The sequence below is a fragment of the Rhinatrema bivittatum genome, chromosome 2 (assembly GCF_901001135.1).
Source record: "Rhinatrema bivittatum chromosome 2, aRhiBiv1.1, whole genome shotgun sequence".
Lineage (NCBI taxonomy): Eukaryota > Metazoa > Chordata > Amphibia > Gymnophiona > Rhinatrematidae > Rhinatrema > Rhinatrema bivittatum.
This window is the reverse complement of record NC_042616.1, coordinates 648,448,053-649,601,485: the sequence shown is the minus strand read 5'-3', so window position 1 is coordinate 649,601,485 and position 1,153,433 is coordinate 648,448,053. Positions and strand designations below refer to the sequence as shown.

The 1,153,433-nt window shown below is 43.4% G+C and overlaps 3 protein-coding genes and 3 long non-coding RNA genes across 18 annotated transcripts in view; 3 read left to right on the top strand and 3 right to left on the bottom strand.

Moving 5' to 3' along the window:
* The window catches only part of LOC115085395, a 35,829-nt gene extending 34,601 nt beyond the window's left edge, over nt 1–1,228 (bottom strand). Inside the window, exon 1 of the long non-coding RNA XR_003854824.1 lies at nt 1,121–1,228. This is a non-coding gene — a long non-coding RNA (uncharacterized LOC115085395). The remainder of the gene's footprint in view (nt 1–1,120) is intronic.
* The window catches only part of NKAIN3 (sodium/potassium transporting ATPase interacting 3), a 1,185,646-nt gene extending 958,880 nt beyond the window's left edge, over nt 1–226,766 (bottom strand). For both annotated transcript variants that reach the window (XM_029591376.1, XM_029591377.1), the window contains exon 1: nt 226,645–226,766. In XM_029591376.1, the coding sequence (XP_029447236.1) occupies nt 226,645–226,698 (54 nt within the window). In that variant the 5' untranslated portion in view covers nt 226,699–226,766. The remainder of the gene's footprint in view (nt 1–226,644) is intronic.
* On the top strand, nt 226,449–251,041 carry LOC115085396. Of its 3 annotated transcripts, none has more exons than XR_003854826.1 (3): nt 226,449–226,699; nt 227,815–227,946; nt 250,520–251,041. It is a non-coding gene; the product is annotated as an uncharacterized LOC115085396 (long non-coding RNA). The 3 variants fall into 3 exon arrangements; XR_003854828.1 differs by lacking the exon at nt 226,449–226,699 and adding an exon at nt 226,903–226,998; XR_003854827.1 differs by lacking the exon at nt 226,449–226,699 and adding an exon at nt 227,186–227,246.
* Nucleotides 251,042–449,200: 198,159 nt separating this feature from the next.
* Nucleotides 449,201–957,716, top strand: ASPH (aspartate beta-hydroxylase). 8 transcript variants are annotated; one of them, XM_029591367.1, is made up of 31 exons: nt 449,201–449,362; nt 563,542–563,691; nt 579,737–579,781; nt 581,779–581,847; nt 634,008–634,100; nt 650,669–650,743; nt 654,864–655,097; nt 667,000–667,068; nt 668,971–669,015; nt 670,759–670,812; nt 682,006–682,059; nt 690,766–690,804; nt 703,291–703,332; nt 706,173–706,226; nt 719,751–719,783; nt 720,014–720,055; nt 721,535–721,579; nt 721,687–721,725; nt 725,643–725,687; nt 759,945–759,983; nt 817,804–817,889; nt 823,519–823,605; nt 841,596–841,746; nt 872,417–872,553; nt 886,241–886,339; nt 897,990–898,079; nt 922,304–922,441; nt 933,758–933,893; nt 942,782–942,873; nt 943,248–943,381; nt 955,613–957,714. In XM_029591367.1, the coding sequence occupies exons 1-31, from the start codon at nt 449,314–449,316 to the stop codon at nt 955,761–955,763; spliced, it is 2,616 nt and encodes an 871-aa protein (XP_029447227.1). In that variant the 5' UTR covers nt 449,201–449,313; the 3' UTR covers nt 955,764–957,714. The 8 variants fall into 8 exon arrangements, with proteins under 8 accessions (XP_029447227.1, XP_029447233.1, XP_029447232.1 ...); XM_029591368.1 differs by lacking the exon at nt 449,201–449,362 and adding an exon at nt 555,856–556,046 and having other exon boundaries at nt 955,613–957,701; XM_029591373.1 differs by lacking the exon at nt 670,759–670,812 and having other exon boundaries at nt 955,613–957,716.
* On the top strand, nt 740,199–755,216 carry LOC115085393. Its single transcript, XR_003854823.1, has 3 exons — nt 740,199–740,209; nt 743,668–743,671; nt 752,242–755,216. It is a non-coding gene; the product is annotated as an uncharacterized LOC115085393 (long non-coding RNA).
* A 26,831-nt stretch (nt 957,717–984,547) lies between the features above and the next one.
* CLVS1 (clavesin 1) lies at nt 984,548–1,149,213 on the bottom strand. 3 transcript variants are annotated; one of them, XM_029591365.1, is made up of 5 exons: nt 1,148,825–1,149,213; nt 1,122,139–1,122,313; nt 1,023,583–1,023,693; nt 1,018,624–1,018,859; nt 984,548–985,596 (listed from the first exon to the last, which is right to left on the bottom strand). In XM_029591365.1, the coding sequence occupies exons 1-5, from the start codon at nt 1,149,211–1,149,213 to the stop codon at nt 985,509–985,511; spliced, it is 999 nt and encodes a 332-aa protein (XP_029447225.1). In that variant the 3' UTR covers nt 984,548–985,508. The 3 variants fall into 3 exon arrangements, 1 of the variants encoding a protein (XP_029447225.1); XR_003854822.1 differs by lacking the exons at nt 1,018,624–1,018,859; nt 1,023,583–1,023,693; nt 1,122,139–1,122,313; nt 1,148,825–1,149,213 and adding an exon at nt 990,491–990,979; XR_003854821.1 differs by lacking the exons at nt 1,018,624–1,018,859; nt 1,023,583–1,023,693; nt 1,122,139–1,122,313; nt 1,148,825–1,149,213 and adding an exon at nt 990,640–990,945.
* Nucleotides 1,149,214–1,153,433: the final 4,220 nt, after the last annotated feature.

The window sequence follows — 1,153,433 nt, the reverse complement described above, 5'->3', positions numbered from 1 at the left end:
TGCCCTGGAGTCAAATTTTCTCATTTCCATTTATGTCTAGTTTCATTCAGAATAGCCAACATTTTCTGTACACGCTAGTCATACTTCTCTCATGCAGATAGCAAGGGGAATTAATTTGGCAGTTGACTTCCACAGTTCCCCCAGAACGTTGCTGAAGTTTTCTCATTCTCTTGTGCAGGGCAGGCAAGGCCACGTCTCTGGATGCCCATGATAATATGGGCAACAGGCCTGGCCCCACCTGACAGATGGATTGGGTGCTCCAGGGTAGTTAGGCCACTGGGCTGGGGCCTTGCTGCACTGGGGTTTCAAACCATGCAGTGACTGTTTTGGGCCCTGTTTGGTTGAGCCCCAGGGCATCAAGGAAAATGGGGTGGTCCTAAGGGGGGCCTGGTTTAAGGGCAGGGTACAAATGTGTAGCCCATCTTTTTGCCTTCCAGCGTGGCTCTTCGCATCCCTTCCTCCCGCCCTTTATTGTATTTTTGTGTTGGTTGTCGCAGTGTTGGGGGGGGGGGGGGGGCGCAATTACCCAAGCCATTGTTGGGATAGTGGTATTGTTGAAGGATCCATTAGGTGATCAGATTCAACAACCTGAGTATTCTGAGTGATTTGGAAGTGAGTGAGTTTCAGTCACATGGTGGGGACTCCTTCCCTGGCTGTATTGGGGGGTCTCAGGGGAGCGGCAGTGTGCTGCTGGTTCATGCAGACCGGGTGCCGTGGGGGTAGTGCATCTTGCTGGGGCGAGGCGGATATCCACGGGGACTGATGTATATGTCAATTTTGAGGCTCAGGTGTAATTATTGTTGTGTTAATAAAGCTGCAGCCTTTAATAATTCCAATGTTTTATCTGGTGTTTATTTCATTTGACGCGGGCAATTTGTGAATCGGGTGGATGTGAGGGAGGCTTTGAGTCCTGGTTGCCCATATTATCTTTTGGCTGAGTATAGAAATGAAACTGTTGCAGCTTACTACAGTTTATTCCTCTCCCTCTCTCTCTCTCTGTCTTAGGGAATGAAACAGTCCAGCATTCCATAGTTCAACAACAACAAAAAAAGCTATTGCACTTTCTCCCACTTTTCCTCTGCTTATTGAACCAAGAAAACTAACTTAGTATTTAACTCACATTTTCAGCATCCAAAGCTCTTCATTCTCTCCTTTGTGCCTTCCTCTTCTCTCCCTGAGACAACACAGCTGTGAGCTTTTCAAGTGTGCTGAGAGTCTCCACCCTCCCTTCACTTTACAGACTCCTCCCTCAGAGCCCTTGCATTGGTACTTAGCTTCCTGTCTTACCAGCAAATGTTGCTGGGACTTGTAGTCCCAACTTATTTAGCTTTGCTCTGACAGTTCTCTGTGCCTTAACTGTGCTATCTGTCTTTGTTCCCGGGCTATGTGGACCATGTACACCCCATCAGCGTCCTTTTTGCTTTTGTTCCTCAATATTCATGTCAAATCTTTTGCTCTCTTGGGTACTTCTAAAATTTCTTTTAGGTCCCCTGATTGTGAGGTCATTAAGGGAGTGATCTTCCCTTGAGAAATAGATAAAAAGATAGAAAAAAAATATTTTTTAAGTTGTGCCTATATATATTCACTCTTAGAGTTAAGCAGAAAAGCTCATTAAATAGCCCATAAGATATGGGGTTTTTAATGAGTTATTAACAATTCATGTTGGTAAGTGTAGTTGAAAAGGGAAGAAAGAAAGAAAAATGTAGATTCACAAAACAGTAAAAAATAAAAGTAAAATGATAATGAGATGCATAGGTGTGAGCCTGTTTAACACAGAAAGATAAATGCCTCATTAAAGGCATAATCAGTTGACCTAGCAAGTAAAACCAAAGGCAAATGCTTTGTCTAAGCTGATCAGGAATGCTTTGCCTTGAAACACGTTTGAGAAAAATCATATTTCCACAGAACCCTCCCAACCACAGATCTCACAAGCAAGAAAGCATGCCCCCTGGCTATCTTTCCATACATAGGACTACATTAATTATGAGTGGTTACATTAACCTTCCCCCCTAGAAATGTATAAAACTGGCTCATGTCCTCCCTTAATATTTTCCTTTCCAGTGAAAAGAGCCTAGATTTATGTAATCGCTCCTCTAGCTCGTGCTTTCCAATTCTCTCATTATCCTCACATCTCTTCACTGAACTTTTTTTTTTTCCCAGACGCATTATATCGTTTCCATACCATGGAGACGAATCCTGGATGCAGAATTTGAGATGAGACTGAAGACTGCATGATATCCCTTAATCTGCTCAAAAACTGTTGGAAGCAGCCAAGAATTCTGTTAGTTTTGCCGGATATGGCTAAAGTAATGGACTGAAGCCACATTCAGACAGACATACCAGAGTGCTGAAACTGCAGGTAAATGGCAAGTAAAGCACAAACGCCAATTTACAAATGCTCTGCAACCTTTCCTACATTTCCAAAGGTATTCTCAAATAAAGGATGAAAAGGTAAAAAAAATAGTCATAAGCATAAAAAAGCCCTACCTCAAAAAAAAGCAATGAAGATATGCAAAAGTGTACGGTCAGGGGCGGTTCTATAATGAGGCAGGGTGAGGCGGCCGCTTCAGGCGGCAGAATTTTGAGGCAGCAAAAAAAAAATGCCCCTCTCAGAACGCCATTGTGGCGTCTGCTTCATCCTGCAGGCCGGCGGCAGCAGAAAAGAGAAGGGTTGCTGCTAGTGGCTGCCGCCAGCGGAGGCCAGGCCGGTGGTGTGGAGGAGGGAGGAGGGACAACAACACCAGGCCGCTGGCATGGAGGAGGGATGGGGGTGGGGCGAGCGGGAGGTGGAGCGAGAAGGGGCTGTGTGAGCAGGGGGTGGAGTGAGAGGGGGCAGGGCGAGGGGGGGGCGCCATCTCATCCCTCGCCTCAGGAGGCAGATTGCCTTGAGCCGCACCTGTGTACGGTAACATCTTTGGGTATTTCAGATGCTGATCCTATAAAATGTATCTGGCTAAGAATCTCCTGAACCACAGCAGCTACTAGGACACTGCACCAACAAAACAAAGTAGCTGTGATAAATAATACTTTCGGTAACACCTCCCACGTGCAACAGTCAACACAAACGTCATGCAACATTTGTGATATTGTAGTACGCTTAGAGGAGAACTTTCAAACGAATGTGCTCGGAAGCATATACATGCATATATGGCCGCAAACAGATATTTTATAATTCAGATGTATAATGTACGCGTGTTTTATAAAATAAGCAGAGCTCTACTCCGCAATATATATGCGCGAATATATATAATGCACGGAAGCCATGTATATCAATGTATTGAATATGCATACTTTTCCTATTTTAAAAATATATGTGAGTAAATTTTATGTGTGAAAATAAAGTAGGACTTTCTCGCATAAATCCTAATTTACACATGGAAGTCAGCCAATTTTAAAACCTGTATATATATGAAATTAACCAGTTTACCAATTAGTCCATCAGTTCACTGTATTGTGGGTAATAGGTTTTAGGTTGGATTTTATTATGTATGTTAAATCTGTAAACCACTTCAATTGTACATTTTACTGGTTATGCGGTTCATACATTTTAGAATATATAAATAAACTCCTTCTCCAGGTTCCCCAATTTAACCCACACTTCCCACCCAGTCAGTATTACACAATAAATACTTAATATCACTTCCGCCAGGTAATTAGCAGATGTAAAAATATGCAAGTGAGTTATCAAATGTACGCACAGAAGTGTCTTCTAAAACAGCAACCTATGCACATTAATGGGTACATTTTAAAAAAGAGCGCGCGCATACTTTTTGTTCACGCACCAGGCGACCTTAGCGCCTTGGCGACCTTAGCGCCTCCTCGCTAACGCGACCCCGCGATTACCGCAGGTCTGCCGGTTATAAACACTGACGCCGAGCATATCGGCGTCGGTCTTCAAAGCGGCCGGCAGAGGCGTTTTTTTTTCTTTTTTTTTAACTTTTAAAAAAGTACAGAAAAGCATTTTTTTCTGCTTTTCTGTACTTTTTTCAATGCACTCAGCTATTAACGCCTGCTCCAGGCAGGCGTTAATAGCTGAGCGAAAAATGTGCGAATGAGTACCAGCCTTATTCACATGCTTTTGCATATGATGAGCGCTATCGCTTTCACTCCGCGTCGGACGCGCGTTAAATAGGCGCTAATCCCCTATTGCATTAGGCGGTGGATTAGTGCCTATTTAACCCGCGTCCGACTGCGGGTTATACAGTGCGCTCGGCTGAGCGCGGCTGAGCGCACTGTATTGCTTCGGCCCCAAACAAAATAAACAGATTCCCAGTTCCACTCTCTAACCTCCTTTTCCATTGCCTCCACGTGTCTGCAATCAATCCCTCTCTAAACCCAGCTGGTTTCCAAAGCAATAAAGGCTACCTGCATTTAGCGAGCTTGCAAGTGGGATTTAGTAGCGTTATCTAGGACTACATTTACAATAGAAATTCTTGATGTGAAAGAAGAACTAGTCTGAGGAGATAAGGGTAATTATTGGAGTGCCTCAGGGATCAGTCCAAGGGCCAGTTCTGTTCAATATCTTTGTGAGCAATATTGCAGAAGAATTAAAGGAAAAAGGCTGCCTTTTTTCTGGATGACACAAAGATCTGCAACAGAGTGGACACCCCTGAGGGAGTAGACAGAATGAGGATGGTAAAATACTTGGCAGTTAAGATTCAAAAGGCAAAATGCAAATGGTTACCACAAAAACTTGCATCAAATTTACAGTCCACAGGAAATACGAGAAAAACACTTTTAAATCATATACACAACAAAAAACTTTAATGCAGTTTTTATCACTTAAATATCACACATCATTAGTATAAATAGGAAATTCATTTAAACTTACACATCTATATTCTTCCCAAATTTCACAAGAATTTGAGGAGTCTTCCAGGGAGACCCATTGTCTCTGCTTTAAATTCAGTGCTTGAACAGTTCTCGAAATTTGTGGGTAGATTTTTGTAACCTTATTTTAGTAAGGGCACCATTGTATATTCGAGATTCATCTCACTTTATTGAATGATTACAGAATTCCCCAGTTTTGGTAGGGGAATTATAATTAGTGACCTTAGATATAGAAGCCCTCTATTATTCCAATATTGCCGAGGGAGAGGCAGTGTGAGTGGTACATGATTTCATGGATATGCATCCCACTCCATATAGAGTTCCTACCTCCTTTTTAACTTGGATTTGATTGAGAACTATTTTGAATTCAATAGAGACATATACAGACTAATACGGTAACTTTCAAACCGGCATGCGGGCACATATTTGCATGCTTGCATCAGCCCATGTCCAGGGATGTAGCTGTTTTATAACTTGAACGTGTATATCCATGCATAGGGGGTAGATTTTTAAAGAAGCGTGCGCACGTCCATGTGCTGGCGCTACCCGATGTGCCCACATGGACGCGCCATGTGCACATGCATGCACCGTGCACAAGGCGGGGAGGACTTAGGCGATTCCCACGTGGCGACGCATCCCGGCCTTCCCCAGGTCCCTAACCCCCCTACCTCATCTTCCCTACCATTCCCCTCTCCTCCACATCCCCTAAATCCAATGGGGTTTTTTTACCTTCATTGTGCAATTTACTTCAGCTCCCGAGCTTAAGTAAGTTGCACGCGTCGGCAGCTGGCCATCACATGAGGCTCCAGGACAACAAACAATGGCGCTGTCCCAGCCCGCCCCCGGCCTGCCCCTTCCAAGAGGCCCGGCAGTTGAGTGCATACTGGCCTTTATGCGCGTGGCCGGGCCTCTTGGATAATTTGCCCAGTGCGCGTAAGGCCCAGCCACGCGTGTAAAGGCCAGAATTTACGTGCACCGGACATTTAAAATCTGCTTGATATTATAAAATAGCCTGGCTGTGTGCACATGTGCTCCCAATTTTAGGTGGGTGCCAAATCCCACTTCTTCCACATAAGTCAGGGGATTTTAAAAGGGGCGCATTCAGATACCATTACTAGTTTACCAGTTTGTCCACCAGTTTGCCCAGTTAACAGCTAGGTCCTCCAGTTCTACCCACTCCCACCCCCACCCTTGTTTGATAGCCTGTACTCCTCCCAGTTACCCCAGACCCTTTAAACCCCTCTGAAATAGCTCGGTCTTTTTTTTTTTTTTTTAACTTACCCACCATCCACAGCAGAAGTAAATTTATGTGGCAGGGTACAGCTGTGGGGGCCACTATGGTCCTATGCCTGTTTGTACATATCTGCTTTTAAAGCTCAAAGGAGAGAGGTTTATAACCAAACCGTCCAAAATTTCATAGTCCAAAGAGAAATGATAAAAAATTCACTTGTCCAGCAGAAAGCAAAAGCAAAGCTTTTTTCTATTAATGAATAGCCAAAAGGAGTTTCAAAACTAAAGCTTGTAATCCAGGTTGACAGTCTCCTGACATGGACCTCGTTTCAAGTCAACTGCATTGGGAGAGATCTGGAATAATAGTTTAGTGAGATTTCAATGCATGTCAGATGGTATGCGTTCAAATCTCACTAAACTATGATTCCAGATCCCACCCAATGCAGTTTATTCGAAAGACAGTCCGTGACGGGGGACTGTCAACCTGGATTACAAGCTTTACTTTTGAAACATCATGTGGCTATTTATTAATTAAAAAGCTTTGCTTTCATCTTTTGCTGGACAACTGAATTTGTTACCTTGCTTTTAAAGCTCAACATGTATATGTATTGCAATATTGGAAATGCGTCCCTTTGTGGTTTGCATTTTATTGACAAGATTTTTTATAATGACAGAGATTACAAGATTATTTTCTTGAGTTTTTTTTTATTTTTTTGAATAAGGATTTGAATTTGAAGCTTACATTCATTATGGGGCAGATTTTCAAAGGGGTACGCGCGTATCTATTAAAATCCGGCGTACTTTTGTTTGCACCTGTCGCGCGAACAAAAGTACGCGCGGGCGCAGTTTTTTAAAATCTACCCCTCTGGATGGGTGCTGTAATTCATTTTTAGATATGTGGGTGAAATATGAAGAGGGTTACTTTTCTACTACCTTATATACTAAACCTACCGACAGAAATAGTTTATTACATTTCAGTAGTTTCCATCTTAGGCATCTGGTGGAGAACATTCCAGTTGGCCAATATTTTCACTTTAGATGTATTTGTACTAGTGTGGGAGAATATACGTCTCAAGGCATTATGATGCAGGCTAAATTCATGGAGACGAGTTATCTGAAGCTTTAGTCTGTTGGGCTTTTAACATTCTCTGTATGTGATTTGCTATTTGTTAAACCTCCTTGGATCTCCACTGATCGACCTGTTTGTGTTCTGACATATACAATTTGTATTCCTCAGGTCATTTGGATCATAAGGAGATATTGGCATTTAGTTCAGACACATGAGATCTTTTCAAAGCATATACCCTTGTTTGCATATAAAGGGGCTCACTATTTGAGTGATCACCTGGTGAGTTTATGTTTATGAGATTTAACACTGGGGTTTCCCATTGTCTTTATCCTTTTATTCTTTTGTATATCCTGTTACTGGTAAATCTTACAGGTTGCAGTCCAACACTTCCTGTGATTCAAATAGTATATGTTATTTCATGCCCATACAATTTCCTCTATACCGGCAAGACAACGAGAGCAATAAAAATGTGCATAATGGAACATTGCATTGCCATCCTTGTAATCAGATGGAGACACCATTAACAGCACATTACTTGGATCGCCAGATTTCTAATTTGTTATTAAGATGTGAATAAAGATGGATCTTAGAGATTCATTCTTTGAGTCCTGCTGGTCTGAACAATAGAGTTGAATGGCCTGTGTTTTTGTAAGGTGCTTCATGTGGTTTTGTTTTGTTGGATGTTTGGCAAATTAAGGGGGTTATTTTCCAAGCTGCGTTATGGGCTTTTCGCATGAAAAAACACCTTAAAGCATGGTGCAATGTTAATTTGGAAATGGGAGAGGAGTTTGGGGTGGGATTTCTGTCCAAGTGGGCTGGCTTCGCAATGCTGGCTTTACAATGTTCTCTCAACCAAGCTTGATGTTACCCAGGTAGAAAGTCCATCAAGCTAAGTTGAGAGAACATTGTACAAATCTCATCTTTGTGTGAGTTTCCTCACTCTGAAGGACATCAAATCTTCATGAATGTACTGTTCTGTTCATACATCTCACTCTGCATGTCAAAGTGGCCCCTAACCCCTACACTACCTCCTAATAGGGATGTGCATTTGTTTTTCCCAAATTAGGCAATTTCAATGCAGGCAAGACATGAGAAGGAGGTAAAAACTGTGAATGCTGCTCTTATTCAAGATAAAAATAATTTTATATCAGAAAATGGAGTTTTTGGAAAATCACGTTAGAATCTCCATTGTAAAATTTTCCAAAGTTCCAGGATTAGTATCTTGAGACAAGTCTAAAAAATATCTGGTAGAAGGTCTCCATATTTCTGCTGAGGTTATTCCACCTGTAAATGTGATTTATTTTCTTCCAACTGGAAAACACAGAAGGAATGTAGAAGAGCAAGAGGTGGCTTAATTCACAACGGTCAACCTTGACATAACAGCCTTTTTAGAACTGTCAAGTTTAAAGGAATAGAATAGGGTTACTCTGGTGGTCTCTTGTGTTCTAACAAGTCTTAAATATGATTATGCGCCTGTATTTTTGAAATTCTAGTGCAGGGATAGGCAACATCAGTTCTGGAGTGTCCCGACCAGATCTGGTTTTCAGGATATCCACAATGAATATGAATGAGAAATATTTGCCTGCATTGTCTCCATTTTATGCAAATATATCTCATGCATATTCATTATAGATGTCCTAAAACTCAGACCTGTTAGTACTAGTACTATTTTTTGGAAAAGAATTCTGGATTTATCCTGATTTGGTGAAGGTTACACAGGAGAGAAGGAAGTTATTTCTGACAACGCAGCAAGGGACTTGTGCTCTTGGAGCACCTTTTATTTTACATTATCTCTGTAAATGTTTGGTGAAATATGGTTAAAAAGAAGTGGAGACGATGAGCGGTATACAGTAGTAGGTACAGACCACAATATTAGATAGCATAGCGCTGGTTACGTTCATGGAACCTTGTCTTACAGAACTCAATCGAAGAGACTTAACAAAGAAATAATTTTGACATATTCATCGTTTATTCACAGTTGCTTGAAGAGAACAGATTTTTGGTCCCTCGACACGGACCGAGTTTTGCCACATGGGCTGCGTTGGGAGGCACAGGACAATTTATATGTAAGTCACATTTATATGTACTATGAATGTTCTTTGTTGTTGAATATTTTTTCCTAATGATAATCGTTTCACTGTTTGGTGTCCTTGTTGTTTTTGGTTCCTGCTTATAGCTCTTTTTTGATTTCTTTAATTTGTCATTAGTTCATCCTTTGGGTTCCTGTCCCTCCCGACGCAGCCCATGTGACAAAATATGGTCCATGTCAAGGGACCAAAAATCTGTTCTCTTCAAGCAACTGTGAATAAACAAAGAATATGTCAAAATTAATTCTTTGTTAAGTCTCTTCGACTGAGTTCTGTAAGACAAGGTTCCATGAACGTAAACAGCTCTAGACTATCTACTATTGTGGTTAAATATGGTGGCATATCCAGGGATTCACATCCCAGTCCTTGGGACACACCTAACCAGTCAGGTTTTCAGGATATCCATAATGAATATGCATGAGATAGATTTGCATACAATTGAAGCACTGAATGCAAATCTATCTCATGCATATTCATTAAGGATACCCTGGAAACTTGACTGACTAGGTCTGTCCTGAGGAATGGGTTGAGAACCACTAATATAAACTATGTTTGATTTTTCCCAGCTCACATAAGATTATTTTTGGATGCTAAAGAGCTCATTAGTTCCTCTCTGGAGACAAATAAGGCTGTCTGAGCTGATTTTCTATATTCAGGATGTAAAGCGTCTAGAATCCAGTTCTTTAGAATTCTGTTTCTCTTACTTCTCCTATTACTTCCTGTTCCCTCACCCCCCCTCTCCACCCACCCCCACCCCCATTATGGATTGTGGATTAAGGGTGAATAGAGTTCAAGATTATTTCTATTAAATGTTGTTTCATGTTATTATTAATTTTTTTAACTTTTTACTGTTCATTCTGACAAAGTTTATTTGCACTTTATGAAATTTAAATGCTATAAATACAAAAAAAATATGAAAAGATGGCAGGGGGTAACCTGTGCAGAGCAGCAGTTACAACCTTAAAAGACTCGTGGAGAAGGGGAAGTGGGTGTTGGGCTCCATGTGGGAATTTGTATACACATCCACCCAAAGTGGACAAATCATTATTGGGCTGACTAGATCCATTTTGGCCTTTGTATGCCATCATTTACTATGTGACTATGATATTTACATAGGAAAGCCCCACTGAGGAGCACACATACTCAAAACTGCTGCTTCAAAGTGGGAGTCAATAAACACCATTTTAAAAACGCTGCCACATGGCAGCGGAAAGACCTGCAGGGCTTGCATATCTGTAAATCCCAGCTGCAACTGGCCTGGGCTTCTGCTATGGTTTTCATCACTAAGAAATATGTTTAAGTTTTACCAGCCATCTCATGGCCTACGTTCTGCCACTCAAAGCTTTTAGTGGTTCCACCCATGGGGTAAGGAAGGCCGGCATGATTGTTTCACCATAGGCGGACAAAAAATGCTTTTAAATAAATAAAATATCACGTGACCACGTCCTGCTTCCCATGGGTGCTCTCCTATCATGTTGAAAATGCACTTTTTAAAGCTGAAGTGCAGTAAATGTTAGATAACGTAAACAGCCTCCTTTTCCATGATGATTTCAATAATTTGTGAGGGTGGGCCCATAACAAAGGTTGTCTTTCTTTTTTTTATTTTGATTAAATATAGTGATAGGGAATACATTGTACGCCAGGGCAGTAAGGAAACGAGACCGAGAATAAGATCAAGAAAGGAAGCACAGTGTCATGAAAAGAGCTAGCTGGCATTTTGAAGGCTGTATCGTTTGTAATGGTCCTACATTATGGATAAAAATTGGTAGCTTCTTTCTTTCTTTCCTTCCATAGCAGTGTTCAACTGGGGAAAAAAAACTTGTCACCATTCACTTCAGCTCCTTCTTTAAAATTCAAGCACAGTCCTAATTGCTTCTACTGTCACATTATTAATATTAATAATTGGCCATCTGCATGCTTCTTTGTGGCTACTGGATACTAGGAATTTATCAGCATGTACAGAAATTGTGTCAGCATTCCAATTCATTGAACATAAAACTTTCAAAGTGATATTTTTGCAAAAACTGTTTTGTTAAATGATATACTGTAGTGCAAGTAATTAGTAAAATATCCTTTTGTTCTCTGCTCTGCTGAAGACAACATCGGTGGCATGTAACCTTCTTTTGCCAGAATTGACATGTGAGTGATGAGATGGATCTTTCTAATGTATTGTAGAATTTGGGCACCAAAATTGATGGACTGGCATCCTTTTCCATAGGTAGGGGTTCTGATTGTGATATGCATTTGAATTATGTTTGGATGAATGCCACCATACCTGTATCTAAGCATCTGCTGTGGGCTTGAAAGGGAGCCGTAGGTTGAAGAGAGGCACACATATCAACAGGCTAGAGAGGAGAGTGGGAAGTAGGCTGGGAGCTGAGATTTCAGAGGGATTAGAGACAAGCACATTTGTGCTAAATAATGGAACAAGATGGAGAATGGCTCGGTGAGAAGCAAAGAGAAAATGGGTCAGTGAGACAAGCTTGTGCAAGATTACCCAGGAGTTAAAGAAAATCATGTAAAACTAGAAAATAAGGTAAATGCTAGTAGATAAAAGATGTGAAAAGAGAGAGCGTGTGAAGAGAAAAGGATAGAATTGAAGAAGAAATTGAAGCCAGAGACAATAGAGAACTTATTTACCAAAGAGTGTGGTATCTGTTTTCAATCAAATATTTATTTTGTAGAATTTTGGGCTATAAAATCTTAGAAAATGTGCTCTCTAGATTGCAGGAAGTGTCATTTGAAAAAATATTGTGGCAAAACCCCCTTTAACTGGCAGTAAACTATTTGCTTCTATAAATATCAGGCAAGCCTTCTCTGGATGACAATTATGGAGTCGATTTTAAGACCCGCACATGCGGCCATCTGTGCGCGGTTCCCGGCACGCACACATTGCGTGCTGATTTTATAACATGTGCGTGCTGGTGCATGCATGCTATAAAATGCGGGTCCCGTGCGCACAGGTGCGCCGGACTTTCATGTCCGCACGTGCATTTGTGGGCATATGGCCTGCTCCGCACACAAGGGGAGGTAATTTTAGAAAAATACGCACGGCGATGCAATCGGGCCTCTCCCAGTTCCTTCCCAGTCCACGCCAATAAAGAAGCTGACTGGGAGGAAACTTTTCTACCCCTAACTCTATCCTTTCTCCCCTTCTCCTTCCCGCCCCCTAAACCTACTCTAGCTATCCCCAAATTTTTTATCTTGGTACTAACTGCTCCGGAGGTGCAGAAGTAATCTCCGTGTGCCAGCTGGCTGCTGGCACGCACTTCTCCGGGACAGCAGTTAATGGCGCTGTCCCGCCCCGCCCAGACCACGCCCCCCGGCCCACCCCTTTTGCAGGGCCTGGCATTTCTGCACATAACGGGGGTTACCCGCAAGGCCCGGCCACGCGCATAAACGCCATAATTTACATACGTGACCCTTGTAAAATCAGGCTGTATATGATTAAAAGTCAAAGCTGAATCTTTAACTTGTGAAAATTATTTTTCAAATTTTGATTAGTTACTTGTTTATATTTTTCTTTATACTGTTAATGAAATATTGATGTTATGGCAAGATTGTGGACATTTCTAGATGTGACACATCAGAAGTTTGCTCATGCTGCCTCTCAAGGATAATCTAAACTGTGGTACTTCTAGGCAGTCCCAGGTTCCCAACCTGCATGTTCTTGATCCTCATATATGTCTGCAAATGATTCTACTGTTGGTCTAATAAAAAGTATCATCATCACCGACAAATAATCCAGTTTCCTCCTAGCCCACAATGGCTTCTTGTAAATTGCACTAGATTTCATTTCATTTCCCTCGGGCATCTGCACCACCCCTGAACCTGTGACTTCATTTTTTTTCTCTAACCAACAGTAGCTCACATTTTGCAATGTTGAAGGAGCACCATATGAGCGACTATCTTTTGCTGTGCTCCCGGAAGGAAACATTTTCAGCTTCGGGGCCAAGTTGCCTTTTATTTTTTGGCATATTCAAACAGTTTCTAACATAAAGAGCTCTGGCTTTTTGTCACAGGAGCATAAAACAAACAATTCCCACTTCCTGCCCTGGGGGAAAGGCCTTTTAGCTACAACTCAGATCACCCTGAGGCTGTTTTACCTTCCACTCATCCTTCCTTCTTCTGAATCCCAGGCTTTTTCTAACCAACAGCAAGATGTGGCTGGGCACATTTCTCTGCTCTCTTTTTTATTTCATGTTTCATGTTTTCAAATTCTTCCTGAGTTACCAGTAGGGCACAGGCATTCTCTCACACACTGCTACAAAACAGAAGCTACACTTAGAAGACCCACTCAGACTTGACCAAAACTAAGAAAATCTGTACTTTGCTGTGACATTATTAAATCTACTTGTCAGTCATTGAAAGTCCACAAGACTACCTTTTTCATCATCAATTTCTGTCTTATTTAAAACTGTATCACATGTTATTCTGTATATTTTGTCATTCTTTTTATTAAGGACTATAGGGCCTCATTCAATAAAGATGAGATGAAAACATATATTTGCATACAATGGAGGCCGTGCATATGCATCTCATGCATATTCATTGTTGATATCCTGAAAACCAGAATGGCTGGGTGTGTCCCAAGGCCTGGGTTGAAAATCACTGTTCTGTAGAATTGTATATCAAGAATGTTAATCTTTTATAAATATCGTGAGTTCCCTAAATTGGGATCTACCATTTCCAAGCACTGGGAAAAGTAGTTTAACGCACAACCCCTACACATGCAAATGTAAAGAATTATCTGTTATATCAATTTTCAAAAATTTCAAAATGGTTTACAATACTAATAGTACACGAAAAATAAGTGCAGAAAAGTTTATTGGTCCACATATAGGGACGGATTTTCAAAGGGTTACACGCGTATATTACGATCGTAAACCCAAAAACCTGCTCCTGCGCGCGCCAAGCCTATTTTGCATAGGCTCGGTGATGTGCGCAAGCTCTGGGACGCACGTTTGTCCCGGAGCTTCAAAAAAGGGGTGGGAAGGTGCGGGGGCGGGGCCAGAGCCTCCAGGCACAGCGGCCATTTGCTGCTGTGCTTGGGATCGCAGGCCGGCAGTAGGCCGGTGCAATCAATCTACGCCTGCCCAGAGGCAGGCACAACTTATAGGACAAAGGTAAGGGGGGGTGGGTTAGGTAGGGGAAGGTGGGGGGGGGGGCGGAAGGAAAGTTCCCTCCGAGGCCGCTCCAATTTTGGAGGGGCCTCGGAGGGAACGGAGGAATGCTGCGCGGCTCGGTGCACACAAGTTGCACAACTGTGCACCACCTTGCACGCGCCGAACCTGGATTTTATAACATGCGCACAGCTGCGCGCGCATCGGACGTAGATTTGTGCGCGCCTGGTCGCGTGCACAAATCTATGCCCGCACGTAGGTTACAAAATCTGGCCCATAAAATTTCAGAAATAGAAATTTAATATTTCAGAGACGGCAACTCCACTGTACAAATATAAATCTTTGGAAGGGTCCCCTGACACAGACCCCGTGTTTCGAAGCAAGGCTGCGTCGGGAGGGACAACGAATTTTAACAACAATCTGTAAAGAGATGCACAAAAGCAAGTTTTACTAAAATGAGACCAACAAATCGGTAAAGCCGATATAATACAAAAGAAACGACATATCTATGTCCATAGTTATGAAGGTTCACAAGGAGTGCACAGGTGCAAGGAACAGAAGGGACTTTAAACGCTGTCAAATTGGCGCAAAAAGCATCAACCAGAGGGGAAAAAGGTTAGCCAATCAAATCAGAGCAAAGGGACTTAGGTTAAAAAGCTCCACTCCATCTCATTATTTAAGCCATATGGAGACAGACTGTTCAAAATGTAAATCCATTTTTGCTCCTTCCGAATTACAATTTCTGAAAAGTTGCCCCCCACCCCGGGGAGGAGGTGAAATAACATTGATGACAAAAAAATTTAGATCCAAAGCGAATGAGATAGTGAAACCCAGTGATTAACTAAGGGAGCATTCTCTTGAAGGTTTTTAATATTAGAGCGATGTTCTACAATGCGTGTCTTGATCATACGTATTGTTTTACCCACATATAATTTCTGGCACGGGCAAATGGTGACATAAACCACCCCTGAGGAAGTACAGTCAGAGGTGCCACGTAAAGGAAAACTTTTTTTGGAGTTAGGGTGTGTGAAAGAAGACATTGTTAATGCAAGTGGACACACTGAACAGTGACCACACGGTTTATGAACTCCTGAGACATGAGACCGTGTAATACTAGAGCAATGGTCAGAATGAATCAACAAATCACGAAGATTCTTGCCATGTCGAAAAGTAAACCAGCGAGGGCTATTAAAGGTGTTGTTTAATAAGAGTGAGAACCGTGCAACAGAGTGAGAATTGTGCCACCGAGGTTAGAAAAAGGTAGAATGCAATTAATAGAACCATCAGTAGAGCATTCTTGTGGCAAAAACAAAAGATCTCAGTTCACATATAATACACATTTAAATGATTTTTTCAAAACTTTAAAAGGGTACCCCCTCTCTCTAAACCGAGAAAACATCTGCTCAGCTTGTGACACAAACTGCGGTAGATTTTTAAAGTTATGCGCGGGCGTAGATTTGTTCACGCAACCCGGCGCGAACAACTCTACGCCCGATTTTATAACATGCGCACGCTGCCGCGCGCATGTTATAAAATCCAGGGTTGGCGCGCGCAGGGGGATGCACAATTGTTCAACCTGCGCATGCCAAGCTGAGCAGCCTGCCTCCGTTCCCTCCGAGGCCGCTCTGAAATCGGAGCGGCCTCGGAGGGAACTTTTTTCCGCCCCCCCCCCCCACCTTCCCCTCCCTTCCCCTACCTAACCCACCCCCAGCCCAAACTAAATTCCCCCCCACCTTTGTTCAGAAAGTTACACCTGCCCAAGGCAGGCGTAACTTGTGCACGCTGGCAGGCTGCTGGCGCACCATTCCCCAGCCCAGCGGCTGGTTCGGAGGCCTCGGCCATGCCCCCGGAATGCCCCCGGGCCGGCACCACGCCCACGCCCCCGCCCCCGGAATGCCCCTGATTGCCGCGATGCCCCGACACGCCCCTGGCATGCCCCCCAAGCAAAGCCCTGGGACTTACATGCGTCCCAGGGCTTTGCACATGCCACGGCCTATGCAACATATTCTTCTTCAAGACTCATGGATGAAAGCTCTCAAAAGTTACGATCAGTCTCTTTTTGATAGACAGAGGTAGAAAAACCATCAGAATTAAGAGAAATTGAAATGTCAAGAAATGAAATCTGATTTAGATGAATATTGAAGTTAAATTGGAGGTTACATTTACAACTATTTAGCCAATCCAAGAAAAGGAAAAATTGTACATCAGTGCCAAGCCAAACCAAAAAAACATCATCTATATATATATTGTAGCCATAGATGTATGTGTGTGTGAACCAACATGACGAGTAGACAAATTTCTCCTCGAAATCAGATACGTATAGGCAAGCCAAACTGGGAGCCATGGTGGTGCCCATGGCTGTGCCCTTGATCTGTTGAAAGAAATCAGATTCAAAGAGAAAGTAATTCTTAGTTAAAGCCAACCGGGCTAACTCAATCAAAAAATCTGTAGGAACCCGGAGAGTATCAGTGCGGAGATTCAGAGTGCGTTTGATAATAGTCAATGCCTCATCCTGGGGAATATTAGAATACAGAGAAACAATATCTAATGTGCCCAAGAAGCAAGGACCAGATGGAAAAGTCAAATCACGTAATATAGAAATCAAATGTGAGGAATCCCTCACACAGGAATGACTTAGGGGTACAAATGGTCGCAACAAATTTAGACAGGGGTTCAAGAAGGGACCCAATCCCGGACACGATGTGGCAGCCTGGTGGGTTTTTTTTTTAGAGATTTATGAATTTTAGGTAGGATACAGAAAACCGAAGTGACAGGAAAATCAACTAACAAAAACTGAGCCTCCCGAATGGTAATGTATTTACAGTCCACTGCATCTTGTACTAATTCTTTGATCGTATTTTTAAATATTGCAGTAGGATCCGAGGAGAGATGGTAATAAAAAGATAAATCAAAAATCACAAAGATTGGGAGCAAAGTGCTGCACTCCAAATATATCAATGTTAAACACCAAAGGAATGCAAAGAATTAGTTCTCTTTAGGGTCCCCCGACACGGACCCCTTGTTTTGCACGAAGGCTGCGTCAGGAGGGACGTTAAATTCTTAGAAACTTTAAATGCAGAATGTTATTTGTATAGCTGCTGTACGAATAACATTCTGCACAGCCTTCAGGCGAAACACGGGGTCCGTCTCGGGGGACCCTAAAGAGAACTAATTCAGTTTGGCATTTGAGCAATGGAGTTGCCGTGTTAAATAAAACAAAATTGTTTTCTTGCATTAATCCCAAGTTTGGACCTTAAAATTCTTTGCATTCCTTTGGTGTTTGACAATAAAAAGATGAATCACATAACTGACATGTAACCTCCTCCACCTATGAAGATTTATCCAAGATTACTATCCCACCCCCCTTATCTGCGGGTTTTATCACAATGTTTGAGTCACTTGCCAGGGATCTAGTGGCCAACCTTTCCTCTCTAGATAAATTAAAAACCACATAGCATCTGTTAAATTTTAATTTCTCAATTTCAAATCAAACTAACTTTTCAAATGTAACAAGAACCGGGTCAAAGGGGCCCGGGGGAATCCATCTAGATTTTTTATGTACGATTGACCCATCTTGAGAGGAAGGTGAATCAGAAAAAAATTATTTCAACTTTAACATTCAGAAAAAACGATATAAATGAATCTGTATATCAAAGTCATTGTAAGGAACAGATGGAACAAAAGATAACCCCTTCTCCAAAACCTTCAGTTCTACATTTGAAAATGAGCGGGATGACAAATTAAAGACCAACTCTGGTTTCACTGAATTTATTGCCAAGGGTCTTGATGTTGGCAGGTTGTGCGGTCTTTAATTTGTCATCTCGCTCACTTTCAAATGTAGAACTGAAGGTTTTGGAGAAGGGGTTCTTTTTACATTACATCGGCTTTACCCGTTTGTTGGTCTCATTTTAGTAAAACTTGCTTTGATGCATCTCTTTACAGATTGTTGTTAAAATTTGTTGTCCCTCCCAATGCAGTCTTGCAGCGAAATACGGGAACCGTCCAAAGATTTATATTTATACATTGGAGTTGCTGTCTCTGAAATATTAAATCTTTATTTATGAAACTTACATGTGGACCAATAAAATTTTCTGCACTTATTTTCATGTATTATTGATGCTGAGTGCAGTAACAGTTCTCCCTTGCTTGTTGTGGTTACAATACTAATAAAAATATAAAAATACAATATAAAACCATAAACCATAATAGATAATGACAAAAGCAGATTACAATACTAATAAAACTTAAAAATACAATATAAAATCATGTAAGCCATATGACAAAACACCAAACAAGTATAACATTATAAAATTTCAGCAAACTAAATAAATGCCTATTAATATAAGCAGAAAAGAAATTGTAATAGTTACTCAAACACTTGCTTATATAACCAGTCTTCTTGAATTTCATAAAATTGTTCTCCAAGCGAAAATCAAGTGGCAAAGAGTATAGCAACTAAAACCTTAAAGGTGAATTTTAAAAGCTGGGCATGTGCCAACATTAGGTGCGCATGTAGGTGCGCACAAGTCATGATACCTGAATATCACGCATGGAGACAAAAAGGGGTGGAATGTAGGCAGGGCATGGGTGCGGGATATGCGTGCAAGTACTTATGCGCCTGGGTATTCTCCCAGGTATATTTAAGCACAAATTTACTTCTGCTATGGAGAAGGTGTAAATGAAAATACAATACAAAATCCATCTATATTTCATAGACTCACCAACATAAATCATATAATGAAAAATGTATGAATGATCATCATATATAAGAGGGTGATCTCTAGTCATTTGTAGAAAATCAGTTGGGTGGTTTTATGAAGACCTCGTTTTGGAAATATAATCATTGGTCACTAGAGTATATTTTTTGAGAAATTTTCATTATGCCATTATTTAGAAATTATACAAAAAATATTAAATATTATGAGTAAAAGAACTTAACTTGAAAGAACCATCAAGTGGTTCTAAAATTCAAATTGTTGAAAGCAGCTGCCCTTGCCCGACACTGACTGCACTGTTTCTGTGTTTCGGTTTTTCTGCATCAGGGGCAAAAAGTGAAAAAGTTAATCCTTCTAGAATGCAAAACTTCACATGTGGTCCATGCTGAGACAACAGACATTCATGAAAACACTAACCAAATACTTACAGCTGTCACTATGTTTTATGTTGCTCACTGAAATGACAGCAGAAATGCCGACACAGTCTCTATTCCTGCCGGTTTAAACAGGAGAGTTTCAAACAAATGTTTCAAAGCCAGTCACTTAAAGAACACACTGTATAAAGGCAATACTTGCTAGCTTTTAAGAATGCTTTATAAAGTTAACCACAAGATCATTCACTGTTTGAAGTGACAGTGTTCCTGACTGAAAAAACCTGGTGGTGCGCTCCCTAATGCCGGTTTTAAAACGGAAGTGGTGGGAACTAAAGTCAGAGCTGTCAGTCATTACCATCAAATCAGATGATGCATGTATATTTCTGAACCAAACTATACCAGTCAATTTGCTCATTCAAAATTTAAGATGTTGTAGAATCTGGATAAAAAATACATTTCTGTTCCCAGTGATTTAAAAAGGAATGAGCGTCTCCTCCTTGAGGTGGGACCGACCATATGAAGAATTCACACTAATAAGTATGCTGAATACAGCATTGTGCCATAGGGGCTGTGAGAGTATACACTTGCTAACTTTTAAGAACACCTAATAAAGTTAACCACAAGGTGTTATTTGAAGTGACAGCAATCCTGACAGAAAAAAGCTGGCAGTAGATTCACAACTGCCATTTGAAAATGGAAGTTGCAAGATCTAAAGTTTGAGGTGTCAGTCATTTCCATAAAATCCTATGAATCAGAAAGTGAATGCATATTTTTAAACCAAACTTTACCAGTCAATTTACTCAATCAAACCATTGGGTATTGTAGAATCCAAATCAAAAATAAATTTTTGTTCCCCATGATTTAAAGAAGAATGAATACCTCCTCCTTGAGGTGGGATTCAAACCACCTGCAAGGCTGCCTATAAGGTGTTCAAACTGATGCTTATGTTGAATATAATGTTGCAGTAACCCAACACGAATGCTGGAATAAAGTGATACAGTCCCGATACTTCAAATCAGTATATAATGACAACGTTTATTTCATTCAAGTTCGGCAACTCCATTGTTATAAGGGCGGTCTTATAAATACTCGGGGTCCCCCGACACGGTCCCGTGTTTCGCCAGCGGCTGCGTCGGGAGGGATACCCGCAGTGTTTTACAGGAAATCTAAAAACAATTATATAGGACTGTATTAACAATGGTTATGGTACAGAATATATAACAACAAATGAATACATGCACGCTCAGGTTATTACCTTTAGACGGGATTCATACGTTCCTGGCATGGAGTGCAATGAAAGAGAGAACGCTAACTACTTAAAAGCTGTCAAAACTCGCGCCAACCAGATTCTACAGACCAATCAGAATCGAGGAACAACCAACCAATCATATGTGGATAGGGAACGACTGTAGCCTATCAGGATCATGTGAAATGAAACCATTCTATTTCTTTGTTAAGGCCCTTCGGTGAAACACTATCTAAGCGATGTATCCATCTCTGTTCACAGCGCAGTAGTAGAGTGTCGAAATCCCCACCACGCAGGGAGGGGGATACTACTTCTAAAACAAAGAAAAATAAATCAGATACTGTATGAGAGTGTAACGTCCAATGATCAACAAGTGGGGCCAGAATACGAGAGTGTCTAATGTTAGATCTGTGTTCGATCATCCGAGTGCGGATCTGTCTCCTAGTTTTTCCCACATAAACCTTATCACAGGGACAGCGTATGATATATATAACGCCAGAAGAGGCACAGTCCAAGTCATGACGTAAGGTATAGCTCTTTGCGGTAAAAGGTTCAGTAAACTGAGATAAAGTAGTAGTGTGTGTACATACAGAACAGCTCCCACATGGTCTGTGGGTTCCTGTCTGTATGCTACTGGAGCAATTTTGCAAAAAATCAGAAGAGGTCAGGATGTCCCGGAAGTTTTTCCCTCTGCGGTACGTAAATCTCAAAGTGCTGTGAAACAGACTAGAGAGGGCTAAAGAAGACCAATGTTTTCTAAGTATGATGGAAATTGCGTGACTGGATGGTGAAAACGGTAAAATACAATTCAACGAAGAGTTATCATCTCTTCGTGTGGGAAGGAATAACCAATCACGGTTCACATAAAGGGCTCTCTTATAAGCAGATTTTAAAACTTTATAGGGGTACCCTCTCTGCCTGAACCAGGCAAACATCTCCTTAGCTTTTTCTACATAGTCAGCCGTCGTAGTGCATAGCCTACATAGTCTCAAGAATTGTCCGGTGGGGACAATTACTGGGTGCTAAACTGGGTGCCACTATGGCACCCAGTTTAGCATGTCTGTTTGTAGCTCAATTCGAAGAAACATATATATATCCTTCAGGCTGGTGGAAAATTTATACATTCATGGTATCGTTATATTGATAGAAAACTGATCTCTTATAGCACTAAAAATAAGACAGGGATAGCGGGTCAACAAAGCAGCAAACATAAACGCTAGTGTCCCAAAAGTTTAGAATATTATATAAACGTGAAATCACAGCATCATATAGAATGTATCTCAAGGAAGACCTCATACAAGGCATACATTGATCAGTGCTGATTAGCATCAAAAGTACACCGCCAATATAATCATGGGTCTGTGATGTGCTGATCAACTTTTTTTCTTTTTTTTTAGCTCAAGTGAGTGTGTGGTCCATTTTAGACCCATATTTCATTATGCATAATAGCACTTAACTTAATGAAGTCGAGGAACGCCAAGAACATGGTCGCGAGGTCGTATCCAAAGCCAAGCCCGACACGGACCGCGTTTCGGCTTTACAAGCCTTCTTCAAGGGCTGGAAAACTCTGTGGATGTAAAAATTATTTGTAACATCATTTATAAAAAATCACCAACATTAAATCCTTACAAAGCGTAGGTACTAACGTGACAGTGCGGTAGTGGCATACTACAGCTAGTAATGTTTCTCCTCTACCGGAGGGGCCGCATTCGCGCGCTTTTTCAAGATATGCAGACCAATGGGACAGGAGGTCCACCCAGGAAATGACGTCAGCCGTTGTTAAGAGACACAGAAATGGGTAGGTCATAGCAACGAATACCATTCAATGGCTGCGTTAAGACCATCTGGGTGCATGCAATTCAGATTGAAATCCAGCGTTGTTCACAGAAGTTGAGGAGCTTTTGAAAATCACCCCCTCTCTTCGTCAATAGTATCCGATCAATGACACGCCACCTAAGGTCGCCAAAAAGATGATGCATATCAAGACAATGTTGAACGATAGGGGCATTTACTTTGCCTGTATTCAGACAACTACGATGCTCAATCAGTCTCGTGCGGATAGGGCGCTTTGTTCTCCCCACATAGAATTTAGAGCAGGGGCACACAATGAGGTATATGACGTAAGATGTAGTACAGTCTGAATGAACACGAGATGTGTGAACCAGCCCAGCATTATCAGTCCACGTAATGCCATCCAAAGATTGAGCACATATAGTACATTTCCCACACGACCAGTGTCCTACCGGTTCTTCGGATTGTGTAAAAAAATCTGTCTGAGTCGAAGCATGAGTGAGAAGGTCACGGAGATTTTTGCCCCTACTATAAGCAATCAAAGGACGGTCTTTAAACACTTCATGAGTATGAAGTATATACCAATGGTTACGTACAATTGATGCAATCTCCTGCGACCTGGTAGAAAATCTGATGGTACATACCAATGGAAAATCCAACGAGGTATCTGTAGATTCCAACAGGAGCCATTCCCGCTCAACATTAGTGGCCCGTTTGAGAGCCCTTTTAATAACGGAGGTAGGGTAGCCACGGTGAAGTAGTCTAGACGCTAAAAGTTGAGCTTGCTGAGCAAATTCATTTTTATCTATGCATAGTCGCCGGAGGCGCAAAAACTGTCCGATGGGTAAACTCTTCTTCAAACTATACGCATGGAAACTGGAAAAATGTAACAAGGTGTTGCGATCGGACGGTTTTTTATATATGGTAGTGACAAAATGGTCATCAACAAGCCGAATATAAATGTCCAAAAAGGGAATCTGAAATAAATGATACTGCATAGTGAAAGTGATGTTAGGATCTAGCGTATTTAGCCATTGTAAAAAATCATTTAGCGAGGAGATGTCGTTGTGCCACAGAAAAAAAATATCATCAATGTAGCGGGTCCAATTGGAAACATAAACAAAAAGAGGGGCCGGATAAAGAAAGTGGTCCTCAAAATTAGCCATGTAAAGATTGGCAATACTGGGGGCCATGGTGGCCCCCATAGCTGTTCCATGAATTTGGTTGTAAAAGTGGTCGCCGAACAGAAAATAATTATCACATAAGGCAATCCTAGCTAGCGTAACAAGGAAGGAGGTGGGTACTCTATGAGGACGAGGGCGAGTGTCCAAGGCTTGCTCGAGGATAGTAAGAGCCGCGTCTTGGGGTATGCTGGTGTAAAGAGCTTTAATGTCCAACGTTACCAGAAGGCATGGGCTCGAGATCCGAATGGAATCCAACTTAGTAAGCATGGTTTTCGTATCTTTCACATACGACAGCATCTCAGGGATAAGAGGCTGAAGGAATTTATCCACGAAAATCGACAGGGGTTCCAGGAGGGACCCAATCGTATTGACGATGGGTCTGCATGGAGGTTGAGTCATGTGCTTATGAATTTTAGGTAACATGTAGATGACGGGAGATCTGTAGCATTTATTAACCAAAAAGGAAAATTCCTTCTTAGAAAGAAAACCCGAAGCAAAACCATCCTCAGCCTTCTCCTCAATACGCCGGAGTAATTCAGGGCCAGGATCATCAGGAAGCACTGTGTAATTATCGGTGTCAGATATGTGTTCTAATACCGATGTAGTATAGAAAGTTTTATCCATAATGACAGTGGCTCCGCCCTTGTCAGCTTGTTTTATAGTTAATAGAGTAGTCTTTCTAAGTTCAGTAAGAGCCTTATATTGATCCAATGAAAGATTAAATTTAGGCTGTTCTGCATGCTGTTCAATATGTATTAGATCACTTAAAACTAAATCAATAAAGGTCTTGACATGGGGATCCATAGGACCCGGAGGAAGCCACTGAGATTTTGGAAATACAAGGGAATCATCAATAGTAGGAGGTTGGGTAGAAAAAAATAGCCTCAACTGTAATTTCCGGAAAAACTGATAAAGATCACGTCTGGTCAAGAAAGCATCATATCGGTAAAACGGCACGAAAGACAAACCTTTCTCAAGTAGAGACAATTGAGATGTTGACAAAAGCTGCGTAGAGATATTGACTACGGTGGGTTGCTCTGCGAGCGGGTCTGAGGGCGGCCGCCCGTGTCTGACCAATTGGTCCCGCGTTGGCGAAAAAAACGTCTGCCAGAGCGTCTGTTAGAGGAACGATAGCTGTTAAATCTCATCTCTGGTGGTATAGATTGCTGCATCTCTGTAAAGTCCTCATCTGAACCAGAAGAAGAATCGGCAAAAGCCACTTTACGCGGTCTAGAAGTTTTGCGGCGCTGCCATGTAAAGATGGTCCCTGCTGCATAATCCTTTTCATCTCTCTGAAACTTCGTTATTTTAGCCTGCCGAATTTCACCTCGAAATTTCTCCATGGCTTGGTTAAATTCGTACTACATGGCTTGGTTAAATTCGTACTACATCTTACGTCATATACCTCATCATATACCTACATCTTCGTACTACATCTTACGTCATATACCTCATTGTGTGCCCCTGCTCTAAATTCTATGTGGGGAGAACAAAGCGCCCTATCCGCACGAGACTGATTGAGCATCGTAGTTGTCTGAATACAGGCAAAGTAAATGCCCCTATCGTTCAACATTGTCTTGATATGCATCATCTTTTTGGCGACCTTAGGTGGCGTGTCATTGATCGGATACTATTGACGAAGAGAGGGGGTGATTTTCAAAAGCTCCTCAACTTCTGTGAACAACGCTGGATTTTCAATCTGAATTGCATGCACCCAGATGGTCTTAACGCAGCCATTGAATGGTATTCGTTGCTATGACCTACCCATTTCTGTGTCTCTTAACAACGGCTGACGTCATTTCCTGGGTGGACCTCCTGTCCCATTGGTCTGCATATCTTGAAAAAGCGCGCGAATGCGGCCCCTCCGGTAGAGGAGAAACATTACTAGCTGTAGTATGCCACTACCGCACTGTCACGTTAGTACCTACGCTTTGTAAGGATTTAATGTTGGTGATTTTTTATAAATGATGTTACAAATAATTTTTACATCCACAGAGTTTTCCAGCCCTTGAAGAAGGCTTGTAAAGCCGAAACGCGGTCCGTGTCGGGCTTGGCTTTGGATACGACCTCGCGACCATGTTCTTGGCGTTCCTCGACTTCATTAAGTTAAGTGCTATTATGCATAATGAAATACGGGTCTAAAATGGACCACACACTCACTTGAGCTAAAAAAAAGAAGAAAAAAAGTTGATCAGCACATCACAGACCCATGATTATATTGGCGGTGTACTTTTGATGCTAATCAGCACTGATCAATGTATGCCTTGTATGAGGTCTTCCTTGAGATACATTCTATATGATGCTGTGATTTCACGTTTATATAATATTCTAAACTTTTGGGACACTAGCGTTTATGTTTGCTGCATCGTTATATTGATGACATCCTGTTAATCTGGCTAGGGACAGAGATACAATTTTATTTATTTTTTGATTGGTTGAATCAGTGCAACCCACATTTACAATTTAGCTTTTGTTTACATAATTCAGAGATACCGTTCCTGGATTTACTTATTTCCAACACTGGATCAGGTTTTTCTACCACTATTTATCGTAAAGACACCGACCGTAACACAGTGTTAAAGTTTGATAGTTGTCACCCCAAAAACCTTAAAAAGAATATCCCCACCGGACAATTCTTGAGACTACGTAGGCTATGCACTACGACGGCTGACTATGTAGAAAAAGCTAACGAGATGTTTGCCCGGTTCAGGCAGAGAGGGTACCCCTATAAAGTTTTAAAATCTGCTTATAAGAGAGCCCTTTATGTGAACCGTGATTGGTTATTCCTTCCCACACGAAGAGATGATAACTCTTCGTTGAATTGTATTTTACCGTTTTCACCATCCAGTCACGCAATTTCCATCATACTTAGAAAACATTGGTCTTCTTTAGCCCTCTCTAGTCTGTTTCACAGCACTTTGAGATTTACGTACCGCAGAGGGAAAAACTTCCGGGACATCCTGACCTCTTCTGATTTTTTGCAAAATCGCTCCAGTAGCACACAGACAGGAACCCACAGACCATGTGGGAGCTGTTCTGTATGTACACACACTACTACTTTATCTCAGTTTACTGAACCTTTTACCGCAAAGAGCTATACCTTACGTCATGACTCGGACTGTGCCTCTTCTGGCGTTATATATATCATACGCTGTCCCTGTGATAAGGTTTATGTGGGAAAAACTAGGAGACAGATCCGCACTCGGATGATCGAACACAGATCTAACATTAGACACTCTCGTATTCTGGCCCCACTTGTTGATCATTGGACGTTACACTCTCATACAGTATCTGATTTATTTTTCTTTGTTTTAGAAGTAGTATCCCCCTCCCTGCGTGGTGGGGATTTCGACACTCTACTACTGCGCTGTGAACAGAGATGGATACATCGCTTAGATAGTGTTTCACCGAAGGGCCTTAACAAAGAAATAGAATGGTTTCATTTCACATGATCCTGATAGGCTACAGTCGTTCCCTATCCACATATGATTGGTTGGTTGTTCCTCGATTCTGATTGGTCTGTAGAATCTGGTTGGCGCGAGTTTTGACAGCTTTTAAGTAGTTAGCGTTCTCTCTTTCATTGCACTCCATGCCAGGAACGTATGAATCCCGTCTAAAGGTAATAACCTGAGCGTGCATGTATTCATTTGTTGTTATATATTCTGTACCATAACCATTGTTAATACAGTCCTATATAATTGTTTTTAGATTTCCTGTAAAACACTGCGGGTATCCCTCCCGACGCAGCCGCTGGCGAAACACGGGACCGTGTCGGGGGACCCCGAGTATTTATAAGACCGCCCTTATAACAATGGAGTTGCCGAACTTGAATGAAATAAACGTTGTCATTATATACTGATTTGAAGTATCGGGACTGTATCACTTTATTCCAGCATTCGTGTTGGGTTACTACATTCATTGTTTGAATGCTGGCCGCAGCTCGGTGGCTTGTGGTTTGAATATAATGTTGCACCATGAGAGAAGTAAGTGCTTGGTACTGAATTTTACTATGATGTTCTCTTAACCTCGCATATACACATCTGCTTGTTCTCGCAATATGAATGAGAGGCCAAGGACATTGTATGACATAAGTTACATTTTTGGTTGTACAATCTGAATAAGAATGGTGAATAATTTCAACCTGAGTTGTGGGATGAGTCCAAACCTCACCCGTAATGATAAACACACACATATCTCAGTGGCCACATTGAAAGTTCCAAGGTTGATACTGCTCTAACAATGTGTTCCTTCAAAACTGCGTCCTCAACTGAAGGTAAACCTTCATGGTTGTTGAAGAACTGAGTGTAAAGTTAAAACATGCCAGTGTCTCTGAATAATAGATTCCAATTCCTGTGCACAACTGGCACACAAGCCAGAAGGTCGGTGGACACGGGCTTAGCCTTATAACCCAGTAAACTGAGCCTGTCTGAATATCTTGCTCGTTTATACGCATTTGATAGAACGAGGTGGGTAGCCCGGTTCAAGGAATCTATTCCTCAGATCTTGAGCTTGTGATTTGAAAATAGGCAGACTGGTCCAGATCCATCTTGCTCTAAAGCACTGACTGACTGGTAAATTCTACTTGAAAGACCTGGGGTGGTGACTCTTTTATGGAAATGACTGACACCTCAAACTTTAGTACCTGCAACTTCCATTTTCAAACCACAACTTCCATTTTCAAAGTTGTGAATCCACTGCTGGCTTTTTTCAGTTGGGATTGCTGTCACTTCAAATAACACCTTGTGGTTAACTTTATTAGATGTTCTTAAACTTTAGCAAGGATAAAGCCTCACAGCCCCAATGGCCGTATTCAGTATAATTATTACTTTGAACTCTTCATAGGATCAGTCCTGCAGGTGGCTCAAGTCCCATCTCAAGGAGGAGATGCTCATTCCTTTTTAAATCACTGGGAACAGAAATGTATTTTTTATCCAGATTCTACAACATCTTAAATTTTGAATGAGCAAATTGACTGGTATAGTTTGGTTCAGAAATATACATGCATCATCTGATTCGAGTTGTGGTTCGTTGGATTTTATGGTAATGATTGACAGCTCTGACTTTAGTTCCCACCACTCCCATTTTAAAACCGGCATTAGGGAGCGCACCACCAGGTTTTTTCAGTCAGGAATACTGTCACTTCAAACAGTGAATGATCTTGTGGTTAACTTTATAAAGCATTCTTAAAAGCTAGTAAGTATTGCCTTTATACAATGTTCTTTAAGTGACTGGCTTTGAAACATTTGTTTGAAAATCTCCTGTTTAAACCGGCAGGAATAGAGACTGTGCCGGTGTTTATGCTGTCATTTCAGCGAGCAACATAAGACATAGTGACAGCTGTAGGTATTTGGTTAGTGTTTTCATGGATGTCTGTTGTCTCAGCATAGACCACATGTGAAGTTTTGCATTCTATAAAGATTTTTTCACTTTTTGCTCCTGATGCAGAAAAACTGAAACAGTGCAGTGTCGGACAGCTGCTTTCAACAATTTTAGAACCACTTGATGGTCCTTTCAAGTTAAGATTTTTTGTATAATTTCTAAATGATAGCATGATGAAAATTTCTGGAAAAATATACTCTAGTGACCAATGATTATATTTCCAAGACGAGGTCTCCATAAGACCACCCAACTGATTTTCTACAAATTAGTAGAGATCACCATCTTATAAATTCATACATTTTTCATTATATGATTTATGTTGGTGTGTCTATGAAATATATATGGATTTTGTATTGTATTCTCATTTGATGGAATATTCACCTTACGGCTTAATTGTATAAGTATAAATCTTAATAAAACTATTTCCAGGCATCTATGAAGTGTTTGAGGGGTTTGCGTTAACGTGTGGGAGTGCTGATTAAATAACTAGGGGGGTTTGGAGGACCTAGCTGTAGACTGGACAAACTGGTGGATGAACTGATGAAACTGGTCATGGCGTGGATGTGCGCCTGTTATAAAATTCCCTCACTTGCGCGGCTCAGACCCGACATTACTTGGCTGTGTGCAACCATTTGTAAAATTAGGCGCACACATACATGTGCCAGAGCTATTTTACAATAAGCACATGCATGTGAGCGCAGGATATAAAATTGCCATGTATCTGGCCACATGCCCACCACACACACTAAATGTTGTGCCCACGCATCTATTTGAAAGTCATCATCTCTACCTTGAATCAGCTCTGGTAATGGTGCTAAAAATAAATTTAAAAGCAATGGTGGCAAAATAGAGCCTTGAGAACTCTTGTAGTCACATCTTTCAAAGATGAAATATCAGTCCCTCAAGTCACAAAAAAGCACCTACTCTCTAAAAATGATCTAAACCATTTTAGGACCAGATCTGCAACTCCCAGGCCATGAAGTTGAGACAAAAGTAATCTATGATCAACCCTGTCAAAAGCTGCATTCATATCAATTGAGACGAAAAGAACATCTTTACCTTCATCAATATTTATCCTAATTTCATTAACCATAGATAATAGTGTAGTCTCCATACTGTAATCTACGGAAATCTGATTGTCTCAGATGAAGAGCATTAGTCTTTTCGGCAAAATCATTAAGTTGTGCAAAAACTACTTTCTTGAATAATTTCATTACAATTGGTAAGTTTATCATTAGATGATTATTTTTAGGATCTGTAGGATCCAAAGATTTCCTGTTAAGAACAGACTATACCAGTGATAACTTTAGTGTTGCTGGAACACACTCTATGATTAATGAAGTATTAACAATATTTATAAGATGCCTAGAAAGGCCAAGCTCCTTGTCTTTCATTAAAACTGAAGGCACTGGGTCCAAATTAGAGGTGGAATTATTCCTAGAAGTAAGGCCTTTTCCATGCCTATAATGACAATGGAATTGAAAGATGTCCACTAGGTTAAACCCACTAAACCTTCATCAATAATGGGTAATTCTTTATTAACAGATGAAATTTCATCAACTTGTCCAATTTGGTAGATATCATACTACAACCTAATAACTTAAAAAGTTGCTTAGGCCCATTTTCTGTCAGCCTCAGTTGTTTATTAATATGATCTTACTTGGCCTTCATAATCTCCAATTTATAAAATCTAACTAATTTACAGGTCATTAAATTATCCTTAGACTTGTTTTTGCACCATCTTCTTTCAAGATGATGAAGTTGACACTTAAGCATACACATATGCATGAAACCAGACATTATCCTGTTTCTTACTTTTAACATTTTTCAAAGGAGTCAGGTTGTCTAGGGTGTTTCCTAAAATAGTATTCCATTCTGTAATTTGTACATCTAGAGATAAATCAGATGATGATGAATACCACTGATGGTAGTGTCAGGAAGACACTTCTAATTTTGGAGGGAATCTTGAGTCAGTGGCTGTTGTTGCTGAAGGTGGATAAGAAAACATTCTAGTCTATTTAGAGGTCTGTTTGAAGGTAAAATGTTGTTTTTTATCCAGGTTTTAACTGGAATCAGTTAAAGAACAGAGATAGTCTCACTTTGCCAGTTTAACAGGTACTAAAAACTGGAACCCACTTTTCTAGAAGAGTCAAACTTAAGGATCCTAGAAGAGGCACATTTCTATTGCTATCAACCAGTCAACCAGCCACCTGATAAGCTCAATAAATATAATCCATGTATGGATGGAACTTGAATCCGTTGTAACCATCTTTTCCTGGGATTAAGGAGAACATCATAAACTCCTATGGGGATGTCCCAGCTGTTGTCAGTTACTAGAATTAGCTGATTTTATGGGAAAGCTGGAGTGCTTTAATTCTACCATGAGTCAGATAAAGTTATGACACAGAGACAGATACCAATGCCATCCTTGAAATTTATTGCTGTTATATCTGCACGGAGCAGCAGTTACTACCCTTAACACCATTTGCTCTTTTTCTGCCATCATTACTATATTACTGTGTTTGTTGCTCTATTGAATCTGCAAGTGAAACTTTGCTGCACTGAAACCATAATGATACAAAAACTGAGCTGTATTTCATTTTACTATTTGTATACTACCTTAAAATAAAGCTAGCACCTCAGGAAACAGCCAGCCATTGTGTTGATATCAAGTTGATCGAATTGTTCCCGAATGAAGGTCCTAATTATATTCTCTGGATGGTGCAAAAATATCATGTGAGCATGTCAAATCTCAAACTAGCCAGGGAGAAAAGTGGCTTCTTATATATTTCTGCTGCATCTTTGAGCCAACTTGTAGTGGAAATTATTTTTCAAGCCTTTTTTTTCCATTCTGTGACTAGCTAAATGCATTTTATGAATCAGGCTCAAAATATTCTTCAAAATTCTCTGAGGACATATACACCAATTTGACTTTTTTTGTACTGTCCTCCATTTAAGCCCTGAACTGGTTCAGCACAGGCAGAGGTACTACAAGCTTCCTCACATTGTGCCTTAACCTGTTCACAAAAATTAAAAAAACAAAACGGAAAACCTGGCTGTTCAAACAGGCATTTACATGATCCACTTCCATTTACTCGCCCGCCCCCCACTAATTCCACTATACCACTACATGCCACCCAACCTCCTTATGTTGTCCCCCTTATCTGCCTTCCCCCAGTTCATTACCTCTTCCCCTTTATAATACATAATCCTCTCCTTCTATTTGCCATGTAAATATTTTGTTATTACATATTCTTTTCACACTTCAATTCATATTATTTATTCAATCAGTTCAATGTTATTATTATTATTAGTATTGTTATTTATAAAAACAGTTCATTGTAAAGCTTACACATTGTTTTACTTGTTCCATGTAAGCCGATGTGATGTGCCAACGGTATAGAAATGCTTTAAATAAATAAATAAATAGACCTGAACCTCTAAGGGTAAGTGGTCAATTGATTCTTCTTTCTAACCCAAGTTTGGATGTATTTGCCGGGACTGTCTAAAAAGAGGAAAATCAGTGCTAAATTGTGAAGTGGCCACTGGGAACTGAAATGAAACCATAAACTCAGCTTTTGGACAGTGATGATATCTGATTGCTACCAAGCTGAATTGGTGTGAAAGGTACTGTAATCCTGTGCCAGGTCCCTTCAACTACAGAGTCCTTGTCTCAATTTCTTTTTTAATTATCAACTGAATCCAGATAAAATGAATATCATGACCTTGCTAATCCCCAAGGAACAGGAAGGTAACTTCCACATGTATTAGTCAAAAAGATGCAATTCCTCTTAGTAGCATTTCATCTTGTTGAATTTGAAGGGCAAGATATATTCCCCAACATACAAAAGCATCCGCAGACTGAAGAGGCGGCCATACTAATTACAGTCCATCATTTAGAAAATTATGTAAATGATATACAGTCTGAAACATTCTGCAGCATATTTAAATAATAAATATTGCTCCATAGTACTTGCACTCTTACATTGATCATGTATTATGAGAGTCATAATTTTAAAAGTCAAGCTATAGCAGGAACCTAGATTTGGACCATAAATGCAAAATACCATTTCAAGACGTAAAAGAATTTGGAGGAATTTCAACTAATTCTAGCCTTATTATTGTTCAACATCTGTGTCCATAACCCTAACTTCCAAAACAACTGACAACCACATTATCTTCCATATGTCACGTTAAAGTGTCCTTTAAAGGATAATTGTAAGTTTGGGGGGGGGTTCCCAAAATATATTTCTGACTACTTAGCTTCTCACACAATTGTAATAATTTTAGCTATGAAAATAATAACAATAACATTCTTCCCCTGGTTCCCTTTATCCCAAAATGAGCAATCTCTTAATCTCCTGGCTCATGTGAGCATATGCATAGCAGGCAAAGAATGAAGTATATCATCACCCATTTATGTAACAGATTGATCCAGTCAGCATATCAATTTAAAAATTCACCTTTAATTTGTAAATCATTCCCCCGCTAAGAGTGTACAGCGCTATATACTGGCGACAATAAAGCTTAGTACAGTCGCATCAAGGTCCCGGTATGATGATCTGCTGCTTTAGAAATGGCACTGAAACAGGTCTTTTTATCTTTTTTATTTTAACCAAGATACATGGACAATTACAAGCAGGTATTATAATCTCAAAGCCTACCGCAATGTGATTCAGATACTCTTTAGAAACTAAAAATAATGAGCTATCCCTACATCGGATCCAAGCAAACAGCACGTGAGTTACTACGCGGTCACTATATTATCAATAGCCGAACCAGCTGAACAAGAAGTGCCCAGCTGGTATACAATTGTCCCTGCTATCACTCCCTTATTATCTCTCTCTTTCCCTCTGTCACAATAGCTTTATTTTTTTAATATTCCATTTTATGGCACTTAAAGCAGGTTACATTCGGGAACAGTAGGTATTTCCTTATCCCCTGAGGGCTTACAATCTAAGGACCCGATTCACTAAGGAGCAGATTTGCGTGCATAACCGCTCCTGAGCGCGCCGGCGCACCTGTGCGCTCCTATGCGTGCCGGCGCTCCTGTGCACGCCGGCGCTCCTGTGCACAGGCCCGGTGATGCGCGCAAAGCCCCGGGACGCGCGTATGTCCCAGGGCATTGTGAAACGGGAGGGGAGGGGAGGGGGGTGGAGCGTGGGCAGGACCGAGGCCTCCTGCACAGTGGCCGTGCCGGGGCATCGCGTGCTGGCACTCAGCCGGCGAGCGCAACCTACACCTGCCCAGAGGCAGGAGCAACTTATGAAATAAAGGTTGGGGGGGTTTAGGTAGGGCTGGGGGGTGGGTTAGGGAAGAGAAGGGAGGGGAAGGTGGGGGGGGGTCGCAGGGAACGGGGAAATCCATCGGGGCTCGGCGTGCGCAAGGTGCACTAATGTGCACCCCTTGCGTGCGCCAACCCCGGATTTTATAACATGTGCGCGGCTGCGTGCGCATGTTATAAAATCGGGTGTACATTTGTGCGCGCCGGGTAGCTCGTGCAAATGTACCCCGCGAGCATAGGTTTAAAAATCCAGCCCTAAGGGTTTTTCCCATAGACACAAAATGAGAAAAAATCTTAATGAATCTGGCCCTTTTAAGTTTGTAACTGAGGTAACAGAAGGTAAAGCGACTTTCCCAAGATCACAGGGATTAGTGTGGGGTTTAAACCATGGTTTCCCTGGTTTGTAGCCCACCATGCTAACCACTGGGCTACTCGAAGTCTGGGCATGCTGTAAATAGGACACTACTCAGTAAAAGTTTCTTGCCATATTAGTCATAAATTAGGTATACAGGGAAGATGGAGACCATAGTTAGGTACAACAATTGACAAGTCTTGGACAACAAATTGAAATTTTTATCAGTCTGTGCTTTCCCTAACCTTGTGTTTCATATAAACAGTTTTTTTGGTTGAATCTGGTCCAAGGTCTTGAGCATGAAGAACTGTCTAATCAATCCATTTGAGATCTGTCTCTTTTCTCTCCTGTTTCTTTATATAGCCTTTTCTGTATTACTCAGGTCTTGCTGTTGGCGATTAGATTTTGTAGATCTCTGCCTCTCTAGTTTAGAAGATGTCAAGTTGGAAGGAAATTCAAGCCTCAGCATTTACTGAATACAATTCAATCTGATTTATCAGACAGGACTGTTGAATTGACTCTAGGAATACGGCAGCTCTGGGCTCAGCACCCATGCATTTCACAGGAATATCAGTACAACAAACTACTTAATAACTTTCCTGATATGGCAACTTATTCAATCAAACCCTTCAAAGATGTCCACAAAGTGAAGTGCTACTACAAAGATTAATCTATCAGACCAGCACCAATGTATACTCTACGGCGATTACACAATATTAGGAGATAATTTTAAAAGGAGTTATTCTATCGTAGCAATTTTAGAAAATCATTTATGCATGTAAAGTACACTTACATGTGAATATCCTATGGACAATTAAATGGTGTATAGTGTAGCAATTTTCAAAAACCCACTTACATGGGTGACGTGCATTTACATGTGGAAAACCCAATTGTAAGTGTGTAAATGTTTTTTTTTAAATCAGGCCCTAAGACTGCAATAATAAAAGCATTGACAGTAACCTTCAAACGGTGCGTGTGTGCACATATACATTTGTGTGTTGGTGCGCGCCCAGAGACGCAGCCATTTTATAACATGTACATGCATGCATGTTATAAAATAGCCTAGGCGCACATTTGTGCACCTATATTTTAACACAGATGCATGTCCAGCCAAGGACCAGTTTCACAACTTCAGCTACCAGCTTGCCCAGGGTTCTTCTAGGTCCTCCCAAACCCCCTGGGTATACAGTCTGCACTCCCCCAGTTTCCCCTCACGGATGCTTATATTTTCTTTTTTTACTTGCACTTCCTCCATAGCAGAAGTAAAGTTACACGGCACTGGACTTGACTGCCTGCCCAGATGCCTAGGTACTTGCGTGCAAATCTCTTGACCATGCCCTGAAAAGTCCACACCCGCCCATGCGCGGCCCATGTCCCCTTTTCTTCCGATGTGAGATGTGTGCGCACATCTGCCTGCCTTATAAAATAGGGTGGACATGCGCTAGTGCTAGATGCGTACCCATCTCCCAATTTCGGCATGCAGCCAGCTTTTACAATTCCCCTCATTATGAAGTCAGTATTGGGGATCTAGACATATTTCTGTGTAGCTGGTGCTTACTAGTCCAGTACGTGCACAGGGTCAGGGTTCCTTCTACTGAAGCAGGTGGAAGAGATACATCTCCAAGACCTTCTGGTAGAGGAAAGCATTTTGCATCACAAAACAAATTTCACTCCATATTTTAGTTTCCCAAAGGCTTGTGCTTTTATTAGTTGAAATAGAAAAAAAAAAAAGTCCAGTAGATTGCACAGTCAATTATTTATATTTTTTTCCTAACAGTCAATTGTTTATGCTCCTCTCTTCCCTTCTCTGTCCCTCTTATCAGGGTACAGACTTCTTCCCAACTGCCGCTTTCACATGCCTTTCCATTTTCCAAGGTTACTGCCCTGGTATTAGAGCAGATAATGCTCATACAGGGACTCACCCAATGAGAAGGTTCCAGATGTGTGCTGCTGTCTGGCAAATTATTCGGCTCTCTTGAGCTGCTATTACTTTTCTAAATTTAAATACTGAATTGGTAGTTTCCTTAAATCAAAGTACAAACCTTTCTCTACTCCCACAGAACATGTCTTACCACTGCTTCCAGCAGCTTCTCCTATACTGGATGGTCAATCCAAAAAGTGGGGATTCCTGATTTTGCAGTAGAAGAGAAAAATTTCAAAGCTCTTTCCACTTTCAACCATCATCTCTCTCCTTCCCCTTGAAAACTGCTTCTCTCTTCTAACAGGGGCAGCGTGAGACTGAAACTTTACTTACAGAGGTTCTGCACGCTCTCTGCTGGTGGAAATGTCCTAATGCACACCTAATGGAAATTTGAAATATTAAATAACACAAAAAAGTATGAAAGCAACTTTCAAAGAGGAGTGTGGGTGCACATTGACACATGTGCATCGATGCACACCCAGGGTTGTGGCAATTTTATAACATAAGCGCACATAAGCATGTATATTATAAATTAATCTGAGAACACATATGTGTGCGTCCAATTTTGCAACTGGGTGCACACAGCCGTGCACATCTGGGAATGAGCCATGCAAGTGGGGGAATTTTATAACTGGCGCGTGACCATGCCTTGACCAGTTTTACTAGTTTGCCCATCAGTTTGCCCAGAATAGAGCTAGGTCCTCCAAACTCCCCCCCTGGTTTGATAGCCTGCACTCTCCCCAATTATCCCAGACCCTTTAACTCCTCAGGGATGGCTGTTTGTTTTGTTTTTTCAAACTTACATCTCCTCCATAGCAGAAGTAAAATTATGCAGCTCTAGACCCTGGCGCACACCCAGGCATGTAAGGATTTGCATGCACATCTCTTGGCCCCGCCCTGGCCAAACCACTCCCACACCATAATCCTTTCTGAATCGGTGTGATAGATTCATACATGAGCAGATGCGCGGGATTGTAGTCGGATTTTAAAATCCACTGGGCACGTGCATCTCCTACATGTGCACACATCTCTCGAATGTGGTGCGCCAAGCTTTTAAAATTGAACTCTATTTTTGCATGTATTGGACACATGGCAATAAGACACACAAAGGGTTTGAATTAGCATAAGCTGAAAACTTGTAAGCGGAGGTGCCAATCATCAAGGCTTCAACCTTAGCTGCTGTCCACTCTCGCATCTTTCATATACATTAATAATTCAATCGTCTTTTAAAAATCTATATAAAGTGGAGAGTATAACCAAAGACTCACATTCACTTACCTCATGCCTGGACAAGAAAAGCATTAAGGAGTTGCTGTGGGCTATTTAAATATCAATAGGTGAACAGTTGTAGGTGAATGTGACTAGCCAGGGACAGATGATTGGTGGGAGAGAAGCACTTTTTAAAAAATAGTGGGGAACAGAGCTAAAATCTCAAAATATATAGCGAGAATCATACACTTGATCCTACCAAGATCCTCATTCTCTTACTATATAAAAAGTACTAGGAGTACTTTTAATTACATTGGACAGTCTAATAAACTAAAAGTAATTAAACAAGTTTTGAAATTTATAGAGGATGTGAATCTTAGCAGGATACATGATTCTTGCTATATTTTTTTGTGATTTTAGCTCTGTTCTTCAGGACTGCATCCCAGCTAATTTTTTTAATTTAATTTTTATTAAAGTCAAAATATAAATAAAGCAATATTGTGTACAGTCTCATTTTTAACAAATCAATTACACAACACAGAAGTATAAGATCAAACAACCTTTCCTCCCCCATCCAAATTGTCTCTTCACCCTTCAATCCCTTAAAACAAATCCTTCATACAATAAAATGTGCTTCTCTCCCACCAAGAACGTGTGCTAATTCAACCACTTTTTATTTTCAGTAATAAACTATTCCCTCCCTGTACTAGAGATTACACTTACTCTACCACGACAAATGTATTCTTTATTATGGGAAAGGCCCTTACATATGCATAAAAATTAAAAGATAAGAAATAGTAGGATTAAAGGTCAGCTTTCCCCAAGCAGAAAGGTGAAACCGTGGACCAGTGTTGTTTAACATATTCATAATGCCCTAGACAAAGGAGCAATGAGCGATGTGATCAAATGTGCAGATGACACAAAATTATCCAATGTTGTTGCAGTAGGATATTGTAAGTCTGGGGAACTGGGCATCAAAATAGCAGACAAAATTTAATCTAGACAAGTGAAAATGGATGCACTTAGGGAAAAAATAAGCCTATGTATACACAATGCCGGGATGCATATTAGAAGTTGCTACTCGGGAAAGGGACCATGAGGTCATTGCGGGCACCACATTAAAACTTTCATCTCAGGGTGCAGCAGCAGGCAAAAGAAGCAAACAAAATATTAGGAATTATCTGGAAAGGAATAGAAAACAAAACAGAGAACATATAATAATGCCTCTGTGTTGATCCATGGTGCCACCACATCTTGAATATCGTGTACAAGTGATGTTCGCATTATAGTAGAACTAGAAAATGTACAGAGGAAGGCAACAAAAATGATTACGGGGAGGGATACGATAGAGGTTTAAGAAATCACGAGTGGTATGGCACAGGTTAATAGGGAACAGTTTTTACATTATCAAATAGTACTAGGACTAGGAGGAAACTCCCTGAAGCTAACCGATAGCAGATATAAAACAAATTTAATAAGGAACTGTTTTCATTCAACACATAATTAAGCTATGGAACTTGTTGCCATAAAAGTCAGTTAAGGATGGTAGTATAACTGAGTTTAAAAAAGGTTTGGATACGTTTCTGGAGGAAAGGTGAATAAATAATTACAGCCAGGTGGACTTTCATATGGGGATTTGCCTGGTACTTCCAGATGACCAGGACTGGGCACTGTCAGATAAAATATGCCATACTCGATGGACCATTGACCATAAGGACATAAGAAATGATCCAGCATGGCATTTCTTATTTTCTTATGTTCTTAAATCAGCAACTTAACAAAGGCTCATTTATGCATTAACACAAGACTAAGACTCAAAAAGGAATGACTCTTTATAAAGAAGTATAACTACAACAGCAGAGAAAATCATACATAGCATTACAACTGACAGTACCAAGTAATGCATCATAAATCTTATTTGTCATGCAATATTGAGATACCATTGTATTAATTGCTTTATGACTTTTTTTTTCTCTCACCAGAGCCATCTGCTGGCAGGAAGGGAGCATAGCTCTTACAATCTCATATTTCAGGGCAGTATAGGCTTCCAACCATTAAGCGATGCTGAAGGGAGAGAAGAAAGTGCATTGGTGGCAGAGATATCGCCCACAAGAAAAGGCCAAAGCCTGGATCCACATTGTCTTAAGCATTCTGGGAACTTGAGCACTTAACATTACCAATATCACAGAATAAGTATCTATTTATTTATTTATTTTAGAAATTTATAGGCCACATTGCCTAATGTAATGTGGCCTATGAATTACATAATTACATAATTACACCCAAACTGACATACAAAAAACATTTAAATGACGATAAAACAAATCTAACCATCACCAATGCATCATGATTTCAACTGCAATAGCCAGAAGAACACTTCAAGATTTTAATTAAATGCCATCTCGCTTTATAAAGCTATTGTAATGTCTTACAAGCCTTTCTATTATTGATTGTGCAATTCACACAAAGGTGGAAATTATTACACGCACAGAAAATCTCATCATATTGTTTGAAAATAGCTGTTGAATTTAAAACCAATTATTTTTTTCATCCTGCGAAATCAATGCGCAGATCAAGAAAATTGTCCAGGACCTTCAAGGACAACAACCAACAGGAAAACCAGATACATCCCTTCCCAAGTACAACAAATGAACTCATATTCCAAATTATGGTGAAGAACTAGTCAGTATGTTAATGAGCCGGAGCACAAAAGTACAAACATAATGCAAACATCAGGGACCATAATCACAAAAAACCATAAGCAGCCTACTAAAACGCATGGTTCTAACTTGTAGCAAGAATATTTTCCATATATTCTTATACCGACACAGGCAAGGTTGGAATTAAGTGATGTGGCACAAAACACACTTGAAGCTAATTGAGAACAGAATCAAGAAATATGATTATTAAAAAAAAAGGAAAGCACAATGTGCAAAGCATTTATAATACCAAATGGTCATCATTGAAGAGGCTGTGTGGGAATTAACAAGACACTTGAAGAATTAATAAGACATACTTAAAAACCTATGCAGTGAAACAATACAAATATTTTCTATCTAAAGAGGGTATAAATTGTTGCTAGGAAATAGGACGAAAGCTATAGAAACATTTCCAGCAAAGCATCTTTCTACATAGACACTTTCAGACTCAGAGCAGGATTAGACATATCAAAGGCAATACATTTAGAGGTTCAATATTTTGATAATTTTATCTGTTGAAGCTACCCCAGATTTATTGACTTTTAAGTTCTCAACTGGTAACTGATGGGCTTGCTAAGGGTTTTATTGCTGAGAAAGACTTCAACTTTTTGACTGAGAAATTTCCTCATATTCCATGCTTTGACATTTTTCCTAAAATTTACACGTTTTAACAATCACCACCTGGAAGACCAATAGGGGTTGGCTTGGTTTTAGACCCCTTGTTTCAATTCGTTGAGAAATGTTTACACTCATATGTGCCGTTGGCATGACCATTTGTGCAGGGTTCTTCCCATGTTATTGAGCTGTTAGACACTGTCCCTGTGATATCAGGGCTTGTCCTTTTGATTAGTTCAGATATTGAGCTCTTGTACTCTAATGTTCCACAAAAAGAAGTTATCAACATAGTTCATTCTGTACCTGATACATGGTTTGATAAAGAGAGGGTCCTGACCAGGGCCGGTGCAAGGGTATTAGGCGCCCTAGGCAAACCTTACAGCTTGACGCCACCTCCTCCCACTTCCCCATACACAATTTTAAATTATGCATTTTTAACAACAGATTTTACATGAAAAATGACATTCTGAGGTAAAAATAATATATACACGTTGTTGTGATAGTTACTTGCACTGTTGGGATGCCAATAAGAAAACTCTGCAGCTTGGAATTCATATGGCATTAGACCTATTATAACATGTTTCGTGTGGGCATGGTCCTCCCGTATCAACACAGTACTATCTGCCAACACTCAAAACAGTAACAACCTTACCTATGAAAAGGAATACCATAAATATTACACCAGAATCTAAAATATCAATGTTTACCTGTTATCAGGAAAACAGATCAGGGCAAGCTACTATAGATCCCTACAAAGAAACCACATGCTAACAGACCGGGTCATTCATCAAAATGCGTTATGGCATTAATGCATGTGATAACGCATTAACATGTGTTAACGCCATAATGCATGCGATAAAGATGCTAGCACATGGCGCAAATGCAAATTTTTGGAAGGGGTGGGATCAGAGAGGAGTTTGGGCAGAATTTATGAAAATGAGGGGCAATATCGCACCATGTGATAGCATAATGCATATGCTATCGCATGGCTTTAACTACACTTTTAATGGCATTAAGCTTAATAAGCTATGGCCATAATGCAATTCACGATAAGTTTTGGGAAGGAAAGGAGAGAGGGAGAGACTCTGGAGGCCCTCACAGTGTGCAACTATTTATATCTCTATAGGAGAGCCATCTAATAGATCGAGGTGAGGTGGTGGTGGTTTAGGGTTTAGGGGCCAGTTTCTCATGTCCATGCATTAACACATTTTGATAAATCTAGGGGAGAATGCTTCATCTCAGTCTCACATGCAGAAAACAGACCATCACCAAATACAGAATAAAGCTACCATAAGGTATAAAAAGAAACGAGCAGACAAAAAATGAACTGTAAAACTCAACATGCCAGACAATGGAAAAACAAAAATATCGCCATTCCTCATGAAACATCAAACAATAAAATCAAGATATATAAATCATTAATCATATTAGTAAAACATACTAATAAAATAATTTCAAAACAGCTGATGAATAGAATATCCAATAATTGAAGACTCATGGAAATTTTGAAAGCTTTCCCGTACACCTGGGAACTTTTAATTTTCAGTCTTAGTTTGTTATAGATTAGTGGGAGGAAACAGTCGCTGCGATACACAGATTTTCTCCTCTCTCTCATATACACATGATCCAACATATGCATGCTTGTTTACTCACACATATTCATACATACACTCACTCTCTCCTCCACATGCTCTCTCTCTCTCACACACACAAACACACACACACACACACACATGATCTCTCCTCTATATGCTTTCACATACACATTCTCTCTCAAACACATACATTTGATCTCTCTTCCCTACATGCTCTCTCAAACACAAATATACATGTTCTCTCTCCCCCTCATGCTCTCCAAAACACAGATGCTTTCTCTCCCCCCCATAGCCTCTCACCCCACATGCTCTCTCTTCCTCACATGCTCTCACATAAACATATACTCTTTTCCCCCCACATGCTCTCTCACACACACAGACACATACACATATACACATTCATGCTCTTTCCCCATATGCTCTCACACATATGCTCCTCTCCCCATATGCTCACATACACATGCTCTCTCATACACATACATTTGATCTCTCTTCCCTACATGCTCTCTCAAACACAAACACACATGTTCTCTCTCCCCCTCATGCTCTCTCACACACAGATGCTCTCTCTCCCCCTATAGGCTCTCACCCTGCACGCTCTCTCTTCCTCACATGCTCTCACAAACACATACTCTTTTTTCCCCACATGCTCTCTCACACACACATACACATTCATGCTCTCTCTCCCCATATGCTCTCACACATATGCTCCTCTCCCCATATGCTCTCACATACACATGCACTCACACACTTACACTCTTTTTTTACTCTCTCTCCTCGGTGTAGGCAGTCCTTGGACTTCCACGTCATCAGGAGGCCTCCACTGTCTTCCTGGTTGAGCAGAGATGCTGCCTCTCTTCAGCCACATGGCCCGTCCAACACTGCCTCTCTTCTGCCATGCAGCGCGGCTGATCCTGCCTTGCAGTGCGGCCGATCCTGCCTTGCTTCTGCCGTGTGGCCCGGCTGACACTGCCTCTCTTCTGCCGCATGGCACGGCCAATCCTGCCTTGCTTCTGCAACACGGCCTGGCCGATCCTGTTTTCCTTCTGCCATGTGGTCCAGCTGATCCTGCCTCGCTTCAGCTGCATGATCCAGCTGATGCTGAAAAGTTATTTCACAATTCTGAGCAAGTCCGATGGAAGCAGTAGGTGGCTGCTGGGCTGCCCCCAAACCTGTGGTGCCCTAGGTCGTTGCCTAGTTTGCCTAGTGCTTCCATCGGCCCTGGTCCTGACCTAGCTTTGATCAATTTGGCCTCATGGCTTTAAGGTGAAGTTACTTCTTTTTTGGAGAAGATTTTTTTTCAAATGTTTAAAGGCACAGCTATGTGAACCACTATGGCCCCTGATATTGCTTGCCTATATGTTACCCCTTTTGAAGAAACATGCATATATATTAGGAATGTGCATCATTTCTTTATGACTGGTCGGGCTACAGGTCGGGAGACCCGTGGAAAACTTTGTTTTCCAACGAGTCGGGGTTTTTTTCTCGTCTTAAAAATGTACCTGTGTTTTCTTTCAAACAAGCACTGAACCTCCATGATCAACTGTTTTCATCCTTTTTTACCTCCATATTGTGTAACAGCTTCAGACATGCATGGAGGACACCAGGGGCCTGATGCAATACAGTGCGCTCAGCAGAGCACACCTTTTAACCAGTGGGTAGATGCAGGTTTTGGATGCACATCCGCAACCCCTTATTCTATAATGGGATTAGCGTGTCCAAAACGTGCATCCAACCCACCGCCAAATAGCGCTCATCACATGCAAATGCATATTGATGAGGCTATTAGTTATTGTCCCCAGATCCAAAAAAATAAATGTGTGCTCAACCTGCACATTTTTACACTCAGAAATTAACGCCTGCCCAGGGTTCAAAGTGTTTTGAAATTGAAACGTGGGCTACTCTACTTATGGCATTCTTTCCTCTCCTCACCCATGTACCCCCATCTTCTGTTTTTCTTTTGAGGAAAAAAATTCTACCTGATTTGCCAATTAGGTAAACTGTTGATTCTTTACTACTTTACTTAATTAAAATGTCTTACTATTTAAGCCCACTTATAAGCCACTTGATTTATTTCCTACCTACTTTAAACCTCCTGAGTCATGGCCTTGCTCACTTAGCTCAAAACCTCTTATTTGTTTTTGCTGTATGTCTTGTCTGTCTGTCTGTCTGTCTTGAATAGATTGTGAGGGGGACTGTCCATTATGTGACTCTCTGTACAGTGCTGTGAGCATCTGATTGTACTGTACAAATGACATTATAATAATAATGCATGGTAAGTCACTTGCATATGATTGAACATAATGGGGTAAAAGCAGAATGTTTATTTTAATAACACATAATGACAGAAATACTATCAGGGGAAGGATCAACTCTATGATAAGCACCTGGTTTTAGGCTGAGCCTGTTCTGGTTTTTCAATGCTGTTTCAAAACAGTCTGTACAAAGGTTGGAAAGTGAAGTCAATAAGTCAGGACTCATTGGGCTATTGAGAATCTGGAGCCACAAGTGAAAATGAAATGCAGAGACGCGAGTTCCTGCAGGGAATTTACACCACTCCAGGTTTTCCAACTTGCATCTCAGTGCATCTCTGCATCTACAATTTGAAATCTGGGCTGTAGATACCAGAATGCATCAGGAAGGTGTTTGTCAAAATCCAATACTGCCCTAAAATCTCCCTCAAGGAATTGGGTGACTTGGCTGCTATGAATATTCTCTTTTGGTGCATACATTATCCAATTATAAATAGATCTGATAATAATAACCCTAAGCGATCCAAATTAAGAACACAAGAAATTGCCATACTGGGTCAGACCAAGGGTCCATCAAGTCCAGCATTCTGTTTCCAACAGTGGCCAATCCAGGCTACAAGTACCTGGCAAGTACCCAAACACTAAGAAGAACCCGTGCTACTCATGCCTGTAATAGCAGAGGCCATTTCTTAAGTCAACTTGATTAATAGAAGCTAATGGACTTCTCCTCCAAGAACTTATCCACCCTTTTTTAAACCCAGCTACACTAACTGCATTAACCACATACTTTGGCAACAAATTCCAGTGTTTAATTGTACATTGAATGAAAAAGAATTTTCTCCGATTAGTTTTAAATGTGCTACTTGCTAACTTCATGGAGTGCCCCCTAATTCTTCTATTATCCGAAAGAATAAATAACCGATTCACATTTACCCATTCTAGACCTCTTATGATTTTAAAGGCCTCTATCACATCCCCCCTCAGCCATCTCTTCTCCAAGCTGAACAGAACTAACCTCTTTAACCTTTCCTCATAAGGGAGCTGTTCTTTTCCCTTTATCATTCTGTTCGCCCTTCTCTGTACCTTCAACAGTGCAACTATATATTTTTTGATATGTGGTGACCAGAATTGTACACAGTATTCAAGGTGCAGTCTCACCATGGAGCGATACAGAGGCATTATGAAATGTTCTGTTTCATTTACCATTCCCTTACTAATAATTCCTAATAATTCCTAACATTCTGTTTGCTTTTTTGACTGCTGCAGCACACTGAGCCGACAATTTCAATGTATTATCCACTAAGATGCTTAGATCTTTTTCCTGGGTGGTAGCTCCTAATATGGAACATAGCATTGTGTAACTACAGCATGGGTTATCTTTCCATATATATATATATCACCTTGTACTTGTCCACATTAAATTTCACCTGCCATCTGGATTCCCAATCTTCCAGTCTCGCAAGGTCCTCCTGCAATTTATCACAATCCGCTTGTGATTTAATTACTCTGACTAATTTTGTATCATCTGCAAATTTGATTACCTCACTCGTCGTATTCCTTTCCTGATCATTTATAAATATATTGAAAAGCAGAGGTCCAAGTACAGATCCCTGAGGCACTCCACTGTTTACCCTTTTCCACTGAGAAAATTTACTATTTAATCCTATTCTCTGTTCCTGTCTTTTAAGCAGTTTGTAATCCACGAAAGGACATCGCCTCCTAGCCGCCTAGACTTTTTTTTCTTAGAAGCCTCTCATGAGGAACTTTGTCAAATGCCTTCTGAAAATCCAAATACACTACATCAACCAGTTCAACTTTATCCACATTTATTAACCCCCTTCAAACACATGAAGCAGGTTTATGAGGCAAGACTTCCCTTGGCTAAATCCATGCTGACTGTGTTCCATTAAACCATGTCTTTCTATATGCTCTGTTTGATCTTTAGAATAGTTTCCACTATTTTTCCCAGCACTGAAGTCAGGCTTACTGGTCCATAGTTTCCCAGATAACCCCTGGAGCCTTTTTAAATATTCAGATACAATGGATGATTTTAATGATAGATTTCAAATTTTAACTAATAGAGCTGTAATTTCATTTTTTAGTTCCTTCAGAACCTTGGGGTGCATACCACCCAGTCCAGGTGATTTGCTACTCTTTAGTTTGTTAATCTGGTCTACTACATCTGCCACATTCACAGGAAACTGATTCAGCTCATCTGACTCAACATGCTTGAAAACCATCTCTGGAACTGGTATCTCCCCAACATCCTCATTAGTAATCACAGAAGCAAAGAATTTATTTAGTCTTTCTGCAATGGCCTTACCTTCTCTAACCTCCTTACCTCTAGATCATCTAACTGTCCAGCTGACTCTCTCACAGTTTTCTTGCTTTGGATATATTTTTTAAAAAATGTTATTAATTTTTGCCTCTACAGCCAACTTCATTGCAAATTCTCTTAGTCTGCCTTATCTATCTTTTACACTTAACTTGACAATGCTTATGATTTTTCCTATTTTCTTCAGATGTTTCCTAATTCCAGTCTTTGAAAGATTTTTTTTGGCTACAATAGCTTCTTTCAACTCAGCTTTTAACCATGCTGGTAATTGTTTTGCCTTCCTTCCACCTTTCTTAATGCTTGGAAGACATCTGGACTGCACTTCTAAGATTGTATTTTTAAACAATGTCCACACCTGTTGTACACTTTAAAACTTTGCAACTGCATCTTTCAGTTTTTTTCTATTTTTCTCATTTTATCAAAGCTTTCCTTTGAAAATTTAATATTAGAGCTGTAGATTTACATATTGTCCCTCTTCCAATCTGTTACATAGGGGGTGTTTTAGTGTGCCCTTGGGCCTCAACCTGACTGCAGACAGATCCAGGATCGAACTGAGGGTTGACAGCGTGTTCCAGCATGGCAGACGGTCTTACCCTCTTCCAGACCTGCAAGCGCCCAAGGCCAACAACATGATGTTGGAAGATGAATGGTCCTCTGACCATTCCGATCCCTTTCGGACCTGCTGCTTGGATCGGCATGGAGCAGCAGGCTTGGCCTGAGGATGAGGGCAGACGGGCCTTGACATGAAGACATGACACCAAGGTTGATGCAACGGCATCAGAGATGAGGGTTGAAGTGAAGACATGACACCAAGGTTACGAAGACATGACACCAGGGCTGTTGAAAACGTGACACCAGGACTGTTGAAGATACCAGGGCTGATGTGAAGACATCACAGACCAAGGTCGATGCGATGGCATCCAGGACCAGGGTCGATGCCATGACATCAGAGACATGATGAGGAACTTGATGAAGTCCAGACGAGACAAGAAGCTAGGCAGGAGGACATTGGCACTGTCTCTCAGGGCGCCCTACTCAGCTCTCCTTCACGGGCGGACCCAATGGGCTGGTCGCGGACCACCCTGTCCCACTGCGCACTCTACACAGCCCAAGGAGGCTGGTCACGGCCCACGCCGAGAGTGGGACAAACACAGGGAAGAATCCAGTCGAGGTGGGACTCCGACAACGGAGCCAGATGTCGTTTGAAGCACCACAAAGGCTGGCAGGATATGACGGCTCAGGAGCACAGGAATGAATTCCACCTGCAGGCCACTTCATGCCCGGGAAAGACGTCATCCAAGGGAGCAAGACCTGACAGGACCAGAAGGCTCAGGAGCGCTGAAGCGAACAACAAGAAGGGCAGGACACCAGGAGGTGAAACACCAGGAGATGAAACACCAGGACACCTGGACGAGGACCTCAGGCATGAAGACATGGCATGACATGAAGACAAAACGAAGAGGAGCTCCACGAAGAAGATCTGATGGAGCTCTGGCAGGCAGGAGCCTCCAGAGTGAAGTAACTCCGATGCAAGGCCCGTCTGCCCTCATCCTCAGGCCAGGCCTGCTGCTCCATGCCGATCCAAGCAGCAGGTCCGAAAGGGCTCGGAATGTTCGGAGGACCATTCAACTTCCAACATCATGTTGTTGGCCTTGGGAGCTTGCAGGCCTGGCAAAGGGTAAGACCGTCTGCCATGCTGGAACATGCTGTCAACCCTCGGTTCGGTCCTGGATCCGTCTGGGGTCGGGCTGAGGCCCAAGGGCACACTAAAACCGCCGTAATGTAACAGAATGCAAGGCTAAGACGTAGTATGAAGACAGCCCTTTTATAGGGCTAGCACAGGAAATAGTCCATAGGTGGGGCCAGCAACACTTCCTGTGGCTGGCCCTTTAAATTCAGTAGAGAGGCGCGGCCGCACACCTAGAGACAGGAAGGAAGCTGTGCAGGACCGTGGACAGCGGTCCTGCACCGACGTTGTGCATAGAAGCAGCAGGGGCCTGGACGCAGGCCCTGAAGATGGCAGTGGCCCCAGCCACTGCAGGAAGCCCCGAGGGCGGCTCTAGCCGCCAATCGAGCCCGGGGATGCGGCCTCCTGCCGCAAAGATTACCAAGACATCGGCGACGGCTCCTGTGCCACAAAGATGGTAGAAAGTCCGCGGCTCCAGCCGCGGTGAAGAGGAGACCTGATGGGCGGCCTCCGGGCCGCAGAGGAAGGCAAGTCCGCGGCTCCAGCCGCGCGGGAGGCCCGACTTCGGTGGCGTCTGTGCCTCGTAGGGTGAAGAAGGCAGCACGGTAGAAAAAGGCAGGAGAGGTGAGCAGAGCCTGCTCGCGGGGATTAGCTCCGCGGGCAGGGTTCATAACACAATCATTAGTTCAAATTTGATCATGTTATGATCACTATTGAATGACAGGCATAATGTAAATGAAAATTTTTTATACAGGGTGGCCCATGGAAAAGTTAGCCTGCCTCCAATGTAGTGCAGTCAATGATATAAAGTAGTGTGGTTGCCATGTTAGCCTACTTGAATATATAGAAATAAAGGAAAATGAATATAAAAAAAAATGTATAAGGTGATACCTTTATATTAGACTAATAGGGGCGGATTTTCAGAGCCCTGCTCGCGTAAATCCGCCCAAAACCGGGCGGATTTACGCGAGCAGGGCCCTGCGCGCCGGGAAGCCTATTTTACATAGGCCTCCCGGCGCGCGCAGAGCCCCGGGACTCGCGTAAGTCCCGGGGTTCTCGGAGGGGGGGCGTGTCGGGGGCGTGTCGGGGGGCGGGCCCAGTCGTCGCGGCGTTCCGGGGGCGTGTCGGCAGCGTTTTGGGGGCGGGTACGGGGGCGTGGCTACGGCCCGGGGGCGTGGCCGCGCCCTCCGTACCCGCCCCCAGGTCGCGGCCCGGCGCGCAGCAGGCCCGCTGGCGCGCGGGGATTTACGTCTCCCTCCGGGAGGCGTAAATCCCCCGACAAAGGTAAGGGGGGGGTGTAGACAGGGCCGGGTGGGTGGGTTAGGTAGGGGAAGGGAGGGTAAGGTGAGGGGAGGGCAAAGGAAAGTTCCCTCCAAGGCCGCTCCGATTTCGGAGCGGCCTTGGAGGGAACGGGGGGAGGCAGCGCGGCTCGGCGCGCGCAGGCTATACAAAATCGATAGCCTTGCGCGCGCCGATCCAGGATTTTAGTGGATACGCGCGGCTCCGCGCGTATCTACTAAAATCCAGCGTACTTTTGCTTGAGTCTGATGCGCAAGCAAAAGTAGGCTGATCGCGCTTCTTTTAAAATCTACCCCATAGTGCATTTCATGACTAGCTTCAGAAGCTACTACCTTCCTCAGATCTGAAAAAAAAGCTATAGAAAAGTATCACCATATATATTTTTTGTTTTTATTTCTTAATCTTTATTCTTATATAGTTCATAATGAAAGGTAAAGGTCGGGCAAAGTTAAGAGTGGGGTCAGTATAGTACCAATCAGATTTAAAAATTACTTGTACCCTGGGTGGTCATTGCACTATGAATCCTTTTCTTTAATTTTATATGTTCTTGCCCATCCTTTATCAGGAAGAATTATAGTATTAAAATCAGTTACTACCTGCACATCATGGCAGGTTGTTTACATTATTCATTGTCTGATAATTATTATACATGGGTAAAACTATGCATATGACAAACATTTGCAAAATTGAACACCGAAACAATATCCGCAGTTGTAGTGTAGAAGCTTCTTTGACAATGCATTGAATGGAAAAGAGGCATTCTATGGATGATTCATATTTTTTTGTCCTACAGTTAGTGGGTAATTGTCAGGGTGGTAACACAAATAAATATTTGATATATCAAGGACAGCAATAGATTTACAGAAAGGGTAACTTTCAGACAATTACACATGGCCCATATATGCGTGTATATGGCCACGCTGTGATCTATAAAGTATTTTATAACTTGTGTGCATCAGATATATGCAGATTATAAAATATACATATCTACCCCCTAACATATGTTTCCTTATACGCCAATATCTGCAATGCATTGAACGCACGTACTTTTCCTACCTATTTTAAAATCATATGTGTGTATATTTTATTGATGAACAAAACTGTGACTTGCTCTTGTAAAACCCTAGTTATGTGCAGAAGTCAGTATATTTTAAAACATGTTTGCATAATTGAAGTCACCCATTTGCCGCAACCTCTACCAGTTCACCCAGTCCTTCTCCAGGTCATCAAGACCCTTCTAATTCTTCACTCTGAACTTCCCCCAATTTATCCAGAGCTCCCACCTAACCTATAAAACAACTGACGAGTCATATCAATTGCACAAGATAATTAACAGATGTAAAATTACACAAATAAGTTGACAAATATTCACATATATGTCTGTAATAAAATAGCAATTTCTATGCATACCTCTTGGCACTGGCCCAGAATGCTCCTAGCTGTCCCCTTTCTTGGTGCGTAAATGTGCATGTGAAACCAAAAATATGTGCATACTTTTGATGTTTATAATATAGCATATATAAGAATACTTAAATGTGAATTTGCTAATTTTACACATATAAATGTTTTGAAAAGTCACTCCTTTCTGATCAAATGGATTGAATATTAAAATTGATTGGACATTTTTTCTTTATGTGTTTTTAAATGTTTTGGGGTTTGCTTGATTTTCTTTATTGTCTGACGTGTTATTAGAGGTAAATCATATATAGACTAGGTGACATTATTTAATTAATTTCAAATCTGTGTTTTGGCCTTATTTAAGCGATAAATCAAGGAGTGGATAGATTGGTTGGGGACAATAGTATTTACAGGTTTTGGTTCATCCTTGACATGGTGTCGTATTTTTAAAAGCATAGACATTAGCTGGGAAGCTGCGCATTCTATGGAATCCCTTACCTTGTTTACTATTACATATTCATTTGCGCTTCATTGATGGTGAGGTTTTGATCCTTTTATATTTTATTGTGGTATTTTTACATGTAAGTTGAATTGTACATTCATTATATGTAATTTGTTTTCAGTGCAACACTTGCGCAGCAGTAACAAATGAGAGAAAAAACTGAAGAAGCCTGGATTTGGCAAAACATGTCAGGTACGAGGACATACTGTTGAAATGCATCTTACTTAAACAGCATCAGAGAGGTTTATTGAACATGTGCATTTTACTCTGCTTTTGTGGCCTGGGAGAAGAGTTCTTTTGGAACAGCAGGCCATTACAATGCAATATATCTTTATAGAACGAGCAGTGCTTTTATTTTTGAAACACCAAGACGTTTCATTCCTCTCTTTAATATCATATGAATGATTCATACTTTTTTACGGGGCATTTGTGTTTTTATGTTACGTTTTAAATGTAGTTTGTTTATATTTTTTAAATTTGCTATATTATAAAAATTCTTCATTACTTGGTTTGATAATTGACGATATTAAAGTTTTGAAACTGAATTGTGAATATTTAGATATTTTGTTGAATTTATCTATCATATCACTTCTGCCATATTGCAAATTATTGAAGTGATAGTATATATAACCAGATATTTTAGGCTGATAACTGTGTCTGAACATCTAAAGTTAACTGTGCCTTCAAACCACCCACTTAGATGCAATCTAAAATTAAGCATATAAGATATGCAGACCCCAATAGCCATATAAGTACAGATTTTAGATTACTATCCACCATACAACGTTTGAAAATTTAGCTTTTAGTGTATGGATACAGAAAGATAGTACATCCCATTGCTAATAACAGGAAGTACATTAGAAATGACAGCAACTTTCAGGCACATGCATTTACAATTTCAATAGTAAAGTTCTGAAAACACAGGAATTTTGTTTTGGTAAAAATTGAAAATGATTATTGTAAGATGGCTTCTGATTTTTGGTTAAATCAAAACACTCAGTTTTAACCAAAAAATAAAAATAAAAGTAGGCTTACCCTGAGGTGCTTTGCTGAAAGCAATGGCCAGAAGACATCATCAGAGCAGGCCAGTGGGATGCCCAAGCCCAGCTGGCACAAGTAGAAAAACAGAGGCACTATGAGAGCATTGGGCCAGCAGGGAGCCCGGGCCCTGCCACCTCAAGAAGAGTAGCATAGGTGCAGCAGGCCCGTAGGGAGCTCAAGCCCTGCCAGCCAAAGGAAGAGCACCAGAGGATGAGCCAGAAAGAGAAGGGGGAAGGGGCTGGGAAAGATCAATGGGGAAGGGAGAAAGGAGTGAAAAGGGGGCATGAAAGGGGTGGTCGAGTGTAATGGGGAGGGACTCTGCCACCTCCTCCAGCTATAGATATACACACACACACACACACACAGACCCTGTCGCCCTTCCAGCCCCCCACACATACACACTCTAGCCATCCTCACCCTAGCCATATATATACACACTGTAAAATGTAAAGATACACTGATTTACATTTACACTGAATCCGCCTAAAAATGTGCAAAAATTTTAATTTGCACCTCGATAACACTGATCAACACCTGATTTTGGTACCTACCAAAATCACCTAATTGCCTGAAAAAAACAAACCCTAAATTTTATTTTATAAACCCCTAGAATCAGAAATCCTAATTTTAAGCAAATAACAAAAATCTGAATAGAATCAGGTACCTAAGTTTTGCATTGCTTTTGTTAAAACTAGTTCTCTACAGAAAGATTGAACTGGCAGTTAAAGAGAGACCTAGCTTACATTATTTCATTAGTACAAGTCTTAATCTTGTTAATTGACTTTTCACATGCTAATCAATTTCTGTCACTTTGAATAATGCTCCAGTTTATTAGGGGGTATGTTCTTTCCTAACTTACTCTGCATAAATGCACATAACTGGCACAGTACTTGAACTTGATGGATTAGAAAATAGATACCAGAAAAAGAAGCAATAGAAAAAGATAGGTGAGAAATGCACACATAAAGCAAAAAGAAAAGGAGAAGAGAGGTCCCTGTTAGACAAGTTTTCTCCACTGTCTTGTATGCTGCTTTGTTTCTTCATATTAAAGCACCATCATATAAGAAAAATATTAAACCATTGCCATTGTAGTCTTACAGTTATTGAGACCTCATATACTGTGGCGGGCTTTCAAAGCAATAGCCCCGTACGGCCACTATTAGAAATATGCGGTGATTTAATGACTGTTACACCGTCTCTGTATTATAATCATCGGTCTCTCAGAGAGATATTATTGTAACAGCAACTTGTGTCAATTTACAGGCAGTAAATATTTGCACTTATCGTAGCGAGTTTTGCAGCTGGGATATCACGCTGGCGTTGGCCCGACACGGCTCGTGTTTCTGTGAACCTTCTTCAGGGGCCGCACTATGCCAATTGATTCCCGGTACTGCCAACAGGTTCTGCTACTAGGCTGCAGTATTCTCGAACAGCAGGCCTGTGAGAGCTGCAGTCAGTCTCTTCTCCTTAAGCACCTTTGTTACCTGAGATATATAGCCCATGAGGACCCAGTATCTTGTTAACTGATTTGTAGAAGCTACTCACAGACTATAGCTATTTTGTCTAAATAACGAACATCTGTTGACACTTAAAAGAAATATCTGAATTCAGTGACAGAAAGCTATTCATATTTTCTTCAAGAAACGAAAGCTGTGAAAAACAGTATGCCAAAAAAAGAATGCCTGACACAGTAAACAAATCTGGCATATCTCTTAGGTTGTGGTTCTCCGAACTTCTTATCTAAATATTTTCAACACATACTTTAACGATAGAGCCTTCCTGAAAACATTTTGATTCCTGGTTTCTCTATTAATGCACAACGAGGACAGTGAATCCCGAAGTACAAAAACACTTAGAGTTGCTATCAACACCTGACATCTCAAACAATTACACATCCTATCATCATGTAAGAAAGAGTTTCTGTTCTGAACTCAGAGCATTAAAAATGCAAATGTGAGTCTATTTATGCCTCAAAATGGAATAAAATATCTACTTTTGGCTTATTTATCACTTTGCACTTTGTTTGCTGCTATTAAAATGCATTAAGTCGTTAAAATAATGAGGCACAATTGATCTTTATAGTGATTCAGTGTACCTAATCAACTCTCATATCTGCCTAAAGATCAAAAAGTGTCTACTTAGAAAACTGCTCACTTTATGCCCTTAAAATACATAAAGTACATAAAAAGCAAACACCTCAGTTAGTTTCAGTCGCACCCTTTGTACACCTGGGATCTAGAAGACAAGATAAACATCTCATGTGCCTAAACTTCTCAATGGTTTCCACAGTTGTGCACAAAGATTGATTTTTTGAAAAAATGCATGTGCGCCCATACACGTACTTATTTTATTTATTTGGGTTTTCTATATCACAAATCAATAATTTCTAAATGGCATCCATAACAACATATAACAATAGGTAAATGTACATAAAGTTAAAAACAAAATAAAAACCCAAAATAAATAGCAAACAGGCATCTTAACACAACACCTTAAGATCATAATATTAAAATAATTATAAAACTATAACTATATGGGTAGTGAGAGTTTTTTGGTTGTTATTGGAGATTGGGTGTTGAGGTTAGTTTATAGACCGCCTGTGAAGGATGGAACTACTGTTTAGAGATGTTAGATTTTATCTCTATGTTGCATTGTTGTACCCCTGGTTAATGCTGGTGGGACATTTTAATATATGAGTAGAAGGGTCAAATGAGGGAGTTTCTTGGTGTTTTAAACTGGTTGGGACTTACACAGTAGATTAATCAACCACCTCACCGGGCAGGTCATATCCTCAATTTGTTAGTGGCGCCAATGGAATGAGATCCAGAGAGTTTAATTAAGGAACTCTATGTAGAGGAAGTGGTGTGATCTGATCACTTCCTTATTTCCTTTAGATTTTATAATGGTTTTAGACCTGTCATGGGAAGGGAGAAGAGCATTAAGCGCTTGCTGAGAGGGATGGAGGACTTAGAATTAATCAAAGAAGAGTGGGAAAAGGTAAAAATAAACTTGAATAGTGCCTCAGCGGATAGCTGTATAGAGGAGAATATAGCTGTGATGCTGGATAAAGTTGCACCTCTAAAGGAGTTAACCTTACCCCTCACAAGAAAATGAGTCCATTGTATTTGTCTTCTTTAGTAGATAAGAAAAATGCCATGTGGTGGGTAGAAAGATGGAGGAAGGAGAAGTCTGATCTTTTCAAGCAAGAGCTTATGAGTACTAGGAAGATGTATAGATAGGAATTAGAAAAAAACCATTGATGCTATTTTATGAGACAACTATGCGCATCCTTAAATCATCCTCAGACATTGTTTCAGGTTATTTTTCAATTAACTGGGTCGGTGGAGGATTGAGATGAGGTAGTAGTAGTGTGGAATGTTTTTGCTAAATATTGTCAGGATAAGCTACCAAATGGTAAGCTAGCAAATGGCAAGCTAGCAAATGGCAGATGGTAGGGGTGGTGAATGGGTAATCTTTGAGGGGGTGGCTTCTATGGAGGTGGTGGAAATGCTTTCAGTGTTGGATTCCTCATTTAGTTCTTTGGATGTGTCACCCTGTTTAGGTTTTAAAGAACTTGGGTGATGAAATGCTATCTTTCTTAACTATGTTGATAAATCAGTCATTAGAGGAAAGATTCTGCCTTCCCAGTTTAAGATAGGGATAGTACATCCCATTTTGAAGGGACCTAAGTTATTGCCCAATGATCCAGCGAGCTACTGGCCTATTACTATTTTTCCTTCAATGGCTAAGGTAATTCAGAGGGTGGTGTTGACCCAGTTAGTGGATCATATTGAAAATAGTCAAATTCTTCATGAATGTCAATGTGGGTTCAGGAAAAGTCAGGGAACTGAGACATTGTTATTATCTGTCTCTGATTTTATGTGTTACGAGCACGATCTCCGTCGGCCATCACGCTCCGAGGCACGGAGGCGCAGTCGTCTCTAAAACAGGATTGTGAGCCCTTGGGCCATGGCATGACCCAGGGAGGAACCCCAAGCCAGACCGTGGGAGGTAAGCTGGTGCGAGCATGGGTACATGGCAAGACATGGCAGACGCAAGGACTCGGTACAAGAGCTGAGCCTCAACCGGACCTGCACCACCTGGACAACCAACAACGCAATGTTGATTGATGAACAGTCCTCCGACCATTCCAAGCCCTTTCGGACCTGCTGCTGGGTACGGCAATGGGCAACAGGCTGGAACGAGGATGAGGGCAGACGGAGTCCTTGAAACACAAAAGACTTGACTATGACTGATGCAAAGACATCACAGATGAAGAGCTGATGCGTAGACATCACAGACGAAGGGCTGATGTGAAGACATCACAGATGAGGGTCGATGCGACGGCATCACAGACAAGGGTCGATGCGACAACATCACGGATGAAGACATCACAGACGAGGGCTTGATGCAACAGCATCCCAAACAAGACGAGAAGCTGGGAAGGTAGACATTGGCACTGTCTCTCAGGGCGCCCTACACAACCCATCTTCATGGGTGGACCCAATGGGCTGGTCGCGGACCACCCTGTCCCACTGCATGCCCTACACGGCCCAAGGAGGCTGGTCACATACCATGCTGGGAGCAGGACAAGCGCAGGAAGGAATCCAGCCAAGGCGGGACTTCGATGACGGAGCCGATGTTATCCGGAGAACCACAAAGGCTGGCAGGTCAGGAAGCTCAGGAGTGCAGGGACAAGAGTCCACTGCCGGCATCTCCACAGACAGAGACGTGTCACCCGGAGATCCACGGCCGGCAGAACGGAAGGCTCAAAAACACAGGAGCAAAACATCAGGAAAGGCTGGAACATCAGGTAGGCTGAGACATGAGGAAACCTGGACAAGAGACCTCTGGAACATGGAGACATGGAACACAGGAAGCATGGAGACAACAGAAGAGCAGAACATCAGGCACCGGGAACTTGAAGACATCCAAAGACAGGAACAAAGGATGTCAGGAACCTGAAGACGCTGAAGACCAGGATGATGAACATCTGGAACATGGAGACAGCTAAAGACAAGGACATCTGGACTCGGCTGACACCAGGACTGGAACCAAGGAACATGAAGACACTGAACATGAAGCCATCAAGGCAGAGGAAGACCATGGAGGACCTGGACCAGTCTGAGGACACAGATGACTGTGGAACCCGATCCGAAGGCGACGAGAGACTGACAAAGAATCCCTTTTATAGGGCTGAAGCAGGAAGTCATCATTAGGTGGAACCAGCAACACTTCCTCTGTCTGGCCCTTTAAATGCTGTGAAGAGGCGTGTGACGGCGCCTAAAGACGGCTGAAGCAAGAAGCAGGACCCTGGACAGCGGCGCTCTCCTGCACTTCGCGGCGAGAGAGCAGAGAAGGCAGATTGATAGCAGGCAGGCCCCGGGGCAGCCTCGAACAAGGACTCCATTGGTGGCTTCGCGGCTCCTGGCCACGGGGACAGGCCGGCGGTGGCTCCCTGCCATGGAGGCAGGCTTCAGAGCGGCCTCCAGGCCAGGAAGAGGAGCGTCGGGAGCCCGGCTTCCAGGCCATGGGTCTCAGCGGTGGCTCAGCCGTGAAGAAGACAGAGAAGTCCGCAGTTCTGGCCCGCGGTGAAGAAAGCATGATGGGCAGCCTCCGGGCCACGAGGGGCAAACGGAGTCCACGGCTTCGGCCATGCAGAAGGCCCGACGTTGGCGGCATCCGGCCATGTCGGGAATGGCAACTAGGTGAGGAGCCTGCTCACAGGGGGAACTGCGGGCAGGATTCATAACATTGTGTTAAGTGCTATAGATCAGAGGTAGAATGTGACAATTGTCCTGTTAGTCATCTCCGCTGCAATTGATTCCTTGTTGCATGAAAAGAAGATTAGCAGAGGTAGGAGATGGGGTATAGTTCTCTGCTGCTTCCTGTCTTTTTTAGAAAATCATTATTAACAGATTTGGGTTGGTGATGTCAGGTCCAAATGGACCCTGGTGATGGCTGGCATTCCCCAAGGCTCTGTCTCCTGCTCTTTTTAATCTATATTTGTTCCCTCTTTGAGGTATGCTACAGGATTTGGGTGATTTGGGTGTGTACATGGATGACCTTCAATTGGTTTTTAAGGTGGATCGGAAGATAGGGGAGGTTTCTCAGGAAATAGAAAGTGTCCTAAAAAAGCCAAAAGACTGGATGCAACAAACCTTTTTACTTTTAAACATTTCAAAAATTGAGGTTCTTCATATTTCATGTAATGTCAATAATAAGCAACCACCCCCCCCCCCCCCCTCCTAATCTGGTTTTGGATTATTTGATTTTGCCTATTCAAATCAGGGTGAACATTTTGAGAGTAGTGTTATATAATGGGTTTTCTTTTCAGGAACGACTCCAAACAGTGGTATGGGTTGGTTTTTATAAATTGCAGAAATTGCGATAGCTAAAATATATTCCGGATAAGAAGGATTTCAGGGTGCTAATACAAGCATTTATTTTTTCAACATTGCATTATTGCAATTCCCTTTATGTGGGTCTTCCATGTTGTCATCTATGGGCATTGAAATTAGTAATGAATGCTGTGGCTCGTTTGCTGACTAGGGTGCCTTTGGGGGTTCATATTTCCCCCATGCTGGAGAATCAAATTTAAAATACTGCCCTTGACCTTTAGTACCCTGTAGGGATAGGGCTAGGATTATTATAAGGAGGCGGTAGCTAGTAACACTCCTAATAGACCCTTATGGTCTCAGAATTCTGCTTTGTTAGTGGTTCCTATTGTTGCTAAGGAGAGAATGAAGGAAATGAGAAATAGGAAATGAGAAATAGGGCTTTCTTTAGTACAGCCCCATGTCTGTGGAATGTTCTCTCTGAGACAACTGTAGGATTTCTGTGCATTTCGCAAACAGATAAAGGCTTATTTGTACCACAAGACTTATGAGTAATGTTTAAGTTGTGTGTATATATATATGGTATGTGTGTGGGTGTGGTGTATTTTTAAAATTCTGTTTAAAGGTTGCATTATTATGTGATGTTGTAAACCACCCAGAACAGTGGCGGTAATTGGGTGGGTTATAAATTGCTGTAACTAAATAAATAGATAAATAAATAAAAACCTTTTCTACCCTCCAAACCCCCCCCCCCAAATCCTTAGTCTTGCTCCCTCAAAACCATCTCCCTTCCCACCATCAAGTTACCATCAGTCTCGCTCCTTCAACTCCCTATCCCCGCACACACCTCCCCACTGAGACCCCATGTCTTGCTCTATCAGCTCCCTCTCTCCTCCCAGCCCCCCAAGTCCGCTGCAGTCTCACTCCCTTAACCCCTCTCCCAATCCCCCAGCAATATTGCACCCCTCAACCCCTCTCCCATTCCAGCTTCCAAGTTCCCAACAATCTCCCCCTCAGCCCCTTCTCCCCTCCCACACACTTCCTCTAAGCCTCCTCTCCCTTCCCCCATACCTGCCCATCCTATGTTTTCAGCAATCTTGCTCCATCAAATCACTCACCTCCCCGCCCCCCCCACACTTTTCCTCAAGTCCCCAGCAATCTTGCTCCCGCAACCCCTTCAACCCCCTTTCCCATATACCCTATAGTATTCTCCCAGTCGTTAGCAGTCTTACTCCTTCCACCCCCTCCCATACACCCCATGCCCCCAATCCCCATCAGTCTTGCTCCCTCAATCTCCTCTCCTTATTCCCCACCGCCTGCAATCTCACTCTCAGATTCACAACCATGAAATACTGCAATTTGCAAATTCTGAAGGCCCTGACAGCTCGCGACTACACTTCACCCAGCATTGCCTCGGGCTCCAACTTGTACCTGGACTGTAATTCACCTTGAGCAGGGGTTCGAAAAGGTGAGTAATTACATCCTAAATCTAATGATGAAGAGACTGTACAAAGAATAAGAGGTGCTCAGGTACCTCTGTCACAGGATACTGTAAATATGAGTTCTGCTTATATTCCAGTAACAAAAATCTCACCCCACCTACACAAAAGATAACTGTTCATTAAAGTGTTTGCAAATTACAGGTACTTCATGGCTGTGAATCATTTGATATTTATCTGTGGAAAACATACTGAGACAGAACAAAGAGGTTTATAAGGATGGACATTGCAACATAAAGCAGTGGTGAGTTTAACATATTCATTGATATTTAACATACTCATTTATGATCTAGAAAAAGGAGCTATGAGGGAAGTGATCACATTTGCAAAAAAAGATAAAATTATTCAATGTTGTTAAAATATAAGCAGATTGTGTTACGAGCACGCGCGGGCGCGGTCGTCGTAAGCGGGTGGTGAGCCCTTGGGCCACGGCGAAAGCTAGGGAGGAGCCCCAGCCACACCGTGGGAGGTGAGCTGAGCAGGCATGGTGAGCCAGGCAGGCAGGAACAGAAGCAGGGAGTCCGACCCTCAGCCGGACCTGCATGCCCATGGTAGCCAACATGGGGAAGTTGACTAATGAATGGTCCTCCGACTGTTCCCGGCCCTTTCGGACCTGCCGCAGGGAACGGCAATGGGCAGCAGGCCGGACGGAGGCGAGGGCAGACAGAGTCCTTACACTGAGGACGTGAGACGAGGGCTGAAGCAGACATCCAAGACAGGCTGAAGCAAGACACTGAAGACATCAGGGCAAGGGCTGAAGCAAGAAGGAAAGGTCCAGGCGAGCAGGAACTCCGATGCTGGGATACTGACATCCGAAGCCCCTTCGGCTGGCAGAAGCTCAAGAGCCCGTGGGACGAATCCCTCCTGTTGCCCACTCCAGGGCCCAACAGGACAGAAGGCTCAGGAACCAGACGAGGACGTAGGTCAAGGCAGAGACACGAAGACATCCGGGCAAGGGCTGAAGCAAGACACTGTAGACAAGGCTGGACGGAAACATGGCTGAGTAGGGCGTCCATCAGGGCGCCCTACTCAGCCAGCACAGCAAGACTGGTCACGGACCACCCCGTCCCAGACGCGCCCTACACAGCCCAGGAAGGCTGGTCACGGACCACGCTGAGGAAAGGAGGGTGCGGGGAAGACCCAGGCGAACAGGAACTCCGATGTTGGGATACTGACATCCGAAGCCCTTACGGCTGGCAGGAACAGGAACAGACATCTAGGCAAGGTCAGAAAGAGACATCGAGACAAGGTACCATCTAAGCAAGACAGACCACGGTAGACCTGGATCAGGCAAGGTTACAGACAACTGTAGAGCATGATACGCAGGCCAGTTGCAAGTGAACAGAAAGTCCTTAAATACTGGAGGTAGAAGGCAACTCCCTGGGAGGAGCTTGCCAGGACCGCCCACCGCTGGTCCTATAACTGGGGTAGAGAGCTGCGGGCCAGCCCCTAGGGAAACGGGCGTGGCTGGAAACCAGGAAGTCCAAACGCAGAGGCATGCAAGCCACAGGCACCGCTAGGCCTCTCAGGCCCTGGAGCAAGTCCCGGATGGAACGTAGGCGAGGCCCTGGCTTCAGAGCGGCCTCTGGAGGAAGGTAAGAGACCTCCTGTAGCGCAGCAGCAGGGGGGATCGCAACAGATTGTGAGTAATTGCTGGAGAACATCAAAGATACGAGGGGGGGATCCGGGAATCTAAACGGCAGATGAAATTTCATGTAGACAAATGCAAAGTAAAACATATCGGAAAAAATAATCCTAACAATAGGAACACAAAGCTGAGCTCTGTTTTAACAGTTAGCCTCCAGGAAAGGGACTTTGGGGGTCATTGTGGACAACACATTGAAATCTTCAGCTCAATGTGCAGCAGCAACAGCCAAAAGAGTAAATAAAATGTTGGGAATTATTTGGAAAGGAATGGAAAACAAAAACTGGAGATAATGCATCTGTATCAATCTATGGTAGGCCACACATTGAGTAAGAACATAAGAACATAAGAAAATGCCATACTGGGTCAGACCAAGGGTCCATCAAGCCCAGCATCCTGTTTCCAACAGTGGCCAATCCAGGCCATAAGAACCTGGCAAGTACCCAAAAACTAAGTCTATTCCATGTTACCATTGCTAATGGCAGTGGCTATTCTCCAAGTGAACTTAATAGCAGGTAATGGACTTCTCCTCCAAGAACTTATCCAATCCTTTTTTAAACACAGCTATACTAACTGCACTAACCACATCCACTGGTAACAAATTCCAGAGTTTAATTGTGCGTTGAGTAAAAAAGAACTTTCTCCGATTAGTTTTAAATGTGCCCCATGCTAACTTCATGGAGTGCCCCCTAGTCTTTCTACTATCCGAAAGAGTAAATAACCGATTCACATCTACCCATTCTAGACCTCTCATGATTTTAAACACCTCTATCATATCCCCCCTCAGTCGTCTCTTCTCCAAGCTGAAAAGTCCTAACCTCTTTAGTCTTTCATCGTAGGGAAGTTGTTCCATTCCCCTTATCATTTTGGTAGCCCTTCTCTGAACCTTCTCCATCGCAATTAATCTTTTTTGAGATGCGGCGACCAGAACTGTACACAGTATTCAAGGTGCGGACTCACCATGGAGCGATACAGAGGCATTATGACATTTTCCGTTTTATTCACCATTCTCTTTCTAATAATTCCCAACATTCTGTTTGCTTTTTTGACTGCCGCAGCACACTGCACCGACAATTTCAATGTGTTATCCATTATGACACCTAGATCTCTTTCTTGGGTTGTAGCACCTAATATGGAACCCAACATTGTGTAATTATAGCATGGGTTATTTTTCCCTATATGCATCACCTTGCACTTATCCACATTAAATTTCATCTGCCATTTGGATGCCCAATTTTCCAGTCTCACAAGGTCTTCCTGCAATTTATCACAATCTGCTTGTGATTTAACTACTTTAAACAATTTTGTGTCATCTGCAAATTTGATTATCTCACTCATCATATTTCTTTCCAGATCATTTATAAATATATTGAAAATTAAGGGTCCCAATACAGATCCCTGAGGCACTCCACTGTCCACTCCCTTCCACTGAGAAAATTGCCCATTTAATCCTACTCTCTGTTTCCTGTCTTTTAGCCAGTTTGCAATCCACGAAAGGACATCGCCACCTATCCCATGACTTTTTACTTTTCCTAGAAGCCTCTCATGAGGAACTTTGTCAAACGCCTTCTGAAAATCCAAGTATACTATATCTACCGGTTCACCTTTATCCACATGTTTATTAACTCCTTCAAAAATTGGGAAACAGATTTGTGAGGCAAGACTTGCCCTGGGTAAAGCCAAGCTGACTTTGTTCCATTAAACCATGTCTTTCTATATGTTCTGTGATTTTGATGTTTAGAACACTTTCCACTATTTTTCCTGGCACTGAAGTCAGGCTAACCGGTCTGTAGTTTCCCGGATCGCCCCTGGAGCCCTTTTAAATATTGGGGTTACATTTGCTATCCTCCAGTCTTCAGGTACAATGGATGATTTTAATAAGTTACAAATTTTTACTAATAGGTCTGAAGTACTGTGTGCAATTATGGCTGCTGATCATCAAAAATGAGATAGAAGAACTAGAAAAAGTGCAGAGAAGGGCAACAAAAAAATGGCCCAATTCCATCTAAACTTACTAAGGGAATGGAACTTGGCTTGGTTGCATTTCACTTGAGACAATCAGGGTTTAGACCTGACTTTAGTACGGAGACAGCCTTAGTAGCATTGACTAATTGAATTAGGGTAAAAATTGACTCTGGTAAATATATCTTCTTGATCCTAATTGATGTGAGCGCAACTTCCACTTCAATCAACCGTACATTAATGCTGCAGCATTTGCAAGACCTAGGTTTGGAGGGCTGTGTCCTGAAATGCTTCTGTTCTTCCCTTACTAATCGTATTTTTAAAGGTACCTGGGAACAAACTGAATCTGCCCATTAGTCCACAGGCACCAGCAGGGCTTTATTTTAGCATCAATTTGATTTAACCTTTATTTGGCCAAACTAACCACTTTAGTCCAGTTGCAGCCATGGCTGGGTCATTGCCTTGGACAGGGGCACATGCCAGAGCTGCCTTCCAAATCTCTCTCCCCCACTCTCACACACTTCAGCAGGCTCCCAGAACAGGGCTCGTTTCCAGCAGGGGGAAGAATAAATCCTTCAAGACCCTAAGGCAAGGATGACTCAATTCCATACCCTAGGAAGGTATCAGTTCACTTTCACCTTCAAGGGATGTGAATGCCAACAAAATACTCTGGACATTCAGGTAGAATGTCCAAAATAAGCCTTTACATACAGGTTCTTGAATAGCAAAGTTGGCATCTCACACATCAGATCTTGGCATAAATGGCTTTAAATCACAGTTCTCTATTCTTTTCTTTATCTACGCAAGTGTCTCTTAGTAATGGACCAGGACAACATCTCATCCTCCAGAACTTGGCAAGGAGGACAGGGGTATCCTAGATGGGTGGAAAAAAATCCCCTTCCAATTACTGGTACTTCTCCCCAATTACTGGCACTTCACCCCCTGGCTGAAGACTCCTAGTGAGTGTGCTCAGAATGTCACAATAGGTCTTACTCACATATCTCCTTTTCAGATGACAAAACAGACTCTTTCTTAGGAAAGGTCCAGACAGCAGAGAACACAACAGCTCTCTCAGATGTCCCCTCTTCAGGGTAGGAAGGGTCGCAACAAACTTCCTCCCCAATAACTCAGGCAAAAATCACAAAAATGGGTGTGAGTCATCCCTGATCCAACCCACGGTTTGCGGGATGGAGAGCAGCAGAATGGTCTCTATCTCCTAATCTAACCTAGCTATCGAACTCCCCCAAAATCCTCCAGCCAGGAGTATCAGGACTCTCACAGGAAGGAAACCTCAAAAGGATAAGTTCAACAATCATCAACAAAATGTATGAAACTCGGACCCAGAAGGAACAGGCCTCCCTCCCAATCTAGGTGTTATGGTGAGCTGTGAGCAGGGGAACAAACTCTAAGGTAAACACTCCAGCTCTCTAACTCAAATGCCACACTTTGCGATGTTGCAGACTGATTTTATAATCAGCAAGGGGTTGGCCATGCCAGCAACCTCAGCGGAAGAGCTGTTCCAATGTGAAGCCCTCCCTCTACTACCTCTTCCTATCCTAGCTCAAAAAGAGATTAGATCATCCTCATAATCCATCACAGAGGGTCATTACACAAGATTATGGCTTTAGTGGCTATTTTCAGGCTGACAATATTCAGCTTGTTGCTTTCACAAACTCATCAAGAATACATGGTTGGCTCGCATTAAATTCCTGTCTAACTGCAGTTGCATTCAAACAAGGCTGGGTCAGTGAGGTGTATTTCCCTTCATACAATTACAAGAGCAGGGGGTTTGTGTTCTGAGTCACAAAACTTTACCTCTGAAGGTAAAGAAATTATGTTCTGACTCAGAAGGGAGATATATTATTCTCATTTGTGAAATATTTTTTACCTCATTTCCTCTGGTTATTATATATGGCTCAAATGTTGGTCAGAAAACCTTTTCTAAGCTGTCTCCAATAGGTTGGTTTCATTTGGGGTGGATTAACTACTCCTTGGAGGTGAGTGATATGTCAGTCTGCAGTCTGAGTTGGACAGATCTTCTCTGCCTGCTAATTCTGTCACTCTGCCATCCAGTGTGAAAGACCTGATTAAGCAGTTTGGGGTTTTGGCTATCTGGAGACAGTAATACCCAACTTGCAGGGGCTATACCTTCTTTTCTGTGGAGCACAATGTTAATAGTAGAATTGATTATTTTTTGGGTTCTTCCTTTATTTTATCTCAAGTTTCTTCCTTTATATTTTACCCTCTTTTATCTGACCATAATCTAGTTTCTGTTAAAATTCAATTTGACATTCCTGGTTTGATAATAGGCCAGGATTTTATTAGGGAATCCTCACTTTGAACACCCTCGGATTATCATCCAGCACTCATATGGGAAACTCGTAATGCAATTCTTCATGGTAAGAACTTCATGGTAAGAACTTTTGCCTCCCATGCAACGAGGGTGGGGACTTAAAAGCAGGAAGTCTGAGAGAGAACTAAGATGGCTGCCTGAAAGGATGCATCTCATGCTGCTCTGATTCCTGAATTTCTTTTTTGAAATAAAATATTACCTTTATTGAGCGTATGCCTCAGAAAAGGAAGAGGAAAATACGAATCTTTCCTCCAGTCTTGGATATCCCCTCAGGACAGTGTTTTATATCTGAGTTTGCAGTCCTTACCCCAGAAAATAGGGCGTCGAGCCCCACTGGCAATTCGGGAAGAGGAGTGCCGTTTTCGCCTGGGGAATTGTCTCTGAGCCCACCGGTTCCTTAGGCACTGCCACGAGCTTCTCCCCTGCTTGTCGTCGACAAAGCTGAGTCACAGGTGGATGACATCACCAGGCTGACTCAGGCGGGAGGATTTGCCGGCATTAGTTCAGCTGGGGAAATGGTTCCGTCCCAGGCAGTGCCCTGAAGCCCAGGAGAGGAGAGGACTGGGCGAGGGAGTCAGGGTGGAGGGTGGAAGCACAGCAGAGTTAGGAGCCCACCATCTACGCCTTCTGGAGATTAGAAAAACTGGTGGTAGTCACCTTGGAGTCCCTATGGGACCTAATAGCAGGTATTGCTCTTAAATTTAATGAACAGTCCTGATCCTTAGAAACTGTAACTCAAAGGCTTGATTCAATTGAAAGTGATCACCGGCTGTTATTTCAGGAGAATGCTGACTCCATTCAGGCACTAAGGATATTCAGGATTTACATGATTTAAATGCTGTGTCTGTACGGGACCCGATTGCTTCATGAAGAAGACTGGAATCGATGGAGAACTACCTGCGGCACCTAAATGTGAGACTTTTGAATTTCCCTAAGCTTTTGGGCGAGTTGCCTCTACTGACCTTTAAGAGCTATATGCAAGAGGTTCTCAAGATTCCTGTGGAAACGGCTCCGGCAGTTAAAAAAAAATAATGTTTTCTACCACAGAGACAGGGTTCTACACAGCAGTTTCAGACGAATGAGCGGACAGAAATTGATAATGTAACTGACGACCTTGAAAATTCTAATATGGAGATAATTGAACGAGCTGCTCTTTTTGTTACCTTTTTTTCTGAACAGGATTTAAGCCAGATTATGAAAAATTATTTCAAGAATTTAAACGTACCCTACCTAGGTGGTTTAGTGCGTATTTACCCAGACCTCTTGAGAACTACTCGGCTGCGTAGAAAGGCTTTTCTTTCAATGCGGTCTGAAATATTAGCTCTGGGGCTAGTTTCTTATTACGTTTCCCCCGTAAGAGGCCGATGCAATACAATCTGCTCAGCCAAGCGCAGCCGCGGCGGGGTCGCGTTAGCAAGGAGGCGCTAAGGTCACGCCAGTGACCCTAGCACCTCCTTGCTAGCACAACACCCTAATTTGGGTATAGCATGAGCCCCCCTTGCGGGAGCCATGCGTACGTTAAGAAAGCGGGCCCCGCTTTCCGCTCTTTTTACTGCATCGGTCCCAAAATGTGTAATTAAGTTATCTGGAAACACATATATTTTCTTCAGTCTAGATCAGTTACGGGAGTTCATAAATGGTAGGATACAATGACCTGCTATATACAGAGAAGGGAGGATCCATTAAGGGAATTAGGGTATCATGCAGCCTTGCAAGTATTTTCTTTTGGTTTCAGACATTGTCTCCTCTAATTTTCCCTCTCTCTCTCTCCCGCTTATTTCCTATGAAAAGAATAAGAGAAAATTGGTTTCTATATGCTTATTTCCCTGAGTTTCTATTGGATTTGATTTCCATTTGAAAGTCTCTTTCGTTTGCAAAGGTGTTCTTTGTAAATTCTGAAAAACATTTGATAAATTAAAAAAAAAAACACAAAAAAGCAGGAGGTCTTACAGGGGGAAAATAGCTGCTTTAGAGCGTGAACATAAATTAACTTCTTCAATGAAAATGTATAGACTTTTGCAGGCAGCCAGAGAACACAAAGATTAGTTGGGTGCTTTTAGATCATTTTGAATCTCTCTTTTTTTCTGTAACTCTGAGTCTGCCGTAGAAGCCCCTGCTGTTTTTGATCTTCAGCTTCTGTCTCTTGCTGTAACTGTCAGCACTCCTTTACGCACTGAATCACCGAATCACTGCTCCCTGTGCCAGTATGTGTTCTCTTTTTATGGGCCCTGGAGGGCTGTCGTCATTTTGCTCATAACTGATATTGGGATAGTTTCTAAAGGATATCTTTATTTTATTTTATATTGCATTCTCAGTCCCTCCCGATGCCGCTTTAATGCGACACACGGTTGTGTCGGGGGACTTACCGTTGTTGAATCAATGTTTCATCTTTTGACTGCTCTGCTTCAAATAAAGACCATATGAGTACTTCTAGTCCCAATGCGGGGCTTAGAACTTTTTCATCACTTTTTTGAATTTTGGATACCTCACGTCGACTGATATGTACGTGTGAGGTTGATTCTTTCCACTTATGTTGGAATTTGGCGAAATGGCAAATAAGAAAAAAAAATGTTGAATTTTGATTTTTTGATAATTAAAACTTAACAAAAAAGTTAAAAGTTGTAATAAAACGTTTTTCAAATAAAGCATTAATTGTAGGTGGAGAAAAGATAAATGAGGTGATCCAGAGAGCTTTTCTAAGGATAGAGGTTGCAGTCCATTGCAGGCAAGAGCCTATGCATTGAGGGGCGGATTTTCAGAGCCCTGCTCGCGTAAATCCGCCCAAAACCGGGCGGATTTACGCGAGCAGGGCCCTGCGCGCCGGGAAGCCTATTTTACATAGGCCTCCCGGCGCGCGCAGCGCCCCGGGACTCGCGTAAGTCCCGGGGTTCTCGGAGGGGGGCGTGTCGGGGGGCGGGCCCGGTCGTCGCGGCGTTCCGGGGGCGTGTCGGCAGCGTTTTGGGGGCGGGTACGGGGGCGTGGCTACGGTCCGGGGGCGTGGCCGCGCCCTCCGTACCCGCCCCCAGGTCGCGGCCCGGCGCACAGCAGGCCCGCTGGCGCGCGGGGATTTACGTCTCCCTCCGGGAGGCGTAAATCCCCCGACAAAGGTAAGGGGGGGGTGTAGACAGGGCCGGGTGGGTGGGTTAGGTAGGGGAAGGGAGGGTAAGGTGAGGGGAGGGCAAAGGAAAGTTCCCTCCAAGGCCGCTCCGATTTCGGAGCGGCCTTGGAGGGAACGGGGGGAGGCAGCGCGGCTCGGCGCGCGCAGGCTATACAAAATCGATAGCCTTGCGCGCGCCGATCCAGGATTTTAGTGGATACGCGCGGCTCCGCGCGTATCTACTAAAATCCAGCGTACTTTTGCTTGAGTCTGATGCGCAAGCAAAAGTAGGCTGATCGCGCTTCTTTTAAAATCTACCCCTAAGAACTTTAAGCACATTCTAAACTCTGATACCATTCCCTGGAGATTTTTAATTCATAGTTTTTAATTCTTGAATTGGGAAGCACCTTTTTTTGAATATTTTTGGAATAGTACATAAGGTGCATAGCTGTTTATTGTTTTAATTCTCTGATACTTTTTCATTTAAAATGCTTCTTAATTACAGTGAAACAAAGGTCAACAATTAAGTTGTAAGCAGTACCTTTTTTATTGGGCATCTGTTTCTAGCTTTCCAGAATTATTCTTTCTCCATCAGATCAAAGAAAAAGAGCCAGGCGTGACGCTGCTGAAACAAACAAGCCAATCACTGTTTCCCTTACAGAGGTGGTGTTCACTTCCAAAGTGGTATGAGTAGCAAATTAAAAGGATAGATGGGGAGTGAATGGGTTCACAGAGGGGTGGGAAAACAGACAGCAGGCTTTTCAGCTTTAGGAAAACTCTATCTGGTAATGAGTGAGAAAGTCAATGCCCCATGACCAACTTATTCACTGACCTTTATGTCTACAAATCCAAGTTGGCTAGCAGGGCAAACACACTACTTAATGCAAGGGAGTCGGTGCATATCTAAATTTAATGGAGGACTTGCCTCTTTTTTTAAGTCATAGAGAAAATACATTAAGAGGATGGATGCACCTCATATTTAAACTAGGCATCAAAGAACACTTTAAAGCACAGCTGTAGATATAATTATCCATTCTCCTTCTCCAGAGAATGGTGACTAGCGACAAGCATCAATAATTCTGAAAGCAAATCTGTTCCTGCATGCTTTATCAGTTCTTTTCTTCCTTTTGTTGAAGCAGCCCTTTCATTTTCTGAAAAAACAAGGGCTGTGGGTATTTTTCAAAGGAACGTAATAACAATGACTCCCAGTTTGTGAAAAATATGCTTGCACGTGGCGTGTATGTGTCTTAAGTCAGCACTGCATTCTCACGATATGCCAAGATTTGAAAACTGGATAATATGATATGTTAAACACACAAACGTGCATGTTTCATTTCAGAAGGAACGGGATCCGAGGCAGAGTTCTGGGAGCCAAGTCTCAAGGGGATTGGCTTCCATCACCCCTCAGTCTGGAATCCTGCACGTGTACACGAGATTGAAAGGTTAGATGGGGGAAAAAAGGTGGAGTTTATTTACCTCACAGACATTTTGAGCAGCACTTGCCAAAGAGCCACCCACTCTCCCACCCTAATGAGTAGTTTCTTGCGTGTGATAACTAAATGCAATAAGGTTTCTTGAATTGTTCTATGTTGTTAACAATTGTTCATATCGTTATATATATTGTACATCCTGGGCCGGATTTTAAGAGCTGCGTGCGGGCGTACATTTGTGCGTGCAACCCGGCGCGCACAAATGTGCGCCCGATTTTATAACATGCGTGCGCAGCCACGCGCATGTTATAAAATCCAGGGTCAGCGCACGCAAGGGGGTGCACAACTGTGAAACTTGCGTGCATTGGGCCGCGCAGCCTTCCTCCATTCCCTCCGCCCCCCCCCACCCCCACCCCCACCTTCCCCTCCCTTCCCCGCCCCCGTCCTACCTAAATCCCCCCCACCTTTGTTTTGTTATTTACGCCTGCCTCTGGGCAGGTTTAGATTGCGCGCGCCGGCAGCAGTGGAGAGGCCTCTGGCCATGCCCACGCCCCCGGACTGCCCCGTCCCGCCCATGCCTGACCCATTTTTTCAAGTCCTGGGACTTACACGCATCCCGGGGCTTGCGCGCATCGCCGAGTTTATGCAAAATAGGCTCGACGCGCATAACCCCCCCCCCACGCGCGTAAATCCACCTAGATTTACGCGCGTAGGTTTTGAAAATCTGCCCCCCCCTGTATTTATTACAAGTGGCGGGATACCCAAGGCAGAAGGCATCAACAGGCTGCAGCTTGGGGTTGATTCTGCTCACACGTGTCACTAAGCAGTTCATGCAGCACAGGGTGACCCCTGGGGAAGCCAAGCAATGGGAACTGGGTGCCACTGTGATGTTGGAAACATGGTGAGAGGCCCAGAAGTTGGAAAAGCTAGACAGGGCCGATAACTTTCAATGCAGCATGCGGGCACACATGTACGATCGTTTGTCAGCCTGTGCCTAGGGATGTGGCCATTTTATAACATACACACCTATACGCACGCTTGTTATAAAATAGCCTGACGCACGCACATGCACGTGCAATTTTAAGCAAGCACATGCCTGTGAGCGTAAATGCTGCTCCTACCACATAAATGGTGGAATTTTAAGAGCCACACACACACACATGCGCCGATGCCATTGGCCGATTTGCCAGTTCAATCCCAGCTCTCCCAGATAAGGGATAGGACTTCCAGACCCCATTAGTTTAATATCCTCCCTTCCCTTCAGTTAGCCCTTTAAAATCCCGCTCATCTGCCTATATGTTTTTGTTTTACTACTTACACATCTCCATAGTGGCAGGGGACCCCAGCACACGCCAGTGCGCATAAATATTTACAAACAAATTTCATGGTTAGTACCTGGAATGCCCATGACCCGCCCAGATCATGTCCATGTCATGCAACTTTTTAAAAAACTTTTCATTTGGGCACACAGTGACAAGTTCGTGCATATCTGATTGGCTTTTAAATTTCACTCGGCACGCACCGGCCCAACATATTCATGCTTCCCCTAATTTTGGCGCATGTCAGGTACAACGTATGTGATGGCACTGACTCCCTAGAACAGTTCTAGCACCATGAGGCCCATTCAGTAAAGTCCGCGGGACAGCCGGCACTCCAAGGCGAGCGCCCGCTGTCCTGATCTGCACCCAGGCACCTCTCCTAGCGCATCCCTAGTGCCTCCTTATTGGCGGAAGCGGCGACTGTCAGCGGGTCTGACAGCCGACGCTTCATTTTACTGGCATCGGTTGTCGAACCCGCTGACAGCCATGGGTTCAGAAAACGGATGCCGGCAAAGTTGAGGCGCTCTCTCTCTCTCTTTCACACCCAGAGCCTGGCTCTCACTCCCACACCCAGGTACTCATCCACACAAGCAGTCACCCACACACACACACAGGCAGTCGCCATGCCACCACCCAACTCACACCCAGCCACACACACACACACACACACAGATTCTGGGCCTCGTCTTCAGCCGCCAGCGTGACGGGGTCCGCTGGTGACCATTGCAGCCTCATCCTCTTTTCAGTGGCCTGGGTATCACAAAGAATCGTGCTTATCCAAACACCATCTCCTGCTGCTGCGGGGCTAAGGGAGGTAAGAGCTGTGAGATTGGCCCTGCAGCAGCAGGAGGTAATGTTTGGATAAACACGACTCCTGCTGCCCGGGATAGGGTATAGGGAGGTGTAATGCCACTGACTGGATTAGGTAGTGGTTTGGTTTGTGTAGCAATTCCGTGTTTTAGTTGCTACAATTTTTTTATTATTTTACCTGTACCTGATATTGTAACAAAGTGTATTTTCTTGTATATCACTTTGATTTTATATACTAGAAAAGCAATCAAGAAAGTAACTGAACTAAATTAAAATCTTCATCTAACAGAGAAACTAGCCTGGCATGGTCCAAGATGAAGTTAGTCAGAAGCTTTTCTTCATATTCCATCAAGCAAATCTATTTATTTATTTATTTAAAAAATTTTCTATACCGTCATTAAGTTAAATACCAAATTTGTAGACTTGTCAGAATTAAATCCAGGGCCTTCACCACCATTGTCCCAGCACAGTGGAACCTGTTCCCTCCTCCCCTGAGACAGGAGCTGAATTATCAGGCATTTAGAGTGAGTCTAAAGACTTAGTTCTTCAGTCCCCTCATACAGTCCTTGTTGCGCTGCGTTGGAAGGGAGCACTAGGGGCGCTCCCCAGCGTGGGACAAGTGGTGAATGCCCCTGTGGTGAGACAAGTCCAATTCTGGGGAGGACACAGGAGATGAGGACTTGAATTGAAGATCCGAAGAGACGAGGACTTGGAAGGACTCTGAGCGCTAGGAAGACTCAGACGTAAAGGATGAGCAAGTACAAGGAGCTCCGAACCAGGAGAGATCAGAGTTCTGATTCAGATTCAGGTTCAGGTTAAAACAAGTTTTCGGAGACTTGTACTGCTGAGGAGATCAGAGACATGGAGGTTCCTCAGTGACAACCACAGGTATCCCACCGAGCGCCCTACACACCCCGGTAGGGGTGGTCGCAGACCACTTGGCCACTGCGCGCCCTACACAACCCCACCGGGCTGGTCGTGGACCACGCAGGGACAGGATGGTGGAGCCACATGAGACATCAGGAATTTGAAACATCACTGAGCTTGGAACAGGAACTTGGAACATCAAGGAACTTGGAACAGGAACTTGGAACATCAAGGAACTTGGAAAATTATGGAATTTGAACTTGGAACATCATGGAACTTGGAACAGGAACTTGGAACATCAAGGAACATCACAGAATTTGGAGCAGAAAAATCAAGGAGATACCAGGCTGGAGCAGAAGACAGGAAGTTCTGGAGAGAACTTGCTCCTGGAGGACTAGCTTCTTGTGAAGGCACACTTGAAGTAGCGAAGAGGCCCTTTTGTAGGGCTTGAAGAGACTACACCCAGGGAGGAGTCCAAGAGGGCCATAAGAACATAATAAGTTGCCATGCTGGGTCAGACCAGCATCCTGTTTCCAACAGAGGTCAAACCAAGCCACAAGAACCTGGCAATTACCTGCACTGTAACTTTAAAAGAGGAAGAGAGTTGTGGGCCTGCCCTTTAGGAGGAGCAGGAAGAGGAAGTCCTGGACCTTGGACAGTGGCAATGCAGGGCATCATGAGGAGGAGCCGGAGCAGGCCTCAGAACAGGCCCGACGAGGGAGCGGCAATGTCCAAACCGTGAAGGCAGGTCGAGGAGCGGCTTCCCTGCCATAGGAAGGACCGGGAAAAAGGGCCCCTCCCCCCACAGGGAGCAAGGAGTGTCGGCGGCCTCCTGCCGCATTGAGGGATCCCGGCATGGCTTCTGCTGCGCCAGCAAGATAGCGGCCGGGCCGCGGGAACACATGGCATCAGGGAAGTCAGCAGGCAAGGCCCCGGCGTCTGCGGCCTCCGTGCTGCGCAGATAAGCACCTCCTGTGGCTCCAGCCGCGGGAGAAGCGCAACAGTCCTTTGTGTATTCCTGCCATTGGTCTACTACGGAATCTTTTTTATAATGTCATTATTATGTTTTATGTGCATTTTCATGCATGGTTTAGGTTTATGTTTTATTCTGCTCAGCACCTTAAAGCAATAGACAGGAAAGGTGGTCTATAATTGCTATTACTTTAATTATTATTACAGAAATGCGGGTAAAGAAATTAAAAAATAAATAAACTAAAATATCATAAGTTCAAGTTGTACACGTGAGATTTTATTTGGAAACTCAGAAGAACTGAAAATTCAGTGCATGCTGGTCAGTTCGACAAATGAATAATCACACTTTTATCTTCATATTATCAAGGGTATGAAACTCATAAGAAAGTGGTAATCACTGGAAGATTGGATGCTATCGATAGAAGCTAATGCTATTGCTGCTGCCTGAATGGTTTTTCTATGGCTATAGAAGGTGAGCTGGAAAGAAAAGCAAACAATTTTTAAATATTCAGACTAGGAGTGGGAAGGGGGGGAAATTTCGTTTCATTTTTCATTTTATTCTTGGGGGACTTGTTTCTCATGAATTTCATTTTGTGTAATGTTTGTTTTATTATTTTAGTTTAAATAAATAAATACATAAATAAACAAATAGATAAATACACAAATAAATACATAAATAAATAAATAAATAAGTGCATGCATAGATAAATAAATAAATAAATAAATAGACATTGAACCACCCTCCTAAAAATGGGAAAGAAATAAACAGGGACCGCTCAGGGATTCCCACGACCTCCACCCATGTCTCCCACCTGGAAAAATACCAGGGTCAAGATCCTACCTGGCCGCCAATTACCTAGTCCGGGGGGGGGAATCCACAGACATGGCCTAGGCTCCAGCCCAAGCTGGGCCTTGCGTGGGGCCTAAGTCAAGGTTGCAGCAACCTGCCGCGGCCTAAGCCCATGCAAGGCCGAAGCTTTGGGGCCAGCTTGTACTGAAGACTTGGCCTTGCATAAGCCTAGGCCGAGGTAGGTTGCTGCAACCTCAGCCTAGCCCTAAGCAAGGCCCAGGCTTAGAGGCCTGGACCCAGGTCCAATGCCATGGCCCGGTCAGAAGGCATTTCCTTTTTCATTTCTGTGGAATGCCTATCCCTAATGAAGATCCATTAAGCAAACAAATCAGAACCAAATACATTTCAAAAAGATTCTAAACTATCTTTACCTGTCACTGGGCTTGCAAAGAAATTCTGTGGAAGCTAATGCAGTGCTTGGAGAAATGTAATTCAAAAACTCCATTAATATAATAGGTTTGTCTACCAGTACTGCTTCTCAGCTACAATACATTAAATGTCGTTTAACTGCTCCAATAAATTTGGACTCATGGGTGCAATTGATAAGTGTTTTTCTCTACATAAGAATGGAATAAACAGACATAATGATGGATCAATACGCAATGCCAGGTTTTAATGAGTAGTTAATGTGTTGAGGATAGATCCGATATGAAAAATCATTATTAAGTTAATTATTTTGGTATTATAGCATTTAGAAAGATGATGCTTTGAATTAATAGTTCATTTACAGTATGCTGATCATGTGTTTCCTGTTCAAAATCTGAAAAAATACTGCTTCTGTTTGCTTTGCAAATGAGCACAAAAAATTTACAAAATACAAATATGGCCATAACAGAAGCCAATAATAGTGTTTTATTTTAAAGATAAACTCATCATTCCTTCTACATTCCTACCTTACCAGAAAGGATAGTGAGTTCTATTTGGCTATTGTGTGCAGGATTTTTTTCATTTAATATTTTTGGGGGAATAATACACTTACAATTCAGACTCCTCAACTACCAAATACAATTACTTCCCTTAATCAAAATGTTACTTTTGCTATTATAAACATGAACTGTGGAAAGAAATGTTACAATAAAGGAAAAGTCTTTAAGGATGGCCTCAAGCCAGTTAACGACCTGCATTTACATTTCTCAGAACTGCCAAGAATTACAAGCAGTATTATTTTCCTCTGTCCCTGTACCAAAACAATAATAGCAGCATTCTTTATTTTGAATGCACTCTTACTTTCAAAGTTTCTGATGCAAAGTGAATACGGTTTTAAAATGGGTTTACACCCTCTGGTTCTATGCCATTGATTGTGTGACCCAACCCGGAGGGGACACAGATAATGTTAGAGGGTCTTGCATCTGAATCAGCCAAATACCAGTCTCTTGGTAGGGTTAAAAAAAAAATTGGGTCAAGCAGCCCAGAGGTTAGAAGCGTTTGCAGAATGCCCGAGCTGGATAGGGATCTCATCCTATGAGAAACCCCTCTGTGGCCCCCCCTCTGACTATTATCTCCTCACTACCTCAGGATCCACAATAACCATAAAATAAGGAATGTTTTAGCGTGTACGCCACCTAGAGCTGTGGATTTAGGCAGCTTCTAACTATTTAAAGTAAATAAATAAATGGACAGATAAATAAATAAATAAATAAATAAATACAAGGACAAAACTTTTCTTTTGCTGTATTACCACCAGCAGTCAGAGTATGCAATACAAGGTGAAAGTCACTGATTAACAGAGTGCATAGGCTTACACAGGAGACAGGGCAACTGAATGGCAGATGACATTTGATGTGGAAAAGTGCAAAGCGATGCGCATAGAGAAAAATAATCCCAACTACAGGTACACAATGATGGGTTCTGGAAAGGACCATGGAGTCCTTGCAGACAATCTGTTAAAATGTTCTGTTCAGTACGGGGCGACAGTCAAAAAGCAAATAGATTGCTAGGAATGACCTTAAAAGGAATGGAGAATAAAATGGAAAATGTCACATTGCCTCTGTATCAAGCCATGGTACAACCACACTTTGAGTTCTCTGTACAGTTCTGGTTGTTTCATCCCAAGAAAGACATAGCAGAATGAGAAAAAGTGCAAAGGAGGATGACAAAAATGATAAAGAGGACAGAACATTTTTCCTATAATGAGAGACTATGCAGGCTAGTAACATAGAAACATAGAAGTGATGGCAGAAGACCATACTGCCCATCTAGTCTGCCCAGCAAGCTTTCACAGTTATTTTTCTCATACTTATCTATTACTCTGACCGCTGAGGTCAGGGCCCTTATTGGTAACTTTTTGGTTCTAATTTTCCTTCCAGCCCTGCCATTGATGTAGAGAACAGTGCTGGAGCCGCATAAAAATGAAGTTTCAAGCCTAATTGGTTAGGATGTTGGGGAGGTACCCGTAATGGAGAAGGTTTTCATGGGTAATGATTCAGATGGACTGAATCAAATCACGGTGAACCTAGAAGATGTGGTAGGCCTGATTGACAAACTGAAGAGTAGTAAATCACCTGGACCGGATGGTATACACCCCAGAGTTCTGAAGGAACTAAAAAATGAAATTTCAGACCTATTAGTAAAAATTTGTAACTTATCATTAAAATCATCCATTGTACCTGAAGACTGGAGGATAGCAAATGTAACCCCAATATTTAAAAAGGGCTCCAGGGGCGATCCGGGAAACTACAGACCGGTTAGCCTGACTTCAGTGCCAGGAAAAATAGTGGAAAGTGTTCTAAACATCAAAATCACAGAACATATAGAAAGACATGGTTTAATGGAACAAAGTCAGCATGGCTTTACCCAGGGCAAGTCTTGCCTCACAAATCTGCTTCACTTTTTTGAAGGAGTTAATAAACATGTGGATAAAGGTGAACCGGTAGATATAGTATACTTGGATTTTCAGAAGGCGTTTGACAAAGTTCCTCATAAGAGGCTTCTAGGAAAAGTAAAAAGTCATGGGATAGGTGGCGATGTCCTTTCGTAGATTGCAAACTGGCTAAAAGACAGGAAACAGAGAGTAGGATTAAATGGGCAATTTTCTCAGTGGAAGGGAGTGGATGGACAGTGGAGTGCCTCAGGGATCTGTATTGGGACCCTTACTGTTCAATATATTTATAAATGATCTGGAAAGAAATACGACGAGTGAGATAATCAAATTTGCAGATGACACAAAATTGTTCAGAGTAGTTAAATCACAAGCAGATTGTGATAAATTGCAGGAAGACCTTGTGAGACTGGAAAATTGGGCATCCAAATGGCAGATGAAATTTAATGTGGATAAGTGCAAGTGATGCATATAGGGAAAAATAACCCATGCTATAATTACACAATGTTGAGTTCCATATTAGGTGCTACAACCCAAGAAAGAGATCTAGGTGTCATAGTGGATAACACATTGAAATCGTCGGTGCAGTGTGCTGCGGCAGTCAAAAAAGCAAACAGAATGTTGGGAATTATTAGAAAAGGAATGATGAATAAAACGGAAAATGTCATAATGCCTCTGTATCGCTCCATGGTGAGACCGCACCTTGAATACTGTGTACAATTCTGGTCGCCGCATCTCAAAAAGGATATAATTGCGATGGAGAAGGTACAGAGAAGGGCTACCAAAATGATAAAGGGAATGGAACATCTCCCCTATGAGGAAAGACTAAAAAGGTTAGGACTTTTCAGCTTGGAGAAGAGACGACTGAGGGGGGATATGATAGAGGTGTTTAAAATCATGAGAGGTCTAGGACGGGTAGATGTGAATCGGTTATTTACTCTTTCGGATAGTAGAAAGACTAGGGGGCACTCCATGAAGTTAGCATGGGGCACATTTAAAACTAATCAGAGAAAGTTCTTTTTTACTCAACGCACAATTAAACTCTGGAATTTGTTGCCAGAGAATGTGGTTCGTGCAGTTAATATAGCTGTGTTTAAAAAAGGATTGGATAAGTTCTTGGAGGAGAAGTCCATTACCTGCTATTAAGTTCACTTAGAGAATAGCCACTGCCATTAGCAATGGTTACATGGAATAGACTTAGTTTTTGGGTACTTGCCAGGTTCTTGTGGCCTGGATTGGCCACTGTTGGAAACAGGATGCTGGGCTTGATGGACCCTTGGTCTGACCCAGTATGGCATTTTCTTATGTTCTTATGTTCTTAACCACCGCAATATGCAAGCTACTCCCATGCTTATTTGTTTACCCAGCCTGTGCAATTTAGTCCTTGTTGGTTGACTTAATATAAATACTCTTTTCTTCATTCCCTCTGCCGTTGAAGCAGTGAGCTGCGCTGTATATGTATTCAAAGTGAAGTATCAGGCTTAATTGGTTCAGGGTAGTAACTTCCACAACAAGCAAGCAACTCCCAAGCTTATTTGTTTACCCAGACTGTGCAATTCAATCCTAGTTGGTAGTTGACTGTAAATCCTCTTATCTTCATTCCCCCCTGCCGTTGAAGCAGTGAGCTGCGCTGTATGGGGCGGATTTTAAGAGCCCTGCTCGCGTAAATCCGCCCGGATTTACGTGAGCAGGGCCCTGCGCGCCGGTGCGCCTATTTTACATAGGCCTACCGGCGCGCGCAGAGCCCCGGGACTCGCGTAAGTCCCGGGGTTCTCCGAGGTGGGCGTGTCGGGGGCGTGTCGGGGGCGGTCCCGGTCGTTGCGGCGTTTTCGGGGCATGTCGGCAGCGTTGTGGGGGCGGGTACGGGGGTGTGGCTACGGCCTGGGGCGGTCCGGGGGCGTGGCCGCACCCTCCGTACCCGCCCCCAGGTCGCGGCCTGGCGCGCAGGAGGCCCGCTGACACGCGTATCTACTAAAATCCAGCGTACTTTTGTTTGTGCCTGGAGCGCAAACAAAAGTAGGCCTATTCGCGGATTCTGAAAATCCACCCCTATATGTATTCAAAGTGAAGTATCAGGTTTAATTGGTTAGGGGTAGTAACTGCCGTAACAAGCAAGCTACTCCCACTCTTATTTGTGAATGCAAATCCTTTGCCCCACATTTCCTCTTGCCGTTGAAGCATAGAGCAATGTTGGTCACATTCACCATGTGTATACTTATTGAATAAGGGCATTAATCACCAGGAAGTAGCCATCATTCCCGCAAGCCACCCCCATGCCTCTTCTCTTCATTCACATCCTCGAGACTTTGTGGATCCACAGTGTTTATCCCATGCCCCTTTGAAATCTTCACAGTTTTAGTCTTCATCACTTCCTCTGGAAGGGCATTCCAGGCATCCACCACCCTCTCCGTGAAGAAATACTTCCTGACATTGGTTCTGAGTCTTCCTCCCTGGAGTTTTAAATCGTGACCTCTGGTTCTGCTGATTTTTTTGTTATGGAAAAGGTTTTTCGTTGACTTTGGATCATTAAAACCTTTCAAGTATCTGAAGGTCTGTATCATATCACCCCTGCTCCTTTCCTCCAGGGTATACATATTTAGATTCTTCAATCTCTCCTCATAAGGCATTCAATGAAGACCATACACCTTTTTGGTCGCCCTTCACTGGACGGCCTCCATACTGTCTCTGTCCCTTCGGAGATACAGTCTCCAGAACTGAGCACAGTATTCCAGGTGAGACCTCACCAAGGACCTATACAAGGGGATAATCACTTCCCTTTTCTTACTCGATATTCCTCTCTCTATGCAGCCCAGCATTCTTCTGACTTTAGCTATTGCCTTGTCACATTGTTTCACCGACTTCAGATCGTTAGACACTATCACCCCAAGGTCTCTCTCCTGCTCTGTGCACATCAGCCCTTCACCCCCCATCAAATACATTTCTTTCGGATTTCCACACCCCATGGGCCGGATTTTAAAAGGGTTACGCGCATAAGTTATGCGCGTAAACCTTAAAAAAGACCCTTGCGTGCGCAGAGCCTATTTTGCCTAGACTCGGCGGCGCACACAAGCCCCGGGACGTGCGTACGTCCCGGGGCTTCGCAAAGGGGGTGTGTCGGGTGGGCGGCGCGAATTTCGGGGTAGGGCGGGAGGCATGTCAGGGGTGTGACGCCGGCCCGGGGGCTTGGTCGAGGCCTCCGGACCAGCCCCCGGGTCGGGTGATGGCGCGCCAGCAGCCTGCTGGCGCGCGCAGAGTTACACCTGCTTCGGGTAGGCGTAACTCTGCCGACAACGGTATGGGGGGTTTAGATATGGCCAGGGGGGTGGGTTAGGTAGGGGAAGGGAGGGGAAGGTGCGGGGGTGGAGAGAAAGTTCCCTCCGAGGCCACTGCGATTTCGGAGCGGCCTCGGAGGGAATGGGCAGCGCGCGTAGGGCTCAGCGCGCACAAGGTGCACAAATGTGCACCCCCTTGTGCGCGCTGACCCCAGATTTTATAAAATACGCGCGGCTACGCGTAGTAGGAACTGCCACTTTGTGCATGCTACCCCCATGGTATAATAGAAAAGTTACCCTATTTCTTCATTTCCATTCTCTAGCCACCAAGGATTCTCTGTGTTTGTCCATTTTGAATTCTATTACTATTCTCATTTTCACCACAGTAATGGAATTAAAAAAGGCATGGGACAAACACAGAGGATCCCTGCTGGATACAGAAAGGAAGTGAGGAAATGTGGTAACATTTCTATTACCCCTGGGGGGGGGGTAGCCTGGAATGGCAATTGTTCTACCCTTACCAGAAGACTTGGGGATAGCCTTCATGGAGCAGTAGTTGCTAATACCCAAAAAAAAAAAATTGTTGGGAAGACTGGATGGTCTGTATTGGTCTTTATCTGCTCTCTCTCACTTTCAGGCCAATACATAACGGTGCGCTCGGCCAAGCGCACCACTAGCCACCATTTGGCCGCAAGTTTTTGATGTGCTATTATTACCCCTTATACAGTAAGGGGTAATAGCTCGTGGAAAACACGCAGCCAAACCCACCGAAACTAATAGCGCTCATCACATGCAAATGCAGGTTGATGAGCTTATTAGGTAGTCACCCGCAATACAGAAAGCAAAATGTGCGGCCAAGCCGCACATTTTACTCTCAGAAATTAACTCCTGCCAAAGGCAGGAGTTAATTTCAGACAGCACCGGGCAAGTGTACAGAAAAGCAGAAAAAACTGCTTTTCTGTACACCCTCTGACTTAATATCATAGCAAGCCTCACGCGACCCTCCTACAGCCCTCAAGGTACCTCCACTCACCGTCTCCCTTCTCAGCCAAGAACCGCCCATCAGATCACGTCATCAGCGGTGCCAAAGGCAGTTTAAAATCAAGTGCGGGCTGCAGGCGCCACGCGCCGGGCGTCGCGCACCAAAGGAGTGCAACCAAAGGGGCCTGCCCCTTGGTGCACCCCTTTGTGCTGCCCCCTTTGAGCTGCACCCACCAAACTTTAATCCGAATGACCTAATCAGGAAGCCGAACTTAAACTAAACTCCTGACCTCAGCTCCATCCAGCAACCACAGGACTAAAAACTGTAAGCAACAACTTTTTAACAATAATTACAAGCAACAACTTTTTCTCTACCTCCTCAAAGCCTCTCACCAACTGCCAATCAAACTACACCTCCTCCCCCCATGCAAACAACTCGTCCCATCTCAGCTGCCTCCCAACCCGTGAAACCGCACCAAAGCAAATAAAAAAACCCAAAATAACCCAAATCCCATCTCAGCTGTGCACCCTAGTGCTCCCACCCTCCAAGCAGGCCCTTGTATAATCCACCTCCCCGTTTCTTTACGTCCTTTCCTACTACCCCCCCTCAATCCTCCTGTACAAATCCCTCTGTTCTCTCCTTCCATACCATGTTTAATTTATTAACTTTACGCACCTTGATTAAATATTAACTGTTTATTCTTGTAAACCACCCTTTTCTCTTGAGATGTTCCTTTTCTCATGCATAATCAAGTTCATTTTCTTCTCACTCCTTGTTTCTTGTTAATGTTTAAAAAGTTTAAATTGATTAAATTGTATTTTTCTACTTGTTACATGTAAACCGATGTGATGTTCTTCAAACGTCGGTATATAAAAGCTTTCCAATAAATAAATAAATAAATAAGCTTTCCAGCCCCAAGTAACCACACCCCCGCATAACCCCACACACAACATCATAATCCCTTCAAACATGGAAGTTCACCTCATATCAATGATCAAAAGACGATCTCACTACTTCAGAAAACCCCTTATCAGTAATCCCACCACTCACCCAAGATCACTCATCCCTATCATGACGTCACCTCTGACCCAGCTACTAGGCCTCACAGCCTTCTCCCTAATGCTATTTAACGCCAATCCCTAGTAAAAAAAAAGCCTCTATCCTAAATGACATCCTACTAGACCACAAACCAGACATATGCACCATCACCGAAACATGGTTCAAAGAAACGGATATAGTACTCATAAACCAACTACCCACCCACCTCTACGACATCATATCCATTCCGAGGAATAACAAAAGAGGAGGTGGTCTACTGCTAGCAACAAAGAAAGAACTCAAAATTGTCCAGCAATCCATTCACGCCCCACCACGATTTGAAATATGTTTTTTCAAATCCACCCACCTCCAAATCTGTCTAGTATACTCCCCCCAGGACTCCTAGACAGCAATACTTCCCCCCTCATTGAATTTATCACTGAAACCATTGACATAGACATCCCCACTATCATCCTAGGCGACTTCAACTTACACGTTGACTCTATCCCCTTAACCCCCTACTGAACACCCTCAACCCTTAAACAAATCATAAACTCCCCCACACACAAAGCCAGACACTCCCTAGATCTAATTTTCATAAATTCATTTTTACAACACTCAGAATCACCTTCCTGTACACCTGTCACATGGTCCGACCACTCAACAATCAAAGCAAACCTCGCCACAAACAACACACCCATCTCTCCCCCCAATCACAATTACACAATACAATTCAGAAAAGCCTGTCACAAAGATGACCTGATTGAATACCTTCCAGACACCCTAATGAGCTAGACCTCACTGACACAGACTCAGCCCTGTCAACATGGAACAACGTAGCTAACAAATACTGTCCACTAATTACCAAAGAAGTTAACCCCTCACATAAAACAAACAATCCTGGTACATCACCGTATTAAAAAAACTAAAACGCTACCTAAGAAACCTAGAAAAGAAATGGCATAACAACCCCATCCCCAGTCTACTAACCACATACAAATTCACTTTACACAATTATAGAACCACCATTCTTAAAACTAAACGTGACTTCTACAGTAAGAAAATTCATGATTTCCAATTCAACGCCAAAACCCTCTTCTCATATGTAGCTGACCTAACCAGGACTTCCCCCCCCCCCCCCCCAGCTATATCTGACAATGAATCTAAAACCAAATGTGACGACCTCACCCACTTCTTTAATGATAAAATCACAAACCTAATGGCTAAGTTTCCATCAACCAACACAAACAAAATCATCCTTCCAAAAAACCCTGATGCTATCCTTGATGCCTTCGAAACAACTTCCTCCTCAGAAATTGAAAAAATAATAAAAAAAAATAAACCCAGCAACAAACCCATCCAATGCAATCCCGATTAAATATCTAAAATCAATACAAAACATAATAGCCAAACCCTATCTGATATTATCAACACATCCCTAACACAAGGAAATGTCCCTGGCGCAATAAAACAAGCCATGGTCAAACCCATCCTAAAAAAACTCCATCTAAACCCCACCGAACCAGCCAATTTCAGACCAATTTCCATTCTCCCATTCATAGCTAAACTACTTGAAAAAGTTGTTAACACCCAACTAACTGAACACCTTTAAAAACACAAATACTATACCAATCACAATTTGGTTTTTGCATATTCTTCAGCAGAGAAACACTATTAATCTCCCTCACCAACACTGTCCTCAAAGGAATAGACAAGGGCCAATCCTATATCCTAGCAATGCTAGACATCTCAGCAGCATTTGACACCATCAGTCATAAAATCCTTATCGACAGACTCATCGAAATTGGCATAACAGGCACTGCCCTACTCTGGTTCCAATCTTATCCAGAAAATAGACAATACAAGGTCAAAATAGGCAACCATGAATCAGAACTGATAAACATTACTCACGGCGTACCCCAAGGGTCCTCATTATCATCTTCATTCTTTAATATCTATATGCTCCCAATATGCAAACTTCTATAAGACCTTGGACTCACAAACTTCATCTATGCTGATGACATCCAAATCTTAATACCCATCACAGAATCCATTCCCAAATCCCTCCAACAATGGGAAACCCATCTCGCAGCTATCAACCAACTACTTACCCAATTCAACTTGCCCTTAATACCTCCAAAACCGAACTCCTAATAATAAGGCACAAACTAAATGAAAAGACCCTAACCGACATCAACTCCCTCCATCCCAAACACCCTATCTCACAAGACGTAAGAGACCTAGGTGTCATCCTAGACAGCCAACTAAACCTAAAAAAAATTAATAAACACTACCATGAAAGACTGTTACTATAAACTACACATTCTAAAAAAACTAAGACCCCTCCTTCACCAAAACGACTTCTGAACCGTCCTTCAGGCAATAATTTTCTCTAAGATAGACTACTGCAACACCATTCTTCTAGGTCTCCCTGCCTCAACTCTCAAACCCCTCCAAATGCTACAAAAGCCACTGCCAGAGTCCTCATAAACACACGTAGAAATGATCATTTTACTCCTATTCTAAAAGACCTCCACTGGCTCCCAATCCACTTCAGAATTATTTTCAAGAGTTTAACCATAATACACAAGACCCTACACAATCAAAACATTCACTGGCTAAACACCTCACTCCATTTCCAAACCCCAAAAAGAGCCACCAGATCCGCCAACAACGGAACCATACCCACACCATCTCCCAAACTAACATATTACAACTCTACCAGAGAACAAACCTTTTCTTTTTCCGGCCCCACCATCTGGAACTCCATTCTGCCAGATTTAAAACTAGAACCCAACACACAAAGCTTCAAGAAAAAAATGAAAACCTGGCTATTCACAATGGCCTTTCCTTAACCCCCTCCATATCAAACAATTCAAGCACCCAAACCCAGGCTTCATAATTTAAAAATCCCTGTACAAAGTTCTCTCTCATGTTGGTTTCCCTATGTTAAGGCAACAAAGTTTCGTAACTTTTCTCATACCCTGAACCTGTAACTTATCTACCCTGAAATGTTTGTAAGTCTTTTCCTTAAAACTGTTAAAATGTAATTTCCCGATTTTTTTCTACTCTGTTACCAAAACCTAGTTAAACTGTCTATTTCATTGTAAACCAATGTGATGTGCAAACAAATGTTGGTATAAAAAAAAGATTTAAATAAATAAATAAATACATATTAAGTCGGAGGCCCCCCCAAAAAACAAATATCTGCCTGCGGCCCGCGGGTTGGAAAACGGACACTAAATTTTGGCTGTCAGTGGGTTTGACAACCAACGCCGGTAAAATTAAGTGTTGGCTGTCAGACCCGCTGACAGCTGCCGCTTCCACCAATATGGAGGTGCTAGGGACGCAAATTTTATCTGGCCTGCAGTAGCATCAGCGAGAGGAACAACAGCCAGACCATGGCAGAGAGAGGAGGAGAAACAGGAGCACGTTTTGCTGCTGCCACCCACTCCAACACTCACTATCAATGCCACCAGCATATTCAAAAATTGCGGGCTGGCGCTTTCTCCTTGCTGATCTCACAATGTCCAAGTTCAGCCGCAAAAAGAGAAACTGCCATCCCATGAGTTCTGAACGTGTTCACAGTGCCTGATCTGTCAGAGGTTAATTTTCAAAGGCATTTCTGAAGGTAAAACAGTACTTAACTTGTGAAAAAGGCCTGATATAAATTGCCTGTCTGATATGCAGGTATACTTGCAAGCATATGGCTTGTACATGTAGTAAGTGTGTGGTAAGTTCAAAGGGCACAAGGCAATGCAACAGGAATTAAATTGGGCAGACTAGCTGAACGTTATGGCCTTTCTGCTGCGATATTATAGGTATCTCCATCATGTCCACACTGTTGCAAATCTTAGTATCATCTGCAAACAAACAAACCTTCTCTATTAGACTGTCTGCAATATCGCTTATGAAAATATTAAATACAACTAAACACAGGGCAGATCCCAGCACTCTACTGACCTCCCCCTCCCTTCATCACCCTCAACATACCAAACAAGCTCTGCCCCATTACTACAAAAACCATTAAACCTGCCCATCCAAACAGGAAACCATGGTATTCCGCAGAGCTCAAGAACCTCAAAACTCGTCTCAGAACCTTAGAAAGGCAATGGCGCAAACACCCCTCTGCAGCATCCAAAACTGCCTATTACCAGCTTATGCACCAATACAGGAATACTACTCTCTCAACTAAACGTGAATACTATGCCAAAAAGATTCACAGTTTCCAATACAATCCCAAAGCACTCTTCACCATGATCTCCAATCTGACCAGCTCAAACCCCACTCAACCTCCTACTCCCACCACAAAAAAACATTGCAATGAACTTGCTCACTTCTTCCAAACCAAAGTGTCCTCTCTCACTGCACGCTTTGCAGCCAACCCTAACACCGTGAAACTGCCTTCTTTCAACCTTACCTCTACCCTCTCATCTTTCGACCTATCCTCTTCCCTTGAAATTGAAAACATCTTAAAAAAAATGAGACCCTCCTCTCACCCCTCTGAAACCATTCCTACTAAACTTCTCCTATCTATTCCCAAAGCTATTGCCAAACCTCTCTCATCCATCTGCAACTGTTCCCTGGAGCAAGGTATAGTCCCTACACTCCTAAAACAGGCAGTGGTGAAACCAATCCTTAAAAAACCCAGCCTTGACCCTTCTACTCTAGCTAACTTCAGACCTATCTCTAATCTCCCTTTCCTATCTAAAATCTTGGAAAAATTAGTCAACTCTCGCCTATCTGATCACCTAGAACAACACAACATCCTTCCTCCCACACAATACAGCTTCCGGAAAAACCTGAGCACTGAAAAACTGCTGCTATCCCTGACGGATACCATCACTAAAGGATTCGACACTGGGAACTCATTTCTCCTTGCTATGTTAGACATATCTGCAGCTTTTGATACTGTTAACCACATCATATTAATCAACATTCTCAGTAACATAGGAATCTCCGGCACTGCCCTCTCTTGGATCAAATCATACTTACAAGGTCGTCATTATACAGTATCCACTGGCAACAATGAATCCGACCCAGTTAGCCTTAACCAAGGCGTCCCCCAGGGTTCCTCTCTCTCCTCTACTCTATTTAACATTTATATACTCCCCCTCACCACCCTCCTTACTAATCTTGGCATCAAACACTTTATCTACGCAGATGATGTCCAAATCCTTTTCCCCTTCACTGACTCCCTCCAAACTGCTCTTCAAAAATGGGAATCCTGCCTGACGGTTATCAACCAGCTACTCACTGACATGCACCTTGCCATTAACCCGCAAAAAACTGAACTCCTCATCATCTCCAACAAACATTCCTCTCTCTCCATTCCCACTGCGTACTCCTCCACGCTCTTCCCCTCCCACACCCGTAGCCTGGGCGTCCTCATTGACAACCAGCTCTCTTTCAAACCCTTCATTAAATCTTTCCTAACTGACTGCTACTTCAAACTTCAAACTATCAAAAAACTCCGGCCCCTCTTATTCTTCACTGACTTTCGCACAGTACTACAGTCTATTATCTTTTCCAAAATAGACTACTGTAATGCACTCTTCCTTGGTCTCCCTGCAACACATACTAAGCCATTACAACTCCTACAGAACGCCACAGCACGCATCCTCACCAATTCCAGGAAACGTGACCACATTACTCCTACCCTTATCGATCTCCACTGGCTCCCAATACAGTCTCGCATCCTGTTCAAAGTTCTCTCCCTCATTCATAAAAGCATCACCAATGAAAATACTGACTGGATCAACCCCCCACTGCTTTCTCGCACATCCACTAGACCGACTCGCACTGCCCTCCAAGTGACACTCCGTACCCCCTCTATCAAATCCACCAATCTTATTTCCACAATGAACAGAGCCTTTTCCCTTGCCGGCCCCACCCTGTGGAACTCTATGCCCCCAGACTTGCGCACTGAAACATCCACACCCAAATTCAAAAAAAACCTAAAGACCTGGCTATTCTTACAGGCCTACCCCTCCCTCAGCAATCATCCTCCTGATAACCCCCTAAGCTGTGTATAATGCATTCCCTGTATCACCTTTTACAATGTGCTTCTGCTGTCTTTATCTCTCAATTACCTTCTCCCCTATGACCTCTTGATTTGATTACAATGCTTTCCACGTACTACCGTCACTATGTGCTCTTGTTAATTTTCCCTCATCTGCTTCCAATTGAGGAACCTTCATTCCCTGTAAATAGTTACCCAGTTACTGTTTGTTGATGTTTATTTCTTGTATGCAAAGTTTACTGTTCTATGTAATGGCAGTGCCAAAAGTTCTGTATAATGACACTGTCAAAAAGTTTTAGTTATCTGTAAACCGATACGATGTGCAAACGGCTATCGGTATATAAAAACCTATAAATAAATAAAATAAATAAATGTCCACACTGTTGCAAATCTTAGTATCATCTGCAAACAAACAAACCTTCTCTATTAGACTGTCTGCAGTATCGCTTATGAAAATATTAAATACAACTAAACACAGGGCAGATCCCAGCACTCTACTGACCTCCCCCTCCCTTCTTACTGTTATGCTCTTTGACTATTATTTAGCCCGATTTTAACCAAGTTTATCATGTTAGGACCATTTCTAGGATTCTTGGCTTGTTTCTGATCCTTTGCTGTGAAACAATGTCAAAGGCCATAGTAAAAACTATGTATAGGACTTCTGACGAACTACCCTGATCTAATTCTTATTTCTTATGAATGTGCATTTGTTTGAAATGAATGAGTAAAGCACAACAAGCATTGCTGGTTGGACTGTTTCTAAAATAAACTCTTGGATCCTTCAAAAATGCCAGAAATTTTCATTTATTTTCCAACATACTATAGTCTGTGGGGCAAGGAAAATTGCAGTTATTTTGCAAGTGGATATGGAGTGTGAAGAGGCAAGAAAGGAGGATGACCAATCAATGGGGCCAATGCAATAAGACGCATTGAAAATGGATTCTTGCATTGGGCGACCGTTTTCCAAACAAGCACCCAGTCACATCCCTGTGCACCCCGATGCAACATGTAAAAGAAAGGCAGTGTAAAAAAGGGCGCTCTACGGGAGAATATGCGTCTCTGTCCCACAATCGCAACGGCACTCAATAAGAGATTCCGTTTTGATCACACTTACTTTGGATATTTTGCTGAGGTGCCAATTTCACATGCTGCAATTTACTATATCAGGTGCTCATTGCTACGGGTGTCTAAATTGTGTGGTCATGAGAAACAGGCGTTTCTTTTTGAGCCAATCAATATATATTTGTTTTTCACCACAGCAAGCAGTAAATTCAAGAGCTGGGATAATACTAAGGAGGACACATTTATTGTAACACAGAGGACCATATTTTGTAATGTTTCTATTCGGCTCTTGACTGTGCGTTGTCTTTATGCCATCTCTGAGGCTGTAGTTAAATTCCCCATGTTAAAAAGTATGTGTTGAGCACCCAGCACTTTTCTGCATCGAGCAGTAATAGCTAATGTCTTTATCTACATGGAATTTGCATGCATTTAGCGCTATCAGGTTCGCATTTGTTAGGGCGTGCATTTTGGATGCACCAATCTCCTCACTGCTAGGGATGTGCATTCGTTTAGAATGAATTAGGCAATTTCGTTGAAATTGCCTAATTCGTCCTGGTTCGGGAGACCTGAATCCCGAAACGGATTTTTCCCGAAATTCAGGAAACAATTTGTTTTCGGGTTAGCGTGAAAGGGGCACATTTATTTTGAAAAACCCAACCCTTCAAATTTACTTAATTACAACTGCCCCCCCAACCATCCCGACCCCCCCCCCCAAGTCTCACTGAAAGCCCTGGTAGTCCAGTGGGGGTCCCGCGAGCGATCTTCCACTCTCGGGCTGTGGGTCTTGCCAGGAATCAAAATAGCACCGGAGGCCCTTTGCCCTTACTATGTGATAGGGGCTACCAGTGCCATTAGTCGGCCCCTGTCACATGGTAGGTGCAATGGATGGCTGGCGCCATCTTAGAAAATGGCACGGGCCATCCATTGCTCCTTCCATGTGACAGGGGCCAACCAATGGCACCGGTAGCCCCTGTCACATGGTAAGGGCAATGCACCACCGGCGCCATTTTGATTAGTGGCAGCTGATGGCCTGAGAGAGAGAGATCGCTCTCGGGATCCTGCTGGACCACCAGGGCTTTTAGTAAGTCTTGGGGAGGGGGATCAGGATGTGGAGGGGGTGTAATTAAGTAAATTTGAAGGGTTGGGGTGGGTTGGGTTTTTTTTCGGTCTGTTTCCGAAAACAAAACGAAAAACGTTTCCGGGTTCGGGGAGTAGACCGAAATGGTCCACACCGAATCTGAAAACGAAAACGAACCGAAAAAAAACCCATTTGTACACATCCCTACTTACTGCATCGTGTGCTTGTCTTTCGCTCTCAAAACATGCATCCAACCACAAGTAAACCATGCGCTAGGCTAGATGCACTTTATTATATCGCCTGAATCTCAAGTATTTTTTTCAACCAGTATATCCTAATGTGAATTTCTCATATTTTTAGCCTGAAAGAGAAAAAAAAATTATTTTGAGCATTCATTTTATTCAGTCATTTCTCTGTTGGAGTCAGAGAGGTTCTGATTCTGAAGTTCTTTCTCAAGTTGAAAGAAAATGTTTAGAAAAATATTTACAAAGAAAGGAGAAAGCAAATTGGGCTGATGCCTGTTGTCACAATGCCACTGTGTCAGAGGAGACACTGCAGTCTTTCAATTGACTGTTCTAGGGTTACTGTATCATTTAATAGGGATAAGAGCGTGTCTGTACTCTGCAAACACAACAGAGAGATGTTTCTCATAGAAGTAGAATAGCGACTGACTGGCAGTCAGGTAAAGCAGCATTTGCATTCTAACTTTCTCACTATAATGTGTGTGTGACTTCCAAAATCTGTCAGTTAATAGTATAAGTGTACATATATTCAGCAAGCAGTCAGTGTGTGGCACACTTTGTTTCTAACAAAAGTGGCTGTGGCCTGTCTACTGTGCTGTCTATAGTATTTACTCGGACCAACAAAGCAGGAGGGTAGGCTATCTAAAAAAGCCGTTTAGGCAAATATGTAGATTAGACGCCAAGAATAGTCCAAATTTGAGTTTTTATTTAAATGGAGACAAATATATGTGTATGCCCGACGCATGATAAATTTGAGTGGAGACCATATCAGAACAAGGCAAAACAGAGACCACTTGACTACTAGATTTTTTATGATGCACTCAATTTGAGAAAAAATCTGGTACATACATTGTTCATTAAGAAACAGCCCCTGAGGCAGCCCCAGGTGGGGCGAAATGGCCTGAGTCGGGCATACACATATATTTGTCTCCATTTAAATAAAAGCTCAAATTTGGACTATTCTTGGCGTCTAATATAGTATTTACTCTACACCCAGTTTACTAGTACTGGGTGTAGAATACCACACTGTAACATTAAAACCCCCTAACAACAACTAGTGAACTGAGTGCTAAAATTCCATAATGTCATTGGCAGACATAACAACAATGGGAGAGGCTGAGGCTTTTTCTCCACAGGGATCTAGTAGATGAAAGATGCACCACTGATGACAGTAATGATAGGATGAGAAGTCTTCTGACCAAGATAAGGAGATTTTCTTTTCTTTTCTTTTCTTTTTTTTTGGAAAGGGAAACCAATTACGGAGGCATGGTTAGGTAAGACATTGGAACAGCAGCTACCAGTTCCCATTTCCACTGTTTCTATAGAGTAGGAGCAGAAGCCGTCAGTGAAGGGTAGCATCAGCATCAGCAGATCACTAGGAGTGGAGTACCCAAAAGTAGCATGCTGATATTTAGGGAAACGACTGATTTAGATGAAGCAGGGATTTTCAGCCACAGAAGATACTGAACTTCAGTAGCTCAGAAAGGTTTGGGGAGTCTATTTATTAGCTTTCTATCCAATCAGCGGCCACAAGAGGTAGCAACGGGATATTGCCGGGGCCAAAAGCACCCTCTAGTAAGAGCAGGAAGGGGACAATATGAAAGATGCCCCTAGCCTTTCCCTCCTGGTCTTCCCTCAACCTCAGCCCCAGTGGCACCCTCCTACCTCCCCGCCCCTCCCCCAATGATCCAGAGAGGGAGAGGGTATCCTGCAAGACAGAAGTGTAGATGCATTTTATAGTTATGAAGTACCAGTGTTTTGCAGAATGCATCACTATTTGAAGTCTATCAGAAAAGGGAAGGCATTAGGCCATCTTTCAAACAGCGGTATGCAGCATCATTTGTAATAATGACACCCATTAGCATTGGTTTCAGGAGCATGAAAGCCACAGAAAAAGGGAAGTGTATTCCTCAAGGTGATTCCCCAGCCTCTTTCCCCAGTGAGGTGGCAGGTAAGCAGCCCCGTGCTCACATCATTGCAAGCCACCGCAGAGCAGGTGGGGTGGTGTTCTATACCAGCGGTTCTCAACCGGTGTGTCGCAATACATCAGTGTGTCGCCAAGAACACGCAGGTGTGTCGCCACTCTTCCTGGTTCCCCGCTGACCCAGCTGCTCCCCCTACCCAAGTGAAATAGCTCCTCCGCCCGGGCTTAAAATGCTGATAGCCCGGGCGGAATGCGGTAGCGGCACCAGCATGCTCTCTTCTTCCCACCACCCCCCCCCCCCCCCACGTGCCCCGGAAGAGAAAGTGGTGAGCAGCGGGTGCATACGCAGGAAGAAGAGACCATGCTAGTGTGCGCAGCATCAGCCTGAAGAAAAGGAGGTGCAGCCTGAAGGATGAGCAACGCAGCTCGGAGTAAAATGAGGAACAACATCAACCCCCGCAGCCGATGGGACTCCTTTCTCCACGAGAGCTGAAAATGAAGGAGGTTGCTGCTGCCTTTAGGTTTGGGAGGAGGCTGCTGCTGCCGCTATTTCAGGGGTGGGGGGAGAGTGAGTGAATGAGCAAGCATGTGTGTTTGAGAACCTGTGTGTGTGTGTGTGTGTGTGTGTGTGAGTGAGATAGCATGTCTGTGAATGATTGAGAGCTTGTATATGTGAAAGAGAGCATGTGTGTCTGTGTGTGATTGAGAGCTGGTTTAGGTGAGGAAGCATGTGAGTATGTGATTGAGAGCATGTGTGAAAGTGAGAGAAAGAGACAGCATGTGTGTCTGTGAGTGATTGAGAGCTGGTTTAGATGAGAGAGCATGTGAGTATGTGATTGCCAGCATGTGTGAAAGTGAGAGAAAGAGACAGCATGTGTGTCGGTGTGTGATTGAGAGCTGGTTTAGGTGAGGGAGCATGTGAGTATGTGATTGAGAGCCTGTGTGTAAATGAAAGAGAGAGAGCATGTTTGTAAGCATGTGAATGAGAGTCTGTGTGTGAGTGAAAAAGACAGCATATATGTGTGTGATTGAAAGCCTGTGTGTGTAAGCATGAAAAGATAGCATGTGTGTAAATGTGTAATTAAGAGCCTATATAAGTGAGAGAAAAAGCATGTGTATATGTTTATATTGAGAGCCAGTGTGAGAGAGAGAGAGGATAAAGTTGCAAGCAAACCATCCCTCCTCCTGCTAATTTAAAACAGTCTCAGAACACCTGGATATCAAATGTTTCCAGGTATGCAGAGCAAAAACATTTTTGTATCCTTATTATTCTTCATTACTGGGTCTTTGTGTCTGCTGTTTTAAAATATTTTATTGGTATCTAGAAATTTTTGATATGAGTTTTTAATTATTGGATATTCCATGCATCAGCTGTTTCAAAATAATCTGTTCTTTTTGTTAGTATGGTTTTACTGCTACTGATTTTATATTTCTTGATTTGTTTTATAAGGATGGGTGATGTTTCTTTTTTCCTTTGTTACACTGCATACAGAGACTCTGGCTTGTTGCAGTTTCCAATTCATTTTTTTCTGCATGCTTCTAGTTATGCGTTTTGGTCTCTTTATTCTTTGTTAGGTGAGGGTCAGCACATGTGATTCAGGTGAAGTTTTCTGTTGGCGTGTAGTTTCTGTGTAGGGCTCCATAGCAGCCTGACTTGGTCCGTTTTCCTAATAGGAAATGTATTGGTGTCTTAAGACCTGGTGTAATATTTTCAGTGTTGCCTTTTCTTAGGTAAGGTGGTTACTGTTAAGTGCTGGAAATTGCTGCTGTTTTGGTGTGGGATGTTTACTATTTATGCAATTTCTATTCAGACAGTATATCCTTGTGCCATTCTTAACAATAAAAATAATACTGGACCTTTATTTTTTATTTCCGCCGTGAATTGTAATGAGCAGTGTGCCACACATGTGAGCGTGGCCTGTCAGGTGTCACGATGGGGAAAAGGTTGAGAACCACTGCTCTAATACCGCTATACTAGGGTAAGAGAGCAAGCAGCCCCTGAAGGTGTTCGTGAGATTTTAAGTGACCATTGCCTCTCATAAAATCCAATTACAAAATGCCCTGCAAGACAGCATTTAGGAGACAAGCAGTCACCACCCTATACACTCAGCGGCCACCACAGAACAGGATCTCTTGACACAGGTCGTAGCTGCAGCACTTGACAGCATAGACCAGTATCCCCCCCCCCCCCCCCCCCCCCCAGCACAGGTGCCTCCTGCACAAATTTCAGTAACATGCTACCTTGCAATCGGGCCATATTGTACCAAATATATGACTTAAAGCAGGTATAAAAGGTAAACAGAGGAAAACAATCCTTGCAGCCACTTGGGCAGTGGGGCACAGTGCTGAAGTCAGCTGTCAGGGCTGGAGTGAAAGCAAAGAAAGAAAGAAAGAGCCCAGTTCTCCCTATTTTATCCATTCAATAGACAGATATAGTCCATTTCCAGAACAGAAAGCTTCTACATACCCGTTGGGCAGCTACAGTGAAAAACTGGCAGCAAAGCCCCAGCAGCATTTTGCTCCTTAGGAGTTTTCTCTAGACGGTACTTTCTTAGGGAAAAAGCATCTTACTGAGCATCATACAAGGTAATATTTCTACTTTATTGCTTCTCCGAACCATATTTTCCGCTCACTTTCTAACCTGTCTATACTGTTTCTGGTCACTGGAAAGGAAAAGTAAGACATTTATTCAAAGAGTGGATGAGACAGTGACTCATGAACTTTGATTTGTGTCTGGTGCTGTTCACTTTTGGTAAGCATAGTCTATGGGAAATTGCTGTAAACAGAACACAGCTTTTTTCTTAGAAGTAGAGACATTAACATTTCCAGCTCCCACCAGTAATATCTACTATTTTATCCCTGACTTCTTTTTAATTACTGTTAGCCCACAACTGCTGACATGTTCGGTGAGTCCCCGAGTGCAGTACACCTGAAGCACTTTGAAAGCTGAACTTCATATTATTCTGCATTTTATTCAGTCAAAAGACATCCTTACCTCTATAGCAGATGTACATTAGACTTGATTTTAGGTTTCGAAAGCTAAATATTTTTCTATAAAATTATTGAAAGCAATTGACATTTCAGTGTTTAAACCAGTCTGCATCTCTGAAGGTGAAAAATCACTAAAGTTAAAATAGACTTTCTTAGGAGAAAGTTGCAGATGTGCTCTACTGATATTTGTTTATGCCCCTATTCAAGATGTGACCTCAAAGATACACAGCAAACTAATCCATCTGGAAGGGGTTATAGTACTTTGTCCCACGCCACCTATTAGGATTCTCAATTTTTACTGCATCAACAATAGTGAAAATGCCTACAAAGCTACAAGAACTGTGAGAACATGCGCCGTGTCATGCTGGTTCAGGCCAATGATCCCTCGAGCCCAGCATCCTATCTCTGATGGTTGTCACTTGGAAGTAATCGGAAGATCACTTCCCTGTTGCTCATTCCCAGCTATAGGAAGTGGCAAGCTCCGTGCCTCCCTAAGTGTTAATGAATCTGGCCTCCATAAACTTGGCCAAATCTTTTTTTCTTAACCCCAGCTATGCCTCTCTGGGAGCATTTCCTAGTCTCTGCATCCTTAAACCCCCATCAATAGTCTCTACTTGCTGAAGGCATACGTACTCTATTAGAGAACATTGTTTAAATGGCACCTAGATTAGTAACTGGTATCTTCTTGAACATCAAGTTGATCGCAGTTAGTTTCATGGAGTGCCTCCTAATCTTAGTATTATTTGAAAGGATAAAAAAAATATTGACTATGGCAAATGCTGCAGTACGGCGTTTAATGATGAGAGGCAGACATGGAGCATTCACGAGATAATGCTCTTTTGTGACTAACCTTTAATATGAAGACTTATCTTTAGGAGAGCTCTGTGTTAAACTTCTGAGGCAACAAAATTAGATTGTGGTGTGAAGCAAATCAATAGTCGATATTTTTTTTACCCTTTCAAATAATACTAAGACTAGGAGGCACTCCATGAAACTAACTGGTAACCAGTTTAAAACAAATTTAACAAAGTGTTTTTTTAGTCAACCTAAACTTAGCCTGTGGAACTTTTTTGTCAGAGGATGTTGTCAATGTTAATAGCAAAGCTGGGTTTAGAAAAGTTTCTGGAGGACACATTCACCTCTAATAGTGGGGAATGAGCAACAGAGAAGGGATCTTCTGTTATGTATATACTGGAGGAGAGAAGAGATGGGAGGTATGATACAGACTTTTGTAAAGGTTGGAGTGAGCCCTTGGTGCTGCGGCATAGTTGATGCAGCCTACGAGGCCTACACTGGCAGCTGCAAATGTGTCCTGTAGCAGGACAGACTAGCTTCACCTAGACTAGCTGCTATTCCTGCAGGTTGAGCCTTTGGGTTCTGGCGGCCAGCAGATTTAGGCAGGTCTCTAGGGAAGAGACAAGAGCAAATGTCCAATAACACCATGGGGTTAGGACAGGCAGCAGGCAGATAGAGTCAGAGACAGACCAAGGTCAAAGCAGGATGCTTTGACCTTGGTCAAAACATGGTCAGGTCCAGGCAGAAGGTCAGGTCGAGGCAGCAGGCCAAATATGGTGTGATCAAGGCAGAAGGTCAGGTCCAGGTGGCAGACAAAAGGTGGTCAGGTCCAGGCAGAAGGTCAAGATGCAGGCAGAAGGTCAAGATCCAGAAAGTCAAGATCCAGAAAGTCAAGCCGAGGAAGGCTAAAGTCACACTAAAGATGCTGGATAAGAAGAACGAGACAAAGCTGGATGAGGTGGGCTGGATAAAGGAGCAGGAGAAGACAAGGAGAGCAGAACAAAACAAGGATGAGGCAGGAAGAGGCAAGGCAAAGCTGTACAAGGCAAGGCAAGGTTGGAGAACACAAGGCAAGGCAGGAAAAAGTAAGCCGAAGATGCAGGAACTCAGGAACTCGGAATGCTGGCAACACGCACTGCAAAGCAGGAGACCTGTTGCTGAGGTGAGGAACTGCTGTGGGGCCTTGGCTTAAATAGTCCCAATAGCAGATGTTATCTGCAGGCACCTCGGGAGTTCCCACCACTATGTGCATTTGATGCGCACATATGCCTAAAGGAAGGCTGGGTTGCGGCAATAATGGTGGTGCATGATGCTGGATCCAGCAGCATTCCTTCCCCGCTGAGAGTAAGCGGCATTGGGGGTGAGTGCAGTAGCTTATGGGGCCTATCCATGGGCTACGAATCTTAACACTGTCAAATAACTTTTTTTTTACCTGTTTTAGTACTTTGCATAAGAAAATGGAGTTTGCTAGCATGAGATAGCAACATATAAAATGTATCTATTGCTTGTATTTTTCACCATACAGAGCATTTAAAGCAACAGGCTGCTGGCACTAACCTTTAAAAAGAAGATAGAAAAGTTTTTAAACTAAATCAAAGGGGAAAGCCGACAGTCGCCCAGCAGCGCAGGCTCAGAGGGAGGTGTCTTCGAAGGATACTAATGAAGCATTAGAGTTAGGGCATCCCAACAGAGAGGTTCCAATAATAAGAAAAGTAGTCCAAGTGCCTATAATTAAAAACTCACCTGAGCTAAAAGATTCCAATTTATCCCTGTCAACTGAAAAGCAGAATGTTAATACAAACAAAAAACACACTTTGAAATGTTTGTATGCTAATGCAAGAAGACTAAGAAGTAAGATGGGAGAATTAGAGTGTATAGCAGTGAATGATTGAGAAAGCAACAAGGAAGGCTGTCTAACAAAGCCGTGGAGGCAACCAGTTGAGAATTAGAAGCCAAGGTGTCCCAAAACTAGACTCCTTTATTATGAAACTGAATATCTTTTTGATAAAAAACGCCCGACTCAGGCCGAGTTTCACCCTCTTACAATAGGGCTGCGTCAGGGGCTTTACTTCATCGATTAAGAATTCTTGATTATTCAGTGACAGTATAAAGGAGATGCATCGAATGGTCTCTCAGTAATAGTGTCAGTCAATGTGGTGCTACGGCTAGTGAAAAAAGCAGTCAATCCAATAGCAACATCATGTATTTAAAGTGCTAGTGCCGCAGACAGCTCAGTCTAAAATGCTCTCAGAAAGAGAGGAGCATCTTGGTGGCGAGGTGGCACTTTATGTCCGAGATGGCATAGAGTCCAGCAGGATAAAGATCCTGCATGAGACTAAATGCACAATTGAATCTTTATGGGTAGAAATCCTTTGTGTGTTGGGGAGGAATATAGTGATAGGAGTATACTGCCGTCCACCTGGCCAAGATGGTGAGACAGACAATGAAATGCTAAGAGAAATTAGGGAAGCTAACCAAATTCGTAGTGCAGTAATAATGGGAGATTTCAATTACCCAAATATATTGACTGGGTAAATGAAACATCCGGACATGCTAGAGAGATAAAGTTCCTGGATGGAATAAATGACCATTTTATGGAGCAATTGGTTCAGGAACCAATGAGAGAGGAAGCAATTTTAGATCAAGTTCTCAGTGGAGTGCAGGATTTGGTGAGAGAGGTAATGGTGGTGGGGTTGCCTGCAATAGTGAATATAATGTGATCAAATTAGACTTTATGTCTGGAAGGGGGACAGTAAGTAAATTCACAGCTCTACCACTAAACTATCAAAAGGTAAAAAGTGTGCAACAGGCGTGGGAATTGTTAAAAAATACCATCCTAGAAGCACAGTTCAGATGTATTCCACGCATTAAGAAAGGTTGAAGGAAGGTCAAACGATTGCCAGCATGTTGTATAAAAAGTGAGGTGAAACAGCCTATTTTAGGCAAAAGATCTTCATTAAAAAATTGGAAGAAGGATCCATCAGAAGAAAACAGGATAAAACATAAGCATTGGCAAGTTCAATATAAGATATTGATAAGAAAGGCTAAGAGAGAATTTGGAAAGATGCTGGCCATAGAGGCAAAAACTCACAATAAAAACTTTTAAAATATGTCCAAAGCAGAAAGCCTGCGAGGGAATCGGTTGGACCGTTAGATGATTGAGGGGTTAAAGGGGCACTTAAGGAAAATAAGGCCATCATGGAAAGATTGAACAATTTCTTTGCTTCACTATTTACAGAAGAGGATGTTGGGGAGATACCCGTTCCAGAGATGGTTTTCAAGGATAATGTTTCAGATGAACTGGAACAAATCACAGTGAACCTGGAAGATGTGGTAGGCCAGATTGAAAAACTGAAGAGTAGTAAATCACCCGGACCAGATGGTATACACCCCAGGTTTGAAAGAACTATTTCAATTAATTTGCAACCTATCATTAAAATCATCTGTTGTACCTGAAGATTAGAAGATGGACAATGTAACCCTGATATTTAAAAGGGCTCCAGGGGTGATCTGGGAAACTATAGACTGGTGAGCTTGACTTCAGTGCTGGGAAAAATCATGGAAAATGTTATAAAGAATAAAAATCACAATACATTTGGATATACATGTTTTAATGGGACACAGCCAGCATGGATTTACCCAAGGGAAGTCTTGCCTCACAAATCTCCTACATTGTTTTGAAGGGGTGAATAAACATTTGACAAAGGTGAATCAGTAGATGTAATGTATTTGGATTTTCAGAAAGCATTTGACAAAGTCCCACATGAGAGGCTTCTAAGAAACCTAAAAAGTCATGGGATAGGAGGCAATGTCCTTTTGTGAATTGCAAACTAGTTAAAAGACAGGAAGAGAGTAAGATTGAATGGTCAGTTTTCACAGTGGAAAAAGGTAGCGTGGAGTGCCTCAGGGATCAGTGCTTGAATCAGTGCTTTTTAATATATTTATAAATGATCTGGAAGGGGTTCGACAAGTGAGGTAATCAAATTTGCAAATGAAACAAAATTATGCAGAATATTTAAATCTCAAGTGGATTGTGATAAATTGCAGGAGGATGTTGCGAGACTGAAAGACTGGGCTTCCAAATGGGAGATGAATTTTTTGTGGACAAGTGCAAAGTGATGCATATAGGAAAAATAACCTTTGCTGTAGTTACACAATGTTAGGTTCTATCTTAGGAGTTAGCACCCAGGAAAGAGATCTAGGCATCATAGTGAATAATACATTGAAATTGTCAGCTCAGTGTGCTGTGACGATCAAAAAAGCAAACAGAATGTTAGGAATTATAAGGAAGGAAATGGCAAATAAAATGATGCCTGTATAATACTCCATGGTGAGACTGCATCTTGAATATCTTGTGCAATTCTGGTCGCCACATCACAAAAAAGATATAGTTGCACTGGAGAAGTGCAGAAAAGGGCGACCAAAATGATAAGGGCCATGGAATGGCTGCCCTATGAGGAAAGGCTAAGGAAGTTAGGGCTGTTCAGTTTAGAGAAGAGACTACTGAAGAGGGATATGATAAAGGTCTACAAAATCATGAAGGGACTTGAACAAGTTAATGTAAATTGATTATTTACTCTCTCAGATAATAGAAGGACTAGGGAGCACTCCATGAAGTCAGAAAATAGGTCATTTAAAGCAAATCGAAGAACATTCTTTTTCATTCAGCATGTAGTTAAGCTCTGGAATTCATTGCCAGATGATGTGGTTAAAGCAGTTAATGTAACTGGGTTTAAAAAAGGTTTGGATAAGAGCCTAGAGGAAAAATCCATAAACTGCTATTAATTAATAAGCAATAGCAGTTTGAGATTTATTAAATGTTTGGGTAATTGCCAGATACTTGTGACTTGGATTGGCCACTGCTGGAAACAGGATACTAGGCTTGATGGTCTGACCCAGTATGGCATGTCTTATGTTCTTATGTTATCTTGCTACATCGGCATCTTGGTTTAAATGTAAGCAAAACAATGTATCCTTATTTCATGGTATATGGGAGTATCCAGGGGTACAATAGTTTTGGTGGGAGGTGTTGGTGTTTGCTCTGTGAAATGGAGTATACAATTGGAGGTGTTGGTGTTTGCTCTGTGAATTGGAGTATACAATTGATATTTCTGACTATGTTAAATCTGACTATGTTATTCTTCTTGATAAGCGTGATGGTGGCCAGAAGAAGTGTATTAAACTCTTGGTTAGAATCTGAAGGTCCAAGGATTACCTGTTGGAAAACAGGACTTAATGACTTGATGTGCCTGTATCATAGAAACTTAGTACGGATGGAAAGTTTGGTAAAGTGTGGACTCCCTATATACAATCACTTCCAAGAGAATTGCAACTCCAAGTGGTTGATGATTAAGCTGAGTGAGAGGATTAAGATGGATAGACTGCATGGCATGAGGAAGATTAATTACCGAGATCTATGAACTGAGAGGGGATGGAAAGGTCAGAGGATGTTGAACTAAGAACGCTATGGTCTCCCTAAAAGCACAATTCAACCTCTTCAGATGTTGCAGAATGCCGCTGCTCGTTTAATTACTAATACTCGACGGCATGAACATATTACTCCAGCACTCATGTTCCTACATTGGCTACCCGTATCCTTCAGAATTACTTTTAAAGTTCTCTCACTCATCCACAAATCAATTCACAACCAAGAAATGCAATGGTTCTCTGATCAGCTCATTTTTCGCACCTCCAACAGACCAATTAGAAATATTCACCAAGCGAAATTAGCTGTCCATCCACTAAAACACAAACACGTTTCCACCATAGACCAATCATTCTCCATAGCGGGTATCAAAATCTGGAACAACATGCCGTTGGACCTGCGTCTTGAATCCTGTCACAAAACCTTCAAACAAAACCTTAAAACATGGTTGTTTGAACAAGCATTCACTCTATGAATCTCATCTAACCTAAAAATTCAGCTATCCCTTATTATTCCTCACTGGCTCCAAGTTCTTTTCCTCGCATTTTGTATTTACATTCTGCTATTCCATACCCCCCACTGTTACTCAATTTAGGCTATTGTATTCAATGTGACATTGGTCTCGCTGCTGACAGTTAATTTGCTCCCGCGAATACATGGTTATTTATATTTTATTGTTTGATATTTAATGATGTATGCATATTATCTTTAAAACCCTTGTTTCTGCAAAGCCTGTTGCTGTTAAATGTTTTACTGTTTTTTAAACTGTTACATGTAAAGCCTGTTGCTAATTTATTGTTTCACTGTAAACCAAGGTGATGTATGTCTATACGTACCGCGGTATAAAAGAATCTATAAATAAATAAATAAATAAATAAATAAATACTGTAATATCTAATCTATAGATGGTTGCATAAAGATATTATTTTTTTAAAAATCAAAGCTTTTCCAATAGAAAGGAAGTTGTAAAATTAGGGATCATGATATGAAACTTCAAGGAGATAGACTCAGAAACAAATCAGGAAATCTTTCTTCACGGAAAGGGTGGTGAATGCATGGACTGCCCTCTCAGAAGAGGTGCTGAAGGCAAGAATGTGTGGGATAAACAGAGGATCCCATGGGGGGGAGAGAGAGAGAGAGACATAATGCCTGCATACTAGGTAGGTATTTATACTTCTATATGAGGCCTACCTAGTCACTCGAGGTGAGGTTTAGGCATTAGTGTAGGGGTTAGGGGCCACTTTGACATTCAAAGTGAGACATACAAACAGAACAGTGCTCTGTTGTGAAGATTTGATGACCTTCGGAGTGAAGAAACTCACACAAAGATGAGATTTGTGCAATGTTCTCTCAACCTAGCCTGATGTTACCCAGGTAGAAACTGGACGAAGACCTGCAGTCTAAAAGGGAATTTTCAAAGGGGTTCTGCATGCAAAAACAGCACATCTGCCGAAAGTAACATGTGTATGCGTATGTGAAATTTATAAACGTCAGGAGCACATACATATTCATGTGTACAATTTACTGGGGGAAAAAGGAGCAGGCTAGGGATGTTCTGGGGTAGAGTTCTGAGGTACAAGTGGTAGTTACTATTTTATAAGAATTAATTGTGTACAAATTAACAAACTTATTCAGACACATTTACATCTACTAATTGACATGCAGGTGAAATCGGACTTGTCTGTGACCTGCAGACTTTGAGTGGGAGGTCTGGATGAACTGTCAGAAACAAGTGCTAGTGGGTCTGGGTGAAATAGAGACGATTAGACAAACTGGCGGAGGTATCGGCGACCTGGCAGTTCCACACGTGTACAAGTATTTTCAAAATGGTATACATGCAGACTTTATAAAATACCTGCCTCCGCATTTAATTCTGGGTGTTTATTCACACAGTGTCACAGTATTCCTCCCTGAAACATATGTTTCAGTATGTGTCTATGGCTCCAGTGCAAGAAAATGGGTAAAGAAAGTATGCGTTTTCTTGCACTGGAGCCATAGACACGTACTGAAACATATGTTTCAGGGCAGGAATACACAGTATTTTGTAAACTGTGCAGTTCCTGCCACTCAGTTTATAAAATACTAGAATTAATCTCCATGCGTTCACTGCCACATGCAAATGATGAACCATGGATAGGTTTCAAAGTATTCTAATTATATCTTTTAATTTCTCTTGCTGGCTTTTACCTGCCTAGATTTATTTCCATATTGTACTGGTTTTATTTTCCTGCCTAGCTTTTTTTTTATTTATATAATTTTTCTTTTTTTTATTCAATTTACATTATTTTGTTATGGCTTAATAGAATCTGCTATAGAGAAATGAAACATAGTTTTCATTCCCTGCCAGCCCCCAACATATGCATTCACTCACACACACACACACACGAAAAATGTGTAAACATTTATTAGCCAAGCAGATTTGGGAAAGCCACTGCCTTCTTTCTAGGTATAAATGAGTCTACTCTTTGGGATCTGTTGCATAGTTCTGACCTACATTGACCACTGTTGGAAACAAGATGCTGGACTCAATGGACCTTGGTCTGAGCCATCTTGTGTTCTAATATTCACATCATAGAGCAAAGAGTTCAAAAGTGGATGATACATTCTTAGTAGATTAGCACTGATTTTATTACTTAATTATGTGAAAATCAAGAAACTAGACCATGTACTTTGCCATGTCAATCTTTCCTTCTATCCCCAGGTGAACTAGTGTACTCAGTTCAATATAAGAAGCAATGTTGGGTATTGTATGATGAATGTGTTTGGTCAAGAAGCAGAGAGTAACATGTCATAGCTCTGCTTCAGCCAACAAGCATTTCAGTGAACACACACGTGTAGTAACAGACGTGAAAAGAACCAAAAACCCAACAAGTATCAACAACATACACTAAAGCAAAGCAAGAGCATTACCAAGAAGAAACACATTGCTTCAGTTGTTACAGCACCCCGTTCAGGTGCTCAACAGGCAAAACTGAAAAGTTTAGACATTGAAAATACATTCACAACAGAGGCATCAGAATGATCAATCTATGCTAAGTTAGTTCTATTTACACTGCATGCCTCCAATGTGCTCAATGTGCAAGCACTGCATACATTTTCAGGGTAATTTTTCAATAGTGTGCACAATTCAGCACATACATAAATGAGCTTAAAATTATGCCTGTCTTTCATAAACTATGCAGCAGGAGTTGCACAGTTTGTAAAATATTGCATCTCTCTGCCCTGAAAGTACAAACATGTTTTGGTACACTCACCTTTTTTTAATGCAGGAATCTGCAAAATTTATACACCTATTTTATTAAAGTACTTGCATATCTTTTATCTGTTAAATAATTGTAGTTTGTGCATGTAATAATCCTCAATTTAAGCACAGAGACAGATACTGTATAAAGTTGATTGATGGATGTGCGCATCATACTTATGAAAATACTTGTAAATGTACTTCCAAGCACCAGTTCATCAAAACCTAGGCCAACAGACCTGGATCTTCACTAGTACACCTCCACCCAAAAACTGTGACAAAAGAGAAATCAGATTTGATTTCCGAGACTTTAATAGCAGCGCAGGTGAAAAAGCATGTATGTTTGATGACATATACAGGTATTCTGTTTATAAAATACAGAAATGTGAGCATACTTCCAAACCCTGCTCCAGTATGCACTCAAAACGTCCTCTTTCTTCATGCATACTTCTCCACAATGCAGCAGCAGTACGCACATGTCCTGATTTCTGAAAATTCACTTACTGTGCACAGAGGCTATACGTGTGCACAGAGAAGTCTTTGAAAATTCACCCCTTTATGCAGTATGTACTATGTATGTACACTGCAAGCATACAGTCTATATTTCTGTAGCAGATAAAACCAATGGGCCGGATTTTCAAAGCCCTCCGCATGTAAATCCAGAGAATTTACATGCGTAGGGGGGGGGGGTTACGTGCGCCGGGCCTATTTTAAGACCCGGGGCTTCGAAAAAGGGGTGGGGATTTGCCGCTGTGTCGGAGGATCGCGTGCTGGCAGGCTGCCGGCGCGCACAACTTGCCCGGAGGCAGGTGGAAAAGGTAGGATAGCAGTCGGGGGGGGGGGGGGTTAGAATAGGGCTAGGGGGTGGGAAGGTTAGGGGAAGGGGTGAGAAGGATAGAGTAGGGGGAAGGGAAGTTCCCTCACAGGCCGCTCCGAAGTGTAGTGGAGAAAGTAGGTGTACATTTATTTATTTATTTATTTTTATATACCGGTGTTCGATTTTACATATCACATCGGTTTATACATTTATACATATACATGAAGACAGAGTAGAAGGTGGCAGGGAGGGAGCAAGCGTACTAAATATAGAAAGGACATTAAAGAGTGCAGAGCAGAGTATGGAAATGAGGTTATAATTTCAGCTCAGTTAAGCTAATTAACATCTGTATCTTTAGGGTTATTTCATACCACTTCCAAGTGTATTGATGCCGTCAAAAACATGAAAGGATGATGTGCATCTGCACCGTTTTATGGTTCGGTTGTCTTCAAAGAGTACAAGCCCTTTTGTCTTTTTGACCTCTCAGTCTCCCCTGATAGCTTAAATGATTGTATAATTTCAGCAGTCAACAGGAAAGACTTTTCCAAAGTAGATATGTCTAGCTAGATATGCCAATGTCTATTCTATCAGGAAAATGAATTGGGCTTCTGATTTTAGGTGTTTATAAATTGTAAATTGAGATGTTTTATTTGCAGTTAATTAAGGTTCTTTGTGGATACAAAAAATCAGTGGTGCAGGGACTATTATTGGATACCCTTTCTGCTTGAATCAAAATCATTTGTGCAGCTGAGGAGTCGTTATCACGGAAAAGGCTCAAAACAACATGAAGGATGCAGAAGGAGAGGTGAGAGAAAACCAGGGTAAGTGATATTTTTCTGATGTTTATCTAATAAACTATTTTATTTTGTATATATCGGGGTGTATTATTGGGGTTTATTGGTTAAAACCTAAAATCAGAAGCCCTACTTATAGTTAACAGTGTATGTTTAGCCCACAAAGATAAAATACTTATTCATCACTCAATATGATGAAAAGTTTTAAAAAAGAAGCCCTATCATCAGTTAATGCGATAGCAAATGTGACAGTCATACCCCCAAGCTAAAACACACCCTGCAATTCCCATTAAAACACAGCCCCGTTACAAACCCTTCCCGCCCACACAAGTCATTATCCATCCAAACTCAGACACACACACACACTAAACACAGCCCTATACCCCCATATACACATCTCCACATTCCCCAAACACACACCTCCACCAGTCAGATCCACCCAGTCAGGCGAACAGAGACATCCCACCCACACAGTCCCAAAAACGCCACAAACATCTCACCTATACTCCCCCATGCACCCACACCCCCTAAATGTAGCCCCACCACAAACCTTGCAGCCACACCCCAAAACCACCTACCTACAAATATAAGTTGAACAGCATTCCCAATGCCAGGCCTCTGCATGCTTTTCCTATGTGTTTAATCTTAGGCCCAGATTGTGAGATTTGGGTGGGTTCGTATTTTCTTTTGTTCTTCCCTCTTTTGCTATATTCTTCTTCTGACTTTCTGATCTTCTAATATGATTTATCTCACTTTCTTCCACTTTCTTTCTGTTTCTTCTCCTGACAAGTCTCTTTCATAATTGGCACCCCCCAGAGGGTTCCTTCTGGTACTGACAATCTGTCATTGTGCAACTTTCCATCAAATGAGTTTAAAGTGCATTTCCATTTCAACCTCAATTTCAAATGCTTTATAAGGCAGAATGTCATTCTGCCTCCTCAGTATACCTCAAGTACATTTGAAACTCAAATGGAAAGCATTTCAAATTCAATTGAAGAAAAGTTGCATGGTATTATGAAACCAATGGTGATTCCAAACATCCTGTAATTGATTTTCTTCTCCTTTTACAATTCATTATAAATTCACTAAGCAGAAACATTAAAATATTTGATAAATGAATAAATCTGAATATTTGAAGTTTGTTGTTTCACAATATTTACAACATAATACGTGGAGAGTAATAGCTATAAATTGTCAGGAGGAGTGATTAAATTGTTGTGACAAGACATCTGACAAAACACATGATGGGGGTTGGAGTGGGGGTCCCATAATTTTCCTAAACAGGAAAAGCTGAGGAGCCACTGGTTTAGATTTTCTGCTCTTTTGACCATCAGGAACATTTTTCTATCCATTGAGAACACTGCAACAAAATGAACTTCAAACCCAGGGAATAAGTGGTTAGCTGGAACATGCCAAATATTGTACTAATTCCCTCCATTTTCTTTACAATTCGAGAGGTGTTTGGTCTAGAGCAGTGGATTTGCATGCAGGGTTTCTACTGCATGCAGATTTATCTCATGCATATTCATTGTAGATATCCTTACAACCCGACAAGCTGGGGTTCCCTGGGGACCACTGCCTTAGACCAAAAACCCTCTCAGCTCTCACTGGCCCTAGGACAATTCCCAAATGTAGAAAATGCTGTACATTTTATGCAAAGTAATACCATGTAGGACTGTGATGACTTCAAGAAATCTCCAAAATCAAAAATGCTGGAATTTGCAGAAGAGCAAAATTTAAATGTTCTGTTACTTTTTGGTGTTTGTTGTATGTCATGAATTCCCTCTTAATTGAGCTAAGGCAGAGCAACATAATTATTATTCTGTTATGATTATTGTCATATAATATACCTTTTTATCACACTGATCTAATCGAGGCAGAATAATTCTCGAAAGCTAATCACAACTATATTAAGTTAGGCCAATAAAAAAAGCATCAACAGTCTCTTGTTTGCTGACCTTTGTATTAACAGGGATGTAATAAACTGAAGGCCTGAGTGAATTATAAAGAAAATGGAGGGAAATGAATCATAATCATAATCTACTGTCAGCCCTTATGACATTTTCTTAAATCAACTACAAATATTAGTCCAGTACTACTGTGGAATCACACATCCAACTCAAAAATATAAATAGATCCCCCCCAATTTCTTTCTTTCTAATTTTATTTTGGACACCAAAATTTTATAAAGATGTAAGGGGGAGCTTTGATCCCTTACTTAACAATCCCCTTTTATCACATGCAGGGAGATTTTTTATTCGGTATATCATTCTCTATCTTTTGACTATCCCCTCTTTTAGAATGATCCAGTCTCATTTCACATCGGGTTGAGCAAGCTTAGAGAGAACCATCTTGACGGAGGTTTGGAATGGTTGTTTATTGATCTTATTTAACTTTATTTCTTCATATACCACCACTCCCAAAGCCCAGGACAATGGAACTGAGGAAGGTGTCCCAGTAGGCCTCACGGCTCACCAATTTGGGAATTCATAATTGCCTTAAGAGCCCTCTCAGATCTCCAAAGGTGCGCTCCTGATGTTGAAGGATAGAAGTATAGCTCTATTTTTCCAGCGGAGAGCTTGGGGAATATATTTTTTGTTTTTGTGAGCATGACCAGTTCCGAACAGGAGGGCCATTTCACCCTTACTGGAAGGGCTGGATTTCAAATTACGTTATCCCTGCAACCAGTTAACAGAAGGGACAGAGACAACTGAATTGGAAGAAGTTTCAATACCCAGTTTGAAGTAGGGAGGTGTTTTCTTTTCTCATGATTGTGGAAGAGAAGCATTTTCCCATCTTTCAAGGGGAGGGCATATTGGACACTGATTCAGATCAGATGGAAAAAGAAACTGCAGCCCTTGGAATTGTTATTCTCCTTTTTATGCTAATGATTTTTCCATTTTGGCCTGGATCCTGTTTTTTAAGTTGAAGTAAACATGTTTTGTTGGACACCACTACCAGACTACTGGCTGTGTTTCTCCATGTGTCTTCAACTTAATGTCACCTTCTTAAGTGAGTAGCTGCTGAGTTCTGATTGAGAGGGTGTTTGAGAATGACCGACCGTATTCTGAATTCCCATCAATGCACTGAGGGTCTGGAGGTCAGACTTCCTCCCTACCAGTGGAACCCCGGGATCCCAGTGACTTAACATTTATTGAGAGATGGCAAGAAGAATCAGTCCAGGACAGTAATAAGAAGCCCTGGGAACTGTGTGGCCCTTTTATTAGGTCTATCAATTGAAGAGGGGGTTACATAGATAGATAGATGTATAAATAGGGCCATCATACTGCACTTGCTGGGTTAATATTTGTTTAAGCCTATATTTCAACCATTCTTCTAATCATAGGTCACATACTGACATCCACAATATTCTCATATTTTTTGTCTATTAGTATATGCAAGCATTGACATGTTCTAGCTTTACATGAAGTTTTTCACTAAACAGCCTAGTATAGCATATACTTGTGGACAAAATATCAAAAATTGTTAATAAGTCTGACAGTATTGACTTTCAAGGTCATCATTCATTTGGAGAGTGTTCAATGTGTGATCAAATTGTTGACTAGGTGATATCAGCAACATCCGATCACACAACAGGCATATAGATTAAGTGACAGCACAGATTGTTGTTCAACTTTCGTAGTGTATGTAATAGAGTCCACATGCCCTAAGACAGTGCTTCTCAACCCAGTCCTCAGGACATAACTAGCCAGTCAGGTTTTCAGGATATCCACAATGAATATGGATGAGATATATTTGATTGCACTGCTTCCACTGTATGCTAATCATGAATATTCATTATGGATATCCTGACTGCTTAAGAGTACCTCGAGGACTAGGCTGAGAAGCACTGCTCTAAGATTTATGTGGGCAGAAAGATGAGGCTAGAAAAACATGCCTTGCAAAACATAAGAGCTGCATTACAACAGGGAATGCAGACACCAATGGTACAACATTGTTTAGAATATGGACATTCTTTCCACCAACTGAATTGGTGTACATTTGCACAAGTATGCACTCTCTAATGCACTGAAAACTTGGGAAGCAGCCCTGGCTGAAATAAAAAAGCTTCTCACAGAAAATTTCCTAGCAATAAACACGTCCAAAACTGAACTCATTGTCATCACGCCACACAATAACATTTCCTCTAACTCTTCCCATCTCACAACTTCAGACCTTCCCCAACTACAGCATGTCCGCAGTCTTGGCGTCATAATTGACAACCATTTTTCCTTAAAGAAATTCATCTCGACCACTATCAAAAATGGTTTTCTCAAACTTCACACTCTAAAAAGAATTAAACCCCTCCTACATCCACAAGACTTCTGGACTGTGTTGCAAGCGACCATACTGCCAAAACTTGACTATTGTAACGCTTTACTTTTAGGTCTCCCTAAAAACTCTATTCAACCATTACAGATGCTACAGAACGCTGCAGCATGATTAATCACTAATACCCGCCACCATGATCACATTACACCTGCTCTCATGTTCCTGCATTGGCTGCCTGTAGCTTCTAGGATTATCTTTAAAGTTCTCTCCCTTATTCATAAGTCGGTCCATAACCAAGAGATGCAATGGTTCTCGGAGCATTTCGTTTTTCGTACCTCCAAGAGACCAATAAGAAATATCCATCAAGCTAAACTGGCATCTGCACCAATGAAACATATCAAACACGTTACCACAAGAGACCGCGCTTTCTCCATAGCTGGAATTAACTTATGGAACAAGATGCCCACTGACCTGCGTCTGGAACACTGCCATAAAAAATTCAAGCAAGGACTGAAAACGTGGTTGTTTGAACAAGCCTTCACACTATGATATCTGATTAATCCGAATTGACAATTAATATTCTACCCACATTAACTCCCTGCTCCTTGTCCCTACAACCCTATATTTTTCCCCAAAAATTTAATCCTCTCTCTGTTCTCCCGCACTATCCCTGATTAGGATCCTTCAATTAGTTTCAAAATAATAGAATATTCCTTTGTTCAATTTACGTCCTGTGGCTTCTACCAGCTCTATTATTGAATATTATGCTCTAAAGTTGTTGTGTTAGTTCGTAAATGATTTTTAGTTTCTTCAGAAATCATTTTTTTTGTATGTAAAACATTATATTAATTTATGGTTTACTAACTGTACTGCCTGTTATCGTATATACCTGTTATCTGTAAAGCCTGTTGCTAATTATTGTTAATTGTAAACCGTGGTGATGTATCTTTTTACGTACTGCGGTATATAAAAACCCCTAAATAAATAAATAAAGTATGCCTGTGTTGGAGGGGAGTATTTTGGGAAGCTAAATTAAATTTAAGAGAACAGTTCTGAATTTTTACTCTCAAAGTTGTGCAATCATATGGCTTAAATGCGGAGCTAGAATGGAATACAGTTATTTCAAAGGGACCATTTTTACAGAATCCACTATTACTTTTAATTCCATTAGCAATAAAGTTGGTTGGTTGACATCTTGTGACAACTGCAGAGTGATGTTATATAACAAAAGATGCAGATCATTGGTGGCTTTACGTGTGCTAAAAAGATGCTAAATATTTGGATGTAGAATGAATAAGACAGATTGAAGTTCTGTTTACAAAAGTGGGAACTGACTCCAGTGTCTCTCTTTGATTTTAGAAAAAATTTCATCTGAAAGTGACACTGGATGTTTGAAATTAAGAATAAGATTGGAAATTCCCCCTGAGGAAGAGGTATTCAACAGTCCTGTGTTAGGAAAAAGAAGAGGAATGTTTTACAATGCAAGATAAGTGTTATAATCAGCTTTACGTGCATTAAAATAGATTAAAAAATTATAAACATATAAGAATATTGAACACAGAAATCTTTCGATCAAAGGTTTCCATGCACTCAAGGCGAGCCTCTTTCCACGGAAAGGAGGCTCTATAACTAGGGGTAATGTAATGAGGGTGAAAGTGGGTAGACTCATGACTATCTTAGGAAATATTCTTTACAGAATGTTTGTGCACATCACCACCTCTGACTAATGGACAACAATCTTTGCATGACTGGAATCAAAAGTTCCTAGGTATGAAGAGCAAGAGAATTTTTAAAATCCTTTATTGTCTGCTGTTTTAAAATATTTTATAGCTATTAGGGAAATTTGTAAAACTTTTTGAATTTTTGATTATTGGATACTCTATTTATCAGCTGTTTTGTAATATTCTTTTTATTAATATGATTTTAGTATTATAATATATATTTTGTGTTTTTATTATTTGATGTTTTATAAGGAATGGTGATGTTTCTGTTTTTCCATTGTTGTATTGTTTGTCTGGCTTTGTTGTGATTTCCAGTTCAGTTTTGTCTGCATGTTTCTATTGGTCTTTATGACCTCCCTATTCTGTATGTTTCTGTTGGTCTTTATGACCTCTCTATTCTGTATTTGTTGAGGTTCTGTCTGTGTTCTGCACATGTGACTGAGGTGAAGTATTATGTCTGCATGTTTATGTATATGTATCTATATATTTATCAATGATATGGAAAGGGGAATGATGAGTGAGGTGATCAGATTTGCAGATGACACAAAATTATTCAGAGTAGTTAAATCACAAGTGGATACTGATAAATTGCAGGAGGACCTTGCAAGACTAGAAGATTAAGCATTCAAATGATAAATGAAATTTAATGTGGACAATTGCAAGGTAATGCATATAGGAAAAAATAACCCATGCTGTGGAGACATGATGTTGGGTTTAATGTTAGGAGTTACCGCTCAATAAAAAGATCTAGGAGTCATAGTGGACAATACATTGGAATTGTTGGCTCCATGTACTGTAGTGGTCATAAAAGCAAACAGAATATTAGGAGTTATTAGGAATAAAGCAGAGAATATCAGAATCTCTCTGTATCGTTCCATGGTGAGTCCGTATCTTGAGTAATGTGTTCAATTCTGGTCATGGCATCTCAAAAAAGATATAGTTGTACAGGAGAAGGTACAAAGAAGGGGCACCCAAAATGATAAAGAGGATGGAACGGCTCCCCTAAGAGGAAGGCTAAAGAGGTTAGAGCTGTTCAGTGTGGAGAAGAGTCGGCTGAGGGGGGATATGATGGAGGTCTACAAAATCCTGAGCAGACTAGAATGGGTAAATGTAAATTGGTGGTTTACTCTTTTAGATAATACAAGGACTAGGGGGCATTCCATGAAGTTAACAAGTAGCACAATTAAAACAAATCAGATAAAATTCTTTTTCACAACGCACAATTAAGCTCTGGAATTCATTGCCAGAAGACATGGTTAAAGCATTACTGTAGCTGGAATAGAAGTCCATAAATTTCTATTAGTGTTGTGAACCTGCCCGCGAGGACAGCGGGCAGGTCCCCTACCTCCTGCAGCCAGTCGGGCCGCCGACGTCTTTTCTTCATGGCAGGACACCGCCGCCTCCGTCCTCTGTGGTCGGGAGGCCGCGGCTGTTTCCTGCCCTGCGCGGCAGGGCTGATGCCATCGGGAGCTCCTCCTGGGATCCTCAGATGGCAGAGAGCCATCCTCGCCGCTGCCTGGGTCTTCGACCGGCAGGGAGGCTGTCCCTGCTGGTGCTGCAGCCAGCCTGTGCCTCCGTGTCAAGTGCAGGAGAGAGCTGCTGTTTCCTCGTCCTGCTTCCTGCTTTAGGCGCCGGTACGCGCCTTTTCACTTCATTTAAAGGGCCCGCGGCTGGATATGCCCCGGGCTCCACCTGATGACAACTTCCTGCTTCAGCCCTATAAAAGGGGTTCTTCTTCTTCAGTCACTCCTGGCCTTTGGATCGGGTTCAAAGTTGTCTGTGTCTTCTCTCCGGTCCAGGTCCTCCGTGCTCTTCTCCTGCTTTGACGGCTTCGTCTTCATGTTCCTGATGTCCTTCGTCTGTGCCGCCAGATGTCTTCAGGTTCCTGATGTCCTTCGTCTGTGTCTTCAGATGTCTTCCTGTTCCTGGCGCCCTTCGCTTGTACATCCTGATGTCTGATGTCCTTCCTGATGCCTTTGTCTTCGCCTCTGCCTCCATGCCTTGGTTCCTTGATGTCCACTTTCCTGGCGTGCCGTTGTCGTGGTCCCCGAGCAGTCCCACGGATGGGCTGTGTAGGGCAACTCACGGTACAGAGGCCATCCTCATCTCCGCAATGCAACCCTCCGGAAGACTTCTGCTTCAGTCCTAAGTCTAGGGACGACCCCGAGGAGCAGGGCAGCCAGCAGACAGGGCTTCTGAAAGCACAGGGACCATCCCAAGGAGCGGGTTAGCCAGGAAGCATGAACAGGCCCCCAAGGAGCAAGTACCCAAGTCAGAGTCCAAGCACAGCACACGTGAACCATGGATCCAAGGAGACAGCAGCAGGAACCAGTGGCGATGGAACTCATTGCCAAGTCGATAGTGCAGGGCCCGGGCGGTGCTTAACAGTCCAGGCTTAGTGATGTCATCAAAAGGAGACACCCCTGAGGTTCCCGCCTTAGCGTCCTTAAAGGTAGGCTCAATGGCGCATGCCTAAGAAGACCCAGAGAAGACATGGAGGTCGGCGGTGTCCCAGCCGCCATGAAGAATCCCGGGAGCTAGATGGCATGCGTCGGAAGCGGCTAGCCATAGCCACAAGTTCGCCCGGAGAGGAGAGCATGACAGCACAAGAGCTGAGTTGGTGCGGTCATAGCCATCTGCAACTGACGGTCATAACACTGGACCAGCAATACGAAGCAATGTGGAACCAAAACAGAGGGCTGTATATAAGGAGCTCTAGACTGACACACCTTCCTGGTCCAACAGTCCATACAGAGTTTGTTCCTTGATATCCTGTTGCCTGGCTATTTCCCCATGTTTTCTGGTCCCTACTCTAATTCTGGTATTCAGCAACACTTCATGTTCCTGTCGCGTTTCTGGTCCTCCACTACAATCCTGGCCCCTGCTCCAGCCTCCTGAATGCTTGAAAGCCCTTATGGAGGCAAGTCCAGCTTCATGCCCTTCAGTTGAAGGTGGAGTCCTTCAACGGACCTTCCTGCCAATCAAGGTGAACAACCTTGACAAGAACCCCAAATATCACTTCCAGAAAAGTTTGGTGGTAATAGGGACATGTTGCAGGTGTTCCTGCATCAATGCAAGTTATGGTTTCACCTACACCCACTCTGAAACCTGTCAGCATTGCTTAAAAGAGTGTTTATGATTAGCCTGCTTACAAAAAAGGCCCTGGCATGGGTAACACCATCTCTGGAGTGAGACAATCCAATCCTGAACTGAACAGACTCATTCGTGTCTGCCCTCTCCCAGGCCTTCGGTGATCCAGATTACATTCAGTTGGCAGAAAATGACATTTGGGGCTCCATCATGACTGGTTTAGCATAACAAGTATGCCATAGCATTTAACTAGTTAGATAATGATCTGGAGTGGAATAAGCGAGCCCTGAGTGTTTACTTCTGATGGGGTTTAGCAGCCCATATCAAGGATGAATTGGCCTGGCTAGAACCCCCAGCCAACCTAGAAGCCTTAATCACTTTATGCCCAAGAATCATGAAACACTTGGGAGAGCAAAAGCAAAAGAAAGAAAGAGTTACAAATCATGAGAGGGGAGTTATAGACTACTAACCTCTGAGGAGCCCATGCTGGTTGATGGCAGGAAACACCACCTCCTGGAGGAAGAAAAGGAGTGCTGCAGTCGAGAGGGTGTGTGCCTTTATTGTGGTCTCTTAGGGCATTTTTTAAATTTCTGTCATAGTAGACCTCAGTATAAGGGTCATCCCCAGCAAGGAAACACAGACCCCAGTACAGGGAATGGGTCAGGAGGTAGCTATCCCTCTAAATATCAATACTGTCCTGGGGACACATCTCTCTTAAGTTACAATTCCAGTCAAACTTTCCTGGGAAAACAGTAGAGTCCCTGCTCTGGCATGATTGACTCTGGAGCATCTATTTGTCTTTTGGTCCTCATGTCCAGTCAGCAAAACCAGGTCTCCAAACAGCAGAATGGATTAAGCATCATGATGATGGCTCACCTTTATCATCAGGACTTATATCCACCGAGACTGAACTTCTTGATTTAACCACAATATATAACCATCAGATTCTTGGTTATGACCTTATCAAAGGACCACATTTCCCCATTTTCCTAGACCTCCTGTGGCTGGAACGACATGAACCGCATATCAACTGGAAGATATGGCAGATGATGTTCCGATCAACATATTGCCAGCAGATTTGTATGCCTAATGAAGAGGTCCAGGACATAGTGTCTGAAAATGAGAATAGCAGCAATCTATGCAGTCTGACACTCAAAGATGGGATTATACAACTGCCAGAAAAGTATGTGGCATACTGGGATATCTTTGACAAAAAAAGGAGCTGATACCCTTCCTCCACATAGACCATATGACCTACCATGATTTGAAGCCAGGGACAGAAATCCCCTTTGAGAGAATCAATTCTTTGTCAGAGCCAGAACTGAAGGTCCTCAGTGAATATTTAGAGGAAAAAATGCAGAGAGGATTTATTTGACTTCACCAGCAGGGATGCCCATCTTATTTGTACTTTGTCCTTGTATTGACTTTCGGGCCTTGAATGTCATAAATATTAGTAACCGCCACACCCTGACTCTTAGAAATAAAATTTTGGAATGTCTCCAGGATGTCCAAACATTCACTAAGCTAGATTTAAGAGCAGCATATAATTTTGACCAGATCAGGGAAAGAGATGCGTATTTTGAACATGTTCTGACTATTTTCAATACCTAGTGATGCCGTCTGTATTAAGAAAACTCCTGATAATTTTCAAAACCTTGTGAAAAAAATATTTAATGACATGCTGGATTACAGCATAGTTATCTACTATGCCTGGATGACATCTTAATATTTTCCGAAGATCCAGCAAAACATGATCCATGATCTATCAGGCCCTAGACTGTGTCTGTGATGGCACAAACTGCCAGTGGTTATAATCCCTGGAATCGGAGTGTGGCTGGCTTGGCATCCGGATCTTCTGCCTGAACAGGCCACCTCCTCCTCCGGTTGAGCGCTCAGCTTCTGTTGGCTGGTAGGGCTTAGCAGAAATGCACTTAGTGGACAAAAGACACCCAAAAGAGCAGGGCAGGACTACAAGAACAGGGAGAGTAAAGAATGTCCACAAAAGAATCACAGTATAGAGAGTGCACCACAAGACACAGGTCAGGCAGGCAAATAGACAAAACAAGGCAAATAAATAAGAACAGGACCAGAAGAAAACAAAGAGGACACAGACTTGGGCCAAAACACACAAGGCTAGAACAAGTACTTAAACAACAACTAGGAATGCCACAGACTAGGGCCAGTGTACACAGGGCTAGAACAAGACTCAAACAAAAACTGGGAATAACAGAGGGCATGACAAGGATCAGAGCTGACTCCAAGCTGAGGCACAATACTCATAGACAGGTTGTTAAGCTGTGACAATGCAGGAACATGGCCACCAGCAAGACCTCCAAGCCATAGGACATGGAGGACTGAGCAGCAGGGCAACATGGCCCACTGAGGGCTCCTGCTGGTGGGAGGAAAGCACTGCTCACAGATCCTCACTGATTGAAAACAAATTCTATGCCAAGCTTGAGAAAAGTGAATTTGACAAGCAATCAGTGGAATTCCTGGGACACATAATTTTTCCTGAAGGAATATAAATGTCCTGTCCCTAAAAATGTTAAGGAAATCCAATGCTTCCTGGGGTTTTCAAACTTTTACTGACATTTTATGGTGGGTTTCTGCAAACTTACAGCCCCACTAACGAGGGGTCTTAAGAAGGGCACTTTTTTTTAAGTGAACCCAGGAGCACCAACTGACATTTAATTATCTGAAGAAGGCATGTACGACGGCCCCGATCCTAGTACACCCAGACCTAGAGCAACCATTTATAGTGATGCATTTAGGGTGGCTATTGAAGCTACTATCTCAAAGGAGGGGACCCAAAGATCTCCTCATCTACATGTCTTCTATTCCCATAAGATTACAGCAGAGAAGAACTACCATGTCTATGACAAAGAATTCATGGCTATAAAAGCTGCCTTTGGAGAATGGTGTCACCTTCTGAAAGGGGTCCATCATCAAATCTTAAATATCTCACACATCATGAATATCAGGCAACCCCATCTTGATTTCACTTTAACATACTGACCAGGCTCCATGAACAATAAGGCAAATGTTTCATCCTGGAGGGAAGGGGAAGAATCTGCCACCCAGGAAAAAGATCTAGGCATCATAGTGGATAATACATTGAAATCCTTGGCTCAGTGTGCTGTGGTGGCCAAAAAACAAAGAAAATGTTAGGAATTATAAGGAATGGAATGGCAAATAAAATGGTGGATGTCATAATGCCTCTGTATCGCTCCATGGTGAGACCGCACCTTGAATACTGTGTGCAATTTTGGTGGCCACATCTCCAAAAAGATATAGTTGCACTGGAGAAAGTGCAGAGAAGGACAGCCAAAATGATAGGGTGCATGGAACAGCTCCCCTATGAGGAAAATCTAAAGAGGTTAGGGCTGTTCAGATTGGAGAGACGGCTGAGGGGGGGGGGGGGGGGATATGATAGAGGTCTTTAAAATCCTGAGAGGTCTAGAAAGGGTAAATGTGAATCAGTTATTTACTCTTTCAGATAATAGAAGGAATAGGGGGCACTCCATGAAGTTAGCAAGTAGCATATTTGTTCCCCAAAGTCAGGAAAATATAATTTAGGAACTATCCACTATATCCAAACTGCAAGTAACCAGTGATAGAACAGAATGAAGTCTGGCAATTCAGATGATGATTTGTTGGACTGCTCATAAAGAATTTATAGTACCACTCTTTCAAATTTTAACCATCCTTTGTATTGAATGGTGAGCTGCAATCTGCCTTTGCTTTCTCCAAAGATTCACCTCTTTAATATATGTAAGTTCCTTCCACTTAACAATTCACAGGAGATCTTGGATAACGGATTCAGCCATATTACCGCATATTGTCTCTATTACTGCAAGTTCATTCTTCAATATGATACATTTTCGTAAGAGTTTAAAGAAGATTTAACAAACTTTTTCTGCCTTTACACAGGATTTCAAAACTTTTGCCCAATTGCCTGAAGCCAGTGTATTTTTTGCTGGTAAGACAGCTCTGGGAGCAGCAGGAGACAGTGGCAATAGGTGTCTTTAGCTCCAACTGGGGTCTGGAAGAAGCCTGTAGTGGAGATGTCTTCAGCCCAATCAGGGCTTGGGAGGCAGCGGCAGTGGCACAGGAAAGGATCTATTTAATGTTTGGGTACTGCCAGGTACTTGTGTCTTGGATTGACCACTGTTGGAAACCGGATGCTGGGTTTGATGGACCCTTAGTCCTACCCATGGCATGTTCTTAGGTTCTTAGTGAGAGGGCTATAATGAGGGTTGGCAGAAAAGAGGAGCGTGAGAGAGTGGGGTAGGGTTCAGAGAGGAGGGGGAAGACGAGGAGAATAGGACAGTGAAGAAAGGAGACTGGGGTTTTGAGGAGGGGACTGAAGAAGGAGGGAGGACTGAATCTGAGTAGGGTGGGAAGGGATGGGGCTATATATATGTGAAATGTGGATGTGCACTTGCCAGAAAAAGAAGTACATTTACTATGTATTCCCACCATCTCCAGCCACTACCTGCCACCATTTCCCTCTCCCCCTAAATGTGGGGGACACGATACAGAAGTACATGGAAAGTGCATTTTGTCCCTGATGACTAAGTCCAGAAGGAATTTTTCAAGCCTCTGGCTTTAAAATAAGAACATAAGACTGCCATGCTGGGTCAGAACCATCGCTTACCAAGCCCTTCATTTGATGGTGGCCAATCCAGGTCACTTGAAAGTACCCAGCAGATCCTAATAAGGAGATCCATTCCATGTTGTTCAGGAGCCCATGCAAACCTTTATTCCACTAGCCTTGATCATATTCTCTGGGAACACATTCCACAATTAGTTATGCAGTGACAAAAAAAAAATACTTCATTAGATTTGTATTAAATCAACCATCACTCAGTATCATGGAATATCCCCTTGTTCTAATGCTAATTGAAAAGTGAATAACTGTCCTATTAACCTGCTCCATACCACTCATAATTTTATAGACCTTTATCATATCCCCTTTTAGTTGTCTCTTCTCCAACCTGAAGATTCTTAACCTCTTTAGCCTTTTTTTCATAAAGGAGTGAATCTATCCCTGTAATCATTTTTTTATCCTTCTCTGTACATTATCCATTTATGCTGTTTTTTTAGCTAGGACAACCAAAACTGCAATCAGTACTCAAAATCTGTTTGCACATAATGTACAGTCATTATGATAGTCACAGTTTTTGTTTTCTATGCATTTCTGGATAATTCCTAACATTTTATTTGCTTTTTTAATCACTGACAAATATTGAGCTGAGGACTTCAATGTCTGGTCCACAAGGACTCCAAGGTCTTGTAAAAATTTATTTTTACTGATTATGCAGTACATGAATGTTTTTAATAAATAAACATCTCCGCAATGAGTGGATATAATTAGGATTACTTTTCCGATGAGATCACTTTGCACTAGACAACATTACATTTAATTTGCCATTTAGATGCCCAGTTCCCAAGTCTCTTAAGGTTTTCCTGCAGTCCATAAGAGCATAAGAAGTTGCCATACTGGGTCAGCAGAGAACCCATCAAGCCCAGTATCCTGTTTCCAACAGTGGCCAAGCTAAGTCACAAGTACCTGGCAGGATCCTAAGAGTAGATACATTCCAAGTTGCTTACCCCAAGAATAAGCAGTAGATTTCTGCAACTCTACCTTAATAATGGTTAATGGAGTTTTCCTCCAGAAACTTGTCCAAATCTTATTTACCATATTTTCCGGCGTATAAGACGACTGGGCGTATAAGACGACCCCCCCTTTTTATACACATTTTTAAGAAAAAAAATAATTTTACACTCAAACAGGAGCAACCCTATCTATGAAAGGGCAACACTACAAATACCGTATATCAGGCCCTAAAAACCAATACACCTCTTATTAGGAAAACAGAACTAGCAAGCAGCTAGAGATCCCCACACAGAAATAATTGTAAAACTATACTAATAAGCAGAATAAATGTTTCAAAACAGCTATGAACAGAATAACATCCAACAATTAAAAACTCATAAAAACTATTAAACATTCTCTAAACACCAATAAAGTATTTCAAAAAAGCAGACACATCACATAATATTAAATAATTAAAATGGCAGTCAATCAAGACAAATAAACTTAAAAAGCCACCTTTACTTACTCCCTCCAGCAGCTCTCCTATTCCTCTTCCTCTTCCCATGTCTCTCACACACATACCATACCAGTCATGTCCCCATGACCAGTTTCTGTCTCTCACACACCAATCATTTCCCAAACAGTCTTTGACACACACACCAGACACCTTCCTGAATAGTTTCTCTCATGCCATACACACACACAGGCTTCCCACTCCCGTATTCTGCTTACCGTACATATACGGGCTTCTCACTCACATAATCACTTTCTCTGTCACACACACACACACACCAGTCTCTCTCTCATTTCCATGCTCGCTCTCCACGTGCACAGGCTTCTCATTCCCTGAATCACATTCTTTCTCTCACATTCATACACACCAGTCTTTCTCTCACACACACCATCACCTTATCAACCAGTCTCTCTCTCATGCACGCGCACACACACACACACACACACACACACACAGCCAGCCCTCCCGCTCCCATGCTCTCTCTCACATAATCAGGCTTCTTACTCCCATGCTTTCTCACATACCCAGATTTCTCACTTCCATGCTTTTTCTCTCTCTCACACTCACATACACATCAGTCATCTCTCTGAGCAGTCCCTTTCATTGTCTCTCACATATACACACACATGAGCTCTCTGACCAGTTTCTCTCAATCACACACATGCTCTCAATCAAATACATTCTCTCACTTACACACTGGCTGGTAGAGATGTGAATCGTGTCCTCGATCGTCTTAACGATCGATTTCGGCTGGGAGGGGGAGGGAATCGTATTGTTGCCGTTTCGGTGTTTGAAGTATCGTGAAAATCGTGAGCCGGCACACTAAAACCCCCTAAAACCCACCCCCGACCCTTTAAATTAAATCCCCCACCCTCCCGAACCCCCCCCCCAAATGCCTTAAATTACCTGGGGGTCCTGCGGCGGTCCGGAACGGCAGCGGTCCGGAACGGCCTCCTGCAATTGAATTGTGTTGTCTTCAGCCGGCGCCATTTTTCAAAATGGCGGCGCAAAATGGCGGCGGCCATAGACCAACACGATTCGACTGCAGGAGGTCGTTCCGGACCCCCGCTGGACTTTTGACAAGTCTTGTGGGGGTCAGGAGGCCCCCCCAAGCTGGCCAAAAGTCCCTGGGGGTCCAGCGGGAGTCCGGAAAACGATCTCCTGCCGCGAATCGTTTTCCGTACGGAAAATGGCGCCGGCAGGAGATCGACTGCAGGAGGTCGTTCAGCGGCGGTCCGGAACCCCCGCTGAACGACCTCCTGCAGTCGATCTCCTGCCGGCGCCATTTTCCGTACGGAAAACGATTCGCGGCAGGAGATCGTTTTCCGGACCCCCGCTGGACCCCCAGGGACTTTTGGCCAGCTTGGGGGGGCCTCCTGACCCCCACAAGACTTGCCAAAAGTCCAGGTCTAGAACAGATAGATGTGAATCTGTTATTTACTCTTTCAGATAATAGAAAGACTAGGGGGCACTCCATGAAGTTAGCATGTGGCACATTTAAAACTAATCGGAGAAAGTTCTTTTTCACTCAACGCACAATTAAACTCTGGAATTTGTTGCCAGATGATGTGGTGAGTGCAGTTAGAGTAGCTGTGTTTAAAAAATGATTGGATAAGTTCTTGGAGGAGAAGTCCATTACCTGCTATTAAGTTGACTTAGATAATAACCACCGCTATTACTAGCAAAGATAACTTGGAATAGACTTAGTTTTTGGGCACTTGCCAGGTTCTTATGGCCTGGATTGGCCACTGTTGGAAACAGGATGCTGGGCTTGATGGATCCTTGGTCTGACCCAGTATGGCATGTCCTTATGTTCTTATGTTCTTATGGGTTCAAAAAAGGTTTGGATAAGTTCTTGGTCCATTAACTGCTATTAATCAAGTTTACTTAGGGAATAGCCACTGCTATTAATTGCATCAGTAGCATGGGATCTTCTTGGTGTTTGGGTAATTGCCAGGTTCTTGTGGCCTGGTTTGGCCTCTGTTGGAAACAGGATGCTGGGTTTGATGGACCCTTGGTCTGACCCAGCATGGCAATTTCTTATGTTCTTATGTTTACCTATTCTATTCCAGTCATGATTTTACAGACCTCTATCATATCCCCCCTCAAACATCTCTTCTTCAAGCTGAACAGCCCCAACCTCTTTACCTTTTCTTCATATGAGAGCAGATCCATCCCCTTTTCCTCACAGTCTGTCTTTTCCTCACTGTTCATGTTTTAAATTACTTTGAATAATTTTGTGTCATCTGCAAGTCTGATCATCTCACTCATTCCATTTTCCAGATAATTAGTGAACTGCTATATATTTATATATATATATATATATATATATATATATATATATTGTATTACTAGAAACATCAGTCCTTTCTGGAAAGGACTCCATATATTTTTGTTTTTGGAAAAAAAGATATGTGCTTTACTGTGACAGTCATGCATCACAGGAATCCGCAGTTGTGGCTTCTAACCAAACACAAGAATTTTTGATAATAAATATTCTATCTGTTAATAAATCCTTGAACGTATGGTACTTGCAAGGTATCTATACTTCTATAGCAAATATGTGTCCCAAAATGTTTTCATATCTAACCTCTTGCATTTAATGCAATCACCACTTTGTTTTCACGGACACGTAAGTGCATCTTTTATGTATTTTGCAATCCATAATAGCACTAATGGTATTATTTGAATCACGCATTTCCTGGCTCAAGCTTTCATCCCTATTAGAGAATTAATAATACCAGGAAGTACTTTTCTTATTGGTCATTATTAGTCATTAGAAAATTGAGTGTTTCTGCTGATCAATTAGTGTTCTGATAGCAGAGGTCACCAAATCTAATGGCTAATGCAGCGGTAAGGAAATGTTAACAATATCTGCATAACAAAGAAACTCATCATTCTAGTGTTGAGGTAATGTTTAGGCACTCATTATTCTCCTAGAAACCTGATTTATGAGTCTTCTGAAAGAATAAATGTCATTGTTTTGTCAAAAAAGGGTTTGTTTGTTTTTTTTGCAAAGAAAAAAAACCAGTCAAAAGTTTGAGGCAGCCATTTTTACAGCCATGACTGTAAAATAGCCAGCACATCCAGCAGCATGTGTGACATCATATACAAGAAGCAGGGAAATTCCTCTCTTGGGATAGGGAGGAGAGGCAAGCTAGTCTGGAACTGGGAATTTCTGAGAATGACATAGAAGTCAGCAACAGCACAAGGATCCCTGCACCAGGTCATAAAGTGAGAGGATCAGTATGAGTAGGGGAGCATATCCCCAGCCCTGGGATGTACCTTCCATGGTTTTTCATGGGTTTCCACTTCTTCAAGCTGATATTTTTCTTTTATTTCCTTCTCCAAAAGTGATAGATCCACACAAGCTGGCTTGATCAGGTAACTTTCCTAGTTTATTCATTAGGTTTTCACACCTGTACCTTGGGCTATTGAACTTTCAACACAGGCAGGCACTGTCACTTAATAAAACAGAGAATATCATAATGCCTTTGTATCACTCCACAGTGTGACCTCATCTTCAGTATTGTGTTCAGTTCTGGTCACATTGCAAGAAAGATATAGCAGAATTAGAAAAGGTACAGAGAAGGGTGACAAGATGATAAAGGGATGGAACAATTTTCCTATGAAGAAAGGCTAAAAAGTTTAGGACTCTTCAGCTTGGAGAAGAGATAGCTCAGGGGAGAAATGATAAAAATTCTGGTCGCCGCATCTCAAAAAAGATATAGTTGCGATGGAAAAGGTACAGAGAAGGGCAACCAAAATGATAAAGGGGATGGAACAGCTTCCCTATGAGGAAAGGCTGAAGAGGTTAGGGCTGTTCAGCTTGGAGAAGAGACGGCTGAGGGGGGATATGATAGAGGTCTTTAAGATTATGAGAGGTCTTGAACGAGTAGATGTGACTCGGTTATTTTCCCTTTCGAATAATAGAAGGACTAGGGGACATTCCATGAAGTTAGCAAGTAGCACATTTAAGACTAATCGGAGAAAATTCTTTTTCACTCAACGCATAATAAAGCTCTGGAATTTGTTGCCAGAGGATGTGGTTAGTGCAGTTAGTGTAGCTGGGTTCAAAAAAGGTTTGGATAAGTTCTTGGAGGAGAAGTCCATTAATGGCTATTAATTTTACTTAGGGAATAGCCACTGCTATTAATTGCATCAGTAGCATGGGGTCTTCTTAGTGTTTGGGTAATTGCCAGGTTCTTGTGGCCTGGTTTTGGCCTCTGTTGGAAACAGGATGCTGGGCTTGATGGACCCTTGGTCTGACCCAGCATGGCAATTTCTTATGTTCTTATGTTCTTATGAGTGGACTAGAACAAGTAAAGATTAATCCGTTGTTTACTCTTTTGAAAAGTACAAATACCAGGTGACAAACAATAAGGTTACATGATAATACATTTAAAAATAATAAGACACCATATTTTTTTACTCAATGCATAAATAAGCTCTAGAATTCATTGCCAAAGGATGTGGTGATAGCTATTAGTATAGTTGTATTTAAAAAAGGTTTTGACAAGTTCCTGGAGGAAAAGTCAATTTATTATAATTAAGGGAGAGTTGCAGAAATCCACTGATTATTCTTGGGATAAGCAGCATGAAATCCATCTACCCCTTTGGATCCTGCCAGGTACTTGTGACCTGGCTTAGCCACTGTTAGAAACAGGATACTGGGCTTGATGGACCCTTGGCCTGACCCAGTATGTCAATCCTTAAGTTCTTATGTACTTACACATCTTATGTGTATAACGCCCCCTTGACCTCTTACCTTGCGGTCCGCTTACCTTGCAGGACCGACCTGGAGAGAACCCCCCTAAGGCAGACGCCATCGATCCTCACATTCTTGGCATCTGGGGCCTTCACCTGAGGAAGAAGGTGTTAATGTGTGGGATTTCCCTCCCTTCACACCAGGAAAACAAATGGGACTGTGAACAGGGCTGCAGTATGTACAAATAAATACAGGTTTATTAGACTATACAAGTATATATATTTCTACATGACTATGTACATTGCTAATAGGATGTCAAGCAGCACACATCTACTCATGGTTAGTAGTCTCAAACTATATACATTTCAATAAGGCAGCAAGAACATTTAGGGGTAGATTTTAAAAGGGTGCGCGCAGACGTACATGTGCGCACGCTACCCAACACGCACACATGTACGCACGCAATGGGGTGCACAATTGTGCATGCCGAGCCCACTCTGAGCCGCACTGCCTTCCCCTGTTCCCTCTCAGGCCGCTCTAAAATTGGAGCGGCCTCGGAGGGAACTTTCCTACCCCCTCACCCCACTTTCCCTTCCCCTCCCCTTTTTGACTTCTTTTTTTTTGTTGCAAAACTTACTTGAGCCCTGGGGCTGAAGTAAGTTGCATGCGCTGGCCAACTACCAGTGTGCGATCCCTGGCACAGCTCTGCTAAGCTCATAGCAAGTCATGTGCTGTTACCCAGCCTGAACAAGTCATCTTCTCTGCCTGGCTTTAGCTTTATCTGTTGTATGACCCTGTATAGGTCACCTCTCAGCTAAAAGACCAAGACCCAAGCAGGATAACAGAAAGATACCATGTATACATTCCTCCATCTTGCCTGGCCAATCCCCCTGTTGTCTGGGATCTCGGTACCCACATGTCTGAATACCCTTGTTAGTCAGGGTGAAAATCTGTTTGCTTCCTAGGACTGTTTTCCATAAACCCCTTTCCCAGTCATAATTCTGTAATTTAGGAGTTTGAATCCTGTGATTTTTTAGTGATATTTCCTACAAAATTACCAGCAGAAGTCTAAGGGGCTAGGACATGCAAATCTCCTATCTGAACATCTGACTAATCTATAAAAGATGTAGTTATTCGGCGTGAAACTGACAGCGATAAACAAGTGTACCTTTCGCTGTTGGCGAAGTCTTCATGGCATCAGCCCCGGTGCTGCCCTGACTCCTCCTCTTCTGGGGCTGACACCGCCCCGACTCCGCCCCCATCTTGGTATCGCACGCAATAAGGGACTTTTCACGTGCAAAACATCCCTTATCGCATGCGATCCGCTTGGTAAATGACCCCCTAAGTGACTAGTTCTTAATTTTGTGGACTTCTGTAAAGATCAAAGGATGTCAGGATATACCAAAATTCAGAGGCATAAGCTTACTGCCTTTTGTTAAACGAGATTTGTGTATGCAGTTTATTTTGCATTAATGGCTTGCTACTTATCCTAGAAGCAATTCCCACACAGGGTGCTGAGGAGTCTCTATACCCATTTATTAAAAGAAGTACTGTGCTGTATTAAGTGTTGCCAGTAGTCACAACATTGAAAGGATTCCTCTCACTCACAGATGGAAAGAATCGCCCACATCTTGACAAACAAGCTTATAAGCATTTTTTCCCACAGACAGAAAACAGGAAAATCCATACATCGAGCCCTAAAAGTCAGCTTATATACTTTTTATTTTTAAGATGCATTCCAATTTATTTTATTCTGAGTTTATCAGCTGGAATGTAAAATAGTCAAAGCTGAATAAACAGTTGCTGTTTTATTTACAAAATGCCTTCCTAGACTGTGGAGTTTTTCTATTGCTTCTGTCTTCACAGAGAACAAAATAACTGGGAGCCCAGATGCCCCTGGGGCAACACTTCTCCATTTGCTTGTCCCTCATCCCTTTTTGTTTTACCTGGATAAAGGGTTCATCAAGGACATTAGCCCAGCTGGTTTTAGAAATAATCCAGCATAGATTTTTTTTTTTTTTTTTTGCGTAGTTGCTGCAGAAGAAAGGAAATTGCAGCACTTAATTTACAAGTAAGGAAAATCTTAATCTAGGAAAAAAGAGGAAGCAAAACAAAGCAGCAAACACAAAGTGGACTGTCATGTTGCCTGAGGAGACAGAGAGATAAAGAGCAGACCATGGCACAGGATGTTCTGCTAAACAGTATTTGTGTGCGCTTAACTCAAAAATCATTGAAACAGTATTCATGTTCGACATAGGTGGATGTGTTTTGTAAAATCTCCCTATCAGATGCTTCCCGCAATAGTTTATATTGACTCCAGTATGAATGACCTTCCTAACAGAATGTTAGGAGATATTAGGAAAGGAATGAAGAATAAAACAGAAAATGTCTTATGCCCTGTATTGCTCCATATTAGGCCGCACTTGGAGTACTGTGTGGAATTCTGGTAACCACATTTTAAAAAAGATATAGTTGCATTGGTAAAAATACAGAGAAGTGTGTCCAAAATGATAAATGGGATAGAACAGCTCCCCTATAAGGAGAAGCTAAAGTGGTTGGGTCTTAGAGGAGAGACGTCTAATGGGGAATATGATAGAGGTCTAGAGAATCATGAGTGAAATAGAATGGGTAAATGTAAATCGATTGTTATCTCTTTCAGAAAATACAGGGCACTCCATGAAGTTTGTATATAGTACATTCAAAACCAATCAGAGAAAGTTCTGTTTCACTCAATGCATAATTAAGCTCTGGAATTCATTACTGAAGGATGTGGTTAAGGCAGTTAGCATAGCTGAGTTTAAAGAAGGTTTGGACAAATTCCTAAACTGTTATTAACGAAGTAGATTTAAGAAATAGATACTACTTATCACTGTGCAATAGCAACATGGGATCTATTTACTGTTTGAGATCTTGCCAGATTGGTCACTGCGAGAAACAGGATACTGGCCTTAATGCACCTCCAGTCTCACCCAGTACGGCAAGTTCTTATGTTCTTATGATTGTTTCCTTCCTTTAACCATCCTCATGATAGCCTGAAATAACTTTGGGTATGTAATCCAGTTTCGTGACTCAGATTTTTCCTTATTCCCATGTGTAAAGCTCTGTACTTAGCATTGTTTCTCATCTGCTCCCTTTCCTCTACTGAAAGGATTAAAAATCTGAGGACTGGAAAGTTAAACTAATATTGCAATATGCATGGTGGACCTAGACCTATATACCCAACAGAGAAAACAAGTTTTTAGCAAGTTATTTTCTCATCATATTTTGCTTTCTGCATTTTCAGCCTTCTTGTGTAAAATGAGGTTGGTATTCAAAAGCTACTTAGTTGAATAAATAGGACTTATCCAGCTAAGTCGTGGCCCCTGAATATATGTCTATTTTCAGTGGCTGCTACTTAGATAGGTAAGGAAAATAAGAATAAGGATAGGAAAATATGAATTTGGAACAGAATATGTGTATTTTAAATAGATATTTTTTGTCATACTGCAGGACTATATACCTATCAGATTTGGAAAGTATTGGAGCACCTGATGATATTGGATACTTTCCGGTTTCATGGGAAGAAAAAAGATCAATAAGGATCGAAGAGTCCAAATTTTAAGATGGAATTCAGGTGCTATCTCTTGACTAAATCCAAGCTATAGATGAAATCCTGTAAAATCATGAACAGTAACTGATGAAAACAAGATGGCCTGAAGGAAGAAACCAAAATATGGTAATAATACGCTGAATGATTACATGAACATAATAGGATAATTCTGCACCAAATTCAGTAATTTTCCACTGTGGTCTTCTTGGCCCTCAAATAAATTGGGTGTCCAGGGTAAAAAAAAGTACGCAAGTTAATCTGATGCTTAGGTTAAATGTATGCACACAGTTCCTTGCAAAAATCTTCACACCTCTGTATATTTTCATTCTGCTATCTAAAAAATAGAAGTCAAAATGCATTGAAGTAGGAGATTGTTTCATCAATCTACACAACACACTCTTTACTTTCATCATGAGAGAATAATTACAGAAATATTCAAAAGTAATTAAGAATTTTCTTTTATTTATTGGAGGCTGTGGTCCATTACTCAAAGTAATATTGTAACTGTTGTATCTTTAAATAAAGAGATATAAAAACAAGTAATTAAGAATAAAAAAACAAAATGTCTTGATTGTATAAGTTTTCACAGCTCTTGACTCAATACTTAGGGGAAGCCCCTTTTTCAGCAATAACAGCTATGAGTAATTTAGGATAAGTATCTACCAATTTTGCACATCGGGATGGTACAGTTATTGCTCATTTTTCTTGGCAAAAGAGCTCAAGGTCTCCATTTGGCTGGGATCATCTGTGGACTGCAGTCTTCAAATATACATAGATTTTCTATTGGGCCACTCAAGGACATTCACTTTCCTTCTTGGTCAGCCACTGTTGCCTTTGCTTTTGCTTAAAATCATTGTCCTGCTGAAATGTGAATATTCCCCCAAGTCCTTCTATGGCAGACTGGTACAGGTTTTCCTCCAGGATCTGTCTGTACTTTGCAACATCCATCTTTCTCTTGATCTTCACAATCCTCTCTGTCCATGCTGCTACAAAGCAACCCCACAACATAATGCTTTTATGTCAGGGTTGGCGTTAGCAGGGTGAAATCATGTGTTTGTTTTACATCACATATATCACTTAGCATTAAGACCAAAAAGTTTGACTTTGGCCTCATCAGAACACAAAACCAGTATTCCTTAATCATATGCCTTTTATTCAGTTGTGGCTTTCTTCTTGCCACCCTCCCATACAGGCAAGGCCATGCTTATGGAGAAATACTGAAATTGTTAAATGGTCAACATCTTCCCTGGTCTTAGCCAGAGATCTCTGTAGATTTTCTGAAGTAATCTTAGACCTAACAGCAGTTTCCTTACTCAACAACTACTATGGAGGGAGTCTGATCACAGCAAATGTTTTAGTGTTGCCAAATTGTTTCCAAATTGTGGAAACAAGATCGAGGCCCAAAGCAGGGGCTTTGGCCTATTTCTGAGCGTGATGCTGGTGCCTCAGCTTAGCTTAGTGCCAAAGCCAAAGCCTCACCTAGGGCATAGGCCAAGGCCCAAAGCAGAGGCTACAGCCTAGGCCCAAGCATGATGCCAGGGTCTCAGCCTAAATATGGGTTGATGCCAGGGCCTCAACCAGACCTGAGACCCCCGAAAAATTTCACTTACCTGATCTGTCAGGTAATCAAAGAAGCCACAAGCCATGTTCTGATGCTGGGGCCTCGATCCCAGTGGACAATGTCAGTTTATGAAGAATGAACAAATAAGAGCATGCCATCGGAGCTGTGAGGCCTGCGCATCGGGATCCAACCTCCAAACCAGACCCAGGTATCAGGACCCAGCCTCTGGGATGGGCTGCAACATCCAGCCTGGGCCTGGGTCACTGGCCTAGGACGAGGCCCAGGTACCGGGACCAAGCCTCTGGGCTCATCTTCATGCCTGAGTCCAAGACGAGGTACCAGCATCGGCCTGGCAGCGTCTTCAGATATCTAACAGATAAGGTAAGTGACATTTTTTGGGGGGGCTCAGGTCTTGGCCAAGGCCACGGTGTTGGCCCAGGCGTAGGCCGAGACCGTGACGTCATGCTAAGGTCTAGGCTACAGCCCTTGCTTTGGGTCTCAACCTATGCCCTAGGCGAGGCCTCAGTTTCAGGCCTAGGCATAGGCTGAAGTGCCAGTGTCACGCTCAAGCATAGGCCATGGCCCCTGCTTTGCACCTCGGCCTCTGCCCTAGATGAGACCCCAGCCTCTGGCCTAGATCTAGCCTTGATGCATTCTTGATGGACCTTTGGTCTGACCCAGTATGGCATTTTCTTATGTTCTTATGTTCTTTTTAAATGAATGCAAACAATAAGGTTAATTTTATTTGGAGGGCCCTAAATTCATTTTGGAGCCCCCAAATGAAATGAATTGCCCTTATTCAGTGCATTTTGCACATTTGTTTAAAAAGAATGCACATCCTTCATATTTGAATCAGCTCAACTACTTTGACTGGCCACAGGTGAGCTCAATTTAACTTATTATGGGCCTTGTTAAGGCAATTTTTTGAGCCAGAGCTAATTTTGGTTTGGTAAGACAAAGTGTATGAAGACTTTTGCAATCAAAACTTTTTTTTTTTAATTATTTTTGGAATATTTCTTTAATTGTGTTGTGCAGATCAGTGAAACAAATTCCTACTTCTCTGAATTTTGTATTTTTTAGACAGCAGAATATGAAAATGTATATGGGTGTGAAGATTTTTGTAAGGCACTATACATTTCATGTATTGCAGATAGTCCATAAAAAGAACAGACATCTTTGTGGTCTGCGAGAACTGAAAACCTCTTGTCTACTCTGAAAGTCCTTATGACCAAGCTCCAGTGGGTTGCCCAGCCTCTTGGTTCAGTCACATCTCCATCCATGAAGCTTGGGGAGCAATAAATGTTAGGCTCCAATCCTGGCCCAGGCCTTAGGTTGATCAGGAGCTAGGCCTTTAAACTCCCCTTTCTAGTATATTTACCCACTTTTCCACTAGGTAGGTAAAACAAAAAGACCAAGATCTTTCAGAGGAGAGAGTTCCTGGGTCTAAATCAACTACTCTAGTACGCAGACATTCATATTGAAAATTTATTCCATAAGAAATAATGGATAACAGCCAGACTCCAACAGCACTAGACTGCTGAATAGGAAGTTCATCCACAGCATTAAATTGACCAAGTCCATACTCATTCACAGGAGAGCAGACATAATCAAGAGCTTAATTTTATAAAGAAAACTAAAATCTAGAGTAGCAGAAGATCAAACTGCAATGTGTACTCTCAAGCCAGTCTCCTTCCCGATTCTTTACCAGATCAGTGGTGAAACAGGATTGCCCTACCCTTGTGAAGACAAGTCTCTCACACCTATACTGTAGTTCAATATAGGTTGTGACCTGGACTGGACATTGTTGGAAACAGGACATTGGACTTGATGGACTTTGGCCTGGCCCAGCATGGCATTTCTTATGTAGAAATGCGGATTTAAGAGACACGGTTACAGTCAATGCTGTGGATGGGATTCCAAACTTGGCCTCTACAAAGTAATCTTGCCAGCCTTTATACACGGTCTTATCAGCACTTAGTCTATGACTCTACTATTCGCCTTTGCATTTCACTTTTCTAAAAATAATTTTGTTTCTACTGATCTGGATTTCACCTATTGTTTGGCATTGATGCTCCTTTGTACACTGGAAATGATGCAGCTTCTGTGGGCCTCAGTAAGATGTTGCTCCTGGTTTATTTATGATTTGTAAGACAGATAGTGTCAATCAAGGAGATGAGTTCATTTTCCTTGTTCATCTTTTGTTGATACCTTTCTCTGCAAGACAGCATGCCTTTTAATAGCTCAGAAATAATATGCTTAATCCTGAACTTTGGTGAATTTGCTGTGTTTTTGTTCTAAGCATCTAAAGAGCCATTGGTGGCAATCAACAAAGGAGCAGAATTCTGCAGCTTACAGCTCCTGCCCATTTCTCTCTTTGATCTTGCTTATCTTTCACAAAAAAAAAAATCAAAAACCAGTGTTAAAGCAGACTGTGCTCTTTGTTTTAGAAGTTATCTCTTTGATTCTTATCAAAATAAAGACATTGAAAGCCCACAAATTGGTTACAATTATAAAACTAGGCTTTTTTAAAACACTCTCTCTCTCTCTCTCTCTGTTTAACCTACACGGGAGCACAGCGGAAAGAAAGAAAGCTTGAGAGCACGCAAATTCACACAGCAGCGGCAGCACTAATCCATTTTGCTCTGGTTAAATTGTGACCCCCAAGCTCTTTCACCATATCAACCTGCAACTCGTCAAAAAAGGCAGCAATGTTTAGACAAACCTTGCTACAACTGAACAGTGCCGCCATGATGGTGAACTACTCACTTGGGTAGTTTGCCTGATAGGTTCTTGCAAGCGTTCTTACTAACATTATTTTTTTTGAATGGTTAAAAATACATGAAGCAGAGACTAAGCAGCTTTGAAATGAAGTCTGCAGCTCGTGCCTATATTTCAGGCGTCTTGCGATAACCTATGCAAATTAGCAATAGAAAAACTCTTCTCTCCGAGGCAAGCCTGTCCAGCTCTATTATACTGATACAGAGAAGTCAGCACTTTCTTATATTTCATTTTAATTGTCCTAAAATTAGTCACCAATGACTACAGCTGCTTTCAAAAGAAACAGTAAATCAAATGTTGGATTGCATACATTTCAATGTATTTTCCCACCAGTTACAATAATAAAAAAAAAAGGTATGTGCCTTGGGAGTGGGGGAAGGGGTGGAGTTGGATTGTTTTTAAATCCTAGAATACCTACACGAGGTTTTAAGAAAACCATCCTAATAATACCTTGCATTCATAAAGATTGCACTAGTTTCCATCGTGCAGTACTCTCAGACAACTGGCTATAATGGCATGCATGGCCTTCAAGAAAGAGGCTGAGTCTCATTCAACTACTCACTATAGAGAGACACGGTGTAACAACAGCCAGCATCCTTAGATCTCCGTTATTAAAGGATAGTAAGAAAGAACAGAGTCTTTAACAGGAAGAACATAATAAGGACAAGAAGCCATTTGGAATCTGAGCCCAGTTGCATTATATGTACATCATACTAAGGCTCTACTGCCTTTGTTACCAAGCTGTTAAAACTTTAGAAATTATCTGAAATCACCAAGTCATAAAGGCAAGTGTTCGGTTCCTCCTTCTCTCTGTAAATACCTATGGCTTAAAGACAAGAGAGATCTTAGTGATTCTGGGCCTGGGGCAAAAGTCAAAAGATGGGCCTCCCACACCCCCTTTATTCCCACCCAATTCACTCTGAACAAGAATAAAAATTGATCAATTTCAGCAATGCATATCCTTTCCATAATGTGTTGCTCTTTGCATTATGAGGCCACAACACAGCACCACCGCCCCCCCTCCTCCCCCCATACTCCAAAACACCACCATCAGTAGTGATGATGACTTCAGGGGGGTGAGAGGCTAGGACACGAAAACACAACACCTTCCATTACACAAAAAAATGTTTCCTAACCGTGGCTTTCTCCCTCAGGAGGTGGACAACCCCAAACATGCAGTGGGGGGAGTGGATTCAGCAGTGGTGGAGGGGCTCAAATGCAGACATGATGGTGGTGGGTGTCTCCCAAATTGGCTGGACCCATCTTCAGAGGCCATGGGGTATGGCCACTGAAGATGGCTCCCATACCCCATGGCCACTGAAGAGCTTTTGAGACTCAAACAGGCAGAGAGTGGGGGTGGGGGGGTTGGGGAGAGGAACTCGAAACTAGGAGGCTGCAGCAGGGGCTCTGATGCAAAGCAGCAATGGTGGCTGGCAGCAGGACGTGGCAGGGGCTGTGTGGAATAGGTACTGATAATGGCAGCTTGCAAGCACCTGAAACCCCACCTCCTCTCTAGCCTCTAGGGATGTGAATCGGGCTTCAGACGATTGAAAATATCGTACGATATTTTCAAAATCTTCAGCCATCCAATGCTCCCTCCGGTGGAGGGTGCACTGGATGGCCGGCACCATCTTTAAAAATGGCGCGGGCCATCCAATGCTCCTACCATGTGACAGGGGCCAGCCAATGGCACGGATACCCTGTCACATGATAAGGGCAAAGGGCCATCGGCGCCATTTTGATTAGTGGCAGCCGACGGCCCGGGAGCGGGAGATCACTCCCGGGACCCCCACTGGACCACCAGGTACCTGTAAAAAGGTTTTGGGGGGGTCGGGAGGGTGGGGGAAGTAAAGAGATTAGTTTTAAAGGGTCGGGGTGGGTTTTTGTTTATCGGCTCGGGCGCAGCTGATAAAACCGCGATCGGGCCGGACGAAAAAAAAAACCACGATGTGAATCGGAACCGGAATCAGAACCGATTCCAGTTCCAATTCACATCTCTACTAGCCTCCCATGTCTTGCAGCAGGTACATCTTTTCCACTTGCACCTATCTTCCTGCCATCAAATATTGGCTGCTCATTGGACTGAGTGCGCCGGTGGAGGGAGGGGAACGCTGCTGCCACTGTCATTGCTCGCTGCAGCCGGGGAGAGTATAACAGGTGAGATCATATAGTATATTATGCATTACACCCTTTTGCCATTGGAACTCTCCCCTTCCCCCACTCCCTCACTCCCATGGAAAAGGTGCTGGACAATTGTCCAGGATAACCCACAGGCAAGACTACCACTGCTTCAAAGGTAAAAAAAAAAAAAGTGCAAGAATCCCAATGTAAACAAAAACAGGAACATGGGTAGCCAGTGGTGGGGTGGGGAGTAGAGAGAAAGAAAAGGAGAGAGGGAAAATGAGAGTAGAGCAGGCAGAAATTGCAAAGGGAAGGTGAGAAGGAGGAGGTCTACAGTTCAGCAGTAGCTGAGCCTAGCTCCCTGGTAGGATTCAAAAGTAAGCCTCAGCAGTGCTCTTCTTTTTCTTCTCTAAACAATAAAAAAGCAGATGTGAAGAGAGAGGCTGTGAATATTTTAGGTCATATATTTGCCATCTTTCTCCGTGCACCGGAGAGCTCTCTCTTCAGCTGCAGAAAGGCTGTGAATATAATATCGCAATGCCAGAAAGTGATTTCCTTCCTTGCAGATCCAAAAGCAGGTCCTGGCACAAAACTGTTTCCCCTAGTTGTTATGACTTCATTTTTTTGCTTGCAACCTACGAGCAATTGTTTGTAAGGCACTCTTTCTGCCTCTTTCATATTTCTATTTCTTCTTGATTCACCCAAGTCACATGGCTTGACCTTATTGCCTTTTTCCTTTCTCGTAATTAATTTACAAGTCTACATGTGCTGTGTCCTTCAGTCAGTACAAGACATTTGTAGTGCATATTTATCCCTTTGAAATTAAAAAGATGCTATCCCTTTTCTTTCCCCAATTCCTTTTCTTTCCCTAAATCATTTTCTTAAGATGAAGGTTACAACCCTAATAGAGATAGGACGGCTGCATCAGGCTTCCAAAAAGGCTGCTTGGAGAAACCATGGTTAGAACATTACTGAGCATGGGAAAGTCAGATATTACAAATGTGAGGATGCTACAAAGCTTGATGGTCAAATTTATTTATTTATTTATTTATTTTTTATTATTTTTATATACCGGAGTTCCTGTATCAGATACAAATCACTTCGGTTTACATTTAACAGAAAAACTGCCTTAGGGCTTACATAGAACATGAAACAATGAGCTAATACATTAAGCATATAATAAAATAAAATAAGTAAAACTCATATAATCAATAAATGCATATCATAAGAACATAACAAGAAACCAGACTAAAGTTATTTACAGAATCACTCTATAGACCAAATTGGCCAGGGCATCTTAGGGTTTCACTATTCGCCAGAAGGGTATTAGGTAGAGCATTTGAGTTCGTTGTAGTTAATGATGATTGTATGGGCAGAGGAGTAATGTGGGAGGGAGGAGGCCTCCTCCAGGTAAGAATGAAGTATTGTGAGGGTGCATTTACGGGAGGGTTGCATCAGGGTGTTGGTAACTGAGGACAAAAGGAGGGAGAGATGTAAGTGTTGCTTGGAAAGGATTGCATTTCTAAAAAGTGGGTCTTATAAGAATCAAAGAGGAAAGCAACTAGGCCTGAAACAGCCTACCACTGAAGGTGGCTAAGGCAATTATTTGAAGCAAAATGAGGACATGCTTAACTCTCACTGCCTGTCATGATGTTACGATTCCTGCCCGTGGAGCTATTCTCCACGAGCAGGTCTCTCACCTTACCGCTGCTGGGACATCCCATGCGGCCAGTCAGGCCGCCAACATCTTCAAACGCAGCAGGACGCCGCCGACTTTGTTCTCCGGCCAGGAGGCCGCGCCCATCTTCTGCCCGGCGTGGCAGGGCTATCCCTGCCAGGAGCCGCCATTGCCGCACTCTTCATCGTGGCCTAAGTGCCGCTGCCGAAGCCCCCCAGTTCCTTGTTCAGCCTGGAGCCGCCGCCGGCCTGCCTCCGTGGCAGGGAGCCGTGACGTCATCCCCGGGGTCATCGTTGGACGGCAGGAGGCCGTCTTGAAGCCTGCCTGCTCCTCCCTGCGATGTTTCCTCTGTGCGGCTGGGCGCCACTGTCCATGGTCCTGTGTTCTCTTCCTGCTTCTTAGGCGCCGGCACGTGCATCTTCACTGTTTAAAGGGCCCGTGGCCGGATATGCCCCGGGCTCCTTCCGATGACAACTTCCTGCTTCTGCCTTATAAGAGGGCCTCCTCTTCAGTCACTCCTGGCCTTTGGATCGAGTCACAGTCGCCTGTGCTCTGTTGATCCAGGTCCTCCATGGTCTCCTTGATATGACGACTTTGTGTTCATCTTGTTCCTGATCCTGATGTCCATGTCTTCAGATGTATCCAGGTTCCTGCTGTCTGATGTCCTCCCTGATGCTTTTGTCTCACCTCTGCCTCCATGCTTTGGTTCTCTGATGTTCACTTTCCTGGCGTGCTGTTGTCGTGGTCCGCGACCAGTCCCACGGGCTGTGTAGGGTGCGTCATGGTACAAGGCCATCTTCATCTCCGCAGTGCAACCATCCGGAAGACATCTGCTTCAGTCCGTTGTTTTAATCCTTGAGAATTGAATCCTGCTTCAGTCTTGGCCCGGAGCCTATTGCAACTTGCGTCCATCCATGTCAGAACTCTGTTCGAACCTGCTCCGAGCCCGGCGTGGTCCGCGACTAGTCCCAAGGGGGATTGTGTAAGGTGCGCCCCGGTGTAGGCCTCTTCAGTATCTTCGTCATGTTCTGGTATCAGCTTCCACTATCCCTCCTGGAGTCTGCTCCGAGCCCAGCGTTGTCCGCGACCAGTCCCGTGGGTGGACTGTGTAGGGTGCGCTGCATCGCAGTCTCGACCCAGTGCTTTGATCCTTGCTTCAGTCCTCGTCTACAGTGTCCTCGCTTCAGTCCTCATCTACAGTGTCCTCGTTTCAGTCCTCGTCTGTGTTCGAAGGACCCATCTGCCCTCATCCTCGGTCCGGCTTGCCGCCTCTTGTCATTCCCAGCAGCAGGTCTGAAAGGGCTTGGAATGGTCAGAGGACTGTTCATCAATCAACATTGCATTGCTGGTCATCATGGGGCATGCAGGTCCGGTAGAGGGTCAGACCTTGTGTCCTTGTCTTCGCTTCAGCCTTGGACTGCTCTTAGTTTCCGGTGCTCGCACTAGCTCATCTCCCGCGGTGTGTCTTGGGGCTCCTCCCTGAGCCATGCCGTGGCCCAAGGGCTCACATCACCTGCTTTAGAAACGATCGTGCCTCCATGCTCATAACAATAGCCGAAGGCCCCTAGCCCTCGGTTCATAACAGCCACCAGAGGCCGTGCTCGTAACACATGAAAAGTAAACCATTCAGACCCCATACAATTGACATTGGTGCAATTCTGGGTTCTTTTTAGACCTTGACCCAAATACCTGATTAATAGTGCAAAGTAACCCCTAGATTCATCAAAAAAAAGTTAATAATGCATTGATAACAAAAAGGGATGTGTTTATGGAAATGTTTCAGTTACTGCACTATACAGTAACTTACCACTTTGCCTAGGTATTATCGCATGGTGCGGTAAACTTAGCGCACCCTGCGATAATCCCTATTTTTCACATCCTGTGGGGGGAGAGAGAGAGAGAGGCAGGCATGCATTATGGCGTTAACACGTTATCGTGTGCGATAAATCCATAACACATTTTGATGAATGATGGGGTAAATCTGGAAAACTATTATTTATTTTGTTAACATTCATAAAACATTTTATTTAATGTTCTGTCCTGTAACAGCTTTCTGGGAAACTTTCAGACTCAACCATGCAGTCTCAAAGCCAGGAGCACTTGTAAAGCTCTGTGATACGATTTCTAAAGATTAAATCAGCTTCAGAACCCTTTTGTCTTCTCACCTTGAAACCCAAGAAACTCCGTTCTCCCATCTCCTACCTATTTCCAGCTACAAAGACCTTTGCCTGAGGCTATATATTTGGAAGCAACAATTGTAAGTAATTAAAAACTACTTGTACAATAAATAATTTCAAACTTAAAGGATCGTTGAGGACTGATTGGGAAGGAATTAGCTGTCTGGATGAGGGAAACTCAGACGTTTCTTATTGAGCCAGTACATTTATTAAAATAAAAATGATTTCCCATGAAAATGCATTTGTATTATTTATAAAGATAGGAAAAAAGCATTTTTTTCAATGACTCAGGTAGAAGTATTAAGTAATAAGATGCACACAACGACATGAATTTTTTCACTGAACACAATCAGAACACAGATTTATGGTAGTTACCGTATTTTTCGCTCCATAAGACGCACTTTTTTTCCCCCAAAGGTGGGGGGAAAATGTATGTGCGTCTTATGGAGCGAATATAAAAAAAAAACCAAACAAAAATCTAACAAACACACCCCCCCCCCCCCCGACTCCCCCAAGACCTGCCGAATTAATTTCCTGCAACCCCCACCCTCCTGACCCCCCAAGACCTGCCAAACGTCCCTGGTGGTCCAGCGGGGGTCCAGGAGCGGTCCGGGAACGATCTCCTGGGCGTGAGCCGTCGGCTGCCAGTAAACAAAATGGCGCCGACGGCCCTATGCCCTCACTATGTCACTGAGACCGACCGCTGCTATTGGTCGGTCTCAGTGACATAGTGAGGGCATAGGGCCGTCGGCGCCATTTTGTTTACTGGCAGCCGACGGCCCTATGCCCTCACTATGTCACTGAGACCGACCAATAGCAGCGGTCGGTCTCAGTGACATAGTGAGGGCATAGGGCCGTCGGCGCCATTTTGTTTACTGGCAGCCGACGGCTCACGCCCAGGAGATCGTTCCCGGACCGCTCCTGGACCCCCGCTGGACCACCAGGGACGTTTGGCAGGTCTTGGGGGGTCAGGAGGGTGGGGGGTTGCAGGAAATTAATTCGGCAGGTCTTGGGGGGGTCAGGAGGGTGGGGGGTTGCAGGAAATTAATTCGGCAGGTCTTGGGGGGGTCAGGGGGGTGGAGGTTGTTAATTTAAAGGGATGGGGGGGGGGTTTTGGGGGTTCCCACAGAAAGAAAAATTTTCTGATCTGGGGAGTGGACCGAAATGGCCCTCCCCAGACCCGAAAGCAAAATGGGGAGAAAAAAAAAAAACTATGCACTCCCCTAATTTGCTCCATAAGACGCCCAGACGCAGAGCCGGTTTAGCACAATTTTTTTTTTTTTTTAATTTTCCCCCTCTGAATCCTAGGTGCGTCTTATGGTCAGGTGCGTCTTATGGAGCGAAAAATACGGTATATGCTTTCCTCATACAAACTCTTTGTTACCCTCACAGCATCTTTGTATATTTGTGGTAGACAGCACAATGTACCTTTTTCCCTTAGCAAGTGCAGTAGTAGATACTGGAATTTTATAATCCAGTACAATAAATGCAGTTCTGATTTGCCAGGTTATATCCCCACTATTTTGAGGTCTACATTTGATCAGTCCCTCAATCAACTGCTTTTCTAAGGGATAGGGCTATCTTTTTCAAGGTAATCTGCTGTTCCAAGCAGGATGATTTCTCATCCAATGATCAAAGCTGTCAATTGCACCAATATCAATCAAATTGAAAAACATGGTCTTTGGCCACCCGTTTGTTCTGCATTTGCAAGTACTCACACTCATAGTGATCCAGGTTGTCCACCCCATCTTTGGTTTTGTTATAGTCCATCATAAGTGAAAATCAAATAATGCAAGGCCAGGGAGATTCCAAATAGCAATGAGCCAGACAAGGAGGTGAAGAATATCAACTAATACTGAAGCAATCAAGCAGTTCACGTAAAAATAGGTGGACTCAAAATATGTAGGAGAGCTCAAAAGGTACAATAATTGGGATGAGGACAGGGACATAAAGAGGAGAGGTAATATTAAAGAAACTGAAGGGGTAAGGAAATTGAGAATATACGACACAATCAATTTCTAGCAAGAAATTACAACATTGGGAGGCAGACATGGAGGGAAGACAAGAAATGGAGAGATGGGATAATCAGGGTGAGGGCAAGGAGAAAAAAAACATGTCAAAGAGAATGGAGATGGAGGAAGGGGAAGGGGAAGGGAAGAGCAAGAAACTGAGTATACAGGTAAACTATGGGAAAAGTCCTGATTTACAAACAATGTGACTTAATAGGGAAGACATGAGAGGAGCAATCAATATTTGGTGATATTGTGTACTAAAAGGACAAAATTTAAATACAAAACCAGATACTTTATATAACGTAGGCCTCTGTAGGAGTCTAATCTGAAGTTAGGGTGACTGAAGGCAGTGGTAGGACAGGATCAAGAAATCTAGCAAAAGACACAGGGGGAGCTGGTGTTGGTTTAAGTGTGAGTATATAAATGCTCGTCTACATACTGTCATAGAGCATGTTAAATACCGTAGTAGAGAATCAGAAAGGAGGCATCCAGATGGGGCAAACTGGATGGGCCAATTGGTCTTTCCCACCTGAAACCAACCAGTCTATTATATAGGTTGGTAGTTTGTTGGTGGTCAGCTATTGCCGAGTAAGATGAAAAGAAAAATATGAGACAGATAAAGGAAACATGTACTTGTCCCTTGGTTCACTGATATACTTCATCAGCTGATATGTTAAAAATGCAGTGTGAAGCAACCATGTACATATTTTAGCTCAGACTTACACATGGCATTCTGTAGAACTTTTGTTCTAACATATAATAAGGTAATTGTTGATGCAAAGGAGGATTATTTTTGGTTAAAATCTCTTTAGCGAAACACTCTACTAAAGAACTATTTGAGGTAGCAATGAGCCTTCTAAAGGTACCCACTGGTACTAATATTTCTTAACCATCAACTCAAGAATGGGAGCAACTCACAATTCATTTTGAGGATAAAATTTTTTGTAGTAAAAACACCATTGACAAAAGGAGCTTAATGTTATCTTGTTCATGCTAACCCGTCCCTTTAACAGCTAAATTGAATGTGTTTCATTTGATTTCATTTGAAGAGATAGTGATTATTCTTTCAGGTTCAATGCGCTCTTTTGGTTAAACCTTCTCTGAGAGTAGTTAAATTGACTTCCACTAGGAAGTGTGCATTCAGTTGATTTGGACATGTGCTCTCAAATACTATTACATTAGAGATGTGCGAAGAAATGTTTCTTACCATTTAGGGAGAAAGTCAAGATCTTGCTTTTTCTACAGTCCTACAAAGAGTTAGTAATATTTTGTTTTTGTTTAGGGTTTTTGTGGGAGGGGGGGGGGTTTGCTATATTGGTTATATTTTGTGTTGTTGCTTACAATTGTATTGATTTTAATTTTGTGTTGCTGTTTATGTTTACTGGGCTACATGTTTTTCTCTAATTCACTTTGGGGCTGATGCAAAAATGTTGTGCTGAAAACGGCTGCTGAGAGTTCAGCACCCGCTTTCCTAATGCGCCCACAGGCACCTCTCCTGGGGGTGCGATACAATATTTAAATTAGGGCTCTTGCTGTCAAGGAGGCACTAGGGGCAATTGTGTACCCCTAGCGCCTCCTTGATAGCATGTGCCCGAGAGAAGACCACTGTCTGCCAGTTAAGAAAATGGGCGCTGAATTTGGTTAATGGAATTAGGATCAAGAGGTACGGTATCATCCTTGATTCAGTCATTTTTAAATGATTCAGCAGAAGGTTCTAGATGATTCTCACTCTTCCTCAGTTCTAAATATTTCTCACTCTTCCTAGAGGCCCCTGGATTGTGGGATGCCTCAAGGATCAATTTTATCCTCAATGCTCTTTAGCATTTCAATAAAACCACTCACAGATCTGATCAGAGGTCTGGATCTTCATTTTCACATATATGCAGATATGCAAACACATAAGAACATAAGAACATGCCATACTGGGTCAGACCAAGGGTCCATCAAGCCCAGCATCCTGTTTCCAACAGTGCTAATCCAGGCCATAAGAACCTGGCAAGTACCCAAAAACGAAGTTATTCCATGTTACCATTGCTAGTAATAGCAGTGGCTAATTTCTAAGTCAACTTAATTAATAGGAGGTAATGGACTTCTCCTCCAAGAACTTATCCAATCCTTTTTTAAACACAACTATACTAACTGCACTAACCACATCCTCTGGCAACAAATTCCAGAGTTTAATTGTGCGTTGAGTGAAAAAGAACTTTCTCCGATTAGTTTTAAATGTGCCACATGCTAATTTCATGGAGTGCCCCCTAGTCTTTCTATTATCCGAAAGCGTAAATAACCAATTCACATCTACCTGTTCTAGACCTCTCATGATTTTAAACACCTCTATCATATCCCCCCACATCCATTGGATTCTGATAGCACTGAAACTGTTAACCTATTGAATAAATGTCTTGAGGAAATTAAGGAATGGATGCTTACTAATAGACTACTGATAAATCCATATAGAACAGATGAGCTTTATTATTATTTTATTATTATTATTATTTATTTTTCTTGATATACCACTATTCCCTGGCATCATCACGGCACTTTACAAATTAACTAAAAATGTGTTCAAAGCAAACCATCAAATTATAACATTACAATATAGGATTCAAAAAAGGACAATACTTAAGTTTCTAACAGCACAGTAAGAAAAATCATCTAATACCTTATGGTAACAACTATGGAGGCTCTGAATCTGATGCTTTTGAATCTGAGATTCTTTGTCATAACACAGTGTACAGAAAATTATCGAGGTGATATCATTCGATGGCTCTGGCGCACAGAACAAAAATTTATTTATAAATGGAATACTATATATCCATGGGGTCTCAATGTGGCGATCGACTGGGTGGCGTATTATGTGTGATGAATACGGAGGGCCGCATAATGAATGGGAGGTATGTGTGCCAAACTTCGGGGCTGATTGGTTGACAATACTTACTCATGACGCTGGAGGTGTGTGCTAAGGAGATAGAATGGATTGGCTAGGGTTAAAAGGAGTGGTCTGTAGTGAGTATAAAAGGTGTTTTCAACTAGGAGGAAGTTTATTCCCCTTCCAGTGTGGTAAAGCGTTGGAAATTGGTGGTAGTAAGTAATCGGGAACTTTTAGAATTATGAGATGTTGCAAGGGAAGGAGATTTTATGTAGTATTGATTTCTTTGTAGTTGAAATAATGGTGGATATCAGATGAACAGCGAGATATCATTTACAGCGGAACAAATTTGAGATGTGCTAACCGTCAAGATATAAATGGGTAGTAGTAGGGTACGTATATGGCTACAGGATTTAAATATATTAAAAGTTGATATATGGTATGTTATATATTTTTGTAGCATTTAGGAGCGATCAAAATTTGTGATATTTGGAAGAATTTTGAAGCCGGTTTCATGAGAAGATAAGCATTAAAGGATCATTGTAGATTGGCGTAAGTCACTATATAGTTGATCATACACTGGTGTGAAGTATTTAATATAATATAATATTGGGTTAAGGTGTTTTGATATTTTAATATTATAGGTTACTTTTTGGACACTTGATTATATTGATGGGGAAATTGTGATCAGTGAGACAACATACATTACCAAGGGAATGAAGAGCGATTTATGAAGATCATTGACAAAATAACCCCGAGGAAGCCATTCCAGGCAAATTAAGAGTCCTTATAGAGAATTTCTGAAGATATGTAATTGATAATATACAAGGAATGTGATGATGGGAATTTTTGAAGATATGTAAATGATAATATACAAGGAATGTGATGATATGTATTGGATACATTAATACATGAAATTGTGAATGTTAACATATGTATTAATGGTATTATATGTTGTATCAATAATATAGAACAGATTGTAACTGGGGGAGGGAGTGTATTTTAAGGTATCCCATACAGGGATGTGTTGTGTGAATGAGATAGTTTTAGGGGGATAATTTAATAGGTAATGTAATTGTGTGCCTATGTATATATAACAAGTGTCCAGATTGTTATATGATTAAATGTTGGAGAGGGGTATATTTAGTGATGTTTTATGAAATGATATGATATTAAACAATTTATAAGTAGTAAAAAATTTACAAGTAGTGAAAGTCATATTATTTATGAATTAAAACAAAAAGGACCCCTTATTGTTTTGTGATTACTAATACCTTATGGGCCAGATTTTGTTACCTACGCGCAGGTGTAGATTTGTGTGCACAACCCGGCGCACACAAATCTACGCCCAATTTTATAACATCTACGCCCAATTTTATAACATAACTTGTGCACCTTGTGCGCGCCGTGCCTTAGGGGAGCCCCAATGGCTTTCCCCGTTCCCTCCGAGATCACTCCGAAATCGGAGCGGCCTCAGAGGAAACTATCCTTCCACCCCCCCAACTTCCCCTCCCTTCCCCTATCTAACCTGCCCCCCAGCCCTATTTAAATCCCCCCTACGTTTGTTTTAGTATTTACGCCTGCCTCTGGGCAGGCGTGGGTTGCGCATGCCGGCCGAGTGCCGGCATGCGATCCCCGGGCCCAGTGCCATGCCCCCATCCCTTCCCACCCATGCCCTGCCCATTTTTTCAAACTCCCCGGGACATACGCGCGTCCTGGGACTTGCACGTGTTGCCGAGCCTATGCAAAATAGGCTTGGTGCACACAGGAGGGGCTTTTAAAATCCGCCCCTATGTAACCAGAGGTCATCTCTCAAATCACAGTTTCAGGTGATAAACTTCTCATAATTTAAAAGGTAGTGATTCAGGGTTCCCTGAATGAGAGGAAAGATTACTTTCAAGGCCCTTAGCATTGTTGCTCTTAATTTCCAGTTCTGTTCTTGTACACAGCAGTGATAATAGCAGCACAGATAAGTGTTAGTGATTAAACTAGGAAACACATTGGAAGCTTTCGAGGTTTCAAACAATACTTTTAATGAAGGGTTGTAAAATGATGAAACAGAGCCTTTATAAATGTTCAATTCACTTTTCAATAGTACAAGTACTTTTAAATAAATTTGTGACTTCTTAATTAAGTTTTAAGATGATAAGACCATTTGATTTAGTCTTTAAGTTGATGTTTCTCCCTTCCCATGAACATAGAGCAAGATGATTGCTTCCCTCCAAAGCCTGATGAAGTGTCCAGGGTGAAATCCATTTTAACACACTAATTTATCTCCTACCTCTCCATGATGTTCTCTCCTCTGAATTCATTAGTCTCCTAATACGGTAGTACCTGAATGGCACCAATTCACTTTTATACATACACTACCTTCCTCACCCTAAGCAAACCCAAGGTGATTTACAAGAAGAGTAGAAGTACTATAATAAGCATTAAATATCTAAAAATACATCAGCATAAAAATGTAACAACATCACACCCTTAATCCAAAAACCAATCCACCCTCTACTCTCACTAAGGATAGACAGGACCAAAATCCACCCAAATTCCATACTCGGTAATAATGCAGGTCCTATCTAATCTCAATGTTCCTCCTCTTCTCCCTTTCAATATCATGATGATAGTTCTGCAACTCCTCTTCTTCAAATCTCCAGTAGATGTTACTGGGCCCTTTTTGGGGATCCATACCTACTTCATTCTCCCCTCTCTCTTTCTCTTTGCCAGAATAACTATAAATCATCTTTCTCCACAGATTCTGATGATCTTAGATTCCTCTTACATGAAAGGAAACTTTGATGGTAGGGAAAAAATAAATCAACTTAAATGAGTCGCTAGTTAATGGGTACTCAAACATAAATAAATCAAGTTGAAACATGGATTGGGATGGTGGAAAGAAACTCCCCTCCAACTAAAATGTTCCATGGAAGCAACAACTCAATATAGAAAATCTGAAGACAGCCAAGACATACTACCTCCCCAAAAGAAACTAAGGAATCCACACCCTAAGATGGAGGTCTGGCTTTATATACCAGAGCTTTCCACCATTTACCAGTTTCCCCTTGGGGAAACTATACACCCACAAGACTACTATTATGCCTCCTCCCCACAGTAATGGTACCGTCAGATTGAATCCTAGCAGGGAGCTGACAGGATCCCTACAATAGCATCAGTCTCCCATTTATATTAGATGGAGATTCTCTACCAGTTAAAGAACAAATTCGGAGTTCATGGGTGGTAGTAGATCCTAAGCTGCACATGGAGAAACATATTACTAATGTTGCAAACAATGCTTTTTTTTCAACTGTGCATCAACTGTACAATTATTTTACTAATTCAGACTCTCCAGATTAGTCTATGCCTTGGATGTCTCACAATTAAATCACTGAAGTATTTTTTTATCTGGAACATCCACAGAAAATGGTCCAGAGAGTACAGCTTGTCCAAAGTGCTGCAGTTAGGGTTCTCTCGGAATCTAGATACAGATATACTATAACCCCAGATTTGAGGAGCATTCCCATTCCTTTCTATGCTCAAATCAAGCCTTTAATCAAAGCCTTAAAACTGTGAATGGCTAAGACCCATGTTACCTATGAGATCACCTGACTGTTTATGTATCCTCTCACTCATTAAAGTCCTCCAACAAGATCTGTTAATTCCCTCAGCGAAAGAGGTAAAACCATTGAGAACTGAAAGACAGGCTTTTTCTTGTTTTATCCTATTTCATTAGAACTCTAATCCTAGGGAGGCCACTTGACTAAAGATGATGTCATTTTGTCAATTAGTAAAATCCCTACCTTCTTTATAAACATTTTAGAGGTTGAATTTTATTTGTTTTATCTTTATGGTTTGGTTTCATTTAAAGTATACTTTAAGGATGTTTTACTCATATTTTACTATGGATTGTGTTAGTTGTGATTGAGTAATTTATTACTATTTAAAACTGTTTTATTATATTATTATGATTAATATTATCATTTTATTATTTGCTGCAGCTCATCCTTACTTTAATGGAAAGGCATATAACAAATTAGAATATTATGTTAAATGCTATAAGTCCTTGAGTGCACCATTAGGAATTTGTTACTGCCTATTTGGCCAAAATAAACAGTGGGTCATTTGCTACATGTTATCTGGTCTCACAGGCCTAATTAAAATCAGCCATCCTTGCTTCTGACCACCTGAGCACAGAATGAAACCCCTTGCTTATCTTTTGCATATAATCCTGGTTCATTGATTTTTCCTCTCGTGTCTCTCACATGATTGAATAATGATGCACACTCCAAGGGCTCTTGCATCTAAGTCGAGAGCTTCCTACATCATTTTACTTATGGCGCTAACAAATGTATAAGGTGCAAAATGAGAATCAAAAGTATTAGGGAAATAGATTCTGACTCTCTCTGTCTCTTTATTACTTGATTGAAGGAGTCCCTCCACCCTCCTAACCCTAGTAAATGTTATATATGCACTGCCTTGTTTTGAATGATGTTGTAATTTTGGGGAAAAAGCATAATAAAATTTACTAGAAAAGATATTATGGAATCCAGTGATGTGTGTGCTACTCCTCTCTGAGAGAGTTGGCAAGGAAAAAGATTACACTATGTATTGCAACTGTAAAGCTTTGTTTTATGATGGCAAACTATCACCTGCAGAAATGAAGGATCACTTTTCAAAGGGTTTAGATGTCAAACTTGGCCCTTTGGAAAGCTGAGTGAGGCCAAGCCCCTAAAAAGTGTGCAGCTACAGGAGCAGAGTTAGGGCAGGGGGGAAAAGTTAGAGTTGATTTTCATGACCCATGCACCTAATTTAGACACCTAAATCTAGGTGAATTTCCAGACAAAAGCTTAGGCACCAAAACTAAGCATTTTATGGAATTGACCTTGTCATGCAGATCAAAGATTTCTCTCCACAGGGTGAAGTTTTGACGTTAATTATCTCTGGTCAGCTGCACTGAAAACTAAAATTCTAAGTTGCATTTCTATAGATCAAAAAATTAGGGAACAGACCTCCAAAGAAAAGGACTTCCATCCAGAATAATTGTTTTTCTATCAATTAAGAACATAAGAACATAAGATGCTCTTCATGATATTATTGGTTATAGAATCCTATTTTATATGATTCCCTAGAAATAATGATGTGAAAAGAAGTAGCAGTGGACCTAGTTTTAAGAAAGTGTCTCTGACATGACTAAATATAAAGCAAAACATTTAAAAAAAACCTACACTATTTTTGTTATAATTGACTGCTTTGCTTTTCCGTAAATTTATTGAGATTTCAATGTAAAATAAAATGCAAACCAGAAAAAGTCCAGATGCATAGAACATTCCCCTGGATGCACTAAGTCACAATGATTTTTTCACAGGAGGGGTCTCCTATTGCAGGGGGTGCCACCACGATAGTGGGGCCCCTCCGCAGAGAAGCATTGTGGTTGTATGGTGAGTTCTTTTGTCTCGCGGCCAAACACCTCGAGACAGATGAACGCTGCAAGCGGCCCTTTAATGCGATGGTGTCCACAACCTCACGGACCCCCCCCCCCCCCCCCCATTGCCTGTTCTGGGTGCGATGGAAATCCAAAAGAGCGGGAAGAAGTTGTCAGATCGCATTAAAAAAAAAAAAGTAAGACCATATCTTTGGGAAAAAGTTACTCTTAAATTGAAAGGGTCATGAGCATGGTATCTGATTTGTGACTCCAATTCCACCAGGACAGGAAGAGGTAGTTTAATCCTTGAGATGGAGTCATGTGAGGGAAGAAACTGTATAATAAGCTAAGCTATAATGTTAATATGTATCACTCATATCTCGCCATCAGTATATATAATGCTGAAAAAGATCATATAAATGTTATATCTTTTCTCCAAAGAATTTACAATCTACACTTGAGCACAGGGTAATTAAGGAGCTTGCTACAAGTTCACAGGGAGGGGTGGCTAGCAGAATCAAGCTAGGGTCTCTTATTCATATTTCTGGGCTTTATGCACTATGCAAAGCTGCCAGCCAGCTGCCAGTCAGAGGATTGTACAAGTAGCAAGAACTCTGTGATATGTCATATTTAAAAATAATGTGCCAGCAATCACAGAGGGGGCCCAATTCTCAGGGAATACTTAAGTCATAGAACACTCACATGACGAACAGAAGGTACCAATCAAGAAAAAAAAAAAGAGGAAGAATGGAAAACCAATAGCAAAAGGTCATCTTTCAGACCAGAGAGCAAGGGGTTAACATTTCCTGACTATGTCAACTGACCCTGCATGGGAAGAGATGGAACTGTAAGGATTAGCTACATAGCATGCAACCTGTACTAGTGAGTCTTGACTCCAGTGGCTTAGCCACGGTGGACCTGGGTGGGCAGTGGCTCACTCACTTTGGGCCCAGGCCCACCCAACCAGAAGAGGCCTGTTGAGTGGGCCTGGGCGAAGAGGAGGGCCTCAGAAGAACAAAGGCTGCCACGGGATCCCATCCCCGCAATGGCAAAGAGGAGGGGCTTCAGAAAAAGCAAGGCTGCAGCGGGATCCCATCCCCACAACAGTGAAGAGGAAGGTCGGAGCTGCAAGGCTGCTGTGGGATCCCATCCCCACAGCGGCAGAAGTAAGACTTTGGCTGTGCCTGATGAAAAGGCTCTGCGTGTATGTGGGTGACAAAGGCAGCTTGAATGTTTGGGTGAGAATGGAGGCTTAAATGTGTGTATGTGTGGGTGAGAATGGGAGCCTGGGTGTGTATGTGGGTGAGAATGGGAGCCTGGGTCCGCATCTGTGTGTAAGAATAGCCTAGGGGGAGGAGGGAGTGAGAACTTGTGCATGTGGGTAGAGATTATGAGCTTTTGTGTGTGGGGGGAGAGCATATGAGAGTGAGAGAAATGTGTGTGTATATGTGTGTATCTATGTGGGAGGGAGGAAGGGAAGAAAATAGTAGGAGAAGAGAGACACTGAAAAGGAATTAGGAAATGAGTGACAAGGGGAAAATGGGAAAAAGAGACCGGGACCAACTGATTAGAAAAATACAAAGATCAGACAACAAAGGTAAAAAAAATCTATGGGGTAGATTTTATAAATTTATGCGCGCGCGTACTTTTGTTTGTGCACCAGGCGCGAACAAAAGTACGCTGGATTTTATAAGATACGTGTGTAGTTGCGCGTATCTTATAAAATCCGGGGTCGGCGCGCGCAAGGGGGTGCACATTTGTGCAACATGCGCGCGCCGAGCCCGGCGCGCGCTGCCTGTTCCCTCCGCAGCCTCTCCGAAATCGGAGCAGCCTCGGAAGGAACTTTCCTTCCACCTCCTCTCACCTTCCCCTCCCTTCCCCTACCTAACCGACCCCCACGGCCCTATCTAAACCCCCTACCTTTGTTGGCAGATTTACGCCTGCCGAAAGCAGGCGTAAATCTGCGCGCGTCAGCGGGCTGCTGGCGCGCCATCACCCGACCCAGGGGCTGGTCCAGAGGCCTCGACCACGCCCCCGGGCTGGCATCATGCCCCCGACACGCCTCCCGCCCTGCCCCAAAATTCGAGCCGCCCACCCAACACGCCCCCTTTGCAAAGCCCCGGGACTTACGCGTGTCCCGGGGCTTGCGTGCGCCGCCGAGCCTATTTTGCGCAGGGAGGGTTTGGGGTAGGTTTTCGGGGTACGCGCGTAGCCCTTTGAAAATCTACCCCTATATATTTTGAGATTTTAGAATTTGAATATGCACCCCATTTCTTATATTTTTGTATTGTGCTCTTTCTTCAGTATTTCTCTGTTCAGAGTCTAGTTTCTCAGGCTTTTTATTTTGGTTTTATCTGCATGTTTCTAATTTGTAGTCTGTTATTTCTATATTAGGTAAAGGTCGGCCTCTGTTTTGCCTGAGTGTATGTGACTGAAGTGCAGTATTTCTACTCGCAGATAGTTTCTCTGTATAGTCCAGCTTGTTCTATTACTACAGTAGGTGATATATTAATGTTCTAGAGCTTGGTGTAGTATTTGCATTGCTGCTTTTTCAGAAGGTTGCTGTTATTTGAGTCCAGAGAGTCAGGGAGGTGACTGTCCAGTATGGCAAGGCTCAAGATGTCTCTTTCTTTGCAGGACTTTGTGTTACTTAACAAAATAGCAGTGGAGGGATATTTATTTGCTGAGGTGACACCAGAATTAGATTTTTTTTTTCATGTTGGTTGTAATGTGAATTGTTCTAGCTCTGCTCCACACCTGTTCTGATGATTAATGATATTTTATTGTAGTTATGATGATTTCTGCCTTTCTGCAAAGAGAATTCATGAAAGAATACATTCATTTTTATTACATAATTGATTGGATCTGTTGTTTGTTTTCTTTGTTTTTTATATGATATACTTGTGCATTTATAAACTGCAATAAATATAAAATAATACAGATTAATAAGGAATTTTTAATTCTGGTAAGTGCTTGATATAATTGAGGCAAAATATTTTAAAGTTTCACGCATGAAGCATAATAGCTGTTACAAACGACTCAGAAAGCGCAAAATTAGTAAAACAGAATGGATCTGCTGATAATAATAAAGCAATAGCTATATTTTTCAGATAAATCATCCTTGTGCCTGTCTTTGAATCGTGTCCAGCCTTTCTGAGTAAAAAGCTGTAAGAATCAGGCGGCCAAAAATGGTCACAGAAACGCCAGCAGCTGTGCAAGAAGTCCTAGGCCGCATCCTCCTTGCATGAGACACGGTGACGGTAAAAAGAAGCTTCATTCGTGATGAACTGTTATGGGACTGTTCTAGCCTCAAAGGAGCTGGGCTTTCAATTCAGAATTCTTGATTAGCTCTGAGCCTGGATGATGTTACACTACCAGTCTCAGTGGGACTCCACAGCAGCTCAGCCAATACACTGGAAGGGAACGCTAAGTAAATCCATCATGAACCCATTTACAGTAAAACAGGATATCTGACATCTTCTTGGTGAGCACACCATCACAAACTAAAACCTTTATGTGAGAGTCGATTAAGGCATATACTTAGCAAGGAAGAAAAAAGAAAATCCCCCTCCCCCGCCAAAGAATTTTCAGGCCTCATCTAAGGAAAGCTTTAAAGTGCTGCACAAAAGGTGAAGGAAGGTAGCACTGACTAAGGATTCCCCAACAGCAATTTTATACAAACGTGATCCAGCTCATAAAGTGCATCTCGACAGTGCTGCTAAATTATTTCTAACCATACTTCTGGAGGGCTATTATTCTATATAATTCTAATGAGATCAATATAAAATGGACATGCCGGAAAACATTCTACATAGTGTGTTTCTCCCTATGGGTAAAGCCCACGTGTGAGCCCTGCCACAATCCACACCAAATACACACGTCCAGTCAGAAGCTTCTGTATAAATAAATAACAGCTACTAATATGTTTTTATATGATTATCAAACCACATAAAATAACAAGTTAATCATATATATATGATGGCTGAACCGAATGACGGTATATAAAAATGAATAAATAAAATAAATAAATAAATATATCAGTGATCAATCATCAATGGACCATCATACTAAGCACCATCATACTAAGGGTTTTATACCTTCTTTGCTTTATGTTTAATCATCGGTTCACAACCATCGCCTTATCTTTTTTTATTTTTATTTATGCAAATAAAATTGTCACAAAAATAATTTTGTTAATTATCTTAGTATCAGTCCAATGTCCTAAAATTAATCCCTACACATGTTTCAAAAACTCAATTCTGTATCAGGGGTATGGATCACGGTCTTCTTTTAAATATATAGACATTAAAGAGAAAATATAAGTAAAATATGTTGCAGAATCAGCTTGTAGCTCAGTGAATAGCTATATGCACCATTACAGCATTTTTAGAGTATTTGGTGCCAAGTTTGATTCTTACTACGAGAAATCTCCAAATGAACCATTTAAAATACTCTCTCACATGACAGGGGCAACAGGCACCAAACAAATTGGTACAAAACCCTAGGCATGGAGAAGGTAGAGGAAATCCCTGGAGGAGGCTGTGGGATACTGAGCAATTTTTACAGGCTGGAGACGTACTCACTGACTCCAGCCTTTTTCTTCATATACTTTCAGCTTTATTTAACATTTCCAGCTTATAAACAGTAGTAGACTGCCTTACCTCAGGACAATGTACTCACAAACCTTCACCAGACAGAAACAAGAGCTCCTATTCCTAGAGACACAGGGGCCTCCTGATCCTAGCTGAGCTCACAGATTTGTCCCTTCCCAGCAGAATCCCATCCACATGACTCTCCTACTGTGGCTAGATACCTGGTCCTGCATAGATTAAGGAGGGAAATAGGGTCATTTCTTTACAGAGGCCTAATGTTGTTTCCATATGGTATCATTAGGTGAAGGAGTTGGGTGTTCAAGCTTGGGTTTGGTCTTCTCCTTTCCTGTGTATAATCTGATTCTTAATATTCTCTGCCTCCTCCACCTTCTCACTGGAGGCTAAGATGCTACTGACTAGAGGCACCAAATGCTCTTTAGCCACTAGCTGTTTAATATCCTGTAATTCAGGGAATCCAGGACAAGATTCTTCTTCTGAATTAGTTTTTGAAAATACTGCCTCCATTACCTAAGTAACAGTAATAATGGAGGAGTACAGTCCTGGTTTTTGGTACTGCACTTCTGTTGTATAATCCAGCAAAGGCTAAATAGTGGATAAAACCAATAGTCAAGAACCAGAAAGGAAGAAAGTTTGAAGACAAAATCTAAGAGGGCATGAAACCATTAAAGATAACTGGGTAAGGCCTATGTAAAGCATCGGACTGCTAGAACAAGACCAAGAGTCAGCATGTACCAAACGAAAAGGAATTTAGAAAGAACCTCAGAGGCAGTCGGAACAGAGGAGGAAGCACCCTATGCTACCAAAAGTGGCTTGGAATAGCAGCATCATCACAGTGATGGTGATTAAAATAAAAAATGATAGGAGCAGAGCAATGCCAGAAGAAGAGTGGCAGCAAGGCCCCAAGATGTACTCCAAGGGCTGAGACAGGAGGAAGAATGGCATCAAAAGACCAAGGCACCAAGAAATAAAAAAAAAAGAAGACAAGTGCAATGAAGGCCCCAAGGTTCTATGAGTGGTGCGCAAGTGAGCAAACCATCGAATTGCCAGGGCAAGTCAAGAGTCAGCAAGTATCACAGAGGAAGGGAATTTGTAAAGAACTTTGAATAAGGCCAGAGCAGAGGAGGAAGCATCCTAAATTACCAGAAGCAGCAGTGCAGCAGAAGCAGCAGCGGCACTGGCGGTTAAAATAACAAATGGTAGGAGCAGAGTAATGTATCAAGAAAAGTAGCAGCAAGGACCCAAGATGTACTGTGAGGGTTATGGCAGAAGTAAGAATGGCATTAAAAGCTGAAAGTTATACTTTGTAGTGTACTAGAGTTGTATATTATAATATTATAATCTCTAACACTTACAATATGGACAAAATGACTCTTGCTCATTGCGTGGGGAATCACAAACAGTATAAACACATCAAAACCCCCAAGGCAAACAGTGCTTATCAATATAAACAGCAAAAAGACATCAAAACCTCCAAGGCTTAAGAGTGTGAAGAATCGAAAATGGTAGAAAGGTAGCAAAACTGCCAAGGCACCATTTGGGGGATTTCACACAGCACAAAGGCTTCAAAATTCCCAACTCATACACTGCAGAGAATTGCAGATACCACAAAGGCATCCAACCTCCCAAGGTAAGAAGTATGGGGAATCACAACAAAAACAAAGACTTCAAAAGTCCCAAGGTATAGAGTGAAGGAATCACAAAAGATACAAATTCATCAAAACTCCCAAGGCGTATAGTGTGGGGACTCACAAACAGCACTAAAGCATCAAAACCCTCAAGGTGCATAGTATGGAGAATCACAAATAGCATAAAGGCATCAAAACTCCAAGACATAGAATGCAAGGAATCACAAATGGCACAAAGACATGAAAATCCCAAGACATACATTGGGGAAATCATAAACAGCATAAACGTATGAAAAACCCAAATGTGTACAGTGCAGGGAATTGCAAATAGTACAAAGGCATCAAAATCCCCAAAGTATAAAGTGTTTGGAATCAGAAACAGCACAAAAGCATCAAACTCCCCAAGGGAAACAGTGGAGGGAATCGCAAACAGTAAAAAGGAATCAAAATCCTCAAGGCGTACAGTGTAGGAAATTGCAAACACCATAAAGGCATACAGGGTGAGGAATCATAAGCAGAAAAAAGGCATCAAACCTTCCAAGGTATACAGTGCAGGTAATCGCAACAGGACAAAGGCATCAAAATCCCCAAGGTATAGGCTGCTTCAATCACAAACACAAAGGCATAAAAAATCTCAAGTTATAGAGTATGGGGAATTGCAAACAGCACAAAGGTATCAACAATATGCATGATGGTCTCCCCAAAAAATATACCTTACAAGTGATATAAAACACAACAGCATGCTTGCTCATGGCAGTTTGTCATGAAGATCGTATAACTCCAGAATTGGTGAAATTGCATGGGCTTTCCATGTCTTATCACTTTCAATTTAAGATAGTGACATTAGTTCATAAATTACTACATGAAGAAAAGTGATGTAATTTTTCTAGATTTATAATATAATATGTAAAAGGCAGATTATTAAGGTCACAAAAAGGGAAGCTCTTAAGAGTACCTATGTTGTTATGTGATGTTATATTCCACATCGATCAATTTGTTGTAGATTGTAGATTACAAGACATTTCAAATAAATAAATAAATAAATAAATAAATAAAACTCCCGAGGCATACAGTACAGGGAATTGCAAACAGTACAAAGTCATCAAAACTCCACAAAACTTCAAAAGGGTTCCTGCAATGGCAGGTCTTCATTAAGACACCAAGTCAGAGCCAGGCACAGGCAGGCCAGTAATAGTGGCAGATTTATACAGCAAGGCATAAAAGCAAAACAGAGGTGCAGTAAGAAAAGAAACGTATATTTTTTGTCTTTTTTCATATTTTTGTTTTGGGGAAAAAAACAATCCAGTGGAACCAAGAAAGAAGCACGGCAAAATCATTAGGGTGGATAACCAGAAAAGAGTTGGAATGGGAGGAGAATCTTGTATTTATTCTTTTTTTCACAATTTAATTTTGAGGGACAAAACACTCCAGTATATATATAAAAAAAAATGTAGGTTAGGAGAACTAGGCTAGGATCCAAGTACACTACACAGAGGTATCAAAAACCCCAAGATGATATATATATAAAGCATGGAGTTAGGCAGGGTGGCAGCAAGATCCTCAAAGTGGTACATTTGGGGCATGGTAGTTGGCAGAATGGCAGCAAGACCTCCAAGGTAATCTTGCCACTCAGAAATTCTGAAATTCTAGCAAAGGCAGGTTAATTTTCAAAAAGACCAGCTTTTTGATCAACTCTGGTGCTAGCCTTGAGTGATGAGGGCTCATGATGTCCCCTGTCATCATGAGAAGAATAATTCGCTGGGCACAATGGATGGTGGTTAGGAAAGATAATGCTGAGCCACCTTGGCCAGGTCTGGCCAGACCATGGACTTGTGTACCCAATATGCCAGTGCATCTGGGTCCATGTCCTTGATGGGCTCCATTAGTTAGCGTGTCCAGAAATTTCTGCTGGGCTAAGGTGAAGATCCCTCTTGCCAGCTGCTTTAACTAGGGCCTGTGTCAGGAAAGATGGTTCTGTGATGGCAACATCGCTCAGGTAGGGGAGGAAATTTGGTTGACAGGGTGCCACTCATGCTTGCATTACTCTCTGGAATGGCCACTCTTTCTGGTGATACATCCCCATTATGCCTCTACCTCTGCTGCTCCTGTTTACGCACCCTAGCTGCCAGTATCTCCTTTATGTATGTGAGACACCAGGACTAAAGGGTGAGACTCCCTTTCACCCATGGATCACAAATTATGGCAAGCATGTAAGTATTGTTTTCTTTCAGAGGTTTAAATCTCACTTGCATCTGCTGCTTCAAGGAGTCCACAAACTACAACACCTCTGCTTCCATTCCCTCCTCCTCATGGAAACCATCTAACTTTTCCTCCAGATTATTTACTATAGGAATGACCCACCCAGGTTAGTGATTCTGGAACTCAGAGCCTCAGTGGTATCCTTCAAGGCATTATTTATTTATTTGTTTGTTTATTTTGTTTCTTTGCTAGATTTTTATTCCGATATCTCACAGAGATTTTGTACGATGTGGAGTATAACAAAATAAAACCAATTTAAAAATACATAATTTACATAATAAAAATAACATAATACTTAAAACTGTATAAAACCATCTACACATACATTTCTACAAACCGTTGTTCAGAGCTCTTAAAGACCATTCAACATAAGCCTCTTGAAATAACCAATTGTTTACACCCTTCCGGAACTTCATTATATCAGATTCTTTCTTTAACACCTCAGGAAGAGTTGCCTCATCACTACCCATTCATGATACCTCAGGGGGCGATTCACACCTATCTCTATTTCCAGAAACAGATCATGAAGGGGTGTCTGCTGCTCCACTAGTTTCTGTGGCATCAGATAGGTGGAATTCCAGAGAGTGCCAACATCTTGAATCCGATGCTTATGAGGCATCCCAAATTCTTCCTGTTTCTTACGGAGAAGCTCTCCACTCTTCATGCTTCAATGAAAATGCCCCACTATTTTTTCTGCACTACTACTACATCAATTCCTTCAAGACTGGAATCCTTTGATCCTTGGGCCCCAACCCTAGGGCATCCCCTCACTGCTAGATGCAGCAAGTGACCAAAGAAATGGATCCTCCGACAGTGCTCATCCTCCATTGTCCTTATATTTACGTGACTTTCTTTCGCAAAAAAATCTCCCTGAAGACTCCTACCTCTCCAGTCTAGCTGCCAACCCTTCAACATCCTTCTTATGGCTGATAAGATATTGCATGAGGAAAGAGGGCTATCCATGACCTGGGTGTACAACACAGCCCACCTGCATCCTGAGGCTGCCTGACTCCTGCTTTGGCAGCTCCCACCATTGTGTCATCAGGGAGAGAGAAGTGTGTGCGGCAATCACACTGGTCCAGATGTTGCTGGTGAAATACATGCTACTCTCCTCTGCTTTAGCCAGCTACGTCTTCATTCAGCTACGGCACTGGTTGAAAAGGTGGAGATAAACCTGCCGACTAAATGTAGTCCTGGATGGCACTTGGTAATTGGGGGGGGGGCCCTAACAGGTGCAGCAGATGTTTAAAGCCCAAGTTTGCCACGATCTGCAGGGGTTGGTCATCCAGGCCGGTCATTTCCCCAATGCACCTCATTACTACTTTCGTTGCTGCCTGCCTGTGGGACATTTCTGGTCATGTTGACACTTCAATTTTTTTCAGAAAAATAACATTTCCAATTCTCTCCTGCTTGCTCCCAGCACTTGCTCTTGGTCATTTAAATAGAACACACCCGCTGGTCAGTTTTTACAGAACAGAAGAATGTGCTCTCATCACCAAGACTATGAAAAATGAGTCACACTTACTAGACAGAGGTTGTTATTTAAGGACCTGAAAAGACAAAGGCTTGAGGCTGTACAATAAAATCAAAGAGACTAGATAAAGTGGAAGAGGCAAAGCCTATTTCAGATTTAAAAAAAAAAGAAAAAAACATTAGATTTATTATTATTTATTTATTTAAAATTCGTATTATCCGCACAATTGCATCTTTGTTGTTCAGTGCAGATTACAGTTTTAACATTCACAATTATTATATGTTATAGATGACAGCAAATTAGAGTCCGATTCTTGGGATAAGAAGTGTTACAGAAAATATGAAAATGAAGTGGCGTGGAGATGGAGGTGTGGCTAGATGCTTTCGACTTCTTTCTTTTAGTTTGTGCTACCATCATGGTCTGAGCATACTCAATGCAGTTTCCCCACGATTTTCCATAGGGGACCAATGTCACCCAACTGAGCCTGCATGTCAGAAAAGTCATAATGAGGATCATGCACCATGTAGTGAGACTAAAAATGCATTCTACAGCTCTTCCTCATCACTCAATACCCTGCTATTCAACTTCTCCTAAAACCATTGCTCATAGTTTCAATACCATTATTTTTATTTGCTCAGTCTTACTGAAGAGCTATCACCTTAGCCTCCTCTCTGGTCTCAAACTAGGTGAATTGACCCTTTAGAACTAAGTTCTTTGGGGAAGGAACTTGTTATAGCATGTGATTTAATTCCTAGACTGTCCCGGGCCTTCCCACTCGCAGGACGCTGCCAGCACTGTCTGCTCCTGGCCTCCCTCTTAGGCGTGCACGCCTCCTGGGAACTTTTAAAGGGCCTGCAGCGGGAAACTGCTGCCGGCCCTTCCGAGTGTCGTCAGGCCCCAGGCAGTAAATATTCCTGCAACCAACATTCTTCAGGCGACTTGGCTACAGGTCTCTTCTTTCCAGCGTTCCTGCTTCAGGTTTCCTAATCCAGCATGCCTTGTTCCTGATCTGGCGTGCCTTGTCCCTCTTCCAGCCTTCCAGCTCCAGACCCTGCCTGCCTGTTCCTCTTCCTGTTCTTTCTCCCTTCAGACGAATTTCCTGGCTTCCTGACCTCGGACCGGCTCTCGTCTTGTCTCCCTCCGGCAGCCCTGACCTCGGACCAGATTCTCCAGCCTTCTCTCTGTTGCCTCTGTTTGGAACTGGACGGTGGTATTCTCTGTTCTTCTCCTTCTGCTCCAGTCCGGGTTCCGCTTCACCTCCTGACGCTCGCTTTCTCGCCTCCCATCATCCCAGGGGCCCACCTAAGTCCAGCCAGCCCCAGCATCCAAGGGCTCAACCCACGGGGAATGTGGGTTGGTAGTGGCGAAGCTCCAGCTGGCTCCTACATCTCTCCAGCCTCACCTCCTGACGGTGGAGACCTGCGGGGGTTCTCCCTCTCAGGTTGTGCTAACTCCGCCTCAGTCCAAGAGTCCACAATCCTATCCAGATTCATAACACTAGTTTCTGTGCATCATCAAAATTTAAGCCTAAATTTACATTTTTGAGAAACGACATGGTGCTCACCTATATTGATTTTGCAGTGTATGTCATCCCATAATGGAATAGAGCTGAAGCACTGAATAACAAAAAAGAACATTGCATTGACTAGAATATCAAAATTGTGATGCAAGGTAAGAAATATGCTATATGTACTCCAAGACAACTTAAAGCATGCTCTTAGGAATATGTGGCACACACATACACCGTTATGCACAAACATCACTAGAGAGAGAGAGCACTGGTTTGTAAGCTGTCTTTTGTAATAAAATAAAAGATTATAAGACCAAAGACTAGTGCTGTTCAATGCTATATACTTTGACATTGTTTCACCTACAGAAATACTGCAAATTGCAAATGACTGGCTCATAACCCCGAAACAGGTGTCCTCTTTACCCCATAAATTGTATGCAGCCAAGAGAGAGCTTTGCCAAATAAAAAAAAAAAAAAAAGGCGAGAAACAGCAATATTCATGTCTACAATTTTCACTCTGGTAATGCTTAGTCCATGAAGTTCCCCCAACCTTGCACAATTATCTATAGCATATCTTTTACCTTCAGGCTTTGATTTACACCTTCAAATACATTTCAAAGCTTAAAAAATAGACACTATCTCTTAGATAATTGGTTTTATTTCAAAAAGATCACATCTTCGTTTGATTTAGAGAAATTGCTCTGACACCAGTTCATTCTCTGCCCATATTTTGAGTTCTGACATGCATCAGTTAATATGGGTTTAATCCCAGGCTCCTATTAGGAGCCAGTACTATTTCTCAGGACATGAAATTTTTGTTCAACTTTAGAGTTATAATGTCTGATAATGCACTGACAGGCAGGATGTCTGGAAAAGCTAAATCTTCTATGCCTCAGAGAGTGGTCACATGTTGTGCTAGAAACAAGCCACCCAGATTTGTAGCAGTAAAAGTAAACGAGGAAAATCGATCTGACCTTTTTCAAGATAATTGCTGTGCAAAAGGCTTATGTATATTTTGTGAGCGAAGTGGCTCCTATATAATTACGTAAATTTTAAATGAATTTGTTCTTATTAGCCTTAGAATGCTTGATGAATACACTATATCCATCTTCTGTTTTATTTGCCCCTTACTGACTGGGAACATTAAAATCATGCCTCATGTATCACTGTCACACTGAAGTGGGACATATAGGCTCCCCCCTCATTAAATGCACACAGGGCAGCTTAGTATCTATTCAAACTCTGTTGTAATTCAGAATCATCCTCTCCATTTCTCAGCTTCAATGTGCAATCTAAGGAGTAGATTTTCAAAAGCCTATGCACGTAAATCCGGTAGATTTACGCACGTAGGCGGCCTTATGAGCGCTGGGCCTATTTTAAAAAGGCCCGGCCACGCACATAAAGCCCTGGGACGCGCGTAAGTCCCGGGCCGAAGAAAAGGGGCGGGAGGGGCAGGGCGGAGCTCGAGGCCCCCGGCACAGCGGCCATTTGCCGCTCTGCCTGAGGACCGCGTGCCGGCAGGCTGCCAGCACGCGCAACCTACGCCGCCTTCGAGCAGGCGCAAACGGTAAGTTAAACCTTTTGGGGGGGAGGCTAGATTAGGCCTAGGGGGTGGGAAGGTTAGGGGAAGGGGTAGGAAGGATAGATTAGGGGGTAGGGAAGTTCCCTCCCAGGCTGTTCCTAAATTGGGAGGGAACTGGGAGGGAACGGGGGAAGGCCGCAGGCATTGGCGCGCGCAAGTTGCACAATTGTACACCCCCTTGCGCGCGCCGACCCCTAATTTTATAACATGCGCGCACATGTTATAAAATCGGGCGTCCATGTGTGCGCGCCGGGTAGCACACACACAACCTTTTAAAATCTACCCCTAAGGCCCTCTTGTGCATGCTAAAACTAGTGTACTATTCGGAGAAGCCTTAATGTGCATGTTAAAGTGGACCTAGAAGATGCTAGCCAAGCATGGAGGACAAAACTGCCAGGTCAAAAGAAAAGTTTCTGTAGCAATTCTGTGGCACATTTGCATAAATTAGCAAGATAGCATCCAACCTTTTCTTCTAATGAGTATCCTGGCACTATATTCGCTTCATCATGACACACCATCACCTCCCCATTTCCCTGGCATAATCCTTTCCCCCTCTCCCCATCACCCCCTAGTATAATCACCTTCCCTTTCTTCTCTCCCCACCCTCCTAAGGCATTTATCTAATCTTATCTTCCCTCCACCACCCTGGGGTAATCATCAGTCCCTCCACTGCCCCACTTCTGCAACAATCACCTTCCCTTCCTTTTCTCTCTATCTCCTGGCAAAATTCACTTTCCCCTTCCTTCTCTCTCCCCACCCTTTGGGGAGTGATCACCTGTCCCTTCTCTCCCCTCAGTGATGTCCTTCAACAGGCAGAGAAAGTCTGTGGAGCAATGCTTGCTTACTGCCGCTGCTTCCTCCTCTTTTGTCTTCCTCTGCTATCAGAGCCACCCAGGGCGCCAGCAGAGAAAAAATTAGTGGCAGCAGCAGCAGGTATGCACTGCTCACTGATTCCCCCTGCTGGCTGGAGAGGATCCTACAGGCCAGGGAGTGTAGGGGAAGAAACAAGAACTTTGCAGCTGCCAGAAGAAGCGGTGACTCTGGCCCAATGCAATCCTTCTTCCTACTGACGGCTCTGGCTGGTTGGTAGAAAAATTTCATGGCACACCTGCACTTGTGTGCACACCTTTTAGAAAGCACAGAATTAGTGTATAGTTATATTACTTAAAATGCTTGACAAGCTAATTTTTAATATATGAAGATTTTGTCAGATGTTCTATTGTTTATTAATATGGTTTCATGCTTTTATATTTACATTTTATAGTGGTCCATAGGCTGAATTAGGGACCTGTTATTGTAGTATTCATTACTGACTGATGATGTAGATGAATCAGGAATCTATAAATGTAATACACCAAATCAGTCGTTGTGAACCCAGGATGAAGTTTTATTAGATTTGCCATCATCAGCTACAATTCATTACGTTGAAACTCATAAAAGGACTTTCCCCTTAATAGGACTAAAATTGTGGAATAAATTGCCTGCCCAACTTAAAGCATTCACAGATATAACAATTTCCGGAAGCAACTAAAAGCTGTTTTATTTAACCAAGCTTATTTTGATTTATTGATCTAGGTACAGAGATTAAAGGAAAGAATAATGGGAACATGAGAAATGTCTGCTGATGTTTGTTTGTAGGTTTCAGAATGCATTTTATGTCTTGATACATTTTTATTTATTGCTTATTTTATGCTGTATGTTTGTATGTACACCACTTAGTCCAATTTTAGCTGTAATATGTGGTTTCTAAGTTTGTTAATTAAATAAATAAATAAATAAATAAATAAATAATAGTATTGATCCCTCAGATTTTTAGGAATTCTGCCACTTTTATTTATGAAACCATATTATTCTGGATGTTTGTTTAGTAATTTATGTATGTTACTGGTTGGGTTTTTGCCAATATTATTAGGAGGGTTGCTTTCTATTTGTAATTTGGATGTTTTTTTTAAATAATGTTTTACAATATTTTGTTTGATTTGTAACACTGTCTACCCATATTGGGGGCAGTTCTGTTTGCTGTAATCTGGACTGATCAGGCCATGAACCTGGAAAAGCAGAATATAAGCTTATAAGCTAAATTTAAAAATTAAATAGTTTCCAAATTTTGAATTATTTCTTTTTCCTTTACAGCACAATTTGTGGAGAAGAAAACAGAGCTGCCAGAAGGTCAGAGCAACAGTAGCAGCAGGGTTCCATCAGCCAAATATACCGCAGATTCACCATCATGTCCAGCAGTTCCCTTGTCCTGCCAGCCGAAGAGAAAGTGGAGTCAGCTGCCAAGGTAGAGGCTGTGGGGGTATCTGGAGGGAAGGAAGGAGGGAAGGAGAAAGGAAAAGGGATAAGGTGGAGAGAGGAGAAGTATAAGAGATTGGTTGAGAAGAGAGGGAAAAGAGGGGAAAAAGAGTAAGAGAAGACAGGAGGGTGAACATGGGAAAGTAGAGAAGATGCGAGATAGAGTAGGGGGAAAGAGTGCACCACCCACAACCCCATTAACCTATCCATAAGAACATAAGAAATTGCCATGCTGGGTCAGACCAAGGGTCCATCAAGCCCAGCATCCTGTTTCCAACAGAGGCCAAAACCAGGCCACAAGAACCCGGCAATTACCCAAACACTAAGAAGATCCCATGCTACTGATGCAATTAATAGCAGTGGCTATTCCCTAAGTAAAATTGATTAATAGCCATTAATGGACTTCTCCTCCAAGAACTTATCCAAACCTTTTTTGAACCCAGCTACACTTGCACTAACCACATCCTCTGGCAACAAATTCCAGAGCTTTATTGTGCGTTGAGTGAAAAAGAATTTTCTCCGATTAGTCTTAAATGTGCTACTTGCTAACTCATTCCTCCTCCCCCTCATTCCTCCTCCCCCAGCTGGAGACAAATCGATTTGTATAATGCGCTTAGGCCCCAGCAACAGCAAGTGATGTCTGTCGGGGGCCAGCACTCAGTGGGCTGAAAGGAGGCTCACACCCTTGAATGGCATGACCTGAATGATGGGCAAAGCAGGGCAGCGAGCCAAATCTCCTCTGAGGACATTTCTCCAGGTGATAGCTTGTTCTACAGGAATTGCTGCAATCGGAGATTTGGGGCAAACTGGGGGCCATGCCCATAGACAGGGAGGATAATTTACAAAGCTGTGGTGGAGCTACTTGGGGGAGAGGGGGAGAGGGGCAGCAGATGCAACTACACCAGGCCCTAAACGGTAAAGGGGGCCCTGGCAGGATCAGACTGTGCCTGCGCAGTCAGTATGGGAACCGTGCGGGCTCAGTTTGGGGCCCAAACAATCATAGCTCCATCACTACTGGAAAGCCATTCACCTGGGTAAATAAATAGCCTTCCTCCCCTGCCCAGTCACAAGTACATGCTGTCTGCCCCATTACTTGTATTTTTAGCCAGAGGTGGTGGCATTCACTGAGGTAGTGAGAGGATGGGTTAGGAAAACAGAACGCACAGATTGGATTTTCACGTTTCTACATTAATTTCCAGCTAATCTTCACCCACACCACTTACTGATGTCAAGTCCACAGGTTTGTAGCCCATTGCCCTTGTAGGCAATTTTCAAAGGGAAACTACCCACATAGTATCCCTTTTGAAAATTACCTACCAGAGCCAAAGATACAAAGCACAAGCAGACATGTGACCACACAGACTACTTAAAATTGTCCTCAAGAGCCACAAACAGAACTGGTTTTCTGTTTATCCATAATGTATATGCATGAGATAGATTTACATACAATGGAGGCAGTGCATGCAAATCTATTGCAATCATATTCATTATGGATATCCTGAAAACTAAGTCTGTTTGAGGCCCTTGATGACTGGAGTTGACCACCCCTGCTCTAGGTGATGGGTTACTATATTGCTCTTTTAATCTGAGAAACATTCATTCAACTTCAGGATGCACTGTAGAGCTGGGAAAAGAATTTGTTTTCTTGAAATGGGCTTTTTCTGAAACGAAAAAATACATGAACTTTATGGCTTTTTCTAGTTCCAATATCACAAGAGTGGCCAATTCCAGTCTGTGAGAGTCACAAACAGGGATGACAGTGCTGTATGATCATTTTTTTATTTGAATTTTGAATTTTTCTGAATTTTATTTTACAGAAAGATGGAGCAAGTTATTTAATAGATGGAATAAACCCCCGATCCAGAAACTCTGTTTCGAATTGCGGACCATGTCAAAAATGGGGATGTGGACTTATTAATTCTAGACCTAAGATAAGTTTTTACATGCACTAATAAAAATGTATTAAAAAAAAAAAAGTTACCTACGTCAGATGATTATACATATGACAATGAAGATCAGTTTTGACCGGTAGTGTATAGTATAATGGCTTTGTCAAAATTTGTGAGTCAGGCTGACCTTTTGAGAGAAGTATTATTTACAATTTATAAGTATTTCTCAGCAGCCTCCTGAGTAAAGACTAAAGCAAAGAACTCATTTAGTTTTTCTGCTATGGCCTTATCGTCCCTGTTCATGCCTTTTGCTCCTCAGTCATCTAGTGGTCCAACCGACTACCTAACAGGCTTCTTACTTTGAAGATACTTGAAAATATTTATAGTTTGAGTTTTTGCCTCTCTAGCAAACTTTGCTTTAAGCCTGCTTTATTAATCCTTTACAGCTCATTTGCCAGTTTTTATGCTTTTACTTATTTTCTTCATTTGGATCCACCTTCCAGTTTTTGGGAGTTGTCCTTTTGGACTTAATAGCCTCTTTCATCTCACCATTAAATCATGCTAGCAGTCATTTGGTCATCTTTCTAACTTTCTTAATGCATGGATTATATATAGTCTGATCTTCCAAGACGGTGTTTCTAAACAGCACCCATGCTGAGACTTTTAACCTTTGCAACCACGCCTTTTAGGGTTTTTTTCTAACTAATTTCCTCCTTTTATCATACGCTTCCTTTTTAAAGTTAAATGCTATTGCATAGGGCTCCTTAAAGTTTTCCCTTCAGTGATAATGTTAAATTTGGTTATGTTATGATTACTATTGCTAAGTGGCCCTACCACTGTTACCTCTTGCATCAGTCCTGCATTGTAGTGAGGATCAGATCTAGAGTATTCCCTGCTCTCATCGGTTCTAGGACAAGCTGTTCCATGAAACAGTTATTTATGGCATCTAGAAACTTTATCTCCTTAGCATATTCCTATGAGACATTTACCAATCAATACTGGGATAACTGAAATTACCTATTATTATTATGTCGCCTAATTTGTTAGCATTTCACTGTCTGTATCTTCATTCTTGCCAGACAGTAGTGTATCCTCACCATCATACTCTTCCCCATCACATACAAATTTCTGTCCATAAAGATACCACAGTGCATTGTATCTCTAGCAGGACTTTTAAACTATCATATAGCACTTCCCCTCCACAGATTTGACTTGGCCTTTCAATATAATTTGTACCCTAGTGTCACAGTGTCCCATAGGTTATTCGCCATCTACCAGATCTGAGATGCCTAATATGTGTACATCTTCATACAGTACCAAACATTCCAACACTCCAATGCTATTTTTTAGACTTCTGGTATACACATGTAGACAATTAATATCTTTATAAATGATCTGAAAAAATGGAGAGATGAGAAAGGTTATCAAATCTGTAGATGACACAAAATTAGTAGTCAAATCACAAGCCATTTGGAGGGATTGAAAGAGGACCTCATGAGACTGAGGGACTGAGTATTTAAATGGCAGATGAAATTTAATGTAGACAAGTGCAAAGCAATGCATATAGGGAAGAATACTCAAACAATAAGTAAACAATGCTGGGTTCCATATGTAGCCTCTGTTCTGACTGAGCCTGAGTGAGGGAAGGATCATACGGGGAAGGCCACGGACCACACAAAGCCCTTGACCTTCCCTGAGATTCCCTCATGGGGGAGGGGGGAACACAAGTTTTCAAGGCCCTTAGGGTTTGTCTTCATTTTGGGAGGTTTCTCTGCACACCAGCCATGCTCTTCACCACTGCAGTAAAAAGAAAATCTTTCTTCAGCCCAACACTGTGTTCAAAATAAAGACATTACTCAACACTAATGATAAACACGAAATCCAAAACCAGCATACTTGAGCAGTGCACAATACTGCAAGAGAGTCCAAAAAGATACACAAAACACAAATTCATAATCTCTTCCCTCTTTTCTTACAACTGGTTAGCTCTTTGGGGAGGGTTCCACTTTGCCTACCTAGGCCCTTTTGAGGTATCTGTTTCTCAATTCTTCTACAATATATTTCCTTTTTCTCACTCCTTGCAGACATGGACTGATACTATTTTGATTTGTCTTTGACTCTGTTGAAATTCCCAGACTGGATGCTCTTCCACTGAGCAACCCCCAGTATACCTGTACTCCAACTTTGGCAACTTATTTTCTCCTCTCAACTCGAATTGGACCTCTTCTCCTAATACTTCACCTCTCAGGATCCTCTCTGAGGCAAGCAGGTCCTATGGAGCCCCTCAGTGGGGGAGGGCTCTAGGCACATATAGGACTCCAGAACTGGAATCCTACTCCAAAATCTTCACAACTCCAAACTCTTCTCCTCAACTAATGTGGGAGCAGGGGTTTTTATATCACGACTTTATCCCTCCCAATGAGGAGTGGTGCTCTTCTTTACACTGACACTTCCCTGACATCACAAACTACACATGACTGTCGTACTGAGGGCATTCAAACCAGTTGAAGCTACATTTTTCATGCTTCTGAAGCGCCATCACCTAGAAAACAAATTTTGGAATCATTGTGGACAATATTTAGAAATCTTTGATCCAGTATTCAGCGGCAGTCAAAAAAAGCAAATAGAATGTTAGGTATTATTAGGAAAAGAATGGAAAATAAATACAGGATCTCATAATACCTCCATAGTGATCCATGGTGTGACCACACCTTTAGTATTGTGTACAGTTCTTTTTTTTTTATTTTTATTTTGCAATTTTTAAAGATACAGTTCAAGAAAACATACTTGAAGTTGCAATCATGTGAAAACAAAATAATATTCATAGGAAAATAATATAACAATTATATGAAATTTTTGAAGTTCTCACATATCCCAGTCCTGTATATACTGAGGTTCCAATACACCTCTTTAGGTATCTCCCCTTTTCAAGAGATACTAAGGTAAACTAGCAAAGAAGGCTACTACTATTTGTACAACCAACTCAGACTAATGCGTCCTAACTAGGCCTAGGAGATGAGGAGGAAACAGAAGTAACTCTATTACTTATAAAAGAGGTCAGCTGCGAAGGTTGAAAGAAAATACAGGACACGTTCAGGTATTTAATTAAACATTTCCATGGGAACTTTAAAATAAATAAAGCCCCCATTTCTAACACTTTAGTCCTTAGTAGTAAAAATTGCTGTCTCCTCTTCTATGTCTGGCGTGCTAAATCAGGATAAGCATATACTTTCAAATTAAGGAAAAGTTCTGTTCTATGACAGAAAAATAACCTCACAATCCAATCTCTGTCAGAGTCCAGAAGAAATAAGACAATCAAAGGAGATGGTTTTACCAAATCCTTCTGGGAAGTTTCCAATCCTGCTGATAAATCTAACGACGACTTCTCAACAGGAGAGAGAGTTTGCAGCCCCATCTTTATCTACTTTACCCTTCCTGAAGGATGGTATGAGATGTACTTTAGATATTAATGGTAACGTTTGTTCCGGAAGTTTCAGGATCTCAGACAGATATTTTTTCCACATTTCTTTTGGTGCCACAAGTGGATCTTTAGGAAAGTTAATAAAACGTAGATTTCTCCCTCTCACTTGATTTTCCATATATTCTAGCCTTGCTGCAAGCCATTTATTCTCTTTGATAACATTATGTTCAAATTAGCATTTGTATCAAAATCTTTCCTCAAGGACTCAAGATTCTTTTTATTTGATGAAATCTCAGTTCCCAGTACTCTCATTCGACTATCTAGGTCAGCCATATAGCTGAAAACTAGTCTTATCTGATTGGAAATGTTAATATTAAAAGCTTGTATTGCGTCCCATATGGCTTCCAAAGTAAATTCAGCTGGTCTTACTAGCTGCAATGTCAGGCCTCAGGTAGCCGATCCTTCTCCACTCCCCCATGTTCTCTCATCAAGCTAGGATGAGAGAACATGGTACAAAATTTCATCTTTTTGAGACTTTCCTCAATCCAAATGATGTCAACTATTCACCAAGGTGTACTGTGCTGTTACTACATCGAACTCTACATGTGAGACTGGACTCAACCCTAAACTACCACCTCACCTCGACCTATCAGGTGGTCTTCCTACAGAGATATAAATACTTAACTACTATGAGAACCCTATAGATTCTCATTCTCTCTCTCTCTCTCTCTCTCTCTCATATATTATTGTAGGGTGCACTAAGTTTACAGCACCATGCAATAATACCTATACAAAGTGGTAACTTACCAATTTCTGTAAACATGCCCCTTTTTTTATAACACATGTGTGATTGATGAATCTAGGCCTAAGTTAGAAACATCTTAACAAGTCATTTGCTCTGCCTTGCTGTATTTATCCCCTGCAAAACACAGACCAGAAGCGTCAGAGGAGAAAAAATCCATTCAAATTTTCTAAAGCAAGGCACAGGTTGTCTCCGAGAAGACAATGTCATTTGCCAGCCACAACTATACAGGTTTAGAGATATGCAGGTGTCCTCTTTGAAGAGCTGAATTGGCATAGAAGCAGTGTGTCTTTTGCTTTCTTTATTTATAGGTGTAGGAAGGAAACTTTATATATGAGCAGGTAATATAGGGACTTTTGTCTAGAATGGCCCCTGAATTAGAGCTAAGTGCTGGCTTTAATTTCTGTGACCTATTGGGTGCCTGGCTGACTAAAGAGTTCATCTCAGAGTTTTGGAGACTCCAGGATATGGTTTTTAAATGTTTCACGGAAATTTTGAATTCCTGGAAGCTTGTGTGATGTCATTTGCATTGTATTCAAAAGGATCCTCTTTGAAGAGCTGAAATGAGGCTGCCTCATTTGCCACCCACCCTCCTCTGCCTGCTTTTCTTTTACAGATTGTTTCTAGGGTAGAGTCCTGATTTCTTGCCGCTTTTAACCAATATGATCTCTATTCGTCTTGAGAATAATTATTTATTTTATTTCCTCATGTTTGATTTTATATGAGTTTGTTTTATGGTTATATTTATGACTTTTTATTATAAATTGCTCTAATTTACTTTTTGTAATGATGCAATTAATGAAGCACTGAATAATCATTATCATTATCCTTCTAGAGTTTCACCCATCCCACTAACTGTTTCTTACATTGACTTGTAAAAGTACTCATTCCTTGGAACCTCATTCAAGTAGTTGCCAGTCTCTCATTCTCAACTGGTCTAGTTCTGTCTAATCAAGGATTTTCACCATTTTAATTCTAAGCCTCCAATTTGTTTTTTTGTCTTGATGTCTTGTTTGTCTTGAATAGATTGTAAACTCCAAGGATTAGGGACTATCCATTATGTATCTCTGTATGCATTCCATACATCTGGTATGCGCTACACCAATCATGATGAAAATAATTTCATAACTTGATATTTAGGGAAAGCTATCATCCATATCTTTGCAAAAAAAAAGATGTTTTAAAACATAGCTAATGTTTGCTTTTTTAAGAACAAGTATAAGCTGTATCACCTAATTTTGCAAGAAAAACTGCTGTGTACAACTGTATCTAAGACTTTACTGAACTGACTTAGAATTTTAAAGAAGTTGAGCTTAGCAATGCTGTATCCTACTGACTTGAAGAGTTATGTGTTGTACGAGTGGACCCTTGGACCAAGTCGAGGTTGATGCTACCAGCAGGGGGAGTCCTGTGGGTCCTTGTCATAGGCAGGCGGAGTAGTTGGTGCGGAGACCCAACAGGACCTTCACCACTATCAGCCCATGTTCCCCGCAAGTTGAGCCCTTGGGTGCCAGGGCTGGCTGGACTTAGGCGCAAGTCTCCAGTGACGAGGGTCCCCCCGATGGTCAGCTGATGGAAGAAGAATCGAGATGTTCCTAGGGTCAGGGCAGGCAGCTGGCAACGGAATGCTCAAGTGGGCCAGGGGTTGAGGCAGGCGGTGATCAGGCAAGTCCAGGCAACATACAAAGATTAGGGCAGGCAGTGATCAGGCAAGTCCAGGAAGAAGTCTGAGGTCAGAGCCAAGAGTCAATCCGAGGAAGACGAGCCAACGGGTCAGGAACATGGGGTCAGGAACACGGAGGCAGGAACACGGAGTTCGACCTGTTTCAGTGGCCAGGAACAAGGTAGGACCTGGCCTTAAATAGTCTGGGAGTGCTGGCATCATGAGGGAGGTCCGCGGAGGTTTTTCCACAGCAGCCCCTTTAAGAAGAGGGGAGAGGCATGTGTGCGCATACCTAAGGGACTGCCGGTGGATGCAGGAAGCCGGAAGTGACGGCAGTGGCTCTAAGACATGAGAAGATGGTGGAGCAGTGGCAGAGGGATCACCTGTCCGCAATGCAGGTTGGCGGTGGGTTCCAGGAGGAGTGCTGCGAAAGGAGGTGAGTGTGACTGAGTGCGGCCAGCCGTGGGGGGTCCCACATTATGGAGGATAACAGTTAGAGATGTGAAAAGCCCGAATCTTTTGGTTTGGACTTTAATTTCGGCCCTCCCAGTTAGTGAGCACTAACTCCCATTAGTGTGTGCTAACCCGAAAACACATTTTTCCCGAAATTTCGGGAAAAATCCGTTTGGGTTTCGGGGTCCCTGAACCAGGACTAATTAGGCAATTTTGTTGAAATTGCTACATCATCCTAAACGAATGCACATCCCTACTAACAGTAGAGAAAGGGGTGATGGAATGGAAAGATGGAGAAAATGGCTGGCCAAGTACTTGTAGCCTGGATTGGCCACTGTTGGAAACAGGATGCTAGGCTTGATGGACCTTTGGCCTGACCCAGTATGACAATTTCTTATGTTCTTATGTTCAGACATGAGTCCCAAAGGCCACATAAGTATTGCATTTTACATCCCAAGATAACTCTACTGAGGATCCCTGAGATGGAGGAAGTCTGCAGGTACCACCTGATCCCAAGGGCCATTCTGGCCCTCTATGAAGGACCCTAAAGATGATACTGATTCTCAGATAGCCAGGAATCATATTAGACCTGAACTCTGCAAATGATTGAGTTCCTTGCATTTTGTTGTCTCTAGATTTTTTCAAATCGCTCTAGCTGGTGGAATATATCAGACTTCATTCTAGACACATTTCAGACAGGTATTACAGGCCAGGAAAAGATGATGGAGAAGGAATATCCAAAATCCTCAGCAGAGAACAAAGTAGAAAGGCCTCAAGTATATGTTCTGTGACATCACTGCTTACCAAATGCAATGGGTGCTACTGATTGCATGTATATCACCCTAATACCACCTCATGAAAGGGAAGCGACTTATTCTTTTTCCCAAATCTCACAACTGACAAAAATGACAATTCACAGAAACTACCAATAACCAAATGTAATGAAATAGCTACCTTCTTTAATGACAATGGGAAGCATTCGACAAAATATCCGAAATTGAAGTTGAATCAAAGCTAAAAAACTAAACCCAGCCCCACATGCACAAGACACAATTCCAACCACAGATTTGAAAAAAGTAGCCAACGTAGTCTCTCCAACTCTAACAAAAATCATTAACTTATCACTAAAAGAAGGAAACATGCCAGACTCACTAAAAGGAGCAATAGTAAAACCAATTCTAAAGAAAAAAAACAGCGATCACCTAGACATGAGCAATTATAGACCAGTATCAAACCTGCCCTTAATTGCAAAGTTAATAGAAAAAGCCATACAAAAACAATTAACAGAACACTTAGAGAACAACAATATACTGTACCCATCACAACATGGCTTCCGCAAAAACTTCAGCACTGAAACACTACTACTTGCACTAACAGACAACATCATGAGAGGGTTTGACAGCCGTAAACAGTACATTTTAGTAATGCTTGACCTTTCAGCGGCATTCAACACAGTTAACCATGACATATTGATAAATAGATTAGAAGAAATAGGACTAAGCAACTTGACAATCAAATGGTTTAAATCATACCTAAATAACAGATACTTCCAAGTACAAATCAAAGAAGTAATGTCAGAGAAAATAAACCTTCATACAGGAGTTCCACAGGGATCTGCCTTATCCGCCACATTGTTTAACATATACATGCTGCCTTTCACCCTCTAGCAGGTTTAGGAATTTCGCACTACATCTACGCCGATGATATTCAGTTAATACTCCCAATTGACGACACAATTGAAAAAACACTAAACATAGCAAACATGTACCTAGATATAATAAAACAACTTCTAAACCAAATGGAACTAGTGATCAATATAGATAAAACCGATTTCTTACACCTAGAACGAAAAAACATAATGCTCATCCAGAACCCAATTACACTTCAACAACAACCAAAAAATACATCTAGTTGAGAAAGTAAGAAACCTGGGAGTGATAATCGACCCAGAACTAAGTATGAAACAACATATATCTCAAAAAGTAAAAGAAGGATACACCAAACTTATGACTCTCAGAAGATTAAAACCACTTCTAATGCCCACCAACTTCCGATCAGTCTTACAAGCCTTAATCTTTTCCAGTACAGATTCTACAAAACTCGGCGGCAAGAATTTTAACTGGGAAAAGTAAAAGAGAACATATCACTGAAACCTTAATAGAATTACACTGGTTACCCATTGAACAAAGAATACAATACAAAACTTTATGCACCATTCATAAATTAATACACGACGAAAAAGCAGAGTGGCTGAACACAGCCCTCCGCTTACATACCCCTCACAGAAACCTAAGGTCAGCAAACAAAGCACTGCTAACTATTCCGTCAGTCAAAACAGCCAGATTAACACAAGTAAGGGACAGGGCCCTATCCCTAGCAGGACTGATAATATGGAACACCATGCCGGTAGAAATCAGATTGGAAAGAGACATCAAAACATTCAGAAAAAATGTAAAAACATGGCTATTTAAGCAAGCATACCACAAAGAGAATCAAGAGTAGAACCCAGGGAACTGTTAGTTGCGGTCAAGCAAACGCCCACACAAACACACTCCTTCCTTCTTAAAGTGTGTCTTCTCTCCTATATTCTAATTTCTTCCTATATCTTCAACAAAGAACTAAAGTTAAGTAACACCAAACTTTTAGCAGAGTTAGAAAAACTAGACATGACTTATAACACTCACCAAATAGTACTTATTCTGATATAATGTTACAGTATTTTTGGTGGCACCTGTTTAAGAGTTAGAATTCTAGACACTTTATTCAACATAGTTTTTGTGCACCGTTGTGATGGCACCCGCTTAACGACGGTATAGAAAAGATTTCAAATAAATAAATAAATAAATATATAAGTGATAAGTAATGTGCATGGGTGCATTCTGAATGGTGTGGCAAAATACAGAGAAACATGCCATGACTCCTTTATTCTATTTCACTCAACCGTTTTGCAGAATGTTGAGGTTGCAGAGTACAGGGTTGGAAACTGCTGGGTGAGTATCTTCCCTGATATTTAAATCCCACCTCATCGCACTCCGCACTTATCAGCTACATAACTGGACTATCTCAGCTCTGGCCAGAAAGGTGATGTTAAGTGGCAACTGGGGAATAATCTAGTGTCCTGCTTTTCACAGACTTTGGACACATAGGTTAAGCCAAGTACTAAGAGTGCACTAAGCTTAGTATACATTTGTAAAGGTTAGTATAAGTGCAGATACTATTCATCTCATTAGGTTAGTTCATCAGTAGTTAAAACATGCTCTTATTCTGGGTTCAGTACACATTTCTAATCACACTTTTAGTACATAGGACGCAAAAGGAGATTTCCCATGGGCTATAATTATTTGTATTCGCTAGTGAAGATGAGTAACATTTTGGCAGAATTTTTTCGGAGGTCCCAGGAGGGGTGAATTCACCCCAGCTTCAATAAACTTTGAATCCGCCAACATGAGGTAAGAATATCAATACTTTCTGTTGCCCCCCAAGGCCTAGATTCATCATTCCTCTATAAATATAGCAGAATGATGATCCATGGAGAAAAAAGAGGTGGGGGGCAAAAGTGTTTTCACCCGCCATGGTGATGGCCACACTGCACTCTATTACCCCCATAGCAGCAATAGAAAAGGTGGTGTTAAATCTGGTGCTACTGCCAGCGATAATGTCCGAAACATTGTCGCCTGCAACAGTACTGCCACCTCATTACCCTTAACCCTACCCAAACTCCACCCCTTTCTCTCATTTTAATTTTACCGTCGCGATGCGGTAGTTATGATAAGGCCACCTCGCGATTTGATGAATGACCCCCCCCCCCCCCCCAAGTTCTTTCAAGACCCTTACTCCACTAGCATTTAGCGTTTTGGCTTACGGCCACTGAAAAGTTTGAGGCTGCAATTTTCTGAAAAAGTATTACGGTTCAGTTGCTTCAAAGCTTACATGGCTAGCCAGATAAAAAGAAAGACAGCTGGAAAAACAGCATGATCAAATGAAACAAAACTGAAAGCAAGGAAATCAGCTTGTGTCCTTGAGACAATCAGTTGCGCTGTGCTCTGTGGCATCTAAAAAATACATAATCAATAGTTATCAATTAACACATTAATGTATTCTAAATTAAAAGATGAAGTTTCAAACACCTTGCTGGGAAAGGCATGAGTAAAAACAGGGTTTATGTGGGCAGAATAGCTGGAGCTGCCTAAGTGGATTTTCTGCCAGGTGAAAGTATGCTTGCTCTTTCACAACGCACATACCTATTAGTCACAGTAAAGGGAGAATGTATAACTGTCCTTTATTTACCTGTTCCACCCCACTCATGATCTGCCATACCCCCTTAGCCTTAGCCATCTCTCTTCCAAGCTGAAAAGGCCTAGCCTGCTTAACATCTCATCATCATAGGTGAACCATTCTATCCCCTATATTATTTTTGTTGCCATCCTCTGCACATTTTCTAGGTCACTGCATCTATTTTGAGAGGGGGTGACCAGAACTGCACACAACACTCAAAGAGCAGTCACATTTGAGGGTAAATATGCCCTAGAGTTGAAACAGTAAGCTACCCACAGTTTACGCTTTCAGGAAATGCAAACTGTGGGTAGCTTACACTTCCAGCACTGCATCTGACAGAAGCTTACCTCGCACTTGGTATGGGTTTTTAATGTCAAAATGGATAGGGGGTCCAGGGGAGTGAGGGGCAGCCCAGATCACTGGAAATATGGACAGATGGACAGGTCGGGGGGGCCCAACCTGCGGGCCCTGAAACATTATTTTCTAATTTAGAAGGGGTTTGGGGGTACATGGTCCAGAAGGGCCATATATGAAATTTGGGAGGATGGAAGGGAAGAAATTGTGACATAGGCCTCTGTTATATGTAAACCGATGAGATGTTCCCAACGTTCGTCGGTAATTAAAAGCTGTTAAATAAATACATAAATAAATAAATAAATAAATAAATAATTACATCTTCTTTTCCTCTACAGTGCCATTTAACCAGATAATTTTGAGTTCTGCAGACCAGATTGTTGAAGATATCCAGTTAAATAGCAAGTGCCAATGTTTGAAAATAACCAGTTAGATTTTTAAGTTGCCTGACTATATAGCCAAATAACTTTAGGCAAGTACAAAATCACAGAACATATTGATAGACATGATTTAATGGGACACAGCCAGCCTGGATTTATCCAAGGGAAGTCTTAGCTCACAAATCTATAACATTTTTTGAAGGGGTTAATAAACATGTGGATAAAGGTGATCCGGTAGATATAGTGTATTTGGATTTTCAGAAGGCGTTTGACAAAGTTCCTCATGAGAGGCTTCTAAGAAAACTAAAAAGTCATGGGATAGGAGGAGATGTCCTATTGTTGATTGCAAACTGGTTAAAAGACAGGAAATAGAGAGTAGGATTAAATGGTCAATTTTCTCAGAGGAAGAGGTAAACAGTGGAGTGCCTCAGGAATCTGCACTTGGACTGGTGCTTTTCAATATATTTATAAATGATCTGGAAATGAATACAATGAGTGAGGTTATCAAATTTGCAGATGATATAAAATTAGTCAGAGTAGGTAAATCACAAGCGGATTATGATAAATTTCAGGAGGACCTTGCGAGACTGGAAGATTGGGCATCCAAATGGCAGATGAAATTTAATGTGGATAAGTACAAGGTGATGCATATAGGGAAAAATAACCCATGCTGTAGTTACACGGTTAGGTTCCATGTTACCACCCAGGAAAAAGCTCTGGGTGACATAATTGATATTACATTGAAATTGTCGGCTCAGTAAGGGGAATAGAACAACTTCCCTACGAGGAAAGACTAAAGAGGTTAGGACTTTTCAGCTTGGAGAAGAGACAACTGAGAAGGGACATGATAAAGATCTACAAAATCATGAAAGGACTTGAATGGGTAAATGTGAATCAGTTATTTACTCTTTCAGATAACAGAGGAACTCGGGGGCACTCCATGAAGTTAACTTGTAGCACATTTAAAACAAATGAAAGAAAATCCCTTTTCATTCAACACACAATTAAGTTCTGGAATTCGTTCCCATAGGAAGTGATTAAGGCAGTTAGTGTAGCTGGGTTTAAAAAAGGTTTGGATAAGTTCCTGGAGAAGTAGTCCATAAACTGCTATTAACCAAGTTAACTTAGGGAATAGCCACTGTTTGTTGCTGGCATTAGTAGCATGGGATCTATTTAATGTTTGTGTACTTGCCAGGTATTGTAACTTGGTGGGCCATTGTTGGTAAAAGGATCCTGGACTTGTTGGACCCTTAGTCAGATCCAGTATGGCATATCTTATGTTATTTTCTTAAGTATATTCAGTGGGACATTTATCTCGCTGAATAAGAACATAAGAACATGCCATACTGGGTCAGACCAAGGGTCCATCAAGCCCAGCATCCTGTTTCCAACAGTGGCCAATCCAGGCCATAAGAACCTGGCAAGTACCCAAAACCTAAGTCTAATCCATGTTACCATTGCTAATGTCAGTGGCTATTCTCTAAGTGAACTTAATAGCAGGTAATGGACTTCTCCTCCAAGAACTTATCCAATCCTTTTTTAAACACAGCTATACTAACTGCACTGACCACATCCTCTGGTAACAAATTCCAGAGTTTAATTGTGCGTTGAGTAAAAAAGAACTTTCTCCAATTGGTTTTAAATGTGCCCCATGCTAACTTCATGGAGTGCCCCCTAGTCTTTCTACTATCCGAAAGAGTAAATAACCGATTCACATCTACCCGTTCTAGACCTCTCATAATTTTAAACACCTCTACCATATCCCCCCTCAATCGTCTCTTCTCCAAGCTGAAAAGTCCTAACCTCTTTAGTCTTTCCTCGTAGGGAAGTTATTCTATTCCCCTTATCATTTTGGTAGCCCTTCTCTGTACCTTCTCCATCGCAATTATATCTTTTTTGAGATGCGGCGACCAGAATTGTACACAGTATTCAAGGTGCAGTCTCACCATGGAGCGATACAGAGGCATTATGACATTTTCCGTTTTATTCACCATTCCCTTCCTAATAATTCCCAACATTCTGTTTGCTTTTTTGACTGCCGCAGCACACTGAACCAACGATTTCAATGTGTTATCCACTGTGATACCTTGGGGACAAGTTATCCAGCTAACTTAACAGAATAAGGACCTTATAATATATAATGTATATAATGTAAACAGGAGTGAAGGCGATTTCTGCTATACCTTGGTATATAAAAAACTGCTAAATAAATATATATGCAATGCAAGATTTATGGGTCCTGCAATCATAAATTCCTTATTCCAGGGAAGCTCAGAATGGATGAATGCTATTTATCAACCTTTCTTAGATTCATTATGGGGAAGAATTAAAAGAGGCTCTCTGATGATAACAGTCACCATAATTGAATAGAAAATTGAGGAAAACTCTTTCAGGAGCTGACATCAGACAAAGGATGGCATTGTCTAATGTCAGCTCCCAAATTGTCATGATTATCTGAATGCATTTGATGAGGCAGCAACTGAATGCATAAAAGTGATTTTTAATCAGTGAACTAAGTGGACATAACCTGAGCTTCACAGAGCAACCACACACAGCTAAACCAAAATGTCTCATTTTTTTTGCAAAGAAACTAAACTCTGTTAAATGACTGCCCTGAACAGCAATGGATTCTACCTTGAGAAAATATCTTACAGCTCAACTCTAATGTCTTAAGCTACAGGAAAAAGCATATAACAAAAAATTAAAAGTGATCATTCTTTAAGTAGAACAAACTGCTTAAAGGACTATTGTGTTAACAAAAAGATTTAATTTAAAAAATGTAAACATTTTATGCTTGATTCACCCCTGCAGGATGGGTCCCCAACTTGATGAATAGTAGCCAAACATCAGATTTTCCCAATATCTATTCTTGTAAATGGGGAGAGATGAACATTACATTTTTGTGTGTTTTGAAGCAGTCCAAGTTACTGACTTGCCCACTTTCAGTTTTGCTAGCTCCATGAGAATTATCTCTTCTGTAAATGGAACAACAATGGACTCCATACCAGACAAAATCTGTCTTCTCTCTAGGGTATCTGAAGTCCACTAAATTCACATCAGCTAATAGTGTTACATTTCAAATCATACAGTTACCAACAAGGGCCCTGAATTTGGTGGTCGGTGAAACAGATAAGTATGGGAAAATAAGTGTGGGAGCTTGCTGGGCAGATTGGATGGGCCGTTTGGTCTTTTTCTGCTGTCATTTCTATGTTTCTATGTTTCTAAGTTACATTGACTGCTGCCACCTGAGTTGCCTTCTCCCGACATTGCAGCCAGGGTTTCAGAGGCATTAGATGGCTGGTTCTGGCCTTTAACCTAAACTTGGACCCATTGTTTCTTCACGGGTACTCCTGTCCCTGCTCATAACTCCTCCCAACCTATAAGGCTCATACCTACAGCAAAAGAGTTTGCCAGGAGGTGATGCATTAGATCCTACGTTTTTGCTTATTAGGGATGAGGTAACTGGGTGGTCTGATTTTAAATTTATGGAAGAAGATGATGTGTCTAATGTTCTTGCTCAGCTGAGAGCAGTAGGCTCTTCTTCAGACCCTATTTTGTTTTGGATTCTTACTAATATGGCCAGCGAAGTGTATGAAATTATTAGGAGGATGGTGACGAGAATCCTTATTGCTCGTTTCACCTGTGACTTCATTGAAGCTCTACAGCTTATTCAGAATACAGCTGCTAGATTACTTACTGGCACCAGATGATTTGATCACATTATGCCAGTGTTAAAAAAAATTACACATTCTCCCAGTTGAATGGTGCGTTAAATATAAGGTCACTTCCTTGATACACAAATTGAGTTCAAACAATTTTGCATCATGAATTGGAGCAATTTTACGCTTTTATGTCCCTAGTCTCACCCTACGGTCCGCAGATAAAAACATTTTAGAAGTACCATCATATAGACAGTATACTTACTTGTAGCTCATGAATGAGCACTCACTATCGCACTCTGGAATGCATTACCTGGGACTCTATGTGTAATATCAGAATCTGCATTATTTTAAATAACACTTAAGACATTCTTATTTAAAAGTGCTTTTGACAAAGAGTCTACATGAATAAGGCTAAGGATTATTGGTGCTGTAACATTAACAACTGACATTTGGAAATTTTTATTTATTTATTATTATGTGGTAGAAGTTGTGTGTCAAAATGTTATTTTATGGATTAACCCATTTATTTATTTTATTGTATTTCTATTTTTATGTCTTCTGTTTATGGTATTTTATTGACTTATTTTATTGATCTTTTTTTTGTATAACTATGTATATTTTTAATGTAATCTGCCACAATCTTGTGGAATGTGCGGAATATAAATGTTTCCAAATAAATAAATATCTAATACCCGAGCGTAGGGTTCCAGGAGTGTTAAAGCAGTGGTGAGACCATTACAGAAGGATGCCAACATACCAGGGTCCAATTTGTCTAATTTTCACCCAATTTCAAATTTTATCTACATTGGCTAAGATTTGGGAAAAATGGGTGGCCGTACAACCGAAGCAGTACTTACCTGAAAATTGTATTTTAGATAAGATAACGATTGGGTTTTAAGACAAATTGCAAGACTGAGACACTGTTAGTATCGTTCATGGCTCATTTGCAACAGGAAATTGATAAGAGTTATTCAGTACTATTAGTTCAACTAGATGTTGCTGCAGCTTTTGATTCAGTTAACCATGTTATGCCTCTAACCCAGTTGTGAGGTCTTTCTTCTGTGGTATTATTATGGTTTCCTTCTTTCTTGTCATGTAGGAGCCAACAAATTGTGGATGGGGAAAAATCCTCCACTTAGAGATAGCTTTGATCAGGTATTCCACACGAGGATTCATTATCCACGTCCCTTTTAAATATTTATCTGCAGCCGATAGGAAATCTTTTTCAGTCTTTAAATGTGGTATACTGAATCGATGCTGATGATTTGCAGTTTTGTTTGAGACGTTATCTGGATGGTACTTTACCAGTATGTCAATTTAATGAGTTCTTGGAAACAGTGCAGAATTGGCTAGGGAAGTATAAGATGGTGCTGAATTTGAAAAAAACGGTGGTGCTGCGGATATATAGGCAATGTTCTGATAGTGATGTTCAGAAGATTCACTTCAAAGGCTTTGTTATCCCAATAGTTTCAGAAGCATGGAATTTGGAGGATCTTTTATATATGAGACTAACAATGAAGCCTGATCTTCACACAGCAAACTTGATTATTGCAATGCATTGTATTGAGGATTACTGAAGAAGCTGCTCCAGGTTTTGCAACTTGTGCAAAATGGAGCTGCACGTTTCACTTGCCGACCGCGGCACTCCGTGGTCGGCTTTGGTAATTTATATGCCTTACTAAATGCAGGAGGAATCTGCAGATATCAGGAAGACGTCACTGTGTCTAGAATGCTCTCAGGATTCTTTCTACGGCCTGTCTCTGGGTCAACTGAAGGGGCAGTAGTTTGCTGGACTAGGCAACAGCAAGTGCAGTGCTATGCACCAAAGGTTCTTTGCTTGATTATTACTATGAACAACTGTATTCCAAAATAATCAAGTCCACAGAGGAAAAAGAAAATCACTGATTTCTAAGTTTCTGTGCTCAGTGCATTTTATTTCTATTTCTAGCAGGTGACCTTACTTCCTAAACACACTATGCAGCCTGTATGACTTATTTTAATCTAAATGTACTTTTTTTGTTGCATTATGTGATCAGGTAAGACACAACACAAAATACAGAGTGTAGCTCAAAGGCTGTTGCTAAGCTGTCATACCAGACTAGCGTGTTTATTACACTGCAAAACTATTTGTAATATCCTCATAATCCAAGGATGGGTAAGAGGAATTGGAAAGTTCTCTTCATCAGTAACTTTTTTAGAGATGATAAACTATTTGCCAATTTGTATTAGTGAAACATTTTTTCTTTTTGCATTTTTGTTCAACAACTTGGCAGTTTTTAATCATGTGAACTAAACTAAACTAAACTAATCTCCAACTCGGTTAACTAATCTCCAAATACACCATGGTCATCCTTATCTTCTATCGTTTACCTGTGTGAATTTAATAACCTTTCCTTTCTCTTCCTTCTCAGCCAAGTTCTTATTACCCTGTTATATGTAACTGCCTTTTCAACACCATTGTTATAGTTATGTTTACTATGCACCCCTGTTTTATGTGAACCAGCACGATGTGACTTCTGTCTCGAATGCCGGTATATAAAAATCTGAAATAAATAAATAAATAAATAAATAAATAAATAAATGTGATCCATTGTTATCCATGACATGAAAGGATTCCATGACAGCATTTTTTGCCTTCCTGTTCCTGTGTATCAAGAGACTGCTGCTCTTATAGATGAGAAATATGTGACATTTTTCATCTTAGGAAGAAGAAAGATACTGCAGAAAGTTAGGTTTGGCCTGGACATATAGTAGAAGTTAACTGTCAATATTGGTGCAAGTAGGATGTTTTACAGATTGTTTCAATTTTATGCAAAACACCAGGTAATCTATTCACTCAGTTTGAAGCCAGCAAAGAGCCTATGCTGAATTCATATAATGGGTTTCAAAAGTTGAGCACAGTGTGGGAGGATGAATAATGGAGATTTGGGCCACATGAGTACAATGAGGCATTCATTTATTTATTTAGGCATGTGGAGCTGAACCAGCTCTGAACCACAGAATCCATTATCAGCCTCATGCATGATTTCATTATGCCTTTCTGGACATGCAAAATTGCTCCAGGGCATTTGTAGGCCATGATGTTGTCCCAAAGTAACAGCAGAAAGCCAAAAATGGCTGCCCATGTTGTAATCACAATTCTGCCTTGTTTGCATACTCTCTTATTCAGCGCTATTCCATAGGAACCAATGGGGAAACCTCCAGTACTTGCACACACACACCCAAACCACTTATTACAGTGAGAAAAAAAATGGGAGCGGCTTAGCAAACTGCAATGCAGAAGACACTACTAGCAGGTAAGGCCAGCATGTGTCTAAACATTTTTAAACACCTTTTACTGTCCACAAGGTCTTTAATGTCCATAAAGGGACAGCATTCACAGGACCCTGGCCAAATATACCTTTCTCATGCACATACATACCATGCATTGTTACCACCACCTTGGAACCCCCTTCCATACATCAGAACAGGCCAGCACGGCTAAGGCTAGAACCCTCAGTTTCCTATGGCAGATCTTTCAAGATTCTGCAGCACTTATGTGCATGTCATGTTGCATAACAGTCAATTTTTTACCAAAGACCTTTCACATTGTTTTTAAACAATAAACCAGGTACAAATACAAAATTTACCAAGTACAAAAATCAATTATTTATCAAGACATATAAGTTACAGACTTTTAACTGTGAAATGCCAATTTTGTTTTGAACTGAAATAAAGTACAATCATCCTTTTTATATTTTCTTGAGAGGCTTTGTCATCTTTCCAAATATATGAGTTTATGTGTGCTGAAAATGTCCTCAGCATCAGCAGTTTGTCATGCTGTTAATTAACAGATTTGAAAAATGGCTGAATTAGTGACACGTTTGAAATTTGTGAGCATTAGTGACAGTCGCCAAAGCCTCTATGAATTGAAACTTATTCCTTCTCTGTGGGTCACCTGCAGTTGCAAGAATTCTAAAACACATCCAAGGATTTTTTAGCTGGTGAATTTTTGGCCACATATGCAAATACAAGAACCTTTGTACATAGATGAAATCCTTTAAAAGGGACATCACTCCATCCAGGAATTAAATCAAAATCATTATTGGTCTGATTTAAGAGATATTTAATTAACTTAATTTTTCATAATTTATATTTCACTTTTTTGTGACTTGCCAGCTTCTTCAAAGTGGATTGCATTCAGGTACTGTACATATTTCCTGTTCCGAGAGGGCTCACAATCTAAGGGCCTGATTTACTAAGGCTTTTCTGTGTCTATGGGAAAAATGCTTAGTAAATTGAGGACCTAAGATTTTACCTGAGGCAATGGAGGGTGAAGTGTCTTGCCCAAGGACCCAAGGAGAGTCAGTGGGATCAAACATTATGATTGCTGTCTCTGTCCACCCTAACTTCACCCCTCCTTCTGTTCCCTTCAGGACAGGAGGGGCTTGATTAGGGAGCAGAGTGCCTCTTCTCTCCTGCTCCAGCCTCAGCCTCACCCCTCTCTTCCTGTTTCCTACCAGCTGTTTATGAGGGAAGGGGCTAAAGCATGAAACAGATAGAGAAACAGAGAGAGAGACAGAAAGCTGAGAGTGAAAGCAGGCACCAGGGTAGCTTTCTTTAGATGACTGAATTAGGAGGTGGGAGGGCTTCAGTTTGTTGATTATGTGGCAGGTTGTAAATTATGTGGCAAAAGGATAATTATGTGGTTTCTCTCATGGCCGCAGAATTGCAGGAGCCTAGGAGCATGGCTAAAGCCATCTTGGCCATCTACTGAGTCAGTAGCATCGTTGCCTCATCTGTCTCATACATTGGCTCCATTACTGTTGCCTCATCTACTCTGCATCATGCATAAGAAGAGTTTCTGCCTTCATATATCCCTTCCTGTAAGCACCCTGGCACCTTCTACAGCAGATCCTTCACACACATTGACATACTAGCCAATATATCAAGAAACCTTGATTCTTTGTTATAGATCTGAACTGGGATACTACATTCATTAAAGCATGTTGACAAGACTTGGCATGTGCAATGAAATGGACACATCTAGAAATAGAAGAACAACCACTGTCACTAACCACCCTATTTATAAAAGCAGCTCTGTATTGACCAGCTACAAGCATCCTGAAAAGTGTACTTTTAGTGGCAGGAGATACTAGATGAGGCTCAGCAACATAGTTGGCTACACATAAACAACTGTTTGCAGTGTGCTTCAATAAATGACATCTTATCCTGGATTATTCCTGTGAAACTTTGGATGGAGAGTGTGGATAACAATGTGCTCTGGGTCTTAGTTCAAGGAATATTCAATTTGCTACTACCAATTCTAGTGGCTATGAAGAAACTTGAAGCAGATAACGCCAAGCCTTTCAAATATTCCAGAGATATTCCAGTAACTGAATGAAACTAATTGAGCTTTTGCCTTCTTCACTTCATCTAGTTCATCTGACAGCAAATCTTTTGGTTCCTCAATACAGAGGAGATTTGTCAGAAGATGATTTGTCTATTCCTCTTAATATAATTATGGAAGTAGCCAAAAATGTGCCCAGTGTTGCCGAAAGCAGTGAAGCTTTCATTACCAAGAACAGTGAAAAAGAAAAACTTTGAGGCAAAGGCATCATTTGGAGAGCAGCACAGAACAGGTTTCCCCTCACATGGTGGAAGAGTTAATGTAACAACGGTTTCCTCTAAGGATCCTAAGTGTGCCTCGGGCAGAGCAGCTCCTTATGAATGGAAATGAAAGAATTTTGGTTCAATCAAAACAAAGGGAAAAAAAAGGAATAAATTAAGAAATAAATGTGCTTCTATTTCTCAGAATCTCCTACTCCTAGGGAAATAATCAGAAGCACAATTAATGAAGAAGATTTAGGGTGATAAGCTGCCCGTGCCCATAGATTCACTGACAAAATCATTGCGTAGTGAAGGAGAATGAGATTCAAGTAGTTCAGATTTGCCTCAATCGAGTTCTGAAATGGAACCAGTGATTCTGCAGATAGTGACAGTGAAAATGGAGGGGCTGCAATGACCTTGGTGGAAAAAAAGTAAAAGTGAATGAGTGGACAATTCTGGCACATAAGTTCTTACGTACTGCTCTTTCAATGTCAGTACTTTTAAGTGCCTTTGCATTTTTTTCCTTAAATTTAAACAGTATAAGAGGAACACATGCTAATACAGGTCTAGTTTTTAAGACATCCACTATGAAGATGCATGAAATATATTTGCATACAATGGAGGCAGTGCATGCAAATGTACCCCATGCATATTAATTATATATATCCTCAACACCAGACCTGTTTATGGCACTCCATGACCAGAGGGGCCTACCCCTGTGCTATTGTGCATTGTATTTACATTTTACAATTATTCCAATAAAAATAATTTCTTTCTTTATATAGCTCTAAATTCTTTCAGTACAACATTTAGACCACATTGACTGTTTTAAATTGTTTCCCCCTCCCCCAGTCAAATATTTTAGTTCAACACTTTATTTTAGTTCAACTACTTTAAAAATCTTTGAGATACATTGTGGAAAATTATTGTGGGATATGTTGGGAGGTTTTAAACTAAATACAAAGGTCAAATAACATGATAAATCAGATCACAAATCTATTTAGGACATCATGAAAATCTGAATAATAATATTTTCTGAGAAAGGTTTTATGCAGGCAGGTGGTACTTTGAAAGGACACCTTATTAGTTTTATTAAACTGAAAATGTTCTTGGATTGACTTCTGGTTAATCAGTGTTAACATTTTGTGTGGGATTTTGACCACTTCTGAGATTCTATTTTTTGTGTAGGAACAAAAGGCACTTTTCTAATAAGAAAATACCTATGTCATAGGTGGCCAACTCTGATCTCAAAGAGCCACAAACAGGCCTGGTTTAAAAACAAAACAAAACACAATGAGTATGCACAAGATGGATTTGCATGCACTGCCTCCAGTGTATGCAATCTATAAGAACATAAAAACATAAGGTTTGCCATACTGAATCTGACCAAAGGTGCATCAAGCCAGTATCCTGTTTCCAACAGTGACCATTGTAGATAACAAGTAACTGGCAGGATCCTAAAGGGTAGATAGATTGCTTATCCAGGAATAAGCAGTGCATTTCTGCAACTCCACCTTAATAATATACATCATTCCAAACCATGCGCTTCTGAGTGGCTGTCGGCTTTCCCCACCATTTATTTTAAAAGCTGCTCTATCTCCTTTTTAAAGGTTAGTGCCAGCAGCCTAGTTCCACTCTGATTCAAGTGGAGCCCATCCTTTCAGAAAAGACCCTCCCTTCCCCAAAATAATAAGGGAGCATTAGGTGCAAAGAGCTCCTAGCCTTCAGAGAATGAATCTGAAGGCTGCTACAAGAAATTATTTTTACAGTGGATAAGGGCTTACCTTTAAACAGTCATCAGGAGCGCAAGCGCCCTCTGTAATGGGGAGATATTTAAAGAGTAATTTGGCGCGAAAAGTACATTCTCGCGAGACGCTGTGAGTGACAGCGAGACGCCGGGAATGACAGGCAAAACACCTGTAGCCTGATCGAACAATAACTCCAAAAATTTTACAATACTAAAAAGGAGAGGGCGCCCACCACTTATATTAAACCTCTAAACAACAGAGAACAGAGAAGCGCGATCTCCGAATTTAGATCACGATAACCTTCATCCGTGGCTTCCCAACCCCATATTGACAAGCTCTGGCATGGGAGTGGTGAGATGGCCAGTAAATCACAAAGAGAGAAGAAACTGCCAGGTAAGGTGGCGGATTCCATGATGGCCGATGGCCCGCCGAACCCAAGTCAGCGGGGAGGCTCCAGCAACAGTGACTTAGTAGAGGAGGTCACATGGGCTGTGGTTATGGCTCTGGACACACGGTTTCAAGCCATATCCCAGCAAATAACCGCTGGCAATGAAACTTTACATGAAATAAAAACGCAAGTCAAAGAGACTCAGACCAGAATCACAGGCCTGGAAACAGATACACTGGCCCTACAGCGGAAAAAGGGGGCCCTAGAACATCAGGTACGGGTTCTGGAAGCTAAAGTGGAAGAAATAGAAAATAGGTCACAGAGGAACAATCTCCGTTTCGTGGGCTTTTCGAAGATATACCAGACCGTGACGTTCACTCTTTACTGGAGGGCTGGCTGTTGGAGGAGCTGGGCCTCCCAACCCTGCCAGTGCTTTGTGGAACGTGCCCATCGGTTGGGGGCTTGGATACCGGGGAGCTCCAGCCAGAATTGTGATAGCCCTTTTTCTGAACTACTCACACAAAATGGCTATACTTCAAGCATATAGAAAAAGATCTGCACTATAATATGAGAACTGTAAGATTTTAATCTTTCAGGACTTCTCAGCCACGGTCTTGATGAAGCGGAAAGAATTTTCTGGGATCTGTGCTATTTTGTTTAAGAGGCACATAAAGTTTTCACTACAATATCCTGCGAGACTCAGAATGGACTACAATGGATTGGGGCACACATTTGAGTCAGCCGCAAGTGCAAGTGCCCAGCAATTCTTGGATACACAAACGGACAAAGGATCTTAAACTTCTGAGGAGGGATAACCAGCATATAGCATTGTTCATGATGCACGGGTACTTAAACACTTCTCTAAGTGGGGATTAGTAATACCTGGGTCGATAAGCATATTACCTGCTGTATGAAGGGAAAAGTAATTTTGAAATATTATCATGTATTTTCAATATCGGAGGAAGAGCCAAAATGAATAGGAATGTGGCCTCCAAGCCTCTTCTTTTAAGAGGTATGTTGTTTTGCGGGTTGGGGTTTTCTAATGGATGGGGTTCTGGGAGAAGGGTGGGGGGACGGGAATGGGAAACAGTTTGCCAAATTTTCTAAGAGACACTGGGCGAGAGGTCCATCAAGGCCAAAGGTCACAGAAGGGGAGGGTGTTTGGCTCCTAGGCCAATATTATACAAAGAATGATTTTCTTATGATTAACAGCTCTATAGTTGGATCAAATATGGCTGAAGGGATTCACCTAATCTCCTGGAATGTTGCAGGTATTGGCTCCCCAGTGAAACATACAAATCTTTTGACCTCCATACATAAACGTAAGGCACAAATAGCGTGTATTCAGGAGATGTACTTAAATGATCTGGAGCATAATAAGCTGAAAAAAGACTGGGTCAGGAAGGAGTACTATTCCTCTACAGTACAAAGAAAAGGTAGGGTAGCCATTCTTATTGGGAAACAGCTTGGGAATGGATCTCTACAATGAAAGATCCAATGGTCCGATACATAAAACTTGTGGGGAAAATTCTAGGCTGCCCTCTTACTATATGCAGTGTGTAAGCCCCTAATATATGTTCTCACCAATTGTTTGTGAAACTAATGAATGAGCTTCTCACAAAAGCAGAAGGACACATGAAAGTAATGGGTGATTTCAACTGTGTAGTAGACCCTATTTTGGATAGGTCCTCCCAGGTAGCAATCCCAGTGATGGGTAAAATTAAAGGCATCCCTTTTCTTTGTAAACATCTGCAACTGCTTGACATATGGAGGATGCTGCACCCAGAAGAATTAGATGTTATCCATATTTCTCGGGCCCACTTGACTATGTTGAGGATAGATTACATTTTAATGTCAAGCAACAGTTTAGCAAAGGTGAAAAGGGCAAAGATTAGGCAACCTGAGTTTTCTAACCACTCATATATATGCCTAGACCCTTTTCCTAAATGATGACTCCTAATGTGGAACCCTGCATTGTGTAGCTATAATTCAGGTTACTCTTCCCTAAGTGCATCACTTTGCACTTGTCCACATTAAAAGGGGGAGGGGGAGGGTCTGAGGACCAGTTTGAGCACCTCTGATATAAAGAATGTTCTAGTCCAGGGATGGCCAACTCCGATCTTGAGACCCCCAAACACTGACCAAGTTTCCAGGATAGCCACAGTGAATATACATAAAATAGATTTGTATGCACTGCTTCCATAGTATACAAATCTATTTCATACATATTCATTGTGAATATCCTGAAAACCTGGCCCGTACGTGCTCTCAAGGACCGGAGTTGGCCACCCCTGTTCTAGTCTAACTTCTTCATGCACATAGAGATATTATCAACAGTATTGAGGAAATATGGTATAATTTATAATGAAATTTTAATAAACTAACATTTAAACAAACCTATATTTCAGCAAGATGCGTTTTCACCTCTATGCGTCAATTAAAATATACATGTTCCTGAAGAACCATAATTTTGACATATCTGAAAAGGATGGTTTGAAGAAAAAGCCAAAACACTTAAGTGATTATGTCTCAGTGGTTGAGAATGAAATAAAACTAATTTCTGATATTACATCTGGGATTTGATTTCTGCAGAGGCTGAGCTTCCATTACATTTCAGAAATTCATTGGTGGGAATAAACAGGACAGCATGCGTCTGTTACACTGGATATCTTAATCCACAGTAAATGAAGGGGAACGTCATATATATGGCTAGTCTGCCTTAAATGAGAACTCAAGGGATCTCATTAAAAACTCCCAAGCAAGGACTTTTCATTTTCTTCAACACAGCCTGGAAAAGCAGATTGTTTTTTTTTGTTTTCTGCTGTTAATGTCTCAACTGCCGTAAATTTCATTTTGCAGTGTTTTTCTTAATACCGGGTAACCAACAGATCAGTAGTTTCCTTCTACTGGAGTGATAATAGAATAGTTGAAAGCTTTTTTGCCATGCATCAAGCCATGTAGAGCAACACTGGTCAGTCACTCTCTTTAGGGAAAGCATCTCCTCTTTTCTAATATACTTGAGGCCAATGTTCCCTCGAATTTTTGAAAGGCTGCACGTGCAAAAAGTTTCTTTTGTGCAAATCTTTATAAGCTGAGTTCAAATCTGTGTACTTCGAGCCAATATAATACAAATAATATCGGGTTTTCTTGTGCGCACTGTGTTCTGCCATGTGTGCAAGGTTCACGACTTGTATGAGCGTGCACATGCGCACAGCTTAGAAGGAACAGTGCTTGAGGTTCTCTTTACTAAATTATGTTAAAACCAACATGATAACATTCCTCATGATTCAAATTTAAATTTCTCATCATTCTTAAAACCATGGTTCTTTATTCTCATGATTTTAAGTAAGATTATAAGCATTTTTAAGCAGTCATGTTTTTAGTTCCCATTTGAAACTTTTTTCTATCTTGTATCAGACGTAGCGTGTCAGTTAGTAAATTCCAGAGTTTAGGACCAGCTATGGAAAACACAAGATCTCTTATGTGAGTCAGGTATGCATTCCTTATTCTAGGAACAGTCAGAAGCCCTTTATTTTCTGATCTTAATGTACGCTGAGGTACATGTATACGTAAAGACGCACCCATCAGTCCAGTGTCACTTGAGTGAATAATTTTGAATATTAACATTAATACTTTGTAATAAATTCGGGCTTGTACTGGTAACCAGTGCAGTGAAATCAATGCGTATGTAATATCAAATTTCTTAGTTCCTAATAGAAGCTTGGCAGAAGCGTTTTGTAGTAATTGTAATGGTTTTAAGCTACATGCGGGAAGACCCAGTAATAGAGAGTTACAGTAGTCTAAGTTTGAGAAAATAAGTGTTTGCAATACAGTACGAAAATCTTCAAAGGATAATAATGGTTTCAAATGACGTAGTATCCGCAACTTTGCGTAGCCCATATCAACTAATCTATTGATTGTTCTTCATTGTGAGGTTTTCATCTAACTGGATACCTAAATCACGAACTTGGTTTGAGGGAGCAATTTGAAAGGTACCCAAGTCCAGCACCAATGGTTTATCTATAGTGGAGTTTCTGCTCAAATGATTTCAGTCTTGTTAGGAATTAATGAAAGTTTAAGATGGGTCGGGATTTGTTGAATATCATTCATGTAGGTTGATAGTATCGAACCTGTATGTTCCAAAGATTTTAGAGAGTGAAATGTAAACTGTGTACCATCAGCATACAGAAAGAACGATATGAAGAATGGGACGATGGCCATGTAAAATTCAGTGCAGCATAGTGTTTTGCCTTGTTCCCTGAGGTCTGCATTAACTGGCTCTGAAAAACATGGCTGGTTAAGGCAGACTGAAGGGGTTCTGGCAAAAGGTCAAAAAGGGGGGGGGGGGACTTCTGTCCCTCTCACAAGAAAAACATACCAGATCTAAAAGAGGGTATCCCCCTCACCAGACCCAACTCACCCCTAGAAAAAAGGTTTCCAAATCTTTGCCTTCAGTGGGAAGTTGGATTGACTGTGGTTAGCAGCAGCAGCAGTATAAAAATCAAAATGATGCTGGCAGAGGTCAAAGTGTCAATGCTGGCACCATTGTAATTTCTGCATCACTGCCAGCAAGAAAGAAAAGATTTGGAAACCCTTTCAAGGTGCAAGTTGGTTTCAAGGGGAAAGGGAATCTCTTTTGCGAAGAGGGGCCCATAAGACATAATTTAACATGGCCTACTAAGGTGTATTTAACTATATTTCATTAGGTAGGCTGCATTAGGTATTAAAAACTGGATAATGCATTCAGCATTTATACCTAATGAGGCCATGCACATTGTTATTCATTTTAAATTCATTCACAGGCAAATGTGTATTACCATCAGATGGGAACGGTTAACACTAATGCTCTTTAGTACATAGGCCCCTTGATGTTACAAAATCTGCACCTACTGCATTTCAGAAAAGAGAATGTGAATTGGAGGATGCTGCTGGCTTTGGTACAGACGTAGCCTCTGGAAAGAAGAAAGGTGCATGATGCATTACAATACTCCATTCTGATGGCCAAATCATCACAAGATTACACAAGCACATAGTACCCTCTCTCTCTGGTAACTTTTCATAATACTTAAATTAAAAAGCAGTAATGTATCTCCATTCATACTTGTCCGTGATAACAGCAGAAAACCAACAAGATCAACCAGAATATTATGATTCATATTTGGAAGGTGTGGCTAATCAGTTTCATTATCAGAATAGTCATTAAGCACATGCTCTTTGCTAGCCCCTACTTTCTGACTGGTTATAGATCCCTCCACAGAAATGCAGCTGGACAATGATTAGGGATAGCTGTTATCTCCCCTTTTCAAAACAAAATACCATCCAGGACTGTCAACAGGATGCCTTTATTCAGGCTCATCCAACTTACAAGAAGGAACTGGACAAGAGAATGGTAGAGCCAAGGGTGCAACATTCAGAAGCATGCTGTCATCTACAGCGTTTCTCAACGTGTGTGCTGTGACACACTGGTGTGTCGCGAAGAGCACAGAAGTGTGTTGCCATCCTCTGCCGGGTCCAGCAGGATATTGCAATCTTCTCATGCTCCACCGGGGCCTAGCAGGAGGACAATATGTAAATCCATGGCTCTAGTGCTAAACTTTCAAAAGGGAAATTTTGAGAAAATGAGAAAAATAAGAAAAAAACTGAAAGGTGCAGCTACGAAGATAAAAAGTGTGCAGCGGGTGCAGACATTGTTAAAAAATACCATTCTGAGAGAATATATCTACTTATCTCTTTTAGGCTAACATTGATGGTAAGTCCTCCTCCAATCTTGCCTGATTTTTATCTCTCAGAAAATTTTCCAGATGAGACGGTTGTGAAAAAATAAACTTTTTCCCCTGATAATTAATAAAGCATTTACTGATGTATGTAGTCACAAGATTAGAAGAAGGGCCTCCGCCCATATTATTTGTTTATTGTAGCATTAGTTTTGAGGAATTATCTTGAGTTATAAGATAATTTTGTGTTTTGAATTAGAGATGCTACAATAATTTTCCTGTATTATGTAGTGTTAACACTATTTGTTGTAATGACAATGAAAAACCAATAAAGAATAAATTATAAAAAAAAATACCATTCTAGAAGCATAGACCAGATGTATTCCATGCATTAAGAAAGGTAGAAGGAAGGCAAAATGATTACTGGCATGGTTAAAAGGTGAGGTGAAAGAGGCTATTTTAGCCAAAAGATCTTCATTCAAAAATCGGAAGAAGGATCCATCAGAAGAAAATAGGATAAAGCATAAGTACTGGCAAGATAAATGTAAAACATTGATAAGACAGGCTTAGAGAGAAGAAGTTGGCCACAGAGGCAAAAACCCACAATAAAAAAAATATATCCAAAGTAGAAAGCCTGCAACGGAGTCAGTTGGACGTTTGGATGATCAAGGGGCCAAAGGGGAACTTAAAGAAGATAAGGTCATCGTGAAAAGATTAAACTATTTCTTTCCTTCAATGTTTACTGAAGAGGATGTTGGAGAGAGAACCTCTCTGGAGAATGTTTTCATGGGTGATGATTCTGATCAACTGAACCAAATCTCGGTGAACCTGGAAGATGTGGTAGGCCTGATTGACAAACTGAAGAGTAGTAAATCACCTGGACTGGATGGTATACACCCCAGGGTTCTGAAAGAACTAAAAAATGAAATTTCAGAACTATTAGTAAAAATGTGTAACCTTTCATTAAAATCATCCAATGTACCTGAAGATTGGAAGATGGCCAGTGTAACCCCTGTATTCAAAAAGAGATCCAGGGATGATCCAGAAAACTATAGACCGATGAGCCTAACTTCAGTGCCGAGAAAAATCATGGAAACTGTTATAAAGAATAAAATCACAAAACATTTAGATAGGACATGGCTTGATGGGACACAGCCAACATGGATTTACCCAAGGGAAGTCTTGCCTCACAAAGCTCCTACATTTTTTTGAAGGGGTGAATAAACATGTGGACAAAGGTGAACTGATAGATGTGGTATATTTGGATTTCCAGAAGGCATTTGACAAAGTCCCACATGAGAGGCTTCTAAGAAAACTAAAAAGTCATGGGATAAGAGGCAATGGTCTTTTGTGGATTGCAAGTTGGTTAAAGGACAGGAAACAGAGAGTAGGATTAAATAGTCAGTTTTCACAGTAGAAAAAGATAAACAGTGGAGTGCCTTAGGGATCTGTAATTGGACCGGCGCTTTTTAATATATTTATAAATTATCTTGAAAGAGAAACAATGAGTGAGGTAATCAAATTTGCGGATGACACAAAATTATGCAGAGTAGATAAATTTCAAGCAGATTGTGATGAATTGCAGGAGGACCTTGTGAGACTGGAAGATTGGGCTTCCAAATGGCAGATGAAATTTAACGTGGACAAGTGCAAAGTGATACATATAGGGAACAATTAGTCTTGCTGTAGTTACACAATGTTAGGTTCTATCTTAGGAGTTACCACCTAGGAAAAAGATCTAGGCATCATGGTGGATAATACATTGAAATCATCGGCCAAGTGTGCTGTGGCGATCAAAAAAGCAAACAGAATGTTAGGAATTATTAGAAAGGAAATGGAAAATAAAATGGAGGATATCATAATACCTCTGTATTGCTCCATGGTGAGACCACACCTTGAATATTGTGTGCAATTCTGGTTACCACATCTCAAACAGGATATAGCTGCACTGGAAAAAGTGCAGAGAAGGGCAACCAAAATGATATGGAGCATGAAATGGCTGCCCTATGAGGAAGGGCTAAAGAAGTTAGGGCTGTTCAGTTTAGAGAAGAGACGACTGAGGGGGGATATGATAGAAGTCTACAAAATCATGAAAGGACTTGAACAAGTTAATGTAAATCAGTTATTTACTCTCTTAAGATACTAGAAGGACCAGGGGGCACACCATGAAGTTAGCAAGTAGCTGATTTAAAACAAATTGAAGAAAATTATTTTTTCACTCAGCACTTTGTTAAACTCTGAAATTTATTGCCAGGGGATTTGGTTTCTGCAGTTAGTGTTACTGGGTTTAAAAAAGGTTTGGATAGGTTCCTAGAGTTTAATTCCATAAACTGCTGTTACAGTAATTAATAAGCATTAGTAGCTTGTGATCTATCTGATGTTTGGCTACTTGCAGGTACTAGTGACTTTGATTGGCCACTGTTGGAAACAGGATGCTGGGCTTGATGGACCCTTGGTCTGACCCAGTATGGCATTTTCTTATGTTCTTATGTTATAACATTGCCACCCCATTTCCATCTCCCCCTTTCCCTATGCCCCGCATCAGTGTTGGAACTACGGGAGGAAGGGGTGGAAGTCAAACTGTTCTTACAAGTCAAACTGTTCTTACAGGTGCAGCCCAAAAAACAAAAAAAAAAAAAACAGAAAGAAAGCGCAGAGCCAATCTGCAACCAACAACGCCTAGGGTCTGAAATAACCCCACCTCTCGTATGGGTTTCCTAAGTAACAGGAAGCCTGTGTGGCAGGAGGGGCGGGGTTTGCTTCAGGGCCTGAGTGCTTACTTTCTCTTTTTAATTTGTATTTATTCGTCCACACCTCGGTGTTTCTGCAAGCGCAGTTTGACTCCCATCGCTTCTCCTCATTGTCTCTGGGTTCTCAGGGATCAACAGAGGCAGGCCAGTTGAGGGAGGAGAACCCAGGATGGGGCCTTGATGAGATGCTGGGCAGGGGGAAATGCTAGTCTAGGATATGGGGGGGGAGAGAGTAAGGGGAGATGCTGGGATGGGGGAGAGAAAGCGAGCAGAGATTCTGGAGTAGGGGAAGAGAGTGAAGGGCGATATGTACTTGGATGGCGGGAGAGAGAGAGAGGGGGGAGATGCTGGGTTGGGGTGGAGGCAGAGAGAGAGTGAGGGGAGATGCTGGGATGGGGGAGAGAAAGCAAGCAGAGATTCTGGAGTAGGGGAGGAGAGTGAAGGGAGATACATACTTGGATGGCGGGAGAGTGAGAGAGGAAGGGGAGACGCTGGGTTGGGGTGGAGGCAGAGAGAGAGTGAGGGGAGATGCTGGGCTGAAGTAGAGGAGAGTGAAAGGAGATTGGGCTAGGGTGGGGGAAAAGGGTGAATGGAGATGCTAGGCGAGGGTGGGAGAGAGAGTGAAGGGAGATACTGGACTGGAGTGGAAGGGAGGGATGAGGGAAGATGCTGGGCCAGGTGGGAGAGTGTGAGGGGAGAAGCTATGCTATGGTGGGTAAAGAATGAGGGAATAAGCTGGGCTATGTTGGGGGTGAGAGAGTGAAGGGAGATGCTTGGGTAGAGAGAGAGATTAAGAGGAGATGCTGGGCTGGGCTGGGGAGAGTGAATGAAGGGAGGTTTTGGGCTAGAGGAAAAATCAATGTCGGGGCAGATGAAGAAGATAGGAGGAAAAGAAGAAATAGAAAATGGACAAGAGACTTTAGAAAAGTAGTTAAAAGAAAAACAAGAGGAAAATGAAGAACAAGAGACTGGGACCAATATTACTGAGAAATAAAATGTCTAGACAAAGCAGGAAGAAAAAAAGCATTTTATTTTCTGTTTAGTGATGAAATATGTCAGCTTTGGCAATGAGCATCTTTTCTATCTTTGTACTTTGCTCAGTACAGGGTACAAAGCATTTTTTTGTGTTTATCCAGCATTGCACTGCATGTACAGTCTAGCTTCTTGGGGGTCCTATTTTATTTTTTGCCTGTATATTTTGTGGAGAGGGATCTTGCAAGCTTATAGTTTCTGTGTAGGGGTCGATAGCAGTCTGGTTTGTTCTGTTTTTCTCAAAGGAGGTGTATTCTAGGCCTTGTATAATATTTGCACTGCTTCCTTTTCATAGGTAAGGCTACTGATGTGTGAAACCTGGCAGTTAGTGTTATTTTGGTATGACACGATTGCTATGTCTGTGCTGAATGATTTTTCCATTTTTCCATAATGTGTCCAGCAGTGGATGGAGCTTGTCTTGCTGTTACTGAGGTGAATTGTAAGGAAAAATGTCCTAGCTCTGATCTGTACAGACTCCAGACTTCACTCCCATATAGAAGAACTGATTGAATGATGCTATCAAATAATTTTAATGGTAGTTCTACTAAGTGGTTGAAACTGACCAGATTTGCACAGGGAACCCTCAGGACTTTTTTGTAATGTCCTTTATAGTCAATTAAATAAGTGAAGATTAAAACTTTGTGAAAATAATAAAATACCGTATAATAACTAATGTTAATAGCAGCTTATAAAAAATGCTGTTAAAAGTACTTTATCTTTTCCTTGCATTGTTTTTAACAATAATAAAAATAATATTTTGGATTTTTTTTTAGTAAAGCGGCAGATTATAGTGTGCAGTGTGTCATGCATGTGAGCATTGCTCGTCAGGTGTTTCACAGTGGAAAAAAGGTTGAGAACCACTGCTCTACCACACCAAGAGTGGAGACCCTAATGTCTACCAGATAGCTCCAGGATGCAATGTGACCCCCTGCCTTCTAGGTTCACTACTGGAAAAGGGGCTACAATATATTAAGCAGAGTTGCTTACCTGTAACAGGTGTTCTCCAAGGACAGCAGGTAGTCCTCACACATGGGTGATATCAGAAGGAGCCTCGATACGGAAAACTTATGTCAAAGTTTCTAGAACTATGACTAGGCATACTCAGCATGCCCAGCATGCCTTATACCATGTGACCACACGGGGTCCCTCTTCAGCCTCATAACATAGAATTATGATTAAAAATTAAAAATAGGAGAAACCCAACTCCACAGGGTTGCAGTCTGGTTTCATGAGGACTACCATCCTGCTGTCTACAGAGAACACCTGTTACAGGTATCCTACTCTGCTTTCTCTGAGGACAAGCAGGATGGTAGTCCTCACACATGGGTGAATACCTAGCTACAGACTGCTGCCCATCACAAAAGGGGACCAACAGACACCTAACCAAGTGCCAACGGGCACAACAACACCTGTGCTATTGGTAACAGAGAAGGAGACAGCCTAAATCCAAACAACGGGCTCTAAGTTGGGCAGCTGGGTTCTACACCTCAAACAAGTTCCAAAGGACAGAATGGCCGAACCTACTGTTGCGTCAGTCATCCCTATCCAGACAGTAATTTGATGTGAATGGGTGGAGAGAACTCCACGTCGCAACCTTGCAGATCTCCTCCATGGGAATTTCTTGCAAGTGGGCCACTGACGCTGCCATGGCTTTGACAGAACGAGCCTTGACATGACCCCCAAGATGCAGTCCCACCTGGGCATAACAGAAGGAGATGCAATCTGCTAGCCAACTGGATGGCGTCTGTTTGGCAACAGCAATGCCCAACCTATTCTTATCAAAAGAAACAAAAAGTTGGATGGACTGTCTATGGGCTTCTGTCCACTCCAGATAGAAGGCTAAGGCTCACTTGACATCCAAACTGTGCGGCGCTCATTCGCCTTGGTGCGAAAGGGACCTGGGAAAGAATATTGGCAGGACAATTGACTGTTAAGATGGAAATCCATCACCACCTTAAGCAGGAACTTAGGGTGCTTACACAAGACCACCTTGTCATGAAAAAATTTAGTATAAGGTGGATAAGTCACTAAGACCTGGAGCTTGCTGACCCTGCACGCTGAAGTGACTGCCACCAAAAATATGACCTTCCAGGTCAGGTACTTTCGGTCACAGATGCACAGCAGCTCAAAAGGAGCATTCATCAGCTGAGCTAACACCACTTTGAGGTCCCAAAGCACAGCAGGAGGCCTTAGGGGAGGCTTCAACTGAAGAAGCCACACATGAAACATACAACTATAGCCTGTACAGAGATGGGCATTCCATCTACACTATGATGGTATGCACCAATTGCACTCAGATGAACTCTAATGGAATTGGTTTTCAAGCCAGACTCCAATAGGTGTAGAAAGTAATCAAGCAGTTTTTGAGTGGGATAGGAGAACGGATCTAGGGCCTTCTGCTCACACCATATAGAAAACCTCCTCCACTTTAATCCATAGGTCCTTCTAGTGGAAAGCTTTCTAGAAGCCACCAGGACCCAAGATAGATCTGAAAGACCAAGCAGCTGCAGAATCAACCTCTCAACATCCAGACTGTGAGCGAAAGGGACTGGAGGTTGGGATGTTGCAGCCTGCCCTGATCTTGCATGATGAGATCTAGGCAAGTGCCGAGACTGATCGATTTCCGGATGGACATCTTCCGCAGGAGTGGAAACCAGACCTGTCTCATCCAATGAGGGGCTATGAGGATCATAGTCCCCCTGTCCTTGCAAAGCTTCAAGAGAGTCTTCGCCACTAAGGGAATCGAAGGATATGCATACAGAAGACCCTTGCCCCATTGACAGGCTGGTTTCATTGTACAGGGAGCAAAACTGAGGCACCTTCCTGTTGCAGAAGCAAGCAAACAGATCTATGTCTGGGCTCCCCCAGAGGTGGAATATCCGATTCACCTCACCCTGGTCCAGAACCACTTATGGGTCCTGAAGGCTTGACTCAGCCTGTCCGCTTCCACATTCTCCGTCCCAGCCAGGCACATGGCCCTGAGCACCACTCCATGGGACAGGGCCCACGACCACATCTGGACTGCTTCCTGACACAGGAGGTACGAACCCGTGCCTCCATGCTTGTTGACATACCACGTGGTTACCTGGTTGTCGGTCTGGATCAGGACAACTTTGTTGGACAGCCGATCTCTGAAAGCCCATAGCATGTACCCAATTGCCCGAAGCTCCAGGAAGTTGATTTGACCAGAACGTTCCTGAGTGGACCAAAGACCATGGGTACCGAGCCCATCTACGTGAGCTCCTCATCCCAGGGTAGATGCATCCGTGGTTAAAACAATTTGAGTGGGGAGATTCCAAAACAAGATCCCCATTCCAGACTGGAAAGTACCCACCATCAGAACAATGAGTCCCAGAGAGACAGGGTGTCTCGGATGCAATCCTGGAGGCTCTGAGTGGCCTGGAGCCACTGTAATCTCAGGGTCCATTGGGATCAATGCATGCTTAAACATGCCATGGGAGTAATATGGTCAGCTGCAACATGAGCCAGGCAGACATCTGCTCGCTCTGTTGAATCTCTGTCACATTGGTTACCTCAGTAACGGCTCTCTGGTGGGGCAGAAAGGCCTCGGTTCGAGCCGTGTCTAGCAGGGTTCCTATGAAGTCCAATTGAGGGACGATGGACAGATCCCATTGGTCTGAGGTTACAATGGGCCACTGTTCATAAAGAACCACAGCCTGCCCCCGACCGGAGGGTCCATCATCTTGAGTATAGGCAACTGGCTTATGCTCCCTACAGCCCAGTGAAAACCCTGTCTCCAGACTTGACTGAGGAGCTGGCTGGGTTTGGGGGCTCTCTGCTGCCTAGGACAGCTGTGGGAGCTCTGATGGTGTTATTTATTTATTTGTTTGTTTGTTTGTTTATTTAAAGGCTTTTCTTTGCCGACATTCGTAAGGCACATCATACCGGCTTACACTGAACTGAAAGGAAGACAGTACAATAAACAAAATCATATCATAAACAATGTGAGGAGCAACGATGAACATAATATAAGGCAATATGTAACAGGTCTTGAAAGCAAAACAAAAGGTAGAAAGGAAGAAAAGAACTTTATACATTCTATACATCATTGTCATTATCCATGGAGATTGTATAATGATGGAGTTCAAAAGAGCAAAAATTCTGGGGAGGAAACGAGGGGAGGGGAGGGGAGGGGGAGGTAGGAGGGAAGTTATTGTGGGGATCTGACTAGGCAGTAGGACTACGTTGTATTTGTGTCAGGGTAGGCCTGTTTGAAGAGCCATGTTTTGACTCCTTTTTTAAATTTGGTGAGAGAAGGCTCTATATGGAGGGGGGCAGGGAGAGAGTTCCAGAGAGAGATACCAGCTATGGAGAAAGCCCTTTCTCTAGTGAGAGTCAGGTGCGCTGACTTGAGGGAAGGTGTATGTAGGGTACCTGCATGGGCACTTCTTATGGGGCGGTTAGTGGTGCGGAAGTGTTGACAGAATGGAAGAGGTGGAGGATAGTACTTCCTCTGGTGAAAGAATGTCTTCCTTGGCCCAGGTCTCGATGGCCTCCTAGATGAGGAGGACGGGTTTGGAGTACTAGTGGAGAGTTGTTGGAAGTTTTCATAGTGATCCCGAAGTTGGGCCACAGCATCCCTCACCCTATCACTGAAGAGATTCTCTCCATTGCATGGCACGTCAGTGACTCTTTCCTGTACCTCAGGTCAGAGATCCGAGGACCACAGCCATGCCATTCTGCAGGCGCCAATCCCCACTGCAAAGACTCTCAATGCTGTCTCAAAAATATCATAGGTCGCACAGAGCTCATGTTTTCCGCAATCCAGACCCTTGTGCACCAGCGACAAGAGAATGTCTTGCTGCTGTTGAGGCAGCTGCTTAGCCACCTCCTGCACCTGCTTCCAGATGTCCTGCAAGTACTGGCTTTGGTAGAGCTGGTAGGCAGCGATGCGGACAATAAGCAGGGCACCCTGGAATACCTTCCTCCCAAGAGTGTCCATCACTTTGTGTTCCTTCCCCAGGGGCACTGAGGAATGGGTCTGAGAGTGTTTGGCCCTCTTGAGAGCAGATTCGACCACCACAACTGGTGAGGTAGCTGACACTTACTGAATTTGGCAGCCTTCTGGACAAGGTAGACCCCATCCACCTTCTTGTTAAAGGGAGGCACTGTGAGGGGGTGTTCCCATATCCTCAGCCGCAACTCCATAAGGATCTTGTGTAACAGGATCACCACGATCTCCTTAGGAGACTCCACAAACTGGCATCCTCCTCTGTCAAAAGTTAAAAAGGGATAGCCTTCACCATCACCCTCACGAACCCTGCAAAGGTTAAGTCCTCAGGTGAAGACTTCCTTTGTTCACCTGGAGGAGAAGGTTCTAACGGGAGACCATCAGAGTCCTCTGAGGAGGATTCCGTCGGATCATCTCTCCAGGGGTCATAGGGACACTCATCCTCACTGTATGCCACAGAGGATGTGGCCCTAGGTGCTTGACCTACTTCCAGAGGTGCAAGCACCAGTAGGACTGGAAAGGGGACTACAGGCCTCAGCATCTCTGCCAGCCTCGGTGAAGCTTCCTCAGAGTAACCAGCAATGACCACCATATTGGTAGGGAGAGGTCAGTAATGCACCGATGGGCATCTTGAGCTTCTCAAGAAGCAGTAGGGACCGAAATCCTGCAGTGCCCAGTCCACTGCCAGCTGGACTTGACGCTCCAGCTCTTCCTCAAACGTTGCCGATGTCAAGATTGACTGGGAGGAAGGAGGGGTGGCCAGATCTTCTTTGGCCTGGGAGGGGGATCGGCGACTGGGACCAGCGTTTGGGGGTGTCGCAGCAAAAGCCGGTGCATCCCCACACCTGCCACCATGCATCAACGGGGACTGGAGCAGATCCTTCTTAAGCTTCTCTCAATGCTTGGTCCAGTCTTTCCCTGGTGCCAAGTTAAAAAAATGATGATCCCCGGCCTGGAGGATGCCCCTAACCACCAGCGGCATTGACCGAACTGATAGTCCCGCTTATGTCGATGGCGTAGTGTACATCGGTGTGTCTCCAAGGTCCTTCAATGCCGATGCTGCTGATACCAATGCTGCTGGCTCAGACTTCCTCGACCCAAAGAGCTGATCCATCTTGTCGAGTCAAAGCCATCATCCCTTCGGGGTTATCTGGGTGCACAAGCAGCAACCCCGGACATCATGAAATGCCCCTAGGCAGAGGATACACACCTCATAAGAACAGTGTTAGACATGGTCCTCAGGCACTGGGAGCAGCAGCGAAAACCATATGCGGCCATGACAGAGCAAAACAAAAGGGCCACAAATTCAAAAGCGAAGGCAGATGGTTGGCAGGCACTGAGGCACTGCCACCACGGGGGGAATTGACCATGAAAGGAAATGTATTCAAAACACCAAAAACCCTGACTAGGGACACTATGGGAAGGCACTGAGAGGGACCTGGCGATGGATCAAAGAGAAAAAATGTCAAGAACAAAAGTTTTCAACAAAGCAAAAACAGCCAAAGTGAGCTCAATCACACCGTGAGGCTTACAGCTCCATGGAAAATGAAGGGGGTTCCCCATGTGGGCGCGTGGTATAGGGCATGCTGGGCATGCTAAGTGTGCCTAGTCAGTTCTAGAAACTTTGGTATAAGTTTTCTGCATTGGGGCTCCATCTGATGATGTCACCCATGTGTGTGGACTACCATCCTGTTTGTGCTCAAAGAAATAAAAAGCCAAGTTGAAGAGAGCAAATAATATTCAAAAATAAATATTCCACTCCTTTAACTGGGTGTATGTCGCTGTGTTCAACCATAAAATACTCACTATGAATTAAAACAATACCTCCAGCCTCTTTTTTTTTTTTTTTTACTCTGCCTGTAGACCATTCACAAAAGTGAATTATTTAGGCCATAGATGATTCAAAATCACTGTAACCTTATCATATAATCATGATGCTATTAAACATAAAAAATCAAGTCCCTAGTCCACATGTAACTCATGAAAACATCTGCTTTGTTTTTAGCTGATCTGGTATTAACAAACTACCTAGATCCATATTAGCAACATTAAAAATATTGGACCTACAGGGACTTGAACATAAAAAAACCCACTCCCTTCTTGCCTATTTACACAGGGTACCTACCCAGCAAGTATTCTTTCCCAAACCAGTAATTACAGTATATTAATATCTTTCTGCAGAGGGACCTCCACCAACCAAAAAATACTATGTTGAGTTTGAAAGAGGCTCCCCTGCAAAAAATCTAAAGATCTCTAATTACTTCCAACCTCATAAACATAATTAAAGGCATATCAACCCCATTCTCCAATTACAAAAATCTCATAAGACCTCTCCCCCTCCAAACATTTCTTTCTTTGACCAGCACATTTTTATAAAAATGAGCTGTTCTGCTCAAAATATTCTCATGAAACTCTTGACCAAAATCAAAATAATAGCCGCCCAAAGTAAAGCATCCCAAGAGGTGCACAAAGGGGCATGCCCATTGTTATGGGCCCACCTAAAAGCAGGCCCATGCAAGGGAATGGCATCGGCAAGAGGGCAGGTGTAGAGGAGATGGGGCTTTAGATCCATATCACTCCTAGCCTCCACCAATGCAGGCAGAGACTCCAAGGAGGCAAAACTGTCCAGTTCAAGAAAGTTAAAGTGCCATGTGCTTTCAAATTATATCGCCTATGATAAGGTGGACCAACTTGGTGGGGGATGGCACTTTATGTTAAGGATGGCATAGAGTCCAATAGGATAAAAATCTTTATTGGGTCAAAATGTTATGTGTGATTGGGAATGAATATAGCAGTGAGGTTTACTGCCATCCACCTGGCCAAAATGAGCAGACAGACAATGAAATGCTAACAGAGACTAACAGAGATTAGGGAAGCGAACTGTGGCAGTACAGTAGTAATGGGAGATTTTAATTACCAAATTGAAATACGTGGTGTTTTAAAGAATTGAAAAAACTTTTACGCTGTGCATATCAAAATTTACTTTAGGAATTTAAGGACCATCATACCACCCAGTGCTCACAAGTCAAACTTGCATTTCATGCACTTCATTTGGGTCACTTTTAATCAACTGGTCCATGTAACTCAGTTCAATTTTTATGAATTTTTTAAGTAATAAATTTAAAAAAAGAAGAACTTCCCTTATTCATCCGCTGTCGGGGTCATTCATCCCGTTGCTGTCGGAGGTACTCGTCCGACGCGCGCGTTTCGCCAAAGTAGCTGCTTCAGAAACATGTATTCAGACTCTCCTGATCCAGCACTCCCCTTGATTTGGCGGGGGATACAAACAGATCTTTAGGCATTAGTAAATTCTTACAAAAAGTGCTTCAGTGGTGTTAAAGGTCCATCAAATTTTTTCGAACCCAACACCGTCTCCCCGCTCGAAGTTCTTAGCGGTAGAGACGGCATTGGGTTCGAAGCCAACGCCGTCTCTACCGCCAACGCCGTCTCTACCGCCAACGCGGTAGAGACGGCGTTGGGTTCGAAGCGGTAGAGACGGCGTTGGGTTCGAAGTTCTTCGAGCGGGGAGACGGCGTTGGGTTCGAAAAAATTTGATGGACCTTTAACACCACTGAAGCACTTTTTGTAAGAATTTACTAATGCCTAAAGATCTGTTTGTATCCCCCGCCAAATCAAGGGGAGTGCTGGATCAGGAGAGTCTGAATACATGTCTCTGAAGCAGCTACTTTGGCGAAACGCGCGCGTCGGACGAGTACCTCCGACAGCAACGGGATGAATGACCCCGACAGCGGATGAATAAGGGAAGTTCTTCTTTTTTTAAATTTATTACATAAAAATTCATAAAAATTGAACTGAGTTACATGGACCAGTTGATTAAAAGTGACCCAAATGAAGTGCATGAAATGCAAGTTTGACTTGTGAGCACTGGGTGGTATGATGGTCCTTAAATTCCTAAAGTAAATTTTGATATGCACAGCGTAAAAGTTTTTTCAATTCTTTAAAACACCACGTATTTCAATTTAGTTCACTGTCCTCGTGGGGTTACCCATTAAGAGATTTTTTGAATTAGATTTTAATTACCCCAATATTGATTGTATAAATGCTAGGGAGTACTGGTTTCTAGATGAAATAAATGACTAGTTGTCCAGGAACTGACGAGTGGGGAAGTCATTTTATACCTAATTCTTAGTGGCTTGCAGGATTTGGTGTTAGTGGTAACAGTGGTGGGGCCACTTGGCAACAGAGATCATAGTGAAATCAAATTTGATGTAATGAGGGAGGACATTTTTTGTAAATGTACAGTTCTAGCTTTAAACTTTCAAAAACGAGACTGATAAAATGAAGAAAATAGCTAGACAAAACTGAAAGGTGCCACTACAAATGTTAAGATTTTATGTCAAGTGTGGTCAATGTTTAAAAATACCATCTTGGAAGCTCAGTCCAGATGTATTTCTTACATTAAAAAAAAAGTGGAAGAAAGATCAAATGACTGTTGACATGGTTAAAAGTTGAGGTGAAAGAAGCTATTTTAGCCAAAAGAAGTTCTTTCAAAAATTGGAAAAAGGATCCATCTGAAGAAAATAGGAAAAAGCATAAGCATTGGCAAGTTAGATGTAAAACACTGGTAAGGCAGGTTAAAAGAGAATTTCAAAAAAAGCTGGCCATTATGGCAAAAACTCATATTAAAAACTTTTAAAAATATATCCAAAGCAGAAAGTCTATGAGGGAGTTGGTGGGATCATTAGATGATCGAGGGGGTTAAAGGAGCAATTAGGGAAGATAAGTCCATCATGGAAAGACTAAATGGATTCTTTGCTTCAGTATTTACTGAAGAGAATGTTGAGGAGATACCCATGCTGGAAACTGTATCCAATGGTGATGATTCCGAAGAACTGAAACAATTCATGGTAAAACTGTAAGATGTAATAAGGCAGACTGACAAATTAAGCATATACTCCAGAGTTCTGAAAGAACTAAAAAATGAAAATGCAAATCTATTACTAGTCATTCGTAGCCTATCATTAAAATCATCCATTGTACCCAAAGATTGGACCAGTAGGGATGTGCAATCGTTTTTTGACGATTAGGAAATTCGTACAATATTTCCTAAATCATCATGGATCAGGAAACCGATAAAACAATTGCATTTTCCCCATATTTTCGTTAAAAAATTGTTTTTCAGCTTAGTGCACACTAACTCCCATTAGTGCACACTAACAAAACTAACAAAACGTAACAAAAAGTAATAGTTTTTTGTTAGTGCGCACAACAAAAAACCGTTAGTTTTTGTTCGTTTTTGTTAGTTTTGTTAGTGCGCGCTAACGGGAGGTAGCGTGCACTAATGGGAGTTAGTGTGCGCTAACTCCCTTTAGCGCGCACTAAGCTAATAAAAGATTTTTCATGAAAAAAATGCCGATCCGCGGGAATACAAGATTTTCCCACGGCCACACAAACCCGAAAATGGAAACGATCAGGCACCCAATGCACATCTCTAGTAACCAGTGTAACCCCAATCTTCAAAAAGGGCTCCAGGGGTGATCCAGGCTCCTAGAGTGAGTCTGATTTCAGTGCCAAGTTCCAGGGTTGAGTCTGACTTCAGAGATGGAAAAAACTGTGGAAACTATGCTAAAGAACACAATCACAGAACATGTAGAAAGACATGGTTTAATGGAACACAGCCAGCATGGATTTGCCTCACCAAACTGCAACATTTTGTGAATGAGTTAATAAACGTGAATAATGGTGAGCTGGTGGATGCAGCATATTTTCAAAAGACATTTGACAAAATACCCCATGAGAGACTCCTGAGAAAATTAAAAAGCCATGGAAAATGAGGCACTATCCTATTACAGATTGTAAACTGGATAAAGGATAGGACACAGAGAGTAGGACTAAATGGTCAATGGTTTCAGTAGAGAAAGGTAAACAGCGGAGTGCCTCTGGCATCTATACTGGGGACAGATGCTTTTAATATAAATGATCTAGAAATGGAACAAGTGAAACGATCAAATTTGTAGATGACACAAAATTATTCTGAGTTGTTAAATCGCAAGCGGATTGTGAAAACTTGCAGGAGGCTCTTGCAAGACTAGAAGACTGGGTATCCAAATGGCAGATGAAATTTAATTTGGACAAGTGCAAAGTAATGCACATGATGAAAAGTAAACCACAGAAGGGTAGATATTCAAAGCAGGCCATATAAGTAATTTAGCCAGTTAGAACTAATCCAGCTAAGTTACGATGAATATTCAGCAGAACGGAAAAGCCTCTCAACATATGCATATATATAGAGAGAGAGAGAGAAAGAGAGAGAGAGAGATATGCACCTAGCCAGTTAAGTCTACCTGGCTAAGTTTATATCTGCTCTGTGCGGGTAGATAGCCATATAAGTTATACGGCTAACTCTCTCTGCCCCCGATCTTTCCAGTAGATGCCTACTTTTTGTGTGTGTAACTTTTATATGGCTAAGTGATGGCTGCTGAACATAGGCGCATATTCAGTGGCTGCTACTTAGCTGCATAAGTCCCGCTTATCTGGCTAAATAGCACTGTACACACTTCAAATATCGGGCCCAGTGTAGTTATACGATGTTAAGTTCCATAGTATGACTTACTACCAAGGAAAAGGATCTGGGCATCATAGTGGACAATACTTTGAAATCCTCTGCTCAGTGAGCGACGGTGGTCAAAAAAATAAACAGAATGTTAAAAATTATTAGGGAAAGAATGGAGAATGTCCTAATGCATCCGTATCACTTCATGGTGATACGGGTGCACTTGAACTACTGAGCACAGTTCTGATTGTCGCATTTCAAAAAAGATATAGTTGCATTGGAAAAGATAAAGAGAAGGGCAACCAAAATGATAAAGGGGATGGAATGACTCCCCAGTAAGAAAAGGTTAAAGAGGTCATAACTGTTCAGCTTGGATAAAACACAGTTGAGGGGGGGATATGATAGAGGTCTATAAAATCATAAATAGAATAGAATGGGTAAATGTAAATTGGTTATTTACTCTTTCAAAAAATACAGAGACAGGAGACACTCCATGAAGATAATAAGTAGCATATTCAAAACAAATTGGAGAAAATTATTTTTCACTGAATGAACAGTTGAGCTCTGGAATTCATTGCCGGAGAATGTGGTTAAGGCAATTAGCGTACCTGGGTTTAAAAAATATATGGACAAGTTCCTGGAGGAAACATCCATAAACTGTTATTTATATACCGACATTTGATCTGAGATATCACATCAGTTTACATTCAGGTACTGCAGGTATTTCCCTATCCCCAGAGGGATTACAATCTAAAATGTTGTACCTGAGACAATGGAGGGTAAAGTGACTTGCCCAAGGTCACAAGGAGCAACAGCTGAATTCAAACCCTGGTCTCCTGGTTCATAGCCCACTGCTCTAACCACTAGGATATTGGTTAAAAACAGTTAACCACTATTTATCACTTCACAGTAGTAGTATGAGAGCTATTTACTGTTTGAGTGGACCCCTTCTAGGGCTCACATACATACATCTGTTGAAGATCTTGGGATAAGAGGAGTACAAGAAGTATCTATCTGATACTAAGAGGATAAAGGATGATGTGAAAGAAAGCTAGTGGAGAGGTAGGAGATGCCTGTGACTGTGTTCACTTAACTTACCAACTCTATGGGAGGGAATCATACAACTGCCCCTTACTATGGCAAAGGAGAGAAAAGATAAATTTCAAGAATTTTGATAATTGGTTTTTATATCTAGAAATAAATTCAAGGAACAACAGAGGTCATAAAATTATTAAGAAGCTCAATTGTAACATCTAGTCATGAAACTACAGCTGAAAAGCCCATTTCATCACTGTACATCAATTCATACTCCTGGGGGAATTCTGCGCAAAAAAAATTAAAATTCTGCACACAAAAACTTAAAATTCTGCAAACTTTATATTGGTCAAAAGAATACAATATAATGAGTCTTTAAGTAATTATATTTTTAAAACACAAAAAAGTTATTACTTAATAGAGATGTGAATCGGAACCGGAATTGGTTCCGATTCTGGGTTCTGGGACTATCGGGAAATTTTTTTCGTGCAGTCCGATCGTTTTTTTTTTTATCGGCTGCGCCCAAGCCAATAAACAAAAAACTCACCCCGACCCTTTAAAACACATCCTTTAGCTTCCGCCACCCTCCCTACTCCCCCCCCCAAAAAACTTTTTTAAAGTACCTGGTGGTCCAGTGGGGGTCCCGGGAGCGATCTCCCGCTCTCGGGCCGTCGGCTGCCACTAATCAAAATGGCGCCGATGGCCTTTTGTCCTTACCACGTGACAGGGTATCCGTGCCATTGGCCGGCCCCTTTCACATGGTAGGAGCACTGGATGGCCCGTGCCATTTTTAAAGATGGCGCCGGCCGTCCATTACTCATACCATGTGACAGGGGCCGGCCAATGGCACGGATACCCTGTCACGTGGTAAGGCAAAGGGCCATCGGCGCCATTTTGATTAGTGGCAGCCAACGGCCCGAGAGCGGGAGATCGCTCCCGGGACCCCCACTGGACCACCAGGTACTTTAAAAAAGTTTTGGGGGGGGTCGAGAGGGTGGCGGAAGCTAAAGGATGTGTTTTAAAGGGTCGGGGTGGGTTTAGGGGTTGTTTTTGTGTGCCATTTTTCCCGCCCTCCCCCAAAATGATAAGAGAACCCCACGAACAATTTCGTGGGGTTTTCCTATCGGTTTCGGGGAGCCCCCGATTTCTGACGAGTTTGAAAATATCGTACGATATTTTCAATCGTCAGAAAAACGATTCACATCCCTATTACTTAATGATGCAGAATTTTAAATATTTTCAGCAGAATTTCCCTAGCAATTCGCTGTAAGAGTGTCCCTTCCACTCGCTCTCCCTACTCCCCTGACCACTTTGCCCTCTCAGGCCCCAATTCCTCCATCTGCCAGTATCTCTCCCCTCCGTCTCTAAGCTCAATCCCTTCCACTCAATCGCCACTCCCAGAGTTTGACCCCATTCTCATTACTGCCCCTCACACAGGCTCCCTCTGTCCCTCCCTCTCTCACACACATGCTCCCTCTCTCTAGTGCACATACACACACCCTCATACAGGCTCCCTCACTCTCACACACACACATATCCCCTCATTCAGGGTCCCTCTCTCTTGCATACACACCCACACAAGGATTCCTTTTTCATACTCACAATCCCTTTTTCATACACACCAGCTCCCAGCCTTTCACACACATACACACTCCTTCACAATCTCCTCATATAGGCTCCCTCTCTCTGGCATCCACATTCAAGCAACCCCCACTCTCTCTCAGCCCCCCCCCCCCCCCAGCTTACCCTCCCTGGTCTCTCACACCCTCCTGCTCTCTCACATCCTCCTGCTCACCCCCCTGCTCTCTCACCCCTTCCCCCCTGCTCTCTCTCTCTCACACCCCTTCCCCCTCATCTCTCTCCCCATCCCCTCCCCTCTCCCTCCTCTCTCAACCCCCTCTCTTGCCCCCTCTCCCTCCCCTCCCCTCTCTCACACCCCCTTCCCCTCCTCACACACACACACTTCTCCTCACCTATTCACTCTCATCGGGGCCTTCATCATCACCGCAAGCGGAGCACATCCCGAGGCACGCAGGGGACTTCATCTTCACCGTGAACGGTGTGTGCTCTGTTCGTGACATGTTGGGGTCTCCTCTGCCATTTTCTGCGCAGAATTTTGCAACTCGGCACGGGGAGGGAATTCTGTGCAAATTCTGTGCTCCGCAGTAGCACAGAATTCCCCCAGGACTAAATTCAGTAGCAGTATTGTTGTAAACTAAATCTGCTTTCCGTGTGTTTCTATAATACATACAGAGGTCAGCAGTCATCTCATCACTGCTATATACAAGAACTTTACTCTGGGAAGTAAGTACATGCAAAGCTCAGGACCTGGAAGATTTGTCTTCCTCCTGCTCAGGGAATTCTGACCACTCAGATCCTTCATCATGGGAAGCTGCAGCATAAAACCTGTGTGTGCACTATGCTCTCTGGGACTACCAGCCCAGGGGTTACATGAATAAAGAAGGTAAAATAAAGAATTTAGATGGGTAATTTGAGTGGGATTTATAGTTGGACATGGCCTTGCATGTCAGTAGTTTCTCATGCCCTGCAGCTTGCTAAGGCACTGACTGTTCACAATGTAATAAGCATTTTTCCACGTGTGTATATGTGCTGGGATTTTCCCTATGAAATCCTATAAAGCTGTGGTAAAAAAAAACGTGTTTTAGACAGTATGCAAATGAGGTAGTGTAGAAGCTGAAATGTGCGCAGACCATTTGGGCTTCTGGCCTACAGTTTGCACTGACGTCATAGCTCTGTCTTTTTTTTCTCTAGAATATTAATATCTCTCAAATGACTTTCTGTGTCAGAAAAGGAACAATCAAGTTCATGCTTGGAGCCGGGCGAACCACAAAAGTCTCATTATGATCCAATCTGCCTCTTTGTCTGCCCATGGCAGCCTCTGCTCCAGCTCTGAACAGCACACTTCTTATATTCACCAGTCTTCCCAAAGAACTATTCATCATGGCCTCCTCTCCAGCCTATAACTGGGTGAATCATCCCCCAAAGTCTATTTCACCTCCAGAAGGGTGCATGGTACAGTCTGGCTACACATCCAAGGGTGCACGTATCATGCTGCAGCTGCATTAGGCTGGTTATGTTGGGATGCTGCTCATATAGCACAAAAACATTACATTTTCTAATAATAACAAACCCAATGAAGAACAGCTGAAACAGGAATACTCAAGAACAACTGCCTCTTTGCCTCACTGTACATGTATTCTGCAGATATTCAGTCTCTGGTACGGCTGAACTCAATAAAGGTGTTAGCACTGAATTATATACTTTCCAAAACAGTCATTCTGAATAAGACTTTACAATTTCCAAGACCCACAGAGAGAGAGAGAGAGAGAGAGAGAGGCGAGGATCATAGCAACTATGGCAGTGCAGCTGGAGCTGCTATACCAGGGAATTGCAGTTCCCACCAAAGAGTCATATACCATCCTGAACCTGAAGGCACTCTCTCCACCTGCATGCCTTCCACTCAGCGGTGATACGTGGGCAAAATGCAGGCAAGCATTTCCTCCTCCGATTCCAAGAAATGTCCATGATAGCCAATCTGCTATGCATCCTCTCCGACATTTTATTTTTAACCAAATTAGAATCTCGTTTGGGGAAAGTCTTATAAAATAAAGATATGACTCATTCATTGTGACATGCTTCAGTGCATTTCAGATTTCAAATTGGCAGAGAATTTTATAATGACAAGACAAATTTCTCTTATGTTCTGCCTTATGAGATCAACAAAGCTGGCATTCAGATTCATTTTACCCAATCAAAGTCCAATAAGAGAATAGTATGACATGGCACTACTGTATTATTAGGCAAGCTGGTATTGGCCGATGCCTGGCTCTTTAGAAGGCTATAAATCTGAATCAGTGCAACAATAACAGAAATATTTCAGATAGTGTGTTTTACTTGCCAACTGAACTAATTCTTTAAAATGTGATATATGGTGAATCAGTGACAAGGCTTTGCGCTGCTATGCTGGAGACTGGGGTTCAGTTCTCAGGCCCAGCTTCTGCTCAATATGGCTAGGAATGCTACAGAAGCAGTGCTCATAACTCCTAGGGAGAAGGGAGTCTCGGTCATCGATCAATAGTGACATTTATTGGTCAGACTTAAAGTGCATGCCTATAGGGTTCCAGAGTGAGCCAGAGCTATAGTCCCTTCACCAAGAACCAATGCCATCGCTACAAATGGCTAAGCTAGGTGGACCACTGGTACAGGAGACTACACAGGGGCAAAACTCCAGGGAGCTGTGAATAAATATTCATGATGCCATAGCCCAACAGAAACTGGTTCTGCCTAAGCTGGAAACTCAAAAGAGCAGCAGGAAATGCCAAGCCAAAAAAGTTAATTGAAAAAAAATTATACATAGTTCACAACTTGATTGTGTGTAGTAACCACTGCTCATGTATTGCTGATTCTTGATGCTGAAAGAGTCCACTTGAGGGAGTTCAGGTACAGAAATCAACCCAGTCAGCAACAACAATGCAAAACTAGGACTTGCCATGTGTTTTGAATAATCTGTTCCCAGGTAGCAAGCAGACATTATCAGGGTTATGTTGCACTCAGTTTATTTCATAGCAATGACTGAACTTGCAAGTTCCCTAATGAGTCAGTGTGTCCCGGTCGTTAACCTGGTCTGGCCACCTCAGCCCCCTGTACCAGTGGCCAGATGCTTCATCTCCAAACCAGGAGACCTATGATCATATTACCAGCTAATTTATCAGTTCCATAGATTTACTTTCTGCCACTCATTGGACCACCCTATATATCATGGACAACCAAATAACTGCCATAATCTATAATGGTCATCCTAAGACATAGTCCTACCATTCCAATGGATCTTCTTCAGTGGAGTTCATAAAGCTCATCACAGAAGGATTAATAAACGTTGCATATGGCACTACTAAAACTCATATATGAAAATGAAATGAAAAATGTTAAAGAATGGATTGTATATGGTGCATATCATTTGCCTGCAATGTTAATGCATGGACAGAAATCCTAATCAACTTTATATTCAAGAAGTTAGATGCTATTAAAAATCACAAGCAGTCCCCACGGACTGGCTTAAAACAAAATATTCAGATTTAAAAAATTCTTGCCATCACTGGAAATACTTCATATTTTGCTGTTTGCTAACTAGATGAAATCGGCTATGTTTAGATGTAAATTGCAACAGAAAGGCTATCATATGAAACTGTAAGCAACCTAAAATGTCTCCACTCAATAGAGGTGTGCAGGCCAAAAATTGTTTGATTTCCTTCCATTGGAGGGAGGCTGTCATCCGAATTCCATTTCATCGGGGGCTTTATTCAGGGGGGGGTTGATTGTTTTGTTTCAACTAATAGCATGCGCTATTCAGAAATAATGCACACTGAAAAAAAAAGGAAAATGACATAAAATAATGTAGACTATATCACTGACATTGGGTTTGTCATTTCAAACTCAAATGTATTTACCATTTTCTAAATTACTGAAGGATAGATGCAACGCCAACTTAAACATGTTTCAGCTAGATTGCGAAAGGTGCTGAGTATATGGCAAAAGAAACACCAGTACACCTCCGCTTGAAGGGCATACTCAGTTTGCAAAGATGTTCCATATTTGCATGCAGCCTCAATTACTGGCAAAACAGATAAGAGATGGTGCTCAGCTTGAGGCTGGCTCATAGATCTCACTGCTCTCCAATGACATCTGTTCTACCCTTCTCACTACCAGCCGGATGAGAACTCCCAGCAAGTGCTTAGCCACTAGCAGACTACGGAAAAAAAAAGGGTTATATGGTGAAGTGGTGGCCTCCAGGGTACGTGAAGGAGAGAGTGCTGGAGAAACAGTGCCGTGAATCAGTATATGCCGCGAGCACAGGCAGCAAGGACACTATAATTTCATTGCTATTACTATGGCCAAATCTATGTTCTTTTCCAAGCAAATAGCAACGCTGTAGAAAAATGTCCCCCTGAAAATCAGAGACGAAATGAGATTTAAAAATTCAGAATGCCATATTTCATCTCAGAAAGCAATACATCAGACTAGCCCTGTGGCTCAGATTACAGTGCTCTGCACTGCATTGTGGGGGATCCGGGCCTGGTCAGGGCTGGGCGTGGCACAGACGTGGAGGGATGAAAGGCAGCTGTCAGTACACAGGCACCCCTTCCAGGGCTGAGGCTGGCGAGAGATACCGCCGCAAATCGCTTGCAGTGCACGGGGGCAGCAGAGACTGCTAAAGGGGTAAAGAGTGGGGGATAAAAAGAATAAGCAAAGAAAGAAATATGTCTCATACCATTACAAATACAGGACAATCTCTCGACGTAGAGCAGCCAGAATGCAGCTTGTAATGTGTATGCCAGGGAAATGCATCCTCACAAGCCTTGCCGCTATTTAAAGTTGTTTCGCACATCTATTGTGAAGGAAGAGGCCACAAACATGTCAGCTGTGTGAGCCTTCCTGCACACAGGGATGTTACATTTTCTGACGATTCTGGCTGCCTAACTTTAGGAATCAGGCAGATAGACTCAACCTACTGAAAATGCATCCCTGCTGACCGGCCACCTTTTTCCACTAGATGACTATATTTAGATGGCATTTCTCAATACAGTGCGAAACACCTGCAGCTCCTGTACAGAGCTGCTGTGAGAATTTTGTAGGTGCAAAAGCAACTGATTATATCAAACCTATTCTACATCAACTTCACTGGAATAAATGGTCAGTTTGTCCAACAGACAGAGATGAATAGCGAGACCTGTACTGGGACCAGTGCTCTTTAACATTCACATAAATGATCTGGAAAGGGGAGCCATGATGGAAGTGATGAGATTTATAGATGACAAAAAAATTATTAAAAGTTCTTAAAATACGAGCAGACTTTGAGGAACTGCAGAGGGACCTTGAAAGATTAGGGAACAGGGCATCTAGGTGGCAGATGAAATTTAATGTGGATAAGAACAAAGTAATGCACATAGGAGAAACTTAATCCTAACTATAGGTACCCAGGAAAAAGATCTTGGAGTCATTGTGGATACTACCTTGACATCCTCAGCTCAGTGTGCGGCAGTGGTCAAAAGAGCAAATAGACTATTGGGAATTATTTGAAAAAGGAATGGGGAATAAAATGTGATTATTATCATCCCTCTATATTGATCTATAGTGCACTCACACCTTGAATACTGTTTGCAATTTTGATTGTTCCATCTCAGGAAAAAGATATTCCAGAACTAGAAAAGGTACAGAGAAGAGCCACAAAAATGATTAGAGGGGTTGGGACGAGTAAACAGCTCTTCAGCTCAGAGAATACATGACTGAGAGGGGATATGGTAGAGGTTTACAAAATCTTGAGTGGGGTAGAACAAGCGAATAATAGTACTAAGACTAGGGGATGCTGCATGAAATTAACAACAAGCAGAAGATTTGAAACAAATTGGAGAAAAGTTTACTTTTACTCAATGCACAATCAAGCTGTGGAATTTGCTGCAGGTCAAGGTATTTAGCATAGCTGGATTTAAAGAAAACATCCATAAACAATTATTGGCCAGGTAGATTTGGGAAAGGCACAACTTTTCCCTGTGAGTGAGAAAGTAACATGGAATGGATTTACTTTTTGGGATCTGCTGGGAACTTCCCAGTAGCCCAGACTGACTTCAGTTGGAGACAGGATGCTGAGCTTGATCAACCTTCCTTGCTCTGATCCAACGTGGCACATCTCAGGTTCTAAGCATTCCGTTCCCCGTGGAAGGTGCCAGCCCGCCTCCTGGGACAGGCCTTCCATTACAACCACGAGGAGGATTATGCAGACACCAGACACCGCACTGATGAAGCTGGTCTATGAGGGAATACTATAGGGGGGGAAAAAGCTCATGGGGACATGCAGTACCACACTGTGGTTATAAATTCCCTGAGGCCAGAATGTGCGACTGGTTTGCTCCAGAGGCTGAGAAGGGAGTTTACTGCTGCTGTGATCTTGTACTGGCTTTTATTATCGTCATTATGGATGAGGGCCCTGTAAATTTTTTGCTTCTTGTAAATAAACAGACATACTTAAAAACCACCAATACTGTTCTTATTCGGGGCTAGTAGGAGAAGTTATCCTGTAGCTGTGTTATGTACCCCATCTCTTCCTAGTGAGAGCAGGGGATGGGTATGACCGCATCAGGGATTACTTTAATTATGTTCTATGCATTATACTACGTTGTACTGATGCATTTTATCTGACATAATGTAAAGTGCGTTGGATCTCCTTGTGATGGGGAAAAGCCAATGCCTAAGTCTAAACAGCTTAAACAGATTTTTGCCCCGAAATTCCTGGATTTTTCCAAAAGCGACCGTTGGTTTAAACCAATATTCACCTTAATTTTAGGCTGATTAAAAAGCTCCTCCAGAGCTGTAGATGCATCATTTCAAGGCCTCTAGCCACTGCTGGAAGCCAGTATGGGCCAAAGCTCATGCTGTGTTTCAAGTCCCACACCCCCCCGGTCACCAGTGAATGTGCTCACCCTCCAGTGCCACCCACGCCGTGTTTCAAATCCCACCTCCTCTCCCCTCCCCCCCCCCCCCCCCCCCCCCAAGCGGCCAAAATGCCTGCTGTCTGGTGCTACAAACGCATTTGAAGCAGGCCCTGCACACCAGCAGCACTTCCAAGCAGGCTCCCTGGGCCTGCACAAAAGCAGAAATGCACTGCTGCTGCATGTAAGGGCCTCAAGTATACTGCCGAAGGAAAGAGGAGAAGCCAGGAGCCACCACTGGCAAGGATGAATGGTGCTGCTATGCAGGGGGTGATGGGGAAAGAGAGAGGTTCTTGGCTGGAGGTGGGGGGAGAGAGGAACATGCTAGGCAGGAGATGGGGATGCTACTAAGTGGATGGGTGGGAGAATCCACTTTGTTTTACTGTCCTTGCTTCTGTCACCAAAATAAGCTCTGATATTTACCCAGAAAAATAATGGCATTTTTTTCAACTTTTTCTCCTGTTTTTGTATTTATTATTTTTTTATTTTGATTACAGCAATTTACTCTGATTAAATTCTCGGGGAAAAATAAAGAACAATAAAAAAAGTGAAAATGAAGGTCCCTAAGCATAGAACAGCTTTCAGGAGCTATGGCTCCCTTTCTGGTTGTCAGTGTGTTGAGTTAGTCCAATAAAAATGCATTCTCTACCACTTGTTTGTTGAGCCTTATTTTCTTATCTGTTTATTGATGACGGCAGTAAATACAGAGCATGTCTAAGAAAGCAAACATGGCATCCACGCAGCTTTCCTTACGATTGTTACATAATGCCTGCTGAAAACTTATTTTACAGTCTGTGTGACTTTTGTGGCCTTGGTGATAGTAAGTTTGCTTGCCACTACCCAAAAATATTTCTAAGACTCGGATTGCTTAATTTAGAGCGCTACAGCTCACCCTGAATCTGAATTGGTATGACTCTGCCTATCAGGATACAGCCAGTCATAATAAATATGCATTGTCAGCGGGCATCACAACTGCTGCTAAAAAAAATGAGAAGATTAGTATGAGAGGGCTCCCTACAGCGCAAGCAATCGTACTATTGCTTGCTTCCCTACCCCCCAAGAAAAATCTAAGCTTGTTCAAATGGAGAACTCCAGCCAGCAAACATGCACTCTGAAAGCTGGCTGGCTTAAAAATATTTGAATTCAGTTGAGTAATGGGTATGCCAATATCTGTTCCACATGGTCACTCTGCCAGAACTCCTTCCCGCCAGCAAAAGCCTGGAATATGGTCTGGCACGTCCATGCCAGTTAAAAAAAGAGAAATCTGGAATCCAGTTTGAATCTGAGTGCAGGTACCCGACTTTTCCTTCAAACATATACAGCCAAATGGCAGGAGTAGGATATATACAAACTGTATACAAGCTGTCATTTCCGCCTCACCTGTGCTTCACTGTTTTTCAGCCGTACACTAGATTTCAAAATAGAAATTGAAAGTCTGGCAGTTCCAGATCCGATTCACAGTTCCTAGCTATAATCACACCAGGGGTTTCATCAGCTTCCCCCCCCCCCCCCCCCCCCATGTCCTTCATATGTGGCAAGAACAGATTCTTACTGAAAGAAGCCTGTTTCACGGGAGGATATTCACAGCAGATTGCTTTCGACAACGGTGCCAGGCGTTACTCATGGAAAGTTGCTTCTCATTTCATAAAATCACGCGCAATTTTAAATTACCACCAATTACAAAGACAAGCGCCTCTACTTTTGTACTTTTTCATTTAGACCATGCCCCCCCCCCCCCCCTGCCATACGCTTTTCAACTCTGCTTAAAGAATTCAAGACACAGCACATCTCTCTCAATGGCAGTACTATCAGAGGGTATGAATTTTCCTGGGAATGCTTCACACTCATGACCCATGTGATGTGAGAAAGGGATCCAGGTGCCTCACCTTTGGTTGACAAGACCACCAAAATCAAGGCAATAGCATGATCGCTAAACTCTACGAATAGCCTGGCAGTGAGTTTCAACAATTCTATACTAGGGTTTAGATCTTGTTGAAACATATCCACTGCCCTTCCACATGTAAAATCAAATTACATCAAATGGTGATTACCACTGGAGTCGGGGAACAGGGGCAGCAGCATCAGGCTACCAAGAGCGCTTTCTCATTTAAGAGCCACCTTGATATATATATATTTTTTTAAAGAAACATTTATGACCATTTCATGCTGGTTCTTGATAAATTAGGGATATAGTTTAAAACAACGTCATTTTACAGAGCTTTGCGGGGTTTTTTTTTCATCACTCTCAGAAAAGGCACGGATTACAGTAAATGTCAATCTGCCATCACCTGCTGTCAGTCGTGTGTTAGCAAATATCCACTCTCCATGCACAATGCAGGCGCACTGACTATGCATACATCAGGCTGCATCCAGTCATTGTCAAAAGGGAACCGCTACCAGGAACAAAAGGCCATTCTTTCTGTGGCGGCAGAGTGAAGAAACACTTAAAAACCAATGAAGTAAGGTTTAACAGTCCCTGCTAATGTCTCAGTAAGCAGAACAATGAGCAGCGTTGTTAGGAAGTGAATTGTCAGGCACCAGGCAGCCCTGGTCTCTGAAAAACGTACAAACTCAAAACTCGGTGCCAGAGAGAAGAGCAGCACAAAAGCACAGGCGGCAGCTCGTTAGGGGGCCTGCTCATTGCAATCGAACACTTTCTAGGAAAGCGGCAGCTTCTCTTTTTCTAAAGTGTAATTTTACCAACAAAAAAAGAAAGAAAACCACGCAGTCTTTGCAAGGTTCATCCTACAATGGCATTAGCTCCACTTCCGGCCCCGACACCGAAAAAAAGTGACTAGGCAAGCACAAAGCACCGGCGACCTGCCCCGCCGAGCCTCGCAATCTGCTGATTTGTGCGCGCCCAGTGGAGACAACACAACTTCGCCGCTCTTTCCGGCGCTCCGACACCGCTAGCCCTGCCCCAGAAAAAACGATTCCGCCGCTCGTGCAACTGATGCACTAGTAGTAGCCGCAGGCACAGCAGATCAGCCTATGCCAGGCATGCACACACACACACCCCCGAGCCCCTGCCCTTTCAGGGGCATGCACCGAGCGAGGTAAAAACCCCCCGAGGCACTCCAGCAATAAACGGCCCCGTGCAGCCCGGGCCCGCACAGATCAATCCCATTGCAGCAGGCGAAGGGCGCAAAAGTGCCCACGGGGAGCCACTTACTCACCAACTGCAAAGTGCAGAGGAAGATCAGCGTGCAGCGTCCCGTGCAACAACCCATGGTAAGGAGAGCCCCGGCCCGGGCACAGTCCTGCTCCGGTTCCCCGTCTCACCGGCGCGCAAAGAGCTCCTCCCAGGCACCGGCGGCCCCTCCGCGCCCCCCTTTCTTTGGCGTCTCGCCCTCTCCCTTTCTGCTGCTGCTGCTTGCTTTCGGCAGCTCGCGTGCACTTATTCGATGCTGGGCTCAGTGCGATCCGGAGGCACACGGCAGCGGCAGCATCTGGCATCTAATGAGGGCGATGCGAGGAGGGGGTGGGGGGGGGGGAGAGATCTTCCCCTCCCCCGTTCCTAAAGAGTGGGGGTAAGGGGCAGGTGTTGGGTTCCTGGGCTGGAGGAGGGAGGATTCCAGGTTTCCCCGTGGGCTGAGCCCTGCGGGGGAGGGCAGAGCTGCTTCCCCCCCTCCCCACCCAGCACAAAGTTCCAGCCACGGGAGGGCTGGGAAGGAGAGAAAAGGAACAGCGGAGAGACGCAAGGGGTCAGGGAGAGTGCGGCGCTGGGAGGGGTCTGAGTGGCTGGACAACAATTGAAGGGTGGAGGAGGGAGGAAGAAGTAAGACCTGAACCGGGATGCAGGGGACGGCTTTGGGTTTCCTCTTCTGCACCAGAAAGAGGGAGACTTGGCGGAGAGGAGGGTATAAAACGCGATGGTGGTGCTGCTGCTGGACGCAGACAGTGCGATCGGATTTGACTCTTGGTCGGCTGCGCCGTTCTCGGACGAGGCAGGACAGGCGCCGGGCTGTGCATGCAGCAGATCTGGGAGTGCCGCCTGCAGCAAGCCTGGGACCAGGGTTTAGATCAGAGCGCTGCCTTTTAAGATCACACGAACGCCGCGAAATTGCTTTTTCATTGTCACAAATCCCTCTCCCAGTGACCCGCATTGATTTTCGAATATTTTTTGTCTAATTACCATATTTGATTGAATTTGATTACATGCTCTTTTCTATTTTTTTTTCCTGGATTATAGCATCTCTCACTGCTTGGCATGCTGGTGAACTCGTGTGTCGTAGGAAGAAGTGTATTCATTTTTCCGAGGCTTTCTGAAAGCCTCAAGGTTTCAATAACTTCTGTAAGAGAAACGTAGACTAATCCTTTTTTCTTTTTTCTATTTTTTTGTATAGTGCTGTATTATTGATGATGGCAGTAAATAATACAGAGCATGACTCAGTTCTGGATCCCTCCTGGTTGGCCTGATTAGAGCTGTACCAATTATTGTCACCACATGTTGGGATCTCCATGGCCTATCCATAGAGGTGAGTGAGCCATAAAAATGTGTTAGATGGCCCAGACTCCACAGGGGACATGGGCCACATAGCATGGGCTGCCATCTGAGAGCATAGATGACAGGAGGGGGTGGGTAGGTTTTAGCAATAGGCAGGTAAAAGTCCAGGGAAGCAAGAGAGGACCAGTCCCCTGAGGGAGAAGCAGGAGGTCCAGGGTGGGCATAGAAGTAAGACAGAAAAATGGGAAGGGTGACCATTTTGGCTCTGAGCAGGCTAGCAATAAAAAGAGCTGTGTGTGGGAAGAGAGCAGGAGTTTGCCTGCACAGCATCTTCTATGGGGATCACAGTATGAACAGAAGCTTTTGCTGTAGAGTCAGAACACCTGGCTGAATGTGGAACTGACACGGATGAAGTTTTGTCTCTCGCCAGAGAAAAAAGGAAATGAAATTCTTGAATTAAAATGTAGTCTGGAGAACAAAAAAACAAGAGAGGTCTTGCTGAGAACCAGTGGGAAGAAAGGTGATTCGGCCACCTAGGCATTGCTCAAAAGGAACAAGGAATGCGGGAATATTAGTTAAGTACTACCAAGGAGATCCAAAGGCAGTATGCCAAGCCTGTTCAGAACAGCAGGAGAGGAGGAGATTGGATCTGTAGTACAGCAGATGCAAGGCAGGTACAAGAAATAATCCTGCTCATTAGGAAACTAGCTAGTAGGACCTGGAGGAATGGCATTTTTTTCACGTAGCACGTGACGTAATGGAGTCAGAGCAGGGCAATGTAGACCGGATTGTGTGTGCTTTATTTATCTACTACCCAAAAGTTATGGTTTCAGTCTATGCAATGGTAAAGACTGGTACGGGAAAAAGGAGTGGGAACACAGAAAGAGATGGTCACAGGACAGTGAGAAATTGGAAGGGTAGGTAATGCAGGACGGCAAGGGACATGGAACCGCGAAGGACCTAAGATAGATGCAGGGCACAGCCCACTGATCCACAGCAGCAAATAGCAAGGGAGGCACAGCCCAGCAAAAGCCACTCAGTGTGGCTGTGCAGAGGGACCGGCACTGGTCCAGTGATCATGTGGAGTCCAGGAACAGAGATTGTGAGTATGGTGTACACACACATACACATATATATATATATATATACACAAGCATGCACACTGGAAGAGGAAGGAAGACAAGGAATAAGGAGAGAATGGAGTACAATCTATTCCTAGGAAGAAAGGCTTTTAAAAAAAAAAAAGCTCATGTTGCAGAGCCATGCGTAGGACAAAGTTTTATAAACAAGAGAATTAGATCAGTATATAAATGCATGAACAAAGATGCACAGAAATAATAGTAAACTGTAGTAGCATGTGGGGCAGGAACAGTAGAGACATTGGCAAAGAGCCAGAAGCAGCGCATGCTAAGAATTTTGCTATCATATGATTAAGCACTTAATCTTAATTTGCTAGTACTAACAATGCATTTTATAAGAAACTGTCGTAGATGTACAAGGGCACATCTGATACTGAAAAGAATTCTGATACTAATAAGAATCCTGATTAAGATCCAATTTACCAATGGTGTGCAGCTGACAGGATCTAAGAAGAGCAAGCACTATATGGACTGTTATTTAGAGGGGATGGAGAGGGAGTATGTAGGCATATGTATGTGTGTGTGTGTAGACAGATATATAACTAGCTAACTTTATTTACATGTATATACTGTATGTTATATAGCAAGAATGAGATCTATATTTTAATTAACTTGTTGCTAAGATTGTCCACAAACTGCATCCTTCATTGAGTTAATAATGTAAGTGGCAGGATCATACAGTACAAGGCAAAGGATAATTCAATTTACTGGCTAAACTCATTGAGCAGTTGTATTTCGATGTTAAGGTCTGATTTAAAACTGAATGCAAGAAAATATTTTCAATTCTCAAGCTCATAGAAAAGGTTGATTTTATTTATAATACCAATAGTCCTCCAGTGGCAACCTCATTGATAAGTAATTTCCTGAAAGAAAATATTGGCACTTCTAAGGATTATGGATTAGGCCTTTTCTTTGACAGAACTAACTACTGCCTTGTGATTCAAGAATATAAAGGTGAGGGAGGCCTTGTTTCAGAAACATTGGGCAGGCAGAAAGTCAGCGCTACTAGGAACAAAAGGTTGAAATTAAACAATTGTCAGATATTGGTGATGCAGGAAAGGGGGGGGACTCACACTTTGCAGCCAAGCAGGCAAACAAAGGATGCCAAGGGTTAATTGGGGATACATTAGGAGCTCAAAGACCATCAGGCCGATACAGTAAAGTTCACGGGAGAGCGGGCGAGCGATACAGTAAAACAAAACAAAATATTTAAATTAGGGCCCATCTTTACGATGGCGGCGGCCATCTTTAAAGATGGCGCGGGCCAGCCAATGCTCCTACCATGTGACAGGGGCCAGCCAATGACATGGATACCTTGTCACATGGTATGGGCAAAGGGCCATCGGCGCCATCTTTATGATTGGCAGCCGACGGCTCGAGAACGGGAGATCGCTCCCGGGACCACCACTAGACCATCAGGTAATTTAAAAATGTTTTGGGGGGTTCAGGAGGGTGGGAGAAGCTAAGGGGTCATCTTTAAAGGGTCGGGTGGGTTTTCTTTTAATCGGGCCATCGGCGCCATTTTTGAGTGGCAGCCAAAATGGCGCCGATGGCCCGAGAGTGGGAGATCGGTCCCCGCAACCCCACTGGACCACCAGGTACTCGTAAAAAGTTTTGGGGGGGTTCGGGGGGGTGGGGGAAGGTAAGGGATTAGTTTTATAGGGTCGGGGTGGGTTTAGGGGTTGTTTTGGTGTGCCGGTTTTCCCGCCTTCCCCCCAAATAACTCCCGTTAGTGGACACTAACGGGAGTAACGATTTTTCACGATAAATCGTGAAAATTTCTATTGTATCACGCACTGTACCGATTTTTGATGATTTAAAAAATATCGGATGATTTTTTTTAAATCGTCAAAAAACGATTCACATCCCTAGTAAAGAGGCAAAAGGTTTCAAGCAATGGCAGGCAGTGGAGCAAAGCAGCAGCAAGAGTATCAAGAGCACCCCAAGGCTTCAAAAGGGAGCACTAATAACAGTGACATGAATTCCCAAAAGCAGCACAAGAGAGGAAAAGTGGAACCAAGAGTGACATGAACATTCTAAAGCACCATGAAGGGAGAATAAAGCAGAAAAAGTGACAGAAGCAAAACCTAAGCACTGATATAGGGACAAAGCAGGAGTACAAGTGGCATGAATACTCCAAAACACCATGAGAGTTGCAAGGCAGCCACCCAACATTGCAAAATAAACTCCAAAGCAAGAGAGTCTGTGGTATGGCAACAAGATTCCCAAGATGTAAAGACTGGGTATGGCAGAAGGACCACAGAGGTTTAGCATGAGGATATAACATCAAGGCAGAGAAGTAGCAAGAACCACAAGTTATAGAGTCTGGGGTATGGCAGCAAGTCAGAGTGTCAGCAAGACCTCCCAAGGTGTAAAGTCTGGGGTATGACAGCAACGCTGAATAGCAGACAGATCCCCAAGATCTAGATTATTGGGTGTGCCAGCAAGGCTAAAGGCAGCAAGACCCCCAAGGTGGAACATCAGAAGAATGGCAGCAAGACAGAGTGGCATCAACACCTCCAAGATGTTGAGTGTGTGGAATCAGAAGCAGCACAAAACCATCAAAACCCCAAAGGTGAACAGTTCTGAGTTTCACAAACAGTACAGAAATGCCAAAACCCCACAGCGCACTGTGTGCGGAATCACAAACAGCATTAAGGCATCAAAACTCCCATGGCGTACAGTGCAAAAATCACAAGCAGCACAGATGTGTCTGTACTCCCACGGTGTACAGTGTGGGAATTCACCAAGGCGTGGAATGTGGTGAATCACAAACAGCACAAAGGTGTTTAAACCATCAAGGTATGTAGTGTGGTCTATTGCAAACAGTATTAAGTTATCTAAACAACCAAGGCAAGGAGCATGGTGAATTGCAAACAGCAGAAAGGTGTCTAAACCACCAATGCATACAGTGTGGGAAATCACAAATAGCACAAGTCCTAGACAGACCTTGACAGCAAACAAAAAAACATGCAATAGGTGGGGTGGGAGTAGAAACTAGAATTGTTTTTTCTTTTATCACATGTTTTTTCTGGGGACAAAACACCTCAGTGTAACCAAAAAATAGATAGGGTGGGAGAACTAGGCTAAGATCCAAACAGCGAACAACATGGAAGCACCAAAACTGCCATGCTGGTGCATAATAGGCATGGCAGTTAGGTATATTGCCTGCAAGACCCCTAAGGTGAGACCATGGCAGGTATATATAATAGCAGGAGGACCCCTAAGGTGATTTATCAGGGGCATTGAAGATAGGCATATTAGCAGCAAGACCCCTAAGATAGTATATTAGAGGAATGGCAGGTAGGCAGAGTGGTAGCAAGACACCAAAGGTGGTAAATCATGGGCATGGCAGGTAGGCATGTGATAGCAAGATCCCTAAGGTAGCATGCCAGTGGTATGGCAGGTACACAGACTGGTAGCAGAAAGATACCTAGCTGGTATATCAGGGATATAGCAGGTACACAGAGCAATAGTAGCAAGACACCTAAGGTGATATATCATAAGTATGGTAGGTAGAGCAGTAGCAGCAATAACCCTAAGGTGGAACATTTGGGGCATGGTAAGTAGACGTGATAGCAAGACCCCTAAAGTGGTACATATGGGGCATGACAGGTAAGACTGGCAGCAAGACCTTTAAGATGCTTTCTGTCATCTTGCCACTTGCATGGAAATTCTGGAAACTCAAGCAAAGGCAGATTGATTTTCAAAAAGATCAATTTTTCCATCAACTATGGTGCCAGCTTTGAGTGTTGAGGGCTTACAATGTCCCCTGCCATTGAGAAGACACATTCACTGGGCATGCTGGTTGGTGGGCAGGAAAGATATCACTGAACCAGCTTGATAAGGTGGGCCAGACTGCAAACTTGTGTGCCCAAAATGTCAGGTTATCTCTATCCATGACCTCAATGGGCTCTGTGAGATATTGATCAAATACATTTCTGCTGCAGTCTCTTTTGCTGGGGCGTGCCAAGGATCTCTCTTACTAGCTGCATCAGTTATGGTCTATGTCAGGAGAGATGGTTCTTTGTGGACAATGTGACTTATTGAGGTGGGGGAGGAAGTGGAAGCAGACAGTGTGCTGTTCCAGCTTGCACTACTTTCTGAGTTGGCCACTCTTTCCTGCGCTATATCCCACTGTGCCTTTGCCTCTAGTGCTCCTGTTTACACATCTCCTTCCTGAAAGTGAGATGCTGGAAATAGAGGACGAGACTCCCTTTCACCCATGGATCACAAAATTAGCAAGCATGTACATATTGTTTGCTGTGAGAAGTTTCAGTCTCTCTTTCACTTGCTACTACAAGGAGTCCACAAACTAACACTTCTAATTCCATGCCCTCTTGCTCACAGAAGCCCTTTAACTTTTCCTACAAATATTTAATATAGGGATGACCCCACCTAGGATAGCACCTCTGGAATTCAGATCCTCCATGGCATCCTTAAAGGGCTTCATGATTTGTACCAGCTGCCTCCACACTACCCAATCATGATACCCTGGGGGCAATCCACACCTATCTCTGTTTCCAGAGATAGATGACGAAAGTGTGTCTGCTGCTTCACTAACCTCTACAGCATCATATAAATGGAATTCCAGCAGGAACCAACATCTTGAATCAGATGCTTCCGAGGCATTCCAAAATCTTCCTGCTTCTCACAAAGAAGCTTCCTCATCTTCAAGCTTCAGTGGAAATGCCCTTCTATTTTCCTGCACTTCTCTATCAAGTCCATCAGGAATTGATTCCCATAGGCCCCGCCCTATCAAAAACTTTTTATTTGCTTCTACAATATTTTAAATCTACTTAGGCCTAGATTTATCAAATTGCAGTAAAAATTGCATGCGAGAGGAAAAGGGGTGTGTTTTATGTTAATAGCTTACTTATCACAAGTGTGTTATCTTAGTGCTTTGCATAGGTATTACTGAAAAGTGTGTTAACTTTTTGCACTTTGTGGTAATACCTACATAATTGCATTTCCCTACCTGCAAAGTGCTCATTTTGAGAGAGAGAGAGAGAGAGAGAAAGAGAGAGAGAGAGACTATTTACAAGGCCCTTGTAGTAGTTAGCTATTTATGCTACTATAGAAAGCCCACCTAGTAAACCGAGGTGAGGTTTAGGTAGTAGTGTAGAGGTTAGGAGCCACTTTTACATGCAGAGCGAGATGTAAGAACAGAACAGTGCACTCTTGTGAAGGTTTGATGTCCTTCGGAGTGAGGAAACATAAACAACGATGGCATTTGTACAGTGTTCTATCAACCTAGCTTGATTGTCTCTCTACCTGGGTAACATCACTTTAGGTTGAAAGAAGATTGTACAAATCTCATCACTACTTCCCCTACACTACTACCTAAACCTCACCTCGAGTTACTAGGTGGGCCACCTATAATAGCATAAATAGCTAACTATTACAAGGGCCTTGTAGATAGTCTCTCTCTCTCTCTCTCTCTCTCTCTCTCTCCCAGCCTAAAAATGACCAAAACAAAAATTGTGTTATGACCATATCACACAGCTTAATGCAATATCATGTGTTATGGCTTTGCAAAGCCAGCCCACTTTTATGGAATTCCCACCCTGACTCCTCCCCAATCCCTCCCCTTTTAAAAATTTGCATCGCACCATGCATTATGGTGCATATCGCATGCATTAAGGCAATTTTCGCCTGCAAAAACACTTTAATGCATGCGAAAACGTCATAACACAATTTGATAAATGACCCTGTTAGTGTCCCGCTGTGACACTTAATTGTAGAAGCAAATAAGTTTTAGATTTTAAGGAATCATTTTGGGAAGGTACATGACGTGAACAACTGCTGATTGAAACCCAGTGTGGGCAAGAGCCTATAGATTAGAATTTACAAGTATTGTTGTATCTGCTACCATTTTTCCCATTTAAATATTTAGTTTATTGTATATGAAAATAATTGGATTCTTTTCTACTCACATATTTTGTTGGTATTTAGATTTTGTTGTTTGAGTTCTTTGCTCCAGTATTTTGTTTAGAGATATACCCATGCCAGAAATGATGTTCAAAGTTGATGATTCTGAAGAACTGAAACAAATCTCAGTGATCGGGAAGATGAACTAGGGCAAATTGACAAACTAAAGAGTAGCAAATCACCTGGACCAGATGGTGTACATCCTAGAGTACTGAAAGAGCTGAGAAATGAAATTGCGGACCTGTTATTAGAAATTTGTAAACTATCAGTAACATCATCTATGGAATCTGAAGATTGGAGGGTTGCCAATATAACGCCAATTTTAAAAAAGGGATCAAGTAGTGAGCCAGGAAATTTCAGACTAGTGATCCTGATGGCTGTACCAGGCAAAATGGTAGAACAAAATTGCTGAACATATAGATAAGCATAGTTTAATGGGACAAAGCCAATATGGATTTAGCCAAGGGAAATTTTGCCTCACAAATTTGCTACATTTGGGGGGGGGGGGGGTGAAAATAAATATATGGATAAAGGTGAGCCAGTTGATATAGTGTATCTGGATTTCCAGAAAGCATTTGACAAAGTTCCTAATGAGAGACTTCTTAAAAAATTAAAAAAGTTATGGGTTGGGGGCAGTGTCCTATTGTGAATTTCCAACTAGTTAAAAGATAAAAAACAGAGTAAGTCTAAATGGTACATTTTCCCGATGGAAAAAGGTGAATAGTGGAGAGTCCCAGGGATCTGTTCTGGGACCACTGCTTTTTAATATATTTATAAACAACCTGGAAATGTAAACAAGTGAGGTAATCAAATTTGGCGAAAAGACAAAGCTATTGTTCAAAGTTGCTAAATTGCAAGAAGCTTGTGAGAAATTTCAGGAGGGCATTGCAAAACTGGGAGACTGGGCATCCAAATGGAAAGTGAAATTTAATGTGGACAAATGCAAAGTTGTTAGGATTTGTTGGTATTTGGGCCCTGGGCCGAGGTGAGAGATGGTAACGCCCACGGGAAGGAGCCCCGTGAGCCTCACCGTCGGGAGGCAAGGTCTCAGCTGCTGGGTGCGTCGAACAGTGGGTACTGAAGAGAGAGCGAACAGGAAGGTCAGAAGGAGCTAGAGAGGGTGGCCCCAGGGGGTGGAGCCATGGAGCGTCAACACCGGGTGCTGACGTCAGATGCAGCTCGGCAGTCCTTGAGTCTTTATTAGAGAAGTAGAGCGACACTGCCCATAGAGCGGGGAGTGTATCAGGAAAGTCACACAGACACAGAGGTACCATGGGGTCTGTGAAGTGGGATATACCCAAAAAGGATTCTTCTGTAGAGATGATACACCGATGAGGGTTCCTCAGTAGAGATGATGCGGCAATGATCCACAGAGCAGGGTACACCATTGAGGATTTCTCAGTAGAGACGATATGTCAGTGGTCCGCAGAGCAGGGTATACCAGTGAGGTTCCTCAGTAGAGATGATACAGTAGTGGTCCGCAGAGTTGGGTACACCGATGAGGATTCCACAGTAGAGGTGATATGGTAATGGTCCGCAAGTGGAGTACTCCCTGTAGAAGTAGCATTGATTCCAGGGGAAGGCAGTGGTCCTAGGCGCAAGGCCCTCCGAGGAGCGGATAGCCAGAGATGAGGAAAGGGCCCCCGAAAAGTGGGTACCCGAGGCGTCTCACGCCGAGGAAGCAGGAGCTGGAACGGGAAGTCCGTAGTGAGTGAAGCGGATTCAGCAATGAGGGAACTCATTGCCAAGTCGTAGGCAGACAGGGCCAGCCAACTTAAGAGTCCACGATGAATGATGTCATCCGGGGGAGACGCCCCCGAGGTTCCCGCCATGACGTGCATAAGACTTGCTCGAGAGCGCGCGCACGCGCTTAAGGAACTCTGAGAGCAAGATGGCGGTTGGCAGCATCCACACCATCCAGGGAGGCCCAGGAATAGGGGCAGACAGGCCGGCGGTAGCTGGCGGAGGCCGCAAGTCTACCCAATGGAGTCAGTGCAGTGAGGCAAGAGTTGAGCAATAGCGGTCACAACCGTCTGCGACTGACAGGTGTAACAAAATTGATGCACTTAGGGAAGAGTAACCCAAATTATTGCTACGTAATGCAAGGCTCCATATTAGGAGTCACCACTCAGAACAGGATCTAGGTATCATTGTTGAAAATACGTGGAAATCTTCTGCTCTGTGTGCAGCAGCAGCCAAGAAAGCAAATAGAATGCTAGGGATTATTAGGAAAGGAAGAGAATAAAACAGAGAATAATATAATACCTCTGTATTCCTCCAATTTGCAACCTCATCTTTATTGTATGCAGTTCTGGTCACCACATCTCAAGAAAGATATAGCAGAATTAGAAAAGATACAGAGAAAGGCAACCAAAATGATAAAGGGGATAGAAAAATTCACCTATGAAGAAAGGCTAAAAAGGTTAGCACTCTTCTGCTTTGAGAAGAGACGGATGAGGAGAGCTATGATAGAAGTATATAAAAAAATGTGTGGAATGGAATGAGTAAATGTTAGTCAGTTGTTTACTCTTTTGAAAAGTACACACAATGAAGTTATTAGGTAATACAATTAAAATAATAAGAGAAAGTATTTTTTTTACTCAGTGCATAATTAAGCTCTGGAATTCATTGCCAGAAAATGTGGTGAAAGCTATTAGAGTAGCTGTATTTAAAAAAGGTTTGGAGAAGTTCCTAGAGGAAAAGTCCATTAACCATTATTAAGGTCGAATTGCAAAATCCATTGCTTATTATTGGGATAAGGAGCTTGGGGTCTATTTATCGCTTGGGATCCTGCCAGGTACTTGGAAACAGGATACTAGGTGTGATGAACCTTTGATCTGACACAGTAAGAACAGTCTTATGTTCTTATGAGAGCGAGATCTTGTATATGTGACAACATATATGTGAGTGTGAGTGAGAGCCTGTGTGTGTGACAACATTTGTATGTGCAAGTGGGAGAGAGAAAGAGAGGATAAAGTTTGTGTGGTCCCTCTTCCGCCAATTCACAACAATCTCTGGATGAATGTAAATCAATGGATTCCAGGTATGGAAAGCTGGAGATTTTTTAATCTCATTATTTTACTTTTTAGGTATTATTTCCTGTTTGTTGTTTTGAAATATTTGGTGTTTGTGAAATCTTAGAAAAATGTATGTGAAAACTTTCTCATTATTGGATGTTGGTCAGCTGTTTTGACATATTATTGCTTGATATTTTATGAGAAATGATGGTTCTCTTTTTCCCTTGTTGCACTACATAACTCAGTTGGACATGTTGTGGTTTCCAAAGCATGTGTGTGAGTGAGTGGGCCAGTGAGCATATGTCTGAGCAAAAGAGAACAAGCAAGCCAGTGAGCATATATGTGAGCAAGAGAACTATATTTAAACCAGTGGGCATATATGTATGAGTGTAAGAGAGAGTGAGTGAGCATGTGTATGTGAGCAAGAGCGAAACATTGAACATTTGTGTGAGCCAGATTATGAGCATGTGTGTGAGTGAGAGCATGAGAGTGTGTCACAGTGAGTGTATGTGAGAGAGAGCATGTGAGCCAGTGAGCATGTGTGTGAGAGAATATAAGGTAGTTTGTGTGAGAATGAATATGTGTATATATGAGAAAGAGAGAGTCTGGCTTGTTAATGAGTTTTGCCTGCATGTTTCTATTTTTACTTTATTATCTCTTTATTCTGTATTTGATGAGGGTCTGTCTGTGTTCTGCAGGTGTGACTGAGGTGAGGTATTCTGCTAGCATGTAATTTCTGTGTAGGGATCTATAACTTAATTTGTTCTGTTTTCCTAATAGCTGGTGTATTGGTGTGTTAGGACCTGTGTAATATTTGCAGTGGCGCCAACAAGTCTGAGTGAGACACACAGATGTGCACACTCTCGCTCTCAGTGTGTAGGTATGTCTGAGAGAGAGTGTGAGTGTCTGTAAGAGAAGTTCTGAGAAAGAGAGTGTCTGTATGTATATGCCAATAAAATTTCTGCAATCTAAAAATCTGTTTGTGTGACTGAGTATGTGTGTGTGTGTGTGTGTGTGAAACACTGGCTGGCAGCATGGTTATCTCATTACTTGCAAATGGTTCAAGAACTTATTGGTTGACCAAACTAGTGTTGTCGTTAAATTTGCCACATTACAAAGGGCGCATTGGCCGCACGAGAATTTTTTTAATCGCGCAGTAATAGCCCCATCTGCATGGAATTTACATGTGATGAGCGCTATTAGCTACACGCTGGTTTGGTAGCGCTGATCCCAGTATTGCTTCAGGTGTAAGTCTAGCGAGTCTAAAATGCACGTCCAACCACACGTTTAGCGGCGTGTTGACCCGAGTGCCCGATTTTGTTTCGGCCTGCAAGTGCAGTAAGACCCAAAAGAGGAGCAAGGAAGTAAAACTCAAAAACAGGGTGAAATAAAGGTCAATCCATTGTCCATCCATTCACTGGGGCACTGACAAAAATAACCACTCAGAGTCCTTTGCGATTTTTATATCCCACAAGCCTTCCCATTGCTGGAAAAATAGTAATAGTTAGTGCGGGCAAAGCCCTGTCACACATGTTAAATAAATATGTTTATGTAACCCACCTTCTTAGTTTCAGAACACATAATACAGGGGTCACAGAAATTCCCAGGGCCACACTCATTGTCCCAGACCATCTCTTGCTCTCTCTCTCTTCCCAGTCTCACCACAATAGTAGGCCATTGGGAGGCTGAGGTCCAATCCGGCTAGGAGGAGAACAAAGCCTCCACCATTGTCACTAAATCTAATTACTTTCAATATGCTACACTGCACTCACTGGTGTGTATATCTCTTCAATCAGACTCTCCACCGGTGGAATTAAAAAACCTCAGGCACAGGCAGGGGAATGGTGTTCAAAATATAAAGAGTTTACCGGGGTTTAAAGAAAAGTATCCATGTGAGGATTGCAAAAATCATCATGAAAAGCAAAATAATCACTCCCCAAAGACATTGTCTCTTTGTCGATTCTTACCCTGAACCAGTGTACTTGTCCCAATATTGGAAAAAGGGAAAACAGCTCCTGAAAATGGTTCAAACACCCCACAACAAACTCTCTTTAACCCCAAACTCTTTTCCAAGGCCTTGCAAGCCCCTTGACTGTTAGATGAGCAGGCAGACTCCAAGACTGGTCCTACCCTGAGGGGGGCTTCCCTTCAAGGCTGGATTACCCTCACAAAAACAGGCTTACTCTCTTGAAGTCTAAAAATCTCTCCTCTCCTCACTCTGCACACAAGGAAACCCCTTCTGAACCTGGAGGGCCTAATAGGATTTCCTCCTGCTATTCCTTTGTAGTAGGTTGAGGGCCCACCTGAGATCTCCTCACTCCAAAAAGGCAGGAAACCAACTCTCGAAAATAGCAACAACAACACCAACTCCAACCCAATTTCAGAACTCAAGATGAAACTCCAAGAAACTCCTTCCAATACTTCTCTTTCCCTCTGACCTGAGCAGGTTCAACCCCAGAATTTAAAGGAGAGCCCTGACCAATCCCAAAAGCAGGGGGAATGACCATCACCTGGGGAAGATCCAAAAATGCCAAATTTCTCCCAGCAGATGAAAAAAGGAAAAAGGTTGGCAGGGGGATGAATCCACCACTACATTTATTCACGCCATAGTATGGGAGGTCTCGCAAAAAGAGACCATGCTATCAAACATATATGCTTATACAGAACATAGTAGGGCTTGTTTTGGGAAGGCCATAAAAAAACAGGCATCAAGAAGAGGAGGGGGTGTTTCCAGTACAGCTGTGGAGCCCTACTTAGCTGGCGATGGCTTTTTATGAAAGTTTACTGGTGAGAATGACATTAGGGAGTCCTTTATGTTTAAAAAAAAAAAAAAGATGCTAGAAAGTTGGGGGAAATAGGAGGGGCCTAGGCTGGATACCATGAGACCAATCACAGTGAACGTCCTATGGGCGCTGGCCGTGGTACTGCCATCCATACTCTAGGAAGTGTTTGAGGTAAAATTATGGATAGAAGCATTTTTCCTAATGCTCTTTTGTCATTCAGTTAGTAAACTGTAGCCAAGTCTAAAGGAATGACCATCAGGTTTGGGTGTAGTGAAAGGTGATTTTCAGGTAAGTCAGTAGCGTGAGTATGCTTATCAGAACACCTAAAACTGACCAACAGCAAAGGGGTTGGTGGGTGACTTTGTCAGAAGTGAATTCTCCCCTATTATGCCCTTTTAAAGCAGTTAATGAATACGTACAGGTTAGGCCTTTGGTTGGTGATAAGATTTTTTCCTAAAACACTGGGATGGTAGTGCCCTCTCTCATTTTCAAGTCAATAAGTAGATAATCGAGTCTTGAATTAATTGGGTAGAAGGAAGCCCAAGAATATTGGCTCCCATTCTTTGTGTATAGAGGGTAAATTGCTTGTACACAAACTGGGCTTGGCAGACAGTCAAATTAAAGACATAGGGAGGTGGAAATCCAGTGAATTCAAAACATATGTTCTTAATACCCAGAGCCACTAAGTTTATTTCACATCATTCTTTGCTATAGGGCCTGTTTATGCGACAGGAAAGAAAGTCCACTGATAAAAATTTGCAGGCAGTCCATAGACCATGCTGATTGTCTCATTTAGCATTGTTTTTATTTCTAGGTTTTTAAATTTCTGTACTCCACCATGAATTTTTTTTGTGATGTCTGCAGATAATAAATGTTTTAAAATAAATAAAATGCAATACAATGGGCACATAAAAGAGTGAAGCATTTCCTGTGCTGGCTGGGAAGAAGCAGCATGAGGTTGCACTAGATGATACCTGCACAGGTACAGCAAGCCAGAGAGCAACTTAGGCTGGATGTAATGATCATACGTCCGTGGGGAAGGAAGGCGAGCCATTGATATAGTTTCAATGAGAACCACTGACTGGATAACAAAGGTAAAGAAAGACTTGGATATTGTGAACTCACTTTAGCTGAGTATAATAATGATCTTAGTCCTACATGATTCCCAGGTTAGTATGAAGAGACACTAAATCAAAACTAGGAATCAGTAGAAGCAAGAGAAAATGAAACAAGGAAGTGGGAAATTTTGTTAGAATTACTGAAGTGTAAGGAGACCGACTGTCTGGACAGGGTTCAATTGTCAGATATAGACCTGGATATGTTCCTCCTAATGTCGCAAATGGCCATTGAAGCATTCATAGGAGCATGACAGCAAATGGACACCGAAACGCTCATGGAAGCATGACATACGGTCAGGGCCGGATTTAAGATTAATGAGCCCATAGGCATGGATGGAGGAAGGGGTGGAAATCAGAGAGCAGTATAAGTAGTTTTTGGGTGCCTTCAGAATTTGGCATCCTAGGCATTTGCCAATTTTGCCCATGCCTGAATCTGGCCCTGCATACAGCCATTGGGGGTAGGTCATGACCAAGAAATGCCTTACAGGTTCCCCTTCATGGCAGCACCTCACAGCATAAGAAGAGGTGCAGCTTGAACAGGTTTGCTCAGGCACCACTGGGTAGGGGGCACCCAGGCTGGTTACAGTCATGGACACTTTAGAGGGGGGGGGGGGTGCCTGGGAAAGAAACAATGATATGATTTTAGCGTTTACTCAGACCATGGTTGGGGTGCTCTGGGGAAGGTCATATAAAAGTAAGGTGGCGGCAAACAGCATGGGGCGGCTGCTGGTCGTATGCCCTTCATGGCAGCACTCACAGAATGGGATGCTACTGGGCAACCACCTTACTAGCTGAGGATTGGGTAGAAAGCTTCAAGTTACAGAGCTGTGTCTCAACCCTTTGCCCTTGGAGGCGAAATGATTCTAGCAGGTTGTATGCAAAGTTGGGTTGTATATTTCATGCATGACTAAATGGAGCTGCTATATCTGTTTTCATCCACTGAATAAAGAACTTCGTGTGCAGGTGGAACAGTGTGATTATTGGCGTCAGGAGCAAAAGGGGGGAGTGGGGTGGGTTGGGCTTACTGGGCAGAGGGTATGGCATGCCTAGGTTAAGCCTTGGATGTAAGAGGCTAAACATCTAGGGAGTGCCCACATCAGTCCAGACAAATAAAAACACCTGAAGGTTTAGCAAAACATAAAATGGCCTACGTGAGTCCCATGTATATGCCTGCTATGATTTCTCCTGCTCTGTTTCGTTTTGCTTTTCCTGACCTCTGTCTGTTTCATCATGCTTTTTTATTTATTTTTTTTCAAGAAATAAATGTTAACAAATAAGCTGTAGGTCAAACCTTTTTGTTGGACTAATTGAAGACCAGATGTACTAAGCAATATTCCCATATCTGGCCCTTAATACATTTGTGACTAGTATTTGAGACCTCTGCCTCCCTTCTTCTCCTACAACCAAAACTGTGAAGGATTTCAAAGGGGTGTGGGATAAACACTGTGGATCCATAAAGTCTAGAGGACGTGAATGAAGAGAAGAGACACGGGGGTGGCTTGCTTGCGGGAATGACGGCTACTACCTGGAGATTAATATCCTTATTCAATAAATATACACACAGTTAATGCGACTCCAACATTGCTCTATGCTTCAACGGTAAGAGGAAATGTGGGAAAAAGGATTTGCATCCACAAAAAAGCAGGGGAGTAGCTTGCTTGCTTGTGGCAGTTACTACCCCAAACCAAATAAGCCTGATACTTCACTTGGAATACATATTGGGGCGGATTTTAAAAGGAGCGCGAATAGCCTACTTTTGTTTGCGCTCCAGGCGCAAACAAAAGTACGCTGGATTTTAGTAGATACGCGCGGAGCCGCGCGTATCTGCTAAAAACCTGGATTGGCGCGCGCAAGGCTATGGATTTTGTATAGCCGGCGCGCGCCGAGCCGCGCAGCCTACCCCCATTCCCTCCGAGGCCGCTCCGAAATCGGAGCGGCCTCGGAGGGAACTTTCCTTTGCCCTCCCCTCACCTTCCCCTCCCTTCCCCTACCTAACCCACCCGCCCGGCCCTGTCTAAACCCCCCCCTTACCTTTGTCGGGGGATTTACGCCTCCCAGAGGGAGGCATAGGCGTAAATCCCCGCGTGCCAGCGGGCCTCTTGCGCGCCGGGCCGCAACCTGGGGGCAGGTACGGAGGGCGCGGCCACGGCCCCGGGCCGTAGCCACGCCCCCGTACCCGCCCCCAAAACGCTGCCAACACGCCCCCAAAACGCCACGGGGACCGGGCCCCGCCCCCCTCGGAGAACCCAGGGACTTACGCGAGTCCCGGGGCTCTGCGCGCGCCGGTAGGCCTATGTAAAATAGGCTTCCCGGCGCGCAGGGCCCTGCTCGCCTAAATCCGCCCGGTTTTGGGCAGATTTAGGCGAGCAGGGCTCTGAAAATCCGCCCCATTCAGCATAGCTCTCTACTTCAACGGTGGGGAGAATGAAGAAAAGATGATTTATATTTAGACAACAACCAACGAGGAATGAATTACATAGTCTGGGTAAACAAATAAGCATGGGTGTAGCTTGCTTGTTATGGCTGTTACTACCCCAAATCAATTAAGCCTGATACTTCACTTGGAGAGGATTTATATTCAGACAACCAACAAGGACTGAATTGCACAGGCAGAGTAAACAAGTGTGGGAGTAGCTTGCTTATTACGGCAGTTACTACCCCAAACCAATTAGCTAGATACTTCACTTAGATGCAGCTCCAGCACTGCTATCTGCATCGTTGGTGGGGGTGGAAGGGAATTGGAACTAAAAAGTTACAAATAAGGGCCCTGACCTCAGCGGTCAGAGTAACAGATAAGTAAGAAAAAAATAGGTGTGAAAGCTTGCTGGGCAGACTGGATGGGCTGTTTGGTCTTCTTCTGCCGTCACTTCTATGTTTCTATGTCTGCTGCTCACCTTTATTTCTCTGTATTCAAGGGGACTAACAGGGAACCCACACTAACTTTTTTTTTTTTAATTTATTCACTTTTTCTGCCATCACCTAATCTTGCTTATTTTTAAATCTCCTTTCACTTTATTCATCTGTGGATACACTTCTAGTGATGCATTTCCCTTTCTTTCTGCCTCCCTTCAGTCCCCCTGTCCTGGTCTAACTGTTCTTTCCTCTGCTATCTTACCTATTTCCTCTGTCTCTCATCTTATATCCTCCCGCTTTCTACCTGTCTCATCATCTTTCTCCCCCAGCCTCACCTGTCTCTGTGCCTCCTCCTCCCTTCTAACCACACATACACATATAATCTGTCTCCCTTCCCTCTCTCTTCTGCTCATATGGGAACTGCAGTACCTTATCATTCTCCAGGACAGGACTGAGGTACATTGGCAGAGCAGTGTTGGGATGCATCGCCACTATTAGAGATGTGCATTCATGTGAAACAAAAGAGGAAATGTCAACGACGTTTCCTGTGTCATTTAATGACATTTTCAAAGCAGATCGAAAGAAAACCCAATGAAATTTCTTTGGTTTTATGTTTTGTTTCTTTTTTAAAAAAATAAAAAAAAGTGAAAAAAAAACCCCTCCGACTGCAATCTGACCTGAGGCATTCCCAGGGCATCCCTGGACCCAAACCAAGACTTCCCTGGGACCTACTCGGGTTCAACCTGAGGCTGACACAGGACCTCCAGAAGGCTGCCCCCAAACTGGCCTGTGTCCCTCCTCCTCCCACCCAAAAGGTAACTGGGTGCCTGGCCCCCACTTATCCCATCCATGGGGGTCCTGAGGGGCAGGAGGAATGCCCAGGCCTAAGTTGTCTGATTTCAAACGGTGCCGGTTGCTGAGACCAGCGCCATAAGAACTTCAAAATGGCTCCAGTCTTAGGGCTGTCTGGCACCATTTTCTTGTGTGGCCTTATGTTTGCATGCATGCACCATGTTGACGCCACGATGGTGCTGATCTCAGCGCTGTCCAGCATCCGGGGCAGGAAGTGAGTGGGCATTCCTCCTGCCCCTCAGGACCTCCACACACAAGATAAGCAGGGGTGGGAGTGCCTGGGGAGGTCCCATTTCATTTTTTGGTTGTTCTTGATTTTGAGAGAGGGGTTAATGTGTATTTGTTTCTGCAAGGGACATAAACAACATAAACATTAAACCTTATGATATCGGAGGGGGGGAGAGGGATGGAAACAAACAAAAAAAAAAAAAAGAAACAAAATTTTGGAGACTGCACACTTTGCTGTATTTGCTCTGTACACAAATGGAGTGCTTTGCTTGTGACTGCTGTCAGTCGCATCTTTCACAAACACTGTGGGCCTGATGCACTGAAGCAGTGCTTCCCAACCTGTGGTTCATGATCCCTAAGAGTCGATGAGGCAATCACAGGGAGAATGCAAGAAAGGGGGGAAAAATGTCTTTTCATGAAGTTGTAATCCATGCGGCCCAGAGCAGTGGTGAGGGCAGGATCAGAGACAGCCTGCAGTGGCTGGAAACAGGAATGGTAATGGTTGCAGGACCAGTGGCAGCTGAGAACAGTAGTGCGGCAGTAATTAGGTAGTTATTAGGTGGCACTACTGCACGTATTGTCATGTTATTACACCACTCCCTTGTTATAATCCTCTTATATCCCTCATACCTTGTGAAAATGTGTAAAACCAAAAAGCTATTAGATGGCATCATTGTTCATGTGTATTTGTAGAATATCAGGATCCCCCAAAAATACCCCTTCATGAGCCTTGTGGACCTGACATGTCATAAAATTTTGCTGCATCTCAGATGCCAAAAAAAAAAGTTATTAATGAATGACACTGGCACACACATATTCATGGAATATGTGGATTAAAAAATACACTTGTTAGTATCCTCATGTAACTTCCTTGGCGACACAGAGGGGGGTCATCAGGAAGTTAAGGGGCCATCATGTGCTCCCTAGGGTCCTTCTGGTGGGGGGGAAGGCAAGCTTCCAAGGTCCTTAGGCTTTGCATTACTTTTGTACCTTTCACAAACCGCACAGGGTTTGAATTGCTTCAAAATAGTTTACGGAGGTACTTGGGAAATGTGCACCCTTTGGCACATGGTACACGTTCACCTAGTGCTATTCATCAGAAAATAAAATCCAGTGTACAGTCAATAGTTCACTATCACCGCATCTTCAGAAGTAGGCAGTTTTCTCCTGCCACTAGCAGGGTGCTCTTTACAGATGCTCCCATCACTGGAACCTTCATGTATTCATATTCATACCTGAATAAATTATCCTGGGCAAAATGGGAACTCCTCTCAGATTTCTTTGAAGTACATAAGTTGTAAGCCTCTGCTGCCACTTCTGGATGCAGAAACTCCACATAACAGGAGCTTTACTCTGCTCCAGAAGGTAAATTCATCACTTGGAACTGGAAATTTCCCTTAACAGGCACTATTCCCCTCTAATAAGAGATCACCCATGGGCTCTTCTCTCGCAGGATCTTCATGCACTGCAAATTTACTCTTCCTCCTTGAAAGTCTGAGGACCCTGACCTTGAACATCAGCCACCTTCCCTAGTGCAGAGCTAGAAGAGAGGACCCCCAAGGTATCTCTGTTTTATAGACTCTACTCTCCTGGCCCAACACATCTCCCATTTGGGAGTGTCTGAAACACTAACACACACACACACACACCTACTCTCTGACCTCATCCATAAGCACTTGTGGAGACAATTAGATAAATAGCAAGGGAAATGTTTAGGACACCCTTACATTCACGGCACTCCTAATATGCTTTGAATATTTGGTGTGGATGGTACACTGAATGGGAAAGTTATTAGTTGGGTTAGACAGACACACAGACATCACAAAAGCCTACCTCCCTTCAGAAAGTAGGCTAAAGATGCTATCCAGGAGAGACTGAATGAAAGTCCGAACAGCTGAGAATTGGTAATAATGAGCATATAATGAAGCTTTTGGGATCTGCCCAGCTTTGAGCCATGGAATGCATTATCAGCCTTATTATAATATGCATGATCCTCATTGGTTAAAAGGGGTTAAAAGGGGAGGTGAAAGAAGCTATTTTAGCCAAAAGATCTTCATTCAAAAATTGGAAGAAGGATCCAACAGAAGAAAATAGGATAAAGCATAAACATTGGCAAGTTAAATGTAAGACATTGATAAGACAGGCTAAGAGAGAATTTGAAAAGAAGTTGGCTGTAGAGGCAAAAACTCACAGTAAAAACTTTTTTAAATATATCCGAAGCAGAAAGCCTGTGAGGGAGTCAGTTGGACCGTTAGATGATCGAGGGGTTAAAGGGGCACTTAGAGACGATAAGGCCATCGCGGAAAGATTAAATGATTTCTTTGCTTCGGTGTTTACTGAAGAGGATGTTGGGGAGGTACCCGTAATGGAAAAGGTTTTCATGGGTAATGATTCAGATGGACTGAATCAAATCACGGTGAACCTAGAAGATATGGTAGGCCTGATTGACAAACTGAAGAGTAGTAAATCACCTGGACCGGATGGTATACACCCCAGAGTTCTGAAGGAACTAAAAAATGAAATTTCAGACCTATTAGTAAAAATTTGTAACTTATCATTAAAATCATCCATTGTACCTGAAGACTGGAGGATAGCAAATGTAACCCCAATATTTAAAAAGGGCTCCAGGGGCGATCCGGGAAACTACAGACCGGTTAGCCTGACTTCAGTGCCAGGAAAAATAGTGGAAAGTGTTCTAAACATCAAAATCACAGAACATATAGAAAGACATGGTTTAATGGAACAAAGTCAGCATGGCTTTACCCAGGGCAAGTCTTGCCTCACAAATCTGCTTCACTTTTTTGAAGGAGTTAATAAACATGTGGATAAAGGTGAACCGGTAGATATAGTATACTTGGATTTTCAGAAGGCGTTTGACAAAGTTCCTCATGAGAGGCTTCTAGGAAAAGTAAAAAGTCATGAGATAGGTGGCGATGTCCTTTCGTGGATTGCAAACTGGCTAAAAGACAGGAAACAGAGAGTAGGATTAAATGGGCAATTTTCTAAGTGGAAGGCAGTGGACAGTGGAGTGCCTCAGGGATCGGTATTGGGACCCTTACTGTTCAATATATTTATAAATGACCTGGAAAGAAATACGACGAGTGAGATAATCAAATTTGCAGATGACACAAAATTGTTCAGAGTAGTTAAATCACAAGCAGATTGTGATAAATTGCAGGAAGACCTTGTGAGACTGGAAAATTGGGCATCCAAATGGCAGATGAAATTTAATGTGGATAAGTGCAAGGTGATGCATATAGGGAAAAATAACCCATGCTATAATTACACGATGTTGGGTTCCATTTTAGGTGCTACAACCCAAGAAAGAGATCTAGGTGTCATAGTGAATAACACATTGAAATTGTCGGTTCAGTGTGCTGCGGCAGTCAAAAAAGCAAACAGAATGTTGGGAATTATTAGAAAAGGAATGATGAATAAAACGGAAAATGTCATAATGCCTCTGTATCGCTCCATGGTGAGACCGCACCTTGAATACTGTGTACAATTCTGGTCGCCGCTTCTCAAAAAAGATATAATTGCGATGGAGAAGGTACAGAGAAGGGCTACCAAAATGATAAGGGGAATGGAACAACTCCCCTATGAGGAAAGACTAAAGAGGTTAGGACTTTTCAGCTTGGAGAAGAGACGACTGAGGGGGGATATGATAGAGGTGTTTAAAATCATGAGAGGTCTAGAACGGGTAGATGTGAATCGGTTATTTACTCTTTCGGATAGTAGAAAGACTAGGGGACACTCCATGAAGTTAGCATGGGGCACATTTAAAACTAATCGGAGAAAGTTCTTTTTTACTCAACGCACAATTAAACTCTGGAATTTGTTGCCAGAGAATGTGGTTCGTGCAGTTAGTATAGCTGTGTTTAAAAAAGGATTGGATAAGTTCTTGGAGGAGAAGTTCATTACCTGCTATTAAGTTCACTTAGAGAATAGCCACTGCCATTAGCAATGGTTACATGGAATAGACTTAGTTTTTGGGTACTTGCCAGGTTCTTATGGCCTGGATTGGACACTGTTGGAAACAGGATGCTGGGCTTGATGGACCCTTGGTCTGACCCAGTATGGCATTTTCTTATGTTCTTATGTTCTTATTATCCTTTTTCCAGCTGAAAAGATGCACACATGACATCGGTCCCCTACAGGAAAATGCAAGGAAACCATGACATCAGAAAAACTAAAAGCAAGAAGCCAAAAATGTTCGCCCACATTTCAATCTCTGTACCACCTCATTTGCATATTGTCTGAAACATTTATTTGCCCCTGCTCCATAGAAAATAACCTCGGTATTCATACGCACTAACAAATCAAGCATTAAAGAGAAAGCATTACTATCCATGACTTTGAAAGGTGCAAAGCATGATGTGCTGCAGGCTGTACAAATAAAACTTGTTTGCATGAAATGGATGAAGAGCTGTCTTGGCCATAAATGTGGAGGCTGTTGATTTGGGGGGGGGGGGGGGGAGGGGTGGACTTTTATGATTGTGTTTAATTTTTTATATTGCTGTATATAGAGAGTTATACATGTTTCGCCATTTGGACAGATAGGCCGATTGTACCATGCTCAGAGCCGGGTAGGGAGGGTGTGCAATAAGTAAATACATATACAAATAAATAAATGGATAATATGCCCTACTCAGATGGTTAAACTCACCTTTCTATTATTTTTAGGTCGATTCACACCACTTTTCCAATGCTAGGGCGGTCTGACAGCTGAGATAGCAGAGCAGAGTAGCATTGGAGAGGGAGAACTTTGAAAAAGTGCCTTATCTACTTCTGCATGCCATCCCATGGGGGCTTTCCACTGAGAAACTCCTGGAAAAGAGAGCAGCAAAGCACGATCACAGCAGGAAAAGCAAACAATGTATGAAGAAGGAGGAGATCTTCAAGTACTTAGAAATGCACTCAGAGACCAAGAAAATGAATTTCCTGCACATATGGATTCTGCTACTCTAGGAGTAGGCACTGCCCAGATGTAGTGATCATTTTTCACCTGTATCCCAAAATGAAATCATCCAATTGATCAGATCAATGAATTCATCTTTCCATCCATTAAACTAGGAAGATACAGTTGTATTAAAAGCACTGCAAAAATGAAATTGGTTATTCAATAGCTAATATTGTCAGTGCCTCACTAGCTGAAGGTTATGTCCCTGTTCGATTAAAATTTGTGTCGGTCTGTCCAATTTTTATTAAAACCAACTTGGACTGAATTTTAGGCCTATTTTTTCACTGCTATTTCTCTTGAAAGTTATTGAAACAACTGTTCTGAAGGAGCTACATGAATTCATAGACACTCATGCTATAATTTCTGGATGATTATCAGTTTGTTATTTTGTCCATCTTATAGTACAGAAACTGCTGACTTTTAGTCATTATAGCTTTCATCAGGCATTTGACATAGGTACCAAGTTTATTCTTGTCCTTCTGGATATTTCCATGGCATTCGACACAATAAGCTAGATATTCTGTTATCCCTTCTACTTAACTTTGCAATTTCTGGGATGGTGTTAAATTGGTTCTCCTCATCATTAACCAGAGGAAACAACAAGTGAAGTTAGGTCCATTGGTATCCTCTTGATACCCATTAACAGTTGGGATTCTACAAGCTCCTCCTTATCAGCTGCCTTATTCAGTTTCTGCTTAAACCCAATCTGTAAGCTATTAGCAGGACTAGATGTAAACCACTGTATGTAGGATCAGTGTAGATTAGGGATGTGAATCGTTTTTTGACGATTTAAAATATCGTCCGATATATTTTAAATCGTCAAAAATCATTAGAGGTGATATTTAATAGGAATTCCCCCGATTTATCGTCAAAAATCGTAAATCGGGGGAAGGGGGAGGGGAAGGGGGAGGGCGGGAAAACCGGCACACTAAAACAACCCTAAAACCCACCCGACCCTTTAAAATAAATCCCCCACCATCCCGAACCCCCCCCAAAATGCCTTAAATTACCTGGGGTCCAGTGGGGGGGTCCCGGTGTGATCTTTTACTCTCGGGCCTCCGGTGCATTGTAGAAATGGCGCCGGCGCTGCCTTTGCCCTGTCAGGAGCTGTACAAAATGGCGCTGGCCATACGCCGGCCATACGCCGTATGGCCGGCGCCATTTTGTACGGCAAAACGATTCGAGTGCAGGAGGTCGTTCCCGGACCCCCGCTGGACTTTTGGCAAGTCTTGTGGGGGTCAGGAGGCCCCCCAAGCTGGCCAAAAGTCCCTGGGGGTCAAGCGGGGGTCCGGAAGCGATCTCCTATGCTCCTGACGTCGTTTTGCCGTACAAAATGGCGCCGGCCATACACCGTATGGCCGGCACCATTTTGTACAGCAAAACGATTCGAGTGCAGGAGGTCGCTCCCGGACCCCCGCTGGACTTTTGGCAAGTCTTGTGGGGGTCAGGAGGCCCCCCCAAGCTGGCCAAAAGTCCCTGGGGGTCCAGCGGGGGTCTGGGAGCGATCTCCTACGCTCCTGACGTCGGGGGACAAAAAACAAAATGGCGCCGGCGCTACCTTTGCCTTGTCATATGACAGTATTCAATAATACATAGTGACATATAAATATCTTTCTTAATCTTTATTAGTGAAAAAATTATTTAAAAATCCCAACCAATGTTTTTGTAAACATACCCCGGATCACCACAAACTTTTAAAACAACTCATCATCATCATACTCATTCACATCCCACACACTCTACACCACACTCACACATAAATTTATACAAAAAATCTTTTGAATCAATTCACATTAGATACACAACAAATATCTTTTCACGTTATAAATCCTTAGTCGTATTTCTTTTATAAGCAGAAAGAGTCCAATTCAACCAAAGTTCTTCTTCGTTCCCAATGTGGGCTTTTCTATGTGGGGAAGACATCGAGAGTCATTAAACTCCGAATACTTGAACATTGTAGTAGGATTAGAAATGAAGTAGAGACAGCGCTGCTTGTGAAACATTGGCGTGATTACCAACATTCGGTAGAAGAACTTCGCTTTTTCGTACTGCAGGAGATACATAGCAGGCGTGGAGGAAATGTAAATAAAATGCTATTGCGAACGGAGCAGCGATGGATTTACACATTAGGAACTATGTGGCCGAAGGGATTAAACGATAAAATTGATTGGGTCTTTGAATTTTCAGGAGGTTAAGAGCTGTGGTATTAAGAAGAACAGTGCTGATAGGTTTGAATTTGGTGGGTGAATAGGGGGGTGGAGCTTTGAGTAGTTCATTTTGATTGGTGTAAAGGAATTTAAAGGGTTGGAGGAAATCGATGGTTATACTTCCGCTGACTCACTCGATGCTGGCGTTTTTTGGAGGTTTGGAGATGGCGTTTCTCTGTTGAAATGTGAAAAGGTAAGGTCTTTTTCTACATAAGCTATGCTTGTGTGGAATTTAATGATTGGAATTTTGAAGGTTTATGTTTCCTGATTTACTTTACTTTAGGTGAAGAGATGTGAGATATATTCAAGTTTTTGTAAGATGATGTGAAATAAGAGTCGGGGATACTTTTGTACGTCTGAGAGAAGTTGGTTGGGACGTTCAGGTAAAATAGCTTATGGTGAAATGTTTAAAAGTATATTTAGAAAAAAATGTGGAAAGTAAAAATTTTTTTAACAGATATTAATTAAATTTGTAAAATGTTTGTAGATAAACAATTCCTTTGGATAACTGTTGGGGATATAAGCAGTAGGAGACTTCTCAGAAGCTCTCCTGAAGAAGCCTTGGGAAAGGCGAAACATGTTGAGAGGATGAAGATATATTGAAGTATTGGCGTTCTGGGAACAAAGAAGAACTTTGGTTGAATTGGACTCTTTCTGCTTATAAAAGAAATACGACTAAGGATTTATAACGTGAAAAGATATTTGTTGTGTATCTAATGTGAATTGATTCAAAAGATTTTTTGTATAAATTTATGTGTGAGTGTGGTGTAGAGTGTGTGGGATGTGAATGAGTATGATGATGATGAATTGTTTTTAAAAGTTTGTGGTGATCCGGGCTTTGTTTACAAAAATATTGGTTGGGATTTTTAAATAATTTTTTCACTAATAAAGATTAAGAAAGATATTTATATGTCACTATGTATTATTGAAAACTGATGGTTGTGTGATATATTAGACAATTGCCAGGAGTATTGCATCCTGTCATATGACAGGGCAAAGGTAGCGCCGGCGCCATTTCTACAACGCACCGGAGGCCTGAGAGTAAAAGATCACACCGGGACCCCCCCTCTGGACCCCAGGTAATTTAAGGCATTTTGGGGGGGGTTCGGGAGGGTGGGGGATTTATTTTAAAGGGTCGGGGTGGGTTTTAGGGATGTTTTAGTGTGCTGGTTTTCCCGCCCTCCCCCGATTTACGATTTACACGATATTTAAAAAAACAAAACCGCGACGATCCAATTCCCTCCCCCCCCAGCCGAAATCGATCGTTAAGACGATCGATCACACGATTCACATCTCTAGTGTAGATGACATCCAGTTTTATATTTCTGTTGTCTCGATTATATATAGTGCCCTGTTACCTAGTGCATGCTGTTTAAAACAATAGAAAGTTGGATGGGGGACAACGAACTTGCACGGACTCTTGGAAAGATCAAAATGACAGTGCTCAGTATGTTTGAATCCTCAGAGATTGCGCTAGTTTTCAGTTCTGAGAAATTCTCTGTTCCCATCTCCTCTCAGGTGAAAAACCTCAGCGTTCTCTGGGATCAGAATCTCTCCGTGCTCAACTGAATGCCATAGTTAAGGGATCATTCTTTAAATTACCCTTGCTGCATGGCCTCAAACCTTACTTAGATGTTACTGACTTCTGGAGTGTTTTGCAGGGCCTTCTCTTGATAGGAGTCAATTACTGCAGTTCAAGCTATATCAGGCTGCTGAATACCATCTTAAGAGCACTACAGATTGTTAAAACATCTGCAGTCTGAGTCTTAAGAGGCACGTGGCGAAGCAAGCATATTATGCCAGTTTTATAATACTCTTCATTAGCTACTTATGTAACAAAGAATCAAATTCATGATATCGACACCTATTCACAAGGGTATGTATGTTTTTATTGCACCTCGTCCAGTACTTTTGGAAGGCGTGAGTAATAAATCTGTTAAATAAATAATTGTATCCCATGATCTCCAGAAGGAAGCTGTTCGGCACAGTGTAAGCTTTAAGAAGAGCACTAGCAGTGCATTCTAGAGATTGAGATTTTATGCAGGATACCCTGGTTTATAAGTGAGGTTCATTCCTGTCACGGTATGCCCAAAACAAAGCCATGAGGAGACACTACCCCAGAAAAACGTCTACAAATCCGGTCCATTATATCCTCACAATACTTGCACGTCCCACACCTTACAGAGAGCTCATGGTTGAAGAACTGAGATACTATACAAGCTCTCGGGGATGCTTTTCCTACAGCAGACGCTGCCCAGCCTTAGCTTCCTCTTGTGTGTCCATTTCCTCTCCCGCCATAGCTAAATCTTTTGACCAAGGAAGACCTTGAATGGCACAGACATGAAACATGCAGCACACGATGAACACCTCGCTTACGTCCACTGGTGAAATGGCAAAGAAGCCTCTGACTGCATAAGCAAGCAGGCTTACATGTATTTAGACTTTGACTTAGCCATTCGTGTTAATGACTTGAAGACTGAAGCACGGCCTGCAGATAGTTTTGCTGAACAGGATCCCGAGTGTACAGACTAGAATCTAGGGTAAGAGACTGTAACCCCACCCCGGTGTGTGTGTCCTGCACAGGTGGGGGACATAAAAGGACTTGGAGGTTTTTTGGGGGCAGAAACCCTGACTAGCTCTTCTCTGTTGCCCCTTCCCAGAGTGTGGCTTGGGGGCGGAGGGGTAGTCCCAGTGCAGGGATGCCTAATTTCCTCTTGGTTACTCTTGGCAGAGAGGTCACTTCTCTTTCGGTGTGCTATGTGCCCAAATGAATACACTGGATGCACTCAGCTAATGTCCAAACTTACAATTACTGAATACGATAGATGCAGATGTTTCCATCACCACGGTCTCTCTTGTCTCAGTTACAGTATTCACCTCTATCTGTGCAAGGAACCTTTCAATAGGCTTCCTACCACCCTCCTGAGTTAGGTGAGATGGAGGTGCCAGTGGGCAGGGCAACCTGGGAAGGAAAACCCCTTCTACTGATGGCGAAAAATTCTGTCCTGGCACAGAGAGTAAACGTTTCTTTCTCCTAAGGAGCTGAATTATCCAGATTGGTGTACTCACAGCAGTTTCTTCCTCTTTTTGGGTTTATCTCAGTCTCTGACTCTCCTCTGGATCCCTTATGCAGGCAGGAAGGGGCAGCTAAAAATCTTCCTCCTGGATGGTTAAACTTAATGTCCCTTTTTCTTAACTGAATATAACACCAAAGTTATTCCTCTCAATGGGTCATCACTTCAGGGGCAGGTCTTCCCTATCCCTGGGCGTCCCAGACACAGGGTTCCCCATTACCTGAATCCGAGAAAGGCCCAGCTGTCCAGCAAGGATCCGACCACAAAAAGCTCAAAATCCCAAAACCAACCCGGAGCAGTATCTAAACCAGCTAGGGAGTAGACTGTTAGGACCACCCAGAGCTGTAGCGAGGGTCTCCGGCACCTGGGGCCAAAGCATTTGAGTTGTCTCCTATGCACCTCCCCCCCTTTCTCCCCCACCATCACCTGCCAGCGCATCACCACAGGGCGCCACTGTGCAGGGCCAGTGCTAACTGTTTTGCAGCCCTGTGCAAACAATTATTGTGCTGACCCTTTCTCATTTTTTTTTTTTAATATTTTATTTGTATTCTTTTTCTAATCAGAGTCAGTGCAAGGGTATTAGGCGCCCTAAGTGCAATCTTACAGCTTTGTGCCCAGCCTTCCCCCACCACAGCCCTCTCCACACACAATTTCAAATTATGCATTTATAATAAAAGATTTTACATGAAAAATGACACTCAAAGTACAGTCTTTTGCATTAAAAATATCAGAAAAGGATTTACATTATATTAATATGCAATGCTGTGGTGTCAACCAGAAAACCCGATACAAAAGCCAAAAAGACTCTTGAAACACATATGGTATTAGGACTATTGTAACACATATTGGGTGTGGGCTTGGTCCTCAGAAAGCCATGAGCAAACTAAATTACAATTACAATATAATAAACCTTGCAGTCCAAAACGGCATTAACTTCCAGCACTCAAACAGTTATAAGCCTATGAAAAAGTGATCCTGCAAACGTTACACCAGGCCCTAAAATACCAATATACCTCCTATAAGGAAAACAGTACAAACCAAACTTCTACAGATCCCTACATTGAAACGATACATTAGCAGAATACTTAAGCTCAATCATAACTGCAGAATACAGACAAATCTTCACCAAGTACAGAATAAAGTGACCATAAAATATAAATGGAAAAGTGCAGACATAAACTGAACTGGAAACTGCAACAAGTCAGACTCCGTATATAGTGCACCAATGGAAAAACAATAGTATCACCATTCCTCAGAAATCATCAAACAATAAAATCAAGAAATATAAAGCATTACTCTTACTAATAAAAATAAATAATATTTTAATATTTCAAAACAGTGGATGAAGAGAATAACAGCTAATAATTAAAAACATATATATTTTTTTTATTTCACAAACACCAATACAATATTTCAAAACAGAATACACATCAAGTAATACCCAATTAATTCAAATCAATAAGAAATTTTTTTAAAAATCACTCACTCCATCCCTGGGAACTTTTGATTTCCGGTCAACCTGAGATTATCGTAAATCAGTAGGAGGGGAAGTGAGGTGTATAAACTTTCTCCTCCCTCATAAACACACACATTTATCCTCAATGTCACATAAATATTCTTTCAAAACTCACACATGGTCACAGACACACACAAGCTTGCTAGCTCCCTCTCTCTCAAGCTCGTACACATACTGGCTCATTCTGGCTCCATTCCCTCTCCTCCATAAATACCCTCACTTGCTCCACTCCCTCTCCTACACACACAGTCACACAGAGACACACACACACACACACACACACACACACATACACACTGGTTCTACTCCCTTTCCTTCACATGCATACACACACACACTCTGGCCCCTCACCTTAACCCTCCACACACATATAATGGCTTTACTCCACACACTACAACATGCTGGCTCCACTCCCTCTCTTCCATACACACATGTTGTTTCCACCCCTTTGCCTCCACAGACACACACACACACACACACACACACACATGTGTGCACAGAAGCTACTCCAGGTCCCTCTTCTTCAGTTGGACTGCGGGTCTCCTCCACCTCTTTTGTGGGTGGAATGGGCTCTTCCGGCAGCTGTGAGCTCCTCCTCTTCGTCCGCTGGATGGAACAGGCTCCCCTAGTGGTCATGGGCCTCCTCCTCTTCTGCTGCCAGGCAGGATGGGCTCCCACGGTGGCTGTGGGCCTCCTCCTCTTCTGTCACCGGAAGCGATAGGTGACCCTGGCAGCTGCAGAGCCTTTTCTTCTTTTTTGCAGGTTTGGAATCCCCTGACCCTTGGCACCCCCTTCAGCCTGGAGCCTGGGGCCTTGACCCCCTGTTTCCCCCTTGCTACGCCACCGGGAACACCTTCCCGATCCTGGTCAGGAATCTCAGGCTGGGTTAGCCTGTTCCCTATGACTGGGCCTGAAAAGTTCAATAATACTACCTGCTAAATCTCCAAAACTTATAAAGGACTGCCTCCAGACTCTCAGGAGAGAGCTGTAATAAAGCCTCCCAGGGGGACGGCCATTCCCAAGCCCCTTAAAGGAAGGGGCTGGAATTTGAATGGGTCCTCCCCATGTCCACTGATCTATTCAAGCTAATTCTTCTCCGGGCATACTGGTAACCGAAGAATGGCTCTTGATTACACGACATTCTATTTTGCACAGAGGAATGAAGCCAAAAAATTACTCCCCTTCACTCTAAAAATGTATAAAAACAAGTATCCACTTTTAGACTCCTCCGTTTTCACGTATTTTCAGACCTGTTTCTTGCATTTTTACCATTCTACAATGATAGTAAAATACTTGATGACTATAAAATTGTGGATCATATGTTAGCTGATGGTTGAAGGATCTCAACTTTGTGCCTCATGGCTACACATGATAAGTGCACTGAGCCATGTACTGAAGACATGTCCTTTAGGCAGTGATGAATTCAGGCACATAGTGAGCACTCCACCCCCAGAAAGATTTAGATGCACCCTCCCCTGAAGAGGATGCAGTACTTAATGCAAATGTATTAGTAGGTATTCTAAGATGGCTGCAGCAGCCTATTACATGGATCTCATTTTCCATCTTGTCACTTTGCAATCCTTCACCGGATATGGTTAAAAGGAAAGAAAAACTGAAGGCCCCCCTCCCCCATCCCTCTGAGACTTTTCCTCCCTTGTCTGGTCCAGTGGACCAAGACATTGCACAGGCTGCACCAACCCCAGATATATCGTTGGTGAGGGTTTGTCAGAGCTAGAGCCCTGGGCTGCGACTGCCTCCCCGTAACCCCCCACTTTCCCTCCTCAGGGCTGAAATCACCTATTCCCCTGCCTCTGCCCTATTTGGTGAGATGCGGATGTTAGAAGCAACAAGAGGGGAGGGTCAACCGGCACTAATACAGGACCCCCAATGGAAGGGTGCTCTGCAGTTGCCGCTCTGAGGTGGACAATATTCAACCAGGGCAAGCTACCTGGGCAAATAACCTTTGAAAATTGTCCTCATAATTTTTTGCAGTGCAGAAACACAGATTAGAATTCTCCCAAGTCTATTTTTTTTACAAAAAAAGGATAGACATTTCAGAAGCACAGTAACAAATGTGCTGTTGTATTTATTCACATAATACTTTGGCAACTACATCTCCAGGGTGTCTAAAGACATTGAACTGTTCTGTATGCTCCCTCTCAGCCTTCCCTGCACACTCTAATGCTGTTCTTATTGCTTGCGCACAGGATATAAATACAGGTTTTAAGATCGATGCAGTGGAATAAAATGATGCTCTATGGCAAATGGACAAAAACCTAACTTTAAAGCTGCAAATACAGTACTCCCTGAGGAATGAAATGCAACAAAATAGAAAAAAAAAGTGCTTTTATAATAATAAGAAAATCTACAGACACATATCAGTAGATATGAGTTTCTCTTGCTCTACCTGCTTCCTGTCTTGCCACAAATCTCCCGTTATCCCCAAATGATTTCAGGGCAGCACACAGAACACAGGACAAGCTTGCAGGAGGATCCAATAGCTGATGAGGGCACTTGATATACAGCGACATATTGTAACAGCACAGCCTTAGTAGTCCTCCTCAGTGCAATGCAAAAGCTATACTTATCTTCAAGGTTTTATACAGATACCCAGCAGCTCTGTGATTTAATTGGAACAATGTATTTTTATTCATGTGCTCCCTCTTTTGTTAATGTCTAAAAAGGCAGGGGGCCCATTGGGGGTCCATGTCCCTTCATTCCAGACAAACAGCATTGGCAGCGCCAGGGCATGGATTCTCTGAATTGGGGGCGAGGATAAACCTTCAGGCCCCCAAGGCACAGGGGGAACCTTTTCTCTGATTGCACTCACAGATCCAGTGGGAATTCCCTGTTCTGGTGCCAATAACCAGACTGAACACTCGAGTGGAATGTTCCAAAAGAAAAGGTTTACTGGACCAGATCTTCAGTGGGTATCATCTGACACCAAACACATTTCCTTATAGTGACATCCACGCTGTGACTTTAAGATCATTTCCTGTCTCTTTGTGTAGATGTCCCTCAGGGTGGCAGGCACTAGGATACCTTTCCTTCCCAGGTTGGGTCGCGAGGACTCCTAGTAGGGAATGGGTCCCTATCCAGCACTGGGGCTCCCATTCCAATGTAGAAGAAACATTGAGGTCACAGATACTCATACAGCTTTCACTCTCCACACCCTCTCAGATGCTAGTGGGGGGTCTCCTGATGAACTTTTTTCTACTTTCTCCTCCAATGTCAATGAGACTTCTCCAGAAGAAATCCCCAAAACTCAGCAAGGCGAGGGGGGAAAAAGCATCTCCTTCCACAATGCTGGGCAAGAAGGGTGGCAAACGACCTCCCACAATCAAAAGGACATGAAACAAACTCTTTTCCAATACCAAGAATTCAAGATTCTTCTGTGGCGAGTCACTGCTGTCCTTCCACGAATTGTGAGAGGGGAGCACTCTGTCCTTTCTACCTGGACCTTCCCAGGGACAGGCTCTCCCTCCCCTGAGCCAGGATCAGGGATTCCTACCAAAACAAACTCCAAAAGAATGGAACTTTACACATAATTTGATAGAAAACCCTTCCAGACAGATCGGGGACAAGAAAAGGGATATGCCTCCCTCTTTCTCCTATGTCTTAGGCCATAAGGTCTAGCCATATAAAAGAAAGGACAAAAAGAAATGTAAGCAGATCCTGCTCCTCAAGAAGAGAACTCAAAACTATCCCACCAATCTTTGTCCCTGGTTGCAATTATGCAGGCAGGAGCACCACCACAGCATCTTCACAAGAGGAGCTGTTAAAAATGGTGTGCTCCGACCCTATCTCCTAACCTATGTCATAAACTAGGACCATGTCTACATCCAGGAGGTTTATATTGCTTCTTATATTCCTTTAATCCTTCCAGAATTCTTCCGCAAACCTACATATTATCATATTCAATCAGTTCTCCACATACTTAGAGGCAGGGACTTGTACAGTACTACCTACATGCTGCTTCAGCTGAGCCATTCTAAGCCCCTGCCACCCTTCAGCAACCAGTTAACATGGAGCAGAAAGGGAGTTCATGTCACATGACCATAATATATGGTTAATAAAACCTTAGTACATTATATAGAAAATAGAAGTAGAAGTTACATAGAAAACAATGACAGATGAAGATATCAAAGTCCATTCTGTTGTGGTTCCTGGCCGTGGTAGGCTTCGGCCGATCCCCCCTACCTCTTTCACCGCCCGTCACCGTCACCGCCGCAGCCTGGTGCCGGGCACCCTGCTCCGCAGCAGGCCAACTGCAGCCCTCCACGCGTCCGCCATCACCGTCTTCCTCCGGCCAGCAGGGCTCCTCCTAGGCGCATGCGCACTGGAGGCTCCGCCCTTTAAAGGGGCCACGGCGGGAAACCTCAGCCCAGCCCCAGGAGATGACATCAAGCTACCAGGATATTTAAACCCCACAGCAGTCTCCAGCTCCTTGCCTTTGCAACAGGTCGTCTCCTCAGAGTGCTAGTTGCTTTTCCTGATGTCTCTTCTCCTTGATCCTGCTTGATCCTGTTCCTGGTATCGTTACTGCTCCTGTTCCAGCCCTTGTGATCCTGTGTCCAGTCCTATGTCCTGTGTCCAGTCCAGATCCTGTGTCGTCCTGTGTCCAGTCCTTCCTGACCATGCCTTAGTCCCTGCCTCCAGCCTCTTCCTTGATCCTCAGTTCCTGAGACCCAGTCCTTGGCTTGATCTCCTGGTTTGACCTCGGCTCGTCCTCTCGTCTTTGCCTGTCTGCTGTCCATCTTGACTCTTGGCCTGGTACTTCATTCTTGCTCGTCTGCTGCCTGCCCCGGATCTTCGGATAGGACTCTGTTCCGCATCTTCCCTGCCAGCCCTGACCCGGACCTCCAATCCTACATTTGTCTTCATCGAGGCACCTGCATCTACGTCCTGCTGGCCCCAGCACCCAAGGGCTCAACCTGCAGGGAACAAGGGCTGGTATAAGTGAAGGTCCTGCCGGGTAGTCCTTGCCAGCTCCACCTACCGGAGCCGAGAACTATTGGGGGCATTCCCTCAGTGGTCACACCATCTCTCGTCCTGGCCCAAGGGTCCACAACCACAACAAATTCAGTCTACCAAAATTACCTTTCCTGTTTTAATAATGCAGAATCTACCCAAATTCCAAGTTTACCTTCGCTTCCTTGCAACTACAGAACCCATGTGCATATCACCATGTGATCTTAAATTATGATACTGTTTTTGACCCACCACATCGACTGAGAGGTTATTCCATGCATTTGTTACCCTTCCTCTGAAGAAATATTTCCTTATTAGGCCTGTGTCTACACTTTTTCAACCTTGTATCATGACCTCTTGTTCTTAGAACATCCTGTCTGCTGAAAAATGCTTGAATTTTGTCATTATTTCAGCTCAGATCGGCAAGAGGGAAAAGGGGCAGGGATTTCTCTTAGAGTCTGGCCCTTTTGGGGAAATATTTGGGCATGATGAAGGCAGGGGTCAGAGTTCCCAGATAGAGTGTCAGTGAAAATGAGGTCCATATTCAAAGGCATTTAGCAGGATAATTCACAAGTTATCCAGCTAAATGCTGATTTTTCAATATTACCCCACTTATCCAGCTAAATTTTAACTGATAATGAGTTATCCATCTAAAATTTAGCCAGATAATGTAAGAGTGTTCTGTGGTGTTTTGGGGAACAATTAAGTAATCCGGCTAACGTAGCTAATTTTTTTACTATAACCCTCTAAGGCCTGGATTTTCCTACGGCGCAGAGCTCTTTGAATTGCGCAGCAACAGGGAGTGGGGGGCAGGCCTACGAAAGCCGGCAGCGATCGCACCACTGCGGTGTTATTGCTGCCGGCTTTCACACCCAATAGCGCCATCGTAAAAGGTGCTATTGTGTGTGCTACTGGCAGCGATAAGGGTTCTTACCTTTCTGCTGCCAGTGATGTTTCCGCTGCGTCTGCCCCGGTGCCGCCCCGACTCCTCCTCTTCCAGTGCCGATGCCGCCCTGACTCCGCTCCGATCTAGGTATCGTACGCAAAAAGGGACCTCACATGCGAAAAGTCCCTTTTCGCATGCGATAGGATTAGAAAATAACCCCCTAAGCTAAGCAGATAACTTTAGACCTTCCTAACTGCAGGTCTAAAGTTATCAGGCCTTGTATGGCAAGATAACCTGCCATTTGACTGAATTTCTTTAAATTAGTAAGGTTAAGTGGCACCTCCTAGCCTAATCCCCACCACAAATGTCTAAAACCCTTGCTGGTCAAGACTCCTCCAAACCCCTCTGAAGGAAACCAATAAAGAAAGTTTTCAGTGCTGGCCCCCCCAGCCCTTTCATCTCCCTCCCCAGTAAATAGTGAAAAATAATATTGCTTCCTCATTGTCCCCCCCCATCCCCCTGAAGCCCTCCCACCCACCCAGTACCACATCGCGCCCCCTTTTTGTTGCCCAGGATCATTTGTCCAGCAAATGACCTTAAGCCAGGGCATAATGCCAAATAATAGCAATAATTAACTATCCAACCAATCAAAGCTTTAAATAGATAAATTATAGGGTTTGTGACCCTGAGTTAGCAGTTCATGACTAAATCACAGGAATAATTATTAGTATGGTATAGCTCCCCCAACAGAAATCTTATAAAATACTCCTACGGACCCCTTCGAACTAACCCTTAGATTCTTATCAAAAATGGAACTGCCACAAAATCAGTGACCATGCACAAGTAAAGAGGGAAGCACAGAGAACACAGAGCTGGAAAAGTTGTATTTAAAACAAATGAGTATCCAAGTCAAGATCATCAGCTTCAGAATAGGCTGCTGCAATGGTAGTAGGTAGGGATGTGAATTGTTTTTCTAACGAATTGAAATATTGTACGATATTTCTAAATTCGTTAATATATCGGGTAAAAAAAGAAACGATCACTTTTCCCCCCGAATTTTCATAAAAATCATTTTTTGGGTTAGCGTGCGCTAACTCATGTTAGCGCGCACTAACAAAGAACCGTTTATTTTTGTTATTTTTTGTTACTTTTTGCTATTTTTGCTAGTATGCTAACATGAGTTAGCGCGCGCTAACCCGAAAAACGATTTTTCACTAAAAAAAAATGGGGATCCACGGGAAAACAAGATTTTCCCACGGCCAGATGAACCCGAAAGTGGGAAAGATTGGGCACCCGATTCACATCCCTAGTATTAGGTCTAGGTGAACCTTCAGTCTTGCATCCCACCCCCAATCCCAGACTTATGTACCGGTGGCAGCTCCAGCACAAAGCTCCGTTCTTTGATGGCATTGGCTGCGACACAACATCCCCTTCTCTTTGCTCCCACCCAAGAACAAGTATTACACTTATATAACAATTATATTACAACTCATTATCAAGTAATGTAATACTAGAAATAATAAATACTATTATGTTTCTTCTAACTGACCCTAGTGCTTGTAGACATTGGAGATATAAGGTCATGCCATTAAGGCAGTATCTTATCTTGGTTAGAAAGTGCAACATAGGCACATCCTAAGTGGAGAAAGTGAACAGAGAAGTGCACGTCCTTCGCTTGTTATAAAGCACCAGAATGGCCATCACAAATGGTCAGTGAAATGATAGTGTGTGGGGGGAACAATGTTCCCTCAAATTTTTGACAAGCTATATGTGAAAACATTTTTTTCTGCAATATGAATCAATTATGCCTGAGCATGTATAATGCAAATAATATTCAGATTTTGAAAATGTTATTTGAGTAATTGCTTTAATGAAAATAATTCTCTATCTTGTTTTAAATAAACAGAAAACATCAAATAAAATAAATTTGATTTCATATATTTTTATAGTTATGTTGGGGCACTAGTAAACATTGAATACCAACACTCAGTAAGAGAAAAATATTTAATCTTTTATTATGTTTTCTCATAATAGGAGCAATACAGCTTACCAAATAATGCAGAGTAAACACCAGCTCAGCTCTTCTGAGCTGTTCCACCCAGTTAAATGTATCACCGCCTGCAAACTTTCACACCAATGGCTTAACTTGTTTGCATAACATTTTCCAGCTAGTTGGCATTATAATTTTATCTCGTATATGCTAATGAGACTGGATTCATATAAGTTTTATTTCTTGTAAATTGAGCCCAGAAGGCAGAAACAAAACTTAATGCTAACCTTTAACATACTAGTCAATCTTTAACATACTTTTAGTATTTCAACAGCCTTGGCTATTCCTATAAGTCTGATCAGTGAAATCTCATCTTTATTTCTTCATTGCCACCAATTTAGTCTAGCTTCATAGAAAAACTTCTCAAAGCACCCATACAGTTACATATATATATATATGCTATAATGCAATTTTATGTGTGTTATGGTTTGCCATGAGATAAGGGTTCACAACCTGAATGCACATGCACATAGTTGTTGCGTTCGTGCCTATTTTCGCCCTCACTCCACCCTCTCTACCTTTGTGGCAACTCTCTTCGGGTCTGACGGACAGATGCTGTCACGGCTTCTCCCTGCCTCTTCACCCTGGAATCCCCAGGCTGGCTTGACGCTACGGAGCCGCCATGTTCCTGATGACGTAAGGGCAAGCGTAAGCGTAAGCAAGTGCGAACCTCGGGGTCGTCCCCCCGTAGAGACGTCATCCGCTTCCAACTTAAAATGTCTTTGCTTGCAACTACGAATTGAGTTAGCAAAGGGAAATCTTTCTCCGCTGTTCTGCCTCTACAAACTTACCTAGGAGTACTTGCTCCTCGAGGGCCTACGTCCCTGAATACTTAGAAGACTCCTCACTGCCTGGAAACGATCGCAGACGTGAACACTGTGAGTTCTATTGCAGATAGGAATCAGTACTCGCTCCACGAGGGCTATGTTCCTAATCTCTGAAGACTCCCTTCTGTCTAAGACATTATTACAGGTACAGAGATCGTGAGTTATTATTGCAGATTGCAGATAGGAACCTGTGCTCGCTCCACGAGGGCCCATGTTCCTAAAACCCTTTACAGACTCTCTTCTATCTCAGAAGCTATCGCATATCTCTGTCTTATGAATTACTATTACAAATTACAGATAGGAACCGGTACTCGCTCCACGAGGGCCTATGTTCCTAAATCTCTCCAAGACTCTCTTCTATTCCAGAAGCCATCCCATACACAGCTATTATGAGTTCTTATTACAGACTGCCTATAGGAACCAGTGCTCATATATGGCTCCTGTTCCTGAATGTACTGAACACTCTCTGTTGCATAAGAGGCCATTACAGATATCTACAATTGTGAGTGTACCATCTTCTACTTGTCATGTATCCAGCATACCCTGTCTACTCACTACCTATAGTCTCTCTCTACAGCTCAGTAACCCAGAGATCATAATTCCAGTATCTGAGGGAATTCAGCCCTGCCGGGCACATCAGCTCACTACTGCCACCTCTGGTGGTTCAACTTCCAGTCTAATAAAGAACTATCTGTGTTTGTCTCATACTCCAGCCTAGCTGGTGGTCCCTCTCAGGATCTCCTCCTGGGGGCGCTGTCATCTGCCATCAGCCCAGGGATTCACCATTTCTACTAAGTGTTTATTCTTACACTACTAGAGCAGGTATCGTACCGACTGCCTCTCTGTGGGAGCCAACTCCACATTAGATCACTAACTACGCCTACGGAGTATTACATATCGCTAGCTCCTCTCCTTGGGGAAACATCATTCTACAGAAGACTAACTCCACCTCCCTGGCAGTCACATCACTAACAGATTGCTATCCTTCTCTTCTCAAGGAGTGATTTACAATAGATTGCTATCATCTTCCCTCTGAAGGAGCAAAGCCATACGTATTGCTAACTTCTCCCTCCTGGCGGGGTGAACACTAACAGATTACTATTCTTCCTGGTGGGGTTATCCATAACAAATGATAGCTCCTCTCTCTACAGGAGTATTCAGCAGTCAGATCGATACCAGATTGTTAACTCCTCCCCTTTGGGGAGTAGATCCATAACAGCTCGCTAACTCCACCCTCCTGGCAGGGAAATCTATAACAGATTGCTAACTCCTTAGCAAATTCCATAACAGATTGCTAATTCCTTAGCAGATTGATAACAATAGTTTAGAGGGAACAGTGGGGGAAGGGGAGTCACATTGGGTATTGGATACATTAATGGGAAAACAGAGCCAATACCTGAGATACAGTGTTCAGCAGAAGCTTCCTTCTCACCCTCCCTCCTTCTTTCCTACTGATGCCCCCTTCTTTGATGCTTTTTCTCCTACTATAATGGTGTAGTTATCTGAAGGTATGACCCCAAAGTCAAGAGTGGGCAGTGTACAGATAGGAAGAGACTGGTGAGTTCTAACTGGAGAGGGGCAGGGTGTCTTCTGCCTGCAATGACCATCTTCCTCTTGAGTTGAGCCCTCAGGTGCTTGTGGCCAGCAGTATGGACAGGAACAACAGGGAAAACAAGGCACACAATAAGACAATAGAGAACTCAAACCTGGAGATATGAAGGCACCCACAGAAGCAGGGCAGGACCACTGCAGGAGGCCTGGATACACAAAACATACAAGGACCCAACAAGAACAGAGGATACATGAAGCAATCTAGGACCAATCAGGAACATTGGATGCACAAAGCAATCTAGGAGTAAACAGGAATTCAAAATGTAAGACAGAGTCCAGTTCTACAAAGACCAAACACAGGACCAAACTCTGGTGAACTGCAGACTGTGTTGCTGGAATATAACTGTCCAAACAAGAATCAGATGGCCACCAGCAGGAAGTGTGAGCCATAGAACTGGGAGGACTATCCAGAGTGCCCAAGAGGCTCACTGAGACACTCTCCTGCCCAACAGGGGCTCACACCTGCTCATTCCTGCATGCTATTTTTTTATTCCTCCTCCTCCCTTCCCTATACAATGGCTCCTTCCCTACTCTTCTCCCTCTTGTCTTTACCCCTGATTGCTCCTTCTTGTATGCTCTCTTTCCTTCCTCCCACTCATGATCCTTTCTTGGATACTGCTGCCCCCCGCCAATAGTGCATTCTTGGATACTTTTATCCATCCCACTGTCATGGCCATTTCTAGGATGTTCTTCTTCTATGGCCTCTTTCCAGGAGCTCTCCCTTCTGCCCCCCTATGGCTGCTTTTTGGATGCTCTCCCTGCTGTCCTCCTCCCCCTATAACCCCGACTTAGGTGTATGGCTCCCAGACTCAGGAACAATGCTGTAATAACTAAACGAAAGAGTGGGCAGGGTGGGTCTATTAAAATAGGGGAAATGCCCCTGGATAATTACAAAGAAGGTCCATAGTGCTAGAATCCCAGCCCTAGCTCCAACTGACCTGGAAAAAGAAGAAAGAAGGAACTACTAGGCCAAAAAAATAATTGTCTCCTGCCAATACCCAAGGACTGGGTATTGCTGACTTTCACTCTCCTCCAGGGGTCCAGGGGACCAGTACTAATTCCTGTGGTTGAGGAAGGGCATCCCAGCCCCTCTATCTCTCTCTCCTTCTGGGGCACAGGAAAGGAATCCCTAGGCCCGCACTGACCCATGTGACAGAGTACACTGTATGTACCATCTGGCAGTCATTTTTTACAAAAACTACTTTAATAGCCACCACACATAGGGCTGGATTTTAAAAAGGTTACACATGCCGGGCCTATTTTAAAAAGGCGACGCACAGAAAGCCTCGGGATGCGTGTAAGTCTCGAGGCTTTAGAAAAGGGGTGGGATGGGGTGGGGCGGGGCAGGGCCAGAGGCCTCCGACACAGCGGCCATTGCCGCTGTGTCGGAGGATCACGTGCCAGCAGCCTGCTGGCGCACGCAAGCAACGCCTGCCCAGAGGTAGGCGCAAAAGGTAAAATAAAAATTTTGAGGGGGTTAGAGTAGGGCTAGGGGAGGGAAAGGTTAGGGGAAGGGGTGGAAAGATCAGGTTAGGGGGAAGGGAACGGAGGAAGGCAGCGCGGCTCAGCATGCGCAAGATGCATAATTGTGCACCCCCTTGCGCACGCATGTTATAAAATCGGGCGTACTTGTGCACGCGCCAGGTAGCGTGCGCACATGTAGGCCGCGCACGCTTCTTTTAAAATCTATCCCAAAGGGCCGGATTTTAAAAAGGTTATGCGTGCCGGGCCTATTTTTAAAAGGCCAGACGACGCGCGTAAAGCCCTGGGACGCGTGTAAGTCCCGGGGCTTTACAAAAGGGGCGGGGTGGGGGCGGGGCCAGGGGCCTCCAACACAGTGGTCATCGCTGCTGTGTGGGAGGATCGCGTGTCGGCAGCCTGCCGGTGCATGCAAAAGGTAAGACAAAGGACAGGGTGGGGTTAGAGTAGGGCTGGGGGGGGGAAGGTTAGAGGAAGGGGTGGGAAGGTCAGGTTAGGGGGGAGGGAACGGGGTTAGGCAGCAAGGCTCGGCGCATGCAAGGTGCATAATTGTGCACCCCCTTGTGCACGCCGACCCCGCCTGCGCGCACATGTTATAAAATCGGGCGTACATGTGCACGCGCCGGGTAGCGCATACACATGTAGGCCGCACACGCTTCTTTTAACATCTACCCCAAAGCTTATTAGGTCTTCTTTTCTCAAGTCATTTATCACTTTTGAAATACGCAGCACACATTTTTAAGAAAGCTATGGCTGGAACTCTTTCAAAAGACATCTAGACTATGAGCATAGGGCAACAAGAAGTGCCCTTAACTTAACCTCCTTACAATCAGGGCAAGTTTGCTGTATGAATATAGAAACTAAGCAGCATTCACATTAAGATTAGTTACGCTAAATCTGTAAATCTGAAGAGAAACCCACTGCACCTAACTGTTGGATGCATGGTTACATTTTGGTTTTCTATAAAACAAAAAATATATATTGTTCAAAAGAGAATGGTATCCCCAGAGCCCGGCATTTTCTGCATTTATTCTCCCTCCCCAATCTGACATTATTTTTACTGCAATGTTAGTCCACATCTGAGATTGTCATTTGTAAATGACTGTGCACAAATGTAAACCCATTTGCCTTCCTTTAACTTGCTTGCTTATTGGGAAGAGGTGGTTTTGCATGTGAAGGTCACATAACTAAATCAAAGCGTATCTTGTCCAGCACATCGCTGTAATCAGGTAACAGCGATACGCTTCAGCAGCTTACAATTTGGAAAGTAAATATTAATTCATACCCATTTTGTTTCTGCCATATGTTTCATGTCGGCAGTGAACACTCTGTGCTGTAACATTCTCTCTATGCTGTAACATTGTTTCCATTATGTCCGTTTGCACTGAAGGTTATTCCACTAGCAATTTGGGGTGCTTTAGAATAGGAAATGAAACAGATGCTCAGCAGTGCCACTGATCACAGAACACAGTCTGGATTATCTGCCATAAAATCTTACACAATGTATTTAGTGAATGTCATCAAAGTCAGTTTACCAAATTTCTCCAGTACCTTCCAGGACAATTTAATGATCTAAAGTCGTATGAAGCTGATTCTCTCACATTTTCCTAAAAAATGTTTTATTATTCCATAAGAAATCAGCCTCATCTGTTTTCTGTTGGAGCTTGCGTCGGCCTCGAGCTCGGAAAGCTCAAGGCTTGGCAATCCTGTTGCGCTGATGATGGGACGGAGCGCAACCGAGGGCTCTCCAGCATGGAACAAGGAGACTGTGTGCCCTTGTGGTGAAGACAGTCCAAGTCTGGGAGTCAGGAGCCTCGAATCCTCTGCTGACCTGCACGCCCATGAGCCCACCAACGCAATAGTGGTCTCTGAGTGGTTCTCCGACTACTCCTAGCCCTTTCGGACATTCCACAGGGTGCAGCAGAGGCGGCAGGCCAGACAGAGATCACAGTGGAAGGAGGCCGAAGGTACTGGATCTTGGAATGAAGACTCTGATGTGGTGCTTAAGACGAAGACAGGAAACAAGAGGGATGAGCAAGACCCTCAGACACCTTACACAGCACGTGGGGCTGGTCGCGGACCACACTGTCCCCTTCGCGCCCTACAAAGCCGGATGGCTGGTCGCGGATCACGAGGAGATCAGGACAGGCTCAGGAAGTCTCATAGCGTAGGTTAATAGAAACCCCTCGGATCCTCCAGAGTCGAGGCTTGGGAAGACAAGATAAAACCTTGGAGCTTGGAAACTCGGATTAAAAGCAGGGAATCTCCAGAGGCACGGGTCCCACCGGAACTGGAGCATTAGGACTGGGAACATGACGGAATGTGGAACATCAGGACATCAAGGAATATAAGGACATCAAGGAACATCAGGACATCAGAGATCAGGAAGATAAACGAAGATCCATGGAAGAAAGTCAAGATGCCAGGAAGGAGCTGGAAACAAGAAGTCCTTGGAAGGACTAGCTCAGGAAGACTAGCTCCTTGCCGAAGCAAGGACTGACTGAGAACAGAGCCCTTTTATAGGGCAGAAGACAGGGAACTCCCTGGGAGTAGTTCATATGGGCCACACCTGGCTGGCCCTTTAAATGAAGAGAAGAGCTGAGGGCCCGCCCCTTAGGAGGAAAGGGGCAGGACCCTGGACAGTGGCCATGCTGCCACTGTGCAAAGAGGAGACGGAGTGGAGGAGCTGGGCCTCAGGGCAGGCCCTGACATCAGCGGCAGCATCAGCTGCGTAGGAGAGGTCCAGGATGGCAGAGCCTCGGCAGGTCCCAGCTTCAGCGGCCTTCAGGCCATGTAGGAGTGGCCAGGTACAGCTCCTGCCGAGCCGGCAAGATGGCAGCCGGGCCGTGAAGAACCAAGGCGTCGGTGGCTCCATCCGCAAAGGTCCGGGGCTTCTGCAGCCTCCAGGCCGCAGAACAGCGACAGCTCCTGCCACCAGGAAAGTCCGGGGATGTGGCCTACCGCACCGCAAAGGTAAGAGACCTCCTGTGGCTCCGGCCATGGGAGGGATCGCAACATTTTGTGGTCAAAGGATATTAGTATAGAAGTATTTATTAATTCCTAAAGGGTTCTGTGTAATTTTCAAGTAATTTAAAATGACATCAAATGCAAAAGAAATTTTTTTAAACATTGAGAAAAAAAAAAGTTATGTTAGGTTAGTAATGGACAAATGAATAAGATGTGCAGGCAAATTGATAGCTGATACCATCCAACAGTGATCAGTGGTGCTGGCAGCAGGGATCTCATGTTCCTCCTGCTGGTGAAGACAGGGACTCTCTGGAATTATAAACTCAGATTCTGGAGAGGTGATGGGTGGGAATGGAGGCTCCAGAGTCACTGGAATTTGAATCAGAGGGTGGGGGGACGGAGGAAGAATCAGTCACAGATGAGGATTCTCTGATCAATCACATGGCTCAGGAAAAGAGTTCTTGAAGTTAAATTCCAACAAGTACCCTTTTTTTTTATTTATTTTTTTTAAATTCTTTATTTATACCATTTTCAAATTTACAAGCAACCACTTGTTAATGCAATATACCACAAATGCAATACAACTTTTATATCATGAGAATAAACAATATCAATACTCAATTACCATCATTAGTATTGTGGTAAAATAAAAGAAATATCTGGGAGAGCTGAAAGAAAAATGAGCGAACAAAAACAATTAGAAAGTTTTTAAATGTTCTATGGCTACCTGAACTTGTCCCTCCAACATCATTATATACTCCCTAGCATCACGATTTATGGGGGCTCAGATCTTGCCTCTATAAAGGCACGCAGTTGTAAGGGGTCAAAAAATACATATCGCTGCCCCTGATAAATCAAACAGCATTTGCAAGGGAATTGCAGTTTGAAAGTTGCTCCCTTCTGCATCTGCAATGCTTCCCCTCTTAAAGCAAGAAAAGCCTTTCTTCTTAATTGGGTTTGCTTTACTATGTCTTGAAAACAATACACTTTAAATCCAAAAAACAAAGTTTGATTACTTCTAAAGTAATATTTGAAGACATTATTTTTGTCCATAAGAAAAGTGAAAGTGACCAATAAAGGTCTACGAAATGAAACAGTCATATCCTGCGAGGAATTCAATAATGTTGTCATATCTGGAATACTTTGGTCTTCAGCAGTTCCTGGATTTTGGTCAGATGAATATAAATAATATGCTTTTGAAATCATAGGCTTAAGTTCTTCTGGTATCTTCAATACCTGTGTCACATACAGCTTAAATAAATCAACCGGAGCAATGTTCTTAAAGACTAGAAAATTTGTAAATCTTAAGTTGTGTGACCTTAAGGCGTTCTCTACTTTTTCAAGCTTATTATTTATCTCTGAATGTGTCAAAATCATTTCCGTATTAACTTTCTCAATACCCGAAACTCTTTTTTCCAAAGTCTCGATTTTTTCCTTTTGCGCTTGAATTTCAATTGCATTGTTCTTTCCTTGTTGTTTAACCTCCATTATTTCTTTAGTTAAGCCCAATATAGCTTTCTCTATGGATTGGAGAGCTTTCCAGATAGAGTTCAGCGATATCTCAGTTTCAGGGAGTAGCGTTTTCGCCTGCATACCTTCTGGGCACGTTCCTGCTCCCCCTCCCGATGCTGAGCCAGCTCCGTTGTCAGGAACAGCGGTTTTTGCCCTTACTACAAGGATTTGCCCCTGCTCACCCTCCTTCCCTTCAGGGCTCACCTTGTCTTTCAGTTCCTGTATGGTAAGTCCTTCTCTCTTTTGCGACGGTGTTTCGGCCTCGCTGCAGCTTCCACTCGCTAGGCCCTCCGCGCTCTCGCTACTATGCTCCACGCTGTATCCCGGTGGCTCAGGTCTTGTTGGAGACCGGGGACTTAAAGTTGTTTCAGTCGGGGAGATATTTTCCCGCTCAAGAAAGCTCTCCCCAGCGACCTCCTCACCCGGTAATAAAGGAGGGGCAGCGGCGAAAAAGCTTCCAATTCTGGGTTGCGATGGATCCGTAGGGGTGGAGGTATTCTCTCCTCCCCTCACCCGTGCTTTCCGCTTTGTATGCGGCATCATGCAGGAAAAGATTTTAGCGGAAAATTTGTGAAAAGCAGGAGCTCTTGACGCCACAACTGTTCAGGTGGCCATCTTGGAAAGCTCTCCCAACAAGTACCCTTAAATGGTAATCTCATATACAGATCTCCCTCTCTTTGGGGCAGCTGTGATAAGGTGCGCTGAAGCCGCCGCGGGTTTGTACGCAGATGTACGCATGTTTATATGTGTGTTTTCCCACGTAAAGCCCTATATGGGGATGCAATATGGGGCCGATTTTACATTTTGTGCACGTGGGGGGTACATTTGTGCACGCTACCTGGCGCGCACAAATGTACACACGATTTTATAACATGCGCATGCTGCCGCGTGCATGTTATAAAATCCGGGGTCGGCACGCACAAGGGAGTGCACACTTGTGCACCTAGCGCGCACCGAGACCTAGGGGAGGCCCGATGGCTTTCCCCATTCCCTCCACGGCCACTCCAAAATCGGAGCGGCCTTGGAGGGAACTTTTTTTTTGGTCCCCCCACCTTTCCCTCCCTTCCCCTATCTAACCCACCCCCCAGCCCTACCTAAATCCCTCCCTACCTTGTTTTGTAGAGTTCTTGCACGGGCCAACTCGCTGCCGGTGTGCCAGGCCCTGACACAGGCCGCTGTGTCGGGGCACTCGGCCATGCCCCCGAGCCACCCCGGACTGCCGCCATGCCCCCAGACACGCCCCTGGACCACAGCCCCGCCCACGGCCCCACCCCAGACCGCCCATTTTTTGAAGCCCCGGGACATACAGGCGTCCCAGGGCTTGTGTGCGCCACCGAGCCGATGCAAAATAGGCTCGGCGCATGCAGGGGTAGGTTTTAGGGGGTTACGCGCATATCTTATGCATGTAATCCTTTGAAAATCTACCCCTAAGGGTTTTGTGCATGGGAAAAAGGAACATATGAATGTGCTTAAAGATCCGCGGTTTTTCCTGTGCGAATGCATGCTAACAGTATGCAAAGGAGGCTATTAGCTAATTAGAGGCAATGCAGAGAGCCGTGCTAATGCTAGTGTGGGTCTTTTAATGCAGATTTTTTACCACCATCGTCAGGGCATGAGTTAAGTGTCAGCGCCAACTTGGGGGCCTATGGGGTCCGAGTGGCCAGCTTAGCTAGGTGCTTTTCTGGGTATCGAAATGGTCAGGTTAGGTAGGTGCTTCCCTAGGTGCTTTTTTTGACATCTGAGCAGCCAGATTTGCGACCAGCTAAGCGCCTAACTCAGTGCCCAAGCAGCTAGATACATGGCCAGAAGAGCGCCTGAGCAGAAAGAATAGCCAGGTGCCTTTCTGGGCGCCTGATCATGCAAATTTGCGAGGAACTAAGTGCCTAGCTCAGCACCCCAAACATCAAAATTAGAAAGGCACCTTTCTGGGTGCCTGATCGTGCAGATTTGTGAGCAATTAAGTACCTAGCTCATCGCCCAAACGTCAAGGTAAGCTAGGCGCCATTCTGGGTGCCCGATCGTGCAGATTTTTCTGCCACAAACAGAAGAGCACGAGTGGCCTGATAAGCGCCTGGCTGAACTCCTATCTCAGCTTCAGAGTGGGAAGCTTAGCAAAGCGCTTGTTGTGCCTCGCGGTTGCGGCAGCCCGCGACTGCAACCCCCTACCTGATTCACGGCGTCGGTGCCACAGCAGTGGCGTCAGGGAGTCCGGCTCCATTCACCCCCACACCTCGGCGCAGGTCCCTGCGGTAATTGCCGGCAGGGGAGGTGCCCCAGGCCTCCCCTTGTGGCATCAGGCCTCTCTGCATCGCTCCCGGGACCAAGATGGCTGCCCTGCCCTTAGGCGCGAGGCCACGCCTCCTCTGAGTAAAGTGGCCTCGCCCTCCAAATTCTCTTCACCTGTTTCTGATGGGCTAGGCACAGAGAAGTATATAAGCAGACTCCCTCCACTTACTCCTCGACTTGGCAATGAGTCTGCTCGCTCCGGTTAGTCTCCGGGTGCCTCTGGGTCCTGGTTCCTGCTTCTTCTCGGACTTCTCTTCAGTGTGTGACTTCGGACTGGCAAGCGGTGATCCTCTGGTACTCGACCCCGGACTCCCTTAACAGACCATCCATCTTCAAGGGCCCACCTAAGTCCCAGCGGCCCGGGTCCCTACGGGCTCCTCCCAGGGGGGCAGGGGGCTTCCAGTGGCGAAGATCCAGTTGGCCCTTGCACCAACTCCACGCCTCTTCGACCTCTCAAAAGTCCATCTAAAGTCTCCTGCGGCGAAGATCCAGCCAGTCCCAACTTCTGTTCCGCCTCGCCACCCGACGGGAGAACCTGAGGAGCCATCTCCTAAGGTTGTACCAACCTCCCCGTCGGTCCAAGGGTTCACGTCCCTCCTGGTCATAACAGCGCTTTTTACGGCATAAGAGGTAGATGCTTTCGTGGGCAGACAGAAACATGGCTGGAAGAGTGGCAAGATTGTTGTGAATTTTCACCCATGAAAATATTTGCCATGTTTTCTGCAGCACAGTTATTGGAAATATTAAAAATATTTCCAGGGTCATACTTTCACTTAATAGGGAGCCCCATTCGCTCAGATTATCGGTGCGGATTTTGAGCACAGATGTGGCTGCTTATTACATAGGCCTTGTACCACACTTAGGTACACACATTTTTCCGTGCTTGCGAGGATTTCTGCAAGCAAAACATTTGCATAATTTATTTTTTTTACATCCCGCGGAAGTGGCAGCTTCAGCCGTGTGCGGTGATCAAAACCCGCACACATAACGAGCACCTGTTTTGACGAGGGTCTTATTACATCGGCCCCTTTGTGATTAAAACAAAAAAAAACAACCTTTCCAGATATGAGATGCTCTGGATTTATACTCATTTAGAGATACAACTTTCTATGGATGCTCTTTCTAGTGGTGATTTTTCATATGTCAGATGAGTGCAGAAATTTGTGCCTACAGAATCAAGATCGCTGATGGGAGCAACCACCTGTTCAAACCTATTGGATGAAAAATATGCAGAAATCAAGAATTCTGAAAGTCTTTTAAACCTGATTTATGAATACTTGTCCTACTACAGAATATCCTTAAAAGTGAATGGCATTCTTTTCCCATTAAGAATAGCATTTTTAACTAAATTGAACTCCTATTAATTCCCAGGAAATTCAATGAATAATAAAAATGAGTTAGATGATCATTCTGTACATTATAGCAAGCCACTCCTTTAGAGATGCACCTGCTCTGCTCATGAATAACAACTGAAGAGCTAGTTAGATTTTGATTTAAGCATCCAGTGAAGCAGTGGTATATTTTTAGCCCATACGTTCAGTCATACTAGGATCTATCCCTTCATATATCATTCTGATGGTGAGCAAGCTGAAAATTCAAATGTAGAGCTAAAATGAGAAATCTTCTTTTATTTTGGAGCAAAAATTATGTAAGGTGAATGAATACTGAATGATCACTGCTCCATTCAGTCCAGTATCTAAGATATATAAAGGATATCACTCAGCTGCAGGATGTCAAGATTTTCTATAAGAACAGTGATCCCTGAATATAGATGCTGGCTCCTGGGTGTGAGCAGTGATCCCTGGGTGGAGATGTTAGTTCTTGGATTCAAGCAGTAATCCCTGGGTGCACATACTGTTTCCTGGGTGTGATAAGAGATTCTTCAGTGCAAATGCTCACTCTTGGGTGTGATTCTTCTTGGATAGAGATGCTAACTCTTGGGTGCAGACACTGGTTCCTAGGGGTTAACAATGATCTCTATGTACTGATGCTGGTTTCCAAATGTGAGCAGTGATCTTTGAATGCACATGCTAGCTCTTCAGAACAACTATTTGGTAGATTCTTATCTTAAACCTCCTTAGCTATCAACTAATACAATCACTAACCATTAAAGTTACTTTGCTTGGCTCTCTTTGTACTAAATTTGGTCCTATTATTACAGATTCGTTTATTTTGTCTAACCTTCTCCAGTCAGCTAACTCAGCTTCTCATGTATTCCCTAATTCTAACTTGAATTTATTTCTGACTGACACCCACTGGAGGCCTTTTTTCCATTGGAGGTACAGAGTGTCCTAGCATGTTCTTCGGGGGAATCATTGCAGGGTCTTTCTTGCATTGGGCAGGTGGAAAGGAAGGCAGTGCCAGCTCCAGGGCCTACTTTAGGATCAGGATTCTGAGGAATAGGAAGAGGCACAATGTCCTTACAGACACCATTCAGTGCCTGATTTAGCTAACTAGATTTTGTCTAGCTATATAGAAACATAGAACATGATGGCAAGTAAAGACTGTATGGCCCATCCAATCTGCCTATCTATGTCTGTTCAGCTTTACAATCTCTTCTTTTATTTCAGAGGTCCTCTATGCTTGCCTCATACTTTCTTGATCTCTAATCCTGTTTCTACCATTTCCACTGGAAGGCCATTTCATGTGTCCATCACCCTCTATGTAAAGCAATATTTCCATAGATTGTGCCTGATTTTAAGCCCTTTTAATCTCATCCCATGACCACTCATTCTAGTGCGTCCTTCTCATTGAATGAGATCTCCCTTCTGTGCAGTTAATGTTGTGGTTCTGGCTGCGAGCGCTGCGAGCGCTGCGACCAGACCCTTACCTCTGTGCTCCAGGACCTATTCCTGCTTCTGAAGGCCTGGTTTGTGCCCTGTTCGGTGGCGTCCCCGCAGGGGCCGCACTGCCGGGAAGCTTCCCATGGATGCCCTGCTTCTAGGCGTGCGTGCGCGCCACTTGGACGCATTTCTAGGCCGTTTCCCGCCAGCGGTGACTCCATCCAGTTCCTGATGTCAGACACCACGGCCTTGATAAGCCGGCCACGGACATTCAGTCTTTGCTTTGCAACGGGTTTACCTCCCGGTTCCCTGTTGCGTTGTGCCCCAGAGTGAGCTGCCTTGCTATTCGCTCCATTCCTGCTTGCCTGCTACAGTACCTGCTTGGTTCCTGCTTGCCTGCTACAGTACCTGAGTCCTGCTACAGCTCCTGCCTGGTTCCAGTACTCGAGTCCTGCTACAACTCCTGCCTGGTTCCAGTACCCGAGTCCTGCTACAGTTCCTGCCTGGTTCCAGAACCCGAGCCCTGTTACAGTACTGATCTACTGTCCTAGTCTGGTTCCAGTTCCCAGTCCTGATCAACAACCTGCCTAAGTCCCAGCAGCCAGGCCCCTACGGGCTCCTCCCTGGGGGGCTTCAGCTTCCAAGGGTGAAGCTGCCTAAGTCCCAGTGGTTGGGCTCCTACGGGCTCCTCCCGGGGGAGTACCAGCTTCCAGGGTGAAGAGCACCTCTACGTCCTGCCTGAACATCTGCCTCCCAGCCTGCCACATATTAGAGACATTGACCACCTTTCCCAGTCTCCTGCAGGTTGGCTCAAGGGTCCACTAAACTGAGATTCTATAACAGATTGCAAGGCAATAGACTCGGCGGATGTGTCCGCTCCCTCGGATCTGCATGGGATGGCCCGGCAGATGCTACAGCACCAGAGCTGCATTGATACTCTGGCAGCCACGGTGGAATGGCTATTCTCTCGCCTGGAGTCCTTGCCTCCTGCTGGCAGGGTCCCTGAGGGACACAGTTCTTCTGTGACTCAGCTACCGGCACCCTCCCGCTACGCTGGAGATTTAAGGACCTGCCGCGGCTTCCTGAACCAATGTTTCATACGGTTCTCTCTGTTGCCTCAGCAGTTCCCCTAGGATGCAGTAAAAGTGGCGTATATCCTGTCCCTGCTTGATGGGAAAGCCTTAATATGGGCTTCTCCCCTTTGGGAAAACAATGATCCTTCGCTAACGAACCTACAACAGTTCATCTCGTACTTCCGACAAGCCTTTGATGAGCCCGCCCAAGTAGCCACAGCTACGTCTGATCTGCTACAGCTCTGTCAGGGGGCTCGCTCCTTGGCAGATTATGCTATGGAGTTTCGGACTTTAGCCCAAGAAGTAGGTCGGCAGGATGGTAGTCTTAAGGCCATCTTCTTGGAGGGCCTCTCCGGACACATAAAGGATGAGATTGCTGCTCGAGATCTGCCGGAGGACCTCAACGCCTTGATAGAGATGGCTGCCCACATTGACCGCCGCCTACAACAACGGGCCAAGGAGCAGCGCTCCTCTCGCCACAGTCCTGCTGTTGGGCCGGCGAGACCTATGTCCTCTCCTAAGACTTCTCGTCCAGATGCTCCCACCTGCGAACCTATGCAGCTGGGACGGGCCCCACTCTCTGCTGAAGAGAGGCAACATCGCTGTTCATTGAGTTTGTGTTTATATTGTGGTCAGAAGGGCCACTTCTTGGCATGCTGCCAGGAGCGTGCGGAAAACGCCAAAGCCTAGGAGGTCGGGAGGAGCTCCTCCTAGGCTGTGCTACAACTCCTCAATGTACCATACCTGTTACCCTGGAATACCCTGGAGGGTCCATTGAGATGATGGCGTTCCTGGATTCTGGAGCCGGAGGTAATTTCATCCTGCAGGACTTAGTCTCCCAGTTGCGAATCCCTACACATAGACGGGAGGACCCGATACGAATTACCTCTATCCAGGGGACGCTCCTTCCAGGACCTGTCCTGATATCCACGGCACCCATTACTGTCCGCACTGGGGCGATCCATTCAGAGGAGATAGCCTTCCTAGTGTTGGATAAGGCTGACCACCCTGTGGTGCTAGGGTTGCCGTGGTTACAGAAGCACTCGCCCACGATTCAGTGGGATACTTTACAGATTGTCAAGTGGAGCCCTTTCTGTCTAGCTAATTGTATGAAAGTGCCTAAGACTCCCGCACTTCCGTTGATGCACTCTGCCTTAGGTCCTCCTGCACCTTATGAGGACTTTATGGACGTATTTTCCAAGACCAAGGTGGAGATCCTTCCGCAGCATCGTCCATATGACTGCACTATAGACCTGTTACCTGGTACTATGCCCCCCCGAGGAAGGGTGTATCCCTTATCATTACCTGAAACCCGGGCCATGTCTGAGTATATTTCAGAGAATTTGGCCAAGTGGTTCCTCCCAGGGGGGGGGGGGGGGGGGCGCTTCAGCTTCCAAGGGTGAAGCCGCCTAAGTCCCAGCGGTTGGGCTCCTACGGGCTCCTCCCGGGGGAGTACCAGTTTCCAGGGTGAAGAGCACCTCTACATCCTGCCTGAACATCTGCCTCCCGGCCTGCCACATACTAGAGACATTGACCACCTTTCCCAGTCTCCTGCAGGTCGGCCCAAGGGTCCACTAAACTGAGATTCTATAACAGTTAATCCTTGGAAGTATTTAAAAGTCCCTATATTATCTCCTCCTTCCCTCATTTCCTCCAAGATATACATGTCTAGATATTTAAGACTGTTTCCATAATCTTTATGATAAAGATCATTGACCATTAAAGTAACTGGATATAATCTGGACTGACTCCATCCAGATTATATCCATTTAAAAGTGGGGTCTCCAGAATTGTAATTTAAAGGAGGTCTCACCAGAGACTTAAACAGGAGCAATATCACCTCCTTTTTCCTACTGACTACATGCACCCTAGAGATATACATTTGTTTTTAACGAATGTGTAAAATTCAATGAATGAGGCCATTTTTGGTTTGTTCCAGATGAAGCAAACCAACTATAACTTCCCTTCAATGCACCCCAAAATTTTAAGGTATTTTAGCATTTGTTGCATTTTTTGAAAAACAAAATGAGCCGCTGGCTTTCCCCTATGATTTTGTTTAAAAGCTGTTCTAGCTCCTTTTTAATGTTATAATCAAGAATCATACTTAAGCTGAAGCCCATGTACAGACTTTTGTTTGCCTGGTAACAGTATGAATCAAATCTCACTATATAGTCTCGAAGGATTACAATACATAAAAGTCATTCTCTCACTTTAGCATTTTTATGCATGTGCATCACCAAGTTTCAATTTTGTTTTCTGAAAGAGAATCAATATAACCTTGATCCTACTATTCTCAATGACTTTCATCCTCACTGTGTAGAACAAACCCTGTCTTCCTTTCTTGTTTTTTAGTTGCTCTCTCATCATCCTTTATTTAGATCCCATGACTATCAAACTTTTCTATCCTTTCCATGGTACAGGCTCTCGTACTTTAATGTTTTTTCAGGTTTTCAAGTAGTGTAGCATATCTCAGGATACAAGTCACCCTTGGTCTTGGGTATTTTTTGTTGCAGGTATTATGGGAAAACCCTCTCTACATTTTTTAAATCTCAAAGTCTTTATAAATTGAATTCTCAGCTGTTTTGGTATTCCCTGTAAAATCCCCAAAATTCTCAACTTGTTTCTCTGACTCCTGTTCTTTGCATCTTCAAAGCCCCTTTTCAGTTTGGCAGTGATTTTTATTTAGTTCTGCAATAGTATCTTCAAACAAGAAACTGTTAAGAGCTGAAGGCTTGGAGGCCTTCGGATCATGTTACGAGTGCGACCTCCGGCCGATGTAGGGACCGAGGGCTAGGGGTCTTCAGATCCCGTTATGAAGGCTCAGTGGCCTTCGGGTCCTGTTACGAGTACAAGCTCCGGCAGCTGTTACACTCCGAAGTGCGTGATGTGAGCCCTTGAGTCACGGCATGGCCCAGGGAGGGTCCTCAAGCCACACCACGGGAGATGAGCTGTTGTGAGCATAGGTAACGAAAGCAGGACAAGACTGAAGCAAAAACTAGGGAACAAGGTCTGACCCTCAACCGGACCTGCACGACCCAGGATAACCAACAATGCAATGTTGATTGATGAACAGTCCTCCGACCATTCTAAGCCCTTTCAGACCTGCCGTTGGGTACTGCAATGGGCGGCAGACCGGACAGAAGACGAGGGCAGGCGGAGTCCTTAGGACAAAGACTGAAGTGAGAACGTTGAAGATGAGGATGCTGAAGATGAAGGCTGGAGTAAGACATCAAAGATGAGGACTGAAGCAAGACACCAGTGATGAGGACTGGAGCGAAGACATCATGGACGAGGACTAAAGCAAGACATCATAGATGAGGGCTGAAGCGAGACATTGTAGGTGAGGGCTGAAGCTAGACACTGTAGATGAGGGCTGAAGCAGGAACAAGAGCTGGGGCGAGTCTGCGATGCAGTGCGCCCTACACAGTCCACCCGCAGGACTGGTCACGGACCACGCTGGGCTCGAGGCAGTACTCCAGGAGGAATAGTGGAAGCTGATACCGGAACATGACAAAGCAACTGCAGAGACCTGCACTGGGGTGCACCCTACACAGCCCCCCGCGGGACTGGTCACGGACCACGCCAGACTCAGGGCAAGTTCAAACAGAGATTTGACATGGACTTTAACGCAGGATGCAATAGGCTCTGAAGACCGGGACAACTCTGAAGCAGGATTCGATTCTCAAGGATTAAAAACAACGGACTGAAGCAGGAGGTCTTCCAGAGGGTTGCGCTGTGGAGATAAGGATGGCCTTGTACCATGAGGCGCCCTACACAGTCCACCCACAGGACTGGTCATGGTCCACAACAGAATGCCAGGAAGGTGGACATCTAGGAGCCAAGGCATGGAGGCAGAGATGAAGGTAAGGACATCAGGAACATCGAGACAACAGAAGAGCAGGACATCAGGCACCAGGGACACGAAGACATCTGGACAACAGGGACAGAGGATGTCAGGAACCTGAAGACATCTGGTCGATGGACATCTGGAACATGGAGACAACGGAAAACCTGGATGATGGACATCTGGAACATGAAGACAACTGAAGACCTGGACGACGGACATCTGGAACATGGAGACAACTGAAGACCTGGACAAAAGACATCAGAGACATTGAGACAAAGCCGTCAAAGCAGAAGGAGACCACGGAGGACCTGGACCAGTCAGAAGACACAGACAACTATGGAACCCGATCCAAAGGCAACGAGAGACTGAAGAGGAATCCCTTTTATAGGGTTGAAGCAGGAAGTCATCATCAGAAGGAGCCAGCAGCACTTCCTGTGGCTGGCCCTTTAAATAACATGAAGAGGTGTGCGCCGGCGCCTAAGGAAAGGCTGAAGCTGAAGAGAAGAGCTGCAGCACTGTGGACAGCGGCACCCAGCCATGCAGAAGCAAGGAGGAGCAGACAGGCCACAGGATGGCCTCCTGCCATCCAAGGAGGACCCCAGGGATGACGTTGCAGCTCCCTGCCACAAAGGCCGGCAGGCGGCAGCTCCAGGCCATGAAGAGGAGCATCGGGGAGCCGGAGTAGCATCAGCCGTGAGGAGAGGCTCCCAGCAATTCAGCCCTGCCGCGCAGGGCTGAAGATGGGCGCGGCCCCCAGGCCGGGGGGGACGGAGTCGGCGGCATCCTGCCGCGTGTCGAGGCTCTACTGGCGGCATTCCCTGCCGCTCGAGGAACGAGGTGAGAGGCCTGCTCACGGAGAGTAGCTCCGCGGGCAGGGATCGTAACAAACTCCTTTCTTCCTATTCATTTATTCTCTGTTGGGAACCAATGAATGTTTTGAGAACTGGTCGAATTTGCTTGCATTCTGCATTAGATGTACTGAGGCATTTCGCAGGCAGTAGTTCAGTTTGGTTGAGAGTCCAATGTAGAGTGAGTTGCAACAGCCAAGGCAGACTGGGATGACTGTAGTAAAGGCTGGACATCAGAGAAAGGGTGGAGGTGGCGGAGTTGGACAGAAGACCAGATGTAGTAAGCATATTTCCATAGATAGAAAATGGTGCAGGATGCTGGGGTTGGTGTACCTTTGACCTGATCAAGCTGAGCAATTCTTAGGTTCTTACCTTCTTATTTGTGGTTGTGGAGAATTGAAATGTTCTGATTGTGACAAAGGGAGGATGGTTTTCAAAGCCCTTTTCCCAGGCAAATAGCAATTTATCTGGGAAAATGAGTTTGCTGAAAATTGAAATAAATTGCCAATCACTTTCACTTTTAGCCTTGCATGAAAATTCAGATACACATATAATTTTATAATTGAAAGGACCATTCATACTCTTGGGCTTATTCAGCTACAGAGACAATGTCTCTGTCCTCTCACATAGTCCAATATATAATCATTGGTCCTTTCACTTAATTTCAAAGGAGCGATGGGTACGCAATCACTTATCTTAGCTGTATCACTGGAACTAACCCAACATGGCTCATGTTTTGGAATATTAATACTTCCTGCTTCAGAAAACAATATCTTCTTCCATGCTCAGTGATATAAGCACCTACATTTCTGCAAGGCTGAAAATTTCCCAGTTCTGCCTGGGTACAAGTACACACAGGCTTCCTTAACATATTTACTTTTAGCTGAGTTAAAAAGAGGCAGCCCTGTGGCCAGGTTTAGGTCAGGGGAGTAAAACAACACATACATTTTGATTTTCAAATGTGCACATGCTGTTTTGTCCCTGCTTGGCCTCCTGCACAATTAGTAGGTGGAAAACAAGTGAACGCTTTTAATGTGCATGCACTGTATAGATATTAATTTTCACAGGGAAACAACAAGTGTGGTGTCCCTTTGGAAACTAGCTTCAATGCATGCATCAGTTTGCATTGCAAACAATGCCAGCTATTCTACATCATCCCCTAATTGTTTTGTTATGAGTTAGTGAGGGATTTTGGTGTTGCTGTTGCGGTCCCGGGCCGTGCCCCAGTCCCTCCACCTACCTCGGGGGCGGCCCAGGCCGTTTCCACCCTTCCCCGGCCTGTTTCGGACTTTCTTCGGGCTCACAGGCCCTCCAGCACGTCTCTCCCTCCTCGGGAGAGATGCCGACGCTCCGGCGCGGCAGGCCCCGCCCCCTGACGCTCGCGCGTGGGGAGGAGCCCCATTTAAAGGGGCCAGCACGGGAAAACCTCAATCTGGCCCAAGATGACATCAGACGCCTTCAGGGATAAGTACCCTGCAACTAGATGACTCCAGTTCCTTGCAACAAGGTTCCTGGTCTTCGGCCTGCTGTTGCTGTGTTCCTGATTTGTTCTTCGTCCCGCTTCTGCTTTGCCCTCCTCACTGGATTGATTCTTCTGGACTCCGACCTCTGGACTGGCTTTTGGACTGCTCTTCGGACTTCGACCCTTGGATTGGTTATGGACCGCTCTCTGGACTTCGACCCCTGGACTGGCTGTAGACCGCTCTCTGGACACCGACCCCTGGCCTGGCTGCAGACCATCCTTTGGACTTAGACTCCTGATCCGACCCTTGGATACCCTACGACCTGCTGGAGGCGCCAGCCGTCCGGAACCCACGACCTGCAGGAGGCGCCTGCATCCGGACCATCTTCCATCTTCAGGGAGTCGCCTAAGTCTCAGCGGCCGTGTCCCTACGGGCTCCTCCTGGGGGGATTTTGGCTTCCAGGGTGAATCTCCAAAAGTCCCAGCGGCTGGACTCCTAAGGGCTCCTCCGGGGGGGAGTGCCGGTCTCCAGGGCGAAGATTCTTCCTTCATCAGGGTCCGATGGCAGCCATCCTTCCAGTGGGTATAGAGTCCTTGGTCGCATAGGACTCCTCCGAAGTCCAGTATCCCCGCTTGCTTTGGGTCTCTGAACCACCTCCTGGTTGGGACGTGTGCTGTACGCCATCTCAGCCTTTTCATTCTCTGTCCCAACCAGCCCAAGGGTCCACGAACATAACAGTTGCACAGGTTGATGCTTAAGTTAATTTTTGTAGGATAATGTTGATGCTTTACAGTTGTCCTTCTTTGATAAAAATTACTTATAAAAATAATGTAGATCTTCTTGTTGCCAATGTGAAACTGTTCTGTGATATATATAGATCATGTTCCTTCATATTAACATAAATCTATTGGCACATTCAGTTGCTGTATAGTAGTAGAAATGCTTGAGGGCTTTGATTCTTTCAGAAGTTGACATCATTAGACAGTGTCTTCCTACTGTCCGATGCTATCAGCAACAGTTGGAATCATCCAGAACTTTCCACTCATTTGCTGTTACTCTTTCTACTGTAGAGTCATTTTAGTTTGTCAACTGTAAAAATCACAAGAATGGAATACAAGTTTCACGTTGATTATTTCAAAAGATGACATCCCTAGACAGTGTATGATGATGTCAGTTCAAGAAAAATACAACCTGAATTTTCTGTCATTATTGCAGTGACTGAGTGTAAAATGTTGCTTTAACTGGATCCTGGAGTAGATGTCATAGATAAGCAACATCTACTGCAAAAACTGAAAGATATGATTTGTTCAAGGTGTTTTATAACTCAAAGAATCTACCTTTATTGATGAGTTATTTGTATTAATGCTAACAGTATACATTGTGCACTTTAGCCAAATTCTAAGCTCACTATTATAATCATAACATTATATATATATATATATATAAAGAAAAATACACTCTAAAACGAGTGAGACAAAAGCACATAAATTATATAAAAATTTATTAAAGTGAAAAATAAACAAATTTTTATTACAAAAAATCTTTTAATCATAAATATATATCAAACACCATATTCACATGTCAAATGGAAAGATCTGCATAACCCTAATACATCACAATTCTAAAGGCTGAATTAACACAATATAAATGACAATAATCAACACATTTGTATGTTACGATGTAACATTCATTCGATATTTGTATCTTACAATGTAACATTCATTCAATGTGTTACCCAAACATTTACAAAAAGGGGAATACCTTGTAACAAGATGTTGCCAAGGCTCTAAATACTTCAACAAATTAAAGTTACATTCAGACACCATATATTAGCATAAAAAGCTAGAAAAATGAAAACAGATGTTCCTCCTAAACTTGTAACTATAATGTCTCAAGTACAATGATACAATACAAAATGCCCTACATTCTCAATTTGTTGACATCTGGGTTCTTCCAACAGGGAGGAAGATTTGCTTCTGGGCCCTTAGACTTTGGACTTCCAAAATTCCACCAGCAACACAAAAAATTGGTGTTTTGGTTGGTTCGAAAGGTAAACGTTTGCTGAGGTACTTGTGAAATGGTAATGATTTCACAAAATATACACCTTCAGTAAACATCTTTAAGCAAAAATAAAAATCAAAACAATGGAAAAATCACAGTTCATTAACAAGCAGCAGGAACCCTCTCTGACTCCATGACATCTGGCTATGTGCCTCCTTCTTTAGGCACCTGATTCAAGCTGATGATTCCTCCTTCTCTACTGAATACACGGGGGTATTTTCTCTGCATATGATGAGATCCGTTTCAGTCCTGTGGTTTCTCTTCTGAGAATCCTTTTGAAATAGACTTTAGAGGAATTCCTAACACCTCTTTCCTGTGTGCAGGAATTCTTCTACACCCTCCCTGGAGCTTGGACTACTCCTGCAGAAATTCCACTTCACTTAACAGCTTGGTGATAATCTCAATTGGAATAAGAAATATGGAAAATACTCCTTACTAGTAATCAACAACAGATTCCTGCTCAGAGGGACTCATAGCTGCTCCAAGTACTTTCCTGGAGCTCAAGAGACTCTGATCTTGAGACCTAGACTGCCTGTGAAGAATACACAGAAGCTTCTGAGTTTCTTCTCTGACTCATTCAACCTTAGACATTTCCCAGTGAGGAGTGTTTGAAAAGACCACTACACCTCCTCTCTGACATCAGTGCTCTCAATCCTTACAGTTATCCAAGGTTACCTAAAGAATTTGTGGAACAGCTATGGAAACCCACTTCCAAATACTGTGTTCTAACTGCTGGAACAGTTTTCCTACTTTTGGCCTGATTCCTTAAGGTCATTTCCCATAGATACAGAATGGGAGAAAAGTCTTACTGCATTAAGTCCTTAGTAGACCTGTTACCATTAGAGCAGGAAGATGGAATAGGGAAGGAAGAAAGCATAGCACAAAGTGGGCTAGTACTGCACTAAGGGCCAGATTTTAAAAAGGTGCGCACGGGCGTACATGTGTGTGCACTACCCGGCGCGCACACATGTACACCCGATTTTATAACATGCGCGTGCAGGCACGCACATGTTATAAAATCCAGGATCGGCACGTGCAAGAGGGTGCACAATTGTGTACCTTGCGCACGCCAAGCCGCACTGCCTTCCTCCGTTCCCTCCCCCTAACCTAACCTTCTCACCCCTTCCCCACCCTAGCCCTACTCTAACCCCCCACTGACTCTTGTCTTACCTTTTGCGCCTGCCTGATCCTCCGACAGAGCGGCAATGGCCGCTCTGTCGGAGGCCTCTGGCTCCGCCCTGCCCTATCCCCGGACTGCCCCTTTTGTAAAGCCCCAGAACCTACACGCGTCCTGGGGCTTTAAGCACGTCGCAGGACCTTTTTAAAATCTGGCCCTATGAGTGCAATGGCAAGTTATTTAACATCTCAGTCTGAATTTACAATATCAGAAAAGAGGTTTTTTTTATCTAGTAGGGCATCAGATCAAAATATGACTTGCAACGATCCTATATTTCTAAAGATATATCAAAATACTAAATTTAACTAACTGATCTGTATTTTGATTGCCATTAACGAAATGAGGGGGTCCTGCAGTGGTTCACTGTGAGCTCATATCCAATCTTATTGAAAATCTTATTGAGTAAAATAATGAAACTGACAAAAGACTTGATAGTTCTGGCACAAAATGAAGGAAAACGAGAAAATGTTTGCATCAGATTGGTGGCAAAAGGTCATCCAAGGTCCAGGATGCTTAAGACCTGCAACCCTTTATAAACCATGAATCGAATATTCCTGAAATAAATGAAGGGTGGGAAACCCAATGAGACCTCATATATTGCGTGCCCAATGTCTAGGCTTTATGAGAGCTTATAGTGGCGCAAGCTTCTCCTATGGTATAATCATAGGTCTCAATGAGCTGAATTTAACGGGACGCTTGTGAACCACAGCTGTCCCAACTAATGCACTAATGATCTCAAAAGTGCTGGAAAAGTTGTACTTAACTTGCAACTTCAAAAACAACGTCAAGTTGACAGGAGCTGGTGATAGAGATGGTGAAGTCAGACTTCTTTCCTTTTACTCAAGTCAGCATATCACATACAGTGAGTGCTCTTCCCATTGATACTGCTATCGTAATTTTGTGGTGGGACTCTATATGCACTATCTCCTTTGTGCTTTAGTAAAAGGAAAGAAGTCGGACTTCACCATCTCTATCACCAGCTCCTGTCAACTTGACGTTGTTTTTGAAGTTGCAAGTTAAGTACAACTTTTCCAGCACTTTTGAGATCATTAGTGCATTAATTGGGACAGCTGTGGTTCACAAGAATCCCGTTAAATTCAGCTCATTGAGACCTATGATTATACCATAGGAGAAGCTTGCGCCACTATAAGCTCTCATAAAGCCTAGACATTGGGCACGCAATATATGAGGTCTCATTGGGTTTCCCACCCTTCATTTATTTCAGGAATATTCGATTCATAGTCTATATTGGTTGTTTCCTGATATTGTGGATTCTTCTATTATTGTATTTACCCTTTATAAACCAGCAGAAAATGTCATATGTCTTTGATAGACATTTGTGTTTACCACTGCAGTTTTTAAAGGTCTGCAAAGAAAGAGAAATTATAACAAAAAGATCAAAAAAACAACCTAACCTGCCAGTATACTGTGGATGTGTCATCATCTGTCCTATGCTTGCTTCCTGAAGGGCTATATTATAAACCATGTCACACTTAAAAATAAAAAAAGAATCTGTGGTTGTTGCTGGGCCCTTTTAAAATGGGCCCGGCTTGTGTAACCTTTTGAAAATCCGGCCCTAACTCTCCCATCTTACTTCTTCTGGCATTAGCATACAAACATTTCAAAGTATGCTTTTTGTTTGTATTAACATTCTGCTTTTCAGTTGACAGGAATAAATTAGAATCTTTTAGCTCAGGTGACTCTTTAATTATAGGCACTTGGACTACTTTTCTTATTATTGCTGTCTTTTGGGATGCCCTAACTGTAATGCTTCATTAGTATCCTTCAAAGATACCTCCCTCCAAACCATGTACTGCTAAATGACTGTCAGCTTTCGCCTTTGATTTCGATTAAAAGCTGCTCTATCTCCTTTATAAAGATTAGCGCCAGCAGCCTGGTTCCACCCTGGTTAAGGTGGAGCCCATCCCTTTGGAAAAGACTCCCCCTTCCCTAAAAGGTTTTCCAGTTCCTTACAAGACTGAATCCCTCTTCCCTGCACCATCATCTCATCCACGCATTGAGAATCCTGATCTCTGCCTGCCTCTGGGGACCTGCACATGCAACAGGAGCATTTCAGAGAATGCCACCCTGGAGGTTCTGAATTTCAGTTTTTTACTTAAGTGCTTAAATTTGGTTTTCAGAACCTCCCTCCCACATTTTCCTATGCCATTGGTGCCCACATTTAACCATGACAGCTGATTCCTCCCCATCACTGTCTAAAATCCTATCTAGGTGATGCATGAAGTCTGCCACCTTCGCACCAGGTAAGCTTGATACCAGGCAATCCTTATGCCCACCAGCCACCCAGCTATCTACATTCCCAATAATCGAATAACCGACTATGACGGCTGACCTAATCCTTCCTTCCTGGGCAGTAGCCCTGGGAGACTCATTCTCGATGCGAGAGGACAGTGCATCACTTGGAGAGCAGGTCCTTGCTACAGAATCATTTCCTTCTGTACCAGGTTGATGCTCTCCAACCAGGAGACCTTCCTCCTCCAAGGTAGCACCAGGGATGCCAGACAGGAGTTGGGACTTGGCTACTATGTCCATGAAAGTCTTGTCTATATACCTCTTTGTCTGCTTCAGCTCATCTAGGTCTGCCACTCTAGCCTCCAGAGATTGCACTCATTCTCTGAGAGACAGGAGCTCTTTGCACTGGGGCACACCTACAACCTCTCACTGGTGGGTAAGAAATCATACATGTGATGCTTGATGCAAAAGACTGGAAGGCCCCTCCTCTTGCTGCTGGACTGCTACCTTCAGCTTAATTTTCTTCGGTGCCTAGTTAATTATAGATTGCTATGGGAGTAGGAATGCACACAATTAAGGTCCATTAAATGTATTAATGTATTTACTATTTATCTGGTAGTGACCTACAAGGGGATGATTAAGCTCTTGCTAAGGCGTGGGGATTTCTGAATTTAAGTTAAGGGCATTCTGGGATGGAGTTTAGTAGTGTGTGTATAGGTTAATATTCTGTAAGTGGATAATTTTACACCTGCCAATTGAAACCTAAAATCACACTTGTCTTTTCAGATTTTGAGTGAAAGGTCTGGATGGAGGTTCTAGGTGAAATGGTGAAGGCACTGACAAACTTATTTAGGGTCCACAAACTGATGGTTAAAAATATGTGCACAATATTTTCATAGACAAAGTGTTGCCATGCGACCCGTGGCTGGAGCCACGAGCCACCTCTTATCTTTGCGGCCCGGAGGCTGCAGAAGCCAGGACCTTTCCCATGGCCTGGAGCCGCCCCCGGACCACCCATGTTGCTCCTCAGCATGATGTTGCTGCCGTGCACTCCTTCACGGCAGGAGGCCACTGGTGACATCATCCGCTTCGCGGCCCGGAGGCCACAGTCCCCGGTCTCCTGTGGCAGGGAAGCTGCTCCTCAGCCTATCTTCAGCAGCAGGATGCCGCCACTTCTTCGTCGGGGCCTGCCTGCGGCCCTTCTCCAGCTCTTCCTGCTCCTCAGCTACAGCATGGCCACTGCCCATGGCCCTGCCCCTTCCTCTTAGGGGCGGGCCCGCAACTTCTCCTTGGATTTAAAGGGCCCACGGCTGTTCCGTCCCGAGGCCCCACCTGTAGCTCCTCCCAGGGAGCTGCCTCTTCTAGCCCTATAAAAGGGCTCAGTTGCCACTTCAACCTCACCTTGGCAAGGAGCTAGCCTCCTTGGAGCAGTCCTCCCTTGGACTCCGTGTTCTGCTCCATTGGACGCCGTCTTCAGTTCTGTTCCTGTGTCCTCTGTCTGCCTGGTCTTCACGTCCTTCGTCTCCTGATGTCTCCATGGCTGTGCAAGTCTCCTGAGGTTCCTGGCTTTGAACCTTCCTTCACTGAGTCCTGCCTCAGTGTTCTGGCTCAGAGTTCCATCTCTGGGTACCTGGCTCTGAGTCCCATCTCCGAGCTCTTCCCTGAACTGTGTCCAGGTCCTCGGAGCTCCTTGCTCTTGCCTTCATCTCTCCAGTGTCCAAGTCCTCATCTTCAGTTCCGTGCCTTCGTCTCTCCAGTGTCCAAGTTTTCGTCTTCAGTTCCAAGTGCCTTGATCTCTTCAGTGTCCAAGTCCTTATCTTCAGTTCCAAGTGCCTTCGTCTCTTCAGTGTCCAAGTCCTCGTCTTCAGTTCCAAGTGCCAAGTCGTCTCTTCCGAACTCCTTTCCCAGACGAGGTTCGTCTCACCGCAGGGGCACACACTCTCTGACCCGCGCCCCCTAGCGCTCCCTTCCATCACAGCGCAACACAAAGTATGTGCATACCTTATACCTGCCTCCACAGTTAAATTGCAGTCACAATTATTTTGTAAATAAAATATATGCACCTACTTTAGTAAAACATTTGGTATGCAGCTCCCTGCGTTCAAAAATGGTGCACATACTGAAACATACCCACATATCTTTGGGGCATGGACAGGTTGTATTTTATAAACTGTGCTTCTCCTGCCAGACAGTTTATAAAATACAGGCATAACATTGGACATCCTGTGCTATGCGCTGACGTACACACTATGAAAATTACCCTCCCTGTGCATTTCACAACTGGGATTGGTAGAGAGGAATATCAAGTAAGAAAAGGGAAGTAATTATCCCCTTGTACAGGTCCTTGGTGAGGCCTCACCTGGAGTACTGTGTTCAGTTCTGGAGACCGTATGTCCAAAGAGACAGAGACAAGATGGAGGCGGTCCAGAGAATGACGACCAAAAAGGTGGATGGTCTTCATCAAATGACTTATGAGGAGAGATTGAAGAATCTAAATATGTACACCCTGGAGGAAAGGAGGAGCAGAGGTGATATGATACAGACTTTCAGATACTTGAAAGGTTTTAATGATCCAAAGACAATGACAAACCTTTTCCGTTGGAAAAAAATCAGCAGAATCAGAGGTCACGATTTGAAGCTCCAGGGAGGAAGACTCAGAACTAATGTCAGGAAGTATTTCTTCACGGAGAGGGTGGTGGATGCCTGGAATGCCCTTCCGGAGAAAGTGGTGAAGACCACAACTGTGAAGGACTTCAAAGGGGCGTGGGATAAACACTGTGGGGTAGATTTTATAAAAGTACGCCGGATTTTAATAGAAACGCACGTAGCCGCGCATATCCTTTAAAATTTGGGGTCAGCGTGCGCAAGGCTGCCCAAAATCGGCAGCCTGCACGTGCCAAGCCGCACAGCCTGCCTCCGTTCCCTCTGAGGCCTCGGAGGGAACTTTCCTTCCACCTCTCGCACCTTCCCCTCCCTTCCCCTACCTAATCCATCCCCCAGCCCTATCTAACCCCCCCCCCCACCTTTGTTTTAAAAGTTACGCCTGCCAGAGGCAATTCCCTGGGCCGGGAGCTGTTTCAGAGGCCTTGGCCATGCCCCTGAAATGCCCCCGGGCCCAGAACCACGCCCGCGGCCCTGTCCCCGAATGACGCACCGCCGCGAAACGCCCCCGACACGCCCCCCAGGAAAGCCCTGGAGCTTGCGCGCGCCGCCGAGCCTATTCAACATAGGTTCCGCACGCACAGGGGAAACTTGGGGCAGGTTTTCGGGGGGTACACGCGACCCCTTTGAAAATCTGCCCCTGTGGATCCATAAAGTCTAGAGGACGTGAAAGAAGAGTGGGTGGCTCGCGGGAATGACTGCTACTACCTGGAGATAATACCCTTATTCAACAAACAACACATGGTTAATGCAACTCCAACATTGCTCTAAGCTTCAACGGCAAGAGGAAATGTGGAAAAAAGGATTTGCATTCACAAAAAAGCGGGGAGTAGCTTGCTTGTACGGCGGTTACTACCCCAAACCAAATAAGCCTGATACTTCACTTTCAAAGTATATCCATCATAGCTCTCTGCTTCAACGGCAGGGGAGAAAGTCTGATACTTCATTTTCATTGCATATCCAGCATTGCTCTCTGCTTCAACGTCAGGGGAGAAAGACTGATACTTCACTTTTAATGCATATTCAGCATAGCTCTCTGCTTCAACGGCAGGGGAGAAAGTCTGATACTTCACTTTCCATGCATATCCAGTATAACTCTCTGCTTCAACAGCAGGGGGAATGAAGAAAAGTGGATCTATATACAGACAACAACCAACAAGGACTGAATTACATAGTCTGGGAAAATAAATAAGCATGGGTGTAGCTTGCTTATTGCGGCGGTTACTACCCCTAACTAATTAAGCTAGATATTTCACTTAGATGCAGTTCCAACACTGCTCTCTAAATTAATGGTGGGGGTGGAAGGGAAATAGAACCAAAAGATTACTAAGAGCCAAGAGTAACAGATAAGTATAAGAAAAAAAAAAGTGCAAAACCTGCTGGGCAGACTGGATGGGCCGTTTGGTCTTCTTCTGCTGTCATTTCTATGTTTCTATGTTTCTATATTTCTTTATAGTTAACTATATAAATGTAATATAATAAAGGCTATAGTAAAAATTAGGTTATTCTATTTCATAAATTACAAGAATGGATTTTTAAGTAAAGAAAATTGATAGTTTGAAGTAATTATTACTGAGACTTGAGCAAACTGTTTATGATAATGTGTTGGAAAATGACATTTTTTAAAATGAAAACAATAATTTGGTTTAAGAAAAGAAGGGGTGCATGACATATTAATCAATGCTCAAGATAGTCTAAAAAAAGTATCATAGCAATACATATTATTTATGCTACTGCTATCAGCATGCTTTTAAGAACAAGAGCTACAGAAAGAGTTTTTAATATATTGTGTCAACCATTTAGTCACTTCTAGTTTACCTAACAAGCATTAGTAACATGGACAGCTATGACCATCTCCAGCAGCTCTCACCATCCCTTCATATAACATCATGATCTCAGGTCCCTACCCCCTTACAAAATAAACATCATGAGACAAACTTATGGAATTAAATACAGTCCATGGCTTTATTCAACAGTAACAATTCCAATACCTTAGTCAAGCCATACAAATATCTAGACCGTCCAAGGATATCCCCCTCATCCGATATCTCTACACCATTTAACTGGTTGTGAAATTAGTAGAATCATCTGTGCTCTTCGTGTCACCCGCCATAGGACTAGCTAGATTGATGTCATCCTCTGTACTACATAGCCCCTCCTCTCTCCCCCCTCCTCCACCCAGTGCCATAAAACTAGGCTGTTCCAGATCAGCACTGCTACACCCAATAAGCACAGCCTGAAATCTTCCATGATCAAGTGGCATCATGCCTAGCCCCCAACCAGACATCAATTGATGCTGCACTTCATCACTTCCCAGCTGCACTGGGTACCTGCACCACCTGAGGTTTGGAGGAAAAAAAACTGTCTCCCTAACATCTACCATTTTGGTTTAGGTACCATGACCCCCAAAGCTGCAACAATTATATATATACAAGGTTCAAGTACATGAAATCCCAGACACTGTTACAGCACGACTCCATAATCTAAGCACTGTCTGGTAAAACATAATTATGTCATGTGGGTGGGATGTACCACAGGGATTAAAGGAGAGTGATGATGGCTCCCTTCACCTAAACCCTACAATTTAGTTCTTCCCACTCTACTGCTATGAGACATGCTCAAGTTTTCCTGATGCTGCTCACAAAAGCTGCAGGGATAGAGTGGGGAGATTATGGCTCGAGGCATTGTGCCATGTTATGGACAGCACTGTGCACTCCAGCCTAGTGCCTGGGTATTAACATGGGCAGCGGAAGCATCTCGGATACTCTTCCTCAACTCCTTCATATGACATGATCTCAAATTCCCCCCCCCCCCACACACACACACACGCACACATACAAAACATATAAATTTCAAGAGAACAACTTGTGGAATTAAACAAGGGTTGCAGTCTTACTCAATATACTTCTAACAGAATTCTGTGCTAAAAAACATTTAAATTCTGTACACAGTATTTTAAAGTTTTGCAAAATTCAGAACAGAACATGAATTCATTATTCCAACAATGCCAAATTAATTAAACTTAAAAATAGGTTGTCCTACACCAATTCAGTTTCCCACAGACTTCTACAGTAAAATAGACAGTCAGTAGCAAAATCTAAATTTTTAGCAACACAACAAACTCCTTAGGAAAGGGAATTCCTTCCATGCCAAAGCTCAGTAATGTTCATAAGAAAGAAAGCAATCACTTACTCCAGTTCAGAAGTCCTCCTCTCTCTCAGTGTCTTCATGCTGCTTGTTGCTGAGATAATGCCAGCCACATCTGATTCCAACCATTTCATAGGTCTGATGTTGATATCAGGATGCAGGCAGTCTCTGCTTCCTCCTCTTCGTCTCGCTTTCTAATCCTTCTATGCCTGCCTTCTATGAAGAGAACACTAGATGTAGTGTAGTTATATTTCAGCAAGGCTTTGACAAAGCTCCACGTAGGCAATTTATAAACATACTGAGCATGCTGGGTATGGACCGAAAAGCAAATGAATGGGTTAGAAACTGGTTGAGTGGGAGATGAAAAAAGGAATTCAGTCTGAGGAAAGGGGATCACCAGTGCTGGGGCACAAGAAGTAGTCCTCAGTCTGGGTCTGTTCAGCATTTTTGTAAGCAATATTGCAGAAGGGTATCATTTTGCCTTTTTGCAAATGATACCAAAATCTGCAACAGGATAGTCACCCTGGAAGGTACGAGGTGGGGCTGGGGCGTGACCAGAGGCCTCTGCTAGGCCACTGAGCACTTGTCCGGCACGAGCAAGTTATGCTTGCCTCTGGCAGGTGTAACTTCTGCAACAAAGGTAAGGATTATTTTTATTTTCAGGTTGGGGGGATGGTTAGGTAGAGGAAGGGAGGGGAAGGTGGGGGGGGGGGGGGCGAAGGAAAGTTCCCTCCGAGGCTGCTCTGATTTTGGAGCGGCCTCGGAGGGAATGGGGAAAGCCATAGGAGCTCCCCTAGGGCTCGGCGCGACCCCGGATTTTATAACATGTGCGCGGTTCCGCGTGCATGTTATAAAATCAGGCGTACATTTGTGCACGCCGAGTAGCGTGCACAAATGTACGCGGTGACATTTCTTTGATGTTCTTTGAATTCCCCCCCCCCCCCCCCCCCCCGAGGAGGATGTTGTCCTTAAGATGGGTGCAGTGAGTGCAAAAGGACTACTCTGGAGTCAGTTTGGTAGTGTCTGCTGTTAACACTGGTGATAAATGGAACAAACTACAGCACCACTTCTCAATAAATTACATTTTCATTACTCTGTGCAGGACTCACATGTATCTGGGCAAGGGAAAACATGCACTTTCTTGAATATTTTCAAGCATATCTGAGCTCTGGTTAAGGTCAATCCAGGTATCCGTTCGAAGGGAAGAATGGATGGACAAGTAGGATGGGCCAGGCTAGGAGATGCATAGAAGGCAAGGAACATTGAAGACTGGGCTGGAACAGAAGACATCGCAGGACTAAAAGACAAGACACTAAAAACAAATGACAGGAAATCTATTTATTTATTTATTTGAAACTTTTTTAAACCGACATTCATTTGCACATCACATCGGTTTACAAGGAACGGGTATAAAATAACTTTAGAAGATTTACATGGAACAGGCAGTAAAAAAAAAAAAATGTAATAGAGACGATTTTATATGTGTTGCCATAGTAATATACAGAATGATTAAAATAAAAGGGTAGAAAAAAAAGGAAAAAAATTACAAAATGAATGTTAGCATATGGAAAAAGTACAGCATTAAGGGGCCATGTCTCAAGGCTTGGTGCTGATCCATATTGTCCCTGCTCACGTTTCATGTCTGGCCTGGTGGCAGATGCCACATATTTTGCTGCTATAGTTGCTGTTTCTCCTTTTTCCCCCCAGGATAATACAAAATTTTTTTTGCTCGTTCTTTTGTGGGAAGTCTTGGATTTTCTCTGTCAGCTTTGGGAAATGTGCATCTCTTAACATATTTATATTTTGCACAGCATCGGAGGAAATGCATTTCTATTTCTATTTCTCCAGGGTGGCATTGCATACAAAGTCGGTCTTCTTGGGGTTTCCACTTTAGTTTTGTTTGCATCTTTCTAGTTCTATTATGGGATCACTTATCCTGTATTTGGTGAGGTTTTGTCTGTTTTTTTTGCGTTTGAGGTGAGGTATAATATGGGTAGCCAGGACATACATTTCTCCCTGTATTCACCCCTTCACAAAAGAGATCAAACACAATAAAACACACTGACGCCTGAGTGGAATCAAATAGGCTGCAGTTTTATTCCAATACATAACTAAAAGCCCGAGCCAGCAGCACACCGAAAATAACTAACCCACATTAATCATCCTCCACCAACCAGCAAGATGAACACCACCAGGCTACCCGGCCTGCAGGATACCAGCATTTCAATACCTCCGCTCCCACGACCACTGCCTCACAGCCCAGCAAGGAGCCGTGCATGGGACAAACTGCACCCAATTGTTCCATCCCAGAATTCCAGACATGACCACCATTCAACATACCACTGAACACCAAACTGGCTGGGGCAACCCACACCCCCCCCCCCTCCCCAGCGCTGCGATGACGAAAAAACTCCCCCTAACAACAAGAAGCAAGGAATATAAGGGCGGGTTAGTGGGATGCAGAACTGGCGACAATGGCAGGCAAGTAAAGCACAGCTCTGCCGACATACCCTTTGTCCTGAACTTTTCCCCCTTTCCCTGGAACCCTAGCGCCCAGGAACCAATCCGCTCCCTGCCCAACCACGGTTTACATTCAAACCAACTAAACAACCCCTGCCCTAACTGACTGGAACTGCCACTCATTAAACAACCCTCCCACCCCTTGCTCCAGCTGCCGAAGTGAGCCTGGCAGCCATATTACCCCGGGCAGCCATATTACCCCGGTACAAGACCCATCTGCCCTTCTAATCTGCCAATATGTAATTTCTGTGTTGGGATATCTAGCAGTCTAGCTTTTTTTTTTTCTTTCAATTTGCTCCTCCCAATAGGAGATGTATTGTGTTTTAAGGCCCATTGAAATATTTCCATTGCCATCTTTTCACATGCCGAGTTGTAGTTGCTTGAGTTCTGAGTGTTAGTGCTGTATTGGTATAACAGGTTTGCTACATAGGTGCTGAGTGTATTTTTTTCCAGGGTTTTGTATTGCTTCACAGAGAACCTAGTAGTGGATTAGTTGAATAATGCTGTTAAATAATTTTGATAGTAGTTTTTGTCCAGAGGTTTCTTTGTTGTATATAGGGCTCTTAGAGCTTTTTCTTGTTGTGTCTTTATAGCCAATTTAAATCTCCCAGAAACACTGAGTCCCAAGAGAAGGTATGTCTAGGGTATGCTCAACTTCTTATTTATGTAAGAAAAATTTGAATTTGTGTTGGAGATTTTTTGGCCTTTTCTGGAAAATCATGATTTTTGTTTTTTTCCAAGTTTACTTGTGTTTGTTTATTTTCCTGAAGGTCCATAAAATAATTTATTTCTTAGGGCTAATTTCTCTGCCACTCCCCAAATCCTCTGGTCCCAAGGAGTGGATTATTTTCTACTGGGGGGAGGGGTGTTGCACTCAGTGGCCCACACAGTAAGGCCATAGACCGCCACAATTACCTGCTCTCCAGACACTGGGCCAGGCTCCCTGCTCTGCAACATGGCCATCTGCCATGCTCCTGCAGGCCCAACACGAAGAAAAGAAGACCAGGCCGGCGGAGGCCGAAACAAAGAAGACCAGGCCGGCGGGGGCCAAAAAAATGAAGACCAGCGCTGCCAGCTGCCACCGGAGACGAGGCCGGCGGGGGCCGAACAAATGAAGACCAGCGCTGCCAGCCGCCGCTGGAGATGAAGATGAGCTGTTCAGTTGGGGGCTTTTGTGTGTGTGTATTTGAGACCGGAAGGGTGATTCTGTGTCTGTGTGGCGTGTATGTAAGGCAGGGAGGGTGCTTCTGTGTTTGTGTGGTATGTATGTGAGGCAGAGAGGGTGCTTCTCTGTGTGTGTGGCGTGTATGTGAGGCAGGGAGGGTGCTTTGTGTGTGTGTGGCGTGTATGTGAGGCAGAGAAAGTGCATCTGTGTGTGTCAATGTGTATGTGCAAGAGAGAGATGGAGCATGTTTTTGGCTGGCTGTGGCTGTGAGAGAGAGGGGGCATGTGTGTGATTGAGCCTATTTGTAAGTGAGATAGAACATGTGTGTGATTGAAAGCCTGTGTGTAAGAGAGAGCGAGAACATTGTGTGATTGAGAGAGACTGGCCAGAGAGGTGATATGTGTATGTGTGAGAGAGACTGATCAGGCAGATGACTGGTATGTGTGTGCTTGTGTGTGTATGTGAGAGTGGTTGGTGAGATGATTGGTGTGTTAGAGATAGAAACTGGTCCTGAGGGTGTGACTGGTGTGTGTGTGTGAGAGAGAGAGAGAGAGAAGAGTCTGGTTGTGGTCCCTAAGGAAGAGGACCATGAGGACAGCTTCAGCAGTTACTGCTAAGGTCTTACACTCAGGCCTGGTGTTAAATGCATGTGTCCCCTACTTTGAACCCCAGTGAATAGGGCTAGTGCTTCCATTAGGCAAACTAGGCAGTCACCCAGAGTGCCAAACATTTGTGGATGGCCAAATTCCCCCAGCATGAGGCTCAGAGGGAGAGATCCAATACTGAGAAAGAATGTTGTGGAGCGCTAGGAGAGCGATCCCACTCCTGGGAGATGTGTGTGCCCTTGGGCCGCGGCTCGACGCCAGAGGGATCTGAAGAGGTGCCGCGGGAGGCGTGGCATGCCCGAGCATGGGCTGGACGGAAGCAAGCTGGAGTGAAGACTGGCTGACAGGCCCTCCTCCGGACCTGCACGCTTCAGAAGACCCAACAACGCAATGTTGGTCTTGTGAACAGTCCTCCGACCATTCCTAGCCCTTTCGGACCTGCCGCAGGGTACGGCACGAAGCGGCAGGCCAGATGGAGGCCAGGACAGCGAAGACTGGAACATGGATTCAGACGAGACTCAGGAACGACGTAGACTCAGGCATAGACGTGGACTCAGGAACGAGGTGCAGGATGCATAGACGTGGACTTAAGCACAGACGTGGACTCAGGACGACGTACTGGATGCACAGACGTGGACTCAGGAACAGACGTGGACTCAGGAACAAGGTGCAGGATGCAGAGGTAGACTCAGGAATAAGGGCTGAAGGAAGACATGGGCATTGTCCCTCAGGGCGCCCTACTCAGACCACCCGCGGGACTGAGTCACGGACCACCCTGTCTCATGAGCGCCCTACTCAGCCCAGGAAGGCCGGTCGCGGATATGCTGAGAACGGGAGAATGCAGGAGAGATCCAGGCGAAGCGAACTCTGATGCTGGGATACTGACATCCGAAGCGCCGTCGGCTGGCAGGAACGGAAGCTCCAGAGCACAGGGACGAATCCCACCTGTTGGCCACTCCAGGGCCCAACAGGCCAGAAGGCTCAGGAGCCAGACAAGACGAAGGGCAGAACATATGGACTGGATCAGGAACTGGATCTGGCACTGACATCTAGGTAACAGGGAAGAAGCTGGTTGCTGCACACCGGCAGCCAAAGCAGGATTGCTGCACACCGGCAGCCAAAGCAAGGATACGCTGCACACCTGGCAGCTCAAGGCAAGGATACGCTGCACACCTGGCAGCTCAAGGCAGATTAAAGCATCAGGATCAGGAACAAGGAAAAGACAGACCTCGGGGCTGGAACAAGGACATCTGGAACAGCAGGAACATCAGGACTGGAACACAGATACTGGAACAGGAGACACACCTCAGGGCAGGAACATGGACATCAGGAACAACTGATAACATCAGGACTGGAACACAGGTACTGGATCAAGAGACAGACCTTGGGACTGGAACGGCAGACAGACATCAGGACTGGAATAGCAGGCAGACATCAGGACTGGACGAGGAGCTCTGACAGAGAACAAGAAAACATAGGACCTTGCAGAAGGCTGGCACACGGCCGACTTCCTGGAGCGAGGGTTCTCAGGAGTGACCAACTCCTTGCGAAGGCCAAGACAGACTGAACGGTGAGCCCTTTAGTAGAGCTGAGGTGGACAACGCCCAGGGAGGGGTCAGCAGGGGGCCACATCTGGCTGGCCCTTGAAGAGGAGCAGAGAGGCGCGCACCCGCGCCCTAGGGAGCTGGAGAAAAGAGCTGGAAGCTGGTGGCGTCCTCAGCCACGTGGCAGGCCCAGGGAAGCAGTGGAGCAGCCCTGGGCTGGAGCTGGGTGAAGGCAGTTCAGTGGAGCAGCTCCCAGCTGCAAGGACGGAAGCAGGAAGAAGCAGAGAGAGGTAAGGCTACAGGCAGAGTAGAGAGCTGTAGCAGGCTGCAGGCACCGGCAGGGACGGCTTCCCTGCCAGGCAAGGACCCGGGCTGTAGCAGGCACCAGCAGAGACGGCCTGCTGACTGAAGGGCCCGGGATCACAGCAGCACGTCGGGGGAAGGCAGGAACAGAGGATTCCACCGCATGGCAACAGCTGCGGGGACAGCCCCAGCTGATTCAGGGAGAAAGCAAGCAGCAGCATCAGCAGCCCGACTGGCTGTGAGAAGGTAAGAGCCTGCCCACGCTCCTTGCGGGCAGGATCACAACAAAGAACGGAGTGCTGTGCTGGAGCTGCTCCCAATAGATAAATTTGAGAATGGGGGTTGCATGACTGAGGGTTCCTAAAGGGGTCCAAATACTCTTGCCAGTGCCTGATTCACTCTTTCTCAAACTCCCCTCTTCCCCAACAATCTGTCCTCTCTCTACCAACCCCCACCCCACCTCCTAGTTCACAAAGAGAGCAATGCTACACACTACATCTTATTTATTTATTAGTTAGTTAGTTATATCTTCAACATAGATATCATGCACTCATAAACATTCCAGGCTGATTTACAAAAAACAGTAAACATAAAATATATAGGGAACATCTATCCCCTCTGCCAGCCAGCTTCAGTCTTGTGGTTTAAACAGCATGGTGCACTACACTCTTGTGGGATCTGCCAGCACTATGTGCTTGAAAGCAGGAGAGTGAAGCCAAGCAGCAAAGGAGGCAGATGAAAGTATGAAATGCTGCTCTCCTCCTGCTGGCTGGGGGAGGGGGAGGATCAATGAGCAGAGCTGAGACCTGGGAACCTGGAGGTTGGGAGAGATTGTGAGATCTTGGGGAATGGGGTGGCAGATGGCACAGTGAACGAAAAGAGAACAGAATAGTTTGGGGGCCTGGAGGAGAGAGAGAGAAGGGAGAGTTGAGGGCCAGATTGGAGGAAACATGAGGGCATGTGGAGTGAAGAGGACCAGCGAGAGAGATAAAAAAAAACAAGGTTGGGAGCACCCTCCCCCCTGTAATAAGTGGAGCCTTCATATTGCAACTGGCTCTGCTGACTTCCTCTGCTCTGCTCTGCATCTCAGCCTTTTCTAAATCAGCCTCTCTTCTCTCAGCTCCCTTTGTCCCCCTCAGCTTACTCTGTATTCCTAACCTCACTGTTGCCATCCCTTACCTATAGACACAAAGGGCACTCTCCTCTTTCCTTTCCTACTCTGCCAAGACACTTAAGTTTTATCCCTATAGTATTTTATGCTCCTTTTATTTAATGCAATTAACAAAGAAGGCATTTCAGAGAAGAAGCTTGCAATTAATGCAGAAGTGAGAAACTAATGTACATCACAGCAGGGCTTGCAGTGGAGAGAGATTAGCATATTAAGCTGCATGTTCAGTTCAGAAACAGACCTGGGACCCCTGGACTCACAGTTAGTGGACAATGGGTAGTAAGGCGATATAAGAAGATGGTATAAGCAGAGAAAAGCATTGGGTGATTTATATCGCACCACTCGCAGTGGAATAGCCTTTGGACCAGTAATAGTAATGACAATAGAAGGAAGCTATTTGTCTTAACCCTCAGCTGGAGAAGGGGCACACAGAAGAAAAAGGTCCGAACTCAGTGCACTGATTATGAGGAGGAAAGGTTCATTATCTTTTATTGTCGGAGAACAGGAAAATCCCCCACCCCTCTTCAAAAAAAATCTTCTACATGTTTAGCACTAAAGTTTCAATCAATTGTCTAAATGGAAACCTATGCACGTACTTTTAAGCCTGCATAACACAAATCAATTTTCAAAAACAAGGTATCTGCCCGTACATTGTGTAATGTTGTTAAAAGTACGTGCATGCCCTGATTTATCTATCTATTTATTTATTTATTAGATTTTTATATTCCGCATTTCGGCACTTCAATGCAGATTACATTCAAGTACTGCAGCTATTTCTCTGTTCCCAGAGAACTCACAATCTAAGTTTGTACCTGAGGCAATGGAAGGTAAAGGGGCTTGACCAAGGTCCGAAACAATGGTGTAAACTGGGAGCGGTGAATGCCCAGAACATGTGTACTTTTTTGGAAATTCACATGGGTTGTCTCCAAACCAGGGCCGGTGCGTCCATTAGGCGAACTTCGGCAGTCGCCTATGGCGCCGAGCCATAGGGGGCGCCGAAGAGCAGTCATGTGGTGCCGCAAGAGGGGCCTATCCCGCTCCCGGCAAAGAGAAATAGAGACTGTGTGCTTCTCAGGGCCGCGGCCCTGAGAAGCACACAGTCGGCGCCAAAACAGGTAGGGAGGGGGGAGGCACGTGACACTGTGTGCTTCTCAGGGTCACAAGCAGCCACAAAATAGGTGGTGGGGGGGGGGGGATGGCGCGACATGGGGCGGCAGCGCAAGGGTCGCCTAGGGTGCCCAATACCCTTGCACCGGCCCTGCTCCAAACATATCTCCAAAATGTTCCCGCCAGCCCCACCACCACCCACCTTCACCACCAATGGAATTCCTCTTTTCTGTGCAGCAAAAGGCATGCGTGTACTTCCAGGCAGCTAAAAATCCACTTCCACGGAACTGGCTGACTTAGTCAAGTTAACTGTATTTTTACCTGCATAAAAGGAGCCTATGCCTTTGGAAATTTACTCCTTAATTTCATAGGCATCGCATAATAGTTTTAGGACACTCGATTGTCCGTGTCATTAGCCCCCATGAACCTTTCAAATTCCCTGCATGAGAAATATAAAAATGAATGACCTGATCAAATGGGGCTGAGTGGCGGCCTAGGAAAAAAAAAAATCCTTTACTTGGTTCCAATCATCCACAGTTCAAAATCTTCAAGATTAACTTGAATACATCATGCAGCCGTGCCACAATGAGCTGTAGGAGGGCTTCTTAAGAGAATTCATTCTCTGCTGCTCCAGCAATTCAAGTCTTTGCTGAGAGATACTGGCATTATTTTTCTCCTGCTCCTTTATGCTGTAGTCGCCTCCCTCTGATAGGAAATGCTAAATAAATTCTGCAATCTGTATTTCTTATTTTTTATTTTAAACCGAAGGTGAAAACCACAGAAAACTGAAAGCAGTCAAATGAATGTTTCCTCTGGCTCACTTGTCCAAAGGGGGAGATTATTTCTTGTTAGAAGCTTCTATGCTTTTGCATCCAAAGAACCTGCTATCAAATGTGGAACAAGAAATATCTTTCAGTTCCTCTCACTCATCCCTGTTATCTTCATCATCATTATCTTCAGAGAGCTCTTGCTTCCACTTCAAAAAAAAAAAATGATTGGAAGTCATTCAAAACTTCCCAGGAGCAAAAATAATGTGAAAATAATGCAGAAGGCCTATTTCAACAGCAGGAAAGCTAGTAGAGAGATAGTGAGTAGTTTTGCTTTAGTAAGGGATTGTGCAGGGCAAATTAGATGTGGATTTCAAGAAGACACAGGAGGTAATTTACCACTGTGGTAAAAATAATACATTGGATACAGTTATCTGGTACTTATACAAATATGATGCACTATGTCATCATATGTCATTGCATTGATACACCAGAGGATAAACTTAGATTCTTCTGAGTCTATTTGGTTAGGGCAGTGTGTGTATTATGATGTACTACAGTGGAGGATTCCATTTCATGGCTATGTAAGCATTCAATGAAAGAATATGCTCCCCTCTAAAAAGTTTGTTTTTTAACCATTACATAAGCAAAGTATTGTGGCCGCCATGTGTTAAGAACAGAGTGGGTCGCTGCTTACCCACAGTGATCCTGTGGCGCGGCAATGAAGGTCGTCGTCGGCTTGCCCTGAGAGGAGCGTAACGGGAGGCTTGCTCTTTCATGGCTCCTTTACCCCCCTCATGCTGGGTGTCCCTGCTGGTAGTTCCCGCAGTAGAGTGGGAACATCAAGGATTTAAACGCTGTCCCTGCTGTACTTCTCTGCCTCAGCGATGGGGCTGCTTTGGTGTTTGCTTCTGTCGGTGTTCTTCTTTGACCTTCGCTGGATTTTGATTGTCTTGTCTGCTGCCTGCCTCGATCCCGGACTGAACTTTGGATTGCCTTGCTTGCTGCCTGCCTTGACCTCAGACTGGATTTGTCTTGACCGCTGCCTGCCTCGACCTCAGAATAGATTTTGCATTTGCCTTGCCTGGTGCCTGTCTCGATCCTGGATTGCTCTTTGGATTTGCCTTGTCTGCTTGGATTTGGGTTATTGTCCACCTCAGATCCCTGCTGGATCGTGGATTGGACTGGGTGTCGAGCCCGACACTACTCTAGCCTCCGTTCAGTCTCCAGCTCAAGGTAAGGCTGTTACTCTATTCCATTGGATCCACACAATTGTAACACCATGTTAGACCATTTAAATATATAGAAATAAGGATCAATAAACATGGACATTGTTTACAAATACCATCTTGGAGGAGAGCAAGATGGATGCTTGAATCGGACATGGAGTGAATGCTGTCTCAGCTTTCTTTCTGCTATTGATTTTCCTACCTGATGATGATTCCAAAACATAAAGGCAAAGTATGAGTTTTTTCTCATCAAAACTTCGCATATTGAGGCCCAGTGGTTTAGCACCTCCTTCATATCCATATCTTCATCTTTGCCGGGTGGTGGTCCCACATTGCAAGTTCAGACGGAGGAGCATCCGTCTCACTTGGAGATGAGGCTTCCCTCAACCTTTGGCCTCAAGATTGCTCACTGGCATTTAGGCAGGATGCTTCCCATGAGGCTGTAGCAGTGCATACTGATGATATTGTTTCTGTGTCTGCACTGGTGGGGGCCAGAGAGGGATCGGAGCAGTTTGGATGTGAGTCCATGGATGTCTGACCTTCTTCATTGGGGTTTTTTTTATACTTTCTTGCTTTCTGGATCTTCTGTGGTTGTGGCTGTTTTAGTTTCATGTTCTGCAGTGGGTCACCCACATGAAGATATTACCCAGCTTCTGGATAAGCCAGCTGAGATAACTTTAGATCTTTATGGGATCTGCTGGCTAAATTTGGCCAAGTTTTGATCTTTTCTGCAGTTAAGTTGGATTCTTTGAATGATAAACTGGAACTTCAGGTTCCGCATCACAGGGAAAAACTGCAGCAAGATGAGAACAACGTTCCTATTCTTAAGAAAGATGTAGAAAAGATTCTAAATTTAAAACTATTATGATACAAGATGGAGGTGCCTTATCACGAAGGACTGGAAAATTTATCACAATGCTTTCATTTGCGTATTTTGAATTTTCCTAAAGTTTTGGGGAACTGCTTATTAAAACTCTCAAGAAGTATTTTGTTGATGTTCTTCATATGCCCCCTGATTCAATTCCCTCTATTAATAAGGTGACTTTTTTTTACCATCTTCTTCATCATCGAATGCGCAAGTTGACCCTAATCCATCTACATTATTTAACCTGCCTGAAGTTTTGCAAACATCTGATGCTGAAATTATTGAATGGACAACTTTATTTGTATCTTTTGTAATGGCCTCTGACTTGCATAAAATTATTTCCTTATATTTCAGAAATATGAATGCTGAATTTCATGGCCAAACAGAAAGAATATAGCCAGATTTGTCTAGGTTGACTGAGGAAAGGAGAAAAGCTTTTCTTGCTCATAGACAGAACATCTTTCAAAAAATGGAAGAGGGATCCAAAGAAGGAAACAGGAAACAGCATGAATACTGGCAAGTTAGATGCAAAGTATTGACAGGGAAGACAAAGACAGAATTTGAAAATAATCTTGCTGTGGAAGCAAAAAATCATAATAAGAACTATTTCATGTATATTTGAAGTAAAACATCTGTGAGGGAGTCAGATGGCATAATAGATGGTTGAGGGGTAAAAGGGGAGCTAAAGGCCGACAGGGCTATAGCAGAAAGACTAAATTAATTCTATGCTTCGATCTTTACTGAGGAAAATGTAAGGCAGATGTCCATGCCAGAAGTGATATTTAAAGGTGATGAAGACAAGAACAGTAAATGAATTCAGAAGGGCATCGGTCAAATACTGCAGATTTCTAAAGGCTTCAGGTTGAAAAAGAAGAAAAGGGTGGAGTAACAGTTCAGCATGAGGGTAACTTGCATCGAATGACAGTTACTACCCTTAACACTGCACACAGGAGTGACCTACACGGAGTGGCATGGAGCACGCATTGGGCAGACAAAAGCAACTGTGTTGCAGGATTGGACTTTTGGGCCGAGGGAGAGTTGGCACACCCTTCAGGGAGGAGCCCTGCAGGTCCCCACCATCAGCAGGTGGAACTGGCTGAAGCAAAGGCCCAACTGGAGCTTCACCAATACCAGCCCTCGTTCCCCTTATGTTGAGCCCTTGGGTGCCAGGGCTGGTTGGACGTAGGTGCGGGCTTTTGTGGTGGTGAAGAACTGTCACATGGAAGTAGTTGCGGGCCAGCACAGTTGGGGAAGCCAAGTCAGGTCAAGCAGCAATCAAGGCAGGTGGCAGGTAATCAGAGAAAGGTTCAGGCTGTGGTCAAGATGGCAGAATTCACTCAGAGTCGAGGTTCAGGCAGCAGCTGAGGCAGGTGGAGTTTGGTCAGAAATGGTATACAGGCAGTGGTCAGTGGCAGGCAGAGGTCAAACTGCATCAGGGTCCAATCTAAGGTCAAAGCCAGAAGTCCAATCCAAAGAGACAAGGAACAAAGAGGAGGATGAGGGACTACAGGAGCAGGAAGGGACCCTGAAGACAGACAAGGAAGACTGACCAGGAAGATATGACTCCTCTCCTCTCAGTGGGAACACTGAGAGGAGAGGATCACCTTGCTGGTGGCTGAAAGGAATCAGTAAGTTTTTGCTTGGGACATTGTCTTTTTTAAAAGTATTGGGGCAAAGTTAACTATTTGGGAATATTATTTAGTGTGTTTGTGTGTTTGTGCCTTTAATAGTCAGAAAGGCAGTGAATAAATAAGTTAGACTGTTTGTATTTTTAAATAGTCAGTCAATAAGGTAGCAGTAGGTAGGCAGTGAATAAACAAGTTAGTTTGTATTTTTAGTCAGTCAATAAGGTAGCAGTAGGTAGTGTGTTTATTTTTAAAAGTCTGCAGAACTGAGTGTTCTGACTTCTAAAGAACTGAGTGTTTGTATTTAATACTAACTGAGTGCTTGTATTGAAAAAAAACCAAAACCCCAAAAAGTAGCCAGAAGCTAGAAATAAGCTAGGAGCAGTGTATACCTAAGTAAAAATGTTGAATAGTTCAGCTCAGTTACTCACCTTGGAAAGGTGTTGAGGTAGTGTGATTGGGTTTGAATAGGGACCAACATTTGTTAATCAAGAGAGCAGTGAGTCACTCAGGCTGACTAACTGAAGTTAGACTGTTTGTATGTGTTAGGAACTGGGGAACCTTTTGGGGAAGGGGGAGTCTCTTCCGAAGGGATGGGCTCCACCTTAACCAGGGTGGAACCAGACTGCTGGCGCTAACCTTTAAAAAGGAGATAGAGCAGCTTTTAAACTAGAACAAAGGGGAAAGCCAACAGTCGCTCAGCAGTGCATGGTTCGGAGAGAGGTATCTTTAAAGGATACTAATGATGCATTAGAATTAGGGCATCCCGACAGTGAGGTTCCAATAATTAGAAAAGTAGTCCAAGAGCCTGTAACTAAAAACTCACCTGAGCTAAAAAATTCTAACTTATCCCTATCAATTAAAAAGCAGAATGAAAATACAAACAAAAAACACACTTTGAAATGTTTGTATGCTAATGCCAGAAGTCTAAGAAGTAAGATGGGAGAATTAGAATGTATAGCAGTGAATGATGACATAGACTTAATTGGCAACTCAGAGACATGGTGGAAAGAGGATAACCAATGGGACAGTGCTATACTGGGGTACAAATTATATCGCAATGACAGAGAGGAGCAGTCGGGAGGAGGTGTGGCGCTTTATGTCCGGGATGGCATAGAGTCCAACAGGATAAACATCCTGCATGAGACTAAATACAAAATTGAATCTTTATGGGTAGAAATCCCTTGTGTGTCGGGGAAGACTATAGTGATAGGAGTATACTACCGTCCACCTGGTGAAGATGGTGAGACGGTCAGTGAAATGCTAAGAGAAATTAGGGAAGCTAACCAAATTGGTAGTGCAGTAATAATGGGAGACTTCAATTACCCCAATATTGACTGGGTAAATGTATCATCGGGTCAGGCTAGAGAGATAACGTTCCTGGATGGAATAAATGATAGCTTTATGGAGCAATTGGTTCAGGAACCGACGAGAGAGGGAGCAATTTTAGATCTAATTCTCAGTGGAGCACAGGACTTGGAGAGAGAGGTAACGGTGGTGGGGCCGCTTGGCAATAGTGATCATAATATGATCAAATTTGATTTAATGATTGGAAGAGGAACAGTGTGCAAACCCAAGGCTCTCATGCTAAACTTTCAAAAGGGAAACTTTGAGAAAATGAGAAAAATTGTTAGAAAAAAACTGAAAGGAGCAGCTACAAAAGTAAAAAATGTCCAAGAGGCGTGGTCATTGTTAAAAATTACCATTCTAGAAGCACAGTCCAGATGTATTCCACACATTAAGAAAGGTGGAAAGAAGGCTAAACGATTACCGGCATGGTTAAAAGGGGAGGTGAAAGAAGCTATTTTAGCCAAAAGATCTTCATTCAAAAATTGGAAGAAGGATCCAAAAGAAGAAAATAGGATAAAACATAAACATTGGCAAGTTAAATGTAAGACGTTGATAAGACAGGCTAAGAGAGAATTTGAAAAGAAGTTGGCCGTAGAGGCAAAAACTCACAGTAAAAACTTTTTTAAATATATCTGAAGCAGAAAGCCTGTGAGGGAGTCAGTTGGACCGTTAGATGATCGAGGGGTTAAAGGGGCACTTAGAGAAGATAAGGCCATCACAGAAAGATTAAATTATTTCTTTGCTTCGGTGTTTACTGAAAAGGATGTTGGGGAGGTACCTGTAATGGAGAAGGTTTTCATGGGTAATGATTCAGATGGACTGAATCAAATCACGGTGAACCTAGAAGATGTGGTAGGCCTGATTGACAAACTGAAGAGTAGTAAATCACCCGGACCGGATGGTATACCCCCCAGAGTTCTGAAGGAACTAAAAAATGAAATTTCAGATCTGTTAGTAAAAATTTGTAACTTATCATTAAAATCATCCATTGTACGTGAAGACTGGAGGATAGCAAATGTAACCCCAATATTTAAAAAGGGCTCCAGGGGCGATCCGGGAAACTACAGACCGGTTAGCCTGACTTTAGTGCCAGGAAAAATAGTGGAAAGTGTTCTAAACATCAAAATCACAGAACATATAGAAAGACATGGTTTAATGGAACAAAGTCAGCATGGCTTTACCCAGGGCAAGTCTTGCCTCACAAATCTGCTTCACTTTTTTGAAGGAGTTAATAAACATGTATTCCTTTAAATTTCTCTGGGTCCATGGAAAACCCTCATTGAGAGATGATATATCCAAGGAAGGGTAGGCTGGATTGCTCAAAGGGGCATTTGTCCAACTTGATGTTGGAGGACCATGCGAACATCAGCATGGTAGGTGGCTAAGTCCTTGGAAAAGACAAGAATGTTGCCAAGGTACGCAACGACTTTGACATACAGGAGGTCCCGGAAAATCTCGTTCAGAGTGGACCTTCCCAAAGATTTGCACCAAGATACATTGGACCTTTTCTGGTCACCTGTCGTATTGGACCTATCACGTATCAGCTCCGGTTGCCACCGACCCTTGGCATCCTTAATTCATTCCATGTGTCCTTGTTGAAACTGGTGATTCTGTCTTGGCATTCCCATAAGGCACCCAGACCATCTCATCTGGTCACTGAGTCTGATAATACATATGAGGTCCGAGAAGTCCTTGACGTCCGCCGTAGGGGCTGTCGGTGGGAGTACCTCCTCTCATGGGAGGGTTACGGTCCAGAAGAAAACTCTTGGGAGCCAGCGCACAACATCTTGGACAAAAGCCTCCTTCTGCAGTTTCATCATGCCCATCTGGGCAAACCCAGACCTCCAAGAGGGGGGCATAAGGGGGGGGGTACTGTTACGTGTGCCGCCATGGCAGGCCACAGCCAGGCCTCTAACCCCTGTTTGCCTGCTCCTGCACCTGGTTCTGCTGCTCTTGCGGCCGGTGAGCGCCGCCTCCACCCTGGGCTGCTCCTCTTGCTCCCAGCTCCGCAGTGGATATCTCTGCTCCGCGGCAGGCCTCCCCGCATTGTCCGCGGGGTGATGTTGCCATCTCACGCCGTGCCCCTCCCTAGGCATGTGCGCATCAACTGTTTTTTTAAAGGGGCCACGGTGGGAAGCTTACTTGCGGCCCCAGATCATGATGTCACTGGGTCCTGGTATATAAGGCCAGGCCCAGCCAGTGCTTCCTTGCCTTGGCAACAGGTCTCCACGCTGGTCATGTCCTTAGTTGCTAGTTCCTGTGATTCCTCCATGTTCTTGATTCCTGACGCGACTGTGTTCCTGTTCCTGCTCCTGGTACCCGTTCTTCTCCTGTGTTCCATGTCTACCTTGCTTGTTCCTACTGACTGTTTTCCTGGTACTGATCACTGCTTCGCCTGACCACACTACTGCTTGTCTCCTGGTATTGACCACTGCTTCGCCTGACTATGCTACTGCTTGTCTCCTGGTATTGACATCTGCTTCACCTGAATGCGATTCTGCCCATCTCCTGGTTTGACCTTTGCCTTGCCTGACCATTCTCCAGCTGACTTCTGGTATTGTCCCACGCTTGCCTTGCCACTCTTCTATGCCTGCCACCTGCCCTGATTTCAGCGTGTTCTATGACGCTTCACTTGTCTTCATTCTGAACTTGGCCTTTCAGGCTTCGGCCTATTCTTACTCAGGCGCCCTCTGTCTGCCTCCTGTTCTCATTGGCGCCCAGGTCTCTGGGTCTCCGCCTCGTCCAGATCGGACCGCCTATTTCAACTACCGCTGCTGGCCCCTGGCTGACCTCCTTGTTGTCCCTGAGAAGACCTCAGACAGAGGCCCCCTAAGCCCAGCCTGCCCCAATACCCCAGGGGTGAAGCTGCGGGGAATGAGGGCTGCTATTGGCAAAGCTCCAGCCGGCCTCCGTCAGTCAGCCAGCTCCGCCTACCAATGGTGGGGACTTGTAGGACTTGTCCTGCGGGTAGCGTCAACTACACCTCGGCCCAAGGGTCCACCTCCTGCACAACATAAAGCACTTCATAATTCACAATGTATGTAAATAAATGCATCTTCACTAGCAAAAATATCTTTGTATCAGAGTGTTCCTTTCCTGTGTAGCTTGCCTTTGACTGTGGTGACGCTTCACTTGCAATTCCTCCTGATTGAGTTTTTATTCCTCCTCATCTGTATTTTCATCCAATCCCTCTGGAGGCAGGCACAACTTCTAAATTAAAGGTAAGGGGGATTTTTAGGTAGGGCTGGGGGGTGGGTTAGGTAGGGGAAGGGAGGGGAAGGTGGGGGGGTGGAAGGAAAGTTCCTTCCAAGGCCGCTCCGATTTTGGAGCAGCCTCGGAGGGAACGGAGGAAGGCTGCACGGCTTGGCGCACACAAGGTGCACAAGTGTGCACCACCTTGTGTGCGCCGACCCCGGATTTTATAACAGGTGTAGCTTTTAATATCTGCCCCAAAGAGCACAGTTCTGAATTTTTAGCATAACATAATCTCTCAATTAAGGGGAAATTTTTGAATTGTGTGCGGAGATTTAAAGTCTGCAGGTAGGAAAGGGGTGTGGGGGGTAGGAACGGAGGAAGGCAGTGCGGCTTGGCACGTGCAAGGTGCACAATTGTGCACCCCCTTGTGAGCGCCGACCCTGTATTTTATAACATGCATGTTATAAAGTCGGGCGTACATTTGAGCACGCCGGGTAGCGCACACAAATGCAGGCCGCTATATGCCTTTGAATTGTCCATAGGTTTTACAAGTGTAAATACACTTAAGCCCAGATTTTAAAAGCTTTACATGTGTAAACCCGGGGGTTTATGCATGTGACCGGGCCTTATGCACGCTGGGCCAGTTTTCAAAGGCCCGGTCACGCGCATAAATCCCCGGGACGCGTGTAAGTCCCGGGGCCAAATAAAAGGGGTGGGGCATGGCAGGGGCAAGGCGGGGCTAGAGGCCCCCGTCACAGCGCTCATTTGCCGCTGTGACGGGGGATCGCGTGCCGGCACACACTACTTGCGCCTGCCCAGAGGCAGGTGCAAAAGGTAGAACAAGGGTTTGGGGGGGTAGGATAGGGTTAGGGGGCGGGAAGGTTAGGAGAAGGGGTAGGAAAGTCAGGCTAGGGGGTAGGGAAGTTCCCTCCCAAGCCGCTCCTAAATTGGAGCGGACTGGGAGGGAACTGGGGAAGGCCGCAGGCATCAATGCGTGCAAGTTGCACTACAATGTACCCCCTTGCGCGCGCCAACCTCTGATTTTATAACATGCGCACACCGGAGTGTGCATGTTATATATTCACGCATCCATGTGTGCAGACCGGGTAGCTTGCGCACATGGATGTGCTTGTGTACTTTTTTAAAATTTACCCCTTAATGTGAGTAAATGGTTTTTGAAAATTGCTATGATAGTATGTTACATTTGCATGCCTAACTCCTTTGAAAATACACCTTCTTAGAGGATAACTTTCAAACAACTGAATGTGGTGGCATATACATGCATATATGGCCATGTGCAGATTTTATGGTAGCAATTTATAATCCAAGTGTATCAGATTCATTCGTGTAACCCCCATGTACCAGGGGTCACCTTCCAGCCTCGGGGAATGTTGGTATTTCTGAGGTGGGGAAATAAATCTCCGGGGCCGTGAGCTGGGGGCAGGATAAGCTGCAGGGCCAGTACCAGGCTGAGAACACTACTCATAAACAAATCTCTCCCCAAACTCAAGTTGTGCTCCAAATAATAAATAGTTTACTGCAGAATCTTCAGGATCAATCATAATGATGGTGACAGTTTAGGTAGATGCAGAAATCAAACAAAATCACAGTTTCAGACAGCATAACTCCTCTCCTTAAGTAACAGTTTCTTCTTAAAGCTGCACAGTGGCTCTGGTTACTTTGTTCTCCTCTTTCCTCAACTTTGGCCATCCCTAGTCTGGTCCTCTCTTTAGTTTCCTCAGATAGCAAAATAGTTTCTCACAAAAATGTTCTGCTCAGTTCAAGGAAAAATCCCTCTGGTGCAGCCTTAGGATCCTCCAAACCCCAAAACAAGATCCCACTGGCCCAGTTTGGCTTCCTGGTCTGCCTCAGTTAAGCGCATATTTTATCTTTTCTAAATTCCAAATTCCGGGTTGTATTGGACTCTCTGCTTCTTCTCCTCTGCTCTCAAGCCTCTGGGCATTTCTAAAGGAAAATCCCCGCCCTCCTGCTGCTCCCTTCTGAGATCCTGGGTGAGGATCTCAGCTCCATCTAACTCTCTTTCCTTGCAATTTGAAACAGCCCCAGACTCAGGTGAGGCAGGGTTTTTGTTTTTGTTTTTTTTTTTTAAATCACTTTTGCTCCATGACCGAACCCCTCAGGGGATGAACCCCCCTTGTCTATCAAAAAGACAGATTACAGCTCCTGATCATAGCTGCCCCAGAGCTGGAATATTCCTTTGCTGGTTCCAGCTTAACCTTTTGCCCCATGCACAACTTGTGCACTACTAGCAGATGTTGGCACACAGTTTACAACGATTCAAGGCTCCCATAAAGAGGAAACATGCATTTTTACCATTAAACCTTTCATCACTTTATGCACTCTGGGGCGGATTTTCAGACTCCGCGAATAGGCCTACTTTTGTTTGCGCTCCAGGCGCAAACAAAAGTACGCTGGATTTTAGTAGATACGCGCGGAGCCGCGCGTATCTGCTAAAAACCTGGATCGGCGCGCGCAAGGCTATCGATTTTGTATAGCCGGCGCGCGCCGAGCCGTGCAGCCTACCCCCGTTCCCTCCAAGGCCGCTCCGAAATCGGAGCGGCCTTGGAGGGAATCCTCTAACGCCCTCCCCTCACCTTCCCCGCCCGGCCCTGTCTACACCCCCCCCTTACCTTTCTCCGGGGATTTATGCCTCCCGGAGGGAGAAGTAAATCCCCGCGCGCGAGCGGGCCTCCTGCGCGCCGGGCCGCGACCTGGGGGCGGGTACGGAGGGTGCGGCCACGCCCCCGGACCGCCCCGGGCCCTAGCCACGCCCCCGTATCCGCCCCCAAAACGCTGCCGACACGCCCCCGAAACGCCGCGACGACCGGGCCCGCCCCCGACACGCCCCCGACACGCCCCCTCAGAGAACCCCGGGACTTACGCGAGTCCCGGGGCTCTGCGCGCGCCGGTAGGCCTATGTAAAATAGGCTCACCGGCGCACAGGGCCCTGCTCGCCTAAATCCGCCCGGTTTTGGGCGGATTTAGGCGAGCAGGGCTCTGAAAATCCGCCCCTCTCTGTAGATTGGGTGCCACATCTGGATTATAAAATAACTAAATAAGCATACTTTACCATTCAACATTTGTGCTTATGTATGCTTATGCTCGAATATATTCAATGCATTGAAAGCATGCACTTTTCCTACCTATTTTTAAAATAGACGTGTGTATATTTTACACACAAAAAATAAAGTCGGACTTAAGTAAATCAGTATATTTTAAAACATGCACACGTGATTGAAATGACCACTTTTACCAATCACTCCAACAATTTGCCCAGTCCTTCTTCAGTTCATCGAAACCTTCCTGACTCTTCAGCCTGAACTCCCCACGGTTCACCCAGACTTCCCATCTAACAAGAGACACATTTACTATCACTTACGCAAAACAATTAGCAGGTGTAAAAGTACATGAATAAGCTGGCAAATCTAGGCACCTAAGTGTCTTTTTAAAATAGCAGCTTACACGCATAAATGTAGGCCCTGCCCCAGAATACCCCTAGACCGCCCTCTTGAGCGTAGATATGCACGCGAAAGCAAAAATACACGTGTATGTTTGATGTATAGAAAATAACCTGTAGATGCTACTTATGCACATGTATGCTAATTTTTACCCACATAAACTCTTTGAAAATTCACTCCATACTTTTTTAAACTTATGAATGCCAACGCTCAAATACATTCAATGCTTTGAAAGCTTAAAAGATAGCATGTGGATCCCGGCTCCATCCCCAGAACCCCATACATTTATGCAAAAAATCAATGTACTGAGCAAATTACCAAAAGTATCAGTGTTGCGGACAAAGCACCGGGTTACCCACATAAATGCTTTTGAAAACTGCCCTCCCCCTGCTAGGGCAGTAGCGAGTATAGTGTACAGCACAGTGGGAAAGAAAACCCCTAGCAGGTACAAATTTTTCCAGAAGTAGGAAAACAAAATTCAGTAGAATGAGTGTAAGCAGTTGTGTGTCTGCAGCCCCAAAAGAGTTAAGGTTAAGAATGTAGCAAAATATTTTTGAACAAGTTTTGTTTGAATGATATTTTTCTGGGGATTTTTTTTCCCCTTTCAGATGTTAAAATCTATTCCTTTTCTAAACTGTTGAAGAATATTGACTTGCAGAGATTTTGCCCATCTTGTGCTTTACAACTGCTCCTGAAGGAGCAATGAGATTAGTGAGGCATAAAGATGTTCCAGGACTATTAACTAAGAGGCAGCAAGTAAAAAAAAAAAGAAAGCCTGGAACATGTTACACACAAATGAAGTTAATTGATTCAGAGCTCTGCTGTGCAAGAAAAGAAAAATATTGGAAAAATTGGTATCTCAGACACAAAATTATATTTTTCCCTTAGCCTGAGCTGTAGCCAATTTCACCAACAGAAGCTGATCAGAGTCCAATCACCCCCTTAAGAGGTAAAAAGGCGGGCTAAAAATTAGAAAAAAATGTGTGTTGGATACCCACATTTATGTCATCATGGGATATTTACCTCATCTTTAATTCTAACTCCCCTCGCTGAGGTAGATCTTAAATAAGTACGCGCGTGGGTACTTTTGTTCGCGCAACTGGCGCGAACAAAAGTACGCCGGATTTTATAAGATACGTGCGTAGCCGCGCGTATCTTATTAAATCCGGGGTCGGCGCGTGCAAGGCTGCGCAAAATCGGCAGCCTGCGCGTGCCGAGCCGCACGGCCTCGGAGGGAACCCACCTTCCCCTCCCTTCCCCTCCCTTCCCCTCCCTTCCCCTTCCCTCCCCCTCCCTTCCCCTATCTAACCCACCCCCCAGCCCTACCTAAATTCCCCCCTACCTTTTTTGTGCAAGTTACGCCTGCTTGAAGCAGGCGTAACTTGCGCACGCCGCCTCGGCATCCCCCGGCATGCCCCCTGTCCCCAGACACACCCCCTGGACACGCCCCCTCCCACCCCTTTTTACGAAGTCCCGGGACTTACACACTTCCCGGGGCTTTGTGCGCACTGGCGGCCCTGCGCGCCTAAATCCGGCAGGATTTAGGCGCGCAGGGCTTTTAAAATCTAGCCCTCAGTGCACATTGAAGGACAATAGATTTCATGCTGCATGGAGCTGGAAAATAGGAACTAACTGTCAAAGAGTCAAAGAAATATTTGATTTGGCACAGTTTTCCCTATTCTTTGATCTGATTAAGAGATTTGCAGGGTAGCGGCTGTAGCAGGAGGTTTCAAGCAGGCATACACAGTAAAGCAAAAGGCCCAGCAGAGGTTCGGAAACAATGTATTCCCCAAGACTTGGAGAAACTTGTGTACTCATCTAAATTTTATAAGCATGTTCTTTAGCATGCTAAATAAATCTGATGCTGTTGCTACTTCTTTCTTTATTGATCCTTATTTGTCCCTATTCATTACTCACATGTAAATAAAGAAGAATATCTTTACAGCATGTGTCTGTGTGTAAGACACCTGACAGGATTCACAATATGGTGCTATACTTTATTATTGATAGCTTTCCAATAATGGGACATCCAGGAGAGTGTAGAGGGGAATGGACCTCATGTGGTAATATATAGGAGGCTTCCACAAAGCACTGGGAGAAGCTTTAAGGAGTTTAGGCTAGAGTAAGATGTCCTGTTTGCGAGTCTGGAGAGGGAGGATAGCCCCAGTATGTTGCCCCGCCTTGGGGGGTTTTTTGAGCTGCTAGAGGGAACACTGCTTTCTGGTAAGGATAGCAAGGCCATCTGGAAGAAGTGGTATTCTTTGAAAAACTCTTCTATTTTGAGACCCAGGCTGCATGAGAAAAGAATGAATAACTACTTAGTTCACAAACCTAAGACGTTGTTTCTCCTGCTTTTGTGTATCTTGCACTGTGGCAGATTGTCTTTTTTCCTTTTCTAGACGTTACAATTCGGACTTTACATAAAATTTTCTTTCTTGTTTTCGAACACAAGTTTGGTGTGGAACAGTGTTTCCCAACCAGTGTTCCAAGGCACCCTGGTGTGCCTTCAGACCTGATAAGGTGTGCCACTGCCTGATATTTAGATCCAGACCAGCATCCTTCTGTTCCCAGCAACTCACAGCAACAAGAATCAGCAGTGGTGACTATTAAACATGTAGGAGCTCCTTTTTGAGACACTCGGTTCTGTTACCAGTAAGCCCTGGATTTTCAGTGTCAGCTGGCTGGTACAGGATGGTTAGTGGGGAGGATCCATTCAAATACATCCCCCTCCTTCCCCAGGGTTTGGAATGGCTGACCCCTGGGTAGGGTATATAACCGCTCTCTTGGTACAGTTTAGGAGGCAGTCCTTTTGGTTAATACAAAGCACAGAGGTAGAGAGAAAGGTTAGATTTTGTTGTTTTGCAGGCCCAGTCATAGAAGCCAAGCAAGCCCTGCCTTAGTGGTTCTGACCAGGGTAGGGAGGGTCTATCTTTTCTAGGCAACAACCTGGCTGCTTTGGATTGTTCTCTTTGGGTACATTTTTTAGAATTTAACCTTTTAAGTGATAGGAGCCTTACTGGAGCCTGTACACCTCCTGGGCCCAGGGAATGGGGAACCCTGGATCTGGGGCTGTGCAAGGTTAGGGAAGACCTGCCCATCTGAGGTGGTGATCCTCTGCAAGGGAGATCCGGTCTTATTTTCTTTTTGGGGAACCAAAGAAGTTTATTTACAGGATCTAAAAGTGTTTTCTGCCCCTCTTCCTACCCATCAGTGGAGCTGTGAGTCCTGCAGTTCCATCAAGGATGCTTTCCACCAGAGATCTCATCAAGTTCAGGATATCTAACAGTGAGTAAGAAATCATCTTTAAAAAAAGAGGGCACCCATTCAGATTCTTCACAAACCCTTGGGAGAGAGAGATAAATTTACTTTCTGTGCAGTGATAGATTCTTGCCATCTGTGAAGGGTTTCCCACCAACTCAAGGGGACCTAACCAAAGGAGAGCACTGCTCAGCCTAATCCAGGAGGGTGCTTGTATTCCCAGCTGTTATGCTTAAAGGGTGTTTGGGTGGATTCATGGGTACTGTGGGAGATGACCACACCCACGGGGAGGATCCCCGTGAGGCGCCACAGTACTGGGCTAAACGTAGGATGCACAAACAGAGAGTTAGTTCTTTATTTATACAGCTTGAAGTGTACCATCAGAGGTGGCAGTAGTGAGGTAGTCTGGATGTAGCAGTCTCAGGACCCTCGGCAGAGGGGACCCTTCTCACCCCGTTGGTAAAGGGGAATTCCGGTGTAGGTTTCCCAGCAAGGCAGTACTATCAATGGGATAGATTGAGAGTTAGATTACTCACTAGATGGTTACTGTAGGTATGCGATTCCACCAGGTTGAAGAAGATGGCACAGGCACTGAGGCAGGGAGAGCAGGCCCTCGAGGAGCGAGTACCTGATCCCTTTAAGGCACCTGAAAGAAAGCAGAGGGCCCCCGAGAAGCGGGTACCCAGGTTAGCAATACCCCGAAGGGCAGAGAGAGAGCTTCCAGTGGCAGCACGGAAGCGGCAGAGTAGCTTAGACCAGCCGAGACCAATCCTTTGCTAACTCAATGAGCTAGCAACTTAGTACAGGCCATATACCCGGATGGCATGATGTCAGTAGAGGGGAACACCCCCAAGGTTCACACCAATGCTGGAATAAAGATGTGGGTGGCGTGCGCGCGCACCCTAGTAGGCCCTTGGTAGGAGCATGGCGGAAGGCAGCACCATAGCCATTCCAGGGACGCTGGAGAAGTTGGCTTGTAGACACAGCGGTAGCCATTTTCCCAAGGGAAGCGGGAGGAGCAGTGAACAAGGTGAGGCAAACGGGTCGAAGCCGTCTAGCACCAACGGACAGAACAGTACCCCCCTTCAAAGGGTTTCCTACCTGGTCTTGGTTTCTGAGGATGCATTCTGTGGAATTCTTGTAGCATCTCTATATCCAAAATATTAGCCAAAGGAGTCCACGAGTTATCTTCAGGTCCATAACCCTCCCATGACAGGAGGAATTCCCATACTCTGCCTCTTTTTCTTACGTCAAGGACAGCATCTACCTTGTACTCGATGTCTTCTTCTGCATCTATTGGTGTAGGTTCAGGTGTCCTGTTAGAGAACTCACTAAGGATCAATGGCTTCAATAGTGAGACATGGAACGCATTATGATTCTTCAATGTAGGTGGTAGCTTCAGACTATAGGTGAGATTGCCCAATCGTTGGAGAATGGGAATAGGTCCAACGAAGCGTGGAGCGAAACGAGCTGAAGGTATTTTAAGTGTTAAGTGCTTAGGGGCGGATTTTAAAATCCCTGCTCGCGTAAATCCGCCCGGATTTACGTGAGCAGGGCCTTGCGCGCCGGCGAGCCTATTTTGCATAGGCCACCGGCGCGCGCAGAGCCCCGGGACGCGCGTAGGTCCGGGGTTTTCTGAAGGGGCCGTGTCAGGGCGGGGCCGAACGACGCGGCGTTTTGGGGGCGGGCCCGGGGCGTGGTTTCGGCCCGGGGCGGGCCCGGGGGCGTGGCCGCGCCCTCCGGAACCGCCCCCGGGTCGGGTCTCGGCACGCCAGCAGCCCGCTGGCGCGCGTGGATTTTCGTCTCCCTCCGGGAGGCGTAAATCCATGGATAAAGGTAGGGGGGGTTTAGATAGGGCCGGGGGGGTGGGTTAGGTAGGGGAAGGGAGGGGAAGGTGAGGGGAGGGCGAAAGAAAGCCTTGCTGGCGCCGATCCAGGATTTTATAAGATACGCGCGGCTACGCGCAGCCGTCTGCGAATGACAGGCACAACAATTATGAGTATTCAGTACAAAGCAAGCAGTATTCTAAAGCTAAAAAAGTCCAAAGAAATTCTGTTATAAATGAACCAGGATAAACAGTCATTTTATTAACTTCAATACAGGACATCTGATAGAATTCAATTCCATCTCTAATACTATTTAACAAACAACTTCCATTCAGCATCTGAATATATTATAAGAAACAGGGAGTCCATTACAGAAAAGAGCAGTTATAAAGGAAACAAAGCAATAATATTCTTAACCTAGTAATACCCCCTATAAGATGATTCCTGCAGGTTTGTTATCTATGCCCGTACTTGGAAGCTATAATCAGGAATGTGAGTCCAGATAACTTCGTGGCTGTGCTGGATCCTGAAAAACATAGTATTTATTTATTTTATTTTATGCTTTTTTATATACCGGCATTCGTAGGACACATCATGTCGGTTTACATATAACTGAGAAAGGAAAATACAATGAACGCTTATAGTAGGTTAACTAGATAACATAAGAAAGTACATATTTAAGAGATGAGTAACGAGCAGGTAAAATTATGTAGTACATATTGGATATTTAACTTATCCAAAATTAATTAAATAAATTTAAGTGAAAAAAACTTGAGAAGCTTAAATACAATCTTAGGTAGATATTGGAAAAGATGATAATATGTACATATGACGGCCAGGGTAGAGGAGGGGGGGGGGGAAATAGAGAGGGGGGGTGAGGGTAAGGGCGGGGATGAGAGAGGGGCAAGGGGAAAAGGGTGATAAGAGGATATCTAGCGTGTTGAAATATTAAAACACATTTCGAAGGATAACAGAAAATAAATTTTGCTCCTCTACTTATGGCTTCTGGGCGCATTTGAAGGAAACTCCTCCTTCTCTCCTGCGTAACTTTAGTTATATCAGGAAATATCCACAATCTATAACCATGAAACATCAAATCTTGATTTCTAAGGTAATTTCTTAAAATAGAATCTCTTTCAGAGGTAAAAACAAATGAGACGAAAAGAGTTTCCCTAGTTGTTATTTTAGTTTCCAGAGTCATTTCAAGGAGCGTGGATACATTCAAAGACTCTTCTTTTCCTTTTTGAGATACTTCCTCAATTATTTTCTTCTCTTTAAGACTAGGCAAATAATATATTTTAGTCAGAGCCGGTATGGCCTCTTCCGGAAATTTCAAAATGTCTTTGACATAACTTCGAAATAGGTCTCTTGCTGAGAGACCTTTAACTTTAGGAAAATTTAATATGCGAATATTGGCTCGTCTAAGTTCGTTCTCTAGCCTCTCCACTCTAGTATAATTTATTGTTTCCGATTTTACGAAATTATTTTGAATATCTTTAATGGTTTGAATCTTTTTTTCATTCTCCAGCATTCTTTTCTCCAAATTATTTACTTTCACATCAATATTTTTTACTTGTTGTAAATTTTCTCTAAGTAGTGAGGACATATTTTTTATAGAAGAATCCATGACTACAAACATACTCCAGATTGTGTCCACAGTTATTTCTTTAGGTTTAGATAAAGAATGAATACCAGCTACTTGTATCTCCAGCTCACTCCTCCCTGTAGCCCCAAGTTCTCCACTCTCTCCATATTTCAGGAGATTCGAAGCCGCCTGATCCCTGGAGCCCCGATCTTCCTGGCTCACCGAAAGTAGCGCCTCACTTGCGTCCTTCCTCGGGATTGCTGTTTTTTCTGGCGCCATTCTTTCTTCTAGCCACTCAACAGCAGCTTCTGCTGATAATCCAAATATCTCCGATGGCGGGTTGGGAGCTTCCGGAGCGCTGGGACTGAGGGATGTTTCCTCAACAAGAGAACCCGTTGTCTGCTCACCCACGGGAATCTCAGCATTTCCTCCTGCCAGCTGAATCCTGCCAGGTCCCACAAACAGACACTCGATCCTCGGTTGTCTCAGATCCACCGGAGTAGAGGTAATATTGGCCTTTTGTTTCGCCTTTCGTTTGGTGTGCGGCATGAAGATAAGAAATTCTTAAATTGTAAATAAGAACAGGCAAATTTCAATTGCAGCTGGAGAGCGAGGTCTGTGCGTCTCATCTATAGGGTGGCCATCTTGGACTCCCCCAGTCATAAAGATTCTGAATACTCTCCTCATTTTTCCCAATGTTCAGTGTAACCATGCTTATGGCTTTCATTTTGTACAAAAAAGCCTTCTATTCTGATGGCAGCAAAAGAACCTGAAGCTTTATTCTCAATACAAAACATATACAAAATTACACCCAAAATAATATTGTTAGGTCAACACTCATGTTTTTAATAAATTAAAAATGCTGAGTGAAATAGGGTTTCAAGCATGAACTGACAGCCCTAATTCTAACTGCATCATTTTATACGTTACAGCGTTAATGCACATGAAAAATACCGTAGCGCACGGCACGAATGCAAAATTTTGAGGGGGGGGGGGCAGGATCAGGGAGGAGTTTTGGTTGGGAATTAGTTAAATTACATGGTTTTAATGCTAGAAATGACTACACCTTTTTCCCTGGTGTTAAGCTGTGCAATATTCCTGAAATGGCCATAACACAATTTGTGATAAATTTTGAGAATTGTATTTTGGCCATTCCTGGGCTTGTAGAGAGAGGGGGAGGGGGGAGAGGCAGATGGAGATCCTTTGGGGAAGGTCTCACTCTGTGCATCTATTTATATCTCTATAGGAGGGCCACCTAATAGGTCCAGGTAAGGTGTTAGTTGTGGTTTAGGGTTCAGGGGCCAGTTTCGCATGTAGAGTGAGATGTACGAACAGCACCTTGGTGAAGATTTGGCGGGTCCTCCCTCTAGGTGCGTGCGCGCGGCTGTGCCCACATCTTAAAGACCCAGCAGCTCGAGTTCCCGCAGGGCCCACCAGATGACGTCATCAAACCTGGCTTATTTAGGCCTGCTTCTCCAGCATCTCATCGACTTGGCAACAAGTTCCTTCGTGCTGCGTTTTCCTTGCTGTTCCTGCCTTCCAAGTGCCTGTTCCTGCCTTCCAGTCCTGTTCCTGCTCCTTCTCCCTCGGACGGACCTCCCTGGCTTTGACTTTGGACCGGACTTCACACTTCTTGCTCACCGCCAGCCCTGGACTTCGGATCGGACTTCATACTTCTCCTTCGCCGCCTCCCCTGGACTTTCGGATCGGACCTCACGCCTCTTGTTCGCTGCCTGCCCAGGACCTCAAATCATCACTCGTCAGAGCTTCATCACAGGGTTCCACCTAAGTCCAGCTGGCCCCGGCACCCAAGGGCTCAACCTGTGGGGAACGGGATTGGTAGTGGTGAGGACTACTCCCATCAGAAAACCTGATAAAGAGTTGTCTAGGGGATTGTAAAGCCAGATGGAACAAGAAGTACAGGACTACTGGGAAGTGTAGTTCTCAGATCTTTGACAGAGATTTAAGAAGGATCAACTTCAGCAATCAGGGAAATGTCTGGTGTTAATTGGGTGACACAGATGAGATTGATAAGATATTGCATGAAAACCAACCTGGCTCTTAAACATTACCTTTCAGGAAGACAGAATAAGGCAGGGAGCCCAGAAGGGAAAGGGGTTACCTGGACCCAGTAGTATAAGGACCTACAGCCTTCTCTTAAGGTGTAAAGCTGAAAAAGGTATAGTTGGGAAATGTGCTATATGATCCTAGGAAACTGGGCTGGTATTAACCTGAGTTGTAACGTCATCATTCTGGGGTGATCCCAGTGTCTGAAGAGAGAGAAGTTGGAAAGTTAAGGCGTGAAGTAAAGGCTGCTATCTGAAATGAAGCTGTTTTGATTGCAAGTACCTAATTTTGAGTGGAGTGTTCCAGAAAACTGTTAGCAGATTGTACATAGCCCAGCCAGTAGTCTATTACACCCACACATTGTAAAATGTGATTCCTTTTGTTGGCCAAAGAAGGAAAATAATTTCCTGTTATGAATTTTTCTGTCTAAATTGGGTGAATTGAGCCCAACAAGAATAAAAATGTATTTCAGTGATTAGAATAAAGATGAAAAGTCTATTTACAAAAGTTCACTAGGGGTAACAAGAAAATAATTTTTGTACTTCATTTTTTCCTTCAGGACTTCACATTATTTTAATGAAGTTAAATATAACCACAGTTATTTATGATTTTATAGTGTGAATTTGGGTGTTTTGGAAAGCATTCTCTCTCTATGAAAAAAGAGTAGCACAGTAGTAAATGATAAAAGGAGCAATGGGCTCATCCAGTCAGCAAAGTGGCTGTGCATGCAGCTCTAAATATGCAGAAAAACTACAATATAAACATCAAATGTGCCCTCCTTAACCACACTCAATGAAAGTGAAATGAACTGCTAAATATTTAAAACACAAATTTGTTAAAGGCAAGTGGTGGTAGTTTCATATAATCACTGTTATCAGTACCATCCCGATTATAAAGTGTTGTTCAACTTATAATCATTAACTAGCCCACAGACTCTCAACAAACCAATGAAATAGCAGCAAGAAAAATAAATTCCTAAACACTGAAAAATAGGAAATCATAAAGATCTTGCAGAAACTACATATCAGTCTTGTAGAACAGGCCAAAGAGCTACAAGGACTCCAAGAGAGTAACAATATAGAGCTCAATATTCAGCGACGGCGCAAATGTACAACTTATTCAGCTAAAGTTGACTGGATCAATTGTCACAGATATTAAGTGGAGTGCTGCTGATTAAGCACGCTGCTGAATGTAGCAGAATAAAATCCTTATTAGACAAATAAACTTATCTGACTAACTGGAAGTTTGCTGTCTGGCACAACCAGACATAGCTAGATAAGTTAACCAGCTAACTCTTAATAACGGACTTGGATACATTATCCAGCTAACTTAACTCCACCCTAGAATACCCCTGGAAGGTCTCCAACTTATCTGACTAACTTTTATCTGGCTAAACAGCTGGATAGTAGAGATGTGCATTCGCTTTTGCTGAATTGGACAATTTCAATGAAATTGTCCAATTCGGCATGTTTCGGGGAGCCCGAAAAACAATCGGGATTTTCCTGTTTTTTCATGAAAATTCGTTTTTCAGATTAGTGCGCACTAACGGGAGTTAGTGCGCACTAACAAACACTAGCAAAAGGTAATAAAATCTAACGGTTTTTGTTAGTGCGCCCTAAGGGGGAGTTAGGGCACACTAACTCAAAAAATGATTTTTCGTGAAAAAAAGACCCGAATCGCAAAAAAACGACATTTCCTGCAGCGGCCAAAAAACGAAGAATGACACAAACACAAAAAACGATTCACATCTCTACTGGATAGGTCAGATGTGTTTAGAGCAATGGGAAAATTAAAGCCTGCAGTTTGTCCGGCTAAGTCCCAAACTTTGCTGGACAAAGCATCTGAATATTGAAAGTAACAACCAAATCTGTTTTTTCTCATCCATAGCCAGATATAGACCAACATCTCCTCCTAGATCACCAGCAGATGTAGATCATCTGTCCACAGCTGAATAAGTATAGAAAAGCAGTCTATCATAATCACCAAATTGTGGTATGTTTTAAAAAGAGAAGCTGTATTTTAATAAGGAATAACCAAGCTCTAGTAGGACAGTACTAGTTAACACAAAACCATAAACTCACTATGAATACAAGCTAATGAAATATGTAGCCCAGATGTAATATCTGGCTCTCTGTCAAAAATGATTACAATATTGTTGTATACACATATTGTAGTAACACAGGCAACTGGATCTCATCAGGCAGCTCTTGTTTTCTTTTATGGAGAAGGTGTTAGTGACAAACATAGATGAAGGTTGGCAGTGTAGAACAACTGTTGCTTTCAAATAAAATCACATTGTCTTCCTTGTCTTCTAGCACAGATTTTTCTTCCTTGTCTTTGATTTTCTCTCTCTCTCTCTCTGTTGCTCCTGCTATATTTGCTTCTTCACAGGCATGGTCTTCCTGTTGAATTTTAGCAAACAGGAAGGTTGTTGCAATTATCTAAAATGCATTTCAGGATCTTATTCTCATCTCAGCTGCTCTTGGGAATGCACAAACTTGGTTTTGGCTGAACACTACTGACAGTTTTCCCTCCTCCTCCTCCTCCACTTCCATTGCTGGATATTAGTTTTGTTTTCATTTATTTATATTTAGCTCACACATTTTCACTGGTAGCTCAAGGCAAGTTATATTCAGATGCCATAGGTATTTTCCCTGTTCCCAGAGGGCTTACAATCTAAGGGGCTTATTCATTAAATGCCCATATTGTGCATTAATGCCTGTTTTTGTGCAAAACAATTTTGCATAATGTGGTAAAATATCACACTGCTCATATGCAAATAGGGAAATTATGCAAATTATGCAGATGAGGGAGGTCTTCAGCTTCTTATAGTAACATGATTCTCTTCAAGCTACTTTGAAACTTTGGGAACTCTACTCTTCATCTATAACTCAACTATTATCGCATATGTCTCTTTCGCTAAATAGATCCAAAACGGAAATCCTATATTTGAGTAATAAAGTTACTGAGAAAATGGATATTGAGATAAAATCCCTCTCACCGGCATATAAAATTAACTATGAAGTAAGAGATTTAGGTCCTATTCTTGATGCTGAGTTAAATATGAAAGCTTATATTAAAGCTATCAATAAAGATGGTCTTTTTAAACTTCACATTTTAAAAAAACTTAGACCGTTTCTTCATTCTGGGGATTTTCGCACAGTGCTTCAGGCTCTGATTTCTCCAAAGTTGGACTATTGTAATGCGTTATTGTTAGGAGTACCAAATGTCACTCTTCGCCCTTTACAGCTACTTCAAAATGCAGCAGCCCGCCTTTTGTCTAATAGGAAGAAATTTGATCATATTACACCAGTTCTGATAGAACTCCATTGGTTGCCGATTCATGCAAGAATTCAATACAAATGTCTAACTCTTATTCATAAGACAATATATGGGGATCATTCCGAATGGCTTAATGCCTCTCTCAGGATCCATACTCCGGTTAGAAATTTAAGATCTCTGGGAAAAGCATTGCTTACAGTTCCTTCTCCAAAAGCGGCACATTTGAATTCAGTTAGAGATAGGACTTTGTCTTTGGCTGGTCCTAAAATTTGGAATTCCCTTCCTGTTGATATTAGAACGGAAACTTGTATCCAGAAATTTAAGAAATTGATAAAGACTTGGCTATTTGAACAGGCTCTTTTAGAGTCAAGTTGAGTTATTTAACATCTTAGATTCTCTTATTGATTATATAGAATTTTAGTGTTATTGTTTTTTAAGTTAAATTAATCTATTTTTAGATTTTTTAGTAATATTTTATGTTTTAAGATGTACTATATGTGTATTAAATAGACTTAGAAATGTCTTTTATAGAGATTATAAATGTATGATGTATTTTATTATTGATGTTAATTGACAAAAATGTGCGTCTCTATGATCGTATAGATCTGTATTGACGTTTTACTCTGTTAACCGTCTTGATTTCTTTTTGAGGAAAGTCGGTATATAAAGATTTGTAAATAAATAAATAAATAAATAAATAAATAAATATCACGTGATAACACTGGAAATATTACAGATTTGATGGAGCAATAACAATAGTTAGGGGATACAAAATGAAGTTAATAGATGATACATTTACAACTAATAAGAGAAAATATTTCTTTACTCAACACATAATTAAGCTTTGGATTTCATTTCCAGAGGATGTGGTGAAAGCTATCAGTGTATGTTTGGACAAGTTCCTGGAGGAAAAATCCATAAACCATTATTAAGGTGGAGTTGCAGAAATCCACTGCTCATCTCTGGAATAAATAGCATGGAATCTATCTACCTTTTGGGAACCTGCCAAATACTTGTGACCTGGATTGGTTACTGTTGGAAACTAGATACTAGGCTTGATGGAATTTTGATCTGACCCATTATGGAAGTCATATTCTTATGTAAGCTCTTCCACTCTGTGCAAGTTGTGTGTGATGCACACATGTACATCCTTAATATGGTGGCGAGGTTCCCAGGGGCCACCCATGATGCATATATTGGCTATTTGTCAGCACTCTGAGAATGAGAAGTATTGTGATGGATGGCTACTGAGTAAAACTGTTTAACACTTATTTCCTTGCTTGTTCTGTTCTCTTAAGGCTTTCTGGCATATGGCTGGAAGAAGAGTTTAGGTTTGGATCTGAGCAGCTATAATGTATAGTGTCAACAAAGGCCATCTATCTGTATCTCCTTCATTGCCTATCCCTGCTACCTCTAAGTGGGGCCATTAGAGGCAGCACTCAGAGTTTGTCCTAATGTATTAGGGTGGCAGCAGTTCTAGCATGACAGCTGAGCATCCCTCTTACTATGTGTTAAACATGACACAAGTGCCTCCACAATCTCAATCAATATAATCTCTAATGCACTGTAGCTGGATAATCAGTACATGGTAAACCCATCTGGGATAGAACAATGAAGCTAATTTGGTTAAGTAGAAATTAGGACTCTTTGACTCCCCCAAAGAACAATATTAAAAAACTAGCCTTATGCCCATCACCTGTTCTCAACTCCAGACTACATTAGGCCCCATAACTTTTACATTATGTTGTTAACCCCAGTTTTTGTTATCCAGGTTCAATCTACCTGTTTACTGTAAGACATCGCCTTGTCATATTTATTGTTTTAATGTAAACCGACTTGATTAGTAATTCTGTTACTGGAAATTCGGTATATAAAAGTGCTAAATAAATAAATAAATAAATAGGAACAGAAAAGTTATTAGAAGGTATAGAACCAGAGCACATGCACAGTGTTGCACAGTGTGACACATGCATCATCTGGTTCCTGTCCACAGTACTCACTATAAACCTTTTTGTTGAAGCTAGGATTCCACAAGTAGGGGATATATTTGGCTTGCCCTATCAATCTTCATCACCATTCTAGGTGTTTCAACTCCAGATTTAGGCCCATTGCATGTTAGCAATACCTGTTATCTTAGTGCCCTGGCTGTTTTTTTGGCAGTCAGGGCTCAATCTGTTGGCATGAAACAGTCCAAAACCTGGTGTACACTTACCTGCAAAACCCAAGATGGGTGACCAAAAAAAGATAGCCTTATAAAGAGGTCATCTGCATTAGGAATTTATCACGGCAAACTCTTACAGGAAAGAACAGAAAGACTTATTTACTTGGGATGCTTATATGGCCTAAGCCCAGAGATACAAATGTCTATTTGGGTATAGAAAATCATGTGGTCTTAGGCTAATGAGGATACCAAGCCTTTGGCTGCTATGTAGTTAAGGTTACAGGTACTGTAGATCTCAGAGCAGGAAGCATTTAGTATCCTTTCTGTTTTTAAATATCTCATGTCTATATTAGAGAGAAACCTTATAAACTGTGGTTGGATGTTTCATCACAAGATAGGATCTGACTTGGGGAGGAATCAAAGTAAGAACTTCAGTTATATGATTAGGTTGGCAAGTTTTTGTTCACTCAAGTCTGGACTCTCAATGTGTCCAATGCCACAGCTTTAAAAGGGAGGTTATATACAGTAGCAAAGCCTCTAGGGTCAGCCATGTTATACACTGTGATTATTGAGCCAGGTTATTTAATTCTGAAGGACAAGCTCTCTCTATGAGCTTGTGAAAGAGTGGAATTACTACTCCTCCATAACCTGCACAGGGAAAACCCATAGAGAGAGAGAGCGAGCTCTATGTGAGGGATCCTGCTGTGTAGGATAAGAGGCAGAGCCCAGCTGGGATCAAGAGGCCCCCACATCTCCAGGAGAAGGAGCTGCTGAACCCTCTCTATAACAAGGTATGATGTCAGTGCACTGCTAGAAGTTAAGTAGTCTATTAGTATTGTAGTAGGTGGCTGAAAGTGTTTAATAAAACTATAATCTATAATGAAGAAAGGCTGAAGTCTGAGTGTCTGTGTCTCCAGCCTAAGAAAGGTGCTTGACTATCCCACACATGGTGGGGTACTGTGTACAATTCTGGTCGCCGCATCTCAAAAAAGATATAGTTGCGATGGAGAAGGTACAGAGAAGGGCAACCAAAATGATAAAGGGGATGGAACAGCTTCCCTATGAGGAAAGGCTGAAGAGATTAGGGCTGTTCAGCTTGGAGAAGAGACGGCTGAGGGGGGATATGATAGAGATCTTTAAGATGATGAGAGGTCTTGAATGAGTAGATGTGACTCGGTTATTTTCACTTTCGAATAATAGAAGGACTAGGGGGTATTCCAAAAACCAAGCCAAAAACCAGGCCACAAGAACCTGGCAATTACCCAAACACTAAGAAGAACCCATGCTACTGATGCAATTAATAGCAGTGGCTATTCCCTAAGTATAATTGATTAATAGCCATTAATGGACTTCTCCTCCAAGAACTTATCCAAACCTTTTTTGAACCCAGCTACACTAACTGCACTAACTACCTTCTCTGGCAACAAATTCCAGAGCTTTATTGTGCGTTGAGTGAAAAAGAATTTTCTCCGATTAGTCTTAAATGTGTTACTTGCTAACTTCATGGAAGAAGATACAGTGTGCACACTGGGGGCACACTGCATCCGTCGGTCTTCGACGACTTCGCCCCGCCTACCTCCCTCTACTTGCGGATCCTCCCACTCACCTTGGACTGATGGCCGCCGTGGCGTCTGCTTGCCATTCTCTCTGGCGTCCCCGGACCAGCTTTGGTGCTGCCTCCCACCATTCTCCTTCAAGGTACGTCTAGGGTGCGCACCCACACACCGCCCTCATCTTTATCTTCACGTCAGCGCGAACCTCAGGGGCGTCCCCCTGTTCTGACATCACGACTCCAGGGTATATCTGCCTACAGTATTTGCTAGCTCGTTGAGTTAGCAACAGGATTCATACGGATGGGATTTGCTCTCTGTTCCTAAGCTACTCTGCCACTACAGCTCTACCTGGAACTCTTACTACCCTTCGAGGTTGCTAACAGGGTACCCGCTCTTCGGGGGCCTCTCTGCTTCTTTCAGGTGCTATCAGGAAACCGGTACTCGCTCCTCGAGGGCCCATGTTCCCTGTGTCGCTGCCTGCTACTTCTACCCTTCTACTTGGAAGAACTAACTTACAGTCACCATCAGTGAGTACAGATAACATCTCTCTCTAAGGTACTGCTTCGCTGGAATCAGGTACTCGCTCCTCGAGGGCCTGCTCTCCGCTTCGGTGCCGGACCTCTCATCTAGTGGAATCTCTGCTACTGCTAGTGAGTACAACACCACTGAGTCTCTCTGCTCTATGGGATCAGGTACTCGCTCCTCGAGGGCCTGCTCTCCCTGTCGTGGAGCTCTCCTATTTCTATTTGGGACTCTGAAATGCTAATCTTATTGTGTACTCATTTCTCTCAGTCTCTTTCCACTACAACACTGCTCTACAGAGGATCCACTGTTCCAGCGTTCTTTGAGAGATGCACCCAGCCGGGCTCTACAACCACTACTCACTACTGCCACCTCTGGTGGTTCCATAAACTGTTTAATAAAAAGATTCAAATCTGTGTTTGTCTGGCCGGAGTTTAGCCTGACACTGTGGTCCCTCACGGGACTGCCCCCCGGGGGCGTGGTCAGCTGCCACAGTGTCCAAGGATCCACCCAAACACCATTAACTGTAACAAATACACTGAGTAGAAGTCAGGTTCATTGCAGCGAACTTTGGAACACTCACACAGCAGTCATCATCTACACTGTCCTAGCTGGGCAAGACTGAGCTCTTCTTTGCCTTAAAGTCTCAAACTTGTCTAGTTAGGACAGTGTAGATGGTAATCGCTATGTTGGTGTTCCGAAGTTTACTGCTCTATTGTAATTAAGTATACTTTTATTTCCCAGGACTTCATGCCATTAGGCTTCCTCATGGAAGGATAGGCTCTGTGTGCCTGAAACATCTGAGAGAAAGGTAAAGAAGGGTGCGAGGAGTCAAGGAGGATGCAGCTGACCATGTTACCTTTGCATTCCTTACAGGCAAAGAACTCCTCTTTATCTAAAGGTCTCCTATAGTTTTTCTCCTTGTGCATATTGCAAAGGCTGCTGCCTATTTTCCATGTGGGGCCAGTAGCACAGACAGCATACTTTGGTAAAAGAGCTGGCCCACTAGCAAACACATTTCCATGCACCCGTTAGTTTATCCTCACTAGGTGCCAGGCAAGCATCTATTATCTAACATGTGTCTGTTACAGGCAGGGGTATCGGGGTCATAGGTGCCACATTGCAGGTGTTAAGCCTCTAGTGTGTTCTTAAAGCATATAATGGTTAGGGATGTGAATCGTTTTTTGACGATTTAAAATATCGTCCGATATAGTTTAAATCGTCAAAAAATCGTTAGGGCCACGATACAATACCAATTCCCCCGATTTATCGTTAAAAAATCGTAAATCGGGGGAAGGGGGAGGGCAGGAAAACCGGCACACTAAAACCCCCTAAAACCCATCCCCGACCCTTTAAATTAAATCCCCCACCCTCCTGAACCCCCCCCAATGCTTTAAATTACCTGGGGATCCGGCGGTGGTCCAGAACGGCGGCGGTCCGGAACGGCCCCCTCAATAGAATCGTGTTGTCTTCAGCCGGCGCCATTTTTCAAAATGGCCGCCGCAAAATGGCGGCGGCCATAGACAAAAACGATTCGACGGAGGAGGTCGTTCCGGACCCCCGCTGGACTTTTGGCAAGTCTTGTGGGGGTCAGGAGGCCCCCCCAAGCTGGCCAAAAGTTTCCTGGGAGTCCAGCGGGGTTCCGGGAGCAATTTCTTGCCGCGAATCGTTTTCGTACGGAAAATGGCGCCGGCAGGAGATCGACTGCAGGAGGTCGTTCAGCGGGGGTTCCGGACCGCCGCTGAACAACCTCCTGCACTCGATCTCCTGCCGGCGCCATTTTCCGTACAAAAACGATTCGCGGCAAGAAATCGCTCCCGGAACCCCGCTGGACTCCCAGGAAACTTTTGGCCAGCTTGGGGGGGCCTCCTGACCCCCACAAGACTTGCCAAAAGTCCAGCGGGGGTCTGGAACGACCTCCTCCGTCGAATCGTTTTTGTCTATGGCCGCCGCCATTTTGCGGCGGCCATTTTGAAAAATGGCGCCGGCTGAAGACAACACGATTCTATTGAGGGGGCCGTTCCGGACCGCCGCCGTTCTGGACCACCGCCAGATCCCCAGGTAATTTAAAGCATTTGGGGGGGGTTCGGGAGGGTGGGGGATTTAATTTAAAGGGTCGGGGTGGGTTTTAGGGGGGTTTAGTGTGCCGGCTCACGATTTTAACGATTTTTCACGATAGTTTACACACCCAAATGGCAACAATACGATTCCCTCCCCCTCCCAGCCGAAATCGATCGTTAAGACGATCGAGGACACGATTCACATCTCTAATAATGGTAGCAATGTATAATAATTGCTGGGCAAACATACAAGACCCCTCTGATAGGAAGCTTTATAGTACAGAGCCTACAGCAAGGAGGTAGGGATTAGTTCTCATGCAGGCACCTTTGTTTTGGGTGTGATGTTGAGTAGTTGTTTATATGTAACAGTGATCCTCTTGCTGCCAGATATATGGCATCAGTTGAATTTCCTGGCGTAGACTTCTAAGATCACGGTGGAGCGAACTGCCTTGCAGATGTATGTCTTCTTGGATCCTGGCCATTGTGAAATCTGGCATCGGTGGGGGTTCTTGTGGTTCCAGCTGAACTGTTTGGATTGTGGGGCAATGTATGCACTGCTGTTGAAGCTTGTGCTGCAGCCCCATCTGCTCCTCCTGCACTTGCCATGGAATGCTGGTGGTAGCCAAGGTTTGCAGGGCTGCCTTCCAAGGAAGATCAGGAATCCAGCTTGGTAAAAGAAAAACCTAAACAGACACAAAAAGGAATCACCAAATAGCTAATAGCTCGCAATGCCACTCCCAAACATTGTTAATCTTATATTATTTTTATTTTTTTCGTAAAATGTAGTATTTTATTATAGAATTTAAAACCGCATCAGCAAGCCTGATGATGTGCCTTATATCTTTCAAAGGCCGTCCGGACTACTCAATCATTTGCAAAATTTCATTCATGTGGTAGAAATTAAGAAATGTTGTAATCACCGGTCATGGCCTGTTTAATCCGGAGGGCCTCCTGCCTAGGCAATGCACCCTTTCAATTGACACAGGGCCCAGCATATCTGGCAGTTCCCAGGCCCTGGGCAGCCAGGATTCCAACACGCCGTGGAGGTCAGAGATAGACTCCGGCAAACCTATGAAGCGCAGGTTACTGCGCCTCGAGCGGTTCTCCAAATCATCGATTTTTTTTTCGCTGGCTTTCGCCACCACAGCTTTCGCTGCTGTGAATTTGTGTTCAAGTGTCAGCATCTGCTCATCAATGCCAGACAGATGAGTTTCAGCCTCCACTATTCACGTGGCCTTATCTTCCCTAAGAGCCCCTTTAACCCCTCATTCATCTAATGGTCCAACCAACTCCCTCACAGGTTTCTTGCTCCGGATATAGTTTAAAAAGATTTTATTATGAGTTTTTGCCTCTTAGGGCCAACAGCCACTGAAGCGTGTCAAAACGTTCATGGATTTTCCCCAGGTTTTCATCAATCGCATTTAAAATTGTGCTGGCCATATCATTCATGTCACCTGACAGTGGCCTATTTCCCGCTCATCTGCTAAAGGAGAAGCAGTAGGTAAAATAAAGACTATTTTGAAATAAAATACACTAAGCCAAGCTAGGAAGTAAAAGGGGGGATGATAAGGGGAATGGAACAACTCCCCTATGAGGAAAGACTAAAGAGGTTAGGACTTTTCAGCTTGGAGAAGAGACGACTGAGGGGGATATGATAGAGGTGTTTAAAATCATGAGAGGTCTAGAACGGGTAGATGTGAATCAGTTATTTACTCTTTCGGATAGTAGAAAGACTAGGGGGCACTCCATGAAGTTAGCATGGGGCACATTTAAACTAATCGGAGAAAGTTCTTTTTTACTCAACGCACACTTAAACTCTGGAATTTGTTGCCAGAGGATGTGGTTAGTGCAGTTAGTGTAGCTGTGTTTAAAAAAGGATTGGATAAGTTCTTGGAGGAGAAGTCCATTACCTGCTATTAAGTTCACTTAGAGAATAGCCACTGCCATTAGCAATGGTAACATGGAATTGACTTAGTTTTTGGGTACTTGCCAGGTTCTTATGGCCTGGATTGGCCACTTTTGGAAACAGGATGCTGGGCTTGATGGACCCTTGGTCTGACCCAGTATGGCATTTTCTTATGTTCTTATGTTCTTATGGGGAAATGCTGGAGGAAGAGATAAGAGATGGTGAGACGGGAAATACTGGGGGAGAAGGGAAGGAGAGACAGGAGACACTGGTGGAAGAAGGGAGGAAGAGAGGAAAGTGGGGAGAAGCTAGAAAGAGAGCAAAGCCACTGGATGTGGAGGGGAAGGAAGACAGAAAGGTGGAAAGAAGAGGGGAGATGCTAGAAGAGGGGAAGATTGGTACTGGCCTGGCAGAAGAAAAGGGGAGACACTGGGAAGCGAGGAAAGATTATTGGGGATAGAGAAGGGAGATGCTAAGGGAAGAGGTCAGTAAAATGTTTATCTAGCTCTGTCAATGATTTGGAAATGTTGCAGGTCTTTCTTACAAAAAGTTTGAAACCCCCTGTATTTAACCACCCCCTGCTGGAACTCCATTCTCTTTTGCCAAAGTGCTTAATATTTTTTTTTTCTTGTTCTGGCTTCTGCCCACCAAAATAAACTCTGATATTTACCTGGAAATATGAAAAGCCATTTTTTCCTGCTGATCTTCTCCCATTTTTTGTTACAATAAATGCTGATAAATTCCTGGGGAAATAAATATAAAATCTGAAAACAAAGGCCACTACACATGGCATACAATATGACAGAATAAAAAAGAGATTTTATTTTAGCTAATTTACCTATTTTTCCAAATGATATTATAAAGTTGAAGTAGACAGGCCAGATATTTTGTTAATTTCAGAGGCTGAATAGTCTGTCTTGATTGTAAAAGTTAAGCATCATCCAAACAGAGCAAAAAAAAATCCACAGGGTCTCGTCTTGGCTGTAGTACTGTGAGCAAGCAATTTCACTTCCTCCTGAATCTGTAGCAGTTGGCACTGCCAGGAAGATTAATGCACCTCAGCTCCAAGGAAGCCACAGTTGTAACCGCAGTGACTCCTGCTGTCATGTTAGATGTGCTGTAGGTTGTTCTTCAATGAGCCAGTGAGAGAAAATGGATTGCCAGGCCTGCCATTCACGGCCTGTGTCTTTCCCCACTGCTTCCTTCCCTTTCATCTGTCTCCCCCCTCTTCCACAGACATGTTTCTTTCCCAGCCTTTGTCCCAAATCATGATAGCCACACCTGAACAAAATGACCTTAAAAGATGCCAGGGGACTGTTTTATTTATTTTTATTTGAGACCCAGAATGTCACCAAGTGCATTTCTATACACATAAATGTTTTGCCATAATCAGGTTCTTATTCTAATCAAATACATAGTTAAAATTAATAAACGCATACATCCTAGATCCAGGAAGACCTTGTGAGGCTGGAAAATTGGGCATCAAAATGGCAGATGAAATGTAATGTGGATAAGTGCAAGGTGATGCATATAGGGAAAAATAACCCATGCTATAGTTACACAATGTTAGGTTCCATATTAGGTGCTACAACCCAAGAAAGAGATCTAGGCGTCATAGTGGATAACACATTGAAATTGTCGGTTCAGTGTGCTGCGGCAGTCAAAAAGCAAATAGAATGTTGGGAATTATTAGAAAGGGAATGGTTAATAAAACAGAAAATGTCATAATGCCTCTGTTTCGCTCCTTGGTGAGACCGCACCTTGAATACTGTGTACAATTCTGGTCGCCGCATCTCAAAAAAGATATAATTGCGATGGAGAAGGTACAGAGAAGGGCTACCAAAATGATAAGAGGAATGGAACAGCTCCCCTATGAGGAAAGACTAAAGAGGTTAGGACTGTTCAGCTTGGAGAAGAAACGGCTGAGGGGGGATATGCTAGAGGTGTTTAAAATCATGAGAGGTCTAGAATGGGTAGATGTGAATCGGATTTTTACTCTTTTGGATAATAGAAAGACTAGGGGGCACTCCATGAAGTTAGCATGTGGCACATTTAAAACTAATCGGAGAAAGTTCTTTTTCACTCAACGCACAATAAAGCTCTGGAATTTGTTGCCAGAAGATGTGGTTAGTGCAGTTAGTATAGCTGTGTTTAAAAAAGGATTGGATAAGTTCTTGGAAGAGAAGTCCATTACCTGCTATTAATTAAGTTGACTTAGATAATAACCACCGCTATTACTAGCAACAGTAACATGGAATAGACTTAGGTTTTGGGTACTTGCCAGGTTCTTATAGCCTGGATTGGCCACTGTTGGAAACAGGATGCTGGGCTTGATGGACCCTTGGTCTGACCCAGTATGGCATATTCTTATGTTCTATTGTCTTTAATCAGAAATCTCTCTAAATCTTATTGCTTAAGAAAACAACTGATCACTGAGCACTAGCTGTTAGGGCCACTGGCACGACCGGGCCGCGGGTGCCCTCCCTTACTCACAGTCCGCATTTCCTGCTTCTTGTCGGGCTCTGTGCTGCAGCTGCCAGCCAATGTCGCCACTCCCAGGGGCTTGCGACTTAACAACGAGTCTGCTTCACACTGGTGGAGTCTTCTGAGCTGTGTTGGTGTTCTGCTTCTTGTTCCTGCCTTCCGAGTCCTGTAACTGCCTTCCGAGTCCTGTTCCTGCTCCAACCCCCATCCTTTTGGTTCCAATGGACGGATCTTCTGGCTTCTGACCTCTGGCTTTCAGTGATTCTTCTGGCTTCAACCTCAGACTGGCTATCAGCGACTCTCTGGCTTCTGATCTCGGACTGGCTATCCGCAATCCTCTGGCTTCTGATCTTGGACTGACTTCAGACGACTCTCCTGGCCGTGAATCCACCCTCTTCACAGGGACCCACCTGACCAGCCGGCCCTACACACCCAAAGGCTCAACCCGCGGGGAATGGGGCTGGTATTGGTGAAGCTCTAGCCAGTCCCTGCGTCAGCTCGGCCTCACCTTCCAACGGTGGGGACCTGCGGGGGTTCGCCCTCTCAGGTTGTGCCAACCTCACCTCGGGCAAGAGGTCCACGCTCTCGTCTGCAACCACAACACTAGCTTCCATTGGTCTTTCTTAGAGGTGGATGTCGCTGTCCCCAATATGATGTCATCCTATGACCTCAATATGGGCATGTCTAGTCTGCCACTGCCCCTTCACCTTGTTAACTGACCAGCTAGCCATTCAATCTGCTTCACGCATCTCCTTTGGTGTGACCTTTTTATTTTTTGTCGGTTTTATGTTCTTGATCTGCCAACCAACTTTAGAAAAGGGAAGTGTCAGCCAAGATAGTTTTATAGACAGTTTCCTTACAGAGAGACTACAGGAGAACAGATGTTAAGATACTAAAGCTCCATCTCCTGAATTGCCTTTTGTACAGCAAAGAGCAAGTGGCTGTTTCCTGACAGGCTTGCTGGCTAGTTGTGCTTCAAACTGCAGAGATGGACTCAAGCAGGCGTAACTTGCCCAACAAAGGTAGGGGGGGAGGAATTTAGGTAGGGCTGGGGGGTGGGGTAGATAGGGGAAGGAAGGGGAAGGTGGGGGGACGCGGAGGGAACGGAGGCAGGCTGCGCGGCTCGGCGCGCGCAGGCTGCCGATTTTGCGCAGCCTTGCACACGCCGACCCCGGATTTTATAAGATACGCGAGGCTACGCGCGTATCTTATAAAATCTGGTGTACTTTTGTTCGCACTGGTGGCGCACGCATATGTTTTGAAGATCTACCTCATTGAATAGATGTGTCGCTGTGGTTTACAGAACACCACTCTTCTTAAAATAGCTGGGGTGGAATTGACCCCAGATGAGGAAATGAGGTAGAGAAAGCATGAATCTCTCCTCAGAAGGAAAAGGAGAAAGCTGTGATGGTGCCTGGTCTGGAGGCAGAGGGGAAGGGGGCTCAAGCTGGTCAGCTGTGACTGCAACAAGAGGCTCTTAATTTAATATCTCTTGCAAAGCTAATTCAGATTCATGTGCTTGGCTCAAGCCAAGCTCACTCCTTTTTATAGCTTGACCAGGTCTATTAAAATGCTTTTTGTGTTAAAATCTCTGCTATTAATATTGGGGTTTGGACACCTTTCAATGAGCTCAGGCTTAACTTGTTCTTGCATCACACAAGAGTAAGTATGTTTGGGTGAATAATTGTTAGTATGCAGGTGTATAGGTTTTCAAAGATAAGAAAATTGCATTTTCATCATGAAGTGATCTTTTAAGGGTGAGGATGACACACAATTGGTTAGATGAAAGCTTTCAATCACTAAAGCTGACTTACATTTCGGGATTAGAATGTAGGTAAGCTTGTCCCAGACAATAGTGAATAAGAAATATTTAAAATACATAACCTCACCTGAGTTAAAGTGCGGATCAAACATTTGGATTCCTGTAAAAAATAGACAGACTTAGTATGACATCTAGTGTTTGAAATGGAAAGGAACTTTGAAGAGCACAATAGACTACTGAATGAAGAACATAATACAAAAGCTAGATACATCACACTGAAGTTATGAATTCACTTTCCTAGCAGAAGGCTCATGAGATAAATCACAAAATTTGTCAAAATATTCTACAAAAAATGTCTTCTCTATATTGTTCCCAATATAAACCTGAATAAACTATTTAATAATTTGTTAACTGGCTTAGAAAAATAACACATGGAATAAATGTACTTTCATGAGTCACCCAGGAAAAATGAAAAAAGAAAAAGAAAAAATATGTAACCCAGAAAGAGATTAAGATGCAGACAAGAGTCCAGCAGTGAGACGGGGGCTATCTAGACCTTTGTACCAGGGAAAAACAGAATGTTAGGAATGATCCAAAAAAGAATAAAATATTGTTTATTTATTTTAAAGTATTTATTTCTCTTACCCTTCGAATAGTTCAGAGCAGGTATTGGACCTTGGTGTGACTGCATTTTGAGTATTATGTGCAGTTCTGGTCATGGAACACCTCTCCTATGATGAGAGCTATGCAGGCTCGGGCTCTTCAGCTTGGAAAAGAGATGAATGAGTGGGAACATGATACACGTTTATAAAACCATGAGTGGTTTGGAACAGGTAAATAAAAGATGGTTATTTATGCTTTCAAACAATAGTAAAACAAGGTGACATACCATGAAACTAACAACTTCAAAATACATGATAGAAAGTAATATTTTACTCAGTGCACTATCAAACTGTGGAATCTGTTGTCAGGGGACATGATCAAGGTGACTAGCATAGCGGACGTTAAAAGCGGCCTGGATAAGATCCTGGAGGAAAATTCTATAACTATGATTAGACAAATAGGCTAAAGGAAGCAATTGCTATCCCTGGGAATGAGTAGCAGGAATTAGATCTACTTTAAGGGATCTAACAGGTACTTATGACCTGGATTGGCCACTGTTGGAGAAAGGATGCTGATGCTGATCTACAAACTGGTAATTTTTCTGTTTTGAATTCAACTTTTGAGACCTTATTTTAAAGGGGGATATTTTTTTAATCGTTGCTGTTCTTTTTATTTTTCAGAAAGGGATATTTGGGATTGCATTTTTTATTTCTTGGGTATTATTACTGTTTAGGGTTAGAAAGAATGAGTAAGAGAGAAGGGGCTCCCTCTACACACCCCTACCTTCAATTCTAGCTTTATAGACTAACCCCTTAATTATTGGTGTTGGATAACACAGAATAACTTGATATTGGTTGTCAGAGTGATACAAGGAAGTAATTTAAATAAACTTTAGTATATATTTCAGGTAATTTATTTTTAGTTGGCCTTATCTTTAGTAGCTAAGGCAACAGGAATGCACATTTAATAAATAAAAACACATTGTATAAACCAGAAATGGTTTTGAAAAGTTGTGTATAACTACTAGTGACCTTACACAAATAAGTACAAAATTAACCCTAAGCAAAATTATAAGAAACACAAGGTCTAATAAGATCATTGGAAAACAGATTAATATCATAGTTTAGGATAAATTACCAGTCTTCAGCTGGAGTATTGCTTGGTACCAGGAAAGGGAGGGATAGCATGTGGTTTAGATCATTTGTCTCTTCTGCCAATAGAACAAATTAAATACATTTCTTTTGGGCTTGATTAGTAGCATCTTATTTGATTTTTGTGGTAATAATTTCTAGTTGCTCTGGTTTTCTTTTATATCCTCAGCAACAAAAGTTTACAAAGGGAACAACACAAAATTACATACCTCATAGATTTATAAATATATTTTTAGTCTGAAAGATTATGATAAGACACTTCATACTTCCAAGCATCAAGTAAACAAGCAAACTGGTCCACAAGCAGGACTTCTGAGTGCAGGGGTAGAAGCTTAAAACTACAGATTAGCTAATTTTACTAGCAGAGCAGTCCAAGAAAATGCAGGACTTTGGCAGGTCTTTCTCATTTCTTTCCGCAGCTACCAGAAGCTCCCAACAACTGAAGGATTGCCAGGTAACATCAAATCGCCAAAGCTGTCACCACTGTTACTACTTCTACTGCAGATCAACTCTCTCAGGAAACAGGTGGCAGAACTCAGAGACGACAGTGTGAGACTCAGAAGCATCTGGGAGAATGAGGACTACATCAATGAAATGCTTATTGAGGTGTCTAAGATGGAAAACTCAAGCAGAGGGGAAGGTAAAAAAATGGACCACAAGATGATAGTTAGACCCAGATTGTTACAGTGACTAGACCCTACATCTCAACTCCAATTTCCCTTAAGCTGAAGTAGAAGTGTTCAGCCCTGGAAGTGGAGGAGGATGAGGAGGAACTGAAACATGCAAACTCCAAAGAAGTGAGCTCAACCACTGATGGATGATAGTGGTGGTTAGTGACTCACTTCTGAGGGGCACAGAGGCATCCATCTGCCAGCCAGACATGTTGACCCAGGAAGTGTGTTGTCTGCCAGGTTCCAAAATCCAAGATAGAGAGATTTAAAAAAAACCCAAAAAATAACCAACTCCTCAAGCCTTCTGACCACTATCTGATGCTGCTCATCCATGTTGGCACAAATGATACTACTAGGTACTAGGGTTGGAAAAAAGAAAATTTTTGTTTCATTTTTAGTTTTGTTTTTTTGAGGGTTACTACAAACTTCATTTCATTTCATGTTTATTTCATTTTATTTAAAAAAAAACAAAACCCAAAATAAACATAAAAATTAAATGGAAACTAAAAAAAACGGGGCCTCACGAGACCTCCCGTCCCCACCAGCCGTACCTCCCATCCAAAAAAAAGCTGGGGCCAAAATCCTCACCCGTCCCCACTTACCCGGTCTAGGGGGACCCGACGCCCAGGCCTAGGCCCAGGTCAAAGCCTCGGCCTAGGCTGCAGCAGGTCACCACAACCTTAGCCTAGGCCCTACGAAAGGCCCAAGCTCCGAAGCCTAGGCTTGCTGCCGGGACCCAGTCTGGAGATGAGGTCCCGATGCTTGAGCCTTGGGCTGTACTGAGGAATAATAATAAGTTGTGTATTGTTTCTCTGTTCCTAATGAGGAAATGCTGATGGGTTGTGTATTGAACCTCAGACTCTGAACATCAGAAGACTTCCTTCGTTAAGATATGCATATGCCAAGTAACACATAAATATCAAGCACTGTGATGGATGTGTACTCAGGATACAGGAAAGTAATACACAAAGAAAAGCAGAGGAAATATTATATGGTCAAAGAAATGCTGGTGTGTTCAAAATAGGAAAAGGTATAAAACAGATGATCAGGGGGCTGGTATCTTTTGTTTGCTACTTTGCAGGCAGCTAGCAGAGATCTGATCCCAGTCCCTTCAGACTATTGTGTGTATGTTTAGTAAGATTCTGTAGTTGTTCCTTTATAAAAACATAGAAACATAGAAACATAGAAATGACGGCAGAAGAAGACCAAACGGCCCATCCAGTCTGCCCAGCAAGCTTCACACATTTTTTCTCATACTTATCTGTTTCTCTTAGCTCTTTGGTTCTATTTCCCTTCCACCCCCACCATTAATGTAGAGAGCAGTGATGGAGCTGCATCCAAGTGAAATATCAAGCTTGATTAGTTAGGGGTAGTAGGGGAAGTAACCGCCGCAATAAGCAAGCTACACCCATGCTTATTTGTTTTACCCAGACTATGTTATTCAGCCCTTATTGGTTGTTTTTCTTCTCCCCTGCCGTTGAAGCAGGGAGCTATGCTGGATATGCGTGTAGTATCAGTTTTTCTTCTCCCCTGCCGTTGAAGCAGAGAGCTATGCTGGATATGCGTGAAGTATCAGTTTTTCTTCTCCCCTGCCGTTAAAGCAGAGAACTATGCTGGAAATGCATTGAAAGTGAAGTATCAGGCTTATTTGGTTTGGGGTAGTAACCGCCGTAACAATCCAGCTACTCCCCGCTTTGTGAGTGCAAATCCTTTTTTGTTCTCCCCTGCCGTTGAAGCAGAGAGCTATGCTGGATATGCGTGAAGTATCAGTTTTTCTTCTCCCCTGCCGTTGAAGCAGGGAGCTATGCTGGATATGTGTGAAGTATCAGTTTTTCTTCTCCCCTGTCGTTGAAGCAGGGAGCTATGCTGGATATGCGTGAAGTATCAGTTTTTCTTCTCCCCTGCCGTTGAAGCAGAGCGCTATGCTGGATATGCGTGAAGTATCAGTTTTTCTTCTCCCCTGCTGTTGAAGCAGAGAGCTATGCTGGATATGGGTTGAAAGTGAATTATCAGGCTTATTTGGTTTGGGGTAGTAACTGCCGTAACAAGCCAGCTACTCCCCGCTTTGTGAGTGCGAATCCTTTTTTCCACATTTCCTCTTGCTGTTGTAGCTTAGAGCGATGTTGGAGTCACAGTAACCATGTGTATGTTTATTGAATAAGGGTATTATCTCCAGGCAGTAGCCGTCATTCTGGCGAGCCACCCACTCTTTATTGACGGCCTCTTGATTTTATGGATCCACAGTGTTTATCCCACGCCCCTTTGAAGTCCTTCACAGTTCTGGTCTTCACCATTTCCTCCGGAAGGGCATTCCAGGCATCCATCACCCTCTCCGTGAAGAAATACTTCCTGACATTGGTTCTGAATCTTCCTCCCTGGAGCTTCAAATCGTGACCCCTGGTTCTGCTGATTTTTTTCCTACGGAAAAGGTTTGTCATTGTCTTTGGATCATTAAAACCTTTCAAGTATCTGAAAGTCTGTATCATATCACCTCTGCTCCTCCTTTCCTCCAGGGTGTACATATTTAGATTCTTCAATCTCTCCTCATAAGTCATTTGATGAAGACCTTCCACCTTTTTGGTCGCCCTTCTCTGGACCACCTCCATCTTGTCTCTGTTTCTTCGGAGATACGGTCTCCAGAACTGAACACAATACTCCAGGTGAGGTCTCACCAAGGACCTGAAAAGGGAAGTGATAATCACTTCCCTTTTCTTACTCGATATTCCTCTCTCTATGCAGCCCAGCATTCTTCTGGCTTTAGCTATCGCCTTGTCACATTGTTTCGCCGACTTCAGATCATTAGACACCATCACCCCAAGGTCTCTCTCCTGCTCCGTGCACATCAGCCTTTCTCCCCCCATCGAATACAGTTTATTTGGATTTCCACTCCCCATATGCATGACTCTGCACTTCTTGGCATTGAATGTCAGCTGCCATATCTTCGACCACTCTTCCATCTTCCTTAAATCCCGTCTCATTCTCTCCACTCCTTCCGGCGTGTCCACTCTGTTGCAGATCTTAGTGTCATCCGCAAAAAGACATACCTTACCTTCTATCCCTTCCGCAATGTCGCTCACAAAGATATTGAAAAGGACCAGTCCCAACACCGATCCCTGCGGTACACCGCTTAAAACCGCTCTCTCTTCAGAGAGAGTTCCATTTACCATCACACATTGTCTTCTGTCCGTCAACCAGTTTGCAATCCAGGCCACCACCTCGGCACTCACTCCTAAGCTTCTCATTTTATTCACCAGTCTCCTGTGCGGGACAGTGTCAAAAGCTTTGCTGAAGTCCAAGTAGATGACATCGAGTGCTCTTCCTTGATCCAATTCCTTGGTTACCCAGTCAAAAAAGTCAATCAGATTTGTCTGACAGGATCTTCCAATGGTGAATCCATGCTGCCTCTGGTCCAGCAATTCTCCCGACTGTAGATAGTTCACTATTCTCTCTTTCAACAGTGACTCCATTACTTTTCCCACCACCGAAGTGAGGCTAACCGGTCTGTAGTTACCAGCCTCTTCTCTGTTCTCACTCTTGTGAAGCGGGACCACCACCGCTCTCCTCCAATCATTCGGCACCACTCCCGTTTCTAGGGATCTATTGAACAGGTCACACAGTGGACCCGCCAGCACATCTCTGAGCTCCCTCAGTATTCTGGGATGAACTTCATCAGGCCCCATGGCTTTGTCCACTTTCAGTTTCACCAGCTCTTCCTATACATTTTCTACTGTAAATGGAGTTACATCTACTCCATTCCCCTCCAGTTTCTTGTTAACTAGTGACGGTTAACTAGACTCCTCTTGCTAATAAAAACTTTTTGTTTAATTCTAAAAAGGACTGCCTAGAATGCTTATTTAAGAAACCAGTTTAACATTTCTGGTAGCAGAGGATGGTTAAGAGGAGAAGGAGCAGTTTTTAGAAGATGTGGGGTGACGACCTCGACTTTCTTCTGTAATTATTTTTACAGCAGTCTCTGTAGAAATAATTGAGAGTTAAGTGAAGTTAGTGGTATCGAGTTAAGATACTTGAGCTACGGAGGGGCCTATGCGGTGTCGAGTGGGTTACTTGAGTCACATAGAAGATTGATTGAAGAAGGTGAATAACTTTCTTCTATAATCATGAGTATATTTGCTTTGCTATTTGTTTTTACTTGATATTTGCTTGATACCTTTGTTCTATCTTGCTTCTAGTTCTTTTTTTTTGCTGCTATATTGCTTATTTGCTGTTCTAAGACCACTTTCTTATAAGAGTGGCATATAGTTTTTTAATATTATTATCTGAAAGGTCTGATGCTGGACAATTCTTATGTCCTAACACCAGATTTTGATATCATAATTTCTAGGAATCTGAAGGTTTTTTGTAGTCATGGACTCTGTTACTGCACTAAGTAAAATATTAGATGAATATCCTTTGTTACATAAGGAAATAACAACATTTCATAATAAATGGATGAAGTGGGCATTGAGAGATCCAACCCTTTACTGGCCAGAAGGTGTTATGTGCGCCGGCTGCAGCAGACCCGCAGCTCAGCCCCCTCACCCCTTTCAAAATGATCCCTCATCTCTGGCAACTGTGGGCCACCGCTCCATCCTCGGGCCGCCCCTGGGACCTCCGGCTCTGCTACAACTCCTGATCTGAGTCGGGTCTCTCCACATGGCCCATGGAGAGATGCCATCCCAACCAGCGCCACACCCCTCCCTAGGCATGCGCATGCACAGCTAGTCCTTAAATAGGGCCCACGGCGGGAACCTGGCTACGGCCCCGGATGATGACATCGGCAGAGCTCCAGTATATAAGCCTGGGCTCCGCTCTCTCAAATTGCCTTTGCAACAGATTCCCTCACTAGTCGAGTACTCATTGACTCTTCAGTTCCTGGTTCCCGATCCTGATTCCCTTCATTCCTGTTTCTTTGTTCCTGTGTTCCTGTTCCTTCATCTCTCCTTCGGATTGCTAACTTTGTTTGACCTCTGCATTGCCTGACTACTCTGTTGCCTCTCTCCAGCCCTAGACATCTTCATTGCCTGACTACTTTCGACACATCTTCCAACTACACGACTTACCCAAGGACATTGCTTCTGACAGAGGCCCACAATTCATTGCCAGATATTGGCGCACCTTTTGTAAAACGTTTGGCATTATAAAACTAACTCTCATCTAGAACAGGCCATATACTAATGCTCACAAAGTTACTATATATTGGAAACTCTATATTCAAGATGAAATCTTTATTATTTGTTAAACATCATTTATTATTGCTTTTATAAATACTCTAATAAATTTCAAAATCTATTATCTGTCATCTATCATCCCTCACATACACACTCAAACATACCCCATTCACTCTACATTCCCATACAACTCTTTAAAATGTACACTGATGCGGAATCAACATGCCTCCTAAACAAAGACAAATTTTTGATATTATATCACCGCAATTTTCATTGTATGTGTTCTTTGGTTGGAAAATGGCAAATGGCTCCACTTCCATTACAATCACTTGCTGAACCAAAACATTTCACAAAATGAAAGTGAGCCGCACTCCAGATTGCACTTCAGTGCAAATGTATGTGTCCTTCAGTTGGCAAATGACAAATAGCTCCACTTCTATAGCAAGCACTTGCTGAGGCAGAATGTTTCACAAAATAAGAATAAGCCGCACTTAAGATCACACTTCAATGCACTTCATTTATGAGTATCATCACAATATGCCCACATCTGGAGTGCGACTCACCCAGTCTGTGGATCAGGCCCCAGCCTAGACCAACTCCATGCATCACGACCCAGCCTCCAGGCGAGGCTGGGCCCTGCTGTCTGGCCTGGGTCTTGGCTGAGGCCCCGGCATTGGGATCAGGTCTCCAGACTGGGCCAGGACATCAGATCAGGTAAGTCCAATTTTTGGGTGTTGGCCATGGTCCATGCATTGGGCCATGACCTATAGACAAGACTGAGGCACTGGAGTCGTGCTCAGATATAGGCTGGGGCCCATGTTTTGGGTCTCAGAACATCTGTTGGTATAATATACATGCCTCCATCACAGACAGAAGGAATTAATAGAGATTTAATGGAGGATATTCATAAAGTTGCTATGAAAGGCGAGGTGCTATTGCTAGGTAATTTCAATCTGCTGAATGTTGATTGGGACATCATGGCTGTGCTGTCTTCTAGAAGCAGGGAGATCCTGGATTCTCTGCAAAGAGAACAGTTCTGACAACTGATAATGGAACCCCCATGGGAGGTGGAGTGATACTGGACCTGGTGCTTACCAATGGGGACAGTGTTTCTGATGTTGTAGTGGATGCTTATCTCAGATCCAGTGATCACTGGATGGTGTGGTTCAGTATAAGAGCACAGGAGACTTCAGAAAAACTGACGTTCTTAAAATGGAGTACCTCAAGGAATTGATAGGTGGATGGAAAAATCTAGGGGAAGTAGAAGAGCAGTGGGTAAAACTAAAAGATGATATTTGTTGTGCTCCGCGGCCATGGCGCCCCACGACCGCGTTCCCCTACCTGAGTCTCAGGCCATGAAAGCCCCGGGGGAGGGCTCTGACTCGGGCCCGTGCTGCCCGCTGCAGGGGAAGCCATCCTGCTTCCCTCAGCGGCGTCTCTCCTTCTCCACCGGGGAAATCTAAGATGGCCGCCGTCAACTCATTTGCATTTAAAGGGACCTGGTCCCTTTAACTAGACTCACCTGCTTCCAATGATCCAGAGCAGAGGAAGTATATAAGGAGGCTTCCTCTGCTCATTCCTTGACTTGGCAATGTCTCTTGCGAGTGTTGTTTGAGTCTGCTTGCTTCGGTGAGTTCCTGCCTCTTGCTCCTGTTACGTCCTGGTGATTCTCTGGTTCCTGACTTCGGATTGGCTTACGGTGATTCTCTGGTTCCTGACTTTGGATTGGCTTACGGTGTTTCTCTGGTTCCTGACTTCGGATTGGCAAGCGGCGATTCTCTGGTGCACGACTTCGGACTGGTGAGCGACGACCCTCTGGCACTCGACCTAGGACTCCTCCAAGACTCCGTCACCAAAGGCCCACCTAAGTCCCAGCGGCCCGGGTTCCTACGGGCTCCTCCTGGGGGGACCGCGGGCTTCCAGGGCGAAGCTCCAGTTGGCCTTTGCATCGTTGCTCTGACCTCCCTAGGTCCACCTAAGTCCCAGCGGTCGGGTCCCTACGGGCTCCTCCCGGGGGGACCGCAGACCACCAGTGGTGAAGACACAGCGCCTCTTCTCGTCTCTTCATCGCCTCCATATTCGCCTCAGCCTCCAGTGCCAAGGGCCAGCTGGTCCCGCCTCTTGTTCTACCTCGCCACCCGGCGTGAGAGCCTACGGGACTTCCGCAAGGTATTCCATCCTCACGTCGGCCCAAGGGTCCACAAGCCTGAGCACAACAATATTATACGGGAAACTAACCATTTTGTTAGTAAAGTAAATAAAGAAAAGAAGAAAATTGGCCACTATTGTTTTCTAAAGAAGTAGCTAAAAAGCTAAGGGAGAAAAGGTTAGCATTCATAAACTACAAGAGATTGCAAAAAAATTGGTCATGGGCAAAATGCTAATTGAACCATCAGGTAGCTGAAAGGTGGTAAACTTACTATCCCTGGGCAGGGAGAAGCCAGAAAAATCTCTGGAGGAGGTTTATAACCATTCAGATGTTCAGTTTGGTCCTTGGACCTGTGTATGGGGGTGAAAGACTAATTGAAATAGCTAGACTGCTACCAAAAAGATGTTGAATTATGCCTGTTTAGGTTAAAACCAGAGGAAACACTAGATAAAGTCCACAACTGCCTGACACAGATTCCCTGTGGCATCAATGGGGAAAGGGCTTGGGAGGGTCCAAATTTGACATTGACAACCCCTTTGCTGTGATTTTCCCAAGGATGATTCTTGCACATCCTAGCATACCAGTCTCCCCTAAAAGCATCAAGAGAGTAACAGAATAGCAGGCACTGAGTGAGGGCATAGGACAGAGCAGCGATGAAATAAACAGATCAAAGCATAAAGTATAGATAGGGACCTTCATTTTCATTTTTTATTGTTCTTTTCCCCAGGAATTTATCAGGGTTTATTATGGTAAGAACAAAAACAGGACCAAATCAGCTGAAAAAATGACTTATTATTTTTCCAGGTAAATATTGGAGTTTATTTTGGTGGACAGAAGCCAGGATAACAAAACAATATTATCAGATTCTCCCACCCAGCCATTCAGCATCATCCCAATCTGTATCCCGATCCCCTGCTTAACATGCTCCCCTCTCTCTCTCTCCTCCCACTCCACTGAAAATCTCCCTCCACTCCCTCATTTCCCCCCCACCCCCGACACACTGTAACAACATTAATTCTCACTGGTGGTGGCTCCAAGCTTCTTCACTCTCCCTCAACAGCAAGTTTACTGAGGCTCTCTCGCTCTGCAACACTGCACTTCTGCTTTTATGTAGGGCCAGGAAGCCTGCTGGGAAGTGCTTCTGGTGAGCAGGGCCTGCTTGAAATGCATTCACGACACCAGACAGCAGGCACTTTGGCTGCTTTGGGGGTAAGGAGGCAGGACTTAAAACATGGCATGGGTGACACTGGAAGATGAGTGCTTTCACTGGTGGAGGGTAGGACTTGAAACGCAGCAATGGCTTTGGCCCACTGTGGCTTCCAGCAATGGCTGGAGACCTTGAAATGCTGCATCTGCAGCTCTGGAGCAGCTTTTTAATCAGTCTAAAATTAGAGTAAATATAGAGTAAACCAAATGTCACCTTTGGAAAAATCTGGGAATTTATGGGTGAAAATCGGTTTAAGCTGAAAATGAAGAACCCTAAGTATAGAGGATGCCAGGAAGCACAGCAGCATCAACAATGCCAGACAGTAGATATCACAAAAAAAAACTATTATTCAATATTCACAGAAAATTCAATCAGCTGGTAACAACTCCCTTTACTGAATCCTTTATTCAGCGTCTATGAGATGAACTTTTACACAACTATATGACTGATATGTTGGTACCACACCCACAGCAAAGCTTATTATCATCCTTCCCTGAACCGCAAAGACCATCACATCTTGTTTATCAGGATGATAACTACAATTCTCCAATTGTAATATCTGACCCTGAAGACCCTCTAGACTCAGAGGACAATGCTACAAATCTCCTCCAGAAGAAAATCAGGATCTAGATGACCTCAATGATAACATATTACCATCTCCTCCAGAAGACCTTTCCTACCCAGCTTTTATACAAGATTGTCTCAAAAGATACCTTTCTCTCTAGAGGAACATGATTTTGACCCTGAGAACTTTGCAGGAGCTTTAATATATACAGCCTCAAAAATGTATTAAAGCTGTACCAGTTCACAAGACTCTACAAGATTTATAGATACAAATTTGGTGAATACCATATTTTGGTTCCCCAAGATTAAAACCCATTGATTTTAAATATAGAGTGCAACAGTGTCCCGGCCACCTGGTAGTTGAATCTGCTTTAAAGAAAGCAAACTAAGAATTACTCCTTGTATCCACCATCAAAATAACCGAGATTTATTGAAGCCTTGAATGTTCCAGAAAAAAAAAAAAGAAATTCTGTTACAAATTTCAGAGGCAGAAAAGTGTGCAAAACATCTTATGCAATCAGTATATGATGCTTATGACATAGCCCCCGAAGCAGCTGCAACATCAATAGCCACAAAAAGGCTGGCCTGGCTCAAAGTTTAGCTATTGCATATGTGAAGATTTATTCAAAAGAATAGCTGATGCACCATGTCTAGGAGATAATCTCTTTGGACAAAAGGTTACAGAGGCAGTAGACAAAATAAAGAGCCACTGTTCTGCTATGCAAACTGTGCAAACTGTAACAACAGATCAAATGAATCACAGAAGGTATCAAAAATTCTATCAGAGAAGTCCCTACAAACCTCTGTCAAAGGTGCAGATATAATGTTGGGAAAACCCGGCCACGGGCAGCTGCAGCTTCCGTTACCCACAGATGCCGGCTCCCTCCGCTGCCTTCATCACCCCAGGCTAGACCGCTCCGGGGCCTTGCCGCGGTAATCTCCCCACAAGGGAGACACTGCAGAACTCTTCTGGGGCTCCGCCCCCTTAGGCGTGCCCACGCACACCGGCCCGGGATTTAAAGGACCACGGCGGGAAACCTTGGCCTGGCCCTAAATTTGACATCATCGGCAGAGGCCTCTGCTTTACCTTGGCAACAGGTCAGCTCTTCTGAGTAGCTAGTTGCTTGTTCCTGCATTCCTGCTTGTTCCTGACTCCGTTCCTGTGTTCCTGCCTGTTCCAGCTCTATTCCTGTTCCTGTGGTTCCACTCCTGTTCCTGCTCCTGCCTCCGATTGTCTCTTCGGTTCTGACTTCGGCCTGGTATCTGGATTCTCCTGTCTTCTGCCCGTCCTGACCTTTGGCACGTTCTCCGGCTTCTGCTTGTCTTCTGCCTGCCCCGACCTCTGGCCTGGTTCTTCATATTGCACCTCTGCTGCCCACCACGACTCCTGGATCATCACAGCCTCTTCAGACTTCTGCCAGCCTCAACTCTGATCGCCCACTGGACTTCCTCCACCAGGAGACCTTCGCCTGCCGGCCCTGGCACCCAAGGGCTCAACCTGCGGGAAATGAGGGCTGGTATATGTGAAGTTCCTGTCAGGTCTCCTGGCCCAGTTCCTCCTCCCGGCTACGTGCTACTGTAGACCTTCCTACATTGGATCTTCCAACTCTCGAGCCGGCTCAAGGGTCCACGTCCCCAACATATAATGCCTATCAATTTTAAAAATCAAAACTGGAATATCAGCCTAAAATCCAATCTCAGCAACAACCTCAACAAATAATATCAAGAGGAAGAGGCAGAGGACAGCTGCAACAATCAACACAATTTCACTTGAAGCAATCCCACAATTTTTGGCAAATTAAAACTAGACCTTCCGATAAGAGGCAGGATTCATTATTTTCACAGGAAATGGATGATAAATATAGTAAGCAAAAGATACCGATTAAATTTTTTCTCCCTTCCTTCCTATAGAATGTCTGTGAGTCCTCGGCCATCCATTCTTCATTCATCCGTTCTCCTAAGGGAAGTTCAAAATCTCCAAGAACTGAAAGCAATAGAAACAGTGCCAAAACATTTAAGAGGCATAGGTTTTTACTCCAGATATTTTCTGGTGCCAAAAAAGACAGGGTGGTAGGTGCCTTAATTTAGACCTGCGCAATCTCAACAAAACTCTCAAGGAAAAGTTCAGAATATATTAGTTAGGGACCATTCTTTCTTTATTAGAGAAAAACAATTGACTAACTACTCTAGACTTAAAACATGCATATCTGCTTATTCCTATACACAATACCCACAGATGTTATATTTTTTTCACTTTTCTGAAAGAACACTAACAATACAAAGTACTTCCCTTAGACTCTCTGCTGCACCATGAGTTTTCACAAACTGTCTAGCAGTGGCAGCAACCCATCTCAGGCAAAGAAACATCATGTTATTCCCATATCTGGAAGATTGGTTACTAGCCAGCTCAACTTACCAAGACGTGATAGCTAATACCCAATCATTATGATTCATAATCAATTGGGAAAAATCCCAGACAGAACCTACTCAAATAATTCTTTTCAATGGTGTCCAATTAAATACACATATCCAGAAAACATTTCTACCAGAAGAAAAATTACAAAAGCTGATAACAATAGTTTATTCAAAGCATCATACTACAGTAAAGTCGTTCATGCAAATGTTGGGCCATATTAGCAGCAACCATATTTGTAGTTCCCTTAAGATTTTGAATGTGAGAGTGCAATGGCATCTCAAATACATTGAAACCAATTAACAGAACCTCTTTTCTACAAGCTGGACCCTTGGGCCGAGGTGGGGTTGACGCAACCCATAGGTAGAGACCTACAAGTCCCCACTGTCGGCAGGTGGAGTGGGCTGATGAGCAGAGGCCAGCTGGAGCTTCACCAATACCAGCCCTCGTTCCCCGTGGGTTGAGCCTTTGGGTGCTGGGGCCGGCTGGACTTAGGTGGGCCTCTGTATATGGTCGATGGGGAGATTGAGATCAGCCCAAAGACAGCAGGTGAGAGATGGTACAGTCTTACACTGGATAAGGTAGTGTTTTGGAGCCTCGGAGGCAAAGGAATGAAGGCAGACAGGGGGCGCCCGAGCAAGAGCAGGCCGAAGCCTGAGTAGACCAAGTCCAGGAAGTAGGCTGAAGAGGCGTCAAGGAACAGGCTTGAGTCAGGGCTGGCAGCAATCTGGAAGAAGGCAAGCAAGGCTGAGGTCTGATCACGGAGATGGTCAAGCGTAGTCAAATGATGCTGAGGTCTGGGTCTGGAGAGAGGCAATGATGAAGTCAGGAAATGCAGAGGTCTGCATCTGGAGAGAGGCAACGGTGTAGTCAGGCAATGCAGAGGTCCGGGTCTGGAGAGAGTCAATGGCGTGGTCAGGCAAAGCAGAGTCAAAGTCCGTGAAAGCAATCCGAGGAAAAGTGAAGAGCAGGAACGTAGGAACAAGAAGTCAGGAACTAGGGTCAGTGAGGAACAGGAATGAGTACTCGACCAGCGAGAAGACCTGTTGCAAAGGCAAAGCTAGGGAGCGGAGCCCAGGCTTAAGTACCAGTGCTCCACTGACATCATCATCTGGGGCAGGCCCTACTTAAGCATTAGTGATGCGTGTGCACGCGCCTAGGGAGGGGCGCAGTGCCGAGTAGCAGTGACTCTCCTTGGGCCTCACAGAGAGGCCTGACATGGAGCAATGGACATGGTTGCTGGACTGGGAATGCCAGGGACTGCAGCCGAAGGCACCAGGGAAGGTCCAAGGACGGAGCTGGCCACCGCCACCAGAGATGAGGAACCAGATGCTGGAGTTACTGCAGAGAGGTGAGGGGGCCGTGCCATGGGTCTGCCGCAGATGGCACTCATAACACTACCAGTCACATCAACTCTTCTGAGATCAATATCATGCTGGAAAGTTCTTTCCCATCTTAGCATGAGGTACCCTTGATTTGCATCAGCTGCAACTTCATAGATAACAATGGACACCTTTTTACATGATTGGGGTGCTCATTATCAAGGAATATACATTAAGACTGAAGGACTGTTGTGGCTTCCAGCCACGGGCAGCCGCGGCCGAACCACCCTACCTCGAGTCGTGGTGTCAGGGCTGCCGCCGCCGCCACAGCAGCAGCGAGGAAGTGTGCTGGTGCCAGCCTCCTGCTCTCCTCACTCGTCCCCGCTCCCTGGCACGGGCCCCCACGGGATTTGCCGGCGGGGGAGGCTTCCCTGGGCCTCCTCTCACGGCGTTGGGCAACTCTGCAGGCACTTCCGGGAACAGCCTGGCTGCCCTGCTCTTAGGCGTGAGGCCTCGCCTCCTGAGGGGATTTAAAAGGGCCTCGTCCGCTAAATTGCCTACACCTGCTCCAGATGGGCTAGGCGCAAGGAAGTTTTTAAAGAGACTTCCTCCATTCACTCTTTGACTTGGCAACGAGTCTACTCGCTTCGGTGAGTCTCCTGGGGCCTTGGATTCCTGGTTCCTGCTTCTATTTCTGGACGTATCTCATTTGTGTGACTTCGGACTGGCAAGCAACGACTCTTCGGTGTGTGACTTCGGCCTGGCAAGCGGCGATTCTCTGGTACTCGACCTCGGACTGACTTCAACAGACCTTCCACCTTCAAGGGCCCACCTAAGTCCCTGCGATCCGTGTCCCTACGGGCTCCTCCCGGGGGGGCCCGCGGGCTTCCAGTGGCGAAGATCCGGTCAGTTCCTGCTTCAATTCAGCCTCGCCACCTGATGGGGGAACCCGAGGAGCCATCTCCTCAGGTAGTACCAACTCCCCCTCGGTCCAAGGGTTCACATCTCTTCATTTCATAACAAATTCATAACAAGGACAAGGTACAAAACTACACTTCATATCAACCTACTGGAGTTATGAGCAATTTACAAAACACTAAATGATTTCAAAACCTGATTGACAAATACAGTAGCTCAGGTAAACAAAGACAATCAAGTGGCCATGTTTTACATCTACAAGCAAGGAGGGATGGGTTCTTATCCATTATCCAAATGGATAAGAAAATTTGGCGATTGTCAATCAAAAGAAATATTTTCTTAAAAGCAGATATGTTCCCGGCAAGGATGATCTGTTAGACTAAGCAAGAAGAAACTCCAACTCCAGAAATGGGACTTCATGACCAAGTTTTAGATCAAGTATGATGTAATTATACTTGATACTCCTTGCCACTCTGTACAATCACAAACTTCACCAATTATATTCAATAATTCCATTTCAAGAAGCTATAGCAACCAATGCATTTCAGATTCTCTGGAGAGAAAGCTAGCTTTATACTTATCCTCCCATTCCACTGATAACAAAAACAATATCCAAAATAAGAATAGACAAAAGTGCAGAAGTATAAATGTATTATCTTATTCAGAGCAAATAAAAAAGGTTTTATTAGCTGCACGAAAACTAAGCACTCATCATGCATATGGTCTTAAATGGAGATATTTTGATAAATGGTGTACATCATGAAGTAAAGATCCTTTCAATTGTAATTAGGAAACAATTATAGAATACCTGCTTTCACTATCCAATGCCGGCTTGAAAACAACATCAGTTCATTTTCATCTCAGCGCAATTGCAGTATATCATAGCCAAATCAATAATATACCAGTATCTCAAGAACCTACCATAATGAAGTTCAAAGATCTTTTTCATTTAAAACCCCTATTCAAAAATGATTCTTCAGTGGAATATAAACTTGGTCCTTAATGGACTCTTACAGCCTCCATTGGAGCCTATCAACAAAGCAGACTTAAAATGGATAACATGGAAGCTCATTTTTCATTTAGCAATAACCTCAGCCACTCCATATCAATCAGACAATACCACTCAAATCCATACAAGCATATTCTATCCTCAGACTAAAGTGTACAAGCAGTTTGTGGAGTTTTTACCAACCACGCTCCCTGAATTGAAATTTTTATTGTTATAATCAGGATGGCATCTTATGATTTCTTATGTGTGAGTGTGATGCAGTGCAGCACTGCCGGGGGCAGGGACAGACAAGACACTATAAGGCGGCAGGTAATACTAGAGCCGGACAGCAGGGGGCCTATTTCAGACCGTACGAAAGTTGCCCGGGAGAGGGGCACCAGCCCACTCTCCCAATCAAATATAGAGACAAACAACTGTGCCCTGCATCTCGCAGGACACACTATGTAACAAATTCAGCTGTGCCCTGCATCCCGCAGGGGACACAGAAAAGAAGGCCTGAACAAGAGTCACAGAGTTGTGACGCAGCTGTCCAAAGATGTACATTCATGCACAGAGGCTTGGGAGAAAGGTGAGGGGGAAGGGAGGAGGGGGGGGGGGGCACTGCCAGGCACGCACTGTTAAGCCTCAGAAGGACAGTGGTAGGAGGGAGGGAAAGGGAAACCGTAACCCAGGCGGGGAGGCTGTGGGGTTGCTCCCGTTTGCGGACAGCAGGGGGCCTATTTCAGACCGTACAAAAGTTGCCCGGGAGAGGGGCACCAGCCCACTCTCCCAATGAAAGAGAGAAACAAACAACTGTGCCCTGCATCTTGCAGGACACACTATGCAACAAATTCAGCTGTGCCCTGCATCCCGCAGGGGACACAGAAAAGAAGGCTTGAACAAGAGTCACAGAGTTGTGACGCAGCTGTCCAAAGATGTACATTCATGCACAGAGGCTTGGGAGAAAGGTCAGGGGGAAGGGAGGAGGGAGGAGGGGGGGGGGGGGGGGCGGACAGCAAGGGGAGCAGGTGAAGGGGAGAAAAACTACAAGTCCCAGGTTCCTAGAATCACCACCTAACCTGGGGGGAGAGCCTGGAGGTGAGCAGCTGGCAGACTTTGAGACTAATGAGTCAGACACAGCTGAACCTATGGAGCTAGAGGAGGAGGGCGTGCCTGCGTGGTGGCAATGGCCAGAAAAAGCCAGTGCCAGGAAGCAGGAGGAGGAGGAGATGAATCCTCGGGCTATCACATGGAAACAGAGTAGCCAGAAACGGAAGAGGTATAACTGATACCTTAAGCGAAGTTGTAGCTAGGGGGCTCCAAAGAGCACGGTGGGTTTGCTGTTTAAGTAGGGCCGTTTGTGGAGACTTGGAAAGTACCTGTACCTCTGACCCAGTACCGATTGTAAGGGAACTGGAGTGCTGGGGTGAGGGCAGGGTCATTTGCTCAGGCCTTGAGCTACCAAGGACGGGCAGAGGCGAATGGGGGAGGTGACGGAGCAAATGTAATACACCCCTCTATTATTTTATAAACTGCTTTGAAGAAACTATCTCTCTCTATGTTGTCTTTGGGGGATTGGGGGCTGTCTCACCCCCAGCTCCATATGAGGGGAACCCAGAAGCCCAGCAAAGCCAGGGCCAGCCGAGATCTGGACCCAGGGAGTTACTTGCAGCTGACGGACTCCAAGGGTATCTAGGATTCACGGAAGGCCTGAGCCAGAGGAAGAAGAGCGGCACCCAGGGCAGCACGGGCGGTGAGCCTTCACAGTGAGATATGCTTTGATCCCTCACTAAAAAGGACAACTCCTTGTATTAGTCAAGTGCTAACAACCAGTATTTTTCAGGCCATCCCTTAGGCTCCTCACCTCAGGTGGATAGGATTGGTCAAGCTCGCCCTAAAAAACATGGTTTGAGCATGTGCAGACTGTGGTTTGTTTTTTGGTTTTTGAAGAAGGAAATTTTGCTAGTGGATCTTTTTAGGCCTCATGGCCTATGCAATAGAGACAAGGGTTTTTTCTCTTGCTAGTGCTGTCATGGACCTAGAAGGGACTGTCCCTTGGAGAGAGGAATGAAGTAGAGGAGTTACTTCTGCCCTTTTTTGATTTTTTTTATTTTTTCTGGATCTGTTTCTACCTGAGGGGAATAGGATAGGGTGCTGTTTGTCCAGCTCTAGCAGTTGAGTGGGGTTTTGCAGTCACCCAGAAGAGAGAATTGAAAGTAAAGAAATATTTTGTTATTTCTATTTTTGTTGGGAGGATATCTTTTTGCCACCAATTATCTGCCCACTACAAGGAGGGAGGAGTTTTTGTATTTAGGAAGTGTTTTTGGATGTTGCCACCTGAGGTCCAGTATTAGGGAATACTATCTGAGAGACTGAGGTTTAAGTAGCTTCCAGGAGCCCACTTTTTGGTCAACTTGGAATATGGGTTTTCCAGATGTCCCTACCCTATAGAGACACTGACTCAAAAAGAACTGGCAGAGAAGCTTGCACTTTGGACTTATTATTTTGTACAGAGATTCTAGAACTATACTTTTTGTAAATTGAACTTTGGACAATTTTTCCTTTGGTTACAGTAAAGTTTTTTTTAACACCCACCATAGTGTCAAACCTGTTCTTTCTACAAGTGCCTTCATGCAGGGACAACAGAGCTGTGCGTAACAATTTGTGAGAGATTTGAGAGACTGTGGAAAGGTCCCCACCCCCATAATTCTAAGGCCTGGGAGGCTTGCAATTCTGTCCACCGGAAGAACCCTGGCAACTTGGTGGCCAACATTGTCTATGGAAGGAGGGCTGAGAGGTCTGGGAAGATAAGATTGGCTCCAGGGATTGTTGTGTGTCCCTGCATTCTGGGACTCACCCAAAGAGGGGACTCACCCAAAGAGGGGTGAGTCCCATAAAATGTTTATATGTAGTTTTATTTTTACATTATTCAATATTTGTTTTTAAATTGTATATACAGTATGTTTTTATGTTCTCTGCTTTGACCATTGGATACATGCAGGCTATAGGTCTTTTAAATAAATAAAAACACTGAGTGAGGAGTGAGAAGTAAGGCAGGAAGTACAGTGGTCAAATCCCAAGGCATACAGTGAGGGGTAGGCAGGAAGAAGAGTGGCATCAACACCCCAAGGCATAGATTGCAGAGCAAGGCAACAAGCACCATGGTACAACAACTCAGCAAGGTGCTGAATCAACAGAGGCAGGATGAGAAGAGCAGGCCACTCAACAACAGTGGTAGGACAACACAGCAAGGTTCTGAACCAAGAGAAAGACAGGGCAGGAGATGCAGGCCAGGCAGTAGCAGCAATAGTAGAGCTAAGACCTCAAGCCATCCAAAGAAGAATAGAGAAGAAAGATTTTCTTTCTTTATATTTTTGTTTTTGGGGATAAAATACTCCAGTGCAACCAAGAGAGGCAGGAAGCAGGAGCACACCAGGCAGCAACAGCAAGAGTGGCAACTGGCAACAACACAGCAAGGCACTGAGTGCAAAAAATGTGGGGACTAGTCACTGTAGCTGTGCACTCAGATCGCCCTGCCACTTGCCTGGAAATTCAGGGAAACCCAATGGAGGGAGGTTTATCTTAATGAAGGCCAACTTTTCCATCAACTCTGGTGCCATCTGTGAACAATGTGGACTTATGATGTTGTTTGCCATTGACAATACCCATTTACTAGGCACACTGGTTGGTGGGCAGGAAAGGAAATGGGCAACTTTGATGAGGGCTGGCCAGACTGTGGCCTTGTGTGCCCAGTATGCCAAATGATCTATGTCCATGGCCTTGCCAAGGTACCATGTGATTGCAGTTTGTGCATGGGTCTCCTTTTCAGGAAGGGTGGGTGGAATACTGGTCTCTGTTGCTAAGTGCTGAAGCTATGGCCTGTGATAGGAGAACCCATTGTGTGGTGGTCATGGAGGAGGGGTGTGGCAGATAAACATGGGGGAGGATGTGGTTTAGTTTAAGTTAGTTTACTGACTTGCAATACCACTTTTTCCACAAACGTCAACATGGTTTACAACAGAACAAATCATACAATACAAAATTTAAAAAATACATGCTAATACATACACTAATCCCATACAACATTTCAAGTATAAAATAAAATTCTTAAAATGAAAATTAAAAGCAATAAAACTATATTAAGATGAATAGTATAAACAATCAGGCATTGGTTCAGCTTTCAGATTCTGTTGATGCTGACACAGTACTGTTTGGGGAGTGCACACTTTTCTCCACTCTTTGGTGCTCCCATTCTTGCATTCAGCCCACCAGTTGTTCTTTCCCGTATACCAGAGTGCCAGACTGGAGGATGATTCTGCCTTTTCACTCATGGGCAGGGCCAGTGCTTCCACGAGGCAGATGCCAAGAATGCCAAAATTTTGGATGCAGCAAAATCCCACCAACTTGAGGCCTAGGGCCATTGGTGGAGCTCATCCCACCAGTGGCCAAAGAACAGGAAGAGATGCAGGGCAGAGTCCATCCCATCAGTGGCTGAAGTCCAGAAAGAAGTCTGGAGGAAGGGCCGATGGCAAAGCCCATCCATGCAGTGGCCAAAAGAACAGAAAGAGGTTCAGGGCAGCTTTCAGAGAAAAGGCTTAGAGCTGCTGCATTTGGAGGGGAGAGAAAGAGAGAGTGTGAAATGAATGCCAGGGAAGTGTGGAGGGGAGAAGAGAGAGAAAGGGTACTTGTGGAAAGGATGTAGAGAGAAAGAGAAAGGTGCTGGGTGGGTGATGGGATGACAAGAGTGTGTGTGTGTATTGAGCAAATAGGGGTGGAGAGAAAGTGTGCGCTGAGCAATTGAAAGGCAGAGGAGGTGAGAGGAGCAATTGAAAGGCAGAGGAGGTGAGAGGAGCAATTGAAAGGCAGAGGAGGTGAGAGGAGCAATTGAAAGGCAGAGGAGGTGGAGAGGGTGCTGAGTAGGTGGGGAGTGGGGATAGAAAGAAGGTGCTGAGAAGTTGGCAGGGTGGACAAAAAGAGTGCTGAATTCATGAGGGTGGGGTGGAGAGAGAGAGAGGAGGATGGCACTGTAGAAATAGGGCAAAGAAATTGGGTGATGCTGGTAAGCTTGGCAAGAAATGGAGGGAGAGGGGAATGGTGTGGGGAGGAGAAAAAAGACAGAAGAGATGCTGGACAGGGAGAGAGAGAGAGAGGGGATGTTGAACACTACGGGCAAGGGCCAAAGAAAAGGGGATGCTGGGCACAAGGTGAGGAAGGGCTTGTTGCAAAGCCAATGCCACCAAAGGGAGCCCTGTGCTGGAGCTGCCTGCCGTAGGTGAGTTTCTGGGGAGGGGCGGGAGGGTCACAAGACTGAAGGTTTGCTTAGAGGACCCAACACCCTTGCACTGGTCCTGCCGTGGGGGTCACCCAGGTTGGCCAGCATATTAGGATCTATAGCTGGGTGAGAGGTTAAAGCTGATTTTGCAGCAGCAGCAGCAAGAAATAGACAAGAAGCAGCAGCAGCAGCAGCAGCATTCCCGCAGGAATCCCTGTAACTTCTCTTACAGGATATTGACTATAGGGATGATCTCGCCCTGGATGGCTGTCGTTGAACCCAAAGCCTTGGAAGGGCTTTAGGACTTGTACCATCTGCAACTTTTATAACTGATCCTGATGCCTTAGCAGCCGCAGACAACTCATTAGGAGTGAGTGCCTGGTGCTCCACTAGCCTCTGCATCATCAGATAGGAGGGATTTCACCCGGTGCCTAAATCCCGAATAAGCTGGGGAACAAGTGCTTCCTGCTTCACATGGAGCTGCTGCTCATCCTTCACGCTCTAGTTAAAAGCCCCTCTATTTTCCTGCGTCTCTCTATCAGTTCCTCAATGACTAAGCTGCCATATTCCTTGGCCCCCAGGCCATCCCTTTTTTTGCTAGATGCTGCATATGTGCAAAGCATCTGATCCCCTGATAGCCCACACTGTTCACTGTCTCTGTGCTTGTTTCCCAGTCCTGCACATCACCAAGCCTGTAAAAGAAGGAGCTTATTTCAAGTTGGATGTAATGTTTCAAAGTGTACACAAAAACGATTGTTATTCTGCTGATGTCTGGAAGGCACACACCACGATAAATACAGCAAACAACAGCAGACTGTTCTGTAAAGTGCAAAAGGTTAAGGACATTTTAACAAACTATGGACCTTGAGAAGATATTAACTTTGTATAAACTAAGAGGTGAAGGAGATGCTGAACCAACGAAACTGAAAAAAAAATCAGAGGGGAAAAATTACAAGTGTTAAAACTGCTTTCCTAGAAATAAATGCAGCTGTGCCATGACAGCAGAGTCTGATTTATTCCTGCCAGAGGCTGTGAAGCACCATGGACTCACGTGAAGGCATGCCCAAACGTGGGTGAATCATTCTTAGGGAGCAGCTCCATGGACAGAGTTTAGTGTAATATGGTGGGGCCCCTACTCCTTGCCAAAACTCTATTTGAAGTGCTCATCAAATTTGTTTTTGGTCTCGAATACCAATTTTTACAACGGTGGTTATTCAGCAATTTCCAACTCAAACTAAGGCCAGGCTTCCTCATTCCGTGCGGAACAACGTTAAAGGGGGGCAAGGGGTGCGCTAAAGGGGGCAAGGGGTGAAGGAGGGGGCGGGCGGGCGATAGCCCGCAGCCGATCACACCACGGCAGTGCAATTTCGCCTGCCCTGGTGCGGCTGGCTGCAGGCTATCGCGGGCATAGGGCCACCGTAAAAGGTGGTGCTATTGCTCGTGCTACTGCCGGCGATAATGTTTTGAACATTATCGCTAGCAGCGGTGCCGCCGCTGACTCCTCCCTAACTCCACCCCAACTCCCCCCTCCCCCTAATTTTAATGTTACCGCTGTGAAAAGACCCTTTTCGCATGCAATAAGGGCCTTTTCGCATGCAATAAGGGCCTTATCGCGTGCGTTAGGCCCTAACGCACACGATGAGTGCTTAGAAAATAACCCCCTAAATTGGGGTGAATTAGGTTTTTAAGTCTTAGGAGTGAATTTTCACTTAGAAACAATTTACTCTGTTCAAATTACCATGAAGAAAAAGTATTATTTTGACAAATTTGCTCCTGTGACTTGTTCCCAGAACTGCTCTGGAACGTTGTTCATTTCTATATGTTACAATAAGTATTGGGGTTACTGTGCTAGTTCACTTGAATATATAGAAATAAGAGTCAAACAAATTGTAAGTGATAAATAAAAAGGTATCACCTATAACTTGCTTGGTGACACATATTTGGGTTTAATTACCTTTCCAAATCAATATTTGGATTTAATTACCTTTCCAAATCTCAAGAGGAATGATGTAATAAAACCCACACTAAAACCGAAGTTAAGTTTTAACGTGTTTTATATCTGTGTGTGTTAAAAACAGGGCTCCCCGTGGGATACAGGAAGCTAATGACAGGTAAATAGACCATGAATTTTAAAAGCGTGCTAAACTGCTATTTTAACTCACCAGCCATTAAACATGCAATTAACCCAAAATTTGCACTAAAAAAAAGTTTAAAAAAAAGCTGCCCAACCCCTGACCTCCCAACCATCCACTTAAAAAAACAAAAAAAAACGGCCATGTTTAACTCTCACCGAGGGTACTATTTGGCCAGGCCGAGCTGAGTGAGTTTTCCCTACCCAAGCAAGCCCAAGCCCCCTCTCTCCCCTACTGAAGCCATCAAATGGCAAAATCCCCTCTCACCCACCAGAAAAAAAAATTAACCGGGCCAGAACCACCATTCCAAACCCCCTGCCACCCATCTACCAGCCTTTAAAATAAAATAGACTAGAACCCTCCAAAACCGCCTCCAACTCTCAGGGAACCCCAGCCAGAGAAGACCTTACCTCCTCCAGCAGGGCTGCTCCCTCACTGTCAGCTCTCAGTGAAAGGATGAATCCTCTTCCAGAATTCGGAAAGCATATCTGTTGTGTTTCCCGCCCGCCCTAGGCCCGCACCCGGGCCTGCTCACCTTGCTCCTGCACTGTCGGGCCCTGAGCCGTCCTCTCCCGCTGCTGCTGCAAGTGCCTCCCGTCCACGGCTCTATGTGGCCGCGTCTCCCAGGCCCTCCACGTCAGGCCTGGCTCCACGCGGGGGCGCGGCATCCTCTCTGGCCCCGCCCCTAGGTGCACACAGACCGCCCGGCCCTATAAAGGGCCAAGGGCGGGAACCAGCTCCGCAGTCCGATGACGTCACATAACCCTCATATAAAAGCGAGGTCCTCTCCCCCAGGACCTCGTCTTAGCAATCGGATCTACACCGTGGTGTTATTTGTTTGCCTACTCCGTGTTCCAGCATTCATTGTTCCAGTGTCTCCTTGTTCCAGTGTCTCCTCGTTCTAGCGTCTTCTTGTTCCTGAGTCTTCATGTGTTGCTGTGTCCTTCCCAGGGAGTACCCCTTCAGACTGACCTCTGCCTGCCTGACCATTCTCTTGCCTGCCGCCTGGAACTGACCTCTGCCTGTCTGACCATTCTCCTGACTGCCGCCTGGAACTGACCTCTGCCTGCCTGACCATTCTCCTGTCTGCTGCCTGGAACTGACCCTCACTTGCCTTGACTATGCTCGGACTGACCTTGGTATTGACCCTTGCTTTGACTGACTACTTCTGGACTGATACTCTGGTTCTGACCCTTGCGCTTCTCTTGAACACTCTCTTATTTATTTTATTTATTTATTTGTACAGTTTTATATATCATCATTCGGTTTAGCCATCATAACGGTTTACAAGATTCAAACAGAATACCGATAAATTATACATAGTTGATCATCTCAAAAATAACGGTGGGAGGGATGGAGGGAATGGGGAGAGGTCAGGGGGGAAAGGAAGAGATGAAGAGACAGGGAAAGGAGGATGGTAACGGTATTGGGATTTATTCATCTTAGAGGTATGTGACTACCAGACCAGCCTGCTGGGAATCCACTCGCGGCTTCCACCCGAATAGACCCGCAGGCGCTGCCTGTCTCGCCTGGAGAACCTTCCTGAACTGTGACCTCCCTGAGGTCTCCGGAGCTTCCAGTTCAGGTCTAGTCCATCCTATCTGTGTCAGCCGCGCACCCTTGCTCGTGGTGGGCACACCTCTCTGCTATCTCTCCAGGAGACCATCTGAGGCCCACCTAAGTCCAGGTGGTCTGGGTACCCAAGGGCTCAACCTACGGAAACCCCGGACTGTTATTGGTGAAGCTCCAGTTAGCCTCTGTCTCCTCGTGTGCTCTGCCTCCTGGTGGCAGGCGCTCTCTGGGTTCAACCAGAGGGCCGTACCAATCCTGCACCAGGCCAAGGGTCCACCTCCAGCGCAACAGGTTGCCAAGGCCATGGCAGAGTCTCCTGCCTTGCAGTCCATCCCTGGTCTGGTCAATCATGTCTGAGAACAACAACAGATTTGGCTTCTTCCATGGAAAAATGCGTTCTCAATTGGAGGAATCAGCCTTGTCCAACTCAGGGGCTCTTGCCCATACCTTGCCCTCTCGGGGATCTGCACCTCTGTCGAGGCTTCATAAATCAATGTTATATGCAGTTCTCACTGCAACCCTCGCTATTTCCTGATGTGGCAACAAAAATTACATTCATCCTCTCATGTCTTGAGGAGAAGGCCCTGGCATGGGCTTCCCCACTCTCGGAGCATTCTGATGCAATCCTTCACCAGCTCTCTCAGTTCATCTCTGTCTTCCAATGCACCTTTGAGGTCCCAGGCTGACAGGCGGTCACTGGTCACCATCTACTCCACCTCCGTCAAGGCTCGCACTTGCTCACTGAATACATAATGGAGTTTAGAACTCTAGCTACTGAGTTAGGTTGGCAAGAAGACTGCATGCGGGCACTCTACCTCAAAGGACTGTCTCCTGCCCTTAAGGATTAACTGGCCACCCGTGAGATCCCCGCATATCTGGAGGACCTAATCTCTCTGGTCAGTAGGATCAACTACCGCCTTCGACAACGGCATCAGGAGGTAAGGCTCCTTCGACCTCCTGCCCTACAATCACCCCGTTCGGAGAGCCCTCAGTTAAAGGCTCTACCAGCAGCCCCTCAACCTCCCAAGGAGCCTATGCAAATCAACTGTGGTCGACTTACCCCAGAGGAATGTCTCCGACACAGACAATCGGGCCTCTGCCTATATTGTGGCTGTTCCAGACACCTTCTTCAAACTTGCCCTGGGCACCCGGGAAACTCCAAAGCCTGAGCCCGGTGGGGGTCCCGAGCTTGGGCACTACAGTTTCTGGCCCTCAACTGCTACTGCCTATATCCCTCCTTAGGGAGTCACGTTCATTCGCCACCACCGCCCTCGTGGACACTGGGGCAAGTGGAAATTTCATTATGGAAGAGATCGTCAAGCTCCTTCAGAAAGCAGTCCAACCTCTGGAGATTCCACCGTATCATCTCAATTCAAGGAGAACATCTTCCCCATCGTATCACTCACCGTATCATGACCATTCGCCTCACCGTTGGAGCCCTCCATGATGAAGAGATATCCCTCCTGATTTTGAAAAGATCAACACATCCTGTGGTCCTTGGACTTCCTTGGCTCCAGTTACATGTATCCCACTTCGACTGGCAATCTCTGCAACTCACCCAGTGGGGCCCGCAGTGTCAAACCCACTGTTTACGGCAAGTATCTCCATCTGTGACAGTCCTAAGCTCTACAACCCTTTCTGGGTTACTTGTCCCGTACTCGGAATTCAAGGACGTGTTCTCCAAACAAAACGCTGATATCCTGCCTCCACTCTGAGAGTTTAACTGCCCCATAGAACTCCTACCTGGAACCCTGCCTCCCAAGGGCAGAACCTATCCCCTTTCACTTCCAGAAACCCAAGCGATGTCAGCATACATCAAAGAGAATTTGGCCAAAGGCTTCATAAGACCCTCTAATTCCCCCAGCAGGTGCCAGGTTCTTCTTTGTAAAGAAGAAGGATGGCAGTCTAAGACCATGTATAGACTACAGAGGTTTAAATGCAGTAACCCATAAGGACCGGTGCCTACTACCACTTATTAGTGAACTGTTTGACCATCTACAGGGCGCACAAATCTTTACTAAATTGGATTTCTGAGGAGCATATAACCTCATACGGATTCAACTGGAAAATATCTGGAAGACTGCCTTCAACACAAGAGACGGTCACTACAAGTACGTAGTAATGCCCTTCGGACTTTGTAATGCCCCTGCAGTCTTCCAGCAGCTAATGAATGAGATTTTCCAGGACCTTTTGTACTCATTTGTCGTAGTATATCTAGACGATATATTAATCTTCTCTAAAGACCTGAAGTCTCATCGCACCCACGTTCAAACAGTCCTCCAATGTCTCAGAGACCATCATCTCTATGCTAAATTAGAGAAGTGCATTTTTGAACAACCCAGTCTTCCATTCTTAGGCTACATCATTTCCAACCATGGGTTCACCATGGACCCCAACAAACACCAGGGTATTCGAGATTGGCCTCAACCAGTGGGCCTCCGAGCCCTACAAAGATTCCTCGGATTTACAAATTACTACCGAAACTTCATCACCAATTACTCCACACTGGCTGCTCCACTCACCACCATGACTAGGAAAGGGTGTGACCTTCGAGTGTGGAGTTCCAAGGCCCAATCAGCCTTCACCTTAAAAGAGGCCTTATACACTGGCCCATGTCTACATCACCCGAATCCTAACCGTCCCTTCATCGTCGAAGTCAACGCATCTGCCATAGGAGCAGGAGCAGTTTTGAGTCAATACTTCACCAAGGGAACATTAGTACCATGTTCTTTCTATTCACATAAATTCTCCTCCACAGAGCAAAATTATACCATAGGGGACCATGAACTCCTAGCAGTAAAACTTGTCCTCCAGGAATGGCGTCCCTGGCTTGAAGAGGCACAACACAAATTCACAATCTTTACTGACCATAAGAATCTGGAACACCTAAAGGAGCCATCTGCAACCGACAGACGCGGTTGCAGACAGCTGTGACCGCTCAGCCTCACTTCTTTTTTGCTCTTCTCCTCCTCCATGGGTAAGATGGCTGCCTCCGGTGCAGAGTGCCAAAACCCTCGGCATCTCCAACTCAGCATGGGAGTCCCTGTCCGCCATGATCCTTCCCGTGGCCCCCTAGGGCACGTGTGCGCACACTGCCTACGCTTATCTACACGTCATGGCGGGAACCTCGGGGGCATCCCCACCACATGATGTCAATTCCTCCAGGTATTTAAGCCTCCGCTCCACTCTTAACGAACGAGTTAGCAAGGACTTCAATTTAGCTACTCTGACCGCTTCTAAGCTGCCCGCTTAGACTCCTCGCTACCCTCCGGGGTATCTTGCTCCTGAAGAAGCTCTGGGCACCCGGGGCCTCTCGCTTCCAACTACCCTTCGGGGTTTCTACTAACTCAGACAACTGCTCCTCGGGGGTCTCTCTTCTCTTTCACGATTATCTGCACTCCCAGGTACTCACTCCTTGAGGGCCTACCAGTTCAGAGCATCCTGCACCTTGGACCTCGGGTCCCACCTTCATCATCTACCAGGAGGATTCCTGCACTACTTTTCAGTGAGTACCTCACCCACCAGGTTCTGCTTATCCCGCTCTGCGGAACACTACCAACCTAGTACATCTGGGTGAGACTTATACATCTGAGGCTGTTGAGCGTATTGGCACCTTGCTGGACTTCAGTGCCATTCCTTTCTGCACACCTACCATCTATCTACAGCAGTACAATAAAGCTTTTCATCTCCGGTGTCTGCTCTCTCTGAGTCTAGTCTATCGCTCCCCATGGGGAGACTCTCTGAGTCTCCCCATGGGGAGCGATAGACTAGACTCTCTGAGTCTAGTCTATAGACTCTCTGAGTCTAGTCTATAGACTAGACTCTCTGAGTCTAGTCTATAGACTAGACTCTCTGAGTCTAGTCTATAGACTCTCTGAGTCTAGTCATCCTCCCCATGGGGCTCCTCCCATGGGGAGGAGCCCCATGGGAGGATGACTCCTCCCATGGGGCTCCTCCCCATGGGAGGAGTCATCACCACTGCAACTAAAGGTCCACACTATGCCACAAACCCAACAGAGGCCCAATTACTTAACCCAAGACAAACCTGCTGGGCTCTGTTCTTTGAGCACTTCAACTTTGAGCTCCACTATCACCCAGCGGTGAAAAATCTCTGTGCGGATGCACTCTCTCGCTCCGTTGAGCCAGAAGACACATCTGAGACTCCCAGGCACATTATTGATCCAGCTTGCATATCTATTGCAGTTACCACCACAGTACCAGCTGGAAAAACAGTGGTCCCCCGCCGCCTCCATGAGCATGTGCTCCGCTGGGCTCATGACTCCAAACTAGCCGATCACCCTGGCCGAGCTCGGACTCTCGAGATGCTCCGAAGGCACTATTGGTGGCCTGGTATGTTAAAGGACTCCCATGAATATGTGGATTCCTGTCTGGTGTTCGCACAGCAAAAACCACCGACTGGCCATCCATGGGGGCTTCTCCAGCCACTTCCTGCGCCTATCGAACCTTGGTCAAGTCTCTCCACAGATTTCATCGTGGATCTGCCTCCTTCAAAAGGAAATACAGTAATCTGAGTCATCATTGACCGCTTCTCAAAAATGGGCCACTTTGTCCCCTTACCTGGACTTCCTTCGGCTCCAGAGTTAGCTCAACTCTTCTTCACCCATGTATTTCGCTTACAGGGACTAACTCAAGAAATCGTCTCTGATCGTGGTCCCCAATTTGCTGAACTACCCCATTCTTTTTTTTCAAGATGAAAGATATTCGTACGTCGGAACTTACGTGCATATGTGTGTTTATAAAATCACCCTAGCGTAAATAAGTATTTTATGCATGCGGATCCCTAACTTTTTCCACACGGCACTTTTAAAATTCACCCTATAGGGAAGAGGAACCCAAATTATAGCTACATGATGCAAGGTTCCACATTGGCTGGCATCATCCAGGAAATAGATCTAGGTGTCATCGTGGATAACATGTTGAAATCCTCTGCTCAGTGTGCAGCAGCAGTAATGAGAGCAAATAGAATGCTAGGAATTATTAGGAAAGCAAAAACTAGAGAATATCATAATGCTTCTGTATTGCTCCATGGTGTGACTACACTTTGAATATTGGTGTGACTACACTTTGAATATTGTGTGCAGTTCTGGTCACTGCATGTCAAAAAAGCTATAGTGATATTAGAAAAGGTACAGAGAAGGTGACCAAAATGATAAAGGAGATAGAATGATTCCCCTATAAGGAAAGGCTAAAGAGATTTGGGCTCTTCAGCTTGGAGAAGAGACAGTTAAGGGGATGATAGAAGTCTATAAAGTAATGGAACCTGAAAACTTGAATTGGTTGTGTATGCTTTTGAAAAGCACAAAGACTAGGGGACAATGAATTTACTAGGTGATATATTTAAGACAAATAGGAAAAAATAATTTTTTACTCAACATATAATTAGACTCTGGAATTCATTGCAGGAGGAAGTTAGTGTAGCTGGGTTTAAAAAAGGTTTGGACAAGTTCCTGGAAGAAAAGTCTGCAAACCATTATTAAGGGGGACTTGGGGAAATCCACTACTTGTACCTGGGATAAGCAGCATGGAATCTACTGAACTTAGGAATCCTGCCAGGTACTTATGACCTGGATTGGCCACTGTTGGAAACAGGATGCTGAGCTTAATGGACCTTTGATCTGACCCAGAATCGCAAAACTTATGTGGTGAATTTTAAAAGAGTTGCTTGTGTTAAAAGTCTCATATACACGAGTATATGAGCTGAGTGCGAGTAACTCATATTTTAAAGCTGGTGAATTGCACAAGAGAATGTGCGATTAAAAAGGGGCAGATTAGGGGCAGGTCAGGGAGGTTCCAGGGCAGGACCAATAGTGATGTGTGGTGGACAATGAACCGCTAAAGCTTTCAGCATTCAAGCTTGGTGAAGACATTCCAGCGGGATTGTCTGAGGGCTTTGTGTCTTGCCAAGAACAGTGGTGTCCTTTATATAGGCCTTAGAAGACAGAATTACAGATCATAGGAGAAAGGTCAATCAGACATAATAGAACTTAGGAACTTTTTTTATAGCAGTGTGGTCAATGCTCATGAGACATGTATGTGATTTAGAAAAGTTTCTGGCACTAGATCTTGATGCATTTTGAGAGATTGTTCTCTAAAAATGCTTTTGTAGATTTGTTTAGTGACACAGAATATTGGCTTTCGAAGTTTCAGTATGTTTATATAAGTAATAAATGGGGTAATATGTTTGGGATGGTGTGTTTTAGATTTTGAATGAGTGTTGTACGGAAGTTTGGATGGTCAGGTTGAATGTTATTTTGTAAAATAGTGTGGGCGGCGATCTGTTTAAATTTAATTGTTGGAAGGATTTGTTCCTCAAAGCATTAAAGTGTGACATATTTTGCATAATAAAGTATTGTGTATAATCTCGATATTGTTCTAGTTTTGCTTGTAAAGAGGACCAATATTTACACATGTAAATCCTGATTTTAAAACCAGTGAACGCAGCGCATGTCGGGCTGTTACCTGCGCATATTACTTTTGCTCTTGTTCAGGTGTGAGTCTGAAAAAAAATCATTATAGCCAAACACTGACTGGGTGAGGGATCTGGATAAACAGGGGGGAGTGTATACTGAAGAACCGGAGGGGTCTGGTTTACCTAGAGAGAAACTGGGCAAACTGGTGGACTAAGTGGGCAAACTGATTATTTCCTTCACGTGCGCATGTTTTAAAATTGTCTCTCTTGCAGGTGTTATCGCCAACAAGGAATGCTACGTGAAGAATGTTTTCTTGCGTAACCACTCAAGTGGTCGTAATGCCTTCTGAGATTATTACACCTCATGCTAGTTTGTTGAAGATGAACTAGGAAACTGTAGAATGTTTGCCTGGAGGAATGTTAATTATACATATATGCAAAGATATCTTTTCTTTATATCAGACTCATTTCTAGAAGTATTTTTCTGTGTACTACTTTAACACAAAGCTTTTGTCTTTACACAGAAGAGCCTTTTTATCCGCCTGATGTGCTCCAGCTAACATGATACACATGGGCTTTTTATTTCTTTGTCTTTTACAGTTTTATGGGTGTGTATCTATGAAGAAAGGAATAAAGGGAATTGTGTTACAGAAATGCACGATGCCTGAAACTGCAGAGATAAGCAGGCAAGTATGTATCTCACAAACTATTTTGTAAAAACAAGAAATTGTTTTTCAGAACTCCAAACAATAATGTCTCTAGACAAAAGTATTTCAGATGAAAACAGAAAGCTAAGCTAAATATGGAGAGGGCAAGCCAAAGTGACATTTACACATATCATGACCCTAACCACTAAATTGCCTATAAAAGATACAATAAGTTAAAATCTCAAGATCCTTCTGAGCAATTTTTTTTCAACCTGATCAGTTTCAACCTCCCAGTAAAACAACCATTAAAATTATTTGATAGCCTCATTCAACCAATTTTTCTATATGGATATGAGAGTGAAGTCTATACAATATAATCTCAATATAAATTCTGCACTTCCAGTTCTTTAACACAATCTTCATCTGCAAAAAGGACTTAGGACCAATGGACCTAGGATGCCGACACTTACAATTCACAATACAAAAATAAAACACTTTAAAATTCTGTTGTCACCTCAGTAACAGCAGCACAAGCACCTTCCACCACAAGTCACTTTGTGAAATAACACAAAACAAAAACAAACTTAGGGCCTCATTTACCAATATCGCATTGGTAACGCATTAAGGGGCATTTCCCATGCAAATGAGGCTTTTTTCGTGCAGCGGGGAAACTTCGCGTGCCGCGATGTTTTCGCGATTTGCGCAAATATATTCACAAATCGTGAAAACATCTTCGCGGTGCACGATAAAACAACCAACGAATCATTGCAGTGCACGAAAGTATCCAGACAGCCTGTTTCAGTGTTGAGAGAGAGAGAGAGAGAGAGAGAGAGAGAGAGAGAGAGAGAGAGAGAGAGAGAGAGAGAGAGAGACTTGCTATAGTGTCTCTTCCCTAGACAGGTATTTGTATCCCTATGAGAGGCTCACCTAGTAACTCGAGGTGGGGATTAGGGATGAGTGTAGGGGGTTGGGGGCCACTTTCACATTCAACGTGAGACGTACGAACAGAACAGTGGTCTCTTGCTTGTTGTTGCCAAGGTAGAGTTTCCATCAAGCTAGTTTGAGAGAACATTGCCCAAATCTCATCTTGGAGTGAGTTTCCTCACTCCGTAGGCCAGCAAATCTTCACAAGAGACCACTGTTCTGTTCATAGCATATAGCAAGTCTCTCTCTCTCTCTCTCTCAGGCTGTACGGAAACATCGTGAACCGCGATAAACCTTTACCGGCCTCTAGCACACAACGTACCGCAAATGAAAGAGGTGTAGCTATTGGCCGCGCTAACACTGCGGCTGTTTCGGGGCACACGATAACTCTTTCCTACTTAACATATACTCCGCCCCCTGAATAAAAAATTAAAAATTCGCAAATCGCGTTAACGGCTGTTAGCGCAATTTGCGGAATTATCTCCTGCGGTAATTCCTTGGAAAATGACCCCCTTAGAGCCTATATATTTATTTATTTATTTTTGGTTTTTATATACCGATCTTCCTAGGCCCTAAAACACCACTACATCTATTAGAATTAGTCAGGTGGCTATAGATCCCTACACAGAAACTACACACTAGCAGAATACTTCATATTGGTCACACATGAAGAACATAGACCATTGTCAAATAGAATAAAAAGATCATAAATTATAAAAAGAAATATTCAGACAAAACTGAAGTGGAAACCGCAACAAGCCAGATACTGTATTCAGTGCAACAATGGAAAAACAGAAACATTACCATTCCTCATAAGACATCAAACAACAAAATCAAGAAATAGAAAACATCATTGCTCACCTCACAAACACCAGAGCGAGAGCCTTCTCCATCGCCGGCCCCACCCTTTGGAACTCCCTCCCCACCGAGCTCCGACTAGAACCTTCACTTAATCAATTCAAAAAAGGAATCAAGACCTGGTTATTTAAACAGGCCTATCCCAACGCCTCTCAACCCTAGCATTTGACTTCTCCTCAACACTCATTATTTCCCTCTCCCTAGTACAGTGTCCCCCCGCCCCCCTACACACCCTCCCTCCCTCACCACCCCATCCATTTTATGGCTTCCTGATATTCAGTCACCACCTTCCTGATATTCAGTCACTCCTTCCCATCGCCACCACCTGCCCCCTTGTACAGTTCCTACCCCACCCCGCCTCCCCTATGCGCTTCATCCCCCGCCCCGCGCTACCCCCCACTCTGTCGCCTCTTGTATATAATTAATTTATGTCCAACCTGGTTAACCACATGTAATCTCATTTAATAACTGTGGCGCCCGTTGGCTCTACAGTAAAGTTGTCACCTTTTAACTTCCTATCCTTCCTCCATCTATCATTGTAATTTCCTTTCTCAGTTGTCTGTAAACCGACATGATGTTTTTTTTACGAATGCCGGTATATAAAAGTTATAAATAAATAAATAAATAAAAATCATTCAAGCTAATAAAAGAATATGCCAAAGCATCTAAATATTAGAATAACATCCATTTGGATGCTCAATTTTCCAGTCTCACAAGGTCTTCCTGCAATTTATCAAAATCTGCTTGTGATTTAACTACTCTGAACAATTTTGTGTCATCTGCAAATTACCGGTACCTCCCCAACATCCTCTTCAGTAAACACCAATGCAAAGAAATCATTTAATCTTTCCGCGATGGCCTTATCTTCTCTAAGTGCCCCTTTAACCCCTCAATCATCTAAGCAATTGTATGGTGGCAAACTTATGGACGCAGTGGTTGTGGACTCACTGTTTTGCACGATCAAGTGGCCACAGCTGAACAGTGCCCATCTGGATGCCTTAAACAGCCCTTTAACAACCCAGGAAATTTTTGCTGTGATTCAACAATTAAAGTTGGGTAAAGCGGCGGGGTACAATGGGTTGGGATCAGAATTTTATAAGATACTGAAATTTATGGTTCTGTCCCCGCTACAAAAACACTATACCGCATTATTGACTTCTAATAAGATATCGGAGCTCTCCAACCATTCTATCACTGTGGTTCTCCCTAAACCGGGGAAAGACCCCCCTGGAGGTGGGATCATACCGTCCCATCTCCCTACTAGTTGATGTCAAAATTTTAGCAGCCATTCTGGCATCCCGGCTGAATAATATATTGCCATGGCTTATTCATGCAGACCAAACAGGGTTTGTCAAGGGCCAGCAGGGTGTTCGTAATATGTAGCGCCTTTTGGCAGCACTTAGCTATCAGCCTGAGGCAGAGGCCCTAATTCTTAGCCTGGACGCTGAAAAGGCTTTTGACTCATTATCCTGGGAGTACATGTTTTGGGCGTTGCAGCGGTTTGGTTTTAATGGTATATTTTTGCAATGGTTAAGGGTCCCGTATAGCAATCCTTGTGCTGCAATCTTAATAAATGGGGCCCCTACAGATTCTTTTATCTTACACTGTGGGGTGCGGCAAGGTTGCCCGCTGTCCCCTTTACTGTTCGTATTGGTGTTGGAGCCCTTTGTTACTCACCTTCGAGAGGAAAGACAGTTGAGTGGGTTCAGCATAGTGGGCCACCCCTTGAAAACTGCTCTCTTTGCTGACGATATCCTGTTATTTGTTGGCAGACCTTGCACCAGTGTGCCTGTCATTGTTAATCTGTTCAAAACGTTTCAGTAGGTGGCGGGCCTTAAAATAAATTATTCTAAATCAGAAGCTTTGGCCTTAAATGCCCGGCTACCTGATACCTGAGTGGGCCCTTTTCCATTTCATTGGGCCCCAAATAAATTGAAATATTTGGGTGTCTGGATTCCGCGGCATTTGGATAGTCTATATGCTTTGAATATTACTGTTTGTGTAGACAAACTGCAGGCACAGCTGCGCTTGTGGACTCCCCTCCCACTGTCCCTTTTTGGTAGATGTGCCCTGATAAAAATGGTGCTTGTGCCTAAATTCATATATCTTCTCCATATGGTCCCCTGTTGGCTGACAGTAGGAGACATCCGTCGCTTGCACTCTAGTTTCCAACGTTTTTTATGGAAGGGGAAGTGAGCTCGATTGGCTTATAGTGTATTGGAGCGCCCCCGAGTGCAAGGCGGCCTTAATATGCCAGATTTTCGGCTGTATAATGCCGCATGTCAGCTGAGGTTTGTAGGGGAATGGTTAACTGGGACCTATAAGTACTGCGAAAAAGGATTACTAGACAGAATGGTGGCCCCGGGGTCTCCACTGAGCATCATACAGCAACGGCCAGGAGCGAGAGGTGGGGTGACCTACCCAAGGGCACTGCTGTATCCCTGCATACGGGCTTGGCGGTGGCTCTGCCAACTCGGTAAAAGGCCGGGCGTTGCCTCTCTTTTGATGCCCTTTCTAGGTAATATGGATTTTCTGCCGGGAAGGGACAGTGGTGCTATTTTTCATTCTTGGGCAGATAATGGGGTGGTCTTTGTATTTCATCTGTATGATCGTGACTCTCATGTTATACTAGACTTTGCCAAACTCACACGCACCTTTCAGATACCCATGCGTCAGTTTTATGCCTACTTGCAAGCCCATCACTATGTTCATTCTCTTTCGTGGTCACTGGCGGAGCTGGAGATGGAGACTGACTTCGCCACCAAAATATTTGATGTGGCTTGCTTTGCTAATTCCATCACTGGTTGAAAAAAAATGGGACTTAAGCTGCAGCAGGGTGATCGACTGGAATATCTTGCCGCTAGATGGTCCGCTACTCTGGACTCACCGATTTCTGCAAAACAGATGACCGCGTACTTTGCGGCCTTATCTAAACAATTGCTGGACATGAGCTTAGGGGAAATCCAATTTAAAATATTGCATGGTATTTATTGTGATGATGCTCGCCGGTTTCAGATGAAGCTTGCTCCATCTCCGTTATGTCTTAAATGCAGCAAAAGGAGAGCACCCTTTTCCATCGCTTATTCGATTGTGAGCTGCTGAAGGCCTTTTGGATGTCTGTCCTGGTTACTATTAATAAATATATGGACACTCATATACTGTGTACAGGACGGGTGCTACTGGCGAGCTCACAGCCTCACTCCCTTCCAGAGAGTTACTCGAAGGCAAAATTTGAGCAAATGGCTGTGTTGCTAGCATGCCGCACTATATTGGCAGACTGGATGATCCAGACCGCGATGCCTACACCTGCAGCCTGGTTTGTGCAGTTGGAAAAAATGGACTTCCTAGCTGGTAAACGAAAACAAGATAAACTATATATTACCTGCTGGAAGAATTGCTTTGCTCTGTTCCCACAGGAGCTACAAAAAGGACTCATAAGTGCTGGCCACACGTCTGAGTGGACTTCGGGGAAAGCTCTGGTGGGGGGGGGGGGGGGGGGAGTAGGGGATGCATGGGAGATGTATGAGGTATGCTTGTGGTATGAGTTAGTGCGCATGGGTTGCTGGGGTGTTGGATACTGGAGTGAGTAGCTAAGGGGGAGAGGCAGTTGGAAGGCTAGAGGAACATTTTTCTAATCACATAAAATAAATAGGGGTGCACGCTTCCCTAGATGTTTGCAATCATTTGTTTCCTGGCTGTTATGGACTGTTCTCTGCTGCTCTACTGTTTGATGTATACATGGAATGTGTTGTTTCTGGAGGCTGTTTCCTCTGTTACCAATAAAAATTATTTTGAAAAAAAAAAAAAAAGGCATGGATAGCCATACCTCGTTTTGTGAGGTACATGCAGTACACAAAGCACCTTCTCATCTTTCTCCTCCTGAGTTCCTCCTTTGAGTCCTTCCAGCCTCTGCCTTATCCCTAGGCTGAGTGAAACATGGAGAGCATGCGCTGTACACTAGATGCAACTTGTACTGAATGTTGGGAGCAGCAGCAGTGAGGAAGCTCTGGGAGGCACACGCGGCAGCCAAGGTAACTAATTGAGCTGGCTGCCTGTACCATATCAACTTGTCCCTTCTCTTGCATGTATATGTAGAGAGCAGGGCTGGTGCAAGGGTGTTAGGCACCCTAGGCAAACCTTCTGCCTTGTGCCCAACCCCCCTCCCCCCCCCCCCCCCTTCGTGCTGTCCCCTACTGGCTTGAGTCAAACTCGAGCCAGTACTCAGGTCGGGCGAGGACGGATGGGTCGCTCATATATCCTGCCGGCAGCTGCTGAGCTTCCATTACTGCCGCCGTGGCAGCGGCTGTCTTTTCTCTCTCTTGCTGCCGCGGCTGCTGCCCCTGGGATCCTGGTGCCCAAGGCCCCTGCCTAGTTCGCCTAATGCTTCCGCCGGCCCTGGTAGAGAGAACTGGTCTCTGGTGAAGGGTTCATATGTTTCATTTCCCCATCCCTCACTGGTGTAAAATTTTAAAAAAGACTGTCAGGTCTTTCAGTGCTTTCCTAGCTCTTCTTCTAGCCATTCGAATATTCTCCATGAATGCATTGCCTGCTCTGTAGAGGTTGGAGTGCTACACATAATGTTTGTTAATGTAGGTGTGCCTGGTGCGTGAAAAGCTTGGGAAACACGCTCATATAACAACCTAATACTGGAGGGATAAGAATTCACATATCTGTCAGCCTACATGTTTTCTTCTGTGGCAGGAAGACTGACTGGAATATCAACAGTTCTATTACCTCATACTGAACACCAGAGGCACAGATTCAGATAAGAGGAATTCATAGCAGACCTCTCCCCATAAATAAAAACAGTTCAGCTTTCATTTATTCTGTTCCATCGGTCAGCATCAGCACTGAGTAAAATCAAGTATCAGCATCTATTCCTAATTATATCACAAGGCTAAAGAGGCGAGAAAATAGTGAAATGGACCATGCACAAGTCTCTGCCATTTTCTTATCCCTACTTTTTTTTTTGTTTCAACAGTTTGCAATATATTTAGCTTTTGCTATTTACTATATGTTATGCTATAAGATGAATTTCCACCAGGAGTGCTACGGGAACTGAATGTATCACTTTGCATAAAGATCTTTTATTTGTGTGTGTGTGTGTGTGTGTGTGTGTGTGTGTGTACAGAATCGGGAATGATTTCAAACATCTCTACTGAGCTTATATCTAGCCTTCAACTGCTCCCTTCCAAGAGCTATACCTGGCAAAAGTCTGAACTTTAGTGCAGGTATGTGCCTGTCTGAGGAGGAGGATCAGAGAGTGCAGAATGTGGGGAAACCTGATTCACTCCAAACCGTAATTGTTTTATGCCTGAGGATATGGTTTTGAGCTTCTATAAAGATAATGAGTCTAATAAATGAATGTGTACAGGATCATCAACAGGCTAAAAGCCACTCCAGGAGGTGAGGGGGCATCCACAGCTTTGTGGGAGCAACCGTGCAAGAGCTTATTTCCATCCTTATAGTCCTATAATGACAGTGGCTGCATGGCATTTTGACACCCTGGGTTGACATAAGTTATGTCTACCCTTTCTGAAGGCCCTGAGTATTTCAAAGACTGAGGCCTGAGCTGGTGGTCGCACAGGTTCCTCAAATTAAAGGACTGATGAACTTCAACTGTGTTAACATGTAATGTGTTAGATCAGGACCTATGACTGTGGATATATATGTGGGTGGGTGTATTTTATATATATATATATATATAGATATATAGATATATAGATATATAGATATATATACAGTATATATCTTGTATGTGTGTTTGTCAGAATCTGGAACCTTGAAGATCTTGACACTTCCAACTCATAGAAGAAGGAGGGAATCAGTGTTTGATTTTGGGTTCACCTCCAAGAGGCAGTGAGACAAGCAGAATAATGACAAGAAATAAGTACTTATTTTTTGGGGTGTATCATGCATAGCCTGGCATCAAGATTATCTTTCAACTAGAAGGGCTGAGTCCTCATTACATATAGTAAAGCCCTTGTACTTATAGTCAAACTACAAATCATGTTCTTACTAGTCAATAATGCTCATGGTCATTTTTAGCATCTGGATCTGCTCATCAGCACAGCCCAATATGTCTTCTCCATAAGAAATGTCTTTATTTTCACAAAAAAACCCCCAAAACAAAACAAAGTCTGTACTTCTTATCTATGAAGGAAGCAACATTATTTTACTAATGCTGCCCAAGGCCACTTCTTCGTACTTGTGCTGCCAGGATAAACACATTTCAGAAATGACCTCTGAACCATTGCTCAGGCCTTGTCCTCTTTAAGCTAATAAACCTTGCTGCACTACTTTGTGGGATTCTATCATGTACGGTATATACACATGAGCAACCCGTGTGAGATCCTTATGTTTCAAATCAAAACTTGTACTTTTGTATGGTTGAAGTATATCATAATTTGGCCTTGTGTTAATATTGCAAACAAAAAGAAAAGCTAAAGAATGTTGCATTTATTACTCGATCCTCACTGGGACAATGTATTCTATCAATTTGTCCTTTTTCATGAAAAATGTATTTTTATACTAAACCGGAAACCAAATATTGAAAGCCCAATAAAATACAAGGTTTATTCAGTTGACATCAAACTCTTGACCAAGTTATAAGACTTTTACATTTAAGCTGTGACTTCAGCTTGCCAGTATTCTCCGTTTCCAGCAGATGATGGACGTGCATCAGATTTTAGAAGGAGAATTTTATACTACTCAAATATTCTTCTTTGTATTTCCTGTTGTATTTTCTACTGATCTCTAATAGGGATGTGCATTCATTCTAAATGAATGTGAAAAATGGAATGAATGAGTCCATAGGCACCAGCTCTGTGGATGCTTGACTACTCCCAATATTGTCTCCCGCACTCCTGTGAATTGAGAGCTGAGAGCTCCATACTACAGTTAAAGAAGGAAGTAAATGCTCCATACTACAGTTAAAGAAGGAAGTAAGTGCTCCTGCTTCTGCTCCTGCCCCCCCTGCAGCATGTTGGCTGGCTATGGAATGTTTGACCGACAAACACTAGTATAGGACAAACTGGCTTCCGGAGGTGCAACGGAGTTAGAGAGAGCTCCTGCTAGAAGTGTCTGAGAAAGGGAAAGAGGGACAGAGGAGCTCTGATGGGGTGAGGGGAGATAGGGGAGATGGGGTAGATGGGGAGGGAATGATGGCTAGGAGAGGAACTGTGAGGGGGCACTATGAGAGACACAGAAGAGTAATGCTGTGAGAATAAGAAGGGTTGGGAGAGGAGCTGAAAGAGCTGAAAAAGGAGCTGAGAGAGGGGACATGAGCTGAGAGAAGGGAGAAGGGGATACAAGTTGGGAGAGAGGACATAGGTTGTGATTAGAAGAGTTGGAATGAGAGGTTAAGAAAAGGGAACAAGAGGGTGAGAGAGGTGAAGAAAACTGGGAAAGGATCCTTGTGGGATGGAGAGAAGGGAAGGTAAACCAAGAGAAGGGTTGTGCGATAAGAGGGCATCATGGTGGAGGGAAGAGGCACGGAAGGGTGAGGAGAGGAATGGAAGTGGAAGGTGGTAGACCTGGTAGCTCCGGGGTGACTGTTCGGGCGAGATGCACCACAGGCAAGACCTTGGAGAGATGCTGCTCATGACAGTGGGAGCACCAACGGGCAGTCTGTAGAGTACTCCAATCAATTTGGTGAGGCTGGTGCAACATGAACCAGGGTAGGCCTAAGATGACAGCATTGACTGCTTTGGGAAGCACATACAAGCTGATCTGTTCTCCGGTCTGCATAGTGATTGGAATGTAGCCATTGTGACCGATTCTGGTAAGGGTTCTTCATGGGTGGAAGAGATGGTGTCTAATAGAATGGTCGGAATACCATACTGCTGTACTAAGCTACTTCCAGCGCTGGTATCAGGGAAGACTTGTGTATCAACATGAATGTTCCTGAATGAGAGATGTACTGGTACTTTGTGGAGAGGAACATCGTCGACCTAGGGTGGCCTCTCCCACCAGACCTAGGTCTTGGAGTTTCCAGACTTGGCAATAATTTGCAAAGAGCCCAGAAGTGACACAATTTAGGCACAAGCTGAGGCGTCAGCACCGCTGCTTCTCCTCAGTGGATAACTTGAGGTGGTTTATCTGCATAGACTCCTCTTGTACTAGCCCAGGCTCAGGAGGTGACCTGGAGATCACTGGGCATTGGAAACTAGGAGTGGGCAAATAGGCCAATGAGCCAAGCCCCTCTCTCGAGCCCATTCTTGAAATCTGAGGTCCAGACATATGGCCAGACTGATTAAGTATTCCAACTTATCAGGCAGGTCTTTTTATAAATTGATTAATACCTGTAATTAGAACATCTAATTTACTATTGATTACAATTGGGATAATATTTCATTTTTAGATTTAAAAATATATAAGGAGGACTAGATACTACTCTATTTAGAAAGAAAATAGATTAGAATTCCCTACTTCATTATAGTACTGCCCATCTGTGAGTTAAAAGACAATCTTCTGATAACAGTTTCTTAGAATTAGGAGGAACTGCACAAAATTATGCAAATTTAAAGAATAATCCATTGTCCTATTGTTTCACTGTAAGTTTACTTTCAACCTGTTCCAATGTATCCGCCCCAGAGGCGACAGTTCAGTTCTCTGTAAACCGGTGCAATATGTATTCTATCCAGGAACATCGGTATATAAAAACTTAAAAATAAATAAATGTAGAAAATTGAGTGAGAGGGGCTATTCATGAAACTGTATCTGTATCAAGGTTTATAAGAGAGCACTGTATAGCAATTACAAGCTTTAACTAATTACTTCATATAGATCAACTACAGAACTTCGAAGATAAGAAGATGTTTTACACCACTCTGGTTTATCTAACCAAATGTCTGAGGAAGAATTGGCATATGATATCACCTACACCTTGGCTGAAAGGGAAAGGACTACGATTTCCATATTCCAGGGCTAGAAACATGAGTCTAATCAACAGACAATTACAGGTATCAAAGTGGTTGGGAATTACAAATGTGATCACTGTAGTAGTTGTGAGAACATGTTCGCTACTAACAGGTAAATTTTAAAAGGAGTGTGCGTGCACCCACTGGGCACGCGAACAAAGATACGCTTAATTTTATCTTGCAAGTACACGTGTATCATTTAAAATAGCCCTTCCGCATGTATGTGTGCAGCCTTTGTGTGCATATATTAATAACATGTTCACACAAGTGACCATGGGGGGGGGGGGGGGTGGAGAGAGAGAAAGACTGTTAGAAAGACAATATGATACTCTATGGGGTACATTTTAAAACATAGCGCGTGCGTACTTTTGTTTGCGCACCAGGCGTGAACAAAAGTACGCCGGATTTTATAAGATACGCACGTAGCCGCGCGTATCTTATAAAATCCAGGTCGACGCGCACAAGGGGGTGCACATTTGTGCAACTTGCGCACGCCGAGCCCTGCACGTGCTGCCCTTTCCCTCCGAGGCCGCTCCGAAATCGGAGCGGCCTCGGAGGGAACTTTCCTTCCCCCTCCCTTCCTCTACCTAACCCACTCCCCTGGCCCTATCTAAACCCCCCCTCCTCTGTTGCACAAGTTACGCCTGCTCGAGGCAGGCGTAACTTTGCGCGTGCCGGGCCGGCTGCCGCGTGCCATGTTCCGGTCCGGGGGCTGGTCCGTAGGCCACGGCCACGCCCCCAGAACACCCCCGGGCCGAAATCACGCCCGCGGCACTGCCCCTAGATGACGCATCGACCGCGTCACGCCCCCCGACATGCCCCCGATGACGCGCCGACCGCGTCACGCCCCCTGACACGCCCACCCCAAGAAAGCCCCGGGACTTACTCGCGTCCCAGGGCTTTATGCGCGCTGGAAGTCTATGCAATATAGGCTCGGCGCACGCAGGGGCGTTTTAAAAGGGTTACGCGTGTACCTTTTGCTCGTAACCCTTTTAAAATCCGGCCCTATTTCTCTCCCACTGTAAGAGAGGCACTTTCAACTCAGGGTGGGTTTTGGGGGGGTGTTGTGCCCTAGGCAGACCAATGTAAACCCGCCTCCCCCCCAAAAAAAAAAACACAACTCACCCTGAGTTGAAAGTGCCCTCTTACAGTGAGAAATATCTAGAATGTCATATTCTCACTTTTTCTCTCTCTTTCTCTTCAGGACCCCTCTGTCTCAAAATCTCCAGACTTGCGCCTCATCAGGACCAGTAGTAACATTTCGCAGAGGGGTTACACACGTAAGTTTTGACCATGCCTCACCCCTTTTCTGCCTCCTTATTCTTGACCCATGCTTCTTAACATTTGCTTTGCTCGCGCATGGCCCACATACACGTAGATAGGGCCATTTTTGTGCGAGCAATGCTTTTAAAATCTACCTGTTAGGTTTTGTGAACCTGGGGGATGACAAAGAGTACCTTTTTAAAAGATTTCTTTAACTGTGCAAGCAATAATGTGGTTTATTCTCTGATGTGTCCGTGCCCAAAGCTTTATGTTGGTAAAACCATGAGAACTCTACGTACAAGACTGACTGAGTATCAGAGCTGTTTGCGTTTGAAGAAGATTACAGTGCCACTGGTTTCATATTGTTTAAAGCTTAAGCATGTGCTTAAAGATATGAAATGTATTTCTTTGGAATATGTTGCGCAATATCAACGAGGAGGAAACAGAGATGAAGTGTTAAACAAAAAAGAGCAGAGATGAATTTTAGATTAAATGGTGTTGAACCGATGGGTCTAAACGTCAACATAGACTGGAATCTAGTTTTGTGAGAAAATTAAGATTGGATAGTAAGAATACACAGCAAATAGGAAGAAAAGTACATCTGACATCATATGTAAGTTGTATTCTAAAAACAAAACACCCCTCCTACCTTCTTCAATGTCATTATTTGAAATACAGATGAGGTAAATTTTGAGTCATCACTGAGCTATGATAAATGCAGTTTAATAATGTCAGTTCTTCAAAATATCTTCGAAGTTGGTGGTAAGAAAAAATAAATAATAAAATAAGTAAATAGTAGTAAATGCAAGTGAATCAAGTTTAAATAACTATAGCATGTTATTTTTACTTTTTAGCTTTAATGGCGATTTTAATTATATAGAAGCATGTCCTGTTGCAGCAATATTGTGAAACATGTAAATGTCTTTATGGAAAAAAAAAGAACAATAGAAAAAGAACAAGATTTTTGACTCATGATTGAAACCTTCACAGGTGGCCATTTTTGACAATTTGTGTTTTTTGAAGGTTTTTTTTCCTATATATAATTTTTTTTTCAACATTAAAAATGTTTTACTTATACAAAGAAGATACCTTTAAAATAATGTATTGTGATGTTGACAGTGTGTTTTTCAAATTAAATTGATATACATTATTGATAAAATGTAATACATTTTGACTTTACTCTTCCAGTAAAAGTCTTAATTAGATTAAGCCAATAATTTCCTTTTCAATTACTCAAATTGAAGAAAGCATAGTAATCTTCCCAACTCCCAAATGTACTGTATATATCAGATTTTTTTTCTATTGTGAAATGGTCAAATTAATAGTCCCAATTACTTAACAGAATGAAAAGTCCCAATTTCCATACCTCTCTTAAATGTCTTTTTTATTCTCCTACATCTCCATCTGGCAATACCAAAGGGGCAATCAGTAGTGAAAGTATTTTTGATCCTTAACTCCTTCCCTCTTGCAATGGAGATGAATCCATTCCTCTGCATGTCACAGCTAATCCTCAGGTCCTTTCCAGTTGAAAGACACCTCTTCTTTGTGATGATTCCAGACTGAGGCCCTGGTACCACCGGCCCTCAACACAAGGAATGCAAAATATAAAAATCTTACTCAAAGGGTCAAAACCAACAAGAGACAAAAAAAACCCCAAACTCCATATATTCATAAAGAAACAAGTCAAAAGTGGAACGCCTCTGCATTGGGTCACCGACTGATCCATCCACTGGAGGTGAGATAGAAAGCAGTGGATCATCCCTAACACCAAGCCTAACTGTACACAGAGACTCCCCAAAGTCCTCTAGCAAGGGTATGTGGTCTCTCACTGAAAAAGGGTTTCAAAAAGTGAGGCTCAGAGTAATATAAGCCAAAAACAGGTCAGACAAAAAGGCTGACCCATAAGAGGGCAACCAGGATAATGATTTGAGTTGGGGGGGGAAATTTCATCTTAAAAAGGGTAATTTGTTAGGTGTTACTGCATAAGAAAATGGTTATAAGCCCCTGTATCACTGGTTTTATAGACCTAATACATGAAAAAGAAGGGGCTTTATGAGTCATGATAACTGTTGGCACACAAATGTGGGGAAAGGGGACCCTTCTTTCAAAATTGGTAGACATGCCCTAAAATTAAAGTTTACTGGTCTGATATTCTTTCTTGGATATATCCCTTTATTAAAATCAATTTGACCTTAGATCCTTTAGTAGCTCTTTTTGGTGAACCATGGGAGTCTTTCACACTGGTAAAGAGCCGAAGTTTAAGGCTGAAAATCATTTGTTAATCACTGCCAGGTGGAATGTTGCTTACCATTGGAGATCGGGTTCTATCCCTTCCTTGGTTGTTTGGTTGTGACTGCTTTGGCAAGTGTATACCATGAAATTCATTACTTTTCAATTGTGGGATTATCGTCCTAATGTTCTTTTCATATGGGAGCCTTTTCACTCTAAAATAATGCCTCTCTTATGATCAATGTTTTAATAAGGATTTGCAGGGATCGGGATAGTAGAAGACTCTTTTTGCATAAAGTTGGACTCATGGTGAAAGCTGGAGCTCTTTTTTGCATTGTCATTTGGATTGCACATGGATTTAGGTTAACTAGTGCAATTTGATTATAAGGATATTGTTCACTTACGTCTGATGTGTTGTTTTTTGTTTGAATATTTCATACTGTGTAAAACTGTTCTGCATCTTGTATTGTATTATTTTTAATTCAATACAAATATTTAAAACAAAAAAAAATTCCAAAAGAAATCCAATTAAGATCCATAACTAAAATATACTAACTAAGGGCCAGATTTTAAAAGCCCTATGCATAAAATGCATATAAATCCTCTGGATTTACGCACATCAAGCCTATTTTAAAAAGGCTCAGCGACGTGTGTAAAGCCCCGGGACGCATGTAAGTCCCGGGCTTTCAAAAAGGGGTGGGGTGGGGGCAAGGCCAGAGGCCTCCAACACAGCAGCCATTGATTTCTTTGATTTCTTTGCTTCGGTGTTTACTGAAGAGGATGTTGGGGAGGTACCCGTAATGGAGAAGGTTTTCATGGGTAATGATTCAGATGGACTGAATCAAATCACAGTGAATCTAGAAGATGTGGTAGGCTTGATTGACAAACTGAAGAGTAGTAAATCACCTGGACCAGATGGTATACACCCCAGAGTTCTGAAGGAACTAAAAAATGAAATTTCAGACCTATTAGTAAAAATTTGTAACCTATCATTAAAATCATCCATTGTACCTGAAGACTGGAGGATAGCAAATGTAACCCCAATATTTAAAAAGGGCTCCAGGGGCAATCCGGGAAACTACAGACCGGTTAGCCTGACTTAAGTGCCAGGAAAAATAGTGGAAAGTGTTCTAAACATCAAAATCACAGAACATATAGAAAGACATGGTTTAATGGAACAAAGTCAGCATGGCTTTACCCAGGGCAAGTCTTGCTTCACAAATCTGCTTCACTTTTTTGAAGGAGTTAATAAACACGTGGATAAAGGTGAACCGGTAGATGTGGTATACTTGGATTTTCAGAAGGCGTTTGACAAAGTTCCTCATGAGAGGCTTCTAGGAAAAGTAAAAAGTCATGGGATAGGTGACGATGTCCTTTCGTGGATTACAAACTGGCTAAAAGACAGGAAACAGAGAGTAGGATTAAATGGACAATTTTCTCAGTGGAAGAGAGTGGACAGTGGAGTGCCTCAGGGATCTGTATTGGGACCCTTACTTTTCAATATATTTATAAATGATCTGGAAAGAAATACGACGAGTGAGATAATCAGATTTGCAGATGACACAAAATTGTTCAGAGTAGTTAAATCACAAGCAGATTGTGATAAATTGCAGGAAGACCTTGTGAGACTGGAAAATTGAGCATCCAAATGGCAGATGAAATTTAATGTGGATAAGTGCAAGGTGATGTATATAGGGAAAAATAACCCATGCTATAATTACACAATGTTGGGTTCCACAATAGGTGCTATAACCCAAGAAAGAGATCTAGGCGTCATAGTGGATAACACATTGAAATCGTCGGTTCAGTGTGCTGCGGCAGTCAAAAAAGCAAACAGAATGTTGGGAATTATTAGAAAGGGAATGGTGAATAAAACGGAAAATGTCATAATGCCTCTGTATCTCTTCATGGCGAGACCGCACCCTGAATACTGTGTACAATTCTGGTTGCCGCATCTCAAAAAAGATATAATTGTGATGGAAAAGGTACAGAGAAGGGCTACCAAAATGATAAGGGGAATGGAACAGCTCCCCTATGAGGAAAGACTAAAGAGGTTAGGACGTTTCAGCTTGGAGAAGAGACGGCTGAGGGGGGATATAATAGAGATGTTTAAAATCATGAGAGGTCTAGAATGGGTAGATGTGAATCGGTTATTTACTCTTTCGGATAGTAGAAAGTCTAGGGGCACTCCATGAAGTTAGCATGCGGCACATTTAAAACTAATCCGAGAAAGTTCTTTTTTACTCGACGCACAATTAAACTCTGGAATTTGTTGCCAGAGGATGTGGTTAGTGCAGTTAGTATAGCTGTGTTTAAAAAAGGATTGGATAAGTTCTTGGAGGAGAAGTCCATCACCTGCTATTAAGTTCACTAAGGGGTAGATTTTAAGAGGCGCGCGAACAGCCTACTTTTGCTTGCGCATCAGACTCAAGCAAAAGTACGCTGGATTTTAGTAGATACGCGCGGAGCCGCGCGTATCCACTAAAATCCTGGATCGGCGCGCGCAAGGCTATCGATTTTGTATAGCCTGCGCGCGCCGAGCCGCGCTGCCTCCCCCCGTTCCCTCCAAGGCCGCTCCAAAATCGGAGCGGCCTCGGAGGGAACTTTCCTTTGCCCTCCCCTCACCTTACCCTCCCTTCCCCTACCTAACCCACCCACCCGGCCCTGTCTACACCCCCCCCTTACCGTTGTCGGGGGATTTACGCCTCCCGGAGGGAGACGTAAATCCCCGCGCGCCAGCGGGCCTGCTGCGCGCCGGGCCGCGACCTGGGGGCGGGTACGGAGGGCGCGGCCACGCCCCCGGGCCATAGCCACGCCCCGTACCCGCCCCCAAAACACGGCCGACACGCCCCCGAAACGCCGCGTCGACCGGGCCCGCCCCCCGACACGCCCCCGACACGCCCCCCTCCGAAAACCCCGGGACGTACGCGAGTCCCCGGGTCTGCGCGCGCCGGTAGGCCTATGTAAAATAGGCTTACCGGTGCGCAGGGCCCTGCTCGCCTAAATCCGCCCGGTTTTGGGCGGATTTAGGCGAGCAGGGCGCTGAAAATCCGCCCCTTAGAGAATAGCCACTGCCATTAGCAATGGTAACATGGAATAGACTTAGTTTTTGGGTACTTGCCAGGTTCTTATGGCCTGGATTGGCCACTGTTGGAAACAGATTACTGGGCTTGATGGACCCTTGGTCTGACCCAGTATGGCATTTTCTTATGTTCTTCATATGTTATTATTGCTGCTGTGTCAGAGAGTCTCGTGCTGGCAGGCTGCCAGCATGCGCAACTTGCACCTGCCCGGAGGCAGGCGCAAAAGGTAAGACAAGAGTCGGTGGGGGGAGTTACAGTAGGGCTAGGGGGGGAAAGGTTAGGGGAAGGGGTGGGAAGGTCAGGCTAGGGGGAAGGGAACCGGGGAAGGCAGCGCGGCTCGGCGCACGCAAGGTACACAATTTCTCCTCAGAGAAAATTCCTTTTACCACTACCCTTTGTCGCCTCCCACTCAGCCAGTTCCTAACCCAGTCAGTCATTCTAGGATCCATACCAAGGCACACAATTTATTTATGTCTTCTGTGCGAAACCATGTCAAAGCCCTTGCTGAAATCCAAGTACACTACATCTAGTGCTCTCTCTTGATCCAAATCTCTGGTCACTCAATCAAAGAAATTGACCATATTTACTTGTTTTAAAATTATGCAGCCTCATATCTTGCAGTCCATTGGATTCCAAAAATTCCACTAGCCTCTGTTTTAGCAGTGATTTCATTAGTTTACTCACCACAGAGGTCAGACTAACTGGCCTGTAGCTTCCATCTTTCTCCTTACTTCCACTTTTATGAATAGGAACCACATCCACCCTTTTGCAGTCCTCTGGAACTACTCCAGACTCTAAGGAAGCATTGAAAAAGTCAGCCAGTGGATCTGCCAGGACATCTCTAAGTTCCCATACTACCCTCGGATGTATCCCATCCGGCCCCATCGCCTTATCCACTTTAAGTTTATTTAGCACCTCACAAACACACTTTTCAGAAAATTGATTGAGATTTATCTCATTTCCAATATTATTTGTGTTTGTTTTATGTGATCCTGCTCTAGGCCCTTCCATAATGAACATGGAAAAGAAATTTTTTGTTAAGCAATTTTGCTTTTTCCTCATCAGCATCTACATATTCCTCCCCTTCACTTTCAGTCTCTCAATGCCACTTTTGCACTTCCTTCTGTCTCTAACATATCTAAAAAAGTCAGTACAATCCATATAACTGGGTATTTAATGTTTACTTGGGTAACTGGGATGAAAAATAGTAAAGCATCCTTGCTAGCTGCCACAGAAGTGTTCTGAGTCATTTCTGCTTCACAGTAAGTGTTTCTCCTGGAGGCATGGTGGTTCCCTCTGTACACAACCAGTTCTGACCTTGAACAAATAGATTGGGTCAGATTGGTGCCAGAGAAGGGAGAAAAAAATCTATCAAAAAGATGGCCACCAGCAGGAAGTGGGCCTTAAAGCTGGGAGGAGTGAGTTGATAGTGCAAGGTGCCCACCAAGGCTAACTGCTGGCAGGAGGCAATAACTGTTTGTCTGATCTTCAAAACATTTATTCATTTGCTACTCTGGTTACCACAAAGAACAGAATCAAATTTGAAAAAATCTCCCCTCAGTAAAATCATGGAAACAGGAGTGGTGCCATGTAATTGGATAAAAGTGGTGGTGGTCCTGCTTCACAAAAATGATAGCAGAGAGGAGGCTGGAAACTACTAGGGATGTGAATCGGGCTTCGGATGATTGAAAATATCGTACGATATTTTCAAAATCGTCAGAAATCGGGGGCTCCCCCAAAACGATAGGAAAACTCCACGATATTGTTCGTGGGGGTTCTCTTATCGTTTTGGGGGAGGGTGGGAAAAACGGCACACAAAAATAACCCCTAAACCCACCCAGACCCTTTAAAACTAATCCCTTAGCTTCCCCCACCCTTACAACCCCCCAAAAAGCTTTTTACAGGTACCTGGTGGTCCAGTGGGGGTCCCGGGAGTGATCTCCCACTCTCGGGCTGTCGGCTGCCACTAATCAAAATGGTGCCGATTGCCCTTATCATGTGACAGGGTATCCGTGCCATTGGCCGGCCCCTGGATGGCCCGCGCCATTTAGATGGCCCCAGCCATTTAGATGGCTGGGGCCATCCAGTGCTCCTACCATGTGACAGGGGCCGGCCAATGGCACGGATACCCTGTCACATGGTAAGGGCAAAGGGCCATCGGTGCCATTTTGATTAGTGGCAGCCGACAGCCCAAGAGCGGGAGATCGCTCCTGGGACCCCCACTGGACCACCAGGTACCTGTAAAATGTTTTTTGGGGGGGGGTCGGGAGGGTGGGGGAAGCTAAGGAATTAGTTTTAAAGGGTTGGGGTGGGTTTTTTGTTTATCAGCTCGGGCGCAGCCGATAAACAAAACTGTGATCGGGCCGGACGAAAAAAAAACACGATGTGAATCTGAACCAGAATCTGAACCGATTCCGGTTCCGATTCACATCTCTAGAAACTACAGGCCAGTTAGCCTCACCTCAGTGGTGGGAAAATTAATGGAGTCTCTGCTGAAGGAAAAGATTTATTTTTTTATTTTATTTATAAAAATGTATTAATCGCCTTCCAATTTTTACGAAATAAAATTTCCAAAGTGATGTACATACATTAAAACCAATAAAACAAAATAAGTATAAAACACAGCAAAATATTACAAGCTTCTTGCTACCTCCATGTAACCACTCATGTTCTCTACAGTTCATACAGCATGTTCATCATTGCCTTCCTGTTACCTATTACTTATTGTTCGACCCCAAATAGCATGGATTCATCAGGGGAAGTTCCTGCCAGACAAATCTGATTAACTTTTTTGATTGGGTGATGAGAAAACTGGATCAAGGAAGAGTGCTCGATGTGATTTACTTGGATTTCAGCAAAGCTTTTGATACAGTCCTACATAGGAGGCTCGTGAATAAAATAAGAAGCTTGGGTGTGGGCGCCAAGTTGGTGGAATGGATTGCTAACTGATTGGCTAACAGGAAACAATGTGTAATGGTAAATGGAACTCACTCTGATGAGAGAATGGTGTTAAGTGGAGTGCCTCAAGGATTGGTTTGGGGACAGGTTCTGTTCAATATTTTCGTAAGCAACATTGCGGAGGGGTTAGAAGGAAAAGTTTGCCTTTTTGTGGATGATACTAAGGTCTGCAAAAGAGTGGACATGTCTGAAGGAGTAGAGAGAATGAAGAGTGATTTAAGAAAAATGTAAGAATGGTCAAAGATTTGGCAGCTGCGATTCAATGCCAAGAAGTGCAGAGTCGTGCACCTGGGGTGTAAAATCCAAAAGAGCTGTCTGTGATGGAGGTGAAAGACTATCATGCACGGAGCAGGAGAGGAACCTTGGGGTGATTGTGTCTGGTGATCTGAAGGTTGCAAAGCAATATGACAAGGTGGTATCTAAATCCAGAAAGATGCTAGGCTTCATAGAGAAAGGTACAACTAGCAGGAAAAGGGAATTGATAATGCCCTTGTTCAGATCCTTGGTGAGACCTCACTTGGAGTATTGTGTTCAGTTCTGGAAACTGTATCTCAGGATAGAGACAGGATGGAAACTGTCCAGAGGAAGGCGACCAAAATGGTGTGAGGTCTGTTTCAGAAAACCTATGAGGAGAGGCTGAATCTCCCCGTACCTCCTAGAAGAGAGGAGGCACGGGGAGATTTGATACAGACCTTCAGATACCTAACAGGTATCAATGGTGCACAAACTTCAAACCTTTTCTGTTGGAAATGAAAGAGTAGAACTAGGGGTCATGATATGAGACTCCAGAGGGGATGACCAAAATCAAGAAATATTTATTCACCGAGAGAGTGGTGGATAGGAATGCCCTCCCACAAGAGGTGGTGAAGACGAGAACAGTTAATGAATTCAAAAGAACTTGGGATAAACACTGCAGATCCTTAAAGACTTAAAGAAAGGGATGGTATATCATTTTTGCATGGAGGTAACCTGCATGGACCGGCAGTTACTACCCTTATCAGAAAGCATGGGGGTAACCTGCATGTAGCAGCAGTTATTACCCTTAACAGAACACATTGGGATAATCTGCACAGAGTGACAGTTGCTATCATAAGAAACTCGCTGGGTAGACTGGATGGACCATTTGGTCTTTTTCTTTTTTTTTTTCTATATTTTTTATTTGTTCAAATTTTTCAAATACATAACAAGGAACAACCTTGCAAGGAAATACAGAAACATAATTATTTTGAAAATTATACATACATTCATTCATGTATATACTGTTTAGTTAATGAAATTTTAACTTCTTTATGTTTTTCATTGGAAATCAGGGTGGGGGGAGGAGGAAGGAAGAAAAACAAAGGAGAATTAAAGGCAATACATAATCCATCATTTGCGACTATTTAACACTCTGCCTTATTATTGACCCCTATTACTCACGGTCTATGCCCTCCCATCTAAGAAATGTCTCAATTGTTCGGGCATGAAAAAAATATATGTATTTCCAGCTGATTTTACAAAGCATTTGCAAGGAAACCGTAAGAGGAAACTCGCCCCCTTGGCCAAGACCTCGGGGCGCATATCAAGAAACATCTTTCTCCATTGTTGGGTGGCCCTTGAAAAGTCTGGATAGACCCTGACCACTCCACCCATAAAGGGAATATTGATATTTTGGAAATAAGCTTTCATCAGCTGCCCCATCTCTAATTCGGCGAAAAAAGAAATAAAGAGAACTGCTCTTTCTATAATTTCCATGTTTGAGTTTTCCAGATACTCTGTTAAATTTGCAAACTCATCCCTAGCTTCCCCAGATGATATTTGGGGGATATCCTTTCTAGGTGGCAAAAACAATATTTTCTTTATGGACGGCGCCGCTTCTGCTGGTAACTTTAATATCTCAGTCATATATCTTTTAAAAGTCACTAGAGCAGATTCTCCCAGTACTATAGGAAAATTCACCACCCTCACGTTCAGATGATGCAGATAATTTTCAATTGACTCGAGTCTCCTTTGAGATATTATTCGATCCTTCATGAAAGTAGTATTTAACTCTTGAACCAGCTTTAAATTAAGAGACATGTCCTGTATAGCAGTAGCATGTTCTTGCAATTTTTTAGACTATTCTTTATCCACCGAATCCAATCTTTTATCAAAATTTCCCAACTGTTGAGACTGCACTTTGAGGGTTCGGGCCATTACCGCCATTAGGTCCCAAAGGGATTCTAATGTTATCTCCGCTGGTTTCTCAAACTCCAAGCGATCCAAGATGTTAACTCCTACCTCTTTCTGTCGAGGTCTCTTTCCCAATGTTCCTGGAGAATCAACTCCTGTACCGGGGACTCCCCTCCCAGGAGTTTCTCGTCCATCATTCAGGGGTAATAGGCCTGTCCCGACTCCTGCTAGGTCGACGGATCCACCCTGCTGCACTTGCCCAGTCACACGTCGGTAAACCCAGCTCCATCGATAGCACGGAGGGGAGAGCTGCACAGCAGTCCTCGGGGATCTGGTGGGCTCAAGGTGATCTCGCCAGGCAAAAGCACTGCTCCTCTCGGGACGTCCGCAGCGGCGTTTGGAGCCCCCACTACAGAGCCAGGAGTCGCAAAGTTGGTGATAAAACACTGCCCCGTAGGGTCAGGTGAGTCTGATGGATAAACTCTCACCTTTCCCTTCCTCTTGTGAGGCATTTTTAGGAAAATTCAATAGGAAATAAAGCTATCTGGAAACTGGAAGCAGAGCAGCGAAACTTAGCGTCCTCCAGCTGTGACCATCTTGGCTCCTCCATTTGGTCTTTTTCTGCTGTTATTACTATGTTATGTTGCTGTTAGAAAAGGTAAACACTTTGAAGAAGCCAGATGGAATCTTGAGCTGAGAGTTGTATTAGTTATTATTTATTTATTTCAATTTATAGTTCACTTCCTCACAATTATGCTCAAAGTGGATAATAGTCTTAGTTGTAATTAAAACTTTACTACTCCTGGTCTCTGCATCTCAAAAAAAGGAACTTGAAAAGGTACAGAGATGGGTGACCAAAATAATAAAGGTGATGGAAAAGCTCCCAGGTGAGGAAAGACGAAAGAGGTTAAGGCTGTTCAGCTTGGAGAAGAGATGGCTGAGGAGGGATATGATAGAAGTCTATAAAATCAGGAGTGGAGTGGCACAAATAAATGTAAATTGGTTGTTTACTCTTTAATAAAAGCAAAAAGACTAGGAGACACTTCAGGAAGTTACTAAGTAGCACATTTAAAACAAATCAGAGAAACTATTTGTTCACTCAATATACAATTAAACTCTGGAATACATTGCCAAAGGATGTGGTTAAAGGCAGTTATATTAACTGGGTTTCAAATAACCGCAGGCGCCGTGCGCCTGCGTCGCGCGCCGAAGGAGCACAACAAAGGGGCTTGCCCCTTTGTCTCGCCCCTTCGGCTCAGCCCCGAGGGTGCCCCGAGTCTACCCCAGGATCTTCGGTTCCACCTCAGCCGACTATCTATTTCAATCACAATCAGCACAACAGTCTCTTCAGCAACTTTACGAAGCCTCAGACCTCATACATCAAAATACAGCCACCATCATACATCAATCTCTATCCACCCAATTCTTACTCTACACCTGCGCTAACCACACCAGTTTCTCCTGAGCTCCAGCTCAGCTCTTGCCAATTAGCCCTGCAGTGATATACTCTATTCGCTCTATATCGACCATTCCCTAGGGGAACTAAAATCCTCTATTACATCCATTTGCGTCTATAGACCTGCACTCATCTATTGATAGTCTACCCCATAGGAAATCAACATTCCCTTTCTCTCACACATACAAAGATTAAAGAATAAACTTATTTGCCAACATTTGACGACGTTAATCTCATTCTACCTATAATGCAAAGATACACAATACCCATCCTATACCACAGTCCCTCATCTAAGATGAAATTTCCATTGCAACACCAATTCAAACCATATAGAAACCTCATTCCAGTCATGATCTCCCCTCTTACCCAATTCCTTGGGCTAGCCTTATTCTCTCTAACTCTATTCAATGCGCAATCAATTACCAAAAAAACCCATATCTTACATGACTACCTGCTTGATTCCAAACCAGACATCTGTGCGATCACAGAGACGTGGCTGAAGCCGACAGACACAGTCTTAATAAATCAACTTCCCACCCAGATATATGACGTCTTTTCAATACCTCGACAAAAGAAAAAAGGAGGAGGACTTCTCTTAGCAGCCAAAAAAGATCTTAATCTCACCCAACAACCCATCAATTCATCATCTAAGCTGGAGGCAGGCCTGTTCAAATCAAAAACTCTCCAGATCCTCCTCATTTACGCCCCTCCTGGGTTGCTAAACCTTGATGTATCGCCTTTAGTGGAAATTATAGCTAAATACTTGACCTTGGATACTCCTTCCATCATCCTTGGGGACTTTAATCTACACATTGATGTCAGCCCTCAATCATCTAATTGTGAAGCTCTCCTTTCCTCACTCTCAGCTATGGGCTTTACCCAAATTATCACCCAACCCACTCATAAAGGGGGTCACACACTTGATCTTATCTTCACAAATAATAGCCTCATACAATTCTCATCCCCTTCCTACCTTCCAGTACCATGGTCAGACCACTTTATGATCACCTCCACTTTTAAAATGACGACAGGATCTCTTGCACCCCTGCCACCAACAACACTGCACTATAGGAAATCTTGTCCTTCAGAAGCCCTTGACAATTCTCTATGCAAAGAACTACCCAACTTGGATCTTTCGAACCCTAATGCAGCTATACTTTCTTGGCAAAATATCACTGAAACCATAGCAAATAATCTATGCCCTCTATCATCAAAGAATTTCAATCCATCTCAGAAACATAAACAACCATGGTTCTCTTTGGAGCTTCGCACATTAAAACAAAGCCTAAGACAGAAGGAAAAGAAATGGCGGAACTCCCCCAATCCTCAATCTCTAGCCATCTACAAAGCAGCTCTCCATCATTACAGAACCATGACACTGCGAACCAAAAGAGACTTTTACGCCCACCGTATCCATGATATGTTCTTCGATGCAAAGGCCCTTTTCGCTTATGTTTCAGACCTCACCAAGATTACTTCAGCACCAATTTCTGATGATATAGCCCAATCAAAAGCCAATGAACTGGCCATCTTCTTCCAGAGTAAAATCGCTAATACCTTGGCTAAATTACCCTCCAATCCTATCACACCTTCTTTAGATCCCCTCTACCGCCCTAACTCATTCACAACATTGGAAACATTCGAACCCACCTATTCTACAGAGGTGGAAACTATCCTCAAAAGAATGAAACCCTCCTCTCATCCACAAGATTATATCCCATCTAAATTACTGCTTCTAATACCAGACTCCATCTCCAAATACCTAGCAGACATTATTAACTGCTCATTTTCACAAGGTATCTTCCCAGACACTCTCAAACTAGCAACTCTCAAACCTATCCTCAAAAAACCAAACTTGGACCCAGATGATCTAAAAAATTATCGACCAATATCTAATTTGCCTTTTATAGCCAAAATCATGGAGAAAGTAGTAAATAATCAACTATCAAATTACTTGGAGGAAAATAATATCCTTCATCCTTCACAATATGGATTTCGGAAAGAACATAGTACGGAATCACTCCTCATATCACTCCTTGATCAAGTATACCTGGGATTTGACAAAGGATGCTCCTTCCTGCTTGCACTCCTTGATATCTCCGCAGCTTTCGATACAGTCAACCATGCTATATTATTAAACCGGCTATCTGACATAGGAATCTCAGGATCTGTCTTCAGATGGTTCGACTCATTCCTCAGTAATCGAGGTTATAAGGTTAAAATCAATAATATGGAATCTCCTTATACTAATTCCCCACATGGAGTCCCCCAGGGCTCCTCTCTATCTCCCACTCTATTTAATATTTATCTCCTCCCTCTCTGCCATTTCCTCTCGTCGCTAAATTTGAAATTCTACGTATACGCAGACGATGTCCAAGTTTTGATTCCTATAACAGGCTCTTTGGACTCAGCAATCAAATTATGGGAATCTCACCTTCAAACTATTAACCATCTCCTTACTAGCCTCAACCTGGTGTTAAATACTGCTAAGACTGAAATCCTGCTTATCACCCCTGAAAATAGTCTACACTTACAACAATTGCACACTATCTCCCACATCACTCATGCTAGAGATCTTGGAGTTATTATTGACAACCATCTGAGCTTAAATAAATTTATAAATTATACTATAAAAGAATGCTTCTACAAGTTACAGGTGCTTAAAAAACTCAAGCCTCTCCTATATCACCATGACTTCAGGACTGTACTCCAAGCAATCCTGTTCTCTAAGGTCGATTATTGTAACTCGATCCTACAAGGTCTACCAGCTGTTACATTAAAACCTCTGCAACTACTCCAAAACGCAGCTGCAAGGATTTTGACCAACACTAAGCGCAGAGATCACATCACGCCCATTTTAAAAGACCTACATTGGCTTCCAGTTAATTTTAGAATTGTTCACAAATTCCTCACCATTATTCATAAAAACATCCACCACCAGACTCCACTAGACCTACTACACCCTCTCAAATTACACTCTTCAGCTAGACCTTTGAGAGATGCCTATAAGGGATCCCTTCATGTTCCCCCAATCAAATTGGTACAAAGATTATCAATCAGGGACCGGGCCTTTTCAACAGCAGGCCCCACCATTTGGAATACACTACCCCCAGACCTCCGACAGGAAACCTGCCTCATAAATTTTAAAAAGAAACTGAAGACTTGGCTTTTCAGTAGAGCCTTTCCTGTCTCCTAGACTATATCCTACTAAGATATTTTTCAATCAGCTGTACTTCAATAACTAGCAGAATGTCATATAATCATGTTATAATGCTAGAGTTATTCTCCTGAGGTTGGCTTCAAGCCCCTTCTCTCTGTTATATCTCTCTACTTTGATTATCTGTCTCTTCATTTCCAATTCCTAGTTACTCACCCTTGTTATAATGTAACTTTTTACCTTCTGCTCACAATCTGTCTCCTCTTTTGAGGTTTGACTAGTTACTGTTAATGTACTATCGTTCTATGTAAACCGAGTTGATTTGATCTGTATCAAGAAAATCGGTATATAAAACCCCTAAATAAATAAATAAATGTTCCTGGATGAAAAGTCCATAAACTGTTCTTAACTAGAAAGGCTTGAGGGGACTGCTTATTCCTGGGTGTAAGCATCATGGAATCTATTTACTATTTGGGATCCTGCCAGGTACTTATGATCTAGACTGGCCACTGCTGGAAACAGGATACTGGACTTGAGGGATCCTTGATCTTACCTAGTATGGAGGTTCTTATGTTCTTATGAACTTAAGGCAAAACATGAAAACAAAGAAACATTACATTAGAGAGGGTTAAATTCAAGCATAGGGAACAGAATAAATAATAACTTGATAGAAGAGAAAATAAACTTGTTATTAAGCAACCCAAGCCGCAAGTCAGTTATACAAGAATTGATTAGCATGTCTCAGGTTACTAGGCAACCCTCCCCTGTAGGGTTGATAATAGTTAGCCCTTTGCTAAGTGGAAATAATCTTCTGCTGTCATTTTTTCAGCAGTTGTCTGGGGTTCTGTTACCTACTTGTTTCAGAGGGCTGCACCATCCTTCTCTTCAATAGTATTTCTATAACTTTGCCTATTATCAAAGGTCAAGATCTCTGTTGGAATGTCTGGCATGAGTTCTAGCAGTGATAAAAAACAGGGTGCTGGCATGGTGATGAAATTGTAAACACTGGCAGCCTTTAATACTGGCAAGTTAGTCTATATTGCAAAACATAGGGTACTACATTCAAATAAATGCAGAAGGAATTTCTTCTGGCATGTGTCTTTGGCAGTTAAACATTTAAGTCACACTAGATACAGTAAATCTGGTCCGACTCACATACTTTGGCTGAAAAAGTTTTAATATTAAAGAGTAGCTGCCATATTATACACATTGTTATGAACTCTGCCCGCAGGTCTCCCCGCGAGCAGGCTCACTTACCCACGCTGTGTCTTCAGCCGACGCAGCAGGACGCCGCCGTCAGCCTTCCCACGTGGCCGGAGCCGCGGACTGAAGTTTCTTCTGCGGCCCGGAGGCCGCCCTGCATCATCCTCTTCACCGCAGCTGGAGCCGAGGACTTTCTGCTTCTCCCATGGGGCCCGGGAATGCCGCCGACGTCATCTTCCTCTTCGCGGCGCTAGGCCGCAAGCCCCGGTGCCATCCGGCGGCTGGAGCTGCCCCCAGGGCTCCCCGCAGCGGCTGGAGCCGCTGCCGACGTCAGGGCCTGCTCCTCAGGCCCTGCCCTGCTTCCTGCGCAGCTACATTGGTGCAGGCCGCTGTCTGCGGTCCTGCACAGCTTCCTGCTTCTCTTAGGTGCGCGGCCGCGTCTTCCTTCAAGATTTAAAGGGCCAGACACAGGAAGTGTCTTGGCCACACCTTTGTGACTGTTTCCTGTACCAGCCCTATAAAGGGCTGCTCTGTCAGTTGTTCCTGGCCTTGCATCATTGTGGTGTCTTCACTCTGGAGGCTCCTGCCTGCCAGAGCCTTTGTAAGGTCTTCCAGTCTTGTGGAGCTCCTCACCGTGATGTCTTCTCGTCATGCCATGTCATCGTGCCTGAGGTCCTCGTCCAGGTGTCCTGGTGTCTTGATCTTCTATGTCCTCGTGTTCCTGCCTTCCTCGATGTTCATTCCTACGCCTCACCTTTTCTCTCGAGCCTTCTGGTCCGGTAGGCCGGGGGTCCCTCAGATGATGTATTCCTGAGTGGATGAGCCTGCTGGTGAACGGTTGTCCTGTACTCCTGAGCCGTCATGTCCTGGTTGTTTGTTCCTGCGCTGTCCCGTTCTCCTCGTGGTCCGTGACCAGTCTGCAAGGGCTGCGTAGGGCGTGCAGTGGGACAGGGTGGTCCACGACTCAATCCCGCGGGTGGCCTGACTAGGGCGCCCTGAGAGACAGTGCCAATGTCCGCCTTCCTTGCTTCTCGTCTCGTCTGGTTTCCAAGTGCCTCGTCATGTTTGCCCTTCAGCGTCATGTCCCTGATGCCGTTGCATCAACCCTGGTCCGGGATGCCGTCGCATCGACCACTGGTCCGTGATGTCTTCGCATCAGCCCTGGTGTCTAGCCTTCGTCTGCAATGCCGTTGCATCGATCCTGGTGTTACGTCCTCATAGTCCTGGTGTCATGTCTTCAACCCAAGTCTTCGTGCCATGTGATGCCGTCCGCATCAACCCAAATCTTCGTGCCATGTGATGCCGTTGCATCAATTTTCTGGTCTTCGTGTCAAGGTCCGTCTGCCCTCAACCTCAGGCCAGGCCTGCTGCTCCATGCTGCTCGCAGCAGGTCCGAAAGGGCTTGGAATGGTCGGAGGACCATTCACCTTCCTACATCCTTGGATGTTGGCCATGGGAGCTTGCCGGCCTGGCCGAGGGCACGATCGTTCAGCCATGCGGAGCCACCATCACCCTTGGCTCGGCCCTGAAGGTCTGGGTCAGGCTGAGGCCCAGGGGTACACGAAAAAAACACCGTTCTCAACACACATACTGTAAGTATCCATTTTACCTGAATCCTATTTGTCAAAATTTTTTGCATTGCTTTTTCTATCATTGATGAATTATTGACAGTAGTATAATAGTTTGTCATTCCTGGCACATGAAAACTAGGCCATATTGTGCTAAATGTGGAGGTGCCAGTTACGGGAGAATTGTAAGTGTATAAAACAGAGAACCAAAGCTACTGCAGGATTTATCTCAAATTGAATCTAGGAGCATAGGCTTAAATACATCTAAGCCATGATTTTACTGCTGTACCTGTTTCTCTTGCTGCCTAGCTTCTTGACTGATGCCATTTTAGGCACATTATTTACAATTAGGTGCAGGTACTTTTATCAGTGCAATCAAAGAGAAACCGGGCACTTTGATTCCCTTTGAAAATTTAGCAGCCGCGTTCTTTACATCTGCCATTTATGTGGGATGCTGAGGGGGGGGGGGGTACAAGAGCATATCGATGTGCAATTTTCCTCCTCTAAGCTAAAGAAGCCCTCAAGAATGCTTCTTTTGTGAAGGGTAGCAGGGGTGTCAGCCCTTTGTGCTGTGGCCTCAAGGGCGAACCCAGGAAGCCTACGCCTTTGCTGGCAAATGTGCCCTGTAGCGGGACAGTCTGGAACTTCATCTTTACCAGCCACCTCTCCCGCAGGTTGAGCCCTTGGGTTCTGGTGGCTGGCAGGACTTAGGCAATTCCACAGGGCAGCAAAGGAACTAAGTCCAAAAGCACTACCAGGGTCAAGGCAGGCAGTAGACTAATGGAGTCAGGAAAAGGCCGAGGTTGGGGCAGGTAGCTAATAAGAGTGGTCAGGTCCAGGCAAGGGGTCGTCCAGGTGGTAGGCAATTGTGGTCAGGTCCAGGCAGCAGACAATCGTGGTCAAGTCCAAGCAATAGGACATGATCTTGAGAGTCAGGCCAAGGGAGATGTAGACACACAGAGGACACTGGACAAGACGGACAGGACAGGGCAAAACTGGACAAAGATGGCAAGAGAAAACAAGGCTGGACAAAGCAAGGCTGGAAGGCAAGGTTGAATGAGGCAAGGCTGGAAGACAAGACAGTTCGAGGAGAGGCCAGATGACAAGGCTGGAAGACAAGGCACAGGAACGCAGGAATCAGAAATGCTGGAAACACACACTGAAAGGCAGAAGACCTGTTGCTGAGGCACTGAAGAGAAATCTGAGGTTCCCTTATATGCAAGGGCTGGATGACATCATCAAAGGGTGCCGTGAGGACTTCCCCGCTATGGGCCCTTTAAGAGGGGAAGCTTTGTGCATGTGCTCGCTTTAGGACATCTGGAGCAGGAGCACACAGTGGCATCCCAACCACTGTATTAGCTCCAACGGCATCCAGGACCAGTCTTAGCGTCATTAGGGTGAGTACAGCAGCTCCTGGGGCTATCCTGCGAGCTGTGTTCTTAACATCTTTTTAGCCTGTCTAAAAGTACACATGCTGTGGAGGCCCATGCATACTTTTAACTGCTCTGAGGAGGTGCAAATTTCAGACATGCCAATTTGACTGGTCAAATAACTGTTTACCCACATAAACAGCTGTGAAAATGATCTTCTACGTGACTATAGCCTCAATTCTGCTAGTCATTTTGGAGGGAGATTTTTTTAAATGTATAAATAGGGACCTTTATTTTAGTTTTTACCTTATTTTGCCTGGGAATTTCAATGTTAGAATACAAAAGAAATTAGTAGGAAAATGACTGTTCAACTGATTTTTCTCCTGTGTTATATCAAAATCATTTTCCCACTAAAGTTTTTTGTTATAAAATTAAAAACTGAAAACGTAGGTCCTTATGTATATGGTGTCAATGAATTGGATTGAAATGCAGTTGACATCCGTCTTATTTTCTTACCTCAAAAGTTTACTGCATAATAATTAAACATTGTTTTCTTTGCATAAGGACATCATAATGCGGTTATGCACATGGCATCTTAAATGTTTTTGGAAATGCATTGCCACTTTTTTTCTGCCTCTTATAGAACAGACTATATTATAAACACAAGCACTGTGAGCTTTAAATCTTCCGCATCCATCTCCAGTGAAGAACGGACACTCATATGAGAACAGCTATCAAGAACTGGCACACTGCACAGTGTGGGTCAGCACTCTGCAAAATATACAAATGCAGAGAGTAATGGGTCACTCTCTCCTCTGTGAGATTACAGTGCTTCCAAGATATATCAAAGGATAACAACAAGGGTCCCATATAGCAATAGCATATTATTCCACCTTCTCAGAGTACCTGTGCCATCTCTCTCCCTTTACTGCTTTCAGGTCATTTCTTAAAAAAAAATATATAAACATAATCTAAATGCATCCAATTATATCCAGTGATGGTCAAGAGATATGTAGTTGCAGCTGACACCATTTTTATTTTTGCCTGGTTCGCCTTCCTCTGAACCTGATGTTCGAACACTACTGGAACTTGACCTTCCTGAACTCACTTCTATTTATGAGGCTCCTTGGGTCTTCATTCGTGAAGCATTTCCCATTCTTGGGCTCCACATTCTTCCTTCTATGATCCAGGCACTGCAGCAAGCAGTCTTTGGCAGGAGACATAGACCATGGTTCCCTTTAGATCCCAATGCATGTGCACCTTGAAACCCTTCCACAGATGTCACTGACTGTCCCTCCCCATCAAGGTCTATGAATGCTGACTCTGTAGCATCTCTAGTACCTGCTGGCCTCGTAAGTAAAAGCTGTTTTTGGGAACCAAACCCAAGTTTCCTACTATATCACAGTGTGCAGCACTGCAAGTGGGCCGCGTCAGGTCAGATGACAGCTATCCCATTTGATCCACAGCAATGGCATAAATTCCACCCATGCTGCCCCTTAGCAAGTAGCACATTAGCAAGTTAGCAAGTAGCACATTTAAGACTAATCGGAGAAAATTCTTTTCACTCAACGCACAATAAAGCTCTGGAATTTGTTGCCAGAGGATGTGGTTAGTGCAGTTAGTGTAGCTGGGTTCAAAAAAGGTTTGGATAAGTTCTTGGAAGAGAAGTCCATTAACTGCTATTAATCAAGTTTACTTAGGGAATAGCCACTGCTATTAATTGCATCAGTAGCATGGGATGTTCTAGGTGTTTGGGTAATTGCCAGGTTCTTGTGGCCTGGTTTGGCCTCTGTTGTAAACAGGATGCTGGGCTTGATGGACCCTTGGTCTGACCCACCATGGAAATTTCTTATGTTCTTATGTTCTTCAGTGCAGGTACCCCTAAAGAAAAAAAGAGTCCCACTTGCAGCCACTCCTGAGGTGGATGCCCCTGCTCTTTGGACACTTTCCGAAATTGCCGTTTGAAAGGCTTCAATTTGAATTTATGTCACTGATCCATTCAGTCTGTGTTCTAAAGAAATTTGTCATAACATTTTTCCCAGCTGGCAACAAAACTGGTAGCTGCCAGCCCTAAAATGTATTGCTATACTAAGGAACTGATTTACAAACGCTTTTTTCCCATTTTATATCTATGGGAAAAAAGCTTCAGTAAATTAGGCCTTAAATGTGTTAAGAATAAGACTCTCTATTCAATTACTAGAAACCCACTACCATCATCCCCAGCTTCTCAGGTTTCACTGCTAGGCAGAGCTCATTATACAATGCTTCCACTTCAACAAGTGTTTCATCCTAAACCATCAAGTGCAAGTCATTTTCAATGCATTTTTTACCAGCTTCACACATTAAGATTGATTTTCAACATATCATTAAACAGAATAACTCAACAGAAGAATATCTTATGCAAAGCATTCATGCTCATAATTGGAGGAACCACTATGGGAAAATCTCAGTTAGGGCTAGAGGTGATTACCTTCATCTGTAAGAGCAGGAATTCTATCACAGCAGATAAATGAGCACGAAACATCCCCTTATTTTCCCAAACCACAAACACTAGTGAGCACTCATGTCACGGATGTGAGCCCTTGGGCTATGGCATGGTTAACGCAGCCTAGCAGGTGAACCTACTAGGCCCACACCAATAGCAAGCAGACTCGCTCTTACTAGGACTTGTTCTAGGTCTTCACCTATACCAGCCTTGTTTCCTGCTGGTCGAGCCCTTAGGTTCCAAGGGCTGGCAGGTCTGAGGCAAAAGTCCTGTCTGGAGCGATCAGACGAAGCCAAGTAGCAGGCAGAAATCAGAGTAGGCAGAAAACAAACGGTGTCAAGTTCCAGGCCAAGATTGGAGCAGGCTAAAGTCGAGGTAGGCAGAGATCAGGCAGGGTCATGGTCCAAGCTGAGGTCAGAGCTGGAGGCAGTCCAAAAGAGTCATCAGAGTCCAAGGCCAGGGTCAATTCCAGAAGTCAGGCAGAGACGGACAGACAAAAGACAAGGCACAGGGGACCAAGATACAGCGGGAACAGACAAGGCAAGGCAGGGCAACAACAAAGAGACAAGGCAGAAAACGCACCCAGGTGCAGGAGGACCTGTTGCTGAGGCAATGAACTAGAACGCGGCTGGGGATTAAATACCCAGCTGCACTGACATCATTAGGGAGTGTCGTCAGATCTTTTCTGATGCAAGGCCTTGAAGAGCAGGGTGAGTGTATGCACATGTGCCTAGGGGAAGACATGGCATTAAGGAACAAGTGTGCAATGGTGCTGTCCTTGCCATGAAGAGATCCCAGCGATGTCCTACGGCCTGGGTGGTGTTGGGGGTGAGTGTGGCCAGTCGCAAGGCCTTTCCACTGCTAGTCAAAATGTAACAACACATTAAATAACTGGTTAGTCATAGGGAAGTAGAAACTATCCAACCATTTCTTTTTCTTTAAATGACAGCTGAAACCCATATACTTCTAATGTTAGACTCTCTAGCATGTGCATGCATAGGAACAGTACTGCTCTGATAAACTACCCTACTTACCCCATCCCAGAATTTTCAAGTGCTACCTCAGCAACCTTTATTTATTTATTTTAAACCTTTCTCATTCTATTCCCTTGATCAAGAATCATTCAGAACAGTGTACAACATGTGTAAAAACAATATCAAGTAAACTTTAATAAAGTTAGGGGTTTACATGCGTGGCCAGGCCTTGCGTGCGCCAAACGCATTAACCCTGGTACGTGCCAAAGAGCCTGGCCTCTCCAAAGGGGCGGGGTCTGAGCGGGGAGGGCTGGGCCGGGACAGTGCCATTCGATGCTGTCCCGGGGAAGCAAGCATTGGCAGCCGGCCACGAACGGAGATTATGTGCGTTCACATAACACCAATATTAATATCTCTACATTGGCTCCCAATCAAATACTGGATGAATTACAAAATGCTATGCATGTTACATAAAATTATTTATGGGGAACAAACTGATTGGCTAAATGCCGCCATCTGTCTCCATGTTCCAAAAAGAAACCTAAGATTTGCAAATAAAGGTCTGCTAACCACTCCCTCAGGTCAAGCACCTTAGTCAGGTTAGGGCTAGAGCCATTTCACTTGCTAGTCCTAAAATATGGAATTCCCTGCCAATTGAACTATGTTTACAATCAGATCTAAAGTCTTTCAGAAAAGACCTAAAAACATGATTATACATCAAGGCTTATCAGGACTCAGAATAATATCTATGCAAGAACTCTGATGCAGTAGCCTATTCTTTATCAAGGCCCACTTCCTTTTTATTTATTCTTTTATCTTCTTTTTCAATGAAGTTTTACTTGTTGCGCGTGTCGGTCGCAGGAGGCTGCGACCTCTACTGCGCACCTCTTTTCTCTCCTCTGCTTCCTCTGGGGAAGAAAGCCGTCTCCGCTTCTCCACGCCGACCCTCATGGCATTCCCGGGATGGCGTGGGCGCTCCTGGCAGTCATCTTACTTCCAGGGTAACCTAGGGCACACGCGCAAAATGCCAGCCCCTTCTTGAGCGCGTCATGACGGGAACCTCGGGGGCATCCTCACCGTATTACGTCACCCACTTCTACTACTTAAGCTCAGCTGACCTTCAGAACGACGAGTTAGCAAGGATTCATGTCCTGCTTATTCTGCCATTCTGCGACTCTGGTTGCTGTTCCTGTCTGAGTGTTTTCGATACCCGCTCCTTGGGGGCCTCGCTCACACTCAGGGCTATCCACTCCTCGGAGGGCCTCTTGCACTGCCTCTGCTTTCTTTCAGTGAGTCCTGCATCGTTCCTTGGACTACCTGGCCCTGCTCCATTCCAGGTCTTTTTGGTGCTTACACTTCAATCTACTTCTTCAGTGCCGAGTGAGTAGAGTGCCTGCTCTCCACCTGCCTCTACCTTCACTGCGTGGAATCTCAGATTACCCCGCTCTGCGGACCACTACCAGATCCATACCATCTTGTGCAACTTGCCACCGGCGTCCGGCCTACCCCGCATTGCGGACCACTACCAGATATCGCCTGCACAGACACCAGCAAGAGAAGGTATTCTTCAGGGTTACCACCGGCTCTCTACTGCCATCTACTATCTCCGGCCTATCATGCTCTATGGGCCTCTACCAGAGATCTCCTACACAAGCATCACTGAGAGGAAGTATTTCCAGGACCATCCCGCGCTGCGGGCTATCATCGGAAAAGACCTGCTTGCAGGTCCTACATCTTGGACTAAATTCATTACCCGTTCCTTGGGTTATCATTGCAGTATAATAAAGTTATTCTCTGTTGTCCATCACCACTGAGACTCCGCCTGTCATGGTGAGTCACCACAGGGCTCCTCCCTGTGGGTGGAGTCTACCTTTACCACGATCCAGGGGCCCACTGTCTAATTCTAGACACAGAGAACATAACATTACTATATGCTTTGATTTTATTTTAATTTAAAAGTATCAATAACTTATTTAACTTTGTGTTTTTACTCTAGTTTTATGGTATGCTTTGATTTTATTTTCTTTTACATGTATTAATAACTCAATTAACTTCTGTCTTTACTCTATTTTTATATCATTGTAACTATGTGAACCATTGTGATAGCACTCCCAAATGACGGTATACAAAATCAATCAAACAATCAATCAATCAATAAATAACCTTCTGCTCCAGAGGAGCAGCAAGTACTAAAATAAAAAATGTGTGGATAGTTAGGTTTAGGGGGCAGGGAGGAGAGGGGAAGAGGGAGGAAGGTTAGTGGGGGAGGGGGGGTAAGGAAGTTCCCTCCCAGTCCGCTCCTTAATTGGAGCGAACTGGGAGTGAACTGGGAAAAAGGCTGATCGCATTGCCGTGTAATTGGAGAATCCCCCCCCCCCCTGTGTGCGCAAGTCGCTGTGCGCCCACACATGCACGCGACCATCGTATTTTATAACATGCGTGTGCCAGCGCACACATGTTATAAAATCATTGCATCTTTGTGCTCGGGCGCTGCTTTTAAAATTGACCCCTATATGCTCACATCAACAGCAGCTAAACATAAAAATAATAATAAAATTTCTTTAGAATTTGACCTTTACCCAGCCTTTTATACTGTTCAGAAAACTGAGTACCTCCCTGCCTACTGACCATCCCTGGGAACAACCTTCTTTCTAAACATTAAATAATTCTTCTCCTATCTTATAACTGCTGGTGTATTAGAAGAGTGCCTGAGATCAGATTCACCAGAGCCTCTTAGCTACTCCAACTGCATACACCAATAGCACCCCCTATTCACCAAACCCTAGTCACGGTGACAGGATGAAGTCCCGCACATTTGAACACCAACATGTCATACTGAACTCTTTCATCAGAGAAAAACAGAAAAGTGTACACTGACACCATAGTCACAAAGAGTCTAGGTAGACCAGCAACCATTTATCTCTACAGCAGTTACTCTAACAGAATTTACACAAAGAATCAAATTCGTTAACTCCCTTCTGATTCAAATCACTATAAATAGTGGTACTTTATTAAAATGAAGAACTCCTAGGGGTACTTATCTGATAGTTGACTTTATCTTTAATCAGAACTGGTTCAACTACGTTCTTGAGTTAGAAAAGATAAGTAAAATTCTTGTTGGTTAACACTTGTTTGCGAATTTGCTATATTGTGCGATAACAATACTCATTGTAAAATATAAAAGTGACAACTCTTGTCTGAAAGTAAAATTTACCAGTATTGAAGTATTTACATTACTTTCAGTGATTTTATCTGTTTGCTTTTACATTTTGTTTTCTCTTTGGGTTCTGCCTTTCCTCCCTTCCTCTTGAAGGCTTACTGGGTGGGTTCCGGACCCCTATTCCAATTTCCTAGGAGACACATTAGGAAGGATAATTCCTTTCTATCTTTCCCCCTTTTTGTATTTCTATCTGGTGACTCCTCTGGTTCCACCTGAAACCCCTCTAAGCCACTAAACACCTCAGTCACTTCAGCGGGAAGGTCACTAGCACTTGCCAGAGATGTGAGAGCTTAGATATCACCAGATGGTGTGATTCAGTATTAGAGCATAAGAGATGAAGGTTCATTCAAAATCAAGGGTCCTAGACTTCATGAAAATGAATTTTGTTAAAATGGGGAAGTACCTCAAGAATCATTAGCCGGTTGGGAAAATCTGGGGGAAGTAGAAGAGCAGTGGGCAAAAATAAAAAGAAGTATTATAAGAACAACTAACCTTTTGTCAGTAAAGTAAATAAAGGAGTGGAAAAAGAGGTCACTATGCTTTTCTAAAGAAGTAGCTGAAGAGGTAATGGAGAAAAAGTTAGCATTCATAAACTACAAGAGATCACAGAAAGTGGAAGACAGGCAACAATATCTGGAAAAGCTAAGAGAAGCTGGGAAAGTAGTCAGGAATGCAAGAATTCAAATAGAAGAAAAATAACAAATATGGTAAAACAGGGGAGCAAGGCTTTTTAAAAAAATATGTCAGTGATAGAAGGAAATGAAAAAGTGGCACTGTGAGAATCAGAAGTGAAGGGGAAGAATATATAGAGGCTGATGAAGAAAAAGAAAAATTGCTTAACAAATATTTCTGTTCAGTGTTCACTGTGGAAAGACCAGAAACAGGACCACATAAAACAAACACAAATACGATTGCAAGCGACTTAAATTGCAATCGATTTTCAGAATATTGTGTTCATGAGGATATAAATAAACTTAATAAGGTGATGAGAATAGATGGGATAAATCTGAGGATATTGAAAATTAGAGAAGTCCTGGCAGCTCTGTTGTCTGACTTTTTCAATGCTTCTTTAGAGTGATGAATAGTTCCAAGGAATGGAGAGGGGCAGATGTAGTTCTTAATCATAAAAGTAGAAGTAAGATGGAGGCTGGGAACTACAGGTCAGTTAGTCTGACCTCTGTGGTGAACAAATTAATGGAATTGCTGCTAAAATGGAGGATAGTACAGTTTCTGGAATACAATGGTTTGCAAGTTCTGAGGCAGCATCGTTTTACTAGAGGTAAATCTTGTCAGGTGAATCTGATCAATTTGTTTGGGTAACCAGAGACTTGGATCAAGGCACAGCACTATTGGATTTCATTAGGCCTCTGACACAGTTTGGCACAAAAGTCTTATAAATAAATTGAGCACCCTTGGTATGTGTCAGTCTGGTTCAAATACCACACAACAGTTACACTTTTCGGTAAGGTTTAATGAAACAACAGTTCAGAATATAGGCAAAGGGGAAGATCCAGCACAGCCCTGTGTATTCAGCATGACCCAGCTCAGACTTTGTCCTCTACAAACAAATGACGTTGTGCCAGCAAGGAACTCCCTGCTGGCTATCACTTTGTAGCAGCTGCGCAGGCAGGGTAGGTCTATCTGCTAACCAATCACAACCCGCTTTGTCATAACTCTACCCATGAATACCTAAAGACCGACAGGACTAGCTGCTTTCTTCATTCATACTAATCAGGTAGCTCTTGTGTAGAGCTTTGAACCCCTGCCTCCAAGGCCAAGGGTTCAAAACTCACTGTGGACCTTATAGCATAGAAACTAGAGTAGCTGGCCTGGTTAGAGTGGGAGGTGACAAAGGGTTGCAGTAAAGGGTGTGCTTGAGGGATCACAGTCCTGGGGCTGGTTCTTTTTAACATTTTTGAGAACAATTTACCTTTTTGCCAATGATACTGAAATCTGCAACAAGCTAGACAGTGAGGAAGGGATGGAAAACATGAGGAGGGATCTAGCAAAACTCAAGGAATGGTCTAGAGACTGGCAGCTAAGATTTAATGCTAAAAAATGCAGAATGATGCATTTAGGATACAAAAATCCAAGGGAGAGGTACAGTATTGGAGGTGAAATTTATCTAAGCACATAAGAAGAGTGGGATCTGTGGATGATTGTATCATCTAATCTTAAGGTGGCCAAACAGGTGGATAAAGCAATGGCAAAAGCTAGAAAGATGCTTCAATGCATAGGGAGAAGAATGATCAGGAGAAAAAGGGAAGTGATGCTGCCCCTGTATAGGTCCATGGTGAGACCTCATTTGGAATATTACATACAATTCTGGAGACCTCACCTTCAAAAGGATATAAACTGGTTGGAGTCGGTCCAGAACGTGGCTATTAAAATGGTCAGTGGTCTTCATTCTAAAGCATAAGGGAATAGACTTAAAGATCTAAACATGTATACCATAGAAGAAAGGCGAGATAGGTGAAATATGATAGAGACATTTAAATAAAAGGGTTCCATGCATAGGAGGTTCCTGGAGTGGCAGAGGAAGTTACAGAAGAGCCTCATAAAGCACCAGCTTGCCCTAGCTAAGGGAAAAAAGAACCTGGAAGCTGGTGAGGCTCTTATTGATTCCTATTTAGAGAAGAATCTTTGGCTTGAGAGCTGAGAATGCCACCACAAATAACTCAGTGGAGGCCCAGCAGTCAGGTGGTGCTACAGGAGGTCTGGATGTAGACTGCCCAAACACTACTGGGAGTCCTGAAACACCTCCTGTGAGAAGCCCAGAGAAAGAGGTGGTGAAGAACCCTGAGAGAGGGGTCATAAAAATCCTAGGGAGGGCAACACTGACTGCCCAGAAGGAAGCAGTATTGAGTGGCCAGTGGGCTGCAGCACTGATCGGTCAGAAGGTGGTGCTACAGGAGGTCCTGAGGAAGACCCTGTAGGGTGCCCAAACACTACCAGGAGCCAGGAGCTAACTCCCATGAAAAGCCCAGAGAGAAAGGACATGAAGAACCCAGCAAGAGAGGAGATGAAGTGCCAAGAGGGTGGCACTGCAGATACCCCAGCAAGTGAGGCTGTGGAGGAGAACCCAGAGGAAGAAACCATAGAAAGCTCAGAGAGTGGCACTGGAGACCACAGTGATTGATAATTCAAAGGAACCAGCGACTGACATGGTTGAGTGGCCAGAGACTGCTGAGGGGATACCAGAGCAAACACCACTGAAACCCCATAGCCACTTCAGAAAGTTCTGCCAGGGTGGAATTTGAACCCAGAACCAGCAAGGGACTTGATTAAAGAATGGGGGTGCACACTGCATGGAGTGGTGGTGACCATAATGCTGTTTAGGTTAACCCTTGTATGTATGGAGAAGCATAATCCTAGAACCCAGACCCCAAGCATAGCTGGCAGGAGGCCAGATAAGTGGGGGTAGGATGTAAGGCACTCCTCTAGATGGGGATGGGATCCAGGGGGAGTGAAGATGCTCAGACCGTTGGATCCAAGCTGAGGGAGATATGTGAGGCAGTGCTCCTATTTTCCCCCTTAAACCAGTGAGGGATTAGGCAGGATGATTGGTCCACCTTAATTCCCCTTGTGAGAGAGAACTCTGTGGGGGGGGGGGGGGGGCCAGCAGGAAAGGAATAAGAGCTGGGATTCAGGTGGGATAGACAGACCTCCAGGAGGAAGGCAGCTCCTGTTGAGTAACTCTGTTCAAACACTAAGGTGTGCCAAAGCTTAGCTGTGAGTACTGAGAGAGCACTATTGAACTGTGAATAATTGAAGTACACTTGTCTGAAGGGAAAGACAGTCTACTGTTTGTTTGTTTGTGAAGCTAAATAAAGATATAGTGTTTTAAGAAAGACTGGAGTCAGGCTACATTTATGTCTCCAGGTCTGGGGGATCACCAGTGGGTCTTACACCATTCCTTTGTTCCAGTTCACTCTTATTTCCATACAGATCCAGTTCATTCCTGTGTTCCAGTTCGCTTTTACCTCCACACAGCTCTAGTCCATAACTGAACTCCAGCTCAGCCTGAGATCCATTCCTTAGCTTCAGCCCTGCCTGCCCAAATCTAGCCCTAGCTCATTATGTTGTCCTGTGCTACTCTAGAGGCAATGTCCACCACCCTTCTCTAGCATTGAATGCGCAACACCTGCTCATGCTCCCCTGCTCCCCAAAATTAGTGACCTTCCTTCCTCTTCATTTTTCATTCTTCTCTTCAATACTGCCCCACCTCATCTCAAACATGTAAGCAACCCCCATCCCGCATTCACACACCCTCATTGATGATGCTTCTCCATATTCCCTACTTTCAGGACACTAAAATATGGTGAGAAGATAGAGTTTCAGAACTGTAGAGGGGGAAAGGGGGGAGAAGAAAGAACATTGCCACTGAGAGAGAACAAGGGTAACAAATTGTTTATTCTCAATGGGTGTTCTCATTCTAATAGACTAATTTGAGAGACTACACATTACTTGTTGAATCTCATGAGCATAACTTTGGTGTAATCCTTGACTCTTCTCTATCTATGCATGTACAATTAAATCTGTTCTGAAAAATGACTTTTTTAAAAACGTGGGTCCTATGTAGATTGAAGCCACTACTCGTGCTTGATGCCTTCTGCATCACTCTGCAGACTTTGGTGTTTCCTCTACTAGACCTTTGCAATGTGTTTCTTTTTGGTCTGCTTGATAGCACAATTTGGGTATTACAAGTTCTGCAGAATGCTGCCACTCAATTGTTAGTGGGTATAAATTCAAAATAACATATCACCCCTGTGTTATTTTCTTCACATTGACTGCCTATCCAATTTTGAGTCAAATTTAAAATTCCTAAAATTCTGAATAATTCAGCATAAGAACATAAGAAAATGCCATACTGGGTCAGACCAAGGGTCCATCAAGCCCAGCATCCTGTTTCCAACAGTGGCCAATCCAGGCCATCAGAACCTGGTAAGTACCCAAAAACTAAGTCTATTCCATGTTACCATTGCTAATGGCAGTGGCTATTCTCTAAGCGAACTTAATAGCAGGTAATGGACTTCTCCTCCAAGAACTTATCCAATCCTTTTTTAAACACAGCTATACTAACTGCACTAACCACATCCTCTGGCAACAAATTCCAGACTTTAATTGTGCGTTGAGTAAAAAAGAACTTTCTCCGATTAGTTTTAAATGTGCCCCATGCTAACTTCATGGAGTGCCCCCTAGTCTTTCTACTATCCAAAAGAGTAAATAACCGATTCACATCTATCCATTCTAGACCTCTCATGATTTTAAACATCTCTATCATATCCCCCCTCAGTTGTCTCTTCTCCAAGCTGAAAAGTCCTAACTTCTTTAGTCTTTCCTCATAGGGGAGTTGTTCCATTCCCCTTATCATTTTGGTAGCCCTTCTCTGTACCTTCTCCATTGCAATTATATATTTTTTGAGATGCGGCGACCAGAATTGTACACAGTATTCAAGGTGCGGTCTCACCATGGAGTGATACAGAGGCATTATGACATTTTCCATTTTATTCACCATTCCCTTTCTAATAATTTCCAACATTCTGTTTGCTTTTTTGACTGCCGCAGCACACTGAACCGACGATTTCAATGTGTTATCCACTATGACGCCTAGATCTCTTTCTTGGGTTGTAGCACTTAATATGGAACCCAACATTGTGTAATTATAGCATGGGTTATTTTTCCCTATATGCATCACCTTGCACTTATCCACATTAAATTAAATCTGCCATTTGGATGCCCAATTTTCCAGTCTCACAAGGTCTTCCTGCAATTTATCACAATCTGCTGGTGTTTTAACTACTCTGAACAATTTTGTGTCATCTGCAAATTTGATTATCTCACTCGTCGTATTTCTTTCCAGATCATTTATAAATATATTGAAAAGCATTATTTCATGTAGTAGGCTTTATGCTTTGCCAATGGTCATTACATCAGCATGTCCTCAAAGGGTTCAGGTGGTGGTTGGGCATTAACCCTGATATTCATCAGCATTAAATCTCACTCAAATTGCTTAGAAGGGCCCATCCTGAACTCAGAAAGAACCCTGTGTTTGACACTAGCCAAAAGCAGACAAGGAATAGGAGATATTCTATAACTTTTTTCATTCTACTTTTTTCCTCACTGTTTTCTATAGAGTAGGGTTGCATATGGGCAAATAGTGATTTGACTGAGATTAAAAAGCAAGGTATTGCAGAAGTGGTTGTTAAGAATTGCTTCTAAATATTTTAATCCAACTTTAATGTGTAATGGAAACATTAGTGTTGCTAGGCATAAGTCTTATGTTATTTTATACAGAAGAAATGCTGTTCAATCAAATTCTTTAAATGATTGACATCTCATGCCTTCCTGAAGTAACGAGACCTGACAGAATACATGATTAGATCATTATAACCAGGATCTATAAAAGGGTGCAGCAACTCAAGACTAATTTGGATGCAAACTCCACTAAGTTCTGCAGATTAGTATTTCTATGCAACAGTGTGAAATCATGGAAATATTTTAGGTAAAGTTTTAAAACATTTGTTACAAATAACTGCAGCACAGTTATTATATATGAATATAAAGATACAATAAAACAATTTGGCCCCATAACAGACAGCAAATCTCAGACTGTGCACATTGAATTTTATATAATCAGGATTTTGTGTATATAATCACAGAGTTTTGTGTATATAATCGCAAGTTTCTACTCCTTATTAAAGCACAAGACAATTCTAACCAAACAACATAACTTAGGCACAAATGTGTGCTGTCAATTATTTAAATCGGGGACATTGTTTCTCTGTCCCAGATTTAAATGGTTTAATGAATGAGTGTGAATTATATATAGATCAAGTCTCAGGAATGTTTTGGAGGCTTCCATTCTGTCTGCCCTCCCTTCCAGGTCCCCTGCCAGTCCTTCGAGCAATGGAAAACAGGGATTTTGGTCTTGGAACAGTAAGCTTGGGAAGGGTCAGAGCTCTATTTCTCCTCAGCTGCTCCCTTCTCCTTTTCTCCCTGCTTAGTACTCCATGGCTCTCCAAGAGGCAGGGGGGTATGGTTGTGCTTCACTTGTATATATTAGTAGGCAGCACATTTAGTATATTTATAGGCCTGGTATATTCCTGACAACAGCAAGGCTTGGGCTGCCATGGAGAGCGAGCAGGCCAGAGAAGTAAAATTCACGTTTTTGCAAGTCTTACCCTTCTCTTCCTTTCATGTTTGATCTCTGGGCAGCCTGAGTCCAGTATTAGTTCACACTTTACACATGTGGTGAGAGGTTGCAGGTTTTTGGATCTGTTGAGGGAGGTGATTTCCTCTATATATCCTATTTACAAGAATTTGTATATATCTGGGAAGACTTTTTTGTCTGTTTTTCAGGATTCAAAATATTAAATCTTGGTTTATTCTGCACAATCATGGCATGAAAATGGTCTTAAACCATTTCAGTTTCTTTAACAATAATTCAACTTAGAATGGACTTTCTTGAATACTCCATAAAGTGCTGTGACTTCTTAAAATTCATGGGCCTATATGCGAGATTATTGTCATGGAAGACTTTCTGACAGAGGCCTGTGGGTATAAGAAGGACATCTCTACTACTTATAAGAGTATATTGTCAACTAAATTTGGTAAGAACACATCTAGTCACTTGATTTTTGAGTGGAATTAAGATTTGGGGGCTACATTTGCTGAAAAGGATTGGAGATGTGTATGGTTGTTCATGCCTAAAGTGACTATCTATGATACAAGGTCTGAACTAATGATTAAGCTGTTATATAGAACCTACCTGTCTCCCTGTTAATTTGCTAAACTTTTTCCAGGTGGGACACCAGTGATTGGAGGGGGTGTGGAGAGCTAATCCCTCATATGTGGTGGTATTATCAGGGTGTCAGTCAATTCTGGACTCAAGGGACCCAAAAGGTGTCTGATATTATATAAATCCCATACATCTTCTTTATTTATTTAAACTAATTTTTAGCCCGCGCAATCCAATGTACATGGCAGGTTACATTAAAAACACACAGTCTTGGCAAATGGGAGAGATCTCTTATTCCTTGACACAGTAAGCCTTTAGTCACTCAACTGCTACTTGTTGTTAGAAAGACCATTGCAAAATTATTGAAATTTAAGCCATGTCTTGATTAGCGTACAGACTCAAGATATAGCTGATATTGAAAAGCTCTGATATCAACTGAAGAATTAGAATTGCGTGAGCTTCCTTGTTTGTTATGTACTAGCTACTGGAGAAGTATGTTGCATATAATGTGTATGCTGTGTGTGATAGTTACTATGTACCTCAAGAGAGGATGGGTGAGGAAACCAGTAGGAGAATCTGGGCAAGAAAAAAACCCAGGATGACTGTCAGAGCCAAGGAATCAGGTTAGGAGAAAAACTCACTCACTTAGAATATCTGGGGAAAGGGGAGGTTCTGAGAACAAAGAGGGAGTGACTTCACAGTTTTCACATCATCAAGGAGGATGGGAAACCCAGGTGTACTGGGAGGAAAGAGGGAGTGGCCAGAGGAAGGGGCTGGACAGGAAGGAACCCTAATAAAGGCAGAGGGAGACATAGAGGAGATGGAGGTGGAGGTGTTGGAGAATCCTGAGCCAGATGAATGATGGAAATCCCCTCAAGTAGACCTGGATTGTTAAAGCCTTACAAGTTAGAGACCGGTAGAAGAAAATGCAGTGGATAGTAGCAACTGTAGTTGGGCAAGGCAAAACTTAGTGCATAAGTTTTCTTCTACAAGTTATGGTGGGGGTGGTAGTGGTGCTTGGTTTCCCAACCAAGCCCACAAGCTTGAAAAGACATTTCTGGTCTTGGCTATAAAATGTGCTAAGAAACAGAGAATGTGTTTGAGACAGACAGGGTTAAGCCCCATGGCAGAAGCAACAGACTGTATTGGTGCTGGACAGGTGACAGTTATATTGAAAAAGGCTACAAAAAGTGTGGCACAAAAAGGCAGACTTCACTAGGACACTGAGAACTATGCAATTCTCTCAGGGAACTGTGAATGGATCTGTACAGAGAAGGCCTGACCTATTTTCATAAGGCTTGCCAGGAACTGGAATATTAAAGTAGATGGAAATGCTAAAGCACAGGCAGTGTTTTGAGTTTACCTCATGTAGGGAATATCCCAATTCTTGCTAAGAGGACAAGCAGCTAAGATGGACTCTCTGATGTCAGTAAAAATGGACATTGGTCCTTTTGGCTATCTGCAGCCAAATGCAGAGATGAGAGAGACTTGCAGTTTCTGTGTAAGAACATAAGAACATAAGAAATTGCCATACTGGGTCAGACCAAGGGTCCATCAAGCCCAGCATCCTGTTTCCAACAGTGGCCAATCCAGGCCATAAGAACCTGGCAAGTACCCAAAAACTAAGTCTATTCCATGTTACCATTGCTAATGGCAGTGGCTATTCTCTAAGGGGCGGATTTTCAGACTCCGCGAATAGGCCTACTTTTGTTTGCGCTCCAGGCGCAAACAAAAGTACGCTGGATTTTAGTAGATACGCGCGGAGCCGCGCGTATCTGCTAAAAACCTGGATCGGCGCGCGCAAGGCTATCGATTTTGTATAGCCGGCGCGCGCCGAGCCGCGCAGCCTACCCCCGTTCCCTCCAAGGCCGCTCCGAAATCGGAGCGGCCTTGGAGGGAATCCTCTAACGCCCTCCCCTCACCTTCCCCTCCCTTCCTCTACCTAACCCACCCGCCCGGCCCTGTCTACACCCCCCTCTTACCTTTCTCCGGGGATTTACGCCTCCCGGAGGGAGAAGTAAATCCCCGCGCGCGAGCGGGCCTCCTGCGCGCCGGGCCGCGACCTGGGGGCGGGTACGGAGGGTGCGGCCACGCCCCCGGACCGCCCCGGGCCGTAGCCACGCCCCAAAATGCCGCGACGACCGGGCCCGCCCCCGACACGCCCCCCTCGGAGAACCCCGGGACTTACGCGAGTCCCGGGGCTCTGCGCGCGCCGGTAGGCCTATGTAAAATAGGCTCACCGGCGCGCAGGGCCCTGCTCACCTAAATCCGCCCGGTTTTGGGTGGATTTCGGCGAGCAGGGCTCTGAAAATCCGCCCCTAAGTGAACTTAATAGCAAGTAATGGACTTCTCCTCCAAGAACTTATCCAAACCTTTTTTAAACACAGCTATACTAACTGCACTAACCACATCCTCTGGCAACAAATTCCAGACTTTAATTGTGCGTTGAGTAAAAAAGAACTTTCTCCGATTAGTTTTAAATGTGCCCCATGCTAACTTCATGGAGTGCCCCCTAGTCTTTCTATTATCTGAAAGAGTAAAAAACCAATTCACATCTACCCATTCTAGACCTCTCATGATTTTAAACACCTCTATCATATCCCCCCTCAGCTATCTCTTCTCCAAGCTGAAAAGTCCTAACCTCTTCAGTCTTTCTTCATAGGGGAGCTGTTTCATTCCCTTTATCATTTTGGTCGCCCTTCTCTGTACCTTCTCCATCACAATTATATATTTTTTGAGATGCGGCAAGCAGAATTGTACACAGTATTCAAGGTGCGGTCTCACCATGGAGCGATACAGAGGCATTATGACATTTTCCGTTTTATTCACCATTCCCTTTCTAATAATTCCCAACATTCTGTTTGCTTTTTTGACTGCCGCAGCACACTGAACCGACAATTTCAATGTGTTATCCACTTTGACGCCTAGATCTCTTTCTTGGGTTGTAGCACCTAATATGGAACCCAACATTGTATAATTATAGCATGGGTTATTTTTCCCTATATGCATCACCTTGCACTTATCCACATTAAATTTCATCTGCCATTTGGATGCCTAATTTTCCAGTCTCACAAGGTCTTCCTGCAATTTATCACAATCTGCTTGTGATTTATCTACTCTGAACAATTTTGTGTCATCTGCAAATTTGATTATCTCACACGTCGTATTTCTTTCCAGATCATTTATAAATATATTGAAAAGTAAGGGTCCCAATACAGATCCCTGAGGCACTCCACTGTCCACTCCTTTCCACTGAGAAAATTGTCCATTTAATCCTACTCTCTGTTTCCTGTCTTTTAGCCAGTTTGCAATCCACGAAAGGACATCACCACCTATCCCATGACTTTTTACTTTTCCTAGAAGCCTCTCATGAGGAACTTTGTCAAACGCCTTTTGAAAATCCAAGTATACTATATCTACCGGTTCACCTTTATCCACATGTTTATTAACTCCTTCAAAAAAGTGAAGCAGATTTGTGAGGCAAGACTTGCCCTGGGTAAAGCCATGCTGACTTTGTTCCATTAAACCATGTCTTTCTATATGTTCTGTGATTTTGATGTTTAGAACACATTCCACTATTTTTCCTGGCACTGAAGTCAGGCTAACCGGTCTGTAGTTTCCTGGATCGCCCCTGGAGCCCTTTTTAAATATTGGGGTTACATTTGCTATCCTCCAGTCTTCAGGTACAATGGATGATTTTAATGATAAGTTACAAATGTTTACTAATAGGTCTGTAATTTCATTTTTTAGTTCCTTCAGAACTCTGGGGTGTATACCATCCGGTCCAGGTGATTTATTACTCTTCAGTTTGTCAGTCAGGCCTATCACATCTTCTAGGTTCATTGTGATTTGATTCCGTCCATCTGAATCATTACCCATGAAAACTTTCTCCATTACGGGTACCTCCCCAACATCCTCTTCAGTAAACACCGAAGCAAAGAAATCATTTAATCTTTGCACGATGGCCTTATCTTCTCTAAGTGCCCCTTTAACCCCTCAATCTTCTAACAGTCCAACTGACTCCCTCATAGGCTTTCTGCTTCGGATATATTTTTAAAAGTTTTTACTGTGAGTTTTTGCCTCTACAGCCAACTTCTTTTCAAATTCTCTCTTAGCCTGTCTGATCAATGTCTTACATTTAACTTGCCAATGTTTATGCTTTATCCTATTTTCTTCTGTTGGATCCTTCTTCCAATTTTTGAATGAAGATCTTTTGGCTAAAATAGCTTCTTTCACCTCCCCTTTTAACCATGCCGGTAATCGTTTTGCCTTCTTTCCACGTTTCTTAATGTGTGGAATACATCTGGATTGTGCTTCTAGAATGGTATTTTTTAACAATGACCACGCCTCTTGGACATTTTTTACTTTTGTAGCTGCTCTTTTCAGTTTTTTTCTAACAATTTTTCTCATTTTATCAAAATTTCCCTTTTGAAAGTTTAGCACGAGAGCCTTGGATTTGCACACTGTTCCTCTTCCAGTCATTAAATCAAATTTGATGAGTCCCCTGTCATAATTTTATTCTCTGTAAAACTTAAACTGTTAATAACCTAATTATTCATGACTGCCTTATACCAACTCTTAAGTTGTAACTAGTTCTCGTTATTGCCTATTGTTTTACTTGCTCATGTTTATCATGGTTACCTTTATTAACGTTCACCTTGTTACTCGTTCTATGTAAAGCTTGTTGCTATGTTCAGTTATCTGTGAACCGGGAAGATGTTCCCAACGTATCCCGGTATATAAAAACACTTAAATAAATAAATAAATAAATTATGATCACTAATGCCAAGCAGCCCCACCACCGTTACCTCTCTCACCAAGTCCTGTGCTCCACTGAAAATTAGATCTAAAATTGCTCCCTCTCTCATTGGTTCCTGAAACAATTGCTCCATAAAGCTATCATTTATTCCATCCAGGAACGTTATCTCTCTAGCGTGACCCGATGATACATTTACCCAGTCAATATTGGGGTAATTGAAGTCTCCCATTATTACTGCACTACCAATTTGGTTAGCTTCCCTAATTTCTCTTAGCATTTCACTGTCCATCTCACCGTCTTGACCAGGTGGACGGTAGTATACACCTATCACTATAGTTTTCCCCCAACACACAAGGGATTTCTACCCATAAAAATTCAATTTTGTATTTAGTCTCATGCAGGATGTTTAGCCTGTTGGACTCTATGCCATCCCAGACATAAAGCGCCACACCTCCTCCCGACTGCTCCTCTCTGTCACTGCAATATAATTTGTACCCCGGTATAGCACTGTCCCATTGGTTATCCTCTTTCCACCATGTCTCTGAGATGCCAATTAAGTCTATGTCATCATTCACTGCTACACATTCTAATTCTCCCATCTTACTTCTTAGACTTCTGGCATTAGCATACAAACATTTCAAAGTTTGTTTTTTGTTTGTATTTTCATTTGCTTTTTAATTGATAGGGATAAGTTCGAATTTTTTAGCTCAGGTGAGTTTTTAGTTACAGGCACTTGGACTACTTTTCTAATTATTGGAACCTCACTATCGGGATGCCCTAATTCTAATGCATCATTAGTATCCTTTAAAGATACCTCTCTCCGAACCATGCACTGCTGAGTGACTGTCGGCTTTCCCCTTTGTTCTAGTTTAAAAGCTGCTCTATCTCCTTTTTAAAGGTTAGCACTAGCAGTCTGGTTCCACCCTGGTTAAGGTGGAGCCCATCCCTTCGGAAGAGACTCCCCCTTCCCCAAAAGGTTCCCCAGTTCCTAACAAAACTGAATCCCTCTTCCTTGCACCATCGTCTCATCCACGCTTTGAGACTCCGGAGCTCTGCCTGCCTCTGATGACCTGCGCATGGAACAGGGAGCATTTCAGAGAATGCTACCCTGGAGGCCAATTAGGCTTTCAGGTTATCCACAATGAATATGTATGAGATAGATCTACATGCATTGCTCCCCATTGTATGCAAATCTATTTCATTTCATGCCTTTTTTTATATTACACTACCTGATCAGAAAGCATTTTATGTACCTGCATCATATTTTCTACACATAAAATCCTGATTATACTGTAAGTCCCAGCACCAAAACTTCAGCTTCTGCCCATACATTAACATGCTAAACTTTATTCCACCTTAGACTAGGGGTTAAGTTTCCAGTGCTAAAAAAATACAAGGGAAGCTAATGCATCTCTCTGCATTGGAGGTCAGTTTATGAGGGGGCTAACCTGAACGCAGTGTTCAGTGCATATTTTTTGTGTGCAGAACTCCTTGCTGCATTGCCAGTGAAGTTTGCACACAACTACAGGTTACAAATGTGCAAGCTGCTGAGTGCACCTTATTACATCAGCTTCTGAGACTTCTTCTGTGTCTTGCCTGCTGTACCTTATGTATCAGTTCATTGGCTCCAATTATTCTTTTTTGCACAATGCCTCTGCAATTTCTTCTTAGGCCATTGCCTTGACTAGAATTGCATGAAAACATTTCTGGAGAAAATAGTTATGTCATTTCCTACAAGCTATAAAACTCTCCTAATTAAAGTACATAGCTATGAATATGCCTAACCCACTATCCTTTTGTTTACTCTTGTATCACATGTCCTTTTAAACACAATTCTGTTTCTAAATCCTTTTAGGTACACTCCTCTATTTTCACCAAGTAGAACTATTAATGAAATCACCAAACCCTCCCTTTATTGTTTTTTTTCTCACAGGAATAGGTTTTCAGGTTCCCCCATCTCTCTTGTGAACATCTCTCTCTCTCTCTCTCTCTACATATCATGTCTGATTCCTTGCCTCTATTTACATTTTGCCTGTCTTTTTTCCTCATGCCCCCATTCCTCCCACTTCAACTTCCCACATACCATCTGAAAACAGCATAGATGTGTTAGAAAAGGAAGTCCCAAAGCTAAAATCCTGTGATAATGGGGATTCTTTTGTATTTTTTGCATAGTTCTGAACCAATATCCTGAAAAACATATAATTCTCCCATAAGTTTTGGAAAATTTAAGCGAAACCTGAAACTCAGTAATTTGGAAGCTCTGGGTAAAACATGGGTGGGTTTGGATATTTAGGGTTTTGTCTTATCTTTAGTATGTGGGTTAGGTTTATAACAATAATCTACTTTCATATGGCATGGATTGAGACAATTGACACTTCATGTTGTATTCAAATCATACAGGTAGTAATCTTCTCAAAAGAATGCACAACTACCTATGAAAAAAGCAAACATCTGTGTAATTCCAAACAGCTATATTTCACACTATCTTGTACTTTATTAAATCATACTCACTGCATGACTGCTTATATTCACATCACCTACTTCTTTCCAAACAGTCTCCAAAATGATAGCATAACCTATATTCAGCTCATTGTAAACTTTTCACATCACAACTGCAGAAAATATATATTTTTTAGATGTAATTACTCATATTTCCTAATATGTGCTCAAAGTGTATTATTTATTTATTTAGATTTTTATATTCTGCTTTTCGTTTAGGCACTTCAAAGCGGGTTACAAATAGGTACTATAGGTATTTCCCTATCCCCATAGGGATATCCCCATTGCCTTGACTAGAATTGCATGAAAACATTTCTGGAGAAAATAGTTATGTCATTTCCTACAAGCTATTCTGCTTTTCGTTTAGGCACTTCAAATCTAACTTTTGTACCTGAGGCAACAGAAGGTAAAATGACTTGCCCAACGTCACAAGCAGTGACAGTGGGATTTGAAAGCTGGTTTGTAGCCCACTGCTCTAACCACTAGGCTACTCAGGTATACAATGGAGGGTGAAGTGACTTGTCCAAGTTAGAAGGACCATCAGTGGAAGAAGTGGAATCTGAACACTCATTTTCCTGGTGCTCAGCCTGTTCCAACCACAATTTTAGCAGCAGTCAGCTAGAAAATGTAGACACCACCAGTAATTATTTTTAGAAATGTGAATCAGAACCGGTTCCGATTCAAATCTTATAATTTTTATCGTCCGGCCCAATTGGTTTTTTATCGGCTGCGCCCGATCCGATAAACAAAAAACCCACCCTGACCCTTTAAAACTGACCCCTTAGCCTCCCCCACTGTCTCGACCCCCCCCCCCCCCCCAAAATTTTAAAATTACCAGGTGGTCCAGTGGGGGCGCGGGGAGCAATCTCCCGCTCTCGGACCGTCGGCTGTGCTAATAAAAATGGCGCCGATGGCCCTTTGCCCTTACCATGTGACAGGGTATCCATGCCATTGGCCGGCCCCTGTCACATGGTAGGAGCACTGGATGGCCGGCGCCATCTTTAAAAATGGCACGGGCTTTAACGAAAGCTCTTTTGGACACTAATACTCAAACACAAGTAAATGCTGTCTCTATAAATAAGATTATCAGAATTGGAAGTTTTTGGAACTTAGATTGCAGATGTGCAAAAAGTAAGTTTCTCTTCTACAAGCAGAGCAAGTTCATGAGAAAAAGCTGGAAAAGTTTTAAAATTTATCTGGAAACCTGAACTTAAGAATTCTAAATTTTCCTATTATAAGGATGATTTCACCCTTAGAACTCTTCAAGTATTGAAAATACCCAAAGAGGCTTTACCACTAATAGTAAGAGCTTATTATTTGCCTTCCTTTATGGAAGAAAGAGAAGAAAAAATTCAAGATCAAGATCCAACACTGGCTATCTCCACCATTTTGGAATTAGCTCAATCCTTTGAAGTTAAAAACAGAGGCTCCCTTTTGGTGAACTTTGCATTTCAAGCTGATAGAAATAATGTATTGAAGTGTTATTTCCTCAACAGTCTGGGGCGGATTTTAAGAGCCCTGCTCGCCTAAATCCGCCCAAATCCGGGCGGATTTAGGCGAGCAGGGCCCTGCGCGCCGGTGAGCCTATTTTACATAGGCCTACCGGCGCGCGCAGAGCCCCGGGACTCGCGTAAGTCCCGGGGTTTTCTGAGGGGGGCGTGTCAGGGGCGTGTTGGGGGCGGGCCCGAACCGCGCTGCATTTTCGGGGCGTGTCGGGAGCGTTCTGGGGGCGGGCCCGGGGGCGTGGCCGCGCCCTCCGGACCCGCCCGCAGGTCGCGTCCCAGCGCGCTAGCGGCCCGCTGGCGCGCGGGGATTTACGTCTCCCTCCGAGAGGCGTAAATCCCCCGACAAAGGTAAGGGGGGGGTTTAGACAGGGCCGGGCGGGTGAGTTAGGTAGGGGAAGGGAGGGGAAGGCAAAAGAAAGTTCCCTCTGAGGCCGCTCCGATTTCGGAGCGGCCTCGGAGGGAACGGGGGTAGGCTGCGCGGCTCGGCGCGTGCCGGCTATACGTAATCGATAGCCTTGCGCGCGCCGATCCAGGATTTTAGCGGATACGCGCGACTACGCGCGTATCTACTAAAATCCCGCGTACTTTTGCTTGCGCCTGATGCGCCAGCAAAAGTACACGAACGCGCCGTGTTTGAAAATCTACCCCCCTATGTTTTACAGTCAAAAGATATGGATATATCCAGATTTAACTAGAAGCACACAATTACGGTGTAAGAAATGTTTAGCTATGCGTAACGAAGTGGTTGAAAAAGGGGGGCATTTCATATTACAATATCCCTGTAAATGTTACTTGAAAATTCAAAATGCCAGATATGTATTTTTCGAACAGTCTCAGCTCCGTACCTTTCTAGATTCTCATGCTCAAGGTTGTAATGGTTAATGGTGCAAGAAATATTATAGCTATGTCTCTCAGTTGTTTCTTCTGATTGCCTTGAAAAAATTTGCTTTATTTTCTCTTGTGCCTCCCCTCGATTTCCTAGATTAAGGGGTATACTATACTTGTAGTGAATGTGAGTAATTCCTGAATTGTGTTTTCTTTATATTGCCTCAATTACTGTACCAGAGTATTCTTGGATGTAAGTTAAATATCTGAAAAAAAAATACATATTTTTTTCCGAAAGAGATTGTCTTTAGGAAAAAGAAAAATATTTATGAACACAAGATATTAATGTACTTTTACCCTACCCTTAAAAACCTTTTCCTAGAAGGGTATATATTACCTTTTCCCATTTCTAATAACAAACTATTCAGGGTTGGCCAACTATGGTGCTCAGAAGCCACAATTTTCAGATTATCCATAATGAATATACGAGATATATTTCCATACAAAGCAGGCAGTTCATGCAAATATATAACATATTCATAGTGGATATTCTGAAAAACTGACTTGTTTGTGTCTGTAGAGGGCTGGAGTTGGCCATCCCTGAACCATGACACGTTTTATTTTTTTTAGACAGAAAAGCATTTGCTCCTTGAAATGTTTATAAAAGGTATCATCTTTACCCAACTATTTTGTAGGCATTAAGAATGTATTTTTCGGGGGAGTCACATGGGGCGATGTGCTGAGGCAGACGTGTTCTCCTTCAGCTCTGGGTGCTCTGCCCCCACATCTACCGGCATCATGAGTTACCGGCTCTAAAATTTTGATTCTAATCCTAGTGCCGACTCAGTCCATGTCGATTGTTCATTATATGAATAGATCGTCACCCCCGATGGCTGCCCGAGGAGGAAAAAAAGACAAGGAGAAGAGAAAAGCTGCGGACCTCAAAATGGCGGTGGGAAGCAGTGAACACAGGATAACAGCCAGAGCGCCGCTCACAGTAGAGATCTTGAAGGAGACCTTGGATGCAACTCTGGACACAAAATTAGCTGGCATCGCTCAAGATTTAACAGAGGTAAAATCTGCACTGGTGGACCTTGGCCCACGGATCGATCATCTAGAGGAGCAGGTCGGGGACCTGGAAGACAGCACAAGAGGCGCGGTTTGGCGCCCAGGCAGAGGCTCTAGAGGCCTGTCAAGATAAGTTAGATGACATTGAAAACAGGCTGAGGCGAGATAACCTAAAGTTTCTGGGACTCCCAGAGGGACTTGATGAAAAAGGCCTGGGGACCTTTTTGGAAGTCTGGTTACCGGAGGCAGTCAGGCTGCTGGACCTGCGAGGCAAAATGAGGGTTGAACGGGCGCACCGAACGGGGACCAGATGCCCCTCGGACACGAGGCCGCGGATCGCTATTGCAAAAATCCTGAATTCTGCTGATAAGCAGCGGATTTGGCTAGCTTACAGGAAATGCTTGGAGGTGTTATATCAAGGGCAAAAATCCGCATTACCCAGGACTATTCCGTTTTGGTCTCCCAGCAACGTCACAAGTTTTCTTCTATCTGCTCCAAGCTGTTTGAGAAAAAAATAAAATTTGCTCTTCAATATCCTGCGACTTTAAAGATATGGCATGATGGCAAGCAGCATAGTTTTTCTGACCCATAAGCAGCCTTGAAGTTTCTGCAGTCCCCCGGGCCTTAGCCTACACACTTCAGAGTGCGATCCAGACCCGGATGGCTAAAGACTGGGTGAAGTTTTACAATTATGAGTTGTGCATGTTTGATAATTGTGTTATTCACTCCAGGAAACTGCTGGCCTAATCGGACTGGGTTTCAGCGAAAGGGGTCTGTAAACAGAGAACACCCTCACACCGTGGTCATGGGAACTAGATACAAGCCCTAAGTAATATATAAGAGCTGAATGACCGGGTGAATACTCAAAAAAAAAAAAAAAAAGAGGACAAAAGACGATTTCACTGACTTCACCCGGGCGTGAATTGGGCTAGCTGGGCTCACGAGTCAGTGGCCCTAACAGAGGTGTTAGACGCTAGACAAGGGTGCCTGATGATTATCTTACCTGTTGGGGGGGCAGGGTACCCATGCGCTCTATGACCGTGACTCCTTAGACCTAATCCCCTCTGATAGTGAGGGGACAGGCCGTATATAAATTTGTGTTCTAGTTGACTATGGGGAAACATAGAAACATAGAAATGACGGCAAAAGAAGACCAAACGGCCCATCCAGTCTGCCCAGCAAGCTTTGCACTTTTTTTTTCTCATACTTATCTGTTACTCTTGGCTCTTAGTAACCTTTTGGTTCTATTTCCCAACCACCCCCACCATTAATGTAGAGAGCAGTGGAGCTGCATCTAAGATAAAAATCTAGCTTAATTAGTTAGGGGTAGTAACTGCCGCAAAAGCAAGCTATACCCATGCTTATTTGTTTACCCAGACTATGTAATTCAATCTTTGTTGGTTGTTGTCTGTATATAGATCCACTTTTCTTCATTCCCCCTGCCGTTGAAGCAGAGAGTTATGCTGGATATGCATTAAAAGTGAAGTATCAGACTTTCTCCCTGCCGTTGAAGCAGACAGCTATGCTGAATATGCATTGAAAGTGAAGTATTGGACTTTCTCCCCTGCCGTTGAAGCAGAGAGCTATGCTGGATATGCACGAAGTATCAGACTTTCTCCCCTGCCGTTGAAGGAGAGAGCTATGCTGGTTATTTTTATTTTATTTATTTATTTACATTTCTTATATACCGGCATTCGCGATGGGAGTCGCATCATGCCGGTTTACAAATAACAAGGTTATTTACAAATAACATGGTTATGCATTGAAAGTGAAGTATCAGGATTATTTGGTTTGGGAAGGGGAAGAGGGGGAGGAGGGAGGGAGGGGTGGGAGAATGAAGAACAACTTGCAGAGGGAGGGGGGAGGAAGGGAGGGTGAAAAAGGGGAGGGGTAGGGGTGCAAAGTGATCAAGTACTGATATAGTATGATCTCAAATGCCAAATTTTACTGCCTGTTTTGGTATGGTTCTAAGTTCTCTCAGTTATTGCACTGTTTCTTGCTGGGTTATGTGCTGATGCAGGGGTCCTAATTGAGAGGGTGCCAGGCTGGGGGCATTCCTCTTTCATATGGTTTATTGCTGTTACCTTACATGCTTTACAAATTAGACCTGTCAAAACTAATCTCATGGAATGTTAATGGCCTGGGAACTCCAATAAAAGGGAAAAAATGCTGTCACACCTCAAACACTTAAAAGCCGAAGTAGCCTGCTTGCAGGAAATTCACCTCACGGATATAGAGTGTCAAAAATTACACAGAGAATGGGTTTATGCTGCAGCGGTACACCAGAAAGCAGGGGTGGCAATCTTAATTAATAAATCCTCTAACTTTTAAATTATGCGAAGCATATTAGATCCTGCTGGGCATTATATTTTATTAGTGGGAATATGGAATAATACACTAACCACTATATGTAACATTTATGCTCCAAACGACTACTCACATGACTTTTTTGTCAATATGACCAATTTATTACATACGCATGGACAGGGTTTGGTATACGTAGTAGACGACTTTAATTGTGTTCAGGATCACTCTCTTGATAAATCTCCCCCTCAAGCATCGAACACAGGAAAGAAGAAGAAAGGCGTGGATTATCTATGTCACCATCTCGGCTTACTGGACGTGTGGCGCATACTTCACCCAAGTGAAAAAGATTACATTCATGTTTCGAGGTCTCATGGTACGTTATCTCGTATCGATTACATTTTAATTTCTCAAGCCCAATTTTCTAACATAGCCAAAGCTAATATTGAGCCACAAGCTATATCGGATCACACCCTGATCTCCGTTACCGTCACTTCTCACATGCACACCCATAAGACAAGGCTCTTGCGATTTCCCAGTTTTCTTAAAAATGATACAAAATTTCAAGTTGTACTAAGAGAAAAATGGAGGGACTATGCAAAGAATAACCACCAACACATGGACAACCCCCAACTTTTTTGGGAAGCGGGGAAGACTGTGTTCCGTGGTGAGATTATAGCATATGTTCATTTCCGTAACAAACAACTCAATACGAATATCCTCCAATTGGAGACTTTACTACAACAAGCCAAAAGGAAGCTAATTCGGCAGAATACAGATTGTCACTGGAGAGAGTATTATAGTTTACTAGGTCGATTGAACACACTATTAAATACGCGAGCGTATCATTACTTACAAAAAGGGGAGCAAACCTTTTTTAGGTTTGGCAATAAACCTGGGTGACTAATGACAAATTTACTAAAGACTAGATGACAAAGATTCTTCATTACTACTCTGAAAACTCAATCTGGAGAGATCCTAACCAAAGAAAGGGAAATCTGTGAAACTTTCCGACAGTATTACAGTACAGGCTCGCTCAGAGAACAAATTGAAGAGTCCTTTTTTCACGACATCCCCATGCCGACACTGACAGCCTCCCAGCTTGCTTTTCTGAACAGACCCATACAGAATTATGAAGTGCTACAAACCATTACAGCCACAAAGACAGGGAAATCCCCAGGGCCAGATGGCCTTTCCTATGATTTCTATAAAATACTTCAAGTCCATATTAGCATGCCTTTGACTAACTACTACACAGTCGGACTGAAACAAGAGAAATTTCCCGCTTCATTCAATGAAGCTCACATCACAGTCCTTCCCAAACCTGGCAAGGATCTACAGCAACCTTCCTCCAATAGGCCAATTTCCTACTTAATTGCGATTTTAAAATTTTAACAAAAATCCTGGCCGAATGCCTGAATGTTCTCCTTCCTGCATTGACATCTCAACATCAAACTGGGTTTGTTAGAGGGAGGAAACCGACCGCGAATATAATTAAACTCCTCACGGCACAGCATATATGTCAACATCAAGATATTCCATCCTTGGCCATAGGATTTGATTCAGAAAAGGCGTTTGACCAAGTGGCCTGGCCTTATTTGTCTTACAACGTTTTGGCATTCAGGGTGACTTTCTCCATATTTCCTTGCTTTACCATCATCCGACGGCACGTATTCTAGCAAATGGTTGCCTCTTAGATGTGTTTCTGATACAGAGGGGGGTCCGCCAAGGTTGCCCGCTGTCACCTCTTTTATATATCCTCTATATTTATTTATTTTTTATTTATTTATTTATTTAAGGTTTTTTTATACCGGCATTCATGAACTCGTTCACATCATGTCGGTTTACAGAAAACAGGGGTGCGAAGAATACAACCAAAAAACATAATAAAACGTGATGAAAAGAAGCAGTTACAATTAACAAGGGCTAATGAACTGGGATTGTAAGAAATAAAGAGAGATAGAGGGGGTTAATTATATACAAATGTACAATGTAAATATGGAGTCCAATATATACACTTCTGAGCAGAGAAATTATTGGTGGTGCATGTTAGGTGACCCACTTTTGCGAAATATTGATGCCTGTCGGGAGGTAAAAGGATTTGGTGGGCCCAAAAATTTTTTAAAATAGCCGCTTTTGGGGACAATCTTTTAGTTTTTGTTACACAACCGTTACGTTCACTTCCGGTGGTACTGGAATTGCTAGATGATTTTGGCCAATTCGCAGGCCTCAAAATTAATAACGATAAGTCCGAGGCCATAGATGTCACCGGGTATGTACATACAGCATGGCCAGGCACATTTCCCCTCCACTGGGTAACGGGAAGTCTCAAATATTTGGGTGTACAAATCCCTACCAACATAAGTCATCTCTATAAGGCCAATATACAACACGAACTCTAAACACACTACAGAGATGGACGTCGTTGCCCCTGTCCTTAATAGGCCGGATACAGCTATTTAAAATGATACTGCTTCCCAAATGGTTGTATGTCCTCCAACTGGTACCCCTTTGGATCACAAAATATGACCACGCCCAAATACGCAGCACTTTCAGACTGTTTCTTTGGAGGTGGAAGAGAGCCAGAATACCTTTAACCGTCCTTTCCCACACTAGAGAACAGGGGGGACTGGAGTGCCCAGATTTAGCTGTATATAACTTGGCCTGTAGCCTTAGACACATGCGAGATTGGTTGTTCTCCACATCAACGTTCACTCCATATAATTACCTCCTTGAATGGTATGGTGTCTCTTCTCTGAACCCTTTACTACAGCTTGATACTTTAATGATTCCCCCCTACCTCAGGGCACAGGAACTCCTCTGCACAAATCGGAAGGCATGGTCAATCTTATGTAAACTTGGGAAGATCTCGAGCCGACTAACGCCACTTCTCACCATTACTGGACACGACCTTTTCCCGCCTGGAAGGAAGAAGGGGGTTTTTCATTGATGATCAAGGCCTTTTTTTCATCTCAGACCTATCAGACAGGGTAACGAGAGAAGTGCTCTCTTTTCAAACGCTTCAACAACATTTTGACATACCGAATACAGATTATTACGCCTACCTCCAAGTCCACCATTTTATACGAACTTTGCAACCAAAATTAGCGGTGACGGTAGAAATCCAGAAGCTTAAGTGATTTAGTACAGACGGGGAAAAAGAAAAAACCCACTACATTTCATTATTACAAAGAGCTCATAGGTTTAGAGGATACAAGTGTCCTAGGCCAACTACACACCAGATGGGCGAACTGGCCCCTTTTTCTCATTAACACATACTGAATTTGAACAATGTTTTAAAGATTTGTCGCTTGTGTCAGAAAATGTTCTTTTACGTGAAACCAGTTATAAATTTCTTTGGCAGAGTTATATTACCCCTTTACAAGCGAAGCAAATGCGGATTACGCAATCCAAACAATGTCCAAAATGTCTAAGTGAGGCCAGTAATTTTTATCATTGTTTCTGGGACTGTAGAGTAATATCCCATTTTTGGGGCTTGATTCAGGGTGCTTGCACAAAATTTAAAAAAAAAAAAAATTCTTACCTCTAGACAACACTTTGGTTATTTGGACTGGACCAGCAGACCACTTACATTTATCATCCCCTGAATGACTGTTTCTCACAAAGGCGAGTCTTATGGGGAAAAATGTTATTCTGGCAAATTGGTTAAATTCTGGAAACCCCAGTTACGAGCATTGGTTTCGGCAAATGCTGTGCCTTTGCTCTATGGAGCATGTCACCTCAAATGATACCATGCCAAAGAGATCTCTAAACACATTAATTTGGTCTGCTTTCATAAAATACCTAGCTCCTCTCAAAGGCAACATTCAAGACCCATGGATTACAGACTCGGCTTCCACTGATGTCTCACCCCTGCAAGAGGAATCAGCAGAGAACTGAATGGCCTTGGTATTCAAGATCATACACTTGGAGAACTTTCTACAAAGAAGGAGGGGTAGGTGGGAGGGGTTATGGGGAGAGGGGGAAAAACAAATGAGAACTGGTGTCAGTATTATTCATCTGTTTAATGTATGCAATTAAATATCAATAAACAGTTTAAAAAAAAAAAGAATGTATTTTTCTTTCAGCATTGTACTTCAAAATTGAGTTAACAATTACTTGATTGCAATTAATCACTTGTAATGCAAATTTGTGGGAAATGCACTTTTTTTTATCAAAGATAAAAACCTTATTCCCTCATCAAGGGACAATAAATTAATTGCCTGAACTGGAATGATACAGGCCAGTGCAGCATACTCAGGATTTCACAAGGGTATTCTAACTGGAGAGGCCATGCAGAGCACTGCTTTCTGAAAGTGGCAGCACTCAAAGGGCATAATGTCTTGGTTTCCAGGATGGACTTTCATCCCATTCTTCGAATCAGGGTACCAGCAGGAATAAGGCTGGCTTGGTAGGGAATGGTATGAGCCCTGCTGTTTCTCTCTACCTTGCTGCCGCTGACTGCAGTAAAGGTTTCATTTGTTAAACAAAATAAACGTTATTGATAAATATAAATCGAAAGTGCTCACCTCTTTAAACTATCCTCCCTTCCTTCCCTCTGTTCTAATTGTAGTGGCACCACCCTATTTCCCATCCCAGTTCTCACCCTTCTGCCTCTCTCCATGGCAACAGCATGGGGACACAGGAAGCGTGTACTACCAGTTCCTCCCTTGTATGTGTCTTGTTTAGAGATGAGGCAGAAGATCTTTTCGGTCTGAATGAGGGAAGGGAGAGTCTTGGAACGCGAAACAGAGAAACCTGGGAAGAAGGCAGACATGTCCTGGAAGCAGATACTTCAGGGACGGCTGGAAAATGAAAGACTGATCAAAATATGGATGGGGCACTGGAAATGCAAAACAGATGGAAAAGTGCGGAGATATGGAGGTTCAGAAAAACGAGACCACCTCCACTTTTTCTCATCCAGCTAGTAATTTAGGAGGGATTCCTCTAATTTTTTTTTCCGCCGCACTCACCCAATTGTTCTGTAAAAAAAGTAATTTCTATCCTTCTTTTAAGTGATGTCCTCTCTCCTTTCTAGAGGGGTTGAAGGTAGCCCATTTTGTTAAATTACTCACAGATCGATACTCTAAGGCCGCGGTAGAAACAGTGTGGCAGTGTCAGGCGCACCCTCGTTCCCCGCACGCACAGTTCTCTTCACCTACCGCTCGATACTCTCTTCTAATTGCATGCAAATGCATGCCGCGGCTGCGAAGCCTTAGGCAAGCGTTAGGCCCGCGCAACCCATTTTACTGTATAGAGCGCCTATACAGTATCCTGGGTTCGCGGGCCTAACGCTTCACGGCCGCGCTGGTATCTGTCATTTCAAATGTAATTTCAAATGACATTTGAAATGACAGGTACCAGGAAGTGGACAGTTATGTTCCCCGATGCTCGGCAAACTTTCCCCCAGCCCCCGCTCACCTGCCCTGGCCCCGTCCGGTCTCCGGTGCAGCCCCAGTCCTGTCCCCTCCTCCCGAAGCAAAAAAAAACAAAACCGAAAAAGTAGCAAGGCTCGGGCCTGCTACGGTAGTCCCTTCTCCCTTCTCCTCTCCTCCCGATTTCGGCGCTCAAGGTGGCCGGGTGGGCGTGCATTCATCCAGGCAGAGGGAGCCGGCGGCGAAAGCGGCCTCCGGCTCCCTCTGCCTGGATGAATGCACGGCCCCCGCCAGCAGTGAATGAATGCCCGTGCGATTTCGGCGTTCAAGGCAGTCACATGACGTGTCGTCACGCCTTGAGCGCCGAAATCGCACGGGCATTAATTCACTGCCGGCGGGGGCCGTGCATTCATCCAGGCAGCCCACCCGGCCGCCTTGAGCGCCGAAATCGGGAGGAGAGGAGAAAGGAGAAGGGACTACCGTAGCAGGCCCGAGCCTTGCTACTTTTTCGGGTTTTTTTTTTTTTGCTTCGGGAGGAGGGGACAGGACTGGGGCTGCACCGGAGACCAGACGGGGCCTTGAGCGTCGAAATCGCCCCCATTTTTTACACTTTATTCCCGTTTTAATTTTCGAACACCACACTAACACCAAGTAGAGGGTAGGCGGTAAACTAACAGGTTAAGGACGCTGCAAAATAGCAGGTTACAAAGGAGATAATCTGAGCGCGCATCACAGTATCGGAGGGGAATAGCTAATTCCTTCATTATACAGCTAATTCGTTCATTTACACATCATATACATGCTGCATGCGGAAAGGGTTATGCGTCTGTTTTAAGAAGCGCTAAGGACGCGTGAAACTGGAGACTGGATCGCTGGATCGCCTTACGCGTCCGAATTGTGCGCTCCCAGCACGTTACAGACGGGAAATCTTCAACCGCACGTTACAGTATCGACCTGTCAATGAAAACCCAGCCGAGCGGAAGGGAGGCCCCGCCACAAGAAAGGAGCCCTGCGGACTCCGTTAGGGAGCAGGGCACAATGGGGCGGGTAAGGCAAGGTAGGCAGGGCTACGCGGGAGGGAGGGGGTGGAGGGAAGGGAGTAGAAAAGGGAGAGCCAGCACGGGCAGCCCCTCCTTTTCTTCCTCTGCAGAGCTGCTTCATTTTAGCTTCAGATCACCTCTAGGATCAAGCACCTTTACCTCCTTGCAAGGCTGTGCTATATCAGTTTTGCTTCCTGGTGCCTCGTGCTCCAGCTCTGCCGAGCCCGGCCAGGGTGGCTCCTCTCTCAGCACGGCTGTGCTACAACAGTTTTGCTTTTACTTTCACTTTGCCTCCAGCACGGCTGTGCTGTAAGAGGAGCAGATCAGCTAAAGGAGCAGGAACGGTTTATTTGATTACATCATTGGGTAAAGTACAAAATTTTGCGGCTTATAGGCAAAATGTTGAGAATATTAATGGTAATTTTGTGCTGCTAAGGTCTCCCCCTCCCCCCCCCCCCCCCTTTTGCATTGAGCTGGCTCTGCATTACCAGTACTTTATTTAATGAAAAAGTTTTGAATGCATGGCTGCTTCTGCCTGGAATGTTATGTTATTTAAGGAAATGCCTTAGCACATGGCTGGTTATATATATTTTAACTATTATATATTTAGTGAAATGCCATGGGCACATGGCCACACTTTACCTGTTATTATATATATATTTTATGAACTCATGGCTGGCTTTCAGCACAATGCTTGCTCTGTATTACTGTTTGCTGTATTTATTGAAAGGGCAGCGAGTGCAGGGCTGGTTATCATTCACTTGTAGCCTTTTAAGAAACGCCATTGAAGGGGTCTGCACATGGTGAATGCATAGGTGATCAGAGCACATGGCTGGCAGTAGCAGGCTTGGTAGCTCAGTGGTTAGAGCACTGGTCTTGTTGGCTTGCTTTACTTTATGTATTGCTTTACCCCTCGCTCTCTAAATTGCTAGGAAGTGGGCAGGCTTCATGTCTGCCATGCTACCTCAACCTGTGGAGGTGCTTTGTTATACCTAAGTAATCTGACCAATTAAAAAGTAGCCAGCATCCCTATAGTTGGGAATTCTGAGGATATGTCTATGGGACAGCGGTATGGCATCTGAGTGCTCAGCCAGGTTAACAGGATGTTTTTTTGTTATATTTTTTTTAATATTAATCCTAAAGGTGATATTTAGTATTCGGTTATTAATTAAAGGGACAGCTGTCCCATGTACACGTTTATACTGAATTATAAGGGGTACAGGACCCTCAGCTTGATAGATATGATGATTTAGGCTGCGCGATGCAGCTCTATACAAAGTAAATTAAAATATTAATAAAAGGTCAGCTTACATCTTAGCATGGTATTGTAAGGGCTTGCCAGCAGCCATCTTAAAGTAGCACATGGCAGCGGCCATTTTGGGGGTGAGCACATGGCAGCAGCCATTTTGGGAGGTCAGCACATAGCAGCAGCCATATTTAGGATCGCCACGAGCATATTTTGACGCCGGTTGCCGAGATAATCCCAACTGAGAGCCTGGTGGTTTATCAAAAAAAAAAATATTAAGACAAGTAAATTATTAAAGTCTGCTGATCAATTAATTGTGACTTTGTAATACAGTATTTACCAGTACAGAATGGCGACAGCGAGCCAGTGGTCATCGACTGCAGCTGAGTCCGCGACGCAGCATCAGCCCCCCCCCTTGAGGCAGACGGGTCAGCAGTGGGGCTGATTGAAGTTCCAAGCCGGCCCCAAAATTCAAGGCCTAGCAGGCACAGATTGGTTTAGGCAGCGCATGTCAGAGTTTCCCTCTCCGTCTCAGGAACGCCCACCAAGCGACGAGCCACAGCAAGATTCCACATTGATCTCCTTTATTCCAAGGAGTTCGTCGGCAGCTTCTCGCAAGAGGAGCACCAGACCACAGCAAGCAGGGGCATTAGTCGGAAAGAGAAAGTGCCCGGCGGGCCTGAAAACGATTGCTGCCGGGCCCCTCGGTGGCGATGGGGCGCCCACGCCAACATCAGGTTCTGGTACTGCCCTCAGCTCACTGGCTACAGCTTCTACGGCTACTAGCACTGGGACCACTTCACGTGACTTGGGACGAGGTAAGCCCCAGACTTGCCACCCTTTATCGTCATCAGATTGCAGTGATACTGAGAGAGCGTTAGCCAAGTCGCTTTGCTCTCTATTCCATTCTCTTAAAAGAAAGAGGAATGTGAGCCAAGGCAATTCGGCTGCTGTTGTCTGGGGTGCTAATCCGGTAACCGTGCCAGAGATCAGTGGGCAAACGGTTACTGAATCAGGGAGGCTACAGAGTATGCTGGCCACACAAGGTATGCCAGCCTCACCCGCTATTCCGGTGACGCACTTACTAGCCAACACTCTGCCAGCCCCAGTTCAACCTACTTTGCCGCCTGTAGATGTAAATCCTCTTTTACACACTGCTAATTCGGCGGTGCAAATTCCAACACAGCAGTTGGGGAATGAGGTTTTATGTGGGGTTACGTCCTTAGCTCACAGTGTGCCAGACACAATAAAAGACAAAATATTGAAGAGGGAGTATTGACATAATTTCCCTCCTTGTTACGAATATGGAAGTGGAACCCGAAAAAGGGGGATCCGCTGAGGCGAAAGATAAGAGGCCAAAGGTTGCCAAGAACATCCAAAATTGGACCAGGGCTTTCCATATTTTTATGTCCGTGATTGTGGAACATGAGCCTGCACATGCCCCCTTTCTCATAAGATACATGGACACCATCTTGACAGCACAAAGGAGGGGAGGGTGGGCCTGGCTTAATTATGACATTCGTTTTAGGAAAAGCATGGCCCATAACCCCGCCGTCTCTTGGCAACACAGGTTGATTGAACTTTGGCTAGATGAGATGACCCTACAGAAGTCCTCATGGGCGGAGAGAGCGGGTACATCATACAGTTATCCGAGGGAGAGGGGCCTATATCAAAGGGATAGAATTTCCTTTCAAGGTTCGGGGAGGCGGGACACGTGCAGGCAGTTCAATGCTGGCCACTGCACATGGAAAAATTGCAAATTCAGGCACGCTTGCTCCACATGCGGTTTTGGCTCCCACCCAGCCGCTCAGTGCCGTACCTCCAGGGATCAAAGGCAGTTTCCTCAGCAGCAGGTGGGATGCTCGCCTGATTTTGCGAGCCCCAACCCCGGTCCGCGTTGAAGCAATACGCCCGTGGCTGGATCGCTATCCCTACTAAACCGAAGTGGAGCAAATTTATGCTGGTTTCCTGTATGGCTTCCGAATCCCTATTCAATCTATACCCCCTTTAGCGTTAGACTGCTCCCCCGAGCAATGCACGATCACTGGCGATGCATGAGAAGGCGGATAAAAAAAGTTCAAGTGGAATTGGCGCTAGGTAGGATAGCGGGCCCATTCCCTTATCCACCTTTTCCAAATCTAGTAATATCTCCTCTGGGCATGGTACCCAAGAAAGAGCCAGGCCATTTCCGGCTCATACACAACCTGTCTTTCCCGCCGGGTAATTCGGTTAACGACCAAATCGACCCCCATTTGTGTGTGGTGTCATACTCCTCCTTCGACTCTGCAATCCAGCTGCTCAAAGATGCAGGGCCCTGCGTGCACATGGCTAAGGTGGACATAGTCAGCATTCCGCCTTCTGCCAGTGCACCCAGACTCCTTCCACCTTCTGGGTTTTCAGTTCAAGGGGCAGTATTATTTTGACCACTGTATTCCAATGGGCTGTTCAATTTCCTGTGCATTGTTCGAATTGTTTAGTTCCTTCTTGCATTGGGTAATCGAACAGCAGTCTGAGAGAAAGCAAATAGTACACTACCTTGATGATTTCCTATTGGTAGGGAGGGACAGCGCAGACTGCCATAACCTACTGGCCATCGCTCAAGAGGTGGCCAGGCGTTTTGGCGTCCCCCTTAGCACAATGCCCAGGCCCAGCAGTCTAGGTTACCTACTGAGAAAATTTTTTAAACTCAGGGAGACAATCTTGGAGATGCGCAGCCTCAGGAAAGCCACCTTGAGGCAGTTCCAGTCATTGATCCGATTGCTTACCTTTGCGTCAAGAGTAATTCCTATGGGCAGGGCCTTTTACGCAGGTTATCACTCGCTACAGCGGGGGTTCGGAAAAAACACCACCGTATAAGGGTCTCCAGGGCAATTAAGAGTGACCTGCTGGTGTGGGAGACCTTTCTAACAGAATTTAACGGCGTAGCTTTTTGGGCAGGACCCCCCAAGGCATACCAGTGAGTTAGAATTATTCACGGATGCGGCAGGAGGTGTTGGTTTCGGGATTTATTTCCAGGGAGCTTGGTGCGCCTTGCGGTGGCCGCAATCGTGGCTCCAGCACAAAGTCACCAAATATCTAACCTTCCTTGAATTATTCCCAATTGTGGTTGCCCTTGTCATCTGGGGGGAGTCCCTTGTAGGATCTCACATAATTTTCAGATCCAATAACATGGCTGCGGTGCAAGTCATTAATACTCTGTCTGCACGCACTTTTGAATCAAATGCCCTCATCCGGCATTTGGTGCTCACGTGCTTGCGTTTCAATATCATATTTAGAGCAGTCCATGTCCCAGGTAGAATAAATAACATTGCTGACTCTCTCTCCCGCTTACAGTTCTCGACATTCCAGACTAGCGCCGATGGCAGACTGTTCCCCAACTCCCATACCTGAGGCGGTGTGGCTACTTGGCCCCCGAACTTTGGAACATGATCCTGGGGTCTTTGTCTGTGAACACTCGTAAGAGCTATCTCCTGGCGCTTCAGGAGATACTGAGATTCCTGGGGAAGGAATCCCTTGAAGAAATAGTGGCCATTGCCTGTTTCCACGTTGCTGGCATTTGTAATGCATTGCAAGAGACAAGGAAAGGCCAGGACAGCGGTAGCAAATCGCCTAGCTGGCATTTCCTTTTTCTCTAGGCTTCAGGGGTTTCCCAGTTGCTCCGCATTATTTCCTATTAAAAGAGCCATGTTGGGTTGGGCCAGGGAGAGCCCCCCCCCCCCCCCCGGGAAGGGACGGCAGAAAACCCATTACCATCCAGATCCTCAGGAACATACTCAAATGCCTGGCAGACGTTTGTAGCAATGAAGCGGAATCGCTTTTATTCAAATGTGCATTCTCCCTGGCTTTTATGCAGCTAAGCACGGACCTGCGACAGCATAACTGCAATGGGAGGATACAAAGCTGGAAGGGAAAAAATTGATCATGCGCGTCCCTAGTTCCAAAACAGACCAGCTGGGAGCGGGAGCATATATCGCCCTCCATGAATGGCAGGGGGAGACCACGTGCCCTGTTCGCTGCACGAGATCATACTTGCAAATTCGGCGTTCAACATGCGGAGGCCCTCTGTTGGTGCATTCGTCTGGGTTACCTCTGACTAGATACCAGTTTGCTCCGGGTATTGCATTTGGTGTTAACATCCCTGGGTATGAGCACGGTGGGCTACTCGTCGCACTCCTTCCGCATAGGAGTGGCGACTGCAGCAGCCGGCCTGGGCCTGCAAGACAAGTGAAGTCATGGCCATCGGCAGATGGGGGTCAGGGAGGTTTAGATCATGTTATATGTTTTTTTTTGCTGTTAACCCCTAAGTTTGATGTAAACCGGCCTGATATGAAGCTTGTCATGAAGTTCGGTATAGAAAAAATGTTAAATAAATAAAATAAAATATGTGAGGCCACCGGGTTACTTTGCGGTTAAGGGGCAGCCATGATCATTGTACATCCACCGCTTCACATCTTTTCTTCTCTTGCTTCTTATGTGCAGACCATTGTGGGAGGCTGTCATTCGCATGGATCATCGGGCACTCTTATGTGCGTTGGGCACATAAGTGGGCCCAGCAGCGCCCGACAGGGGAGTATCTAGGGATGGCAAAGCAGCGAATGGCATTGATTTGGAGAGGAATTTCAGGGATGGTATGGGACCAGCTATTACTGACTGTTTTGGAACTGCGCAATATCAATGCAGTTACGCCTACAGCCCTAGTCATACACCTGGGTGGCAATGATATGCCTCGGACCAAGAGCGTAGCCCTCACACAAAAAATGCAAAAAGACCTCCTGGTATTGCATAACATGTTCCCGCAGTCAGTGATTGTATGGTCCTGCATCACCCCTTGCAGAGTTTGGAGGGGGGAAAGATCTCATGCAGCGGTGGAAAATGCCAGGAAAAAGATCAACAGATGGATGGTTAAATTCATGAGTACCATTGACTGTTTGTGACGCATGAATTGATAGACGAAAGCCCAGGGATGTTTCGGTACGACGGGGTACATCTATCGGACATAGGTTGGGATATTTTCAACTCCGACCTACAAGATAGTATTCAAGCGGTTGTACACCTGTTGGCCGCCGCCCGGTTGGGTGGGGGGTCCCCGGTAAGCAGTTCCGCTACCGGGGAACCTTGGCATGGTGACTGGCACAAGCAACAACCCTTCCCGCATTTAGGAGAGTCCAACAGGCGGTTCGGACTGGGCAAGCGGCCTAGCAGAGCCGGCGCAGTCCCTCGACGCTTCAACGGCCGAGAGGGAAGAAGCAAGAGATGCTGAGGCGAGGCGATTAAAACAAACGTTCCCGACTTCCACGGTTGGGTCGACGGACGCTATGGCTTCAACGGCCAAGGGTCAAAGGACAACTCCGCAGCTTCTACGGCCAAGGGGTGTGCACCTGCCTCAGCTGATTTTCATACCTTGAACTTTTAGAAGCATGGGGGGGGCCATCGCTAGTCACTAACTTTGTTATGATCAGTTATGCAGTTGTGTATAGTTACAATGATGTTATAGTTATGCTTGCTAATTGCCGTTTATTCAATGCTTATGGGCTACGGCCAATTTTATCCAACCAATAAAACCTGCTTTTCGAATGAAGTCATTGCAATTGCGCCGTATGTTGGAAGTGGGAGGCGGGGGAGGGGGGGAGGCCAACGCAGCCTTTACACTGCCCACATTGGGAACCCTGCGACTCCGTTAGGGAGCAGGGCACAATGGGGCGGGTAAGGCAAGGTAGGCAGGGCTAAGCGGGAGGGAAGGGAGTAGAAAAGGGAGAGCCAGCACGGGCAGCCCCTCCTTTTCTTCCTGTGCAGAGCTGCTTCATTCCCTCCCACCCTCCCGTTTTCTCAGGACAGATAGAACCAGTATAGAGGGCCAGATCTGGCCCTGTCGCAGCCCTTGGCGTTGTATGGCGGCATGGTGACTGGCACAAGCAACAACCCTTCCCGCATTTAGGAGAGTCCAACAGGCGGTTCGGACTGGGCAAGTGGCCTAGCAGAGCCGGCGCAGTCCCTCGACGCTTCAACAGCTGAGAGGGAAGAAGCAAGAGATGCTGATGCGAGGCAATTAGAACAAACGTTCCCGACTTCCATGGTCAGGTCGACGGACGCTATGGCTTCAACGGCCAGGGGTCAAAGGACAACTCTGCGGCTTCTACGGCCAAGGGGTGTGCACCCGCCTCAGCTGGTTTTCTTACCTTCAACTTTTAGAAGCGTGGGGGGGCCATTGCTAGTCACTAACTTTGTTATGATCAGTTATGCAGTTGTGTATAGTTACAATGATGTTATAGTTATGCTTGCTAATTGCCGTTTATTCAATGCTTATGGGCTGCGGCCAATTTTATCCAACCAATAAAATCTGCTTTTTGAATGAAGTCATTGCAACTGCGCCGTATGTTGGAAGTGGGAGTCGGGGGAGGGAGGGAGGGGGGGAGGCCAACGCAGCCTTTACACTGCCCACATTGTGCAGCAATGGACACTGCCTCTTGCAAGCTCCCTTTTTCTACCGGGTCCCGCAAAAAACTACCCACGTTTCCATATAAAACATTCTCTCCAAATCTTCGTCCTAAAATCTGCAACCTTCCCTACAACACTGCCCTGTCCCTCCCCGTCTCCTTCCCGCCGCGACGGGAATGGGATACACTGGGAAGCCGAGGACGTCAGCATCTCGCGAGAGCGCCGGGATTCCATGTTGCCACGTGCACCAGGGCAGAAATCTCAGCCATCCTCCCTCTTCCCCATCTCTTCCCTACAGCCCCGGCGATTTTTTTTTTTCCAACGACAGTCCCCTTTCAGCCTCAATCCCACCCATCCTTTCGCGCCTCCTCCTTAGCCTGCTCTGAAGCGGAACACGATTGGTTCGAATGGCTGTCCGTCTGACCCGGGGGCTTGGTGATGTTGGGCGGTGGGCGGGGCAAGGCCGTGCCTGGACTGGGGTGGGCGTGGAGAGGGATCATCGGGCGCAGTCCCGAGCCGTGCCAGGACGCAGGGAGGGGATAGTGGTGCCTGCACTCCGCCTCGTCATCCACGGGCACATCTGTACGCAAACCATCCCGGCCGACTATGGCTCCCAGGAAATTCAACAAGGGCAACAGCACGGGGCTGCGAAAGGGTCAGTGTGCGTCGCTTTAGCTGGGAGAGCGGCAGGGATTGATGGATTAGGACAGCAGAGACGCTGTAGGATTTATCGTTCCCGCCCTCTCCCAGTCCGTCCGTCAGTCTGTCCTGTATGCATGTTCAGTTCTGAGCGTGAGATCAGGGAAAAGCACGGGGCTGGCTGTCTGCTGCAGTTCCCAGATGAGGTATGCATGCTGCAAAGAGCAGTTTGGAGGAGAAATAAATAGAAATTTGCGCTGGTTAATGGAATCCCAAAAGGACACCGAAAGGTGGTTAGATCTGGTGTAAATTCAGCGTTGCATTCAGAATAGATGTAGGAAACTATATGATTCTTGACATGCTACTTATTTAGACAGTTTGCAATAAGGAGGTAGATAAGTAATGATTTAACTTTGGGGTGTCTGTACAGCTGTTTAATTTCTGGCATGTTTTCAGATTAGTTTGTAAAAGCTATTTGTGCGTGCACGCTATGCATTAATATGCAGCGAAAAGAAGTTGTGTAAAGATCTTGAATAAGCTCGTCTGTGCTGCAGTAGTTGGACATTTGGACCATTTTGTGCACGTGTCAAGTCTGGGATGCAGTGAGCGAGGACAGATGTTTTAAATCAGTTCCTCCAACAAAATTACAGTTGCGTCTACCATTTTTCACTAAGATATAATTTGAGGAGATGTCATCTTGCACGGAAAGTTTGTCCACTGACTTCTGTTTTATAGTGTAAAATTAGAAACGAAAAATAATCAAAAGGCGCACGTTGATCTTTCAAACTTGACTGTTGAAGTTTGTTAGAGTAGCATTGGATTATGATTCAACTCAGCATTGCCACATACTCAACTGTGGTTAAATCTGAGGTACTTTGGTGTTTACCCCTCTGGCTAAGTAATGCAGTCCAACTAATTTCACTGCTATGCTTTTTTTTTACAATTAGGAGGAGAGTATTTTCTAAAGATAACTTTTTCATGTTAAGCATGGTGCATTTTTCATTTTTTCCCAACCTTTTTGCTTGTATTGTGGCATGTGAATTCCTATTATGCACCCTTTCAAACAATACTAGGAGACATTCCAAGAAACTATCTGGCAGTAGTAGATTTAAAACAAATTTAGCAGTGTGGTTTTTTTTTTTTTTTTTCAGTCAGTGCACAGTTAAGCTAAGGAATATGTTGCCAAAGAATGGGTTCAAGACTAGAGGTATAGCTGAGTTCATAAAAGGTTTGGACAAGTTTTCTGGAAGGCAGGTTCATTGCCTGTTATTAGCCAGATAGGCATGAGGATCATCACCACCTATGCCTGGGAGTGAGCAACAGGGAATAGATCTCCCTATTAGGAAGTGAGGGGTATTTCAAACTGAGTTGGATTGACCACAGTTGGAGGTGGACTGATGGTTTGTCACATCTTATGTTTTTAGACAGCAAGGACTCAGATGGGCCGATGCAATACAGTGTGCTCAGCCGAGCCAACTGGTAACACGTGGTTGGTCGCGTGTCCACACCCCTTATGCAATAAGGGAATTTGCATGTTCAAAATGTGCGTCCAACCCCCCTGCGAAGCTAATAGTGCTCATCCTATGTAAATTCATGTTGATGAGGCTATTAGCTATTAACTCCATATGCCAAAAAAAAATATACACCCGACATGCACATTTTTACCCTCAGAAAAACACCTGCCCTGGAGCAAGCGTTAAGTTTTGAGGATCTCCTAAAGTTGACAGAAAAGCAGAAAATACTGCTTTTCTGTAGTTCCTTCGACTTAATATTGTGACGATTATTAAGTTGGAGGAACTGGAAAAAAAGGAGTTAGGTAAAAAAAAAAAAAAGTGTGCAGGGTCAGCTTAGGAAAAGGGATGCTCAATTAACGATCTTCCATTTTCCTAATCTGTGGCTGTGCATACCGTTTTTGTAACCAGCATTCATTTTCCTAACCAGCTGCCGAGGATGCGCTAGGGGCGCACAATTTCCCCTAGCGCCTTCTTTTTACCGCACAGCCCATTTGCATATTACATCGGACGCCCCATAGAAGTCGATCAGCATGCGTTATAGGAGAGCGGGCGCTCAATCATGAGTTCCCATTTTCCGTGTTACAATATTGCATCAGCCTGAGAGTTTTCAAGGGATATTACATCTAATGTAGGCTAATATATATATATATATATATATAGAGAGAGAGAGCTTGGCAACTGCAGATCCTGCCAGGAAAAGTAAAATGATCTAAAAGTTAGCTGTGGGAATGTCTTGAGGAAGGAAAAGAATGGATCTCCTGCCCTTTTTAAATAAAACACACCAGTAGACCCACTTGTAATCTTGTGTGTGGTTATGCATAGACTGTTCTGGGACTTTGCTGAATAAAGATCAGAATGACAGACCCGATTGAGTGGTGTAGTATTTTCAGTGAATCAAGTCTGCAGTTTGAGTTGGGCACGTGAAACTCCAGGGCTTCTGATAACCTTGGTTTGGAGGAGAGTGGTAGTTGGTTCTATCTGTTTTAATGTGTTAAAAAAAAAAAAAAAAAGAATGTGTATAAAATGACAGAATGACGAAAGGGTAGGTGATGACCTGCCTCATTTTATATATATTGTTTTAAAGTCTCATTATCCCAACTTTCAATCATAATAAAACCTTTGCCAGGAAGTGAAAGAAATGGCCTCACTTCACTCTGAAATGTTTCTCAGTGGACAAGGAGACAATTGGATTTGTTTAAGATATTATCAGAGAGAATTTGAGATAGGCTTCTTGTGTACTACAGTGTGCTTGTGGTCACATCTTTCCCTTTTTTTTTTTGTCATCTTTGGAATAAAAAACAGTTGATTTTACAAGTGAAGTAAAATAAGGCTTGTAGTCAAAGGCCACCGCATTTACGATTTTTGAAAGCATATTGCATACATTTATTGTACAATTATGAATACAAATTTAATGTTCCAGAAACTGGTAGAAAGTGACTGCAGATGGACAGCTCTCAGTGCCCTGTTCTTAGGAATTTACTTTTTTTTTTTTTAATTTATTTCATCTTTTCTTGACTGGTTAGCCATTTCAAAGTGGATTTCATTCATCTACAGTAGGTATTTCCCTGTCGCCAGAAGGCTTATAGTCTAAGGGCCTCATTTGCTTTGGCTTCCCTGGTTCTCGGCCCGCTTATCTAACCAGGCCAGTGTTTCCAAACTTTTCACGCCCAAGGCAAACCTACATTAACAAGAATATCTGGCACATCAACCTCCACGGAGTTGGTGGACATGGAGAGGACTCGTATGGCCAGCAGAAGAGCCAAGAAAGCATTGAAATCCCCACCAACCTCTCTTCCAGATTTAGAAATGAAGGGAGAGGGGGCCAATGACACACATGGACCCAGCTCCCTGTATATATAAGTGCAGTAGAAGGGAGAAGCTGGTGGCGCTCATCGTTACTGTGGCTGCCACGTGGCTGCCAGAGCTCCTGCATTCCTGCTGCTCTCCCAGCACTCAAAGTGAGTCACATCCAGTGCTCGGTGCACGCTCTCCCCCCTCTCTTGCAATCAAGGGATCAGACCGAGACTGGAAGGATTCAGATGGGGGGAAGTGCTGTACACATGGTGTGTGCTGCACAAAACAGGTCCCAGCTATTCATGCCCCGCAGGCTGCCCATGAATAATTACCACATGCGGGGCTTCTGCTGTAGCTGGGAAGTAGAGGCATGCATGATTACATCCGTTTTCAGAAAAGGAGGTCCTACACATTTCAGAGCCGTAGATGGAGTGTCTTGTTGCTGCAAGGCGCTGAGAGCAGAGCCCATGTGCAGGCCTGGATCTGAGCGTCAGGCAGTGGTGACTTTTCTGGCACACTGGTTGAGAATCACTGCACTAGGCTGCTGCCCCACTACTCCTCTAGGAACTGGCCGATTGCCAGTGTTAGAGACAGGATGCTGGGTTAGAAGGACCTTTGTTCTCACCTAGTTTGGCAGTTTTGAGGCTCTTGTGGGCGAAAATAATGTAGGGTGATGTCCAATAAGTATGAGGAAAATCGAGGCACAACATTAACACCTCTGGGTGAGATTCAAGGGGCAGATGCCCTGGGTTCTGAGAGGAGGTGTAGTCTGTGGCTCCCCCCGCCCCCTCCTCCTTCCTGCTGTGCACTGGTGCTGTAATGGCTGAATTATAGAGGGAAGAAGATGAGGGAATAAAAATGGGGGGAGGAGATGGAAACTCTCCTGGGTAGCTGCGCATATAGACTCTTGGCACCAGAACCCCAGTAAAGGCCGATTTGGCTTGAGCTGGAAGCCGAAAGGAAGCTGCTGAGCCCAAAAATAAGTCTGAGCAAAGCAGTGAAATGAATTCAAGTGGCAATAATTCTGTGTTACGTGGTTGAGCGCTTCACAAAACAGCAAAACCTGAAAGAGCTGATGAAGCTCATTTTAGGCCTTGAAGCGAACAAAGGCCACTTTTTTTTTTTTTTTTTTTAAATTGTACACTCTAGAGCTTGCTTATTTACCCTGTAATAACTTTCCAGCTGAAGTTTAACCTTTGGTTTTGAAGTCTTGAATTCTTTCTAATGACTAGAAGTGGCACACGTGTGGAGACTGTGCTGTAAAGTGGAATGTATAGCTGCCGATTGGATGATTGATTCTTTGCAGCATGGTTGGTTAATACCACACCGAGCTCTTGATATCCATAAAGCTGTGTAGTACTGTATCCTACTTAATACACAGGAATTAATGAACTAATTGGCTCCTTGAGCTAGTTTTAAACATTTTGGCTTTTCTTCTTTGTCTTCTTGTTTCTCTTTGAGTACTACACAGGACCAATATAATATGGGGAGCCAGGACTGACGCTTCTGCCCACGCCCGTCCCTTTACAACCAATAAATACACAACACAGATTGGGATCAACAGGCCGCAGCTTTTATTAACAACATCCCGGTGCCTGAGCCAGTTCACCGCAACAACCAATTACCCCTCCCCGCCCATCCGCCACGAGCCAGCAAGACGGGCAATCCGAGGCTATCCCAGCCTGTATGAAGTCACATCATGTACACTCCCCCTTCGGCCCCCGCCACCGCCCAGCAAGGGGCCGACCCCTTCAGCCACTGTCCAAGCAAGGAGTCGTACCATCAACAACTGCACCCAGTTGTTCAGTTCGTAACCACTGACCTAACACCTGTCAAGTCAGACACTTTAAACCACTGCATAACCCCCAATCGGCTCGGGCTACCCGCCCCCACCCCAAGCTGCGACAACGCCAAACCCCCGAATAGTAACAACAACTACATTTTTTAGGGACGGGCGGGTGGGTATCAGCGACCAGACGCCACAGCAGGTAACCAGCAAATGCCTCCCAGACCCCAGGACCCTCCCACAACTCCTCCCCTTCCCAGCTGCCCCTGCTGAAGGGGAACCAATGGGATCCCCAGAAACAAGAGGTTTGAAAATAAACCTCCAACTCCCTCTCCCCTGCCTTATCTTGCAGCACGAGCCCGGATACGGGCTACTGCAGCAACCCCCACCTCCAACCCTCGGCGTGCCAGGGAGGAACCTGGCACCATATTACCGTGGCCAGGCAGGTATGAGACCCACCTGACCTTACAGAACGGTCTATATTGTAATTACCAGTCTTATCCAGGCCTTAGGATTTGCCCCTTACTCATGTGGCATCTGTGGTCTCAGTAGACCCTGTGGATGAGGAGGGGTGGGAGGAGGTTGACAGTCCCCCAGTGGGAGATGTCAGGATTGTAACAGATCTCTTGTGCCCACGTGGGTACTGGTTCTTCGGGGATCCTCTTTCCCAGGGAGATCTCTCCCTCCAGGAGGAGGAGAGGGGATGCCTCACGACAGAGTGGCGCGGTGTAACCTGTCTAGGAGGGTGACTGGGGCTCAAGGTTAGGGGGGGGGGGGCGAGGGAGATTCTGCTGAGGAGCCCCAAGGAGCATTCCTAGGTTTCCAGAAGGCCTGTTTTTAGAAGGATTTCTTCAGATGAGTACATTCCTGAGCTCTGAGAAGATGCAGGGGGAGTTCCTGCTCCTCACCCGTCTAGGGAGAGTCCCGTGGAGTTTCAGGTTGGAGTCCAGAGAAGGCTGCTCGGCTTAGAGGTCTGCTTCAGAGGAAGCTATACCTTTGTGGGAGTTCAGGGGAAGATTGCCTAACAGGAGAAGGTCTTGGATTTGTTGACTGAAAAAAAAGGAGCCAGCCAGAGACTCATCTGTTTTGAATATTGAAAGAGAAAGAAAGAGATTTTAAGACATAGAGAGAGAGCAGCACCCAAAGAAGCAGGTACTATGGGAAGAACCCAGAAGGAGAGAGAGCTTACTTATTCAGGTGTGTGTGTGTGTGTGCTGAACAATGCACCGAATCATAGTGTACAGGATGTGGGTTGTGTTTCCTGCAATCAGTGACCAGTAAAAAACTTTATTTTTGGCAAGCGTCTGGAGCGTGGCTTGAGTATTTTGTTCTTTTGTGGTTTACTGGTCTAGTTTCAGAAGACCTCCAGAGGAGGATAAACCTGCCTAAAGGCCTGGAAAGATAGACTCCCCTCCCCCACCCCCATGCAGGAAGAACCCACAGGAGACATGCGTCCCATGCTTGCCCATCATCTCCCCATTGAGCCCCTGTATCCTGGTAGAAGTTGGGACAGGGCTTACATTTAGTTCAAGAGGCATTATTGGTAGTGGTTCACAAACCGGCCTCAGGGACCACCTGGCCTGTCTGGTTTTCAGGATATCCCTAGTAAATAAGAATGAGAGATATTTGCATGCATTGCCTCCAGCATATGTAAATATATCATGCATGTTTGTTTGGATTATCCTGAAAACCAGACTGGTCAGGCGGTCCCCCGAGGAATGGGTTGAGAACCACTGCATTGCACAGTATCTATTGATAGTCCCCAGACCTGTCCTGGGGACCCCACAGCCAGTCGGGTTTTCAGGATATCCACAATGAATACGCATGAGATCAATTTGCATATTATATGCATGAGTATATGCAAATTTATTCCATGCATATTCATTGTGGATATCCTAAAAATCCAACAGGCTGTGGAGTACCCGGGACAGGTTTGGGAAGCCCTGAGCTAACGTCTACTAAAGAGAAGTTATTCTGCTATTTTGTGTCTGTTTTGTGAAACATTTCTATTGAGGCTCAACTCATTTTATGTATGAAAAGAATCAAGACATAGCTCCGTTTTGTTTTAAATAAATATAGATTGTCATTGAAGACTCTTGCATCTTTTGATTATCTGGCTTTTAGGGGGTCAGTTGCTTTGCTTCATTATTCATTTTATTTTGTGGTTGTATGCTTTTGGCTTGTTTGTCTTGTGATTAGAAATATGTTGTATTTGCAACTCGTCTAATGCACCTGTTCTTGATATAATAAATAGGAAGATTCTGTGTGGTGATGATTTATGTTGTTCTGCTACTGTAATTTAAATGCAGGCGATAGTCGTGCTATGTGTTATTTCTGTAATCTGCTTTGTGCTGCAAAGTGCAGGTGTAATATCAAATAAAATAAAAACAATTCTCCAGGGTGACCGACAGCTCTGCCTTCTGTATATAATAGTAAATAAAAATATATTTTTTCAGATGTTGCTCCAGAACCTACTTCTTTTGGGGCTCATACCGTGTCTTCTTGCTAAATCATTCTTTTCTTTGAGAAATGTTTGCTGCTTATGCATTAGTCGTACTTTTAATACATCTCCCTAACTCTTCTCTCTTGTGGTGTGTAGACACATTTGGATTCTTTGTTCTGATGTGGCGTTTGTATAGACCCTGTATCATTTTAATAGCCCTGCTCTGGCCCGCCTCTAGCCTTTCCATATCCTTTTGCAGATATGGGCCCCAGAACTGGGCAAACTAAACCGGCTGAGGCCTCACCAGTGTCCTGTAGGGAGCCATTACCCTCCCCCTTTGTTTTTCCTACTGGATTCTGGGAGGGAAACCTGAGGTGGGTTTTCTGCTGTGTCCAGCTAAGCTTGTGCTAAAGGGAGAGCAACTCACAAAAGAGCCAGTGCGTTTTCATCAGAAAATATGTTTTTCAGGGGTGAAAATGTCCTGGTTCCCTCGGCGACTAAACGTTTTTAGGTCCTGGTGCCTGCCTGGCAGTGTTTGCCTATGGCCTGGTGGAAACTCCGTTGCGCGGCCACCAAGAGTAGGGGGAATGGCTGGGGGTTGGTGGAGCACCAGATTAGTTGGAAGGGACATGGAATGGATGTGGGCAAAAAAAATGGAGAAAAGGGAGGAAGAGGAAGTGATCGGTGGAAGGGTGCATAGAGCAGCCCACAAAAAAAAAAAAAAAGCCCCATAAAAGAAAAGAGATCCCTAAAAGTAAAGTCCCATCTCCTTCTCCTTCCTGCCCCCCAAAAGGGGAGAGCAAAATAAGCAAAAAAAACAAATAGAGCAAACCAGAAGGGGAAAACCACCACGCAAAACAGGCAAAATGAAAAAAAAAAAGTGGGTAAAGAAAACCAAACATCATATTTCCCCCTTTGCTCCTAAATATTCCGGCTGGCACCTGCATTTTGTAAATACTTTTCCACCCCTGACTTCTTTCATTTATAACTAGAGTGCTCTGAATCCCAGAAAAAAATGCATGCACTTTGGAAGACTATGGCATGTCATGTACATGTGCCAGGACGTAAGCTAGGAGGTGTATTACTGTGCTGAGATGCTTTTCAGAACATTACAAGTATGCTTTGATTGCAGTCCCAAGCAGCGCAGTCTTTCGGATGGATGCATGCATGCTGACAGCCCCGGGCTGGAAACCACAGCTGTCTTTCCAGTGCAAGGACAATATACAGCTCCTCCCGAAGGCCCAGAGGAGTGAAAAAGAGAGCAGTTCTGCTGGTTTCTGTAACCTGTAGCAGGTCAATCCAGTAACGAGTGGTAGGAAGAGCTGCGTTAGTGCCCGGCGCACCTGCGGTTGCCGCACGCACAGTCTAGCTCACCTACCGCTCGATCCTGTATGTAAATAGCTTGCAAATGCAAGCTGCGTCTAAGAAGCGTCCATGAAGCGTTAGGCCCGCTCAACCCATTTTACTGTATAGAGCGCTATACAGCGCCTACACAGTAACCTGGGTGCGTGGGCCTAACGCTTCACGGACACGCTGGTATCTGTCATTTCAAATGTCATTTGAAATGACAGGTTACCAGGAAGTGGACGGTTCTCCTACGCTCACCTGCCCTGGCCGCGTCAATGGATGCTGGTCTCCGGGGGAGCCCCAGTCCTCTCCCCCCTCCTCCCGAAGCAACGAAAGCGGAAAAAATCTAAAAATCTAAAAGCGAAAAGAAAAAAAAAAGTAGCAATGAAGTGAACGGTCGGGATTGCCAGTCCTCTCTCCCCTCCTCCCGAAGCAAGGCTGCTTTACTTTACTGGATTGACCTGACACGCTTTGAAGCTTTCCCGTATTTTTTCTTCCCCTCCCTCCACTTTCTTCCAGCACTTTGCCTGTTTTTCTTTTGGGGGACTCTCGTTTTCACCACTTCAATTCCCTGCTCCCCCCAGCAGCTAAGGCCTCCTCCCTCCTCACAGTCCCATGTGTAAAGCAATGACTAACTTTTTTTTTTGCAGCCGCTCGGGATGGCCAGTCCTCTCTCCCCTCCTCCCGGAGCAAGGCGCGAAAAGCAGCCTTGCTTTGGGAGGAGGGGAGAGAGGACTGGCAGTGTAAAGCAACGACTTACTTTTTCGCAGCTCTCCTCCGGAGACGGATCGCGGCTCCCCTGCCTCCCGGAGGCGAAGATGGATGCCTGCACGGGCGAAAGCGGCCCCTGTGCGTGCAATTGGGACGCTCAAGACGTGACGTCACATGCCGTGACGCTAAACGTCGTGACGTCACGCCTTGAGTGGCCCAATTGCCCGCACAGGGGCCGCTTTCGCAACTACGTTTTAGGGTGCAGCGCCTAGCGCCGCCCCAGACACGAGAGGAACTACTGCTAGCAGTTCAGGCACAGCCCCAGATGGAGCTACTGCTGGGCCACAAGTAGGAACCAGAACCGTGGGCTCATGGAACTGTGGTCCAGGGCGGCTCCCTGCCGTTGGGCTGCATTGAGGAGGAAGATGCTGGGGTGTGAGGAATGAAAGAGTAGAAAAATGCTATAGGGAAGGGGAAAAAAAAGCAAATAAGTAAAAAAAAAAAAAAAATACTAAAGGGAAACAAAGGATGGATTTTTTTTTTCATATAAAAGATAATCTAATTCCTTTCAAAAATGATACAGCAATTGATGAGAGTGCTAATAAACAACTGGGAAAAGAGGTGAAACAGCACTTCTGATCTCTCCAGCATTCACTTCTCCTTTTCCACCAGAAGGCACGGGTCACCAGACAAAACCATACTCCTTCCAACCTCCACCATGTCCTGGATTCTGGCTACTAAATTGAATGTTACATTTCTTCCTGTGCAAATTGGATAGGAAGGGACAAATGTTTTGAAATATTCTTAAGAACCAGGGAAACATTTATCTCCCCTTTTCTTTCTGCTGCTTCTTCTGTTTGAGCTATAAAAAACATAAATAGAAACAGGCTGGAGAGGACATGGAGAAAGTCCTGTCTGATTATTTACAGAGTCTCTGGGAGATTTATGACAACTCTGTGAGAGTGTGCAGCTGGTTAAGAGCGATTTTATTCTGTGGAATAAAAGTTGTTTTGCAGGGAGTGTGGAATAAAGGCTGTCTAATCAAGATTAGAAATGTAGAGCATGTGTGCTTAGCTGGGAAATCTGTCAGTCTTGTTATGGTCATTATGCTGCCATCCTATTTCCAAGTAATTCATGAGATGTGGTTCCTGTCCTGGAGCTCCCATCCCGTTGCAGGACAAGCAGTACTGTTGCACTGAGAGGTGGAGAACCAAGAGTGGGAAACGAAGGCACATTTTAGACCAGTTTACAGGAGGTAGCATTTTTTTTATTCTGATAATGAGGTGATGAGTTGTTACCTTCAGGCAAATGGTTATTGAATATGCTTATGCTAAGTCAGTTTTGGTGTCTCTCCTATTGACAGAGGTGTGATTTTATTGGCTATTGATGTAGATTGTTGGGAGTGGGGGTGAGACGTATATTTCTGGAAAGCATTATTTTTTGAGTTGATGATGAAAAATTTTATGTTGGGATGGAAGAGGAATATTACCAGCATCATGGGGGTTTTGTTGTAATGAACTTTTTGTTATCTTCCTGCCAGACCAGTCCTTGTACATGGGATATCCCCCTCCACAGCTGCCAGAGACAGAAGACGTACCTTTTTCCCATGTGACATCATCTGTAATTATAAAGGAGGTGAAGTCCTAGGCAGTTGCCAGTAGTCTTTGTCTCTAGCAGTTGCAGAGTAGTCAAGACAGCTTCTAGTAAGCTCCAAGGTCTTGGTTAATCATGGTTGACCCTATTGGTTCCTGGTGAAATGATCCTTAGGGGTTGGTTCCTCCAGTAGAAACCCGCTCCCAGAATAAAAAAAAAAAATAGGGACTAGTTGAGCTTTCCCTTGTGCTTTGAACCCAGTGCCCTTAGGGGCCTGGCAGATCACTCCTGGTAGGGAGGCTTCCCTTCTGTCCCTTAGGGCAAGGGAGCTGGGGTGAATAGTGGGGTGTAGGCGCTGAAACTCTGCCTCTTCTTTCTTGGCTTCTGTATCTTCCCCTTTTTTCTTTTTGCTCTCTTGTGTGGGATTATAAAATATATATATTTTAAAAAAAAATGTTAAGGGGAGGAGCTCCAAAGCAGCATCATAGTGGCCAGGCCCTTGACCTCCCAGAAGTGGTGAATAAATGCAGGGGAGAGGTGATCGCGGTCGCACTGGGAAGGGATTTATCTTTCTTTGGGTAGACCCTTCCTTCCTGACTACTGTACCAGCAAATGCCCCGAGTCCAAAAAAACCCTAGCAATGATGAATAGCGGCCACAGGTTTGCAGCCTGCAGAATGAGGTGGCTCCCAACAGTGGTGGGCCCATCTGCCCTGTCTGTGACCAGGAAACTCTGCAGCCTGCTCAGGAGGCTGCTGCTGTATGCACCTCCCCTAGGCAGAAGCAGGGGGACTTAGTAGCACAAAATTTGGTTGCAGCTCTGGTGCTAGCAGTATCTCAGGCAGAGAGCCTCCGGAAGTCATGGGGACTCCTCCCCTCAGCCCCACCCCCTCCCCATCATGGCTCTTCGGCAGGGAGACTAAGCACCTGTCCTGTCCTGGATATGACCCCTCAGGATCCTTGGGGTGCCCCTATTACACCTCCAGGGATATTCTCCACGGATTTTGTGCTTCTTATGCATCAGGCTTTTTGTGTTATGGAGGACTAGCCTAGTGTTTAGAGCAATGGGCTACGGACCAGAGAAGCCAGGATTCAATTCCCATTACCGCTCCTCGTGACCTTGGGCAAGTAACTTCACCCTCAATTGCCTCAGGTATAAATTTAGATTGTGAGGGGGAAATATCTACAGTACGTGAACATAAGTTCTAAAAGGTTTGGATAAGTTCTTGGAGGAGAAGTCCATTAACGGCTATTAATCAAGTTTACTTAGGGAATAGCCACTGCTATTAATTGGATCAGTAGCATGGGATCTTATTTATTTATTTTTAGCTTTTCTATACCGATGTTCCTGTAAAATATACATATCACAACAGTTTACAATGCAACTAAAACGTTCGCTCAGGGCGATACAAAGAACAGAGGTAGCAATTAACTGTAGAACGGGACCTAACATAACACATCCTTACATGATAGCTCAAAGCAAATCATCTCAAAACAGATGAGATGAAAACTGGATAAAACAACGGAGATAATGAACTGGACAATGGTGTCCGATTGGAAAGTTTAATTGAGAAAGAGAGGTTGCAAGTGAGGGAAGATTAGGTGTTCGGCAAGGCTTGGCTGAATAGCCATGTTTTAAGTGGTTTTTTTTTTTGGTTTTTTTTTTAAAGCAACTGGGCAAGGTTCTTGTCTGAGGTCCGGGGGTAACACAAATGAACCTCTCTGGTGGGGTAGTGGCCCTCCCAGACCCCCTCCTTACTTGAAAAATTCATCAGTAGGGGCCCGGAGCATAGAAAAATGGCTGCTATCCAGGCCCAGAGCCTAGGGTGTGTTCTGGGCCCCCACTGAGCCACCAATGGACATTTTTCAAGTAAGGATGTGTCTGGGAGGGGTGGGCTAGGTTGGGGGGGGGGACATACACCGCCAGGGAGGTTTGTTTCAAAATAAGTGAGAAGAAGATTGGGGTGGGTGAGTGAGAGGGAAGGGAGAAAAAGGTGAGATAATGTAAAGGGAAAGGAGGGAGTGTATCCCTTAGCCCCCGCACACACCTTTAACCCTCAGGGAGACAGCAAGTTTGCCAACATTTTGGGAGATCTCAGGGATTTGTGGGCAGAGGGAGAGGGGTGAGAAAAGATTGGGGACTCTGGAATTAGGTGGGTGGTGGGGAGGATTGAATGGGGACTTGATAAGGAAGTGGAGCAGGCATGGGGAGGGCGGTTATGAGATTGGGGGGGGGGCAAATAGGGACTTAGAAATTGAATGGAAGAGCAGTATCTGGAATTGGTTGGGAAATTGGGATTGAGTCTACACATTTTCTAATTTACGGTCATTTATTGTGTATTTGGTGAGAGTCTGTCTTCTGCGTGTGTGACCAACCTGAGGTATTCTGCTAGTGTGCAGTTTCTGCATAGGGATCTGTAGCAGTCCAGTTTGTTCTGTTTTCCTGTGGGAGGTGTAGTGGGGTTCTACCAATATTTTTCACAAGTTGGTGAGAGGTGGTTGTTTGAGTCCTGACAGTTAGTGGTGATTTGGTGTGGCAGGTTTGCTATATATGTTCTGAGTGTCTTTTATTTTTGCAGGGTATTGTATTGCTTCACAAAATACCTGATAATGGAGAGTTTGTGTTGCTGAGGTGATACCAGAATTTGAATATTGTTTTCCACGGTGAGCAGTAAGGGAAGTAATTCTGCTTTGCACCCACTGTTGTGAGAGCTTCTGTGAATGGAGGGTATGTTTACAGAACTGGAGGTGCAGGATTTATATTGGGGCTCTGTCCCATCCTGTATACATCCCAGACCATTCCTATGTAAAGGGGTATAAAACACTTCACAATATATTTTTCCTGGCTACAAAGATGATTGTGCCTCGGTAGGTGAGTAAATGTTGACTGGATGCAGTGTGACAGGGAGGGGGTGGGGGAGGATGGTAATTGCCGGATGATATCAACTCTGAAAAGGACACTTCTTGAACTTTAACATCCTTTTCACTAAACTCTAACAGTTTTATACAAATGAGAACATATATTTGTTGGATACCATAGAGTAGACTGATGATCTGAATATTTTTTTATGGACAAATGATAAAACTGTAATTTGGAACAGTCAGATATCAAATTATTTTTAACTATAGTTTATCTAAACTTATTTAAAGCTGACAGCTGGAACACTGTATCTTGACATTAATTTATTTAAATCTTTCCCTAATCTTATCTCACCCTACCCAAAACAATAAAACCTCAAAAGAGCCTAAAAGGAAAAAAAGAAAAGAACATTAAAATTACATGATGACACAATGCCCATTGTCCACTCATTGCAACCAATTAATCCAATATAAAAAATAATTTTTTAATGTAAATGTCCCATTGTTAAAAAAAAATTCTAAAATAGCCAATCTCGGCAGAAAAGAGTCAGAACACTACCATCATCGTGAATATTCTAATAACAAAGAATGTCACCCAAAAGTTCCATTCATGGAGTTACTCACTTGTGTTGAGCTTCCAAATAGGGCTTTGATGCAAATTGATGCAACAGTATAAAATCGCTGTCAACAAATCAAAACATTGATGTTCTCGAAGTCAAAGCTGTGGTTAGAATTGCTCGAATCAGTTCAACTCAGAGCAATGGCAACTATTTCAAGCTGGACATTGATAACGTTTTGCAATGCTGAGATTATTCCTCTGATGCAGGCAGACATTCTGCCAAGGGTTTGTTCAAACATTTCAACGGGTTTAAGAGTAAGTTACTCAGCGTGAACAAAACGATGTCACAGTGCTGACTGGCTGATATCCCATTGGAGTTAGGATTTGTTCAAATGTTACAGAGGGTTTAAGTACAAGTCATTCAACAGGAACATACAGATGTCCCATTGGAGCTGTTAGAGACTAGAGAGCTACTGCAATTCTGTTTGTTAGTTTGTATCTTAACAAGAACAGTGAATTTGAGTTAAAAGAAACAGTTGCCATTGCTCTGAGCCGAGCCAATTCGAGCCATTCTAACTGCAACTTTGACTTCAAAATACATCATTGTTTTGATTGGTTGACAGCGATTTTACGCTGTTGGATCAATTTGCATCAAAGCCCTATTTGGAAACTCAACACAAGTGAGTTCATAGAAACAGAGAAACAAGGAAATGACTGCAGAAAAGGAACAAATGATCCATTAAGTCTGCCTAGCAAGCTTATGATAGCACCAGCTGTGCCATACAGGTCTCTTCCATAAAGGTATCATCAGGGAATGGCATCTGCCTTGCAAGTTACCCTCCATACTTATTTTCCCAAACCTTTAAAGTCAGGGCCCTTGCTGGTTTCTGTCTGTCCAATTACCCTTTATCTCTTGCCGTTGAAGCAGAGAGCAATGCTGGAGTTACAACACAAGAATAAGGCTTATTGGTTAAGGGTAGTAAGCCACATCAGAAAGTTACCCCAATTCTTATTTGTTTTTCCAGACTGTAAAATTCATGTCCTTGTTGGTTGCTATGTGAAATTAATTCTCCTTTTCCTCTTTTCCCCCGCTGTTAAAGCATAGAGCAATAATGAGTTGTATGAACAGTATGAAGGCTTGATGGTTAACGGTAGCAAGTTACCCCCATGCACTCTTTTCCTTATTTTCATCTTCTAGCCTTTTGGGATCCACAGTGTTTATCCCATTCCGCTATGAAATCTTTTACCATTTTTGTCTTCACCACCACCTCTGGAAGGGCATTCCAGGCATCCACCATCCTCTTCATGAAGAAATATTTCCTGATGTTGGTTCTGAGTCATCCTCTCTGGAGTTTCATGACGTGATCTCTAGTTCTACTGATTTCTTTCCAACGGAAAAGGTTTTGTCGAATGTGTATCATTAAAACCTTTCAGGTATGAAATTCTGTATCATATCTCCACTGCACCTCCTCTATTCCAGGATATACATATTTAGGTCCTTCAACCTGTCCTCATAAGTCATTTGAAGGAGATCCCCCACCATTTGTCGCCCTTCTCTGGACTGCCTCTATCCTGTCTCTGTCCCTTTTGAAATACAGTCTCCAGAATTGAACACAATAAACAAGGACCTGTACACGGGGACTATCACTTCCATTTTCTTAATGGATATTCCTCCCTCTATGCAGCCCAGCATGCTTCTGGCTTTAGCTATCAACTTGTCACATTGCTTTACCGTCTTCAGATCACTAGACACTATCACCCCAAGGTCCCTCTCTTGCTCCATGCACAACAGCCCTTCACCCCCAAGATACAGCTCTTTCGAGTTACCACACCCCAAATGCATGATTTTGCACTTCTTGGCATTGAATCCCAGCTGTCATATCTTCGACCTCCGTTCAAGCTTCCTTAAATCACGTCTCATTCTCTCTACTCCTGGCGTGTTCACTTTGTTGCAGATCTTAGTATCATCTGCAAAAAGACAAACTTTACCTTCTATCCTTTCCGCAATGTTGCTCACAAAGATATTGAACATGACCGGTCCCAACACTGATCCTTGTGGCACTCCGCTTAACACCGTTCTTTCTTCAGGCAAACGCTGGATCTTCGGTGGTTAAGGGTTCCGAAAACTCGCCGGGATCCCCCCTATGCCCAAGAAGTAACGCCTTTAATGGAACTTTTGGGTGACATTCTTTGTTAATGAGAATATTTACGATGATGGTAGTGTTGTGACTCTTTTTCTGCCATTGGATACATCTGAGATTGGCTATTTCAGAATTTTTTAACAATTGGACATTTACTTTAAAAAAATTATTGAGTTTTGATATTGTATTAATTGGTTGTAATGAGTGGGCAATGGGCATTGTGTCATTATGTAATTTTAATGTTCTTTTCTTTTTCTCCTTTTTTCTTTTATTATTTGAGTCTTTTGAGGTTTTATTGTTTTAGGTCGGGTGAGATAAGATCAGGGAAAGATTTAAATAATTAAATAAATTTATGTCAAGATACAGTGTTCCAGCTGTCGGCTTTAAATAAGTATAATAAATAATAGTTAAAATCATTTGATATCTGACTGTTCCATGTTCTGTTTAGAAGGTAATGGCAGAATTTGAGAACAGTCTTTGTATTAAGTAAAACTGTAATTTGAAACAATTGGAAGTAATTCAGGCATATAAAGTATTGCTTTAAAATACATTTTATAATAGTGTAGTTTCTGTTCATTACATGGGGGCAGGATCAATCAGGGAAAATAAAAAGGGTTCCATCCAAAATGTTTGACCAGGGCCCCATAAGTGGTTAAAGAGGCCCTGACCATTGCCCTCCCAGATTTCCCAGAATCTGTGAAAGACCTGCACTTCACCTAGGGCTGGATTAAGGGGCAGGCCAACCCCTAGGGTGCTGAAACCTTGCCATCTCTCTGCTGTGCTGGTTGCTTTCCTTTAGCTCCTTCACTGTGGAAGATCCTGTGTTGGAGATCCAAGGAAACTGCGGGGCTGCCCGGCAGCACCCAATCCACTTGCGGCCAAGAATTGGAGGAGGCTATAGAGCCGCCTAGCAGACCGTAACCTGCTGATAACCAGGATGAGGAAGATGCCACGGCTGCCAGGTAGTTCCCAACCCACCATGCAGCCAACGTAAAAGAAGAGGGCTTAGGGCTTCCTGTGGAACCCAACCAGCTGGAGTTGCCGGGAGGTGTGAGCAAGTGTGTAAAAGAGGAAGCATTTATGGTGGGGTGCGAACGTGTGTAAAAGAGGGAGCATTGTGTGTATGTGTGTTTGTATGTGTGTGAGAGAGCATGCACATGTATGTGTGTGAGAGGGGGCATATATGGGTGAAAGGGAGCATGCATTTATGTGTGCGAGCATGTGTGTGAGAGGGACCATGCATATGTGTGTGTGTGAGAGGGGGAGCATGCATTTGTGTGTGCGAGAATGTGTGAGGGAGCACGTGTGTGTGTGTGTGCATATATATCTTAAGAGAGAGAGAAGGGAGAAAGTTTGTGCATTCCACTCTCACTAATCCACAACAGTTTTCAGGTATAAATCAGTTTCAGGTATAAAATCAAAAGTTCTCAGGTATAGAGAGCATGAATTTTTTTTTTTTTTTAATCATTTTTAGTTTTAATTTTTTGGGTAGTGTCTAATGAGTCTGCTGGTTTGAAAGATTTTATAGGTGTTTGGGACATTTAAAAACAAAATTGTACATGAGTTTTTAATTTATTGGATCTTCTGTTTGGCAGCTGTTTTTGAAATATTCTTTTCATTATGTTTTTACTATTATGAATGTGTATTTTTTTATATTTATTATATTTCTTGATTTTACTGTTTGTTTAAGGAATGGTATGGTTCTGTTTTTCCATTGTTGCACTGCATAGAGAGTCTGGCTTGTTTCGATTTCTAGTTCAGTTTTTGCATGTATACTTCTGTTTTTACTTTCTGGTTGCTGTATTCGGTAAGGGTGTGTTTGTGCTCTGCATGTGTGAGTGAGGTGAGGTATTCTCCCAATCGGAGATGCATTGGTTTTTTAGGGCCTAATATAATAATTGCAATGTGGCATTTTGATAGGTAGGGTGGATACTTTTTGAGTGCTGGCAGTTGGTGTTTTGTTTGGGAAGTTTATTATACTGTAGTTGTAATTCAGTTTACTCACGGCTTTCTGAGGGTCAGGCACACACCCATCACATGTTGCAATAGGCCTAATACCATATGGGTTGCAAGTGTCTCTTTTTGTTGCAGGGCTTTCTGGTTGGCACCACAGTAGTGCGTGTAAATATAATCAGGGTGATCCAGTACCGAGCGGTAGGAAGAGCTGCGTTAGTGCCTACGGCACCCGCGGTTACCGCCCGCACAGTGCAGCTCACCTACCGCTCGATCCTGAAGCCTAATTATATGTAAATGTAAGCCGCGTCCGAAAAGCCTTAGTCCCGCGCAACCCAGGATACTGGATAGAGCGCCTATACAGGATCCTGGGTGCGCGGGCCTAAGGCTTCACGCCACGCTGGTATCTGTCATTTCAAATGTCATTTGAAATGACAGATACCAGGAAGTCTGGTCCGATTGGGTGCAAAAATAAGTTGCTTCGCCGCTGTCAGTGTCCCCCCCCCCCCCTCCTCTCGGAGCAGGGAGCGAAAAGCAGCCTTGCTCCGGGAGGGGGGGGGGACACTGACGGCGGCGAAGCAACGCAGAAGCAACGGCGAAACGACTTTTCAGTGTCCCCCCCCCCCTCTCGGAGCAGGGCGCGAAAAGCAGCCTTGCTCCGGGAGGGGGGGGGACACTGACAGCGGCGAAGCTTTCCCCCAGCCCGGACACCGGCAAAACTTGCTGTTTTGCAGCCATGAGCCACGAGCAGGAACGCGAAGATCTGGCTCTGATAGCTCCTCCCGACAAGATGGCCACCTGCACGGGGAAAGAGTACAATTGGCCGCTGAAGACGTGATGTCGTGATGTCACGTCTTCAGCGGCCAATTGTACTCTTTCCCCGTGCAGGCGGCCATCTTGTCGGGAGGAGCTATCGGATCCAGATCTTCGCGTTCCTGCTCGTGGCTCATGGCTGCAAAACAGCAAGTTTTGCCGGTGTCCGGGCTGGGGGAAAGCTTCGCCGCTGTCAGTGTCCCCCCCCCTCCCGGAGCAAGGCTGCTTTTCGCGCCCTGCTCCGAGAGGGGGGGGGGACACTGAAAAGTCGTTTCGCCGTTGCTTCTGCGTTGCTTCGCCGCCGTCAGTGTCCCCCCCCCTCCCGGAGCAAGGCTGCTTTTCGCGCCCTGCTCCGAGAGGGGGGGGGGACACTGAAAAGTCGTTTCGCCGTTGCTTCTGCGTTGCTTCGCCGCTGTCCGTGTCCCCCCTCCTCCAGGAGCAAGGCGGCTTTTCGCGCCCTGCTCCGAGAGGAGGGGGGACACTGAAAACTCGCTTTGCCGTTGCAGTCTCCGTGGCAGCCCCAGTCCGGACATCGGAGGGGGGCTGCAACGTTTTTTTCGCTTTTTTTTTTTTTTTTTGGCTTCTGGAGGAGGGGAGAGGACTGGGGCTGCCACGGAGACCGGCACCCATGATCGCGGCCGGGGCAGGTGAGCGGGGGCTGGGGGAAAGCTTGCCACCTACCCTTACCCATGCCTCTACCGCCTGGGTCAGGGTAGGCGGTAAATTTGCAGGTTAAACGCGCGACAAAACGGCAGGGAAAGGTAGCGTTAGTCGGGGCGCGGGTTACGGGATGCTAGGGGAATAGCTAATTGGCTCGTTTGCATGCAATATCGCGCTAATTCGCTCGTTTGCATGCAATATGCATGCCGCGGGCGGAAGGGGTTACCCGGGGAATTTAGGACGCGGTAGGAGTAGGTTAAAGGGGATTCGGGATCGCAGGAAGGGCTAACGCGGCCGAAACGTGAGTTAGAAGCGGCTTAGGAGCAGGGTAAACACGGCCGCACTTTACAGGATAGGCCTGAATATAAGTGATATTTTTACCTCCGAAGCCTGTACTTTGTTTTTTTTTTTCATGTAAAATCTGTTCTAAATGCAGAATTCATAACTGTACTTGTGTGTGCGTGTGCGCAAGGCTATAAGGTTTGCTTCGGGTACCCAATGCCTTGCACTGGCCAAGGAGGGGAGGCACCAAATTACCATTCTGCCCTTGGCACCCCCATATCTCACTCTATCCCTGACTCCACCACCCTCCTCTGGGTAGGCCATTTCAAGCCTTGACATCTTTCCTTATGGTTATTATAAATCCCAAACTAAATTCAACCCTCTGGTGCCCTGCCATTGCCATTGTCCCAAACATTTGGAGGTAGATATTCAGACATAGCCGGCTAACTTAGCCAGAATATTCAGCTACGCGCCCTGCTGCTGAGCATACCGGGATAAGTTTACATTTAGTTGGAGAGGAGGTCTAAAGTCAGCTAGTTACCTTAGCCGGATAGGTATGAATTTCACTATTTATCTAGCTAAGATAGTCAAATAGGTACCTCCTCCCAGTTATGCTCCCTGAATGCCTTTTTTTTTTTTTTTTTTTTTTAAATCCGGCTAAAATCCAGCCAGATAAGAGGCTGCATAATCCAAAGCTTGCCCTTTTAGATGGATAATTTTTAAGTTATGCATCTAAATGGCTTTTGAATATCTACCTCACGGCCTTTCCATGCTTATTGTAGTCTGTCTTTCTTTTGATTTTGTTTTTCTTTTATGGTGGCCGCTTGGTGCAGGTTATCCCAGGGCTATTACTGGAATTTTGATGCAGTCTTACCACTGCTGTTTGGGGAAATCTGCATGGAGCAGGAGTTAAGACCCAATGTCCTCTTGGAAGCCCACTGTAGTCCTAGCACTACTGTTTAGCCAAAATGGAGGAAACAGGTGAAGAAGTGAGAGTCACGAACATGGAGGAGAGGAGTAGAAACATGAAAGAAAAGTAGAGAGACTTGAGGGGGGGGGGGGGAAGAAGGGCCATGGTCGTAAAGGGCAGAGGTAAAATGAACATATCACATTCAGAAAGGACAAGAGGTTGGCTAGCTGTAATTGTATTTCAAACAAGGTTGTTGGTTGGATGAAAAAACCAAAAAAAAAAAAAAAAAACCTCTCCAACAACTTTTTGGTAAATACTTTTTGACATTTCAGATTCTTAGATCATTATCATAATAAAAAAAAGAAAACCTAGGACTGTTGAGAGAAATGGAATTCTGTAATTTATTTTAAATACTAATAAAAAATAAGATAAAATTAAATGTTATAAAAAGGTCACAAAACCAGGGTCCAAGGTTCCTTAATTGTGTGGTCTGGGGAGTACTGCACAAGATATATTATATGGAGAGGGGGAATGGAATTTTTGAAAACCAAATAGTTGGTGAAATGGCCAATTTGCAAAGATTGTGATGTTTGGGGTAGAGGTGAGACCAAAGCAGTTCTGCCAGCTCTGCTGCACTGTGAGCCTCTTAAATTAAAAGCAAACAAATGGTAAGCAGGATATAATATTCTGCAGTCATATATAACAGGATATTAATTACCAGAAGACCTGGAGTCTGACTGGCAGCTTCTCTCTCTCTCTCCTTTTAAAATCTATATTTGTAGTGTTTTGGAACAGCTAGTTCTGAAAAACCATAAGAAGTAAAACAGTTCTTGAATTAGTCCTGACTAGGGCACAAAGTCTTGTGGTAACTATGAGTCACTCTGTAATCCAATTCAGCATCCTCGCAGGAGAAAATAAGTCAGAATTAATCCATTAAAAACAGTAACGATTTTATCTAAGCACAAATGAGGAAGCCAGTTAATAAGACCTGATGAGAAGTGAAATGCTTGCATGAAGCGCATAATCAAAGAAGTCAAATTAAATGCTCAGGGTAAAGATTTGGAGCTGTCTAAAAATCCGGGAAGGCTTAATATTGGAGTAAAGAGTATACTGGAGAAGAACATAGAAAGGCGCACAAAGGTTGCAGGCAGTGCAGTATTAGTCCTGGTATTCAAAATCTAAACTGCTGGTGAAGAGACAGAAAGGAATATTACAAAACAGAGTTAGTGGGCAAAGGAGCAGATCAGACAAGTACAGAGAGTGAATATTGGGGCGGGAAATAAAGTTTTCAAACAGGGTACTGCATTCTTGTTTGACCATTACCACTGAGGAAATCGATTTTGGAGAGACTATGGACGATTCTGTAAAGCATCAGTCCTGTGTTAAGCTGCAGTCATGATGCTTATAGAAGGGTTGGAATTAAGAAAAGCTGTGCAGACAAAACAAAAAAAAACGCTGTCATGCCATTCTCCAAATCTGTGTGCATTTCTGGTCATCCCTTCTCAAAAAGGACGTAGTATACCTAGAAAAGGTACAGAAAATGGCAACACTAATAATCAGGGAAAAACCTCCATGAGAAGAAAAGGCAAAAGAACATAGGACTCTTCTGCTTAGACGAGAGGCAGTGGATTGAAGATCAAATCATGAAAACTGAAGAGAATAAATGGGAGAGCCATTAATGCAGAAGCAATCTCTGGAGCACCTGGAACCTGTGTTAAAGTTGATGAGGGAGCCCGCTGTAGTAAGGACCTTTTAACAAGAAATGGAAGAGGCATCCAAAAGGGAAAAAACACACATTTTGATAGGAGTAGGGCAGTGGTTCTCAACCTTTTTTCGACCGGGACACACCTGACAGATGACACACTGTGCATGTGACCATCACGGGGCTAAATGTAAATGTGCACTCTGCATCCACAGGAATCCCCTCAACCCCCAGCAATGAGTACAGAGCAGAACTAGGGCATTAGCCTGTACAACTCACCATCCAAAAAGGATATTCTAGTTATGATGACATCTCAGTAAAAGCACAAAAACTCCCTTTACTACCAGACACAATAGCCTTCCTTATGAAAAGACAGTAATTTACCACTAATGCATATCCTATTGAGAAAACACAACAAACAAGATTGATACGATTGATACAAATGCCTACATGCTAGTAAAATACCTCACCTCGGTCACACACCCAGAACTGACCTTCACCAAGTATAGAAAAACCACACATTATAAATATGGAGTCAAACTGGAATGGAGAACCAAAAAAGCCACTCTGCATGCAATACAAACCTGGAGAAATGGGAAGAGAAATATAGCACCTAACATAGACCCAGGATCTGCAATAATGCACTTAAACTAATCCACACAAAGTTACATCTGTAACAACCCTATCTATGAAAAGGCAGCACTACAAATATTAAACCAGTCCCTAAACACTAATACACCTCCTATTAGGAAAACAGAACAAGCCAAGCTGCTATAGAGCCCCACACAGAAATAGTTGTAAAACTATGCTAATAAATGTTACAAAACAGCTGATGAACAGAATAACATCCAACAATTAAAAACTCGTAAAATTATTTTAAAATGGTCAAATATCAATAAAATATTTCAAAACAGCAGACATCTCATAATACCCAATAATTAAAATGGCAGTCAATCAATAAAAATAAACTTAAGCCACCTTTACTTACCCTCCCTAGCAACTCTCCTACTCCTTTCCCTTCCAGGCCAATAGCACTCACCAGAAGCAGCAAGGGATGCTGAAGCTCTGTCCTCACAGTCCTCTGCCTTAGCACCCCCAACCAGTCACTCACACCCCCCCCCCACCCCCCAGTTGGACCCCACGACCAGTCTCGGTCTGCCTGTCTGTCTCTCTCAATCACACTAGTCATCTTCTTGACTAGTCTCTCTCTCTCTCAATCACACACATGCTCTCTTATAAACAAGCTCTCAATCACACACAAATGCTCTCGCACCCATTCATATTAGCTCTCACCCAAGCATCCACACTCTCAAGCTCTTACCCAGGCACCCATTCATACCCACATACACGAACTCTCACTGACAAACCTCTTCTTCCTTCGCTGCAGGGATGGGCTCCAGTTCCGCCGCGGCTTTAGTCTGGCGGGCCTTCTTTTTCGCCACCACGGGGATGAGCTCCCATTGTGGCCTTGCTTGCTCTGGGTCAGGTTTCCTCTTCGCCATCACGGGAATGAGTCCCCGTGGTGGCCTTACTTCACCGGAGTTCGACACTGCCATTTCTCCTACCCCACCCCCGGGCTATGCAATGCCCCTTCTTCCTGCCTCACCGGCCAATCAGAGGCTTCCTCCCTTCTTCCTACTCCCACTGGCAGGTAGAAGGGAGGAGGCTTCCCATTGGCCCACAGGGGCTGGAAAAAGGGAGAAGGGAAATAAAACTAGGGCAGTGGGAAAGCTGGGAGCCACGACAACCTGCTGGTGTTGGGCGACACACTGGTTGAGAATTGCTGGTGTAGGGTATAGAGTTCAGAAATAATCAGAGGGAGAGGAAAGACACGGGTATTTCAACCTACAAAGTTGGGCAGAAAGTCTGGAGCTTAGCTGAAAAAACCCCACTGTGAAAGGCAGGTGAATTGGATATCATTGAAGAGGTAGGTACGAATGAACTGGTACATAAGCTAATAAAATGTAAAAAGCAGTTTAAGGAGTTGGGGAGGGATGTTGCACAGGTAGCCACATCTGTGACCTTCCCAGAAGGAGTTGTCCCTACACAGTTCTTTATGGTTGAAGGGCTGGTGCAGGGAAGGTGGCTTTGTGTAGATTGACTGCGGATGCACCTGGGAGGATAAGGATCTTTACAGACTGGAAAGTTTGCATGCCTCCAAGAAGTGTACTAAGGTCCTTAGCTGTCGTTTTTCAAGTTGTAGTTAGGCTGGCATTGAAATAAATCGTTCTGCAAAAACAAGTGAGGCCAACAAGGTAAGCCATGTAGGGGACAAAGCCCAGCAAGCAAAACTAGAGGAGAGGAGAGAGGTGCCAAAGTAGGTAATGGAAAAATAAGAATAAAAGGAAAGATAATAGAGTGTTGTGTGCGCAAATGCTTGAAATCATTTTAACAAAATGGCAGACCCAGAGGCCTTCGTAGCAGAGGCAGATTGGGATATAGGTACAATGGAAACGAGGACTGGGATGTGGCCATCCCTGACTGAGATCTCTTCAGGGAGAGGATGAGTTGATCTTTATTTTGGAAATATAGTAAGGGCCACCGAAATAAAGGGAGGACAGGAGCATTTGAATTACCGTGGAAAATGATAAATTGTACTAGGCTGGCTGGGAAAAAGTCCAAAAGGGAATATTATACATAAGACCCCAGGTTTCCCATGATTGTGGTAAGGGCTGCAATATCTGGCAGGATTGCTGCTGGATTCTCCAGTCTCTGAGGAATCCCCATGACATTTTGGGAAACTAGAAGGTATGATAGCTGGCAGGGCTTGTGGTGCACCTCTTACCCACTGTTTCCCCCCCCACACACACACACACTCTGCACATGATCCGGCAAGGGGGGAGAAGAGTGGCAGTGCTTCATGCTTTGCCTCCACCTGGCACTTCAAACTGTGCAGCACTGCGGCATCTTGCATGGTCAAACCGCTCGTCTCCTGCTGCTGGCTGGGGGAGGGGCTCAGCTTTGGTGAGGGGGTTGGAGACGGAATGGAGAGCAGAGGATTGGCCTTCTGGAGAGGAGGAGGAGGGAAAGGATGGTGAAGAATGAAAAGGAGAGAGGTTCAGGGATGGGGGGCATGGAAAGGAGTAAGAGGTAAGTTTGCATGCTGGTTAGGTTGCAAGAGAAGGAAAGGCAGGTGGTTGGACTGGGAGACCAGAGCGATTGAGAGACTGTAGAAGGAAAAACTGAGAGAGGAATCAAATGGGATAGAGAGGGAAGAAGGGAGAAGATAAGAGGGGTGGAGGCAGGCAGGAGAAAAGACCATTTTAGGAGCAAAAAGCAGACTGTAGTGACAGAAGGTGTGAGAAGAGAGAAGTTAGAAGAATGCAGAAATAGAAAGCAATGCAAACTAAAAAAACAAACCAACCCCCCCCCCAAAAAAAAAAAAAAATATCCAGACACACTGGAGAGGTTGGGGAAGTACTTTATTTGTTTAATGTAAAATAATTTAAACCAGATGCATTGCATAATTGGTGCAGAATTGAAACCTCTTTGCCCCAGAATTTAGGCCTGAGCCGCTGCAGGACACGAGGAGCTCTAGCACAGGGAACAGAGCGAGCAGCAGCAGCAACTGTGAGAGAAGTTAAACAAGCTGGGGCAGTCACAGAGCATGGTGGTGAGGGCACTTGCTGGGCAACAGGTAGAAGAAATGTGAGAAGGTGCTCGAGTGTTTGCCCAGTCTTATGAAACTTCACAGGGCCAAAGCGGGGGAATGTAAGCCGATGGTACGGCTGCATCAGTCTGCCTGCTAGCGAGAGATATGGCGGGGGAGGGGACACATACAGCCTCCGAATCCACAACACACACAAATATCGGTACAATCTGTGTGCTCCGATAGACCCAAGATTAATAATAGGAATAGGGATGTCAGCGTGTTGTGACAGACACGTTTTATTTTTGGTTGCCTTAAGAGATAGGTGTAGGTTGGCATGGGGTGACACTCTCTCTCTCTCTCTCTCTCTCTCTGTCACAGACATGCACTCCCGCTTTCAAAAACTCAAACATACTTTCTCAGACACACTCTGATACATACAAAATAATTCTCTTTCTGACACACGCACACAGTCTTTGCTGTTGTACTCAATTAGCAAGTGCTTCCACCCTCCACACTATATGCACTGCAGCAGCACATAAACTGGCCAGTACCACACAGTGCGCTCAGGCTAGTGCACCGGGTAACACTATTGGACTTGTGTTTTGGATGCGTTAAAATAACTCCCGATGCAATACAAGGATTAGCGCGTCTAAAACAGGTGTCCAATCGAGTGCATAGCTAATGGTGCTCATCACATGCAAATTCCATGTAGATGAGGCTATTAGCTATTACCCAGCGATGCCAAAAATAGCCGTGTGGCCAAGGAGCCTATTTTAACATGGCAAATTTAACACCTGCCCGGGAGCTGGTGTTAAAGCGGGCCGAGCCCAAAGGCTCACCGGAAACCCCCCAAAATCTTGCTTTTTGTGATTCCTCATAGGGGGAACTTCAGAAAGTAGCAACCCCCAAGGTCTGGTCCCGAACCCCTGCCAGCAGCAAGTAAGTGTCGGGCATTTAATAATAATTTATTCATTCCTTCACTTACTGCTGATTGGCCCCTTCAGTGTCACATGTCAGTGAAAGGACCAATCCCCTTTCAGAAGGCTGTCCTGAAAGGGAATTGGTCCTTTCATTGACAAGTGTCTGTAAAAAGGACCAATCGGTAACAGCCCTTCCAGTGGTGGGGAGGGAGCTTTGGCCAGGCTGTTTTGGGCGCACAGCCACCTCTCCTGGGTACCCGATCCAGAGCTCTAGAGATGCACAAATTATCCGTCAAGCGTCCCTTTTAGCGTCACAGCTCATTTGCCTATTGTATTGCGCACCCAGGATAGGGGGATATGCGCGCATTCAAAAAACGTGCTCCCAGTTTGGACGCACGTTTTTTACATAGTGATATTGCATCAGCCTGATGCAGCCACCTTCCTTACCTGTGGTCTCCCCATCCCACCAGTACCCTCTCTCTCCTGCACTCCCGCTGACTTTGTTCACAGTGAACCCACTCTGCTTTCCGAGCTCAGGCTAGCTGCATGCACTCGGATGCTGCTGCTGCTGCTCCTCTTTGCAGATACAGTGATTGACTCCCTTTCCTCCTTTGGTTGTAGTCACAGGCGCATGATTTTCCCATGACTCACCCCCTTTCTTCCTGATTCTAAGGTTGCTTTCAGATTCGCTTGTCCTGGCTGCTGGTGTCCAGCAGAGCCCTGCTCACAGTGTGGCATCAATGGCAACGTGGAAGTCCAGGGCGGGCAGCTGCGGTATTGTACCCACTCCTCCAGCCATGGGGGGGTGATCAGTGAGGGCACAGGGTGGAGTCCTGACCTGCTGTTTGTTTGTAGTGGCAAAGGGGGGGCAGCTAGGCTGGTCGGGGCAGGAAATAAAATTATCAGGGTTTAAACCCTCCCTCAAAAAAAAAAAAAAAAACCCCAACAAAATTTGGCAGGAAACCCATGCAGTGGGCTGTAGAAGTTGCTTCCTGCTTTGGTGGCACCTAGAGTTTATGGTGACCAATGCATTTTTGGAATATTGGTTGTAATAGTTATATTGCATGACAGCCCTCTTTACTGCAAAGTTCTGTTGCATTAAAAAAAAAAATGCTCAGGAGAAGATCTCTGATAGACAGAGGCAAATATCCCAATAGGCAACTCTGTTTAACTGCTTTTACATTTTTTTTCCCAGCAAAAAGCTACATTAGTTTAAATCCCTGTAGATATTTGGCTGTTTACATGGCTCAGAGGTTCTGTAGAATTCAGGCCTAAATAATTTACCTTGCTGTTAAGTTAACTGTAACTAATCCATTTTCTTCTATAAAATGTTCAGTTAATTTTCCTTGTTATCTGCACGAGAGCCCAGTATTTGTTGTGATCTACACTCAAATGTACACACGAGGTTGGACACGGTTACCTGGATTAAATAGCAAATTAACTGTTTAGGGAACTGTCTCAAATTCACAGTCTTTAGTTTGATTTTCTGATGAAAACTCTGCATAATTAGAAATAATTTGTGAAAGCCAGTAATTTGTAATGTTTTAGTTGTTTTGCTGGCTCAGTAATCGACAGCTGGCATTTGAGTGAAAAGAGCATTCTAAGTTCATAACGCCATAAAGTTATGCAACTTTCAGAGCTCAGCTGAGAGATATTAAGAGTGTCCTTCACCTCTTGTATGGATTTCCTTTTGATTTTAAAAATGAGGTGATCGGCTTGTTCTTGGGGAGTGAGAGAAGGGGACCATCGCTACTGGGGCAGCCCCATTGCAGTTGGAAGATAGTGAAGTTTTACAGCTCTGTAATTTGTCTATTTATACATTAAAAAAAAAAAAGGGGTTTGCTTTACACCAAAAAATATCACTTTCTGTTTTGCCATTTAGTTATGTTTGCTGTGTTAGTCCACTTGGATACGTGGAATTAAAGGTCAATAGACAAGTTGTAGATGATAACCTTTTTATTGGACTAAACACAAGAGCTGTCTTGTTAGTGGGTCCAAAATTATGGAACACCATGCCTCCCGAATTGAGACTTCAAAAAGATCTGAAACTGTTTAAGAAGGCATTAAAAACATGCGGGCGGATTTTAAAAGCCCTGCTCGCGTAAATCCGCCCGGATTTACGCGAGCAGGCCTTGCGCGCCGGCGCGCCTATTTTCCATAGGCTGCTGGCGCGCGCAGAACCCCGGGACGCGCGTAGGTCCTGGGGTTTTTGGACGGGGGCGTGTCAGGGGCGGGGCCGAACGATGTGGCGTTTTGGGGGCGGGGCGTGGCGTTTCGGGGGTGGGCCCGGGGGGTGTGGTTTCGGGCCGGGTCATTCCGGGGCATGGCCGCGCCCTCCGGGACCGCCCCTGGGTCGGGTCTCAGCACGCGTGGATTTACGTCTCCCTCCGGGAGGCGTAAATCCATGGATAAAGGTAGGGGGGGGGTTTAGATAGGGCCAGGGGGCTGGGTTAGGTAGAGGAAGGGAGGGGAAGGCGAAAGAGATTTCCCTCCGAGGCCGCTCCGATTTCGGAGCGGCCTCGGAGGGAACGGAGGCAGGCTGTGCGGCTCTGCGCGCGCCGGCTGCCCAAAATCGGCAGCCTTGCGCGCGCCGATCCAGGATTTTAGAGGATATGCGCGGCTATGCGCGTATCTTATAAAATCTAGCGTACTTTTGTTTGCGCCTGCTGCGCCTGTTGCGCAAACAAAAGTATGCGATCGCGCAGTTTTTAAAAATCTACCCCATGGCTTTTTAACCAAGCATACAGTATTGACTCAAGCCAGTTATTTAGATTTATAGTTTTTTATTTTATTTAGCTTAATGTGGTTTTTTTAATAGTTTTACATTTTTCAGTGAGCTATTTTTATTTGTATTTTATTAAGTATTTAATTGTAATTTTTATAGTTTAGAAGTTAATTTTATTTAAATTATGTTGTTTGTATACTGTCCTACATGTTCTTTTATTTTTATACAATTGTAAACCGTTGCGAAGGTCCAAAAAACCGGTATATAAAACTGACTAAATAAAATAAAATCTGTGACAATCTTTTGAGTGTTTACTCTCTTCATCAAGTCCTGAAACAAAAACTTATATGGAATCAGCTCCAAATAGAAGAAAAAGGCACAAAAGCTTGCACAATACCAAAATGCCAGTTGTGCCAGGCATACATTATAGGACTCTGCAGCTGCCCACATGGGAAAAACATTCAAAATAAAAGGCTCTCTATGACTATGGTGTGTGTGAGTCCATGCAACAACAAAAAAAAAATGCGAAGAAGGATGCTCCTCTGGTGAAACAAGCCAAAAATTAAGGAAAAGAATCAGTCTTCATGTACATAGCATAAAAGATTATAGAGAAGAAACAGAATGACAGCTTAGTAGGTGAACACTTTTCAAAGGAAGACCACTCCCTAGGAACTTTGAGTAAACAAGAATGGAAAGCATTTGAAATAAGATTGATCAAATACTTTTAAACAAACACAAAGGGACTCGGAAAGGACGTCGGCTTTCTCACCCATTATCCGGTATAGGCCTTTCAACTGTAAAGTTGTAGGGAGGGAATGTCTGGCGAGGGGGGGGGGGGGAGATGGCTTGCAAGCTGGGGGAGACAGACTGGCTCAGGGAAGGGAATAGCTGATTTGGAGACGGTGTTGCAGGCTGTAGGGGGTGCAGCTGACTGGAAGGGAACATCTGTCGAGGACCTGGCTGGTTGGTTTGACTGCAGGTTGGGGGTGGGGGCTGGCTGGTTGAACATGAAAGGCTTACTGTGTGGGGGGGGGGGGGTTAGGGTTGTAGACTCTGGAGATGGCTGACTAGATGGACTGACTTACAGGCTTGGGGGAGAAGGGCAGGCTGTCTGGTGTAGGGTTGGTAATGAATAGTTGAGTACAGGTTGGCTGGGGGGATGGGAGAAATGGCAGGTTGGTTGGAAGAGGGCATGGTTGGGGGTTAGGCTTGAAGACTGGGGAGGGGGCTGGCTGTGTGTGTGTGAGAGAGGGCATATAGGATTGGAGAAAAGAGAGAGAGAGCCTAGATAGCAGGTGGGGATGTGAGGATGACAGGACCAAAGTAGGGATATGGATACTTGCCGCCCCCTTCCCAAATATGGATTTTTTTCTTGATCTTGGAACCCCACTTCCCCGTCCTCCATCCCTGATCCTCTCTTCTGTTCCAATTCCCCAGTCATCCTTCTGTACCCCATCCCAGATCCTCCATCCTCCCCCTCTCCTTTACCCATTCTCAGTCCTCTCACTTTCTTCTCTCCTTTCCCTCTTCTCCCTTATCACTGGTGCTCACTCCAGCCCCTCTTCTTTCCCCATCCCCTGTCCTCTTCCCCCCCCTTCTGCGGCCTCCTCATCTCCCCATTCCTGGTTTCCTCACTCTTCTCTTCGCTGTCTATCCTTAATTGTCTCCTTATGCTGATACTTGATCCCTTTGTTCCACAAAAAATTATACACACACACGAGCAAGTTTGAAAAACAACTTTATTTTTATAATATAAATTTAACATTATTTCACATACACAAGTTAAAAATGTGGGGTTTTAATTAGTCTTCCAAAAAATTGCTCATTGGTCTCGTGTGCAAACTATTGCAATGTGATCCCCCTCATATAATAAGATTAGACCAACCCTAGCATAAATTCTTTGGTTATAGCAGCTGTGAATTCTGTCCTCGGGGTGCGGGAATTAAAGTCCATTTGGGATACCCTATTGAATTATCCTTTGAGACACTAAAGGGTTTTTTTTCACTTCAAGCAGCAGTTAAGAACACAAATGGAAGTTTGCCATGTACAAATCATGTATTTCCCTTTCTCCGAGGACAAGCAAAATGGCAATCCTCACACATGAGTGATAACCTTATATGGAGCCTGGCACGGAAAATTTGTCAATTTCTAGAACTTTGACTGAGCATCTCTGAGCATGCTCAGAATGCACTATACCATGCATCTATGCGGGGTCCACTCAGTCTTTTGTTCTGTGGAGCCTAGTGGTCACGACATTGAGTCTTTCTAATTTTCTTAAACTTTGAAGTATCTTTTCATATTTTCACAGGTTTTTTTCTCATTTGTGCTCGCATAGCATTGAAATAGAGTCCTCCCAGTTCTCTCCCCCAGCATCTTAGCCAGGTTTCTCGGTGTTTAAGATCATTTTTCTTTCTCATTCATTACTCCCCCAGGCGGTGGTGCCTTTGGTGCTTGCTGGCCATGGTAGGCTGCCACCATCGAGTTTGATTTTGTCTCTCTTGTTTTGGGTCAGCACAATACTGGAAGAAACTGTAGCCTCTTCTAGGGTAGAAATGGCTGCAGTTTCTCTGGGATTGGTGCTATCAAACTGCAATAATGGAGGTAACAGAGGAGTTGTGTTGCCTCCTCTATCAAGCCAAGACAGTGGCTACAAACAGCTAAAACTCCATGCCCATGGAGATCTCTCCCCATCACCCAAAATGTTACTGAAAGGATCTCAGCTCAGACTTCTGTGGCACTGACAGCCATGAGGGGTGTGGCACATGGCTGAAGATGTATCAAATGTTTAAGTCCCAGAAGGGCTGATGTTTTGATTTGCTGGCTTGGCTGTTGCTACTGTGGTGGCTTAAAACTAAGTCGTCTCCACTGCTGTTGTGCTAACATCTCCTGTATGCATTCTTTGAGCCTCTCTCTCTCTGATAGGATGTCTTAGTCATCTCCTCCTACCTTGCTGTGGCCAGAGCTGATTGTCTACAGCAGAGGGAAGGTTCCAGAAGACTCTGAGCTTTTATGTTGGTAGGTTTTGTTGGCACTGGACCACACAGTTACATTTACAAAAATGATAAGCAATATTTTGCTGAAGTTCTTATTTTTGACTGAGTCTTCCAGCCCCTCGAATAAATATTTGAATTTTCTCTTACTAAAAGTATTAAATCTTACAAAATGGTCAGATTCTGAGAGGGGTTTGCACTGTTCTTTCCCCAGTTGATTATGTAACCATTAGCTTGGGAGGTGGTGTGACAGTCTGAGTATCTTCTACCACTTGTTGCCAATTGACCAAGTATGGCAGTGGTATTCACTCCCAGCCCAGGTCAGGGTTTTAGGATATCCCTAATGAATATGCATATAAGAGATTTGTGTACAATAGAAACAGAGTGCATGCAAATCTTATCTCATGAATATTCATCAGGGATATCCTGAAAACCTGACCTGCTGGCAAGCCTTGATGGCTGGGAGTGAATACCACTGAAATGTAGGATCATCTGGATACTTCTTTATTTGTTTGATACATTTCTATTCCATCTTTTTCTAATATTTGGTACAAGATGGAGTGCCATATTAATACTTAACATTGAATCAGAATCACCCAGTATGCTTCCTTAATTCTTCATCCAAAATAACTTTTGTGAATGTCTTGGGCAATGAAATCAGTGTTGCTAGATATATGGTAATTAACATATTTATACAATAGTTGTACCCATTGTACAATTGCTAAATAGGTTAAGTGGACAAATGTACGTTGTGTGCAGGAGCTAGAGATACGAAAGCCAGGAAAACGTTTTTTTTGCGAGCAGAAGTGGAGAGATCGGAAATTTTGGAAAAATTGAAACAACCTCATTTGAAAGTCATTCTCTTAGAATGATGCATGAAATCCTTTCTCTGTTACTCTCTCAAAATGCTTGCTAATAGCTGTGTAACATTATAAATACAAGACAGTGACAAATATTTGATAATTACAATTCTAATACTGAGCAAAGTATGTTAGTCCACTTGAATATATATTGAAGCAAAAGCTGCTACCTTTTTATTGGACTAATTTGGTACATTTGTGACTAGCTTGTAGGTCAGTGCCTGTCACTGGATATGTTTATAATAACTGGTATAAAAGTATAAATGCCTTAGTTTTATGTTAAAAAAACGTATATGCTAGCTGAACTGTATATTGTAAGATTTATGTCCTGAAAATACAAAATGAATATGGTCTGTATTTCAATTTTTCCCCAAATTTTATTTTATTTTTTTCGTGGGAAAATCGGTGTAAAAACAATTTTTCCCATCTTGTCAATTTCTGGAAAGTTTACATCTCTGACTGGGCCTAGTGTCAGCATCAATAGATATTGTAAAATGGGTGAGCCCCCCCCCCCCCCCCCACTCCACTTCAAAATGATTTCTAGATTAGGGCTTCCATAATCTGTCCTGGTGACCCCACAGCCAGTCCAGTCTTCAGGATGTCCACATGGGGCATGAGATAAATTTGCATGCTTTAGGGACCCAGTACAAACAAACTTATCTCATGCTTATTAACTGTGGATAGCTTGCCATGGACTTTGGAGGTCACATGGGCAGGTTTGAGAAACACTATTTTAGAATAACAGGATAAAACAAATAAGAGAATTTCAATCCAGGCATCACTTTTTCACTGTAAACCAGAAATTCTCAATTTGTTTGAAGGAGTAGTTCTGGAGCCAGTTCCTTTAATAATTGACTACTGTTGCCAGTTTAAAAGGTTAGGAGGTTTATCAGCATCACCAATTTGATGCAAGCATTTCGACACAGGGAGGGTAATATTCAAACAAGGCGGAAATCTGGATACATTTTTTTTTTTAGCTGCAGACTTTCCACGGATTTTCAAAGCAAAGAGTCTTAGAAATTAAGCACATAAACTCCCCCGTACAAAATTACACTGGCTTCTGGAAAGGAGTGACCTGTGTGTGAGGACTTGTGCACATGCTTTTTAAAATCCAAACTGTGTGTAAATGCAAACCCTTCCCCCAACTCTGCCACCCCCCCCCCCCCCCCGCCCAAATGCCTCTTTTTGGCATGCACAAAAGTACATATAAAATTGAGTAACATGTATACGTTTTTGCACGCAACGACGAGGAAATTTACGTGCCTAAAAATGCAAAATAAATCACTCAAATTTAAAAAGAAATAGGTCAGTTATAAGTTTTTGGCTACAGAGTAAAGACAAAGTCAAGTACGTTTATACATTTTTATACTGCCTTTAAAGAAAAGATGCAGACAGCAGTTCAGCAGCAAGACGTGTGCCATATATATGATTATTTTCCTCTTGGGGAGAGGTCATCTGTTTGTGCCAGATGCAAAGACCTCCAAGTTCTGAGAGAATGTGTCCAGTCTCTGGAGGCTGGAATGGCAGACCCAGCGGAGCTGAGGCAGACAGGTGTACAGTGGAGACCTTCAGAGATAGAGTAGAGCAGTCTTACCTCCAGTCTGGCAACCTCTGTGCTGCTTTGGAGGAATATGCTCTGGAGGAAGGAAACCATCACGTTGGCGTGGCAGAAAGCGACGCTGTAGCTAGGAACTGCCATTCAGGCGGTTATCCTCTTGCACAGAGGGATATCTCTCTAAGGGTGTGCACTCAGGTAGGAAGGGGTAGGACTGCCACTATTATCTGTGCTTCGATCATGAGAAATGTGGGTGGCTGGTGGGTATGAGGATAGTCTGGCAACTTGCCTGCCTGGTGAGAAGGTAGCGGACCTCAGGCATCACCGACTTATAATTTTAGTGAGTGCTGGGGAGGTGTTGGTTGTCATGGTACATGTGGGCACCAGGGACATAGGAAAGTGCAGGAAGGAGGGTCTGGAAACCAAATTTGGATATTAGGTAGGAGATTGTAATAGCATTTCTGAGAATGCTATACTGGATATTCAATCAGTTCTATGTCCAGGACCCTAGTAGCAGGCTGAGCTCTGGAGTATCGCTGCATGATTGAAACAATGGTGCAGAACTGGAAACATTTTGGGGAAGGAGGACCTTATTCTGATGGGCTAGACTCCACCTGGCTGCTGGACCTAACAAAAAGGAGAGAGAGCAGCTTTTAAATTAATTTATTGGGGAAAGCAGACAGTTCTCAGGGGCTCGTAGATGAATGGGGGTAAAAGGGGCACTCAGGGAAAAGAAAACCCTCACAGAAAAACTAAACACATTCTTTGCCTTAGTCTTTACTGAAGAGGATGTAGGAGAAACATGAACACCAGAACCATTCTTTGGAAGTGATCAGTCAGAGGAACTGAATCAAATTACTGTTAAACTGGAAGATACAGTAGAGCATATTGACATGCTAAATAGCAACAAATCACCAGGACCTGATGGTATTTACCTCAAGGTTTTGAAAACTGTAATATAAAGTTAATCTGTAACATAGCATTAAAATCTGCCACCTTACATGACAACTGGAGGGTGGCTAATGTAATGCCAGTTTTTTAAAAGAGCTCTCGATATGATCCAGGAACTTAGTGTAATAAACCTGATGTCAGTATTGGGCAAAATAGTAGAAACTATAGTTAACAGAATTACTGGGCATAAGGATAGGCATGGTTTAATGGGAAAAAGCCCGCTGGGTTTTAGTAAAGGCAAATCATGCCTTAACAATCTATTAGGATTATTTGAGATATAAACATGCAGGTAAGGGTTAGCTGGTCAATATAGTATACCTGAATTTTCAGAAAGAATGATAACTTTGAAGTGTCCTGAGGAGTTTATGTGATATGAGGCACATGTGATATGGTGGATTGGTAACTGGTTAAAAGATAGGAAATAAAGAATGGGTATAAATGTAGTCAGTTATGTCAGTGAAGAGAAGCGAATAGTATAGTGCCCCAGGAATCTGAACTGGGATTGGTGGTGTTTACTGTATTTATAAATGATCTAGAACAGTGCTTACCAAACCAGTCTGGTTTTCAGAATATCCACAGTGAGTATTCATGATAGAGATTTGCTTGACCTCTCTCCTTTGCATGCAAATCTATCTCATACATATTCATTGTGGGTATCCTGAAAGTCTGACTGGCTATAGGTTCTCCAGGACGAGTGTGGGAACCACAGATCTAGAAGAAGTGAGCAAGATGATCACATTTCCAGATGATACAACATTATTCCAAATAGTTATAACATGAGTTAATTATGAGAAATTGTAGGGAGGACATTGCAAAACTGGGGAACTAGGCAGGTAAATGGCAGTTAAAATGTAATGTATATAAATGCAAAGTAATGTACATAGTCCTTAGTATGTAATCACAGTGTTGGGTTCCACATTAGGAGTTACCATTCAAGAAAAGACCTGGGGGTCATTGAAGACAATGTGTTGAAATCTTCAGCTCAGTGAGTGGTGGCAGCCAAAAAAGCAAATAAAATGTTAGGAATTACTTGGAAATGTATAGAAAAAACTGGGAATATAAAAATGCTTCTTTGCTGATCCGTGGTGTAGCCAGTCATTGAGTATGGTGTGGAATGCAGGTTGCCACACCTTTGAAAAATATAGCAGAGCTAGAAAACGTGCAAAGGAGGGCATAGAAATGATTACAGAGATGACTTAGCTTCCTTATGAAGAAGGGTTAAACAAGCTTCTTCAGCTAGGAGAAGAGATGACTTACATTGGACATAATAAAAGTTTATAAAATTATATGTGGTATGGAGCACTTATTTACACTATCAAATAATACTAGAACTAAGAGACTCTCCATGAATCTAAGTAGTAGCAGATTTAATGTTCAATTACGCTGTTGCCAGAAAATGTGGTTGAGGCTTGTTTAATTTAATTTAAAAAAAAAAAATGTAATATAACTAGTAATATAACTTGGATAAGTTATTTATGGGTCTGCCATTCTAGAAATTAGTAGTCAGACACTTTGGTTTCTCTGCCTCCTAATTCTTGGGGAGAGCAACATGAAACGAGATTTTCTGGGTACTTCCAGGTTATCCGGAGACAGGATGTTGGGCTCGATGGAACACTGGAGTGACCTGGCATGGCATTTCCTGCGATCTTACCTGGGTAAATTTTGGCTATCTGAAAAATTGCCCACCTCCTTACTCAGCTCAAGTAGCAATAGATGGTACCTGAACCAGGTTTAGGTTGGGGAGGGAGATAAAAACACACGGATTGTATTCTCAAATGCAATCCAATGGTAAAAAATCCCCGCAGATAAAGCAGGTGCAAATGTCTATGGGTTCATTTTCCCCAGTTCAGTTTTCAAAGGTAAAGTATGCACATACTATATAAAGCCCGTGGTTAAAATTACCTCTAGACTTTGCATCAATGTGGACATTTTTTTATTGCACTCTAAGCAAAACAAGATAAGCTAGATATGAGGACGGTATCCAAAGCACTGTGCCATTTCAAACAGAATATAGCGAACTTACTGATTAGGTCCGTCAATATTGTAACATCAACAAAGAAGCACAAAAGTGCAAACAAATGAGCCTTGAGGGAGGGTTCTGATGCACGTCCAAAAGTTTCTCATGGGTATTATACACAATACAATAAAAAAGGAGAATGGTTTCTAGATCAGCGGTTCTCAACCGAGGCCCGGAAGAGGAAATGGTGAGCAGAGGCCACGCACGTGGGAAGCGACCATGTTAAGGTACAAGTGCATGTAGCATCGGTCCAAAAGAGAAGAGCAGCATGACCCGGAGCAACGTCAGCCGCTACGGCCATTGGGACTCCTTTCTCAAAGCTGCGAGGGTTGTAAGAAGAGGAGGCTGCTGCCGCCTCGATGCTCTTCACTGGGGGGAAAGACAGAGAGTGAGTGAGCGAGCATGTATGTTTGAGACCCTGTATATGTGTGTGTGTGTGCGTGCAGCATGTATGTAAGTGTGTGATTGAGAACCTGTGTGTGTGTGTGAGATTGAGAGAGCATGCATGTGTATCTGTGTGTGATTGAGAGCCTATGTAAGTGAGTGTGTGTGTGTGACTGAGAGAGAGGAGAAAGTTGCTAGCAACCCCGCCTCTCCCCTCCTCTCTTCCTGCTTATTCACAACAATCTCAGGACACCTGCAAATCCAATGTTCCCAGGTATGGAGAGCAGAACATTTTTTTCATCTTTATTTTTAATTATTGGGTCTTTGTGTCTGCGGTTTTGAAATATTTTATTGGTGTCCATTCATCAGCTGTTATGGAATATCTGTTCTTTTTATTATGGCTTTACTGCCATTGATTTTATATTTCTTGATTTGTTTTATGAAGACTGGTGATGTTTCTCTTTTTCCTTTGTTGCACTGGCTTGTAGTGGTTTCCAGTTCAGTTTTTGTCTGCAAGTTTCTGTTTATGCTTTATGGTCTCTTTATTCTTTGTTAGGTGACTGAGGTGAGGTATTCTGCAGGCCTGTAGTTTCTGTGTAGGGCTCTATAGTAGCCTAGCCTGTTCTGCTTTCCTAATAGGAGTACGGGAGTTTTAAGACCTCGTGTAATATTTTCAGTGTTGCCTTTTCTTAGGTAAGGTGGTTAATGTTTGCGTCCTGGAAGTTGGAGTTGTTTTGGTATGGGAGGTTTACTATTTATGTAATTTCTGTTTCGTGAGAGTACTCTTACCTTTCCCTTGTGTCATTCTTAACAATAAAAGTAATACGGGGCCTTTTTTAAAATTTCTGCTGTGGATTGTAATGAGCAGTGTCACACATGTGAGCGTTGTCCGTCAGTTGTGTAACGATGGGAAAAAGATTGGGAAGCACTGCTCTAGATTAACAAATGTTCTAGCAGATATGTCAAGTATGAATACCGGAAGTGAGTCTTGTGGCTACACGAGACAACAAAAAAGTGGAGACCAATGTTTGTTCCTAGGTCATGGGAAATGGAGGCACTAATAGTAGATGTGTGCTGAATTCGATAACGTTTTAGCTTGTATCTTTCTACCCGTCCCTCTCATTCTGCAAGTGCTCAAGAAGATAAACTGAGAAGGGATCAGTTATTGTGGTACTCCTGCAGGGGCCAGGATATCGATGGTATGGGATTGTGGAGAATGTTGATTGCCATTTCATTTCTCTTTCCCTTAATACATTCAACAAGCGACCTGCTGTATCAAGGGACAGTCTTTCACAACAAGCTTGGAACCCTAACGCTGTCGGCCTTTGTACTGAAAGTAAGTAAGATACTGATGAATAAAAGATTCTCCACTAGAGTGGTACAGATTAGGCTCCAGAAAGTCATCAGTGGAAGAAACACAATATGAGATTTTGGATTGGATCACTTTATTAGTAACATTTCAGACCCAACAGGAAATGAATTTGGTTATGCAGGCATATTTTAAAAACATGAGTATTGAATTCTTAGGTGGTAAGGTCAGGGTATACCCTGACCTTGCCAGAAGTACTCAGATTAGATGCAAAGCTTTTCTTTCTTTAAAGCCCAGCGTCATGGCACTAGGGGCAACTATGGTTTTAAATACCCATGTAAATGTGTAATAAAACAGGGAAATGTTTTTATTTTCTTTGAGGTATCTCAATTGCAAGATTTTTTGAATGCTAGGATGCAGATATCTATTAAAGATGGAGGTGTAAGTAATTAGTATATTGTTCAAACTTTCATGAATATCCAAATTATTCTATTATAAGTTTAAAAAAAAAATAAAAATCTCCTCACTTACAAATTTCGTTCTCTTGGAATTGCCTCTATGATTAGTTTTTGAACAAATATGTTTACTTCTTATCTGTAAGTTGTGTAATTAGAATGTATGTTCAAAACTTTAATATTTCATTTTGCAAAGTTGATTATTACTTTGTAATAGTTTCGAAAAATTAAATAAATAAATAAAAAGAAAGTAAGTAAGATATTGATGAATAAAAGATTCTCCACTAGAGTGGTACAGATTAGGCTCCAGAAAGTTATCAGTGAATATCACCTATTCTGGAACTTAGATAGTTTATTAAAACTTTTCTCCATTTCCCAAAATATCCCCATTTTCTAACTGATGTGGGTGCCCAGAGCCCTATCGCGGGCATGGTTTGTGATAAAGAGCGGTGAACAGGCAGTGAAACACGTTTTGACATGTCACACAAGCTGCTATTCTTGTTCCTCTAAATTTTCTCATTTTTGATCATAAGTAGCTTTATAATTACTAATGAGTATTCTACAGCATTCATGCTTCAGGCTTGTGCCTTGCTTTTGCTAGACAGGCAGACGCCGCAGAAGGGGAGATGTTAGAAATTAGTATTATAGAGAGATGTTTAGAAACACACCAAGGTCATTTGGTACTTTAGCTTAGTTGTATACAGAGCGAGAATGAATTTACATGCAGAGCAAGAGTACATTTACATACAGCCATTTGTATGAATTGTTTATAATAAAAAGCCAATCAGAGAAATGTTAATTATGTAACCTAGTTTAGGGGTTGGAAATGTACAAGTGTAAATCCTATATAATGTCTTATTATCAATAATTTGGGAGAGAATAATACTGGTTTGGGACTCTCTCTCTATAAGGTATTAAGATTTAATAAAAACATTTTTTTCCACAGCTGTTGGCGCTAAGCGTCTATTGATTGAACTGGATTTCAGCCTGATGCTTGTTTTTTGATTTTGTTTATGGGTAAGACGAGGAATGGAGTGCTTTGTCCCTTTCCAGCCAAGGCGATGGCTCCTTTATCTTCTTTCCAGACAAGTTTAGAAATGTTTTTATTCCAGCCAAAGTAAAGAACCAGGTCAATCACAAGGACTCAGCTTCCGTGCATTCTAAGGCCTCAGTCTCTCTCGGTCCCAATACGCAGCTACCACCATTCATAGATATGGAAAGATATGAGATCCCAGAGAGAGGGGATCAGGTACTTGGATCAGTTTCCTACCCTTGTAGTGAATAGTCCATTAGGGAAATCCTCACACTTCATATTGTCAGAGACCTCCTCCATTACATTACAGACCCTTTTGTGATTTGAAGTCTATGACATTCTCTGTCTAGTGAGATAGATAGAATTATGGTTTCTTTGGAACAATTGCATTCACAAATTGGCTCTCATTCCACATCTGTTCAAGAAAAGGAAGCTGGTCAGTTTGGATTCCCAAGTTACTACACTGCAGAATTCATCCAGGTTGAATTTGCGTATTTTGAATTTACTGACGTGCTCGTCTGGAACAGATCTGGCCATGTTGAGGAGATTTTATGGAGAATTTTTATCCTCTCATGTTCCTAAAGTTGTGAAAGCTTTCTATCTTCCTTTGTGAGAGAACGGGATGCTATTGCTAACTCTTCAGTCTGACTGTAAATTGTGATGTAGTCGCACTGTTACCTAATTGTCAGGGGCATTCTGTCCTGCGTGCAGCTTTGCTTATGCAACAGAATTAGATAGAAATAATGATGTTCAAAATGTTTTTAAATTGAGAGAGAAAAGATTCCTATTTCTAGGGCGACTCAGCATAGACGCAATTTTTTTCTGGAAAAAAAGGTAAAGGGTTATTGCAGTGGGAGCTAGTTTTATCTTATGCAAATGTTATATTAAATTGGGAAATACAAAATACCTTTTTTATGATCCAGAGGAATTAGAAAAAATTCTTCAAAATAGGATTTTTTATTATTAGGAAGCTTGTATTATAGGCCATGATTGTAATTAGGTTAGATACTATATCCATTAGCTCCTTCAATAATCATTTAACTATATTCATAAAAGAGTTTTTATATTAAGATGACTGTCATAATGGCAGTTCTGGCCGTATAGCCTTCACTTGCCTTTTAAATAATCATTGGTCAAGGTCCATATATCATCATGAATTATAATTTTTGGGTTTGTTTTTTTTTTTGCAAATAAAATCAAGAACTTTTCTGTTTCCAAATGGCGCTTCTAAAAGTGAACACAGTGTTTCTTCAAACATTGTATTCTGACACGGATCTATGTTTCAAAAGGAAGATCTGCATCAGGGGTCTTCTCTCATATTTCTTAGCATATCCATCTTACTACAGTAAATAAAAATGATCCAGATAATACCGAAGTTTCCTCATTTACATGCACATAATTACAGCACAAGCTAAACAAGTCTTAGATGAAACTTGCCAAAAGTTAACAAGCTCACCTTATTAAAGTCAGTGTCTTCAATCATTTTGGCACCAAATTCTCACCGGAAGCTAACTCAATCACATGATGGCATGAGTACTTGTAGTTTTTGCCCATTTACAATAAATACATATGTTGAAAATATATAGGAAGTAATGTTTGGGCACATACCTTCTGATCCTCTGTCACTGGAAAGAAGGGGAACTGGGCCATGGAAGCTGAAGCCTAGATTGCTCATGCTGTCCTCAGCACTTCTCAACCGGTGTGTCGCGACACACCAGTGTGTTGCCAAACACCGGCAGGTGTGTTGCGTCTCCCGGTGTCTCACTGCTCCATTGTAATTTCCTTCTCCCTTTTTCCAGCCCCCGCGGGCCATTTGGAAGCCTCCTTTCTTCGTACCCCCACTGCCCAGTTGGAAGCCTCCTCCCTTCTACCTGCCAGTGGGAGTAGGAAGAAGGGAGGATGCCTTTGATTGGCCAGTGAGGCAGGCATCAGAAAGCCCGGGGGTGGGGTGGGAGGAATAGAAGTGTTGAACTCCGACGAAGAAGGCCGCCACGGGAGGCCAGTCTCATGGCGGTGAAAACCTGACCCTGACCAAGCCAGGCCGCCACAGCCTGTATGGCGAAGAAGAAACCCGACCCTGACCGAGGCCACCATGGGAGTCCATCTCTGTGGTGGCGAAGAGGAAACCTGATCCCGACTGAGGCTACCATGGGAGCCCATTCCTGTGGCGGCGAAAAAAGAAGGCCCGCCAGAGTAAAGCTGCGTCAGAACTGGAGCCCATCCCTGCAGTGAAGGAAGAATACGTTTTTGGTGAATGAGTGCCTGGGTGAGAGCTTGTGTGTCTGAGGGTGTGAATGAATGCCTGGGTGAGAGCTTTTGTGTGTGGGTATGAATGGAAGCCTGGGTGAGAGCTTGTGTGTGTGGGTGTGAATGGAAGCCTGGGTGAGAGCTTGTGTGTGTGGGTGTGAATGGATGCATGGGTGAGAGCTTGTGTGTGTGGGTGTGAATGGAAGCCTGGGTGAGAGCTTGTGTGTGTGGGTGTGAATGGATGCCTGATTGAGAGCTTGTGTCTGTGGTTGTGAATGGATGCATGGGTGAGAGCTTGTGTGTGTGGGTATGAATGGATGCAGGGGTGAGAGCTGGTGTGTGTGGGTGTGAATGGATAAGAGCTGGTGTGAATGGGTGCGAGAACATTTGTTTGTGATTGGGAGCTTGAATATAAGAGACCATGAGTGTGATTGAGAGAGGGAGGTGATGTGTTTCTGTGTGTGAGAGAGAGACAAGTCAGGAAGATGACTGGTGTGAGAGAGAGACTGAGACTGCTCATGGGGTCTAATTGGGTGTGTATGTGTGTGTGTGTGTGACTGGTTGTGGGCGCTAAGGAAGAGGACTGTTTGGACAGAGCTTCAGCAGCCCTTGCTGCTTTTGGTGAGTGCTATTGACCTGGAAGGGAAAGGAGTAGGAGAGTTGCTGGAGAGGGTAAGTAAAAGTGGCTTTTTAAATTTATTTTTCTTGATTGACTGCCATTTTAATTATTGGGTATTATGTGATGTCTGCTGTTTTGAAATATTTTATTGATATTTGGACATGTTTTAATAATTTTTCTGAGTTTATGATTGTTGGATAATATTCTGTTCAGCAGCTGTTTTGTAACATTTTTAGTATAGCTTTACAATTATTTCTGTGTGGGGCTCTATAGCAGCTTGGCTTATTCTGTTTTCCCAATAGAAAATGTATTAGTGTTTAGGGCCTGGTTTAATAGTTGTGATTCTTAGATAGGATTGTTACTGTTTGAGTGTGTTCCATAATACAGGTGTAACTTTGTGCGGGTTAGTTTGAGTGCATTATTGCAAATCCTGAGAGTCTGTTAGGTGCTATATTTCTCTTTCCATTTCTCTAGGCTTGCACTGCATGCAGAGTGGCTTTTTTGGTTTTCCATTCCAGTTTCTGTCTCCATATTTATAATTTGTGGTTTTCTGTACTTGGTGAAGGTCAGTTCTGGGTGTGTGACCGAGGTGAGGTATTTTACTAGCATTTGTTGTGTTTTCTCAATAGGATATGCATTAGTGGTAAATTACTGTCTTTTCATAAGGAAGGCTATTGTGCCTGGTAGTAAAAGGAGTTTGTTTTGCTTTTACTGAGATGTCATCAGAACCAGAATATCTTTTTTTGTATGGTGAGTTGTACAGGGTAATGCCCTAGATCTGCTCTGCACTCATTGCTGGGGGTTGAGGGGATTCCTGTGTATATTTACATTTAGCCCCATGATGGTCACATGTTCAGTGTGTCACACATGTGAGAACCATCTGTCAGGTGTGTCCCGGCCAAAAAAAGGTTGAGAACCACTGCTCTAGAATCTGCTGTTGGGAGAAGTATGCAGATAAGCCTTCTGGTCCTCTGCAGCTAGGAAGAGTGTGGGGGCTGAGAAAGCTGAAACCTAGGTGACTCAGTGTCCTCTGCTGGGAGAAGTATGACATGAGCTTTCCAGTTCTCTGCAACTGGGCACTGAAGCCTAGACAGCTCGAGGAGTCCTCTGTTAGGGTTGCTGGGAAGAGTATGCAAATGAGCCTTTCAGTTTTCTGCAGCTGGAATCTGGGGGTGGGGAGGCTGTGGAAGTTGAAGCCTCTGTTTGGAGAAGTATGCAGCCTTCCAATCCTCTGATGCAGACAGATAAAACTGCATGTATATGTGTGTGTGTGTGTGTGTGTGTGTGTGTATATATATATATAGACAGACATACACACATATATATACACACACACACACACACACACATATATATATATATATATCTGTATATAGACATACACATATATATAGATCCAGAATTATAAATTGGAAACCAAAATTCCCCAAACTATTTTAGAAAACTAGTACAGAGCAAGGATTCTTATCTTTAGACCTAGAGGGCTACAAACAGGCTTGGTTTTCAAGATGTCTGCTATGAATATTTGTCAGATATATTACCATAAACTTGTTCCAAGAGTCGGGTTAATTTGCGTATTTTCTGGTCCTGTTTGTGGCTTTGAAGGAATGGAGTTGAGAAAGTGCAAGCACAAATGTTTGTGTAGCCTCTTGAAAATAGTTGTACTGACTGCTAGGCTGTTTTGTGAGACTGAAAATGTATACTGTGCTCTTAATGCTTCTTGCTGCCACTTTTTTCTTTGCAGTTTGCTGGAGAATAGTCTCTCTTTCCCCAGGCTGAAAGGAACTGCAGGCACTGTGTAAACAGTTACGTCATTACTGGGTGTGGGTTGAAGTGGAATAACCACACAACCCAGCTGAGTGTGACGCTCATGTTACAAAGTGCCTTTAGACCCACAAGTGTGACTTTTTGTGTTGACCACACCTTGATTTAATGCACTCTGTTTTAAGTTAACTGTAACAAAACAATCGTACAGTGCAAAATGTATTTGCTTGTATTTAATTAAAAAATATGGCCATTTTGGTGCGTAGATATAGCTTAATGTGCATCAGTATTTTCTGTTTTGGAAGAGCACGTAGTCTCTTGGGACTTTGCCTTGAGTCTGCTGCTCACTAATTCTTTGAGGCATACTTTATTTTTTGGTCTTGCTCCTTAATGCTTCTAGGAGTATTTCTAGAACTGTGTGGAAAGATGCAAGTCACAATGACGTGACTGCCCTGAGCTTTGCAATAGCAATCCTACTTGGCAAGCTCACAAAGTTTGCTAACTAGACACTGTCAAAATGAAGGCCTGCATGAGCATGTGGGATGAAGATGTCAGCTGGAGCCTTTGTTTGCTGTCCTGTGGAATATTTGATCTTTACATCCATTTGTCGCTGTTTGATCCATTGGTCCTGTTTGCTACTGGTATTTTTTCTTTGAACTGGACTACTGTGATCTGGCTGTGTTTTTGTTCCCTGGAGAGTAGAGAGAGTTGAGGGCCGTTGGTGTTAAAATTTGTTTAGTACTGTCCATGTTGTTGGTTGGTTGGCAAATTGTTAGCATGACTGGCTGGTCCTGTGCAGAAACTTGCTGTAGTGGTGTCTTGTCTTCCTTCTGTCTGTGTGGATAGTGGATTGCTGGATTGTCTTGCCTTAATGACTTTTTTCTTTTTTTATCGGTTACTTAGTATGGAAATGTCTCACATTGGAAAGAAGCACCAGAGACATCCCGTTGCCTACAGTTTCAATCTGTTCAGTTCTTTTACCATCTTTGGGACTGATTGGGCAGATCATGTTGGAAGTTGATTTGAGTGGTAAACAGCAGCCAACTTAGTCGACAATGGATATATATATTTGAGGCCAGAATTCATCTCTTTCCTGACTTAGCTAGGGCTACAAGGAATAGGAAGGATGTCCTACTGTAATTGATTTCCATTAATTAAAAATGGAGATTGCTCTTTGGTATCTGGCTAAACTTCTTATTTCCTCTACTTGGCTAGATATGTTTTATGAAAAAGCCAAGTCTTTTTTTTTTTTTTTGAATAGTGAATAGGGAATGCTCAAATCAAGGATAAAAGAAAGTCTAGACAGTGAGTTAGTAAAATCGGACTTCACTTGGAGCAATGTGTCCTGTTCTGGAGGCTGTGTTTCCAGAAGGACATAAGCCAGAGGTGGTCCAGAGAAGAGCTACCACAATGGGTGTAGGGTTTGCATCTAAAGACTTAAAGATATACATGTGATTACTTGAGTCAATAAAGGGAGATATGATCCAGACAAATTCCTGAAAAGTATTAATAACACAAAAGATGTAAATATTTTTCAGTGGAAAGGAAGTTCTAGAACAAGGGGGTGGGGTGTCATGATATGAGGCTTGGAGCAGTGTCGGGGAAATATTATTTTTTCACAAACTCTGGTGGATGCATGGAACGACCTACTACCTCTGTGCCTCCACCTACCGGAGGTAGTAGGCAGAGGCACGGAGATCTTTTTTGTTTAAAAAAAAAAAATGAAGCGCTAGCACATGTTTAAATGTTAATTTGCTCTGCTCAAATGATTCTGCAGAAGAACAAAAGAACATAAGAAAATGCCATACTGGGTCAGACCAAGGGTCCATCAAGCCCAGCATCCTGTTTCCAACAGTGGCCAATCCAGGCCACAAGAACCTGGCAAGTACCCAAAAACTAAGTCTATTCCATGTAACCATTGCTAATGGCAGTGGCTATTCTCTAAGTGAACTTAATAGCAGGCAATGGACTTCTCCTCCAAGAACTTATCCAATCCTTTTTTAAACACAGCTATACTAACTGCACGAACCACATTCTCTGGTTGTGAATTAAGTTGGGGATCTTGTGTACATATCTGCCGAAGATGGGAGAGTACAAATAAGGAAGATGCTAACAATCCTTCTGGGTAGGGGTCTTGCTGTTTGACTAGCAGCTGGCTCCATGGCTTGTTTTAGAATGGCATAAGATAAATGAAATGAAATCTATCCTTGGCAGGAGGTATGCAAATAGCTCGGCAGATTGGGATGGTGTGGTTGGTCTCTTTCACCCATTATCTACTATGTTCCTGAGTTACTACCTTTAATTTTGTTATAGCTCATGAATACTGTGTAGATTTATTTTTGTATCTACTACTTCTGATATGTTGTTCCTCTTCTCATAGGACTAGCATTGATGGGGTTTTGAAAATCCACTTTCTTGGGGCAATGGTTTTCACTAGGCTGGCAGATGGTGGTGTTTTTGGTTCTGATTGGGGCTTTGGAGGGGAGAGAAGACTGTACCTGAGTGGGGAGGGAGTATGTGCTCTCTTTAAGATGAAATGCAATCACTGTGTGTGAGGTTAGGGGGGTTGGGCATGGACCAGTACATGGCGAGTACATTTCATTCCTGGTGTTGGATTTAATTGTCTTTATGGACGTAGAGCTTCTTTTACCTTTTTTCCATGTGCCTCCCATCAAAATATGAATGAGAATTTGTGGATGATAATTAAAAATTACTTATTGATGTTATGATACATATATATTTTTGTTTGAGCTCCTTTTTGTAACCATAGTCTTAAGGGAAAAATGAATAATTTCAATAAAAATAAAATAAATCTGAAGATGAGCCATATAATGTGAGCAATGTGTTTCTCGTGCCAGACACTGGAAATGCAGGTTTACTTGCATTCGTTTTAGATTGCTCTGTGGCCAAATTTTGCTTGCATCCGGAGGTCACAAATTATTTCAGAAAAAATGTTACTGAGCTTGCATTTCTTGACCTCATGGGGGTACATTTCAAATATTCATTTTCATGCCAAGTTTTCATTGCTAGTTGTCTAGTTTTGCTTTCATATTCTCTGGAGTGATTTTATACAGTTTTTTTTTTTTTGGCCCGGTAATTTCCTCCTCCTGATTTTTGGGGCTTCCAGCTCATTTGAAAGTTGAACAGGACTTTACTGGGTTGTAGCACCATGAGCTGTCCTTTGCAAGTACATAGGGTTCTCTTCTCCACCCCTTATTTATTTAAAAAAAATAACTGTTCCCTCATCATTTTATCTGACTATGACAGACCTTTTGGTCAGGGGTCACAGGGCTGGAATCCTGGTGTGTATGTACTCGAGTCTGGCCACTAAGTGTTGCTGTTGTCAATGCTTGAGCCTTCCCTCTCCTTGGAGATTGTGAATGCTGCCTCCACAGCATCCCAAGAAGCAACAGCTGTGTGTGGGAATTGAACTTGTGTCTCCGGTATGTCAGGGCTAGTCCTGTGCTTTTTATGCTTTCAACCAGCGTTTGTTTGTTAAAGATATTTTTCTCCCATTTAGCATCCCAGTCTACTTGCCTCCAGTGAGTCATTTCAGCGATGAACCTGACCTCTGGTGAATGTGTTGGATCTGAGCCAACCTGTGTTGTTAGATAAGGCAAGCGTTAAGCATGTAGGTGGCTGTCTGAATATAATTGTTCCTGAGCGAACCTTGTGGCAGAGATTCATAGAAGCAGAGCTGGCTGGCCCTGACACAGCGTCCCACACCTCTGTCATTTGTCTGGGCTCTCTTTGGAGTACTGAAATTGCGATTCAGGTAGCAACGTCCTGTAGGTAAAGGGCATCACTGCCTCTTCTCGGAATTGCTGTGAGGGTAGGACTAGCCAGCACTACACTTCGTAGCTGAGATCTGCAAGGCCTCAGGTTTTAAATTAACTTTCGCTTAAATTGTCTTGGGGGGGGGGAGGTTAAGAGAGCCTTCAGCCCTTGGCCCTGTTTTTGGGTTCCTCAAGCTCCTTTGTCAAGGATGTGAGGACACTGATGTGAGGGCATCAAACCCTGCATAGCTGAGCATACCATGAGGATATGTGATGGAAGCTGTTTTCAGAGCTTCTTCACAATGATGGTAAATTGTAGCTTTGGGCAAATTTGAATGCACAGTTTGTGTTAATTTTCTGCGTATTGGAATTATTGACCAGCTATGAAAAGTGAAACTATATTTTTTTTTAATTGTAATTGTAGAATGGAAAATAGTGTCTGGGGGTGGTGAACATTTCTGAAATAATTCGACAGTTCACATCTGGAATGCATTCTTTTTATATCATTGACTTAGAAAGAAATGTGTGCTTCAGTGCAACTGTGCAAGTTCAAGCCAAATGTGTTTTGTTTTGTTTTTTTTTAAATCAACAATCGCCAAAGAACAGTTTTAGATGCCCATTGAAGAGTGATTTTTTTTTTTGCCATTCCAGCTTTTACTTTGAGCTTAATTGTTCATGTCTCAGTCAATATTTAGTCTCAAAGTCTGACAGGTTACAAAATGTTCTTTGGTGTTGAATATCAAAGTAAATTGGAAACAACTCAAATTTGAATGTCATGGGAGTCCTACGGAGGTCCATATTCAGTGCAGCGTAGGATAAGTTTGGACTTCTCTGGATAAGTGTTCAGTGGCTGCTGCTTAGCAAGATAACTATCTGGCTAAATAGGCTGCTAAGTGAAGGAGAGGGGGTTGTGTGTTCTGGGGTGAAGCTATTTATCTGGCTAACTTAGCTGGATAAGTGCCAATATGCGGCCTTATCAGGCTGAGTTAACTGGATACGTTAGACCTGTTATTGAGCGGGTCTGACATTAGCCAGATAAACTTATCTTGCTAAGTATTCGATAGCCGGGTATATTCAGCGCTGTGACTATGTGGCTGATTACCCCAGCCGAGTTAGCCAGGTATATTTATATCCGACTGAGAAACGCAGGAGGCTAATACAGCCTGTGGAGCTATTCGGCATCGCTGCTGCCACCATTCTATACCGTTGCCCCCATGGCTGTAGCTGAAGCAGCCAGGAAGGGAAAAGCTATTCCTTTGAAGAAGCATCAGCACTGCAGACTTGTAGTGTGTATGGGAACTGCTGCCGGCTGATGCAGGATTGTAGGAGGGAGAGCCACTGCGCAGGCCACAGGCAGGGGGAGGAGCCTATTGATCAGAAAGGGAGACAATGACTTTGTAGCTGTGGAGAGAAGTGGGGTGAGGGCATTAACCCCCCTCCTTCTCTCTCACTCTTTCTAACCCTGTCCCACCCACTGTGTCTCTTTCTCGTCCCCTTGCCCTCTCCCTCCTGTTTCTCTCACCGTGTCTCTGTGCTGTTCATGTTCTATGCCCTCCCCCCTCCCTATCCTGAGAGAGAGTGAGAGGCATGGGGGCAGAGGGAGGGGAGTTGAGAAGATACTGGCGCTGGTCAAGGTGGGGAGAGAGAGAGAGCAGGGCAAAGTAATACAAAGGGTGGGATGGAGATGTTATAATTAGGGCTGCCGAGCTGTCATTCTTCTTATAGGGAGCGAGAGGAATGGTGTTGGCGCTTGTTGTTCTTATGAAGGGTGATAGGTGTTGGGGCTGGTGAGTCCTCATGATTTTTGTGTGTTTGTGTATGTGTGTGTGTGTGTGTGTGTGCGTGTGTAGGTTGCTAGAAGTATTTTTCTATTTTTTTTTTTATTTCACTGTGCTTAATTTTCTGTTCCAGATTTTTATCTTGAGTATACTTTATAAATGTCAAAATAAATAATAGTAGCATTTTTCATGGGAGGGGAAGGGTGTGTGTGTGTGTGTGCGCATCAGTTTCAGTTTTTGCACAGGATGCTGCTTAGTTTAGAGCAACCTTGGCAAAATGCTTCACACCCTTGTATGTTTTTCACATTCTGCTGTCTAAAAAAAAGAAAAAAAAATTACAAATCATAATGCATTAAAGTTTTTTATTGATCAACACAACCTATTCTACACTTTCATCATAAAAAACAATTATAGAAATATTCCAAAGGTACCGTAATTAAGAATAAAAAACCCCCTCCCAACAAGTCTTGGTTGTGTAGGTTTCTGTTGGATTCAGATCTGGGCTTTGGCTGGCCATTACAGGACATTCAGTTTTCTTCTCGCAGAGTCACTCCATTGCTGCACTTGCTTTTGTCTTAGAATCCTTGTCCTACTGAAAGTTGAATCTTCACCCCTGTGCCAGGTCTGTGGCAGGTTGTAACCGGTTTTCTTCCAGGATCTGCCTGTTCTTTGCACCATAAATCTGTCCTTTTGGTCTTCTCAAGCCTTCCCGTCTCTGCTGCAGCAAAGCATAACGCTGCCACCCCCGTAATTTACTGTACAGATGGTGTTAAGAGGGTGATGTGCTCTGTTTGTTTTATGCCACACATAATGCTCGGCATTGAGATCAAAAAAAGTTCTGCTTTGGTCTCATCAGACCACAAAACCACCTTCCACATGCATGCAGTGTCCCCTGAGTGTTTCTTTGTAAATGCTATGCAGCATATTACATGGCCTTTCTCTAGCAGCGGCTTCCTTCGTGCCACTCTTCCTTAAAGGCCATGTTTGTGGAGTAATCTTGAAATTGTTGAGTAGTTTGGCATCTTCCCCAGAGTCTAATAACATAGTAATTACAGCGGGAAAGGACCAAGTGGTCCATCCAGTTTGCTTAGCAAGCTGCTTCTGGTAGTATCTGCCGTACCGTGTATTTCTCTTAAGGGTAGCACTAGCCACTGATACTCTGTGCAGTTATCCCCAAACCTTATGAGGCTTATGGGTTGCCATCATGCTTGTCAGGGCCCTCGGTTGTTGTCCAAATCCAGTTCCCCTCTTCCCCCTGTCGTTGAAGCGGAGAGCAGTGGTCTTATAGTAGCATCTGCCGCGCCATGCAGGTTTCCCTCTAGAAACCTCTAGTCTTTTTTTTTAAAGATTACCGCAGCAGTTTCCTTAACTCGGTGTTTCCCAGTCTTCTCAAGACCAAGGTACACCTACATTAATAAAAATGTTGAGTGGAACATTGACCTTCACACCCGGGTTTTATATGACCAAAACAGGAGCTAAGGAAACACTGAAGGCCTCACCGGGCTCTCTCTCGTTTTCAAACAAAGGTAGAAAGGTGGCGTAGATGCACATGGCCCCTTACAATGGAGCAGCTTTCCAGTGACTTTTGATATTAACTGAAGTTCCTCTGTCACGGGAAGATGCTGTGCTGGCTCCCCCACACAACCAGCTTTAAGCAGATGTGGCTATCTATATCTGTGTAAATACAGTTATACTTGTGTACATATAGAAAGACAGACAGACATAACAGCAAGCAGATAATGGCTGCTGGTTTTGTTCCTCCAGTTGTTAACTGGGAATTTCTCCCCCCCCCTATTTCCATGTCTTCTCTGGCACAGGAGGATAATGTCTAGGTTGCCTTAGTGGGTTATCCACAGCCACGCACATATTTCAGTGATACTTCCATTGGCTTCTGCTACAGTTTGTTATGGCAGAGGATTCTTGTCTTGTGGCCCCCCCCCCCCCCCCCCCCCCTTGTCTCTCCTGCTGCTCTCTACCACACGGTCTCCATTCTCAGCTGTCCTTTAAGATAGGCCCATTTCCAACCTTCCCCAGCTCCTCCTCCTCCTCCTCACTGCCTGCAGACTCCTGCTCCTTGCCTACCCTCAGCTGCTCACCGCACGTGGACTTCTTTCTCTGGTGTGGGCTCTTCAGTTCCAGACAGGGACGGCTCAGGACAATCTGCTGCCTGAGGCGAAGGCTGTGATGGCGTTCCCCACCCCCTCCAAAGCACGAAGCAGGTCACATCACCAAGATGGCCCTGGGAAGGGGGGAGGGGCACAAGGGTACCCTTTCAATGATGGGAAATACTGTGGAAGTGGGCAGGAAGAAGTCAGTTCCCAAATAAGAATATCAGCTGCTTCCCAAACTTCCCTAGCATTTGCATCCTGGGAGAATGGCAAGGGTCTGTGCATAGCGCAATCTCTCAGGGCTAGTGCAAGGGTATTAGGTACTCAGCGAACCTTACAGTCTTGCGCTCATCCTCCCCTCCCCTCCCACTTCTCACCAAGTACACAATTAAAAATCATGCATTTATAATAACAGATTTTATATGAAACAAGACATTCAAAATACAGATTTCTGATGTAAAAATATCACAACAACATGGATGTTATATTTACATGCAGTGCTGTGATGACAATAAGGAAACTGCAAAAAAAAAAAAAAAAGACACTTGGAGACCATAGGCCTATTATAAAAAGTGCATTGGGTTTGGGCTTGGCCCTCAGAAAGCCATGAATAAACTGAAGTACAATTACAATATAGTAAACATCCCATACAAAAATTACCCTAAATGTCAGCACTCAAGAATGCCAGCACTCAAGAAGAAAATGCAACACTCAAATATTACACTAGGCCCTAAAACACCAGTCCACCTTATATTAAGAAAACAGAACAAGCCAGGCTGCTATAGATCCTTACACAGAAACTATACAGTAGCAGAATACCTTACCTCCATCATGCAGCAGAGCATAGACAGATCCTTGCCAAATACAGAATAAAATGACAGTAAACTATAAAGATAAACACACAAAAACTGTATCGGAAACATCAAAAAGCCAGATTCTGTATGTAATGCATCAGTGGAAAAAAAGAAACATCACCATTCCTCATAAAACAATATCAGGAAATATAAAACAATCATAATAATAAAGCCATACTAATAAAAAATACATATTTGAAGACAGCTGATGAATAGAATACCATTATATAACTAAATTCATATGCACATTTTTAAAAAGTTCCAAAAAGCCAATAAAATATTTCAAAACAGCAGATAAATAAAATAACATCCAATAATCATTAAAACTAATAAAGATTAAAAATATTCCCAGTTTTCCAAACCTGGGAACTTTTGATTTAGTCACCTTGAAATTGTCCTGGATTAAAGTAGGAAGGGGAGCTACACACACTTTGTCCACTGTCTCTCATATACACACACTTTCTCACAAACAGATGTTCATTTTCAAAACGCACACTCACTCTCACACACATACACATATTTGCTCACACTCTATCACATGCTTGCATATTCAAATAAACACACTTGCTCACAATCTCTCATATGCTCATACCCACCCACACACACTCACTCTTTCACATAGTCACACATTCTTCCTCACATGTTTTCACATGCTCACTCAGACACATGCTCGCTTATACTCTCTCACATGCTCACACACATGCAATCATTCATGTGTTCCACCTTCCCTTCTGTTTCTTCTCACTCAACCCCCTTCTCTTCCCTTCCTCCTCATTCACTTATCCCACTTTCCATTTCATCTCCTCTCACTCACTCAGCCTCCTTGGCTTCCATTCCATCCCATATAATTCACTTAACCCCCTCTCCGCTCTTCTCGTTTCCCCCACTTTTGGTGCTGCCTGCCTGCTGTAATTTTTCTCTGCTGCTGCGTGGACTCGCCGCTCTATTTATTAGCTCAGAGAAATTCTTGCTACACCAGGCAGCTCAGCTAGTAAATAGACCAGCTTGGCATTGGCACAACTCATCAGGAAGTGGGAGGAAAGGATGAGATGGGCCATCCCCAGGTTAGGAATGGTGAGAGGGATGGGAGCAGAGAAGGCGATATACTGTGGGGGAGGGGTTAGGAGGGACGTGATAAATGGAAGGCTAAGTATGGAGGGATAATACAGGAAGTGGTGGTTTTGGGAGGGAAGAGTTGGTAAGAGGAAAAATGCTAAACTGAAGGGAGGGAAGGGACAAAATCTGGAGGGAAGGAGAAAACTGACCTAGTGGAGGAAGGTGAGGAAAAAAGTGCCTTTTAAAAGGCAGAGGGACAAATAGGGAAGGATGTGTGAGAGGACTGGGGTAACAAAGGGTAAGCGAGAGATGAAAAAAAAGCAACGAATAAAATTAACCATAATAGCAAAGGTTTGAAAATGAGTTGTAATATAATAATGTTTAATACAGTAATTGAAGAAGTTTCATGAAAAGGGGCCTTTTTGTGCACATTAAGCCATAGAGAGGGCAATTATTAAAGTAATTTACTCAGATAAATTTGACTGTCTGAAAATTGTGCTCCCTCAGTGTAGCTAAAAGTGCATTCAGGGTTCTTGAGGGACATTAGAGGAGTCCTGGCAGCTCCACTGGCTGACCTTTTCAATGCATCTTTAGAGCCTGGAATAGTTCCCGAGGACTGGAGACGGGCAGATGTGATTCCTATTCATGAAAGTGGAAGTAAGGAGGAGGCTGGGAGCCAGAGGCCGGTTAGTCTGACCTCTGTGATGAGCAAATTGATACAATCACTGCTGAAACAGAGGATAGTGCAGTTTCTGGAATCCAATGGCTTGCAGGATCCGAGACAGCATGGTTGTATCAGAGGTAAATCTTGACAGACAAATCTGATCAATGTCTTCGATTGGGTGATTAGAGAGTTGGATTGGGGAGAATGCTAGATGTAATGTACTTGGATTTCAGTAAGGCCTTTTACACGGTTCTGCATAGGTGATTTATACATAAACCAAGTGTCCTTGGTATGGGTTCTAGAGTGACTGACTGGGTTAGAAACCATCTGAGTGGGAGGCAACAGAGTAGTGGTAAGTGCTGTTCACTCCAAGGAGGGGCGGTGTTACTAGTGGTGTACCTCGGGGATCGGTCCTTGGATTAGTTCCTTTCAATAATTTTGTGAGTGACATTGCCGGAGGATTGTCGGGGAAAGGTTTGTCTTGTTTGCTGATGATACCCAAATCTGCAACAGAGTAGACAGCCAGGAGGGATCTAGCAAAGCTTGAGCTATGGTCTAGGGTCTGACAGCTAAGATTTAATGCTGAAAACACAAATGCAGAGTTAGGCATTTAGACTGCAAAATCCCAAGAGAGAGGTACAATACAGGGGTGAAAGTGGATAAGTGACTGCAAAAGCCAGATAGATGCTTGGCTGCATAGGGAAAGGAATGGTCAGCAGAAAAAGGGAGGTAAGTCTCTGATGGGACCTAATTTGGAATACGGTGTGGAGACCGCATCTTCAAAAGGCTATAAACAGGCTGGAGTCAGTTCAGAGGGTTGCTACTAAAATGGTCAGTGTTCTTCATTGCAAGCTGCCTAGGTCATGGAATAGTGCAGCCTATTCATTTTTGAAAATAAAAATAAAGCATATGGGGACAGACTTAAAGATTTCAGGGCAGTGGTTCCCAATCTTTTTTCTATCAGAACACACCTGACAGATGATGCTCGCATACGTGTGACACACTGAACAAATGACCGTCAAGGGGCTAAACATAAAGGAAGAGCAGAATTAGACATTTCTCTGGATAATTCACCATAGAGAAAAAGCAACACAAACTTCCTCTGCTTACCAGATGCATTATAAAGTACAAAACCTGAAAAAGAAAAAAACCCACTCAAGACATGTGTAGGAACCCTGTCATACCTTAATAGCACTAATGTCAAGGACTCAAACAGCAATAACCCTACCTATGAAAAGGCAGCCGTGCTCCACCAATGCATGTCCCATTGAGAACACTCAACAAAGACTGTTAAAAATCCCTCCGTGCTAGTCAAATGCCTCAGCTTGGTTACACACGCAGAACACAGACAGACCAACCTTTACCAAACACAGAATAAAAGATCACAGATTACAACTGTGGAGACCACAAATTACAAATGGTGGGAATAGAAACCCCAAGAAGCCCCTCTGCATGCAATGAAAAACTGGAGAACTCAAAACAGAAATATATTTCCTCCTACACTAAGCAACGTTCAAAGACAGAAGAAATGCACACACCCAAAAACTGACATATTCTGGCTCTTTCATTCTGTCACTCCCTGTCCATCATCCATCTCTTCTGCCAGCCAACCTCTTTCAATCATCCTCTCACACGCTCATACCCCTGCCAACATTCCCAATGCCCCCTCCCTGCATCCTCTTCCCCGTGCTCCCTCACTCCTCAACTCTCCTTGCCCCTTTCCTCCCCTCCTCCCTTACTGCCCACCGACCACCTCGTTCCCACCCCCTTCCTGCTCAGCATCCCTCAACTTCCCTCTCCTCCCTTGTCCAGCAGCCCCCACTCTCCCCTCTCCATCTCTCCCTGCCCAGCAGATTCCTGAGCTCTTGTCTTCCCACGCCATCCAGCCTAGTAGTGACCATACTCAGTCTCTCTTCCCCACCCCTTTCCTCACTCATCCCTCCATGCCCAGTAGCCTGCCCAGAAACTCTTTCTCCCCTACTCCACTCAGCAAACTCCTGATCCCCTTTCATCCCCCACTCTCTCTGTCCAGCAGCACCCATATTTCCCCTCCTCCTTGTTCCAGCCTTGTTCTGTCCAGAATCTTCCTCCTTGCTTACCAGCTGCAAGAATCATCAATAGGTCCCCTACTGATGCCTCCTTTGCATCCGCTGTATTTTCCCCAAATCCAGATTCCTCTGTCTCATCCTACATACTTTCCTTTCCCAAGACATCCCATCCTTAATCCCAATTAATCTTTTGCATGCAGTGTACAAACATAATGGTAGAATGGGGAGGAGGAGAAAAGGGGCCTATGATGGGGAGGAGGGGAAAAGGAGACAGAAAACGTGGATTACAGGAGGGTGGGGGAAGGTAGGGCAGAAGATGTTGGATTGAGCGGTGGCAGTTAATTGGAGGAGGGAGATGATTCAAGCTTGGAGAGGGGTAGGAGGAGAATGACGAGGACAAGATGGGTCTGAAAACAAAGGAAAGATATTGGGTGTCCATGTGTTAAAAAAAAAAAAAAAACCCAACAAAACCCTTAGAAGTCCAGCTAAATGGCAGGATGCCAGCAGAGACGGGGAGTGCAAGCAGTGGTCTGAGTGAAGGCCGAGGACCCACTTGCTGGGCAGCATAGCCTCCTGGCACCTGCTGTGTTTCTGCCTCTCCTCCTACTCAGGGTGCCTGCTCTCAAGAGCCTGCACTGCTCACCGAGCCAGCTCTTCTTGCAGGCTCTAGCTGTCTGACTCAGCTCACAGCCCCTCTTCTGGTGGGCTCACGGGGCCCAGCGTTGCGCATTGCCGTGCTCTTCAGTGGCTCCTCCTCCTCTTCCGGCAGGCTCGCGGAGCCAGCGCAGAACATTTCCGGGCTCCGCAAGCCTGCCCACTTCCCGGATGCTACTGCAGTGGCTTTTTGCTGCCTCAGAATGAGAGGACAGGGGGAGAGATAATCGGAGCACATGGAGGGAACAGTTGCTGGTGCAGTCTTCATATATTTTATGGCTTTCTTAGGCTGTGATTTATCAGACCATGGGATGAGAGAGAACAATGAAATGTTTCCTTTCAGCCAGGAATGACTGCATTTGGCTCTCTGCTTTCACCTTTTTTGGAAAAAGCACTGCTGCCTTTTAGCATGAAAGCTGTTTCTGGTGTGAATGTGTTGACTGAGCTCACTCTGCTGTGCTGGAGGAGCTGGTGAAAATGGATTCTCCCTCTTATGTGATGTTGGCTAAACTGAGAGAAAAATGTGCACACCTTAGAACTGGGGACAAGGTCAAGAACTGACAGGAGGGTCAGGTTTTTGGGAAGGTAAACCTTTCACTCCTCAGACCTCTACTGAGGGAGCAAGGTCTGTGGCTGAAGAAAAGATAGGAAAATGTATTTTTAAATTAGGATTTTAGTTCACTTTTACAGCAGAAATCAGTGGCATATGTTCAAATCAAGGACATCCCAAATACAATTTTGAAGAGAGGGCCCCCAGATTGGAGGTGGTGCCCCTTAGATGATCCCTGGGAACATCTGAAAGTGCCTCCTTGGGTGGAATTTACCTCACTGGCAGGAGTGGAAAATACTTAGAAAACTTGGATGCCAACCAAACCTTTAGGAGCCAGGGCAAAATTAATAAATAATTAATTTTGTTTTTTTATTTTTTGAAGTTTATTTTTCTTTTGTTTCTTAATATTTTCCTTATTTGCTATTTTTTTTTTAATTAAATACTTTGTCTCACACCACTCCCTTTCCTTAGCCTCTTCTTTCTTTGTGTCTCCGGTTCAGCTCGGACTTTCCACAATGGCTCCAGCTCTCTTTAGGCCCAGGCCCTCTGCAGCAGCTTTCGCTTCTTTAAGTCCTAGGTCCACTGCAGCAGCTTTTCCTGGGCCCGGTCCCATTTCAGTGGCAGTGGCTCCATCCTGGCTGGCGGCAGGCACCAAATTTTAGGAGATCTGGAGCCTGGGAATTTTATATCCTGGGGTTGTTACAGTGTTGTGATTTTGTTAGTTTTTCTTTTTTTCTTTCTTCTGTTGATTATATAACTGTGTGCTCTTGTATTTAACAAGGTGGGTGACTTGTGCAGTCTGCCTTTAAAGGTAATTTTACTAGTGGTATACATATTATACTGAAGAGAAATGATCCTTTATCAATTATTGTGACAGTTCATATTGAAGGGGTGTGGTTTTCTGGAACATAATTATTCCGTGGGATGTTTGCTCTCTATGTTCAGACATCTAGGAGTTTGAGAGAGCACTGGACATATATATGGTGCAGAGAAAAGAATAGATTGCATTTGTCCATGATATAAAGAATTCTTTGGCTATTCTAAGTGTGTTGTATGTATTTGGAGGATTACTTGTGTATTGTCCTGTATAGATATCCCAGTTTGTTTTTTTTTTTTTTAATGATTTCTAGCATAGGAGGCTATCAAAAATGAAGAGGAAAAAACAGGCATTTACATGTATAGTCACTCCCTCATTTACATGTGTTTAGTCACTCCCTCATTTACATGTGTTTAGTCACTCCCTCATTTACATGTGTACAGTCACTCCCTCAACCTTCTCTCCCCCTGAAGATTTCCTTTTATTCACTGCTGGAAAGTGAGCGTGCTGTTACAGAGGCCGAGCGATGGTCAGAAGCCTGTTCTATGTGCACAAACCTGAAATGTATAGAAAATGTCTTCGTGTCCCATGAGAATAATAATTTTAATTGATTTTCATGTCCCGTTAAGGAACAGTTTTGGGTAGGATAGAGTGTAGACCTAAAGACACGAAGATGGCCATTAAAGGTCCTGAAAAGGCAACACAGATATGGTTTTGGAACATAACTGACAATGTAACCAACACACAAATGTAGTAAATTACATATAGCGATAAAAGATGTAACTGGATTGAACAGAATTTATGTGATGAAATTTAGTTTTGAACTGCCTGGTTGCTCAAATTGCTGGTATCTTGGCTTGTGAACATATTTTAGTACACAGACATATTTGGGCTTTGGTGTATGTCATTTTTAAGCCCTGGGTTAGGCACGGCCTATGAAGCAATTCCTTTTCAAATCCGTTCACCTGAAAAAGTGGCTCATGATGTTTCTGGTGGGCGTTGAAACATTTTTGTCCAACTTGGAATGAGATGCACTTCTCCTCACCACCTTATAATACCAACAACTTGACTTGTTCTTTCCTTCCTCTCTCTGTTTAATTTGGCATTATTGTCCATGTTTTTGTTGTTGAGATGCATTGTTTTATGGCCTTTTTATATTTTATATTCAGTTTGTTCATCCCAGCTTCCTTTTTCATTCTGCATATGCCATTTTAATATTTTGGCTTTTTTTTCCCCCCCAGTTGTTTCATTCCTAAGATTTCTCTTTGCCTTCAAGGTACACTAGAGAATAACTTTCAATTACAGACAGAACTGGAAAGATGAAGAAAGTGTTTGTAATGTGGAAGTAGGTCTTTATGTCTTTCAGCCATCATGCGTCCTTCATTTAGTGAGAATGCAATTGTTCTAAAAAAAATTTGGAGTTTTTCTGTTGAGCACATTTTCAGGTAGCACTAGTTGGGGAAAATGTAGCCAGCCTGTATAGTTTTAAGGTTCAGTGCTATACATGTTTACAAAAGATGGGGTTCCTGGCCTTGCTCTGCCTGTTTTACAGTGGTTTGGACACCACCCAGTCCTGTTCTCTGGGAAAGCAGGTAAAAGTCTGAGAAAATGAACTCTGGTGTTCAGTAATCTTTGTTTGCAGAGCTCTGTGAGTAGACAGTGTGGTGAGATGTAAGGCCTCAGTTATTGCTTCCCTTTGAACCTAGATTTTAAATGGGAACTCGGGATTGCAATCTGGTGGTTAGGCATTTTAACCTGGGTCTTCCAAAGTCCTAGCTTTGTGATCTCGTCACCTTTCTCTAGATTTACATGGCATACCGAATGTGACTGAGAGCACCTTTTGGATTAAGGGCAGAAAATACATTTCAAAGCAACTTAATACTTTCTTTTTCTTTATCATCCTCCTAAACTAGTCCAGACGTGTGTGGGTTTACATCACAGAGGGTACACCTTTTTCAGGGATGATATCAATAGTATAATAGGATGTTGTAGTGTAGGCTGAAATCTATCTCAAGCAGGTAATAATAGTTCTGGACTGGTGCAGTAGGATTTCTAGCAACCAGGCTTCAGTCTTCGGCCTTCCCTATTGGAGCACTTCTCAGCTTTGCTTCTAGGACAACAGTTCTTGCTGCTAGGACAACCAAGTAGCAATGGGTCACAGGATTGTGGAACCTCTGCCAGGAATCCCTGAGAATTTGGGAGTGGGCTTGCAGCCACAAAGCCTTCGTATAAACATCCTACCTTCCTAGCATCTCTAGCACATTGGCGGATTGTCTCAGCAGAGTATTCATCCCCTTGAATGGTCTCTAGATCAACCAGTGGCAGACAGGTTGTTTCATCTCTGGGAAAATCCATCAATCAATTGTGTTCACATTGGAGGACGAATAGAAAGTAGGAAATTTTGCTCCATTCTTTACATAAGAACATAAGAAAATGCCATACTGGGTCAGACCAAGGGTCCATCAAGCCCAGCATCCTGCTTCCAACAGTGGCCAATCCAGGCCACAAGAACCTGGCAAGTATCCAAAAACTAAGTCTATTACAGCAAGTTTAGATCCGCTCAGTATGCTTTTCTACTCAAATGGGCTGCAGATCTGCTGTATTCATTTCCACCGCTTCTGTTGGTGAGAACAGTGCAGAAGGCACTCAAGGATTAGGTGCCCCTGATCCTCATTGCTCCAGTGTGGCTCAGATGAATGTGATTATCTTATCTTGTATGACTGTCAGTCAGCATTACAGTCTCTCTGGGATCTGATCTGTCTTTGCTAACTTAAGAGCAAGGTGTTCTGTGTCATCTGAATTTTCTCTCTCTCAACTTGATGTCATGGATATTGAGCTCTCGCTAAATTCCTTGCTGTCATTATCCAAGAAAGTGGAGGGTGTTGGTGTTGGAATATCCACCAAGAAGCCTTCAACTAGAAAAGCTTACCGTTTTAAATGGGAAAAAAAAGGTCATCTTGGTGTCAAAGAAGCTCCCTTTTGCCTGTGAGCTAAAAGAGTTGCTTCAATACTTGTTCTCCCTCGCATTCTCAGGTCTCAGCATGTCATCGGTCAACATGCACCTGTTCAAGTGAATGGAAAGGCAATAGCCTTACATCCATTAGTTTCAAAGTTCATGAAAGGTTTGTGGCGTATGAGACCTCTGATCGTCATGCTGCTGGTGTCATAGGATATCAATTTTGTTTTGGCATAACTAATGAAATTGCATTATAAGCTGTTAGCTTCCTTAAAGGTCCCCACCTGTAATATAGTATTCTTAGTCTCCATCATGTTGGTTAGAAAAGTCAGTAGTTTCAAGCATTAGCTTATTACTCTCTCTACATGCAGTTTTTCCTTAAGAGTTTGGTGCTCTGCACTCACCCTAGGTTTCTGCCAAAAGTATTTTCGGTGCTTCATCTGAATCAAGCCATTGTGTTTCCCACATTATTTCCAAGACCTCATGTAAATGAAGAGGAAGGCCCCTCATTCTGTTGAGTGCAAAAGAATCTTGACATATTTGAAGAGAACTCAGCCACATCATCAGGCTTCTCAACTCTTTTGTCTGTTATGATCCTAATAGACTAGAAATAGCGGTTGTCAAGTGCATATTATTCAACTGACTGGCGAACTGTACTGTGTATTGCTATTATCTGGCTGGCCTCCAGCTAATAAACTCTGTCAAAGTTCATCAAGTGAGAGCCATGGCTACCTCAGTGGCTCATCTGTGAACTGTGCTTATTGAAGATATTTGCAAAGCTTCAGCTTGGTAATTAGTTTACATCTTCATGTCCCATTACTGTCTGGACAATCTATCAAAAAGCGACAGTAACTTTGGATAAACAGTGTTGCTCAGCCCTTTCACCTTGTAGTCTGCTCTTCATGGGCCGGGGGGGAGGGGCGTTGTGTATCTGGGTTTCTTATTCAGTAAATGCTCTGCTACACAACTCTCAGCTTGGGTTTCTCCATGTATCATTTATTTATTTATTTATTTAAGGTTTTTATATACCGGCAATCATGAGAACATATCTTGCTGGTTTACATGAAACGGGAGTGCATTAAATACATCAAACTAGAACTGAGGTGACCGAAGGTACAGTTACAATTAACAAGGGTAGCAAAACTTGGTGAAGAGGAAGAAATAGGAAAGAATAAAATGGTTAAACGATATACAAGTCAAATTACAAGTTATGTGCAAATGGCATGATTAATGGCTGGATGTTTTAGAGGAGTCCTTGGATTGTGTCATTGAATTGTGTCTGGGAATTGTGTCTGGGAATTGTGTCATAGCTAATTCAGCCTTGCTTGTTGACAGAGAAAGCAAGTTTGTTTACCATAAACAGGGTTCTCTGTAGACAGAATGAATGAATCATTATTAATACATGCCCACCTCCATGGAGAGTCGATTACCTAGCTAAAGCTATGCTCTGCAAACGGCTGAGGTGCTCATGAGGCAGCGAACATGATTGGTAAAGAAAATGCTGTATGAACTAGGAGAGCAGTGTCCATTCAGTGCTATCGGATGATGTTGCCCACATACCATGGCTAATTCATCCTGCTGTCTATGGAGAGCCCCATTTACGGTAAGCAAACTTGCTTTGCCTAGTTGAGATTTCCTGGTAGTAGGCTGCCTGGCTTTGTCAGGTTATCTGTTTTCCAGGTTCCTTGTGGGGTCTGGTTGAGCTCGAGGGTGACAGGCTACCTCAGGAATTTTCTCCTTGTAGCAGGTGGCTTTCTTCTGTGGAGATGATTTATTTTATTTTTCTCTATGGAGCATCCTCCATTACTCCCTTCTCCCTTGAGCAGCGTCTGAGCCAAGAAGGAGGGGGGTCAGCTGGGCTCAGGTGCCCTCTCTGTTTTTTGGGAGGGAAGTGAGAGGGAGTCTGGGTATTTTTTTTTTTTCCCCCTCAGGCTCCTCTACTCAATTTTTTCATCCTATCTATGGTCAGAAATGTTTTTTTTCCTTATGGCTAAAGAACTAAAGCTGTTCACCAAAATAAATAAATAGTTTTTTTTGCTTTTTTAACATTTTATTTCAGCCATGGTTTCAGGGCTGCTGCTTTTGAAGGTAATCAGGGCCAAGAGCTGCGAGGGGGTGAGCCATGAATGGGGAGGTTCTGTTGGCTGGGGCCTGGGCCCTGGTCAGGTCTTCTCTTTCTGTGTTTTGGGTTTTTTTTGGGGCGGGCATGGATACCAATCCCATTCTATTCCTGCTTCGATCGGCCCACCACTCCTGAGGAGAGGGCAGAACAGGGCTGGTGTTTTGAGGGCTGTGTGTGCGGCTGCTGTGTGAGTTCCGCGGCTGGCTCTCTTAGTTCAGGATGGGTTTGTGTTCGATTTGATTTGGAAAGCAGACTTCTTCAGTTTCCATCTTTCCTGCATGCGGAAAAGCTGCAGTGCAAGGGCAGGCAAGTCATTTCCAGTGCCGTTATGAATTTTTCCCTGTAGCCAGATGTCTTCACTTTTCCTCACATAACATGACGTTGACATGGCCTGGGCCTGGCAAAGGAATTTAAAAGCCTTCTTAAGCCTCTTCACTTTGTTCCTTGTGCTGAAAAGGGCTCCTTTTGAATGATGTCTAGACATTTGCTTTTTGTTGATCTGTTGCCTTATATTTATTTATTTATGCAACTTTTATATACCGTGTCACAGAATACAAAATTCTGTGGTAACAAAGAAAAAATGTACATTTATTTAGTGAAAGGGAACTTTTCTACTCGGCTGTGAAATTGTATAAAAGGTAAATTAATGAAGTGTAACATTCTGTAGAACAGAGAGAGAGCTATTCCCTTATTTCCAGTCATTTCCTGTATTTTCTCTGCTCTCTCATCCATACCATGAGCTCCTGGGTGACACTTACTTTCTTGCCAGCTGAGCGATTGTCTCCTCAGACTTTGTACTGCCTTAGTAAGGTCATCTGTACAGCAGCAGTTCTCCTCTTCCTCCTCCCTGGGCACTGGCGCATCACCGGCTGAGTGTGCCTGGTCCATTCTGGGCAGGAAGCTTGAACGTGAGTCTTCTGTCTCAGTGCTGCAGCCAAGCCAGGTAGTCAGCCTGGTCTTCAGGAATCCAAGTGACACAAGTCAGATCCAGACCCAGGGCATTAAATATGCTTGGTCTGGAGATATGCACTGTGTTTCACACAGTGCATATCTTTTTTTTTTTTTTTTTTTTTAGTGTCCCTATATTCTAACTCAAGCCCTCTTTCCCACCTTTCAAATGAGTCGACTAAAGGAAGACTTGAAGCACAGAGCCAGGATTTGGGATTGTGTAAAAGAATTTGTAAATTCATTTTGCTTGCTGATTATGACCCCTGGCATCCAAGACTCTTGTCTGGTGCAGGGCACAATACAATTGTTAAAGAGGATTTGAGATAGGGGGCAGGGGAGATGAGTCAGAGGAAGGCAGGAAGGACCTAATCAGGACTCAGATGGGCAGTCAGGTAGGAAATGGGGGGGGGGGGGGAGAGGGGACGGGATGAGGATTTGGAGGTGGGAAGGGAGGAGATGACAAGCTGGAAGGCAGCCCATGCTCCATAAGAACATGAGCTCAGCCACAAATTCCTCCTTTTTCAGCTTCAGTGTTACAAGCGTTTTTTCCCTATAAGCAGCCTTGCAGTCTTCTTCCTGATCCAGGCCTCCAGCTTCTAGATCCTTAGTTCATTGGTGGCTCTCCCCTGGCTTCTTAGCCTCTGAGTAGGTAACATTAGAAGTGAGGCCAACAAAACTCAATGGTTGCGGGCGGAGGCCTGGCAGTGTTAAAGGGAAGGGTGGGGGTGGGGATGGAATTGAGCAGCCAGGAAGGTCTTGCCATGGTTTTTCGGGCATGTGATTTTTTTTTTTAATTCAGAAAATGCCAACAGAGCAAGTGCTGGCTGGCTGATGGGGCAAGGTGGGCTGGAGGGGGGCAAGGGTTTAAGGGTCTGAGCAGCAAGGTGGCAGCAGAGGGCCAGACTTGAAGCAGCAGGCCAAGGGTGTGATCCTACCATTATAGTAGGATTGGCATGGGGGCTGCACGGCAAAGCTGGTGGCTACGGGGGGGGAATGAGAATTGGCCATGCTGCGCGGGTGGAGGGATGCTTCGTGCAGCATACAAGAATTGGGCGGCCAGTTGGATGCTCTAGGTTCTCACATGAGTTAGCGGTGGCCATGTAGAGGAAGGGCGATGGAGGTGGCCATTTTGTGATTTTCAATTATACACCACATGGCTCAGCTCTTCACCCATTCACTGTGTGGCTTGGTAGTGGCCATCGTTGGGATGGTAGTTTGAGGAAAGCAGACATTAGGATTGTGTGGCCATTTTGTGAATGTTGGGAATGCTTTACCATGGGGTAGTCAGTAAGAAATAAAAATAAAATAAACTGATATACATAGAGACAAGTGCATTATATGGCTGGCATAGAAATGCCCTCTGGGGCAGTGTGCATGTGTTTGCATGATGTGTTGGGGAAGGGGCCAGAGGAGAGATGTGTGGGGCACCTCACTGGTATATTTAAAAAAAAAAAAAAAAATAGGTACCTTAGGGGTGAACAGCAAGGGGAACAGGGGCTAGCCATTAGCCACGCCGTCCACAGTCCAGACACACCCAGATCTCTGCAACGATTTAATGCCATCTTTTCCATAGTATTGTCTTGCATGTGCCGGCTGTAGTCTCCTTGAAATGGTGTTAGCACTCTTGCCTGTGGGGAGGGGGGTAACAAAAAAGCTAAAAAAAGATATGGAAGCAAGAATGTGATATTGTCTCACTGCTCATCCCTGATCAGGACGAGGGCAACCAAGGCAGCAAGGAAAAAGACTAACGGGGAAGAAAAAGATAGAAAGCTGAGGATGCTAAAAACTATAAGTAATTGGGTCTCTACCTTACACATTTTCATGAGCGTTATGGTAGAGTGCAAGCCAGACCAAGCTTCTTATTTAATCCACTACCTGGACATGATGATGCAGGCCCATAAGCATTATGGGGGATGGGCCTACTCAATTACGAAGCAAATTCCACAAAAGCAAGGCAGAAGACAACATAATTACTTGGCGACATTGAATCATCGACATATGGCTTAATGAGATGACCATGCACAGTTCATTCAGCTTGGAATGCAATCCTGGTTCCTATGTGAGGGGAGGGGGCATGCCACGGAACGAAGCACTGGATGGTTCATGGAGAGATGTGATACATGCAGGCAGTATAATGCTGGATTCTGTGGTCACATAGCAGATTTAGGCACGCAGGTACTACCTGCAGATCTACGCACCCAGCAACACACTGTAAGGTCCACAGAGTCTGTTGTCAGCAACCATTAACCTGCAATGGCGTAATGATGGGCCTGTCACCTCTCCGCTCAACATTGACATTTCTGTGGCTTGTGTGCTATCCAAACCAATGGTGAACTACAGAAATAAGTCTGGGGTTCACTTAAGACTATACTATCCCTGACTCACAAAATCCCCCTACCCCTACAAACTCCAGTGAGTCCAGTTGCCGCCCAAAAACTTAACGTGGGTAGGGTCTGTGGCTCCTTCTAGGATCCACCTTTCTCTAATATGGTCATAGCCCCTGGGTGTCATACCAAAGAAGGACCCGGAAAATTCAGATTTGTACCCAACCTATCGTACCTGGAGGACTGATCTGTCAACATTTATTTTAATTTAATTTAATTTAATTAATTTATTTATTTAAGTGTTTATATACCACTTTTACAAATATAATTTAATCAAAACGGTTTACATTATAAAAACATACATAATAAAAACCTAGTTTAACCATAAAAATAAGTTTAAAAGAAATCAATATAAACGCGAAAAAAATAAAAAGAAACATGATTGAACTGCAACGTTTGTGTGATCAGATATGCGTCTTTGGATCTCAACATCAAACGATTGGCCTTTCAATTTATTGCCAGTGCACCCAGACATTTCCATTTGCTAGGTTTTCAGTTCAAGGGAGAATACTATTTTGACAGATGCATACCAATTGGCTGCTCTATATCATGCACGTGCTTTGAAAATTTTAGTTCCTTTGTGCACTGGGTGGTCAAGCAGACATCGGGATCCACGAAGTTAGTTCACTGCCTTGACAACTTCCTGTTCATCGGTAGAGATGCCAGAGATTGTAGCTCACTGCTGTCAATTTTCTGTGAGACTATGATGGATTTGGGGATACCCCTGGCTCGGGACAAGATGGACAGCGATTGTCTTCCTTGACATAGAATTGGACATCCGGACTTCAGTATCCACACTCCCAAAAGATAATAGAGCCAATTTCGGTGATGCACGAGGAGATATTGGGCAAAAATGAGGCCACTCTGGGACAATTCCAGTCCCTTATTGGCCTTCTTAATTTCACCTGCAAGGAGGAGGATATTCATCAGAAGGCTGGCAGTAGCAACTTCCGGAGCTATTAAGAAACACCATCACATCTGGATGAAAGAGAGTTAATTAGTCAATACCTCAGGGTATGGCAAGAGTTCCTATGAACATTCAACTGGGTAGCGATTTGGCCAGACCTATCCAAGTTTAACAGTGAATTAGAGTCTGTGGAGGAGTAGGTTTTGGTATCTATTTCAAGGGGTTCTGGGTGCCCAGATGCTTGGCCTGACCGATGGCTCAGGGAAGGGATCACCTGGCACATTACATTCCTAGAGCTGTTCCCCATAGTGGTGGCCTTGCACATCGGGGTGAGCGACTTTGCAGTGCGCATGTGTTATTTCGAGCAGATAACTTAGCTGTTGTGAAAGCCATCAACAGGCTATCTGCCAAAACAGTGGTTCGGATTGTGCTGTTGAGAGACCTAGTACTCTGGTGCTTACAACACAGTACCCTTCATGCTGCACATGTCTCTGGAATTGCTGAGATTCTTCCTGCCTCAAGTGGGCATCTTTCAGGTCGCTCCCCCCAGAAGCAGACTTAAATCGGTACCCCAGCTCTGGTTGAGGTTTGGAGGCTTGACCCACCAAAGTTTTTGAGTTAATCCTGGATTCCCTATCATACAACACAGAGAGGAGCTACATAAATGCGATATGTGACTTTCACTCTTTTCTAGCCAAGGAAGTATTTCCCCTTATATGGCCCATAAACAGACACACGTTGACGTGTTTCCTGCTATAGTGCAAGAATGAAGGCTTAGTCAGGTCCACTATGACTTCCCGCCTAGCTGGCATAGCCTTTTTCTCCATGGCGTTTGGATAGAAGAACCCTGCGATGCTGATTGTAATAAAAATAATCATGCAAGGCTGGGTGAGAATCACTGGCAGGACGTGAGACAAGGCGGCCCATCACGCACAAACTGTTATAGTAGATAATTCAGGCCCTAAGCTGATAGAGTCTCTTTGAAACCTGCTTGTTTAGCTGTGCCTTTTTCCTGGCTGCCTTCGCTGCCATGAGGTTCAATGAGCTGGTAGCTGTGTCCTCTACAAAAGGACAGTCCTCTTGCCTCTAAGCAAAGGAGGTGATACTGGAGCATGACAAAGTGACTTTAACCATTCCTCAAAGGAAGCCACAGTTGAATTGCATGAGCTAGAGGGGGATAGTACTTGCCCTTTAGGAAATCTGAGACAGTACTTGGTCGTGTGGTCAGATGTTGCAGGCCCCTTATTCCTGCATGAAGATAAGCGCCCATTATCACTTTTCCAATTTACTTGGGTGTTGCACCTGGCTCTGGCGGTATTAGGCATAGAAAAGGACAGCTACACCTCTCATTTAGAATTGGGGCGGCTATTACGACTGATTCGTTGAGTCTGCCAAAGGAAGCCATAATGGCTGTCGGAAGAGGACTCTCGAAGTTACCAGATTTACCTAAGGCCAGTTCATTTTGCAATTGATCAACAAAAATTGGGATCTTAAGAGTCAAATGCAAATGTTCAAAACTATACCAAATAGCAAATTGACATTCACTTTTTATTAAATTCGTGCTGTTTCTGAACAGTTTCTCTTATTATATGTTACTTTTTCAATAGGACGATCATACCACCCACGTTGAGGTTACTTATATTGTTTTTTTTTTTACCTTTCAGCACAATTGGGTCATGCATAATCATTGGTCCAAAAACTTTCTTTTTGTAAGTTAATTTTTATATTGCACTTAAAAATCAGTTGCTTCCCTGCTGTTACTTTAAAGAGAAATAACTTGCCCAGTTCTTTTGTATTGTACTTAAAAGGAAACAAACTTCCCTGTTTTAACTCGAAGAGAAGAAGCTCACCCATCTTTATCACATCCCTGCCCTCATTTCAGGTTCCAGTCTTCATTTGCGCCACATATGGATCATCGGACAATCTTTTGTGTATTGGGCACACAAGCGAGCAAAAACAAGACCTTTAGAAGATCACCTCCGTATGCCAGGCATAGAATCGTGATGATATAGAAGGGCCACCCTGGCATGTTGTGGGACCCACTCATGCCTTTAATAAACAGTTGAGTCAGATGCAGGTCTGCCCCTGTACTATCATTATACATTTAAGCGATAATGGCCTAACTGTGGCCTACTGTAGAGCTGATTCAAAGGATGCAGCGTGACTGCATAGTCATTTTGGAACTTTTATCACAAACTTGGCTAGTCTGGTCCCTCACCATTCCTAGACAGGTCTGGCAGGGTGCACGCTCCTACCAAGTGGTAGAAAGAACTTGACGGAAAATCAATAGTTGGATGGGCAGGTTCATGCCTGCACTCAAGGTCTTGACGCCTTCTACGACATGCTCGATAAACTCGTCCTAGGCCTTTTCTGGCCGGATGGACCCCACTAGTTGGATGAAGGTATCGACATTTTTAACTTTTATTTTCAAGATGTTTTGGAAGCAATATTAGATGTTTTATGGCCGCAACACTGAGGTGATGGGTGTCCCCTGGCAAATGAAGAATCGCTACCGGGGGACTGTGGTGGCTTGGCCAGCAGGCAGGGGAAAGGGCAAAATGAAGGGCCCCTCAATGGAATGGTTGCCCATCAGCATTTATGATGCTGCAGATTTAATACAATGGCGGTTTTCTTCACTTCGACAGCAGAAATCATGACAACAGGGATGTATCTGGGACCCTGGACTTTTATGGAACTAAGTATCGGCCACGTGATGTGCCAAGGGCACCAATGGAAATGACTTCTACAGCCTGGTAGTGGCAAATATTTTAGAGATAGCAGCTGCTGTTGCGGAGCTATAGTCAAGGCTGGTCACCCTGAGTGTTGCTAGTCAATATTTACAATGTTATGTGCTTTGAGAATTGCAAGTATGTATTTTAAATAATTACTGCTGCGGCCATAATTACTGCTGCGGCCATAATTACTGCTGCGGCCATAACATTCTCACATAAAAGATATTGCATTTGAGCCGAGCCTTCTGTCCATTATTTGAAAGGTGTTCAGCGTAAAAAGTGCCACAGGAGAGGAAGGATACCTGTGTCTACATATATTGTGCTGGTTTTCTATAAATGTAGTTACAAGTCCATTCCTGCTAGTGGTTTGTTTAGACTGCCAAGGAGGCAGCCCTGACATGAGGAACAGTCAGTCCCACAGTCTTTGATGCCCTGATGTTTGTCAATTTGCAAATAAGCCTCCTGCAAAAGTGAACAGCCACATGTATATTAAATTGTTAAAAATAAATAAATAAATAAAATCCATGTTAAAATGCCTGACTTGGGTGTTCTAGGTCCTCCTTTGCTGTCACCTTTGATCCCCTTAACCTTTAACTGCATAGGAACAAGTTGAGTTTATGCTTTATAGTAAGGCTAAAATTTGCGTTTCATTACTGGTTGCCCTGGAATTTTAGCTGGTACATGGTTTTCTTCCATACTGTCTTGATAAACGTTTTTTGTTTTTTTTTCCTAATGTAAGCTCTTCCTGGATTCTTCCTTTTAGAGACCTGTCCTTCTTACTTGAATGGTTCTTTCCAGAAGATGATCATATACTGGTAAAGTGTGCAAACAATGCATTGGTTGCTAAAAATATTCTGTCTAACTGCACCCCCCTCTCTCCTGTGGATTTGTGTGCTGCATGAAGCCTGCTGTGTTCTGAAATGTTTGTTGTGAAGGGAAAATATCATATTTCTTTGTGGATGTTTTTGGAAGAAGTAAGGCATAATTGATCAAAATCTAACAATGTGAATCAGCACAACTCACAAAATATTGTATGTCCAAACTTAGGGCTTTTTCCCGTGGACACAGAATGGGAGAAAAGCCTTAGTAAAGCAGGCTCTTAATGTTTTGTGTGGTAAATAAAATTTGTAAATTCTTGCAGTCGAAGAAAAACATTTTGAGGTCCATATTCAAAATGGTTTGTCCGGCTAACAGAAGTTAGCCAAACAAACCCCGAGATTTGAATTTCCTACCCTTTTCCATTGATAAGCAGGTTGAATTAGCCATAATTTATGGATGATATCATCCAGTGGCACCAAACAGCTTTACTGAGCATGCACAGGAGTTCTCATATGAGGGTTGCCTCATGAGCCTCCTTGGTCATTTTTTTTTTCAATCCATGCACAGATGTGTACTCTGTCTCTCCATAGATAATTTTTTTTTTAAATTTGGTTTATTGAATTTTAAAACATACAACACAGTGCATAACATTCTCAAAACGATTGTCTAAAAAACAGCATGCAATATTTGCTCCAACAAAACGAAATACAGATTTGCATTGCATTTTCCAATAGACATCTTAACCAAAAAAAAATGTTATCACACTCTACGTACCCCCTCCCCCTCCCTCCCCCCCATTTCTACTAACTAGATTGAATTGAGTAATCATCAATTAAACATCCAACAAATGTATCACTCTGAAACAAAGTCTTGGAGAAACTGCGTTCAAAAAGGAGTTCCACATTTTTAAAAATTTTCCCCGCGCTTAACATTGTCACATAAGACAGATAAGTTTAAGTAATAGGTTATGCATTTGTACATGCTACAAAGACAGATAATTTTTTCTCTAATTCAAATTTGGCTGTCCTTTTTTTCTTTTTTGTTGCCTCATTGCCTCGACAGCACTTTTCAGTGCTAGTTGAAAACAAAAAAAAAAGTATTTTCTTTGGTTGTTGCCTTCTCAAATATGTCGAACAAACAGAAGGGCAGTGTTGGTGGGTTCAAGAGCTGCATATGTGGTAAGATTATGTCCCTTACTGACTGTTATGACTTGTTACATCTGCCTTGGCCTGAAGCATGACCAGATGAACCATTATGCTGTGCATGAATGTTTCCTTGCAGAGGAGGTACAGGGCCCATAGGATTAAAGGGCTATGCAAGTCTTTTGGAGCCAGTCATTCCTTCACCCACAGTGCAATCTTGTCTAGCTCCTTGGGTAAAGAAATGAACTGGAGTTTTTCTAAGACTCTTCCTTGGGTTCATCGGGCCCATGCCTTGGAGTTGAGTAGTGGGGAGTGGTATGTGTCAAAGACATACCATCGTTTGGTGGGCAGGGCCTTTAGTGTCAAATACAAGGTGCCCGGGATGCATCGAAGCACCAGCGCTTTCAACGCATGATGCACCGGTGCATGGAGTATGGGCACCATTGGGACTTGTCGCATCAACACCATTGATGCATTGTGCTCCTCCTGCTTGAATACACAATCCATCGATCGAGCTAAAATCCACCTTGAGGCATAGTGCACCCATGATGCAGATGACTCTGAGGCCATCCACAGTCCAAACATCTGCGCGAGGTGCTTCCCTCTCATTGGAGCACTTTGCATTGGCATGTGACTCCATGCCTACTGCTGGAATGGGTGGCACCAGATGGCTGTGATGCTACAATATCCATCCTCCTTGAGGATGTTATTGTCACACTCTCACTCAGTGCGCAGTCCTCTGCAGCATCTACACAAACTTCATTGATGCATTCGAATATGTTTCCGCCCAGTTTTCCAAATGTTCACTGCATACAAGGCTGGCACTGGTGGTCTCTATGCAAACACATCATTCAGCACATTGAGTCCTAGAGCACATGACTGTGCTGCTCACTTAGTTGTATGATGGCCGACCCAAACCAGATTCAGAGGGAGACGTTTGGACTCCACCCCATCCCAGTGCCAGAGCCCTTCTGCCAGCCACACAGAAGGATTCCGTCTGAAGACACTGGACCCAATCTGTTCTATACTGCCACTTGCTTCTATGAGGTCTTCGGGATAGGACCAAGACCTAAATCTGATTTCTGAGGAAGATGTGCCACCTTCTACTCCAGGTTTAGGACCACATCAGACGCTTGACCAGAGAGTAAGTTTTGCCTCTCTAATCATGGAAACTCATTAATTCATTGTATTCTCTACAGCAGAGCTTTCCAAACTGTGTGTCGGGACACGTTAGTGTGTCGCCTGCAGTGTGCAGGTGTGTCGCGCAAGCCCGGTCAACTCTGATGCGAGTTTGGGCTTTTTTTTTCTAGAGATTCACTTTTTTTTTTCAGTTTATGGGTTGCTTATTATTGGGTGATTTTTGCTGTCAATCGCGTTTTTTTGGGGGGCTTGGTGGGTGGAACGAGCCCAGCCATCCTTGCATTGGCTGCTGCTGCCAATGAGGCCTGGCCATGAGGAGTACTGACTGCAAGCAGCAGTGTCTGGTGATCATGGAAGGGAGTGAAGCACTTAACTGGCAACAATCAAAAAGACGAGGTACATGAGTGTGGGGGCCAGACATGTGCTGGGGGGAGAGAGATGAGTGAGTGGGGGGCAAACGTGCTGGGGGGACAGACATGTGCTTGAGGGGGAGAGATATGAGTGTGTGGGGGCCAGACATGTGCTGGGGGGAGGAGAGAGATGAGTGTGTGGGGGACAGACAATTTGTTTTATTATTGTTTCTCATAAATTATAACAATAACATGAATCTTGGAATATATATTTTTAATATAAATTTAAGGTTTTCATGAGATAGGTTGTGTCGTGAAACATTTTATTTATGTATATATTTAAGGAAACATACATAAATTGTCGAAATATGTTTTGTTCGTTTAACCTTTAACCTCTGGTTTACTAGTAGACTGAATTACCGTGTCGTGAAATTATGTTTGTCTAAAAAGTGTGTCACCAACATGAAAAGTTTGGAAAGCTCTGCTCTACAGCATTGTTTTGTTGATTCCATAACAGGGAGTCACGACCTTGCTCATCAGAGGAAACACATCTTTAGATTTCATCTTACAAGGATCTTTCTCATCTTGCTCTATTGCAGAGGATCTAGCCGGTCGGAAGTGAGGTATCAGAGGGCTTCCGCTCATGAGCAGCCACCAGAACCCCTGAACGGTCCATTATCATCACTGGGATCCTAAATGAACTTCCACACACCTATACATAAGAGCATAAGATATGCCATACTGGGTCAAACCAAGGGTCCATCAAGCTCATTATCCTGTCTCCAACAGAGGCCAATCCAAGTCACAGGTACCTGGCAAATACACAAACATTAAATGGATCCCATGCTACTAATGCCAACAAAGCAGTGGCCATTTCCTATTGATTAATAGCAGTTTATAGACTTCTCCAGGAGCTTATCCAAACCTTTTTTAAACCTAGCTACACTAGTTGCCTTAACCACATCCTCTGTTCAACGAATTCCAGAGCTTAATTGTACGTCGAATGAGTTTTCTCTGATTTGTCTTAAATGTGCTGTTTGCTAACTTCATGGTGTGCTCCCTAGTCCTTGTATTATCCGAAAGAGTAAATAACCATTTCACATTTACCCATTCAAGTGTTTTCAAGATTTTGTAGACCTCTATCATATCTCCCCTCAGCCGTTTCTTCTCCAGGCTGAACAGCCCTAACTTCTTTAGCCTTTCCTCATTCCATGTCTTTTATCATTTTTGTCGCCCTTTTCTGTACTTTCTCCAGTGCAACTATATCTTTTTTGAGATGCAGCAACCAGAATTGCACACAGTATCTAAGGTGCGGTCTAACCATTGAGCGATAGTTTCATTTGCCATTCCCTTTCTCAGAATTCCTAATATCTGTTTGCTTTTTTGACTGCCACAGTTCGCTGAGTGGACAATTTCAATATAATATCAACTAAGATGCCCAGATCTTTTTCCTGGGTGGTAACTCCTAAAATGGAACCTGACATAGTGTAGCCACAGCATGGGTTATTTTTCCCTTTATGCATTACCTTGCACTTGTACACATTATATTTCATCCGCCATATGGACGTCTAGTCTTCCAGTCTTGCACGTTCCTCCAGCAATTTATCACAATCTGCTTGTGATTTAACTACTCAGAATAATTTTGTGTTTGAAAATTTGATCACCTCGCTCATCATACCTCTTTCCAGATCATTTAAAAATATATTAAAAAGCACCAATCTAAGTACAGATCCCTGAGACCCTCCACTGTTTACCTCTTTCCATTGTGAAAGCAGTCCATTTAATCGTACTCTGTTTCCTGTCTTATAACCAGTTTACAATCCACAAAAAGACAACTCCTATCCCATGACTTTTTAGATTTCTTAGAAACCTCTCATGAGAAACTTTGTCCTCTCACTTGCTCCCGGATCCCCCAGAACCTGTCTCTCTTCTGGAGGACAAGGTGGGCGTTCATTCTAGGGTGCATGTGCGAACAGATAAGGATCCATGAGTGGAAGTCCTAGATTTTTTTCAGATTCTGGATACCCTGTCATACTTGGCCTCACTGCTGCTTCACAAAGTGCTAGATGAGCTGTAGACGAGAATATGGGAAACTCCCATTATGTGTATCCCAACTGCTAAGAAACTTGATCTCAAGTAGAAAGTGCAGAAGCAGCACAGCTTAAGAGTCATCCAACTTCCCTACTAGTTGGTTGTCATGGAATCTGCGCTAAAAAAGGCAAAGAAAATATGGATCTACTTGAATGTGCCATCAGGTATAGATGTATATCTTGGTGCCATAACGGTGTATCATGTTGCCGTCTGTGATAAATGCATCTCAGCGCACCCATTGTTGAAATTCATGAAAGGTTCATGGCAGATCAAACTTCCTGTCTAGAAGCCTTTGAATCGCTGGGATTTAAGAAACTGCCTTTTGAGCAATTGGAGTCTACTTTACTCAAATTCCTTACATGGAAGTTTCTATTTTTTGTGATAACCACAGAAAGGAGAGTCAGTGAACTTCAAGCGCTGGTTCACTTTTCTCTGCACATGCAATTCTTCCATAACAGAGTGGTGCTTCGTATTCAGCTGAAGTTCCTATGAATGGTTATCTCAGCTTTTCTTTTTAATCAATCCATTGTGTTGCCAATCTGTTATCTGAGACAGCATGCGCATGAAGGAGAGATGTTCCTTCACACCTTGGATTGCACAATAGAGCTTTGGTTTACTGAAAGGACTCGGCTGTATCATCGCACTTCCCAACATTTTGTTTCTTGTGATTCTAATAGACTTGGCGTGCCAGTCACCAGGCGTTCCTTATCCACCTGGATAGTGGACTGTATTCATCATTGCTACACTCTTGCAGGCCCACAAATCATGGACTCTGTTAAAGCTCCTCAAGTGAGAGCTATGATCTCTTTTTCAATTTCCTATCTCCGTGAAGTACCTCTCGAGGAGATCTGCACAGCTGCAACGTGGTCATCCAGGCATACCTTTACGTCCCACTACTGTCTAGACAATCTCTCAGAGGAAGATGGTAAATTTAGTCAAACAGTTTTGCAAAGTCTCATTTCCGTGTGGTCAACCCTCCGTATGGAAGTCTGGGTTGCTTTTAAGTAATCACTCCTCTGCAACCCTGGACTTGGGACTCTGCACCTGTTATGGCTAATTCAGCCTGCTTATCGACAGACAAAGTAAGTGTGCTTATCATAAATGGTGTTTTCCGCAGATAGGCTCAATTAGTCATACTAAACACCCGCCCACTTCCCTAGAGAGTGGCCGACATGTCTCTGTTACTTTTGATACTGACTGAGGAGGCTCACAAAGCATCACCCCTGCAGACATCCACTGCATGCTTAGTAGAGTTTAAAGCTCTACTAGCTAAGAGAAACTGGTCCTGTGCCACTGGATGACATCAACAACACATTATGGCTAATTCATTTTGCTATTTATGGAAAACACTGTTTACGGTAAGCAAACTTGCTCTATCACCAGTGAAATTTTACCTGGGTAAGCCATTACTTGGCTAAAACTAAGCTGGATAAAAGGGAGGAAAGAAGGGGGTGTTCGGGAGAATGTGACTAAAATATATCTGGCTAGCACCGATATTCAGCACTAGCCAGATAGATAAATTAAACTAGGTAAATCTGGTTGGAAAAATTGCTACCTTTAAAGGTACCTAGATAACTTTAGCCGGGTATATTCAGCGGTATGCTTGTCTAGCTTGGTGCCGCTTAATATCCTCGCCTGCATGGACTTCCAGTTACCAAAGAAACTCGTATGGGGTGCTGCAGAGGCTGTGAGCATGTTGGCTCTTAGGCATTGTATTGATTTTATTTGCTTGTTTTTGTTTTTGCTGCTCCCAAGTCCAGCTAAAAGAGGTGAGCCAAGATGAAGGGAGAACTGGAGGTGAATTGGTGGCGAGGAAGAAGGACCCAGAATTGAGCCATTTTTTTTTGGGGGGGGGGGGGGGGCATGGGAGGGACTGTAGGGGAGAGAGGATTCTGGAATTGGATGTGAAGGGGGGAAAAGGAAAATAGCATCAACCGGCCTGGAGCTAGGGGGTGGTGGTCTTGGGGAGTGAGAGGGAGGTTCGGGGGCCTCCTTAGACCACCAGGATCTATTTTCTATGTAAGTGGAGGTTTGGGAGGCCACTAGATTACTAGGAATAATGTTGATGGGGGCTGTTTGGGAGGGATTGGATATTGGGGGGGGGGGGGGTCTTCGGTTAGAGTGGGGATAATTTAGACAAGGGGAGGATTTTGGGAAGGACAGGAGACGGATTGCCACATGACATTAAATTTAGTTTTTTAGACTTTCAGACCTGCTGGGCCTCCTCATCAGGCGGTGGAGCAGTTGGAGGAGGTCTACTCAGGCCCACAAGGGAAAGATTTGACCTACGGGGAGGAGGGTTCCGGGCCGCGTAGCCCTTTAAAATGACGATGGCTCCAGGCAAAGTGGGCCACCATCGCACGTTAGTGGGCCTTTCCCTACAATGTTTTTTATTGCACATTTTTTCTGCTATTGTGGGGAAAGTGCTGCAATAAAGGGCTAAATATCGCGGGAATGTCCCCCATGATATTTTTCCCCTTCTGTGGTAAAATATCACGGCATAATAAATCTCTCCCTTAGATTGTAAGCTTTCTGGAGATAGGGAAATACCCACAGTACCTGAATACAATCTGCTTTGAAGTACCAAAAGGCAGAATATAAATCAAAATAAAATAAGGGCTCTTACTTTATCTGCCTCAGACTGAAAGACTGTGCATAGATAATAAAATACAGTTTATAGTACAACAGGATAGAAAGAAAAATGGTGCAATTGATATGGTAGGCAAGCTTTGAGTACATAATTTTGGTCTTCTGACAGTTGGGATAAATGAAAGGCATTGTGTCTGTTAAAAGCAATTATCGTTGTTCATGTTTACTTTGAAAGCAAAAATTGCATTACATAATTATAACAAGATATTAGGTCCTAATGAATTCAAGCTACAATGTGACTGGTCGGTTTTCAAACGACTCAATTCTTGGAAAGCCTCTGGTTTTTAGTACAATATCAAATCTAAAAATGCCAACTTATATAATATATATTTATATATATACATACAGGGGGTCATTTTCAAAGGAGGTTCGCATGTAAATGTGACATTTATTTATTTATTTATTTAACAATTTTTATATACCGACATTCGTTTGGAAAACATCACATCGGTTTCCATAGAACAAAAAATAGCCAACAGGGCTTTACATAGAAACTGAATAAAGTAACTAGAGAGGTGGGGGGGGGGGGGGGGGGGGAGGTGTGTGGGAGGTAGGGGTGTAATAGGAAAATATTGGGAGAACTGGGAAGGAGGGGTAGAGGGATAAGGGAAACAAAGGATATGCTGTACAAGTAAGTTCGAGGTAAAAAACATAAATATTAATTATAGCTTATGTACAATAGTAATACAGTGGGAGGAGTTAGGAGAGGGGGTTTAAGGAGGGACCTTAGGGCGGGAAAGGGAGTGGGGGGGGGGAGAGGGAGAACGGGGCGGAGAGGAGCAGGGGAGAAAAGGAAGGGTGGCTCAAGGAGAGGTGGCTCAGGTATAGGTTCGTGTGAACAACCAAGTCTTGAGGTTCTGTCGGAATTTCTTAGGGCAGGTTTCAAGGCGTAGGTGGGTGGGCATAGCGTTCCATAAGGAGGGACCAGCTAGGGATATGGCACGTTGTTTAGTGGCTGTGAGGTGAAAGAGTTTGGGGGAGGGTGTGTGAATCTTAGCTGTGTAGGGGGTTCTGGTAGGTCTGGAAGAGGAACGAAGGTGTAGACTGTCTGGGAACCAGAGCATTTCAGGATTGTGTATGGCTTTATGGATGAGGGTAAGCGTTTTGAATTGAATTCTGGCTGCGATGGGGAGCCAGTGGAGTTGTTTGAGAATGGGTGTGATATGTTCTTTTCTGCGGGTGCCTGTAAGTACTCGTGCAGCTGCATTTTGAAGCAGCTGTAGGGGGGCAATGCTGTTCTTGGGAAGTCCTAGGAGTAGGGAGTTTGAATAATCAATTTTGGATAATATTAAGGCTTGCAGGGCAGTTCTAAAGTCATGGAAGTGCAGCAAAGGTTTAAGTTTTTTGAGGGTGTGTAATTTGTAGTAACAATCCTTAATGGTAGAGGAGATAAATTTCTGTAGGCAGAATTGAGGGTCAAGTGTGACTCCTAGGTCTCTTACTGATTGTGAGAGGACAGGGGGAACAAGGGGAGAGTTGGGAGAGGGGGAAGGTAAGGTATTAAGGGGTTGTGGTGAAATGATCATAAGTTCAGTTTTGTTGGGGTTAAGGGCTAGGTTAAGTTGAGTAAGTAGACAGTTGATGGATGAGAGGGCACTGTCCCATCTTTTAAGGGCATTGGAGAAGGAGTCAGTGATGGGTATAAGAACCTGTACATCATCAGCGTAGACAAAGTGTGGAAGGTTAAGATTTGAGAGTAGTTGGCAGAGGGGGAGGAGGTATATATTAAAAAGTGTGGATGATAAGGATGAGCCTTGGGGTACGCCCCTTGTGATATCGATTGGCTCAGATTCATGGTTTTCTATTTTTACTTTGAATTGTCTATTACTTATGTATGATTTGAACCAGCGATATGGGGTACCAGAGATGCCAATATCAGATATCCTGTAAAGTAGAATGGAGTGGTTAATAGTGTCGAAGGCTGCGGAGATGTCTAATAGGGCAAGTATGAATGAGTGACCTTTATCGAAGCCTCTGATGACAAAGTCGGTGAGAGAGAGAAGCAGTGTTTCGGTACTGAAGCGCTTTCTGAAGCCGTGTTGTGATGGAAAATTGCTACTATCGTAGCAATTTTCAAAAGCTATTTACTCGAGTAAAGTGCACTTACTTGAGTAAATCCTATGGACAATTCAATGGCATATATTGTAGCAATTTTGAAAAGCCCACTTACTTGAGTAAAGTGTATTTACTCGAGCAAAAACCAGTTTTGCTCGAGTAAATGCTTTTTAAAATCAGGCCCAAAGTATATATAAATGGGTCTTTCCAGAAACACTAGAATTACTATTATCCTTCCACACATTTCTCCCCTTCTCCTCTGTCTGACAATTGTATTCCTACACATACTTTTGAGAAAATTCTGCAAAAAAAATGTGCATCTCAAAAAAGATATAATTGCAATGGAGAAGGTACAGAGAAGGGCAACCAAAATGATAAAGGGAATGGAACAGCTCCCCTATGGGGAAAGACTAAAGAGGTTAGGGCTGTTCAGCTTGGAGAAGAGATGGCTGAGGGGGGATATGATAGAGGTCTTTAAGATCATGAGAGGTCTTGAACGAGTAGATGTGAATCGGTTATTTACACTTTCAGATAATAGGAGGACTAGGGGGTATTACAAGAAGTTAGCAAGTAGCACATTTAAGACTAATTGGAGAAAATTCTTTTTCACTCAACGCACAAACTCTGGAATTTGTTGCCAGAGGATGTGGTTAGTGCAGTTAGTGTAGCTGGGTTCAAAAAAGGTTTGGATAAGTTCTTAGAGGAGAAGTCCATTAACTGCTATTAATCAAGTTTACTTAGGGGTAGATTTTATAAATGTACGCGCGGGCACATTTTGTTCGTGCACCAGGTGCGAACAAAAGTACGCTGGATTTTACAAGATACACGAGTAGCCGTGCGTATCTTATAAAATCCAGGGTCGGCGCGCGCAAGAGGGTGCACATTTGTGCAACCTGCGCGTGCCGAGCCCAGCGTGCACTGCCTGTTCCCTCCGAGGCCGCTCCGAAATCGGAGCGGCCTCGGAGGGAACTTTCCCTCCGCCTCCCCTCACCTTCCCCTCCCTTCCCCTACCTAACCCCCCCCCCGGCCCTATGTAACCCCCCCTACCTTTGTAGGCAGATTTACGCCTGCGGAAAGCAGGCGTAAATCTGCGCGCGCCAGCAGCCTGCTGGCACGCCATCACCCGACCCAGGGGCTGGTCCGGAGGCCTCGACCACGCCCCTGGGCCGGCGCCACGCCCCCGGGCCCGCCCCCGAAACGCTGCGTCACTCGCGGCACGCCCCCCCCAACACGCCCCTCCATGCAAGCACCGGGACTTACTCGCGTCCCGGGGCTTGCTCGTGCCGCCGAGCCTATGCAAATAGGCTCGGCGTGCGCAGGGGGGGTTTGGGGTAGGTTTTCGGGGGGTACGCGCGTACCCCTTTGAAAATCTACCCCTTAGGGAATAGCCACCGCTATTAATTGCATCAGTAGCATGGGATCTTCTTAGTGTTTGGGTAATTGCCAGGTTCTTGTGGCCTGGTTTGGCCTCTGTTGGAAACAGGATGCTGGGCTTGATGGACCCTTGGTCTGACCCAGCATGGCAATTTCTTATGTTCTTATGTAAATTCTGTGCACATTATTTTAAAATTCTGCAAAATTCTGAAGACTTTATTTATCCATATAAAACAATATAATCACTGACTTTGAGCAATAACTGTGTAATGCATATTTTTAGAATTTTTGTGCAGGATATTCCCATCATATGGCCTTAACCCCTCCAGATTCCTCTCGCCCTCCCCTAGGCTCAACCACCTTATGGTTTGAGCCCCTTCCTGATGTTCCTCCCTTTTATGGCTTGAGCTCCTTCACCATGCTCCTCCATCTCAGGCTAATCCTCCAGTTCGCATTTTACCTCCCCCTCCCCCTAGAGTTGATCTTTCTCCCATAACTTTTCCCTAATCAGCTTTTTCTCTCTCTGCCTTACAAGGCTCAAACCCCCACCCCCATTCTCCTTTTGTCGCCTCCTTCCTCAGGAAGATCCTCAGCTCACTCTGCCACCCATGGCTGACTCCCTTCCCACCAATTCTTTTTCTCCCCATCCTCAGCAAGACTCCCTAGCTTTCTTTTTCTGCTCCTCCTTCCCCTAGCAAACTCCCCCCTTAACTTTGTTTGCTTCCCTCCTGCTTTAGTAGGACTCCCTAGTTTTCTCTCTGTTTTCCATTTCCTCTTTTAGAAGACCTCAAGCTCGCTGTCTACCTCTTGTTTAGGCTTCCAGACCTCCACTAAACCCTCCTTTGTTTGGGGGGTGCAGGCCAAAGCAGACGCTGTTGTCTCATCTCGTTTGGTCTGTGTGGGCCAGCCACCCACTGCTTCATTCTCGCTTCCAGCTGATATCGCTGTTCCTTCCTGCTTGAAGTCTGGATCTTCACTATCATGTTAAGAACATAAGAAATGCCATACTGGGTCAAATCAAAGGTCCATAAAGGCCAATATCCTGTTTCCATAGTGGCCTGTCCAAGTCACAAGCACCTGGAAAGTAACCAAACATTAAATAGATCCCATACTACTAATACTGGCAGCAAGCAGAGGCATTCCCTATTGATTAATAGTAGTTTGACTTCTCCAGGAACTTATCAAAAACTTTTTAAATTCCAGTTATACTAACTTCCTTAGCCACATCCTCTGGCAATAAATTCCAGAGCTTAATTGTGCATTTAGTGAAAAATAATTTTTTCTGATTTGTTTTAAATGTGCTACGTGCTAACTTCATAGAGTACCCCCTAGTCCTTTTATTATCCAAAAGAGTAAATAAAAGGTTTATATTTACCTGATCAAGTCCTTTCGTGATTTTTTATACTTCTATCATATCCCCCCTCAGCTGTCTTTCTCCAAGCTGAACAGCCCTAACATCTTTAGTCTTTCCTCATAGGGGAGCCATTCCATGCACTTCTCTGTACTTTCTCCAGTGCAACTATATCTTTTTTGAGATGCGGCGAACAGAACTGCAGACAATATTCAAGGTGTGGTCTCAGCATGGAGCAATACAGGGGCATTATGTCATCCTCCATTTTATTTGCCATTCGCTTCCTAATGATTCTTAACATTCTGTTTGCTTTTTTGACCATCTCAGCACACTGAGCCGATGATTTCAATGTAATATCAACTATGATGCCCAGATATTCTTCCTGGGTGGTAACTCCTAATATGGAACCTAAGATCGTGAAACTACAGCATAGGTTATTTTTCCCTATATGCTTCACCTTGCACTTGTGCACATTATATTTTATCTGTCATATGGATGCCCAGTCTTCCAGTCTTGCAAGGTCCTTCTGCAATTTATCACAATCCGCTTGTGATTTAATTACTCTGAATAATTTTGTCATCTGCAAATTTGATTACTCACTCTTTATACCCTTTTCCAGATCATTTATAAATATATTAAAAAGCACCAATCCAAGTACAGATCCCTGAGGCACTCCACTGTTTACTTTTTTCCACTGTGAAAACAGACCATTTAATCCTACTCTCTGTTTCCTGTCTTTTAACCAGTTTGCAATCCACAAAAGGACATCACCTCCTATCCTTAGCAACAGTAACATGGAACAGACTTAGTTTTTGGGTACTTGCCAGGTTATGGTCTGGATTGGCCACTATTGGAAACAGGATGCTGGGCTTGATGGACCCTTGGACTGACACAGTATGGCATGTTCTTCTAGGTTTTCTTAGAAGTCTCCCATGAGGGACTTTGTCAAATGCCTTTTGAAAATCCAAATACACCTTTATCCACATGTTTATTCACCCCTTCAAAAAAAATGTAGCAGACATGAGGCAAGTCTACCCCTGGCTGTGTCCCATTAAACCATGTCTATCTATATGTTCTGTGATTTTATTCTTTATAATAGTTTCCTTGATTTTTCACGTCACTGAAGTCAGGCTCACCAGTCTATAAATTCTCATATCGCCTCTGGAGCCCTTTTTAAATATTGGCATTACATTGGCCACCTTCCAGTCTTAGGTACAATGGATGATTTTAATGATAGGTTACAAATTACTAGTAATAAGTCTGAAATTTCATTTTGAGTTCTTTCAGAACCCTGGGGTGTATACCATCCAGTCCAGGTGATTTGCTACTCTTCAGTTTGTCAATCTGGCCTACTATTTTTTTCCAGGCTCACCATGATTTGGTTCAGTTCATCTGAATCGTCACGCTTGAAAACTGTCTCTGGAATGGGTATGTCCCCAACATCCTCATCAGTAAACACGTTACCCAGTTCTGCCATTTATTCTTCAGTCGAGCTAGTACTGGATTCATGTGGTCATTGACAGAAACATTATCAGCACCTTCCTTGTTTGTGTATACCAGGTTTAGTATTGCCCTGTACTGTATAGGCATTGTTTTTAAGTGCCAGAAGAGCACCTCTGTAGGTATTGAGAAGATGGGAGGGTTCCAGGATTTCCCTGCTTTAAATTGCAGTTACAGGATGGATGAAATAGGTGGGGTTTGGTTGATCCACTTCACCCAGCAGTAGCTTCTCTTTTTTATTTGTTTTCCTACAAATGGTATCCATTAAATCTAATTGTTCTCCAGTTCCAGAAGTCTGTAGACCATGCCATTTAGATTGTCAGTTTCTCATTTCTGGGGCAATCTGAAATGCCTTTTCCTCTCTTTGCATGCCCAGTTGTTTCTGTTTCTCCATCAACAAACAGAAATGGATTCGCCATAACACATGGGTGAGGTCATCTAATGGTGCCGACACAGACCCAGGTCTCCGAGTTTAGTAAAGACTTTACTGAGCATGTTTGAGAGTTCCTACGCATTTACACTGCCTTTTGAGCCTCTCAGTCTTTCTTCATCCGAGCTAACACATGGACATGTCCCAGTTTCTCTTAAAATGTTTTTGGGGGGTTTGGCCTTAGTGCCCTTGCACAACCTCATTGCTTCTGTTTTTCTGTCCCTGCCTTGGCAGCCCCTCAAGCAGGACCTATTAAGTTAAAAATATATATATATAAATAAAAAAGTATGGAAAAGGCCAAGAAGTCCGCTGTCAGCAGCTTCAAGATCCTGGATATCTATCACAGATATGCATTTTATTTGCTTTTGCTGCCTAGGCCCAGACCATGATGACAACTGTGCTTGGATATCTCCTAGAAGGCAATAGCATTGTGCCTGGAAGATGGAGACTAAGGAAGGTGCTGGCCAATAAGAGTCTGAAGTTTTACCTTTGGATTTCTTAATCGCCCATATCCTGGGCGATGTACATAGAAACAATCACAATATTTCCGTGAGACACACCAAACATCAAAATTCACAGCAACAATAAAACTAAATGCTTGGGGAACTTCTGCAGACTTAATAAAATGCTTGTCTGAATAGCCATGTTTTTAACAGAGTTTTAAAGGACTTAGCGCTGTCTGCCATACGTAGAGCTTAGGAAAAGAATTCCAGATAACAGGGGCAGTCACAGAGAAGGCACAATCTCTGGTAACACCAAGCCTGGCATGCAATGGTGAGGGCACATCTAGGAGGTCCCGTTGTGCGGAACGGAAGTCTCCATGTGAGGCTGGGCGGCAGAACCACTCCTCATCCTGGAGCGAGGCATCGTTGGACTCTTGGCACAGGAAACAGATGGGAATCTTCCCCTTCTCGTTTCTGCAAGCACAGGAAGGCTCCCCTCCTGTAGTACTGGTTTTGTCTCAGGTCAGGAGTTGACCATGCTGGGTGAGGCATAGAGATCAGTGTCTAAACATGAAAGAGCCTCTTAACGCCAGCCTGGAGCTGGCATTAACTCTTGAGCACCAAACGTTTACATCCGACGTAATATTGTGGTGATATTAAGTCTGAGGAACCCCGGAAAGCAGCAGAATGAAAAAAACATAATAAAAAAATAAAAAAGTCTTGTCGGCTGTCAAATTATGAGCATCCATTTTCCTATTCCTTGTCTGTGTACAGGTTAGGAAAATGGACACACCTATAATTGAGCGGCTATTTCCCTAACCTGCGCACTGCCACTTCTCATGGGCCCCTAATGCCAATGGACATGCTTCGGATGCATAAATTATCCCTAGCACGTCCATTTTAGTGTGGCGGTGGCTTATTTGTCTATTGCAGCGAGCGCCCAGGAGAGGTGATTGTGTGTATGTTTAAAAAAAAAAAAAAAGTGTGTCCAGTTTGGATGCACGTTTTTAGTGTGTCGGTATTGCATCAGCTTGATTGTGGGGGCTTCACAAAGCCTCTCACTGGTGTGTGCCTCTCCTCAAGAACTGCCATCATTGGGAGTAATTCCTTACCAAAATGTGGTAGATTCTCCTCCTTCAGCGGAGTCTCTTCACGAATCAGAAGGGGAATAAATGAGTTCAGTTTATTCTGAATTCTTACTAGATGTTTATGCCTTGGACCAGCGGAGATCTCCTCAGTCACCCTCACATTATCATCTGTGTCATGGTTTAATGTTTCAAAAAAGGTACCCCAAAACAGCTAAATATATATATTAATGGAAGACCATCATATAATAGAGCTTAAAAAATGCCTGTTCACTGTGACTACTTCATGTCACTAAAGTGTCAAAACCGGCTCTTAGCTTTAATCATAGGTCTCCCCCTTGGATTTAATGCAGTATAAAAATATTTATTAAAAAATGTGGAGATGACATATGATTAAAACTGAGTCAGTTTTGACATTTTAATGACAGCATCATAAAACAAAATAAACATTAAAATAATATCATATAAAATAATACATAACATTAATCAACATGTAAAAATAACAAAAAGGAGCAAGGATCATTGCATAGTAAATAAATACTTCAGCAGTACATCAGCAATCCAATAATCTAATTAGACTAAGCCTTTAAAAATATAAATTTATAATGCAAATAAAATCATTAGCAAAATAAGTACAAAAACATAGACAGAAGTAAAAATAACCAAATAAACTAAAATGACTAGACAAAGCCAAGTTAAAACTAAGAACAGATAAAAAATGAAAAGGACAAATCAGTTTTAAGTAAACCAAGATAACAGTAAACATGAACAAATAAATAAAATAAATCAAAGCTAAGTATAAAACTTAGAATAGATAAGAATAGAAAAAATGAACACAGTTTAAATAAACAATAAAACAGAGAAGTAAATAGGGTTAATCAGTGTAGGTCTGCAAGGAAAGGTACGTCTTCAGGGCCTTCCTGAGTTTGGCAAGTCCTTCTTAGAACATAGTTCAAACGGAAGTGAATTCCATAGGCTAGTCTAAATAGTGAAAGCTTATTTCACGTTATTTCTAATCTGATGACCTTAAATGAAGGGATGGTTAATAATTCTTGCTGTGAAGAGCAAAACAGCCTTTTAGGAAGATAGGGACAAAGGAGTTTGGAAAGATATGGCGTGATTCCCCATCGAAAAATCTAAAACATCAGGCAACCTATAATCTGTGCTACAGGAGACAGGTAACTGATGAAGGTCATAGAACAGTGGAGTAACATGATCAAATTGTTTCATACCAAATGTCATTTTTGTGGTAGTATTCTCTACTAGTTGAAGTCTCCTGGCCAGACTGGAGCAGAGGCCGTGGAACAGTGCATCGTAATAATCCAAGTGGCTAAGTACCAGTGAATGCGAGGGTTTTTAAAATCTCCTTTCCTAGCATGTGGATAGATGGATTCAGGACCAGTGGGGTTATGCACCTTTACCAGCAGATGGAGAAGGATGATTTCACAGTATGTATGTGTGCGCGTATGTCTGTGTGTGTATGTGTATGTGTATGTATATATATATATATATATATATATATATATATATATATATATATATATATATATATATACACATATATACACATAGTCCTGCCATGACATCAGCCTTAAAGTATTCCCAGCCTCCAGCAGATGGCGGATGTGCATTTCCCTACTGGGGATTGCTTTGAAATTTAGAGGAGAATTAATAGGAGCTTTGAGTTACCTCGCTCTCCTGCGGTAATACCTAATAGTCTCTCCCTCATTTTAGAATTCCTGAGTTGATTTCTGTGGTCCCTCAGACTGAGTGCCTTGGTCTGGTAGCTGGTTTTTCAGCTGGCGTGGACAGCTGATTTAAACAGCTGAAAGGCAGCGGGTGCAGGAAGCAGAGTGCGGTGGTGATGGGATATGCTCTCTGCTCCCGCAGCCGTAGACCATCTCTGTACTCAGCTAGGAAAGGCTGAGCTCAGGTAAGCTTAAAAAAAAAAAAAAAAAGAAAAAGTCAGAGACAGAGTAGAGGGGTTGTTTTAGGACTTCTTCCAGTTTCTGTGCTTGGTGCGCCATTCTGACATTTGTTCCTGCTCCTGTGGGGGATAGAGTCTGGATCCTGGAGAATGGGTATTATCAGACGAGGCACTTCAGCTGACAGTGGATCGCTGAAGCCTTCCATTTCTAACCTGCTGGCGATTTCTCGTAGTGCGAAGGTTCCTTGATTCTTCAGTTGCAGGAGAGATCTGAAGTCCTTAGGTATCAACATTGGTCTCCACTGATGTGCAATGCTGGGAGCTATAGGGTTCTGGCAGTAGCCTTAAATTCTCTGGAGTGTTCTTGTAGGGAATCTCGAGGGTCCAGGTGTCAACCACAGATATACCTCCCAGGAAGACCTCTTCTCCTGCTTTCCAGGCCATGTTGGCATCAGCAACTTTTTGAGAAGCACCTGGGCAAGAAGATTCTGGATTGCAAGATGCAGAGCATCAGTGCACCATCATATTTCTGCAGACAGACATCCTTGCTGGATGCACCAGGGATCGTAATGTACTGAGATTAGGGGTGTGCATTCGTTTCCTACATATTTGTAATCCGCAACGTATAGGGCCATATTCGTTGTATTTGTGGGGAAGCGAAACGTATCATGGTTCCCCATGAATACAACAAATCTTCACCAAATTATTCGGCCATCTAAAGGAACTAATTTAAACCCTGACCCCTGACCCCTGACCCTGACCCTGAACTAATTTAAACTCCTGACCCCCCCCCCAAGACTTACCAAATCTCCCTGGCAATGGATGGCCGGCGCCATCTTGTGCTCCTACCATGTGACAGGGGCTGACCAATGGCACCAGTAGTCCCTGTGACATAGTAGGTCAAAGGCTATCAGTGCCATTGAATACCGGCAGCCGAGTATGTGAGTGCAGGAGATTCCTCCCGGACCCCCCGCTGGACCACCAGGGAGTTTTGGTAAGTCTTGGGGGGTGGGGGGTTGTACTTAATTCAATTTTAGCCGGGAAATGAATAAGAATTAACGCATGTACGTATCGGGGGGGGGGGGGGGCCCTTGCCGAATGCAACGTATCTGCCCCCCGACAAATACAAATCCCGAATGCAACATATGACGTCCCTCTTCACATCCCTGAGATCCTGTGATAGAAACAGGGCACCATGGTTCAAGAAGTGGGTGGGTGGGAGGGCTTAAGATGGAGTATGGTGGCATGGGGGAGAGTGTTTGGGTTGGGGGGAGCCAGGAGCCAATTTATTTTGCTCTGTTTAGTGGGGAGAGTGTACACTAACACATGTACGCTGATGACATCTAATTTTTCTTTAGTTTCCTGTACTTCGTCTGAAACAGCCGGAGTGGTTTCTTTATGTGCACAATAAACTTTCTCTGAACGTAGACAAAACTGAGATTGATTCTTTTTATTTTTTTTCAATTTTATCTTTATTCAATTTTCATTTAAATTTTTTTAAACAAAAATATAAAGAAGTAATGCAGATACATTTACAAACCATATATACTTTGTCATAATGTCTTGAATCTCCATTACATAACCCATAATTGAGAGAGCAACATGTATTATCAAACCAAATATACATCATAGTTTAAGGAGAGAGAGAGAGTTATTTTTCTTTTTAATCATTAATACTACCTCCTACTATATTCTTATCCTGCAAAAAGGTCTCCAAATGTAAAGGATCAGAGAAACTATATTTATTCCCTTGATAGGTTACGTAACATAAACAGGGATACTTTAGGAAAAAACTGGCACCAATGGCAATCAATTTAGCCTTCAGGGAGAGGAAATGCCAGTATCTCTGCTCCAAATAAACCCTCGTTTTTCACCTTTGAGGGAACTCAGATTCCTGTGGTTCCCCAGGTCAAGAACTTAAGGATCATTATTCACTCCACTCTTTCAATGTGACCACAAATCAATGCAGTAACTTAAGGAAATGAAAACTCTAAAACATCCTAAACCTTTGCTTGATACTAACAACTTTAGATCTATACTTCAGGCCCTTCTTTTTACAGGGTTTGATTGCTGCAATGCTCGGAATCCCTCTTACTAATTCTGACCTTTGCAGATTACCAAAATGACAGATGCAGTAAACAAGAACAAATTTCTCCTGTACTGTATATCCTTCATTTACTCCTGGGGGAGATCCATGCAAAAAAATTTAAAATTCTGCACACAAAAACTTACAATTTTGCAAAATTCTGCATACTTTGTATTGGTCAAAATAACACAATATACATGAGAGTTTTTAAGTAATTAATTTAAAATGTAATACAGAAAAAAGTTATTTCTTAAAGATGCAGAATTTTAAATATTTTGAGCAGAATTTCCCAAGAAGTTCACTGTAAGAGTGTCCCTTCCACTCGGTCTCCCTACTCCCCTGGCCACTTTGCCTTCTCAGGCCCCAACTCCTCCACCTGCCACTCTCTCTCCTCCATCTCTAGGCTCAATCCCTTCCACTTTATCGCCACTCCCAGAGTTTGACCCCGTTCTCAGGACTGCCCCTCATAGAGGTTCCCTCTGTCCCTTTCTCTATCACACACAGGCTCCCTCTCTCTAGTACACATTACACACCTCCTTGTACAGGCTCCCTCTTTCTCTTACATACACACATTTATTTATTTATTTTATTTATTCATTTGTGTATTTTTATATACCGCGGCACGTTCGGAACATCACCTCGGTTTACAAGTAACAAAAGAGCAGCAACAGGCTTTACACAGAAGGGAAAATAATATAGCAACAGGCTTTACACAGTGAACACATATAGTACCAGGGACTGATTAACCTATGGAAATATGTACAAAAAAGGAAATGGCAGTAATAACAAGGTTTTACCAGCTCATAACAGTGTGGAGATATAGGCAGAGTCATAAGGGGTGCGAAAGGATCGGTTGACAGAGAAAGGGGGGAATTAATGGAAACAGAAGGGGAAAATTATTAAACGTTCGGGAGGAATATTGGGGGCTTGACAAGGGAAGAGGGGAATAGCGGCAGATGCAGGAAGGAGAGAAGTAGATCTACAGGGAAGGGGGGATGCAAACATTGGGTCCCTCACATACCCACACAGGCTCCCTTTCTCTTTCACGCATACACTCTCACACAGGCGACCTATGACTCTCTCTTTCACATACACAATCCCTTCACAGGCTCCCTCTCTAACAAAGAAACAAGCACCCTCACGTACACACCAGTTCCCAATCTCTCTCCCACATACACACTCCTTCGCAATCTCCGCACATAGGCTTCCCTTTCTCTGGCACCCACACTCACGCACCTTCACACACGCTCTCTCTCACCCCCTGCAGGCTCGCAGTCTTACACCCACACCCACCTTTATACATACTCTCGCTGGAGCCTACTCCACCTTCGCTGGGTTCTTCATCTTCGCCACGAGCAGGACGGGCTCTGCAAGCGGCATGCTGAGGCCTCCTCCATCTTCACCAAATTCTGCGCTCCGCGTTGGCACAGAATTCCCCCAGGACCATTCATTGGTTGCCTATGTTATTACGTATCCAGTACAAAGTAATCGGTATAATTCATAAGCTTCTTGATAGCCCTGGAACAGTGCACTCCTGAATATCTATATTTCAATCAGGGCAATTATCACAAGCAAGACAACTTTCTGTACCATCTTTGAAACTTGCACGTCTCTCACAGACGAGAGGACGCAGGGGCCACTTTGCCAGTAACACTCAGGAATATCACCTGGCTTAAAACAGCCAATCTCCGCACATAGGCCCCCTGCTTTAAATTGGCATTTGACCTCGAAACCTAAATCCGGTCATAGTTGAAGCTGTCTACCCCCTTTGGTCATTCCAGGCTTCTGTCGATCCTGTCTTCTGTCCTAGTGTTACTTGATAGATTATGTTGTTTATATGATCTGTTATATTTATTTGTTTTTAATTTGATCTGTTTTATTTATACTTTTTTTTTTATTGGAAACAGTCTTGAATTTTCTAGCTAGGCAATCCAGAAATTATCTTAATAAGGAGGAGGGTTGGAGCGCCAGGCCTGGTTGGCGCCGATATCTTTTTAATTTTAAAATTTCAAGGGGTTGGGGTGGGGAGTCCTGGCCTGCGTGTGGTTTGGGACTTTTGTGGTGGTGGTGGGGGGGGTAATTGGGCCAGGAGGCCCGTGACTTGCTCTTTTTTGTTGTTGTTGTTTATTAAATAAATCTAAGTAGCTAGTTATTTGGTCCTCCCAAAACATCCTCGGAATGACTTTTTTTTTTTTTTTTTTTTTAAATCTGGCTAAATTATAGCTGGATAATGACTCATCTGGCTTTAATTTAGCCAGATAAGTGGCTGAATATGGCAAAACTTGCCGTTTTAGATGGACAGCTTGTGAGTTATCCATGCAAATGGCTTTGGACTATTGACGACCTCAGCGCTAAGGGTCTCTTTAAAGCCCATACCCACAGTCTAGCTTCGTAGGGATTTTTCTTGCTCCCCAGCCTTTTTCAAATAAATCTTTGATCCATTTTTATGATGCAATGTCTCTCAAATTTTTGTTATGAATTGTATTAGTTGAACTTTGTTATTCTCACTAGCCAAGTTTTAAATGTTTTTTTTCCTTGCTCAGCTGGAACCAGAACTGGGATCTGGTACCATGAGCCTTAATTCACAACTGCACAGGGATTTTTTTCCCCCATGTCTCTTATCCCCCCCTCCAAGCTTTCGTTAGTCTTGTTTTTGCAGTAAGAGTCCTGGTTGGGGGGACAAGCACCAGATCTCCTGGAAGCCTGCAGTCTTGAGCCCTGAATCCAGTCATTAGCTTTCGTCGTTCTGCCCTAACTCTGCCCACTCCCCAGGGGCTGTGGATGCTGCCTCGGCAGCGTTCCCAAACCTTGCCTATCCAAGGAGCAGAAGACCTGATCCTGGGAATTGAATCTGGGTCATCTGCATGACTGTGTACAGCAGAGCCACTGGACCAGCCCTCTGTTTCTTTGTTTGATCTTGGTTGATGCTACTTCATCTACGTATTTTTGGGTTTTTACAACTATTCCATATTCTGCCTAAGATGTCTGCACATTAAGTCAAATCTCTTTTTCCAGTTTGACCTCCATGGCTGGTCTAGCCTTCAAAATGTTGCTTAGGTAACAAAATAGCGGTTGGGTTTGATTACTTGCTTTTCCAAACCTGAGCTCGGCATGTTACATTTTTGGCTTCAGTAGGTATTTCCCTGCCCCAGAGGGCTTACAATATAATCTGGTACCTGAGACAGTGGAGGGCGAATTGACTTGCTCAAGGTCGCAGGTGGGAGAAGCAGGATTTGAACCTTGGGTTCCCTGCTTCTTAACCCATCACTTTCTTCATTAGGACACTCCTCCGCTTCCATTATCTATAATAATTACCCCAGTAGTTCGCTCTTCAACTGTTATCATAGTTTCCCCCTTATGTTTTCCCCTGAGGTGGTGAGGAATACTCAGAAGAATATGCTACAGGTAATTTTTTTTTTTTTTTGGGGGGGGAAGGTTTGCTGAGAGGAATCATGTGTCCGCATTTCACCAGACTGGAGCTCCACTTCAGAAGCATAGAAAAACTGCAGCAGCTCTAGGAAAAAGGAGGTTACTAAAATATCCAAGAGCTTGCCACCCTTTCCCCCACCGTGGCCTGGGTCGTCATGGAATTCCCCCTGTCAACTTGCCGTGTTCTGCTGTGGAAACTACGGACCTGTTCTGGACTGGCCACAAGGCCGCTATCGCCGTGGTTTCTTGTGCAGCGGCTGCCAAGATGTCAAGACTGGAGTACTGTGACTGCAGGCATCATCTCCCTCCAGCGTTTCCTTCCTCTGTGTGGCATAGTCGCGTGGCAAACCAAACAGTCACAGTGCAGGCAAACAAATTAAAAAAAAAAAAAGACTTCGGTCGTTTTGGTCAAGGCTGTGGTCAAGTCTGACACGATCCTTCAAAAGCACATGGAAGGGGCCTGAAAACCACTGAGCCAGAGCTTGACAGGAGAAATTTTACAGCTCCTCTGAAAAGGCAAGTCTAATGCATAGTCTGATGGCAGCTATCTACCTTCCCCTCCATGTATGTAGATTTTTTTTTTAATGCATTGAAAGGACTTGAATGGGTAAATGTGAATCGGTTATTTACTCTTTCGGATAGGACGAGGACTAGGGGGTACTCCATTTAGTTAGCAAATAGCACATTTAAAACAAATCAGAGAAAATTCTTTTTCACTCAATGTACAATTAAACCATGGAATTCATTGCCAGAGGATGTGGTTAAGGCAGTTAAGGTGGCTGAGTTTAAAAAACATTTGGATAAGTTCCTGGAGGAGAATTCCATAAACTGCTATTAATCAAAAGGGAATAGCCCCTACTTGTTGTCGGCATTAGTAGTATAGGATCTGTTAATGTTTGGGTACTTGCAAGGTACTTGTGACTTGGATTGGCCACTGTTGGTCAGACCATTTGTCTAATCCAGTATGGCATATCTTATGTTATGTTCTTATGTTCAATGTCTGTATTTAGCTTAAAGCTGCTGTTCTAGTATTAATGATCTTCAGAACTGATTCAAGTAATTATATCTTTTGCCAGCTTAGAATTCATAGTGTAACTTTTGGCAAAGAAAAAAAGTTAAGCAGAATAACATATTCCAAGTTGGGAGGTTATAAATTTATATCTACACTTCTCAAGTGATGAAAGTACTTAGACAAAACAGAAGATATGGGTGAATTTGAGAATTGAGTTACGAGGACTGTCATGGTTACTGGGAAAATAATCATAACGACTTGAATCCAGTCCACTAAAATAATGGGAAAAACTGCCCCAGTCTTGGGGTTTTTTTTTTAGTGTAATGATTGTATTTTTATATAGCATCTTCATAAAAGCAGGCTCCATTATACTTTACAATTCAGTACTTTACAAGTAGAGATAAAACATCTTTTAATGGTTTGGCAGTGCATTTCTGGTGCTTGGACTGCCAGCAGCTTCTCAGGTGACCTCAGCAGCATTATTTTTATTACCTATTTACCACTTAAGTTCTGAATTAGCTAATTACCATAAGGTAAACTGGAGCACAGGGAAATCGCACGTCATCCCCAGGGTCACAATGAGAACCGTGAGCATTTCAATCTATTGGCCTGTATGTTTTCTGATTCTCACAGTTCACTGATTTAACCTTTAGGACACATCTCACTCTTAATTATGCTTCAGTTGATTCAGCTGTAATTGGATAATAATTATTTTGTTTCTTTTCTATTCCTAAACTATTATTTAGTCTTGGAATTAAAGATTGGTTGCTAAACCATCTGCCTCTTTCAGAGGTACCTGCTGTTTGGCCATCAAATTGTGGTTAATGTTAGGGTTTTGTTTGACTGAAAGGGATTGTATGAATCTAATGTTTATGAATTCAAAAGAAGCAAGTGCCCTCTGCTGGTGAAAGCTCGGAAGCATTTACTGTTATGTATTTTTTTTCTTATTTATGCTCACCTTAGAAACACTAGCACAGGAAGTACAGTGGTTACACCCATGTTATTTAATGCATTTTGTTTCTTATTCTCATGAAATCTGAGAGGTTGACCTAATTGCTGGTGCTACTCGTGGTCTACTTTTTATCCTCATGCTTAGTTTGCAGCTGCTAAGATGGTTCTTTATCAATGGAACTGCAGCCATGTTTAATATTGTATGCTTGAATCCATCAGATTGGATTGAGTACAAATGATTTTTTCAAACATATTGGAGCTATGGGTTAATTTTTGTTTTATAAATAGGAAAATATTTGCTGCATTTTTTTTTTTAATTTTTGATTATAAAGAAACTATTTTGTGAAGCCTACTCTAACCCCAGTGCCATGCTGTAAATGGATTATTTGGGATCCTGGTGTAATGTGGTGTTTTGATTTGGCACATGCCGAGGTCAGGGTGCGAAATATCCAGACTCCAGCTTGCCACTGGCCATCGGGAACTCGAAATTGGTGAGTGATTTGCCAGTAAAGTGCTACCAACTTAGATGGCCTTAGTGTATAGTCAGAAAGTGCTTCTCTCAGCCATTGCCTCAGCTTCCTCCTTTCCCGGTGGCATCTTGGTTATCAGCATGCGTGCTCTTAAGCAATAGGCCCTGGGAGAAGGCAGAAGCAACAGAGCTCGAGAGATGCCTCGCTATCCCCATGGTCCACAAGTTTTGGAGCACCATCGTGTATGTTTGCTAAATAGCATGAGAAGTAAGAAGGGAGGGGGGGGGGAGTGAAAGTAAAGGAGTGAAAAGGAGAGCAAAATTGGAAAAAGGTAGGGAGAAAGATCCGAAGGTGCACAATTGGGGGGTTGGGGAAGCAGGAGGCAAGAACAGCACAAATAAACCTGGAGAGGGAAGGGTGGAAGGGAGATGGTGGTGGGAAGGGGATGGGTATCTATTACTTAAAACTCTTCTTCAGACAACACCACTGTTACCTTCCGGTACAAGCTTAGATTGTGGTCCCTCGGGGGACACTGACATATCTACAGTTCCTGAATGTAATCCACTTTGAAGTGTCTGAAAGGCAGAATGTAAATACACATTTTCCACAAATTTTGAATTGAATTGAGAGGTGTTACCACCACAAAAATGTAAGCCCAAAGTAAAAAAAAAAAAAAAAAAAAAAAAAAAAAGTGATTCAAGTGTAACCTTAAACCAAATGAGATTAAAACCTCATATCAAAAAACATTTAAGTAAAGCATACAATTAATAAAAGCTTCCTATTCTTCCTGCTAGACCAGCCCTTACTTACGGGGTTTCCCTGTCCACTGCTGATGGAGACAGAGGATGCATCTCTTTCATGGCCTCACAGTGGGCTAGAAGGGAGGTGTGGTTCCAGGCAATTGCCAGTAATCTTTGTCTCTGGCACCTGCGCACAAGTAAGGACTGGTCCGTATGAAGCTCCCAGAGCTTAGGTTTGGCCCCAGCCTGGTGGAACCCTCTTGTCCCTGGGGCAACAGTCTTTTGGGACAGATTTCCCCACTAGCAGCATATCTCCCAGGACACCTTGTTGAGTTTCCCCTGAGCCTGATCCCAGTACTTGTAGCGATCTCTGGATGACTCAGAGAAGGGGTTGCCTAGTACTGTAGGGTACCCAAGAGAAGCCTTTTTGTAAATAGGGGTCCTCAAAGCTTGCCTCCCTCTATTTCTATATCTGTGTCTCTCTTTTCCCTGTTTGGACATGTAGGCCAAGGCAGATTCTGCGTTTGGGACAGGAATCCTTAACGGTCCTCTCATCTGAAGAGGATGTTGGGGAGGTACCGTAATGGAGAAGGTTTTCATGGGTAATGATTCAGATGGACTGAATCAAATCACGGTGAATCTAGAAGATGTGGTAGGCCCGATTGACAAACTGAAGAGTAGTAAATCACCTGGACCGGATGGTATACACCCCAGAGTTCTGAAGGAACTAAAAAATGAAATTTCAGACCTATTAGTAAAAATTTGTAACTTATCATTAAAATCATCCTTTGAACCTGAAGACTGGAGGATAGCAAATGTAACCCCAATATTTAAAAAGGGCTCCAGGGGCGATCCGGGAATCCACAGACCGGTTAACCTGACTTTAGTGCCAGGAAAAATAGTGGAAAGTGTTCTAAACATCAAAATCACAGAACATATAGAAAGACATGGTTTAATGGAACAAAGTCAGCATGGCTTTACCCAGGGCAAGTCTTGCCTCACAAATCTGCTTCACTTTTTTGAAGGAGTTAATAAACATGTGGATAAAGGTGAACCGGTAGATATAGTATACTTGGATTTTCAGAAGGCGTTTGACAAAGTTCCTCATGAGAGGCTTCTAGGAAAAGTAAAAAGTCATGGGATAGGTGGCGATGTCCTTTTGTGGATTGCAAACTGGCTAAAAGACCGGAAACAGAGAGTAGGATTAAATGGACAATTTTCTCAGTGGAAGGGAGTGGACAGTGGAGTGCCTCAGGGATCTGTATTGGGACCCTTACTTTTCAATATATTTATACATGATCTGGAAAGAAATACGACGAGTGACATAATCAAATTTGCAGATGACACAAAATTGTTCAGAGTAGTTAAATCACAAGCAGATTGTGATAAATTGCAGGAAGACCTTGTGAGACTGGAAAATTGGGCATCCAAATGGCAGATGAAATTTAATGTGAATAAGTGCAAGGTGATGCATATAGGGAAAAATAACCCATGCTATAATTACACACTGTTGGGTTCCATATTAGGTGCTAAAACCCAAGAAAGAGATCTAGGTGTCATAGTGGATAACACATTGAAATTGTCGGTTCAGTGTGCTGCGGCAGTCAAAAAAGCAAACAGAATGTTGGGAATTATTAGAAAGGGAATGGTGAATAAAATGGAAAATGTCATAATGCCTCTGTATCGCTGCATGGTGAGACCACACCTTGAATACTGTGTACAATTCTGGTCGCCGCATCTCAAAAAAGATATAATTGCGATGGAGAAGGTACAGAGAAGGGCTACCAAAATAAGGGGAATGGAACAACTCCCCTATGAGGAAAGACTAAAGAGGTTAGGACTTTTCAGCTTGGAGAAGAGACGACTGAGGGGGGATATGATAGAGGTGTTTAAAATCATGAGAGGTCTAGAACGGGTAGATGTGAATCGGTTATTTACTCTTTCGGATAGTAGAAAGACTAGGGGGCACTCCATGAAGTTAGCATGGGGCACATTTAAAACTAATCGGAGAAAGTTCTTTTTTACTCAACGCACAATTAAACTCTGGAATTTGTTGCCAGAGGATGTGGTTAGTGCAGTTAGTATAGCTGTGTTTAAAAAAGGATTGGATAAGTTCTTGGAGGAGAAGTCCATTACCTGCTATTAAGTTCACTTAGAGAATAGCCACTGCCATTAGCAATGGTAACATGGAATAGACTTGGTTTTTGGGTACTTGCCAGGTTCTTATGGCCTGGATTGGCCGCTGTTGGAAACAGGATGCTGGGCTTGATGGACCCTTGGTCTGACCCAGTATGGCATTTTCTTATGTTCTTATGTTCTTCCTCGTCTGATAAGGAACAGCTTAGGTAACTCCCATAAGTAAAGACAGGTCTAGCAGGAAGAAAAGGAATGTATGGTTAGAATGGTGAAATTTATACCTCATAATTTTCTTTTCTTTAGTCCTTACATATGGGATTTCTCTCTCTACAGCTGATTGAGACAGAGGACACATTTCTTATGACCTCGCTGTGGGCTACAAGGGAAATGTGGTCCCAGGCAGTTGTCAGTAGCCTTCTGCCAAAGCTCTGTGACCAAAGAAAAAAACAAACAAACCGTAAATGAAAAACATTCTGATAAATAACATTGTCCACAAGACCATTTTTTGAGTACGAGAAGTGGTGAGAGACAGTGATGTCACGCTTTAGATAGTGACGTTGTTCCTTAGTGAGTTTGGTTTCTGGACTGGTCTAGCAGGAATCAAGGAAAGAAAATTATCCGGTAAGAATAAATTTCATTATATGTGAAAATCAATTCCAGAACTCGACAGTCAGAGATGTAGACTTGAATAAAGTTAAAAGAATGGGCTCAAAGATAAAACTGAAGTTCTGCCTTGGCCATGTTTCCACATCCAGTGCCTGTGTCAGGAGAAAGAAATCGTGCGTAATTCCTTATCTCAGTTTGCATGAAAGTTCCAATAAAAGTAAAAGTGTTTTTTTAGAAAATGGCACTGTTTCCTAGTGGTTAGAGCAGCAGACTGAGAGCCAGGGAAGCCAGGATTCAAATCCTGCTTCTCCCACCGATACTCCTTGTGACCTTGGGCTTCAGGTACAAACTTTGGGCCTGATTTACTAAGGCTTTGCTTTTATTTTGTGTCTATGGGGAAAAATGCTTAGTAAACAAGGCTCTTACAGGCCGATACAGTACAGTGCGCTCCGGAGCGCACTGTACTGTATACCCATTATTCAGTATTCTTACATCATCATCCCCTCCCTCCAAGCCACCAATGTCCTCTTCTCTAGCAATCCCAGTATCCCTTTCTCTGTGTCCCCCATTCCCTTCCAAGCCAGCACCAGACGTATTCCCCGTCCCCCCATCTGTTCCTGCCTCCACTCTTCTTCACACTACCAGGAACTTTTGCCTCTCTCCCCCAGGAACATAGGACATCCCTGACCTCCCTCTCCTCCCTGTCCCCCAGACCCTTTCTGTCTCGCTGACCTCTCCTCCTCCCCCCCAACACCATCAAACTTGCGGGCTCAAGTTACCCTCTTTCTCGAAGCCATTTCCTGCCGGGCAGTCTGTACTGCAGTGCTCTACGAGCCAGTATCCAAATCTGTTGCCGCGGTAGAGCCTTCCCCTTCACGGGCTTTGTTTTGGTGCTCACTGCTGGATTGGCTGGGTCCCCGGGGTTTTTCTTCGAGACAGCAGCCAGCCGCAGCCACAATACCCGCTTCCTTCCCTGTGCTGCCTGCTCTGCCTCTGTACAGCACATGCTTGGCACTGCGCCTACATGGCTGCAAGTGTCTCAGCACTTGCAGCCATGGAGGTGCTGTTACTTTTAGGAGGCAGGGACGTTGTGGCAGGCGCGGAAGTCTCCAGTGTGGCTGGCCCTAGTGCTGCCGATACAGCGGCACCCTTCAGATCTGGTGCCTGTGGCCACGGCCATATTGGCCGTAGGATAGCTAAGCACTGTCCTTCTCAACCACCAAGTTTAGGTTTCATTCTTCTACTGGTCCTTGCTATTCAGGCCTTGTGGTTTCTGTCCCTTTGATTTTCTTTTATCCCACCGCACAAGCAAGAAAGGGCAAGATAACTTCGTTCCCTGCAGCAGGGCCAATGTCTATTCCCCCAGTGCTTTGAGGGGAGAGCTGACCAGGGTGAGGGGTCTGGTCAGGAAGGCAGCAGAAACAGGCCATTTACGTCATAGTATTTTTTTCAACAAGCTCTAGACTAAGGGCCAGCAAGGAGTTGAAAATGTGATTTGTGTTTCCCCCTGCAACCTAAGCACACTCCTGGGAACGCTGCCTCTAAATGTGGCTTGTAGAGCAGCATGCAGGCTTTTAGCTGCTTTGAGGGAAGGCAGCTTTCTGATGATCAGTTTACGTGCGTAATGACTTTTGAAAATTGCCCTCTTTGGGCTTAAACTTCACTTCAGGAAGATGTAATGTGTCGTAAGCTTATCTTTGGCGGGTTGTGTTGTCCAACATACAAAAGCAACTGAACAGCCCTGGAAAAGTTCTTGGTGCAAAGTCTGTGGAAGGTAATCCCTTTGGTTTTCCGAAGGAGATGAAATGAAAATGAGCATTTGAAGTCTTGACAGAAAGAAGGTTTAACATAATCTTTCAGAGGGGTAATTTTAAACTGCTTTGCCTGTCCAATATGTGGCACCCTTATGTACTTTCGTTACACGTGAGCGTAACTGAGCGGAAGCGTTGGGGAGGGGTTTGCCCTCAGGCGCACACTTGGATTTCCCTAAAAATGTTTGCATAAAACTTGGCGGGAGTAATTGTGTGTGGGTAGGTTTGTTGGGACAGCTTTGAAAGCAAACTTCTGTGCGTGTGTTTGCTTTAAAAATTGGTATACCTTGTGCGTGTGTTTGCTGACTTTCTTACCCCTGATGTTTTTGCGGCACCATTTTGTATTTGGTTTCCCACAGGAGGGTGCCGTGAGAATATGTTTGAAAGTAAGGCTCTTGTTATATTGCGCAAGATATTTTTTTTAAACCTGCCTAGAATGGCAAAAATAGTCAATAGATGCAAAGTAACAATTGTAATCTTGAAGGGAGGCATGACAAAAATAGTGCCTGTTTCCCTCTCGACCAAGAAAATGATCATGCAAAATCATTGTCTGTGTCTCCCACCCCTACAGCTTTTGAACCATTCATCTTTACTTCTGGGTCCTTGGTGAGGGGAGGTCCTGTAGGGCAGGGGTGGTCAGCCCCAGTTCTCAAGAGCCCCACAACAGGCCAGGTTTTCAGAATATCCATAGTTAATATGCATGAGAGAGATTTGCATGCACGGCTTCCATTGTATGCAAATCTATGCCATGCATATTCATCGTGGATATCATGAAAACCAGGCCTGCTTGTGGTTTACAAGGCAGAGTTGGCCACCCTCCCTTCTGTAGGGAAGCCAGCCAGTTCAGTTCAAATCTCAGGAAAGGCAGAGCACATTGTGATTATCATTGAGCATTTTGGAAGTTGCCCTGCCATTGGTTAGCGCCTGCCGTCCAAAAAGGAGACCGGGCATCATGAAATGTTCTTATCTCCTTGTGATTTTATTTGGTATTTTTAGACCCCTATTTAGTTCACACATCCTAGGGAGCATGCATTTAATTTCATCCACAATTAGGCAAAAAGATCCAGCACAGCATCCTTACTTTTCCCTCTAGTTCTACTCAGGGAGGATAATTTTCAAACAACCTGCGTAAGGAAGTCAGCAAAAAAAAGCCCGCAGGTTACCCCAGTTTTCAAAGTGGGCTTACATGCACAACTGCGCTTTTGAAAATCATCCCACTAAATTTACCCTGCAAAAGTTATACCTGCCTTTTTTTTGTGTACACATTTTTTTCTGAAAAGATATGCGCATACTGCCAAATGTTTTAAATTATGAGAGTAAATCAACCCCAAACTTTGTCCTTAGAAATGTCTCTATTCAGGCCAGATAAGCAAGCATGACATAGGTGTATAAGATTACCCACATACTGAGGGCTCAGTGTTTATAAATGGCCATTTCTTCATGCAAAACCAGTTTTATGAGCAGAAGGCCCTTTGAGAATTTTTAGCAAGCGTGGGCTTTTTAAAAAAGTGCTCTCTGGATTTCCTTCTAGAGAAGAAAAAACAGGAAAGAACAATTTCAGATATCTACTGGTGTTAGCTGTTCTTTTTCTGAGCAAGGACTATAGCAAATTTTAATAATCCTTTCTTAATGACTTTTTTTTTTTTAACATGCTAAATAGGGAGGGATTGATTTAAAGATCTAATACCAGGGGAAAGCTTCTGTAGATTTTAGCAGCGTTTTTAATGGTGCTGCACAACTGAAGACAAGTAGTGCAGGGGTTTCGTAGGGGGTTCCTAAGGGCTGCAAATGGGGGCAGTGACCTAACAGATCGTCCCAGGTGAGACGTGTGCCTAGCCCTTTTGGTTTTAGTACCGAGTCCTAGTTTTGGTACAGTGCAGCCCGAGCTTTTCAGCAGGGTCCCCGGATTCTCTCTCTATGTTTAGAGGGAAAGCCATATGGACGGGACAGGCCACTCAGCATGTCTATTGCTGGGGGCTCATGGCAAGCTTTGGATTCCCATATCAGTGCCTGAAAGTTTTTGGCTCGGGAAGCAGCCCCTCTAAAAATAACTTCTGAGCAAAAGCAGCAGGCAGGTCTGGTTTCACTGTCTTAGCTGAGTTAGCTTTGTAAAACTCTTTCGCCCCTGCAGCAAGGCAAGAAGCCTGTCGAACGCAAAGTGTCTTGTCTTGTTTTCTTCCTTGCGCGCGCTGGGTTGGGAGCTAGAACACGTCAGTGTGCATCGATGGGTAAAGGACATCTAAATCATGCCTGAAGATTCAGGTAGTTTTTTTTTTTTTTATAGTTTTGAGAAGCAAAGACTGCATATGATGAATTGCCGTGCTGTGTGTTGGTACTGTCGTGTTCTTAATATATCCAGACAGCATTTTGTTTCATTGTAAAATGTACAACTGCACTGTAAAACTCTAGCTGCTGATACTTTTGATTGACCTGCTTTCTTATAGCTGAGGTTGCTGTGTCTTCCATTTTCTTCATCTGAGTAGAGATACAAAGAAAATGGGCCTTGCACTTCCCCTTGGTCTGCTATGAAGTATGCAGTGGTTCCCTTTCTTTTCTTTTTTTTTTTAAACTCACAGGCTGGGAGCCAGTGGCATTGTGTATGGCGTCTTGTTAAAACATTAGCTAAATTTGCTTGCCACAGCAAACTGTGCAAAATATAAAGGCCTTATTTACTAAGGCTTTTATCTCATTCTGTGTTTATTTGGGGGGAAGCTTAGTAAATCAGGCCCTAAATTTGGTGGATATGATTTCAGAAAGCCGTCTGTATAAGGATTTGTTAAGAAAATGAACCACTGTATTCTAGCTTACTCACAGAAACTTAGAATTGCAAATAAGGGTCATTAGGCCCATCTAGTCTGCCAGTTTTGTTCCTGCTATAATACCATGGACTCCAGTTGGTCTTTGTCTTTCCTGTCACTTCTTCACAACTACTGGTTTTATCTCCTCATTTCCACTGGGTGTCTATTCCATGCATCTGCTGCCCTTTTTGTGACAACATATATTCTGATGTTGCTCTCAAGTCCTTGGTGCTTTATACTATGATCTCTTATTCTAAAGTATTCCTTCCCCTGCAATAGGTTTGCCTCTTGTGCCTTATTTATACCTTTTGAGATATTCGACTGTCTCTATTGTATCCCATCCCAGTCTCTCCTTGCCTCTAAGATAAACATAATTAGGTCCTTAAGAATCTCATCTCTTATGGCAATTGGTGTTGGCCCTGCACCATTTTGGTAGTTTTTTTCTGTGGGATGCCTTCACCTTTGTATCCTTTTAAGAGATATGTTCTCCAGAACTGGGCACAGAATTCTAGGTGAGGACTCAGTAATAACCTATACAGAGACATTATCACCTCCTTGTTATGTTAAGGTATTGTATGCATCCCAGCATCCCTCTGGCTCTGGCCAGATAGGTGCACTAGGTTCCAAGTTAGAAAAAATTGAAGAGACTGGGACACATCAGAGGTCCAGAAAGATAGCTGGATAACTTTAAGATAGTCTGCTATATTCAGTGGTGCTGCCATGCTATTGAATATACAGCACTAGTCAGCTGGATAAGTATATAAGTTTATCCAGCTAACTAGCAGAGCTGCACAGCTGAATATGGAACTCGGACATGTCTCATTCTCTCTCCTCCTTCCAACTGGTAGAAGTCCAGTTATTGAAGCTAGTGAAGAATTTCTTTGCTTTCTTAAGCCTTGAAGATAGAAGAGGAAGATTCTAGTTCACAAACTTTTCCAAGGCCTTCAAATGGAAATGTGGCAGATACCTATGTCATGCTTTCCAGTGGCTCGTAAGCTGGATTTGAAATATAAGGTGCATGCTGCCCCAGGGTTTGGGGTGGTCCAAATACCACACCACTCTGGTGGTAGAATCAGCATTCACTCGTGATCATTCTGATGTGTTCTGGGTGAATAAACTAAAGGCATTTGTATGTGTTTTGGAAGACAGTCTTCCAGACATTCATGCTGAGTGCTTGTATTGCAGCTCACTGCTCTACATAGTTCAGTATTTCAGAAATGTGTCCTGAAGCTAAAACACTTGATGAAATCATCAGATCCAGAACAGACTTCTGCAAAGCAGTAGACGATGTGGAGTAATGTGAGAAGACCCGTTTTGCTCCATATATGAAACTTTTGATACTGTGGCCGGGATTTTGGTGGCTTCTGTAGAGGCTTGAAGGCTTGTGAGAGTATGTGCGTGATTGTTTTGTGGATGGGACTCTACAGGGGACAATCTGGTTACGAAGTCAAAGAGATGGTAGCATTGATTAAGGAAGTCTATCCTGCAGTCATTGTCAGCTGTGATAGGTGACCAACCACGCCCTGCCCGATGCCAGCACTTCTCTAATAAGCACCCATTCTTCCAGGGCTGTCCCTTCTGCCCTTTTCAGTATCACTGAGCTCTTCCCATTCTTCAGCAGCTGCCAAATTGAGGTTAGCAGAGAGAAAAGTGTCAGCACAAGGATCAGCAGTAGATGTAATCTAAGCTGGGCTCCAGTTTTGATGACTGAGCCCTGCACCCTGACCTCTGATGGGGGGAAAAATTCAGCATGTCCTTTCGGAATTGCTCTGGATTACCAAAGACTAATGTTTTATGGAAACTGCAGAATATGGCTATTGATTATGCTTCGCTTGCCCTGCTCTGACTCAGTGTATTTCAGTCTTTATCTCTGACCCTTCTCAATCTGCCCAGCTGCAGATGGAGCTGCTCCTTCTTTAGAAGGAATTGTAATCAGTGCCTTCCAAAGAGTGTTAGAGATTCTGGGATATTGAGGCCTATGCTGCACTTGCAAAGACTGAACATACTTTTGGTTTCGGAGAGGCTGAAGATTAACGCTCTTAGAATGTTCTCCCTTTTGTTCAACTGAGGGATTGGTGATGTGCTCTGCATCTGAAAGATGCTTATGCACACGTTCCCATTCATTGTGTCCATCAGAGGTTCCTCAGGTTCATGGTGAAGGATGTGTGCTACCAATACAAGGTGCTCCGTTTTTACCTGTCTGTGGCCTTGAGAGTTTTCACAAGATGCCTTGCAGTAGTGATGGTACAGCTTTGTTGGCAGGGAGTCTGCATATTTCTATACAGTATGTGGATGATTGGTGATGGGTCCATCTCCGTCAGGAATTCTGGAGTCCCTCAAAAAGACGATATGGCTTCTCCAGTCTCTAGGCTTCCTGGTTAACTTTGCCAAGTCAAACTTGGTTCTGTCTCAAAGAATTCATAGGAGCCTGGATAAATTCACTTCAGGAAAAAACATTTCTACCCCCTCGAAAGAGATGTGTTGCAAATTGTCCATTCAACAGTTCTGAGATTCGCCAAGGTTGGTCTTTGTTTTTCTTAGTCACATTGCAGTTGCTGTGCATATGGTACCTCTGACTTCTCTTTACATGCAGGGCCTTCAGTGGGGTCTCTAAAGCCAATGGGATCAGATCTATCAACCATCCCACTGCATCAAGTGACTCTACCTCCACCAAGAGGTGGGAGGTACCTACCCTAAAGGTTGTGGTCCCTAGTAGATAGTCATCTACAAATCAACCACCTGGAGCTGTGAATCATTTGGTATGATCTGAGGGCTTTCTTACACAAAAGAGATCTTAATCTAAATTAACAGCCATGTGGCCATGTTCTATATAAATAAGCTGGAAATACAGGCTCTTGCACTATCTGCCAGGAGACCATCAAATCTGGTTTGGGCTGGGCATTATAATTCCCATCTCCAGGTAACCTGCCTTCTGGGGATTCAGAATACATTGGGGGACCGGCTCAGCAGACTATTACAACTGCATGAGTGGTCCTTGGATTAAAGAATGTTGGATGACTTGTTCAGTCACTGGGGAAAGCTGGTGATTGACTTGTTTGTCTCAGAAGTCGATAGGAAAAGATAAAATTCTGCTTCATGAATCTGAGCAGCTACAGATCAGCTTAAGGAATGCAGACTATGTCAAGGCTCATTAAATGAGAGCCATTGCAAACTTCAGTGTGAAGATATTTGCAAAGCTGATACTTAGTATCTGTGTGCACCTCATCCAACAGCTGTCTGGATAGCATATCCCAAGGAGACAGAAACTTTGGACAAGCATTTCTGCACAGCTTGATCACACAATAGTCTAGTCTTCTCTGGTGGGCCAGGATGTCATTAAGTAAGTACTTCCACAGTGCAATCCTCAGCTTGGGACTCCCCATGCATAATGGCTAGTTCATATCTACTTGTCGTTGGAGAAAGCAGGTTTTCTTACCTGTAAACAGGATTCTCCATGTACAACAGGATGAATTAGCCATTTTTAATGCCCGTCCACCTTCTTGAAGAGTTGATATGTAGCTAAAGCTTAAGCTTTGGAAGAGACTGAGGGGGGCTCACCAGGCAGAATGTTTGAATAGGATCTCCTGCACATCCTCAGTAAAGTCTTTACTGAATGCCAAGAGCTGGAGCCATACTGGCATTGTTGGATGACGTCACCCGTGTGTAATGGCTAATTCATCCTGTTGTCTGCAGAGAACTCTGTTTACAGGTAAGCATATCTGCTTTCTGCATTAATCGCTTTTCTTTCCTCTAGAATGAATTCCATTTACCATCACCCTCTGTTATCCATCACTCAACCAGTTTCTTATTGAATCCATCACTTTTGAGGCCCTTCCCCTGGCCTAGACTGTTCAGTTTAATTATGAGCTTCCTATGCAGGACAATATCAAAAGTTTTGCCAAAATTCACTTATCCCACATCTAGCATGCAAGGTAGAGTGGTGCGAGTTGCAGACTGGTACCCATGGTGTGTAAAGTATTTTTTTTCTGAAGATGTTGTTAATTTTAATGTACCAAAGAAAACTGTCATTTTGCTTTGTGCATGCAGTTGATTTTGGGAGCTCAGTGCATATAGTTCAAGGCTTGTATTAAAGTATTTGGCTGTATGCCAAGGAGGAGGGTGGGAGGGATCCAAGGCTTGTCGGAAATGGAAGCTGCCCTACTTCTTACATGGCTGGCATTATCTGTAAAGTGAAGACTTAGCATTTGATCCGATTCTCAAATTACCTTACGGGATTGAAAGGATCCTTTACTAACCCTTTATTAACTGTCTAGTTCTTAGATTTGATGAACTTCCCAGTACTGTTTGCTCTTGAATATATGTTGCTGTAAGCAGGTTTTCTGAATCGGATGAATTTTTGATGAAATAATATAAACATAAGAACATAAGAAATTGCCATGCTGGGTCAGACCAAGGGTCCATCAAGCCCAGCATCCTGTTTCCAACAGAGGCCAAACCAGGCCACAAGAACCTGGCAATTACCCAAACACTAAGAAGATCCCATGCTACTGATGCAATTAATAGCAGTGGCTATTCCCTAAGTAAACTTGATTAATAGCAGTTAATGGACTTCTCTGAGAACTTATGCAAACCTTTTTTGAACCCAGCTACACTAACTGCACTAACGACATCCTCTGGCAACAAATTCCAGAGCTTTATTGTGCGTTGAGTGAAAGAATTTACTCCGATTAATTTTAAATGTGCTACTTGCTAACTTCATGGACTGCCCTCTAGTCCTTCTATAATCCGAAAATGTAAATAATCAAGTCACATCTACTCGTTCAAGACCTCTCATGATCTTAAAGACCTCTATCATATCCTCCCTCAGCTGTCTCTTCTCCAAGCTGAACAGCCCTAACCTCTTCAGCCTATCCTCACAGGGGAGCTGTTCCATCCCCTTTAACATTTTGGTTGCCCTTCTCTGTTTTCCAGAAAATGGTTTTCTTGTTGCAAGTGTTTGTTGCAGTAAACTTTTTTTTTTTCTCATCACATTTGGCTTGATGTGGCTTTGCTAATCTTAATGCAGCTTGGAGGTGATCATATTACATAAAGCCCCCTGACACAGTGACTTGGCATATCTGCAGTGATCTCTGTGGCAAGGTACGATTTTCTTGACAGCTGTCCAAGAACAGTAACCTGTTCTTGTTCTTTCTCCCTCTGCTGAGGAAATGCAGATTGCTGAGCATGTCATCGTAAGCAGTGGAAATAAAGGTCAATAAAATACATTTAGGCCAGGTGATCCTTTTTTATTGTGCTAATGTACTTCTCGCTAGCGTTCGGGAGGCAACACTTTCTTCCTCAGATCCAAACAAAATGAGCAGTGTAAGCAGCGAAAGGCAAGATCAGGCTTATGTGAAAATTAAAGGACTTTAAAGCCCCAAACTCCTTGTTTTATTTATTTGTTTGTTTATTTATTTAAAGGCATTTATTGCCCGGCCTTCCTACGTTCAGAGCGGGGTACATATGAACATACGCAGTCAAATGAAAGGAGAAAACAAGAATGTATCATTCTTACTAAAAGAGGGGAACAACATAAGTTATCAGGAAGGTGGAAAAACAAAATGTCCATTTTTGAGAGGGGGCAGCAGTCTGCTATGATGAGCCATTCAAGGAGGGATGTGTTAGGAGTACTCCATTATTTCAGTTTCTTGAACAGGGAAATTTTTAGGGCTTAGATGTCTCCGAAAAAGAAGATTCTTTTTCGGAGACATCTTATTTCCTTAGGTAGGCTGTTCCAAAGGAGTGGTCCTGCGGAGAAAAATGCTCGTTCTCTGGTTTCCTCAAGGTGGGTGAGCTTTGGAGGCCGGGTATCTAGCAGCATTGTGCTTGAAATAGTTTCTGTTTAGCACCGAGGTCTGACTTGTGTAGCCCTCCCCTGAGCTGTTTTGTGCAGCTGAAAATGTTGGAGCAGCTGACAATTGCTATTGATGGTGCATTTTTTTTTTTTAATTTTCTGGCAGCCTTTTCTGTGTTTCATTGAAATGAACTGCCAGACAGAGCAATGCATCTGGTTCTGTCTTGTTACAAAATGTTGCCGCTAGAGGCCATGGGAGTTTTAGAGACAATTTAGACTGCCCACGGAGCTTACAGGCCTGCGGCTACAATGGATCCAGAGGCCTGCAAGCTAATTTTTTGAAGGGGACCCCCTCCACCTCGCCCATGACTGGGGTCGGTAAGGGGAATGTGGGTGCTTAGTACTCTGCAGATTTTGAGCCTGCTTTGACCTTTGCTTTGAAGCAGGTGCAAAGTGTGCGCCTTAAACATCCCCCATGTTCCCTGCACATGCTTTTATCCACTGTGTATAAAAATCTCTGTGTGTGTGTGTGTGTGGGGGGGGGGGTCATGGTTAGAGGGACAGTTTTCAGACCACCTTTTTACCTACCTGTTACCTGCATGAAAGGTTTTGAGAATTAACCTGCTAGTGACACAAAACGTATGTGCCAGATGGAAAACTGGTACTCAAAAGGCCATACTTCTGCTTTATTTAAACACAACTAGACGTCTTCAGTTTAGTTTCCAGCAGTGAAAATGCATATTCTTTAAATGGCAACATTTCTCTTGCTATTTGAAAATTAAAGATGTTCTGACTTGCTGTAAGTTTGTTTTTTTTTCCTTTGTTGAGGGAGATCCTGAAACAGCAGTGCAATGAGAATTGCAGGCAGAGATTGAAAACTGATTTGGGGAGTGAGAGAGAGAGCGAAGTCTCACTGCGTAACAGATATGATGCACCTTGCATGCAGAGATTGAAGAAGTGCATTAGTAACAATACAGTTGTGCGATTGAGAGCCCACCGGCTATACCACGGGCTTGCGCTGACACACCTCAGGTGGCCCAGTCATTCATCCCATGTGCTGGTTTTGAGGGCACGTCCAGTGAATTCAGACTTTATGCCAAGCTAATAATTCACTTTTTAAGACTACCAAATGACTTTTTTTTTTTATCTTCTCTCATTTTAACAGATACAAGCAAAGGAGGAAGCAAGAATGGCAAGAAAGAAGGCCTTTCTGGAAGTTCTTTCTTCACCTGGTTTATGGTGATCGCCTTGCTGGGAGTATGGACATCAGTAGCTGTTGTTTGGTTTGATCTTGTAGATTATGAGCAAGTTCTAGGTAAGACATTTTTCGTTTTCATGATTTGGAGCTACATAAATGTTTTAGAATGGCCCGGATAACATCCCAATGGCGGTGCTCTTGTTAGAACCGGGATACCGTTCACCCTCTGCAGTCCCCCCTCTTCTGATGAGCTGGCTGAAAGGGGGTAAGCCTCTTCTAGAAAAGGCAACATTTTGCTGGATACGGTGGATGGACGAAACAGAAAATTGTCGTTTTTCTTACAGTCAGGCTGCAGTTCAGTACAAGTTTAATTACATATTGTGGAATGCTGGCAGTAAAAAAAAAATTGTTAGATGTAGGAAAAGTAGTTTTACAGTGAGGAAAAACCGTCTTTTGTAGTACGTGAGAGATGACTGAGAGCTTAGCTGCTGCAGCCATTCCTCAGCCCAGGAATTACCTCTCCTATACCGAAGTCTTTAAGTACTGTGCTCGCAGGCCACCCTGGAAAATGATTATTAAATGGGAGCAGTAGTTTTGAACGATGAAAGCTGATATTCCCAAGGGCGTGGTTAGTTTTGTTTTTTTTTTCTTTTCTGTTTTAGAGTGATGCAGATATCTCTCATGCATGTTTGTTATGGTTAACCTGAAACCCAGACTGGCTAGATGTGCCGCTAGGCCAGGGTTGGAAAACACAGCATTAGATCACAACAATAAAGTGTCCAGTTGAGATCTTCAGTCCTTACCTGAGCTGAAGCTATAAGCAGAATGTTCTGGTAGAGTTTTGGGCTTAGTTCTATATTTAGTATTAATTAGCATATTCACAACTGCAAACATGTCAAAATATACTAAAATCTGTAGATAATTTAATTGATTTCTAGCCCTGACAGTTTTCCCAGGGCTAGAAAATATAAGGGAGTTAGAGTGACCTCATTGTCATTAGAGCAGTGGAGTGGGAATGAGAGAGCAGGGTTTAAAGTCGCAGTCTGTGACTTTGTTATACCGTTATATAATTTGTTGTGCGGTACCCTGTTCTAGAGTGCTGTAGAAATACCAAATCAATTTTTTTTTTATTTCTGTTTGGTTTTCTTTCACACTTTTCTAATTCTCAAAGGAGGGCTCAAAGCGGTGTACTTTTAAATTGTAAACCTGGGAAAGACACTATACTCGTGTAATGAATGAAACAAATCATACAGGTGCAATAGGTAAAAGAGTTCCCTTCTCCAAAGAGCTTAAGTCTAAGTGATCAATTTGGGCCAGCACGTAGGCCCTCCCTCTGCACCAGACAAATCTGTGCAATGTTGGGCATGCATGTCAGGCTACAATTTGGTTCTGACCTGGAATGATTAAGCCCTGATCAGGAAATATAAAGGCATGGCTATGTCTTCTTTCCAATAAAGAAATGGTTAAACAAAAATCAACATACTGTTATAAGTTTAATGAATATTATAAAATGTAAGGAGCAGGACTACCAAGAGCCCTTCCTGAGGCAATTTCATCACTTAAACTGAAAGTGTCTCCAAAATTCATAAATTTGACTCAAATTCAACAGCGGCAGTAGAAATACAATTTTACTTTTGCATTAAGGGGCGGATTTTCAGCGCCCTGCTCGTCTAAATCCGCCCAAAACCGGGCGGATTTAGGCGAGCAGGGCCCTGCGCGCCGGTAAGCCTATTTTACATAGGCCTACAGGCGCGCGCAGACCCCGGGACTCGCGTACGTCCCGGGGTTTTCGGAGGGGGGCGAGTCGGGAGGCGGGCCCGGTCGACGCGGCGTTTCGGGGGCGTGTCGGCCGCGTTTTGGGGGCGGGGACGGGGCGTGGCTACGGCCCGGGGGCGTGGCCGCGCCCTCCATACCCGCCCCCAGGTCGCGGCCCGGCGCGCAGCAGGCCCGCTGGCGCGCGGGGATTTACGTCTCCCTCCGGGAGGCGTAAATCCCCCGACAAAGGTAAGGGGGGGGTGTAGACAGGGCCGGGTGGGTGGGTTAGGTAGGGGAAGGGAGGGTAAGGTGAGGGGAGGGCAAAGGAAAGTTCCCTCCGAGGCCGCTCCGATTTCGGAGCGGCCTCGGAGGGAACGGGGGGAGGCAGCGCGGCTCGGTGCGCGCAGGCTATACAAAATCGATAGCCTTGCGCGCGCCGATCCAGGATTTTAGTGGATACGCGCGGCTCCGCGCGTATCTACTAAAATCCAGCGTACTTTTGCTTGAGTCTGATGCGCAAGCAAAAGTAGGCTGTTCGCGCGCCTCTTAAAATCTACCCCTAAATCTATAACTGCCAGGAAAGTGTCATCCGGTTTTGGGCGGATTTACGCGAGCAGGGCTCTGAAAATCCGCCCCAATATGCGTAAGTATATGCATTTCTTGCTTTGACTGGGTGGATGGTAAGATGCAGAAAACAGCAAAAGCACAGACTACTGTGGCAACAAAAACAACAAAAAAAAAAAGGGTTCTTCTTGAAAGCTTTGTTACTTTAGATCAAGACCATTCTTAATACATAGGAAAGAAGTTCGAACATCGTTGGCAAAAAGCAGAAAAATTTCCTTCAGAATGGAGGAAGTGACGTCACATCCAGAAATGGCAGCCTAAAAGCGGAGCTCCCAACCCGATTATCACATTAGCCACCATCCCGTCGTTGATTTTACTTACCCCAGCAGTGGGAACCCGGGAGTGCTTCGGCTGATCCTCCGGTAGGTATGTCCCAACCGAAGAAAAAGCCAGATTTAAAGAAGTTTTCCTTTGACAGCTGGGATGTTTCTCAGGCCCTCGGCTGTGGTGAGGTAAAAGACATGGTCGCTGCAGGATGCGGCCCTGCTGCGGCGGAAGATGAGCTCTGCTCTGGAGAAGATGCGGAAGGGATAATCTTGAGGGCAGATTTCCGACATTGGTTCACCGAAATTTGCGAGGATATGGCATATATAAAGCAGGAGTTCAGCAGCATGTTTACAGAGCTGCGAGGTGAAGTGGCTGACCTCAGCAACCGCATGGCAGAGATAGAATCGCGGGCTGATGAGCAGGCCGCTGACAGTGTCTTGCCGAGAGGAAGTGGCAGGCTTTACCCATTTGAGAACAGGACCATCAAATTTTCTCTTTAGGGGAGGTCCCTGAACTGCCTGCTTTTAAAGACTGCTTCCATGTATTGTCTGTACTCAAGTGCTGGACTCTGAAGACGTAACTGGACCTCTGCCTGATTATAAAGCTCGAGAGATCACATAGAGCACTCGGACAATCCAGAGGTAATCTCTCTCAGGATATAGTAATATGTTTCCATAACTTTATTATGAAAGAGAGGGTGGCCATGATGGCCTGGAAAAAGGACAAATCACGTGGAATGACCATCAGGTGGACATTTTTCAAGATCTTTCTCTAATCACTATCCGCAAACGTAGAACCTTCTGAGATATCCTCTCCATCTTAAAGTGTGAGGACATCTGCTACAAATGGACTTTCCTATTTGGCCTTCAGTTTACTGTCCAAGATCAGACCATTAAAGTAAAAACAGTGTAAGCAGCAGCGGCGTCTCTGCGTAAGTGTGGTATCTCTGTTACTGCAGGGGAGTCCACAGTAGCTAATGGGTCTCATTTGGACAAGAAGAGTGATCGGCCTACATGGCAGAGGGTTCCAGGGCCAGTTGGCATCTTCAGAGACAACCGGACTCACACTCATCACCTGGAATGGTGAGTGTTGGATGAACAAGCTATATCAGGGACTCTATCTATTTTGTTGTCTTGTTTTTTCATATATCTCCTGATATAAGTTTTCTCATTTTTTATTGCTGGGACGGGTAATCCATATCTTCCTCAGGGTAGGGTTTCAGGTGTTAACAGTTGGGATGTTCTTAGGAGTGAGTTGTTTTCAGTCTGAGTCGAAGTTGGGGGCTAATGCCATTTTTGGTGGTGTCTTGCTCCCTAGGGGTTATGCACCCCATGGGGCTGAGGTGTAGATTAAGGTTTGGGTACAGTGGGATGGGGTATTGGAGGGGGGGAGGGTTCCTCCAGGACTAGGACCTTTTGGTGTACCTAAGGCCTTTGCTCATTTAGCTTTTTTGTGGGAGTATATGTAAGGTTGGTTTGGTGGACTGTGGGGAAGTTAGGGGTTGTCTTTTTGGAATTTGCTTTCATTTCTTTTCCTGATGGATACTCTTAGAACATGTCTTTAAATACTAAGGGCCGGATTTAAAATCACCTCCGTGAGTAAAACCCGGGCCTTACGTGCGCCGGGCCAATTTTCAAAGGCCTGGCCACGCGCGTAAACCCCCGAGACGCGTGTAAGTCCCGGGCTAAGTGAAAGGGGTGGGGCGGGGCTAGAGGCGCCTGGCACAGCAGCCATTTGCCACTGTGCTGGGGGATTGCGTGCCGGTGTAAATGCATATATCTTCCCCCTCTTGCGCGTGCTGACATGGCATTTTATAACGTGTATGCAATTTTTTAAAATCTACCCCTATGGGTCGTAATCCTCCTTTTAAATGAAAAATTCTTCAAGATTTAGAGAGATGGGGACAGATTTTAATTATCTTGGTTTGGCAGGATATCAGCTGTTAAGATGAATGTCCTTCTGCGTTTGTTATTTCTTTCAAACCTTACCAGTGTTTGTTCCCATACTGGTACTCAAAAGTTTGGCAGAAAGCTTTCATGTGTTTCACCTGGAAGCGACGGCCACCTAGGATCGTGAGATCAGTATTGTTTAGACCTAAACATCAGGGGGGATTGGGAGTTCCACATCTGGAATTCTATTATGCAGCTGCCCAGTTAAAAACAATTTGGGAATGGCAATGCATAAATAAGAGTAAGGTCTGGGTAACTTTAGACCAGGATATGTTTGGGTTGCCACCATTAGATATGGTTGTGTGGCAAGCAGGGGTTTCTGAGCTGGAGTATCATAGGGGCTCCCCTTTCACCTCACACTCCCTGAGGGTCTGGTGCAGATACCGTACACAGCTGGTGGGGGATAATTGTCACTGGCATACTACATCTTTTCTCTATTCTAAGGATTTTCCTCCAGGGCAGTCAGCTGTGGCAGCAGCCTATTCAAAACCTTTAAGTATCGAGTGATTGGAACAAGTATGGGGAGCTGGTCTCATTTCTTTCGATGCTCTGCGTCACTCTTTCCCCTTGGATGAGAAAGATAGATTTCATTATCTGCATTTGGCTTCTTTTTATTTTGGTCCAAGAGGATTGCTGTTGACCTTAGTAGAAGCAAATCCATGTTTGAAGTTTTTTGCGCTCGTGCAGATAAATTACATAAGAACATAAGAAATTGCCATGCTGGGACAGACCAAGGGTCCATCAAGCCCAGCATCCTGTTTCCAACAGAGGCCAAAAACCAGGCCACAAGAACCTGGCAATTACCCAAACACTAAGAAGAACCCATGCTACTCATGCAATTAATAGCAGTGGCTATTCCCTAAGTATAATTGATTAATAGCCATTAATGGACTTCTCCTCCAAGAACTTATCCAAACCTTTTTTGAACCCAGCTACACTAACTGCACTAACTACCTTCTCTGGCAACAAATTCCAGAGCTTTATTGTGCGTTGAGTGAAAAAGAATTTTCTCTGATTAGTCTTAAATGTGTTACTTGCTAACTTCATGGAATGCCCCCTAGTCCTTCTATTATTCGAAAGTGTAAATAACAGAGTCACATCTACTCGTTCAAGACCTCTCATGATCTTAAAGACCTCTCATGATCTTAAAGACCTCTATCATATCCCCCCTCAGCCGTCTCTTCTCCAAGCTGAACAGCCCTAACCTCTTCAGCCTTTCCTCATAGGGAAGCTGTTCCATCCCCTTTATCATTTTGGTTGCCCTTCTCTGTACCATCTCCATCGCAACTATATTATATTATATATATTATAAAAGATGATTTCTAAACTCCTACATTTTGCTAATTGGGGATCTTGACTATAAACCAAAGCATGTTCTCGTTTGGGGGAAAAAGATCTTTCTGTAACTTTGGAAGATGAGGTGTGGGATAGGTGCTACCAGGTGCTGAGGGAAAGCTCTGTATCTTTAATTTGGAGAATGGTTATAAATTATTATACAGGTGGTACCTTACCCCAGATAAATTAGCAAGATGTATCTGGGGACTTTTTTTTTTTTATTTTTTTATACCGACATTCGATCTCAATTGAGATATCACACCGGTTTACATTCAGGTACTGTAGGTATTTCTCTATCCCCAGAGGACTTCCAATCTCTGTTGGCGCAGTTGCGGGGACCAAGGTCATTTTTTTTCATTCTGGTGGACCTGTTCTAAAGTTTCAGGGTACTGAGAATATGGTATTACAATTTGTGGCTGAGATAACTGATATCAGATTACCAGAATCCCCGGGGGTTACTCTTGCTTTCTTTGGGCCTTCTTGAAATAGATAAATGATTTTGAAGTCTCACTGGATATATTATAATGGGGGCGAAGTGTGAACTGGCTGCCTGGGGGCGGAAAGATGAGGTCTCACAGAAGCTATGCCTCGGCTTTTCATTATGTATAAGTTATCTGCCCACATTCATGATGATATGTCTAAGTTTGAAAGTACCTGGAGTTCCTTTATCACTTGGTTGTCTCGTCAAGTTCAAGCTAAAGGACCCATTGATCTAAAGATCATTATTGCTGGAGAATTTGACTGCATATGATGTAATCCTGGGAGATGTGGGATGGAGTGGGGGGGGGGGAAGGTGAAAAAGTGGTTTCTGGGGGTAATCAGAAAGTTGTTGGAACTACTCATTTGCACTCGGTATTGTGGTTTAGTTGTTTTGGTCATGCTCTGCTTTGCTGTTGTATTCTGTTTATGCTGTCATTGGGATCTGTCCATTTATTCCTTCCGTAATTTGGTTAATTAGTATTTCTGTACCTTCAGTGGCCCCTGATTTATAAATGTAACATTTTCTCTTCAGTGTGTTGAGTGCTAGAAATGGTTGTGTTATGTTTTTTAAAGATTGTCATTGAGATCAACCTTCGCAGGAGTTGTCCAAACTAATTTTGTGAGTTAGCTGAACAAATCTTTGGGTTGAAATTTTCCCCTGCTCCGCCCCTCAGCCCGGCAGGTACATGTTATATGTGTAACTCGTATGCACAGAATTTGCCTGCATAAAAAGAAGCAGGGCTGGAGGTGTGCCAGTGTGTGCTTAAACTTTGTGCCTTCAGCACCGGCTGGCTAAAGTTAAGTATGGAAGTCTGGTTGTAAAAATAAATGTCCTAAGGTCAGCGCATAATTTATCCAGAAATATTCAGCTGCAAACTTTATGTGCATGAGAACTGCTGAATATTAGGATAAAGTTACCCGCATAACTTTATTTAGCTAACTTCCCCTCTCGCTAGCTGACCAAATATTGCTCTGGTTATTTTTGTACTGTAAAAAAAAAAAAAAGTGTATTTTAGATTTGATGAACATAAGTAGGTTCACCAGGTCCCACAATAAGTAGAGTCCTATCCCATACTTGCTACCAAACAGAACAAAATGTACAGAGCTTTCTGGTAAAGACGGTGAGGTCCGGGTAACTTTTCGAGTTACCTGAACAAACCCTGAGGTTTAAATTCCCTGCCCTGCCGGCAGATAACTTTAGACCCATATAAGACATTGCCCAGGGAAAATTTACCCAGATAAAAAGAGGCAGGGAGGAAAAGGATATTCTGGATGCATGGGTAAAACTTATCTGTGTACCAGAGATATTAATTGTTATCCCAATAAATGGAGCTGAGTAAATCTGCTCTGCCCTAAAATTATTTGGCTAACTTTTACCCATAAGGTTTCTGGCCGAGTTCAGGAGGAACATTAGCAGAAGTGCCTAAGAGAAGCCTTCTAGAATTTGCCTGAGTGGGCCAATGGAAAACTAGAAGCACGGGGACAGGAGCAAGATCTAGACATCATAGTGGATAATACTTTAAAATCGTCAGCTCAGTGTGCTGCAGCAGCCAAAAAAGCAAACAGAATGTTAGGAATTATTAGCAAGGGAATGGTTAATAAAACGGAAAATGACAAAATGCCTTTATATCGCTCCATGGTGAGACCGCACCTTGAATACTGTGTACAATTCTGGTCATCTCATCTCAAAAAATATATACTTGCGATGGAGAAGGTACAGAGAAGGGCAACCGAAATGATAAGGGGAATGGAACAGCTCCCCTATGAGGAAAGGCTGAAGAGGTTAGGGCTGTTCAGCTTGGAGAAGAGACGGCTGAGAGGGGATATGAAAGAGGTCTTTAAGATCATGAGAGGTCTTGAACGAGTAGATGTGACTCGGTTATTTACACTTTCGAATAATAGAAGGACTAGGGGGCATTCCATGAAGTTAGCAAGTAGCACATTTAAAACTAATCAGAGAAAATTATTTTTCACTCAACGCACAATTAAGCTCTGGAATTTATTGCCAGAGGATGTGGTTAGTGCAGTTAGTGTAGCTGGGTTCAAAAAAGGTTTGGATAAGTTCTTGGAGGAGAAGTCCATTAACGGCTATTAATCAAGTTTAGTTAGGGAATAGCCACTGCTATTAATTGCATCAGTAGCATGGGATCTTCTTAGTGTTTGGGTAATTGCCAGGTTCTTGTGGCCTGGTTTGGCCTCTGTTGGAAATGGGATGCTGGGCTTGATGGACCCTTGGTCTGACCCAGCATGACAATTTCTTATGTTCTTATGTAATAGGGAAGTCTGTGGGCTCGATGTAATAAGACCTACGCTGAACTTGGTGCTGTTTTTCTGCACCTATTTTTTTTTTTCTGCATGTTCTGCAGGCTGTGGAACGGTAAAGTTATCTGGGTATTTTTTTTTTTTTTTCAGCGGCAGCCTTGTCCAGCTAAGTGCAGCCGAATATCCTTGGAAAGTAACTCATTTGGGAATCTTGAGGTTCCTTTTTGTAAATGATGGCATGTTAATTTAATATGTTGTTGTTATTTATATGCCAAAAATCACAAAGCCGAGCAACTCCTCTCAGAAATCTATCAACAACGGAAAAATCAGAGAGGGATCAGTAACTATATCAAACCCTATTACCAAAAAATCAATAAAACTTAAAGGAGAAAGACGGTATCAGGTAATCGTGCCTTAGTTTTAATCCACTGCTTCTCGCCCGCAATGGGCCCCAGGCAGTATCAGCCCAATTGGCCCTACAGTTGTAATCATATACAGTCTCCCTCTTACCAAAAAAATTCTTATTATTAAATAATATCTCCCCCACGAACATTTTTTTTTATATTTTAAATTTCTTTATATCTCCCATCTGGTATCATTGAACTGTGACATACTTAGCTTCACAGGCGTTCAAAAAATCCACCCGACATGGACCATGTTTTGGCAGTCAGGCCTTCATCAGGGGGGTTTACATTAAATAATTCATTCTTGTGGACGCCTCCACTTCATCAAGTGGACAAAGTCCTTCAACAGTCGTGCTGACCAAATAACGGTACAAGACGCTGAGAGCGTTGGTTCTCTCTGCTGGGTAGTGCATTTCAAAGCAAATTCCTAATTATGAGTACCAAGGAACTGTAACAAGAACTCTGGGACAAAGTTGTGGAATAACTCAGATTTTGGGATGGCTATATAGGAACTGAAGTGTCTTTGAATGTCCCTCTATGCACGGTCCTGACGATTATTAAGAGAGCTCGGGTTCAGGCTGACTCCCTCTGTTGCCACCAGCACTAGTTTGTTCTGCCCGTTGGCTCCTAGTTAAGTGCTGTGTGTCCCATGTGTATCAGGGAGCAGCCTGTAACTAGGTATTCACCCACTTGTGAGGACTACCATCCTCCTTGTCCTTGGAGAAAGCAGAGTTGCTTACCTGTAACAGGTGTTCTCCTAGGTCAGCAGGATGTTAGTCCTCAGGAAACCCGCCCAGCACCCCGCAGAGTTGGGTTTCTTCTAGTTTATTTTATTTTTGTTTGTAATTCTGTATTAAAAGACTGAAGAGGGACCCCACGTGGATGCGTGGATAGTGGCATGCTGGGCATGCTCAGTCTGCTTAGTCAAAGCTCTAGAAACTTTGAAAGAAATTTTCCGTGCCAGGCTCCATTTGATGATGTCGCCCACATGTGAGGTCTAACATCCTGCTTGTCCTAGGAGAACATCTGTTACAGGTAAGCAACTCTGCTTTTTCTTGCATTGGTCCTGCATTATGGAACTCCTTATTGGATGATTTCACCATTTTCTGTAAGCATAGGAAGGCCTGGTTATTTTCTCAAGCTTTACATTAACTTACTGTAACTTGTTTAAATTGTTTTATTATTTGTATATAGTTTGTTTACATAACACCACTTTGTGTAACCTTTTGGGAGTGGTGGTTAACAAATGTGGAAATAAAATGAGTCCCTGCATCTAGGGGTATGGCATGGAAGGAAATGCCTCTGGCACCATTCATGAAGCAAAGCTCTGTTTGGGAGTTGTCGATGCAATTGGCATGGAGCATCTCAGAGCTGGCTGCCTCGGTAGCATATGCAGCAGATATGGCGCGGAGTTCCTTCTCTGCAGCCCTTAGTGAGGATGAGCCAATCCTTAGTGAGGATGTCTCTCTTCCAGCTTTGGTGCAGATGGTCCCTCAGTCAATGGGAGCGCAGCTATTGGAGCTAGCAAGGAATTTATTTGCCTGCTTAAACCCTGAAGATTGAATGGGGCAATTAGAACTTCTCCTGTCCAAGATGGAAGAAATTTTCTTACACAGTGGAACTGTCTAAATTTCTACACTGATGCATGTCTCTCCTCATGAGCGTCCAGTGTTGAGAGTAAGTTCTCATCATGAGATGGTGCATTCTTCTCTTCCAGAGAAGTCCTGTCATGAATCAGAAAGGGGAAGAAATGGCTTCAGTAAATTCTGAATTCCTGCCAGATATTTCCCCCTCAGATCTCCTTTTTGGCCACCTTTGTCATCAGTGTTCCTCTGTGGTTGGGGGAGGAGCAAGATTCCACAGAAATTCCTTCAAATGCTCTACTGGACTTGTTTCAGCATACTTCTCCTCCTGAATATCTCTGCTACTCATGATTTTTGGATAAGCTGGTAAAGATGCTGTCCATCAGTGTCAGGAAGAAAAAGGACTCTAGAACAGATGTCTTTGGACCTCTTCAGTTTCTTCAACCTCCGGCATTCTTCTTGGCTATTCCGGTTCACAAACTCCTCAGGTACCTGTAATTGAGAATGTGGCAAATGATGATGATATGCCTTCCAGTGGGCTGGAAACTTAAAAAATAGGTTCTAGGTCTCCTTGGTGTTTGTGGTTGTCCAACTGCTGCACTACTCCATAGTGGTGGAGTCTGCATTAGACTCATGCTACGTGCACTCATGATCACTCTAACACACCACCTGGTAAGGATCCAGAAAAATTAGATGTGTTTGGGGGGAAAGGGACTTTCATGGATCTATGCCGAGTGCCCAGATTGTGGCCCACCAGCTGTGTGTGGTGCAGTATTTGCACAAATGCATGCAAAAGGGAAAACGTTTGACGAAACAGTCAGACCATAGACAGGCAGACTTCTGTCAAGCATTGGAGGGTGTGGAGGAGTATAAGAAACATCTCATCCATTCTGTTTATGAAGCTTTTGATTCAGGGACCTGGATTTTGTCTACTTCTATAGGAACCCAAAGATTCATGTAGTTTTGAGCGAGTGGCCTTCAAGAGGAGGTGCATGATCATCTCGTGGATACATCCTGTGCAGGGGAAAACTTGTTCGGTGACATAGTTCAAGAGAGAGTGGCTTTGATCAAGGAGCATCAATCCACCTTACAGTTGTTATCAGCTGTGATGAGGGACCAATTGGCACCTACCCAATGCTAGTAGTTTTCCCTCAAGCATCCATTCTTCCAAAGATGTTCCTTCCACTCTTTCAGCCATATCAAGTTCCTGTTATTCTACAGCAGCAGCAGCTGCCTGCATGAAATCTGCAGAGGGAAAAGTGTGAGCTGAAGATTTGGCAGCAGATACAACCTAAGCCTGGGACCAGTTTTTGAAACCCTTGAGATCTGCCTCTTCCAGTGGGAGAAAGGGCTCAATCCTTCCTCTTGGAATGGTTCTGTGTCTCCAAGGACTGGTGGATCTTAAAAATTGTGGAGTCTGCTCCTACTTATGCATCTCTTGCCTTTCTTTGACTCAAAAGATTTCATTCCTCAGCTCTGACCCTTCTAAATCTGTCAGTTGCAACTGGAAATTGAGGCTTATACTGGACTTGGGGAGACTAAACATATTTTTGGTTCAGGAAAGGTTCAAGATGAACTCCCTTTAGATGATTCTTCCTTTCTTTCAAAGGATTGGAGATGTGCTCTGGATTTCAAAGCACTTATGCACACATTCCCATTCACCCTGCTCATTGGACGTTTTTCAGGTTTGTGGTGAGGGACATGCTCTACCTGTTAAGGTGCTCCCCCTTTTGCCTCTCAGCAGCCCCAAAGATGTTCACAAAATGCCTTGTGGTAGTGGTAGCACAGTTTGTCGGTAGGGATTCTGCATATTCCCATATCTGAACAATTGGTTGCTCATGGTCTATCTCTGTCAGTTCTGGGGTCCCTCAAAAAGACCATACAGCTTTTCCAGTCTCTTGGTTTTCTGCAGTTTAAATCTTGCTCCATCTCAAAGAATTCAGTTCATAAGAGCCTGGATAAACTAACTTCAGGAGACAAATTTCTCCCCCTTGAAAGAGCCACATTGCTGATGAACCTTATAAGGTCTATCCTTCATCAGGACTAAGTGTCAACAAGGTCAGTTCTAGTCCTTCCTTTGAAATGTCTGCACATGCAGGGCCTCGACATCCAGTGGCATGAGCTCTTATCAGCTATTGTCCCACCAAATCTCTTGAGACCTCCGGGATGAGAAGCAACCGGGATGAGAAGCAACTTTTAAGTAGTAGATGAATCCAGAGGTTCTAAACGTAGGTCTCTCACTACCTGTCCTACTGCATCAAGTGATTATCTGCTGACGCTTCCAGTGTGGGGTGGGGCACACATTGGTGTGGCGTGGACCCAAGAATCATGGTCCCTAGTGGAGAGTCATCTGCAAATGAACCACCTGGAGCTATAAGCCATCTGCTTTGCTCTTAGGGCTTTCTCTCACCTTCTTTAGTGAGAGAGAATCTTGACAATCAAGTGGCCATATTTTTTATAAACAAGCAGGGAGGTATGGGTTTTTATGCCCACTGTCAAGAGGCCATCCGAATGTGGTTGTGGCATGACAACCTATCTCCAAGCACCCTATCTTCTGGGAAACCAGAATAAGGTGGACTGCATCAGCATGAGTGATCAGAGGTCATGGACGATGTGTTCAGTCACTATGGAATACCACTGGTTGACCTGGATACTTTGAAGTTATGCTTCTTGTATCCAACTCCCGATGCATTTGTGCTAGACTGGAGTGTCGGTTTACTATATGCATATCCACTGATTCCTCATTGCTAAAACTCTCCAGAAGGTCCTTTGGGATGAGGTGGAATTTAATCTATTAACTCAGGTGATTCTTTACTTATAGAAACATGGACTATTTTTGCTTTTATTGGATGCTCTTTGTTGGGATTCCCTAAGTTTCTTCCTTCATTAGTATCCTTCAGAGATACCTCCCTCTGAACCATGCACTGCTGAGCGACTGTCGGATCCCAAATTATCCTTGTCAACTGAAAAGCAGGCTGTTAATACAAACAAAAAACACATGGAAATGCCTGTATGCCAATGGCAGAAGTCTAAAAAGTAAGATGGGAGAGTTAGCATGTATAGAGGTGAATGATGAGAGAGACTTAATAGGCATCTCAGAGACATGGTGGAAGGAGGATAACCAGTGGGATAATGCCATACCAGGGTACAAATTATATCACAGCGATGATAGGGAGGAACAACTTGGTGGGTATCAGGATTGGTCCTAGATCAAACCATGAAACTCATGAAACCTCTATTTGAATCTCTCGAGGTAGTGGACTTGAAGTTTCTCGACTTGAATGTATTGTTCCTTGTTGCTTTCTCTTTGGCACGATGAGTAAGTGAACTTCAGGCTCTGGTTTCAAATTCTGTCTGCAGTTTTTTTTCATAATGGGGCTAGTTTGCAGAATCACCCTAAGTTCCTTCCGAAATTAGTATCTATGTTCCACATTTAATGAAGCTATTGTGCTACCAATCTTCTTTCCAAGAAGGTTGTGGAGGAGTAGCCTACTGGTTAGAACAGCAGGCTATGAACTAAGGAAACCAGGGTTCAAATCCCACTGTTGATCCACCAGTTACTTCACCTTCAATTTCCTCAGGTACAAACTCAGATTGTGAGCCCTCTGGACACAAGAAGTTACCTAAAGCACAAAGGAGAATGAGCTCTTTGCTTCTTGGACTGCAAGAGAGCTCGAGTATTATTTAAAGAGGACTCAGCTTCACCTTGAAGATCTCAACTGTTTGTGTCCTTTGATCCCAATAGAATGGAAAGGGTAGTTGCCAAATGAACTAATTGGCTGGCAGACTGCATAGTCACTTTTATGTTTTAGTTGGCTTACAGATTGCAGGGTCTGTTCAGGTTCATCAAGTGAGAATCATGGCAACTTCAGTGGCCTATCTCTGAGCCATTTCTGTTAAACATTTATTCATACCTTCGTGTCCCTTTGCTGCCTGGCCAGAATGTCCTGAGGAATCAATAACTTTGCATAAACTGTGCACCCAGTAGTCCATTCTCCACTTGGTGGGACAAGGTTGACTTTAAGTGATGCTTCTTCTGAGACTCCCCACGTATTATGACTAATTCATGCTTGCATGTGGATGGAGATGGCAAGTTTGCTTACCTATAAATAGGGTTCTCCATAGATAGTAGAATAAATTAACCATGCTTAATACCTGCCTGCTTCTCTGATGAGTTGACTACTTCGCTAAAGCTTAAATTCTGGAAGAGACTGAGGGGTTCACAAGGCAGCGTGTTCACGTGGGAGCTACTGTGCATGCTTAGTATTTTTCATTTATTTTTGGTTTTATAAACCACCTGTTTGCTATTGGTCTACAAGGCAATGTACAATAAAACAGAAATAGAATGTAATTACATAAAGACAGATCAAATAACACCTATACAATGACATTAAGCAAAGACTTTACTGAGCTTGAATGATGTCACTGATGTGTAATGGCTTATTTACCCTGCTGCTTATGGAGTATCCTGTCTACAGGTAAGCAAACTTGCTGTCCTGGAAGAATTTCTGATGTACTCTACAAAAAAGCTGAAACTGGAAGTTAACCTTGTAGCGTAAGAACGACCTACACTGAAGTGGCTAAGGAACAAAACATTAATTGTCCTGAAGTTGCCAATCTGTGCGCCGACCTTAATCCAATCAAAAATCTGTTTCACCTCTTAAAGATTGATGTCCATCAGTGCTCCTCCAGGAATTTGACAGAGCTTGAACAGCTTTGTAAAGAATAGGCTAATACTGACAAATGTAGGTGTACAAAGTTGGAGACCTATTCCAATGGATTCACAGTTGTAATTGCTGCTGTAGGTGCTTCCACCAAGTATTGACTTGAGGGGGAGGAGAGGTTAAACATTATTGGACCTGAAAAGTGTAGAAAATGGTATATTGATGAACAGGAAAAAAGTCATTTAAATACATGCAAATCTGACTCATTTACAAGATAATATGTGAAAAATGTTCAAGGGAATGTATACTTTGGATAATGTCTATCTGTGATATATATATAAAATGTTTCAAAACTAGCAAAACAAACTGGCCTTGTGCTTATCGGTGATTGCTTAGACATGAAGGATCTTGCACAGATAATTACAGCTTAAGTAAGATATTTCTTGGGAAGCAATAATAATTTCCCTTGTTGTTTACTACTCCAAACCTATTTCACACAACAAATTGTGCTGGAGCAACTGTCAGATTTGATGCCATCAAGCTTGGATATTTAGTGCCTTCATAGAGCATGAATGTGGGAGAGCTGATAAAAGTTAAAGACAATATGTAATACTCCAGTACTGTCCCATTCCTTTAGAGGGAGAGATGTATTCTAGGGGAGGGAGAGAACTCTACATGTATGGATTTCTGGACTTTTTGTATATGTTTATCTGACATTTGGCTGCCGACCATTGCGGAGGGGAAAATGCTAAAAAGTGAGGCGTAGAATGTCTGGTTTTGAAACTGTTCTTCCTCAGAAGATGTGAGTAACGGTTTTCTTGTCTTTATTGTGCATGCAGCCAAAGCAAAGGATTTCCGTTATAACTTCTCTGAGGTTCTTCAAGGTAGGATATTGGAGACATGACCTTCACTGTCGCTCATCTTCCAGTTCCCAAGGTGTTCTGAGCAAAACCTGGCACTTGCATCTCTTCTTTTTCCCTGCCTTTCATTTTGTTTTAGTTTCATGATGCATTTGGACAGTTATGTCTTGTGACCTGAAAATGATCAGCAGAAGCCTTCATCGCATCTGCTGTGTTCTTATTCTGGATTTCTGGGTATTCAGCAGTGTTTGGAAGATTATGCTTTCTTAAGATTTCCTCCTCAATTTGAATTTTAATTTTGGAAATGCTAAAAAATAACAAATAGTGCATTCCCATTTGTCTGGTCTTCAGTTCAGTTTCATTAATCCTGTCGTCATCCATTTTGAATCTTTCCCCTGTACCATGGGTTTCTGTTTGCTTTATGTAACTCTGTGAAAATGGTTTTGATTTGGTTTCTGCTTTATCTTTCTTTGGATTTCCATCTTAACCAGAACCACTTGCTACTATGACTGTGGCACCATGAACCTACATTCCCCCCCCCCCCTTTCTCTGTTCTCATTTAGCTTAGTCATGGTAGGGAAACTCCTTGGCCAGGGGCCACAGATTGAAACTTGTTCTACCATGGCTCACTAGGTGTTGCCATAATTTGATGGCTGGGCCTCCTTCCCCCAGAGGCTGTGAGCCCTGCCTCTTCTTTATCCCATCCCTGGCAGACCTGAGGAGCAGTAGCCTAATGATTATTGCAGCGGGCTGAGAACCAGGGAAGCCAGGGTTTCAAATCCTGGATGCAGCTTGAGACCTTTGTCAAGTCACTTCAGCCTCTGTTGCCTCGGGTACAATAGATCATCTGGGGCAGGAAATTGCCTTCTGCACCTGAATACAGCTCGCCTTGTGCTCAGTTTTGGAAAGGCGAGTACTGAAATCCAAATTGACCCCCGCTCTCCTGTACACACCACTACCTGAGCGAGGCTTACATTTGTCATGATGTGGCACCTTTTCAAGAACAATATATTGAGTGCTTCTGAGCATAGTAATCGATCATTTTTTTTTTTATCCTTGGTTATTGTACAGCCTGCTAAGAAAACCAGTTGATAAGGTCTGCAGTTTAGTTTTTGTTTATCTACTAGTGCAGAAGGGTTGGTGGCTCTTGCTGCTTTTGGTTCTAAAAGCTGTTCTTCCAATTCGTTTCTTTCTCCCTTTCTGGTGGCGTGCTAATAAATGTGGTATCTGCTGCTTTTGCTCAGTTGCCGCACTGTACCACATCCTTGCACAGTTTAGTTTTTTAAACCGTAAACTTCTTCTACTCTCAGCTAGAAGAATATTCCAAATGTCATCAGAATCTCTTCTAATCCAACCACCTGTTGTTTATTAACCAGCAGCTATGCTGGCAAAAAGCCAGCTGTGAAATCCACTTTGTTTAAATGACATCAAGTAAAAACAAAAAAAAAAAAAATAAAAAAAAAATATATATATATATATATATATATTTTAATGCAACTAAAGCCTTACAAAGGCTGACCAAACCTGTGACTTGAGAATTCTAGAATAAATTTATGTCTGAGGTAATTGCAAGTAAAAATGAATAGAAAAATCACAGATTGTAAACCATACCTATGATCTGGGGTTTTCCCTGCAGGCGGGGCTTAACAGATTCGGTTAAGAACCCTTGAGATTGGATAGGGATGGCGAGAGCGATCTGTAAACCTTGCCCACAGAAAGACATTCTGTGGATGGAGTTCCCAGCCTGGATGCTGGGTCTCCGTTCTTTTGGTCTGCTTTCTAATTGCAAGATAAATCGATGGACAGTGACCTCGTTACATTGATGCATAAGGTGTGGAGAGAATGCACTGAAGGCGCACAGCCAGTTTTTGCTGGTTATACTTTTGTGGGAGAGTTGAGCCACGTGAGCCCAACCACGACGTGACGCATTTCCCATCATACATTTCCAAACGTTCTTTTTTTATGTGGTGTGAAAGAAAATTTTGGTTTTTACCACATTCTTCTCTCTTCTTTCCACTTAGGTAAACTTGGAATCTATGATGCTGATGGAGATGGAGACTTTGATATTGAGGATGCCAAAGTATTGTTAGGCAAGTAGCTTTCTTGTGTAATTATGTATCTTAACGCATTTCTATTTGTGGAGTTCTCTTCATGCTGTCCAGTGAATGAAAAGGGGAAAAATAATCTTCCCACTATATGAATATATTTTGTAAGTGAGAATTATTTTCATATACTTGAAAACTGAGAGTAAAATCTGGACTGCATCACATAGCCTGAGTTCAGGTTTTTGGGAATCAATTAAACAATGAATATATATGATATTAATATAGCATTAAAGTATTATATAGAGAGAATATTTTAATGTTAAGGCACCTCAGCTATCCAAAGAGAACATGTATTGCTAGATGAGGATATGGGAGTTGATATGTAAATATTCCATAAGGGCTGCTGGTGCACACATTATTGCTTATCACTTGGTAACTTTGCTAAGACATTTGCCTGACTATTTTTCTTGTGAGGGTGGCTTGAGATATGAAGGAAAGGTAGAGAAAGTAAGGTCAGAATTAAGAAATGATCATTCAAACCCAGAATGATTTGCACGTGTTTGTTTATTCTGGCAGAGCATTAGTATGTATAGCAGATGAACAGTGTAAACAATGTTTGCCCGAAATGCATTCCTGTTAATCCCCAAAACATTTGCTTTTTTTTTTTTTTTTTTTTTTTGCTGTGTCCATTCCATTATTAACCTGTGAAATTTCTTTGTGTTATGACTTTTTGGCTGCATTTCATACAAGGATCAAATGCATTTTGTTTTTCTATCCTTTTTTTTATTAAGAAAAAAAATAATTTATTACATGACTTTTCTAGTATGTGATTCATTACTTAATCAATTTTTGCTAAATGGGATACTTCTTGAATTCATGTGGGACACAAATACCCACTTTCCCCTGTCTAACTAGAGAAATCACTTTGGGCCGTAATATTTCATGTGGAATGGTTTTCAGTTCTTTGTGGTCCGTGGATAGCGCATTTGAAAAGATGAACCCGACTGTATAAGCACTGAAGACTGATTTCCAACGGTTAAAATGGAACTGCATCTGAAGAGCCAAGGGCACTAGATCAGTTTGGGCCTGCATAACTCCTCTGAAATCTTTTTTTTTTTTTTTTTCCCCAATATCTTTTTACGCTTAGATCTTGTCTTCCCTAGTCCAAAACGTCAGCCCAAAGTGGTTTACAACAGAATTAAAATACCGTGCATAAAGGATTACTGTTACCTAAGCTGATATACAATGTTTTTATGTTTTAGGAGTTCACATTTACACAATGTGTGGCGTGCTATTAGTAAATTAGCATGTAGAAGACTTGTAAAGCATTTACAAAGGTAGAGCCATTTGGGGCTTTTTAACAAATTAATATGCTGCTCAGGTGGAACGATAATTTGATCTTCGTGTCTGCGTACCAAACAAACCAGTTTTGCAGGTCTCATATATTTTCCTGTCACCATATAACCTCAATATTATGTATTTCTGTGTTGCCCGTTGTATTGCGGTGAACTGGTCCTTTGCTTTTTCTTACCATGGTTCAGCACTGTCGAGACCCTCCATCTGGGCTATCTACTCGGCTTACTACCCGGTAATGGTTTAGCATTTGTTTGCGTTCTGCTGCTGCATGGACACAGTTTCCTCCGGAGAGCGCGCCACGCTGCCCAAACCTGTAGAAGTGACAGCTGGATAGGGGAGTATGTTAACAACTTGGGCCCACGTATGTGGGGAAAGGCCTTTTGTCATTACTTGTGCATCCAGAATGAAGACGCCAGGGTTTTTCCAGCAACGTCATGCGTTGAGGAGCCGTGCAGAACGGGGTTGGTGTTGAGCTCTGTAACCGAATCTGCCCAAAAGCAGCTTTACTGTTAAAATACTTGCTTTCCTTTGTTTAAGTCAGCAGGAGCATCCTGTGATTTGTGAAATAGCAGCGGGGCTGGGCTGAGCTCTTTGAAATGCCAGACCCGGTCGGTCGCTTGTATATCATGTGAAGTGACCCATATTTTAACCGTTCCTACCAACAACTGAACACTACATTCAGATCTTTCAATGACAAAACAAAATATTTGTATTTATAAAATACTAATCAACCATTTCTTCACTTCATGTTTCATCTGTGTTCACCTTTTGACCATCCACTTCTGATTGAGAATGAAGTCCTTTGTCAGTCGTTGTTTTGCAATTAATATGCTGTTCTAATAATTTCATTGCATCTGGCTGCAGATTGCATTTCTTCAACCAGAAAGGGGGGGGGGGGGGATAAAACCTATAGTATATCCTAGATGAGGCTTCAAATAGATGTTATCTGTGGGATTAGGCAAAGTAGATTGTCAGTATAGATCTGATGTCCTCTGTTAACTTGGTATTTATTTATTGTGTGGGAGGGGTTTTAGGACAGGTGGGAGAGCAGTGACTTGCTAGAAGGGGCTGCTTGAAGTTCATTAAACTATTTAACACAAACCTTGTGTCTCACAAAGTAGAACAGAGGTGGGTAAGGTTTGGGGTGTCCAGGAAGTCCTTGGATTTAAGAAATAATCTGTTCCTGAAAGCTGCATCTTAATTCAAAATATAATATAAGTCGAAGTGGACTGTTTCACAAGAACAATGTTACAAATGTATTTCTTTGATTTGATATACTGCCTGATGTTTACACTAACAAACAAAGTAATCCCCAACCCAACCACCAAAAATCTCATAGTTCTCTTTCTAATATAATATTTGATAACTCCTATCAAAAATAATCATTCCCCCTCATTAAACCACTCATTTTCAAACTTGTCATCCCCTGTTAGCACTATGTATTTGACTTTTTGGCCCTAACCTGCACCCCCTTCCCCCCCCCCCCCAGGTTAGGGCCAAAAGCTGTAAGAAGCTTGTTAAATCATTACATTTTTTTATGCCTTAAGAGGAAAGAAAGTAGCAAGACATTGATGATGTTACAAGCGGAGGAGGTTCCCCACACTCTTCCTGCTGATGTCACTTCATTGGGCCTTGCAGTCGTCAGTGAGCGCACCAACGCATGCCTGCTGGGAGATTTCTGGCAACTTAAAGTCAAAAGAAACATTATTAAGTTGGAGAGTGGGTGCCAGTTTAGAAAGGTAACTTGAAATGCTTTGAGGTGAGGACTGCCTGAATAGTGCAGGTGAAGCCTGGGAATATGAGTGAACGAGATGTGACTAATTTAGTGTAATCTGTCCCTTGCTCAGAAGATATTTTCATCATGTTCATTACAAATTTTTGATCATTTTCAAGCCAGATCCCCTTTATAAGAAATACTCTCATTGTGGGAGAGGGAAACGTCTCTGGGCAGAAAGCCCGAGTGAGGAACTGAAGTTGACAGGCCCATAGTCTCTTGTTTCCTGGGACTTGGAAGCATGCTGTCTGCAAGATACGATTCATAATCTCTTTGCTTTGCAGGATATTCTGTAGCTCCTCTTCCCTTAGGAGTTTTCTTGCATTGACTTCTGACCTTTAATATGTGTTATCTTTTTATCTATCCCTCCTCTTCAGCAGTCTTTGAGAAGTAGAAGAGAAGCCGACTCGCACATCTTGCATGTTCATCCCTCCTCTCCCAGCTTCCCTTCCTCCACCCCTCTTTTGCCACTGTGCCCTCTCAGATGATTGCCCCCCCGCCCCGCCCCTCCCCAGCAGAGGTGCGCAGGACTCTGCCCTGCAGATCAGAGCTAGCAGAAAGGTTGTACTGGGCTGGGGGACTGCGAGCTGGCCCAGGTCTTGGGCCTTGCAGCAACCTCACCGCTCCTTCCATGCATTTCCTTTTCAAACAGGAAGTCCATGAAAGAAGAGGGCAGGGCTGCTGCAGGGACTGTGTAAGTGCTTGCTGGTTCACTATCCTTTTGTTCAGTACAGTCTTTTTTGTTCTTTTTTTGGTTAGCTCTCTTCTGCAGAGCAGTGTCCCATACACCTTGCACAAGCAGAGGAGGGGGGAGGGGGCAGCTACGACCACAACTGAAATTCAAGAATGCCACTCACACTTTTGTGATCTTGTGTGTGGTATTTTTTTTACGGGTTGCTCATCAGTTTCCTTTTTTTCTGCCTAATTGCTTTCCTTTTGTTTCTCTCTCTGTCTCTTTCCTTTTTCCCCCCCTTTATCCTCGTGTAGGGCTGACCAAAGATGGCAGTAGTGAAAATATTGATTCCCTTGAGGAGGTCCTTAATATTTTAGCAGAGGAAGGTTCAGACTGGTTTTATGGCTTCCTCTCATTTCTCTATGATGTAATGACTCCCTTTGAAATACTAGAAGAAGAAGAGAGCGAAGCTGCAGACGATGTTGATGGTACGTCACAGAATGAAGGGGTTCAGGGAAAAAAGACTTTCGTGATTTTGGATTTGCAAAACCAGTAACTCCCAAGGGGCCTAGATTGATCGGCTTGGGAAAGTAACCCTCTGTTTTACTAAAAGGAGAGAGGGGCTTTGTCTCAATGGAGAGATATCCCCCTCAGACCCAATGGACCTGCCAATAATTATGAACAGGAGGCCTTCTCCTCACAGCTGAAGGGGCCTCTCTTTGGATAATTGCACTTTGGCAGGAGGGAGAGGAGCAGCACACAGTTGTGTAACCGTGTAGATTAGCACACAGTAGACATTTTCAGAGGCTTAGGGCAGTCTATATGATTTGTGCTTCAGTTTGTGCATTGTGTGCGCACTAAACCCTGGCAAATTAACTATTAGTGAGCTGTTCTTCATTAACCTCTCCTTTGTCTTTTTGTTTTTTAACAAACGCACAATCAAGACAGCGTGAGACTGGCTTGATTCCAGCACACAGTTCTGGCATGTTTGCTGAATCATGTAAATATATATATATATATATAGAGAGAGAGAGAGAGAGAGATGTTGTTGGTCCTGGAGCGTACAGCTCTTAGGATGTCAATCACAGATGTATGAAATACTATACTGACATTAATGTAAATTGAAATGTGTGAATATGTTTTTTTTTTTTTTTTGCTGTTCCCTTCAATTTTCTGTTCATTTTGTGTTACAGTTTAATTGGAGGCACTGCAATGATAGTACCTGAAAACTTGTAATGAAAAATGACCATGTTGTTGTGTACAGCCAATAAATAACATGTATGTGTTTCCCACTCTTGCTGTCTGCTTGTAAACCAGCTTGCTTGTTCTTTGTTTACTGTCTAAGATTCAGGCTGTATCTGCCTTTTGGTTTCTTTTGGGATTTTGTTTTTAAAGGAATAATTCAAAAAGAGCACTGAAAATGTAACTTTCTGGTAGTGTGACTCTTTTAAACAGTGCATACCAAAACTGTATCAACGTTTGTTCCACCTGCTGGTTAAGATTAGCTCAGATGGGGAGAGTAAGTTTTGGGATGTTTTTACTACAACAAATCCAGTGCATTCTGGATATCTGATATTTAGTATTTTGGGAAGGAGAGAGGGGGGAGAAGTAGACCTATTGCAATTTTAAAATCTGCTTCTCATCTATTGTAAGCTGTTTTGAAGTGGCTGGCCTGCCATAAAAGGCAGCGTGGAAGTCCAATTTAAATGTATTTAAAAAATAAATCTAAAATTAAATTCACGTTCTCAAGCTAGAACGTTTGCCATCCTGTTCCTGGAGCCTTGCCTAATGAATCTGGATTTTTAAGGTATCCACAATAAATATGCATGAGAGATATTTGCATACTCTGGCTCTCCAGGGTACCCAAGTACCTCCTCCTACAGATTCATTGTGACTGTCCCTGAAACTAGATCTATGATGCAAGACTCCATGACTGAGGTGGGACATTCACCTACAGCAGGGCTTCCCAAACCTGTCCTGGGGACCCCACAGCCAGTCGGGTTTTCAGGATATCCACAATGAATATGCATGAGATACATTTGCATATACTGAGTCTCCATGGGGTTCAAATTGATCTCATGCATATTCATTGTGGATATTCTGAAAACCCGACTGGCTGAGAGGTCCCCAGGACAAGTTTGGGAAGCCCTGTGACCTGGTACCTTATTAGATATTTGATTATTCCTTATCATATTTAAAAATGGGCTAGGATAAATTTTAGTTGCTAGTAGAGCTGGGCAAGAAAAATGGCTATTTGCCTCTAGCTGAGTGTTTCCCAAACTTCTCCTGGAGGTTACACCTAGCCAATCGGGTTTTCAGGATTCCCACAATGAGTATGCATGAGATAGATCTGCATACTCTGGGTCTCCAATGTATGAAAATCTATATCCTGCATATTCATTAAGGATAGCCTGCAAACCTCCAGGAGACAGTTGGGAAACACTGGTTTAACTGATGATAAATCCAAACTCAATAAAAATAAGCAAAGTAGGAAATTGACAGGTGACAATGTCTGCTACCCTGTGGCTTTTGCTACAATTTTGCTGGCCAGTTTTTTTTTGGTGGTTCAAGATCATGATCAACTAAGTACCTTGCACATAGGCAAACATGGATTTTGGGGTGAGGTTTAGAATTGGGATTAACACAGTAACAGCGAACCATGCCAAATAAAGACCATTTGGCCCATACACTCTGCCCATGAGATTCTTCTCTGGTTTTCTTCCTCCTTGTGTTGACGAGCATATGACCTCTCATGAAACCTGCAAGCTTGTCATCCATCTCTAATTATTCGAATAACAAATCTCAGCTGCAGTTTAGTTTTTTTTTTTTTTTTGTGTGGGGGGGTGGTGCATTATGAATGCCCATTCTCTGTGTAATACTACATATAATTCTTCCAGGAATGATATTACTGGGAGGTGAAAGATTTTTCTGAGTGTTACATCAAGTGAAGCTGGAATATGGATAATCTTATCCAGCTGAGTTGGCTGAGATATTCAGCTAGCTATAGGACAGCCAAATAACTGCCCTAGACTTATCTGGATAACCAAACTGGATAACACTAAATATCAGCATTTATCCGCTTAACAGATCGATACAGTAAAGTGCAACCGCGGTTACCCTGCTCCTAACTCGCCTTCTACTCACTTTCCGGCCGCGCTAGCCCTTCCCGCGATACACTATCCCCTTTAACTCATCCCTACCGCCTCTTAAAATCCCCGGGTGACCCCTTCCGCCCGCGGCATGTATATTAAATGTAAACGAGCGAATTAGCTATTCCCTCCCATACAGTAACGCGCGCCCCGACTATCGCTTTTTTACCCTGCCGTTTTGCTGCGCGTTTAACCTGCTAATTTACCGCCTACCCCTACCCCTGCGTTAGAGGCAGGGGTAAGGGTAGACGGCAAACTTTCCCCCAGCCCCCGCTCACCTGCCCTGGCCGCGTCCTGTCTCCGGTGCAGCCCCAGTCCTGTCCCCTCCTCCTCCCAAAGCAAAAAAAAACAAAAAAAACCCCGAAAAAAAAGTAGCTGGACATGTATTCCTGCCCCAGAAGACTTGCAAGTCGCCCTGCCCCACCCCTGGCTTAGCAGGCTATGTAGCCAGACTGATATTAATTGGGGCTCCTTACAGACCCCTGCAATCTGGCCACCAGGTGTTACTGGTGCATGATGACATGCCAGCCCCCTCTTTCTTTTTTTTTTAATCTTCTTAACTCTTTAATTGTCTTTATGACAAATACTGCACAACTGCTTGGGCATTGTGAAACTCCTTGAACTTAGGGTGAGTCCCCTGAACTGCTCCTTTCTACTTTAGAGAGGCAGTCATAGTTCATCTTAGAAAGATAAAAGTAGATTTTGTGCTGCGTGGCTCTGGGAAAATGTATCTGGCTAACTTATGCTGGATGTTCAGCAGTGTGGATGCACCAGTGAATATACCTGGCCATTGAAAGGTTAGCCAGATATCTTTACGCCTCTCTGGAATGTTGCTAAATTGTTCCCGAGTTATCAGCTTAGTAGGTAGCCAGCTAACTACTTCGTTGGATAACTAAGGGTTGGAGGAACAGGCTGGATTTTTGAAACTCATGGGTTTGTCCAGCTAAGTGCCAACAGACAAGTTCCTTTAAATACAGACCCCTTAAAGTTCTCAAAATCAAATAGATAACCTAGTTCTGTTCAGGCCAGAACCGGGTGTTAATGAAGTCTTCCCTCTGTGGTGGTAGAGCTATTAGCAACTATGTGTGGGAGGCTGCTACTGGAAGATGGCAGCTTTTTTTTTTGTTTTGAATTTCAAACATTTTTTGTTCTAAAATGTCAAACAAAAGTTAAGTTACCAGAAGTATTCCTGTGATCTGATTGCTTTCATTTTGGGCAGGCTAACGAAGAAAATACAGTTTTACTTGATATTTTCCAAAGCAATGTGTGAGAACTGTAACCTGCTGCCTGCATGAATGTGCTTTGCTCACGGCATAAATAGCTTACTGATGTGGGACAGCAGCTGTTACTTTCTGTATTAGCTTCTGCTTGCTTTGCTAGATGTACTAATCTAAATAGAATTAATGTTTTTTCTTGTCTACGCTACAAATACACACAGGGGATTTTAATAATTGGGGATGCCGAGGGTGAACCCCAGAGTTCTGTGACAACCTTCAACAGTATTTAACTTGTCAGCTTTATAAAATTGACCCTTTCTCCCCCAAGCCAAAAATATCAAGATTCACAGAAGTTGTATATAACAAGTTTACTACTTGAACTCATCAAGTTTGATTTAGGTGGATTGTTTTTGTTTTTTTTTTTAGATGACCAATGTGTGTGTTATTTTAGAAAAAATCTGTCAACTGTTCACATTTTTTTTTTTCAAAGCCATGCTCTTCAGTGTATTTCAAGGGCAGTTAACTTTCACAGAGCTCGTCAATGCAGTCACATTCTGTACAGAGAAAGGAGGAAAACCATTTGACACAGTCCTTCAGCTAGCGAGGACAAATGTTATGCAGTGGATCCATCAAAACTCTTGAGTACTGGCTCTAAGAGACATTATGCAACCAGTTGGATATATTAATATTTCATTTTTCCTTTTAGATGTATCTCCTCTCCTTTTTAAATCCGTGGTGAATTAAAGTCGGGTTCAGTAGGTGAGTCCCTGCCCAACGATGGCGTACAATCTAAGTAGGTACCTGAGGCAATGGAGGGTGACATGACTTGCCCAAGGTCACAAGAAGTGTCAGCGGGAAAAATGGGATTTGAACCCTAGCTTCCCTGGTTCTTGGCCTGGTGCTCTAACCTCTCGGCTACTCCTCCACATATGACCTGCCCAATGCATTTATATAGCTCCAGCTTTCGGCATTGGGTATCTATCTGGCAGCAATATCGTCTTTTCCTGTTTGTGCCCCCTTTCACAGCCATCAGCTTCTAGAAACGGTGTTTGGCACTTTAGCAGGAATCTTTGATTTCAGTTGGAAAGGGACAGAAGAATGTATTGGAATGATAGTTGAATTAGCATAGGAGTGAAACTTGTGGGTGATAACGCTGCTGCCAGACTTTTGGCTCTCTCTTCACCGTCCCAGTCACTTGCTTCTCATAAGCATTCAGCTCACTGTCTGAACTTCTGTAGGGAGGCAAGGACTGAGGGCTTATCTGAGAAATCAGCTAGGACTATAGCAAGTGTCGAAGCCTTGATAATGGTATCACTTCTCAGATGCAACTCTTTTTACTGTAGTGTGGAAAGCAAAGAAACACATATTGGACATTTGCTAAAATGTATCAGGATAGGACTTGTCTTAGTGCTTTGGGCGGTTTCTGTTTCTTCTTGCAATTGCTTTAACATCTGAGTGTTTTTAAAGGCACTACCTCACAGGAAGCTCGTGCTCTAGAACCAGAGCAATTTGGACCTGATGACTACAGATACAGAAGCCAAGCAGTTCCTTCTTTTTATATAAAGCTACAGCACAGTCTTTTTCTTTCTCACTAATTCTCAAAACCAGTTTTTGTTTTCCTGTTTAAATTTGACCGTGAGGCCCAAGGACGGAAAAACCTATGCTAGAGCGGTGTTTCCCAATCAGGGTACCCTTCAGACCTGATCAGATGTGCACGGAAAAGTCACCGCGGCCAGGTGCTCAGATCAGGCCAGCACCTATCAACAATAAAAGACACAAGTAGTGACTTTTAAACACGTAGGAGCTTCAAGATCCTTAAAGGCCTGGAACCACCTACCTAACGCTAACTCGCCTCTTGCACTCTGCCCTTCCCCTTGCACTCACTGCCTCAGGCCTACTTAGTGGTGCCAGGTCTCAAAGAAATGAAGCTCTCAAACACCAGAAGAAGAACCTTTGCAGAGTCGGTGCCCGTTTCCTGTAACTCTTTGCCACTTGAGATCAGGCTTGTTCCAGAGCTCCTAACCTTTAGGAGGCCTCTGAAACCTAGCTGTCGATAGCAGCTTTTGATTCACAGCCTGACTTACAAACTTTAGACTGGATCCTGCTCTACAATATTAGTCCCATATGAACTGCGCACCTGCTGAACCTAGACACCATCCTCTCTACCTTACTGTAAACCCTTAGCTCACTAGTATATACTTGTCATATTATTCCTCTGTTTATAAGCAGTATTGCTTCTTATACCCTGCCACTATAATCTTACTCAAGGTTTGTCACTTGGCATCTGCTAAAGCTTGCAAATTGCAATCCTCTGATACACTGATGTCGCTGATCCTTACTACTGTGGATGCAACATGCTTTTGAATTCCCATGCTGGGAAAGCATGATACAAATAATGATGATGAACCCACACATTGCACACAGTAACTCAATCTTTCTCATCCTCAACCTCCTCCCTTGAGTCCATCCAACCTCTGTCCTATCCCCAGGCTGAGTGAGTGCATGTGATATACTATGAGTGTTGGGAGTAGCAGCAGTGAGGGAGCACTGGCAGCCACATGCAGTAACCAAGGAAACTAGCTTATCTGGCTGCCTGCACCACACTGACTTCTCTCTTATAGAGAGAGCTGGTCTGTTCTGACAGGTTCATATGTCTTCATCCCTTCTCTGCCTTTGTTTTAAAATTTGGAAAAGAAACTGGTAGGCCTTTCAGAGCTTCCCTATCTCTTCTTTTAGCTTCTCTATGGGGCCGATGCAGTACAGTACGCTCAGCCAAGCGCACCGATAACCCGCAGTTGTATAGGCGCTAATTAATCCCCTTAAACAACTCCGCTACAGTGTGCATCCCACGCGGAGTGAATCCAATAGCGCTCATCACATGCAAATGCATGTGAATGAGGCTAGTAGGTATTCACTCCCATGGTAAAGAGGATATTAATTCACATACAACTTGTAGTCCTGGGGGAATTCTGCGCTACTGCAGAGCACAGAGTTTGCGCAGAATTCCCCCCCCCCCCCCCGCGCAGAATTGCCAAATTCTGCGCAGAAAATGGCAGCGGAGACCCCGGCATGCCGCAAATGGAGTGTAAAGATGAAGGCCTTGGCGTGCCGTTTGCGGTGAAGGGAAAGGAGCTCGAACTATATGCCGCTCACGGTGAAGATGAAGTCCCCAGCTCGCTGTTCGTGGCGAAGATGAATGCCCCCATTTGCTGAGAACGGAGTGTGCTCTGCTCGCTGTGAAGATGAAGGCCCCAGTGAGAGTGAATGTGTGTGTGTGTGAGAGGAGAGGGGAGGGTAAGAGAACAGGGGGGTGAGTAGGAGGGTATGAGAGAGAGCATGGGAGGTGAGAGAACCGGGGGGGGGGGGATGCTTGTGGGTGCCAGAGAGAGGGAGCCTATATGAGGAGATTGTGAAGGAGTGTGTATGTGTGTGAGAGATTGGGAGCTCATGTGTATGAGAGGGTGCTAGCCTATGTGAAGGAATTGTGTATGTGTGAGACAGAGCCTGTGTGAAGGAGTGCATGAGAGAGAGACATAGGTGTAGCCTGTGTGAGGATGTATGTGAGCGAGAAAGGGAGATTGTTTGGGTCTGTATGCAAGAGAGAGAGGGACCCTGTATGAGAGGATGTGTGTGTGTGCGAGAGAGTTGAGGGAGCCTATATGAGGGTGTGTGGGAGGTGAGAGAGCCGGGGTGGGGGGGGGGGGGAATGCATGTGAGTGCCAGAGAGAGGGAGCATGTGTATGAGAGAGGAAGGATCAATACTGTGAATGGGGTCAAACTCTGGAACTGGATACAATGGAAGGGTTTGAGCCTAGAGGTGGAGGGGAGAGATACTGGCAGATGGAGGAGTTGGGGCCTGAGAGGGCAAAGTGGCCAGGGGAGTAGGGAGAGTGAGTGGAAGGGGCACTCTTACCATGAATTTTTAGGGAAATTCTGCTCCAAATATTTAAAATTCTGTATCTCTAAGTAATAACTTTTTCTGTATTAATTAAAAATGTAATTACTTAAAGACTGTCATGTAAATTGTGTTATTTTGACCAATTTGCAGAATTTTGCAGAATTTTAAGTTTTGTGCGCAGAATTTTAAATTTATGAGTACAAACACACAAAGACAGTCCCTGCTCAATAGAGTTTACAATCTAATAAGACAAACATACAGGACAAGAGACTTGGAGCACTTCATAAAGCAAGACAATAGTTAACAAGAAAAGAAAGTTAATAAGACTAAAAGCAGGCAATCAGGCCTAAGATTTAAAAGCAGCTTCAAACAGGTGGGTCTTTAGATGGGATTTAAACACAGTGAGAGAGGGAGCATGACGCACCAGCTCAGGAAGTCTATTTTAAGCACACAGCACAGCCAGGTGGAAAGCACAGAAGGGCACAGAAAGGAATGACTTGTTCTATGAGTGGAGTGCATGAGGAGGGGTATATAGAGAGATAAGAGAGAAGTAGTGAGGTGCTACAGAGTGAAGGCATTTGTAGGTGAGAGGAGCTTGAACTGTATGCCAGAGCTAATGCAGTGAATTCAGAGGGGTTATGTGAGTATAGAAACTTTGGAAAAAGATAAGTTATGCAGCTGAATTTCGGACAGATTGCAGTGGAAAGAGATGACTTGCTAGGAGACCTGTGAGGACCAGCTTGCAATAGTCTAAGCAGGAAGAGATAAGAGAGTGGATAAGGATTCTGGTAGTGTGTTTAGAAAGGAAAAAAGGGACTGATTTTGGAAATGTTATAGAGAAATAAATGGCATGTTTTAGCAGCCTTTCGGATATGCATAGAGAAGGGAAGAGAGGCGTCAAAGATGACTCCTAGGGTACAAGCTGAGGGGACCGGGAGGAAATGCGAAGGTGGGCTTGGGATGAAAGATAAAGAACTCTGTCTTGACCATGTTGAGTTTAAGGTGGTGGCGGGACATCCAGACAGCAATGTCAGAAAAGTAGGCTGAGATCCAAGACTGGATTTCTGGTGAAATTTCTGATGTAGAAAGGTAGCTCTGGGAGTCATCAGCATAAAAATGGTATTGAAAGCCATGAGAAGAAATCAGAATACCAATTAGTATATAGTGAGAAGAGAAGAAGGCCCAAGACAGAGCCAGAGGCCTGAGTTGATAGTGAAATGGCAGTAGAGGAGGAACCACCAGAGGAAATGTTAAGTGTAATGGGAGAGATAAGAAGAGAACCAAGACAAACAGTGTCAAAAGCAGCAGACAAGTCAAAGAAAATAAGAGCAGAGTAAAAACCACAACCCTTTATTTTATTTACTTGTTTGCTTATATCAGTTTATGACTGCCAAAAGTATGCTGAAGGCAAGGAAAAACAAATCAACACATTAATAAAACTACAGTCCCATCACAAATACACTGAATAAATTAGTGCCTAAAAATAATTAATAGCCTAAACATAAAGAATGAAAGACTAAAATCTCATAAAATCTGATAAAATTATAACAGAGTTAGAACCTCTTTACATACCTTGATACCTAGTTTATCAAGCATAATTGCAGGTACAATTAAACACTAAAATAAAACATTCAATAGAGCATCAAAAATTGCTATAAAAGCCTTTTGGAACAACCAAGTCTTTCTAGAATGTCTAAAAGTTCAGGATTAAGCGTATTTTTTTCTGGTAGCCTATTCTATAAGTGAGGTACAGCATTTGCAAAGGCTTGGTCATGAATCTTAATCTGACTTTCTTTAAGAGAAGGAACCCATAGCAAAGCCTTATATGGTGTCCTCAAGGACCAAGACAGGACATTGGGTAAAAGAACCATCTTTAAGAAAAACTAGGCTAAGTCCCTGTAGTGCCTTAAAAATGCAGCTGTAACAATTTAAATTGCTCACCAAAAGTAATTGGAAGTCAACATAGACTTCTCAAGATTGGGGTAATGCTATCCCGTTATCTAATACTGGTGAGCAAACATTTTGTCGTTTTATGCATAAGGGGCAATTTCCTTGTTCTACCCCCAGGCAGGCAACATACAGCACATTACACGAATCCAGGCAAGATGATGCATGAACCACAGGGGCCAGATTGTCTTGCATGAAGAACGGATGGAATCTATCTTTGGAGGCACATGTGCGTTTTTCTTTGATTCTTGTCAAGCCCCATAAAGAAGGGACTTAAGTGTTCTCCAAGGCTCATGTACTATCACATCGCTCTGTAATCATTGTTCAGGCATTGCCAGGCAGAAGAATAACACATTTACAGAAGGGCTGGGGAATCCAAGCCTTGAAGTCAATGTTTTCCTCAATTTAGTGTCTGCAGGCACAGTTACCTTTCAGGTTAGTTTTGTTGTTTAAATGACGATTACTTGCTTGCAAGCTAATCCCCATAACCTGCTCCTTTCTAACCAACAGAGAAATTTAGTATTTTACTCCAATCTAGGTATCGTTTCTGTGTGGACCCAGAGACAAGCATCTTCCCTTCTCACTGCTGCTGAAAGGGATTCCTGTTTTCAACTTGGTGATGGAATAAACAGCTTCACCCACAGACTTGCCTATGGCATAGTTATTATCTTGCTGCTTAATGTCATGTTTCACTTTTATACTGCAGGTCTGTTTTGTTTTGGTGGACATAGTGTCAAAATAACACATATTTTTATTTGTTGTTTTGAATAGAGATCTAGAAACTTTTCAACCAAAGAAATTTGATTGTGCAGATTTATTTAGGAGGTAATTTTATAACAGGACACATAAATCTGCAGGCTATTATGCGTCCAGGTTACACCAATTTTCAAAGCAAACCTGACAAATATGTTTGCTTTGAAAATTATTCTAGCAAAGCTGTGAGCACATAATTACACCTGCTATTGGATGTGCTATTGGATGTGCTATTTTTGCCAAGAAAATATACACATATGCTTTTTAAAATCAAAAAGTAAGTGAATGCCTCCTGACCCTATCCATACTCTACCCCCAGAACACCTTTCATCTATGAGTGAAACAATTGAAATGCACAAAAATGGCAGAATACAATTGAGATGGAATGGAAGGAAAAAAGCCGGCTACGTTGATTTGAAAAAATGTTTGTTTCCATTTCATCCTGCTACACCAGTCCAATCAAGACAAGTGGGTTATGTTCGTCTACCACCACACAGCTTTCCTTTTTTTTGACATCGCTACTATTCTCTTCCTCTCTTTGTGGGTTTGTACTAATTTGTGATTTCCTAATGTTAAGGTGCCAAGCAACTGGTTTGCCCAGGGTAGCAAACTGTGCAGCGGAGAGGGCCAAGCACCTGGCTCATCCAAGGTAGTGAGCAGTGGAGGTTGACAGCCCCAGAGGAGGTTTGGTAGAATATTTAAAAAAAAAAAAAAAAAAAAAAAAAAGAGTTGGAATGAGAGGGAGGAAGATATCTGCAAGGAGAGAAGATCTTCTGAGTCTCCACCAACCTCCTCGAACTCCTTCACTGCTTAACTTCTATTGTCCCGTTCCAAGAAGACAAACAAACAAAAAGGTATAGAGGTAACCAAGTGAGCAGCAGCAGTTTTTCCCTAACAAGGCTTGTGTGGAAGGCTGTTTTTTTGGGGTGGCTTTTTTTTTTTTTCTCCGGGGGAGGTGGTGTTTTAGCCGGCTACAGTTTTTCCGTCCCATGTTGAATTTGCCAGCTGAGAGGACCATGGCTGTGGGGTCTTTGGCTGCAGGCACTTCATAGGTGCATCTGGCTTAATTTGTGGAGCCTGTATTATGATGGGATGGTTCTCAGAGAGGCTTCACAGACCTCCAAGTTGTCTGCTGCAGCCCCTGCAGCTTCAGGTGATGGAGTCGAGGGAGGCCTCTGAGACCGCAGTTTTGGCTGGAACTGCCTTTTTTGTTTTTAGTTATGGCAAGTAAGGCTTTCTTATTCACTGGCATCTGGATTTGGAGATCCTTTAGTGTTATCTCCGGTGGGGGGGGGGGGGGGGGGGGGAGAGGTGGCTAGGAGTGCCCTACCATGCCCAGGTCTTTCTTTTCTTCCAGCACTAGTCCCTCTATGTAATTCAGATTCCTTTTAAGGGGAGGAGCCTGAGGTAATTTTTTTCCTTGGTTTCTTTCTCAGCCTGAAATGAGGATTCACAGGCCTGTTTGAGTGTGTTACCTTGATTATGACATTTTCTGCTTCCTCTGAGGCTCATGAAGTTCCTGAGTTTTCCTCAAAAAAAAAAAAAAAAAGAAGAAGAAACAGTTGACGCTATTCTCTGCCCTTTCTGTGGGACCAAGATTGCAAACCTTATTGGTCAGGTGTTCTCTGATTAGAATCCAGAAAATTGTACCCCATCATTAAAGAACTCTGCAAATCCTCATTCTGAGATAGAGGGCATGTTGATTTTGGGATGTTCATCCTCTGAGGTGGGTCTCAAAGGAGTCAAAATTTTGTGTAGGCTGTATTCACTCAAGAGGCACTGTAACCCTTATTCAGTGGCCTCAGATTGAGGTTTCTGCAATTGCTAGAACAACTTTTCCAGGGGAGGGTAGTACCTTCCTGAGGGATGCCTGTGGAAAAGCTTTACATCAGCGGCCCTGTCTGTACAAGTGACTATGCGCAGTAGCATGGTCACATTGACTTTTGTGCTGGAATCAGCAACTCCCTGAAGGGAGTGGAGGCCTTCTTAGCTGATGTCCTGTATGATCTTTTAAAGTTTGTTTTTCTAGTTCTGTGGCTTCTGCTGTGGCTGCAAAGACTCTTATGGATTCAACAATGGTTAGCAGATTCGTAGTCTTAAGGACCTCATTTGTAGGCTTCCTATAAGGAGGAGTTTCTGTTTGGGGTGTATCTGGATCATCTAGGTAGGATTCAGGGAATCCTAACTCTTAGCAGCTTCCTGAGGTTATGGGCCCTGTTTATCATCCCAGTGGGGGCCAGGTAGCTCAATTTTCGGACTCCAGATACTATAGGCCTTGAGGCAATTGTATTCTTCTTAGTAAAGAGCCAGAAGTAAGATCCAGGCCCTTTTTTGGGAACAAGCAAAAAAAAATGTTGGTTTCAGCTACATGTCTGCAGTCAGTTGCATCTCCTAATGAGGCGCAGCATGTTCACTCCTTGGTACTTCAAGAGGGTAGCCACCTACAGTGGTTTTTACCAGGGATGGACTCATATGCTATTGTTCCAGTGATACTGGCTGCTGTTTGTCTTGGTTCTGCTCCACAGCTGACTGCTCTGATTTCTTTTCTCAAACACCTTTCTGATATCCCTGTGCACCTTGTTTGCCAAAGAGTTTGTAGTGTGGACTCCTTTGCACCAAATGATGCTACTAAGTGTTGTGTCTGTGGTACCACACAAAGCTCAAGGTCTTGGTTGCTATTCCTGATGTGAAGGATGTGAACCACTGCCTCCGTGTTTCAGATTGAATCTTATATTCCATCCTAGTGGTGGTGTGGGAAAACCAGTTTTTCTATTGTGGTGGAAGATCAGAATTATCTTCTGCTTGATGTCCTTCAAAAGCTTTTTCAGTTCAAATCTCTTCTTTTTCTGGTTGCTTCTTAAGGGAAGAAGTTTGGTTTATCCTTATCTAGATGATTGCCTGATTAGGACCAAGTCTTACTGTGAAGTTCTTCAGAATGGTTCAAAAGCATGAGCTGGATGATCAATTTTGCAATCAGCAAACTTTGGATTTCTTGGGGGTTCGCTTTAACTCATAGGCGGATCAAATGTACCAGACATCAAAAAAGGTGACCAAGTTTTGTGCAACAAATGCAGAGGTTCACTTATTTGACAACCTCAAGGACACTTCGGTCTATCTTCAACTTCTGTGTTCTAAAACAACCTCCTGGGATCTAGTTCCATGTGCTAGGGTTCTCTTGAGACCACACCATTCTTTTCTTCTGGCTCAAGGGTTGCTTCATTCTCAAGATTTGTGCTTCATCACGTTTATTTATGTTTTGGTTGAATTTTTCGCACCCCTGTTTTCTGTAAACCGACATGATGTGAACGAGTTCTTGAATGCCGGTATAAAAAAACCTTAAATAAATAAAATAAAATAAGATTACAAGTATCATCTTCCTTTGCCTATGACAATATGGAACAGCCCTCTTTGGTGTACCTTACCTTAGAACATAAGAACATAAGTTGCCATACTGGGTCAGACCAAGGATCAATCAAGGCCAGTGGCCAATCCAGGTTACAAGTACCCAAACATTATTTATTTATTTATTTATTTATTTATTTATAGGATTTATATACCGGATGTTCCTGTATAATATACATATCACCCCGGTTTACAAGGAACAAGAACTATCGCCTCATTAGCGGTTTACATTGAACAGAATAAACAATTACATTAAATAGATCCTATGCTACTAAATTTAGTAATAAGCAGTGGCTGTTCCCTAAGTCAGTTTGATTAATAGCAGTTTATGGAATTCTCCTCCAGGAAATTTTAAACCCAGCTATACTAACTGCCTTAATCACATCCTCTGGCAACACATTTCAAAGCTTAATTGACATTGAGTGAAAAATATTTTTCTCTGATTTGTTTTAAATGTGCTACTTGTTAACTTTATGGAGTGCCCCCTCGTCCTAGTATTATCTGAAAGCATAAATAACTGATTCACATTTACCCAGTTAAGTACTTTCATAATTTTACAGACTTATATCGCATTCCCCCCTCAGCCATCTCTTCTCCAAGCTGAACAGCCTTAACTTCTTTAGCCTTTCCTCGTAGGGGAGCTGTTCCGTTCCCTTTATCATTTTGGTCGCACTTGTCTGAAACCTTCTCCTGTGCAACTATATTTGTTTTGAGATGCGGCGACCTGAATTGCACACAGTATTCAAGGTGCGGTCTCACCATGGAGCGATACAGAGGCATTATGATATTCTTCTTTTTATTCACCGTTCCCTTTCTAATAATTCCTAATATTCTGTTTGCTTTTTTTTTTTTTACCACTGTAACTCACTGAGCAGATGGTTTCAATGTATTACCACTATGACGCCTAAACCTTTTTCCTGAGTTTTAACCACTAATATGAAACCTAACATTGTGTAACTATGTTATATGGTATGGGTTAGTTTTCCCTATAAGCATCCCGTTGCACTTATCCACATTAAATTTCATCTGCAATTTATCATGATTCATTTTTTAATTAACTACTCAGAATAATTTTGTAACATCTGCAAATTTGATCACCTCACTTATTGTACGCCTTTCCAGATCATTCATAAATATATTAAAAAGCACCGGTCCAAGTACAGATCCCTGAGGCATACCACTGTTTACCTTTTTCTAGTGAGAAAACTGACCATTTAATTCTATTCTCTCTTTCCTGTCTTTTTACCAGTTTGCAAGCCACAAAAGGACATCACCTCCTATCTCATGACTTTAGTTTTCTTAGAAGCCTCTGATGAGGGACTTTGTCAAACACCTTCTGAAAATCTAAATACACTGCATCTACCAGTTCACCTTTATCCACATGTTTATTAACTCCTTCAAAAAACTGTAGCTGATAGACTTCCCTTGGGTAAATCCATGCTGATTTTGTTCCATTAAACCATGTCTGTCTATATGTTCTGTGATTTTGTTCTTTAGAAAATTTTCCACAATTTTTTTAGTGATTGAAGTCAGGCTTACTGGTCTATAGTTTCCTGGATCACCCCTGGAGCCCTTTTTAAATATTGAGGTTACATTAGCCACACTCCAGTCTTCAGGTACAATGGACAATTTTAATGATAGATTACAAATTGCTAGTAATAAGTATGAAATTTCATTTTTTAGTTCTTTCAGAACCCTAGAATGTATGCTATCTGGTACAGGTGATTTGCTACTCTTCATTTTGTCAGTCTGGCCTAGCTCATCTTCCAGGATCACCATGATTTGGTTCAGTTCATCTGAATCATTTCCCTTGAAAACCATCTCCAGAACAGGTGTCTCCCCAGCATCCTCATTAGTAAACATCGAAGCAAAGAATTCCTTTAGTCTTTCCACTATGGCCTTATCTTCCCTAAGTCTCCCCTTGAGTCTTTTTGAGGTATGAGACTCTGGTACCTCCATCGTGGAGACTAATCATGCTGTCTACAAGTCTTTTGGATTCAGGAGCATATTGCTGGTTCAAATGACCAATGGCTATGGTCTCAGGCAGAGAGGCTGTGTGATCCATCAGCAGCCTGTAACCAGGACAATATTAGCCCTTTGTTAATTTTTTCCATGGTCAGGGTGCTCTGCAACAATGTCACAATGGTGCATGTGTGAATTGACAAGGAGGGTACTGGAAACCTTGGAGTATCAGAGGGATAAAAATCACTTTTTTTCTTGAGGTGGAGGAGAATCTGCAACACTTGTCAGTGGTTCATATTGGAGGTCGGGAGTATGTACAGGTTAGTTTCTTGAACAGGAGTCTTCTGGATTCAGGCAAATGAGTTCTCAACCCTGTTGATTTTCTACACATAGGGGTAGATTTTAAGAGGCGCGCGAACAGCCTACTTTTGCTTGCGCATCAGACTCAAGCAAAAGTACGCTGGATTTTAGTAGATACGCGCGGAGCCGCGCGTATCCACTAAAATCCGGGATCGGCGCGCGCAAGGCTATCGATTTTGTATAGCCTGCGCGCGCCGAGCCGCGCTGCCTCCCCCCGTTCCCTCCAAGGCCGCTCCGAAATCGGAGCGGCCTCGGAGGGAACTTTCCTTTGCCCTCCCCTCACCTTACCCTCCCTTCCCCTACCTAACCCACCCACCCGGCCCTGTCTACACCCCCCCCTTACCGTTGTCGGGGGATTTACGCCTCCCGGAGGGAGACGTAAATCCCCGCGCGCCAGCGGGCCTGCTGCGCGCTGGGCCGCGACCTGGGGGCGGGTACGGAGGGCGCGGCCACGCCCCCGGGCCGTAGCCACGCCCCGTACCCGCCCCCAAAACGCGGCCGACACGCCCCCGAAACGCCGCGTCGACCGGGCCCGCCCCCCGACACGCCCCCGACACGCCCCCCCTCCGAAAACCCCGGGACGTACGCGAGTCCCGGGGCTCTGCGCGCGCCGGGAGGCCTATGTAAAATAGGCTTCCCGGCGCGCAGGGCCCTGCTCGCCTAAATCCGCCCGGTTTTGGGCGGATTTAGGCGAGCAGGGCTCTGAAAATCTACCCCATAGTGTTCTTGTAGGGCATGCCTCCCTTGGATCTGATGGCAACTTGCCGCAGAGTGCATAGATGCTCTAGTTTAGCCTGGGCTAGTAACGGAGTTACTATACGTATTCCTGCCTTGGACAATAGGGAAGATTCTATACTGAACAGAGGTGGTACCAATGCTCTTGTGAGCCAAGTGGCTTCAGGTTGGCCAAGGAGGGGCCATGGTATGTGGTTCTGATGAGACTACAGATTAACTGTTGTCTGCGCCTCCTGAATGGTCGAAGATTCTTGGTGCAGAGTTCATTCAGTGTGGAAGATCCATCTTCATTTCTCGTCTTCCACTTGTTCCTTGAAAGGTCATGCTACTTAAGAAGGTTTTCTAGCCAATGAATTCTATCCTATGGAAGGCCTGTAAGCTTTCTATTTCTGTGTCTTAATTTGGTTTTTGGCATTGCATTGAAGCATGCTGCTGCGGAAGGTTGGGTTTCTCCTTGGTGTTTGAATATTCCTTGTATGTTAGCCTTTCTCAGGCAAAGCCTAGCAAAACGTCTGGCCTTGAATTTTGGAATGTTCAGGTTGTGGCTTTTTCCTATTTTGGGGCAGAAGTCAAGGGATTTTGGTAGTTTCCTATCCATATATGTCCCATTGTCTTCTCAGAAATAGGCTGCGGCCTCCCTTTAAGCCAATAATTCCTCAAAAGGATCTTACCCCTAGATTCATCAAAATGCTATAATATCGCATGGATAGCGCCTGCGGTAAGAAAAAGAGGCATGTAATGGTAATTTTTTAATTACCGCACCACGAGCTAACATAGCATTTCGCATAGATAGTGTATTACAGGATGCAGTTAAGTTTTCGCACCCTGTGATACTTGTATTTTGCAGCTTGTAAAGTGCCCAGACAGGTAGCTTTTAGTATTGGGGGGGGGGGAAGAGAGAGAGAGGAGCCTCTTTATAGGACCTTCACAGTAGTCAACTATTTATATCACTATAAGATGGCCACCTAATAGCTCGAGGTGAGGTGTTGGTTTAGGGTTTGGGGCCAGTTTGACATGGAGAGAGAGAAGTACGAACAGCATAGTACTATGTTCTCTCACCCTAGCTTGATAGTACCCTATAACACAGGGTGATATCAAGCTAGGGCAAGAGAACATAGTAGAAATCTCATCTTTGTGAGACTTTCCTCACTCCAAATGATGTCAAATCTTCACAGAGGTATACTGTGCTATTCGTATATCTCACTCTGCATGTCAAACTGGCCCTTAACCCTAAACCACCACCAACACCTGTTTTGAGCTATTAGCTGGCTCTCCTATAGTGATATAAATAGTTGATTACTGTGAAGGCCTCCCCAGAGATTCTCTCTCGCTCACTCGCTCTCTCGCACTCTTTTGCTCTCTCTCTCTCATGGCCAAAATGCACTTTGCCATCTTTAACGTAAATTACATTATGGCTGTTTCAGGCATATCTCACAGCTTAACGTCAGTTATTTCTGGCATTAAAAAACATTTTCATTAATCCTGCCCAAACCCTTCCCCAATCCCGCCCCTTTGAAAAATTTGCATTTGCACATTTTGATGAATAACCCCATTAGTTTGGTTCAGAAGGTACTTTGAGCATTTTGAAACATGCTTTGTTTAAGGACCTATTCTTGATGGCTGTTTTCTTGGTAGCACTTTGTTTGATTTGACATGTTCCCTTTTTTTATGGTCTTTGTGTCAGATTCAATATTTCCTCACTTTGTATCCTTTTCTTCCGAAGGTAAGGTTGGCATTCTTTCTCATGTAGTACATTTCATGGCCAATTTCTCGTGTCAAGGCAGCAACAAATCCTTATTATTCTTAGCTGTTTATAAGTTATTCATTAAACATTTGGAGGTTTCTGTTCCTTTCCATTAGATGGGCAGGCTGCTTGTTGGGCAGACCACGTTACGGTGCGGTGGCCTCTGAAACTACTCTCACGGGATGGATCTAAATTGATAACTATTCTGCAGTTTGGCTTTGAGCCTCTCTGGCCCCCGAGACTTTGTGCTTTCTACTAAAGTACAGTCTCATTGTGCTCGAAAGCAATTGTTTTTTGCACAAGTATGACATTAGTAAGGCAGCTTCTAGCTCGTCCTTGTATTCTTTTATTATGTAGCCTTTTGTAGCCTTTTAGAGCTGGTGTTCCTGGAGCAGCTCTTACTTCCTCCCTTTCGAGTAATTGGGCTTTGGTATTTCCCCACTCTTCTTGACTGGACTGGTGTAGCAGGATGAAATGGAAGAAGAAATATTTACCTGTTTTTTCTTTCCATGAATACTGCTACACAAGTCCAGGACCCCCTCCCAAAACGTTGAGCAGTATTATGAAGTAGACAATCTGGTTGTCAGGTGCCTGTCATGTACATGTGTATTTCAGAGGAGTAGATCTTCCTTCTCAGCCTTTGTTTTTTACCTGTTCTCCATTTAAATGTTGTTCCTGTTTCTTCATAGGGTATGGACAGGTAAGGTACTGTAGGAGGATCTTCTCGCTAAAACAGAATATTTTGGAATTTTTAAAGTTTTTTTTATTAATTTGAATGTTGATTTGTTCAGTGCTTTGTCATAGGAATACTGGATTTTCCCAGTGCTTCATCACATCTAAGTAGTGGTGGTGGTGATGATGTCAGAAAGGAAAGCTGTTTGCTCTGCCTCCATTTACTGATAGGGAGGGCATAACCTGCTTGTCTTGACTGGACTGGTATAGCAGAATTCATGAAAAGAATCTTAACAGGTAAAAAATGTCTGCTTAATGATTTTTATTCTAATTTTGCTACAGAATTTGGGCCATCGCAATACATTTTCTTGTCGCAGTAGCTTTTATGCAAAAATTTGGAAGATTCACTGTTGTAGAATTGTTCTGTTGTGATATCTAGTGGATGTACTTTGTAGTAAGGCATAAACCTGTAAGGTGTAAATATATAGCAGATGGTTAGTCAGCAGGGCAGCTGCAGCTCTAGAAATGTTTATATTGGGGGAAAGGGGGAATAGCATAGATGGAGCATGGTAAATTTCAGGGTGGGCAAGTGCCTTTCCCTCCAGCCTAAGTGGTCCAACCAGACTCTGGGAGGGGGGCAGGATCCTTGTCTGGGGAGCCAACCACCCCTGCAGTAGGGATCTATGTGGTGTTATAAGCTCTATGCTCAGTAAGATTGCAGCTGTCTACGGTTTGAGCTATGAGAGAGCAAGCCCCCAGCTAGACTTATCTATCTTTAATTGATATGTGTTGGAGCAATCAGAGTATTAAGGAGTGAATTTTCAAAAGGTTTCCGTGCATAAAAATAGCATATGAACATGTAAGTAGCATGTACTTGTGTATATGCTGTTTTAGAAACATAAAGAGTAAGTGTATATATATTCAGTTTTGCACATACATTTTACCAGCATGAACAGAAGGGGCATTCTGGGGCATTCCAGAGCAAGGTTCAGAAGTGTGTGCGGTAGTAGGTATTTTGTAAGAGAGAGATGCATGTACATTATCAGACTTGTTTGTACTCTTTCATGCTGGCTTTTTACTCACACAAGTGAAATTGGACTTGGCTGTTGTCTGCAGTTTTTGAGTGGGAGGTCTGTTTAAATTGGTGGTGCTTCCGGAAGAAGTGTTAGTGTCTAGGTGTACTGATGGAGGTATTAGCAAACTGGTGATTTCAAGTACGTGCGAAGTATTTTCAAAATGGTGTGTATATATATATATATATATAATGTGTGTGTGTATGTGTATATATATATATATATATATATGTGTGTGTATGTGTATATATATATATATATATATATATATATATATATATATATATATATACATACACACTTTATAAAATACCTTCCTCCAAGTATAAGTTGGGGTTATTATGCCCTCATGTTATTTTTTTTTCCCGCCTAAATTAAACATGCATATGTTTGTAAAATAGGTATAGAAAGTTTGTGTTTTCTTTCACTGGAAATATTCCTCTGAATTTTCGGAGCAGAAATATGCTACTAGATTAATTTCTGCGTGTCCACTTGCATGTGCAAATTCTGTGTCGCGAATAGATTTGAAAGGTAGGCTCTAAGGTCCTAATTAGCTAATTTTATTTATTTATTTATTTTTTTGCTAGACAGAATGAAAAGAAATGCCCTAATGATATGGTCCTTAGTCTTTTCCGTGGTAAGGTTAGATGGAAGAGGAACTGGGTTTTAAATCATCACACTCCTATGTCTTGCCTTAAAAATGGTAGTGTGTAGGCGGTGGCTAAACCCATGAATCTGTCTAAAGGTGGTAATTTTTCTGTTTGCTTACGTTGGTTTGAAATCCACCGGTACCTTTTTGCCTGCAAACTTTGCCCCAATTTTCAAAATGAAAATATCCAAAGTTCCATACAGCTTAGCAAATGACAACAGATAAAGTCCAAATAGTCCATCCAGTCTGCCCAGCAAGTTACTCATGGTAGTAACTGCTGCTCCGTGCAGGGTACCCCAAGCCTCCTTCCGTTCCGTGCAGTTACCTAGGAAAACTACCTGCACATGTTTACCTCTTCTAATTCTAATTTTGGTTCCTTGTAAAGGCAATGCCTAACTGACAGTTCCCTGTCAGAGTTCAAGTTTTGTGTAAACCGATACGATGTGCAAACGGTTGTCGGTATATAAAAAATGCAAAATAAACAAAATAAATAAATAATTCATGTGGATAGTTTTCTCAATTAAAAAAAAGCGTGCATACTTTGAAAATTAAAAGTGGGCGTGCAAGTGCAAGCTCCTCCAATTGCTGCCCTCGGAGCATCTGGTTGCACTGTTGGGGAAGTTACTCAACACATTGTTTTCAAGATTACCCTCTAATGTCGCAAGCGTGGATACCTATTTCAACAACAAAGACTTACCCCCACCATGGGCCAAACGTTGCGGCACAAAAAGTCCCAAACACCTGAAAGTCAATTTAGATTTCTTTTGCGCAAAGATTTGATTTCTTGCACCTTTAGGAAGGGAAAAAAATCCATATAAACTTCTGCAAAATATATGGTGGGGCTTTTGGCTAAAAAGTGTGAAATGTAAGAATTGGACCAAACTTCCACCGTGCCTTTTAACTTGAATTTTTTCCCCTGTGGAATTTTCTCCCTTTTGGAAGTTCCAGGAAGTGAATTCCCTGGGTAGAATATCCCCCTGTGTAATTTCAAAACCATGCAAATGGATTTTGTAGGCTTTTAGTAATTTTAGGGAGGGTCATTTTACCGCAGAAATGACTCTTTAGAAAAGTGGGTGACTGATACACACGTAACATAATGCTCTAGGCCCAGGGCGCACAAGTTTTTCTGTGCATAGGGGAGAGGTGCTCCATGGGGTGGAGTCTGGGCAGAGTTGGGAATTTCATGCTTACTTTTTGATTCTAAAAAGTGTGCAGATAAATTCTCTCTTCAAAACTGTGCATACCAAATAGCAGGTATGGGTGCATCAGATTTTGCTAGGATAATTGTCAAAATGGACTTAGGCTCCTTTGAAGACTGGCACAGCTTATGTGCAGTGTGACCCTTTTCAAACTTCAGTTTTGCTGAAACTGAAACTTGACCTTTGAGGTTTACCCTGGCACTTAGTATTTCTATGCAAGGCTTCCTCTTTTTTCTTTTATTAACATGCCACTCAGAAATAGTTACCTTTTGATATTGTAGTTTGTTAAAACTGATATAGCATTTTAACCATGTCTGAAAAGGGGTTTTCTGATTGATTCAAATTTAAGTCTTTAAAAAAATGATTAACGTCAATAAAACAAAAAATCAAATGCCAACCCAGACTTTTCATTTTCCATTTTAAAACTTTTTTTTTTTTTTTTTGCTGTTACCTGCTAGTCTCGTGTTGGTGCATTTCAGTCCTTGAATGCAGCAAATCCAACCTGCAAAGGCATACAGAAATATCTCATGAATTGAATATTCATTGTAGACATCCTTGTGTAGACTGGCCTTGTGCTGGCTGGTCCTCCTCTAGCTAGTAAAGCATTCACTTTTGCCATTGAAAGCGATTTCCCAGTGTTGCATGTAGGTTTTTGGTTCTGCTCGGTGGTTCTACACAGTTTCACACAATATTTAAACCTGCAATAGTTTGGATGGGAAAGTTGTTGAAAAACAAGATTCAATGGAATGCTGATAATATAGTTTGCGGGAGTCCCCAGTGCCAATCTGGATTTTAGAACATCCACACCCCAATGAAAATGCATGAGTTGAATTGTATATACCAGGGGTGGCCAACTCCAGTGGTTAAGAGCCACAAACAAGCCTGGTTTTCAAGATATCCACAATAAATAGGCATGAGTAAGATTTGCAGCATGCCTCCATCGTATGCAAATCTATTGTGGATATCCCAAAAACTTGACCGGCTGTGGCATCCCTAGGGCAGGTTTGGGAAGTTCTGAATGCTTTTTCTTGGTTAATAGATCGGAACATTTAAGAATAACAGCCTTCCTTCAGTTTAGTTATGCACAATTTACAGACACTTCTGAGGTTTCTTGTCTGTTTGTGATTACTGTTTAATTATAATGAGAAATGAGCCCAAATTAAAAATAATTTTTATAATGTGTTTTCCTATATCACTTTGAGAAACTTGTTATAGCCTAGATAAACATTTATAATTATAAATACAATCATACTTTTACGGAGCCTTATGGAGTAAATGCTTTTAACATACAGCCCTCACCAACTCTGTAAGCAAAGAGAAATACACTATGGGCCGGATTTTAAATGCCCTGCGCGCGTAGGCGCGCCTATTTTGCATAGGCCGCCGGGGCGCGCACAAGTCCCGGGGCTTCGTAAAAGGGGCATGTCTGGGGCGTGTCTGGGGCGTGTTCGGGGTCAGGGGCGGTTCGGGGCGGGACCGGGGGCGTGGCGCCAGCCCAGGGGCGTGGCAGATGCCTCCGGACCAGCCCCCGGGTCGGGTGATGGCGCGCCAGCAGTCCGCTGGTGCGCACAGATTTACGTCTGCTTTCAGCAGGCATAAATCTGCCAACAAAAGGTGGGGGGGGGGGTTAGGGAGGGGAAGGTGTGGGGGTGTGTGGAAATAAAGTTCCCTCCGAGGCCGCTCCGATTTCAGAGCGGCCTCAGAGGGAACAGGCAGTGCGCGCAAAGCTCGGCGCACGCAAGTTGCACAAATGTGCACACGCCGACCCCAGATTTTATAAGATACGCGCAGCTACGCGCAGCTACGTGCGAATCTTATAAAATCCAGCGTACTTTTGTTCGCACCTGGTGCGCGAACAAAAGTACACGCTCGCGCAAAATTATAAAATCTACTCCTATTCTTTTTGCAGATTTTAGAATTCATGAGTTTAAATTTACTGGGTAAAAATGACCTTTGTAAGGAGACGAGGTAGGCCGGAATGCATTTCAAGGCTAGAAATTTACAGTAAGTATTCAATAATCGCTAAGAGAGACTAAAAGTTCAGTGCTGCACCTGAAATCAGGAATACGTTGGATATGTATGTGAGTCCCAGCAATCCATGCAGGTTGTTTGTACAACTTTTTCCACCCACTGAACGATCCCCTGTTACAGCATGTTCTCTGAATCGGTTGCTGATCAGTTTTGCCCAGTCACTTTCGTTTCTGCTGTGACTTCCTACTTTTGCTTTTTCCAGACAGAATTTTCTGCAGCTGTTCCTGCCCGGGTTTCTGTTTCAGCACACTGCACTGTCTGATACCTCTCTGTGGCCTAGCAGATTGTCTCTGTGGTTTTGTGGTTGGCTCCAAGTAGGAGGATATGAAACAGCAATTTTCTAGAAATGCAGCCTGCATAGCTCTTGATGCAAAATAAAAATGGATGTTTGAAGCAAATGATCCTTTGCCCTAAAACATGGGATTTTTTTTTCAAGTGCTGGCTAAATTTAGGTACAATATAAGACCATTGTCATTTCATGATGTCTGCTAAGTTTTGAGTTGAATCTTGTTTACAGATGAACAAATGGAGGATGTTGCCTGTATTTTTCCTCCAGTCCCATGACAGAATAAATGCCTGGGTGTACCCCTTGCTGGCTGGGTGCTGGAAAGGAATTCTCCAAGAGTGAACCCTTTTGGGTCATTTTAATGCCAGCAGGTGTCCCCCGGATCAAGCATCTTCCTTCCTTAGTCTGTTGATCAGCTTGTGTCTGACACAACCGATCCCCCAAGGATAAGAGGTCAAGGCCTCTTCCACTGCAGCTGAGCCACAAGCCACTCAACGAATCTTTATTCAGTTAAGTCGTTGCTGTAGCTGTGAAAAGGGTGTGTATTATTTGCAAGCAGCATAAAGTGAAATTATAAATAAAAGGTACAGTCTGAATAGCGCTTTAGCAATGTTAGCAGTACCATAATTTGAATGCAACACTGTAGAGAAAGCGAAAAGAGAGCACTGCTCGTGTCTCCAGAGTTGCACGCCTGTTGACTCCTTCCTCTCAAATATTGAACAAGTGACTTTATCCTTTTTTGACACCACCTTTAAAAACATCTGCTCCCTGGATGTCAGTTTAAGTGGCCAATTTTGTAAGTCAAAATAGTTCTTTCATTTTGATATAAAAGTATTGCCGTTGTTTTGGAAATCACCATCAGACTCCCATATTTACAAATGAATAATTTCTTGGATGGTTATTTCCATCCACGTTTTATTTTTTTTTGGAAGTAGCTGTCTCATTGTATGTTGTATCAGCTCAGGTTGACTGACCTCTTTCTTTGTTTTTTGAGCCAGTCTTATTTTTCTGACGGTGTCTTCTCTGTTCTCTTACCTTTGTGCAGTTCCTGCTTCCTTCTCTTTTCCCATGCTCGCTACAATTTGAATAATATAAACGTATTAAAGAAAACGATAAATTGTACTATTTAGCTGAGTCAGACGAGGTCAAAGCAAATGTGCAAACCAGCAAAATAAAGAATTTGTGCCTTTTCTTTTTTTTTTACTGGTTTCTACAAAAAAAAAACAAAAACTTATTTACTGAGAGACTGATGCCCGGAGCAGACTTCTAGCAGAGGTGGGCAGAGCAAAACAATGGCATAGTTCCAGGAGGCTTTGGTGGGAGGGGAGGGAGAAGTGCATAGATCGAGTAAGATCTGTCTCAGCTTCAAGTGGGGAGATTCGTGAACAATGGCAGGAGAGATTTTTTTTCATGGAAGAGGGTGATGGATGACTGGAATGCCCTAGCAAAGAATGTGGTGGAGATAAAATATAATTGAATTAAAAAAAAAAAAAAAAAAAGCAAGGCACAAACACAGAGAATCTCTAGGGGCAAAAGGATGGTAAAGAAGCACTGGGGTAAAATGCACAGAGTGATAGTTACTGTTTGTGAACGTGGACCCTTGGACCGGCTAGAGTGTATGGAGGATCCACTGAAGGAAGGCCTACAGTGGTACTCTTAGCCGGGAGGCGGAACAGGACCAGGAGACCTGACAGGACCTTCACCTATACCAGTCCTCGTTCCCCGCAGGTTGAGCCCTTGGGTGCTGGGGACGGCAGGACTTGGGCGAAAGTCTCCTGACGAAGAAGAGTCCTGTAAACAGTCCATATCGAGGCAGGCTGAAGACTTGGGAAGTCAGAGATGGTTCAGGAGTCGAGGCAGGCAGTGGAGGTGCAAGACGAGGAGGCAGGCCAGAAGTCAGGGCAGGCAGAAGACAGAGAATACCAGGAACCAAGCCGAAGTCAAAACTGGAGAATCAAGCAAAGGCAGGAGCCAGAACACGGGAGCAGGAATGGAGCTGGAGCAGGCAGGAAGTCTGGAGCAGAAGCAGGAACACTGGAACGGGATCAGGAACAAGCAGGAGTACTGGAACGGAGTCAGGAACAGCAACTAGCTACTCAAGGAGTCGACCTGTTGCCAAGGCAAGGCAAGATGATCTTCAGGAGTCTTTTATAGTCTCCAGCTATGACGTGGGTTTTGGGGCCGGGCCGAGGTTTCCTGCCTCAGCCCCTTTATATCCCGGGGAGGTGCGCACGTGCGCGCCTAAGGGGCGGAGCAGCCCAAGGAAGCCGGTGGCGTCTCCCTCGCGGGGAGGACGCAGCAGGAAGGCCCCGACGTGGCTCAAGCCGAAATGGAGCAGGCAGCGGTGATCGCAAGCAGGAAGGTGAGGGGGGATCTGGCCATGGCTGTCTGCGGCCAGGATTCCCAACAGTTACAACCCTAAAGGGCAGCGATACAACAGTATTGGGCTTCTAGGAAGGCTGGGGTGACCTTTTAGAAGGGATCATGGTTAAAACCTAAACTACAATGAACATGGGGAGGGTGGAATTTTATGGCAGCCTCACTAGACTTGGTGGCTGTGAGGATTATTTAAAAACTTTTGAATAAGACAAAAAGGGACATGGGTGTTGGCCTAAGTATTGGTCTTGAAGATGCAAAGCTGAAGATGACAAGGCCTGACATTGCCTGCTACTGGAAGTGATGGATGCCATCCCTGCAGCAAATTTTGAGCATGCTTGGGATAGGCATGGAAGAAGTGATGGACTCGCAGGGACAGCAACTTTGATAACTGTGTGCAGGCACACATGTACACGTGTATGGTGGCTCGCGCCAAGGAATGTAGCCATTTTATAACATGTGATAATGGAATAAAATAAGCTGTACGCACAATTTTATATGGACGTGTGCAAATGCTGCCTCTACTGCGTGAATGGGATTTTAGTTGACGTGCCAACTCAATTACCAGTTTCCTCAGTTCATTCCCAGTTCACCCAGGTAAAGAATAGGACTTCTTATCCCCTCCTAGTTTAATAGCCTTCCTTTTATCCTGTTAGTACCAACCCTTAAAACCCCATTGACTAGCCTAGATTCTTTTTTTTAATTTCTTACGTGCCATCCATAGCAGAAGTAAACTTACATAGTAGGGGACTCCAGCATGCGCTTGTGCGCGTATTTACGGGCTGGTTTCATTCATAAATCCAGGAACGCCCACGCCCCACCTCCTTTTTTTTTTTTTTGGGGGGGGGGGGGAGAAATGTTGTACGCGTACTGGGAACCTTTTAAAATATGCTCTGTGCACGCCGGCCCAACTTCTGTGCATGGCATAGGGATTTTAAAATGTGCATAATCCATCCCTTTCAACTTTCCTTGAGTCATCTATAGACGACATTTTCTTAAGGACCGACTCTTCTAGTTACCTTTTCATTAGAGCAGGACAACAGATCTGATTTTTCAGAAATTCTGTCAAAATAAAGGAAGATTGTTTTGTGGCCAATGGATATTTGTATTTCTTGATGTTTCTCAAATTACACAGTCACGAAGACAACAATTTTTGCAGTTAAAGCAGAAAGTTATTGTGATTGCTTCTTTTTTTCTTTCTTAAGTACCCATGTAAATGCCTTGAGACATATAATACAAATAATTTTGTTTTTGTTGACCTGTTACATTTTGAAACCTTTATAAAGGATAGGCATTGAAGGATTGATTAAAATAAATTTTATTCCTCCTGGGATAGATATTCAAAGCTGATTGTGTAAGCAACTTAGCTGGTTAGAACTTATCCAGCTAAGTTATGATATATATTTAGTGGCACGGTGAAGCTGCTGAATATATGCATATATTCGCACTTAGCCGGAAAGGTCTACCTGGCTAAGTTTAGACGTGCTGTATGGTGCATCTAAACTCAACATGGATATTTACGTGGCCAACTCCAAATATCGGTATAAGTTTTGCGACTAACTCGCTCTGCCCCCAATCTGCCCAGTAAATGCCTGCTTTTTGTGCATGTAATTTTTAACCCTATAAGGGACTTATACAGCTAAGTGGCAGCTGCTGAAAGAGGCACATATTCAGTGGCCACTACATAAGTCCCGCTTATCCGGCTAAATAGCACTGAACACTCTTTGAATATTGGGGTCCCTCTGTTTTGATAAGATCTTAGATGAGGCCGTGTGCTCCCCTTTAATGTGTAAAAGTTATTGGATGAATATATATTGTTTAGTTTCTGGATGTTTTTCCTTTTGTTATCATTCTTGCTTCATTTCATTTGTTGTAAATAAACTTAATAAAATTTAAATTATAAAAAAAAAAAGATTTCTCTTTATGAATCATTCAGAAAATATTTTCTTGAGATATTGGAGGCGCCTCATGAAATACCACCTCCTTTGCTGACCTTGGTTTCTTTTTTTTTTTTTGGTGTGCCTTTTCCATGCTAACGACTCCTCAACTGCATAAATTTATGTATTTGATTCAACTGGAAAAGTTACCCAACAATAGTATCTGTTCTGCAAAAACACCAGTGAGCACAAATTTTTTTCCCCCAAAGCACCCCTAATTAGCCAGAAAATAAACACCTAAATTTATAATATATGAACACTCAAAATCAGAAACTAACTCATAACCCCCCCCCCCCCCCCCCCCCCCCCCACTTCTTTTACAGCATTCACCTCCTTCCTGTGAACGGGCAGTCAGCAGGGCTTCTTACATGCTGCTGCTGCTGCTGACTCCTCGTTGGGCTTCTCTCTGCAGTTAGAATCATATGGGGCCCGGTGGATCTTGTGAGACTGTAGGGCTCCTGCATTTCCAATTGCAGAGGGAAGCCTAAAGAAAAGGAAACGGCAGCAGCCGGTAAGCACTGCTTGCTGATGACTCTTGCAGGCTGACTGCTTTAAAATTAGCCCGTCCCCTCTTCTCTCTAATGGTGGCTGGGAGCAAAGGAAAAGCTGATTTTGATGCGGGTGGTGGGTAGCACTCGCCTGCTGTTGATTTTTTTTGGCAGCACACCACTGGGAACTGCTGAATTAGGATGAAAATTGGTTTAAACTGAAAATGAAGGACCCTAAGTATTAGGGATGTGAATCGTTTTTTGACGATTTAAAATATCGTCCGATATATTTTAAATCGTCAAAAATCGTTAGGGCCACGATACAATACCAATTCCCCCGATTTATCGTCAAAAAATCGTAAATCGGAGGAAGGGGGAGGGCAGGAAAACCGGCACACTAAATCCCCCACCCTCCCGTACCTCCCCCCCCCCCCAAATGCGGGGGGGGGGGGGGGTTCGGGAGGGCGGAAAATGGCGCCGGCAGGAGATCGACGGCAGGAGGTCGTTCAGCGGGGGTCCGGAACCCTCGCTGAATGACCTCCTGCAGTCGATCTCCTGCCGGTGCCATTTTCCGTACGGAAACGATTCGCGGCAGGAGATCGCTCCAGGGCCCCCGCTGGACCCCCAGGAACTTTTGGCCAGCTTGGGGGGGCCTCCTGACCCCCACAAGACTTGCCAAAAGTCCAGCGGGGGTCCGGAACGACCTCCTGCGTCGAATCGTATTGGTCTATGGCCGCCGCCATTTTGCGGCGGCCATTTTGCAAAATGGCGCCGGCTGAAGACACCACGATTTAGTGTGCCGGATTTCCTGCTCTCCCTCTTCCCCCGATTTAGCTACGGACCCGGGGGTAATTTAAGGCATTTTGGGTGGGGGATTTAATTTAAAGGGTCGGGGTGGGTTTTAGTGTGCCGGGGGTGGGTTTTAGGGGGTTTTAGTGTGCCGGTTCACGATTTTAACGATACTCTAAACACCCAAACGGTGACGATACGATTCCCTCCCCCTCCCAGCCGAAATCGATCGTTAAGACGATCGAGGACATGATTCACATCTCTACTAAGTATGTTGTGTGGAAAAGTGAAACACTCCTACTTTAACTCATTTTGATTAATATTTTTTAGATAGCAGATTGTGAAAAATGTATGAGGGTATGGCCCTGTAGTAATATCTCCAGCAGCAGAGGTGAGGTTTAATTTCCTGTCTTTGACCACGTGATTTTGCAGCCAGGTACAGCTGCCCACCTCCTCTCAGGCCTGTCTCAGGGTAAGATCTCATTTATACCTTGAGCACTCAGTAAAGAGTTGAAGAAATTCTTGGCTTTGCTGAGCATCCAAAGCCAGATATTTTTTCTTTCTGACCTAATTTTGGCAAGGAGCAACAGGGTACTGTGGCTAGGTCCTAAGATATTTAACAATTTTTAACAAAAGAAACCCCTTAGGGGAAAACACGCATTGTGGGAGCTGCTTTTTTTTTTTTTTTCCCCCTCCTGCTAGTGTACACTTTTTCATGTTGAAGGATATCTAAAGCATCTTATTCTCTCCTCCCAATAAAGTAATTAAAATGTTTAATTGCCCATTTTAAAAGGGCTATTGTTTTGCTGTGGGTAGCCTCTTTCACACACCTTTTGTACACAACTGGCTCTGAGGCATGGAGGTAGTTTTGCATAAAACATCATGGCAGCAGATGGTGGTTCATGATTGGAAATGATTCCCTGCGTTGCCAGGTTGCATACGTGCTTTTCAGATGGTGATTTACTTTAATAGTGAATAGAGGATAATAAGTATACATTCAACGTGTGCTCCGATGCGGCCAATAAAAACGATAAGTAATCGGTGGGTGCATATGAAAAAAATTAAATAAGTTGGGCACTTCCATTGGCTTCTGTATTCTAAAATATTCATGCTGACTAGCTATAGTAACAATCATAAGCTTTCAGACTGCATAGCCTCATACTAATCAAGTAGTCTTGAACAAATGCTGGAGCCAGTGTGACAAAGCAAATAGCTTTCTTAGAGGTTCAGGAAACTGGTTGGGTGAAAACCGAGGCAAACTGCAGCTAAAAGTAAAGATTCACTTTCTTAGCATCCAGGCAGATGAATCCAGAACAAGTGGGTTATGCACCTCTACCAGCAGATGGAGATGGAGCAAGCTGACGTCACGGTATATATACCCCTTCAGTGACATCAACATGCCAGTATTTTCCTCTCCAGCAGATGGTGTGGATGTGCATCTCCCTACTGGGGATTGCTTTGATTTGAAAAAGGAGAAATAAGGAAAATAAATTTGCCTGCTCTCTTGCGGTGATACCAAAAGTTCCCTCCCCCAGTTGAGAATTCCTGAGGTGATTTCCGTGGTCCCTCAGATGAGTGCCTCAGTCGGGTAGCTGGTTTTTCAGCCAGCGTGGACTTAGCTATTAAGTAGCTGAAAGGCAATAGGTGCAGGAATCCGAGTGCGGCAGTGACGGCAAATGCCCTCTCTACCTGCAGCCGGAGACTGTCTCCGTACTCAGCCAGGTAAGGCTGAGCTCAGGTAAGTTTTGAAAAAAAAATAAAATACAGACACAGAGAACATAAGAAATTGCCATGCTGGGTCAGACCAAGGGTCCATCAAGCCAGCCATCCTGTTTCCAACAGAGGCCAAAACCAGGCCACAAGAACCTGGCAATTACCCAAACACTAAGAAGAACCCATGCTACTGATGCAATTAATAGCAGTGGCTATTCCCTAAGTAAAATTGATTAATAGCCATTAATGGACTTCTCCTCCAAGAACTTATCCAAACCTTTTTTGAACCCAGCTAAACTAACTGCACTAACCACATCCTCTGGCAACAAATTCCAGAGCCTCCCCCGGTCTCCATGCTCGGTGCGCTGTTTCGACATTTGTCCTGCTCCATGGGAGGTCGAGGTCGAGGGACGTGGGTAGCCTGGCGGGTTGAGCAGCTCTGTCGGTTAGGGCCCGCTCTGAAACCTTCGTTGCATACTGTGTGTTTTGCCTCAATGGTATTTCACGTGCTTTCTTTAGGCTTCCCTCTACAGAATTGTCGGTTCGGTGTGTGCGTCTTATGTGTCCAACTTGTGCATCCAGTTTTTGGATGCTTAGGTAGGCCTAGTAGTCTGTGCATCCAAGTTAAACGGCGCATTAACTGGCCCTCCGCTTACCTATGCCTACAAGTTGAGCATTGCTGTGCGCTTAAGTTTTTTATGACACCTATCAATGGGGACGCCTGGGCATTGGTACACCTAGAATTTTTGGCTGTCGTAAAAAATAAATAAATAAATAAAAGCAGCTAGACACACGCCTCCGACCACCACTCAACGCGCTTCCGGGCTAATGGCGCCTTTCTCTTTGCATTGCCTGTCATATTCATGCATCACAACCAGGAGTGCCTGCTGACTTGTGCAACACTGTTTGGAGGCAAAGGGAGAATTATCTTCCTTTGATTTCACTAAGCCTGATTCTTCCCAGCCCAATGTAGGTCTGGATAAATATGTTTCAGGTGGGGCATTTGATTTTGGAACTCCCCTATCTGGTTCTTCAGCAGGGGAAGGCAGCTCAGTGAGTACACCTCAAGTACCTTCTAATCTGGATACTTCCACATTTTCATAAGTAGAATTTTTCCAGGGATTGCGATCCTTTCTTCAGGCACAGTCCTCAGCCCCGTCCAATGCTCCCAGGGCAGAGTCACAGGTAGAAACATTCCTGGGATCTACTGTTAAGTGCCGGAGTACTCCTAGAGCGGCAGCAGGACTGCCCGATAGAGATCGGGATGGCACGGATGATGACGCCGATCCTAACTCTCTTGAGGATGGTGAAAGTCCTCCAAGATTAGAACCGCATAGGATTATGCTGTGGTTATCTCATAGAGATGAACTGCTGGCCCTGATTTCCCAGACGTGGAAAATGCTGGGAGTATCTGCGACAGATTCCATGTCTGAGCCAAAGAAAAATCCCATTTTGGTTTCTCTGCATAAAGCCTCTTATTTTTTTCCCCTCTGGAGGCCATTCAAGAATTGATTGATCTTGAGTGGGGTGCCCCAGAGGCTAATTTCAAAGGAGGTCAAGTTTTGGAAGGCCTGAACTCTATGGATCCAATGGTGAGAGAGCATTTACATTTTCCAAAGGTAGATTCATTTGTATGTGCAGTCTCCAAGTCGATGACTATCCCGTAGAGGCAGGACGAACATGATAGGATTGAAACTATCTTTAAGCAGGCATTTGAAGCAGTGGCAGTTGGAGAAATTGGCCAGTAAGTGGAGTGAATCACTGGTTCCTCGGTTACCAGAGGATAAAAAGCAGGCGCCACACTCCTTTAGCATGAAAGGTCGTGCTAGTGAATCCAAGCATTTTAGACCCTATAGACCCTTTCAGAAGACTTGGCCTTTTGGTAGGACTCAGTCTTTTCATCCCAGACAGCCCAGAAGAGGCATGAGCTTTGAAGTGGGTCCTCCTGAACCACCCAATGAAGGTTTGCCGACCCACCCCCTGGAACACGAGATAGTGAGAGGCATCCCCCTATCAGAGATGGGTCGAGATCACATCGAATCAATGTGTCCTGGAGCTGATACGAGAATGATATGCTGTTGTGTTTGTGGCATTGTGTGGACCCTTAGTCGCAGTGGAGATGACTCCTCCCACGGGGAGGGGCCCCATGGGGAGCCACAGCGATAGGCTAAACGCAGAGAGCGGACACTTGTAGGTGGAAAGCCTTATTGTACTGCTGTAGATAGATGGTATGAGGCAGGAAGGAAAGGCACTAGAGTCCGGCAAGGTGCCAATATGTTCTGACAGTCTCAGATGTAGAAGTCTCACCCAGATGTTCAAGGTAGATAGGAACCCGCTGTGCGGGCAAGCAGAGCCTGGTTGATGGAGTTGGAGAACCGGATCATAGAGGCCCTCACTGGAGCGTAGTGCAAGCGTTTTCCTGGCAATGAAGATGGTGGGACCAAAGGCCCGTGGTACAGGATACACTGGACTGGTAGGCCCTTGAGGAGTGAGTACCTGATAGTACGGGAGATCCTGAAATAAAGAGAGAGACACCCAAGGAGCGGTTGTCAAGTTAGTAGAAACTCCAAAGGGTAGTTGGAAGCGAGAGGCCCCTGAGGAGCAGGTGCAGAGAGCTTTGTCAGGAGCGAGATTCCCCAGAGGGTAGCGAGGCGTCTAAGCGAGCAGCTTAGAGCGGTCAGCTAAACTGAAGACCTTGCTAACTCAACGTAGGCTGCATATAGAGGCTTAAATACCCGGAGGTATTGACGTCATGCGATGAGGATGCCCCCGAGGTTCCTACCATGACTTGTACATAGGCATAGGCAACGTGCGCGAGTCTCCTAGGAGACCATGGGAAGGAGCATGATGGACTGGGATGCCCATGCTGAGTTGGAAACGCTGAGGGTTTCGGCACTTGCACTGGAGGCAACCATCTTGCCCAAGGAGGAGGAAAAGGGTAGAAAAGAGGTAAGGCAGAGTAGTCGCAGCCATCTGCGACCGATGGACGCAACATATGCGCTGGAGTTTTGCAGTATTCCTTGGGACGTGTTCATGGTCTCTCCTTGCCATGCCCCACAGAAGAAGCAGGCAGTGGAGGATACATTGGCAAGGCTCCTCAGTCTGAGGGCTGTGATTCCAATGCCCACGTCTCAAAAAAATAACGGGCAATATTCAGTTTATTTCGTTGTGCCCAAGAAAGAGGGATCCTTTCGTTCCATCCTGGATCTCAAAAGGTGTCAACCGTCATCTGTGGATAACGCATTTTCGCATGGAGACCTTGCACTCGGTGATAATGGCCGTGCAGTCAGGAGAATTTCTTACTTCTGTGGACCTGTCCTAAGTGCATCTTCACATTCCCATCTGACTAGAGCATCAATGCTTTCTGCGGTTCGCAGTTCTGGGACGCCATTATCAGTTTCGGGCACTGCCTTTTGGTCTGGCCACCATTCCCAGGACCTTTTCCAAGGTAATGGTGATAGTTGCAGAAGACTTGAGGAAGGATGGGATCCTAGTACACACGTATATGGACGACTGGCTGATTCGAGCCAAGTCGCTGGAAGAGAATTGCGTGGTGACCTGCAAGGCGATCTCCCTGTTGCAGGAGTTCAGCTGGGTGGTGAACCTGGCCAAGAGCAGTCTTCAGCCTGATCAATCATTGGAATACCTTGGGGTTTGGTTCGAGAATGAAGCAGGTCAAGGTTTTCCTGCTGGAAATTTGTTCTCAGAAGTTGATTGCACAGCTACGTCTATTGATGAACACTCTGCGCCCAACCGTATGGTCCTACCTGCAAGTACTTGGTTTAATGGTGGCAATCCTGGAAGTGGTACTGTGGACAGCACTCCATGTTGTCTTGGTGGAACCCTGCAGTCTCTGGACTATTTGGTTCGGCTCCACCTGCCGATGGAGGTCTCCTCCCAACTGCAGTGGTGGCTACAACCGGATCATCTATGGAAGGGAATTTCCTTAGCACCTCTGGACTGACTAGTTCTGACTACAGATGCGAGCCCCCATGGTCGGGGAGCTCACTGTCAGGAGCTTGACAGCACAAGGGTGCTGGGATGCAGAAGTGTCTCTCTGGAACATCAATTGTTTGGAAGCCAGGGCAGTCCATTTTGCATGTTTGCAGTTCAGTGACAGGCTGCGGGGTCGAGCGGTCCAGATAATATTGGACAATGCAATGACTGTGGCTTACATAAATTGGCAGGGTGGAACCAAGAGCCAACAAGTGTCACAGGAGATAGATCAACTTATGGAATGGGTCGAACTACATCTCCAGATGATCTTAGCCTCGCATATAGCAGGAAAAGACAATGTAAGAGCAGACTTGCTCAGCCAGGAAATTCTGGACCCAGGAGAATGGGCGCTATTGAACGAGGCATTTCAGCTGATTCTGGATTGCTGGGGTCTTCTGCTTCTAGACTTGCTGGCAACCTCTTGCAGTGCAAAAGTTCCATGATTCTTCAGTTGCAGGAGAGATCCAAAGTCGGGGATCGGTGCCTTGGTGCAGGAGTGGCTGGAAGAGAAGTTGCTGTATGCCTTTCCTCCATTGCCCGTGTTGGGCAGATTAGTCTGAAGGATCGAGCACCACAGAGGGATGGTGCTCTTGGTTGCTTCTGATTGGCCCAGGAGAACATGGTATGCAGATTTGTGGCAGCTCCTGGCAGAATCGCCCCTTCAGCTTCCAGGGCACAGGGATTTGTTGCAGCAGGGTCCTGTTCTTCACGAAGATCTGAATTGATGTCATACGATATGGTCCTTGAAAAGGCTCGCTTGCTGAAACTGCTGCAGCAGTGATTTACACCTTGCTATAAGCTAGAATGTTCTCCACCTCCTTGGCCTATGTGCGGGTTTGGCGAATGTTTGAGGCCTGGTGTGAGGTTGAGGTACTCTTCCTTGTTTGGTCAAGATCCCACTCATTTTGGAATTTTTTGTAGGATGGCTTGAATAAAGGCTTGGCACTTAATTCCTTAAAGGTACAAGTAGTGGTTCTCGCCTGTTTTAGAGGTCAGGTGAATTTTGGATCCTTGTTGGCTCATCGTGATGTGGTCCATTTCCTGAAAGGAGTGAAACATCTTTGCCTCCTTTGCGATTTCCGGTGCCCATATGGAGTCTTAATTTTGTTTTGGATTTCTTAGCAGGTCCTATGTTTAGACCGATGTGTAACCTGACCTTGCAGTTACTGACCTTGAAAACGGCATTTCTTGTGGCAATTTGTTCTGTGCGTAGGGTTTCTGAGCTGCAGGCCTTGTCTTGCCGGGAGCCATTCCTCCAGGTGACTCCAGGGGTGGTATAGCTGTGTACTGTTCCTTCTTTTCTACTGAAGGTGGTCATTGACTTTCACTTGAATCAGTTCATCTCGCTGCCATCTCTGGACAGAGAAAGAGATGTAGAGGTGTATCGTCTGTTGCGATCCTTGGATGTCAAGAGACATATTGTCTGGTATCTGGAGGTTACTAAGCCTTTGTGGAAGACGGATCACCTGTTTGTCCTTCACGGCTGTACTAGGCAGGGAGAGCCAGCCTCGCGGGCTACCATAACTCGCTGGATTAAGGAGGTAGCCACAGCTGCATACTTTGATGCTGGGAAGCCATTACCTAGTCAGGTCAAGGCTCATTCCACTAGGACTCAGACAGTGTCATGGGCGTCAGTGAAATTGTCTCCTGTCAACATTTGCCGAACTGTGATGTGGTCCTCGTTACACACTTTTTCCAGGTATTATCATCTGGATGTGCAGGCCCGGAAAGACACAGCCTTTGTACATGCGGTTTTGACTGGACTGCGGGCAGCCTCCCGCCCTATTTGGGAGTAGCTTGAGTACATCCCACTTGTTCTGGATTCATCAGACTGGATGCTAAGAAATGATAAATTACTATTTACCAGATAATTTCCTTTTCTTTAGGACAGTCAGATGAATCCAGCTTCCCTTCCTTGGCTGCCAAATGGTTGTATTATGGTCCTCCTCCATGGCTATGTGTTACAGGGATTACTGGTAAAAGTGTTTGTTTGTCCAGTCCCTAGACTAGTATTAATTCATTCTTGTCTGAGCTCAGAGTTGCCTATTGGCTGAGTATGGAAATGGTTATTTGTTTAATCAAGTTTTGTTAGTCTGTCCACAGTTGCTTTTGAAGAGAATACTGGCAGGCTGATATCACTACAGGGGTATATATACTGTGAGGTCCGTCTCCATCTGCTGGTAGAGGTGCATTACCCACTTGTTCTGGATTCATCTGACTGTCCTAAAGAAAAGGAAATTATCAGGTAAGTAATAATTTCTCAATTTCCATTGCCTTCATTAAACTGTTCTATCTGTTTTGATTATTCATTTTCTTGTTGTGAAATATACATGTAATCTCTTTCCATCTTATAAATATCAGGAGAGGAACCAGGAGGGGTAGTCAAGAATAAATCTAAGGAGGAAGGTACCTTTCTTTTTGTAACTTGCGAATAAGTCTTGCTTAAATGAGAGATGATGGAGCCTGCAGTGCATGGTTTTGTTAACAACTAATGTCGCTTAACAGGACTTGGAAGTGTTATAGGGTAAATTTGGGTAGAATCCAGTCATTCATTGATCTACTGCCTCTCCATTCTTTAGGTTGTTTGAAGCAGTGCACAATAAAATTGCAATAAATGTCTCGTAAACTGTTTCATTGGCCTAAACTCATTAAAATCTGTTCAAAATGTCTGTTCCATCAAAAGTAAATTTACAGGGCTAGCTAGTACTATGGGCCTGGGCTTCTATCTCAACTCCTAACTTGTTGGGCTGGGTAAGACTGGGGTGCTCTTGCAGTTACTTTTTGATCCCTAGTGAGGAGGAAGAGCAATGCATATTTGCAGAGATCTTATGGGCTGGGGGAAGCTTGCAGCTTCCAAAGGTTGGTGCTCCTGAACAGAGATTTGCTAATCCGTCAATACCCAACGGTCCACACAGCTGTTGGAACAACTCTGTTCTTTCTGCCACAAAACATCCCAGCACTACTATGAGGGGAAGATAATAGTAATCAAAAAAGCTAATCAGTCAGTGACCTTAGAAAATCTTCATAAAGACTGTAGGTCTGCTTTTATGGGACCTCTCTTGGATCTTGAGAAATATTTAGCTTGAAACGAGATGAAATATTTTCAAGGCAAGAGATTGTCTTTATATGTTTTATACGATGACTGTATAGCTCCATGTCAAAGGGTAGAGGCTGAGCCATGGTTGTTTTGCCCCATTGCATGCATGGAAATGTAATCCTGATTTCCCAATTGATTTCTCTGAGAAAAAGAAGTTCCACCGAGAATGAGTGGAGCCTACGTTCCAGGAAGTGTGCATGCAAGGTCTGTGCATATGCATGAATAAAAAGAAATGCCACCTGTCATTCCTTATATTTCGTCCGGACATGTCCTGAAAGCACTCGGACGCACACAGATATTATAAGCCTTCTTTTCCTTCGGTAAGCAGGCAAAAAACCAAAATTCTATCTTCATGCATGCAGTAGAGCAAAGCCAGTGGGTCTCTTTTGAAATGGAGGTATGTAGTCGCTCTGTGTATATAGAAATCTTTCAGATTTGTAGTTCATGCTAGATATATTTAGTATAGTTTTACATTTCCAAAATGTGTTCAACTTGCAGAACTTCAGATATGATTTGTATAAGATTTATTTCTAGAAAGGTGAGCTACTGCCAGGTAGGGATTGTGCCCTTGAAAATATTATGGAGCAGAGATTTCTTCCACGGTACTTATTGTGTGAGAGGCTGACTTCTGTTTTATTCCTGTGGAAAAATCTTTACTGATTTAGAGGTCTTTACTTGATCCTTTTCGGCACCTTATAAAATGGTTTCTTAATCCTGATGATCACAATTCTGGTCCTTCATGTGATCTGCTTTGTTGCATGAAGCAAGCTCTATCGAGTATGGTTGCTGATGGCTTTCTTTGTGGAGTGCCAGCATGCTACTGATGCCTTGGTTTGTGTTTTCCTCTTTTGTAAATTCCCAGTACTGGTTGCAACCAGAAAATAACTCACTCCTTTGATTGCGTGTGCCTGCCTCGGAGAGATGCACTTCATGTTTAAATTGTGTTTTGTTCTTGTACTCCATTGCACTTCTTTGCATGCTGTATGAAGGGGCTTGGCTCATTTTTGCTGGTCTGCAGTGTATGTAGGAGTTGGACTTGGGGTGCCTTTGGCAGACTGTTGTTGATTTGAAAATTAAATATGCTAGTAACTTACTTTGTGTGTCTCTGTAGTGGTTGCCTTGTCTTAGAATTCTAGTGTGTTCAGTTGTGCTTATTTTACACCACGTGGAGAACAAGCCCTCAAAGTATTGGAATATATAAATCCTCTGATCTGAAGGACTCGAGCAGGATGCTGCTTTTCTGGCCGCAGTTTTGCAGACATTGCCCAGTGTTTGAGCACTCCTGAAATGATCAGTTATGGTTGAACAAACAAACCCGAAAACAAAAGCCAAAGGGGTCGAGATTCAAAAGATTTACCAGATTAAAACCGGGTTTTTGCTGGGTGACTGTTAGCTGCTCAAAATTCGACCTCCTCCCCCCTACTTCACCCAGCTAAATCTTTGCAGGTAAAAATGCTACTTGCACATACTTAGCCAGAAGTGTCTGGGCTGGGATGGGTCTTTTAAATTCAGTGTTACCCTGCTAAATTTTTTAAGACACTTCCATCTCCACTGATGGATGCCCTAAATCTGCCCACACCCCGCAGGGTCCCTGAGGGATAAGCGCTGATATCCTGAAATCAATGATTCCAAAGGCCGTAAAAACAAAATCACATTTCAGGTGCCGTGCGCTGGCATGCACATCCCTTCTTTCCAGAAGATAAGCATCAGTTAGCAGAATTTGCATTTAATATTAACAGGAAGGCCTCCCGATAACAAGTTTGAGGAAACGATGGAGAAATGGACTTTAGCGGAGTTGGCGTGTAAGACCTTCCATTTAATTATAAATGTTTAACTAAAGTTCATCCTAGTGAACCTTTGTCATTGAGTCCAAAATTTTAGTACTTGTATCTTTTGGATTCTTCTGTTGTCCGAAGCAACTGTTCTGATGTTCCTAAACTCTATTGGCACTGCCTTTTTTCCCCTTTTTGTTTTCTTTTTAATATAAATCTTGACCTGTTTGCTTTGACCCCCCCTTTCTGTCTGATTCCTGACCTGTGTGTATAGCCAAACCCTGCGATAATTATTTTTTCTCATGTGGCAGAAAAGCTATTCAGCCAGGCTCAGGAGACACTTGTCTCTGTACTGCAATTATTCGCCCCTAAGCATTGGTTGTATTGCATAACTCAGTTTTCAGAAGTCAAAATGCACATGACTTTTGGAGGAGGTAACATTGTTTGTTACCTCCTCCAAAAGTGATTTGTTAGTGTGCTAATATATTTGCAGTAAAAAAAAAAAAGAGGAAAAGAAGGGGTTATGAAGCTAAATATGATCAAATTCGTCCCTTCCGTCATACAGCCGTGTTGGTTGATTTGATTAATTGGTTTGACGCAGGAGCTCCACTTGGGGTGTAAGGGCATACTGAGAGGCCTCATCTACGTTGTTATTGCTGTCACTGGAAACTTTTTTTTTTTTTTTTTAACTAAACCTGTTTCCTTTTCAAAATCAAACTTTAAACATGTAAGATGCAGTCCAAGATCATCCTAAAGAGAGAGAAAAACCAGTTTTGAGTAAGAAGGAAGCCAGAACCACGGAGAGAAAGAAAACCAGGGAAAGAAAAGAGAAGGTGGAGGAAAAGCACAAGAGGCTCCCGCGGGCCAGAGGTCCCAAGGAGGCCAGCGACAGCAGGAAAGAGAGGCGGAGAGAAAAACAAACCCAGGGACGGGACAGACATAGCAAAGAGAAGGAAATCGTGAAAAGGGAAGCCGGCAAGAAGGAGCCAGAGGCAAACAAGGCAAGGAAAAATCCCAATAAAAGCCCTGCAAACCTGCTGGAAATGCTGCGGAGGAAACTGACACGGAAGGGGGAGGCGTAAAAGAGTTGTCGGTGGATCGGATTGGCGAAGATTACCAGCAGAACTTCAGTTAACTTTCTTTTACAATAATTTGACTTCCCAAAAGGTGTGTTTAAAAAAAAAACAAAAAACAAAAACCCAAAAAACAACCTCACTAATAAAATTAGGCAATAAAAATATTTTACTTTAAAAGTTTCATTTTTTTTTTGTTCTTTTCCTTCAACATTTGGATGGCACTTTTTAATTTGATTTCTGCACAGATGAAAACACCTCTTGTTTTGGATGCCTGGATTTTCTTTTAAATCTAAAGCTTAAATTGTAACTGGATCCATGCTTATGTGAAACAGTGTTTGTGGGAATATGTACCACTAAGATGTTTTTTTTTTTCTGGTAGCAGGTAACATTAGGAAAGGTTATTCGTTTCAATTTAAAGTCGTGTATGCAGACAAATTAAGTAGATGTTTCCTATGTAAAATCAAACCAAATGCCTGCTTTAGAATGAATATGAATATGTACATAGTCTGCTGGAATAAAACTAACATCCTGTAAATTGGTATAAATATTATTAGAATAGCCTTGGTTTATTTTTCTTTTACTCCTGTAATCAAGATATTTCAGTTTGATATGCCAGAAATTCAGGTTTCACTCTACAGTTCAGCATTTGTAAAGGATGCAACTTTTCAGTGTTATGAAATCAGTTGCTGTTTGGTTTGTCTTAAAAGGTTGCTTTTTAAGTAGCTATAACAGTAATAGTGCGTCCTCACTAGTTTATGCCTTTCTTATAAAGAAGACGTTTAAAGGTAATTCAATATGAAATAAAGAGGGTTATTTAAGAAACCTTTTTTTTTCTCCTTCATATACTACAGACAATATGCAGTATGAAAAATGATGCAGTCTTAATGCTTTTGAAGGAAAATTTGTGTTCTGTTCCATTGTTTTTTCAATCGCAACTTAATTTTCTCTAGCTTTTTTAGTAGTTAAATTGGTCCTGGAAAACACTGGAATCTTTTGGAGGTTGTGAGACCTTATTAAAGACTAACACCAAAGATGCAGTTCATGAGCTTTTGAGACTTCACTGACCACAAATGACTGTAGAGCTGGAGAAGACAGCCTTTATATCCAGGCCCAGGGCTGGCAACTTTTTGTGGATGAGTGCTGTGCTGCTGGAGGGTTGGGTAGGGAACCTCTCTCCCCGACTGAGATCCTGCACCAGGATGATTTTCTTCGCTTCACCCACCCCTGAAATAATCTGTCCAATTACCACTAATCCGCATTGGTAACCAACCCAGCACGCTACTTTAACCTAAACTACTAGCATTGCAGTGCGCAACAACAGCATAGCTAGTTTGCAGTTTATGATGCTTTTTCATTAAAAAAAAAAAGTTTTGTTTGTCCATGCAGACATTATCTCCCAAAGCATTCAATGTGTAGTAATCAAATTTTCAGGATAGAAACCGGAATAATATTGGCACAGAAAACATAGATTTTGCTAAACATTCGGAAAAACCCTTTTATCTCCCAAAATATTCAGCCTGCAGCAGCCAAATATGCAGGGTAGGTAGAGCTCTATAAAACCTAGAACCCAGAATGTTTTCCCAGAAAAGCGTCTAGATCTGGCTGTTACTATTTATGATCCTGACATTTTGTGACCACTGAACGCTGCAGCCTTCAAAGGCAGATGGATACCACCTAACCAAGAAATCACAGTGCTGGAAGAAAAATAAAGAACCTCCTAAGGGGGACTGAGGTAATAAAACTTGCGTTAAGATTGTGCGCTGATATTCAGTGCACGGTTTCTTAATACAGGCGCTAAAAGACAAAATTGAACTTCTGATGCAGTAAGGAAATGCAGTAAGCAGGAGTTTAAAAGATGTGCACACAAACCTAAGATAAATTGTGCACTCAGTACACATTTTAACTGGTGGTGGGAGAGTCTTTTAGACAGGATTGATGTGCGCAAAAATCGTGTGCATGAAAGACTTGTATGTGCAAAATATGTGATTTATGCTTGGTTTGTGCACATAAATATGATTTATGCACACATTATTTCAACTGAAAAAGCATTTCTTGTGCGCATAATTCATATTTATTTGCAGAAAACATGCTTTGTGTATAAAGCATGTTTTCTGCACATAAATCCCAGTTGCAGATCCTGGCACCAGAGCTCCTGCTTCTCCCCATAGACTGACACTAACCCTGGAAATTTTACCCTCCCTCTGACCAGGAATAAAATCTGCAGCACTAAGAAACCTGCAATAGCTGATAGCTACATTAGCGTCAAATTTCCATGTGAGGGTGCTAAACAGGTCGCACAGTTTTACACGCACATTTTTTTTGTGTGCAAAACTTAATGCTGTATCGGGAGTACAGCTGCACACAACTGTAGATAAAACTGTGCGCTCTGCTGAGCGCACCTCATAAGATCAGGCCCAAGAATTGCCCTGCAGTTCTTTTCTCCTGTGTTGAAAATGACAACTGTGCCTTCATTTTAGGTCAGAGCAGTGTGCTGGGCAGGAGGTGCTTGCTGGGTTTCTACAGAGGTGTAGCACTCATTTCTTGACTCTTGCCTTATATACTGCTCCTGATTTGCTCCTGCAAGAAAAAGAAAAGCCACAACTGTAATACCCTTGTTGAAATTCCAAGGGTTTAGATGGTCGATTTTAAAATATATATCAGAATTGTGCTTTTCCCTTATTTTTCCGAAGGAAGGGTTATCTCCCCAGTCTGAGGTTCATTTCTGAACTGTATATCTGACCTTATGGGGTCAACAGATGAGATGTAGGTGATAACTTCTTACTGGACTAAAATATATTTATGACCAGCCTCCGAGAGTTTTGCTCCCTTCATCAGACCAATGACGTTCTTAGGTGAGGAAAATTGACACTGCCCAAATGATTGTCATGTATGTTTGTCTTAACTAGATTGTAAGCTCCGTGGAGCAGGGACTCTCACGTGTATCTGTACAGCTCTGCGCGTGTCTGGTAAATAATAATGTAGTAGCTTGCCAGGAACTTCAGTCATTCAGGATCCACCATAGTTCTATTCTTGTCACGCAGTTTTGAGAACAGGGAAAGATTTGCCCCTGGCAGGTGATTTTGGGTTAACTTGTGTTAACAAGAACCTTAGTACAGGTGATTTCAAAATACCAGAATGAGCACAAACAAAAAAAACCTTTTGGGCCCTTAACTAAGGAGGCAATTCAAGGCGTCATCCAGCGTGAGACTGTGTCGACGACGTGCCAGCGCATGGTTTCTATGTATGCAGCTACACACTGATCGTGAACGCCACTGCAATTTGTGCCAGAGTTGCAAAATGGGGGCACTCTTGTTATCTTACTTTCATCCCTTCTGGTGTAAGGGTGCAAACCCAGTTTGTATTGTTCTTATGTAATTTGCAATATATGTAAGCATAAAATAAAGTTATTTCTGTAATTCCTGCTTGACAAAATAAATGTTTTTGAGGGCAATGTGTTTTAATTCAAAGGGTTGTTTCTTTCTTTAGCCAGGGTTCCCAGGACATGGTTACGCACCTTTATTCCATCACCAGGGGCTTCTTTGAACTGTAATCTAACCATTATGCCACCCTAGGTGCATTGCCTCAGATAATTTAATCTGAAATATTGAACTTTTATTGCAAATTTGTCGTCCTATCAGGCTGACAGTATGGGAAAATCTCTGTTGTATGCTCATTGTTACTTCCGTATTGAAGGTTGGGAAAATGGTGGTCACATGGTTTACTGTCAAGTTTACAGCTCTGCTGGGCTTGGATTTCACCCTTTCTGATTCAGAAACAATGAAGCTAGTAACGGATTTACTAAATTAAAATAAGCATAGAACAACAGAGTGCTATATACCATGTTTGCCCAGTTATAATTTTTGCATTTTCTAATACGGCGCATATTTAAAAAAAAAAAAAAAAAGAACAAAAATTAAAGGGCAGTTGCAAAATATGGGGTGAAACCAGAGCAGAAGATACACTAAGGGCCAGATGTAAGGATTGTGAGAACTACCTGCAGGTCCGCTTGCTTCTGTAGCATTCTAGTGGGTGGCAGATGCTGTGGGAGCTACATACCTGGGATCTATCACTAAGCATCTTTAGTTCTGGGACAAGGTTTTCCTCATGGAGATGTAACGTCCTTCTGAAATGTGAGAAGGAAGAAAAGTGGTGGAGACCATCACCGTTGAGGGTGGTATTGATTTTGTCTGACCGGAACTGTGACTTTGGAGTAACTTGCCTTGAAATGATGATTGTAAGGCTTAGACATTGTTAAACGGTCCTCTGTCCTGTTTGCCATGAGAACCTCAATCAATCACTGTGTCCATCAGAAGGATACCAGCCTTTTTTTTTTAAACATAAATCACATATTTACAAAGGTAAATTGAATATTTACAGCCGGGCATTCTGGGTTGCCTGTTAGGATTCTCTTTGGAGAAAACAACTCAAATCAAGCCTGTGTGAAGGCTTACTGTTTCTGCAACTCCCTTCTCGGAGTTAAAAGTGTGAAGAGTCCTTTTTTTGAAGAATGGGACCACATCCCTTTCTGTAATGTGAGACCCAGAAGTGGATTGAAGAGTGTGGAAAGACTGCAACCTCTGTGAAAGGGAAACACAGGATGTAGGTCCTGTATAAAGATGGCCACACTCTTACATACACACACACTTACACACACACACACACACACACACTTTATAGCAGCCAGAGAATAGTGAAAGTGTGTTGGAGAAAATAGCCCTCAGAAACCCTAGAAGAAAATGCGTGGAGTGCATTTTGGGAAGTGGAACATCCTGGCAGCTCTCGTGCTCACATGCTTTTGAAAGAGAGCATCTTTTGCCCAGGGATTGAACATCCTGCGACTTCTGGAAAGCAAACGCAAATTCCACAAAGTCACGGAAGCAAAACCTTGTGCCCAGAGCACAGTGGGACTGTGGCCTGCTTTTAAAGCTTTATTGCCCTTTTTGGCTAAAAGTTCTGCGATGCTCTTTACACAAGTATTTTGCTTCTCTGATTTTTTTTTTTTCTCCACCAGTGGAAATTTTTCCTTTCCATACATAGCAGGAAGTTCAGTCCTTGGGTAAAATTTGTGCTGTTGCAAAACCATGCAAGGAAGCTTGGGTGCTGCTTTTTTTTTTTTTTTTTGCCCAAGTCTTAAATATGGTCTTAAGGTTGTTCCTTGCTTACCTAAGGGGTGACATTGTTAATTCAGTATTGAAGCAGAAGAGCCATTGTTTCACAGTGGGTTCCCTCATTCTGCCTAGAGCAGAATGCTTGATAATGTGCCCAAACTCTTGCAGCTTTCCTCATAACTTATCTGCCGTTAGAGGGAAAATAACAATGCTAGACTCCCCCTGTTAATCTCAAGCAAAAAAACTGCTTTTCACAATTTTTCCATACAGTTCTGCCAAATGCACTGTTAACAGGCAAGAGGAGTTAATTTGAGTTCTTTGCTTGCACAGAGGCTCAGTAAACTGGTAAAGAAGATTGCTGATGATGTACCCGTGATTTCCCGAAAATAAGGCAGCGTCTTATATTAATTTTTGCTACCAAAGATGCATTAGGCCTTATTTTCAGGGGATGTCTTATTTTTCCATGAAGAATAATTCACATATATTGTTGAACAAAAAAATGAACATTTATCATATTCTGAATAGTTGTCTGGTTATGCTGGTTTGTGATGACAACTAACTGAATCCTGCAGGGTAAAAAAGTCACAGCTGCATGCTCTGGTGTTCTGTGCGACGGGCATGCTCCCAAATAAAAACTTTGCTAGGTCTTACTTTCGGGGGAGGTCTTATATTTAGCAATTTAGCAAAACCTCTACTAGGTCTTATTTTTGGGGGATGTCTTATTTTCGCGGAAACAGGGTATATGTATTGATGCCCGGTTTTATTTTAAATCCTTGAAGGTGCACTAAGTTCTGTGTGTATCTGAAACTAGCTGTGATCGTCCTGCGGGTTACATAGCTCTAATCTCAGCTTCATTGCAGATCAGTATAATAATTCTTTTTTTTTTAATGTTTTATCACTGATTATTATACACCTGAACAGGGGTCTGTTGTACAAGAAATGCTAATGTAAACTTTATAACTGGCAAATGCAGGACTTAAAGAAAAATCAGTCCCTGTTCAAGCAACTCCAGAGGAAGAGCCTGAGGAGCCCATCCAGCCTGAAGTGCACCTGCCTGAGGAATCAGGTAAGGCCGAGATGGAGACCACAGCTGGAATAAAGCAAGGGATGTCATTAAGGGGCGTGGGCTTACTTGGGCGTAGACAGCGAGAATAGGATTTAGGTTTTCTGGGCTCTGTGTCACATTCTCTGCATGGGTAGAAATTAAGAGACAGTGACTAGGGCTCAAATGCAAAGTAGTGGGAAAGTCAGTGAGTTAGGAAAAAAGAAAAAGTTACTACAGGGTTTCAAAAGCTTGTGTGCTGCAATTCACAAAAAGTGTCTCTTCTCCCCACCCCCAACACACCAGGGGTGAAGAAGGGGGAGCAATGAAGGCCTGCCTGTGGGCACCCAGCAGATTGATTTAGCTAGTCCAGAATGCCAGCACAGAGAGCATTTCAAAACTCATAGGCCAACCGTGCCAGTTGGGTGCATCCCGGGGTCAGCAGAGCGAGTGCCAGTATTCTGCACCAGCTGGGGAGTGGCGTGCTGGGCAGAATGTGTTTGCATGGCGCCAGTTGCCAGCCTTTGGCCTACACGATCTCCTTTCCATATGCACACAACCCCTTTCCCCTCCTCCTCCTGCTTTTCTTTCTCTCCATTTACATGTGCCCTCTAGCCTTCTCCCCTGGCACTTGCTGAATTCCACAAGTACTCACTCATCACTTCCTTCTGTCCTCTTATCCCTTCCTCTCATCCTGTGCTTGGTGAGTGCAAGGAGAAGTGAAGGACACCCTGAGGCTTCCCCCACAGCTGAAGCCATAGAAGGTTCTGTATCAGCAGGGGGCACGGGATCCGTCTGGACCCAGCCACAGCAGCCTTTCCCAATGCCAAGTAGGACAGGGTTGGTCCTGCCTCAGCTCCCCCACAGCAAAACGAACTGGCCACAGGGAGGTCCCGGGGGCGGGGAGAGGCAGAGAAGCTCCGCTCCTGAGCACGGATAGGCTGGATTACCATGTGGTGTAGGGAGGAGGAGGAGACTTGTACCTGCACAGGGAGAGAATTTCCCTCTCCTTCTCTGCCACCTTTCAGGGCTGTTTTCCTTTTCTGATTTGCATCTCTCTGGCTGTATCTGCAGGCCTCTCTTTGTTTATGCACATATATATTTATGTTTCCAGTTCTTTTCTCTAAATGCACACAGGCACACACACACACACACGCTCAAAGAGGAAGGGATAAAGCCACAAAGGTCAACTAGTAATTTTTGGGACCTGAGTAAGTTTGCTGGCTGTGTTGATGTTATGAGCTGCAGAGTTATCTTCCTTAATGCCTCCCTATTCTGCATAGTAATACAACAGGGTAACCCCTGCCACACAGGGCTAATCAAGTTACAAAGCATTTAAGTGAATTACTAAGTGTGAACCTTGTATCTTATGAAAACAGTTACTTCCTTAACAGTTTCCTTGCATAGTAAATTGTGCAGTAGAGTTCACTGATTTGGTCCTCTTATATTTATTTCCCTATATTTACAGACAGCCTCTTATATAAATAATAATTCATTTTTCTTTGGGGTCAGCAGTTTCCCCCTGCTCATTTGGGTTTCCATCTCAGTTGGAACCGGCCTGAGCTTTCATTCACAACTACCTGAAGCCATTCGTTTTGCTCCCTGTTTTATAATCGCCTTCCTTTCAGCAGCAGACAGGAATTCACCAAGGTTCGAACCGCTGCCCCTCTCCACCTTGAACTCTGCCATCATGGGCCCTAAATCCAAATGGCAGGCACAATGATTAGACCTTCCTTCTCACTAGGGGTGGTGAACACTGCCTCCACAGTGTCCCCGCCCGGGCCTGGGAATCGAGCCCACCATTCCCCCCCGCCACTGGGTGTGGGCCTGTTGGAGGGCCAAGGGACCCAGCGATGGTGGCACTGGAAGCAGATGCATTCTGCCTCAGCTGTGCCTGGGGGCAGTTTGGGTACCCAGGTGCTGTTTTAGAAAAAATAGTTTTCCCTGCTTGTCCTTTTTTTTTTTTTCAGTTTTATAGAGGGGCTGGATAGGGAAAACACTTCTTGAATGCAGGGAGTGTGATAATTCACTGAAAAAGGAATATCAGGATAATGAACCTCATTAAAGATAAACAGGTTTGTTTTGGGACTGATCAAACTTAGCCCTTTGATCATCCCATATACTTCGCACATCAGTATAGCCAGCACCCACGTGGCCATACGTGGCTCATGGACTGTGCCTATCGCTTCTGGTGTTGGTGCAGTCGCTGTCCTGGCAGCTGAAATTTGAAGCTGGAGCACCAGCTCAGCACTGACTGAGCCTCAAGGGGAGAGAGAATAGGGAATGAGTAGGCTGCAAGTATCCATGATGACAGTGGCAGATGGAGGATCACACTCCCTGCTAGTGCAATCCTCAGAGCAGAAGGGTGTGTGTGTGTGTGGAGGGAAGGGGGCTTTGGCGGAAAGTGGGGGAGAACAAGAAAGATGGCAAAAGAAAAAAAAACAAAATATGAGCTTTGTGGGGAAGATGGCAAGAAATCAAGATGGGAAGAATTCCTGGTAAAGTTTCAGGAAGAAAGGCTAAGCATGGGGTTAGGAAAGCTGGTGGGCTCCACAGGACGTTATGGGTGAGAGTGTTAAAGAGAAGGAGAGAGGGATGACAGGGAAGGAACGAAAGCATAGGAACATAGGAGAGGGGGTCCAGTACAGGGTGAGAAGAGAAAGAAAGAAAGAAAGAAAGAAAAAGAAAGATCAGAGAACAATAAAGGTTAGAGAGAGAGAGTCAGACCGAAGAAGTTGCCAGGATGGTGAGTGGTTTGTTATGTATGCTGTAGGAAAAATAACCATAGAGAAAAGCCTCTGAAAATTTTGCTGGTCAATGAATGCTGACAAAAATACTTTTTTCTCTGATTTCAGTAACATGAAGCTGGATATATATTTTTTTGGCCCATTGTTTGACATGTGTGAAGAAGTGTCAGATCCAACAGGGAAAATTGAAAGTGATGGACCCCCCCCCACACACACACCTGTCATGAGCTTAAAACAAGGCCCTCGCCTCCAAGTTACATCATCTAAAGCCAGATAGAACAATCTTTACAATAATGGGTGACTTGACTTTCTCATGCAAAGTTCTAGCATCTATAATGCCACATGAAGTATATTTTACTATATTCCATGTTGCTGCACGATTTCAAGTGGGATTATGGGTAGCAAAGCTTTGTGTGCAAAATTGCATTGCACATTTCTGTATATGGCATGCCTAATTTCAGAAAATATTTGTGATTGGATGCCGTACGGGTTAATCCTTGTTCGCAAAGGAAAAAGGTGAACAGTTACTAAACTTTTGCACAACACTCTGTGGCTATACCCTGATTTTTTTTCCTTTAAAGTACTAAGTAAATAAGCATCCTACTAGAGCATGTTTTGAAATTAAACATATATATATATATATATATATATATATATATATATATATATATATATATATATATAGAGAGAGAGAGAGAGAGAGAGAGAGAGAGAGAGAGAGAGAGAGAGAGAGAGAGAGAGAGATGTATAGCCCAACTCTCTGAGAGTGGTTTTGGCCATTCTCACCTGCATTGTCCTGAATAGTTAAGGAGGGTTATGAGTAACAAAACTTTACATAAAAAAGATGTCAGGTATATATATGTGCGTGCATATGCATACACCTACCTACGTGCAGAATAATATCTGATTTCATGCAACATAATTTGTGGCAGAATCCTTTGTTGATTAAATATGGTTTCCACAGAGAGAAGACTGGCGGTGGGAAAGAGCAATTTTACATTCAGAAAAGCCTAGGATCAACTCAGTTTAGCCTCTGGAAGTGGTGATTTAATAATAAATCATGTTACCACAACTTATATTTTCCAAAAGTAGACAAAATGGTGCAGAGAAGGATAAACGACTCAGCTTTCTTGCTCAGTGTTACCCATAACAAATCACTGTTATGTTGCCTGCAGCTGAAGGGGGTTATGGAAAGTGATACTTGGTGTGAGAAAATGGTGTCATACATCCCACTATAGCCCATTAGGTTTGGAAAATATAACTTGCTCAACCACAGTGTTCACTAGCGGAGAAGAAAAAAAAGCTCCCAGACAGCTAGGAAATGACATGGGACCTACCACCTCTTGTCCTGGTGAAAACCAAGCGTGCACTAAGGCATCCAGGTGAAAACTATATTTTACAAAACCCATGATGGTGGTTTCTTCCTTTGCAATCTAATGCCCACAGCTTCCTGGAACTGGAGTGTTGATTCTGAAAAGCCCCATCATTTCTCCCGTTTGCTCCAGTTCAAGAATGTTTATGGATGAGAGAGCTTTAGAGGGGGGGTCGAGACATCTCATCCATTCTGAATAGTTTCATTTTTTGCAGATTTATGAAATATAGGTGATGCCTCAGCACCCTTTTCTTTAGGTATAGGGAAAAAGAGTGGGTATCAGACTGAGTGAGTCATCTGTAGCCCACTACTTACCCCTATCAGAGAAACCATTGCCTTCAGAGTGAATCCTACTGAAACATGTTACATGTTCTAAAACTAGACGTAATGATGATGTGGTTGGGGGTGAGGTTTTCTCATGTCATGTTTTTACCCATAGCCTCCATACACTGGAGCATTACTATGGACAGGCAGTGGTGTTCCAGCTCAAAAAAGGATTAGGAGCACAGGAATTTTGGAAGGGAAAATATTCTCAGCACATCCTGAAGGCCCTCCTTTGGTGTCATTTCCAGAAAATACGGGTTGTGGCAGGTCTGTTGACATATAACTTTCGTGGGGGGGGAAGAAGGGACAAGTCTCAAACAGCCAACAGCAGTGAAAACAGCTGTAGACCTAATTCATCTCGTCATTGTGAGGATAGGATCTGCTCAACTGAGCATCCTAGACAAGTGAGAGTTTCCAAATAGATGACTCTTCTTTCTCTTTTTATGTCATGCTACCAAGAATCTCCCTTCAGATGGAGCATTCTTATTGGAAAACGCCTTCAGTTCCACAAAATGTAACCTCTTAAAGCAGAATCTGGGCAAAGGCTCCATTCCTTTGTCCATTGAGGTGGCAAGCTCCTTGGAGTCGGAGAGTTAATTGTGAAATGACCATTTGCTGCATGTTTATGGATAAAGTATACCAGCAGAATCAACTTTTAACATAGAAGCACTTCCAGTTTCTCTCCAAACAGCAGGCATAAGTAAGATGGACTCCCTTGCAGGATTGCTAGTTCTCTCGAGACAAAAGTTGCTTTGGTTCTCTTCACTCTGCGTGTACTGGATTCGCTTTCTGTCGACGTCCTCTAGCAGATGGCATCTAAGCATTCCGTAATTCCATAGCTGGGGCAGGAGTGAAAGAAATAACTGACACAGAGAGAACTTGATAACTTGGACTATTATAGAGTCCTTAAATCAAGCTGGCATTTAGCACAGCCTGCTATAGGTCAGCTGTTTAATTCAGAGCCAGAGCCTCTCTGCGGCAGGCTCTGAACGCAGAGTTAAAGACAAGCTGAAGAGTTTGTTGAGTGCACATGAAGCACTTTGCATCTTTCTTCCTAGCAGTTCCATTCTTGCTAATCTGTAAGAAACTGCATAAGACATAAAAGTGAGCAGTAGCTGAGGTGGTGAGCCAGTTGATACAGTGCATTTGGATTTTCAGAACGCGTTTGACAAAGTACCTCAGTAGAGATTCTTGAGGAAATTAAAAAGTCATGAAATAAGGAGCAGTGTCCTATTGTGGATTGAGAACTGGTTAAAAGATAGAAAACACAGAGTAGGCCTAAATGGTCAATTTTTTCAGTGGGGAAAGGTGAATAGTGGAGAGCCCCGGGGATCTTTACTGTGCCCACTGCTTTTTAACATAGAAATGGGAATAATAAGTGAGGTGATCAAATTTTGTGCTGATACAAAATTATTCAAAGTTGTTAAATCACAAGAGGATTGTGAGAATTTGCAAGAGAACCGCTTGAGACTGGAACACTGGATATCCAAATGGCAGATGACATTTAATGTGGACAAGCCCAAAGTGATGTACGTAGGAAAGAGCAACCCAAATTATAGCTACACAGTGTAAGGTTCCACATTGTGGGAGTCGCTGCCCAGGAAAAGGATGTAGATATCATCATGGATAATATGTTAAAATCCTCTGCTCAGTGTGCAGCGGCGGTCAAGAAAGCAAATAGAATGCTAGGAATTATTAGGAAAGGAATGGAGAATAAAACAGAGAATAATATAATGCCTCTATTGCTTTATGGTGAGACTACACCTTGAGTATTTGTGCAATTCTGGTTACTGCATCTCAGAAAAAGACATAGCAGAATTAGAAAAGGTACAGAAAAGGGCACCCAAAATGATATAAGGGATGGAAAGATTCCCTTATGAGGAAGGGCTAAAGAGGTTAGGGCTTTTCAGTTTGGAGAAGAGGAGGCTGAGGGAAGACATGACAGAAGTTTACAAAATAATGGTTGTTTACTCTTTCAAAAAAGTACAAAAACTAGGGGACACACAATGAAGTTACTAAGTAATACATTTAAGGCAAATAAGAGAAACTATTTCTTTTACTCTACGCATATATAAAATATGGAACTCTAGAGGATGTAATAAAAGCTGTTAGTGTAGCTGAATTTAAAAATGTTTGGACAAGTTCCTGAGGAAAAGTCCATTATTAAGGTGGACCTGGGGAAATCCACTGCTAATCCCTGGGATAAGCAGCATGGAATCTGTTGACCTTTTGGGATCCTGCCAAGTACTTCTGACCTGGATTGGCCACTGTTGGAATCAGAATGCTGGGTTGATGGACCTTTGGTCTGACCCAGGATGGCAGATCTTATGTTCTTAAGGGGATTCATGGAATTGTGAAAAGTGTAATCTGGCATTTTATTCACGGTGCATCAGTATTAGAAAAGACTGACCCAGGCTTTGGTAAAAACAATGTAAGACACATTTTTAGAGTTAGTGGAGACCATTAAACTGTGAAATGCACAAACAGAGAGAATGGATTTCTAGAATACAAGCCTGTGTAGAACTTGTAATATAGGCGCTATTCAGAAAATGTTAAGCATCACGGAAAACCAGATGTCCTTGACTTTTTTGGGATGAGTCAAGTGCTACATTTCTGCTCCTACCAGCAGAGGAATGACACTATCTTAAGCCATCTATCTGCAACACCTACAGAACCCTAACATTCTGTGGCCTAAATTCCTTAGTTAGCCTCTCATTTTTCTAATTCCATTTTAACATGTACCAGTTCTAACTACAGAATCATAAAGGTTTCCAGAGCGCTGTGGAAAGAACTCCTGTATGGAGTAGAACTCCAAGCTGTGACAGAAAGTAAAAGCACGGAAGAAACTGCAATGTGGAATGAATCTAACATGTACATCGGTATAAATTCATCCTCAGCTCAGCTTCAATATTTAAAAAAGTCAGAGGGGACATGAGTCTGGGCGAGAGGGTGTGTGGCTAAGAGATGGAAGATGAGAAATGTGGGAGGATGGAGGTGAGGAGAGTTAGGGGTTTCTACACACATGACACACAGGCATAGACATGTTTTCTACTCTCAGCTCTACCTAGCATAAATCTTGAGTTGAGAGTCCGTGTGTATCTGGGTCTTTGAGACAGTACAGAGTGCTTGAGCCTGGCTTGGGGTTTCAGATGTCAAATGCCTTGAGTGTGAGGGTGTGGTTTCGCACATGTTCAGGTATTTAGGGTTATGCTCTGACAGCTGTTGCCCAGGCATTTGGGGATTTTCTTAGCTGTAGCTCAGCTTGGCTGTGCAGAATGATTTTTTTTTTTTTTTTTTTACATGCCATATTTAATTCATATAATGAGTTTTAAATGGAAGCTTCTTTAAAGAAGACAGAATAACTCAGGCAACTGATCCTTCAGAGGAAAATGGCACCGGCACACTGATATTTGAATATTTAATTTTTTTGTGACAATTTAATTTGTAACACAGATTTATGCATTTTTTTTTAATCATTAGAGAGCTGGGAATTGCAACTTAATTTCCATTATGTATATTGTTTGCATGATAAGTAATAGTAAAGCTTTTAAAGAGCACCTCTAGGATCCACAGCTTGTTAGAGAGTGCATGTGCCAGCAGCATTTCATTATATTTGATGACACTGGAGAATTCCAAGTCCCAGCCAGTGGTATTCAGGCTCCGACAGTCATTCCGGAGGAGACCCTGTGAGACTGATAGTGCCGGCTGCTGGGGAAGGAGAAACCCGAGTATGGCCTGCAAGGGTCACAGATAGCCTGGGGATGAGAGGAAGCAAGCGTCAGACACCAGGCCAAAAGGAAAGAAATTAGACAGCTCACGTTTGGATTATGGATTTCAGGGAGATTGGCATGGCAAAAAGAAGCCAAAGTTACAGTGTATACAGCGCGTCCTTCTCCCCGAAATTGGCAAAAATCGTAAAACAGCATTTGTTAAATTCTGGAGGACATAGAATGAGCAGAAGTAAAAGCCCGCCACACAAGGATGGTTATTGCATCTAGAATGTTAAAACCTATTTTCATAAAATGTAAAATAACCTAAAACTGTCCAGTTGGACGGAGGAAATTTTATTACAGCCCGCCTAAATTGGGGAGCAAATTTCATGCTCAAGTTAATTCAGTTTTCAAATCTGACTTGCATACACACGTCCGCTTTGAAAATTATCCCACCAAATTTATCTGTCCACAATTGCCCTTGGCTATCACCTGTGTGGAAAATGTTCAGAAAAATGCACATGCATAATTCTGAAAATGCACACAAGTCTCAACCCCTCCCTGACCCCCCACTACTGGGAGCGCCTCTCTCAGTCCAGATAAACTCTCATGCATACAGGCAGTGGATGCATACGTTTACTTGCATATCAGATGGTCAGTTTTATAAAATACAATTTCTGTGGGTAAACGCTGCTTTACCCGTGGAAATACCTTTGAGAATTGCCCTCACAAGTAATAATAAATATTTATGTTTATTCTGTATCCTTTGCTTTCCGGTAGCACTCTCTCCTCTCTCTCTGCTACCGAGGAAAGCTGAGCTGTGGCAGTCCTTAAGAATTGTCTCTGTCAGGGGCCTTGGTGCTCAACAACTTTGTGAAGGAGGAACATAAGGGAGCAGTTAGGGACTCCTGAAGCAAAAAAAAATGTTAGGTATTTAAAAGCTAAGGGAATAAAAGGAAAACCATTCCAGGCTGCAGCTTACATAAGAACATATATAAAAAAATAAATACCATACTGGGTCAGACCAAAGGTTCATCAAGCCCAGCTTCTTTTCTCTGACAGTGGCCAATCCAGGTCTCAAGTGCCCAGCAAGATCCCAAAGAATAGATCCAATCCTTCTTGCTCATAGCAAGAGATAAGTAGTAGCTTCCCCATGTCTACATGGCTAATACCGGTTTATGGACTTTTCCTCCAGGAGCTTGTCCAAACCCTCTTTAAACCCAGTTATACTAATCACTTTCTCCACATTCTCTGGCAACAAATTCCACAGTTTAATTTTATGTTGAGTGAGAGAATTCTTTTGCTGATTTGTGTTAAAAGTGCTCCCCACTAGCTTCATGGAGTGACCTCTAATCCTAGTACTATTGGAAAGCGTAAATAATAGTTCCTTATTTACTCATGCTGCACCACTCATGATTTTATAGACCTCTATCATTTCTCCCCTCAGCTGTCTCTTCTCCAGGCAGAAGAGCCCTAACCTCTTTAATCTTTACTCATAGGAGAGCTGTTCCATCCCCTTTATCATTTTGGTCACTCTTCTCTGCTCCTTTTCAAGTTCAGCTCTATCTTTTTTTGGAGAGAGAGAGATCGACCAGAACTGCACAAAACATTCAAGTTGTGATCACATCATAGATTGTTACAGAGGCATTATGAAATCTTCCGTTTTATTTTCCATTCCTTTCCTTATAATACCTAAAATTCTATTTTCCTTTTTCACCGCCACTGTACACCAAGCCGAGGATTTCTAAGTTTTGTCCAGGTTTTGCATGCCTTCCTTTTCCCGAGGGAACTTCCTAAGCTCTGAAAACCAGGAAGCCAGTTCAGGGCCAATCAGAGGGATGGATACAAAACCTGTTAGAAAACTTAAAAAAAAAAAAAACCAAAACGAAGCTATGAAACCTAGAATATAAAAAGAAAAAAAAATTATGATGAAAAGCAATACTTGTGTCAGTGACACTATACACATGATAGATGTGAGGTGATTAAAGCTGGCGGCTCTTTGAGTTTGTGTAGCTGTCAGGACTTCTTTGCAGTGGGGTGGGGGGGGGGAGAAAGGGGTGATTATTATGTGTAATTCTGGTTTTCACATGTCAAAAAAGATATAATGGAGGAAAGCAACAAGAAAAGACTAGATGCATTAGAGCTTTTCAGCTTGGAGAAGAGATGATTGAAAAGGAAATATGATAGAGGTTTATAAAATCATTCCTCTGAGGACAAGCAGGATAAGAACATAAGAAATTGCCATGCTGGGTCAGACCAAGAGTCCATCAAGCCCAGCATCCTCTTTCCAACAGAGGCCAATCCAGGCTACAAGAACCTGGTAATTACCCAAACACTAAGAAGATCCAGCAGCTGTGTGCATGGAGTGACATCATCAGATGGAGGAACACAAACAGAGATGCTGAAGGTCCTCAAAAAGGATTATTAATAAAATAATATTCCATAAATGCCCTACTCTAGGCCTGAGTTTCTCGCAGTGCAGGGCCTGTTAAAAGCAAATTTTATCGTTTGATAAGATGCACTTTTGTATTCTCATGCCTCATTCAGAATGAAATCCAAATCATTGGTAGCAGGTCTATGCATACCTTGTAATATGCTCATTCCAAGTATTCCATGAAGGAGCTCTTAAGCTCTCGGCAGTGTGCACACCTCAGACTGTATAAAAAACTTTGTGCACTCTAATACATGTAAGATTGAAGTATAAGCGATTCTAGAGTTGGGGCAATATTGGGACACACTGGAATTAATGTTCCGTAGATCTCCTGCTGTTATCAAACCTAAATGCTTTTTGATGTTTTTGGGAGCCAGTCTGAATGACAAAATCTGAAGTGTGCACATACCCCGCAGAGCGGGGTAACCCGAGAATCCACCCAGTGAAGGTAGAGGCAGGTGGAGAGCAGGCACTGTACTCACTCGGCACCTGGAACGGAGCAGGGCCAGGTTGTCCAAGGAACGATGCAGGACTCACTTAAAGAGAGCAGAGGCAGTGAGAGAGGCCTTCTGAGGAGCGGATAGCCCTGAGTGTGAGCGAGGCCCCCAAGGAGCGGGTACCGAGAACACTCAGACAGGAACAACAACCAGAGTCGCAGGGAGACGGAATAAGCAGGACTGGAATCCTTGCTAACTCATCATACTGAAGGTCAGCTGAGCTTAAGTAGTAGAAGCAGGTGACGTCATGCGGTGGGGACGTCCCCGAGGTTCCCGCCATGACGCGCTCAAGAAGGGGCCAGGAGCGTCCACGCCGTCTCGGGAACGCCATGAGGGTCGGCGTGGAGAAGCTGAGACGGCTTTCTTCCCCAGACTGGAAGCAGAGGAGAGAAAAGAGGTGAGCAGTAGAGGTCGCAGCCGCCTGCGACCGGGCACAACACTGTGTCCCATACTGGACCCCTCGAAGTCTCATCTTTTCCTCGGTCTGCAGGTCCTGGTTTGTCTCCCTCAATTGTTGCAATCAGTTTTCTTAGTCCTCAGGAAATGTTTCTCATGGGGCCTCTTACTTGCATTTTACTCTCCTAGTTTCTTTAAGTAGGTTTTTCTTATGTTTTCTAAGATTTCTTGCTTTATCATCGACCACATAGTGAGCCAGTATTGGTGCATTCAAGCGGCATTTTAACCTTGTTGATTTTTCACCTGATACGTCAGAAAGAGAAGGCCAGTGACTTAAATAAGTTCCCCTATGCGAAAATATCATGTCTATCATGATATGTGTGTGCCATGATGTCTCAGGCTGTACCCTATGTGGGACTATAACCCATATAGAATCTCTCTCCTGGCTGGAGCTCATAGAGAATCTCTTCAGAAGACTTATCCAAGTCCATCAGCATCGAAAGCATTGACATCAAGGGACTCAGGAACTGCACTGATAGCTGGCAGTGCATTGATATCAGGGAGACATCGATTCATCTTGACATCGAGCACCAGGAAAAACAGGGGAGATAGATCATAGTCTACTTTCTCTCACTTAAAGAAAGCACAGAGTCCCACTTCTTCAATGCTGGCATCTTGGAGCTCCAAAGTCATGCATCAAGTGAAGATAAAGAAGCACCAATATCAGTTTCCAAAGTGTGATGTCAGGAGCAGGGACATTATGTTGGTTGCCTTGAATTCTCCAAAGTGTTCCTATTGGGATAAGAGCTCATTCTTTCTACAAATCTGGGAATTGTGACAGTGAGTCCAGATGTCAGCCACCGAGTTATCTCTGGTATCCCAGAAACATGTGGTCTCCCCTCCTTTTGCATAAATCTTGTTATCCATATTCAGAAGGGATATTGGTCTATAAGAAGTTGGGAATTCAGAATCCCATCCCTTTTTTTTTTTTTTTTTTAGGAATAATAATAATAAGAGCCTCTTTCAAGGTACTAGGCAAATCTCCAGCTACCACTGCCTGTTGGAAAAGACATTCCACAGGAGAAAGAATTTGCAATCTGAGAATCTTAAAAACCTTTGACAGGAATCCGTTCGGACTGGGAGTTTATGACATTTAAGACTCTGTATCACCTTTGAAATTTCTCCCCCAGAAATAGGTTTATTCAAGCTATGCAATTGTTCCTCAGTCACCTTAGGTAAATCTATTCCCTCACAAAATGTTTTCTGATTAGGGACACCAGATTCTTCCCAAGAGTACAGATGTCTATAAAAACGATGTAAAATGTGCTACTTACAAACTGCATGGCGTGCCCTCTAGTTCTTGTGTTATCTAAAAGATTATTTACTGATTCACTTTTACCTCTTCAAGTCCTTTCATGATTTTATAGACCTCTGTCACATTGCCCCATCAGTGGTCTCTTCTCCACGCTGAACAACCCTAACCTTTCTTCATAAGGAAGCTGTCCCATGCCCTTTATCATTTGGGTCACCCTTTTCCAGTGCAACTATATCTTTTTTGAGATACGGTGACCAAAATTGCACACAGTATTTGAGGTGCAGTCTCACCATGGAGTGATATGGAGGCGTTATGGTTCTCTGTTTTATTCACCATTCCCTTTCTAATAATTCCTAACATTGTTTGCTTTTTTGACTATTGCAGCACACTGAGCCAATGATTTTGGTGTATTATCCACTATGAAGCCTAGATATTTTTCCTGGGTGGTAACTCCTAATATGGAACCTAACATCGTGTAATCACAATATGGGTTATTTGTCCCTATATGCATCACCTTACACTTGTTCACATTATGGAGGTAGATTTTATAACATGCGTGTGTGGTTCCCGGTGTGAGCACATGGATGTGCCGATTTTATAACATGCGTGAAAGAAAGCAATCCGTGGATGATCCATGTAGGCCACTGAGCCTGGGGTCTCGCTTGTGTTCTACTCGGGCAGGAGTTCCATTTCTTTTCACCGATCGATCGACCGACATTGATGGAGGCTCGGATAGTGAAGGGATCAAGGACTTCACCGTTTCTTTGGGGGGAGAGTGCATTCTCCCCACATTCTAAGGAACTAGTATCTATGGGCAGGAGCCTTGGATGACATAGCCTCCCCTTCTGCTTGCCTGTAATGGAGGTACAGTCTCCTTGTGAGAGAGGGTGAGCAGGAAACTGGGCAAGCAGCATAGTTGCTGCATTTTGGTGCCATGCCCAGTAATGGTTGCCCATGCCAGTGCACCACCGATGGTCTGATGCATCTATGTCAGGACTGCATCGTGAACAGGACTGCTATTGGGCGCAATGGTCACCCTTGATGCAATTGAGGTGCGTGACTGCCTTCAACTTTGTAAGGGCCATCGACCATGGGTGCCATTGAGCGCAGTGTACCCTATTAATTGCCTTGGTTGGGGGGGTGGGGCCCTTCTGTCCCATAGGTGTCAGCGGGCTCCATTGTGCACCGTAGATGCCATCAAGCACCAGGGGCTATCGATGCACCGGAGAAATGGAGTTGACCTGAGTGTCATCAAGCGCCATGGGCTTTGATGCGGTGGAGTAGTGGCACTGACCTTGAGCATCAATTCTGGACTGCATCACAGACTAGGACTGCTGTTGAGCACCATGGTTGCCCTCGAGGCCATTGAACACCATGGAGGCTATTGGGTGTGTTTGCCAGTGACGCTGTTTGTGGCTGCTCGACGATGTGGGCACCATTGCTGCTAGTGGGCACTGGGATTGCCATCAAGCGCCTGGTCGCACTCAAGGCTGTCGATCACTGGGATGCAGGTGTCCTAAAATACCTCAAGTGCCATAGAAGCCCTCGAGTGACAGAGGCTTCGGGTCTGGGTGGTCACAGTGCCTTTGAGTGCCAGGGTAGCCATCAACCTGAGGCACCCTGGAGCATTCAAGCATTCAGGGTGCAGCATGGCCCAGTGCCCTCAAGGCTATCGAGCACTGGGGGTGCCAAGAGCCCCTTTACAATGTCCGGAAGGGACAACGAGGGGCATCGAGGTGTACCATCAATGGATCTCGTGTCAGCCATAGGCACTGGCATGGATGCCATCGAGCCAGTACATAGATGCCCTTGGGTGCATAGCTGACCCAAGGGGAACTGTTCAGGATGCCGGTCATCATCAGTTCCTTTGGGCACTGATGCAGTGTGTCAATGCCGTGTAGATGCTGCAGGGCTTCTGCCTTTGGGCACTCTGGGTGTCATAGGTACCACTAGACCATAAACGCATTTCGGGCACTGGTCTCTATCGGTGCCACTGACCCTCAGACATTTTTGACCTGCAGTGTTAACAAGTCATTGGAGCCTTCCGGCACCATATACAAAATGGGTGCCACCAGGCTTTTAATATCTGCAAGTACCTGGTGTGCCATTGAGGGTACTGCATGCCATTGAATACGTTGGGCGCTTGTGGCATTGTCAAGCACTGCAGAGCCCTGAGTGCTTGACAATGCCACATCCTTGTGGATGTGGCATTGTCACATCACATCTATGGCATCCTTGGTGCCATAGATGTGATGCATCGCTTATGGATGCCATTTCCACTATGGGCACTGGGGGACACAGGTCGTAAGGCACCATGGGCACAGTTAGTTTCCATGGGCTTCCCTTCTACCATTATGCAAAGCCATTCAAGACCCCGATTCAAGGGTTACGATCAGCCTCTTTGAGTGTTGTCAAGTACCATGGGGGTAACGCTGCCCACCACCAGGGACGGCTGTAGTCAGAACCCTGGTGGCACTGGGGACACCGTCATCACACTGCACATGCTGACTCCATTAGGAGTTAGTGGAGCACATCCTAGATAGTTGGAAAGGGCAATGGTCGTCTACTCCTCCAAGTTCCTCAGGCATGAGTAGGCGGCATTCTCTCTGTCGTTGCCGGGCACAGCTGTACCAGAGTTAGCGAGACTGCCATTGTCATCAAGGTATTAGCTTCCTCATCTGTTTCACACCTTAGGGTGCCTTAGTGAGGAGGGTGCCATCACACATTCTTGGATTGCTTTTTGGCAGTGCGCAGCTGTTGACTCTAAGGTGGTGCTGTGCCTGCTGTGCTGTGGGATGTGAATGTATGCTGCCATCTGCAGAATGGGGTACCGCTGCATGAGTACTGGTCATCATTGAGCTTTTAAAAGTGGAGGGCACTATTCCTCTAGTTGTCCTCTAATGTAGATGTGTGTATGTGTTTCTCTCATGGTGATCCTAGGGGAGTGCAGGGAAATTCAGCTCCAGTGGGGCCACGCCTGAGATATTGAAGAGCAGGGGGAGGGGTACACTGTACTTTCTGGCTTGGCGCAGGTGTTTCTGTGCATGGGCCAGTGCGATTCCTGCCCCACTAGCATTCCCAAGGAATGGGCAGAGGTGTTACATGTCAGAAAGAGGGCTTCTATGATAGCACGGGGTTCCACCAGATTTCCGACTGGCCTTCTTTCCCCATCCAAGGATTGCCCTGCCCAGGGGTGGTGGCGATGGTGGGGCTGGACTTAAAATAACATATGACATGTTTTGCAAGTATAGTTTTTGTTTGTTTTTTTTTAATTTAAAGAAAAACACTCATGCAAATTGCTTCATAAATGATGGAAGTGAATGAGAGCACCCCATGTGCCACTCATTACCCAGACCCCCATGCAGGCATCACACACTTGACACATGTCAAACATCAGTGGAGTAAATCAGATTTTAAGCACAGAGAATGAGCCCCTTTAAATTCTAGCAAAAATATATTCAATAAAATGTTTGACCAAAAGCGGAAAGTAAACTATAGGATTTAGAAAACAGGAGGTAGCAATGAGATCAGAATAAAAAACCTTGGAGCTATGAAATGGACAGATTGGTATTAGAAGACAGAAGTAATGTTTGTATAAAGCTCTCTCTCAGCATATGTACCATTCCTCTGCTGCAGAACTATTATGCAAGGAATCTTGCACTGTAGGTTGAGATAATGCAAGCTAGTTTGTAAGGGTGTGGGGGAATGGGACTCTTTTAAAAGGATTTGTTTCAAGTTGGTCGATCTTTTCTGTGCTTCCCTTAACTTTTGATTCATTTTGCTAATGCTTTTCATTTTAGACTATGAGCATGATGAAGATGAAGTGGAAGAAATCATCCAAGCCCAAATTCATAAAACAATACAATCACAACCTGGTATGCGCCCCACAGTGCACTCTTTTTTCATGGTCAAGGACCCCGTATGCATTTTAGCTTCTGTAGCAAAGACTAAGCCCAGAAGATGAGAAACCTCTAGTTTTTGAATACCTGCCCCACCTCTCCCTGTGTCTTCAGCTTTCTTCCTGGAGTTTCTGGCCATTTTGTTCTGCGCATTCAGAATGTTTCTTTTTTTATCATCCAATTAAAGCAGTGGTTTTCAACCATTTTTCTGTCAGGGCATACCTGACAGATGGTTCTCGCATACGTGATACGCTGAACACATGATTGTCACCGGGCTAGATCTTAACATATAATCTATATCTACAGGAACCACCCTGACTCCCCAAGAATGGGTGCAGAACAGAACTAGGACATTTCCCTTTCAAGTTACCATACAAAAAAGATATTTCTGGTGTCATCTCAGTAACAGCAACATAAACACTCTCTCCTACCAGGCACAATAGCGCTCCTTATGAAAAAGCAATAATTTGCCACCAATACATGTCCTATTGAGAAAAAACAACAAATAATGCTAGTAAAATACTTCACCTTGGTCACATACATAGACTCAACCTTCACCAAATACAGAAAGACCACAAATTACAAATATGGAGACAGAAACTGGAATGGAAACCCAAAAACGCCACTCTGTATTCAGTGCAAAACTGAAGAAATGGAAACAGAAATATAGCACCTAACAGACTCCCAGGATCTGCAATAATATACACAAACTAATGCACAAAAGGTTACATCTGCATTATGGAACACACTCAAACAGTAACAACCCTATCTATAAAAAGGCAACACTACAAATATTTAACCAGGTCCTAAACCCCAATAACCTCCTATTAGGAAAACAGAGCAAGCCAAGATCCCTGCACAGAAACTACAAACTTCCAGAATACTCTTACCTGGGTCACACATGCAGAACACATACAGACTCTGACCAAATACAGAATAAAGTGACCATCAAGTTAATGTTTTTGTTTTTCCACTGTTGCTCTGCATACACTCAGTTTGGCTTCTTGCTGTTTCCAGTTCAGTTTTTGTCTCCACATTTCTATTTATACATTTCTCAAGTAATATAAAATAATAATTCTAAAAGTAGAATAATGAATATAATAAATGTTTCAAAGCAACTGATAAATAGAATAACATCCAATCATTATAAACTTACAAAATTATTAAATTCTCTAAACAATAAAATATTTCAAACACCAGACACATCATATAATACCTGAATGTAATCTACTTTGAAGTGCTGAAATAGTGCGAAAGTGTAATAGAAAAATCTAAATAAATAATTAAAATGGCAGTCAATCAAGGAAGATAAAAAAAAGCCACCTTTACTTACCCTCTCCAGCAAATCTCCTACTCCTTTCCCTTGTAGGCCAATAGCACATACCAGAAGCAGCAATGGCTGCTGAAGCTCTGTCCTCACGCTCCTCTTCCCTAGGGCCCATGACTAGTCTGTCTTTCTCTCTCTCTCTCTCTCTCTCACTCACACACACACACACACACACACACACACACACACTGTTTTTCACACACCACTCATCTTTCTCTTTCTCTCCCATACACACCAGTCACCTCCATAACCAATCTCTTTCTCTCACATACATCAGTCACCTCCTTGACCAATCTCTTTCTCTCTCACACACAGACACTAGTCAATTCCCTGACCAGTCTCTCTCTCTCTCTCTGACACACACACCAGTTCTTCCCTAACCACTCTCTTTCTCTTACACACACCAGTCACCTCCCTGACCAGTCTCTTGCTCTCACACATGCTTTCTCTCTCTTACTTACACAAACAGAATCAATCACACACATTCTCTCTCACACACACATGCTGGCTCACTCTCTCTGTCTCACTCACTCACTCACCCCCACTCCCAGCACACATGGCAGCTACAGCACAAGGCAGCTGGTATGCTGCTATTAAAGCAGAGTTGTGACAGGCTGGGAACTTCAGCAGGAGTGACTCCCCCACCCCGCAACGAAGGCAGCACTCAGCTGTTTGCCTGTACTGCGATCATCGCAGTGCAGAGCAGTCAGCTGAGAATGTGGCTGTGGGGATTTTCTGCCATGCGGTTGTTTGGGAAATCCATCGATTAAGCTGCCCCGGGTCTGTGGAGGTGAAGGACTGATTTAGAAAGGAGACTTACATTGTAAGCCTTCTGGGAAGGGGAAATACCTAACAACAGCCGTACCTGAAATGTCACTTCCCTTGAACTTGGAAAAGCATGTAAATCCAAATCCACATTCAAGCATACCTAGCGGGAAGTTTCTGTTTGCTATCTTATTATTAGATGGTTTTTCCACCCACACCTTGGAATTTTGGGAGGTTATCACAGCTTAATATGTCACTTCAGTGACATTTGTTTGTAAATCTGCTTAGACATTGGTGTTTTGCCTTGGAAAAATTTCAAGAGCTCTTTAACGGGGTAAATAGACATTTCCCTGTGTAAATTGGTTATTTGCAAATTGCCCACCCCTTTAGCCGGGGATCAAGAACTCATGTACTTTTATCTGCATCATGAGCAGACATTCCCTGGGGGTTGGGTGCTAGGTCAGGGGAGTGAAATAACATGACCTTGATTGCCCTTTCAGAACTCCAAGCATTATTTCCAGCAGAAGCAGAGCAGCTGCAAATCTTTACAGGCGCTTCTCCCAGGGGGTTGCACTTTCCTTTTGAAAACTGGTACAAAGCTTGCAGGTATAAGTAACCCCAGAGTTTGCATTGTTAGGGGCACTTTTGTAAATTGCCCCAATAAGCTGCACTAATGACACCAGCGTAAGTTAAAAGCCACAAACAAATCCTTTTAGATAGGTTTAGATTTTATTTAGATTTATATTCCGCTTTTTGCACTTTTTTTCAGCGCATCAAAGTGGATTACATTCAGGTACTGTAGGTATATCCCTATCGCCAGAGGGCTTACAATCTAAAAGGCCGATACAGTAAAGTCCGCAGGAGAGCAGGTGAACGCCTGGTGCGCGCGATGCAGTATTTAAATTAGGTCCGGCGGTAGATCCGGGCAAAAGGAGGCACTAGGGACACTAGTGCGTCCCTAACGCCTCCTTTTTGACAGGAGCGGTGGCTGACAGCGGGTTTGACAGCCGACGCTCAATTTTGCCAGCGTCTGTTCTCGAACCCGCTGACAGCCACGGGCTCGGAAACTGGACGCCGGCAAAATTGAGCGTCTGGTTTTTGGCCCGACAGCTGCAGGCCGAATTCAAAATTTATTTTTTTTTTAACTATTTTTACTCTTTGGGACCTCCGACTTAATATCGCCCTGGTAGACAGTCCATCAAGCTAGGGATGGATTGGTCCATCAAGCTAGGGAGAGAGAACATTGTAGAAATCTCATCTTTGTGTGACTTTCCTCACTCAAAATCACATCAAATCTTCACTGACATCTACTATGCTGTTTATACGTTTCCCTCTGCATGTAAAACTGGCCCCAAAACCCTAGACCACCACCAAATCATCACCTGGCCCTCCTGTAGCAGTATAAATAGTTGATTACTATGTGTGCCACCCCAGAGGCTTGCTCTCTCTCCTCTCCACTCCACTCCACTCCACTCCACTCCACTCCACTCTCTCCTTGCCCAAAAATGTCCAAAACAGAATTTTGTTATTTATTGCAAATTGCATTTTGGGTTTTTCGGGCATATTGCACAGCTTAATGCCTGGAAAAAAGGTGTAGTTATTTCCGGCGTTAAACATGTGTAATAGTGCCCCTCATTTTCATTGATCATGTCCAAACCCCTCCCCAATACCGCCCCTTTTAATACATTTGTAAAATTTGTAAAATTTGCATTCGCGCCATGCGTTGTGCTAACGCCATAACGCATTTTCATAAATGACCCTGTATGTTTGTACCCGAAGCAATGCTCAAGGTCCTAAGGAGTGGTAAGATAAAGGTTTTGTTCAGCCCACATACATGGTATAAATAAGAATACTCTGGGAGGAGGGCTCAGGGACAGAAGACTTGTTGATGTATTAGTAGGGGCCTAGCGTTTCATGTACTTGAGATAACAGCAGAGTTTTATTGTTGAGATTGGGGTTTGGGGAAGTACTGTTCATGTTGGTAACGACTTGTTGTTAAAACAGTGGAAGAAGAAAAGCTGGAGGAGGAAATAGTTCTTATAGAAGAGGAAGTTGAAGAACAAGCGGAGGACCCCCTTCTGTTTATGGAAATAGAAGAAGAGGAAGAGCGTGATCAGCAGCAGGAGGAAGAGCCTCTTCAGCAGGAAGAGGAAGATGAAGAGCATGACGAAGTTCCTGTATCAGAGGGGGGTCATGCAGCACCAGAGGCAGAAGAAGCTCTAGAGCCAGCTGAGGAAGGTAATGTGAGGAAACTACTTGGTGTTCTGTTGGTAGGTTATTGCTTGCTACAAGGTGTAAACCTTATAGGTAACGCGTGTAGATCACGGAGTATTTCTGCAAATCGCTAGTTACTGCAGCCAAACAAAGAAATAGAGCTTGTTCTAAAGGCTGAGAATATTTTCTAAAATTCCTTGTTGCACAAAGATTGATTGTGGGTTAAGCATGCTAGATGATTGTAGTACATTTTGATAAACAAAAAAACATATGTTAGATTTCGTAGTAACATAGTAAATGATGGCATGTAAAGATCAATTGGCTCATCCGATATGCCCAAGTCAAACTCTTCTGGTTAGGTTTTCTACTACTTTGTCTAGATTTGCATACAAATTCTCATACAAACCAACACCCACTTTCCCCCTTGTCTTTTACCTGATTTCTCAGCCCCGCTTCGGCAACTGTTCACTCAATCTGTCCTAAGCATGTTTATATTATGTTGCTGTGCTGGCTACCACCACCACTGCAAATAGGTTATTCCAGACCTTGTCAACTTTCTGATTGGTTCTTACAACCCCAAGGCCCCCTACTATACGTTACCACTAAGTTTTATAATCCACACAGACACCATAACTAGTGAGGGTTATTTTCTGAAACATCTAGGAACCCGGACTCATTAATGATATGGTTGTAACCATGGCTTCTTCTGGATTGTGGGGGGAGCTGTCACAAGATGGCAGGCCGTTGATTGGTTAAGGAGATCCTGGGGCCTGGCATTTAAAACCTGTTGAATCATCACTTTTGTAAAAGTTGATGGACAGATTTCTCTTTAGAAATTCGAAATCTATGATGGTTATTCTTCATAAAACAGAAAGGACAAGGTAAAAAGTAAATTTTCAAATAAGTTATGATGACACCTGCTGACATCAGGAAGAGGGGCAGGACCAGGGCCGTCCTGGCAAAATACACATGGACAGGTTATTCTTAACTCTTTGCATATTCTTTCCGGTGGGGAGATTCTATCCACAAATTCAGTAGGTGCTTACATACCTGTGGTCCCTACCAGGAAAGTGATTTCACAGGGAGCTCTGCAGGGAGTTTCCTTTGGATCATTAGCTTGTAGACCCGTGAGTATAGCAACTTTGAGCAGAGAGCATGATCTGTATTGAAGGCAGGGCTGTTCTTTTTCACTTTCATTTTTGCTAAGGAAAGTTATTGGGCAAGATATTATACCTTTGGGATTTTAAAGGTTGGAATTGCACAGTAGTATTTGGCAAAACTATGTAACACATAATAAAAGAGAGAAATATTGAAAAATCTGATCAGGTGTGATAGTGTCTGCATGAAAGTGAGGAAAAAGGGTAAAATGTCACTAGCAGGGAAATGCAGCTTATAAAAATTGCAGGTATATAAGGATGGGAAGAGAGGTTAGACAGGTCATATATGTGATAAGGACTTTTAAAATTACCCTTCTTGTGCAGATAGCATGCATTCACCAATCAAAAGGAAGACCAAATTATCTCATTGATCCAAAATCAAAAAATGCATATTGCATTGCTGCAGGAGATACATTTAGAATATCCTAAGCGCATAAAACTTGAGCGTGAAGTTGGATAATGTTTCTTCTAGGCGTAAGAGGAGGGGTGGTAATTTGAATCCATAACCCTCACTGCCTGTCAAGAAAAGAAAGCCATTAATTCTGTTTAGGCAACATTAGGACTCTGATCCAAATATCAAACAAATAGTATAATGTAATTCTGGCAAAAACATAATGTATTTTGTTAACCTTGATTAAACTTTTATTCAGCTAAAAAAAGGTTCTTTCTCATGAAAACACTTTATTTTTTATAAACTTATGGGAAGCAACTCCTTTCCTCAGGAAAAAATTAGCAGTGGTTAGTTTTTGACTTTTTGTGTTATGTTGTTTTTATTATGCTGTGTACAACTTTGTGAACAGCTTTCTGCATTCTCCGAAGACTGGGGAGGCAGTGCATACATTTTTAATAAACAAATGATTTTTTTTTTCAGTGGCTGAAAGTACTGAGTAATAAATTACACACATCAACATGAAGTTACTCTCTGAACATAATCAGAGCACAGCCTTATGCTGTGTGCTCTCTGCACACAAACCTTTTGCAGCCCTCACATCATCAGCTTGTTTTGTGATCTGCGACTCAACCTGCCCTTTTTCCCCTCAGCAACTGCAGTGATTGTTACTGGGATTTTGTAGTCTAAGTGAACAGCGAAACATAAAATTTGCCATCCAGCACAGTATCCTGTTTCCAACAGTGGCCAATTACCTGGTAGGATCCCAAGGATCCACCTTAATAATGGTTTATGGTCTCTTCTTCCAGGAACTTATCTAAACCTTTTTTTAAATGCAGTTATGTTAACAGCTTTTACCATCCTCCAGCAACACATTTCAGAGCTTAATTATGCATTGAGAAAAAATATTTTCTATCATTAGTTTTAAATGTACAACTTATTAACTTCATTGTCTATCCCAGAGTCTTTTACTTTTTGAAAGAGTAAACAACCGATTCATTGTTACTTATTCCACACCATTCATTGTTTTATAACTCTCTATGATATCTCCTCTCAGCCGTCTCTTCTCCAGCCTTTCCTCATAGGGGAATTGTGTCATCCCCTTTATCATTTTCTTAGGTTGCATAAAAACGTAATTGGAGATAAAATGGCCTATATTAATTAAGGCTGTTTTAAGGATAAGGTATTTGCAGCTTTGCATAGGCTTAAATATAGAGAGGTCCATATTCAAAAGCTTTTATGTATATAATGTTGGAATTCCATGCCCAAAAACTGAGTTGTGAATAATATTTTGTTGACATTTAACTAAGTATGTTTTATTGTAAGCTGCCTAAGACTATGGATTGTATGGGCTATAAATATTTTAAATAAAAATACATTTCTCACCTACTGAATGCATACATTGTTAGGGAGCCCGGCCATGACCGGTCAGCCCCCCCCCTACATTTTCCTCACCACCGACGCGGCAGCCTCCTCCTTGCACTGGGCCACGGGCGCCGGGCTGCATGGCCACTGCTGGGTCTCTCTCCCGGCCAGCGTAGGGGCCTCCCTTGACGCGTGCGCGGGAGACCCCGCCTCTCAAAGAGGCCGCAGCGGAAAAGTCGAGCCGGCCCCGGATGATGACGTCTCTGCAGGAGGAGTATTTAACCCCGCAGCTCCTTTCCTTCATTGCCTTTGCAACAGACTTCCACTGTTGCTCCAGGGCTGTGCTTCCTGTGCTTCTGGGACAGTGTCTTCAGTGTCTCCACTCGGCCAGTGTCTTCAGTGTCTCCACTTCGCCAGTGTCTCCAGGTTTTCAGCATCTCTGCTCCTTCAGTGTGTCCAATCCGCCAGTGTCTCCTTGTCCCTGTGGCCGTCTGTTTGTCTCCCCAGGTAGTACCTTCGGACTGTCTTTCTGGTACTGACCTCGGCTTGCATCTTGACCTCTCTGTTCGCTGCCTGCCTCGGACCTTCTGCTTGGACTTCACTTCATCTCTTTGCTGACTGCCTCGGACCTTCTACCTGGACTTTGCTTCGTCTCTCCATGTAGGTTGGTTCCTATCTCACTGGGTGAACGCTCCGAGTACCCGCTCCTCGGGGGTTCTTCCACATCCACAGGCTATCCGCTCCTCAGAGGGCCATCCAGCTTGATTCTGCGGAACCAATCCTTGGGAGTCCTCCTCTCACCTACACCACCTCCCGGAGGCAAGTTCCACCGAGGGGATCCCTCAGTGGTCTTTACATCTCGCTCCGGCTCAAGGGTCCACATGGACAACAGTTTGCAAAGGCCATGGACCCGGTGGACATGTCTAGTCTTCAGGCCATTCCGGGCCTGGCTCAATGGCTTTTGCAGCAACAGCAATCCCTGGAGACCTTATTCGCCATTGTAGAACATCTGGTATCTCGCCTGGATTCCACCGCTGGACATGGGGCAACCACCCTTCCCCGGTGCCTCCAGTAGCCTCGATCTCTGTGACCCACATGCCTGCTCCACCTCGATTCTCCGGAGAATCTAAGCAATGCCGAGGGTTTCTGAACTACTGATTCATACGGTTCTCCCTGCAAGAACAGTTTCCTAATGACCGAGTGAAGACATCCTTCATCATCTCCCTATTGGATGGTAAAGCACTGGCCTGGGCATCTCCGCTTTGGGAGCGAGGAGATTCCCTTCTGGGAGACCTACCTCGGTTTGTCCGGACATTCCGTCAAGTGTTCGATGAGCCAAGCCGTCAGTCCACTGCCACGTCTGAACTGCTTAACCTCTGCCAGGGCTCACGCACCCTGGCTGACTTTGCTGTAGAATTTTGCACTTTGGCATCCAAACTAGGGTGGCGTGAGGATAGCCTGCGCGGCATCTTCCTGGAGGGGTTGTCCTGCCGTATAAAGGATGAGCTGGCTGCACGGGAGCCTCCCAGACGACTTCGAGGCCCTCATTGAACTGGCAGGTCAGATCGATCGTTGACTACAGCAATGTGGTAAAGAAGGTAGGCCAGGTCATCGCTTGGTATCCCTGGTTCCAACTTTTTCTCATCCAGTAGTTGTGCCTGCGACGTCTGGAGCCTCGCCAGAGTGCCAAGAGGAACCTATGCAGCTAGGCCGCAGCCGCCTGACTACTGAAGAAAAACAGCGTCGATGGAGACTCGGCTTATGCCTCTACTGCGGAGGCAAAGGACACCTGTTGGCCCAATGTCCTGAGTGTCCGGGAAACGCCCGAGCCTAGGTGTCACAGGAGGGCTGACCCTATGCTGTATCAACCCCGCTCCTCCATGCATGGTTCCTGTTACGCTGCAATTTTCCAGAGGTTCTTTCACTACACTCGCTCTCATCGACTCGGGTTCTGGTGGGAATTTATTTTATTTATTTATTTATTTAATGGCTTTTCTATACCGATATTAGTGGAAAATTCATATCGGTTTACATTAAACAGCAGGTAGAAAATTACATCAAACAGGGACTGGGCAGTGGAGTGAAGGTAAACTTAACAATAGTAAAAATAGTATACAGAAATCAGGAAAACAAGCTGAGAGCAAGATAACATATTAGGAGATGGGAATTGAAATGGAGGCATAATAAAAGCATTGGATGGGGGGCTTAGGACCTAATCTGGCAATGCCTGAAGAGCCAGGTCTTTAGCTTTTTCTTGAATTTGATGGAACAAGGCTCAAGGTGGAGATTTGTGGGTAGTGAGTTCCAGCAGGAGGAGCCAGCAATAGAGATTGCTTCATTCTCTCCGAGTTAGTCCACCAATTGCAACTACCCATGTTGCCCCATACACCACCATTATGGATTTCCTCAATCCAAGGAGACCCTCTCCCGGGACGGTTAAATTTCCGCACTGCCCCTGTAACACTGTCCTCCTTGATTCTCAAGAAATCCATTCACCCAGTGGTACTGGGGCTTCCTTGGCTACAAAAGCATTCCCCCACCATTGACTGGAAAACCCCGCAAATTACAGCCTGGGGAAAGGACTGCTTTTCCACCTGCCTTCAGCTTAGACCACAACCACAGTTGGTGCTGGCTAGCACCTCCCTATCATTACCGCCCCAATATAGTAGCTTTGCCGATGTGTTCTCCAAGAAGGAGGCGGAGACACTTCCGGAGCATCGGTCCTTCTGCTGCGCCATCAACCTACTACCCGGTACAGCTCTGCCCATGGACAGGTGTATCCATTGTCTCTGCCCGAGATCCAGGCGATGTCCAAGTACATAAAAGAAAACCTCGACCGAGGGTTTATCCATCCCTCTTCTTCTCCAGCAGGGGCAGGCTTCTTCTTCGTAGCCAAGAAAGACTGTTCTTTAAGACCCGGTATCGATTACAGGGTACTCAACGCTATCACTCGAAAAGATCGTTATCCTCTTCCCTTGATCCCTGAGTTATTGGATCGCCTTCAGGGAGCCAAGGTCTTTTCCAAATTGGACCTCCGAGGGGCCTACAATCTTATTCGAATAAAGCCGGGAGATGAGTGGAAGTCGGCATTTTAATATACGCGTCAACCATTATGTATATCTCATAATGCTCTTTGGACTGTGCAACGCACCTGCAGTGTTCCAAAATTTAATGAACGAGATATTCCGGGACATGTTACACAAGGGGGTGATTGTCTACCTCGATGACATCCTAATCTATTCCAAACACTTGAAGACACATCTCATGGACGTTTGTCAGGTCCTCCAATGTCTAAGAGAACATCGTTTATTTACCAAATTAGAAAAATGCTTCTTTGAACAGGAGTCCCTGCCATTTTTGGGCTTCATCATATCCAGCTCAGGTTTTCGGATGGACCCAGACAAGTTAACCAGCATTCGGGAGTGGCCGCAACCGGTGGGGCTCCGCTCACTGCAAAGGTTTCTTGGCTTCGTCAATTTCTATAGGAATTTCATTCCCCACTATTCACGCATAGTAGCACCCCTAACGGCATTAACCAAGAAGGGGGCCAACTCTAAACAGTGGCCGGAGGAAGCCATCCACGCATTCCATGATTTGAAAAAGGCATTTCTACAGGAGCCATGTCTTCACCACCCCGATCCAGCTTGTCTGTTCATCGTGGAGGTGGATGCTTTGGATCTCGCTGTAGGAGTGGTACTCGGCCAATGCTCCCCTCAAGGGACTGTCCTGCCTTGCTCTTTCTTCTCCCGCAAGTTTTCCTCCGCAGAGAACTATGAAATTGGAGACAAGAAGCTGTTAGCCATTAAGATGGCCTTTGAAGAATGGAGACAATGGCTGGAGGGGGCACAACACCCTGTAACGGTATATACCGACCATAAGAATCTTGAGTTCCTCAGTAGGTCCCAACGGCTGAATCTGCGCCAGGCCCGGTGGTCGCTCTTCTTTAGTCGATTCGACTTCGTACTACATTACTCGCCCTGCGAATAAGAATACACGGGCGGACGCACTTTCCAGGCTATACAAGGCTGAAGATGTACCAGAAACAATCCACTACATTTTGGATCCTGCCAAAATCCAACTAGCTGCTACCGACATGGTACCACAGGGGAAGACGGCGGTTTTGTCAACGACCTAAAGTACTGGCTTGGGCGCACGACTCCCTCACTGCTGGACACCCAGGCAGAGCCCAAACCCTGAGACTGCTATCCCGATATTACTGGTGGCCTCGGATTGCTCAAGATGTAAGATCCTACGTGGATTCCTGCCCAACGTGCGTGCAGCAAAAGCCTTTGTCTGGTTGTCCCTGGGGGTTACTCCAACCTCTCCCAGCTCCTCAGGAACCCTGGACGCACATCTTTACTGATTTTGTGGTTGATCTACCTATCTCCTCTGGTAATCACGTAATCTGGGTTGTGATCGACAGATTCTCCAAGATGACACACTTTATTCCTTTACCAAAATTACCTTCAGCCCCAGAGTTGGCACGACTCTTTACGTTACACATATTTCGATTGCATGGTCCTCCCTTACATATCGCTTCTGATCGTGGCCCTCAGTTTATGGCCAAATTCTGGTGGGCCCTATGCAAGACATTTGGAGTGCATTGGATTTCACCAAGGCCTTCCACCCGCAGGGTAACAGACAAGCCGAGCGACTTAACCGGGGATTGAAGACCTTCCTTCGTTCCTTTGTAGGAAGCCGCCAAGATGATTGGTCTTTCCTATTGCCTTGGGCGGAGTTTCCCCACAACTCCCATATTCATTCTGCCACAGGATCATCTCCATTTCAGGTGGTTTATGGAAGGCATCCTAAACCTCCACTACCGTTACCTCTGTCAGTGCCCTCTCCTGCAGCCCAACTTACGGCTGACCAAATGCACGATCTATGTGAGACCATCAATGCCAATCTGATTAAAGCTGCTGAAACCGCCAAGCGCACATCTGGTAAACACCTCCAGCCAGCCCCCCTCTTTAACTCAGGAGATCAAGTTTGGCTCAGCATCCACCACATCCGCCTTCGGGTTCCATCTATGTGACTGGCACCCAAATACATCGGTCCTTTTTCAATTTCTGAATGCTTAGGTCCAGTGACCTATCACCTAAGACTGTCCTCCAGTCTCCAAATTCACAATTCCTTTCACGTATCCTTGTTAAAACCCTTGGTACTGTCATTCTATCGTACCGCAACACCTAACCTCCCAGAGATGGCTTTGGATGACGACCCAGTCAACCAAGTCTGGGAGGTCCTGGATATTCGATGACATTATAGACGGTGGGAGTATCTAATTGCTTGGGAGGATTTTGTTGCTGAAGAGAATTCGTGGGAACCCTCCTCGAACATCTTGGACAAATCTTTGCTTCAGCACTTCCATCGTACACACCCTGACAAGCCTGGCCCTTCTAAGAGGGGGCGTAAGATGGGGGGTACTGTTAGGGCACCTGGCCGCAACCGGCCGGCCCCTCCAACATTTTCCGTACCGCCGACGCGGCGGCCTCCTCCTCACACTGGGCCGCTGGTGCTGGGCCGCACGGCCACTGCTGCGTCTCTCTACTGGCCGGCGTTGGGGGCCTCCCTTGACGTGCGCTCACGGGACGCCCCGCTTCTTAAAGGGGCCGCGGTGGAAAAGTCGAGCCGGCCCCGGATGATGTCGTCTTTGCAGGAGGGGGTATTTAACCCCACAGCTCCTTTCCTTCATTGCCTTTGCAATAGACTTCCTCTGTTGCTGCAGGGCTGTGCTTCCTGTGCTTCTGGAACAGCGTCTTCAGTGTCTCCACTCCACCAGGGTCTTCAGCATCTCTGCTCCTTCAGTGTCTCCAATCCACCAGTGTCTCCTTGTCCCTGTGGCCGTCTGTTCGTCTCCCCAGGAACTACCTTCGGACTGTCTTTGTGGTACTGACCTCGGCTTGCCTCTTGACCTCTCTGCTGCTTGCCTCGGACCTTCTGCTGGACTTCACTTCGTCTCTTCGCTGTCTGCCTCGGACCTTCTGCCTGGACTTTGCTTTGCTCTCCACGTAGGTCGGTTCCTATCTCGCTGGGTGAACGCTCCGAGTACGCGCTCCTCGGGGGCTCTTCCGCGTCCACAGGCTATCCGCTCTTCGGAGGGCCGACCGGCTTGATTCTGTGGAACCAATCCTTGGGAGGAGTCCTCTCACCTACGCCACCTCTCAGAGATGAGTTCCACCGAGGGGATCCCTCAGCGGTCTTCACATCTCGCTCCGGTTCAAGGATTCACATCGACAACATACATTCTATGTACACACATTTTTGTTAGCACAGAATTTATAAGGACAAAAAAGGGGTGACAGGGGGAGGTGCTCTAAGGGTATGGATTTACTTTACCTGGTGTGCACATTTATTTTGTGATGTGAGGGCACAGATGGAAAAAGAGTACGCCTAAGTATAGGATAAAGTTATCTATGTATCTTTATCTGAGTATTTGCAGCGGGAGATTTGTGTGTTCAAATCCTACTGAATTTTAGGGTCAAGTGACATGGATATAATTGCTGTTTGCCGTCCTACTGAATAGGAACCTCAGAATTTTTAGTTTTTGGTAATAAGCCGAAGAAAATAATAATTAAATTAGTGGCTAGTAAAAGGCAGCCAAATTATATTCCGAAAATAAGGAATGGAGAGGAGAAAAGTGTTTTTAAAACTATAGAAAATTTGTGCAGTCCTGAAGGATATATTTTAGAAGCTGTAGCGTGAAAAGGACTTGTATGAAAATAGTAAAGGGAATTTTTTTTGCAGTAGAAAGCTTCCTTTAGTAGATGAGGAGTGGCTGGAGAAATTGCATGCACGTGTTACATTACAGACTGTGCAGGAAGTTATTTAACAACTTGAATTTATTACTCCTGGGGGAATTCTGTGCAAAAAATGTAAAATTCTGCATACTTTATATTGGTCAAAATAACACAACATACATGACAGTCTTTAAGTAATTATTATATGTAAATATTATTCTACTGCTTTATTTGCCTATATATTTATATATATATATATATATATATATATATAATATATATCTTTATATATATATCTTTATATATATATAAAAATATATATAAATATATATCTTTATATATAAATGTATATAAATATATATATATATATATATATATATATATATATATATATATATAAAATATATATATATAATATATATAAAATGAAGGCTCTTCAACCTTCATTTTATCATTAATTATGCGTTATAGTTCCTGTATCAAGTGTTCCATGTAAAGCCTGTTGCTGCATTATTTCCTCTGTAAACCGATAAGATGTTCCCAATGATGGTCGGTATGTAAAACGCTTAAATAAATAAATAATTACTTTAAAATATAATACAGAAAAAAATTATTACTTAAAGAATGCAGAGTTTTAAATTTTTTGAGCCACATTTCTCTAGACATTCATAAGAACATGCCATACTGGGTCAGACCAAGGGTCCATCAAGCCCAGCATCCTGTTTCCAATAGTGGCCAACAGTGGCAAATACCCAAAACCTGTCTATTCCATGTTATTGTTGCTAGTAATAGCAGTGGCTATTTTCTATGTCAACTTACCGGTAATTAATAGCAGGTAATGGACTTCTCCTCACTTGTAAGAGTGTCTCTTCTACCCTCTCTCCCTACTCCCCTGGCCAGTCTCCTTTCACTTTGCCCTCTCAGGCCCCAACTCCCCACCTACCACTCTCTCTCCCCTTCTCCTCTAGGCTCAATCCCTTCCACTATATCTCCACTCCCAGAGTTTGACCCTGCTCTCAGTACTGCCCCTCACATAGGCTCCCTCTGTGCCTCTCTCTCTCTCTCTCTCTCTCTCAGATACACCCACACCCTTTCTCTAGTGCACATTCACACATACAGGCTCCCCTCTCGCACACACATATACCCTCATACAGGCTCCTCCTCTCTCGTGCACATACCCAACTTCATACAGGCTCCCCCTCTCTTTTTCGCACACACCCATTCAGGCTCCCTTTCCCTCTCACGCATATACCCTCTCACATGCTACCTATGTCTCTCTCCTTCACACCCCTGTGCACTTGCTCCCTCTCTCGTTCACCGTCCCTTACACAGTCTTTCTCTCTCTCTCACACACACACACTCACACTCACACACATACACACACACATGCACACTCTCTTTCCTTCACACAGGCTTTCTTTCTCATACATAAGCACACCCTCATATAGGCTCCTGCTCTCACAAACAAACAAGCACCCTCACATATACATACAATCCCTTTTTCACATGCACCAGCTCCCAATTTCTCCCAAATATACACACTCCATAATCTTCTCACATAGGCTCCCTTTCTCTGGTACCCATATCCATGCGCCCTCACACATGCTCTATCTCTAATCCCCCAGGCTCGCAGTCTTACACACACATACACATATACACACTCACCGGGGCCTGCTTCATCTTCACTGCAAGCGGGATGGCCTCCGCTCGTAGCACGCTGGGTACCTGTTCCATCTTCTCCGTGAGTGGGATGGGCTAAGCTCATGGCAGCCGGGGTCTGCTCCTTCTTTTCCACGAATGAGATGGCCTCTGCTCGCAGCATGCCGGGGCCTGTTCCATCTTCGCTGCAAATGGCAGCCGTCCCAGAATGCCACAAGCGGAGACCATCCCACTTGCAGAGAAGATGAAGCAGGCCCCGGCATGCTACAAACAGAGCCCGTCCCGCTCGTGGCAAACATGAAGCAGGCCCCAGTGAGCCTGACAAAATTTGCACAGCTGCGCTGGAGGGGAATTCTGCTGGAATTCTGCACTCCAAAGTAGTGCAGAATTCCCCCAGGACTAAATTTATTGACTAAAGTTGTTTAGCATCTTTGTCTTGCTAAGCCATCTGACATGGAATTATATGGACATAACAATTAACAAATCTTTCGGTGAGTTTATTATTCCATGCATGTATACATTTGTTTGTACCCTACTTTTCTATGTGTGTAAAAGTAATCTGCAGCTAAATCATGCTTCTGGCATGTCATATGCAACTCTTTGTCTCCTGGCCTCAGACACTGAAGATGATCACTATCACATGGAAGCAGCTGGAGAGGAGGAGCCAGAGCCATCTGAGATTCTGGGTACAGAAACAATTTCTTGATTAGCGAGTAATGGTTTGCTTTTTTTACATGTTGATAATAGCAAAATTTAAACAATCGGAAAGAAGACAAATTACAGTGTACTTGGAGCGATACAGAGGCATTATGACATTTTCTGTTTTATTAACCATTCCCTTCCTAATAATTCCTAACATTCTGTTTGCTTTTTTGACTGCTGCAGCACACTGAGCCGATGATTTTAATGTATTATCCACCATGAGGCCTAGATCTGTTTCCTGGGTGGTAGCTCCTAATATGGAACCTAACATCGTGTAACTACAGCAAGGGTTATTTTTCCCTATATGCATCACCTTGCACTTATCCACATTAAATTTCATCTGCCATTTCGATGCCCAATTTTCCAGTCTCACAAGGTCCTCCTGCAATTTATCACAATCTGCTTGTGATTTAACTACTCTGAACAATTTTGTATCATCTGAAAATTTGATTATCTCACTCGTTGTATTTCTTTCCAGATCATTTATAAATATATTGAAAAGTATGGGTCCCAATACAGATCCCTGAGGCACTCCACTGTCCACTCCCTTCCACTGAGAAAATTGCCCATTTAATCCTACTCTCTGTTTCCTGTCTTTTAGCCAGTTTGTAATCCATGAAAGGACATTGTCACCTATCACATGATTTTTTACTTTTCCTAGAAGCCTCTCATGAGGAACTTTGTCAAATGCCTTCTGAAAATCCAAATATAATCTACCAGTTCACTTTTATGTAGGTGTTTATTAACCCCTTGAAAAAGTGAATCAGATTTGTGAGGCAAGACTTGCCTTGGGTAAAGCCATGCTGACTTTGTTCCATTAAACCATGTCTTTCTATATGTTCTGTGATTTTGATATTTAGAACTCTTTGCACTATTTTGCTGGCACTGAAGTCAGGCTAACTGGTCTGTAGTTTCCCGGATTGCCTCTGGAGCCCTTTTTAAATATTGGGGTTACATTAGCCACCCTCCAGTCTTTAGGTATAATGCATGATTTTAATAATAGGTTACAAATTTTTAGATCTGAAATTTCATTTTTGAGTTCCTTCAGAACTCTGGGGTGTATACCATCCAATTCCAGGTGATTTACTACTCTTCAGTTTGTCAATCAGGCCTACCACATCTTCTAGGTTCACTGTGATTTGGTTCAGTCCATCTGAATCATTACTCATGAAAACTTCTCTAGAACGGGTATCTCCCCAACATCCTCTTCAGTAAACACCGAAGCAAAGAAATCGTTTAATCTTTCCGCGATGGCCTTATCTTCTCTAAGTGCCCCTTTAACCCCTTGATCATCTAATGGTCCAACTGACTCCCTCACAAGCTTTCTGCTTCGTATATATTTAAAATGTTTTTACTGTGAGTTTTTGCCTCTACAGCCAACTTCTTTTCAAATTCTCTCTTAGTATGTCTTATCAATGTCTTACGTTTAACTTGCCAACGCTTATGCTTTATCTTCTGTTGGATCCTTCTTCCAATTTTTGAATGAAGATCTTTTGGCTAAAATAGCCTCTTTCATCTCCCCTTTTAACCATGCCGGTAATTGTTTTGCCTTCCTTCCACCTTTCTTAATGTGAAGAATACATCTGGACTGTGCTTCTAGGATGGTATTTTTTAACAATGTCCACGCCTCTTGCACACTTTTTACCTTTGAAGCTGCTCCTTTCAGATTTTTCTAACTCTTTTTCTCATTTTCTCAAAGTTTCCCTTTTGAAAGTTTAGCATTAGAGCCATAGATTTGCTTACTGTCCCAGTCATTAATTAAAGCTTTATTTAGGATTGTGTTACTGACATTCATTGTGTTTATAATCTCTATGATGATATTTTTGTGCCTTAAAATGAAAATGTAAGTTAACGGAATATGTATTGTCCTTCCTTTACTATTTCAGATGAAGCTGGTGGGGAAGAGACAGCATATGAACAAGAACCTCCCTGTGAGTAAAATATAATGTGTCATTAGAAAACTGAGCATTGCCTTTTAACCAAATTGGTGCCGTTTTCCTCCCTACCCTCCACCCGCACTCCCTTGTATTTATTTACTTTTCCTTCCTTCCTTTTTCCTCACCTCCCCAGAGCGATTGCCTGAGTGGCTCCCATCACTGGTCTGAAAGGGGGAAGTCTCTTTTTTGACTGGTCCATGTAGCAATACAACAGGGTCAGCAGAAGTCTGTTTTCTTTTCTCCTAGGGGCATAACCCATTACCTTAGTACCCTGACTGCATCCAGCACTACTTCCACTCATTGCTTTTTTTTTATCTCCTCTTTCCTGGTTTTTAGATAATGTATATAATTATTGTACTGAAAAAAAGACTTTCAAGTAAAGAACAGAATGTCATGTCTAGGACAGCATACCTAGAAGACAGTAGCACACATTGTGCTTTCCCAGTTCTTACCCCTGTGTTTATTCAGAAAATGTTTTCAAAACTCCCTTCACCTTAAAAATGCTGTAGTTTGTTTTTTAATATAAATTTGACATGGCAGTGTCTCTACTGGGCTACGGTGCCATGAGCTTTCAATCTCCAACTATCCAGGGTTTTGCCCATTTTATTACCTCCTTTCACCCAGGCAGTTTAGCCATTGTGGCATTTTTTTTTTTTTTGACTAGGGGCCAAAGACTGCATCTCCTTGCGGAAACTGATGTGTGCACCCAGCATCTGAACACTAGATGTCGCCACAGTATGATGGCTGAGGCTCTCTTCCCACCAGAGGCTATAAATGCTGCCTCTACAGCATCCCTAGCCTTGGCTGGCCCAAAGCACAGAAGCCAGGGCTCAGGAATTGATCCCAGGTCTCCTGCAAGCTGATGCACAGAACTGTTATTGAGTGAACCCCTAAAGCTTTTATTTTGTATTTATCAACCAATTGATTAAAATCTAAATCAAGCTGCCTCAGCACAGCCAAGCACTCTGTATATAAATACAACTGTATTCAGTTGTCTCCAGTGTGAAGTTTGTTTGATTTTCGCATCTGTAGGTCTGGACTAATTTATCTTTTGTTTTCAGGTGTAACCTAGTTTATTTTTGACTAAAGAGCAGTCTATGATGTCGTCAAATTTGTTTGAACTTGTGTTGGTTTCTCATATATATGTAAAACAAGTCCATGCATGCTGTGCTGAGAATAAGCACATTGCTGGACATGTGTCTTCCAGTTGGGCTGTTTGACCTTCACAAATAATTCTACCAAGGGCATTGCACTGGAATGATAAATGAATAACCATGCTGCAGTATGAGAGGGAGAGGGAAAATACCTTGAGCTTCAGAAGATATTTGTAGCTCAGTATTATTGCAAACTATCACCAACCCTCTCCATTTTATTTGCTTGCCTCTACATAAATAAGGTTGTAATATAAATTTGGATTGAATTTGAAGATGATAATTGTCATGGCTGAAAACCATATTTAGGGCTTGCAGACTGTATCCCTTGGATGTGTAAGTTCTTCTGTTTGCAAGCAGTTTTTTGGTTCAGGCAGCAGAGCTTCCATAGCTGCTATTTGTAGTTCTTTAGTTTGGCACTGGTAGTGATGAAAGTGAGAGGTCAAGTTAATGTTGCCTGGGAAGAACTTACGGTATATTGGTGATCAATGTTCTGAAGAGCCATCAGCGCAGGAAGAAGGTTTTTTTATATGTTGTAAATCCTTTGCTGGATGGTACAAACTGACCTTCTTACGTTATCATTCAGTTGAAGAGGAACCTAAAGAGCTGGATGAAGATCTATCTGAACCCGAGATATTAGGTATTTCAACTCTGTTTTTTATGGATTTCAATGATCTCATTGGTGACAAAGCAGTGTGGTTGCCGTGTTAGTTCACTACTATCCCAGCAGCTTCAGATGGGGGTGTTCTAGCACAGAATGTATGTTTCTCTCTTCTACTTAAAACGCATAGTCATTCTAACAAGGCATGATCCTTGTGGATCCCAATGGGGCCGGACACTTGTAACGGTGTTATCTGAAGACAATAGGATGTAAGGCCTTGCAGAACTCCCCTGCCTCTCATTGGAGTTGGTTCCTATATGTTCTTTGCTATATTCAGAATTGAAGAGAGTCCCCAATCAATGTCCATGATGTGGGAAAGCACACACATGCTCAGTGAACTATGCCAGAAGCTTCTAGAAGCTATGAAGCAAACTTCACTGGCCTGGAATCTATCACATCACCCACATGTGAGGACTTAACATCATATTGTCCTCGGAGAACACCTGTTACTGGTAAGAAACATTCAGGTGAATTTTCAAAGGAGTTACGTGCATAAATGTAACATATTATCATAGCAATTTTAAAAAGCCACTTACTTGAGTAAAGTTAATTTACACAAGTAAATCCTATGGACAATTCAGTGGCATATATTGTAGCAATTTTCAAAAGCCCACTTAAGTGAAGTGCATTTTCTTCAGTAAAACCCAGTTTTATGCATGTAAATGCTTTTTAAAATCAGGCACATTATATGTAAGTTTATTCTTCTGTCCTTTTTTTTTTTGCACTAAATCTCTATCAGGATCTTTTTACCACTGGACATCTATGTCCAACATGTTCTGAATCACAGGACCCTGCAGTTACCCCTGTAAGGCTTTCAGCATAGGGGAATTACATAACATGCTCTTCCACTAATTTCCTTTTCCTAGCCTGTAGACAGATGGACTCAGGACCAGTGGGTTTATGCTCCCCTGCCAGCAGATGGAGCTGGAACAAGCTGGCGTCACAGTATACATATCCCTGCAGTGACCCCAGCCTGCCAGTATTCTCCATCTCCAGCAGATGGACGTGCATCTCCCTAAGGGGATTGCTTCGAGCTTTTTGGAAGGAGAAATTTGAAATTCTGAATTCAGGAAAAGAAAGACCCACTCTCCTGCAGTGATACCTAAAGGTCCCTCCCCCAGTTGAGAATTCCTGAGGTGATTTCTGTGGTCCCTCAGTGGTGTGCCTCGGTCCGGTAGCTGGGTTTCCCGGCACGGACTTAGTTGCTAGTTCACCTGAAAGGCAGCGGGTGCAGGAGGCCAAGCACAGCGGTGACGGCAGATGCCCTGTCCCTCTGCAGTCGGAGACCTTCTCTGTAAGCTGGTAAGCGCTGAGCTCAGGTAAGGTTTAAAAAAAGAAAGTTTTGATTTGAATCAGAAACAGTTTAGAGGGGTTTCAGGGCTTCCTCCGGTTTCTGTTCTTGGCATCCCGTACTGATTGTGGTTCTTGCTCCCGTTAAGGTTGAGGTGTACTGGACAGCTGGACGTGTTGAGCTGCCCCTGATGGGCTAGGCCTTGTACTTAGGCTATGTTCATGCATGCCGTGTGGTATGCCATGGCGGCTGTTTTTGCTCACTATTGTGTGTGTGCTACTGCCCTCTGTAGGCTGTTGATGTGTGCAGTGTACTTGGTTTTTGAGTGCATTTTTTTCATGCACAAACCTTTTTACGCGTTTAACTTGATGCACAGGTTGTGCGTGCACTTTACCACGCCTTATTTTTTGGGCGCATTTCTTTTTTGAGTGCGAGCCATTCTGACACACGCTTACTGCCGCAATGGCCCCAGTAAGCAAGAAGCCTAAGCGTCTTCCTATTTGTTTTGCCTGTCATATTCTTGCTTCTCAACCTGACCTGGCTTCTAACATGTATCAGTGTTGCTCAGACGCTCATGGAGAGTAGTCTTCCTCGGATATTGCTAAGCCTGGCTCTTCCCATTCTGATCATGGGTTGGTCACAGCTTTGACTGGGGGGAAACCAGATCTTATTTCTCCCTTGACTGACTCCTGCACTGGCAGTTTTGTGGGACCAGTGCCAGTTCCTTCTGGGCTTGGTCTGGACCTGGCTGCTTACAAATCTTTCTTCAGGTGCAGTCCTCCGCTTCCCCCATTTCTGTCTAATTGGACCCTCAGCCGGTGGATCCTCCCTATTCCAGTCCTATGCTTAAGCACTGGGACTCGCCTTGGCTCCCCACGGGTGTTCCCGACAGGATTCCGGATGGCACTGATGATGAGGTTGATACCGTTTCCCTGGAAGATGGGGAAATTCCTTCAGGGCTGGAACCGTATGGAACCATGTTGCGGTTCTTTCATATAGATAAATTGCCAGCTCTGATTTACCAAACCTTGAAGCAGCAGGGTGTCCCTGATTCGGATGCTATGTAAGAGCCAAAGAAGAATCCCATTTTGGTTTCCTTTCGTAAAGATTCTTATTTTTTCTCTTTGATGGATACCATTCAGGAATTGATTGATCTTGAATGGGACACCCCAGAGGCAAATTTTACAGGGGGTCGGACATTGGAAGGCCTGTACCCCCTGGATCCAGCTGTGAGAGAACGTTTGCATTTTCCCAAAATGGATGCTCTGGCATGTGCTGTTTCTAAGTGGATGACTATCCCTGTAGAGGGAGAAGTGGCCTTGAAGGATGTTCATGATAGAAGGATTGAGGCTATTTTAAGCAAGCATTTGAGACGGTGGCGATGAATTTACAGATTGCCTCCTGTTGCACTGTAGTGGTAAGATCTTGTCTGCTTCTCTCTCAGGAGATTGAGGGAATTCTAGAGGAGTTATGGAACCTGCCGCCTTTTTAGCAGACTCAGACTGTGAATTGGTCTGGATCTCGGCCAGAGGAGTGGCTTCATTGATAGCAACCAGGTAACAACTCTGGTTGCGAAATTGGTCGGCCGACGAAACCTCCAAAGCTAATCTTACCAAGATGCCCTTTAAAGGTTTGCTCTTGTTTGGGAGCGAGTTGGAGAGACTAGCCAGAAAGTGGGGCAAGTCTCTGGTTCCTCTGTTGCCGGAGGATAAGAAGCAGTTCTTTCAGGACAAGCAAGATGGTACTCCTCACAGATAGGTGACATCATCAGATGCCACTAACCCCGCAGCCACATGGGGTCCACTTCAGTCTCCTTTTTTCCACGGTGATGTTGCCTCGCGGTTTGTAGAGCTCTTCACGTTTTTTTTTCCGCACGGAAGAATTCGTGAAGTTCCTCCGTTCGGTAGGTTTATTTTTCGCGTTGTTGCAGTCAGTCCCCGAGTGTCTGCCCCCCCCCCCCCCCCCCCCCCCCCCCGCCCAATTGGCTGCTGGCCACCAACTGTGCACTGGCTTTTTCCAGTGAAGACCAGCTTTCAGAAGTGTCCCCAGTGCCTGCAGACCATGTCCATTATGGACCCACACGACGTCTGCGTCCTTTGCCTGGGGCCTTCCCACGATGTCCGTCTGTGTCCCAGCTGTGCTCAGATGACCCCCAAAGGCTGTTGCGCCCGCCTGGACAAGATTGCACACTTGTTCGGTTCCAAACAATTGGCTCCATAGACTCCAGTCCCTACATCGAGTCACGGGGATCGATCTAACTCAGGACCTTCACCCTCGGCTCCCCACCATGATGAAAAAGGTGCAGGAGATCGCCCTTCACAGGCATCTGGCCAATCCAAGGCCTCGGGATCGTCTTCCTCGGTGCCAGAGAAGAACTGGGCTGAGCTCCGAGGGAAGCACCAACACCAGCACCGGCGATCATTGCACCGTGCCAGCACCGATACCGGAGGGGCACTGGCTCCGGCCAAGCCCCCTCCGAAGTGGCCCCAAGGTGAGGAGGCCCCATCCTCCTCCAAAGCCAGGAGCCCAGGGCGTTCCCCACAAAATCTCGGTGACGGGTACCGAGCCTCCATGGATCCCTGTGGAGGCTCTGTTTACACCCCGCCTGCCTTCTCCTCCCGTGTCGGTACTTACTACACTCGTGTTTTGGGAGGAGTTGGACTGCATGGACCAACAGGCAGTGCTCAGTGCCCTCCAGGCCTCCAGCAAGCACCAATGCCGGCCCCCATACCAGCGCTGGAGCTGACGCCCTCGATGATGGCACCTTTACTGGAAAGGTTGGAAGTGCTGCTCGGTGCTCTACTGACGCAGCTGGTGCCGGGAGGTCCTCCAGTGCCCCGTCTGCCACCGGTTCCTCCTTCCGATACTATCCCGATTCTGGGTTCTTTGGAGGAGGAGGATGCGGCTCCACGACTGCCACCACGGGCAGCGCCGTCTGTGCCAGATCCCACTCTCGGGCCATCGGGTCCCCTGGTACCCCGACTCCCATAGAGGCCCTCAAAGGTCCCAATGCCCTCAATGCCTGTGCGACTGATATCAGGGCCATCTGAGCGGCCATCGATGCTGGGGCCCCTAGACCCGGAGTTTGGCCTCCCTCCTCGACCCAGACAGCTCAGTGGTAAAGAGGAGGCTCCTTATGATCCACGGGGCGACCTTCCTCTGAACTTTCCTCAGATGCCTCTGATGACCTTCTGTGGGAGCCTTCACCTCCGGATGAGAGGTGCTGCTCACCCCCAGAGGACTTATCTTTTGCCAGCTTTGTTCGGGCGATGGCGGAAACCATTCCCTTTCCACTACTGATGGAAGAGGCCGCCCGCCACAAGATGTTAGAGATCCTCCAATTCGTAGACATACCTAAAGAGGTGGTGGCTGCCCGGTACATGAGGTCCTCCTAGACCTCCTCTACCGATTATGGGAACACCCAGGCTCCGTGGCTCCTGTCAACCAGAAGACGGTTACCATTTATCTAGTGAAACAGGCCCTGGGCTTCCAAAAGAGCCAGTTCCCACACCAATCTGTGGTAGTGGAGTTGGCTCACAAGAAGGTCAAAACGGCCCGCACTCACTCCTCTGCCCCTCCAGGGAAGGATCAAGGAGCCTTGGATGCCCTGGGCCGTAAGGACTTCCAGGGGGTGATGCTCATTGCCCGAATAGCGGCATATCAGTTGTTCATGAACCAGTATAACCTTAACCTCTTAAGGTCTCCCACAATTCCAGGAAGGCTTGGAAATCATTGTACAAAAGGGGTTAGAGGTTGGCAAGCATGAAGTACGAGCAGCCTACGATGTCTTTGAGATTGCAGCAAGGATGTCGGCGGCCGGTATTAGTGCCTGGCCCTGGGCCTGGTGTAAGGCTTCTGACCTCTGCCCTGAGGTCCAGGAAAAGCTGGCTGACCTCCCCTGTACGGGGGAAAACCTGTTTGGGGGTCAGATCAGGTCAGAGTCGCAGTAGCCCAGTTAAAGGATCATCAAGAAATCCTGCATCAGTTGTCTGCTACCACCTCAGACCTCTCCTCGGCAACCGCAGAGCACCCGATAGGGATCCCAGGATACTTTTCTACAGGCAACAGAGATACTATCCTCTGGCCTCACAAACTCGTATGGCTCAAGCTGCCCTGAAGAGCCATCCCCACTGACAACAGACGCCTAGTGCCCAGCCCATGCCTCAGCCTGGCCCTGTGGCAAGGTTTTGACTGGCGCAGAGAGAGCAGCAGCCTAACCCCGGTGCCCACAGGCAACCCACTAGTCGGGGGCTGGCTCTGCTTATTCGCAGACCGCTGAACCTCCATCACCACTGACCGCTGGGTATTAAACATCATAAAACGGGGCTACCGCCTAAATCTTCTCAAAATCTCGCCGACCACCGCGGATTGGGTGACACTTGGATCTCGGTCCAACCCTTAGTGGGGTGCTTCATGAGAGGCTTGCTCCATCGCGCCTCCATCGCGCCCTCCTGTTGTGGCCTGCAACCTCAACATCAAACTAGCGCGGCTCATGCTGTCTCCATTTGAGCCTCTGCGCTTCTGCGAGTTTAAATACCTCACCTGGAAAGTTCTCTCACAGAGTCAGTGAGCTGCAGGCCCTGGTGACCTATTCGCCTTACACGATATTCTTCCATGACAGGGTGGTGTTGCGCACTCACCCTAAGTTCCTGCCCAAGGTGGTGACTGACTTCCATTTGAACCAGTCTATCGTGCTGCCCACCTTTTTTATCGAAGCCACACTCCCACCGAGTTGAGCGGGTTCTACATACCTTGGACTGCAAGCATGCTTTTTATCTGGAGCGCATTGCAGCCCACAGGCAGTCCTCCCAACTCTTCGTCTCCTTTGATAAAACCAGACTTGGGGTTGCGGTGGGCAAGCAGACTCTGTCCAATTGGATGGCGGACTGTATCGCTTTTTGCTTTGAGCAAGCGGGCAATACCCTCGAAGGCCGTATGACAGCGCGCTCTGTCCGTGCAGTTCCAATTGCGGAAATCCACAAGGTCGCGACGTGGAGTTCCCTCCACACATTTGCTGCCCACTACTGTTGGGACAAGAATGGTTGACAGGATAGCGTCTTCAGCCAGTCTGTCCTCCGTAATGTGTTCCAAGTGTGAGAACCCAACTCTCCCTACCTGGGCTCATTATGTAGGTCAGTCTACCCCCGTTGTTGCCAACAGCACCCCTGTTGTTGTACCTGTTGCACGTTATTGGGTGTCTATTGGCCCTGTATGTTTTGTGGGCAGCCTGCAGCTTGGTATTCACCCCATCTGTGAGGACTACCATCCTGCTTGTCCTGGGAGAAAGCAGAGTTGTTTACCTGTAACAGGCATTCTCCCAGGACAGCAGGATGATAGTCCTCAGCAAGACCCACCCGCCACCCCGCGGAGTTGGGTTCGTCTGTTTTGTTATTTTATTTTTTCACTTGTCTTTTAATGCATTGATACGATACTGAAGGGGGACCTCGCATGGCTGCGGGGTTAGTAGCATGCTGGGCATACTCAGTATGCCAGTCAAAGTTTCTATAAACTTTGACAAAAATATTCTGTGCCGGGCTTCATCTGATGATGTCACCCTTCTGTGAGGACTAACATCCTGCTGTCCTGGGAGAACACCTGTAACAGGGAAGCAACTCTGCTTTACAACACCCCTTTGTTACCTGGTTGCTATCAAGGATTGGCCCTTAATTCTTTGAAGGTGCAGTTTCGGCTTTTGCCTGTTTCAAAGGCCTGGTGAATGGTGTTTCATTCTGATGTGCCCTGTTTTTTTGTTTTTTTTTTTAATAGAGTGAGCCATCGTAGGCCTCCTTTGAGATTACCAGTTCCATTGTGGAGTCTTAACTTGGTGCTGTATTTTTTGGCGGGCCCTATGTTCCAACCACTGTGTTGCGATTGTTCACCTTGAAGAATGTGTTCCTGGGGGCTATATAGAAACATAGAAACATAGAAATGACGGCAGAAGAAGACCAAACGGCCCATCCAGTCTGCCCAGCAAGCTTCACACCTTTTTCTCTCATACTTATCTGTTTCTCTTAGCTCTTGGTTCTATTTCCCTTCCCCCCCCCCCCCCCCCCCCACAATTAATGTAGAGAGCAGTGATGAAGCTGCATCCAAGTGAAATATCAAGCTTGATTAGTTAGGGGTAGTAGGGGTAGTAACTGCCGCAATAAGCAAGCTACACCCATGCTTATTTGTTTTACCTAGACTATGTTATACAGCCCTTATTGGTTGTTTTTCTTCTCCCCTGCCGTTGAAGCAGAGAGCTATGCTGGATATGCGTGAAGTATCAGTTTTTCTTCTCCCCTGTTGTTGAAGCAGAGAGCTATGCTGGATATGCATCGAAAGTGAAGTATCAGGCACATTTGGTTTGGGGTACTAACCGCCGTAACAAGCCAGCTACTCCCCGCTTTGTGAGTGCAAATCCTTTTTTCTTTTCCCCTGCCGTTGAAGCTATGCTGGATATGCATAAGTATCAGTTTTTTCTTTTCCCCTGCCGTTGAAGCAGAGAGCTATGCTGGATATGCGTGAAGTATCAGTTTTTTTCTCCCCTGCCGTTGAAGCAGAGAGCTATGCTGGATATGCATCGAAAGTGAAGTATCAGGCACATTTGGTTTGGGGTAGTAACCGCCGTAACAAGCCAGCTACTCCCCGCTTTGTGAGTGCGAACCCTTTTTTCTTCTCCCCTGCCGTTGAGGCAGAGAGCTCTGCTGGATGTGTGAAGTATCAGTTTTTCTTCTCCCCTGCCGTTGAAGCAGAGAACTATGCTGGATATGCATTGAAAGTGAAGTATCAGGCTTATTTGGTTTGGGGTAGTAACCGCCGTAACAAGCCAGCTACTCCCGTCTTTGTGAGTGCAAATCCTTTTTTCCACATTTCCTCTTGCTGTTGAAGCTTAGAGCGATGTTGGAGTCACAGTAACCATGTGTATGTTCATTGAATAAGGGTATTGTCTCCAGGCAGTAGCCATCATTCTGGTGAGTCACCCACTCTTCATTGGCGGCCTCTTGACTTTATGGATCCACAGTGTTTATCCCACGCCCCTTTGAAGTCCTTCACAGTTCTGGTCTTCACCACTTCCTCCGGAAGGGCATTCCAGGCATCCACCACCCTCTCCGTGAAGAAATACTTCCTGACATTGGTTCTGAATCTTCCTCCCTGGAGCTTCAAATCGTGACCCCTGGTTCTGCTGATTTTTTTCTTATGGTAAAGGTTTGTCGTTGCCTTTGGATCATTAAAACCTTTCAAGTATCTGAAAGTCTTTATCATATCACCTCTGCTCCTCCTTTCCTCCAGGGTGTACATATTTAGATTCTTCAATCTCTCCTCGTATGTCATCCGATGAAGATCCTCCACCTTCCTGGTCGTCCTTCTCTGTACCGCTTCCATCTTGTCTTTGTCTTTTTGTAGATACGGTCTCCAGAACTGAACACAGTACTCCAGGTGAGGCCTCACCAAGGACCTGTACAAGGGAATAATCACTTCCCTTTTCTTACTCGATATTCCTCTCTCTATGCAGCCCAGCATTCTTCTGGCTTTTGCTATCGCCTTGTCGCATTGTTTCGCAGACTTCATATCATTAGACACTATCACCCCAAGGTCCCTCTCCTGCTCCGTGCAGATCAGCCTTTCCCCCCCCATCGAATACAGTTCATTCGGATTTCCACTCCCCATATGCATGACTTTGCACTTCTTGGCATTGAATCTCAGCTGCCATATCTTCGACCACTCTTCCAGTTTCCTTAGATCCCGTCTCATTCTCTCCACTCCTTCCGGCGTATCCACTCTGTTGCAGATCTTAGTGTCATCCGCAAAAAGACAAACCTTACCTTCTATCCCGTCTGCAATGTCGCTCACAAAGATATTGAACAGGACCGGTCCCAACACCGATCCTTGCGGTACAACACTTAAAACCGCTCTCTCTTCAGAGAAGGTTCCATTTACCATCACACATTGTCTTCTGTCTGTCAACCAATTTGCAATCCAGGTCACCACCTCGGCACTCACTCCTAAGCTTCTCGTTTTATTCACCAGTCTCCTGTGCAGAACCGTATCAAAAGCTTTGCTGAAATCCAAGTATATGATATCGAGTGCTCTTCCTTGATCCAATTCCTTGGTTACCCAGTCAAAAAAGTCAATCAGATTTGTCTGACAGGATCTTCCCCTGGTGAATCCATGTTGCCTCTGGTCCATCAATTCTCCGGACTGTAGATAGTTCACTATTCTCTCTTTCAGCAGTGACTCCATTACTTTTCCCACCACCGAAGTGAGGCTAACCGGTCTGTAGTTGCCAGCCTCCTCCCTGCGTGTCGAATTTCTGAGATGCAGACCTTGTGTTGCTGGGAGCCATTCCTTCGGGTGACTCTGGGGGTGATACAGCTGTGTATTGTTCCATCCTTCTTGCCGAAGGTAGTGTCAGACTTTCATTTGAATCAGTCCATCTCCTTGCCATCCCTGGATAAGGTCAGGGATGCGGAGGAGTTATCACCTCTTGCGCTCTTTGGATATCATGCGACTTATGCGGTATCTGGAGGTTTCTGAACCTTTTCGAAAGGCAGATCACCTGTTTGTTATCCTTTGTGGGAATAAGCAGGGTGCTCCAGCTTTGAGGTCTACCGTAGCTCGTTGGATTAAGGGGGTAATCATGGCCACGCATGTGGATGCTGGAAAGCTGTTGCCTGCTTAGGTTAGGGCTCATTCCACTAGGGCTCAGGCAATGCCATGGGCAGAGGTTAGTCTGTTGTCTGCCGTCAATATCTGCCGTGCTGCGCCATGGTCCTCCTTACACACTTTTTCCAGGTTTTATCGCCTGTGCAGGTCCGGGAGGATGCAACCTTTGCACGTGCGGTGTTGACTGGACTGTTGGGGTGCAGCTTTGGTACATCCCACTGGTTTTGAGTCCATCTGTCTACACGCTAGGAAACTGGTAAGTTTACATCCAGTCCTTAGCTTGGGGTACCTAGAATCTTACGTGAGTTCAGTGTTTATGGTTGGTTGAGTCCAGTTCTGGTTTCCTGTTTTTAATCGTGGTTTTTTTAATCAAGTTTTTTGCTAGTCTGTCCACAGTTGCATTTGAAGAGATTACTGGCAGGCTGGGGTCATTGCAGGGCTATATATACTGTGACATCAGCTTTCTCCATCTGCTGGCAGGAGAGCATAAACCTGCTGGTCCTAAGTCCATATGTCTACACTAAGGAAAACGAGATTATCGGGTAAGTGATTTCTCCAATATATATTTTGCAATATGGAACCTGTGAAGATGACTACTGCCTCACTCTTTTACTTTACACCACTTTTGTAATACAATCTGTAATTTCCTTGTATATTTAGGCAACATCAACCTTTGCATTAACCTACTCATTCTGCTCTGAGCCGATGAAGGAAGTATCTCTTAAAAGCTAGTCACCAATGTATTAAGATAGTTGAATAAAAGGTATCACCTACAACTATTTTGATCTTTATTTCTGCTCATTGCTGGTAGAAATGGGTGTACAAACTAGTGATTCCCATGGCTGATCTTCCTATTCTTACCAGGAGCTTGATTTTTAGGATATCCAAAATGAATATTCAGGAGACATATTTGCATACATTTAATCCATGAAAGTTTAATTTATAATATTGGGCTATCTTGAAAACTGGGTGTGATGGTTGCTTATGGGGACTGGCGCTGGCGACCACTGGTACAGAACAAACTACTTATTTAACTTTCTCCCCAACAAATTAGGAAATCCATTTCAAATCCATTTTAAACTATCAATAAGATTATCTTCAGCTGAAATGGAATGCTTTTAAAACTGTTTTGAAACTTGTTTCCAGTACGTTGTGAGAAAATTAAATGGGGCTCACCCTGTGTTTGATAATTGTAGGTTTATAAAATTTTGACTTTTTGATGTTATTTCCTCTAGATGAGACTGAAGTAGTGGAAGAAGTGGAAAACATGGAACATTATGTATATAAAGGTAGATCATAGTTGTAATAAAATTCTGCTATGTATTTTAGCAATAATGCACAGGAGGAATTGTGTAATATAGGATATCATAGAAAGTATAATAGAACAGTGTAACATTAAATTATTTAAGGACATTCATTAAAAAAAAGTTGTAGGCTACTAGGAAAAACCAAATGTCTGAATTATTTAATCATAGGCCCCAAAGGTCTCATTCAGCAATAAATCTTTTGAGAGGGAATTTTTTTATGCAGTTAAGATCGGTGTCAACACTTTCCTTAGGTGCTTCTCAGAAAAGAAAGAATTTCCATCCAACATTATCAGATAGAGCCAACAGAATATTTCCAAGAAATTTCTCAAATTCTGAATGTACATATAGTGTTATTACTTCAGTCTTAGGATGGTATATGTACTAGGTATGCAAAAGAGACACTATCTGTATATGTGTGTGTATGCATATAAATAAATTATATATATCTATATATCTATATATATATATATATATCTCAAGTAATATAGTAGACTAGGGATGTGAATCGTGTCCTCGATCGTCTTAACGATCGATTTCGGCTGGGAGGGGGAGGGAATCGTATTGTTGCCGTTTGGGGGGGGTAAAATATCGTGAAAAATCGTTAAAAATCGAAAAATCGAAAAACCGGCACATTAAAACCCCCCTAAAACCCACCCCCGACCCTTTAAATTAAATCCCCCACCCTCCCGAACCCCATCCCTCGCCGGAACATCGTTAAAAATCAAAAAATCGAAAAACCGGCACACTAAACCCCCCTAAAACCCACCCCCGACCCTTTAAATTAAATCCCCACCCTCCCGAACCCCCCCCCCCAAATAACTTAAATAACCTGCGGGTCCAGCGGCGGTCCGGAACGGGCTCCTGCTCCTCAATCTTGTCGTCTTCAGCCGGCGCCATTTTCCAAAATGGCGCCGAAAAATGGCGGCGGCCATAGACGAAAAAGATTGGACGGCAGGAGGTCCTTCCGGACCCCCGCTGGACTTTTGGCAAGTCTCGTGGGGGTCAGGAGGCCCCCCACAAGCTGGCCAAAAGTTCCTGGAGGTCCAGCGGGGGTCAGGGAGCGATTTCCCGCCGCGAATCGTTTTCGTACGGAAAATGGCGCCGGCCATACGCGTATGGTCGGCGCCATTTTCCGTACGGAAAATGGCGCCGGCAGGAGATCGACTGCAGGAGGTCGTTCAGCGAGGCGCCGGAACCCTCGCTGAACGACCTCCTGCAGTCGATCTCCTGCCGGCGCCATTTTCCGTACGGAAAATGGCGCCGGCCATACGCGTATGGCCGGCGCCATTTTCCGTAAGAAAACGATTCGCGGCGGGAAATCGCTCCCTGACCCCCGCTGGACCTCCAGGAACTTTTGGCCAGCTTGTGGGGGGCCTCCTGACCCCCACGAGACTTGCCAAAAGTCCAGCGGGGGTCCGGAAGGACCTCCTGCCGTCCAATCTTTTTCGTCTATGGCCGCCGCCATTTTTCGGCGCCATTTTGGAAAATGGCGCCGGCTGAAGACGACAAGATTCAGGAGCAGGAGCCCGTTCCGGACCGCTGCCGTTCCGGACCGCCGCTGGACCCGCAGGTTATTTAAGTTATTTGGGGGGGGGGGTTCGGGAGGGTGGGGGATTTAATTTAAAGGGTCGGGGGTGGGTTTTAGGGGGTTTTAGTGTGCCGGCTCACGATTCTAACGATTTATAACGATAAATCGTTAGAATCTGTATTGTATTGTGTTCCATAACGGTTTAAGACGATATTAAAATTATCGGACAATAATTTTAATCGTCCTAAAACGATTCACATCCCTATAGTAGACTATGTACCCCAAATCCAGAGGGACTCCATGGGAACCTGAAGAAGACCAGCTCATGTCAGCCTGGGTTTCAAAGAAATCTGTGTCGGTCTATTCCATAGGATCCCTACCTTTCTTTTAGCATCCATCCATTTTTCCATTGCTCAGGAATAAAACAAGTTGATAAAATACCTTCTGTGAAATATTTTAAATCATAGCAGCTAATCCACACTCACTACAGCACCCCCCCCCACCTCCTTCCCTGAGTATTCATCAGTCTGTCAATGACATTTGCAAGGGCTATATATTTTTCAGTGGTTTGTGCACATTAGCAAAAATTTGTAAACGTGTACAGTTGTTGCTCCTTCAGAGACGGGAGAAGAGTTCATTCAGCTCCCCAGAAACCACCATATTCGCCAATAAAAATCAGCTGACATCTGCTCAAGAACTGCCTAGGTGAAGATAGGCTCAGAGGCAAGCTCATCCGTGTACTATAAGACAGCTGGCTCCACCAGTACTTGCCACAGCTATGTGTATCTTCTAATCTGCTGTTGCAGACATATTGCTAGTAGTAATGGATAGTATTCAGTAACACCCCGACTGGGACGAATAGATTGGATTTATAATTCAGACAATTGCCAAAAGCATTTCCGGTTTCCATACACAAAAATAGAGTCCAGCTGCATGATAAGGTGGACCTGGGGAAATCCACTGCTTATTCCTGGGATAAGCAGCATGGTATATATTTATCTTTTGGGATCCTGCCAGGTACTTTGGAACTGTATTGGCCATTGTTGGAAACAAGATACTGGGTCAGACCAAAGGAGCAACACAGTCTCGAGTCAGGGCAGACAGCAGGCGGGAGCGCAAGTCCAGAATCCAAAACAAGTCAAAGGCAGGCAGCAGGCAGAGAAGCTCGAATCCAAACCAAATCGAGGCAGGCAGCAGGCAGAGAAGTCCAGAATCCAATCCAAGTCAGGGCAGGCAGCAAGCAGAGAAGTCCAGAATCCAATCCAATGAAGATAAATGCCACGGAGCACCAGCACAGCAAGCCTGTAGGTGAAGCAATGCTGTGCTGGTCTCAGCTCTTTAAATAACTAAATTTTCCCGCGCAAAGGCGAGGACTTCCAGGTGGAAGTCTTGATGCATTCTGATGGGCAGAGCTTGCGCGCGGCTCGCGTCGGCCCGCACTGCCGCCGGAATTCGTTGTCCAGCATCGGGGTCGGCCCCCAACGCCAGAGAACGCCGCGAGGTAACAGTAACCCCCCACACACACACACACACACACACACACGCACAAAGGCCCTCTCTCCTGCTCTTGGGGTGAGTTTTGAGCGGAAAGTGTCTATGAAACTCTCAGATTAAATGAGGAGCTTGTATATTATGGGACGGTTCCCAGGAGTTCTCCTCCGGACCATAATTTTTCCATGATATTAAGTATTGTAGATTCCCTCTTGATCTTCTGACATCAAGGATTTCCTTAACTTCATATTGGGTATTATCTGGCAGGACAGATGGAATCGACAGCTTCTTCCTTCTAGAAGGCCAGGATAAAATTGCTGGTTTCAGTAATGAGACGTGAAACACATCATGAATGTGCAATGTAGGTGGTAGCTGAAGTTTAAAGGATACCTTACTGATCTGTTTCTCAATAGGAAACGATCCAATAAACCGAGATGCAAATTTTAAAGAGGGAATGCGTAATTTGAGATTCCGTGTGCTTAACCACACCAAGTCCCTGGGTTTAAGCGGAGTTCCCAGTCTCCCCCCTTTATATGCCTGTTTTTTCATCTTGATAGATGCTCATCATAGTAGATCTTGCATTCGTTCATAAGATCATAAGATCATAAGAACATGCCATACTGGGTCAGACCAAGGGTCCATCAAGCCCAGCATCCTGTTTCCAACAGTGGCCAATCCAGGCCATAAGAACCTGGCAAGGACCCAAAAACCAAGTCTATTCCATGTTACCGTTGCTAGTAATAGCAGTGGCTATTTTCCAAGCCAACTTAATCAATAGCAGGCAAGGGACTTCTCCTCCAAGAACCTATCTAATCCTTTTTTAAACACAGCTATACTAACTGCATTAACCACATCCTCTGGCAACAAATTCCAGAGTTTAATTGTGCGTTGAGTAAAAAAGAACTTTCCTCAATTAGTTTTAAATGTGCCACATGCTAATTTCATGGAGTGCCCCCTAGTCTTTCTATTATCCAAAAGAGTAAATAACCGATTCACATCTACCCGTTCTAGACCTCTCATGATTTTAAACACCTCTATCATATCCCCCTCAGCCGTCTCTTCTCCAAGCTGAAAAGTCCTAACCTCTTTAGTCTTTCCTCATAGCGGAGCTGTTCCATTCCCCTTATCATTTTGGTAGCCCTTCTCTGTATCTTCTCCATCGCAAGTATATCTTTTTTGAGATGCGGCGACCAGAATTGTACACAGTATTCAAGGTGCTGTCTCACTATGGAGCAATACAGAAGCATTATGACATTTTCCGTTTTATTCACAATTCCCTTCCTAATAATTCCCAACATTTTGTTTGCTTTTTTGACTGCCGCAGCACACTGAACCGACAATTTCAATGTGTTATCCACTATGACGCCTAGATCTCTTTCTTGGGTGGTAGCACCTAATATGGAACCCAACATTGTGTAACTATAGCATGGGTTATTTTTCCCTATATTTTTTGAATTCTGTTACCATTTATATCCTGGAAGAAAGGAGATGCAGGGGAGATAAGATACAGACCTTCAGATAACTGAAAGGTTTTAATGATGCAAAAACTTTTAACCTTTTCCATTGGAAAGCAAACAGTAGAACTAAGGGTCTTGAAATTAAACTCTGGGTGGGTGACTCAGAACCAACATCAGGAAATATTTCTTCACGGAGAATGAACCACTTGCTCTACCACCAGGCAAGACGAGGAGGTAGTAAGAGGAAGAGGGATCCGTGGATGTCTTCCAAACACCAGAAAGAAAGGCGATGAACCTGAAGGGTGATGAACATGATTATTATGGCAAATCTCAGCCCAAGGCAATAAGGAGGGCCAATCATCCTGGTGTTGATTAACATAACAATGCAAAAATGTCTTGAGAGTTTGATTCGTTCGTTCCGTTAACCAATTAGACTGGGGGTGATAAGCGGAAGAGAATCTTAGGTCTATTCTGAATTTTTTGCAGAGATCTCTCCAGAATCGTGCTGTGAACTGAACTCCTCTATCTGAAATGACACTAGAAGGTAACCCATGGATTCGAAAGATGTGTTGTACAAAAAGTCACCCCAGTTCTGATGCAGAGAGTAATCCGGGCAGAGGAATGAAATGTGCCATTCTGGAAAATCGGACAGTCACGACCCAAATTACTGAGTTGCCTTCAGAAAGAGGGAGATCAGTGATAAAGTCTGTTGCTATATGAGTCCAAGGCTGTTTAGGAATTGGAAGAGGTTGCAATAGACCTGTAGGTCGCTGTCTAGGGGTTTTCTGAGCCGCAAAAGTGGGACAGGAGTCAAAATTGAGGCCACCAATAGTGGCGAGAAACCAGGTTCTTAGTTCCGAGTCATGGGCCCATCGTAGTACTTTCAGTCTTAATGCCTAGGTACTACAGTTTTCCCTACTGGAACAGTTAGGGTGGTTGCTAATATTATGTGAGCAGGATCGATGATATGCCGAAGCGGCTCAGGAGTGTCATCGGGGAGGAAACTCCTGGATAACGCATCCACGTGTAAATTCTTTTCTGAAGGGTGGAAGTGTAATTTAAAATTGAATCTACTGAAGAAAAGTGCCCAATGGGCTTGCTGTGGATTTAAACATTAAGCATGAGACAGATAGGCAAGATTCTTATGATCAGTGTAAATATCAATAGGAAACGTAGCCCCTTCCAGAAGATGTCACCATTCTTCAAGTGCCATTTTAATTGCTAATAGTTCTCATTCCCCGATGGTATAGTTTCTCTCTGCAGAGGAGAATTTTTTGGAAAAATATGCACATGTGCATAATTTCCCTGACTCAGAGGGGTGCAAGAGAATTGCCCCGACTCCTAAGGCTGAATCGTCGAACTCCAGAATACAAGGTTTACCTGAGTCAGGGCATTGTAAACAAGGGTCTTTCACAAATTCTTTCTTTAGGAGTTGGAAGGCTTGAATGGCCTCAGGAGGCCAATTACGGTTTGGAGCTCCCTTCTTAGTTAAAGTGGTGATTAGTGCAGTATCCCAATGGTGAATTTAATAGCTTTAGGAATTTTGAAAAATTTTATTCACCAGAGGTTGTCGAGAAACTGATGACACAGTGAGGGGAACTGTCAATGGTTCAGTAGGAATCTGATATTGATGGACTAGATCCTCCTCAATGAAGTTACTGGCCACCCCTGAGTCCAAAAAGGCTTGTAGATGAATGGTGTTTTCGTGGAGAGATATTGAAACTGGAATCAAGATTTGTGGAGAGGGAATGACATGACCCAGGGAGGCCTCTCCCACCAGTCCTAGGTCCGGGAGTTTCCAGACTTATTTGGGCATTTATTGATGAAGTGTCCAGAACCAGCACAATAAAGACAGAGATTGTTCAGTCTTCTATGCCGACGTTCCTCAGGGGTTAGATGACAATGATCGATCTGCATAGGTTCCTCACTGGATGCCTGAGTTTCTGAAGTTCTTGGTGCAATGAATGGTCTCTGAAAGGAAGGTGGTAGTCGAATGGGTCGTCTAGAGAGGGTCCGTTCTCGAGCCCTTTCTTGAATTCGAAGATCAATTCGGATTGCCAGGCGGATTAGCTCCTCTAGAGATTCTGGAGTCTCACGGCCCGCTAACTCATCTTTTAATGGCTTCGGAGAGTCCTTGCCTGAAAATGGCAGTCAGGCTGTCATTAAGTTCAGCTGCTAATGTTCTAAACTGAATGGCATACTCTCCTACCGATTGGGCTCCTTGCTTAATTTGTAGTAAATCAGAAGCTGCTGAAGTAGTACGACCAGGCTCATGAAATATCAGACAAAAATCTTTTAAAAATTGTTCCAAGTTGTTATCAGAGGGTCCTCTCATTCCCAAAATGGTGAGGCCCAAGCCAGTGCGGATCCCTCCAAAAGAGATAAGATGAACGTAACCTTGGTTCGGTCAGTGGGGAATGATGCTGCTTGGAGTGAAAAATGCATTCGACATTGAAGAACCCCCGACACTGCTGAGGATCACCATTAAAGCGTGGTGGGGGCTGCAGTCGTATAGGAGGCGGAGGCGGTACGGAGGGTTTACAGAAGCCGCAACTGAAAGAGCATCATTCGAGCAGCCAGTCTCTCCAGCACTCCGGTAACTTGGTCTAAAGCTCCTTGTTGTTGTTGAATACGTATTGCCAAAACAGAAATGGTGTGCAAGGCTGAAAGGTCTACAGGATCCATGGCCTCAGCTATCTGTTACGGTTTGTGAAATGTGGATCCAAAGTAACTCCCAGTCTTACCTTAGCCAATTGAGCAAGGAAGTCGTAGCCAGCGATAAGGTACCCCCAAGCCCGGCTGCAGGAGCAACCAACACAGTCCTGAGTCAGGGCAGACAGCAGGCAGCGCAAGTCCAGAATCCAAAACAAGTCAGGGCAGGTGGCAGGCAGAGAAGTCCAGAATTCAAACCAAGTCAGGGCAGGCAGAGAAGTCCAGAATCCAAACCAAGTCAAGGCAGGCAGCAGGCAGAGAAGTCCAGAATCCAAACCAAATCAAGGCAGGCGGCAGGCAGAGAAGTCCAGAATCCAATCCAAGTCAAGGCAGGCAGCAGGCAGAGAAGTCCAGAATCCAATCCAAGTCAGGGCAGGCGGCAGGCAGAGAAGTCCAGAATCCAATCCAATGAAGATAAATGCCACGGAGCACCAGCACAGCAAGCCTGTAGCTGAGGCAATGCTGTGCTGGTCTCAGCTCTTTAAGTAACTAAATTTTCCTGCGCAAACGCGAAGACTTCCGGGTGGAAGTCTGACGCGTTCTGATGGGCGGAGCTTGCGCCAGAGAACGCCGCGAGGTAACACTTTAACTGTGAAAAAAAAACCCTAAACCCAAACCAAAACCCAAACAGTCCAAACTAATATAATGCAAATAGAGAGGGAGAGATGGATAACTGACCTGTGGTTTTGTAAAATGTGTCCTATGTTGAGCCATAGGCTTTCTGTACATTAAAATGATGTAGAAAAGAAATCTGCAGTAGCTCCATTGATTTTGGTAAGCTGTGGACATTGGCATCATTCTAATAACTAATGCTAAATGAAGCCAGTGGTACCAAAGGTATGTGAAGAAATAATTAGAGAGGCGTTATCGAGGAGGATAAATGTTTACTTGTACTGTATATGCTATATTGTACACTGAAATTACATTAGTGGCACGCAGCCTCTGTCCCCCAGAGAGCCACTTCATCAGCAGGAGTCACATAGCAAGAAGAAAACCATTTGATTCTTAAAATGTAACCACCAATTTTGTTCATTCTTGTATTTTCCTTTCATTTTTATCTTGTATGATTTTCTCCCCTCATTTTGTCGACACCTCCCCACCCATACGACACAATCAAGGAACATGTGCGTGGCCTCGCCACCTATGAAAACCAGAAGGAAGTTTCCTCTGAAACATATCTCCTTTGGGAGGCTGGGGGCCACTGCAGCGGCAGTAGCTATTTTCTCTTTCCGGGATGGAGTCTGTCGCCTCTGAGACATTCCCAACCCCTACTTCATTGAGCAGAAGACTGGAGTTTGAGTGTCCTGTACTGCAGTGCACCTGGGCCACAGGGTCAAGCTGTTCTGACTGCTTTAAAATTTCAGTGGCAACTGGTGATCCTGTTAATTAACATTAATGTGTTAATCTTTGTAGAGCCTAGAACTTCTAATTTAACTTAATTTTGGTTAGTAAAATCTTTCTCTTGGAATTACTAATATAAAAAAACTTATTGTTTTCTAGAGCCAAAACATGAAGAAGAGAGAGAGGCACAGGAAACAGGTAAGTTAACTTGATATGCTAGGTTTAAGTATTCACATAATGAAAAGAGAAATGAAATGTTTAAAATTGGTTTTGAACTGTTTATTTTTAAGTGGTCATGTCCTATGCCTAGTAGATTGTCATTTTTGTAATGGGCCTGTTTGTCTTGGAGTTAATATTGTAACTAAACAAAGACAAAATATTCACACTTTTATATCCCAAAACGTTTTTCTCCCAGGTGAGTGGTTATATACCAAATTGTTGGGCCTTCATAATAATTTGCACCCATTTGCAAATACCCCAAAGTACTAAATGACTACAGTGCAAGGCTGATAATCATTAATCCATAGAAAAAATATTTTCATGATTTTATATGCACAAACATATAACGCTAGCAGCCGCCACTTACCCATGCGGCTGTCGTCCCTACCTTCTGGTCCCTTCAGTACATTAGCCAAAATTGTGCATTCATTTTGTAACACATGTAAACACGGACACTGTTGGTATAATAAGGCCGCAGCTTTTATTTAACACATCATGAAAAACTTCCTTGGGTACCCGAGCCATTTGATGGATCCACCGTTGCCCACCGTAGGTACCAAGCAAGGCAGCCTTCTCGATGGGCCCCCCCCCCCCCCCCGCCAGCAAGGGGGGGGGGGGCGCATTCTGCGCCCCCACCTTTTGCGCCGCCCAAGGCGCTGATTGGCTACCACACCATCCTGTGATGTCACCAGCACCATTTGCAATAAGCCCAACCGGCCCGGGTAACCGCCCCCTCCCTCTCAGCTGCGATATATTTCACAACCATGAATAAGCTTTGACGTGTACTTACTAACATACATATGCTATCTATACTTTATAATATTGCATGCTTAACATAATTCACAGTGTTATTCTACTCGTCGAGCCCTGTTCTTTAAAGACATTCTCAACTTTTCCTTTAACTTGTTTCAGGGGTGGATGGGTGGGTGCTTTGCCGGCGCGCGATCCAAAAGGGGGTTCCCTGACCTTCGTCATGGCCCTTTAAAGGGCCAATGATGTCATTGGCCGGCGTAGCTGGCGCTCCCTCTGACTGGGGTAACTTGGGGCAGGGCTTAGCGCCCGCATTAGTGCTCGCGCGCCGGCGCTCCCGACGGCCTCGCCGCGCACCTCTCGTACCCCCCCCCCCCCCAGTTTCTCGCCGGGTCTCTGTTCTTCATGGGGAGGGCGGCGCAATAGGTGGGCCTGGCCAGTAGGCTCAGGCCCACCTATTAACGCTAGCAGCCGCCATTTACCAACACGGCCGTCGTCCCTACCTTCTGGTCCCTTCAGTACATTAGCCAAAATTGTGCATTCATTTTGTAACACATGTAAACACGGACACTGTTGGTATAATAAGGCCGCAGCTTTTATTTAACACATCATGAAAAACTTCCTTGGGTACCTGAGCAGTTTGGATCCACCGTTGCCCACCGTAGGTACCAAGCCAAGGCAGCCTTCTCAATGGGCCCCCCCCCCCGCCTTGCCCGCCAGCAAGGGGGCCCGACCATCGGCGCATTCTGCGCCCCCACCTTTTACGCCGCCCAAGGCACTGATTGGGTACCACGCTATCCTGTGATGTCTCCGGCACCCTTTGCAATAAGCCCAACCGGTCTGGATAACCGCCAAGACATGAGGTAAGGAGGACCCTTGCCTCGTGTCCCCCCAAACAATGAATAAGCTGTGGCCTGTGTCCTTTCTTGTTATACTCTGCCCCGCTGGCCTCCTGTAGTGCATTATTAAAAATGCTCATGGGCACGAGTCCTTGAACACAGATCGTTACCCCCAGATGTATTATTCTTGCATCTGGAGCAGCCCTCTAGTCCCTTGGGAGCCGTTGCAGGGTAATACTGTACGCCACGCATGCTGGGCTTTCCATCCCTGTGCTGACCTAAACTTTGCGGTGCCAGCCTTATATGTGATCGGTTGAGTTGCCCATGTGCTTTCTTAGCATCACGCTGTATATTGGAGTGACCAGTGATCCAAATGACACGCTTAGCTCCCAGCATATCTGCAATATAAAATTTTTGGTTATACGTGGTCACTTATTTGAATGAACCGGTATTGATCACCTCAGCTCGCTATCGCCCCATTCTTTTCTCATGTCTGCTTGGCATCCGGCTTTCTGGCGCGAGTGTACCCGCTCTTGTCATTAGTATCTGCTTACAACTCAAATGCCCTTTACCTAAATCTGTTGCTCCATAACATAGGCGCCGCCTATGTAGGGTAAAGCTCCAAGACGTATGCTCTCTGTGAGTCCTGTAGTCATCTATTCTAGGGATGTGAATCGTTTTTTGACGATTTAAAATATCGTCCGATATATTTTAAATCGTCAAAAATCGTTAGGGCCACGATACAATACCAATTCCCCCGATTTATCATCAAAAAATCGTAAATCGGGGGAAGGGGGAGGGCAGGAAAACCGGCACACTAAAACACCCTAAAACCCACCCCCGACCCTTTAAATTAAATCCCCCACCCTCCCGAACCCCCCCCCACAAATGCCTTAAATTACCTGGGGGTCCAGCGGCACACTAAAACACGGCACACTAAAACCCCCTAAAACCCACCCGACCCTTTAAATTAAATCCCCCACCCTCCCGAACCCCCCCCAAATGCCTTAAATTACCTGGGGGTCCGTAGCGGCGGTCCGTAGCTTAAATTACCTCCGTAGCCTTAAATTACCTGGGGGTCCGTAGCGGCGGTCCGTAGCTAAATCGGGGGAAGGGGGAGAGCAGGAAAACCGGCACACTAAATCGTGTAGTCTTCAGCCGGCGCCATTTTGCAAAATGGCCGCCGCAAAATGGCGGCGGCCATAGACCAACACGATTCGACGCAGGAGGTCGTTCCGGACCCCCTCTGGACTTTTGGCAAGTCTTGTGGGGGTCAGGAGGCCCCCCCCAAGCTGGCCAAAAGTTCCTCGGGGTCCAGCGGGGGTCCGGGAGCGATCTCCTGCCGCGAATCGTTTTCCGTACGGAAAATGGCGCCGGCAGGAGATCGACTGCAGGAGGTCGTTCAGCGAGGTAATTTAAGGGTCACCTTGCAAAATGGCGCCGGCTGAAGACTACACGATTTAGTGTGCCGGTTTTCCTGCTCTCCCCCTTCCCCCGATTTAGCTACGGACCGCCGCTACGGACCCCCAGGTAATTTAAGGCATTTGGGGGGGGGGGTTCGGGAGGGTGGGGGATTTAATTTAAAGGGTCGGGGTGGGTTTTAGGGGGTTTTAGTGTGCCGGGGGTGGGTTTTAGGGTGTTTTAGTGTGCCGCTGGACCCCCAGGTAATTTAAGGCATTTGGGGGGGGGTTCGGGAGGGTGGGGGATTTAATTTAAAGGGTCGGGGTGGGTTTTAGGGGGTTTTAGTGTGCCGGTTCACGATTTTAACGATTTTAACGATACTCTAAACACCCAAACGGCGACGATACGATTCCCTCCCCCTCCCAGCCGAAATCGATAGTTAAGACGATCGAGGACACGATTCACATCTCTAATCTATTCCTTTAACCCTGGTTCTGTATGCCAAGCGCCTTGGCCAAATACCCCCAAAACCCCAGCCTCCTGAAGTTTCCTTATGCCTATCCAGGGGCATCTGTATGCCTAACCGGATCTTTGCTGAAAGCGGTAACCCTTGTATAACGTCTGCTCCCTTGTATTCGTTGAGAAATTGCAACTCTGTCCCCGGGACTCTAGCCTCCTGAGTCATCCGTGTGCACCTCAGGCTCCTTGCTGAGAAGGGGTGGCCCTTATATAACGTGAATGCCACGTGCACAGAACCCCGCAGTAATTTGAGAAATTGGATCCCTAACCCTTTGATGGGGTCGCTGTATCCCAACTGTGTCTGCTGCTGTTCTTCTCATGAAGGCTCTTACCCCGGTAAATAGCCTGACGTGCAATCTCTTGATGTTGCAGCTCGATGCCAAGGAAGGGAAAGATCATAGTCCCACTGCTCCGAAGAAAACGCGAACTCCTGGGTGATGGGCCGGAACTTATCCCACAGGCAGCAGCCGGATATCGAACTTGGGCTCCCAGAATTAAGATGTTATTCAACATTAGTGCATCGTGCTGCCCAATGCTGTTTCCAGCTCTGTCGACCGCTGCTGACATGCTTGAGACTGGAATATCCCATAGGCCTGCATCTGTCCCAGTAACGCTGCTTTCTGACTGTTAACCCCATTACAGGGAAGCTTCCCGAGTGTACTGGACGGAGTCTGTATAGTAGAAAGGGTCTGTCGACCGACTCCCTGTCAGTTGCTCAGCAAGAATACCCTCGCCGCATGATCTGATCCGAGTCACTGCTGCACAGAAGGTGGCATACCGTGCTTTTCACTCAGTCACCGCTATTGGCCATCCCCATACGATCGTGTGTGGGCATGACCACTGTCAATTGAGCTGCTTCTGGACCTCTTTATTACCCAATGACCTCCCATACCTTCTGTAGACCTCCAATACCTTCTGTCCCGGTCAAGTGCCCCTCGTTCTTCGACCTAGTCTTCAGGGTGTATGCCTGCCGGGTTTCAAATAATGTATTGCCCATCCTCATTCCTTCCATCTGGTCGTGGAATGGAAATACATATTCTTCCCGGAATCTTGCCATATCCTCCATGTAACCTGATGGCGTGGGGAATTTCTCCCCTGTTTCCTCTGGTATGACTCAAAACTGCCTTGGCTGGCTGAGAGGCAAGCGCCCTCCTTGGTGGAGCAGGCTGAAGAGTTCTCACCCTGGTATCGTTGCCTCCGTCTTGATGGGTGCTGTTGCTCTCTGGAACCACTGGCTCCTAGCTAGCTCCTCCCCGCCTTAATCCTTCATCGTTGGGTGAGGGGCTGCGCATGCTGGAAACACAACCCCAGTTTCCGGCATGTGTTGTGCTGTGACCTTGGCCTCCCGATGGAATGCCTGCTGGGAGATGATATCTGCTGGGAAATAAGCCTCCTGAGATGATGTCTGCTGTTCCCTGAGTGCCATCCCCACTACGTTGCCCTGGGTGCCGTCCACTGCCTAGGTGGCAGCCTCCAGAGCACCCTGCTGATGAAATGACTCCTGTCTTCTTTCTTTCTTTTTTTTTTAATTTCTATTCGCAGTTTGACCCCACCCAACTCTCACGATTCTGGCACGCTTGGAGAATGACGACTGCACCAAACACCATGGGCCATGCCATGGAGGGTCTCAATGTTCCCCTACACCTATCATGCCAAGAAGATCTCTCTCCCGTTGATGCGGTTCTCTGGACTCCTATTCTGACTCTCCGCTTTTGCCGATTCGTCTCCCGCCTTCCCTCAATCGCCTGATGAGCACTGTCCCTGCCGGACCGAAAAGCATCCATGTAGTTTTATCTTGGATTCCATTGCGCCTTTTGCCTGAGCGTACCCTCCTATAGTTCCGGTAGTGTGAAGAGTGCGGGCGGACCCCCGGGTTCCCTGTCCGGGGAACTGCTGCCTAATTTGCCTAACTACTGCCCATTTGAGGAAATCCCTGCTTGAGCTGGAACTAGCCTGCTTGAGCCTCACCCTGCGTACCTTTCCAGCAGTCGCCTTGTTGTCTTTTACACAGTGGAACTCGTGCTCTGCCCTCTCCCCAGTTCGCGTCCTACGGCTCCCCTGCATTGTCTATCATCTGCAGTGCCCGCTCTGTCTGACTGGGTCTGCTGCCTAATCTTCACTCAGTCTCCCCTGCTGCGCCCTTCCGTCTCCCTGAGGAGTGCGCCAGCACCCACTCTCAACTAGGAAGGCTCTGCCTGTTGGTGCCGGCCGTGATCATCTGGCGACCGACAGAAACATTGTCCCCTCATTCTGCCGCATTATCCAATGGCTTTCCTTGCAGGCAGCCCTTGATATTTCATGCAACGAATGAACACCTCGCCAGTCAAGCCACTGGCACGGGAAAAGTTCAGCCATTACTACCGCGTCCTTGCCATCGCTGCAAAGTGGCATGCCTTGGTCACCGGGAGCAGCAGTGTAACTTGAACGCTTGTCGCCTGGTTCGTCGCCCGCTGCTCTAACTACTAGTCTATTCCTCCACTCAGTGTATACCCTAAGAAGCCATCGCCTTCTCCGAGCCACACTGCTGAGGCTTCAGCTCCCTCTCCTTCATCACCCCTGTTTCCATCGTGTACCTTGTAGCCGACGCTGTATCACTTGCCGGTGAATCTGCCGCTTAAGAACATAAGAACATAGACCAAGGGTCCATCAAAAACATGGCAAGTGTTCAAAAACTAAGTCTAATCCATGTTACTGTTGCTAGTAATAGCAGTGGCTATTTTCTAAGATAACTTAATTAAAAGCCATAATGGACTTCTCCTCCAAGAACTTGTCCAATCCTTTTTAAACACAGCACTTATCCAATCCTTTTTTAAACACAGCTATACTAGCTGCCCTAACCACATCCTCTGGCAACAAATTCCAGAATCAAATTGTGCGTTGAGTGAAAAGGATTTTTTCCGATCAGTTTTAAATGTGCCACAAGCTAACTTAACAGAGTGCCCCCTAGTCTTTCTATTATCCGAAAGAGTAAATAACCGATTCACATCTACCCGTTCTAGACCTCTCATGATTTTAAACCCCTCTGTCCTATCTCCCCTCAGCCATCTCTTCTCCAAGCTGAAAAGTCCTAACCTCTTTAGTCTTTTCTCATAGAGGAGTTGTTCCATTCCCCCTATCATATTGGTCGCCCTTCGCTGCACCCTCTCCATCGCAACTATATCTTTTTTGAGATGGGGTGACCAGAATTGTACACAGAATTCAAGGTGTGGTCTCACCAAGAAGCGACACAGAGGCATTATGACATTCTCCGTTCTATTCACCCTTCCCTTTCCAATAATTCTTAACATTCTGTTTGCTTTCTTGACTGCCTCCGCTTGAGGTCCACAGCTTGAGGCCCTTCGACTAGACTCTCATTCCACCGAAGACCCTACGTCATGCCACCGAAAGGAAGAGAGGGGGAGGGCGGCCCCCAGGTGGACCCGAACCCTGTCACCCACCTCGTCCTCCCCACGCCGGTCCAGCCTTATCTCATCTTCCGTGTCGTTGCCCCCCGTCTTGTGAGGGTCCCATCCCAACCCGAGATACACCCACAACCGACGTGGTGCCTCTACCCGGTGGACCATCCAATCAGATAGGCATGGGAGCCAACAGTCATCACCTAACCCTGGGCCGCTTGCACACTGCACAAAATCATGCGGTCACTCTCCCTCCTTTTGATTTTTTTTTTTTTAAGCATGTTCGCCCCCTCAAATGCTTATATTCACCCCTCTCATGCCTTACCTGCGCACCCCCCCTGCTCCCCACGATTGCCCCTGCTTCTGGCGGCTGCCCCCACCACAGTGCTGGTCCGTAACCACATTCTGGGGGGAGGGGCAGAGACTTGATTTTTTAATCCCGCGCCTTAGACCGCTGGCCCCCAACACATAATCCAACTCCTTGGACCACACAGCACTGCAGATAACTTGCTACGTAACCAATATATATATATTTTTTTGTAGATATCTGTTTCAAAGGCATTCCTTAAGCCATACATTTAAAACAAAATTCTTCTAGGATGGGCTTGTGGCCTGATTTTTACCTTCTCTCCCCAAATTTCATAAATTCCCCTGCAACCCCTCCCCCCAAACCCTTTTAAATGTAACACAATTGTTGCAGCATCTGCAGGTTGGTCCCCCACCTCCTACCCACTTTCATTTAATTAAATGAGGCTCTCCTCTAGCGCAGTCCAGGGAATTGGACTGCACTCAGGGCTACCCCCCTCCCAAACTCCTGTTCCACTGCCAGGGCAGGACGCCCTTTGTGCATTCCAGCTTCCGCCACGAACGGAGCAATCCTGGGCCCGTAAATCCTCTCCTTCCACTCGCAACCCGAGATTCCGCGGAGGCATAAAGTCCATGACCTTGATGCCATCGACCCGGATCTCAATCTCTGGGCTAGTGAGGCTCTCACGACCCTCGCCGCTGGAGCGCACACACCTGTCCCCAACTGCCCTGGCCACCAACACATCATTAAAAAAAAAGGCCCTCTCACATCCCGCTGGTGTACGAACAATCCATTTTCTCCCTTGCCAGCGAGCAATCGCCCCCCTCACCTCCCGCCGGCGTACACCTACCACTGGCCCTCTCATTTCCCGCCAGTGCGCGATCTCCGAAAAAACCTCCTCCTCTGTGGGCGCGTGAGCGGCCCCGGAGAAGATCTTTCTTTGCCGGTGTGCGATCCAAAAGGGGGTTCCCTGACCTCCGTCACGGCCCTTTCAAGGGCCAATGATGTCATCAGCCGGCGCAGCTGGCGCTCCCTCTGACTGGGGTAACTTGGGGCAGGGCTTAGCGCCTGCATTAATGCTCGCGTGCCAGCGCTCCCGACGGCCTCGCCGCGCATCTCTTGTCCCCCCCCCCACACTTTCCCAACGGGTCTCCATTCTTCGTGGGGAGGGCGGCGCATTGGTTAAGGGTGGGCTCTGGCCAGTAGGCTCAGGCCCACCTATTTCTTCTTCAGAATCAAAAATTCAGTCTATAAAGGCATCTCAAATTCATAATGAACAACTAGTACTTACCTTAGTATTCAAAGTCAAACCTCCGAAAGCAGCCCAACACAGCACTACGTTTTAAGAATATTCTTTTCTGCATCAGGTAATATCTTCCAGCATGCTGCCTACTCTCATTTTACAACCACCGTCTCAGTGTTCTTTTAAAAAGGGGGTGAAACAGATGTAAGATAAATGACAACATATCTGTATTGATTAAAATGCACTCTTATAGAATGCAGGCATTTATTCAAAATGGAGTTAAAAAGAAAAATTATACTTTGAATAATGTTTGTAAAGTATAAAAAAATTAACATTTTTAAAAAAGAACCTCCAGTTAATTTTGACATTGAGTCCAAGAGAGTGCATCATTTGTAAACACAAAATCAACTCCTGCTCTTTATGGCTATGAATTTGTAGACAGCCACCGCCCTGCCAATACACTGCCCTGCCAATATACTCTGGCTTGAACAGTAAAAAAACAATGAAAATCATTGATAGAATGATCATATCTCTGAAAATGTTCAGCGCGACGTGCTTCTAATTTTTGAGTTCGTATGCTGTTTTTGTGTTCTGCTAACTGGATGCGGCTCATCCATTTCATTTTGCCAACATATTTTTCACAAGAACATTCAATTAAGTAAATGAATTGTAGATCTGCCATTAGTCAATTGTGACAATTAATACATAGTCCAGATTTTGTTATAAATGTATCTCCTTTTATAGAACTCAAACACATATTACAATTGCCATAAGGAAAAACACAAGGAAAATGACTTTAAATTCAGAGTTCTTGGAGGCATCTCCATGTTCGATTGAACTGAGTACTCAAATTTTTAACATGGGAAAAGGCAAACCTGGGTAACTCGGAAAGCATAGGATACGCTGCCCATACTAGCCAACATTTTATGATGATCCGTCATTGACTATCATCCTTATGTCAAGGTTGAAATAAGAAATCGAGATTAGAAAATCTAGCACAAAAACAAGTTTCTTTAACATAACATTTCTTTAGAACGACACTTACATCCCTCTGTATTGTTTAGCCCGAATGAACTTTACCCTACTTGTGCTAATTATAATTTCTGCCAAATAAACATGTTTTAGTTCTCCTATAGGAGAGTAAGTGCAAATTTAGTCAGGCTAAACCTTCCTCCCCCCAAATATCTCTTTTTCTCTCTTACCTTTATATATATATATATATATATATATATATATATATATATATATATATATATTTTAGGAAGAGAAAGACTTGTATTCAGAAATAGTTATTATAATTGTTTTATTAGTAACAATATGAAAATTATTACAAGTTAGTTATAATCATTTCTTTTATAAGTATAATTTGTATAATAATCATAATCTTGTGCTCAGCTATAAGTATTATTAAAAAGCACAAAGGCAATATCCCAAATTAGTTCTCTTATTCGTTTAGCCCGGGGAGAAGGTAAGGAGTGCCACGTAATAACATAGTCACATGCCTCAGCAAATATGCTAACCTTCTCCAAAATTCTCAGGCTTTCTGTAGCTCCTTATATACCTGATTTTTACAATATCCTGTGTGTAATAAATCTTTGCTCCATGATGCTAGGACACATATCTTTCCTATGTCTCATTACTCATTTACTCCCACCCTTACATCCCTCTTGATTATATATTTACAAGCCGTTAAGCCCGTTAAAATGGGCTACATTAAAAAAAATTTTCGGTCCATTTTTGGACACTGCACCCGTCTACACTTCTTTTCCCTCACTCCCCCTTCCCCTCGCTCATTCACCTCAATCACTCATCCTCCTCCCCCTCGGTCACTCACCCCCCCCTTCCCTCCCCTCCCCCCACTCAAACTCTCTTCCCTCACTCTCACCTCCCCCCTCCCCTCATTCTCACCTCCCCCATCATTCTCTCTCCAACTCTCTCTCCCACTCCCTCCCCTTCCCTCACTCTCACCTCCCCTCTCATTCTCCCTCCCCCCCACTCTCACCTCCCTCTTACCTCCCCCCTCATTCTCACTCTCCCTCCCCCTCACTCTCCCTCCCCTCACTCTCCCTCCCCTCACTCACCTCCCCCCTCATTCTCCCTCCCACTCCCTCAGTCAATCCCCACCCACCCTCAATCCCCTCCCTCACTCTCAATCCCCACCCTCTTCCCACTCCCTCTTATGCTCTTCAGCGTGGCCTGCTCATGGAGACGGGAGGTCTCTGGGGATCCCTCCCCAGCATGCACCTCAGTTGCTCCATGCCACTGCCACCACATTTCCTCCTAATATCGCTGCCGCCACTCCTCCCACCTAGTGTAGCTCGGCCCGCCTGACACTTGCATACTGCTGCTGCTCCGCCCGATATCGTCGCCGCCGATCCGCCGCTGCTGCTCCTCCCAGCGCCCTCTGACCGACGTGCTCTCCCGCCCGCGCATGCGCAGTAGAGCTCTACTGCGCATTTGCGGGCCGTCGGTCAGAGCCCATTTATAAGGTAGATCATATATTTTCCAATTTCCCCTTTCCCCTTTGTGCGGTGATACAAAGGTTTGCAGTGAACTATAAATGCCATCATGTGTTGGCACGCATAAATTCTATTTCCCCAATCCCTTACATCAAATACGTCAGCATCTGCCTCCCCCTTTGGAATTCTCACTTCTGTCTTGTCAAAAATAAATCATCAGTCAGGGTCTGCACTAAGGTCCTTCATATTTAGCAAAAGTTCCTGCTTTTTTGCAATGCCACCCAAAGAGAAAAATGAGTATTGTTTATAACTTCTGTTTTCCTGGCTAACCACAAGTTTCCTTTGCTCCTACATCTCAAAATAGTGTCTGAAGAAACAGGCACCATGGTGAGAGCAGGGCAAGGGTAAAAAACTAACACTTTCCAAGGTTTAGGCTCTCCAGATATATCTAGATATTCACCTTCACAGTGTCTGTACATAAATATCTCATTCTCAAAAACTTAATATGTAAGCTTTTGTTATGTCCACCAGGATGGAAACTGTCAATTTGCAGTAGGTTATTCCCAGCTACTGGCTTCCAACAAATGATAGAAGAAAGTGTGACATTATTTTTAACAATGTGAATATCCAAAAATGAAATAGTATGTGGATCATGATTCAAAGTAAACTTTGAGGATCCTGAACATTTCATCATTGATTTAATTGCAACAGAGATTCAAGAGAACAAGTCCATAAGATAAAAATGTCATCATCATATCTTTTCCAGCTGATCCATTGGGAAGTATATGCACTAGGATACAAACATTTTTCTTCAAAATAAAAATCATTTAATTTTGACAATATCAGGAGCCAGTATTTCATATTCCCCAAAAACCAAAATGAATTAATCCATAATGAATTTGGGAATGCCTATATGGACTCTTAATTTTTTATTCAAAAGAATGTGTTTTATGTGCATACAAAATCATGAACATATTGATTTCTATGGATCAATGATTATGAAACTTGTACGTAGTCATTTAATACTTTCTGGTATTTATAGAGTGCAGCTTATAATGAAAAAATGTTTGGATGTACTAGTTTTGTCTTTATTTAGTTTTGGTCTGCATGCACCAGTGGACTGTTTTTGTGTACAAGTTCGTTAATATTGTTATATCGTGCATACCCTTTAAGGTGATGCCCACATACTTTGCACCATTTTCAAAGAGTAATTATGTATGTTCTGTCACTTTGGAAATTATCCTTCCAAAACTACCCACACACATTTATTTCTGCTAATGTGTTCAAAGTTTTTCCTGGAAAATTGACACAGTACCTTTGAAAATGAAAAACACGTGCATAAGTGCAAACCCCTCGCAAATTCTGTCCCCAGGAACTCCACTGCTCACTGCAGGTAGACTTATGTGCTTTCATATTGGGAGGCAATTTTATAAGAGGCCATATCCACAGCTGAAACACTGTTTTACCTGCAGTAATAGCTCTCAAAATTAACCTCACAATGGTTTGTTGTTAATTGCAGGTTTCATAAAATAATTTTTTTCTGTTTTTTCAGTTTATGAAGAACTAGAGGTTGCAGATGAAGCAAGAGATGCTGGTACGTCTTGTGCTTCTCTGCGATTTAGCTTTATTTCTCAGTCTAACAGTTAAGCAAAGGAACCTAACATAATGGCTATTATAGGTTAGGTAATTTTCAAAGCACACATGACATTCCTGCACAGATTGGAGGTTAACATGTTTCTCTGGTTAATCAAGGGCATTTCTCAGGCAGAGACAGATTAGCCATGTGCCATACTCTTCAGGTGTTCATCACCAATTACCCCAAGTCTATTCTGAGTCTGACACCTCAATTGGCGTTTATAGGGGTTCTGCTAAACATGACTCTTGCCTTAGCTTTTCCCTCTATCATCCGAATCTCAGATTTAGCATTTGCAGAGGAGGAAATATGACGCAATCAGCAGACATCAGTCTGGACCATGCCGGGAATATTGCGCCTTATGGCTTCAATAGTCTACGTTGTCCTCATGTCACATCTCCAATAGACATTAAATCCCAGTGAAACCAAGCCACTTTGGAAAAAAATAAATTAATATGTCATCAAGGAATTCAAGAACAAATCACTGTAGCAGAGGAGCTCAGTTTCTCCCAGTTTTGATGTCTCTCCAATTCTAATCTGACCAAGGGCATGCCCTTACAAATTCAACTTAATTGAATTATTCTAACCACAGATGCAAACAACCCAGGCTACGGAGATCATCTAAATGGACACCATACCCCAAAGTCCCTGGTCTCTCCAGGAAAAAGTGTACATATCAAACTTCTGAAGTTGGAGGGCAGTTCACTATGCTCCTAAAGTAGTGTGAAACACAGGAACAGTAACTTTCATCTGGGGCACGCAGGTGTACATGTACACATGTGCTTCAGCACAGCAATTTTATAACATGCGTGCACATACTCTCATATGTTATAAAATAGCCACTTCTGCCCAATTTTACAAGTGGATGCGCACAGCCGTGCAACTCAGGTGTGTGCCATGCAAGTGGGGGAATTTTATAACAGGTGCACGTCCGTGCCGTGACCAGTTTCACCAGTTCACCCAATGTAGGGCTAAGTCCTCCAAACCCCTCCTGGTTCTTTATTCTGCACTGCCCTCAGTTACCCCAGACTCCTGAAACTCCTAGGGGATGCCTCGTATTTTTTATTTTTTGCTACTTACACCTCATCCTTAGCAGAAGTAAAGTTACATGACATTGGATCTGGGCATTCACTCAGATGTGTAAATGCTTGCATGCACATCTCTTCACCCCGCCCTGGAATGACCTTGCCTTGCCCACACCACACCCCTTTTTTTGTTCTAAGCAAGGTATTCATGTATTGGGAGATGTGCTCGCAAGTAGGCACCTTTTAAAATTGTGTGGACATGCGCTTGTCCTTCATTCTCGCATATCTCCCGATTTTGGCACACGCATCCCTTTTAAATGTCACCTTTAATCCTGGAAGGCCACAAACCAGTCTTATTCTCAGTTATGGATATGCATGAGATATATTTGCCTATGGGGATGTGGTGCATTTGCTTTTTCATTTGAGCCCTCCGGGATTGTAGTTTGACACCTCTGTTCTAAAGGTATTCAGAAAACAAAGATGATCATGTGATGCAACTCTGAATGGAAAGTCCGGTTTCTCTTTGGCTCTGCAGCAATGCTTAGAAAATAGCAGTTTCCCCTTCAGGCATCAAACTGTGAAACCTCACACCTGGGCAGTGGTGGATTTGAAGCTGCAAGTAAAGTCGGCACCCCTGCAAGCCCAGGAGAAGCTTTGTGCCGCTGAGCTGGAGGAGATGCAATTGCCATCTTTCACTGCTGAGGAACTGCCTCGGACAAAAAGAGAGCTGGCAGAGGAATACGGGAGTGGGGAGGGGGCGCAGTGATAAGCTAAAGAAATTTGACTGCCAGAAGACATTGGCGGATAAAATAGACAAGCTTTAACAGGAGGCATCTCATTTACATGGCAAGACTTCAAGAAGCATAATGAGAGGCTGTGAGCAGCTGAAAAGAGAGTCCGCTCTGGGCTTCTAGTTCATTCGGAACCAAGACTGGGATCTGGTGCCATGAACCTTCATTCCCCAACTTATTTTATTTCACTCATTGCAAACAACAGCCTTCTGCCAGGGATCATGCACTAGGGCTCCATCTGGAACCCTGCAATCATGAGCCCTAAATCTGGTGACTAGATATCGCTGTTGAGTGATGACTGTCACTCTTGACTCCCTACCCTTACCACTTTTGCATCATCCTCAGCCAAACCCGTAAAGCAGAAGATCTGAGCAGGGAATCAGAACCAGGGTCTCTCTGCCTAGCAATGCACAACACTATCAAGGGTCCACCAGCTTTTGAAGAATTCTTGGTGACGATGTAATCTGCTGCATCACTGGTGGGCCACCGTCTTCAGAGAGCACCTATTACAAGGAACCAACTACTTGGAATACAGCAAAGCAAAGCCTTTATTTTTATTTTATTTTTTTTTTTATAGAAAAACATGTTTTGTCCTGCCATTGTACCTCAAACATATTGTAAAGTTTAACTGTACTTGCCTTTTCCCTACATTTACTTTTAAATTGGAGCTAAATAAGCCTTTTTAAGCAGTTCAGATAGAGGCAATTGTGTGTTCCCACGACAGGCACATTGACTTATATAGATGTAGACTTGAAACCTCTGCTTGGAGCTGAACATTATCCTTAACATATCAAATGCAGTGAGTGGGCTAGCCAGCTTGTCATCTGTTTCTGGCTGTAACTGAAGCTCATATTCAGCTGGCTGGTGAGAAAGGACTGAAAGCCCTTGCATAGTGCCCAGTATTTCTGGATGCCAACATTGCAAAGAATTATTTTTATCGTCGTACCATTTACCGCTTCTCATGTGCTGCATGCCACTTTTTCAGCTGAAGAGGCAGAAGTCCCCCACTATCAGTATCACCATGAAGAAATAATACAAGGTACAGATGTCTGTTTTTTGTATTTATAAATAGCAAGCTGTGGATAGCCCCAAATCTTTCAAAAGAGAAATGGTATGTGAGTGAGGGCTCTTATATATAATACAGAACACATAATCAGCTGCTGGGTTTTAAAGGTATTATCAGGCCCACCATTTTATAAATTACAAATCTAGAGGATAACGTTCAAAGCTGCTCACGTGTGCCCATTTATGTGTGTACATGGTTGCATGCAAAGTTGCTACTGTATTTTATAACCTGTGTGGATAATGATATGCACGGGTTATAAAATATGAGTACCTATCCATTCAAATGCTTGCATATGTAAAAACCACGAGCCACACAAGTTCAGACTTAACTGTAAAAGTATCAGCACTTATCCAGATAAGTTATGAATTATCCAGCTATGTAGCGCACGTAACCTGATAAATAGTGCTTTTCAGATTTATTTGGTTATGTAAGACAGCTGGATAAGTCTAAAAACAGTGCTATTTCTCCAAATAATTTCCAATTTGTCTAAGTAGCAGCAAAGGCACTACTTGACCAGATAAGTCTGAAATTAGCTGGATACGTATGCGCAAATGATATACCTGCTTAAGTCTGGGCATTTTCTTTTTTTTTTCTTTTTCTTTTTTTAAATTTTTTATTTAATACAGAATTTTTAACAAACAGCAATGACTGCGTGTTATTAAATAGGTAGAAGCAAAACAATTTCAATTTAAGAAATATTGATTAAAACTAATTAATCATAATTTCTATACCAAAAGGAAACATCCCTGTTATAAAGCAAAAAGAAACCAAGATGGCTAAACAATTGAGCAAATTCAAGCAAATTACATTATTAAGAAGTCAAATGGTGCTATTACATATATATCACCCGGACTGTAGTTCAGTGACAGGTAATCTGGCATCAAGAAATTTGCGTAACTCAATAGGTTCTAAGAACACAAACCTCTCTTGCTGATACTTTATTACATTTACTCGGATAATATATCGTACACTGAGCCCCTAAGGTCTTCACTACCTGATTCATTTGAAGAAAACTTCTCCTATGCAATTGAGTAATTCTAGTTATATCTGGAAAGGTCAGGGCGTTTTCTAAGATGTGCGGCAATGAAATAAGTTTTACCAATTAGCCTACCAGTTCACCCAGTTCGTATGTAGCTCATGAAGACCCTCCTGGCTCTTCCCCATTTCATCCAGACCCCATACTCAGTCATTTTTTTCACTTTTAAGATGTTTACAATCACTTACACCAGATAATGACCAGATGTTAATATACGCAAGTAAAAGACTTGTGCACGTCACTTTGGCAGATTGAAAAAGAGCAACTTACTCGTAGAAATGTTGGACCCTCCCTGGAATCCCCCAACCCACCCCTTTTTTTACACGTGTAAATTTGCTCATGGACCCTGATTTACACACGTATGTTGCGTGTTTTAAATGTACATTTGTGTATATGCTATTTTATGCACGCACAACTTTTGAAAATTCACCTTTTAGTTTCCTCTTTTAGAAGTTCAAATGTATATGCTGAAAGTGCTCACAATATATTATAAATAATAAACTCTTGAAAGAGGCTTCTTCACCCCTGTCACAATACTTCCTTTTATCAGTGTAGTAGATCCATTTTCCTCTCAGTATTAGTGGTTACATCATACCGGTTTACATCCGAACTGAGGTAGAAAATACATCGGACAGGGGATGGGACTACAAGGAACAAAGAGAAGGTTAGCCGGGAACTGGCAAACAAGAGACCAGAACTATAGATATAACCTGTTAAACAATGAAACATAACTTAACAGCTAGGTTCAAGTAATATATTGATGCAGCAAGGGGTTAAGACACAGGGGATCTAATCTGGGTAAGCCTGTTTGAAAAGCCAGGTCTTTAATTTATTTTTGAATTTGATGGTGCAAGGCTCAAGTCGGAGGTTTGTGGGTAGTGAGTTCCAGCTGGTGGGACTGGCAATGGAGAAGGCTCGGTCCCTCGTGGAGGTGAGATGTACCTTCTTGAGGGATGGGATATGGAGAGTTCCTAAGTTGGTTGCTCTGGTGGGACGGTCTGAGAGTGTGAGATGGAACGGCTCATCAAGCGAGTTGGAGTTGTGTCTATAGATGGATTTGTGAATAATAGTAAGGGTTTTGTAGAGGATATGCGAAGGGATCAGGAGCTAATGCAGGTCTTTGAGGATAGGGGTAATGTGGTCATATTTACGGGCATTTATGATAATTCTCGCGACTGCATTCTGGAGCATTTGAAGCGGTTTTATGGTGGAGTAGGGGAGGCCTAGGAGTAGGGAGTTGCAGTAGTCTCTTGGATGTGAGGGTGGCTTGAATGATGGTGTGGAAATCATGGGTATGGAGAAAAAAATTTTAGTTTTTTCAGGGCATTAAGTTTATAGAAACCTTCCTTGAGGATAGAGTTGATATATTTTTTCAGGTTCAATTGCTGGTCAATCAGGACCAAGGTCTCGTACGAAGAGCTGAGAGGAGATGGAGCTATATGCCGGGTCACTTGCAAGGGAAGGTTTGGTGGATATGATGTTGGGAGATGAAGAGCAGTTTAGTTTTAGATGTGTTTAGGGGGAGGTGGAGATTTGTGATTAGGGTGTTGATGGAAATGAGACATTTCTCCCAGAGTTTTAGAGAATTGGAGATGTGAATTGGAATGATGATTTGGATGTCATCGGCATATAGGTAGAATTTGAGGCCAAGGTCGGATAGGAGCTGGCAGGGGGGGTAAATATTGAATAGGGTGGATGAGAGGGAGGAACCTTGTGGAACTCCTTGGGAGAGGGAGTAATGAGTAGATTCGGCATTGCCTATTTTGACAGAGAATTGTCTATTGGACACATGTGATTTAAACCAAAGGAGGGCTGAGCCTGAGATGCCTATTTCAGATAGGCAGGAGATGAGGTGGTTGTGGCTTATTGTGTCAAACGCCGAGGAGATGTCAAGTAGGGCGAAAAAGTAGCAGTGACCTTGGTCCATGCCTCTGATGAGGTGGTCGGAGAGGGTGAGTAGGAGAATTTCAGTGTTAAAGTGCTTGCGAAAACCGAATTGTGAAGGGTGTAGGATATTGTTACTTTCAAGGTAATCCATGAGTTGGGAATTGACTACCTTTTCCATGATTTTGGCAATAAAAGGGAGGTTTGAGATGGGATGAAAATTAGTTGGGTCATTGGGGTCTAGCGAGGGTTTTTTGAGCAGGGGTTTGACACCTGTATGTTTGAGGGTGTCTGGGACTGTGCCAGAGGAGAGGAAGCAATTGATGATGTCAGCTAGGGGTTTGGTGATAGTGTTAGGAATGGTTAGGAGTGCTTTGGTGGGTATGGTGTCTATGGGGTGGGATGCAGGTTTAATCTTTTTAAGAATGGATTCAATTTCCTTGGAAGAGGTAAGGTCAAGGGAGTAAAGGATTGCAGGGTGGTTAAGCTTGGACCAGGAGAAGTGGGGGGTGGGGTGAAAGTGAATCTGAGGAGGATGTTTGCTATTTTTTTATGGAAGTAGAGTGCTAGTTCTTCACATTTGTTACTAGCTTCGTTGTCAGGAATGGGAGACATGGAGGACTTAGTGAGATCCGCAACGTAGGAGAAAAGGGCTTTGGGGTTGTACTTGAATTCATGTATTTTAGATGCATAAAAGTCACGTTTGGACTTAAGTGTGGAGAGTCTGTAGGGATGGGGCATATACAGCGGGTAGGGTTTCGATGAGGGAATGGTCTGACCAGGGAACAGTGGTGCATGAGGGTGTGTTAGGTGAATGGATGCAGGAATTAGTGAAAATAAGGTCTAGGGTGTGCCCGGCTTTATGGGTAGGGGAAGAGATGAGTTGTTTAAAGCTAATGGCGTGGAGTGAGTTAAGAAAGGTTTCAAGGGACGAGGTGAGGGGGGAGGAGTCTACATGGAGATTGAAGACTCCTAGTAAATTGGCTGGGATTTCGATATTGATGTTGTCAGAAATGAATTCAATCAGGGGAGAAGGGTTGAGGTCTAGGAGGCCAGGGAGGGTATAGACAAGGCAGATTTGGAGTTCAGGGGATTTGAACAGGCCAATTTCAAATTTGGGAGAGGTATCAATGTTCACAAGTTTGAGTTTTAGATGCTTTTTAACTGCTAAAAGGAGGCCTCCACCTCTTTTCTTAGGTCTACGGATGGTGAACATATCATGGGAGAGCGTAGGGAGCTGATTAAGGAGGACAATGTCGAAATCCTTAAGCCAAGTTTCAGTGACTGTGCAAATTTCAGGTTTGCAATCAAGTAGTAGATAGTTAAGGATTGGGGTTTTTTTAGAGAGACATTGTGCATTGAAAATAACTATGGATAGGGTTGTAAGTCCTAGTAGCTGTGTCAGGGGGGAGATGAGGATGGGGAGAAGTGATTTGCGATGGGTGGGTTGGTGTGAGGGAGGAAAGGGGGTCTGTGGGAAGGGTACTGAATGCAGGGGATTGGGTAGGTTGTCATGATAAGAAGCTGGAGAGGGAGGAAATATAGTAGATACAGTAGTAAAATAGGGGTACAATTAACACTAGTGTTAAGGTAAATTACAATTAACAGAAGTGGTGCAACAATAGTGATGAGACAATAGTGGTACAAATAGCAATGGATAGCTGGATTAGCTTAGGGGTGGCGATTGCTGTAATGGTATAGAGGTAAACGATAGTGGTGCTGTATTTCAATGAGGGTAAATCTGCAAGGTACAGCGAGTTAAAGTAACTCGCTGTACCTTGATTGGAGTGGCTCCCCGAGGTGCTAGGTTCCTTTGTGGGCCATCCCTCTGGTCGAGCCGGGGGGTTGTTGCAGCCTGCTGGTTCCATGACTGTTGCAGCCTGCTGGTTCCAGAGGCCTTGATAGCCAGGGGACTGGATCCCCGAAGTCTCCCTCCTGCCTGCCACTGGCTTTTTTCAGGAAAGTACCCCTTTTGTTTTTTTTTATGGGCAATTAAGTTTATTTAAAACAAAAAAACAAAGTAAGGGGGAAAGAGACAGGCAATTCAGTCTCTGTTCAGAGTGGGGCGGTTGGCTAACTGGGCTGCTGGGATCGGTAGGAGGGTGAGTTATGTGGGCGCCACATTTTTCTTGTTTTCCCCGATGGGGAAATTTGCTTTGGTGCATGGCAAGCCAGTTGGAGAGTCTCATTGGCCTGCCAAAGTTTTTCCATGTGGTGCTTCTGTCTGACTGGAGTTTCCTGGTGAGGAAACTCACTCCAAGATGAGATTTGGGCACTGTTCTCTCAAACTAGCTTGATGGACACTCTACCTGGGCAACAACAAGCTAGTTTGAAAGAACAGTGCCCAAATCTCATCTTGGAGTGAGTTTCCTCACTCCGAAGGACATCAAATCTTCACAAGAGACCACTGTTCTGTTCGTACGTCTCACGTTGAATGTGAAAGTGGCCCCCAACCCCCTACACTAATACCTAATCCCCACCTCGAGTTACTAGGTGAGCCTCTCATAGGGAATACAAATACCTGTTCCTAGGGAAGAGAACACAATAGCAGGCCGCTCTCTCTCTCTCTCTCCTCTCTCTCTCTCTCTCTCTCTCTCTCTCTCTCTCTCTCTCTCTCTCTCTCTCTCTCTCTCTCTCTCTCTCTCTCTCTCTCTCTCTCTCTCCTGTTAGCATGTAAAATTCTAGCATAAATCTCTGCATGCAAATGGTATACCTTGTACAGTTCTGAAAGTTGGGCTTATAATAATCAAACTGGGTTAGTGCCTATGTTTGTTGCCAATACAGTCAGTGACATAAAAACTGCCATAGAAAAATAATTAGGACTGTCAGTGAAAACAATCACTGAAGGGAATTCTTTGTGACAACCTTGTTAAGTTTGGTTGATGACATCGCAAGGTTTTACCACGGGACAATTCAAATGAAAGGCCACATTTAGCTGCTGCTGTCATGGGAGGGTTGAAGGGTGGGGAGGGCTCCCCTACAGTGATTGGTTGTTTTCAATGACAGTATTGATTATCTTCCAAAGCCATTTTTTGCATTGCCAACAGTGTTTCTTCACATACAGGGTCCATCGGATGACTTGCATTCGCACTGCGGATCTGCTGCAAAACTTGTACTTTTCCGGATCCCATATTGAATCTTTTTCATCTTAAATAAGTTAGGGGGCTTCACCCAGTCACTCAAGCTGAGAGTAGCCTTTGAGAAGGCAGATTATCATACAGTGTTTTCCATGCAAGGGGTTTCCCCCTGAGGAAGCCGTTTCGGCGAAACAAGTGCTTTGTTGGGGATTTTTACATCAGACTCAGGGTGGCCCATGGAAAAGTAGCCTGCCTCCAATGCACTGGTTTTGGAGGTGGGCTACTTTTCCATGGACCACCCTGTAAAATGATCTATAAGTTTGTACTAAATGTTTCAAGTGGATTCAATGTTGTAGACAAACTTTGATGTTTAATGTGTGAACATTAAAACCTATATGTTCTTTTGTATCGCTTAATAATTTCATATGTGACAGCTATGAAGGTATGGATGGGTGTGGTTATGAATGAATGAGTGCATTATTATACATTACAATGTGATTTATAACTGTGTAGAAAGACTGGCTTTCCTAGTGTGTAGACAGATGAACTCGGGACCAGTGGGTTATGCTCCCCTGCCAGCAGATGAAAACAGAGCAAGCTGACGTCACAGTATATATACTCCTGCAGTGACCCCAGCCTGCTAGTATTCTCCGTCTCCAGCAGATGGTGGACTTGCATCTCCCTATGGGGATTCCTTTGTGTTTTTTTGAAGGAGAAATTTGAAATTCTGATTTAAGGAAAAGAAAGCCCACTCTCCTGTGATGATACCAAAAGGTTTCTCCCCCAGTTGAGAATTCCTGAGGTGATTTCCATGGGCCCTCAGAAGTGTGCCATGCCCTGGTAGCCGGGTTTCCCGGCGTGGGCTTAGTTGCTCATTCAGGTGAAAGGCAGCAGGTGCAGGAGGCCAAATGTAGCGGTGGCGGCAGATGCTCTCTCCCCCCGCAGCTAGAGACCGTCTCTGTACTCAGCCAGTAAGTGCTGAGCTCAGGTAAGGTTTAAAAAATAAAGTTTTACCTTTTAAGCAGAGACTTTAGAGGGATTTTAGGGCCACCTCCAGTCACTGTGCTCATTGCACCGTAACAATGTTCATTCCAGCTCCAGTTGGGATTGGGGAACTGGGCAGCCTGGTGGGTTGAGTGGCCTCGGTGGACTAGGTCCTACAGTTAAGCTTTTTCCTTGCATGCTGTGTGGTAGGCAATGTTTTTCGTGTGCTTTTGTGCGTCCTCTGCTGCCCTCTACAGGCTGTCATAGTGCTCAATTCGTCAGCTCTGAGCATGCGTTGTGTGCTTGTTTTTGGGCATGCCTTTTACATGCACAATGTTTGGACTGTTCATGCTTCGGGACTTGGCATATAAGTTCTGAATGCGCCTTGTGGCTCTTGCTTCTGTAGTGCTTGAGTTTTGTGCAAATAAAGTTTTGAACATGAGCCCTTAATATGCGCATTTATGGCCGCGATGGTGCCAATAAAGAAGAAGCCTGTATCCTATTTGTGGTGTTTATCATATTAGGGCTTCCCAGCCTGACCTGACTTCTAACCTGGGTCAGGGCTGCTCAGGGAGAGTTGTCTTCTTCGAAGTTTGCTAAGCCTGGCTCTTCCCATTCTGATGATGGGTTGGTTACAGTGTTGACTGGAGAGAAGCCAGACCTTGGCTCTCCCCTGATTGGCCCCTCTGCAGGTGAAGGTAGTTCTATGGGACCAGCTCCAGTTTCTTCTGAGCTTGGTTTGGATCTGGCTGCCTTTTCTAGGGTATAATTTTTTTCAAGGCTTACAAGCTTTACTTCAGGCGCAGTCCTCTGCTTCACCCAATCCTGTCAGGTTGGACCCTCAGGAGGTGGCTCCTCCCTCTTCCAGTCCTAGGCTTCAGGACCAGAGCTTGCCTTGGCTCCCAGTGGGTGTTCCCAACAAGAATCCAGATGGCATTGATGATGAGGTACATCCTGATTCCCTGGAAGATGGAGAAATTCCTCCAGAACTGAAACCGTATCGAACCATGTTAAGGTTCTTTCATAGGGATGAACTGCCAGCACTGATTTCCAAGGCTTTGAAACAACTGGATGTTCCTGGTTTGGATGCCATGTCAGAGACGAAGAAGAATCCCATTTTGGTTTCCTTGCGTAAAGCGTCTTGTTTTTTCCCTGTGATGGATGCCATTCAGGAATTGATCTTGAATAGGATGCTCCAGAAGAAAATTTTAAAGGGGGTCGGACATTGGAAGGCCTGTACTCCCTGGAAATCGCTGCATTTCCCAAAGTGGATGCCCTGCTCTATTCCATCTCTACACAGACAACTATCCCCGTGGAGGGAGAAGCGGCTTTGAAGGATTTACATGATAGGAGGATTGAGGCTATCCTTAAGCAAGCCTTTGAGGCAGTGGTGATGACTTTACAGATCGCTTCCTGTTGAGCCCTAATGGCATGATCTTGTCTGTTCCTCTCTCAGGAGATTGATGACTCTGGAGGGACTTCCAGAGCGGTTATGGAACCCACTGCTGCCTTTTTAGCAGATACAGACTGTGATTTGGTCTGTACATCGGCCAGAGGAGTAGCTTCGGTGATTGTAGCCAGGCATCAACTCTTGTTGTGAAATTGGCCAACTGTCGCAGCCTCCAAAGCTAATGTTACAAAAATGCCCTATAAAAGCTCGCTCCTGTTTGGTAGCGAGTTGGAGAAACTGTCCAGTAAGTGGGGCGAATCTCTGGTTCCTTGGTTGCCGGAGGATAAAAGCAGTTATAGCATCCCTTTGGCATGAGGGGTTGTTTTAGAGGTTCCAAGCGGTTTCATCCTTACAGGGGGACGACCTTTCAGAGGACTCAGCCTTTCAGTAGGTCTCTGTCCTTTCCTCCCAGATAACCCAAGAGAGGAGCGGGCTCAGGTGGCGGATCTTCCCGAGCTTTCCAATGAAGTTTTGCCAACCCACCTTCGGGAACAAGAGATGGGGGGACACCTCTCTCTCTCTCTTTTTATCAGAGGTGGGTTGAGATCACATCGGACCAATGGGTCCTGGTGGTGATACAAGAAAGAGAAGTCCATTAATTGCTATTAATCAAGCTGACTTAGGAAATGGCCTTTGCTACTATTGGCATCAGTAGCATGGGATCTTCTTAGTGTTTGGGTACTTGCCAGGTTCGTGTAGCCTGGTTTGGCCACTGTTGGAAACAGGATGCTGGGCTTGATGGACCCTTGGTCTGATCCAGTATGGTAATTTCTTATGTTCTTATAATATGCACTAGAATTTTGCAGTATTCCTCAGGACGTCTTCATGTTGTCACGTAACCACTCCCCGCAGAAGAAGCAGGCAGTGGAGTTAACGCTTCAAAGACTCCTCAGACTGAGGGCTGTGGTTCTGGTGCCCACGTCTCAAAGTATGGGGCAATGATCCATTTATTTTGTTGTGCCCAAAAAGGAGAGTTACTTTCCCCCATCCTGGATCTCAAAAGAGTCAACTGTCATTTGGAGGTGACTCATTTTTGCATGGAATCCTTGTGCTCTGTTATGGCAATGCAGTCGGGGGAATTTCTGACCTCCCTGTATCTGTCTGAGGCCTATCTTTATATTCCCATCTGTTTGGGACACCAACTTTTTCTACATTTTGTGGTGTTGGGGCACCAATATCAATTTTCATACACTGCCCTTTGATCTAGCCACCACCCCCAGATCGTTTTCCAAGGTTATTGTGGTGGTAGTGGTGGCCTTAAGAAGAGAAGGGATCCTGGTGCTACCATACTTGGATGACTGGCTGATTCGAGCCAAGTCTCAGGAAGAGAGCAGCCAAGTGACTTGCAAGGTGACCTTCTTGTTGCAGGAGCTCAGTTGTGTGGTGAACCTGGCCAAGAGCAGTCTTCAGCCATCTCAGTCGTTGTAGTATCTGGGGGTTCGGTTTGACATGGGGCAGGACAAAGTTTTCCTGCCAGAAGTTTGGATTTAGAAATTGTGGTCTCAGGGATATCAGTTAATGAACACTATACGCCCAATGGTATGGTCCTATCTACAGGTGCTCGGCTTGATGGAAGTGGTGCTACTGTCTGGTTGGAACCCGCAGTCTCAGGACTGTTCAGTTCGGCTCCACTTGCTGCTGGAAATCAACTCTTGCCTCCAATTGTGGTTGCAGGAGGTTCATCTGAGAAAGGGAGTTTCCTTGTCCTCCCCGACCTGGTTGATGCTCATTCAACTGCAAATAAGGGACAGCTAGTTTCAATTATAACACTAACAATTAACTAGCTGTAAATTTAGAATATAATGTTGTTAGGATTTGTCATGAAAATTTTGGCCTCTCATGTTGCAAGAAAAGACAACGTAAGAGTGGTCTTTCTCAGCAGGGAGAGTCTGGATCCAGGAGAATGGGTGTTGTCAGCTGAGGTGTGTCATCTGATTGTGGATTGCTGGGGACTTCTATTCCTAGATCTGTTGGCGACTTCTTGCAATGCGAACGTTGCACAATTCTACAGTCACAGGAGAGATCTGTGGTCCCTAAGCATCGATGCTCTCGTACAGGTGTGGCCAAAAACCAGATTGCCTTATGCCTTTCCTATGTGACCGTTGCTGGGCAGGATAATTTGCAAAATTGAAGGCCATAGGGAGCTAGTACTGCTGGTGATGTCGGACTGGCCCAGGCATTTGTGGAATGCGGATTTGCGGAGACTCCTGGTGGAGACCCTCCTTTCATCTTCCACTGCACATGGATCTATTACAGCAGGGTCTGGTTCTTCATGAGGCTCCAACTCTGTTCTGTCTTACAGTTTGGTCCTTGAGAGGGCTCATCTGTTGAAGTGTGGATATTCCTCCAAGGTGATTGCCACCTTACTCAGCGCTCGAAAGGTCTCCACTTCCTTAGGCTATGTATGGGTTTGGAGAGTTTTTGAGGCCTGGTATGTGGTATTCTTCCTTGTTCAATTAAGAAACCGCTCATTTTGGAGTTTTTGCAAGATGGGTTGAATAAAGGTTTGGCCCTTAATTCCTTGAAGGTGCAGGTTATGGCTCTTGCCTGTTTTAGGGGCCCGGTGAATGGTGATTCATTGTCATTCGATCCTGATGTGGTCCATTTTTTGAGGGGAGTGAAGTATCTTCGATTTCCCTTGCAGTTACCGATTCCCTTGTGGAGTCTTAACTTGGTGCTGAATTTTTTGGTGGGCCCTTTATTCTAATCACTGCGTAGCCTTTTCTTGCAGTTGTTAACATTGAAGACAGTGTTCCTGGTGGCTATATGTTCTGCACGTTGAATCTCTGAGCTGCAGGCCTTGTCTTGCCAGGAGCCGTTCCTTCTGGTGACTCCAGGGGCATTACAGCTGCGTACTCTTCCTTCTTCTTGCCGTCCTTGGATAAGGTCAGGGATGCGAAGGAGTATCGCCTCATGGGATGTCAAGAAACTTGTCGTATGGTATCTGGAGGTTTCTGAACCTTTCCAGAAGACGGATCACCTATTTGTCCTTCATGGTGGAAGTAAGCAGGGCACTACAACTTTGCGGGATACAATAGCTCACTGGATTAAGGTGGTGGTGAAGGCCACTTATGTGGATGCTGAGAAGCTGTTGCCTACTCAGGGCTCATTCCATTAGGGCTCAGGCAGTTTCATGGGTGGAGGTTCAATTATTGTCTCCCATCGATATCTGCCGAGCTGCGACGTGGTCCTCCTTGCACACTTTTTCCAGATTATATTGTCTGGATGAGCAGGCCTGGGAGGATGCAGCCTTTGCACGTGCAGTGTTGCCTGTACCTCGGGCAGCCTCCCACTCTGTTGGGGAGTATCTTTGGTACATCCCACTGGTCCAGAGTCCATCTGTCTACATGCTAGGAAATGGAGAAATAACTTATCTGATAATTTTGTTTTCCTTAGTGTAGAAAGATGGACTCAGCTTCCCGCCCTTAGCTGCCACAAGAGTGTGTCAGCAGCCCTCCTGTGGGGCTCTGGATCCCAAGGGATTGCTGGTAAGTATTCATCCAGATTGGGGTACTCAGATTCTTATGGGTTCAGTGTTATCTTGTTGGTTGAGTATAATTATGGTGCCAGTGTTTAATCAAGTTTTTAATCAAGTTTTTTGCTAGTCTGTCCACAGTTGCTTTTGAAGAGAATACAGGCAGGCTGGGGTCACTGCAGGAGTTTATATACTGTGACATCAGCTTGCTCCGTCTCCATGTGCTGGCAGGGGAGCATAACCCACTGGTCCTGAGTCCATTTGTCTACACTAAGGAAAACGAAACTATCAGGTAAGCAATTTCTCCAATATTTAGTGAGTACTGTATGTAACTGATACATGCAATCAGCTCCTTGGCATTTACGTTTGAGGTAATGTGTAAAACTGTATAAGTTATGTTACATCTTATTAAATTTGTTTGTTAGATGTGTTTTAGGTTTAAAGGTGCTCACCTATGTTATTGTTTAAATTTGATTAAAAAAAACTGGTTTTTTTATATATGAACACAATATTAGTGCTCTTCTTTTTTTTTTGTTGGAGCTATCTTTATAGTATTGCATCGAGCACTTCATGCATTATTACATTACCCTAATATGGGCATCCAGGACCTCACTCATTCGCTTCCACTCTTACATTCCCAAATATTACACAAGGCATTATCTTGGGTAAATCAAGGCCGCAGCTTTATTAACAACCTGGTGGCCCGAGCTTTAACACATAAACAATGACGTTACTGATTTCAGCATGCGAACCCCCCCAGCCATCCGCCACTCCCCCGGCAGGACAGTCAGATGATCAGCTCCAGCCACTCGGCTTGATGTTCCGGCACCCCACACCAGGTTCCGACCCCTGCCACCGGCCTGCAAGGAGTCAACCTGGGTGGACCCCCGCCACTAACCTGCAAGGAGTCTGGCCAAGGGGCCCCCGCCTCTTACCAGCAAGGAGCCATTCCCCGACAGCAGCACCAGTTGTCAACCTCCATTCTCTTACCGCTGAAATCCATCATAACATAAACCAATACATATAAACTTTGCTAGCTCGGGCCATCCGCAAAAACTCAACCCACCCCTGCTGCGACAACAAAACACCCCGAACAGCTATACGACAGTACCATGGGCGGGTGGGAGGGAAGCGAAACAAGAGGCCGGAGAGAGATAGAGCACCGCGCGGTCCCCGGTCTGAGCCGCGCGCCACTGCTCTTCCCCAACTAACACTGCCGAATTCGTTCTGGCCAATAACGGCCTGCCACGTCGCGCCCCACGCTTTCCCTGCCTCCTTTCCCTGCTTGCCACGCATGGAGCACAATTGCTCCATCCACTGACCCCCTCCCCTCGCTCCCTGTCCTCGCGCTGACCTAACGGTCGCGCTCCGCTTTACTTACCCACCCACCCACCCCCCCGCAGGGCAAGGGGGGGGAGGGGGGGGTCCGCTCCGCTCCAAGAGTGGGCCTGGTCCTACATTACCTTGTCCGACCGGACACAAGTTCCGGTCGGTCCTCCATTTTTCTTGTAGTTATATATATATATATATATATATATATATATATATATATATATATATATATATACATATTTTTTTATTTGTCCAACAGATCCTGCTACTGTCGATGAAGAGGAAGATGAAGGTTAGTGCGGTGAACAATATGCATCTATTAACAGAGACTAGGGAGTGTATAAGAGTTATGGATGTGTTCTGTCTTTCACTTTAAAAATGTCTGTTGATTAAGAATCCACATTTCCTTTAAAACAGAGGGTTTTCCCTAATTTTGATGTTTTCTTTAGACCACTAGCCTGACCAACATGTAAGTGAATGTTTCTCCTGCACAATTAATCCGAATCAATTTTATCACTGCAGCCTATGGGTCTCAGAGCATGGATGTGGAAGCTGATATCCAAGGTTTGTTTAACCTGTGCTGTGTCTTCCTGCCCTAACATTGCTCTGACACGCTCTGCAGTTTTAAAGCATGCTGCATGTATCTGTAATATATTATTAAAATGACAAGTTCCGACTCATTCTAGTCACCTGCTTCCCAGCCATTCAGTGCTTGATGCTAATCCTAGGCAGACAGCTGCAGCACAGGCACATCTGTAAAACAGAGCACAGAATATCCTTAAGATTTCACCCCAAGATCTTTTCAAGTCTTTATTGGAAGGAAAAATTTCATAATCCAGTATTTCAAGTAGAGTCTAAATCCATAATATGTTATGGCCTCTTGATATTTGCACATATTTCCAAAACCCATTCACATTCTAAAGATATGTTAACCCTGGTTTGAACACACTGCTGGATGCCGTGACTTGCTCCAAAGATGGCGCTAAGCTGGTCTTTACAAACAGGGGCTTAAAGTGCATATGCTGGGGGGAGGGGGCTGGTGTGCAAGGTGATCATCAGTCAGAGCTCTTGGGAAGGAGAGGAGTCCTGCTTTTAATTAAGAACGACCTAATGGTCGGTATAGAGCATAGTTGCTCTGGGTTCTGAAAGACGTCCATGGTCAGGGCCAGATTTAAGAGTTTTGTGCCATTGGCAGGGTTAGAGAGTGGAAGGTGGGGGAAGTCCAACCTCATCACCCCCCGAAGTGCCAGAGTGCCATAGCAGCACGTTGGGGAAGTGGACTGCTAGGGCTGACTCCTCCTTAGCACAGCTGCACTCTTCTTTGGCCTGGGTTTTTGGCGCCCTAGGCAACTGCCTACGTCTAAATGCGGGCCTGCCCATGGTCTCTGTTTCTTGGCTGGCATTCAGGCTATGGGGAAGTGAGCACGAGAGAGAAAAAAAGATTAAAATCCCGGTGGCCTGTGCATGGAGTCTCTTGGTGATCAGAAGGGTTTTTGGGTACTTGCCAGGTTTTTATGGCCTGGATTGGCCACTGTTGGAAACAGGATGCTGGGCTTGATGGACCCTTGGTCTGACCCAGTATGGCATTTTCTTATTTTCTTATTTGGATATGGAAAGTGAATGCTGAGCGGAAGTAGGTATCAGACTGACAAGATAATAAAAATGTTTGGGGATGGTAGTGATATAGATCTTGAAATTGTTAAATTCATTTTTCTCAAGATGCTTTCTTCATATCTTTATGTTTTTATAGACACTAACCCAAGCATGATCTTTGACCTGCAAGATCCAAGAGCATGTTTTGCATTATTTTTATTTTTATGGAAGGCTTAATTTTCCCAGTTTGATCCCAAGGGTTTTGTGTCCCCAGGGAGGCTGGGTGGCAGGCCATTAACTCTGTACTATTCAGCTTCTCTGTCTCATTCAGTAGACCAAGAAAGGTTGGTCTTCAGCTTATGTCTGTCTTCTTTTTCTCTCTATTTCTAAGATCAAATGTTTTGCATTAGGAGTGCTAATGTTAGCATTTTGTGTTTGTTTTTTTTTTAGCTGCAGTGCCTCTTCCTGAGCCCGTAAATGATGATGCAGACAGAGGTATGCTTTGTAGTTACTGTCTGAAGTGTTTTAAATACGTGTGTGTAGGTGGCAACTATTTGTCGAATTAATTTGTTGCTTATTTTGTTTGAAATTCTGAATTCTAGGTGGAATGACTGAAGAGGTGGGCACCAGTGAAGCACTAGGTATGTAAAAATTCACATCATTGTAAAAACATGGAACTTTTGTTATTACTGGTATACATGCTGTACATTTGGAATCCCAAATGTATTATTATATATATATTTTTATTAATAACGGGGCAGCTTGGGGGTGGGTTCCAAGGTGGTGGATAGGATTAGAAAATTGTTTTGAGTGATAAACAGAGGGTGAGGAGAGAAAAGTGATTAGTAAAGCTAATCAGTCATGGGGCTGGTTCTGCTCAGTACATTTATAAGTGATATTGTGGAGGGTTAAAAGGAAAGGTTTCTTTCGGCGGATGATGCTAAGATCTGCAAAGGGTGGGCACCATTGATTGAATAGACAGAATGAGGAGGGGTCGAATGCCTGGCAGTTAAGATTCAGTGCAAAACAAATTATGGTGTTAAGCACCAGGGGTGGAGAAAGGCAAAGGAAAGCAGTACATGATGAGGAGGTTGAAATGCTGATGTGCATCGACCAAGGGAGAAACCACTGGGTTATAGTGTCTGAAGATCTGAAGGTGGCGAAACAGTGTAACAAGGCAGTGGCCAAAGCCGGAGTGCATAGGGAGAGGCATAAGCAGCAGAAAAGGGAGATGATAATGCCACTGTATAGATCATTGGTGAGGCCTCACCTACACTGTTCAATTCTGGAGGCCATATCTCAGAAAGGATAGAGATAGGCTAGAGGTAGGCCATATAGGGGAAGCCAAAATGGTGTGGAGTCTGCATCAAAAGCCACATAAACCTGAAGACCTAGATATGTATATCTTAGAGGAGAAGAGAGACAGGGGGGATATGATAGAGAAATTTAAATGCCTAAAAGGTATTAATGCACAAGAAGTAAACCACCTTCAGTGGAAAGGAAATTGTAGAATTAGGGGTTATGGTATGAAGCTGTAAGAGGTCATGAAATGAAGCTTCAAGAAGGCAGACCCAGGAACAACATCACAAAATGTTTTTTCATGGAAATGTAATGGATGCCTGGAATGTCCTCCTGGAGGAGTTAATGGAGACAAAAGTGATAGAATGTTCAAAATTGTGGGATAAGCACATAGGATTCCTAGTGGCAAAAGGATGCTAATGAATCATTGGGGTAACCACCATGAAACAGTGATTCTCCTAGGAAAAACAGGATGATAGTCCGCACATGTGGGTGATATCATCCGATGGAGCCCGGCACGGAAAACTTGTCAAAGTTTCTAGAAGCTTTGACCAGCACACTGAGCATGCCCAGCATGCCGCTATCCATACGTCCACCCAAGGTCCCCCTTCAGTCTCTTCTTTTCTGCGGTGCAGTTGCTTTGTGGTTTGTGGAGCTCCTCCTTATCTTATTTTCCTCGACAAGAATCTGGTTTTTTTCCAGTCTTCCTGGTCTGATCCCCCTTCGTGGTTGGTTCCTCAAAGCTAGAGGGAATTTCAAAGTATTGCATAGTTTTTGACTTCATATTTGGAATCAGCACCTTTCATTTGGATAAAATCAACAAAAATAATTAGGTCAGCAGAAATATTTTTTTCAAATATTAGACCAGTGTAATGAACATTGTCAGAATAAAGAGAGAAGCCCAGCCAGCAGGAGGGAGAAGGATCATGATGGGGAGGAAAAGGAGGCAACTTTATTATTTATTTATTTTTAAACTTGGATATCTGTTGGGAGTGAGAGGTGGGATTGGAGGCATTTTTATTTTTGATGGGTGCCTGGGGAAGGTTGTCTGACCAGATTTAGCTGACTAGTTGTGAATATTGCGCTGACTGGTTATATTCCATTCCTCCCCTCCCTCTTTTTAAACAGATAACTCTGCGCACAGCAATTTCGTGCACACAAAGGAAGCCGATCAGAAGGGGGAAATTTTAAATTAAATACACTTAGCTGTTGAAGTTAGCTGGTTAAATTTTGTTAAAATTTGATCTCATAGGGAGTCATTCATATTAAACGTTCATATCCAGATTAAGATGTCATTTTATAGCTTTAACACATAGCTATGAAACATAATTTTTATCTTGTTTGTTTTTTTTTTTTTATTTAAAAGCATTTTTACACACCTTTCTATAAACTTAGGGGCGGATTTTCAGAGCCCTGCTCGCCTAAATCCGCCCAAAACCGGGCGGATTTAGGCGAGCAGGGCCCTGCGCGCCGGTGAGCCTATTTTACATAGGCCTACCGGCGCGCGCAGAGCCCCGGGACTCGCGTAAGTCCCGGGGTTCTCCGAGGGGGCGTGTCGGGGGCGTGTCGGGAGCAGGCCCGGTCGTCGCAGCGTTTAGGGGGCGTGTCGGCAGCGTTTTGGGGGCGGGTACGGGGGCGTGGCTACGGCCCGGGGCGGTCCGGGGGCGTGGCCGCACCCTCCGTACCCGCCCCCAGGTCGCGTCCCGGCGCGCAACAGGCCCGCTGGCGCGCGGGGATTTACTTCTCCCTCCGGGAGGCGTAAATCCCCGGAGAAAGGTAAGGGGGGGGGTGTAGACAGGCCCGGGCGGGTGGGTTAGGTAGAGGAAGGGAGGGGAAGGTGAGGGGAGGGCGTTAGAGGATTCCCTCCAAGGCCGCTCTGATTTCGGAGCGCCTTGGAGGGAACGGGGGTAGGCTGCGCGGCTTGGCGCGCGCCGGCTATACAGAATTCATAGCCTTGCGCGCGCCGATCCAGGATTTTAGTGGATACGCGCGGCTCCGCGCGTATCTACTAAAATCCAGCGTACTTTTGCTGGCGCCTGATGCGCCAGCAAAAGTACGCTTATTCGCGTTTTTTGAAAATCTACCCCTTAGTATATTAGATATAGTTTGCATAATTTCTAACTAGTAAAACAAAAAGGTATGTTTATAGTAGCCAATAAAAGACCCATTTGCACTGAAACAGAAACTTTAGTGAGGTCTCCCAATATTCAAACAGAAAACAGTTATCCTGGATATTCAGCAGGATAAACGATTAGCTGACTATCCCTGATTATTGTGCGGCTGGATAACTTTAGCCAGTGGCACCGAAGAACAAAAATTAAAAAAAAAAAAAGGCTGCCTAGAGGCCTGAATGACAGCACCCCCTCATCCCCCCACCCCACTCCAACCTATGGCAATCAGCCCTACCAGGCTGAGCGTCCCCACCCTTCCAGCCTGGATCACGGTATGCAGCGACTCGGGCCTGGCGTATTCTGTATTTCTGTGGGAGCAACACTGGATGTGCACGTAGCTTTCGCTTCCAGCATTGCTTCTGTAGAAACAGAAAGCGCTAGGCTCAGGTCGCGGTTGCTGCATAGCGTGATCTGGGCTGAAGAATGGCAAAATTAAAGGTACCAGAAAAGAGGGAGGTGTGGGGTAGGAGAGGGAGGGAGGGAAGCCCAAGGAGTATTTTTACCCAAAAGATATGCAAGCAGGCAGCAGGCTCGGGAAGGGAGGCAGCTGGTGCCAGACCACAATTTTTAAATCCTTGTAGAAGGGTTTGAGGGAGTGAAGATGGTTGGCCCAGTAGGGCCAGTTGCCATAGTTTGGCAGGAGGGGAGGGGGGCTTGTAAGCCTACGAAGTCTTTTTTTTTTTTCTTTTTTTTTGTTCTTGAATCCCACTTAGCCAGCTATATTCTTTTGAATATAAGATGAAAATTGTATTCAGCTAACTCAGTCCTCCCCTGGACCACACCCTAACATATCCCTTTTTCATTCAGCAAACTCTTAGCTGGAAAATGACTTAAGCAGCTAACTTGGAACTAGATAAACAAGGGGGGGGGGGGGGGAGGGAGTATTCAGAATTTGCCATTTCGGTAGATAATTTGTGAATAATGCCCTCAGCATGCATTGTGATTTGTAGATAAATGTGAAAAGGAAATGTGCTGCTTTGATAAATCTTACTAGTAGAAACATACTCTGTCTAGGTATTTAACATTGCATATTGCATGGGCTCTTTGGATTGATGCATCAGTAGTGAAGTATGATAATTTATTTGCAGAAGAAAAGGTTCTCCATACGGAAGGAGACACAGAAGGACCTTCAGGTATGATATTTTTTGTGGTTGCACATTTCTTAAAGAAGCACAACAGCAGATGCTGTGGTGAATTGGGATTCCTTATTGAAAAGTTTTTTCCAGCACTTTAGTTATACAGAGTTGAGGCTGGAGGATTTGTAGTACCTGGGTAGCAAGAAACCCTGTAACCTTTCCAAACTGGCACAGATTTGTTTCTTACTTCTTTTCTCCTTCGTGGTATCTTTCTAGCAGTGTCTGGATTATTTGTTTTCTTTTTACTTTCTCCTTATTGAGATTATATAGGGTAATTCCTGTTGATTACATTAATATTCTGGCTTTCATAGGGATTCAGTGTTGGAGAGTTTTAAATGTACTTCTTGAGGAGGCCTGCATGAATTGGCCAGCGAACCTGAGTCTTTATCCTGGAGCTTTTGGAACCCATTAAGACAGAATCCACATAATGTAAATAAAAGTAAATTGTAAATCACAGACTGTGACATTTGTTCATTGTAAAGTGGTTCAGAAATCTCCATGTGTATTAGTAGGTGATTCTAAATATCGTTCTCTATAAACCAACCTTTTACATATGATGGTGACATAAATTAAGCTCTGCTTAAAAAAAAGAGGTTACTGTGATCTAGGTGTAAGGAGAAGTAAAAATGTTGTTTCATTTTTCGTTTCATTTGGGTGGGGGGGTTACCCACATATTTCATTTTGTTGAATGTTTATTTTGTTTTGAAAAAAAACAAAATAGACAAAATAAAAGCAGGGCCTCCTGAGACCTCCCTGCCCTGTCACTCATTCCTCCCATCCAAAAAAATGCCGGGGCCAGGATCCTCCCTAGCCCCCACTTACCCAGTTCGGGGAGGAACCAATGATGAGGCCTAGGCCCAGTTCCCCTCGACCTCGGCAAAAGCCCTACGCAAGGCCCATACTTCGAAGGTCCCAATGCTTGGGTCTTGGCCTAGGCCTGAGCCTAGCCTGGAAGACAGGTCCTGATGACTGGCCCTAAGCCAGGGTCTAGGACCAGGTCCAGATCTGATGCCACGGCCTCAGCCCTTAGTTGAAGCCTGAGCCTGAGCCCAAGCCCAGACCCAACAATGGGGCCTTGGTCCGGAGGCTGGGTTCTGACGCTAGAGCCTGGATCCCAGGGTCAGGCCTGTTCCTCAGAGGTCCTTTTCATCTTGAACTTCAAATGATGCTGGCCATTGGGGACACGCCAGAAAAAATTAACTCCAGCGCATCCTTCTCTATGGAGGGCGCCATTGTGGTTGCCCAGCATAGGACTTGAGTCCAAACAGTGACCTATGCCAAGGCCAGGTGTTGGGATCCAGCCTCTGGGCCCGACCCAAGTGTCAGGCCTGGGCTTCTGGTGTCGGGACTGGACTTCTGGTGTTGGGACTGAGCCTGGGCTTCTGGTGTTGGGACTGGATAAGGTAAGTGAGAGTCAGAAATTTTCTGGGCCCAAGCCTTTGCTCGGGTCTCGGTCTCGGTACCAGAATCAGTTCAGGGCCTAGGCCGAGACCCCTGCATCACACTCAGGCATAGGCCCTGGCGTCTGACCTTGGCCTAGACTGAGGCGGTATTGCGCTTGGGCGTAGACAGTTGCCCCTACTTTGGGTTTTGGGGTATTTCTTTTGGGATTAGGCCTATGCCTGATGGGTGACTTTTTATTTTTTCCCCAGTTTTCAAAACAGGATGAAATTTTTAGAATTTAAATCGATCCTTTTTGAAAACCACCTGAAACAAAATAGGAAATTATGTCTCATTTCCTAGTCATTTCTCCCAAATGCCCATAACTTCCTCTGTGATATTAATAGTTAATTTGAAATCGAGTGAAATATTTTTCAGAACATAACTATATCTTTAACCCGACTTCAACTTAGAAAAGAAGGGCAAGGTGAAGAAATCTTTTTTTTAACCATTCCTAATGACCCATAAAGGTCTTTGATATCCTATCATTGAGCTTGAAATCAAGTGCATTTCTGTTGCCAAGATTTTAGTACAGAACATTTTTACTAAAAATTAACTCTATTATTTTTTCTTTTTTTAAAGAGCTGATATTCTAAATAGAGACAGGCAGAAACATTGTGGACTAAAGTAGTATTTCCCAATCTTTTCAAGCCGCAGGTACACCTATATCAACAAAATTGCTGTCTGGTACACCAGCCTCCATAGAGCAGACATTGTTGATATGGAGAGGACTCATATAGCTAAAAGAAGAGCTCTGGAAGCACTGAAAGTCCCACGAAGCTCTTTCCCATAGTCACATAGTAATGATGGCAGATAAAGACCTAATTGTCCATCCAGTCTGCCCAGCAATTTGCTTATAGTAGGAACTGCCGTGCAAGTTACCCCTATGCAAAAATGTGGCACATCTTCTTTTGTAACCTCAAGCCTATAGGGATCCAAATTGTTAAAAACATAAGAAATTGCCATGTTGGGTCACACCAAGGGTCCATCAAGCATAGCATCCTGTTTCCATGCCCTTTTGAATTCATTTACTGTCTCATCTTCACCGCCTTTTCTGAAAGAACGTAGGATTAAATGGTCATTTTTCTCAGTGAAAAAAATAAACAATAGAATGTTTCTGGGATCTGTACTTGGACTGGGGCTTTTTAATATATTTATAAATTATCTGGAAAAGGGTACGATGAATGAAGTGATCAAATTTGCAGACAATGCAAAATTATTCAGAATAGTTAAATCACAAGGGGATTGTGATAAATTGCAGGAGGACCTTGCAAGACTGGAAGATTGGGCATCCAATGGCAGATGGGGCATTCAAATGGCAGATTGGGCATATAGGGAAAATTAACCCATGCTGTGATTACACGGTTAGCATGCATATTAGGAGTTACCACCCAGGAAAAATATCTAGGCACTGAAATCATTGGCTCGGTGTGCTGCAGTAGTCAGAAAAGCAAACAATGTTAGGAATTATTAGAAAGGGAATGGTGAATAAAACGGAGAATGTCATAATGCCTTTGTGTCGCTCTGTGGTTAGACCTCACTTTGTGTATTGTATGTACTTCTGGTCGATGCATCTCAAAAAAGATATAATTGCACTGGAGAAGGTACATAGAAGGGTTTCCAAAATGATAAAGGGGATGGATCGATTCCCCTATGAGGAAAGGCTAAATAGGTTAGGGCTGTTCAGCTTGGAAAAGAGACAGCTGAAGGGGGATATGATAGAAGTCAATGAGATCATAAAAGGACTAGAACCGATAAATATGAATTGGTTATTTACTCTTTCAGATAATACAAGAACTAGGGGATACTCTTATGAAATTAGAAAGTACTACAATTAAAACAAATCGGGGAAATTTCTTTGTCATTTAGAAGTAGATTTTCAAAAAGGATGCGTGATTTTATAACATGCGCGCATGTTAAAAAATGCCTGGTCCTGCCAGGGAGCAGGAGTAAGCTTTGCTCCTGGATCAAGTTGTGCGCGCCGGCACATGATCCCCCGGCACAACGGCAAATGGCCGCTGTACCGGGCGCTTCTAGCCCCGCCCAGAAAACGCCCCCCGGCTTGCCCCTTTCAGAAAAGCCTGCGCTTATGTGCGTACTGGTCTTTTTGAAAATAGGCTCGGCGCGTGCTAGGCCCGGCCACGCACGTAAAGGCCGGATTTTATGGGCATGGCTTTCTGAAAATCCGGCCTACAATGCACAATTGAGCTCTGGAATTCCTTGCCAAAGGATATAGTTAAAGCAGTTAGAGTAGCTGTGTTTACAAAAGGTTTGGATAAGAAACTGGATGAGTAGTTCACAAATTAATAATCAAGTTGATTTTGGGAATAGCCACTGCTTTATTACCGGCTTTAGTAGCATGGGATCTATTTAATGTGTGGGTACTTGCCAGGTACTCGTAACTTAGATTGTCCACTGTTGGCAACAGGATGCTAGGCTTCTTGGACTCTTGGTCTGACCCAGTGTGGCAACCTCTTATGTTCTTAAAGGGCATTCAATGCATCCACCACCCTCTCTTTGAAGAAATATTTCCTGATATTGACTTTCATATCATGACCCCTACTTCTCTTCTTTCCTTGCATTGTGATCATGATTGCACACTCCTTGCACACGGTCATGCATTCCATTGGGTGTCTATATCTAAAGTCACTCCCCTTCTTGTTGGTTCTAGTACCAGTGGCTCCGTGAAGCCATCATTTACAATCTCTTGAAACTTAAGCTCTCTAATATGTTCTTATGTAACATTGACCCAAACATGATTGGGGTGGTAAAAGTCTCCCATTATTATATTGCCAATTTTGGTTTTCTTTCTGATTTCTGCTAGCATTCTGTATTCTCTCTCTTCATCTTGGCCAGGTGGAAAATATTATAGACCAACTGCTATACTTTTACCCATCATACATGTAATTTCTCTCCATAAAAATTCCACAGTGTATTTTGTTTCTTGCAGGGTTTTTATCCTACTTGACTCTATACCATGTAGAATAGTGTGAAAGGCCTTACAGAAGTACAGATAGGCAATAGCCAATGAAATTCCTTGATGTACTACTCTGATCATCTCTCCAGGAAACTCATTATATTTAAACAGCAACAAGGTAGATGATGGCTGATAAGTATGTTCACCTAGTTGTTTGCAAAAAACACTAAGAACAGAATTTTAAAAGCATTGTTATGTGAAAATGCCCATATATGTGAGTATGTGAACTGCACGTGAGCGACGCATATTTTAAAAGCTGGAAGTTATACGCATATATACATATGCATGAGTGGCGGAAAAAGAGCAGAGTTGGGAGTAGGTTATGGGCATTCTGGAGCAGGGCCAACTGTTACATACGTATCTCCATATTTTAAAACCGGATGCCGCAGCATGTGGTGACTTGTTAGCCGTGTAACTTTACTACTGCTCCTGATGAGCAAGTCTGCAGATATTTTATTTTGGGGCTTACACATCAGGATGAGGGGTCTGAGTCATCTAAGAGACATGCAGGATGAAGAACCAGCAGGGTCTCAATGACCTTGAGATTTACTGGGGAAACTGGTGGTCTAATTTTACTTATTTATTTTAAAACATTTGTTACCCACCCTTCCTACGTTCAGGGCAGGGTACAATAAAACATACATAATAAGTTGCACATAAATGAGACATCACAAAGTAAAATCACTGAAAGTTAAAACAAAAATAAAAATCACATAAATGAGCCAAGGGAGGCCTGGGACAATTGTCTTTTCCGGCTGATTAAGTAAGTTCATTTTTAAGGCTTTTCTGAAGAAGGATTTTTCATTGAGGTTTCTTAGTTCGTTTGAAAGGGAATTCCATAGGAGACACCTGCAGAGGAGCTTTCTCGAGTCTCTTCCAAACGGACCTCTCTAGGGGAAGGGACATCGAGAAGCAAATGGGAGGAGGATCTTAGTGATTTAATAGGTGTATGGATTTTAAGGATAGATGTGATCCAGGGGGAATGGATATTATGAACAGAAGAATGTATAATTGTAGCCAACTTGTGTTGGATTCGGTATGTGATAGTGAGCCATTGAAGAGATTCCAATACAGGGGTGATATGTTCATGGATAGGGGTTCCTGTCAGGAGCCTAGCAGCTGAGTTCTGTATAATCTATAATGTCCGAGTAGTATGGGCGGGCAAACTGATTAAAAGTGAGTTATAGTAGTCAATACTAGAAAATAAGAGATTGTAGGACAGACTGTAAATCAGTTAGGGTAAGCAGAGGTTCCAGATGCCGAAGAAGTCTTAGTTTGAGAAAGGAAGATTGAGTGAGAAATTTTACATGTTCATGCATTGACAGAGCTGGTTCAATAATGATTCCAAGATTGTGCACTTTTGGAGTAAATAGTATCGTTTTGTTATTAAATTGAAAACCGTTGGGAATATTTTAATATGGAAAACGGGATAGAATAATATTTTCCGTTTTAGAGATATTGAGTGCCAGTTTGATTTAATCAACCTTGGATAGTTGACAGACAAGTGTGAACAAAGGATTCAGTTTGTGCCCATGTCTCCTTGAGGGGAAAGAAAAACTGTATATCATCAGCGTAAAGTTTATAGTGAATCCCAAGATTAAAAAGAATACAACATAAGGGTGTTAAGTAGATGTTGAATAGGGTTGCAGAGAGAGCAGATCCTTGGAACATCAGAGTGTAAATGGAACCACAGTGAAGAATGGAATTGGGTAGTGACCTGTTGAGTTCTATTAGAAAGATAAGAAGTAAATCAGGAGAACAGCTCCAGAAATCCCAAGAGAGCATAACCTAGAAAGGAGAATTGGGTGATTGACATTGTCAATGCCGAAGAAATGTCAAGAAGACATAAAAGAAAAGTTGAACCCCGATCAAAGCCCCGTTTCACCATGTTGAATGTTGAAAGGAGATGTTCTGTACTATGATGTTTCCTAAAGCTAAATTGGTACTGGTCAAGTATATTATTCACTTCATGAAAGTTGTTAAGCAGATGAAGTACAGCTGTTTCCAATATCTTTTCTAGGAAAGCTAGAGATAAAAATGGGATGATAACTTGAGAGAAGAGTAGGGTCAGCAGAGGCTTTTTTGATTATTGGATGAACCAATGCTTGCTTCAAGGAATCTGGGAGGAGGCCATACTTTAAAGAGGAATTTGTGAGATCAGAGATAAAGGGACCTATATCTAATCTAAGCAATTTCAGTAAGTTTTTAGAATACAAGTTGAGAGGGTTGGGAGAGAGATTCATGTTATTAATAATACATGTGATTTCAAATTCCTAAATAGGTTCAAATTTATCCCACAGTGGGCTCCGGTGGAGCACACTGTTAGCCCAGGTTTGGACGCACATTTTACTTTCAGAAATTAATGCCTGCCCAAAGGCTGGCGTCAATTTCTGCCGGCGCCAGGGAAGTGTACAGAAAAGCAGAAAATACTGCTTTTCTGTGCACCCTCCGACTTAATATCATAGCGATATTAAGTCGGAGGCCCCAAAAGTAAAAAAAAAAAAAATTACAAATCGGCCCGCGTCTGTTTTCCGAACCCGTGGCAGTCAGTGGGTTTGAGAAGCGACGCCGGCAAAATTGAGCGTCGGCTGTCAAACCCGCTGACAGCCGCCGTTCCTGTCAAAAAGCAGGCGCTAAGGACGTGCTAGTATCTCTAGCGCCTCCCTTTACCGCAGGCCCTAATTTGCATAGGCCACCCTCCTGAATCACGCGCCCAGGAGAGTGGCCTGTGCGCGCGCTGGGAGAACGGGCGCTCGCCAGCTCTCCCGCGTGTTTTTCTGTATCGGCCTGTTTGTTTGAATGTCCTTGTTTGGGGGGCTAAGTGGTTATCCAGTTAGGGAGTTTGTTTTCAGTTTTGCCTGAAAGCTCCTAAGGGTGGAAGAGTTAAAGGGGCTGTTCCATTCTGCATGTTACATAAATACTGGGAAGCTGATGTCAGCATGGGACCCTATAAATGGTAACATCAGCAAACCTGTCTCCATCTGCTTGTTGAGCATGAATTCAGGTGTCTGGAATAGTCTGGCAGGACCTAAGGAAAGGAAATAGGCAGGTAAGTCTAATTTTTTCCTTTCTCATGCTGATGGTAGTTACTTTTAGTTTTCCCTTTGCTTTATTACATTGACTTGCAACCTTCAGGTCATCTGAGATGATGACCCCTCTTTTTCCTGTGGTGACTGACAGTTGTCAGTTTTTGTCTTTCTAACTGAAATATGACTGATGGATTTTTTTGCTCCAGATGCATTATTTTTTAGTGAAAAATAGTTATCAAACCTTTCAGGCCCATTTTAATTTTTTCCACTAAGTTCATAGAAATCAGAACAGAGAATTTGCACTATATTTACAAAACAGTGGTATGGTGTAACTATTTAAAAGCGTTCTCTTTATTAAGCTTGAACATTTTCAGCCTGTGTGTGTTATGTTTAAGGAAGGATGTGAACCCTTGGGCTGAGATGAGCGATGTCTCCTCCCACAGGGAGGAGCCCTGGGAGCCTCACCATCAGCAGGCACAGTCTTAGTGATGTGGGACACAGCTAGGAATGAAGACTTTATTAAATAGGAAGGAAGAATTAGTCTCCACAGAAATGGAAATGTTCGTACAGTCCTGGGCAATGGGAATTACCCAGAGTGAGACACAGCTGAGAAGATCAGGTAGTGGCCCGCGGAGCGGGGTATGCCGGGGATCCCCTCTGATGAGTGTAGGCAGCTTCAGGAATACAGATCCATTAGTGGCCCGAGGAGCGGGGTATGCCGAGGATGTCTGTTGAAGAACTGGTAGCAATGCTGGAACCCGGAAGTGACTCCTGTAGATGGTGTGTAGGTATTCTGTAAAGCAGGAAGGTGAATGACTCCCACAGAAGGAAGGCAGTAGTGGCCCGAGGATTGGGCCACTACTGCCTTCCTTCAATGCAGTCTGTATAGTAGAAGTCAGTAGAGGTACTCACAGTAGGAGGTTCCTGGAGCGAGATAGAGACCAGAGAAGCAGGTCCAGTAGCAGTCAGGCAGGAAGGCCCTCCGAGGAGCAGATAGCCAGGAATGCAGGGGAGCCCCCCGAGGAGCGGGTACTCAGAGCGTTCGTATACCAAGACTGAGTCAGGAACAGGAAGTCCTTGAAGTGGAGAATTCAGCAAGACGGAACTCCTTGCTAACTCGAGGAAGGCAAGGGCTGGTCAGATTAAATACCCTGACAGGTTGACGTCATCGGCCGGCGATGCCCCCGAGGTTCCCACCATGACGTGTTCAAATGAGGCCCTTGCGCGTGTCTAGGTAACTCCGGGGCCAAGATGGTGGTTGGCAGCGCCCACACTGTCCCAGGAACGCCGGAGAGGTCGGCATGGACTGGTAGACTGCTATTCTTCCCAGACTTGATGGAGCGGGGAAAAAAGAGGTGAGCATGAGAGGTTGTAGCTGTCTGTGACCAACAGGCGTAACAGTGTGACTGGTATGAAACCAGTTATACCAGAAATAGTGTAAGATATAGTCTCCAAACCTAGAGAAAGCAAGCAACATTACATGTTACTGCTAAGGACCATGCTCTGCTGCCATCACTTTTGCTGCAGTTTGGGAACGATTAGGAAGCAAGCAGAAAAGATTTTTAAAGCAACCCTATAATAGTTTACTCTCAAAATTATATTCTAGCTAGTTAAAATCTCAAGCGACTGATATCTTGGTTTTCTTTTGAAAATTATGAAACTGACATCACTATGGGAGTTGAGACAATGGGCTGATCTGTGATGTCATCAGTAATGCTACAGTTTATTCCATTAACTTGATAATTTGGCTTTCAAGCAGCACTTTCTACAGAGGAAAATACATACTGACAGTGTTCATTCAGTCAGTAGCAGCAAACCATTATCTTTTTGTTAACATTTTTTTGATGTAATATAGCTTTCCTCTAGTATTATCACTTGAGATAGTGCAGTCTTGTAACTTGTTTCAAGCCAATATTATTATAAAACTGTATATAATGCACAGTTCGTTAAAAAAAAAAAAAATAAAGTACTAAGAAAAATCTAGAGGCACATTATATACACGCTTCATACTGATGTTTTTGCCCAAGTGAAACAGTTATGGCTCGGTGGCAGTGCTGTGCAACTGCCACGTGGGTTTGATCCCCAGCTCTGGTCTCTAGGCTGGCCGGGGCCAAGGTGGGCTGCGGAGGCTGTTTCACGGTCTCCATGGGAGGAGGTGCCACTTAGTGACTGGACCCTAGGGCCCATTATTTCAGGGTTCAGGAGGAAGCTCTGGTGCTTGGCCTGTGGGCCAAAAATTGTTGCTACAATGTCTGAGTTAAATGAGTTGGAAAAAGAGATAAAATAGAAGAAAAATCTGCAGGTAGTTATGAATGAAGGCTTGTGTCTGACAGAAACTGATTTTTGGTTGAGCTGGAAACTCAAAGGAGTGAGAGGAAACTGCAGGGCCAAAAAAACAACAACAAAAAAACCTGATCAATTTTATCAAATACTCAAAAGTCAGTTTTCAAAGATTCTTCAGTGTGTAAGTAGGGATTTATCAGTGTAAATTGTCTGCCTGAAAATTGACACCCCCCTCAAAATGGCTAAAGGTACACACTGTCCCATAAGGCACATACTTTTATCCATATTTAGGGGAGGCATTCCCGTGGACTTTTTAGGTTTGAAAAATAATGAGGTCTTATATTGAATAAGCCAGCGAGTGGGAAAGTTATCCAGGTAGTTACCCAGGTATTCAGCAGAACGTATCTTTGGCTGAATGTACTTAGCTAAAGTTCCCAAACAAATGGGCCGATACAGTACAGTGCGCTCCGACGGAGCACACTGCTAATCCGCCATTGGACACGCGTTTTCCCTTACCCCTTATTCAGTAAGGGGCCGAAAACACGCATCCAACCCGCCGCACCTAATAGCGCCGCCCTAATAGGGCCCTCAACATGCAAATGCATGTTGAGGGCCCTATTAGGTATTCCCGCGCGATTCAGAAAACAAAATGTGCAGCCAAGCCGCACATTTTGCTTTCAGAAATTAGCGCCTACCCAAAGGTAGGCGCTAATTTCTTTGGGCACCGGGAAAGTGCACAGATAAGCAGTAAAACTGCTTTTCTGCGCACCCTCTGACTTAATATCATGGCGATATTAAGTCGGAGGTCCGGAAGGGTAAAAAAAGTAAAAAAAAAAAAAAAGAAAAAGAAAAAAAAATTGAAATCAGCCCGCAGCTGTCGAGTCGAAAACCGGACACTCAATTTTGCCGGTGTCCGGTTTCCGAGTCTGTGGCTGTCAGCGGGCTCGAGAACCGACGCCGGCTGTCAAACCCGCTGACAGCCGCCACTCAGGGCCAAAAGGAGGCGCTAGGGATGCACTAGTGTCCCTAGCGCCTCCTTTTGCCTGTTTCTACCGCCAGGCCTTATTTAAATATTGATTCACACGCACAGGCGAGCGGGCGTGTGCGCGCTCTCCCGTGGACTTTACTGAATCGGCTCAAATGTTATCTGGTTCACTTTGCTGCTTGCCGGCTTACTCAATATTGTCTGTACACAGGGGGGGTCCAACAGCCACCTGGGGGATCCTCTCTCCTTTCTGGCCAAAAGATATGAGAGAATGTGCTGTGCTGGTTCCCCCACCCCTCTGACGTTTCACAAATAAATGTCTGCCCCTCTGCCTTCCCGCCGCCCCCCCCCCCCCCCCCCCCCGAGATATTTAAATAAAAGGCCATTGTTCTGGGCCCCTTCCCAGCCTCCTGTAATCCCCTCAAGCCAGGGTGCGGGTAGTTGTAACATTGTCAGAGCAGTGCTGTCAGAGCAACACTGGATACAAGGATCATAGCAAGACACTATTGCTACCTGCCTTGGGTTTTTTTGGGGGAGAGGGGATGGGATTTCCAACTGGGTCAGGGGGGAGAAGAGCGGACGAGACCCGGAGCCATTTTCTCATATCTTTTGACTGTTAAGATGGGGAGATACAACGAGAGTTGACGGGCACACCACCCCTGTCCCCTTCCCTCCCCAGTATGTTAATTTTGTAATATTTAACCAGGTGGGAGCGGTTATCTGGATAAATTTAGACCTGTGATTTTTCTGACCAGACCTGGCAGGATAGGTGTATCTGGCTAGTATTGAATATTAGCACTATCTAGATAAGCGTAAGCCTGAAACACCTCCATGCCACCTCCTTTTTTATCCAGTTAAATTTTAACTAGGAAATGACATAGCAATTAATATTTTACAATTGAGAGGAGTGGGAAATTCAGTACTAGGGATTTGTCTAGTTAACTTTATCAGGATTTCATTCTGATTAGTGTTCTTTCCAAATCTGTGTTATTTTGTATTAAAAAAAAAAAACTACCTGCACAAAAAGCAGGTACAAATGCTTATTTTTTATGCACAGCAGGCTTAAAAGTGAAAATGCATGAGTGCTTTGACTTTAAAATTGGTTGCAAAGTTAGTAGGTACAAAATATCCATGCACTTTGTTCTAATGCAGACATTTTGAGAATTGCGCAGACTGGCATGTAATGAAATAATACAATGAAATCTGCAAATAGAACCAGCTTATGTATAATGTTCTTAACATACTGCAAACTCAATCACAGCTTGCCATCTTTTAAACATGTTTTCAGTGATCATTTATAGCACAACTAATGTACAGTGTATATACACTACAAAGTAAAGAATAAATTATGTGTGTATGTAAATATATATTTATAATACATGTGCACAGCAGCTTTATAAATAATCCATTCAAACTCTTTAAATTCATCCTGCCACTGTTCAAATAGTTTAGGTTTCACATATTAAATCTGTGGTGATATGCCGGATTCATTTTCTTAATCATATGTGGCATCACTGGTGTATCTGTCTACAGAATCACCCTTACTTCAGACCATGATGTTGGAAGCAGAGCATTCCATAAATTTGCTCTTGATGATGCCCAGGTCCAGGTTGTATCGTGTATTAATGAGTCATTCCATATTACCAGGTACTATCGACATTCCCATATGACCCTATTTCTTCTCTTTCCCAACAAGCAGTATATCTGTATTCTCCCTTCAACAGCCACGTGCTCCGCTTCAGGCACAGCATGTCTGCTTTTGACTGTTGATAAGGCTGAAGTAGTTTTGTCATACTGCCAAAATCACAGCAATTTGTGCGTTCATTCTTGATCGACTGCATACACTGACATCCAAAAACATCAAGAACTAGCAGCAAACATCTCCATAGTAGTCCTTCAGGGTGAACAAAGAAAACTGCTGTCAATTTGGAAATCATTTGAACTTAAGCCCTCCAGCGTGTTGGATGAACATGATGATGCACATCACACAGAAACGTCATCCCTTTGGACAGTCTTCTACTTAAAATTGACGAACGATGAAAATTTTTTACCCATCAGCTGTGAATGATTATTTTCACGGTCATATGTGAATAGGCTTTCTGAAAAATGCCTACTCTGTGTTGTGTTACTGTATGTGGGCTTAGAGGTGGGACTAGGTTAGGGGAGGCAATAGAGCACATAGTGCAAATCTCTGTGAAAACTTTTTCATTAGGCGTTTTTTCAAACGGAAAGCACACATCTGCTTTCCTTTTGAGAATTGATGCAGCATCCATGGGTAAGATTACCTATGGACGTTTCAGCTACCTATATAGTTTTGAAAATTGCCTCTTGTGTGCATATATATTTTTCTGTACTGGCATAGGAGTAACTGGATTTCATCAGGAATCCACTCTTGCTATTTTGTTTATTTAGGAAAATTCTGTTTTTAGAGTAGTGATTCTCAACTCTGTCCTCAGGGACTGCCTGGCAAAATTGGTTTGCAAAATACTTCTAATGAGTATGCATGAGATATATTTGCACGCACTGCCTCCAATGTATGCACATCGATCTCATGCTTATTCATTAGGGATATCCTGAAAATCAGACTGATTATAGTGGTCCCTGAGGATTGGGTTGAGAAACCATTGTTCTAGAGGTCATTTAGAAATTTTGTAGGACTGTATATGCATTTCTTTTGATTGCACATTCAAACTCTTTTCTATACTGCAATTTGCAAAAAAAATCTCTGGACTTACTTTTGGCAAATTTGTAATTGTGATTTTTTCTGCATGTTTCTTGTGAATATTTTCCCTCCTAATCATATGCATTAGTAAAGAGAAAATAAGAAAGAGGAAAAAAAGGATTACTGCATATGTTGAATAACTGTTGGTTTTTGATCACATTAAGCTATTATAATAAACATGAAGGGAGTAGTAATCTAAGATTTGTCGTGTTGTATCTATAGGATAGTGTGCAGAAACCACTCACTGTCCAGAATGTGTTTGTATTGATTTATAAAATTTAATAAAAAAGAAAGAATTTAAATGGAGTAATAATTCAGATGGGTAGACAACTTAGTCTGTAGTAACAAGAATGATACAGAGGTTGATGGATCCATCAGCCTTAGCTCAAGATTGCCCTGTACAGAATTAGAGGCCTCCACTCATATCTAGACCCCAGCAAATCTATCCCTCTCCCACAAAGGAGCAGAAGGACTAGGAATAGATGGATTTTGAAAGATAAGACCTATGAGTCAAACATGTACCCCCATATCATACCATTATGGAATACCTTCACAGGAACTTAGCAATAGAAGATACTCCTAAGCAGGTATCAGTTGGATACAACTGAAAAAAGACCCACCATGAAAGTGAACCAAAGTGCCGTGACAAAATTTTTCCATTTCAGAAGCAAGTCCTTAATATCATGGCATGTGAGCCCCTTGACTTGACATGGTTGACACAGTCAAGCAGGCGAACCCCCCTGGCCCACGCCAACAGCAGGGTGGACAATCTCCGACCAGGACAAGGTCTGAGCTTCACCTGACAGGGCTTACCAAGATCAGGGTAGGCAGCAGTCAAGAGGTTGTCTGAGTTCAAGGTGAAGGTCAGGGCAGGTGGGAGAGACCAAGCAGTTATCAGAAACCAGGCTGGGGTCAAGAACCAAAAATCAATCAGAGAAGGAAGGGGGAGACAAATGGGAGGACAGGCAAGACCACGATTCAGGAAAAACAAGACACAGGCTAGGTTAGGGAAAGAAATAGGGTTGGAACAAGACGAGGCAGGAACACTGAGCAACACACATTGCAGGCCAGGCAGAAGGACCTGTTGTTGGGGTCTGGAGATTCTACTGGCATTCAAATAGCCCGGAGGGGCTGATTTCATCAGGGGGCACTGTGCCCACACTTCCTGCTGCAGGGCCCTAATTATCCTGTGTTGGAGTGTGCATGTCCGCCTAAGAAGCAATGGCATCAGGGCAGCCAGATGGCATCCTGGATGAGTTAGGCCGGCTCCTAAACCACTAACACGGCCAGTCAAGTGTTACAATTTAGTGGGAGATTCTGTCATTAGAGGAATTGACTTGGGAGCAGGTTTGAATAGGGCAAAAAGATCAAATGCCTGCCAGGATCCTTGGCTAGCTGGGATATAAACTGCATTGTTAGGAATGCTCATGAGAAAGGAAAAGAAAGAGGTTAATATCATAATCCACTTGGGCGGAAATGACCTGGCTAGAAGCCATGTAAGTGTAGAAATGGCTGAGTTTAAGAAATTAGGGGATGTTCAAAAGCAGCAGGCAAGGAGGTATTGACCTTACATGATAAGGGTGCCAGAAAGACGGTTTTGCACCACAGTTTTTAATACTGGTATAGGCAAAAGAGTTTTAGGTATTTTGGAGGATGGGGTGTGAAACATGAAATACTACACGATTGTTACCATAGGAATGTTGGGCATATGTCTGAGTCAGTACCCAGGATCCCTATTTGAACAGTTTATACAACATTGACAAGATTTAAAGTAGATGAGGGTTTGGTGGACCGAAGCTCATTAATAAGCTGTCACCCCCAACAAACAAAGGCCTGGATTTATCAAAATGCGGTACTTACCGCATGCGATAGCAAAAGGGGCGTGTTTTATGCTAATATACGATTTATCGCAATTTGTGCTAATTACCTGTGCAAAGAGCTAAGTTAGTGCAAATTGCGATACCATTTCAGATTCTGCGATCAGTGCCAGACCTGTTGTATTTTCTGGACTCTCTACCTGGGTAAACATCAAGCTAGTTTGAGAAGAACATTGCCCAAATCTCATCTTGGAGTGAGTTTCCTCACTCCGAAGGCCAGCAAATCTTCACAAAGACCACTGTTCTGTTTGTAGGTGTCACGTAGCATGTCAAAGTGGCCCCTAACCCCCTACACACTTACCTAATCCCCACCTCGAGTTACTAGGTGGGCCTACCCTACGGATAGAAATACCTCCCTATGGGCCATGATATTATGGTCTCTCTGCTCTATCTCTCCTCTCTCTCTCTCTCTCTCTCTCTCTCTCTCTCTCTCTCTCTCCTCTCTCTCTCTCTCTCTCTCTCTCTCTCTCTCTCTCTCTAGAAATGAAACCTCATCACATGGTCACAGCCACTAACACATTTGAAAAGGTGTAGTTAAAATCTGCATGATGGCTAGCCCAGCCACTCTCTGCCCCTAACTCCTCCTATTTTTCGAATTTGCATCGCACCATACGATATGGTGCGATCGCATGCGGTAAACACGTTTTCGCATGCGTTAAAGGCCTATCGCATGCGAAAACGGGGCTTTTTGCATGTGATAAGCCCTTAACGCATGCGAAAATGCCTTACCGCATTTTGAAAAATGACCCCCAAAGATAGTGGAAAAAAAGCACAAATGTATGATTTCACAAAACTCCCTGTAAAGAGCGTGAGATAGGGGGGAGAGGAGGGGCAGGTATAAGGATATAAGCTGTGGGAAGACATTGGAAGGAGGAATGTCTGGAAAGCTGTGAGTACAAATGCTCACTATCTGGGTAATACAATTCCAGACCTGGAAGCCCTAGTGGTAGAAGCAGGTCTAAATATTGTCATGGTTCAGTGAGTTCCATGTCTGGGATACTGCCTTAAATAGCTATAAGGTTTTCGGGAGGGACAGAGTAGGCATAAAAGGGGGAGGAGAAATAGCACGTTATATAAATATAAAGCAGTGGAAATGCAGGAGACCTGGAGAAAGGAGATAGCACTATGGGTCACTTTGGAAAGGGATGCCACAGCCATATACATTTAAGTGATCTACAGATCTCTGGCACAGAGGAGTTGAATAGTGATCTATTCAAAACATAAATAAGATTGCAATGAAGCGGAATATGTTGCTATTGGGACATCGTAATCTGCCAGATGTAGATTCAAGCATTCCATCTGTAATCAGGTAGAAGTAGTGAAATTCTGAATTATCTTCAAGTGCAATGGTAACAGAACTACAAGGGAGGGGGCAATATTATGCCTGGTACTTACAAATGGAGTATTCCTAATGTCCAGAAAGGTGTTACCTGAGCTCTAGTTATCAAGTGATATGGTTTAATGTGAGACCAGAGCAGAAAGGGGTCTTACAAGGTGAAAGTCTTGGATTTAAGGAGTACAAACTTTGCTGAAATGGGGGAGTCCCTTAGAAAGCATTGGCAGGATGGGAAGTTCTTTGTGAGGCAGGACAGTGGGCTAAAAAGATCTATAGTAAGGGTAACTAATCTTTGCTAGGAAAGTAAATAAAATAGACAAGAGTGATGTGGTTTTAGAAAGAGGTGGCTGAAAAAGGGCAAAAAGAATAGCATTCAAAAATACAAGAGATCTCAAATAGAAGCACGGGGAATAATTGATCATTATCATTATTGTGGTTTGTTTATATCGTTCTTTTCTAACTGGAGAGTTCAAACCATGCTACAGCAAGATACGTGTTAAATGAACTCAAGAAAAAATTAGAGAGAGGATCACTATTATCAGCGGGGTTTCATATGGTAGTGGGGTAGATGCCACAAAGAAAAAGTTTTGGGTGGAACTAGACAAAACTATGGGTATGAATGGAATACATCCTAGGATATTAAGGGAGCTTGGAGAGAATCTGGCAGGTCTGTTGAAGAATCTGTTCAACAAATCTTTTGAGGGGGAAGGAAGGGAGTGGTTCTGAGGTGCTGGAGAAGCTCCTCTTCATAAAAGTGGTAACAGATTGGAAATTACAAACCAGTCTTTACCTTAGTGTTGAGAAATTTAATGGAGACTAAGGAAAAGATCGTGAAGTATCTAGAATTTTGCAGGATGCAAGTCAGCATTGTTTTATCAGAGAAAGATCATGCGAAACAATTTGATTAAGTTTTTCGATTAGATGACTAGAGTATTAGATCAAGGGACTGAATTAGAAACTGATTAAGTGAGAGAAACAGGGTAACTTAATTGAATTTACTCAGACAGAAGGGTGATTAATGGAGTGCTTCAATGTTCAGTCCTGGGGCTGGTTCTGTTCAATGTTTTTGTGAGTGATATTGCAGAGAGGTTAGAAAAAAGGTTTGCTGTATTGCAGATGACACTAAGGTCTGCAACAGAAATTATACCCCTAAAGGAGTAAACAATGAGAAGTGATCTAAGAAAATTGAAAAAGTGTCAAATGATTAGAAGAGTCAGTGCAAAAAAATGCAAGATCATATATTAGGGTACAGAAATCCAAAGACTCCGGACATGTCAGGGTGTGAGATTCTACTATATACCCAAAAGAGAGATCTTGAGGTGGTTGAGTCAGGTGATCTAAAGGTAGCAAGAGTGTGATAAGACGGGGACCAGAACCAAAAAAGGAGATAATAATGCATTGATGAGACCTCAGCCATACTTGCAAAAGGATTTAGTCAGCCTTAAAGGGTTACCAAAATGCTATAGGATCTGTGCCACAGCTCATTAGAGATGCAACTGAAGGAGTGGAAGAATAGCCTAGAGGTTACAGCAGTGGGATACGAACCATAAAAATCAGGGTTCAAATCCCAGTGCTGCTTCTTGTGACCTTGGGCAAGTCACTTTATTCTCTGGTGTCTTAGGGTACAAACGTATGGCCTGATTCATCAAGGAATTTTCCCATAGACACAGAATGAGAGAAAAGACTTAGTGAATCAGGCCCTTAGATTGTAAGCCCCTCTGGGGATTGGGAAATACCCACAGTACCTAAAATGTAATCTGCTTTGAAGTGCCAAAAAAGCACTTATATTTATATTTGTAAAAAAGCACTTATATTTATATATTTTTAATATTTATACAATATATATACATATATAAATATGTATATCTGAGAGGAGAAATAGGGATGACATGATAGACATTCAGATATTTCACAGATATAAAGTACAAGAAACACGTTTTCAGAGGAAAAAGAACAAGAAATCACAAAATGAAACTGCAAGGAGTTAGACTTGTATCAGAGAGTATCAGAAAATAGTTCTTTATTGAAAGGATGGTGGGTGCATGCAGTGGCCCCCCAGTGGATGTGGAGGAGACAGAAATGGTAACTGAGTTAAAGAAAGCATGAGATAAGCACAAAGGATCCCCAGATAGAAAGAAGTGAAGGGAAAGCCTGAGATCAAGTGAGCTTCTAGGGCTATGCACCAGGAATGAAATTGGGCAGACTAGGAGTGCCTGATGAAATTTACCTGCTGCATTTTCTCTGTTAATACTCACCCTGAAACTGGGAATGATTTTCTGGAATCAATGAAGGTTCTGGACATAGAACAAATAGTGAAAAACCTGATTTAAAATGTGCACCATGTCTTTGGTCAAATTTTTCCAGAGCACAATTATGGCAAAGTCATGATTACAAATATGATTGTTTTACCAATCTCCTGCGTTCATTATAGTCTGGTTAGTTCAGAATTTGACTGTGTTGGTCAGCAAATGGGAAAATTTGTGCCTCAGTCCAAGACTTTTCACTCACAGTGTAATTTATCTCCTGAAAATGTATTAGCTAATATTGCCCTTCCTCCTTGTTTTATTAGCTCCGTCAATTGACTGACTGATTTCACAATAGCATAAGGAAGTATCTTCAGCTTTTAATAAAGTTGCCCCCCCCCCCCAAGAAAGGACTGTGTCTCTGATTTAAAACCACCTCACTGATATACTGCAGTCTGTGACAGTTTAAGCAAGTGGATTGCAGACTGGAGAGGAAGTGGTTAAAATCATAATGAGAGACAAAGTAGAGTATAGGAAGCACTTGAAAGAATATCATTCAGCCATCTTAATTGCCAAATAAAAATATTATCCTAATTTGATCACTTTTGCACAAAATTATAATATAGAATTATTTACATTAGTGAAGGGATTATCACAGGACGATTCTCCTATATGTATTCACCAGTGCAATAATAACAATCAAGCTGCTAGTAAAGACTGCACATTTTTTTTATAGAGAAAATGGTCAACATCAGGAATTCTATGGGTTTAGGCTCATCGGGCTCTGCTGATTCCTCTTTATGTCTCAGACAGTTTTTATTTGGAAGTCATTTGTCACTTTGGATGATTAAGTGGACCATCTTGTATACCAGATAAAGTCAATCACTAATCCATGTGACCCTTGTACCTCATGGTTTATTATTCAGCAGTAACAAAAATAAATAGATTCACTGGTCTATTTTACTTTTTTTGTATAACATAGCCACATATAAGATCAAACACTTATATTGTTCAATAGTGTAGTTTTATAGGACCCACACTCACAGAGTTTGTATAATCAATCAAACTCATAATTTGGTCATGGGTCACTTTACTTTATTTAACTTCAGTATTTTGGATTTTCTTATGTTTATATTAAAATGTAAAATCAGCTGACAAACTCCAAAATCTATCATGAGATGATCCATCCATTAAACATTCATATTACAGTTGTCAAAATAGATAATCACACTGAAAAGACAATAATCCAACAGAGCAATACTCATCTGAATATATTCAAAAAAGTCCCGACACAATCGTGTTTCGGACCAGCCGGTCCTGCTTCAGGGGAAACGAACTTCAAAACCTTCACTCCATTTCATAAATGACCCCAATACTTCTCAATGTTCCATCAGCATAAATTTTTTCATGGCTAAAGAATGCAGCTTCTTCCCGCGATCTGAATTCAGAACCACAACTTGACAAAAACATGGCAGACCCTTAGGGCCTTTTATCCAGAAACCGGAAATTCATACGTCATATACAGTCTTCAAACAGGTCGTCCTTTCAAAACCGGAAGAACTCACCCGTTACTACTCAAAAAAAAATATTATTTATATTTTGCACAATGAATGTTTTTAGAAACATTAAGATACAAGCGAGAGCAATAGGTCAGTAAAATCCTTCTCCAAGTGATCCAAAACACTTTTTCGAAAGTACAAAAACAAATTTCAATCAGGTCCACTTCATCACGAGATAACCTTAGAAGCTCCTTCATTATTTTTAAAAGTAGTTCTCAACCAGGTCCTCTTTTGGCAAAACGATCATCACAGCGCTTTCAACCAGGTCATCACAGTTTTCAACTAGGTCCACTTTATCTCATGTTGACCTTAGATACTAATACCTTATTTCTGAAAGTAGTTCTCAACCAGATCCTCTTTCGACCAAAACAATTGTCACAGCTTAATAGAATATGATGTTCTAAATCAACGAGTACCAATTTATTCTCTCATTCAGACCATGCGTAAGGACTGAATGTAATTTGAAAATCCAAAAATGTTCACGTTTATTGAGGCAAGCTTGTATATCACCTCCTCGGGTGCCATTCTGTAATTGTTCTAAAATTGACCATTGCAAATCAGAAAAGCTATGTTTAGCCTGCAAACAATGTTGTACCAGGGGGGCTGTAAGTTTAGAAGTCTTGATACATCTTTTGTGTTCTATCAGTCTGGTGCAGATTTTTCTCCTGGCCCTCCCCTCGTATATCAGATAACATATACAACACATTCTGACTCACACGTGGTTAATGCCACTAAATCCACTATGATATCTGAATCTGGGGATTGCCATTGATTACCCGTCAAGGCCTGTGCACACATCTCACATTTGCCACATATATGATGGTTTCCAGTCACTAATTGGCCCCGTGTAGAGTCTAATGCAGATCTAACCACCAAATCTCTGATATTACGTGCCTTCGAAAATGCAAATCTAGGTGTCATCTGAAATGTTTTATGTAATGCTAGCACCTGCCAATGAGATTTCACAATGTTAACCACCTCATTGATATGTGCAGAATATTTCAACACATATGTCAAATTTTGAGTGTAAGGTTTTTGCTTATATTGTAATAATAAATCTCTATTGGCAAATAAGGCCCCCTGCCCCCCCGGTTGCAGACACTCTGGTGATGACATCATCAAGGGCTGCAAGCTCCAAGGGAGGGATGCTGGTATTCGGAGCCGGCAGAAGACACTGATCTGGGGGACTCAGCGTGGTTTCCCCAGCGTGGAGCCGGCGGGAGACACTGATCTGGGGGACTCAGCGTCGTTTCCCCAGGTGACTGTGGTGCTCCCTCACCACAAGCCGCAAAGGGGAGAGTTACCCCTTGTGCTGCTGTCCCGACTGCAAATGCAGATATCAACCGCTGATCCGCAGGTAGGGATCCATCTGGAGGGGACTCGGACCCGTCCTTTTCTCTTTGAGGGCATTTTTTGAGGAAAAAAGTAATCTGTTCACGGAGAAGTGTTGCACTGCTACCGCTCATGCCGCCATCTTGGCCCTCTATGGACTGACCTAAATATTTATTTATTAATTAATTATTATTTTTAATCTTATATTCTGCATTTCCCATGAAAACTCTGTTCAATGCGGATTACAGATTCAGGCATAAATATATATAATAACTATCAGCACAGACACATTAAAAACATGAAACATTCACATTTTAAATCAACAAAAAGCCTGTCTGAATAGCATAGCCTTAACCTGCCACCTGAATTCTTTCAAATCACTCTTTTCCCTCAATTGCACTGGGAGTGTATGCCATAATGTTGGCTTGGTAAAATAGAAAGCTCTAGACCTGGTCTGCTCATACCTATAATATTGTAGTTTGGGCACTAAGAACTGTGATCCAGAAGATCGTAAAAATCTAGATGGCTCATACCATTGAAGCTTTTTCCTTAAAGAACAAGAGTGTTCATAATATAAACGCTTATGTATAATCACTAACATTCAAAACCTAGATCTGCTTTTAACAGGAAGTCAATGCAGGTCCTTCAGTGCAAGAATAACATGTTCATACCATGATAATTATACCCAATAGAAGTCAAGCAGCGGCATGTTCTACTAGCTGTAATACTCTTGTTAGTTTTTCTGGCAAACCAATCCACAGACTACCACAGTAATCAATGTGCCCCAGTATTAAAAATTGGAGCACCGTTCTAAACATGTCTGCAGGGAGAAAAGATTTTAAAGGCTTCAGCATTTTTAATTTATAAAAAGGCAGTTGCTGCAAGTTGACAAATCTGTGGTCTAAATGTTAATTGGGAGTCTAATATGACCCCCAAACTGCGAATTTAAGTTAAGATGGGAAGTTGATTATCCTCATAATTAATATAGTCAGCATCCCCTAAGGGAGATCTTCCCACCCACATAAGCTTAAGTTTTCTGGACATTCATGGCCAATCCGTTCTCAGTCAGCCAGGTCTTAATGTGCATGAAATACTCACAAAAAGATTTTCTAGGCAGCACTGTTCATTGCAAGGAATATAAAAGGCCGCAAAATCTAGTGCTTACCACAAAATTCCCAGTTTCATCCCTGTGGGAGACCAGGACTGGGTGGATGTGTTAAGCTGTGGTGCCTGCAGACAGCATATCTCTCAACTCACTCATTCTAGTTTGGCAGTAGCAGGAGTTCAGTGACAGCGCAGCTTCTCAGACTGTCTCTTTATACTCTGCTGTGGCAGTTCGCATGTTTTATGGTTGATGCTTCGGGCAGAGAGGAGACCTTGCATTGCCACTATCCAAGGATACTGAAGGAACTCAAAATGAAATTTCTGATCTATTAGTTAAAATTTGTAACCTATCATTAAAATCATCCATTGTACCTGAAGTCTAGAGGGTGGCCAATGTAACCCTAATATTTAAAAAAGGCACCAGGAGCGATCCTGGAACTATAGACCAGTGAACCTGACTTCAGTGCCGGGAAAAATAGTGGAAACTATTCTCAAGATCAAAATCGTAGAGCATATAGAAAGACATAGTTTAATGGAAAACAGTCAACATGGATTTACCCAAGGGAAGTCATGCCTAACAAATCTGCTTCATTTTTTGAAGGGGTTAATAAACATGTGGATAAAGATGAACTGGTAGATGTAGTGTATTTGGGTTTTCAGACTGCATTTGACAAAGTCCCTCATGCGAGGCTTCTAAGAAAACTAAAAATTCATGGGATAGGAGGCGATGTCCTTTCATGGATAACAAACTGGTTAAAAGACAGGAAACAGAGAGTAGGATTAAATGGTCAATTTTCTCAGTGGAAAAGGGTAATAGTGGAGTGTCTCAGGGATCTGTACTTGGACCAGTGCTTTTCAATATATATATATATATATAAATGATCTGGAAAGGAATACAACGAGTGAGGTTATCAAATTTGCGGATGATACAAAATTATTCCGAGTAATTAAATCACAAGCGGATAGTGATACATTACAGGAGGACTTTGCAAGAATGGAAGATTGGGCATCCAAATGGCAGATGAAGTTTAATGTGGACAAGTGCAAGGTGTTGCATATAGGGAAAAATACCCTTGCTGTAGTTAAACAATGTTAGGTTCCATATTAGGAACTAGCACCCAGGAAAAAGATCTAGGCATCATAGTGGATAATACTTTAAAATCGTTGGCTCAGTGTGCTGCAGCAGCAGTCAAAAAAGCAAACAGAATGTTAGGAATTATTAGGAAGGGAATGGTTAATAAAACGGAAAATGTCATAATGCCTCTGTATCGCTCCATGGTGAGACTGGCACCTTGAATACTGTGTACATTTCCGGTCGCCACATCTCAAAAAAGGTATAGTTGCGATGGAGAAGATACAGAGAAGGGCAACTGAATGATAAAGGGGATGGAACAGCTCCCCTATGAGGAAAGGCTGAAGAGGTTAGGGCTGTTCAGCTTGGAGAAGAGACGACTGAGGGGGGATATGATAGAGGTCTTTAAGAATCATGAGATGTCTTGAACGAGGTAGATGTGGCTCGGTTATTTACACTTTCAAATAATAGAAGGACTAGGGGGGCATTCCATGAAGTTAGCAAGTAACACATTTAAGACTAATCGGAGAAAATTCTTTTTCACTCAATGCACAATAAAGCTCTGGAATTTGTTGCCAGAGGATGTGGTTAGTGCAGTTAGTGTAGCTGGGTTCAAAAAATGTTTGGATACGTTCTTAGAGGAAAAGTCCATTAACGACTATTAATCAATTTTACTTAGGGAATAGCCACTGCTATTAATTGCATCAGTAGCATGGGATCTTCTTAGTGTTTTGGGTAATTGCCAGGTTCTTGTGGCCTGGTTTTGGTCTCTGTTGGATACAGGATGCTGGGCTTGATGAACCCTTGGTCTGACCCAGCATGGCATGTTTCTTATGTCCTACTGCCAAGCCAGGATCAGAGAGAGGGTGAGGTGTGTGTGTGGGGTTTAGGAGGCAGATAAGGGGGGAAAGGATGAGAGAGTGGATTGGAGACAGTGTGGGGCGAGCGTGAATGAGAGGCTCAGAGTAGTGTGGGGGTGTATGACTAAATGAGTGACTGAGAGGATCAGCATCAGTTGGAGAAGAGTGTGAAAGTGGGATCTTCTTTTTCTCTCCTGATCCCGATCTACTCTGATCTGATCCAGAGTCCCCTTCTTTCCCCTTTCCTCCAATTCTCATGTCCCTTTCTCTTCTCCTCCCTCTGCTGCCCGTCCTCCTCTCCTCTTCCCCCCACTTTGCTCCTTGATCCTCCTTTCCTCCCCATCCCCAGCTTCTCCTTTGTTCCTCCTCTCACCTCCCAGAGATCTCCATCTTTCTCCTCTAAGATTCTCTCTTCTTCTCCTTCCCCTTTCAAATCCCCCTCCTCTCCCCTAATTTCCATCCCCTTCTTCCTCCTTTCCCAACCCCAATCACTAACATTTTTTTCACTCAAAAAAAGAACCAAATATATTAGCTGGGCACACAAGAAACATCAGAAAATGTTTTTGTATAAAATAAAGTACACATGTATATGATTTAATATGCAGATTAGAAACTTTGCTTTAGTATTGTTGAACTGTTCACACAGAATCTACCCTTAAACTGCGTCCAGATACTGGGGTCTGTGCTTGTGCCTCCGTAGTCAATTCCTTACCTGTATCTCATGAGTTGCTTCAATCCAGAGGAAAGACGCACATGCTTAGCTTCTGGTTGAAAGAGGCTTCGACTGTAGTTGAAGCAGATTTTAGGGCGTTACTGAAATAAAAATATTTTTCTTAGGCACAGAATGGTTAAATTTTTCTTTGCAAATAAGGCCCCAGGTCTTGGAGAATACTTTTGCAAATCTTGTTCATATTTACTTTGACGGTTCAGGGTTTCATATTGTCTTTGGCTTTGGTAGTGAAGAACCAGGATAACGTTGGATTCACAGATGGACAGGAGATGCTACTCGTTTGCCTCATCTTCTTTCCAACCAGTGGTTTCTTTACCTTAAGCCCCTTCCAAACAGCAGGACATGGCATTAGTTGTCGTATGGAAAGCATGGCATACTTAAACTTGACTAGCAGAGTATTTTAAAGGGTTTCTTACCAGCTAAGCAAGTTATTTATCTTTGGGTACTGTTCAATTTCTATACATCAAATACCATTTGATTGTAAGAGATAGTGTCCACAGCAGCAGGCATGATGGCTAGATTATTTCTTTTTTCTTAAGTAATCTTGATTAAACTGATGGTTTAAATGTACAAGTCAGAGAGCAGTATTTCACGCTTGACATTGTCCCAGCATGGCATGCTGCTTGTGCTATGGCCCACCTTCGTTTTCTATACTTGTGTGCTTAGTACTCTGGTTATTCAGGTTGATAACTTCATGTATTGTAGCTCCTATAGTCGATCATATATATATATATATATATATATATATATATATATATATATATATAATATATTTATATATATATATATATTTTTTTTTTGTTTTGCGATCTTTAATACAGCTCTCATAAATTGTAATTTTTCTCAAGTTAATCAGCCTGTTCCTGGGTGCAGCTTTAGCATTTTGTAGAGAATTAAGAAGAAAACCAGATGCTTTTGTTGTGTATGTGGTGTGTGTGTGTGTGTGTGTGCGCCTGTGTGTGTTGGTTGGTCCTTAATTTAGATTTCCCCTTATTTTTACAGATACTTAAGGCTTCCAAAAGACTGTCCCTACTGCAAGAGGACCAGCACTAACTACACTCCACACAAGGGGAGCAGATGATTTTAATAGATCTTATGAAGTAATTACTGAGCAGTCCCTGGACCTATGGGAGTGAACACTAAGAGATTCTGAATGGGTTATAGCCAACTGTTTTTGTTTTTGTTTTTTTTTTTTAGTACACTTTTGTTTTAATAATCTAGGTGTTTAAAATTTGCATTCCTTTCTGGTTTTACTTTTTCACATTGTAGTGCATTGTATTTTCTTTCTCAGTCCCTGGCTTGTTTCAGGGATCCACGTGTATCTGAGTTGAGTTCTGTATGTACTTATCAAGCAGTTGTTAATATTCTATTTATAATGTAGCGGCAATGGTTTTGTTTTCAGAATTTTAATATATGTATATTGTTGTTTGTGGGTACATACAGTGACATTTGGTTCCGGTTTTGGTGAGCCAAATGCAATTTTTTTACATATTTAGCTTTAGCTGATGCAGCATCCTTGGACCTGGCCCTCTTTGCCACCCTCCCGTGCCCTCACGTCCTTGTTTTGTATTACTTATAATACTAGTCAAGAGGGCCTGTGAACTGTGAAAGTCTGGACCTGTGCCTGCACTGATATGTTATCAGCCATTGAACTACATGAGCCTGGGTATATAATTATTACTTGTCATCGACTTTTCCTTCTAAAAAGAACATGTTTGGAACCCCAAGATGTTACTAAAGAGACTTGGGCAAGTAAATGCACATGGTTTCTTTTGCATGCACCGCAAAGAGAGACAAAACATGTTTGTTTTGGGGATCATATAAGTATTAGCAAGTTTACAGAGGTCAGGAGAGCCCACAACTGCATGAGAAAATGTTGTGTGAGCTGTGCTGACCCTATGGTTTTTACCTATAGGGCAGCCTCGCTATATCATCACAGGAAACGTTTATTCAGAGGGCGATTTTGCAAGTCATTTAATTGGGTAAATTATCCCGGCTGAAAGTAGGCGCGAGATTCCACTGCAGGCATACTTTCAGCTTGCTTGAAACGAGGGGTTCAAAGGGCATTTGTAGGACGGGATTGTAAATTGGCATACTTATGTTTCCATTTTCAAATCTGCACGTGCTACTTTGCCCCCCGGTTGGCCTCCCATGCAAACAGACGGTGCAAAATACGTGCACCTTTCATACAAGCGTGCTTTGTGGTTGCTAGTGTTCAAAGAGAAACTCGCCCACTAGTTCTCCATTGAAAAATGAACTACAGAGTCCATGCAATGCAACTAGATGAGTTGCTCAAAATTGCCCCTTCAGTCTTTTGTTCAACAAGACCCTCTCTCTAAAGTGGGATCTTTCTATACTATTTTTATGTGTGAGTTAAAACAACTCTGTTTAGATTTATGGTCCACACACAGGCCTGGATTTAGACATAGGCAACATAGGCAGTTGCCTAGGGTGCCAAAATTTGGAAGATGAAATACCCGGGCCAAAGAGAAGTTTGCTCCAGCAATCTGCTGCCATGGCACTCTGGGACTTTTTGGGATGATAGGGGGAAAGGGACTCACACCTCCCCATTCCAATTTCCAGAGTCTCCCACCCCATCACCCCCTCTCTAACCCTGCCAATGGGTGCAACATTCTCAAGACCAGTCCTGTACACACTTTTGTGCTTTCCTTGAGCCCTTTCCACCAGTTTTGGTTTTGAAGTTTGAACACTATGCTGCTTGCCCCACATAGCCAGATCACGCTGGGTACCCGTTCACATTCCACAGTCTTTGGCGGGTGCCCATTCCCAGGGCTGATGCACCATGACCTGTGGCTGTCGAGGCGGATGAATACCCAGTACGTTTCTTCTGGCTTTTTCCATTTGTTTCATTGCAGAGTTTCTCAGGTGCATAAAGGTGTGAGTGACTGCGTGTGTGTGGAGGAAACAAACAAAAAAAATCATATATATATAACAGATCCCTGAAAAAAAACATATTCGAAAATATAATTTATGCTTAACGTATTCAATCAATGCTGCAACTGTGGGAATAGATTTCAACTAATCGTGCCCTTCTGCTTGGGTTTTGAATAAGTGGGACCTTCAGTCAAGAATAAAACACTTACTATTGTTCTTCCATTCCAATAGAACCATTTTCTTTTCTCAACACTGAAGATCGTCTTTGTTTTTAAATGTGTATCTTAGTGACAAATGACTCTTGTGAGCGCTAAAAGAAAGAAACTAATCAAGACTTGAACAAAAATATGTCTAATTTTAGAAGTCTACACCTCATTTGCAATTGGCTGGGAGCCTTAACCCTTCCCCTTCCCCCAATTTTAAACACTGTTTTGAGAGAATTGTTTTGCATTTTCCTATGGTGACATTGTTTTAGCTAACATGATATATTTTTAAAGCGATCCAAGAGAGCAATAATCTTTTAAAGCTGTGATTTCTAGTTCTGATAAAGTGTGATATTCCTGTATGGCATAGTTGGCTGAGAATGATTTTAGGGTTTTTCTAGCTGTGTATATTCCCCCCCTGAGGAGTGGGTTTACACTGCAGGAAAGCCACGTTTAGCCAGTGGGATAGGCAGATTTGCCCCTTTATAGTACCTACAAGTCCCTCCAAGGTACTCGCAACCATAAAATGGTATTGCGCAGCCTCAAGGTGACTTGGAGAGTATTATAGTTCTGCCAGAAAGCCATATTTTCTCGGGGAGACATTGGGATTTTAAATTGGGGCTTGGTGAAAGGAGAGCACATACTTTAATTGCCTTTTTTTTTTATATATGACAATCTGTTTTATAGAGTGCTGGGAGTATTTGTGGATGTATCATGCTGTGATTACATTTTAAACACTTTGTAATTAAGTACCTGATTTTATGAGCTTAATGTTTACAAAAGTGTGCCAAGCTGGACAGGGGGAAGTGGATTTTGAAGAAAATGTGTATTTCTTCTGTTTTAATGTCTTTGGTTACAATAAAATACAGAAGAATATTATTCGTTGTGGTATCATTATTATTTTCTACAAATTCATTTGGTTATTAATTTGTCAAGATGTGTGGTTGGTAACTGTTAATAAAAGAAAAAAAAATCCTTCGGAAATGTTAAATCTGCTTTTCATCACATCACTTCTGGGTACAGTTCTGAGACAGCAAAATCACCAAACTTGTTGAAATGACTCCGGCTACAAAGCTGGAATGATATATTGGGGTTTGTTTTATTTATTTATTTTTAATTTATATGCCACCTAACCAGTAAAATTGACAATAGAAGCGGTGTACAGATTTAACATACATAATAAAATCCAACATAAAAGCAAGTTCCTACAATACAGCATCGCATATACAAACTGCCACTGCCACCCCTTCTCCAAGACCCCACTATAGCTCAAATCATAACCCCTATTCTCCAGAGCATCAAAAGCCAAGCCTAAATCAACTTAACTGGCCCACTCCTCTGAAAATCAATTTATGAAGTTTCGTATAACTTGGTTCCACAAGGGCTGTTGCTGTAAAACCACATTTGGAGCGCATTTAGTAGTTCTAAATTTGCATCCATAGTAGAATTCCAAATGTGCCCCCTGAGGTGCTCTAAGTTTTCAACCTGACAAATGCCATGGTAACTTTGAAGAAAGGTGTCGCGGACCATTAAAACGGACACAATTGAAGATCATTGCTAGTAACTTAAAACTCACCCTTTCAGTATCTGGAAGCTAGGGCAACGAGGGCAATAAAGGAGACGCCTGGTCTTTCCCACAAACCAGCTATGCAGCACTGCTCTGAATTAGTTGTTACTTTTTTTGTTTTTTAAATCAAGTAACCTGGTAATCCCACAAGCATCCCATTACAGTAATCGGTTTCTAATCACATCTTTGCAATTTAGACATTCTTAAGTAAGTGCAACAGCTTATAGAATGACAACCTTCTGGGCTGGCTCTGGAAATTCCCCATCAGTTAGAATTTTGTGCTCTGGTTAAAGAGACAGGAAACAGAGAGTAGGATTAAATGGTCTGTTTTCACAGTTGATGAAGGTAAAGAGTGGAGTGCCTCAGGGATTTGTACTTGGACTGGTGCTTTTTAATATATTTATAAATGATCTGGAAAGGGGTAAGACAGGTGAGGTGATCAGATTTGTGGATCACACAAAATTATGCGGAGTGGTTAAATCTCAAGCGGATTTTGATAAATTGCAGGAGGACCTTGCAAGACTGGAAGATTGGACATCCAAATGGCAGATGAAATTTAATGTGGACAAGTGCAAAGTGATGCATATAGGGAAAACTAACCTTTGCTGTAATTACACAATGTTAGGTTCTGTCTTAGGAGTTACCAGCCAGGAAAGAGATCTAGGCATCATAATGAATAATACATTGAAATTGTTGGCTCAATGTGCTGTGGCGATCAAAAAAGCAAACAGAATGTTAGGAATTATTAAGGAGGGAATGGCAAATAAAACAGAGGATGTTATAATGCCTTTGTATCGCTCCATGATGAGACCACATCTTGAAATCTGTGTGCAATTATGTTCGCCACATCTCAAAAAAGATATAGTAGCACTGGAAAAAGTGCAGAGAAGGGCAACCAAAATAAGGGGCATGGAACGGCTGCCCTATGAGGAAAGGCTAAGGAAGTTAAGGCTGTTCCATTTGTAGAAGAGATGACTGAAGGGAGATATGATAGGGGTCTACAAAATCATGAAAGATCTTGAACAAGTTAATGTAAATTGGTTATTTACTCTCTCAGATAATAAAAGGACTAGGGGGCACTCCATGAAGTTAGCAAGTAGCTCCTTTAAAACAAAGAAAATTATTTTCACTCAGTGCATAGTTAAGCTCTGGAATTCTTATCTCCTGTTCTTTGTAAGACTCTAGTCAGTCATTTCAACTGTTGTCTGTAAACCGAAGTGCTTAGTGATTTTATCTCTAGAACCTCGGTATATAAAAAATGTTAAATAAATAAATAAATAAAATTCATTGCCAGAGGATGTGGTTACGGCACATCCCCTTTTTTAAACTGGGTTTAAAAAAGGTTTGGGTAAGTTCCTAGAGGTAAAATCCATAAACTGCTATTAATTAATAAGCAATGATAGCTTGAGATTTAATGTTTGAGTACTTACCAGGTACTTGTGACTTGGATTGGCCACTGTTAGAAACAGGATACGGGGCTTGATGTCTTGGTCTGATCCTGTATGGCATATCTTATGTTCTTATGTTTTTATGAGTAACTGAGCTGTACGGTGAAACCAGTTTCATTTGACTTTGCTGCCAAAGCCCCATTTCATAAACATGGCTAGCTGAAGTCCTTTGCCAGATGAAAAGAGGAAGTCTTGTGGTTGTACTTTGACTTGATTTGATTGTATAATTTTGAACAGGCCCTTTCACTTTTGTAAAAATGAATCAGTACAAGGAGAAAGCTGAGTAGCTTGCTGTCAATGCATTATGAAGCGAAGTACAGACATTTAATTGTAATGAAATAGTAAAAAAAAATGTCAAGTTCCTCTTCTTTCAATCTTGAAAAAAGCCTCTCTGCTTGCAGAATTCAAGATTGTATTAGTGAGAGGTCTTGAGGTGATCAGTGTAGGGTCATCACAACTATGAAAGGTGATACGAGCACTTTGCAGAGAATATTAATAGTTTTGCTTTTATTCACTACATGGTTTAACAAATGGTTATTTTAAGGCCAAAAAGCAACTTTCTTGTTTAAACAGCAGATTACAAAACACTGAATGGTGAAAGCTTGTCAGTCTTCTCTAGGACAGGAAGTGTACTTGTCAAATCTCCATCTTCACTACTGTTAATTTCTTAATGACACACAAAAAATGTTTTTAGAAACAAATGGTTCATTTCCTGCTCTTCACTTCTGATTGCCTTCTGCTGTTTTGTGATCTACTGCTATCCATGTTCATAATCGCGGACGATGGGGTTCAACCTTGTGCCCTCTGAATGCCTAGGTATAAGGAAAAGGTTGTTCTAACTGAATAGCCTTGGTTTACAAGGACGCATCATACTGTGCCTTTCTATGCTGAACAACTGTCTTGCACTCAGTCTGCACTACTCATCATAAAATTTTCCTTTCCCATAATAACACGTGAGTGATTCATGTGCAGCTGTTGATGGCACCATTTAAAAGTTGTAGATGTGAACGTTTTAGCACGCAACACAGTGTACATGCTCCTTTACTAACACTTGTATATCTACTGGTGCAAGACTTTAGAACTGATGTGCTGTGAAGAAATGGCACTTGATTGTGAATGGAGGTACTATATATCCAGTTTGTTCAACAGATTTCTAGAACTACTTTCTGTTTTTAGAGGGCTCTTCATGTGTATTTTCAATGGTGTAGCAGTGGCTATGAGGTGAAGAAGGATATAGGCTCTAATTCTAATGAAGACTTTATTGCATATCGGATTTAAAATCTGTCAAACCTATAGGAATGAATTTTCAAAGGAACTATGGGTATAAAAGAGCATATATCAGCAATTTTCAAAAGCCCATTTATATACACACAAAACCTTTGAAAAATTGACTCAAATACTTGTATGTAGTAAGATCAATGTCTAAAAAGTATCATGAAAATAGTTACCATGATCTTGGTGTTTTGTTGTGCTTTGCAGGATGCATTTCAGCTCTTTTGCTTATATTTTTTTGTCCTTAATAAAGTGATTTTTGGTGTGAATAACTGATATAGAGTTTTTCAGTCTTTCCTTTTATTTTAATAAAGATAATTGGCAAAAGATCATTGTTTGCAGAAGAAATGTTAGAGATACAAAAATTAACACCCCATACTAGATTTTCCACAGAATAAGTAAATCAAAATTGTGGAGATTCCAAAGGAATACAGGCAAAAAGCCATAGTCAAATGCATCATAATCCAAAAAGGCAAGTCACTTTTGAATCATATAAAAAGAGAAAACACAACCCCAAACATGAGCCATGATTCTCACAAGCTATTTCAAGAAGTCATTATGTCTGTCGCTGTTTAAATATGCTTGTCACCCCCTTGAAACAGCGTACGCGAAACACATCTCATGTTGGGGGCCATGTTTTTTCTCTTTTTATATGATTCAGATACAACTGGCTTTTATGGATTATGCTATATTCCTTGAATTGATATGAAACTCAACAGCTTTTTGCCTGTATTTCTTTGGGACCTCCTCTTTTTTGACATACTTCCTTTTCTGTGGACTAGGATCATTGTTCATATAAATCCTACTTTTAGCTTAAATTAGTTCTTAAGATTAAGTTGTACATTGCTGGTGATTTCTCTATCTATTGTGCCCAATTCCTTACATATCACAGACCCTGCTTGATTACCAGCTATACCCTTACCTTACTACCAATAAGGATACTCTTTGCTTGTCCCTTACAGGCTAGAGTTCTGCTGTCATTTTTCTACTTTTGCTTATCACTTGCTCATCCAGTTCCTAACCTATGTTAAGAACTCAGCATCTACACTAGGCTGTACACACTCACATACCTTTCATGGAATACCTTGTAGTATCTATTAAAACGTCTTAAACTCAATAACCATGATAACTTGCCATATTTTATGAAACCATCACATAGATATTTCATTTAACAAAATAAACTCTTTATGTTTGGCATTCATTTCCCAATTCCCAGGCTAAGAAATTAACTATAAATCATGGCATCACTGTATCTGCAGGAGATGCAAAATCTAAGGCAATAAAGGTCCTTAAAGTTGTTTTATTTTTTCAATATTCTAGGAAAAAATGAGAAGGCAGTAAAGGATGAAAAAGAAAAAGGTACAGAAAATATGTATATCTATAATATATTCATTATGTAGTATGTGCAGTTGATACTGTGTGTTATAAATAATGAAGTAAGTTTAACATTTTGTGTGGTTGGAGCTAGAAGTGGCAGCACGGTTGCATTTCCATGGATAAATCCCAGACATTCACAATTTCCCTTGATAAGGCAATATCTGCTGTGATTTTCAGCTGTGATGTGCAGCTGTCCCAAAGATTGATTTTGTAAGTCTGTTGCTTTCAAACTTAACCTTCTTGATTGTAACAGTCAGCGGGAAGGCACAACATGCATCTGATTTGTGAATTGTTTTCTACCAGAGAAAATCTGCAGAGATCTGAAAGTGGGGCTTTTGCAGGGTTACCATATTTGCATCATTACATGCTTCTAATGTGGATTTAAATGTGTGATTGAAATATACCCCTTAATATGGAAGGCCAATCAGGGTTTTCTTGTATCTCCCTGCAGAAAAGTCAGATCGACCAATAGCACCCAAAAATAGTAAAACCAAGTAATAGCAAGAATGCGCCCCAAAATGAGGAAGAGTGGTTGTTGTTTGCAAAAAGGCCTTGATGCTTCAGAGATTAAACTTGGAATGTGTGCCACCATTGGAAGCCTTACTCTTTAAGGTTAATGAATGGTTTGATTGTATACTTTATTTCCCTCCATTGACATGAATAGCTGATTTGAAAAAACTTTAAGGTTTCCCTATCCTTGAGATTTAAAAATCTAATTTTTTAGGTGATTTTAATTTCTATTTTGATGATACCTCCTCTGTTGGGATGCAGGATTTTCTTTTGGTAATTCTATTTCTTTTACTCAGTTCATTAGGGAAGAAATGCATAAGGCAGGGCATATTCTTGCGTAGGGAAAAAACAGAGCATTTGATACAGAATTTAAAAATGTTTGAGGTGGCTTGGTCTGACCATCACTGAATCAGTTTTTTGTTGTTTGATAAATTGAAACAATTGAGATTGGAAATAACTTCTAATAGGGTAAGGCATCCAACTGTGGACACTGGTCAGTTTAAAATGATGTGGCAAGCTGAAATAGCCACTACAGATTGGGAGACTGCTTCTTTAACTGAGTTATTGGACAAATGGCCCTCCAGTCTCACACAAACTTATCACCTGTTAGTACCTGTGCAGGAAATTAGGGTAAGAACGAATCTGACCTGCACTAAATGTTTACCCTGAAATTGCTGAGCATAGAAAGGTGCTAAGTAGAGATGAGCGAAGGCAGAGGAAAAGGAAGGATAATAAGTCCTTATTGAAGTACAAAACGTCTTCATGTGACTACGATTGGGGCATAAAAAAGTAAAAAGGGAGTTTTACACAGTTCATTTAGATTCCTCTATGGACAGGCCTTTAGAGCTTTTCTTCATAGTGCCCTGATTGACCACTAAACCAATTCTGATGGATGTCATGTTGTCAGAACTGGTTTAGCTGACTTTTTTGATGCTAAAGTATTGAATCTTCAAAGGCAAATTGGCAAGAAGATGGTCTCAATTTTCATTTCCAATGGTAAGGGAAATCACAGCAATTTTCTCCAGCCTAAAATCGATCTACTCAGTGTTAGATCCATGTTCATTCGTAATTGTAAAGAATATAAATATTCCTTTAAGATTGTTAAAACGTTAATCAGTCGGTCCCTTCTTGAGGGCTATGCACCATATCATTGGAAGTGTTCAACAGTGAGACCCATCCTGAAGGACCTCAGCTTACTTGTCACAGATTTGGCCAACTATCGTCTGGTATTGAACTTGCCAATAGTGGCTAAGATACTTGTAAAGTGTTGTTTTGGCGCAGTTAGAGGATTTCTTGAATGAATATTCCATTCTGGATGCAAATCAGTATTTTCGTAAAGAACATAATACAGAGCTTATGATGATGTGCTCATTGATGAACACATCATTATGCAGTTTGGAGTGTGGTCAGTCTGGCATTTTAGTCCAAATATATTTATCTGAAGCATTTGGTACAGTGCACTGTGATATTCTCCTGAATTGTTTACAATCTATTGGGATTTCAGGGGCTATTTGGTGTTAGTTTCGATAATTCTTGGAAAATAGAAAGCAGTGTATACAGAGTGATAAAAATAATTCTGCCTGGCGCAATTTAATTTGGGGAGTGCCACAAGGGTCTTCCCTTTCCTCTATATTATTTAATATATATTTCTGTCCATTGGGAGCTATTCTTCACAGGTTAAGCATTTGTTATTTTATCTAAACTAATGATATTCAGCTGTTCTTTCCTTATAAAGTAAAACAACTTCCTGAAAAGTTTCTCCAGGAATCACTTGCTATGATAAATGAATAGCGAGTTCAGAATCATTTGTTTATGAATGTGAAGAAAACAAGGTTGTTATGGGTGGGTAACAGCAACAGACTCTTTTGGATGGCTCCCTAATTTTTAAAGAGATTTATGGGTAAGGTGGTGCTAATATTGTTTTATTGGTTTTAATGTTGTATTTATATGAAGTTTTAATGTTTTATATATGATATGTTGAATGTGTTATGATTTATGGCTGTTCTGCATATAATCTGGACTGGATGAATTTTTCAGAAGTTAGAAAAATATAAGATTTTAAATACATAAACATGCTAACTACAGTGCCTTGCAAAAATCTTCACACCTTTGTACATTTTTCACATTCTGCTGACTAAGAAAAATCAAAATGCATTAAAATTGAAGTTCTTAACTGATCTATACAATAGCACTTTATCGTGAAAGAACAATTATATAAAAAATGTCAAAATCACCATAAGAATAGAAAACCAAAACATGCCAAACAAGAACCTGCTGATAAAATGCTGGGATAACATTATTCAAAGATACAGACTATGGGGAAGGCTATAAGAAAATTTCAATGTGTTTGAATATTCCTTGGGGCATTGTCAAGACCATATTAAAGTGGAAAATGTTTGTCACCACCAAGACAATGCTTTGATCAGTAGGCATGGGTTTTGGATGGTCATTATGATGTCACTTTAAAACTTACTTTACAAGAACTACAGAGGTTTCTGGCTGAGACAGGGTAAAATATTAACTGTTCAACAATTTCAAGATTTCTCCACAAACCTATTTGGGAGGGTGGCAAGAAGGAAGCCACCACTGACGAAAAGCCATATGATGTGTCACATAACTTTTGCAAGTAAACAGGTAGGGGATACTACGTGCATGTGGGAGAAGGTTTTGTAGTTTTGATAAGAACAAAGTGGAACGTTTTGATCTCAGTGCTAAGAGTGGCATAAAACAAACTCAACACATCACCCTGCTAACATCATCCCTACACTAAAGGCACGGTGGTGGCAGCATTATTTTATGGGGATGATTTTGCAGCAATGGGGAAAGAGAGGCTTGTGAAGATCGAGGGAAAAATGGATGGTAAAGAGTACCTGTTCCAGTCTGCCATAGACTGAACTTTCAGGAGGACAATGATCCTAAGCACAAAGCAAAAGCAATGGTGGAATGGCTCAGCATGAAGAAAGTGAATGCCCTCGAGTGACCCAGTCAAAGCCCAGACCGGTATCCAATAGAAAAATCTGTGGCAAGACTTGGACTGCTGGCCACAGACTATCCCCAGTCCAACTGAAAGAGCTTGAGCTCTTCTGTCAAGAAGAATGGGCAAAAATTGCACCATCCTGCTGGGCAAAGTTGGTAGGTACTTCCCCTAAGTGACTCATGCCTGTTATTGCTGCAAATGGGGCTTCCAGCAAGTATTGAGACTCATGTAATCAAGACTTTTGGGGTGTTTATTCTTAATCACTTTTGGAATAGTTCTGTACCGCAATTGTTCTTTCACGATGAAAGTGTAGAATAGATTGTGTAGATCAGTGAAACAAATTCCTACTTTAATGAATTTTGGTTTGTATATTATAGGCAGCACAGTGTGAAAAATGTACAGGGTTATGAAGACTTTCGCAAGGCACTGTAAATATATCAACAATGAACAAAATGACATGAATATTTTTTCTAAATTTAGGATGTTGTGTTAATTTTTGAATGATACTATTTTCTCATGCTGGAATGCTTAACCATAGCTCTAGAAAGTCTTTTTTTTTGTATAATCTTTGAAAATGCTATGAAAGTACATTAACAATTAAAATCTTAGACTAGCTTTTCATTTATCTAACCTGCAATTCATAATAGATCCATTACCGAATGATAATCTATCCAGCTGCTGCTGTGGCCACTCAAAGGCTCCAAAAAAAGATGTAGAATCAGCGGCTAACCTCTGTATTAAAATAGCATTATCACAATAGCTATAATCTCCAAGCAGCTGAACTAAAGCCAGGAGAATCCATTGCTGGAGTAAGGTCTCTTGCAGCTTCTCCAGCAGTCCAGAAGGATGTGTGGAATCAGTGTTCATCCTTTGATGTGGACCTCATTTTAAAAAACTATATGCTTCAGCAAGCAGATCGTTAGTGCTTATAACGCAGTCATGCCATTTTAAATATATTTCATCTGTGCTGAATCGGCTACTTCACTTGACAAACAGGAGAACAATGCTGCAGGAAATTTTAAAGGGCTTTTGTTCTACGCTCTAGATAAATAATAAAGCAATCAGTGAGCCATATGAAAACCAATCTGGTGATTTGATTCTGAAGGAGGTCCATATTCAGCCAGTGCATGGCTCTCCTAGATAACTGGTTATATATATCTGGCTAACTAGTACTGTATGTTCAGCAACGCATATTGGCTGTTGAGTTTGTGGCATTGTGGACCCTTGGTTGCTGTGGAGATGACTCCGCCCATGGGGAGGGGCCCAGTGGGGAACCACAGCGATAGGCTGAACTCAGATAGCAGACACAATATGGATGAAGGGCTTATTGTACTGCTGTAGATAGATGATGTAGGCAGGAAGGTAAGGCACTGAGATCCACGAGGTGCCAATACGTTCAACAGGCTCGGATGTATAATCTCACCCAGATGTTCATGATAGGCGGGAGCCCGCAGTGCGGGTAACGCCATGGCTGGTGGGTGGAGCTGGAGCACCGAATCGTAAAGGTACTCATAAGAATGTAGGCATCTTCCTGATGATGAAATGGTGGGACCGACGGTCCGTGGTGCAGGATACATAGGCTGGTAGGCCCTTGAGGAGCGAGTCTGATATCCTGAAATGGAGAAGAGAGAGAAAGACCCCCAAGGAGTGGTTGTCTTAGTTAGTAGAGACCCCGAAGGGTAGTTGAAAGCAAGAGACCCCCGAGGAGCGGGTGTCTAGAGCTTATTATTATTTATTATTATTATTATTATTATTATTTATTTAATTTTATATACCGGCAACCGTTTGCACATCGTGCCGGTTTACAAGTAATTTACAACCAAAAGATATATAGGCAAAGCCTTTACAAAAAACAGTATGTAACATAAACGCAGTAACAGAGCAAGTAACTAAATAACTTGGGGAGGGAGGGATAGGGGTAGTCGAGACAAAGGAGGGGGCGGGGGAGGGTGAAAACAAATACATAAGGATAAGATATGTACAGGGATTTGAGGAACAATTGATATGTACACTGGTTATATACAAATTGTATAAGTGCGAAAACAACAGTCGTTGAGGTGAAGTTATGTGTGAGGTTGTACTAAGTAACATTTTTTATCTGCAGGAGGTTAAGTGAGAGGTTTGTAATTCCTTAGAGGGGTTAGAGGGGGCTTCTAGAGAGCTTCTAGAGGAGCGAGGCCCTTGGAGTGAAAGTGGCGTCTAAACGTGCAGCTTAGGGCGGACAGAGTAGCTAAACCGAAGTCCTTGCTAACTCAAAGGTGGTAGCAAAGCGGAGGCTTGATATACCCGGAGGTATTGACGTCATGCGGTGGGGCTGCCCTCGAGGTTCCCGCTATGATGTGTATTTGAGCGTAGGAGATGTGCACGCTCCTCCCTAGGAGGCCACGGAAGTGAGCATGGCGGACTGGAATGCCCATGCTAGGATGGAGACGCCGAGATCCTCCGCACTCTGCACCGGAGGCAGCCATCTTGCCCAAGGAGAGAGAAAAAGGAAGAAAAGAGGTAAGGCAGAGCGGTCGCAGCCATCTGCGACCGGATGCAACACATGCTAGTATTGCTGACTGTTTAGATTATTCCAGAGCTTTGTGGTTAGACATTGGAAAGGTTTCCCAGGAGGGAAGTAAGAGTTAATTTTATATGATTATGTACTCAAGATGTTGGAGTTACAAAAAGGAAGACAAAAATACTGGCCTGGAGAAGGAAAAATATCTTGCAGGTGGTTGGGCTCAGGTAGTCTTTTTCTGCTGTCATCTTCTATGTTACTATGATTAAGTATTCAAGTACAAGAATATATTAGTATGCAAAAATTAATATGAGATTCTTAATTTTGTAAAAATATAATTGTCATTTTGTTAAATTTTCAATATATTTAGTTATCACTTTTTGCTTGATTTTGAAAATTCTCAAATGACTGGTTTTATCTAATTAATTATTCTTAAAATTCTGAGGGTTGCTTTTACTATAGTCTTAACCTGAAGTTGCATACAGGAGTTCTGGTGACGTTGTGTCAGAAAGTTCATTCACAACTAAGAGACACTGACACCTGCATTAAATGTGCATTAAGAAGGCAGGTGTTAGCTAATGTCTGTGTACTAAGTAAGTTAACATATGCTGTTTGCATGTGCATAGCATCACTGTTGGTTTCCCAATGGAAATACTGTTGCATACACAAATGATCTAATTTGAAAAAGAATGCTCAAAGCATTATTAGGTATTAAAACTGCTTTCTAACCTTAATGCCTATCAGTCTTAACATGGCTTATCTAATTCTGCAAAGAGAACTACTCCACAGGAAGTAGAATCTGTTACCTCAGGTTTTATTGGCTTGAACAACTCAGCCTCCCTGCCTGCACCCAGTCAAGGTATGCAAGTTGTCAGGTGTGGTTTTGTGTTGGGGTCTAATTTTGATACAGCTGTTTACAGGAGGGATATAGGCTCCATCCTGCTGGCAAAGATTCTGAAGAACATTTAAGAGATGAGTTGGCTCTGGGGAGAGAGAGAAGTGGGTAGAGAGGGCCTTAGTGTGATTTTGGGGTCAGGGCCCAGAGTCTTGCATTTTGTTTCATTGAGGAGGGGAAGAGGGAGTCATCTTGTTTTGAATCTTGTTTTGGTTGGGATATAAGTTCAGGGAGTGAGGAGGTGAATTTGAGGTGTATAGGGGCCCAAGCTTGATTTGGGTGATGTCTTGCGTTCATAGAGAGCCTGAAGGCCTGTGTCATATTTCTTAGAGGGATGGGGTAGTGAATGAGAGGCCCAAATCTTATACTGGGGGAATGACTTATGGTGGGATGTCTGTGCATACCAGCTCTATTTCTTTGGGCTGGTTAGCATGGAGAAACCTGGTGTGTGGCAGTATTAACATGGCTTTGTTTTCTTTAACAAGGCTATAGTAATGCTGCAACATTCTGCATATTAATAGTTTGGTACATTGGGTGTTAAAGCCGGTGATACATTGAACTTTAAGCCTGAAGCTAACTCATTCTCAGAGGATAAGCAGGATGTGATGTCTTCACATAATGGTGACTTCATTCAATGGAGCCTGGTGCAGAAAGATTATACAAAAGCTTCTAGAAGCGTTTGGCATACTTGATTGAGCACTTACAGCACGACCCACATTGCACGGGGGGCCCCCCTCAGTTATTAGTTTTTCACTGAGCCCTTTGGTCACAGTTCTCCTCTCGAGATATTTTTCAACATTTTCAATATTTTCCACATGGAGGCTTCCTGATTTTTCCTATTCCACCCCTCTTAGTTTCACTTGGTAGATTTTGAGGGTTTTTTTTCACATTTTCTTTTTTTTTTCATCAGCTATTGCAAGCACATTTATTTGTGCACTGAGCAGTATCAGTGGGTTTTGTGTTAAAATTGAGCCATTTGATTTCACCTCACTGGTTTTTCAGCCAGTAGCTTTTATTAGTGCCCCTGGTGGGATTGCACCACATCAATTGTGGATCCCCCATGATAGATATCTGCTTTGTTTAGGGGAGGACTGCAGCATCTTGGGGTTGTTCTGTGTGCAGAAAGATGACACCCTAGAGGACATCATTCAAGTTGAGAGATGGTGGAAAGGCTGTTTGGGAGAGTTAAGTTTGGCCCATTGGTATTGAGGGACCCACGAGCCCCATCGACTGCTAGTGCGGCATCAATCTCCCTAGACACTGAGCATCCATAGAGGCCAAGGTAATAGGCCATTGCTCAGCTCCTCCTATCTGAAGAAAGCAAAGGGTTCTGCTTCTTGGTTTATTGCATCAAGGAGTTTCAATGACTGGGCATCAAGCAAAGGCCTAAAAGCATCAAGATCAGTCTCAGTGGGTGTACAGTGCTGGGAGTGAAGTAATTCTGGCTAGTGCTGTAAATCCCCTGAAGCATTCCTGTAGAAAGGACAGCTCATCCTCGCATTACTCTAGGGAATTGCAACAGGCTCCAAAAGTCCAGATACCAGCCACCAATGTCCAACATTCTCTAGTTTGTGGATTGCCTCAAGCATATCATGGCAGGGGCCTGTTCACAAGGTCCTTCAGAATGTGGGAGAACCCCTTCTCTGTGTCTCCAGTTAATAAGAAGACAGATGTAATATATTGTTTCTAGAAGGCTCTTGGATTTGAGAAGCAGCAAATGCCTCATCAGTCATTTGTGGTTTAATCCTCTCTCAAAAAGGTCAAGAGGTCTAGAATCCACTTTTCAGTGCCAGTAGGGGAAGGATTCTCATACTCTTGACCTGATTGGGAGGAAGGTTTGTCAGGAAGCTATGCTAAATGCCCACAAAACTTCCTACTAGATGTTCATGAGCCAACACATGTGAAATATACTGAAGGACATGAAGGGTTTGTCAAAACATCTCCCTCATGAGCAGCATGACACCCTGGAGTCACTAGTGGAGAAAGGGGATGGAATATGGAAAAGAAATCTTCTGGTTGACCTTCGATTTTTTTCGAGATAGCATCGAGAGTCTCTGCAGTGAATATTGATGCCTGCAGACTTACATGGCTGAAGGCCTCAAACAAGATATACAGGACAGGCTTCACAAGAATGGAAGCAGAAAGGAGGCCAGTTAGCCTCATCTCAGTGGTGGGAAAATTAATGGAGACACTGCTGAAGGAAAGAATAGTGAACTATCTACAAACTGGTGGGTTGCAGGACCCGAGGCAGAAAATCAGTTTGGAGATTACTTAAGTCAGGGAAGTAGTAGTTCAAATGGAAGACCACTTCAGTCCTTTCCACTGACACTGCAGACTCACCCTCCCCATCTAAGTTGTATATGAGTGGAGTACCGAGGAGGTCTTTCAATCCACTGAGCACCCCATCATCCCCATCAACAGCAAGGATCTTGATCATGCTTAATTTCCCTTCGGATGGGAGGATCAGTACTCACCTAGTTCCAATCCTTTCTCTCAGAGAGGGTACAGTGGATACAATTGGGTGTGGAGTGCTCTGATTGGGTACCCATTTAAGGAGTGTCCCACAAGGATCTTCATTATCCCCTGTTTTATTTAACATGTATTTACAGCCACTGTGTTCTAAAAGCAACGGATGCAGAAGTTAAAAATTTGCATGAGACATGGATGCCCAGACGACATATTCCATACATTAGAAAAGGTAGAAAGAAGACCAAATGACTGTTAACATGATTCAACGGTGAGGTGAAAGAGGCTATAAAAGCCAAAAGGGCATCTTACAAAAAATGGAAGATGGATTCAAATGAAGAAAATAGAAAAGAGCGTAAGCGCTGGTTAGTTAGAAGTAAAGTATTAATAAGGCAGGCAAAAAATAATTTGAAAAGAAGCTTGCCAGAGAGACAAAAACCCAAAATAAAGACGTTCTCAAATATATTTGAAGCAACAAGCCTATGATGGAGTTGGCTGGACTGCTAGAAGACTGAAGGGTAAAAAAGGTTCAGAAGAAAGACCATAGCATAAGAACATAAGAAATTTCTATACTGGGTCTGACCAAGGGTCCATCACGCCCAGCATCCTGTTTCCAACAGTTGCCAATCCAGGATACAAGTACCTGGCAAATACACAAACAGTAAATAAATCCATGCTACTAATGCCAATAATAAGAAGTGGCTAATCCCTAAGTCAATTAGATTAATAGCAGTTTATGGACTTTTCCAGGAATGTGTACAAACCTTTTTTAAACCCAACTATACTAACTGCCATAACCACATCCTCTGGCAATGAACTCCAGAGCTTAATTGTACATTGAGTGGAAAAGAATTTTCTCGGATTTGTTTTAAGTGTGCTACTTTCTAACTTCATAGAGTGACACCCCCCCCCCCCCAGTCCTTGTTTTACCTGAAAGAGTAAATAACTGATTCATATTTACCCAGTCTTGTCCTCTCATGATGTTATAAACCTCTATCATATCCCCCCTCAGCCATCTCATCACCAAGCCAAACAGCCCTAACCTCTTTAGCCTTTCCTCATTGGAGAGCTATTCCATCATCTTTATCATTTTGGTTGCCCTTCTCTGAACCTTTTCTAGTGCATGGTCTTCACTAGGATCAGACCTACCATAGATTTTCAAATTTTGGGGAAATTTTTGATTTATGGAACAATGAAAAAATAGCCAAGCATAAAAAAGTGTAAGTAATCTGGATAGCAAAAGTTGCTGTTTTTACAATGAGACTGTTTCATGCACTGTGTGAGCACCAGATGGCAGCAGGGAATAACTCTAGCTTTTGTAGGCTATTTCTAGTGACTTGTTACAGGGCATTATTTCTTAAATCAGATTTACGAAACATGCATTTTAAAAATATTTATTAAAATAAAAGGTTAATGAGTATTATGATAAGATGTATATATAAGACTAAAGAGCTGGTATAAGGAGGACGGTTTTGAGGATCGGGGCTCCACTTTAAGGGATAAAAGACTTAATAGTGATGGCCTGCATCTGCCTTAGAGGGAAACCAAGGTCCTAGCTACACAGTTCAGATCATACACAGACAAGAGTTAAACAAGGTGAAGGGGGATTGGGCTGCCAACCTTAGAAAACAAATGGAGCAAATGGATAAACAAAGCTGGGAATCCTACAAAGCTAATTATAAAGAACTGGTGGCTAAGAATAGAAATTAGACTACACAGAAAGAGGGCAAGGGGAAATATCTGGAATGCTGTGTGTACAATCTTAGTATGGTTACTACAATCACAGACTAAGGGGGTAATTTAAAAAAAAGGATTTTCATGCATAAAACTGGGTTTTACACATGTAAATGCACTTTACCCATGTAAGTGGTCTTTTGAAAATTGCTACAATATAAGCCATTGAATTGTCCAGAGGCTTTACATGTGTGCGTGTACTTTGCATGCATAAATGGCTTTTGAAGATGTCTCTGATAGTATCTTACATTTACACATGTAACTCCTTTGACAATTTCCTACTTAGCATCTCTAATGGTAGAGGGAGATCTGGATATTGTTGCTCTCACAGCGACATCATGTAATGAGTCCCGCAGCTCGGACTTGGCCATTCTAGGTTATAAATCTGTTCAATAAGGATATGATATGCAGAAAAGGGGTGAGGAATAGCACTTTATGGAAAGAAAAACAACCAAATGAACTGTAGAAGCATGGGAATGGGAGGAAATACTGAGTTATCTTAGAAAGGGATTCTAGCACTTCTGCTTTAATAGGTGTGATCTACAGACCTCCAGTGCCAACAGAAGAGTTGGATGGAGATGTAATCAAGGACATCCATAAGACTGAAATGAAATGGGATGTGTTGCTAGTGGGAGATTTTAATCTGCCACATGTTGCTTGGCACATCTAGGCTGCAAACTCAGAATCAGGAAGATCTGCACCTACAAGAGTCACTCCTCAAGCATATAGATACAGGGGGAGGGGTCAAACTGGTCCTGTGACATATAATTTGGGAAAGTGTTTCCAGTCTCACAGCCTGTGGTTATCTGAATTCCAGTGCTGACATGACAGTAGAATTGTGGAGAAGCCTAGTGATTAGAGCAGTAGGCTATGAACCAGGGTTCAAATCCCACCACTACTCCTTGGGACCTTGGGCAAGTCACTCCATTGCCTCAGGTACAAACTTAGACCTTGAAGCACTAAGCCAAAATGTTTTTTCATGGAAAGAGTCCCACTATCGCAGGTGGAAGGGGAGGGTGTCACGTTGTTTTGCTCAGCAAAACAATGCAGTATCAGCCCTTTAAGCTTGATGCCAACCCCAATCTCACAGTATCATCTCCTTAAAGGACTGATGCATTACAAAAGATATGCCAATAAAGGAAAAAGGTGTGTGTGAGGGGCTTAAAGCTGTGACCCCCTTCTTCATCCTGGGGCCACCATTTAAGGAGGCCCCTAACAACGACAACGGCCCCCCCTGTCTACATTGAATAAAATGTCCCTCAAGTGTCATCCCCGGGATGAGGAGGGGGGCTGCTTTGAACTCCTCCTCACACTTTGTCTTTTTTTGGTGTGGGACTTTTATTTGTATGGTCCTTTAAATCTAATGTGGGAGCTTCAGGACCCACGTTAGGGTCCCAAGGATTCCGCGTTAGATTACCTTTTCCCAAGGAGGAGTGTTAACGTATCGCGGCTGACAACTTTTTGTTAGCCACAATAAATTATTTACATCAAATTCCCTATTGAATCAGCTGCTTTGCATGGATTTGCAAAATTCATGCATGCAAATTGCATGCAAAGCAGCTCATTGTAATAGGAGAGGATCATGCAAATAATCGCGTATTTTGTGTGATAAGCAGTGTATATCGCGCGTTAGAGCCCTGTCTCGGCTTGATACATCTCCCAATTTGATTGTAAGTCCTCTGGGGATAGGGCAATACCAACAGTACTTGAATGTAATTAATTTGGAGTGCGGTTTAATGTAAATAAACAATGTGGTTTAATGTGAGAGTAAAGTAGATTGGTTCATGCAGAGAGCAGAATTCTCAATTTCAAGAGCACCAACTTTATCCTGGGTGCCTACCCTAAGGAGACAGTAGAATCTCTTAGCTGTTCGGCTAATTCCACTTCTGGTTTGTACCTTTTGTCAAAATAGAATCTATTACATTCATTAGCCATTCAATTTTCTCATGAAAAAGAACAATACGGTTACATCTAGCATTAGTTAATTCTTCACCAAGCTTCGATGAGCCATTTAACCTTTCCTTCTAACATTTTTGTTTCCTTGCTTCTGTTTGTATGCCACTCAGAAAATAAGAGAAGCCTTGACACATTTAATTTTGAATCTAGCAGCCAGAGGCTGAGAGCACTCTCAACCTTCTGTTCTCCTCATAAAAGTTGAAGAGCGGCGACCCTCCAACATTGGGTTCTCTCTTGGAAGTCTAGAGCAGCTGTTTTCTCATTCTGGGTATATAAGGGGAAACAAATTAGTAACTCAAGCCCCTACTGTGCCATTATGCAGCACTGGCAGGAGCATGCTACCAGTTCACCCCAACACTCTCTTCACAAACGTTTAAAAAAAAAGAAATAACTCCTTCCTGCCTTTATTTGTAGCCAATCTTTTTCTCACACAACTCCCTTGCCTCCATCTCACCAATCTCCATCTCTCTCTTTATCCCCATGCTTGTCCCAACCTATGTCCCCTCCCTCTCTCTCTACCGCTGTTTTCTCTAAGCTGTGCACACTTGTGCACTCAGAAGTTGGGAACCCTGTGCACACAGTAAGACATAGTGTGCACAAGAAATTCCAATACTATTTGCATTATACTGGCTTGTAGTGCACAAGTTTGAACTTGGGTTATAAAAAGTTGCACAAAAAGAACATTTTTGTGCATGCAGTCTTTCAAATATTTAAAGGTGCATTGCTCTAAACTCCCACCTTTGTCCCCACTAGAGTCTCTCTCTCTCTCTCTCTCTCTCAAACACCTCCATTGTCCCCAGCAGACTCTCTGTCTGAACCCCCACTCTTGTCCCCATCAGTCTCCCTCTCTCTCTCTCAACCCCAGCCTTATGCTCACTAGTCTCCGTCTCTCAACTGCCACCTTTGAATCCACCAGTCTTCCTCCTTCTCTCTTTCAACCTCCACCTTGTCTCCATTTGTCTCTCTCAATCTTCATCCTTGTCCCCTCCATTCTCCCTTTCTCTTGCTGTCTCGCAGCCCTCACCCTCACCTTCATCCCTACCAACTTCCTCTTTCTCATCTCAAATCTCCCCCCACCCCACATTAATCGCTAGAAGTCTCCCCAGAACATTGAATGAGCTTAAAAATTTGCTGACTGTACCCTTCATGGCTACATTCAACTTTTCCTTAAAGACAGGGAAGTTCCAAGGGGCATCAGGAAATATTTCTTCATGGAAAGAGTGGTAGATGCCTGGAATGTCCTTCCGGAGGAGGTGGTGAAGTCAAAAACAGTTAAAGAATTCAAAGTGCATGGAATAAACACTGTGAATCTCTAAAGGCTAGAGGATAGAAATGAGAAAAGCATGCAGGGGGGTAAGTTGTTAGTGTGGCAGTTACTACCCTTAACAGAAGGCATGGAGTTTATTACCCTTAACCAATATGCCTTGATGCTTTTAATGCAACTACAAAATTGCTCCCCACTTCGGCAGGTGACATTGGGAATTGGATTCAGACAACAACCAAGAGGGCCTCAACTTCTATGGTCTGGGGTACTGATACGCAGACCTTAGGGAAAAAGCACAGGTCTGCTTCTACAGCCAAGCCCATAAGCAAAGCACGTTAAGCAAAATTGTTCAGAGTAGTTAAATCACAAGCAGATTGTAATAAATTGCAGGAAAACCTTCTGAGACTGGAAAATTGGGCATCCAAATGGCAGATGAAATTTAATGTGGATAAGGTGATGCATATAGGGAAAAATAACCCATGCTGTAGTTACACAATGTCAGGTTCCATGTTAGGAGCTACCACCCAAGAAAGAGATCTAGGCGTCATAGTGGATAACACATTGAAATTGTCTGTTCAGTGTGCTGCAGCAGTCAAAAAAGCAAACAGAATGTTGGAAATTATTAGAAAGGGAATGGTGAATAAAATGGAAGATGTCATAATGCCTCTGTATCACTCCATGGTGAGACCGCACCTTGAATACTGTGTACAATTCTGGTCACCGCATCTCAAAAAAGATATAATTGTGATGGAGAAGGTTCAGAGAAGGGCGACCAAAATGATAAAAGGAATGGAACAGCTCCCCTGTGAGGAAAGACTAAAGAGGTTAGGACTTTTCAGCTTGGAGAAGAGACCGCTGAGGGGGGATATGATAGAGGTGTTTAAAATCATGAGAGGTCTAGAATGGGTAAATGTGAATCGGTTTTTTCCTCTTTCGGATAATAGAAAGACTAGGGGGTACTCCATGAAGTTAGCATGTGGCGCACTTAAAACTAATCGGAGAAAGTTCTTTTTCACTCAGTGCACAATTAAGCTCTGGAATTTGTTGCCAGAGGATGTGGTTAGTGCAGTTAGTGTAGCTGTTTTTAAAAAAGGATTGGATAAGTTTTTGGAGGAGAGGTCAATTACCTGCTATTAGTTGACTTAGAAAATAGCCACTGCTATTACTAGCAACAGTAGCATGGAATAGACTTAGTTTTTGGGTACTTGCCAGGTTCTTATAGTCTGGATTGGCCACTGTTGGAAACAGGATGCTGGGCTTGATGGACCCTTGGTCTGACCCAGTATGGCATGTTCTTATGTTCTTAAGCAAAAAAAATTATGGGTATCATAAGGCTTGGAGATAACTTCATAGAGTGGCAGTAACTACCTTAAGCTTGCTGGGCAGACTGGATGGACCATTTAGTCCTTTTCTGACATCAATTCTATGTTTCTATGACTAGAAGACAGTAGATGTGTTTTCGCTATTGCTGCACCAAAGTGGGGACAAGCAGGAGGCAACAATTACAGACCTGTTAGTCTTATGCTCGTAGTGTGCAAAACTATAAAAACACTACTTAAAAAAAATAGTTACAACAGTTACAACAGGACACTAGACAACACATTTTCACAGAGTGCTGACACTGATTGGTTGGAGAGACTTTGACACCACAAACCCTCCAACCAGGAACCAAGCTAGTCCTACCGAAGCCAGTATCATTTTATAGATATAGATCTTTCGGCCAGTTGCACTTGGAGTTTTTCCCTTTTTGTGTCTGGCCCTTTTTCACTCCTCTTCCTTCCCTAACTCTTCTCTCCCTTTCCTCCATCCTCCCTTCCTAAAAAATTATTCCTCTTTCCATTCTGTATAATATGGTCAAAATTTGAGAAGTTTCTTGGCTCATCTTTCTTTTAATTTCACACATCTCTCAGTGCTAAAACCTTCCTAGCACCATTTTAAAGACTAACCTCTTCCTCAACTTTTCCTTGGTCCAGGCCTTGCCATGGTTCCACCTTGATTTTTGCTCCTTCCTTTTTGCCGAACTATTATTCAGATTATTCAAAATATCACTGCTGGGGTTGAGGCTGCCACTAACCTTATATTTTATGAGTCAAAATGTTAACATATCACTCCTTTGGTTCAAAACTTACTTTGACTCCCACTCCATCTTTGTTTTCAATTTAAAATTTTAATATCTGCCTATCAGCCAGGCCCTTAGCAATTTCTCTTCCCAATCCCCACTTCGATCACCAATACAAGGTATTGATGCAAAGTATACAACAAGCCCGTATGGAAAATCTCATTTCTATATAATTCTCAACAATTACAAAGGCTTTTCTCTTCTGGCCTGCACCTCTGGAACAATGTGCCCTTCATCATCTGATCATCATCCTCTTTTTCTGTCTTCAAGACTAGATTAAAACCCACTTCTCTCCCTCATATCTACTTTATTATATTAGCAATAGCAAAACTAATAAAATATACTTTTTATGTTGCAAAAGGCTGAATTAGCCATGCCATGTGGGTGACATCATATGATGACACCAAACAGACTCATATCTCCTAGCTAGAAGAGCTTTTAGCACTACTGAGAATCTTGGGAGTTCCTATGCAGGCATTGCTTTATGAGTCCAATCACAAACACAGACATGTACTCAGTTTCTCCAGATATTTTTTCTCTAAATTCTTAAACTTTCATGTTTTTATTCAGTATTTACCTTCTTTAATTGCCTCACTGCCTCTGCAGCACCCACTACAGCACTTTTCAGTGCTAGAAGACAAAAAATAAGAAATACAGTTGCCTTCTCGATATATCTAGCAAAAAGAAACCTACCATCAATGGGTTAAAAAATTGAATCAGTGGCAAAGTAAAGTCCCTTATGGATGGGCACTAGCTGTGCTATCAATGCTTTGGACCAAACCATGATTAGGCAAACTGCTAGACCTGCAAATTGATGTCCCCCTACAGTCCCAGCGTTTTAGGGCTGGTAAAACCGAGGAGCTGTGTAAATCTCTTCAGAGTCACAACAGATACATTTCTTGCAATGCTGTGTTGTCTGCCTCACTGAGTAAGGAGTTGAGCAGGAACTCCTATAAAATTTTCCATTAGCACAGGTCAAAGCCATGGGGTTGAGTAGTATGAGCCGCCTTGCATAGATAAATAAGTGGCATCGCTCTCTGGGGCTATCAGAACCTGTATCAAAGAAGCGCAAATCCTCAAAGTGTGGTGCATTGGCAACATTGATGCATGGTGGATTGGTATCAGTGACTCATCGAGCTATGGCACCATCAGCACAAGATGTGTTGGTGCGCTTAATGCATAGTGCATTAATGTGCTTAGCACATGATGCATCAGGACATTTGGCACACCTGTGCATTGAATGCATGGTGCATCAATGCATTTGACACACTGTGCAACTATGCACTTGACGCATAGCCCACCTGTGCACAAATGCACAAAGTCTTTGAACTACTAGCCCTTTGCTCGTTGATGCACCATGCTTGTGGTGCAGCATGTCCACAAGATCCATCGATACATATCACAAGAATTCACAGCATTGAGGCTCCTTCCAGGCTAACGATCATGCTACAGGCAATGCATGATTCAAAGAAACATCCCAGCTCCACACAGGCTTCTTCAGCGCACCTCAAGAGAGGCCCCTTAAAGCATTCTGTCACAGTGTGTGAGCCCTTTTGCTGTGCTGAAGTTGGTGCAGCCCAACTGGAGACCCAGACAGGCCCCCACTGATAGTAGGCAGACTTGTAGGAACTGGGACTAGGTCTAAGCTTCACCTGTACCAGCCCCTTCCTCTGCATGTTGAGTCTTTGAATTTGAAGGCTGACAGGGTTTAGGAGAGGGACCCGTAGACTACTAACAGAGTTGACTGTGGTCAGGGCAGGCAGCAGACACATACGGTCACGTTCCAGGCTGTGGTCAGAGCAGGTGTCAGTCAAGCACAATCAAGATTCAGGATACAGTCAGGGCAGGCAGCAGACAGGCATGATCAAGGACCAAGCAAAGATTGGGGCAGGAGGAGATCAGGCAGAGACAATATCCAGGTGAAGGTCAAGCACAAAAGATCAGTATAAGGAAGGAGCAAGGAGAGGTGGCAAGGGACTGGAGCAGGTGTAGACTGGGCAAGGTCAGAAACAGAAGTAGACAAGGCAACGTCAGGAACTGGAGCAGACAAGGCAAGGAATGAGCAACATGTACTGCAATGCAGGAGGACCTGTTGCTGAGGCATTTGTTGGTTGTTTGGTGTAGCCATAAATAGGCAGGAGGGCCTGATGTCATCAGTAGGCACCAGCGGGCTGATATATGGCCTTTAAGATTGTTCATGGTGCATAGACTCACACCTGCGGAGGGCCTGCAGAGGGCAGTGATCTGGCCACATCGATGGTGTGCTGGAGTGATGGTATTTGTGAGCAGCTGTTAGTGCCATCCATGCTGCACTGGGCATCTCAAGGTGAGTGTGGTTGGTCATGGAGACATCCCCCAGCCAGCCAATCATGGCACAATAGAAGAAGATTGCTTGGCAGCTTTTAAACATTTAATTCCATTAAAGCACAAGGCTCTTATATTGCCACAATTGGCATATGAAGCCCCTAACCAGAGTCATCATACTGCATTGCCTACACAGCTGTATGTCAGCTAGCATGGATCAGTTGCAGAAGGGGATTTGTTGCCTCTATCCCCACCAATTTAGAAGAGCCCTCACTTCTTCATGATTACTGATTGAGGGCTTCCATTTAGAGGCAGTGGACTTGTTATGTTCCATAGTACTGCTCACCTCCAATAGACCTCTTATTGTGGAACAGAACCCATTCTTGTCTGAGGATGTTCTACTTCCTATACCAGGTCAGAGGATGCATCAAATCACTCAAACAAATTGAAGATAGGGTGAAGAATTTATTTACCTCTTTGACTAGAAAAACAAAAGGAACTATCCAGCCTCTCTCTTACATCTTTGCTACAGCAATCCCGCAGTGTTTGGAGGGATTAAAAATAGTGGGAGGTGAGAGGCAGGATCCAGGCCTTTTTGGATTCATGGTGCCAGATAACCAAGGGCCTCTGGGTTATCAAGATCAGGGTGTCAGGATACTGTTTGTATTTCTCCTGATTACCATCCCTTCCTCATTGCCCGACTCTCCAGATCTGTCTCACTTGACACAGCTTCGTCTGGAAGTGCAATTCCTCCTTCAACAATAAGTTGGAATAAGGTTATGTATATTTTTCTGCTGATACCACTGATCAACAGGACAGCTCAAAAACTCCTGTAAGACCACACTTGCTTGAACCTCATAGCTCTAACGTTGCCAAGACAAATGTGGTTTGCATATCTTCAGTAACATGAATGAGAGCCACAACAATACAAAACTACAAAACATCAATATTATTTAAATAACCAGTACTACACAAATGACCCCATTCACTCCACATGCATACACCCACCCCTCATAAAATAACTTTTTGAAGGAATATTTATATAATAGTCTGTCACATATCGCATATCAATTAGATATTCCAATGCAAATTGGATATAGACGAGAACTTATACAAACTTATACAGAACAAAATGTAAAGCTGCAATACAAATGGGACATTCAACCACCCCATTAAGATATCAAAGTTCTTATACGAACTCCAAAAAGCAATATGCAATGTCTTTTTCACTTTTTTCAAATTACACAATATATATTATCTTTTTCACATCTTTTTCACTTTATTCAAGTCATCCAATCGCTGGCATTATATCTGTGATTCTTTTCTATCTTTCTTCAGATGTTATATTCACTTTTGTCGATGTAATCATAGATATTGCATCCCTTTTTCCCTTCTTTAAAATTAGTCCACCACTACCATTGGCTTCTTCTATCCCTACAAGGGACCCTTGCTTCACCGTACCACGGCTTCATCAGGGGAGATCAACTGGCGCCCCTCCATAAATTTCGTCTAAAAGGAATAATACACACCAACACTTGCTGGAAAACGAGACTCTATCAATACTCAATAATCGACAGCAATGGCTCCTGTAAGAAAGTGAATACAAAAATATCTCTACTTTACAAAGAGGATGATGGAAGATCATTCGGTTATTGAATATTGATGGAGTCTCGTTTGCCAGCAAGTGTTGGTGTGTATTATTCCATTTAGATGAAATTTATGGAGGGGCGCCAGTTGATCTCCCCTGATGAAGCCATGGTACGGCAAAACAAAGGTCCCTTGTAGGGATAGAAGAAGCCAGTGGCAGTGGTGGAAAAGAGTTCCAAAGTCAAATAAGAAATGCAGATTTCATGAGTATGATCCAGTGTTATCAGATAGGTGATGGGAAAACTAATTGTGAGGAATGTAAAGTATGTGGAGGCAAATATGGGAAAAGAAGATTGGGCAAATATGAAGGAGTACCCCAGCGAAAGGCCTTGAAAGTTAGACAGCCAATTTTGAATGGAATTCTATAAGACACTGGAAGTGAATGAAGTTCAATGAGAAGTAGCGTGATGTGCTCAAATTTCCTCTTACCAAAGATTATTTTAGCTGCTGTGTTTTGTACTCTTTGAAGTCTGCAAACTTAGTTGGAAGAGAGTCTATGTAGTATGGCTTGCAATAGTCTAGTCTATTGAGAAGAAGAGAATGGATGAGTGTCTTCAAGTCCTTAATTTCTAAAAATGGTTTGAGTCTTGTAATGAACTGTAAGAAAAAATAGGATCGCTGAACTAGGGTAGAAACATATGAAGAGAATTTGAGTGAAGAATCTAGTTGAACCCCTAAAGAAGTGACTGTATTCTTTAGAGGTATTGGAGTTCCAGCCATGATAGGAGTAGGTAAGTCCACTGGATCACTATTTCTGGTGAACCAAATGGCCTCAGATTTTTCAGGATTAACTTTAAGTTTAGAGGACCAAAGCAAAGTGGCTATCTCAGGGAGGCAAATATTGAATTTATCAAGAGAATCCCCCTTTTTTAAATTAATACTAGCAAGAACCTGAATGTCATCTGCATAAATATAGCTGCTGAAACCAAGACTTTGTATCAAAGTTGCGAGTGGAGAGAGAAAAAATTGAAGAGTAGGAGAAAGGGCTGAGCCCTGGGGTACCTCACAAGAAAGTGAGTAAATAGATGACATTGATGAATTCCAATGTATTTGAAACATAGAAACATAGAAATGATGGCAGAAAAAGACCAAACGGCCCATCCAGTCTGCCCAGCAAGCTCCCACACTTATTTTCCCATACTTATCTGTTTCACCGACCACCAAGTTCAGGGCCCTTGTTGGTAACTGTTTGATTCAAATTTCCTGCCACCCCTTGCAGTTGATGCAGAGAGTAATATTGGAGTTGCATCAAAGGTAAATCATAAGGCTTAATGGTTAAGGGTAGTAACTGCTGCTTCAAGCAAGTTATCCCGATGCTTGTTTACCCAACCTCACAGATCAATGCCTTGTTGGATGTTGTCTGAATGTAAATCCTCTTTTCCACATTTCCCCCTGCCGTTGAAGCAAAGAGCAATGCCGTATATGCATTCAAAGTGAAGTATCAGGCTTAATTGGTTTAGGGTAGTAACCGCCACAAAACGCAAGCTATCCCCACGCTTATTTGTTTACCCAGACTGTGTAGTTCAGTCCTTGTTGTTTATTGTCTGAATTCATATCCTCTTTTCCACATTTCCCCTTGCCATTGAAGCAGAGAGCAATGTTGGAGTTGCATTAACCATGTGAAGGCTTATTGAGTAGTAATCACCAAGTAGTAGCAATCACCATTCCAGCAAGCCACTCTCATGGCTCTTCTCTTCTAGCCTTTATGGATCCACAGTGTTTATCCCATGCCCCTTTGAATTCCTTCACAGTTTTGGAATGTTCTTTGCTCTAGGAAGGATTTGAACCAGAGAAGGGAAGGGTCCTGAATACCAATGTTGATTAGACGGTTGAGAAGAAACTGTCTATTATGTCGAAGTCAGCACTTGTCAAGAAAATCAATGCAGATAGCAAAACTTTGTCCAAATTTATGCTGATTTCCAAAATCAGTGCAGTAAGGGCTGTTTTACAAAAGCCTTTTTGAAAACCCTGATTGCTTAGGGTTTAATACTAGGGATTTATCAAGAAAGTTAGTAAGTTGTCCATGGACAACTTTCTCAAGGTTTTTTGATAGTATAGGCAGATTGGAGTCAGGTCTGTAATGTTCATGTTTAGCATAATCTAAACGTGTTTTATTTTAGAAGGGGTCAACTGTGGCTGCTTTTAGACTAGTAGGTAAAATACCTAAATCTAAACTGTTGTTAATGATTTCTGCTAACGGAGGCAGGAGCCCTAAATAAGCATTTTTTATGAATTTAAAAGGAAAATCATGAATAGATGATGCAGGATTCATCTGTTTCTGCAATAAAGCTAAGCCTGCAAGTGTCATCAAATTAAATGCGAAAAGCTTGCTTGTGTAAATGCTGCTAGTTGTGGTAGAAGGCAACATAAAACCCACAGTAGCAGAACAGGGAGGAAGATCTGACTGAATGTTTCTAATCTTGTTCTCAAAACTACATGCAAAATTCTCAGGAAGTAGTGTCTCTATATGTGATGAAACAGACTGTTGTGTTCCTGAAATTTCCGTGGCAAGCTTAAGTAGACATTTTGGTCTATTCTCAGCTTTGTTCAAGAGATTCTTATAGTAAATCTTTTTGCTAATGCATCCTGCTACCTATGGAAAACACTGTAGCTGTCCTAGGAATCTCCTCCTGAGGTCCTAGGAGGAGAGAGACAATGAATGCTGACCCAGGTATCTCCATCCTGGGGCTCTGTAGTAGGCAAGAGACCATGAGCTCAAACTCAAAATTCCCTTTCCCAAGAGAAGACTGGAGTCAATACAGGTCTTGGGGAAAACATGTAAGAATATGATGGGGCTGTTGACCTTAGAAAAGGTATAGACCTGTTGATATAACTGAAGCTGCAAAATGCTCATACTGTATACTCAGGAAAAAGATGTGATAATAGAACGGAAAATGTCATAATGCCTCTATATCGCTCCATGGTGAGACCGCACCTTGAATACTGTGTACAATTCTGGTCGCCGCATCTCAAAAAAGATATAGTTGCGATGGAGAAGGTACAGAGAAGGGCAACCAAAATGATAAAGGGGATGGAACAGCTCCCCTATGAGGAAAGGCTGAAGAGGTTAGGGCTGTTCAGCTTGGAGAAGAGACGGCTGAGGGGGGATATGATAGAGGTCTTTAAGATCATGAGAGGTCTTGAACGAGTAGATGTGACTCGGTTATTTACACTTTCGAATAATAGAAGGACTAGGGGGCATTCCATGAAGTTAGCAAGTAGCACATTTAAGACTAATCAGAGAAAAATATTTTTCACTCAACGCACAATAACGCTCTGGAATTTGTTGCCAGAGGATGTGGTTAGTGCAGTTAGTGTAGCTGGGTTCAAAAAAGGTTTGGATAAGTTCTTGGAGGAGAAGTCCATTAATGGCTATTAATCAATTTTACTTAGGGAATAGCCACTGCTATTAATTGCATCAGTAGCATGGGTTCTTCTTAGTGTTTGGGTAATTGCCAGGTTCTTGTGGCCTGGTTTTGGCCTCTGTTGGAAACAGGATGTTGGGCTTGATGGACCCTTGGTCTGACCCAGCATGGCAATTTCTTATGTTCTTATGAGGTGGTGTAGTAACTAAAAGCATGTCTCAATGTGCCTGATATTGAAATTCAGCACTGGAAATATGGCTGTTTCTATGTAGTGAATGCTATAGAATTGTTTATGTACGACATGTGCTGTCAATACATAATGCAGAGTTGATGACTCTGTAATTAGGAATCAGTAATTATATAATTATAGATGTGCTAATTTTTTATTTTTCAATTAGAAATGCATAATTAAGCAGTTAGGATATATGTGCAAATTCTGCAGTTGAAAAACCTGTACAGTAGTAATTTAATTTTTATGCATGTACACACTGCTGTTACAAATTTTCAAAGTAAAACATAATATGGTCTGTTTTAAAATGCATTCTGTCTGGAATGATAGCATAATGTCATTATTTTTAAATCCAAATTGCTTTTTGTAGCTATTTGATTATTCAAAATCATTAGAAAACTTGAGATTTTTTTTCCTTATCCATAATTAGATGGATCTGTCTGAAAAGTGAATTATTGTACAGAGCTGTATATTATTTTATAACTGTAAATGGCTAAATTGGCCATTCAAGATGATAATGATCAGTAGGGGGTCACTTTCAGATATTTTATATAAAAATAGAATAGATTTTTACATAGAATGTAGAACACACAAAAAAAGTTTTTTTTCTTTCTAGCTAGTGCCAGTTATAGCTTGCCTTACTCTGCAGCAGGAACTACATGTGTGTGTGGGAGGGGGGGGGGGGGGGGAGAATACATGAACAGTGAGATCTGAATTTAGTTTCTTTAAAGGTAATACTAAAAAAAAAAAGCAGGATATGAGTTATCACCAAGAGGCATTGACCAACAGAGCTGAGACCAGACAGAGCTTAGCACATTATAGGAAATGTATGATCAACTAACTACAAATGGAAAGTACCGCTAACCTTTTTTCTGACTAGGTCATGATCAAATAAGGACTGACACTGAACTTAGCCATTGAAAGCTTGGCAATGTATTCTGATTTAGCACGTGTCCCCTGGAGTCAGAAGAACCAATCACATATCTGGAAAGCATGGCCATAATATAGCATGAACTGGCTAAGCTGCCTGATAATCAAAGGCCAGCCACTCATGAAGCAGATACTTATGTTGTCTGTTACGCCCATCGGTCCTAGACAGCTGCGACCAATTCTGATCACCTCTTTCTTCACTTCACTGACTCTATGGGGTAGATTGGCAGCCTCTGCTAGCTACCTATGACCTGCATACCGCTTCCAGGCCTTCCGGGTTGGCACGGACGCCGCCGACCGCCATCTTGCCATCAGGTCCCTCTAGGTGTGCGCGCACACAGGCCGGTCTTATTCACATCATGGCGGGAACCTCGGGGGTATCCCCTCCTGATGACATCAGGATCTGTGGATATTTAAACCTGCTGGCCCTCTCTGAAGACTATTTGGCAAAGAGTCTCATCCTTGCTATTTCCGCCTCGCTTCCTGAGGACCCTGCGTTCCAGATTCCAGTTCTGATGTGGACAACTGAGGTCCCTGCTCCTCGGGGGCCTCTCTCTCATCCTGGTTATCCGCTCCTTGGAGGGCCTGACGCCTGGAACTCCGTCTGCTTCCTGGAACCAACTTGCTCTTTTGTGAGTACTCCGCCCTGCGGATCACTTCCTACCTACCAAGTGCCTATCGGGTGTACCCCGCACTGCAGGCCGTTACCATCGCTACAGAGAGCTCCGTCAGAAGTGCCTGCTCCACTATGCTATCAAGGACCTCACAGGTGCTTCCCGCCTTGCGGACTGCTACTAGACCGACCTCACCGGTGTACCCTGCGCTGCGGGCCATTACCAATTCCACCTTGGTCTTCGACTGTGCTTCTCGTTCTGCGGGCTGCTGTCACCTCTTCTGAGGACTTCATCTGCATATCCTATTCTGCGGGCTTTTACCACCTCTTCCGAGGACATCATTGGTGTACCCCTCCCTGCGGGCCACTACCATCTCTATCAAGGCCTCTTCGGTGTACCCTGCTTCACGGGCCACTACCATCTCTACAAGAGACCTCTCCATTGTACCCGCTTCACAGGCTACTACCAGCGCTATGGAAGTATTCCCTCAGGGCACTACCTATCCCATCGACCCTGTGTGACCATCTCTCTCTGGCACCCCCCGCTCCATGGGTAGTGCTTCTATCTCTTTAATAAAGACTCTATTCATTCTGTGCCTTCCTTAGCTGAGACCTATCCTCCCCGACAGTAAGGCTCATGGGGCTCCTCCCTTTGGGCAGTAACACCTCTCACTTCGGCCCAGGGTTCACATACCATCTGATACCTCAGAATCCTAACAATGGCAAACTAAACTCTGCCTATAGTGACCACGTATAAATCCACCAGTACAGAAGTTCAAACCAGGAAGATCACAAAGGACAATAGAAAGGACTGAAAACCAAACTCATCAGAGTGGGTCCAAGCAGCACAGAGACATGCCCTGTTATAGGCTTAAATTGGCCAATGATGTCTGTGACTGCTAATTATGGGTATATGTTTTTCTATTTAGGTTTATCTAGCCAGCTATTCAGGATAAGCAATGAATGAGGTGAACTTCTATAATAAATCTTATGTGGTTCCATTATTGGTCCTGGTATTGAAGAGATTGTCCCCTAGGGGCCCCAGCTTACAATGTTGCATATATACTAAAAATTATTTTGATGTCTGCCCTGTTTAATGTGCTATTGTGGAATTGTTAATGCCCCCCTCCTTCACTGTGCAATGGGAGTATTACACAAAATGTCAGAGGGTCTGGTAACTGTGAGGGCCAAGTGCCAAACTCTTGGAGTAGGGGGTCAAAAAACATTTGGGTTGAGAAGATCATATAGTGGACCTGGGCCCAGAAGTAGGAGGGTTATAAGATTTTTCTTGAGCTGGAACAGGGAAAACCATCCATTTGGGTTTTCCCTCTCTAAACCCTGCCTCTCACTGTCTCTATGGTGGGTGCTAGTAGCCAATATGTACTTCAAATAAGGTCTATACCAAGTTATATTTCAAAGAATTAAACTTTTAATTCTGGGGTAACCAGCATAGCAAATATTTACAGGATATTTAGAGTTCACAGTCTTTCACAGCCAAGATGCAACCTTAGTTGACTGGCATAATTCTCTTGGATTTTTAATCTCTCAAATTGCTCTACAAGTCCTCAGTCCTATTACTGTAGAAATGTTATATTTCTCTTTAATCCTATATTGACAATATCACATTCCACATATGATTAGGGTACATCTACCTTCTCTCAATACTCAGCATCAGTTATTCTATGTACTTACTCATGGACAACAGGATACCACCTTTCCTTAGGTGCATTGACTCTGTAACCCAGGCATGTATGCAAAGACTTTATTTTTTATTTTTATTTATAGTTTTTATATACCGGGAGTTCCTGTATACAATACATATCACTCCGGTTCACAGTTAACAGAAGAACTACTGCCGGGGGGCAGTTTACATAGAACAGTTTACATGGAACAGTTTACATTGAACAAGACTTGAAACAGGAAAAAAAAACACTTCCCATGCATCCTCAGTACACTCTTCTTAAATGCCTCTCCACTGGCTGTAGGAGCAAATCTTCTTCCATTTCTCCTATGTTTAGACCCATGCAGGGCCCCGTGGTTGTCTTCTCGTGAAAGGAGGCACCTCTTCAGTCTCGGGCCTTCTCCAATAAGAATGGGCCCAGTCTCACCAGCCTTGCTGGTAGCTTCCTCCAAACACCTCCTGCTAAACATTGAACCAAAATTATGTACCCCTATGAACATTCCCCAGAAGATTTTCCTCCTAACCCTCTTAAAGGAAGATCATTATAATCCCAAAGATAACTTCATCTATAAATTAAGTAGCATACATATTTTATAACTATTTACAGTGTATCTAGTGGTGGTTTACTGGTATTGCACATATAGTAAATTTCTCCAAATTATCCAAAAAGAAAACTTAGGGCTTCCTATCCAAAATATCTTCCAGGGCCATACTCCAGTGATAAAGGACACATCTGAGGGACTCGTCATAACTAAATAACTTATTTGCTTCTGTCAATAGATATGAATCTACTGTGACAGTCTCTAAAATTATATTCAGGGAATCAGGGCTGTTCTGGCTCTTTTAGAGTAGGAGATATAAATTAATCAAAGTTTTCAGTTATCCTCCATTTATTTTCTACACAATAAACATGAAATTACTAAATTATTATAATCTGTAGTTGGCTGAAGTACAAGCTGTATGCTTTGAGTATTCACATGCAATTATAGCAATGCATCTATAGACCTGGGTTACATTTACTGCAGTCTTTTTTGGTATTCAACAGTACAGCAGTTTCAGGGTGGGTTTGGGATCTGAAAGACAATGATGTTCTGGATGGGTGAGCCCCTTTTAAAATTATTTTCTCAAAGCAATGTGTACCTCACTAGCTGGAGCAGAGCTGAAGAAATCACTTTTGATAAAAAAAAAAACGTATGTGGCAAGAGCCTCTTGAATAAAACATTAGATTCAGATTCACAGAAGTTTATTAGCATGACAGTTGCTGCATGTGTTGTTATAGTATAACATCACAGCTTTTTCAGTTACTTTCTCATGTAACTTTAAATTTGACCTCTTCTATCTGCAAATCGTGCTCACTTTCTGTCAATGATTTTGCTGATATGTTCAAGGCCAGAGTCAATAACGTCCATTCTACTTTCAATGCTGGCACTTCGGTGCCCTCATTAAAGGAAAATGCAGAAAATTTTAGTTCTCGTTGTCCTGGTCTTGTGGTTAGTTAGTCCTCCTCATTCAACAAGGTTTCTCGGGCTGCCTTACAATTGACTCTTAAGAATATGAAACTTTGTCCCTCCTCACATGATCCATTACTATTTAAATATGCCAAAAAACTCTGATGTTGGTCTTTTACTGTATCTGACCACTATTATTAATGCTAGTCTTGAACAAGGTTCTCTTTCTGACTGCCTTAAGTTTGCTATGGTTCAACTGGTATTGAAAAAAGACAAACTTGACTCAAATTAATTTGGTGATGTCCAGCCCATTTCCACCGTGCCTGTCCTTTCCATGATTATTGAAAAAATTGTTTTAGATCAACTGTCCAATTTTCTTGATAAAACCCTAGTTTTTCATCCTAGGCAATCTGGTTCTAGGAAAGTTTCAGCACAGAAACTGCCGTCACTGCCTTTCTTAACGAACTGAGGTTAAACCTGTCCAAGGAAACTATGCTCTTTCAATCTTGGTGGATATGAGCTCTTAACCAGGTCAATCATCTGTCCTTTGTGCAGTGTCTTAAGAATATTGGCATCTGTAAGTCTTTGCCTGGCGTCCCTCATTTCTTAGTAGTCGTTGTTATGAGATTCATACTGAATCTTAACACCTCCATTTTGCAGACACTGATTTGTGGAGTACCCCAGGGATCCATTCTCTTACACTGTTTAATCTCCATCTAGCCCCACTGGTGATACTTCTTTAAAGTTTGGGTTGTAGTTGTTTCTATGCTGATAAGATTCAGATTGTAGCATACCTAGACACCTTGCCCAGTGAATCCTTAATTGGATTCAGTGATTGCTTGACCAGTGCTGCAAGAGTGGCTTTTTAGCTCTAACTTCAAGGTAAACCCAGATAAATGTGCAGCAATGCTGATCAGAAGAAAAGCTACTGGCCTAATTCCTCCCCCCTTGATGGTTGGATGCCCTATCCCTTTTAAAAATCTGATTATGTCTCTGGAGGTTAATTATTCTGACCTTTCTTTTCCCCATCATATTTCTAGTGTGGTGCCATGCTCCTATTTTTTATGATTGATCGCGAGGCTTTCCCCCTTTCTGCATCTTGGTGACCTTAAAACTCTTACCCATTTTCTGGTGATTAGTGGCTTAAATTTTTGTAATTCTCTTTATCTTGGTTTGCCTTTATTTATTTATTTTTTTAAACTCTTTTTTATACTGTCAAGTAGTATACCATCACAACGGTTTACAGTGAGGCACATATATACATCTTTGAAAACTGTATAAATTAATTCAAAATATAGGAAGTGCCAATAAGTTCCGGTGACATAGTTACGTAATAAAGACTATTTGCAAAAGTTAAAGATCATGTCCTTTTCATCACTTCTTAGTTTTAATTGTATATATATATATATATCGCTCTATTGTGAAGTATGATTTTTTAATAATAATAATTAAATTCCATAAAAAGTCTTCAGATTGTTCAGAACACTGCAACAAAATTAATAATATATGGTAAAACTGCATATCCTGTTTTACCACTCCTACAGGATCTTCACTGGCTACCAATTATTCCTAGAATCAGATTAAAAATGTTATGTCTATCATTCAAAGCATTATATCTTTGTCTCCCAACCTATCTTTCTACTTTCCACCCTATCTGTTAACAATCCTCCCATCCATAGCACTCTTCACAGTGAGAACTCCTCAGGCTTCCCTCTTCTAGGGATATCAGACTTGAGGGAACTAGGGAGTCCAGTTTTTCCTACTCTGCTCCTCTTTTATCAAATTCCTTGCTTCTTGTAGTTCGTTTGGTAAAAGACTTTCTTAAGTTTAAGAAGCACGTTAAATCTTAGTTATTTTCTCACATATTTATAAAGCTTCATGATTTTAGGTTTATACAGTATATCTGCTATAACTTAACTGGTAGAGTTTTTATTATGCTTATTGTCTGGGTTTTATTTGTTTTTACTATTTTTTATATTGGTTTTGTTTGTGCATAGCTTAGATTCATGTCACTCAGACGATTAAGCAAATCAATAAACTAAACTAAAAACAAATTTCCTTTGAAGGTGGCTCCCATGCACCAAATAATTCTGGATCTTTGGAACTTCATTGTATCTGTGCTCAGCAGGTATCTCTAACCCTGTTCTGTGAGTAGCAAAAGGTTTACTGCTCCCTCTATTGTTGTAATAAGTCATGGAATTGACTGCATCGCAATCCCTGAATCATCTCTTTGCAGCTTCGTTTTCCTGAGGCAGAGAATAGTTGCAGTGGGAATAATAGTCTTTTTATGCAGGCATATAATTGATTGTTAATGGGCTTTAATACAACTTTCACACTATTTCCTAGCACTCTGCTCAAAATAGCACTAATTTTACAAGGCTTGGTACCCATTAATACATGAGGTGTCCAGTGTTTAAAACATCATCATGTGGGTAATGGAGCAATCCTATGAAGAATCTTCATTTGTAGATTTAGACAATCTTTTGTTTTAATAGAAAATAAACATCTACAAAAACAGACATCCTTTGGATTAAGAGGGGTTTTTTTTTTAGATTTAAACCATGAATTTGAATTATGTCTGTAAAATTATTTTCTGATTTAATTAGGCTAGCTGTTCCCAGGTGGTAATGTGCCGAAATTATTATTTCAAAGAGTAATCACAAAGAGTATCTTTCTTAGCAGGACAACTGCTGTTCACAATTTATTACAACCATTACATTCAACAGTTTCATTGGTTCCTAAAATACACCAGCAATTATTTTCTGATTACTCCTGGAGATAAGTTAATTGTAGGAGACTTCCAACTGCTATGCAAATGTAAATTTAAAATAAGATTATTATAATTAAAGAAGTCTTGATAGATTTTTATTGCTCCATCCAGTATTTACCACATTTTTTCCATGAGAATAATTAAGATGCAATTAGTTTTTAACCTCATATGTAGGTTTGTTTTGCCCTTTTTTAAAAAAATTAAAATTCATTCATATAAAGAAGCACTTGTCTGATAGCAAAGACACCTGATTTTACCCATTGTAATTGTTTTGCAAATCAAACCACAGAGATATAATAGAAGTTCCCTATCAAATCTGATGTTATTTGTGGGAAATAGGAGCTCTTCCCAAAACTAATCAGCATAATCATGCAGGCCTGGATTAGAATGGCATAAACAGGTCCTGCACAACTAACAGAGTACGTATTGTTTCTTAAAATATTACTATTATCATTGTTTGCCAGTGTTACAATTGTTTGCTAGGTTTAAGGTTAGTATTTGTTGCCAGTGTTAGAATTGTTTATGTAGTGGGAAAATAGGCTTTGATTCTCTGAACTAGTAAAGGATAGTATTTCTTTGCTAATGTTTGACTTGTAAGTTTGGAAAGGTCACTTACTTGATCTGAAAAGGTGAGAGTTCTGGTACCTGGGCAGTATTTGATCTGAAAAGGTGTTAAGGAGAAGTAGTATTAAGAAATAGGAAGGGGGAATTAAGAGGGCTAAATGTAGTCTACTTGCAGTTTAAATCACTCAATCAGGAGATTGCTTAAAGTGTTTCTGAAGTAATTATCTTTTAAATAAAGATATATATATAGGAAAGTAAAAATTAAATAAACCTCAGTCTAGAGGGAGTGCTAACAGCAGAACCTTCATTTCCTGGTGATAAATTTTGATTTGCTTGAAGAAGAACTTAAATCTTGAGACAAAATTAAAAAATAGAAAGAATTCTTAGAGGGTTAAACTATTACTGGCTGTTTATATTGTCTGCTAGTTTTGAATAGTCTGTGTAGTGGGAAAATAGCCTTTGATTCTCTGAGCTAATAAAAGGTAGTATTTCTTTGCCAGTGTTAGAATTGTGAGTTTGAAAAGGTCACTTACTTGATCTGAGATGGCAGCTAGTTACTAGTTTGATTCTCACCCTCCCACACACTCCTGTCTCATTTTTTGGCATATAGATTATCACTTTCACGAGGAAGAAAGTCTTCAAAATAAGTAAATTAGTCACTTAAAATAACATTAAATTAACCCTAATTTTAGTTCTGCTGCTGATCATTCACAAACTAACATTAATCACCCGGTTATCAAAGTTAAAAACCATAGATTTTAAAAGATACTTAATAAAAACATTTAAAAACCCTAATCACATTTAGCAACCCTTAAATGGAAACACATCTAATCCTTAATCAGCCTTTATCAACTCAACAAATTAAGATGTAGACAGAAGCCCAGCAGTGAAATGGGAGCTATTCAGTTTTTTGCACCGAGTGCCACATGTTTAATTATCTACCTGTTGGTGAGAAGTTGTATATGTTCACTCAGTCCACTGAGGTATCAGAAAATGAGTCTGATCTCTGGAGACCAGAATGGCAGACCTGGAGGAACTGAGGCAGAGAGAGAAGTATATAGAGATCTTCAGGGACATAGTAGAGTGGTCCCAACTCCAGTCTAGCAGTTCTTGTGCTGCTTTTGAGGTACAAGGTAACATGGTCACCTTGGTGTGGCAGGAAGTGATTCTGAAGCTAGGACCTGCCCTATAGGTGATGCTTTATCCTCTCACACCAATGATTTGTCTCCAGAGGTCAGTGCCCAGAAGCCCAAAGGTTAGAACAGCCATTATAATGGTGGATTTGATCATTAGAAAAATAGCTGGGTGCCTCATGGAAACACTTGGTAACTTGCCTGCCTGTTACAAATATAGCAGACCTCAGCGCCACCTGGATAAGATTTTAGAGAGTGCTGAGGAAGAGCCAACTATCATGGTATATGTGGGTACCAATGACATAGGAAGATGCAGAAGGGGGATTCTGGAGGCTAAATTTAGGTTGTTAGGTAATTGAAATCCAGAACCTTCAGGGTTGCATTCTCAGAAATGCTTCCCATTCCCATGCAGGACCCCAGAGGCAGGCGAGCTCCAGAATCTCAATGTGTGGAAGAAACTGGTATAGGGAAGAGGGTTTTAGATTTGTTAGGAACTGGGGAACATTCTTGGGAAAGGGGAGCTTATTCTGACGGGATGGGTGCCAATTTAACAAAGTGGAACCAGGCTGCTAATGCTAACTTTTAAAAAGGAGATAGAGCAGCTTTTAAACTAGAACATTTATTTATTTATTTATTTATTTTGATTTTTTCTATACCGGCATTCGTGATAACATCACATCAAGCCGGTTTACAGTAAACAATGGGGTAATAACTGGAACATAGAACCAAATATGTAATATACATATTATAAATACAGTTACAATAAACAAGGATACGTACAACTAGGAGTAAGAAGAAGAAAAGATAGGAACTTTAACATGTTGTATTAACCTGTAGAATGGTAAAGTTTCCAAAGATGGAAGTGAATGATTTACAATGAATTGTAAACATGGGGGAAAGCCGACAGTCACTCAGCAGCGCTTGGTTTGGAGGGAGGAATCTTCAAAGGATACTAGTAAACCAAGGCCTGGATTCACCATTCTTTCGCAGAATGGTGAATCCTGCGAAAGCAGGGGACAGGGGGTGAAGGGGGGGGCAGGCCTGCGAAAGCCCGCAGCCTTCACACCACTGCGGTGCGGCGGCTGCCGGCTTTTGCACCAAATAGCGACACCATAAAAGGTGTCGTTATTCGGCGCACTACTGCAGACGATAATGTTAGTAACGTTATCGCCAGCAGCAAAAACACCGCCGACTCCACCCCGACTCCTCCCCTCCCCCTAATTTGCATCATATCGCATGTGAAAAGGCCCTAATGCACACGATAAGGGTTTAGAAAATAACTCCCCAAGTAAGCTAGAATGTCCAGATAGAGGTGGTTATAAAAGCTGAAAAATAAAACCAGATGTATTTATTTTTTATTTATCTATTTATTTATTTATTTATTTATTTATTTGATTTTCAATATGCATCAAACCAGAACAATCTTATCAAGAAACAAAGATACATATACATAGGAAATAAGTGAAATATACTAATACAAATTCATATACATTAGTCCCCAATAATGAGGTGGACGTTTGTGAAATATAAGGGAAGCTTGATACACAAATATAACAAAGTAAAGGCTTAGGAATTAAAAAAAAACCAGAGATCTTTAAATTTAAACATCTATTGTAATACAACAGGCATGCTCACAATTGCTTTTGATCAAGAAAGAAACATAACTATACTGGGGAAAACAATTGGTATCTAATTCCAAGATACTTAGTTATACATTTACAGGGTTATCTAAGAAGAAAAGTAGCAGCCAAGGTTAACACTTCTTGATGCATAGCAAGGAGCAATTTCCTCTGATCCTGAGTAGTTTTAGATACATCAGGATATATCCATACTTTTTTTTACCATAAAATAATTCCTGAGATTTGCCCAAAAATTTCAAAATCATATTGTTCAAATACGAGAAGTATCCCTCTTTGCTTTATAGCAATCTCAGAGCTATTCAGAAAGGCGGAAATATCCAAATCTTGATAACGAGCATTCAAAGTCTCAGGAGAATCCAGAGTTCCTCTGGGTCTAGATCCAGGTGGTAGAAAAAAAGACTTTATTCAAATGTGGAAAGCTGGCTTTGAAAATTCCAAGAATCTCCAAAAAGTATTTCTTTAACAAATCTGTGCAGGAAGAAAAGAAATCTTAGGAAAATTTAGAAACTTCAAATTTAAGTGTCTAGCAGAATTTTCCAATTGCTCAATTTTCCTATGAGTCAAATTTTTATCCTGAACCAAGGCCATAATGAAAATATATAAGGAAAGAAAAAATTAAAAAAAGACCACAATATATCATCAAAGTTCAGTCCTCAATCAAGCGGGGGGGATACATAATCAATATAGCAACATCTAAAGTAGGGAATAAACAAAACTAAGGACATACCAGAAAAGCTAAATTTATTACCAGAACCCCAGAGGCCTTAACTATTAATATCAATAGTTTTAACTATAAGGAATGTATCTAAATGAGCTGGGTCAGTAAAAATAAATTTATTCCCTTAAAATATGAACCATTTGCATGGAAGCTTTAGAAAACTTTAAGAAAAAAAGACGCTTCCCGAGCTAACACCTGCTGTTTATAAAGCAGTACATTTTTCCTCCTAATCTGAGTGTCTCTAGCAAAATCTGGGTATATTTGAATTTTCTGACTACGGAATTTCTCATTTCCATACTTAAAAGTATTGTTTAATGACCAAATCTTTGTCAACATCCAAAACAAAAGGCACAATAAGAGTGTTGATATATTATTGTTAGAGCTTTGTAGGAATTCAGAAACATCTAAACTCTCAAGTGGGGTTAAAACATCATATGCTCCCTCGTTACTGGCATCCTTCTTCATAGTTGACAAATAATAACATTTAGAACGTATCAATTCCTTATCGGGTGCAAATTGCAAAACCTCTCGAGCATATTTCTTAAATAACTCCTTAGGTGCTAATAATCTTGTTTTAGGGAAATTTAGCAATCTTAAATTTCTAGCCCTAATCACATTTTCCAACAATTCACATTTATTATGTAATATCAAATTATCTTTGATATTAGCAACTGCAGTAGATTGTAAATTAGTAACAGTTATAGTAGATACTTGAGACTCAAAGGAATCCAGTCTCTTCTCTAATTCAGACAATTTAGATGAGGTCCCAGAGGAAAGATAACAAAGCTGAGATATAGTCTGAGCCAAAAATGATTCTGTTCATGAGACAATTCTCCAGATGTCTCTTAAAGTGATCCTAAAAGACTCTGACAAATTTTCCCCTATCATAGTCTCTCCCAACTGTTACATAGGTGAAACTGACAAGGGTACCAGAATCCTGGTTAAACTTTTTCCAGAGACCCCACTACCCAATATAGGTGGAAAAGAATTAGGGCCTCCCATCTCAATTTCGGAGACACAGGAGATCCGGCCAAGATGCTGGAATTTATAGCCCCGGCACCTCGAGATGAAGCCTTAACAGGCCGACTCCTCCTCAAGGGTCCTCCACTCCCCTGGAGTGGAGGACCCTTGAGGAGGAACGGCAGCTTCGGGGCAGCTTCGGGGCAGCTGGTATGCCTCTCGCAGCCCCTGAGATTTGCACATTTCAGCCATTCCTTTTACTAGCAAACCAATATCTGAAGCACAGTTAGAAATAGCAGAGTCCATTCGAGTGAGCACAGACCAGATGTTGTCTAAAGAAACCTCTAAGGATCTTACCAGCAACAGAAGAGGTTTACTTGAAAACTGAAGACTCTCCCAGGTGGAACCTCTGGGGGTAACGGAAGCCGGCAGAGCCTCATCGACCTGCACTCTGCTTTCTTCAGCAGCCGCAGCACCTTTTTCCTGTAGCATTACCATCCAGGTCCCGCTTCCCTCTACAACATCAACAACAGTCAACTGACCTGTGAGCAAGGACCCCAGCAGTTCAGGCTGACTCAGAGGAAGATGTTCAGGGAGTGAAAGGTATAACAGCCAGACCCTGGGAATCCAGGTCTCCCTGCATCCAGACTCCAGTGGGCTCAACCCCCTTGCAATCTCTGGAACAGGGCTCAGCGCAAAATTCAGCATTTTGTTGTCAGGCAAAAGGGGTGCTGATTCAGAGGGGAAATTCTCACGTGACCCTTGCGCTTAGGAGGCATATTATCCAGAGGCAAAAAAGAGCACACAATCACTGTGGTAAATCATTATGCTGCCATCTTGGCTCTGCCCCAAAACCCAGATGTATTTAAATACAGAGCATGCAGATAAAAATGACTCTGAACTGCCGGTATCACCTGATAATAAGCAAGTTGTGGGTGCGTATAAAAATACTACTTTAAAATGCCTGTATGCAAATGCAAGACGTTTGTAAAATAAGACTGGAGAATTAGAATATATGGTGCTAAAGGAAGATATAGGCATCTCAGAGATCTGGTGGAAGGAGGATAACCAAGGGGACCGTAGTATCAGGATACAAATTATATCATCATGACAGAGCAGATAAAATTGGTGGCATTCTATGTTAAGGATTGCTTAGATTCAAGAAAGATAAAGGCTTTCCTGGCGACAAACTTCACTGAGGAATCCTTATGGATAGAAATTCAAATGATAAAAGGGAAGAGTATGTAGTGAGGATATTATACTGTCCACCTGGCCAGGATGAGGAAAAAGACTATAAAATCCTAATAGAGATTAGACGGGCAACACAGTTATAATGGGAGACTTTAATTGCCTGAGTGTTTATTAGGGATGTGAATCGTTTTACGACGATTAAAATTATCGTCCGATAATTTTAATATCGTCTTAAACCGTTATGAAACACAATACAATAGAGATTCTAACGATTTATCGTTATAAATCGTTAGAATCGTGAGCCGGCACACTAAAACCCACTAAAACCCACCCCCGACCCTTTAAATTAAATCCCCCACCCTCCCGAACCCCCCCCCAAATAACTTAAATTACCTGGTGGTCCAGCGGCGGTCCGGAACGGCAGCGGTCCGGAACGGGATCCTGCTATTGAATCTTGTTGTCTTCAGCCGGCGCCATTTTCCAAAATGGCGCCGAAAAATGGCGGCGGCCATAGACCAACAGGATTCGACGGCAGGAGGTCCTTCCGGACCCCCGCTGGACTTTTGGCAAGTCTTGTGGGGGTCAGGAGGCCCCCCCCAAGCTGGCCAAAAGTTCCTGGAGGTCCAGCGGGGGTCAGGGAGCGATTTCCCGCCGCGAATCGTTTTCCGTACGGAAAATGGCGCCGGCAGGAGATCGACTGCAGGAGGTCGTTCAGCGAGGCGCCGGAACCCTCGCTGAACGACCTCCTGCAGTCGATCTCCTGCCGGCGCCATTTTCCGTACGGAAAACGATTCGCGGTGGGAAATCGCTCCCTGACCCCCGCTGGACCTCCAGGAACTTTTGGCCAGCTTGGGGGGGGCCTCCTGACCCCCACAAGACTTGCCAAAAGTCCAGCGGGGGTCCGGAAGGACCTCCTGCCATCGAATCCTGTTGGTGTATGGCCGCCGCCATTTTTCGGCGCCATTTTGGAAAATGGCGCCGGCTGAAGACAACAAGATTCAATAGCAGGAGCCCGTTCCGGACCGCTGCCGTTCCGGACCGCCGCTGGACCACCAGGTAATTTAAGTTATTTGGGGGGGGGGTTCGGGAGGGTGGGGGATTTAATTTAAAGGGTCGGGGGTGGGTTTTAGCGGGTTTTAACGATTTTAGCGGGTTTTAACGATTTTAACGATTTATCACGATATTTTACCCCCCCCAAACGGCAACAATACGATTCCCTCCCCCTCCCAGCCGAAATCGATCGTTAAGACGATCGAGGACACGATTCACATCTCTAGTGTTTATTGTGTAAATGTTACATCGGGACATGTAGGGGAGGTAAAGTTTCTAGATGCCACTAATGACTGCTTCATGCAAATGTTGGCAACTAGAGGGTTAACTATAATCTACCTAGTTTTCAGTGAAACACAGGACCTAGCACAAGAAATAAAAGTGGTGGATCCGATTGGCACCAGTGAACATAACGTATTGAAATTTGACATAATTGGAGGACGAATACTAAGAAAACCTACTGCAGTAGCATTTAACTGTAAAAAGGGAGACTATGATAAAATGAGGAAATGAGGAAATTGGTTAGAAATAAACTTGCAGGAGGTGTGGACACTGTTAAAAATTACCATCCTTGAGGTCCAGTCAAAATGTATTCTGTGAATTAAAAAGGTTGAAGGAAAACCAAATGACTGTGGCGTGGTTTAATAGTGAGGTAAAAGAGGCAATTAAAGCAATAAGGGCATTATTCAAAACATGGAAAGCAAACTCAAATGAGGAAAACAGGAAAGAGCATAAACACTGGCAAGTTAGACATTATAAGAAAGTAATTAAGCAGGCTAAGAGAGAATTTGCAAAGAAGCTTGCTATATAGGTAAAAATATTTTCCAACTGCATTCAAAGCAAATCACCTGTAAGTGTTATGACTGTCGCTGCCTGACGTCTCCACTCCGCCCTCCTTACCTCTCTGGCGACTCCTCCCGTGATTGACGAAGGTTTGGCTGTTGCGGCGTCTGCCTGCCGTCCTCTCCGGCGTCCCTGGTCCGGCTTGGGCACTGCCTCCCGCCATGCTGTCCAGCTGCCATAGGGCGAGCGCGCCACGCGGCCCTGCTTCAAATACTTTCTTTGGCGTGAACCTCAGGGGCGTCCCCCTGTGATGACATCACGCATCCTGGATACAAAAGGCCTACACTACTGCTAGCTAATCGAGTTAGCAACAGGTATTCATACTGGTGAACTCCTTAAGGATGGGATTCGCTCTCCGTACCTAGCTACTCTGCCTCTCCATTATTGGACTTACTTTATTTGGGGTACCCGCTCCTCGGGGGCCTCTCTCTTCTCTTTCAGGTCGCTGTCTGGAAACGGTACTCGCTCCTCGAGGGCCCATGTTCCCGACTCGCTGCCTGGACTTCACTTCTGCCTGGAAGATACCGCTGTCTACACCATCAGTGAGTTACTATCTACTGCTCTCAGAGCTGTTCCCTGGAACCAGGTACTCACTCCTTGAGGGCTTGCCTCTACTCCAGATCCTGTGATTCCTACTGAGAGAAACTGCTGTGTGAGTACTCAACCTACGAGGCTCTATTCCAGAACCCTGCATATACTTCATTGTACTCACTATCTCAGTTTCTTTTCACCACAGCACAGCCATTGTGGGATCACTATTCCAGAGCCCTGAGGGACTACAAGCCCAGCTGGGCTTCATCTCTGCTCACTACTGCCACCTGTGGTGGCTCCTCAATACTGTTAATAAAAGTTCTATCTGTGTTGTGTGTCCTAAAGCTGAGCCTGACCTGTGGCCCCTCACGGGACTTCCCCCCGATGGCGTGGTCAGCAGCCACAGTGTCCAAGGGTCCACCCAAAACCTTACAAACAATAACAGATTGCTAACTCCATGGATCTGGCACAGCTCAATGCCTTGCAGGCCATTCCGGGCCTGGCCCTGCACATTTCTGAACAGCAAGACACATTGGAGAAACTCACTTCAGTGTTTCATCAGCTGCACACATAGAAGACCCAAGGTGCTAATTCCAGCAATGAAGGTCAGTTACATGAAGTAACTTTAAAGACTGCTGTACCACTGGCTGCTCCAGTTTGTTTCTCGGGAGAGATTCAGAAGACCAGGGGCTTTTTAAACCAGTGCTGCATGCATTTTGCATTACAGCCTTCTCAATTCCCCACAGCTTTTTCCAAGACTACTTACATTCTATCTTATCTTGATGGAAGGGCCTTGTCTTTGGCCTCTACACTGTGGGAACACAAGGATCCTATTTTGCAGGACATAGATGGATTTTTGGACTTATTTAAATCCGTTTTTGATGATCCTGCTCAAGTGACCGTTGCCGGTTCTGCTCTATTGGATCTGAAGCAAGGCAACCGACCACTGGCTGATTTTGCGATAGAGTTTAAGACTCTAGCTATAGAACTCTGCTGGGACCCCAAATGCCTGAAGACCCTCTTCTTCAGAGGCCTGGATGCTTGCTTGAAAGACGAGCTGGCTGCTCATGAAACACCTGACTCGCTGGATGAACTAGTGACTTTGGCTACTAGGATCGATCACCGGCTTTGTGATAAAGTGAAAGAGCTCCGGCCTAATAGAGGACTTGGTCAGAAGGAGGCTAGTGCTAAACCTGCACCTCGGATGGTTCCAGTAATTCCTGCTGCCAGTGGAGATGAACCGATGCAACTTGGTCGCTGACATTTGACTTCCAAAGAGAGAAGACTTCGGAAGAGGCATGGTCTATGCATGTACTGTGGACAGACTGGTCACGATGTCCCAACATGCCCAATTTCATCCGTGAAACGGACGGGCCTAAGTCCTGCAGGAGGACTGTTCTTAGACCTTACTACGTCTTCTCCTCCGCTCTCTCTCCCAGTCTCCTTGATCTGCGGACCATCTAAGGTTCAAACTATTGCCCTGGTGGATTCAGGGGCAGGAGGCAACTTTATTCTTCGACGCCTAATGGAACATCTGAGGATTCCCCTCATCACCTTGAAGGTTCCACTACTCCTATCCTCCATCCATGGAGAGCCCTTACCGGGTGACATGACTTGCCAAACTGTACCGGTAATTCTCTGCACCGGAGCTCTCCATATTGAGTCAATTCCCTTCTTTGTGTTAGAGAAGGCCATGCACCCTATCGTCCTGGGGTTACCCTGGTTGCAGTCGCACCAACCCCAATTTGACTGGGCATCCTTGGAACTCTCCCACTGGGGCCCAGGTTGTCATGGGAAGTGCCTTAAGGAGATTGCTTCTGTCATCTGCATGCCTATTACTCCAGTGATGCCAGGACTGCCGCCCCAATATGCATCTTTTAGTGATGTGTTTTCCAAAGAAGCTGCTGACATCCTTCCTCCGCATAGGTCCTATGACTGTGCCATAAGACTGAAACCCAATACTGAATCTCCTAAAGGACGTGTCTATCCACTCTCAGCAATTGAGAACAAGGCGATGTCCGAATACATCGAGGAGAATTTAAAGAAGGGGTTTATTAGACCGAAGTCTCCAGCCGGCGCAGGCTGCTTCTTTGTGGGGAAGAAGGATTGTACCCTATGTCCTTGTATCAATTACCGAGGTCTGAACGAGATCACGATTAAAGACCGCTACCCCCTGCCTTTAATCTCAGAGCTGTTTGACCGGCTTCAGGGAGCCAAAATATTCTCAAAACTTGACCTGAAGGGGGGCAGAAGGAAAGTTCCCTCCGAGGCCGCTCCAGTTTCGGAGCAGCCTTGGAGGGAACGGGGAAAGCCAGCAGGGCTCCCCAAGAGCTCTGCGCACGCAAGGTGCATTATTGTGCACCCCCTTGCACACGCCGACCCTGGATTTTATAACATGTGCACGGCTGCGCGCGCATGTTATAAAATCGGGCGTTCATTTGTGCGCGCCGTGTTGCACGCACAAATATACGCCCACGTGTAGGTATTAAAATCCGGCCCTGTATGTATATTAAAAGTTTGAGGCTTTAACTTTTTAAAGACTTACAGTTCCATTAGAGTAGGTAAATGTTATCTAGACTTAATTTCCATATATTCTTCTGAGGCAGAATTTCTGGACTATCTTTGTTGTTTGCAAATTCATCAAAGTCTTCTGGAAGTTTGCATTTTAATGTCTCCCCATCCACATATAACATGTCTAATATACCCAAACCATGGGGAAAAATGTACTGAAGGAGGACATTTTCCCTTCTAAATGTCAGTTTTTGCTAATTGATGATGCTTTAGCAGAAACTGACATTTCTTTAACCTTATTATTGAGATTATATTATCAATCATTCTGGGTCCCTAGATTCTAGTGTGAATTGGCCTGTCTTAAGATTTATATTGCATGACTAATTAACTAATGGCACTCTCAGATGGGTGGAAAAATTCCAAGCACCTTATTGTCCAGGCAAAGTTTGATTCCTGACACCTCCTGCCAGATTTGACCTGCAGCTTCTGTTTGTTTTTAAGGTTTTAATGTTTTTAATAAATCAATAAATGGCAATGAAAATACTCAAAGTGCAGAATTAGAAAGATAGAAATTATTTCATGCAGCCATGTGTCATAGTACAGTCTGTTACAACTTACAAGTATAAAACATTTCACCCATAATATAGTGCAGTTTTGTGTGTTCACAGTCAAATTAAGGGTGAATAGATCAAATGATAAGCATAGATGCTAGAACTATAATAATCCTAAATGCCAAACAAACCCACTTTTCTCCCTCCCCCCATACTTGTTTCAAACAATCTCAGATCAAAAGAAACATTTCAAAAATTACTTTAGGAGATTTGAAAAAAACATTGGAATTATGCTCAGTTCTCAGTGGCCCTAATTAGCAAATACTGAAATTCTTTTGAATTTCTATTTAAGCAAAAACACAAGTCTCAAATATATTTGGAAAATCCTCCATTAATTCAGAAGTTGATTTCTCAAAACAGTAGGTTTCCTAGTCTTGTATCCATGCTTTGACGGGAGGCTTAGCAAAACAGTTCTGTCTTGTCACCAGGGGCGGATTGGCCTATCGGGGGATTCGGCTTCCCCCGCCTAGCTGGTCACGTGGTCTTGTCAGCGTGGCTCTTCCTCAGTCCAGCCTCAGCGCCTCCCAGCCCCTGCTGGGAGGCGCTGAGGCTGGACTGAGGAAGGCTGGACTGAAGGGGCTGGGAGGGGCCGAAGTCCAGCCTCCCAGCCCCTGCTGGGAGGCTGGACTTCGGCCCCTGCTGGAGACCAAGCCAGCAGGGGCCGAAGAAATAAAAATTGAGGCCGGCGGAGGCCAAAGAAAAGAAGATCATCCAGCCCCCGTGGGAGACCAAGCTGGCGGGGGCCGAAGAAATTAAAATTGAGGCCGGCGGGGGCCGAAGAAGTGAACACCGGTGCTGTTAACCGCTGCCAGAGACCAGCTGTTCAGCTGGGGGGTCTTAGATCAGAAGGGTGCTTCTGTGTGTATGTGAGAAAGGAACGGTGCTTCTGTGTGTGTATGTGTGTATGTGAGAAAGGAATGGTGCTTCTGTGTGTGTGTGTGTGTGTGTGTGTGTGTGTATGTGAGAAAGGAATAGTGCTTCTGTGTGTGTGTGTATGTATGTGAGAAAGGAATGGTGCTTTTGTGTGTGTTTGTGTGTACGTGAGAAAAGAATGGTGCTTCTGTGTGTGAGTCAGGGAGGGTGCTTGTGTGAGCCAATGTGTGTGTGTGAGAGAGAGATGGAGCATGTTTTTGGCTGGCTTGTGGCTGTGAGAGAGAGGGCATGTGTGTGATTGAGCCTGTTTGTAAGTGAGTTAGAACGTGTGTGATTGAGAGCTTGTGCGTAAGTGAAATAGAGAGAACATGTGTGTGATTGAAATCCTGTGTGTAAGAGGGAGCGAGAGCATTGTGTGATTGAGAGAGACTGGCCAGAGAGGTGACGTGTGTATGTGTGAGACTGATCAGGGAGATGACTGGTATGTGTGTGCTTGTGTGTGTGTGTGTGTGTGTGTGTGTGTGTGTGTGTGTGTGTGTGTGTGTGAGAGAGAGAGAGAGAGACTGGTTGGGGAGATGATTGGTGTGTGAGAGACAGAAACTGGTCTTGAGGGTATGACTGGTGTGTGTGTGAGTGAGAGAGAGAGAGAGAGAAGAGACTGGTTGTGGTCCCTAAGGAAGAGGACCGTGAGGACAGCTTCAGCAGCTACTGCTGCTTCTGGTGTGGCCTGCAAGGGAAAGAAGTTGGAGAACTGCTGGAGAGGGTAAGTAAAGGTAGCTTTTTAAGTTCATTTTTCTTGATTGACTACCATTTTAATTATTGGGTAGTATGTGATGTGTCTGCTGTTTGAAATATTTTATTGGTGTTTGGTAAAAGTTTCAAAATTTGCTTGAGTCTTTAATTATTGGATAATCTATTCATCAGCTGTTCTGAAATTATTTTATTAGTATGATTTTATAATTATGATTCATAATTCATATATCTTGATTTTATTGATTGTTTCATTTTACAGTTTAGTTTTTTGTCTACACATTTCTATTTATACTTTGTGGCTTTATTCTGTATTTGGTGAGAGTTTGTGTTCTGCATGCAAAGACTGAGATGAAGCATTCTTTTAGCATGTGGTTTCTCTGTAGGGATCTGTAGTAGCTTGGCCTGTTCTGTTTTCCTGTTAGGTGTATTGATATTTTAGATTCTGGTGTAATATTTGTGGTATTCTTTTCATAGGTGGGGTTGTTATTCTTTGAGTTTTGGCAAATAGTACTGTGTTGATACGGGAGGACCATGCCGAAATATAGGGGTGTGTACATATATATGTAAATTATATATGTACATTATATATGTAAATTATATTGTATATGTAATTGGATACCCATGAGCCAGTATGGAGAAAAATCCCCCGGGCCACTATTTTCCTACAATCTGCCCCTGCTTGTCACAATGGAGTTCATAGGTTTTCAGACTCAATTCCAAATCTCAGTGACACGGCCCGTTGAGACAGGAGTACCTTAAAGAGGCCATTTGTTCTGAGGTCACTATATTCACCTGAAGCAGCTACAATTCTCCATCAATTGATCCTTTTGGTGGAGGCAGCTACCAGGACTTTCCAGGCGGAGAGCAGGAAACAGAAGCATAACTGAAGGCCAAGGCTGAAACAGGAAGGAGACCAGGACCGTAGCAAAAACCAGGAGTCAGGAATGTGGGAACACAACATATAAACACAGAAATGACGGTAGAAAAGGACCAAATGGGTCCATCTAGTCTGCCCAGCAAGCTTATAGTAGTATCTGCCGCGTTGTAGAGGTCACCCCCATACTTATCAGTTTCCCAAACCGTAAAAGTCAGGGCCCATGTTGGTTGCTGTCTGATTCCAATTCCCTGTTATGTCATGCTGTTGAAGTAGAGGGCAATGTTGGAGTTGCATCAAAAGTATCAGGCTTATTGGTTAAGGGTAGTAACAGCCGCATCACAAGTTACCCCCATGGTTATTTGATTTCCCAGACCGTAAAAAGTCAGGGTCCTTGTTGGTTTCTGTTTGAATTCAATTCCCCTTTTCCTCTTTTTCCCCTGTTATTGAAGGAGAGAGCAATGATGAAGTTGTATCAACAGTATGAAGGCTTATTGGTTAAGAGTAGTAACCGTCATACCAGCAAGTTACTCCCATGCACATTTTTCTTCATTTCCATCCTCTAGCCTTTAGGTATCCATAGTGTTTATCTATTGCCCCTTTGAATTCTTTCACTGTGTTTGTCTTCACCACCTCCTCCGGAAGGGCATTCCAGGCATCCACCACCTTCTCCGTGAAAAAATATTTCCTGACGTTGGTTCTGAGTCGTCTTTCATGGAGTTTCATTTTGTGACCCCTATTTCTACTGATTTCTTTCCAATGGAAAAGGTTTGTCGATTGTGCATCATTAAAACCCTTTAGGTATCTGAAGGACTGTATTATGATACCTTGCATCTCATTTCCTCCAGGGTATACATATTTAGGTCCTTCAACCTCTTCTCATAATTCATTTGATGGAGACCTCTCACCATTTTGGTCACCCTTCTCTGGACTACCTCCACCCTATCTCTGTCCTTTTTGAGATATAGTATCCAGAACAGAACACAATACTCCAGGTGAGGCCTCACCAAGGACTTGTACAAGGGGTTTATCAACTCCTTTTTCTTACTGGTTATTCCTCTCTCTATGCAGCCCAGCATTCTTCTGGCTTTAGCTATTGCCTTGTCACATTGCTTCGCTGTCTTCAGGTTGCTAATCACTATCACCCCAAGGTCCCTCTCTTGCTCAATGCAGAACAGCCTTTCACCTCCCATCACATACAGCGCTTTTGGATTACTGTACCCCAGATGCATGACTGTACAAAGATATTGAACAGAGCTAGTCCCAATGCTGATCCTTGTGGCACTCCTTTTAACACTGTTCTCTCTTCAGAATAGGTTCCATTTACCATTTCATGCTGTCTTCTATCAGTCAACCAGTTTGTAATCCACCTCTCCACCTTGGCTTACTCCCAAGCTTCTCATTTTATTCACAAGTCTCCTATGTGGGGCCATATCAAAAGCTTTGCTGAAATCCAAGTAGATCACATCAAGCGCTCTTCCTCGATCCAATTCTTTAGTCACCCAATCAAAAAAATCAATCAGATTTGTCTGACAGGATCTTCTCCGATTATAGTCAGGAGGATTGCTGGAACCAAAGTAGATAGTTCACTATCCTTTCCTTCAGCAGTCTCCATTAATTTTCCCACCACTGAGGTGAGGCTAACCGGCCTGTAGTTTCCAGCCTCCTCTCTGCTACTACTCTTGTGAAGCAGAACCACCACTGCTCTTCTCCAGTTCCTCGACACCACTCCCATTTCCAGTAATTTATTGAACAGGTCACACAGTGGACCTGCCAGCACATCTCTGACCTCCCTCAGTATCTTGGAATGAACCTCATCTGGCCCCATGACTTTGTCAATTTTCAGTTTTCCTAGCTCTTCCCATACATTCTCTTCTGTAAACAGAGTTACATCTATCTCATTTCCATCTACAGTCTTGTAAACCAGCAATGGTCCTTCTCCAGGATCTTCTTTAGTGAACACCAAACTGAAGTATTTGTTTAATATTTCCGCCATTATTTCATCTCTCTCCACACAGTGCTTCTTGTCACCTTTCAATTTCACTCTACCATTTCGGGCCTTCCTTCTTTACTTATATATCTGAAAAATATTTTGTCTCCTCTCTTTATCTCTTTGGAAATTCTTTCTTCTGCTTGACATTTTTCTTTCCTGTTTTCTTTCTTTGTCTACCTCATTTTTAATAGATATTCTTCCTTGTGTTCCTTTTTGGGATCCTTGATGCTGTTCTTTTTGCCTTAATTTTATCAGCCACTACCTTAGAGAACCCCTGACACTCTGGCAAGTTCCTAGCTATCACCAGGGAGAAGAGAAACCATTGCCATGCCTAGAAGGGTCTATCTCTCAGTGCTGGAGAGAAAGAGTTAGCACAAGGCTCAGTGGCCTATCAGGCTACAAGAATGGAGTGGCCACCTGTTGGGCATGGTAATGGTTTCTTTTCTCCCTGGTGATAGTGTAGTGCTCTGGAGCACACATTCTAGCATCATTTAATACAACAGATATGTCTTTATAATTAAAAGCGTGATCAATAAAGTTGTCTATCTGTTCATCTCCTGGAACTTTTGCCAAAGACTCAGCTGTTGGTAAATTATGAAATGATAAAGCCATTAACTTTATTAATAAACTATTTTATATATATAAAATATGCCCTTATTGTTAATACAGTTCTATGCTGACTTAAAGGACACATTATATAAATAACCCTGTATTTAACAAGCTTGCTTTAATTCAGTGGGAAGCCATGTCAAATCAATCTCTTTGACTTCTTTGACTGGGTTACCAGTGAATTAGATCAAGAGATAGTTCTTATGATGGTCTAATTACATTTCAGTAAGGCCTTTGGCACTATTCCATACAGGAGACTCATAAACAAACTGGGCAGCCTTGGGGATGGGTTCTAAATTGGTAAACCCAATTAGAAATGGAATGCTTGGTAAACAACAGAGAATAGTGTTAGGTGGAGACCACACTGAGGAGAGGAAGATGATAAGATGGGTGCCAACAGGGATTGGTCCTAGAGTTGACTTTATTTAAAGTTTTCATAAGCAGTGCTGCATAGGGGGATTCTGTTTCAGTCACAGATGTGTTACCTGCTGTATATCTTACAAGTATAAAATAGAAATGGAAATGTATGTCATTTTACAGCTGTGTGCAGGTATGCAACAGCTGTATAGAAGTAGTGGAAAAATAAGGGAGTTAAAAAAAAGCTAGTGTAACAACTGAAATTTAATGCAAAAAAGTGTAGTCTTTTTTTGGAACAAAAAACACAGTGAGGTGAACAGTACTTTGGATTAGGCTAGGGGTGTTTAGCTGCTGGTGAATATCAAGCGTGAGCATGATCTGGGTATGATCGTATCTATTGACCTCAGGGTTACCAATGTGAAAAAGTAGGGGAGTAAGCAGAATGCTGGGGTACATAGAAAGATGTCCAATTAACCGGATAAAGGAGGCAATAATACGTGGACATGCCAATTTTATAACATGCGAACATTAGCATATAAAATCCGAGGGCGCACGCATATGGGCGCCTGATTATATAATTTGTGCACGCATGGGGGGGAATTTTCACAAGATACACGTGTTGACACAATCGGGCCTCCCCCTCAGAGTGCAACTAAACAGCCAGGCTGGCTGCAGCATCAGAGGAAAAATAGCCCCTCTCACTTGATAGGCCACTTCATTGGCGCGCACCTCCCCCCTTGGCTCCCTTGTCCAGGACAAATGTCAAAGGAGTCCCTAAGGTCAGTCAGCACCATTTTAGAACCAGGTGAGGACAAGGTAGGAGCAAGTGGAGATTGTTCCTGCACTCAGAAGACCATTCCTTCACTTGAATAAGCTTTTGGAGACATGGGGCCGAAGTTGACCTCAAATTGGATATTGATTAATTTTGGGGAGCAGGGCTCCTAAAAGGGGATAGGATTATACATTTATGGTCTGCAAGGGGCGAAGTGGTAGAGGTGAGGAGGCTACTAAGACCAGCAAGTAATTTCTCATACACATGGGGGGATACCTCACTTTGACCACCAAGGTCTTTAAGTTCCAGAGGTAGTTTGCTGGCACATGAAGATAACCATACCCTGTTGAGGTGTGGTTATTTATTTTGCAAAAACAGACTCACAAAATCTTTTTCACATGCCCATTTTCACAAACTACTACATGAATTAGCTACTTACAAAATGTGCACAGGGCAAATTAGTGCAACAGGTAAACTGGTGCCATTTTCAAAACAAGAGAAGGGTAGAAAGGAACCTCACTCTCTCCTGCCATGATCTTCTAGTGGCTCCTATTGGAAGGAGTAGGAGTGGGGACTAAGGCAGAGAGTGCATTGGATCTCTGGGCATTTTTGATCTGGGTTTGAGAGGGTGGATGGTAAGGTCCCTCAGCCACTGGAGGCCTTTGATTTTAATTTGATTTATTGACTTGATATTCTACAGTTTCTTACAATATTAAAGAGCAGTCCAGTTCTACCACATAAATTCAGCTCAATGAAATATAAAGCATCAATCATAGTAAAACTATCACGCATCATAATTATAAACATATGAAATATAATTACAATTTAAAAGCCCATAGAACCTATAACAAAATTTAAAACAAATAACCAAGATCTTGCTTTCTTTCTGAATTGAAGATAATTTAATTAAGAACATAAGAAAATGCCATACTGGGTCAGACCAAGGGTCCATCAAGCCCAGCATCCTGTTTCCAACAGTGGCCAATCCAGGCCATAAGAACCTGGCAAGTACCCAAAAACTAAGTCTATTCCATGTTACCATTGCTAATGTCAGAGGCTATTCTCTAAGGGGTAGATTTTCAAACTATGCGAATAGGCCTACTTTTGCTGGCGCATCAGGCGCAAGCAAAAGTACGCTGGATTTTAGTAGATACGTGCGGAGCCGCGCGTATCCACTAAAATCCTGGATCGGCGCGCGCAAGGCTATCAATTCTGTATAGCCGGCGTGCGCCGAGCTGCGCAGCCTACCCCCGTTCCCTCCGAGGCCGCTCCGAAATCGGAGCGGCCTCGGAGGGAGCTTTCTTTTGCCCACCCCTCACCTTCCCCTCCCTTCCCCTACCTAACCCACCCACCCGGCCCTGTCTAAGCCCCCCCCTTACCTTTGTCGGGGGATTTACGCCTCCCAGAGGGAGGCGTAAATCCCCGCGCGTCAGCGGGCCTCCTGCGCGCCGGGACGTGACCTGGGGCCAGGGTCCGGAGGGCGCGGCCATGCCCCCGGGCCGCCCCGGGCCGTAACCACGCCTCCGGGTCCGCCCCCAAAACGCTCCCGGCACGCCCCCTAAACGCCGCGCGGTTCGGGCCCGCCCCCGACACGCCCCCGACATGCCCCCCTCTGAGAACCCAGGACTTACGCGAGTCCCGGGGTCTGCGCGCGCCGGTGAGCCTATGTAAAATAGGCTCACCGGCGCGCAGGGCCCTGCTCACGTAAATCCGGGCGGATTTACGCGAGCAGGGCTCTTAAAATCCGCCCCTAAGTGAACTTAATAGCAGGTAATGGACTTCTCCTTCAACAACCCATCCAATCCTTTTTTAAACACATCTATACTAACTACACTGACCACATCCTCTGGTAACAAATTCCAGAGTTTAATTGTGCGTTGAGTAAAAAAGAACTTTCTCCGATTAGTTTTAAATGTGCCCCATGCTAACTTCATGGTTCCAAAACCTTGGCGCAAAGCAACTGAATGCTGATTGCCATGTGCACTGAAACTGAAGGAACTACTAACACAGATTGTTGGGAAGATCTCAGCATTCTACAAGATTCATACCAAATTAAAGTGTGTGCTAAACACTTGGGCTTTCCCCATTGCAGAAGCTTAAAAGCGAGCCATGAGAAATACGGTACTGGGTCAGACCAAAGGTCCATCAAGCCTAGCCTCCTGTCTCTGACAGAAAACAGGTCAACAAGATCCTAAAGACCATTAAAAGTAGAACTAGCTAAAATTGGTAACCAGTGTAATTCTTTTAAAATTGAGGTCACGTGATCACTTTTTTTTTTTTTTTGCACCTGCAAGTAACTAGGAGTTTAGTTGCAACCTTTGATAATCTTTGCTAAAGGGAATTACAGTAGTTAATTATTGAGGTTACTGGTGCATCAGTTAACGTAGCCAAGTCTGATTTATTCAGATATAGATGTAACTTCTGAACTGAATGTAATTCACCAAAATGCAAATGAGCTCTGTGAGAAATTTGTGGTTTCATTGAAAAAGAAGAATGCAACAAAACTCCCAAATTTAACTCTGTTTGACAATACCGTAAGCCTGATGCCTGTTTATTGAGGTAAAACTTTCAATGAATCATCTATTCTAAAATCCATAACGTGAAATCTCTTCCAGGTTTAGTTGTAATTTACTATGAAATAAGCAGGAATTGTGGGGATGTCAGTTGGGCTACTGGGTGCCTCTGAGCTATTGTCAAAGGGTGGGAAGTCAGTTGGATCACTGGAAACCTGTGATCTGTGTTTGTGGGATTATGTTGGATCCACTGAATCTCTCGATGTTGAGTCTAGAAGAAGGAGAGAAGCTTTGGAGCCCCCAAACCCCTTGTTACTTGTGTGCTGGAGTTGGGGTTGATTGGGGCAAGGAAGTCCCTTTATTTTGGGGCCAGGATGGCTGTTCAGGATGGCATGCTAAATAACTATAGCATGCACTGTAAACTTTAGTGCATAGGCCTCATAGTCCAAACAGTGGACTATATGCAGTTTGGAAAATGTACTAGAAATCAAAGGTGCAAGTTTAAAATTTCAGTCACTGGAAGTGAAGAGTGATTATTTTTAAGAGTTTCTCACCCCTATTTGGATTTTCCTTTTTCTTGAGAAAGAAAAAAGGAAACAGGGGATGGATGTAGTTCCCAAATGGGAGAAGATTTTTATTTTATTTTTAAATTAAATTCTGTCTGACTTCCTGACAAACTTCTGTAAGTGTCAGAGGGACCAGAAATGACCTGGTATCATTATGAGCAATTTACATCTAATACCATAAGGTAAATGTAGGTATCTGTGCCATTTTTCCTGGAGGCGGGGACTTGTGCACATATAGCCACAGCAGCAATGCAAGATCCATAAAGTTAAATACTTAATTGAGCCCTATCTGTGCATTATATTGGTCCCCTTTTCCCATTTCTTTTTTGAGAGAGGGATCATGTAGTAGAGAGGGGATGCTTTAATCCCTGTTGATTTGCCTCGGTATCTATTCTTCTGGGTCTTTTATATTATTTATTTATATTCCACTTTTCGGCACTTCAGAGCATATTACATTCAGAAACTGTAGGTATTTCCCTGTCCCCAGAAGGCTCACAATCTAGGGGGGTTATTTTCCAAGCCGCGATAGGCCCTTATTTAAATTAGGGGGAAGTGAGGAGTTGGGGCAGAGTTAGGGAGGGAATTATGCTAAGTGGCGGTAGCACTGCTGCCGGCGATAATGTTTCGAACTTTATCGCCGGCAGTAGCGCGGGAAATAGCACCACCTTTTACGGTGGCACTATGCCCGCGATAACCTGCAGCTGGCTGCATAGCAGCAGGCAAAACCGCACCACTGTGGTGTGGCCGGCTGCAGGTTATCGCCCAACCGTCCCCTGCTTTGCCCTCCCCCCCCCCCCCCCCCGCCCCCCTGTAGCACAGGGTTCATCGTTCCGGAATGATGAATCCTGGCCTAAGTTTGTACGTGAGGTAATGGAGGGTAAAGTGACAAGAAGTAGCAGTGGGATTTGAACCATAGCCCACTGCTCTAGCCCCATGCTATTCCTTCACTCCATTTCTTTGTTTGCACTGAAAAGTTAATATTATTCACATTGATTTTATTTTTTTTCCCTAAAATACGAATTTGCAGACAGCCTGTTAGGTAAAAGGATTTCGATCATTTTCAGAGGGCAATTGTTAAGTTCATGCCCTGTGTGTGTAACTATTTATGACATGTTTTAAATCCGGAAAAGCCAAAACATAAAGAAGATAGGTCTGACTTTGTTCCCGTTCCATGTTCATATTTGTGAACAAGAAATGGAAGATTGGTTGAGAGTAAATAATTATAGTATAGGCATTTCATAGCAGTGCAAACTAACCCATGTAATGTATACTGAGGCAGATTTTATAAATCTGCGCACACGCGTACTTTTGTTCGCGCAACAGGCGCGAACAAGAGTATGCGGGATTTCAATAGATACGCGTGTATCCATTAAAATCCGGGGTCGGCGCGCGCAAGGCTGCCCAAAATCGAGGCCCCTCCTAAATCGGAGCGGCCTCGGAGGGAACTTTCCTTCGCCCTCCCTTCCCCTACCTACCCCCCCCCCCCCGGCCCTATCTAAACCTCCCCCCTACCTTTGTCGGCAAAGTTACGCCTGCTTCCAGCAGGCGTAACTTTGCGCGCGCCGGGCCGGCTGCCGCGCTCCAAGTTCCGATCCGAGGGCTGGTCTGGAGGCCGTGGCCATGCCCCCGGAACGCCCCCAGGCCAAAACCATGCCGTCACTCGCGGCCTGCCCCCGAAACCATGCCTCACTCGCGGCACGCCCCGACACGCCCCTCCATGCAAGCCCCTGGACTTGCGTACGTCCCAGGGCTTGCGCGCGCTGCCGAGCCTATGCAAAATAGGCTCGGCGCGCTCAGGGGGGTTTGGGGTAGGTTTTCGGGGGTATCGTACGCGCGTACCCCTTTGAAAATCTACCCCACTGTGTACACAAAATGAGAAAACCTGGGCTTTGGTGTATTAGATAGGAATCTGGAAAACCAGGGAAATTGAAAGAGGATGATATGAGAGACAAGCTGGAACAATGTGGTCAATCAAGGGAAGATAATCTAACATCCATGAAATTTCAAGCTTGTCATCCCATCAGTGGCTCATGTGTGTGCTCATCGTCTCCTATGCTGTACGGTAATAGTCAGCACTCCAGTGACAGAACCTCAGGGATATGGGAGGACTGAACTCCTTGAAAACTGAAATTCCACATAATGTGTATAAAGAAAGAAGCAAATTCAGTTTTAGGGGTCTTTTTTTTAAGTTTTAATTTAAGAGCAATAATCTTAGCTAATTCTTCCTTAGACCCTTTCTAGTTGCAGTGATGCATCTAGAATACACAAACTATTATATAACACCATTGTAAATTCTCAGGCAACTGTTGGTGACTTTGCAATTCAAAATTTCCCTGGAAAGTAAATAGTGTTTTCTGATTTGGAAAGCTTAATAAGTATCCCAATAGGCATATAAAATGCCAAGCAGATGTTTTGCACATAGTTTTGACTTAGCTGCAACAAACCCCACACGTACAAAATACTCACTGGATTTGCTAAAATGAGGGTAGTTTGATTACCTCGTATAGATTAGGATACCATATTCCAGTTAGTACTTATTTGCACTCATGGATGGCCTATTTTTTCCCAGACATAGCCTACCTTCTGTTGAGAAAATTACTGATTTTTTGGCCTGAGTTCTTATTTATTTATTTATTTATTTATTTATTTATTTATTACTTACTTACTTACTTACTTACTTACTTACTTACGTACTTACTTACTGGTTTTATATACCGTCATTCGGTGTAGCCATCACAATGGTTTACAACAGCAATAAAATTACAATAAAATAACTAAAATCACATTTATACAAAATAAAATAAAAATATTAAATTAAAAAATTAAGATAAAATAACATAACAATAAGTATAAAAGACAATAAAAGACAGGAAACAGTGAGTAGGATTAAATGGACAATTTTCTCAGTGGAAGGGAGTGGGCAGTGGAGTGCCTCAGGGATCTGTATTGGGACCCTTACTTTTCTATATATTTATAAATGATCTGGAAAGAAATACGATGAATGAGGTAATCAAATTTGTAGATGATACAAAATTGTTCAGAGTAGTTAAATCACAAGCAGATTGTGATAAATTGCAGGAAGACCTTGTGAGACTGGAAAATTGAGCATCAAAATGGCAGATGAAATTTAATGTGGATAAGTGCAAGGTGATGCATATAGGGAAAAATAACCCATGCTATAATTACACAATGTTGGGTTCCATTTTAGGTGCTACTACCCAAGAAAGAGATCTAGGCGTCATAGTGGATAACACATTGAAATTGTCGGTTCAGTGTGCTGCAGCAGTCAAAAAAGCAAACAGAATGTTGGGAATTATTAGAAAGGGAATGGTGAATAAAACAGAAAATGTTTCTGTATCGCTCCATGGTGAGAACACACTTTGAATACTGTGTATAATTCTGGTCACCGCATCTCAAAAAAGATATAATTGCAATGGAGAAGGTACAGAGAAGGGCAACCAACATGAGAAGGGGAATGGAACAGCTCCCCTATGAGGAAAGACTAAAGAGGTTAGGACTTTTCAGCTTGGAGAAGAGACGGCTGAGGGGGGACATGATAGAGGTGTTTAAAATCATGAGACAGATGTGAATCGGTTATTTACTCTTTCAGATAATAGAAAGACTAGGGGGGCACTCCATGAAGTTAGCATGTGGCACATTTATAACTAATCAGAGAAAGTTCTTTTTCACTCAACGCACAATTAAACTCTGGAATTTGTTGCCAGAAGATGTGGTTAGTGCAGTTAGTATAACTGTGTTTAAAAAAGGATTGAATAAGTTCTTGGAGGAGAAGTCCATTACCAGCTGTTAATTAAGTTGACAGCCACTGCTATTACTAGCAACAGTAACATGGAATAAGCTTAGTTTTTGGGTACTTGCCAGGTTCTTATGGCCTGGATTGGCCACTATTGGAAACAGGATGCTGGGCTTGATGGACCCTTGACCTGACCCAGTATGGCATGTTCTTATGGTCTTATTTTATACTTGAGAGCATAAAGCGAGGAAGAACAGTAGTTGGTAAAATGAGTATACTTTCAAAAATAAAATAAAATGAAATGGATCTTAATAACATTATAAAAGCAGAGAACAGGACATAAAAGTAGCAGGATGGGGCGTAAGTGTGTCTCAATGGGAATCATTAAAAGCCTTTTATAAAAAGTCAGGTTTTGACCTCTTTTTTGAATATAATACTACAGTAGCTGAATGTAATCCACTTTGAAGTGCTGAAAAAGTGTGAAAAGCGGAATATAAAAATCTAAAATAAAAAGTAAAAAGTAAAAATATTTTAAAATTTGGCTGTAGGCATGTTTCAGTGGGTAGTGAGTTCCATATTTTTCGGCTTGCAAGATACATTGCACGTTCTTTTACCTGCGATAGATGTGCCGAGCGTGCTGACGGAATAGATAATAAACCTTTATTAGCGGAGCAGAGGTTTATTTATTTATTTATTTATTTAGCATTTTTATATACCGACGTTCTCGATACAAATATCAAATCAGGTCGGTTTACATAAAACAAAACAATTGCGGTTTCTTTGAGGTCTATGAATTTTAATTGCCATGTTGAGCCAGTCTGTCTGTTCTCTGTAAATGATTTTATGAATAATTGTTAAGATCTTGTATTCTATCCTAAATTTTATGGGAAGCTAGTGTAGGGATATCAGCACCGGAGTGATATGCTCATATTTCTTAGATAGCAGTTAAGATTCTAGCTGCTGAATTCTGCAATATTTGTAGTGGATGAATTGTGATGACGGTAATCCAAGTAAGAGAGAATTACAATAGTACAAGTGTAAGCAAGTTGTATGCCAACAAATGGTGCATCCCTAGCCCTGGGATGCTGCAGTGTTAATGACATTTCTTTCCCCCTCATAAATGATTTATATTGTTGGAGAGCCTTTCTTTTCAAGTCATGTTTAAGGGCAAATAAACTCAAAGAGTTGTAATCAATCAGCCACAGCCAGGTGCTGATAAAATACAGACTTTATTGCACACTGCAGGTCTGTGTTGTACATTCATTGGGACGTGTAATAAGACTGATGTTGCCACACACTGAGCAATGAGCTTACTGTGCTTATAGAGTGGTGATAGCGGACCTTCAGTTGTAAGATAAATAAATGACTAAATATCTGTGACATATATGACACCTCATGATCATGTGAGCTCTTCTGCCCAATCAGTGATCTCCATTTTTAAGTGTTATTTAGTATCGTTAATCAAAGTGCCATGGTTATGTGCAAGAGTGCACTTTGATTATTATTAGGTATTAAGGTACAATCTTGTATGTGAAGAACTCAAGTGTAAAACATTATGATTTCCTTTTCCCCTAGCTAAGAAAAAGAAGCCCAAGCTCTTAAACAAGTTCGACAAAACAATCAAAACTGAACTGGATGCTGCAGAAAAGTTGCGTAAAAAGGTGGGTTCTGAATTCTTGTGTCACATTAAGCTAAAATCAGACTACAGTATTTCCCTCGTCACAGTTTTGCCTTCTGTGCAATGCCACTGTGCCCTGATTCTACCTGCTATGATGCCTCCCCATCAGCAGAGGCCTCCAGTGAGCTCTGTTCCCAGGCCATTCAAGCCACCTCCTCACTAACCACCTGACTCAGCAGTTCCTGCACTACTTAAGCTAGCCTGTCCAGTCCATTGATGCCTCTTCATGGAGTCACCCTTGGCTCTCTGACCTGACCACGGTTACCTTATTCCATGCTTTGTAGCCTCCAGGCCTCCTCTCACCTGCTGCCTTGCCTTGTGGCTTATCTGGGCCTTTCCTTGCTTAATGGCCTTTGGGCTTTATGCCTAGCAGCCTACATGCCTTCTGCATTGCTGTCTTCGGGCCTCAGTTTTCTGTGTTGTCTTTGTCTAGTCCTGTCCATGTCTGTCTTGTCTGCCCTGCCCAGCCCAGTTCTTAGTATCCATTCCTTGCCTTGTCTTGGCCCAGTCTCTACCTAGTCCCAGTCCCTGCTCATTCTCCTGTCCAGCCTATATCTGTATTAGAGATGTATATCGTATTGGCAATCTTTTCTGGTATCGTTTTCATAGAACCTTGGGAAATTTTATTTCCTGCGGTTTTGACTGTTGTATTTTTTTTTCGGCTGTCCTGATCCGAAAAAAAACCCCCACCCCAATCCTTCAGATTTAATTATTTACAAACCCGCACCCTCCTGACACCTCCCTAAACTTGCCTAAAGTCCCTGGTGGTCCAGCGGGAGTCCCGGGAGCGATCTCCCGCTCTTGGGCCGTCGGCTGCCAGTAAACAAAATGGCGCCGGTGGCCCTTTGCCCTTACCTTGTGACAGGGGCTATCTTAAAAAAATGGCGCAGGCCATCCATTGCTCCTACCATGTGACAGGGGCCGGCCAATGGCACCGATAGCCCCTGTCACATGGTAAGAGCAAAGGGCCATCGGTGCCATTTTGATTTGTAGCAGCCAACGGCCTGCGAGGGGGACATCACTCCCGGGACACCTGTTGGACCACCAGGGACTTTAGGCAAGTTTTGGAAGGGTCAGGAGGGTGGGGGATTGTAAATAATTAGATCTGGGGTGGGTTAGGGTTTTTTTTTTCCTGTGTGCCTTTCTCCCCCCCCCCCCCCCAAAACGATAAGAAAACCGCACGAAATTTAGTGGGGTTTTCCTATCATTTTTGGGGACCCCCGATACATGATGAATTATGAAATATCATATGATATTTTAATTCATCATAAAAACTATGCACATCCCTAATCTGTATCCAGTTCCAGTCCCCAGCCTGTGTCTCTATCCATCCCCAGTATCTATTCAGTATCCTTCCCAGCCTGTGTCCAGTCCTAGCTCTTGCCCAGTATCCAGCCCTCAGTTCCAGCCTATGTCTGTCCAACTTGTCCAGCCTGCTCCAGAATCTAGTCGTCAGCTTCCAGACTTTCTCTGCCACAATGTCCAGCCTGTGCCTGACTTCAGTTCCTGCCTATGCCTGCCCTGCCTTGTCCAGCCAACTTCATCCAGCCTGTCCTGCCTCATCCAGCCTGACTTACCTTCAGCTATGATGTTCTGCTGAAGAAGGAAAGCCCTACCAGCCCCCAGAACCCAAGGGCTCAACCTGCAGGGGAGGGGTCTGGCTAGGCAGAAGATAAACCCCAGTCCTGCCCTGCTCCTGAGGGGGTGTTTCCCGATCTCAGCTTGATGTTACCCAGGTAGAGAGTCCATCAAGCTAGGTTGAGAGAACATTGCAGAAATCTCATCTTTGGTTGAGTTTCCTCACGCCGAGGGTCATCAAATCTTCACAAGAGAGCACTGTTCTGTTCGTACGTCTCACTTTGAATATCAAAGTGGCCCCTACTAGGTGGGCCTCCCATAGAGATATAAATACCTATCTAGTATGAGGGCATTATGGCTAGTCTGTCTCTCTCTGTCAGCCTGGATAGCTAGGCTGGTGCTTCAGGATTAATGCAACCTATCCCATGGCTTAACACTACTGAAAAAGGTGTAGTTAAAGCCATGCGATAGGACTACAGTAAACCTAGCCCACCCCTAACTCCTCCTCTTTTTTCAGATATTCATCGCACCATGTGAAAACGCCTTATAACATTTTGATAAATGACCCTAATAGCTAGATAAGTATTAAAAGGTACTACTTATATTTGTCACCACTTAGCTGAATAAATCAAAACTTATGCTGCTATGTTTAAAATACATGCCATATATTTTTTGATACACAAACATGTTGGTATATATTTATGTATATTAAATACATGTGCATGTATCCATTTAACTGTATATATGAGCGTTATCGCACATGCTTTAAAGTTATCCTCTTAGGGGTAGATTTTAAAAGCTGCACATGTTACAAAATCTGAGGGCCGCATGTACATGTTATAAAATCTGGGGGCCGCGTGCACATGTGCGTGTGGCACATGCAAGGGGGGGAGCACTTTCGTAATTCCAGCGTGGCGACTCATTCCCGCCTTTCCCGGTTCCCTCCTTACCCCCTACCCTAACCTCCCTTCCCCTTCCCCTCTTCTCTCCTCCCCCTAAACCCTTTCCCATTTTGTTGCTTACTGCTCCATCGGAGAAGTAGTACCTTGCGCACGCCCTCACTCCCTTCTCTGTCACAGCGGCAAATGGCACTACTGATTAACACTAGCTCCAGAAATCTGAATTAAATTTACTCCACCTTTGACCCAGGAGTTAAATGTAAAGTGTTAAAAAAAAAAAAAAGAAAAAAAAGAAAAAAAAAAAAAGAAAAAGTGAGTTAAACACTGGGGTATCTGATTCCAGGAACTCTGAGCCAGAAGAATTCTGCCTCAGACACCCAAGTCAGAAGGTCTCTGCCCCAGGACCAGGGAGCCACCTACTAACCTGCTCCATTGTACTTACCTATCCTTAGGGACCTTTGTTTTCAGTTTTTATTTTGTTTTTCCTAGAAATGCACTGATGTTTATTACAACAAGAACAAAAACAGGAGAAATAGGTGAAAAAAACTGACGTCATTTTTCCAGATAAATATCATTTTTGTTTTTGTTGCCATGAACACTGATAAATTCTGAGGAAAAATAAAATAAAAACTGAAAATAAGTCCCCTACCTTTACTGTAGAATGCCCTCTCCTCCTCCTGTCTTCCCATCAACCATTTTAAAAATGGCAGGAGTTCAACTGTGGTCACTGACTTCAGCTGGTCCTGCACCATTTAAAAAATGGAAGAGACTTGGAACCCCTGCCATTTTTTTTTTTTATCATTTTAACAATTAACAGCAAGATAATTCTCACTTTTTGAAAAACAGAAATGCATTCATACAAATGAAACCCAATGGATGCAAACTAATTTACCCCAAACCATGCATTTCCCTTTAAAGTAACAAAAAAGAAATCGGGGGGAGAAATTTGCAAGAAAAAAACATTGCATGTAGTAGGCATTAACGTGACTTAATGAAGGCTCTCATATACAATTAATGATCCTCTGACCTAGCGTTATTAATGGAGGTGATGATAACCCTCTCCCATCCTGCTGTAAATGCAGCTGTGTGTGGGAGGGGGGGAGACTAAAAGCTTAACCTGTGGAGGAGGGCCACCAGCCATGCTCTTGATCCCTACTCCTTCCCACCTAACATATAGGCCGATACAGTACAGTGCGCGTTTGGACACACGTTTTCGACGCACTAGCTTTACCCCTTATTCAGTAAGGGGTAATAGTGCGTCGAAAACGCGCGTCCAACCCCCCCTGAAACTAATAGCGCCCGCAACATGCAAATGCATGTTGATGGCCCTATTAGTTATTCCCGCGCGATTCACTAAGTAAAATGTGCAGCCAAGCCGCACATTTTACTTTCAGAAATTAGCGCCTACCCAAAGATAGGCGTTAATTTCTGCCGGCACCGGGAAAGTGCACAGAAAACCGGACGCTCAATTTTGCTGGCATCTGGTTTCCGAACCCGTGGCTGTCAGCGGCTTTGAGAACAGACGCTGGAAAAACTGAGTGTCGGCTGTCAAACTCGCTGACAGCCGCCGCTCCTGTCAAAAAAGAGGCGCTAGGGACGCGCTAGTGTCCCTAGCACCTCTTTTTACCACAGGCCCTCATTTAAATACTGAATCGCGCGCACAGGAGAGTGGGCACTCGCCCGCTCTCCCGCGATATTTACTGAATCGGCCTGTTAAGTAGAGAGGGACCACCAGCCTCCCTATCCACTCTCTGATCCCCTCCTCCTCCCACCCAACTAGCATTATTGTCAGAACAATGCTGAATGCTGAGCCAAGAACATAGGATGAGCAAGCCCTCCTATTGGCACAGTTGGAAGCACTGGGGATGCTTTTGGGAGGTTCTAATAGACACAGATGGAGATTTCGGGGGGGGGGGGGAATGGTATCATGGACTAGGGGGTAATATGGGAATGGGAGGAGGAATCATGGTGGAGCTCCCTCCCCACTTTCCCCTCCCACCAACTCGTCTCTTCAGGAAGGTAGAAGAGGGAATCATGGGAAGTAGTTCTGCATGAAGGATCAAGGTGGCAGATCCCAGCTCTGGTTCTAACTGGGCTGCAAGTACAAAGGAGAAGGAGGAAACTGCTGGATTAAAAAGAATCCTGAATAAAACTTAAACATTACTTTTAAGTTGTTGCCTTTGAGGATACCCCTGGAATTTTCCAAGATTATCTTTAAGGAGTCATGTTGGCCTGAATGCCACTGATGTCACCCTCACACACAACTGGTGCCCCATCATAAATAAGATCTCAGCCACATTACGTACCTCTCACCAGTGACTGTTTCAAGCGATGAGAAGCATTTGCAGGAGGACCAATTCAAGAAAAGAGCACCAGTGTGGGTGAGATTATGCAATGGATAGGGACTCATCAGTTGCATATTACCATAGCAGTGTGGCCTTTCACTCTTCTGGTATATGGCTGAACTACATCTTTTTAATAATCATCCTTCCTTTTGTCCTTTTTGTACTTTGTAATTCTATTTTACTGTTATGACTTTCAGTTTATTTTTTAACTACATTTTGTATTATGATGGCACCAGATTATACAAATTGTCATGCCAGTAATGTTTCCTGAATTTGAACTACCGACCAGTGATAAGTTATTATAAAAGCCAATTTTGCTTTTTATGGCTCTTTGGGTTTGAGTGAATCCTGCTGCTGCTTCTCATTTTCTAACCTAAATTGTTCCCATTGGGTAGGTAACCATATCACATAAACATGGGCATCCGTACTGGTACTAATGAATTCCTTTGTTTGCAGTCTTAGCAGAAGCCAAGGGCTGAATGTGATTTATTCACTCATCAGAAGCAGACAGAGTTTCATGAGAGCACAGCAGGACTGAGGAATAGTTCATGTATCGAGGTCCTTCCTCTTCCCCATCACCCTCACCTCTTTGCCCTCCCAGTCAGAGCCTTCCAGATTGCTTAGGTCTCTTCTGCTCATCCTTACATATTTCTTATGTTGGGTGAACACAAGGTATCACTATTTGCGGAGAATCAGCCCTAATCCTACAGAAGAACTGATTAAATGTTGTGCAGTTACAGTATGTCGTTAGGGTATAATGACACTAATGCTAATATTTTATATTAAACAGGGAAGAACTGAAGAAGCTATAACAGCTTTTGAAGAGCTGGTGAATAAATACCCCCAGAGTCCACGAGCCAGATATGGGAAAGCTCAGGTATACATGAACTTCCTATTGGTCCATATTATATGTTTGAGTTGTAGAGATTATCTGGTTAACTTTGGGACATTTGCACAAATCTGCAGATAAGCACACAGTTCCAGCTGGCAGACTAGGGCCTCCTTGAGTCTCATTCATAAATGGCTTGTTCCATTTTGTGCCGATGGAATTAAAAATCTGTACTGAATGAGGTCTTTTGAATCAGGAACTGCACATCTGACAGAAAAGGGAAGACATCCTACTCTATGCCCTGCATCACACTACTTGTAAAATAGTTCAGTGACTTGAATACGTGCCACTTTATCCAAGTTTCTGCTCATCAAGATTTCTATGGCCAGAAAAATTAGATTGAGCTTAAGTTCTGTTTCAGATTTCTTTTCTAGTTTGATTGCTCTAAAATTATTAGCATTGCTTGAAACTTAAAGGAGGGCTGCAGCAAATGCCCTAAAGAATATTACTATAATGAATGCAGTAATGTGATAATGGAACTTGTCATTTAATGTTAGCTCATGCTTGAAATTCCTGTGGTAATGTAACTGAAGTTTCATGTATGTGTGGCCCAGGTTGGCACACTAGGCCTGTGCCTAGTGCAGCAAAATTTTGGGAGCAGCAGGTTTGCTGAAGAATTGCTGCTTAATCTCTTTCACCAAAGAATAGCTCTATGCCTCATGATCCAGCTACAGGGAATAGAAGTGGAAGGGATGAGTTTGAAGCAGATGGAGCCCAGGGAAGTTAGGAGGGACTGAGTAGGGGAGTATTTGGGGGTGTGGAGAGGGGCTGGGAGAGCATGAGTGTGGGGGGGGGGGGTGAGAAAGAGGGGAAACAGGTGGGGAGTGGTAAAGGGGGACAATGTTTGTGTGTGTGTGAGAGAGAGAGACGGGACTGGTACCAGGTGTGCGTGTGCACAGGTGCATGTGTGTCACATTGGGTGGGAGGTTAGAGAGAGGATACAAGAGGGAGCAGGACCAAAGAATGCTAAGGATGCCTGCTTCTCCTCCACTGCAATTCAGATCCTCCCAGTTTGATCCTGAATTCTATTTCCCAGATTCTGGAGCCTCCTTTCCTTCCTACCTCTCTTCCCAGTTCCTGGAATACCACCTCCAACCCCTAATCCTAGAGCCTTCCTCTTCTGATCCTCCTCCATCCTCTCCTCCATCCTCCTTTTCTTATCTTTCCCTCTCTTCCTCAAATATCCCCATCTACTCCCCTCTCTTCTTCCCCCCTCCCAGGTCTCTCTTCTTCCTCTCCAATTCCCAGTCCCCTCACCCGCTCCTTCTCCTCTACTGCCCCCACCACCACCTCCTCCCTGTACCGATGCATGAAGAAAAGTGATCTCAAGTAATAACAAAATAAATCCTACAGAAAAAAGCAAAATTGAAAAACTCTTTTTGTAATGTAATAGAAAAGAGGGAAATGTTTGTCAGTGTACTTCAGGATTTTCTAAGTCCTGCTGCAGACACCTGTAGGTCTGTGTCTCATATCTTCTTCTCCCTGTTGTCTGATCTTCTTGAGGAGGGGGGAGGGTGAAGGGAACAACAGTGACTAGGGGCGGCAAAAACCTAAATCCATCACTGAGCCCGGGCCCCAATGACTGGTCCTATGCTACTAATAATGTGTCCTTTACCGTTGTCTAACATTGTGATTTTTGGTTGTAATGGGATGGTGATGATACAGAAGAGGATGGCACTATTTTTGCCTATCTCTTTAAGTAAGTATATGAAGTGATGACCTCTAGGGAGCGTGTGCCTAAGCTTAGAGTTGGGGATATGATGATTTGATTTTCTCCTTCGAGTAGATCAGATGATTCTGAAGTGAGTGTGAGGAATCCCTGTAGGCCAGCTGGTTCTTCCAGTCCAGAAAGGCCCTCTGCCACCGTGGCTGCTGATGTGCCACGGGAATGCAGCTAGGCATTTGCCAAGAGGCACCTGGGAAAGATGAATAGACTTCAACCATTATGTTAAATTCTATGGCCTTATGCAGACGATTCCTTCTGTGAATAAGTCAATGATATTTTTATTTATTGATTTGATTTATATTCCACTTTTTCAGGAACTTAAAAGCAGATTATATTCAGGTATTGTAGGTATGATGTCAGTACGGTTGAGCTTATGCAAGAAGAATGACTAATGCACCAGAGTTGGTTGGAGTAAGAGACAGAGATTGAAATGCTCTGTTAGAGGAAGAGTAAAGTATATTTATTTCGTTGCTACTTTTGTCTGTGCTTTGAAATCCTGTTTCTCATCCTTTTGTGATTTTTATTGTTAATTGACTGCTGGTACCCCAGAAAAATAAATGTTTTTATCATTTTCAAATATAAATTGTATAATGAGACTAATTGTTAAGCCCCAAGGTTGTGGATTTGACTTTTCAGGTCTGCTTCAGAGTGGTAGAGAGAAGACTGAAGATTTTGTGCAGGGGTGTGCAGTCAGATGGTCACAGAAGGGAAAAGGCTGAGTGGTACTTTCTCTGTCCAGCAGTAGAAAAGTTTACCCATAAGCCTCTGAGCCAGGTCCAGACCACCATCTGCCCAGCCATTGTATTTTTTTAGAATTTTCTCTTTATTATTTTACACTGGAAATACAAGGAAACAATATAGAAATTAGGATAAACATATGACACATATCAACCAAAGCAAGGAAGAAAAGATCAATAAATCATTGTATTTTTGAACCCACAGAGCTGGTTCCAGGACCACAAAAAACCAGCACAAGATATCTTATATTTATGTGCCCCAAGCTGGGGTTACATATGGAGATTTGTTTCTGCAGTGATATCAGAAGACAGGTTCCTACTTTCACAGTGCTGTTGGGAACAAGCAACATGATAACAAACATAAAAAAATGAAGGATCCTCTCTCATCATAAGTGATTACAGGATTTGTTTACAGCAACATTCTGAATAGTAATGTTCTTAACAAGCACGTCAGAGATATGTAACACAAAAACTTCAAAGAAAGGCTTGATTCACTCAAAATGTACTTGCTGGAGGAAAGAAGAAAAATGGGGTATATGTAGGAACCTTCTTTTTCAGTTTTCATTTTATTTTTCCTGGGAATTTCAATTTTATAACAAAAAGATTAGTGGAAAAATGATTTTTCCACTGATTTTTCTCCTGTGTGCTATAACAAAATAATGTTTCCACTCATTTTTATAGTATTGAAATTCCCAGTAAACTTATAATTAAAAATGAAAATGAAGGTCCCAAGGAATATGATAGAAACATTGAAATATTCATTGAAATAATAATTCCACCTCATCAGGGCAATTCATTAATGCTACAAATGCATTGATTGGCATATATGTTCTCTCTATTAAAACCCCAGCTTCTTTTCTCTGTTCCAAGTTATATTACTCCCTTGTTTTATTGTAACTGCAACCCTTAGCCTTCACTTGTTTAATGTTTACTATTATTACTATTATTATTAGTATTAGGATCAATGTTATTTATTACCTTTTTTGTTCCCTCTCCACTTGTTAATTGTAAACCGACATGATGTGATATTTATCGCGAATTCCAGTATAGAAAAACTTAAAATAAATAAATAAATAAAATATCTGGCAGGCTTCACTATAGGAGGGTAGAATTTTCAATATACTAACACAAATGGTGACGAAAACCAAAATGGTCTATCCAGTCTGCCTAGCAAGGTGTTTAGGGTTACAAGTGCCGCTCTACGCAGGTTATACCCATACCTTATGTTTAGGGTTAAAACTGCCACTCTGTACAGGTTAACCCTATGCAAAAATGTTACATCAAAAGTTAGCACAGGTTACCCTGGTCCTTCATTTCCATCCTCTAGGCACTCTGCGTTTGTTTCACCTCTTTTGAATTCCATTACTCTTCTTGCCTTCACCACCTCTTCCAGGAGGACATTCCAGGCGTCTACCTACCTTTCTCTGAACAAATATTTCTTGCTGTTTCTGAGTTGGGATGTAGCTTCATCAGCACAGGTGTTTTTTTCATTCATGGTGTGAAGCATTTCCATGTTGCTAAGCAATTTGTTTTATCCTGACCCGGAGTCAACCAGAGTGCCATTCATGCCCTCAGTGAGAAATTCACATTATAAGGCACAGAACACTTGGCATGGCAGATCTTGGCACCATGGAGTGGAGTGCTTTGGCATGTACATCCAAGAGTCTCTCAATAGCTGTCATGGTACAGAAGGAACTACTATCGCCATCTGTGGAAAGTGCTAGTTGACGGGCATTGTCAATACAACCAGCATAGAGAAACTCTGAGCCAGCTGCCTCTGTGGCATGAGATAATGCTGTGGTAGCAAACTCCCCTTCAGCAGTTCTGAGTGAAGATGAGCCAGTCTGGTTTTCTGAAAAGGATGTCTCTCTGACTCCGGATTAGAGGGTCCCTCAACCAGTGGGAGATCAGTTATCAGAGCTAGTGAAGAATTTATTTGCTTCCTTAAGCTCTGAAGACGAAGATTAGACATCTCCTGTACAAGATGGATGAAATTTTCCTATTTAATGGGAATGCTCCAAGTCCTACATTGGTTCATACTTCAGCGCAAGAGCTGTAGGTAAGCCATCACCAAAAGGAAATAGACCTTCTCCTCCAGGGGAATCCCTTCACAGATCGGAAGGTGAAGAAGTAGGCTTCATCTGTATGTTTCCCAGCCAGACCAGCTGAGGTCTCTGCCTTGGTTGCCTTTTTCAGGGTTGTGTTATCCCCTATAGTCAGGAGATGAGGAGGATTCCACAAGGATTCCATCTTATCTTCTTCCAGACTTTCCACAGCATATCTCTCCTCAAGAGAATCTCAGCTACTTCAGGTTTTTGGATATGCTGGTGAAGACCCTATCAGTGTTAGGAAAGAAAAGTGCCTGAGAACAGACATTTTTGGGCTTCTTCAGTTCCTTCAACCCCAGTGGTTCACAAACTTCTCCAGGATCTGCAAATGAGGATGTGGCAGACAGCTACATCATGTCTTCCAGTAGCCTGGGAACTAAACTTTAAATATAGAGTGCAGCCCGCCCAGGAGCTTTGGGGTAATTGATTTGCTGCACCAGTTTGTTGTGGTAGAATTGGCATTGAAACGTGTTAAGCTCATTCTTGATCACTCTAACATGCCTTCCCAGAGATAGATAGGAAAGCGTTGGATGCCTTTGGGAGTAAGGTTGTCCAAGATTCCATGCTGAGTACCTGTATTTTAGTTCATGCACTCTACATGGTGCAATATTTGCACACACATGCCCCTTGACATAATTGTCAGACCTGACAGCATATCTCCCTGACAGCAGTGGAAGACATGGATGAAAATGAAAAGCATCATATACATTCCATATTTGAAGCTTTTAATACCGAAGCCCGGACTTCAGTTGCTTCTATAGGGGCCCATAGGCTCGCATGACTGCAAGTGAGCATCCTCCAAGAGGACATGCATGGTTGTCTTATTGATGTGTTCTATACAGGGGACAAACTGTTTGATGACAAAGTTCAAGAGGCAGTGGTTATAATCAAGGAACATCAATCAACATTACAAGTATTATCAGCTCTGTGAGAGACAATCAGTCCCTGCCTAATGCCAGTACTTCTCTTACAAATGCCCATTTTTCCAAAGACTTCTATCCTACTCTTTTCAGTGTCAATGAGCTCCTCCTACTCTTCAGCAACATCAGTTGTCTGCACAAGATTGGCAGAGGTGAAGGCATCTGTCTATGGCTCAGCAGTAGAGACAATCTAAACCAGGCACCAGCTTTTGATGACTCTTGAGAGCCACCTTCTCTGGTGGAGGGATAGTTCAGTCCTTGCTTCCAGAATGGCTCTGGATCACCGAGGACTGGTGGGTTCTGATAATTGTGGCATATGGCTACTGCTTCCACTTCTCTTGCCCTTCTCTTTCTCAACAAATTTCAATCTTCAACACCGACCAGAAGCCTATAAGAAAGAATCCTCAGAGGTAAGCAAATAGTTTTAGAACTACAACCTCAATCTTTCTACACAGATGACATAGGACTTCAGGTGACAAAAAGAGGGAGCTCTGAGGATGGAGTCTCTAAAGTGAAGAGTGGGTGGAGACTCCCAACACACTATGTAAAGTGAGTACAGATGTTTTGATTCAGATGATGACAGAGACAGGAACAATCAGCAGTGTTTTTTTTAACTGTGAATACTAAATATTACATACATTTCATAATTTACCAAGCTACAAAGCAATATCATTCAGCAGCATCTGTGGTGAACTAATTTTGTTGATTTAAGAGAAGGAGAATTGCAGTGCTTAGGGGGCATGTGGACAATGAAGGTGAAATCTATTTGTCAAAATTTAACATACATAAAGAGAGTGGGATACATCAGTGGACATATAGGCTGAAGCAGAAAAAAGACAAAGGACACCTTTCTATTCCCACCCATCATAAATTCTTCATGTTGAAGGATGTGCACTAACCAATGCAAGTGTTTCCGTTTGGCCTCTCAACAACCCGGAGGGTGTTCATGAAATGCCTTGCAGTAGTGGTAGCATACCTTTTTTGATAAGGAGTCTGCATATTCCCATATATGGATGATTGGTTGATCAAAATCCATCTCCATCAGGAGTTTTGGAGTCTCTCAAGAATCCTTTCAGCTTCTCTAGTCTCTGGGCTTCCTGATAAACTTTACCAAGTCAAACCTGGTTCCAGCTCAAAGACTTCAGTTCACAGGAGCCTAGGTAGGCCTACTTCAGAAAAAGGCTCTTTTCACTGTTAGGAAAGGAAAGGACATTGTTGTTAAAGGTTCTAGTAAGAGCCTTTCAACTGCAGGACCAAGTGTCAGCAAGATCATATTGGTCACATGATGACTGTGGTATATGTGGTGTCCTTGACTCATCTGCACCACATGTCCAAAGCCAATGGAATGTTGTCTGCCCTTGACTCGTTCAAAGCCAATGGAATGAGGTCTATCAGTCATTATCCTACAAAATATTCATGACCTCTGGGATGAGAGAATCCCTTCAGTGATGGAGGAAGCCGGAAATTCTACAGTTGGGTTTCTCACTTTGCGACCCACTGCATCAAGTGACTCTACTGACACATCCACCAAAGAATGATGAGCGGATGATGTGACGTGAACCCAACAATTATGGTAATCAATAGAGAGTCAGCTGCAAATCAGCCACGTGGAGCCACAAGCCATTTGCGTTGTTCTGTATGGAAGGCTTTTTCTCACCTTCTGTTGAGAATCCAGATGGACAATCAAGTGGCCAGGTTCTACATAAATAAGCAGGGAGGTGTGTGCTCTTTGTCAGGAGGCCATCCAAATTTGTCTTGGGAAATGCATCACAACACCCATCTCTAGGCAACCTACATTCCAGGAATTCAGAATACATTGGCAGATTGCCTCAGCAGAGTGTTGCTAATGCACAAGTGGTCTTTGAGCCAAAAAATAGCAAACAACTTGTTTAGTTGCTTGGGAAAGCCAGCAATTAACCATTTCACCTAAGAAGTGAACAGGAAGATGGAGAAGCTCTGCTTCATGCACTCAAGAAATTACAGATCAGCTCCCTATGATTTTCTGTTAAGCTGGAACATCGGTCTGCTCTATGTGTGCTCATTGATTCCTCTAAACACCAAAACTCAAGAAAATTTTTCGAGCCAAGGCTAGGATAATCTTTATAGCACCAGCCTGGCCTCAACAAATGTGGTATCTATATCTTGGCCATCTGTCAATTCAGTTTCCAGTTCCTTTAAGGACATTTTTAACACTCATCACTCAGAAAGTTGGCAGACTCTGCCATCCAAACCTGCTAATGTAGATTTTGAGTGCAAAGTTAGAGGTGAATTTTAAAAGCCTGGCACATGCATCAATTTAGAGATGTGCAAAGAAGTTGGACTTGCATGCACCCACTGAATTTTAAAAGACCCAAGATATGGGTGTATCTCCTGCAGCATTAAAAAAGGGGCATGGTCTGGGCAAGTCTGGGTGGGGCATGGGCAATCTAGGGCAGGGCTGAGAGATGTGCACGCAAATACTTATGTACCTGGGCAATCGCCCAGGTCTAGTGCCAGGTAAGTTTACCTCTACTCTGGAGGAGGTGTAAGTTTTAAAACAAAGGAAACTAATCATAACTTAGGGATTTTAAGGGTCTGGGCTTACTGGGGGGAGTGAAGGCTACTAAACTACAGGGGTTTGGTGGACCCAAGTGTTGGAAGAACTGGTAAAACTGGCAATAGCCCGACTTACATGGTAGAAGTGGGACTAGTGTACCCATGTGTGTGTCCACTTAAAATTTGGCACACATATGCACATGGCCAGGCTACTTTATAACATGCGTGCATATACATGCACTGGTTTGAAAGTTACCATCCCTGTCTCCTCAATATGCCTTCCGAGAAGGTGGAAGGCATACAGATTTTGACTAGAAAGCCTACAACTGGAAGATCCTATAGTTTCAAGTGGAAAAGATTCTCAATTTAACATGGAGCCAGCCATCTGGATCCCTTCTCCTTTGGCCCAAATGACTTGTTTCAGTATCTATTCTTCCTCTCATTTATCAGGCTTTAGCACCTCTTCAGTCAAAATTAATCTCTGCGCCATTGCAGCGTATCACCAGCAGTTAGAAGGAGTTCCAGTTTCTCTCCATCCTTTAGCATCCAAGTTAATGAAAAAACTGTGGCATTCCAAATTCCCAGTGCCTTGTGACCTTGATGAGAGTCCTAGCTCAAGTCATGAAACCTCCTTTTGAACTTTTCAAGTTGGTGGACTTGAAGATCTTCACCTGGAAAGTGTTGTTTCTTGTGGCTTTTCAGCATAAAAACTAAGGGCCAGATTTTAAAACCTATGCGCGGGGGTAGATTTGTGCGCGCAACCCAGCGTGCACAAATCTACGCCCGATTTTATAACATGCGCACGCAAGGGGGTGCACACTTGTGCACCTTGCGCGTGCTGAGCCCTAAGGGAGCCCCGATTGCTTTCCCCTCCGAGGCCGCTCCGAAATCAGGAACTTTTCTTTTCGGTCCCCCCCCCATCTTCCCCTCCCTTCCCCTATCTAACCCTCCCCCCAGCCCTAACTAAATCCCCCCCCCCACCTTATTTTATTTCTTATGCCTGTCTGAGGCAGGCATATCTTGCGTGCACCGGCCGGCCACAATGAAGGAGGCCTCGGGACCGCCCCCGGACCGCCACCACACCCCCGGACCACCCCCTGACCCCAGGACCCGCCCCCGACATGCCCCGGACCGCCACCACACCCCTGGACCTGCCCTCTTCCCTCCCCTTTTTCGAAGCCCCGGGACATACGCGCATCCCGGGGCGCGCAGGGGCTAATTTTCTCGGGTTACATGCATATGTTATGCTCGTAGCCTTTGAAAATCTGCCTCTAAGTGAATAACAGGCTTTGATTTCATATTTACTGTATCTGCATTTTTTTCAGAATGGAGTGGTTAATTGGATCCACCCCAAGTTCTTTCTAAAAATGGTGTCCTTGTTCCATATTAATTAAGCTATTGTGATTTCCTACATTCTTTCTAAGACCTCATGTATTCAAAGGAAAATGGGCTCTTCATTCTTTGGGCTCAGCATAACCATCAAGCTTCTCAATTGTTTGTGTCCTTAGATCCCAATAGACTGAGAAAGGCAGTTGCATAAAGAACTTTGTCAAATTGGCTAGTGGACTATATCATGCACTGTTACATGCTGGTTGCCTTGAAAATTACATACTCTGTCAAGGATCATCAGGGGAGAGCCATGATGACTTCAGTGGCCCGTCTCAAGGCCACTTCTCTGGAAGATATATGCAGAATTGCTATTTGGTCGTCTCGACACCTTCATGTCCCACAACTGGACTGCATGTCCTGAGGAGACAATAACTTCGGACAAGCCTGTTGACCTAGAAGCCAACTCTCCACTTCATGGGGCTAGATGGTCTTTTAGTAAGTGCCTCTGCAGTGCAACCCTCAGCTTAGGACTCACATAAAATTTCTAATTCATGCCTTCTTTTTGACAGAGAAAACATGTTTGCTTATCTATAAACAGGGGTCTTCGTAGATAGCATGATGAATTAGCCATTCTTAATACCCACCTGTCTCCCTGGAGAGTTAACTACCCCACTAAAGTTTAAGCTCTGATGGATATTGAGGTGTGCACTGGAAATGCTGTGCATGCAAAGTAAAGTCTTGACTGAGCTCTGACAGTTGGATCCTTGTCTGTGCCATTGGATGACATCACCCAGACTAATTCATCATGCTGTCTACAGAGAACCCTGTTTACAGGGTTTATACATGTGCTTTGTACATAGTTAGGCCTTTAGTTACATACATAACTGCTTTATTTTATGTACCTAAATCCTGACTAAGTTTTTAAAATGTTCCCTTCTATGCACAACACTACAGTGATATGGCTAATAAAGGAATGATATTCAAGTGAAGACAACTAGTCATTGGTGTGACAATCAATGTACTGAGCCCAATAAGTCATTCAATATATAGAAATAACATTTAGCAGCGGACAGTTGTTAATGATTATGATTTCAACAGCACATGTAACTAACACAATGCCATACGAACCAGAATTAGCAGGGTACATAATTTTCAAAAGGTTTTATGCATATAAAGTAGTGCTTTACCTGCAGAAATGTCCTTTTAGAAAATTGTGTGACTAATGCATATGTAAAATTACGTTCATACACAGTGTGCATTTACTTTTACATGTATGGGGAAAGGCGTTCTAGAGTTTGGAATCTGAGCAGGGTTGAAACTTGCACACATTTTTATTTTAAAAACTGTGTACATAAATGTTCTTGGCAAAGCTACACACTCCAAATTTCAGGTGTAATTGTATGCATGTAGTTTTGCCAGGATAATTTTCAAGGCGGATTTCTGTGTGAAAATCTGCTTTGAAAGTTGGTACAACTTGCGTGCATATTTGCCAGCTAACTTAAGTGCAATGTTCTAGAATGACTGCCTAATTATCCATTAGATTTGACAGTATTGGTGAACATAATTTTAATGTCGCTCTGTTTATGAGAAACAATATCATCATTGCCCCTTGAGAGAGTCCTCAGGAAACTAAAAAGTCATGGGATAAGAGGCAGTACCATATTCTGTATTGATAATTGGATAAAAGGCTGGAAATAGAGGATAGGACTAAAGGATCAGTTTTCCAAATAGAGAAAGGTTATTGGTGGCGTGCCCTAGTGATATCTATTGGGACCTGTACTGTTTAACATATTCATAAGTGATCTGAAAAAGGGAGCAATTAATAAGGTGATCAAATGTGTACATGATATGAATTATTCAAAGCAGTGGATTGTGAGGAACTGCAGAAGGATTTTATGAGATTAAGAGATTAGGCATCTGAATGGCAGATGAAATTTAGTATGGAAAAGTGCAAAATGATGCACATAAAGAAAACTAATCCAAACAACAGTAAAAAAAAGAATATTGAGAATGATCAAAAAAAAAATAGAAAATAAAACAGTGAATATATTGCCTCTCTTTTGAGCCATGGAGTAACCACATCTTGAGTACTGGGTACAATTCTAGTTGCCCATCTCAAAAAAGACATAAGACAATGCAGAACTAGAAAAGGTACAGAAGATGGCAACAAAAATAATAAAGGGGATAGTATGGTTCCCCTATGATGAGAGCTACACAGCTTAGAGCTCTTCAGCTTAAAAAAGAGGTGGCTCAAAGGAGGCATTATAAAAATTTATAAAACCATGAGTGGGGTAGAATGGGTAAGTGAAGGACTGTTATTTACCCTTTCCTATAATACTAAAACTAAAAATTCTCTGATTTAAAATCAGAGAAAATATTTTTTCTCTCCGTGCACAATCAAGCTGTGGAATGTGTCATGAGAAGATAACATCAAGGCAACTGTATTAGTGAAGGTGGCTTACGAGGTTTAGACAAGTTCCCGGAGTTAAAGTCCATAAAACATTATTAGCCAGGTAGAATAGGGAAAGTCATCACTATCCCTGGGAGTGAGTAATAAGAAATGGATCTATTCTTGAGATCTTGTCAGGTCCATGTAACTCGGATAGGCACTGTTGGAGATAGGATATTGGGTTCAATGGGCATTGCTCTGATCCAGCATGGCACATCTTCTTTTCTTAAGCACCTGATACACCACATATCTCATTATTGCTCAAAGGTGTTGGTAACAATTTCTGTTTATATTTAAACATTTTGAGCTGTATTTTTCTAAGCCATTTACGTGCAAAAACCTGGTTTTATATGTGTAAGTGGCTGTGATAAAATAGTCCGGGCTTCGGTGCTTATAAGAGGATACATGTAACCTGATTACTAGGATAGGCGTTGGGAGGAATGGAGGTGGAACTAGCATACTTTTTCCTTTTCAAAGGTATGCGTGTATGCTAACCTGCACAAGTTACATCCTGTGAAGAGCAAATGTAACTTTGCATGGGTTATTGGGCGCACAGTAGGACAATTGCCTGAGCTTTTTCAAAGTGAGCTTAATTGCCCAAGTTCACTTTGAAAATGTGGGATAAAGTCTGCATGCAAAGTCATAGGCAGTCTTTACCGTATCCTGCACTGTAATGCAATTACCCTTTCTTGGCTTTCCTACATCTAGAAGCACTGTTGCACAATCAGCAATAGTTTTAGAGGTAATAGATCTGCAATCTCTCACGTCTTGTGCCTAAACACTTTGGAAAGACAGATCACAAGTCAGCATGGATTGCTTCTAGTTCTTAATGCACAAGAATTGTACTGATCTGAGTAGTAGTTTGTCTTATAGATGGTACATAACAATGCCTGCTAAATTGCATTTTATGGAGAAATGTATATGCCAAAGCATTTATATGTGTAACAGCTGGGATTACATTTTGCAGGTAAACATAAAGAATACTCACAGATGTTTTATAGAGAAACTCGCAATTTGTTTTATGTCATTTTGCTATAGGTCTCTGTTGGGCTTGTATCAGTGCTCGAAGGCTTTTAGAACCTGTTTTTACAAGTGACAAGTTGACAGGCATTAACAATTTATGTTTGAAAAGCCACCAACAGCACAATCAAGCAAGCTTTGAAAGTATCGTAATCAACAGACAGCTGCTGTCATGAACCTTTCCCTTGTCATCCTTGTAGTTTGGTAGCACAACAGGATTCCCTCTCAGAAGTTGCGTTTCTGGTATACCCATAATCCGGAGACAGCTAATTTTTTTTTTTTTCATTTTGCCACCATGTACACCATAGCTGCATTATTCTATGAGTGCTCACCCTTTTCTCCTCTATCAAATTAAAACACCAGAATGTTTAAATGCTTCCAAAATCCATGCAGTTTATTTTTAAATCGATTAATGGATCAAGATCAGTGTATGGTATTTGGACTTATTTTATTTATAAACAAGCCATTGAGCCCATTGAAATGGCTTTCGATTCTATCGATCATCAAATCTTGTTATTTCGTCTGCGGGAATGTGGCATTTCAGGAACAGTGTTGGCTTGGTTTGAGAGCTATCTTTTAGATCGCTCTCAAGTCAATAACAACCAAAAAATAGAGTTTGCAGATAAAGTACGGAACCTAGGCGTAATAATTGACACAGAACTAAGCTTAAAACAACACATATCTCTAAAAGTTAAGGAAGGATACGCCAAACTAATGGTGCTGAAAAGACTTAAAACTCTTCTAACAACAGCCAACTTCCGATAAGTACTCCAGGCGCTGATCTTTGCTAGTACCGATTACTGTAACGCCCTGATGCTAGGCCTACCATACACGTCACTAAGACCACTACAGATACTACAAAACACAGCTGCTAGAATTTTAACCGGAAAAAGCAAAAGAGACCACATCACGGAAACACTAGCCGAATTACACTGGCTACCCATTGAACAAAGAATTCAATACAAAACACTATGCATTATACATAAATTAATACACAATGAAAAAACAGACTGGCTGAACACAGCCCTTCGTGTACATGTCCCAAATAGGAACCTGAGATCTGCCAACAAAGCACTCCTCACTATTCCATCAGTCAAAACAGCCAGACTCACACAAGTAAGAGAAAGAGCTCTATACTTGGCAGGACCCATACTTTGGGACACCATGCCCACAGAGTTGAGACTACAAAGCAACATCAAAGCCTTCAGAAAAAATCTAAAAACCTGGCTTTTTAAACTAGCTTACCAAAAAGAGAAAGGTGAATAGTACTCAAGGGAAAGCAGGTACGAACATTCGAACAACAAACACATAACCATAATCAATGTGTGTAATTTTAATCAGACTAAGTTTCATTCTTTTAAAGCTCAGCAAAAGGATGAAAGTACAATGATAAAGGTAATCTTGTAACCTAAACTATAAGAATGTGAATCGGAAATGACTCAGTACACCTACCAATTTATATCATTTACAAACTATGTTACCGACCCTAAATTGACACCTATGTAACTTAAGATACGTTAGCCTCATTTTATGTGCCTTGATGTAAACCGTTGTGACGGTTCCCACCAAACGACGGTATAGAAAAAATGTTAAATAAATAAATAATTCACATTCCTCTGCGCAACAAATGAGATCAGGTGTAACACAGGGCTCTGCCCTCTCGGCGATGTTATTCAATGTTTATCTTGCCCCTATAGCCAAGTTGTTGTCCATCATCTCCGAGGGATTTAAGATCTATGCAGATGACATTGTTTTATATAAAAATTCAGAACTCTTGGTCTTCCACAGTTGATTTACTATCGCTATGCATGAATACTATTAATCGCTGGCTGAAACAGAATAAGCTGTTATTAAACACCAGTAAGACTTCTATGCTTCTAATCCATAGACCTCATTCCATACCTTTACATGATACTGTTACAATAGATGGTTTTTCTTTTTCTCTTCTCAACCCCATTAAGAGCTTGGGTGTTCTGCTCGACTCTACCTTGTCATTTAAACCTCAGATAAGATGACTTATCAGATCAGGTTTTTTTAAACTCCGACTTCTGATAGGTTTACGACATTTGTTGTATGACTGACTTTTTGATGGTTGTGCGGGCCATAATATTTCCACACATTGACTATTGCAATGGCCTATATATTGGCTTACCTAAGATTGTAATTCATTCGATCCAACTGATCCTGAATTCAGCTGCTAGAGTTGTTTCTTCCTCTAAACATTTTGATAGGATTTCTCCTGTATAGTCTAAACTTAATTGGCTACCCGTTCATGAGCGCATAATATTCAAGATAGGTATGATAGTGTTTAAACTGCGTGTTTGAGTCAACTGTCTGGTTTAATGCGCTCTTACGAATTTATAATCCTGTTAGATCCCTAAGATCCTCACAATTGAACTTATTAGAGATTCCCTCAGTTCGACAGGCACGACTCTTTAATACTAGAGAAACTTATTTTTCTATAGCGGCTCCAGTTCAATGGAACCTCATCCCTTTTGAAATCCGTGTGCTGGAAGATGTTAAAAAATTTAAGATGGTATTTAAGAGTTATTTGCTTACTCGTGCATTTAATATTGTATAAATACAATGTGAATGTTTTCAACACGTTAAAGTGAACTCATGGAGTGTTATTTGTTGAATCTCCCTGTTAGATATACCATAAGGTATGTCATTTAGTGAATTTCCCCGTAGGGATGTCTCTAATGTTAGATCTGTATAATTTGATATGGTTTCTATGAAACCTTATACATATGAGTGTATTATTTATGTTTCTGTTTTTATTATTATTATGTATGTTTATTATGTATATCACCTAGGCCTTTTAGTGTTAGGCGATTAATAAATTTTATTAAATGAAATGAAATGGAAGAGCCGAAGAAGAAAATTAGAGTTGATGTCTACACTACAGTACACTTTTATATACTACATCTTCTGTGCATTCACGGCACATTGGTCACAGCTCTCTTTTCCGCTTATGCGCGGCACGTCGGTCAGAGCTACTCTCTTCTGCGCATTCGCGGCACGTCGGTCAGAGCTCTCTGGTCCGTGCATGAGCGGCACGTCGGTCAGAGCTCAAATATATATATTGATGCAGTCTGGTAGAAGAGTTGTATAAAGCAGGCATGTTGGTTTGTGGCAGTGTTACAATACTTTAATCATTTATTTTAATCACACTTCTTAAAGGCGATAGTGTAATATGCTGGCCTTGTATGAAGCTTGCGATCAACCAGAGTAGTCCTCCATGCACTTATAAGGGTCATGATATCTTTTCAGAACACTTTGGAAAAGCTCCATGAGCCAACACAGGAAAATGAGATGATGCATGACTAAAGTAACTGCTAGTTACGCCAGAGGCTTTATTAAGTTCTGAGTCAATGACATACAAAATGTGTGTGTTGATTGCTGCACAATATTCTGCTGGGGTGAGCAGCAGTGCTAGGACAAAGATTCATAAAAGATTAATCTCTACTCCTCGGGAGGTTCCTGCAAGTCTCTGGGTGAGGGCAGCCTTTTTGTGCAATGTTCCACATGGAACCTGTAAATCAGATGTGACTCCCAAATAAGTGGGAATTAGTTGGTAAGGGATAGAACAGTCCTTGATACAGACTGTAAGCAGGGCAATGGACAAGGCCTTTCAGAAGGGTAAATACGTCTGTATCCTTCTGCTGGATCTTTTTGTGGCATGTGACACCATCTATCAAATGGAGCTGACTACTAATTTACCACTAATCCGCCATCAGACTGTTGTAACTTGCAAAATGGGAATTATAGGTGGTGATTTTCAAAGAGTTACTCAGGGCTTGTGCTCATAAATTAGCATATATATACGTAAGTAATATGTACATGTGTATATGCTAATTTATAAACCTCCAGAGTATGCGTGTACTTCCAGTGTTGCACATAAATGTTAACAGGGGAGGGGCGGTTTAGGGGCATTCTGGGGTGGAGTTCATAAGTATGCACACAGGTTGCTGCTTTATAAGCGATATATAATAGGGAAAACTACATCATCTAAGATTACTTTGCTTAGATTAATTTTTATTCAGAATCAAAATCAGAACAAGGAATTTTCTTTGATTTGTCAAGATTCAGTAACTTATTTAAAGGTTTTTATCAATTAAGGATTATTTATTACGTATTATACAAACATATAGTAAAGGCTTTAGTAATGCAAAATAGATACACTATTGCAGTTTATAAATTATGACAACAGATCAATCAATTGCAGACTTGCTCAGATATGTTTATTCACAAATCCTACCAGCTAACTAACTTCAGATTACATGGAACCAATTCTCTGAAATTTTCATCATTATTAGGAATTAGAGTCTGTTTTCTTACCCCACTGATAAACAGTGATAAAAGCATTGTGCAGACTCTCTCTGAGGGTATGGCTGTCTGTGTGCTTTTCAGGAACACATGAATCTTAGGGTCAGCAGCTGTAGGCATATCATGAAAGATAAGGCAAAGATGCAGGCTAGACACAGGAGCTGGAGCAAAGATATGGTCTTTGTGTACAAATCTTCTGTTCTGTGATTCATTGGAGGGGTCTCTGATCAGCATCTGTCTTCAGGCCACAGGTGGGAATGCAAGCAAGTCTGTCTCTGCTTGGATACCAGCAGTGACAATGTTGGTCCCAAGGGAGTGTATATTGGATAGCTGGACACTAGGATGATGGCAGACTGTGATGGAAGTGACAGGCATGCCATCTTGTACCTGGGTTCCACTTACTTTATAGCAAGGGAACAAGCAAAAATACATACATATGGATTTGGGCCAAACTTAGCTTTTGATTGATAAATTCTCCTTTTTTTGAGAAGAGTACAATCTGTATTATATGATTGTATGGTCTTAGGGATGCTTAAAGATAAGCAATATCCAGTCAGGGTTGAGTTCTTTGCTTCAGGGAAAGCCAAAAGTAAACGGTTTTTGCGGCCTTCTTAAACAAGCGATTTAATTTTGTTTTTCTGTAATGTCTGCATTGCTAGTGAACCTCCAGACTAGCCCCGACGTGCTCCTTGTGAAAAACATATGCACCACCTTAAGTTATTACAGCATGCCAATATCCAAGAATGTTATTGCTTTTCCTTACAATTTGTTTGAAAACAGTTCTCAGGTGATGATGTGCATAAATATATTTATGTTTCTATCTAGTCTGAAGATGATTTGGCTGAGAAGTTGAGAAGCAATGAGGCCCTCCTAAAAGCTGTTGGCACCTATGAAGAAGTTGCTAACCTGCCAAATGCCCCTTCAGATCTGATAAAGTTAACACTAAAGAAACAAGCGGATCGACAACAATTTCTGGGTAAGGCTAAAAATATTCAGATCATCTCAAAACAGAAAACTTACTTGAAATTTTCATGGACAGTTCCTGTAATTTGCTTATTTTTAAGACACATGATCCAAAAAAAGAAATAAGATAAGATAATCCCAGTTTAGGTCCCCTGTCCACTGAGACAAGTGTTGGCTCAGGTGCATCAAAGTGCCCTTGGGTCTTAGAAGTGAGGCCAGCAATTTGACCTTCTTGGGGAGAACCTGATGGTTGATTGCTTGGTTAATTTGAAAGGCCTTGCAACTGAGGCCCTGTTGGAAAACATAGCCTAATGATTACCAGTGACAAAGTAATATATAAAAGAAAGCAACAATACCCATGCTGCTTATTTGCCATTTTCAAGGAACCTCAGCAGTGATAATTCTTGTTTATCATCTTATATTAAAAACTCGATAAATAGGATTTATAAGCCATCATATTAGTCAAATAGGATATATGATTCCAGTATTGCTAGTAAGTATTATAGTGGTAATGTACCTCTGGTACTAGCTTGAATAAAACTTGCTGCCCTGTCTGTTGATTAAATTGGAAACTGTGTCAGGGTTCCACTTACATTGTGCTTGAGAGAAAAAAAGAAGGAAACAAGAGAAGATATTTGAAAACTAGAGTACTAAACTGGCAAACTAAGCCAGAAGAAGTTATTGTCCAGTGAACTGAGTGTTCTTATAACTGCTGTAGCAGTATATCTAATGAAAATGCCAAATGTGTCAAAACGATGTGGTGTTTTCATTATTTATTGGACCTGCTTGTACCTGAGTCAGCACAATTGCAGTTCATTAATGGAAGACTGAAAGTCTGAGTAGGTCGTGCTGGAATCAGGCAGATTCTCTATACAATGGAATTCCTTTCCTCTCCACTTGTAGGATTCTCTAATAGACAACTATACAAACCACTGGGTTAGAGATAGCTTTATGGTTAATATAGGAAAAAGCAAAAGATGAAGCATAAACTAGCTGTAGCTTCCAATTACCTTAATTATTATAGTATGGTTTGGAGTATCTTAAAACTATTAGGAGTCCATGTTCAGCAGAATTTAGCTGGATAACTTGTAAATTATTAGGATAAATGCCGACTTTTGAATATTTCTGTAGGGGCATTCCAGAATAGAGATAAGCTAGTCTGATAAATTATCTGGCAAACTCTGGTCATGCTGCAAAATAGTCCTAAAGTTAGCGGATAAAGTTATCTGGCTAACCTTAAGATAGTTTGGTATCGTTAATGGCATGGCTGTGCCACTGACTATCACACCAAAGTCACACCAAAGTCAGCCGGATAAGTTTATCTGGCTAATTGTGCAAGCTGTCCGGTGGCTGACTATTACCCCCCGAGGGGTAGATTTTAAAAACGCATGCGTGCATGTCCTTGTGCGCGCAATTTTATAACAGGTGAGCGCCAGCTCATGCACGTTATAAAATCCGGGGCGGTTGAAAAATACAATTTACAAGCGGCAACGAGATCGGGTCTCCCCAAGTTCCCTCCCAGTCCGCTTCAATTAAGGTGCGGACTGGGAGGGAACTTTCCTCCCCCCCCCCCCCCACCTACCCTCCCTCTCTTCTCCCCGACCCCTTAAAAGGCCCTAACTTTTTTTATTTTCTTTGTTTTAGAACTTACACTGGCAGGTGATCCCCCCAGGACAGCGGCAAATGGCTGCTGTACCAGCTGCCCCCTGGACCGCCCTACCCCCCAGACCACCCTTTTTCTTTGGCCTGGCTCTTGTGTGCGTAACAAGTGTTACACATGCGGCTGGGCCCCTTTTAAAATGTGCACACAAGGCCCAGCCACGCGCGTAACCCCTGTTTTTTTACAGACGCTGGCCATTTAAAATCGGGCTGTTAGTGTGTATTGGGGGATTTTTCTTGATTTCTGTTTCAATTGTTAAAGATTTTAATATCACACTTTTATCTACACATTGTGACACGGGTAATGATTCTACCTAACAGAGCATTTTATTGTTACACCAACTCTCTGGAACTCAGTTCTTATTGAACTATACCAGGAACTCAATTACTTGTTCTTCTATATGAAAGCTAAGGCTTGGCTGTTTGCACAATAATTTAATTATCTTTTTACTCTTTTTTTATAAATTGTAGAGGGGTAGTTTGAATGGATTACAGGAATGACAAAATATAAGGAAGCTAATGTCTATTGAATATGATGAATTATTGTCAGATGACAATACAAATAATGGTTATTTTGAATGGTTCAGGAGAACCGAAAAACGATCTAATTTTTTCCAAAATTTCGGAAAAAATGCATTTTTGGGTTAGTGCGCGCTAACTCTGCCACGTTAGTGCGCACTATTGGGGAGTTAGCACGCACTAACATGAAAATCGGGGGCCCCAAAAAAAAATCCCAAACTGCGGGAAAAATGAAATTCCCATGGGGGGTGGGGAGGGGGGAGGTTAGGGTCCGACACGAAATCCTAACCCAAAGCACATCTCTAATATGTAACCCCTATTCCACGTTATTTGGTCAGTTAAGGAGAGGGAAAAATAATTATCATATTATGCCTTTGTCACTAGGAACATGATTGATTGTGGACGTTACTATTGTGTACCACTTAGAAACATTGATGAGCAGTCTATAAATTTGCAAAATAAATAAATAAACAAACACTATGGGTTCTTTTGGGGTTAGGGAAAGAAAATACAGTTTTAAGGCCATCTGTTCCAATAATTGGTAATCACTTTAATATTCCAGATTCTCTTTCAGTACCTAATAGTTGTACTAGCTGAATGGAAGTCCCATTGGATATGCAGTAAACCTCCGTTCCTCACAAAAATTAACACAAAGAATATAATTCAACACATCTTTACTGAATGGATATGATTAACTTCAAAATAGAAAAAATGTACTTTACATATATAGAAGCAAATGAATACTAAACCAACATGATGACATATGTTGACTGTCGGTATATAAAAACAACAAATAAATAATAATAATAACAAGGTTAAGGGCTCTGTTTATAAACTTAAAAGTCTTTGTATTAAAGCAACTAAAAAAGTGTGGTTGCAACCAAAGGTCTCAGTGTGTGATTCCTGGTGAAAATTTCCTCTTGTTTCATTTTGCAACTATGCCAGCAAAGAGAAAGGGCAGAGTTGGGTCTTTCCCTACAAGCCATCCTTATTGCAACAGAAAATCAATGGCTTTTTCAACTGCAAATCCAAGCTTTTGGTTAGCAGAAGCCCTGTTGCTGTGTTGGATAAGTGAGCACCCATGTGGCTTAAGGAAGATATTTCTCTTACCTCGTCTGATTTCCTAACTCCATGGAAGTGTGAGGGTGCTGAGATGCGCTGCTTGACGCAGATTGATGACTGCATGGGGAGTATCGCAGAGGAAGGTTGTTTCCAATAGAAGGTTTCCATGGCTGAACAAATCTCTATAAAAGATCTGAGTTGAATCATCAGATGGAAGGGAAGGGGACTTTAGAGCTGGCTACCAATGCATGCACTTTGCAGTCTCCTATGGTGGGAAACAAGGTTCTGGAAACACAGTTGTGGCCAAACTTCCCTTGATACCATATTATCGATATTAAAAATATTGGACTCTTCTTTAATGACAATAACCTTGAATTCTGATTCCCTGGTTCAGAATGTGAAAGCACTGGATCAAAATCAAGAAACTTTGATGGAATATGAAGGCCATATGAAGATAATGGAAGATGAGGTTACATAACTTGAAATGGTCAATGCAGCCCTCATTCAGGATAAGAATCTTATACATCGTAAAGTTGAAGAAATCGAGAATTTCTGCTTGCTTAATTTTCCCAAGGTTTTGGGAATGCTTCCTAGGGATATTTTTAAAAGGTATCTCCAAGAAGTTTTACATATATCTGGGAATTTTCCTCTGGTGACTGAGGTGTTTTTTTCTGCCAGGTAAAAGACAAGGAAATCCCAAGCAAGTGTCCCTAGACAGCCTGGATTTAACAGCTCTCTTGGAGAGATCACAAGAAGAAGAATATATTAGAGCTTTGTTATTAGTCTCATTTGTTTTTTAGCATGATTTAAACATGATTTTGTGCCTCTACTTCTCTAATGCACAGATTTTATTTTTGGGACAGAGGATCTGGATTTTTCCAGATCTAACAAACATAACACAAGAATATCGAAAATGTTTTCTTGAGATGCGCCAGGAGGTTAGGTCTGTTGGGGCTACCTTTCTCCTTAGATACCCTTGCAAATGCTTAGCCAAATATAGTGGTTTTTATCTATGTGCTCTTTGCCCTAACTCAGCTTAGGTACCGGTATTTCTTTGATGCAATTATTACTGACTAATTTATGGCATTAAAGTAGGCATTAGAAATTATGCTTGAACATCCTACTCTCAGTGACGGATTTAGGATTTTGGCACCCCTAGACACTGTTGGTCCTGTCATCCCCCTCTTCCCCCCCTACCAAGGTTGGACAACAGGGTCTGGGTGGCAGAAGTTCTAAGCCAAAGACCGCCATAATATCCTGTGGTAGCTCAACTGTAGATACTGTGGCAAAAATATAAACATTATTGGAAGGCAGGAAATGTTCAGCAAGCCTGCTTCCCCCACCTCCCGATTTATGCTGCCCTAAGCACATGCCCAGTGCGCCTCCTGACAAATCCAGGCCTGTCTTCTATGTGTTTTTCTTGTAGAAAGTTTTCTTTATTTTTTCTCTCTCATAAATGTCTTTCTCCCCTCCCCTCATTTAGCATTGAGATCTAATGATTGATTTGAGGTCTTGAGTACTGGACTTTTCTTTTTTTCCCTTTCTGATATTGATTATCTCCTTTTTGATTTGTTAGTGGGACTGCTTTTCATCTTTCCCTGTTTGAAGTTTGACTTGGAAGCTTTTCTGGACATTGCAAATTCAAATTTAAAAAAGCAACTGAAAATGTATTAATTAAAGTCCGAAAAATAGAATAAGCACAGTTCAAGTAAAAATAAAATTAGAGATCTCTAGTTGGTGCACTTTTCTTTTCCTTTCTTTAGACAACTCCCAGTTCTGATTTATCTGATATATAAAAGTTGATATCTTTCTTCTTTAGGACAACCAACACACACGCTTCTGGGGGAGGAACCCATGGCTTTCCAGTCTTTGGAGATATGAACTCTGGAAACTCTTGGTTCCAAAAGGGTATTCAGCTGCAGGCAGCAAAACTTTGTGTTTCCTTCAGGGGAACAGGCCATTCAGTCCTCTGCTGTATACTCTGGCTCCCACTTTACACTGTCATCTGTCTTACAGACAAAGGAAATTCACAGGTGTTGTGATTTCAGTAGTTTATTTCAGGCTCTCTTAGGTTGCAGGATCTTATGTCCTTTCTATTACTCTCCAACTGCTTGGGCAGCAGCTGTGCACGTATCCATTCTCTGCCTCCTTGCCGCTGTCTCTCTCCGAGGTTCTTTCTGTCACTTCCTTCTGGGGACTGGAACACAATCACAGTCTCAGAAATGAACTCACTCCTGATTGGATGAGAATCTTTGCAAGGTTGTCTTATCTGCTTCTTGAATTGGATAAAGATCCACATAGATTGCAGTATACTGAGTGGGTCCCCACTAGGCAATATTCCAACAGGGGGAAACTCATTTGTGCTGGATGCAGTATTAGTCCACTCTTCCAGCCTTTGCAGGAGACTGACAAGGGCCACAGCATACTATAAACACAGAAATTGGGATGGGACCTACATCTACATTATGCTGTGTATTTATTGTGGATTTGTAACATGCCCTGGGCTGCAAAGGTAGGGTATATAATCAATTTAAACAAAAATAAATAAAGTATCCTAAAGCTGTCTCATAAGTCATTTATATTGCTGCTTTTATTCACCTGCATCCAAAGTTAGAATATAATTGTTCATGACAACAGAGATGATAAGTGAAACACTAATCTGTTGATTTTAAATATTAAAGCATTTAAATGCTAGTTGAACCAAGTACTACAATAAGATTGTTACATTAGTAGAATTGCCCATTCTTCACACAGGTGAATTTTTTTTTTTTGTTTTTTAGAAAAAGAATTATATATTTTTTTTTTTTAAAAACTGTCATGGATGTGACCCCCTTGGACTGTTGCATGGTTGTCACAGCCTAGCAGGTGAACCTACTAGGCCCATGCTGACAGCAGGTAGATTCGCTCTTACTAGGAGCTGGATCTTCCCCCTATACCAACCCCATTCGCCGCAGGTTGAACCCTTGGGTTCCAGGGGCCAGCAGGGCTTAGATTAAAGTTTTGTAAGAAGCAGTCTGATGACATCAAGTCTCGGACAGAGGTCAGGGCTGGCAGCGAGCAACGGAATCTGGATCCAGGCCAAAGTCGGGGCAAGCAGCGAGCATTCAGTGTCAGGGCCCAAGCCAAGGGCAGGGCAGGTAGCACAAAGGTGGGTCGAGGTCCAAGCTGATGTCAGGGCAGGTGGCAGTCTAGAAGAGGTCAGAACCAGGAATCAGGCAGAGACTGGCAAGACAAGGCACAGGGAACCAAGATACAGAGAGGGCAGACAGGCAAGGCAACAGAAAGACAAGGCAGGAAGGTAACCTCAAGGCAAGGCAGGACAACATGGAGGCAAGATGAGGCCAAGGCACAGACAAGATGCAACACACACTTCAACACAGGGAGACCTGTTGCCAAGGCCCCAAGTAGAAGCGCAGCTGGGGTTTAAATCCCCAGCCCACGCTGACATCATTTGCCGGCGCCACTGCTGTTTTCTACCACTGGGTCCTTGTGGTTCAGCATGCACTGCACGCACGCACCTAGGGGGACCCAAGGAGGCAAGATGGCAGTGTCCGTGCCATCTTGCATCAGGTGTAAGTGCAGCCGGTCGGGGGGCCATCCCGCAGCTGTCCAAACATTACAAAAACCTAATACAATAATGCTTTCTGGTATACAGTATTAGTTTTTATACTTGCTAAGGATGTTTGCAGAAAATCTGTCCTTCCTACTCTGGAACTGGCTCCATTAAGTTGTCCTTGTGAAAAACAGTGTAAGTGTAAATCTGTGCCTGCAGCTTTTAAAGACGGCCCTTGTGCTTTATCAATAGCCATAGCAAATGGAAGTTTTTCTGGAAATGACAGATTTTCAACTGAATCTAAAAAGTCAGTCAGAATTGAATGGTATTCATGATGATAATGTCATTTCTCTGTTTCCAGAGCTAGTCATTGTTACAACCTCTACGATGTGTAACTTAAGATTCAGTAGCTGAAGACATGTCCTCCAACATACTTTTGAAGAATACTAATTTTGCCTTAATATAACTGGTGCCCCAGCTTTCAATAACAATGTGTGAGAAGATTTTGCAGGCGGATCCAAGGCATCAAGGAATTCTGTAGGATAAGGGATAGCTTCATCCATTACCATTGTTGTGTCTATTGATTTGTATGTAACTTCTTGAATGTTTTTATTGTTTTAGAAACTGGGCAGTAATAGCAGAAACGTTTTCATTTGTCAGGGCTAATATTGCTTGTTTACACCACATTGTTGGTGTTTTTAAGAATTGTAAGTTGCGAACACTTTTTCTATTTACCGTACTTACTTAGATTTATTACTTACTTAAATATCTAGATTTTAAAAGCTTTGCACATGGCACAACTGGGAGATATGCGCGTGACTCGTGGATTCTAAAAGGCCTGCGGCCACGCACGTATCCCCGCCCCGCCCCTTTTCCAAAAAAAGGGGCGGGATGAGGGCATGGGCCGGGGTTGGCATGGGCGGGCTGGGCCTGCAGCATGCAATCAGTTACACACACTAGCGGGTGCCGGGATCCCACTACCGTGTAACTTGTTTCTGCTATGGGCTGTGTATAAGTTGAAACATGTTAAAAAAGGGTAGTTAGCAGGGTTTTAAGGGTCGGGGTTAGTAGGGTAAAAGGGAGGCTAGTTATATAGGGGGTTTAGGAAGCTCTCTCTTTTACTGTGGCGAACTGGGAGGGAACTGTGAAATAGGCCTAATGCATCGCCGCACGTATCTAGTAAAATCACCCCCACTTATGCACTCATATGCGCGCGTCAGTATAAAATCGTGTACGCATGTTTGTGCGATTAGCTGATTTTATAACTTGCGTACATAAACGCGCGTGTGTTATAAAATCGGCATTTTCACGTGCGTGCGCGCATCACTTTGAAAGTTACCGCTTAAGCTAAGAACTGCAAACTAAGACCTAGAATCATCAATAGTGCCCATGAGTGCATACTGCTTTTTCCGCACTATTGTTCAAGTTTAAGGTTATTTTGCACTCCTGTTTCATGTGAACCAGCATGATGGGACTATTGTATTGAATGTTGGTATATAAAAAATTTAAATAAATAAATAAATAAATGATAAAAAAGGAGCATGGCTTTCTGCTGCTGGAGAGAGGGGGAGAGAGAGCGCGAGTGAGAAAGAGCCTCTGTAGAGGCTCATAAACTAGTTAACTATTTATACTGCTGTAAGAAGGGGCACTAGTAAGTTGGGGAGAGGTTTCTGGGGTTGGGTGGGTTCTGGGGGGGTTATTCTACATGCACAGTCATACGTATGAACAGAACACTTACCATCAGTGAAGAGTTTATGTGATTTGGAGTGATGAAAGGTGAAAGAAGAGTAAATTTGTACCATGCTCTTTCTACCGAGCTTGATGCAGTCTTCCTAACTGCAATCAAGCTAGGTAGAGAGAGCATGGTACAAATCTTCTTTCAACTTTCATCCCTCCAAATCACATTAAATCTTCACTGATGGTAACTGTGCTGTACATACGTATGACTGTGCATGTAAAATAGCCCACCCAGAACCTACCCCATCCCACAAACCTCACCCCGAGTTACTAGTGCCCCCTCTTATAGTGGTATAAAAAGTTCATTAGAGGCTCTCTCTCTCTCCCCTCCCCTCTCCCTCTTCCTTTCCTTTTCCCTCTCGAAACAGGATTTGTGATAAATATTGCAAATCCCATTTCAGCCATAACGCACAGCTATGACAGGCATAACACCAGGAAAAAAGGTGTAGTTAAATCCTGCAATAACGTATGTTATGATATCGCAAGCAGCGTTAAACAGCCCTTCACCCAAACTCCTTCCACTTGAATACATTTTTAAAATTTGCATAATCATTTCACTATGCAATATTTATCACATGCGTTATCGTGGGCATTAAGGCGATAAAACCCTAACGTGGTATGAAGAATCACCCTGTAAGAGGTCTATTTACTAAAGGTTTCATTTTATTTTGTGACTGTGGGAAAAATGCTTATTAAATCTAAATGTATAAACATCTCAGCATTCAGAAATAAAAATAAAATAAAATAACAGCATAATAAATGAACAATGCCAAACCCAATATTAACTGCAGTTTGAATGACATGGCAAGTTTTTTTATTTCACCATTCTCAATTGGCTGTCAGCAATTTACAATCAGGTCGATTCAGTAAAAGTCGCCTCCTTTGTGACAGGAGCGGCGGCTGTCAGCGGGTTTACAGGCAATACTCAATTGTTCTGGCGTTGATTCTCAAGCCTGCTGATAGCTATGGGTTTGGAAAACGGACGCCGGCTAAATTGAGTGTCAGTTTTCCGACCTGCGGGCCGCTGGCTGATTTAAATTTTTTTTTTTTTTTAATTTTGGGGCCTCCGACTTAATATCGCTATGATGTTAAGTCAGAGGGTGTACAGAAAAGCATTTTTTTTCTGCACAGAAAAGCAGTTTTTTTCTGCTTTTCTGTACACTTCCCCAGTGCTGGCCGAAATTAGGCTGGCGTTAATTTCTGAAAGTAAAATGTGCGGCTTGGCTGCACATTTTACTTTCTGTATCGCGCGGGAATAACTAATAGGGCCATCAACATGCATTTGCATGTTGCGGGCGCTATTAGTTTCAGGGGGGTTGGTTGCGCGTTATCTAAGCGCGTCCAAACCCGGACTAACAGTGTGCTCCACCAGAGTGCACTGTGCTGTATCGGCCTGTATAATAGATGTGCAAAACTGACGTGAGATGAGTTGTGAGGACAGAGGGATAAAGTCTCCAGGGAGCATGTGCTCTTCTTGGCTGGTTTTAAAAGCTAGCAGCTGTATTCACCCTGCTGGTATCTCATTGACCAATCGCAGTGAGCTGCCATCCAGTTCTTGCACTGATTTGTCCTGGAGTTTGGAGAGGAGAGTCAGTTTCTCAGCCCAGAAGTGCCTTGGTTGTGCACTGGGGGAGATGGAGAAGATCAGAACCCCCATAGGAGGCTCGCGTTAGAAACATAGAAACATAAAAACATAGAAATGATGGCAGAAAAGGACCAAATGGTCCATCCAGTCTGCCCAGTAGGCTTATGGTAATATCTGCTGCGCCTTGTAGGTTACCCCATGTTCATCAGTTTCCCACATTGTAAAAGTCAGGGCCCTCATCGGTTGCTGTTTGAATCCAATTCCCCATTATGCCTTGCTGTTGAAGCAGAAAGCAATGTTTGAATTGCATCAATAGTATGAAGGCTTATTGGTTAAGGGTAGTAATTGCCACATCATCAAGTTACTCCATACTTGTTTCCCCTTCTGTAAAAGTCGGGGCCCTCATTGGTCGCTATATGAATCCAGTTCCCCTTTTCCCCTGCCATTGAAGCAGAGAGCAATGATGGAGTTGCACCAACAGTATCGAGGCTGATTGGTTAAAGGATAGTGACCACCGCACCAGCAAGTTACTCCATACACTCTTTTCTTCATTTCCATCCTTTAGCCTTTAGGGATCCACAATATTTATCCCAATCAGTTTTGAATTCTTTCACTGTTTTTGTTTTCACCACCTCCTCCAGAAGGGCAGTCCAGGCATCCTCCACTCTCTCCGAGAAGAAATATTTTTGATGTTGGTTCTGTCCTCCCTGGAGTTTGATTTTGTAACTCCTACTTCTATTGATTTCTTTCCAACAAAAAAGGTTTGACGTTTGTACATCATTGAAACCTTTCAGGTATCTGAAGGTCTGTATCATATCACCCCTATGCCTCCTCTCTTCCAGGGTATACATATTCATATCCTTCGGTGTCCCCTTAGGTTTTCTGATACTGTCTGCATACCATTTTGGTAGCCCTTCTCTGTACCATCTCCATCCTGTCTCTATCCCGTTTGAGATAAGGGCTCTAGAACTGAACATAGTAATCCAGGTGAGGCTTCACCAAGGACCTGTACAAGGGCATCACCACCTCCATTTTCTTACTGGTTATTCCTTTCTCTATGCAGCCCAGCGCTCTTCTGGCTTTAGCTATTGCCTTGTCACACTGCCTCGCCATCTTCAGATTTCCAGAAACTACCACCCCAAGATCCCATTCTTGGTCTTTGCACATCAGACTTCCACCCCCACCACATACAGATCTTTGGATTACCGCATTCCAGATGCATGACTCTGTACTTCTTGGCATTGAATCCCAACTGCCAAATCTTCAACCACTCTTCAAGCTTTTGTAAATTACTTTTCATTCTCTCTACTCCTTCAGGCGTATCCACTCTGTTGCAGATCTTCCCAAATAGACAAACTTTACCTTCTATCCCTTCTGAAATGTCGCTCACAAAGATATTGAACAAAACCAGTCCCAATACCGATCCCTGTGGCACTCCACTTAACACTGTTTTCTCTTCAGAGTAGTTTCTGATATGCACGCCAGCTGCGGCGTTCCACGGCCGGTCGCCCTTACCCGGCACAGCCCCGACCTTTCTTGCAATGGCAGAGAGCCGCTGCCTGCGACGAACTTCTTCACAGCTTAGAGCTGGTACTCACACCACTGACACCCAACTCCACCGGCAACTTCCTAGGCACACCCACACGCCGCTCCACTGTTCTTAAAGAGACCGCGGCGGGAAAGTTCCCATGGCCCCCTCAGATGATGTCAGTACTTCTGCCTACTTAAGCCCACTCTTGCTTGCAATGCCTTCCCTCAGCACCAGGTCGACTCCTTGTGGATAGCTAGTTGTCTGTCGCCATCCTCGTCTGGATTGCTTCACTGGTCTTGGCTTGGATTGTTCTGGAATTCACTGGATTGCTGCCTGCCCTGACTTCTGGTACACTTTTGAACTTTGTTGGATCTCTACCTGCTGACTTCTGGTATGTCTCTGGACTCTGTTGAATTCTTACCTGCCCTGACCTCAGTTACATTTCTGGTCTTTATTGGACTGCCACCTGCCCTCACCCCTGGTACATTCTGGACTCCGTTCGATTGCTGCCTGCCCCAACTCCTGGTACGGTCTTGGACTTTGCTGGATTTCCACCAACCCTGACTTCGGGTTCATTTTGGACTCTGTTGGCTTGCTGCCTCGTGGAGTTGTTCTTCTCCAGAGACCCACTCCTATGTACAGTTGGCCCTAGTACCCAAGGGCTCAACCTGCAGGGAACGAAGGCTGGTGTTAGTGAAGGTCTTGTTGGGTCTCCACATCGGCCAGTTCTGCCTACCGGCGACGAGAACCTGCAGGGCCTCCTTCCAGCAGGTAGTGACAACCTCGTCTCGGACCCAGGGTCCACTTCCATAGCATGTTCCATTTACCATTACACACTGTCTCCTATAGGTCAACCAGTTTGTAATCCATGCCACCACCTTGGCACTCACTCCGAAGCTTCTCATTTTGTTCACAAGCCTCCTATGTGGGATGGTATTAAAAACTTTGCTGATATCCAAGTAGATGACATTGAGTGCTCTTCCTCTATCCAATTCTCTAGTCACCCAATCAAAAAATTCTGATTTGTCTGACAGGACCTTCCTTTGGTGAATCCATGCTGCCTCGGGTCCAGCAACTTACTGGATTGTAGATAGTTCAGTAACATTTCTTTCAGCAGCATCTCTATTAATTTTACCATCACCTAGGTCAGGCTAACTAGCCTGTAGTTTCCAGCCTCCTCTCTGCTACCACTTTTATGAAGCGGGACCACAACCACTCTTCTCCAATCTCGTGTTACCACTCCCGTTTCCAAGGATCTATTGAAAAGGTCATTTAGCGGACCCACCAGGACATCTCTGAGTTCTTGTAGTATCCTGGGATGTACCTCATCCGGCCCCATGGGCTTGTCCACATTCAGTTTTCGTTGCTCTTCCCATACATGCTCTTCTGTAAAAGGAGTTGTGTCTCGCCCATTTCCTTCTACTGGCTTGTCAACCAGCATCAATCCTTCTCCAGGGTCTTCTTTAGTGAACACCAGCCTGAAATATTTGTTTAATATTTCTGCCATTTCCTTGTCTGTCTCGACACATTGTTCTTCGTCACCCTTCAATTTTACTCTACCACTTCGGGCTTTTCTTCTTTCTCTTATATATCTGAAAAATATTTTGTCACCTCTTTACCTCTTGGGCATCCTTTCTTCCACTTGACATTTTGCTTTTCTGATTTCTTTCTTTGTCTCCCCCATTTTCACCCGGTATTGTTCCCTGTGTTTCTCTTTTTGGGATCCTTTATACTTCCTGAACACTGATCTTTTTGCCTTTATTTTTGCAGCCACTTCCTTTCAGGTCTAAATTGGTTTCTTTTTCCTTGAGCTTTTGTTTACTTTTCTAACATATGGATATGTTGCCTTTGTAATAGTTCCTTTTAATTTAGCCCACTGTTGTTCCACCTTGCCCATTTTCTCACAGTCTTCTATTTCTTCCTCCAGGTACATCCCTATTTTGTTAAAGTCCGTATATTTGAAATTCAAAACTCGGGTCTTTGCGTGACTTCTTTGTATCTTATTTGCAATATCAAACCATACTGTCTGATGATCACTTGTATTCAGGTAGACACCTGTCCGGACATTAGAGTCATTATCTCCATTTGTGAGCACTAGGTCAAGTATCACACCCTCCCTCATGAGATCCATTACCAGTTGTTTGAGCCTAGCCCCTTGGAGGGCATCCACTCTCTCTCTACTTCTCGTAGATTCTGACGAAGGGATATTCCAGTCTACATCCCACATATTAAAATCTCCAATGAGCAACACTTCTCCCTTCTTCTTCATCTTCTCAATGTCTTCGATCAGATCTCTGACCAGCTCTTCTGTCTGAATAGGAGGCCTATAGACCACACCAAAGCAAATGAAAGCACCATCTTTTTTTTAGAACAGCCCATAATGCTTCTTCCTTATCCCATGTTGCTTGCATTTCAATTGCTTGGATATTGCTTCTGATGTAAAATGCTACTCCTACCACTTTCCTGTCCTCTCTGTCCTTCCTTAATTATAGCCAAGGATGGCTATATCCCAGTCATGTGACTCTGTGAACCATGTCTCTGTAACAGCAACAATGTCCAGATCTGCTTCCACAATTAGAGCCTGCAGGTCTGAGATTTTATTGCCCAGACTACAAGTGTTTGTGTTCACAGCTTTCCAGCTTCCCTCCTTCAGGTTACTGCTTTTTTTTTTTTACTTCTTTTATTTATTTATTTACTAATTTTTTACTATACTGATATTCAAGACAATGTCTTATCGTACCGGTTTACATCAAACAAGGGCAAACCAGATAAACATGCGGAGAAAAAATTACATATAACAGGGGTCGAAGAACTCGGAACAAATCGGAAATGTAAACTTATTTTAACATAGGACTAGAATAAGAGTGAAAGTAACTTAAATGGAAATAAATTTAGCGTTAAAAATGATAGACATCAAGTAACTTATCGAGAATAGGGCCTACTGATATGGAAACAACAACAAACAAATCTTGAGGATCTCAATAGATGACTGCATTAAGGGTCAGTATTAGTAGCTTGGAGTTATTTGAGGATTGGCCGATTATGGGTAGGCTTGTTCGAATAGCCAAGTCTTCAGTTTCTTTCTAAAGGTGAATAGACATTGTTCCTGGCAAAGCTCTGGTGGTAGTGAATTCCATTGAGTGGGTCCGGCTGTGGAGAATGCACGTTTCCGTGTGGAGGGGGGAAGTGTGGATTTGGCATGGGGTGTATGAAGGGATCCTTTATATGCAGTTCTGATCGGTCTCGTGGAGGAGTGAAGGTTGAACGGGATTTTGAGCTGGAGTGTGTAATTATGATGGATGATTTTATGTATGATGGTCAGAGATTTATACAGGATTCTGAAGGTGATGGGGAACCAATGTAGATTTTTTAGGATGGGTGTGATGTGGTCTCTTCGTCTGGCGTTGGTGAGAATCCTTGCGGCGGCGTTCTGGTGCATTTGTAAATGTTTAGTAGTGGAAGTGGAATGGCTTGGAGGACTCTGCGGTAGTCGTGAAAGTGAAGGAGGGGTCTGAGCTGTTTTAGAACATGTAGCTTATGGAAGCATTCTTTTGTGGTGGTGTTTATGAATTTTTTAAAATTCATTCGGGTATCTAGTATGGCACCAAGATCTCTCACTTGGGTCACTGATGGAATGTTAAGGTTGCTAAAGAGGGAGTCACTGTCATTGGGAGAGATGAAGAGGAGTTCCGTTTGGAAGTATTGAGGACTAGGTTGAGGCTGGAGAGAAGTAGGTTGATGGAATGGAGGCAGCTGTTCCAGAAATTGAGGGCTTTGGAGATGGGATCTGTTATGGGTATCAAGATCTGTATGTCATCGGCGTAAATGAAATGAATTAAGTTTAGACTTGAGCTGGCAGAGGGGTAGCAGATATATGTTAAACAGCATTGGTGTATTCATCTGACTTTTGTTATCTTCTTGGAGATGTGGGGGATGACATTCCAATTTCCTTCTGCCACCCCGTCCTCTAGTTTAAATGCCTTATGGCATAGGATTTGAATTTATCACTTAGGATCTTTTTTCCTGCCACAGACAGATGTAAGCCATCTTTGACATAGAGCCTTTTACTGTTCCATACATGCCCCAGCCCCCAATATATCTAAAACTTTCTTCCTTACACCATGTTTTGAGCCATGCATTGAAGTTATCTATATGGTTTATCCTCTCCTTTCCCTTTCCATTAACAGGTAACACATCTGAAAAGGCAATAGTATTTGTCATGTGACTAATCTGCTTCGCCAGAGTCTGGAAATCTTGTTGTACCACTTGAATGTTGTTTCTAGTAAGGTCATTGGTTCCCAGATGGATGATAATATCAGCTTCAGAATCCTTACTTTCTTCTTTAATTGCATTGACTATCTGAATAGCATTTCTACCAGCTAATGATCCTGGAAAGCTTTTAACTATAGTGTTCCCCTCAAAAAGAGTTCCCAAATTAGTGCCTTTGATGACTGCATCACCCAGCTCAATGAGCTTTTTCTTAAGGTTTTTGGTTGTATTATAGAATTTCTGTATGCATTGGGTTCCTTCTTTCCTTTCAGATACCACTTAAATCTCCATTACTATAGCTTCCTCATTATCCAATGCAGAGAAGCATTGTGTACCTGTGTCTCAGCATTACAGGTCTTATATGTAACGATTCTGCTCACGGCAGGGCCGCAAGCAGGCTCTTACCTTTTCTTCAGGCTGGCCGGCCCAACCCCCAAAGTCGTTTCCAGCACGGCAGGAGCCATGCCGGGGTTCCTGCAGTGGCAGGAGGCCGTCATCATGCCGGCGCGGTTGGAGCCACGCCGGGGCTCTCTCTCATGGCTGGAGCCACCATGCGACTTCCTGCGCGGCCTGGAGGCCGCTGACACTCTCCCTGTGCGGCCAGAGCCGCACTGCTGTTCCGGTGGGCCAGGAGGCCACCGATAGCGTTCCACGTGGCCTGGAGGCTATCAAAGTTACCTTGCCCCCTCCGGGGAGGGGCCTGGATCCCCAAGGTTTTGTCGCGGCAGGAGCCGCCATCCATGTCATCTCCTGTCAGGCCTGAGGCCTGGTTTTCAGCGGCAAGGAGCTGCCTCCTACCTCGGGGCCTGCACTGCCCAGCTCCGGCTCCTCCTCTTCAGTGTCAGCGTCTGCGGGGCTGATGTCCAGGGTCCTGCAGACTTCCTCTTCCTGCCTTTCCTAAGGCGCGGGACCTCCTCTCTCTGCCCTTCTTGTAGGGCCAGTGAGGGAGTGGGCTCTGGATGATGTCACTTCCCGGATCTGCCTCTTCAGCCTACAAAAGGCTCCTCAGGTCAGTCCTTCATTGCCTTCGCAAGGAGTAAGTCCTCCTTAGGACTCCACGTCTGCTTCTCCTCCTAGGCACTCTGTTCTGTGTGGCATCCCATGTCTTTGTCTGTGTTCCATGTTCTGGTCTCTGCATTTCTTTGTTGTTCCTGATGTCCAGTTGTCCACCTGTTCCAGATGTCTTCAGCTCCGCCTGACCCGTCCCTCATGGTCCATGACCAGCCCAGCTGGGCTGGCAGAGCGCGTAGTGGCCCAGTGATCCGCGACCACCCCGGCTGGGGTGTGTAGGGCACTGGTGGGCCTTTCCATCAGACGGTGCCGAGGAGTCATCTCTTCCCTCTTCAGTCTGCCTTGATGTCCGTAACCCTGAAGTCTGCCTTGCCTTGATGTTCTTGCCTGATGTCTTCCTTCCCTGGACAGGTCCTGTCCTTCGGTGTGGTCCGTGACCAGTCCAGCTGGACTGTGTAGGGTGCCTGAGGGATTTGGCCGCCTGCCTGTTCCTGTCCTTGGATTTCCATGGCTCTGCCTTCTTGTGTGGTCTGCGACTCTGCCTGGATGGGCTGAGTAGGGCGCCAGAATGGACATTGTCTGCCTGGAGGTTCCGAACTTTTAACCATTGGTTTTAGTCTTTCTTTCCCATGCCATGCCTGTCTTGCTATGCCTTGCTTTGCCTGTCCATACCTTGCCATGCCTTGAGTCTTCGTCTGCCCTGCAATGTCCTGAGTTTCGTCTGTCCTGCAATGTCCTGAGTCTTCATCTACCCTGCCACGTCCAATGTCTTCGTCTGCCCTGCAGTGTCCGATGTCTTCATCTGCCTTGCCACGTCCGATGTCTTTGTCTGCCTTGCCACGTCTGATGTCTTCGTCTACCTTGCCACGCCCGATGTCTTCGTCTACCTTGCCACGTCTGATGTCTGATGTCTTTGTCTACCTTGCCATGCCCGATGTCTTCATCTGTCTTGTCACGCCTTATGTCTTCATCTGTCTTGCCACGTCCGATGTCTTCGTCTGCCTTGCCATGTCTGATGTCTTCATCTGCCTTGTCCTCTGTCCAGCCTGCTTCTTCCCGCTGCTCTCTAGCAGCAGTCCGAAAGGGCTTGGAATGGTTGGAGGACCATTCAGAGACCACCATTGCATTGGTGGTCTCAAGGAAGCGTGCGGGTCCGGTCGAAGCTCAAGGTAAGGACGTTTCACCGTAAGGGCACACATCTCGTCCTGCGCTGGAGAGTGCCCCCTGGTGCTCTCTCCCATCTGCAGTGCAACATTTATACTACCATAGCCCACTGTAATTCATTTATTCTGGGATTTCTGCATGCCCTGTGTAAGTGGCGGAGGACATGAGTGCTATATAATTGTGAAGAATCGGTGTGTTTGGGTCACAGGACTTATCCTACCTGAGCCCAGTATAAATGACTTTTTTCTGGGTTTCTGTATTTTCTGTGGTAATTGGGAAATGATTCCTGAATACTTAAAGTGGATGAGGATTTCTTGGTGGTTGTTAATACTTTTTTATTGTAGCTAATTCAGCTTTAACGAGAACCAACTCCTTTTTTATGGAAGAGAGTTCGAACAAATGAGGCAAGCCCTAAGTTTCCAGATGGTTTGCCTCAAGATAAAGGCTCCACATTTGTTTCATTGAATAGTCCTCATTTTGCTCATTTGATTTGATAGAGAACACCTAAAGAATTAGCAAATTATCTTATTTATTTATTTATTTTTACTTTTTATATACCAATGATCCTGTATACAATACATATTGCACCGGTTTACAGGGGCGGCAAACATTGGAACAGGTTGACAAAGAACTTTTAGGGAGACATTCATAAACACGATTAACTGCAACAAGGTACAAACTCAGAAACATATGTACAGTGGTATGGATACCGTCTATCGCTTCATCAAGTTTTAGCTCTCAGGGAAGGCTTGGGTGAATAGCCAAGTCTTTAGCTTGTGAATGTCAAAAGGCAATTTGTTATCAATTATGTATCCCAGCCAGACTATATTCGAAGAACAAGTCCTGGGGTGGGTAGATAGAGGCGTAGGGTGGGAGGGAATTAAACAGTGATATTGGCTACTATAATTGTAGTATACATGGAATTATAGGGATTTTGTCAGATCTTCTGTGTACTTACGTGAGGGTTTTTTTAATCCTCTCTTTTTGCACTGCTAACAATCAATCTCTATAATCTGCACTTTCTGCCCTTCAGTGCTGCTATCTGAGCAGTCCTCAGAAACACACTAACAATCCAAAAATACAAAACTTTTTTGCTCTATTTCAGAGATTTAAGGCAGTAAGATATACTTAGCTTAGGGTCGCTTCTGGCAGGAAATAACCTGAAAAGAAACTGGCTTCTATCTAGGTTGGGTTAGGTGCCACTATCTAGCCCAAAAACGTAATTAGACCTCCCATAATGTAGTTGTTTGTGCTACTGGGTGTACTATTGCAAATCATATATATTTACACATTTTGCAGTAAGCCATTGATTTTCAAAGCCACAATTTTCTGCGTATCACCTGATTGCACACATATATTTATATGCACTGGAGATAGGCATTCTGGAGAGGTGGAGTTTGGACTTATGCACATATTTTATTTCTCCTAGGACAAGCAGGATGGTAGTCCTCACACATGGGTGACATCATTGGATGGAGCCTGGCATGGAAAACATATGTCAGTTTCTAGAAACTGGCCCAGCATGCCACTATCCATGCGTCCAAACGGGCTCCCTCGTCAGTCTTGTTTTTTCCACGGAGCTTTTGTTTCACAGTTGTGGAGCTCTGCTCTTTTCATCGTTTTTTTCATCGTGGTATTTTTTTCTTTCCTAGTCGGTTATAGACTTCCTGCGCCGGGGTCTATCTTCCTCCCGGTCGGTGCCTTGGTAGGGCAGCATGGTAAATTTCTTTTCCTTTCTCAGTCGATTCCCAGCAGTGTCATTCATTGGTGGCCGCCGGTCATCGACCGCTTGCCGGCTCTTTTTTATGGCATCGTTCGGTTTTCACTGATGCCCCAGTTCCCATGGACCATGTCTATCATGGATCCACACAAGGTCTATATCCTTTGCCTGGGGGCATTGAATGACATCCAAGGATGTTGTCTTTGCGATCAAATGACCCCCAAAGGCCTTTGAGCCTGTCTGGACAAGATGGAGAAGATTTTAGGGTCCAGAAAATCCAATCCATCAACTCAGGCATCGGGGGCATTGATGCTCAAGGGCAGTGGGGAACTCATGGACATGGAACTTCGACTGTCCACTCCCTCACTGGGTCCCTCCCAGGAGAGAGGTGCTGGTGATAGTCCATCATCAGGATCGCCGCCATGTTCCTTGGCTCCTGCGAAAAACTGAACCAAGCACTGAGGGAAAACCAGGAATCATCATCACCGGTCACCGTTGTCACAGAGCGCCGGGCTTGGGTCGGCATTGGTAGCTGCTGTGATGCCCCCGAGGCAACCCCAAGGAGAGAAGGCATCAATCTTCTTCAAACTCGGGAGACCTAGACATTCCCCACCGATACTAGTGCTGGGCACTGATCTCCCTCGGAGCTCCGAGGGAGGTCTGGTAAGCGCTTTCTTTTCCTACTCCTCCATCCGTTCTCTTTTCAGTGGATTTTCAAAAGGAGCTGGACCTCAGAGTGCAGCTGGTAGTGATCTGAGCCAGAGCAAGCACATGCGATGCTGGTGCTGCTGCTGGAGCGCCTCGATGTCCTCTTCAGTGTTTTACTGACTCAGCAGTTGTCGGTGCCTGGGGTCCATCAATACCCCAGTGGCCACCAGTGCCTCCTCCGTCCGGAGTGATTCCCATCGTGGGTTCTGAGGAGGAGGATGAGCTGTTGCAGCCCACGGTGCCATTGGGGTCCTTTGTGCTACATCCAGTGTTTCCTGTTCCGGTTTCATGTCCCTCGTGAGCCTCGGTTCCCTTGGTGCTGTCGGTACCCTCGGTGCCTTCAATGCCCTTGGTGCCCAGGCCCAGGGGTCTGGGCAAAGGCCTGCCACGGGAGTCCCTAAGGGCAGTCCCTTAGGGACTCCCGTGGCAGGATGGCCCATGGGAAGATGATTCCTCCTAGTCTTTTTCTGATGGCTCAGATAATCTCCCCTCAGACCCGTCCCCTCCAGAGGAGAGACGCCAGTCTCCACCGGAAGACCTGACCTTTGCGGGCTTTGTCCGGGCTATGGCAGAAGCCATTCTCTTCCAGCTCCTGCTCCTAACTGAGGAAGATGCCTGACATAAGTTGGAGGTCCTCCAGTTTGTCAGTGCCCTGAAGGAAGTGGTGGCTGTTCCCTTCCATGATATATTTAAGGAGTTACTCCTTCGGATCTGGGAGCACCCCATATCTGTTTCTCTTGTAAATCAGAAAACAGATGCGGTCTACTTGGTATAGCAGTTTTTTGAGAGGCGTCAGCTCCCACATCAGTCAGTCATGGTAGAGTCAGCCCTCAAGAAGACTAAGTGTTCCCGCACCCATGCTTCTGCACCTCTGGGTCGGGAGCACACGGCATTGGAAACTTTGGGAGGGAAATTGTTCCAGGGCGCGATGTTGGTCACCTGTATCACTTCCTACCAGCTGTACATGACCCAGTATACTAAGATCCAGTAGTTGTCAGAGTGCCTCCCCCAGCAACAGCAAGATGCCTTTTTAGCTGTCACCCAGCAGGGCCTGGAGTGTGGTAAACATAAGGTGCGGTCCATCTACAACGTGTTTGAGATGGCTGCTATTGTGGCAGCAGTTGGCATTGGCGCCCGAAGGATGGCGTGGCTTTGAGCTTCTGATCTCTGGCCGGAGGTCCAGGAAAAGCTTGCAGACCTCCCCTGTATGGGCAAGAACATGTTTTGGGATAAGGTGAGGTAATCTGTGGCTCAGTTGAAAAATCACCTTAAGACTCTCCAGTATCTCTCAGCTAATACATCGAACCCGCTGTTTTCCACCGGAAAATCTTCACATCAGGGTCCCAGAAGGTCTTTCTATCACCAAAAGAAATATTACCCTTCTGCCTCGCATTCTTGAACCCCATGCATGAGCTCTCAGGGCCGCTGAGGGCAACAACGGATCCTAAGGCCTCAGTCGGAGCCCCAGCAGAGCAGAGCCATGGGGCTTTGACTGGATCCAGGGGAGCATAAGCCAATTCGCCACACCCTTAATGCCGACCCCTCAGGCAGAGGTCAGCTGCAGTCCTTTGCTAGCCCCAGGTTACCTCAGACCTCAGGTCCTATCCATCATTTGTCGAGGGTACCAGCCAAACCTCCAGGATATCTCTGCAGACTTTCCTCCGCATCCGTCTTGGGGTCAGTCCTCACATCAGGAGATTCTCTTGATGGATTTCTCCACCCTTGTAACAGCCAGAGGAGTCGAGCCTGTACCGCTGCGGCAGCAAGGGCATGGATTCTACTTCTATTCCTGATTCCAAAGAGAACGGGGGGATGCCGCCTCATTTTGGATCCGGGAGCCTTGAATACATTTCTCCAAAAAGAAAAGTTCAAGGTGATCTCATTGGGCACCCTGATTCCCCTCCTGCAAAGAGAGGACTGGCTTTACTCCCTCGACCTCAAGGATGCATATGCCCACATCGAGATCTTCCCCAATTACAGGAAGTATCTGCAGTTCCGCGTGGGCGAGTGGCACTTCCAGTACAAAGCATTACTGTTTGGCCTCGCTTCGGCACCGCGGGTCTGGCAGTCGTGGGTGCGCACCTCTGACATCATTTATTTGGACTATTGGCTGGTCAGGAGCACCACTCGGGGGGAGCACTTCGCTCCCTGAGCTTGACCATTCGGTTGCTGGAGTATCTCGGGTTTGTCATCAACTACCCAAAGTCCCATCTCAACCTGTCACCTCAGTTGAGCTTTATAGGTGCCTGGTTGGACATGGCTCAGGCCCGGGCCTATCTACCTAGTGATCCGGCACTTCCACTGGCGTCCCTGGTGAGTCTGATCCACCAAAGTTGGCAGGTCTTGGCCCACCTCTTGTTTTGTCTTCTAGGCCAAATGGCCGCTTCAGTCCATTTTACGCCCATGGCCCGCTTGCATAATTGTAGGGCTCAGTGGACCCTGGGGTCTTAGTGGTGGCAAGACTCCCAGGATCTCAGTGTGCACATCCACATCAATATAATACGATATGATTTCTCACTTATTCGTTGGACTATAAAGAAAATTATTATTTATGATATTTCAGCGACCATCATAAAGCACAGAGTCCCAAAAATTCACTAGGTAACCCTTTTGGAGCCAAAAGCTTCTGGAGTGCTTAAAACAGTGTAATCATCAGTCACTATGAAATATAAATATTTTTCATGTGTCTGCCCATATATCACCTATGAACAATGCAAAACAGATGAAGTACACAAACTTTGTAAATAAAGAATAATGAAAATGGTACTTCTCTGTGAAATGTTGTCTGTTGCTGGAATGGGAGGCAAATTGTTTTTTTGCCAAATGCTCTTTGTTTGTTAATTGTGCATAATATCTGCTGTTTAAATCGCCCGACTGTGCAGGGTTTCGGAGATTTCCTTCTTCAGGGGTCCAGCGGCATATTTAAAGTCGCGATGTGTATTTTGCACACAATGTTCGCATGCGGCTTGGTTCCAATATGGTAAACATTGTGCTTTATTATGGATATTAGGCAACATAAATAGTCCAACTTAAGATAGGCATACATGATTAATGGAAAGTGAAATTATTGTCAATTCAATCTTGAAATATTTTATTATAAAAAGTTTTACCTTGCTCTCAGGAATTGGTCAGTGCTGCAGTAAGAGTACCTTTTTCTGCTTCGCTGTAAAATGTAACAGCGTCTGACGCGGGGGAATGCATGCGCTGTCTTTTTATCTCAGAAAAAGCTTGCAAAACAACAGGATACCTGAATGTGAAAAAACGTCAGATGTGTCCTCAAAGATGAATAAAACCGAGAAGGGATGCTTGCACAGTATCAAAATGATGTGTAAATCCCACTAAATTATCATCATTTAAATGCTTTTGGGGTTTATATGGTTGAATAATGAAACTCAAAAAGAAAACTCCAAAACATGAAAACTCCAAGGAATGAAATAAAATAACAAGCCCACAGATATACAGATATCTGACCACGTAGGAAAATGTCGGTGAGAACTACAACAATGTGTGTCATTCAATTTTGTCATTAAGGCCAAAAGGCTCCATTGTTCGCAATTTGTATATCCAATAGTTTTCACGGAGGTTTAACTTGGCTTGACCATCTCCTCCTCTTTGCAACATGGGAACATGTTCTAATATAGTCCACTGTAGTTCTGAGAGAGAATGATTCTTAAGGATGCAGTGTGGAACTATTGGTGCTTTCGAATCCTTGGTGTTAACGCAGCTTCGATGTTCTATGAGTCTGATTCTTATTTTACGAGATGTCTGACCTATGTATAGTTTAAGGCAGGGACATATCAACACATATATTACATGGTCTGAGTTACAGTTGGTATTATATCTTTGTGTAACTATGTGTCCAGTATTAGGATCTTTCCATGATGAACCTGATATGGCTGAACTGCAAAAATCACAGTTCTTGCAAGGTATATGTGTGCCTTCACTTCTGAGAGGCTGTGCCACATCTGTCAGTGCTGCTCTGACTATATGTTGCTTGATATTGGTGCCCCTTGCATATGAAAACATAGGTGGAACACTGAAAAATCTGAGTTTGGAGGAAATGTCAATTATGCTGAATGATTTCTTTAATGGCTTTGGTGTAATTGGTGTGTTTCAATACACAAAGACTCCATGATCTGATTTGGTTTTATACTGTAGCAGTTGATCCTGGTCTGAAAATTTGGCTCTAGTGAAGGCTTTTTTAATAAATTTCTTCGCGTAACCTCTTTGCTGAAATCTCATGGATAATTGGTGAGCCTGGTGGGTAAAATCTTCTTCTTGAGAGCAGATCCTGCGTGCTCTAAAAAATTGCCCCACTGGAAGTCCGTTCTTGAAATGTGTAGGATGGTGACTTTCAAATCTTAACAAATTATTCCTATCTGTAGGCTTACGATAGAGTGTAGTTACTAAATTGAGGCCTTTACACTTGATTTGAATGTCTAAAAATGACAATGTATCTTGATGGTATGTTAAAGAAATCTAAGGCTGGGATCTGCTTTATTAAGCCAATTATGGAAATCCAATAAGTGCTGCTCTGTGTGTGACCAAATGAAAAATATGTTGTCTATGTACCTTGTCCACATCCGTAAATGCTGAAAAAAGGTGGCAGGATAAACATGAGTTTCTTCAAATCTCGTGATGTATAAATTGGCCACGTCTGGGGCCAACGGAGAGCCCATGGCGACTCCATGTATCTGCAAGAATATTTCTTGGCCAAAGTAGAAAAAATAATGCTTTAATACCAACTCTGTGAGCTGTAATAAAAAATCAGATGGAATCCGCTGTTGTCTTACTCTTTGTTCTAACAGGTCACTGACAATTTGCAATGCCGCTTGTTGGGGAGTGTTTGTATACAGTGCCTCAACATCTAAAGTGATTAAAAAGGCTGGAGTCGGCAGTGTGTTTAAAGTGGCCAATTTTCTAAGCATGTGCACAGTGTCTTGAATATAAGATTCTGTTTGTTGGACAAAGGGTTGACAAAATACATCAACAAATTTAGCCAATGGTTCTAAGATGGAACCATTTGCAGATACAATGGGTCTGCAAGGTGGATGTACAAGAACATTATGTATCTTAGGTACCCTGTATATGACTGGGGCTCATGGAAATTTGACTTGTAGAAATGAGAATTCCTTAGTGGTCAGGAAACCCTTGATTTTTGCCTGTTTCAAAATGGTTTCAATTCTGTTTTGTAAGTCTGGGGTTAGATCTATGTCGATTTTTTTATAATAATTGACATTGCTCAGTTGTAATTCCATTTTCTAATCATTGGTGTCCATGTCCCTTTTATCAGCTGGTTTGATGACAATGTGTTTGTTGTTGGATAATGATTTTAAGGCTGATTTTTCTGCCACCTCTCCAGACTTCCCTGTCCTGGTGGGAAAGTCTGCCCAATCTGGAACAGGGGGTTCCTTGTCAGTCTCCCCCTGCCCAGATTGTGCTTACCATGGATGCATTCACCCTCGGCTGGAGCGTGCATGTGGACAGCCTCCGCACGCAAGGTTTGTGGTTTGCTCAGGAAGTGCAGTGCCAAATCAACTTCTTGGAGCTGCAGGCAATCTGCTACACTCTTTGGGCATTCCGGGACCACTTATCCAGCAAAGCGGTCCTGATTCAGACCAACATTCAGGTAGTCATGTGGTATATCAACAAGCAGGGAGGCACAGGGTCGTTCCTCCCATGTTGGGAGGCTGTTCAAATTTGGTCCTGGGCGCATTCCCAGGGCATTCTGCTCTGAGCCATGTACCTAGCCGGGTCGGAGAATGTGGTGACGGCTTACCGGCTGAATCGAGCGTTCCGACCCCATGAGTGGTTCCTGAACCAAGCAGTGATGGATCACATCTTCCGTCTCTGGGGGATCCCAGATGTGGACCTCTTCACCTCCCCCTGCAACTGCAAAGTGTGGCATTTCTGCTCCCTGTATAGGGGGGATGGCAAACAAGCTTCGGATGCCTGTGCCCGCCACTGGAGTAAGTGCTTTCTGTATGTGTATCCTCTGCTTTCCCTGGAAATGACTCTCCTGAAGCACTGGCAGGACAAAGGGACCATGATTCTTATTTCCCTTGTTGGCTGAGACAAATCTGGTTCCTGTTCCTGCAGGATCTCTCACAGGCTGATACAGTAAAAATTGCGGGAGAGTGGGCGAGCGCCCGCTCTCCTGACACGCGCACAGGCCACTCTTCTGTGCGCACAATTCAGAAAAAATAATTATTCAAATTAGGGCCCGCCCGCGGTAAAAAGAGGCGCTAGTGCCTCTTTTTGGACAGGAGCGGCGGCTGTCAGCGGGTTTGACAGCCAACGCTCAATTTTGCCGGCATCGGTTCTCAAATCCACTGACAGCCGCAGGTTCGGAAACTGGATGCTGGCAAAATTGAGCGTCCGGTTTTCAAGCCGCGGGCCGATTTTAATTTTTTTAATATTTGATTATTTTTAACTTTTGGGACCTCCGATTTAATATCGCCATGATATTAGAGGGTGTACAGAAAAGCAGTTTTTACTGCTTTTCTGTACACTTTCCCGGTGCCGAGAGAAATTAACTCCTACCTTTGGGTAGGCGCTAATTTCTGAAAGTAAAATGTGTGGCTTGGCTGCACATTTTACTTTCTGTATCGCGTGGGAATAACTAATAGGGCCATCAACATGCATTTGCATGTTGCGGGCACTATTAATTTTGGGGGGGTTGGACGCGCGTTTTTGACGTGCTATTACCCCTTACTGAATAAGGGGTAAAGCTAGCACGCCAAAAATGCGCGTCCAAATGCGGGTTAACAGTGCGCTCCGCCAGAGCGCACTGTACTGTATCAGCCTGACAGAGAACTGATCAGTCTGGGGACCTCCTCCCATCTGATCACACAGGATCAGGGTAGGCTGCGCCATCCAAACCTCTGGGCATTGTCTCTGATGGCCCAGGTGTTAAAAGTCTAGTTTGCAGCCCTTGACCACTCTGACAACGTGCCTCGGGTCCTGATAGCTTCCAGGAAGCCTTCTATCAGGAAGTCTTATACCCTGAAGCAGAAGAGGTTTTCCATCTGGTGTGAGAGCCATGGCATGGATCCATTCTTCTGCTCCACTCCGAAAGTAGCTCAACTGCTTGCTGCACCTTTCGGATGCTGAGTTAAAGACCAGCTCAGTCAGAGTACAGCTGATTGCCATTGGTGCTTACCACCAGGATGCTAACAGTTCGTCCATCTCTGTGCAGCCAATAGTGGGATGGTTTATGCGGGGTTTGCTTCAGCTGAAGCCTCCCCTATGACCTCCTGTTGTGTCCTGGGACCTCAACGTGGTGTGCTGGCTCAACTCATGCAAGATCCTTTCGAGCCACTGTGCTCCTGTGATGTGAAGTAACATGACCTGGAAGGTCACTTTAGCATGCAGAGTCAGTGAGCGTCAGGTGTTGGTGAATTATCCTCCCTATACAAAATTCATGATAGGGTGGTATTGCATACTCACCCTAAGCTCCTGTCTAAGGTGGTGGCTTACTTTCATCTTAATTAGTCAATCATTCTGCCCACCTTTTTTCCCAGGCCTCACTCACACCAGGGTGAACGGGCTCTACACAGTTTGGATTGCAAAAAGGCCTTAGCATTCTACCTCGAACAGACAGCAGATCACAGGCAGTCCTCGCAGCTCTTCATCTCATTCGACAAGAATAGATTGGGAGTTGCAGTTACCAAGCAAACCCTGTCAAACTGTTACCAACAGCGCCTGTAATGTTGTGCCCGTTGGCACCTGGTTGGGTGCGTGTTGGTCTTACCTGTTGTTCGAGTACAGCCTGTAACTATACATTCACCCATGTGTGAGGACTACTATCCTGCTTGTCCTAGGAGAAAGCAAAGTTGCTAACCTGTAACAGGTGTCATCCTAGAACAGCAAAATGTTAGTCCTCATGAAACTCACCCTTCCCTGTGGAGTTGGGTTTCTATGTTTGTTATTTTATTTTTTCGTAATTCTATGATATGAGACTGAAGAGGGACCCCCATGTGGACATGTTTTCTGTGCCAGGCTCCATCCAATGATGTCACCCATATGTGAGGACTAACATCCTGCTGACCTAGGAGAACGCCTGTTACAGGTAAGCAACTTTGATTTATCTTCAAAAATATATGTATCAGTTAACCCATACAAGTTATGCCCTACGAAGAGGAGTGTCACTTTGTAGAGATTATTGCATGCGCGGTGAAGGGCAAATTACCTGAATACCTTCAAAGCGAACTTATGCGCACAACCCCCCACCTACTCAGCTAAAACATTACCTTCCCACGGGGGGAGAACAAGATGGCTGCCCGAGTGGCAGTCTTTTCTGCTGCTCCATTTAGCAGATTTCCTTTTATTTTACCTCACTAGCACTATGCCTCATAAAAGGAAAGGGAATGTTTGGGTTTTCCCTTCCCAACCCTGCATTTCCTCAGACCAGTGATCCATCTTTGAATATGCTGTCCCTACCCTGGATTTGAGGGCTTCAAGTCCTGCTGGCATGGCAGAGAGAAGAGCTTCGTTTTCACCTGGGGAGGTGTCCTTGAGCTCGCCGGACCCATGACCACTACCGCTGGCTTCTCCTCTGGGCATCACTGATACTGCTGAGATGCAGTCTCAGGTGGAGGGAGTTGCTGGTGTTCACTCAGATTGGGTCCCGATTCCTTCCATTGCCTTACAGCCAGAGGCTCCCGTAGAGAAAGGAGCGATTGGTGAAGTCTGTGTGGCTGGATCTGCAGTTTAAGTGTTTCAGCCCTTTTTGGAGATTAAAAAAAACAGCAGTGGTCACTCTTGAGTCCCTTTGGGACTTAATTGCAGGTATGTCTCTCACATTCAATGAACAGTCCCAGCGCTTAGAGACTGTCTCTCAAAGGTTGGACTTAGTTGCAAGAGACCATCAGCAGATACTTCAGGAACATTCCTCTTCTATCCAGGTTTTGAGTAATGATATTAAAAGTTTGCAAGATTCTAATGCTGCAAATATTCAGGAGTGCATGGCTTCCCTGAGAAGGCTGGAATCCATTCTGAGGCATTTGAATCTGCGACTGCTGAATTTTCCTAAAGTTCTTGATGAGTTACCACTAGTTACATTCAAGAGCTACATGTATGAAGTTCTTAAAATTTCTTCTGATATCGCTCCCGCTATAAAGATCTTGTTTCTTCCTCAGAGAGTTTTACTCAGCCTTGTCCCTCTAATAATGTGATGGATCTTTCTAATTTATCTGAATATTTAGAAAATTCTAATGTGGAGGTGACTGAGAGATCTACCTTGCTTGTGTCCTTCTTTTCTGAGCAGGATCTGAGTCTGGTTATGAGGTTGTACTTTAAGAGTTTAAACGTTTCCTATCTTGGGGGCATGGTCCGAATTTATCCAGACCTAGCCAGAGCTACTCAATTACGCCGCAAAGCTTTCCTGGTAATGCAGCCTGAAGTTATTGCATTAGATGCAAGTTTCTTGTTATGGTATCCTTGTAAATGCATAATTAAGTTGTGATAACACTTATATTTTTTTAGTCCAGAACAGTTGCAGGAGTTCTTGAATGTCAGAGCGACAGGGCATGTAATCAATTTGTAGATCGAGTGCGTGGGTTATATTAAATTGTGAATGGCGAAACTCAAGCAGCATTTCTGTATTAATATGTTCTTATTGCTCTCCTCTTTTTTTTTCTTTTCTACTCTCCCCCCTCCTCCTGTTTCTGTGAAAAAAAAAGATTGATTTGTTTCTTTTTTTTTCTGTTACTAATTATACTAGAAATTTCTTTAATATTGTCTCTTAATTTATATTGCAAAGTTTATCTTTGTTATTTGTAAAGGCTAAAAAATAAAAAGTTAAAAAAAAAACCCAAAAACATTACCTTCCCTATGACAGTGAGCTGCTTTGCATGAATTTGCATGCGATGCTGCCATTAATATTTTTCCTGCAGTGCAGCACATTTTTTCCCGTTAACACTAACACAAGCACATTCATTACCATTAATACATAATAGCACAGCCTTTTGATGCAGGGTAATGTTCAACTCTTAGTTCAACCAATATAGAAAAGTGACATAGCACATGAGGTTTTCCTACCCCGTAGGTTCATCTGATTAATTCTGTGCAAAGCAGAATGCATAATCTGTACATAACAATGTTCTGTTGACAAAGCATCATTATTACTTTTTAATTCCTTTTGTAATTTCTTTCATGGTTTCAGGTCGCATGCGGGGTTCCTTGGTCACACTTCAGAGACTTGTGCAGCTTTTCCCTGATGATATCTCGCTCAGGAATGACCTTGGGGTGGGATATCTCCTGTTGGGAGATAACAGTAATGCCAAGATGGTCTATGAAGAGGTGAATTTCAGTTTTTACTTCCTCAATAAGAAGTTAATTCTAGTAATTCATCTTCTTGCTCTAAAGTGTCATGACCTAGTAACAGATCTCAAGTGAAAAGAAATGATTTATATCACTAGTAGGTTTATATGTCATATTACTATGCTCTATTTTGCAGTTCACAAGCTTATAAAAATTATTTTATGTGCTCTACCTGGTCTAATTAATAATAATGATAATTGGGTAAGTTTTAGTGGAACACTAAGCAAGGTTCTTATTTTCAATGTATTGAACTTTTACAACCTTAAAAAGGGTTTTATTTTCTTAGCTGTAGTTTATCCTAAAGAAAGGATAATTTTTATTACTTAAATTATATGTCAGGTAAAAGTCAATGAGAAAGATCAATATTAGCTTTTTTTATAAGTGCTTTTATATTATGCACATGTAAGATGTTCTTGAGCAAGAGATTATGATGTGAAACTCAGTAAGTAGACTCAGGTATATTATTAGAAAATATTTCTTCACAGAAAGGGTGGTGGATACATGGCACTGTTTTCCCACAAATAAGCAGACTGAATTAGCCATGCTCTCTGGGTCGTCCTCCTGGCGGCCCAATGCGGAACTTTCCCAAAGTATACAGGGCTGTGCTCTGTGTACCTGCACAGCTCTTCCCATGCAATTTCCCTCCTCTCATCAGTTTTCGTTTCTCCCACGCAGCTCACAGTCACAGCTAACGTTCTCTCATGCCCTTCTCTCTTTTTTTCTTCTATTCTTGACTTTTTCCACACAGTTGTGTACCCCCAAAAAGTACTTTTAAGTTCTACAATGGCTCCAAAGGCACCAGGATTTAAATTCTACCAATGTGGAATGACTGAGGAGCGACCCATCAGGCTCCTATCCATCATTCCTCACAATGCTTGCCTATTCAGAAATCCAAAAAGTCGGTACCAGATAGATCATCTTCTTTGTTGGAACCCCAGCCAAAGTGCAACTGGCTCAAGACTCCTAAAAAAGACATGAGCAGAAAGGGTTCGGGAGATAAACCCCCAAAACACCTTAATGCATCACAAAACCTCTCAGCAGTACCGGTGGAGTTAAAGAAGAATAAGCACGACACATACGGCTCAGAGGGATGGTCGATGCATGATGCATCTACTCTTTCAATGCATGACGCGTCTACTCGTTTGATGCATGAAGCGTCGAATCGATCAACGCTTGGAAAACCAAGTCATCTGAAGCATGGGGCATTGAGTAGACTGACTCAAGACGCATCAAAGCGTACGACGCCAGAAGACCAACGACGCATGAAGCAGTGCATCGTCCGAAACTAGTTCAAACACCGACACAGTTAGAGACCGCGCATGTGTCTAAGGTTAGCAGAAGGATGAACACTCAGTCTGTACACTCTTCTTCAATGCCATCAAAGCGTCTAAAGATGAAGAACAACTAAAAGGGGGTAGTTGTCATTGCAAAGTAGATGTCCTCAGAAGATACTTCCTCTCCCTCGTCAAGAGGCAGTATATACTCAGGTCTATCACAGGTGTCAAAAAGTAAAAGTGAATGACCTCAATTGCAGGAGCTCTTGATAAGGTGACATAAATCCTGCCAAGAGCCTCATGTACGATCAATCTCAAAAAGAGCACCAGTCTTCGCCATCCTGCTGGCAGCATTGCCAAGGAAACCCCCATCTAAAGTTGCAGGGACAGACTGCCATACTTCCCTACCCAAGGGAAGGAAAGCAGCCTCGCAGGCAATGTCTCAAATCTCAGATATTCTGACCAACGTTTTGCATAAATGCCAGACTCCTCTCATGAAGAGATTCCTTCACACGAGTCTGAAGACAACATCTCTACAAGGTTGCTACTCTCCCCCCCCCCCCACCCCCAGTAGATGAAGGGGCAGAGGAAACCACTATACAAGATGTTAGTCCGATGGGCTCAGAAGGAGAACTAAATGCCCCTGCCTCTCCGCCAGCACCTCCATCTACAAGGATACCTTCAGATCCACCAGAAGGAATGCCCAAACTGTCTTCACCTTCCAAAGACTTAACTTATTCAAAATTCATAGAAAAGGTAGGGTCCTTCCTAAAAATTGAAACAAAAAGGCTACCAGATCTGAGAGTGGAAGTGTATGGAATATTAAAGATCTTCGATATTCCATCAGAGCCTACAGCCCTTCCTCCACATGCAGTGTTAGAGGACATTTTGGATAAATCCTGGACTTCACCTTTCTCAAATCCTGCTGTTTCCAGGAAGATGGATTTAAAATTTAGGATACATAAGTCTGCCCACTATGGAGCACATGCTTTGGTAGTCATTGAATAGGCAATGAAAAAAGTGAAGAAAACAAGACTGTACTCTAAGACACCACCAGGTAGAGACAGCAAGTACCTAGACAATTTTGGGAAGAACATGTTCCAAGGTGCTATGCTGAATTCCAGGATTCAGAAATACCAATTCTTTATTTCTTAGTAACTATATGAGTGTTTGCAAGGCTTATAATCAGAAATTCCCTCTAGTGTAGATGGACAAACGCAAACTCAAATAAAGTCAGACATAGAAGAAGGCTTACAACATCTGCTCAGAACAGTCTATGATGAATTTGACACTTCTGCAAGAATGTCAGCAGTCACCATAGCAGCCTGTATAATTGCCTGGCTCAGAGCAAGTGCCATAAGAGACAATGTCCATGAGAAGCTGGCTGACCTCTCTTGTAAGGGGCATAACCTGTTTGGAGACAGATTGCGTGAGATGGTGTTGCAATTAAAAGAACAAAGTGTCCCTTGCTTATTAGGGATGTGAATCGTTTTTCTGACGGATGAAAATATTGTGCGATATTTTCTCATCTGTCAGGTATCGGGGGGGGGGGGGGGTCCCCGAAAGTGATAGGAAAACCCCACAAAATTTTCATGTGGTTTTCTTATCGTTTTTTTTTTGGGGGGGGGGGGGGCGGGAAGAAAGAGCACACAGAAAAACAACCCCCAAACCCACCCCAACCTTTTAAATCGAATTATTTAGAATCCCCCACCCTCCCAACCCCCAAACAAATTTCTCTAAAGTACCTGGTGGTCCAGCGGGGGTCCCAGGAGAGATCTCCCGCTCTCGGGCCGTCGGCTGCCACTATTAAAAATGGCGCTGTTAGCCCTTTGCCCTTACCATGTGACAGAGGCTATCTGTGCCATTGGACGGCCCCTATCACATGGTAGGAGCCAAAATGGTGCGGGCCGTCCATTGCTCCTACCATGTGATAGGGACTTTTCTTAATCATTGGTCCAAAACACCTTTTCTTATAATTAAATGGTTTTTCAATTTTTCTTGTTGTTTTTGGAAAACTTTTTCATAAAATTTGAAAGGACTGTACTTCCCTTTTGCTCAAGCTGATAAGGTTCCAGAGTCTGGAATCCGACGTGCACACATTTCGCTGAATTGCTGGCTCAGGGACTTCTCAGGATGACTCGTAAAGTGCTGCTCTATGAATTCTCCGGTTATAGAAGATTTCTACATTTGTACTATTCAATAGAAGTTCAGTTCATTTATTCGGACCAGCCACCATTTTCTGACTTGACCTAAATGCTGAAGTCAGGGAGAGAGTGAAATAAGAGCATACACCAAATCAGTTAAATAGCTGGTAATTCGAGCCCAAAAGCATTTAATATAGATGCAGGCCCAAAATAAATGAGTAAGGAACCCAGCTTCCCGCCTACATTTCACACCGAGAGGAGAGTTTACAATGTGGGAATGAAAAGTTGCAACAGTAGACGTATGGGCCCTCCAAAGAAACTTATGCTGCATTTCCCTTCAACAGGGAGCTAGTAAGCCCAAAATTTCCCTCACCATTCCATTTCTCAACCAACCAAGGGAGAGGATCACAACCGGTGCGACCCTTCAACTGCTTATAGTAATAGGACAAGGATGGTGGGTGAACCTTGCTGAGCCCAAACACTACTTCTAAGGTGAGAAAGACCTGCAGTTGTAAGAACCTTGCATCCAAGGACTTTATATAGTGTTGCAGCTGGTAGTAAGTAAAGTAGTACTGTTGGCCTAGGCCATGCAAGATCAGAGAGCGGCAGCAGGGTGCCCGTCGGATCAAGGACCTGTCCCAATTGGTCTACCCCCTTAGCCTGCCAAATTTGAAAACCCACTGATTGTGTTCCTGGAGTAAAATCAGAATTACCCCTAAGCGGCAATAAGTATGTGCAGACTGTCGGTAATCCCAAGACCTTCATAACTCTGGTCCAAGTACACTGAATAGGGGCATAAGGACCCTGAGCCCCGGTGGTGGAGTATAGTTAGCAGTTGGACATTGTAAAACATAACGAAGGTCCAACAGGTCCACAACTGTGTTTTCAACAGATAAATTCACAAAATAGGATTGACCCAGGAGCCACTCTCTAATAATGCACATATTGCAGGCCAGATTTTAGACACCAAGGTCTGGGACACTCAGACCACCACCTCCCCATTTATCCTGTAATTGTGTAAGGGAGATACGAGCCTTTTTATTTTGCCAAAGGAAGCGCCGTAACGCCGTCTCTAGCAACTGTAGGTCCGGCCATTTAAGGAGCAGGGGTAGTTTTTGAAAAACATACAACCATTTGGGGAGTATGGTCATTTTAAACAAGTTGTTTCTCCCATTAAGAGATAAAGGTAACTGCGCCCAGGCTCTCAGCTTATCTTGTATCTGTTGAAGCAAGGGAGTGATATTATATTGATACAATTTGGAAAGTTCTGTAGGGATAAACAACTCCAAATATTTAATTTTTCCCTCCGCCCAGGCCAGTGGAAATAAACCATCCCAACTAGTTTTCAACGTATCGGGGAAACCCAAGTCTTCAGATTTGTCAGGGTTCAATTTCAAGCCTGAGAAGGACCCGAATTCTTCAAACAAATATAGCAAGGCTTTCAGAGACCAGGGAGGATCTGTCAAGAATACTAAAATATCATCCGCAAATGCGGCATACTTAACAGTTTCCTGTTGAAAACGCAGGCCCTTTACGTGTTTATTAAGCTGGATAGCATGAAGCACTGTTCTAATTGCAGTACAAATAGAAGAGGAGACAGGGAGCAGCCCTGCCTCGTATCTTGCTTCAGTACAAATGGGTCCGACTGATTACCATTGACCAAGATAATCTCCTCTGGGTTGGTGTATGAAAGACACACGGCATCAAAAAAGAAACCAGTGATCCCCGCCCGACTAATGGTGGATAAAAGATGGTTCCATTCCACCGTATCAAAAGCCTTTTCAGCATCAAAGTTGACTGCCAAGCAAGGTTCGCCCATGTGGCCACAAAGTTCAAGTGAGGATTTTCCTGATATTAGTAAGCCTGTAACGCTTCCTCACAAAGCCCACCTGCCCTGACTGTACCAACTGGGGAAGGAGGGTAGCCAACCGGTCATCTAGAATTTTTGCTAACAGTTTCTGTTCAACATTTAATAGGGATATGGGCCAGTATGACGATACTAACATCGGGTCCTTCCTAGGATTGGGGATGAGTGTAATATGAGCCAGGTTGGTATGACTGGGAAATTGTCCCACCTGAATTAAGGTGTTATATGCCCTGGTCAGGGGAGGAGTGAGGTAATCACTGAGGCATTTAAAAAACTCCGCTATATAGCCATTAGGTCCTGGAGCCTTATGTCGCTTCATGTTTCGAATGGCAACCCTTACCTCGTCTTCAGTTATGGGGCTACTGGTCCTGTGTTAGGCGTGGAAGTTCTAGGGGGGCTGAAAATGCTTCACTAGCGGAAGTATCAGAGCTTCCGGTAGTATATAAGTGCTGATAGTAAGCGCGGAAGCGCTGCAATATATCTGGGGTAGTTGTTAATGTCTGTCCAGAGGCAGTACGCAGTGCCAAAACATGACGGGGGGCTCTCTGACCTCTAATTAAATTAGAAAGCAACTTACCCGATTTATTACCATATTGGAAAAGTCTGTATTGATAATAAAGAAGGCCTTTTTTTCACCCGCTGATGAAGTAAATAATTCACCTCACCCTGTAAGGTGAGATAGGCCTCCTTATTTTTACGAGTGTTCGCATTTGCTAAGACCCTCTTTGCCTGGTTCAATTTGGCTGTCAGGAGAATTAAATTCCTATCCAACAATTTTCGCCGCTTTACTACATAGGCAATAATCTCCCCCCTCAGGCCCGCCTTCGCCGTATACCAAAAAAGAATAGGGTCCTCCATATGGCCTTGATTATTTTCCTGATATTCAGTCCACTTATCTCTCAGGTGGGGTTGAAATTTGGCATCATCAACTAAATAATAAGGATATCGCCACACATACTGAGTTGGTGGAGTTAATGCCGCATCAAATTCGGCCCAGACTGGAGCGTGGTCTGATATGTGAATCATTTCTATCCCAGTCTCCCGAAGCTTAGGGAAAATGATGAGTACTGATTAAAATATAATCAAGCCGAGACTTAGAATCGTGAACCCTGGATATATGAGTATACTCCCGCTCCATAGGGTGTAAGGTGCACCAGGCATCAGTTAAGTGGAGCATACACTTCAAAAAGAAAATCCCATTATCCAAGGGAGCGCGGGCTTGACTGGTTGACTGCTTGTCAACCTGTGGGTCTCTCAAGGAATTCAAGTCCCCTCCCAAAATTATTGTATGTGTCAGATAGGGGAGAAATTGAGTGTAAATGGTCCTGAAAAAGCCTAATTCTGGGCTATTGGGGGCATAGACATTACAGTACACAGTAATCACCCCCTGATGTTCAGTGACCAGGATAAGATACCTCCCTTTAGGGTCCTTAATTTCTTTGGTCACGTGCAGGGGGAGTCGGTTATTAATAAGAATTGCCACCCCAGCCAAATAAGTAGAAGCAGAAGCAAAATACACCTTACCAACCCATCGCTGTCATAATTTCAGATGCTCTTGATCATTCAGATGCATCTCCTGCAGCATCACTATATCTGCAGACTGCCTTTTAAGCGACCTAAGAATTTTTGTTCGTTTAATAGGAGAATTTATGCCACTTACTTTCCAGGTAATCACTCGGTATCTACCCTGAACCATGGAACTGGGAGTAGGCCCTTACCAGAATTAGTATAGCCATGTGTATGACATGGAGGCCGTCCCAGCTAGGACCTCCACACCAACAGCCGAATACAAGCCGTGGCTTAGGAATCTGTTCCGACGACCTGAACGATCCAGATTGACAATAATACTTTAACCAATACCATAGTATCCCCCCTACCTCCCCTTCCCCAGTCCCCCCCTGATGTTCAATCTCCTCCCGGATTCCCACTTAGCTATCTGCTAATAGGAGATGGATAACGCAGACATCCCCCCCCCAAAAAAAAAAAAAACAAAAAAAACAAAAAACCATTGCTGCAACAGGTAACAGCTTAAAGTGAATTTTCAGAACAACAAACACGCAACCGTAGAATTCTGGATACGGCCTGCAAAAAGAAAGGAGAAACAGTAGTATCCAAGGGCCGTAACAACTACAAGCTGACTCGGGCTAAATTGTAGCATAGCCATCCATAGGAACAAAAATAGAGGACTGTGCCAGTCAGCAGCCAACTGAGGGTGGCTCCTAAGAACAGGGACAAAAGTGGTACAAGGTGTAGCCGTAAAACTAGCCGAGGGCTTCCAGCCCTATCGGTACTCCTCAAGGAAGGTGCGGCCGGTGGAATTGATGATCCCGCTCTCTTGCCGTTAGCTTCTTGGGTGGTAAGAAAATGCTGCGTCTCGGTCTCCAGCCAGCGGGCTCCTTGCTCCATTGACAACCTGATACGAGCAGGATAGACCAAATGAGGTCTCTTACCCAGAGCATAAAGTTTTGAACAATAGGGAGCCATTTTCCTTTGCTGCTGAGAGAGCTGTGCTGAAAAATCTTGAAATATCAAGACCTTCTGGTTTTCGTACTGGAGCTCCTTCCCTGTTCGCAGGGCCCGCATAATTTCTACCTTGTGGGCAAAATTGAGCAACTTAGCTATAACTACCCTGGTCTTAAGCTGACTATCCTTTCTGGGCCCCAGTCTATGTGCCCTCTCAAGATGGAGCAGTCTTAACTGCAGCGTGAGGGTTAATTCCCGAGTGAGCCAGGTTTCCAGCGTCGGGGCCAGGTCTCTCTCATTCAGGAACTCGGGCAGTCCTACCAGCCGAATATTAGAGCACCTGGACCTGTTTTCCAGGTCTTCAAGCCTCTCTTCCTGCTTCACCGTTTTAGCTTTCAGCTGCTGAAGATCGGTCTCCAAATCGCGATGGCTATCTTGGAGATCAGAAACTCTTTGCTCCAGGTCTGTATAGCGCAGTTCAAACCCCGTAATTGCCACGGCCAGCTCAGTGAGTTTATTAGAAATGTTAGTAAGTTCCAGCCAGCGTTCCGATCAGCATCGGGTCAGGTAGCCCCGCCTCCTCACCTGGCATCGGGTCAGCCAGTTTAGGCTGCTCTTGGACTTTGTCCTTTTTTATAAGGCGGGTCGCCATGAGCCTTCCCCAAACATTCCGGTGTTTATCCACAATATTCTCCCCGCCAGGTAATAATAAAGTTTGGTCACAAAAACAGTTAATTGAGGCGGATGAAAGATGGAGAGATCACCTCGAAGAATGTCCACTATCCCGCACGGCAAAGCTGCACTTTGTCTCCCCAAGGGAGATATTTAATAGAGGAAGCTCACTCCATCGGCCGCCATCTACACTCTCTTAAGATGTCCATCTACACTCTCTCTTAAGATATCCCCATATTGAATAGCCTTGTAATTGATTGTAAATAATCCTACTGCTCTGTACATAAGTTACCTTTATATTCAACTGCTTTGTCTCATACATATTTCATTTAGGCATTTAGGCATGTATTCTGTTAATTGCTTCATATGTACCTGTTCTCTTGTTATTTGTCAAGCGCATATTATGTGCAGTTTAACGTTTACTGTAAACCGATGTGATATCCCTGATGAATGTCGGTATATAAAAACCCTAAATAAATAAATACATTTTGGCCATGTTATTTCTTACTCTGCCCTGCTCGCCAACAGTCACGGCCACCTGTTACCGTCAGCGCTGCAGCAGTCCTTCTTCAGAGGCAGTCGGCCGGCAGAGGCCCTGCCAGGCAGAATCATCACAAAACGCCATTCGGAGCGCAAGATTAGGCTGTTTAGTGGGGGCGAGTCGCGGCAGCGGCCGCCATTTTGGCCTGGTCTTGCCGTGCTTTATTACATATCGCCCCGGCTGCATTCATTCGGCTTCTACAGTGCCCCAAAATCTCACCGTGGGGAGCCTGGGCCCTTCAGACTCCCGGCTTCCTTGCTGGTGACGTCATCACGGGAAGTCGAAAATGTTAAAAAATAAACACACTAACTTCTGTTTATTAACTGCCTTGCTGACTATTAAAAGCACAAACACACTAAATAATATACCCCAATAGTTTACTTCTCTCGAATACTTTAAAAAACATTTCCCATTGCTTGACTGGGAGCCAGTCTAAGGCACACAAAACTGGGCTGATACCTTTGGATCTACTGGTCCCTGTTAATATTCACAAATATTCACAGATTTCAGGGTGTAACAAGGAAAGCTCAGATACACTGAATTGCAGTAATCAATAATTTTTATTGCTAGAGCTTGGAGTATGATGTGATAATCTCATGGGTCTAGATATGGTTTGAGCCTGTGTAGCATTCTTAGGTTCCAATAAGATTTTTGAATTACCTCTTTTTATGTGAGTATTAAATAAGAGGAATCTATCAAACGTTACTCCTAGGTTTTTTGCAAGAATTGAAATTGGAATATTCTGTGAGTGAAAAGTAAAGATAGGAGGAGGTGATAGATTTAGGTTCTTGCTTCTGTTTTGGAGATATTTAAAGCCAGTTGGTTATGAGAAAGCCATATCTTGATTGCAGTTAGCTATATAGTGATTAGGCCAAAAGTGATAGTAAAGTCTGATGAAACCAGAAAGAAAAACTGTATACCATCAACATAGATGTGAAAATGTAGTTCAAGCCAGAGAGAAGCTTAAGTGTGGACATAGGTAAATGTTAAACAACCTTGAGGTACTCCTGTTTCAATTTGATACCAGGGTGATGACTGGGAGTTATATTTAACTTGTACTTTGTCATAGAAATATGACTTAAACCATTATAGAAGAGATCCTGTAATTCCGATTTGTCTCAGATGTATTCTTAATATTGCATGATCTATAGTGTCTAAAGCTGTTGATAAATCCAAAAACACCAACAAGAAGCTTTCCCCGTTGTCAAATCCTTGCTATATAATATCTAGACTTGGTCTTGTTATCAGTTCTGTACTGTGTTTTTGGTGAAAACCAAATTGGTATTGGTCTAGGATGCTATTGTTGTTTAGAAAGTCTTGTAGCTGGTTTACAGAACCAGGTCATTTGGGTCCGCATTAATCTTTTTCAACTGAGGTTGGATGGAAGCTTGTTTTAATGCAGGGGGAAGGATTCCTGAGGAATCGTTTTATTCTAAAGAATAATATAGAGGTAGATATTGAAGGACCCAGTGAGCGAGTAAGAATTTTAATTGTTATCTTTAGGAAATAGCTGAACCTAACTGACAAGGTTTTAAGTTGAATTTTCACTAAATCTAGCCAATCAAAATTTAACTGGTTAGATTTAGTAAGCTGTGTTCCCCACCCAAACTTAACTGATCAGTGCAGAAAATCAGGCACTAGCCTGCTAAGAACGATGCCCTCCTACCCCCCTAAAAAAATTCAAAACAAGGCCACGATCCCCCCTCCTGGCACTCCATAAGCCTTAAAAAAGAACAAAACCCTTCTAGCCTGTAATCATTGTCTGCCACCTCCTTCTTATAAATGCATAATCTTAAAATAAAAATAAGGCCAACCTGTGATCTCTTTTCTGCATCCCTCCCTCCCAGCAATGGAAAAAGCATTAAAAAAAAAAAAAAAGCCTAAGAGACACTCTGCCCCCTCTCATTCCCATGATTTTCATACACCACTTCCCACATGACTCTCCTCCCATACCCTACTAGAGTGAGTCTTCTCTACGTTGGGGGCAGTTCAAGTGACTTTGGAGGGGGGTCCTAACTTGGGAGGGGTAATGGTCTAACTTTCTCCCACTAACTTAACCTAACCACACCCCTAGGCTCGGCCAAAATTTGAGTGGCTAAATTTCATAGGTTAGCCCAGTTCATTTTGAAAAGCTTTTATTCAATTGGTTAAGTTCTTAGTTAGCCAACCAAATCTCTTTGAAAATTGACCTAACAAAGAAAAAAAAAGGGGCCTATGCTGCTTAGCGTGTGTTAAAGGTAGCATGCACACTTAATTCAGGTTTGGATGATATTAGTTTGTACATGCAGAAATTAGCACATACTTATGATGCACTTCTACCTCTTATTAGCACAGGTTTCCCTTTAGTGGTATGGCATTAATGGCTTCACAAAGTCAGCTTGCTAGCAGTATGAGTCTGAGTTCTCTATGCAGACCAGCCCCTATATGGGAGGTCAAGGTAGTGAAGTGCATTAATGTAGTTTACCAACCCCCTTTGGGAAAGGGTTGTAAGTCTGAATAAAAAAGGCTGCACCCCTGTGATGCAGTGAGAGAGTCAGAGTCAGCCTTAGAATAGGGCTGAAGGTGTGTAGGTTTCTTTCCTTACAGAGGACATTTAGAAGGCCTTATCCCTTCACAGCAGGGAATCCCAAAAATATAGCCCACAGTCCGCATTCGGCCTGCCGAGCTAATTTTGATGGCCCTCCATGCTTTTCATTGGTACAGTCAGATCTGGCCTGCCGACAGAGTGTTGTTGTTTATTTTTGAATGCATTGGTGCACAGAAAGGCTGGCAAAATCTGCTGTCAGGGAGGCCAGCTCCCACTAGCAGGAGAAGAGGCAGGCTCGCAGCTGGCACTGAAAAAATCTGTTGATGGGAAGGCCAGGCCCCGCTAGCTGAAGAAGAAAAGGCAGGCCAACAGTGCCAATGAGAGCCACTGGTGGCATAGCCAGGCTCCGTTCCACCAGCAGGCAAAGAAGGTTATGGGGCCTTGTGTGGTCCGTGGCCTTCACTGTGTGACCCTGTGCCCAAGAAGCTGACTGAGATAGAGGCTACGTATGTGTTTGTAAATGGAAGGATATTACATGCAAATGAGGCTTTAGCATGTTCGCTGAAATTGGCATAGTATACTTTTCTCCACCTGCTATTTGCCTCGAAGCTGAAATCTTTACCATGTGCACAAAGGCCTAAAACGTTTAGCTGCCTCTGGAAATCTCAAATGTTATCCACCCAGAAGTGAAAGTTCCAGTTGCCACACGGAATTTCCTCTCCCCCTGAACTCCTGCTGTCCTGATGACAATCTGCCCTCCCCTCCCTAGCACTAAACAATCTGCTCCCTCCCCTCTGTTAGCACCATCTGATTTCCCTTCCCTGAAAGCTGGACAGACTGGGTAGGCCATTTGGGTCTTTGTCTGTAGTCATTTCCTATGTTACTCTGATATCCATCCCAGAGGAAGTTTCCTCCATCCTCACCCCTCAAGCCCTTTCCTATATCCTTCTTTCCCCACTAGAAACCCTGACACCCCCCCCACCCCCATCACTCAAACACACGTACACTCCTGCAGAATGAGACTTACAAATCCAGAGGGTCCCCTATCTTCATGGGCAGCATAATCAGGAGAGCCCTCCTAGCCACTCTACTGCAGCTGATGAATGAGGTTGCCAAGCAGCATTTCATCACATGATAGATGGAGCACCACCTAGTGGCATCATTCAGGAACTGCAGTGGTGTGGCAGGAGGGCTCTCATCCCCTGGGTGCATAAAGATGGCTTCTATCCAGAATGGTAAGTCCTCATTTCAGAGAGTGAGTGGATTGTGAATGCTTCTTCTTGGGGAGAGTTGGAGGGAGCTCGGGGGGGGGGGGGGGGGGAGGCGCATGGAAATTAGGAGGGTTGGTGTCTGATGGATGACAGGGAGTATCAGGTGATGGAGGAGGTAGAAGGCAGATTCCTTCAGGGGGAGAAGAAATTCCCTGTGCTAACTGTTCATTTCGCTTCAGGCTGGTCAGCACAGTGGATTTCCAGGGGCAGGTAGCATGCATGCATACTTTGAATTAACATGCATGCTGCTATTATGTTCATGCTCTGGAGATAATATTTTTGCATCTACCTGCTAACGTTTTTGACATGCATGTTAAATTTCTACCGACATATATTCTAAATTCTTTTAGCAAAAATGTTATTGCATAGACCCCAGAATATAAAAATTAATGTATTTGGGCAAAAGATAGAGAGACAGGAATAGGAACAGATGAAGAGGCAAGAGAGCCAAGAAACAGGCAAGCTGATATTTTGAGCAATTTAACGAGGACTTCTGCTTTAACACCTAAATAAGATTTTCCTCTGTAGTCTGAATTCTACGTAATCCTTTTAAAACCTTTTCCTTCCTGTTACTTCTCATGTTCATGATTAATATTTGAAAGGCTCTAGGAGCCTGAAAATTGAACGGATGTTGATTCAGCAGCTGCAGCTTATTCAATAACAGTAATGAGGTGATTTAAATGAGAAACAGACCCGGGTGTGCAGACGCAAAAGGATGGCAGATGAAGGAAAACATTTGAAGAAACTGATTCCCTCCTGTATCCACCCCCCTCCCAGTTTTCCTGATTAAACGTAACGCTTGCCATCCACTGCAATTTGCTAAGCTTGAGAATTGTGAGAATGCCAAGGTCACCTTAAAAGCCGGCACAAAAATCATGACCAACACTGTTCATCCACTTTGCTACAGGTTCTCTCTCTAGCTCCTAATGATGGTTTTGCTAAAGTGCATTATGGCTTCATCCTCAAAGCAGAAAACAAGATTGCTGAGAGTATTCCCTATCTGAAGGTAGGTACCTGCATACTAATTACCTGACTCCGCTTCACATTCTGTACTGTGAAAATGTCTCCCTCGTGCTTTCCTTCAGTATCTTGATTGGCACAACTAACTAGCTATGGTAACAAGTTTCAAAACCACATTATTCACAAAAGAATATGCCATAAAGGCCTGCAGAAGAATTTAAAAGGATACCCATCTTATCCGTTTCAGTTTATCAGCAAATTATATTTTTCACCATAACTAGGGTTTTAGTATTGCAGCTGATAGAATCACTATGGCCATTTTTTAACTTGCTTTTCATGTAGTTTTTCCCCAGCAAAATCATTAAACATAGAGGTCCTTCTTCAGGCAGTTTGTCCAGCTAAGTTTGGGACTTAGCAAGCCAGACCCCCAGATTTTAAATTTCCCATTGCATTGACCAGTTCTGACTTATCCAGCTAAGTTGTTAACCAGTAAAAATCTTAGCCGGATACGTCAGGGGCGGACTGGGAGTGTTCCAGGATGGGGTTGCCTTAGCCAGATAATGTCGATATTTAGCATTATCTGGTTAACTGGCTGTCTGGTCATGCCACAAAGCAATCACAAACTTGTCCTGATAACTTTGATTTATCCAGGTATATTTAGCTGTGTCACAGAATACCCAGACCACCAGCAGTGGAATAATGTCCCCCTAGTATTTTGTTAATATAATGTGGTACATCATATTTGTGGCTTTGTTTACTACTATGGGATTGTTTAGCAGTGTATTTGGGTATTTGTATTTCCTTTTGTTGAGAGCTATCCAGTCACAGCCTTGGGTAGTGTGCATGCCTGACTCATTCCAGCCAAAAATTTCTAGCAGTGAAAATAACATTCTGATAAAGCCATCATGGTTGGTAACATGATGATGGAAAAGTGCTGATTTCTTCAATTTTGTAAGAAAAGACCAACAAGAAAGACCACCAGAAATGTTTCTATCAGTTTACCCAAAATGTGTTATGTTTTCATGGGATAATCTCTGCTCCTGCTTCTTGGTCTGCATGTCTTGACCTCTAGATCTCTAGTCTAACCAAAAATGAGACTAGATTAGTACTTAGCACTATCGAGACAACAGAAAATGTCCCAGCATGTGGATAGATTCAGGACCAGAGGGTTATGCACCTCTACCAGCAGATGGAGACAGAGCGAGCTGATGTCACAGTATATATAGTCCTGTTGTGACATCAGCCTGCCAGTATACTCCGTCTCCAGCAAAGAGTGGACGTGCATTTCCTCCCCCAGTTGAGAATTCTTGAGGTGATTTCCAAGGTCCCTCAGATGAATGTCTTGGTCCGGTAGCTGATTCTTCAGCTCGCGTGGACTTAGCTTATTTAATCAGCTGAAAGGCATCAAGTGCAGGAAGACAAGTGTGGTATATGCCTTCTTCCCCCCGCAGCCAGAGACTGTCTCTGTACTCAGCCAGGAAAGGCTGAGCTCAGGTAAGTTTAAAAATAAAAAAGTCAGAAACATAGTAGAGAGGTTGTTGTATGACTTCCTCCAGGCTCTGTGTTTGGCGCGCCATTCTTTCTTTTTTTTTTTATTATTGACAATTTTTATTGAGAGAAATATGAAACTGAACATACAATAAACAGCAGCATTCGGGTACAGCCATGATTTAATCTAGAAAGGAAATACAAACTGTGGTACTAACATGATTCGAATGCTCGCCAATAAACTCTCTTACCTCTCCATTAAACCACCCTCTCCCCTGCCCCCCTTCTCCCCTTCCCCTCCCTCAGCGCAAACCCAGAGGGCATGTTACAACAGATATTTCACAATCTTAATCTTAAAGAGTTAAGAGATCGGTCAGATAGTCCAGATGCTTTTCTAGCCCTAAGCCCCAGTGCCTGGTTAGGGTTCAAGCCCTACTAAGATGATCACAAGAATACTAGTAATCATGAGCGAACTCCCTTCAACCTAACTGTTTCATCATCGGTGTCCAGGTTCTATAAAACTTAGGCAGGGTATCTCGTCTTATGGCTGTCAATTTTTCCATATACTGAATTTGTCTTAATTTATTAAATAGCTGAGACTTACTTGGACTGCTAGTAGATTTTCACTGGGAGGCTACAAACAGGCAGGCTGCTGTCGCAATAAAGGTGAACAAAGCCTGCCTCTCATCAGCCAGTTCTGGGTGGGGGAGACCTAATAGCCAAATTTCCATCCGTAAGGGGACCCGCACCCCCAGTATTCTCTCAACAAGCCACTGACATTCCTCCCAAAAGGATTGTAGTTTAGGACAATGCCACCACATATGGATGAATGAGCCTATTCAGGAACACTGTCTCCAGCATGAGGGGGAGCCCCTGGGGAGCCAACGCACCAGTCTAGCAGGTGAATAGTGCCATTGATATAGGAGTTTATAACGATTCTCTATCATTGCCGCTGACATGGAGAATTTCCCTAATGTCCGAAACACTCCTCCCATTGTTCCCTCACCCATGGGGCCCCCATATCTTTTTCCCATGCCACCAAATGGGTTGCTGCAGCAGACTTTCCGGAGATAAGCAATTGATATATCTTAGATATACTATTCTGTAATTTGCTAACTAGAATACAATAGCCCTCAAAGATTGACCAGCCTTGTTGCACGTCCCGCTGAGGTCCACTTGTAAGCAAAAAATGCTGTATTTGGGCATAGGCTAGAAAATCCTCATTAGGTAGTCCAAAGGTCCTCTGTAACTCTGCAAAGGGGACAATCCCATTGGACCACAGCTGCCCCAAACTTGCCAGGCCACTAACCTCCCAGATCCAGAAAATAGCGTTGTGTAGCCCCGTTGAGAAATCCCTTAAGTACCTAATGGAGGATAGAGCTGAGTATGATTTTGAGCCTATGAGAGTTGACTTCCACCTCTTCGAAATCATGTGTGGTCTGTAATCCAGGGGGGAGTAATGCAAATTCTCGAGGTGTAAAATTATTTGGCCAAAACCGTGCAGGAAGGGGAACCCCTCCCACCAGAGTCTGTTCAAGTTCAACCCACTGTTTAGTGGAACCCAGATCCTGGCAGTCTTTTACACTCTTAAGCTGAGAGGCGACATAATAATGCAATAGGGGTGGTTGTCCTAGCCCTCCCTCTTGCCTGGACCTAAACAAAACCTGTCTGGACACCCCCGGGGGGGGGGGGGGGGGGCATCTGCGCCAGATAAAGGAAAACAATTTCCATTGATGAGGCTGCAGCTCATGGCTTGGGAGCAAGCAAGGCAACACCTGAAATAAGTATCCAATTTTAGGCAACAGATTCATTTTAATCGCTGAGATCCTACCAAACCATGAGAACTGCAGCCTCTCCCACCGTTTCAAGGTCCTTAATCAGCGATCTCACCAGGGGCCGATAATTCTGTTGCACCAGAGAATCAAATCCTAACCCAGATTTACTCCTAAATATCTAATGGGGCCCACTGTCCAATGAAATAGGAATTTCCTCTTGCCCTCTCTCATCAGATCCGCAGGGAAATTAACTGGGAGAATCTCCAATTTATCCAATCCGCAGGCCCGATAGGCTTCCAAATTGTTCTAACTTTATCAGCACTGCTGGCAGCAAGATCATGGGTCTAGTTAATGAAAAAATGTCATCAGCATATAGTGAGACCTTATATTGCTGGAGGCCGCATATAATCCCATACACATCTGCCACTTGACGTATTACCATATTACCGTATTCCAAACTTATGGCAAACAATAGTGGTGACAAAGGACAAGCCTGCCTTGTCCCCCTGCAGATCTGAAAGTTCTCTGTATAGCTATGGTTAATCTTTAGGCACGCTAGATGATCCCTATATAGCTCCTGCACCCAGGTGGAGAAAGTACCCCCCAAATGCTTGGGGGGTACTTCTCCAATACTGCAAACAAAAAAGGCCAATACACATAGTTGAAGGCCTTTTTGCATCGATAGTCAAAACAAATTGTTGGCTCACCCTTAGGTTTAGCTATATGGATCAGGTTAATCAATTTCCTTATATTATCAATTGTCATCTGGCCAAGCATAAACCCCACTTGCTCAACATAAATGAGCCTACATATCGTTCCATGCAAACAAAAGGCCAGGATTTTAGCCAAAATTTTCAGGTCGATATTTATGAGCGATATGGGCCTATATGAGGCAAAACTTGTGGGGTCTTTCCCTGGCTTGGGCAATATAGTAATGCCAGCTACATTTCCAAATGGTAGGAGTTGCCCACCTTCCCTGATCTTATTAAACATATTCGCCAGCGGGCCTCGCAGTAAGGTTCTATATTTCTTAAAAAAAAAAAAGGGGGGGGGGTAAATCCATCAAGACCAGGGGATTTCCCTGATTTTAAGTCTTTTATGGCACTATCCACCTCCAGTTCCGAAATAGGTTTTCCCAACTGAAATTGGTCTTCCTCAGACAATGTGGGCATATCTATCTATCTATCTCTGCTAAATAGGAGGAAATATCCTCCTGGGTGGCTTCAGTCTCAGGGGTATATAGACCCTCATAAAAGCACTGAAAGCGAACTCTAATGGCTTCGGGGTCCATTAACATTTCTCTGGATGATGTCTTAATACAGTATATCAATTCCTTTACCCTCCTGGATTGCAACTTCCTGACTAACAATCTGCTGCTTTTATCACCAAATTTATAATATTGTTGTTTTATATCCAGTCGGAATGCTATTTCTTCAGCATCTAGTGCAGCAATCTCCTCCCTTTTTCTAGTTATCCGGCTAACTGGGAAGGACCCCGGGTTTTGCTTATGCCAATGTTCCAACCCTCCTAGTTCAGACATTAGAGCTTCCCTTCGGGCCCTCTTCTGCCCTTTATGGTGTGCACCTAAACTGATTAAATGCCCCTAGATTACAGCCTTCATACCCTCCCAGACAGAGATTGGTGACACCTCATCCCCTTCATTTAGGGTGAAATAGTGCTCTATAACCTCCCCTAAGTGATCCTGATATTTTTTCACCTTCAAAAGGTAATCATTTAATCTCCCAAACTTACAGCCTGTCTCACTAGGGGACTGAGACATCGTCCAACATATTGGGACATGGTCTGACCAGGTTATTCGCTCAATATCTGTTGTGTCCGTAGAGGCAACTAAGTCCTTAGTGATTAAGAAATAGTCTATTCTGGTTTAAGAGTCATGAGGATGAGAATAGAAGGTATAGTTTCTACTATGCAGATATTGGTCGCCATATGTCTACCAGCTGTCATGACTTAAGTAGGTGTTTGAGTGCCTTCCGGGCTTTCCCTTTCCCGCTCAAGGCCCGTGTAACAACCAGTGTAACAACCAGTGTAATGGCTACATTAAAAATTCCAGCAATAACTATGCTAGTTCCAGTATGTACTTCGAGCCATTGATTTACCTCCCCTAATACCTCAGCTTGCATGGACGGATGGCAATAAATGCTAACGAACACAAGCTACCTATTTTGTATCATCACTTGCAATATTATAAAACGCCCAGAAGGATCACAATATTTATCCTACACCTGGACAACAAGGTGCTGGGCAAAAAATATCCCCACTCTGCTGTATCGCTTTTGAGGTGTTGAGGGTGCAAAACATTGTAAGGGTTATTTTCTGGAGGCCAATTGGCGCTCGTCCCAGCACCTTAAGTGAGTTTCTTGGACAAACACTATGGTTGTTTTTAATCTGGTAAGTTCTTTAAACAGCATCTGCCTCTTATAAGGAGAATTCAGCCCCTTTACATTTACCGAAATGCATTTAATGTCAACCATCTGTCAATTGGGCACCACTACTTCTTGTTCCCTTATTGGGTTCCCTGAATCACTTTCCACCACCTGCTATCTTAAGCCCCTCAGTTTTAAAGACCAGACTGGCACACTTAGTAGACATAAACCACCTCCCCCTTACATGATTATAACCTCTACTAGTCCATCCCCCTACCCCTTTTCCCCCTCCCCTCCCTCCCCCTTCTTCCCCATCTGCCCCTCTAGAACCCTGCCCACCATTAAGGTAGACCCCTACCAAGGGAGGAAAGCCTGTCTGCCTCCTCCACGTCATACCCACTTTTCCCCCAAGCTTGCTGCTGATTGCTACTATCCCCCTCCGCTAATATTAGGCCTGTGCCCTCCCTATATTAACCTTTAAAAATTGCATCAACAAAAAACATGTAAACAGGTGCTGTGAGTATCAATCTGTTTGGGTGCCGCACAAGTGGGTGCCGCACAAGTGCCTTCTGGTTTTGGCATGGATCCTTCTGCCTTTTCTTGGGTAGAATTTTTTCAAGGATTGCAATCCTTTCTTCAGGCACAGTCTTCAGCCCCGTCTAATCCTATAAGGTCAAATTCTCAGACGGTGGCCTCTCCCTCTTCCGGTACTACTGTTAAGCACCGGAGTACATCTCGATTGACTGCAGGTACTCCTGATAGAAATCCGGATGGCACTGATGATGAGGCAGATCCTGACTCTCTGGAGGATGGGGAAATTCCTCTGGGACTGAAACCGTATAGGACTAGATTGTGGTTCTTTCATAGAGATGAACTGCCAGCCCTGATTTCCCAGACATTGAAGATGCTGGGAGTACCTGGGGAAGATTCCATGTCTGAACCAAAGAAAAATCCCATTTTGGTTTCTTTGCCTAAAGCCTCTTGTTTTTTCCTTATTATGGAGGCCATTCAAGAATTGTTTGATCTTGAGTGGAATGCCCTGGAGGAAAATTTCAAAGGGGGTCGGACCTTGGGAGGCCTGTACCCTCTGGATCCAGTGGTGAGAGAGCATCTTCATTTTCCAAAAGTGGATGCGCTTGTCTGTGCCATCTCTAAATGGACGACTATCCCCATGGAGGGAGGAGTGGCCTTGAAGGATGTGCATGATAGGAAGATTGAGGCCATCCTAAGCAAGCATTTGAAGCAGAGGCAATGACCTTACAGATAGCGTCTTGTTGTTCCCTGGAGGCTGTTTCTTGTTTGCTTCTCTCTCAGGAGTTTGATAACTCTGGTGTGAATTACAGGGCAGTTATGGAACCAGCCACTGCCTTTTTAATAGGTGTGAGCTACGATTTGGTCCACACCTCGGCCAGTGAAGTGGCTTTGGTAATAGTGGCCAGACGTCAGTTATGGCTGAGAAATCGGTCAGCCAATGCGAACTCCAAAGCTAATCGTACGAAATTGCCCTTTAAAGCTCTCTCTTGTTTGAGAGCAAGTTGGAGAAACTGGCCAGTAAGTGAGGTGAATCTCTGGTTCCTCGGATGTCAGAGGATAAGAAGCAGTCGCCATGCCACTTTGGTATGAGGGGTCGTCGCAGGGATTCCAAGCGGTTTCATCCCTACAGAGGGGGCGACCTTTCAGAAGGCTTTTTGATAGGTCTCAATCATTTTGTCCCAGGCAGCCCAGGTGGGTCGCAAGCTTGGGTAATGGTACCTCCTGAGCCTCCCAATGAAGGTTTTGCCAACCCACCCTTGGAAACAGGAGATAGGGGGACGTATCTCTTTCTTTTATCAGAGGTGGGTCAAAATCATGTCTGTCCTGGAGGTGATATGAGAGGGATATGCGCTGGAGTTTCACAGTGTTTCTTGGGACATGTTCATGGTGTCTCCCTGCCACTTCCTGCAGAAGAAGCAGGCAATGGGGAGTGTACACTGTCACGGCTTCTCAGTCCTGAGGGCTGTGGTTTCAGTACCCACATTTGAAGAAAATACGGGTCAATATTCCATCTATTTTGTTGTGTCATCCCATCCTGGATCTCAAAGGGGACAACCATCATTTGCGAGCGGCTCATTATCACATGGAAACTTTACGCTCAGTGATAATGGCCATGCAGTTGGGGGAATTTCTGACCTCCTTGGATCTGTCTGAGGCATAACTTCATATTTCCATTGGATTGGAGCACCAACGTTTTCCACGTTTTGCGGTGTTAAGGAGCCATTATCAGTTTCGGGTGCTGCCTTTTGGCCTGGCCACCACTCCCAGAACTTTTTCTAAGGTTATGGTGGTGGTGGCAGCGACGGCTACAGAGTTCAGAAAGGATGGGATCCTGGTACACCTGTATTTGGACAACTGGTTGATTCGGGCCAAGTCTCTGGAAGAGAGCAGCCTAATGATCCGCAAGATGGTCTCCCTGTTGCAGGAACTCAGTTGGGTGGTGAACTTAGCCAAGAGCAGTCTTCAGCCATCTCAGTCGCTGGAGTATGTAGGGCAGTTTTCCTGATTGAAGCTCGTATTCAGAAGTTGGTGACACAGGTGCATCTCTTGTTGAACACTATACGCCCGACAGGTACTTGGTTTGATGGCAGCAACCCTTGAAGTGGAGCCGTGGGTGAGAGCACATATGCATCCTCTTCAGCACTTCCTGCTGTCTCGTTGGAACCTGAAGTCTCAGGGCTATTCAGTTCGGCTTCACCTGTTGATTGAAGTCTGCTCCTACCTCAAGTGGTGGTTACAAATGGATCATTTGAGAAAGGGAATCTCCTGACATCACCAGACTAGTTGGTACTCATGATAGATGCGAGCCTCCAGGATTGGGGAGCTCACTGTCAGGAACTAATGGCGCAAGAGCACTGGGATACAGAAGAGTCTCTCTGGAACATTAATCAGTTGGAAGCCTAGGTGGTCTGGTTGGCGTGCTTGTAGTTCAGCAGGAGGTTGCAGGGTTGAGCGTTCCAGGTAATGTCGGACAACGCAATGATGGTGGCTTACATTAATTGGCAGAGAGGAACCAAGAGACCAACTTACGGAATGGGCAGAAGTGCATCTTTAGGAGATCTCGGCCTCTCACATTGCAGGAAAAGGCAATGTAAGAGTAGACTTTCTCAGCAGGGGAGAATCTGGACCCAGGAGAATGGGTATTGTCAGACAAGGCATTTCAGATGATGGTGGATCGCTGGGGCCTTCCATTTCTAGACCCCCCCTCCCCCACCCCCACCCCTCACTCTCCGTCTTCTGGCGCACAGGAATCTGTTGCAACAGGGACCTGTACTTCACGAAGATCCAAACCGGCTTTGTATTACAGTATGGCACTTGAGAGGGCTTACTTGCTGAAGTGTGGATATTCTACTACAGTAATTGCCACCTTGTTACAAGCATGAAAGTTCTTCACTTCCTTAGCCTATGTGCGGGTTTGGTGATTTTTTGAGGCTTGATGTGAAGATTGAAGAGTGCTTTCTCATTAAGATCCCGCTCATTTTGGAATTTTTGCAGGATGGGTTGATTAAAGGGTTGGACCTTAATTCCTTTAAGATACAGGTAGCGTCTCTTGCCTGTTTCAGGGGCCAGGTGAATGGTGAATCCTTATCAGCTCATCCAGATGTGGCCCATTTCTTGAGGGGAGTGAAACATCTTCGTCCTCTCCTGCAGTTACTGGTACCCTTCTGGAGTTTTAAGGTGGTATTGGATTTCTTGGCAGGCCCTACATTTTGACCATTGCATAGCCTTTCATTGCGGTTACTGACCTTACTTTCTGGTGGTGCTATGTTCTGCACGTCGAATTTACAAGCTGCAGGCCTTATCTTGTCGGGAGACATTCTTTTGGGTGACTCCAGGGGTGATACAACTGTGTACTATTCCTTCTTTTTTTCCTAAAGTGGTTTCGGATTTTCACTTCAAGCAGTCCATTTCCCTGCCGTCCCTAGATAGAGAAAGAGATGCAGTGGAATATCGCTTATTGCATCCTTTGGATGTCAGGATACATGTCATGAGGTATCTGGAGGTTTCTAAACCTTTCCGGAAGACAGATCACCTGTTTGTCTTTCATGGTAGAGGTAAACAGGGCGAGCTGGCTTCGATGGCTACAATAGCTTGCTGGATTAAGGAGGTAGTCATGGTCGCGTATGTGGCCACTGAAAAGCCGTTGCCTACTCAGGTTAAGGCTCATTCCACTAGGCCTCAGGCAGTGTCATGGGCCAAAGGTTAGATTGTTGTCTTCCTTTGACATTTGCTGAGCTGCGACGTGGTCCTCCTTACACACCTTTTCCAGGTATTATCGTCTGCATGTCCAGGCCTGAGATAACACAGCCTTTGCACGTGCAGTGTTTACTGGACAGCGGGCGGAGTAGCTTGAGTACAACCCACTGGTCCTGAATCAATCTATCTGCATGCTAGGAAATGAGAAGTTACTACTTACTTGATAATTTCCTTTTCCTTAAGGAGGATAGATGGAATCAGCTTCCTGCCCTTGGCTGCCGAATGATTGAGTGATGGTCCTCCTGTGTGGCTATGTATTTTTGGAGATTACTGGTAAGTGTTCATCCAGTGCCTAGCCTAGCATGTATATGTTCTTGCTGGAGTTCAGTGTTTCTTGTTGGTTGAGTACAGAAATGGTTGTCTGTTTCTAATCAAGTTTTTGCTAGTCTGTCCACAGATACTGGCAGGCTGATGTGACAGCAGGACTATATATACTGTGATGTCAGCTTGCTCCGTCTCCATCTGCTGGTAGAGGTGCATAACCCACTAGTCCTGAATCCATCTATCCACCTTAAGGAAAAGAAAATTATCAGATAAGTATTTATTTATTTATTTATTTATTTTTACATTTTTATATACCGATAGCCGTTTACACATCGTACTGGTTTACGTGGAACAAAATGGAAAGCTACAGAAAGGGGCGTATCCTTTACATTGAACAAGGAACAGTGATAAACAATGTAAATATTGATAAACAGAATAAAAAGGGATAAACACAAAATAAACATCAATATGCTAACTTTGGTTCAGCATTTAAACAAGGAAGATAATAAATATATATGCAGCTTATATAAGTGTGAAAAGCATATTTACATTGCGAATAATTAGTGAGAGGTTCAAAGTAATAATTTTTTATTACCCAGGGATGTGAATCGTTTTTTGACGATTTAAAAAAATCGTCTGATATTTTTTAAATCGTCAAAAATCGGTACAGTGCGTGATACAATAGAAATTTTCACGATTTATCATGAAAAATCGTTACTCCCGTTAGTGTCCACTAACGGGAGATATTTGGGGGAAGGGTGGGAAAACCGGCACACCAAAACAACCCCTAAACCCACCCCGACCCTATAAAACTAATCCCTTACCTTCCCCCACCCCCCCGAACCCCCTCCCAAAACGTTTTACGAGTACCTGGTGGTCCAGTGGGGGTGCAGGGACCGATCTCCCGCTCTCGGGCCATCGGCTCCATTTTGGCTGCCACTCAAAAATGGCGTGCCATTGGCCGCCATTAAAAAAAAACCCACCCGACCCTTTAAAGATGACCCCTTAGCTTCTCCCACCCTCCCGATCCCCCCAAAACATTTTTAAATTACCTGGTGCTCTAGTGGTGGTCCCGGGAGCGATCTCCCATTCTCGGGCCGTCGGCTGCCACTCATAAAGATGGCGCCGATGGCCCTTTGCCCTTACCATGTGACAGGGTATCCGTGCCATTGGCCGATGGCCCGAGAGCGGGAGATCGGTCCCTGCACCCCCACTGGACCACCAGGTACTTGTAAAACGTTTTGGGGGGGTTCGGGGGGGTGGGGGAAGGTCAATTTTAAAGGGTCGGGCCTCACTAAAAAAAAATTAACGATGTGAATCGGAACCAATTCCGATTCACATCTCCAGCGATCAGATTTTTTTCTCCCTCCAGCCGAACCCAATCGTTAAAATGATCGGGCACACGATTCACATCTCTACTATCCAGATCTGAAATGTTATAAGGAGCACTTAAGAGATTATGTACATATACTTTGATGTTGTCCTCTTTCAATAGGAAGGACTGGAATCTGGTGACCCTGGCACTGATGATGGACGTTTTTATTTCCACTTGGGTGATGCTATGCAAAGAGTTGGAAACAAAGACGTATGTATCCCTTCTTCTAGTTCCTGGTGAAGTCAGAGATTTGCATTGTAAAACAAGTTTTGAAAACTTTTTTTTTTTTTAAATTAAAAGTAACAATCAAAATATCTTTTAAATTCTCCATTTTTTTTTTGTTTATTTTCTTTTGTGACTGCACCTGTATATTGGAGAGGCTGGATACTGCTGAAGGTATTTTATGATAATGTTCCAGTGAGCATTAATATAGATATCATTTGGCTACAATTTTAATGAGTAGAGGTTTATTAAGGTTCCAAGAATAAGAGCACAGTGTTATTATTTTTCTTTACTATTGAAGTATCCATTGACCAACTCTCACTTTTAAGACAACCCAAGCTCATTTCTCCCTTTGTGTCATCCAGTGCTAGAAAGTACTCGCAGCCTTTAGTCAGAAATGGCAAGCCAATGAGTTAAAGGTCTAAGCTGTCTATTTTGCCCGTTTCAGTCACCAAGGCGATATTTAAGACTGCAGTAGGCTTCAATTGCATTGGATTTAAGCATTACTACAGGGCTTCCTAAACTTGTGCTGGAAACCCCACAGCCATTTTCATTCTCAGGATATCCACAATTACTGTGCATGAGCTAAATCTCAACAATTCTCTATTCCCAACCACATAAGAAAAAATTAATAGTGTAGGATGAAGAACCTTCTTATGTGGTGGGGAATAGAGAGTTGTTGTAATTTATACAATTGACCTCATCAGTAGCGGGGATTGATCACATATTGTGAGATAAATCTCATGCATTGGAACCCAACATATGCCAACTTATCTCAGCACATTCATTGGGGATATTCTGAAAACCTGACTGATTGTGGAGTCCGCAGAACAGGTTTGTATTAATAAACATTTTATAGATTGAGAAGCTGAAATAATACACAGTTTAACAAGGCTATCATATTTTCTTTATTATGTCTTCCATATAAAACAACTTAAGTAATAGCAGATTGGTTTTTGGATCATAAACTAAACCCAGACAAATAAGACATGCTATGATTTAGTCAAACCAACAAAAAGCTCATAGTCCGTCCCATTATTATGGGACTTGAACTTCGAAGCAAAGACGTGGTGTATAGTATAAGGGTGCTCTTGGATAGTAAACTTCAATGTGAAATCAAATTCTGCTGTTGTGCATTCATCTGCACATAATCTACAGCATTTTTGCTGATGAGGGATTTAAGGACAATTGCATATGCTTTTGTCTTGAGCCAATTGGATTATTGTACATACCTTATCAAGAACTTCCAGGGGTAACATTGATCCACAATACAGCTGCACATATAGTATTGGGGCTTAAAAATAGAGACCATATTACCGTTGTGCTTTATGGATTACATTGGTTGCAAGCATGTCAAATTTAAGAACATAAGAATTGCCATACTGGGTCAGACCAAGGGTCCATCAAGACCAGTATACTGTTTCTAACAGTGGCCAATCCAGGCCATAACTACCTGGCAAGATCCCAAAGAGTTTTTTAAACCCTTGTCTTTTTTTATTTTGGTGTAGTCTCATAATTAGAGTCCTGGATATTTGAATTCCTTATTTTCCTACTAGGAAGTTGAGATCTGTGGACCAGGATCTTTTTAAGATTTGAGCACCACTTTTTTCCTATGACTCCGCTTGGTAATTAATGGTTCTCCCAACTATTCCTATAATATTTTATGTAAATTTACTTTGTAAAACTTGTCATATTAGATATATTTCTTGTTTTTCTCTTAACATTGTTTTCAATGTATTTGAAATTGAAACTTCAATAACAATAAAATTACAAAAAAAAAAGATTTGAGCACCATTGCAAGCAAGGGTAGCAACAACATGAAATTCTGCATATATTTGTGCACCTACTCTATTGAACAAAGTTCCATTAGAGCAGGGGTGGGCAAGTCCGGTCCTCGAGGGCCGCAAACCAGTCAGGTTTTCAGGATACCCCTAATGAATATGCATGAAATAGATTTGCATACAACTGAGGCAGTGTGTATGCAAGTCTCTCTCATGCATATTCATTAAGGATATCCTGAAAACCCGACTGGTTTGCGGCCCTCGAGGACCGGAATTGCCCACCCCTGCATTAGAGGTATGTTGGGAAGGATGTTTATGGAAGCATTTGGTGCAAAATATGCTTAGATTGGTTAAGCGATATAATGAGATAGGTTGCTTGGGTGCTGCTCTTGATTAATGAGCTACAGAACTAGTCGACTGATGAGCGTTGGATTGCCATTAGTTGGGAACTGCTGCGTCCGTCGGTCTTTGACAGCTTCGCCCCGCTTGTTGCACCCCAATCTCGGCTCCTCCCGCTTACCTGGGCAAGATGGGTACCACAGCGTTATCAAGCCAACTTCTTTGGCATCCCTGGAATGGCTATGGTGCAGCCGTACGCCATTGCTTCTCCCAGGTACCTGCTAGGGTGCGTACGCGCGCGCAACCCACGTCTAAGTACGCCCAGTGGCACGAACCTCGGGGGCGTTCCCTCGCTGACGTCACGCCAATCCGGGCATATCTACTTCTCAAGATTGCTAGCTCATTGAGTTGGCAAAGGCTCGAATAGACTCAAACTGTTCCTGTCTGCGCTACTCTGCCGCTTCTCTGCTGCCTGCAAGAAGCTTTCCTTCTGCTCTTCAGGGTTTTACTACTAACTTGGGTACCCACTCCTCAGGGGCCCTCTGTTCTATTTTCAGGTGCCATTCAGGGAACAGATACTTGCTCCTTGAGGGCCTGCTCTCCCTGCCTCAGTGCCTGTACCTACGACAACTATCTGGTGGAATCGCATCAATAACAGCTAACACCAAGTGAGTACTCTAATCTCTCATCTGTCTCATCCTCAGTAACTCCTTGCTGTGGAACCTCCTGACGTCATCTAGGAGAGAAGGGCTCCTTCTGCCAAGGTCCCTGAGACTACAACTCACCACTGCCACCTGGTGGCTACTTTAAGCTGTATAATAAAAGAGTTCAATTCTGGTGTTTTGTGTATAAGAGTCTAGCCCAGTGCTGTGGCTCCTCACGGGGCTCCTCCCCGTGGGCGTGGTCATCTCCACAGCACCCAAGGATCCACTAAAAAAACACGTAATAACATGTAATAACACGTAATAACAACAGATTGCCAACTCCATGGATCCGGCTCAGCTCACAGCATTGCAAGCTATTCCAGGCTTGGCCCAGCAGATCGCCAAATAGCAGACTGCGCTGGAAGGACTGACCGCTGCATTTAATTTGTTACACAAACAGATGAACTCCCCTTCCACCGCAGGTGAAGAGGCTAAACCGTCGGAGGTGACAGTCAAGACAACTGTACCTCTAGCATCTCCTACCCGCTTCTCGGGAGAAGTATGGAGATGCAGAGACTTCATTAACCAGTGCTGCATGCACTTTGCGTTACAACCTGGACATTTTCCCACAGATTATCCTGTCATACCTAGATGGACGAGCCCTGTCCTGGGCATCTTCGCTGTGGGAACGCAAGGACCCGATCCTTCACAACATTGAAGGATTCCTTAAATTGTTTAAATCAGTTTTTGATGACCCTGCCCAATATTCTGTTGCAGGAGATTCTTTGGTTCACTTAAAGCAAGGGAACAAAACCCTAGCTGACTTTGCTATCGAATTCAAGACACTGGCGTCTGAATTATCCTGGGATCCAAGATGCCTGAAGACGCTGTTCTTTGAAGGACTGAACACTCGCCTGAAGGATGAACGCTCAGCTAGAGAGATGCCTGAAACCTTGGCTGAACTGGTAAAACTGGCAACTAGAATCGATCGCCGACTTCGAGATAAAGTTCAAGAAACCAAGACTTCCAGGAGACCCTTTCTGAGTGAAGTCCAAGTCAAGACTGCATCCAGGGCTGCCCCTACGGTCCCAGCAACCGGCGAGGAGGAACTGATGCAATTAGGCCGCAGCCACCTGAAGTCCAAAGAGGGAAGAACGAGGAAGAAATTAGGGCTGTGTATGTACTGTGGACAAGCTGGCCATGCTGTCCAAAATTGCCCTATATGTCCGGGAAACGGACAGACCTAAGTCCTGTGGGAAGACTCTTCTTAGGTCTCACCACTCCTTCTCCTCCACTCTCTCTTCCTGTATCTCTCATCTGCAGTCCTCTACAGTACCAGACTCTTGCCCTAGTGGAATCAGGGGCAGGAGGCAACTTCATTCTTCAACGACTGGTGGAACATCTGCGGATCCCCACTTCCACCTTGTCGCCTCCTCTACTTCTTTCATCCAGCCATGGAGAACCCTTGCCGGGAGAAGTAACACTTCGTACCGAACCAGTGTGTCTATGTACCGGTGCTCTCCATATGGAGACCATCTCCTTCTTTGTTTTAGAGAAGACTATGGACACCATAGTACTGGGATTACAGTGGCTACAACAGCATATGCCTCAATTCGATTGGGTCACTCTGGAACTGTCAAGTTGGGGTCCAGACTGCCATAGGCGAAGCCTGACTGAGGCTAAGCCATTACCTTGTATGCCTACCACCCCAGTAATGCCGGGCTTGCCGCCTCAATATGCATCTTTTCAAGATGTCTTTTCAAAAGAAGCTGCAGATATACTTCTGCCTCACAGACCCTACGACTGCGCCATTCATCTGAAGCCGAATGCAGAGCCACCCAAGGGCAGAGTGTACCCCTTGTCTGTGGCAGAGAACAAAGCCATGTCTGAGTACATTCAGGAGAATCTCAACAAGGGCTTCATTAGACCGTCCAAGTCTCCTGCGGGCACAGGCTTCTTCTTTGTGGGCAAAAAGAATGGCGCATTGCGTCCTTGCATAGATTAACGAAATAACTATTAAGCACCAATATCTCCTGCCTCTGATTTCAGAACTTTTTGATAGACTACAAGGAGCCCAGATCTTTTCAAAACTGGATCTGAAGGGAGCATACAACCTACTTTGCATTAAAGCTGGCGATGAAGGAAGACGGCCTTACTCACTCGAGACGGCCACCGAGTATTTAGTAATGCCGTTCGGCCTGTGCAATGCTCCAGCTGTCTTTCAAAATTTAATGAATGATATCTTCCGAGACCTCTTCTATAAATGTGTTGTAATCTACTTAGATGACATCTTAATCTTCTCACAAGACATCACCACTCACCAAGAGGATGTCAGGAGAGTACTACAGAGGCTTTGTGAGAACCATCTTTACACCAAGCTATCTAAATGTGAATTTCATAAGGAATCAGTGCCTTTCCTAGGCTACATTGTCTCCAAAGTAGGTTTTCAAATGGACCCACAGAAGCTGGAGAGTATCAAGAAATGGGCACAACCCACTGGGTTAAAGGCTCTCAGACGCTTCTTAGGTTTCACCAACTATTACAGGACCTTTATCAAGAATTACTCCTCACTCACCATACCGCTGACTGCTATGACAAGAAAAGGTACCAACGTGGCTAATTGGTCTCCCGAAGCGATTGCTGCATTCCAAAAGCTGAAGGATGCCTTTTCAACCAAGTCATGCCTTCGACATCCAGACCCCTCAAAACCTTTCATCATAGAGATCAACGCCTCAGATCTTGGCGTAGGGGCAGTACTAAGCCAGGCTGGCGATTCTAAGGTTCCACATCCATGCTCATTTTTCTCCCGTCGCTTTTCTCCTGCCGAGAGAAATTACGGAGTTGGAGACAAGGAACTTCTGGCTTTAAAGATGGCATTCGAAGAATGGCACCCTTGACTACAGGGAGCGCAACATCAAGTAACAGTCTTCACAGACCATAAGAACTTGAAGTATCTTCACCACGCACAGCGCCTGAACCATAGACAAGCGAGATGGTCTCTGTTTTTCAACAGATTCAACTTCATGCTCAAGTATTGTCCCAGAGACAAGAATATCAGAGCTGATGCTCTTTCACGCTCCTTCCTCTCCAAGGACGTACCCGAAGAGCCGCAACACATCATTGACCCCGAGAAAGTCATATTGGCAGCTACCCATCCGGTGCCGTCAGGAAAGACTATCGTACCCAAGAACCTCTGGAAAAAGCTATTGGCTTGGGCCCACGACTCCAAACTCTCAGGACACTCTGGGCAATGAAGGACGTTGTCTAAACTGCAAACCTTTTATTGGTGGCCCACCACGAAAGACAACACGTTCGCCTACGTTGCCTCCTGCGCAAACTGCGCTAAACAGAAGACACCGCCAGGATGTCCATGGGGTCTCCTCCAACCCTTGCCGGTCCCTGAAGAACCATGGACACATATTGCCACTGACTTTGTGGTAGATTTACCATCATTAGGAGGGAACAACACCATTTGGGTAACCGTTGACAGGTTCTCGAAGATGGCACATTTTGTGGCTCTCCCAGGCTTACCCACCGCCATGGAGCTCGCCCAATTGTTCATCACGCACATCTTCCGCCTGCATGGCTTGCCTAAGTACATAGTCTCCGATTGCGGAGTTCAGTTCACAGCTACCTTCTGGAAGGCATTATGCAAGAAGTTCGATATAGCCCTTGACTTCACATCGGCCTATCATCCTCAGTCCAACGGCCAAACAGGATTAACAGGACATTCAAACAGTTCATTTGTGCCTACGTGAACACCCGACACAATGAATGGTGCGAAATGTTGCCATGGGCAGAATTTGCCATAAACTCTCATCCAGCAACATTCACTGGATCAACACCATTTGAAGTGGTCTACGGACGACTACCACTACCACCACTGCCACTTCCGTTATCAGTGTCGTCCCCAGCAGCTCAAACAACTGCTACAGATATCCATCAACTCTGGACCCAGACTAAAGAGATGCTTATGAAAGCAGGAATACAAGCCAAGAAAGGATATGATGCTCATCATCGCAAGGCTCCAGACCTCAAACCTGGTGACAAGGTCTGGCTTTCAACTAAACATTTAAGACTCAAACTTCCTTCAGCTTGATTCGCTCCTCGCTTCGTTGGACCATTTCCCATTCTCTGACGACTGGGTAACCTCACCTACAGTCTGAAGCTAAAGATCCTCAATGCATTCCACATCTCACTATTGAAACCAGTGATACTCAGTGAATTTTCCAACAAGATACCCGACTCTACTCCAGTAGATGCAGAAGAAGACACTGAATACAAAGTTGATTCAGTTCTCGATGTAAGAAAACGAGGCAGAGTATGGGAATACCTCCTGTCATGGGATGATTATGGCCCAGAAAACAACTCTTGGACTCCAGTGTCCAATATCTTGGATAAAAAGATGCTACAGGATTTCCATCATCTATATCCGCAAAAACCTAGACCTGGTAGGTCATTGAGTTGACGCCCTTTGAAGGGGGGTACTGTTGCGTCCTTCGGTCTTTGACGGCTTCGCCCCGCTTGTTGCACCCCTATCTCTGCTCGTCCCGCTTACCTGGGCAAGATGGCTACCACGGCATCATCTAGCCGACCTCTCTGGTGTCCCTGGAACGGCTATGATGCAGCCGTACGTCATTGCTCCTCCCAGGTACGTGCTAGGGCGCGAGCGCGCGCAACCCACGTCCCACTGACCTTTATAACCCTGCTCACCTCTTTACTTTTTTTGTTTTCTGACATATACGCCATCCATAGCAGAAGTAAAGTTATGCGGCAAGGGACCCTGGTGCATGCTTATACACATCAGTATTTATTTGCTGGTTTCATTGAGAAATCCAGGAATACTCATGGCCCACCCAGATCATGCCCGCATCTCGCCCCTTTTTTGAGAATTTTTTTTTAATGCACTTAGTGGGAGATACGCGCATATGTAGGCATGGCGTGCGCTGGCCCGATTTGTGCATGTATCCCCCTGTTTTGGCACATGCTGGGCTTTTAAAATTAAAATTTACCTTACAGTCAAATAAATAAATACCTTCCCTTCTCCACTGACAGAATATAAAAGCAGAAATGGACTGAGTTTTGTATCATAACAATCAAGAGTTCAGAGAGGTAGACTTCCATCCAAGGTCTGGCTTTTTGGGGGTAATTTTGTAAGATTACACTTGTTAGCCAGCAAATATATACATAAGTTATACCAAATCTCAAAGGAGTCTTGCACATGCAAGTCTGCTTTAAAAATGATCCTGGCAGGACTACGCACACACAATTACGTCTGCTATTTGGTGTGCTTAGTTTTGCCAAGAGCATTTATGTGCACACTTTTTAAAATTAAAAAAAGCCCTAACCCCGCTCAGATTCCACACCATGGAATACCTCTCCCTTATGCAAGTAAAGGCATGCACATATTGGGTCTGATTTTCAGAAAGAATTCCACTCACATAAGGACCTTTGAAAATTTCTGCAGGTGGGTTGCGCATAATGGGCCGGATTTTAAAAGCCCTACGCTGGCCGGGCCTATTTTAAAAAGGCCCGGCGACGAGCGTAAAGCCCCGGGATGCATGTAAGTCCTGGGGCTTTACTAAAGGGGCGGCACAGGGGTGGGGCGGTCCGGGGGCGGGGCGTTGCCAGAGGCCTCCGACCACATCGTCAATTGCCGCTGTGTCGGAGGATCGCGTGTCGGCAGGCTGCCGGTGCGCGAAACTTGCGCCTGCCCAGAGGCAGGTGCAAAAGGTAAGATAAAAGGCAGGGGGGTAGAGTAGAGCTGGGGGGGAAGGTCAGGCTAGGGGGAAGGGAATGGGGGAAGGCAGGGCAGCTCGGCGCCTGCAAGGTGCACAATTGTGCACCTTGCAGGCGCCAAGACATGTGATTTTATAACATGCACGCGCATGTTATAAAATCACATGTCCATGTGTGCGCGCCGGATAGTGCACACACATGGATGTGCTCACGCAGCTTTTAAAATCTACCCCAATTTATGTACGTATTTTTATGTGTACAGAAAAAGCATTTTGGGGGGCAGAGTTGGGGCAAGGAAATGATTTGCGTACATACTTTTAGTTTTCAGAAAAATGCACGTAAATATATGCAAACACATTGTATCTGCCCTAGAGCAAAGGGCCCAGTTGTCCTCTGTGAAACCCCTACTCTGTCCTCACCCCAAGCTGTTGCGCTGGAGGTGGACCCTTAGCCTGGTGCAGGATTGGTACGGCCCTCCGGTCGGCCCTGGAGAGCACCTGCCACCAGGAGGCGGAACACAAGAGGAGACAGAAGCTAGCTGGAGCTTTGCCAATAGCAACCCGGGTGTCCCTTAGGTTGAGCCCTTGGTTACCTGGGCCGCCTGGTCTTAGGTGGGCCTCGCAGGTTCTCCTAGAGAGGAAGCGCAGGGGAGTGCCCACCACGAACAAGGGTGTGCGGTCGATGTTCAGACAGGAATGTTCAGAGGTCGCAGGAGGCCCGAAGGGAGTGTCCGAGTGAATAGCGAGGATCAAGGCCAGAGTATCAGTCCAGAATGGTCAGCTGAAGCAGGGGTCAGTATCTTTAGTCAGTCCAGGAGTAGTCAGGCCAGGCAGAGGTCAAGTTCCAGATAGCGATCAGGAGTAGTCAGTGGACAGGCAGAGGTTGGTTCCAGGCAGCAAACAGGAGTAGTCGGTGAACAGGCAGAAGTCAGGTCCAGGCAGCAATCAGGAGTAGTCAGGAGCAAGCAAAGGTCAGTACCATGAGATCAGTCCAAAGGGTACTACCAGGGATGAGATGCTGGAACAGGAGACACTGGAACAAGAGACACTGGAACAGGCAAAATGGAGAACACCGGAGTGTACGACCCAATTGCCAAGGCAGGGATCATGGGTTTGAGACCTGCCTTATATATGGAGGCTCTGTGATGTCATCAGCGTGTGCCTCTCGGGGTTTTCCCGCACTTGGCCTTTTAAAGGACTGCAGGTCGGCCGCACCAGCGCCTAGGGTCGGGTCCGAGGACGCAGAGCGCCAACGGGAGCTCCGCTGTGAGGCCTGCATTGGAGACTGAGAGCAGGGGAGCCGGGGACGCCATGAACTGGCTGCGGAGGAGGAGAGCCCGGAGCTTGTAGATGGGAGAGCAAGGTGAGCAGGGCCGACCGTGGAGCGGACACGGCCGGGACGCGCAACACAATCCTCCTGTCACTTTCACTGAATCTTCAGTGGTAGAAAGGAGCTGGTTTCCCACCTGCCAGCAGTTGTGCAGGATGAAGAATTAGAGGGAGTCTTGAAGACTTCGATATGAACTGGGCAAGCTGGTGGACTTCTTGGAAAAACTGGTTTTTCCCTCGCATGAACATGTTTAAAATCCACTTGCATACTTGTATAAAAGCCGCTAAAGCCCTAGCCAAAAAACACATGGGAAGGGTTCTTTAATTGATACGTGTGCATACTTGCAAGCACCATTTAAAATTGCATTGTTTCTCCACTTGCGTGCCGATACGCATGTTTATGGACCCACACCATGTACCTTTTAAAACTACCTTGGCGGTTTTCAAAATTAAAAAATATGCGCATAATTTCTAAACCTACCCAGATCCCTCCCCCCAGACACCTTTCCTCGATATGCTTAAAAATTAGGCACATATTGACCAGGCAATTTTCAAAAGGCCCATGTCTGCTTGTAAAGTAGTCTCTGCAGAAGTCCCTTTGGAAATTGCCCACAAAATGGTTTCTCACATTCTCCCCAAATGCTTTTTTGTCTGTGTCCTAACTATACTGTAACCTTCTTGAAGCAGGAACTGTCTCTTATCTGTACAATGCTGTATCTACCTTGTAGCACTATACAAATATGTAATAGTAGTAGTAGTATTGGTGTTCTAGGGCCTTACATGTTGCCTTATTGTAGGTAGGGGAGTTAGTGCTATTTTAGTATAGCAGGTTTACCATATGGGTTGTGAGTCTCCAAGTGTCTGGTAATGAAAGGAGTTTCTTTCAGTGTTACTGAGACAACAACAGAATTTGACATTTTTTTTGGAATGGTAAGAAATAAGGGGATACTGGCCTTTGTTATCCATACATGATGTGTTTAAATTTCCCATCCAATTTACTTACCATACAGGCAGAAATTTACGTGACTTTTTGGTTCATTCAGAACTATGTCCCTTGAATTATTCTCCCTCGGTTTATAATGGTCATCATCCTTGTGAAGCATGTTCAGTGTGCTCACTCTCGTTATCTGCAAATTCTTTTACTGACCCCCAGTCCAAAAAACCTTATGAGTTTAAATGTAATTCTAATTGCCTTACATCTGGTGTCATCTATATTATAATTTGCCCATGTCAACTCATCTATGTTGGAAAAACTACAAGAGCAATTAAAACTAGGATAATTGAGCATAAATCTAGTATTTTGAATCTTCACGAGAATGCTCCTTTAGTCCCTCATTGGATCGAAAAGTCACATAAAATTTCTGATCTCCGCTTCTGTGTGATTGATGTGATTACCCCTCCATACTGTGGAGGGAACTTTTCTGAGATTCTTATCCGTAGAGAGTAAAGATGGATTTTTAACCTGCATAGTTTAACACCCTTTGGGTTAAATAAAGAAATTGAATGGCGCTATTTCATCTGAATCCTTCTTAGAATCGTCTGACAGTTTCGGGTCATTTCATTTAATGTATCTGTCGGTCCTGTATGTAAAGTTCTATCACACATCATCCCCTGATCTTGTTATATCGCTGGGAATTTTTATGTTTTTAGTTTTTGTTTTACATGTACAAGTTTTCGTTTTCTTTCTATATGTAAGCAATTATGAACTTTTCACGGTTCTTTACTGTTATAATTTTTTTCAGTCTTCCTTTACGTCTGTTTCTCTCTTTTTAAAATACCCTGTTAGTTTTCTGTCATGTCCACTTCATAGTACTTTTCTCTGATTGGTTACTGAACTTTTCCCGCCAAATTTACTGAAGTTAAATGGCCACCATTTTCACGCTCGCGTTGCACTCCCAGTGATGCCATAATTTGAACTGTACAAAAGTATGTCTATATAATTTTTAAAAACTTTTTGTTTATCATGTTGACCCCATTTAATTTTGTACAGGCTAATTAAGGGAAAAATACTTTAATTGTCTCGGTCCGGTCTCTTACTGCCTTGTTTATTATTTATTTACCTCGCCTGTTTAAATACCTTGATAAACATGTTATTCCTTTTTTGTGCCCTACCTCTTTTGGTATAATTTTCACCATTTATTTTTCTTTCTCTTGGGTTTAATTATTTCTGCACCCCGCATGACTTTCTCCGATCTTCCCTGTTTCTATTTCAGTTTAATTTGACGTCTATTTTAACACAATACCATCTTGCTATTTTTCGGTTTATAGCTTCTTTGGTTAATCACTGAATTTTTATGCCCAATATCTTTGAAGATACATGGCTACAACTTTTTATGCTGATGTTGTAACATTTTGAACTGTTCATAGTTTTGTTGAAAATTGTAAAATTGTCTTTTTGAATTTGACGTTGCTGCTTCCATCTTGTTTATTGTCCACCATGTCTCTAAGTATGGTTTTCCTTAACATAATTTGTTTTACTTTCTAGAACAACTAAAATTCTGTCAGTCCCTCCCTACGCAGCCTCGCGGCGAAATACGGATCCGTGTCGCGGGACCCGCTTTGTACCTTTAAATGCTGTAATATATACACTGTGGAGTTGCCGTTTAAGATGAAAACATTATATTACTGAATTTTGTGTGGACACTGAATTCTTCCCTGCACATTTCCTGTGGTCTGCTGAGATTATTTGCATGCAGAAGTGCTCCTGTAAGGGGAAACATTTGAGTTCAACCCAGCCAGCCATTTCAGTGATTTCGTTCATCCAATGCAGTATGGATTTATTTTAATTTATACATTTATATTTCTCTTTTTTTTTGCTTTTTTTTTTTTGTAGTCTTACCCTTAAAATCACAGATGATACATTCATTATACTATGATATTTCTGAAATATTTTTGTATTATATGTATATAAATACATAAATATTTGGGGACTCATTTTGAGGGACACACAGGAGTTAAATGCTTTCAAGGATCCTCAGCTGGCAGAAATGCAAACCAGATTATCAATGCCATTAAAGAAGTAAGCAAGGACTATAAAGCTGATGTTATCTATGTGGGGAAGAATGACATCACTAGAAACAGCATCCAAGCTGTACAGAGAGATTTCCAGACTCTGGGGAAGCAGTTTGGGTACATGGCAAAGAGAATTGCCCTTTCAGTAGTATTAGTTCACGGAAGAGAAGGGAAAGGCAAGGCCATATAGACAGCAATACATGACTCAAACCTGGTGAAAAGGAGGATTTGGATATGTTTAGCCTACATCTGTCTATGGCAGGGAAAAGGATCCTTGAGAAATTCAGAATGTATGTCATCGGGCATTTAAACTAGTGGACAGGGGTGGCAGAAGGAAGTCAATAGAATAGAAATGTTGCCCCCAACACATACAGATACAGAAAGTAGGTGGAAAAAAGAACAAAATTAGTCCACTTTCAAGCAGAATGGAAGAAAAGGTGCACAGGAAGAGCAGCAAGCCATGGGAGAAAAGCTGGAAAGTTATATGCACAAATGCTGGTAGTCTGAGCATCGAAGTTCCAGATTTGCAGGTCTTAATGGTGGAGGCAGAGTTGGATATTTTTCCTATTGCAGGCACATGGTTCAATGAGCCTCATAGATGGGAGACTATATCGTAGCTATATCCTGTTGAGGAAGGATAGAGAGGACATCATAGGGGGAAGAGAAGCTCTTTATGTCAAAAACAATATCGTGGTAACTGAAATGCAGGGGGTGTGGGGGAAAGGAGGAAGCACTGTGGGCACTCTTAAGAACAGATTATGGTACTTCCATTTATACTGGTGTGATCTACAGGCCTCCCAATCAGAGAGAAGAACCAAACAGAGATCTGGCTGAAAACATCCAAAAGGTGGGAAGGAGGGGTGAAGTGTTGTTCATAGAAGATTTTAATCTACCTGATATGGACTTGAGTATCTCTGCTGTAGAATCTGTAAGAAGTAGAGAGATTGTGGATGCAGTTCAAAGTGTTCTGCTGAGAAAAATGGTGATGGAACCCATGAGGGCAGAGGCAGTACTTGACCTGGTTCTCACAAATGAAGACAGTATCTCTAATGTCCAGGTAGGAGTCCACTGAGCACCAGTGATCATCAGACAGTATGGTTTGCTATAGCAGCCAAGATGGAGAGAAGTCAAATGAAGATTAAACTCCAGGATCTCAAATATACAGGCTTGGTTCAAATGGGGAAGAACCTGAAGGAGGAGCTAGAGGACTGATGAAAATGGATGAAGCTGAACAATAGTGAGCCAAATTAAAAGGAAATATAATAAAGGCAATATTTTTTATGTAAGAAAAGTAAGAGGAAAAGGAAACTGAAAAAGCCACTTCAAAAAGGTGGCTGAAAAAGTAAAGGCTAAAAGATTTGGAATCCTCTGTGGGAGTTGGGAGAGATATTCTGGATGCTGCAAGTAAGGGCAGATAATTTGAAACCTGGACAATTCCTCTCTCAGATGAATCAGCTCTTTTTTCATTGCAGATAGCTGAAGGCAAAATAGACAATCCTTAATTTTCCAAATGATAAGCCTTGGGACATAAGCACCCCAATTACAGTGAATAAAAGACATTTTGCTAATAGTGACTAATATACAAGTTGTGAAATTGATAGTTAGGTCCTATATTATTCAGTTAACCTAAGTCCTTGAAAGAACTCTTTAAGAAGAAAACACCCTAGAGGTGGGAGGGTGGGACAGGATGGGAGGCAATAAACAGCCTTTTTTTCTTTAATAAACATAGAAATATGAAGGTAGAAAAAGACCATATGGCCCATCTAGTCTTCTTATCTGCCCAATTAATTTCACTTTATAATTCCCATCATTCCCTTAGCGATCCCCTTTATTTATCCCATGTTTTCTTGAATTCAGATACTGTTTTTGTTTCTACCACCTCTACTTCGAGGCTGTTACATGCAACCACCACCTTCTCTGTAAAGAAATATTTCCTAAGATTACTCCTAAGTCTAGCCCCTTTCACCCTCATCCCATGTCTCCTCATTTACCTCCTCTGAAAGGAAACCTTTGAGATATTTAAATTCTATCGTATTTACCCTTTCCTCTAGGATATACATGTTTAGATCTTTAGGTCTATTCTCATATGCTTCAGAATGAAGACCACTGACCATTTTAGTTGCCACTCTCTGGCGCGACTCCATTCTGTTTATATCCTTTTGAAGGTGCAGTCTCCAGAATTGTACACAGTATTTCAAATGAGGTCTCACCAAGGACGTATACAGGGGCAATATCATCTTCCTTTTTCTATTTAGTAACCCTCTCCCTATGCAGCCAAGTATCTTTCTGGCTTTTGCCATCACTTTGTCTACCTGTTTGGTCTCTTAAGATCATCAGATACAATCACACCCAGATCTCGCTCTTCTTTCATGCTTAGAATTTCACTTCCAGTACTGTACCTCTCCCTTGGGTTTTGCACCCTAAGTACATTACTCTGCATTTTTTAGCAGTAAATCTTAGTTGCCCGACCCTAGATCATTCCTCAAGCTTCATTAGATCCCTTCTGACATTTTCCACACCTTCCTGGCTGTCCGCCCTGTTGCAGATTTGGGTATCATTAGAAAAAAGACAGTCCTTTCCTGCCACTCCTTCTGCTGTGTCACTCACGAAAATGTTGAAAAGAACTGATCCAAGAACCAGTCCCTGAGGCACACCACTAGTAACACCCCCCTCCTCAGAGAAAACTGTATTTACCATTAACCTTTGTCATCTTCCTCTCAGTCAGTTTCTAAACCAGTCAGTCACTCTAGTCCCATACCAATGGCATTCAATTTATATATATGTCTCCTATGTGGAACCGTGTCAAAGGCCTTTCTGAAATCCAAGTGCACCACATCTAGCACTCTCCCTTGATCCAACTCTCTGGTCACCTAATCAAAGAAATTGATCAGATTTGTCTGAGAAAATTTACCTCTGGTAAAATATATGCTGCCTCAAATCTTGCAATCCATTAGATTCCAAAAACTGCTCTATCCTCTGTTTAAGCAGTGATTCCATTAATTTTCTCACCACAGACTAACTGGCCTGTAGTTCCCAGCCTCTTCCTTACTTCTACTTTTATGAATAGGAACCACATCTGCCCGTCTCCAGTCTTCCGGAACTATACCCAACTTTAAAGAAACATTGAAAAGGTCAGCCAGTAGAGTTGCCAGGACATCTCTAAGTTTCCTTAGTACCCCATCTGGCCCCATCTCCTTATCTACTTTAAATTTAGTTAACTACCCATGAACATACTATTTATTGAGGTTTACTTCACTTTCATTCTTATTTGTGTTCATTTTGTATGTTGCTCTAGGCACTTCCAGAGTGAACACCGAATAGAAATATTGGTTAAGCAATTTTGCTTTGTCCTCTTTAGTCTCTTCTTCATCACTGAGTCTCACAATGCCACTTTTGCACTTCCTTCTATCACTAATATATCTAAAAAAAAAGTCTTACCTCCCTGTTTTAAAGTATTTGCTGTTTTTTTATTTCTATTTGAAATTTTGCATTCCTGACTACTTTCCCAGCTTTTCTTAATTTTTCCAGATATTGTTGACTGTCTTCCTCTTTCTGTGATCTCTTGTAGTAATGAAACTTTTTTCCATACCTTTTCAGATACTTTTTTAGAAAACTACAGTGGCCACTGTGAGGCAGTGCCCCTAGTATTCCCCTATTTACCTGTGCAGGACCAGGCTAGAAGCCTGGTTCACCTTAAATTCCTTAAGGAGAGTATGCCCTATGGACGGGATCCTGAAGGGCAGGTGAGGCTCAGAAGGCATAACCAGAGACTGGGGAATAAAGAGCTGGGATCCAGGTGGGGATGACCAGACCAGGCCCAGGTCTCCAGGAGGAAGGCAGCTCCTGTAACATAACACTGTCCAAACACTTAGCTGAAACGAGGCTGAACTGTGAGTAATTAAGTACACTGTTCTGAAGGGAAGACAGTCTACGTTTTACCCTCCACGGACCTCTCTCGATTGCAGCCCGACTCTGATGGAAAACATCAACCATGCCAGTCCCCCAAAGATGCGGCCGAATGCTGCAATGCTGTGGCTGAGATGTGCTGCACGGGTTCTCTTAGGCACGTGCGCACTAGCATTCTAATTAAAGGGCCCACGGCAGGAATTCCTGGTGGCGCGGGAGATGGACGTCAACAAGCTGCCCTTATTTAAGGGCAGCTCGATCTGGTATCTGTGCCTCAGTTACAGGTCTGTTCCATGTCTGACGCATTCTTCTGCTTGGCTGCTCTCAGTCACAACTTGGACCATTCCTGGATTCTCAATTGCCCGCTACCTGCCATGACTCGGACTGTTCCTGGATTCTTGCTTGCCTGCTGCCTGCCATGACTCGGACCATTCCTGGATTCTCGCTTGCCTGCTGTCTGCCGCAACTGAGATTGTGCCTGGACCCCGTTGGCTTGCTGCCTGTCCTGATTCAGATTTTCCTTGGATACCTCTCTCTTTGACTGGGATCAGCTCTGCTCTCGGACCAAGGCCTGTCCCTCAGAGAGACACTCCGCTAGCCGACGGCAAGGACCTTCGGGAGTGCCTCGAAGACTGTTCCATCTTGCCGCGGCCTAAGGGTTTATGTAAGTAACAGATAGCTGAGGCCATGGACTTGGCGGACCTTTCAGGACTGCAAGCCATACCAGGATTGGCACAAAGGATACAAGAGCAGGAACACTCCCTGGAGTTTCTGGCAAATTCTTTGGATTGTCTTAGCACACATCTAGATGCCACCACAACACCGGGGCATGCCCCTCCCTCCGAGACACCTGTACTGGCTGCTACCACTCCTGACATTCACCTGCCAGCTCCACCACGATATTCTGGAGACTCAGCTCAATGTCGAGGATTTTAAAATCAGTGCTTCATGCACTCCAGCCTGGACACTTCCCTACTGACATCATCAAGACTACCTTTATATTGACCCTCCTAGATGGGAAAGCTTTAGCCTGGGCTTCTCCTCTTTGCGAGTGAAATGACCCCCTGCTTCAAGATCTGCAAGAATTTGTAAAGACTTTCAAGCAGGTTTTCAATGAGCTTGGGCAACTCACTATCGTAGGGTCTGACTTGCTGCACCTCTGCCAGGGAGCTTGCCTGCTCACAGACTATACCATCGAATTCAGGACATTGGCCTCAGAGTTAAATTGGAGGGAGGATAGCCTCCGATGTATCTTTTTGGAAGGTCTGTCACCCAGGATAAAAGATGAACTGGCAGCCCGAGAATTGCCCGATTCTTTGAAGGAACTAATTAATCTGGCCGGACAAATCGATTGACACCTACAACAGCGCTCGCGGGAAATGAGACCCCGCCGACCAGTACTCCTAGCCCCGGCCTTCTCTCATCCTCACATTGAGCCAGCTTCAGTCTCTCCCACTCCTCCAAATACTATCCAAACTGAGGAGCCGATGCAACTAGGCCGAACCCAACTCTTTACTAAGGAGAGACTTTGACGCCGGAATTTGGACCTGTGTTTCTACTATGGAGGTACCGGACATCTTTTGGCACAATGCACACTGAAGCCAGGAAACGGGAGAACCTAGGAGCCATCGGGGAGCTACTCCTAGGTCTCACTACACCTGCTCCCCAACTCACCTTGCTGATCACCTTGGAATTAAATGGAAGAATGCATTCCATGCAGGCCCTCGTTGACTCAGGTGCAGGTGGAAACTTTATCACTGAGGCTTTGGTTCATCTCCTGAAAATACACATGGTTCCCCGAAATAATCCACTAATTGTTTCCTTCATTCACGGGGACCCCCTTCCGGGTGGTATCACCACTACCACTGTCCCTCTCTGACTTCATAGTGGGGTCCTGCATACTGAGGACCTTCCCTTTCTTGTAATCAAGAAGGCTGTTCACCCAGTGGTATTAGGTCTGCCCTGGTTACGACTAAGTTACCTGGAATCCTTAGAGCTCTGCAAGTGGGGACCCCTGTGCCAGGATTTTTGTTTGGACTGGGTACAACCTCGACCGATCTGTGTAGTAGCCACGACCTTTCCGGACCTTCCTTCACCATACGCGGACTATTCCAATGTATGCTCCAAGGCTAAGGCAGAGGTACTCCCTCCTCATCGACCATACAGTTGTGCTATCAATTTATTATCAGGCACTACTCTACTTCATGGAAAAGTGTACTCCCTAGCTGCTCCGGAAACTGCAGCCATGAGCCAATAAACCAAGGAAAACCTAGATCAAGGCTTCATTAGACCTTCCTCCTCCCCCGCAGGAGCAGGATTCTTCTTTGTCACCAAAAAGGATGGCTCCCTCAGGCTCTGTATAGATTACCGTGGATTCAATGCTATAACCAAGAGAGACCCCTTACATCTAATCACCAAATTGTTCGATCGCCTACAAGGAGCTTGAATTTTCACCAAGCTGGATCTCCGGTACACATCTGGTACGCATAAGACCCAGAGATGAATGGAAGACGACTTTTAATACAAGAAATGGATATTATGAATATTTAGTAACGCCTTTCGGCCTATGCAACACCCCTGCAGTGTTTCAGAATCTCATGAACAATGTCTTCCAGGGTTTATTATACCAGTATGTTGTCTATTTGGACGATATTCTGGTCTTTTCTAAGGACCCTCTCTTCACATCATCACCATGTCCAGCTAGTCTTACAATGCCTCCGAGAAAATAGACTATACACCAAATTGGAAAAATGTAGTTTTGAACAGGAGAGTCTTCTTTTTCGCGGATACATAGTTTCAAATCAGGGCTTTCTCATGGACCCCGAGAAAGTTCACAGTATTCTGGATTGGCCACAACCTTCTGGGCTTCGTGTCTTGCAGAGGTTCTTGGGTTTTTCCAATTATTATAGGAACTTCATTCCCAAGTACTTGAAGCTTACTGCCCCCTCACGGCCCTCACTCATAAAGGAGCTGATACTAAGAGTTTTCCACTAGAGGCGGTCAAAGCTTTTCAGGAGCTTAAGAAGGCCTTTCTCCAAGCACCATGCCTTCAGCACCCAGATCCTTCTCGCCTTTTTTTCTTGGCAGTAGATGCCTCCAACTCGGGGACTCTCCATCCCTGCTTTTTTCTTTCTCGAAAATCTCTTCCACCGAGCGTAATTATAGTATCAGCGATAAGGAACTTTTGGCTATTAAATTGTCTCTAGAAGAATGGCAACAATGGCTGGAGGAAGAACAACATCTCATTACTATTTATATGGACCATAAGAATTTAGAGCATCTCCATCAGGCACAGCATTTAAATGCTAGACAGGCCCGGTGGGCTTTGTCCTTCACTCGGTTCCATGTTCAGATACGTTATCGCCCCGCTTCCAAGAATCTATGGGCAGATGCACTATCTCGGTCCTTTGAGTTTGAAGAGAGAACTGTTAGGCTTTGTAGGTTTCGTGGACTCTTCCTGAGGGGTTAAGCCCCAAAGGGCCCCACCATCAGGAGGCAAGGTGGAATGGAAACACAGGCAAGTGAACCACGGCTGTGGTCCAGGAGAAGGAGGTGCCACGTGATCACAGGCACCTGCACTGAGGCTTAAAAAAAAAATTAAAAACTTTGCTGTTCCAGCAAGCCTATACATAATTGCCTGCCTCGTACTATCTTTTGAAAGCAGAGTACCTTTTCACACAGCCTTTATTTTTATTTTATTTTAATTTTATTTATCTGATTTTAGTTTCACTTTTATAATAAGTTTTATTGATTATTAGTTGTGTTTTTTTTAATTTTCTGATGTAACTAATTGTGTTTGTTTTTTAACTTATTTATGTAGTATATTGTAAACCAATGTGATGTTCCTGATGAACGTCAGTATATAAAAACAAACAAATAAATAATCAGCATTTCATTGATATAGTCTTCATTCTCCCAGATGCTTCTCAATCTTGCCACCTTCTCTCTGAGTAACATCATCTGTTTCCTGAGAGAATCGATCTCCAGACATCTTTCACACTGAAAGTCATGGCTGTGATTTGTCTGTCTAAAGACCCCTGCAAGGGTTCTAAGGCTTCAGCATATACAGCTGTCCATGGTGTCTATAGCTTTTTTGATGTCACCATTCTTTTTGTCAACTTTTTCATATGGTTTTGTTTGTTAGACTCTGGAGCATTTTTTTAAATAGTTGTGATGCCCTCCCAGCCTTGATCATTGTGCCATTACTGCTCCAACACTCTAGGGTGCTCAGAGAAGGGGGGATGTTTAGATGCTAGTAACCTCATGACTCAGGACAGTCAGGTTCCTCTCAGACATATATGGGATAGCTCTACAAGAGCTGGCTGCAGCTCCATCTGAGGCCAGTCCTCCTCCTTCTCCTAGACTCCTCAGGCAGGATCATTTGCGGTGTGCATAGCACGGCCTCCAGGACAGAAGTATCACCAGTAGTGGTAAGATCCTCCAGCACAAAGTGTGTCTGGGAGTTGAGCTGTAAGACCTTGAAAAGATAAAGAGATGAGTATGTTCTATAGCTGGAGCACATGTATCCCATTTCCTTCCATCTGAAAAGTCAGGCTTCTGTATAGCAATGCTGTTAACCTGTTATGCCCCTGCCCTGAAATGTTTGTGGCCCATCAGATTTCCAAACTTCCTATAAGGTTGTGACCCTAGTTTGTCCCACCCCTCCCAAATGACCTTACATCCACTAGGCCAATAACCTCCTACAGGCTCCATAAATAGGTTGGAACCTATAAAACAATCCAGTAATGGAATATTAGTGGACTCTTGATTTGTGTTTCTAATCAGATCACCACTGATATAGTGCTGTTGCTGTATCCATGGACCGCAGTAGGCCAATAATGATGTCTGTGCCCAGCTTTTTAGTGGTTATTGCTCTAGTGTTGTGACAACAAATATATCCACCTCCTGCCTTCTTCTGATAGGCACAGACTTGGCGTATCATTTTGGAGGTCCCATTTAATATTCCAATAATGATGTTTCAACTGTGCGATTTTGAGGCTCCTGAGCTTTTTGTTTACAAATGTATTTCTTTGCTGCCAAGAATGTCCTTGTGGAGTGTCTCTGAAAGCACACACTGTAGTTCTTCAGGATCACCTCCAGAATGTAGTTTTCTTTTTGCATGAAGTGCCACATCTTTTGGTGAGTTTATGATCCAGCCTCTGGTTTCCCTAGCCCCCTTCTTAATGTGCTCTACCTCCCGGATAGATGTAGAAGGTGTGTACTATGGGGAGTCTCTGCATCCTTTGACACCTCTCTTCCCTTTCTCCCATCTATTCCTCCCCTGTTCTGCTTTCTTGCATTCCTCCACCAACTAGCTAATAGGTCTATGTGGGGGTCCCTCCTCCACCCATCTAGTCTGACTGCTCTACCTTAATATGTCTTTGCATCTCTTTGCACTCTAGTAGTCTCCTTTCTTTAATCTCCATTCTCCTTTTGGCACACCCACACCTTTCCCTCTCCTTTTCACCCTTTCACCTCTCATGTTCCTTCCATGCTCCATGCCCTCATCAACCATGTCCTCTCATGCCACTCTTTCAAGACCCTTCCTGGCACACAAGATTAACAAACACACTCAACAGCTCACTCACAGACCTGCAACAATGGAAAAACAGTGGAAAGATATTACACAAAAGGAATAGAAGACACACAATGTAAGCCACACAGATATCTGTTTTTCTTTTCTTCAACCTATCTGTTCTCCTTCAGCTGGGGCATTTGCTCTGCTGTTCTACCCTTTCAGAATTGACAAAATACCCCACGTTCTAGTCTTCATTGCATACAGTTTTCAAGGAAGTAAGAAAAGCGATGAGTAAAAAGAAGACTGATCATGCTCAGTTTAGCCTGTGTGCTAATTTTGTAGCATCCATAAACAATTCAGCAATCAGACAGAAATAATGCAGAGACTCTTTGCTTTTTGGGTTAGCATTTGTGTCAATAGCATGTGCACTATTGAGGCTATTTTTATGGAATGTGCGCAAAAAAATGAAACAAATGCATGTTAACTGACATTTTATTGTAAACACTATTATTTTTAGCACAAGTTTTAATGCATTAGCACCTCAATGAAAAAGATCCAAAAGCCCCAGGTTTTTGCTAGATATGGGATAAAATGTGACATCACAAATGAATGAAACTCAGTAGAAAGTTAATAGTTTCTCATGTGGCAGAATCTAATGTGGAGAAACATAAAACATCAGCATTTGTGTCTGCTTCAATAGAATCAGGATTAAGATAAGACCACATAGTTCTAGCTTGAAGATGCAATTTCTTGAAAACATATATTGCGAAGATTCATATATTTTTTTTTCCTGACTGTCTCATATGAGACCTGATTTCTTCTGTTCTCTGTGTATGGGAAACTTTTTTCTGAAAAATAAGTCAAAAACTGTGAGTCTAATGATAGTTGCATAAAAAAGTGAAGTGGAATTTCAAAAATCATTAAACAACCAGTCATGGTGCTGAAATTCTTTCATTCTCGACATAGATGATTTTAGAAAATCTAAAAGGAAAGTTAATTTTCAGAGTCTTAGACATTTATATGTTAAAAGGACAAGTATGAATGCTGGATTCCATGGATAAAACCTTTTTCCCATGTAAGATGGCTTTTTAAAACATGTCCATCATCTATGTGGATAAAAGTATGCATGTCAATCTATCACACCTATACTTCTACTTGATTTGTCAGAAGAAGGTCCTGAGGGCATGTTGAGATCAGGGGAGGAACATAACGCATGGAGATTGCATTTTTAAATCCATGAAGATTATTTTCCCTTAACTTTTTTCCCCTACACAAAATGCAAGCTGCTTTATACCTGCAGCAAAACTACAAGCTTAATTTTTCTTTGATTATTGGGTAAATATAGTATCCATGAGTATTTGCACCAATGTGGGAAGTTTGATTATTGCCCTTTCAGAGGGCAGTTTTCAAACTGCCCACAGGATTGCAAAGTCGGTGGATTCTTCTCTAATATAAGCCACTGGCCCGGCAGTAGCAGCAGGACTATATTGCACTGCTGCTGCTGCCAACTCTGATATTGTACCAGCAACATGAGCAATGTTCAAAACTTGTAGGCCTGAGCTTCCTCTCTGCCAATCCTGAGATACTCAAGATCAGCAGTGAGAAAAGGATGTGTAGGGCCCCGAATTTTAAACATGATGGATTCCCGCAGGCTGTAGTATGGGACCCCTGCTTTAGATGGCTGAATTTGTTCAACCTTTTGAAAAAATTGCTGATAGTGTAGAATCGTCAATCTACACTTCCTGGGAGTCTAAGCAATAACCCGTAGATGTTTGAGTGTGTGCACAAGAAAAGGCTCATATTATGAAGCTTTTTAATATATGAAGACCATTTTATTAAATTGAACTATGGCAACTGCATTCTTAATTAGTGCTATATCTGAATGTTGCTCAATAGTATTATTTTGATTGCTATTTATTTACACCTAACAATTGCAATTTTCTAGGCATACAAATGGTATGAGCTTGGACATCAGCGAGGCCACTTTGCATCCGTTTGGCAGCGTTCGCTCTACAATGTTAATGGACTGAAAGCTCAGCCTTGGTGGACAGCAAAAGAAACTGGCTATACTGATTTAGTAAAGGTGAGCTTATCAAAAGCATTTGGCTGGATAAGATGTAAGTTATCAGGCCAAATACCGAGGCACTTAACTCACTAAATTTTAGCTGGATAAGTAACGGGTGTTTTGGGGGCATTCCATGGTGGGTTTAGTTATTCAAATAACTTATCTGGCTAACTCCAATATTTGGAGCTAGCCAAATAAGTTATTCGGCTAACTCAAGATGTGGTTGAGGGAAGGGTTAAAATGTCAGGGTACCTTTACCTGGATTACTTTAAACCTAACCAGCTATATTCAAAAGAATGTAGCCAAGTAAGTGCCGAGCAATGTTAAAAAAAAAAAAGAAAAAGCAAAAAACACTCAAGCAGGCCTAGCAACCCAATCGCAATTCCCACCAAATAGTGTAAATATAAAACCTCCCCCAAAACTCCCCAAATATAAAAAATATATTCTTATTAAAAGAGGTGAATCACTTGCCTCCACAGTACAGCCATAGAAGCTAGGGATGTGAATCGTGTCCTCGATCGTCTTAACGATCGATTTCGGCTGGGAGGGGGAGGGAATCGTATTGTTGCCGTTTGGGGGGGTAAAATATCGTGAAAAATCGTGAAAAATCAAAAAAAACGTAAAATCGCAAAACCGGCACATTAAAACCCCCTAAAACCCACCCCCCACCCTCCCGAACCCCCCCCCCCCCAAATGACTTAAATAACCTGCGGGTCCAGCGGTGGTCCGGAACGGCAGCGGTCCGGAACGGGCTCCTGCTACTGAATCTTGTTGTCTTCAGCCGGCGCCATTTTCCAAAATGGCACCGAAAAATGGCGGCGGCCATAGACGAACACGATTGGACGGCAGGAGGTCCTTCCGGACCCCCGCTGGACTTTTGGCAAGTCTTGTGGGGGTCAGGAGGCCCCTCCCAAGCTGGCCAAAAGTTCCTGGAGGTCCAGCGGGGGTCAGGGAGCGATTTCCCGCCGCGAATCGTTTTCGTACGGAAAATGGCGCCGGCAGGAGATCGACTGCAGGAGGTCGTTCAGCGAGGCGCCGGAACCCTCGCTGAACGACCTCCTGCAGTCGATCTCCTGCCGGCGACATTTTCCGTACGAAAACAATTCGCGGCGGGAAATCGCTCCCTGACCCCCGCTGGACCTCCAGGAACTTTTGGCCAGCTTGGGGGGGGCCTCCTGACCCCCACAAGACTTGCCAAAAGTCCAGCGGGGGTCCGGAAGGACCTCCTGCCGTCCAATCGTGTTCGTCTATGGCCGCCGCCATTTTTCGGCGCCATTTTGGAAAATGGCGCCGGCTGAAGACAACAAGATTCAGTAGCAGGAGCCCGTTCCGGACCGCTGCCGTTCCGGACCGCCGCTGGACCCGCAGGTTATTTAAGTCATTGGGGGGGGGGTTCGGGAGGGTGGTGGATTTAATTTAAAGGGTCGGGGGTGGGTTTTAGGGGGTTTTAGTGTGCCGGCTCACGATTCTAACGATTTACAATGATAAATCGTTAGAATCTCTATTGTATTGTGTTCCATAACGGTTTAAGACGATATTAAAATTATCGGACGATAATTTTAATCGTCCTAAAACGATTCACATCCCTAATAGAAGCACCTCTGGCCAGCTCCTCCTCTTCCAGCACCCTAATCCTAACCCTTCCACCCCATTAGGCACCCTCGAAAAACGTCTGCGCGCCCAGGTTCACCGTATACTCCTGTCGCGATCCTGGATGCTTTCAGCATTGCTTTGCCGTGATTGGTAAAGATACAAAGGGCATTGGCAAGGGCAAAGAGGAAATTGACTGGAAACTGAATGGAAGCTCTGGTAGGCAAGGACAGCAGGGCAGACTGGGCATCTGCCGACAAGTACTATGTTACCCTTTTACAATTAAAAAACATTTGCTCATATAAAGTGTTATACAGTGGGAAGATTTATGGTGCCAACTGAGCAGGATATATTTACATTGAATTCCTATCTCTGCTTCTCAACATTTGGAATGCTTTTTGATGTGTTGAAATTAGGGGCTGAAAGTTAGTGTTACTCTTCGCCTAACATCCAACACATTTGGTATTCTCTCTAAGAATCAGGCTACAACAAGCTTGTTCCTGTAGCCCAATTGCAAAAATAAGGTTGGTCTACAGGTTTCTGCAGCTTCAATTTCATCCAAACATTTTGTGGATGCTAATCTCAGCTTGTCTTGACTTGCAATTGTCTTTACTTTTACTAACATTATTTTTAAGGGGTTGCATTTAGAAAATAGATTCTCACACAAGAATCCAGATATGCCGCTATCTGGCATATAATGATATAGAAAAAAGCCTTAGAAGATGATACGAACCAATAAATTATAAACAAAACATGTATTCATCAAAAATAACACTAAATAGTATTTTATTCTATGGGGCCATCATATATACCCCAACTATTGATATCTTTTAGAGCATTAATTGTGCTCCATCGATAGCTTAACGGGGTGCGGTTTTAATCATAGGTCCAATTTTTTTAAGAATTTTTTTTAGAGCATTTCAAAAAAAATTTTTTTTTTTAAAAGTGCACTACTTCCCTTGATCATGCCCAACACGGTACCATGTTTCGCAAAGCTGCTGCTTCAGGGGCCGGAATCAAAATGTTTCAGAATCCACATATACTTTCATTTCTTTTCTTTTCAGTCCCGTAATTATTCTTTTGAGTAGACGTGACTGCTAATTTCTTCAAAAAGCGCGTTATTACCCGCCACAAACTCTGGCATATAAGCAGGGAGGGTAATTTTTAACACCATTGCCACAGGCAAAACAATGCTCTACAGTGCAGAATTCGCTCTTTAGAAAAATGCTCACTGGATATGCAGGTAAATTTGCACGAGTGGGGTCTGTATGCTTATATGTTTGCCTGTAATTAGCAGAAAAGTTTCTGGGTGTTGGGCTTAGGAGAGGTTAGCACCTGCCTGCATATAGTTTAATTTTCAAAAGTATGTGCTTATTTTACTCTAGAAAAATCTACCTGCACAAATTAGCAGGTGCAGGTGTGCAGGGGTTAGTTTTCCTGGGGGGATTTTCAAAGTGAACTTGTGCATGTAAGTTCATGTTGAAGACTGATGTAAATTCCGCAGGTAATTGACTTTGCTGTAATGCAAGCAGTTACAACATTACCCCCAAGGGAGCAATTTTCCAATTGTGTCTGCATTAGGGGTGCTTTTTATCCACAGACTTAATTTTCTAAGAAAGAGCATGCACATACTTTGGCTTTGAATCTTGCCACAGCTACAGAGTACCCATGGAACTGTTTCAGCTCCTTTTTGTTCATGGAAGTGCTTTTTCCAGAGAAAATAATGTAGATACAGTTAAAAATGCAGCCTACTTGCTTTATTTTCCTATCTTGACTTAAACCCGGTACGGGACACCCCCCCCCCCCCCCCAACCTAAATGCAGCTAAACGTTGCATGTGGTGGGCCCAGTTTTCAAATAGATTTACAAACATAAAATCTGATTTTTCCTAGCATGTAGACAGATGGACTCAGGACAAGTGGGTTATGCTCCCCTCCCTGCAGATGGAGATGGAGCAAGCTGACGTCACGGTATATATATATACTCCTGCAGTGACCCCAGCCTGCCAGTATTCTCCATCTCCAGCAGGTGATGGATGTACATCTCCCTATGGGGATTGCTTTGAGTTTTTGGAAGGAGAAATTTGAAATTTGACTTAAGGAAAAGAAAGCTCGCTCTCCTACAGTGACACCAAAAGGTCCCTCCCCCAATTGAGAATTCCTGAGATGATTTCTGAGGTCCCTCAGAGGTGTGCCTTGGTCTGGTAGCTGGGTTTCCCAGTGTGGACTTAGCTGCTCTTTCAGCTGAAAGGCAGCAGGTGCAGGAGGTCGAGCGCAGTGATGATGGCAGATGCCCCCCCATCCCCCGTCTCTGTATTTAGCCGGTAAGTGCTGAGCTCAGGTAAGGTTTAAAAAAAAAGTGAACGTTTTACCTTCAGATACAGAGAAAGCTAGAGGGGTTTTTAGGATTTCCTACGGTCTCTGTGCTTGGCGTGCCATCCTGATGTTCGTTCCCGCTCCCTTTAGGTTTGCGGAACTGGGTAGCCTGGCAGGTTTGTGCTTGCACACCACGTGGTAGGCCATGGCAGCATTTTTGCACGCTCCTCTGCATGTTTTGCTGCCCTCTACAGGCCATCAATGTGCGCACTGCATTGGCTGTGCGCCTTCAGAGGTCTCACCTGTTGAAGCATGGGTATTCCGCGGTGATTTCCACCTTACTCCACACTCAGAAGTTCCCCACTTCCTTAGTTTATGTGTGGGTTTGGAGAGTATTTGAGGCCTGGTGTGAGGAGCGTGGTGTTCTTCCTTGTTCAGTTCAAATCTCTCTTATTCTGGATTTTTTGCAGGATGAGTTGAATGAAGGATTGGCCCTTAATTCCTTGAAGGTGCAGGTTGTGGCTCTTGCCTGTTTCATGAGTCTGGTGAACGGTGATTCCTTGTCATCCCTTCCTGATGTGGTCCGTTGTTTGAAGGGAGTGAAGCACCTTAGGCCTCCCTTGAAGGTTATCGGTCCCCTTGGTGGGCCCTACGTTCTGACCGCTGTGTAGTCTTTCCTTGTGGTTGTTAACCTTGAAGATGGTGTTCCTGGTGGCTATATCTTCTGCGTGTTGAATTTCTGAGCTGCAGGCCTTGTCTTGCTGGGAGCCATTCCTTCAGGTGACTCCATGGGTGATACAGCTGTGTACTGTTCCCTATTTCTTGTCCAAAGTGGTGCTGGACTTTCATTTGAATCAGTCTATCTTCTTGCCATCTCTGCATAAGGTCAGGGAAGCAGAGGAATATCACCTCCTGCGCTCCTTGGATGTTAAGAGACTTGTCGTGCAGAATCTGGTCTTTTCTGAGCCTTTCCAGAGGACAGATCGCCTGTTGTCCTCCATGATGGGAGTAAGCAGGGCACTCCAGCTTCATGGGCTACCATAGCTCATTGGATTAAGGAGGTATGTGGATGCTGAAAAGCCGTTGCCTACTCAGTTTAAGGCTCTTTCCACTAGAGTTCAGGCAGTGTTATGGGTGGAGATTAGATTGTTGTCGCCTGTCGACATTTGCCGAGCTGTGACATGGGCTCCTTACATATGTTTTCTAGGTTTTATCATCTGGATGTGCAGGCCCAGGAGGATGCAGCCTTTGCATGGGCAGTGTGACTGGACAGAGAGCAGCCTCCCACCCTGTTCGGGAGTAGCTTTGGTACCACCAGATGGTCCTGGTATATCCAGATGGTCTTAAGACCATCTGTCTACACACTAGGAGAAATTACTTACCTGATAATTTTGTTTTCCTTAGTGTAGACAGATAGACTCAGCTTCCTGCCCTCGACTGCCACATGAGTGTGTCAATTGTCCTCCTGTGGGGATTTGGATCCCAAGGGATTACTGGTAAGTGTTCATTCAGGGGCGGATTTTAAGAGCCCTGCTCGCCGTTGCGCCTATGTTCAATAGGCCTACCGGCGTGCGCAGAGCCCTGGGACTCGCGTAAGTCCCGGGGTTTTCCGAGGGGGCGTGTCGGGGGGCGGGGCCGAGTGGTGCGCCATTTTTGGGGCGGGACACGGCGTTTCGGGGGTGGGCCGTGGGTGTGGTTTCGGCCCGGGGCGGTCCGGGGGCATGGCCGCGCCCTCCAGAACCACCCCTGGGTCACATCTAGGTGCTCCAGCGGCCCGCTGGGTTGCGTCTAGGCGCGCCAGCGGCCCGCTGGTGCACGGGGATTTACTTCTCCCTCTGGGAGGCGTAAATCCCCCAACAAAGGTAGGGGGGGGGTTTAGACAGAGCTGGGGGGTGGGTTAGGTAGAGGAAGGGAGGGGAAGGTGAGGGGAGGGCGTTAGCGAATTCCCTCCGAGGCCGCTCCGATTTCGGAGCGGCCTCGGAGGGAACGGAGGTAGGCTGCGCGGCTCGGCGTGCGCCGGCTACACGGAATCGGTAGCCTTGCGCGCGCCGATCCAGAATTTTTGCGGCTACGCGCGGCTACGCGCGTATCTACTAAAATCCCGCGTACTTTTGTTGGCGCCTGGAGCGCCAACAAAAGTACGCCAACGCGCCGTTTTTGAAAATCTACCCCTCAGTCCCTAGATTGGGGAACCTAGATTCTTAAGTGACTTCAGTGTTTCTCGTTGGTTGAGTACAGTTATGGTTGACTCTTTTTAATCAAGTTGTTTGCTAGTAATGTAAGTGAGTAACTCTTCCCTCATTTTTGCAGCCCTCATTTTCAAAGCAGACTTAGGTGTGGAAGCCCACGTTGAGAATTTGGGCTAAAGTCTGTGAATCCTTTCCATTCGCCGATTGCAGCCCTGCATATCAGGAGAGGGCCATTTTCAGGCAGCCCATCTGCCCCCGTAAATCTCTATTTACGCCTGGAAATGGCTTGGAGAATTGCCCTCTTAATTCTTTTCCTGCTAACCTGCTTCCACTGTGCAACTTTATTTCTGGTCTGTCCCAAAACTGATCTTGTCTGTTATGTTTCTGTTGTGTTTTCTACCCCTTAGTTTCTCTTTATTACTGTAGTTCTTTATCTGAGTTTGCAAGAATGTAATAATTTCATATTGCTTATTGTTGCCTCTGTTGTCATATGTGCTGCCATTATGCTTCACATTATTCAATATAACTGGTGACTCAGCTACCCTAATGGAATATTGGCATGAAGCAATTAGTGTAAAAGTAAATGAGATTGAACTACAGACTTTGCAGAGACTATTTCTTTGTTTTTGTGTCTATTAACCTTTGGCCACCTTTGTCTTGAAATATTATGAAAGTTTTTGATATTTGTCAGGAAATGTTGTGTTATTAATGTAATAAATCATATTGCACTTCCACAGAGAGTAATTTAAAATCATGTAGGTGTTTTTTTTCCAGTGTACTGCTGGTACAGAAGGGGAAGACTGTTGACAGCAATCTATTTAGACATGGTGAAGCTGAAAAGAAGGAATTATTTGAATTGCAGATGTTGAGTATAGAAAGAAAACAAGATTCCTTAACAAATTAGTGCAAGCTAAAATAAATGAACAAAAACATCAGAAAAGTATTAAGAATTTCAGATTGGCCAGGTTACTTATGATTTATTAAAATTATTACCCCCGTTTCAGTCATTGCAAATGCAGCCTCGCATGCTAAATCAGCAAATACTGTGTGAGTTTGCAAATCACACATTATTTGCCGATTTTGGGCAAAAAGCAGCATTTGCATATTTTTGTTCTCCTTTTGGTATATTGGCTTCCTTATTTATGAAGTTAGAAAATTCAATTCCAAATTACAATTTCAAAAATTACAAATTTTAAGGGGTTTTCCTCCTGCTTGCTTTACTGTCTTATTTTAACCTAGAATTGAGTAGGAAATTTACAAAATCTAATTGAAATGTAAGCTACTAGGGTACTTAAATGGGTTGAAATTGCTAAAGAAACTGAAATTATAGCAACCTATGTTTCAGTTCTACTAAGGACCTTCTTCAGGGATGAAAAGGTCATTACTTAGTAAGTATTAGATGGGATAGGTAATAAATAAACCAATGGAAATCCCATTCTTTTTGACTGGGATGGGTTAGACTTGATACTCATTATTACTATTTAAACTTTTGACGGCATTTTTCAATTAAAATAGAACCAAAAAATATTGCTTACATTATAATTACCTACAGCATATCATGTCGCTGATTGGTTGCTGGAGACTCAGTTCTATACCTTGGTGAAATTAGAGCAATGCTTGTTTCTCCCAGTGAATTTAGGTTTTGATTTACATTCTAAATTAGCAACCTTACAAGTGGTCTTAAAAATAGTCCATTGTTTGCCCCATTGGTCTGTACTTGGAGATATCTCTGTTCCTTGCTCTGTTTGGACAGTCTGTTTCGCAATTGTTGCCGATTAGGGGCAATAGACAATTTGTGCCTGGGACTCAGAATAAGATGTTTGTGATATGGGAACCCGGGGTTTAAAGGTGGTCGCTCAATTCCTGAGTGAGGAGGGAACCATAAGAACTTTTCAAGACATATCTGTGGACTTTGATTTGCATAATAAACATTTTTATGCATATTTACAATTCAAACATTATATTCAATCTCTTCGAATGCAAGACTGGGTGCATGAAAATAGAGAATTTTTATCTGATATTTGTGATGCAGAGGACCCAATGAGACATACAATATTGTCTCTTTACCGCACTTTGATGAGTAAGAAGCCAAATGTCAATTGTGGGAAGATTTTGAGGGGCTGAAGTCTGAGTTAGAACTTGATCTGACAGTAGATCAGTATGCCTATTGCTTTAAGAGAATAAAATCATTCACTATTTATGTAGGGATTGCAGGTGCAGTACAGATTTCTTATACGATACTACTTACCCCAGAGAATGACTTTTCTTATGAAAATAGCTACGTCAGATAGCTTCATTAAGTGTATCTTAGTACCGGGTACTTTAAGTCACCAGTTTTGTATATATCCTAAGATACATCACTATTGGAAATCTATTGTAAATTATATTCAGCAGGTCATGGGGGTATTGTTATCCTTTCAACCTAAGGTGCTCCTTTTTGATAATTTGAGTGGAGTAGCCATTGGATAGAAGTTTGTGTGACTTTGGATGCATAAAACCTTGGTATTGGTGAAAAAAAGTGATTTTGCAGAATTGGCTGGGGGAGAATCCACCAACAATTACACAATGGAGGACCCAGCTTCATGCTATCAGGTAAAGTTTAAAAGGAGCATGCGTGCGCCCTTAAATGCGTGTATTGAACAAGCGAGCAAAAATACACTTAATTTTATATCGTGCATGCAAATACACACACATCACTTAAAATATCCCTACTGCACATGTGTGTGGAGCCTTTACATACATGCTCACAAATGACTATGGGGAGGGGGAGAGAGCGAGAGAGAGACAATCTGACACTCTGCCACTGTAAGAGGGGCAGTTTCAGCTCAGGGTTGATTTTTTTGGGGGGGCAGTGTTACAAGGGTCTACAGACTCTTGAGCTTTAGGCAGACCAATGTAACACCGTCCCCTTCCCCCCCCCCCCCCCCCAACCCACCTCTCTCTCTCTCTGCCAGGTGTTCAAGATCCCTCTGGCCCAATTGTGCCTCACCAGGACCAGTAGTAAAGTTATGCAGTTAATATGGCGCACATTGTTATGTTCAGCCTTGCAAAATTCGGTAGTTACGCACATAAGTCTTGAGCTCACCCCAGAACATCCATGCCCTGCCCCTTTTCTGTCTCCTTATTCTTGTCACATGCACAGGTATGTATGCGCGTACTTCCCGGCTTCTTAAAATGTGTGTTGCTTGTGCGCGGCCCACATATGTATGTATATGTATGTATGGGGCCGGTTTTGCAGGAGCAATGCTTTTAAAATCTATCTATTAGTGTATAAATGAGAAGTATATAGAAAAAACGGAGCTTCACGTGAAAAATGCACAAAGCCCTGAAACGTTGGCATTTTTGCATGCAAAGCCCAATTTACCAAAAAAAAAATAAATTTGCAAGTTAGTGCAAATCCTTCAAGAGAGAAAAATAAAACTAGTCATTATGTACAATTTTTGACTCTCTAGCCTTCATCCTCTGGATTGTGTCTTGTGTCTGAATTGCTCAAGGACATGCTTTGACTAGAAAAGGAAGACATCTGTTTTGCCTTCTGTTCTGCACAACTCAGTCCTTGTAGCCTATCCATGCCCCACAAGGAATAAACAAAAGATGTGCAGGAAAGAAGGAAGGTAGCAAAGTTAGCTATCCCTCCATTTGAAACATGATCAGTAAGTTTAACCACAACAAAGTGTACCACAAAAGGAAGTTATTATCAGGAAGGAAACCACTGTTCCTCATTTAATAAGACTAAAATAAACCTCCATCTTACTAGATATATAACTCTGGGCCTTTTTTAAAAGGACCTTGTTTCCATTTTGTGCCTTTGAGAAAAAAAATCTTCATTGAATGAGGCTCTGTTTTTCTGTGCTATTATAGAAATCCAGTTTCATGGCCTCAATACAGTATCCAGCTACTCTCTCTTTTTGTGCTAACAGTTAAAAAATTCAGATTAACATCCCTATGATATTGCAGAGGAATGACTCGTTTTAATTTTTATAGTTAGCTCTTAAAGAGTGCAATCATAAATGATTTGACTCTTTGCAAATATTTTCCAAAATGACAAAAAAATGGGGCCAGTTTTCAGCTGCGGAGTGGCTAGTTGTTAGCCAGATACACCTTATCTGCTAACTTAACTGAAATATTCAATGGTGCATCAGAACTGCTGAATATACCTGGATATCTTAATGTTATCTGGCTAACTTTAGGACAGCCCTATGGCGCGACCAGAATTAGACACATAACTTGTGTGCATAACTTATGCGGCTAACTCTGCTCCTCCCACAAACGCCTCCTGCCCGCATCCAGCCTGCCACTGATTTATGCAGCTACATTCTAGCCACATAACTCATTATTTGGCTAGAATGTAGCTATATACGGTGATGAATATCTCCATTTTGCCATTTAGATGGATAACTTTTCATGTATCCGTCTAAATGGCTTTTGAATATAGACCTCATTGTTTTTCAGAGCAATTTTCAAGTTTTTGGGATTTAACAAAATGCCATTTTCGGTTAAAATTACAATTCATTTACAAAATGTGCATCCCTACCAAGAACCCTACTTCAATTTTTAAGGAGAAAGGCAGTTAAGCAATGATAAAACTAAACTACATATCAGTAATTTTATACATTTTCATGTAGATGTTTTCATCAAATGTTCATATTTTAATTGGGCCAGGCTTCTGTGTCTGGAATTTTTGCAGATTTTAATGCAGAACAAAGCAGCTGATGGACATAGGACAGACCACCCCTAAGTGTAAAACTTGGTCAGCAGTTTGTTTTATGTTTTAATCCTGATTGTCGTCAGGATCAACTGCAAGGTTTTTCATTACTTAAATGATCAATAGCTTTGCTAGCTTGCCATATTTAACTATCTGCTGAACAGGCCTGGGCTGATATAACCTCTTGTAATAGAAACTGCCCTCAAGAAAACTGCTGATTTTTTTTTTTTTTACCTCTGCCTGAGAAAAACAACTATAAATTTGAAACAGCATCATAACGTCTGATTTTTTAACTTCTTTCACAATAGGCCTCAGAAGCAAGTGCAAATAAATATTTGTCATTGTGAGCTGATTGTTTACTGCATTCAAGTAAAAGGTTCATTAAAGTAAGGACCACATGTTCTAAAGGATTTCTTCTATTTTGTATCTATGGGGAAAAGGCTTAGTGCATATGGCCCTAGGGAATGGGCTCCATAAAGCATCCCTGTATTAAATACAGATATACGGTTGTGATTGTCAATTTTCTCTCCCTGCAGTCTTTGGAAAGAAACTGGAAACTAGTTCGTGATGAAGGGCTTGCCGTGATGAATAAAGCTAAAAATCTTTTCATTCCTGAAGATGAAAATCTGCGAGAAAAAGGAGATTGGAGTCAGTATACTTTATGGCAACAAGGTAATTAGCACGTTGGCAGGTCTTCGTTCTGCTTCAGCGAACTAAATTGGCTTTCATGCTTGACCGTGCTGTCATTTCAGCCCATGAGCTGAAAAGAAAGCTAAAATACACTGTAAGTGGGGCACATATGGCTTACCTGGGCTTGTCCATATCCACCATCGCAAGAATACAGTGCACAATCAATAGACAAACACTGCTTGATTGAGTGGAATTATGTAAAGCAGCCAGGGGAATCTCAGGCTCTCTGATGTACGTACATACACACACACATATATATATATATATATATATATATATATATATATATATATATATATATATTGCTATAGGCAGAATATAAATCTTTTAAAATAAATAAAATGTATACATCCACACATGCACACACATTCTCTGGATATTCCAGCTCCCCCTTCCCCCTTTGTAAAGGGATAAGGAAGGAGGAGGAGACAAACTAGGGATATACAAAGGATAATCAGTTCCAGAACCATCAAACTGCCTTATGCAAGCAAGGCCATGGTCTTCTCCAGGAGTAAGCTCCTGGCCAGACGATGCCAGGCGCCCATCACGTTCAGGCAATAACACAACTGCACTGGGGGTCACCAGTCTGCCGGTACACCAGGGTAATCCAGTCCAGAAGGTAGACAGACACTGGTCATACTCAACGAGTCCTCTAATACCCTAATGTCATGACTATACCATGCTTCATCAGAGCCAAGGAAGCCCATCCAACAAACAAACCCAGGTAGTGGAGAAGGTACAGAGAAGGGCTACCAAAATGATAAGGGGAATGGAACAACTCCCCTATGAGGAAAGACTAAAGAGGTTAGGACTTTTCAGCTTGGAGAAGAGACGGCTGAGGGGGGATATGATAGAGGTTTTAAAATCATGAGAGGTCTAGAACGGGTAGATGTGAATCGGTTATTTACTCTTTCGGATAGTAGAAAGTCTAGGGGGCACTCCATGAAGTTAGCATGTGGCACATTTAAAACTAATCGGAGAAAGTTCTTTTTTACTCAACGCACAATTAAACTCTGGAATTTGTTGCCAGAGGATGTGGTTAGTGCAGTTAGTATAGCTGTGTTTAAAAAAGGATTGGATAAGTTCTTGAAGGAGAAGTCCATTACCTGCTATTAAGTTCACCTAGAGAATAACCACTGCCATTAGCAATGGTAACATGGAATAGACTTAGTTTTTGGGTACTTGCCAGGTTCTTATGGCCTGGATTGGCCACTGTTGGAAACAGGATGCTGGGCTTGATGGACCCTTGGTCTGACCCAGTATGGCATTTTCTTATGTTCTTATGTAGGCCAGGGAATAAAAAGTTATAATAATTATTATTATTTTTAGATACTGCCCTGCCAGTGATTATAGCCCTTCCCCCATATTAAGAATCGCTCAAGCCCTCTATCATATCTAACCCCACCTAAGCTCAAGTATTCCATGGGACAGGCCGCATTGCCAAAATCAGTACAGTTTTACCAATCCATGATTTATCAAACAGTGGTGCAAGTTAACAATCCTGTAGTGTCAAAGATAGGTCCATGGTGGGACTCAAGACAAAGGCTACTGGTGCCAGAAGTACCGACAGCCCTCGCTGAAGAAAAAAATAGAAGAATGGGGGTGTTTATCTCTTTCTCCCACACTGCTATGGGAATTCCCCCGCCCTACCTTGAGGGCAATGCATCTAGGGTGGCTGGAACCACAGATGAAGCAAAAGACTGTCACCTATTCAACCCTCAATGCAAAGACTCATTAGCAATCAGTCCTCATTCTGGAGCAGCCAAACTCTGACAGCAAGGCCTTTTTATTCTGAGTATCTTCTTCTCTGGCTGTATTTTCTCATATGAGCAAATGGGCCATGATCTTGGCAAACACTGCTGTCAGAGAAAGTGTCCACAAGCCGTTAGTGTTTGCCAAGAGCTGTCAGAGAAAGTGTCCACAAGCCGTTAGTGTTTGCAAAGAGTGTGGATTGGGAACACGATACCCTTTACCCAGTCAGTGCCCCCCCCCCCCCCCCTAGAGTTGGCCCTGGAGTGTGGGAACAGAAATCCATCCCCAGCTGCAAACCAAGATAAACCCTGTTGGGACTCAGTCACCTGGGTGGGGGGATAACATCTTTTTAAGTAGTGAACATCATGGGAGAGGGGTGGGGGTCACCTGAATGTCAGCCAGATACCATTTAGTCACCACTGCACAAGCACTTAGCAGCCATATGAGAAAATACAGCCAGAGAAGAAGATACTCAGAATAAAAAGGCCTTGCTTGCAAAAGGGTTTTATTTTTCAGACTTAATGAGGCACACCCCCCCCCCCCCCCAGCCTTTCACATGGCATCAGAGAGAAAAAGGCAGTAAAGCTATTAGTCCCACTGGGGGACTGTTTGGGGAAGGAGAGAATGAGGCACACCCTCCCCAATCTTGCTTTCTCTCTTGCAATTTTTTTTTTAAATGTGGCTCTTTAAGGTCCAGGTTTAGTAGAAACTGCAGTCCTCTGGATTGGTTCATGAAGCAAATTAGTTATCTATTAATTTATTGTACTGCACACAAGCATATTAATAAGGAGCCAAGAATCAAGCCGAAGCAGCAGCAGCAGCAGCAATGCAACTGCAGAGTTGCAAGTCCCACCAGAAAAGCGGAGTCTGCACTGGGGGTTGGGTGCGAGGTATTAGATTAGAGCATGGCCCATGTGCGGGCGCAGAGCCTCAGTGTTTCTGATGCTAGGTGAATATGCCTCCACTGTGTGATGTCATAGGTTGGGGGAGGGACTGATTCTAAATCACATAACAGCTGCTACAGGGTCCTGGTACAGGCAAACAGAGAGAACAAGCCACAAATGGGGCAATACCCACCTGAAGTAGTGGACCGCTGGGGCAAGATGCCAGAGCCCTACTACCGGGACACTCCATAAGTAGGAAGGGCTCTAGCATGACTCCACGAGCAGGCTCAAGACATGAGCGAGCCCTATTAAAAGCACCCTATCCCCTAGCCAAGGTCTATTGCAGTAGTGGCAGCGTGTCACCCCAATCCCAGTGGGTCTCCTTTTTTAAAAAATATCTCCCTGAGTCCAGGGCAATTATGCCAGCACCACCACTTCCTGGGATCAATCTAGCTGCAACAACCAATGCAGAAAAAGAAGTGGAGCCCAAGGCTACAGCAGCAACAGCATCATCTAGCTCCCCACTTCTGTCAGACCATAGACTCACCCACAGGCCAGGGCCAGTTATACCTCTGACCCAGGTCCAATCACAGCAACTCCTTCTGCCTCCTTCCAAGTCTGGGTCAGCTGCACCAGCAATACCCCACCCCTCCCAGGGACAGAACAGTCAAACTGCAACTAGCAGTAGCCATGGAAGGGTACTAAATAGAAAGCGGACCTGGTTTCAATCTCTCACAGAAAGACCATGGTCCATCAGCTTCTCTTTCCCTGCCCGTGTAGCTGTGGCAAGGGTTTATGAGATAAGATATTGAATGGTTGACAAAAGCAAGGCAATAAACCTTCTTCCTCTTTCACTCTTTGTGCTAAGTTTAGTTTACTTAACTCAATCTCTTAAGAGGGTGATCCAGCCATGTGCTCCTGGGCTCGGATAACTCTGGCTTCTCTGTCCCTTGTTGGTATTTTACATGTAGCTCAGCTATGAAGCAAGAACACCTGTCTGTCTCTCTCTTTCGATAATTAACTCTTCAGGAGAAGAACTGATTGCAGGGCTGCCAGATGCATTTCTCTCTTCCTGGCTCCAGCTCCTGGCCATCCCTGCCCCACATACACATAGCCAACCAAATTGCACTTTTTCTACCTTAAATGATCTCCCAGCATTCCCTTTGGTTTCCTCCTCTGCTGGCTATGCAGTGCTGTTCTCTGGGCAGGGTAATCAGTACAGCTCTTTTCCCAACTTGTTAACACTGTGAGTGCTGGATGCTGGTTCTTGCAGATCATTTGCCATTCACAGGAGAGCACACAGAGGTTTTGATGTATTTTTATATTCCTTTACTTTGGCTGTGGCGACTTGCAGTCTCTGCAGAATTGAAAAACCCTTTTTGGCAGGTCCAAAACACATCACTCAGATCCAGATATAGCTTGGTTCTCATTGTAAGGCTCCATCATATAAGCTTGTGGGGGCAGGAACCTGGTTTATAGTAGCTTGCTACCTTTATGTAGTAGCCAAGATTTTTTTTTTATACTTATCTCAATGGCAAATAAGTGTAGAACATCAGGTTGAAGATAACACTGGTGTAGGTGATTCATTCCATCGATGTATAACAAACTCACAACCTTCCTACATGGTACCATGTTATGCATTTTCCGGGAGGTTTGAATATCCTTCAATACAATCAAATCTGTATAAAAACTTCAAGGAGTTCAGAATGCACTGCCCTTCAATATAGTCTCCGCCAGATTCACTCCAAGAGTAACCCACCTCTTAGATCTCCCTTTTCTGAGCCTCTTTATGATTACAGTTGTTTCTGCTGGTATGCAGCCCTTGCACAAACTAGATCTACTCCATTGTATGTTCCAAATAGTTAAACGTTTATTATTAGGGATACCAGCAAACAACATTTACAAACAATGGTAAGGATGGTAAAAGTCACAGATTTAAGAAGGGTTCACAGGCATCCACAGCTAAAAAGCTGCATTAGTGATATCTGTTAGGATATGTAAGTATGTTGGCCCTTTGGCCGAGGTGAGAGGTGATACCGCCCAGGGGAGGAGCCCCGCTGAGCCTCACCGTCAGGCTTAATTGGTTTAGGGTAGTAACTGCAGCAACAAGCAAGTTACCCCCATGCTTATTTGTTTACCAAGACTGTGCAGTTCAGTCCTTTTTGTTTGTTGTCTGAATGCAAATCCTCTTTTCCACATTTCCCTTTGCCGTTGAAGCAGAGAGCAATATTGGAGTTGCATTAGCCCTGTGAAGGCTTATTGAGTAAGGGTAGTAATCACCAGATAGCCACTATTCCAGCAAGCCACCCATGCCTCTTCTCTTCATTCCCATCTCTAGCCTTTATGGATCCATGGTGTTTATCCCATGCCTCTTTGAAATCCTTCACAGTTTTAGCCTTCACCACTTCCTCCGGAAGGGCATTCCAGGCATCCACCATTCTCTCTGTGAAGAAATACTTCCTCACATTGGTTCTGAGTTTTCCTCCCTGGAGATTCAAATCGTGACCCCTAGTTCTACTGATTTTTTTCCAACAGAAAAAAAAACGAGGCAAGAACTAGCCAATTGTTTTGTTCATTGTATTAATGTAAATGTTTGTGGGAAGTGGATGGACTTCTGGAACTTAACCTTTTCTGGAGGCTACTATTGGTCAGAGCAAATACAAGGTAGTAATGATATCTTAGAAGAGTGAATACAAACTAAAACTTTTCTTACGCATTGCCATGCCACCACTCTCTGTAATTACACTTACACATACCCTAAAACTCCTTGCAGTAAGTCCATATGCAATCAGAAAAACAAACTCTTCATAAAAAGAGAGCTCAAGTCCTTATTTTGTTATCTATAACCATAACTACCCCAGCAATTAAGGAAACTTCTTGTCCAGGCTTTATCACTCTTTTGTTAGTTTCATTGGGTTTTGGCTTTGCTAGGGAGAGACATTTTTCAATAGTTAAATGTTTGTACCAACTGGATTGATCTGTTGGGGTTAGTTGTCTTCTTTTCACTTGATGATGAGGATGGATATCTAGAAGCAGAAATAATCATGGAAGTATTAACATAATGATGGACCAGAAAGTTAAAAATTATGCACAGTCTGTTAAAAGCTCTTTGAAAAATACAAGTAACCCATAACATTTATAGTTATTTGTCCATTTTCTGAATGGGGGTGCAGAGAATCACAGAGAATTTCTGTGATTTGGAATTCCATGTGAATAATATAACTGGGTTAGGATGAAGCAGATTGGCAGCATCAGAGTGGCCATGGATTCATGGGTGGATGAAGTGGTGTTCAGCAGAATCAGGAAATTTGAAGGGAGATGATGATTCTTGAAGTCAAGGGATGATAACTGTGAGGAAAAGTCCATAGAAATATAAGTTGAAAAGTTTGTCTTGTCAAAGTTCTAAGGTTGGAATTAATAGACCATTGTGATGCTTGTTGTCCGTGTGTTGTCCAAGATTGAATACCTTAGCATTTTGACAAAGGTAAATCCAGATTGGTAATAGTGAAACCAGGACTTTAGGATCTTCTATCTTCCATCTCTGCCAACCACCTTCCCTTTGGATTGAGCCCTCTGGTGCTGGTGGCCAGCAAGGCATGAGAGGTGGATGAAGCAAGTAGAATCAGGAGATTCATTTTTCCAGATGCAGGAAAGAAGTCAGGACCAAACTCTTCTAGTTAATTGCTGAGAACGTCTCTGTATAAATACAAATGGCAGGAAACAAGGTGGCTGTCAGGTAGAAACGTGGTTGACAGTGCCACTTGCAGATTGGAGAAGCACTTGGCATAGGTTGTAGTTCTTTCAATCTGGAAGAAGGATGAAACTTTTAATAGATTAAACTTCAATCACATTTTTTAATTACTTAAAAATAAAATAAGCATTTTAGTTCTTCATAGCATTTTTGCCTGAGCTATTAGGAAACATGAAGCAGGGGCAGCTCCCCTATCTTCTTTTCAAGACAAAACTGATAAAAGAGAAAATAATTTAACACTAAATACACATTGATCATATTTACAATACTAAAGTAAAACAGAACAGGAGTTTCAGCTAATTTCACTTACTCAAATAGACTGTATGGAGGCAGTTCAAGCTAGCATAACTTGCTTTAAGAGAAAAAGGAGTTTCAGCTGATTTAATAAAATATAGTGCTCTTATTTTCTGCCAGGCATTCAAACAAAACTTCATAAGCACTAGATTTCCCAGAATCCTATTGTCAATGCTACATTTCATATAATACACATAGAGACTGCACACTGAGTAGCACGCTTAAACAACCTTTACATAGAGAGAGACAGATATGCAGACAAACTTCTGTAGAAGTTCAGCTCTGTTGGAGACACACACAATATAAATCAACACTCCCATAGAACTAGAATGCATAGAGATTTTCACATAAACAGAAAAATTCAATTACACATATGTGGCATGTGTATTTCACAAGTGTTAGTACAAATAAGGTTACTGCTTCTTTAATCCATACAGTAAGCTTGTTTATGCACACACTGAGGAACAGCTTTATCAGATGAAAGCAGAGGTTTAAATTATCACAAAAGCAGCACACACAGGCATTGCTAAGTGTGTAAAATATGCCGGGTGTCTTTTCAATTTACTCTACATTGAATTATATTTATATTATATTCATATTTCATGATATCCATCTGCAAGGCAATCTTAGCTGGATAAACAGCTTATTATATATGTCACTGCATTTTGTCTCTTGTTAATATCGATATAATGGACCCTTTGCATGATTTATCTCACTAATTAGCTATTAGAGGTGCATTCATAGCTCATTAGAATATTTGTGTAATGTTCAAAATCTTGCTATTGTTATATCTCGCTATCAAGCAGAATTAGTCTGCTTTCTGAGGCAGCAATTTTGTCTCCTTCTCTAAAGTGGAGAACCCTTTTGCATGCTTTTCAGCAAGGAAAACCTTCCTAATCCTGTATTATCAGATTATGCTCATAGAGACAGATAGATATAAAAGAAAACAGAAATAGATAGAACACGACAAATATTGATGATTACCTTGAATTATAAAATCTTATTAATACTGTTACTTACCTTAAATTTACAGAAACTGTTAACTGTATTCACACATTATTCAGTAACATACGTTACCCTGAGAAAGTTACATCATACATTCACATGAACAAGTACTATAGTTTTATCACACCCGTATACACACAACACATACTGAAAAGCACTGCAAATTTTTCTCTCATTCATTCACACATACTGGACGTCTATTATACCTTACCTTAAAGTTGAGCACTGAACCTTTACATTTTTAAATCTTATAGGTCTGTGATTTTCTTATTGTATCTTAATCTTATCTAATCTAATCTAGCTAATAATCACAGAATAACCTTCTTTTAGATGTAGGTTACTTATATGTGTATATATATAACTCACTGAAAAGTTATCCCTTTGTATAAAGATGAAATTCTTCTCAAGGGCATTATCCAGGAATTATATCAAAATCATATTTGGTTTGATAAGGTTTTAAAAGATCTTTGAGGGATCAAGCATTGTGACTGCTTTTTCTGTGCACTCTATGTTCACCCTTACCCCCTTGTTCACTTCAGGACAGAAGGAAAGGGGTGGGGGAACAAGAAAAGGAAAGGGTTCCCTGCAGGTTATTGTGAGATGAAAGACTAAAGCAGGAACAGAGACTGAAGGCAAGCATGCACCTTGCAGATTTCTTCAAAAGAAGGAATTAAAAGGTTCAAAAGTGTTCAGGAATAATTCTTGGCAGTTGTGAAATATATGGCAACAAGATATTTATGTGGTGTCTCCCATGACTGCATAATCGGAGGAGCATAGGGGCACTGGCCAAAAATTGCACAGGCACAGAGACTCATCCCATCAAAACAGGGTTGAGGCATATTGGTAGGGCAGTTTGAGAAAGACTGAACTGCTGCTGCCCATGCTGTACCTGTTCTGCAGATGAATGGGGGACTTTGGTTTTCAGTGCGATGAATATGGCCTGTTTCATGAGCATTAAATTCACAGGAAAAAAGTAAAACAAAAATAAAAACCCCAGGAAAATAAAAAATAAGGGAGAAGTTTATTTTATATTTCTTCCAGCCCTTTAACATGCCTTCATCCTTAGTGCTAACTGCAATGGCAGAGGAAATAGTTAAGTGGTTTCCACACTGTTGGTGATCTCTAATGCTAATCTTCTGTACTGATTTACTAATTATCACAATGTTTTTGTTTGTTTTTGCCAGGAAGAAAAAATGAAAATGCTTGCAATGCAGCCCCCAAGACATGTGCTTTGCTAGAAAAGTTTCCAGAATCTACAGGATGCAAACGAGGCCAGGCATGTTCACTAACTGCAGAAGTTACATTCATTTTTATTTAATATAATACTAATATATTATTAGGTGATGAATTGCATTCTGAAGAGTGCAAATAATGCCACCGTCTTCTATTTGATGATTTTGTTTTTATACTATGTTTGTGTCATATTCCAAAAGTGCATTTGATTTTAGGAGGGAAAGTGAACCTGCTGCCTCAGAAGTTCACAAGTAAATAATCCAAGTATTTTAAAGATGTTATTGTATGGTATGCTTTTGCTAGGACAAGAGAGGGTCAAGTTGTTCTATAAGATTCTTATTCAAAATGAAGCCATGTTGTACTCTGTAGAAGGTAAGTAAAATATTCCTTTTTCAGAAATTTATTTTTTTTTTGCAGATTAAGTACTCTGTCATGCATCCGGGAACTCATGTGTGGCCTCATACAGGGCCAACAAACTGTAGGCTCAGGATGCATTTGGGCTTGGTGATACCCAAAAAAGGATGTCAAATCCGATGTGCCAATGACACTAGGTAGGCTTTGAGCATTTTGTTTTCTAATCCACGTTCTATTTATGTGTCCTCTCTGTTGATGCACAACATTTGACAGCTTAGTTAGCTTCTTTGAGGATCTTTTCATTGGGTTATTTATTTTATGCCAGTAGAATGTGGCATGGGTACTTTTAGCACTCTTCCTAATCAGGTGTCGACATACAAGGTGCTCAACTGCCTAGAATTAGGATTACAAACTGGTTAAAAGACAGGAAACAGAGAATAGGATTAAATGGTCAATGTTCTCAGTGGAAAAGGGTAAACAGTGGAATGCCTCAGGGATCTGTACTTGGACCAATGCTTTTCAATATATTTATAAATGATCTGGAAATGAATACGTCGAGTGAGGTAATCAAATCTGCAGATGATACAAAATTATTTAGAGTGGTTAGATCCCAAGCGGATTGTCATAAATGAAGATTGAGCAACCAAAAGGCAGATTAAATTTAAAGTGGACAAGTGCAAGGTGATGCATATAAAGAAAAATAATCCTTGCTGTAGTTTGCACAATGTTAGGATCCATATTAGGAGCTATCAATCAGGAAAAAGATCTAGGCGTCTTACTGGATAATACTTTGAAATCGTCGGCTCAGTGTGCTGTGGCAGTCAAAAAAGCAAACAGAATGTTAGGAAGGAAATGGTGAATAAAACGGAAAATGTCATAATGCCTCTGTATCGCTTCATGGAGAAACCGCACCTGTGTACAATTCTGGTCACCGCATCTCATAAAAGATATAGTTGCACTGGAGAAGGTAAAGAAAAGGGCAACCAAAATGATAAAGGGGAAGGAATGACTCCTCTACAAAGTATGGCTAAAGAGGGTTAGGGCTGTTCAGCTTGGAGAAGAGATGATTGAGGGGGGGATATGATAGAAGTCTATAAAATCTTCAGAGGTCTAGAATGGGTAAATGTGAATTGGTTATTTACTTTTTCAGATAACAAAAGGACTAGGGGGCACTCCATGAAGTTAGCAACTAGCACATTTAAAACAAATCGGAGAAAATTATTTTTCCCTCAACGCACAATTAAGCTCTGGAATTTGCTGCTAGAGGATGTGGTTAGGGCAGTTAGTGTAGTTGGGTTTAAATAAGGTTTGGATAAGTTCTTAGAGAAGACCATTAACTGCAATTAATCAAGTTGACTTGTGGTAAATTTTAAAAGGGCCATGCTGGCGTCCATGTGCGTGAGGTTCCTGGTGCGCGCACATGTCATGCTGATTTTATATTATACACGTATGATACACGTATGATACACGCACGTTATAAAATCTGATACCCATGCACACATGCACATGCATGTGCGCGTAGGTTCCCACTCGCATGCACAAGGGGGAGTCTTTTGTTTAAAAGCACGCAGCGATAAATTTGGGCCTTCCCCAGTTCCCTCCCAGTCGGTTCCAATTAAGGAGTGGAATGGGAGGGAACTTACCTAACTCCCTACCTATCCTTCCTCCCTTTTCCCCTCCACTCTCCTCCCCGACCACTAAACTCCACCTACTTACCCAAATTATTTTTGTTTTAGAATTTACCTGCTTGATGGAGCAGCAGCAAGTTCTGCACGGCTGCTGGCGCGTGCTTTACCGGGACAGTGCTTAATGGCGCTGTCGTGCCCCCCTCTGCCCCAACCATACCTTGCCCTGGCCCACTCCTTTCCAAAAACCTGGCTCTTCCACACGTAATGGGAGATACACATGTGGCTGGGCCGTTTTGAAAATGTGCTCGGCGCGCATTCAGCCCCGCCATGCGCATATCTCCCAGTATTTGCACGTACCACGGATTTAAAGTTCCCCGATAGGGAATAGCCACTGCTATTACTGGCATTAGTAGCATGGGATCTACTTAATGTTTAGGTACTTGCCAGGTTCTTGTGGCCTGGTTTTGGCCTCTGTTGGAAACAGGATGCTGGGCTTGATGGACCCTTGATCTGACCCAGTATGTTCTTATGGAAAAGGGGGATATCTATAATGGCATGTATAGGAGACACTGGTTGCTAAGTCTGGTACTGCATTGCCAGGGACACAGGAGAGCAAAGTTAATAAAGTTGGCTGGTAGAAAAATGCAAAGAAGAAAAACAGGGAACCCCATGGAAAAGTTCAGGGAGTGGGAGAGACCGAGTTTCATCCCCCAGCAGAGGATCATATCCTCAGGCCTAGAAAAGACTGAGGGAAAGACAGCTGGAAGGACACTGAAGCATCCATAAACATGTTGCTGAGGCAATCTGTAACCAGTACATTTGAACCAGATGTTCTAGATACAGGGATATGACCAAAGGAAAACCAAAGAAACTTGGAGAATGGAAGACTGGTGGCTGCTACTGGATCCCTCGCTATGGAACTTCAGGGCAGAGAGAAAAGACATGAAGAGACAAAAAGAGACGTAGCTGGAATAAGGATCTGGAAATGGGCCAAATGGGCCTAAGAAGTAGCCGGAGGACTACCCCAAGCTGAGCACCTTACTGAAAATATAGCCAATAATGGCTTCTTGGCTTCCCAAATCACATAGTCCACTAAGCAGAATACACATTGTCAATAGTAAACATTTATGGAATGCAGCTATATTAATTACAAAAACCTCTTAGTGCGTTGTATGTGTGAGTTGCCATAGCCTTTATCAGCCCATGATAGTTTCATAGATCAACCTACATTATTTTCAGAAAAGCATAGTAGATAGTTGTGTCCCACACACATTAACTAACAAACCAAGGGAAGGCCGGTACAATTTAAATTTCCCCTCTGTTGAATGTTAAAAAGAAACCAGGATACCATGGTAGAAGACTGATTGGAAGAATGCCCAAGGCCCATTTCATGTCTTCTCTCTCTGGATGAATGGGTTCTCTGTTGACAGTGGAACTTAAGGTCTTTACTAACATTATTTATGCCATGCAGGCAATGTTCTCCTCCATCTTTGTTCTTTGTGTGTGTTGCCTCTGTGACATATGTAGGCCTCTAGACCTGTTAGCTGAACAGAAATGTCATTCAGCCACAGTACTTTCTTTAGAAGCAATCCTTGTGTTTTCTCCTTTGTTATAGGTAAATCTACTTGTTCAAAAGGACAAGTAGATGTGAAATGAAAGTGGCAAGTCCTCTTTGTTTTATTTTTATAATGCTTTGTGTCACTTCCCTTTCATGCACACTGGAGGCTTTTGGACATTTTCTTCTTTCAGTCCTGGTCACTAGGAGTGCTAATTAATGTCTTCTCTAAAGCAGTCCGTATTTCCTTCAATAGCTTTTCCCCTTTGCCCTTCCAGCTCATCTGTAGTTATAATGTTTTGCATAGTTACCAACTGCTCATGCAAATGGGCTCTAACAGCTCTTTACTAGCCTTGATGGTTGCGCACGTCTAAGGATATTTCTGGCCTAACCTCAGTGACCAGACTTTGATAAGAATTGGAAATGGGCCATCTTCTCATTTTCTGTAGTGTGTGAACACATTTGTGTATTTTGCTTTTCCTACATTTCAGTTGATCAACAGTATATCTGCAACCTCATAACCTCTCCCCCCCCCCCACCAAATGGACATGTTATACTCAGATTAGGAAAAGCTTCCTCCCACCAAGTGAGCAGATATCTTTTATGCAGTTCTATCTTTTCAGGCTGTTCAGTTAAAAATAAATGTTTCATCTCATTTGCTTTGCTTTACCTTCCTGTGAGAATGATATGAAAATAAAAAAAAAAAAAAGAAAAAGTATCACCAGTGCTTCGTTTAGCATGACATGACTGCTGTTTTGGAGATTTCCTGCAAGATACGGGCAATGGACTGCGTTCCCATGCCCAGATCACCCGACTTCCCATCATCACAATATTAAGGATGTTGAACGTTAAAGAAACCATAAAATATCTCCCATTCCAATGATGCTTTTGTGTTAAAAATAAAAATCACCTTGCAGCGTTACACCTTGCCAGTGTTTTATCTGAGACTTTTCAGTTCATAACTAGTGCCGCAGTATTGCACATGGCTTGTGATCTAAAGAGTGGGAAAAGGTACTGTTGCACTGGCCCTTCTCGAGTTGGTGCTTTTGGAAAAAGTTAACTAGTACAGAAAAGAAGACAAACCTTCATCATCAGGAGGGCATAGAGCAAAAGATAGTTTTATAGACTTCTGAAAAACTGTCAGCTGCAGCTGATTTGATGCTCTTATAGAATAAGCCAATTCAAATATGAATAATCTTGCAAATGCATCTGAAGAGGCTTGGGGATTTTGTGCCAGTGCATATCATTTGAAAGTACTCTGTCACAGTGCTATAGCTAATAATGTGTTCTGCTCTCACCGATGAAAACACTTCTAAGGTATCGACCAACAATTTAATTTTATGTACTGGCTTTCAAAATAAAGGTTTTATTTATTTTTTTATAAAATGCATACACATGAGGTATGTATGCATTCATTTCCTATACATTTTGCCAACAGTGTGAAATAAGACAGTGGATTTGATTGTTGCTGCTAAAATATGTAGGAGTCTTTAAGATACAGGAAGGTAAAGCAGAAATATATAGCGAGCACATTTATTAATGATTTCCCTTAAAGCAGCAATATTAGCAAGATCCTTCAAAATGTCAGCTTGCTTCATTTTTCTCTATTTGAAAGCACTGTGGGGATCAGAAGTTTACAAAATAAATAATTTAGACCACTTTCATTACAAGTGCAAGCTCACACAGCCAACCTGGACATCACGGGGACCCAGTCATGCAGCTTTCTTCTTGCACACACAAGCATGCCTATCATAAATGAGAAGGTTTCATATTTCAAAAATTTCACTGTGTAGTGCATGCACAGATCATGTCCCCTGCAGGTAGGAAAAATGTACTCATTGGAGTATGCACAATTTCTAAAGACATTCTTTACATTGTGTGAGTGTGTGTGTCCTTTCTCCTTTCTCCTTCTTGACCCACCTTCCTTGTTCCCTCCAATAAATCTTAATCATGCCCTTCAGTGCTCTTCTCCCCTCTTCAGCAGCTGCCTTGGTCATCCTCCCTCGGCCTCAATTTTTTCCCCTGCCAAATCTTAATATCTCTCCTGAGAAGCTCATTCCCCTATCTCAGCAGTGCTCCCCCATCCAAAAACAAGTCTTAGTTTCCTCCCTCAATCCCCCCCCCCCCCCACTGTCTTAATCTCAGCCTCAGCAGGACCCTCTGTCTCAGTGTCCCTGGTTGGGTGTGTGTGTTGTTTGTATGTGTTTGTATATGTATGTGTGTGTTTGGCTACTTTCAGCTACTTAAAAAGAAGCCAGACTGGGGTTTTGAGCCACTGGCTGGCAATGTGGATTACCTGATTGGATGGCAACCACTTCAAAAGCTGATTCATCAATGTCAGACTCCTTTTATAGGAGCAGGACAGACAAACAGAAATTGGCTTTTATTTAATTGGATATTATCAATTCATTTAGGAAACTTGAATTTTATAAAAATATAGTTTCCATAAGTCATGTCTTTCTGGAATCCAAAGAATCTGTAATTGAACTTTGAAAATGTATTTTATCATCACAAATACAGGCAAAGGACCCACATACTGAATATTTCATTGTAAATTGCTAAGTATGTGTTTGACTGGCTTGCACAAGTCATCAGGTTCTTAAGAAAAATAGATAGAGTAGTGTGGGTACCATGTTGGTCCATGTCAATGTGTGGAAATATAGATCAATAGCCAACAATTTCATAAGGTTTTGGGCTAACAATACATATGGGGGATGATTTGGTAACAGCTGGAATGAGAAAGTCGAAAATACACACATCATTGACTCCAGTTTTCTAAGTGAACTTGGGCACGTATGTTTGCTTTGAAAATTATCCCCTCAAATCTACTCACACACTACTGCATCAGCTAATTTATGTGCAGGACATTTTTTGGAAATTTTATGCACATATGGGTACATTTTAAAAAACGGCGCACACGCGTACTTTTGATCGTGCACCAGGCACAAACAAAAGTACGCCGGATTTTATAAAATCTGGGGTCGGCGCGCGCAAGGGGGTGCACATTTGTGCAACTTGTGCGCGCCGAGCCCTGCGCGCGCTGCTCGTTCCCTCCCTTCCCCTATCTAACCCACCCCCCAGCCCTACCTAAATCCCCCTACTAACCTTTATCTGCAAAGTTACGCCTGCCTCCGGGCAGTTGTAACTTACGTGCGCTGGCTGTCTGCTGCTGCGGCAGGCCCCAACACAGGCCACTGTGTCAGGGCACTCGGCCACGCCCCCGGACCGCCCCCATGCCCACGAACACGCCCCCAAGCCGACACCATGCACCCTGGCCATGCCTCCAACCGCCCCTTTTTGCAAGCCCCCGAGCCTATGCAAAATAGGCTCGACGCGCGCAGGGAGGTTTTTTAAGGGTTACGCGCATAACTTATGCGCGTAACCCTTTTAAAATCCGGCCCATAGTTTTGAAAAATCCAATAAGTGTGCACCTACATCCAAAGCATCCCCAGGAAAAGCTTCTCCTCCATCCATGGCAGCCACTGTTCTAACGAGCCATTTCTACAGGTACAGCACCCTTTTGCCTGAGGAAATGCCTTTGAGAATGAACACTCTTTATGGCTAGCTTTCAGGAGCTACTCTCCGGTTATCAGATCAAAGGGAGCGTAGCTCTCAAAAGCCAGTCAAGAAATTTATTGTTCGTCCAATAAAAGGTATCACCTGTATTTTTATAGCCTCTTTTTCAGAGAGCCTTATGCTTCAGAAAGAGAGTTGCTTATTGACATTTATTTTCGCATAAAGAAAAAATGGGAAAATATATTGTTTTCTCTTATTGCATGTTTTTTTATCTGAAAAAATTAGGAAACGCTTTTTTTTCTTATTGCAATTAATTTTCTGTGACTTCATGAGTAAAAGTTACTGAATACAGACTTTATTAATCTATCTGTCCCCACACTTGTAACTGTCCTATTCAATGTGCTATCAACACCAAATTTTTAAGGCATGTCAAGAGGGTCAAAAAAAGAGTCCAATAATTTTTTTTTCTGGATCCAAGTATTCCATGAAATCATGGACAACAGTCATCCCATAATAACTTTTTGTTTAGCATCTGTTCTGCCTCCAATCCACAACAGATTTTTACCACATATCAGGGGGTACAGCAGGATCACAAAAGAGGTTTTTGGGGGGATCCACAGAATCCACAAATAAGTTACCTAGGGATCTTGATAATAGGTGACTCATAATATGTTTATAAAAGATCATTCCATATCAAATGGACCAGGGGTCCACGCTCAACCTCACCCAAATCGAACACAATTTTTCACAGATGTTCTCTAGGGGCTCCAACAAAAGCATACTAAATTTTTTACCTGGATCTCCATTGGTTGGAGAGCTAGAGGCAGTTGAATGGAGGTCACCTCAGAGTACCATGCTCCATGCAACCTAAAATGGCCATTTTGTCCAGGTACTGCAGCCCGACAACATCTCCCAGGAACCTGAAACTGTGGCTTCATACCCTGGTGGTAAGTCCCAGTACTTGCCTCCCTTTTTATGGGCCAGCAAAGTATGTGAAAAATGTTACAAAAGAAATATAAGGCCTACTTTGATTCCTCATTGCTCCTGACCTTTACTTTGATTCAGGCCCTGACTGGACCAGTAGTCATGGCCATGGCATATATATATGAGATTTGCACTAAGAGGCTTTACAGGCAACTGGAAGCAAATATATAATTACATAAAGACACAATGTCATTTCTTTATGCAAATTTTTGCCAATTTTCAGGTTCAAATATCTCTACTATGTAGTTTTTAATTCATTTCTTTTTATGTCATTTGAAAGAGAATCTTTTTTTCTACAAAAGTCACCCTGTTTCATTTTGGACCCAATCTTGCTTTGCTCAGAATTAAGGCCCCCAACGATATGCATCATTTGCATGCATGGTCACACTATATTAAAAAGAGGCATCTTTGGCACTCTGTTATGTAAACACAAATGAGTTAGAGATGTGAAATTCTAAAGTGCTGCAAAGCTTGTTGTGCGTACCATGCTAGTAATTTATGTCACATCTTGCTTCAACATATTTTTATAAATGACCCCTCAAAATGGACATTTTATTGTGCTGTGTTATTTATTGCAAGCAAGCCTAAACATGCAAAAGTATCGCCTTCACAAGGAATTATGGTAATGTCATGATAGCAGTGGTTTGTGGCAGAGATTTTGGGAACGTGCCCTGGCCTGTGACAACATTGTGTCCCAGATATCAATTTTTTCTTTGTGCCAAAGGAGGACATTGAAGCAATCAGACCTGTTCAGAATGAGAGGTTTAGCAAAGGTCATACAGTTGCTGACACAAGGGAAAATCATTAATTGAAGCCCAGTGAGTTAAAATTTGCATTAGCAAAATTTTGAATGATGTCACCTCATTCATTGCAAGTGTTCTAGAACAGTGGTTCTCAACCTTTTTCCCATCGTGACACACCTGACAGACCACGCTCACATGTGTGACACACTGCTCATTACAATTTACGACAGAAATAAAAAAATAATGGTCCAGTATTATTTTTTTTTCCGTAATTTCTTTATTAATGATTTTATATAGCAAAACAACAGAATATTGTGATACATACATTTCAAAGTTGTATATCAAAACTACCCACATAGTGTCTAGACTTCCAGTATAGGACAACCTTTGCCCTCCCTCCCACCCTTCCTCACTGTATTCTGGCTGATCCGTCATGAAGTGTGTATCCAAAATTTGTGGTCTGGCACCCATTTGGTTTCTGCAGAATCACCTTGCTATAGCTCCATTAAGCATCGCTGCTTGTCGTGGCTTTTTTCAATGTAGTCCAAACCCAGTAGTTTCGTGATGTTGTCTCTCATGGATAGTGGTAATAATTGCCAATAAGGGGTCCATATGGCCTCACACCGAAGACGTGCCTTCTGCGTTTTCTGTTTTGCGGTTAAATACTCCATTTGTAACAGATTAGTCAATCGAGTCTTCCAGTGTTCTTTTTGTGGCCTTTCTGCCTTTATCCATACCGCCATAATGGTTTGGAGTCCTGTAAGGATAGCTTTGCCCAGAAATAATTTGACCATGTCAGAGAAGTTTTCCAGCTCATCATCAAAGAGACGAAATAGGCATATCTTTGGCGTAGCTCGTAGCCTTCATCCCACAGTGATCACTTCAGTCCAATATTATTGAATCAAGACACAGTCCCATAAGCAGTGAAATAAATTCCCTATTGTCAGTCCACATTTCAAACACAAGTTAGAATTACAGAGCTTTTTAGCATACATCCATGTTCTCGGCATATACATACAATGCAAAACTTTATATCCCACCTCCCTAAGTATCACATGTATGCATAACAGTCTTCCAGTATATGTACAATTTCATCCAATGATAAACTTATGTTGGCTTGTCTCTCCCATTTACCCTGAATCTGTTCTAGAACTTCCGTATTAGGAAGATTCTTGAGCAGTTTTGAGAATGTCATACAGGAATTTGGTCTAGCCTCAACCAGTGTAAAGAAGTCACTGGTTGGGGCTAGACCTTACTCCAGTCTGGATTTTCCCTACTTTCCCCCAATATGTAGTGTTGTGACTGGATATACCCATAGAAGTCCCTGGAATCTAAGCCGAATTGCATCTGTAAGTCTTGAAAACTTTTTGGCGTTAAAGTTGTGGGGTCCAAACATTGTAATACAATGTGTAGTCCTTTCGCACTCCAATTTTTAAAAATTGCAGAGGCCATACCCCCAGGGAATTCTGGATTTCCCACAAGTGCTATATAAGGAGTGGTAGTACCCTTCATTCCCAATTTAACTCTGCATAAGTAACGCCAAGCCTCCCTGCAGGAATGCAAGATTATACTGCTTCTATAAGAACCAATCACTTCCGCCCTCTCACCTGTATAAGGTTCTGCGGGCTATAAGGGAAGAACCATTCACTTATGAAGGGAAATGGGGAATATATACTTGTCCCATTCATCCAGTCATATATATGACGTAGTAAGCATGATATTATAGTTTCTCCAATTTGGACACTGTTAATAGTCGTACCTGTGATATCAGTTTCTGAAAGGGATCTCCGGCAGGAACACACTGCCTTACTTTGTGTTGAATGAACACTAAGATACTCCAGTGTCTGGGATGGCTGCAGATTGTTCCTGGCCAAGTTCACCAGCCAGCCTAATTCCTGTAGCAAGGAGATCACCTTACGTGGGGCCAGAAGGCTGTCTTTCATTCTCTTGGTCTGAATTAGCCAATCATCTAAGTACAGGTAGACCAGAATGCCAGCCTCTCAACACTGCTGCTACCACCACCATGAAGTTGGAGAAAGTTCTGGGTGCAGAGGCCAAACTAAAGGGTAGTGCTTGAAACTGACAATGTTGCCCCAAAACAGTGAAATGCAGAAAACAGTTGATGCTCCAGCCGGATGGGAATATGCAGATAAGCCTCTGACAAATCCAGAGATGTAAGGGGTGTGCATTTGTTTGCAACGTATTGCGAATCCACAACACATATGGCTGGATTCTATGTATTCATTGCGTCGCAAAATGTATTGTGATTTCCCACGAATACAACGAATCGCGGCCGAATCATTCGGCCGTCGAAATGGCAATTTTAAACAACCTCCCCACCCTCCTGACCCCACCCCCAAGACTTGCCTAAATTCCCTGATGGTCCAGCGGGGGTCCTGGAGTGTCTCCTGACCTCCCTCCATCGGCTGCTGGCGCCATCTTGTGTTCCTACCATGTGACAGGGGCCGACGAATGGCAGCGGTAACCCCTGTGACATAGTGAGGGCAAAGGCTATCTGCGCCATTTTGAATACTGGCAACCGATAGCCTTTGCCCTCACTATGTCACAGGGGCCGATGGTCGGCCCCTGTGACATTGAGAGGGCAAAGGCTATCGGCGCCATTTTGAATATTGGCAGCCGATGGCCCGAGTGCAGGAGATCGCTCCTGGACCCCCACTGGACCACCAGGGACTTTTGGCAAGTCTTGTGGGGGTCAGGAGGGTCCCCCAAGACTTGACAAAAGACCCTGGTGGTCCAGCGGGGGTCCGGGAGCAATTTCCTGCACTCGGGCCATCGGATGCCAGTAATCAAAATGGTGCCTATAGCCTTTGCCCTTACTATGTCTCAGGGGCTACCGCTGCCATTGGTCGGCCCCTGTCACATGGTAGGAGCACAAGATGGTGCCGGCAGCCAACGGAGGGAGGGCAGGAGATGCTCCGGGACCCCCACTTGTCCACTAGAGAATTTAGGCAAGTCTTGGGGGGGGGTCAGGAGGGTGGGGGGTTGTAGTTAATTAAATTAAAAGGGAAACGAATAAGAATGGCACGTATCAACGGATCGGGGGGGCCCTTTGAACGGATACAATGTATCTGGCCCTGACGAATACGAATGTCATATGAAACGTATGCAGCTCCTCTGCACATCCCTAGCCTCCCACCCTGTTCAGGTGTAGCTTTGGTACATCCCACTGGTCGTGGATTAAACTGTCTGAATGCTAAAACAGGAGAAATTACTACTTTTCTGATAATTTCCTTTGCTTTAATGAAGACAGGTTAATCCACGTTCCCACCGTTGGCTGCTGGATGGTAGTGCTATTGTCCTCCTGAGTGACTGCATTTCCAGACATTACTGGTTAGTGTCAGATCCAGTCCCTAAATTAGTGATATTACACGCCTTGTCTGAGCTCAGTGTTTTCCTGTTAACTGAGTGTTTGAATGGTTTTCTGTTAATAGTTATGATCATGCATTGCTTAGTTGTCCACAGTTGGCTTTTACAGAGAATACTGGCAGGTTGATGTCAATGCAGGGGTATATATACCATGACATCAGCTTTGCTCCGTCTCCATCTGCTGTATAGATCCATAACACACTAGTCATGGATTAACTTGTCTTCATTAAAGAAAAGGAAATTATCAGCTAAGTAGTCATTTCTGCTTCTCAGCCAGAGGACTGTTACATTAACTCGGCTAGATGAGAGGGCATAGAGAAATTTAAAAAAATGGACAAAAACATCAGGTAGCCAAGATTTAAGTTCTGTAACATCATAGCCCCAGTTAGTACTGGTTATGATTGGGTTAGAAAGAGATTGCTGGGCAAACAGAAAAAGAATTCAGAGAATTACGGGCCAGAATTACTGCTTCCACTGCTACTGCTCGTCATTTCTACAGCGCTATTAGACACATGCAGTGCTGTACGGGTACACATAAAAAACAGTCTCTGCTTACAATCTAGTCGAGATGTGCAGACAAGACAAACAGTGACCAAGATGTTAATTCTATTCCAGGAGCTGGGACGAAGGAAAAGTGCTGATCTTTGATGATTCTTTCGAGCACGAGGTGTGGCAGGATGCAGACTCTTACCGTTTGATATTCATTGTGGATGTGTGGCACCCGGAATTAACAATGCACCAGAGACGTAACCTTCCTGCCATTTAAAAAAAGTTTCCAGACTGGAAATGGTTATTCTTAAGAGATGTAAATGATATGAAGGATGTTTATTTTAAATTTCTTTTTGAGCTTGACAGTGTCTGGGAAAGAGCCATACCCTTCCTGTCCTCTTTTGTACACTTGCAGCACTGGCCTATAGAATTTGCAGAAACTGCTTTTTTTTCCACCTTCCATTACAGTTACTTGTGAATCAAAGACTTTCTGATTTCCAAGCATCATTAAATTTAGGCACTACAGTGTGTGGTTAGTGTAAAATGTATTGTAGATAATGTGAAGGGCTTGTTTTATTCTGTAATTTTTCTATGTGGATAAATGTATTTTTATACTAGAGCTGCATAACTCATTTGCTTTTGGAGCCACTGGATTTTTTTTTTTTGGGGGGTGGGGTTGGAAAGTGTATGTTTGTTGCCTTGGTTTGTTTAGCACAGGGTCAACTTGATATGGCTTTTATTTAACATAGTGTGCACCAAATTTACATCAGTTTTGCTTAAAAGAAAGCCTTAACCTGCATTATATACGGTATTTTACAAGTACATCCTGAAACTGGCAGTACTCTGGCTTTACCAATAAGAAGTTTTAATACCTAGTTGTTATTAGAAACTCTTTAAGTGACATTCTGCAAACCTGCCAAACTCCTGGGAGTAGCCATTGTCAGAGCAAGGTTATAAATTATTACACATGGAATGAGCTCTAAATAGTCCTTGTCATGTGCCTGTGATGTCCTTTGCACCCTCCTAGCCCATATGGGTCCACAAGATCTACTGAGTATGAAGTAATTTGTGACTCTTTTACAGCTCCCAAAGGCTCAAAGTAATTACTGGGAAGCTGCTTAAACAATGTAAAGAATAACGACTTTAATAGTGCCGTTTTAATTAATGCAGGGTGCTTATTACTACTAGTTATGTGTGTGTTTGTAATGCTGTATTGGACAGAGAGGATAGAGCTCTCTTGGAAGGGAACATGCTAATTGGCAAGCAGTTGTGTATTTGATCGGTGTCAAGTAGACTCCTGCATGGAGAAAGTCTTTCTTCCAGCTGCTGCCTTTCACACTACTGGATGTAGGGGCCTGCCTGCATGCTTTAATTCACTGGCAGTAATGTTTATGAGCTGATACTGACACCAGTGCTAGGGTTTCTTTTTTATCTAAATTCAGCAGGATCACCATTGAAATCATTGGAAATGCTGTGATCTCTTGAAACATACACTACAGGGGAGAGCTTTGTAAGGTTTTTTCCTCCTTTAACACTAAGTTATTTTTAGAAGGATCCTTCATCCAGGCTGTTTACAGGATGTAGTGGCTGGCATTCACTTTATTTTTTTGGAGGGGGGAATTCTCATCCAGTGTAACGTCTGCAGGTACTTTTTATCCACAGACTTCAAAATAATGTTCAAAATGAAAGCATGCACATATTTTTGTTTAGAACATGATCCTGGGCCAACCAGCTGCACACATTTTACACCTGCTGACGTGTGCAGGTAGGTTCCCTAATGTTATTTAGGTGTTCATGTTTTAAAATTAAGAAGTATACTCCTAAGTACAATCCCCTTCCACCAGAACTCTTCTCCAATATGTAGGGAAAAAATACAAGCAATAAATCTTATGCGCATATATTTTTCCCTGCATGTCTGGTGGGCAGTTGTAAAAGCTAGCATTCATAAAGCGCTGTTTTGCCCTCAAAAATGCTTTTTAGAATAACCCAAAGGTCTGACGGGCCGATACAGTAAACGGCGCGGGAGAGCGGGCGAGCACTCGCTCTCCCAACGTGCCCAGGCCACTCTCCTGGGCGCGCAATTCACTAAGCAAGGCTATGCAAATTAGGGCGTCCCTAGCGCCTCCTTTTTGACAAAAGCGGCGGCTGTCAGCGGGTTTGACAGCTGCCGCTTAATTTTACCGGCGTCGGTTGTCGAGCCACAGGTTCGGAAAACGGATGCCAGCAAAATTGAGCGTCCGTCTCGCGGGCCGCGGGCAGATCTTAAATGTTTTTTTTTTTTTTAGATTTTTTTTATTTTTTTTTATTTTTGGGGCCTCCCGTTTCCCTGTGCCAGCCGAAATTAACTTCTGCCTTTGGGCAGGCGTTAATTTCTGAAAGTAAAATGTGCGGCTTCGCTGCACATCTTACTTTCTGTATTGTGCGGGAATGACTAATAGGCCCATCAATATGTATTTGCATGTTGCGGGCGCTATTAGTTTCGGGGGGGGGGGGGGGGGTGGCCGCGCGTTTTCAACGTGCTATTACCCCTTACTGTATAAGGGGTAAAAATAGCGCATCGAAAACCCAAGTGGGGGCTAACGGTGCGCTCGGCCAAGCGCACCATACTGAATCGGCCCGTAAGCAAGCAACAAAAGGTTGTAACTGAACATTCTCCTCGCCATCTCCACTCTACCAGCTAAAATTTGCCTGCATAACTTTTCACCCCAATAAAGAATAGCCAGGTAAAAAGAGAGAAGGTGGGGCTGTTCTGAGGAAGGGCTTTTAGCCAGGTAGCACGGATATGTCTAAACACCCTGCTAAGTCTGGTTGGAAATACCCCTGTCCTATGAACTAGAACCATGTGTTTAATTATCCTTAAATGAAGTGTGGGCAAACATTTCTAGTGTTTTGGCCTGGATGCAAGATGAGTTCATGGTCATAGTGTACTCAAGCCACATCCTCCACCCAATCAGAGGCAGTATCTCCGCATACTGGGAAAGGGATTGTTACCGTCATGCATATTGCTGTGAAGCTGATAATATCTAATGCAATGCATAGCATGGCTAGGCTTAAAGCCTATATTAAAGCGGCATAGTCAGTGTTTCTAAGTCATGAATTTGGGCAAATCGAACTGTGCATAAGGAATGAGACATATTTTTTTCCATTTCTGTAGTATGGCCCTACTAACTAGAAGTCTTATTTTACCATAAGCACAACATAGAAAAAAAGAACAAGAGAATATTTTTTTGGAGTCCTCCTAAACATTTTCTCCCATTCTGTGCCTATTTCTAAAATTCTTTAATGAATCATTAATATTTAGGACCTCTTGGTCTGTAAAATGCAATCATGCACTGAGTTAGTCTTTATAGAAAGAGGCCATTGTGATTAAAGAATGTGTTTTGTATTTTTTCTACACTTAAAACAAATATACAAGGTGCATAAATCTCAGGTTAACTGTCATAACATTATGATATATGATATTCAATTTCAAATTCAGAAAGCATTGATAAATAAGGATTGGAATGTCTGATAGAATGCAAATGGAATGTATGTATGGATAACTAAAAATAAATGTAAAAAATACAGTTTCCACTGTCGTAGAGCTGATAGTAAGAAAAAGATTGATGATAAATAAATACATTTTAAAAGAAAATATCAAGTTAATTGTTTTTCTTCCCAGCAATTCAAAGTTCCAATGCCTATCTAAAGATAACTTTCAAACATGTGCGAGTGTGCTAAAATATGCAGCTATATGGATGCATTTGCGCATACTATATGAAATATAGCATGTTCACAGATCAAAAAATATGCATGTATTTTAAACCTAGCCGTATAAGTTTTGACAAATAAGCCGCATAAGTGGCGACAAATATCCATATATATACTGTTGTGGTGACTTATCTGGCTAAGTAGAGCTGTTTAAGACTTGTCTAAGTAAAATAAAAGCACTATATAGGTGGATAAGTAGGACAGCTGGATAACTAGCATTTTGAAGACTTAACCAGTTATTAGCATTTTGCCGCAACTTAGCCAGATAAGTAAAAAGTTATCTGGCTGACATCTGCTATGCTCGCAAATTTATACTCCTAATTGTAATCATTTGTACGAGGAAATTTACCTCACGTATTTCCCTTAGCACTTGTCAACTTTTATGCATATAAATTATCAGATGTTATAATATGTGCGCATGAAGGAAATTACCAGTTAAATCAAATAGTCCACCAGTTTACCCAATCTATCTCTAGATCATCAAGACCCCCCCCCTGGATCTTCAGCCTGCACTCCTTCCAGTCTATCCGGACCCCTCACCTCATCGGTATGTGTCTATAAAGAATTATATTCAGATTTACAACGAATTAGCAGGTGTAAATATGCGCGGGTAACAGCCGAACGCATCTCGCGTTCGCAGGTTTTAGAATAGCACCTCTTACACGCAAATGTGAGCACCACCCCAGAACAGCTCCGGCCCGCCCCTAACCCACCTCTTTTTTTTTTATACGAGCAAATTTATTCGTGCACCAATACTTGCACGTGTGTGTTTGAGGCTTACAAAGTATCAGTTATGCGAATTTGCACTCTTTGACGGCAACTTTCAAACCGGCACGTGGGCACACTTTGGTGCACGCCCAGATACGCAGCCATTTTATAACTTGCACACACATTATAAAATAGCCTGCCCGTGCGCATGTGTGCCGAATTTTAAGTGGACGCTGTTAAAAGAGGGGCTTCTCCTCTAATTACAGAATGAATACCAGCTTCAAACGATAATAAAGAGAGAGGTTTATTAATACAGATAAGTAAATAGAGGAAGGCGGATAATTCCTCTAGGAGCAGAAAAATACAGAAAGAATTTAGTACAAGCAAAGGTGTACAAGGTCTGTTTAAAATCTGCTCAGTGTTCTTCACGTGTGCATCAGCTTATAAAGGGTCTGGGGTCTGCTGTTATCAGTCATCTGCATAATCCACACCCTTTACCTTTAATAGCCAATCAATATATGTTTTAACATGTGTACTTTAGCTTGCTCTTACTATAGGCCACAGGCCTCTTCTTATCAGTTAGAATAACAAACTTAGTTCCATCCTTCCAGGAATGATGTCATCTGTGCTGGATGATTCTCTGGCAAGTTCAGTGATCAGTGCTTCATAGTGCTATAACTACATATGTGCAGGATATATGCAGTGCACTATTCTACATATCCCCCTGTGAAGGGTGATTAGCTAAGAACCCTTCATACCTATCTGAGTCACATATCGCCATGTCTTAGGCTGCCCAGCCTAGTTAAGGCTACTCCTTACTGGCGAGAGGCATTACCCGTCTTCGTACCGATATGCTCATTTTTCACAGATAGTCATCACAGGTGGTGGGGAATGGTACAGTGTCAGCATGAGAATCCAGAAGCATCAGGTTCAAGGTTTCAGCTTGATTAAGCATGATCCGAGTGCTAGTCTATGTTACCAGCATTGCAGAAACTTGATCACGGCATCTTCATAGGCAGATACAGAGACATGGTAAGCAGAGACAGACAACTAGCCCAAGTAAGGCAATTGTACACATGGAGCCAATTAGAATTTGGAATCCTGAACCTAAACTAGAAAACCATGAGCCAAGGGATCCAAATGGATCACTGACATCAAGTCCTTTCCAGGTTTGCACCGGTACATGTGCTATAGACATCATGTTCCGAGTGATTTCCTCAATCACTTCACCCTTGTCGTCTATTTGAAGACAACAGTTACTGAGGTTAAATTTACCACATAATCCTCTTTCTACAGCTAGTATATAATCTAATGCTAGATGAGTCTGATAAATAGCATTCCAAAAACCCTTTTGCTGAGTGGCTAATATTCTCAGTGCTTTAGCAGTTTCATTAGTAATTATTTCAACAACAGCTTGCAATCTTATAATACGATTCAACATATAAATTGGAGTTCCATAACCCCAGGAGCCTTTCTAATAGGTTACAATATTGAGCCAATAAGAATTTACCATTTGAGCTTACATGGTATAGTTGAGAAAAGATTGAGATAAACAAGAAGAATTGCCTATAGCTATAGTGTGTAATACTGTGTAAGGTCTATGGATGCACTTTGTTGCAACAATGGAATGGGCCAATGTCCACTGCGCTTTACATGAGATGGGATCGGTGCTTTTGCACATGGGGGTCACAAATATAGCAATCAGGAGGGATAACCTAGCAGAGCAGTTGGACATCCTTCTTAAAAGGTACAGAGAAAACATGAAGAGGTAGTCCATTGGAATGGACAAGGAGGAGAAGGAAAAACAACAGAAACATAAGGCATGTTCTGGTCATAGGTAGGAGTAGGTACAGTTGCATATCCTTGTGAGAGGAAGCCTCAGTTAGAATGGGTAAATTTCTACAAGGAGATCAATCTCAGAATAAGCACAAAGGCCACAAAACTACTAAGAAATATTTGTAAGAGGGTGTAAACAAACTCCAGGTAAAATCTGAGAGGAAGTGTTACAGGAAGAAATGTTCAAAAAGGTTACAGAGAAATCAGAGTATAAAGGGAATAGGATATTGGAATATAAAAAGCCAGCAAAGTAATTACTATAGGTACAGGCTGCAGAAGAAAGAATAAGTCAAAGAGATGCAGAGGTACTACCAGTAAGACGAGTGGGAAAATGCTAGAAATAGCTTACAGCAAATAGAACAGCATGAATGTAACGTACTCTGATGTAGCAGAAATATATATGCACATAAGAAAAGGAGAGATCCAGAGAAAAACCTGATAGTTAAAGGATAAGGGTGTGTATGGCCAAGCCAAATCATTACCACATCTATAGGTCAAATCCCAGAATGCGGGTAGGGAATATACTTAAAAATGAGGGAAACCGACCTTTCGGTAGGGAGTCAAAGGGCAAATGTCATAACTAGATCTTGAGGAGTGTCTCATTTATGGACTTGTATCCATTGTTGGGCAGGGACTTCAGTAGGGTCAAAACAGGTAATGGTTGTATGCACATACACTGTATTGTGTGGAATTATGAGAACGGTATGTAACTGTCCCTTCACAATCATAAGGGAATTTGTATAGCAGAGTAGAAGTTTTAGTCGTACCATCTATAGTTACTGTGATGCAAGCATTACAATTCGGGTCAGTGGTGCATACAGGGAGTATGCCATTCCAAAGGTATAATGCACAAAGAAGGATAAACATGTTAATGCAAAAAGTGAATACCAATCTGAAAATACAAAAGCAAACTGATAGTAACAAAGAAAAGAAGGCAAAGAAAAAGGGCTGTTGAAACATCAGGCAAGTGCAGTCATGTGACAAAGCATCTGTAGGCCCAATAGTGGATAAAACATTGTCCAGGGATAAGGGATTCAAGAAAACATTTGACCATACTGGGGCATATCTCGTTCTAAGAGAGCAATCAGTGGGATATAGTATGTGGGTAATGTAATCAAGGCAGCTTTCATAGACAAGGGTAATGGGTGAAGAAAAGCATATTACATAATCGTATAAAGATATAAGAGGTTGGGGTTAGACAAGGAAGATACTATAAAATTTAGAAAAACCAGCATTAATTCTGTCCAAATAATGGCAATTTGCAAATAGGTCCAAACAGCATCTGAGCAAGACAAAAACAATGAATATGATGTATGATGGCAGTCTTTGAAAACAGTTCACAGTCCAAGTCAGGATAATCTTTGAATTCAATGATGCAGATGGGGGAAAACAGGTCATTCAGCTTAGTGCACTTCAGGGACAGGAGACAGAGCCGTGCAGGTCAACAGTAGGTAGGTTACTTGATCAGAAGCTACCATAAGGGCAAAACAAATTCAGATTAATTAGGGAGAAGAGTTCACCACAGACATCACATCACAAAGAACATTAAACTTTGACATACAACGTCACTCATTCAGCAGGTGCAAAGACATATGACACAGAAAACAAACAACAAGAAACATATGGGTTACGTCTGATGAGCTCAAACCCTTAATCAAAAATAAAGGTAGGCCAAAAAAAGTGTGAAAAAGTACTGAGAAAATGTCTAGATCGATCTAGAATAAAAACAAAAGAAAAAGCAAAAAAAAACAATCAGTTGAAAAATGAAAAACAATGAAAAACTGAGAAAAAGGAGAAAATGTAATCTTCAAATGGTCCAACGACTATTGACCTGGGGAAACATAAAATCTGAGAACAGATAAAGGTTAGAGGAATTACAGCTCAATTGAAACTAAATATCCTGATATGAATTCAGCGAACTGCAGTCATAAAGCTACTGTTGGTTCTTTAATATGGCTGCGCCACTAGGAGGCGCTGTGCTCATTAATATTCAGCTTCCACTCTTTTTTTTTTTTTCCTGAAAGACAGACCTGTGACAAAATCATGGTTACCGGGATAACTCTTGCGCTGCTGGGGAAAACCTTCACCTCTGTGAAATGAGGAAACATCATTAATTAGAACATGTAACTGATACATAAAGGCAATTTCCCAATTCGCAAGAAAAGACTTAGGGCTGTACTGTAAGTATGCCAGCGCAATGACCAAAGCACTGAATACCGTGAAAGAGACAGAATCCTGACTGCTAAAGAATTCAAGTTGTACTCAATGTCCCAAGAACTATGAATTATCTTAGTAACGTTCAATTCCTTGCTAATCCATGGTTAAACTAAACACACGTACAGCCTTTATCACCTTCCTGTGAGAAACCCTATCTCTGTCACCGCACAGCGAGACAAGCGGTGAGCTCGAAACATGAAGGCAGATCCCTGCAAACTGCATCAGATAATGCCCTCAAAGCCAACTGATCACAGACTCCTGTAGAAAATAGTAATATACAAACATTGGACAGGGATGAATAAAGAAAGGAGAAAACTAAAAGTGCAGGGGAGGGTACGCTTTCCAGTAAACTAAACAGAGCAAATTATGAAAATGGAGTCTCTTTTGATTGTGTACGTGTATGTTGGTTTGGCCATAGGCAAATGAATGGAAAGAATGTAATGAAACCTAAAAACAGTAAAAGTCCAGGATGTATAGAGCAAGGAGGATGAAAGGAAACGCTGGAAAGCTGCGGCACCTGTAAATTGTCCCACCAGAGAGGGAGACTAGGGATGGCCTCAGCACTAGCCAAAGCCCTGCGGGGGCGGAACTTAGAAAATATAGCTGTTGCAAATAAAATGTAAGAATTATAGAATACCTTAAACCAAGAAATAACCTGCGTGTAGTATCCTGAAAATATGTCCTAGCAGAGGATGCCATAAAAGTCAGCTGTGCAGGCAGAGCTGGGAGCAATGGAAAGGATAGCACAGGACAGAGGACAATAATAAACAGAAAAAGAGAGAGAGAGAGCTCACAAGGTTCAAGAGTTATTTATTGGGGTATTTTTATGTTCATGTAAAGACAGAGCACGGGCCAGAGCAATGCAGGCAGAAAATAATAAGCAGTGAACACAGGAATAAAGGGAATGGCAGAGGGAGGGGGTGTCATGACGTCAGCCGCCAGAGGACGCAGCATGAGCCAGGACAGACAGGCACGGAGAGGCACTAAGATAAGGAGCAAGGAGTCAGTTAGCAAAACTTCACTTCCCACCAAGCACCACGGAAGGGGACAAGGGAGTGGGAGGAGACACAAGAAAATGACTACCAAGCCCAGGAGGCAAGGCCAGTACCTGGGGCTCTCAATTCACAACTTAACACTACAGGAAGAGAGGGGGGGGCGAATAGGGGCGAAGCAGACTGATGGGGGTCTGCCCTCCCCTTGATACAGGAATGTGCGAGGGAGGGGCTGGGGGGATGGGAAAGGCGAGTTTTGCCCTGCGCCTCTCATCTGAAACAAAGAACAATGAAATGGAAGGGTGTAATAAGAAAGAAGGACAGCCGCATAGATTTCAAGTTGCGATAAATGCATGTGATTGAGTCCGTCTCCTGAGAGAGAAAAAAGAATTCAGGGCTCAGTAACATATGCTAAAAGTAGGCAAGTCAACTTCCATGCAAAAACTGCAATTCCCATCATGCACCAAAAAATCCCAGAGGAGCACAAGGGTAAGAAATCAAACAGATAATTAAATGAAAATAACATATAAGCACAGAGAGGGTACAAGTCGCAAGAAAAAGAATTACGTAGAAACTTCATGGGAAACCAAGGGACAGTCAGAACAACAGGCAATTTACCATTGGCAGGAGAAGGGGGGGGGGGGGGAAAGCCAAGGCTCCCCCTGCATTCTGTGTCTGTGTGCTAACAAGCCACAAATTGTAACATGACAGCAGGCAGAAAAAAGGGAGGGGGGATCACCTCCGTTCTCTGAGCAAAGAAAGAAATTCCAAAGGGTGGGGCAGGAGCACTAACGTCCAAATAACCCAGGCACTTAACTCAGCAGCAAGAAATGCCGAGCGTAAACTACGGAAGGGGAATCACAGAGAACAGTAGAAACAGCGTCAGAACTAAGCTGAGCATTGGATGTACGTGGAAAACATATTGAAGATCAGTTAAAATAATCTCTGATGCTGTAACTTCTCCCAGTTTTTTCTTTTAATGTCAGAGTTATGATGGTCAGTCCTGTGATGGAAAGACTGCACAAGTAAAAGAAGAACAGAGCAGTGGTCTGAATAAAAGCCCTTTGGAAATGCAAAGCGAACAGCAATTAACACAGCAGGCGGTCTCTCAGCCTCCCGGAAACCAGAAACCTGGAATCAGCCAGCAGTAAAGGTGATAGACAGGCACAAAAAAACAGAGAGAGAAAAAACTAAGAAGACCAGAATTCAATGCAGTCACAGGGGATACACTGCGGTGGGGGCTACCACCAACTCTTTCACGCACTCCTATCGCTCCGGGAGCGCTGAACAGAGAGGGGGAAAGGAGCAGGCAAGAAAAGAACAGACCATGAGCAATGAAGCCATAAAACTTTAATAGCTGCAGTTAAACTAACAAGGGAAGCCAGTCACACAAAGAAAACGAAAGTGAAAGAAAATCAACACAGCAAAAAATAGGAGAAGACAAACAGGCAGAGAAAGACACAAAGAGAGAAAAAAAAAACTAACAAAACCAGAATGCAATGCGTTTACAGAGGACGAAGCAGGGCAGGGAGGGGGGGAGGAGGTGGAGGGCCAACGCCCAAAGCGCCGAGAGACAAACGGTAAGCAGGGAGGAATGTGCAGGAGGAGGGGGAAGAAGGGGGGGGGGGGGGGGGCGTGACAACGCACAGCACTAGAAAAGTACGAAACAAAAGGGTGGGGAAACAAAACTCAATTACCCAACATGCACGGAGAAGAGACAAGGGAGGGGCGAGTTGGGAGGGGCGAGGAGGGAAAGCGAGGTGGCAGATAGAAGGATGAACACCAGACAAAGAAACCGGTCGCCACTTGGCACAAGAATGTAAAGGAATGCAAAGGTGGGGGGGAAGGAGAGGGGGGAAGGAGAGGGGGGGGGGGGAAGGCGTCTCCCGCCTCAAGAAACAAAGAAAGTGCAAGCAGAAGCAAGGAAGTGCAAGCGAGAAAGTAGAAAAACATACAGCATTTAAACAGAGCAAATTAAACAGTCAGAGAGAGAGGGAAGAAAGTTAAGGCAAAGGAGAAAAGAATGCAGAAGGTTTACAACTACAATAAACGGAACATCAGAGAGAAAAAAAAAGGGAGGGGGAGAGGGGGAGTAGAAAATCTGCACTAGAACACCAAACTGAAGTGAAAGTCTGAAAGGTTGAAAGAATACAGAACAAAACCTGCTAAATTAGCTCGTTGGTAACACACACATAGCTGGAAAAAAAAAAGTACTCGAAAGCAGATTCCACAGACAGTAAGGAATGTCATTCAAAAGAAGCACGGACTACAAGTTAAACTAGGTCTTGCAGACTAACAAACTATAGTAAAAAAGAAAAGAGAAGACATAGATAACTGAAACATTAATCAAATCAATCACTTTTTCTTAAAAAAATTAAAATTAAATCCCATACATACCCAATGAACCAATCGACTCCCCCCTGGGACCAACGTCTTGGATCCGAAGGATGGAGAGTTTAATTGTGACCTCCGTGGCAGCCACCGGACTCACTTCACGATCTTGCCAGTACTAAAGTACGCTAATGACCCCAGGTCACCCTAAGTGGAACTGGTTAATTAGTCAAAAGCCTGAAGCAGTTTCCGCACTGCTATAGCCTGTGAGATGCAGGAAAGGGCGCGAATCCTTTCCTGTGAATCCCAGGCGGTGCCTCCAGATGTTAAAAGAGGGGCTTCTCCTCTAATTACAGAATGAATACCAGCTTCAAACGATAATAAAGAGAGAGGTTTATTAATACAGATAAGTAAATAGAGGAAGGCGGATAATTCCTCTAGGAGCAGAAAAATACAGAAAGAATTTAGTACAAGCAAAGGTGTACAAGGTCTGTTTAAAATCTGCTCAGTGTTCTTCACGTGTGCATCAGCTTATAAAGGGTCTGGGGTCTGCTGTTATCAGTCATCTGCATAATCCACACCCTTTACCTTTAATAGCCAATCAATATATGTTTTAACATGTGTACTTTAGCTTGCTCTTACTATAGGCCACAGGCCTCTTCTTATCAGTTAGAATAACAAACTTAGTTCCATCCTTCCAGGAATGATGTCATCTGTGCTGGATGATTCTCTGGCAAGTTCAGTGATCAGTGCTTCATAGTGCTATAACTACATATGTGCAGGATATATGCAGTGCACTATTCTACAACGCATACCGTGCACGCAAATCCCAATTCTACCATGTAAGTCAGGATATTTTATAACATGCGTGCATTCATGCCATTACCAGTTTCACCAGTTCGTCGGGTTAAATGCTAGGTCCTCCCAGACCCCCCTGGTTTGATAGCCCATACTCCCCCCCACTTACCCCAGACCCTTTAAACCTGGCAGAAATGACTGGTTTTAATTTTTTTTTAGAAAGGACACCTCCTCCCTAGCAGAAGTAAACGTGACTCACACCCTGCCCCCACCACGCCCCTTTATGAAATTAAGTGAGATGTGCGTGCAGTGGGAGAAACGCACACATCTGAATGACTTTTAAACTTCAGTCAGCGCGATGAAACCCAACATGCACATGTCCCCTAATTTATGTGCGCACTGGGCTTTTAAAATTCACCTGTAAGTGTGCGCTTGTGCTCATATTTACTCGCACACCTCTTGTAAAATTCACTTTAAAGAGGAAAGTGGACTCTTTAAAAGCCACACATAGTTGCCCAACATAAGGATAATTCAATCCAAGGATATACTGTAGTTCAGGAGTAGGCAAACAGGTCTGATTTTGAGGATATCCTCAATGAACGTGCATGAAGTATATTTGCATCAGTAGCATGGGATCTTCTTGGTGTTTGGGTTCTTGCCAGGTTCTTGTGACCTGGTTTGGCCTCTGTTGGAAGCAGGATGCTGGGCTTGATGGACCCTTGGTCTGACCCAGCATGGCAATTTCTTATGTTCTTAAGATTTTCAGGACAGGATGATCCAGTCCTGGTTTATCCCATTGCACACTGGGACTTATTCTGATTTCCGTATTGCATTCCCCTAGAAAAGCAAGACTATATATACCCGCATGCAGGGGATTAAACCCAGGACTGGATCAACCTTTCCTGAAAATCTGGAGCCCGTTGGCAACCCTAACACAAGGCCAGATAACCTTACTGTTAGAAATGTTAAACGTAAACAAACAGTTAGTAAAGTTATAGGTTAACAAACTATATCTGTTAATACAATATAATAATGTTATGAACTTCTTTGTAAGAATTCTTATAAATGTAAACCAGAGTGAAGGCACGCTCCAAACTTCGGTATAGAAAAGCACACAAATAAATAAATAAATAACCAGCTATATTCAAACCTAGTGTTGCGCAGGAGGTGGACCTTTGGGCTGAGGTGGGGTTGATGCTACCCGTAGGAGAGGTCCTACAGGTCCCCACCATCGGCAGGCGGAGTGGGCTGACTAACGGAGGCCTGCTGGGGCTTCGCCAATGCCAGCTCTCATTCCCCGTGGGTTGAGCCTTTGGGTAACAGGTCCGGCTGGAGGTAGGTGGGCCTCCGTACGTCGTTGTCAATGAGAAGATGGAGAGGTCAGCCCAGGGACAGCAACTGCAGAACTGAAGAGTCTGTAGTGGACGAGGTGGAGACCTGGAGACCCGGGCGCCAATAGGAACAAGAGTCAGACAGGGGGCGCCTGAGCAAGAGCAGGCTGGAGCCTGAAAGGCCAAGTCCAGGACTAAGACTATGGAGGTATCGTAGGGCAGGCTGAAGTCAGGGCAGGCGGCAATCAAGGGGCGGTGGCAAGGCAAAACTGAAGTCAAGTCCAGGAGAGAAACAATGGCATGGTCAGACAAAGCAGAGGTAAGGACTAGGAGATGATCAGTAGCGTGGTCAGACGAAGCAGAGATCTGGACTAGGAGATGATCAGTAGTGTGGTCAGACGAAACAGAGGTCTGGACTAGATGATCAGTAACGAGGTCAGGCAAAGCAGTGGTCGGGTCCAAGAGAAGCTCAGTAGCGGTCAGGCAAAGCAGTGGTCGGGTCCAAGAGAAGATCAGTAGCATAGCCAGGCAAAGCAGTGGTCAAGTCCAGAAGAAGATCAGTAGTGTAGCCAGGCAAAGCAGTGGTTGGGTCCAGGAGAAGATCAATAGCATAGTCAGGCAAAGCAGTGGTCGGGTCCAGGAGATCAGTCTGTAGGGATAAGCTGGATAGCACGAACCTCAGGAACGGAAAAGACGAAACCAGGAACAGGAACTCAGAGGAAACAGGAACATGAGGGAATCACCAGGAGGCAACGAAGTACATGACCAGCATAGAGACCTGTTGCAAAGGTGACTGAGCCTGGCCTTATATACCGGAGCTTCAATGACGTCATCATCCGGGGCTGCAGCCAAGTTCCCGCCGTGGGCCCTTCAAAAGGAACTGAGTTGTGCGTGTGCCTAGGGAGGGGTGCGGTGTGGGATGGCGGCATTTCTCCACGGGCCACGCAGAGAGGCTCGCCGCAGAGCACAGGAGTTCGTCGTAGAAACAGAAGTGCCGGGGATGGCCCAAGGATGGAGACGGTGGCCCACAGCCGCGAGGGAAGTAGAGCCAGACGCTGGAGTAGGCAGCAGAGGGTAAGAGGGCCTGGCCGCGGGCCTGCCGCAGACGACACACGCGACACCTAGCTGGTTAGGTTTTTAAGTTAGCCGGATATATGTAGCCAGATAACTTTAAACAAGTATATTCAGTGGGACTTTTATCCCACTGAATATATGAGACAAGTTACCCGGATAACTTGTCCACTAAACAGCCTACTGAATATTGGCCTCCATGTGTATTTAAGGAACTGTTACACAAGGACATGTGGCAAGACCAATAAAGGCTATTCAACTTGTAAGTAGAACAGAGATCCTCTGAAGCCTGAGGGTCACCTTCTAGATACAGAATATGATGAAGCAGCACTAAATGACCTTGAAAGTATGTGCTTACATTTGATTTGCTAAGAAATTGTTATATTTATTGCTTATACAGTAGCTTGCAAAAGTATTCGGCCTCCTAAAAATGTTAGCAGATTTGTGTGGATTTCAAATGGCACTTACACAGATTTTTCTAGATAGTATGTTTATTGCAAACTAGTATGCTCTTAAAGTACATTTTCAAAGTCACAATTCATTATTTCTCTGCATTTTTTTGTCAAATGAAAAATGCTGCTTGCCTAAGTATTCAACCTTTCAGTATTCAACTTGGTAGAACTACCTTTTGCTGCAATAACTGCTTTAAGTCTGTTAAGTTTCTACTAGCTTTGCATATTGTTCGGGAATGATTTTTTGCCCAATCTTCCTGGCAGATTTGCTCCAGGTTGTTCAGGTTGGTTGGATGACATTTATGGACTGCAATTTTCAAGTAGTGCCACAGATTCTCGATTGGATTGAGATCTGGACTGACTTGTCCATTGTAGAGTTGTTCAACCAGTCCTGAATTGCTTTGGCCTTGTGCTTAGAATCATTATCCTGCTGAAAGGTGAACTTTCTCCAGACTGAAGCAGTATCTCCCTGTATGTTGCACCATCCATCCATCCTTCAGTTATAACAAGATGCCAGCCAGGTCCCTGCTGAGGAAAAGCATCCCCACAACATGATACTGCCACCCTCAAATTTTACTGTTGGGATAGTGTTTGTTGAGGAATGGGCAATGTTGGTTTGTGCCTCACATAGCATTTTGAATTTTGGCCAACAAACTCCATTTTTGTCTCATCTGACCACAAAATCTTATCCCACATTTTAGCTGGGTCACTCTGATGCTTTCTATCAATTTCCAGATGTGCGTGATGTGGTTTTTCTTCAATAATGGCTTTTTTCTAGCCACCCTCCCATTCAGGCCAGTAGTATGCAGAGCTCTGAATATGATTGACTGGTGCACCTCTACTCCAGTCTCAGCCACTGAACTAGGTAGCTCCTTCAAAGTAATTGTTGGCCTCTCTGTGGCATCCCTCCCAAGTCTCCTTCTTGCTCTGACGTTGGTTTGAAGGCCGGCCTTGTCTAGGCAGTATCTGGGTGGTATGATGCAGCTTCCATTTCCTCACAATTGATCCAACAGTGCTCACTGGAGTATCCAAGCACTTGGATATTATGTTGTAGCCTTTTCCTGTCTTGTGCATGTCTATAACTTTATCTTAAATTTTCTTAGCTTTCCTTCAGATTCACAGTCTGACCAATGGTACTAGAATTAGGGGGTCTTTTATCTAGAAAAGCTGACTTCTTTTAATGATTCACAATGTAAACTTCTTCAGACTAAAGGCCACAGCTATCTGATCCGGTCCTCCTTAAATCTCAACCCAACAAAGGATTCTGGGCCCAGGGAGGATCTCTTTGGCCTAACATAAGAAAAAGGGTTAGACAAGGCCCGGGGAGCAGACAGGAACCCATTCTAAGCAAAGACCTGCTATGCTGATATCTGTGTGCTACCTGAACTTAAGGTGAGTGCATTTGTTTGTTTGGCTTTCTTTCACTGTAAATAAATTGTGCCAAAAGGAAACAGCCAAAGTCTGACTCCTTATTCTTTCTAGATGTTTCCCAAACCACTGTTGCCAAATTGCCACATATAGATAGAGGCCAATTGTTAGGGCAATATCTTTCATCTATGTACATTTGGAGCTTCCACAGCACAGCAGTTGAATACTTATATAAGCAACATTTTTCAGGTTTTAATTTTATTTTACAAAAAATGCAGAGAAAAAATTAATTGTGACTTTGAAAATTTACTTTAAAAGCATACTGGTTTGCAATAAACATATTGTCTGGAACAATCTGTATAAGAGCCATTTGTAATCCACACAAATCTGCTGACGTTTTAGGGGGTCAGATATTTTGCAAGCCACTTTATATGATTATTCCTGATTAGATAATATGAAGGAGAATATTAACGGAGGAAAGTGAAAGAAGGAACTGGGACTGCCCAGCAGAGGACCAGCCTTCTTATTCGAAATAAACTCTTAATAAAAATATATAGTGTTTTTCTTCACTCTTCATCCTAAGCAGAGAAACCAAACTCCATAAGAACATAAGAAATTGCCATGCTGGGTCAGACCAAGGGTCCATCAAGCCCAGCATCCTGTTTCCAACAGAGGCCAAAACCAGGCCACAAGAACCTGGCAATTACGCAAACACTAAGAAGATCAAACACTAAGAAGATCAACCAGAGCTTATTTCTCAGAAGCTATCAACAGCTAGGCAATGTGATAAACCTTTAAATAGGGAAAAAGCTGCTAAAGTCAAATCATAGACTCCACCACACATGCTAACATTGGATCCAAGCCACAGACACAAATAGTTCATGTGACTTCTCGTCACTCTGTGTTCTTCAAGTTACAGTCAGAGCAGGAAACAATGGTCGCGTAAGTCAGGGAATTTTATAACCAGCGCGCATCCACACCAAGACCAGTTTCACCAGTACAGCATGATTTCTCTCTCTTAGCTATTTTTAGTGTCTTTTTATTTTAAACCAATTTGTTTTAAATAGTTGTTATTATATTGTTTATGAGGTTTTTTTTTAATTATTTTATCCGTCACTAGGCTTTTTTTGTCAATAGATAGATTATGTATTTTGGCTTTTAAGACTATTACTATTTAAATTTTTTTTATCGTTTTAGCATCTAAAATATATTTTATGTACTTCTAACAGATTTTAGATGCCACTATGTTTGATAAATGTTTTGTATTTTTCCTGTAATTTATCGAATATGAACCGTTGTGAAGGCCATGTCGATGTGATGGTATATAAAAACAATAAACCATAAAACATAGTGTAGAGCTAACTCCTCCAAAACCCCCCTAGTTTAATAGCCTGCACTACCCCCGTTACCCCAGACCTTTAAACTCCTCAGGAATGGCATTTTTGTTTGTTTGTTTAATAAATGTACACCTCCTCCATAGAAGAAGTAAAGTTACGTGGCGGTAGACCTAGGTGCGTGCCTAAGCACATAAGTATTTGCATGCTCATCTCTTCGCCTCACCCTGGAATGCCCATGCCCACCCATACCAAGCCCCTTTTTGATCCTGAGTGAAATGTGGGCACAGCGGGAAATATGGCTTTTAAAATATGGCGGGCACATGTAAGTCCTACATGCACGTGCATCTCCTGACTTTGGCATGTGCTGGGCTTTTAAAATTCACCTTTGAGAGAGTTATTCTGAACCATATCAATCTCTTGCAATTTCAGTCGCCCTTATTTCCCTCCCTTGCAACTGAGACCCACTGTAATAAGATTGCCTCATTTTTTACAGAGATCACCCGCATCCAAATGGAACTGGAACACACACCAGCACACAACCAACATTGATAAAATAGACCCTATCACTAGAGATCTGTATTGTGGTTTTTTTCGGTTTGTGGTTCAGTTCAGGTCCCCCGCGGGAAATTTCATTTTTTTCTGTGGTTCGGGATTTTTTTTTTTTGTGATTCCTGAATTTCGTGCTGCCAGTCAAGGGACTACCCTGCGACTGGCAAAAGATACAGATGTTCCTCCTAGGATTACTTTTAGAAGAAAGAGGTCAAGGTCCTTATTCCTAACCCAAAACATCTCTGTCCTTTAGAAGTTGCTTTTCAGTTTATTTTGGAGTAATCTGTTTGCAATTTTCTCTAAGGACTTGTTGAGGCAAGTGATGATTTGATCTTCGTTTTTGCCTACAGGGATTCAGAGATGAATGTTGTTTTTCTGTGGTTCGGGAAAGATCCTAACTATGGTTAGTGCACACTAATATGAAATACTTTCGTTGAAATTGTCTAATTCATTTAAAACGAATACACATCGCTAACCACCATATATCTTGACCATTTCCCTTCCACTATTGATATTGATTCAATTATTTTTACCCTCAAATAAACCATGTGCTTGGAGGACCCCTGCCCCTCCTGGCTCATTAAGCAAGCTAAACATGGATTGTTCTACTGCATCTGAGCCATAATAAACATCTCATTTGCAGAAGCCCATCTTCCAAGCTGGCTAAAAAGAGCAATTGTAAAACCCACCCTGAAGAAGACTAACCTGGACCCTACTTCCTGAACAACTACTGATCCATCTTGAACCTCCCCTACTTAAGTAAAATCATTGAAAAAAACAGTACTATCACAGTTGTCACACCACCTGTGCTTTAAAAACACTTGACCGATTCCAGTCAGGTTTTAGACCACACTATAGCACTGAAACCACACTACTAGCCTAGTGGAAAAATTCCATCACTGTCTTGACCAGAGGAACATGCCTTACTCATGTTCCTGGATCTCTCTGCAGATTTCAACACTGTAGATCATAATCTCCTCCTCACTCACCTGGTTCACATTCTACCTCAAAGACCGCACCCAAACTGTCTTCTGGAATAACTGTTTCAGAATTCCACATCTCCTTCTGTGTATATCAAGGCCCCATCCTCTCAACCACACTTTTCAATATATACCTATCCCCTCGCTGTGAATTCATAAAGAATTGCCACATCGCCAATTATTTCTACATAAGAACATAAGAAAATGCCATACTGGGTCAGACCAAGGGTCCATCAAGCCCAGCATCCTGTTTCCAACAGTGGCCAATCCAGGCCATAAGAACCTGGCAAGTACCCAAAAACTAAGTCTATTCTATATGGATGACGTTAATTTCTAAATCCTTCTAGGCAAAAACCAAGATCAAGTCATCACTCACTATCATGCCACGGAGAAGAATCAACAGACTGATGCCCTTTCATGGTCTTTTGAGACCAAAGATACCCTGGAACCTTCTCAGCACATAATAGATCTTACAAGGATTGTGGCCACTGCCGCAATCCCAGTTCCACCTGGGAAAACCATGGTTCCCTAGTAACTCCAAGAAAACGAACTCAAATGGGCCCACAACTCCTGCCTGGCAGGAAATCCCAGGGTCATCTGAACCACTGAACTAATCCTCCTCCACTATTGGTGGCCTAAAGTAAAGCAAGCTTCGGCATGGCCTGAATTTCACCATCACGATGCTGACAGTGCCGAATCCTGGGCCACTAGGTGCACAGTGCAGCACCTTTTGAAAATCTAATGACAGGAAATGGGGCTGCCAGCGCACACCTATGATTCAATAAAATAAATAAATATGCAGCCAGGTATGAAGGTCCCAGCCATGCTTCCTAACCTTACCTCAGTAACAAGTCATCCTACTTACCGCAATGTATGTTGCTTCAGCATTCTGGATCCAGCCTTGTTCCTATGCTCCTGTTCCTACCTCATCTAGCTTGTCTTGCCTTGTCCAGCCTGTCCTGCTCTGCCCAGTTCATCTCTCCCCGCCTTGTCTCCATCTGTGCCCTGTCTCAGCCCTTCCCTTGCCTGCCTTGGTACTGACCTCTCCTATGGTCCCAAACTACTCTTCTGCCTGCCACCTGCCTCTGACCTCTGCTACAGACCCAGGCTACTCTTCTCCCTGTCATCTACCAGTGACCTCTGCTTCGAACCTTGACTATTCCCTGCTCGCTGCATACCTCAACCCTCAGCTTGACTCTGTAACTACCTGACCACTGCCTACCCTGACTTTGGCCCAGCCTTGGACTCTCCCTTCCTTAAGGCCCTGTGGGATTCTTGCCTAAGTCCTGCCAGGCCCTAAAACTCAAAGGCTTAACCCATATGAACTGGTATAGGTGAAGGTTCAGCCTTGACCCAGCCCAGGGTGCATCCGTCAGCTATTGACATTAGTCTACACCATAGCTCAAGGGTTCACTATCACTACAACAACCCTTCCACTCATCTCAAACGTTTGGAGTCTTGGCTTCACACTAGATTCTTAATTCTCTGCCAAATACTAGGTCCAAGAAGTAACTAAGTTAGCTTTTTTTCCACCTCTGCTAGCTCCGCCACCTCTAACTACTGCTGAATTAAGCCGCTTTCATAATTGATAGTCGCACCACTGTCATCTCTTATCTGGACTTCTGTAATAACTGTATGTAGGGGTAAACTTCTAGGGAAGTAACCCTAGTGAATTATCCTTAAATTCACCCCCTAAATCTCTTCACCTCAGCTAATTTGGTTAAAGACTGCCATAATAAACTTCCATTGTATTATCTCAAGGCCCCACCCTACACCAAATGCAATAAAAGTAACCACACTGTTGGGCACAAAAAATAATAATAATTCACCCAGATTTATTAATAAACCTTCCTAACAATAAACAAAATATGTTTCATAATAGCAGACAGGATACATCATCACAAATCTTTATAAAAAATTTTCAAGAGACCCCAGTTTGGTTTTAAAACCTTGTCACTGGCTACAACAATATTCTCAATGACTCCCAGTTTAAAATAAAACATATCTCTGAAAATCATAAGGTAATTTTTGGTATTCTGTTACCTTAAACTCGTGACTGTCTTTTAAATATGTATTCAGCTCTGTTTTAAAATAGGAAAACAACATTTACAAATCCCACCCTTCAGGAAATTTGTCACCCACAAGCTGGAAACTGGGAATTGCCAGCAGCCATCTGTCTTTTCCCAAATGTACTAAAATTCTCTCATGCGGGTCTCTCTCTCTGTCAGATGATAATGAGGTTGTTCCAGATACTATTATATTGCTGTTAGTCTTTATTGCTGTGAATCTGTCATACAGCTAGATGTATTACACTGGTGTTAAGTAACTTATTACTGCAATTATGTGCAGCTGGTTGTGTGTAAGTGAACTGGTTCTTGGAGGAGAAGTCCATTACCTGCTATTAAGTTCACTTAGAGAATAGCCACTGTCATTAGCAATGGTAACATGGAATAGACTTAGTTTTTAGGTACTTGCCAGGTTCTTATGGCCTGGATTGGCCACTGTTGGAAACAGGATGCTGGGCTTGATGGACCCTTGGTGTTATGGCTGCCGGCCGTGGCTGTCCGCGACCGGGGTCGATTGTCATGGCTGCCGGCCACGGCGGTCCGCGGCCGGGACCTAGCACTCACCCGCGGCTTCGGGGCTCCACAGAGGCTCCTGCTGGTGCAGGGAGCCTCAGAAGACGTTCTCCACGCAGCCCGGGCCGCTGTGCGGCCGGCCGCAGGACTCTGACTCCTGCCGTGGCTCCGCCCCCTTCTCAACTTCACTAGGGCCACGCGCGCAGCTGAAGACAGCATTTAAGGGGCCACGACAGGAAGTGTCGTGGCTCCCTTCTGTAGCACTTCCTCTGGATTTGGTATTTAAAGGCAAGGTCTGCTCCTCAGACCTTGCCTTAGTATTGAGGTCTTGTTTGGTTCCTGTGTTCCTGGTATCCTGGTTCTTCGTCCCGCTTCTGCTCTGTCATCCTCGTTGGATTGCTTCTTTTGGACCCCGACCACTGGATTGGCTTTGGACCGCGCTCTGGACTTCGACTCCTGGACTGGCTTCGGATCACGCTCTGGACTTCGACCCCTGGACTGGCTTCGGATCACGCTTTGGACTTCGACCATTGGACCGGCTTTGGACCGCTCTCTGGATATCGATCCTTGGACTGGCTTTGGACCACGCTCTGGTTTACGACCCCTGGACTGGCTGCGGACTGCTCATTGGACTCTGAGTCTTGGACGACTTCTGGATTCTCTTCAACTTCTCTACAGAGACTACTTACGACCTGCTGGAGGCGCCAGCCGTCTGGAACCCACGACCTGCAGGAGGCGCCTGCATCCAGACCATATTCTATCTTCAGGAAGTCGCCTAAGTCCCAGCGGCCGTGTCCCTACGGGCTCCTCCTGGGGGGACCACTTGCTTCCAGGGTGAAGTTCGATCTACATCTGCAACAGGCCTCGCCATCTGACGGTAGAGACCGACGAGGAGTTCTCCCCTTGACAGCAGTACAGACTCTACCTCAGAACAAGGGTCCACTCTCCAGGTACTAACACTTGGTCTGACCCAGTATGGCATTTTCTTATGTTCTTATGTTCTTATGGTTAGAAAGTAAAAAGTTCTTTAAAGAATGAGTAAGGAGCCAATGCAATACAGTGCACTCAGCCGAGCGCACTGTATAACCTGCAGTCAGACGTGGGATAAATAGGCGCTAATCCACCCCCCTAATGCAATAGGGGGATTAGCGCCCATTTAATGCATGTCTGACGTGAAGTGAATGAGATAGCGCTCATCACATGCAAATGCATGTGAATGAGCCTATTACTCATTCCTTCCGAATGCAAAAAGATATATGTGCGTCTGAGATGCACATTTATCGCTCAGATATTAACGCCTGCCTGGAGCAGGTGTTAAGAGCTGAGTGAATTGAAAAGAAGTAAATAAAATAAAATAACTCTGCAGACCGCCAAGTTATGAAGAAAGCGTCGGTTTTCATAACCGGCCGTTTGCCAGTAATGAAAATGGCCGCCATGCGTGCATTAAAAAAGTAGGTGCTGAAAAGTCAGCGCCTGCTTTCACCGCACATAATTGCATCGGCCCCTAAGTGTTCAAAGTAAGTTCTTTCAGTAACTGTCTCTTAGGGGGGGTCATTCATCAAATTGCGTCATAAAATGAATATGCAAATTTAAAAAATATATTCAAGTGGGAGAAGTTTGGGTGGATTAAATGGAAATGAGGGCTGTTTAACATTGTGTGTGATAATGAAACGCACTCTATCACGGGATTCAATGCCAGGAATAACTACACCTTTTTCGTGAGCATTATGTCTGCGATAGATGTGCATTATGGCCAAAACAAGATTTATCACAAATCCCATTTTGGGAGGGGAGGGGAGGAAAGATGGTAACTGATGGTAACTGTGCTGTTCATATGTATGACTGTGCATGTAAAACTGTCCCCCAAATCCCAACTCATCCTACAAACCTCACCCCAAGTTCATAATGCCCCCTCTTACAGAGGGATAAATATGGCGGGTGCGAAGTGGTACCAGGAAAATCACCCTAACCACACATCTTTTTTATCGCGGGTGCTATTTTTGCTATATTTATCACAAAATGAAGAATTTAGGCTTTAGTGGCTTCTATTTTTCCAAATCAACCAGCAAAAATATTGCCATGATATCATATCAGCATTGTTCATGCAAGATATTAAAAACTTTTCCCAAGTCAGCAGAAGTTACTTGCCATCTGAAAGCTAGTGTTTCCCATGTCCAGATTTGAAACAGTGTCCACTTACAAAAGTCACACATTCAATACTTTGTAAGACCAACAGTTACTTTTGCAGTTTTTGCAGTCTGAATTGTCCATCTTTGATGAGTTGATGCCAACTGACAGTTTCCTAGCTTTTGGCTAATTAACAATTCAGCTTGTGATTACTATCTAACTCATCATTTGCCTTAAGAAAACTAGTCTTTCCCCTCTTCCTTATCTCACAAAACAGAAAAGTAGAAGGAAACTTGAGAAAATAGACAATAAATGGGAAAGGTCAGCTAGACAGAGGAAACCAGGACTTCTGCTAGAAGTCAGCAGAATTCAACGAGATAAATGAGAGAAAAACAAGATTACATGATGTACCTAAAAAAAAGTAACTGCTAGTTTCTATATAAAAAGGGAAAATATAAAAATTAGACCAAAGGAAATATATGCTGGCACTTAACTTACACAAAATCCCTAACACCCTGAACAGCCACCTGCATTTTATTCAGAATGCTGCTGCTTGCCAGCTAATGAAAATACATAAATTGACCACATCACCCCAGTACTACACCAGCCCACACTGGCTACCCCCACACTAGTGACCAAATTCAAGATCCTAACCCTGACTTGTAAATCTCTCAAAGACTTAATTCCGTCCTACCTCAGCAACACCATTACCCCCTATGAGTCTTTCTGACTTCTCCGATCACCGTCAGAAGCCCACCTTCTGGCCTTCATGTCAGTAGAAAGATAACCTTTGCAGGCTCTGCCCAACCTTCTGAAACTCTCTGCCCCCGAACTGATCTCTGACTTCTCCTATCTTTCAGGAAATGACTAAAAACTCGGCTGTTTGAGACAGTGTTTTGTCCCACTTATTAACATACAGTAAACAACAGCAAGCATAGCACCCAAACCTCTATAACCTTGTCAGCTATACTTCCCAAGATGTGAAGAAAAAACCCTATCTTGCCTATACATCTCAACAAATTAGAACCATTAAACAAGCCACTAATTCCAACCTACTTTAACCCCTCTTCCACCACGACACTATATGATCCAGACAGAATCTGCTTTCATGTACAAACACTCTGCCCATCCTGTTATAATATATCCGACTATACAGTAACTTAACTGTAACTTGCTTTGAACTCTCCTGGTAGAAAAGCATGTCATAAATTAATAAATGATGATTTTAGTATGGTTTAGTTAAATCTACAAGCAAACGGGAGCCTAGCACCGTGATTAAGATAATTCAAATATTAGGATTGATTTCAGATCTCCCTCTGGAAGCTGGGTCATTTCAAATTCCTGCATATGTAGACAGATGCATGATAGACAGCTGGGATGCAGACTGCTAAAATGTGCAGGCTGTGATAACCAACATAAGAATAATCTTAAAACATTCTAGTACATGATCTTTTAAAACTTAGGTGGCCTATGTACTAAAGGTTTTTCTCCCATTATGGGTCCATGAATAAAATATCCCTTGTGTCCCTTTTTCCGGATGGGCAATCAATGAAGAGACAAAGATAATTTCTGACAGCAAATAAAAATTGCAAGACTCATCTATTCTGCCCATTTTTCTTCCAGCTATACCTTCACTTCCTTGCATCTAAAGATCCTTTCTGCTTATCCAATGCTTTTGTGAATTCCTATACCAGTGTTACCTCAACCACTTACACTGGGAAGCTGTTTCATATGGCTACCAACCTTTCTCTGAAGAAATGATTTCTTATGTTACTCCTGAGTCCATCCCCTTGGATACTTATCTCAGGAACCGTTGTTCTAGAATTTTCTATCTGCTGAAAAATGCTTCCTTCTTGTCCATAATTTATTGTTGCTGAGAAACTAGTATATTTTTATAAATATCCCCTCCCCTGTCCTCCAGGGTGTATATAATATATTTAGATCCTTATGCCCTATTGGAGACAAATCCTCCAGAACTGTACTCAATGCTTCAGATGAAATCTTATCACTGATTGGTACAGAAATGACCTCTTTTTTCTGCTGGTTATACCACTCCTTATGGAACCATTATATTCCTCCAGTTTTTAGCAATGTTGTCACACTGTTCGTCAATCTAGAGATTATCAGATATGATCAGCCCAAGATCTCTATCCTGTGTGGTAAATAGCAGTCCCTCACCACCTATCATGTATCCCTCCCTTTGGAATCTGTATCCCAAATGCATGCCTCTGGGCTTCTTTGAAGTAAATCTTAGTTATAAATGCTTAACATCTCGTCAAGATTTCTTACATTGCTCCTCATATTTTTCATTCCATCTGGCATTCTCTTCTCTGCTAGGCCCTCTGCAATATCACTTATGAAAATATTAAACAGAACTAGACCCAGGTCAGTTCCTATAGCCCTTCTCCCAACTCCTGCACTCCTATATGCCCTCATCTATATGCCTTCACAGAGATCCCCATCTCTCCCTCCAACACAGTTGACAGCTTAGGTGCAAATGTTCATCTAAATATAGTTTTAATTAAAATGTTCCAATGTGAAAAAGCCCTGCCTCCTGTTTTCTAGCAGATTTTTCTTTTTTTCTTTTGTAGTTGGAACATTAAGGATTGAACATTTTGCAACATCTTGCAAAACCATAATCATGTATAGCATGTATTAAATATGTAATGCAAGAAATCCAAAACCACCTTCTACAAATCTATTGTGGAAACCATTCCCGAAACCGTGCATCTGCATGCGTTCCCTACTTGTTGATTATGCTTAAAGTTTAACAACATAAAAAAAACCCTAATTTGAATTATTTAAAACAAAACAACTGACAGCTTTAAATTGAAATAGATCTCTAGAGCCACTGAAATGTGCCAACCATAAATTAACACTTTTACTATGGCATCATGAGCATAGTAGAAAAGCATAGGCAACATACTGCAGTGCACACTGTCCCAGGAGACTTCATGTTCATCAGCATTAATTATCCGGAAGTGCATTTTTCCAGTCAGTAACAAAGACATCTGGGTTTGATGGACTGCATCATGCTCTTTTAATCCAGTGTGATATTTTCAGACACATTTTCAATGTATCTGTTTATTACAGTTTTTATAATGGCATTCCCATTGTATATTACATTTTTCTCCCACTTGCTAGGTCGCTAATAGAAATTGGCAACAACTTCTTGTACGCTGTACATGTGTCTATACCGTGCACCAAATGTGTGCAAATCTAGTCTACCAACTAAAGTGGTAACTTTCAAAGTGGCGTGCATGCACACATGGACGCACCGATGTTATAACATGCGCGCATGCTATAAAACCAGCTACCCACACTTACATGTGCGTCACGCGTGCATGTGGGAGAATTTTAATGGATGCATGTGGTGACGCATTAGGCCTATTTCCCAGTTCCCTACCAGTTCACCCCAATAGAAAAGAGGACTTCCTAAACCCCCTACTTAACTTGCCTCCCTTTTACCTCACTAATGCCGAGCCTTAAATCCCCGCTGACTGCCCTTCTTTTTATTTACCTACTTACAGTCCATAGCAGAAGCAAGGTACGCGGTTGTGGGATCCCAGCGCGCGCTACTGCACATAACTGACTTCATGGTGCAATCCCAGTCCGCCCAGAACACACCCACGCCACACCCCTTTTTTTGCCAAACCTTTTTTATCCACGTACCGGGAGATACGCGCGTGGCCGTGGGCTTTTTAAAATCTACGCGTCCTGTATACGTCTGAGTCACGCACGTAATCTCTCGGTTTTGCCGCACGCAAGCCTTTTAAAATCTACTTCATAATGCCCAACCACCAGCTTCATCAAAACATAACTGACACTGGAGTTAGTCAACAACCACAGCTTTTTCCTAGTTAGTTTTGCACTGATCTCTCCTGATACCATGATACATTTTTAGAGGTAGCCAAGTGAATCTAATCTAAACATTGAACTTCATTTGTATATCATGTTTTGCTGTGCAAGCAGTTTTCAACAAGATTTATTTGGCCTTTAGAAAGAAGGCGAATTCCTGGCTATTTTCAGCGGGGCCTGCTAATTCCAGTGACAGAGTAAGTGGTTCTGTATTTCTCTCTTAGCTATGAAACGGTTTTTAGATGTGCTGATTGATTTTTAATATGTTAATTTTCATTTATGTCATTGTATTTGTATGTTTTGATATGTGGTTGGTTACCGTTTCGGTCAGCATTTGCTGTGTGTACGTTATATAAAACCTGGAAATAAGTATATTTGAAATCAGAAACTTATCTCTAAAAATATTCCTAAGGCTGTTATGCTATCATTGCCTGTCGTATATCATCTGCTATGCTATTATCTTATACGCAAGAATCCTTTGTTTTAGCACACTTTGTACCTAACTGGCATTATGGGGCTCCATACAACTGTATAGCTGGTTCAAGAAGACAAACCCTTGGCACAAGTGACTCATATAGCAGTGGGTTTTTATTATTGGCATTGTTTTCATCCATTTCCATTTGAATGCATGTGATAGCATTTGTTTTCCAAGAAAAGCAAATAAAGAAACAACAAAACCAGTGAATCTTTGGCATCTCAGTGTTAAATATACAATACGAGTTTTTTCCCATTTCCTTTTCAGTTTGGACATGTTCAATTATTATTATTATTATTTAATTTTTTTTTTTTTGCTTTTTTGCTTTAATAGTTCACAGTTGTGGCCTTGCAGCCCACCCCCCGCTATAGCATTTAGTGAATACTTTTTCTCTGGAAAAACAGGGTAGAGGGATATATTGTTATGCACAGAGGGCTTATTTGTTGTGTAATAGGTATGAAGCAATCTATAAGGATCAATTTGTTACCTGCGTATGTTGCCAGTGACACAGTGCCCAGCAACCAGCTTCCTACACCTGCCTGCAAAACACGGAGTCGCATTTATACAATTACATAATTCCCATTTGGCACCGTGTTTATCCACTGGTCCAGCTGACAGGTAAGAATATTATTAAAAAAAAACAACCAACCCAAAAACAAACTGTGCAGGATATGAAATATTGTAAAACCTGCCAATAACCGCAAGAACGTGTTGCATCAACAACTTTATGCTGGTGATTTGTTCCAGATTCAAGAAGGATTGAGATCGCTGCAGACGTTGCTGTCACAGGATTGCAATCTTGGCACTGTGTTCTCCATTAAACCTGATTATGGTACCGCATGGATGAATGTCAGTATGTGCAAAATGCACTTAAGCTGAATTTTGTTTTTGGCAAAACAGGAGAGCGTCCCCAATACAATTATTCACCAATAACATAATTATTTTATGTGCACAAATATGAATAGCAGTACATCATGTTCTAGTTCTTTAATGCCATATACCTGAAGAAGTAAAACAAAGACATTCTTATTTTAATAAGACATTCTTGTTGTCTTAAAGAGAAAACTCCTGTGGCTGAACAATGTCTGAGAAGTTTTGTTCGGTTTTGACTGCACAGACGGATTATGGATGGTAATCTTACTGAGTCAGAAAATGGAGACCTTTTGCAAGCAGAATGTGGCATGTGTTGGTCAAGCATGTGCTTTGCAAGTTACTGTACTGCTGTGATTTGTCAATATGCTATGCCTTTTGATGACTTTGACTTTAGTCCAGGGCCAACAATGGTTGAGTGTTGTCATTCTCTCCTCGTTCTTCATGTTTCAGAGTCCCAGGTTCCACTACTGACTGTGACCTGAAAGTAGAGAAAAAAAAATCACTTTTCTTGGTCCTGTTAAGATGTGGTATGTAAAGTTTCCACAGTGTACACCTATACAGTAAAACACTGGAAGACTGATGCATGTCTTTCAAGAGATTATTGTATATCTTAAATTCATTGCTGGCTCTGGCACCCTTGTCTTTGCAATATTTTAATAGAGAAACATTTTGGGCTAAATTTTTTAAGAAATTTACAGCCATTAAACATAGTTTTGTGCATGTAAATGGTAATTATAAAATTGCCCAGTGCATATAAAAGGAAGCATGTAACCCAATTTTGGATATACTTTTACGTGCAGAAGGAAAAGGGTTTCCGGGAGGGGAGGAGTGGGGTGGAGCGTAATTGGGACTTGCATGCATAATTTTGTATTTTAAAAAATATGCTCAGAAGTTCACTCGTGCAAGCTGCACCCTCAGTAGAGCATGCGGAACTTTGTGCAGGTGAACTATGCATGTCCCAGCCCACTTAATGTAAGAATTATCAAACTGAACTCGTGCATATGTGCTCATTTAAAATTCAGGGTAAAGTCTGCCAATGCAAGATACATGCAAACTTTACTCCCACCCATCTTGAGGGTAATTTTCCAAAGCATTGCTGCAGGTAAAGCAGCACTTTAACCGCCGAAATGGCCTTTTACAAAATTGCCTGTTGGACACATGAGTAAACTTACATGCATAGGTCCTGTTCGCGTGGATGTTTACCCAGACTGAGCAGAGGTGCTGGGAGTTTTGCTTACACCCATAGTTTTTTTATTTTAAAATGCATTTGTATAATATTTCCCAAGAAATGTGTGGGGGTAATTTTGGTGAGAGAATTTTCAAAATGGACTTACGCATGTTAAGTTTGGTTGGAAATCTTTTGCCAGTTATCTTATGCACGATGTTACAAAATTATCCTCCTTTATATCTGTTTGTGTTGTATTTTTTGCATTCTACCTCAGTAACCATCCCCATTAAAAAAAAAATTTCTTTATTGAAGCAACAATTAAACTTATAATTAATTATTTTTGGAACATTTAAATATTGAGCTGGGACTACAAAAGAGTGATGCAAAAGCTAATCTCCAACCAAATACATGTGATCGATATCACAAAGTCAGTGGCTTATGAAAGCTCTTTCCACAATACTTGAGGACATCACACAGGTGCTTTCACCGGTGGATTCACCAAACCAGAATGAAATAATATTGAATTCAGCTTGCTTCTTTATAGACAAAATGTTACTCACTCATGACATAAGCTAAGGAATACAGACCTAAAAAGATCTAAAACCATGGCTGTTCAAGCAAGCTTTTGAAATAGTGTTTAAATGACCTACCTTCTTCAAAAAAGAGCCCTCATGAGAGAGAGGCATTATTCAGGTGCTGGGTCTTTTGTTTGTATTTTATGCAGCTATGATGGTTTATTTTGTAAACCGCCTTGATGTGTTTTCACTGGCCAAATGGAACAATGTTGAAGGGCTTCCAAAACTATTTCTCCTTTTTGACTGGGATCGCCAGCTGTTTCGTGACATGCTGATCCAGTTCTGGTTCTGCCCCACTGGTCTTGTACTCTGCCTTTGCTAGAGAAACTGAATCCAATAATTCCATATATGCAATGAGGCAAAACCTGACTTGGATTAAGCTGTCAGGGTTGACCTAGATCAGGTGAGAACTCTACTGTTCACTTGAGAGATTATGATACCATTGACTGGACCAAATTGAAAATGATCCATACATACCTCTCCCTTCCCCCAATCCTGAAACTATCCTTCCTCCTCTGATCTCTTCCTCTTTCCCATCCCAAATTTGTGGCTTTTATCTTCCCCTCCCCCTCTTTCTTGGTCTTTCCCATCCTTGTTCTTCTCCCTCACTCTCCTCTCCCCATCTCCCGTATATTAGTTATTGATTAGAAATATAGGGATGGAAGAGAAAATGCCTGAGGCAGTCCCTGACCAGTCAGAAAAAGTATTTTGCCCCCATGGTTTCCTAAAAGGGTCCACTTTGCTATCTGCATGAGCCAAAAGTTAGAACCCACCAAATTAAATTAGAGAGCCTGACCCCCTTACCATAATGGGAAAGATCCTCTCATTATTTTATGTGCCCGGTGGTGGTAGGGTTTATAATTTAATTTTTTGACAATATTATTTATTATACATTTCTAGTCCATTACATAAAAATAATGTACATAAAAGCCAGAATGACTTTGAGCTGCTTGAGATGCATTTCTGCTACAACATTGTTGCTGACTTTACACTGGTTATCAGTCACATTGAGAGCTCATTTTAAGATCCTGGGTCTGAATTTTTGACGAGAGAAAGTGAACTGGTACACTCTGCCTCACTGTTTACAATTCAGTGAGGGGCTTTTTTGTAGGCTACAATATTCAAGGAGATTGGTAGAGTCTGTTATATGGTGTTCCTTTTCAGTAATTGGCCTCTCACTTTGGAATAAATTGCTGGAAGCTCTTAGGTTGGAACCATTCTATTTGTCATTCCTGGTATTTAGTGCATTCCATTGGATGTTCTTAGTTGAATATGGATTATGCATATGGCTGCTGAGTTTAGGCTTGCATCTATGTTAGATTATGTGTTTTTTAGTTAATTGTTAATTTTTAGATTTTATTATGGCTTTTTTTTATTCTGACACTGCTTTGAGCAATGTTTTGAAGGCCAGGAAGGTGTTTTATAAAAATAAACAATGGCAACCCCAAGAGGAAGGGGCCCAACCCTTTATCTGATTAATTTAATCCATACTTTAAGCAGCTTCCAAGGGCATTACTTAATGCATTAAAGTCTTTCAAATGACACATAATGCATCTGGCCAGCACTGCTCAGGAGCTATAAATCTATTATCAGCTGGAATGCACATTTAAATTAATAGTTGTAAACCTAATGGTTATCTACTGGCCAGTTTTCAAAAGAAAACTATTACTTCCACAAAAGTAGTTTAGCCTATGCTTCCTCACTCTCCACCCTCCCCCATACTAAATAAATCAACAAATCCCCTCTGCTCTCTCTGATATGTAAATCCGGATTAATTTGTAGCAGGTCACCCAACTGAACAATGAACAACATTCATAATCTCTTTATGAGGAGCACACCAGATGTAGAGATTTGTACTGTCAAACTGCAATGATTATTTTCAATTCAAGATAAGTACAAGAACAGATATAGAGGACTGTGATAAGTACAAGAATAAAAAAAAGTCATAATAAAATGGTGTACAATAGAACAAGAAATCTAAAAATTAACAATTAACTAAAAAACACATAATCTAACATAGATGCAAGCCTAAACTCAGCAGCCATATGCATATGGAACAGATATAGAGGACAGTGATAAGTACAAGAGTGAGAGAGGACTGGATATTGAGTAGGATCTTCGGTGACAAAGTAGCAGAAGCATCTGAGTAGCCTGGGTCAACTAAGTGATCCTTAGTAGCCAAGAACTGTTATGTAACTCCTCTTCTGAATTGCTGCAATCAAGAATGCATTTAGAAAAAAAGGCAATCCACATCCGCCCGGGGATGTTTTAGGAATGAAGGCAATCCTCCCAGACAAGGGGGCACTCTCACAAGATGGGGAAAAAGGGAGAACACTGCTGGGTCTTGTGAAATGGGGGCAGGAAACTCCTGCAGAGCCCAGGCCTGGATTTCTCACTAGGCCTGTGCCCAGGGAGGCAGACATCTGGAGGCAGCAGGCTGACTGATATTTTGCCACCTTCCAGCTATGCTGAATCTCACTAAGCAGAGAACAGAACCTTTGCTTCCTGATCCAGCCCCTCCACTCCCCTGCCCAGAAAGGCAGGATAGGAGAGGGTGAGCCGAGAGCAGGCAGAGCCAAGGGGGATCATTTTTGGGAGTTTAGGAGGGGATGAATGGGGATCACTAGGGGAGAGGTAATAGGCTGGAGGACGTGTCTGTGGTTGAGAGAAAGGAACAGGGACTGGGGAAAGAGGGCCATGTTTGTGTGTGTGTGTGTGTGTGTGTGAGAGAGAGAGAAGGAATTGCTGCCAGCTCTGTGCGTGTGGGTATGCCAGTTAGGGCAGGTATATTGGGGGAATGGGGGGGGGAAGGACAGAAGCATGATAGGGACACTTGCCTACTTCTCCACCTCCACCAAAGTAATTCAGATCCTCCCTCACTCCCTTGTCCTCTGATTTGTTCCCCCAGATTCTGGATTCTTACCTCTCCCTTTTCCCCAGATCTTGGAACCCACCACTCCTAATTCCTCTACCCTCCCTCTTCTCCCATCCCAGATTCCTGATCTCCTCCTCTTTCCTCAATCTTTCCCATCTCCCATCGTCCCCATTCCCAGTCCTTTTTTCCTCTCCCTCCTTCACATCTCCAGTCCTCTTTCCCTGCTTATAATCTCCACCTATTCCAAGTTCTCTCACTTTCTCCTCACCCCATTCCTGGTCCTCTCCCCCTCTCTTTTTCCTCTCCTGATCCCTGAGATCTTTTCCCTCTACTGATACCTGAGATCACTTTTCCTCACCAATAAAAAAAAAAGAAATATGATAAGGTTGGAGAATTACTTCATTTTTATAATGTAAAATGAAATATGGAAATGTTTGTCAATGTGCTTCAGAATTTTCTACTTTTTGCCATAGAATCTACCCCTAAGTTGCTGCAGGAAACTGTGGAGCTGTGCCTTAGACCACTTGCTCCCTCTTATGTGATCTTATTGGGGGCCAGGTAGAGGGAGCACACCACCAGCATAATCCTAAATCCATCACTAGCAAGGTTTCACAACCCTGCAAAACCAGCCCCAAACAATGCAGCCCACACAGATGTGTTCCAAAACAGAAAAAGAGTTTACTTTTATCAGAAAAGAAAAAAAAAAACAAAGTACTCAATCCAAAACAAGATAGAATACAGAAAACCAGCTCACAGTTGTTCAAAAGATAAAGCTCCACGTCACTTCCACAGGCACAGTTCTTATATTCTTCTAAGGCATACACAACTCTCTCCAGAGATTTTTACTGTTCAACCCCAGGGCAGACGTGAAGAATCCCTCTTGAAATTCCTCAGTTTACTCACAACTTGCAGAAATGTCCCAAGACACCTCTTCTTTTGCATGGTTTGATGTTTCCAAGTCCAGTACTAGAACTCCAAGACAGGCACCGACTCCTCGGGCTTCCTTCCCGGCTCACAGCATATTTATCAGCCGCTCCCCACATCCTCCTGCACCAACTCCTAAGGCAACTCTCTCCCTCAGCAGTAGTTCTGAAAAAACACTCCCTCCTTTCCAGTGCTGACAGAAGCACCCTATCTACATCCTCACAGAAATCCCATCCCCTCTTGGGGGGAGGTCCCTCCTTTCACTCACCCACTAGTTCCACTCCCCTTGAACTGCTGCCCTACATCAGCATTTCTTAATATCATTATTTTTTTTAATTTGTTCAAAAGAAATAGTCTGCATAGTGTAAGAGGTATGTTACTAGTTTGGGATTTTGACCAACTATCACTCAAGAGATAATCAGTTGAATGCTTTGATTTGGTACAGTAATACACTGTATGGTTCATGACTCTGTTCCTCCATTTACTGTAAATCCCAATTATCTGACACAACAGCACAATATCTACTGAGCAGCACTGCCTGGCTTGGGAGAATGCAAAACCTTTTACAGGCTTCCTTAGTCATCTGGGAATTGAAGCACAAAGTCTTTGTCAGTGTACCCCCTCTGTTTTCAACCTCTCCGGCTGATATTCAGGCTTTCCCAAATAGAAAATATTTAAAAAGGATGCATTCACTCAGGAGGTATTCCTGGCTGACAGATAGCACGGTTTCCATAAAAGCAGGAGGTGGAATCACCACAGATTCTCCATCAACCATCTCTGCTCCATTTCTTCATCAGCCCCAAAGAAGTTACTCACCTAACACTTTTGCGAGCTTTTTATTTGCCTCCTGGTGGCTGCCACCCCAAAAATATTAATTCCTTCTGAAAGCATGGATTAGTCTGCCTGGGCCTCCTTTTTGCTGTATGGGAGAAAATGTGTTCAAATTATCATTGTTTCCTCTCACAGAGAATTATGCGGGCCGTACCATGTCATTTTCTCTCTTTTTAATTGTTCATACAGAATGTAAAAGAAGTCTCTCAAAAAGAGACCTATGATTATAAAATTGTATGGGCAATCTATCACTCTTAGTGGTTTAAGAGCAGAAAATTGTAAACCACAAATAAGTGAGTTAAACACTAGCCCAAAATTATATGAGGTCTCATCCTTTGCAGTCATATGAGTTCCCCATGTATATGTCCATACTCAGTCCAAACTCAGTTCCCTACCTGCTTACACATGCACTTCTGTTCAAACTGTGACGGCAGTAGATATGCAGGGCTTCTATTTTATAGGGTGCTATCCCAATATATATGATGGATATGTTTATACAAAGTGGCAGGGGCTGGTAATAATGAGATATCTGAAGGAAAAAGCCCTCTATTATGACACAACTTCTGAGGATGCAAGACAGGAGATGGAGGCCTTGTGTGAAACCGAAAGGTGAAAGGGACTAAAACATTGACTTGGCTTCTTGATTCACCCCCTTTGTACATATGTATATAACCCTTTCCTTCCTTACCCTTTCTCTTCCCTTCCTGTTCCATTTTGCTCCCCTTTTTTGCTCCTGTTCCATTTTGCTCCCCACCCCTCCCATACCCCTAGTTTTTTAGCCTTAATACTAGATTCATTTATGCAATCACATTTATTTTACTCTATAATACTATCTAATATTCCGTTAAATAAGTTGTTCTTTCTTTATATTGTATTTTACTGTTTTAATTTATTGTTGAATTCAGCTATTATTATTCTGTTATATGTACACGCAACTGCGTATTTTTGTTCTATGTACACCGACGTGATATCTCTGATGAGCGGCGGTATATAAAAACCAATAAATAAATAAATAAATAAATAACTCTTATTGTGTCTTAGAAGCATAAAAGGAATACTGAAATGAATTTTTAGGTGCTAATTAGATCTACTTTATGATTCAGACTGACTAGGTCCAGACCTACTTGCAGAGCTATATTCCAACCTAACTAATAACATAGGTCTTCCTGCACTATAATTCATGAACTATGTAGCATTTGAAAAAGTTGACAATGGCTTACTTTTCTGTATGGCACTATGAAGTTTGAACTGGGGATGGCTTGGTTGAGAGGATGGATATTTTAACTGGTGGACTAACCTGAAAACAGGAAAAAAACAAATACCCAAAACAAATAGCCCCAGGACAGTCTTCAAAATCATGCCCTCATACCCTGCCCCCAAAAGAACCAGCTTAGATGGATGACCAGTGAAAAGGAGTTACTGAGAGCAAGGAAATATTCCCAGCAATTTGAAGTCTGAGCAGCTTTTGGCCACAGAACCTCACTCCTGCATTCTGACTCTAGACTTGGTCTGCTTACCCTGTACCTGGACTGGATCTGACTGCCTGTGCACGTCATTGAACCTCTGTTCAGAACTAGAACTATTGGTTCCCTTCTGCCATCATCAAAACTGACCTATTTGTTTCTGTTAATAAATCTGAAGTAAACACCTGACTTGCTTGTCTGTTCTTTAGAAATCTGTGCGTAACACCCCATCACCCGTCAGAGGACCTGACACTTTTGCTGGTAATCTCACTACACCTCCAGCGACTTTCTGCAGTGTACAAAACTTCATGACAGTGGTGTGGTTATGCTGACCCCCCTCCCAACCGATCAAGTACCTGAGAGAAAACATATCACCAGGGAGAATCAGTGCCACGTGATCCAGCTGAAGGCAGAAAAGGCCACTCTCGATCTGATTGCAGCCCCGGTGACAGTGGGTTCCATTCCTGGAGCAGGCCGATCATAGGTTGGGATGCTTCTGAGATTTCAATCACTTCTTGCTTTGGTTTATCGTGAAGAAGTGAAGGTATGGCTGATATTGAGCCTGCTTACTGGAAAGGCCTTAAACTGGGCTTCCTCCTTCTTGCTAGCTTGCAGGGATGCTGCAGCTCCAGGATGACAGAACAGTTGTCTGATCTCATGACATCAGTTCAGGGGTGAGCTGCAAAGTCAGCAGCTGTAGGGTCAGGAGACAGGGAGCAGTTGAGGAGGAAAATCTAGCCTCCATCTACTCCTGCCCCCATCCAAGGCCGGCAAGATGTATAGTACAATCTTTCTCAACTACTGGTCTTGTATGTCAACAGCATACAGCTTGTAGTATACCCCAAGGCTCGCAAGTAGCCAGCATAGAGGGATTAAGTAGTGCCGCTGATAGGGCTAAGCCTTGGAGTACACCAGTCGATAGTGTGTGCCAAGAAGATGAATCAGACCCAAATGTCAATTTTTTGTGTGCGATCAGTCAGAAAAGAAAAGAACCAGGAAATAACATTACCAGAGACGACCCAAGGAAGTCAAATGAGAGATTAGAATAGAATGATCAATAGTAGTCAAGGAGACATCAAGAACGATGAGTGCATGGTGTGTTCCACAGACCGGCAAAAATGCTGCTGTGGACTAGCAGCAGTCTGTATTCTTCTTTCATCTAAAATCCTTATGGGTACTCACAGAACAATTTATGTCTCTCTGTTTCTCTTCAGTACACAAATGGCTTCATCAAAATAAACTCTCTCTTATTATTGGAAAAACTGAACTTATGATCTTATCCCATTATCCATCTTCAAACTTTCCAGATAAAATTTCATTTAATGTTGTTTTCAGACCCATCACAAACAAAGTACCTAATCAGGGAATTCTAGTTGATCCCTTTCTATCTATGCACACTCACATTAAGGCTGTTACTCAGTTTTCTTTTCAAAAACTTGACCTACTCTGTCACTTGAAACTTATTCTAGATTTTTGACAGTACTTCAAGCATTACTCTTTTCAGATATGGACTACTGTCGTTCTTGATGTCTCCTTGACAACACTTTATGTTGGACTCCCCGCCTGTGTCACATGCCATTTACAGATATTGCAGAATTCCACCGCTCGTCTCCTCACTGGTAACCCCTATCTGGGACCACATCACTCCTGCACTGGCTTCCTATCACATATCAGATAGAGTACAGATGTGCAACTGTTATTCACAACCTGCTCAACAATATATCTTCGCCCTGGATCACTACCACATTGAAGGTTTATACACCCATTCATTGTATAAGTGATTGCAATCATCAATTTAGGACCTTCTTGATGTTCCACCCTACAAACACACCCACCTGGTCGAGACACATAAACATACCTTCTCAATCTCCGGCCCCATCCTATGGAAGTCTCTATCGGTTGAATCGAGATCAATAAAATGGGCCTTGACTCATTTTTTTCAGCTCGCCTAAAAAGACGTGTTGTCAAGCTGCTTGTTTTTTTTATGTTTATTTGTTATTGTAAGTAAGATTTTACCTTTACGAGTGTTTTTTTATGCCCCACCCTAAACTATGGAAGGGCGGGTAACAATTTTTTAAAAAATAAATAAATAAAAATAACAGTGGTGATGATTAGCCAGCATGACATCAAAAGCATGCCTTCCATCCTGTCACATCACTCTTTGCCAGATGTGAGCACTGTAACCGTAGGATCAGCAGCACCCTAGTTCAAGAAGAACATTGACTCACACAGATCATGAGATCAAAAATGCTGTAGCAGGACTGGATCAGCAGGGGCTGCATGGGCCAAGATAGCAGCAGCAAGATGGGAGGATACAGGGAGAGAAGGATTTCATTTTTATTTTTTTGGAAGAGAAACTAGTGGCTGCCAAAGGAATGACCCCCTTCCCCTACTCCCAAATTCATTAGTGGGCTATATGCAGACAAGACAAGATGAGACTGGCAGGCTGTAACTGGAGCAGGAACAGGGTGTCTTCTGCCTGTAATGGTCACTTTCCCTTCAGGTTGAGCCCTCAGGTGATAGTGGCCAGCAGGGCTTGAATAACAGGAAACACAAGGCACACACGGAGATAAAGATTCAACTCAAACTCGGAGATAGGAAGGCACTCACAGAAGCAGTGTATGGCTACTGCATGAACACAGGATACATGAAGCAATATAGGACAAATCAGGAACAAGAAATGCAGGCCCAAGTGTAGGACTAAATGTACGGCTACAAGGTAGGGCCAAAAAGGACTGGAGTCTTAATACCATGAAGTAGGACCAAGCTCTGGCAAAGTGCAGACTGTGAGGCTGGTATAAGTCCAAACAGAAACAAGATGGCCACCAGCAGGAAGTACAGGCCATAGAGCTGGAAAGACTAGACATTAAGTCTAAGAGGCCCACAGAAGTCATCTCTTGGTAGGAGGCAAGAACTGCTCTACAGATCCTCACAGGATGGTGGCTGGTTGCTGGTAGCTGGTGGCTGAGACAGGGGAGGGAGAGAGTGATTCTTTTTTTTTGCACAGAAATGAGGGTTAATAAACATATAAGAACCAATAAGTTTCCTTACCAGAAGATACAGAGGTACAGAGAGATTAATGAGCTGAGGTTTGGGTTCACGAATAAGATGGTATGTAATCATTTCAGTGCATCGATTTTTAATTACATTGTTCTTGAGTTATCCTGCCGTGGAACAATCCTGTCTGCGTAGTCCCCACTTCTGATTATTTTTCCTGGGTAAACAATTGGAGACAAAGTGCCTTAGCCCTATTTTTGGTCCAGAGTTTTGAAGACCATTTTGCTAATGGAGAAGTTTTTCCACACTTTCTTTCTCTTCTTCGATTTCCCTTTGAGTAAGATTTTTCCATCTGTGTTTTTGTTTACAGAGACCCTCGAAGGCACAGGGGTTCAGATTCTTGTCATCCAGAGGAAGAGTTGTCTTTCTCTTAGAAAGGACCTGAGGAAAAGCTGTACCATCGAGGAGGCATGGATTCATATCCATTGCCAGTGGAAAGGAGTTAGTATTGTCTAAGAGTTTTGGCTACTGACTCAGCTGAGGAATATCTGGGGGAAAAGGGGGAAAAATAGTGCCAGTCTAGTGCTACCAAAAGAGGAGAGGAGACAAGGGGACTTTTCATTCTAATAATCAATTGGAATTAGGGTTGCCAACTGGCTCTAGATTTTCAGGACAGGTTGATCCAGTCCTGGTTTTACCCCAGGGCATGCTAGGATTTATTCTGATTTCCCTATTGCATTCCCTAAGAAAAGCAAGACTATATAATTACCTGCATGCAGATGAGTAAAATCAGGAGTGGATCAACCTGTCCTGAAAATCTGGAGCCAGTTGGCAAACCTAATTGGAACACATATTATAAAGTGATAGCTGTCCACAGCGAAGAGATTGTGCATACCTATTATTTTATTCCAGAACTTCAAAATAGCAGATTTAAAAACAGTTCACATAGCAGTGAGTACCCGGCTTGTCTTCTTGGATCCCTTGTATGCGTATTCCTCTCACTCCATAATTGATTAACTCTAATTGGAATACATTTTCTAATCATTACCTATGGGAAGAAATTGTAGATTAAATAATAGAATGAGGAGAAATAAGGAGGTACTGTAAATTATTCAAGGAATTGAACTATTCAGAAGCTATTTATTCGAAGAGTAAGGTCACAAATTTATTAAATTTCACCTTGTAAGAATAAATTGAAATATTAACAGCTGTAAAGAATCAGTAATTCCCCTTTACAACCTATCCCTAAAATTGATTGCAACCCACAGTTTCCAGTGTGATCATTGCTGCTATTGATGTTGAGAGATTGTCAGAGCTGTTTACAAGGAGTTGGACGAATGACTTGGAAGTATACAATGTAAAAGGGCCTTGAAGTTAAGTTTGCCCTCCCCCTCTCAGGGAGCCCTGGATACTCAAAGCTGAATTACATCTTGGTGACAACTGGGCAGTTAGGGTCCAAACTGAGATGTGAGCCTTTGGGTCCACTCTCCGGGGTTTCCACCCAGGGGTTTCAAACACAGAGCTAATATAAGGTGATACCTTTGATATTGAACTAACTTTTAATACATTTGAATAGCTTTTGGGAGGACAGGAAAGAACAAAAGATGATGTTGCTAGGAAATAGAAGTAAATCATAAAATGAAGAGAGTGGGGGGAGGGGAGGCAGGTGGTGCTGCTGGGTTGGGTGATACTGAGTTAAAAAACCCAACTCCTCCTTCATTCTTTCCAAGTGAGTCCAAAACAGTTTGATTCATTTTTTTTTTTTAATCATTTTAACTTCAAATGTCTTCTGTTTCTGGATTGCTCTGCGTTTCCCTTTTAGTATGCTGATGATACTGCAAGTTCATTGCTGCAGTGCTCTGGTCCTGAAAAATGTTTCCTTGTGGCGGTGTCTCCTTGCTCTTCTCTGTGATGTGTGATTTTATTTTATTTTATTTCAATAGAAAGCTATTGATGGGCTGGAAGTGTGTGTGTGTGGGGGGGGGGGGGGTAGATTTAAAAGAAAAAGTAAGAAACACAAACTTTGAAGAGCCAAAAGGTAGAATATAAGTAAAATAAACATTTTCAATTTTAATTTTCTCATAAAACATGTCAAAGTAGACATCGCTGGGATCATTTTGTGTTCAGGGAAACATAACAGATGAGGAATGTGATGATAAATGCTTGAAAAAGCCGGGAAGCAGAGATTTTGATCTTTCTCTCCACCCACTCATGCTAACTGTCTTGCAACCAGTGGCGTACGGTGACATTTATAGTTCATGATTCAGTCTCACTCCCTCAGCCCCCTTTCCACTTCCGACTCTCCCTGCAACTCCCGAGTCACCAACAATCTTGCTCCCTCTGTTCCCTGTACCCTCCCACCCCCCACTCCCCCCAAACCTTCAGCAGTCCCACTCCCTCTGTCCCCTTTCCCCAACATACAAAAGATAGCAGGAACCCGTATAGCATTAGGCTTTTTGTAATGTGCACTGGATGTGAACTTGGCCCTTAGAAAGCCATGAATAAACGATTACAATATAGTAAACCTCCTATACCAAAACAGTACTAACTGACAGCACTCAAACAGTAAAAACCTGATGTATGAAAAGTCAACAATTCAAATATTACATCTGGACCTAAAACACAAATACACCACCTATTAGGTAAACAGAACAAGCCAGTGTTCCTAAAAATACCTGCAAAATAAATACCTTTACCCAAAAATATTGTACAAGAGCATTTAAAACCATATAGGTCCCTTCTTCAGATGTCAGATCAGAAACATTTACATCTAAAGATGTGTCCTATATTGTCTCAATAGCTCACGTACAATATTTTGGGATAATACTTGCATAGCTCCAATAAAAGCTATCACAGCCTGCCAAGAATACAGTTTATCCCAAGAAACAAATCTGCCATATCAAAACAGCACTAACACCCAGGATTCAAACAGCAACAAGTCTACCCAGGAAAGAGCACTACTGCAGATACTACATCAATAAAACATTTCAAAACAGCAGACATATCAAATAACATCCAACAATTAAAACTTAATAGGGATACAAAGAAATTATCTGCTCTCCATACCTGGGGACTTTTGATACCAGGACAACCTTGAGATTGTCCTGGATTAGTTGGGGCAGGGGAGGTGTACAAACTTTATCCTCTTTCTCTCCTCCATACACGCACTCTAACTCACACAATCAGTGGCTCTTTCTTCTTCACACGCACATACGTACATACTCACATAGAAAGGCACTTTCTCACACTCAGTGGTTCTGTCTTCTTCACACACATACTCACACACTCAATGGCTCCCTCCCCTTCCTATACACACACACAGCCAATCTTACACTCAATGACTCTCTCTGCCTTACACACAGTCACTCTCTCACACTCTGGCTCTTACACACACAGGCACTCTTTCACAAAAAAGGCACTCTCACACTCAGTGGCTCTCTCTCCCTAACACATACACTCACGACTCGTACTCAGTGACTCTCTCTCTCTCTCTCCCCCTCACCAACCCAGCCAGATACTCTCTCACACTCAGTGTCTCTCTTCCATCACACACACACACACACACACATACTCAGGCATTCTCTCACATTCAGTGGGTTTCTGCACACAGACATACACAAACACAGATACAGGCACTCTCTCACATTCAGTGGCTCTCTCTCCCTCACACAAACATTCTCACACTCAGTGACTCTCTCACTTACACACAAAAAAGATACTCTCTTACAGTCTGCTTTTACACACCCACAGGCACTCTCTCACACAAAAAAAGGCACTCTCACATTCAGTGGCACACTTTCTCTCTCTCCCTCACACATAACACACACATTAATAATCAGTGACTCTCTCTCCCTCACAAACACAAATATTCAGGCATTCTCTCACACAGGCCGATACAGAAAGAAACGTGGGAGAGCGGGCGAGTGCTCGCTCTCCTGGCGCGCGCACAGGCCAGTGGCCTGTGCACGCGATACAGTAAATAAAAATATTCAAATTAGGACCTGCTAAAAAGGCGCTAGGGACACTAGCGCATCCCTAGCGCCTCTTTTTTGACAGGAGCGGCGGCTGTCAGCGAGTTTGACAGCCGACGTTCAGTTTTGCCGGCGTCGGTTCTCAAACCTGCTGACAGCCACGGGTTCGGAAACCGGACGCCGGCAAAATTGAGCATCTGGTTTTCAACCTGCGAGCTGTGAGCCAATTTTAATTTTTTTTTAAATTTTTGATTATTTTAACCTTTGGGACCTCCGACTTAATATTGCCATGATATTAAGTCGGAGGGTGTACAGAAAAGCAGTTTTTACAAGCACTGGCACTCTTACATTCAGTAGCTTGCTCTCTCTCTCTCTCTCACTCACTCACACAAATTCAACCCGCAACCTTGCAACCCTGCAACCCGCTCTCTTTGCCATGCCCCAAGATTGGAAATCCTCTTTTATTCAGCCCCCCGTAGTGGTCTGTTGGGCTCATCTTCAGCCAACAATAGGATGGGCTCTGCTGGCAGCCGCTGGATTGCGGGATCTCCTGTTTTCTTCATGTGCTGCAGGATGGGCTCGACTGCGGCGGCCTGCCAGATCACAGGTTCTTTGTGGCAGGGACCATAGCACTCGCATTGATGCACTGTGAACTCCTGCTGCATCAGAGCCGATCTCGCAATAAACTGTGAGATTGGCCCTATATATACACGGCTCCTGCTACTAGCTGTGGGAGCAATGACGTGTCAGTTGAGTGCAGCATCTGCTTGGGCAGGGGTTTGATTTATGCCTGCCCAATTTGAAAAAAAAACCAAAACAAAGGACAAAAAATTAAATGAAGGAAATCAGTTAGCGCTGGGGATTCACTAAATCCATTTAAAGGCCCTGAACACACACCACTGCCTCAACAAAAGGTCTTGCAGAAAATCTGGTCAAGATTCTGGGCAGGATTTTATCTGAACAAAAAAACCAGTAACAGAATTCAAGAAAGCATGGGTATAATGAAGCGAGGGTTTCACACATACAGATGAGGTTCCAGCAGGAACACTACCTTAAGGGGAAAGGAAATAGAATAGGAGTTGAATAGGGAATCATAAAGACAGAAGGAACAGGAAACAGGAGGTTGCTGAGAATGTAATTTGGAGAACCTTGGTACAGAAGGAATTAGAGAAAAGGTAGTGACAACAGGGAATGCCGCTGAAGCTAATTAATGAGCTACTGTGGGGATATAGGGCAGGGTAGACAACTGCAGTCCTTGAGTGCCACAAACAGGTTGTGTTTGCAGGATATCCACAATGAATATATTTGCATGCACTGCCTCCATTCTTTGCAAATATCTCATACACATTCAGGGCCATACAAGGGTATCAGATACCCTAGGCACTCCCCCACCCCCATACAGTGGCTCTAGCACAGTAACCCACTCACCCCCTCATGCTCTCCCATTTCCCTTTCTCCCCCCCCCCCTGCACAATATCTCCCTTTCTCTCCTTGCCCAGCAGCAGCAGTATATTCCCTTCTCCCTCCCATTAGAGGTCCATAGCATCCTTCTTTTCATTCTTCCTCCACTGCACTACACTCCTCCCTCTTTCCTCAGGTGTCCAGACACAGTGACTGAGTGGCAACAGCTCCTAGAAGGCAGTCCTTGGTGCACTGCATGGGCTGGATCCAGTCTTCTGCAGCATATATAGGTAGCACACAATGCACATGTTAGTAAATGCACAATCAGTCGCAAAAAAATTCCCAATCATCACGGATCTACTATATGACAATAAACCACCTTTGTTGCAATAACTGAATCATGGTTAAAAAAAAACAGACGTAGTACTAAAAAATCAAATAGCACACAAAAATTCCGAGGTGCTTTCAGTCCCCAGAATAAATAAGCATGGAGGAGGCCTCCTACTAATTATTGAGAAAACTTTTAGATGTAAACCTATCCAAATAACACCCCCCCCCCCCCCCAAATCATGAAATTGCCATTTTTGATGCTAACAATATTTATTTTTATTTTATTTATTTAAAATCTTTTCTATACTGTCGCTAAGTTATATACCATTGCAACGGTTTACATGTAGGCACATATTTAATGTAGGTAAAAGTGTACTATAGTACATTCTAACAGGTGCCGTCAAAGGTTCGGTTACAATATATCATTAGACAAAATAATTTTTAGAGAAGTGGGTCATGACCGAGTGTACTGAAAGTACTTTTACGGGTAAATTTATCATACATACACATATGCCTTATCTACTGCCCACCAAGCCTCCTAGAATTAAATATCTCACCACTAATTGAGTTCCTTACTACACACTTAAACATATCTAAACCAACCATGGTGCTAGGAGATTTTAATCTTCACATGGATGTCCACCCATTATCAAACACATGCCAAACACTATTAGACGCTATGGCAGCACTAGGATTCTCATTAATAACAAACAAATCAACACATAAAGCCGGCCACTCACTGGACCTCACCTTCATCAACCACAACTGTTTAGAACACTGTAAAACGGACTACACACAAATTCCCTGGTCAGACCACTTCCTTATTCACTCCATTGTAAAATTCCTTAAACCTAAAATCAGACAAATTCATAAATCCATAGAATTTAAATATCAACCGCCTTTTAATATTGAACAACTAAACGACAAACTAGAGGAAAAACTAACTAATAATTTTGACTACAACAACTACAGTTCTGTCATGGAAACATGGTTAGACACAACCAAAAAAATAGCTGACGAAATAAACCCTATCAAATCAATACGGAAAAGAGAAACAATACAAAATAACCCCTGGCATAATGAAAAAGTAAAAGATGCAAAAAGGACTCTCAGATCAATGGAAAAAAGATGGAGAAAACACAAAACAACCGATACCCTAACCAAATACAGAAAACATCTAGCTTATTACCAACAACTAATTCTCAATGTTAAGAAAGAATACTTCAGCAATAAAATTGGAAAATTTGCTAACAATCCAAGAATCCTATTCTCAATAGTGTCAAACCTAACCAATGACAAACAAGAATCACCACAAAATCTACCGGAATCAAAATGCAACGAAATCGCTAAATTTTTTAGTGACAAAATTACTAACTTATGAAACAAACTTTCAAAATCTACCAACCAAGAAATTAAAATGCAAAAAAGAGACGTCAACCGATGGTCATCATTTACTGAGATGTCCGAGCTGGAGGTGGAACACATGATAAAAAACATAAAACCAGCCCCACACATAATCGACGCAATATCAACTTTTAAACTTAAGAAAGCAGCTAGCACAGTTTCCCATACATTAGCTAAGATCATAAACCTATCCCTAGAAGAAGGATCTGTATCAGATATACTGAAAGGAGCAATTATAAAACCAATAATAAATAAAAAAAACAGTGACCCCCTGGTCCTGAACAACTACCGCCCAGTATCAAATCTTCCCTTAATAGCTAAACTAATAGAAAAAACAGTACAGAAACAACTGGCTGAGCACCTGGATGACAATAACATACTATATCCATCTCAACACAGTTTTCGAAAGCACTACAGCACCGAGACACTACTTCTCTCGCTAACAGATAACATTCTAGCAGTAAACACTACATTCTAATAATGCTAGACTTATCAGCAGCCTTCGACACAGTAAACCATAAAATACTACTAAATAGACTAAAAGAAATCGGATTACATGGCAAAACAATAAACTGGTTCAGTTCATACCTAAATAACAGGTTTTTCCAAGTTCAGATCAACAACACATTATCAGAAAAAATCAATCTCAAAACAGGAGTACCGCAGGGATCAGCCCTGTCTGCAACCCTCTTTAACATATACATGCTGCCCTTATGCCATCTGCTTGCAGGACTAGGAATCACACATTACATTTATGCAGACGATATTCAACTAATTCTACCTATAGAAGACACATTAGAGAAAACACTAAACCTGGCTAACATGTACCTAGACATTATAAGACAACTACTAAACCAAACGGAACTTATGATTAATATTGATAAAACAGAGTTTCTACACTTAGAAAGGAAAAATACCAAAATCAGCCAAACGCCAATAACCCTCAATAACAACCAGACAATTGTTGAAAAAGTACGAAACCTTGGAATAATAATGGACCCTGAAATCAATCTAAAACAGCACATATCTCTGAAAGTAAAGGAAGGCTATGCTAAACTTATGGTACTCAGAAAACAAAAACTACTACTAACACTAACTAATTTCCGAACAATTCTACAGGCACTACTTTTCTCCAGCACAGACTACTGTAATGCCCTTCTACTAGGACTCCCAAACACAACATTAAGACCACTTCAAAACACAGCAGCTAGAATACTAACCGGAAAAAGGAGGAGGGACCATATACTGAAACCCTGACGGAACTACATTGGTTACCTATCGAACACAGAATTAAATACAAAACCCTATGTACCATACATAAACTAATACATGATGAGAAATCGGATTGGCTAAACACAGCATTAAGGGGCGGATTTTAAATGCCCTGCGCGTGTAAATCCGGCCGGATTTACGCGCGCAGGGCCCTCGCGCGCCGGCACGCCTATTTTGCATAGGCCGCCGGCGTGCGCAGAGCCCCGGGATGCGCGTAAGTCCCGGGGCTTTGTAAAAGGGGAGTGTTGCATGTGATGCGGCGTTTCGGGGGCGGCGACGCGGTATGAATGATAATATTGAGTGGATGTCTTTGATTTGACGTAACAAAACATCTATTTCTCATTGGTCACTTTAAATATTTCTCTGTCGTTCATTGGTTAACATTTGGTCCAATAAAGATTTAAAAACTTGGGTTTGCAAAATGGCGGGTCCTAGTTTGGAAACGCTATGGTTATAGAACAGCTCTATGAAAATTAGGTGTTTACTGTACCGAGACACGTATGGATTTTATCTCATTTCACTTTTGTTGGTCATTGTGATTTAATACATAATAGCAATATTTTTTAATTTTAGATTTCGGAAACATATTGGCTCAAGTCCCTGAAGAAGGAATACTTCTGAAACACAGCCCGTGTTGGGCCAGTATATTAAGATAAGTGTCTTTGGTCTTTTTCTTCACAATAGTAAAACAGAATCAACATATCATTTTGATAGCGCAATTTTTTCGAGAAAAAAGTATCTGGGGACATATGATTATAACATTTGAAAGGGTGTTGGATCACTTTTTGAACTTATTAAACCTAATTTAAATAACTGAATTAAAAAAATCATTCACTATATATTAGAGATGTGAATCGTGTCCTCGATCGTCTTAACGATCGATTTCGCCTGGGAGGGGGAGGGAATCGTATTGTTGCTGTTTGGGTGTGTAAAGTATCGTGAAAATCGTTAAAATCGTGAGCCGGCACACTAAAACCCCCTAAAACCCACCCCCGACCCTTTAAATTAAATCCCCCCCCCTCCCGAACCCCCCCCCCCCCAAATGCCTTAAATTACCTGGGGGTCCAGTGGCACACTAAAACACGGCACACTAAAACCCCCTAAAACCCACCCCAACCCTTTAAATTAAATCCCCCACCCTCCCGAACCCTCCCAAATGCCTTAAATTACCTGGGGGTCCGTAGCTTAAATTACCTCCGTAGCCTTAAATTACCTCCATAGCGGCGGTCCGTAGCTAAATCGGGGGAAGGGGGAGAGCAGGAAAACCGGCACGCTAAATCGTGTAGTCTTCAGCCGGCGCCATTTTGCAAAATGGCCGCCACAAAATGGCGGCGGCCATAGACCAAAACGATTCGATGCAGGAGGTCGTTCCGGACCCCCGCTGGACTTTTGGCAAGTCTTGTGGGGGTCAGGAGGCCCCCCCAAGCTGGCCAAAAGTTCCTGGGGGTCCAGTGGGGGTCCGGGAGCGATTTCCTGCCGCGAATCGTTTTCCGTACGGAAAATGGCGCCGGCAGGAGATCGACTGCAGGAGGTCGTTCAGCGAGGGTTCCAGACCCCCGCTGAACGACCTCCTGCAGTCGATCTCCTGCCGGCGCCATTTTCCATACGCGTATGGCCGGCGCCATTTTCCGTACGGAAAATGGCGCCGGCAGGAGATCAACTGCAGGAGGTCGTTCAGCGAGGGTTCCGGACCCCCGCTGAACGACCTCCTGCAGTCGATCTCCTGCCGGCGCCATTTTCCATACGCGTATGGCCGGCGCCATTTTCCGTACGGAAAATGGCGCCGGCAGGAGATCAACTGCAGGAGGTCGTTCAGCGAGGGTTCCGGACCCCCGCTGAACGACCTCCTGCAGTCGATCTCCTGCCGGCGCCATTTTCCGTACGGAAAACGATTCGCGGCAGGAAATTGCTCCCGGACCCCCGCTGGACCCCCAGGAACTTTTGGCCAGCTTGGGGGGGCCTCCTGACCCCCACAAGACTTGCCAAAAGTCCAGCAGGGGTCCGGAACGACCTCCTGCGTCGAATTGTTTTGGTCTATGGCCGCCGCCATTTTGCGGCGGCCATTTTGCAAAATGGCACTGGCTGAAGACTACACGATTTAGCGTGCCGGTTTTCCTGCTCTCCCCCTTCCCCCGATTTAGCTACGGACCGCCGCTATGGAGGTAATTTAAGGCTACGGAGGTAATTTAAGCTACGGACCACCGCTACGGACCCCCAGGTAATTTAAGGCATTTGGGGGGGGGGTTCGGGAGGGTGGGGGATTTAATTTAAAGGGTCGGGGTGGGTTTTAGGGGGTTTTAGTGTGCCGTGTTTTAGTGTGCCGCTGGACCCCCAGGTAATTTAAGGCATTTGGGGGGGGGGTTCGGGAGGGTGGGGGATTTAATTTAAAGGGTCGGGTGGGTTTTAGGGTGTTTTAGTGTGCCGGTTTTCCTGCCCTCCCCCTTCCCCCGATTTACGATTTTTTGACGATAAATCGGGGGAATTGGTATTGTATCGTGGCCCTATCGATTTTTGACGATTTAAAATATATCGGACGATATTTTAAATCGTCAAAAAACGATTCACATCCCTACTATATATACCTATATATGAGGTCTCCGTTACTTTAAAAGTATTTGGTTTTCTATACATATGGCTCTGCATACAGTTTGATCACATTTCTCAGGACACCACAGATGTACACATCAGGGAGATATTCAATATAAAGTGTTCACATTCATGTTTTCTATGAATGTAATATACATGATCCATTGCAAAAGCATCTGAAGGAACAAGCCAAAAACTAAGGACAAGAATAAACAGTCACAGACATAAAACACATTGCAGAGAAAAACTAAGTGATACCTCAGCAGGCAAATGTTTCTGAGGGGAAGCTCATTCTCTTAACTGCTTCACAATTTGAGATACCCAAGGAGAATTTCAGAACTATGCGGGAATGCAATATGTTTGAAATTATGATGATCAAATACTTTGAAAACAACTCTTTGTCAACTCTGTCAGGCCCTCCCTCCCAGGCTCCCAACCCTTTCATTTACTGAGCTGTAATTGTAAAACGTGCAACTTTCTGGCATATGCAGACAGTCTTAAGCCTAGGTAAATCTGTAGTATTTACAACCACACTTGTTCTCCATTGACCTGGTACATGACTCTCGAAAACTAGTCGCAGATCTACTGACTATACGCCTTGCTTTGACATAGTCAATTGGACTAACATGGCAAGCAAAATACATGTAGCCCAGAAAATGATCAAGAGTATTGCTATGAAAAGGATGTGCCTGTCCTGGACTCACCAAGTGGTATTCTTGAAACTGGGGACAACTGGAGGAGAGAGCTCTTACTTAACCAGAACCCTGGATTCAGTCTAAGTCCCAGAAGAAAGGGGCTGCAACTTCTGAGGAGGAAGAAAGTACACCTACAAGAGATTTACCCTTGTTGAAAATCCCCACCCTCCCTCCGTTTTTGATAATAAAAAGTGGAGAGTTTAAAATGTCCCTAGATACCCCAAACTGAGGAGGCAGGAATGAGGGACAGGTTCAACTAAGGAGTGTGAGTATTTGTGCACTTAATTAAAGTCCAATCAATTTAGTTGGTAGATCCCTGGGTGCAGTTTGATATGTACCAATGTAAGTATTACAGCTCTCTGCTGCACAGAGATTGATTGATTGCTCCTGGAGACATGAACTTTGCCACTGATCCATCAAGGAAAAAACAATCTGCAACTACCTTAGCGGGGAGAAGATTTCAAGCACTTTTGTTGCTACAGATATTTGCCTGGTCAATCTACAAAAAGGCTTCACAAAGTCAATCCTTCTCTTCCATGACTGACAGAAAATCAGTGCAGTAATTCAGCAAAATAAAAAAAGGATTAATTTTAGCTAGCAAGCTGACACAAGCGATGCTGTTGGTGATAACCTGATCAAAACAAGAACATTACCTCACATGGATTTAAGGAGAAAGACTGTGAAGCAAATGCAATAAACAAAATGGCTGTGACTGCATTAGACTTACACGAAGCAATGTCTTAAAAGAGCTGATAGATTATACCCTCAGCAGCACCTAACTACGAAACAGAAATGTTTTTGTGCACATTGCGCCGAGGTGCTTTGCAATTTTTTGTAACTGAAAGACAAATAAGGTGTCCTACTTCGGTGGCCCGTCCTGCCCCATTGCTGTTGCTCTCTATAGTGCCTCTCAGCCTACAGCCCTGCTGAAGCAGGATCGGGAGTCAGCCTGACGTACTTCCCTGCCTGAGGGAAGGAGGAATGAAGGAGCCACCCATCCGGCTCTCGGTGCTCTCTCGCACCACACTTCAATGCTTGGTTTTACATTTTTGTCTTTCCGCATCCGCTGCTCAGGTGCACCAGAGTAAATCGTTTTCTGCACAGAGGTTGATATTCAAAAGCTTCGTCTGGCTAACGTTTGAAGTTAAAATGTTACTTTGTGCTATGTTTGACTGTTTTAAGGAATTTATCCCTACACAAACAAGTGGTGTGTATTTTAACAAAAATGTATTAAAAATTTGTTTAAATACATAATATATGGAGTTGGAGAAAGGTTTCATACATATAGTGTAGGTGCCCAGCACCACTACTTAGTGGTGATATAATCATTAACCTTCCTCCTCCTCCTTAAGTTTTTTTTAGAAATTTTTAAATGTTTATATTTGTCCCGATGGACCTGGGAAACACTTCCGTGGCGATAGAGAAATGTTATATGTGTGCTCTACATTAACTCTATAAAGACTAAAATTGATGAAAATGAAGAGTAAAAAACAAACTTCCCCGGTGGTTGTTGGTGTGTCCGTCCGTTCTTGATCATCCCGACATGCACGTTTCAGACATAAAAGTCTTTCCTCAGGGGTCTCAATTAATTCTGAAACCAACTTTACGGGGTTTGCGGCTCTTCTCTCAGCTGTTCTTCAACTGCTGGACGTCTCTGCCACGTAACGATCTACCTCTCTCGATCGCCGGAAGGATAATCCGTTTGGTACGCTGTGACTCCTTTTATGTGTGTCAGTAGAAGCAGGGTCAGCCAATGGACAACCTCAGCAGTCTATCTCCCAACTTAACGTCACGGACGGACCTGATAGAGAACCGTCCCAATGCGGAAGCTATCAGTAGTGCGGACCTGAAAGAGTCGTGATTACATGAGAATGTTCTAGTGTCGTTTTCGGAAGTGACGTACTCTATCCGACCTGATTGAAAACTAAACGTTTACAATCTCTTAAAACGCTGCAGGAATAATATTTAAATACCGGAATCTCTAAAACCTACTTGAGAACTGAACATTTACTGAATTGAACGATGATTATATGTACCGTATCCAAAAGGATAGGACTAGTGCATTTAAAACTCATTGAGGCTCATGATAACAATGTTGTAAGCCTTATTGAATAGGAGTCTACAGCAGGGTATTGAAGTTTAATTCGTCATTCATGCCCCGGGGCACTGAAGTTTTTAAAGTGAAAATCCAGAATGCTTCACGTAAATTTAACAATGTCCGTATATCTCCACCCCGCAATGGAGGTGCTACACATTCTATCACAGTCCATTTTAAGTCTAGGATATTATGTCCAGAGTCTATTAAATGTTGTACCATTGGAGCGGTTAACTTCGATGTATTGAATCTGGATTTGTGTTCTCCTAACCTAACTCGGATCGGTCTCGTGGTACGTCCGATATATAGCTTTGGGCAGGGGCAAATGATGACATAAACAACATTATAAGATTGACAATTGGTGTTACTCTTCCTCCAAACCTTATAACCTGAAATTGGATCTTCCCACTGAATACCTGTAATGGTTTGTACACACCAGGCACAGCGACCACATGGTTGGTGGCCCACTAAAGTTTCCTGCTCCTCATGAGTGTCAATCTGTGCATGAACAGTCTGATCTCTTATGTTTTTACCCCGAGACATTGCAAATGTTGGAGGTTCCGAGAAGATGTTATGCATGGAAAGAATGTGCCAATGCTTGTAAATAGCTTCTTTAATTATCCCTGCTGCCGTAGACTGCTTCAGAACACATGTCAATCGAACTTCATCTTTCCTTGGTCTATACTGTAAAAGAGCGGAGCGTTCACTAAACTTCGCTCTTTTGTATGCATTATTGATAGCCTTCTGCGGGTAACCACGTTCCCGAAACCTCTCTGCTAAAATATTTGCTTGTGACTCAAAGTCTTTCTCAGTAGAACAAATTCTTTGGCTCTAAAATATTGACTAACTGGTAGCCCCATCTTAAAGCTGTAAGAATGATGACTTGAGAATCGTAGCAGATTGTTTCGGTCGGTGGATTTCCGATAGATGGTAGTGTGATATTTGCCTTGATCTATGCTTATAGACACGTCTAAGAAGGTGATCTGAGATTTAGAAGTATGTGATGTGAATTGTAAATTGTTGTCCAATGTGTTGATCCATTCTAAAAAAGAATATAACTGTGTATCAGAGCCATTCCAGATGAAAAAGATGTCATCAATAAAACGATACCAACACGAAATGTGTTGCCACCAATTGGACGTATATACCTGAGTACTCTCAAATTGAGCAACGTACAAATTGGCCACTGATGGAGCTAAAGGTGACCCCATTGGTATGCCGTGTATTTGATGATAGCAGTCCTTACCAAACCAGAAAAAGTTGTTATGTAACACTATTTCCGCCAATTCTAATAATGTATTGGTTTTGATCCTTTCTGTTACTCTTCGCTGATTTAATACCATGTCCACTATCTCCAATGCTCTATTTTGCGGTATATTAGTATATAGAGAGTTGATGTCCATGGTCACCATCGTTATTGATTCCCAATGTACTTGTAACGTATCCAAGTTCCTCAAAAAATGTGCTGTGTCTTTAATGTATGAAGGGGACTGTGCCACAAAGGGTTGCAAAAATAGATCTACAAAAATTGCCACTGTCTCCAAAACCGACCCGTTTTGCGATACTATGGGTCTAATTGGTGGAGCTTCCAAACTTTTGTGTATTTTGGGTATGGAATAAATGACTGGGCGCCTGGGATGAGTGACCATAAGGTACACTTTCTCTTTATTGGTCAGCCTCGATTCACATTCAACCACTTCTCGAACTTTAGATTTAAGAATCTCTGTGGGATCCCCAGTGATTAACTGATAGTATTTGGAATCGTTCAGGTGACCCAATAAATCTTCAATGTACTTAGACCGATCTTGTATAACCACTGCCCCCCCTTTGTCAGCGGGTTTGATAATAATCTGTGATGCTTTTTTTAAACTCGCAAGAGCTTCTGTCTGTGCTGGAGGAAGATTATGCATTCTCCGATGAACCTTTGATTCGAAGGCTGATAGATCTTTTAGTACTAGGGCTTGAAACGTTTGAATGTGGGGGTCCACTGGGCCGGGTGGAGTCCAGTTTGACTTAGGTTTCACTACTGAAGGGTCTATGTCCGCTGGTCGCTTGTCTGAAAAGTATAATCGCAAGTTCAATTTGCGTATAAAACGTTGAAAAAAAATACGGCTTTCGAAAGCTGAATGTTTGGTGGTAGGGACGTAGGAAAGACCTTGATCCAGAACTGCTATCTGGGTGTCAGTTAAAGAGGTAGAGGATATATTGATAACTGATGTGGACTTAAGAACTGGTCCTTCAGTGTTACCTCGACTGACTGATTGTCATTCCTTCCGGCGATCGAGAGAGGTAGATCGTTACGTGGCAGAGACGTCCAGCAGTTGAAGAACAGCTGAGAGAAGAGCCGCAAACCCCGTAAAGTTGGTTTCAGAATTAATTGAGACCCCTGAGGAAAGACTTTTATGTCTGAAACGTGCATGTCGGGATGATCAAGAACGGACGGACACACCAACAACCACCGGGGAAGTTTGTTTTTTACTCTTCATTTTCATCAATTTTAGTCTTTATAGAGTTAATGTAGAGCACACATATAACATTTCTCTATCGCCACGGAAGTGTTTCCCAGGTCCATCGGGACAAATATAAACATTTAAAAATTTCTAAAAAAAAACTTAAGGAGGAGGAGGAAGGTTAATGATTATATCACCACTAAGTAGTGGTGCTGGGCACCTACACTATATGTATGAAACCTTTCTCCAACTCCATATATTATGTATTTAAACAAATTTTTAATACATTTTTGTTAAAATACACACCACTTGTTTGTGTAGGGATAAATTCCTTAAAACAGTCAAACATAGCACAAAGTAACATTTTGAAATTCAAAACGTTGACAGCGACATTTGTTTGTGATTAATTTTGTATTGTAGTTTTTGGTCGCTGCATCCTGTGGTGTATTTTTTGATATAGTTTTAACGTTTGAAGTTAGCCAGACAAAAACCAAGATGCTTTTTTAAATTGTATTTTATTTATGATTGGTATCATTTGTCATTTTTATCTCCTCAGGGGGTTTGTAACTTTACTTTATGCTTTACTTTTATAGCGAGTAGGAAATGTTGTAAATAAATAATAAGTATCTGCCCCCATCTCATTGAGCAGATAGATTTTGTGCACAAAATTCATTGGGCAAACAAAATCTTATTCAGCTAAAAAGAGGCAGGGCTGAAGGCGTTCCAGGGGCAGGGCTAAACTCAACTGGCTCACACAGGGACTGTAATCTTAAAATGAGCGCGCTCGTGCACATATAAGTGAGCAGATGCGCTTGAATTTTATATCGTCTGTGCAAGTGCACGTGCATTACATAAAATATGCCTAGCACGCCCCTAATTGTAAGCAGTTACACGAGAAAACATTATTCGTGTATGTTTTCGTAGGACTTGTCGGCTTTTACACGTGCCAAGTGAACACATTTATAACATGCGCGTGTGAAGGAAATTACCTGTTTGACCAATTAGTCCACCAGGTTTCCCAGGTTATCTCTAGATCATCAAGACATCTCTGGGTTCTTCAGCCTGCACTCCCCCCAGTTTACCCAGACTCCTCACCCAGTCAGTTTTTGGCTATAAAGAGTTTTATTCTGACTTGCACTTGCTAATTAGCAGAAGTAAATAGGCACAGGTAACAGCCTTAAACACACCGCGTTCGCAGGTTATAGAATCGCGCAGGGGCAGCTCAGGGCAATCTGCTGCCAGAGATGAAGGATGAAATGGTGCCCCCCCCCAAATGGCTCGGTGCAGGTGAAATCACCAAGGGCCAGGGCAGGGAGAAGGCAATGGAGGGTGAAGTGACTTGCCCAAGATCACGAGGAATGGCAATAGGATTTGAACTCTGGCTTCTCTTGTTTGCAGCCCACTATTCTAACCATTGAGTTTTTGGACATGTTTGTTTTTTTTTGTTGTTCTCAGTCTGCACTAGGGGGCGCTGGAGAAATGTTTAATGGGGTGGGGCAGCCAAAGACCACCCCACCTCCATTCCCTATTGCCTGCCTCCCACCCTTCTCCGGGATCTGCCCCCTGGGTGCGTGAAAGGTTGGAAAATGGTGGGAGTCTGTGTGTGTGACACACTCTCTCTTAGGGCTGATACAAGGGTATGAGATGTCCTAGACGAACCTTACAGCCTTTCATTTCCCCTTCCCTCCCCTTCCCACATAAATAAAATGTATGCATTCTTTTCCATTTTAAAATGTATTAACTTCCCCAACCTAAAAAAGCAGATTGCATACGGAAAATAGACATTTAAAGTACAATCTTCTGAAGCAAAAATATCACTTACAATATATATACTGGGGTAGATTTTAAAAGGGGCGCGTGGGAGTAGATTTGTTTGCGCAACCCAGCGCAAACAAATCTAATCCCGATTTTATAACACGCGCGCGCTGCCGCACGCGTGTTATAAAATACAGGGTCGGCGCACGCAAGGCTGCGCAAAATCGGCAGCCTGCTCGCGCTGAGCCGCGCAGCCATCCTCCTTTCCCTCCCGGCCCCCCCCCACCTTCCCCTCCCTTCCCCAATCTAACTCACCCCCCACCCTAACTAATTCCCCCCTACCTTTATTTTACAAGTTACGCCAGCCCGAGGCAGGCGTAACTTGCGCATGCTGGCCGGCTGCCAGCGCACCATATTCCAGTCTGGGGGCTGGTCCGGAGGCCGCGGCCACACCCCCGGAACGCCCCTGGGCAGGAACCACGCCCGCGGCCCCACCCCAGAACGCCCCCGATGACACGCCAGCCGTGACACGCCCCCCCCCCCCCAGGAAAGCCCCGGGACTTACGCGTGTCCTGGGGCTTGTGCGTGGCGCCGAGCCTTTGCAAGTTAGGCTTGGCGCGTGCAGGGGGTGGAAGGGGCAGCTTTTCGGGTGTTACTCGCGTATCCCTTTGAAAATCTGCTCCATTATATAGAAATACACTGCAAAAAACACACTTTCAATAATAATAGTTTATTAGACTTAATAAACTACCTTTCTCATAGTAATCAAGGCAGTTTACTGGATTTCATATTGTATTAGGCCCATGGTAAAGTGCACTGGATGTGGACTTGACCCACAGAAAGCCAGGAATAAACTGAACTACAATTCCAATATAATAAGCCTTCCATATTATAACTGCCAGCACTCAACTTATGAAAAAGCCATAGTGCAAATATTATATCAGGCCCTAAACATCAATACACCTCCTATTAGGAAAACAGATTAAAGCCAGGTTGTTGTAAATCCCTACCCAGAAACTACATGCTAGCAGAATAACTAAAGCCTCAGTAACACAAGCAGAATACAGATAAACTCTCATGAAATACAGAATAAAAAGATCATAAAATATAAATCCAAGTGTGGGGACAACATCTGAACTGGAAATCTCAAGAAGTCAAACTCTTTAAGCAATGCAAACACAATCAAGAAATATAAAATATTAAACATACCAATAAAAAGAATGTCAAATCTGCTGATAAATTCAGCCAATTAAAAATACATATAAAAATGTTTAAAATATTCCCAATAAAATATTTTAAAACAGCAGATACATCACATCCAATAATTAAAACTAATAGAGATGTGAATCGTGTGATCGATCGTCTTAACGATCGATTTTGGCTGGGGGGGAGGGAATCGGATCGTCGCGGTTTTGTTTTTTTTACAATCATGTAAATCGTAAATCGGGGGAGGGCGGGAAAACCGGCACACTAAAACAATCCTAAAACCCACCCCGACCCTTTAAAATAAATCCCCCACCCTCCCGAACCCCCCCAAAATGTCTTAAATTACCTGGGGTCCAGTGGGGGGGTCCCGGTGTGATCTTCCACTCTCGGGCCACGGGTGCGTTAATAGAAATGGCGCCGGCGCTACCTTTGCCCTGTCATATGACAGGGCAAAGGTAGCGCCGGCGCCATTTTGGTTCCTGTCCCCCGACGTCACGAGTGCAGGAGATCGCTCCCGGATCCCCGCTGGACCCCCAGGGACTTTTGGCCAGCTTGGGGGGGCCTCCTGACCCCCACAAGACTTGCAAAAGTCCAGCGGGGGTCCGGGAGCGACCTCCTGCACTCGAATCGTATTGCCGTATTGCAAAATGGCGCCGGTCATATGACAGGGCAAAGGTAGCGCCGGCGCCATTTCTATTAACGCACCCGTGGCCCGAGAGTGGAAGATCACACCGGGACCCCCCCCACTGGACCCCAGGTAATTTAAGACATTTGGGGGGGGGGGTTCGGGAGGGTGGGGGATTTATTTTAAAGGGTCGGGGTGGGTTTTAGGGTTGTTTTAGTGTGCCGGTTTCCCGCCCTCCCCCTTCCCCTCCCCCTTCCCCCGATTTACGATTTTTGACGATAAATCGGGGGAATTCCTATTGTATATCGCCTCTAACGATTTTTGACGATTTAAAATATATCGGACGATATTTTAAATCGTCAAAAAACGATTCACATCCCTAAAAACTAACAAGGATTAAAAAAAAATCTCCCACTCTCCATACCTGGGAATTTTATATTTCCAATCCTCCTGAGATAGTCATAGATGGGAGGAGGGCGCACAAACTTTAACCTCTCTCTCACACCATATATACAGGTACTCTCATACACGCATATACATGTGCGCAGGCACTCTCCCTCATAGAAACACACATACACACACAAAAACCCTCTCATATATACACATACATGCACATCTACCCTCTCAAAGACACACACATACATATATACACACACACACCCCACCATCCTCTCATACACAACACACATACACACACACTCGCAGGCTGCCACATACACACACACACACACACACACAAAAGCAGGCTGCCTCACACACAACACACTCACACACACTCGCAGGCTGCCTCACACACACACACACACACACACACACACACAAGCAGGCTGCCTCACACACAACACACTCACACACACTCGCAGGCTGCCTCACACACATACACACACAAGCAGGCTGCCTCACACACAACACACTCACACACACTCGCAGGCTGCCTCACACACACACACACACACACACAAGCAGGCTGCCTCACACACAACACACTCACACACACAAGCAGGCTGCCTCACACAACACACACACACACACATAAATTGTGCCTTTTCCCATGCTTCCGCCGCCACCGACCTGGGCTCTGGCGGTGGTCCGTGGCCACCTTTCCTTTCATTTGACCGCCACTAGCTTGGGTTCCGGCTGCTGTCAGAAAAGGAAAGAAAGCCATGGGCCGCTGCCAGAGCCCAAGTCAGTGGCGGCAGAAAATTGGGAAGCCCCTTCTGCCATTTCTTCAGCCGCCACTGGCTTGGGCTCGGGCAGTGGCCCCGCACTGCCATTTCTCCAGCCGCCACTGGCTTGAGCTCCGGTGGCAGCTTGCGGCCCCGCATGACTTTCTTCTAGCCATGGCAGGATGGGCTCTGCTGCGGCCTTGCAGGCCTCTCTTCTGGCCCTGCACAGCTGCCTTCCGGCTGCAATAGGATGGCTCTGCCACGGTCCTGTAGGTTTCTCTTCGGGCCAGCAGCCCCACTTCTTCTCTTCCGTGGGAGTGACCGGCCCACCCAGTGAAGCCTGATCCCCTGATAGGGCAGTCCGCCCCCCCCCCCCCCCCCCCCCACCATTTTCAAATTTAAGTGCAGGTACAATAAAGTCAGGGTGAGGTGGCTGTGGCAGGAAAAGTTTCAGGTGGCAATTTTGCCGGCTCGAAATCTTGCCACCTGAAGCAGCCGCCTCATTATAGAACTGCCCCTGGAATTATGAATTCCCCTGACCTGCCCCCAAATCCACTCATTTTTTACACGAGCAAAGTTATTCGCGCCCCAATACTTGTGGATGTATGTGCGAGGTTTAAGCACTGTTCGCACGCGCATCTGCTACTTTGTGCGTGCATCTCTTTTAAAATTCACCTTCAACTGAGCAGTGTTCTGCTAGAGTTATATGCGACAGTCTGCTCAGAAAACTAGCTGTGCTAAAGTTATCCAGGTACAGTTAATGGATTGGGTTTATTCAGCGGCAGATATATCTGGACAAGTCCTGCTGCATATGCAGATAAAATTGCATGCATACATTTACCCAGATAGCTTGTCTGCTCACTGACTCAATGAATGCAGACTTCGGTGATTTCCAAAAAAAGACTATCGGGTGTAGATAAACATCTGTAGTTAGGGGCTCTCCTGTAACATAAAGTTGTGTAATGATGCTTGGTTTGCAGGGAAGAATATATGAAAGGGGGGAAAGAGGTCTGGGCAGGGAAAGAGGAGTTAGAAATAATTTTCTTTTGGATACAATTACAAAATCTAATGTATTTTGGACACACGATCAATTACATTGCAATCAAATTCTTGGGATCTGTGAGATCACATGTACCAGTTAGGCTTGGAGAATGCATTAGCTTCAGCATTTTTACCCTCCTCCCCATCTCATAGGAGTGGCGTGCAGATGTCTTTGACATTATGCTGCTGTTATCAAAGTTGAAAAAGAATTCTAGTGCATTCCCTTTGTAACTGCTTACAACATAACTGATGAATAAAACAGCCTTTCATGCAAACACAATCAAGGCCAATCAGAGGTGCAATTATGATGCTGCTGAGCAATAGGTTTCTTATTGCCATGTAAAAAGACAGCAGTCACTCTTCATGGACGAGGCAGGCATTATTCTCCATTCCATTAAATTACAGGACTGATTTTTAATAGGAATATGGACTCTAGTGTAGGAAAGGGTTTCCTAAATCTGACCAAGTGATCCCACAGCTAGTCAGATTTTCAGGATATTCAGGATGAATAATGCATGGTATGAAAAAAAAAAAGTTGTATATGCCAAGTCTCCAACGTATGCAAGTTTATCTCATGCATATTCCCGAAGAAGATCCTGAAAACCTGATTGGCTGTGGAGGCCCCCAGGACGGGTTTGGGAGGCCCTGTCATATCCGAAATAAATCGTTTCTCACCTCTTCATGTGTTTGGGTGAGTAGTCTCTCTCTGGATTGACTGGCGCATGCTTCACGTGCATTGCATTGTAGGAAGTATGGGTGTATTCATTTTCATCATTGTAGTCGGGGCCGAGCAATGTCCTAGCCCATGTTCCCATGTCATAGGGAGGGAGCGTGCCTCCAAATTCAGAGGGTAGGCATTCAGGGTGTATGAGCTGGTGAAGACTATTCAAATTATTACCATGGAGAAAGATCTGGGAAAAAAAAAACCAATAACAAAATGGTTATTAGTAAAGTATATTAAACTTATTTGTTGGCAGGCTTTTTCTACTGAGGTCTGAATATCAGTCATGGCCATAGAAGAGCTGAATCCCTTCTCATTCAGATCAATGAGCAATCATTTCTTTTCCTTGAGGAGATCCGTAATTTAGCATGATTATTGATTTTAGATTCTCCGTGACAGCTCAGATTAGGTCGGCACTTAAATCTGGTTATTTTAAGTTCAGACTTTTGTGCAGATTGACGTATATTTTACTCCAGGAAGATTTTTGGGTCAGTGCTGCACAGTTTTGTTCTGACCCTGCTTGACCACTGTAATGCCTCATATGTTGGGCTTCCACACACTATTATTTGACTTCTACCACTGGTACAAAACTCAGCAGCATGTCTTCTTACAAGTCTCCCCATTCGTGAAACATGTTATGCCTCAACTTATAGAACTTCATTGGCTTCCTATTGCCAAAGGATTCATTTTAAGACACCAATGCTCATATTTAAGGATCTACATAGGAATGGGCCTGGGTATTTGTTAGACCTAGTAGAATGGTATTCTCTTTTGTCTTCTTCAATCTGCTGACCATCTTTTGCTGGTCATTCCTTCATTTATAGATGTTACAAGAAGTATGTCTTTGCTGTAACTGGGTCCTTATTTGTGAAACTGTTTTCCTTTTAAGAGAGTTGTTAGGCTATAAGATCTTTTGGAAACTTACTTTTTTTGGTTGGCTATTTCTATTGGGAACCAACGCTGTGACATTAGAGATTTTAAGAAGATCAACTGGATGGGGTTTTTTTTTTAACATTTGTTTGTGTTAACTTTGTTTTTATGGATGAATTTGTAATCCACTATGAATGATTATAAGGCAGAATATAAGAATTTTATTAAATTAACTTTAAAAATGAAATTTTAAGTCCAAAATAGTGGGTGGATAGTATAGAAAAAATATTTTCCAATCTGTAAATTTACTAAGCCTCAGCAAGTGTGGAACAAGACTAGTTAATCTTGGTCTTAAAATACCAACTACAGTCTTCTAGAGTTGCAGACCAGGATTTACTGTAGGCATAGGCCACCTAAGCACCTGCCTACATCACCAGAGTTTGAAAGTATCAAATACTGAAGCCAGAGAGGACCTGTCTCCAGCGGCACTGCATCAAAGGGACACTCTTACATCCCTGCCTCTGCTCCTTGCTTTCTGAGGGAGCCCTTCCTCCTCACTGGTATTGCCTAATGGTGCCAAAAATCTTAAATCTGGCCACTTTATCTTTTGAAACTAGAATAAATATTGTATCTAATGTAACAATACCTGAATGTAATCTGCTTTGAAGTGCTGAAAATCAGAATATAAATAAATAAAATAATAATAATTATTATTATTATGAATGTGTGGCACCCCTCTGGGTGAGCCACAAATTCATAATACCCCACATTCATAATACCCCACATTCATAATACCCCACAAACCAGCTAGAAGGAATACCACAGTTCAGCTCCTCTTCTAGAGGTTGTCTGAGTGGGTGGACCTTTCTTTTATAAGTAGGGACTAGGACAAGAGAAGGTGTAGCATTTGAGATGGGATTTTTTAGAGAGGAGCTTTGCTAGAGTGGTTTCCATTTAGTGAGGCTTCCATTCCTTACTTAGTATATTTTTGGATGATACTCCTTCCTGTGTACTCCCTGCCAGGTTGGACACACCTCAAGTTAGAGAAGAGACTTTGTTGGGAGATTTGGCTTCTTTGAGAGTTGTTTTGCTGGGTTGCAGCCTGGTACTCCTGGAGATGGCCTTCCCCTAGATCAGGAGGCCAGGAAACTGAAGATCAGTACCCTTCTAGAACAGAGAAGAGCTGCAGTGGTAGTGACACCCCAGAAGGCTTTTGGACATTTTTGTACAGGAATTCTCTTTTTGTTGCGAGGAGTTATTTTTGTCACCTCTTCTCTCTTTTTTGAAGATTGGGCAATGGACCTGATCTTTGCAGCCTAGCCCTTTCCTTCTGAGGTCCAAGAAAGGGAACAAGTTGAAAGACAGGAAAACAGAAGTGAAGACCCTTCTCAGGAGCCTCCCCCCTTCCCCCCCGGGACACAGGGACAGGCTGGGTAGCAGATCTTTACTGGAATGTTAGGTAGGATTATTTCCCAGCGACTAGAACCCTAATACACTCACAGGCCGATACAGTACAGTGCGCTCAAGCAGAACGCACTGTTAACCCACGTTTGGACGCGCTAGCTTTACCCCTTATTCAGTAAGGGGTAATAGCAAGTCAAAAACGTGCGTCCAACCCCCCAAAACTAATAGCGCCCGCAACATGTAAATGCATGTTGATGGCCCTATTAGTTTTTCCCACGCCATACAGAAAGTAAAATGTGCAGCCAAGCCACACATTTTACTTTCAGAAATTAGAGCTTAACCAAAGGTAGGCTTTAATTTCTCTCGGCACCGGGAAAGTGTACAGAAAAGCAGTAAAAACTGTTTTTCTGTACACTCTCCGACTTAATATCATGGCGATATTAAGTCAGAGGTCCCAAAAGTTAAAAATAATCAAAAATAAAAAAATTTTAATTCGGCTCGTGGGTTTAAAACCGGACGCTCAATTTTGCCGTCGTCCGGTTTCCGAACCCGTGGCTGTCAGTGGGTTTGAGAACCGATGCCAGCAAAATTGAGCGCCGGCTATCAAACCCGCTGACAGCCGCCGCTCCTGTCCAAAAAGAGGCGCTAGGAATGTGCTAGTGTCCCTAGCGCCTCTTTTTACCGCGGGCCCTAATTTGAATACATTTTTTTTCTGAATTGCGCGCACAGGAGAGCAGGCGCTCGCCCGTTCTCCCGCGGTTTTTAGTGTATCGGCCTGTCAGTGCAGGAGTATTAGGAATTTCCCCTGGAACCTGAGTTAGCAGACATACACATAGCCAAGTACATCCAACTCTACTTTCAGTTATTGTTATTGTTGGACTTTGATTACATTTTTGAAACAATCATTAAACTACTTTATTCTGAACACCCAGCTCTGGGTTCTGCCACATTTTTGTTCCAGACAAGCATCACTACAACACCAGTGCAAAAAACATATACTCACTGATAAAGGAAATGACTCACTGCCTGGGTCAAAGCAGTAGCTCCCCCCCCCCCCCCCTTCAAAGATAAAGGTTACAGATGTATTATAAAGTTGTTCTGATGGACAGTAGCTAAGGTTGAAGCCTTGACAATTGGTATTACTGTTCATGTTCACGCTTTTCAAACTCATGCTAATTCAGTTTTAGAGGGCTAACAGGTTACTTTTCTCATTTATTTATGAGCTTTGCTTTTTTTATATCTCTCCTCTATTTACCATAGCTACAAATTTTGCCTCTATGCCATAGCTTGCTAGTATAAAGACAGTACTGTAGGCACTGTTATGCACTACGGAAGTTGCAAAGCATTTATTGACAGTGCCACCCTGAGTAAGCAGACAGTTTAACACAGAATGCTGGCATATTAGATTACATTGATTTGAAAGAAAGTGATTGATCATATTAGGGTACAATGAGTTTTGGTCATGCTAATCTGACTTCTACCAAAGCAACCTTGTTTCAAATTGCTGGAACAAATTTTCAGTCTTTTTTTGATAAAAGTACTTTCTAGTGAACTGACAAAATGATGTTGGTGTATATGAGCAACCACACCTAGGCCCCTCCTTCAGTTGTGATTATGGTCTCAAAAACCAGGTATCTCTTTGGTTGTCCAATAAAAGGTATCACAACCTGTAAAGATTCCACTTTTCTCCTGGACCAATACACAACTACTAGAATTCTGCACAACAGTCCTCCAGTTTACCCATGCCATGACTATCAATAACTGGGAAATATTCAACATAAGTTGGGTTCTAGTAGTGTTACTTAATATTGCACAGTATACATATGCTGCAATAAAGATGTTTTTGGCTAAAAAAAAAAAAAAAAAAAAAGAAAAGAAATCCTTTAAGAAAAATGTTTTATGTCAGTAAGTACTGAATAATTAATCTGTGGTGCAATGATTTTTTTTTTAGCACTTAGACAAGGACAGCCTGAGGAAGGCACTAAATGTACTCTCTGGTCATCTGTTTCTGCCTGTTTCTACGTGCGTTAACGGAGATTGAAAAATTCTTCTCTCCATGTGAAAGTAATTTCACCTGTGACTATCCCTGATATACTTTATATTGAATTTGTCCGCTTGCCTGCGACAGTTTATTTCCCTTCTGAATACAAGGCTCAAATGGCGAATTAAGAAAGAGGGCAGAGTATGTGTGCAAGCTGGAGCCGGGGAAATCTAGCAATGCAGGAGGAACCTATGCAGTACAAGAGAAAGCACCAGGCTTGAAAAAAGAAGACTGGGAAATGTCTTCATTATGAAAGCACACACTGACAGGGCAGGGGCCAAGCAATCTAAACAAAGCTGGGATGCTGGACTGGATCCACTACCGGCACATAATCAGAAATCTCTCCTCCATCAGCAAGGAAAGAGAGCACAAATCATACCTGCTCATTTTGGAATGGTCATGGGTTTTCTTGTCCCCGACTCTGAAAATAACTCAGTGGTGCTGCATTATTGATTAAACCTAGGCTCTTAAGACCCTTCTGTCAAAACAGGCAGATGCATGTTATCCTCTGTTTTCTGAAACTGCACAGAAAGAGAGTGAGAAAAAGGCAGATGCCTGGTGTGGTCGCTCCAGTTGCACTGCTTTTATGGTAAATTACCCGTTTTCTCGTCTTGTCTTTGAGGAATGGTTTGATTATGGTGTAGAGGGCATGGATGTACCAAGGCTGATTGACAAAGTGAACACCTCCGAAACGGGCAGGGAAGCTGTCCTGAAGAAAAAGAGAGAAACAAAAGTCAATTAACAGGTATAAAGAGGTTCTACAGCTACACAGCACAAGCCTATAAATATGGGCAAGCCTTAGCAACTGTGGACTATGGTAAATAAGTAGGAATATAGGGGTAGATTTTAAAAAGCATTTACTCGAGCAAAACTGGTTTTTGCTCGAGTAAATACACTTTACTCAAGTAAGTGGGCTTTTCAAAATTGCTACAATATATGCCATTGAATTGTCCATAGGATTTACTCAAGTAAGTGCACTTTACTCGAGTAAATAGCTTTTGAAAATTGCTACGATAGTATGTCACATTTACATGCGTAACTCCTTTGAAAATGACCCCCTTAGGGGAAGATTTTAAAAAGCATTTACTCGAGCAAAACTGGTTTTTGCTCGAGTAAATACACTTTACTCAAGTAAGTGGGCTTTTCAAAATTGCTACAATATATGCCATTGAATTGTCCATAGGATTTACTCAAGTAAGTGCACTTTACTCGAGTAAATAGCTTTTGAAAATTGCTACGATAGTATGTCACATTTACATGCGTAACTCCTTTGAAAATGACCCCCTTAATGAACACATGCTCTCTTGCTCTCTTCAGGAAATAGCTATGGTCTAATCACTAAAACACTGAATTACTACTCAGAAGAAAATGGTGGAATGCAAGATCAAACCTTATTTGCCCAAGAAAGCTGTTTTATTTTCCTTTGTTTGTTTACCTGACTATGTTTGAATGATGATAAAACAGATTCCTCTCCCCTCACTCCTCCCGAAAGTTACACACAGTTTGGACACTAGAATGTGCTACCCTGCCTTCCATCCAAGGGTTGGATGTTACTGAAATAATAATTTTCAAGTTTATTAGGTACAGCATCCTCTAAATTGAAGTACTGAAGTGCTGGGAATTGGAAGGGCTAATCAGGTTTGTAGGCTCTAGTTCTGACTTAAACATTTCAAGGTATTGTAGTTGTTCACGCAGACCCTGCATATTTTGTGCCACTGCAAAAGCTTTATGGGAATGCGGCATTTCTGTGCCTGCATTTCCAGTCAGCCCAGCTCTCTCGATCTTCGGGGACACACTTGGACTGTCTGCAAACGCACTTGCCTCCCAAAATCCCTGCCAACTCAGTCCTGTTGCTGCAGGCCAAACAGAACCCGGAGCAGGCAGAGACCGCAGGATGCAGGCAAGCAAAAGAGCTGAGTATGCTCTTCCTACAGCAGCTCCTCACCCCTCTTCTCTGTGCCCCCTCCCGGTTTAACACTGAAACCCATGCCTGTGGGGAAAGGAGGTGGGGGCTGCCACAGGGAACATTCATGTCAGAGGGTAAAAAGAGCTACTGTGTGGATAAAACACGCTGACCCGTTCTTGTTCCCTAAGCTGCTATTGATGCCATCATCGAGAAAAATGGTGGAGGGAGCACAGGGGCATGAAGGATAGACTTGCAGGGAGAGAAGGGCTAAAGGCGATGGGGAAGCCAGTGGGGGGGGGGGGGGTGGGAGATAAAAAAAAAAAGTGTGGGAGTCACTGAGGGGGATGGAGGACTAAAAGGGATGGTGGGGATAGTGAGAGGAGATAAAAGCCTGAAAGAGGGTGGAGGAGCCCGAGCAGGAGGATGGAAGGCTGAGCTGGAGATTTAGGAGGGTCAGAGATGTGGGGCTGGAAAAGAGAAAAGAGGAGTGGAGGAACCAGAGGAGGAAGGGTAGGGTGAGGAAGGAAAGGGGAACTGCATGAGATAGGGGCATCAAAGGGGATGGTGCCCTGAGAGAGATTAGGCCCATCAGGTTCCATCGTGCACCATCTAAAAATCCATGGTTGTGCTATATCTTCTCCTTGGAATAATTTCACTGTTTCTAGTTCAGCAAACCAAAGATCTGTTCTGTGCTGTCATCCAAAATATCAGGCTGTTGTAATAACCAATGATGCACTAAGAGAGCTTCCGTGCCTGAATTTTCAACACAATGCAGATGGTCTCCTATGCAGGTCTTCACCTTGAGCTCTGTTTGCCCAATATAAATCAAATTACAAGGGCATAAAATGGCATAAAGAACTTGAGCTGCATCACATGTACTTGTACTTTTTATTTTATGGTGGATGAGGTAAATTAGGATGTCACATGTCTCCAGGCACGGTTTGCACCCTGTACAATGGCCACATTTTTTTGTATTAGCCTCTATGTCTGTTTTACGAATGAGAACTGATGACAAAAGGGGGACCTTTACGATTCTGCCTCTTCGAAAAGTAGAACAGGGTTTACTTTGAAATACTGGATGAACTTCTAATATTGCCAGCATTTTAAAGTAATCTGATGGATGAAATGGGACTTCACTGAGAAAGATAAAACACATACTAGCGATGTGGAAGGAACTTTCAGTTATGAAAATACTAACCATTCATGCTGAGCATGGAATGCATTTTTGTATGCCTTCTTTAATACTGATTTTGGATATCCTGTCTGTTCAAAGTGCATATGTGCAATTAAATTACTCTCTTGAGGAGAATAATCGCCTTAAGTGTAGAAACTGTCCAGTTGGTATATTATCTAGCAAACACTTTAGATGATGACTTTGATAAAACAAAAAGGTTATTGCAGTCCATAGGTTTTTTTTTTATTTTTAAAAGATTGTTGTTTCCAATCCCTTGCATTGTCACCTTAATTAAGATATCCAGGAAAGAAATCTCCCTAGAGCTCAACTGAGAGGTGAATTGTAAATGAGGATTACATGAATTTAACCACTGCATAAATAATGAAAAATACTCAGTGGTACTCATCCACATAAAAAAAAATGTCATTGATAAACCATTAAAATTATATTATGTATTGGCTCCCCACCTCAATATTTATAACTCAAATAAATTTCGCTAAACACTTGAGGTAAACTGCAAAATAGCAGAATATAGCGTAATTTCTACCCTTACCCACAGAATTCTAAAAGAAAACAGCCGGCAGAGAGTGGTATCAGAATCTTGTGTGGTGTTTCCAATCTCATGAGCTCTTGCCCTATACAGGGCTACAACCCCTCTCTTGATTCCAACACCAGTTGTAATCACCTCATTTACCAACTCTCTGACGGTGAATTTTCATTTTGTTTTATTTATAAGTGCAAAAACGCCTCCCTTCATTCACCAGTGCTCTTATTTATTAAAAACTGTGCACCTTATCTACCTTTCAACCCTTAAAATGTAATATTTTATATAATTAGCTCCTGTGGGTAAGGGTAGAAATTACGCTATATTCTGCTATTTTGCAGTTTACCTCAAGTGTTTAGCGAAATGTATTTGATTGATAAACCATTTCCATATGTGAATAGAAGACCAATATGGAGACGTATACACATGTTGTACCTCAAAATTATTTACATAAAGGCAAGCTATGGAGGGAGCCATGGTTGCCCCTATAGCTGTACTTTTTATTTGCTGGTAATATGTGCCTGGGAAACAAAAGTAGTTTGTAAGGGCTAGCTCAGTCAACGCCCCTAAGAAAGATATGTGCTTTTCCGAGAAAGCATGTGTATGCAAATTATTCTATATCTAATGTGACAAGCAACCACATAGGACAGCATCTGAGTGGTAACCATAATGGTTACTTGTCACATTAGGCATAGCCGACCTATTTAAGGCAAGTGTGCACAGTTTTGCTGGCATTATAATTTTATTATGCATGTGATTTCATAAAAGGAGGACTTTATAAGGACTTTATAAAATATATTTTTTCATTGGAAAATTCACTTTAGAGTATTGATAAAAACAAGTGGGCTTTTTTTTTTTTGTTTAGTATGTAAAGATTATGTACATAAAATCTACTGCTGAAATTGATCAGGCAATCTATCAATATGCTTTATCACTTGTGTGTAGTATATTTTTGCCTGGATTTTCATTCCCATTCGTTAGTTTCCTTTTGAAAAATGTTTTTTGGGAATTAACATTTTAAATACATCCATTGTACTTTGCAGTAGCATTTACTCTTGGACATGTTTTGCATTGAGTTTGCATTTTGAAAAGCCATAAGCTTTGATTCATTTCCGCCATCTTTGTGATTAGCTAGGTGATCCACAACCACTTGGCCTTTCCCATGATCTGACTCACCCTAGCAGAGCCTGCAGCAGTTGTAATATAAGGTTGTCCAGATACCGTCTACCTCATCTGACCAGATTACTGCTGTGATAAGGGATGTTCCTACCCAGGTCAGGATGCAGCCTTCTCATATCACTCACATGTCTACTTGACATTTTAGTTACTGATCAGAGTTTGTGGATAGTTGATCTGACAAAGGGCGTAAGGAGTGTATAGCAAATGAGCTGCTCACAGAATTTCTAGGTTTCTAGGGGGCAATTTTCAAAAGCCAATGAGTGGCTAATTTTAGGATAATTTTCAGCTGGTTAGATTATGGTTAAAAATTAGCCGAAAATGTCCTTGGTCAGCTGGCCACTGAAAGATTAATATCCAAAAGGGGTTGTCATACTAACTTAAGGTTAATCTGAGTTTTAAGTTTCTTCCCCTGTCAAGGGTACGTCATTATCCAGTTAAAACTTAACTGGATTACAGGAGGTGGTGGCTTTCTTGGAGAAGGGCTAACTCTGGTCAAAAAAATTGCTGTCCTAAAGTTAGCCAAATTGTTTTAATTTTAAAGCTAACTAGCAGCTGAGCAATGGTCTTTTTTTTTTCACTCCTCCTCAAGAAATTTTTTAAACAGTAGTGCTGGCGAGCAGGGGCCAGTGCCAGTATTTATTTTATGTATATAATTATTTATTTGACAGTCCCTTCTATATTGCAGTATCAAAAAGGTCAATGCAGTTTACAAAACTTAAAAGCCGATACATAAATAAAATTTAAAACAAAACTAAACAAAACAACATCATGAATTACCATACTGAGGCCTCAGCTGCAGATTACTCGCTGGATAGCCTATCTGATATGCTTCCATTCCCACTGGACCTTCTATATCATGCACCCTCTGCCTTTACAAAAAGTATGAACGAAGATTCTCACCAGCTAATCCATACCCCTGAACCCTCAAAAGTATCCCCAGTGAAGAATGGGAGGAGGAGGAGAGGCTCTTACCTTCTCCCGCTCTGCTAAATATCGAGGGTCGATTTTAAAAGCGTTGCTTGTGCTAAAATGTCCATATACTCGGGTATGTGGGGTGTGGGTGATCAATAAAGATTTTAAAAGCTGTGAATTATGTGCGTATATGTGTGTGTGCACGATCAAAAAATATGAGGGCGGAGAAGGGGTGGGGCCTGAACGTTCTGGGGTGGGGCCAACAATTACACGTGTAACTTCATATTTTAAAACCAGTGTGTGATGGTTTGTTAACTGCACATACTTGCTGCTTCTGATGAGGAGTAACTCTGCAGAAATCGTGTTTTAGGACTAACACGACGGAGTGAGGGTTACGTGGGAAGAGTGCATGATGAAGAACCAGAGGAGTATGGATGACTTCGAGATTGACTGGGCTAATTGGAAACATTGGGAATGTCCCTCGCGTGAGCATATCTTAAAACCCTCTTACCTACACGATACAGCGACAAAGTCCTAAGGAAGTTACATAAAGGGGCGGATTTTAAATGCCCTGCGCCCGTAAATCCGGCCGGATTTACGCACGCAGGGCCCTGGCGCACCGGCGCGCCTATTTTGCATAGGCTGCCGGCGCGCGCAGAGCCCAGGGACACGCGTAAGTCCCGGGGCTTCGTAAAAGGGGTGGGGAGGGGGCGTGTCGGGGGCGTTCCCAAAATGACGCGGCGTTTCGGGGGCGTGATGCGTTTCGGGGGCGGGCCCGGGGGCGTGGCTCCGGCCTCCGGACCAGCCCCTGGATTGGGTGATGGCGCGCCAGATTTACATCTGCTTTTAGCAGGCATAAATCTGCCAACAAAGGTAAGGGGGGGTTTTAGATAGGGGTGGGGGGAGGGAACAGGCAGCGCGCGCTGGGCTCGGAGCGCGCAGGTTGCACAAATGTGCACCCCCTTGCGCGTGCCAACCCCGGATTTTATAAGATACGCATGGCTACGCGCATATCTTATAAAATCCAGTGTACTTTTGTTCGCGCCTGGTGCGCGAACAAAAGTACGCGATCGCGCAAATTTTTAAAATCTACCCCAAAGTGCATTTGCTCGAGTAACCGCATAACACTAGGGGGCGGATTTTCAGAGCCCTGCTCGCGTAAATCCGCCCAAAACCGGGCGGATTTACGCGAGCAGGGCCCTGCGTGCCGGTGAGCCTATTTTACATAGGCTCACCGGCGCGCGCAGAGCCCCGGGACTCGCGTAAGTCCCGGGGTTCTCGGAGGGGGGCGTGTCGGGGGCGTGTCGGGGGGCGGGCCCGGTCGTCGCAGCGTTTTGGGGGCGTGTCGGCAGCGTTTTGGGGGCGGGTACGGGGGCGTGGCTACGGCCCGGGGGCGTGGCCGCGCCCTCCGTACCCGCCCCCAGGTCGCGGCCCGGCGCGCAGGAGGCCCGCTGGCGCGCGGGGATTTACGCCTCCCTCCGGGAGGCGTAAATCCCCCGACAAAGGTAGGATGGGGGTTTAGACAGGGCCGGGCGGGTGGGTTAGGTAGGGGAAGGGAGGGGAAGGTGAGGGGAGGGCAAAAGAAAGTTCCCTTCTAGGCCGCTCCGATTTCGGAGCGGCCTAGGAGGGAACGGGGGTAGGCTGCGCGGCTCGGCGCGCGCAGGCTATACGAAATCGATAGCCTTGCGCGCGCCGATCCAGGATTTTAGCCGATACGCGCGACTACGCGCGTATCTACTAAAATCCAGCGTACTTTTGTTTGCGCCTGGAGCGCAAACAAAAGTAGGCTGTTCGCGCTCGTCTGAAAATCTACCCCATATGATTTAAAATACGTCTACCACATGTAAGTACGCACCTAGGGGTAGATTTTCAGACGAGCGCGAACAGCCTACTTTTGTTTGCGCTCCAGGCGCAAACAAAAGTACGCTGGATTTTAGTAGATACGCGCGTAGTCGCGCGTATCGGCTAAAATCCTGGATCGGCGCGCGCAAGGCTATCGATTTCGTATAGCCTGCGCGCGCCGAGCCGCGCAGCCTACCCCCGTTCCCTCCTAGGCCGCTCCGAAATCGGAGCGGCCTAGAAGGGAACTTTCCTTTGCCCTCCCCTCACCTTCCCCTCCCTTCCCCTACCTAACCCACCCGCCCGGCCCTGTCTAAACCCCCATCCTACCTTTGTCGGGGGATTTACGCCTCCCGGAGGGAGGCGTAAATCCCCGCGCGCCAGCGGGCCTCCTGCGCGCCGGGCCGTGACCTGGGGGCGGGTACGGAGGGCGTGGCCACGCCCCCGGGCCGTAGCCACGCCCCCGTACCCGCCCCCAAAACGCTGCCGACACGCCCCCAAAACGCTGCGACGACCGGGCCCGCCCCCGACACGCCCCCGACACGCCCCCCTCCGAGAACCCCGGGACTTACGCGAGTCCCGGGGCTCTGCGAGCGCCGGGAGGCCTATGTAAAATAGGCTTCCCGGCGCGCAGGGCCCTGCTCGCGTAAATCCGCCCGGTTTTGGGCGGATTTACGCGAGCAGGGCTCTGAAAATCCGCCCCTATGTGTGCAAGGACGTGCATGATTTAAAATTTCAGCGTATCTCCACTCACGCACTCGTATGCATGTGTATGGGCATACATGCGCTCATTTAATGTTTCAATCTCTTTTATTAGATACCACCACCAAACATATTATATCAACAGTCAAAGTCATGAACACAATTGGGCAACTGGTTGGCACCTTCCAGTGTCCCGAAACCAAGGTGTTTTTTTTATCCCCCTTGAGCAGTACCCCACTTCTCCTCCCCATCCCTCCCTTGCAAAGATTAGCCTGCAGTGATCCGCAATTAGTATGTATTTATTCACATTACTCTGGCTGTCAGTGTACAAACCAATCATGAGTCTTTTCAGCCAGTGTGAAGTGTATAAATTATAGAGATGTGAATAGAAAAAAAGTTCAATTTGGCTCGTTTGGTTTGGTGATTCTTTTTATTCAATTCGGGAACAAAATATGCATTCATTTTACTTATCATCCAGTTATTTGTTTCATATTTAAAGTCAGTGAGTCAATGAATAGTAACTTGGGCTCAAAAATTGGGTTTTTTAAAATCCAAGTTTAGGGAAACTTTCAGGTGGACATTGGCAGCAGAGGGAAGAGTACTCCAACGCACCAAGAGTGGGGCAAAATGGCACCAAGAGTGGCATGAATAGACCAAGGTACCACGAAAGCAGCAAACCAGCACCAGACGTGGCAGGAACACCCCAAGGCATCTAAAGACGAGCAAAGCAGCAGGAATACCCCAAGTCATGCCAAGACAATGAGGGGGCAAAGTAGCCCAAGCAAAGGCATCAACACCCTAATGCTTAGTGTTACAGTATACCCAATACTTTGTGCACACACACACACACACACACACACACAGTAGACAATCACATCTGATAGAAAACATGCACATAATGATATCAGCTCTCCCAGACATTGAGAGAGGGCTAAGCCATGAAAAAGAGTACTGGGGAGGTTGCAACCCATCTGCATATTTCTCCTAGCTGCCCCAGAGGGCCCTCCAAACCCCTTGGGTTTCCACAAGCTGGCCAAATCAGCAGATATTTCCACTTTATTTTCTCTGTCTCCAATACATCCTCCCCAATCTTATTCCCTGCTACAAAGCACTACTCACACTAAGTCCACTGTCCCCATTCTCTACACTCTTTACCTCATCTGTCATTCTGTCTTCTGCCCTATCCACTGCTCTTGAACTTCATCATTTTCTGCCTCTCATCCAGCCACCGCCACCCTCCTAACAGCATCTCATCCTCACTGCTGTTGTCACACCTCTACCTCTTTTCTCCATATTCTCCTGCTCCTCCTCTCATCCAGGGATATCAATCCCAATCCTGGTTCTCCAAGGCAACTTTCATCCCATCTGTGCATATCAAACTGTTACTCTTCCAATCTTATCCCTTTTCCTTTCTCCCTCCCTCTTCTCTTCCTTTCTCATTCTCCCTTTGGAATGCCCACTTTATTTCCAACAAGCTTGCCTGTATTCATGACCTATTTATCTCTCATATTCTTCATCTCCTTTCCTTAACTGAGACTTGGATTTTCCCTGAGGTCTCTGCTTCAGTTGCTGCTCTCTGTCATGGAGGTTCTTTTCTCCCAAAATCCTCACATAGTAGGCCACAGTGGTGATGTTAGATTACTGCTCTTCCCCTCCTGTAGATTTCAACCCCTTTTTCCATCTCAATCCCACTTTTTTTTCTTCCTTTTGAGGCCCATTCTATCTGCATATTCCCCCTCTAGCTCTCCAAGTAGCTGTAATTTATCAGCCCCCTGATAAATTCCCTTCTTCCTTTCTCACTGCCTTTGATTCCTGGCTTTTCCTCTTCCCTGAATCATCTTCCCTTGCTCTTATTCTTGGGGACTTTAACTTCTATGTTGATGACCTATCTGACTCATATGACTCAAAATTCCTTGCCTTAATCACCTCATTTGATCTCCAGCAGAACTCTACCACCCCTATTCATAAGCATGGCTGCTGCCTTTACCTAATCCTTTCCTTCAACTATTGTCTGTCAGGCTTAATCTCCATTCTTCCCCTCTCAGATCTTTATCTGATAACTTTCACACTAAACCCCTCCCCCACCCCTCCCTCACAGCCTTGTGCAGTCATTATGAAAACCTTCAAGAATCTTCAGGTTGTTGACCATTGTACCCTCTCCACTACTGTCTCATCTCTCCTCTCCTCCACTGTATTGTCAATTATTTGATGAGGTAGTTTCTTCTTACAACACTATACTTCTCTCTGCTTTAGGTAGTCTTGCCCATCTCCATACCTGTTCTGAAAGGCTTATCCCTAGAATTCGCCACCTATATTCCTGTGTCTATTCTGCAGATCATCTCTGGCTAAAATCCCATGCCTATGTCGACTTCATATATTTCAAATTCATACTGACCAACTTCCAGTCTGCTATTGCACTTCCCAAGCAAGATTACCAGGTCCATCTGACAATCTCTCATGCTTCCAACCCTCACTGTCACTTTGCCACTTGGTTTCCTCCCCAAAATTACTTCTCCTTCCAATTCCCCTTCATTCTCTGCCCAAACTATGGCTGATTGTTTCCACAACAAGGTTTACAAAATTGGTCTCAAATCCTCAACCAGGTCACCCCTAGCCCCTACCACCCTCTTCTCCTTTTCTGAAATCTCAACGGAGAAAACTGCCCATCTTTTCTCCTCCTCCAAACTCACTACTTGCTCCTCTGACCACATTCCCACCAAGCTCCACAGCTCTATTTATTTCCCTGCAACCATCCTTTCCTTCAGTCACATCCTCAAAATATTACTTTCCGCTGCTACTGCTCACACTGCTTTCAAACATCCTGTGATCACAGCACTCTTCAAAAAACTCTCTCTGGGCCTTACCTGCCCTGCTAACTATTGCCCCATCTCCCGCCTCCCTTTTGCTTCTAAATTACTTGAATGTGCTGTTCACTGCCACTGTCTCAAGCCTTTCTCGAAGTACACCTTCTATATTTCACAGAAGCTGCCCTTGTCAAAGTCTCCAATGACCTGTTTCTGGCTAAATCCAAAGGCCTTTACTCAATCTTTTTCCTCCTTAAGGTGATCTGACTGTAATACCACATCTGTGTTAAGCTGCAAGAAAAGTCATTTTGTTTTTATCAAACTTGGCACACGCTGCTTCAGTGCCGATCCCTGTCATATTGCATATTTCAGAGAAATTGGTTTATTCACTTTCAGGAACATTAGAATACAAAATTTAAAGACATTCAGAGTCAAATATTGTTAGGACATATTTGTACTTGCCTAGTCCATTTCACAGACTTGGAGGAAAACACCTTCCAGGAACAATGGATCAGTAGTAAATTAAATAACAATAATATTAACTAAAGCCAATTAAACAGGTTTTCTATGATTCATGAATCAACTGTGTTGATAAGTATGGTCAAACAAATTTGATTTTCATGAATTGGTAATCATAATATTCTGATTTTATAAATACATTTGAATACATAATTTGAATAAAATAGTAAGCAGTCTTAGTAGTGAGGTAGCTGTTATTATAGGCAGAAATGTACTTTGAAATTTATGGGTCTGTCTTAAACAAATGCAAACACAGAGAAGACTCCAGACTGACACTTCTGAGGAATAAAGTTCTCCATTTTATCCACAGAGAATTCACAGGCAGAGCGGTGATAATGCAGACTTGACCATGCAGCAATAATAATCAGAGAGGATGGGAGTGTTGTGAGATGTGCCTTGCTCAGTTACAGAGAGTTTAAAATCTCTAGCTGAAAACGATTGAAAAACATAGCTGAGACGTGCTGTTGTGACTGGTCATAAATATAAGCCTTAGAAAGGTTTGATAATGAGTCAATATAGAAGGAAAGCAGCTGTGACTTCTTCTAATTCAAGTGGTTCAAGGCCTTTGACCATCTGACAGACATGGCCCAAGATAGAATCAGAGCAGGTTCCTTCAGATGAGGTGTAAAGGTGGTTCTAGTGCAGAGCAAGGAAACATAAATGTCGTCAGTCATAATGATCAATATGCCTCGCACTTGACTGCGCTCATATGACTCATATCCCAAGAGAGAGAGAGATGGGCTGAGCACATTTCTAGTACAGAAAATAGAATAGTATTGTTAATAATGTAAGTGAAATCACCTTAGGATCTCTTGGTGCATAGTTGGAAAAAGTACTAAAGTGGCAAGATATTCAAATAAAGCTTGAAGCAACTGCCATTTTAAATTTGTCTTTTCTTCATGGTAACTATATAAGAACAAAACTTAAATGACACCAAAAATAGCAAATGAAGTAAACTCTAAAGATACTGAACTCATTTCCTTTCTCAGACAGTTTCAAGTTTGCAATTAGCTTCAGGGAGACAGCAGTGTAAGTTGCAATTTGGTAATGCTTTATAGTTAATTTAGCAAAAAGTGTCTGGTGTTGCTCTAGTAATCTGGTCTATAACAGCCTGTGAGTGTGTGTGCTTATGTGGGTGTGTTTGCCTGTGCCTGCCTGTATATATGCGCATGCATGTGCAACCCTATGTGCATGTGTGCTTGTGTGAGCTTGTATATGCTTCTGTGCACTTGCTTGAGCTTATATGTGCTTCTGTATGCTTGCATATGCTAGTGCAAACTTGAGTGTACACTCATGCGAGCTTATGTGTGTGCATATGCCTGCATGTTCCTGTGTATGGAAGTGTGAGACAGGGCTTCACAGACAGAGCATATTAGCAAGCATTGCCCAGCATTGTTCAGGTTGTCTGGTTAATAATAGCCTTTGTGTGTGTCTCTGCCTGTGTGTGCCTGAGTGTGTGTATCTGCCGGTGTGTATTTGCCTGTGCCTGCCTCTATGTGTGTCTGCCTGCATGTTTGTTTGTGGGTGGGTGGGTGGATCTGTGTTTTTTTGACAGTGCTTTGCAGATAGAGCACATTGTCTTTGCACATTGCACCTTTCACTGTTCTGGGCACCATCTTGTGGCCAGACAGACATGATGGTGTGTCTGTCTGTGGCCAACCAACTGTCTGTGTGAATGTCTGTCTGTCTGAAACAAGCCTTTTATATAGATAGAGAGATAGATGGATAGATTTTATTGAAACTGTAACAATAAATACAGCCAACTTGTCACAATGATGTTTGTTTCTGAGCACCCCATCAAGAATTTGCAAAAGACATTTCCAGTAATAATGAATACATATTCATAATCACTACCCAACCTCCATTAGCAATAGTAATGTGAACAATAATACAGCACAAGTTATACAGAAGAAGTTCTGGTTTCTCTCCATTTAACACAGAAGCCCAAAAAAAAGAATAATCAGCCCAATCATTCAAGATTTGGCTCCATGCTCTGTGAGGTAGAGAATTTAGATATGGTGGCATCCAAATGCACAAAAACTCAGATTTCGGTTGGAAAAGATTCATTCTAGACAAAGCATACACCACATTTTTGCAGTATGGGAAATATAAGGGATCAGAAGATCGCCAAAAATGAAGGCTAGTCAGTAATGCTTTATAAATGGTGAATCTCTCTCTCCCGCCCAAAGAACAATGCGCTGCAAAAGGTGTTTAGCATATTTGAGTTATAGAGCAGTGCATCTGTTGGTTCAGTGTAGGCCAATTTTCAGCCAAGATTGAATGCCTCAGTTTGGTTACTACATTTTGGCCACCTAGATTTAGGTGAATTTTCAGCCAAATATCCAGTTGCCAAAGTTTGGCTGAAAATTTGCTTAAATCTAGGTGGCAAAAAAACGCTGGATGATGCCGGGAGTAGTATAATTTCATCATACTCCTATCTGCCCTGGGAAGTTTTAGGGAGTAATTCGTAGGGTGGGAAGGTTCAGGTTGGCATGGGGATTGGAGATTTGGAGGAGGCCTAGAGGCCAGATTTTTTTCCCAGAAATTATGGGGTTGGGGTATGGTAGGGGGAGGATCCTTGGGTCGATAGACCCACAACCTTCATAGCATCTTGTAAGGGGCTTTGGAGGAAGGAATGTTGGCTGCAATGTCCAACATTAATTTCTGTCATTTAGTGGGTGAGGGATTGGGCTGGCAAGGATTTAATATTGTTTCCTCTACTTAACTATATTAACTGTATTTGAATATAGCTAGGTAAGGTTAAAGTTATCTGGGTACACGAACCTGGATAACTTTAAATATAACTATCTATGTTCAAACATAGCTGGATAAAACATAAGAAATGCCATGCTGGGACAGATCAAAGTCCGTCAAGCCCAGCATCCTGTCCCTGACATTGGCCAATCTGGGTTATAAGGATCTGAGAGATCCTAAATAGTTGATCTATTTCCTATTCTCTGTACCCTTTCTATGTCCGCTGTCTCTTTTTTTGAGATGGGGAGACCAGAACTGAACACAATATTCAAGGTCTGATCACACTATGGATCTACACAAAGGCATATAATATTCTCAGTGTTGTTTTCTGTTCTTTTCCAAATAATTCCTAACATTTGGTTTACCTTTTTGAATGCCGCTGTGCACTGAGAAGAAGATTTCAAGGTATTGTCCATAAGCGCTCCGAGGTCCTTTTCAAGTTTAAACTTGTTTAAACGTGGCTCTGCATACAAGTTGTTAAAATTTTCATTGATTACTGTCCCTCCCAATGCAGCTGTCTGGCGAAACACGGGGTCCGTGTCGGGGGACCCTATCAGGAAGTGTATAATTTTGACAGATGAGCAATGGAGTTGCCGACTTAAATTAAATCAAAATAAAAATTTAAAATTCTTTTTCTTTATAAACTGACTTCAGAGCTTTTTAAGATTTTACAGCCACCTCTATCGGAATAATCTAATTTAGTTGGTTTGACATAGTCTTTATTTTTCTTTGATTTTTTTTTTAATTTCTTTGATTTTTATTCCATTTTTCAGCACTTCAAAGTAGATTACATTCAGGTACTGTAGGTATTTCCCTATCCCCAGAGGGCTTACAATCCCACTGGGAGATGCATCTAGCCGCAGTAGTGTTCTAACGAACATTATATCACATCTCCCTGCCCAGGTTCCCTCCCCATTACAATGACCTTCTTTGCATGAGATTTGCATGCATGAATAATGCAAAGGCATATAAAAAAAAGGTCATCCATAGGCAAGCCTATGCAAATATTTTATTGCGGCCAATTGAGAAGGTGGTCAGCCGTGATAGAATAACAACACCTCTTGGAAGCAAGAGGCCTGGGACCTGTATGCTCCTACCTCACTGTTAAAGCGATGGCAAACAATAAAAAAAAAAAAAGCAACCCAGCAAAGAGGGGAGGTTTTTCAGGGATCAGTGCTGACCCCTGTCTCAATCTGGGCCCACCATGAGGTCGCCCCGACTCCCCTAAATAAAAAAAAAGTGAACATGTAGTCTCATGGCAACAGTCCTCCACTCCCTTTCCACTCTGCCAAAGACCAACTATGCAATCATGGCTCTGGCCTACCCACTCCCTGAGCTACAATGATAAAAGTTAGGGTCCCAGTTCTCTTTCCTGTTCCACCCTCTACCTCCAAAAATCCAAATTAGGCCTCTGAACCCATGGCACCCCCCTATCCCCTCCCCTCCTGAAACCTGAAATCTAAGTTGGGGCTCCTGTGGTGGGGCCAAGTGCACTCTCGCACCGGGCCCAGTCAGCACCATTATTCTAAAATGTCGCCGACGTGACCTTGCCCCAGTCATGTAAGGTCCTGGGATCGAACCAAGGCCACATGAAAAAGAAGAACACAGGGAAGAATATCTAATGAAGCTGAAAAAGACAAAGACATAATTAGGATGGCAAAAGCTCAAGTAGAAGAAAGAATTGGCAAAGTGATAAAGTGAGGTGGAAAAACATATTTTAGATATATCAAAGAAAAGAGGTGGTATTCTAAGACTGAAAGAAGGGTCATTGTTTAATATTTCTGCTTTTTCCTTGTCTTTCTATACACAAATACTTCATGTGGCCGACCTTTCGATCAGCCACCAGATGACTCTGCACATTAGAAATTATAATAGCACTATGACTCTGCAGATTAAAAATTATAACAGCTCTCAGCACATGTTCTAACTGGCTGGCTTGAGGTTTTTACCTCAGTCTTACTGGGCACAAGCATCGTACCTGATTCCTGCTTCCACAAGTTTAAAAAGATTACTTTCTATTTTTGCAAGATATATTGTTCTCTGTTCTATTTGTTCTAAATTTGTTATTCTGTTGTGTAACTGCATAATTGAGTTCTGAATAGAGATTTTCTGCTCTTACTATCTGGCTAAAAGGAGGAAAAAAGGTAGAATAATAATTGCTAGTTTGTTACTCTAATTTCTGTTTTTCTGCTCTGTAGTGGGAATCTGCTAGTTATTCTAATTTCCAAGTCTGTTATTGAATTGAGGAACTCAGAATACTGGTTCTACTAGAAATTTGGAGGTGCTTTGAAAGTAATTAGAAACTAAAGTGTCCACTATTTTATTACCTCCTACCCTACCCCACTACCCACCCACCCTTAGGCTTGTTCTTATATAGTCCATCTGGATAAAGAATTAGAAGAAAGATAATTTAGAAATTTAGCAATTCCTTAGGTGTTCTCCATCAAATTAATTAAGCAAAATGAAGACTATCCATGTAACAATTGTGGTGCCTTTATTTTGAGGGAAATCATCTGGAGACTTAGAGCTTGCCCCATTTGTTCAGAATTCTCTTCCATGAAAGAGGAATTGGCTCACATTAAGGCTGAATTAGCTGCAATAAAGAAAATATCAGCAAGGAACAACAAGGAATCCACACCCACTCTACACTATAATTCAGGAAACATTTCACCATTTCCAAGGAAAACTCAAAAGCCCATGAAAAACTGGTTTACAGTGGGCAGAGGTAGGACAAGACATGTTGACCCAAAGACACTCATCCATCATGAGTGTGCAGTCCACATGCCCCCCCCCCCCCCTTTTACAAGTAGCAAACAGCAACCCAGGAATAAATGGATTACTGTGGGCTCCGGTAGAGTAAGACCTGAGATGAGGAGACACAAGCCCTCTCAAGTGACACAAATAAAAAATGCCTTCTCTGTACTACATAAAGAAGAAGCTAAAGCAATGGAGATTGAAGAGACATCTGAAAAGAAGGAAGAAACTCAATGCACACAAAAATTCCAGAATGCAAACAATAACCATTAGACCAAACTCATTGTGCTGGGAGACTCAATCATCAGAGGCACTAATTTAGGAACTCCCTTCGAGGGGAACACTATAGTTAAAAGCTTTCTGGGATCTTCGGCAAGTAGAAACGCTATTCAGATAGTCAATACGATCAAAGAAGAAAGCAAGGACTCTGAAGCTGACATTTCATCCATCTGGGAACCAATTACTTTGCTAGAAACAGCATCAAGTGGTACAGAGAGACTTCCAGTCTCTGGCAAAGCAGATTAGTTACATGGTGAAGACTATTCCTTTTTCAAAAGTCTTACATGTTCATGGAAATGGGAAAGAGAGACTAAGCCATAATCATAAATTCAATACATGGTTCAAAACTTGGTGCAAGGAACAAAGTTTTAGATATATTGGAGGATGGGGCAGTTTATGGAACAGAAAAGCACTCTGTGTCAAAGATGGCTTACATCTGTCTGTGGAAGGAAAAAGGATATTAAGAGATAAATTCAAATCTTATGCCATAAGGAATTTAAACTAAATAACTGGGGTGGCAGGAGGGTATTGGATCGTCACCCCCCAACAACAAGAACAAAAACAAAGGAAAAGGGTTAAGGGGATAACAAAAGTCAGCTGAATAAAGCCCAAGAAAAGCAGTAATCGGAATGAGAGAAACTGGAAAGCCAATAGCAATGCTCGTAGTCTGGGCAATAAATTCCCAGACCTGCAAGCCCTAATGGTGGAGGCAGACTTGGATGTTATTGCTATTATGGAGACATGGTTCACAGAACCTCATGATTGGGATACGGCCATACCGGGCTATAACTTGTTAAGGAAGGACAGAGAGGACAAAAAAGGGGGAGGAGCAGCTCTTTATGGCAAAACAATATCCAAGCAACTGAACTGCAAGGAATAGGGGGTAGAGAAGAAGCACTATGGGCCATCCTAAGAAAAGAGGATGGTGCATCCATTTTTACTGGAGTGGTTACAGGCCTCCTACTCAAACTGTAGAATCAGACAGAGAACTGATTAAAGATATCCAAAAGGTGAGAAGGAAGGGAGATGTGTTGATTGTTGGACATTTTAATCTGCTGGACGTAGACTGGAGGATCCCTTCTGTGGAATCTAACAGAAGTAGAGAGAGTGGATGCCCTGCAAGGGGCTCTATTCAAACAAATGGTAATGGAACCCACGAGGGAGGGAGCTATTCTCGACTTAGTGTTCATAAACATGGATAGCATCTCAAATGTCTGGGTGGGGGCCCATCTTAGCACTAGTGATCATTAAACAGTATGGTTTTTTGATATTGCAAATAGGATATGGAGTCGTCACATGAAGATCCGAGTTCTGAACTTCAAAAATACAGACTTTGCTGAAATGGGAAAATTCCTGGAGATGGAACTTGAATACTGGGAGAAAATGGGAGAGGTGGAACAACAGTGGGCCAAACTAAAAGGAGCAATTACAAAGGCAACTAATCTTTACATTAGAAAAGAAAACAAAAGCAAGAGAAATAAGAAACCTATCTGGTTCTCAAAGGAGGTGGCTGATAAAATAAAAAGAACAGCATTCAAGAAATATAAAGGATCCCAAAAAGAGGAACACGGAGAAGAATATCTGGTTAAACTGAGACAGGCAAAGAAAGTAATCAGGACAGCAAAACGTCTGGCAGAAGAAAGGATTGCCAAAGAGGTAGAAAGGTGACAAAACCTTTTTCAATTACATCAGAGAAAGGTCCAAAGTGGTATAGTGAAACTGAAAGGTGAAAAGGATCAATGTGTGGAAAGAGACAAAGAAAAGGCAGAAATATTAAACAAATACTTCAGTTCAGTGTTCACTAAGGAAGACCCTGGAGAAGGACCGTTGCTGATTAACAAGGCTGTGGATGGGGGTGGATTTGACGAAACCCTGTTTACGGAACAGAATGTGTGGGAAGAGCTAGGAAAACTGATAGTGGACAAAGCCATTGAGCCTGATGACCTGTTCAATAGATCCCGGGAAACCGGAGTGGCACTGAGTGACTGGAGAAGAGCGGTGGTGATCCCGCTTCACAAGAGTGGGAGCAGAGAAGAGGCTGGAAACTACAGGCTGGTTATCCTCACCTTGGTGGTGGTAAAATTAATAGAGACTCTGCTGAAAGAAAGGATAGTGAATTACCTACAATCTGGTGGCTTTCTCGATCCGCGACAGCAAGGATTCATCAGGAGAGGGTCCTGTCAGATGAATCTGATTGATTTCTTTGATTGGATGACTAGAGAAATGGATCAGGGAAGAGCGTTCAATGTGATTTATTTGGATTTTAGTAAAGCCTTTGATATGGTCCCACATAGAAGACTGGTGAATAAATTGAGAAGCTTGGGAGTGAGCGCCAAGGTGGTAGCGTGGATTACAAACTGGTTGACGGATAGAAGACAGCATGTGATAGTAAATGGAACCTACTCTGAAAAGAGAACAGTGTTAAGTAGAGTGCCGCAGGGATTGGTGTTGGGACCAGTTCTGTTCAACATCTTTGTAAGCAACATTGTAGACGGGATAGAAGGTAAAATTTGTCTATTTGCGGATGATACTAAGATCTGCAACAGAGTGGATACTCAGGAAGGAATGGAGAGAATGAGACGTGATTTAAAGAAGCTTGAAGAGTGGATGAAGATATGGCAACTAGGATTTAATGCCAAGAAGTGCAGAGTCATGCATCTGGGATCTGGTAATCTGAAGGAACTGTATGCGATGGGGGGTTAAGTGCTGCTGTGCATGAAACAGGAGAGAGAACTTGGGGTGATAGTGTCTAACAATCTAAAATGGCGAAGCAATGTGACAAGGCGATAGCTAAAGCTAGAAGAGTGCTGGGCTGCATAGAAAGAAGAATAATTATCTAGTAACAAAAAGGAAGTGATAATCCCCTTGTACAGGTCCTTGGGGAGGCCTCACCTGGAGTACTGTGTTCAGTTCTGGAGACTGTATCTCAAAAGTGACAGAGACAAGTTGGAGGCAGTCCAGAGAAGGTGACCAAAATGGTGGGAGATCTCATCAAATGACTTATGAGGAGGGGTTGAAGAATCTAAATATGTATACCCTGGAGGAGCAGAGGAGATATGATACAGACCTTCAGATTCTTGAAAGGGTTTAATGATGCACAATCAACAGCAAAACTTTTCCACTGGAAAGATTCCAATAGAACTAGAGGTCATGAAATGAAACTCTGGGGAGGATGACTCAGAATCAATCTCAGGAAACATTTCGTGATGGAGAGGGTGGTGGATGCCTGGAATGCCCTGCCAGAAGAGGTGGTGAAGACAAAAACGGTGCAAGATTTCAAAAGGCAAGGGGGCGGGGAATGAAGTAAGAGGCATGGGGTTAACTTGCTGGTGTGGCAAATACTACCCTTAACAAATAAGCCTTCATACTGCTGATGCAACTCCATCATTGCTCGCTGCTTCATCAGCAGGGGGAAACGAGGAATTGGATTCAGACAGCAACCTATAAGGACACTTAACTGTACAGGCTGGGAAAACAAATAAGCATGGGGGTAGCTTGCTTAATGTGGTGGCTACTACCCTTATGAGTAAGATAACACAAACCTGTGTATGAACATATTCATAAAGATTTATTTAAGCACATTTTATAACAAATCATTTAAAAGGTTCTTATATCACCACAATATAATACAATAAGACACATCTAATACATTAGACACCAACTCTCACTCTCCACATCCATACTCAGTACAATACATTAAATCATATACAAAATTTTTATCATAAATATATTTAACACAATTATCAAAAAAGTGATTGTTTAACACTCCCACAAGTACCAGATTGTTTTTTGCACACTTTATCTGCCTGGTGGTATGATCCTTATATTTAACATTCCTCTTTCATATAATTCCTCATAATATGCTTCTCATCCTGACAAAACACTCCTGTTTCACCCAAGGTTTTGTCAGGGGATTCAAGAATTTTTCTTCACAGATCACCACTATTTTAACTGGGAGCCATTCTACTCAAATATTTTCTTTTTTAAAATCTGAAAAGTCAATTTCAACCCTTCTCACCATCCTGATTTGAACAATCCGATCAGTACTGTCCTCATTACAATTACCAGCAGGTTTTCCATGTCTTATTCCAGCACCTTCTTATCAAACAACTTTCAAGCGATCAGACACGCTTTCCTCATGCCGCCCAATTTCTTTAACACCACTAAACCAAGCACATTCCAGGTCTCAACAGTGTTCACCAACAAGATGCCATGGCTTGGTGAGACTGCACCTTGAATATTGTATGCAATTCTGGTTTCTACATCTCAAGAAAGATATAGTTACACTGGAGAAAGTGCAGAGAAAGGCAACCAAAATGATAAGGGGCAAGGAACGGCTGCCCTATGAGAAAAGGCTAAAGAAGGTAGGGCCGTTCAGTTTGGAGAAGAGGCAACTGAGGGGGAATATGATAGGAGACTAGAAAATCATGAAAGGACTTAAATAGGTTATTTACACTCTCAGATAATAGAAGGACTAGGGGGCACTCCATAAAGTTAGCAAGTAGCTCATTTTAAAACAAACTGAAGAACATTCTTTTTCATTCAGCGCATACTTAAGCCCTGGAATTAATTGTCAGAGGATGTGGTTACGGAAGTTAGTGTAACCAGGTATAAAAAAGGTTTGGATAAGTTTCTAGAGGAAAAATCCATAAAATGCTATTATTTAATAAGCAATAGTGTTACGCTTCCTCCCGCAGCCAGTGCCAAGGGAGGTCTCTCACCTCTCCTGATGCCACGGACCTCCTGGACCGCCGCTGCTGCGTTCTGGCCCGTGGTCTAGAGTCCACCGAAGCTGAGGCCTTTCCTGCGGCGTGGAAGCCATACCTGGACCCTCCTCTTCACTGCGGCAGGGAGCTGTGGACTTGCAGCTCCTCTTTGCAGCCTGCTGGCCACTGTCGGCATTTCCTGGCGGCTGGAGCCACCCTCAGTCCTTCATGTGCGGCAGGGAGCCACCTCTAATGTTGGGGCCTGCTTCAAAGCCCTTCTCCTGCTCCTGCATCTTCAGCATCATCAGCGGCAGCGTCTTCAGTGGCCTCCTTGGGGCGAGGCAGCATCTTTTGTCCCTTCTTAAAGGGACAGTGCAGGTATGGCCCTCTTGGACTCCTCCCTGGGTGTAGTCTCTTCTAGCCCTACAAAAGGGCTCAGTTGTCTCTTCTATCTCGCCTTGGCAAGGAGCTTGCTTCCTGGGAGCAGTCCTTCCTGGACTCTATGTTCTGCTCCATTTGGACTTCCGTCTCCTGTTCCTGCCTGGCATCTTCTATCTTGGATCCCTTGTTCATGTTCCCATGATGTCTTCTTGTCCTTTGTCTCTGGATGTCTCCATGTCTATGTAAGCGTGATGTCTTCTCGTCCTTCATCTCCGGATGTCTCCATGGCTGTGCAAGTCTCCTGAGGATTCTGGCTTTTAACTCTCCTTCACTGAGTCCCGCCTCAGACTCCTGGCTCAGAGTTCCGTCTCTGTGTACCTGGCTCCGAACCCCGTCTCTAGCTCTCCCTTGAACTGTGTCCAGGTTCTCGGAGCTCCTTGTTCCTGCCTTCGTCTTCCGTTCCAAGTATCAAGTCTTTGTCTTCCGTTCCAAATCCCAAGTCTTCGTCTTCCTTCCAAGTGTTAAGTCCTCGTCTTCAGCTCCAAGTGCCAATTCATCTCTCCTGAACTTCAGTTCCAAGTCTCCATCTCTTCTGGCCTCCATTCCCAGATGAGATTTGTTTCACCACAGGGGCACACACCACATGTCCCGCACTGGGGAGCACCCCCTAGCGCTCTCCACCATTCCACTGCAACAGATTTGCCAAGGCCTCTGAGCGTCCCCATGCTCAAAGCTGCCTCCACCACAACAGATTTGCCAAGGCCATGTGCCCGGCGGGACTGCCCTTGTCCCGGGTTCGTTTGGACTTCCTTTTGTTTCTCCAGATCCCAGAATTTTTTTTGGGGAGGACTTCTCTTCATGACCTGCTGGAGATGCCAGCTGTTTGGATCCTACAACCTGCAGTATGTGCCTGCGTCCAGATTCTTCATCTCCATGGCGATTCCAGGTTGGGGTTCCACAACTGGCAGGAGGTGCCTGCACTCTACCTAATGTCCATTGCTACAGCCTGATCCCACCTTGAATTCCCTCCCGTGTCTTTGTTTGGTTTCCTGTTTCTCGTTTGTTCCTTGTTCTGTTGTTCCTTGTTCTGTTCCTTGTTTTGTTGTTCCTTGTTCCCTTGTTGTTCTGTTGTCTGTTCCCTTGTTGTTCTTCATTTGTTCTTTGTTCCTTCCGTTGTTCTGCTTGTTCTTGCTTGTTCTCCTGTTCTTGCTCTGCTGTTCTTACTTGTTCCGCTTTTCTTGTCCTTGCTCTGCTGCTTTGCTTGTTCCTTGCTCCGCTGTTTTCTTGTTCTTTGCTCCTCTGTTTCTGTGTTTCTTTGTTCCACTGTTCTTTGTTCTTTGCTCCGCTGTTCTTTCTTCCATTTTGTTCGTTCCTCTGTTGCCCATTCCTCTGTTGCCTGTTCCTTGTTTCCGTGTTCCTTACTCTGTTTCCGTGTTTCCTTGCTTGTTCCTTTGTGTTTTCCATTGTTCCTCGTTCCTGTTGTTATTACGTGTGTTTTCGTGGATCCTTGAGTGCTGTGGAGATGACTAGCACTGGGAGACTCTATACACAAAACACCGGAATTGAACTCTTTTATTATACAGCTTGAAGATAGCCACCAGATGGCAGTGGTGAGTTGTAGTCTCAGGGACCTTGGCAGAGGGAGCCCTTCTCTCCTAGTTGATGTCAGGAGGTTCTGCAGCAAGGAGTTACTATGGATAAGACACTTGAGATATTGAGTACTCACTCGGTGTTAGCTATTATGGATGTGATTCCACCAGATAGTTATCATAGGTACAGGCACTGAAGCAGGGAGAGCAGGCCCTTGAGGAACGAGAACCCGTTCCCTGAATAGCACCTGAAAATAGAACAGAGGGCCCCCGAGGAGTGGGTACCCAAGTTCATAGCAAACCCCGAAGGGCAGAAGGAAAGCTTCTTGCAGGCAGCAGGGAAGCGGCAGAGTAGCGCAGACAGGAATGAGTCTATTCGAGCCTTTGCCAACTCAATTAGCTAGCAATCTTGAGAAGTAGATATACCCGGATTGGCATGACATCAGATGAGGGAACGCCCTCGAGGTTCACGCCACTGGGCGTACTTAGACGTGGGTTGTGCACGCACCCTAGCAGGTACCTGGGAGGAGCAATAGCATATGGTTGCACCATAGCCATTCCGGGGACGCCAGAGAAGTCAGCTTGACGACTCTGTGGTAACCATCTTGTCCAGGTAAGCGGGAGGAGCCGAGATAGGGGTGCAATAAGCGGGGCGAAGCCGTTGAAGTCTTCAAGTGTTAAGTCCTCGTCTTTAACTCCAAGTGCCAAGTCGTTTCTCCTGAACTTCAGTTCTGAGTCTCCGTCTCTTCTGGCCTCCATCCCAGATGAGGTTCGTCTCACCGCAGGGGCACATATCACTTGTCCTGCACTGGGGAGCGCCCCCTAGTGCTCTCTACTATTCCACTGCAACAGATTTGCCAAGGCCTCTGAGCATCCCCATGCTCAAGGCCGCCTCCACCGCAACAAATAGTAGCTTGAGATCTATTTAATATTCGGGTGCTTGCCAGGTACTTGTGACTTGGATTGGCCACTTTTGGAAACAGGATGCTGGGCTTGATGGACCCTTGATCTGACCCAGTATGGCATAACTTAAGTCCTTATGTAAAATATATTTAGATATATTTTATATAATGTAATAGAATAATAGATAATAATATAATGTAATAGAGTAGCAAGATACTCATCTTGCTACTCTATTACATTAATTGTCTGAAATGTAATTACATTAATTGTCTGAAATGTAAATATTGCTCTGTTCTTTCTCTCCCCTCTTCCAGTTCCAAGTTAATTTTTCCCCGTTTTATTGTAACTTTCTCACATCCTTTTTCTGATTCCCTGTATTTAAAAGTTCAAGGTTCTTATTGAGAATATTGTTTATTACGCTACGTTATGCTTTCACACTTTGTTAATTGTAAACCGGGTTGATGTGATGCCTGTCATGAAACTCGGTATAACAAAAACATTAAATAAATAAATAAATAAATAAATAAATAAATAAATAAATAAATATAGTCTCTGTTATTGTTAATATCATAGATTTAACATTAAACTATAGAATTCTCCTATAGAGTTTACTCTTTCTTAGGTATATTCTGTTGGGTCAAAATAATGTATTGTGTATTTCTCTGTAACTCTTTTGCCTATTTGAAATCCATGTCATACAGAATTGTGAGTGCACTGTCTGTAAGGAAAAAGGTCAATGTTCCCCCCCCCCCCCCCGCCCTCCTCAGACCATAGAAGAGGAAGAGGGCATGGGCAAGGAGGCAGAGGCACCAGCAGCAGTGAGCCTGGTCTTAGCAGCAACTCTCCCCCGAATTCCATTCCCCCAAAAAGCATCTTTTTATTTTTTGGACAGCAGCAGGCCTAGCAGCTTGTGCTACCAGTGAAGGAAGGTGGTGAGGAGGAGTTCTTGGCTGGCACAGATGCTGGCAGTCCTGCAGCTATAGAAAAGCGAAGGTGCACCAAGTTCTCTTTTCTAGCTCCACTAGGGCAGGGTGACAGCATGAACATCAGTAAACAGGAAGAGGAAGAGAAGGACTTAGCTCTTGAATTAGGGGAAATTTCCCTACCCAAAAATGTGAGGAAAGAGGCTTGGAACTCATAACGATTAATGATATTGAGTACTCCCAGCAAAGACAACAAGGACAGCATCCCTTCATTCTGTGTTATGGAGGACAGAGAGTTAAGGGAGGGGCCCTTCATCAAACAGCTTACTCCATGGAGGCTATGTCCTCTTTAGAAGGCATGGGAGAAAACCAATGATCTCAGCCCAGATGTAATTGAATGGTCAGAAGGAATATTCTGTCCTGGTGTTAGGGTTCTTTAGTGATCAATCAGATGGTATAGTAGATCTGGAAGTGGAACATTAGCTATGTAGGACTGACCAGATCCCTCTGTGAAGGGTGAAAATCTCTTTGAGATAGTACAGACAGCTTACAAATTAAGGGGAAACTCACTTGCCTAACTTCCCTAGGTAAGCTAAGGCTGGTGTAATGAGTCCAGACCTCTCTTGGAATATGTGGTTCCAAACCAGTCTGTTTATTTATAGAAAGACAATACTTACAAGCAAACAATTTATTTATTTATTAGATTTTTATATTCTACTTTTTGGAACTTCAAAGAGGATTACATTCAGGTACTGTACTTATTTCTCTGTCCCCAATCTAATAGGGTCATTCAACAAAATGCGTTATGCCGTTAACGCACGCGATAATGTGTTAACACGTGTTAATGCCATAACGCATGCGATAATCATGTTACTGCATGGTGGGAATGCAAATTTTTTGAAGGGATGGGGTTGGGGAGGATTAATTAAAACGAGGGGCAATATTGCACTGTGTGATAGCATAATGCATGTTATCACACATTTTAATGCTGGAAATAACTATGCCTTTTTTCGGGCATTAAACTGTACAATATGCCTGAAATAGCTGTAACACAAATTGCATTTTGGCCATTTCTAGGTAGAGAGAGAGAGAGAGAACCTCTGGGGAGGCCTTCTCAATATTCAACTATTTATATCACTATAGGAAGGCCAGCTAATAGCTCGAGGTGAGGTGTTGGTGGTGGTTTAGAGTTAGGGGCCAGTTTTCCATGCAGAGTGAGATGTAAGAACAGCACAGTACATCTTGGTGAAGATTTGACATCATTTGGAGTGAGGAAAGTCTCACAAAGTTGAGATTTCTACTATGTTCTCTCATCCTAGCTTGTTAGTACCCTGTTATAGAGTCCATCAAGCTAGGGCAAGAGAACATTGTAGAATATAATCTTTGTGAGACTTTCCTCACTCCAAATGATGTCAAATCTTCACCAAGGTGTATTGTGCTGTTTGTACATTTCACTCTGCATGGAAAACTGGCTCCTTCACCACCACCTCACCTCGAGGTATTAGCCGGCCCTCCTATAGAGATATAAATAGCTTTATAAATAGGCTTGCTCTCTCTCTTAGCTAAAGCTGCAAAATAGAAGTATTGCATAAACACACCCATTTTTCTTACCACAGGAGTTGTTATAGCATTTTGATGAATGTTGTACCTGAGGCAATAGAGCATAAAGTGGCTTGCCCAAGGTCACAAGGAGCAGCAGTGTGATTTGCATGCTGGTCCCTCTGGTTCAAAGGCAGCTGCTCTAACCATTAGGCTATGCCTCCACTCAAGTACTGAGCTTAGTGATAAAAGAAGACAAATTTCAACCCATGAGGCATACCTTTCTGGGTAAGGTTAAACCAGTTAAAGCTTTGCAGACCCGCAGCAGTTCACAGGCCTCAGAAACTGATTTCTACTTCACTGAGCTGACTGGTAGCATGGCAAGCAATTCAGAAATCCCAGAAAGGATAAGGAAATTCTGGCAGAAAAGGCTGGACTCATAGCAATACACAGCTTGATAAAAGAAATTACAGTCACTTGATTTACGGTTCTAAAATGACTCCAGGAAGAGATCATGTAGATCGTTTGCATCTGTCCTTCTAAGTGTAAATAGAAAACGCAACCCAGGAGTGGACTGGAAAGCTGAAAACTTCTACTCTAGAAAAGGAGGTAGTCTGATGATATGTTGACTCTACAGCTGCCTCCTGCAGAACCCTAACTACAGGTCTGAGCTCTGAAGGCTTGAAGGATCTCTCATAACACACATATACAATGTTTTTGTAACTCCTGGACTGAGGTCCTCATTGAGGAGTTCAAGAAACACCTCCATTTCCAGGGGCTTAAGATGTCCAAACTTCCTATACCTTCCATATGCTCACTACTTTCCAGGATTCCCTGTTGAGAGAGGGGGAGGGGAAGACCTCTCCAAGGCTCTGAATGTTGTTTTCATAATCTTTAACATGTACAGTATTAATCATGCTGGATGATTAATGTGGTTCCAACATAACTTTAAGGATAATTGATTCTAAGGTGAAAGGAATAACACTTTACAAGTCCTCGATCAATACAGTCCATTACATTAATCCTCTTCCAATAAATCTGTGACTCTTTACTGATGATTTAATTTTCTCTTCTCTTTCCATGTGCCATCCCAATTTCAGGGGCAGTTTTGGAGATTTCTCTCAAATTGGTGAACATGATACTTGAATTAGTCTAGATGGCATAATTCAAAGTCTCAATTCCCCTACCTTGATTCAGATGTCAAAAATAAGCTTTTTTTACTTCTTATCTACACTCTTCCCAGAATATTCTGATGATATTGTTGAATAGTACCACAGTTCGTCTTTCTTCCCAACCTTCTCCTGTTCCCAGGAATGAATGAAGATCCATTCCATGCATGACCTCTGAAGGATCATGGAGCTCTCTGGGACAGATACTCTGAAAACTCCTCTCTAGATGATGGCATAACCAATAGTCATTCAGTTACTAGAAAGCCCTGGGTAAGTCTTTTTCCCAGCTAAGAATAGTGGAGATCATTAAGGAGGAAGATACCATGCAAATGTATCCCCTCCCTTTGAGGGTGCTGGTATGAATATTAGAGATGTGAATCGTGTGATCGATCATCTTAACGATCGATTTCGGCTGGGGGGGAGGGAATCGGATCGTCGCGGTTTTGTTTTTGTAAATATCGTGTAAATCGTAAATCGGGGGAGGGCAGGAAAACCGGCACACTAAAATATCCCTAAAACCCACCCCGACCCTTAAAAATAAATCCCTCACCCTCCCGAACCCCCCCAAAATGCCTTAAATTACCTGGGGTCCAGAGCGGGGGTCCCGGTGTGATCTTTTACTCTCGGGCCTGCGGTGCGTTGTAGAAATGGCGCCGGCCAACGCACCGCAGGCGCCGGCTACAACGCACCGCAGGCCCGAGAGTAAAAGATCACACTGGGACCCCCGCTCTGGACCCCAGGTAATTTAAGGCATTTTGGGGGGGGTTCGGGAGGATGGGGGATTTATTTTAAAGGGTCGGGGTGGGTTTTAGGGTTGTTTTAGTGTGCCGGTTTTTCCGCCCTCCCCCTTCCCCCGATTTACGATTTTTGACGATAAATCGGGGGAATTCTTATTGTATCGCGCTTCTAACGATTTTTGACGATTTAAAATATATCGGACGATATTTTAAATCGTCAAAAAACGATTCACATCCCTAATGAATATCCCCCAGAAAGTTGTTAAGTAGCTCCCTAGGCAGTCCCTTAATAGAACATAAGAAAATGCCATACTGGGTCAGACCAAGGGTCCATCAAGCCCAAGCCCAGGCCATAAGAACCTGGCAAGTACCCAAAAACTAAGTCTATTCCATGTTACCATTGCTAATGGCAGTGGCTATTCTCTAAGTGAACTTAATAGCAGCTAATGGACTTCTCCTCCAAGAACTTATCCAATCCTTTTTTAAACACAGCTATATTAACTGCACTAACCACTTTCTCCGATTAGTTGTAAATGTGCCACATGCTAACTTCATGGAGTGCCCCCTCGTCTTTCTATTATCCAAAACAGTAAGGGGCGGATTTTCAGAGCCCTGCTCGCGTAAATCCGCCCAAAACCGGGCGGATTTACGCGAGCAGGGCCCTGCGCGCCGGGAAGCCTATTTTACATAGGCGTTTCGGGGCCTATTTTACATAGGCGTTTCGGGGGCGTGTCGGCAGCGTTTTGGGGGCGGGTACGGGGGCGTGGCTACGGCCAGGGGGCGTGGCCGCGCCCTCCGTACCCGCCCCCAGGTCGCGGCCCGGCGCGCAGGAGGCCCGCTGGCGCGCGGGGATTTACGCCTCCCTCCGGGAGGCGTAAATCCCCCGACAAAGCTAAGTGGGGGGTTTAGACAGGGCCGGGCGGGTGGGTTAGGTAGGGGAAGGGAGGGTAAGGTGAGGGGAGGGCAAAGGAAAGTTCCCTCCGAGGCCGCTCCGATTTCGGAGCGGCCTTGGAGGGAACGGGGGGAGGCAGCACGGCTCGGCGCGCGCAGGCTATACAAAATCGATAGCCTTGCGCGCGCCGATCCAGGATTTTAGTGGATACGCGCGGCTCCGCGTGTATCTACTAAAATCCAGCGTACTTTTGCTTGAGTCTGATGCGCAAGCAAAAGTAGGCTGATCGCGCTTCTTTTAAAATCTACCCCTAAATAACCGATTCACATCTACCCGTTCTAGATCCCTCATGATTTTAAACACCTCTATCATTTCCCCCCTCAGCAGTCTCTTCTCCAAGCTGAAAAGTCCTAACCTCTTTAGTCTTTCCTCATAGGGGAGCTGTTCCATTCCCCTTATTATTCCCCTTATCATTTTGGTAGCCTTTCTCTGTACCTTCTCCATGGTTTTGCTGAGTTTAGATGAGAGTGTGGAGTTTTGTTTGCTTTATATTTCTCAAGCCCAGGTCAGAGGAGCCAGGCAAACCCTGCCTGAGGAACATGACCAGGGTCGACAGGGCTTTTCCTTACCCAGTCCACTCACTGGCTGGTTAAGATTTTTCCTCTGGGTATATTTTCAGGTTTTCACTTTTCTTGGTAGGAGGCCTGGTGAAACCCTTTGCACCTCCTGTACTCAGAGATTGGGGAAGCCGGTTTTTGGGGCTGCCCAGCTTAGAGAAGACCGTTCCCTTCTACACCTCAACAAGGACAGAGAAGGTGGTGACCTGGTACCAGGACCCTCTGGTGTTAAATTGCTTTACAAGGGAGAAACTTTATTTTGAGGCTCAGGAGAAGGTGTTTGGCTGCCCCTTCCTGTTCCTCTTGGAACAGGAGCTGCTGTTCCAAGAGGATCCCTTCCATTGAGGATCCAAATAACCTGATCAAGAACTAGGGACTTAAAACCGTAAGTAAGAACTTTTTGACATTCATTGAGGACACCCTTCTGGAGTCTTCACCCCTGGGAAAAGAGAGGGGATTTGCAACTCTCTGTGCCAAGACTGTTTTACCTGTTTCATCCAGGGTTGTAGGGGGATACCTGCCACCTAAAAAGGGGTACTTACTATTCCCAAGGCCTTCATGTTTCCATACCCTGGAGAGTGGAGATACCCTGGGTCCCTGTGAGGAAATATTTTGCACAGATTGAGATAAGGAAATGAGCTGAGAACAAAGTGAATTGTGCCACTATACCCTTTATTATCTGAAGAGTAAACTTTAATTTTGAACACCATCTCAGCATCTGGAGAGTTTTGTGGCACCATTAGCCCCCAGGGTGATTATGACATATTCCTCTCCCAGCGATACACAGACTGCAAGTGACACTGTTAGCACTTGGGGTCCTGAAAGGCAACTTTCCCTCCATCCATCAAAGGAGTCACACCTTTGGGAGAAAAGAGACAGTGTCTACAGCTAGCCAGGGTCCCTGCCCCAAAGGTTATGGCCCCACCCATGCAGGACAGGCACACTGGGGTGGGATTACAATGGTAACTATATTCCCTTGGGCAGGAGGAATTTAGTTGACATAAAACAAAATATTTTGTATAGATAAGGGCCATATAACAAAAGTGCTGCTTTCACTGTCAACATGCATCAGTGACTAAGTACCAACAGATATAATCAAACACCTAAATCAATTTTTATAAATAAAGCATACTTTAAAAAGCATAAAAACACTTATTTGTGCAAGTTCAAAAGTGATCCAATATGGGTTCCAGTGTAGTAGTTTAGGGCATGCAATGACTCAATGAAGTCTTTTAACACAAAATTATATGGATCACATTATAAAAATATATTCAGCAGCAAGAAGCCAATCCTGACACTAGTGTTTTAGCAGAGCACTGCCTGCTTCTGGGGAAGTCTTGCAAATATCAATCATGAAGAAACTTTCTAAATAGCAGGACAGAAAAGCATCTCGATCAACAGGATGACGACTCATGTCATAGAGTTTGGGAATAGAGACACAAACAAATGTCATCTTAAATGTCATCTTAAATATCTGATTCAATGATTGGAATTCAAAACAGGAAATCTCATTGGTTCAATTGCTAACAATTCAGATGGAGGTATGCTATCAAAATATCTTCAGAGAAACACAGAAAAATCAAGTTCACTATTAAGTCCATGAGGCACCACCGGATGTTATTTGTAAATCCATTAGGATCTCGCTGTAGCAATAGGTGATCACCGTGGGAGAAAATTGCACTAGATCAATCACTGCAAAAAGCAACTCTGAAAAGATATGTCCATGAAAGTAACAATGAGACACCATAGAGGCATCCATATGCTTGTTCAGCAGACAAATCCTAAATCTAATCATTCTCTCACACTGACTTTTGTCAAAATTCAATATATATAACCCTTTATGGTTTCCCCTGTCTCCCCCCCCCCCCCCCCCTCCCCACACTCCTAGCCAAACTTATAGTTCATGGTGCTAGTTTATCCACAAACAAGTTGTCATGCCTAAATCCTCATTCCTCCAAGTTACCCTTGCATCCTGTTAAAAACACCTCTTTGTAAACTGTTCCTAAGCTATGAATGTAATCCGTTCCTAAGCTAAGTTTCCAATATACAAGCCACCAAGTTTCATTGGCACATGTGTAATAATTAGTCTCTTGTTAACTGTTCTAAGTTATACTGTAAAAATAAGCAGCCCATGTCTTATTTGCTGTTCAGTTTTATGTGAACCGATGTGATATCTCGATCGAATGTCGGTATAAATAAATAAATAAATAAATAAATAAATAAATAAATAGATCCTGAGTTCAATAGTGTCTGTAACAGATACAAAGCCCTCAAATTGTGTCTTTTGTGTTCTAATATCAATGATATTAAGATCCAAGCTAAACAAATGGCTTACCATTTTGCCAGTTGGGGCTATCCTACTAAGAGGGAGATTTATCAAGCCATGCTATTTTATCACAGGAAGGAAAACATATTATGGGGGGGGGGGGGGGGGTGTGGGTCACATGATATTTTGCTCTTCCCCGACAAAATATCTCCACAATATTGGTGCATTCTTTTTTATCACAGAGGCTCCAAAAATGTGCAATGGGAGCACCGTCTTCATCGGGCCACCTTTGTTCTAAAGGGCCAAGCAAACCCTCCCCCAAGATCCCTACCCATCCCCCACCACCTCTAGAGATGCCGCTGACCCCAAAAGGTAACAAAAAAATAGAATAAATAATAATGTTCTACCACTTCCCAAACCCCTCGCCTTTTCAGAAACCTTCCTCTTTACCAAAAGCAAAAAGCTCCCTGGAAAGAGAACCCCACTGCCTCCCCCAGACCCCCACTTCCAAAACAATAAGGCCCTGGGGATCTAAGGTGGCTTTCCCCCTCCTCAAAAACATACCCTGGTGGTCTAGGGATCCCTCCTAGCACCCCAGTCATGAAACCCTCCACAGACTATCTCATAGAAGCTTCATTGGTGACTCAGCGGCAGTCTAGTGCACCCCCTAGCTCTGGCCTAGTCAACATTGTTTTCCAAAATGGCACTGACTGGCCTTTGCTTCTAGCAGGTGTAGCTTTAAGTCTCTCTTTCTTCTGAAAAGTTTACCACAATCAGAACATGGAAATAGTTTCTCATTTGCATGTTTCTGTTCTGTCTTTATTTCTTCCTTCTGATTGATGGTTTTTGTGGACAAACCATCCCAGTATAATTAGCAAACATACAGGGTGGGAGAACCAGGCTGTGATTATAGTGGAATAGAAGAAAATGGAGAACTATAAATCAGGTGAATTAGAAGGGCAGTGCAGACAGTGAAAAATCATGTTATAGATTAGTGCTGAGACTGTGGACACAGGCTTCATACATACTGTAAAATCAGACTCTCAGCCTTTATGCTTCAGTCTCTGTATAATGTTCACCTCACTGAACTGGTGTCCACTCTCCCCACTCTCTCCCATCCACACCCATACCCTGCCTCTTCTCTCCACGAGAAAAATTAGAAGCAAAGTGCTACTGCTGACTGACTTTCTCTGCTCACTATTGCAGTGGGCTGGGTGAGACTAATGCATCTCAGACTAGTAGCAGACAAAACGTTTTTTTTTAAATGACAACTGAGTTCTGTGAGAGCTCAAATACTGTATCCTTCACAGACAATATCTTCAGAAGAAATGTACAGTACTTTTTTTACATGCTCAGACTATAGAGCTCAGCGTCACTTGTCATTACCTGGTTATATTCAGAATATAGTTGATTAGATTTAAAGTTGTCGGTAAGGTTACCCAATAATTTTAAGTGAGTATATTCAGTGGAAATCATGTTCTGCTGAATATCCATGACAAGTTGGTATAGATGGCCAGACTAGATAGGCTGTATGCACTTTTTGTGCTGTCACATTTCTGTTTCTATCTTTCTAAGTTCTCTGGCTAACTTTAGCCAAGTAACTTGTCTGTTCACCGCTTTTCTAAATATTGATCTTGCACTATCCACATGAGCAAATGGGTAATATTACAAAGTGTGTAGTTTCTTCCACTGACATCCATACTGGAACAGAAAAATTCAAACACAGTCCAAAAGGTTTAAAGTGACTGGTTAGCAACACTAAGAGGCTTCTCTTCTCCCACATCCTTAACAGGGTGGTCATTAAAACTCTCCCATTGCAACTTTCCCTTTATAATGTCCCTATGATTTGTACCAATGTAAAATTGCTGATTCACTACTTCAAGTAGGAAAATGATGTGGTTCATCCTTGGTGAGAATTTTCCTGGATGCTCAGAGATGAGTTTCTGCTGCTGCTGCTGCTGCTTGGGGCAGAAGCTCATGTGGCAGGTTTACACACTTAGCAGCCTTCCTTTGCTCCAGATTATAAATCTACCTCATAATGCAACAAGGATTGGACCTAGTTCAGAGGCTTAAGGGAATAAACATCTATGGTTGGAGAAAGAAACTTAAAATCTTCTATCTTCTTCTTGGGCCATCCATTGGCAATCTCTTAAACCGCAAATCCATAGCCCTGGCATTTAGTAATCAGAATATCACATAATGAACTGTAGTTCCAACAATTTTTATTCTTCTAGAGTACCAGCAATCAATCAGCAATAAAAGAATCAAAAAGAAGAGTCACAATATTCCTCAGTGGAGATAACAACAACCAAAAATACCCTTTTTATTCTTTTTCCTTAGGCAGAATATCAAAATCAATATCTTTTTCTCCCAACAAATGCTATGCATAAGCCATCTTTATTATAAAATAATCTCATCAGTACTCACACAGATTCACTGAGGTCTTCAAAGAAAGACATTTCCAGAAAAAGACAAAGGATCTCCCATATGTATCTATGCCTCCTTCCAGGAGCAACTAGACTAATACATATTTCTTTGGCCCCTCAGCATGCATAAAGAACTTGCAGGACTCCAAGTCAAACTCCCCAAAAACCTCTCTTCCACTCACAGTTGAGGCTTATTTACACAGGGCACACTCTCCCCTAGAGGTCATTTCTCCATTAGCTTACTTAAAGGACTATCCTGTTCCACAAAACTATTCTCTCAATACAAATACAACTAAAGGAAGAGGGTTAAGTGAAATATTTGGGGAAAAATTTATACCATTACTAGTGGCATAGGGACCAGAATTTAGGAACTGGACCACATATTATTACTATTATGATATGAAAATACAATCTGTGCACATTCAGGCTGATACAATATCAGCACATAAAATATGTGTGTCTAAACTGGGCGCACGTTTTTTGAATGCATGCACATCCACCTGTCCTGGGCAATAGGCTAATGAGCTGCTGTACTAAAAGGGACACGCAATGGGTAATTTGTGCATCCCTGGCGCTCTGTTTCAGGCACCCAGGAGAAGTGGCGGTGCGTCTAAAACAGCCTGGCAAAAGCTCCCTCCCCACTACCAGCCGGGCTGTTCCTGATTGATCCTTTTCATTGACACGTAACAGTGAAAGGACCAACCCCCTTTCAGGACAGCCTTCTGAAAGGGTTTGGTCCTTTCACTGACATGTGACAATGAATAGACCAGAGAGCAGGAAGTGAAGGAGTGAATAAATTAATATCAAGTACCCAACACTTAATATTAATGTATTCACTCCTTCACTCACTGCTGGCAGGGGTTCCGATTGGGCCAAACCTTGGGGATGTTGCTTTCTGTGGTTCATCCTATGAGGAACCAGAGAAAGCAAGGTTTTTTTTTTTTTCCTGTTAAGGCCTTGAGTGGAACATAATTCTGCTTTCCTATTAGTATCACTAGGATACTAATAGGAGGAATCAGAGAAAGCAGGATTTTTTGTTTATTTTTCATCAGCACTTGAGCACGCATGCTTTATCGCCTGTTCCTGGGCAGTCGTTAAATTTGCAGTGTTAAAATGGGCGCCATGACCACGTGACAATTTTTTTGCATTGGGGGTAATAGTTAATAGCCTCATCAACATGAATTTACATGTGATGAGCATTATTAGCTACGCGCTGGTTTGGAAGCACGTTTTGGACGCGCTAATCCCCTTATTGCGTGAGGGGTTTTGGACGCATGTCGAAGCGAGTGTAAAGCTATGCACTTGGCCGAGCGCACTCTATTGTATTGACCTGATATTGTACTTTTCCTCACCTGACCTAAATATCCCCCAAGGAATACCTCCTCTAAATGTGGCTAAAAGCCTATGCATCGTTCTACACAATGCAGACTTTTAGCCACATTGAAGGAGGTTTTCAGAAAGCCAATTAATGCGGGTAAAATGCTTTTCACCCACAAAAATCCCCTTGAAACAAAGAAAAACAGAATCTGATGGTAGGAAAAGGCATCAGGGCCCCTTGTATCCATAATCAATTCTGTACTGAAAAATTGCAGGAACCTGCTGTCACTTTCTTCCTCTCTCTCCCTTCCTTGCTGTATTCCTTTTGTCTTACATTCCCTACTCTCCTCCCTTGTGTACTAATTTCCTTGGTCTACTACCTCCCTCCCTCCCCCAACCACTGGCTGCATACTCCTCCTCACTGCCAATGGCTCCTGCTCTGCTGCCAGCAGTGAAGGTTACTGCCTTCACCCGGGTATCATGAAGCTCTGTTTTCTGTGCGCTTTGTTAAGAACATAAGAAAATGCCATACTGGGTCAGACCAAGGGTCCATCAAGCCCAGCATCCTGTTTCCAACAGTGGCCAATCCAGGCCATAAGAACCTGTTGTGCCAGTACCAGCTCTCATGGAATAACTTTAAAAGTTATGGAATTCTATTAAACATTCTGGAGCATTATTAGACATTAGATGGTAGAGAACATCATGCCTGGCAAACGTTGATCTGATATATCTTCATTCCTTGGCTGTGAATGATTGCCGAAAAAGAAAAATATTGCACAAGTCTCTGTTCCCTTCCTGTGTCTTTTCTCAACTCCCTTTCTGCAAAGCACATGTTTCTGTTCCTAATTGTGAACACAGTTCATTTACCAGTTGGCTAATAGGGCCCTGTTTTCTATACGCAACTATTGTTTGCAATGGGCACATTATAAAACAATCCCGGAAACAGAATAGCATACACATGAAATCTATCGCACACAGGGCAACTGCATACAAAGAGCAGGTATTCCAAGGCCCAATACTGGTCTTTAGAGACATAGTTTTGCTGTATATTTCAGATGATTATCACATTTTTTATTGCCTGTTAATCTCTTTTACAAGCTTCAGTAGCAATTGTCTTTCTCGGGACAATGGTAATCTGCTTGCTGCACAGTAATAAATGGGGGATAAGCAAGAATTACTGTGCTAGGAAACCCTACTTAGTAAATCGGATTTAGCAATTTTTCTTTTGCAGTTCACACATGCTGAGCAGCTTTTAATGATAAGTTGGCCTTTGAAGAAAACTGTTAGCTCCCCCCTACTGTTTTTCACTAACTTCAGTTCTTAATATTAACAAAAAAATGAGAAAGGCTTTCATTTCTCCAACTTGCCTTGTAAATATGATCACCTTGGAGTGCCATTTTGGTACAATTGAACTTGGGGAGTCGGAGCCACAGACTGACATTCTGTGCTGCTAGGCACTTGCCTATTTACAGATATTAGGTTTGTACACTTTTATCTTCCCCGTGGCTTTCTGCATTGTACTTCGCTTCATTTGTTTTTGTCTGTTATCTTGCACTTGTTTCCTTCTTTTATTCTCTCAGACTTACACTCAGGCCGATACAGTACAGTGCGCTCTCCGACGGAGCGCACTGTTAACCCGCCCTTGGACCCGCATTTTCTTTTACCCCTTATTCAGTAAGGGGAGGAAAACGCGGGTCCAACCCGCGGCACCTAATAGGGCCATCAACATGCAAATGCATGTTGATGGCCCTATTAGGTATGCGCGCGGGATACAGTAAGTAAAATGTGCAGCCAAGCCGCACATTTTACTTTCAGAAATTAGCGCCGACCCAAAGGTAGGCGCTAGTTTCTGCCGGCACCGGGAAAGTGCACAGAAAAGCAGTAAAAACTGCTTTTCTGTGCACCCTCCGACTTAATATCATGGCGATATTAAGTCGGAGGTCCCGAGGAGTAAAAAAAGTTTAAAAAAAAAAAAGTAAAATGGGCCGGCGGCTGTCGGGCTGAAAACCGGATGCTCAATTTTGCCGGCGTCCGGTTTCCGAGCCCGTGGCTTTCAGCGGGCTCGAGAACTGATGCCGGCAAAATTGAGCGTTGGCTGTCAAACCCGCTGACAGCTGCCGCTCCGGGCTAAAAGGAGGCGCTAGGGACACTAGCGTGTCCCTAGCGCCTCCTTTTGCCTGTTTCTACCGCACCACCTAATTTGAATACTGAATCGCGCGCATCGGCAAGGGGCCGGTGCACGCTCCGGGAGAGCGGGCGTCCGTCCGCTCTCCCACGGACTTTACTGAATCGGCCTGTTTGTTAGTACCATAGAGAGCGGTGAACTTTTCCACTGCCGCCCTACCTCCCTCTCTTGTTGCATGTGTCCTACCCACAAGCGCCTCTCTGCACGAACAAAAAAAAACCAACAAAAAATCCATCAAGAGGTGGACATTCAAAAAGGGTTTGAATTTCCTGCCCCCTCACCGACAAAACTTTGCCGAGCTCTAAACGTAGCCGGATAAAAAGAGAAAGGGAAGGGGGCTTTCTGGGAGCGAGGCTAAAATTTAAGCAGTATTCAGCACTAACCAGATAAACTGTAACAGTGTAAGTCTGGTCAGAAAAAAATCACCGCCCTAAAGTTAACCGGGTATATTCAGCTGGCTTATGCTCAGCGGTAGATTTATCTGGTAAGTGCCGCTGAACATCTGAGTAACTTTTCCGCTCACCGGCCCACTGAATATCAACCTCCAGGAGACCATCTTATGGAAATAAACATGACCACGGGTTTATTTTAATAACAATTTAAAACAGTACCTGAGCCAAGTTTCACCTATGGATCCCTCCTCCCCCCCCCCCCCCCCCTCGTTTGATGTGCTGCTGACTGCCTATTGTGGGATCACTGGGAAATCTCATTGCTTGTCATTGCCTTCCACATGATCAGCTAGACCAAAATAATCTCTATGAAACTAGGGCCTCCCCCAGTCTGGTACAGCTGTAGCCAGTAAGTTCCCCCATGGTCTCCTGGGGTCACCCTGCACAGCCTCTGCTGCCAATGTTACACCCCACAGCTTCCCAGCCACTAGCAACTCCATGTGATTGTGGGGGAAGGAGCTGGGGGTGGAGAAGGCTTAACATCTCAGACATCAGCCCCAATCAGGCCCCCATGTGATGCTGGTTAGCTGGTTTGGCTGTGTTTCCCTGTTGCGTACGATGAAAACTCTATCATAGTCATAAATATTAGAGATGTGCTTCGGGTTTTGGTATGGTGTTGGGCTTCGTTTCGGGGGCCCCCCTGCAGGAATTTCATTTTTCCTACGGTTCAGGATTTTTTTTTTCGGGAGCCCCAATTTTTGAGTTAGCGCGTGCTAATTCCCGTTAGTGCGCACTAGCCCGAAAAAATTAATTTGTTTTTCGGTTCTCCCGAACCATACCGGATTAGGTAACTTCGTTGAAATTGCCTAATTCAGGAAAAACGAATGCACATCCCTAATAAATATAATGGGGTTTGTAGTTTCAGTTTAACCCCAAGAGGGGGTGTTGTTCTCATCTTGAGCATTCTGGAAAGGGGACATAAAAGAATATGCCAATATCCATTTTATTATATGACTGATTGGATCTGTCTTGTTTGAGTATTGCTCTGTGATTTATTGGTACAAACAGAAAGTTATTGGGACCTATCTTGTTCTGCTGTGCCTAGGGGTGCCCAGCCTAATAGTGGACCTTCTATGCCCTCCTCAGAGAAGCTGAACTTGATGGGTTTTCTAGGGGTGTGCATTCGTTTTCGCCGTATTGGCAATCCGCAACGTATATTGCACTATTCGTAGTATTCGTGGGGAAGCGAAACGTATCGCAATTCCCCACGAATACACGAATCTTCGCCAAATTATACGGCCACCTAAATAAAAATTTAAACAAACCCCCCACCCTCCTGAACCCCCCCCCCCCCAAGACTTACCAAAACTCCCTGGTGGTCCAGCGGGGGGTCCAGGAGCCATCCCCTGCACTCACACCCTCTGTGCCGGTTTCATCATGGTGCTGATAGCCTTTGTCACAGGGGCTACCGGTGCCATTGGTCAGCCCCTGTCACATGGTCATCTGTACCATCTTGTGCTCCTACCATGTGACAGGGGCTGCCCAATGGCACCGGTAGCCCCTGTGACATAGTATGGGCAAAGACTATCGGCGTCATTTTGAGTACTACAGCCGGAGTGCAGGAGGTTCGCTCCGGGACCCCCTTTGGACCCTCAGGGACTTTTGGCCAGCTTGGGGGGGGGCCTCCTGACCCCCTCAAGATTTGCCAAAAGTCCAGCGGGGGTCCAGGAGCGACCTCCTGCACGCCGTCCGTCCGATGCCAGTTCTCAAAATGGCACCGATCGCCTTTGCCCTCACTATGTCACAGGTACCATCGGGCCCTGTGACATAGTGAGGGCAAAGGCCCTCACTATGTCACAGGTACCATCGGGCCCTGTGACATAGTGAGGGCAAAGGCCCTCACTATGTCACAGGCGCCGATCGCAAAGGCGATCGGCGCCATTTTGAATACTGGCAGCAGATCGCCTTTGCCCTCACTATGTCACAGGGGCCGACCGTCGGTACCTGTGACTTAGTGAGGGCAAAGGCGATCGGCGCCATTTTGAGTACTGGCATCGGACTGCCGGTGTGCAGGAGGTCACTCCTGGACCCCCGCTGCACTTTTGGCAAGTCTTGTGGGGGTCAGGAGGCCCCCCCAAGCTGGCCAAAAGTCCCTGGGGATCCAATGGGAGTCCCGGAGTGACCTCCTGCACTCCGGCTGTCCGATGCAGTACTCAAAATGGCACCGATCGCCTTTGCCCATACTATGTCACAGGGGCTACCGGTGCCATTGGTCAGCCCCTGTCACATGGTAGGAGCACAAGATGGCGCCAATGACCATGTGACAGGGGCTGACCAATGGCACCGGTAGCCCCTGTGACATAGTATGGGCAAAGGCGATCGGTGCCATTTTGAGTACTGCATCGGACAGCCGGAGTGCAGGAGGTCACTCCGGGACTCCCATTGGATCCCCAGGGACTTTTGGCCAGCTTGGGGGGGCCTCCTGACCCCCACAAGACTTGCCAAAAGTGCAGCGGGGGTCCAGGAGTGACCTCCTGCACACCGGCAGTCCTGCACACCGGCAGTCCTGCACATCGGCGCCATGATGAAACCGGCAGCGAGGGTGTGAGAGTGCAGGGGATGTTTCCCGGACTCCCCGCTGGACCACCAGGGAGTTTTGGTAAGTCTTGGGGGGGGTCAGGAGGGTGGGGGGTTGTAGTTAATTTTAATTTTAGCTGGGACACGAATAGAAATCGTCATATTAACGCATCATGGCGCCATACGGCCGAATGCAACATATCTGCTGCCCGACGAATCCGAATCACGAATGCAACGTATGGCGTCCCTCTGCACATCCCTAGGGTTTTCTTTGTGTTTTCAAGGGGATTCCACCCCATTACCTTTTCTCCCATCTTTTCAAATTCCAGCCCTCCCTCCCAATTTCTGGGGGCACCAGTGGCTGATGAGGATTTCCCATGTTTTGATACCCAGTTAGATGGTGGAATATTTTTTTTTTTTACATGGACTCCTACAGGGCCAGCCTTTGCCGTAGTAGCACAGGGGATCCTCTTGTCTAATCTTCTGCTCCATCACTGTGAGCGCATCCCTTAGATGATTTAAAACAGTCAGTCTGTCGGTTCTTTTTTTTTTGGGGGGGGGGGAGGAGGGGTTGGATTAGTGGGAGTTTCAATGACTTTAAGCATTGCTATGACAATGCTTAAAGTCATTGAAGGCACGCGGGGTGAGGAGGTGGGGAGAAAGGAGGAAGTGGTGCAAATGCAAGCATTGCCCCTGGGCACTGGAGTCCCACAGTATGGCTCTGCTCAAATCTGAATGTTCAAGGCACTGTTTCTTACCGGTTACAAAGGGCATTTAGTAAAGGAGAGAACTGAAAATTACTGTACCACTCCCAAAATTTCTACTTTTATTGCTGTTTCAATTTCTCTGAGGTATATAGCAAGGGATACTTTGGTGCTAACCTTACAGTACTATGTGAAGTATCCACGACGTGAACAGCCACAACAAAAGGCTGATAGAGCAGCAAGCATGAAAAGGCAAGGGAACAGAACGGCCAGGCCCAATCTGTCATGGAGGCCCAAGCATTACAAGAACACTGGAGTCAAAGCAGAGATCCGATGGCAATAGCACATATCTTCACAGTAAGCCAAATTAAATCTGAATCCAGGTGGCAGAGTTTGCTTGAAGTACAAGGCTAGCAAATTGTTACAATTTGTTACCTGTCGTCCTTCCTGGATAGATATCATTTGAATGTCTCATGCAGTTTACAAATCCTAACTCCCATCCTGTTTATTGCTATTGATCTGCTGCTGATTTTTAAAGCTTCAGGAGCCAGACAGAGTACTTCATTCAATCTAGCATGCTCCTAAATCTCCCAGAGGCATATGAAAAACAAAAAGTATGTATTCTCACTATTTCAGTGAGCAAGTAATGCATGACAAATTATAATTCTATTCCATTCTCTGGTAGAGAGTGTAAAGCAATTTATCATCTGCAGCAGTTTGTGTATCTGAAAATGGACTAACACTTCAGAGTATATAACCGTTTCATTAGAATGCCCTTGCAGTACAAGCAAAATTATGTTGGTAGGGTTGTATAAAGCCAGCTAAGCTTCACTATAGATTGCAACAAAGGAACATTCTGGTAAGGTGATCACTTAAGAATGACAGGAAGGGTGGGTCACCATCAGGAGAGTATAAGGACAGTATCCCCCCATTTTCCCTGCACTTCTATTCTCTTGTTTCTGTCCAGCTTACAGTACCCGCCCCCTCCCCCCGTAACCCTACCCCCCATTTCCTCCCCCCTCCCTCCTCCTCTTCCCTTCCGCCTTCCGTCCTCTCCCCCCTGGTTAATCGCCACGGTTATTCCCCTTATCTTTTTACCCTCCCCCCCCCCCCCCAATCCCTCCATTGCATTTTCTCAAGACTATCTGCCATACCATACCTCATTCTTTTCAAGATTGTATATTCATGATATGGTTTATTCGCTAGTTGCTGTACTATGTCATATTGTTTATATTGCTTATTCGCAAGTTCCTGTACCATGTCATATTGTTTATCCGCAAGGTACTTCTCCTTCTTCAGTTTCTCCCCTGTCATCTTTTCTTCCGCTCCTCCGGTTTCAAAGTAGTTCCTCGCTATTCCCTCCCCCCCCCCCCTTGTTCCTCCCTCCCTGTCCCTCTCTTTTTGTATTTCCTTCCATTTATTTCCTCCCCACCTGTTCTTACTCATCTTTGCTCTGCCCCTGTAACCCCCCTCCCCCCCCCCCCCTTCCCTTAACCCTCCCCCCCCCCCTTGCTCTTACAAGCCCCCATGCCATGTTTTTATTGTATATTTTGCAAGATTGATTATTGTGCTTATTGGCTAGTTCATGTAACTTTTTACATTGTTTTACTCCTAGATACTGTTCCTATATTAGTTTTTTTTTTCCTGTCTTTCTTCACCCTTCTATCACCTATTCATATTATTTCTTCGCTGCTCCCTCTCCCCCTTGCCCTGTTTTTTTGTACTTTCCTTCAGTTATATGTAAACCGATATGATGTACCCACGAATATCGGAATAAATAAAGCTATTAAATAAATAAATATCTTCAAGAAAGCCTGGGGCAAGAACAGAGGATCTCTGAGGGAGTGACAAGGATTGTAGAGCTAAGCAGTTGTGTGGATGGGCAGACAAGATAAATGGTAACTCCCATGAATCATTTGTGGGTGTTCTTGGAGTTTGTGATGTGAGAGTCATCTTGGAGGGGGCAGCATAAATATTTCAACACAGCATGAGGGTTCAGGGTCAAGAGGATGGCTTATAGGATGAAGAACCAGAGGAGTCTTCAACTGCTGAACTACCATATATCAGAGCGAGAGAGAGAGAGAGAATTATAGGAGAAACAATATTACAAAATCTGTACCTACCACAATAAGAAGGACACTTTCAGTTCAGGGTTGATTTGAATCATAAGACCCTTAGCCAAGTCTCTTTTAAACCAAGTTACACTATCTGCTGTAATCACATCTTCTGGCAATGAATTCCAGAGCTCACTTATTTCTTGAGTGAAAAATAATTTTCTCAGATTTGTTTTAAATTGGCTAATTGCTAACTTCATGGAGTGCCCTGATCCTTCTATTGTCTGAGAGAGTAAATAACCAGTTTACATTTACCTGTTCAAATACTTAATTCCCTCCCCCATGGCCAGGGTGAAGGTAGGAATAAATATGATATACTATAATTTTCTATCTGCATGCACTGGCTGTGGCACTAATAAATCTTCTGGAGAGTGCGGGTGCTGAGAAGAGGTGACAATGGGAAAGGGAGAGAACTGCTGCAGGCTGCAGAAGGGCTGGCAGCAGGTAAGAACTTTACATAATACAGCAGTACTGGGGTGGGGGCATTCACTGAGCAAGTACATGAGCAGCAGCACAACAGCAGAACATGTATGTGTGTGTCTTTGTGTCAGAGAGAGTATGAGTGTGTGTGTGTCTGTCTGAGAGTGAGTGAGTGTGTGTGTGTGCTTGGGAGAGAAAGAGAGATAGAGACTGGGGGATAAAGAAAGAAAGAGTTGGCCTTTTTCTTTTTTTTGAGGTGGCGGAACCCCTCCACACATATATATACACTAAAATAAATGGTTCTATGTATTATCAGGGTACTCTGCTACACATGGAAATTAATTACAAATAATCCACATGCCCTCTGTCTAGCATCAATGTGTCCCCCCCTTTACAGATGCACGTGCTAGAATAGGTCTTTCATTTCTCACTGCTACATCTTTCCTACCTACAATCTATGGTGAAATATGTGTAAAATAGGGCAGGTCCCCACAATGAAAAATGTTGCAAGGCTGAAACTCCTGCTGGAACCAGCATTGTTCTCTAAATCATTCTTAACATATTGAAAAGAGCAAAACATTTTAAAAATCATTTAAACAAATCAAGATCCGAAGGACTGGAATGCCAACGTATTCGAGAATATAGCCTAACAATGGCTTCTCTGATTTTCTGAACATAAACAGTTCCAGATTTTAAAGAGAACTATTTATCAGCATGTAGACAGAGTCTTTACCACCCACCTGTGCCAACTGACATTGAAGAATGCTGGAGCAGTAACGCTGTGACCCAGAAACTGACAGAAAAGGTTGTGCACGTGCACAGCAATGGGCAGCCTCAGATATGTCATTCACAGCTGAAAATCAAACCCCTTTCCAAGTTATCAAGAAGAACAGTAAAGCCTTCATTAATCATGTGAAAAATAAAAAAAACAAAACCTGGAAAGATTCTCTGTGCCTTACATTGACAATGCGGATCCTTTGGAGGTACCCTTTCAAATTTTCCTCTGCAGAAATATTCATCCAACCAAATTTATTTCTATGAGGCATTAAGATGTCTCTCTTCCTCAACCAGGGGTGGCTGAAGACGGAAAAGGTAGGTGGTGCAAAAGGCACTATTGCCAGGACCCCCTCGATTCTCCCACCTAATTACCACCCACATGGTATCCCCCTTCCCCCTTCCCCCTTCCACAACTCACACCCTCTCAGTTCCATCTCAGTCTACAATTTAAGGAGCAGATCTTTAAACCTGTGCGCGGGCGTAGATTTGTTCGCGCAACACGGTGCGAACAAACATACGCCCGATTTTATAACATGCGTGCACTGCAGCGCGCATGTTATAAAATCCAGGGTCGGCGCGCACAAGGGGGTGCACGATTGTGCAACTTGCACGCGCCGAGCCGCGCAGCCTTCCTCCATTCCCTCCGAAGCCGCTCCAAAATCGGAGCGGCCTCAGAGGGAACTTTCCTTCCACCCCCCCCCCAGACCTTCCCCTCCCTTCACCTATCTAACCCGCCCCCCAGCCCTATCTAAAACCCCCTCCTTACCTTTATCGGGAAAGTTACGCCTGCCTCTGGCGCGCCAGCGCCGGCTGGCTGCTGGCGCGCCATCCCCCAGCACAGCGGCTGTTCTGGAGACCTTGGCCCTGCCCCTGGAACGCCCCCGGGGCTAGTGCCCTGCCCACGGCCCCATCCCTGGAATGCCCCTTTTTCGAAGCCCTGGGACATACGCACGTCCTGGGGCTTGCGCGCGCCGCCGAGCCTATGCATGATAGGCTCGGCACGCGCAGGGGCAGCTTGGGGCAGCTTTTCAGGGGTTATGCACGTAACCCTTTGAAAATCTGCCCCTAAAGATGGAGCAACAAAGGAGTTCATTCCTATGGGTTCCTATTGTGTCACTGGATCAACATGATCAACTTGCAAACCTCCTCAACATCACAGAGAGAATAGCTCATTAAGCACACTTGAACCGCACATCCCAAGAGCTCATGTGGCTGTGCCAGGGAGAGCAGATTCACTCTTCCTTTCTTTGAAGTTATTTTTGGTGGGATGATACCATCACTACGCTTACACAGAATCTGCCACTGGGCTCAGCACACTTTCCATTTGGCCTTCAAAATAGCATTTTAAATTTGTCTACCTTGCCCAGCACACAATTAATTTTCCTGTTTATCAAATAAAAAAATGTTGGTTTCAAACAATAATTTCCAAACTCCAATTTGAAATCTTAACTCAATATTGTTATTTATGACAATAATAACAATTAGGCTAATGGTTCCTTTTTCAAACATCCAAACATACCCTCTATGAAGGTCATCGAAAGTCATAAACAGGTCAGATTTTTCAGGATATCCACAAGGAATAACTGTCGCTTACTCTTTCAAAAAGTATCGCTCCATGGTGAGACCACACCTTGAATACTATGTGCAATTCTGGTTGCCACATCTCAAAAAAGATATAGTTGAACTGGAAGTACAGAAAAGGACAACCAAAATGATAAAGAGCAGGGAACAGCTTCCATATACGGAAAGGCTAAAGAGGTTAGGGTTGTTCAGCTTGGAGAAGAGACAACTGAGGAGAAATCTACAAAATAATGAAAGAACATGAATGGATAAAAGTGATTCGGTTATTTACTCTTTCAGATAATAAAAAGGCTAGGGGGGCACTCCATGAAGTTAGTAAGTAGCACATTTAAAACAAATTGGAGAACATTATTTTTCACTCATCGCACAATTACGTTCAGGAATTCATTGTGGAAGGATGTGGTTAAGGCAGTTAGTTTTAAAAAGGTTTGGATAAGTTCCTGGAGGAGAAGTCCATAAACTGCTATTATGCCATTTGTTGATGGCATTAGTAGCATGGAATCTATTGACCTTCTGGGATCCTGCCAGGTACTTGTGACTTGTATTGGCCACTGTTGGAAACAGGATATTAAGATTTATGGATCTTTGGTCGGATCCAGAATGGTAAATCTTTTATTCAGTTATGTTCAGAATATGCATGAGTTAGATTTGCATATACTGCCTGCATTGTATGCAATTCTATCTCATACATATTCATTGTGTATATCCTGAAAACCAGACCTGTTTGTGGCACTAAGACTGAAGTTAGCCACCTCTGCTCCATGTTTACAACATTTTCATAAGCAAATTTGCAGAAGGATTGTTGGGAAAGGTTTGTCTTTTTGTACATAAGACCAAAATTGGCAACAGAGTAGACTGCCAAGAAGGTGTGGAAAATATGAGGAGGGAACTAGCAAAGCTCAAGGAATGATCTGGATTTTGACAACTAAGATTTAATGAAGAAAAATGAAGAGTTATGCATTTGGGATGCAAAATCCCAAGGGAGAAATATATTATAGGGGATAAAATACTTCTAAGCACCAAAGAAGAGTAGGATCTGAGGGTGATCATATCTGATGATCTAAAAGTGGCCATCAGGTAGATAAGACAATCACAAAATCCAAAAAGACGCTTAGTCACATAGAGAGAGGAATGATCAGCAGAAAAAAAGGAGGTAATATTGCCCCTGTATAAATCCCCAGTAACATATAATTTGGAATATTGTATACAATTCTGGAGACTGCACCTTCATAAGGATATAAAGTCAAACCAGAGTGTGGTTACTAAAATGGTCAGTGGTGTTCGTTGGGAATATGAATTCATTTAAATTTAATGCAAAAGCTGCAATGAATGAGGCCATTTTCAGTTCAATTTAAAGGAAACAAACCAAATATGGCTGTCTATGAAAATACCCCACAACTTTGGAATATTTTTGCATTCATGACATTAAAAAAAAAAGAACCTGCCACGTCATGGAAACACCCTCCCATCCAGAAAAACAAACATGGGGCCCAGGCTTGCCTGCCTGGGCCTCCGCAGACAACTCAAATCCCTACTCTCGGTGCAAAAAATTAATCCAGCTCAGCCAGAGCTAACCCAGAGCTGGTCCAGAGCCTACCTGGGGTCTCCTTGGGCCCTTCTTCTCATTTAAAAGTGCCAGGGATATGGAGTTCTTATCCTGGCCCCCATATACCTGCTTCCTGGATCTTTAATAAAAAGGGCAAAAGCAATACCCATTCATGCCCAACTGGGTCCTTGTCCTACAAAATTGGTGCCATCCGCCTAAATGATGATACCAAAATGACATCACTTCAGTGCCTTTCTCCACTTCGGCTGGTGCCATTTTAATGAATAACCACTGGAGGAAGGTACTGAAGTGATTTCACTTTTAGAGCCATCCTTCAGACAAATGGCACCATTCTTAAAGGACTGGGACGCAGGCAGGAGCAAGTGGGTATCACTTCTGCACTTTTTAAATTCACAATTCAGGAAGGGGGGTAAGTGAGGACTGGCATGGGAGCTCCTTAGCTCTAGCAAACAAACTACCAACAAAACTCCGAACGGAACCCTCATCACAGAACTTCAAGAAAGCACTAAAAACCTGGCTCTTCCAAAAAGCCTATCCCTCCAACAATTAACCCCACGCCACTGGGATCCAACCCCAAACAACCAGCTCTATAACCCTACACATAACCCTCTAAGAGATCTCATAATATCTCCAACCAAAGGTCCATACTGTCTCAATAACGTTAGCTGTTATATTGTTAAGAAATTAAGTCGCGTTTGTTATACAATGTTATAATGTTATAATTGTTAAAGCAGTTCATTGCTGCAGTTCTTACAGTGTTACAATGTAAAGATAATATGACCTGTTGTCACACTATCACAGAAGTTATCAGGTAAACTGATGTGATACTCATGTTTGAATTTCGGTATATAAAAATAAATAAATAAATAAATAGCACATTTAAATGGAGGTGAAGGGTCTCAAGAAGGCTCTAGAATGAGAGGCCATGAGATGAGTCTGAAAGGGGGTAGATTCAGGAGTAATATAAGGAAATATTTCTTTACAAGAGACTGTGGTGGATGCATGGAACAGCCTCCCAGTGGAGGTGGTGAAGACAAGAACAATATCTGAATTTAAAAAGCATGGGATAAGCACAGGGAACCCTCTGAGGGAATGGTAGGGATTGTGGAGCTGAGTAGTTGATGTGGATGGACAGACTAGAGAGGCTGTATAGTCTTTTCATGCCATCGTATTTATATGTTTCTGTGTCTTTAATGATTCTTTAAAAATTAAGTTTCACCACTTTTGATATTTTCTTGTACACTGAAATTTGTCACGGATGTGAGCCCTTTGACTGTGGCATGGTTGACTCAGCTTTAGCAGGCGAAACTGGTAGGCCCATGCCAACAGCAGGTAGACATGCTCTCACAAGGTCTAGGACTAGGGCTTCACCTAAACTGGCCCCCTTCCCCACAGGTTGAGCTCTTGGGTTCCAGAGGCCAGTAGGTCTTAGACGAGGGTCCTGTAAGGAGCAGTCAGGCGAAGTCAAAGAACAGTTCAAGATCAGGGTGGGCAGTGAATAAGCAGTGTTGAGGTCCAGGCAGAGGTCAGGGCAGGTGGAGATCAGGCAACATCGAGGTCCAGGCAAAGGTCAGGGCAGGCAGAGATCAGGTAATGCCAAGATCCAGGCAGAGGTCGGGGCAGGTGGAGATCCAGAAGAGTAGTAGAGGTCCAAGCCGAGGTCATACCAGAAGTCAGGCAGATATAGACAGGACCCGGGCAAGACATGAAGGCGCCAAGACATGGCTGGGACAGACAAGGAAGGTAACGATGGCACGGCAGGGATACGACAATGTAGGATAAGGCAGCAAGGAGACAAGGCAAGGCACAAGACACCAAGGAAACAACATACACGGCAAGACTGCAGGAGGACCTTTTGCTGAGGCACTGGTTGGAAGCATAGCATGGACTTAAATACCCAGCCAGCGCCGACATCATTACTGAGCAACACAGTTGGTTTCCTGCCACATGGCCTCTAAGAGTCATGTGTGATGCACACGCGCTCCTAAGGGGAGCCGTGGAAAGAGCAGCATGACAACGTCCCTGCCACTGAGAGGTCCGCAACGTTAGGAGGGGGTGTGGTTGGTTGCGGGGCCTTCTCGCAGCAGGCCAAACGTTGTAAAATCTTACCTGGGGACTTCATTGCAAAACTATTTACAGTGTTTCACCAAGGAATTATTTTTCCTGTTGATGCTTACATAATGCAAATGCTTTGTAATTCTTTATTTCAAAGAATTTCTTACAGAAATTGCACACCTCAGACACCATCTAATGAAAAAATCAATCCCTTTTTATCTAGCAATTAGTAAGAACAATTCTATAGTCCCTTTGGAATGAAGGTAGCGCTACTACCATCCCTTCCTTTGGGAAATGGATAATGAGGAGGAGGAGGAAGAGGAGAATTACAGTGCCAAGCCACCTGGTAGAGAACAGCATACCAGGTCCAATAATGAACTAATAGAGAGAGAAAGCTACCAGAATGTCCATGGATCATAACAAAAAATAAATTAAATAAAAAGGACACAAAAAACTTTCCTTTTGTTTCTTCACAATTTTCTACACTGTTAAGCAGTATGTATAATAGAGTTTTCTAAAGAGCTTCAAGGCTGAAAGAACTTGGCACTGCCTGAAAAAGCATAGGTAAATAATAGATCATCAGATGCTCTGGGATTTGGGGAAATCTTCAATAGAGCACTCATATGCTTTCTATTACAGTTTGCTATTTGTCAGATCAGTTACATTGTGCACCATTTATGTTGTACAAATTGTGATATCCAACTTTCTTTATTTCTGCTCCGTAATGTGTCCTCCCTTTTCTTCTCCATATGTTAGCACATCCTGAGTAAACATTGTTCCATTTTAATGCACCATTTTCTGCTAATCTCTTATTATGCATTTCTAGGTAGATAACCTTTTGAAGATGTGGAATGTGCCTAACAGATTTTCTTTTGTCATGAAAAATTACTTCTATATAGTTCAATGCCTACATTTGCCCAATAAAGGTGACTTTCATTTTTTTTTAATTAATACAACTCCCCTAATGTGAAGGGCTTGGAAACAGTGTTAGTTCATAAAGAACTGCCTATCTTTTTATGAAACTGCACTAGTAAGAATACAAAATCAAGACCAACCTGAGAAAGACCAGGATTCTTTCCAGCCTCTATTTACAACCAATATGTGGACATTTTACACTGGATTGTTTAACCATCTCATTTTACACTGGATTGTTTAAATCCAGAAAAAAATTAATGCGGGCTCCTTTTCTGGTCATTTCTAACAGCAAAAGGATAAAAAGCAACAACAGCTGGCATGAAAAACGGTGCCCTCCAAAAATATAAACAGGGAACAATAAAAGGAATTCCATTTGCAGATAATGTATAACTGAGTTAAAATGCATTCAGTGAAGATAATTCAAGGGCTGAAAATACTTTCACTAGTGTTATTATAAATGTATTAGTTTCTGAGGGAGTCATCCTGGATTTTTTGAAGTGTGCTACTGTTTGCCCAGTGTTGAAGGAGCCAGCTTTGCTTGCTACTAAGTTAGCCAATTATCGGCCAATATATAATTTACCTTGGCTAACTAAACTTTTAGAAAAATGTGCCCCTGGACAATTACAAGAGTATTTAGATGACTGTTCAATGCTTGATCAGTTTCATTGTGGTTTCTGTGAGGGGCATAGCATGGAAAATTTAATGGTGTCCTACTTGGTTTCCAAACTAATCTGGATAAAGTTGGGGGCTGCCTGTTTAGCATTATTAGATTATTTTACTCTAAGCCATGCCATCTTACTTGATAGTCTTTGAATGATAGGGATAGGGATGTGTGGCACCGTTTGTAGATGGTTTGACTCATTCTTGTACAATCGAGCCCAGCAAATACTTTATAACAGAAAACCCTCCACTTGGAAACCCTTCCATACTGGGCTTCCCTAGGTATCAGTGCTTTCAGCAACTTTATCTAAAATGTATCTGTAACCCCCTAGCCAAGTAGTTTTCCATGCTGGGCATACACTACCATATTTACATGGATAATATACAGTTATTTCTGCCATGTGAGCCTAATTTCAAATACCTAATTTCAGCGCCGCCTTCCACCCCAATTATACCCACTCCCTGCAGTGCCTCAACTGATGCAGAACAACACTGAGGCCTTTTCTCTTCCCTGATCCATAATGGCCCCAACAGCTTATGTGGTGGAAACGGCTACTTCATGGCCTGACTTCAACATGGTTGATCATCCCTGCAGCCTATGATGGCATGACTGCTGTGGTCCAACTAATGCTTCAGCTGTCTGCCTTCCACAGTTTGACTGTTTCTTATATCTTCCCTGTGGTGACCCCAGAGGCACAAAAATTATAGACTTGACATACCTGCTGTGCTTACCAGATGCTGGATTTTGGTTTGCTTTCCTTTTCAGGTTGGTACATCTGGAAGTTGTTTTTCCTATCCTGCCTGATACTGACAATGGTTCCGCTTCCCCCCCCCCCCCCCCCCAGTGATGTCAGCAAAGGTTCTTGTTGTCTACTCCGCGGTGATGCTGGAGGTGGCCTTGCGTCATTCGCGCGCTTGAAGGAGCGTGACTAAGGAGCATGCTGCTTTATTTGCTGCTTCATGTGGGGATGAGTGCAGCGAATATTGATTTTTCTTTTAATGATATGCATACTAAGGTTTTTAGGAGTATTACCTATGAGTGATTTTATTATTTTTTGAGGGTTATGAGCGTGGATGGTTTAAGGACATTTTTAGCTGTATACTATGTTTAGGATTTTTGGGTTTATCATTTCAAGATATTTTACTAAATAGAATTGTGGATATATTTGACATGGATAAGATAATTCCAGTCATTGTGAAAAGTTGTCGACATTGCCAATTGGGGAAAGGATTACACAGAAGTCATGATGCTAGTAAGGTAAGGTCCTTGACCACAGTACATGTTGTAGAGGGTTATACTACAACACAATTCAATAGAAAAATACCGGTTGTAGTTGGGAGAGAGAGATATTGCTTCTCATTTAAAAGTGATGTTCTGTCATTAGTTAAGTCATGTTTTTTGGCCTCAGTAGCCCAGGAATATAACTATTTGCCTTACGGTGCTTCTGAGTATTCTATGGCATATATTAATGCAGCATCGGTAAGGCAGAAACTTGATATTATCTCATCTTATTTAGCTAAGGGAGAGTTTGATTTTCTGTTTCTGACTAAAACATGGTTGTCAGAAACAGATGGCCCACTTATTAACCTTCAATGTCCAATAAATTACTTCTATTTGCAACATACCAGGGCAGGTAGAAAGGGAGGTGATGTGTTGATTTTTTTTATAAAGCTGACTTTAAGCTGTAGCCTCTTTCTATCATAATTGATCAAGGATGTGAAAATTTAGCTTGGAAATTTGATGATTATGTATTGGCATCATTGTATTGTCCACTGGCAATCCTATCTAGGGATTTAATGATTATTATGAATTTTTAAAACTCTCTTGTAATTCAGTATCCCAAGGTGATTTTATTAAGCAATTTGAACCTGCACTCAGATAGTAAGCCAAGGCATGTTTTTAATGAGTTTTTAAAAATTTTTTATCTTCAATGAGCTCTTGCTATTGATTTCTACAGCTACCCATAAGGCTGGCCACACTCATGACCAGGTGAGCTGTACCAAACAGTTAATGCATGCTAATCAGATTCCAGTAACTGATGTATTTCCAGTTCCTTGGTCTGTCCATTATTTAATTAAATTTCATGTTTTTGCATCTGGGAATAACATCAGTGAGGCTGGAAGCCTGGTTTGCTGCAGTGTAAGAAAATCAATCGACTCAGGGCAATTTAACCTAGAATGGTCAACTATAAAAGACCAATTACATCTGGAGAATATTGCTAACTTTCTATTTTGATCCTTAGATTTGGGCCAGAATACTACTACTCCGGTAGTACTGAAAGACAAGCGAGCAGCTCATGATAATAATTAGTATAATAATATTTTAGTGCAGGCAAAAGGGAAATGAGATGAAAGGAAAGAACGTGGCAGAATAATTGATCAGAGCCAGCTCATTGTCAATATGTTAGCACCAGAAATGATTACAGGCATTTTTTTGTCCAATGCTAGAAAGATGTATTATACTGTACAGCTCCATTCCTCACTAAATAGACCATTAGATTTATTCAATGTGGTCAAGAGAATAAATGATCATGATATGAAAGAGGAATTCAAGGATAACTTCTCCTCAGATGACTTTACCACTTATTTAAAGGAGAAAATGACTAAATTAAAAAGCCTCTTTGAATTTCAGACTGATACTAACAGTTTCGATGACTTTTGTAATGTTAGCCTAGAGTGTGGTGTATTATGAGACATTTTAGAGAATTTGGGCAATCTGAAATTGAAAGGTTGATAGCTCAGGTGAAGAACTCTGTCCACATGATCCATGCCCTTTCTCAGTCATGTATGTTCTGAAGGAGGATTTCATTGAAACTATTCGGCTATTAGTAAACTCTTCCTGAAGGAAGAACATAAGAACATAAGAAAATGCCATACTGGGTCAGACCAAGGGTCCATCAAGCCCAGCATCCTGTTTCCAACAGTGGCCAATCCAGGCCATAAGAACCTGGCAAGTACCCAAAAACTAAGTCTATTCCATGTTACCATTGCTAATGGCAGTGGCTATTCTCTAAGTGAACTTAATAGCAGGTAATGGACTTCTCCTCCAAGAACTTATCCAATCCTTTTTTAAACACAGCTATACTAACTGCACTAACCACATCCTCTGGCAACAAATTCCAGAGTTTAATTGTGTGTTGAGTAAAAAAGAACTTTCTCCGATTAGTTTTAAATGTGCCTCATGCTAACTTCATGGAGTGCCCCCTAGTCTTTCTACTATCCGAAAGAGTAAATAACCGATTCACATCTACCCGTTCTAGACCTCTCATGATTTTAAACATCTCTATCATATCCCCCCTCAGTCGTCTCTTCTCCAAGCTGAAAGATCCTAACCTCTTTAGTCTTTCCTCATAGGGGAGTTGTTCCATTCCCCTTATCATTTTGGTAGCCCTTCTCTGTACCTTCTCCATTGCAATTATATCTTTTTTGAGATGCGGCGACCAGAATTGTACACAGTATTCAAGGTGCGGTCTCACCATGGAGCGATACAGAGGCATTATGACATTTTCCGTTTTATTCACCATTCCCTTTCTAATAATTCCCAACATTCTGTTTGCTTTTTTGACTGCCGCAGCACACTGAACCGACGATTTCAATGTGTTATCCACTATGACACCTAGATCTCTTTCTTGGGTTGTAGCACCTAATATGGAACCCAACATCGTGTAATTATAGCATGGGTTATTTTTCCCTATATGCATCACCTTGCACTTATCCACATTAAATTTCATCTGCCATTTGGATGCCCAATTTTCCAGTCTCACAAGGTTTTCCTGCAATTTATCACAATCTGCTTGTGATTTAACTACTCTTAACAATTTTGTGTCATCTGCAAATTTGATTATCTCACTCATCATATTTCTTTCCAGATCATTTATAAATATATTGAAAAGTAAGGGTCCCAATACAGATCCCTGAGGCACTCCACTGTCCACTCCCTTCCACTGAGAAAATTGTCCATTTAATCCTACTCTCTGTTTCCTGTCTTTTAGCCAGTTTGCAATCCACGAAAGGACATCACCACCTATCCCATGACTTTTTACTTTTCCTAGAAGCCTCTCATGAGGAACTTTGTCAAACGCCTTCTGAAAATCCAAGTATACTTTATCTACCGGTTCACCTTGCCCTCAATACTGAAGCAAGTGTCTGTTCACCCAGTTTATAAGAAGGGAAATCTCCCTTTGGAACATCCTAGTAATTAGCGCTCAATTTCTAATGTTGTGGCTCTGGGTAAACTTCTAGAGAATTGTCTACTCACAGCTAACAAATTTTCTTAGTGAAAATCAAATTTTACACAAATACCAATGTGGGTTTAAGAAAAAACACAGCACTGAGACAGAACTTAGCTCTGTGTTGGATTTCCTGCTTTTGGAGTTTGATAAGGGAGACTCTGTTATAGCCCTGTTTTTTGACATTTTATCAGCATTTGACACAGTTTGTCTTACTTGAGAGTCTAGAATCAATAGGAATCGGTGGGGTTGTTTTAGCCTGGTATATATAATTTTGGAATCTAGAAAACATCAGGTACTTTTACAAGGTGTTCAATCTTCTTGGTTTGAAGTTCCCTGCCGGATTCCACAGGGCTCTGTTTTAACTGCGGTGCTGTTCAATATCTGTATGAGGCTTCAATGCTCAGTGCCGGATTCACAGTCTATTACATTTAGGCTTTATGCAGATGATCTGCAATTGTATTTTCCCATAAAGAGTGACCCTATAGCCACTCTAAGCCTTATTGGAGAATGTGTATGTTGTGTTCCGCGGCCGTGGACGGCCACGACCGCAGCCCCCTACCTTGCCCGCAGCGGAGACCTGCCGCGGCAGCTTCTCAGGAAACCCCTGAGCCTGTGCCCCTTCACTCCGGCGTGGGTCCCCGGCATGGCCGCCGGGTGGGGAGCCGTCCCTGCTCCTCCATCATGGCGTCCGGCAGTCTTTCCTCCGTGGAGGAAATCCAAGATGGCCGCCGCCATCTTTAGGCGCGAGGCCACGCCTCCTCCCTAGATTTAAATGGGCCTACCCCCTTTAACTACTTACAGCTGTTTCCAATGAGCCAGAATAGAGGAAGTATAAAGGGAGGCTTCCTCTGCTCATTCCTTGACTTGGCAACATCTCTTGTAGTGCTCTTTAAGTCTGCTTGCTTCGGTGAGTCTTCTTGTGCTTTGGATCCTTGTTCCTGGTTCGTCTTGGTGTTCCTGGTTCCTGACTTCGGATTGGCTAGCAGTGATTCCTGGTGTGTGACTTCGTACTGGCAAGCGGCGATCCCTTGGTATAAGACCTCGGACTGGTAAGCCATCACCCTCTGGCACTTGACCTCGGATTTCCTCTGGACCATTGTCTCCAAGGGCCCACCTAAGACCCAGCAGCCCGGGTCCCTCCGGGCTCCTCCCGGGAGGACTGTGGGCATCCAGGGGTGAAGCTTCAGTTAGCCCTTGCACTGACCTCACCTCCTTGACCTCTCAAAGGTCCACCTAAGTCCCAGTGGCCCGGGTCTCTATGGGCTCCTCCCGGGAGGACTGTGGGCTTCCAGTGGCGAAGACTCAGTTTCTCTCCTTGACGTCACGACTCTTCGCCTGCTTCCATTGTCGCCTCAGTCTCCAGTGCCGAGGGTCAGCTGGTCGCATCTTCTGCTCCGCCTCGCCACCCGACGGGAGAACCTACGTATTCACCTCCTCAGGTATACCATCCTCCCATCGGTCCAAGGGTTCACAAGCCTGAGCATAACAGTGTACAACTTTTTAATGACTGGATGATAAAGAATCATCTAATACTTAATGCTTGAAAAACTGCTTATCTCATGATCCAGAATATATAGTAAAATATAATATTGATTCCTTGCTAATATTAGACACTGAATTTAATTAAAAAAACTCAGTGTTTAACGTGGGAGTAATGTTTGATAGTTGGCTAACATTTAAGAATCATTTTCAGAATGTTTTAAAGGTGGGCTATTTTAAACTGAGACTGCTGCAACATCTAAAATATGTACTTGAGAAGGATGATTTCTGAACCGTTGTTTAGATCTTTGTCTTGTCCACTGTAGATTACTGTAACTTCCTCTTTATTGGTCTGTCTGCTGTATCGTTGAGGGCAGTATGGGTTTTACAAAACTCTTCAGCACGGCTAATATTTGGGGCAAAGTGACTGGATTATGTTGTCCCTTGGCTTCACTGTAAAGTTTTGGTTGGAGTTTAAAATTTTAGTACTTGTTTTTAAGGTCCTGAAACTAAATGGACCCTCTTACTTGGCTGATTTGTTGTACCAGTATATCCCAACATGCAATTTGCACTCTGCAGACAATGTTTGCTATTGATTACTTCTATTCATGGTGCATGACTGCAGGAAACACGGGATAGGTCACTCATAGTAGCTGAGCCAATCCTGTGGAATGCCCTACCTGAGGATCTACATGCCTGTGACAATATAACAATATTTAGGAAGCTTTTTAAGGCACACTTGTTAATACAGGCTTTTTTATCTGGTCCCTAATGTACTGTTGTTTGTGTAATTTTTATACTATTTTATTATTTTATACGTTTTTGTGACTTTGTTTCAATTTACTAAATTTGTTGTATTTCTGTTATTATTGTAATCTGCCTAGCACATCTTTTGTTATAAGTGGAATAGAAACAGTTTTAAATAAGTAAATAAATAAATCCATTCATCCAAGAGTAAGTAAATAGTGGAAAATAAAATGTAGAGCCCTGGCTCATAGAATTTAGAATTACAGCCTTCATGGGCAAGGGGCTGGAGGGGGGGGGGGGGGGGGGGGGGGGAGGGGGTCTGGGGGAGAGATTAGAAACATTTGATAGGGTCTGGGGGAAGGAGAGAGCCATATGAGATACTCTGAAAATATATTTATAGGGCAAATCTGCACAGAAATATTTAAAATTTGCATCTCTGAGTAATTATTTTTGTGTCGGAGGTGGACCCTTGGGCCAAGGTGGAGTTGATGTAACCTGAAGGTGAGGGTCCCCATCATCAGCAGACGAAGTGGGCTCAGCCCTCGTTCCCCGCGGGTTGAGCCTTTGGGTGCCGGGGCTGGCAGGAAGGTGGGCCTCTGTATGTAGTTGAGGTATGAGTTGGTTCAGGCCAGAGACAACAGGTGAGAGATAGTACAGTCTTACACTGGACAAGGTAGTGTCCTGGAAACTCAGGCGCCAAATGAAACAGAGGCAGACAGGGGGCACTCGAGCAAGAGCAGGCCGAAGCCTGAGTAAACCACGTCCAGGGAGTAAGCCGGAGAGGTGTCAAAGAACAGGTTTGAGTCAGGACTGGCTGAGGTCTGATCATGGAGATAGTCAAGCATAGTCAGGCGAAGCAGAGGTCTGGGTCTGGAGATAGGCAATAGTGTAGTCAGGTGAAGCAGTGGTCTGGGTCTGGGTCTGGAGATAAAAAATAGCGTAGTCAGGCGAAGCAGTGGTCCGAAATTGGAGAGAGTCAATGGTGTGGTCAGGCGAAGCAGAGGTCCAGGCTTGGAGAGAGTCAGCGGAATAGTCAGATGAAGCAGACTCAAGTCCGTGTAATCAATTCGAGGAATGAAGCAAGGTAGGAACAAGGAGACAGGAACCAGGAACAACGAGGAAAAGGAACGTAGAGAAGAGATGAATCTCTAGGAGGCAACAAGTAATCGACCAGCGAGGACACCTGTTGCAAAGGCAATGCTAGGGAGCGGAGCCTGCACTTAGCTGAGTTGACATCTTCATCCAGGGCCGCGGCTAAGTTTCCGCCGCAGTCCCTACTTAAACATCAATGGTGCGCACGCGCGGCTAGGGAGGGGCACAACGCAAGTAGCAGCATCTCTCTGCAGGCCACACGGAGAGGCCCGATGAGAAGTGGTGGCTGGGCCAGGAATGCCAGGAACTGCGGCAGGGCCGGAGGCACCGGGAGAGGCCCAAGGACGGAACTGACGGCTCACCGCCGCCAACGAGGAGGAACCAGGAACTGGAGTCAACCTAGAAAGGTGAGGGGGCCGTGCCGTGGGTCTGCCATGGATGGCACGCGTAACAATTATATATTATACCTCATTTTAAATTAATTGTTCGAAGGCAGTGATTTATATTGTGTTATTTTAATAAATATTAAACTTGCAGAATTTTGCAGAATTTGAAAATATTGTTTGCAATGAGATTCATATTCAAAAGCATTTAGCCAGCTAACTCAGAGGTATTTGGGAATACATCCAGCTAAATTATAGTTTGCTAATAAGTTAGGAGGCTGGGGGTGTAACTGGGATGAGTTGATTTGGCCAGCTAAGTTAACTGGCTAACTTTGATATTCAGGGTTAACCATATGACTTAGCTGGCTAAGTTTGGTCGGGGCAAAGAGCTGCCCTAATGTTAGCCTGTTTATATTCAGTAGTGTGACTGCACTATTGAATACACTTCACACTTAGGCCTAGATTCATAAATAACGCATGGGTTATCCAAAAAGAGGTGTGTTTACAGAAATTGGTAAGTTATCACACCATTCAGTAAGTTACTGCTTTGCATAGGTATTATCACATGGTGTGCTAACTTAGCACAGTGTGGTAAACTTTGTGTACCCTGAGAGAGAGAGAGAGAGAGAGAGAGAGAGAGAGAGAGAGAATCTACAAGGTCCTCATACTAGTGAGGTGATACTGGTGATATAAGGTTTAGGGGCCAGTTTCGCATGTAGAATGAGATGGAGGAACAGCACAGTATACCTTGGCGAAGATTTGGCATAATTTGGAGTGAGGAAAATCTCAAAAAGATGAAATTTCTACTATGTTCTCTCACCCTAGCTTGATGGACTCTATAACTGGGTACCATTTATTTTATTTATTTATTTATTTATTTATTTATTTATTTATTTAACAGCTTTTAATATACCGGTGTTCGTGCGAGCACATCGCGCCGGTTTACAATAAACGAGAAAGGAGGAAAGTTACAAAAAACAGGGTGTGGGAGATGGAGCAGGAGCGAAAAGGGGGGGGGGAGAGAGGGAGGAAGGTTAAGAAGGAGAGGATAGCAGCTGAGAAGGTAAAGGAACGTAACATTATTTACAAGAGTGACTAATTAATGTGGGTTAGAACATTGAAACTTATAACATTGACGCTTAATTACAGCGGTTAACAAAGGATATATATAGAATATAGAAGGTTATATATAGTAGCTTATTTACAGCAGTTATGAAGGTTATAAGGTAACTTACTTAGCATTTAAAAACAGGTTGTACATTTTGATATGAATTTACAGAGGAGTACGGTGTCTGGGGTGCGGAATGGGTATGGTAGGTGGGGGGGTAAAGGGTGGGTATAGGAGGGTTGGGGGGGGGAAGGGGTGGGTGTGAGGGTTGCAGGAGGGTGTGTCTGAAGGGGTTTCAGGGGTGGACTACGAGGGGTTGGTTTCGGGGTAGGCCTGTCTGAAGAGCCAGGTCTTAATGCCTTTTTTGAACTTGGGTAGTGAGGGTTCAAGACGGAGGTGTGTGGGGAGGGAGTTCCAGAGGGCCGGGCCTGCGATGGTGAAGGCTCTTTCTCTGGTGGTGGAGAGGCGGGCTGTTTTGAGGGGGGGGGGGTGTGAAGGGTGCCTGTGGAGGTGGATCTAGTGTGGCGGGTTGAGAGGTGGAAGTGGGGCATTTCCTTAAGCCAAGAGGAGTTGTTTTTATAGAGGGAGTTGTGAAGAATAGTTAGGGTTTTATATTGGGAGCGGAATTGGATGGGCAGCCACTGTAGGTCTACTAGGATGGGTGTAATATGCTCTCTTTTGTGTGTGTTAGTAAGGATACGTGCCATGGCGTTCTGAAGAGTTTGTAGTGGTTTGATGGTGGAGTATGGGAGGCCTAGTAGCAGGGCATTGCAGTAGTCCACTTTGGAGAAGATTGTGCACTGTAGGACTAATCTGAAGTCTTGAGTATGGCTTGAGCTTTTTAAGGATCTGGAGTTTGTAGAAGCCTGCTTTAAGGAGGGACTTGATGTGTGGCTTGAATTTCAGGTGTTGGTCAAGTGTGACTCCCAGGTCTCTTACGGAGGGGGCAGAGTGGGAGAGATGTTGGGGTGCGGTGGTTTGGAGGAGGAGTCTTGTTCAGGTTGCTTGGATATATAGAGTAGTTCGGTTTTGGTTGCATTAAGGGCAAGGTGGAGGTTGGTTAGTAGGGAGTTGATGGTGACTAGGCAAGATTCCCAGAAAAGGATGGTTTCGTTGAGTGTTTTCTGAATTGGTATGAATATTTGTACATCGTCAGCGTATAAGAAGAAGTCCAGGCCTAGGTTTGAGAGTAAGTGGCAGAGGGGGAGGAGGTATATATTGAAAAGGGTGGAGGATAGGGAAGATCCCTGGGGGACGCCTTGTCTGAGGGGAACATGACGGGATTCAAAATTATCGAGTTTTATAAGGTATTCTCTGTTCGTAAGGTAAGAGGTGAGCCAGTCTAGTGCTGTGTCGGCAATGCCTATCTCTGTCAAGCGTGTGATCAGGATTTGATGGTTGACAGTGTCAAAGGCTGCCGATATATCCACTCACCCATCAAGCTAGGGTGAGAGAACGTGGTACAAATTTAATCTTTTTTAGACTTTCCTCATGCCAAATGACGTCAAATCTTCACCAAGGTGTACTGTGGTGTTCATACGTCTCACTCTACATGTAAAACTGGCCCCTAAACCCTACACACCTCGACCTGTCATGTGGCCCTCCTATAGAGATATAAATAGGTGCACATACGGGCTGATACAGTAAAGTCCGCAGGAGAGCGGGCAAATGCCCGCTCTCCCGGCGCGCGCACAGGCCACTCTCCTGTGTGCGCGATTCAGTATGCAAATTAGGCTCGGTGATAAAAACAGGTAAAAGGAGGCACTAGGGACACTAGCGCGTCCCTGGCGCTTCCTTTTGGACCAGAACGGTGGCTGTCAGCGGGTTTGACAGCCGACGCTCAATTTTGCCGGCGTCGGTTCTCGAGCCTGCTGACAGCCACGGGTTCAGACTCCAGACACCAGCAAAATCGAGCGTCCGGTTTTCGACCCGTGAGCCGACTTCAATTTTTTTTTTTTAATTTACTTTTGGTAACTTTCGGGACCTCCGACTTAATATTGCCATGATATTAAGTCGGAAGGTGCACAGAAAAGCAGTTTTTACTGCTTTTCTGTGCACTTTCCTGTTGCCCGAAGAAATTAGCGCCTACCTTTGGGTAGGCGCTAATTTCTGAAAGTAAAATGTGCGGCTTGGCTGCACATTTTCCTTTCTGAATCGCACGGGAATACCTAATAGGGCCATCAACATGCATTTGCATGTTGCGGGCACTATTAGGTTTGGGGGGGTTGGACGCACGTTTTCGGCCCTTACTGAATAAGGGGTAACGCTACCACGTCGAAAACACGCGTCCACTCAAGGGTTAACAGTGCGCTCTGTTGGAGCGCACTGTACTGTATCAGCCCGATAGTGAGGCCTTCCCCAGAGGTTCTCTCTCTCTCTCTCTCTCTCTCAAGCCCAAAAATGGCCAAAATGCAATTCCAAAAATTACTTAACGCTATGGAAAAAGGTATAGTTATTTCCAGCATTAAAACTGTGCGATATGGCCCCTAATTTTACCAATTCCCACCCATTACTCCTCCCCAATGCCGCCTACCCCAAAAATTTGCATTCGCAGTGTGCGGTACAGTGTTTTTCCATGCGATAATGTATTATTGCATGTGAAAACGCCATAATGCACTTTCATGTATGATCCTATTAGCTGGATAAGTTTATCTGGCTAATTTTGCTATTCGGACTGTATCTGAATATTGACATTGACATTTTTTATTTTTTTTTATGCCCAGAATTCCCCCAAGATTATCTATTGTCACATACTGATAAGCAGTTGGTGCCAAATAAACATGCAAGTCTATTTCTCAAGGAAGAATTTTTATTACCTTTGGTTTCACTGAAAGGTCTAATAAAACAATCAGCTGACTTTGTCCTCTACTGGGTCAGATTTCTCAGCTTCTCTCCTTCCACCATCCCTGAGCTCCAAAAGACTTCCTTGATTGACTGCTCTGAAAAGGTTTGTCTTTGCAATGTATAACACCTGCTGTTCCTGCCTGATAGCACACAAATCTGAAATATTTTCATATTGAACTTTATTTTCACAGGGTGGTAAACACTCATCATTACAGCTTGAGCTTCTTTGTGTATTCTGTCAGTCAATTAAAGTATAATTTTACTGTATGCATTCTGTTCTATCAAATAAAGAGAGTTTATTTCTAACTCATATTGTAATAAGGTATGCTCAGTTGTGTGTGCATAGTTGTGAACTCATGTTTGTGTGCGCACAATTTAATTCCAATTTAACAAGGATTTTAGTGGACAAAAAATGTGCACACAAACTTGAATAACATTGTGCACACAAATTAGTACCCCTCTATGCAAATCCCATATTAATCAAAATATTAGCTATTATTCTCCAAGGCAGAGAGTTGCACAGCTTTAACTCATGTTTCCTTAACACTAGAAATTCAAGTTTCTGGGGCTGTCAGTCTTTGGGGACTGAACCTGCAGTTCCTTGCAGAGGGGTTCTGTACTTGAGATTTATACACAGAAAACATGATTTTTGCATAAATCATGTTTTATGTGCATAAAACAAGAACATAAATCAAGTTTTATGCCTAGAGAGTATACTTTGTGCACAAATCGTGTCTTCAGTGCATGTCATGTTTTTGGTGCATTAATAAAATTATAAAAAACATGACTTATGCAAATATACAGATCCCTTGGATTCCTGCTTGGAACAAGTGCAGGAATAAACTACTTTATATTCTGGGAGGAAACATAATAACAATAGCATGAGTGTATAGAGCCCTCATGTGGATGAGAGTAAGTGGTGTATTCCTTTGCTCTATAAGCTCTGTCCACCATTTTAGGGTGTGGATTTTTCTGTTTCCTTCCTAGGGGCAGCATGTTCAGGGATATTCCCTGTTTTTCTAATTGATTTAAGTTGTTGAACTTCTATCAAGATTTTCATTTACTTTAGATATGGGAGTTTTATTACATCCTTCCTATTTATTCAACTTTTAAGATCCTGAACCTTAAAGGGTAGAGGTTGCTTCCCTGAGAAGGAACATGTGGATCATCAGTATTCAAAGGAGGGATGACTTACAGCATCCAGAGGAGAAGAAAGAGAGAAAGGAGAAAAGAGTTAGGATGGACCTTGACAGGGTCCAAGAATATATAATGATGATTTGGAGAAGAGTAACAAAAATGTTATTCTGATACTGAAATGGAGAAGAGAGATATTCAGAGGAGAAATCTACAGAGAGTTAGGAGTGTGGTAACTGGGGGGGGGCCATGGTTTAGCAAACAGCCAAGAGGACAGACAGAGGCAGACTCTGGCTATTTTGCAGATAAATTTATTTACAATAAGAGAAAAGTACAGAACAAAAGGCTGCTTACCTTTGCAGACCTTAGTTATTCAAAGTCCTTAATGTTCAACAGCTTCCTGCCTTCTCCTTGTGGCCTCTCTAACCCTCCTGGCTCTGATTCCTTATACTGTGGTGAGGAGAGCCTTCCTTCACCCATAATCCCCTGTGGGGCTGGATCTTACAGAGGACCAGACAAGATAGATGTGGCCAGTCATTTAAGGTGATCCGAGGGAGTTTCCTATACACTCCCTCATATATACTCCCCCTCAGCTTATCCTTGCTGCCTGTACCTAAGCTAACTCCCTGGAATGGGACCCTATTTCCCTCATGAACAGAGGAAAGGCTGACTTGTCTATGCCTATGTCATTTCTATAAGTACCCTTGCAACCCTCCTTGTTCCCTTCTACCAATGTGTTATGCCCCGCAGTCCTTAATGCTTGTAGCTGATAGAGGTGCTTTCCTTGCCATATCTTTTGGGGCTTTGCCATCCTAGGCTGTGGTATAAACTCAAATTTTTGCATGGGGAGGTCTCCTGACAAGAGAGTACATTACAGTCTGGAGGATTCAGATTAGCCGTGAGGCAGCCCCAGAGTATCATGGAGTGAGGGTAGTGAGCCCTTGGCCTGCTCTTAATTTTATACAGCCTATCTTATGTGAGTACAAGGTAGGCCATAAGAGGTGGTAGCTCATACACCACAAGACTAGATCTTCTGCCTGACCAGACACTTCCCCTTGGGTTGAGTCTGCAGGCTCTGGTGACCAGCAAGGCTTCCAGGCCAATATGAGGAAGGTAGAAGTACAAGGTCAGTGGCTAGGCTGAGGTCAGGGCAGATAGAGAGCAAAACAAAGTCAGGCTAAGGTCAAGGCAGATGGAAAGCAAAGCAAAGTCAAGGTCTGGGCTGAGGTCAAGGCAAGTGGAGAGCAAAGCTTTAAATCCCTAGAAAATATATTCCAAATATGGGGCCTGGCTACAGAAAACAACCATTTTCTAGTAATTTATTGATTGATTTAAAATCATTTATAACCCGCACCATCAAAAATTTTTTGAGCAGGCTACAATCTAACATTCATAAATATATATAAATATATAATAAAACAAAATAAAACATACAAAAAACACAGAATTTAAAAACATATTAAACGTAAAACATATAAACACTTCTGACATCACCAAAGCTCTAAGGCAGTGGTTCTCAACCCTGTCCTGGGGACCCCCCCAGCCAGTCGGGTTTTCAGGATATCCACAATGAATATGCATGAGAGAAAATTTGCATACACTGCCTCCATAACATGCAAATTTTCTCTCATGCATATTCATTGTGGATATCCTGAAAACCCGACTGGCTGGGGGGGTCCCCAGGACAGGGTTGAGAACCACTGCTCTAAGGTGACAAAAACTATGCTGAGGAAAAGATAAGTACAGTGCGTACTGAAAATTATATAAAAAGCATTAAAAGCTAAGGTATACAAATGGGTTGTTTATGGAAAACTGGCAAAGAGGATTCTTCTCCCAGTCCAGCAGGAAGAGAGGTCCATAGTTCTGGCCCTCCCACATAAAAAATTCTAGGGAAACTGTGCTAAGATATGACTTGTGTTTTTTGTGTCTTTCAGACTGACCTGGGACCAGAAAATACTCTGTTCCAGAATACAGGGTCCTCTTACTCATGTATACCAAAATGAAGAAAATGTGGATCTCACAGGGGGCCTGAGAGGCACCATGCTCTGGAAGGGGAGCTGCAGTGGTGGGGGTCTTTGCCTACTGCATATTTTCCTTTGCATGTCTTTGGTTTGTTTGCCTTGTGGCTTTGTGTTGGGTTGCAAGTTTGCTTTCATATACTGTGCCTGTCTGTCTGAAGTACCTGAAAAAAAAAAGTAAACCATCTTGAGCTAAAATTAGAAAGATGGTCTACAAATTCAAATATATAAATACAAATAGAAAATGCTGGTGTGGCAGGCATTGTATTCCTGTTTACTGTAATTGTGCACCAAAGATTAGCATTGTTTGCACTATATGAGTGTTGATCACATATGTATTTATTATGCCTATGTGTGTGCTCGGTAGTAATTTTGATTCTATTGTTTTTGTACAGTTTGGTTTTGCATGTACCAAATAAAACGAATATTCTGTATGTGTGCAAAATCAGTATAGTTTGTGCAATGGCTACTAGCTATCCTGAGTTATGTTACATTATGTATCTTTTGTTTTCTGTATATTCCATTGTGCTTGAAGTCTGTTCTGGATGAGTTTTGATTTGCCTTTTTCCCTTTCAGTCACACCAGCACATACTTTCTTTTCTGGCAGGCAAACTGAAATCAATCTCATTTGCATGGATATCTCGCTGCATCCTAATTTAACATTGACAGCAGCCTCTCTTTCAGCCATCTCCTGCAGCCCACCATCTGGGAGAAGTGGGCCAGTTTCTTCCACTGTACACTGGATTAACAGAAACATCCAGGAGGCAGGAAATCCAAACTGTGAAGACCAGTACAGGAAATAATATTGTCTTCTCAGTATGAATTATACTGGGACCTGTGACAGGTCTGAGGTTGAAGCCTATAGATTGTGAACTTTAACTGAACAGAACAAACCACGTGTAACCTCCTTTCATCATCTAGAGGGTTATTCTTAAAGCCATTTTCATGGGTAAAACAGTGCCTTAAACGTGGATATGGTCTCTAGGCCAAGTGCCCACCCTGATTGCGGGTAAAACAATGTTGCACTTCAACACATATTGTAGTGGCAATGTACCTGGGGCGGGGTTAGATCAGGGGACAAACTTAGCTGCACAGTTTTGGATTTTCAAAACTCCATGGGTGATTTTATTCAGAAAAAAGGATCAACAGAAAAATCAAGTGTATATCTCTACAAGTATTTTTTACCTTAGGCAGTTTTCAAAGTAAAATTATGCATGTACTTTTTTCTTTGAAAAGTGGTGCAAATGCCACTCGTTAAAAGTTCCTGCAGACTTTGAATATATACAGGTGGCGTAGCAATTGCCTCCGTTTGTGCAGGTCTCCCTAATATTAAACAAATGAATGAAACTGTGATTATTGTGTTTGCTCTTCATGACAAAATATGATTATTCTGTTTATGGCTAAATTGTTCTGTAGTTTTTTTTGTTTGTTTTTTTTTTAAATGAAAAGAACATCATCCTATGTTGTTGATGTTGCGAGAAACAGAAATATGAGCTGGAACCAAAATAAAATTGAAGGTATCTCGATATCTGGTTGAATATTTGTAAGTTATCATAACAACAGTTCATGACATAGGAGCTCCTCATAATCTCCACTCAAAACAAGTCTACAAATCATTACTGTTTCTCAATGAAAAACATCTACTGGTGAGAAAGGGCATGTGCGGAAAGGGCATTTGTACGGAAATTCAAATAGTAATGCAGGCCTTCATGGTATGACTGCAACAAGACAAGCATAAAAAATGAGCTCAACAGAAACTGGAGAATTGAGATGACCTCTTCAAGGACAATTTTGTGCTGCAGGTTGCCAAATGCAAAGAGCTGTTTTGTAAGACTCTTAAAAAAAAAAAAAATAATGGAAGCCTCTGAATCTCGCTCAGCGCTGTGACGTGCCCAGCTTATCAACCCGGATATGTTTGCTTCTTCTACCCTCCCTGGATAAAAGTTATATACAGTAATTAGGAAATCTGGCAGCTAAGGAGGAAAAAAGTAAGATCCAGGAACCAAGAAGGCATATTGAAGCATCCAGTCAGAACCCTAACAGCTTATATTCATTCATTTATACAGGACATGAATCCCTCGAGGAAAGGTTTAAGGCCATTCCCACGCTGCAATACTTTTTAAAATGGAAAAGGTCAGTCACATTCTCAGCTTCATGGATCAGGTGTGACAACCAAATAAACTCGATCTATCTCCTTGCTTCCATTCTTCCTGCATTCATGCTATCAGGTTCCTTCCTTCGTGACCATGCTGCACAGACTGCATTAGGCTAGTTAACCAGACTTTTTCTTTTACTTCCCGTGTCTGTCTTCTCGTTAAAGAAAATAGTTTGTTCAGATGCTGGTTTAGTAATGCTGGTTTAGTACAGGCAACATATCCTATTGATCTATGGACCAGGCCCTAACTAGGGTCCTGTATACATACTGAAAACAATTATCAAGCTACCTGCATCGGTGAAAACTATGCAGGTAGTTTTTACATGCTGGGTTTGCACCTACAATTTAAAATAAAATGCATGGATAGTTTTACTTCGATTTTTAATGCATGGATAGTTTTGCTTCTACAGATCTGTATATGCTTTTTCTGCAGATAGTTTTTCCAACCAAAAAAATCTGCATAGTTTTGAAAATCCAAAACTAGGCATGCTATTGCCTCCCGCAACCTAACCCTGCCTGCAGAAACACATTCAGTCAATGCAGGTAAAATCACTCAGGTTGCTGTTTCAAAAAGTTAATTTCCTCAGGGAAAAAAAGACACCGTTTTCACTCAAGCCAAAGGCTCTGAAAATTGCCCTTCCCATCTTTTGAAACACAGAAACACAGAAGATATTGGCAGATAAGGATCACTTGGTCTATACGTTGTTTTGTATGTGTAGTGGTTTTGAATACAGGGCCTTAAGTTTTAGTTTACTAATAATGACATTTAGTCCTTCACTATTATGCCTCTCACGGATAACTTGGATCTCTTAACCTAATAATTAAAACCTGAAATGTATAATGTTACATCTGAGATCCAGTCAGAACCTTGTTCATATTGCCATACATTTAGGGGGTAATTTTGTAACGTCACATTTATGTTAACCAGCAAATATGTGCAAAAGTCACACCAATTATCAAAGTGAACATATGCGCATAAATCTACTTTGAAAATGATCCTACCATATTTATCTGCACACGCTTATGCCTGCTCACACATGCACAGAGGGCCAGATTTTCAAATCTACGCGCGGGCATAGATTTGTGCGCGCAACCTGGTGCGCACAAATCTACGCCCGATTTTATAACATGCACGCGCAGCCACGCGCATGTTATAAAATCCGGGGTCGGCGCGCAATGGGGTGCACACTTGTGCACCTTGCGCATGCCGAGCCGCGCAGCCTTCCTCCGTTCCCTCCGAGGCCGCTCTGAAATCGGAGCGGCCTCAGAAGGAACTTTCCTTCCGCCCCCCCACCTTCCCCTCCCTAACCCGCCCCCCAGCCCTACCTAACCCCCCCTTACCTTTAACTTAAAAGTTGCGCCTGCCTCCGGGCAGGTGTAGGTTGCGCATGCCTGGAGGCTCCTGCCCTACCCCCTTTTTCAAGCCCCGGGACATACGCGCGTCCCGGGGCTTGTGTGTGTCGCTGGGCCTATGCAAAGCCTATTAAAATCCACCCCAGAGAGTTTTGTGAAAATGTTCATGCATACTTTTTAAAATCCAAAAGTATGCATGAATATTTTCACCAAACTCTCTGCATACGTGAGCAGGCATATGCGTGTGCAGATAAATATTGTAGGATCATTTTCAAAGTAGATTTATGCGCATAAGTTTACTTTGATAATTGGTTTGATTTTTGCGCATATTTGCTGGTTAACATAAATGTGACGTTACAAAATTACCCCCTAAATGTATGGCAATATGAATAAGGATCTGACTGGATCTCAGATGTAACATTATACATTTCAGGTTTTAAATATTAGGTTAAGAGATCCAAGTTATCCATGAGAGGCATAATAGTGAAGGACTAAAGGTCATTTTAATTTAACTAATTTTAATTTTAATTTAATTAATTTTAGTTTTTTAACAGGCAATGCATGTGCCTAAACCATTGACATACCCACAGAAGTCCCTTTGAAAATTACAGATTAATAAAAAATACCTTGTTTATAGTTTGATAAATATTACACATGCCTCATAAGTAAATTGTGTAAGGCAGCCATTTTATACCAAGATGCTCCATCAGCCATGATCTCCATGGATTCTTTCAGGCACGCTATGATGAACATTTAGCTTTTCTTTTGTACTTGAAAAGATTCTTGCCCTAATTTAAAACAAATTCAGCATTTTTGGTTCCTGCTGAGTAAACATCCTGTAATTACCTAAAATGAACATAATCAGAAACATGCCAGTCAAAACTGATTTAGCTTTTCCTGTTCTGTGTTACAGTGTTCCATGACAGGGATGACAAGCCACTTATACTGCGCACTGCAGGGTCACTCACAGTAGTGGATGTTTTTGCAGTGACAATAATGTTCATTTTCTTTCAAATAGCTGAAAAATATTTTAAAAAAATAATTACCATATGTTCTTAAAGTGTTCCTGTGGTGACAATATGAAACTGCAATGGAAAACAAATTTCCAGATGATTGCATCAGAGGCTAACATTTTGTTAGATGAGAGAATGGCATTGTCTAACGATCCTCCTGGCAGACTCTTCCTAACTCTAATGCATTTATTCCTGTATAATAAAACATTGTATGGAAAAAAAAGTGACAGGCTAGCCCAAAAGGCTCAGTGGTAGTGCTGTATTCTGCTGTATAAAGGCATGTGGGTTCAATCCCTGGGTCAGATTTTTCACTTTCTGGATCAGTCAGAGCTGGGAATGCTGGGAATACAGGGCTTGACAGCCTTGGGAGCAAAGTGAGTCAGTCATGCCCCTACGCTCCAGCGAATGTACAGCATTGGGCAAAACTGTATAATTAGCTTGTAGCTGCATAATTGACAACTGCCGCACAATCAACATTCCTGACTGAAGCTTTCCCATCCCTTAATTCAATCATTTGAAGAAAGTTACAGGGTTCCTTCATTCAGTCTCAGCAATCTCTCTGCTCCTGATCCAGTTTTTCCCATGGAAATAGCCTGCAGGGTATGGGGGCAAGGGGGCAATGGTGAAGCTGTGCTGCAGCAGATAAAAGAGGAACTCTGCTCTCTAATTCAGACCCTCTCCTCTTGTTGTCCCCACCCCCTTTTTCTGTCCTGAAGGATGGGTGAAGATGGAGTGGACAGTGAAAGCAGTCAAAATGTTTGTTTCCTCAAAGATTTCATCTTTTCACAAAGGTTCTTGCACCTGTATATGTGGTCAACTTTACCCAGCCAGAAAGACCTGGAAGTTTGCAACTGTTGATGTCCCTCAGCTGACAGAGAGGTCATTAATTTCAATTGACAGAAGCTTTGATAAGTTTAAACTTATGCTATTTCAATCTTTTTTTGTATCTGTTACCATATGTCCAATATGTGCGCACTGTTATGATAGTGGACCCTTGACCCGGGACGAGGGATGACACCCGCCTGCAGTACCCAGGTGAACTCGTCTCCGGAAGGTGGAAATTCCGAAACACGGCCAAGTCCAGCGTCCTCAGAAAGGCGGCCGATATGCAGTCCAGGTTCCAGGCCAGGAACAGGGCAGGCGGAAGCAGGCACAGTCCGAGTTCCAGACGAAAATCGAGGCAGGCAGCAAGTAACACGGTCCAGATACCAGGCAAGGGTCAAGGCAGGTGGCAGGAAACACGGTCCAGATTCCAGGCAAGGGTCATGCAGGCAGAAAACAGCAAAGTCAAAATTCCAAGCAGGGGTCGAGGCAGGTGGCAAGCAACGAAGTCCAAAACAATCCAAAGGTCAAACCAGGAATCAAGGGAAAGCAGAGAAAACAGCCAAACCACAGGAACCTGTTGCGAAGGCGTCCTAACCTTCACTGAGGGAGTTTAAATCTCCCTCGCAGATGACGTCATCTTCCGGTGCCGGCCTCGATTCCGCGTCACGGCCCCTTTAAGAGGCGGGGCCAGCCGCGGCTTCCCTGACGCTGCTCCCCAACGTCCCGATGCCGTTGCGCCGCGGCCCATGCACTGCAGCCCACCGCGAGGGGGAACTCGAGCTGCCTGCGTGAAAGAGGTAGGGAGGTCCGGCCTGCTGGTGAGCACGATCGGGCCTCATAACAGTACCCCCTCTCTTACGCCCCCTCCTGGACGGGCCCAGCTTGTCGGGATGCATAAGGTGAAAGTGATGAAGTAATGCCTTATCCAATATATTTGCCGCTGGTTCCCAGGAGTTCTCCTCTGGACCAAACCCCTCCCAAGCGATCAAATACTCCCATCGTCTATGGTTATGACGAATGTCCAGAATCTCCCGAACTTGATAGATGGGATCCTCATCAGACTCGATGGTAGGAGATTGACATGGAGTATCATGGAATGAAGAAGAAATCAGAGGTTTAAGCAGGGAGACGTGAAAGGAATTGTGAATACGAAGACTGGTGGGAAGTCGCAGTCGATAAGTTACAGGACCCAGGCGTCTACTGATGAGGAACGGCCCGATGTACCTGGGAGCGAGTCGCATGGAGGGGACCCGGAGGCATAAATGACAGGTGGAGAGCCAAACCCGGTCTCCCACATTGAATTGTGGAGAGGGACGTCGATGCTTGTCAGACATCCGTTTCATGGCCTCGGCCGCCTGGCGAAGCCGAGCATTACTGACCTCCCAGAGTTCATGGAGCCGCTGTGCCGACAGTTGGGCTGCTGGAGAAGCCACAGTAAGAGGTAGAGGTAGTGGAGGCCATGGTTGTTTACCAAAAACGATCTGAAAAGGAGATTGTTCAGTGGCCGAGTATACATGGGAGTTATGTGAAAATTCGGCCCAGGGTAGTAGAGTGGCCCAATCATCTTGGCGATGGTTCACAAAAAGGCGTAAGAACATCTTTAGCCCTCTATTGACTCGTTCCGCCTGACCGTTCCCTTGCAGGTGGAAAGTGTGGTAAAGTCTAATTGTATGCCAAACTTCTTGCAGAGCGCGCTCCAATATTTGGCCATGAATTGAGGGCCTCTATCAGAGGTTATGTGAAGAGGAAGTCCATGGAAACAGAAAATATGCAAAGAGAATAGGTCCGCCAATTCAGGAGCAGATGGCAACTTGGGTAAAGGCACAAAGTGAACCATTTTAGAGAACCGGTCGACTATGACCCATATTACCTGATTCTCGCCAGATAGAGGGAGATCAACTACGAAGTCCGTGGATATGTGGATCCAAGGTTCTTGAGGAGGCGGAAGGGGCTGGAGGAGGCCCCAGGGTCGACCAGGTAAAGGTTTTTGCTGAGCGCACTTTGGGCATGAAGAAACGTAGGCCCGCACATCCCCCTTCATCTGAGGCCACCAATAGTAGCGAGATAGCAGCTCCCAGGTTCGTGCTCTCCCAGGATGGCCTGCCGAGAGAGAGTCCTGTGCCCAGGAAAGCACCTTGGGACGAAGTCGAAGTGGCACTACCGTCTTCCCAGGGGGTACAGTCTCAGTAGAAGCAAGCATCAGCTTGGCAGGGTCTATAATGTAGTTAAGAGTCTCTTGGGAGTCCTCTGTCTCATAAGATCTAGAAAGTGCATCTGCGCGACTATTCTTGGCCGCTGGACGATACCGTAGTACAAAGTCAAATCGCGAAAAGAACAATGACCAGCGGGCTTGGCGAGGGTTGAGGCATTGGGCTCTGTTGAGATATTCTAAATTCTTGTGGTCGGTATATTCTGTAATGGTGTGTTGTGCCCCTTCTAGCCATTGTCTCCATTCCTCGAAGGCCATCTTGATGGCCAACAACTCCTTATCTCCGATTCCATAATTCTTCTCGGCGGGTGAAAACTTCTGGGAGAAGTAAGAGCAGGGAAATAAAATGCCTCGATCCGAATGTTGACTGAGGACTGCTCCGACTGCACTTCGGAGGCATCTACCTCCACTATGAATGGTCGAGTAGGGTCTGGGTGATGGAGGCACGGTTCTTGTAGGAAGGCAGTCTTGAGATTTTCAAATGCTTGAACGGCTTCACAGGACCACTTCTTGGTGTCCGCTCCCTTCCTGGTCAGAGCAGTAATCGGTGCTACAATGTGAGAGTAATGTGGAATAAAGTTCCGGTAAAAATTGGAAAAGCCAAGAAACCGCTGTATTGCCCGAAGCCCCACAGGTCGTGGCCAATCTCGAATACTGGCCACCTTCTCCGGGTCCATTTGAAACCCTGTGGTAGACACAATAAATCCCAAAAAGGGTATAGACTGCCTCTCGAAGAGACACTTTTCCAGTTTCATGAATAACTGGTTTTCTCTTAGACGTTGTAGAACTTGTCTAACATCCTTGTGATGAGTAGCCAGATCCTTTGAATAGATAAGGATATCGTCCAGATAAACGATCACTTGTTTATACAACATGTACCGAAACACTTCGTTCATTAAATTCTGGAAGACCGCAGGTGCATTACACAGGCCAAAAGGCATGACAAGGTACTCATATTGGCCATTACGGGTATTAAAAGTAGTCTTCCACTCGTCTCCAGGCTTAATTCGGACCAGATTATAGGCACCACATAAATCAAGTTTAGAGAAGATTCTAGCACCGTGCAACTGGTCTAGTAATTCAGGTATCAGAGGGAGAGGGTATCGATCCTTGCGAGTGATAGAGTTGAGCCCTCTGTAGTCAATGCAAGGTCTTAATGACCCGTCCTTTTTAGGTACGAAGAAAAACCCTGCCCCTGCAGGGGACGTAGAGGGATGGATGAACCCCCGTTCGAGGTTTTCCTTAATGTATTCCGACATGGCCTGTGATTCAGGACTCGAGAGTGGGTAAATCCGCCCCCTGGGTGGACTGGAGCTGGGAAGTAAGTTGATGGCACAGTCGAACCTACGATGACAAGGATCTCAGCTTTCTCTTTCGAGAAGACGTCCATGAAGTTGGAGTATTGAGGCGGTATCACCGGTCAGTGTGTCCATTGGATACAGGTCCCCAGGCAGTCTGGACCCCATGCCGCAATCTGGAGGGTCCTCCAGTCTACAGTAGGAGAGTGTCTTTGTAACCAGGGCAAGCCCAGTACTACTGGGTGGACAGCTTTCTCTAAGACAAAGAAGGAAATCTCCTCATGGTGAAGGACTCCGGTAAGGAGTGATATGGGAGCGGTACAAGAGGTAACCCGTCCGGGAAGGTTTTCACCTTGGATAGATGAAATGAATAATGGCGTCTTGCGAGGACGTATCGGGAGCTGTAGCTGGTGGATGAGTTCGGCCAAGATAAAGTTCCCTCCGGCTCTGGAATCAATCAGGGCCTGGGTGGTGAAGGACCCTTGCTCACATTGCAATGTCACTGGAACCATGAATTGAGGAGCTAGATTACTCCCTAGGGTCTGCTCCTCGGAGACGCCTAGGATCGGTAGTTTCCCGGGTGCTCGGGACACTGAGCCAGAAGATGTCCTCTGTTGCCGCAATATAAACACAGTCCCATCCTTCTCCGGCGTTGTTTTTCCTCCACAGTCAACTGACTTCTTCCCAACTGCATAGGTTCCTCTCTAGTCTCTGCTGGAGCTTCGGTAGTGATGGGAGCAACCAAAGGACGAGAGAAGTTAGGGGCCAAAGGAACCAGGAGTCGAGGTGGTCTCGCTTCCCTGGCACGCTGCTGTATACGTCGGTCTATACAGCCTGCCAGGTCAATAAGCGCGTCCAGGTCCTCCAGAAGCTCCCGGCCAGCGAGTTCGTCTTTAATGCGAGGTGATAAACCCTCCAGAAAAATGCCCCGTAGGCAGTCCGGGCGCCATCCTAATTCTGAGGCGAGGGTGCGAAAGTCAATCGCAAAGTCTGCAAAAGTGCGGGTACCTTGTCGCAGGTTAAGAAGTTCTGAAGAAGCTGTAGACAGCCGTCCTGGTTCGTCAAACACCTGGCGGAAGGTTGAAACAAATCTGGACAAGTCATTCAAAATCGGATCCCCTCTCTCCCAGAGGGGAGAAGCCCAGGCCATGGCCTTCCCATCGAGCAGAGAGATGATGAAGGAAGTCTTTGTCTGGTCAGTGGGGAATTGCTGCCCTTGCAGAGAAAATCTGATGAAGCATTGGTTCAGGAACCCTCGACATACTTTAGCATCTCCGGAAAAACGAGGTGGTGCAGGCAAGTGAGAAACCGAGGCAGAGGTACTAGGAAGGGAAGGTGCTGGAGCGGCTGGAGCGGCTGCCTTGGCTCCATGGGCAGAATCAAGACGACGGACCAGCCTTTCCACAGTGGCAGTTAGCACCTCCAGACTCTGCTGCTGTTGCTGCTGCTGCTGTCGTTGCTGCATCAGCCGCTGGGCAAGGCCTGGAATAGCCTGAAGACCGGGTCCATGGCCTTCGCAATCTGTTATGATAGTGGACCCTTGACTCGGGATGAGGGATGACACCCACCTGCAGTACCCAGGTGAACTCTTCTCCGGAAGGTGGAAGTTCCGCAACACAGCCAAGTCACAGCGTCCTCAGAAAGGCGGCCAATACGCAGTCCAGGTTCCAGGCCAGGAACAGGGCTGGCGGAAGCAGGCACAGTCCGAGTTCCAGACGAAAATCGAGGCAGGCAGCAAGTAACACGGTCCAGATACCAGACAAGGGTCAAGGCAGGCGGCAGGCAACACGGTCCAGATTCCAGGCAAGGATCAAGGCAGGCAGCAGGCAACATGGTCCAGATTCCAGGCAAGGGTCAAGGCAGGCGGCAGGCAACACGGTCCAGATTCCAGGCAAGGGTCAAGGCAGGCGGCAGGCAACACGGTCCAGATTCCAGGCAAGGGTCATGCAGGCAGAAAACAGCAAATTCCAAATTCCAAGCAGGGGTTGAGGCAGACGGCAAGCAACGAAGTCCAAAACAATCCAAAGGTCAAACCAGGAATCAAGGGAAAGCAGAGGAAACAGCCAAACCCCAGGAACCTGTTGCGAAGGCGTCCTAACCTTCACTGAGGGAGTTTAAATCTCCCTCGCAGATGACGTCATCTTCCGGTGCCGGCCTCGATTCCGCGTCACGGCCCCTTTAAGAGGCGGGGCCAGCCGCGGCTTCCCTGACGCTGCTCCCCAACGTCCCGATGCCGTTGCGCCATGGCCCGTGCGCTGCAGCCCACCACGAGGGGGGAACTCGAGCTGCCCGCGTGGAAGAGGTAGGAGGTCCGGCCGCGGGTGAGCGCGATCGGGCCTCACAACACGCACATATCATTATGTGTAATGAGCAGCATGACAAATTGTTGATATTGAGGGCATTTTTAACATACATAAGCTCATGTACTTCAAAAGACAACCAGGACTTTCAAGAAAATAATAAAAAGGATGGTTGTGCTATTCAATTCAAAACAAAAGGGACATTATATCCGCAGCATAACACATGTTTATTTTCAACTTAACTTGATAAATAGTTTATTTTCAACTTAACTTGATAGTAGTTGATTTTTGTATTTGCTACATTTTTTATATGTATATAGTTTAAAAATTGTTTATAAAACAACATGAATGAGATCAAAAAAATGTTCTTTTTTGCATAGTGAGAGGTGTGAATCTTTATGCAAAATTATGCAAATGTGGCACATAATTGTTGCAAAATTTCTGCCACAGAATTTGCTAACTCTTGTTACAAAATCTTGAAAAATATGCCACAAGAACACAGGGGCTGTGGTCATACTCATCACACAATGGTGACACCTTATGGCTGGATTTAAGTACCATGATTACAGGGTTCTGGAAGGAGCTGTGGTGCATGGCCTGCAGCCAAGGACTTTTGCTGTGATGACTGGTCTATGTGATTTTAGAGGGGATATAAATAGTGAGGAAAATTACCATGTAGTTCTGAATGAAAAGACATGGTGCCAGATTGCAGCCCCTTTTCCTTTCTAACTGGAAACCCAAAGGAGCAAGAAGAAACTGCCAAATTCCAATTCACCACGCAAAAGAAATGACAGTATATTGAGCAGTGTCAGCTGTAAGTCACAGAATAGTCACGATTAGACATCCAATGGTTTCATTATAGTGTCTGTGCCTATAATACATAATCCTACTTCATCTTTTCATGTTCTTTTTAATTCATGTATATTTAAAGATTTCAGGTATTTGAAGTATTGCTATCATTTATGTTTGTGCTTTTTATATTTATAGTGTGGTTTGAATATTAAAAGTTTTAGTTACTGTGGCAGTTAAATTTATGTTCATTGAAATCCTCTGAAATTGGTGGATAGGCAGAATATAAATTGTTTACTTTTCTACAGAACCATGTAACTATATATACAGTATAATATTTATTGTGTTCTATCCTAGTTTCCTAAGGAAAGAATCATTGCATGCTGCCACAGAAGAGCTATGTGTTATGCTGCAGATGGAAGGGAGCTCCAGGGGGTGCTCCCCAGCGTGGGACAAAAGATCTGTGCCCTTGCGGTGAGACATCACTGACCCTCGACTGAACCTGCACACTTCCTTGAGACCACCAACGCAATGGTGGTCTCTGAATGGTCCTCCGACCGTTCCAAGCCCTTTCGGACTGCCATTGGGAAGCGGCGGGAAGCAGCAGGTCCGACAGAGGACATCTAATACAGGACAAGACTCAGACATAGGAAGTAGATGAAGTCTCAGGTTTGGAAGTAGATGAAGACTCTAAGACCAGTGCCGATGGGCGCCCTCCACAGCCAACCAAGGCTAGGCACCGACCACACCTAGAACTGGCAAGTCAGAGTTCATTTGAAGACAAAGGCAAGGCAGAAGCAGGCACAAGTACTCTGAATTCCGAGGCAGGATATGAGAAGGAGGATGAAGCTTGAAGGCGAAACATGGAGCCAGGATGAAGCTCGGAGGTGAAACTTGGAGCCAGGGACACTGGAGATGAAACCCAGGGACACTGGAGACGAAACCTGGTATAGGAACACTGAGACAAAATCCACTGCTGGGACAATAAGAACCGGGGTCCTCAGCTGCTTGAACTGCCACAGAGAAGGAGATCCAACAGATGGACGATGAGGATAAAGATCCGAGGTGAAACTCAGATGAGACAAGGATGAATATCCGAGGTGAAACTCAGATGAGACGAGGGACAAGATGACTCCTTGGCGCCGTCTGATGGAAGGACCCACCAGCGACCCATACACCCCAGTGGGGGTGGTCGCGGACCACTGGACCATTACGTGCCCTACTCAACCCAGCCAGGCTGGTTGCAGACCATGAGAGATGGGTCAGAATGGAACTAAAGACATCTGGACAAAGACATCAGGAACAAATGGACACCTGGAACAGGTGGAGATGTCAGGACAGGAACAGAACATCAGGAGAATATCTGGAACAACGAAGACAGGAACATCAGGGAACATCAAGACATCAGAGCAGAGACTGGAACATGGAACAAAGATGAAAACACGGGATCCCACACGGAACTAAGTGCCTAGGAAGAGCTGGAAGACGTGGAGTCCTAAGGAGGACTTACTCCTTGCAAAGGCAAAGCTGGAATGATGGTGGAAACCTTTTATAGGCTGAAGCAGGAAACATCCAGGGAGGAGTCAGAAAAGGACCACACCTGCACTGGCCCATCCAGGGAGGCACTGGCCCATCCAGGGAGGCACTGGCCCTTTAAAGCAGGCAGAGAGGTGCAGCCCCATGTCTAAGGAAGAGGAAGCAGGACTGAAGGACCATGGACAGCGGCCCTGCTGAGCAGCTGAGAATCTGAGGCAGGGGAGGAGCTGGAGCAGGAACCAGGCCTCCGAGCAGGCCCCAAGGTGGACGGCGGCTTCCCTGCCACAAAGAGGATGTCCAAGGGCAGCTCAATGCACTAGGGAGATCCAGGACTGCGGCCTCCAGTCCGCGGGGGGAGCAGGTGTGGGCAGCGGCCTCTGGGCCACGGGACACTAACGTCAGCGGCACAGCCGCGAAGAACATCGGCACTGGCAGGGACGACCTCCCTGCCCTCCATGGACTCCAGGGGTGGCCTCCAGGCCAGCAGGATGACAAAGCGCGGCCCCTGCAGTGAGGGAGATTCCCGGTGCAGCTCCTGCCATGCCGGTATGATGGCAGCCTCCTGCCGCTACAAGGAACCCCAGCACGGCTCCTGCTGCTCCTGACGTTGGGGGTCGGGCCGGCCGAAGAAAGGTAAATGCTTGCTCGCGGCCCGGCCGCAAGCAGGATTACAACACTATGATTCATCTCTACTTCACAGTAAGTGTTTCTCGTGGAGGTGTGAAGGTTCCTGCAATACACACACACACCCAGTTCTCACCCGACAAGGAGAGAAAAATTCATTAGGTTACAGACCCAGAGAATACTATGGACCTATAGAAAAAGGTTCTGAATCCAGACTGTGCCAAATCAAGGAAACACAGTGTTGATAGAAGCTTGAAACAAGCTGAAAAAAAAATCTGTCACCTCGTTGTGACAACAAACATTGAATAGAACAAAGGAAAGCAATTGACTTAAAAAGCATGGTTTTTCAATATAGATCCCAAAACAGCTGTATCCAAAGATGAATGCAAGCAATTATCAGACATGGAAGTTTAAGATGGAAATGCTGCCAAGTAAATATAAATTATGCGATGTGATATGCAAGATGGGTCCCTAGGTGGGTCCCTAGGGTGGTTGAGTGAGAAAGAATCCAGAGGCACACCGGAGTCAGGACAGGCAGGAGGATGGAAAGATGAGGAACAGGCCAATGGTCGGGTCAGGTAGTAGACAAGTGTAGACAGGATACAAAGCAAGAGGTCAGGTCCAGGTGGCAGGCAAACATAGTCAGGTCCAATGCAAGAGGTCAGGTTCAGGTGGCAGACAAATGTAGTCTGGTCCAGTGCAAGTGTCCAAAACCAGGAGGTCAGGCCAAGCATGGATGAAGACACTCAAGAGTTACTGGATGAGACTTGGATGAGAAGAAAATGCTGGACATGACAGGCTGGGCATGGCAAGGCTGGACAAGAGAACAATCAGGAATAAGGAAGCAAACAGGAATGCAGCATAATCAGGAATGCAACAGCAACACGCTCTGCTACTAGTCAGGAGACCCGTAGTCAGAAGTGTGGCCATGCTTAAGTAGCAAAATCCTGCTGATGTCATCACTGGATGCTGATGGGCTTTTTCCACCACTGGCCCTTTGCTGTGTGGCATGCATGCGCCTATGGGACCCACAGGAAAGAGCAAGATGACAGCATACCAGCAGTATCGGTGCTGCATCGGAGATGGGGGCCTGCAGGATCACAGTGCTATTTCTGCCACGACGGGGGGAATGTCACCAATGCTGGGGTGAGTTCAAGAGAGCAACCAGTCATGGGTCTGCCCTGTGGCTGGCTAAATGTAACAGTATCCCTCCTCCAAAGCCCCCTCTCCCATTTTCTAGGCTTGGGCTTGTTGGGGAACGTTTTGTGGAAGTCCTGTAATAGTTGTTAGGCATGAAGATTAGAAGTTTTCTTCTGGTCCGAAATTCTTCCATGAAAATATGTATTGGATTCCGTTCCTGATTTTCCTGGAATCCAAGATCTCTTCCACTTTGTATTGGATAACCTCTTCAGCTGCAATTTATGTGGGTCTGAGGGGTGGTCTGACTGGCCAAGATAAAGTTGCTGGTTTTAACAAAGATACATGGTATACGTCATGAATCCAGAGTAACCATAGTTTGTAAGCTATTGGCCCCACTTGTCGCACAACAAGAAATGGACTTACAAATCTTGGGGCAAACTTCAATGAGGGCTTCTTAAGGGGTAGTTTTTTTGTACTCAGTCAAACAAGATATCCAAGATGGTCTTTTTCATCTTTCCAAGTATATGAGCTTCAGTATGCTAAAGTGCACTCAACATCAGCATTTTGTCATGCTATTAATTACACAGAAAGATATGTGTATATATATTGGGCTTGAATTAGCATGTTTGAAACTTGTCTGCAGTAGTGTCAGTCATGAAGACTTCAATAAACTGAAATTAATGCCTTCTCTGCCAGCTATAATATATTGGCAGTTGCTGACTTCCAAAAACACATCCAGGTCTTTGTAAATGGTGTATAACTGGCCACATTTGCAGGTACAAAAATCTTTGTATAAAGATGAAATTCTTCTAAAGGGTCATTGCTCCATGCAGGAATTATTTCAAATTTATCTTTGGGTGATTTATTTATTTATTTAACATGTTTATATCTTGCTTTCTTCAAAGGCAAACCATTTGCTAAAACCAAACCATAAAAGACATATACAATCAAGCAAAAATCAATAGACTGAAAACATAATCACAATGAGGCCAGGTAATGACTGCAGAAATATCTTTAAGACAGATCAAGAGAGCAAATCAAATACCTTCTTTAAAAAAAAAAAGTCTTAAGTGCCTTTTTAAAAAGCAGATAAGTCTTCTGGAAGGGAATTCCATATAATAGGGCCTATGATTGAAAAAGCTTGGTTGCGGGTTTTAGTGATATGTGTCAATTTTGGTGATGGAATCTCTAATAAACACTTATTTGCTGATCTCAAACATATTGAAGACCTATAAATACTTAATAGCACATTTATCCAAGGAGCAGAGGTATGGAAAAGCAGTTTATGGATAACCATTGCAAGTTTATAACATACATCATTGAATTGACAGCCAATGCAATGAGTATAGCACTGGAGTTATATATACTCACATGTACTAACGCTAGTCAAAATACCAGTAGATAAATTTTGAATAATTAGTAATGTTATCAGTGTGGGGGCAGAAAGACCTGCCAGTAGGGAGTTGTAATAATCTAGTAAGAGAAAAATCCTAGAACGATTTGAAAAGTGTTAAGCTCTAATAGAGGTTTAAATATTTGTAACATGCACACTTTAAAGATAGATGTTCTATTAGATGTTTAATATGGCTGTGCATCAAGAGTCCAGGAACTAAAATTACACCTAGATACTAGACTTGTGACCTAATTGCCAGCTGAATTCCTTCGAAGGTGAAGGATGAAGGAGTACCTTCAGATGGATGCGTCTCGAGATCAAAATATTGATTTTATTAGGACAAGGATTTGAGAGATCTTTGAGGGATGAAACATTCTGACTGCTTTTTCTGCCACTCCAACTTCAACCCCCACCGTCTTATTCACTATCGGGCCGATACAGTAAAGCGCGGCCGCGGTTGCCTGTTTTTTAACCTGTTTTGTACGCACGTTTTGAGCGCGTAAGACGGACCTGCGATTCAGTATCGGCTTTTACACGTCCTTAGCGCTTGCCGAAAAAGACGCATATCCATTTCCGTCCGCCGCATGTATATGATATGTTAATGATCGGATTAGCTATTCCCCGCGATATAGTAACGTGCGCCCAAATTATCGCCTTTTTAACCAGCTTTTTTACCGCGTCTTTAACCTCAATATTTACCGCCTACCCTGACCCTGGCGTTAGTGTAGTGTTCAGTCAGCTTCGGACTGGATAGCACACGGAATACAAAGGGAAAATCTACCAGACAGAAGAGGAGCACATGGAATAAAGGGAAAATCAACCAGACAGAAGCACAGACGTCCGTACAGGCAGCGGGACATTTCAGTCGTGGACGTCTGGAAAGAGGCAGGAATGTCCTGAACGTCCATGAACGGAAGCCGTGACCTTGGACGTCCGGCCAGGTGCTCAAGGCAACGGCCATGGACGTTGGAAGGCAGCAGGGCCTCCGATCATGGATGCCTGGATAGAGGCGGGAAGGTCCATGAACGGAAGCCCCGACCTTGGTCGTCCGGCCGGGCGCTCAAGGCAGCGGCCATGGACGTTGGAAGGCAGCGGGGCCTCCGATCATGGACACCCAGATAGAGGCGGGAAGGTCCATGAATGGAAGCCCCGACCTTGGACATCCGGCCGGGCGCTCAAGGCAGCGGCCATGGACGTTGGAAGGCAGCGGGGCCTCTGATCATGGATGCCCAGATAGAGGCGGGAAGGTCCATGAACGGAAGCCCCGACCTTGGACGTCCGGCCGGGCGCTCAAGGCAGCGGCCATGGATGTTGGAAGGTAGTGGGGACTCCGATCATGGACACCCAGATAGAGGCGGGAAGGTCCATGAACGGAAGCCGCGACCTTGGACATCCGGCCGGGCGCCTGGACATGGAAGGTTGGGGGTAGCCTCCGAACAAGAGGACGTCTGGATGCTCAGAGTAGCGGCCCCGGTGTCCATACGGGGTCTGTAGAAAAGAACCATCCACTTACCTGGTGGAATGACATTTGAAATGACATTTGAAATGACAGGTACTAGCGCACCATGGATACTTTATAGGCGCTGTATACTGCTCTATACAGTAAAATGGATTGCAAACGCCTACCACTTCATAGGCGCGCTTTGGATGCTCGTTTACCGCCACTTGGATTTGCGTCTAATTTGAATACTGAATTGAGCGGCTTGTGAACCAAAATGTGTGCGTGTCAAACGCGCAGGCGCCTAGCACTGCCGCACTTTTTCTTACGCGTCTGTACTGTATTGGCCTGTATGGGGGCTGATGCAATACAGTTCACTGTTTAACCTGTGGTTGGACACAGGTTTTGGACGCACATTCACAACCCCTTATTTTATAAGGGGATTAGTGCATCCAAAATACATGTCCAACCCCCCCCCACCCCGTGAACGTAATAGTGCTCATCACATGCAAATGCATGTGATGAGGCTATTAGCTCTTCTCCCCCTCTTCTCCCCCGACATGCACATTTTTACTCTAAGAAATTAATGCCTGCCCAGAGAAGGCATTAATTTCTGAGCAGCCCAAAAAGTGTACAGAAAAGCAGAAAATACTGCTTTTCTGTACTTCCTCTGACTTAATATCGTAGCAATAATAAGTCGAAGGAATCAAAAGGACCAGAATGTTTAAAAAAATAAATTTAAAAATAGTATGCTGTGGTCAGATTAGGAAAAGGGACACTCAATTAACAAGTGTCCATTATCCTAACCCATGGCTGTGCACAGGTTATAAAAATGGACGCTCGTAAAACTGAGTGTCTGTTTTTGACTAATCCACTGACAGCCACCTCTCCTGGGAGCCTGCTACCAAGAAGGCACTGGGGGCACACATTTGTCCCTAGCACCTCCTTTTTAACATGACCCCTCATTTAAATATTTGATTGCACACCCAAGAGAGGTGGTTGGGTCGCGTTAGGAAAGCGGGCACTCACCACTAAGTGCCTGTTTTCTGTGCAGATTTATTGCATGGGCCCCATTAGGAGGAAGGGTAGTGGGGTGATCAACAGAAGGAGAAGGCTCCCTGCAGGCTGTTGTGAAGGGAGGAGCTAGAGCAGGCACAGAGACTGAAGGCAGACAGGCACCCTGCAGCTTTCTTCAAAAGATTTAATTCAAGGCGAGAAAGCCTGCAGAATTGTTGATTCTATGCCAGGTTAGAAACTGTGCAGGAACAAGCTAATTATATGGTTTCTCCTGTGGCTGCACAATTGCGGAAGGCTAGGGGCATTGATTATACATTTATATTGCAACATTATGATATTCTCCATTGTAATTTCCATTCCTTTCTGAATGATTCCTGATATTCTATTTGCTTTCTTGACCACTGCCATACACTGAGCTGAGGATTTCAACATTTTGTTCATAACAACGCCAAGATCCTTTTACTGAGTGGTTTCTCTGAACATGAAACCCAGCATAATGTACCTTTAGTTAAGATTATTTTTCCCTATATGCATCACTTTGCACTTGTCCACATTAGGTTTATCTGCCATTTAAATGCCCAGTACCTCGGTTTTGCAAGATCCTTCTGTACCTCACAGTCTGTTTGTATTTTAATATTTTTGAATATTTTGTGTTATATGCAAATTTGATCACTCAATGATCTTTTTCTAGATCATTAATGAATAAGTTAAACAACATTGGTCTAAGCACAGATCCCTGGAGCACTCCATTATTTACCTTTCTCCACTGGGAAAACTGATCATTTAGTCCTACTCTTTGTTTCCTCTTTTTTAGCCAGTTACCTAGCCACCACTGTTCTTCTAATCTGTGCATGTGCGCAGCCATGCACAATTTATTTTTGTGCCCACACACAGCTTTTAGACCCCCACCCAGGGATCAGATTGGGTAGGGATAAACCAAACACTCACCCGATCCGGTCAGTGGCATCACACCTCCTACACTCCATCCCGGGCAGCAGGAGTCCCGTTTATCCAAACATTATTTCCTGCTGCCAGGGGGCCAATCTTTCAGCTCTTACCACAAGATCAGCCCTGCAGCAACAGGAGATGAGATTCAGATAAACACGACTCCTGCTGCCGCTTACCATATAACTCGGCAGGCCACTGCGGAGCCTGTCTCACAGAGGCTGAAGAGAAAGAGGATGCGGTGACTGCTAGCAGACCCCATCCCGCTGGTGGCTGAAGAGAGGAGGAGGAGGCTCCATCCCACTGGCAGCTGAAGATGAGACCCAAGTTGTGTGTGTGTATGCGTGTGTGTGTGTGTGTGTGTGGCTGGGTGAGAGCCTATGTGTGTGGGTGACTGCTTGTTTGGGTGGGTGACTGCTTGTTTGGGTGGGTGTGTGGATCAGTACCTGGGTGTGGGGGTGAGAGCCAGGCTGTGCGAGTGGTGGTATGGGGATGGGGGTGGGGTTGACTGCCTGTGTGTAGGAGGCTGGGTGGGTGAGATTATGTGTGGGTGAGAGGCTGTGTGGGTGTGTGTGTGAGAGAGGCTGTATGCATGTGGGAGTTAAGAACCTGTGTGTGTGTATGGGGGTGATTGAGCGGCTGTGTGTGTGTGTGTGTGTGGTTGGGTGAGATCCTGTGGGTGGGGGTATATGTGTGACTGCCTGTGTGTGGGTGTCTGCTTGTGTATGTGTATAGGGAGGTGAAAGCTTGGGTGTGTGTTTGTGGGTGGGTGAGAAGCTGTGTGTATGTGAGAGAAGCTGTGGGTGATTGGAGGTAGGGTTTAAGAGCCTGGGTGTGTGTATGTGGGAGTGGATGGCTGGGTGAGAGCCTGTGTGTGTGACTGTCAGTGTGTGGGTAATGATGAAGGGAGGATGGGTAGAAGACGGGTGGAGAAAGAAAAAACAGAAACAAAAGAGACACTGTAAAAGGAATTGGGAGAAGTCCGAGAAATGGAATTTGGAAAAAACAAGTCTCGGACAAACTGATTAGAAAAATAAGATCAGACAAAAAAGGTAAAAAAAAATTATTTTGAATTTTTAGTATTTGGCATTATGTTATCTTTGGGAATGGGCATTGCATATTTGTATCTTATTCTTTTTTCTACTGTTCAGAGTTTGGTTCCTTGTGCTTTCCATTTTATTTTTGTCTTCATGTTTCTGTTTCTAATTTGTAGTCCCTTATTTTTTATTAGGTAAGGGTCTGTCTGTGTTCTGCAGAGGTGCAGTATTTCTGTTAGCATGGAATTTTTCTGTAGGGTTTTCTTCTGTTAACCCCAGTAGGTAGGGTATTAGTGTTCTAGGGCATGGTATAATAATTGCAATGTTGCCATGTCATAGATAAGGCTGTTGCTGTTTTAGTCCTGAGGGATTTGTGTTACTGCAAGGGAACTAGGCCTGGGCCTATGGTGATGACCACTGGGGGTGGGGGGGGGGGGGGGGGGGGCGGGGGGTGTGAGGCAGAAGGTGCCTAGGACTCCTAATCCCCTTGCACTGGCCCTGGTTACTGCTCAAAGTGTTTGGCAGTGAAGGATTTGCAGTTACTGAAATGAGTGTGTGTGTGTGGAAGGGGAAGAGAACTGAATGAGCGTGCATGTGCGTGAGAGTCTGTGGCTTGAATGAGAGGAATGAGACTGAGTGTGTGTGTGTGTGTGTGTGTGTGTGTTTGTGAGAATGAGCAAGTTAAAGATTATGGGAGTGAACAGGAAAGTGTATTAGTGTGTGTTTATGTGAGAAATTTTGTGTGCATGATGTTCCAGTGTTCCCTTCAAGGTTGGGTTGCTGTGAGCATAACTTTGATAGGTTTTTTTGTGTCAAAGAAGTAGTGCTCACAGGGTAATGAAATCAAACATTTTTGCTAACAAGAAAAAATGTTTGCACTCAGCAACCTGATTCTTAGAGGAACATTGCTAGCCACATTACAACATCGCCTCCTATCCCATAACATTTTAATTTCCTAAGGAGTCTCTCATGAGATTTGATATTTTCCATCTGAAAAATTAAATACATTACACTAATTGGTTGCCCTTTATCCACATGTTTATTTGCACCTTCAAAGAACTCTACTGGGTTAATATTCAGCCAACAGCCAGCTGAGCAAATTAGCTGGATAAACATATCTGGCTAAGTTGGCTGGGTTATCTGCCCCACTCTTGTTCTCATCCCAGCCCTCACTTACGCCTGGATTCACCATTCTATCGCGTAACTTGCACGAGCCGCCCCGGCGCGTGCAAGTAACTTGCACGAGCCGCCCCGGCGCGTGCAAGTTACGCCGGGGGACTCGGGACCGCCGGGGGACTCGGGACCGCCCTCCCAGCCCACCCCCGAACCGTCACCATGCCCCCGGACCCGCCCCGGACCACCCCCTGCCCCCGGACACGCCCCTTGGGCATGCCCCCTCCCGCCCCTTTTACGAAGCCCCGGGACTTACGCGCGTCCCGGGGCTTTGCACGCGCTGTCGGCCTATGCAAAATAGGCGTGCTGATGCGCAAGTGCCCTGCGCGTATAAATCTGGGAGGATTTACGCGTGCAGGGGTTTTAAAATCTATCCCTAAGTCTATTCCATGTAACCATTGCTAATGGCAGTGGCTATTCTCTAAGTGAACTTAATAGCAGGTAATGGACTTCTCCTCCAAGAACTTATCCAATCCTTTTTTAAACACAGCTATACTAACTGCACGAACCACATTCTCTGGCAACAAATTCCAGAGTTTAATTGTGCGTTGAGTAAAAAAGAACTTTCTCCGATTAGTTTTAAATGTGCCCCATGCTAACTTCATGGAGTGCCCCCTAGTCTTTCTATTATCCGAAAGAGTAAATAACAGATTCACATCTACCCGTTCTAGACCTCTCATGATTTTAAACATCTCTATCATATCTCCCCTAAGCCATCTCTTCTCCAAGCTGAAAAGTCCTAACCTCTTTAGTCTTTCCTCATAGAGGAGCTGTTCCATTCCCTTTATCATTTTGGTAGCCCTTCTCTGTACCTTCTCCATCGCAATTATATCTTTTTTGAGATGCGGCGACCAGAATTGTACACAGTATTCAAGGTGCGGTCTCACCATGGAGCGATACAGAGGCATTTTCCGTTTTATTCACCATTCCCTTCCTAATAATTCCCAAAATTCTGTTTGCTTTTTTGACTGCCGCAGCACAGTGAACTGACGATTTCAATGTGTTATCCACTATAAAGCGTTAGGCGAATTATAAAGTGTTCTGGGTGTGGGCATGACCTCAGAAAACCATGAGAAAAACTGATTTACAATTACAGTTCAGTAAACCTCCCATTCCAAACCTCACTAACTGCCAGCACTTAAACAGTGACAATCCTACTTATGAAAAGGCAACACTGTGAATATTACGCCAGGCCCTAAAACACCAATACACCTATTAGGAAACAGAACAGGCCAGGCTACTTTAGATCCCTAAACAGAAACTATATGCTAGCAGAATACCTCACCTCGGACACACATGCAGAACGCTGAAAGACCCTCACCATATAGTATAAATAGAAACATGCAGACAAAAATTGAACTGGAAACTGCAACAAGACTGTATGCAGTGCAAGACTGGAAAAACAGAAACATCACCATTCCTCATGAAACTTAAAAAATAAGATCAAGAAACATAAATCAATAATAGTAAACCCGTGCTAATAAAAAGAATACATATTTCAAAAAGCTGAACAGAACATCCATTAATTAAAAACTCATATATACATTTTTAAACATTTCCCAAATACCAATAAAATATTTTACAACAGCAGGCACATCAAACACTACCCAATAATTAACTAATAAAAATAAAAAAAATTCCCCACTCTCAGTACCAGAGAGCTTTTTATTACAGTCACCAAGAGACTGTTGTGGATTATTAGTTAGGGGCTGGGAGGGGCTGGATACGAACAAACTTTCTCCTATCTCTCATGTGCTCATCCTCAAACACACACACACATATTCTCTCTCACGCTTCCATACATAAACAATCTCTCTCTCACACTCACACATACATGTATTCTCGCTCACACACACACTCTCTCAAACACACACTTGCACATGCATTCACTAACTCACTAGCATTCTCTCTCACTTTTCATCCCCTTGGTATCTGATATATTTTTAAACAAGCTGTTTTACTCACACTGGTCTTATTTATTTATGTATTTATTTATTTAAAGCTTTTTTATACCGAAGTTCAGGTAACAGAGTTACTAATCACTTTGGTTTACATTTCAAACATCAAACAATTGACATGAGCTGTGTCTTACAATGAGCGAGGTAGAAAACAACTTGGAAAACAAAATAACAAGGTAGAACAAAGTGTAACAGGGTGGGGGAGTTGGTCTAGTGTGGCCTAAAGCCAACTAGAGTGGGGAGGGAAGACTAAGAGAGGGGTAGAGGGAGGATGCAATTATAGCTTTATTAAAAAATGGTAACGGGTATTTAAGGGGTACCCTGGGTGAGGGCAGTCCATGGGAGCTGTGGAAGCTGAGTATTGTTAAGAGAAGGCTTGGAGTATTGTTAAGAGAAGGCTTGTTAAGAGAGATCTTGGAGGAATGCAGGTAGGGCTGCTTGCTGATCATCCTGGAGGTGTCCCATGATGTGGGAAGAGGAGGGCTGAAAGGCCTCAATGCTGGGGGAGAGGATGATTATTTTTTGCTGAGGCCAATTATAAGGATGGGCCAGCAGGTCTTCAATCAGCAGTGAGGCAACAGCATGGAAAATCTGCTGGTTGCATCCCGCTAGCATAGGAGGCGATAGAGGCAGAGGAGGGAGAGAAAGCCACAAGAGTGCTTCCTGCTGCTGCAGTGCTTCAGGGTAGGGGTGCCTGAGGAGCTGGCCCATTCTGCTGTGGTGCTGCATTGGGAGGACCTCAGGGAACCAGCCCATTCCTCCGAGGTGCTACTTGGGGAGGAGTACGGCAAGCCAGCCTATGCTGCCGTGATGCTGCTTGGGGAGAAGAGCTGGAAGCCAGACCATACTGCCACAGAAGTTACCTTCATCATAAAAATTGGACAGCAGACCACAGAGGACCTTGGGGGAAGCTCCAGCTCTCGGAAATGGTGTTGGTCGCAGTGGCTCCACGAGCATAGGGCCACTGTGACCAACATACACCAACCCACATGATTGGCTAGACCAGCCCACCGGGGATTGCCCAAAGCTCCAATAGGCCAATCCACCCCTGAGTGTGATTGATAGTAGAGTTGGGCATTTGTAAAAAAAACAAAATTGGAAATGAAACAAAATTTCCTATTTTGTTTTGGTCATTTTCAAAATGGAAAAATTTAAATTCCAACAAAAGTTTGTCAGAAGTTTTCCCATTTGGAAAATTGGGAAAACAAAAAATGTCACTTGTCGTGCCTAGGCCTAAGCCTGAAGTTGGGCCCTTGTATGGGAAATAGGCCAAGACCCAAAGCAGGGGCCGCAAGTGCGACTTCGGGGGTCTCATACTAGATCCTGGCCTAATGCCGGGGCCTCAGCTGAGACCTGGGCTAAGGCCCAGGTCTGAGAAATTTCTCTATCTCCACTTGCCTTATCTGTTGGGAATTTGATGCCACATCCAGGTCTAGTCCCGATGCCTGGACGTTAGTCTAGGCCAGAGCCAGGGTTCAGACCCAAGACAGGGGCCCCTCCTCAGAGGCTGGATCCTGATGCCTGGGCCTCTGAATAGGCCAGGACGGGTCCAGGCCTGATGCTGGGGCCCAGTCCAGAGGCCAGGTCTTGACACCTGGCCCTTTGCCCAAGCGCATCCCCAGCGGACAGCATCATTTCAAGAAAGAAGAGGAAGAAGAAAGAAGACAGTGGATCTATGAGGCCTAGGCGCTCATGACCGGGCCTGGGTCTGATCATGGGCCAAAGCTCAGGCATAAGGACCAGATCACCAAACCTGGGCCTTCTGTAGAGTCTAGGCTGAGTTCACAATGACCTACTTTGGCCTAGGCCTACTCAAGACCAAGACTTAGGTGTGGGCCTTGTCGTCTCTCTGGATTGAGTAAGTGGGAGCTAGGGAAGATCCTGGCCCTGGCATTCTTTTGGGTAGGAGGGATGAGTGGTAGAAATGGGATGCCTTGGGAGGCCTTGTTTCTTTTTTTTCCATTTTTTATATGTTGATTTCATTTTTTTTTAATAAATAAACAAAATAAATATTAAACAAAATTACATTTGTGGAGATTCCCCCCTAAAAATGAAACAAAATGAAATTTTTACTTCTTCCCATGACTAGTTTTGTTTTTTTTAAAACTCTTTATTTTCATAATTTCCAAAATTTAAGTCATACAATGACATACATAGAATGACGAACGATCCATAAGAAAAATGGAACAATATAGGAAAGAAAAATATTTCAAGCAAATAATCATCCTCATAAGACCTCAAAATTGGGGACTATAATTTTAACAAAATATCAATGAAAGAATAATGACCAGTAAAATAAATTTTCCACTGTATCTTGGACTTTATCTTAAAAAATTAGGAAGAATTAGATAGGGGTTTCTCTCTATTCTGCAAAAAACTTTCCAGCTGATCTGGATAAAAAAAAATATGTTTAACAATACCTAATTTAACAACACATTTACATGGAAATTGAAAAATAAATAAAGCGCCTATATCTAACACTCATTGTTTCTTTTGCAAGAAAATGTTCCTTCTCAGTTGAGTGGTTTTAGCTACATCAGGAAACATGGCAAGTTGTTGGCCTAAAAAACCTCTTGTCTGAGGCACGAAAAAACATTTTCATGGTCCAAATTCTATTAGGTTCCAGGGCAAATATCACCAATAAAGTGGCAAAGCCCTCAATATCGACCTGAGAGTCCTGGAGCATGGCTGTTAAATTATCTAATACATTGGGTTGCATAGAAAGATTGCCCAATGGTACAGCAGAAGGTCTAAAAGAAACATAAAAAGCTTTAGTGATAGGTGGTATGGAATCACTTGGTACCTTAAGTACCTCCACATAAAACTTCCTAAGTATTTCAATAGGAGAGATAGTATTAGACTTGGGAAAATTAAGAATTCTCAAATTCAGCCTCCTTGAATTATTTTCTAAGGCTTCTAACCTTCGCTGATTAAATTCTTGCCCTTTAATCAATGCAGTATCACATTTACTTAATGTTTCACATTGCTTTTCCAAATGAGAAATACAATCTAATTTACACGATAGCTGTATCATTTCCCTGAACCTGAGATTGAATGGAACCAGTAGAAATATTCTCAATTTTAGACCTGAGAGAAATTTCCAGTCCCTTGATAACAGTCCATAGTGCTTCCATGGTAATCTGTGCAGGTCTCTCAGGAAGATTAAGAGAAATACTTTAAGAAAATACCTGTGGGGTATTAGAAGCAACAGATAGAAACTGAAGAGCCAATGAAGCAGGTTCCACCACAACAAGAGAAGCTTGTGAAGCACTTATAGGCTGAGACAAGTTCTCCTGCAAACCTGATACAAGCGCAGAGTCCAATCTAGGTGGTGAGCAGAGATCAGGGCTGAGGGAGGTGGAATTCTCTGACAAAGAAGCGGCAGGACCAGACATGCCAATCCGAGATAGCCCAGATGGAGTACTGGTACTCAAAGGCTCCAAAAACCCATCAATGGTCGGCTGGGACACCAAGGGGGGAGGAACAGTGGGATTGGGGGGGGGGGTTGAAACGAGCAGTCCCATTCCTCTTCTTCCCCATACAGCCAGAAAGATGAATGCAATGGAAGAAATAACAGTGAGGGAGCAAGGAGCTTACTTGAGGGAGTCTGCAGAGTGGGAAACCACAAGAGATGTCCAAAGGATTCCACAGTTGGACAAAGCCACGTGCGCCTTTGGAGCACACGACTTTGGCGACACACCGGTGGCAGCTGCACACCACTGTGGGCCCAACTTTAAAGGCCCCTCCCAGCGTCCAGCAGAGATGATGCCAGGATGCCTCAGGCTCACCAGGAATCTGAGCCCTGATGGAGCAAGGTGGAACAGCACTCCGGGGAAACACAGGGCAGCTCTCCCTCACCGATCGAGACCTCCTCATCTCTCTCCCCTCTCTGGAGTCCCAATCTGTGTGCTGCTGCAGGCCTGATTTTAAAGGCCCCTCCCAGCGTCTAGCAGAGATGATGTCAGGACGCCTCGGGCTCACCAGGAACTGGAGCCCCAATGGAACAAGGTTTAACAGCACTCCAGGGAAACACAAGGCAGCTCTCCCTCGCCGATCGAGACCTCCTCACCTCTCTCCCCTCCTCACCTATCTCCCCTCTGATAGATGCGCTATTCAAGATTTTAGGATCCTAGCAAGAGTGGCATATTTAAAGGCAGCTAAAGAAAAAAACATGAGTGAACAATTCACAACCATTCAATCAACCAAAATAAATACGTGTGTAAATTTTTAGAGGCATCAAACATGGAGCTTCATCAATATGCTTTTTTTGATGAAGAACTCCTTCTCTTGTCATCAAATGCCAGTCTTTTATATTTTGCTTCAGATAGTACTCCAAATATCTTAAATGTGAGTTCCAATGTAAAAATTTAAAATGAGATGACTCAAATGTCAGTCATTGAGAAAAAAATTATTTAGCTTTTGCTTTTCCTCAAGGGTCAGTATTTGTGAGATTTCCTGATGAAGAATTCTCGAAACACTGATGTCGGGACTAGCAGTGCAGTATAATTGTTTGTCATGGAAGACAGTTTGAAAGAAGAAAACCTCGCGAATACCGACCCTTGAGGAAAAGCAACTGCTAAGTAATTTTTTTTCTCATTGACATTTGAGGCATCTCATTTTAAAGTTTCATGTTGGAACTCATATTTAAGAAATTTGGATCACTATTGGAAAGCAAAATGTAAAAGCCTGGCAGATGATGACAAGGGGTGGAATGCTTCATCAGAAAAAGCATATTGATGAAGTTCAACGTTTGATGCCTCTAAAAAAGTATACATTTATTTTTGTTAATTCAATGGATGTGAATTGTTCACTCAAATTTTTTGCTTACTTATTTATATTAATATGTGGTGTGTTTGTTCCTTTTTTGTTCTACAATATATAAAGGTAGAACACCTTGTACAAGGACATGACTGCTGGTGATACACCGTATGGAGTCCTGCAGGTTATTTGTGGCAGAGATGGAGCCCTTCTATAGGGTATGTTAAGCTCCATTTTCCATTACAACTACTTTTTCAGTCCTGTCTTGATATATTCAGTATTGTTGAGAGATATGTATAAAACATCTGGAAGCAGTGGTTGCAAATATATCTCATGCATATTCATTGTGCTTATCCTGAAAAGATTAATGGCTGGGGATTCCTGAGGACAGGTTTTGGAACCCCTGTACTAGAGGTATAGGGTAAATTTTAAAATGCTGGTGCGCACCAATCCCAAGAGATATGCGTGTGGCCGGGCTGCACGCGTTTTCCAAAGGCCACAGCCACGTCCATATTTCTCAGTATGCGCGGAAGAGCTGGGTTTGAAAAAAGGGGTGTGCCAGGGGAGGGCCAGGGACTAAGTGGGACATGGACGGACCGGGGCAGAGTTATTAGGCCAGTCCACGCAACTTACTGCTCCTCCATAGAGCAGATAAGTTAAAAAACAACAAAAAAAGGATAATAAGGGGGGTTTTAAGGGTTGGAAAGGATAGGGGAAAAGGCAGGCAGGTTAGTTAGGGGGTTAGGAACTTCCTACCAGTCCATTCCTTTATTGGAGCAGACTGGGAAGGAACTGGGGAAATGCCCTATTGCATCGCCGCACGTTTCTAAGAAAATCCCACCCCCCCCTGCGCGATATAAAATCAGGCACACATGTGCGCACAGATAGCTGGTTTTATAACATGCGCATGTCAGCACGTGCATGTTATAAAATCGGTACATCCATGTGCGTGTGTCTGGAACCACAGGCACATGGACACCCGCACAGTTGTTTTAAAATTTACCTTTGTATGTAGAATGATGTAGTAGCTCCTTGTCAAGGGAAGAATAACTGAACCAGCTCCTGGTTTACTCCAATGCATGCAATGAGACATAGTTCTGCTTCTCTTATGGAATTCAATAGAGAAATCAGAACTACATTTCTATGCATGCAATGGGGTAAATCCAGGACTGGATTGGCTTGTTCCCCTTGATATGGAGCTACATGGTCACCCTAGATATGTGTCTCCAAAAAACTTGCTTAAATCATAATTTGGCTTACACTAACATCATCTGATAGTTGATAGAATAGAAATCATCTTCCCACACACATAGCATTCCAGATATACAAAGCTTCCTTACAACAGATGTTGTATGTTTTTGATCCTTGTAAACTCTCAGCAGGATTAAACCATCATCTCTAACCATTATACTTAATTACTACAGCAAGAGGTCAATTTTCAAAGGGATCCAGGCACCTAGATCCCTTTGGGTGAAAACTGCATCCTCCAATCCCGATAAAACTACATGCCAACTTTCATAATGTGCACTTTTAGCCAGATTAAAATAGGTATTCCCTGGGGTTTATTAAGAGGAGTAAACTTCAGATCTACAATCACATTTTCTAGTTTACATGTGTAGTTGTACCCTGTTCCTTGTTCCACAGAAACAGCAAATGCAAAGAACACTTGTAGTAGCTCTTTGAAAGTCCTCTTGTACTTTGTACCTCTGTAACCTACTGAAAATTGCACCTTCAATTATAATGAGAATTAGAGAAAAACACAAATACAGTGTACAAAACTACTCCCTGTTCTTGGATTATTCTTCATACTTTTCTCTCTGCTTGAGAGCATAGATTTCAGTTACAGGCATATTGCATATCCCAGGTTTGCTTTGCAAATAATCTTTCAAACCTAACATACATTTGATGGTGAATATTTTACTAGAGATGTGCATCGTTAAGCCTTGGGCTTTGTTTTGGGGTCCCCCACGGGAAATTTCATTTTTCTTGCGGTTCAGAGGTTTTTTTGTTTGGGGGGGGGGGTGTTACAATTTTCGTGTTAGTGCACACTACAAGGAGTTAATGCACGCTAACTCCCAATAGTGCGCACTAACCTGAAAATTGCGGCCCCCGAAAAAAAACCAACCCTAATTCGGGAAAAAAACCCTAATTTGGGAAAAACAAATGCACATCTCTAATATTTACCACATTCTAACCTTTTATATTTCATCTGAAGTAGAATAAATCTTTATGAAATATCCTACATTTTTGTTCCAGATTTTCTGATAGCAAGCTACCATGGTGTATTTACCAAACATTTCACAATTCATTTTTTATTCAAAACTATTCCTGCAACCCTGCAAAAGGCCACACTGTGTACATGCAAATTCCATGTTGCGTACCTGTAAGCCCTCAATGGCTAGCCTGAGGATAGAAGGAGTCAGCTTGGAGGCTTGCTTGAAAGAGAAATTGCTCCAGTCTATAATTAAAACGAAACCATTAATCTGAAGCTCCTGGTCTTCAATGAGAACTTCCAAAGACAACAGAATAGCCCGTAGAATGTCTATGAAGGAGTTCCTGTAGTCAAAACAAAAAAATAAAAATTTGTCATTTTCTTTGGATCTATGTCAATGTTCATGGTAAAGGAACAACTTCAGTTCCTCAAAGTATTAGCTTTGCTAACTGAAGGATGAGGGCTTCAGATTTACAGGCGTTTGCTATCACATACCTACCATTTACTGTAAGAGCAATTGTGTTCAAATTGGACAATTAACCACATGAATTTTTAGCTTATTGATAGTTGACACAGCCATGTGCAACCTAAGGGCCTATTTCATCAAGGTATTTTCCCATAGTCACAAACTGGGAGAAAAGTCTTAGTGAACCAGGCAGTAAATTTGTTAGATTTTTGAGGCAATTCTTATCCTACAAAGATTAAATCAATCTATTAAGTTTAGAAAACATTTCTGCACTTTCAGTAGGACAGAATAAAGCATGCTATATAAAAAAAATGTACCATGACATGGTAACCATGACAACTGGCCATGTTGCATAATATAGAAATATAAACAGATTCCTGAAAAGGTCTAGCTTTCTAAACTCCTGGATTCATCAAAATGCTGTAAATATAGCAGATATAGAGTCCACGATAAAAAAGGGGGCTTCTTCAGGCTAATTTGCAATGAGAGAGAGAGAGAGAGACAGACAGACAGACTGACTTTGTAGAGACCAATATGTAAGTTTACTATTTATACTACAGTAAGAGGGGACACATAACTCAGGGTGAGGTTTGGGGGGGGGGGGGGGGGGGGCAGATTTACATACACAGTCAGATATGAACAGCAAAGTTGACATCAGTGAAGATTTTCTGTCATTTGGAGTGATGAAAAGTAAAAGAGATTTGTACAATGTATTCTCTACCTAGCTTGCTGCACTCTCTCCCTAGCTCCAATTAGCATCTATAGAGGTTCTATCTCTCTCTCTGTCTCAACAGAAGAAAAGGTGTAGTTATCCCTGATGCTCATTACCATTAACAACGCTGTCATTAAGGCCCTAATGATAAATGGCACTATAAGATGAAATCTGCAGATGCTTACAGAAAACTCAGTTGGAACTGTTTAGGGTCTGATTTAAACTGGCATGGGAAAAATAAATGGCCAAAATGTTATTCACCACTTTAGGCAAATAAATGCTGCTAAGAGGCCCATCATATTTTTGAAAACCCAAATAAACCTTTTATTCTGAATTATAAGTTGACCTCTCTTTTCTAGCATATCATTATTAGCTTTATTACAATATCCATGAAGCTCATTATCCCTTTTTGACCACACAAATGGGCCAATTTATCAAAATGCACTAACGCATGTTAAAATGCATTAATGTGTTATTGCATTGTGACAAACAGCCTCCAAAGCCACTCTTAATGACATCTGGAACAGAGTGAAAAAATGCACAGAACATGATCACAGTAGTGTAAACTAAGGTCACAAAGCTAAAAATAGTTGCCCATATTTCAATCATCATTGAGCCTCATTCAAATATGATCCCATGCTTATATGTCCCTGCTACAGATAAAACTTCTATAATGCATTATTAGTTAGATGCTCTACTTTGACTACTGTATCATTGTGAACCACTTCTCTTTGAGGGAGGAGATATACAAGTGTAACTTAAAAAGCAAAACAATGGGGGAAAACTGCATAAAAGAACACAAAATAAAAATCATGTGCTTTAATGATGCACTTAGGGAAGAGTACCCAAATTATAGCTACACAATGCAAGGTTCCAAATTAGGAGTTCCTCCAAAGCAGTACAGGCTGGCAAAAGCACAAATTGTATACCAATCAACAATGCTGAACATCAGCAATTTAGAGAATTTTCATATTCAAATCGTGGGGGTGGAAGCATTGTTGATTGGTCCACATTAGGAGTCACCATTCAGGAAAAGGATCTAGGCATCATCATTGATAATACATTGAAATCTTCTGCTCGGTGTGCAGCAGCAATCAAGAAAGCAAATAGAACGCTAAGGATTCTTATGAAAGGAATGGAGAATAAAACAGAGAATAAAGAATAGGGATGTGAATCGTTTTAGGACGATTAAAATTATCGTCCGATAATTTTAATATCGTCTTAAACCGTTATGGAACACAATACAATAGAGATTCTAACGATTTATCGTTATAAATCGTTAGAATCGTGAGCCGGCACACTAAAACCCCCTAAAACCCACCCCCGACCCTTTAAATTAAATCCCCCACCCTCCCGAACCCCCCCCAAATGAGTTAAATAACCTGCGGGTCCAGCGGCGGTCCGGAACGGCAGCGGTCCGGAACGGGCTCCTGCTCCTGAATCTTGTTGTCTTCAGCCGGCGCCATTTTCCAAAATGGCGCCGAAAAATGGCGGCGGCCATAGACGAACACGATTGGACGGCAGGAGGTCCTTCCGGACCCCCGCTGGACTTTTGGCAAGTCTCGTGGGGGTCAGGAGGCCCCCCACAAGCTGGCCAAAAGTTCCTGGAGGTCCAGCGGGGGTCAGGGAGCGATTTCCCGCCACGAATCGTTTTCGTACGGAAAATGGCGCCGGCAGGAGATCGACTGCAGGAGGTTGTTCAGCGAGGCGCCAGAACCCTCGCTGAACGACCTCCTGCAGTCGATCTCCTGCCGGCGCCATTTTCCGTACGAAAACGATTCGCGGCGGGAAATCGCTCCCTGACCCCCGCTGGACCTCCAGGAACTTTTGGCCAGCTTGTGGGGGGCCTCCTGACCCCCACGAGACTTGCCAAAAGTCCAGCGGGGGTCCGGAAGGACCTCCTGCCGTCCAATCGTGTTCGTCTATGGCCGCCGCCATTTTTCGGCGCCATTTTGGAAAATGGCGCCGGCTGAAGACAACAAGATTCAGGAGCAGGAGCCGGTTCCAGACCGCTGCCGTTCCGGACCGCCGCTGGACCCGCAGGTTATTTAACTCATTTGGGGGGGGTTCGGGAGGGTGGGGGATTTAATTTAAAGGGTCGGGGGTGGGTTTTAGGGGGTTTTAATGTGCCGGTTTTGCGATTTTAGATTTTTAGATTTTTTCACGATTTTTCACGATATTTTACCCCCCCAAACGGCAACAATACGATTCCCTCCCCCTCCCAGCCGAAATCGATCGTTAAGACGATCGAGGACACGATTCACATCCCTAATAAAGAATATCATAATGCCTCAGTATCGCTCCATGGTATGACCTCATCTTGAATACAGTGTGCAGTTCTGGTCACCACATCTCAAAGAATATATAGCAAAACTAGAAAAGGTACAGAGCAGGGAGACCAAAATGATAAAAAGGATAGAACAATTGCCCTCTGAGGAAAGGCTAAAGAGGTTAGGACTCTTCAGCTTGGAGAAGAGATGGCTAAAGGGAGATATGATAGAGTTCTATAAAATAATGAGTGGAGTGGAATAAGTAAACCTGAATTGGTTGTTTACTCGTCCAAAAAGTACAAAGTCTAGGGAACACACATTGAAGTTACTAAAACTTATGGGGTAGATTTTTAAAAAGCGCGCCTTCGTGTACTTTTGTTGGCACATCAGGCGCAAACAAAAGTACGCTGGATTTTAGTAGATACACGCGTAGCCGCGCGTATCTGCTAAAATCCTGGATCGGCGCGCGCAAGGCTGCCGGTTTCGTGTAGCCGGCGCGCGCCGAGCCGCACAGCCTGCCGCCGTTCCCTCCGAGGCCGCTCCGAAATCGGAGCGGCCTCGGAGGGAACTCGCTTTCGCCCTCCCCTCACCTTCCCCTCCCTTCCTCTATCTAACCCACACCCCCGGCCCTATCTAAACCCCCCCCTACCTTTGTTGGGGGATTTACGCCTCCCGGAGGGAGAAGTAAATCCCCGCGTGCCAGCGGGCCGCTAGCGCGCTGAGACGCGACCTGGGGCGGTTCCGGCGGGCGCGGCCACGCCCCCGGACCGCCCCGAACCAAAACCACGCCCCCGGGCCCGCCCCCGAAACGCAGCGTCCCGCCCTCAAAACACCGCGCCGATCGGCCCCGCCCCCGACACGACCCCCTCGAAAAACCCCAGGACTTACGCGAGTCCCGGGGCTCTGCGCGCGCCAGTAGGCCTATGGAACATAGGCGCACCGGCGCGCAAGGCCCTGCTCGCGTAAATCCGGGCGGATTTACGCTAGCAGGGCTTTTAAAATCCGCCCCTATAAGAGAAAATATTTTTTTTACTCAATGCATAAGTAAGCTCTGGAATTTTATGTCAGAGGATGTGGTGAAAGCTGCATTTAAAAAAGCTTTGAACATGTTCCTGGAGGAAAAGTCCATAAACCATTATTAAGTTGGAGTTGCAGAAATCCACTGTTCATCCGTGGACTGAACAGCATGGAATCTATCTACCCTTTGGGATCCTGCCAGGTACTTGTGACCTGGATTAACCACTGTTGGAGTCAGGATACTGGGTTTGGTCTGAACAAGTATGGCCAATCTAATGTTCTTATGTTCTAAAGCATGATGAACTTCAGTCATGTAAGGCTAATTCATCTATTCAGAAAACTATCAATGATTTTCAGTGTTTGTATTGTACCTTATTTTAACTGCTTAATAATTCCCCTGCTCAAAAAATTGCTCAGATGGCATAAGATATACTTTTTTTTTACTCAGATGATTCAATAGTTAAACCCTCCACAGCTCCAAAAGTATGATGCACGCACAGCAACCCAGCATAAGAAGGTTAGAAGCAGTGGGAAATGTGCCCACACAAGAGCTCCTTCTCTGATTTGCCTATCCAGCAGGCCTCCATCCACAGTATCCTCATCACAATTATATTCATAAAAGAGGTTCTGTCTTCCTATATATCACTCATGTCAGGATACTGCAAACCTCATCACCATATCACCCACACTAGGAAAGTGAGCTAATACAGATCTCTTTTCATCTCCCACGTTTTTGCTGTAAGAGTGAAATAGCAGATAAGATGTATACGGTAGAAATTGCAGCCAGAAAATATTCATTATTATTTTTATTTTTGCTTTGTTTTATTTTTATTAATCAGTTTGTTTTATTTTGATTCTTTTTCATTTTAATGTGCACTAAATCGAGTTAGTGCACACTAAATCCCATTAGTGCGCACTAATATGGTTTAGTGCGCACTAAAAACTAAGGGGCAGATTTTCAAAGGGTTACGTGCGTAACTTACGCACGTAACCCCAAAATCATGCTCCTGTGCGCACAGAACCTATTTTGCATAGGCTCAGTGATGCGCTCAAGCCCCGGGATGCATGTATGTCCCGGGGCTTTGAAAAAGGGCTGGGAAGGGACGGGGCCGGGGGTTGGGCGCCGGTCCAGGGGTGGTCCGGGGGCAGGACCGAGGCCTCCGGCACAGTGGCTGTGCTGGGGGATGGTGCGCTGGCAGCCAGCTGGCACACGCAAGTTACCCCTACCAGAGGCAGGCGTAAATCATGAAAGAAAGGTGGTGGGGGGGGGATTTAGGTAGGGCTGGGGAGTGGGTTAGATAGGGGAAGGGAGAGGAAGGTGGGGGGGAGCGGAAGGAAGGAAAGTTCCCTCCGAGGCCGCTCCGATTTTGCAGCAGCCTTGGAGGGAGCGGGGAAAGCCATCGGGGCCCCCCTAGGGCTTGGCGCGCGCAAGGTGCAGAAGTGTGCACCCCCTTGCACGCGCTGACCCTGGATTTTATAACATGCGCGCGGCAGCACGAGCATGTTATAAAATCGGGTGTACATTTTTTCGCGCTGGGTAGCGCGCACAAATGTACCCTGCGCGCAGGTTACAAAATCTGCCCCAAAATGAAAAACATGTATGCACATCCATAGTACAGGGCCCCTTTTAGATCCTCCACTGAATTATGTCACCTTTAAAAGGTCATAGTTTTGGTAGTAAATGAATAAAGCATGTTCCATCCTATGCGCTTAAGTTCGTTTTGAAAATCCATGGATAGTTGGTTAGGTAAGCTCAGGTATTCACTCATGTAAAGTTATAAGTATGCAAACATATTTTAAAATCAAAATGTACGTGTGTAGGCGCTGACTCTGCCTCAACTTTTACCCGCTAGAACACCTCTGTTCAGTTCGCATTAAAGTATGTTTGAAGTCGGGTTATGCACATACTTTTACATGCACAGAGCCCCGGCCAATTTTGTTACTGCCATTTCTGTATAGAAAACCAGGTTCTATGTGCATAAATGGCTTTGAAAATTCCTCCCTTAAAAAGCATACACGTACATTTTCCATGAAAAAAATTTCTGCAGACTTTTAGCTGCTGTAACTTGTGCATGTAAATCTGGTAGGATAATTTTCAAGCAAATCCATGCAAATTGTTGAGACTTATGTGTGTTTTTGCTGACTTTCTTATGAAAATATCCTTTAAATGCAGGGAGGACAACATTCAAAGCTATTTGCGTTACTAGATAAGTGGATGTGCAGAGATTTATCTTGGTATTTTATAAACTGTGCGGGGAGTTGCTGCACAGTTTATAAAATACAGTGCAGTTCTGCTCTGAATGTTCACGCATATGTTTCAGTGCATATTTTAAAACATGCAACTGTACTTGAAATCACCAGTTTGCCGATACTTCTGTTAGTTTACTCAGTCTGTCTCCAGTTCACCCTGGACTTCCCTCAGTTCACCCAGGCCTCTCACCCCAAAATAGCAGGTAACAGATGAGTTGGATATTGATTACATTAGATAATTAGCAGGTGTAAAATCGTGCAAATAAGTTGCTTAACGTATTCACCTAAATCTCTTATATAATAGCAACTTCTGCACATACCTCTTGACCAGGCTCCAGAATACCTATAGATTGCCCCTTTTTTAGGCAGGTAAATGTGCACGTGAAACAGAAAATATATGTATACTTCTGAAATTTATAAAATAGCAAATACATGAATGCAAGCTACTTACGCGTCTGTATTCTACTCTTTCACGAAAACTCCCTTTGAAAATCTACTCCATATTCTGTCAAATGATTTCTATTAAGGAAGTGTTGTTACAGTAAAGACTTTCACTGGAGAGAACTATATAGACCATCTCTAGAAATCACATATTCTTTGGCAGTCTAATTATCTAATAACATTATAATACCACCTGTTTAGCTAGACTACATTAGGCACCGTACCTTTTAATTATGTTATTAACCCCATATATCTTAATCCAAGTTAATTCGACCTGTTCATTGTAAGACATTTACTTGTCATTGTTATTGTTGAGAATGTAAACCGAATTGATCAATAATTCTGTTATTGGAAAGTCGGTATAGAAAAATGCTAAATAAATAAATAAATAAGTCCCAAAGACATGTTCCTAATGAGAAGGGAAAGAGTATGATGTGAAAGATTGCCCCTAGCAGGAAAATCCATATTTGTTATGGGTGATTTCAACCTTCATATAGATGCTCTACATTGATCCACAGCATGTCAGGCATTTTTAGATTCAATGAACATGCTTGGCTGGGAACAGATAATTCATAAATGCACACACAAAGCTCGGCATTCAATAGACAATGTTTGTTAATAAAGATTTGATTACTCTAGATAACATTAAGTATTTGCCACTATGAAAATATCAAACTTTCATTTGATCTTACACTAGGCCAAACAAAAGAATTCCAGAAAAGAATTAATATAGATGACTTGAAGGTAAATATTCTCATCTGTTTTGATGAGTTACTATATGATGGCACTGTGACATAATTCTCAAGATGGGATGAAACTGAGTCAAATTTAGCTAATGAAATCAGCCCTATTCAAACCAGGAAAATAGGCTGCATAAGGAAAAATGCACCCTGGTACACTGATGATCTTAGAAGAGTAACCCTCATTTTGCATGTCCTTGAACAAAAATAGAGAAAGAATCCAACTATCCAAACCTTACAGGGATAGATATTGAGAGGCCAGCTAGCTAAGTAACTTAGGCCTGGATTTATCAAAATGCACTAAATATCGCATGTGATAGGAAAAGGGGTGTATTTTATGGTAATAGGCAGTTTATTGCAATTTGCACTAATACCTATGTGAAGTGCTATCTTAGCACAAATTGCGATAAGTGCCAGAATTGTTGTATTTCCTATATACATCCACTGGGGGGACAATGTTTAGTAGTTTTAAGCTTTTGGAGAGCCAGTCTAGCTATCGGGGCCCTCCGAGAGACAGAGAGAGAGAGAACCTAGCCATAGTGCCCTCACACTAATAGGTATTTATATTTCTATGGGAGGCCCACCTAGTCATTCGATGTGAGGTTTAGGTATTAGTGTAGGGGTTAGGGGCCACTTTGACATTCAAAGTGAGACGTACGAACAGAACAGTGCTCTCTTGTGAAGATTTGATGACCTTCGGAGTGAGGAAACTCACCCAAAGATGAGATTTGTGCAATGTTCTCTCAACCTAGCTTGATGGACTCTCTACCTGGGTAACATCATACTAGGTTGAGAGAACATTGCACAAATCTTATCTTTGGGTGAGTTTCCTCACTCCAAAGGTCATCAAATCTTCACAAGAGAGCACTGTTCTGTTCGTACGTCTCACTTTGAATGTCAAAGTGGCCCCTAACCCCTACACTAATACCTAAACCTCACTTCAAGTGACTAGGTGGGCCTTCCATAGAGATATAAATACCTATGTAGTGTGAGGGCATTACGGCTAGGTGTGCTCCCTCTCTCTCTCTCTCACTCTTTCTCTCTCTCCCCCCTGATAGCTAGGCTGGTTCTCTAGGAGCTTAAAAGGGCATGTGCAGAAACATTGCAACACATGATAAAGCCCTATTGCACAGCTTTACACAAATGAAAAAGGTGTAGTTAAAGCCATACTGGATGAGACTTTTTTTTTTTAGTTATTATGAAATTATTTTTGTGTCCATTTGTATTTTGTTTGTTTTGTTTTTATTATGTATGTATATTTTTTATATCACCTAGGCCTAACAGTGTTAGGCGATTAATAAATTTTATAAATGAAAAATGAAAGGACCCTGGAGACAGTTGTTTCTGAGACTCAATCTTGTAATATTAAATTGATCAAAGACTTTGGTAATTGCTTGAGAAGGTTGGCGTTTATAGAGAACCATACTCGACACTTAAATCTCCGATTTTTGAATTTTCCTAAGGTTGTAGGCGAAGATTCCTACTGAACTCTAAAGAAATATTTTCTAGAAATACTACAGTTTTAGGAAGGAAAAATCCCCTCCATAAATAAGTCATTTTTTCTATCAGCTGCAAATAAAGAGAGAACATCTCAAAATCAATGCCCAGAACTTATTGTTGATTTAACTCAATTTCTTGACGATTCTACTGCAGAGATTTATGATCGTGCAACACTTCTTGTTTCTTTTATTTCAGAACAAGAACTAAGTGAAGTAATGAAGAGATACTTTAAGAATATCTCTGTACTTTTTTATGGACAGATAATTTGTATCTTTCTGGACTTTGCTCGATTTACTCAAGAATGCAGACGTAATTTCCTTACTCTCCAACCACAGATTACTTCATTAGGGTTTTCCTTTGTATTAAGGTACCCTTGTAAATGTATAATTCGTTCTCAGAATGAATGTTTTGTATTTTTTTACCTGAGCAACTCAAATCCTTCATTAACTCTAGGAGTATATTATTTTCCTCTCCTGGGAAAAGTTAGGCCCATTTAGATCCATGATATAAGGTTGCCGATTTCACTTTAAGCTTATTTCTTTATATTTATGATTAATTCTTCCATTATTACACATATTTGTTTATTGAATTTCCTTCTGGGAAAATGACTTATTAATGGGATTTAATTTTCCTGTAATATATGTTACTTCTCTGTTTCTGATAAGCCATTTTTGTTTTCTGTAGTAAGGTGATGTCTTGCTTGAATTGTTGAAATTATTAAAAAAAAAAAAAGAGCTTCTATTCAACCCATCATAAAGAATAAAAGCACTGATCTACAAGACATTAGATCCAATAGACCAGTCTCATCACTACCCTTTTTTGTGAAGGTTATGAAGAAAGTGGTACTGCATCAACTATCAGAGTACCTTGAAGATAATAATCTTCTAACCAATTTGGCTTTAGAGAAAAAACATTCCACAGAGACACTATTGCTATCAATGCTTGATGTCATTTGGCAAGGTTTTGAGGCTGGAAATAGTTATATTCTTGTGTTATTAGACCTAATCACAGCGTATGACATAGTTGAGCACAATATCCTCTTATTAAGATTAAATGAAATCAGTATTTGTGGACTAGCAATGGAATAGTTAAGATCATGCCTTTATGATAGATCTTTTCAGGTAAAAATTGAAAACACTTGCTCTTCTTGGAGACCTGTAAAAACCGGCATCCCACAGGGGTCAAATTATTTTGTTTGGCTCTTTCGGTGCCCCTGTTTAACATTTACCTGTTACCACTTTGCAAGTTACTGGCTGGTCTTAGCCTTAACTTCCGCATATACAGTTCTGGATCTCTATCAACATCTCTCTTTTGCACAGCTTAAAATGTCTATCTATTTACCTCACAGCAATTCAGAAATGGTTAGCTTACAACAGGCTCTCTTTAAACACTGAGAAACAGAAATAATTTATCTCACAAGAAAAAACATTTTCGAACAACCTCAAGCATTTAGATTCAACTCCAAGACACAGTAACATAGTAACATATTAACACAGTAATGATGGCAGAAAAAGATGAAATGATCCATCCAGTCTGCCCAACAAGTTTCTTATGGTAGTAACTGCCACTCCATGCAAGTTATCTTGATGTCTACACTGAGGGCAGCAACTGCCGCTCCTTGCAGATTACCCCCAAGCCTTATGTAAGGGTAGCAATGTTTACAATCCAAACCAAGCAACTGTTAAACTTATTGCAAAATTACTGTTAGCAATGTTTTTACAGGATGCAGCTTTCATGATAATGCAGACAATATTGCTTGAACATGCCTTGCTTTGAACTTGGCCGTAGAAGCAGTCCTGTACTTTGTCCCTCATGTCTGCATATCAGTACCCTGGACTGTAAAAGTCAGGGCCCTGCATTTGCTATCGTCTGAATCCAATTCCCCTTCCCCCCCCCTGCTGACCAAGCAGAAGGCGATGTTGTGTTATAAGCATCAAGGCTAATTGGTTAAGGGTAGTAATTGCAGTGCCTTCTGTTAAGGGTAGTAACTGCTGCTCCGTGCAGAATACCCTATGCACCCTTTTTTAATTTCAAACTTCTAGTCTTTATGGATCTACAGAGTTTATTCCATGCCCTTTTGAATTCATTTACTGTTTTTGTCCTCACCACCTCTTCCGGAAGGGCATTCCAGGCATCCACCTCCCTTTCTGTGAAGAAATATTTCCTGATAATGTTCTGAGTCATACCCCCTGGAACTTTTTTTCATGACCCCTAGTACTACTGATTTCTTTCCAATGGAAAAGGTTTGAAGTTTGTGCATCATTAAAACCTCTCGGGTATCTGAATGTCTGTATCATATCTCCCACACACTTCCTCTCTTCCAGGATATACATATTTTGATCCTTCAGCCTCTCCTCATAAGTCTTCTGATACAGACCTCATACCCATTTTGGTCACCCTTCTCTGGACACCTCCATCTTGTCCTTATCTTTTTTGAGATACAGACTCCAAAACCTGTATAGGCCTCACCAAAAACTTGTACAGGTCTCACCAAGAACCTGTACAAGGGCATTATCACATCCTTTTTCCTGCTAGTTATTCCTCTCTCTATACAGCCCAAAATTATTCTGGCTTTAGCTATCGCCTTGTTGCATTGCTTCTCTACCTTCAGATCACCAAAAATTATTATCCAATGTCTCTCTCCCAGTCCGTGCAAATTAGTCATTCATACTCCCCCCCCCCCCCCCGAATACATAGCTGTTTTGGATTATCGCACCCCAGGTGCATGACTTTGCACTTCTTGGCATGGAATTCCCAGCTGCCAAGTCTTCACCCACTCTTCCTTTCTTAAATTACTTTTCATTCTCTCTACTCCTCCAAGCATGTGCACTCTGTTGCATCATCTTAGCATCATCTGCAAATAGACAAACTTAACCTTCTATCCCTTCTGCAATGTCGCTCACAAAAACAATCTCTATAGCCACCTCAGTATGGGATTTAGGAGTTATTTTAGATTACAAGTTGCCTATGACCAATCATATCCACTCTGTCATCAAACAAGGATTTACAAGATTCAAATTCTCAAGCACTTAAAACCATTACTAGAGTATAATGATTTTTGTACTGCATTGCAGACTCATATTTTCAAACACTGATTACTTTAACTCCCTATTTCTGGGACTTTTGGCTAGTTCCTTAAGATCCTTACAACTGCATCAGAACACTGCAGCTCACATTCTGTCAGACACAAGAAAATGTTATCATATAACATCTGTACTATGCTCATTACACTGGTTGCTAATTCAATATCGCAAACAATATAAAGTGTTAACATTGATCCACAAGATCATTTCAAATAAAGATACTGGCTCAGTGCATCTCTACATTTTTAGGTACTGCAAAGGACATTAAGGTCAGCTAACAAAGGTCTCTTAGATATTCCATCTATACATAGTGCTCATCTCTGGGAGGTTCGAGAGAGGGTGATTTCAATAGCCAGCACAAAGCTTTGGAACACGATGCCAGAATCTTTAAGAATTTTAACAAACTTCAAAACATTTAAGAAAGGCCTAAAACATGGCTTTTAGAAATGGGCATTTATAAATTAATTATTTCCTGAGCAGATTCTCATTTCTATTACTCATAAGAATGTTATATCATTTATATGTGCATACTATGTATGTTTCTGGCTTGTAAACTATAGTATTCATTTCTTTGGAAGGACAGTATATAAATACTTGCAAAAAAATAAATAAATAAATACATAAATAAATATAAAGATTAGGAGTGCATTTTTGAAGAATGAGTGCACAATATAATAAAGCTTCATAGCTGTAACTTTGTGGATATTTCCCATTTGGATCTTAAGGACTTTGTGATTCCCATTGAGCCGATTGAGATCTCCACTCAAGTTCTGGTAGATTAAGGCTGTGGAAAGAATCTTATCAGTAAGAAGTTAGCCCAGAGGGCCGATTACAGAAAAAATGCAACACTTGCCTGCATAAATAGTAACCAGTAACAATACCCAACCAGTCAGGTCTTACTGATGTCTTTGGTGAAGCAAGCTTATATAGAAATGGGAATACTTCCTGAGTGTCCATAACCCATGGTTCTGGGACCTAACTATCCTAATTTTGAGACTCTATGGGACAGACTCATGGCTAATCAATGCAAATTAGACTGCATAGAAATATTTCCTCTGAAGGCTCTCCATGGGATGTTTTGAATGTATACTGCACAGAAGCAAAGATATCCAGACCATGGAGTCAGCACCCAAGAAGAAAATCTGAGAGGTCCCAGTGTTTAAAAACTTCTAAGGACTTTACTGAGCAAGCTGACATGTAATAGAGGGAACTGGAGGTATTCCAGGAGCCCTTAACTGAATTCCCCAAAATGCGTAGGGGAAGGCAACCTTAGAGAAATTAAGCAAGCTCCACTCAAAAGGAGTTCCCTTGAGCTGGACTAGAAGTATATGGAGTATGTAGAGTGGTTAGTCCCAGTCTAGATTGGGAAAAGAATATAGGAAGGATGATTTATATTCTTGGGAGGTAACCCGAGTAGTGACCGACACTCGGCCTGACAAGGTCAAGTTGAAAAGTAGGATATGTAAAGGAATGTATGATAAAACCTCCTTAAAAGCCCTGGACCAGGCATTTAGCCTGGTTCACCTTAAGCCACAGACAGGAAGGAAATGCTGTTCTGAGGTTGCTCACTTCAGAAGAGGATAAGAAGTTAGGCCCAAGGAGGGCCCAGGGAAAAGGAGAAAGCCTAGAGAAGGCAAATACTGCTGAATTATAAGTTATGTTTCTATTTTTATTTTTGTGAACTATGAAGGAAAGTAGAGCTGTTTCTGTTGTGTTTTCTGATCTATATTAAAGCTCTGAGAGACTTGCCAGATATAGCCTGAATCTGTTCTCTGGTTGCCCCAAGATGGCTCACATTACCATAGATTTCTAATATAGCAAGAAGAAAAATCCTTATGAAATTAGACAAATTTCAAAAGAAAATCCTCACTTTGAGAGTGATCACAAAATACAGAAAATAATGATCTGTCCAAGAAAATGGGAGGAATAATAAATATTTTTTAGTCAGTTTTTACAAGGCCAGAGGTAAAAATTAAGTTTAGGGTGTTGCCTGCCTGTTGGGTCTGAGAAGTCAGCCACAGAAAATGACCATGATCTGATACAATAAGAACAAACAGGTCAATACAGTAAAGTGCGGCCGCGGTTACCCTGCTTCTAACCCACCTTCTACTCACAATTTGGCCGCGTTAATCCAACCCGCGATTCACTATCCCCTTTAACCCATTCTTACTGCCTCTTTAAATCAACGAGTAACCCCTTCCGCCCACGGCATGTATATGAAATGTAAACGATCGGATTAGCTATTCCCCCCATTCAGTAACGTGCGCCCCGACTATCGCCTTTTTAACCTGCAGTTTAGCCGCGCGTTTAACCTGCTAATTTACCGCCTACCCCTACCCCTGCGTTAGAGGCAGGGGTAAGGGTAGATGGCAAACTTTCCCACAAAAGAAAACCTAAAAACCTAAAATCCCCTCCTCCCAAAGCGACTGGACATGTAAAATATATAAAACCTAAAATCCCCTCCTCCCGAAGCGACTCGACATGTAAAATATGTGAATAAGTGTAACCAACTTACTTTTGTTTCTATTTCAGCCCTTTCAGCCTTCTCTGCCGTCCTCCAGAGGGGGCAGCCGGCGGGGGCAACCGGCGGCGAAAGTGGCTTCCAGCGGCTCCCGCTGGCGAAGACGGATGAACGCACGCCCGTAGTGCACAGGCGCTCAAGCCAATGATAGCACATGGATGGGCGTGCGTGACGTACGCCGTGACGTACACTCGCTCTAGCTAGCGTACGCTTCACTCTAGCCAGCGAAGCGTACGCCGTGACGTCATGCACTTTGCTGGCTAGAGCACCCAAATTGACGGGCGCTCAAGCCAATGAAAGCACATGAACGCGTGTGCGTGATGTCACGACATACGTCACGCACGCCCGTCCATGTGCTTTCATTGGCTTGAGCGCCCATGCACTACGGGCATGCGTTCGTCCGTCTTCACCGGCGAGGGCCGCTGGAAGCCACTTTCGCCGCCGGTTGCCCCCGCCGGCTGCCCCCTCTGGAGGACGGCAGAGAAGGCTGAAAAGGCTGAAAAAGAAACAAAAAGTAAGTTGGTTACACTTATTCACATATTTTACATGTCGAGTCACTTCGGGAGGAGGGGGTTTTATGTTTTTAGGTTTTACATATTTTACATGCCGAGTCGCTTCGGGAGGAGGGGATTTTAGGTTTTTAGGTTTTCTTTGGTTAAAGTTGGGATCCACTTCCTGGTGCCTGTCATTTCAAATGTCATTTGAAATGACATTTGAAATGACAGGTACCAGCGCACCCAGGATACTGTATAGGCGCTGTATAAAGCGCCTATACAGTAAAATGGGTTGTGCAGGCCTAACGCTTCACGGACGCTTCTTGGACGCAGCTTGCATTTGCATGCGATTTTAATACAGTATCGAGCGGTAGGTGAGCCGGACTGTGCGGGCGGCAAACGCAGGTGCACCCAGCACTAACGCAACTCTTCCTACCGCTCCTTACTATATCGGCCTGAAAATTAGTATCACTTGGCCCAATAGGATTTTCAGCCTGAACATTGAACTTGCCTAAGAGCATTTAGTCTCTAGCTTGATCATTTCTTAAAGAGAAGGCTTAGACATGTTGATTAACTAAGTTATTCAGCTAACTCAATTCTGCCCCAGAATGCCCCTGAAAAGCCTCCCACTTATCTGGATTAATTTTATCCCGATAAGTACTGACAAATATCTACAGTACCTGAATGTAATCCACTTTGAAGCACTGAAAAAATTGCAAAAAGCGTAATATAAATCTAAATAAATAAATAAAATTATTCAAAAGTTGGCATTTATCTGGATATCTGAAAAGTTATCCACATAAATGCCTTTGATTATCAACCTAGTTTTTAATTGGCTAAGTTTAGCTGCTCAAAAAATGGAGGCATGATTGGGTTGACGAACTTAGGGGCCAATGCAATAAATGCACGTAGAAAGCAGGCGCTGAACAGTCAGCACCCGCTTTCTTAACGCGCCCCAGGCACCCCCAAGGGGGGCGCCATGCAATATTTAAATTAGGGGGTCACATTAGCAAGGAGGCGCTAGGGTCGCTTGCGCGCTCCTAGTTCCTCCTTGTTAATAGATCCCGATCGCTTTTACTAACTTGGCCGTCTGCTGGTTATGAAAACCGACGCTGAGTTTATCGGCATCGGTTTTCCTAACTGGGCCATCCGCTGGTTAGGTGGTTTTTTCAGACGTTTCTTTAAGTTTTTCCTCCTACTTAATATTGCAACGATATTAAGTAGGAGGAAGTTCAGAAAAACAGTTTTTTCTCCTTTTCTGTATTTGTTTTAAATACGCTCAGCTATTAACGCCTGCTCCGAGACGCACATTTTTTTTTTTATCGGAGTGAATGCCTAATAGCCTCATTCACATGCATTTGCATGTGATGGGTGCTATTAGGTTCACTCCACGTTGGACGCGCGTTGAATAGGCGCTAATCCCCTTATGGCATTGCTAATCCCCTGTATTGCATCGGCCCCTTAGTTGGCTAGCACTGAAATTTCAACACTAGTCTGCTAAGTTACCCAGCTATCCCCATTTGCAGGATTAAGCAGGGTTAAGCCAATTTTCAGTGGCAACATAGCAGGCTAGGTTGCAGCAGAAATATATTTAAACTTAATTGGCTATAAAATACCCTGATAAATCTCCGCTCAGTGCTAATTAAATATTGGTCTCTATCTGAATCCAGAGCTCAAGAAAGCAAGTTGTATTCCTATTTTTTATAGCCTTCTTATCTTTACATCACTATATTCAGGAGAACATTTTCCTCTGCTCCAACAAGTTTTGAAGCAATGCCATTTTTACCAATGGATCACACTGCATCATATTAGATTAATTCTCCTGCAGATTCAAAAGTACCTACCCGCTGGCCTGGACCTCACATCTTTAACAGCATCACTGCTCTTGCTATTAACATCTGTGATCATTAGAATTTATATATGCTTAGTGCAAGGGTTTTCCAGTGAGCGCTGCAACCAGGCTTATATTTCAGGACATCTGCAAAGATTATTTATCGGTTGAATTTGCATGCATGTGGCCTTAAAATCAGACCCAATTGTGGCCCTTGAGGACCAGCCCTTGGCAAAAGGCTCTTAACGTTAAAAAACAGTCTGCAATCTTGCAGCATTTCTGTCCTTACTGTGCATTGAAAACTGAGGTAGCTCCTTTCTCTGTGACTTCAGCACATGATTAATTACCCTTCTGAGCAACCAACTTCTGGGTTACATTATTTATAAAAAAAAAACATTAAATTATCGTTCTTACCAAACCCTAACCTTTGTTATAGTACTTTGTGTTATGTGGTTGGAAATGCTTGGCAAGCAAGAGACTGCCACCTCAGCGATTTGAACAAATTAAGCGGTTGCTTCTGACTGAGTGTTTGCTATTGGTAGAAGGTAAAAGTCAAATAAAAGATTATAGATTTTAGTAGCAAGGGAAGAAAGATATGAAGAAGGAAAAGGAAAGGAAAGTCCAAATCCTAGGGCACAATTAAGTGTAAAAGCCTTACTGAAGTAAAGTAAAAGGTTAGCATACAAAAGTTAATTAACCCAAATCTGAAACATTTCCAGCAGAAAGATATTTGTTGATTTCTGCAAATAAAAATGCACCTTCTTGGAATTTATTGAAACTTTCTAGATGTTTGAATGCTTTCATCATATCCCTATCCCTCTGCTGTCTAGGGTACATTTTGAATTCCATAAGGTACCAACTTAAAGGTGAATTTTTTGAAGCAATATGTGCACCAAAACCAGGAGATGCATGTGCGGGTGTCTGCCAGATTTTATAAACCTGCCACATAATGCACACAAGTACCGATACGTGCATGTCTCGCATTGAGGAAAATAATGGGCAGAATGTGCATGGGACATGGGCATTCTGGAGCAGGTCCAAGAGATAAGCGTGTCCAGTATGTAGCTATGCATATGGGCATGTGCCCAGGCTCATTTCAGCACAAAGTTACTTCTGCTATTGATGAGGTGTAAGTCTGAATAAAACTATTTCTACCCATATATGAACGGCCTGAGGGGTCTGGGTTAACTGGGGTGAGTTCAGGCTAAAGAACCAGGGGAATCTCGAGGACATAGCTATAGACTGGGCAAACTGGTGGGCGAACCGGTTAAATTGTTTATTTGCTGGATGCGTGCATGTCATATAATTCTCTCATTTGTGCATCTGACTGCCGACATTTTCCTGCTGTGCGTGTACATGCTTAAAATAAGGCCCATACATCCAGGCACCAGGCCTAATTTCTAACATGTGCATGTACCTGTGCGCAGGATATAAAATTGCAGGGTATCCTGCCGCGTGTTCATATATGGGCGCTCACGTGCTCGCGTGTTCATATATGTTATATGGGTGCTCACATGCTTGTTTTAAAATGACCATCTTAGGCCTAGGTTTATCATAATGCTATAAAATATAGCAAAAATAGCACCTGCGATTTGCGCAGTTATCACTATGTCACTCTCTATTTATATCACTGTAAGAGGGGGCACTTTTAACTCGGAGTGGGGTTTGGTTTGTGGTTTTACATTCACAGTAGGAGGTACAAACAGCAAAATTGACATCACTGAAGATGTTAATTTTGTGTTCGAACCTCCTACTGTCCTACCCCCACTGCCCCAAACCGCACTCCGAGATAAAAGTGCTCCCTCTTACAGTACTCTCTCTCTTTTGTAATGCACAGCTACTGAGGGAAAGGTGAATAATTAAAACCAATATATGAATCCAAAAACATTTTCAACTAAGGCTAAATGTTCATATTTCAAAATGAATTGACTCACATAAAATATTGGGATTTGAACTGCTAACATCCAGTAGCACGGCAAGGACACTATCACAAGCCCACGTTGCTAAAGCTCCTGCTCATAGATGTGTAGTAACATTCATGAATTTCTAGTAGCTGCCTCAAGCAGTTGTTGACTCTTGAATTGTCATTATCAGAAAGGATATAGTTAGTCTGAGTCAAACCAAAAGTATGTGATTAGCAAATAACTGCACATGAATGCCACTGAAAGATGCAAACACTGAGGTTTTTTTTTTTTATACATTAGCACATCATTTATCCTGAAAAGTGGTGACTGAGGCCATTCCGATAATTGATTTTTCCAGATAATGGGTATTAGCTTTTTTTTTTGGCCTGATAGCTCCTCCTTACTCCTTTTTCTTCCTGCTCAATAAGAACCAGTACTGGGATCCTGGTACCATGAGCCTTCATGCACTACACATGGATTTTTCCCTTGTTTTAATATTCCCCCCCCCCCCCCCCCCCCAGTCTGGTCATTGTGGCAATAGTCCTGAGACTGACAGCCTTGTGCCTGCACTCCTTCCAGGACCCTGGGTTTTAAATTTGACCACCAGGTATTGTCCTAATTGAGCATTGCAGCTCCCCTTCCTCACCCAGGGCTATAAACACTACCACTGCAGCATCCCCAGCCCCAGCTCAGCCAAGGTGTGGTGGAAGATCTGATCCAGGGATTCAACCAGGATCCTGCTGCATGGTAGCTTGCAGCGATGCAACTGAATGACAAGCTCTGCCCAATGGGAATTTTCTGATGAATGAATCCCAGTTAATGGGAGTATTTCTGGATAACAGATAACATAAAGCCAACCAATTTTTGGATAAAAGAAGTTTTTCCTAGACAATGGATCAGGATCTAGGAACCATGATTTTTCCTGATAATTATAATGAGAGTTCTGAATAATGGATTTTCTGATAAACAGTGCTCTTTTGTATGTGCACAATTTCTAAGTTTCGCTTCATTTTAGTCTATGGGAAGGAAGGAGCAATAATGTTATGTTTGGTGGTCCGTGGGCTACTTCTGCGGAGCACCTCTCTCACCTCTAGGCCAGTTGGGTCAGAGGTGCCGCGTTCCGACGCAGTAGGGTTTTTCCGGTGAGCCCGGCTGCCGTTCGCAGCTTGAGCATCATTGTCCGAGTCAGCATGCTGCCTTGATTTGCGGTTGAGATGCCACCACTGAGTCTCTATGCAGCGCATCCCTTCTTGAGATTTAAAGGGCCAGTCATGGGAACGGTCTGATGGCGCCCTCTGATGACATCACAGCTTGGACCTATATGAAGTTGCTCCAGATGTTCCTCCAGTGCCTTGTCTCACTTAAGAAGTACATTGCCACTGCCTTCCAGTTCTGAATTCCTGTTCCTGTTCCTGTTGGCAGTCTGGTCCATCTTGAGTATGTCTCCCAGTGATCAGTCTTCTCTTGTCTGTCTGTCTTCATCTCCCCAGCTCCTGTGGCTCTCTGTCTTCCACCTCATTCTCCACCCCTTAGATTGGACGTCTGGCTTTGACCTTGGATTGGCTCTGACTCTGTCTTGGATTGGATTTCTGTCTTGTCCCTTGGACTGGATTCTGATGCTGCCTGATCCCCGCCTGCCTCTGACCACTGCCTTCTCACTATTTGTACTCTGCCTGCCACCATCATTGCCTGGACAATGACACTCTCCGAACTCTGCCTGCCCTTGACCACAGCCTAAACTTGACCTGTTCCATCCACTGCCTGCCTGACTTCGCCTCTTCCTTTGTGCTGTCCACAATGATTCTATTGTGGACCAGCCTGTGGATCTCCCCAGAGGCCTGCTCCTAAGATCAGTCAGCCCTGGCACCTGAGGGCTCAACCTAAGGGGAATGTGGGCTAGTATTGGTGAAGCTCTAGTTGGGCCTCTGCTCCGGCAAGCTCCATCCATTGACAGAGGGGACCTGTGGGGCCCCTCCCTGTAGGTAACACCAATTCCCCCTCGGCCTAAGGGTCCATATCTGCAACAAATAATCAGACAATGGGCCACTGCCAGAGTTGGAAGAGGCTGGAATCAGAGCATACCCACAAATTGGGTGAAACCAGGACCGGATCAGTCTGCACAGACAACATAAGAAGGAATCTAGTGCAACTCAAAGAATGTTCTAGGAACTGCCAGATAAGGTTTAATACTATAAAATGCAATGTATTTGGGCAGCAAAATCCCAAGGGAGTGGTATAGTATAAGCGATGAAATACTTCTAAGCATGAAAGAAGAGCAGCATCTGGGAGTGATTATATCTAGTGATCTAAAGGTGGCCAAACAGGTAGGTAAAGCAATAGTAAAAGTCAGAAAAATGCTTGGCTGCATAGGCAGAGGAATGGTCAGCAGAGAAAAGGAGGTGATATTGCCCCTATATAATTCCCTAGGGATGTGCATCCATTTTGAACGAATGCGCATTCCACAACGTATATGTCCCTATTCGTCGAATTCATGGGTCCGCGAAACACATGGGAACCCCCATGAATGCAATGTATCATTAGTGTCATTCTTTAGAGACCAGGCCGGCGGACAGAAGAAAAGAACACCGGCACAGTCAGTCACCAAGACCAGGCCGGCGGGCCGAAGAAAAGAAGATGGCTGCTGCCAGCCGCCGCCTCACGGGTCAACGAGCTGACACGAGCGTGTTCAGGCATGCACGGTAAGGTGCCCTGCCCATGCCGGAGTCTCATCCTTACCTCGCGCTTACCCTGCCCGTTCCCAGGTCCCGCTCGGTAGCCCGGCACGAGCACGTAATCCGTTCTCTCTGGCATACGCAGGAGTCTCCTCCCCCCCCCCCCCGGCTCATCCCTTTCCATCCCCCAGATTTTCTCCTCGGTCCGTGATGATCCCCCGCAGCCCCTGCCGATCTCAACCCGCTCCCTGATTAGCGCCCCCCCCCCCCCAGCCCTCCCACATAAAAGCAATATTTTAATGTAAGGAGATGATACATTGCCATACCGGGTGTCTGTGTATGTGAGAAAGGAATGGTGCTTCTGTGTGTGTGTGTGTATGTGGTGTGCATGTGAGATAGGGAGGGTGCTTCTGTATGTGTGTGGTGTATACGTGAGTCAGGGAGAGTGCTTGTGTGTGTCAATGTGTGTGTGCAAGAGAGAGAGATGGAGCATATTTTTGGCTGGCTTGTGGCTGTGAGAGAGGACATGTGTGTGATTGAGCTTGTTTGTAAGTGAGATAGACAGAACATGTGTGTGATTGAAAGCCTGTGTGTAAGTAAGAGAGAGCAAGAGCATTGTGTGATTGAGAGAGACTGGCCAGAGAGGTCGGTGACGTGTGTATGTGTGAGAAAGACTGATCAGGGAGATGACTGGTGTGTGTGTGTGTGTGTGTGAGAGAGAGAGAGAGAGAGACAGAAGAGACTGGTTGTGGTCCCTAAGGAAGAGGTCAGTGAGGACAACTTCAGCAGCTACTGCTGCTTCTGGTATGGCCTGCAAGGGAAAGGAGTAGGAGAACTGCTGGAGAGGGTAAGTAAAGGTGACTTTTTAAGTTCATTTTTCTTGATTGACTACCATTTTAATTATTGGGTAGTATGTGATGTGTCTACTGTTTGAAATATTTTATTGGTGTTTGGTAAAGCTTTCAAAATTTGCATGTTTTTAATTATTGGATATTCTATTTATCAGCTGTTTTGAAATTATTTTATTAGTATGATTTTACTATTATGATTAATGATTTATATATCTTGATTTTATTGATTGTTTCATGAGGAATGATGACATTTTTGTTTTTTCATTGTTGCACTGTATAGAGTCTGGTGTGATGCGTTTTACAGTTCAGTTGTTGTCTGCACATTTCTATTCATACTTTATGTGGCTTTATTCTGTATTTGGTGAGGGTTTGTGTTCTGAATGCAAAGACTGAGTTGAAGCATTCTTTTAATATGTGGTTTCTCTGTAGGGATCTGTAGTAGTTTTAGCTTGGCCTGTTCTGTTTTCCTGATAGGAGGTGCATTGATATTTTAGATTCTGGTGAAATATTTGTGGTATTCTTTTTCAAAAGTAGGGTTGTTATTCTTTGAGTGTTGGCAGATAGTACTGTGTTGATACGGGAGGAACATGCTGAAATATATCACAATAGGTATGATGCCATATGAATTCCAAGATGCAAAGTTTTCTTGTTGGCATCACAACAGTGCATGAAATTATCACAATAACGTATATTTAATTTTACCTCAGAATGTCACTTTTCATGTAAAATATGTGTTAAATGCATTATTTAAAATTGTGTATGGGGAGGTGGGAGTAGGGCGCCAGGCTGTAAGGTTTGCCTAGGGTGCCTAATACCCTTGCACCGGCCCTGTGCACAGCAGCAACGCTCCATCCCACCCAGGCATAGTTCATCATGTTTCAGGTCCTAGCACGCATGTTAGACTCCTTGGTCCGTGTTTCAAGATGGGTCGGGTGGACAGTACGCCCCGGTTGACAGTCGTGCCGCATGCTGAGCCTAGTCTTGTCTTGCCTCCTTTTCTTGCCCCTATCAACACCAAGGCAACCTGACTACCTCTGCTTTGCCAGCCTGTTTTGCACCTATCAAAACCACAGGGACCAGACTACCTCCGCTCTGCCAGCCTGTCTTGCCCCTATCAACTTTCTGCCACTCTGCCTTGCTCCCATACACAAGATAACTCACTCAACTCCTTGTGGTGTTCTTGCCACTATCATGGTTCCTCAGTGTGTTGATGCTAGTCTTTCTGCTGCTTTGTCCCTTTATTGGCACCTTGTGGTTTTTTCTTACACCCATTCTGCTTGCTATGTTCCCCCTTAATTGTGCTGTAGGATGTTGATGCCACTTGTTTTGCCACTTTGCCTGTTGTGCTGCCTTTGAGGGTTCATGCATCTGTTATCGGGGCCCTGTTTTGAAACTGTGGTGTGTTTTTGACACTCTCGCTGCTGCTTTGCACCTCTGTTAAAGCACTCTTGCCACTCCTGGTACCCCTTTGCCCCTTTACAGTGCCTTAGGCTATTCATGCCACTTTGGTGCCATTTTGCCACAGTCTAAGTACCTTGGAGCTCTTTTCTCATTCTGATGTTTGCTCCCCAGACGTTTCATCAGAATTGATAAGAAAATCCCAATTCTGCAGCCAAAAATAGGCTGCAAATACTTCCCCCATTGACTTTAATGGAAAATGAATCAAACGAATCAAATGAATCAAACGAATCGGGAAGTTTACCAGAAAACGAATGTAATGAATTTGGGTCCTGGTAAAACATATAAGAATCAAAACAAATTTTTCCTTCTGCACATCCCTATAATTCCCTAATGAGACCTCATTTGGAATACTGTGTACAGTTCTGGAAACCACACAATCAAAAGGATACAAATCAGTTGGTTCAGAGGCTACTAAAATTGTCAGTGGTCTTCATTCAAAGCATACCTTAGAGGAAAGGCGAGATATGATAGATGCATTTAAATACCTCCAAGGTTTCCATGCACAGGAGGCTCTAGAATGATAGAGACATGGGATGAAGGTGAAAGGAATTAGAATCAGGAGTAATCTAAGGAAATATTTCTTTACTAGCCGTTAAGCCCGTAACAACGGGCTACATTTAAAAAACATTTTTTCGGGCCATTTCCTTCCCACTCCCTCCCCCTCATTCTCCCTCCTGTCTCCCTCCCTCCCCCTCCCCCTTCCCCCCTCCCCCTCCCTCTCCCTCTTCCTCCCTCTCCCCCTTCCCCCTCTATTCTCCCTCCCCCTCCCTCCCCTCTTCCTCCCTCTCTCCCCCTCCCCCTCTATTCTTCTCCCTCTTCCACCCTTTCCCCCCCTCCCCTTCCTTCCTCTCCCTCCTCCCCCTTTCCTCCTTCCCCCCCCCCTTCCTTCCCCCTCCTCCCTCTCCCCCTTCCTTCCCCTCCCCCTTCCTCCCTCTCCCCTTCCTTCCCCCTCCTCCCTCTCCCCTTCCCTCCCTCTCCCCCTTCCCCCTCCCTCTCTCCGTCCGCCCATCTTCTCCCTCTCCCCCTTCCTCCCCCCTCTTCCTCTATTCTCCCTCCCTCCCCTCCCCCTCTATTCTCCCTCCCCCTCTCCCTCCCCTCTCCCCTTCCTTCCTCTCCCCCTCTCCCTTCCTTCCCCTCCCCCTCCCCCTCTCCCTTCCTTCCCCCTCCCCCTCTCCTTTCCCCTCCCCTTCCCCTCACTCTCTCCTCCCCCCACTCTCTCCTCCCTCTCCTCAGTCACTCCTCCCCTCACTCTCTCCTCCCTCTCCTCAGTCACTCCCCCTCTCTCAATCCCCTCCCCTTTTAGATCATCCACAACCGGCAGACGGAAGATCTCCGGGGGGGAGGTCCCTCCTGCGCGTGCGGCGCCGCTACTGCTCATCGTCGCTGCCGCCGCTACTGCTCCCCCCACTCCTGCTTCTCACTGCCGCCGCTTCTGCTCCTTGCCGCCACTCCTGCTTCTCGCTGCCGCCGCTCCTGCAGCCCCAGCGCCATTTTTTTTTCGGGCACGCTCGGCTCTGACCGACGTGCTCGCCCGTGCATGCGCGGTAGAGCTGCTCTCTACTGCGCATTTGCGGGCTGACGGTCAGAGCCCATTTATAAGTTAGATAGAGAAGGTGGTGGATGCATGAATGGCTTCCCTATGGAGGTGGTGGAGACAAGGATAGTAACTGAATTCAAGAAAACATGGGATAAACGCAGAGGATCTCTGAGGGAGTAGTAGATATTGTAAAGCTGAATAGTTGATGTGGATGGGCAGACTTGATAGACTGTATGGTCATTTTCTGCCATCATGTTTCTATGTTTCTTAGATGGTGCTTCAGTATTTCTTCAGTTTTTTGGAACTAAGGATCCTCCAGGTTTATCCCATACCTTCCTGAAGACTGTCACCGTTTTAGTCTCCATCACCTGCTCCACTTAGACATTCTACACAGAATAGGTGATTGAAGCCTTTTAATACAGTTTGAAGTTGCTAATTTGGTATAATATCTATATCTTCCATTTCTGTATGCTCTTCAACTGTTATGACATTCCAAAACCATAGTAAAGATATATCAAGCAATTATATGCTTAAAATATTGAAACATTTGAGAATCAAAAGTGCCAACATGAAACTGACAGTCATGTAGAAAAGTATGTATTTTGGCCAGACAGGAGTCCTATAACTCCCCTCTTACAAATAATGAAAACTTATGCTTGGAACCATAAAATATATTTATCCATGGAGAACAATCTTAGCCTCAAGGATTCCAGATGATGATGGCTGAAAAATGAAATTTTGTTGTTAAAACTTCATTTGGCTAAAATAATTGTTTTACAATGCAAGCTTTAATATGTAAGCAAGCTATAGGCTACAACATAAAGGAAACCAATGGTGCTCTTTAAACCATGAATGCCAATTATCAATACCAAAAATCAATTAATCTATTAAACCTGTTTTCATGTACACATTTTCAAACAGAAGTATCTGGCATATTGGAAAAGTCATGTGATGACAGACATGTTCTGATGTGCTTGGATACCAGAAAGTAATTCATCAAAAAAACCTGCATACTGTTTGCTGATTAAGGGGAAGTAGCCATACAATAACATACTTATTTATAGAGTGAATATTTAAGAAAAAAAAAGGCGCTATCTACATTTACCTACTCTGATCCCAGTTGGCCGCAAAAAGCAGAAGGATCTTCCGTCCATAATGATCACGGTTTTCCAGCACTCCAGGGAATCCATCCATGAGGGCTCGTTTGATCCCAGGATCATCTGCCTTGAAGTTTTTAAACATATCCAGGTTTAACTGGCGGTATTGGAAGTACTGGGCCAACAATCTGAAGGCTTCTGTTTGGCTAAACTTCCTGGCACGGAGAAATCTCAAGATAAAGGCATCATCTGTGCGCAGAAACCCAATATCAGGCCTGGTGATGATCATGTCCCTGACTTGTTGGATATCCTGATGAAGAGTGTCTGGATTCTCACTCAGTTCTAGGCGTGCTTTCTCTATAGTCTCTGGACCAAGACCAGCTTGTAAATGGGTCATCTTTAGAAAGGTTCTATTCCCAGATACTTTAATTTCTGATAATCTATCAAGGAAAATACTGATCCCATTCACGTAATGATCTATTGCAAATACGATCCATTCACAGTCTTTTGCTATCCAACCTTTCTTGTCAAAAATGCAAGTGGGCGGTCTTTGTCATATCCTCCACTTTATGTGCAGCAGACTGCCCATGCTGCCAGGTGCAGTTTCTCTAAAGGATTTCATTTACATCATATAATCCCTGCAAAAACAAAATGAACATTCAAATCAACAGATTCTTTAAAGGGTAAGATTCTACTGCATATGATTAAAAACATGCCTTAGGTATTTATTTCTGTATATTTTATGGGCTGCATAAAAACATTTTTTTTAATCTAGTTTTCCTCCTGCTCTTTTGGTTTTCCAGGTCAATTTAAACCAGGGGCTTGGGTCTGGCACCACGAGCCTTCATTCACTACTTCCTGGAGATCTTTTTCCTCCTATTTTATATCCCTTTCCCAATTTACTTAGTCCAGTGATTGAAATCACAGTCCTTGGCCGGGGGCCATGCATCCTGGTCACTAAATCTAGCCACTAGATGTCGCCATCGAGTGATGACTATTAATCCCTCCCTCAGAAGTTATGAACACTACCTCCACAACATCCCCAGCCAACCTCGAGAGCGAACGACGTGGGAGCCAGAAATCAAACCCATATCCTCCATAGGATAGTGGGCCAGGGTCGGCCCTGCATGGTAGTTTGTTAATAGGCTACACCACAAGCAGTGTTCCTTTAAAGCTGTGCAGGAGTCTGGCACCCACATCCCAACAGCCATCTCATTGTTTAAACCGTGAAAGGCAAAAATTGCCCTGTTCTGTAAAATTCAAACCTCGAGACAGCAGCAGCATGCCTGCCAGTGAGAAGATGAGCTGTGGACTCTCAAGCAGCTTTGAAGCTACATTGATTATTAAATAGCAGTTTTAAAAAAAAAAGGAGAAAAAGGAAAAGAACAAAGTTTCGAGTAGTAATATCAACTAAAATAACCACAAATTCAGAGCTGTGGCTACCCTATGGCCACTAAGGAGCAGCAGCGTTCCCTTCCAGTGCGGCATGATGCTGCAGAAAGCCTGCCTCCTTCTCATTCTCTTCTGCGCCCGTTCTCGGGCTCAGGAGCTGCTCTGGTAGAGCACAGTGGGAGCAGCTTGCACTTGCTGCTTGTGACTAGAAAGAGGCCTGAGGGTGAAGGGCGGTGCAGCCTTCAGTTCCTTCCCCCACCCCACATGAACTGACGGTGATCTGAGCTGGTGCAGTGGGCAGCCCTGATGACTGTGTGACTGTATCAGGCAGCTCCAGGGGCTTTCCTGAACATTGGGCAGAGGGAGGCAGCCTTAAGGATGAATCAAGTTGAGTAAACAAGCAGACTGACTTAAGTGTCTCATCCCATATAACGCCATGCTCTCAGAAGTAAGATGGAGGGGATGGGTGTGACCTTTGGGAGTAGGGGCCAAAGTGTCTGAATCATCTCTTACCTGCCTATGTCTGGAGGAGGAGGAGAAGGTGAAATCCTAAGGGTTCACTGCTTGCTTGGCCAGTCCTTTTATTTTATTTTTGTTATCTTACTACATTTCAGCCAGGTCTTAAATGAAAGAGAAACATGTTGCTGTCATTGTTTCCTCCCTACTAAATCTGGTCAGGGAGAGGCAAAGGGAGAGAGAGTGAGAGACTGGTGGGTGTGAGTGGGGCACAGAGGTGTGTTTTATGTGACTGTGTGTGTGTGTAGTGATTTTTGTCTGCATGTCAATTATTTTCCCAAGCCCCCTTAGCCTGCATGGTATGTGAATGTGAGGCATGGAGAGAATCAGAGGAACATGATGGCAGAAAAAGACCATGTGGCCCATCTGCTCTGCCTATCCATCTAATTTATCTAGCCCTTACAATAACCATCACTCTCTCAGAGATCGCCTGCATTTATCCCATGCTTTCTTGAATTCAAATACTGATTTTGTCTCCTCCACCTCCACAGAGAGGCGATTCCATGCATCCACTACCCTAAGAACATAAGAATATGCCATGCTGGGTCAGACCAAGGGTCCATCAAGCCCAGCATCCTGTTTCCAAAGGTGGCCAATCCAGGCAAAAAGTACCGGGCAAGCACCCAAAAACTAAGTATATCCCATGCTACTGATGTTAGTAATAGCAGTGGCTATTTTCCAAGTCAAACTTGATTAATAGCAGGTAATGGACTTATCATCCAAGAACTTATCCAAACCTTTTTTAAACCCAGCTACAGAAACTGCACTAACCACATCCCCTGGCAACAAATTACAAAGTTTAATTGTGTGTAGAGTGAAAAAGAACTTTCTCCGATTAGTTTTAAATGTGCGACATGCTAACATCATGGAGTGCACCTTAGTCCTTCTATTATCCCAAAGAGTAAATAACCGATTCGCATTTACCCATTATAGACCTTTCATGATTTTAAACACCTCTATCATATCCCCGCTCAGCAATCTCTTCTCCAAGCTGAGCAGCCCTAAACTCTTTGGGGCGGATTTTAAGAGCCCTGCTCGCCTAAATTCGCCCAAATCCGGGCGGATTTAGGCGAGCAGGGCCCTGCGCGCCAGTGAGCCTATTTTACATAGGCTCACTGGCGCGCGCAGACCCCGGGACTCGCGTAAGTCCCGGGGTTCTCCGAGGGGGGTGTGTCAGGGGCGTGTCGGAGGCGGGCCCGGTCGTCGCTGCGTTTAGGGGGCGTGTCGGCAGCGTTTTGGGGGCGGGTCCGGGGGCGTGGTTACGGCCCGGGGCGGTCCGGGGGCGTGGCCGCGCCCTCCATACCCGCCCCCAGGTCGTGTCCCGGCGCGCTAGCGGCCCGCTGGCGCGCTGGGATTTACGTCTCCCTCCGGGAAGCGTAAATCCCCCGACAAAGGTAAGGGGGGGGTTTAGACAGGGCCGGGGGGGTGGGTTAGGTAGAGGAAGGGAGGGGAAGGTGAGGGGAGGGCGTTAGAGGATTCCCTCTGAGGCCGCTCCGATTTCGGAGCGGCCTTGGAGGGAACGGGGGTAGGCTGCGCGGCTCAGCGCGCGCTGGCTATACGCAATTGATAGCCTTGCGCGCGCCAATCCAGGATTTTAGTGGATACGCGCAGCTCCGTGCGTATCTACTAAAATCCCGCATACTTTTGTTTGCGCCTGGAGCGCCAACAAAAGTACGCCAACGCGCCTTGTTTGAAAATCTACCCCTTTAGTCTTTCCTCTTAGGGTAGCTGTTCCATCCCCTTTTTCATTTTGGTCACCCTTCTCTGTACCTTCTCCATTGCAACAATATCTTTTTTTGAGATGTGGCGACCAGAATTGCACACAGAATTCAAGGTGCGTTCTCACCATGAAGCAATACAGAGGCATTATGACATTTTCCTTTATTCACCATTCCCTTCCTATTAATTCATAACATTCTGTTTGCTTTTTTGTCTGCTGCAGCACACTGAACCGACGATTTCAATGTGACACCTACATCTCTTTCCTGGTTGGTAGCTCCTAATATGGAACCTAACATTGTGTAACTACAGCATGAGTTATTTTTTCCTTTATGCATCACCTTGCACTTATCCACATTAAATTTCATCTGCCATTTGGATGCCCAATTTTCCAGACTCACAAGGTCCTCCTGCAATTTATCAGAATCTGCTTGTGATGTTGTATCATCTGCAAATTTGATTACCTCACTCGTCATATTCCTTTCTAGATCAGTTATAAATATTTTGAAAAGCATGGGTCCCAGTACAAATCTCTGAGGCACTCCACTGCCCCCCTTTCTCCAATGAGAAAATTGTCCATTTAATCCTACTCTCTTTTTCCTGTCTTTTAACCAATTTTTAATCCATGAAAGGACTGCCACCTATCCCATGACTTTTTACTTTTCGTAGAAGCCTCTCATAAGGAACTTTGTCAAATGCCTTCTGAAAATCCAAATACACTACATCTAACTGTTCACCTTTATTAACCCCTTCAAAAAAAGTGAAGCAGATTTGTGAGGCAAGACTTGTCTTCGGTAAAGACATACTGACTTTGTTCCATTAAGCCATGTCTTTCTATATGTTCTGTGATTTTGATCTATAGAACTCTTTCCACTACTTTTCCTGGCACTAACTGGTCTGTAGATTCCTGGATTGCCCCTGGAGCCCTTTTTAAATATTGGGATTATATTAGCCACCCTCCAGTCTTCAGGTACAATGGATGATTTTAAT

Coding starts and splice junctions, on each gene's coding strand:
- ASPH (XM_029591367.1), top strand. CDS start 449,314: ATGGCTCCCAGGAAATTCAACAAGGGCAACAGCACGGGGCTGCGAAAG. Junction 579,782..581,778: donor CTTCTCTGAGGTTCTTCAAG/GTAGGATATTGG, acceptor CTTTCCACTTAG/GTAAACTTGGAATCTATGAT. Junction 841,747..872,416: donor GGATCGACAACAATTTCTGG/GTAAGGCTAAAA, acceptor TCATGGTTTCAG/GTCGCATGCGGGGTTCCTTG.
- CLVS1 (XM_029591365.1), bottom strand. CDS start 1,149,213: ATGACCCATTTACAAGCTGGTCTTGGTCCAGAGACTATAGAGAAAGCA. Junction 1,023,694..1,122,138: donor TAGCCATTGAGGGCTTACAG/GTACGCAACATG, acceptor CTTTTTCTTCAG/GACAGCTTCCCTGCCCGTTT. Junction 985,597..1,018,623: donor TCACCCAAACACATGAAGAG/GTGAGAAACGAT, acceptor CTCTACTTTCAG/GTCACAGTCAGTAGTGGAAC.